The sequence below is a fragment of the Corvus hawaiiensis genome, chromosome 30, assembly GCF_020740725.1.
Source record: "Corvus hawaiiensis isolate bCorHaw1 chromosome 30, bCorHaw1.pri.cur, whole genome shotgun sequence".
Taxonomy (NCBI): domain Eukaryota; kingdom Metazoa; phylum Chordata; class Aves; order Passeriformes; family Corvidae; genus Corvus; species Corvus hawaiiensis.
In genome coordinates, this window is record NC_063242.1 from 3,221,779 (window position 1) to 4,311,279 (window position 1,089,501).

The following is a 1,089,501-nucleotide window of genomic DNA, read 5'->3' on the forward strand; positions in this document are numbered from 1 at the left end:
ACATCTGAAAACAGCAGCCTGATCACCTGATATTTTTTTTTGTATTAGACACCAGAGCACAAAAATATTATCAGAACAAAATTCTTCACTAATCTGATTCAATCCAGATAAGCCAAAAAACATGTGCTTCATCCTTGAAACAAAAATCCTTCTGCACTGAAACAAAAGTCTTTCTGCACTGAATAGATAAGGTATGATATGATAAGATGCATTTATAAGCAACAAGTGTTTAAGTTTTGGGGTCTTTTTGCTAAATGTTGCCTAGATGTATCTTACAAAACAAAACAAAACAAAAAAAAACAAAATAAAAAGCTCTGAATCAAAATTATGAAGTAGTGCTCTCAGCCACTGCTGGCACATAAGAGTCAGTCCTGAAGCTGAGAGTGCAGAGAAAGAAATTACAAAGCTACAGCAACAGTCTGCTGCATACACCTCTTCCCTACAGCTTTGCTAAAGTGCAGCCAAGCCAAAATAATCCATCAGCGCTGCCCACCCAGAGAGCCTAGATGTGCACATGGCTGTGTCCAAAGACTGGCAAACTGCAGTCACAACAGACTCAGAGGAGTGGGAGAGACTGTTTGAATGGATGCTACATCCTAACAAAGACTGCTAAAGCTGAAACACAGCGACTGTTCCTGTGATGCTGACAAGCAGCCTTCGAGTCAGCTGGGAGGAGGAAGCCATAGCCAAGTGCTGTTTAACTCGCAATGCCAAGAAGGTAGCTGAAGTACCTCTGCTTTCCTTTTCTTTGGTAGCAGCCACTTACTGGTGGAAGTAGAGTTTTGTGCAGACATTCGTAAAAGAGTTACAGAGATGCAAATTGTGGAGGTACTCAGGGAGCCCTCTCAGTTCAGTATCAGGGCAGCCTTGCTCTAGGGACCACACATCTCATCCCCTTACACAGGAAATTCCATCTTCACAGTTTGAAGATTTAGTGCAAAACCAGCAAGTCTTGTTGGCTAAACCCTCTGTGCTGAAATCATGGGAATTGGTGCAAAACCAGCTTTGTACATTTGGCAGCCAGGAGCCACAAGTGAAAATCCTTAAGTGCATCTAGCCAAATATTGCCAATTAAGTGACAATCACCAAAACTTTAAAAGAACCTTTTTTTTCTGTTTCTGTGAACCATCTTTTAATTATTAACTTCACCATTCATTTAGTATGAAGGTAACCCATTCAGATAACTTACAGTAAATAGGGAATAGCAGATTGGAGCAGACTGGAGAGACTATGTACGCTATGTACACATTTGCTATCTGCTACCCCAATCCCATACAAGAGATGGGAAATAAATGTGTTTCTTGTATAATATTGCATGTTTCTCCCCTAAAAGTGTGTCACTGAGCCTGGACAAACAAGAAAAACAATCTGTTCTTAAGGGCACTGCATTGCAGAGTTTCAAGTGCAGAAAAAAACAGCATCATGTGAAAAGCAAGTTCCTAAAAGGTAGTGCTATCTCAGAACACAGTATTTAATATTTGAGCACACAGAAGTGCAAATAGCAGAAAGGAGCAGAGTGGTCATGTAACAACCTTCAATGAAATAAAAACAATAAATCACAGTGAATGACAGCAGCAGCAAAGGAGTGGAATATTCAAGACGAAGAATGAAAGAAATCCTCCACTGAAAGAGATCTTTCCCAAATTTATGTGAAGACAAAGTATCTAGGTTTAGACAAGATAAGAGATCAAAAGGCTGAAATTATGTTTGTTTAACTGGGTTTATGAAAGGGTGTATTAAGAGGTGAGCTGCACAAACAAATTAAGTTTATGTAGTTTTGACATATCCAACAAAGGGTAGTGAAAACCACAACTACCACCGGGAAACAGCAGCGGGTAACCAGCTCCAGCGAGGGAGTGGTTTGGGAGATGAGAAAGATGATACAGATCACTTGACAAAAAGGGATTGGGAAGAGCAAAGCCTTGAAGTGTTGTACCTTCTGATAATTCAGATTTCAGCCTTGTCATGGTATACTATAATCAAAATGCAGGTAACAACATGAGAGAAACAGAAAGAAAGCCTGAGGTTATTTTCACTTAAGATAGGGGAGTTGCCATGTAAATTGCTGAGAACTATTTGGCCTCCAGAACTTACCTGGCCTCCTTTCACTCCGGGAGTGAACAAGACAAATCAGGCTCCCACCAGATGTCTGGAAGTACCTGCTGAAGTCAAGGCTGCAAATATTTGGTAATTTCTTGTTTTCACAACACTATTACTACTTGAACCCCTCTCCACCCCACCCTGGCATTTTGCACTGACCCACTCTGCAGGTGATGCTCTACTTATCCGAAAAATATTTTTTTCCTAGGACAAAATCCCTTCAGCCTATCTCCTCAGTTACTGGACAAGAGTGTTGCTGAAGAGATCCCAGTGTGTGCTAAATTCTACACTTACTCCAACTACTTCATGCACTATGGGTTTAAGAATACCACTGTATTGCCCAGTAATAGTACAAAACATATAGTTAAGCATTTACATACATTTCCAAGTGCAGATTGATTCAGCTGGAAATTCCTAATATTTTTAGTGATCTCAGATTCTAGCTATTAAGTGATCTTTTTGTATGGTTTTACAGCAAACTGTTTCAATTTATTTTTACACACATATTTAGGTGCACATAATCATATGTTCATTTAGCTGCTCTGAGGTCCAAAATGCTAATTTTGAGTTTCATTCTTTAATTATGCTTTTTAAAAACTTATAACTGCTTAACTTCCAGACAAAACAAAATTAAGAATTATTTTAATGCATAATATAATATATACCATTCAGTTTAAATATTACAATTTGATTAACAGAAGGAGAACTAAATTTATTGAAAAATATGTAAAAAAATAATGCTGCCATTTATATAGCTGATTTAGTACAAAACATTCTGAAATAATTTCATAGCTTTAAGTGCATGCACTTCAATTTCCTTCCATTTTGTATATTCTGCAGCTATAATCAAGGCGTATCAAAGTTAGCACTGAACAAAAAAATAAGTTTGTCGTTACAACATTTTTATAGACTAACAATAATTTAAGTACTGCAATTAGCTAAGTTTATGGTCTTGCTTTAATTTATTCTTTTAATTGTAATCAGCACAATCTCAGTCTGAAGTCTAAGACCTAAACTAAGACTTTGTAAAAGCTGCAGGTGGTGACAGAAAAGAAAAGGATAAAATGAAGATTTTCATTATTCTTTTCACTAAAATCTAATTTTTTAAATGATTTGGGGTTTTATCTGGTCCATATCTCTTCTCCAGATGAAAATTCTTCTATTTCAAAGATACTTTTTCAATTTGTGTTGTAGCAAAACAAAAGCAGTTGAGTTTTCTCCTTTCTGGTGTTTTTGGTATTTTCATTTCAAGGAAGTGATTCAAGTGGTCTAACTTTTCACCTCTGTCTAAATCAATATTCTCCAACCTCAAAAATTCAATATATTCTCAGTCTGAATTTCGCTTATAAGAGGCACAAAAGGCCCAGCTTGGTCTGACAAAAATTAGAAGCACAAAGCACAAATTAAAACAAACAAACAAACAAAAGCATGGCTACAAAGTTATCCCACAATATGTATGAGGCATAGCACCTGTAACCTACTAATATTCATGATATTTTGAGTACTTTAACAGTTTACCATCTGTTTTGCTTTTTTTGGCTGTTGAACCTGACAACATATAATTGGCCAGAATTATGTCTGGACCAATTTTATGATGCCTTTAAATTTTTCATTCATCTTTTTTTTTCTACATTTGGTATGTAATAAAAATGTCAGCAGTCTTTCCCACAGTTCAACATAACAGTGCTTCAGGATTGCTACAGAAAACACTTTTATATGCTGAGATCATGGAGATGTCTGCAACACTACTGTCTGTGTTATCACACAGCTATTAATTATTAAAAATGCCCTGGAAACTGTAACCCTACTTTGAGCTTCTGGATATTTTATTAATACTTTCAGTGGAAATTAGACAATTATCTTTATTACTTTAATATCAGAATTTGCAACTGATATTTTCCAATAAAAGTACATCCTTTAGCTTTGGAGAAAGGAGGCTAGAGGCAGGGTGAAGGGAGATATAATGATATGTATTTACTGCTTTCATTCCATGAGACAAGACAGCAAATTTCTGATAGGAAAAGACACACTTCATATGAAAATGAAAAAGACAGAAAGAAGTAAAACCTGAGAATCAGAAAAACTGTTTCCTTCTGCTTCAAACATGATACAGGAGTTATCTATCAGCAGTATGAAATATCTGATGTCTTAAGATCTCCATTTTATATTTATATTTATGTCATGAGATTTCAACTTTCCCCTTGGAAATTATTTACACTTTTTAAAATGAAATACAACTAAAAATCGTTTTGTTTCACAATAGCCGCTGGGGGTTATAATTAAGCCTGGAATTGCAGTAGCAGATGGAAACAGGTATGGAAGAACTATTAATTGTCAGTGATACAGTTTCACTGCTCAGGAGAACTGCAAAAAATCACACTAAAAGTTCTAGAGGAGAGGTGCAGGATTTGTTTTCTCCTCTGGTATTTGTTGGACTCTTAAACAATTATTTTGATTATTTTTTCTTTCTCCGATCTCCTATAATTATTTGCTATATGAGTAAGATCACTAAATAGTAAATGATTTTTTCATCAGCCATATGGTCACCTCAGAGATTTAGGAATCTAGTTTAGGCCCCATGTGTGCCAGTAAGAGTTTACTGGCAATGTCAAGAACTCCACTCTATACAGAAGTGGACACATAGCAGAGGAAATCTAAATCTGAGGTGACGCGGTGCCACAGACAGTTTGTGCATGGATCCCATCTGAGATGCTCAAATTCTGCCCTGGGTCATATATATATAAGGTCTGCCATATTATGGAAAAACAGCAATTCACAACTTGGTTGATGTAAGGAAAGGAGGGAACTTCTAATTCATATTAAAATTTACACCAATGTGAAATGGTCAGCAGAAAAAAAAAATGCCTTTCACATAACTATGCTTCCATGTCTTGGTAGAAAGAAGTTAATTATATAACACTACCTGTGGAAAGGAGAATTGACTTTAATAGTCGCTGAGGTGGCAAATTTGAAATCAGAGCTCGCCAGCTTGCAGCATCTTGGGACTAATCACAAAAACTTTCTTCTAAAATCAGGACCCAGCTACGACAAACTGTACTACAGCTGAGTTTGCAGTCAAAAGGTTGGGTGATTACCTGAAATCACTAAGCTAGAAATTATATCTGAAAGGCTGGATTTCTGTCTGAATCTGACATTGAAGGAAGTGGTTAGGAATGATCTCTTGAAAAAAACTCATCAGCACCTTTTCTCTACCCGATCGGGTTTGCAAAGAAGGATGTAGATTTTATACAAACCTGTTCATTTTGAAAAATTCTCCACTTGTTTTTGCTCTCTATTAGAAGCTAGAGGATAAACAGTTTTTAGACTGCTCATGATTGCTCTCACTGATTCTGGGCTAGACTGAAAATGTGAAGTAAAACATAAGAAGTAAGGTTTTGCTCTTCTGGAGTCAATAAGAAAATAGACTTTAGTTTATTCCAAGTATTTCATAAATTTGCAAAAAGATGAGTCTGAAAAAACCCCCAACAAACAAAGATAAAACTTAAAATGTCACCATTTCTCCATTTTATTTCACTGACACAGTGAGAAATGTGTACCCTTTTTTTGTTCTTTCAAATTTTAGAAATTCAAGAAAGAAGTGGTATAAAAACAACTTTCTCATTTTAGATAGCATTTATAAGTTTAAATGAAAGACCCATTACACACACTGAATGACATCCCACAATGAAATGTACCAGGCAAGATAGTAATGGCAAAATTAAAACTGGGTGGAATTTACAGTGGTACATTTTAGAGCACTAAATATAAGAAAGAGACCTTTCCTAAATTTTTTGCACATGCTCTCAATTTTCATGAAATGTTTATCAAACGGGTGACCAAATTTGGGGAGTGGAGTCACTATATTCATGTCATTAGTACAGTCACTAGTAGTACAGCAATAGCAATAGTATAGTCACTACTAGCAGTACAGAACAATTAAAGTTTATTTCAGTAGGATTATCATGGTCACCTGCAAAGTTAAGCCATAAGGTTTTCAATTTTAGATGTGGCTGACCACAGATTGACTTTTACATGAACTACTTGTCATCACATATCACACTTAAGGAAAAAAAAAAGAAATGAAGCCAGAAGTAGGTTTCTATCTCCTTTTCAAAACTTTAAAAACAAAAAAATATTCATGCTATGTGCATGCTGACAGCTGAAACATCAACAGTCAAGAAATAGTAAACAAAGGAAAAGCAGAATATCTTCACTTAAGTTTGGACCTGCTCTAGAGCTGCAGTAATTTAAATGCACTGTCAAAATTGGTAGGGAGACCCTACTTCAAAAAGCAGGCAAACAAAGAGAAATTCTAAAATGACAAGGCCATAGGTGAACCTCAAGGTGCTTTTTATATGAAGGTTCAGAAATGCTGCACTGAAGTGCCTTGATCTGGGAGACAACTTTATTGCTTACATAGATGAACCATCACCCTGGTGAAAGGCTCATAATTGCATGTGCTAATTCAGTTAGTTGGGCACTGAGTTTCAGACAAAACAGTGTCAAGTTGGGAAGGGCAACCTGCAACACTCTTTCCATTCATGAAGAAGCACACCTGAAAAGGGTAAAGTCCTTTGTCTCTGTGTAGTTTGGAATTTATAATAAAGATCAGACTTTCTGCCATCATAACAACCCTAGATGAAGTATTTTAACAATGCAACTTACAACCATCTGTTTCTTGCTCTTTCCTAACCATTTTATGATTGCATCTCCCATGCCCTGCATGTGAATCTCCAACCTAAGCCAACAAATTACTGTGAATCCATGATCACATGTGATTCCATGTCTCACATACTCTGTTCAGGACTTTCCTGTTACAGAGGAGTACTATCTGTGTATGCTGAAAATAGGTATGTGCAAGTGAACTTGTCTGACTTAAATTCCATCTGAATGTTTGGCATCTAGTCAGAGACAGTGTTCTACACTCTCTCACCTGACAGTAGGAGATTTACCCCAGGTATCTTTGATCTTTCCTGAAACAAATCACGCTCTATCTTCTTGATTACAGAGGGAGCTTAATGAACATAAAGTTGACACAGGAATCTAAAGTGGGTTAGTTAAGGCCCACCTATGCATGGTTCAGTTTTCTTACTCAAATTCTGGATCTTGTTCAAGGCTGTTGCACAGTAGATTTTGTATCCTGAGCATGATGCTCCAGGGCTTCTATGTCAAACTCTTTGAGAAGAGAAGGAAGAGGAACAGAAGTACTTCATTCATTCACGCCATAGATACAAATAAAGACAAGGGCAGATGATCTTATCATTTTAAAACGCAAGAACAAATCTCAACTATGCTAGAGCAACTAAAAAACCCCCAATCTCCCCTTTTGATACAGAAATAAGCTTTAGGCAAATTGAAATTTTTGAGATTGTTCTCACTGACAAAAGTTTTTCAAGATCTGTAAAATGTTCCAATGAGGCAGATGCTGGACAGACGATGCCAGCTCCAGATCTCTGAAAGAGGAACATAAAATCTAACCTCAAAAAAGATGCATCTGTGTTGTGCTTGTGTTATACCAACTCTCACAAAACAGAATGAAAACAAAGCCTTGCTTTGCTTTCTTTTTGGATGCTACAGTTGTTGCACCTCTTTCATGTTGAAGAATCTGTGCACTGTATTTAGTATGTAAGTACAAATTTCCTATTTGTTAATTTAAACTTACTATTTAATTACAGTTAAAAAGAAATCAAAAAGAAATATGTCAAACTTAGGGCAAAAGACATTTTAATGAGCTTTTAGCAATAAATCATTAATTGATATTCATCCTTGAATTGAAAGGATGAAGACAGGTAGATGGAACTATGTCACCCACAGATCCAAGAACAACTGTCACAGTGTTTTCTTTTTCTCTTTGTTTAGCCAGAGAAGTTACATTAGAAAAGAGGAAAAAAAAAAAGATCTGTAGTAAGAAGACCATAAAATTTGCCCTCTTTTAATGAGCATGAAAACTGCACAGTGAAAAGCAATCACATACAAATACATTCAAGGGCAATGGAATGCTACTAAACGTTGTATTTCAGTGCACTAGGTGGTAACAAATGCAACACTGCTATAAAGGTGTCCTTTCATAACAGAAAACTTACCAATTACTTTCAAGCCTTATGTCTACCCTTCTGAGATCTGAGAAAATAAACTACACTACTCTTGATTCCTATTGCTTTACTCTATCACTTTCTATTAATTGAGTTAACAACAGTAAGTTTATCTTCCCAGTTTTGTTTCCATTTAAAGTGATAAGGTCTATGTCACCCACAGTTTGGAAAAACTCATTACCTTACAGCCTCAGACATCCAGAAACACTTGCACAACTCATCAGAGTTCCAATGCTAAAATCCTAAAAAAACTGTGCCTTCATCAGTGAGTGAGATATTCTCAAGCAAGGATGAGAAATGACAAACCAGGAAATTATATGTAAAAGCAGATCTTCAAGCAACAGTCACCCAAGTAAGGGTTGGACAGCTAAGCATTGGGCCTATTTTTTCACAAAAATCAAGGAAGAAATACAATTTCATAAACAAGCTGGTCATCAAACCAGGTTGGAAGCAATTTCTGGAAAAGCAATTCCTCTCTTCTTTGGGACTTCACTGAGGCTCCAATTTTTCATTACAAATTCTTACAAATAGAGGTGTGAATTTCTAATGGGAAAGCTGAGTACGCACCGAGAGCATGCCAGGATTCATGCCAAAAGCAAATGCATAAGAAAACACAACTGACAGAGCATGAGCTCTTGCACATCCCTCTCGGTTTTATTTCATCACTAATGTTGCACATAGTTCAACTTTGGCTGGGTTACTATAGGATGGGAGGAGAGGGGGTAAAAAAATCAACTATCTTTCATGGTTTAAGAGTTGGCTGCATCCCTCTTCCCTTCCTTATTTCTCTCAATATACCTTGCCCTCTCCAAATATATAATTCTCTAATCTATCCACTTTAAATAGACCACTGCACAACATGTGCTTGTGTCCCTCCTTTGCCTGTGCTCTGAGCTGGCTGGACACAAAAAGTCAGATGAAGAAGCTGGGTATCCATTAGCAGAGCCCTGAGCCTCACTTGATAAGTTCCATGAGACACTAATGGCTCCTGGCTTATGTCCACCTGGGCAGATACTTCAGCTTCACCTCAGTCTACAATATCCTGTGCATCAGCTGCTCTTGGACAGCCTGTTAAGCTGATTTTGGCACCTATGATATGTCTGTTGAGAAATCCAAGATCAGCAGTAAATACATCAGATCAACCACCTTATTGTTTAGCAGCACTTTGACATATGAAGAATAAAATTTAGGTAAAGGATTTGAAAGTGAGAGCTTACATTCCACTCTACTGTAATTCAAGCCTTTATATTTTTACAGTGGCCAGAACAAGCTAGTCCAGGTGACTCAGACCTATTTCCTCCACAAAACTTCCCCCATCATAAACTGCTGCAGCCTCACTGATCATCAGACCTTGAAGTATAAGATCTAACCTCAGAAATAAGTCTCTTCCTGGACTAGAGAAGAGCTGGCAGTTCAGTCAACTTGTTAATGTCATTGAAGAGCAGCCCAGCTTGAACAACTGTTTCCCTCTAAGCAAAACAGTTGTTTCCTCAGTTGGTGTCTCTGCTGATGCCAGTGGATAGGGGTAAAGACTAAAGGTAAAGACTAAAATGCCTTCCTGAGCTATCAGCAGACAATCTGACTGACAGGAAACATGGCCATCCTACCTTCCCTTTCATTTTTATCTTCCTGGCAAACCTTCCTGTTGAAAGGAAACCAGTGTTTGCACACACCACACAGAGCAGATGCTCTGATGCAGCTCTGTCCCAGCACTACTTGGAGCTAAAAGCTGGGACTGCCTCATGTCTCAGCATTGGTTCCCTCAGTTCCCAGCTAGGGTTTAGGTGAGTCGATACCTAAAACAGGGTTCTGAGCCTACCTGTCAATGTCATGATTAACACTTGTAGTAGAAATAGATTTTGGTAAGAGAATTGCCGTGCTCTATGCTATAACTAACTTCCCATGTAAATTGTATTTATGGCCTAAGCTCTTAACTGATCAACTATGTTCAAGTATTTCAATGCTCCTGAGGAGCATGAGCTGGTCTGGTGGCTTCAGCTACCATCCAAACTGACAGCAAGTTGTTATGGAACAAGAAGAAAGTAAGAAAAAACTCACTAAGATAATGCTGTAAGCACTTCAGCTACACATCAAAGTGACCATCTCATATCTCAAATTAACACTGAATTTCCATATCCATCAAATTTTACCGGGTGTTGCTTCATGAAAGAGATTTTACTCTGGTGGGGAAAGTGGGGGAGGGAATGCCTAAAACTTGCCAAGTCTTCTCATGGTCTAAAAACCCTAAAGAAAAAGGTGAGACATTACAAAAGAACAGAAAAAACACGCTGGTCCATTATCGCCTATGATCAGCCCACTGTGCACTGCTGATCCAGCTTGATGCTTGAAGCCAACAGAAATGTGCTTTGCCCATTACAGGGGCCCGGACAGGATGACTCATTAGGGGTGGGGTTATCACAGAATAATCACACCCTTGGGTATTGGATACACAACCACATCTCAAGCCTTGTAACACCCCAGAGGTGTGATTATCTGCTGTCATGCTTTAATTCTTAATTAAAACAAGAGCTGCAGCTCAGATAAGATCTGTGAGAGGATTATGGTCATTCTTGGTTAGACAAGGAGGAATGTGTATCTTTGGAATTAAAATTCAGGTGCTTTGGTGAACTCTGCGAGCTGTGCTTGAATCCGCCGTGTCTTAGTTTTCCCTTTGATATGATTTAACCAGGAGGTAGCACACACAAAAAGCTGCAATTTCCAGGAACCAAACACTGAATAACACAATAAAGTGCACAGAGCTGCCAGCATTCAAACATTTTTGCACTTTAATCACTTCTTAGGATTTTAACTTAAATAAAACTCCAAACTCTAAGTGTGCTTCTAATGAGGCTAGAAGACTAATTCATGTTACTTAACATTAATACAAGTCACAGCAGCCATAAAAACACTGGAGGAATGTCTTGATGAAATGCGTACTAAACTACTCAACTTGCACATATAAAGATGGATATACAGCCTGGGGAAAAAATGAATATAAAGCACTTTTGTGATTTTTTTAAAAAATCTTATTTTTAACAAATATTAACCCAACTTAAGGTCTCTTTTAAAGGTTACATTTGCATTTACAAAGAACTTTCAAGCAATTTAACTACAATGAATTTTAACAAGGCGCTTCCTGTTCTCACTGCTTGCGTATTTTTAAATTTTATGAGACTCTTCTGGCAGAGTTTTGTAGCCGTTAAGATGAAAGCCTGGATGCATGCATACTTGAAAAGTGGAGGAGGAGGAAAAAGAAGAATAAAAAGAAGAAAGGAAAATAATCAATTTGGTATCAAATTTATTCCAAAGCCGAAAAGTGCATTTTTTTCTGATTGTGAAAGAAGACATGCAGGGAGGTCAAAGGTCAAGCAAAGAGGAGACAGTATTGTGTAGGAACTGTCATGCATCACCACCTATTTTGACATGCACAGGGCCGTTTGTTGTCTGTCGAACATGCAAATTAAGTGCCTGCTGTCATAGCTAGCCGATATCTGAAAGTGGAAAATGAGACCACCTGTAACCAGTGAATGGAGTGATGGACAAGCATTCAGAGCTCGTCATTTCCAACGCCATTCACACCACCTCCGAATTGCATATGACATGTAAAAATCTTTTCTTAATATTCACAACCGGGAAGTTTGGGGAATTATGGAGGCTTCAACTGCTGCATCTAATGGGTTCTCCAAGCAGACAGCTGTGACTGTGAGCTGGCTTGATAATTAGGTGTCCAGGAAGATTTTATGCTATGAATCAGTTAAAAGGGAGAAAAGAAAAAGAAAATAATGGCAAGCAAAACTCGCTGGAATGGAAATTATATTAACCCTTGCATGTCTTCCTTGGCACTTGGCTTTTCCAATTCCTGTGAAGCAAGATTTGCAGAAACCATACACATAATAATCTGTCTCTGAGCAGCACTGTCTTCCTACTCAGAAAAATTGCACTCCAACTCTGTTTGATGCTTTGTTTTCCTGAAGAGAATTTAAAAGCATTAAATCAAAATATGCCAATCCCTCTTCTATTTGAAAGCAAAGGCAAGGCTTTATTTGAATTTCTAGTTAATATGGTGCATAGAATTTTAAGAAACAGATTCATTGTGCTAAGTTCATGTCCTGTCATGTGCCTGTACATATGAAAATCAAATAGTTTAGCTAGCTCTTCTGTAAACCTTTGCATGTTATCCCTACTTTTGTATGCATATCTGTCTTTGTGCATGGGATGCCATAAACACTGCAGGCAGTGTAAAACCAAGAAAAAATGCAATCTTCCTGATTCTCACTTCTGCTTGATAAATAAATAAAGCTGCTCCAAAACACTTAGGACAGGAGAGTTTAGATGTGCCCAGCTGTGCAATAAGCTCCCAAAACCTGTTATTTTATTCAAGGCCTAACTAATTAATGCTAGTGTTCATTCCTAAATAAAAAATTAAGCTTTTCAGTTTTCAACTTCTGTGCTGCATTCTGAAAGCCATTTTGGCTGTGTTTCCAGACACATGCATACGGTACAGTCAGAATTCAAGAGGATTATTCAACACAAAAAACAGAATTCAGCTATGGAATATTATCCACTAGCACTTCCCAATATAACTAGAGTATTTTGGGAGGCTGTCTGAAGTCCTGTGATACAAAGATTGCAGTCTTGCTCCATACTCCTCACAAGTGAAGCCAGGCACTCAGAACAGAAGCAGGCAAGTTACTGGTATATTAAACAAGCTTTTATGAGTCAGGGCACAGAAAACCTGTATTTAAATTGGGTTAATTTTTTTAAAGCTTTTTTATTTCTATTGTGCCAAATTGTAAAACACAGTAGCTGTTCCAACATTGCCCACAACCTGCATTCACTGCTGCTCTGGTTTAGGTCTCCAGTGATTCTATTTTCCTTCCTGTGGAAGTGAGAGTTTAGAAAAGCTGAAAAAATACCTGCTGACTCCTCTGGAGCAGAGAGGGAATATTAGAAAATGAAGGAATGAAAAAAACTGGTGAATAGATACCCAGGACAAAAGGAGCAGAAAAGACCTGCAAGTTTTATTTTAGACCGGCAACTTTTCTTGGAAACACTACCTCTCTTAAGGTTCCATATCCTCTATGAAGAAACAAAAAAGTACAAGTATCTCAAGGACTCCTGTTTTCCAGACACAAGCCAGCAGGCTCCAGTTGATGATTTACATCTCTAAGACTGCTGGGAAACAACATTCAGGAGAGCCTGAATCAGACACCACTCAGCCAGTACTACACTGCTGGGCACAGCTGAGAAGTGTGCAAGGGCATACCTAAACACAAGACTGAAATACTATCACTCTGTTCCTTTGTTTCTCCTACATGTTAGTTCTCTGCTGAGCAAACAGAAGTGAAAAAGGCAAAAAAACTGGCACACTGTCTGTTTTGTCCCTCCACACTTGCTTCAGAGTGTAGCTTGTTTCTCTGTGCTTGAAATCAAGATCCACACAGGATTTGAAGACAGGAAGCACAAGAATGGCATCTTAGTAATCATGTTCTAATCTACACACAATAGAAAATCTAAATCACTGACAGTTAAAACCATCCAGAGTGTGGATTTCCACAGAATAAGGGGTTTGGCCACAAAGTCAGATTAAAGATCTCTTCTTCAAAACACCTTCTCATTACTATCCATGTGCAACACACCCACATGCCCCAGCAGTGCCTTTGCAACTGCTAGACTGTCAGTGTGAACAGGATTGAAAATATCCCTCGTCTTTGAGCATATTCCAGCCTTTTATCTTTTTTAACTCTATATAAAATGGGAGAATAGCTCACTGAGCTTCTAATATGTCCCTGAGCCATCTCACTTCCTGCAACATCTGTGCTGACCCAAGCAGGAAGGCAGCATGCTGTCATGCCAAACCAGCACCCTGAAGCTTCAAGCAGGACTTAAACTGGCATTGTTGATGAAGGACTTAGTAGCAGGGACCTACAGCCAGGGCCCCAGGGTTTATCTGCCTACTGGGTAGCTAGGCTGGAGTCTGAGAACTTGTGCTCCACATCTCAGAATGGCCCTAGGCTGTCAGTTCACCTCCAGCAGCTTGGGTGCACCAGAGCCTGGGTGCATGACTGCTTCTGGAGGATAACATAGATAGCCACCAAAACCAACAATTTTATTTATACGTATTTTATTTTGTTGATATTATAGGATTTAAAACAAGCTTAGTTTTCTACATCTGGACTACTAAAATGTGACTCTACCACCTTCAACATCTGGCAATGTATTTCTCAAGACAGCTTGCTCCAAATTTCAAGACCTAATAATTTTCAGAGGTCAAAAACAGGCTGTCAGGTAATATGAGGTTGTTACATCCATTACACAGAAAGTTAGAGAGGGATCAAGGTCATCAGAAAGCTCTTATAAAGGGTGAGGAGAAAAATGGCCATCATGCCTTTAGGTCAAACCAAGGAAGGACTTGGTCATCACGGTAATACCACATTGCCATGAGACTACTAAGTTTAATTCAGGCTGAACTTTTTAATCAACCAGCATATTTCCCAAATTTCATTTTCATTGAAAATGTTTCAAGCAGGTCACAAGGTGGTACTAAAGGCTGTCCCAGCACAAATCTGAGTAGCAGGGACATGAGGGAGTTTAAAGGGAAATCTGTTTTCTAGCACATTAGCAGGAACCTGAAACTATCATGTTTGAAATGTCTGCCTGCAGTACTTTAGGCCATGTGTTGCCACTCTTTCCTTGCAGTAAGCAACATACGAAGCAGAACACTTGATTTGCCTGTCAGCACAGGTAACAGTGGCAGAATATTTGTGGAAGAAAGATCTCATGACCAAAATTTTTTCAGTGTTCCCATTCTCTGTGGCAAATCACAGTCTTTGGAGTAGATCCAGGAAAACAGTCCATGGGGTAAGGTGTTAAACTTCCAGCCTTTTTTTGACTTAGACATGCCCAGGGTGATGCAAGCCACCAAATACTCGTCACTTCTGAAAATTCATCTACTACTTGCATTCCTTCAATAAGTATTTTGCCACCTAATCTAAAATTTGTGTTTCCACAGATCTTCTAGTGGAGGTTTTATTTGTTTTTCCTAATCTTTTTCATGTGCCTACCTCAAACAGTAAACCTGTTGGCAGCAACACAATCCAAGGACCCAGAAGTTCTCTTTATTCTGGAGAGATTTATTCGTTGGGCAGACACATAACGCCCCTCACTTCTGTTTGATTTTTTAATAGAATCTGCTTATTCTATAAAAAGAATCTGTCACTGAGAAGCAGTGTGACTGAAAAGGCGCAGTAGCTGACAAACTAAACTTTATTGAACTAGGTTCAGCTTTAAATAAATCAAGCCTATAGTTCTTTCTATATGAATTAAATTTGCCCAAATGCAAGAGCCATTTACCATGCAAACACAAGTCCATTTACCCCAACGCTAAAAGCTAAATGTGACTTTAAAATGGTGTAGGTACACTGAATTTTCCCTCTTCACCAGGAAATTTTTTACCCTAATTAATAAAATAAAACAATAAAAATTCTCAAAAGATTTCTAGTAAAATTTTCAAGTTACATTAACTGCATATTATATTGTAATTAATATATGTTTAATCATTTTCTGTATTATGGAAAATTAGTTGTACAGGAAAAACATTTTGCATGCTTTGGTACACACAATAATTAAAATAGTCAGTTAGGCTTAATATTTAAAAGCAGCACAAATAAAATTTTATCCCTGTATTACTATGCACATGGTACTTCTTTTTCTGATTATATTTTTCATTTTCCAAGTTAATATACCGAAGTTTTCTACCAAAAGGATTTGCAACAATAGATTGTGATGGTAACAAGGAAAAAAAAAAGTACAAACATGCCTTTCCACCCACTTTCAAGATAAGCTTCATTTTCCATATAATTTTTTAATTGATGGTTTTATAAGTACTTTTCTATGTGACTTTATCCAGCTATTTTAGAAATACCCTCTTACCCTAATCTCTTACTACAGATTTCTGAAATACATACAAGGGGAAGTTAGAAGAAAACACAGCATGACTCTAAAACATGCTATCAGAGGAAGAAAACAGCAACAAACTAAACAGCACACAACAAAACAAGTGAGCACCATGCATTGTGATGAAGTCCTCAAACTGGAGTTTTATGATGGCAGCTTAAAGTTTCTTACATGCCCTTGTGTTGCAGCGCAGAATAAGCCAGGGACAGCTGCACCAATTCTCCACAATTAGTCAAGGTCAGACAGTGGAAAGGGAGGACACTCACTATTTGTCGAGAGAACAATGGCAGGAGGCTCAGCCTTTCTCCGCCAGGAATGACTGTTCGCTACACACATTCAATCCGTGGCAAAATTATGCCTGGCCCTTTTTCTGTAGAGTAGAGAGGGGCAACCTTTCCAGACAATCGAAATGTAAGAGCTAACAAGGCAAAGCAACAGCACAAAAACGAGCTTGTTTTAAGTACTGAAAGCATATGTTCTTGACACAAATTAATGTTTTGACACTTGCAGAGACAAAGGTATTAATTTCTACAAGCTTTGAGTAAAAAATACTAAACCCACTAAAACTTGTTCCTTCATACTATTATTGGGGTTGCAGGTTTAAAAAAAAAACCAAAAAGATTCTGACAAGTTATCAGCAATTATTTTGCTTATTCTGAGAAGTTTTGTGTGTTTCAGTTTTTTTAAATATGTATTTTTCATAAACCTAGAAACATATTCAGAAAAAGAGTTAAATTTTGGGCAGAGGCACTTCCCTCAATATTGGTAGGCAACCAGAGATGGAAAACAAGAAAAACAATTCAAAGTATCTGTCATTAGCAGGAAGAACAAAAAAAGAAAAACAAAACATTTTTAACAATGACATTTTGTTTCCCTGTTTAATTAGGTGCACTCAGAGCTGTATTTTGAGTTTCTTTATGACACAGCACAAATACAGAAAAGACAAAAAGTAGTTATAAATAATGGATATGAAGGAGTAGTTTTGATACTGAACTCTCACAGTATTGCACTGGAATAAATGGATTTAATTGTGTAGATTCTGTCACTTGTATGAACAAGTGTAGGGATGCAGAATGGGCTGAAATTATTATGTGAAACCATATGAAGACCTCCTTTTTAAACGGCACACTGTACGTTTAGATATATTAAAATCATTCATATTCACTGCAAAGAGTGTTTAAGCAAGGTTATGGCAGTTCTGAATGCTAACGTACTTTTAAGGTTTTATCATATTTGCATTCATCAAAGGCAAATAATTTTTATATACTTAAGGCAAGAATTCTTACAACTAAGGAGTTGGAAAGCATTACTTAAAGTACATGTAATTAAACATCAAAGAGCAAATATTCTGTTTCTGGACACCACCTGAAAACTAGATCGCATCAGCTTTGGAAGAAAGGAATTTCTCCTTCAGGTAGTTTTTACAGCTACTAAGGTGCAGAAGTCACACCTGTAGTTGCACACTGCCATAAAAGAGGGAAACATGGAAATCTGTGAACCATTCTATCAAATCTGTCCTCCCCAGTCAGAGGAATAAGGTCAGCCCCAACCATACTGACCTCTTCCTCTGTCACTGTCCTGCAACACATCAGGATGTTTGAAAACATCTCTTTTTTTAATGGTCACCATCTGTTTGGTGTTTTTTTACTCCAAAATACTTTTCCCCTGTGACCTGAAGCAGCATCAGCCCTGCAGTTAAGAAGCCATCTGCCCCAGCAGAAAAACTGATTCTGGAAAGATTCAGTAAGAGGAGGAAACAGGAAAATTTTACCTTGAGTTAACTTCACATTCCAAATACCCTACTTTCATAATAAATCTCTTCTGAATCATATCTGAAAAACAGGTTTTTAATATATTAACTTTAGAACATCCCTTTTCACCTGGAGCAATTTAGAGAAATTCTGTAAATTAGCACAAATTTACTTCTTCATATATCTAATAAAGACTGAGATTTCACTGTAGGAATTGTGCCTGTTAATTGAGACAAGAAATTGCTGCACTACCTTCTAATTCTAAATCCTTAATGGCACTTGGCTATTGCATTGTTTACAAAGCAAAGCATCCTTGACTGGTTTCTTTATCACATTTCCAATGTCAACTGAACAAATTAGAACAGGAAAATGTCAGAGTACAATGTACCTTTTAAAGCCATTTGGCTTAGTGAAGCAGGATAGATTCAGGAGAAATTACCTCTTTTCCAGTCTGGTGGCTTTGCAGGAAGTTTTCTTCATGTTTAGCAGTCCCTTCCCATCCTCTCTTTCTTTAGAAAGCAGTTCTGGTAGGCAAATGACTGTAAATAGCAGTAACCATTTCAGTCACTTCCAAGCAGCTTGCCATACACCTTCTCTACTGATAGGTACAGGTACTACTTCCTGTGATGAGAATTTAAACCTGAAATTTGCTCATTCTAATCTTCCTTTCTCCTGATCCAAAGCAGAAGCTCTGCACCATCCTCCCCTCAGTGGCTCTCATCTATTCACTAGAAGTTGAGGACAGGCCCCATGTGTGAAAACAGTGCTGATCAATGGAGAATAGTCGATGTCATCTAACACTGAACAAGGAAATTATTAGAAAAAGGAAGACATAATTTCTTAAGTTATTCCAGTCTTTTCACTAAATCTTTCATAAATCAAATAGACCAAAACCCTGCTTGGGAATTACTGGATCTGAGAAAGAACTTATTCAAATGAATTCATCTAGCTAAAGGCAACTGCTATTTAACTGCATATTTTGAATTTTTCAGTATGAAAAACTAGATATTTCTATTCCACACTGAGTTTTCACATATTTGGATGGCTGAATTTTGAAACCTCAGAGCACATTAGGAAATAATTTTTTGTGGCATTATTGAGAGGGGTTTTTCCCAAATGTGTCTACTGCCATATCTGGTATCAGTACCTGACTAGTTTGAAAATTTTTGCACATAGCCCAGAAATGGATAAGTATTGCTTGAAACTTTTATCAGGTATAAACCAGGAAAGTGAGAGCATTTTACATGGATCTTTCACCCACAGGGAATGAAAGAATAATAAAACCTATATTAATGCTGAATATCCAGTAGCTTACAAGATATTTTTACATTATTTTAAAGTCACTATGTCACCTTTTCTCTAAACATTATTAAAATCCAACTAGAAATTTTCAAATTAAAGCAAAATCTTTTAATCTTGTTCTTTCTGAACACTGTGGCTTTAGAATGTTCCAAAAATATCTATTCAAAGATACACATTCCTCACAAAGAGTTAATAAATGCTTCTTACATGATAGGAAACTGTCTAAAATTCCTCAGTTCATTAGCATAATTTAATGATAAACATGTGTTCTGCTTAAAACTAGGTCTAAATTTGATGGATATACAGTTTATCCACATAGTAAATAAGAGTACAGCAGCACCAGGTAGTTTATAAAACAGAAGTCACCAGTGGTAAATAAAATGCTATAAACAACATTCAGAACAGTATCCGACCTGTCATTTTGATAGTACGTTTATGCATTTGACAGGGACTGTCTTTTCCTAAAGAGGTTAATAGAGTCACACTTATGTATCACCGAAGTTTAACTGATCTATACAGACTGTCAGGAGAAGGGCAGATGGATAGGTAAATTAGAAAATACTAAAATAACTTTCTCACTGCTATAATAATGAGGGAAAAGAGGAAGAACTAGGACTCTGAGAATCATTAACTCCCTTCTGATATCGTTCATTGTGTGCTAACTTAGGTCCCTATCAATCCAGAGAGCCTGAAATACAAGAAAGTCACCTAAAAAGACCCAGGCAAATTATAAATGGATGCACAGTTATACTCCAAACACACTCTTGATGCACATTTCTATGAACTGTAAATATCACTGATTGCCAAATTCATTCATTTTAAATTCTATGCTGTAATGAAAAACTTCTGACATAAATTGGCTTGGAAAAGGGCAAATTAATCTATTATCAAGGCATTATGGACAGATCAAATAAAACATCTTCATTTCAAACTAATAAATCTATGTTTAGCTTAACAATATTCATTAGTAAGAGAAACTACTTGTGCAGGCAAAAGGCAGTTCAGACAAAATGTACATCATAAAACAAATTATCATTGGAAGAATTAGTGTTCTTTAATGATGCCAAGAGTGTATATACAAAATCCAGAAAGTAAAATCTATATATTCTCTAAAATGTGATATGAATCAAGGTCAGAAATTCCACTGTGAACCATTCCAGTTACAGACAACACGGCAACAGTTACAGTATAGTTATGTAGTTACACTGTACAGTTACATAGTGTAAAGCTGAAAATAAACTTTTATTTGCATAATTCAATTCCTGAGCATGTATTACTGGACATTAGCAGGAATTTCTGCTACTGTAAATCCTATGTTTTGCAGAAACACACTTTTAATAATTTTATCTGTTAGTTGCCTTGAATACTTGCCAGAAAAGAAGAACATAAAATAGGCGCATCCATCAAAATATCTAATTTAAAATTCAATGCCTTAAAAAAAAGAATTTTGAATCTGCATTTACCGACTATTGCCTCCAACATCTGCTAAAACCAATGACTAAGATAAGACCTCAAGTTTTGGTATTTGATAAAGGGCCTTGACTTTCAGAGGACAAGTGCTTGCCACTTTCTGAATCATTAAGTAGAAAATTAAGGGCTGTGTTCCTCCATCCTGGCAGAACCATACCATATGATTTAGGTGATGAGTCACTGAGCTGGAATTTCAATGATCAGATATTCACAATGAGATCCTTGAGAATGAGCTACAGACCAAGACCAAGAATTAACCACAGAAGTTATCGGGTGAATAGTTTTGAATAACGAGCACATATGAGAGTCTTTGCTTATACAATCTGTGAAGAAAAAAAAAAATTTTGGAATAAATTATAAAATTTAAATTATATCTCTGTCTTCAAAGCATATTTGCTACATTATAGTGAACTGTAACCCTGACTGTAAAGGGACTGCCCTTTGTATTTTTAAGTGCAAAGTTTTCACAATAGCCATGCACAGCAAGAATAAATGTCTGAATGGAAGTGATGGTGCAAGTTTGTTGTGGAACAAAAAAAATATATTGCTTCTTTGATCAAAGGTCAGACCTAGAGTAGCAATGCAAACACACACAATCTGGGCATAGATGAGAAGTATTTCATAAATCTAGCAGAAGTGAAAGCTGTCACTAGTTTCTTTTTATGAGCTTGTTTGATGAGAGTAGCCTGAGGTACCAATTAAAGGGAGTTACTTTATGACATTATTAGTGCAAAGTGTGTTCAAAGGTGAGCCTATTTGTCATGCCTGATTAGCACCAAGTATGGGGAAAAATTAAAATGGTAACAAACCAAGTAAAATCTGGTTTTTAAAAGATCCAGTCAAATTTATTTGACTTTCACTTGTTCAAATACAAATTCTAGTTGCACAGAGCTTTGTTTTCTTTTGTGGGCTTTTTGTAATTAGTGATTCAGAATACAATTTCCTATCAACCCACTGGTACCATGACAGATATTAATACTATATTGCAGCTAATTTTACTGAGCATTTCGGTAGGAGGTTTTGATTTACTGGACTTTCTAAGCACACTGTTATTTCTCATTCTAAGCCACTTGACTGGTTCTCTTACCAGCCCTCAACTGAAAAAAGAAAGACAATATAAACCAAAATTTTCAGCAATTATCCTAAGTGACAACTAGGGATGCTAACCACATTTTGCACAAATCTCAGAATTTCCTAGAAAAACTCCAAGGCTCTTGCAATCTCTCCAAGAGAGTCTAGAACAACATATTTCATGCCAAAGTCAGGAAACCATATAAAACTTTGACACTAGAGCTCCTATAAAGACAACCTTTTCCTCAATTATAACAGTCAGTGGGGCTTTCCCATTTCCCTGCTTCCTTAACTAAAGAAGTTTTATTAACAATGCCCCAAAAATTCCTGATTTTGAAATCTGAAATTAATCAAAAGGCATTGATTTCAATAATCTTCCCCTTTATTAACAATCCATAAATCTTTATTCTCATCCTAGTATGGAATCAAAGAAAAAGTTACAATCAAACTCAATCATATTTTAGAAAGCTCATGGGGATAAGACATACCTGTTGATTCACATACTAACCCTCAACTTTTTTATTATTAAGTGCAATCTTAAAAAAAAAAAAGTGTTAAAACATCACCCTTTGCTCATAAAATTTCTTACCGTGATATCTAGACTTTAAACTGTGAAATCAACTTCTCTTGCCCTCTGTCCTAAATAAGACTCAACAGAAGCCAAAAAAACCCAGCATCAAACCTTCATAGTTATCTCCCTTCCTCCACAATATTAAAAAAAACTTTTCATTTTATTGTGAACCCTAAATATGTGCCTACATTACAGAATTCAGTAACGTGAATGCCATTTCTGAGACAGTGACATTCTACCTGAAATAATGTGCTTGAACCTAGTCCAATATTAAAACAGTGGTTGTATCTAATTCATCTTAATTAATCAGGAGGATGCAGATACAGCATATGCATGTCATGCACCAAGAATCTACTCTCAATTGGTGTGCAATGCACAGTCCCCTGCAGACGTGCAGACCAAGCACATAATGCATGCAACTGGCTGGCAGCCCCTTTATTGAGGGATCTCAACAAATTGAGATTTGCTGAATTACATTTTGTGCCTGCCCAATAATTAGCACCGAAAAGTTTGTTTTCTACTTCTACACCCTTCTGAAAATGCACAAGATGTTACTGTTTTCATTAAAACTACTACAAAAATAGACTCCTGCCACTGAACTGCATATGCAGCTCACATTCCTTCACAGTTTCCAAGGGAAGAAATTATGGCATGATACAAGTCAGATTCTCAGCCAAGTTTTTTTTCCCTAAAAAATTTCTGGACATTAAATGTGCTCGTAAATATTCACTTTGGCTGCCCAAAACTAAAATAAGTTGGGACTCCAGTTTAAGACAAGAGAATTTCATTCAACTGCACTAAAAAAAAAAAAATCAGAAGCCAAATAAACAAAACCCCAGTCATCAAAAAGGAACATTTTTCTCTTGACAGAGAATAAATAGTCAATGTTTATTTTCAATTTAGCAAGTCCAACCACATTTCTTAAATCTATACCTATGCATTTTCATAGGCACTTTTCCTAAGTGTCTGACAGTCATTAGACAAGTAAACCTGCAGCAACTTCCTTCTCTCTTTCCTTACCCTTTCCTTGTCATGAATAAGCTGATCTGATACTTTTACAAGTAGCATAATTTCTGATCTTTGTCCCTTGTTTATGTCTCTTCTTTACCTTATTTATAATATATTCAGTACTATCAATTTTTCTTCCAACTTTCCAATACAGAAGTTAACAACTTCTGCCTTTGTACTAAAAATATGGAAGTCAGAAGAAGTGCTGAGAAAAAAACCCACTTTTCAGCTTTAGCACATTAACCACAAATGACTTTCGGCTCCAATGTGGGTATGAGTCTTGAAGTACTTCTTATTCTAATAATAAGCACTTCTTATTCTAATAAGAAAGAGAAAATGAAATACAGAGAAAAACTTGGGGGCCGGGTGAAGACAGTGTACAGACAAGAAAAATTAGTAAGGAATTGTGGGAGGCCTATGAAATACCAAGTAAATGTTACGGAATTTCACCACTTAATTAGGTCAGGGCATGAATGCAAGATTATGAAAAACAGGTAATTAAAGTATCTTGTAGAAAGTTATCTCTTCTAATAGAAAGGTCAACCAAAAAGTCAATAAAGTAGTAGGAGGGAATCCCATCTAAGTAATCATATTAACTAATACCAGTGGTAAAAAATTCTTTCTTTCCTAAAAAGATTGGATTACAACAGCCGAAAACTTTGCAGACTGAGGGAAGCAGCAAAGTGAGAGCAGCAGCAAAGTAATTTCTCATTTTCCTTCAAAGACTTCCTCTTATTATTGTTTGTGAAAGATTGAATATTGACCAGCTACTTCACAGAAAATCAAACTAAGAAAATTCATATCTCATTCTGGCCTGAAACTGTGAAATTTGTTGCCATTCTTGCAGGAAGAAGCCAAGCTATGATCTGTCCCTGGCTATCACCACCTCTGCCTTCAATGCTTGACACCTCTGCTATACTTTTACAGCATTTTACCCCATCACCAAGTCTCCAACACTCTGACATTAGCATTTTCCTCCAATGACTCAAAATTTGTCCTTTTAGTAAAATATGTGAGTGTGTTGCACCAGCACCAGAATATTATCCTTTACAAATCTTGGTATATATCTTGGTATAGCAAAAATATTCTCCATTGGAAACATTTATTAAGGGAGAAAATAAGCTCCAAAGAATGAAAAGCAGATTGAGATAGAAGTTCTTACAGAAATACTGAAGTAGCTTGTTGAAAGAAATAATTCAGCGTTTCAAGGAGATCAATAGCAACCAAAATGGTTGGGATGCATTAAGTGTAAAAATGTTGGAATGAGGTTAGTCTTTTAGGGACTGGGCAATATTTTGACCTTTCTGCCTAACCTAAATAAATACTCTTGTATTATTTCCCTGTCCAGAAGATGCTTTGAACATTTGTTGTTCTGTGCTACACTAGAGCATGAATTCTTTTCCGGGGTCAATTACCTGTAGAGCTGGAAGGGACTTTTCTCCCCCTTCACTGTCTGTGTAGAGGTCAGGACAGGTTAGAAGCATCAGGCACCATCTACTGCTCAAGTCAGGGTAAACAGAAGTGTGAAAAAGTATGAGCTGTGGTGAATGCTGAGCATCATTGCCTACATCGGTGTAACATTTCTTGATCAATAGCAAGCATCACAACCACCATTAAGGGTTTGTAGAGAAGGAATTATCACTATTATCATCTGACTTACAGGACTACGCAGTACAGAATAATACTGTGAGCATTTGGAGGTATCTTGACTCATCAGTTCCCTAATATTGCTGATACATTTGGAATTGATGATATCCCAGTCACTCGTGGTACTTGCTCAACATATGCAGGAAGGTGCCAGAGAAACACATATTTTAGTAATATTCCCACTGTGTTGTGGACTGGACATCCAGGGAAAAATTATTACAGAACTCTGAGTGCATCACTTGCAGATATCCCAGCACACAAAGTAACTTAGTTCAAACTCAGTAACATTTCTGTGTCTCAAAATCTGTGTACATTGCCACCCACATGCCAACATAGAGGAAGGACTAATACAGATTGCATACTTTAAAAAAAAATGTTCTTCTTAAGTGTTATGCATAAGACATACTGAAGCAATATGTTAACTATTCCCCTTCTTACACACTCTGTTTAACCACATAAAGGGACAATCAACTAAACAATGTCACTTAACTATAAAACATTTCACTCCCCTAGGGAGTCAGTCTACTCAAAAATAATTCCCAGACACCTAGCTCTCCATCCATGATCCCATGATCTCTTCATCTATGTTTCTGCACTTCAAAAAGCCAAAACTTCTCTGATGATTTATCTTAAAATGCTAAATTGAAGCACTTGGAAATTATCATAAGATAAAACTCCACATTCTTATCTTGAAATTAAAAAAAAAAGTTACCACCCAAAACTTACCCCAGCAATGACTGCTGGCATTACAACACAGAAAAGAATGGATAGCTAATTTTGGACTTGCTGTTGTTATACTAATTTCTTTCAGATATTTTCAGTTCTAGACGACCTACCTCTTTCTTATCAGTTGCAAAATATCACAAAATTCTTGCTTAATGCCTGTTAACATCCACTTTGAACTCTTTTATCATTTTTTTTTCCACCAGACTTTGTTTTCCACGTTTAGATTTACCAGTCTCAAAGACTGAAGAGACATTTCTCTTCTTGGAGAAATCAAGAGATATAAAACATAAAGGAAGCTCAAAATCATCTGTGAACTTTCATTAGGGTTTTTTTGCTTGTTTGTTTTAATCTAAAACGAAGGCTTCTGAATATATTCTAATCTTACAGCATTGTCCAACAGAATTTCACCAGGAAGCCCTTAATATCTTTTCTGCAATGTTGGTAGTCAAGGTGACAGAAGTCGTGCTTAATTTATTGTGCAGTATTTGACCCTAGTCAATGTATTTATGACTTCTGTTGAACTGCAATTCAAATTTAATTGTTCCATTATATTGCAAACTCTGTTTGTATACTAGATGGTAGTGGACTATAATTCAGATAAAGGGATGTATTTAGAAAAAGAAGCAGTCTTATTGCTAAGAACATGTTATATCTTCTGAAACCTACTTAATGAAGTTGGAAAATGTTTTCAGACCTGGAAGAATACAATTGGCAAGCTCATCTCGCCTGGTGAAAGTCCAGAATCTTTAGGACAAACAAAGAACTATTTTACAACAAAACATTAGACCATCTTCAGTCCTTTACAGCATAGGTTTATGGAGGAAAACACAGAAGTATCCTGACTTTCCATTGCTGCATAAGCCAATTTGCTGTTTAAAAGCTGGAATATTCAGTAATATTTTAACCAAAAATATTCAAACATTTTCAAGCGTATTCAGAACTCATTTTTTTAGTAAAGGACAATTTTTACACTGCCATAAAATGAAAGTTATCTGTATGTATTTAAATAAAAACAATAGTGAATGTAGCACAATGGAAGAGCCATTTAACCTGTGAATTGCAAGGTTATTTTTGTGGCTGTGTCCTGTCTAACCACTACAGCACATGATTTATGGTCTCCAGCAGAGCTTCATCATCATTGTTCTCACCTTTATTTCCATCATAGTTAATTAAAGGGAAGGTCATTGTCACCTTATGTTTTAAACCTTCTTAACATAATATATCACCCTGGGTACGCTTTAATAAGGGGAACTGTGAAGGAATGCTGTTATAGGAAAAAAACTTTAGAGCATAATCTATCCTGTTAACAATTACAACTTAGATTTACACATAATGAAAGTTAATAAGCAGACAGAATGAAGGCTACATCTTGATACTCATTCAAATCTTGATTAATTGGCTGTGTGATCTCATGGAATAAACAGTAGTATGCTTTTCTTGACTTCAGGCATATGCATGAAGAGTGAGTTTCTAAAGCAAAGATCTTCCCTTGAAATAATTTTAGCATACAAAACACTGTGCCAGTGGGAAAGAAAAAAAAAGAAGAGACAAAAAAGCAAAGCACATATTTTAAATATTACCAAAGAAACCTCTTTTGATGTTCGATGTACAAAAATAAACCACCTTTAAATTGAAGATTGGCTCAGACAGATTACAAAATATTCAGACAATGAAGACAATGGGTCTTAATACAGTTTCTGTAGGTGTTAACATTTTTAAAACCCCTAAGGGAAAAATTCAAACTGACTTATAATTATCTCCTAAAGAAAACCAACTCTCTAAAACACACATAGATCTAGGGGGGGAAACAATTTAAATATATATTTAAATATTAACTCCAGAAGTGCTCAAAAAATCTTCTGTGCGTAATCTACACTAAACATTTTTTTAACTTGTATGGATGTTCATATAATTGGCCAAAATGTGGGCCAAACATAGATGGAAAATGGAGTTCCACAGCACTACTGCACTAGTTAGCTACAGACAGTCACAGAAAAACTGAATGCTGACCACTTCATGGTTTCCCAAACTTATGTTCGTTCTAGAAGACAAAGTTGATTTTTATTATAGAATTAGTGGATTGTATTACAAGCCCTACAAGAGGCAATCCAAAAAAGTATGGTCTGTGTCATTTGTGCATATAGTGCCTCCTGTCCTCATGTTGTAAACACAACAGATTTCAACTTGCTTTTACAGACACAACTTGCCTAGCAGGAGGCAAGTTTACACCTCAGCCAACTGGGCTGTTCAGGTAAATCATGGACCACAGAACCAATCTGTCTACTGATAGCTAAAAATTTGGATCCAGGCATGAAAGTCTTACCGGCTTACCTGGAATTGCTAATTTTGTCTTCCTTACTATACAAGCCAGAAATTCTCCATCAGTGAAGAAAGCAACTTGTTTATATGGGATCAAAACTATACTGACCCAGGACCTCCTCATCATGGCTGCAGTGCTTTCAGTGCTGCCTCCAGTACGCGTCTCTGACATGATAATACACTTTTAGATGGCGGTTCTAAGATTTGAACAGTGCCTCAGTGGTTTGAGGAGTCAGAAAAAAAATTCATGGTTGATCTGAAAGAGACATTTTTATCAATCCCTTCCAATGGCATAGTTGGAAACATGAGAAGAAGAACTGCTAACAAATGGCCACTTGGACAACTTGCCTTTGACACCAGCAATACTTTTGAAAGTACATCTCTCCAGACCCCAGAAATAGGATATTAACATTCTCTGGAGGCAATATAAGTACATGATCTCCCTATTTGTCCTGACTTGTCTTCTGGCAGCATTACTGAAAGCCCTAGATGTCTGAGATATAGACCTGTGAGAAGTTCCATGGAAAAGTAACAGAGCAAGTATAGACAGTATGAAATAAAGGGGCCATACACTCAGCACCATGCTGAGAAAATTGTGGCACTTCAAGACAAACATATTAGCATATTCATGCAACAACAAACTCCTGCATGCACATGTGGTATGTTACTGTGTAATTGTGTGGGAGGGTGGGTTAAATAACATACACTATGTTCGGTCACTGCAGAAGTGGCATTCACTCAATACTCTGATGTAAAATTTCTCTTAAACACCAACAAATAAGTTTGGATAATAGCATAAATAATTTACTGCAACAATGCTGATCTTTACATCACATCCTGTGCTTATACACAGCCAGCATTTCAGGAACTCCAGACTCAGCATTCTTCTTTCTTTAGAAGAGCCAAAAAGCAAAGCAGGGAAGTGAGAAGGGATGAATTCAGCTCTTATGATTCCTCATAACCAGCTCTTTGAATCAGTCTGCTGTGAAGCTCTCAGTCATATTTATTAGAGCAGTTCATTTTGCTTCAGGAGAGAAGTATGCCACAAAGCCTAAAACCAATGTTAGTACTTTAAATATCCAACTAGAAAAATGCAACAAAGGAGACCTCTCACCATATACATTCATAAAAGGAAGAACCCTGGCACAAAACATAATCGACACTACACTTGAACTGGTGGAAACCTGAAGAAAACAACCAGATGTTTTAGTTCATGTTCCAGGCCTTCCAATTGAATTTCATTCTTGTCTGTTATTGTACAAAATGAGATGTTTAACTAAAGAATATCATTTGCATAAACAGTGTATTGCTTTAGCTCCTCTTGAGACCTGAGGAGACATCTTAAATTTTGAGGCCTTAACATTTCTCTCTTGATAACTGCTCTTAGCCGTCTTAAACACTTATGTGAGTCAAAAAAAAAAGAAACAAAAATCATGGCCTTGATGCCAAAATACCACTGAAAAAACTGTATTTCTATTACACATTTGGCAAGCCTTCTGACCTCCCATTAAGTAAGGTGTGTGCAACTCACTGTGCCAACTCTGACTGACATACAAAGATAAACCTGGCCCCCGCTTTAGAAGCTCCTGCTGACTAACATGTTGTATAGAATTTACAATTTCTTATCAAATCTGAACTAATTAACTAATTACTAGCTGCATGAAGCTTCTTGGCTCTTCATCCACACATCAAAGATCTGTAATTAATATAACCTTCAGAGTTCCTAATGGCTCTGCACGCCTCTTTGAGCAAAATATTCACTGCTCCTGCATTTTCAGGGGTTTTCCATTATCCTCTTTTCCTCCCCAGACTTGGCTTGGCACTAATGGGAAAAAAAGAAAAGATGACCTATATTTGCTTTGTGCAATGACCTGCACTATCTGTCCCTTCCACAAAAGCAGAGAAACTGGAGGTGTCAGATGAAGGGTCTTTCTAGGCATGGAGGCTGCCACTTCTCTCTTCTGATGGTACCTGCAGGAGAGTCCAAAATCAAGTTATGCAACATGTCAACTCTGACAGACATCCTAGCAGCTGAGAGAGACATTATGTTAGGAAACACAGAGAGTCTGCCTCTGAAGGAGGGATAGTCTTATGAGGAGCAGCTGTGGGATCTGGGGTTCTTTAGCCTGGAGAAAAGGAGACTCAGGGGAGACCTTATTCTCTGCAACTACCTAAAAGGAGGGTGTAGTCATGTGGGTGTCAGTCTCTTCTCACAGGTAACGAGTGACAGGATAAGAGGAAATAGCTTCAGTTGTGCTAGGAGAGGTTTAGATTGGATATTAGGAAATATTTCTTCATGGAAAGTGTTTTTCAATCACTGAAAGAGGCTGCCGAGGGAAGTGGTGGAGTCATAGTCCCTGGGTGTGTTCAGAATACATGTGGATATAGCACCTGAGAACATGGTTTGGTGGTGAACATGATGATGATGGTGGTTGGAGTTGATAATCTTAGAGGTGTTTTCCAATCTTAATGATCCTAGGATTCTACACAGCCATGTAAATTCTTGTTTTCAGCTCATCTGAACTTTGTCAACATGGATTTGTTCTTATGCGGTAAAAAAATGTCTCCTTTAAAAGCAGCTTTGAACAAGTTTACAAGATTCACTGCCTACACACTTGACAACATTTTAGTGCCTCCACTAATCTGCAATATCCAATCAACCCTAACATTGATTATCCAGTAACAGCTCCAGCTTGTCTTCACAATAACTCTTGCATGGTTTTTCAACACAAAATATGTAAATGAGAGAGATGTCTGGAAAATGAACCCTTGGGATCCCCCTCATACTGCAACTGTCCTCTACTCAGGTCAGCAATTCCCTAGTATCACCTCTCTCCTGACACCTGGCAATTCCAGCTGCATTAGGAGACTCCTTAGAAAGGAACAAGCAATCAATAATGTAGTAATGCAGCAGTTTGAGCCTTTAGAAGCAGCAGAGAGGAGGCTTTCTTAATACCTCTTCCAAATTCCATGGCACCATCCAAGTCTCCTTTTCCTCCTCCAGAAATTAGACAATAACTAAATATTAGCTCCCTCAAGGAAGACCTTCTGTTCAGGTGGTCATCAGCACCAAGAATGAGATAAAATACAAACGGTAAGAAAGGTGAGTCCTAATGTGCCCTAATTTATAGTGGAGAAAAGCATGAGCTTTTTGGCCTCAGGGACTTGGAGTCTTTACTTGACACTGGTATTTAAAGTGACAGATGATTACCCAGAGATGGAAATAATGTGATATTAAAATATTCCCCAAGATATACAATATTTGATACCCTAGCTCAAGAAACCTACTAAAAATAATAATAACAATAATAATAGTAGTAAAATAATAATAATTTAGGCTGGCTTGGGGGGTAGCATGGAAAGTCTGGCTAAGTAAAGCTTATGAAATGACCCTATGTCTAAGGGCAAGATCTGTTCTTAATGCCTAACGAAGCCATTTAAGGGTTGGGTAGAAATCAGTAATGAGACTCACATGGGAACCACAGCAAATGAACTTTACTTACTGACATGCCTACATACCCCTGCTACAAAAGATTTCATGATCAATACTGTATCAGTAGCTGTATATCAGTCACAGAGACCCAATATAGCATTATAAATACAATACATTCTCAATTAATAACAAAAAAAAACCACACTCACAACTCACTGATGACCTTCATAAGTTTTGCACCCCTAAAAATTATGGTAGTTTTCTTCCCCCAGCCTCTTACCCTGAAAGCACACCTTTTTCTATTTCCTCCCAAGACTTAGGAAATTCACACTGTTCGAAAGTACAGCCAGAGAGTTCTTCAACACAGACAAAATATCACCTGTCAAAAAGTTCCCACATTTTCCATATTTTTATGGTTTAAAATATGACATCAATGCCACCTATTAATAGTCTGAAGCTGTATTTACATGGCTCTTTAATTTATCCTGATTGTTAGGTTACAGAAATCTAGCTGGTCTCACAGTTGCCTGCCAGTTCAGTGTGCCCCTCTCCAATGTGACTGATTTGCTGAAGACAAAAAGTTAAAAATTGTGAAACAAGTTCAATTCTCAGCATTACACAATGGGGTTAGAGAATAGCTAGCAATAAAAAATATATACATTTCAAGCACTGTTTACTATTTATATCTTTATAAATCATGTATAGCATCCTGCTCTATTCATATTTTTACAGCATAAATTACGTAGGTGACAAGTTGTGACAGTCATACAAAATCTGATTTTATGACATTTTTCCACTTGCTGTCTTTGGTATTAAAAAAATCAGGTTAATGTCATTCTGCTTCATATTTATGGTTCCTATGGAATGACATGGAAAAATTTCAGAGGAGGTTAGTCACATTGATATGCATTTGTTTTCCTACATAAGTGAGATTGCTTACATATAAAATCAGTAAATTTACTGTAATCCGTGTCTCAGCAAGCCAGCACTATTTATACTAATTCATATAAAAATCTTGCATACTAAGAAATGTCTATAAATACTCCCTTTGGGATTTCTAAATTCACCTGCCTCTTTCAAAATTATTCTTGTTTCTCTAGTGACTCTGAAAACACTGAAAATACAATGGCCTATTTCTCCTCCCCTCAAAGCAATCATCATTGTGACTTACTTTAGTGAGAGTAGGACTACATAAAACCTTTCTAAATGGATGTAATTTACAAATTGGGACTACTCAGTCAACATTTTTTTCTGACTTCCCTGACAAAATCCACCCTCCTGTAAAAGAAAAAAAAAAAGGGAACACTAACAAACAACGTTACTTGTCTCATATACTAGAAAACATACAGTATTTCTTACACTGCCAACACCTCCACAATAGCAAATACAGGCACATACTAAAGAAACACTGAGTTTTATTACTTACATTACAGCAAGAAACACACCCAGTAGATTCTTCAAATTATGGCATGAAGTTACAGAGAAAGTGTTGATGTAGTTGTCTGGCAAACCTGAACAGCTTTCTTGTTCTCAGCACAAAATTGGGAAGAAAACTATTTCAGGGTCTATCAGAATTAGAAAACAAAATACAAGAACTCCTTAGAAAAAATAAATACCATTAGATTTGCTTTTCACACTGCACTGGTTTAGCACAGATGGTGATTGACCAAAATTTCAGTTATTACACAATAGGCTGTCCCTGGACATACTAAAAAGGAAACATGCAATTACCTTTTGTTGTAACTTTTTGGCCTTTTTTAAAATATTATTATTGCTATTTTATTTGGCTGATTTGAGACTTGTTTTCTTCTGGCTTAGTTTTAGGAGGATTTATGAATATTATGGAGGGTTGCTTGTTTGTTTGATTTTCCAGTTTTTAATATTGCCGATCCATAATGCACATTACCCCGCATAATGCATGATACTCCCTGTCTGGAAAGAAATTCCTGTTCCTGTTTTGCCCTGTGAAAAGAAACAAAAGTTCAGGATTCTGTGCCAACAGGGTTTTAAGACTGATTGTCCAAAATAGGGTAGGTGAGAGGAACCCAGGACACAAACCTCCAAAGGATCTGTAGCAGAGGCAAAAAAGAAACAAATCAACCCTTCTCACTAGCAGAAGGTTATAGAATCATTTCAGAATTAAAATATTGGTCAGATTTAATTTTTTTTTTATTTAGCTCACTAAATATAGTATACTTTTTTTGAGGTTCTTGGACATTTTTTTTTAAACTGTTAGTTCCTAAAAAATAACTTAATCTTTTGATAGACCTGAAATACTGCCCAGCACTGCAGTAACATTTTTATCTTTATACCAGTACATTGTTTAAACTCATCTGCACACATCTTTTCCATTTTTTTTGGTCATTAAGCCATGTTTTTGAGGCCAATGATACCTGCATGAAGGCAAAGCTCACTGCTTAACAAATGCTACTAACCTTTTACTGACAAATCATTTACTTTTTTGTAAAAATTGCAACATGTTTCTTGCATCTCTCATTCTCTTCTGCCAAAGAGCACTCTAATGGCATGCTCTAAGGGAGCTTGCAAAGGCACAGGCAAACATGCAAAAACTACTCCAATCATGGGAGGCCAAAAGATAAGATCTCTTAGCAAATCTATGGTGCTTTACTGTAAGCTTTTCAATAAGCCATAGCAAAGAACTTTTTTTTAATCTTTCAACAGGTTATTTCTGCCCTTTCATTCCAACCAATGGTATTCCAGCCCTCCCAGCATGTTTTCCAGAGAATATGCCGGAACATATCTTACAGCACATATCACTGTGTTTATTAGAAGACAGTCCCTATTGGGTAAGTAAGTACCTGGGAAGAAATGCATTAAGTAAATGCAAACGAAACTAGTAACGACTATGCAACACATTAATCTGAAAGTACTACTATCAATATCTCATGTTAATTCTGTCTCAGAGGAGCACCTTCTTGTATGACTACCATATGCTTTTATCCTTTAAAAATGCCGACTCTCTCTAGTGCCTATTAGAAGGATTTCTCCCAGGCGTTGTGATCATGTTTCAAACCACTTATACTCTTGGACAGCCAAGGGAGTGCATTCGCTCTATCAGAAACCTAATGCTGAATACTCAGTACTTCAATGTGTCAAATTTATGTGTGAGCATGAATTAAAAAGCACCAGGCAGTGAACTAGCAAAACTTCAAGGAAAACACTCAGCACTGCTCCAATCTAATACATGTATCTCTGTCAAGTTGCCATCTTTCATTGGTTCAATGCAACATTACGTGTCACAAAATCCAAAACATACGGCATTGGCTCTATAAATATTTCATCTTCATGACCTTTAAATAAGACTTAAGTAAAAATTAGAAATTTATATTTCAATTATGTCAGCTTAGAAAATGGAATTTGAACAACACTGGATTTTTTTTTTTTTTTAACTTGAAATCTGTTAGGAATTTATTTTCTATTTCCAGGAAGAACGTAAGAAAAAGAATACAACAGAACCTCCATAATTAAAACTGTCATATTTTGAGATGCATAACCAAGCTTAAGCATTATGTAAGTATGTGGATACTCCCCCCAAATTCTTGCTGGGTTACACACACCTCATGCAGGGTGTTTCCTAGAGTTTTCCTTTCTCTTTCATTGAGCACTACATAGTTTCCTATCCCAGCCCCAGTCCAAGCACAAAAGGAAAGATTCAAACAAAATTTCCTTCTTCTCTTTACTGTGCAACTGCTTCACTCATGTCCCCTTTCACGTTGGTCATAGACATCAACCTTTCAGGCCTGGGGTGAGACTTCTGGCAGAAAGGAATACACATGGCAGAAAGAGCCTCTCCCCCACTCCACACAGAGGGCATGAAATCCAGGTAGTCAGCAAGAGTTTTGTCTGCCAGGCCAGGATTTCACAGCATGTCCATAGCTGAGTGACAGACACAAAAGAACTTGAAAAGTGCTACGCTCTTAAGATAGATGTCACGGCTGACAGTTATGGTATGGAGCTGTCAGCTGGGAGCAGAAATACATTCACTGCCTAAATATTATTCTCTCTCTCCACCCCAGGGCTGGAACCGCCCAGCTTTCAAATAACTGCAGGCCAAGATTTGGTGCTTAAGCTACAGTTCACGAAAACCCCTATCTTCAGATAATTCATTCCTTTCCATGGATCACCTCTTCAAGTTTTGTGAGCTCTAGGCTAAAATTACAAGTTTGGAGCATGCTTTGTCAAGCTTGTGCTGATCAAGGGAACTGACAACATAATTGTTTTATCAAGATGAGTATCTTTTTGATGTTCTTTTAAGATTCTGCCCAGCTGGACTGCTAAGCAGAAATTTATGAGGTTTTAGAACAGATGTAACCAGGTTTACAGCTATGGGGATCCTTTTCTTCCTCCAGATGCACATGTACTCATGTACAAGAGTTTCATATTTAGTTTCTTCTTCCTCTCTCCTTCTTCCCCCTCTGCCTACACATTTCTTGCACTGATAATGCCATGGACATTTTAATTAATCCACAAAATGCCTAAAATAATTTAATATGTCCACAGCAGTGAGGGAATTAAAAAAAATAATAGTACTTTAAAATACTTTCAGGCCTACTATATATTGTTTCAGACCATAGTTATCCCCTAAAGGTGCTAGCAAGTTGCATAATCTTAACATCTACCAGTATGCAGAATGCATGAAAAGAAAGCAGTAATCAAAACTAAATACAGACTATTTAAACCAGTATTAGGTAAAGTGCATTTCCCTGTGTGGCAATATTATGAAGTCCAGAAGAGCAATTTATGATGCACAAAGAAGTGTGCATCTCAATGCTATACTTTTAATAAAGATATCTGAATAATTTTCTCTATGTAATGACTGCAGTCAGCCCAGATGCAGAGGAAGTTAAAATCACGTTGCCATTAATTTTTTATATATGAATTTAAAATACTTTACCAAGAGAATCCCTTGGAGGAACATTTAAAATAATTGCATGCCTTCATTAGTTAGTAGCAATTCAGAACGATCGCTCTCTGGTACAGGCTCTGAAAGAACTTTATGACGTTAGGATGAAAGCTTTAAATTCATCACATGTACAACATTCACTGAAGTTTAATGCGATTAAAGGAAATTATTTAAAGTTATATAAATAATCCAGTATTATATATATTTATCTTCTGCATGATTCTCTTCCAGAGAAACAGAAGAAAGATGATCATGGTTGGAAGATCTGTAGGATGGGTTTGATGACTGAGCTTTAATTGCATCATCTTTGTCTGAGATATAAAGGATTACTCTTTTACCAACTAGTTTACCATCCAGCAATCAACGGGTGATAACTACATAAAGAAATCACTCAGTGTAAGATTCAGATACTCCATATAAAACTCTAGTTTATCAAGGTAGACTTCCAGTTAACTAAATACAAATGTATTCTGTGATAATACTAAATCCTAATAATACTGGTAGTACTAAATAACAATAATTTTAAAATATTAAAGTAATTATTTCTTTATTTAAACAAATTCACTTAAAGTATCTGCACTCAAATATTGACACTTTAATTCTTAAACTCTTGCATTCCTTCCCCATAACTTTTTCCAGAAATAAGAGATAATTGACTCTGGACATTGTTGAAGTACTGGACTGACTGAAGTATTGTCTGACTCAGGGCACTGCTGAAGTATGTTGAAATATTTTATATCTGGTGGGATAAATTTTGCGTTACAAAGGTCTAGAGTTCTTTCTGAAGCTTTTAACACTAGAAGAAACATATCAGGGAGTTCAACTGTAGCTGTTCTGGACAGCTACAATCTGAGAAACAGTAATTTTGAAGGAAAAGCAGGATTATCCTAGGTCTGAAAAAAAATCCTGGACAGAGGTTTTAATCCTAATTTAACAGTACTCTAAACCTTGAAAGATGCCTTCAAGAAATTTTGACAGCATCCAAACCGAAACCAGGAAAGGTGCTCTTCCAATGCAGGACTAGCAAAGACACAGGGATATAGTCAGATGAAACATTTCAAATCAGAGGTAGTCACCAAGTTCTGTCTCCACAAAAATCAAAGGAGACTTGTTCAATCTTTTTTTTTATCTGATTTTTGCTTGTTGGGGTGCTTTCTCTTCTTTTTTAAAGAACAATAACAAATAATTTACCTCATTATCTCTGCTGAAGTTTTTCTTTATCTCAACTAAACTCCCACTCTCCTGTCTTACATTTTTTTCACCCAGGACTCCGCCATTTCAGGTGCTTCAGTCTTCCAGAGGTGCCTCTTCTCATTACTGGAGAATCTCTTTAAGTGACAAAAGAGGATTTTCCAGCCCAAACTTCCCACATATGAGAACCAGAATTCTATATTCCCTGAGCTCCCACAAATAAGTGATCTTCATCTGAGTGCTGAAGGGTAAAGACAACTGTAATGCAAAAATTTACAGTGTGAATAATTACTCTCTCATCTCTTAACAAAAAGAGATTTTGCTCTGGTTTTGAAAAGAAGGAAAATAAATAATAATTTAATGAAAATTTTACTTAAATGTGGAGGTTTCTATTTCAAACTTCTTTCTTTTTTAATATTCTTTTAAATAAAATGTCAAGTCGTGATATTATCTGGAAAAAAAAACTTAAAAAACAATTAGTTCAACTGACTAATTTTCAAACACACTTTTACAGTGAATGTAGTAGAAATGCATGATGCTTAAGCCTGAGCAGAATATGGTCCATTTCAAATGTCTCCTATTCCATCATGATAATTTAATTCCAATAAGTGGCAAAACTGTTGTATGCATCTATATTCAAACACAAGATAAAATGAATATTTGGATATTCAGCTTTGTTCTTTGACTCCTGTGCAAACCTCTTATTTATTTTTTTATTTTTTATAAATCTTTATGCGTAAAAGGAATATATTGATTATTTTTTTCTGAGAGCTTAAATCTGATTTCAGAATTAGCCTAAAACAATTATTCTCTTTTGACGTTTTATTTAAATTTCCATCAATAGACATTTTAGAAGAAAACCTAAGTATAGAGATCTTACTCTGTTTTCTCTCCAGCACCAGTATAAATCAAAACAAAAAAAAAGACTAGATGGCAATACAAAAAAGGTAGGATTTCTATAAGACCCCATCTTGCAGCTATAAATGGAAAAACATATGAACATCTTCAATAGAGCTGAAGTTTAATATTACTATCCAAATTCCATTTTATCCCACTGTCACTGCCACCAAAGGACGGGTTTTATGTTGGAGATAATATGATACTGCAGTATAAGCCCTCCTCAGATTTCAAACAGGTCAACTTGTCAAAGCTTTTTAAGGGAGCCAATTACATTAATTTTCCACAGCAGAGAAATACATATTTCATTTCCATCTCCCACTAGAGATGGGGCCCAGGGACTCTGTTTCGAAAGGCTCTTATCACTAAGTAACATTCGTACCCCCAAAGGAACCTTTGGCAGTCACTGGTCCATTGATATAATTGAGCAAGGTATGAGCTGTCTGACACTGCCATGGCATTGCTCAATAGCACTGTGCACTAAGCACTCGGAACAATGAAGCTCCAGCAGACGGCCGCATTGTCAATAAATTTCAATTACACTAATTGCCAAGAGTTCAATGAGTGTGCTTTCAAAGGGGAGGGGGAAGGACGGATGGAAGATTAAAAAAGAGCCTATGTCTACTAGAGCTAAAGAATAGGATGCAATAAATAAACTGCAGCTTCTAATGGGGGCATTAATGTATTTTTTTAACATGGCTTAACAAGATTTTACAAGCTGTACCAGTTTCAGAGATCCTGTTTTACATTTCTTTCTTACTGTCTCCAAACAACCTATACAGAGACTCAATTATGTGGCATTTATCTTTCAGGGAAGAATCATTTTCTTAGGTTTTTATGTTGCTTGTGTTCTGCTCAGGATGGATAATGCATTTGAAAGCAGAATTCTACAATGTCAATTCCATGAGCAAATGAGGCTGCTCACTGAACAATCATATAGCAACCAAATGCACCACCTTACTGGAGTGATACAGTCACATATTCTAAATTAATTAGGGATACTTACATATACATATACATGTGTATTCACTCCAGTCGCTATTAATATTAGGCACACAGCAATGCACACAGTATAGATACAAGCAAATTATATACTTAACTGTTCAACACAGATTATTTACTGCAGTATCTGAGCTTGCATAAAAATATTCTTGTCTATTCTGAGCTAAATCTGGGCACATTTTGTTTGGCTTTGGGACCCCAAAGAAAGTATTTCCTAATATGTGTAGTTCTGGTTTGGTTTTTAATACAGCTTTCTGTGTAAAGGGGGGCTCAAAGTAAAAGGCATTTTGCTTAGTATTTTTTCAAAACTCTATAGAAATTCTAAGTGAGTAAGTTAAATGTTTAAATTAGTAACTATATGATGAAATCTTAGAGTGAAAACTTAGAGAACCATTAACAGTTCCTGCTTCTGTAAGAAATGTATGTATAAATGGACTGAAAAACTGCTTACCCAGTATCCAAAAGTAACCTAAGGAGGTCTACAGCTCAATCTTCTGCTTAAAGCAGGGTCAGATCTGAGGTCAGAACAGGTTACTCAGGACATTATGCAGTTGAATTTTAGAAATGCCAAGGATAGAGTTTGTCCACCCTCCCTAAGCAACTTGTTCCCATACTTGACTGAACTCATGGGGAAAAAGATTGTCCCTACACATGCTTGAACTCTCTCATGTTTCAGCTTGGGTTTGTTGCCTCTTCCCACCATCCTCCCATTAATCTTCCAGTGAAAGTCCTTGTTCTAAACACTGTTTAATGACATAGACAGAGTGCAACTGTTCTAACAAACACACAACCCAAATAGGTAATTGATATTACCACAGCTAAGTATGGCAATATCAAGAAAAGGATTTGAAAGTGGGCCTCCTCCGGGCCAGTCTACTGGCTCTACTGGCATTGAAAATAATCTCTCACCTTTAAAAAGCCATACATAAAACTACAGAAAGTTTTACTGTAGCCCAAATTTGAAATCTCAAAAAACTCTCCAGAAGAGAATGACAGCTTCAAAATCAGTCCAGGAAACAAAACAGAGTTGTAGTATAATATTTTTTCAAGATTTGCTTCTTTAATAAGAAACTGGAGGACTTAATAAAGTCTGATAAAATTAGTTTGACAAAATTAGGTCTTCAGCATCTCAGCACACCACTGAGAGGGTTGACAATAATGTCTAAAGCTGTAATGGGCTCGATAAGACACCAGAATTTACAGCACACTAGCTCAAGGCACAAAATTTAGAAACAGTCACTTACCTGCACAGGAGATTTTTAACAATTTAGTTGAGAAACATGAGCAGATAACCTCAGTTTTTTGGGAAAAAGGAACAAATACTTTCTAGCAAGAGAGAAAGAAATGGTGGAACAAGTGTAAGACTCAATTGCCTCCTCTCCTTCATTATGAGTTGATAGACATCTAAAGTTTAACCCCTTTTTTACACCTCAGAGGGACCAGATCAAGATTTGCCTGTGGCAAACGAAGGAAAACTAAGGAAGGACTGAGAGCAAGACTTAAACCTCCCAGAGGCAATATTACCCAGTCACAGCATGCAGAGATTTCTGTGGCTGGGATGATAAGTAACGCAAGCCCAAGAAACGCCGCAGCATCGCAGCGTAGGAAAGGGGCTCCTCATTGATACCACTAATATCAGCTAATAACACTACATGTGCAGTCTAGAGGTGAATGAGGTATGGCTAAGGATGAATGCCAGAGGTGATTGGGGGAAATCTCCTGGACAACTATGCAATGGAATCAATAATTGATATTTCCACCTTGCAAAGCAAGCCTTACACAACAGAAGTAATAAATGACATTTAAGAACTATTTTCAGCAATTTATGAAGATTCTGAGACACCCAAAAAATGATCCCAGATATCACAATATGTCTAATTAAAAGCTGTGCTGCTACAAAGGTGTGGGCTGTTTTTCAAAATTTACTGCAAAAATTAAAACCCATTTTGACGCCTTAGGCTTTTCCCTAATCTAAAGAAATCAGATTTCTGTGTAGTCACTATCAGATTCCTCTTTCTCATCCATTACATTTAACCCATTACTTTTTCAGCAGCTAATGTGGAAGTGGAATTAGTTGTGAAAATTCTAAGGAGTCTTCTTAAAAATCACTGTATGTAAAAAAGAATAATGACCAAGCGGTTTTCCACCCAAAAAGGTGAGTAGTGCTGCGTGCTTCCCACACTGCACACCTCTGTTCAGTCTTACTTCATTTTGCTGCTTATTTAAGGCAAGGTGTTGTAGCCAAAGGACACAAAGTTTGTTTCTCATACAGCTCACAAAACATGTTGTTCAGGTTGAGAATTCTTTGTCAGGCATTTTTGTTAACCGTAGCATTCCCTCAGCAATTTCAGAAGTCTAGAGCAAAGTAGCGATTTCAAGAGTTTTGAAGTGAAACACAGCAGACTGTTTAGTTTCAGCCGCATTAGATGCCCTGATCACAGAACATTTTTGTTTACTTATGACAATGTTAATTATAACAAAAACAAAGCCCACCACACTTACACTTAAAAAAAAAAAAATCCTGCCCATAAAGAGGCTTTCCAATTTATTTTGCACAAAAATTTTAGATGACAAAATTAAAAAATCAGCCCAAGTATGTCACTATCTTGCAGCTGTCCCAAGACTACCATAAAAAAGTAGAGAGGCTAGTTAAAACTATTAGTTCACCTGGACATTTATATTCTGTTAATCAAACTAGAGGACCTTTTCAGAGATTTAAAATCAGAAGCGACACTGATACTGTATTTCAACTTCCTGCATAAGAGAAGCTCTACAATGTCACAGAAGCATTTCTGAGGCAAGACTGGTAACTTGTGGTTAGATAGAAGCTGTTTTTAATAAAATATCTGACCCTAATCTAAAAACCTAGTGAGGAATATTCCTCCAGTTATTGGTATTTGCTGGTCCTTCATTTTACTTAAAATTACATATGTAGTTTCCATTGCTGTACTAACCCATATGCACTGTTCTACCTTTTGGAATTTGTTAAGATTTTGTCTAAGAGTTTTAAAGACCAGTAGGAATATATTTATACCAGTCAAAAGAAGGCAGCATCAAAGGTGCTTTGTGCACCTTTGATATGAAAATGCACCCTGAAACAAAAATGTTAACATTAATGTGAAGACCAATTTTAATGTCAAGTTGCATATGCATTTCCTGTTTTCCATGGGTTGTTTATGGGTTACAGGAAGCTAATGGAACATTCTGTATGAAATAGATAAATCACACATGAATTAAATTAACACATATATAACACAATCAATTTTATATTTATTATAATAATTATGGAAACCTATACATCCACTGGAAAATGTTTTTCTAAGATCAAATTACACCATGAGGTACTCCACTGGTAAAACAATTCATGAATGAAGCTCGTGATACATAACAAGTCAGGAAAAATCTCATTTTACCTCAGAAATGAAGATGTTCCTAGTGTAAAAGAAGAAAGTTTGCTTATGGAGTATAATATACACTGAATAATGGACTGAATATATAATATATCAAATTATTTAATTTTTCTAATTTTGGAATATGTGCCATGTCAAAAAATAAGGCATGGTTAATGGTATCTAGACTACAATTTAAAGGTTTTTTTCAAGAAAGATAAAATTATTCTTTTTTTGATGTTATTTCATCATAACAGCATAGTATGGTTTATATAAAAAAAAATGTGGTTGTGTGTTTTCTGAACTTAATGAAGTAAACCCATTGAAACAAATCAAATTTAAGCCCAAATCACAATAACTTTGAATTACTAACTTTTCAACTTGATTTGTTTATTAATGTCATCTTTACTATCATTTTTTTTTTTATCTACTGTACTGTATTCATCAAATTACAAAAAATGAAGAACACATTTTCCTGATTCAGTCCCACTTTTGTAAGAGACCCATGAGACTAAGTGAGGTTGTTAAACGATTCCTGATGTCTAAGAGTAATTTCTTTGCTTCCTTACATTTACACAATATAGTACTGCTTCCAGGATAATAGAACATAGCGATATGCAGCTTTCTGCATGATCCCACAACATTTTAAGTCGCTTTTGTTTTCCACAGACATAAATTAATTTTATAGTATTTACTACATATCCAGATTGGAATGAAAGCTCTCTTTTAAAACCCTAAATATTTAGTTCCTTTCAGAACTTATGCCTTATAAAAAAATCTCGTAAGTGTCATTGAAAACTCTGGGAATCTATGAGAACAGTCTCCTGTCCAAGCGTACTAGAGAAGTATGATATATTAAACCTGACAGGATGATGTTCATTAATCTTTGAAATGTAGTCTGGACACTGGTAATTCCAAGAGGCATTACATTAAAATGAAAAGCCCCCTTATGGCAAATGAAGGTGGTTTTTTGTTTCCTGTCATCATCCATTTGTAACTGCCAATAGCCCCTAGTTAAATCAATGCACCTGATAAATATTGCTTGACTGTGGAAATCTAGGGAATCATCATTTCTTAGCACTGGGTATTTATCTTGTTTTCTTATTTCATTTATTTTTCAGCAGTTCTGTACTCTGAAAACCTGTTCATACCATTTGGCTTTTCAGCAATTAACATTGGCCTAAGGGCAGACTGAGAGAGGGAGATGGTTTTAGACCAAAGCATATACAACAACTGTTGCTTTACCACACTTCCTTACAGAGGTTTTTTGGACAGAATTTCACATGTCCTGATGTTTTTATTAAACATCTACCTCTCTCAGCTCTATGGTAACGTTTGGAAGACTTTGAAACAGAAAAGCTCTATTTCCCATCCAACTCAGGAAAAACAAAACTAATCCCATCTCTAAAACATGACTCTAGAAATTGATCTATACCCCAGAAGTAAGTGAAGACCGGATCCAGGCAATGATTTACCCCTCCCTCATCTTTAAACCATTACAAAATTCAATAGAAACAGAGGAAAAATCTTTCACTGTTTACTGTTTTATCTTTTAGCTACAAGTCACACAGTCAGTATTTATAAAGGAAATACATAAAAGTGGGTGGAGGCAAAATACTTATATACTTGATACAGTCTTTAAAAATGTCATTTGTTTGTTGGGTTTGCCTATATTATACAAAATATGAAGCACAAATTTAAGGCACAAATTTGTATTTATTTACCCTAAATATTTCTGTCTCTTGCTTTTAAAAGGGCAGTATTTTTCAGAAAGTGTCTATTTACTTTGATTGTTCCATTATTTTACATGTCTAGCCTGTGATCCATACATTTGGGCAATCCAAGATTTATGATCACCACGTACTGATACGTATTCGTGTACTTTTCTTTAGAGGTAAGATTCCCAAACTATTAAAATGCTTCCTTCAGTGAGTTGCAAAAACACTTACAAGATGCTAAATTTGCATAAGGAGCAATGAGATGCTATTTAGTTTAGCAACAGAAAGAAACTCTTTCCAGTGATTAATTGATGCTTATTGGCCTGATAGGCAATGAAGTAGAGACAGCAGTGCTTTGAGCGGTATTCTGAAACACAGAGTCAGGAGTCTTCTCTTCAGAAATTCCCTATTTGATCTTGACCAAGCTAAGCTGAAGACCAGCTCCCCATCTTTACAATGGGACAATTCCATCCTAAAAAGTAGTAGCATGTAGATATGATATTATATAAAATGAGACATACAGCTAGCAGCCTTGAGAGCTGTGAAAATACCAACAATATAACACCTAAACCAGATAATATATCAAGGGGAAGTTATTTCACATGTTATTTGGAAAAAAATAAGTAAAGTCTGTGTTACAAATTGCTAACAGTTTTGGTCTATAGTTGATTATATCCAGTTGCTAAATCAGTCTTTTCTCCCAAGACAGAAAATTCATTAAAAATTCATTTTGTCTCATTAGCTGGACATGTTTCTATTTTGAGTTATACTCTTCCCTGAGTTTTTTATAGATGGATTTCACTCAGAACTTTTAAAAACATCTGTAATAAAAGCTTGATCCAGCAAAGCACTTTACTCATGCTTAACTTGAAACATGAAAAGAATGTCACTGAATTCAGTCCAGCTGGCTATGTATTTATGGTTACACCCATGTAGGCACCTATTGCCTGTCATCTGAAGCCACAAATTTGCAAGGTTGTCCTCTGTTTCCATACATTTACACCACATCATGGAGAAGGTTACTCTAATGACTGAAGAGCCAAGAACAAATCTTTCAGCACACACAGTATGGGTTTCCTGAAGACAAACAGCAGGGAGAGGAGGTCATGGATACAACACTGCTGCCTGGCACCACACAAATGTGAAAAGAGAAGCAGTCAGAGGATTGTCGATGCTCTGTGTCACACTCTCCATGTCACAAACACAGTATTAATGCAGACATCATGCACAACAGCCACAAAGAGAGCTACTGAAAAAAATCCTACCACACTTAGAAAAACAAAACAGGAAGCACTGATGTATTTTGTCAGAAATAACTTACATAAATAGCTCATACATATACAAATTCTTCCACTCCAATTTTGCATCATCTTTTAATATCATTTGGTGAAGTCTTACACTTTCGTCACCACTGCTATTTAGTGGGCTTATTGTAGCAATGGTCATTGTCAGGATGATTTCTGCAGTACGTATTAAGGTCCGGCTTCAACACAAACAAGACAGGCTTACTTCATCCCTACCTCAGCCTGCAGGAACTGAAGGACCATTCAATTCCTCAATAGCCAGCTTTAGAGGAGGTGGCTTAGAAACCAAGCCCCGGCTGCTTGGCATCCACTATCTTTCTCACATCCTCATTTTCAGTTAGGAATAGCTTGCTCTCATGTTTGACAATATATATTTCACATTTGGTAATTATTCTTCATCACATTATCATAATGTACCATGTCCTAAGGGCGACAGCCCTTTGAGATTCAGTTCTCTTGGCCTCTCCCATTAATACAGGCCTACTGGCTGTTTTACATGATTGAGGTTTGACTCACAGAAATACAAATAACATAAATTTAGGCCACTGGCTTTTTCATCTCCCCTTGGCTCCCCAGCAAGGCAGACGACAATATTCTAATCTGTTTTCCATTATAATTAAGGCTCTCATTTAGTTTATGGTTTTATAATTGAAGCACCACCCCTCAAGAAAAATCACAGATTCTTTTCCACTTCACAGGAAAATCAGGGAAATTCTGCATATAGCAGAAGGGGCAATGGGCAGTAACAGAAAAGATATTTATACAGAAAAAAGGGCATGTTCAAAAAGGTTCACATTTTTAAGGTGATAAAAAGCATGTCCACACAGCACAACAGGGAACATGTTAGAGAGCATTGAGCAAGCTCTAAATTTCTTTGCATCTGGTGCAATAAAAGGAAGCACTGCTCCATAAGCATATGAGAAGAATTAGCACGCCTCACTGTGCAAGCTGTTTTGTTCTACTGACAGGGTTATTCACAGCCAACTCATCCGACACCAGCAGTGGGTAACCCATGCCATGCCCCATGACATGATTTAAGCATGCTCATCACAGTAAAAATAGCTCCAGATTTAAAATAGAGTTTCCCTTAGCTTGAACCTTTCCAAGAAGGTTAAATCTTCATGTTGACTTTGGAGAGTTCTTTATATTTGTTGGCTTTCACTAGTGGGATGTAGCCAGTTGGATCTCCTTATAGCAAGGAAATATGAACAGGGGCTCTCAGCTGAGAAAGGTGAGAAGTAAAGATAGGCCAAATGCTGGACTACTCATCCCATACAGAAAAAGCTTGGGTTTGTTCTCAATAAGATGTTTTAGTTTTTAACAATACCAGAAGCCTGAAGTCTGTGTTTGTTCTTTCTGCTCTGAGTCATAAATGCTATTTCAAAACGGGAAAACTTCAACTAGACTATCATCCACCTAAACATGCAATCTTGATTTAAAAGGACACATACAGAAAATGCTTACTTTTCATTAGTCACAAACAGGATAACATAGGCTCTCAAGGAAGAAGAAAGTGGAAAACCAGGATTTTTTTCCACCAAATCCAGAAAAATCAGGGGAGGGAAACTTGAGGCAGAAACAGCAAAGTGGCACACAGACAATCTGGCACTTACATCAGGAGCAATGAGGACAGGACTGAACTGTAGAACAGTAGTTAGGATTATTGTATGTGCCAAAAAACATCATCTGTCAGCATGGGAAAACCAGGCATGATAACAACAGTGTGAACAATGAAGTGAGGTTAAAGGACTTCCAGCTCTTTCAGGATGCTCAGAGCTCCTGGACTCCACAAGGGCCAGGATCACAGAGCTGTTGGAAGGTTATATTCAAAACAAGTGTTTGCCAAAAGGAGTACTATTATATTGGCATCTCGGGGGGCATTTCTGACCTGCATTTTCCCAGGTAGCTATGCTTTTTCCAAGCTGCTGGAGTGTGCTCAAAGCTGGTGTATAGTGAAGCTGATGTTATTGAAGCCGACGGGTGAGCTGGCCTCTCTGAGGGAACACAGAGACGCACATCTTTATTAAAATAAGCCAGCCTCTGTTATCACAAGGTTGCTCCATGAGTCAGAGCATGGTCCCAGCAAAGACAATGATAACAGGGTACTCTAGGCCCCTTCAAACACTATCTTTACAAACCAGGATATGAGTAGCATTAAACAGTAGCTAACTGCTGCTTACTGTCAGACACACATTTTAACATCTAACATCTACACACCATACGTCGCTTTCTACATCCCCACCCTCCCACATATTTTAAGTTCAAAAGAGCTGTCATTCCTTATCTAACCTTTGGTTTTGGGGAAGTGGTTCCATATTATTTTCCCTTTGGTTCTCAGAGATATCAGTTTAGGTATTATTCCAATGATAAATGAAAATAATTAAGAAAAGATGTTGCAAGAAAGTTATTTTAATTTGCTTCCAGAGAAGGGGTTAAAACCAACTTCACTTCAACTACAGCAGTCCTACACTATGTCCAGGGGAGAAATTCTTACAGAAATTACATGAGATATTTACTTTCTGACATATGGATGATACAAGGGAGAATGCACATAGCACTAAGTGTTCAAGGGAAATATGGGATACCTGTACCTACTGCACAATATCTGTCATCCAGTGAAGCCCACTGATGGGATGGCTCCAAAACTTCTCGGCAGAAATTGTGTTTAATGTTTTTATTATTATTATTCTGACAAGAGCAATAAATGTCTCAACTTTTCAAACAGTAAATTAAACTAGCTGTTAACAAAGGTTCAAATTGAAATTATGTCACAGACAGGAGAAAAAAAAAGTTTGGCATTCTTCTACTACCTTCTTTTTTTTCCTATTCAAAATAAAATAAAAAGAAAATTGGGTGGTTTTACTCATTTTCTTAATTGTTATTCTTCAACTTCCTAAAACTGCAAGAGGTTCTGAAGTTGCAGATTAGTAAAAGGAAGAGACTAAACCACTGATATTATCAATTTCAATGCAAGGAGAAAGATAGGGATGAGAAAAAAAATACTTTAGACCTGCATCATTTTGATGTGGCTATTTTATCAGTATACAGTGCTTTCCACAAATGGAAAAAATCAGGTAAAAGGTGCTCTATCTTATAGCATGTTAAAGGTAAAAACTGTGAAGTTGCTTCTATTTTGGTAAAATCGTTCTGCCAGTTTTCAACATAATCTACTGAGAGGTTATCTGCCTTCATCAAACAGCAGAAAGACTTAGGAAGAGAAGACAGGCTTTTTTGAACAGGCTTTCTCAAAAGCAGTGAAATTTTTCCAGTGACTATTTATATCAATGATATAATACTTACTGTTTAAGCCCTAGCAAAAGAGGCTGCAAGTCAGTCTGCATAACCCTAAAATCTTACCACCAACTACTAATTCAGTTTTAATAGGGCTTAAAGGTCATATATCCCAGTGAAATAGTGAACAGATTGAAATTTTTTGCCAGGCAGACTGCAATGCCTGAATTTACCACTGAGCAAAATGGATTTAAAAGTGAAACTAATTCAAATTTTACTAATTCTGCCACTGTAAAACAGATAATGCTTGTTAATATACAAATTCATTCCCAAATAGCATCTGTAAAAGCACTTAGGCAAACTGATAAAAATACATTATTCACATTAATCAGTTTGATTAAAATTAAAAGCAGGCATCATATTTATGTTTAAACTAGAATCATTGTGTCTTTGGGAAGAAGAAAACTAAAAATAAAATAGGACTAAGCTTACAATGGTTAATGCTGAATTTCTGAGTCATAAAATCTTAAAGCAGATGAGACAAAAAAAGCAGACTGAAGACCTGGACAGTTCAGACATGTACACATGCTTCAAAATTCACAGAATGCTACAGTATCTGAGGATCTTATGTCATAAGGATGCGTTGTTATCTGCCATTCATGAAAAGCCTAATTAGCACAATTATCTTCTGCATTAGGTATGATATCTTTAGAATTAATTCACACCACACAGTGGATACCACTCCAAAGTCTCATGAATTCCAGGAAACAGAAAACTTACCTGGTCAATACTAACTTACTTTGCTATATGATTGAATAAAAATGTGATGCAAATCAATGGTTGCACCATCATTTAACTCTTAAGTGAAATTTCAAAAATTCCTTATGATTCTGCAGCCAAAATCATGCTCAGGTCTTACTGACACATGGGTCAAATGAGGCCCTTGAAATACAGGAGTCCTAATATTTAAGAAATAAACACTAAACTTAAAGGTCAATTTAAAAAAAAATAGTCAGGAATTATTGCAAAACACTCTTAAAGAGAGAAGACACAAAAGTAAAGGATCGCTGGCAGATGAAGTAGCAATAACAATTAAATTCATTTTATGGTAGAATTAGGGCCCATAGACACAGAATTCTGACAGATATATTCTGTAGTCAGAACAACTGAATTAATCCAATATAAAGATAGATGCAAAAATTTTTAGAACATTCTCTTGATACAGGGTTTTGAAGTTGTACTTGTCTGCCTTTAAGACACTGAGAAGAAATTGAAAAACTGGAAACTACTCAAAGCTAAATTCTTCTAAGTGCTTGGGCTGGACACAGACACCATTTAGATAGCTAAGTTTTCCATTTTACAGCTGGAGAAATAGAGGAAAAGACTGAGGAACTCCCCTCTGTTTGGATTCCATGTTAGTGGTTTCTCAGAAGCTGCATGGTGCCCATTAGCTCACACAACTTCTTCATTGTGGTGATTTCAAACATACATTGCACGATCAGAAACATGAGCCTGACCTAGTACAAAATCATGAGGCAAATAAACAGAAGACAGAGCCCACTGTGGTGGAAATAAGACCCAGACAGAGGCAATGAATGCTAAATCCAGATCTGACCACAGGACTTGCCATTCTGACTCAAACTTGACACCCACTGGGCCTAATACAGTGTCTCCAGCAGCAGCCAGTACCAGATGCTTTGGTGAAAGATACAAGATCCCCACAGATGCAGGATAATCTGTCTCCCTCGAAGGTCTCATCCTAATCCCTTTAGTTATAGGTTCCCTTAAATCCTGACGCATGAGGGTTTTCATCCCTTCAAATACTCTATTTTAGCATTACTATCATAACTCTGGATATTCTTGTTATCCAAACAAACGCCCCTTCCCTCTTTGATGCTCACAAAATTCTTGATTTCATCTTCATCCAGAGTAAATGAGTTCTACAGTTTACATAGGAACCTTTTGGGAAGTGTTTCTTTATTCTTAAGAGATGGGAGAAACTGTAGTCTCATGATCTTTTTTCTTCGCTGCACGCCTCTTTTTTTATTTGTTTTTTTCTCTTTCAACCACATCTTTATCACTCACCTGAGTCCTCAGGTAAACAATCACTTCAGATACATTTATGTCACTAGCCTTTCTCTCTGCTTTTATCTGAGCCTGTCCAAATTTGCAGTATTTTTTTCCAGGATGGACCTTCTATTAATACCCAATAAATTTTATAGAACACCACGCTGCTGGCTGATACAATAACTTTGTATGTGATTACTTCCATTTTTTTTTCTGTATTTCTTCAAAAGGAATGTACCTCACAGTTACCAAGTCTGACTGAGTCCATCAAATTCCTTAAGGCTCCTCTGGACTTGATTAACAAGTAACCTACAAAGAGGTTATCTAGCAATAACGTGGTGTTGCTGCCTCATTTCTCCTTCCTCTTTCCAGATAACTAATAAATACATTACACAACAGCAGACCTAGTACAGAAACTTGTGGCTATTAACCTTTGGCCATGATGAAAATGGACCATTTGTTTCCGCTTTGTCTCCTGCCTCTCAGCTACTTTTTGATCCATGATATTACATTGCCTCATGGCTACTTGGCTTCTTTTAGAGGAGATAGTATCAATCCACAACCTTCAAAAAACCATGCATGACTACCCTCAAAATCACACGATAGCTTACAAATCATGACATATTAAGACATAATAACAATTCTGTTTCTATCGGTGTCTGATTTCTAAGCTAGCCTGATTCATGATCGTGAACTTTAACTCCTGACCTTCTAGGCTGTGATTTTTTAGAAAATTTCTTTTTTACAAAAATTTCTCATCCCATTTCTTGGCTACCATAATGAAGAATTTTAAAGGAAGAAAATCAGGCAATATGGGCCATAGGAAAAACTCTCAAGAGCTAGAAATGCTGAATAGTCTTTCTTCTGAGACCCTGTCAGAAGTCTTGTGAAAGATACACTTAACATCCCCTCTATTAATTTGCTAACATTCTCAAAGAATTTTAAGACAGTAGCCGGACAAAGTTTGCTTTGCATAACTATATGATTAGCTATAGATCATTATCTCCCAACTCTTCTTTCTATTTCAGAGTTACTCCAGCTAAGGTTTATCAGCAAGTAGTCCCACAGAACTCCTCTGGAACCTGTTTAAAAGATATGGTCAGAATTTCTACCCTGTCATCATCTGACCAGTTAGCCCATTTTAAGCAACTTGTTGGTTTTGTTAGAAATTCAGCCGAGTCATACTTAAAACACCTTCAAAACTCTTGGATATATACCACTTGGACACGGTCACTTACTTCTTCGGAAAGTTTTACTGGCTTACTACACCTTTTTAAATTGTAGGTTCAAAAAACAGCCTCCACTTTAACAGATCAGAGAAACACTGAGAGAAAATAAGTGTAAATGATCAAATGTTCTGTTTTAAAGGATACATGAATTTTATAGAAAATATTTTTTGAATGAGTTCAACAGTGATCTCTAAACACAAAGGGAAAAAGCTCAGACAAAATAGAGGCAGAGCAAAAAGGACAAGATATTCAGGGCAAATATCACACCAAAGATTACCTTGGCAATTGCAAAAGTCATCCCTATGGCTACTTTTTTTTTTAAAAGTGGCTCACACATTTCATTTAATTTCCTATAGCTATTATATCTATCCTTTTGAAGAAAAAGATAGGTTTCATACCAACCTAATATCTTGCTATCAGACCTAGATGAAACAGGTAATTTTACAGCACAACTTACAAAAAGTATACACTCTTTGGAAAGACCCACATATAGTTGTGTTTTAAAATGTAAATTGTGAGGGCTTCACTTCTGCTCAGTTGTCACTATTCTATTCCTTTGAATCCTGTGTAGCTGAGGGAATGTGAGAGAAGCTTGGAAAATATGCAAGTCCTCTAAGAAATGGTCACACTTAAGGTTTGAAAAATCTTAGAGAATCAGTGGGAGCACAGGATATAATTTAAGATGGTCTGCATAATTTTGTTATGTGCAGCACCTAAAAGAAGTAGCAAAAAAGTTCTGCGTGGACCATTGCTAGTTGCTAGCAACTAGGAAGAAAAAGAGATGAGGAAAGGAGACCAAGATTTCAAGAAGTTAAAAACAAAAGAAAGGTAAATAAACAGACCCTTTCAGAAAGAATATATGATGTGGAGAAGGGAATATGGTTCCTCTGTCAAATCACTAATAAAAATTCTAGCAAGAAGTTGGGAAACATATCTCACTTGTTTCAGTAAATAGATAAAAATGTTTTGTGTAACTAAGTGCAAAGTTAAAGGTTTATCTGGTATTACAGTACTTGTTCCACCATATATTTTATATGTGGGTTCCAGAAACTTGAAGTTTCACAGTATTGGAAAAGTGGAATTTTTTAAAAAAGAAAAGCAATTCTATTCTCTGTGCCCTTTGAAATGGCAGATTGTATAAGTTGTACTTACCTAAGCTCACAAATCAAAAGGAAATTCTGCTGCTTCCAACTTCACACTGATCAAAAACCTCCCTTAAACTGGTAATTCCTAATGCAAATATTGTGAAGTATAAGACAGTACACAGGCCAAATCCTTCCATCTTTGTAAATGTCCTGAATTTGTATTGTACGTTTTTATATTGTTAGCATGATCCGACAAGGTCACCATTCAATGCCATACATGATGCTGCTGCACCATTTTGGGAATGAATTGCTTACTTCTCCTGCATCTGGAAAGCACACCTCATGGGAAATATTGGTTTACATATGATTTTAAAGCAAAAGCTGATTTCCAATAAAGACTGTAATTGCAAAGATATAAATTTATTCACAAACACCAGACAGCACTTAAAATTTTCGGATATTTCTGGCACAATAGTTATATTACAGTGCCATCCACTGACTCTCTCCTGCAAGTACGTGCACTGACACACACAGCTGCTGTTTTACATTGAGTTGGCTTAATTCCCACTGAAAGGCCAACTATCCCCAGACAGATATATTCCCAATTCATTCCCTTCTGCAATGATAACTGTGAAATTTACCCAGCTCACAAAGGAAGAGAAATAATTTCTGTAATAGCCTTAATGGGTTTTTAGAGACTTTGGCTAGCAGCCAAGAGAGACTTAGACATGGCTTTGCAGGCAGCATGAATACAGAGGTTATTTTCCTGTGTGTGTGTGTGCATGTGTGTTGTGTGCATGGTTTTATTGTGAGATATGTTTCAGGCAAAAAAAAAAGTATTAATTGAACCCTATCAGCACTGGTGCGCCCACCAATAGTTTTTCCTCACTGACATCAAGGGATATGAATGAAAACTAATTGCGCTTCAAAGAAAAGGCAAATCACAAGTCTGTTGTAGGATTAGGTTTTTCTTTAATTAAGATTGTTGAAATAAACAGCAAGAGAGCTGTTATGGACTTTTTCATGTATACTTTAGTTTCAGTTTTTCTATTGAAATGTGAGACTATCATGTTATTACAAAAGAAGATCAAAGAAAAGAATACACTAGAAAAGCCTGAAAAGCTTTCAGGAAAAAAAAAAGTCAAAACATTAAGCTTTACTTAGCTAAAATTCACAGAAATAGTCCACTCAAATATGTTCTCAATATTTCAGTTACAAAGAGTTCAATAATAAACTCTTACAGTTAGAATTTCCTAGTATGTGCCTTACTCATACTCTCCTTCAAATAGAAGAGACTAAAATCAGAAAGACTGATTTTAGAAGAAATAATTTTGACAGTTCAGAGGTTGCTACACTTAACACAGTAAACCACATTTTCTCACTTTTTGTTGAAAAACACATGATCACTGACTAGCACATTGCATGCCAGCAAGGGCAGATGTGTCCACACACCAGCACAAACACACTGCAGAGGCTCTGCAGAGCTTTAAAAATCCTACAGAGGAGGATCTGGTTTTGTGACAACTCCCATACTTGGTCACTGAGGGTCACTGAGGGTGAGTGAGCCATCAAGAGCTTCAAATTAAAAGCAGGTTAGGAAGAAAGGAGCCTGAGGAGTACAAGGACAGTCCAGCTGGTTCAACTGTGTAGTGGCAGTTCTGCACCACATACACATCCATGTTCTTGCAGAGACTAAGGGGGTCACAAAACACGACGTTCTGTATTCCAGCAGGCCTGCAATGTGCACAGTGTGAGCAGAGCTTTAAAAAGCCTCCTCTGTGGCAGACATTCACTGCCACCAGATGGATTTAAAGTTGTTTAGCCACAACCACGTTTTCAGAAGTTGATGCCCATAAAATAGGCAGAAGAAAGGAGCCAAACTTAATGCACATCCTCAAATTATTTGCCATAAATACCTGACCTGGCCATACAGATGGTCAGAGGGGAAATCGTGATTTGGAGCACTTCAGCAAATGTATGTCCTGCATGACTTGCCACTCTTTCAGCCCCCTCTATCTTCTAATCTTTAGCCCCTTTTGTCTTCTGCTGTTGACAATCATCTCTGACACACACTCTCACGTTTCCTAGTCCTACCTACACTGACAGTGGAGCCACAGCTGTGTTGCCTCCACACTGTGAGCTGGCTGCCTTCCCACGTATGAACTTCCACCAGCCAGGTACACAGGGAACCAGGAGCCATCCATCAGACAAGGCCTGTAGAGCTTCACAAGCACCAACCACTATTGTGCCACTATTGCCATTCAGTACCTGACAATTGCTTTGCTGTATGACATTATCTGATACTGCTCCTCTCTGTGAGTAATTAAAGAACACACCCAAGCAGCTTGTCAGCCACAAAGTACTAGAGATTTGCACAGTCTGTGATCTTTGGGTACAGATCAGGAAATCTACATATCTATTACCATTATATCAAAGGGGTTTAGCACACTGATACTGATGCAGTGCCTATATGAAGGAGTTTTAATAACGGCTAAACTCCTTTACTTTATGAAAGCTAGAAAAATTCCTCAAGGGAAAAAAAAAAGAGAGAAGCTGTCCCTAGGAAGCTGGGTTCTGGTTAGCATTGCAGAGAAAAGCCTCCTTCTTGGGACTCAGGTTAGTTCAGTGATATCTTACTGCAGGGGCCAACTATGCTGAAAGTCACTTACATGAAAACAAGAAAGTGGTAAGACACAAAGCTATAATATTTGAAGGAGAAGGGAAGAGGAAATCTTTGTTAACAAAGACAAGGGTCATGAAGATTGCATTTGTGCCTAAATCCTGGGATGCTGCCTTTTAAATTATTCCTTTTATTGTTACAGGAGTAGATTGGTTTTATTTCAACTAAACTTCATCTTTTCAACCATCCTGAATTTTTTTGCTCTCAAAATAGGTGAGCTATTTTTACAAAATATCATTGGAAACATAGACTAATTTTGTCCTCACAGAAAACAGAAGTCCAAATTCACTGATTTTGCTTTAAACAAAAATTCTTTCTCAGACCTCTAGTCTCAGCATAGAAGAGATTAAATGATGATTTAAGCTCAACACTCTTGAGACAAGTACTTAAAGGTGTTTGAACATTTCTTCTTTATCCCTTTTCTAAGAGCTATAGTGCTAAAAAGAATTTTCTTCCTCAAAGACCACTGAGGTCTGACAGAGATAATATCAAAAATTTGCTGGATTTCTCATGAAAGTTGGAGACTGAGTATATGCCCGAGAAGCATACCATATATATGCATCTCTGGAAGCAAAATTGACACAAGTCCACAGTAATAATATTTTTATATTTAATATTTTTTCCAGCACCTGGAATCCCATATTTTGTTTTCCCTGCTTTTTTCCACTATCCATTAATGTCTTTTGCTACAGCTCCTACAGCATATGTATACCAACTGGCCAACACATTACTGTTATCTTTTAGGAGGAGGAAACTCGAAATACCTTTACAATAGCCACTAAGCACAACATACATCTTACACAGCCTAATGTGTCAAAACTGAAAAATAAATGGCTGTGATTGGAATATAATACGCTCTATTTTAGGTCCATAACCTTTAATGTCACATGCCCAGCACTGCTTATTGTTCAAAACTACTGCAAACTTCCCAGGTCTAGCCTGGCCAGATGAAAATCTGGTGCCCACAAGTACATGCAGACTGTCATTTGAAAGAAGCTCTCCGCTCGATTCCACAGTCACCATCTATCTAGGTAGCAACCCCAGACATGAAGCCGTAGGCAAAGCAGAAGGCCATGCTCTAAAACATGCAGAAGCCTATTTCCCTAAGGACTCTGGAAAGCTTTGTATGGTTAATATGCTGCCAGGCATACCCAGGCAAGGTTTTCCTCAGCTGCTTGCAATGCCCAGGAGGTGGACAGAGTGCAGAACACATCATGTCACTAACACTTTTGTGGCCACTTATAAGGAAAGCCATATATATTTAACCAACAAATCTTAACCTTAAATTTAACCAACTAAAACCCCATTCAAACTTTTCTTAATGTTTTGGGCTGGTTTTCTGTTGACTGTTTGTAAAACCACTACTTTACCAATTAAGCTGTGTTCTGATTAGATTTCCTTACCTAAATTGCCCACTTTGCATTACTGTTTTGGTTCTACTTGCACAAAACACAATAGCAATGTGTATTTATACCTCTTCCAAAGACACAGTGGAGAGACCAAACCCATACATGTTCAAATTTATGTCACTGTCTCCACATCATGCAGGTAGGACAGTTTCTCATTTTTCATTCCAATTTCTCAAATAAATTCATCCACCTTGTTTACAGATCGTATTTATACTCACTACCTACATGGAAATAGACATGCACTGACCTGCAATACCATGTTCTCCAGCCACTTTTATTATAGTCACAGAAATGGTTTTTCTGGCATCATCTTATAGGAAAACTTTAGACCTTTCCTGTTTTGAGCTCACTTCAGAATTATGCAAGTCCTCTGTTAGGATCTCTACCATGATTATTTCTCCTTGAACCTAGAATTCCAACATCATATTTTATCCTATTTAATTCAGTAGGTGATATATGTGTTTCAAATCTGACCAAATGAAATTATATGCACGTTGTTTTTGCAGCAAACCCCATAAAGGATTATGACACAGAAGTATACTCTAGATTCATGTGGCATACTCAGACCTTTATTTCTGTGTGTCAGTGTGTGGGTTCGATGTGCCCAATAGCCAAATACCCATCCAGCTTCTCACTCACACCTGCTCCCCAGTTGGGCAAGGTGAGAAAATAGGATCAGAAATTTCCCTGTCAGGATAAAGAGAATTAAAAAGAGATTCAGGCAGCAAGAAACAAAGACTTAATCTGTCCTTCCCCCTTTCTCCTGCACAGCATGAAGTCCTGCACTCCAGACTCCTCTGGAGTGGAGCAGCACCGGAGGGAATGGGAAAAGCGTGTATTCAATACACAGCAGTTCCTCTCTGCCCCTCCTCACCCCCCCCCCCGCACTGTTCCACTGCTCCATCATGGACTGCAGTCCTTCAGGAACCTGCCTGTATGGCATTTTTTCACCCTTTCTTATTCAGGTTTTTCCCAAGATGCCACCACCTTGGCTGCAGGGCCCAGTCATGCCCTGTGATGGAGCCATAGGAGTTGGCTGGAATGGGTTATGTCCAGGCACTCATCACAGAGGCCCCTGCACCTGATATAGTCAGAAAGATCAGAATCTACATATATTAAGGCCAGAAGGGACCAAAAAAAGGGTCAGTCTAACACAAAGTATTACATTTTACTCAGATATGCCCTGGTCTGACTAGAAGCTTACATTTATCAGGACAAGCGAAAACGGTCTAAAGTTGCACCTGTGGAGGTTTAGGTTGGATATTAGGAAAATTTCTTTACAGAAAGGGTGATTTGGAAGTACTGGAATAGGCTGCCCGGGGAAGTGGTGGAATCATCATCCCTGGAATGTGGCATCTCAGCCTCGCCAGCACAGTTGATACACTGCTTTGGGCATCCTGAGTTTCTTAGTATTACTTATATTTCACCAAATCTCTCACAGCACAACAGTGGTCACTATTTTCTCAGCTGTCACCAATTTTATTGTTTTTTCACTAGATTTGAACAACTGAAATAAAGCTTTCTAGGTGAAGGTCTGTCACCTACATGTTTCTAATCTTCTACTTTCCAGGTGGTGTTTGCCTCAGTTCAGCAGTCACCTCCTTTGGGGCTTTTGCTTCTAATAGTCCATTCTTTTTTCTCCTGTAGAGATTATAGGTCCATGAATAGTAAAAAGTATCATTTTCTATATGCTCATTTGTTTAGCTCTTAATTCTTTACCAATGACTATTCTGATGTGCACTAAGAAGTTGAAAAGAAAAAGAAACATTAAAATTCCTCTCTATAATATTGGTATCTACAGAGCTAGGGAGAAGAAATCCATCAGAGCATTTACCCAATAACATTCACTTGCTATTTTGTTTCTTTCAGCAAGTATACAGTAAACAGAAATAGCTATGGTAAAGGAATCAATAACAGCTTTATTTAAGAGAAGTAAAAAGCCTAGCCAGCATTAAAATAAGCAAGTTTTCCCTTCCTAAACAAAGTCCCACAATGTCACGCAATCTGGCCATAAAGAACCACAAGAACTGGACACAGAATTAGACCCACCTGCACCAGCACCCAAGGCAGCACTCAGAAGAGAATCCTCCTCCCCACAGCAAGGATGCAGAATTAAGGAACCCACACTCTAAATGCAGGGTTAATACAGCAAAAGCTCTAACACAAGACTCAGGACTGCTGAATAAAGCAGCCTGAGGTGTGGAGCCCTTTTCTACTCCTCTTTCAGGGATGCTCTTCCCTTTGGCCCTGAACTCCTAACATGCACCAACCCTCTGGAGCTCTACAGCAATTTCTTATTATCTCCATTACCTGAAGCTCAGCTGCATTTCTACCCTCCTTTCACACAAATCCCACATTACTAAAATGCACCTCACGTCCAGCCATCCCATCCTGCATCACCCCATAGCCTGGATACCTCTCCCAGCAGCACAACAAGATTATTCTCAAGGAAATACACAACCTGCCCTCTGCCTAGAGAGTTTTCCTGATCCCAAACAGAATGGGCGTCTCAGCCACAGGCTTTTTAACAGAATAGACAACATGGTATGTATTCAGTGAGCAAAAGAAGTACTTCAACCATTCATCACACTGTTCTACAGTGAATTCTAAAATAATAGCTAGAAAGTGTGATTCCAAGTCAAGGCGTGGATACAGACAGACAGCCTGTGGAGGCTGAATGTTAAGAAACTGTGTTACAGTTTGGAGAGCATTAGGTCACCACGGTGGGCAAGGTGGACAACAGCTAATATAAAGTACACTTGAATAAACTTTACATGGCGCTTTGGGAAGTATCCATTGATGGAATAGCATCAGTCCAATATGCAGTGCTTTAGAAATTCCACTTTGTATTTTTTATTTGTGTGCCATCATATTTTTTCAGGTGTTTCTTTTAATGTGGTTGCCCTGGTTCATGCCTTAATTTACTGTTGTCCTTTTCTTTCATGCTTTTTGTTGTTTTATTGTGGTTTTGAGTTTGGGGCTTTTTTGGTGAGGTGAGGATTTTTTTTGGTTTTGGGGTTTTTTGGAGTACCTCCTCCACTTTTTGGGTACCACATTTTTCTGGCTCTCAGCTCTTACATGCCCTGACACAGAAGTGGTGTTGCCACTCCTGTGAGCAGCACCCTCTTCAACTCACTCCACAGACCCTTCAAATCACTCACAAGGAAAGGAAGCAGCTTCATATTAGAGGAAGATGGACTTAGTTAGAAGGATTCATATTTTTTAATACAGAGAGCAAAACCTAGGATGATTTACTAGTAAGTTTTAGCTCTTCCACATTGAAATAATCCTTAACGTTATTACAAAGCAGAGCAAAGTCAGAACTGAATGTCATCACCAGGAAATAAAGGCACAGAATGTTTAAATAACTCCAATTTACAAATCAGATTAACAAAAAAAGCAGTTAATGGTTTTCTAAGGCATTTAGATTAGATTGAGTCATTGGCTATCATGTTAATATGTTGCAGTATGGCCATTGTCGTGGTACATAGGACACAGCCAAAATGGAGAAAAACAGATTTGAGATGAAGAGGCTTGGCCTTTATTATTCCTCACCCCAAATTCTGTCTAAAATGTTAGGCATACAGTTGTATGTGTCTGGGGTAGTTCATACAGCAGTTAGCTCTGATGATGAGCTCTTTATTCTATTACTAAATCACAATATCTCAATTGTGTTCCATTATTATGTTGAAATATTATAGTATTCTTAAGGCTCAAGTGACTACAAGAGACACAAAAATATGCTCCGCTGTACATAGCGTGAAAACTAATTGGCCTCCAGATATAGAAAAGTGGAAATGTACTGTAGATAATTAGGTCAGTCTTGAGGGTCTCCTAGGCCTGCCTTTGACCCATAATATTTCTAACTCATGGATGCAGTTAGAGTAAAACTGTTATAGTCCAGAGAGAGTGCAGATTTAAAGGTCTTTGCTTGTCATATCATTTGGTATTTTCTCAGTTAATTAAAAAAAAACAGAGATCAAAACTTGTAGGAATGAGTATTTAAATTATATATTCATTTTGGTATTGTAACTGAGCCTAACAATATGGTTTTGCAGCTCAGAAGAGATACTATTTGTAATATATTTTCATGGTTAACAGTATATGCAATGCTATGGGGCTTCAACAAACACTAATGCATTTGTAATTCCATATTTAATTAATTTGTGGAATAAATATATTTTGCAAATCCTCAACACCTCACTTCACCTCTCTGCTCAACCCACTCACCAGTGCAAGCTCATTTAAAGAAATCTGAAGGGTATAATTCAGTAAAATGTGACTGCTTTTCTCCCTGCCTTTTTTAATGAGAAAGTATAATAAAACTCTTAATTTGGTTCCATGATTATCTAAAATCTAACACACTGCAAACCTACTACCATGAGCAATAAGGAGCATGTCTCTTAGCATTTTGTGCAGCTGAGGAATGCACCCAAGTAACTGTTTTCATTTGTGTTGTGCAGCAGTCTCAGAGAGTCTATTTGGATGAATTTAAACTAGAAAGTCCTCACTCCCCAGAGCACACCTAATGCATACCAGATGAAACTGGGCATTCAGACCATGGAATCATACCAGAACCAGCCAAAAGTAAACCCCATGGAAACATGTACAGTAGGGATGTCAGGTGTGCCTGTAGGTCCAGTTTCTGAGAACAGATCATCTTGACATGCTTCAGCTTTAACTATGTAATTTCACAAGGCTAAAGCAGTAGAGTGTTGTACATAACAGGACAGCCTGGGCAAATGGAGCCCAGCAAGGCACAGATCCATGCCCAAGTAGCCTAGTTTCCAGATGTGTTTTATTATGTCTATTTTATATTCTATTTTAAATCTAGTTTCCTCAGTCATGTTCACAACCTCTGACTGTAGTTCAAATGGACTGTGCAGGGTTACTTGAACACACCAAGTGCAGTCCCTTGTCAAATATTGGGTAGGATGAATCTGCAGAGTAGGAAGTGAAACATAAATCCTGGACTTCTGAATTGAATAAAAGCACAGGATTGATTAGTCAAGCAATCACAATCTGAACTGGCTTGGATTAATCAAACCTTCTGCTGCTTTGAAAGCAGCAGTTTACCTAATGCCCTGATGTTTTGGAGTGAATGAAGCTCAAAGCTTTGTGTTTCAGGGATAAATCACATAAATCCTTGTAGTGGTTTGGTCTAAAATACTCATTACTGTTTATCTTCTGTGAGATAAGAATTAGGAGAAACGCAAAGCAGGCACCAAACTTGAAAGAATATAAAGAAGTTTATTAACAGACCTAAAAGAAGGGGAAAAAAAATCATACCACCTTCAGAACTCTCCTCCTCCCCCCACCTTCCTCCCTTCTCCCACTGACAATGTTCAAAGACAACCCTTAAGATGTTCAGTCTGTTTACCACTTCCATAATAACCTTGTTCAGCCCATTTAGAAAGAGAAGTTTCTTCTTGCTCGTGCTATGAAAGCATTATCACAACGAGACAGCCGCCCACTTCCAAATATTGTTCAGTCCATTTAGGAAGAGGAGTCTCTCTGCTCACATGTGAGTCCCTTCCCCCAACTTGCAGCTTTTCCCACAACTGCTTTCAAGGGTCCACTCTTGTTTTTTGGGGTACAATTTTAAGGTTGAGCCGTTCAGAAACAAAAACAGAGGCCCTTCTCCTTCCCTGGGAGCAAAGGGTCTTCCTCATCTTCATCGTTAGGACTATCTCTCGGAGCATCTCTAGGAACTGAGGTTTTCTCCTTTCCCATTTGGAGCAAAAGTTCTCATCTGGTCCATCTCTCCCTGTCCAAACTTCTCATGAAATTACAGCTGCGTCAGCATCTGCCTATCTTGGTGCAGGTGCTTTTGCTTACGAGTTGAACACTCCACCCCCCATGTCTTCATGAAATTACAACAGGATACTCTGATATATCATAGCTTCACAACAGAATATCAGCTTTAAGCATCTCCTCTTTCTCTTCCCTCAGGTTTTCAGCTCTTCACAGCACTAAAAGGGTTAATCTCACCTCGGCCTTGCAGCTTTGCAGCTGGAATGTTGAATTTTTCTTATTGCAGTGGAGAGGGGGGAGAGCCGAGCCGCTCCGGCTGCCCACGGCAAGGCAGTGGGGGGGGTTCCACGGCTGGAACAGGTCCATCGGCTCCAGGATGGCCGTGGCCTGGCCTGGCCTGGCCCAAGCAGGGCCTGGCCGGGCCCACTGGGCCCCACTCGGGCCCTGCAGCCACCTGTCCCAGCGCCGGAAACGAGAGAGAGCTTGGAGGGGGGGAGTTTTTCTATTCTTAAGTGTGGATCACAGAGGTGGTCACAACTTTAAGTGGCTTAAAGAATTGTCCATATTCAAACTGGCCAGCTGATAGGTTCTATCAGGTCCCAGAGGAAGCTGTAAGCACCCCTTTGCAAGAACACCCCTTCCGGGACTATGCTTGCTAACCGGTGACAATTCGCATTTGCCTGTCAACAAGGCCAGAATTAAACCTGCTCATTCACAAAATTTCAGTCCCTCTAAATCTCATGGTCTATGATGCTTGCTTTATCACTGTTTGCAGGGTGACCTAACTCTTCCACAAACATAACACTGTTTTTTAAGACCTTGAAGTCAGTCCAATGAGAAGCCTGGATCTGAACAACTAGAGCTGCCCTTGGTTTTCAAAAGTCATTAAGAATAGAACAACTTCCACTGTCTTCTTGGAGCTGCTGGATAGATGACAGAAGTCCTGAATCTCCTGAAGGACGTAGCCAGGTTACCAAGGAAAAAAGATCAGAGAAAAAAACGTCTACTAAGCATTGCATTAAATAGCCAAAACAACCAGTTATCTGTGGATTCAGCTGTCCTGCAAACTCAACTTTCAGAAAATATTAGTGAACCACTGCAAATATTCACTATTCCTGAGTTCACTGTGCTAGCAAGACATACTAAATAACTGGGTTTCACATTGGTCTTGTGACCTAGAGCTTCCATGGCCAGTCAGCTGAAAGTCCTAAAACCAGAACTGGTCAGGTAGTCTTTGCCAAATGTATTATTCAAAGAGTACTGCTGTTACTCATCAAAATTGTTCTTCAGCAAACTGCTTTTAGCAGCACTTGACCAATTGTGTAGCTGGCTGAATATTATTCACTGAATAAACTAATTAATGTATAATAGCAATATTTGCTGAATAATTTATTTGAGGAATATTCTTTTCAAGTATTTGACAGGCTCCATTAAATTCCAATAAAATCTAAGGCATCACCTAATTAAAAATAATTAAAAGTCTGTTTACAAAGTTGCCTTATTCTTTGGTACATGCTTTATGGCATTTGACTAACTCTCCAGTTCCCAGATAAAGTTCTAACTGGATAACATGCGCAGGAAAGCAGATTCAGACTGCTCAAAGCTTTAAACTTGCATTTTCACTGCTATTTACACATCAAGACATGTAAAATATATACTTCTCACAGAGGCCACGCCTATAGCCCACTTCCACTACCAAAACCTGGCCACAAAAAATAGACACATCCTATTCTTTCCTACATGTGGCACGCAGAATAGCTCAAGACATTTCAATAGAGGAGCTGTGTTGACATGTCTCACTAGAATGAGAGAGGGATAATGGACACCAGGCATGGTGATGGGTCTAGGTAAGACACAGCTTCTTAGCCTGTTGTTATATACAATAATTTCTACCTAAAACAAAAGTCACATATCTTAAAACTTGCGGAACTGTAAATATGTCTGTGAAGAAAATATTGTTCCTTTACATACAGAATACTTTTTCTGAGCAATGTCTTCCGTGTCAGTATTTTTTAGCCTTTAGGTGTCTCTACTAGATATGCCAATGTCACTGCAGAGCAGATATGCCTCAAGTGAGATTCTGCCCCAAGAGGAGGACAAAGTATGCAGAATGCCCAAAGTTTGAGAGGCAAACCTACAGCTGCATTTCTGATGGAAGTGCAATCTCTACATCTTTTTTGGGCTATGTCTCAAAAATATAACCTTTCCCACTAGCAGCATCTGATGTTAATTGGAAGTACCAAAATACTGAGTTGGACTGAATCTTCTGGGAAGTATCTTGATTTTGGCCTAAGTTTATTTATTGAATTTCCTTTCCACATATGTTTATGCTGATACCTACTTCCCCAAAATCAGTTTCTGTTCTGTCTAAATGTTGCACCAGTGAAAATAAGTTCCAAAATTTGTTTACTATTTACTCGAAATACTAATCACTTATTAAATGTGATTTCAAATTTCCTTCATGGCTTGAAGCATAAATGTTACCTATTTTTTGCACATCTTGTAGCTTCGTACTCCATTCTAGGCTCTTATTTAAAATCCGGTCTAAGCTGCTCTCTGTAACTGTACACAAAACATAACATGCATCGTATTTGTTTGCAGCATCATCTTGCTGCTCACAGGATTCTCAGCTGCCCATTGATGCAGAAGAATCAGTGGCCACCTTTTATTATATATCTGCATTACTCCATTCATTAGAAACCCTTTTCCTAATACTGTCTTTTTACTGATGAGCACTTGGCGTGTCTCCTGGTTGTCTGCCAACCAGTCTTCTTCCCATTATTGCTGCCAGAACAACAGGACTTTCAGGAACAGACTTTATTTAAATCCTGTAGCCTTTACCTCCCACTTCTCTTTTGTTTTAGTGGGCATTTTGTCTCCCTGAAGCATCCATTCAGAATTTGGTCTCCCAGTGGTTAATCTCATTACAGATAATCCCATGTACTGAAAATCCTTCCAATAGGATAATCTTGTGAACAGCTTCCCTCTGCTGCCTTCCCACCATTCTTTCAGGGCTGAATAATTTTGATCTATTAAATAAATGGATCTCACCTACATATAATAGTTTTCCCCTTAGACTAATTGGTTGGTACTGAATTACTAACCTCACACTTTGCATTCGGTCCTATTTCTTTACTGGGCAATAAAGAACCAGGCTGATGTTTTGGTCACTCACCACTGACATTTATGAAAAAACTGCAAGATGGCCAACTAGTTTCCCACTCAAAGACTGGTGACAAAAGGAGGCACAGGGTTCTGAACAATATTATTACTCAGTTTATTAATACCCGTACATTATCTGTAGAATATGGAGATGGTAATTACTATTATAATTTCATTGGAAATTAACTACATATAAATCTAAATATCATCTTTCAACTATTATGCACAAGAGTATATTAATTTATACTTGCACCTGTATGTGTACATACTGCATAAATAATGTTTAAATCATAACTACAAGACATACAATTCAGTATTGCAGCTCTAAAGTTTAAGCGATACCTGCTTAATGCAGTTCCATGCAAATAGGCGCTGTAAATCAATTTGTAAAACTTTTGTCATGTATAAGTGAAATAAAATTTAAATTTAAACAGTCACTACAGAATCCATGTTTATCAAATTTCTGTATTCATAGCAATCCTGTTTACTCAAGGAAATATTATTCTTACTGTTGTATTAGAGTGAACAAAAATTCCACAGGTTTTAAGTAATTAACATACTCAAGATTTAAAGATTGAAATGCTGTTTCCTAATACAGCTCTTCTGCAGCTGTATGCATGCTCTACTAAGCAACTCATTACAATATTCCTGACAAGCACTCTACACCCAGTTCTTTTCATACCCAGCCTTTGAGAACGCTTGACCTTTTTTCCAAAAAGGGACTGGATGAGGTAAGGATAGCTTTGTTTGCCAAATCAAAAAGTGGAATCAGGTATTTGAGATCAATTGTATATTATTAAATGGAGACACTTTACATTTTTCCTAATTTATCTTTTAACATATGCTGAAAAATAATAAGTATTCAGGCATCAGATATGAATCCACCATTCCCATTTTTCCATCTTCAGAGAACTGAAAAATCTAGTTTCTTCCGACATTTGATAGCTAACTTTTAATAGCTGGAAAATAATCAAGAATCTGTCAACCTCATAAAGCTAATCTTAGGGTGTTATAGCTCAACACTTCCATATCTTTTAAGTCAGGAAAACTAAATACTTCCAGCAACTAGAAAACTTGTTGCCATATAGTGTAATTCAAAACTTCTGTTTCCTACATGATCAAATGATGACTAATCTATCATATACTTCGTTGCATTATGCAGAATATGAGCTAAGTAATTAGCTAGAAGCAAATCTTTTTCATTATTTATCATGAACTGTTTTCCTCCCCAAATTAGCAGTAGCACAGTAGGCACTAAATAATGACAAGCTGCCAAGAAACTCCTCTAATTCACTTAAACTTATTATATTACCAAATATTTCTAATGAAATTTGATTGCTGTCAAAAAAAAAAAGAGGAAAGAAGTGGATTATTCTTATGTGTTTTCGGAAACAATACATATTTCGATTCTTTTGAAGCACTAGCAGCAATACAGAAACATTCATATTTCAACCAAGCCAATTATTGTTTTCTCATCTGAAAAAGGAACTGGCATTTTGCTGACAATATAAAGATTTTTCTCTGTCTTAAACATACCTTTAGAGCACTCACTAAACAGTAGTAATACTTAAATTCTGCATAGGAGTGACTGGTAGCACACATTTCATGGTTTACTTAGTGGCAAAATTGTTTCAACAATTGTGTCCTTAAATTATACAAAAATTACTTTTATTACTTATGTTTTCATTCTTTTTCTGCATCTGTCAGTCTTTCACAAAGAACTAAACAACTATTACTCAATCATTGTAAACTTTGACATGAAAAATACTTTGTTTATCTTTGTGAATAATGCAGCATTTCTTCTCAAAAATAGTCAAGCAAAAAGTAGTTTATACTTTCTGACTGTTTCATGCAGAACAATTATCAGAAACATTTGATCTTCTATATTTTGGATTATCTGTAGCCCTTGAGTTATTTTTGTTCAAAGAAGTCTTCTTTTGTTTTCGAAAGAAGACTGATGCAATATTTCTTTTAAATTTACTGTCAAAGTTATGATATGTTCACACCTCATTTACCAATCAAAGCACCTAAATAACACTTTAGCTTAGCTTCACATCAATTATCACATGTTATCATATGTGGTGTACTGAACTAATCATTCAAAGTACTGTGTCCATAAAACCAATATGACAAATATAAATAAATATAATACAATCATTTTTAGATACCCAGCACACTGACTACACAGCAACTGCTGTACAGATGCATTTTAAATGTAACTTTTTGAATGTCAAGCTAGTAGTGTTTATAGCTTCATAATTTTTTTTAACTTAGGATTCTGTTTTTTAAAAAGTCAGTGCAAGTATAAAGTATGTTAAGCTTATGAGTGTGTAGTACTCCTATTTGAGAAGCCTTGATCTTAGACCAGTTGGGCTGAGAATATAAAACAGCCTTCAGAGCAGCAGCTCAGTATGAGTCATTCTGATATCCCTCTGATGGGGTGAATACTAATAATACATCTCTCTGTTTGTTGTACTGAGATTTTTTTTTTCCCCTCACTCAGACAAGGGAGGGAAAGCTTTATGCTTCTCTCCTCATATAAATGAGTCCATATCTGGCTTGAGGGAAGTTTTCCACCACAGTTCTCTGAAAATTTCAGCTGGGCCTTACTATAAGTTCAGAAAAACATGACTTATTTTCCCAGTTCAACATCACAGCTCAGAATCTCCTCTCTACATGAGAGAGGTACAATAGAGTGAAGCTGGAGATGTTCTCCAACATACAGGCTGCAAAGTCAAATGAGAAAACTCTGTCAAGCCCCTTGATCCTTAGAGTTGCAGTCAGAGACTTTTTCCCTTCTCATAGTACTCACGCAATCTTTGCCATAAAATACTTATACAAACAGTAAACATCCACATTCCACATGGCCATTAGTCACAAAGGCTTCTTCCTTGCACAGCTCTACCCTGCTGCGGTGCAAGAGAGGGGGAGAAAAGAGCTAACAATTACAGTCTCTGGTCTTTAGCTCTGTGATTTCTGTTTCAGGTGTGCTGTTAAATGATTACAAAGAAACTTAATTTTTGGTGGTTTTTAACTGGTGGAAAGATATTTCTGGTGTTTCTATCAAGCGTTGCTTTTGGGACCTTTCAGGTCCACCTGAAAAACAGTGCCAGTACTAGCCAGCTGCTCAGAGGGAAGCACTTTTCAGACCACACTTTCACACTGAGGTACTCAAGCCTTATTTTCTGGTATCTGCATAACTACAGGAATTTCAGCTACTTCAAGACAAGTATTTTGCAAAAATAGTCGTAGCTTGTGCAGCTCGACTATTATACTTTAGTGGAGAATTGCAACCATTTGTGGTTAATGGGCAGGTGACTGAATAAATAGACACTAACAACAGTTTATTTTACCACTAACTAATATTCTTAATTCTCTCTCCTTTCCGAAAGACCATGTTAGCTTGCTGCCATCCCTCTCTAGGAATTCATTCACAATTAAGCTCCTGGTGACTCTGTGTGTCATGTCAGCTGCTCAAAACACTGTAAGGAAGATAGGTTGAATAACTGAAAATCTAGCCAGCTCTAACTTTTCACAGCATTGTTCATTACATTGGCACTAATAAACATCTGTAATCTACTTCATTATTTCCTTTTCAAAAGGACATGTGACCAGAATCCATCTCTAATCCAAGCTGAATATAACTTTGCTTTCATTAACAAGATGTCAGGCAGTCTTAATTTTGTATTATTTCTGTGTAAGAAAATATATGCTGTCACAGCATTTGCCAAAAAGGAACAGAGATATCTGCAGGGACATATAATTAATGTAGTAACTAATAGTCATCACAAAGAATCATATTACCAAATAAAATAATCTATTAGCTCATAAAGAATATTTTTAATGAACTACTTTAAAAGAATTACAGTGAAAGGTTATGCAGGAGCAGAAGTAGCTATACATCTTCTAATATTTGTACTTCTTTTTAAACATCTATTTTTCATTTTGGAGTTTCTCATTCCCTTAGGTACAGCATGAATTTAAAAGCAACCTAGATTCTTCACAGGATTTTTAGAGTGTATGATGGATCAATAATTTGTTGGTTTGTTTATGAAATATGCCAACTTACTGGGACAGAGTCATTTTTAAGAGGAAAGAAAGATCAATATATATGTGCATAGATTTATGGGTGTTTTTGTTGCAATCAAAATAAGTCTTTTTGTTTAAAGAACTCTAAAAGGCAAGCTTGGCTTTTCTTTTTCTTCAGCGCATTGGCTTGAGCAGTCCACTTTAATATTAAATGCTAATAAATACTACTTGTGAATCTTTCAGTCTGTTAAAATCCCTTTGGAGTTAAATTTAAGTAGAGTAAGTTCTAAAGTAAGTTCTAAAAACACAAGCAACAAGCCTACTAATACTTTTTAAACATGATGATGACTACAATGTGTTCGCTTCTTTAAATACGTGAAATGTTTGCCTTGAACTATGAATTCTATCCACTGCTGTACTTCTTCTTCCCTCGGGTTACCTGGATAGAAGTTTCTCAGGAGAAAAAACCAACACTAGATGGGTGGAACAAGGGTTTGGACCCCCCTTTTCCTAGCTGTATCCCCCACACAGGGCCACAGCTTTTTCTTTTCTCTTGCAGCAGCAATGCAAGAGTGACATCCGACTTGTGTTAGTTTTCAATGTCCTCAGTGCCCTGTAAACTCCAAAATTATAGTACCAAATTTACCTATTACCTGCTACTTTTGACGTCAAAGCTGAAGACACAGAAGCAACATGAGCACCACTGAAAGGGTCCAAAGCCAGGTTGGAAGGGGATTTAAGAAACCTGATCAAGTGGGTGGCATCCCTTATCATGGCAGGGGGGTTGGAACTGGATGATATTTAAGGTCCTGTCAAAATCAAACCATTCTATGACTCTCTAAGTCCCTTGGGGTTTCAGTGATCCTAATACTGTTATCTAATTGCTTTCCTACCAGCCATGAGCATAGGAACCCATTTCCTGATGGCACACAGGACTTTTGCAGCCACTCATCACACATCAGCCAGAATTTCAAACTGGGTGCATCTCAGCCTACCTAACCCCTAAGGTTCACTTTGATTATTTTTGTATTCTCAGATGCCATACAAAACAAAAATGGTAAGATGGTGATAGTGCTGCATATACAATATCTAACTTTTACCTAGAAGATACAGCATTCATCTCTCAGGTAAGAATACTCAGTCTTCCTCTTCTTGGGCAGGCCAGGTCATAATTCTGTAAAATAATCCTAGGAAGAGGGATATCATCTCCTTTCTAAAACACTGAGCAAACCTTTTCTGTATGTAACCTACGGACTAGACCCTGTATCTCCTAGGCAGTCTACTGTAAGATGAACCTAAAAGTGATGTGAGTTTTGACATCTATTTACCATTAAAATATCCAGAATCCTTCAAACCCACACAGGCCACTTAGCAGCTGTTATTTTACGTGCACAAACAGGCATGATGCATGCCCAAACAGAATGAGACATGTTTAACCTTCAAGAGGGGATTGAATTGAAATATAAAAATGGAGCTCACTGTAGTCAGTTATTCCCTGAATTCTAGTCACTGCATAGCCTCTCACTGAACACAACAGATCCGAGATCCAGACTTTTCATGTGACAGTACATTTGCTTTTGTTGCTGCTGGTGTCTTGATGCAGTCTTGATTTACTGAAAAAAAATCAGAATAAATTGGCCACTACCTCCCTTAGCAGATCTGTTCCACTCATGACAGGAAAGGTCTATCTTTCAAATCAGAGTAAATAGTGAAATCAAAGACACTTTTGTTTCTTCCCCATTTTACACCTAAAGGATGAAGATGACGAAATAATATTATATACAGATTATATAATAATGGAAATAAAATACATATTAGAAGAAAATTAACTATTTTATTTACTGGATTGCTAACTGCACTTAAGTGATAACCTTTTTTGTTTGAAAATGTAATTAAGGAATGGAATGTAGTATTCTTTGATAAAAAAAATATACAGTTGCATTCCGTTCTTCATGCAGGTTAATTTTTTGCATACTTTGTCCATAATTACAGTGTAATTCCACAAACTTTGCTTAGAAAACAAGAGACCACAAAATTGATTTTTATTGCTTGGGCAACTAAGCTAGTCTATTGATCTCTCAATTCTTTGTGTGATTTCAGATAGCTTCCTTAAAATATGCTAGAACAGTCCAGGGTTTTCTGTGGGAAGAGAATAACATGATGCAAGTCACCTACTAAACACAGTTTATTCAAATGTTTACCAAATTCTGTTTTCTTCCTCAATGAATACTTTCTCTTTCCTGTTTTCCCTCTTTCCCTCTCCCTGCTTTCCAGAGATATCAAAGGCATCATTAAAGAAACAAAAAAGAGAAATCAAGGAAAAAAACCAAGATTACTTTGTTAAGAAAAATTCAAATAGGCTATTAAAACAAGAAAAAATAGCAAATAAAATATTTAAAGTATTTTTTTAAAGATGCTGTTATTAAAGTTTTGACTGTGATGTGTCTCAGTCAGAACTGAGAAGTGGAACTGCCCCCCCTTCTTTAGTATGCCAAAGGTTGCCCAAAATAGCCATTTAAACAAAGTAATTGATTATCTTCCATATGTTTTTATTCTCAGAATTAAAAGAAATGTGCAAATTATCCAGGAAATTTATTTTTCATTGCTTTAATCCTCAATTTTATTACATTATCAACAAAATGATCGGAAAATCATAAAAAAAAAATCTTTCAAGGCTTTACAGAGTAGCCTGTAACTTTACAAAAGTTACCAGAGGAAATTTACCTTTCTTGTCTTGTTCTGGCTCTTTGGCTGTCATGGGTAAAATTCTTAGTTGCTGTCCTACCGATTAAAAAAAAAGGCATCAAACCACAACATTCTATTCTGTCAGGGCTGTCAGAAAGGTGGAGAAAATTACCCAAGAGTTCTGTCTGTTCTTTGAATAAAATCAAGAAAAAAACAACACATTTATTTCCTTCATTTATATTTTTATTTCTTTCAATGTGCCTGTCCAGTTCTAAACATAATTCATTCTTGGGTTTTTTCTACCAGTGTTGTTTTTATTGCCTGATTTTTAAATGAATTCAATACAACTCAAGGAGATTACATGCCACTAATAAGTACATTGGATGTCTCTGACTACACAAGTAGTGGTCAACTTCAAAGGATATTTTACATATATTTATTGCTCTCTACATCAACATGCCATGCTAATTGTTAAATATGAATAATTACTAATTTTATTATGAATTATGTTTCTCTTAGGTGTCTTAACTTACAGTGAGCTAAACAAAGTGTGAAACTGTAAAATAGACTTTTAAAAATAATATTGAATTAATAAATAATAATTAATATTCCTCTCTTTTGTATTTTACAGTTTACTTAAGAGGTAATAAAAAAAGTCTATATCACCCCAGAAAGTCTATGATGCTGTGCTAAATTTTGTGTTTATTTATCCCATAAGTCCTTAGATAAATTCTGTTTGTTCAGTTTGAGCTAATTAAGAGCATACACAGTCAAAGAATACATTAGACCTCAAAAAATGTCCAGCTGATTAATGAATCAACTTAAAATTACTACACTGTTTTCAGTAGTCTGTATTAGAAATAATATGTTCACATTTATTTTATGCAGGACTCTCCAATATGTAAATGCATCTAATCTATGAGTCTTTGAACTCTTCATTATTTTCTATCTGTCTCTGTTACTTGTAGACAAAAATACTTCAAGAAGATCACGTGGTCTTTAGTATAGCAATGTCTGCTTTTCCAAGTTTCTACAACATGAAATAATAATTCCTAGTAATAAAATAATAATAATAATAATAATAATAATAATAATAATAATCTCATCATGCAGGTGCTGTTTTAGGAATTTTGCTATAACAAAATGCCCAAAGTATGATGAGGTGTTACCGGTCTTTGTCAATACGAAAACTAGAAGCTACTTCTTGAAGATGCTAATTTATGGATTTCATTAGGTTTTGTTGAGCTGAGTAGGAAACTCCTAGTTTTGTTTTCCAATTTGCTGGGAAAGATATTCCATTGACTGAGTAGCTGTTGACTGTGTTTAATGTTAGAATTTCTGAAACAATGACTATTTTTGTTAAAACCCTTGGAGATCAGATTACATCTCACCTTGTAAGTCCCAAAGGAATGAAATTCATTACCATTGTGATCCCATTCTTTGTGCATGTTGACAATGTCTTGAGAAAAAAAAACCAGAGTGATTGAAAAGACCACACAAAACAATTTCAAAATGCTTTAGGCACAAACTATGTGAGTGACAACTACAAATTTAAGTGCTGTAATTCTTTGATTAATAGAAAGAAAGTGATTTAGATTATTTTGATAACAGCCTTTAGGAAAAAAAATGACACTTAAAGGACTATAGAAATTTGAGGTTTGAATTACTTGCCTAAGATGTGTTTTTAAAAATAACCTGTCACCTATATTTTGGAGGGAGAAGAAAGAAGCCGAGTTATTGGCTTTTTACAAAGTAAACTACCTACTGTATACTCCAGAAGTGACACTTACATTATTTCTTACCATATCCGAAACTTCAAGAACTTGAAACATATAATAGGCTATTACAGAGCCACAGTATGGACATGATAAGAAAGCAAATTCAGAATTTACTTCTAGTTTATTAAAAAGAGCAAAGCTATGGTCTCTTCAGAAAATACTTCCATACAAAGACTTCTCATTATCAATAGCAGTTTTGAAGACTGGCTACACAGATCAATAATACATAATCATCAAGTGCCAAGTACACAAAGATGAAATAAAATTACCTGTTTTAACAAGTGCATTTGAAGCCCAAATCTGCTCTAAAGTTCTACTTGTGTGACATAAAGGAAACCAATTGCACTCATTTAGGTGGTCAAACAATCAATTAGGTACCTAACTGAAACTTCCTGTTTTACTGTTATTAATTTTTCACAACGAAAAATCTGGAACTTCTCAGTGCTTTCAAACAGCACCTTTTGCATAACTCAGTATCTCCTCAGGAAGGAGAAGCCCAGGAACTTTGTAGATCTGTAAAGAAACCCAACATGCCATTTCCTGCTATTCATAAACCTCTGAAACAAATTTGCATCCTCCATGCTCCCCTTCTTCATTGAAGGTTAGCTCCCAGAATTATTCGGTCCCTCACTTTGCTATATCTGTGGTCTGATTTTGTGTAAAAAGCTAAAGGAAAGTGAAAGATCCCATAAAAGAGTATGTTAGTCCTGTGTCACTTGCTTCCCTCTCTGATAATCCAAAAGATCCTTGCTTAGACTAAATTTCAGCTGTTACACCAATCACTTAGTGCTGACACCAAGTGATGTTCCTTAATAGGAAGCAAAAGCCAGCATTTGCTTAAGTTGTCATTGTTTCATTTTTGTAACCACCTTCACATTGGTTTGAGCCTTCAGTTCATTATTCAAGAAATTAATTTGATTTTACCCAAACAAGATTTCTTTTTTAGTACATCTTCAGAAAACTCTTTAATGAGATCAATCAAATAGATATTTGCATATTACACAGCTTTTAAAGAAACACAAAATTTACACTTTTTTTTCGGCTTTCTTAGTGCAAATAAGTACCTATAAATTAAGGGATTTGCAGATAGGCCTAACAATGAGTTCAGCCGAAAGTATTATCTTTGTATCTCATAATTATTTTGTTTATAGTAACTGCAAAATCAGATGAAAATTTATAGCCTGAGTCATTACTGAAGGACTTAAGAAACAAAGTTCACCCAGGCAGTAAAACTGCAGATTTCACAGGTCCCCATGTTACAGGGTGGATACTGTAACACAATGTATCAAACCAGGAGTCCCGGGGAAAGGAAGTATATATGGACCGATTCTTGGTAGATGTTTCAGAGATGTTTATTTCTCCAGCCGCATGGCCGGGACTCTGCCGAGGAACTGAGGCAATCACGGGACCCGAGGGTCCTTACCCGCGCAGGGGAACACAAACCAACCAATGGGGAATGAGGCTGACCAGGGGCAGGGAAACCCTGTGCCTCCCGCCCAGGGCCCCTCTCCCAGGGATACATGGCAGGGGGGAAGGGAGCCCAACATCCCCACTCAGTCAAACAGGAAGAACGGTGAATTTACCTTTGTGAAGGCATTTTAATAAACCATTTTTTCTCTCTTCAGCCCCCTCAGAGGAAAAGACGCACATACCAGGAACATTCACGTAGCACATGTATTGTGAGTATTTGGGATTGTCCACTGTGAAAAGGATTCTTAGTTCTTAGCATAGGTATGGGGATCAGTTAACCCATTTCTTTTCCTATTTCACATGCTCCCCTTGTTCCCTCCCTGGCCTTGGCCACTCCCTTGGTTTCTTCCTATTTGCTTCTGTACCCCAAACCCACCCAGGGACCGCCCTTGGGCCCCTGACAAAACCATCCCGCACTCAGAGCACGCTGTCTCTCCACCTCTGAACATCTCGGGGACGAGATGTGATTAAAGCCATCTCAAACCCTCATGAGAGACCCTTCTCTGCCTTCTTTACCACTACTGCGTTGTAACGCTGCTGGCTGCCGGAGCCAGATGGCAGGGCTGTCCCAAATGGACTCTGGGATGCGACTGATCTCATGGCCCTAGGAAACCCTCGCTGAGCTCTCAGGGAGCAGCAGCCTGCTAGGCAGAGTCCAGCAGTTACTACACATAGGAGCAATGGTTCTTTGGATAACTCATGTTAGAAGAGACTTCAAGAGGTCTCAAGTCCAACCTTCTGCACCCTATGTTGAACTTCAAAACAGAACAGAATAGAACAGAATAGTTCGGTTGGAAGGGAAGTACAGCTATCCCTTAGTCCATCTGCACCTTACTCCAGTTTATCACTGCCTTTCTCTAGATGGGTTCTACGAGTGCTGAACAGCTGTGAATAATAAACAATTGAATTTTGCTGCAGTGTGCATGAACCTGAAGCTATTTCAGTTAAACCCACAGAAGTTCTTCTGATTTATGCCAGGAGAGGAAAAAATGAAGATGAATTTTTTTAGAAATTTATATCCATTGTCAGATTATGTCAGTTTTGTGCCAAAAGACTACTTGTTAGTACCTAGAAGTTTAGAACTCTAAAACCCAAAATGTCTTTCCTGAAACTCTGAAAGAGGCATAGAGAAGTGGCCATAAAGGTTCCATGAAATAGACCACATAAACTTTAGGTCTTTTGAGAACTCTTTCAATCCACCAAAGTCCTTAAATAAAAAGCAGAGGCCTGTGGCGGTCATCCTGCCCTTAACAAGAGCCCCATGTAGAGAGCAACTTGTTATTTGTTAACTTTGATAAAGGCCTTTTGTTCTCTAGGGAAGATGCATACCAGGGAAATGACCACAGCTATAAGCACCAGGTGTGAATGTTTTTCCTTCACCTCCCAGAATGCTAGGAGATGGCATGTTTTTGTGTGTGGCTGATAAAGGTCAGAGAAGTCTGCCCTGCCAAGTGTTTGGGGGTGTAGCTGTTTTGTCTTTCCCTCTGCATCTTAAAAACTTTCTTAAAACTTTCCCATGGTAGAAACGTATAAATACTGAAGTTTGTGTAATAAAGTTGGATCTTGCTAGAAGAAGCAGTGGTCTCTATGTTTTTTACAAGCTGCTGCATAAAACATCATCTTTAATGAAGAATTTTGCACCAGCTGTTTTAAACTTTATGAACAAGAAATAGTAAATCCACAAAAGAAAACTGAATCAATAAAAGTCTCTGACATTAATGACAAGTTTTTCGGAGCAGTTGCAGTTGATTCAAATGCAGTTTTGGAAGATCTGTGGTTTCATTTGGAGGCAACTCAGGCCTCATCTTTTCCATCCCTCCCTGAACACTTAAAAGATGATCAAATTAGAATTTTTGCCCAGAGATTTTACAGATGTACTGGCAGTTGGGTCATTGCGGAGTATGAAGAGGTCATGGGAGGCCATTCAGTCGAACATATGGCTCAAGGCATGCTTAACATCAAAGCTAGATCAGATTGCCTAGGGCCTTGTCCAATCACATTTTGAAGCTCTCTGAGGATGGGCATTTCACAACCTGTCCAGACAAACTGTTTTCCAGGGCACTAATGCAGTAACGGTACTAGAAAAACTAGAAGCCATGGGAAGTGTCTTACAGACACGGGGACTCTAAGGATTTCCTTTCCTTCCAGCAGTAAGTGAGGCAGGGCTCCATGTCACACAGGACTGCTCAGACAGAGGGTTCCCAAGAAGTGGGCTACACTTCCACAAAGACTGAAGAGTACTAGGTTCTGCAACCACATGCAATTCCTGGCCACATAAGAACCTAAGACTTTTACTGGTGGCTGAGCCTGCCCTTGTCTGAAGGGGTAGAATAAGTGTCAGTGATAACAAAAAAATGATCTGGAATATTAGACACTGGCTTATGCTGTTATTGCAGGAAACAAGAACAGGGTGGAGAGGAGCTGAAAAGCTGGAAACAGCCCCAGGTTCTCTTCAGCTTTCTGTAAGCTACCAAATGATGATGTAAAAATGGGTGAAAACAAATTACTTGCACTGCTAACACAAAAGAAAGTATGTTGCTTTCAATAATTTGTTGCACAACTGAAGTTCTGAACACAGACTTGATGTCAGTCATAAGACTGTTTTGGAGGAGAGAGATGGCTTCATAGCAGATAACTGTTTCTTAATAACAATGCAGTTTTTCATTTATAAGCAGCTCCATGACTCTGACACATACTTAGCTTTTTCCATATTCTTCCTTTTACTGCCCTTCAATCATTCCCTAACCAACTTCCTTTGCATCTCTTTTTGAATGATTCATCTCCTACTAAAATTAACTGTGGAACTGACAAGGTAGGACCTGCTATGAGCAGCTTACTCCATTTATGCTCTACATTATTTTCAACTAGTCTATTTAGATTGTCAACTCTGTGTTTGTACATGGCTTAGCAAAATGGGGATCAATACTTGGCTGACCCTTAACCACTGTAATAATCAATATGATTAATAACAACGTCAGGATTTTTTTTTCTGTCTAAGAACACTACCAGAAACACATTCATTGAGAAAAGATGAAAACCACAGTGGTTACCACTGCTCTGTTCTCTCCTTTCCACCTGTTGTTTCGATCCAGATACACAAAGCTAAATAGACAGTCATTCTGCCTCAAACTTTGCTCACTTTTTTCACTGTATGAAAGATAAGCCCCTGCTACTATACAGAGAGCAATAGTTCATTCAGTCTTCAATATCTGATATCCTTTACTTTCCAAAGTTACCTTTGGATCATTAAAGAATTTTATCAGCTAGACCTTTTGCACTCTGATAGTAATCAAGAGGAGAAGGGATGCTCCAATGTCTGCACACTGATAAGAAAGCCCTGCTCAGAAAAAATAAATTACCATATTTTGCCTTACTTAACACATTCATTTTTGTTGAACTGTAGTCTGTCTCAGAGCATGATCAATTAAAATTACTGCTTTTCATGCAAAACAAGATCATTATGATGTTCTACTACCTTCCCATTCTATATTTAGCTGGCTATGGTCTATTGTGCTTGTCATAAAATTACCTTATAAGCATTTGTAGGCAAGATTATTTATAACACGTTATACAGAGCCTAGAACTTCTTAATCAGAACACTTTTATTGTAAGGGCTATCAATAACTTATAAGGGGGGGAAATAACATTAATATTTTTACATTTAACTAATTGTAATTTTTCTGTTTGAAAATGTGATGTTCAGGGACTGATAAATGCTCCTTTGAGGTAAAAAAGAGTCAAAATCACATAATCCCTTCTACCTTTATGAGCAGAGGTGACGCAAATTAGCAATTTTTGATCTATGGATATTTCTTGTCTGCAATTAGGTACAATCACTGCCATGGCAGGCAGTTGCTATCACCAGATACAATTTCTTGTGCAGATGTTCATATTAAAATCAGAAATGCATACAATAGCCCCTATATCCAAGACGGAATAGATGTGGCAAAAGTAGCTCCTTAAGAATAATTGTGTTAGCTCCTTATGATAATTTTGCTAGAAAGGTTTTTGCATAGGGAAGGGAAAAGTGTATCAGAGACACCTGCTTTTTGCCATCCATAGCTAAGTGCATTTTCACCTCTCTTCTCTATACCCTGATATGCTTATGATGTATTCCAAAATAGTTCAACATCTCACAAACTGATGGATAGCAATTCTTCCCACGAAAATTACTGTGACAAAGGAGTGATGCAAGCAGGGACTTAAGAAATACATACATTCTAAATACAGCAAGTGTGCATGGGGTGGGGGATGCAGAGGCAAGAGACAGATCATCCTTATCAGATGGAGGTGTTAGGGTTTTTTACTGGCTGTTTTTACAGCAGCTGAGATCTTTTGAAATCATCCTTCACCAATCAATTCACACCGAGCTCTATCTCTTCTCACTATGCTGTTTTTCTGTCCTTCCCTCTGGATTGTCTTGCTGACCTTGATTCAGTGAACGAAGATGATGAGGATGAAAACATAACTATTCAGACAGAGAGCAAAGGCACTCAGACAAAAAGATTTACACTGGGTATTTAGGCCCACAGGTGAGGCAGCTGAATCTTATAGTGTATCATGTTCAGAAAGGACTCAGGTGCTGAAAAGGCATCACCTTCTCCAGCAGGTGATCCTAATGATTAGGCTGTATATCTAGAAAAGAAAAAATCAGGGCCTATGGTGACCGGGAGAACTAATAATTAGTACAATGTTAAAGTTAATATACCAGAACTTGAGTGTCTGAGAGAGGAAAGAACTTTTAGCCAAACTGTTTAAGTTTTGATTTTGTTTCTGCAAGAATTATTACCTGTAGCAATATTGACTTAACTCAAAAAAAGAGTGTTGAACTTTCTATTTTCACACATTTTAGTACAAGAATATACATTAAATATGGGTAATGTTTTCCATTTTTGATCACTCTATACTAAAAACTAAAGACAAAAAATCTTTAAATACAACAGTCTTTCAGAACACTTACATCAACAAGAACTGGAAAGAGAAAATAACCCATTTTTAAGTGTTGTGTAAGATTGCAGAAAATCTAAATGTATCCTCTGTCATGGTCAGACAGGCAATCAAAAAAAATATCCCCCCAAAAAGGGCAAGACGTGGTAATGCAGATTGTTTATACTAATGTCTCTGTGCAACATATTTAAGCAGATTCTTAAAGCATGAAGTAGTCCCTCCAGTTTCCTTTGATCTATTAATGTAATCAATATTGTCACACTAAGTATTTATTGTATGAAGTGAACTGTACTTACAAAGAAGTAACACAGTGCTATTGTGACAGTGAGAAGCAGCAAGACCTGTTCTGGATGTTCTGACCAGGACTGGTAACATGCTTACTGCACGACATCTTCTCACAGAGCTTTACAGTTACTCATTTCCACTGAGTGCCACAAAGAAAGGAATGCTGAATCCTCGCTCTCCACATAGTTTTCTCTGCTTTACTGTAAAAGTGACTAATATGGGATTAGAAAGAGGAAGACAGCCACATACCAACAGAATGCAATGATTTTATTCTACATTGCCTTTGCAATTGTGACTTAGTGGCAGATGCTTACCTTAGCTTCCAGACATGCCTATCTTAAGATTCTGGGAATACTCTGGCCTCCAGAAAGTTTGCAAGCTAGAAAGCAGGACCCAATTCTGATGCATACAGCACTTATGCTAACAATATTCTTCTTTCAAGTGTAAGGTAGAAGATTCCTGACAACACAGTTTCAGTAGAGTCAATCAGTCCACAGACGGCAAAATATTACCACAGTATTCCTAGCATGAATTCCCCAGGAATACACAGGACTCTGAGTCAAACTGTGCCACCGTTTGGTAAGGGCCAACTCTGCCCAGCTCTGCCAAGCAGAAAAGGCAAAGTGTAAAATGACATTGTCTAGACAGAGCAGGTATCATTGCCTAGGAGGGCTTCTATTTCTCATGTTGTCAACATAAGATCTAAATTCAGTGATAAATAGAGAGCTGGATATCAAGCCTGAGGAAAGGCAACTAATAATGATTCCATGTTAGCTGTTAGAAACATTCATTCAAGACATAAGATCCTGGATCCTGTAGCAATGCAGAGTCTTTCAGGCTTCATAAAAACACAGATTCAAGGTTTTAATTAGCACTGTGACAGTTTTGAAACTTCTGTCAATCAATCTTTGAGAAAAAAAAAAAAAATACTTGTCAAGTTTGCATACCCAGGGAGAGTTAAATTGAAATTAAAGTGAATTTTAAAAGACGGGAAATAATTAGGGCATCAGGAAAAAGAATTCAGACAAAGAAAGCTGTAAGAAGAGAAGTATGTTACTAATTATGCTTTTTACTTTTTATAATTAATCGTCATTTCAGTCTCAACTCACTTTTAATAAAAATAATGAATGATTATACAAGCATGGCTATACTGCCCAATATTTCGTTATGCAGATTTCCCACTTCACGTGCATACATACAAGCATGCCCAAATGAGCAAGTGTGTGCCCATCAGAAATGCAGTAGAACGGTCTACACTACATGAATGAGACTCCCAAACTCGTATGCAGTTTATTAGCATATTCACTAAGCCCAGTTTCAAGTGCAAAAGCAAAGTTGTGCATTCCCTAAAGTCAGCTCGAGAAGATTACAGAGGATGTTCACACAGAACAAAAGGGTATCAGCATCAAACACTCCCATTCTTCAGTCAGTGCAGCCCCAATGCAAAAGCTGAAATCTGGGAGGATTGTAAACCTTAGCTTGTGAAAGACAGCTGTGGGAAAAACATAAGACTAATGTGAGACAGGCACCCAAAACAGTGAGCTTAAGAGAGTCTACACAGAGCAAAAGCAATGAGGGAGTGAAACATGGAGGAAAACCTGACATTTTGTTCTGAACAGACAGCTAGGTGAAGGGAATGCATGAGAAACCCTCACTGGAGAAGACAAGCAAGACTTTATTTCGCTAAAGGAGAAATGTTAATGATTTTCATATCTCCTGAAGCTACTACATTCATATAAACACCTACACGGGAGTGAGAAGATGTGCACACATGGTTTATAGATAGAAACATATACAAAACATACCAAATGTGATATATAACTATATACTAAAACCCCTCTATCTACAAGGTCAGTAAAGATATGCAGTGTCACTTACACTTTTTAAAACAAGTAGTTGTTCTTGGTGCATGCCTGAAATGTCTGAATTGCTGTGAGGCAAAGATCCCAATGCTGTTGTCTTTGCAGAGAGGCTAAGAAACAGAACTAAATTACATACCCAGTGAATAGGAATGATATCTATAACTGCTGTGGTTGTCCTGAAAAATGTCTGACTCACTAAGCAAAAGGAGCAGCCTTCTGCAATGCTTTGTGAACCTGACAATTAAGCAGCAAGACAGGAATAGGAAAACTTTGCTCCGAGCTAGCAAGGCTGTTCAATTCCCAGGCATTTTCTTACTTTATAAGCCCTACCTTCATCATTAAAGAAATAGGTGAGATCACTTCAAAGTTTCACAAACTGCTAATACTTCAAATTGCCAAGATAAATAGATTTCCGTGACTCCTACCTGTTGTTATGCATGTACTCTTCTTCAGCTGGCACGTATACAGTATCTGAAAATATATTACAAACCAAAATGATATTCACTATTTATCTTAGCCCTGTGAATTGAGGCTTTATTTGCTGATACTTCTAATGCATGCCCTGTGAGAAGTGTGTTTCTAAATACATCCTTTAGTGTCTAACAGTGTTTTAACATCCTAACATCCTTTAGTGTTTTAACAGACATGTCACTGCAAACAAGCACAGACAAATACTGTGACACTTGAGTTCTTCATTAGAACAAATACTGATCTATACAGTTTTTCTTTTGTGTAGAGAGAGTAAAGCATCAGATAGCTTCAGAAAGTCAATTAAAAAGAGAGATGGTGCATCTTAATCACAGGGCTTTTCCTATCTGTTTTTTCCAGTAGTTACTTAAAACCACTAACTTGAAATCAGTCACACTCTGTCTTCAGAAGTTCACTCAATCAAAGGGCCAAGCTCTGAGCAATCAAAGATCTTAAATCACTGGAGCGCCCAACATCAGCCACAGGAGGATTAAAAATCCAGCAGCCAGAACTCAATTCTTCGATCTAGCGAGCACCAGCGCATTATGAGAAGTCCCTAAAGCCCTAGATCACAGCCCAGCCTTTGCCTACTGTGGAGCTAAGTGGAAACCGTCTTTAATTCCTTAGGAGATCCTATCTTGCCAGATGAAAATAGATATTGGCCTCTGTGTGTAGGATGATTAGAAGAATGGAAGAGGATTAAACAAGATGCAAGGGGAAAGGCTCAGAGTGGCTCATTTACATGGTATTAATGCTGACAGATAGGTGTTAACAGAACAGAGCAACCTAAAGGCAAAACTGTATCTGAATTAAAGCTGTATTTATTTACTCGAGTTATAAAGGGATTAAGTCCTGTTTATTTTACCACATCCAGCACTGTTTTATCTATTAAGCACTTTGATGCTTACTCAATTGTCCTGTGTCATGCATTGCACAGCTGTTAAGGGATGTGTTTATTTAAAACAGAAGCTTTTAAATGTTTCAAACATAAAATATACATGCTAATGGCAAGTTAAACATTCACGGATGTTTTCTTGTCTCCCAAAATGGAGACATTTTTAAAACAGACAATGGGGAAAGCAAAAAGCAGATTTATAAATACTTTGTAGATTGCTGACAGGAAGAACTAGGTACAGGAGAGTATGTGCCACACATAAAGGCAATGTCACTGCCAAAAAAAATCATTGCATTTTGATTAATTTCTAATTATTCAAAAATCTTTAATTAGGCAGGAAAATGATTTAGCAAAAATTCTGTCCTACCCAATGTATCAGTCAATCTTGTACTCAGTGAGTTTTCTCAAAAGAGAGTTTAACACCTCATAAGGTAGCTACCATTTCACTCTGAGTGAAGCCCTGTAGCAGCTGCTCTCAGGTGACCCAGTTCTCAGGGGACACAGAAACTTTCCCTCCTCTGACAGCAATACCAGAAAATCAGTTATTTGTGAAACCCAGCCTCAGTGCTGCTTTGCTGCTCTTAAACCCTTAGCTGCCTCATTTGCCATTCTAAGTTTGCTCATGATACTTACTATCTTCTGGGAACTGAGAAGCTAGTTGTACCTCTTAGCTTTGCCCATCCCTGCTTGTGCTCCAGCAGACCTGTTTCCTCCTCCTCTCTTTCTTTTCCTGCTCATTGTAATAATGACCCTTTGTAAATATTTGTGTTCTACTCCAGAACTTGCCAACCCATTTTGCACAAAGTATGGTGAGAGAAGTGAGAAGAGAGGAGAGGATGAAGATGGGCAGAGGAATAGAGGATCTTTCAGAGCTTGATTTTTCAGACCTTCTGGTGCTCAGTGCTGTTATGCATTTGCCTAGGTTCATGTTCTCCAAAAGAGAGTGTTTACAAAGCCATAGGACTCACTCAAGTGCAATCACACTCTTGATAATCCCATCAGTAACATCAAAAGGTTTGTTTTCTGATGACACGTTTTCTGGTTCCTGCTGGGACAGAACTGATGTGCTGAGGCTGTGAGAATGGGCTTCTGCATGTTTCTTTTCAGCAGAGGGAAAAAGAGCAAGTAAAAGACAATGGAAAATAAATTCTGTCCCAAACTGTACAAGAAATAGTAACATGCTTCTACAAGCTGAATACTCAGCTTCCTGAAAAACCACAGCTAATAATGAGCCCTTTCCAGATGAAATAGAGGCAAAGCTAAGTACTTAGTAGGAAAAGCTTTCAAGTACTGCAGGGAAACGACAGTATTAAGGCATCTCAGTGTTCTTTGTGGAAGGCTTATTATTCATAGGAAGCTATCAGTGCCATGATGGACAGTAAAATCTGTACAAACACTTATGAAGCCAAGTCAAATTCCCCAGAAAGGTTATGATCAAATGGGGAAGAAAAACAGTAAGCAAGCAAGCAAACACCACCCCACCCTCACCCCACCCTGAAAAACAACAAACAGAAAAATGGATTTCAGACATAAGTAATAGATTCTGTCCTGCCTTGAGAAAGCCCCTGGAAAGCTTCATGCCCTGTAGGCCAAGCAACCTCTTGTAAAAGGGATGAGCAGCATATCTGTACATAGATTCATATCTCCATGTTCATTACAATTAGCTCCTCCTCCCAGTCACCTGAGCTGTCCCCGGTTCTCTCAACAAGCTCCTCAACCATCCCAAGCACTTTGTGCAGTAATGTTCTCGACCCTGCCTGCAGTTAAAGCATGACCTACTTACAGTTCATTTTGAAAGACAGTGTGACCCTGGCATTGTTGAAGACTTTTTTCTCAGTAGTGCAGTTCCTTGTAGTCTCCTACACGATCAGACTCCGCCATTAATACTTTAGATGTGAATACTGGCCCTGTTACATCAGGTACACTATCATGCACAAAGGAAACAAGATTGAAGTAAACAAGATTTCCAGGCATTAAATAATAATAAAAGAACCCAGAGACTTTAACTAGTCTGTTTATAGAGCTTCAATGCCTCTTAAAATAAATAGGTCATTGTTAATAAAAGACTGGGCTCCAATCTTCTCCTTCTGTATTTTCAGAATGCTTTCCAGCATTCAAGCACAATATAAAGAAAACCCACAGGCCTATCTGTTCATGCTTCTCTAGCCCTAGTATTGATATTAATGCCAACAAAATTAGTAATTTGACAATTAGTTTTCCACTTACCTGAAAAGACATGAAAGGCAGAAAGAAAGTAGTTTAACTAGATTATAATGTGGCTGTGACAAGTCAGGTTCCTGTCATGTTACAGCCTTCCAACTTTAACATTTTCATGTCTGCTTGGCAGGTTATTAAAATAAATGAGGGTGTGTTGGACTGCTGTTGCACTTTTCTCTAATGGGAGTTCAGGAATTTGCAAGCCGCTACTGTAAATTGACCGATCGTGAAGTCTGAAAGAAGTTGGCTAAAGTGGACAATTAGGAGCATTTCTCCACAGCTGAGTGAAATACTCCTTGTTATTTTAATAATTCAGGCACAGGCTAATTTTCGGAGCCTGAGTTTGTCAAGATAATGTGCCTTGTGCTTGTCTGCTTGTCATTTTTAACTCAATCCCACATGTTACAGGTGCAGTCTAGCTTACAAAACAGGCAAATCACTCACAGTGGAATTTGCATATGGAACATAGATATATTGTACTTAGTAAAAAACAGTCCAAGAAGTCAACAGATAGCTGTGATAAGAATGAAAATGATGGTAAAAACTTTTGATGTTTGATAGCTGTTCTATCCCTCTTTACGCTGATATAATTAAAGGTTTTATTTGGCACTATGCATACACAAATATGTATAATGTAAAGCATCAAGTAGATTTCTTCATAAAGAGAGATGGTAAGGCCACAGGAATCCCATGTGGCATGCAGATGTTCTGGGTAGACTCAGTTACCTTTTTCAGCTTAAAACGTCTCAGTAAATGTGGAACATGCAGGGAATAGTTACTTTCTTCAGCTGAGAGGGTGAAATCTTTATAAAGGATGAAGCAGTTTCAATATACATTATTATACCCAGCTTCTGGAGGCAATGGCCACACTACTGAACCAGAATTTTGAAACTTCTGATTATCTTTTCTCTTCTATGTCACTTAGAAGTTGCTTCTTTTCTGTGAATGGCATTCTCACCATGCATTTTCCTCTCATTTTCTGAAGCTTGATTTCTGACCATACAGAAGTAAGTGTTCAGGTTCAAACTGGTTGAGAAATTCTCTAACTTGCTGCAGGCTTCCCCTGCTGATCTAAGCCCCAGCATTGAGCCAGCAGAACTCATTCCAAGACAAACCAATTACAAACTTAGAGTGGATGAAACATTTCTAGGACAGCTTCTTGAAGGTCAGCTCAGACCAACCGAATACCAGCTTATATTTAAAGCTTATACCATTCTCACCAGGAACTATACCATCCTAAGGAACATCTTCACACTGCAGCAACTTTGGGGAAGGTACTGTGTACCTTCCCTTATGTTCCTTGCCAGCTTCATAACCCCAGAAGCCCATTAGGAGGACTATCATGAATGGACACCCAGGGAGAAAACACTGTATGTAGGAGAGTGCAGTTATGATGTTTACACAGAAGATAAAGAATTTCAAATTATCTGTGAAGGCTGTGAAGTGCCTCTCAGTCTTCTCCACCATGAGATACACCTACACACACGCAAATGCATGTATGTGCCTATGTATCTGTTTACATATTTATGAATACATGATTCTGTATTTGTATATACATACATTTATCTATTTTAAGATGTAGAAAAATTCAATTCATTACTGCTTTTTTATCATCCAGATTTCTCCCTCAAGGTTATGCAAAAGAAGACAACACAACATAACACCTTGAACTCATCAGTCAAAAGAGTTACTATTCCACCTGATCTCTGGTGCTGCCATCCCTATATTCCAGCAGCAATGGAGCAATACTACCATCTCCTTCTATGAAACAAAACTGAAGGCAATTTTATTAACTGGATTGAGAGATGGAGGATATGGGTCCCCAGTGGCAACAAAGAGTCGTCCATTAAAACTTCTAAGACTTTGAAAGGTGTGGTGGAGAGTGTGCTTACACTTAACAGTGATGTGGCATGAATTCTTAGAATACTGCACCATGAGAGTTATTGGTTTTTGGCCATTGCTAGATACACCCTAAAACACTGAGAGAAATCTGAATTCCAATATTTGCATGTAAACCAGGCTATCCATGTGCAAATATGAGTATTCATCATATATTATTAATTTCTGATTGCATTTTGAAAGTTTCAGTCACTCGGTCAGGGAGAAAATTCAGTCCTCGGCAGCTGAGGTGGCCACTCACCCAGCATGAGGAATGAACAGCACGGAGTGAACAGCTGAAGCAAACAGTTCAACAGTTCACTCTCCACAACAATTCATACAAAATTGTTCATGTAACAAAGCGTGCCATAAACAAGCTACTTGCACTCTGCAAGTAGCTCTGATCTTCACACATGAGGAGCAACAGTCTTTATGTCAGACCTAAGACATTGCTAAATTATGAAACAGTGGAGATGAGGATTTTAAGTCTATGCACACTATCACCCTCCAAGAATTTAACTTCAGAAGCTTCAGAAAGGGAACCGTGGCTGCTGCATCCGGACTTGAGAGAGGAAAATGTCAACATATGAGCCAAGTCTATTCTCAAGGAACTTGATATCTCTGCAAAGGAACAACAAGCAGTAAGGGTAGCCAGAAAAACTCATCTCTGGTCAAGTAGAGAATGAAACCCAAAGATCAAGAATCAGAATCAACATAAAGTCAGACCTCTGCTCAGAAGGTGTCAGCAGGGAATAAACCAAAGTTAACATATCACAGTATTACTGAGATGGCAAAAGAAATGTCTACAGTCTCATCCTCACAGCTATCATCCTATGGTACTTCAAGATGAAAAACTTAAAATCTTTCTAGGAAAGGTAACAAAATGAGCAGAAGAAATATGTAATTTGGTGACTTTACTGCTCCTGCAAAAGAACAGTGTCTCAACAAGTTACTGATGCCTATTTACTCATTTATTTTCCCTTCTCTCCAGCAGATTTTAGCAGAAAGCTTCTTTTCTATATGTTTTCCAGCCCCACCTGCTCCTCTCCGGGAAGGACTGCATTTCTGATTGTGTTTCAAGCTTATACTGATGTAAATATGATAGTTGTGTTGCTTAATACCAGCTTTCAGGATGAAGAGGTGTGATATCAATTCTGGTAGTACACATTCTATGCCTTTTCAGGACTATATAATATATAGCAAATTACTTCTGAAAAAGATCAGAACATCTCATTTACTTGTGTTTCAAAACATTAAAAAAAAAAAAGAAGTCAAAGAAGTCATTTTTGTTTAAGACAGACAATTTAATCCAATGTGTGTCAACAATACAAATTAAGTACTTGATTTAAATGTCAAGAACATTACACCTGATATTTTGAAGTTGTAACAGAAAATATGGTGCATGTTTGGTATAAAAAACATTTTCATGGCCAAGGGGAAAAAGGGAATGGCCATTATCAACAAATGAGACCAAAAACTAACTATAAACAATTCCACAATTATTTAGAGGTTAAGGAACATAATCACAAATTATAGTTTGCATAATTGTTTGTGTGCCTACCATTGAGCAAATCTGAGTTTACACACACTTTGTGTCTTTAACACCAGAGGGAAGATCCTAAAATGTATCAATTTGCAGATGTTACTTTACAGAATTAGGGAACACTGGCGTCTATGAATGCAGATAATCCCCATATTTACATACAGAGGTAATATCTTAATGCAGATGCAGTGAAGGCCCTTTTATAAACTTAATTTTAAAATTAACTTAAACTCAATTTTAAAAACACATATATTAAAATATTTTCATGTAGAACTGATTTTGAAACCATATAGGTAAATTCTTATGTGTTGTATGTCTGGTTAATACCTGCTTTTGAGAAGCAAACAATTGTTAATGTCTGCATTTTATTACAAAGATGTAGATTCAGAACCCTGGATTTTAAGTGCAATGACATTTCCTCTTTTTATTCAGTAAAATTACTAAGCAAGCCTATTTTCTGGTTAATTTTTAAAGCTTCATCTGATAGCCAATAAAAAGAGACTGAAACCCTCCTAAACAAAAGAAGATCCGACGCCTCTTTTTAACAGGAAAACTCTAATTCTTTCCAGTATTCATTTATGAGTCTATATAGAGAAAAATGTAAGTCCAAGCCCATTTTATTCTGAGTTGCTACACATAATGAAGTCTGAAATATTTCAGAGAGAATAAGCATTTGACATTTATAGACATATTTTAATATAAAACACATAGCATGACTCACCTTGTACATTTGTAACAGAAATGTTAAAGATAATTATCAGACAGGTTAAAGAAGCCTTGATATTTCTAAATCTCCTATAGAACTCCAACCTGTCAAGATACGTATGTGGACAAAAAGCATGACAAAAGCTTAATGACTTTTGGAAGTCATTATTTATTATTAAAAATAATAGTATCTGACATAACCAGTGTATGTTCATCAAATATATATGGCACTTGAAGCAACTTTGTGATATAAAGGTTACATTCCTCAGTGTTTGAGATTTCATTTACCTCAGTCCATTGCAAAGATGTTTGTCTAACACCTAAAAAGTGAGCCAGTGGAAAATGTAGAAATATGTTAAAATGTATTTTCATATATTTCCCTCCAGACTTCAAGTCTGCAACTTGGTTTGGAACTGACAATTTACTCTTTGAGCGTAGCAAACAAGATTGTTTATATCACATTATATTATACCATGATATACATGGATGATAATATTATTATTATACATTTATATAACTATACAAAATATACATAATATTGCATAATAAAATTAAAAAGAAGCTTTCTACCAATATCTCTTCTTTTACTGTCTTTTCCCCTTCAGGAAGCTCTTACAGAGAAACCTGTCCTTTACAGAAAAACTGTAGTGGCTAGTTCCAATAACTTGGACAGCTAAATAAATATTTACAATATCAGAACCTACAGAAGAAACTCATTTGCATGGACCTAGTTGGCTTCATATGGATTACCAATTTTTGCACTTAGTGTGTAAATAAACAAACAGGATTTAAAAAGTCAAGGATATGGTATCACAAAGGGTATTTTGTTCCTTTATTTTGACAAGTGCAGTTTTGTTTAAATTGTGAAGAATAGTACTTCCAATCAATTTATAATCAATTTCTATAAATCGATTTATAACTGATTTAATCAATCAAGTATTATAGGATGTTTGATGAAAAGTACATACTTTAAAAATACATCTGCCAGGACACAACAGGCAGATAAGTTCAAAAAGAAATTTGATATCTGTCTTTTCAAGTGAGTTTGAACTTTTTTCCTTCCACCTCATTGCAAAATTTCAATATATGTTTCAGTTTCAATAAACCACAAAGTTTTTTTTTCCAGTTATCAGTTTCTGAGGCAAAATAATTTTTTTTTAATTTCACACCTCCACATGCTTTTTCCTTACTTTACTCTTTTTCTGGTGTTAAGGGTATCGACTTAGTTGTGTAATGTCGGGCAAAACAGATTCTCCATGCTTTGGCTTACTCACCTACAAAAACTGTGTAACATGCTGATTGTGCAGAATTAGTGTGATGTTTAATCAATCTTCATAGAAGCACTCAGCTTCAGAATCCTAGTAGCACATATGTAGGAAGCACCACATTTGATTCCTATGTTTGCAGCACCAACAGAGCTGTAAAAAAGGAGTGAAGTTCCACTTTTTAAATGCTGAAATTATTAATGAGTCATGCTTTTCGCATTTCAGAGACAGAACATTTCTTCAGGTCAGAAGCTGCCATTTTGCTAATGCAGCACTGAGTATACTGGAAGTGTATTAAGGTATAAATGCAGCTCTGCAGTAGTTCTCCTGAGACTGAAAGATTGTCAGAATTTTTACAGTGTGTTCCATTATATTTTTCTCCAATATGTAAAAAATGCTAATGCTTAGGAACAGGACTTGCTGTATGTCATCAAATGGTCTTTTTAACTGTCTTTAAACCCTGTTCTGAACTATGTTTCCTATGACCAATATTGTTATCATATAGCAAATACAGCAGCTGCTTAAATAACTGTTAAAGATTACTTGTTACCATTATTTCACAGAAGTTCCCAAAACATATCAAATGCTAGTTAAACTTTATAGCGAGATGTCCCCATCCTCAACTCCTCCCATACACACCCCCATCCACATGATGGGAAAAAGTGTTCAGAGATGTTCCTAGCTCATCACCTCTGAAAGTCAGGGGACAATCAATCAGGCAACACTCTTGCAGCTGGAGGTCACAACTGGAAAGTTTGTAACACTGTACTGCTTCATAGATGTGACAGCAGTTGTAGTGCAGATGCTTAATAAGTAAAACAACATTTTTCTCCCTATTAATGCTGCTAAAATGCATCTCTTTAAATAGATGTTAGTTAATAATATTTTAAATTAATGTTCTCTGTTGATCATTAAGGAACAGATTTAAAACTGAAGTAGCTGTACCTAATTGAGTATCTATTACTACTCCAGTAATGGGATGTGTGAAGCATTTTATTGGCTTTCTTTGCAGATTGTTAATTTAAATGGATGGCATAGCAATAAACCAGTTAGAGTTAATCAGCTGAACAAAACTGTAGAAAGACAATGTAAGGATCATTTTAATGCTAACCCAGAAAACTACAGCATTTGTAAAATATAATAATTAATAATTAATAGAGTTGATGAGGAACTAATTTCTGAAAAATGGAACATCACCCTAAAGCTACTCATGGGTAAAAATCCCTGAATTTCTTCAGCATAACAGCCCAAAAAGGTCCCATACTCTAATGAGAAAGACTGAACTATAGCAAAGGAAGCTGGTATTTTTCAGCCTCCATAACTGCAGTGAAAGCAACTGAAAAGGCTACATACAAGGCAGCAGCCCCAAAAGGTTCAACTCTGAATTGTAAAAACACAGGAAGGTGCTTTATGTGCTTTCAGAATTAATTAGAAATTTTATTTCCATGTACCCAAAGTTTCAGTTTCTCATGGACCCTTAACAAAAAAATGTGCTTTTAAATTACCAGCACTAAATAGTATTTTTTGTACATGCTTTCTCACATGTGAACAGAATTTTGGGGGTTTGATGTTCTTTCTTTTTTTTTTTTTCCCAGCAGTTAGAAATAAATAGTACGTATCTTAAAGGACCAGGACCCTGGCCCTCCTGTAATTATTAAAACTCATCTGCAGTGTGACCAGTTCTATCAAGGTTTTAAAAATTCTGGATGTCCTACTTCTGTTTGGAACTGAAGGGCAGTAGAGGGAAGACTCTTGTCTCAGTATGAACATCTGAGTAAACAGATCATCACCTAAACATTCACAGTGTTGGATGCTCATTGTGATCCATTTTTAGGGAACATTTACCTATGTGTCCATCAGAAACTTTAACTCCAAGAACTACTGGAGATGTCCCCAAACAGCACTTCTACATCAGTGTGTATGAGAAACAAGTGGAAAAATACATATTTTTAGCAGGCAACCTTTTCAGGCTGCAAATTCTTCTTGAGGTTTATTCACCTTATGACCACCATAGCAATGTCTTGTCTATAACAACTGTTCGACAAGTCAGTGATAGTAATTTGGTCCCAAATTCTTGCCTCACACTTGTTTAAACTGGAAATCTCTTTAAAGTTGGTAGTATTGTAAGCCAATTACTCAAACCTGTAGAGTACAAAGGATTACAATCTGTAAACATGGTTTCTAGGGTAACATATGGGGATCTCAAGGGGAACACATCATTACACAGATACATTGAATCAGTAGGACCAAACAGAAGTAATGGGCAGCTGAATCTCAGTCAAGTTTAATAATGGTCTGGATTTTAGGCTAAATAAAATCACTATATTCTGAACAGCTTTTACCCGGATTCCATGGACATGTGTTGGAGTTCCTATGCAGAGCTACTCTCTTCAAATCATGTACAAACCTTGGACTGATTGCTAACACTGCCACAGGATGCAATTTGCAATACCCAGGATAATTTAAACAAAACAGGCCACAACTTACACATCAGCAGTTTTGATGTTTCACAGATCTATACCAGAGAAGAAGAAAAATCTTTAATGAAATTATGGACACAACAAATATCACATCTTTTCAGAATCTATAGGTAACATCTTAATAGCAGGGACTGTAGTATTACATGGTTTATAAAATTCTGCTTAGAGGAACAGAGAAAGCAAGAAAGCTGGCTTATATTTTTGCATAAATTTGCAAAGTGGAAGAAGCAGCACCTCTGTTAAGGTACAGACATGAAAGATACTTATATACAGGTTTTTAAAGGATGACATATCACAGACATTTGCAGAAATATCCACTGAGCCACTTAACCCAACAGAATGAGGACTGCAAGACTCAAAACCCCTTGTCCTGAGCCTTCTCAAGGTCAGTGAAATGTTTAAAAAAAACTATGACATGAGAAGAAAGAGAAGAGCAAGTAAGCCAAATGTTGCACTTATCTGTCTTGTCAGCATCCTCTGAACCACCAAGCACAACAGCCATGAACCAGCACAAACTCAGAATGCCACAGAGATGCAGATGTCTGTGAAATGTGTTCTTCTTAAACATCTGTCTGGACAAACACATCAGGAGGGCTTCTCATCTCACCAGCATTTTGCCAGTCTGACACTGAAAAGTTGTCATTTCCATGAAAATTCCAACCCTTCCTCAGAAATGTATCCAAAGTCTCTGTGAGGCCAGAGAAGTCCATACTCCTTACAAGCATATTGTTTATATCACAGAACTGGATGATGTTTTTGCTGTAATTTGATATGCTTCTTTGCTGACATACTGGAAATGTGTGAAAGTATTATTCCTCTTTCCCATCTGGAAACTACTTCTTATTGGGAGCATTTTTCATTATTATCAGCAAGAAAGGCAAAAACTGGGTGAATCATTACCATACACAGCAGGCAGACTTTTTCCATGAGTCCAGTGCAGCTATTTTTTTGTTCAGAGATCACTCAAATTTCTTCATTAAAGATTTCTTAAGTTTTTAGAATTATTGTCCTCAACCTCTTAACAAAACAAACAAACAAACAAAAGGTGGTTTTACTCCCATCATGGAGAAAGAAGAAAAAAAGAGTCTGTTGTTCCTTCCTTTTCTGGCAAAGAGAACTCTGGAAAACTTGGCTCTTCCAGCTTTAACAGCACTCTAAGATAACATGCCTTTCAACTTATAATGTTGACATTCCTGCAGAATATTCTACAACTGCATCAAAAATCATTCTGTCTTTAGATATGAAATAAAAATCTCTCATTTCCCTGCTTACATTGTGGCATGAGGTCAACCTGGGTATTAGCATTCATGAGGGTACAGGTACCTTAGCAATAAACAAAGTTTGCAGAGCAAAAGCTCCTGCTCTTTAAGAAGCAATCTATAACAGCCAACAGTTAAATAGCCAGAGAAGATACATAATGAATCTTGCCTAACACTATATCATATACGTGACTCCAAATAAAAGGAAACCTTAATTTATAAATTCAAAACTACTCTTATCCTGCATTCATGTCCCTTTTCTGCTATTCCACAAGTTGCGGAGTGAAAACAAGAATCTGCTGTTTTGAACCCTTGGGTCTCATTTGAGCCTGTACAGAAACGTAGCTATTTTTGATGTTGAAATACTTTCTGGCATCAGTGCTTGCTCACAGCTAATTACCAAATGCTGCCAGAATTTCTCCCTCTCTCCCCCACGCAGTATTTGACAACACAAAATGCTACTCATCCAGACATGAAAACCATATATGGATGCAGCCTTCAAACAAGTGCTGAGCACTCCAAATCTTCTTTCAGATCCAGCTGCTATATACATCTGTCTGTAAGTACCAGCTAAAGCTTATTTATGCTTTGTCAGCAAGCAGACTTTCTGTTCCAGGCTTCCTCAATACCCATATTATTAGCCCACTGAATGCTGAATTATCAGAGGATAAGCAGGATGCAAAGCTGCTCTGGTTGCTTACTGAAGGGAAGGGGTGGAGAAATAACAGAAAATCAGAAAATTCAACAACTGCACACATAGGTGGCTTCTCCTCTGAAAAACACCAAAACCAAAGGAGGGAGGAAAGATTAATTCTTTCACCAGGAATCTTCTTTTCAGTTCCCCTAAAGGGAGCACAGTTTATCTTTTCATAGTATCAGTCACTTCCAAAAGTCAAATACAATTCTTATCAAGGACCAAACACCATAACCACACACAAAAAAACCTCAAAACAAACAAACAAGCAAAAAAAAAAAAAAAAAAAAAACCCAAACAAACAAAAACCAAAACACCTTGGCAGAAATAATTTAGACAAGACATATTTCAGAAATTTAGCACCATTTTGGACTCCTGCAGATAGAGCTCCTTGCCTCTTCTTCCTTGCTATCTGAGGCTCAATATGGATGCTGTGCTTCTGCTACCTCAAGAATGTGCTGGAAATGGTTTCTTGGAATTAGTACCTTATCCTTGCTGCCTCAGATATCCCTGCCACATTATCTCTTACTGTCTGGTGAGAAACTGGCTTCTCTGTTGAGTAATCAGTGCCCTGCAACATTCAAGAGTCACTGTGATCTCTAAATCACTCATTTTTAAGAACTTGGAGAGATTGGTAGAGTAGCAGAAGAGAAACAGTACCTAAAAGGAAGAAACAGGAAGATAGGGGAAGCTACAAAATGGCCTTATTTCAAGACCCTAGGACTATCTATTCAGCAATCAGCATTTAAACATATAAAAGACAAAGAATTTGCCAACACATCAAGAACCTATAGCACAGTTCAAACTACTTATCTTCCTTGACAGCATAACTGGCATAATGGAAAGAGAGAAGCAGCAGATGTAATACACTCGTTTTTTTTTTAAATTTGCTATTTTCTTTCATGACAGTCTTGTAAGAGGACTAGCAAAGGCAGCAGAGATCAATTCACAATAGAGTGAGCACTTACTTGATAGAAAATGTGCATATTAGGAATATAAAAGTTAGATTGGGAATACATGTCAATTGGAATAGAATACGAATTTGTCTTTGGTCAAACTCTTTTCAACCCAGTATTTTAAAATCTGAATGTCAGAGAAAACCAAATTATCAGTTCGCAGATGTCACTGATCTGAAGGCCTCACACCAGAGACAGAAGTGATATCAAAGTGATCCTAATATGCCAGGAAGACACTCCATAGGCAAATGCAAAGAACTGTGGCCTGAGGACGTGAAGTGCATAATAGGATATAAATAACTGAATAGCTAGAGCATAGAGGAGCATAAATTGACAGACTTAACTTGGTGATGTTGCTGTTGTGAAAGGAACATCTTTTTTAGCATATACTGTTACAACTGTCATATATGTGACCAAAGTGATGAAGAGCATTCTACTCTGTGTTCAGTCAGCTTGGCTGGAACAGAGCAGCCACTTTCCAGAACCATACTTCAAGAAAGCAAAGAAATAAGATAAATTCTCAGAAGAATGGTGGGAGGTTTAGGAAACATGGTCTGTGGAGACAGGTGGAAGGAACTGTTGTTCAGCCTTGGAAAAAAGGTACTGAGGAGAATCTCTAACACCATTTTAAGACTTGTAGTAAAACATAACCTTATCAATACTCTCTCATATTCAGTGAGAGGGAAACAAAAAGTAATCAGCTTCAATGGTATCATGGAATCATAGAATGGCTCAAATTGGAAGATGAAAGAGATCTTGTTCCAATCCCCAATGTCACAGGCAGCTATGTCACCCACTAGACCACCCACTAAGCCCCATCCAGCCTGATCTTTAACACTTCCAGGGATGAGGGCATCCACCACCTCTCTGGACAACCTGTTCCAGTGCATCACCACTCTCTGAGTAAAGAATTTCTTCCTAATACCTAATTTAAATCTCTCCTATTTTAGTTTAATACAATGCCCCCTTTGCCCATGTAAAAGTTGCTCTGCTGGTAGCAGAAGAGACTCAGGTTAGCTTTCGGGCAAAATTTTAAGAACTGTTACACACTGGAGAGGCTGCAGAATCTCAGTCATGAAAGCTTTTGCAAAGAATGTTCCATGGGTATCTGTAAGGGATGAGTTAGGTATATTAATCTATGAATGGAAAGGCCCTACCTGGCCTACCTGAAATTCAAAGGCCAAGCTCCATGGTGCTTGACTTAGGGCTCAAGAAGGTCCAAAGTGATCAACAGGGAGCAGTAAAGGCTGGTTTCTCCATAAAGGAAGGGGAGCCAGAGAGCAAGGCAGACAGCAAGGGCACAGACCTGCAGTACCTAAAAAGGAACAGCAGAGCAGGTCTACTGGCAACAAGATTTCAAACTAATGGACAGGTCTCCATTACTGAGGCAGATCCACAGCCAAACCAGAGAGTTAAATGCACAAATTAGTGTCTGGCTCAATGGGATATGTGGCCATAGCTGCAATAAAGGTCAGGTAGCAGCAAAGAGGAAGGGTCTGAGTTTAAAAACAGCACTCAAGTAAAATGGAAACAAACCCCAGCAAGACTCCTCATAGCTCCTTCTCAGTCTTCCTCAGCAGCAGTTAGACCTAGAGCCACACTGCTGCACTGACCTTAAACCCAGGCTGCCAAACCCACAGAGCCAAACAGATGCACTTGGAGACCTGACAAATACATAGAATGTGACATGGAAACCAGTGCAGCACTCCTTTACCTTTCTTCAGTAGGTACCTCCTACTGCTTTTGTGGTTTTAAGAAAAATTATCCACAAATTAGTAGTCTGGCATAAATTAACATTTTTAGTTGCTGCTTGAGGAGTGCTAGTAGAATTTCAGAGTGAAACTACTGAATCAGCATAGTAATATAAAATCCTGGCATATGCATGGATAGTATTAATATACTAAAAGTATTGTTTTCTTGGAATGAATACATATAGGTAGAAATATATATACATACAGGCAGAAAATTATAGCAGATGAATAGAAATGTTCCAATTGATTATAGTAATTGCAATGGTTTTAAATGTTAATATTGTTTTAGTAAGATGCATTTTGATTAACAAGTCAATTGCAAATGCATTCTGTAACTGTAGCACCATTATTAAAATCAAGAGAGGTCTGCAAGTATTTTATTGATAGAATAAATGAAATTACTTCAAAGTACGCCATCTATTGAGTAAAAATCACAATGTAATGTAATTAAAATTGTATTACTAATTAGTAGCAATGCACCAAATATTTCCTTTTAGAAAAACTTCAGTATTTCAAAGCTACACTATTGCAGGAGTGGCACACCTGGATTCCATCTGGGGATCAACTACATCCCTTTATAGTAGATATTTCACCTGACCTTCTAATCTAAAGCTTGTGCTTGCTACTTTACAGTCAGCTTTTCTTCAAGCCAAGTTGTCAAACACATGGGTCACATTTTCCAAATGCCAGCAAAAATCTGAAGTACGATCACCCAGAATGCCTTATCTTCAGGAAAGCAATAGGTGGGGTCATTCTCTTCTGTTAAGAAAACAGAAATAAGTGTTCAACATGACAAGCCTCAGATCTCTGAGACTCGGCTAGCCATGCAAAGCTTCACTTATCAGAACCTACAATTCCCCGTCAGCTTGGATTCTTCTCTCCTTCTGAACTAAAAACCCACACAGGGCCTGGGCTTCCACACAAGACTACTCTAAAAAAAGGAGCTGTTCCCTAGGCCTGCCAGCTCCTACAGCACAATACTTCGGTCAAGTCTCAGTGAAAAAGTCAGAGGTGGCTGATGGTAGACTGGTGAGAAAAACAAATGGCAACTCCAGTACCAATTATTGGTTTAACTATATGCAAGTTCCAATGCTGCTGAAATCAGTGGCCAAAGATCCAGAAGAAGATTTTAGTTTTAAGATGGTGTCATCTTTCAATCTTTATAATAAATGGGAGAAGTTCTCCACTGTGTTTAATTCAAGTGTTGCAAATTTAACGTTTTATCTGTGGATAAGACTGTGATTTTCAGAGCTAATCTAGGCAGGTGATGGAGATGATGCTGCTTTTGCATTTGCATTCTATCTGTCCATCATTAATCTTTACATGAACTGGCACATATTTGAGGAATTGTGCTGCCTGTGGTAACTACTATCAAATCATTCAATGCATATAATATATGCAACTGAATCCTTTTAATATTCCATCATAGAGTGTATAATTTGATGGGTTAAGTCAGTTTAATGGATGCTTAAAATTATGGAATTTTCCAAATTATACTGACTTGGGATGCTTTAAGAATGTCTCAAATATTAACCCTAGAGTTTGCTGATAAAACAAACAGATTATAAGGTGTTGTGTTAACCAATCACATTAAGATTCCTCCAACTCACCAGAGCCCAGAGCAGTTTTTGATACTTTGGCATATTTCTATCAAAAGGCCTTTTCATTATTAACTAAGAACAGTGAGTGACTGAAAAAAAAGGCTCAGAGTTGTGAGATCACAGTTTTTCAGACAACAATATCTGGAGACAAAACTGTGAGCTGACCAAATCACAGAATAAGCTGAGTTGGAAGAGATCCAGAAGGATCATCAAGTTCAATTCCTGGCCTTGCACAGGACCATCCCCAAGAAAGGACAAATGAGGAATTTCTCCTTTGGATATGAAATAGGGTAGCATTTGATATATTAAATAATTCTCACATTTTTCTCAATCTAAGCCTTTCTAAATCATGCCCCCTCAAAAATGTGTTGAAGTTTTTCGTGCTGAAGTTATTCCTTCTAGATCCTGGACTCCAGTTCTTCCCCTCTTATTTTCATAAAAACTTACTGAAGTGTTTCCTCTGGTTCTTTTTGTTTAAAAAAGACATGCAAGATACTTTTATTTCATGAAAGTTACAAGCAGGTAAGAAGTTAACAATTAATAGTATGTTTTTCATACTAGTAGTGCCAATTATATGCTGTTTAAGCTTATCATCTAATTGCATGGTAGTGCTGGCTTCAGAGATGGCATGACATTAAGTCAGACTTGTGCTGCATTTCCCAGCAGTGGAATATTCAATTATTTGTTCTGACTCATGTAATTCCCTGTATTCCAAGCTTGTTAATGTCATTACAGGGCTGAAATAAAGTGATTACTCTAAATGAGTATTTATCCGATAGGCAATGCAATTCCTGCCTCTTCCGGCTGACAACAGATGATTGCAAGTGTTCTCTTCTACTCCCTCACCTTCACTTCCCCCTCCTTCCCCTGTCAAGGAGGAAACCATAACATTGTGGTGTTCTGTGAAATACTGTCAGATGGCGTAAAATATATATAATAAAATAAAAAGAAGCGCAACCTTCCCCAGCAGAGTTAAAGCTAATGACCACTGCTTCCACTCCCAGTCAGTGATGACAGGTTGAACTAACTGATAATGGCATGCCTGCTGTTGAGCTGGCCACTTACTTTATTTCTCTTGACATGGTTCTGGGGAAGGCCTAATTTTTTTGACATTTGACCATGCAAATTTGAGTCCTGATACATTATTCTGCATTTACATCCTCCCAGTGTTGCTGTTTAAAATGTGCTACAAGCTCCTTGAGCTCAGCTAATAAAGGCCACAGAATGAAAGAAAGTTAAATATGAATGTAAGAGGAGACCTAAATGAAGGGCTAGCTTGTACATCTCAGAGATGACCTTCTGGAAATAAGCAAGTGGAAAATCCTTTTTAAAGCAAATGGTAAGAAGTGTAACACCAATTTTTTTTTCTTCAAAATTTTTTTTAAAGATTCTAAAATATTCACAAAAAGGAAAACATTAAGTTTTACATAGACATTTCTTCAGTCAGCAATTCAGCTGAGTGTATTTTAAGCCTAGGTTCCATTAATGACTCTTAGTAATACACCTTTCCCAAAGAGCCAGAAATTCATAGTGCTTCATTAAATATAAGGAAAAAATACGGCCTGCTCTCTCTCTCTTTCTTTCCACTTGCTCTTAAATTTTTCACATTGTTGAAGTCCAAATGTATTACCTGTGAGCAAACCCAACTTTTTTCCATCTCTTATAATTAATTTGTATAAATTTACTGCTTATGAACAGCAGTAGCTTGACAGCTCTGAAAAAACATCTCCTTTAGCTACAGAGAGAGTGCAGATGGAACCTGTGGATCCCTGCTAAGGCTTTTACATCAAACCTGAATGCATCATATGCAGGGAGAGGTCAGCATTGCACGGACCATTTATAATTCTGTAAGGCAGGGAAGTTGTGGTGAAACATCCAATCCCAGGTCCTTCTCTGTTATTTTCTCTCTTTCTTGTTGACTGTTTACTACAACAAACCTCTCAGTGCATAAGCCAATATAGAAATATTTCTGGCTTGCATGTTCTGCCTCACTCTCACACAAAATCTCCAGTAATGAGATGGCTGCAAGAAGATTATTCTGCATCCAGACTCCAGTGTCTGCCATGCAGTGAGCACAAGAAAAATATCAGACTTCCCCTATTCGATCACTCCAGAAAATAATGCATTTTATAAAGAGAACAAATCAGAATCTCTAAAAACAAACAAAACAGAAATCTACAATAAGCAAGAAAACTTTAACCACTGTGCAATCTGGACCTCCAAGTCAGACATCAACTCTAAAGCTACTTACTGTAGCTTGTTTTCAACTATACTCATTTATACTCTCCTTACTTTCCTGCAAGTTCATCTGATTTCATGTTTGCCAATGACTTACTACTCAGCAACATGAAATGTAAGACACAGTCTGCATGATCTCAGTATGTTTCAGCTAGAAAACTTGAAGATATTAATGTTGCACTCTATCTTGTTGCAACAACCTTATACTACATCATATTGTTACCATTTTGGGATATTATGTTATAAGGAAAGCTAAGTAACACCAAAGGGCTGGGTTTATTTTCTTTTTATTATATCTGCTGGCATCAAGACTTGGTTTTCAAATTCTTATTTGATACGTATTAAATGAGTACTTTAAATCTAGGTCAGACTGTCCAACAGTTGAAAAAGATCTTATCAGACACAAACGATGCAAATATGAAGGCACTTCCTCCAGTTTTCAAGTAAGTGTTTCTTTTGCAAGACCAACACCAGCAAAAACTTGATCAGTCATCTTGTATTCACACTGAGGTCAAGGAACATGATTTTTTTCCTTACCTACTCTAAATGGATGGTTCCTCCAGAAGACTCAGTCAATTTGCAGATGCACCTGATTGCTAATCCTTAGTATCTTTCCTTCTCACCTGGTCCACAAGGAATAGCTCCACGTTAAGGAAGCCATTTAACCTATCTTTTCCCAAAATCAATTTAGAGTCACTTACCATCCTCTTCTCCTGTCTCTGGCTTACATGGACAACAGGGAAATGCCCTCCCTTGCCATGTGGAAAAGGAGGGGGCTAGCAGGCAAGTGCCCAAACCTACATCAAAAAAAGGAATACAGCAGTCCAAATATTTATCTGCATATGCTCAATTTTACCAGAGAATCCCTACTTCTCCTGTGATACGTGCTGTGTTTAAAGTGTGTTTTCAAGATATCTGGAATAAACCAGTTTCTTCTTTCCTTCATTTTTAAGGAAACCTAACTGAAAATAAGTGGTGGGTTCGTAGCACTGTCCTGACCAGATTTTGCACATCATTTAACAGAATCAAACCAAACCAAAAACCGAACTGGACTGGGCATGTGTTCATTCATTGTGCTAGACAATGTTGTAAGTGAAAATCAAGGGAGGATGCTAATGAACAGCCAATAAACTAACTCAGAAATCAATTAGATTTCTACCTGAAAGACACCACCTGAGCAAATATCAGTATCGGTAGTTGGTCAGAAAGTAGCAGTAACAGCACCCAATATCTTAAAAAAATCCTGTACATTTTTCTCTTTGTACATCTGTATAAAATATCTACATACATCTATATGTTCTCTTCCTGCTGAAGCATGAATCATCTTGAAAATCCCCCACCTCAAGCAGTGTTTCATCCCAGAGCAGCTGAGGTTGCAGGGGAAGCCATGAGAAACAGCTGGCTATGCAGCATCTTCTCATGAGTTACCTCACTTAAACTATGGAGGTTAAAATGTAAGGCACATACTCCAAATTAAACAGCATCTCCCTCTGCAATTCTTTAATTCCATGAGGACTGATACCTGAGATACAATTTGAACATCCATGTCATATACTCATGTGACAGCTTTAAAAATGACAGTGTGGGCATGGGAAGTCCCAAATTTGCTTTGTAATTTCCCTTTGAAGACTCAACAGACACCTGTGATATTTGCTGTGCTAAAGGGAAATCACATTTTAGCACTCTATTTCCCTGGAGAGAAAAATCATGAACATCTCAGAATTCATCATCAGTCTGGTTTTGTAACCCAGTAACACAATAGCCATGAATCCAGGAATACAGAAAATAAAAGATCTAAAGCAAACAGACATCAGTTTTTCAAAGAACTGTGGTACAGTTTTTAAACACTGCAGAGTGTTAGTCTGGGGGAAAGCAGTTCTAAAGGCACAGTGGCATGAGTAGAAACTAGAAGAGAGAAAAAGGACACAGGCCAAAACTATAACCACCTTCAAGATCATGTTTCCTCTCCTATTACTTTTGGAAAAAATTCCACTGAGTGCAGATGCTGCTCAGTAGTTATTTACTTAGAAAGGTTGATGTCCAGCAATGTAAGCTCAAGGGTTTATAGGCCTACCCAAGCTGTCTCCATTTCACTTCCAACGTTTCTCACCTAAGCACTTTCCAGGGAAATGAACAACTAAAATAAATTATAAGATATGACAATGGGATAGGATCATATTAACTCCTTAGAAGAGAGTAAAAACATGGGAGTTGCTATTTTGTTTCGAATAAACAAAGTCTCTTCTCAGGGTCATATTATTACACCTCTCCTACACCAAAAAAAGAAGAGTTAGAACCTGAAAATACCTTACAGTCCCAATCTAATTTTTATGGCTTGTAACAGCATTGCATAAATTACATGGGCTGTCAAAGATTAAAATTAGCCTATTTCTACAAAAAATTACTTTAACTATTAGCATTTCCATGTTTATATCTCGGCAAATAACCCAAATTTTGTAGCCATATTGAATAACAGCTACTTACTACACAATTTATCAGCTTTTTTCAAGTGAAAGTGATTTTAAAGAGAGCAATGCAAATATTTAAGTATTAGATACACGTACTTATATACTGCCCTCTGTAGAATGAGATTAAACCATCTGGGATGCTGTATTTCAAGAGTACGTTAATAAGATAGATACAATAGATTTAGAAACATTCAACTGTTATCTAAGTACTCACATAACTTGAAACATACATTTAATTTTTTCCTAAGTTAGGACCATGTTTTATGGAATATCCATTCAGATGTTCCCATTGTAATTGAAAAGTATTTAGCCAATGTCTGCATCTTTGAAAACACATCCTGAATTACTGACCAGCTATGAAATCATCAATAAATCTCTCAAACTGGAACTTCTAATGATCAGTAGAATTTAAGGGCTGTTACAAGGATTTTAAATGAACTCACAAAACTCAGAGATAAGTGAGCAGTAAAGCTTGGTCAGGTTATCAATAATAAAATCAGAATAACAAGTTCAGTTAATGCCTAAAAAGAGATAACTGGCCTATGCAGAGCAAGCAGGTAGATCCCTTCCAAAGACCGTTACTTCTTAAAATCCCATCTCTTTACAAGATTAACACAGGATTAATATCAGTGCAGCTGTATTTTTGTCACTTTAGCTAACCACAAATATTCTGCTTCTACATGACATTACCTTAATGCTAGCTAAGTATAACTTGCCATGCTCTGGGGTTATTTGCTGCTGCAATTTCAGCTTGTGCTCATACTTTGTCCCGAGCAATAAATAAAAAAAATCCTACATGACTAAAATAACTTTTTCCAGAGCCATTTTGATCTTGCCTGCCCCTACTTGCAATTTCTGCTACCTTTGCAGTTTCTCTTATTTATATATATATATATATATATATAAAACCTCGATTAAGCAATAGAGTTAGGCCACAGGCTTTCTGCTCTATTAGACCCTCTGCTTTCTCAGACTACAGTCTTTATGGTCAGGTTACAGAGTGATGTGGATTTTCCATTTTTCAGAGGATATATAAAGTAGCAATTAATTAATTTGGAGAGAAGAAGGAACAGCAACATACAATGCCAAACTAACTCTAAAGCATAAAAAAATGTTTAGAATCCAGCCTGAACCAGCAGAGAGCAAATTAATAGCCAGAAGCTAGGCAGCAAAGACCAGATAACTCATCTGAAAGAGCAAGAATACATTCCCAACAGAGAGGTTACAGTGACACAAAGTGGAAAGGATATGGCAACATGGAAAAGTGAATAAACTCACAGAGATTCCTGTTCAAAATACACTCACTGGTTGTTGCTTTTAAAAAGAAAAATCTACATCAAAGTAAGAGAAAGACCAAGGGCTGCAAGTGCTCTGAAATACAGCTCAGCACTGCAGAAAGAAATACTCTCCTGGATTATCCATCAAACATTCTGCCCAGTTCTCCCTGACCTTGTCCTGGGAAGCCTGGGAAAGGTTGGCCCTGGCAAGTCACACACTGCTTGCTACTTGAATCAATTCATTTACTGCTGCTCATTTACTCTCACTACCAGCCATAAACACAAACAGGAAGCAGTATGTATTGAAAGCAACATGAAAGGAGATGGGGAGGCAAACTGGAGTGGGAAGTGGGAAAGAGGAAACTTAAACAGTGAAGCACATGGTCCAGATAACTTCAGGCTACTCAACAGCAGCTGCAATAAACCATTACCAACACTCCAGACAATCCTGAAGTAGCTTTGCTGTAAAAGGGCATCCTGATACAGAAGTCCTAACTAACTCTTAGCAAAAGTTGGCACTTTTGCTGTTTCTATGTAGGACTTGAATGACTGGACTCCCTAGGAAATGAAGCATGGGAGATGGCAATGCAATGCAGGCAGAGAATATTTCAGAGTGTCATCGAGAAGCAACTGGACCAAACACAGCCTGATCTCAATAAAATGTGTTATCAATAGTTATGACTGCCTTTTTTGAAGAGAAGCTCTCACTCTTCCTGTGTGATGATCTGCTAACCTCCTGTGTAGATGCCATGTGCCTGATCTACCCCAGATAAAATGCCTTGTCTGACTTGGAGCAGTTCCCATAGGAAACAAGAGATTTGGACATTTCTCCTGGACTACAGAGCAGAGGCAGTAGCTTGAACTACTTGCCAAATGCCCAGAACTCAGTCATAAATGGCTACTGCATGCATGCATGGCAACCTGGATTTACTGCTCAGGTGCAGAGGAGACACTCTGGGCACACGGCGTAAGCTCAGCAAATCCAAAGTGTGTCAGACTTGCTGCACACACAGAGCCTGCACGCTTGGCAAGACTGGCATGTCCTGCTTGTCAGAGTCATTGCATGTGCCCAGCATTGTATATCTGGGTGCTAAGCTGCTGGGCAACTGAAGTCCACTTGCAGGGTCGCCATCTGTACATAAAACTGGCTTGAGGGTAGCAGTAGGACAGCCCTTTGGACATAGCACAAACCTACCTGTGAATCCCACCACATTCCTGATCCAACAGCCCTGCAGCCAAAATGAACATGGAGCTGTAGAGAGTTGCAGGAAAAAAAGTGACTTCCCTATAAAGAAAAATAGGGATGGAATATTTGTGAAAGGAAATGTCAAATTTCTACCCTCTTTCTTTCAGTTTCACGAAACTGCTTGAGTACATGATTGGTAGATCTCCTTAGTTTTGCCAAGGATATAAAATCTGAGGAAATGTTATGTCACTCTTGACTTACCAGTTGAAAATGACAAGGCAACAAACACAACAGAGACAGTTTAGTCATAAATAAGCTGGCCCAAATGAGTTAGCCCATCCATAGGAATCAGTGCTATGCAGAGAGACTGTCCTGAAAAAGGTGTACTTTCATTAATCCATCATAGCCTTCTGCATAGACCAACTGCCTCTTTATGGAGCTAATTAGAGCAGAGCACATCCAGACACTCTCCTTATCTTGCCAGCTGCTCCACTGAGATGCAGAACACACTTGTGTCCTCTCAGTCAGCCACAAGACAATCGCATGAATGTCTGCTATGAAAAATTCATTGTTAATACCCACTCCGTAGCTGGCAAGCTATCATTTGTTACCAGCCTCATGGAGTGACTTCAAAAGATGATGAAAATATCCTTGCAAAACAAAGAATCTGGCTGCACATTTAAATACGACAAACACAAAGGTGGATGTATTAACCAGACCTTTTCATGGAGACAAAAGCAGAACAAGCATCAGGGAAATGAAGCTGGCATCCAGTCTACCCAGCTGATAGCAGTGATGCTAGATGAGTCAGTTCAGACACTTTACCAGGGCATTCACATGAATGAGGAAAAAAAAATAGTTAAGGAATACAAAGTTCTTTCTTATGTGTAACAACTTCTTAACAAGTGCTTCTGGAGTGTGAAAGTGCACCTATCCTGTTGGGGGGAAAAGTTATTAATTCCTCCTTCATGAAACAGCTGCTGGAATTTTCTCAGAACTGGCCTTCATATTTGGTTACACTTCTGGAAAATTATTCTACTTATATACAGCGGAAGAGGTATAACTCACTTTGGTTTCCATTTAACTCCCAACTTCCATTAGAAAGTTGTCCTTCTGTTAACATCAGTATTGGTTTGTGTTGTTTCAGAAGTCAGATTCTGACCATTTTATGGCTTTTCTGTAGTGGTCTGTTGTGGTTTAGGAATGGTATTCTCCAATTTAGTACTCCCACCAAAACCAGTGCTGCTGCCCCCCCCCGTGGTGCACTTGAGAGGGGAGTTGGACGCACAAAAGGCAGAGAATAATGTGCTAAGAACAATTTACTGGAAACAATGAGAAAAGAAAACTAACTGTAACAGCAACAATATTAGTAAAAAAGTGTGCAGAAGAGTGATTCACATGCCAAAATGCTCACTGTGGAGCCCGCAATTCCAGCCACACCACCCTGACAGCAAGAGAGCCTTTCCTTCCAGAAGGAGAGTCCCTTCCCCTTGTGCCCCAAAACGAGGTACAGAATAACTTCTGGGTCCTAGACATGCCCCCTCCTGGCTAGTGCAAAATTAACCCTGTCCTGGCCAGAACCAGGACATGGTTATACTGGAGAAAACTGGTTTTTCTAAGTAATAAAACTGTAAAGCACAGCAGCATTTTAAGATATTAAACCTTACAATTAAATATTGGGTTTGAACCTTGTAAAATCTTTGGATAGCACATAAATTTTGAAAGCTTTTTTTTTTTTAATTCTCTCCTTGCAATGCAATCTTTTGATAGTTTTGTCAAGATTAGGCTGAATCAAAGTTAAGCCTTTTTTTTTTTCTTTTTTACCTAAAAGGAGCTGGAATCTGTTCTGTAACCTCATTTGCTACATCTGGAGCTACTATCGGGCTTTTGATCAGACCAAGACTTACAGATGGAAAAGTTCTACTTTAAAATTCCTCACACGTTTGGAGATGTCAATAAAGTTCTTTGAAAGTGTCAGAAACTGTTGGGGTTCCTCCCCCTTGCGATAGGGCCCTGGGAGAGGGGACCCTGGGGTAGAGGCATGGCCTACAGGGTCTCCCTGCTCCCTGGTCACACGTACCCTAATCCCATTCCCCATTGGTTATTTTGTGTTCCCCTGCCCGGGGAGGACCCTGGTTGTCCCGTGATTGCTCACTTCTTCGGCAGTCCCCCAGCCAGGTGGCTGGAGAATAAAGTTCTCTGAAACTTCTATCAAGAATTGGTCTCTATTTCTTTCCACAGGCCTCACTGTCTAATGCATGTTGCAGGAGACCCCACTGCAACAAGAAACGATTGCTCTGTTTGTAGTTTTGCTAATACCAGTTACAATGGTATTGTCTCCAGTCAGACGAAGGTATAAAACAAACAAATGAGCCCTTCTCATTCCCCTACCCACTCAGACACTAAACTGCACACAAACACCTAGGCACAGAAAGAGATGCACACACATGCCTCTCTGCTTCTTTGGAAAGAATATGTTAAAGTATTGGCCTTGTGGAATAATGAAGCAAGTATGTAAATACAGCATTCTATTCTTTCAAGAAAAGCTTTAAAAATGCACGTACTCCACTCCCCCTAAATTATGGTAGAAGATGGGTCATAATAGCTAATGTAGTAGGCAAGAAGGGAGAATGAGCACAATTCCCTAAACTCGATAAAATAAGCAATTACTCTTGTTATCTGAATGGCTCTGTCAGCGGAGAAGTTGTCTGTGTCATAACAGAATCTAACAAAGGCTGTTGCCTTTAAGCATCAAAGGCTTTGGCCTTATTATCTTTCTAAGATGTGCATGTATAATAAGTTTTCCCAACAAATGGCGAGGAAGCATCTCTGGCAAAATATAAAATGGTGATAAACTATGTCCAAATGATTAATTCACAGAAATTCTCCATCACACTGCAGCTACATGTGCCCGTCTCTTCTGCTATGCCCTTGGAGATTTTCATACTAAACGTATGTGCATATTTTTCATGGCCACTGATATTTGAATTGCAGCCTGCTCCCATGCAGAACATAAAACACTTCAAACTGCATAATGCTGACTAAATTATAAGTTCTCCAGTGGCCTGAGGTAGCAAGGGCCATAATAATGAGTGTGCTTAAGTGGTTTGTGTAGATTTTTTTCCCCTTTAATTTTAATGCCCCGACTTGCTGCTGTCTTTTCTAAAGCTAGGGATTGTCTCATACAATCATAACAACAGGGAAATAGAAACTGCATTATGCTTTGAAAAAATGTGGGATGCAAAGCAGAAGCTCCACTCATCAGGCACAGTGATAGCCAATTCAGCTCTGTCAGTCACATGGAACAGAAAATGCTTTGGTGACTTTGTCCATACTTGTAATTGTATTTGGGCTGTTCCATGTATAAAGTCACATTTACTGGATAGAAAGACACAAACCCTTCCAATTACATTCATATTGCACATCTAAAAAAAAATACACATGTGAAATCTGATTTGATTAAAAAGATAATGAAACTGGGTAAATGAAGCCTGTAAAAATACTGAGCATTGTACTTATGGCATTACAATAGGTCAAAGTGGACATCTGTAAGAGCTGCAACACTTAGTGATTTTGCAATGTTTTCAATGTTCTGGTATTGGTTATTTTTCTTGGGTTTACTCAAAAGACAAATGGATGAAAATGCTTACACTGCAGCAATGCTCACTTCCATGGTAATTGGAAAAATATACACAAACTGTGCTAATATCCACGGATGTTTACAGTCAGGCAGATAAACAGAGCCTGGGCACATGTTAACTGTTTCTATCAACTTCCCCCACCTCTAAATAGAGACCATTTTTGGCCAGCACATCGAGGAGCAAGGAGCTGTTGACTTCACAAATCAATGCAAAGGAAGACAGGCTCCTCAGAAAACCCTTTTCGTGTGCCCTCTTTTGTTCCACAATGTTTTGGGAAGTTCATTTCTACACTCCCTGCTCTACACAACTGAGGCAGATGTTTAAACTCACTTCTCACAGGATTCAGACTGATCCCCATCTGCACCTATCCACTTCATCTAGCCTAAGGTCTGAGGACTTCTTTGCAGATGACTGCAAACTTATGCAGCTCAAGTTCTCCTATATCAATATGGCTACACAAATCTTCCCCTGGCAACAGTCCCTGGACCTCTTTCTCACTGTGAAAACACAGAGTAAAATACTTTGGCAAGCAGTATCTAGACTTAAATGGAAGGACTGAACATGATGGACTTCTGCCCTATCTCCAGATTGCTCCAGAATCCTCGTGTGGAGCTCCTGGGTCAGTAAGCAGTAAGGGTGGCTCTGTTGGTATAGCAGAAAAAGATCAGCAGTGGCTCTGCCAACTCTCTACAACAGGTAGGAACTCCTGAAGCAACACCAAGACCTCCCAGGAAGTATTGTCTCTTCTCTTCAGCCTCTCTTACATATCTTGCATATCCTCTTTCCATAACAGAGAAATGAATACATCATTTTGGATACTGTTCAGCCATTTTACTTACTCAGAGTCCAAAGTGAGGAACGAAACTACTTGTTAGTTGTCAGAGAGTACAACCCTACTTGTTGGAGTGTCTTGACCTTGTGCAGCTCTTTTCCTCACTTTCATTTTATACTTTGTGATTCAGGCACTGGGTTGGAAATATAGATTAGATTTATTTATTTGTTTGTTTGGTCTGTCTTCACCCCCAAAATAAAAGCATGGTCAATTTACTGAGTCACAGCTTGGCTGAGGCTGGAAGGGACCTCTGGAGGTCATCTGGTCCAAACCCCCTGCTCAAGCAGGGCCACCTGAAACTAGCTGCCCACTAAAACTAGCTGCCGACTACCATGTTAAGATGACTGTTGAGTATCCGCAAGGATGGAGACTCCACAACCACTTGGTTCTGTCTTCTTTGCAACTTCCTTTCAAATATTTTTATGTGCTAACAAAATCCCCTTTGTGGTCCTCTCCAGTTTTCATCCCAGCTCACTTTCTGTTCAACCTATACTCCATCACCTTCTCCATGACAATCTTGTGGGAGACAGCATCAAAAGCCTTACAGAAGTTGAGGCAGACAATATCTACTACCTCATCCACCACAGCAGTCATTTCATGACAGAAGGTTATAAGTGGTCAAGCATAACTCCCTGGGGTGATGACTTGTCCTTTATATGCCTGGAAATTGTTTCCAGGATTAGCTACTCCATCACATTCAAAGAGATTGAGGTGAGGCTGCAGTTGGCCAGTAGTTCTTGGGGTCCTCCTTCTTGCCATATCTGGAGACAAAGTGACACTTGCTTTCCTGCAGTCCTCAGACACTTCTAGTGACTATGTAATTCAAAGATTATCAAGAGTGGCTTCTTGATGATGCCAGTTCCCTCAGTTCTGATTGGTGCATCCCACCAGAGCCCATGGACTTACATATGTCCAGTCTGATTAATTATTTTCCACCTTGATCCTCTTCCATCAAGGGTAAGACTTCCTTGCTCCAGCCTTCCCTCTTGGTCATTTAGCCCTCAGATTTCTGAAGGTAGGTCTTTCTGATAAACACTGAGGTAAAGAGGCGTTCAGTAGTTCAGCCTCTCCCACGTCATGTGTCACCAGGGCTCTTGCCCCATTCAGCAGCAGACACATATTTTCTCTAGTCTTCCTTTGCTAATTATGTACTAAGAGAAGTCTTCTTTCTACCTTTAACATCCTCCCCTAGATTCAATTCTAGATGGATTTTGGCTTTCTAACATCATTTCTGCCTGTTGAGACAGTGTCTCTCCTTTTTATGTTTGAGTTTTGCCAGAACTCCTTGTTCACTCATATAATCGTCCTGATATTTTTGCCTGATTTCCTGCTTGTTGCAATGGACTGTTCTTGACCTTGGAGGAAGTAATCCTTGAAAATCAAAGAGCTTTCTTGGGCCCCTTTTCCATTCAGGGCCTTATTCCATGGGAGTCTGCCTGACCAGATCCCTGCAAGGCCAAAGTCTGCTCTCCTGATGTCCAGAGTCATGATCTTGCTTTTTTGCCCTGCTTCCTCTTCTCAGCATTCTGACCTCCACCATCTCATGGCCGCTGCAAAGGCTGATTTCAACCTTCACATCCTCAACCTTTCTCATTTGTAACTATGAGGTCCAGCAGAACACCTGTCCCTACTCATCCTATATCATTTGGGTCAGTAAATACCATCCAGGATCCTCCAAGAGAGCATATGTGTTGTTCCTTTGGAAGATATCAGGTGGGTGAAATTTCCCCAGGAGGACCACAGCCTGCAACATGAGGTTTCCTCTGTCTACAGAAGACCTTTTCCATTTGTTCTTCCTGCTTATGCCACCTGTAGTTTACACCTACTATAACATCACCCAGTACTCAGTAACTGATACCCGAAAGCTCTCAGCTGGCTCACAGTCCATTCCCTAGGCAGAGCTCTATACACTCCAGCTGTTAATATTACACAAGGTCCCAAAAGCCCAGCAAACAGGAAGATGTTTGGTGTCTGAGCACTTATTTTGACTACGAGCATACACTGCTACCCATCAGTAATGACATATATAATTATTCATGATTGTTGTACAGGGTATACCACCAAAAGTAGGCATGGTTTACTCAGAATACCTGGTATGACTTCAAGGGGCATCAGGTAAATTCCGGATCTCCTGAAATATCTGTCTGCATATTTGTTTACCTTAAGGTGTCTGAATGACAGAATTTCCAATCATCCATTTAGTTTGGGTAACTTCTGCATTGTATAATCTGCTCACTGCATTGCTTTTACTGGCAAAATTAAGTCAGGCCTGTATTTTAACACATGAAAAGTGAACAGGTATGCTGATTCATCAACCTGAATTCATGTGACAGAGATTCTTAAGATGCAAAAGCCCTAATATTACTGTATTCAGGTACATGAAGACCCTTGCTTGCCAAAGAAATAAATGGGCAGTGATCTGGCTTCAATCTCTTCCTTTGTCTCTTTCTCTGGCATAGCTTGTCCAACATTTTAAAGTGCAAGCACCTGCAGCACTTTAGTCTTCCTCAAGTCAAATGTGCTTCACTGAGGCCAAGTGGACAGCTAACCTTTAAAGAGGCTTTTTAAGGAAAGTTTCAATTTAAATTTGCATCCTTAGTCAGAGAGAAGTGTGCTGAGGATTCATCTGCAGCTTCAGGCAGATTTTAATTTAAAACTAAAAATACTACTACAAGAATAGCCAACTCTACTGATGGTGTGATGTGTAGGCATCCTATATAACACTCTCCTGAGGCAGACATTCCAGCTCTTAAAGCTGAATAAAATATTTTCTTTGTCATACCAAACCTTGCATATCCCCAAAGGTTTTTCAGAGAAGGTTTGAAAATAAAGATGTGTTTTAGGAACTCTCATTTACAAAACAGTATGAAAAATAGTCAGGTTTCAGTACCTTTTAATGAGCAGGTGAGCTTTGTTTAGTCCTGCCTTCAGAAGTGGAATATTTATACCACCTTCCTCAGTAAAACAATGCATCACTTACCTCTTGGGCATTCACATGTGAATCTTGTCAAGACCTACTGCCAAGTTCTGAAGTGTCATTTTTAGGATGAAAGATTCTTAGAGAACTATCTCACAAACAAACTTTCAACAGCTGATTGATGTTAGAGGCACCTTGCTCTGAGTGAGACACTGTAGCTTGTTCAAATTAGTTTACAAGATTTCTCATTTCGGCTCATTAAAAACACAAATGCTGGATGCTAATAACTCATGGAAGTAAGGTGCTTTTTATGTATCCCTTTGGAGCACATGCTGTGTTCCTTAGCACTCTTAGGATTGAATATGTGATAAAGGTTGAATTTAAAATAGAAAAGACTTCCACACAGTACTTCAAAAGAGAATTTAAGTCATGTCTTTAACATTCTACCTGAACCCTGTTCTAAACATGCACATTTTCAATCCCACAAAACTACATAAGTTTTGAGCACTTATCTCCTCCAGGTAAACAACATACATCCTTTTCTAAATCCAAACCTAATGATCATAATTATTCTTAAATAAAAGCTCATAAAAGAAGAGAAACATATTTTTCAAGCAAAATGCTGCACAAAGTGGTAAAACTGAAAGGCTTATTTAACAAGGCCCTGTTTGTGTGGCTCAGCCTCCTCGTTAAAGGAGTCCCTTTCCCCGTAAGAAATAAATTCACCTTTCCTCCGCAAACCATCCCTAATAAAACACTTATCAAGAGCAGGAAACAAGCTCATAACTTGGTAATGTGGCCACCTGTCAGTTGGGCACTGGTCCAGTGTTACTGATTTCACAGAGGCTGCAGAAGAAGCTGTAGTAGAAGCTGTAGGCCACAGAAACCAGCTCGCAGTAACTTTCAGGTGTAACTGACATAGGATTAATAGAGCCAATGTCCCAGATTACGTAGTTTGCTTGTGGTGCAAAATTCTAACTCTCCCCATCTCGGGACATCATCTCTTTGCAAGCTGAAACAAACTGCAGACACATGTTCCCCTTTCTTAAATTACCCTTGCTTTGATGTCATTCATGGCATGATTTTAAGACTACATAAATAAAATACATGCCTGAATGTTAACCAAGCACTGAGCAGAAATATGAGTATGAACTGGTTCCACTCACAACTCTTAAGTAAATGTAAGCATTGTAAGACTTACTTTCTAGCTTCTGTGTAACACCCAGTAAAACCCCTGGCCTGGGTCTGTGAGGAATTACCTAGAGCCAAATGGAAGACACAAAAGATGGGTACTTAAATGAACTCCTTGCAGATGCCCAAGTAGTTAGGCACCTCATTCTCCTTGGGTTTACAGTAATGCCTCCCACATGTTACAATTACTTAACAGCTCTCCAATTTTTATCTTAAAGCCATTCAGACCACTTCTCTAGCCCACATCTTGTCACCAGCTGAACCAGTGTATTAGCTGTGGCTCCTGTGGTTCAAGAGATGCCATTGTCACTATAAAATTTTCATATGAGCATAATTGAGCACTTTCCAGAGCAGTTTGGCCCAAATTAAGGAGCCATTGCTGAAAGACAGGAAAAGGAATAACCGCCGATTACCCAAATATTCTATTGTCAGAATTATATAGAGCATTTGCTCTTTATGTTGTTTAATTCAGTTTGGAGACTGCACCCTTCTTATGATGAAGACAGGTCACAGAGCTTTAGTGATGAAAATGAGCACCTTCAATCCCCTTAATTTATAAAGTATTTAAACCTTTGTACTTCTGCAAGAGCTGTCACTTGCATTATTTGTCCTTCTCTCTTTAATGGATAGTTGTAGTTCCCCTACGTTGATCTGAAATCTGACACATTCTTTTCTAATTAAGGACATCTAATGGGAAAGTTACACTTTCCCATGATGCCTACTACAATAAACCCTTCTAATTATTAATATATCTAGGCAAGTGACATCTCATTATTTTGGGTGACTTCACAAAACCGGCTGACAGGGAATAATGATGACTCAACGCCAAACCTAAATTTGGAAGAATTTAAGTAGATCAGAGATTTCTCACGACCATAAATATTTTTGATTCAGATGGTTTAAACTAATAGATACTCAGACTGGAGGGTTCAGAACAGTTATACTTCTTCCCACTGTAATGGGAATGCCGACTGCAATAGAGAACAACACTGGTGTGTTTTGAAGTGTGCCTGTGAATATGCTCTTCCTGTCACAGTTCCATTTCTTAATCTTCCCATACCTTACTTCTACAGCAAATACAAAGCATAGTGACTGGAGCAGAGAATGCACAAGGGCAATTTTAGATAATACTTAAAATTTGATTTGGCATTCACTCACCAGTATTATTTTGTGGGTTCTCCTTTCCTGTACGTAAACAGGGGAAGGCTTGGATCCCTGTGTCTGTTCGGAGTTCACCCAACTATCCCGTGGAGCTGTCAGAGCATCAGCCTACATTGAGCAGTTGTGTTACGTGGGTGAGAGACTGCCAGAAAGCTCTCCGAGGGTGGCATTAGTTGTGCCAGTGTAGGTGGGTTCCTCAGCCGCCCTCTCCCCGTAAACTCTGCTCAGGGCACAGCAAGAACAAGGCCTTGCAGATGCTTTAGGAGCCTCTCTCACCACCCAAGCCACGCTGTCGCTGCCAGGGCAGCCACAGTGACATGTTCCCAGCCTCTTCCCAGTCCTTGGGGCACAGCTTAGGGCCGGAGGCCGCACCACTCCCCCCGCTCACTTTCGGAGCCCCAGAGCGTTCAAACCGCCCGCGCCGCTGGGGACGGGGCCTTCGCCCCTGCTGGGAAACGCGGAGGCGAGGCGAGGCAAAGCGAGAGGGAGAGCCATTAGCTCCACAGCAGCTCGCTGAGGAAAGGGCCACGCCGACGGCCGGCCACCCTCCAGCCATCCCAGGGCAGCTCCCGCCCAGCCCGGGCCCGCTATCCCTCATTCCCGAGGCTCCTGCTGCCGGCGGCCAACGCCGAGCCGGCAGCGCCCCCTGGCGGGAGGCCGCGGCCATGGCGCCCCGCCCGCGCGGCCCGGCCGGGCCCTGGCGCGGCGGCAGCGGCGACCTCAGCGCATCTGTGATCATCATTATCAGCGGGCTGCAGCGCGCCTCGGCTGAGGGGACAGTGATTGCTGGGATTGTCGATAGCCATGAATAATTCAAGGCGCTGCCGCGGAGGCTGAGGAGTCCGCGATAAGGGTATCGAGAGATCAGCGGAGGTTCCAACTTTTTGAAAGTGAAGGGGGAGTGTTAAACTCGATTCCTGGTGCCCGGTCCACCTGTATCAGCCGGTCCTCGCGTAGCAGTTCGCATCCTGGCATGCTCTGTGCACCTCTTCGGTCCCGGTAGGATGCTACAGGATGCAGAGTCCAGCAGCTGACCTCAGGTGGTCCAGTGCTCTGGTCTGGCTCCCAGCTAAAGCAAGGCAGGGTCAGCTGGGAGGTACGAGCTGTCTGTCCAGGGCTTCATCTGAACCCTCAGGTCTTGAAATCCTGCAAGATTGGGAGATGCACAGCCCTACGGATAACCTGCTGCACTGCCTGGCTGTCTTTGTGGGGAAAAGCATCACTGCTAGGGACTCTTGTTTCAGGAGTGTGACAATTAACTCCTGTCCTCCTACCCTGCAGCGCTGAGAAGAGCCTGACTCCATCTTCTTGAGAACCTCCTTACAGGAATCAGAAGGCTGCTGTCTTCACTAGCTGCATAGCTATCAGAGGGTCCCATGTAGGCCTCTTTTGCCCATGCTGAACAAGCCCCATTCCTTCAGCCTCTCCTAACAGGGGAAGAGCTCCGGTGTTCAATTATTTTAATGTCCCTTGCTGGACTCATTCTAGTTTATCCATGGCTTTCCGGGACTGTGGATCCCCAGACCGGATGCAGTGGGGCCTAACAAATGGTGACCAGAGGTGATTGTCTCCTCTCATTCTGTGGCTGGTACAGCACAGGTTGCTGTTGGCCTCCTTTGCAGACAGTCTGTGCTCCTATCTTATATCCACCAAGGCCCCCAAATCCTTTTCCACAGAGCTGCTCCCCACCACTCTGCCTGTATTTCTCCTCAAGGTTCTTCCTTCCCAGGTAAGGGACTTGACATTCGTCCCTGCTGAATTTTGTAGTTTCTGCTGGATAACCCACTGAGGTACTATTACTACTGTTATCTAAGCTTGATCATCCAAACAATTTTTTATCTGTCTAGTTATCCACTCATCCAAACTGTGATATCTCACCTTGGATATAAGAATACTGTGAGACAGGGTGTTAAAAGCTTTTCAAAAGTCAAGGTGCTGCCCTTGCATCCACAAATTCAGACATTTGTCATAGAAGGCACATCAGACTGATGCCTTATCAGGTTTCCTAGACACAGAGACTGGACAGGAGTAAAAGAATAAAATAGGTATTTATCTGAAAGACCTTCAAAGGTACACCCTGGGAGAGAGAGGCTATTGCCAAAATGGACCCTAAGATGGATGACAGGTCATGAGTTCTTCACACCTTTATAGGTTTGGTTCATTTGTGTATCAAGGTTAATTCTCCAATTAAAGCTTCAGTTCAATGATGTGATTTCCCCTCCACTTGCCCCCCTTAGAAGCTCTTTGGATTATACTTTTTGGGCCTAGGATGGTCTGAGTGTCCTTGGAGAGCAGGCCCAGAGAGGCTTTTGTTATGTCTACTCAGCCTGAGAGAGCAGAAACCACAAGAAGGCCACAAGAAACTTCAGAGTTACACTCTAAGCAGTACAGGATTTGAAAAACACAAAGGTCAAGATCCAAGGCATCAAGACTGTCATATCAGACTAGTCAAGCAGTTGGCAAACTCATGCTGACTCTTGCAACTTTCCCTGTGAATCCTGGGAAGGAGCATGATCCAAAGCCTGGGGATGGTGGTGTTCCTATCTGGGCACCAACACATTTGTGAATGTTTTTGTAGTGTTTTTACTTCTCATTTCAACACCTAGAGAATATCAAGACTGTCGAAGAGTAGTTTGCCACTGATGCCAGTGTTAATTGTTCTTGGAGCTTTCTGTTGACAGTGTTGTTGCCTGCATAACCAGCTAAGGATGAAACATTACCAGCAGGGAAACTCTAGCAGAAAAGTGATTTATTCAACATTACACAATGTGTCTGTTGTCAAGCGGGAGTAGAACTCAGGATGTACTTCCTTCTGGTCACATACTCATCCCCAAATGCATCACATGATAACTAATGCCAAGAACATAGTCTTCCATTCAAACTTTTGAGACAAATAAATACTTCTTCCATCCAGTGACCTCAGCTTAAGGTTTCATTGCATTATAAATATACCTGTCTAACATGTATAACACAAAAGCAACACAATGATGAAGTGAATTATCTGGATTGCAACATGCACTTGGCTCTGATAATAAGCACTTACAGAGAACATAAGCTCATTGGGGACTGTTAAAAAACCTAGGATGATAGACTGAAAAAAGCAGGTACATGAACTGAGACAGCAAAGCTGGCAAAAATATTGTTGTTGGAAATGGAAAGCGAACACTTATTTTATGTTTTTATGGGAAATTTCTAGGTGTGTGTGATTTTATTTTGATTTTTAAAATACTACATTTTAACATAAATATAGCTATACAGCTCTCAGTCTCGTTTTAAAACTTTCTGTGCAATTTTTAATTTTAAAATGCAGAAAGCATAGGGCAGTGTCTTTCTCCTCTTATTCCCTTCCTGAATCATCCTTGTTTCACCTAGGAAATCACTGCTGTGTCTTTGTAAGATGTCTTCTTACAAGTACAAAACAAAGAATCTAGGTTTTCTGTATGCGTGTAACTAAAAGGAACCCAGTGTAACAGAGCCAGACACAGAAGGTGAAAACAGTATAGTATGGATTCCCATCCTATCATCAGCTCTGCCTTCTGTATTTGCTAGTTGTTTGGCATGTTCTGCTTGTGAAATGGCTGTGCAACACTTCTAATGTTGCATGTTGTCTCCAGGAGAGAAATAAGGAGTTTCTCATGCTGTGCTTATGCACAGTTCTCCCAAATTAATTTAAAATATTCACATGTACATAATAGCTAACATATGAGAAGGCTATTGCTAATTTCCAGATAACAAACAGGCTAAATCATTTGCTTAGTTTTGTTGATATATCCAACCAAGTCAGAGTTTTCTGGTGGTGTTTTTTTGGTAGTTTTCTTTTGTCCTCTTTGTCCCCTCATCTCTATAAATGAACTGCTCTTTGTGTTGCTTTGATGCAACAGAAAGGCACTATAAAATTAGTCCACTAATAACATTTGTAATATTTATCGAATAACTATTCATCAGATTAGCAAGCGGCAGGGCCTTCGAAGGTGTTAAGCAATGGCATAATGCCAACAGGGACGTGAGCCACCAACATATTAAAAAGATATCTAAAGCAACACAACAAACACATTCTGCAGCTCCTTGTCTAAGAACATACCTATGGCCTCCTTGCACGCACACTGTGTTTGCAAAGAAATTATGCAACCAGACATGGTGGGTGGGATACTCCATTTCTAGATTATTTTAGCTCAGATTCTTCTGCAGTTCCCTGCACTTAAATCCTCAGTGGCTTGGATGTGGTAATTGCACGAGTACAAATCAGGCCAGTATTTGGCTCTTTAGCTCAATACTTATTTACTGAAAGGTAAAAAGGGACATTTCTTTTTTTATTACAACTTCTCAGCAAGCATTTTTCCACACGTAGAAAACCATTATTATGTTTAACCAGTGCTATCACAAACCCCAGCACATTTAGGAGCTGTCATGGGGCACTGCCTAATCTGAGAACACCACTCTCTTCTAAACTGAGCAACAAATTGACACTACTAATGTTAGAAGTCGGTATCTTTGTCTGATCATTTCATTACATTTCAGGATACTTCAGAAGGTGTATCTCTCTTCACACAGAGGAAATAAGGAAGAGCTTGGTTGCAAGTAATTATTGCTGTGCAGAAAACAGTACCTGGAGCGATTGGCTTCCCTGGGAGCTGGACCCAGGTCTGCTGGCTGCCTGGCTGAATCACAGGACTACTCAGCATGACTTCACAGTCTGTAATCTGGGTGAAACACAGGAAACCACCTGTGGCTACACTAAGGAGAGGCATTCTATTATTGCAGGATTTGCTATCTGTTTCTGAATCTAATAGCTTATTTCCTAACTGTGCACTGATTTGAATGTATTTGTTTTATTACACTTGTCAGCATGATGAGTGCCAAAAGTGAAGTTATGTTGGGCTAGGAAATACAGGGTGTTGCAGTCTTCAGTATGTACTAGGTCCTTTTCCTCAGAATATTCAAAGCCTACCACAGTCTCAGCATTTTAAAAGACCTTTGCCCACTTCATGACAACGCTAGATTTGCTTGAATGCTGATTACACAAAAAAATGTTGGCAAATTTTAGCTGCAACCTGTCCACTCTCTTTGTCCAAGGAACAGAAAGGAAAACCCCAAAGTTTATGTATCACTGTGTAGGCTAAGAAGCAACACAGCATGCTCAGAGAACGGTAACCATGAATGCTGTTGCTGTGCAATGAAAATGATGGGATTCTTGGAATAGAGATGACGAAGCACCACGAACTTCACTGTAGGAGGATGTCTATAAACCACCAAGGGACTAGCAGAGGTGTAGTATGCATAACACCCATGTTATTGTCTCAGGGACATATGTAGATGACAAAATATCCTTCCATGGCATTCAAACAGATGTTGTATGATACAGACAAGTCCATGGGACATGATGGGAGTACTGAGGGAGCTGTCTGGTGTCATTGCAAACCTGCTTCAATTATCATTAAAAGGCTGTGGTGACTGGCCAAGGTTTCTGCCAAATGTGAGAAAGCATGTCATCCCTATCTTCAAGAATGGCAAGTAAGAGGATTCAGGGAACTGGACCTTATCAGTCCCACCTTGACTTTGGGGAATGTTATAGAGAAAATAACCCTGAAAATAATTTCCAGTTATTTTAAGATGGTGTTTGGGAGTAGTCAGCACAGATTTCCAACAGAGGAAATCATGTCTAACCAACCTGAAAGCTTTCTATGAAGAACATCTCACTGGATGAGGGGAGACCAACAGACAGGGTCCCAGACAACCACGTCTAGGTGGCCTGCTTCAGCAGGGGGGCAATGGACAAGATGTGCTCCAAAGGCTCCTTCCAGCCTCAGCCATTCTGTGATTCTGTAAAATGCATCTGTGGCATTGCTAAGGACTACAGTTTGTGTGTGTGATTGACACATACACCAAATAAGCAATTAAACTACATGATAGGAGATAAACACTACCATGTTTTAGGAGCATCTATATCTATATATCTATATATCTATATATCTATATATATCTTGTATTCCGTGGCCCAAGCAGCTGGAAAAGTGGATGTCTGCATACACCACTTAATTACCAGCACAGAGAATGATACTTTCTGTTTGCTCTAAGTAAAGGTATATCAGCAACAGATTTTGAACTAAGTCTGTGATAAACAGTAAGTGCTTTGGAGTCCTGAGCTGCTGAACTAAGTGAATCCCAGGGCATTCAATATTAATTCTGACTATTCAAAAACCAACCTAAAAGAGAGGCAGATCCTGGAAAGAAAACCAGAAATCCCAATCTAGTAGCTGTGCTTCTATCTCTAGCTTTTACTCAATTTGTTTTCCTTTTACTCATTCTTCCCATTCTTAGGAAATAATGGTGGCAGAGAGTGACTTGGAAAAAACATATATGGACAAATCTGTGTAGAACAGTCGAAATCAGGCCCCTTGTGATCAAATCCATTGCACTTTGTTGGCTACTGTCTGTGCAATGGTTTTGTTCCACAAATCAACAGGAAATCTCTCCACCGGCTAACTGGAGGCCACCGATTCTGTGGGGTAACAAATCACTTAGGCTTATCAAAGACAAGAACTCACAGCCCACATATCAAGTGTATACATGAGCGCATAATATTTTTAGGTTATTTATCAGGAAATGCCTTGAATGGGCCTGTTTTCCAACACTCACCTTAACCTGCTTATCACCTTCAAGAACCCTGCTCCAGTACAGCACTATCCCTCTGCTAACAGCCCTGATATCACACTCCTCTTAAGACCAGACAGACCTATTTTGAGAGTGTTGTACATGCTTAAAAACTCAGAAAAGTAAGAGACCAATTAAAATGCTATAGATTCAATGCTGGGAATATGGCAATCATACTTCAAAAATCTGTTTGCTGTTGTTTTTATGACTGCGTGTTAACTCCATTAAGTTTTAATGCACACTGGAATGCTGTGAATGACAAGTGGCAAAAATTGCTTTGAAAAAATTCCTTGCTGTGACACTTTAAGGAGGACACTGCATTAACAGTTTATTTCAATAATACAAACTTCTGAGAGACTGGAAATTAAGTGTTCCAAATGAGCTTTAAATATAGCACAAGAAGTTTCAGTTTTAATGGACAAAGCCTGTTCCCACTAAATGTACCCTTGTACTGCCAAGAGGGCTTTGAAATAAAATAAAGTGGCAAGTTCAAGGCTATTAGTGTCAGAGTCAGACAAGCCAAGCAATTGTAAATTAAGCTGATCTCGGTATTAAAGGAATCTCTTTGCATGAACTCTTATGTTCCCCTTCACTCTCAAAACCAAAGTTGCTCCCTTGAGAAGGTACCTGGCTTCTGAGGCAATTGCTGAAGCATGAGAAATACTATAGATGACTGCATGAATAATTTCCAGCTAACAAAGTATCTTTACTTAAAATCTGATCTTCATTAATGCTCAAAGTGCAGAAAAAGAAAATTAAATTCAAAGAAACTTATAAAAGCTTCTTGTAAAATAACAGTGCTCCTCAGCAAAGTCTTTGGGTTAATAACTACAGATTAGTCAAGTCCATAACGCTAGACTGAATCATAACAAGAACTGGTTTTTGTAGCATTTCCTTCTTTGGTAAAACCCAGAAGATATCACTTTTCATTATGAGGTAAGCAAAGTCTGCCAACAAAGATTTTCATTTGAACTGAAAAGGAGGACAGAAAATGAACAGCAAATGGGAACAAAAAAAAGTTTTCACCTTTGAAAGCCTGTGACAGATCAGGACAAGTCAATGAAATGACAGTCTCCATCTCTGGTCTCTTTGTCCAAGTGACTGCAACGAACAACGTGATCATAATGCAGTGGCATGTCAGGCACCCCTTCTGGGTGCTTTGGATGCCTTAGGGCCTGGCAAATGCTAGTAGAGGTCTGGACAATTGAATCAAACTTCTGGTCTAGTGAGATACTGGGTTTTGAGGCCCTGGTGATGGTACTGACTGGACCTCCACTGCCTACAGCAGAGTTTAAAGAGCAGCCCGTGCCAGCCCTGACACACAGACACACAATACAGGACTCTGACTCAAACTTACCTCCTCTCAAAGGCAGAAAAAGAAGCCATGGTAAAGAACCTGTTTCGTTTCTCCACTTACGATGGCAGCTGAATCAGGCCAAAGAAACAGACCTTTCAAACTAAGTGCAGCAGAGGATATGAAGGGTTCCCAAATCTAAAACCACATTTTTTTCTTCCTGTGTTAATAAAGCCAACTCTTCACATAGTGGGACTTGTTGATAGGACAGTCTGAGGAACCCTTTCTTGTGTCAACACAAAGAGCCTATATGTATATGCCAGCAGGTCTCCTTTGGCAGTGTTGCATTCCATTTAAATCTCTTTTCTGCTTGTTCTTTGATGTCCTTGGGCTAAGATTCCCAGATTTACTGCACTATTTATCCTCAGTCACTACGCAGCTTAGGAATTGGTCAATAAATCCATCAGCTAGAGAAACTAAAGCCTAACTCTTCCCTATCCTAGACCAATGTCTTATGGGGCCACAGTCCATGCATCTTGAATTATTTTTTCACAGTGAGACAGATTCATCCAGAAGAATGAAGCATGCCCCTACCTTGCCTTATAGTCCTGAGGTTACTACAGTCTTCTGGGCAGTAGCATACATGAATTTGAACCCTCTTATATAGTAGAGAAAATACCTCTCTCAACCCTGCAAAAAGTTTTCTGTACTGAACTGGTCAATGTCTTACTGAAAAGGGCCTGAAAAAAACCCCTAAACACCACATCTCAATTTATTGCAGGTGAGTACTTCTCCTTTCAAACAATAAGGGTCAAAAGCAACAATGTTAATGTTTTCTACTGTTAATAAGAACCTCCAATTGTTTCTCTGCCTTGAGGTCCTTTAACCAAAACTGTCCACATGTTTCTTCAGGAAAGGACAATGCCATTAGCTTAATGTTATATAGTTTGCACCCAACACTTCCGTAGAACTCTCCTGCCATATTATCTTTAGTAGCAGCTCTTGAAAACTGTGAAAGCAGAAACAATGTATTTTTACGCAAAAGCTGAAATTAATTCTGAAGCAGAATTCTGCATAAGGAGTGCTTTTCTTCAGCCTAAGACACATCAGAAACAAAATGACACTCTAAATGTTTATAGTCTTATAAATTTGGTGACATATGTGTACTTAAAAAATGGAACAAAAATATTTTGCACATGGCTTTACCAATTACACTTGCAATGTTATTAGCATGACCAGCAATGACCTCAGGGTGCTAACAGGCTCTGATTGCCCTTATCAGCTCATAACCACCTTTTTTTCTGCAATACCCCTCTGCAACCTCTTCTCCTCTTCCTCCTGGGGATTTAAGCTGCCAGTGTTTGAAGTCAGCTCTGACACAGCACAGCTGCATAACCTACTGCAGCTTGGCTACTCCGCTGTTTGCTGCCTGCATCCTGGAGTGGTACCTCAGATGGCCAAACCAATGAAGCCATCACAGAAACAGCTTGCACACCCAGCTGACATATCCAGACAGCTGCAGGACAGCAGGACCCCACCACTTTCACTGGTGCTATTATTTTTATCACTGCACCTAAGTTCTATCCCTAATTCTGCAAAACTCCAAAACCAGTACAGCGAGGAGCATGCTGAAATGTAAAATCTTTAGTTATGTACTGAGAACATTCAGCTAATTGGAGCTCCAAGATCTTCTTGCCTTTACCTGCAGTACTTGAGTCTTCAGAAAGATAAATATAGTGTCAGAGGCTTCTGAAGACTTGTATTTTAATTCCTGATGATTTGCATTTTAACTACTTAACAAAAAAATGGTATTTACTAAGCAGAAAATTATTTCTACTTGTAATTACTGTAACTTTCATTTCAAAATTGCTACAAAATCAAGTTATAAAAATGTATTTTTAAGTATATGCTAGTGTTACTGTCCAAAAAAACCCAGCCAATACCAGGTAAAAGGTTTTATTCTCAAAAAAAGTCAGCTATATAAAATATTTTAACATTCTGTTTAAATATTGGTGACAGATAATGCATTTCCTCAAATAAAGTGCTGTTTTTACAAATAGGTATTTCATTTTTACTTTTACTGCTGTTTTAACCTCATAATATTGAATAGATAAAGTATATTTTGGTTAACGAAGAATGCAGCATTACTTCTTTATATTTCTTCCCATGAAACCGTTACATTTTCAATCTGGACTCCTTTATCTGTATCCAATCAACAGAGGCATATTCAGTTTATGTATTTCCCCACGTAGGAGGTGTCACAATTTGGGGTGGGCTTCTTGCCTTCTTCTGTGCTTTTGTTGCCCTTGACTGTGCTCATGTAGGTCTCCCATGGTTCTTCATCTACAGGCAAGAGTGGAATGAAACATCCATCTTCTTGCATGTTTATCCATTCTTCCTGCTCTTCTCTGTTTTCCTTAAATCCAGACCACTGATGCCTTGAACAATTCAACACTTAGGTTGAACTACAGAAGTAATCTCTTTATTATTTTCTTTTACTTTTTGTGGGTTTTGTATTTTAAGCATGTTACTGCAGAAAATCCTATGTCAGTGTAGTCAGGACTAACCTTTCTAATTTTCATTTGTACACTTGGATTTACTTAGTCAGATGCCAAACTTCACCATAAAAAAAAATATTTTGTTCCAGTAGCTACCTTTTAGAAGAAACGGCTTCTTGTGGTTTTGAAGAGCAGCCAGGTGCTGTAAAAGGGAAAAAAAAAGTCTGAAAAACTGCAACCAGCAAGACTCACAGCTGTAAACAAGAGAGTAATTCCACAACTACTGGAAACAGACCCACATTTCCCAGTGTTATACCAGAATCTAACAATTTGATCCTGTAATTAATTTTACTCATCTTAAGCTGTCTCCTGTATGGAGAAGGAATAAGAAGTCAAACTCATGTGTGAAAAGGTCACCTATTGCCACAAAGTGTCGAGTATCCCTCTCATCTCAATGTGCACTTTTCCAGCAAGTGATTACCTGAATCCTGTATGATTTTTATATGCAAGTCTATATTGATTTTGCTCCTATTTTTATGCCTCGCTCTTCAATCTCTAACTCCCTCCTTTGGATAATTTCTACTTGATATTTTTGTCTCTGAATCCAAAAGTGAAAAGTAAATATACAAACAACTCTGTATCTGCAGATATATATGTATCTATCAATATATACAAGATACTATAATATGTAACGAGAAACCAGAAGACCAGAATTTCCACTAACTATAGACTGAATGGTATAATTTTCTTTTTCCATCATAGGCATACTCTTCATTTAAACTTTTGTCTGGAGAATATGCAGTTTATTCTTTTGATATCTATGTCCTGCCTTTCCTCATTGCCCTTACTAGGTGTTTGGATTTTCTCTTTTCTTCCCACCTATCAGAGTGTTGTTTAGATGGTGGAGATTGGGTGCATGAAGCTTGACACAGGCCCCCAAAATGAACTAAACAATTAGTCCTGGCAACTGGGCATTCAGAAAGTCCAATTTTCTTTTTTACCAGAATCATGTAAGCAAACAGCTCACCTCAAACCACAAAGAGAAACTTTTCCTGGGGTAATATAATTTGTTAAATCCCATTCTCTCAGAAAGCTGGACTTTATGCCGCCACTTGTTGTTTCACTGAAGTTGGAGGCCAGACAAAGGAGGAGCATTTTGTTCCTCAGAGCAGTCATTTTGCCTTATGCCTCCATGGGCTTGTCATCTGCTCTAAATGTCGAAGCAGCACAGTAATTCTGTGTTTGCTGGACACATTTGCTGGGCTATAAAGAAGCAGTATCTTCCTAGTAGTTTCTCTGATCAACGACAGGGTGCATTGTCAATTTTCCATGCTGTAATGGTAGCCAAACTATCAAAGTGTCAAAACCCGCCAAAACGTTCACTCTTGGAATGAATAATTTCATCAGAATTTTCTAAAGGTGACCAATTAATTTCCATTAAAAAGAGAGATGAAGGCAACACTCCTCATGTGTACTGTTTGCCTATTCAGAGTTCATTCCTGGTGCCTCCAAACCTAATGGCTTACAGGTCCAATAACCTCTGAATTATTTACACTGCTCTGCCTTATTCAGGTCAGGCAAGGACTGGAACATGGAATTCCCACAGCCTAACCTAGTGCTCCCTGGCATGGGGTGGGGAGGAAGCAGTCTCAGTACTTCTGACAGAAAGCAAATGTTTGTCAAAGCCTGTTGTTTTCTGCAATGCAGAATCAGCTCACTTCTAGCCCCAGGGATGATACAGCAACTGATGTACAACAGAAACCTTCTCCCAACTGTGAGCTTTACTATAATTGGAATAGCTCCTCTGCCAAAACCCAACAAACACTCAACTCTTCCAGGAGTTCCTGTAGTATAACAGGGAGCTCAGGAGTAATGATCTCAGCAGGAGGTGCTCAACCAGAAGCTACAAGAAGTCAGCAAATGATTTTGAACTGCCAAAAAAAAAAAAAAAAAATCCAGAAGAAACTGTAGGGTGTTCCCTAAAGAAGCCTGTTGGGTGAAATTAGTTGTACCATCAATCCTCTACTTCTGATAGTCTTGCTTTTATTTATTCTGCCTCTCCTTGTTTTCCTTCTAGTGTATTCCCTAGAAGGGTGAATGTAGATAACCACTGCAGCTCTCCTTTCCTATAAACACTCACCTGGATGTACTTCTATTTCTGCTGCATGCTATCTCATACCAGCAACAACTCCTGACTCAGTGGTAGCAGGGGAGGGACTGAGCCTGGGCAGTGGGGACTGGAGCATTTTGGGCGGAACTAAAGCTAAGGGGACACTGGAGCTATGGATGGGGAAAGGCGTAGAAGCTGCAGACATTTGCAGACGAGGTGATAATAATCAGTCGACAGACCTCCCAAAATTATAAACTACAGTTCCAGAAAGTAAAGATTAAATTTCTTTCCCCCTGCTTTTTCTTTTCTGATTCTTATGGATATACCTGGATTATATTTCACTTTCTTCTTTACACCCCTACAGGCTGCAAACCTCGTAAAAGCAGAGATACACTGACAGCCACTCTGGTTTAGGTACTGAACTTTTAAAATTACTCAAAGTATTCACAAAATCACAGGGAAACAGTGAAACCAACACAGCTGGAAGAGCAGAATGTTTTCATTATCCTGTGAGCTACATCTAGCTTTCTAAAAGGGCAAATCATGATGGCTTTCTTGCTAATGGTGTCCAGACAGGCTCCTATGAAGAGCTGTGGAGAAATGAGATGATACAGACCATGCAAGAAGCATAAAAATTTCACATACTACTTTTCAAACGTACCACAGGAGGCAGCCAGTTACAGATGCCATGAGGTAAATCAATGATTAGACTGTAATGAGCTAGAGAAGTAAGTTCACATCAGAAAAAACTAATTGTATTTACCATGGAAAAACTTGGGAAGGATACAATTTCAGAAGCCTTCCTTAGGTGGGAGTCCAAGATACCTTAACCTGAAGTAGTAGCAGAAAAGAATACAAAACAAATACACAAAGCAAGTAATAGCAAATTTCTAAGCCCGATGTCCTAGAGAAGCACAAGGATTAAGCAGCTGAACTGCTGTGTACAGAGCACAGGGTGTTGTTTAAATTGTCACATAACTGAGGTGTGGTAACAGTGATGCAAATCTTTTTAATGGTTCAAGATGAAATGTAGGGAAACAGAGACCAGTGAGACGGACAGCAATACCAACCAGATTAGCAAAAACTGTACCAAAGAATCTGAAGTTCTGTGGAAAACAATCAAAAAGAGTTTTGATAAGTCTTGCCTCATCAACCTACTAGAATCCCTTGAAGGTGCCAACAGCCTTGTAGATAAAAGAGGTCCATTTGATGCCTGGATTTTGACAAGGCACTCACAAGGTCCAAGGTTAGCTCTTAAGATAATAAGGAACCCACAGGGTAAAAAGAAAATGTATTGTGTAGATGAATAATCTGTTAGGGAGGCAGCGGACAGAAGGTTGCTGTAAATAGTGATTTTTTCCATAGCAGAGAGATTCACCACTAGTATTTCATAGGGATCTGCATGAGGATATTCAGGATATGAACAGTATATTCAATATATGATTTTGAGAGGGCATATAAAGTGAAGGGAAAAACCTTCCTAAGTTATCCATGTAAATAAAAAGAAAGGTAAACAGAAGACTGGCAAAAGGACTTCATGTGACATCTGTGCCCAAACAATAGGACAGCAGACAAAATTTGATGAGGATAAATATGAAATAATATTAAGTAAGGCAAATGGAAACGAAGATGTATGTGTGTTTATATAAAATTATAGGCTGTGAGCTCAAACTCAGTAGATTAGCTGGGTTGTAAGAAGTAATTCCAATTAATGCCAATTCAGTCTCCAATTATAGTCAACACAGCACAGTACTAGAAATAACTAGGAAAGGGCAAGAGAATGGAAAGTAGAGAACACAACTGAGAAACAGACATCACTCTGTCATGTAAATCCATAATACGCCTACATTTTGAACACTGTATGCTAGGCTGGTATCTCCCACGTCTGAAAAGGTAATATCAGAAAAGGAAAAGAGAAAAACTATGGTATAGGAGTGACAAAGCAGTCTATAAGCCTTCCACTTGGAAAAAAACATGAATGGAGAAGAGTATCACAGTGATCTGTAAAATCATCAGTGGCATGGAGGCGGTAAAGAGGAAACAACTGCTCACTGTATCTTCTGATCCAGTACAATGAAGCAAAAGAAGTCAGGACATGGCAAGTTCACAGCAAATGAAAGCAAGCAGCTCTTCACATCAGGGTCAGATGAGACTGGATGAAAAAGCTGAACACAACTGTATGGACCTTGGATCTGACTTGGTACAGCTGCTCTTATGCTCTAAAATGTTAACACATTCCTGGAAATTACTTCAAGTTCCAGAGACTGCCTAAGGGTTCTGCTGCTACTTTTTACAATAAAAAGCAGCTTACCTGGTGCAGAAACTTCTTTTATCTATGTGTTCTCTTCCTCTTTTCTGTTAGTGCTTCTGTTTCACAGCAAAATCTGTATCATGGAGCTCTCAAACACAAAACCCAAAAGCTAATCTCTGATGCAACCTCCTTGCAGCATCTTGTCAAAAGCTCAACAGGAGCAACTGTTGCCTCCATTCTTACAAAAGGATGCTGTCCCCAGCTCTGTGCCACCACTCTTGTCCTTTGATGTCTTCAAGACACTTAAGGTCAGCAAGTTGCTTGCAGGTATGTTACATCTCTATGCTTCTTTGGTTCTTGAGTAATTCCAGTTCTTTGCACCATGCAATCAAATCCCAAATAGCTTCTGCTCACCTAGTAGTACCTACAGAAGAGGTTCTTCAGCTCTGGGATGTTACCAAGAGACATTCAGAAGTTCCCATGCATGCTGAGAATGGAAAATTGCACAATGCGTACAGGGACACCTGAGAGTGGCTTTCAGCCACGCAGACTACACAGAGTACTGGAAGTAGCCCACATTCACTAACTACCCCAGCAATTCCTAGTTTTCCCCAAGACATCAGCAGGTCAACAGTTAGCACCTGCTTTCACATAGCTAGGGAAATGCAGCTGATTGAGATGGGAACAACTGGGACCACCTCATTATTAAGGTTTCCTAAAGCATACAATATCTGAATTACTTAACATCGCCCCTAAACAAATGAAATTATTTTGTGAGTGGATGAAAGCAGCAAAATAAACAATTGAAGAAGAAGCACTTTTAACATGGTGAACTTCTCAAGGCTAGTCAATGGCTTTTGCTGTTTCTACAAAAACATGGATACAGAAGTACACCTATGTAGATAGGTTATGCCCCATTCCTTAATCTGGAGTAACAGATGAGTATCTGCCTTTGTTTCAGGTGGCTGGCAGGACAGAGATTTGCAATTTTTATATCGGAGAGTGTAGGAAATGTATTCATTAATTACAGGTCAGCAACACCTTCCTGAATGCTTTGGTTACAGACAGTGCATTTTAAAAGGCAGTTTCTCTAGCTTGGCTAGCAGATAACACTGGTGCTTGGAATACATGTATTCCGAAGAATCCAACTATAGATAATATAAAAATACCACCTATGCAAAATAACTAAATGCACACTTACCTAAATACATAATTAACATAGCTGCCTCAACTGTTACGCTAAATTGTAAATCTTGAATATATTTATTCTACCTTATCATACTAAAGCGTCTGCTATAAAGAGTATGCAAAAGAGTATGAAGAGTATGTATCATACAGGAACACCTCCCCCTGATGCTACATACATACATACAGACAGTATACTATACACTCTGGATTGCTATACTTACATCCATTTTCTGTGTTTAGTAATGTAAAACAAAAATCTATGCTTATTCCAGATAGTACTGAGGGGTGTATAAACATCTTAGAGATACCTCTACTGTTCATGTTGAAATCTTCTCTACAGTCACAGCAAGAGACATACATCATTAACCAGGAAAGCAGCTAACTGGCTTGTTTATCACATTCTGTCTTCCAGCCAAGTATTAAATAAAATATCCACACATTTGGACATTAGGAAGACTTTTTTCACCAAAAGAGTGATTAGACATTGGAATGGGCTGCCCAGGGAGGTGGTGGAGTCACCATCCCTGGAGGTGTTTAAGGAAAGACCGGACATGGCACTCAGTGCCATGGTCTAGTTGTCATGGTGGTGTTTCGTTATAGGCTGGACTCTGATCTCAGAAGTCTTTTCCAACTGATTTTGTGATTCTGTGATTCAACCTGTAATTAATTTTTCAGTTAATTTCAGGTGCTACTTACATTGGGAATGACCTGGCGGCCGTGTGTTACTAACACTACTCTCAAAGGAAGAGTGGAAGTTGTGTATAGTTTCCTGTAAAATCTGTCTCTCTCGACCCTGTAAAAGAACAGTAAAATAAAATAAGGTATTCTTAAATTTCTGTTTAAAAAACTAATTTATTATGAATTCACAACAAATGTGTAAATAATGTGTGTCTACGTTCAGCACACCATTAGAAATAATAACAAATCCTTACCTCACAGATACATATAGAAAACCTTGTAGTAATCTTTTCCTGACACTACCAGACACCAATAGAAACATTTTTGTTACTTTCTTCCTATCTTTACTGCATGTCTTAGCATGGAACATCATCCACCTCCCCTAATTTTTAACCTCATCACTACTGTTGATCTAAACTTGGGGAAATTGTCTGTGGTTTTTTTGTCTGAACTTCCACGATTAGAGAGCGAATGGACCTCCAATCTAAAAAAGCTGCTGAGAAGCTTCAGCAGGCCTAATCAAAGACAGGTTCCAGTACAAACTCCCTCTGACAAGAGCACTGTTAACTGTACACATCTTAGCAAATCTGTTAATATTGATATAAAATTCAAAGGCATTAAAAGTGTAAGAAATGAGAGAAGAGCTATTTACCTAATTACAGAGGAATCAAAACCTGTTATGTTAACCAAAGGACAGCTTTCTGCTTATACTGCATTCTCTAGCTGGACTATTGCAGCCAGATGATTCTTTTTAGCACTGCTGAAATCAATATTCAGAAACTGCAATATTGCTCCTGTTTACAAATAGCTTCTTCACTGGACTAAGAAGGAGTTATTGAAAGAGAACAGGAAGTCCCCCAAAGGAAGATTTTTCACTAATGAAATACATGAAACACTTTGCTTGGAAAAAATTAATTTAGCTTTTCTAACTAACATCTGCAACTGAATTTCAAAATGTATGTTGAATTAATTATACAAACAAGCCTTGAAATAATTTACTAAGTACAGTACTTCAAAATGTACCTTTCCTGCATTCAGTTCAGAAATAGCTGCCAAAATTTGCTGTCTTGATCCATCAGTTTTAATACCCAGCTCTTTCAGATCACCATCAGTAAGTGTAAGAAAAGCTTCCATATCCACCTGTATATTAAAAAACAAAAAGAAGAAATAAAAGAAAAAAATATAAGACAAATTTACCTATGCAAAGATTCATTACTACAGGTTAAAAGTGGTTTGTTAGGCTTTTTAATCATATAGACTTACTGTAAATATTGTGCAAAAAGTATTTTTAATGAATTTCCAGCACCAAACGGTACACATTTTACCACTCTGTTGTAAAGCTTCTAATCTGCTGTTAATCATTTAACTAATCGTGATAGTAAATCTAAGATATTAATGGATTTTTAGTTTTCTTCCCCATCGATTCCTATTAATACAGAATATATACACTCCACAGAAATTCCTCTGCCTACAGTAGCAGCTACTTGAATATGCCTAAGGTTTCCCTCTTTTCTTTTCTTCACCCTTTTCCCCTAAGTATTTTTGGAATTTCAGAATATTGTGTTTACTTTTCCAGTGTCTCCTGAGAAAAACCTAGGTTTTGTTCATATATCAGTTTTTATTAACAACATATCCATAAGGCTGTGATAAGAATAAATATCTAAAACTTTTCATATTGATATAACCTTCATACACAAAGCATATTAATTCCTACAGAATGCTCCCTTGCCTATCATGCAGGGGAACAATAATAACCCAATATATTGTGATGCAGCTAAATTGTCTGGACTTGTGCTGAATCCTGAACTCTGTAGCAATGTCAGTTTAGTGCATGTCCATTCACTACCCTTTGCTTTGACCAAATAAACACACAATATTTGCTCCCATCTGATCCTGCCTTTAAGACTGCAGTGAATTAATTTTACTTATTTTCAGCAACATTTCCTTTCATTGCATCCTTTAGCAAGTCAATGTCACCAGTCTCATCTACCAGGATGCCTACATTCCCCAGTTTAATTTTCCTTTTGCTTTTGCAGAGTGGATAAAGAAGATAAAGCAGCCATCTCAGTGACTCCCACCCTGCTGTTGTCCATCTGCAAATGAGGTTCCAGCTGTGATTCCAGGGATGATACAGTATGTCCTATAAACTATTTAGCCACATTGGATAAAGATATATATAGAAAAAGCAGAGTGTAAAAACAGAGAGGAAAAGAGGAAAAAAAGCCCTATCTATATAAAAGGTGCAGGTTAAGAGTAAAGCTATTTGCAGTATCCTGGAGAATGCCACAAATACCACTTGATCCATGTTTCAAGGTCCTCTCTGCAATCAGGAATGGTTATAGAACTTGAAATCTGAGATTCTGGATCACAAATCTGATGCAACATGTGTTATACCCTACTTCCACCAAAACAGTAAAAAAAAGATCTTTTAGAAGAGACATACCTCCTGTTCCTCAAATATAGGCTGATATTTCTCAAGTGACAATTTTTTAAGGATGCCAGTCAGCTCATCTGTAATAACATAAAAAAAAAAGAAATCAACCTCATGGATTAGAAAAGATTTTAATCATCTCAGTATTATGAACTGAAAATATATATTAAAACCTGTATTTCCTGTAATCATGTATGGTAACAAAAAACCAACCACATTTATTCTCCATTAGAAATTGAAATACTGGCTTACTCTGTTCTCACCTACTTACATAGACTGTAATTCCATCTAGTCTTACTTTGCTAGGATAAACACCATTGTATTGCCCTTTCTACCTCATTAAAAGGATCTTACAAAACCAAACCAGTAAGGAATACCTAAGCACTTCAATGTCGAAAATGCAGGTGCTTGGCCCCAGATGGCTGACCCAGATTGTGCAGGTTAGACAGCAAAACTCCTCAAGCAGGCAAGGAACTGAATGGCCTATTTCTGTGTCATCATCCAGGAAGGTAAAGTGTAGACCAAGCAACCACACACCTGCTCATTCAAAAGACCATACAACACAGGTCTTTCTGAATCCTCTTCTCCTCATGTGCCTGACATCCAGGCATCTTGAACACAGACAGCTGAAGCCCAGCTAAGATGAAAACTAAAGTTTTACAAGCTCAGCTTCCAAGGCTAAGAGCACTTTCCTCTTAAAGTCTAAGGAAATTAAATGTTGCAGGACCTGATAGTGACTCTTCCCACACATCTAAAATGTGATTAGTTAAAAAGCATAAAAGCACTTTCAGAATAACCTGACATTACCTCTCTTAATTATGCATTACCTCTCTCAGCTAAAGTTTTCTTTTTTATTACTTTGCTATTTAGTCACGAGTAACTAACGATCTGTTTTTTCCCCTTAAGTAGCTAAGTGGTCAGTTAAACTAAGAAGTCAGAGTCAAAATGAAGAACATGAATTATTACACTATAAAATGAAACTATATTTAATATTCTGCATATAAACTCACTTTCATTTTAAGGACATCACTAGTCCATTGCCAAATATACTTTGTTTTCATTTATTTAACTTCTTTGTCTTTTGACTTTCCCTTTTCTTTCACCATCAGTAGCAACAGGAAAGAGAATCTCACACTCTAAGCTTCTCAAAACACATCAAGTACCTCAAGATAAACACACCGTTGTGTACTATTTTGGAAGACTTCTTCTTTACATAGAAGAGTCCACAGACAACTGGAGAGAAAAATTCTAGTTGAGTCTTATTTTCTGCTAGGGTTTTGCTGCATTTTTTTTTACATTAAGTTCACCTAACTTGGTATGCCTAACATGATTTGCAAAAATTGACACGGTCTCAGGCTAAAAGCTTTAGTACCCTGACATTAATCCATGGGAAAAGGTAACCAGTTTTAAAATTGTATCATGGGAACTTCTCCACATTGTTTGATGAAAAATATCATCTTAGAGAGAGAAAAGAGGATGTGCATTAGAAGACCTTAGATATATTATGAACGTTTTTTTTCTTTTAGGGTGTTAGCTACCCTTGCATTTTTCATCATGCTGGTGTGCTTAGACTGTAGGCCATAACACAGGAAGAAACTTCCAGGGTCTCTGAGCTCAGTCTTACTGTCATAAACAACTGTAACACCAAACACCTTTCACACACACACAGACTGCTTTCAAGTGTAGGCCCTTCATGTTCTCTCTTCCTCTATCCCTCTTCCAGTTCCTGTATTATTACACTAAGGTTGAACAAAACCTGAAACCTCTCACTTTTACAATGTTTGCTTAACATGTTTGTCCTTTGCTTTATCACTCTCATTTGCTCTACACTTACCTTGTCTCCTTACCCACGTCCCTGGAGCAAGCTTAAGTTCTTGGAGCTCTTAGTGATTTTGCCATGTTACTCCTAATAAGCACCTTCTTTTATATTAGTCTGTAGTAGTAAGGTAAGATTACCTTTCTCCAAGTTTTCAGAGCCTTCTTTTACTCTCACATGGTTTCGTCTTTCATTATTCTCTACATCACTGGCTCTCAGCATAGAGCCAAGCTGTTGATGGTCCACCAAGTGGTTGCCTAAAAAGAAACAAAGAACACCTCTGAACCCTGCTGCCTATTGTTCCTTCACAGTAACAGTCAATGCAAATCAATTTTCTTATTCATTTAAGTTCACTTGAAAGAAAAGACAAGTTAACACTGCAGACCTTCTGTACTTATTCTTCTGATTACTGCTTGGCATATCAGCATTTGTACTGCTACTGCTGAATCAAATCAGAGTCAGAGAAGCCCTTGAATTAAAGGAGCACTTAGCTACAAAAGCTTGCAAACACAATGAACCCAGAGCTACTTGAGCTACTGACAAACAACCTTCCTACAAGGGAACTCACAGTATCTTGGCATTAGTGTGTGGTCACAAAACCCAGCTTCACTAGGTGAGATGAGAGCAGCTGATGGCTTGGGGAATTAGTCTCATTATCCAACAGTGAGTCCTCTTCCTTTTATGTATCTCTTAATCAACAACTCTTATGTTATCAAGTCATCATTATAAAATGGCACTAAATGTGAAAGGATTTGCTCCAGCAGTCACTAGAATATGTTACAGCTAAGCCATGAGAAGAGGACAGAAAGAAGATCAAATATCACCTGTTTTTAGTGTCAAATGGAATTACAGTGTTAATGGACAAAGCTGGCATAAGTGAAAACAAACCAAAATCAATGGAGATGATTTCAGAAAAAACAAAAATAGTACAAAGTGCCTCCATTTCTTATTTAAAAGGTTCTGAGTCAAGTTATTTTCTTCATTTTTTTTGAGATATTTATAAGAGAAAAAAAAATTCTTGATATCCTGTTTCCAATGCAGTAAAACGACTTTTTAGAAGTTGCAATTTAGACTTTAAAGTCTAGTTTAAAAGGTATTAATCTTACTGGAAAAGTAATAACATTATCATTCTTTCTTATGACTTTAGTTAAAAAGAGGTTGTAATAAGGTTATTTTGGTGATTTAGAAAAAAATATGTACTACAGCTCTTAATCAACTTCATGTAGCTATAACTCGCTATGAATAAAAAATGTGTCTTTGTAGTGATGTGCTCCCCTGCATTTACCAAAACACCAAAAAAAAGTTCTAGTTTTGTACCCTCAGCAAAGGGTGAAAAACAGGACTTAAGCCATGAAGGGGGAAAAGGAAGGAGGCCATTTAAGAGTGGCCTACCAACATGTTCTATGCTAGCTTTGAGATGATACCAGTCTCTCTGTAAATGGAAAAAATCACAGGTTTTGGGAGAGAAAAAGGCAGTTATTATTGCAGGAACGCCAATCTCACTGTAAAAACCACCATAATATATTTTCTAGAAAGAAAAGAGACCTCATTCTCATGCAGACACACACACATAGTCCAGTACAGTTACAGCTTTAAACATGCAGTGCTCTTGATGAATGAATGCCCTGTAATTACAGTGAGGTACCCACCATCCTCTGTGATAGTACCACTGCTGGAGCCGTTGCTCTTGGCGTGTCTGTGAGAAGAAGAGACAGAAGACTCTGTGTTTTGAACCTTAGGAGATGGGGAAGGTGACGGGGAAGGTGTGAGAGTTGGTGATGTGCTTTTAGACGTAGATGAAGTCCCAGATGGAGGTCTTTTATTCATCTCCAGTTTTTGCTGCAGTTAATGATACAATCATTTCAGTTAAAAAATAATCAAAAAAGTGTTTACCTAGATATGATCCTTCAATATTACTTAAGTTGCCTGTCATTTCTGCAGAGCATATAGTCACAACTAGAAGTTTCTGCTTGATGTATATTGAAATAATTGAAGCAATAGTGATTTTATCCCAGATGAAAGTCTTGTCTCCTCAAATTCATCAAGAAAAATACATTTGTTAAGGCTGTAATTTTGTAATAAGAAAATTATTTCTTGTAAAGCAATATTGCCTAGAAGCACTACAAGTACTCTTTTTCTAAAAGGACTGCTGTAGTTTAAGTCCAACTGGCAACTTTGTACCACACAGCCTCTCAGTCACCTCCCCACCTCCCATTGCCGGGCAGGAGAAGCAAAAGTAAAACTTGCAGTTCAGATAAAAACAGTTTAATAACAGAAACAAAGTAAATGACTTTGACTATTCAAATAGGGATTTTCATTCAGAGATTTCATTAAATAAATAAAGCCTCAATTAGAGATTCTCAAAGCATATGAGATGCTAATTTAAAGTAGCACTTCATGCTGGGTTAACAAGAAACATGTAGCAAGCATAAACTAAGTTTTGGGCGCATTAAACCCCTTGCTGCACTGGAATGGAAGTTTCCAGCCAATCCTGAAATTTATTATTACCTAACAGGAGTCAAGTGATTTATTAAGAATTTTGCAAATATGGAACACATTTGGAGGCATGGAAAACAGGAAAACACATGAGTTAAAATGGGGAATAAGAATATATGTGTGTACACATATCATCAGTCTTTTCCAAAAACAGTCAATGCACCTCATCTCCTAAATTCTTTGATCGACATATATATTTTGATGTCTGCACTGTATGACCCAAAAAGAAGGTGATTTTTTCCTGGATTCCTGCATTCAGAGTTTAAATACCTTTTGTCACTCAGACTACTACAACAAACTGATAAAAAAGTTGATCTGGGTGTGAATGACAGAGGTTCCTGTCTTTACAATTTTGCTTCTGTGCTGTGGCATAAATGGAACTTTTCTAGTTAATGAAAGAGATGCGGATTTATAATATAAAATTTATTTGAATGGTAACATTCTTCCATTACTCTATCCCATGTCAGAATATAATACTTCCTTAGCCCTGCACTGAATTTACTAGAAGTAATGTAACATGATAGAAACCTGAGAGGTCTCTGAAGAGCATCATGAACTCATTTCAACTTTCTGTCCCAAATTTCCATCTAAATTGTTATTGGCCATTTGTGTTTCAGAATGGTCTTCCCTCCCTAGCACATAGTCTGCAGCCATTTAAATTACATCTTCCTGAAAAATGTTACTCATATTTTTCTTTTCCTTTCTTTAAAGCTTGCACCACCTCACCCCTTTAGCAAAATTGATCAGTGTAATATCACTGCATTTTTAGATCAGCTATTTCCAAGTTTAGACAGCATGATCCTAATGGGAGGACACATGCCATTCCTCAATGGATATAGACATTATATTTCCAGCATTTACATTGCTGATTACAACAACAAAGTAGACTGCTAGCTTTTGCAGTCAGTGTGGATCCATATTTGATTGTGTTCTCCCAACAGAAATCTCCAAAAATCACCTCAGTTGAATGATACATGAACATCTATAGTGAGATCCACACTATGACATGTTTTGTTACTGGTGGATAGAATGAAACTCTTCTAGACATCTAAGCAAAAAGCACCAGAAAAGCTGTTGCCTTTCCAAAACAGTGGCAAAAATGTTGTTTAAAAATCTTTTGTTCAATGGTATGATGAACAGCCTTTCCAGAAGATGATCTGCAGTACATTGCACTTCAGTACTCCTTTATCCCCTAATATATCCCACTGTGAGTGGAAACAGTAGTTAAACTTCTCAGTGGCAGCATTGCTGCAACACAAGGCCATCTGCAGCCCAAAGCTCACAGGTACTATCTCTTGGTGGGCTGATTAACATAACTGAGAAAAATGAGACTTTTGGGGGGCACACAAGGAGCTCTTCTGAAATTATTTCCGAGCTAAAAACAAGCTGAGAGGACATGAGAGGACAGTTTAATTAAAACATACTGGTCAGACCACCTCTGAAAGAAAAAGCATTTGGTAGCTGCTCTGCAGAGAAGACTTTAATGAGGGGAGAGGATGATAAAGGGGTTTTGTCTACAGGAAAAAGAGACAGATCATTTATAACTCAGGGAGCAGTTACATGGGATAAAAAGGGAGGAAATATTATCATATGCCAAAGAATTGATAAGAATCCTTAGGCTTTGGTGGTCCCACTGAGTTAGAAATTTTAGCTCCCAGTCTCATCTTTGAAAAGCAACCAATAGGCCCTCCAAAATCAGGACTGACAGGTCAGAGACAAAGTGACTATTCATGGAAACTGTTTCAGCATTGGTAGTTGCACCTTTTCCTGATTTTCGTCCTCCAGAAATTTCCGAACAACTTCGCAATTTCGTTTATCATTTTTATGTATTGATTAAATACGAATATTGTGTACTGTTGTCATATAAGACATCACAGAATGAGATTGCAGAAGTATTAAGTTTATACTCTGGTCATTTTTGTTTCCTCAGGCAAAATTTCAAGAATCTCACTGAAAGATGCAAAGAAAACAAAACAAAACAAAATAAGCTGCTTGGAGATTACATAGCAAAAGTTGGAGAAATTTTGCTCTTGCTCACATATTCTAACATTTGCAGAATAACAGGCATTAGAACATAAACCCCAAATTATGTGTTTTCTTTCTCTTGCTCTCTGAAATGTAATGTTTCCCTGTGTAAATAAACCCATCAATTTCTCAACAGCATGTCACATCTGCTGTTATGATGCTGCTTTCAAATTTGTGTCTCTGCAGATCTTCAAGGTTTAAAATCTTAACCCTCAAAAATGTTGTACAAAGTAGTTAAGAACTTCAAAGTACATGCACAAAAACGTGCAGGTCATGAGGGTAAAGCTACTCATTCCATGGAATTGACAGGGAAGTCAGCACAGATAGTACAGCCTTGCGAGCAAAACCCGACTTTGGTGATGACCTGCTGTTTGAAAGTAACACCTTGTGGAGCAGACTGGATACATGCATGTTGCTGTGCTCAGCATATCCTGGTACAAATTATGTCATGCTCTGCATTCAGGTTGAGCCTTTGAAGGGAAACTAGCTAGAGAAACTAACTATACCACTTCAGGGTAAAATCCAGGAATAACTAACATAAAACACTGGATCCGGACCATAGAAAGAAATAATGAGAAACCATAACAGTGCAGATCTACCCTAAGATCAAGCATTACATTTACTGTTTTTTAACACAGAGTGAAACTAATAATAAAGTAAAATCATGTTTTATTATTAGGTTTCATCTTCTGCAGACTTGCACTTAAAAGTAAGGTTTGTAGAGCTGAAAAGTTTCCACTAACATAACAAGTGTTCATTCATTTTTGGCTGTGCAATGCTGTGCACCAACTACCCATAACTGAGTTATGACCTATTAAAATTGGCCAGTTTGGAAGTGCAAAATTTTACATTTCCTGTTACCTTTACAACATGTCCATTGCCAACAATCTGAGCACACTGCAAATCTGACAGAGTAGATGAAGGAGTTGACTGGACTGGACTGTGCTGTTGGCTGGGTTTCTGTTCAGGTAAGCCTGCTGCTTTTCTTCTTTGGGCTGCAATCTGAGACAAAACATTATCTGCACTGCCACCTAAAACAAAAAACAGAATAAACCCAGTAAAGGAAACCATAATTTTGAAATGTTTGTTAACTCTCAAACATTCACTTTCATTTAAAAACTGACTGGATGAAGCAAAAAACAATTGTAAGGTTCAGATCTGTCCAGCAGCTTCCAGAAAAAACAGCAAAAATCAATTGAAGAAGAGAGAAGCCATCCCTGGCTTCACACACACACACAGCTGACACCCTTAGATATAACTTTCATGAGCCACTTCACCATATTGTCTTCAATAACTAATGGTAAAATGCTTGCAGCTTTGGTTTTAATTGAAAATAAAATTGGTTTAATTGATTTTAATTCAAAAAGTAAGCAACATGTGTAGGAGTCAGCTCTATGACATGCATGGCACAATGACATGGGGTGGGTCCAGTAAAATCTGCATGAGCTGGGCCGACCACTGACACTTCTGTAACAGATGTGAGGCTTCTCTGCCCTTAGGTAGGTGTCCGAAGTTCAATCTTGTGACCACTAAATTTACAGAAGCTTTGCTTTTACAGTGGTAGGAGTGCTCAGAAAAGGTTCAGTATCTTCTACCATCATCACAAACACTATTTTTTTACCTGAATTAGATACAAATTACTTTCTTATTAAAAATGGTACCTGATCTGTTATGCAGTTCTCCTCCGTGCCTGTTAATTCCTGAGATGTTATTGGATCCACCAGAAGAATGGGGAGAATGGTTGAAGTTATTGGAATTTGAAGGAGATGCTGGCCTTCTTGCAAATGTTGGTAATTTGACTGGTCTAGTACCTTTGCTAACAGATGTCTGGAAAACAAAATGAAAAATAATTTTGTTCTTTCTTGAAAAAAATAAAGACCAAACTTCAACTGCTATTTTATTTATCCCAAGTTCTGAAACTTTCACTGAAGAACAAAAGGGATATCAGAAAGAATCTTATTTTACATATACATATATACTGAACATATATATACATATATATTTATTCAATGAAAAAATTACACTATATTAAGCCATTAATTCTTCTTAACCTTTGGCCAACACAAATGAGCATATATGATGCACCTGAGATATGATATACACAGTATTCTGAGCAGTGGGGAAGAAAAAAAAAATATATCACCTGAAATGTCTTTCCTGCAGAATCCTGTCTTTGTCTCTCCCATCTTAAAAAACAGCTACCACCAACTTCTCATCCATCATATCTTTATTTCTTACAAATTAAGCTGCAAGAAGTGATATAAACTTTCTCTCCACCAGCTGTATTTTTATATTCCCTGCAATCTAAACAGCTAGCTGCACCACTTTATTGAGTTTTATTAACTGAGGCACTACTGATCTAGCTACACACTACCCAACTCCTCAGCCACATCCTCCTTCATTTCTTTTTCTTTTACACCATTAGCCACTGACAGCCATCTGACATATGAGCTTTTGCAGCTCAGCTTTTTCATGTCTCTTATCCTGTTGTCCAAATCACTTCTTCCAACTCTTACTGTTTCCCTCCTTCCTATACCCTTAGCAAGACACTTCTTTCCTCACAGAAGGACTGATGGCTAGTCCTCCCCTACTTTCCCTGCTCCTCACTTTACACACACACCAATTATTCAGTTATGTTATTACAACTGTCCTTTTTGGGATGATAAACACGTACCTTCCTGTTACATCACTTCCCTTCTAATAGTCTGCCTTATTCCACCTAAATCACCTCTACCGCTATTAAGCTAACTTCCACTTAAAAAAAAGAAAAGAGAAAAAAAATCCTCCTAAATGTCTTCCTTGCCCCATTTCTGGAGCTGACACTGAAATACCGTTCTGGACTAGTCTTCTACAGTAAGGGAAGTAAGCACTTCTCCTTTTTCTCAAACTACAAAAGAAAAGGCTGTCAAGGTTGTTTTATTTCCTGTCTCAAGACAAACCACCTATTTTTGTTTTGGTTTGCATTTTCACTGAAAACATTGTAGAATCAGGAAAGCTCCTTCTATTAAAAACAGAAATAATTGAGACTTTTTCCAGTCTTAAAGTAGTTCCAATTTAAGGCTATGTGCCTTCAAGCCCACTTGATCACTACTCACTACAATTTTATCTACTGCTAATCTTTCAGAATATTATGTCTGTATATTGGTCTTACTGGTATTTCTTCCCCCCTGCTCAGTTCCTAAAAATTGAGCAATTTTAATTCTTCTTTTTCTGTCCTTGGTCTTCTAAATCAGAGCAGTTTCCCCCACACTCTTGGTGATTCTGATTAACAGCACACCCCACCCCCCCCCAAACCAAAGAAAGAAAGAAAGAAAAAAAACCCCAACGAAACAAAACAAAACAAAAAAATCAACCAAACAAAATCAAAGACCCCAAAACACCCCAAAAGTCAAACCAAACCAAAGAAAAAGTTGTTTCATCTCACACAAAACTTTTGTTCCATTATGTTCCTTCCATACAGATGTGCATTCTTCCTAAGCAGCACTGCTTAAAAGGACAAGCCATTGCTGAGACAGTGGGTTAAAAATAATTTCTAATCAGAAACAAAGTGGCTCCCTGGTCAGCAGGACCTGGGCATAACACAGTATTTTCATACACATTTCGTTTGCTTACTATATCAGAATTCCCACTGCTGTTAAAATCGTGCTTGATGGCTCTCTGTGGCCAGGCAGTTCTCATCTGTTCAGATTTGCCATCTTTGCTGAGTCGTGTTCGGTCAGAATTCCAAAGCTCAAAGCTTGAGGGTGGTAAGAAAGGTGGTATCACTGCTTTCAGCTTATCACTGGGCAGCCTGGTAAATGGAGCACTACTCCTCAGCTGAGAGAGGGAAACAAAGAAAAGGGGGGGGGAAAGATAGTTCTTAAGAAAGATTACTGGGAGCTGGTGATGAATTTTCAAAATTTTAAGTTAAGCAAAAAGATGAAAACACAAGCATTTTTAAACAGAAAGGAAATGAGACACAAAAGTACTACTTGAGGAGAAGTATAACACATAGTAACAGAGAGAAACCAATGAACATTGTGGCACCCCTCAGTATTACGACTACTCATTTGATACAACAAATATGGTTCATTAAGTGGCAAAAACTGTCTCTTCCTTTACTGGGCTAAAAATACTGCGCAAGTTAACTTCACCAAGAATGTTAAAAATCAATTTCCAAAGAAATAACAATGTAGTCCTCTCTGTATTTCCAGACAGGATACCTGGAAACAGTGAACAACTGTGTGTTCCTGCTGTATGTGTACTGAAGAATGAGACAAAACTACCACAACTGATTTTGCTCCCTGGAGTTCTGCCAGTCGGTCATATCAAAAGTTCTTACAAAAGAACTCAAATTTCTTACAAAAGAACATAAAGATAATAACCAGCCAAATTTAATGACATCACCAGTGACTAAGCTGCAGGGAAATATAAAGCTACAACATAACAAAAGAAGAAAAAGCATAACACAAACACACGTCCCAAACAAAATATTTTGTGGTTGTCTCTACTAGTAATTTCACACCTCCATTGTACCATGTTCCATCCATGTTTTCCTCACTTCATACTGCTTGTCATCAACTAAGCAGCAGTTGCATCAATTTTACTTTTTCATTGCTTATCAAACAAAGGTATGGGTAATTCTTGAAAGAAGTCTGTACAGCTTCCATAACACACTACTTTTAGTACTTTCCAAAACTAAGTTCTTTCTGAGAACTACTGGTGGGTGTACCAAAGCCTGTCAGTTCCAGTCTAGACTGTAAACAGGCTCTTTTTCTAGAGGTGACTTGGACAGGAGGTAAAAACTGTAAAAATTATGGGAGCTACATGACCCTCTGAAATAGGCTGAAGATACCATGAACACTGCAACATACCATGGTTGTCAATAATTCATCGTCCTTTCCTCCTTTCGCAGTGTTTGCACCTGAAAAATACATAAATTATGTTTTATTGTTTACATGCTTCTACTTTTGTTTCCAAGGATAGCTCATTGTTTTTAAACAATCAACAGCTTTACCCTCAGTAAGCACACAGCATGAACATTTCCAGTGACACTGTCACACACCTCAACTAAAGTTAAGCCAAGTCTAACTTTACATCACAGACTGTGGGGGACTTTCATGGAGAGCTGTACAATTTCAGTAGATATGCTTTACAAGTTGGGCTTTTCCCATTTCTCTTTCTTCTCAGAATTATTTATTTATTAGTTTAAATAAATTGGCTTTCATTACATAAATTAGTTTATGGAAGATACTAATACTTTTCAGTGACCTGTCCAATTTAATGGTGTTTACTAAAGAACAGTAACATGGTTATATTAGCATTTTCCTGCTTAAATGATGCTGCACTCAGTATGATCAACAGTGAGTATAAACATCTTTCCTTCTACAGACTACAAATACATTATGTGTTCTTTCACTTATACTAAGCTAAAGCAGAACTAAACCAAGGAATCAGAAATAGTATCATCTTGAGTACCCCACAAGAGCTCACCACCAGCTTTGTTATTTGTGTTCCAAGCTGTAGCAGCATCAAGGTTTCCAGAGGTGTCCGTATCACTCTGTGAGGCTCCTTTTATAGTGGAATTTAATGATGGTTCGGGCTCATCCGGAAAAGGCGCAAACTGATTGGAAGGAAATCCATGGCGCAATGTCTGAGTCAACTTCAGCTTGCGGAATCGATTGGACATCCTGCTCCACCAGGACTAGATTGATAAGAAGACAAAACAATTCAGTTCCAACTAAAAGAAAAAAATGAGGAAACAAAATGTGTAATTAAGTAATCCTTCCAGCAGCGATAATTCTATCAAGGAATTTATGAAATAAACTAAAAAGCAATGTTAAAGTGGTTTGCAGTTACCAACAGAATCCTTCGCCATGATTTGTATGTGTTATATTAATCTCTTCCCTTATTTTTCACCTGGCAAATATTTTAAAATGTTTTTCCACAGTATCTGGAAGGCCAAAGTAGATAGAAGTATTAGGGCAATTTGAATAGGGAATTTTTGCAGCTACATAGCAAATATTTAATTTTCCCACTAACTTCCAATTTCACCATCAGTTCTTACACTCTCTGGAATCAATGACTGGCCTCTCTATTTTCTGCTTTTTACAGGTGTGCATACGAGCTTATCTGATCTGCATCAAAGCTTCTCCTCAAGATTTTCAAAATCAGTGGCGAACTGGAAGAGTTCTGATAGTATTCCTGTCAAACTAAAGATCCACAATCCATACAGTGCTGCTACACAGATAATTTAAAACAGACTGGAAAGACTATAAACTGAAAAAGAGCAAGGTAAGGAAATAGCAGCTGTGAAAACAACACAAACCTTAGGACTATGTAGCTATAACCTCCATCCATACAGATATCACATATGTGGAAACTGTTACACAAAAGGACTCCTTTGCTCAAAATACAATTCATTCAAATATTCACAGACTTGCACATTTTTGCAGGCAGACAGTGCAAGTTGCTTCAAGTCTTTTTAAAGACATTTCTCTAGACTATACTAAACCTACGCCATTTGCACTAAAAATTATGTGGCTTCTAGGTAAATCAGATTTTAAGTACCTTCTGATTATTTCTTAGTAAAGTTCTCCTTCCCTTTCTGGAACACTTTTTTATAAAAGTCATGGTAAAGTGACAACACTTCATCAAGGCAGCTTTAGGTGATAGCAAATCCAAGTAACAATCCCTTCTCACAATACATATTCTGCTCTCTTCTTGGCATTAAATATTTTTCAACTACTCACTGATAAATGTCTTAGCAACTGTCTTATGGTAGAAGTAATATAAACTGTAAACTTATTCTCTGCATTGTAGCAGAAGACCATTAAAACCATTTCAAATCTGCACAGAGCGTTAGTAATGTATAGAGTTCTCACACTTCTGTATCTCTTTGGCATCACAACTAATAAAGATTTACATTACTTTCAGCAACAAAGATCTGATGAAAAAAGGCATAAGAGACAAATAGTTCTGGGAAAGCAATAAAACCCACAGCTCAGCATTTATTCACCTTCCAAAAGGAACTGAAGTTCATCTAGTTTTAACACAGAGGACAATGAGCTCACAAAAGACAGCGCTTGCACTTCTTGGTTTTGGTCACTGAAGCCACCTTGCTTCTGTAAGAAAGATCACTTCTAACTGCCCATCATCTCTCTTACTACTCCTCACAGTGCTTCTGCTTCCTTAATACACGCTCACACCACAAACTACATCGCAATGGAGTAAGTACAGCCACTGTGTTACCAGACAAAAAACTACTGCTCTCTGGGAAGAAAGTAATGACACTGGAGAGGTTTTATCTTGTCTTCTGGTGTTCACAGTATGAAGATCTGATCTCTGGAGTTTTTAATTTGCTGTTGCAGGAGGTTGCAGCCTCTCCATATACCCCTACCACATCACACATGTACAGAAGCTGTAATAAAGGGCTTTAAATAGACTGAAGCAGTCAAGTAACAAAAATGCATTTCTGGTTAAAAATAAGGTCTATCAAAAGGGTGAAATCTAGTAGCAGTGGGAGAAGGCAACAGTATCAAAGAACTAGAAGAATGGTGTTGCCATTTCAGAAATACCATAGACATTTTTAACAACGTTAGGAATTAAAGAGTAAGGGGGATAACTGGAAATCTCTGCCCTCTAACAATTTTAACCTAAAATAGAAATTGAATGTGATAATTCACACTGCTCTAATACTGACATTGAGAGTGTAACTTGCTGAAGAAGAACAGGCAGAAAGAAAAAAGAGGAAATAAAATATTTGCATATGGAAAAGGAACAACTTTGGTTTTGAGGCTGTTGGGAAGAAAGAGTTAAAATCAAAGAGGAGGAGGGAAGGGTTTCTGCTCAAAGTGACCTTTCAGCTGGGAATGCTAAAAATGTAGGTGTGGAAAACTCCATTTATTATGCCTACTGTTGTTCACCCTCTGCCTGTTTGGAGAAGTAGAATTTCTGTGTAGAGGTAACACACTCTCACAGACATTCAGGAAGCCTTTTCTTACAGGATGAGCTAAACCTACTGGAGCCTGGGTCCCTGTGTGTCTCTGGCACCCAGCCTTGTTGTTGAGGTAACAAATCTACTCCTTGCATTTTAGCTGTGGCTTGGTAGTTGCCTTGGTTACCCATGTGTGTTGACTCACACAGAGGCCATGAAATGGTGAAAAACAAAGCAGTTAATGGTTCTTGTTCGATAGAGGTGAAGAATGAGATCATGAATATCCACTACATTATCATCAGGTAAAGGAACAAGGGCCCATATTGTGCATAAATTAAAAATAAAAGAAACACATCACAAAATAAAAAGTCTACTAGTTAAGGACAAAAGTGATCAAAGAGGTGAGACTGAAAAGTGCTTACTTTTTTTAAACTTTAAAAGCAGCCTACCTGTGATCAGGTATTTTAGTATGAATACCATTAACAGGAGGAAGGCAAGAATATATGTGCATTTGCTTAACAGAGTAAGAGTATTTAAGTGAGCTTATACAAATTAAAACCAGACAATATTGATTAAAATTACCCCAGATTAATTATAGGCAACATGACCTCTGAACAAATATTGATTATCTTTAGTAAAAGTTAAAGAGTATGGAAGAAGTTATAGACATCAGCCAAAAGGCAAATATACAATCACTGAAAAAGGAAAATCTGAAAATTTACTGATCAAAATGCTTAACATGACAAGGCATAACTGAAAAAACTTCATATGTCATCACAGCTTGTAAGACACAGCCGGCATAGACTTGTTGAAAATAAATTCTACCAAATGAATCTCTTTTTGACAGAGTAACCAGTCAGGTGAGCATAAAGGAGGAAAATCTGTAATGCAGCTTGACTTTAATAAAGCTTTTATTGCTATTTCATGTAGCATTCATCAAACAATTGAGAAAAATATGATTCAAGTAAAATTAATAAAGGGAAAAGATCACAGCCAAAAAATGAGACAAATTGCGAATGATTTGAACTCAAATTGGGAGAACATACTTTGTGCAGTAGGTTTGGAAATGTTCACTAACAACTGCAACAATGAAACCACTTGTTTTACACAGTCTATGGAAGACATCCATCTAGACAGTTTTAAGTTCTAAGCACCTTTAACACTCTGAATTTAAACACTGCCAAATTGACATTATTCAGTAGAGGTCAAGCTGGCATGCAAGAAGAAGAAATCAGGAGTACTAATATAGGAAAGGAAGTAAGTAGCAAAGCAGGTGCACAAAAGAAAAAAAATACAGTCACAACATAGCAGAAACTAAGTATAGATGTACAGCATTACTGCTGCAGCTGCAAAAAAAGTGAATTTCACTGATAACAGGAAACACATCCATGACATAGTTTCTGTATGCTACTATGTGATACTGAGACCATAGTTAGAATCTCATCACTCATGTTAGAACCCTCATCTTGACAGATAACATACAAACTGGAAATTGTAAAAAGTTTAGGAAACAAAACCTACAAGCAAGGAAATTTGCACTGATCAATTTTGTTTAGACTAGAAAAACTAAGATTGAATATTTTAGTTCTCTAAGTATTTATACAGTTCTTATAAAAATGAAAGTGACCACTGGACAAGAATCAATCAACTTAATGGACAACATAAGAGATATAGGTTAAATCAGGAGGAAAAAAATTCTGACCCCAAAAAACAACAAGTAGTGGAATTGGGTGCTGATGGAGACCATGGGATGAGGTGAAAGAAGAGGTGAACCAAATGTCTGTCAAAGACGTTCCTGGCATGTTTATTCAGTCTCCATATATAAAGGCAAGTTAGGCTCATTAATTCCCTCTCGCTTTCACATTCCCATGATCCTGCAGACCCCACATTCAGACACTTGCACTGATCTAGACAGAAAAATGCTGTACTGGCAGAGTCGCCAGTATCTTTTGTTTACAGTTCCAGCTCACCACAGAGCAGTTGTCCACATGGAAACACTGCTGCTACAAAACCCAGGAGAGGTTCTTCTCTCCAGCCCTTTCTCCACATGCTGGCCAAAGAGACATAACTGTTATGACATTGCCCTCCACCCAGAAAATCTGAAAATGTAATTTTTACCCTCTTTGAGCTTTTGTATGAAGAGTAAGATATGTAACATACTCATGGTCAGACAAGCTGATTAATAGAGCATTAAGCAGTGATGGAAGAATGGACTATATTGGCTTCCAGATTTATATTTATTTTAGAACTATACAGAACACAATTTCTGCTGAATAAGTACTTGATTATGACTAGTAAGTCCTGTAATATTTTGTAGTTCTGAGACTAAATACTCATACAATCCAGAATATTAAATTTGTGTCAACACTCATGCGTATATCCTTATCAATGAAAAATCTTTTTTATTTCATCTCACAATCTTTTATGACCCTAATTCAAGCCTTTGTGTCATAAAACTGCAATCCAATCCACTGTTGATCTGTATTCCATAAAGCCAAAAGCTAATCTGAAAATTTCCCATCTAAATAAAATAGGTCCATCTAAATTGATAAGTTGTATCATATTGAATAATAGCATAATCATATAAAAACAACCACATGTTCCTTCATAGTTAAAACTGCAAAAACAGATTTGGGCAGAACTTTAAATGGTCTTTAAAATTCATGTCAAAAATAGCCTGGAAATTAACATGTGTGTTTTCAAGATCCTAGTAATATTTATACATAAAGGACGACAACATGGACTCCAGGAAATTCTGAGGTACACCATAATTAAAGATTATTCACCTAAATAAACTGATGCCTGGAAATAGGCAACAAGAACAGCAACAACAACAAAACTCTTTTTCCTACTCTTTTGCAAACAGACAGGGTAAGATGCAGTATCTTTAAGTGGCACACTCTTGTTCTAACTCCATGTTGTTTCCCACTGGACCACCACCAGTTTTGAGTTAAGGATACAGCATGCCAGAGGACATGTAAGTCTCAAGTGCACGCTCCTCCACTACTCTTCATATTAAAATCTCTACTATGATCTTTTTAATTTTCAGTGCCAATAGCCTGTTTCCATTTATGGCTATAAGGGAGCCTACCCTCTGTCCAAATTTAAAAGCAAGATGATAATGGAAATTGAGTTCCAAACTTATGAACATGGTACCTTCCGCTTAATCATGAGATCTATTTCTAGGCACTGAAATGATTCAATGCCAACTCTTCCCATTGCCTTGACATCTGACAAAAAGGAAGTTGGACACATGCTATGCTCCACAAACCAGAATGCACCATCAACAAGGAATTCAGACAACAAACCCAGTTACATATAAGATCCAAAATACTTCTTACCCATTACTTTCTCTGCTTACACATTACAGGAATTAATGAGTTTTTATCAAGAATGAATATATTTACCTTTAGGCCTCCCTTGTCATCTGGCAACATTGGGATGTTTAAGGATTGCCTACTTCTGGAACAAGGCAGAGATGATCTGTTGTTCAGTTTATTCTTGTCTTTATCCATGCATGCTGATGCCAATAACCTTACAAGCTCTGTGTCTAAAAGGAAGCAAATTAAGATAATGTTTGGTCTGTTTTGCTTTCCCAAATTACAACCAATACACCAACACTTTCCCTGTAAATCCCATATAAGTAGCAACTGATCTATCTCTCAAACACAAAGCAGATGAACCCCCAAACCTTCTTTCTTTCTTGACCTATTTTCCCATGCCTTCTCCCCACACTGTGGGCTGCAGTCTTATCACCTCTCTAAAGGTATTTATCAATATAAATAAGCATCCTATTCAGTTGGAATCAGTCACGTGACCAAGTGAACTGCCTCCTCTCGCACTTTGTACAAGTTAAGAACAATATTGTGATTCTCCCTTTTCTCACCTGACACAGAAGAGAGTAGAGAAAAATAAATATTCTTTCTTCAAGCGTAGGTTGCAGAAAAGAAGTTTGAAAGTAAATCCCAAAGAGAAAGAAGATGTTCAGCCTGGACAATGAAGGGACTGAAAAGAAATGGTAAGAAAAAAGATGGACAAAAAAGAATTAAGAAATATAAAGTAAGAGGAAGAAAAAAAGAACAAGCACGACAGAAGACAGGGAAGAAAAAAAAAAATTCTGTAAATCTGCATTTTGTACAGCAGTCAGGGAGAATTTTCAGAAGGGCAGACAGAACTGACCGAGAGAGAAAGAAGTAACAAGACAAACTGTTCTATCACAGAAGTTAGTTCTAAAATAATTCACTGTATTTATTGTCTAAAATGCTGTACTATTAGTGATCTACTTTTGACAAGGAAAAGAATCTGCTAGTAACCAAAACCACCAAGTGTGTAAATTCAGAGACTTCATTAGCAGTAATGGGTTTTGGTTTCAGATAAATCAATTCAAGTACCAAGGATGGTTAACAATATCAAATAATGTATGCTAAACAAACTACAACAAAAACTAAATGTGTTTCATTCAAGCCTCCCCAAAACACACTACCTTGTTCCACAGCACTTCCATACAAACAACCTGAACCCTGAGGTGTGATTTATTCTCAGCCTTTACAGAACTAGTGAGAGGCTCAGCTAGGAGTTCCCTAGTTTTGTTCTGACTGCACTCTTTATCCTGTCCCTTTGTTGCTCTTTACCAAGGGGCAATTTCTAGCTCCAGCTCACAGCTCTGTGCTAATGACACCACAGAATACAAGTGCCCCCACAATCAAATGCCATTCAGCTGGCTCTGGTGACACAAACAGCACAGTTTTCAGAAACAAAGGCAAGAGGAATACACAAAATCTGTTATTCCATAAACGTATGCATTCATCTAACCAATTAACTCAAACCCCACCATTTTCACACATTGTCCTTTCTTGGTCCAGTCCAGCCTGGACAGCAGAGGATACTTCCCAGCAACTGCAATGTATTTTCTAGATTGGAAAGAATGTATATTTGTTTATGTTGTACATTTCTCCAGAGTATTTTGAAATACCATACCTGGATCATTCAGCAGCATTATCAGGTCAAAAGCTGTGTATCCATTTCTTGCACGACGGTTAACGTCAGCTCCTTGATTTAACAAATACTTTACAACATTTTTGTTTCTTTAAGGGAAGGAAAAAAGGCATTGATCATGTTAAAGGACAAGTAAGTGAAGAAAGAAGCCCCCAATACTCCATTTTCAACCTTTTGTAACATTGCTCCTCGATTAGAGATCAGTTTTACACATTCTACAGCTAACCTAGTGTAAAATTTGTTCACAAGCTCTTCAGAAGCTCCCACAAGTCCTTTGTCAGTCACTGTTTACTCACTACGAAGTACATTAATCAATATGCAGAAAGTCAGCCTTAAAAGCCTAATTTGAATAATCAGTTTCTTAAGCTGATCCTGTGGAAGTGACTGCAATATGTTGCTATACACCTTCCCAATGAAAGCCACTAATGCCTAGGGCAGTAAAGCAGATGGAACGACAAAGGTCAGTTCAATAGTCATCAGATGTCATCACTAATACTTCAATGTAATGTCATTCTCACAACTCACACATTAAGAAATTGCATACAGAAACGCCAAATTGACTGAATAATTTATAAACTTCCAACAGTACTTCACTTAATTACAGATATAAATTACATAATTGAGAAGGCACATTATCACTTCCTTGAGGCATTTAAAATGCAAAAACAATCAGCATTAAATGTCAACCAACACAAACACCTTCTAACAAAAGCTCCTCAAAGCTAGCTGCATAAAAGACACTCATCATCCCATTCCAGTTAGCCCCTCTCCCCTCTGATACACCTAAGTAAGCAGGACTTGCCTTGTGATTTAAAAACAATACTTGATTCAGCCTATGAAATAACTGAACAAACAACAAAGCTAGGGAACATATATTTAATACAAAACTCTCGAGCAGCAACTGGTCTTGTATAAAAACAAACTCTGACATGCATCAGCAACACAGAGGAAAAACATTCTCAAGCACCCACAGATAACTACGAATTCTGATAATGAAGCTGACAAATGGATCTCAATATCTCCACTTCAGAGCACCACTTCTTATCATACAGATGACATTTTCATTCCTGAATTTACTCCACACAAAATCAGCCTAAAATGGAGGAGGATTGTTACTCCTCTCTTTTAAAAAAATTCTGCTTATCATCACCATAGCTCCTCTGCATACTTCCTATTTTCTCTTCTTTAAAACTATCGTACCTCCATCCTATTTTCCAGTACTATACCTTGAAGACACATAGAGACACAATTTTTAGTGCCTCTGGCTCACAGAGATCTTGTGTGCTCTCTCCTTCAAGCCCAAGACCCTTTACACTATTGGTGGTCCTGAGGAAGGGTTAGCTGAGGCTCTGTGGAGGCTAAAGATTTACAGATTTTATGAAAATTTGCAACTCTCCATGATAAGAAAAAGGCTCAGATGCAAAGTATAGAGTTACAAGAGTAAGTATTTATTTATGCACATGAGGTGTTCCAGCCACATTGGGGCACTCTGAATGTGGCTTTACACACAGGGCTCTTGTACACTTCAAGTGTACTACGAACACTGGTACTACGGTTGCTCATCACAGTAAAACTTAGCACAGCAACTGTACTTCTGCAGCATTCTTGCTGCTCATCTATTGATCCAGATCTCCCTGGAGTCAGTCCTGCTGTCATTACTTACCTATGACACCAGACAACACTGAGAGGGTTTCATAGATGGCTGTGACGCTGGCATTATCTTGCATGACTAGGGTATCTTTTATCCTTCATGGATAGTTTTGTTTCCAAGAGATCACGCCCTTATTTCCAGGGCTGGGACGTCCTCCCGGTCTTTTCACTCAGCTGGTGTCCTTTAGTTAGCTTTACTTAAGCATGAACAATACCAAAGACCCCTAAAATTCCACTACCTCAAACATTAAGCATATTAACAAAATTAATTAACCAAGTTTCATACTGTGAAGACTGACTGATATATTAGGGAAGGGAATTTTCATATCCCAGTCCTCCATTAAACTGAACAGATGCAGGACTCAGCTTTGTGTGTGCTTCCACAGACAAGAGAAGTACCTGAGTACCAGCAAGGGGACATGCCAGCAGCCCTGCACACCACTTTGTGCTGGCTGCTTCTATTCCAGCTGGTGCTGGGTGACTGCAGCTAAGTGAAACAGCTGCACCAGAAAAACTGATCTTTGCGCACTTCTGTGGAATGTCTGTCACTACTACCAATAAAGGTCCCAAGAACTACTTCAGCAAAGTTTCACAAGGCAATGACAACTTGACCTCCTATTTTTCCTCTTTGTTGCACTTGCACAGTCCAATGAGATCTGCTGACTAAAAACGAAAGCTGGAGCAGAATACCTGCATTTATACAATGGCTGCATTACCAGGCAGTGAAGTGAACCTTCACCTTGCTGAAGGCTCATCTACAACAACGGAGAAAAGTTCACCTTCCTAAACTGAATATCCTGTATTCAGACAGGGTTAAGTATACGACAGATATCACATGTGAAGTACCAGCCAGGCCAGTTTCTGGGGTCTGACTCCTAAGCATCTACTTACATTTATGAAGGAGCTTTACAGAAAATGACAATTATTTCAGTTGCATTTCCAAAAACTCCATGAAAACTAAAGGCTGAATAGAAGAACACAGGAATGGTTTTAAGACTGGAAAATAGGGCACATGGAAGGGTGATTGTCTTGAAGTTTCACAACTTCATGTAGGCTTACAACTCTGATAGGACGGGTGATAGTATCTCTCACTATACTGAAAAACATCAAAGCATGGAAGATGAAATCTGCACCAAGGCTCCTGGGGACTGCCTGTTGCACTATGTTCCCAATATTTATTGAGCTTGCTTCAGGTTCCCAAATGCTCCACTCATTCTAAAGTCCAAACATCCCAGAATCACAGAATAAGCTGAATTAGAAGGGATCCACAAGGATCATTGAATCCAACTCCTGGCCCTGCACAGCACCTTCCCCAAGAGTCACAGTATGTCCCTGAGTGCTTTGTTCCAACACTCCTTGAACTCCGTCAGGCTTGGTGCTGTGACCACTTCCCTGGGGAGCCTGTTCCAGTGCCCTGGAAACACCTGCTGGGTGAAGAACCTTTTTCTAATATCCAACCTAAACCTCCACAGATACAGCTTCAGGCGATTCCCTCGGGTCCTCTCACTGGTCACCATAGAGAAGAGATCAGTGCCTACCCCTCCTCTTCACCTTATGAGAAAGTTGTAGACTGCAATGAGGTCTCCCCTCAGTCTCCTCCAGGCTGAACAGGCCAAGTGACCTCAGCCACTCCTCATACAGCTTCCCCTCAAGGGCCTCCACCATCTTTGTTGCCCTCCTTTGGACATTCTCTAATTAATAGTTTAATGTCTTTCTTACACTGTGGTGATCAAAATGTGATTCACATCTGCTCCAAAAATCTGAGGCCAGTGCAAGAGTCATGAAAAACTGAGGTCACAAGTCTCTTAGTTTCTTGTAAGACCTCTCTGCTTCTAGAGTCAGTATCGAAAAGGGGTTTTTCTATTGGGGTGTAAGAAAAATTGAACTGCTTTAATGCTAGATACAAAGAGAGCACATATCTTACCCATGGTACGTGGCCTGCATTAGAGCTGTCCAGCCATGAACATTATCTTGCTTATCAATATCAGCCCTTTTCTCAACAAGGAGCTGTACAAGGGGCAGCTGTCCAGTTACAGCCACAATCATTAAAGGAGATGCACCGTCAGCATTGGTAATATTAACCTGACTTGGATCTTCATCAACAATCTCTTTAACCAGCTGAAAGTCTCCTGCAAAACAGTAATAAAACATAACATAAATGAGCAACAGAGAACTGCTTAGCCACTGAATTACTGTGTATTTTGATTTGCTGATGCTGGTCTGCATTTAGTGGAACTAAAACAGAAAAAAATAAAGTACTAGAGCAACCATAACACTAAAGTTAAGTACCTGTATTGATATTTCCTCTTTTAGTTAATTAGTACATCTTTCCAGCCTACATAAAATTGCATTAGGGTTAGGGTTATTTTCCTCATTTTCTCTACCTATACACTTAAGGTGCAATCCCATTACAAGAATTATTTTCTGAAATGAATGACTAAGGAAGGCTCTTTGAACTGCAGTGCATCCTGCCTGTGAAGACACAAATAGGAAATATTTCTATTAAATTGCCGTAAGATGATGTCGTGCAAGGAATATTGATGATGCTGAGGCACCATGATTTGTCCTTCAAAGATCCCTGTTCCATTTCAACAGGCTGAAATCACAGAATCAACAATTTTAGAATCAAAGTAGGTGGGTACAAAGGCACTCTAAGAGGTGGTAGAGGCCATCCCTTGCCTTAAGCAGGTAGAACAACGCCCTGTCTCACACTGACCCACAAGTTCCTCTTACAAAGATAGTTCATTGATTCTGAAAACCTTTACTGATGGAATTCCACAACCTCCCAAGGAGTCGGTCTATTTCAATGCTCAACTTTCTTACACTCAGAATGACTTTTTCTTCTGCCTCCAGTATTTGAACTACACCTCCAATACAAAACTTCCCTACTCCTTGCTCAAGAGTAAATCATCATTAGTCATCTTTCCAGCTCTTTAAAAGTTAATCTAATTTTCACCTTTCCACATCAAAGAGCTGGAAGTCACTTGAGTTCTTGTCTAGATTAGGAAAAGCAGTATGAAATGTGTTACTGAATATTATTTGAACAAAGTTGTGGGTTTTTTTCTAAATCTTGAAGTAGGACTGCTTTTAAAAAATATACGAAGTAGTCAGGATTACCTCAAACAGAGAGCTTAAACTCACCCACCTCCTGTATTTTTTTTTGATGTCCTATGGTAGGCAAAAGCAGGGAAGAAGATAAAAGAAAAAAAGATCTCTGTGTGTACCATCACAGGAACATGGACAAGAACAAGCAAATCATCAACTGCTATGCAAAGGGAAAAATTCTCACCTTTAAAAAAAACCTTCAGATGGTAAACTGCTTCATGGCAGCTGGAAAGTCAGCCAGAATTCCAGACAAACCCTGCAGGCACTTGAATGCACTCACTGAAACTCACACCCACCAACGCCACTCAGCTAATTTCTTGGATCAGGAATGACAGAAAAGCACAGAACTACTTTTTGTATCTTCCAATTTGGTAAAAGACAGCAGGTGGCTTTTTTAACACAGACCGAGAGCACAGACTTTGTTAAACAGAAACCCTGGAACCTACAGAGACTCCAGAATTTACTTTGAATCCTGGACACTTCTTAACCTAGGGAGTTACTTTTTTAACAGTGCTGCCATCCATAGCCAAGTAAAGAAGTCCAAACCCAGCGTGCTGACCAGTACTCATTTGGCCCCTCCCATGATACTTCTTCTGACCCAGCATTAACATTTGGTAATCTCAAAAATCTGAGGGATACAAGAAGGGCACATGATCACTCCAAAAATCTAACAGACCTGAGGCTTTCCCAGGAAGACATTTTGGTAGATCACATGTGAAGAGTGGGAACAGAAAAATCGTGTTTCTCATGCTAGCAAACAGACATGCTCTGAAGTCAGAAAAACTAGATAGGGTAGAAGAATCATGGCAGTATGTGGGGTATGCCCAGCCACTGCCCTGGAGGGACATCTGCTGAGATAAGGAGATTGCTCAATCTCCCAGCAGGACCCCCTCTGGGAAAGCAGCTACTTTCAGTCACGGCAAGAAGAAGACAGACCCAGAATCCTCTGGGAGACCCTATGCCGATCCTTTGTAGCCCACTGGCCTTTACCCTCTGACACCCACCCCCTGTATCCCTATAAAGCTAGCTCCCTGCCCCTGCCCAACAATAAAGCTCCTTCCGTGCGGAACAGCTATCCGGGCCTCTCGTCTCTCTCCCTGGTTTGGCCTAGAGGCTGCCCTGCAGAGCTGAGCTGGAATCACGAGCTGACATCACTAAAAAGCTGACAGCTTCTGCACGGGCCCTCCAGCTGGCAGCTGAGGGAAGACACCGGGCCTCGGGAAGGCGATTCCTTTTGGGACCATCTCTCCGGACCGGTCACAGCTTCCTCAGTCAGAGCTACTGACCCCTCACCAGCTGCCATAGCAGTACTTACCCAGTTTCAAAGCATGAAAGACATCAGGTTGACTCTTTTCTGTATCTGAAAGAAATACAAACATTTCTACTAGCAATCAAAAAAAAGCCCAATAATTTCTAGTAAAATTTGTATAGGAAAAACTATTAAAAACTTAAAGTACTATAAAACATATGTTTAGATATACATTTAGTAAGAACAAAGAAAGTATTGACAACTTCTTTATTACCTTTGGGAAGAATGACTCACCTGTATGGTTCTCTGTGCAAAGCTAGAAACTACAATAAGGCACCAGCACAGGCTTTTCAATTTCCATTCTCCATCAGGAAATTGTACTTGGAAACTCTTTTGTTTCCTGCCTGGAAGTCTAAAATACCCACTAAAGAACCACAGTACAGATTCTGTGGTCTGGTAAAACCCTCAGTACAACAGTGAACACTCAAATAGTATGGGATCATTTTGAAAGGTGACACAAAAGGAGTTTTACAAGCTGCTCCAGTTTTATTTCCTCTTGAGTATTTCCAGGTTAATTTGCAAAAGTCACAAAAATAATAGTGTCAATTTAACTACAGCTTGCTACTTGTGAATTAATATCCTTCAGCTCCCAGATAACCATCCATAGTAAGAACTGTAATTATTACAAATGGTAATATTTTGACTGAATAATCTTTTTTTGATGTGGCTTAACAGTGCTTTGAAACTTCTGACACTATATAAGATGAGAAAAAATAGTGATGTATTTTTCACCTTCCACTGAGGCCAGAAAAATGTATCATCCTCTATCTTCCAAATTATTATGGACACTACAGAATCAATGGGGTAACAAGATTTTATGGAAAACAAGGAGAAACTGAGAGATTTCGTGAGCCCAATTCTGTCATTTTTATGAAATACAGAAAAGGTTCATGTTCACAGCTTGACTCCAAAGGAAGTCATCTTAATATGCTGAACAAAACCAATTGCTGAAAAGCCCAAAATACTCCAAGAAACTCTTATTTTAAGACCAGGAAAGAGAGTGATGGGTCCTACGTTTTCTCCTGATTCAGAAACTGCTCTTACAGAAGGAACTGTGTGTATGAGGTCACCACTGGAAAACAGATTTCAAAAGACTAGTTTAGGAAAGGACCAGGCTCCATACTTGCCATGTGAAAACCCTGGAAGAGAGGCAGCTTCAGGGAGCAGGAGACCATGAGAAGATGCCAGAAGGAAAGATTGCCATCTGGGAAAACCTAAGTAAGGACAGGGACAGAAGGCAGGCAACACCCAAGCCATTCCAGGCAGTTCTGAATTTGCTACTGAGAACAGCCCTGAGAAGAGTAGCTGCTTTCTCCTGGGAGGCAGTCTGCCCTATCTATGGCAATGGATCAGAAGAAAAGTTCTTTTTTTTCCTGTCTCCATATGACAGAAATGATCTTTCTTCTTTACAGGATATTCAAGACTCCAGCACTAGGAGAAGGCTGAACTATGGTCAAAAACCAATGCAAAAATTTGTGTGGAAGAGAAACATTTTTACTCCCCTCCCTGCCCAAATGAGTTACTACCCTCCTGCTGACGGAAATTCCCCCTCAGCACAGGTGACAAACATTAATCTGCTTTAAAGCAAGTCCAGTATCCTCACTTAAACAGAGTCCTTCAATACTTTAAGTCGTATGACCACAGAAGGTTTTGAAGACTCATGAGGCCAACTCAGCCTGCACGTACATCCTGTACATGCAAACACGTGGGCACTAGTGAATTCCACGGATCTCTGGTTCTGTCTACTGTAACCAACTTAAGTCTGTCCTCAAGAGACTGGTCATGAGCAAACATCTACAGTGAATCGGCTCTGCCTGGCAGCGTGGCTGTATGAAAGCTCAGGAGTTCCAACTTAACCTGTAAGTCAATATCTGAGTTAACACCTTCTCTACAGCAGAAACAGATGCCTGATTTTTGTTCTTACATCTTCAAGTACAAGGGAAGCTTGACCTGCAGAAATGACACCAAATATAGACAACAAGTTCAGGGATTATGGACATGTCCACATGGCAGTACAATACAGACATAAATAGGTAAGATTTAAGGAAGTCTATATGGGTACCACAAGTGGCATAGAGTCTAAAGTGGACTATCCTACCGTGCAGACTTTCTGCCACCATGGCTGGATGGGTGGTAGCACCTGCAAAAGGATCTTTGTAGAGCTAGCCACATGCTTATATTTTATATCAAGCAGTCCAAAGCTGGAAAATTCAGATGCAGCTCTTCCAAACCCTCTTGTTAAGTACTTCCCACTGCTGGTTTGCATAAATTTCTTGAAAAGTGTCCCCAAAACAGCCACATAAAGACAGGAATCTTATCCTGCTAACATGGAAAAAATCTGCCGAAGTTGGGCACTTGTACCTCAGCTGAAGTAGGTGTACTTACTCCAACATTTTTAAAATCCAGCTGCAAATTACAAAGAACATCATGTACATACAAAATAAGCTCCTCAATTTCTAAATACACAATCAGAACTGCAAGAAAGTGAAACAAAAACATAACATTCCATACCTGCCTGAGGTCTGATCGTTGTGAGAGATTCCAAATAGTCCTTCATGTCTTTGTGTTTGAAGCCAACAGAGATGTCAAAAGGTGTTTTATGTAGTACATTCAAGTGATCAGGATTGGCACCTTTCTCCACGAGCTGCTGTGCCAAGCTCACCTTTCCACTAACGGCTGCCAGCATTAAAGGACTCCAGCCCATTGTCTTTACAGTGTAGTTACAATCAGCTCCCCAGTCCAATAGCAGATGTACCACTGCCTCATGTCCATGCTGAGCAGCTGCCATCAGTGGAGTGATATCAGGAAGGTCGTCTCTGCTGCTGTGAAGTACATTTGTGCTAAAATGGTCATAATTGTCCACAAAAGCTCCGGATTCCAGCAACAATTTCACCATGCTGACGTGGCCACCTCTGGAGGCCATTGTGAGGACACTGGCTCCTAACTTGTTCTGTGCATTGAGATCAGCACCATTCTCCAGCAAGATGTGGGCCACGCTTAGATGTCCAAACCTTGGGAGAAAGAGAGTAGAGGAGATTTAACACCTTGGATTGCAAAAACCAACATACCCTGAACCCAGAAAACTTTGTTACCAAATTGGTGTATTGAGTAATATATACACTATGAGGGATCATACACACATCACTGAATGTGACAATGGCACCTTGCTGGAGGAGAGCAATCATCAGCTGAGGACTGTAAATTAAACCATTCCACATGTACCAGTGACCATGCTCATAAAGCAGGCACCTATTGCAGAGGATGGTCTGACCAAAGCATTAAAATGCCCACCTCATTTTCTGCTTCATGGCACCAACTCATAACTTCCAGGAAACAGAGAGTCACTTTCATCCTCTTATTTCCAGAGCTGTATCACATTGAAGGATCAAAGCCAGCTTGTTTCCAGGGATCTTAATTAAGTACCCTCATTACTACTGAACAGAAATAAAAACTGCAAAGAGTCAGTGCTAACCAAGGGGAAAAAAAGACCATTTTATGAACTGGATAGTCAGTCTTTTATTTGCATTATCCCTTGTTTTCTAGTTGTGAACCACCAATGTACTCCCACAATGGAAGAAGACTCCATGAATACAGACACGTGCCCATGAAGCTCAGAGAACATGGTGAGTGGCCACCACTTTTGTAAAGTTAGTTGAACTTCCCTCAACACCAAGAAGACCAGAGGCAATCTTTAAGAGAAATGGCTCTACCAGCAGAGTGCGACAATTGGCCACATGAACGGCCTCCCCTAAAACAATCAATAGAAAGCATTCTGCTCCTCAGTCAGACAGACCAGCACGGGGGAAGTGTCTACACAGTTCAGCCCAACACCAAGCACCAAAACTGAGCAACCAGAAGAATTACTTTCAAGAAACCAAGGTGCTTGAGTTGGCTTACAGCCACATATTCCTTCCTGATAATTGGGGATACCCAGTGTGTAAGTTGACACAAGCAGGCAGCCAGAACAACCACAAACTCACTCGGCTAGAATGCAAAGAGTCAATTTATCTGTTACCTCATGAACCTGGGGATGCCCAAAGAAACACACAGGCAGAGACACACAAGTGGAGAAGCATGCATCATTACCAGTTCATGCTAAAGAATCACTGGCCTGCAGTTCACACAGGCTTATCAAGAATTATTCCTGGCTACAAGGTCAGTTGAGTGATTTACAATTCTCCTTGACAGTCTTGTGGTTTTTTACCCATTCCTTCCAACACTCAGCACTGTGATGATGAGCATACAGCAACTGGTAATGGGTGTGCCATGGTATCTTGTGATTCGACTTTGTTGCAGTTGCTACGTCAGGCTTGTGCTATCATTTTGGGAGACTGCTGCATTACTAGGCCAAATTAAAACCCTGTGTAACATCAAATATCTTCCAATAAGGAAACTTGGCACTAAACCCTCCTTGTGTGGAATATCTACGAGAACTTGGTCAGAGTACTGAACTCTGACACCAGTTTTACCAGCAACCCAGTTTTGGTATCTCTTGACTATCAGAGGCGCTGGTAGTTTGTCAGTAAGCAAAAGACAATCGTGCAAGCCAGTTATCTGTGAGAAAATGGAAACCCTTTACTGTTCCCCAGCTGAAGAACCCCACATTTTGATAAATGTAATACCTTGTCAAGATGTGTGCCTCGTGCTCTCGCTGCGGGCATCATGCATACTATATGCTTGGGCACACTGCGCTTAGCACAACCCAACTTTGACACTGAAAGCAGCCTTTGTACACTACAGCAAAGCAAACGTTAGTCAAAGAAACCCCAAAGAATGCTACTAACCACTTAGAGCAAACATGAGCCCCAGAGTCCCTAGTTTCCTTCCAGAAACTACACAGTTGCAGGAGGAAGCCTCTGGGGTCTGTCTACTCACTAGGCCTACCCTGGTAGCCCTCACTGCATCACCTCAGTAGAGCCTGCAACCCCTGCACATGGTTAATTTTATGCATATATGCTACCTCCTGTCCAATTTCAATAGGGCTAATCGCAGCCAGAAAATTAAACATCTATGTAAGTCTGAAGCCTACCTTTGATCAAACACTGTATTTCCTTTCTAGTTATCCATTAAAAAGAAAAGAGGAACATGCTCTTCTACTTTATGCTTTCTCCACAGATTTCAACAATATATACAGTACTTTGCAAATGTCAGCCAGTGATTTCTTGAAATCAGTGAGAGAGTTATAGTCATCTGACGTTATTGTTTTTAGGGAATGAGCATATGGTTTTCATTAAGGAGGAAAAAAAAAAATCTAAGACTGTTTCTGCAACTTATTTTCTTTTTTTTTTTAAACCTTCATAAAATAACAAAATTGTTGAACTTTGTCTTCCTTGTTCTTACTGGGAAACCAGCTGTATGACTCATTCTTTGGGAACTTTCTATGGCCATTAGTTGAAAAGAGAAATGTTGACTTTGAAACAGAGTCTTTTCTTCCAAGTATTTTAATGTTATGAAATTTTAAAAAAGAGACCAAAACAAAAAAAACCATTTCTTCTCTCAATTAAGCATTCAGTTATTATAGAACAGCAATGCCCTCCAACCCTGCAAAACACACCTACGAGCCCAAGGTGTGCTTATAGGAATAAAGACAAGCACCAACTCCAGTATTAGCAGCACGGGAACCTCCCACAGCCCAGCAGTGGGTCATGCAAAGCACAGTATCACTGACCCAGAAAATAACCCAGTTTTGTCATTAAAAACCCTCAGCAATGATTTTCCACATCCTCCAGCAAGCCACCTAAGAAAACATGGGAAAGCCAAGTGAAATTAACTGTTTCTGTTCGCTTCAGTATGCTTTACATCAGATGTGAGTTTTCAACAAGTAGGTAAGACACGTATATACGAAAAAAACAAAACCAAAAAACCCATGGAAAATTAAGTAAGGCTACGTACGTATACCTGGTGTTACAGAGGGGAGCAATGTTTCGCGTTCACATTATCTCCAATTTTGCACTGGCTTAACCAAGAAGTAGAGTGCACTGCTTCAAACGCCACATTCCTACTACGAAAAGATAATTCCTAATGCCCCTAATGCATAACACTTAGCCAACTCTACACTCGGCAGCCCCTTGTCACCCACCCCCAGGGACGGGAACAGGTGACCACTCGGATCCCCTCAGGACAGCTCCGGGATCCACCGGCAACGACCGACCGCGGCCTTCAACATGGCGCCAGCCCTCTCTCCCACGCTGATTCCCCTGGAGCTCCCCGGCGCTCCCGGGCGCCCTCCCTCGGTCCGGGGACCGCGGTTCGGAGGGCGAGGGAGATCAGCGCCGGCGGCAGCCCGAGGGCGGAGAAGGCTGAGCCTCGGCGGCCCTCCCTCCCTCCCTCCCTTCCCCGCCCCGGGGCTGCTGCCGACTAGGCCGGTGCCCCGCGGCGAGGCGGGATGGCGGCCGGAGACGCACCCCCTCCACCGCGGCCCTGATCCCTCCCTCCCTCCCTCTCTCCCGTACCTGGCCGCTTGCATGAGGGGGCTCCATCCGTAGTGGTTCCTGCTCTGCACCGAGGCACCCTTCCGCAGCAGGAACCGCACCAGCTGCTCGTGGCCCCCCGCCGCGGCGAACTGCAGCCCCGTGTTACCGGCCTCGTCCGTGCAGTCCACGGGCACGGGGGAAGCCGGCGGGGACGACGCTTCACCGCGGGGCTCCGCCGCCGCCTCCTCGGGGCCGCATGAGGAGGAAGAGGGGGCCCCCGGATCGGCGGAGCCGCCGCCACCGGACAGCCCCAAGAGGCGTCGGGCGGTCTCGCAGTCGCCCTGCTCGCAGGCGCGGAGGAAGAGCTGGACCTGGGCGGGCACCCCGCACTCCCCCATGGGCAGCGCTGCCGGGCCCCGAGCGGCTCGGCCGCCCGCGACCGCCGCCGCCGGCTCGGCGGCCGCCAGGAGGGCAGCGGGGAGGAGGGGACTCAGCTGGCGGGAGGAGGCCGGCCCAGGGCGGCCGCAGCGCCCCGGCCGCTCTCGCACGGCGCGAAGGGGGAGCCGGGCTGCGCCGCGCTCCGCGGAGCCGGCGAGGGTTATCCCAGCCTCGGCCGGGGCGCTCGGCGCCTCTCTTGCCCTGCTGGCAGCCCCAGCGGTGCCCCACGGCTCCTGCCCCCTTCCGCAGGGGACTTCTGCCCGCTGGGCTGCAGCCGTTTTCCGCGCCGTTCTGGCTGCCACGCAATTGTCTCCGCATTACGCGTCTTTCTGCCCGGGGTCATGGCAGCAGGCCTTCGCTATGGGGCTTACTCCCTCTCACCTGATACAACAGCCCCTTTTTCTGGCTTCACAGTGTGACTTACTACAGGCTGGCGCGGTCCTTGCGTCAGCCCCACTCCGCGTACATGATACTTCAGCCTTTGCTTGCACCGTCCTACTTTGTGCTTCTTTTAGCTCCAAAGCGGTCTCTCCCTTCAATGAGACACAGGATTCGAAGTTTGGTGTTTTCCCCTACAAACACCCATTTCCCACCTCCTGACAGCACTGATTAGTCTTTCAGTTTAAAATCTTTGAGCATAAAATATGGATTTCTTGTGTGTCTTCAGTTTCAGCCCCCCATGAAATCCTGAAATATTTTCTAGGTTAAACTGATTTACAACACCTAAAGCAAGGCAAAAAAGAAAAGAAAAATCTTGAACTTCGTCACTCAAGAATATAGCGTCCTGTCCTTGTAAATTCAGACCGGTAATTTTCTATGAAAATCAGTGACATCAATGGCAGGACAGGGCACTTGTTACAGGGTAGAGGGTTTGGGGATAAGAGGACTAGGAAAATTTACAAGGAGTATAGTAAAACTACCAAATGCCACTAAAATGTAGCAATCCCCTAGTTTTAGGCACTCGCATCCTTATCTTCCAAGTTATACAGCTTTTTGGCTCTGATACACTGCAGAGCCAGCTTGCCAGACCATAATGGCAAAAGGCCAAACAAGTTACACTTGGAGAAAGTCTACAGCAACCAAGAGTCTTGGCTGCAGTTAGGGACACTTTTCCTTTGGGAAAGTACCATTCATAGCAAAGAAAAAATCTGCATATTTATCATTACAGAACTAATAGAACAATTTCCTGGACAGGGCACATATTCAGTGATACTTCCTTCTTTATAGATACCATGTGTTACATGTGATACTGTATACACTTAGGTTAAATAATTTCCTTAAGCATAAAGAAGCTTACAGTGGCCATCATCAGAGTGAAGATGCATGGCTAGGGAGTATTTTAGTCCAGTCAATACAGCCATCCTTACATTACAACAGTATGAGGAGCTTGCCATTGTCAATATAGCTGGATGGTGCAATTCACTCCCTGTAAGATTTCAGAGCCTGGAAGAAGGAAATGGCAAGAGTGATTAATGCAATACATTATTCATGATTGAAGAAAACTGGGTCATACTTACCATATCAAAGTGCATGCTCGGATATAGTCAAATTAATGACAGGATCACTCCAGTTTATCTTTGAGATAAGCTACTGAACATGTTGATCCTACAAATTTATGTTCTGTAGCTGATGATTATGCTATCAATTTCTACTAATGGTTTGAAACTCCAGACAAAGATATCATGAATGTAATTAGGAACCTAACAGCAAAAGATGCAGCACTTTTTAAAAGAAGGTTATAAGACACAGGAAATATTTGCTGGGGTTTAAAAAATGAGAGGGGAAATTATTTGTCCCGAATTCTGCTGCTGTCATCTGATGGTCATTACTGTCTTCAGTCAGCATCCTAGGCATTTATTCTGGTGTGATCACTCAGGGATTTCTGTCACTGACTGAGAATCAAGGCAAGGAAAAATAATCAAATTTCTTCTGAAATTAATAAACTGCTATGGAATATTCTCCTGCATGATGCAGTACCAAGCTCTTTGGAAAATACAGGACTTGATTTCTTGACCAATGAAAGAACAACCTAAGCCTTTCAAACTGTTTGTTAGGATAAGATAATGGAGAAAACTTAGGTTGGAAGATAAGATGGGACAAAACAAAAACAAGATTCTCAAGTGGAGATTGTGTGTTAGTTGTTTAGAAGATTTGTCCAAACTGCATCTTCTTTGTCCAGTCAGTGAAAAATGCATTGCTTTTGACAAGAAATTCCTTCACATCAGTTCTGTGCTAATTTGTATAGGTCAATGTTAGATTGCTCCAAGGTTAAAATAATTCTAAATGACAGAAAAAGCCCTAATGAATGAAGAAATTACTTTCAAATAAAGAAGATGAGAAAAGTGCAAGGAACAGAACAGGCCCACCAAAAAATGCAGAACAGTTAAGGCAAGAGTAAACATGTGAAGTCAACATTTGTGAAACTTTTCTAAGTCTCCACTGTTAATGATCTCAAAACACCAACAGGGAGATACAAGCTTTATTGATGCTACTCATCATACAGTGTGACACAAAAGAGATAAACTTAGAGTCATTGCTCTACAAGACTCAGAACTCATCATTTGCCAAACAAAGCCTAGGAAATCACTAGAGATGTAATGTACCTGTGGAACTAGTAAAGTAAGTATAATATGGCAAATGTGCAATGATGTAGAACTACAAATTGGCCAGGTAACATGACAAAAAATTCTGTTGTTCTTACAGTAGTAATACGATGTAATATATTTGGACATATACCATGACACATGAGCAAATTTCTACCTCATGTATAATTCAAGATCATGTAATATGGAGGACTGTAAAATTGCCATCCTAATCAAAAGCATCTCAGAAATGTAAAAATGCAAGTAGTCAAGCAAAGAAATCCGTACAACTAGAAATAGCTGACTCACTCATAATCTGCATTACCAAAGTCTGGGGATGGTGGCATCTCAAATCCCCAAGAATGATGGCATTTTTTCATGGCAATTTAGGAGGTAAAGACTTATTTTCTACTGTAAACTCTTACTGATGTGAATCTCAAGAAGGTCATACTTCTGAGAAAAAAACCTGAAATTTTTAGTGTGTCTTTTGTGTGAAGACACTTATCTCTGCCTTAATGAAAAGGCAGACACGTATATTAGAAATACCATCACAGAAAAGAAAATGCTTCCCCAGTATCACTGGGCTCATGTATGTCAACTGTGGTCCTTTCAGACGTAGAAACAGAAACAACCTTGAAAAAATTACTAAAAACCAAATGTTAGTAAGTGGCTACAGTGTAGGGTGACAAAGATTAATTTCACAACAAAATATCTGCTTGACTTCTTGGTTCAGAATTTTAATCATGGTCTTCACTTTGTCTACTACAACCAGCTGCTATAACTTTATGAGGAATTTACTTCGTTTGTATGTTTCAGAATATGCCATAATTTTGACAACCTTTAAAAGAGTATTTGCAACTCAGTATTTTAATTCACTGTGTCTGCACAAGACTGTATGAAAAACCAGTCAGGTTTCTGACATAACACACCTTCATTAACACATCACATCATACCATACTTTGTGGGCAGAACTGCAGTTTTGTTCCAATACTTTCTGACAGCTAAGCTTCCTGGCCTTGGTTTCCTTTATGTACATTATCTCTTCCACTGCCTGCAGTTCATGCTTGCTATTTTGCTTAAGAGAAAAGTTATAATCAAGCAATACATACCTACAGCAAGCAAATGTATTGATTGATGCCTTTGACATGCATATTCTGTCTGTCTTTAAGCTGCCCTGGCTTGTGTGTGACCTTTTAAGCAAGGCATTTTGTGTGTGTGTGTATTATATATGTGTACACATTCACATGTACATACTGCAGAGATCTGCAAACTGGTACAGCTGAGGTCTTGCCCAAGTAATCCACTGAATGCTGCCTCGTTTTATTGACCTGTCACTAGGAGAATTGCACACCTTTCATCAACCTGATAGAAGATCCCTGAAACAGGCAACAGTTTCTATCTCACTCATCAAGTCTGTGTTTTTAATCTGTTTTATTTTTAGGGTGCATCCTCTCATCTCAATTCCTCAATCTCTCTGTCTCTGCATTATGCACCCAGCTTCCCTCTTGACCCAAAGCCTAGCCTGTAAAACCGGGCTCCTGCTGAAGCACCAAGGACCCTTTGGCACTAGGGATGCAGGGTGTGGTTCATTTTGTGTTTTGCACGTGCTGTGCAGCTGTCTCAAATAAAGAGAGTTTCAATGCAAACACATTAAAAAAAAATCCTTTTCACTGGTAGTACAATGGGCTGAATAATATTTTTAAAATATTTGTGCTAACAAAGGAGAGAAAGAGCAGCCAAGGTGTGAATTGGGGGGGTGATGCAGGGCAGTGCTATTTTATGCACAGTTAAAACAATGGTGAACAATGACCCCGTAGCTCCAAAGCCATCTCCAGTGGGTATGTTTTATATAACTTGGATGAATCCTCCTCTCCTTAACATATTTCCTATCTATGTCCAAAGTATTCATACATCATGTTTCCTATCATGTTTTTCTGATAACTTTTTTTTTTTAGAATATGTAAGCGTTGACTGTTTCTAAAACTAGGAACTTTATTCTGAAATACATTATTTGATATGTTATTTTTACTCCAAAAGTGTGAATTTAGGAAGCTGTTTAACTTATTGAAAATGCAGTCTTTATCAGCTGTTATTTCTTCCCATTCCATTTCCATTTTAGAGTTTTGCTTTGCTTTGGCTGAAATCACAGATCTAACAAGAGAAAAAAAGGAAAACTTTGGATGAGGTAAATTTTAAATCTTTTGCAAAATTTAATAGCTCTATTTTTTCTGTAATGTATATGTCATCACTAAAATTAAGAATACCTTTTAATAACTATACACGTGTCAAATAGCTCATCTTATCTTACCTCTTTAGGTGTTCCCTATATGTAAACCTATTCCTTCAATGAGCTCTTTTATTTTAGGTGAACTAAATATTACCTGCAATTCAAATATACTTCAGAGAGCAATAGATACACCCTTAATTTCAGCTCTTTACATTTATTATAATGTGAATTCTTATGGACAATTACATATTGTTGTGGTTAGTCTTCTTCTCTTAGTGGTTTTTGAAAGGTTTAGTTAATATTTTGGGTACTTTTTGAGATTTAAACAAATTTCCCTTTTTAAAAATAAACTTTTCAAATGTATTAATTATTCCACCAATCTTCTGTTTTAATTTGGACAACTAAGGGCACAATAGATCTTTCTAGATAAGTAATTAGAGTTTTAATCTGACTTGTTTGGTTACTCTATTTATCTATGGCTGAAACTCCTGAAGCAACTGAAATGGTAACTCACTAAACACTAAAAAATCATAACAATTTTTTTTTTAAACTTCCATTGTTATTAAACCTGAAAGAAATAAGAGAACTTCTTAAAAGGAACTTTCCATGAAAATGTTACTACAAGTTTTATGGCTAGCAGTAAACTCATTCACTTGCCTTATTAATTGTAGATTTTTTTTTTCTCTGGGGCTTATTTGTACGTTCAGAAAGAATTCTTTACACCTTAAGTATTTCAGCTCAGAAAGTTCAGTCTTCCCATCACATTTACATTCCAAAAACTTTTGAAAAGGTTTGAGAAAACATGTCTTTGCCTTCATATTCTTTACATCTTGTACAAACCTCTTTGTGAATGCAAATAATTGATTCTTAATGATTTTTACATTAACCTCATTACTGTACTTTCTCTTGATGAATTTCCTCTGGTTTATGTGTTTGGACATCATCCCCAGAGAACTACTAATGTTTGCTAGCATTACTTTCAATTCCCACCACGATGGTGATCACAGAAATCTTCACCCTTTACTTTGCTGTAAGAGCATTATTACGGCCGAGAGCAGTTCAGTCACGTTCGGCTCTCTATTTCCTGCTTTTTGTTTTAGTCATGTGATCATGTTCTTGTGCTTCTTCCATATTGTTCTAATACTTAAAATACTTAAATAAAATACAGATTCTTGTAATATTTAAGAACCTCTGCAGCAGAACTCTGTTTTGTTTTGGTTTGGGTTTTTTTCTCACTCTTCTTAATTAACTCTTAGTCCCACATTTTGCTCTTTACCTCTTCCCAATCTCCCAGATAACTTCTTTTGGGAGTCCAGGAGGATATCTTCTCCTTTGATTCATTCCAGGAATAGGCTTCCTTTATTCAGAAATGATGGTGAGCAAGGAGACAAAGCAAACACTGTGCATGCAATCATTGGTGCCACCTGACTCTTCAGACCCAAAGCTTGCTAGACACAGCTTCCTTTATATGCAATGTAAATTCTCATGTCCAACATACTGGTATTTATTAGTTGTCTACAAGGCATATATTTTATGCCTATATAATTACTTGTGATAGCTAGCTGTATAGCTGATTAAGAAATAATCTGTCTATATGCACACTCGCAAATCCACCTAAATTACTCAATTTATACTAGCTTGCCAGAATCAGTCATTGGTTTTCAGCACTCTTCTGTCCAGGGCATGGCCTCACACAGTAGTAGAGTTTGTGCTGTCACATACAATATCTGTTATCATGTAAAATCAGAAGGAGCTAATAGCTGTATACTCTGACCCTGTTAGTGATGAATTTTTTCCCTTCCTTTGTTTTATTCACTCCTCAGCAGTGCTGGTGAGCACCGCCCAGTGCTGTGTACTGGCTGAAGTTCTCTCTCTGGGGATGGCTGAACTCATCCGCTGGGTTGATCTTGACAGGCCTCCAACAGCTGAGGATGTTGCAGTGAACAGTCTCTTTGTAAAATGCGTGGAGCAAATGACACCTCAAACCCCGTTCCAGCTCCCTACTGAATGTGAGAGAGAAACTGTATCCAGTTATGTTACATTTACATTAAACTGTTTCAAATGCAAAATCAGGAATTCTCGTGTTATCTCACGGCATCCAGATCACAAATGTAGACAGATGGGGCTGCATCCTGTTAGGGCCTGAAGTAAAAAAAGCAGTAAGGCTATGTTGTTGAGTATGAAGCAAATCTGAAAGTTGCGACTAGTGCTACTGTTGTTTCTTTCCCCCATAATTCTGTCAAGCCATACAACGGACTGTCCATTATCTGGATAATAAACTTGGGATATTCGCTAGTCTTCTGGATTTCCCTCTATGAGGCCACAATGGTTGGCTTCTTTTTTCAACCAAGAACACTCCTTTCTTCTTCAAAAAAACTTGTCATTAATGCCTATAAACTTCTTAGCCCATGTTCTGCTCTACTTCTGAAACACATGCTATTCTAGAGGCAGAATGGATGAAGCCTGGTTTCCTATCAATTTGTTTCCTTCAACCTCAAAGCTCTTCCTAGTACCTCATCAGAAATAACCTCCCTTGCTGTCCTGCAGCTCTGGATATTTCTGTCCGTAGACAGCCAGCCTTGGGGCTATCCCAGTCACTTCCAATGGCCGAAGCACCTTGCTGTGGCCCTGGCAGCTTTGTGCCAGCCGAGCTTTGCCTTGCTGGGGGGTACCCCTGCATATCTGCTATGCAGCTACCAGTGCTTATGAAAGTCCCTCAAGCTTCAGGGCGACTAGATCACCTCTCTCTTGAAGGGTGACAGCAGGTGTGCGAAGGGGACGTGTGTTCCTTCCTCCTCCCCACATCCCAGCTGTGACCTGGCAGAACCGGGATGGCCTCCACTCCCTCCCTTCCCCGGGATGGGTCAGAACCAGTACTGGTTCCACCGGTTGCGTCCCCAGGGAGAACGCGGAGTAGGCTGGAGCCGTATGCGTTCCCTGGGGTGCTGGAACCCTCGGGGGCCAAGCAGCCTTTCGACCGCCGGGAAATAGAGGGCCATAGTTTCCAGGGGAGGTGGCTGGCGGGCGGCAGGGGCTCAGCACCCCTGGAGGACAAGCGAGGTAGGTTCCCCTCGAGGGTACCACTCCCCTCCCCGCGGCAGCGCCCGTGCTCGGTTCTTCCGCGCCGCGCCCCTCCGGGCTGGCCCGCGGCGGGGCGGGGAGGAGGGAGGAGTCGGCGGCGGAGGAGCCGGGCGGGCTTCCAGGCGGGGCAGCGCGGGCGGCGGGCGGGTGTCGCGGCGTGGGCAGGTCCGTGAGAAGTTCGCCGAGTCCGCCCGGGGCGGAGGCGCGCCCGTGTCCCTGAGAGGGCAGCCGCCGCCCGCTCGGCATGGCCGGCCGCCTCGGCCGCTGGATGTGCTGGGGCAAGCGGGGTCGGGGCTGCCGGGGCGGGGGCACGCTGCTCGCCCTGGGGCTTCTGGCCGCCCTCGGCTTCCTCGTGTGGCGGCACGGCCCGCCGCCCCGCCACGCCGCCCGCCGCGCCCCGCCGCAGCCGCCGTCCCCCGACAGCGAGCTGCTGCGGCGGCCGGTGTACGCGAAGCCGGCGCTGGACCCGGGGGCGCTGGGGGAGCTGGGCCGGGCGGTGCGGCTGGAGCTGAGCCCGGCCGAGAAGCGCCGCCAGGAGGAGAGCATCCGCCGGCACCAGATCAACATCTACCTGAGCGACCGCATCTCGCTGCACCGCCGCCTGCCCGAGCGCTGGAACCCGCTGTGAGTACCGCCGAGGGCAGGTGGGGCCGGGACAGAGGAGCCTGCCGCTGCTGTGGCTCACAGAGCCGCTCCGCCAAACTGGAGTGTCTGCTGGCAGCGATCAGCGCGGGCTAGTCGTGGCTCTCTCGAGTACCTTTCACTCAGGAGCGTGGAGGCTTTTGGAAACTTTCCCATCCCAAATGCTCTTGGATTACAGCGTTCGCTCTCACAGTTAAGTCTATTGGTGACTTTGCCTGGCTGCCGCACCTACTCAAGGCAGCACAAAGTCGCGTGTTGGTGGTGCATGTGCAGGTTGTTTTCCCCCGTAGCCCTGGTAGTGTGGTTTCAGTCCTTAAGCAACGGCGCGCTGCCGTGTTTCTCCTGCTCCTGTCCCCTCCTGCTGCTGCCGCTGTCCCCGGGGTAAGTCACCGTGGGCAGCGGCATACTTTTTCAGTCACTCCCAGCTTTACAAATGTTACGCTTCCCAGACTTCAGCTGTGCATTGTATTCAATTATCTTAAGGCACACAGTTTAAAGGAGATTGTTTTATAAGCAGTTTTACCAGGAGCGAGCTAGAAATGGTGCTCGCAGACGTATGTAATGGTATTCTGAAGTGCGACTGTGCTTGATCCGGGATGCATAGTTGCTGAGACAAGTTACATTTACAAATTACATTTACAGTTTGACGCTAGTGACAGATGATGACATAGGCAGTTGTGAACGAAGGATTAGATAGTGTTTGATGAAGTGGCTCTAGCTTACAGGCAGTGGTTCAGTGCAGCTGTGAAGCCAGCGTGGCGCAACAGGTCTGACTGTTCTGCCCTTACACAAACACTCAGTGTGGCACCGTCTTGGGCTCTCCTGTGAGTGAGCTGCCGGCTGGTGAGAGGAACGGGCTAGCCAGTTACGCGTATGTACTAGCCACACCACAGGGGGTGGGATAGAGCCATGACTGCTACTGATTCCTCACAGCCCTCACTTCTATTACACCTGAGCTTGCCTTCAGCTGGTTTGTTTTGTTGCAACAGGTTTGTACAATATGGTAGCAAAGAGCTGTGGAAAATCAGGGATCTGGCTCTCCCATGCATTCACTTCACGCTGGTGCGTCCTGCCCAGTATTTCACCAACTCAAGTTGTAAATGCTGAATCTAAAACATGACTCTTACAATGCCTTTCTAAAAGTTGCAGTGCAAATGCAAGGCCTTTTCATCATAAGTTTAAGCCTGACACTAGGTTTGTTTTTCTTAGTTATTACTCTGCTCTTATAAGCAGTCTGTAGACCTTAGGTCAAAAAGGACCATTTTAGTTTCATTTCCATGGGAAGAATTAAATCATTTAAGTGAGTTATTTTGGACTTCTGCCATTTCTCTATGACAGGATGTTAGAAGAAATGGAAGGTCACAGTTGTTGAACGGGGGACATTATAGATGCATGTGGGTGACTATTCTAGAAATGAAAATAATTTGAATAGGTGGATAGATTTTGCTACAACAACATACTCTTTTTGATTTGAATATATGGATGCTGAAATGACAAAATATATCCAAACCAAAAGGATCACAAAGCATCAGTGACATAATCTCAGAGATAATTGCCTTCTGAAGCTGGAGCTGTATTGTACTGTTGTATCTGCTGGCAGGTGCTGCATGCCTTTGTGCACAGTTAAATCTAAATTATAGCAAAAATGTCACAGAGCATCTCTCCCACTCACACAGCAAATGTAAAAAAAACCTTTCCCAAGGGCAATTTTGGAATGAAATATTAACTCCTTCTTTCAAGAAGGAAGACCATGTAAGAGATTAAAGTTAAAAAAAAAAAATTAAAAAGGTATCACCAAACCCACAGCAATAGAAAATTCATTGCACTTCATTCCAAGATTAGAGGCTATACAGTTTGAAATCTCAAGTCTAGGGAAAATCTTACTTTTTTTTATTATTTTTTATTTTAAGATGGGCAATGCTTGACTATTAATGAACATTTTGGTGATGGGTGAGGCTGCAATGATAGGAGATAAGTAGTAATGGTAGATGGCAACTAGGCTTCAGCTGTCCACCAAAATGATGCAAAGGCTAAAAGTTAGGTGTGATCAGTGAAACAAGTTCTGTACCCGAGGACCAGAAAGTGACAAACGCACCATTTTTTTAGTGGACTCCCAGAGGAGAACCAGAGAAGTGTGTGCTGGTGAGCCTTGGATCTTTTCCAGGCGTGTTATTTACAAACTGTGGTAAGGGAAAGAATTAGTAACAGATGGGTAGGTGTGATCTATTGAGAAAGTCAACAAGGCTTTTGTCAAGGATGACGTGTCTCACAAACCTGTTTGAGTTCTTTGAAGGTCATAATTATATGGATAAAGAAGTGTGTTGTTACTTGATGAGTTCCTTAAACAACTGTGAAATAAGGTGGAAATTCCTTGCATTTATAAATAACTGAGTAGAAGCTGTAAAGCGTTTGTTTTGGGCATTTTTTTTTTTTTTGTTTCAGTTTTGTTTGTTTTGGTTTTTGTTTGTTTTAAGGAGTGGAGAATCACTGATAAAGTCCCACAGAAATCTGTGTTGGACTCAATTCTGTTCAACTTACAGCATGGCCTTCGTAAAGAAGTGACTAATTTACAGGTCTTCAACCTGAAAGACAGGTGGGCTGCTGGAAGTGTACCTCCTGCAGGGCTGCTGCAATACATGGCTGATGCATACAAGTGGATAAAACAAATTCTGCCATCTCCCTGTTCCAAAAATCCATTTACTGTAAAGCATAAGGAAGTCCATCCACTAGAAAATTTAAATCAAATATTCAGGAGATATTGACAGGTGCTATGTTTGGAGACTCTATTCTGGGCTGTGGGCTTTTGGTCTGTTTCAGCATATTCTTGTGTGTGTGGAGGCAAGGCTGGAAATTTTAGACACCAATAAAATAGGAGAATAAAAGAAAGGGAAATAGAGACAACATTACCACCACCTGGATGCCCCACTGTTCCTTTTAACATTAATGTCCTCCCTCACTGATCAATGAACCCACTCTCTGTGTGTGAATTGGTGAAAACATTTGAATCCAGTGAAAACTGGAGTTTTGCTAATAAGATACAGAGTATCTGAACCAGTAAGCTGTTAAATGTGATACACAGAATGATTGCACAAGGTGTTGCTGTATCAGAAACTGATGCCAAAAGTCTTTTCCTACTGTTGCATGTTGTACATCGTGGACCTGCCATGGGAACAGAAGCGTGGCAGGTATTTGCTAATATCTGTGTCTGGTAATACTGTGCAGGAAGAGAAGAATAGTTTGGCTGAGATTACTCTCTCAAATAATGTATTGATTGACGACATTTGACTGTGAATCCAGGAAGCTTCAAATTTAGGTCTTTCCCCACAACAGTGAAAATATTCAGAAAGTCTTTATTCCTTCTTATTCCCACCACCATAACATGCTTTTTGTGATGACTGCTCCTGTTTCTATTGACACACAGACCCAAAGAAGTCAACAACTACTATTGTTTCCTTAAACAGTTTCTGCTTCCTTTAACTGAGCTTGTCATCAGCAACTTATAATGTTTCATCACCTAGTAATTCTTTAGTTTTATTGAAAGTATACATATAAGCAAATAAACAATATGTATAAGCAATCTATAAAAATGTCCATTTGGAAGAATCTTATGGATAAGGATGTAAGTGACTAAATGATGATACAGTTTGTAGAAGGCTAGAAGTGAATTAAGCCATAGGGTCAGAGAAAGATGGAGGTTGGAAGGAAACTTTGCGGTGTCTAGTCCAACCTCCAAGTCTCCAAGGATGGAGATTCAACAGCCTTTGAAGACCTCTTTCAAGGCTACATCACTTCCACAATGATTTAATTTTCTTTTTCTTCCCCAATCCTAATGCTGTCTGGATGGCCCAGCTTGTCTTCCCAACATCTACCCTTCATTTCTTGAGTTTGAACTCACAGCGGGAGCAACAAGTACAGGAGGTTTAAAACCAGCAAGTGTCCTCTGTCAGACCTTGACTTAGTGAGGGCCCTGTTGGGGCTGATGCCCTGTAAGTGCAGTGTGATGAGCTCTGGGCCATGGGGTTTGGCTTCTGCTGCTCTGCCTTCCTCCCCCTGCAACAACACAACTGCATTGTGTCCCACAGGGCTTCTCGTTGTGTGCTTGTTTTACAGGACTGTAGGGCTAGGCAGACAACTGATCATTCTCTTAGCCTTTTACAGCTTATTACAATGTGTAAGAAATATATTTCCAGTTTTTCTAACTGGGTTCTTTTAGATTAAGGGCTATTTTCAAGCACTGCTCCTGATTTTAGACATTCTACCTTCTTTTTTTTTTTTTTTTTTCTTTCTGTCTTACTCACAGTAGGGATGCATTGCCTGTTTTGGGGGTGGTTTCTATAAATCACACAAGGTGCCTTTTGGCTGACTCTTGGTATGGAAGGAACAAGTCAGGAATAGGCACTTTTGTGCCGACTCAGCACTTCATGTTCTCTCTTTCATGGTAGAAGCCTGATTCAACCCTTGGGGCTCATTTTACTTGTGATCACAAAGAAATGGATTTTTAATTCTTTCCTGTCTTTCCTAAGTAGCCGCAAAAGCTTCCAAAATATTGAATGTGGTCTGCATAATATTTTTCAGCTTAAAAGGTTTTTCAGCTTTAGAGGTTTATTCTTTAATTCTAGGTAATTTTCTATGTTTTGGGAGAGAGATTCTTTATATAAATATTTTGTATATGCATGATTTTATGTATATGTTTAAGTATGTGTGTATATCTTTAAGTGTCTTTGTATAGATAGCTAGATATACACAACTGCTTAAATTCCTCTGTCACCATCATTTATGCCTATAATATTATTTATTTTGGTGGACTATTATGCTTGACTTTAGCAAAACAATCTTGTGCTAAGATTTTTCTGCCTTTCAAAACTGTTTTTCCTGTTTGTTCCCATATTTGAATTTGCTTCTTTCAGAGTCTCACTTTCTTCTATGGTTTGTTTTGTCTTCTGGGCTGTAAATACTAAATTATACCAGGATGTCCATTTGATAGTATCTGCTAGCAAGTTCCCAGAATAAGCCTTGATACTAGGTTTTGGTTCCTTTTCTACTCCAAAAATCCAGCTACTCCTGCCAGGAGTTTTAACCTGACCCTGTTCTGGGAAAAGGTGCAGCAGCTGAGGGTTTCCTCCTCTGCCCTCAGTGACTGTCTGACTTCACCCAGGAGCTTCTCTTTCATCTCTTACCTAAAGGTGAAGCAGCAGTGTTGGTTTTTTTTGTTTGTTTTTTTTTTTGTTTGTTTGTTTGTTTTTGCAGCACGTATAGGAAATAGAACTCTTTGAAGAGGTGAGCTGCAGCAGCTCAACTTTTCTGGCACATCCCTTCCCTGTAAACATGCACCTGATGGTGCACCTTATGCCCAGAGCTGGCTTTAGCAGGGGTGTTCTCATGCTTTGCATCTGATCAGGAGAAACAGCACACTTCTTATCAGCAAAGGCTTTACATTAAACACTTAAAGGTGTATTTGGTCTAGCAGTTTTGTAACACTGTGATCACATGTTTGGTGTTGGGATGTTTTGGTTTGATTTCTGAGCTTTTCTGAAATAGATAATTGGTTACTAGTAACTATATTAATCATAATAGCTTTTAGTCATTACTTTAGTGCTAGTTGGTAGGATTTCTTGAATCTATAAACAGGCTTTAGACCTTCAAAGCAGTGTTTCTCTAGGACATTTCATTCTTTCCTCATACGGTAAGTGGAGAAAAAATAATTCTTCACTATAGTTGGTTTTTTGTTTGTTTTTAATAAGAAGGCTTGCATTTTATAGCAGTACAAAATGAAGCAATGCTTCCACTATTGCTTGGATATTTAGCATATATTGCTATTTTTGTTTCCTGTCTTCTGTAAAAATGTGTCGCTTTTCTTTGCCATTATGTTTTTAGCAATCCCCAGCAAATATTTCCCAGAAGAGCTCACATGGTTACTTTTTAACCATTTTTCTTTCCAGCTTCTGGTAGACTTCCTCAACTTCCTTTGACATCTAGATTAGTGCTTGGTTTTAGCTGATTTAATTTTAAAATTGACAAAGTTCCCGGATCTGTGATTGATAGTAAGCAAAAATTGATTTTTTTCTTTATTCAGAAACTGCTTTAACTGTAAACAATTGTCTGTAAGAATCAGGTACATCCACACCTTACTTATAGTGATGGATACAATAGCTTCTTTCCATTACTGCTTTGCAAAACATTTTTTCTTGTCCTGAATCAAATTACTCACACTAAAGTAAGTTTTTAAATGTAAGTGTAGGAAATAGTATGTCTCTGTGCAAAGGTTAAGTGTATCTCACTATGTTGGAAGAAGATTGAAAACATTTCAGGAAAATGTAAGCACTGTTTCAACTCAGCAAAATAAAATAAAAATCAAGTGGGTTTTCCCTTTGTCACATGTAGAATTTCCTTCTCATCTGCACATCCAGAATCTAGGTCGGGTAGGAACTTCCGTAGCCTTTCTCTAACAATTTGGAATTAGGAGGCTCTATGGATTTCCTAAATTTGTGGGTTTGAGGATTTTAGTCAAATTCTCATACTTGGTCTTTCTAGACATTTTTTTCTTAATGTATTTTTAATCTGTCTTAAACAGATCTGCTTTCTGGGCCTGCCTCCCCCCCGCCACCCAACTTCTTAACAAATATTTTCTTCTGTTCCAGACTTACTGTCTTTCTTCCTTGCTTCTCACAAATGCAGCCCTTTATTATCTGAAATCTTAAGACAGCTTTTGGCCCTCTGTCTTGTCAAGACCTTCTTGTCATTGGGAGAATCGTTCTATAGAACATTAAATAAACTGTTTCAAAACCTAGCCAGCCTCTGTTACCAGAGACTTGATCATATCACAGTGTTGTAGACTGTACAGGGTTGCTGTCTCTAATATGGTTTGTTTCAGCAGATATAATTTAGGGAGCTTTTAGCCAGCCTACTGGGCTGGGGCAGGTGGTGGGGAAGTGTAGGCCAGCATGCTGAATACACCTGCTAAACTCTTCCAGCCTTGCCCTGAATATTTGGGCCATTCTGGCAGTTATCAGCAACTTGCTGCTATCTGCTTTGCTAATCACACCAAGACACACCTTCTGTAAACATCAATGCCTTTTCCTGCAATAGCTGAACATACGTGGCCTGTGTAGGTGTGTAAAACCAGGTGGAGCCTCTCCATGCTCAGATAAAATTATTTTTTTATTAAAAAATAAAAAGGAGAAAATCTCTGAACTGACAGTTGGTTCAAGGTAGTCTTATGTGAGAAAATAAATTTGTCATGAAAAGCTGGGTAGTGTTTGGAGGAGATAGGAATAATGTAGTTTATCATATCCTTTAATTCCACTAGAAATGTTGCACTTCTGTATCCCAGGCTTTGGGTGGTGTTGCTTTTGGCTCACATGCTGGATTTTATCCAAAAGTTGCTCTCCCACAGAGGGGTGAGGAGTGGCTGTTCAACTTTATATTCAGCCTGGAGTAAGGGACGTGGACTTGGTAGCTGTGTGGGGTGGCTTAGAAGCTAGTGCTGCCAGCTGTGTCATGCTGCAGGGCTTGGGATGCTTGTGGAGAGATGTGCAGAGCCCCAAGCTGCTGCTTGGGCAAAAGTAGAAAATGGGGTAGAAGATCCCAATACATCTGTGTCCTCTGCTGTGGCTTTGGGAAGGTGGGAGAAGGAGGTGTTTTCTCTTGGGTGAAGATACCTGGCAGATTCCAAAGCCCACATTGCTGCCTCTGCAGTTTATGGAGTGGGAATGAAGATGGTGAACCTAGATTGAGATGCCCATGGATGCTGCCATTCATCCCCATCAACCTTATTGACTGACAGCTACAAAATGTCACTTTTGAGCACACCTCTTACTGAAGGAGCAGTTTAGGTTGGTGTTTTAACTGTTCAAGTTAGGAAAAGGAAGGGAGGTTGTGTGGTGAGTCAGCATGTATATGGCCCATCGTAACAAGCCCAGCCAACATGATTCCTAGCCCACCATGTGAAAGCCAGCCTGAAGTAGAACCCTGGCAGTGTTTTCTAGATGACACTGTGATGGGGCGTATATGTCACATAAGTCAAATTGGATCAGCTCCAGCAGTGACACGTACTGTTTTGCACTTCTTGAGAGAAGCTACGCAATTCCAAACTTGCCTCAGGCATTCACATTGAAACTTCAAAACTAAAACTTACATAGTATGCCTTCAGAAAGCGTTAAATAATTTATGTGCAGTTTGCGTTCTTAACAAATCTTTGAAAACTCTCAGAAGACTTCTATTATTTTCTTAAAATATGAGTAACTGTGCATATAGAAGATCAAGTTTGGAGATTAAAAGCCTGTTTTCCCTTTCTGTATCGTTGTCACAGTTGTGGTGAAAGTCTTAAGTAAGAGCATGTCAGCAACCATTCCTAATTAACTCATGGCAGTGTGCCCAGTGTGCACACATTCATGCTCTCTCTCCCTGTGTATAGATACACATCTCTTAGAGAAACAGCTCCTTACAAAGAAATAAATTGAGTGATTACATTAATTGACACAAATGTTCTTGAAAACAACCCATTTAATTTTGTTTAGGCATTTCCTGAGTGATGTCTCCTTAGTTTCTAATGAATAACCTATTGTAAAACTTGATAACAGAAGACTGTGTAGTGTAGTAGATTCCAAGGTTAATTTATTAAACTTGTCAGCTCTATACTCTCGGTTAGACTGGGACTTAAAGAAAGGTAAAACCAAAAACCCACAGGAATTTGGATGTATGATGATACACTTTTACATGTTTGGCTTCAGTTTGCATTTTGTGGACTTAGATGTTTGAGTAGCTGCTGTAGTGAAACATCGAGGAAGGGTGGGTATATAGTGACCGTGGTTTTGTGTTCGGATGCATACTGGCATTATTTTCTGTTTCTTCCCATCTAGAGATTTAAAGTTATGGATGAACACATTTCGAATTCTAGAATACAGATGTTGTCTTAGTGTAAATTGATAAGAAATGCCAGAAAACAAAGGTTTTGTTTGTTCTATGCCTGTCTTATGCCACAGTGATCAAGCGGGAGGGTCCCTGGAACACCCATCCAGTGTGGCAGAAAGTGGATGAAGGAATTGAAGGATGATGCAGAAGCAGGCTGCTGCTGGAACATTGTTGTGTCCCAGCCTTCTCCTTGGAAGGTGGTTGGGGCAGTCCTGGCCATGTTTTCTCTGGGTGTCACTCCACTGTGCAAAAGGCTTCTGCTTCTGCATTTTCTAGTGAATCTGCAGAGAGCAGGAGTGACCGGAGGACAGAGACTGAGCAGGTGTCACTCCTTTGCATTGCCATACCTATTGTGGTTAATATTCATTATATACCAGTGTCTGTCATTGAAATCTGACTCCTATTTAAAACTTTATGCATTTATGTTATTGACTCTGAAAAAGCTTCTTGGATATGCTGGCAACAGGTTTTTCCTCAGTGATTGATCCTGGTATGTGATAACTGTTTCCAAAATCAGGTTGACTAAAGATATGGGTACTTCTCTGAAGAAAATGAACCCACTCAAGATTCACACATATTTAATTTAAGTAATTGTTTATTTTAAAATAGATATAATTATTACAAAATAGTAAAGTTCCTGTGATTGAATAAGATCATGAGAGTAGTGAAAGAATACATTGGACTTGTGTCTACATTTACTCCCCATGCTTGGAAACGTCATGCTTACAGGCAACTAATTTCCTCATGTCTCTGTTATGTTCTTACCAACCATTTGGTAGTGATGATGGCTAGGTTCAAAGTGATGTATCACAGCCAGTGGTAGGGACTATAGGTAGTTTCCTATAGTCATTTAACTTTACTCATAGAAAAGTTAAGCAACTGTTCCATAGTCAAACCTCTATAGACAAGATGGAGGTGGGGACCCACTGAAGTCTCTTGGGCTGTGCTGGATTAATGTCTTAAGGAGGGTAAGGTGAGTTGCCTTCTGGATCTGTCTTTATGGACCTGCAGAGTCCAGATGATCAGCTCAAAGGTTACACATAGCTTTTAGGATGAATAATGTGGGATGCAATTAATTGTGTCTGAATGTGATCCTCTCTATTGGAAAGGACGGCGTTATGGGTTTGAGTGTGACACTGGAGAGCGCCCTAGTCAGAAGCCAAAAGCAGGTTGAAGTATAGTATGCATAAATATACATTCCCAGGATCTGCAAAAACTTATTTTGGGACTGCTGTCACCAGTTGCTGTCATTTTAATGACATACCATAATTGATATGCATTTGTTTTTCTGAATAATCCAAAGTAGGAGTGAAATGATTCACTTGGAAAGTAGGAGCTGGGATACTTGGCTGACACATGGAGAATAAAAGTGCATCTTGGAGTTTGCAAATGTGAATACAGAAGATGGTCTGCTAAGGCACTTCTGTGGTAAACAAGAGCTGAGAAATGGAAAAGATGAGTTATGACTGCTAGGCTTTAAATCAGGTTTTGTACTCGTAGTGGGTTTTTTGAAGCTTTTATGTCTTGCAAAGGGGAAATGTTTAGTGTCCATATGTGTGCCACTTAATTGTTATTCAGCAACACTTCCAAGCATTTCCATTTCAGGGATTCATTAGTTTTTTAAAGATTTTCTTATGCTATAATTTTTCCAGGGTTTAAATGCTTTGGGTTTGTAATCTCTGGAATGGGATTAATTTTTGAAGTTCAGTAAAACTCTTTCATTGCAGAAAGATAAGGAAAAGTGTGCTTCACTTTAGCAATACTCTTTGAGACAGCTAACAGTTGAGACCTTCTAGCAATTTAGCAAGAAATATGTGTCTTGGAAATAATTTCTGAGATAAACATGCAAATCTGCACAGAAGTTGAGTAACAGGTTTTTTTCCTGCTTTTTTTTTGTTTGTTTTTTTTTTTTTTTTAAAAAGGTTATTGGGGCACCACTCAGGTCAGGGTGTCTGCCTTCCACCATGGAGCTGGTAAATTAAACCCATTTTTTAGTGCTGGCCATTTTCTTGACTTTGGAAACCTAAGAAACGTGTGCTCTTGTATGTCCTGTAGTAGGCTGACCTTTTCCTGCAGCATGGGGTGTGCTCAAGGAAGGAGGCAGCAATGCACAGTGAATCACAAACAGTGTGGGGATTGCCTTGCTCTGTGCCAAATTATGTTTCCTATCTTCAGCATGTAATTTTCAGGCAAAACTGTTGAAGTCTTTAATCGATAATTAGACTTAGAAGCTTCTTTAGCCCTTTTGGGTTTCCTTTTTTTCAATAATGGAATACAGCATTATTATTCCATGACTCTTCCTGACATATATTTCAATGAATGCTTTCCTGGTGTTTTTTTTTTTTTTTTTTAATTTATTTATATTTTCCTTCAGTTTTCTAAGATGGGTATATAGAGATCCTATTTCCATCAAGAAATGAACTCAAAATTACCTGGTAAAAGTGGCTGATATATGTGGAGATTTTTTTCCTGGCAGGACTGAGCAGAAATGTCTTTCAGTAGGCTAAAGTAAATATATATTTCTAAAATTGGATTCATTCAGTAGGTTTTTCTGCATTAAAATAAAAAAGTTAATTAAAATGTCACTCATCACTCCTTTTCATTTTTTGTGTGTCAATACGTGAATGTCTGGCTGAATAAATCAATTCTGTCACCAGGTGTTGGTGTGAGACAGTTCCCTCTGTAAAGGCCCCTCAGGACAAGTTACAGCCTGGAGGGACGGGCATTTTTGTCCTTTACTAGATAAGTGTGTGTGTATGTGTACCTACCTATGTATATATGTATGCATGGGTGTTGTTGCATGGCGTTCCTTTCATGTTTGAGAAGCAGCCTTCTGGGTGCCTCCTTTGCTCAAGTGTCATTTGTCCTTGTTGCTTCCTCACTTTCACATATTGATTACAGAAGTACTCCACAGACTTTTTGTTTTCCTCATAAGAATTTTAATGTTAGGTATAATCAGATTCAGATTTTTTTTTTTCTTTCTGTACAACAGATCTTAATAGATACTGCCTAACCTTTAAAGAAACCTGTAAGTCTTTTTTAATTGCAGACACAGCAGATTTAAATAGTTTGTAAAAATATTCTCAATGTGCTATGGGTAAGCAGTTTGATTTCAATGTAATTTTCTTAATCTTTTGGGGAATTTTTGTGCCCCTAAATTGACCTAAGGGATTTTGCTGTCACATTTTCTACTGATCAGTTTTGATTTCCCTTTTCAGCTCCCCACAGAATGTTTTGGATGACTCGCTGCTGTTCTGTGTTGGTAGGAGGGATGTCCTACCTGCTTTGATATCTGTTGTGACTTAGCAGAAGTTGAAGTCTGCTGTATAGCCTTCTGTACAGAAGTTGAAGTCTGTCCTTCTGCCCCTTACAAGCCTCGGTGACCCCAGGCAATAAAAACTGCTAATATGGAATGCTTTAAGCAAAGAGAGAAATTGTAATAAATGCCACTATTATTTTAAAAGTCTTCTAGACCAGGGGATTCTTTTAAGAATTTATACATTTGGCTCAGCTGTAAGTTTCTTGGCATCCTTATGTTCATTTAGGGAAGTTCATATATGTATTTATAGGAAATACATTCTGCAGCTTAATCCAAAGGTTTGCAAACTTTCTGGCTCTCCGTAGAGCCAAAATCATGCATTTCTATATCTGATTTAGGTTTTTGTGGATCTTAATATTAGATTTTGCCAGTTGTGTGGTCCCTCCAAATTCTGCTTCAGTGTACATACATTTCAGTTTTGTTCCTGGTTGTTTGGTTTGGTTTTTTTCTCTTTATATGTTGCTGTTCCTTCAGAGTTATATTTTTACTGTCTAGCACTTGTTCTGTTTTCTAAAGCACAAGTTATCGGTAGTTTATGCTACTGTTTTTACTGCACTTAGGTTTTACATTGCCTTTATTTGTTTTCTTTAATCCGAAGCACGTTTTGGCCATTGCTTGTTCTTCTGTTTGTAATTGTACAAAGACAGCTACTGCAGCTACACCAGCCCAGAATACATCATATTATTTTTCTTTTTAGACATTTTGGTAGTTTTCAGAATTTTATTCATAATGCTTCTGTGGAAATGGAACCTCTGGAAGAGCAACTTCCTAATGTGTTCTCATACAATTTTGCACACACATGCAGTTCTTTTAAGGTCCTTCCTGTGTCCTTGTTTGCAGTTAGTAACTAGCATACAAATGGATTTGAGAATTGTTTCCTGAAAATTAATAAATGCTCTTGCACTTGTACTAAGTGTTATCCCCCCTTTATAGATGCAGAGAGAAGAAATATGATTATTATAGCCTGCCGAAAACCTCTGTTGTGATAGCTTTTTATAACGAGGCTTGGTCAACGCTTCTGCGAACTGTTCACAGTGTTCTTGAGACATCTCCGGATATACTTTTGGAAGAAGTTATTCTTGTAGATGATTACAGTGACAAAGGTAGGAAGGATAAATCTAAATAATATTGATTGGTTTTTGGTCAGCCAGTTATAGGAGAAAAAGTTATGCTGTTCAGGTCACATACCAGAAAACTGTACAACAAAGGCATCTCACTGGAAAATAGTTTTTCTTGTAGTGTGCCAATGAAAAATTTGACTTCTGGACCAAATTTAGTTTAGAATGGGGAAGGACATTTGCTGTGTTGTAACATGAGTGCTTGCATGTATAGATAACTACAGACTGATCAGAGTTCTTCAGATTTCCTGAATTGAGCAAGTTTTGATTGCACCAATGCTCCCCTGGTGTCTCATATAATGACAGTGACCTAGTTCTTTGGTCTTGTTTGAATAGCGGGACATAAAGGCAATGATGGCATTTTCTACCACACATGAATTGTGTTAAGAATAAAACTTTTATACAGAAAGTTTTAAGTAACATTTGAGAAGCATTTATGAATCTGGAAATGAATTGGAGAGGCAAATGTGAAGCATTCAAGTTCTTAAAAGTAACCGTGATTTGTGTCCATCCAAGTTCTGTGCTTTTTCCTGTCCTTTCTAAACATGTGTAGCAGAATCAGAGCTGGAAATGCCAGAATCTTTAGGCCACTACTATGAGTAATATGCTACTGAGGAGAGAGCTTTCTATAGCATGACATAAACAAATAAACAAATCATTTCGGGTTATATTATTCCCTCTTTTTTTTTTTTTTTTTTGCTGGTTACAGAACATTTAAAGGAGACTTTGGAAAACTACGTGGCTGGCCTACGCAAGGTACGTCTGATCCGTGCAAATAAGCGAGAGGGGCTGGTTCGAGCCCGGCTGCTGGGGGCGTCTGTGGCGAAAGGTGACATCCTAACATTCCTGGACTGCCACTGTGAATGCCACGAGGGCTGGCTGGAGCCGCTGCTGGCAAGGTGAGCTTATTCTCTGGGCTGGTTTTCTCTCTTACTGGAGAAGAAGGGGCGAGACAGTTTGGCCCACTTTTTCAGTGAAAAAATGACTCATGGTTTACCAAAGGTTACTGCAGTCTGCTCCCTGAGGCACTGCAAGTGTTTGTCTCCTGGCTGTGGGGAAGCAAATGGAAGTGTGAAAGTTCAGGACAGGACATGGTGGGTTTTTTGCCTTTTTGTTTTTGTTTTTTCCTGAGGACCAAGCTGCTCTTTTTCTTCAGACAATGGTAAGTTTTGGTTTTCAGGAAGGCTAGTCCACACCCCCAGCTTTGAAATTACCTTGGTAAAGGAGGCTACTTCTGTCAGCCTGGGTGGTGGATGAGCAGAAGGTCAGAAAAGATGTGCGCCCCCTGCAAGGAAACATTTACGTAAGCAGACTGGAATACAAGTCAATAAACTCCATCTTCATAGTCCTGAGCAAATCCACCTTTCCAGACTGGTTCTGATATAAAGCATCATGCTGTAGGATAGGGAGGAGTCAATGTTATGTCAACACTGACTCTTGCTTGGAAACCATCTGTCTTGGGACACTGTACTTTATGCCTGTGTAGTCTCTGTCTATACTGCAGATCGGTCAGGCTGTTTAGAAAACTTCTGTTAATTAAAAGCAAGCAAACAAACAACAAAAACCCAAGGAACCTTCTCAAAACTCTAACAAAAACCCTCTAGAAACCAGAATAGTAGCGCTCTGTTACAGCTGAGAATATTTATTATATTCTGGAAGCCTCACCCATGTGTAGCCAGCAGCCGTACATGCACGATTCTTGCTATGGGTTCAGCCACTGGTACCTCACCGCAGCACCTGCTGCTCCTGTCTCGTGTTATGAGGTTTTTGCCCCTTTTGCTAACAGCTCATGTCTTTACCCCCTTGGATGCCATTAGCAGGTACTGATAGATGCAGGACCTGAATCAGACCTCCTAAATATGGGATCTAGAAAAACAGCTCTCTTCAAAACATAATCAAAGGGAAAAAAAAAATCTTTCATCAAGGGCAGTGGTTTGATTTGGATCCTGTTAAGATTCCCACCAGATACTGTAGGCTGTAGAAAAGGACCAGAAAAAACAGCCCTATACAAACTGGAGAGAGACTTCCAAAAGCACATAGTGTCTTTATCTGTGCAAGGCTTCCTGATTCCTAGTGGGACTTGTGTTCTCAAATTCCTCATGTCTCTTTGAAATTTTACCTAGAATGCTATTTCAGTTTTTGGTTTTTCTTAAAATTGTCATACTTACCTTGTTTCTAAATTTCACACCGAGTGTATTCCAGGCAACTATGAAAGGAAAAGGGATAACCATCAAATCATAAGCGTGGGTTTACCAGCTGTCCCCTAAAGAAAGTGTATGACTGGGGAGACGATTCTGTGATTTCTTCACTTCTTTAGCGCACCACTAGATGGCAATCTTGAGGAAGGATTGGGATTTTTTTAAACGTGGTCATCACCACCTGTAAAAAGTTAGCCCTCTCTTGGAATTTCTGCCGTATTTGCTGCAGATGCAGACGTGCATCTCTAAGGGAGTATTTCTGCAGCATATCTGACTCAAATGTATGGCAGCAATACAACAGTGTTAGCATTTTGCAGTGCAAACACGGTTGTATTTATAAGCTGCCTGTGCATTGTACCATCTAGTTAATTCTTAACTTACAGAAAAGGTGATGGCTTTTCACTTACTTCATTCCTTTCATAACTGAAGTCATATGCCAGCTACATAATTTTTACTTATTTACCTTCTTGTTACAGGAGGGCAAAATATTTTTACATTTTATTATTTGGTTTTCTTTTCTTCTGCGTGCGTGCATCATTTTCATTGCTTTGTACAATGAGGATTTGTACAAAGTTTTATGCAAGTGAGACAGGAGATAACAATATTTGTATAAGCCTTTTTGTGTGCTCTACCAAACAAGATCTCAGTGGGAGATCATAAAGAAGAAAACATCTGTTTCACATATTCCCTCCAGCAACAAGAAACCATTTCATATTTAAGGCAGTCTTTCTCAGCTCAGACAATACTTCTTTGGAACTGCTGCTGTTCTCTGCTGCATTTAACCATCACAAGCTACTCTAATTTCAGAGTATGAGCCCTTGGTCAGCCTACAGGTTTTAAGTTTAATAATCCCATGAGGAATGAGCTCCCTTTGAATGACAGATGGACTGCATCTTTTACTTGTTTGACGATATGATGTGTTCAGTTTTCCTTCACCTCTGAAATATGTAAATAGAAGATGCAGGGCTGAAGTGCATACCTGCATCTTTAAGTCACACAAGTTACTTCATTTCACTGAACTATCAGGGGATGTCTAACATTAGAACTGGGAAGATGATAAACAGGGATTTAAAAGAAAGACCTTGGCTTGAGCTTGTGTGCTTGCTGTTGCTCCTAGTACTGAGGGAGGCTGTTCTAGAAGGTGAGGAGAAGGCTAAGAATCCCACTGCCTTCTGTAACGACAAATCCTTTTGGGAAGAAATCCTGAAAACCTTTCATGGTATTGAGAAATAGGAGGAAGAGGTTTATCTCCTTGTAGAAGTAGATCTGCAAGAAATGTCATCAGCTCTGATGTATTCTTAGTATGATAAAGATCTTGACTATCTTTAGATCACCCTTGGTGATAGGAATGTCATTCTGCAGTGCTATCTTGTTTCTCCTTTTCATCTCCTATGTTGCCAGGGTTTCTGGAAGCCTCCTTCAGGTATGTTTCATTGTTGGAGGTGTAATTCCCATGTTGCAGGTTTGTTTTTTTCTAACATCAGGGATTCTTTTTGAGTTACTGTTATAGTACTCAGTACATTTGCAGATGATCACAGTTTCAGGAACAGCCATGACTTCAAGGGCCAAGAGGATGGCTAGTTTATTATTTATCGTTGCAGAACAATGCAATCAAGTTGCTCTCTTAAAAACAGTTACCTGTACAAAAGAAAATAGACAGGTTTTGTTGATAAAGTGGTGCTGGCTATGGCAGCCAAGCCAGATGCTGAATGTGTTATCTTAAGCCATCTGGCATGCCTTGCTTCCACAGTCCAGGAAGGCTGATGTTTGCCAGGTGCCTACAGTGGAGTCCATCCTGAGATATCCTCCTGATGATCCCCAGTAGGAAAATGGAGGTTATTCTTGTATTTCTTGTATCATCATTTCCTTGCATTGCAGCATGAATTGAAAAGGAGCAAAACTTCATGTTTGGTATCTGTAAGCATTCTTTGTTCTTGTCACTTCCAATTTTTTATTTTTAGAGAAGTTCCTAATGGAAGTCACCTTTTTGTTTTAAAAACATACCAGGATTGCTGAAGAAGAAACAGCTGTTGTCTGCCCTGTTATTGATGTTATTGACTGGAATACATTTGAGTACTTGGGAAATGCTGGTGAGCCACAGATTGGTGGATTTGATTGGAGGCTGGTCTTTACTTGGCATAGTACCCCTGAAAGAGAACAAAAACGGAGGAAGTCCAAGACCGACGTCATCAGGTTAATTTTTATGCATCCTGTGATGAATGTGTTTTTGATTTCACCTGAAAATGCCAGGTGCTGAAAGATACTCGGGAAATGAACATATTACTGAAAATTATGTATTTTGTGTAGTTCCCCCTTTTTTTTTTTTCAAAATAGCTCTTGCTTACCATGCTCCTGGAAAAAATATTGCTCTAAAAGCTGAAGTTCCTGTGTCATCTTCCATATGGACAACTTATTGCATAGTCTCTTGACTCCTCTAGGCAAACTCTTACAGATGTTTATCAGCACATGGAAAGAGTGTAACTGATTAGCTAATACTGGAGGATGTCCTCTGTGCAAAGCAAAGAGCTTCGTATTGTAAAAAATGTATCATGGGCAATGATGAAAAGGGAAAAAAATCACTAATCTGATTAAGAAGGTAAAAGTAGTTTTGAAGATTTATTTTTTTCTGTGCTGTAATCATAGTTGTAGTTCACTGTGCTATTTTCAATGGTGAACCATTTGGCCAGTTCTTTACTGGGGTGAAACTATACACCTGCTATCCACCATGGTTTCTTTGAAGGGCTAACTTGCAGAGCTCAGGCTGATGTCTTCATTATGGGTTTTAGTTTTGTTTTATTTTAAGACAAGATGCCATCAATTGGTATTATTGGTCACTCAAAGTTGTATTTTTAGGAGAGGTAAAATAATAGAACAAACAAGGCATCTGGAAAATGGGAATGGTAGACAAGATCCTGAAAGCTGAGCATCTGCCATGTTCAACCTACCCCCATCTGCTGTGGAAGTTGCCGTATTTCAGCAGTTTATTGTGGTAAATTAATGGGTTTGGCATTTTTAATACTGTGATTTTGTTCGTACATTTATCTGTTACCGTATAGACCACAAAAAACACGGAATTATTAATTTTTCTCAGTCTTTTCTAGGTTGCTTATCATATGTGAAATACTCAGTATTTCACAAATATTAATGAACTTACCCTCAACTGAGTGAACTTTCTTTTAAATGGGAAAAGCGAGGTAGTAATTTAGTCTTTCTCAGCATGTATTAGTCCACATCCTCCTTAAAAAAATTCAAAATTGAGTAAATATTTTTAAAACATTTAATTCAAATATGATGCTTTTTTTCTTCATGATAAGAAGAATTGTCTTTGACATGCCAAGAAGAAAATGATGAGGGATAAAGTTTCATGGTAGCCTGAGGATTGTGAGCTCAACAAGTGTCTGGAGAAAGCAGCAGTGCTGAGAGTGGTGTCACCAACAGCTGGGTTTGGAAAGAGAGATCTGGGGGGAAACAGAAGGACTTGGCTGGTTATGGAGTTTCTTATTTTTCCTTCTGTCTTGTCTCATCTCATTCCATTCTTTGAAACAACATATGACAGTGTGAGACAGTGCTGCTTCAAAAAGATAGCTGGTAAAATTAGTTTTGACAGATTAAGAGTAATTGATCACTGTACCTCACATTTGTTTATATTTACCTCAACAGCAATTTAGTAAAATTCATGAAATAACAGCTGAACTTAGTTCTAATCACCATTATATACTTGACACTTTAAAGAGAGTCACCCTAAGACTGTAAACAATTACGAACAATATAGAACAAATACAAATTTATGCATGTGTGCACACTCTGCCCTTCTGAAAGTACATCCCTTAAGTGCACTGTCACCCTGGGCCTTGTGGTCTTCAAGGAGGAATTAGTTATGACTCCTGATTTCACTTTTTTTTTTTTTTTTCTCCCCAAACTTAGTAAAAAATTTAAGAACATACAGAGGGGTAGATTTTCTTAGAAAACAAATCTCTTTAGGAGCTATATTTACTTAATAATTGATATCTGAGAGGTTTTTTTCAATTGATATTAGTGGGATCAAGGTTGTTGTTTTTAATTACTAAAGCAGAAATATTTCTTTAATTATTACCCAAGTGAAATAGATAAGGATACAGCACTTAGAATTTCAGAGCCAACTATACAGCTCTGCCACAAGGAAGCTAATGTTGTGTTATGTGAAGAGGCTCTTCATTTACACACAAAGACACTGCAATAGGAAAAAATTATTTTAACACAATATTTTTACGTTCTGGTGCTTTTTTCAGATACAGTTTTTTATTAGAAAATTAAATTCAAATGGCCTCATAATAATTGATGGATTTCTCACTGTTACTTTGTATCCAGAAAAGACTGAGAAAATAGAAAATAAAAATATATTGTATTTTTTTATCTGTTCCATCGGTTTAATATTTTTTCTTTTTATTCAATTCAGAGTTACTGTCCTCTTTTATAGGTCTCCAACCATGGCAGGTGGATTATTTTCTGTGAGCAAAAAGTATTTTGATTATCTTGGTTCCTATGACACAGGAATGGAAGTCTGGGGAGGAGAAAACCTTGAGTTCTCATTTAGGGTAGGTGGTTTAATTGAAAGTTTCTTTTCCTCAGAATACAACAAGTTCTTATTTCTTTCTTCATGCCCTTTTACTTAATGAGGTAGCTGTAACGTAAGCAAGTGTTAAGAAGGGAGTATTTTGGAAGGTGTTTGTATGAATCTTGTTCTTGCACTTGAGGATAGCTGTGTTTTTCTTCAAAACAGCCATTTTAAAGCAATTTTTAAAAACATGTCTTTGTCTTGAGCTCTAGTATGAAATGTAAAAAGGGGTGTGATACTAGTGGGTGAAGTTTACATCCCGCAGCTTGAAGGAGGTCATTGGGAAGAAGATTTGTAGTTCTTTGATGTGACTCAGAGCTCTTGCTGTGCTTGATGGAGCGAGCAGTTCCCAGTGGGGCAGGAGAAGGCAGCCCCTGTACTAATTTTAAGGCTTTATTCTGTTTCACCTGAGAATAAGTTTGTATAAAGGTTATAAAAGGTGGGAGGGAAGATCTCCAGTAACTGTAGAGCTGTACTGCACAGGAAGCTGGACCAAGTGCTCAGGTGTGAGGCAAATAGCTGTAAGGAAAAGGATTTACAGCATGAAAAGAGAGGAGACACAGGACAGTCCAGACGGGTTATCAAAGCAGTGTTGTTCCTCCTCAGCTCAGCTGTTACCAGTGCTGTGGCTGATTCCCACTGAGCACTGGTTGCCTATGGTTTGCCTCATATCACACTTAGTTCATTGAAGCAATCAAATGGTGATGTAAGAGGGAAGCTGTAGGGCCACTTTTGGCTTTCAGGGAGTTCACAGCCTATTCTCCTGGATTTCCTGTGTCTGTTCTGCCCATCATCTGTTATATTTGATGGTCATATTTGCATTTCTGTGAGTCATTGAATTGTGGTACAGGAGGGTTTTTGGTTTTTTTACCAGGTGACAATGATTTCAGGGATAAATAGCATTTTAATGCTACAAAACTACTTTCTTTAGAAAGGAGGCATCAGCAGACTGTCTCTCTTGATGTCTGTGTGTTAACTAGAGAAGCATGGAGTCTTCCTAGCTGTTGTTCTGGTCTCCCGCTGCCTGCAGTGCAGAAATCGTACAAAAGAGGTTATAAAAATAAGGAACAAAAATTATTAGGAATGATAACAAGCACATGCCTAGAGTTGATATGGTTTCTCTCTGGAGGGAGATTTCTCAACTGGAAATGCTGTTTGATCTGAGTTCATGACCACCTCCTTTTCCACTTAGGGAAAAGTTTCTGGCACTAAGCCCAAACACAGCCTACTTAGTAGTCTTGGTCTAGTTCAGCAGGCCTCCACCTGAAGCGCAAAGCAGCTGACACACCTCCATCGGCCCAGTGACCCTCTGAAACAGAAGTCTTTGGTTCCCGTGTATCCAGAGCTGCAACTCCTTGTAGAAAACCTCTAATATTGCACACTTGGCATGCAGTTCTTGGCTTTCTGCTCTTCGTGCTTGCTTTTGGGGAGACCAAGGCTTGCAGACAGCCTGACACCTTCCCTTTGATGCAGAGTGCCCCAGTACCAGCTGATGCTTTAGACTCAGCCTTTCATTGCCATTGACCTCGATGAAGCTCTGGCAGCCAGTCTCGTTTTTTATGTCACTGGTTCCCCTGAGCCAGGACTCCTGGGTGGGGTGCAGCAGCATGTATGAGCAGTGCCTTTACTCCTTCAGCTTGCAGGACTGTGGTCTCCTCATGGGACAGAGGAAGCATCAGAGGCAGCCCAGCACACAGGAGAGGCACAAAGGGAGCAGCAGAGTCCCCAGGAGGCAGCGCACAAGCGCTCTGCCACGCCCTGCAGGGGCTAAGCCAGCACGTGGGTGCAGGTGGATCAAGTGCTCCTGGGAGACAAATGATTTAACTGGACAGACTGTGCAATGGCCAACAAATATGCCTGGCCATGGCAATTTTCCTAGTGCAGATTGCCAGTAGCATCTGGGCATTTGTACACAACATGCTTTGCTCTGTTTGATTTGGAGCCCTTGTACTTGTGCTCTGCGTGGTGAGGATTTTTGCGGAAGAGAGCAGAGTGCTACGATGTTGTTTAACTGTGTTCTTTTGGCTGCCCACAGTGTTCCAAGAGGTCGAAAGGGATAAATCATTGTTAATGTTGTTGTCCTTTTGTTTTCTAGACCTGTCAGACCTGAAAATTAGGAGCAGAGCTACTCAAAACCACTGTAAATTAATTTATTGCTGTTCTCATCTCTGGAAACACCACTCTCTCCCAATGACATGAAAAGACTTGTCCTCAAGCCTCCTCTTTCTTGCACTTCGATTATTCTGAACTGAAGAAATTCTCTGTGGTTTTGAGAGGTGCAACAAGGACAAAACTTTCGCTAAAAGCATGATGACTAAGAGAGATGGAGGCTACGTGCTGAATGCAGAATCGAGTCAATGTACCTTGATTTGGGATTGCTTAATGCTATTTGGCTGGATAAAATTTCACTTCATAGGCATAATGGGCATTGAAACTCCTCTTTCTGAGGGATTCAAAACATGCTCTTTCATCTTCTCCCTCTTGTACTCAGAGCAAAGGGAACCTGGTTGCAGCTTCCCTCCCCTCTCTGCTCTTGGTCCTGCAAGTGGCACTGCAATGTAAGTTTGTTTCTGGACCAAGGCTTAATATGCCTGTGGTCTGTCCTTCAGCCCACCATGTGCAAAAAGGCCTTTCTTTTCAGAAATGTTATTGCCCATAAGCCTGGATGATATGCCTCAGAACACTCGGGGTCTTCTCTTTTGCAGTATTTTTGTATTGCTTCTTTTTGTCTGGATCTGGAGCTCTGCCTTGTGTTGAGAACACCTAGGATGGGTCCACGTGTCTGGGGTGCCTCTCCACCCAGCCAGCTTCCAGCAGATTGTGCATAAGCACCACAGTGGGGGCTCAGCCACAAGTCATCAAGAAAAATTGTAGCAGAGAGAGCAGCAGAAACATAAAGTTTTCCACATTTTGCCCTTTTTTAGGATGTGGCATCCTTTTTATGTTTTTTATTTCTTCCAGATAGTCTTAAAATGTTAGCATGAGCTGGTAGAGCTTTTATTCTTTAGCATTCAATGACCCAGCACTAGGTCAATTGTCTAGAGACCTGGCAGGGATGGTGATCCCAAGGCGAGATCTGAACATTTTCTGTAGGTTTTCATAATGCTGCCATCTGTCTCTGAAAACAAAAGAAAAGATGCCAATAGCATGCATCAAGATGAAAGTGAAAGTAAAAAAAGGAATGTCACCCTGTTTTCTTATTGAAGTGAAGGAAAAATGTGTGCTTTTGTAATGAGAGCTGTGAATTAGCCAGACCTAGTCAAGAAACAGATCTGCACGTATGTGAGCTTGCAAAATATACATGAAACCTAATATGCTTTTCTGTTACAGAAGGTTGAACTAGTTTTATGGGGAACCTTCTGCAGAGCCACTTATTTAACACTTAGTAATCAATGTTAGTTTCTCTGTTAAATTCCTTGCTTTATTTTATGGCTGTTCATTTGTACCCGATTTTATATAGAGGTCATAATGTTTTCCATTAAAATGAAAGCAAATAAACCTTATGAGCTTTTTTTTTTAGCTAAAATATATTTAATTTTCTTTTGTGATAGGAGGAGAAGATAATTTTTGTACTTTTTTTATGGAATACATAGAATTTAGTGAGCATTGCTTAGCAGCCTACAGTTATTTTTTAGAGAGCTTTAATTATTAAAAATTCAGCTGTTATGGAATTCTCTTTTTGTCATCGATTTAACAGAGGTATGGTCAGTTTGTTTCATTCCTTTGATGTTGCTATCCAAAACCAAATCAGTGGAGATGACACTCATTGATTTCCAAATTTAGAAATTTGAGAGAAATTCTGAGTAACTTTAAAAAAAGCCCTTAAAGTTAGCAGTCTAAAACCAAGTCCTGCCCTGTGTGAGCTGAAAGCCTTCATCTTTTTAGATCCCTAAAAGTTCTGGAGAGAGAGGTGGGAAAAGTCCTGTCACTGATCTTTTGACACTGTTAGCAACAGAGCTTTTATTTGCTGCCTCATAGCTTTCACTCCTGCTGTGTTCATTTGAATAACATATAATTAAAAATGTATGTCTTATACAAGAAGGTTGTCAGGGAGCAAACCTCTACCCCTTAAACCTATCCCAGCTAATTTCCTTTGTCTTCCATTTACAAAGGAATGATGAGCTGCCATTTATGCATGGTTGAATACATGAGCAGAAGTCTAAATTTTTTATGGAAAGTCTATCAGAGCCATTGGTGACAGCCTCAAATTAGTTCAAGTAAAGCAACATGTTCCATCTTTCTCCCATCTGACTAAATTTCAGAAACCTTGTTTCAGGCACCCTCCAGAAACAGGCTGTCTGCCATGTTGTGGTCACAAACAATATTAAATAGGAAATACCCAGCTGTGCTTTCCTTTCAGGTAATCAGACTTGAGGTCAGAACGGGTGACGGGAAAGTGGCTGTGTAGATGAACTGCCAAAAGTCCTTGGTTTTCAGAGGAGAAGGGTGTAATTACAAGAATGTGCACAGAGTGCTGAGGCTAATGGATCCACTTGGTGGTTGTTTCTGGATTTTATCTTATGGGCTGTACATTTCCCGACCAGGGGAGCCAGAGAGGCTGGAGGATATCTATCTCTCCTCAAACCAGACCTTCAGAGCACAAGGGCAGAGTGGTGGTTGGCAGGGTTCTGCCAATTCCACGTTCAGGTGCAAGTACTTCCTTGGCATGAAGCAGGAATATTGGTTTAGATAGGGGAGGTTGTTTCATTGTTGTCAGTTGGACCGCCATAAGTTAGTAGAAGTATTTTGCTTCTTCTTTTCATGTGTTGGTTCTGGGGTACCATTCCTACCTTTCCAAGGGAAAAGATTAGTGTCATCACCAGGCACCTATGTCTCCCTTCTAGATTGGTAAATGTACAAATGGGAGCACAACTGACTGTTCTTCAGTGATATAACAAGCGTACCTGTTTTGTCAAGTCAGCTTTCCAGTAGAATATACAGATGATATATAGATGTATAGATTTCTGGTAAGAATTAGTTATCAGCTATCGGTTTCTTTCCGAGATAGCTTTTTACATGGTTAATTTGAAAAAGAAACATGCTCCTCTCTTCTCTCTCGTCTCTTCTCTCTCGTCTCTTCTCTCTCGTCTCTTCTCTCTCGTCTCTTCTCTCCTATTTCTCTTTATTTTTTATTTTTCTTCTTTTTTCTTTTTTTCTCTTTTTTAACAATGTCTGCATAACTTATATTGTAGACCACATCATATCATGAGAAAATAAAATTAAGAAAGGAAATTGCTCTCCAGATAAAACCAGAGATGTGGTTATCTCCTTGTGAACTCAGAGCTAATTACTAAGAGCAACAAGGATGTAATTTTTTCCAGTTTAGTCATCAAATGAGACACAAAATTATTGTTTGTGTTACTTGTAGTATGGTGTATTCTTGAGATGGTGTTATTCTCACACAGGCTTATTGTTACTATATCCTTGAGCTTGCAAAGACTCAAATTAATGATACACACAATGTCATTCTTTGCTCAGATATGGCAGTGTGGAGGAAGTCTTGAGATCCATCCTTGCTCCCATGTAGGTCACGTTTTCCCCAAACAAGCTCCGTACTCACGGTCCAAAGCTTTGGCAAACAGTGTGCGTGCAGCTGAAGTGTGGATGGATGAATACAAACAGCTTTATTACCACCGCAACCCACACGCTCGCCTGGTGAGTTCAGCTTCATTGTTCCTGCAATTTCGGTAGCGTTTGTTTTCAACCTGCTAACTATTGATTAAGCTAATATTTAACATGAAGTGCTTTTCATGTTTATTTCTTATTTCTTCTGAAACTTCTTCCCAGGCATAGAATAAGTGTATGATTTTTAATTGCTTGGAAAAAAATTAGAAATTCTGTAAAAGTACAAGGTGGCCCAATCTGTGTCAATATTAAATGAATGAATTAATAAATGAAAAAATAACGTGAAGTGAGGTGATCAAAGCAAGGAGAATTGTGCACTTCTGGGAAATGCCTGATACAGGATTCTCTCAAAAAGAATTATAGACACACAATTAATGAACACAAATCAACACGTTTCAGTGGACAGTAGTACAGCATGGTAACAATATTTAGCAAAATTACCTGTCTTGTGATAATTGTAAAACTTTGGACTGATATAAAATAAAATAGATTTTTCTGTTTGATTTACTGCTCCACCATGTTTAGTTAAAAAAAAAGAAAAAAAAGCAAAACCAAAATCAATATTAAAAAGATTAATTAAAATCAGTCGTGGGAGCTCAGATGAAAATGTTCCTAATAAAATGTTTCAAGTATCAGTTCTGTTGGTTTTGGAGGTTCTTTTAAGTTAGTGTTTATATTTGTCTTGAAATGAAAATACAAGATCATTTGTTGCAGAATTTTTAAGGATAATTATTACTGTGAAAACTGAGTATGTCAGAACAGTAAAGCAGTGTGCAAATTCATAACTTGGATGTATTTATCATGAGGGGCCTGAAGGCTGGAAGACAGTAACACTGCAATGTCCTCACAGTGTCTAGAAAGGAATTAAATGAACTTCTGGCACAAGGTCCAAAATTCAGGCCCCAAAAAAATCATTGTCTGCTGTTGCTTGTTTCTGGAAGGGCCTGATCTCTCCAGAATGATCTCTCTGCATGGAAAGTTTGCGAAACACTGCCTTTCTGGTTCTGTGTCTGGGGTGGGCTGCTGGGCACCTGTCTCCTTCTGCACTGGATCAGAGCTGAGGGACCAGTGTGGGGCACAGGGAGTCCCCAGCTCATCTGAATGGCCAACCCCAATAGACACACCAGGGGAAAACTGCTCTTGAAAACATGAGGCTTTTAAAAGATATGCTGGAGGATGCTGGAGAAGATGAATTTGGTTAGCTTTCATCTTGTGTTTCTTTGGATTAAATTGGGTAATTAGATTATTATAGTCCACACATTTGTAATAATTGGTTTACGTTAACATCGTAAAAGCCATTTAGGTTTTATTATCAGATTCTGACTTGGAGAGAAATATGGGATTCACCCATAGGCAACGCCAGGCTGATTTCAGCTTGTCATACACAAAAAAGAGCAATAAACACTGACAATTTTTCTTGTAAAGTGCTGGGCATCTTACATTACATGTGTGTAATGACAGAGCTTTAACTTTAAAGGATATTTGTATGATAGTATGGGAAGTTTCGTGTATTCTCTTACTGTAACACAGTGGATTCAAGCTGAAACTCATGCGGGTTTTTTTTCCCCCGTATCAAAACAGCTGCTGCTAAACTTTAGTTTCCCTAATACTCTGTGCACCACTTGTTGCAGCAGTTGAGTTCAGACCTTTTTACTTCATCAAACCCAAATATTCAGTTCTGTAGGATAACAGGAAAATGATTGATGCTGCAAAAATTGGTTCCGTGAAGTTTCACTTCAAGATTAACGTTCAGACCTCTGAGCTAATACATCATGCTGTTTGTTTATTCAAACAGGCATCTCTGCCTCTGCTTTACAACTGCTTTGTGTTTTCAGTGGTATTTCCACAACTTTGAGAAATGCAAATACATTTGTGGTCTGATGTAAGAGTGCGTCAAGTGACCTGTAAAAATCTGGGGGCTGCAAACGCTATCTCATACCTGACTATCTGAAGTCCCTAGTCAATACAAAGAGAGGCTTTTGAAGACAGACATAAAAAGATGTGAACTCTGCTCCAATCCATAGACTGGGAAAAGTCTGCAGTGAAAGCTTTTCTCTGGAGGTTTAAGATTTCATACTCCCCACCCCTCAAAAGGATGAAGTTCAAAGGATGCATTAGCAGATTTTACGAATTTCATCACTTAAGTGTAAAACTGTACAGGTAATTTGCAAATGGACGGTGGTATAATTTAAAATCCTCAAGATTCATTCTCTGCTTTTGAGATTTTCAATTATCTATCTAAAGGAAGTTTTATTTTCCAATATGCCTTCTCAGTCTCCAGCAATCTGTATTCAAGGGCTTCCTCACTTGCAGATTCAGGGAGTTTTCTCAGACAAACTGTCTTCTAGAATATTTTAAAGTTTTACTTGCACAGTTCCAATTCTTTTTTGTCAACATTTAACAAATGTAAGGATAATGAAATCAAATCCGGCACCCAAACATGGTGATTTTTCCTGGCTAGAAATCCTACTCATCACTGTAGCATACGGTTCCTAATAATGTATACAGATAATTTAAAAGAGCATCTGTTCTGAATCGGGTTTTTTTAATCTTTTTTTAAATTTTTTTTTCTTCTTTTTTTTCTTTTTTTTTTTTTTTATATTTTTCAGGAGCCATATGGAGATGTGACAGAAAGGAGACTTCTACGAGAGAAGCTGAAATGTAAGGACTTCAAATGGTTCTTGGAGAACGTATATCCAGAACTTCACGTACCTGAGGACAGACCAGGTTTCTTTGGAATGGTACGTGGCTGCTGAGAAGGGGGCCTACTTGCAGTTCTCTGAGCTCTCCTACTAAGTCAGTGTGAAGGTGTTTTTGTGCCAAAATTAGTGTCAGAATTTGGTAGAATTCAGTTAAATTGGTAGACTTTAAAATGTGGTTTCTATCAGAATCTTTATTTAAGGGAATGCTGTTTACGAAGGAGTTCTGTGACAGAGTAGGAGAACAGGTAAGGTTGCCAGGAATTACTCTTTTTAAGTGACATCTTGGGACTGTTAAAGGCAGCAAAGAATGAGGTGTTTATTTCTTGAAACGTTGCATAACAAAAAAAGAGAATAGTAAAGTGTTTTATTTTAGTTGTTGAATTGAAAAGGAAAAGAGTGTTCTTTAACACATGTGTTTGTACATTTTGTCTGATGAAAACTGTGATGCTCTGGTGATGGGAAGAAGAGCTGGTGCTAAGTGCTTCCAGATCATAGGGGATTCTGTATATCAAAACCAACATATTATTAATTTTTAATCTGGAGGTCACTTTAGACCAGCAAGGATTCACATGCAATGGGTTCAATATCAGAATCCTCTTCTCTTTTTAAGAGTTGACAGCTCTGTATGCTTCTTGCAGCTTACAAATAAGTATAAACTATAGCTCCATGTACATCCATAGCTCCATTACTGCAATCTCATTTGGAAGGGATGAAGGCAGAGATGTTGCAGCAAATACCTGTTTCCTCTGAAAAATCACCAGATACCTGCTGCATGTTAGGAACACAAAACTGCACCTTTCCACCAGGCAAAGATGTATCCAATACCTTCCTGATTACCAATGCCACACTGACTTAAAAGTACTTTTGCTGGTAACTCGATCACTCTGCAGATCCAGCTAAACTGCATTCCCACACTGCTGCATCACATCCAGCCCTTGTCTTGCTGCCATCTGCCCTTCAGTTACTCAGCCTCTGCTGAATCTCCTTCAGGAGTGGAAAAAAAAAATCTAATCTGGATCGGGTTGGACATACAAAACATTCAGGACATACAAAACATTCAGGAACCAAGTCTCCCCACAGTCTGCCCTAACAGCTTTGTAACTTATTGAATGAAAAAGATCCTAGTGGGGAAATGCTGTGGTTTCCCTTGGGGAACTGTATTTCCCCTGGGGAGCTGTGGGAGTTCCCACAGGGAGTGCACCAGCTGTCAGAAAAGCCCTTAGGAGCCTCTGGGAGAATTGCCACCCTCCTCCATTTGTCTTGGAGCTTGCAGGAGAGGTGGTATCTGTGTGATCACTGGCGTGGAAGGTATTACCCACCATTATCCAGTATCTTGAACAAACCCTGGTACAACATTGCTTCTGTTTTTGCTCTTTTCTGCTGGATTTCCACTGACAAGGTCTGAGACTGTTGAAGCAGTAAGATATTGTAAGACTTACCTTCCAGGAGCATTTCAGGAATTTTATTCTTCCCTCTACCCCCATCCTTCCCGCTCCAAAAGAAAGGGTTAGACTGGTGCCAGTGATAGTGCTTCAGCCTCCTGGGGAAGAGAAGGGATTTGTGCGTTTCTTTTATGATTTAATTGTCATTCTCAGGTAAAGGGTTGACAGTACCTAGAAATAATAACTCTTGTTCAGAGCTGCTTGAGGTATCTAGAGTGTAATTTAGGTGTGCTCTATATATTTCTCTAAAAACAATTCATAAATGCTGTCATCTAGTCGTGAGCATAATAAGAATACACCACTTTTTGGGAGGAGGAAGAATTTAAAATGTGATTGAAATACAGTTGTACTCTGAGAAACTGAGAGTGCAGAAATGACACCTACTGATTCAGCTGATTTGTGGATATTGAGTCCCATCTGCTAGCTTCAATGAATCACTGATGGTGTTCTTTACTCCCGCCTTAGCTGTGCAGTGCTTTTCTGGTCCACAAAAATACTGTGTTTAAAAGTGTCAGCTTTGGTAATAGCTCAACTTAGTGTGAGGTTATTTAATTGTTCAAAGAGAGTATGGGGATTTTTACCTCCCTTAAAAATCTTTTTACTTTTGAACTGAAGTTGAAAATGTTTCTAAGATTACCCATACATCACCCATGTGTTATTCAAACAGAGTCAAGAATTATTGAGCAGCATTCAGTGCTGTGGACTGACAAGCAGACTCTTGTGCTACATTTTTTTTCTTGATACATAGATAAAAATATCCATACTACCCTTAATTGTCTAAAAGGCTAGCTGCCTAAAACTTTACTTAAACATACTGAATTATGAACCTTTTTGCCTGAGATATGATTGCTTTCCTGCAAACTGCCTGAGACCTAGAAATGAGATAAATATCTTCTTGCTTCTTCTTGGGCTTCAAGCAGCTCTGGAACTTTGTGGGACATGAACCTTTTGACTTGAATAATTTCTTTGCGGGGGCAGGAAGGAGTGAAGCTGGTCGGCACTCAGTGGGTTAAAATAAGAAGATGTCAGCACTTCTGGAAAGGCTGATAATACCTTTTAGAGCACTGATGTATCCTTTTCTGGCACAGCATCTGGTTTGGCCATCCTTCAGCATGTACTTACTGGCAGAGTGGATAGCTGTGCTTTGGTAGGTGTGAAATTGCAACAAGACTTGAGCCCCAGTTCTGCACAGATTGCCCACCTAGACAGCGCAGACTAGGTCAGCTTACAAATCCTAGCTACCCTGGGAAGGGATGGTGTGGGCATCTGTAGGAAGAACTTTGAGCCAGCTGGTGTGCTCAGTATTAGTCAGTCTGGTGACACTGCTGCATTGTGCATCTGGATTAAGACAGAGGAACTGGGCAGCTCTGTGATCTTTTCATGTTATTGGTGACCATGGAAAGGCATGGCTGCAAAGCAAGGGAATAGTCAGGGCTCTTCTCTCCTCTAAGGTACATATTAGGTATTGTTGGAATTGAGGTGCATATCTGAGGATAAAGAGTATGGTCAGTCAGTGAATTTGGCTTTGAACTTGGCATCAAGATTATTTTTAAAAAAGAGAGGTGACACAAAAATCGGGATTTTGCTCTAATTTTCTGTACGTTTGGTCGCTTGGCAGTGAGACTATACTACGTTCTGACACCATAAGTTTTTCTTTGTTCTTCTCAGTTTCTAGCTGATATTTCTTCTAGCTGAATGTGAAGCAACTAAGCTGATAGATTTCTGTTGTGACTTTCCATCCAGTTGCTCTTTCTGCCATCTATCTGTAAAGGCATCTGTCACTGACTGAATCAGCTAGGAAATCAAAAACTTGAATTTTTCTTTTGACAGCTTCCTTCCCCGTTTTCCTCCATGACCATCTCATCTTCATTTCCAAGTGCTCAGTCATAATTTTCTTTTAATTTAGGCTAGATATAACCTTAAAAAAAATCAGAAGGAAGATTTTAAACTGTGCCTTTAAAACTATGAAGAATTTTGTTTTGCTGCATCATGAAAGAGAACATTATTTAAATTATCTAAAGAACACATGGTATATATGGTCAGGCTTGTAGAATAAGAGAGCAATGTGGTTTAAATTACATAATCAAAGATATTATTGCATGTCTGTTGTCCCAAGTTCTCAGAGGTATCGGGGTCCCTTCTCTAGGATATACCTCTAAAACTGCATTATAATCCAATTTGTAGAGCTGCCACTTGAGATTGAAATGGTAGCCAAGATTAGGACTGACTAGATCTGGAGATCTTATGCCCATCACAGGAAAACATGCACCACTTGGTTGGCTGTACAGCCTCTGAAAGCTTGGGAGAGGCTTTCTGAAAGGAATTCAAGTGTTTGATAGTAATCTCAAGTGAACATACCATTGTTTGAACCACATGTTTATATGTTTTTGAGCCTCCCAGGGAGATCTGGACTTGCTGGGGTGAGCCAGGGAATCCAACAACAGTGTGTGGGTCTTACAGAGGATTTTAGTTATCAGTGCCTTTTCAGCACTGGCCTTAAGAAGTTAACAGGTGATATGACAATAGCATTCACTCAGTAGAATCATTCCCTGTGACTCCTTGGATTACCTTTGAGGTAAAAGCTTATGTTTGATCAGTACTAGTGAAGCTGTTTGGCTTGCTGCAAATTCATATCTTACTGTGTCCCACAGTATCATCTGTCCATATCACTAATAGATCAGCACCACTGCCACACTGGCAGAATAAAGAGGATTCTGATCTATTTTGTGGATATAGAGGAAGGTTGGCAGCGCTCCACTGGCCATATTTATCAACCAATGTAATGAAGGTTTAATGTCAAAAATCTGTTGTTGATGGTTTGTTTACAATGGACGTTGTCTTAAAAAAATGCAAGCCCAAACTAAGAATTATTCATAGAATGACATCTGTATTGTGTAGTTATATGCAAGAGTCCAGATGTTAGGAAACAACAGATTTAAATTTCTCCAAGCAGTACAGGATAAGGTCTAAGGTGAATATCTCAGCAGTTGCTGTTTGTTACCTGTCTCAGCCTCCAAACAGTGGTAACTACATGGCATGTGAGTAACACCAGCAATGTTTCAATAGGAGACACATGCTGTAGAAAGACACAGCCAATAGTCCTGCATGGGTAGAATGTTGTAGATCTGAACGATGTGTTTCAACGGCAAGGTGATCAACATTTTTTCTTGCTTCTGTTTCTCTAATGCAGCACTCTGCAAAAGAACTAAGGTAAGTCACAGAGAAAATTTTGTTCTTATTGCATGACTTGTTTATAGTGGATGTAGGAATAAACATAGCTTCAAAAATGAGTGTATGATCACTGTTTTGATAGAGCTGTTGTACATAAAAGAAACTTAAACTGTATATTCTCATTTAACAAGAGAGAAATATTTTGCAATTTCTCTCATACTTTGTTTCTGCCTTTGAACAGAGAGTAGGTTGGTGGTTTTTGTTGTTGTTTTTTTAATAAATGATGCTGCAGCCAGATTTTCAAATCTTTCTGTGTCATTTCAGATCAGGTAATTTAAAAGCTTTGAATATACTATTCCTACTAATTAGATCTTAAATACAAATTGGACTTCCTGATGTAGTGTGGGTATATCTACCGATGTCTGACAAAATAGAAGAGCCAGGTCAAAATATAGATCATGTATGTGTAGGAGAATGTCAGCACATATTACAAGCATTTATGCATGAAACAGAAAAAGGAGAGAACATAACATGGTAACACCCTGGAGTACAGCCTCATGTTCAAACCATCTGAAATGAAGCTTAAGTTTAGTAAGCTTTTACACAGCTTTTGTTGTTTGTGTTTGAGCATTGAGTAACATGCATAGGAGAGTTACTGTAGTTCTGGTGGTGCACGGCATTTTCAAATAGATTATTTAAAAATTCAGGCCCCAAATGGGAGCTCACACTTGAGCGCGTGCCAGGGGCTGATGGCAAAGAGCAGTAGTGAAGGCATTGGATTGCCTGGAAGGGCATCATGGATAAGGGCTTTGCTGCCCTTGTAGCCAGTAGACAGACAAGCAGTCATACATTATTAAACATACTAATGGGAGACCCTCTGTTCCTGAAGACAGTTGCTGACAACAACTGTAGAGATAAAATTACCATTTTATGTGGTTATGACTTTTAAGTTGATGTCTCCTGATGTAGAATGTAGAAACATGAGAAGCTTATTGTTTGGTTTATGTAGTTCCACGGCAGTGTTAAAAATAGTCTGTGTAAGACGCTTCTCTTTCCTGTTTTTCTAAGTGTAATTCTTGCCTCCTATTAGGAAGGTAAACAAAATGTTTTCTTTTGACTGTTCAAGGAGGGTTGCAGTGGTCTAATGTGGGAGTGAGCACAAAGCAGTGGAAAGAGGATGTTGGGTAGCACTCAAAGTAGAAGTTGGCAAAGCAAACATAGATAGAACACAAGTATTAAATTTTCCAGCTTGTGTGGTTTGCTCTGTGGTGGGTTTAGGCCCTGTAGTTTGTCTTTTTTGTTTGGTTTTAGCCTCCTGCAATCCCTATGTGTCTGGTTATTTTCCACATTAAGAACTCAGGATTCGATTATCATGACTAGGGAAGAGCAGTGAAATTACACCTTGCTGAACTAACTCTTCTGAGATTTACTCTGCTTGTTCCTTTTGTCTGTGATATAATTACACTCAGTAACAGGGGCATTCAGCTTCTTGTTTACAGAACTTATTCTGCTCTGTGTAATTTCAAATTTGGTTATGTGGCTAATACCGGGAATCAGTGGTTATGTCATTGTGTATTTTCAATTACTTTTGCCTCCTGAATACTTAAATGCAAATCCTTGTTAACTAGCCTGCTCTTTTTAAAGTTAGCTAACTTAATATTTTAAAATTTAATCTAAAAGTTATGCACCTCTTCTGTCAGAGATCAGCAACATGAGTAAAGAGCATTTAATACCACACCTAGTGTCTCTTTCCAAAGATACATTTTTGCCTACTTTCATGATTTCTGATTCTAAAATCTTTCTTGTTCTGCCTCAAGAGGGTACTGGTGTCCTTTAGAGAACAAATGCTCCTAACATTTCACATTTGACAAACTGAGAAAAGTGTGTAGTCATCTTTTCATAAGAAAATTGAACAAATAGATCCTGGGGGAAGAAGGCATGGCAGACTCTTGTTCTGCATGAGTTGCTGGCTTGTTGGGTTTCAACATAGTTTTTCATAGTTTCTACCTATTTCCTTTGCAAATACATTGGAACACAGTGTCGTTCCTAGGGGAAGCCATCGTGTCTGCCTTCTTCAATGCTCAAAGTCAAGACGGTCCAGACAGTTTTATTTCACATTAGTCTGAGAAATTTTACCATTCCATCCCTTTGATCTATTCCAGTTAATGTGCACCAGCTTTGGGATGGATCTCAGAGCCCAGCAGGAGGGGTGTAGAGTGACTACAGAATACCTTCCTTACTTTAGACTAATATTTTAAAATATTCTTTTGTTTTGATTAGCTGAAGAATAGAGGAATGGAAAACTTCTGTTTTGATTATAACCCTACAAATGAACAGCAAGTAACTGGACAGAGGGTCATACTCTACCCATGCCATGGCATGGGACAAAATCAGGTAAGAATAATGTTTTATTTTCACTTTGACTAACACTTATGGTTGTAATGTAAGGAAGTGTGGTAAAGTCATTGCAGTAATGCTCAGAGCATGTGTTGCCAACAAGAAGGTGATCTTAGCTCAAGTTTTAATTCTTGCTCTAAATGCTTTTTATTTTGATGTATCTTCAGGTCAGATTTTCTTCATTCTGAAGATGTGTCTACCCAGCCCAGGGAACTCATGCATACCTTTATTATGCCTTTCCACAGGGCTCCTTAGCAGGGGTTAATAATACATCCGTGCAGCTATAGTGTTCACTCATCTCCAAAACCCCTCTGAGCTTCTGTCTGTCCATGCCTCTAAAACTCTTAATAACATTGCCAGCCTCACCTAGTTCCACCTCTGTCTGTCATCATGTCTCTTCCTTGTGGTGCTTGTATAACTGCACAAGAGGTTTTGGACCACATCTTCTCCAGTACTACACTCTACAGAAATGTCCTCCTGGGCTTGGGCTCCACAGTCCTGGAGAGAAGGGGTTCTCTTTAACACTTCCATTCTTGCTCTCTTGGTTTTAAGTTCTGAAGCTGAAAATGCTGGTGTCTTTGTCCATGTTGACTGAAACTGTGTGCAGCAGTGGTTAGTGTTGATGCCCATAAACTTCTCTGCGTAATGCCATGGTAAAAGTGTTGTGGGGCACTGTGTGCCGAGCTAGAATGGCTGTTTTGCATAGTTTTGAGTGACCACCCTCCAGAATTGAAGTTTGGTGTTTGGTGTGGGGTGTGTACTTGCCTGTCTATCTTCATTTTTGGCTTCTAACCCAGATTAGACAAAACACAGTACTTGAAATATGGTCTCATCAGTGACAAGTACCAAAGGTTTTGTGAGACCTCTGGTACATAACCCTATGTCAGCTTGAGTGGCTTGACTGTTTGGGTCCTTTTTTAAAAGAAATTAATCCAAACATGCAAGTAGGAATGTTTGGAAAAAAAGAAAAAAAAAGGAAAACAAAGTTTGGAAAGAAACCAGAGATGTGCCAGATAAGCTGTGTACCTGCTATCATTCTGAATTCTGCTTTTAAAAAACCATAAAAGCTTGAGGAGTGTTAAACAAGTCTGTATTGAGGAGAAAGCTTCTAATATGAATTACATTTTGCATGAGAAAGGGAAAAGAAACAACAATGTACTTCAGATCTTAAAAGGAAATAGATTTGTTGATGATAGCAAGTTTATTGCCTAAACTATTATAACTAGAACTACTTAGTATTATTTATTAGCTCTTGTTTGGTTTATGTCTTAAGTTTCCTAATATTTCTGCCCTGAAGGCCAATATGTGGGGGAAGGCAGGAGGAGAATCTTGCACCATAAAAGCCAAAGCATCTCAATACTGACAGATGTATGCCAATTATGCTAAGCCCCACCTCATCCCTTTTACTCCCTCAGTTCAGTTTCATGCCCAAGTTAAGCATACTTCTACAGATCTGTATAGAAGAGAAGTTAACAATCAGATAACCCTGTCAAGCCACTTTCTTATAAGTAAGAGTTGATTGCTTTTGTAGATTAAGAAGTATTTCATGTATAGGATTACCTGGTAACATGCCAAAGGTATTTATAGATTTTTTTTTTCCTTGTACGGCAAATTACAGAGAGGAGAGGGGTTGCATTTTTTGTATTTCTCTGAGCAAAGAGTTTGCTTAAATTTCATCCCCCGCCAAAAAATAAAGGCATAGGATAAAGGGTGAAAGCAAAAGAGAAGTATAATTGAGAGATGAATTGTCATGGGATGACATTTTTACGGTTATCCTTTGTTTAGCTAGCACTAAGAGATTAACTGAATTTACTGCAAGATATCACATCACTGGATATTAATGCTCTTCCATCTCTGCTGATGGTGCAATGCATCTGTGTACCTGCGGTAGCAGGCGCCAGGCTGAAAGCAGCGACACTCTCGGAGCTGTGCAAACCACTCCCTCTGCTGGCATGCGAGCAGGAGGAGGAAGGAGAAATGGAGAAACTACCTGACTGCACTATAAACCAATAAAGGAAAATATGAGATGACTCAAGAGAACTGTAGAGCCTGAGGAGGGAAGGCCAGACACAGGAAATGGGTAAAACAAGACTAGTGAAATGGACAAAAGCATGGGACAGCTGGCAGGAGCCAGGGAGAAAGGGCCAAGGTGACAAAGGACTCTAATAATTTGGGATAGAGGTTCGGCAACAGGTGATGAGCATGATAGAGGAAAGAGTAAGACAGGGAGTGAACCAAGCAGAGTCTTTGGAGAACATTTTAGTGGAAAGGGGCAGCGTCACTGAACATCGGAGCTGAGATACCAGTTGCAAACGGGGGCGTGAGTAGGGGTGATAGGTAGTTGCAAGAGAATAAGTGGACAGCAGGAAGAGTTATGGGTGGGGGGACAGAGGAAGGCTAAAATAAGACAAGATGTAGAAACACAAGTGAGATGTGAAATGAAGTTGGGGTTGCTGGACTTGCAGATCACTTTTCTGGCTCATAAGCAGCTGTGAAACCTACCAGCAGGACATTTCTCTCCATTTCTTTCCTGTCCCACCACCTTGTTGACAGTCATTCTGGAAAGGTAGCAGGCTGTTCCTTGTGGTGTGAATTCCTAGGCAGGTGACACTGTCAGGACCAAAACAGTCAAATCTTCCACATTTACATCCATCACTGTCTGCTGATGAAATGATTGTGGCAAGCTTTGTTATTCCTCTAGTATCAACAACCACAGACGTTCAGAGATGTTTACTGACAACTGGCAGCCCTTAACTTTTGTTTGGCCCCTTGGAAGGGAATCTGCCATCCTAATTCCAAATTCTTTCTGCCTTTTCTCCTTGAGTTTGTTCTCATCACTCCACTAATTACCTATATAGAGTTTTAGCAGCAAACCCTCATTCCAAGCTTCACCCCAGTTTCCTGTAGGGGACAACTGCAAAACTCTTCTCACTGGAAACAAATCTCCACTTAGTGACCTCTGAATATTTGTGTGCACTGTGCCGAGAGGAGAGACCTCTGTGCTCTTGGTTAATTATAAGGTCCAGCACCTTCTCCTGTTTTACATCTCAGTGAATAAAACCACTCTCAGAAAACTAAAGTTCCTGGTAGTTTATTGCTGTTCTTCCTTGAATCCGTGGTCTAATTGAGAGGGTTTCCTTGACTCCTTTTGTGTGAGCATGAAAAAACTAACTGGAGGGTTTTTTTAGTTAGTATGTTCATTATCACAAGAAGGTGAGGATAACACTGTAGTGTTAAGAGCTGAGTGTATATGGAAGAGAGGCAGGAAATACACAAAACACTGGCTACTGATTGCTTGCATCTCAGGCTGCTTATGTTTTCTGGGAGTATGTGCCCCACACATGAGAATGAAAAGCTTTGAAATTCAACACCAGTAAGGCCCCTTGCCCTTCTTGGTATGGCTGGGAAGCAGTACAGAGGGCACCAATACATGATGGCAAGAAATCAACCTGATGTGATAAGAGGATGGGAAAACACTGACTGACAATGTTCTTCCCAGAATTCCCATTTGGAGCTGATACATTTGACGTAAATAGCGAGAGAGAAGCAAAGAACTTAGCAAAGCCCTTGGGTTTTCAGCAAGAAAGAGTATCAGACTTGCTAACCTCTCTGCTGGTTCTACCCATCAAGTGCAAACTTTCTCCTACATGCAAAAGAGCAGTAGCTAGGCACAGAGAAGGATGAAGGTGTGTTTCAGGGTCCAGTGAGGTAGCCAAAATCTGCTGCTGGCTCCAGTACCAATGAGACACTGATGCAGCTGAGGCATATCCTGTAGATTGTCCAGAAGCCAGAGACACTGAGAAAAAGGCCTCATCAAGTTTCCCAATAGCACTTAAGGGGATCTACTGATTCTCAGAAGGAAAGAAATGCAGCGAGGCTGCTAGTTATTCAGCCATGGATTAGTTTGAAAATGTTTCCTCTTTCTGCTGACAGAATGCAAGAAAAGGGAACTAAAAAACACTATACCTTTTGAGGAGGAAGAGATTTATTCCGTCTATTACCAGAGCTTGGAAAAGCCTAAAGCCTGAAGTACTTATTCAGTTTGAAGCAGTGTAGGGTAATGAACTGTATTATGTTCATTGGGCAACAAGGCAGGAGTGCTTGGTTGCTAGTACGATAACCCCGTTCCTTAAAGTTATCCAGAAATTAACCATTTTATTTGCTGTTCTTCGGAATTTGGTGCAAGTCCTTGAGAGACCATTCAGGAAAGATGTCAGTAGGGAGAAGTGCTCTGATCTAGTAGCTGCTCCATTTATTCTTGATGCATCTGGTACAGTCAGCAGCTTGCAGGCTTTCACTTATACAAATTGCTAAAGAGTTATTATGTCTAATAAATCCCCTAACGAGCAAGGCTCTAAATATGGCTTTGTGAAAGTGGCAGCTGTAAAAAGTGTCCATCCACACACAACTGAGCAGAACTGAGGCTTTTTCTTTATTCACAAGCCATAGGATTAAAATGCATGTCCCTGTAGTTCACTGTGGCGCCCAAAGTAGCAGGTTTTCCCTGTGCCAATCAGATACTGGACCTGGGAGTAAAGCCTAAAGGCCAGGGAATAGCCCCTGCCTATTAGGGAAAATAATAATAATAGGACCAATATTCACACAATTTACTTTTGTTGTTGGTGAAATTTTTTTTTTTTTTGCATAAGGCAAATGTAAAAGAAGTGCAACCTTCACTGTGGGAACAGATCCTAGCAATAGTTTTCAAGGGAAAGTCATGGTCTCCAGGGTCTTATGTCAGCAGGGAGACTTCAAACCTGATGTTGCTTTCTCAAAACACTCATTTCCCTTTGTGGCTTACCACAGATGAATGGTGGTAAACAGGTGCATTCTGGAGGGGTTGGTCTCTTCCATCATTGCTGGAAAAGAAAAGCCATGAGGCTCCATATGGTGATGCAGTGGGGAGCATTGGTCAGTGTAAGGCTGTGACAGCCACCTTGGCAGAGAAATTCCTGATTGTGATAATGGGAGGGGTAAATTTAATGAAACAGCTACCATCAGTGTAGTCTAGATCAGAGCTCTTACACTTGGAAATGGATGGCTGCAGATTTTGTTATACTGAAACTCAATTTCCTGCTCCTCTTTCAAGGTTATTAGCCTTGGTGGTTGTTAAGGATGTTTTTGTGGTAAGTTCAAGTATATATACGTTTCTGAAGTGGTACAGCCCCTTTCACAAAGTCTTACCGTCTCTAGAGGTGAAACAAAACAAAAGAGGGTTCCTTCTCTCACTCATCCTTTTATTGGTCTCTGCTAATGCAGCTGTACTACGGGTAATAAGCAATTTTCTGATGTTTATAAAACTCTCCTCTACTTTATTGAGTATCATCTAAATCAGATCTAAACACACATCCGTGCACTATAGTCATCTAAATTATTCATAAGCGTGCTAAATACAAACAACTCTCAAACTCTGCTGCTCTTTAATGACGTCCAAAAGTTGGCAAATGACCATGATAAGTATAACATTTTGAGGAAGTCTTCCACCATAACTGCTACAGAAGCCAGGAGTTTCAGAGTATGTTCAGAACACTTCTGTAGAGTATCGTACAACAAGCAAAGGGAGTAAATTGTCTTTAAGGAAGTTTTGTTCGTGTTTAAAAGCAGCTGTAACTGATTTGCTTCAAATAATATCTTAAAACTTTAGAGAATAAAATGCTCATCACCATGCATCCTTAGGACTGGAAATGATCATTATAACTGGAAATGAACCTGGACCAAACTGCATTTGAACTATGCAGTGAGTAACTCCTTAGTTAAAAGTAACATTACTTTGTGATGACTGAATAAAGAAGACATAATGTCAGGCTAGAAACTGTTTTCCATCCTATTTTTAAGGGGGGTTTAGAAAGTGAAAGTCAAATAGTACAGTTGAATTTTGTAAATTCTTTAATGCTGGAATGCCTGTTTTCCAGGACATTTATTCAACATTTCATGCATTTTAAGTGCTACCAGAGTAAAGCAGTGCTGTGATGAGATTGATTTTCTGTAAAATAGTAAGCAGCGGAAGTTAAGGACCCTTGAGTACTTCTGGCAGAATTTCCCTTCACAATAGCAACTTTTACTTGTGAACCTAATTATAGTATCTTAGTATATGCTTCTTTTTAAGTACACCCTGTGTACATATGAAATGACTGTTGTCCTTTGTTTCTTCTCTTGGGTTTGTAGTTTTTTGAGTACACATCCCATAATGAAATACGTTACAACACACGACAACCAGAAGTCTGTGCTGCAGTCGATTCAGGGACTGACTACTTGACAATGTACTTGTGTCAAGAAAATGTCCACAGCGTTCCTGAAAACCAGAAGTTTCTTTTCAGAAAGGTAAGTGTGCCTGCTTGGGTGTGGGTTTTTTTGGGAGTGGGTGGAAGGAGAATTGTTGAAGTTTTTAAATTTTTATCTTACTGCATACACATCATGCAGGCCACAATACTGGCACAAGTCTCTGGGAGAAATAGGGTATCTTGGCTTTTAATATCTGAGCACAGAAACAGGGTAGCAGGCAAAGAGTATTCCACTCATAAAGAACAGGAAGATGAGAGGAAGGAAAGCACCCTTGTTAACATCGAGGAGGCTGGGAACCTTCTCTCTTGCATGTCACCCCTACTGTCTTTTCCTGAGACTGAAGTGCCTCAATATAACCCTTCCCTAAACAGTTCATATGGTTGGACTACTTTTGCGCTCTTTTCATTGATTTATTTCCCAGTATTTATATTACCATATATCCCCAATACTTCACACACCACCATTACTTTAGGCTCTTTCCTGCTTTTAAACAGCTGTCTCTACATAATATTAGAAAAAACTTGTGTTTAGTAGTTTTGAATCTCTAAAGAAGCACCTGGATGCCTGAGAGAAAATAAGCTGGATGAAGAATTATGACCTTGTTCAGGTTCTGGAGTGTTGTTATTTGGCTAAGGGAAAAGGTCACATAATATATCAAAATGGTATATTTACATAATGTGTGTGCATAATGCATCTAAACTCTACAGACTCCATGGCTGAAAAATTTCATGCTTGAATACTACCACCAGTGACAGGTAGCAGGGTAAACTCTAGAAAAATTAGAGGAAAATTACTGTCTGTTTTCTAAATCTAGTCCAGACTGAAGCTCATAGTGATATTACTAAATAAAAACGTTTAAAAGGCTGACTTTATAAATGATGCTTCATTTCTAATGCTGACTTTTAAGAAAATTGCTCAAGATCATATACATTAATCTCTAAGATTACATATGTTGGAGGATCTTCAGTCACTTCAAGAAGTAATTGAGAAAACTGAAATTTTCAAATAGAGAAAATGAAAAAATTGAAAGAACTTATGGAATGCATCTGCTTCCAGTGTATTCCTAACCATTATAATAATTTTATCATCTGAAACTTTAGGAATTACTTTAAATGTTCTTTCTTGTGATCACTTTGTGCCTGTGTGTGATTTGAACACACTGCTCTGCTCCAATTCCTCTTCTGCTGCTGCGCTAAATCAAAACCAGCGGTCCCCACCTTTCAAGGCGAGTGAAGGGTGAGATGCCAGCACCACATTTCTCTTGCTTTGTGCATGGCAGCGTCAGACAGCTGTCCTTATGGATGGAGCATAATCAAAGATTTGAGCAGCCTTCCCAGCAGCCTGGCAAGAATTAAGTTCTTGCTGGCACTGAGTCAAAAATGAGTGAGATGGATACTGATTAATCCACTCCGAATTTTGAATTATCATGACAGAACCAGGAAAGTCATTCAGCAGCTGAGTCTGTCAGCAAGCCTGTGAGCCGGCACACAGTGCTGGGCATCAGGAGCTGTGGCTCAGGATGCAATTAAGTGCAGCATTCCTGATGATGGAAGGAGCAGACTTCCACAGGAGTCAGGGCTACACTCAGAAACAAGGCGTTGGTGTTTTGCTTTCAAAGCTGCTAGAGGCTTTGGGAATGTCTGCATATGGGAGTGCCACCCAGGCCAAAGGGACAGCCTCAGAGCAGGGCAGTCCTCCATGGCTGGCTACACTGCCCTTTGCAGCTCACTGTCCTAGCTGACAGTGCTCCTGGATTGGAATGAAAGACTTGAACTAGAGGTCACTGTGAGAAAAGGGTCTGAAGTCTCAAAATGTGTTTTTTAGGGAATTTGACTGTGGAGGCCTGTCAGACCTTACACCTCTGAGGTAGCTATACTGCCCTTCAGCAAAGCAAGTGAACTCCACATGCATCTGCAGGCAAGGGGCATGGTTAGATATTTTTACTTTTTCCACCAGAAATATACCCTATGAAGAGAGAGGAAAATTTCTGGCTAGAAATATGTCCAATATTTACACTTAATGAACAATATTTAACTTCTACTTACAAGATGTGCAATAAATTGATAAATTTGGGTAATTCTTGTGCTTGGCTTTGATCTTTTCAGCCATGTTCTGGTCCAGTAACAAAAGGCAATGAAAGTGAATGAAGTTAGCACATCCTTTACAGGCTGAGATGTCACTTCATGAGTCACTCTAGAGCAATGTTTATGTACATTTACATAAGTTTAAAAGCAGGACCTTTTGATAAAGTTTCAGAGATCCTCAAGTTAGACTTCACTTTTAGGCTTTGCACTACCCCATTGGAAGGATATGTATGATATTTATTTGTTGCAAATGTCTTCTGTTCCTTTAAAACACAGTGATATGTCTGCAGTTTTTGAGACCTGAAAAGCAAGCTTTATTTCTGTCTTTTGTAGGACGGTACCCTGTTTCACCCACAAACCCAGAAGTGCTTACAAGCCGAGGCAAATGCTTACAATGGGAACCCAGCACCATTGTTACGACGTTGTACCAACTCGGACTACCAAAAATGGTTCTTCAAAGAAAGAAGTTGATCCAGATGTTGTCTAGGATATAGCTGAATACAAAAAAATATGCTCTTTCTAGTCAGCAGTTAGTCTGCTGAAAGCAGTTAGTGTTTTGAAAGTCTCGTAAGTGATATATTTTTGTATGGAAAGAACTGTAATTAGTTTACAAGCCTTGGATCTCATTTCCTGGAGCTTTAGAAGGCACTAAGTATTGAGAGCTTCATAAAGTGCTGCAGAATCTTCTCCTTTTCTCTTTGTTTGGCAGCTACATAACCGCTTCTGAAGTGTCTTAGGTTCTTTTCACAGGTGACAATGTATTTTTTTAATCTACTGTGTGGAAATAAGGCAGTCAAAATAATTGCACTAATGTTAATCTGCCAATAACTTAAAATGTCTATTTTTCTACCAAAACATTCTGCAGCTGGGTCTTTTAACAGATAGTAGTTAATAATTATTCTCATCTTTTAAATACCAAGAAGGTAAATGTAGGCCATATTCTGCCCTAAGTGACTACCACAAAGCCCTCACTGAAGACAGTGTGGATTTACACATGAAAGCAGAGTATGTCTGCACATTTTTGCACAAATAACAATCTAGATGCATACAGATTGCACATGCTTGACAATACTATACCTTCAATGTTCTGACAATTTTAGATGTTCGTGGCACTTGACAAGTTTCTAATCATGCTTAAGATTGGTTTGGGAGTAAAATGGGGATTTTCTCATCTTTCTTAAAGGCAGAAGGCAACAATATTTAAAGGTGATGCTTTGGGAAAAGCTATTTAGATTCATATGGGCCCAGATATGTGGCTGTGTCCTGGAATGCACAACCAACTTTAACATTATGTGGATTTTCAATATGCATAAAACTTTCAAGAAAAGACCTACCAATAATTCTTTTGAAAAAATTTCAAAATTACAGTTAGAGAAAATGAATCTTAAAATGTAAGTGTTTAAATGATTCATGTAAAAATGATTGTATTTTAAAAATGGTTTGGCAACTGATTTCTTTGAAATGCAGCTAATATTAATACAAAAAGGATTGTCTTTTGAGTATAACTTGCATTTTTTCTGGGAACTCCTTTTAGATGAGTTGACCCTGCATATGGTCCTGTTGAAAACATGGGGTCTAATCTGCACCCATACAGGATGGTTTGTGCCCTGGTGTGTGGGATCTGCCTCGCCCCATCAGACAAGTTGTGTGTGTATAGCAATGTATCTGGCCAGTGACCATCATTAGAAGGGTTTCAGCTCATAAAAAGAGTTTCTTTTTCTGTCAGATGAAGGAATGCTTATGTGTAGAAGGATGAAAATTTCAACCTTTTTCCTCTCAGAAGTCTTGGCATCTGTTTTGATTAGTTTGGTATGTTTTGTTATTTGCTTTTGTTCGTGTTTTCTGTAAAAAATGTACAGCCTTTTCTTTGAATCCCCATAAGCTCATGCCATTTTGGCATACCTATTTATATGATTGGGGTGTGGGGGGAGGGTTCTGTCTATAGGAGATACATGTATAGGTTCTTCCAAGGTCTTTCTAACCCATGTAGATAGAATGTTTTTGTGAGCACCTTTAAAGTTTTGTCTCTGTGGGCCGGACTGATGAAACTGATGTTAGAATTAATAAAATATTTTGTGATTCAGTAGAGTAGGAAATGTCTTATCAACTATTTCTTCTTTTTCCTATGGTCAGTGGTTTTCATTCAATCATTTTGCTGATCTCTTCGACCCAGATCCCTGCAGCACTTGGGAGAACACAGCTTTATTTTATGGTGTCTCAGGTTCTGTTTCCTGAACTCAGTAATGCTTCTGTTCACCTGGTAGCAGCAGTGGTTTACACTTTGTGGAGCCACAAATCAAAAGTGGGTGGCTGAATGAGAGAACAGCAAGGATTTTCTATTAATTTTTGCTTTTCCTTCTTGGCTGCTGATTGAACAATGTTAGTAAGCTGATAAAAGCCCAGCTACTAGAATCATGGCCAAAGCTCTCATTGACTTCCATTCTCAGTGAGGTTTGAGTTTTGGTATTTCAAGATTTCATCATCAGATGGTGGTATACAAGTGAAACTTAGTAACTGGAAATTATTTTCTATACATCTTTTCACTTTGCCCTTGTTTAGAGGAAAGTATTGATGTTTTTGGCTTCCTGCAGCTGAGATGCTTTCACATATGCCAGCAAACCAGCTAGCCTGGGTTGCATATTTGCTGCACAAATACACTTGAGTTCAAAAGCAAACACCGAGCATTAGCAATGCCACCAGCTTGCTCCCTCTGTGTTGGCCTTTCAGTCCATCTACTCACCATTTTTTATTCCTTGATACCCTTTTCTTCTTTTCAACTCACTGGAGTTGTACTAATGTCTGGCTTCAGGTTTGGAGGGTGAAGGACTCCATCAAGCATCCAAGTAGTAATGCACATCTTCAGACTTCCTTTAACATCTCCAGGGTTCCTTTTGCAGGAGGTCAGAGCTACCTGCTGAGGAATGGACTGTGGACTTTGGACTTCTCCTGAGCAGAGATGGGGCTGGATGCCTCATAGAAATGGAAAAATGGCAGGATTTCAGTCACAAACCAGTGCTTATTTCTTAGTCTTTGTATTCCTGTATTTATTTATTTATTTTACAAAGACATCTAGACTACAGTCAGGTGCCTAATTATCATATTTATTTGAAATCATCAGGTAATGATTTTGACTTTTTTTCATTTTTCACTCACCATTTTCCTTTCATTTAAAAATTGTGGGTCTTCAACATGGGCTAGAACTTACTGGGTTTTCACTTCAACAGAAGACAGTACATGAACCTTCCCCTAAGAAATAAACCACTAAAACCTCTGTATAAATGGCCTCGACTGAACCATTATATTGGGGGATTGTTAGAGCTTGCACAAACACCTGGGAACAACAGTCATCATTGTACATGCATCAGTCAACATGAATTGGAAGTAGTATTTCTTGCTGGCTCTGCTGAACAGAGACTCAAAACTGTGTTCCATTTTTGTTATATTTATAGGAAGTGCTAAGATGCACTGCAAGGGGAAATTCATGTTGGTTCCTAACACCAGGACTGATGAGATTGTGCTCCTATTTCCTATTTATGAAAACATGGGCACTTACACAGTGATAGTGCTTGGTTGATGATTTAAAATCTGATGGTCTTTTAACTTCATTTGTCTCTCTTAAAGCCTTTAGATTTGGAGATTAACTTGAAGTTAGTTGAGCTTTGTCCTGATACCCTGATATAAAGACGTAGCAATCAAGATGTCCAGAGAGACTGTAGGGTTAGGATCATGCACTTGTGTGTATATGGTTACAACTGTGCAGGTTTTTTGGCAGTATTTGAGAATGCTGTATACTCTTGTAACAAATATGGAACTTTGTGCTAGCAAGTTAGCTGAGGTAGGTGGGAAAGCCCTTGGGAGGGAGGGAAAAGAAGGATAGCAGAGCTCCCCCCTGCTCTGTTAAGGCACAACAGCAATAGCTGGGTTCAAATTACAGCATTGCAGTATCCTTAAACTTCTCATTTACAGAGGAAATACATTATGCATGTATATGCAGTACTAAAATTACTATGCCTAGATTAACAGTTTTCAATATTTTTTTTAATCCATTACTCACTGATATTTTTATGAATAGACAAAGTCTAATTAGACCGGTCCCAGTCAGCACTTATAGGAATTGCATGCCTCCAGGACTTGCAAAGCTGGTTGGAGACAAAAACAGGGCAGGACCTTTTCAGTGACCTCTCTAAACTCCAAAAGTAGTAAGAAGATGAATATACAGGGATATACATACAGGAAGTGAGTTGCTGGCTTAAGGGGTTGCATGATGTATTTTGTATAGCATCAAACCCTCTCCAAGAGTGGGAGAGGACTTGCAGCAGATGCAATTTATTTGTTGGTGTTAAGGGAAAAATCAGTTTTCTGGGTTTCTTGACTTTATCCGTGGTCTGAAGATACTTAACTTGCAACTGAAGAAAAAGTGGTCAAGGGAGTCATACCAGTACAGATGCTTAACTGTGAAATTAATTAATTAGGTACTCTGTAATGAGCAAATATATAAAGAACAAAATTGTTAACTGTGCATACATTGTGAGAAGACTTAGTGATAACTGAGAAATTGAAAGTGATCAGCGGTACAGAAATATGGTTGAAGGATTCACATGATTGAAACACTGAAATGACTGGGTAACATGCCAGGAAGAAAGCAACATTTGATTTTTGAGTTAAGAGGACAGGTTTTACAATTCTTGTGAACTGATATTTTAGCCAACAAGGAATAAACAGATGCAGAGGGTGTCTGATGTAGACCACCAAATGAGAATATAAAGCCTTTTTGCCTAACAGATAAAGGATGTATGCTGCTTCAGAGGATTTCATCCTGGGGAATGAAATTTACCAATTTGACGGTAGCAAAACATTCTGGGGATTTCTAAGGGGGAAAAAAAAAAAAGGCAGCTGGGCAAGTGGCTGTGTCTGACACAATCTTTAATAAGCAGTTTGGTGCAACTCTCCTTTAGGCCTCTTTTTATTTAAAATGAGCTGTTACCTGGGCATGTTATGCATAAACACAGCATAGTACCTAAGAAAGAAGAAAATTCTCCGTGCTGAGAATTGGAAAGAAGCAGGCTTTACAAAACATAACTGTAGCATTCAATCATGCTGAAAACGTATATGGACAACATGAAACTTTCTATCAGATTGCAAATTAAATACTTAGGTGCCAGAAATAATGATTTTTGTGAAATCAAAAGTTGGCCTCAGTGTGTCTATTACACTATGATTTTCAATTACATTATTTTCTTGCAGTACATTCATTCCCTCTTTTGGGGGGTGGAGGGTGTTTGGGTTTTGTTTGTTTGTTTTTGTTGGGTTTTTTGTTGTTTTTTACAAAAGATGGGGAAACTGTCTTTTTCATGCCTCACTGATACACAGGAAGAATTCTGAGAGGCTTACTTTAACCAATCCACATTGTTCAGTATAAGGCCTTATTTGCATCCCCATAACAAATCCCTAGACCGAAAAATAAAAATTATTTTCTTAGTGTGGGTTGTTTTCTTTTTTTTTTTTGTTGGTTGGTTGTTTTTATAGAACTTGAATGTTAAGTTTCGTGGTGTTTCCCAAATACTTATTAATCTGTCTTCACAGTATTACCATGAAGGAAGAGCACCCTGTTTTACTGACAGGGAATGCAGCAACAAACAGATTAAGGTCAGAAGTACCACATTGTTAAATACTGTAGTTTGAGGTGCAGCTTTGCTTGGTTTAAATGATATCCAGCCATACTCCAGACCTCTGCAGCTCCTAGATGCATTTCTTTGCCCTATCTCTCCAGCACTGGCCTTCCCTGTGCCCTGCAGGGACACCAGTGTCAGCTGCTCTTTGCCTCCCACACGAGGGCAAGCCTTGAACTTTACACTGAGTGGAACTGTCCAATAACTCCTTCCAACCTGTGCTGGGAAAAGCAAGGACATGCATTTCAATGTTCAGCTAACAAAGGGATATTTGCTGCTGCAGCAGTAGTAAAGAAGGATGTCAAGCAGTTGCTAATAATATTCAAGATACTAATTCTGTTGTAACACACAACCTGGCCTCAAGCTTTCTTTCAGAAAGACTGAGTTCTCAAAAACGTGAAATTGCTTCCAAAAAAAACCCCAAATCTTGGAAAGCTGATGATGGTCCAGAGATGATGTGAGTGTGTGTGTTAATAAACTGCCAGTATTGTAAAATGATCACAAAGTGATCCAAGTAGCTGTAGTCCTGGTAGCCAAGTACTGGTGAAAATCACAGAATGATACAGTATACGAGCAATGCAGAACAATTTTCTGTGAAATGAATTTTGACAGACAAACTTGCAGATCGAGTTGAGAATGGCAAAGCATCATTTAGCATATGACATTCTGGTTAAAAATAGCATTACACGAAATCAATATGGCACCTATTCCTGTTGGCATCCTAGGAATGTTCTTGGTGTTATGATAATCAATTTTCTGGAAGAAAATGAGTTGCTGGAAAGTTTGCAGGTGACAAACTGCTGGACAAGTCACTTGTACAAAAGAAGCTCATGGTTTGATTTATTCTAGTGAGAGATCGAGCGCACAGGAGTAAGGAGGTAAGTGATGCTTTTAGGCAGTATGGATTCAAAACAGGGTGTAGATGATTTCATAAAGAGACATCCCCACAAGGGCAACACACTGATCTGTCTGTAGGGATTAGGTTTCCCGACCTGCCTAGCCTATGGAACTGGCTGGTACTGAGGGAGGTGCTGAGGTTGCAGCGGATGGCCCAGGGCTGGCAGGTCACAGGGTCAGAAGGGCCACTTCGACATCATGTGGAAAAAGGAGAGGTGCATTGGAAGTGCCTCCAGGAATGATTCTTGAGGTGAGGGAAAGCTGGCCTTATTTTTTTACAAAAGCAAAATGTGATTAATCTTAGCCCCTGTCTGTGGGAGAAGATCACTGATACTACTACTGATATTATATCCCCTTAAGCTAATAAAGGTACAATGAGAACTAGTGGTTGGAAGGTGGAATAAGACAAATTGATACTGAATATGAAATTCACCTTTTAGCAAACTAATTAATGATTGAAATGATTTATCAAGAGATGTGATGGACTGTTCATTACTGATGCCTTAAAGTCAGCACTGCTGGATGTCATTCTGAGCAAAAGGCTGTAAAGCAACAAGTGTTATGAAATTACTGTTGAGGGCTTTTAGCCCAAGGTCAGATCTTACAAACTTAGAATGTATTAATCCATGAAAATTCTTTCCAATTTATTGCAGACGTGCTGCCATTGCTGTGTAATATAAATTAGATGAATTAGGTTGATCTTCAAAGGTTCGCTTGGAGTGACCTCAGGAAATTTATGAATATGCACAGAAAGTGGGGTGCCTAAGGCAGGGTTAAGAAAAGTTTTGCATTTTGCCTGTACCACCTCCTGTGCGGGATCTACCTGAGATGAAACAGATCAGTGAACTGCTGCTCTGAGGCTCTGCAGATCACAGATGTGGGTGGGCAGTGTGAACGTGTTCCCTGGGGTGGGGGTATAGCCTGGGAGCAACGTAGAAAGCCATGGGCTGTCCATGGGATACGCTCCACAGCCACTGAGACCTGGAGACAGCTACCTGGGAGAACAGACGTGGAAAGGGCTCGCTTCCCACAGGCTATTCAAAGGGTTGCGACAGCCCTCGGGGAAGCTCAGAGTCCTGCCGCAGCCTTAATTTTTTTTTTTTTTTTGGTAACCCGAGCGGCGTCAGGCTGCCGAAAAAACCGCCAAATCTGCTGGAAAAAGAAACCAGTTTAAAAAAAAAAAGCAACCCACGACTTCTCCTCCAGCGAAACGCCCCGCTCCTGCGTGCCGCAGAGCTGCCGTGGCCCGGGCTGGCTGCGCGTGTGCGTGTGCGGGGTGCCGAGCCCGAGTGGGAGCGTGTTTGCGTGCCGCGTGTGCGCGGGGGAGGGCGGGGAGAGTGCGCGGATCCCGCCCGCGCCGGGCAGCGCTGCCAGCGGGGTCTCTGTGCGTGTGCCAGCCGGGTCGCGCGTGGGGACAGTGCGCGGGCCGCGGCTGCCGCCGGCCTCCCCTGCCCGCCGATGGGCAGCGGCCACAGCCCGCACCTCCCCGCGCCCACCCGCGCCCGCCCTGGCCGCTCCACCTGGAGAAGGTGCCCGACCCACAGCCAGCGAACGCTGATGCCGTGAAGGGGGAGCTCGGCCCGGCCCCCGCCGCCGCACACTTTGCTCTGCCCCCGGCCGCGCATCCTGCCCGGCGGCTTTGCCCGACCCGGAGGACGGGCGCAGGTGGCACCTCCCGCCCGCGGCGGGGGCTGCCCCGGCTCCCGCGGAATGCGGCACTAGCACCCCCGCCCCGGCTCGGCACCGCTCCCCTCCTCCGCCTCCCCGGCTCTAGGGGGGGCTTTTTCCTCTTCGGCGTTTTCTGCCGGAGCATCCTTTTTTTTTTTTTTTCTTTTCACCCTTTTGGAGGAGGAGGAGGAGGAGGAAGGAGGGAGGTGTTCAATGAGGGCTGCTCGGCTCCCCCCCCCGCGCCTGAGAGGTGCTGTCCCTCCCTGAGCGGAGAAGGGGGAGAGCTGCTGGGGAGGCAGAGGCAGGTCCCGCTCCCTTGCTGTGCCGCCGGGGAGAGCGGAGGAGGGTGGTGGGGAGCGTGTCTGTGTGTGCGTGGTGGTGGTGGTTATTTATTTATTTATTGCTCCTGGTGGTTGCAGCTGGCAGACCTGGGAAGGAGTAGGCGCCATTGCCAGAAGGATTATTGCCAGGGGAGGGGAGGGGGGGGAAGAGAGAGGAGACCCCGAGGCTCCCGAGGAAGCGGAGACAGGCAGATCTTTTCCTCCCGCCTTGGCTTCTGCCGCCGGGGGATGCGCCCGCACTGAGAGGGGCTCGGCTCCCTTCCGCCTCTCTGCCGGTTCCCCCACCCTCAGTCCTCCTCCTCCTCCCCCCCCATCCAGCAGCATGCATCCCTCTCCGCGGAGACCGGCCGCTGCCACCTCCAACCCTGCCATGCTACTGCTGCTCCTGTTCCTGGGCTGGGCGCCGCCGGGCTGGGGCTGGCCGCGGGGCAGCTCCCGGGGGGCGGCCGGGTTGCCCCCCAACGCCACCACGCCGATCTCCATCATGGGCTTGATGCCGCTCAGCCAGTCCGAGGAGGACCAGAAGAGCAGGATCGGCCGGGGAGTGCTGCCCGCCGTGCAGCTGGCCATGGATCAGATCCGCAACGAGTCCCTGCTCAACCCCTATTTCCTGGACCTGCGGCTCTACGACACGGAGGTAGGGACCGCCGCGGGCCCCGCGCCTCCGGGCGCAGGGGGAGGCGCCGCCGCCCAGTCCCGGGGCGCTGCGGATACAGGGGCGCAAGGGCAGCGCGGACGCCCGGGCCGGGGCTGCGGCTGCCGGCGGGGCCGTGCGCGCCGCCTCCGAACCGCCTTGCCCGCCCGGCCCCGCAGGCTGCCGGCAGATGTGCAGGGACCGGCGGCGGAGGGGGAGGACGTGGAGCCGGCGGGCCGTATCCTGCCCGCCCGGCATTATCAGGAGCGGCTCCCCCGGCAGCGGGGGCTCGCCCCGCCGCCCCAGGAGTACCCTGCCCGGGAGTACCCTGCAGAGCGGGGGTGGGCCCGGACGGGTGCCCAGGCGGCGCGGGTGCTTGGCGGTGGCGGTGGCTGGGATCCGCTGCCCTTGGCACGCACGTACACCGGTGGGAGGAAGGCTGCCTCGCCCAGCGAAGCCACGGCCGCATCCCTGTGCCAGCCGCCACCCGCTCAGCAACAGATGCACGCCGGGCGCTCCGCTCCCCCGCTCCGCCAACGGGCTCACGCTGCCAGCCCGTCTTATCCTATGCGGCGACGGGACGCGAAGGGCAGCCCTAGCTTGAGAAGGAGGCGGGGAGGCTCTCGCAGGGTTCCGCTGAGTCTCCCCCGTCCCTGCCCTCCGGCGGGAGCGGCTGAGCCCTCGCCCGGGGGTGCGTGGCGGCGGCGGCGGGGCGCGGAGGCGCTCGCTCCTCGGGAAGAACTAAATTTGCAGTCCCGGTCCGCGCAGAGCGCCTCCAGCGCGGCGGGATGCCTGCTCCCGTTGTGGAGCGCTGCGAGCGGCCGGCCGTCAGGGCTGGGACAGGGGGGAGCCCGGCTGCGCCAGAAAACACGTTCCCTTTACCTGGGAGAGAGAGGCAGGGAGCGAGGCGAGGGCTTTGTCGAGTTGGTTGCCACTATCACCCGCCCACAACTGCCTTTGGTTTTTGTCACAACTTCAGTACCTGTGTGTTAGCGGAGGGTACGCGCGGGTCCGGTACCGGGGCTCCCCTGAAGATGGCAGTCGCTTCTTGTGTAATGCTGGCGGCCGGGGCTCGCTTCCAAGACAACCCCCGGTGAAGCAAGTGACTGCTGAAAACCTTCCCAGCTGTAATTTAAGGAAGCCCCTGTCTGCTCCCCTTCGGTTCTCAGGGTCCGCGGGGAACAAGCTGAGAGCAGCAGTGACAGGCTGTACTGCTTCGTGATAGTGTTTCCGTCCCTAAAATGACTACCAAAACCTCTCCTCCCAGGGTGGCTGCTTTTAATTGACGTAAATTTGTCATAGTATTTTTTTTTAGATATCTCTGAGCAGAAATGCATGGAGGGCAATACTGCTGAAGATGTCACTTAGGAAGGAGCACGCTGCCATCCTGTCATGTTTAGTGAACGAGACTGGATACTGACAGGGAATACAGGCAATATCAGCCTAGAGTAGCTGCTTGTTTCCTTAAAAAGATGTATCTCAGGGAACTCTGCAATAGTAATGAAAAGAATTATGGGGGATTTTCTGAATGGCATTACCTGTCTCATAAAGTGAGACGTGTGTTAGGAAAAATCACAGTTCTCCTAGTCCTGTTTTCATTACATTATTCTATATTAGTTCTTCCCTTGGATTGAATTATTACAAAAATAACATATGCATAGGAATTAGAGAAGCCTTGGCAGGATCTTCCTTCATACAGTAACATCTTAATCCATAATGTGCTGCACTTTATTGCAGTCAAAATACTGTGAAGTTCTTAATAGAGATTTTGGGCTCTGAACTAGGTCGTTATCATTAAAATATTCAGGAAAAAATACCGTGTTTGTTGTGGAATGAGTATCAGTTTCTTAAAAATTGTATTTTTACTGTTTTGTACTCCAGGGACATAAGAAATCAGGGTCATGTTGCTAGCTTGCTGTGTTGCTTTGAATGCTTTTAAGCAATTAATAAATGGATGGTTATGGAATGGTAAGTCAGGCGAACGTATATGTTTGGAGTACAGTTGGATCATTATTGTGTGCTTAATAGTGACAAGTAAATAAGTTGGTGTCCATGAAGAGTGCTAGACTGGCTGCACCCAAACAGAATAGACCAATGTCTGGAATAGCCATTAAGTACCTAATGGCAGCACAAACTTTTTCACTCGGTTCAGACATTACCTTTTTCCTTCAGTGCACTTACGGTAAGCAGGAGGGTAGCTGGATCATCATGCCCACTTGATTCTCAGCCTATTTTCTGAGGCCGCCAATAAATAGATATGCCTGAAGGGCCTGGATCCTTATCATTGCATAATCAGGGACCAGCGAGTAGTTCTCCCTCTCAGGGCTTCACAGGTGGTGCTTGTGACATTGTTGGCTCTTGAAAGAGAGAATGTAGAGCCTTGAACACATGGGATTTTTCAATAGCTTGAAAAATAATTGCAGTATATTTATAATACTTAGGAAATGTATGGCAGTGATTTACTAACTCATGTATTCTCCCTTGTGTCTCTCCATAATCCCCCGTTGTTGCAGTCTGATCTTTGTATTGCAATTTTCCATAATGCTTTAACTAAATGCTTGTGAAAAACAATAATGAAAATAAACAGACTAGATTTTTTTTATTTTTTATTTTGCATTCAGGTAGTTTTCTGTCAAGTTTGAACTGAATATTCTAGCTTGTTTGATAGTCCTGGTGTGTATAAGGAAGAATTATAATGTCTTTACTTTCTGACCAACCATCTGAAGATCTGCAGTGTGCCTTCTAAGGTCAACTGCTGTTTGTCAGCACTTGAACTCATTAACATTTGAGTACATGAGCAGCAGCTCTAGTGTTTTTCAAAGCATTTAAATTGAATTAAGCACTTAAGTACAATGTTTAGTTTGTGTCTCAGTTGAGATTGTGTGAATTACATCTTTGTTATGAAATATGACCACAGGTTACATCATGTACAAAAATGCAGAGGCTTCTGTTTTGGGTATTTTTGATCTTTAAATGTGCTTGAAGTGTGATCCTGATCTAGCCTGGTAAAATATTTTGCTACTTCTTGGGCATGCCTTCATCTATTTGGGCATTCCTATGTAGGCTCAGTCAATGAAACAAAGCTCAAAGGTAGGCATTTGCAGAACTCTGGTCTAAGTGGCTTTACTTTTTACTGTTCATTTCAATGAGAGTGGGAGTCTCTCTCTAGATGAGGCTCCTGGGCAAAATTTCATAACCGTGTTATTTTAGAAACTCAAGAATTTATAAAGTGATCATCTCTAAAGAGTCTCATCCAAACCCCATTGAAATTAATGGCAGTAATGCACTGATTCCAGCGGCCCTTGGACCGTGTCCTAGAAGTTAAGGGTACTTCATAGTTTATGGCTTCAGATCAATAACCATGATACAATAATTCTTTTTTTTCCATCCTTGTGATTGTAGCTTTAGTTGGTTGAAAAAGCAAAGAAATATTTTGCAAAATAATGAAAGAAAAAACTCTACGTATGCTAGAAATTGCTCAAGCTGCACATAAATCAGGAAAGATGATTTCAGCTTAAGTACCCTGACACACATCTGTTGGAGGAAAAAACCAGAATAACCCTAAAATAAAGGAATTGATCATTCTAGTAGACACTATTATCAATTTCAACAGTAATTGATTTGCATCAGGCAAAAACTGACCATATAGTAGCTGGAGGAATAGGCATCTTGGAAGAAGGCAAGGGAAGTTAATGGAAGTTGGATATCTGTGCTTCTACATCTGGACATCTTCCCTCAAATATGCACTGGATTTTCTGATTTCTTGTAGGAGCAGTGCTGCAAGTGGTGTACAGACAGTATGAATTTGTTTTGAATCTAAACATGGGTAGCCAAGAAACATGTAAAGACAAGAAGTTTTTGAAGATCAATGTGAGTCTTGACAAGCTAAAAAAAAAATCTTCCTGAAGTAAAAGGGTAAATTATCACAAAGAGGAAAGAATTTTTGTACTGGGGGGGTGAGATTATTTAATTTTCTCTAACTACAACAAATACCTTGTGGTAATCATGATATAATCTCATCTTTGTGTAATAATACACTCTAATACCTTTAAACAGCGGGTTGGCACAGAGGAGTGAGCTCTGGAAAATTCACAGGACTCCACAAAATCTGAAGGAAAACATGAGCTTATTGACATTTGATACATATTTGCCTTTTTCTATTCTTTAAGTAGAAAGTGCCTTTCCTAATTTATCTGACAAGAAATTACAGTATAGGCATAGTATGTGTAGACTTTATTTTCTTCTTCTTTTTTACTAAAAAAGTGCATGTGTTTTCAGTAAAACTCTCAAAGCTTAAGAAAGGCTGTGCACCCGTCTGAGTCATTCTTACCAGCTATTCTAACTTTTAAGGGACCCTGAGCCCCCAAATAAAGACGCCTCTTCCAGAAAGTCCAGTCATGAGTGCTGTCAACAAAATCCACTCATGTCTTGTTCCTGCAAGTGGAAATAAGAGAACTATTCACTTTTGCTAAGTATGGGGAACACATTATGGAAACAGGAGGGCAGGTTTGTGTCAGTGGTACAGAATAAGGTGTCTGTCCACTGGAGTTCAGTGCTCAATAACACATGGTGGTCCTCAGAGAGGGACAAAGAGCTACTAGTTGCTGTCTGAAAAACTCCACCATAACTGTAACAGGACTGAGCAAGGGCACCCCCCACCCCCGAAAGAAGTGCATGTGATGTGTTGGTTTGGCCCTCTGTCTCAGGAGGCATAGATCCAAGTCCCTCTAACAGTGCCTGGAATTGCAAGAGGAAGTATGGTGTACCAAAGTCAAGTAGGGTCTCTGGGGGTGAGCCCTGTCATGCTTGTGAGTGCTCTGAGCACTAAATTGTCTGGAGCCTTATTTTGATTTCAGGAGTGCTCGCAGTGGGACAGGTAAGGTGGTGTTGTGGTCATCTGAGGGTAACAGCTGAATACACAGGAGATGTGAGGGTCTGAAAGAGAGTCAGGCTTACAGCAGACAGAGGTGGTAGACTTTTGTTCTTGTATCGTCAGGTGAGCATGTGTCTGGCATATGTTGAGGTGGCTGGATAATTTCTTACCTTCAAATATTACCGAGTTCTTTCGCTGTCTGATATTTGCAGAGAGTGAGGCATTAAAATGCACTACGCTACGTGTATGGTGACGATGGCTGTCTGCTCTGCTGGTGACACTCTGCTTGGAAGGGACGTACTTCTTTAAATAGTCAGTGTCTCCTCTGACTTTTGCGTAACATGACTCCGTTTACGACATTACCTCCTTTTGCTTTAGAGTTTTGTAAACTTGGAGGGAATAATCTAAAAGTTAAGTGTTTATGTTAATTCTATGCTGGCTTCTCCGCTGATGTTAAGATGTGGGTGGGGAGAGGAGAGAAATCATGTATTCACTGCACCCACTCCTCTGGGTGCGGATCCCAGACCTGCAGAATGTATATCCTCTAAATATCTCTGCAAAGAGACTAAAGCCAATTTCTGGCATATGTCTTGCAATTTCTTGTATAACTTATCCTATGCATACTGCAAAACACAGTTATAGAATCTTTTGATTCAAATGCCAAACACACTCCATCAGCATGGAAAAACCATTTTTTTTTAATAAATCTCGGAAGAAGTACCCATTTGCATTTGAAGAAAGAGGGGAAGGCCCTATCCTCTGATGTGGTTATCAAACAGAGTTAATTACTCAAGTTTGTGGAAAAGATGGGGTGTAATATCCTGGTGATAACTGTGAAGAAAATATTTGCAAGAGGAAAATGGAGAGGAAGGAGCTAGATGAGAGAGATTTAATGATGGCATGCACAAAGAAAGTTGTTGATTCACTATTTCTATTGTTTTAATTAAATACATGTAACTGTTTGGAATGACATCATAAATAGCACTGAATATCAAGGCTACAAAACACCATCTTGCATTAATAATCTGAGTATGATGATACATGTGCATCTCAAGCTTTGTTCTCTGCTTTCAATTTCATTGCTTTATGGATGTTCCCATGACATAAGGCAGAAGAACAATGCCTTTGAGCAAACTGCAGAACCTGGAAACCAAACAGGTCTTTCATGAAAACTCAAGTGGAGACCTTTGTTATTACAGGAAAGGAGATACTTTTCCTTAGGAAGGGTTGAACCATTGCATGCAGAAGTCTGGCTCAAGGAGTCAAGTGGTAGAAATTAACAGAGGAAAACCCCCCATGATTCATTTCGGCTCAGGTAATTTTTGGAGTAGCTGGGGTTAGCAAAGATGTGTACTGAGATCAGTGAGCACAGTTATGACTCAGTCCTGTGGAGATGTCTGTTAATACATAGCAGCCCCAGATATCCCAGGAAGCCTGTTTCAGACTCTGGGATTCCAAACTGAGATGGTACAGTGCAAATACATCTCATTTTTTCAAATTTATTTTTATGCTAGGAATCTTGGAACTAAATCAGTGACAGAGCCTCAAACTTTTCAGGAGCCAGATGCACTGTTCTCTGATTTGTGGGTCTAGCTGAGCTAGAAATGAGATTTGCAGTACTTTTGTGGTTCTTGGGCTCCAGCATTAATGGACCAGTAGCCTGACTCCTGAAGCAACCTCATTCAGCTACACCATTGCTCTGACTCAAAGAAGGCAGTGTCCCTAAGAGCAGGTGGAATATGTTTTCAGTCACCCTGTGTCTCCCCTTGCCATGCCACTGACACTTAAGGGATGCCTTCTTTGCTAAGCAGGGATTTCTCTACTTGCAAATGCTTTTGCTGTGGGTAAGATCTGCTGGATTTGGGGATTGCTTGATACTGCCTGCTGAAATGGGACATACTGGGTGGCAAACACCTTTTTTTATTTCTTTTTTACCCTCTTGTGATGGAATAGCCATGTAATCTCATTGCTAAGTCAGTGATTGATGCCCAATTTCTGTGCCATTAATTTTTCATTATCGTCAGCCTTTATTTCTGACAATTTTATCCATAGTATTTTTCAAACAAGTTTTATCAAATGTGAAGAAGAAAGCTAACAAATTAAAGACAGATATCCACCTTCTGTCTGAAAACTGTACTCACAAAGAATGAAGAATATGGGGGCTAATTCATCAGGGTTGTCCAAGCTGTTGTTACTGAGGCTTCTGAGAGATGAAGGCCCAGATAACAGACTAGCTGCTGTAAAGTGAACATCACAAGTTTGAGCAATAGGATTAGAAAACTTAGGTTTCCTACTATGGCCATGGTGCTTACCTTAAATAATTAATGAGTTCTAAGATCAGAGGACCATTAGGATTATCCACATCTTACAATACAGACCATGTGTTTCACCTGGGATTTCTGCCCTCTCTGCTGCAAACTAGAATATGTACTTCAGTAAACCACTTGTCTTAATGTTCCCCCTTATCCCTAGACAACTTTTCTCTGTGATTTGCTTGAAACCCCTTTAAAGGTCCATTGCTATTTCCAGCTTAAATGCTACTGACCCTGCAGCTGCTGATGCCATGAGAGAAGCAGCTCCCATTTTTTTACATACACTGCTCTCTCTGCCATACCTTCCCAGCTCCAGGCTTGGGACATCACCAGCAAGAGAGGGGGATCAAGGCTTTCTGACTTTTATGGCTGTCTAGGGGATCCTTCCCTTGTATGAGGAACTCTGATGGATTTGATCCTGATGGAATCAAAGACTTCTTTGCTTTGGCAGATTGTCACAGACTTCATGTGGAAACCTTGTATGCTTGCTTCTTTGCAAGCTGGGTCTGCCAGACTCATGTGCTCTGTTGCTGAGTAGATGGTTCTGCAGAACCTTTTTTGAATTCTTGGCTGAACTGATTTTCTTCTTTACACCTACCTTTTTTTTGACCTATTTTGCCACAATCCCCATCAGAGGAACTTATACTCTCTGTCTAAGTTATTTCCAGAATCTCATTTATTTGATTTATTAAATAATCACCACCACATATCTCTAAAAGAACCTACTCTTTGAATCTTTTATGTCATTAAAGTAGTTATGTATTCTAATTTGCCATTTACCTTGGGTAGGCCTCAGTTTCTGCTGCAGCTTCGTTGAACTACAGAATTATGTGAAGAATCATGTGCACAATAGGTGTCTAAGTAACCATTTTACGTCCAAAACCTCCAGAGACAAAGAGTAAGAGGCCCCTTTTGGGATGCTAATTAACTTCCTTTCCACTGTTTACTGCTCCTGTTTTCACAGGGAATTAAGTGTTTTTCTAGCAAGGAATAAATCTCTTTCTTTACTATTTTTACTCTATATGAAGGGGCAGTTTTTGACACACTAACACTTAGTGTGGTACAAAATACAACACATAACATTTTTCAAGCATTGTCATTCAGATACACCTTCGTGAGTATCTTATCAGCAACATGTAGGTATATTTTAGTATACACATGACATAAAAATATTAAGCTCTGTGTTTTTGTGGGGTCTTCCATATAATTTTAAAGTTCTGTAAAAGCACCTTCGGTTTTGCTTTCCATTCTCCCCTGTGAATTTGGCAAGCCCGAAGTATTAATAATTTACAGGAGGTTGACCAAGAGAGAAAGCCAGCTTTCTCTTTTTTTTTCCCCATTCACTTTCTCTCTTTCTAAACATTACAAGCAGGACCAAATTCCATGTTGTTGCTGAGAGTCTAATCTGGAGGGATGTGCTAGTGGCAGCAAGACTGTGCAATGTAGCAAAATAAATTAAGTTGCAATAGTTGCCTGTATATAAAGTGACAAAAAAAGTTTTGCATCTTTAAACTTTGCCAAGCTCCCCTCTTCTCCTCATTTTTTGCTGTCAAGCATGCTAATAATATCAGCTACACATCATTTTTTCTTTTTTTTTTTTTTTAAGAGTTTCTAGTTAGGTCCCTGAACTAAAGATTTGCTTTCCAAAAGCATGGAGTGATTTCCATTTTCTGTCAACAACAGTGGGAATTGCTGAATGCTCAGCACTTTAGAAAGGCAGCCCACCTATGAAAATGCAACGTGCTTCTATGAGGAGGAGACCTAGAATTGCCACTTTTAATTAAGAACAAAGGCACTCATCATTACTTGCTTTAAATTTTCAAATTGCCTGGTGGAATAAAATGCTGATTTCACTCAGCCTTTGGGACAGAGATCTTTTCAGGATCCATGGCAGTATTAAATATCTTTTAAAATTAGATTATTACATCTCAAGGATCTTGTAGTTGAGAAATACGCAAGGTACGGATATTTTTAAAAACCAATCAATTAAAAAATAGTAAATTTTTTAATTAACACATATTTGGAAGTGGTGTGTTTGACCTTGGCAAAAATAACAGTTTGTATGAAGTAAACAAGAGGAGTGGCATGGTGGGAGTACTGTGTCCCTAGGGCCTTATTACCCAAGGCAGGTCTATATGGCTGGCACAATTATGTCATGGGTGGGTATCAGGAGGTGTTATCTCAATGTCAGCAGAAGCCCTTACTGTAGTTACAGCAGCAAACATCTTTTTTAACAGATTGAGCAAAAGTTATTTCATGAAAAGGGGATAGTTTACTGAAGGGTAGAAAGTGTGTTTTCCTTAACCACTCAAAAGTTTGGTATTATTAGAAATAATTTTTTCATCCACTATAGAGCAAGTTACCAATTAAGCCACCTCTGAACATTAAACTTGATAGACTGAATTGCTGCTTTTGTGTTGTTTTTTTTTTTTTCTCAGCTTTTTATGTGTTCTTGTGTCTTTCTTTTCAATCTTTCGCAGTTTGTCATCTTCATTCTCAAAGTGTTGCCACTAGAATTTGATCTATTACTTCAGGAATAATCTCACCATTGCTGTATATACTTGTAATTTTATCTCTTTTCTTCAAGCCTCCTGTTCAGAATGGAGGAAATTAATTTGATCTTTGTGCTGCACTGCTAGGAAAGAGGAAAAGGAGGCAGAGAGGAGATTTTCAGGCTACACATGAGGAGTGAGACACTAGGGTTTGAGGCAAAAATAAATTCTCATTTTCTTTCTCAAAATGAATCTCTCTAACTACAAGCAAATTTAGTCAGACTTGGTAGTGGTGCCTTTGGTCTTAAAATCAAGTCAAACATGGTTAGAAGGGAAAAAGGGATTTTACCTTGGTATTTATTTTAAGGATCCTTAGGTGCACTACATCCAGGTCGAATGCACCTCAATGCCCACCACAATGCACACCACAGTGCACACCCCCAAAAGATCTGGTATAACATTATAGGTCTTACTAATTAGCATATCTATCAAAGATTCCCCAATGAGAGGCTCGAGTGAGCCCCCCTCCCCAAGGAGCCTTCCCCTGGATGGTTCTATCTTGGTTTACAGAATGTGTTCTGGAGAGGACCTTGGGGTCTGGGGCACACTGATCCCTGACTACAAAGCTTCTAAAATGTTTAGTTCTTAGCTTGACAAACAAGTCCAAGAATGTAGGCAAAAGCACTAAGGGTACAGAAGTTGTAAAGAGGTATAAAAGGGATTTAAAAGAAAAGGCAAAAATTCATCATGACATCAGTAGGACAGGTGGACATAGATTGCCTGGTCACTTGGATGGTGTTATGGGACGTAAATAATTTTAGCTGAATAGCAGCTGCTTAAAAAGCTGGGACACGTTACAGCAGATAGTAGTGTCTTGATAGTGAAGCTGCTCTTGGCAATAGGTAGAGACTTGGTGTCAATGTCACAAGAGGAGTTGCCATCCACAGTAAATGTATTGGTTTCCAATACATTACCAAGGTTTCCTAGGATGTGAGAGTGCTCTGTACTCTAATTACACTGAGCAATTAAGCAACAAGAGCAGAGGCACATGGGACGAGAAAGGGTGAATGATAACCTGCTTTGAAAAAACTAACATGTGAAGCTGGGATTAGAACATCCTATAAATGTTAATGGGTGTTACTCAAGGGGGAGGAAGCTGTGTGTGGGAGGCGTGAGGTGACATATAGCTTAAATATATAGCCAGCCTTTAACACAGTTAATACAGTCTATAATCAACCTCTTACATGAACTAATAACTGTTTAAGTGATTTACAGTTCAGAAATACTGATCAGGGGATTGAGAACTGAATTTAAAATGCTATAAAACCAGAGGATAATGTGGCAAGGCGGACAACACCGAAAAGATCTCTCCTTTGGAAAGTATTGGCTATGGACGACACATTTATGCCAGGTGTTTGGGGTTTTTTCTATTTTTAATTTCTCAGGACTGTGCTTCTACGAGGGACCACAATTACCTCCTACAGTTTCCCTCATTCAGAGAGGAATTATTACTCAGTTTGTGTGGAACTCACAAAGGAGATGCCAACAGTGAGTCATCTGGTCACCAGCTCTGTCCTAAGGCTTTCAGCTAAATCTTGCAAAAGCTACCTTAATGTACTGAACAACAGTACCTTTGATAAAGCTCCCCAAAACAGTGTGGAAGTGTTTAAAGTCAAATGGCCTTCTGACACTGAAAACAAATTTCAAAGTTAGTTCTATTTCAAATGCTTCACATTTGAGAAATGGATGTAAGATGCAGTGAGTTGATCTATCATCTTAAAATTTCATCATTGTTATGTTTTAGTAGTAAATTTTGAGGGTATTGGGCAAACTCACTTGAAAGACTACCTTCAAATGTGTGACAGGGGCTTAGTAATATGCTTTTGTACGTATTAAGACTCAGCAGATGCTATCCTGAAAACGAAGCTGATACCTGTATGATCAACCACGAGCATGGCAAATATGGCTATTTTATTCATCAAAATGAAAACACACAGGCTTTTTTTGATGCAAGTTTTACAGGATTAATTAGCAATAAAAATACTATATAAGAAACAATTGTCTGGTTAGTTAAATGTTTCTGTCAGAAAGCAGATTTTCAGGACACAAGCAACCGGAGGCTGCTCCTGTTCATAATCTTGTTTGCTCCTTTGCCAGGCATGGGTTAAATGCAGCAATGCTGAGGGCACACAGAAGTAGCACCAGAAGAGGACTGGTCTAGTTTGAAGCTGATCATGTATAGAATAAGGGGATGCTCCCTTAAATGTGTGTCCATCCATATGGTGCTGAAACTGATTTCATAGCCTCTGATAGGCCATTGCCCTCTCATGAATTTAAAGACACTGGCTGAGCAACAGGGGTTCAGTGAGGTGTGGTGGCAGATCTGTGTCTTTTTGAACGCTGAAGGGGATATTGGATAGTCAAACCACATTTTTTCTGTTATCTACCTGTAAGCCAAAGCTATGACTCAATGGAGCCCCATGTACCCACTTAGCTGGTAGGAAGATTTAGGCATAGGAGGAGCAGCAGTTCAGAGCACCTCAGCTGCTCAGGTTTGGCAGCATGAATGCCTGCTTTCCTCTCCTCTCCATTAGTGTAGTCAATGCTGAAATAATGCTGGTAAGGAAGGCTGGCCCAAGGACTATTCACCAACAAAATCCTGTTTAAGCCTCTAAGAAAGGTATTAAATGGGATTTAAGCAACATCTTGGCCTATACTGGCCCTCTGCTCAGGGAAGAATTTAATCTCAAGTTTAAAAAAAAAATTAAAAATATGTTTTCAGTAATCACATTATAGAATCATAAGACTTAGGAATGGAAAATACCTATTAAGTCATTGTGTTAAATTGTTGCTATGCAGACTGTGCTATGAGAGTGTGCTTCCTACTCAGTATTGTGCCCGGACAATGTGTTAAATTTCTCAGTCTAGGAAATGTCCATAATAAATTTTGACCTTCCTGCATTTGATTTGTCCATAGCCTTGCACAGGAAGAAAACCAGTATCTCCTTCCCCACACGAAGGGCTCCACGCATCCTTGCTGCTTTCTGACTATGGGCAATGGTGATGAAGGAAAGCAAGGGCTATGCAAGGTTTTTTCACTACCCTAAGCAAGGGTATTTCTTTTTCACTCTGTGTTTGTGTATAAGAATGCATTGGGCTCTTTTCTTGTCTATCCAGTTGCACAGGTATCTTGGCAGAAGGGTCACTGTAGACAGATAGTGATGAATTGAGTGTATCTCCTGCTTGGAGCTGTTTGCTGGGCTCAAGGTAGACATTATTTGCTTATTTATTCATTATTATTTTGCTCTTTTTACTTTTATTTTTCTATTTACTTCCATGCCCTCATGTCATGCAACATATAGATTGTAATTATAAATTAGAATGTTTATAACTAGAATTTATTTGGAGATTTTCTGTAAAAACTTCTTAGTTACATGTCAGTTTCAGAATAATTTGTTGACCTGGAACACCATGTTTTTAAAATTAAAATTAGACAAGCCACTCTTACCTTCTGCAGCAAACTAGTAGTTTCTTTTTTTTTAAATGTCAGCCATTCACAAAATAAATTGCCAAGCTCTGAACATATAATTTCAAATTTGATTTATACCAAATTAACCTTCTGCTTATGAGCCCTTCCATTTTTTTTCCTTTCAGATTATTGAGTCATGAAAACCTTTGAGGTTTCAGGTTTCCATCCCAGCTTGGCACAGGGAATTCTTTTGAAACCTTGAGTTTCCACAAGATGGTGAAGCACTTTGCTATTCAGTTGCATATATAACGAGACTTGCTGAAAATAAGAGTTTTTTTCTACTCAAAGAAGCAAGCATCTCCCAGATGTCCTTCCTTTCCTTGCCCCTGGGCTTGGCCCCTGTGTTTCCTTCCCTTGCCTATGACAGCATTCCAGTAGGTGTGGGAGGCTTCCTGTGGATGAGGAGAGCTTGAATGGAGGAAAGGGGTCACCCACACGGCTGCCTCGAGAACAGTGGCATTGCTGCTGTGAAAGGGGCAGGGAAGGAGGTGCTTGTCTGAGGGGTGAGGCAGGCTGCAAGTCCTGGGGAGCAGAGGTGCAGGTTCTTCTCTGGTGTGGTGATCCTATGTATAATCCCTTCTCACCCTCGTGAGTTTTGATTAGCAGCAGGGAAGATTTTCTCCAGCATTACTATTTTCTCTGCATTTCTGCATGTACAGCATCCGTTCAATTTCGTAGCCTGGCATATGACTTGGAAAACTGCAAATAGTGTGCTGAAATTACTTAGCTAGCTACAACAGTATGTGAAATGCCTGTCAAAAGCTATGTGACTGTACATGGGAGGAGCAGACTTGAATGATGAATTTTCTCACAACTACCACTGATTTTAAGGAAAGCATGGGGTTTCTGACAACAAGCAGAACCAGGAAAAGGATGTACAGCTTTAGGCTGATGCAGCTTTTGCACTAGAAGTATATAAGATATTATCGATATGCAAAAACTTCATATTCTCTGTTTGATGTGTATGAAGCCAATAGAAAATATGTTTGTGCAAGATAAAACAAGCTGAAGCAATCTTCTGACCCAATGGCATACAGGTTGCTGTACGCAACTCAAATGACTTCAGTATGCAACCACTTTGATCAACCCCTAGAATATCTATTTTCAAAGGAATCATATGAGTTTGTGTATTGATTTGTCACCTGTGGTTGAATATTTCTCCTACAGAATGTTTAAAATGACACATGTTTAAAATTAGACTTGGCAGGGCAATTTGCCTAGAGATTATTCTTGTGAAGTATTGATTCACAGCATTGCTGTGAGCTGGATTACTGTCCAAACTGGAAAAGCCAGTCGTTGAGAGGTCTTTATCCTTTAATAACAGTTAGCTGCTTTCTTAGAGGGACAGCCGACTGAAGCAAAGGAAAGCCGCAAAATGTCGGGCAACCAGGGAATCTAAGGCCTTCTCTTCAGGGATGTGGACTGCTGGCGAAGAGAAAGAAAAAGAAGAAAAGCACCAAAAAAGATGGTTTTCTGGAGCTGGAAACTAGACACACTGATGCTGTTTGTGTTACTAATAATTAGGTGCTCTGAGGAACTGAATCGGACGCGCCTCTCTCTTCTCGGGCTTTTACCCACCAGCTGCCTGATCGATCAGAAAAACCTAACGGCAGATGTGTTGCCCGCGGTCCATTTAGCCTTGAAACATTTATACAAGCATAAATGGATGTTGAAGAACTATGAACTCCAGATATCATTCCATGATACACAGGTAAATGGACATAGGTGTAGAGTTGTGCATTGTTTGAGCCCCCTCTGTGAGCACAATTCAGAATGCTTGTGACTGAATCCCTTCCCAGCAAACCCTGCTCTGCTGAAGTACAGCGAATGTGGCTATCCAGAAAAGTTTGGGCTCTTGGGTGGATGCCTGACTGTGATGTGATTCTTGCAGTGCAATTGTGTCCTACTGGTGCTAGAAGCAGGAATAACGAGTGTTTGGGGGGTTTGCAAGCACCTATGGCTCTTGAAGAGTGTCTGAGGTTCCCAGAAAGTGATCCCCAAATCCATGGCTGGAAGAGTCACTCTGTTCTTCTGCACTGTCTTCTGCATCTTGCTCTTCCAGCTTTCCACAGTAACAGCTTTATAGATCGCTGCCTTTCTCTTCCTGCTTCTGCATGAGCAGGAGAGAAGCCTGTGCTGTGCTGTCAGAGCAGGGTGGTGGTGCCAGTTTAAGGAAAAATTAAAGGCTGATATGAGAGGTGAGGGTATATAAAGAATATTGATAAAATGGGGATATAAAGAGTATAGTGATTATATCTGTTTTTGTAATTGTTTCAAAGTTGAGAGAGGCTTCTTTTAGAATTGAGATATCTCTTCACCTTCCATACAGAAATTAAGGAAATCTGTTTCTAAAACAGGTCTTTTAGTCTGGCCAAAATAATTGCAACAAAATTAAGAGGAGGAGCTCATATATCAGGGCGATCTGGGACTGTAAACATATTCTTAAGGAGATTGTCACTGATACGAGTTTCTGTTTCCTGAATCAGAGGCATGTGGTGGGGCAGATGCCCTCAGACTCATACACACTTACAGGCTCCCTATGGTGCTTAATATTTTGAAGTTGCAAAGTAGTGTGTCTCAACATATTTGCTTATCTATAAGTCTTTAAACATGGAATGTACTGTTATGATGAAGTTATTAAAATTTGACATTATTGCACCTATAACAGTTGTGCTGTATTATATAATGGGAAGAAGGTATGATACATCTTCCTTCGAAACTCTAGAATATTAGCCAAGGGAGAAATTAGAATGTAATTTTAATCGTGTATTTGGTTCATAAGCACTTATGTATAATTTTTGAAGTGCTTAACATGTAACAAACATGATCCCATATGCTATAAAATTACTCGAGGATTGCTTCCATGTTTAATAATGGAACACAAATGTATCAACTGCATGTACTCATTAAGAAAATATCTGTCTTGTAAATTACTTTTAATACAATTATTTATTGTTTTATTTATTTGTCCGTATGTTCCTATAGATATGCAGTCCTGAAAAATGTGTATTTCTTAGTTTCTCATGTACAAAGAGTAACATTTCAGTTACATTTCAGCTTAAATAAGTGGAAAGTGTGGATGTGAGTTTAAGTGGACAGCAATTAAAACCTACTGGTATTTGCTCAGATTCAGTGTTTCGTTTGGGCTGTGGGCAGTTTTGTGGAGGTGGAGGTTTATTTGCTAATTGTGTTTACGTAGTTTCCAGTTCTAGGAGCAACTCCAAAATATTTTTCCCCACATAAATATTCAGTGGATTTGAATTGCAGAACTTCAGCTCTGTCGCACTGACCTCTCAATTTGAATTGAAATATTGAAGTAATCTATAATTATCTTTTTGAAATAACCTCTGGAAAAAGACATGTCATGGTGACTTGTAAGAGATTAACAAAATGAGGATCCCTATGATTTCTGATTTTTCTTCCTGGTTCTGAGAGTAGAGTACACACTCTTGAGTTTTAAGTATTGATTACAGACAAGCTACAGAGCTCCTTGTATTTAATTGTTTCTTAGGGACAGTATGGATGCAGGAGAGCTGATTTTTTTAATGTTGTGAGCCTAGATTTGCCATATGTGACCTTATACAACCTTTGAATTAGCTTCCTTTGAAGTAGAAAATATGGATACTTGTCTCTTTGGACGCAAGATCTGTCATGAGGGGGACAGATAATTGACTTTTTGGCATAGTTCACTAGGAAGAGAGAAAAGTTACATCGAAAAGTACTTGTGTTGCTTCTGCTGAAATAAAAAAATGGAAAGAAATCATGGGTCCCAATACATGATGATGCACAGGGCTTGAAAACAGTGTTGTAGTTGCATTCATGAGCAAAGGGAGCAGAGCTGTGCTCTGCCATGAGCCCCTGAAGTTTTGAACCCACATTCTCTGCTGCCCATGTGGGAGCACTGCCCTTTCACAAGGTAGGATGTTTTGTGCAGGGTGTTCAGTCTTTGTCTTTGCTACTGTTTTATTTCAACTAATTAAGCTGCCACTACTCCAGAATGTGAGTGGTAACTGTGAGTCAGGGGGAGCACGCTTGCAAGAGCTGTCTGAGTTCTTCGTATTAAATGAAGCTACTTCATCTGGAGCCTTTGGTAAACTTTCTTCAGCATACTTTATTAACCTGGTGGCTTTGGCACTGAGCTGAGAATGGAATGCTTTCTTTGACTGATGTCTCTCAGATCTCCCATGATTAAACGTGCATTTCCTAATTACTTTGTTGTCAATTCCTTTTAAGTGGGACTCCCTTGAAAACTTATGATGTAGCACTTTCACGTTAAAAAAATGCTTAAATATTCACTAAGAATGAAAAGCAAGCAAATGAAAGTGATCTTGTAGTTCGGTAAATGGCTGCTTATCCATCAAACGGTACATCGATGTCTGCAATGTTTATTTATTTATACCAGAAGGACAGTGTTAACAGGACTGATGTATCTCTCTATTCCAGCCACCCCAAGCAGTGGAAGCTTGGGGAGGTGTGTTTCCCTGCCTCTAACTGAGGGAGGCCTGAACCTGGTTTGTGTAGAGAGCTCAAATCCTTGAAATGTTGGACAAAGGATGTGGAAAGGCAGAAAAGCTGCCTTCTGCAGATTTGTGAATCCAGCCATGGAGCAGCTTTTTTGTGCAGTAGGGGAAATTATGCCCTTGAGATTTTCACCCATGGGGGTGGGCAGCCAGGTATAATTGAGCTGTCTGGGTATCACTTTATTTCTGTCTTTCACCGTATGGCTGACATCTGGAGTCTCTCCTTCTACGCTGTCCTCAGGGTGATCAGGCTGGTGGATTCTTACAGGCTTAAGCAAACCTAAAAATAGTTTTACTGTTGTGTAAAGAACAATTATGTTGGTTCTTCAAAGTTATTTTTCTTTTCTTACCTAGTTTTTTGAGTTAGTATCCAATTAAAAGGATGTGAAGCCCGGGCTTTATTAGCAATGGCATTAACAAGGAAGGTTTGCGTTCTGTAATTAGGGCATGGCCTGAGCAAACGAATAGACTTTACCACTGGGATTTTCTGAGTAGTGCTGATTTGCACTCAGATTGCTAGTTGACACTTGGCTGAGTCTATCCTAATGTGTATCATTTTTGACAGGAATGCTACAACATGTGCCAGTCTAACTTAAAAGCTGCTTGTCTTTTCTTTGTTAGTAAACTGATTCTTTTGTAATGGAATGACATAGTAACATGATAGCTGTGTGTCAGCTCATTTAAAGGCATGTTTTTCCATTCTTATTAAAAAAAATGCAAAAAGTAAAACCCCAAGCCCCCTAAAACCCAGCAGTGGAACAGTCACAGAAAGTGACATTGGTAAGCAAATTATTTCTAAACTGAAAATTTCAAGGCATGCTGGTTTTCTTATCCTACCTAAATAAGAAAAAAAATCTGCTTCAGGCTTAAGATGCAATAAACTGAATCATTACAGTGGTTTTAGATTGTAAGTGTACATTAATTACTTAAAAGTGAAGACATTTTGCAATGACATTAGGTTACATCGCCAGTATTATTCCATAAACAAGACAAAATAACTACTGGTTTTTGTGTGTGCAACTCGTTGCATACAATGTGTAACTTCACCTTGTACATTCCTGCATTCTGGGATGCTTTATGAATCAGTTTGCCAAGACAGGCATGACAAAAGCATCCCGTTTTGTAGACTTGACAGTTTGAAAACGTCTGTAAATTGGTGTCCTAGGAAGTTATTAAAAGACCATGTACTTGTGTGCTGATTTGAGACAAATTTGGAGGAAAATATCCTCTCATAGAAGGCAGGTTACAACCACCCCTGCCCCACCAGGTTTGGGAAAAAAAAATTTGCCTCAGAGGAAAGTGAAATAGATAAAAAACCTATTTATTTAACAAACACACAGGAAAAGGATAATAATGCTAAATAATAAAACCTCTCACTGTGGAGAGAAAACCTGGGAATATTTCAGAGTCCTTCCGTAGGTGTGGTCTCTCTCCTCCTCCTTGGAGCTGGGTCAGTGTAGGCCCACCTCCAGGGCCTTGGTGGAAAATTCTCCCATTGTGTTCTGATGTTGAAACAGTCCAGAAGAGAAGAAGGGAAAAACCCGAAGTCCCAGGAAAACAAAGTTCAACTCTCCATCTCCCTCTGGAGAAAAGGAGCCGAAAGCTGGCTGATAAGCAAGAAGGGTGCTTCCTCTGCTCTTGCTACCGTAGAAACATGCAGAGAGGGATAGCAGTGATCTTGGAGCACAAAACTGCTTTTGAAAAGCTCGCTCAATTTTTTTCTCTTCCCCCCTCTTGGACTCAGTTTAAAGGCACAGAAATTCATTTCTGGGCATAGAGAGGCGATAGGGGATACACACCATAAAGTCACCCCAAGACAACATGGTAAGCCAGCTCTTGACATCTAAAATTCACATGAACAAGGTACTCTATTTTGCCTCTCAGGGAATGCAGTTTCTCAGTACAGTATTGTAGGCATGAAAATTGTGAACAATAAAATACTTGTCGAAATGCTAATTTTAGCTTTCCTAAACTGTCATATCACTACCCCTATTATTGGAACCCTCTAACTGAAAACAGGAAGAAAAGTGTTTTGTTGCCTATGTTTTTCAACCCAAAAAAGTCTTAATTATGATTCCTGGTGATATCGCTTTGTTTTCCAAATCATATACTTAAAAAAAAATGATTATAAGCTTGGCTAAATTCCTTATAAACAGTTCTTTTGAACTGTCATGAAAGGTATCCAGTTTCAGTTTTATTTTAATGTTTCACTTTCCAGTGCAGCAGGGGTTCAGAGTTGTACAAAGGGTGCACAGTCACCTTATGTTAACCCTGTCTAAATGTTATTTGAGCTATTTCTCATATAGCAGAAAGGAATGTAGCTTTTCTTAACTTTTGGCCCCAAAAGACTCAGTCTTTATCCGCTGATGCAATTCTATCTTCTTAGTGTCACCTTTCATTTATTTCAGGCCTTTGAAACTGCTGTGTTTAATGCACCTTACCCATACGAGTGCTGCACATGCAGACATCTGGTGTGAGAAAAATTATTTGGGCCTGGCATTTTTGTTTTCCTGCTACTGCTTCTGAGCTGTAAGGAATTTGAGCAGAGGAGTTAGTTGATGAATCCAATGAGGGCTGACAGTGCAGGAGAGGGGTTTGGCGCTGTGAAGCTGGGGATGTTCCCAGGCATGTCCAGGGCAGAAGGGCTCCAGGCTTCAGCTAACCTGGGTTTGGAAATGTGGGCTGGGGATATCTCGCTTCAGCTAGTGTGCCAGGGTTCTTGTTCCATCAAGGAGTAGGCCCTTCTATGTGGAAAAATTCATCTAACCTATTTTAGGTGACTATTTTTAAGATAAAAAGAATTGTATACTAGAGAAAGCCTATTTTTTTTGTGAAGTATAAAGGGAGCCTCAGCTGAGTAGTGTAGATGCAGATGTCTCCTATGTGGAGGTCTGTATTACATCAGCTAGAGACTACCCTGGTGTCTGGGGGAATTTTAATGTAAACCCCTGTAGTAACAATGCATTTCCATCACCTCTGATCCTCCATGGGTTTCAGCAGATGGTCCAGAGAGCTCACTTCCCACCACCCGCACTTCATCTTTATTGGTTACAAAATATTCTTCTTTGGTCTCTCATGTCTAGCCAGAAAAGCCTGGAAACCAGGTCAGCAGTGCCCTGTGGTGTGTTGGGACGCAGGGTGGTGGCAGCACAGTGGCCAGGAGTGCAGACCAGGAAGCTCTTCCGTGCTGACCCTGTGGACATCCAGGCTGTCCCTCACCTGAGCTGAGGCTGGGCTTCTGCTGCTGTGTGCTGTGGGGCTGTGCCTGGGGAGGGCCTCACCAATTAAAGCTTTTTCATAGGTGAAATGTTAGATGCTGGGAAACATGTCCTGCACTCTGGTCTTGCTTTTAGCTCCTGTATAAAGAGAAAATTGTGAGGAGAACTATTCATGTGGAGCACAATTTCTTTCAAAATCACAAGCATTGTGAAACCACATTACTATCACCACACCTTAATTTCAAAAATCAAGGAAGGATAGTTTAGATAGTCTTGACATAATTTTTGAAATTGCATGCAGTTGTATATTCCTTTCAAAATTAGTTTCAATTGTGAAGGCAGTGTTTTTCTCTATATTCCACATTAAAATGAAAATAAAAGAATCAAAATTTGAATTATTGTTTTTATTAAGATTAAACATTCACATCAATGAAAAATTAATTCTTTTCAGAATTCTCTTTCATGGAGAAATCCAATGTTCAGGATTTTCTGCTCCTAATAACATGAAAACCACTTGCAAAACTTCACAGATCACTTGATCCTGTTCTGCACCTCCTGCTCATATCTCCTCATGAATGTTTTCCTTCTGTGAAATTCTACACGTACATGTTTTGTGATCTTTGTTGTGAAAGTTTCATAAAATGCCTCTTTTTGAATTTGAAAATAAAAAGGGAGGTCCATCAGAACCAACAAATTCTGGAAACGTTAATGCATTTAAGTATGCTTTGTTTAGGGTAAATTCAAGGTTTTAAGATGTATTATTTTTGAATGGATCCAAATGTCTGGTGAATACTGTTGCTTTTGGAGCAATTTGCTTGATTTTGATTTGCCATGTGGGCAGGCAGTCTCTAAAGAAATACCACCAGTGACATCTCTACTCTGCTGTCATTCTCAGACACATCTTGCAATTTCCTTAGCTTTCACTGTAAAGCAGTGATAAAACAATGCAGGGGCCTCGTGAAGGCAAAGAATTAAAAAGGCCACAAAGCCTGTTGTTAAGTTCTGGATCACTTGTAGCTAGGCTAAAGTGTAGCAGCCTCACAAACTGCTCCGAGAATGGTGACCTGCTGGACAACTGGTACAGAAGTAAACCAGGGTTTGTTTCAAAGTAGGAGGTGGCAAGACCACTTGATTGATTTGAGTAGTTCCACTGAAGGATTAGACATTTCAGCTTTGCATCACAATTAAACTTTGTCAATTTTTTTTGCATAGGCAATCTTTTAAACTAAAAGTGTCTTTTACTTTCAGGTACTATCTATTCACTTTTCTGATACCAACTGATCTCATACCAGTAGAAACATTTTCTTGCTCGATGGAGATGCATGGTAAATATTTGAAACATAGAGAAGTAATCTGGAAATTTTTTTTAAAAAAGGAGTATAGCACTGTTCTCTGAGGGTGTTCACACCCTAATTTTCTAGTTATTCTCCAAACGTTCCATGTTCATCATAGTCAAAGTACTCAGTCCTGCTGCCCATTTCCTCCATTTGCAGCTCTTATCCTCACTTTCCACGGATGGGGTCTTTTTCCTCTCAGTTAGCATATGCTCTGTCTTGGCTCACATCACTGCTGCTCCAGAGCTCCTTTCTCCTGCCATGACCACTGACTCCGGGTGCTCTGTGATTTCTCATCTGCCCACAGTAAGGAGAGAGGCAGGGATCCAAGAGAAAGGAGTCATCAACAGGAGGACGGTGAAATGTTGTGAAGAGGAAGTAGGCGTTTCACAGGGTTTTAAAATGAGAAGGATCAGGAAAAATGTCACCCCAATGTCTTATGAGCAACTTCCAAGCACAGGAATCCTTCAGGAGTGCATGGCTTAGTACCAGCTAAACCACAAGAAATTTAGAGACACAAATAGGATCAGAGTGCTGTATTTAAAGAAATGAGGTTTAAAGCTGTAGTGAGGGATGTTAACTCCAGAGGTATTTAGCAACAGGAAGAAGAGAGAAATTAATTTTTTTCACATTTTTGTTAGGAATTGGCTTCTTGTTGCTGAGTGGATCCAGTATTGCTATGGTACTTTACCAAGTGTAATTCATAGATTTCAGGCTGGAATGGAAGATTTTCTGAAAACTATGTTAAATGCATCATTTAAGGAAAATCATGAGGTTTTTGTGATTATTTTCTCAGCTTTGTGATTAAATTACCTCCAAATAAATTTTTGTTTATTTTTATTATGAAGGCAGGGGCACTGAATTGCAATTACTATTTTGTTCCAAATGATGTCCCAATTCTGAAAAAAAACCCTAATAGAAATAAGAATTCCTTCATACATAAGAAAACTCACATGAAGATCTAACAGACAGCTGGAATTGGTTTATAATATTTACGTGATACCTATTAAGTTATTTGTTTAGGTAATTGTATAACAATGGGAAAAATACTCTTGATCCAATTCTCTTTTACACAAAGGACTGTTCTACTGAAATTGACAAGGTAAAGATGCTTTAAAAAGATCTGATCTTTAAGTCTACATAGACAGAAACCACAGCCACAGCCAAAATAATTGACTTCAGTGTAAGTTTCTATCCCCAAAATCTGAAAGCCAGTATCAATAAAGTAATACATATAACTTGTGGGATGGGTAGAAATGCAATGGGAAGGTATAAAAGTCAGAGAGTTGTTTCTCTTAACTTTGGTGTGCTGGTAGCTGCAATCAAAGTGGTGCTATAATACAGATATGCTTTAAAGCCAAGTGTCATGCCAAGTTTTATCGCTGGGACTAAGATCCAGTTTTTAAGAAGTGATACAAAGAACTTTCAATATGGTAAATCATGGGAGGAACTGGTAGACATACCAGAAAGCCTCCCCTTTGTAGCGTGACCTACACACCAAACAGCAGAGAAAACCAGATGACTGAAATGCAAAAGAAAACATGTTGGCCTTGAAAGGGATACTCGCATGTAGGTATTGGTACATCAGCCATGTTTTTAACCTTGGCAGTGAGCGTCATGGTGGTAGAAGTCTTAGGAGATGCTTATAACAAGAGTTTCTAGTTCTTCTTGCCTAGTTTTTGTTGTTACTGTTGGCTGTCCTAACTGGGTCAAAAACCTAGCAGTAGATTAATTCACAAAATATGGTAATCTTGACTTCATTAGCCTTTCATGGACCAGTTACTCTATCCATCAAGAGATTCCTACAGCAGGTTCACCAGTCTCCCTCAGAACTGTAATTTATCTTTTTGAAAGATGTGCAATTTTTATTCAGAGTTATCCAAGGGTGAAGAGAATTTACCGCATTTTTTTGCAAAGCTGTACCAATAGGCAATCTCACATGTTATTTCCGATTAAACTTTGCTGATTTTGTATTTCAGTTGTAATGTATAATGGTTTCTGTTAGATTTACGATCACACTGTGATCTCTGTATATTGATTGTGGATCATGTTCATCTCACCACTTTCTATTGGCTGTGATAAACAGAGAAAATGCTTTTATTTTCTTGCTGCAAGGCAGAATTTTCGGGAGTTACACCATTCATCAAATTAGCTTTCTGGAGAGAGGAGAACAGAGGAATATCACCATTCTCCATTCCCCAACTTGACTCCTACTTTAACCTCACATTCTAGAAGCATGGTTCCCATAGCAATTTGCTCTGCTGTTCCTACTGACTTGCAGAGGTCCAAAGAAAAAATGGGACACATATCTGATACAGGAAGAGCCCTATTTATTTAAAAATTGCATATGAAGGTAAAAGTGTCTCTAGAAATTTTGCCGTGTCCTTGAGTTGTCAGCACACACTTATTCTTCCTTCTTGGTGTAATGCTGAGATACAGGCTGTATCATAAAATATTGTACCCATAAAACATAAGAAGTTTAGACCATAATCGTCTCAATCTGAATATTCTTGATAGACAGAATCACAGCATGACCTTTTCTGCTTAAACGAAGTCTGAAACCCATTCCTTTGATAACAAAAACTCAGCATGAGAAATGGAGGCTATTTTAAGATTTTACAGTGTTTCACATATCATTGGAAGACTCTTGCTCTTTATTTACAGAACATTGCATATATAAATACACATTTCTCTCAATAGAAACTATGTGACAGACGTTTTGTTCTTGGACTTTGTTTACGTAGAAAGCTTGTATGTGTAAATATGTGTAGCTATGTAGTACTAAGGGAAAAGGTGTGGGATTTTGGCTAGTTATGAATGCAAAATCCAAATGATTGTTTTCTTGCTTTGTGTTTCAGCTGTCCTGTATGAGAGCTCTTTTGCTTTATACACATTTTCTTTCAATCTCTGCAAGAAAACTGCTAATAAAATTAGGTAATTTGAAATGATGATATTCATGGAATCATAGAATTGTTTGGGTTGGAAGAGACCTTAAAGATCATCTAGGTCTCACCTCCCTGCCATGGGCAGGGACACTTTCCAATAGATTCAGATCTCCATCCAACCTGGTCTCGAACAATTCCAGGGGTGGGGCATCCACAACCTCTCTAGCAACCCATTCCAGTGCCTCACCACCCTTATAGTAAAGAATTTCTTCGTACTATCTGATCTAAATCTACCCTCCTTTGGCTTAAGGCAATTCTCCTTGTCCCCATTACTTTTTATTTGCATTTAACTTGCAGAGTTTTCTGCCTTGATCATTATTGAGAATGTTTTCGTTCTTAGTTTTATATGAGTACTGCTAGTTTAGCTTTACAGAGTTCCCTTCTTAAGACCTGATCCATAATCAGGATGCATATATATATAGATAGGGCCCATCAAAGCTGAACTGAACTGAGAAGTGACAATGGATGCAAAGTTGATGTCTGATTCATCACACCTATTTTTAGATATGTGTGTCTGAGTTGGTCTTTATAGTCAAGACATTTAGATGTCTGCTTTGGGATGCAGTGAATCCTGTACTAGAATAGTCTGCTTCTTTCCACTGTCTATACTAACCCATAATATTTAGCATAAGTCTAAGTTTGGTCAAATGAATCACACTATGCATCTGGCCATACGGAAAGGGATTTGTTGTTTGTGCTGTTCAGGTACATGGTGATCATTATGTTGTTGACCAGCTGCATTGCAAAACTGTGCTTATAGTTGTTTTACTCCTTCCTATTCATAAACCAATCTCCTCTTAATCTAGGAAATACCCTCAAGTATGTGTCCTAAGGGAATGCCTGGATACTACCTAGGTTTTTGCATGACAGACCATCCATTTAGCATCTGAGAAGTAAACCCACTAATGGCAACCTATCTTTGTGCCTCAGGGACTGCTACCTCCCAGGAGCCGCCTGTGTTACCTAATATGTATTCTCTTTACTTCCACTGTAGAATTCACATTTATCTGATTTTCTGCTTCCAGTGCTTCTTCTAGAACTGTGTTCAAATTGGTTTTGTTATTGATATTTTAATTTTGCAGGATGCTTTTGCTAATTAACGATTTTACATTTTTGAAAATTTAATCTCTTTTGTTATTTTCCAAACACATTTCCAAACTAAGTTCCTTGCTATTATTTCCTTTCATTCATTAGTATTCTCAGTAGCACTCAGCTTAATAGCATCAGCAAATTTTCAGCAAATTAACTGGTTGTTTATGTCTTCAACATAAAAAATTTAAATGTTAAACAGGACTGTTCCAACACTGATCCTCTGGCAGTCTAATCATAGTCACTTTTCCCAAACTTAGCAATTTGTCATTTATCATGGTGGTACTTCAGACATAGTTCAGACTATCTTATCACACATATGTAATCATATGTAATTAATTTGGTAAGATAATATAAAATGATATGCTAAATTTCAAATATTCTGAGTTCAAGCTTAGTTTTCAATTAAAATTCCCACTCAGTGGACAGATGCCTCACAAAAGCAAATACATGAAAATCAAAGTGCAGCACATAACGAATGAAATGGAAAATCATGGATATAATATTATACACAGATATTCGATAAATCAGTGATACATCTATATATGAGCTGTGCTCCGTCATAAATATGAATACAGGCATAACAGAAGGGAATCAGAGATGGGGGATGAACCTAGTCAGAGGCCTGCAGATACCTCAGTCAGAAGATACACTTGCACAGCTAGGATCTGATTTGAAAGAGCAGGTCAATCCCAGTATCACATTCTGGGAGACTTATTCAACTTAATTCCCCTAAAGGAAATCCCCCACACTCTCTTTTACTTTTGCATTTTACTTGAGTCAATGAAATATTTCTTGGCCCAGATATCACAAGTAGAAACTCATGACAGTGGTTTCTGGCTTCACTGGGATATCCACATAGATTCTTGGTATTGCTTGTCTTACTTGAGTGCCAGTCCACTTCTTGCATTTCCCAATGCATAATGCACAGATGGGTCACACTCAGACAGTTCTTTCATGTACCAGTTCCTCTAATTTGTCTGAACCAGTATATAAAATTGTTGTTTCCATTATTATTTCATGTAAAGGTTGCCCCAGACCATCCTTCACTTCTTTTGAATCTGGCTCTTTTGGTCCCTAAGGAAATGTGGGAAGACACTGGGTCCTTGAAATGAAGCTGATGTCTTGGACACTTTCCATAGCACACAAGGAAAAATAAGACCAAGTAGGAGAGAGCTCCGGAGCAAGTACTGGAGGCGGTGAGGAATGTAGTGTGATGAATGGTCAGGAAGCCACTCTAGTGCTTTCATTTAAAAATAGACATGCAGTCTCTTGTGTGGTTACAGAGTAAAACTTGAAAAGGTAATAGGAGTGCATTCCAAAATCCAAAGGTAAATAAGCAATAAGAATTTATTATGATGATAGGTTCAGTTTCATGGTATATTGGAGCCTGACTCATGACCTTTCAACATCCATAATGGATGGTGTTAGCAAAATAGGGAAGAGATTCATAATGTGTAGCAGTCAAGTAAGGAGCATAGTGCCTGTCAACCCTTTTGCAGTGAAATTTAATTTCCTGTCTTTTTGTCCTGTGCAGAGTAGAGGTTTTCTTTTTATTGTTCCATTTGACTTTGAAGAAATAAACCTTGTTAACAACTTCATGATTATGAATGTAGTTTATCTATCTCATACTTTATTTTAGTTTCCTTCTTTATAATGGTGAGACACTGAGCATGTATTTCTTAAGAAGCTTTTAAATTTACCTCTAGTAACTGCAATTCATGTAGGTCTGATTGTGCAAAAACAGAAATATTAGTAGAAATTGTATGTATAACAGAGCAAATAATTCTTAAAGAATGAAGTTGATCAGAGTCCTCAAAATTTCTGGAAACAGAAATGTAGTGTAGCAATATGTTATATTTAAACTGAATTTTATGGGTCAGTAAAAATACACAGACAGATCCTTAAGTAGAAAAACAACTTATAAATACTTTTTAAATGCTAAAGCATGTCACTGACAGCCTAGCTCTATAAGTAAATATATACCTCCAAAAGACTGGAAAGACTGGGCGGTGTCCTTTAGAGATTGACCAGCACTGGAGCTGATTTTGTGGAATTCCTCTATTGTATTATTGAGGAGGATGGGATAGAGTGCCCCCTTCTCTAGTTTGTAAATGACACAGGACTGGAGGAGTGGTTGATGATGGAGACAGAATGAACTCAACAAGGCTGGGTTGAAAGAGCCCTTGGGTATAAGACATTGCCATCATGACGTGAGTCCAGCAGAGGTTTACCAAGATAGTTCAGTGGTTTGAAGCACATTATGTATAAAATGTGGTTCAAAATTTAGTTTTGAAATACTGTATGTAAGGGAAGGCAAAGCAGATGGTATTTGGTGACTCATTCGTATGAAGGTAAAGTGCAACTACCGTACTGAGCTATCATCTCCTCATCTCATGGGCGGCTTGTCCCACTCTCATGTCTGTTGGAGGGACAGCACAGAAGGGCACAAGCAGCTCAAGATGTTTCTGGAGGGCATTGGTGATAACTTCCAAGCAACATAAGTGATCAAGGAGCTCACAAGCTGATGAAGTAGGGGCTTGTGGGGGTGGACTGAAAGCTGTCTGAGCAGGCAGGCTCAAAGTGAAGTGATCAGCACCATGATGTCTAGCGGGAGGTCAGAGCCTAATGGTGTACCCCAGGTAGCAATACAGGGTCCAGCACTGCTTAACCTTCTAATTAATGATGAGGATGATGGGGCAGACCCTCAGCAAGTTTGCAGATGAGACAAATCTGGGAGAAATGGCTGATAAACCAGGTGCATGTGCCTTGATGCAGGAGGGACTTGGACAGGCTGGAGAAATGAACCTTATGAAGTTCAACAGGGGGAAGTGCAAAGTCCTTCTCACAGAGAACAGTAACATGTGGTACCAGTACACCCTAGTGTTGCAGCGGGGATCACTGCAACATGCATAAGACAGAGAGACCCCTGGAAAAATAGGGACTGATTCTTGGCAGATGTTTTCAGAGATGTTTATTTTCCAGCCCCATGGCCGGGGACTGCCGAAGAACTCTGCAATCATGGGACAACGAGGGTCCTCCCCACGCAGGGGAACACAAAACAACCAGTGGGGAATGGGATTCACCAGGGAGTAGGGAAACTCCATAGGCCGTGCCTCTACTCCAGGGTTCCCTCTCCCAGGACCCCATGGCAGGGGGGAGGAACCCCAACACTTCACGTTTTTGTTTTAACTAGAAGAGATTTAAAACTTAGCATTGAAAACACCTGGATAAACATAAGATAGCAAGAACAGTTTCAGAAGAAAACAAGCCACCCTCCTGAGTTTTTAAATATCCAAACAGATTTTTTCTCTGGAATATCTTAGGGCTGGCAGAAGGGAGACAGGACTCTATGAGCATGCTTTGTGGGGAAACTGAGGCAGGAGAGGGTTTCTTCCATTTGTACCTGTTGTGACTCTAAACAGCAATAGTTAATTTTTTCCCCCCCTGTCATCCCCCTTTCGGCATTGGAAAGGGATTTTTGGGAAGACAATTGATAAAGGCATGGTTTTGTGAGGGAAACCATGGGTGGGAAAATGGATTAGGAATACACCGGGGGTAATAGGATATGGGATAAAAGGGAGAGGTAGGATTGGGAAAGGGAGATTGTATGGGTTGCTTATAATGGGGATATTGTCTAACATGACTACAATTTGCAGTGTATAAACTGCCTTTCACAGAAACACCATCAGGCCCGGTAACAGTTGCTGCTTGCCGGCCTTTCCTTCCTTGAATAATCTTGAACTCTACCACTTCTCTGTCTCCTAAGCTTGGGGTATATTTTTTGGGGTTATTCTTCATAATGGCAGTGTGATGAACAAATATGTCTTCTTTGTTGTCACATCTCATTATAAAATTGTAATTTTGTTTGACATTTTACCATTTTACTATTCCTAAAACCTCAGCTATGATGATTTTTTTTTTTTTTCCGAGTTGCTGCTGTTTTCTGTCTCGCTGTGTTCCTGCTTTCACTTTCGCTTTCGCTCGCTCCCACATTGAAGCTACCAGAGCTGCCGGGGCTGTCACGGCTGCTCATGCCTGTGCGCTCTCACCACGGGGTCTTGACTTCTCAGGGTCACATTTGGGGCCACGCAGGCCGGGCCAGGCCAGGCTGGGCCGCCCAGCTCCCTGTGCGCCGCCACTGCCACTGCCTCTGGTTGCAGCTGCGCTGCCGCTGCCTGGCGTTGCGCCCACGTCTTGGCCGGGCCTCCACGTGGCAGACCCCCCGTGCCTTGCAAACGGCTCCATCCCGGCACGTGCCTGGGCTTCGTGCGGCTCCGCTCCACCACCATCGCCGCCGGCCATAGGCCGCGCATTGCCCCTCTCAGCCAGGCATTCACAGGGCTCACTCCACCACACGCTGCGTGGGGCCAGGCGGGCACCGCCAGCTCCCACCGTTCCCACCGCACCTCGCTCCACTGCCGACACCATGGCTCGCGCCGCTCTGCCCGCGCGCGGGAACTGCCTCGCTGCTGCTCGCAGAGCACTCAGCGCACGTGGCCGTGGTCGCACGGTCCCTGAGGCACGTTCCCTTCACAAGGACACAGTTGACATTGTTCAACAGTCTCCGTGATTAGATAATATTCAGAGAAATATTCTTCCATTGGTATATATTTTGACTCAGAAATTAACTGTCCAAACAGTTCTTCCAAAAGTCTTTGGTAAGAATCAAGTCCCAAAAAACAAAGAAAAAGTTTTTAAACAACCATGCCAGGAAATGTTTCAGTTCTTTTTGAGCTTGAATTAAGCTAAAATTTACATATCATTTTTCAAGAATCTTTTCAAGTTTAAGATAAATGCCCTTATGCGGCTCGGAAAGCCACGAGTCTTTCCACAGTTCCTCCACAGTTTATGGAACAGCAAAACAAAAGCAAGAAAAGAGATCCAGAAAGTTTCCTTACTCATGAATCTTTGGGGATCTTCAAAATCTTGATTGTTTCACAGTCACTGACTCCAGGGAATCGTTCTGCCCCCATTCTCCACCATTGTTGCAGCGGGGATCACTGCAACATGCATAAGACAGCAAGGCCTGTGGAAAAATAGGGACCTATTCTTGGTAGATGTTTTCAAAGATGTTTATTTTCCATCTACATGGCTGGGGACTGCTGAAGAACTCTGCAATCACGGGACAACCAGGGTCTTCCCCATGCAGGGGAACACAAAACAACCAGTGGGGAACGGGATTCACCAGGGAGTAGGGAAACTCCATAGGCCGTGCCTCTACTCCAGGGTCCCCTCTCCCAGGACCCCATGGCAAGGGGGAGGAACTCCAACACCCTAGGGCGGACCAGCTGGAAAGCAGCTTTCCAGAGAAGGCCTTAAAGGTCCTGGTGGACAACAAGCTGACCAGAAGCCAGCAATGTGCCCCTGCAGCAAAGGAGGCCAACAGCCTCCTGGTCTGGCTGCATTGGGAAGCACATTACCAACAGGTCGAGGGAGGTGATACTTCTTGTCTACTCAGTACTTGTGAGGCCACATCTGGGGGAACAGTTCTGGGCACTTTGATACAACAGGAATATGGACTTATTGGAGCAAGTCTACAAGAATTTCTCGTATGTGCAGAGGCTGAGAGAGCTGGGATTGCTTAGCCTGAAGAAGAAAAGGGCCAAGGGAAAGCTCATCAATGTTTATACATGTCTGATGGCAGGGTGTAAAGAAGAAACATTTAGACTCTTCTCATTCATGCCCTTTAAGAAGACTAGAGGCAGTGGGCATAAAATGAAACACAGAAAATTCTATCTGAATATAAGAATTTATTTATTTTTTCACTTTACTGTGAGAGGGGTTGCATACTGGAACACTGTTCAGAGATGTTGTATAGTCTCCATCCTTGGACATTCTCAAAACACAACTGGACACATTCCTGGACAACTTAGTTTTTCTGACTCTGCTTTGAGCAAGGAGGTTGAACTAGACGATTCCGGTATATCCCTTTCAGACATCCATTCTATGGTCTGTGATTATCTAGCAAGATGACCTAACTTGAGCCTGAGTGGGAAGCACTGAAGGAATTTCAGAAATATCTGAAATACTGGCAGACTGATAATTTCCTGCTTTGTCTATGGTGAAAACCTCTGTGTAAGAACTAAGTATTAGGTTACTAAATTTACTATTTGATAGGAAACCTCAAAGATAATTAAAATTGCTAAAGGTTGAATATTTTACTTAACCATGTTAAAGAGTCAAAATTACGCATGTTACTCAACTCCCCTTTCAGCTTGAAATTTGAAAAGTCAGTAGTGTGAAATAGTAGAGCTTAAAAAAACCCAACACCTAAACAGATGGCAAGACAAGGGAGAAAAGTGCACAGTGAAATGAAGACAAGGAGGGACGTGACATTCTTTTAATCCGTATATGACTTGAATTCTGTGAGAACAGTAGAAATTAAAATGGTTTAATGTTAACCAGTTATGAGCAAACATGCATTTGGCCATTAATATTTTGCAAAACCATGTGGAAGTAAATGAATGAATTGCTCATGACTCTTGCACTCGGTATTGCAACAGCCTTTTGGCAGATAAATCACAGAATCACAGAATTGTTAGGGTTGGAAGGGACCTCAGGAGATCATCTAGTCCACCCTCCCTACCAAGGTAGGGTCACCAGGAGCACGTCACACAGGAATGTGTCCAGATGGGTTTTGAATGTCTCCAGAAAAGGAGACTCCATGACCTCCCTGGGCAGCCTATTCCAGTGCTCTGCCACCCTTCCTCACATTGAGGTGGAACTTTCTTGTGATTTAGTTCATGGCCATTGCTCCTCGTCCTGTCACTGGGTACCACGGAAAAGAGTCTGGCCCCATGCTCTTGGCACCTGCCTTGAGATACTTACATGCATTAATGAGATCCCCTCTTCAGTCTTTTCTCCTCCAGACTGAACAGGCCCAGCTCCTGCAGTCTCTCCTCATAAGAGACACCTCATCATCTTTGTGGCCTCCACTGGACCCTCTCCAGTAGCTCCTTGTCTTTCTTGTACTGAGGAGCCCAGATGTGGCCTCACTAGGGCTGAGTAGAGGGGAAAGATCACCTCCCTTGACCTGCTGGCCACACTCCTCCCAGTGCTCACCAGGATTCCACTGGCCCTCCTGGCTGCAAGGGCACTGCAATATCATGGGCAATCTGTCATCCACTAAGACTCTCAGACCCTTCTCAGCAGAGCTGCTCTCCAGTAGGTCAGTCCCCATCCTGTGGTGGTACTTGGGGTTATTCCTCCCCAGGTACAGGACCCTACACCTGCCCTTGTTGAACCTCATGTTTCTTTCTGCCAAATTCTTAAGCTTATCAAAGTCCTGCTGAATTGCAGCGCAGCCCTCAGGTGTATCAGCCACTCCTCCATATCATCAACAAACTTGCTGATGATCCCTAGCATTTTTGCCCTTCATCCAGGTCGTTGATAAACAAGTTGAATAAAACTGGACAAAGTAATGAACCTTGGGGAACACAACTGACTACAGGCCTCCAGCTGGATTCTAATCCTCTGATCACAGCCCTCTGAGCTCTGCCATTGAATCTGTTCTTGATCCACCTCACTGTTCATTCATCAAACCCACATTTCCTGAGCTTACCTACAAGGATTATATGGGACAGTCTCAAAAGCCTTGCTGAAGTCCAAATAGATGACACCCACTGCTCTCCCCTCATCAACCCATCCTGCTATGTCATGATATAGGCTATCAGATTTGTCAAGGATGATTTCCCCTTGGTGAATCCATGGTGACTGCTCCTGATTACTTTTTCTTCTACATGGTCATTGATGACCTCCAGAATGGCCTATTCCATCACCTTTCCAGAGATGGAGGTCAGGCTGACTTGCTGGTAGTTTCACAGGTCCTCCTTCTTGCCCTATTTAAAGATGGGAGTAACACTGGACTTCCTCAAGTCATTAGGCACCTATCCCATTCTCCATGATTTTTCAAAGGTGATGGAGAGCAGCAGAGTAACAACATCTGTCAGCTCCCTCAGCACTCGTGGGTGCATCCCATCAGGTTTTATGGATTTATGCATGTTAAGGCTGCCTAGCTGATCTCTAACCAAATCCTCCATGACCTGGGGAAGTACTCCTTTCTCTGGCCTTCTTCTCTTATCTCAGAGTTCTGGGACTCCCGACTGAGGCAAGGAAGGCATTCGGTGTTTCCTCCTTCTCTGTGTCTTCCATTACCAGGACAACCATCTGAATCAGCAGCAGCCCCACATTTCCCCTAATCTTCCTTTCTCTGCTGATACTTTTGTGAAGCCCTTCTTGATGTCCTTGATGTCCTCTGCCAGACTTAATTCCAAGTGGGCCTTGGCCTTTCTTGTCACATCCCTGCCTACTGTGACAATTTTCCTATAGTCCTCCCATATGGCCTGTTCCTTTTTCCACATCCCATAAATTCCTTTCTTGTATTGAGTGCTCTTAATAACAGATGGATGAAAAGATCTCCCCAACAAATAAAACGACACGAGAAGAGGTCTGTATTTCAGTATGGTGTTAATTCCTCAGCCTGCCAGAGAAGTAATTTTTTTGCTATTTTTACAAGTCACTGAACATCTTAACATAACTGGAACCAGTCAGCAGTTGGGTTCATCTGTTATATTAAACCTGACTCAAATGTCAATCTACATGTAAGATTAGCAACAGTGGTAAAATCACAGTTATGAGTCTCCAAATGTTTTTAGGGCAGAATTTGTAAGTTACATCAGCAAGAAAAGGTGGATAAATCTGTATTATTTGGAAATGAGCATAAGAAAAAAGAAAATAATTTTTCTATTTATTATGACAGAGTCTCCAGTCTGGAAGTCATGGTGGTTTAAATCTGAAAGAATGATATTTCAATATAAAGGGAGATAATGATTACATAATTAATGTTTCTGGAAGTAATAACAGTAGTAGGAGTAGTACTACTAGTACTACTCCTAGTAGGAGTAGTATCAGCAGTAATATATTCTCAAGCAACATGCAGTCCTGAGGAGAAGCAGGTGTTGAATTCCCCATGATCCTGAATCCTCAACATGGATACTGTTCACTTCCTCTGTACAGGGGAGCCCACGATGCAGGCATGTGCCACTTTGCAAGGGGTGGCCTGGGTAAATAGCCTTGGTGGCTTTCTCACAGGCCACAGGAGTTTCATCTGGCACTGGTGGTACCATCATCTGGTAGAATCCAAGGTGGGATCTGACATTCTTCTTCCTTGAAAGACTAAAGGATGAGAACTTAGCAATGGATTTACACAACAGGCCTGGTAGGAGCCTGTATGGGCAGTGTTTGGAGAGTGAAACAGAGATGTATCAATGAGATAGAAAAGAAACACAAAATCGCATCAAGGAAATTCTGAAAGTGTGACCAGAGCCTGAAAGCTGATAGATATGTCCTGTCCAGTGAATGATTGGTCTGAAACAGAGTCTGTGGGAGCAGTGGCTGCTTAATTTGTTTATTGAAGACTCCACATGGAATGTGTCTGGTAGCTCACTTTTGGTGGTATCCTGCAGCTTCAAGTTGCTTTCGCAGAAAGACTTCCATGGCTATTGAAGTGAATTGAGCAGTTTAAAGTAATGCATTTTAAATCCTTCTGAAAGTCAGAAACAGGGGAACTTGGGGCCATAATCTGTGAATATTTCTGCCGGAACTTAAAAATAAAAATGCAACATGTTCTTCCTATCTGACATCTGCACAGCAGTTCAGGACATGATCTGTAAGTTTGGGTAGATATTTTTTCCTTGGGGTTAGCTGGGGGATGGAATTAAAATTTAATATGATTACAATGAATTGGAGAAACAGTCTGGAAGAAACAGGTACAATTCAATACAGACAAATGCAGAATTCCAGCTTTAGCAATAGACGAAGTTAATAAACACTTTCCTTACTTGGCTATAGATCTTTGATGTGTGTGACTTAATTTGACAGTTTTCCTCAGTTGTACATAAAGAGTTAAATATATCTTTGTTCATTACTGACAAGGGAACATATATTTTAACAAAAAGATGATTAGGGAGGGTTTAGGACCATCAATTCTTTCATCACCAGCTGTCATGTATTGGCTATAACACATTCCTAAATCTTCATTCATATATATTTTTATTTATTTTACATTTATATAGGCAAGATCTCTTACCTTAAATTCATCAAAGTATTATAAGAAGTTATCATCGGATAAGAAAGAGCTATAACACGTGCATTTAAATCAAAGTATGCTTGAGAAACAGCTGTATGAGGCACTTACTATTTTTTTTCTTTGCTTTACAATTCATTTCTGCTACTTTTTCTCAGTTCTTCAATGTTGTACACTTCATTCACTGAAGATGTGTGTTTTTTCCTGTCTTACTATGCATGAATTCTCAAATTAACATCTGGAAAATTCTGCCAGATGTCAATGAAATTGTTTCTTAGCTTCAGTGCTGGAGATACTATCTCAGCTTGAGATACGCAGGAGGTTTGTGATTGCTGTGCTGTTCTGTCCTGCTGCTTCTATATTCTCCATGCACGGGGTGATCTGTGGGGGAGCTGCCAAAGGAAGAGAAATGTCAACGGTATAAATGTACTTGCTGCATCACACAGAACAAACAACCCCACCTTCCCTCTCCTTTCTCCTTGTGAAATAGCTAGGAAGAAGATCTAAACCTCTGGAACAGACCTTTCAATGTGCAGAACTTAAAAGTATTAAATGTAGTGGTTTGGGGTTTTTTTGTGTCAGAATAGTGAAACATGGAAAGCTCTCAAATCAGTTCATTTCTAGATCATCAAAACAACCCCTCCATAGTAAGGGGCTACAGTTTTACCTGCTTAGAGGATGATCATCCTTTCTGTGCATCCTCATGTTCCTGTCACCTCTGACAGCAACCCCTGCATTGTCACTGCTCATGACTTGACATCCTTACTTTTCACTGTATCTGCTTAATTGTTCTGTCTGGCTCCTGCTTTCCTTCTCTACACATTTTCTTTCACACACAGTGCTATTTCATCTTGTGTTTGTAATTAGCCAAATGATAATCAATAAGGTATTACATTCTGTGCACAAAAATAATATCTGGAAATTAGCTTGCTTCTTAAACAGCTCCACTTCCCTGCAACGGCCTGCTGAATCAGTCACTTCAAATATTACTGGAAACATTGATTGCTGCACTATTCCTAAACGAAATACAAATTTACATACTTTATCTTCCCATGACAATGGTAGTCTGAAATTATACCTTTGAGCATACTTTATTTTACTGTAGTTTATTTTGGGTAAATGGCTCTGAGACATAAATCACATCATTGTTCCTCCAGCCAGCCTTGCTGTAAGGGAGAGTTGTAAGCATTAGAAGATATGGTGTCATTAAAATGAGAGGTGGAGGGAACTGTTTTGCTGCAGGAGCAATCAGGTAGTGGTTTCTAGCTGAGGATATTCTGACAATACATTTTGAAGCATACCAGTCAGAAATACGGTTATTCAGATCCTTACACTTAATCATCTGATTGAAATTACATGCAGAAGTAGCCTGTTCCCTGTGTAACAGACTGTGAAATGTTACTTCTTTTCTGCTAAAAGGGGATCCAGAGTTAACATTTGGCATAAAAATGCCAAAGGAAGTGGCTGATCTTTCAATCAAAGGACACAGATAATTTTTGGCAGCAGGAGCCTAATTCTGGATGATCATATGTTAAGAGTTGTACTAGGAATTTACTTAAAAATTACTAGTCAGCCAAATAAACAAATAAATAAAACAGATGCTGTTATGATACCAACTTCAGGCACTTGACTTCAATTCTCTAAAATATGAGATGGATTAAAAAATAAACCAATGCCATTGTGAAAGGCTTATATGTGCCTTGGTAAAGAGAAGAAAATTGAGAAGGAATGTTTCTGTATAATACCAGCAGAAAGTAGAATTATCACACAGAGTTAATCCTAGGAGCTACTGCACACGTTTTACACAGCAGCAGTTCTGCAGGGATTCAAACAAACTAAAGTGGCATCGCTGCTTTTGTGGTAAGTTTTCATGTCAATGAAGATTTTTCTCAAGAAATTAAAGTGGCATCGCTGTTGTTTAGAAGATTGTGTGACCTTTGACTGGTATAGTAATAAAGCATGTAGTCTTGTCTCTGCAGATCTAGTAAGGAAAAAAAAAGAGAATGGATAATTTGATGAATGCAGCATGGTGTCAGAAAGGACATAAAATATAAACAACCTTAGACTTTGCAACCTCCATTTCAGTCTTCTTGGCAGATTTGGAAGGCTTAAATATTTCCAAGCTCTCTGATTTGTGTATATTTAATAGCACACTACTATCAGAAGGTTATCAAACCTAATGTTGTACTTATTTTTTTCTTGCCTTTGGAGTGATAAATTGAGGACGGAGGAATGGGAAAGCAAATGAGTTGGTCTTAGTGCAATCTGAAAGAATGTTGCCTTGTATCCATTCGAACCCTGCAAGGCAAAAACATTTTCTCACCAGACAGAATCTAATCTCCATGGTCTATTGAGCAGATAGATCCATCAAACAATTTTTCTTTATTTGTTGGGAAAGATACTAAATATTTCTGTTTTAGATCTGTGCTCTAAATTTATATGCTGATTCTGGTATGCTTAGAATAGGTGTTATCCATGCAATACATTAGCTCAAAGCAGGCAACGTAGCTTGTCAATCACACTGATATGCATGTTAATCACTACTTTCCTAGATTCCTTGTCATCCACAAGAAATGCCTTGATGGCATTGGGACCAGCGGCATCAACACCAGTACAACATCCAACTCAACATGCTGTCAAAAACCCTTCTCATCTTCCTGCAGCTCTTGCTCCAAACACTCCTTCCCCTTATCCCCCCACAACAAGATCCTGATGTGAGATCACAGGACAGGACCAGGCATCTGCGCATCAGGTCAAGAGGAGATGTAGGAGAGGCATCAGGTATGAACAACCCTCCTGCAATAAATCCCCCTTTTCACAACTGACATTTTTGTGTGCCACCTTCATCACAGACGGATTGGCTGCCGTGACCGAACAGACTCAAAGTATATCTGAACCGTGCCTGAGAGGTGGTCAGATCCACCGGGAAAGCAACCCCAGGCTGCAGATTACTCTGAGTGGAGGCCAAATGCAGCAGTTAACGTGATGGTGCAGAGGGGGTGTTCCTGTCCCACTGGCACAGAGATGAACAGAGACTGTATTGCTTCCAGAGATTGATGTGTCACAGTGGGGCACAAGGCACAGTTGCCTTCTGCTTCACAATTTCTGCTTCACAAGTTGCTTTACTTCACAATTGCTTGATACACCCTCATAATCATCTGCTCCCCAAGACTCTTTCACTTCTGTTGACTACTAGATTTCCTCACTTCTTTCTTTCTTCAAAATAAGATTCGAGTCCATCTGTTGGCTCATGAACATCAATTTCGCCCTCTTGGAAAAAACTATCCAAGAGGTGTCACTTGAATATTTTTTTCTTATTTAATTAGATACAGTGATGCAACAGCATTAACTCTGAAGCATAATTTAATAATAACTTACATTCTGTAGTGGTTTGATCCATTTGTCTGAAAACACTTTAAGACATTAATGCATTAAATTTAACACTGTCCTTCTTGTGAAGTAGGTAGGTATTATAGCCTTAATTTTACAGATGAGAAAACACAATCACAAAGAATTGAAATGCCTAGCCCAAGGTCAAATGAGAGATTCCTGCTAGAACTAAGAGACTGGGAAGAGGAAGGAACAGTGTGTTTCCATTAGCACTGCAGCAATGTATCCAGCTCTTAGGTTTTTACGGAAGAAAATGTGTGCATCTACACACATGAACAAATATATTGGCTTATCTTTGTATGTGTAACAAGACACTAGTGTAAATGCCTGCATAATCAACAACATATATTTAAATTGAGACAATGCATCAGAGGGATTTAGTTCATTTTTTCTGTATTAGAAACTAAACATCTATAGCACTATTGTTTTTTCTTGTTTCTTTAATAGAGTTGTTGGTTTTGAGAAATAAGTGCAGTAAATAAATGAGTGTGTAACCCTAGCCATGGCTGACACAGGTTAATAAGATTCTGGACTGCTGTCTCTGGAAATGAACATGAAATCAATTCTTGGTCATTCCTGCCATGGTGTTAAAAGAAAAACAGACCATAGGAAGGTACAAAGTTGAGACAAAAGCTTGATTACAGAAAGCTGTCATGACTTTGGGGGTTTGCCATGAGAAAGAAGAACATCTGGAGAACTGTTAAGGGGCTGTTTTGCAAGGACAGGGGCCTCTGAGACATGCCTGGGTCAGTCTGGAAGTGTTAGCCAGAATAGAGGATGTGTAAATTAATTTTTTTTCTTCTTAACTTGCTGATGTAACATGCCAGTCAAGGTAGAGCCATGCCATGGGTCTTACGATTTTCTTTGTGGCTCTGGAAAATCACTTTCTTCTCTTCAGCTGTTCAGTCTTGTTACATTAATGCACATGTTCTGGAAGTACTTGGATATTTCTGATTTTCCTTCCCTCCTTTTCCTGTAATCAATTGCTGCCAGCCACTTCCAGAAGTGTATATTGGCTTGTTGTCAATTTGCCCAGCTTAATCTATGTAAATACATACAAATGCTTTTATCTCTACTCTCTTTCCCTCCCTACTTAATTCTTCTGAGGTTCTCTGCATCTGCTCTGATTTGTGCTGCATGCAACTCTGTTCCCAAGTTTTGAATAGATACATGCACTTATCCTGTACATCTTTGCTGTTACCGGATACCCGCAAATTCCATGCCTCTCAAGCAGTGCCTGTTGTGTTCACCCAAGTAGAGAGGTTTGTGATCTTTCTAGGGAACATGAACAAAGGCCTTTGTCAAGTAAAAAGTCACACTAGATTGATTTTCCCTTACTTTCTGTGAAGAATAGGACCAGAACAAGAAATTGTCAAACAAAAATATGGTCCCACTGCATACGCAGCAATCACAGTTCTTGCTTCCCAGCTGTAAGCACTGAACTCCGGCTCCTCAAACATAAAGGTTCTGTTTCTGTCTGGAAAAGTCCAAGCTGGCCAGCTGAAGTGTGGGAGCTGGAGAGATGATCCCAAGTGAGAACCTAGGACAAATTTCTACTTATCATTCCTCTCCTTTGCATATTTTTTCATACCTGTTCCCATTTGTTACTTTGTCATATGATGCTCCACAAATGTGATTTGTCATCTGTTCTTAAGTCATGCAAAAACACCACAAGCCAGGGCGTCCTGCCCTGAACTTGCTTTCTTACTTCTCAACCCCTAATCCCTGGCAGAACAGGAGCAACAGGAGGCCTTCTTTCTCTATCCGTGCAGCTCATGAATGCTCTGTCCCAAACAAACCTTATTCAAGAGGTTGTTTTGTGTTGCTGCCTCTCAACAGCGTTTCACAGTGCCTTGGACACTTGGCATGTGTCCTCATGGTGTCATTGATGAATGGACAGCAAGAAACACTGGTTGAAACACAGCAAAACTAAAATCTCCTGAAACCAGCAAGACAGACAAAAGAAGTCATCTGTGCCTTATCTCTTCACTCATTGAAAGAGGCAAGAGACAACTGCTGGCTTCCTGCTGAAGGTTTATGTTTTATGTAGACTGATACAGGATATCAGTGTGACTCACTGTGCTAGTGGATGATGGAGGTGTGGGGTTTTTCTTTGGTGTGAAACAGCAAAGTATTTTTTATAATCTGATTTGCTTAGATTGTCCTTATCCATATCAATATTTATATAAAGATCTAGAAAACAAAGGATTTTTCTTTTCCTCAAGGGCTAGCTTTACGTCACCTTTTAAGGTCCTACAGAAGAACAGAATCAAATAGGTTGAAAAAGAGCTTTGAGATTATTGAGTCCAACCTATGACCTAACACCACCTTGTACATCTCCATAGAAATGGCTTTTAGCACGGAAAGTCATGGAAAGTATTATCTAAATGAAAGATATCAAGGTTTGCCAAATAGCTGCTTAGAAGGTCCAAGTGTTTCTTTACCCTTAGTGGGCAGAAAGTAGATATGACAGCCAGAGGTCTTTGCAGGGGCATTTGCTACAATGCTTTCATTAACTTTTCTTTTAAAAGAGCTTGCAACTTTTTTTATAGTGCACCTAATGGTCTCTTGTCTTCTCATTAATATATTGATAGATCAGAAGATGTGATAATATACAGAAGATATAATAATAATATGATATATACATCATACATGGTGTACTACATTGTAGTGTTTATTATGAAATGAAATAACAGTAATACAAAATAATAGTGTGAGAGATGGCTTCAGACCTTTAAGGAGCTCATTTAGAGTGTTTTTATTTCTGGATGTGTATTTTAGCACAGAAGGATTGCTTAAAGGTTGTTACAATTCTTTTTTTGACCCGAACTAGGCTTACTTATGTATGCAGTTAGACTGCTGCATTTTGAAGCAGGTATGGTCTCCAAAATACTGTTTTAAAGACAGGTATTAGAAAGCCAAAATAGGAGTTTATTTACCGGCTAAGGGAAACTTCTAATTTCTCAGTCACTCAGGGGTGTGCTGGTGGTGGAAAAAGGTAGGACATTAATAATCCACTGCTTTTTGGGAAAGATGTATTCTTGAGACCAGAACCTCAGGAAAACAGAACAAAAGTCTGACTGGCACTCTCTTACAAGTTAAAATCTTTCCAGGAACAATTTATACCTGTTCCTGCCCTGGGCGGGTAGTAGGATTCTCCTTAGCAGTTTCCTTGCATGGCTTCCTTCAGGACTGTTTAAAAGGCTGAACCTGATCTTTTGGCATCAGAAACACAAGCTCACCGCGTTGCTGGAACATCAATTACATCAGCAGGTTGCAGTACTGGGTTCTTACAACAATTAATCTGCCAGCAATAGAAAATGTGTCCATTTTCTTTTTATTTTGGGTATGTCCAGGAAGTCTTTTTTGAGAATGTAGGTTTCTATTTTGATCTGGGAATATTTTCTGAGTGGTTTTAAAAGTATTTTCAGACAAGCTCTGTGCCAAATGGAAATCTTTTCCCCCATTGTTCTCTGCTGCTTTGGGAGCAAATTCAGTGCAAGTCAGATATACTGTGGGCAGAAGTTTTCCTTTCCACAGGCAGTAGTTTTTTGTTTCTGGCTGGATTGCAGAGGTCTAAGCCCAGACACACAGATGATATGGAACTAGAACTGTTTTTCAACATTTTTCTCATCCTGCTATTTTGTTTTAATGAAATCAAGAAATATGAGTTCTTTTCAAAAGTCAAAATGTTATTAAAGCTTAGATCACGGGTTTTGGTAGATGATGGAGGATTGGCCTGGGCCAGCTTTGTAGAATAATGAGACCTCACAGATTCATTATGTCATAGGCTCTGTTCTCAAGGTGTAAGTTATTAAACAACAAAAACAATCGGTGCTGGTTTGGGGGAGTGTTTAGTTTTTGCTTGGTTTTGTTTTTTTTTTTTTCAGATAAAACTGTTAAAAATAATTTCAAGATATGTTGCCAGATTATGGCATAATTTGTATTTGCATAGTCTGTTAAAGTCCATGTATGAATTTGCTTTCAAGATCCAGGATTTAAACCACAAAGTTTAGTGCATTTGCTTGGGAAATAAGAAATGCAAAATGACATGCAATGTTTGATAATTAAGAGGATACTGTCAGAAAATTACCCAGTGATATTTTCAAAGGCAATAGGAAACATGATCCAAAACATTTTCCTGTTCTTGTAAAAAGACTGATCATCCTCGGTGGGAAAACATGTAAAAAGAATCTTTGTATGAAGGAATTTGTTCCACATAACCATATTTTACTTTTCCCCAGACAAATTCTTTGAAGATGACTATTTTAATGGCTGCTGAAAATCTATTGAAGATCTGGAAGATAATCAGCATTAACAAACTTGCCTCCTATGTACTTTTGTACATTGTCAAATACAATCTTAATTTGCCACAGGCACTGTATATTTATTAAAAGTGACATTTCTCCAAGCAGATGTCTCATATGTGCACAGAAAGCTAAGTAAGAGGACAAAGACTGTGTGTATTTCCTTAATGTTCCACAATTGCAGTATTTCTGAATTTTCTGAAAGTGAAGACCTGAAACAGTCTCTTCCAATTCCTACTTGTGTGGCAAAAGTTTTTACTTAGAGTAACGTGAATTGCCTGCATAATTCTTGCATAATTTTCAGCCTGAGTCCTTCATCTGTGTGTGTAGCACACATAGATATGCTTACAAACTTCCCACGTGCTTGACAGTAATTTTTTCCCCAAAAGCAACATTTGTTAATTATAGAATGGGTTAAGCTTATGCTGTAGCTTGTTTCTGGTTTTTATTATCAAGACCAGATGCAATGTTCATTAGGCTTGATCATTTTATCTTGGACCTTTGCTTTATAAATTTAATACAGATATGCTTTTTTGATCTACAGTATGTAAAGTTTTAGGCATGCACAAGGGGAATTAGTGACCTTGAGTCTGTGAACACTGCAGAACCATAATTTGCATCACAATGCGATATAAAGTCAATAGTAGTAGAATTTTTAGCATTAATTTTAGATGATGCATCATTCCAACAAGCAAAACTTTTTGGAATTTGACCCAGTGAGTGCTGCCAGCAGATTATGAATGGGAACAATTCCTTCTGAAAAATCCATTCATCTGCCTGTGAAGAGTTTGCCAAAAGTGCATATAGTCAGATTAGCCTCTTACATGGATGGCTAAGTGTAAACAAGGGACTTAATGCTAGTCTGTAGGGCATGCATCAGAGATAAGAGGTTCAAATGCAAGACTTTAATTTCTTCGCCTCTTTCCTTACTAATCTTATGTTGTGCTCACATCAGGTGTGTGTGTCCAAGGAATAGTAGGAATGCTGATAATTAGTTTTTAATTTGGACATCTTCAAGTCAATAGCATCAAAATTGACCAGAAACTTTAATTTTTTGGTTAAACTGTGAGTAGTGCATTAGCACTTTGCAGCATCAAGAACTCACCCTTTTGGTTTTCATACAGTCATTTGAAATACTTTATTTACTTAAAAAGGATTAATCTTAATTGCTTTAAAAATGAAAGGCCAAAACTAGCCAGAATTGTTGGCTTAGGACCTACAATACGGAATTAGTGGCTTCCCACTCACCACTAATGAGTGGATTTTTTTTAAGCTCTGTTTATTTATGAGCACTGCTGGATACAAATTCTTGTTAAACAAGTCATTTTAGGGAATCTGCTCTGCTTGACATCAAAATATATTCAACAACCATATTAACAAAATGCTACTTGCCCAAGTGGCTACATACCTTCATCTAACATGAAAAAAATGCTGCATGCTTAAAGAAGAAAAAAGTTCAAATTATTAGTAACTGTAGGCTTTTAAAAAGTTACCTCCTTTACTTAGCGTGGGTACTTTTTGGGCAACCTAAGATACAAGTACATACTATCATGCACTTAAATTGTGTGTACAATATACTACATAAACATTCCAGAAAATTAATATCTAAGGTATGTACAAGCTTAGTAAAGGGATTTGCTCATTTTGAAGACCACGTGACTTAAGAATATTAGAGGGGAAAATAAGATACCATTTTTGGGGTAGCGTAAGTGTTCCTTTGCAAAACCTTCCTCTATTGCACCAGTGTTATTCCTTTTTCATGAATAAAAGAAATTTGAGCAGATTAAAACCAACAGAGTCTGCATTTTAACATATGAGGACAGAAATAATTTTTTGTTGTTGTTTCTTGGCTTCTGGGAACTGACTAGTAACACTTTTACTGTAGGGTTTTCTTCCAGTTTCCCTATTTTGATTCTATTTTGATTACATGTAAGAGAAGACTATTTAGCTAAGCTTAAAGATTTTTTTTGTTGTTGCTCTTTCATGACCTCAGCTTTTGTTTTAAAAAAATTTTTTGGTTACTCTTACGAAATGAGTTTTTCATGTAGTATTTTCATCCTCTCAACTTCATGCTTTTTTGCCTCTTCATGTTTTCCTGCTTTTACATTTTTGATCACAATGTTCTCTTCCACCATTTTTGTTCTTGCACTGTAACACTGGGGCGCCGTTTCTGGCATTCAGTGTGCCAAGAGGAGCGTTTCTGTACCTCCCTTGGCACGGATGCTCCAGGCTAAAGCTGGAGTTCAAGCAGCTGCAGGTGATCTTGGAGTAGCTGCAGGTGACCTTGGAGTAGCTGCAGGTGACCTTAGTGAAGCCCAGACACTTTGCTTGCCCCTTTTACAGAAGTGGTTGGGTGCTGGTCTGGGATTCTTAAGTAAGGGTTTGCTTCTATCTTCTTTCTTTACATATCTAATAACCCCGAAAAGCAAATTAATTTTCACAAGGAAGCAGAACCACTCAGCTTTGGCCATCTGTTGCTGCTTAGCAGGAGAGCGATCCTGGTCCTGGAAAAACATACCAGAAAGGTCAACTAGTTTTAGTTCCTCAAATTACTCCATTGACAGATTGACCTGTAATTGTCTTCTTCCACTGTGACAATTAAAACTCACTTACAGTGGGTAATGATTTGCTCCATTATATAAGATGGAGGTGGGAAAATTTACTGCATTCCTGCTCTGTGCTGGAATTGCCCATCAGATTAATTTGGGGAAAAAAAATTACACAGTGATAAAATGTAGCATTAAGTGGATTATACTCCAGGTCCTTCATGATCCAAGTGGATGTCTCATTTTGCATTTCTGAAGCAATAGATACAGTATAAATTGTTCTCATTGTTTTTGCTAAAATATGCATATGTATGCACACACAGAAGAGCTGATCCTTGTTTGTCATTGACAAAGGTGTATCTTGGGGAGATAAGGCTCCAGATCATTACAAAAGATATTTAGAATAGTTATATATATAACATAGTAGTAATATTTTATATATAATTTTTTTTTTAAAGTTCTAATTAGTGCATGCTACCAGAAGTATTGAAAGGTTGTTGCCTGACAAGGAACATCAAGCTTTCACTTGAAATAATTTTGATTAAAATTACACTATTTGAAAAATAAATTATAGAAACATATGGAAAAGGAGCCATTTACATGCAATTGTGTGAGTATTTGCAAATATAGCTCTGAATTTTTTTCCTTGTTTGTTCATTGGCAGTGTCCAGCTAAACTGCTCTGCATCAGATTCCATCATTATATCTGTCAGCTTCAGTGCCACATGGTTTTAGAACTTTCTGTTATTGCAGCAGTGAAGCAGAGCAAGCACATTACCAGTCAAATAATAGTTAAGAAACCAAACCAAGACCCAAAAATTGAATTGATATATTTTCTGTATCCCTGGTAATGAAGCTCAGTAAGACAGGAAGACTCTATTACATCATCATTACTGACAGCTTGTGACTACTTACCCAGTTGCGAGTTGCCTGGTACACACAGGATCAGCTCCCTCTCCTAGCATCACTTTTTGTTAAGTTTTATTGTGCTTCTTATACAACAGTCATCTCCCTCAAAATTTGTTTTCTGGATCTCAAATGCCATGGTATTGGAAAGAAAAAAAAAACCCACAGAAATTATAAAAAAGTGTCTATCAGGTATGGAAATTATGCCTTCAGATCCTTTGAAATGGTGACCTTTCCGGATCTCCCTAGCTGAGCAGATTCTTTCCTTCTCCCCCTCAAAAAAGTATTTTTATGTGTATTATTAACACTTTCAGATGCACTGCAATGTGAAAACCCCTGGATAGCCTGGGCCGTGAAGGAATTCTTACAGAGACTCTGTCGGTTGAAAAAGAAGCAGGAAGTTCAGGAGGAGTGGGGGAGATGACAGGTATTAGCCAGAGACAGTTCTGAAATATACTTTCTTCAACCTTTATTACTGCTGGCATGAAGGCTTTTGTTGTGTATTTATGCTTTGTTTTGTTCGAGGAGATAGCACATTCATAATAAATGTGTAAATGATGGACCTTTTCCTTGCTTATCCAGGGGCAGTGCACATGCTTCTTAATTTTTTCTAGCTTTTTTTATAAACAGCAAAGATATAGTGTTTGGATTTATGCCAATGGGTTGTTCTGTCATTTTGGTTTGTTTTAAAATCTGAGTAGCATATAGATGGCAAAGCCATGATGCACCTGTAATGAAATACAATTCTTGTCTCCTTCACACACATGCACCTATCTTTAAAAAGAAGAATGAACATTAAAGTAATTGAAGGTAGAAGACACAAATGATAACTGACTTTGTGTGAGTAGACCCACTTATGTAAATCTCTGAATCAGTCTTCACAGAAAGTACTACCGTTGAAAGCTATAAATATTTTTTTAATTCTTTCTGAATGAAGATCAGTGTGAGGAGGTGTCTAACTCCAGTTTCAGTCAAGAAAAAATTTATTCCATTTTAATTTTAAACAGAGTTATTAAAGTTAAATAGTGCTCACATTTTGAAGTATATATTTAGGGATGGTCAAAGGTAAGGAACATTTATATTTCAGGTGTAATTGGTAGTCAAGCTCTACAAGCACCTCTTCTGGATTTAAATAGTCTCTTGAGTGCCTTCCTCCTACCTTCTGCCATTAGATGAAAAAGTCATCCAGTCTAACTTCCTGCTCCAAGTAGCATTCCTGCCCATGCTACAGAGGGTCTGTTGTGGCTCAGTTGGACAAACCTCAGCCATCTCCAGGGTGCAGACTGCAGCTTCACAGGGCCACCCGACCCAGTGCTGCTCCAGCGAAAATGTTATTCCTGATGTCCTGACAAATCTCCCAGGCTGCAGTTCACAGCTATGTTATTGCCCACTGTTATGTTATCTGCCAGGACCATCATCTCTGTAGCCCATTTTGAAGTACTGTTCTGTTGTCGCTCAGTCAAGCTCAACCAGCCCAGCTCCCTCAACCTCTCTGTGCTGGGCTGTGTGCTCCAGGCTGCTGACCAACCTGGCAGCTGGGCTTTTGCTGGAGAGCCAGAGCTAGATAGAGGAGTATTACAGATATAGTGCCAAAAAGAAGAGAATAGTATCTTCCCTCTTATTGTCTAATTACATCTAGCTATATTACAGGCTAATTGCATCATGTCATAGTGTTTGAGAAATGTTTGAGGAATATGGCAAAATAATATTTCTAAAATAATGCTGTTCTTACAAGTGGCACAAAAAATAGGGTATGCTTCCAAGATGTCTTGCCAGCAGAAACAATACTACAGGGCTCTGAGAAATCAATGTATGAGACTTCTTTATCAAAATTCTAACAAATAACTTCAAGGTGCAAGGCCTGTTTTTCTCAAACTTAAGATGAAATTTGCACTTGATTAAGCTGCAGAAGCAAAGCAACATGGGAAGTGATTGTGGGCTAGTTTCATCTTTGTTTTCTGGCAGTGGACTCAGAAAGATGAGTATCCACCACATACACATCCTTTGTATTGCTTTTTGCAGGGAGAACAGAACAGGAGAGATATTTGAGGGTGAAATGCCTTCGATCACTCACAAAGTACTTGTTGGTAGCCTTCACAAAGATATTGAAGATGGTATATTTGCCTCACTTCTACTTTGGACATTCATTTTTAGTTTTCTAATTAAATGGGACTATTATTTTAAAAATGTATTTTTAATTACTTGAAATGGCACAAAAAATAGTAAAGGTTGAGCTCACCTTAATTCCATACAGTACATGTTCTAATTTTTAAGAATATTAAGAAAACAGGTGCACCCTATCACAAACTTTGTAAATGATATGAAAGCGTCTACATATAATTTGTATTTGAGCATAATCTCTTCTATAACTGCTTTTAACTCTTATTTTCTTTGTAGTTCTTTGTCCAATTTGACATTTGCAACAACTCTTATTTTAATAAAAATGTGGAAACAGTTTCTGTTTTGATTGTCTTTTTCTTTCCATTCAACTTTAAAGGATATTAGTTTCCTTTAGAAATGTATTTGTTGTGAGCAACCGTATCAGAATTGAGACTTAACGAAACACAACTTGACATAAAGAGGCAGGCTCAAATATGCTTGTAATTACTACACAGTTTAGAACCTGCTGTCCAAAATATTTTTTGGTGGTGGTGGTGGTTTTTTGTTTGTTTTTTCTCCTTTTTTATTTTTATCATATCAAGAGGCCTCCTAAAGGAGTGCGTTTTCATGTGATGTAGCTTCAGTAACCAAAGAGGTGTTCCTATTCCATAAATACTCCTCTCTTGGTACAAGATGTATGATAGCAGTGGCAGGCAGCCGACCTGGTAGAAAAGCACAAGCAGTTTGTGTAAGAAAACAAGTTAAAGAGATTGACAGGTGCATAAGGGTTTGTAAGTGTCCTGTTGGGATAGATTCAAAGGAAGTGCTTGAAAGAGGGTATTTTTGTGCATAGATTTCTTTTGTAACACAATGTGTCGACATACAAGGAGTTTTGTAGGAAAGATGACGAGTGGGGATAGAAAGTCACTGTTGCTGACAGAGGGAGCACAAGACTTGATGCATGAACTCAGTATTGAATTAATTGGGGAGTGATGAACAGGAGCTAGACAAAATAATATAAAAATGTAATAACATACTTGATGAGAGGAGGGTGGAAGCAGAAACTCTACCTTACACTTTTTTTACCCTTCCGGATTTGAAGCAAAAAATAAAAAAATCCAGTTTTACAGGGAACAATTTCCCCCCATACACATAAAACATGTCATTTTCTGGAAGAAATTTTTTTTTTTACATCATTGAAATTTTATTATTTATTAGTCAGTCTCACTTCCTGCAGAAATTGTGACAAAAAGAATCTTACATACAGAAAGAAATAAAGGAATTGCCAAGCATAATCAAGAGTTTGTTTAAAAAGAAGACTGAGTTTAGAGTAATACTGAGTAGAACAATTTGTAGGGTAAGGAAGAACCAGAAATAGAAAATCAAGGGTTGGAGAAGAAGATATGAAGAGATAAGTAAAGGTTGAATTTCTGGATTGGGTGGATGAGATGAGAGGTTCAGTAAAGAAAAACAACTATCTCATTTGCACTGACAGACTAAAAAAAGTAGTTTGTAAGACACGGGCGGGATAAAACCTGATTGAGGCATGGCTGATGGCATCTTCAGTTTCCAGTGCTGGGAGGATTATTTCAGGTTTTTTGTTTATTTTTTTATCTCCTTCCTGTAATTGGAAGGACTTGTTTGGGTGGGACTTGGATGGAAATGGGAGGTTGCTCCTGCTGGGGTAGGTGAACAGAGATCTGCCCAGAGGGAAGGTGGCAGCCGGACGCAAGGAGCCTGCGGAGCATCAAGAGCATTGGGGAGGAAGTAGGAAAGAGTAGGGACCAATGTTCTAGTGACACAAATGTCAGAAAAAATTCCCTACAGGCAGAGGAGGCTGGGAACAGTTTGCTGCAACTCAGAAAGTCACTCAGTTGGCCAAAACTGGGCTGTGAAGCAAGGATCAGCCTATGTTTGCTGTTGTGAGAATAATAAATTTGAAGCAGACCGAGAAGTTGTCTCTCTCAATTATCTTGATGATTTCCAGTGATTGAGGGCATCAGTGTCAAGCTGTTATTTCTTCCCAGAATGTAACTCTACAATCAATACATTGTACTAACACTTCCAATGCCTGTTATGAAAATAAAATAATTTAAATATTTAGTCAGAAAATTGCATCTATCAGTGCTTCTTGAGTAACATAAAATTATTCAAATTTTGAATGCTTGATATAGATTCTACCTGAGATGTAGCAGTCCCTGTAGTCTTCAGGCTAATCTTCCCCTTCCCCTGCCCAGGGGACAGACAATGCTGCTCAGCAGGATGAATTTGAATATACCATCCAAAATATAATATTGGAAGAGTATCTTCACATTCAAAGTTTCCATGCTTCCAATACAATAACAGCTTCTGATAATTAAAAATGTTTACTTTATGCGTTTTGGTTTTGTACTTGGGTTTTTTTTGGGGGGGTGGAGTTTGGATTTTTAAATATTGCTTTTTCAACTTATTCCATGAATTCTCCATTTGATAAAAAGCCTTCTGGTTTTTGATTGACTGTTTTCAGTGACCATGAAAAGTGCTGAAAAGTGCAGCTAACTCTGGGTACTGGGGAAAAACGAGTGACAGAGTAACACAGCTTTTCATTTAAGAAGCAACTCCCACCTCCTAGAAAGGACCGGCATTACATAAATGTGCTCTCAGGCTGTGCGTTAGCCAACGAAGGTGTTTGCTTTGGGCTCGAGCATTGGCACTGCATTTGTGCAGATGGGGCAGCCTGGTAAAGTACACAGAGCCATTTGCCCAGCTGTCCTTCCACCAGAAACCACAGCTCAAGAGGATTGAGAAGATAATGCACCCTGAGCTCCACCCCACCTTAAAATGACATGGTTTCATTGCTTCTTCATGCATGGAAAAACGTTTTGATACACAGATTCAGTCAGCCTAACTTTGGATTTCTAAAATTTTTCTACTGAGGAGATTGAAACTCTAGTAAGATTTCACTTGGTTTTGGAACTTGTGGAACACTGTCACCTTCCAGCTGGAAATGAACCAAAGGCAAGCTACATTTGTCATGCAAAGTTGTCGTGGCCGCTGCCTAATAAAGGTTATTGACCTGAGCAGGATAGCCCTGCTCTTAACCAGCTGCTGGTGGGAGGGACAGACAAACCGAGCTTACCAAGGCAGACGTGGGAGTTTTTATGTTGTGATTTTGGTTTGGGATTTTTTTGTTCATTTTTTGTTTTTTCTCCAAAGGAAAGCAAGTGTTTATTTGCAAATGTTTATCTTCTAGGATAATGTGATGTTTACGTTCTTGGAGTGCAAAACACTGCTATGCTGCCTATTGTTTTCCTCCTTATCATTTCAGCATCTTTTAGAAAATACATGAATATACATGTCATGCAAATGAGGGTTTATAAGTCAATAAATAATTGTATTTGCATTATTGCAGATGCAAATTTTGAGGTCAAGTTACAGTCATTAAAATAGTTTTATAAGCATTTCTTTTTACCTTGACAAAAATAACTCATCTTTGAAGCAATTACTGTCATGCAAGCTACTCAACTATTTTGGATAACTTGTTTTTGCTTTGCAATGCTATTTGCTCTATCCAATTGGCTAATATGTGCAAATGCGTTAGGAAAACAATTTGCTTGCTGGTAATCCTATTGTTCAGCAGGCCAGACCTTGTATGACATCTCTGTAACTCTGCTTGTGCAGTGTCTGGATTAAGCAGTGATTCCCTTACTAGCAGAAGCAAACATGAAATGTATGTTACATGGCAAATGAATTCACCTTGCACAAGCTTCTTGCTCCTTGGGGCAAAACAAAGCAGAAAAATTAATTCTACAGATAAAGACCTGGACATCAGAGTTATGAGATAAATATCTGCTAGAACTTGTGGAGAGTAGGGTAATAGTCCAATGTCAGTATTAGAGGCATACCCAGGCCTATGACTTTAATAATGATGTATGTCTGCTGTATATAGAAACATTTATGACCTCATGCTGTAATTTAGGTGTCCTTTATAAAAAACCTGAACACATTAGGCAAAAGCTTGAAGTGATTTGCCTGAAAATATAATTTGGAGATCATCCCTGCAAAATATTACAACAGCAGTGTCTTTGGAAGAAGAGATCAAACCAAATTGATAGCCTGGGGAAGTAGAAACTTTAAAATAAGACCATGTGATCATCAGATGGAATGAGCAATATAATAACTTTTACAGAAACATAGGTAAATACATAGCTACTGACTCACTGATTTTTCACTGCATATTAAATTATTCCTAATTGAAAATTTTTAAAAAGCCAACAGTCACACGGGCAAGACCCTCAGTGTTAGATATTTCCCTTCAGGACATTTTCAGACACCAATTTACAAAGAAAACAACTTTTTGACCTTCAGGATGCCTTTTGGCTGATATATGTAACTTTGAAGGGCATTTTGCTTTCTTCCTAGTGCCGCAATAGTGCCAATGACAGTTCTGTTGTATGAGGCCTCAGGGGGGTTAGATACAAACGCAGATGACACTAAAATGTTTGGCTGAGGAAGTTCTTGATTGTAACCTGATAGCATAATGAACAACAGAAGGTGTCAAGTGTTATTACAGTTAATGGGCCTCAGTTTTCTTGTCACGAGCTTGAACAGATCTAATCCTCTTCACAGCACAGCTTCCACAGTGATAAGGCAGAAATAATTGTCAGGACTGCCAAAAGCCTGGGCTTTGGATTTTATTGTTTTTCCCTCCCTACCCATATCCCCCCATCTCCAGATGGAGAGGAATAGGTAAGTGGGAGCAAATCAGAATAACAAAGTGTGTAGAAAGAATTGCTAGACTAGAGAAAAACACCAGCAGAAGGCAAAGGCAGCCTTCCAGTACAGCTCATGTCACACCATGTATGGACTATCCTGTTTATAGCAAATGAAGATTTGAAGCCAGCAGCAGCTGAAAATATAACTGCAAGCCTCAAGCCAGTGGTAGCTAACTAAATACTACTGTGCAGATAGCCAGATTCCTGAGACTTCTAATATTCTTGCTAACCAAGGATGCAGCTGCCATCTAAAACCAAAGGTAAGGTGTGAAGGGCACAAGAAGACACATGTTCAAGACTGGTGTCTAGCAGCAAAGAACAAGTGACAGATTCAAATGCACAGGTGACTGGTTCAGCACCTACCTAGCAGTATGGATTGAGACAAGGTGACCAAGATAAGGCAATAAAATCATCAAAGACAACTTGCCAAGACAGATGTCAGAAAACTATTACAAAAGTAAAAAAAATCATAAAAAGAGCTGAATAAAGCAAACTGAAAACCTTTTATTTATAACTGAAAAAACCTCACTGTATTCCAGTAAAAGCAACATGAAAAATAATAAATATGTCCTTTATGAAAGCGATTAATGTAGAGGACAGGAGCCTCCTAGCATTAAATGTTTTCTATTCATTAGTCTGAGTGGTTTATGCAACCAGTATTTACGAATTTTGTTATATCTAACCACAAATAAAAAGGGAATTAATAAAGAGATTGTAAATAGAAGGGAGAAAGATAACACAACATCATGTTGTTTTATAAGCTTCAAACAGCTACTTGAGTGGAAAAGAATTCCTCTGAAAATTTTGCTTTCAGCATGCTGCCAGAAGCAAGCTCAGTTTTACTACTGTGCCTCATTATTGTGTGTGGCCAGAAGTACTGGCCAGCACTTAATGACAGGCATGAGAAATTTATAGCTGAGACATAAATACAGTGAGTAGCAGAGAGGTTATATATAATGGAAGAGCAAGTCATGTTCCTCTACAACCATAATTCTGAAAGAATAAACACTAAACTCTTTTCCTTAGGGAACAATTTGAATTATTCCTATGGCCTGGTTGTGAGGATAGCTACTTGCTGTAAGACTTGAGGCTTGGCAAAAATGATGCATGAAAATGAAAATCAAAGTATGGATGTATCTTGAAGGCAATCGTGAAATGAAGAACATCACCCAGAAAAAAACTGTGGGTGAACTGTAGAAAGGTCTAAAAACCTCTACAGGCATTACATCCAACTAATACTGTACTGATTTTTTCTCCTGGAAGAGAGAAAGAATCATCACAGGAGCTTCCTCAGTGAGCAGCTATCTAGAAAAGACAAGTTTTGTCACTGCTTTACCCTGAACACAAGCTTTTGTGGCTCTTGAATTCTTGAAACTCATAACTTTCAGGTGGCCCAAGTGCAATGTTTGTGTTGAAGCAAAACCACGCACCTGGAAGCTGGCACAAATCCTGCTGGGTACAGCAGGTCCTAGATGCTGCAGGCAAGTGGCCAGCAGAGCTATCCAAGCTCCTGCTCCTGGGGTCCCCCAGTTCAGACTACTGCTACTCTGCAATGAAACGCGAAGTTGTTCACAGGCAGGAAATATTAATTACTTCCACCACCTTGAATTACCTCTAGAAACCTGCTTCCTTGTTGAAAGAAAGGTCACATGGCAGGTGACAGAAAGAAAGCCAGCCAAAATCTCTGCAGTGCTGATATCCACACAACAGTAGGGCTGGCTAGGCCAGGTCTTTCTCCACCCTTCAGGTGGGTTTTCAGAGGGAAAACATCTGTAGAGCTTTCCCACTTATCAAGCTCTTTATTAACTGAATTCAACCTGAGTTTGCAAATAGTTTACTATTTTCTTTAAAAATAAAATAATAAAAAACCCCTTCACAAAACAAACAGCTATCTTTCCTAGCCTTAGGCACAGCTGAACAGCTGTGAAGAAGCATTTCTGCTATTGTCGTGCCAGTCACGGCAAGGGAACAGAGCTTTTCACAGGTGGCTCTCATTTTCTGTGTTGCTGACTTGCGACCTCACTGTTTGATTTGCAGAAGCACTGAGTACTCGCAGCTGCAGCTAATAGTAGCTGGGTTTTGAACATGGAAGAGCACCATGAAGCAAGTCTTCTGAAAAGCAGTTTTCAGCACTTTCAGACTGAGTATCCAAAATTAGTAAGTGTGTGGTGGTTTTTGGTTTAGTTTTTTTGTAAGTTTTTTTTGCTAGGCTTTTTTAATAAGTTTTTCTTGCTGTATGTATGCTGTGAAAATGAATTTATTAAAATGTATTATGCATGTAGATGCTGCAATAATGAACTTATGGAGGAAACACAGAAGAACTTAATTGCTTTCAGTCTGAACTCGTGTTGAGTTTACAGAAAGAGAATTCAAGGAAATGAAATATGGTAGGGCTGGTTGCTGAATCAAGTAGGACAGAACAAAGAGTAGTTATTGTCTCTCTGTCTTGCTCTCAGAATTGCATGGAATGGTTTAAATATGTATTGAGAGCTGCAAGGTCAGGTACAGTCTCTCCATGTTGTGTAACTCGCTTCACTTGTATTACTACTACCTTATTGTGGTGTAAATCAGAAGGAGTGAATCTTGAAGGAAAGAAGCCCTTCATCACAGTGCAAAGAGAGCTCCTGTACTGTCATGGGCCCTAACATAGTCTGTAAGTGCTCATAGGATATTCTGAGCAATGAGTTCTCTTTCAAGGGGCCTGTGGTAGCCCCAGGTGAGCAGCACAGTCCAAGACTGAGCTTCAAAAGTCCGTGGTAGCTTACAAATAACAGTGCTGTAAGTATATAAAACATGGCACAGTGGTTTTCCCTAGCTTCTATAGTTACTGATGTTTTTACTTTATTATCAGGACACTGTAGGGACAGAGATACATAAAAGAATCATTGATGTGATAGTTGAATAAGGTCACTGCCAGTGATAGGAGGAAAAATCTGAACTGCTGGGTTTCTCTATTTCTTAAAATGTTAGAGGGGAAACAGTGGCCTAGGAAAGGATAAGGAATCCTTAAAGTTTTGCACTTTCTTTCTTCTGCATAGCTGAGGCTGATGTAAGAAATGTAGCTGATTCTGATTAGTATCCATGTATCTAATTGCAGCCTGCCTGCTTATGATTGATTGTACTTAGGATGTTATGGCAGTTTTGCATTGCAATTAGTTTAGAAACTGGAGGGTGAGTTTTGATGTATTTGCTTGTACTGATTTAAGATTTCCCCTGGCTGTTGGAAATTACCATCTTCGTTATAGTAAGAATGAGACGTGTACGTGTGGTTCCACTTTCCCGCTTGTTAACCCATGAGGACTGAATCACGGATAAGAGCAGGTTTCTGTAGGAAGCCAGGCTGTTAATGGGACGGCCTGAAATGCACCTTCTTGTCTTGCTCCCTTGGGCATTTGCTAAGGGCCAACTTGGGGCAGAGCCACCATATTCAGTTCTCATGCTGGTACCCAAGTGAGACACTCCAATGTGAAATTTTAAAGCTCTTGTCTGCTCTCCCTTTCCTGCTTATGAAGCTTTATTATCCTGCTGGGAATGACTTGGGGCTGCTGGTGGATGAGAAGCAGGACATGAGCTGGCAATGTGCACTCGCAGCCCAGAAAGCCAAATGTGTCCTGGGCTGCATCCAAAGCAGTATGGCCAGCAGGGTGAGGGAGGGGATTCTATCCCTCTGCTCTGCTCTGGTGAGACCCCTCCTGCAGTGCTGCATCCAGCTCTGGGGGCCCCAGCACAGGAAGGACATGGACCTGTTGGAGTGAGTCCAGAGAAGGGACATCAAGTTGATGAGGGATGGAGCACGTCTCCTGTAAGGAGAGACAGAGAATTTGATTTGTTTAGCCTGGAAAAGAGAAGGCTTCAAGCTGACCTAATTGTGGCTTTCCAGTGCTTAAAGTGGGCTTATAAGAGAGCTGGAGAGGGACTTTTTAGAAGAGTGTGTAGTGAAAGGACAAGGTGGAATGTCTTCAGACTGGGAGTGGGTTTAGAATAGATATCAGGAAAAAGAGTCTTTACTGTGTGTGTGGTGAGGCACTGGAACAGGTTGCTCACAGAGGTTGCAGATGCCCCACCTCTGGAAGTATCCAAGGCCAGATTGGATGGGGCTCTAAACTGGTGAAAGGTGCTCCTGCCCACAGCAGAGGGGTTGGAACTATATGATCTTTAAGGCCCCTTCCAACCCCAAAATTCTATGATTCTACAATACTGTGGTATCAGTGTGCAGATTGATGCAGTGACTTTTTAGTTCCATACACATTATCAGTTACAAAAGTTGCTGTAGGTTTAGTGCTCCTATGAATCCAATGCACGATAAAGTATAATGTCTAGAGAATGTTTGCTAAAGCAGTACAATTTTTCATGTTACTAACAAAACAATGCAAATAGTGAACATCAGCAGGATTTTGCAGTTTAAGAAGTCAAATTCATTGTTGTCTATTACATAATACATAAAGCAAAACCACTATGAAAGCATGCATGCATCTTAATACCAGTGAAGAAAACTATGTCCAACATTGGCTCTGTGTGTCTCTGAAAAGATAGCCAGCTTTTTAAATTAGCAGCAAACTGAGTATGCCTCAGCTATTTTCTGCAGAAAAGCAGAAGCCATCATAAACAGTGGAAAACGGTTCTGGAGTCCTCCTATCACTCAGTTTTCAAACACAGGATTTTTGCTTCCCTGGATTTCAGCTTTGAAATGATTCCAAGCATCACCCCATGCAGCAGGATGACAATACCTGGAAACTGGGACAGCAGAGTCACAAGAAAGATTGCATGCTTTCAGTAAAGTACAAGTGAAGGAGACTTCTAACTCCTAGTAATAATAATAATAATAACACTGTCTCAGATGGGAGAATAAATTCTGCCAGCTTTTTACTTTGCTAAGCTGTGTGCTCTGAAATGAGTCATCATCAATTCATTTGCGTTGACCCAATTCAACCTAAAGTAGAGCTTCATCTGCCCTGATCTGATCAGAAGCCACACAGATTGTTGGTAGCTGTAATGGTTGGGGAAAGGAAACTACATACGGTGATTAACAAAACTATTTTATTACACCTACAGCCTTGCTCAGGAATGTGTACAATATTATGTCAGCATATGGCATTTTTTTACATGTTGGTTTTTCAAATATAAAGAATCCTTGTCACACTCTTCCTGTAAAATTTCTTCAATTCCTGGCTGCTCTTATTCCTGCTGCCTCTTCTTTCTATTGATGGTTGTGCCTGAGAGACTTTTTTTCCTTGCCAAATCTGTCAAGGTTTGAAGGTCAGTCACTGGCAAACTGAGCTTCATGGTTTTCACAGGTTTCAGTCCTGGCCTGTACTCGGAGCAATTACTGGAGTCCTGTAGCATTGCAGCAGCATTTCTCTGTATCTGCCTGTAGTGCTGTTAGCAGGCAGCTGGGATGCAGTGAAGAGAGGAGCTTTTTAATACCCTGGTGTATCTTTGCAGATCTGAAATGTTTTTCTTCACCTTTTTGTTACCATTGGGTGCATAAGCTGATTTGCTGTGGGCTGTAAACTGGATGGTGAAACAATACTGCTGCCTGCTCCTTTGGTTGGCAAATCTTAGTTCTGCTTTCATCGTCTCTTATCCCAGTTTGCCTGGGTAATATTTTCTTGAGAGCTGCACACACTTTACCATTAAACTGGCTGCAGTGCGGGAAAAATGTGGGACATTCAAGTTATGTTTGTGATGTAAACTCTGCAATTCCTTGACAGGCAAATTAGAGAGAACTGGAAGGACTTTGAGAGGCTGTGTTTTCCATATATCCATCCAAATATAAATGGATCGATTGTAACTGTCACTTCTTAGAAGCATTTGTCTAACTATTCTTAAAAACCTCCTATGATGAAGATTCAAATCCTTTCCCAGTCATATATTCCAGCTTGCAGCGTTGGACACAGGAAACTTTTCCTACCTTAAATCTGTGATGCAAGCCCATACTTTACTGCTAGAAGACATGGGGGAGAAAATGATACCTTAATCTGCTTTAATTTGCCACTTAAATGCTTGCTGGCTCTGAATGATTACCAGTTTTGGCTTTCCAGGGCAAACTGTCCCAACTCATTTAACCCTTCCTTACAACCTATACTTTCTAGTCTTCTGCTTGGTCCCATTATTTACCCGGTGGCCAGCTGTGAAGAGCCTGGATACTTCTTTCGTTTTAGCAGTCTCAACTAGGTGTGCTGGTAAAGACCTGGCTAGTGCCACACAGGGCAAAAGCACTTCTGTGGTTGTCTTATGGACAATACTCTTCCTTTTATATTATTGATATGGTGTTTGGTTTTTTTAATTAAGCATAAAGTGCATCATCGGCTCAGATCAGCACCTGCCTCCCACCCCTTTGTTTGGGCCATTTTTTTTTTTAATTGGCATATTAATTTATCCTTTGTCTATAGATCTGAAAATGTAAAATTTGCATTTGGTCTTACTGAATTAAAAGGGAGGTCCATGTTTTCAGTGGGAGCCCCTAGAAGGTTAGACAAACTAACCAAGCTGGTGAGGAGGACTACTTTTAAAACATTTTTTTTTCTTTTTTTTTCTTTTCCTAAATAAAACAAATGACAAATATGCTAGTTCTCAATCAGTTGGATGTTGTTTGTGTTAGGCTTATGTGCTATTTTTAACCTATTAAAGATGAAGTGTCAGAAAATCAACTGAAAATTTATTTGACTGGAGTCTGTACTTCAGGGGAAGGCTTAGGAAAAGCTCTGTTGTCAGAGGGTTTCACTGTGAAACAAGTGACATTCAGAGACCTGTAAGAGTGGATGTGTATTTTTGATGTGTTTATGGTAATAGGCAGGGAATACACTTCTCAGTTCTTCCTGAAATCCAGTCATGTCCTTCAGAGTGAGAAGATGTATCTATTCATCTGCTACTTAAAACAGTGCATGCACAGTGGCTATATTATTTCAGACCAGAAATCATTTCTGTTAAACACTCGCAAACTAAATCTTTTGTGGCATTTGTAAATTTTGAAACTCTCTAGTGAAGCCCTGACTCTGAGTTGCTGCATACTGTCAGTTACTCAGTGACATTTGGGATGTGGTATTCAAGGATTCATCTCCAAATGCTGACTTTAGGCTGTCAGCACTGAGATCTTAGCAATAAGTATCTGCAGTTCAGACTAGCAAGTTATGGAATACTTACAAAAGCAGCTCGATAATCTGTCTTTCAAAATGGTGAATCTTTTACTTCATTTTTCTTAATAGATCTTTTCTTCCATAGAATGCAACTCCATATATGTCAGTGACATTGTTAAAAATTACATTAGGATTTTTTTATTGTTGTTTTGGATTGTTTTCATCTAGAAGATGAACTGTGAGCAGCTATTTGTTGCCATTTGCTAAATGACATCTTTAATTCCATTGAGCCCCTACATAAGCAAAGAAAGAAGATGCAAAAGACCGTGAACCTTTTTGTGTCTATAATGATGATTCTGATGTCCTACATGAGGTTTTTAAACCACATTTAAAGTCTTGGTCTGGGGTGTGACAATATAGCTCTTAAATCATGCTGTGGTGCAATGATGCACTTGGAAAACAAACTAGCACTGATTCTGAAACAATGCCAGCTAATAAACATGGCGGGAAAATATTCTCCTAGCTAACATTGCCCAGAATGAACTAGATGTGGAAAGCTGCAACTCAAGGGAAAAAAACTGTTTAGGGGCATGTTGCAGATGGTAATTTATGCAAGACTAAATTAAGCCTATGCAGTAAATTATGGGTAGAATGGAGCTGTATGTTTCTCCAAAAGATCCATAAGAATACATCATCTACTGTAGTTTCCAGTGGTGGATTTCCATTTTTTGATGTCCCTGTTTCAGAAATAAGAACTGCCCCTCCACTCCTTTAGCCTTGGCATGACTTGCTGCCTGGTGTGTTCACAAGCAGAACTTGCCCACTCTCCCTCTGCTCCTTTGCACAAGCTGAGGTCTCGCCTGTGGGTGAAGTCTTGTTCCTTGACCTCGTGATTCAGGGCAGGCATGACCCAGCCTGTATAGCTGAGGTAAAAGAGTTCAGCACCACTGTATAAAATCTGGCAGCTGACATGTTACCTTACAAAGGAAAGAGATGTCTCTTCCACCTGAGAAAGCAGAGTAGCTTTTGGAATGAAATACAGCTAAAGTCATTGCCTACCTGTTTGTCCTAAGAAGCAGAAATCCTACCTTATTTAGACCTATCATGATGGGCAATCAGTGTTATTTATAAATAGAAATGAGATACAAGTGGAAATTTAGACAGGAAACAGTCAGTCTTTTTTTCTACCATCCTAATCCCTTTACTAGCCTTTGAATTTAACGTGTTTAATAAATGGATTAAGCAGAGTAAAGAAAAATTTTGCTTAATGGAAGTAAGTGGAAGCAACGAAGTAAAACATTTAAAAATAGCTCAGACAAAAAGCTTTAAATTGCATTGTAGAGATAGGTGGAAAAAAAGACTAACACAGACTTGTCTCATGGTTATTTATGTATATATGAAATAGGGCTTCTTTTATTCTGAGTTGAAGTTTGGAATTTATCTATTTTAAAATTTCTGTTGATGATAGAAATCAGCTGAATATAAAAGTTGTTAAAACTCACTATTCTGTCATAAACTAGAATTTAAGAATTCCAGGGAGTGGATGATATTTATGGGCTTTATTTTGTTTTCCTTTTGTTCAAATAGCAATGTTGATTGCCTAATTATCTTTGATTTCCTGTGAGAGATAAAAAGCAAATGTCTTTTCAGCACATGTGGCTTTCACATGATGTTAAGATGTCATTATCTTCTAGTAGCTGGCCTGTAGGCCTAGTAAATTTTTGTTGATCCAGTGAAGGTAAACTGAAGAAGTGAATAGATAAAAGCTTTATGGCATCTAGAGATGTAGCCTGGATTCTAATCTGATAGGATCTACCCAGCTACTTAAATTGGTTAGAAATGTGTGGGAGAAAAGAGCTGTATATGTACTTTTGTATATGAAAGAACAGATTTCCTTTGAGACATAGAAGGAAAAGTGCAATATGTAGGGTAACTGATAAATAACTGCTTTCTCCTCAGCCTTGTTTTTATGTGGATTGTAGACAAGTAATGAGATGTAGGGAGTTGCTGTCTTCTGTAGAAGGTCTACAACTGCCTCAATGCTGCTGGCATCCTGAAGTTCCCTATTATCGTCTGGTCTCAGTCAAGGGCTAGTGATAAGCTACATAGAATTAGTGTGCTAAAATATTTGTGGGGTTTTTTTAAATTAATTTACAGTGATATAAACTGTAAGGTTCAGTGACAGATTCATTCCTTGCTGCTGCATAAAGCCAAATAGCCACCAAAAGGGAAGTCAAAAACTCCACTTCCATTGCAGCAAGGATTTACTTAGTAACTAGTCCAGTGCAGCATTTAGTGATTTAGTGTGGTAAAGAAATACTTGCATGGGTCTTGGAAGGGAAAATCTCTAAAAGACCAGCCAGACTTTCTCCCACATCAGGCAGAAATAGGAGTGTTGAAGTGGAGGATGAGAGTCCTATATAATAGTTTAAAGGAGATCTAGGCCATAGGAGCTTGATGGCACAAGGGAAGGCTGTATGTTCTGCAATCTTGATTGTTGTAAGGAGGGACCAGTAAATCAACAGAAAGAAGTTTTACAAAAGAATATGAAACTTTTTTTTTTTAAAGTAGGTTTTGATGTTTCTATTTTTTCTTTTCTTTTTCTCCAGAAATATCCATCTCCCTTGTTATTTAGTACTCAGCAATGGGCTGACTTGATTCTAACTGTAGCTCTATATTTTTTTCCAAATATAAATAAACATATATACAGCAAATATAAAAAGCAAACCCTTTTTGCTTCTAAACAATTTGCATTTCTATCAGATGTGAGAGATCTAATTATAGAAACACATACAGGCTGCTCTGTAGTGACATGCTGGAAAAATCTGAGCAATTCTGTTCCTCTATCTTCTGATTCCTTTAATCTCAATGATTTCAAGAATCAGTTCTGAGCATGCTCTCACTTCTTTTTTACATAAATGGAGCATACTTATCATTATTCAGAGATTTGGGTCCCTTAAAGTAAGTTGTTAAGCAACTTTAAAGCCTACATTCTCAATATTTCAGGAGAGAATTAGACATGTGAATCACTTTGACATTTTTTAAAATATTGCTTCAGTCCTCTCTTTCATCTTGTAATTTAAAAGGATTAAAGGCTTGACTGTCCTTTTAAGTCTCAACCAGCATTATCACTGGGTGTAATGGCACTGTATTTCAAGACACATAGAGCTGTCCATCTTTAGAAGACTTCTGAAAGCTTGCTTGTAAACTAGATAGATGTAAAGATCATCCTCAGGATGGGGGTGGCTTTGGAAACATAGGCAGCTCCAGGAGTGGTGGTTTGCAGAGCTGTGCTGCTACAGATGCTTGAACAGTTGCTTGGGTCTAGCAGCAGATAAAAAGAGAAACTCCAGCTCTTTGGGAAAAGTAGAAGGGATGAGACGGTTTCAGGGCTTGCTTGGTCTGAGGTACCACTATAAATGCATTCTGATAAAAGAAAAAAAACCTGTTGGTTGGCTAAAAGCACTCAGTTTTGCTATCAGAATAAGGTCACAACAACCCTATGTATATCTCAGGTGAAAAAGAGCACTCAGAAATAACTTTTTTTTTCCCCCCTCAGAGCTACTTCGCATACGCACTTAAGTACAAAGCACTACCAGTGCTACTAGTACTAGGGTTAAAGTAGTATTCTCCTCAAAGTAGCATTGATTTTTTTATATATCTCTCACTAGTTCCTAAAGTCATGATAGAATGTTTTAGTTATATCTCATCCTTGCCCTTTGTTTTCTCAGAATTAGTTGTTGTGTAGATGGATGTCTTTTTGGATGCAAGAGCATCTTTAGTTACAAAATGAGGCAGAGGTCTGTTAAAGAAAGGTGTTTATCCAGTCATTTATTGGCAGCAATTCTTCTCAAGCACCTTGCTGCAAGACCCTCCAGCGCAGTGTGTCTTACTTTCTGTACCCATCATCTTATTTGGATTTAAATGTGCAGGTGTCACAGTGTCCTTGACTTTTACAGTTGCCTGGTTAACCTCTTATTACTTAAAGATAGCTCCTCAGACTGCCTTTCTTCCTCCTGGTCTGCAGTCACCTCCTGCTTCATCCTGCTCAGCTGCTGGGGCCCTGCACCTTGCCGAACTTCCAAAATGCAGCATCAAGTCCTCCCATATGCTGCTTTTGCACAGCTGGTCTTCCAGATATAGCTTTGACTTACAGCAAAATAAATTTGCAGAGAAAGCATTTAGCTGCCTTGATTTAGTCTATATCCCAAAGAATTTTTGTAAAGCCAATAATTTCTCCTCTCTACACTGATAGGTTTTATTGAAGAGCAAGAGATTATTATACTTCAAATGGCAGGTAGAATTTCAAATCTTCATCTTCCTTCTGCTGCAATGAGGGAGTCACAAACTTGTGTGTTTTCTGCTACAGCTCTATACAGTACGTAAGGGAGCCTGGAAAAACTCTGTATTATACAACATGCAACTATTAGATTTCATTACATGCAACTATTAGATTTCATTAAACTCTGACTGGTAGATTGGTCTCTAAAAATAAATCCTTTCTGGCCTATGGACACTTACAAATTGTGACAAAATGCCTCTTGATTTCATCCTTGATAAATAAATGGAAGGAGATCTTTAAACTTATTAGGCATGACCGCCTACTCTGGCCTGTATAGGTTTCCTTCACTTAGTAAGTTTATAGGTTGGATTAGTGAGGGTTGTCATAATTATTGCATCTTTTCACAAAAAGGATGATAAATGTCCCTGCTTTCAACTGCTACACTGGAGAAAGAGTAAACAATCCAAAACATTGGATAGGCAGCATTACAGTTGAGCTGATTTCTACTTAAGAACAGTTTTCGTTTTAGGAGGCTTTCTGGAGGAGAGACTTAAAATCTAGTGGAGAATCTCATTTTCATTTTTCTGATCCATTCCTGCTTAAGAAGACACATTGTTTCAGGAGCCTTTCGAGATTAAAGTAACAGACTGACCAAAACCTCCTAATGCCTTGGTGCTCTTTTCTTTTGACTGAATTTTTTTGAATGCTGCATGCTTATGATGCTGATAGGGAAACACAAAACATCCAAAGTCTTGTGTCTGCCACTGAGGGATGCTTTATGTGACTCAAAATGCTGCATCTTACTAGAACTTTAATTTTTCCTTTGCTTATTTATTATTTATTTATTTGAACAATAGGGTATGGAAGTAGCAAATCTTGGCAGAAAGATTGCAAACCATATTTTTTTATTTTCAATTTTGGTGATCTTTTCTCTGTAGCTTATACTAACTCTCCTTGAAGTTAGACAGTTTTGGCTGTCAGTTCATTTCAGGCTGTCTCACTGATTTAAAGTAATACATTTTAAACTTAAAAGAAACTAGTTATGTTTTGAAGTTGGGTTCTGAAAACGACTAGCAGCAATTTACTTATATTCTTAATTCAGAGTGCTGAGCTACCACCTCTAACTGTATTCCTTCTTTGTGTACATTGTCAGTGGGATATTGGGTGTAATGACAGTAGTAAGGAAGGATTTGGGGATCACTTGACAGGCTGAACAAGCATCTGTAATTCTCAAGTGTATGAGAATATCAAGTGGTAATAGGGACTTTTTATAGTTTTTTCTTAATTGAACATTAAGACCCTTACTTCAAGACTGTATTCAGTTCTGGTTTATGCTTTCAGCAAAGAAGCTGGAAAGGATTCAAAGTAAAAAAATAATGAGTGATATGACATTTGAAAAAATAATCTTAGCATAAGAGAAGAAGAAACTATTTTATTAGAGTTGCTTCAGAAGTTTCCTGATCACAGCCTGGGGCAGGATTTTGTTGAAGACTGTTGTGCCAGGGTAGAATCGGCTGTAAACAAGCAGGGAAGAAACTGGCTTGTCAAAACACCAGCTGCCTCCTCAGTGACTGTCTTTAACTTATAGGCAGGTCTTTAATCTGGTAGGAAGCTCCCAACTTTAACAAAATCCAATACGAAAATTATTTTGTTGCACTGTTTTGATAGGAGTCAGAGGATTTATAGGCTACAAAGAGCATAAGCACATAGCAGGCATGTAACATTAAACAGTAAATTTCTACCTACTGAAAGATTAAAACAGAATTACAAGTGACTATTGAAATTGAGAAGCATTCTCTGAGATGTCTGCCAATTTAATTGAAGTGCCATTGTGAAGAAATTGGCTTTTTACAATAATTTTTTAGTACTTGGAAAGGGTATATTCATGTAGCAATGTCACAAATTTGGCTTAATGACTAGAAAAACAGAAACATCCTAAAGGTTCCTAAAAACCTGCAAGAATAGCAATCCAAAACTCAACCTCTAGCAAATTGATTATGCATAACAGAACATCCAGTTTTTATCTGGAAAACACTGCAGAAACCTAATTTGATTCTTAATTAATAGGTATTTCTGGTTGTATTCAGTTGTCTTGGCCTACTGCAGAGGAAAAGGTGTTTTTATTTGTCAGCCATGGAGAAACAGCTCAGCTTCAAGACTGCTTACTGAACTTTCATCTCATATATCATGAACATAATTATTTATAATTTTCTGATCAACTATTCCTGAATAAACAGAGAGATTATACCACTAGCATCAAATACTCAGTCAAGGACTTTCCTGGCGATTGCCATTTCCTAAATCAGACAAAAAAGAAAAAGGAATTGAAATGATTATTCCACTCTGAAATGTTCACGTCTGGGTCCCATCCTCGAAATGCTGTATTAGTAAAAATAACTGGTACATCATAGCCCAAGTTTTTCAGGGTGTATGTCCAGAGTTCCCTGTTTATGTGGGTAGATGGTTTTTTGTGCTATCTATTGCTAAAATTATTTGATTGAAGTTGTGTTTGAGTGATATCTGTGCCCAATATGTAGAAGATGGTGTCTTTGGGAAAGTAAATCACGTTTGTGACACAAGATTTTGGAAGTAAGACTGGGAAGCTTGTACAGCCAATAAGGATCTTTGAATGAATGTGGGGGAAATGGAATTATTCAATTTCAGAGAAAAAAAATTTGTCTTTAATAACTCAGAGCAATAGCAAAAACTTTAGCAATAGCTAAAGAGTCAACACCTAAGTTGGAATACATTTTTTATAAACTTACAAAAATGATCTTCAGCCCTTTTTTTGTCTGGTCAGGCAAACTATATACTTCTTCTGTGTTGGAATGTGGACAAAAAGCTTTCAAAAACATCTTCCAAGTGGGCTACTTTGAGGTGGGGGAGGAAGGAGGGCAGGTGGCTGCTGCAGCAAACACATGCTATTATTACCTGTAGGAGGTTTGCCCTGTCCCCCACCTTTCAGCTTAGGAATGTCGTGGGGAGCCTGCTTTGGAAATGCTATATGATTCTTGGCTGCAGGGTGGCACCACAGCTGCCACAGTTTGGCTTGGGAGTCTGAGCTGGTGGTGTGAGAAACAGAAATGAAAAAAAATAATGCAGATGGCTTTTATCTACAGCAATGAAAACATCTTAAGTTTGTCCACTGTTTCCATGGTGACCATGCCATCCTATAGTCTCCCTGGGTAACAGGCAGGAGGTGGAGAATGCTCAGAGTCTTGAAATATATAAACCAGCATATTCTTATGAGAAATTGTTTTGCTCAAAAAGCAAATAGATGAGGGTGTTTTTTGTAGAACTGCATCTGTGCTTGCACTTGTGCAATCTCAGAATGGCAGTGGCTCTATTGATGGGGCTGTCAGCTATTCAAAAAGCTGTGTATGAGAAGTAAGCCCCTGTCGCATCAGGGAAAATTATTCAGAGGCTTGTGACACCTGGATAAAAAGCTAATCTGCACATTATATCCTTTCAGGTTTTGGTGTAGTCCATGCATATCCTGAAACTGGGTGACTGTGAGCCACCTGCATTGGAAGACTTCTCTGCACTTTTTGTTGGTGGTGTATACTCAAAAGACACCCAACTCTTTCTCATGTTGATCAATTATTCTGTAGTATTGTTTGCTTCAGTTTTGTGTTTTAAAGGACGAAAAGAAAAGGGAAATCAAACTAAAAAAACACGGGGGGAAGAGAAAGAGGAGCAAGGAAAAACGGTATTTTCTACTGACAGGACTAGAATAGCAGGGGAGCACTGCCTAGGTACAGGCTGCTGCACTCTGAGCCGTGGTGGAGAGCCTTCTGCTGGAAGGGCAGGCTTGCACGCTCTGCACCTATCAGGGAAAGGGGTGCAGCTAGGAAATCTCCAGGGGAGCCTGGTGAGAGAACATAGAGGAGCAGTCATGCATGGCAAAAAAGGAGATTTCCTCACAGGAGCAGGCCAGAACAGGCTGGACTTGGAGGTTTTCACCTTGGGACACCAAACTGGCTTCAGTCACTTTACCGTGTGACTCTATTGTCTCAATTCCTTTGCAATCCTGTCTCTTTGTCCCTTTCTTCTTGCAGTTAGATGTGGCAGGGGTGAGGGGTATGACTTAACCTTATGCCATCAGATTTTTCAGTTTGTTTTTGTTCTACTTGACTTTGGTTATCCTCTGTCCTGGCTTGCCCTTGCAGGTGGCAGCTCAGGTGGCCCAGTTCCTGAGCACAAGGCATTCCTATTCAGCTGGGAACCCAGAAGGACACTCCAGGAATATGTGAAAGGCTGGTTTTCATTTACATGAAATGATATTATACATACATAAATACGCTGTGCATATTTATCATCTACATCTGCAAGACTCATCTGTACTGGATCTAATAGATTCTGTACAGAACTGGTAAATTTTTGCCTTTTAAAGGCAAACTCAAAGAAAATGCTTCTCTTGTGCTTCCTACAAAGCTAAGGCAAACAAAGGTGGCATGGGAATCTGCAACTCCAGCAACTCAAGAGGCCAGTGTTGACTGGGGTGGAAACACTTTGACCTCCTGTTACTCCGAAAATCCTGTTAAGGGTGAGGAGGATGCACGTAAGTAAGCAAATAAGCATACGTTTTGTATATATAAAGACAAATATTTATTTGTAAAATAATGGGAAGGTTATGAGTCTAATTATCCTTAGTTGTAGAAAAACAAGGCTAATAATGCCCTTAAAATTGTCACACACAAATCTCTTCAGTTTTGTCCCATTCCTGGTGTTATGCTACCCCATCCATTCTTCTCTGGGTTCTCAGGTTGTACAACCGTGTTGGTCCAGCAGGATCTATTGTTAGTAAACCCATTCTGACTCTGCCCAGTTGCTTGCTCTTTCATGTGCCCAGAAATGCATTCCAAGAGGATTTACTCCTTTATTTTCCCAGATCTGGCATCTGTACTTCACTTTTTCACCTTTTTCAGGATCTTGAACCCTGTTCCAGGGTCGTGACAGCCAATGCTACAACTAATTATCCCACGTCCACACGGTTCTTCCTGTGTTAGTGAACTGCAGATCCAGCTGTGCGGCACATCTTGTCAGCCCATCCTGTACCAATGTCAACAAGCTACCTCTGGCACCCTCAAAAAATCTCTCTCAACTGCTTGTGTCCTGCCATGTTGCCTTTGCTGAAGATGTCAGGGCAGTTGCAGACCCTTATGAGAGCAAGGGTCTGATACAGAGACTTCCTCGCATTATTTAAAGAAGGTTTCATCAACTTCCTCACTTGATTTGATGTGGTACATGCATTCTGTATCCTACAGACACCCACAGCATCCAGCAGCTTAAGCAGCATTCCTGGGCCGCTGTGCACACCCTTCCTCTGGCAGTAGGATTTGGGATGTGGTTTCCTCTGCACTCCAGAGCAGGCTGCTTCTCCCAAGACTGAGTCCTCCTGTCTGCTGCTCATTTTACTTCTGAGGAACTCCAGTGCTGCCCTTGTGGGAAATGGCACTGGGGTATTGTCTGCATATGTGTGGTGAATCTTCCCCCAGCAGGTCCTGTCTTCTGCAGCAGCTGGCACCACTCCTCTGGGTATTCCCTATGGTCCCAAAGTTTGATCCCAACTAAGTATCTCTCAAGTGCAGTTCTTCTCCTTGAGCAGGGAGTGTATTACTGTCTGTGTTGCAAGTAAACTGGTCTAGCAGTACCGAAATTCATATTTTTCAGCCCATCTCTATGCTAAGGAAAGCTGTGTGGAGCTGTTATCATTAACATTTCACCTGCTTTTCATCTTTCTTTCCTGGCAGCTGCAAACTTTATCAGCAGAGATTTTTTTTGAATTTACTTTCAGGAATGGATCTGCCTTCTTGATGACCTTAATCAAAGCAGAGAGGTTTGAGATTTGGCAGACTGTGTCAAAGCATGACTTGATTGATGGTGTAGCCAAGGTGTGTTCCTTACTCAGAACTGGAGGGTTAGATCTTGTCTTGCTTGTCTGGCTCCTAGGTACTTTCTGGGCACAGAAGTTGGTAGCTGGGAGGTTCCAAGGAGATATTCATATGTATACACACCCTCTTACCTCCTTAGCCTGACCAACAGAAAATCTGAAAATGCAGAATTAAAGTACCATTTAAAAACAAGTGAACAACAGAAAACCACGTATGCTGTGACACACCTAAGGACTTTGGGCAAAAATGGGAGAGTGGAAGAGGTGCAAATAATTTTCATACATGAAGAGGAAGATAGGTGGTTCATTGGTTAGTCCCCAGGTATTGCTTTGTGGCACCTAAATTACAACCTGTCCTGTTTTAGAGAGCTACGGAAAGGAGAAAAGCTCCTTGCTGTGAGTCCACAGCAGGTGAGTGTCTTAATGCTTAAAGTCTTTCAGTGGTGATGGCTGTCTCCAGTTTTTCGGTCTCTCTTGGTGTAGGTCCTGTGCTGGTCCCTTTTGACTTGTCTTCCTTGCTTTAAGTCATCAAATATTCCACAAGATTCATGTCTGTGTGAAGAAGAATCATTGAGATGTAAGAAAGGTGCTCCTTCCAGCCTTCATATGATTACCACTACAGAGTTTACAAAAAAGTAAATAGCCATTATGCTCTGGAGTAAATATACTGCCTCATATCTGCAATCAGCAAATCTTAGAGCTAAGGCTGTGTTTATCTTGCATATTTTTGTGATGTTCAGCAGTTTGATAGCCTGTCACTGAATGGTCCTGTTTTGTTGTTGCTCAATCTCAGTTGATATCTGTGTTGTCAAAGAGATAAAAGGATTTTAAAGGACTTTGGGCACTTTGGAAATTAAAATTGTAGCGTAGGAAGAATGAAGGGAGGAAATACTTTGTGACCTCCTGTCCAACAGTCTTGACAAACATGGTAAATTGGCATGCCGCTTCTAAATAACTGTAACTCTCTCAGGGTATGATAGCATTTCAGGTGAACTTTTCATCATTTACTTCTGCAAGCCAGCTTTGACAAGAGAGTTAAGATAAGAAACTGCTGCCTTTCAATTTTGTTTTCCAGAAAGTCACGCATAAGAGTTAAGATGTGGTGGAAAAACTGAGTTTACTGAGTCTTGTGGTTTGACTGGCACAGAACGGCCAGGCTATCTTGGGAATAGTGTAAGGGGTTGTCTGTTTACTGTCTGTAAAGTTACAAGAGGAATGGTTAGTAATGCAACTGGAAGGAATTCTACACTGGATCACAATGATCAGCAGGTTTGGTTGTTTTTTTTTTAGATGGTATATTAGCTTTGTAGGTTCTTACTTTGTGCTGATTCACAGTAAGGAAGCTCCTTGGAAAGTTTAATGAGACATCCTACCATGATTATTTTCCTCTCTTTACTTCTGTTTTAAGAGATTCCACAGAGTCAATTAGGAGGGAAGTTGCTCATCTTCCACACTATGTCAGTATGTCTGCTCAGAAGTGCAAAGCTATAATTTTTCTATTTTATTGTTTTACAAAAAGATAGGGCTGTTCAGGATTTTGGTACTAGTAGCCTAGTGGAAGCACAAATAATGGGAAAAGCTCATCAAGTGTTCAAAGATATTTTCCATTTTACTAGATTTTTTTTTCCCATGAAAGAAGTGTCTGTGGTACTCAATAACTGGGGATATAACTGGGGAGAAAAGGAGTAGCCACAGTGAACTTGTCATTAAATGTGTACAAGCTAATTAGAAATTTGTGAAAAAAATACTTCATAAAGTCTGGTGTCCTGGAGATTTGAGCCTTCTGTCCATTTGCCTGGCCTCTGCATGCACTGTGAAAAATATAATTTCAAGCTTTCTTCAAGTCCAGTGGGATTTCGTCCCTGTTTGGCTTTTAGAGCACTATTGGCTACCTGGTGTTCCCTCATGCCTTGGGAAGACGCAGCTGTGGCTCGTGTGGAGTCTGTGTGTGGCCGGACAGTGCCCATGTGCTGCCCACTTGGCAGATGACTGAACTTCAGGGGCTGTCTCACCTGACACATTAGAGTGCTCTAGTTTGCCTCTTCCTGATTCTTGGTCACTTGTTTTCATCCAACATAGAAATAATCCTTTAGGAGTTCAAAAGGGTGAAGGGTTATGAAGAGAATGATGGATAGGCAGAAAACAACTGGTACATTTAGAAAGTCACTCAAGAAGTGAAAAGCAAAGAGCAAGATGTGAAGTTTCTTGCAGCTTTAGAATTCCATGCCTGAGCACTAAAAAGAAGCTTTTCCTCTTTTTATTTTTTTTTTGCTATAGGTAAGAAAACCCTCCCTGGGTGTAATGAATTCATTCTAGGGGAAAATCAGTACTAGCATTCCTGGTAGGGATTGACAGATTTGATCCTCAGGGAAGGATTTGGACTTGCTAGTTTTGGGAACAGAATAATCCTGTCTGGATTTCAGTCACAGTCAGCACAAACCCAGAATTTGTAAACAATAACAGAAGCAATGAACAGTACGGAGGAGGGAGAAATAGTACTGAAAGGAAAATCCATCACAAGGAAATAGTGGTAAATTTTAAATTCATCTTTAAGTGAAAGGAAGAGTCACAACCAACAGTTTAGAGTAATTCTTGAAAAGAATCTCTTGAAAACTGTTGATAGGGCAAAATTTAGGAAAAAAAATTATATGTATTTGTACTGTACAGTACCCAAAGTGTTAACAGAAGTGGTATAAATGCATTTCTAAAAATATGCATTTATGAAAAATGTCAGTGGAGCTGCATGAGTTTTTACCAGGGCTGATTTCCTTTCATATTTATAAGCCTTGCCTATTTGCGTGGTCTCCAAAGTAATTTGAAATTCCATATTTGCATATTTATTTCTTAACCTTAACATAGTAATAAAATGTATAACCATCTCCATTTTATTATGTATCTCATGCTTGATTTTAAATTAAAGGAAGAGAACCAATTCATTAAGCTATAAGCTATGATAACTACAGGGATTTTTTAAAATTAATTTTGCAGTAAGTGAAATTTGTTTCTCTGTTTTTTAATTGTAGTTATCTTTTTCTATGATAATGAAATATTATAAGGTTGGGGTTTTTTTGGTTTGGTTTTTTTTTTGTTTCTGTATGTGTAAAGAACCAGAATCACATGTATACCAGGTAACTTTGCATGTAAAACACGAGTTTGCTTCTGCAAGAATTGTCATGTCAATACTTCATTAATATATATTTCTATGAAGCTGTTTTGTGATAGAGAATGTGAGTATATCATTCCCCAGGATGAAGGGTTAGTACAAATCCTTCTGACATTATTAATAAATAATAACTCACTTTGCAGGGGGAGTGTGCACTATATAATGACAGCATGTCTATATAGCCGACCAATTCTGTGATTATAACTGGTGTTATAAATGAAAGTTTTCTAGAAATAGATTATTACCAGGAGACAAAATAAGAGGAATATTTTCTCCGTCAATGAGATTTCAGTGTCCATAAGAACACATCTTGTGGAAAGATTTATATGACAACTATAGTAAGTGTAAAATGAAATAAATGCTGATGTTGTACATATCTAATTCATCTATATGATCTCCATATGGAAAACATTCACTAAAAATGCTCAATAATACTGACATTTTTGCACAGAAGGGAAGGCTGAGTAATTTGGGTGGTTTTCTTGTTTGCAGTATATCGGGCTTATTCTCCTTAGGAGAAGAGAATTGTGCTTAAACCTTGATATACTTGAATCATGAAAATCATTTAAGGATGCAAATTGCTTTTACAGATAATGAACGCAGTCTAATAAGTGATGCTTTAAATGAATCAGTTTAAACTTTAGCATTTATAAAGCATTTTATTGCTATCAGTCTATAAAAAAATTTGCATTCCAGCATTGTCTTCTTGGCCTCAAATTCTTCCATTTCATGCCCTCGTCTTGTGTTGGGCATGTTAGTCACCCTGAATGTCTTTGACTTCAGGTTTCAGCCTGACATGATTCAGAAATATTATTAATATATGTGAAAGCGTGACACTCTTCACATACTGGGTCAGGTCTGATCTGGTTGGTATATCTATACAGTCTGAAAGATATTTCAGAATGATTGCTTAAAAAAGAAAGTAATTTCCCATCTCCAGGGTTGCTATGAAATCATTAGCTGTGATATAAAATATCCTGTTAAAAGGTGGAATACTCAATATATTCCAGATGCTCAAAACTGAATGTGGAAGTAAGAATTATCAGGAGTTTAAGTTCCTTATATAATTTAATTTCATCTGGATGTAGTGAGTAAAAGAACAGGACTAGTCTCTGCACCTTCTATTTTGTGTTATAAATAAGTGAAACTAATATCTAGCCTTTCCCTAAGACAGGCTTCTGAAATAGCAATAGTAATGGGAATGGAAAGTCTTTCTCTGTATCTGTTGCACAATGAGTTAATCATTCTCAAATGTTATGATTCAAGATGCACATGATAGTCCTTTTTGGGTTATTTGCTGTGTCTGGAAACATTTTGGTAGACAATTTTTTAAATTACATTTGATGTTTTTGCATTTAAATGTGATATTTAAATATTTACCCCTCAATTTCCAAATGATGAACTCCAGACTTGATGTGTACTTCTGTTTTACTGATTTGTCATGGAATGGTTTGGGTTGGAAGGGACCTTAAAAATCATCTTGTTCTAGTCCCACCCCCACTTCCTGCTGCAGGTTCTGAAGACTTTGTAAATTACTGCTCACCTACATACACAACACATACAGGTATGTTATATAGTCCAGTTGTCAGGTCTGGGCTAGAAAAATGTTGTTATAGTTCCTGCTGCCCTCAGAGATTTGTTTGCATCCTGTGAAGCCTGGTCTGAGCAGGTTTGCGTAGCCCAGGTGCAAACCAGGGATGCTCTGGGGCAAAAAGCATGAGCTACTGTGAGCCAGTGTTCATGTCCCAGCACAAAGGCAAGGCTGCAGGAGACAGGCTGCTGTAACCCCAGCTAATTGATTCAGCCAGCCTGCTCGTGTGCACTTCAGCCCTTTGCTGCAGGAAGGGCACGGGTTTGCCTTCAAAGGAAGGGAATCCTGACCATCAGTCCCAAAGGAGTCCCTTGCCCGGGTGGTCTGCCCCAGTGGCCCTTTTATTCTGTCAGAGCAACGGGAGAGTCAAATTGTCTCAAGAGATCAAGAGACCTTCTCCCGTAGGGCCTTTCTTGTGCAATGTTAGCTTTCTTGCATTCATTTAGGAGGTAGAGCAGAGGAGGAGAAGAAAACACCAGATTTCCTAGAATTTTTCAAGAAATGCCATAGAGTTCTTTGCCTAATTTTGCTTCACCAATAGGAAGAATTATTTGCAAGACACAAAACCCTAAATTCAGATTTAAACTTTGCAGTGTAACTTAATGTATTAATAGGGACAAATTCACATCTGTCAGTGCAACTAGAAGCAGAAGACTGTCTAGTCCTATGTCTTAATATTAACATGTGTCCAATATCTAAAGTGTTTAGTGCTCTCAGTGTCTACCTCAAACAGGACCTCCACTTTAAGGATATTTTCCCATTCTAGTACGTCGTCAAGAAGCTAGAATCCCCATTATGCATAACAGAAATGTGATAGAGGAAAAAGAAAACTAGAACTAGAGGTGGATGGAGGCAAAGTGTTATTGGGTGTGCTATGTGTTGAACTGGAGATCTGTTGATTGCAAATGCTGAGCATAGGGACTGGGAAAGAAGTGCGACTTAGAAATGTGAACCTTATATTTCTAAGAATTATTCAGTTTGGTTTCTGGTGTTTTGGAAATTTTCAGGGATTGTGAAGAACTTCTTTATTTTTCTTTTTTTTCATAGCATACAGAGGCCTAGTCTAGTGATGGTCAGGGTCCTCATATATGTCAATTTGGAGATATAGAGGCAACAAACATCTCTAATACTTCTGGAAATGTGGATTTAATACTTTAAAAATGCCTAGCTGCAGTTTGCATTTCCATTGTGTGGAAGCCCTTGGGTTCATACCTTGATTCAGTTATTTTTTAAGATTGCAATAACTTCTTCTGTGTTGCAAATGTGTAGGGTCACGTATTAACTGACAGCGACTGACCTGGGCCTTTTTGCATCTGTAGTGTTTCCAGTTGTTATAAATGACATTAGTCAGGAATGCTGCTTCAGATCTACTTACTGAAGGAACAAAATGAGTCTTAATAGTGTGCCAGAATGAGGAAGAAGGTTGTAATTTAGAGACCAAAAAAGCAAACTAAGAAGTGTTAATTATCTCATCCCTTTGTACATTTGTCAATTTTTAACTGGGCACTATAGTTTTAATGTACAAAAGAACTCTGTCCCTGTTCCATTTTGTTACCTAATGCCAATTCATTGGTATGGCTGTGGTCTTTTGTCACAGAATAACCTCAGAACTACTTTCCATGAGCACACTGAAAACCGTTTTTTCAGTTTTGTAAATCAGGATGTTTTAATCCAAATGAGTAATGAGATGGTTTAATCTTATTGAGAAGACATGTAAAAAAAATAAATTACATCTTCAATTATAATGAGGCAGTTTAATTGTGTTATCTTGCATAACACAGTACAAGGTAAAAATTAATTTTTCTTAAAAAAATCTGTTCATTAAGCATTCTTTTTTTTCTGACAAGTGACAAGAATGGGAGATGTCTTTGCCCCTCTCTTTCTGAAGCAGCTCTGTTTGATTCAGATTTATGTCTTAAGTTGTTTTGATACCTATGTTCTCTAGCTATTCTTCTTTTCCATTATATAAATATTAATCTTGAGTTATGGGACAGATCTATGCTGTTAGATGAGTAGCATCAGAAGCGTGTGCTTAAATTTTGTAGAATGTAAGCCTCGTGTAGAAGTCAAAAATAAGCTTCTGCCCCAACACTTTCAAAACAAAATGTCATTTAGTCCTTACATTAAAAAAAAAATATTAAAAATTATGCTCTTGTGAAGAGATTGAAGGAGACATTTTGGGCATTTTTAAGCGAAGTAACTGACCTTGGTATGCATTGATGTTAAGCTTATGATCAATTTTGTTGGGGGAATGCCAACAGGAATGAGTGTATGGTAGTGGAGAACTTGGAACTGGGGATTGCAGTGGGGCAGTAAACACAAGTCAGAAGTAGTAGGCATGACTCAAACACAAACTTGTTTTTCAGCTAAATGGTTCTGTCTTTTACTGTAGATCAAGGATACCAGCAGAGTTTGTGTTCCATTTGGTAAATGTTTGACATCCAGTTTCCTTTCCACCTGGGTTCCCTGCCTGACCTCTTACCAGTAGTACTTATCTCTGCCAAGTTCTAACCTCTGTTTTAGTGTTATGTGAAGTACTTACTGTGTACTTATATACCTTAATATAATTTGGATGTGATCCAGTAAATTGTAACAGTTAAACACAGTTCCTGTATAACACAGTCCTCTGAGGGTGTTGAAGGCTGAAGTGTCACGACATACTCACCTTCTGTTCTTTGTTGGTTGCTGTCCTGCAATCCACCTGCTGTGGGTGGATCCAAGCATTGCTACAAACAGAGGGAGATGAGACACAGTTATGACAAACTTCTAGACAGAGCTCGGCTGACAAAAGCGACTTCTTCATTTCCTACCCCCTTTTCCTAACCTTTGCAATGGCCTGGCTCTGCCTGGCTCTGGGGTACTGAGTTTCACATAGATATTTATAAACAGAAAATAACTTGTTTGAGTAAATGGAGATAATGGCAATGTAGTTAAGATTTTCATAAATGCATCAAATTCAGCAACAAAGTATCGTTTTCTTTTATTAGGAAAAGGGTTACCACTTGAGTGCAAATAGGCCAGAGTTCCATTGAGGGATATATTAACGCAGTTGCCCTTCAGGCTGAACAAGCACGCAGAGGTCAGTGCATCTATTCAGTGCTTAAACAAGATCAGAGCAATGCTATTAAGAGAAATGGTGGAGTTCATCAATTTTACTCACTTAAATCTATTTGATATTACAATTTGTTTTCAGCAGTCTCCTAGAGTTAACCTACTTTAGTTTCCTTGCGTGTGCTTGGCAGCTCCAGAGTCAAGTGCCAGAACCATATGTTCGAGAGCCATGTGGTGATGCTGAGGCATCAGCCGGGTGGGAGAGGGAGTGGTTGGTAACAAGGCCAATGCAGCCTCAGGAAAAGGGGCGAGTAGGCATTTGGAAGAACTCGTCTTATCCTCTATTTCACTTAGATCCAAAATACAAATGTGCTTGAGATGGCCCTTTTGACAGGTAATTCTGGGGCTGAGACTGAGAGTTGTTTACTGAAAATATTCTGTGTTTCTCAATACAACTTGGAGAACTGCTCTGGGAAAGAATATGTTTGAGGGATCTGTTGTCAGGGAGGCATGAACAGTCCTAAGCTCTGTGTTGTTTGCCTTTAATTTTAAGGGTTAAGGGATAGATGTTGAAGTCTGCTGAAAAGATTAATGTAGAACTAATGTATCACATATGTATAACATTTATCAGTACAAATTTAGGTTTAATTTTGTAAGTTACTGACCATCTACTTCAGCATGTTGTAATACTGCATCCTTGTTTTGTACAGCATCCATCATAAGGTAACTTGCCAAATGTGTTACGCTTACAAGATTAAATGACAAATGGTGCGGGGTTGGTTTGCTTTTTATTTTTTTCTAGATAGGTTTTATTGATGGTAGTTAAGGACCAAATAAACTGTGGAGAAATTTACTGCATGAGTAGGGTAAGGTGTGAAGAGCCAGTACAATAGTAGACCAACACTTGTGAAAACTTGCCACATAAATAAGGCTAAAAAGGTGTGGATTTATTGTGGAAGGTTTTGGAGGGCTGGCACTTTGCTTCCTTGTTTTATTAGCCAGTACGGTATGAATTCCTGTGTCACGGGGCTGTTGCATCTGCCATTGCACAATTCCCTTGCCTCCTGGTGAGACAAAGTCTTGATCAAATGTGTGCACAACACTGCCATGGAAGCAGTCAGTTGCATTTTTGAAACACACCTTTTAATGGGTGCCACTCTATCCTGTGTATTCTGCAGTTTTAATGTAAAAAATATTGCATAGTCTCATTATTTTAATATGTTATAAATGTAATTGGGGGGATATATAAAGCTTGAATTCTAAAGATAAGTTTATGATCAAGAGAAAAGTTATTGCTTGAAACACTCAAGAAATAGAAATTTTTCTAATGAGATCAGGAGAAGCAAGTGATGTTGAGGTTTTTTTATTTAATGAGGAGTTGTCATCTAGCTGCAAAATAGGCTGAGAATTATTAACTTCAAGGAAAATAGCAAAGTATCAGTGCCAGTTATCATTCTATGACCTTTCACTGCATAACTAAAGGTGTTTGGAATGGCTAAAGGGTAGACCAAACTACTAGTGTGAGCTTACTTCACTGGGATAGAAAATCATTGACAGCGCTTGAAGACTGGTCCCTACAGGCCTAATTCCAGTGAATTCCTTTTATATTGAAGCTTTGCTTATGTACTTTGTGGCAGTACCTGTGTTCTGGAACATATGCTACCCATGGGTTTTGTATGAAAGAGTGCTATGGTGTTGGTTTGTAGGTTTTTTCCCTCTGCAGGAAACTAAGGAGCAAGGAAGGATGTAAGAAAAATGAAGAGAACACCCCAATTGAAACGCCTGCTCAAAGCACAGATGAAATAATCTAATCTTCCACTAATGTATAAATAAGTCTTTTCTATGATTGCCCCATGGGTACTGTGCAGTAGCAGATGAGGAACCAAGTGATTGCCTGATTCTCTATGGGATTGACTTACATAGTGACAGAAGTGAGAGATGGAGTGCTCTTGAAGGAATTATTCGTTAAGATGTCATCCATATTTAGCATTAGGCTAAAACAGTGTAAAAAACAAACGTAATTTGTTGTTGTGAAAGAATTGGGAGATGTGTTTTTGCTGCAGTTTAAGCAAGTTTGGAATTGTGCATTTCAATCTACTCAGAGATTGTGGTGGGTTTTTATGTTTTGTGGGGGTTTTGTTGTTTGTTTGTTTACTTGTTGGGTCTTTTTGGTGTTACTGAGATTTGTTAAATGTGACCTAATATACAAGAAAATAATCATAGTGAAATCTCTGGAGATGTTTTAAATGGTGTACAGAGGGAAAAGTAATTAGAATGCATAAGAATTTCTAAATGTCAAGATACATGAGTAAATGTAACTTCATAATTTTTAGTGTTTGCAATTCTTTATGTGTATTTATAAGGTCAGAAAATATTGTATAAGATAGCCATTCAAGCTACGTAGCTTTTAGGAAAACAAACAACTTGATATATTGCAAATTTTACACTGTAAAGAGGAAGAGATCTGCCTATTACCAAATATTAATATTTCACAAAACAGTGCTGGACTACACGGAATGATATAGATCAAATGCATGCAATAATACATACATTTTATTATAAGTGGCGTAATGTACCATTTTGAGGTTTTTCCCCAAAAAAATATGTGTACAGGCAATAGAAACACTTGGTAAGGGGGGAAAGTATGGACATGGCCTCCATCAGCTGCTGGCTTTTCTCTCTTTCAAGTAAGTTAGCCTTTAAAATATAACCTAACTGTAGGTAATTATAAGGCATATCTCAGAGTTTGCTGAGAAAATAGTTTTGAGCTTTGGCCTCATTTATTCCAGTGTCATTCAGATGGCAATGATTATAAACACCCTTTAAATGTTTCTATTCCTCACTGAGTGTGTAAGTTTTCCATATATTCCAGCTGCCAATGTAGCTAAGGGGTATGAGCATGAGAGAATCAGGATCATGTTTAGGGTTGCAAAGCGTTACATTTCTGACCTGTGTTACAAGCTGAACCTGGAGAGATTAAAGCTCTTGGGTTTTACAAACACACTCAATAAGCACAGTTATTTTACTAAGAGCGTTAGTCACAAAATCATAGAATATGCTGAGTTGGAAAGGATCCACCAGGATCATCGAGTCCAACTCCCAGCCCTGCATGGGACACCCCAAGAGTCACACCACGTGCCTGAGAGTATTGTCCAAATGCTTCTTGAACTCTCTCAGGCTTGGTGCTGTGGCCATCTCCCCGGGGAGCCTGTTCTGGTGCCCAGCCTCCCTCTGGGTGAATTATTCAGCAGTGCAGTTTCTAATTCAGCCTAATATAAGTGTACCAAAGTGAGAATAGCAATTACTGGTCTAATATTTTATCTCTTTATTATGGTTTCTTGATGCTAGCAAAAAGCTATAGATCTGTTTAAGTTTCAGACTCTGTAGCAGTTTCTCAAGATGATGACTGTTTTTTGGGTTTTTTTTTTTTTGTTTTGTTTGTTTGCTTGGTTTTTTTTCTTTTTTCCCCCCTTTGTGTCACAGCATGTGAAATATTTTCTAAAGTAAAATTTTATTGGACAGCTGAACCTTGTCTTTAAAAAATACAGTTTTCCCCCTAAGATCACTTCCCATTACTTATTTAGGTGTAGCAAGGGTTCCAGGTGATACGGTACCAGTTTCTTTATGTGATAAAATAGCTCATCTGTAAACCATGACATCAAGGTGTCAAGCAGTTTAAGCACCAATTTCATACTCCTCTAATCTTATATATAATGAACCTGACATGTTTCAGGATTTCAGCACTGTACAGTGCTCAGCTTTGCACATACCTTGGAGTTAAATCCTAGATTCAGAGAGGAGACAAATTCATGGTCGATTGGCTTAATTCCTTTTTTTTGTGACAGATGTGCGGATCAGAATAGAAACTGGACTGTTAGGCTAAGTAGTAGGAAGTGTCTTTGTGGATTGAATGCAAGCGATGTGGTCAGAGAGACTTGTTAAATGCTTTTATCCTATGGTGCACTTAATTTCTTGGAATTTTTGCATGTTTTGAAATCCTTTTATTTGTTTTTTCTAGCTATGTTCTGTGGAGAGGGTGAGATGACAGAGCAATTACATAGTTTGGATCAATCATTTGTAGGTTGAAATGAAAAGAACATTTTGATAAGGCCAGGAACTAGTGTTGTGTGTGGAACTTTTATAATTACAGTAATGTGATCTAATATTGTGAAGCTTCTTATTAAGTGGCTGGTGTAGTTTTTTAACTTAGAACTTTTTTCATTCCTGGCTGAAGAAAGCAAATGTGATAAACTCTGTAAGATTTCAATGGTTTCTGATGCACTCCAGCAGAGCAATTTCCATCAGAACCAAAGGAAAAATAGTGCCCTGGTGTCTAAGGGCTGCTCCTCTGCCAAACAAAAACATCCATTTATAGCAAGTGGAGCTATTAGGGCTCTTTCCAAGTTGAAAAATACAACGGGGAAAAATGTATTATCAGAAAGCTTCAGGCACCGTTGTTGTTTTTCCAACGAGATGCGGGCAGAGAGATTTCAGAAATGGAGTATTACAGCAGGGCACTGCCATTCACAGCAGCCTGGTGTCAGGGAGCAGGGCTTTGCCTCTTCTCCAGCCCTGTTAGGAATGCTCACATCGCTGTGGGTGCTGAGGTATGGGCTTGATTATTTTGCCTGATTTGACGACTAAGTGACGTTAAACATTATCTCCCAGGCACAGAGATACTTCTTAGTGGCATCAGCAGCGTTTAACACCTTTGTGTGCTTGAAAGACCTCTAGCAACTTTGTATGACATGGGTATAGTTTTCAGGGAAAGCTATGGTTTCATTGAAATAAAAATCATAGCTATTGTGGGCTAATTTTTACTCTGGCACATGGAGGCGGATGGCCAGTGATTACAGAGGGTTTGCATCTGGTTTTTTTTTTTTCAGGCTTGAAGTTATCATGTTACCCTTGCTCGCCCTAACATTCACTTTGTTTCATTTCTTGTGTGTTGTAACAAAACATATTTCTTTCCCCAATTTATTAATTCATGATGAAACTTCAACTGAACTCCAAAGTGTTAGGAAATTTAGGCAGATGAATAAATGTATGAAAGTTCCAGAGACAGAACTGCTTGTCTGCCAAGACACTTCCCGTGATTAAAAGATGCTGTCATTTAATTGAAATAAATTATTGCTTAAAAATCACCAACCAAAGACTCAGTAAAATGACTTCTAGGATTAGCAGTCTTTTAAAGATGACAATACACCTCTGAATAAAATCCATATTTATTTTATATGTCAAATTAAATGAGATTATTAAACAGTTTTTGCACTTTGCCCATATTTCATTTTGTTTGCATGGCCTACTTTTGAACTTACTTAAATTAATACAGTTAGAACCAAGTCTTCTGAAGATAATGTAATAACTGTAGCAAATCACTGCTGTAAGGGAGAGGAAGTTCTGGCATGCATATGTAATATTAAAAGAATTCTTCATGAAACTGCTTTCATAATGAACTATTCAAAAACATCACTTACAAACTAAGCCACAAGATGAGACTTTGGGAAACGCTGCCATAAAACGAAATCCCTGTTACTGTTGGTAATGTTAATGGCTACCACCCACTGAACGTTTGATGTGTATGCAGTCACGGGTCTGGTTAAAGCTATGGGCTAAATCATCTTTTAGTCAAGCTAGAAGTAAGTGGAATTCAATGTCCTTCTTCACAGTGTTATCTAGATGTGGTAGGAAGATACATGGATACCTAGGAAAACCAGATGATGAAGATTATTGTTTTATTACAAATTTAAGCTGAAGGTTGTGCATGTGTGTGAGCACACAAACCAAGAAACTAGGACAGGAAGAATGGAAAATTAGCAACTGAGTAAGAGAAGAGGTGTGAGTAAGGCCTCAGAAGATGCAAAGATGTGCCCTTTCTTATAAACCACCCTGGGGAGGCAGCTCTGCAGCTCTGATCAAGAGTGAGCTCACAGCACAGCCAGCCCAGCCAGGGCCTTACTGCTGCAGAAAGGGAGATTTCTGGTGCCTTCCCTGCATGCACCCCCTACCCTGCCTGCTTGCCCCTGATGGAGGGTAAGATGGTTTAACTCACTGATCAGGGGGAAAGAAATCACCTGAGTACTTTTCTGCTCTTTTATTGTTTCAGTCTACTCACCATGGGATCAAATGACAGTCAAAACCAGCCTTAGTGAGAGGGTAGCAGGAGCAGAAGGTCAGCACCTCTTGCTCTCACCAGCAGCGAGGTGCTAGTTCAGCTTCAGGCCTGGGGATAAGCAGGGCTCTCAGCTGCGCTAAGGGCATGGGTGGAGAAAGTGCATGTGGATTGTTAGAACAGCTTTCTCTGCTTGCTCTACCTTTATATTTTTCAGCAACTGCCAAGAGTCTAAAGGAAGACTCAACAAAACATCAAAGTCTATGATATGATAACTATGATGACTTTCACCCTAAAAGGTATGGGCATTTAGACTGTCTGCAGGGGAGACAGTGGTTACATGAAAAACTGCATCTAGTTTGCCCCCTTGACCACAGGCTTACGGTGGTTTTATTGAAGGTCTTGTGCTTGTGAGGAGAATCATAGAATGGTTTGGGTTGGAATGGACCTTAAAGATAATGTAGTTCCAACCTCCCTGCCATGGGCAGGGACACCTTTCACTATCCCAGGTTGCTCAGGGCTCGATTCAACCTGGCTTAGAACATGGGAAGGGTTGGGGCATCCACAACTTCTCTGGGCAACCTCTTCCAGTGCTTCACCTCTGAGTAAAGAATTTCTTCCCTAACATTTAATCTAAATCTCTCTTTCCGTTTAAAACCATTCCTTGTTTTTCTATCACTACCTGCTGTGTAAAAGTCTCTCTCCCTCTTCCTTATAAGCCCCCTTTAAAGTACTGGAAGATTGCCAGAGGTTTCCTTGGGGCCTTTTCTTCTCCAGGCTGAACAACCCCAACTCTTCCAGCTTGTCTTCATAGAGAGGTGTGTCATGGGTTAGCTGTTGTTGGTTAGACCAAACCACTACAGGTGTCTTGTCTATGCGGAGGGCCAGGTGGGGTGTTACAAGAGCAGAGTAGAGGGTCACCTCCCTCAACCCGCTGACCCTTTGATCTGTGAGTGCACACTGTTGGCTTTCAGCCCAGAGAGGGTTGCTGGACACAAGACGCTGAAGTAGTAGAAGTTATCTTCTGGTATTATAGACCTGGGAGAGCTGGAACATAGATGTCAGTTCCCAGGTGTTCGTGACTTAAGGAAAGGCACATAAGGCGGCAGTATCCTCTGTTTCCTGTGGTGGTGCTATCTGGTTCATCCCCACCCTGGCCAGACTGTCCCAGTCCCAGCTGACTCCTTGTGCATGTCCAGTGTGTACAGAGGTGGCAGAGTGGTAGCTCTGACAGTGAGATTGTTTTCTGAGTCTCTCGTGTTCCTTAGGCTGCTCAGTGTGTCCTCACAGCATCCTTCTTAAAGACAGGTAAACGGAGCACTGAGTGACAATAGTTCACCCTTCTCATCCTCTGTTCATCACTTAGATGTCAAGCATCAGTAATTATGCCATTTCCCCTTGCATTCACTCTTTCATTTTACCAGAAGAGATTTTAGCATAGCCTTTGAATAGTATTGGTAGATTTATTGGTCTGGATGCACCTAATCTTCCCAATGCTCATTGACTGTTCTTAAATGATGGTATGCAATAGGTTGAAATGGATTTTTTTGCTACCTTGAACAATTCAGAGTACAAACTCCTGAGAAGACAGCATCATGTTTAGAAAGGAGAGGCTTTAAAAGCCCAGTAAAAATCATTACCACCTGAACTAAGAGTAACTGGTAGAGAAGTAAACTGTTTTCTCGTGTGTGTGAACAAAATTTCACTTTGACAGTGATTCTTCACTACAATTAACTAAAAATGTTGGGAATTGTAGAAACTTATCTTCTACTCTGGTCCCAGAAAAATGCTTGTTTTTAGAATTTGCTGATCACAATGTTGGGTTGAGCAATGAATTAGGATTTTATACATAACTTTGTGAGCCTTGAATCCACCACATCCACCTCACAAACAAGGGCTGGATTTTACCAGTTCAGAGCCTATATAGAAATAAAATGAATGGCCTAATGACAAGCTACGGGTCAATATGGGGATCAGGAATACCACAATATCCCCTTGTCTCTTGCAGAAAATAATTCAGGCAAACTAATGCACACACTGCAGTTTAGCAGGCTGGGTTTTAATGCTGTTCTTACCATCTGCACATCTGCTGACTGGCCATACTCCTTAAGATCTTTAAAAATTTTAGTTAAAGAATGACTAAATTTTTACTTTTTATTACCTGCACCAGGTTGGTAATAGGAAGCTGGTAATTCCTGACACACAAAAAAGTTAGTTATTGATTTTTTTCCCTCTCCTTCCCTCCCTCATCTCCCTCCCTGGTCTTAGAATATTTGCTGAACACTGAAGGCCATGGAGAAGAGTTATACAGAAGCTAGTAACAGGTCCTGCATGCTGCCGTTCTCTATCAAGTTATTTGTATGGTGACAATCCTAAAGTTTCTTGTATTGCTAATTTATCAGTCAAATCAATATAAATAACACTCAAGAGTATGTGAGTGTTATGAATATCTGGGACCAACATCTCAACCATGTTTAGTGGAAAACAAAAAAGGGGAAGAAGATCGTACTGATAGTACTATATAAAGAATAGAGGCAGCATGTCCTGTTTTTCATTTCCTTATGCTAAAAAGTTTCATATTCAAATATCTTTAAAAATACATTTTTCATCCAGATACTGCAGCGTGTTGGACCACTTCCTTTCTGTTTGAATGCCAACATTTGAGAATGCTAGATCTGAAAAAGCCTTGTGTAAACTGCACTGAATAACAGAGCATACGGTAATGAGGCAACATACATGATGTTCTCCCAAGTGAAAATGATACAGAACGCTCAGTAAAAGAAATTTGATGTCTGTTAGAAATCCAAATTAGCAGTGTGACAAGGCTGTCTTATAAAAATATTTCACAAGTTCTCGAGATTCTATCACAGATGTAGTTTCTCAGAGGATATTTCCTGCATGTACATCTGCTGCAGTAGCATGACTAGCTACTAATCTACTTATTTAGATGTCTCAGGTTGTATCCTTTTAAGAGGGTTGCCAGTAGTCATTGGGAAAGCAGAATAGAAGTATTGATAAGGTGCCAAGAGTGTTGGGTTAGACACAGGTCTGAGCTTGGGATCTAGTATTAGGGGAGATGGGATACACGGGAGACTGTAGGATGCACAGGAAAGCATATAGCATCTGTATGGGCAGAGACTTATGTTTGTTGCTCTTTATCAGAAAAGATTGTGATTATGCTTTTTTCAGTTGGGGTCTGTAAGCATAGCCCTGGGGAGAGAGTATGCAGAAGGCAGGAATGGGGAAAGATTTTCAACAGAGTGTGAAGGAGAAGGATTGGAGTGAAAGTAGTTGGGATGTCTCAGGGCAGAAGTGGTGCTAGGGTTAAGGAGTACTCAGGGAAGAGATGGAAACTCTGCATGATAGTACATTCTTGCACACACAACTGACATCTGCTATTTCCCTTTGTATTTTAAACAGATGGTAGGAAATCAAATTAATTTATGTGATTACCTAAAGGGAGTCATTCAAATGAGATCTGTCCTTAAAGAGTTCACAATCACAATTTAGATGAAGAGTATTTTAGCATGGATTCACTCAGTGATATTTTTGTCTGCCAGGATTAGTTCAAGGTCTCTTACCTTATCTAATTTTACCATCTCTCTGTTCCTAGCCAGTTTGCTACCCCCAATCTAAGTCTTCCCAATACTATTTTCACAGATATATAGAGTATAGTATTCATCTAAAAGGCAAGATCCTAAGACTGGAAAAGGAGTTGCATTTAAGTGTTTTTCTTGTCTCCTGACTAGCAGTAACTCCAGTGTGAAACATTGTACTCCCTACAGCTGGGGAGTGAGGTGATGGTGATCAAGTATTTGGTCCCACAGGATGCAGCATGTGCTGGCAACTTCTGGGGTTGTCCCAGTTCAAGGAACAGTCCTGAGAAAAGCAATGAATGATATTAGGAGTGTTTATTCTAAATCAGATCCCACTTTTCTGCTCTGTTTACCAAGATTAGCAGATGCCTTCTTTCCAGGAATATAGCCTAGACAATCTGGTGTTTTCTAGGAGAAGTTGTAATTACAATAAGTTATAAATACCTTACGTGATTATACTATTTCAATATTTGATTTAAATTATTACAAGGAATATTGCTATCACAGCTTTCACTGAGCTTTCATAAACTCTGACTTGCCAGGAATTATTCTGGGATCTTGGCAAAAGATGACATATCTTGTGTTTGTGGGTTAATAAATATTGTTGTAGTACTTTTCCTTACCCGTTAGAAATTGTTGGCTGAACTTAAGTATGTAAAAATGAAAGATGATGTTGCTTGACTAGATGATGTTTAAAAAAAAGTTTTTTGACAAATTGAAATTAATCTATTTAGAAAAATTGTGGCAAAACAGTGTGATATTAGTACAGGGAAAACAATTGTCTAACTATCCATAACAATCTGTAAATAATACTCTTTATAGTGGCTGAGAACAAACCATGATGGAAATGTAATTTAAAAAAGCAAAACAAAAAGTTTCAAATAAAATATTGCATGAGAGCCAGAGAGCACACTGTTGTTATGTGAAGATTAATGATGCCATTCTTTCTCAAGCATTTTATATATAGTCCTGTTGCTGTCTTAAGTAAATGCTAGCCAAAATAATTTTCTGCTTTCCCATTGCAAAAGGATTCTTATTGGTGATGGAAAGATGTGATACAAACTTTAGGCTCAAAACCTTTATTTGCACAGCTTCTTTCCAAAAATGGGGTGAAGACCCTATTTTTTCAGTGATTATGGTTACTGCTTGAAATAAAGACCTTATTAAATCAATGCTGGAATTGCTGCTGGGTCTGCAACTAGAATTAGCACTGCATTGGAGGCTACTGTGAATAGACATGGTGTTGCAAGGCTGATTTTGCCTTTTTTGCTTTGCTTCAGCTCTTGTGGCAACTTATTATTGAAATATCACAATTAATTTTGATTGAAAAGGATCTCTGGGGATCATCAGGTCCAACATCCTGCTGAAAGTGGCTGTTCTTGAAGCTCTCTCAGGCTGCTCAAGGCACTGAACTGTCAGGTGTTGAAATTTTCCAAGGATGGAGGTTTTCCCAAGCTCTCTAGTTAACCTGTTCCAGTCCTTGATCACTCAACTTGCCGTTTTACCCCTTAAAACTAATCAGAATCAGTCTTGTTGAAACTCAAGACTGAGCATGTCTGTGAGGAGAGTCTGCCTCCATCTGTATTCCCTCTATTAGGGACTAGAACGCTGGCCCAGTAGCCTTCCCTTCCTGAGGCTGAAGGAGCCCAGCTTCTCCAGCTGTTCCTCATGCATCATGTGCTCCATCGCCCTTTTGATGTCTCTCCTTGGTTTCTCTCCTGTTTATCAGAATTTCCTCTCTATCCAAAGACTCAAAAATGAGCAGGCTACTTGAAATGCAGCTTTGACAATGATGGATAAAAGGGAATAGTCCATTCCATGAAACCACTAGCTATGCTTTTGCCAGTGCAGAGCAGTCTGTGCTCACTACTGCATAGCCCCGCTGCTGACACACATCCAACTTCTTGCTGTCCAGACTCCCCCCTTTCCTGTCTCAGGGTGCTACCTGGCCTGTCAGCCCGAACTGTTGCATGGTGCTCTTTGCTCCTACATGTGCAACTTTGGATTTGCCTTCACAAAATTCATGAGGGTGTTATTAGCACATACCTTTGGGCCTGTCAAGACCCCAGTGAAGGGCAGCACAGTCCTCCTGTGTACAAACATAAGAATTTGACTTGGCTGAGCTCAGATAAATGAGTTATGAGCAAAGGACTTCAGTTTGCTCTTCCAGGAGCTTCCCTGAAGGAGAAAGCTGTGTCCTTTGGGGATCTGGGAAAGGGAAATCTTGGCCTCTGTCCTGTTCCACTTGGCCCCACAGTTTGTGGGGTTGCCATGATGTTCCCTTGAGCTCATTCAGCTTCCGCAGTTTTGTACTTTGTGAGAAGTTCCTGAATCACTAATGTAACCAACTGCAGATTTCCAAGATTATATTACCTGTTTTGCTGGCTTCTTACAGAGTTAATCAATGACTTTGAAAGAGGGGTTTCTCTTTGTACATCACCAAACTCTTTGTTCAGAAATCAGTGGCATCAAGGAGTTAAGTGCTTTTAGATTCAAGTCTAAAAAGGAAGGTAGGTCTGACAAGCACTGGCTGGCAGGAGTTGGACTCAGCAAGAGGGTTAGCTGACTGTGACCTTTGTATTTACAGCATTAGCTGATATTTAGAGCCTCATGTTTGTGTCTCTTCTCAGCTTGAGATAGTCCAGTCTTGCCACTCAGAAGAGGTTGTTCTTTTTTTTTTAACTGCCAGGCCCAAGATAGACTGGACAAAGCACACTTCTGTTTTCTTGCTAAAGGTGTCTGGAAACTATATGAGTTAAATTAGAAGCATTCCTCTGTCTGGATCATCAACTGGAAAAAAAGGTATATTCTTTTCAAGTCCTTGATGCCTTGATGTTTTGGTGGGTTATATTAAAAAGAAAAAAACAATTCCATGAAAAATAAATATTTTTCTTTAGGCAGAAGTACCTTTTTGAAGATTTAACTATAAGTACTTTCTTAAAGTTTGAAGTCACAGAGTGAGTAATGTTAATAGAAATTAAAACCTCTGGGAGGTTTTAAATGGCATTTATTTCCAAATGGAAAGCAATTAAATTATTTATACCAGATTAAAGCTGTGCCAAAATCACTTCTGGCTTATTATTTCTAAATAGAAAGCAGTGCTATTTGTATTGTGTCACTTTTAACACAGGTACCTGATAAAAATGTGATTTTTTTTTTTTTTAATGTGTCCTTTAGGCTGCACTAAAGCTTCACATCAGCTTAATTTACATAGGTCTTACATAACTTAGTCATATTGTTTTAAATATTTTTGGTTAAGTGTCATTTAGAATCATAGCATCCTATTTGTTGGACACTAAGAATTTGTAATTAAGAACTTATCCAATATCTGCTGGACGTGAGAAGGTACAGGAACTAATGCTGATAAATGTTTTTGAAAAGGCCAAGTTAGACTGTCAAATGACATTTCAAGTTGCATGTGCATATTTATCAGCAATGATAAATCATGGATTAGAAGGTAAATTCTTTCTACTCAGTGAGGAATATGGGAGTAACCAGTATATAAGTTGTTCCTAATACACCTGGTGGAGTTAATGCACAAACAAGTTGAAAACCCATCGAAACAAGACTAGAGAGTCTCTTACTGTCAGGAACTAGTCAAAAGAAGAACTAGTGCTTTGTTAGTGTGAGCTAATCTGTTCCTCTATGTCATGGCATAGAGCAGAAGTGTGCAGGGCTCAGAAGTTGATTATCAATAGGCTGTGTACCCAATATTAAGTGCTGAAAAGTCTTTTGTTGATTTAAGTGTTAAAATGCAAACTTGGGAAATAATTTCTCTGAGTAATACTGCAAATAACTCTTGTAGTCTAATTTTCCTAAATTTGTTTTCTATTGTGATCTCAATTAATTAATTATGTTCATATTTGTTTCCAATGTTTATGGTTGAACACACTGTTCATAGTTTATGAATAAAGGAACTTTACAGAAATGGTTACAACGCAATGGAGGAAGCAGTGGACAAATTTTCTGTTTTCCTTCCCATACTGTTATCATAATGAATTTAAAGCATGAGGAGTTCTGAAATCTGGAGGTGTACTTGTTTTGTCATATCTGCATATCTGTGGAAATATTCTGAGCTTAAAAAAGTCAATAAGCTTTTGTGGTTAGGGGAGATATATGACACTTCCCCCCCACCTTCCAACTCTGGCATGTTTGCATGCTAACACATCACGTGCCACCCAAATCCATGTTAACATTTGTGATTCATCCATATCCCTGTCTCTCCCTCCTCTTTGCTGTGGGTGTGAGTCTCCTATCTTCCAACTCCTACAGCAGCTTAAACTACATTTTGAACACACTGGAAGAGGGTACTCACACAGTCTTCCATCAGTTTGCATATAGCAGTGTAAGTAGAAGGCAGCGGAAGAAATTATCCCTCCTTTTTTCCACTGGTTTTACTGTTACTGGGGAATATAGGCTCCACTGTACCTGAGGGAGGAGCTGCTCTGTGTTCTCATGAACTGGCACCTGAGATGTTATTTTGTCACCATGTGCTTAGTTCAGCAAGTTGACTTGTGCTTCCAGCTCCATTTGCTGGAGCGGATTTGTTTTGGTTTTGTTTGTTTGGAGTGAGGGGTTTTTTTTGTTGTTGTTTGTTTGCTTACAGATTTCTTTTTTGAAGATTAGTATGTGAAACTCTGCTGGCAAACTGTCCTATTCTTGAAGCCGAGATGTGGGGTGCTTGAAAAGAGCATTTCCTTTTAACTGCTGTGTTGTCCTTCACCCTCAAAGCATACCAGTCAAATCAGAGCTGCAGGAAAATCTGTGGCAACCAGCAAGGCTGTTGACCTTGTCCCTCCTCTGTCCTTGCCCCTTCATGCACATGCTGACACACACGTACGTACATATCCTGCTTTGACAAAGTGGAAAAGATGGTGTGAACTTATCCATTTCAATGTGGGGTCAGCAGACATATCCAAACAATTGTTAATGTTAGTTGAAATTTGTCAAGTTGCTTTACCTGAAGTGGGAACCACTTGCATAAACTCTTCTGATTGGGCTGTGGAAAGATAGTAGCCCAGTGATATGTTTCTGACCACAACCTCAGAACTTTTCTTGGCTCTACTGTGCCATCTGGTCTATGGCACTGGAGTGTTTCTGCTTGTATTTCATCAAAGCTTTGAACTCCTAATCTTGCTAATATACATTCCCACTACTGGTTTTAAATTAGATGTTGTGCCTCCCTCCTGCACCAACATTTTCCACAGCTGCCAATTTATGCAGTTTCCAGTAACCAACGGAAAACCTATTTAGATCTTTTACTGCACCACTACTTTGTACTAGAAGACTTAATGACAGAAACCCCTTTCCTCCCCTTGAGACACTCTGAGTGTCATATCAAGTAAGACATTTGAAATCTCGTGAGGTACTCATAGCACTGGTTCATTTTGAGAATGGTTTCCTTGGACAAGGTCATTGTCAATTTAATATTTCACGTTGTCAGGACTTGCATGTTTTCCTTCAGTTTGTCTCCTAAAAAATGGTAAGACAAATTTAACTCATTCACACCACTTCCTTTACCTATATGATGCCATAGTAAAAAATAAAACTGATCCAGAGCTGTACAAAGTACTTTTCTTTACTTGACAGTGTAGTGTCAGCCATGCTTGACAGAACAATTAGAATCATTCTATTAGCATTTTATACCATTTCAGCCTGTTAAGATTCTGGGTGACAGTCAGTACATGTTTGGCAAAAGAATGTCAAGAATCTGCACTGTTCCCTGTGCAAGCTTAAAGCAATTTAGCTCTGTTGAAGTACATGGTATAAGAGGAAGCAGGCGGTCTTGAGGAACTTGATACTAGCATGATTTTTAAATTTATTTTTTTTTATCTCTGGGCAGCTTGGGACTGAATGAGACTGACAAACTCATGGAGATTTTAAGGCAGGGTTATCTTTGTAGACAGATGGAAAAATTACATGTTTCTCTCTCCAGTTACTATACTAGTGTGCGAATTTTCTACTATGATGATTCAGGGAGTTTAGTAATTTACAGTTTATTAGAGCTTAGTCAAGCCATTTTTAGTGGAGTTTAGGCAAGTTAAAAAAGTCAATTTACACAGACATGAATTCTACTCATGCATATGAGTAGAATTTGCTTGTGGGGTAGCACTGCCTAGCAGAGCATTATGTGCCAAAATAATAGCTGCAGTCAGGGAGGTTTCAAATAAAGCCACAGTATGAAGGCAACGGGGCAAATGACAGAGGATTTGGTAGTTTGGAACTTCTTCATGGTGTGTCAGTGAGATTTCTGTAAAGCTTGGTTAACAGCCAGCAGGAATTACTAGTTCAGTGAGACATGTCTGAGTGAGTTCATGTTGGGGTTTGTTATGGAGGAGGAGAGTGTGTACAGAGACAAAGCAGTTCTTGGGCTCCTGCATTCATCTTGGGTGGCAAGCAGGCAAGGAGCTGAGGAACAAATGTTGTTGTGAGTGTGTCTCAAGTATATAACACATTTAAGAAACTAAAGGAAGAAAATTAGGGTGACCTAATTATGCTAAGATGAGCAAGATAGCAAGTCTAAGGCTCTGGTATGGATTTTGTTGGCAGTTTCCAGACTTGCATTGAATATATTTGCTTTTAAAGGTCTGGGTGGTTGATCTGGGGCCAACTGCAGGTTTGAGCTGTGCTCTCTGTGGGCATTTCACCTTCATTCAGCTCAGCTTTTTTATTTCACTTTTGTGCCATATGGCTTTTTTTAGGGGGGGAGCATAAGGAGAGAACCCCCAAGGGTCAATACTTCAAGGTGAGTAATATCCTGCTCTTGGCAAGCTGAATTAAGACTTTCTGTAAGGGCTGTAAGAAAAAGAAAGAACATTGGTCATTCTGGTTGTAGAAATCTTGTACTACACTGCTGAATATGAGTGGTGAGGATTTATTTGTCAGTCTGCTACCCTTACTTGATCTTGCAAAGGAACACCTGTTTGTTAATCACGTTGCAATTTGCAGCACAGAGGAAGTATCTTGCTTTTATAGATTTAAAGCCACTGAAATTTAGTGTCCATGTGTGAATGTGACAGGACCACATGTCAGACAGATCCACCATTTCATGTTTTTGAAGTGGTCCCTAATCTCTACCACTTATTTTCCTGCAATATAAAATCAACTAGATCAAGGTGAGCCTTTAAATAGGGAAAAAACAAATTAAGTTTGATTGCGGTAATACCCGTGACAACCTTGCCTACAGAGCTCATTAAATTGGAAACCTTTTGAACATGTTTCCACTCCAGTAACTCTCCATACTTCTAGGGCTGGTCCTTTTCTTTCCTTTTCTTCTCAGACTCAACTTTGAGTCAACTCTGCATTGCAGAGAAGTCCGTGACACCTCAGGTTTTTGTTAGCAAGGTTCCTGATACTGGGATTTTGGGGGTTTTTCATACCTGCTGGCTGTGAAGCACTGTGTCTACTCATGGCCTGAATGTCATCCCATCTGTGTAGCTGCTAAAATAAAACTTTTTTCTCTCCATATTGTCTCTTTTGCCAGGTATTAAGGGGAAAAAAAATGGTGATACCTGTGTTTATATGCACTCTACCCATTTCCAGCCTAAGATGTCTACAAAATGGTGAATTATTGTAGTCTCATGCTATGTAAATTTAAGCCAAATTAAAGCATACCATGGATTTAATTTGGCTTTTATGGGCTAACTTAATGGTAGCTTATCTAAAGGATCATAAATTATTCCTCATTAGATAAATTAGCTTAGCAGAGCTTTATTCACAATAGACAAAGTTCAACTGTTTTACATCACAGAAAGATTTTAATTAAAAATTGTGGACTTGTGATAAAGGCTATTACACCAGATTTTCTTGACCCTTGAGTCAAAAAAATTATTTTTTGCTATTCTTAATTCATTAAGCCCTTTCTAACCTCTTACTTTGTCAGCTGTATTTTAATTCTGATCTCTCTCTCTGTTACTGAAGTTCTGGCTGGGAATTTAAAAAAAAAAAAAAGGATAAAAACCCTCTTTTAAACAATATTGCTTCAGAAAAAGTCATGCTGGGAGCTACATGTACCACTAAGCACTCCTGATGTTGATTATCATCCTCTAAAGTAAAAGAGTTTCATCATATTTTCCAAAAATGCCAGGTGCTTTCGGACCTTTTATTAAAATTCAAATATATTCTCAAGGATGCTACAGACATCCTTGTGATGGCTTAAGAGACTGTCTCACATTTTCCAGGTAAATAACTTTCAGAAGTTATAAAAACAGTTCTGAAGGGCCTCGGAGTCATCTGTGTCTCTTGTCATCCCCGGTGAATGTTTATTTAGAAATTTCTGGGGTTGTGAGCACTGAGACATGGGCCCTGTTGCCATATGACAGAGGCACACAAGGGAGACTTTATTTCAACATGACCCTTAACTAGAAGGATGCTGAAGAGTTTTGGGTTTTTTTTGATACTGCTTCACCCTCAGAATAATATTTGAATTTCAGTCAGAAGAGTATCAAGAAAGATTTCTTTCTTTTTTTTTTTCTCCACCCCTACCCCTTTTATAAAAATGAAGTCATTTTCATGAGTAAGTAGGTCATGGTAAAGAAAGAATTCATATAGCAGACTTCCCCTACAACTGCTTCTTGCTGCTTGCTGAGGGTCAAGTGATTTTTCAAAATATCTTTGCACTCCTATCTTGGTTTCAATTGCAGCTTATTACTGCAGAGAGGGGTGCCAGGCATTCTATCATGTATATCACTGGTACTTCAAATATTTTGCTCTAATACACCTCTATTTTCTTCCACCTACAAGAACTTCTTGATTTTCATTTATAAATTCAGATTTTTCTCCTTTTATATGCTCTTATTTCAGTCCTTTCTTTTGTTCACTGCAAAGAGCACTGTCGCAGTTAAAAGGAGTTACACATTTTTAGTATCTAACAATTTTCAGTGTACTGAAAAGACCCACTAAGGGTTCAGAGATGGTACCCTTCCCTGCATGAGGTGATTTTCCTATTCCCAAAATTGCCTGGGAAAAAAAACCCCAATCCTATTAAAACTGAATATATAGTTAGTAGTAGACATAAGGAAAGAAGAAAATTGGTGAAACTATACCTTTACAGGTAGTTTCAGAAAATGTTTTGCAAAACACAGTATGAAGTATGATTTATTATTTTTGATTGTTCATGCTAAACATCATATATTTTTCATACTCTAGATCTGGAGAAGAAAATCAAATGTCATATTTAAATGACACATCTTTTCACTTTTCTGAATTTTTCCTTACAGTCTAAAAAGCACAGGGGAGAGAATGAAAAGAAATCTAACTGAAATATTTCAACAGAATGTGACAATGAAAACATAGGCTATTTAAGGTAGTGTAATAATAAATAATAAATGGTAATAATGAAGGGAAGAAAAAAAATAAGAGAAGTACAAAACTGAAGAATTGACATTAGTGTCTCTGTGTTGAACCTGCCAGTGTTGTCTCCCTTAGCTCTTCATTTTGTACTTGAACTGCAGTGGGCAAGTCCTTTGTAAATCTACTACAGCACATGTCTGAGAGACAACAAAATAATCAGTAGATTGCAACAGGAAATTTAAGTGGCAATGATCTTGGGACTCAAGTGTCTGAAACAATTAACACCTTTTGAGGTTACTTAAATGCAAAACCACAACTGATTTCCTAGGGGTACTTTAAAAAATTAAAATAAAGTCTGAAGATATTTTCCTCAATTATTGAATAATTCAATTAATTCTTTGTTTAGTTAGAAATCATTATAATGTTGAACTTGTTGGTAAAAATTGGAATAGCTGGAGAAAACCAAGCCAACTTCTTCTCAAAACCAGAACATATTATTTGTTTTCTAAATCTATTTGGATATATTATTTTACTGTTCCTTTGGAATTTTCTGCTTTTTCATAATTCCACTTATTTCCATAAAACATAATGACAATGGAGTAGTACAGGTTAGGTTGGGAGGAAGAAGTAAGCAAAGTATTGGTCTCCCTGTTCATACTGAATGTACAAAAATATCTGATTGGTGTTTGAGTGCAGAAATGTCAGAAAAAACCAATACAATACCAAGACTTAGTTTTGTGTTTTATATATTTATGCCATAGTAGGGCAAATGTGAACATCCACATGCAGCTTTAAGGATACTTGGAAAAACTTCTAATTCAAGATGACATTGTGTGTGGGAACATTCATCCATTTCAATTAATGCTGCTAATTAGAAAACATCTGTAAAACTATCTTGTGCAATATTTTATCGGATTGGTGCAGGAATGAGTTAAATAAAATGGACTGTATGTTGTGGCTGAACCAATACAGTGTGGATGTTATAAAATCCCCTCTGGTCCAGGAATATTTGAATTAACACCAATTTGATTCAGGTAAGATGACAGGTCCGACTGCAGAAAAATCCAACAAAACTCAGTAACTTATACTGTGGGATCTGACTAATTGCTCATATTGCAAAATAGGAGCTCTGTAAGGCCCAAATGTTAGCTTTCCATTAGCAAGTCACAATGAGTTATTAATGATTTGAATTTCTGCTCAACTTCTTGCAGACATCCTGGCCAGTGTTACCTGAATTATGAATTTCATCTCTGCATAGAACAACTCCTGCATGTGATAGTTGTACAGCCAGAAAAAAAAAATAAAATAAACCAAAACATACAGTAGATCTCTGCTTCACTATGGACCTCCATGGGCTGCAGGGGGACAGCTTGTCTCACCATGGGCTGCAGCACCTGCAGCATCTTCTGCACCTCCTTCTTCACTGACCTTGGTGCCTGCAGGGCTGCTCTCACATTTTTTTTCTTGTTCCTCCTTCACAGCTATTGTGCAGTGGTTTTTTTGCCTGTTATTTAATATCACAGAGTTTCATCAGCACCACGGATGGGCTCAGCTTTGGGCAGTGGTGGAGCAGTTTTGGAACTGGCCAGAACTGGCTGTCAGTTCTGGGGACAAATGTGGGGGCAACTTCCAGTGCCTTCTCACAGAAGGCACCCCTGTAGCTCCTCTACTACCAAAACTTTGCCACATCAGTCCAATAGTTGTGTTTTTGAAAGGGAGTGATCTTTATATCACAAACACACAAAATGTTTCTGGATGGTCTTCTGAACTTCTGTGTGTGTTACAGTTACATATCAGGGAAAAAACTTTACCTTTGTTTGAGGAAAGACTTCACCTTTCAAGCTGAATGCAAGTTTACTCTCAAAAGAGGAAGTCAAATTGATCTCTGCTACTACTGCATATTTAATCAGGATGGAAACATAGAGTCAGTTTTGATTACACAGGATTTATCTATTTGCTACATTCCAATTCCATTTCATATCGGAGTTCTTAAATTGGAATCATTCCGTGTAAATGTTATATACTCAAAGAAATAGTAACGAGACTGAAAATAAAAGTCATATAATAAGAAAAAGAGCATTATTGGGAAAAGTAAATATACTTCTCTTATAGGGAGAGACAGCAAATCTTTGTTTATCTTGCTTGGTGGACTCAGTTCCAAACAGGGAACCGAGTAAAAAGAAAATGTCATTGAGCAAGAGGCTGAGCCTTCACAAGATGTGTAGAGAGTCTCTTAGGAAATGAGGGGACAGAGGAGTGAGTGGTGCCCCTTGCTTTGGAAGCAGTGATTAAAGAGGCTGGTGACGCTTAAGGCAGAATATAAGCTGTTAAATGAGATGCCAAGCACCAGTACCTTAGTGGTAGCACTCTATGAGCTGTGCAGCAGGCAGAATCAGATAAAGGAGTTGCTAGGTAAAATCTAGAAGTATGTCAAGAGGTGGCAAGGTAAGAGAGTTAATTTACTGGGAATTACTTCACTGAATAGATTAAGTCCTCCTCTGCTGTTTGCACTTCTTCTAAAGCAAAACCAAATATGACTGCTAGTAGTTAAAATTAAAAGATGTTAGGGAAATCACGTAACAGAAAAGCCTACTGTTTGGGATGATCTACCTTCAGTTTTAAGATCAAGAAGTTTAGTGTAGTTGCTGGAGGGGTTTGCTTTTGTTTTTCAAATGCAGAACATAGGAATGGCTGTAGCAGTTCAGACCAGAGTTGATGCAAGTACTTTGCACTGTCTTGGAACAGTTGATCAGCAAGAAAGGGAGAGATTTTAGTCTTGCTTCCCTGGAGTAGTATCCTGGCCACCAATAATCTGTGATTCAGGAGTTTCTTGAGAAAACTGACATCTCTCCATTAAGAAGTTTTGAATTGTTTTTTGATCTATGAACTAGTCCAATTTAATTGCACGTATTTGTGAACTTTTTGCATTCATAACATCCCCTGGCAAGATATCTCACACCTACTTTGCACAATGTGAAGTATTCTAGAACAAGTGAAAGGTAGTGTTTTTTCTTTCAATGGATAATTATGTTGTCACCAGATGCTGTGGTTGTCAAAGCGGAGGTTCATGGAAAACTCATGGAAAGAAAATCCAGCTACAGTGATTAAATGCAAAAATCTAGTTGCTGGCTTTTAAAGTACCTAGATTGCAGATACTTGAAAACAGAGAGAAACCTTAGGGGAAGCATGCCCTGCCCATGCAAAACAGGCAGAGTTTGCTAAATTGATTGACATTTTTTGTAGTTCTGAGCAGTTGTCTATATGTTCTTCACTGAATTGTCTATATTTATTGAAGTCTTTGAAGAAGTCGATGAAAATTAAATTAAAATAATTGTTGGCGTTCCTCATCTCTTCGCTCCACTTGAGGTGATGTTGTAACACAGTTAGTTTCTAAGCAAGATTTTGCAGAGGACAGGAGTAAGGCTTTATACCTTTGTTCTCTCTGTTCAAAGAAGTGTCTTTATATATTTATGAGTATTTAGGGCAGAGTGCTGCTGAAAGCTCTCATATCGCTCGATAAAGTTGGATATTTTATTATGCAGATGACAGCTGTTTGTTAGTCCCTCTTTTCATAAAGGCTCTCTAACATCAATTGTCAGTAGCTCAATAGACACCAAAATAGTTCCTCATGTTTGCTTTTACTCAGAAAAAGTATAGTTGTGCCAGAATACAGCTTACTGAGGAACAGTTCAGCATAGCTATCCAACAGCTAGAAATCTAAACATATCACACATGTGACCAGTGTATCCATCCCTACAATGTTCCTTGCTGTGCAACTCTAACAAGATCGGTTAAATTGAGAGTATCTGCTGTTGTGCTAGCCCTGTAATTACTCAAACCTGTCAATGTTACAGAGTTGGCAAAATTTCTATGTATGAGAGCCATTCAAATTTCTGTTCTGTGCCCCAAGGATTTGCAGTGCGTTATATTTATGGCCATGAGGATTTTAGTGCACACCCCAGTGTCTCTTTCACTGTCTGCCAGACAGGCTTCCTGGCAGCCAGCAACCCTCACAGGTCAGTCCTGCTACTTCTCCTGACTTCAGTGATGTGTGGCCTTCACATGGGACATCCTTCTCTCAGCCGCAGAGGGCCTTTGGGTAGATTGGAGGTCTCTCCTGTGTATTCAGCTGCTCTGCTGTTCTCTCCAGAAATTTTTCTTGTCCTTGTGCACCCCTAATGTCTCAGGCAGCTCTTCCTCCCTGTGTATTTGGATCCTTTTCTCAGTGGAGGATTATAGTTTTTATTTGTCAGCCTCTCCTCTGAAGAGGATTCAGGAAGGCTAACACCTCAATCCACAAATTCCTTTGACTTGTCTCTTATGCAGTTCATCTGGCTGTTTTTCCTAATTAAAATAGATGCCTCTATGCACACTTTGTCAGGTGCCAGCTGTGATATTAAGCTGTCTTTGTCACAGCAAGAGGCAGGACACTTCACAAACCTTTGCTTAGTGATTTGGTTGTATTTTTCCTTGTGAATCTCCCAGGTAATCTGTATCAAGACAGTGTGTTAAGAGATACACTTAATGTAATTATTTCATTAATATGTATGTTTGCTATTTATAATTGGCTTATTGCTGGCTTTTGGCTGAGACTATGCACAACAATTAATGTGTTTGGGGTAGGTAGTTCTCAGCCCCTTCTCCTGAAGAAAACTGTGATGAGTAACAAATCACATATATTTGAAATTCTAGTTTGGGTAAACATATTGCAACCTTGGTCAGTGTTTCAATGCGCAGTCAAGTTCAGGGGAAGAGCATAGCTGCCAGGTTTTATATATGGGTTGAAAGTGAGCTGGCTGCTGTTCAGCTCAGTGAAGTAGATATGTTGATGACAATTGAGGCAAAAGGTCAAAACTTGGTAGTAAAAGCAGTGCTGGCTCCTTCAGGTTATATTTTTCATCATATAAATTTGTGACTTTTTATTAAGGATTCTTTCCCCTTCATTGCTCCCTGTCATGCTCCAATTAGTAAGACAGTCAGCTTCATGTCATCCACATGTGGCCAGGACTTTCTAGCCTTTGTTTTTTAATGTGGATTTTGGTCCTTATGCAGTCTTCTGTTGTACTGTAAATAGATTGCTGCAAAGGGTTGTTCCTGGACCGAGCTTGAGTCACTTGTAGACAACAATTCAAGAAGTTGTTTGGTAGTGATCTGATGGGAATTTCAGTGATTGTTGTCCTCCAACAGCACTGCTCTCTTTTAGGGTTACATATGTAGGGTTTGGAAATTGAAGACCATGAGCAGCAGTGGTGGCCATCTGGGATTTCTGAAAAAGTACATATGTTCAGAGGGCTTCAGGAGCTCACTAAGGATACAGTGTTCAGACTAGAGGCAGGAAAAAATGTTTTCTACTGCTTGTCTGTCTGGCTTGGTAGGGCTATTATTTTTATCTGAATGTTTATTTTTTAATGCTTTTTACAGACTGTTCTGTTGCTTGCAGGGAAGAATGTTATACACAGTGTATGTTGTGAAATGTGTCATGAAACAAATGTGAAAGTTTGCTTTCTCCCATCTTTCTCATTTTTCCTTTCATTTCTGTCCAGTTGTGGCCAGCCACAGTACTAAGTTCTTATTCTTTATCTCTGAGACATACTTTGACTATTGGAATGATCTTGCTCAAGGAGTAGGCAGAGTCTGCTATAATTATTCATGGTGGCCTAGAAGAGAGAGAACTGAGACTGGTCAAGAGGAAAGTACAAAGGTGAAAACATGGTAGGCTTTTAACTGCATCACATCAAAGAGAAGCCCAGGTGTTATTGTAGGTACTTTTGATTGAACAGTACTATATCTCAGTGGTGTGAACCTTTCACTTTGGGAGAGATGAACAAATATTTTGGCATACCTTCCCAAGAGAATTGCTGTGTGATGGAAAAAGGGTTGTTGTCATGCTAGTATATTCATAACCATGAAAAGATCAAATAAGAAAGAAAGACCTTATACTAATGCCAATTCTGGACCTCCCAGTGAGTCAACCTACTGGGACCCATAATTGCTTAAGTTTATTGCAGTGAGAAACGTTTTGTAGTTAAAAATGCATCAGTGTTTTGTGATGTAAGGGTGGGTTTTAGCATGAATTTTGCTTCAGATAACACACCATAAGGTTTTATAATTTAGAATGTAGAATTTTATTTATCCATAGCTTTCACAGGCCCTTCCCAGACTGCAACTTAGGACAGTTTTTTTATTATTAATATAATTTTTATTTCATATAGGGCTTGTATTCTTCTCAAACTGCTACTTAGGGATGCATTTTAAATGTGACCTAATAAAAAAAAAGAAAAATAATTATATTCACTGGTTTTAAGTTGGTATGAAAACCAATTCAACAATCTCTTCTGCTGCAGCTTCAAATGATAAGGTGGATGACGGAAAAGACTTCGCTAAATGTCAATTAAATGAAGATACCTAAAGCTGTATTGTCCTTGGCTGCTTAAAAATTCAACAAGTAGCTGAGCCTTCTAGTTGCACTTGGAATAAACTGGTCTTTAACTAGGGAGTGAAGGAGTAAGAATGGAGGATGCTGCTTCTTCCAACGATCACAGTTTTAATTCCCTCACAACGTGAGCTTGCCACCAACACATCAAACTAATAGGGGAGCCTCTGCCATACTGAGTGGTTTTGGGTTTTTTTCTGCATTAAGAAGGAAAGTGTTGGGCTATATTATGCAATTTAAAAGAGTCTATGCATTAAATATCTGTATCCTTTTGAATAAGTGGGAGCAATAATGCTATTCTTGCAGATAGAATGCAAATATAATATTTTTGCTTTTAACATATTAATTCAGTAAGGAGCTTAATATAAGCTTCCGAACTTCTTAGTCAAAATCTTTATTCTCTCTGCAGAATTCAGTACAATTACTACTTGGATGCTGATAGTAAATGAACTCTTTTATTGAATAGTCATAATGAAATATTGGAGGCTGGTGTGTGATGGTTCTTATAAAGAGTACATTCAAGGAACACTTTGTAGAATAGGCAAAAGAGGGCAGAAAACTTTCGTTTCAAGAAGAGAAAAAAGTGGCTTTTAGTGGAGCAGTGGCAGCTGCTATTATAATCTGTTGGCACTCCTAACTTCCAGTATGGTTTGGAATCAAATTCCTACCTTCAGGCACATAATTTATTAATACTTTGTTGCAAGCTTAGGAATTAGGGTTATTATGAATGATTAATATGACTTTATTCAAGGATTGATATATCTTTTGCAATACTGACTATCATGAGCCTTTTTCCCCTAATTTTCAGTCCTGGTCTCAGTTTGCAGTAAAATTCTTTACACCTGAAATAATGATCAAACCAATTATCAGGGAAGCCAAGAACAGGTCAGGTTAGAAGGACCACAGAATGTCATTTAGCCCAGCTTTCCTATCAAAGCTGTGTGAGCTATGAGAGCAGAACAATTAATTCTTAGCACTTTAAAAGAATATTTTGCTATCTTTTGAAGATTTTGCGTTGTCCTTCTAAATGACAGGCTCTCTGCTATATATTTTTGCACAGAATACTGAGGTTGGACTTCCTATGGAAGTTCCTTAGGAGTCTACATTAGAGACAGAACTTTTTTTATAGAGACCATCAGTAGTGTCAAGCTTTCCTCCGACTACGGAAGTCCTGCTGACAATGTGGTGTTACATTCCAAGTTTTGCTTTGGGAAATGGTAGCTCTGAATGTAGAAAATAAATGTTTTGGTCAACCATTTTTTGCTGGACTTAGTTATTATTTGTCAAATGGAGGTATCAAAATTCTGGTTTTGTACAATGTAAGGAAGCATTTTGCTGTTCTTTTACTATGGCACATTAGGGATCTGGAAGAGAGTGCTCTAATTTTTCAAGTTTAAATCTTACGTTTATATCTGTGGAACCTCTGATTTTTTTCTCTGCCCAACTGCCCAATAGTTTATTTCTTAGTTAATTATTTTATTTGTGACATTGAATATTGTCTCTCTCTTTTTTTTTTCCCAGTGTGACAATGCAAAAGGACTCAAAGCCTTCTATGATGCAATAAAATATGGACCTAATCATCTGATGGTTTTTGGTGGTGTATGTGCAACAGTTACTTCTATCATTGCTGAATCTCTAAAGGGATGGAATTTGGTTCAGGTAAGGCATGGAATGGAATATATTCTAATGCTGACTGTCTTGTGTCTCTGGATCTTTTTTTAAAATTTAGAAACTTAAGTTTGATGCTTTTAAAGCTAAGCTTTAAAACCGGATTTTAAGGCTTGGCATTTTGTTGTACTCAAAAATGCCTTTGAGTTTGAGGAAGCAGTCATCTGTCTCAGTAGGCTAATCAAATAAAAATAATGGGTCTCAAAAAGCAATCTAGGTGAAATCAAGTTCAGGCATGGTAGGGGAGCAAACCTAGGACTTCTGAAAAGTTAGATGAAACAACTCATCAGGCCTTAAATTATGGTACTTCAGGGCATTTACTCAGTCTGTACTCAGTCACAATGCAGTAATTACTATGGACTTTAAAAGTGCTGGAAGTGCATAAATTCTAAATAGTGACTGGGTTTGTGTCTCAGAATTTAACTCACGAAGCACATTTATTCCCAGTTGTTTTCTTTCTGACTTTCTCAAAGGTCAAGTTTGTGGAAAGGTTTCCTCTGCTGAGGAATCAGAATTTGTTAATACTAGTCTCTAAAATGCAGATGATAATAGCATGATTTTCTTCATTTATTCAATCATCTGACTAGTGATAGTTTTCAGAAGGATGGCTTCTCACATAGCCGTTGAGTTTTGCTTTTCTGATGTGGAAATACCCTGGCTTTCTACTCAATATTCATATTGCCCAAAAATACTCCTGTATATTTTTTTTTCTTAAAAACTGCAAATTATTCTATAGCAAAATAAAAAAATATATAGTTAAAACAATTACCTGAAGTTACAGTTCCAAACAGGCTCCTCTTTTCCACCTGGAATACTCACTAACAGTAGAGCAGCAAGAACAAATGAGGCATAATTAAATATGTGAAGAAGATGATGATCAGAGTACAAATGGGAAAATCTTAGGAGGATAATTAAAGTAGCTTGTTAACTGTGTTTGCAGTGCTTGTCAGATCAGATTTTTTTTTTTTTTTCTGCTTCAGGATTTTTTTTCTGATGTGAAAAACAGTTCTTCTGTGGAAACCAAATAATAGTGTGTCTCTGGGGAGAATGGAGAAAGTAACAGAAAGCTTGAAACTATCTTTTAATGCTCTCTCTAGAAAATGGCCTAGTTCATGACCTGTAACGAAGTATGTGGCTGGAGCTCTGTTTTTTTTTTTTTAATTTGTCACATGGAATTTCTATAAGATGGAGGATGTTTTAAATAGCAGGATTTCATTGTGCTAAAAATCTTTTCACTTGCAGTCAGGTTCTGCCTGATACAATCTGGAAATCAATTTGTTAATGAAATTTCTCAGTCTAAGGAAAGGTTTCAGAAAGCTTTTAAATTCCTGAATTTGTCAATGTATGTGTTCAACTATAGAATGACATGAAGTATTGCTACCAGAGAGCATTTATTTCTCTGTGTTTAACCACTCTGGCTGTGACTATGTCTTAAATATTATTTATGATATCAGTGCATCAAGGTATTCTTGACTGCTTGGGCTTAGTATTCTGTGGGCACTAGATAAATCCTCACATGGCAAAACTGCTCGTTATGTCAGGTTTTTATATATTGATTGACTGAATGATGAAAAAACCACAAATAACAGCATGACTGGGAAGTGTGGCAAGGCTTAGTGGATGGTATAGCAGTAATGGTACCAATCCAAATATTGTTTGTGAAAGTGGTATGTCACATGGTGACAGCAATATGTGTTATCTGCAAATCAGCAGACGTAGCATGTATAAGACAGCAGGGAAACAGAGTACAAATCCTTCCACTCCTCAGGATCCACTGTCATATGTGTCTCTGATTAAAAGCATAACTTGAATAGAAGGAGAAGATAGAAATCTGTAACTCCTAGAAGTGGAGCAATATTATTCAGCCTGATAAAATACAAGGCTGTCCTCCCTCAAAACTTGAAACTTCACCTCAAGGAATCACAGCAAACTCACATAAATTGTTTTATTGTGATAATGATGAAGTCATTTCATGTTACAGTCAAGAAGAGGGAAAACAGCATATAGACAAAAACTAACCTGACATTGTATTATTGAATAGAAGATTTGCATTTGGATGTCTGACTCCAAAGCTTTGTCCCCGTCCTTGTGCCTGCAGTTGTGAAAACAAAGCTCCTACCTCTAGCAGGAACATTTGATTTGATTTACACAGGTGTCATGAGGTTCAGCAAAGTGATGACTTTCTTACATGCCAGAGAAATGAAGGATGATACTGATAGTCTTGGGAAAAATAGGGATGAAAGAAGAATAACAGAATATAACAACTAAAAAAAAAATTACTTTCCTGAGGAAATACAGTATGAGGCTTGCTGACTGCAAAACCATTCTGAAAGCCTTTTAGCCCTGATTTCCAAGTTACTGGGTGACTGCTTTTCCTCTGTTTGGATGAATTTTTCTTTTCTGCCTCTTCTCCGTTCTCTACAATAAGAAGCTGCCAAAACCAAACAGTGAAACAAAAAGCCAAGAGTATAAATGTGCTGGAAATTTTCATATTGCGTTTGCTACTCAGGCAATTGTAGTAGTGATCAGGGAGGGGAAGGAAATAGATTCTTGCCAGGCAGCTTCAGTCTCTACACTCCTTACTGTATGCTTTTGATAATGATACTGTCTCTTTTACTTAAGTGGTTAAATCAGGTAACTGATGTCCTGCAACAATGTGAAATAGGGAAGATTACAGAGGTTGAGAAGAGTCTCAGTCTGAAGGTGACATGTCTTATTTCCATGCCATATCAAAAACCAGGTACTTTTCCTTCTCCATCTTGACAAATTCTGATTTAGTTATGATCAGCAGCAGAAAGGGAATTTGTGTTCTCAATTAGCTGCCTTCAACTGCTGGCTGATTTAATTATCTCTTACTGTTACAAAATTAATTATTTTTTAATGGAGCATTTTATATCTGTGAAAGGAGCAAGTTGTTTTAGTCTGCAAAGACTTTTGTCATCCTGAAAGACTTTCACTGAGGTATGCTAGGTGACACAACTTGGAAAATGCTTTTTGAACACATATTCTTAGTAGGACAAGTGCAGGCACCCATTCCTTAGCCTCTCAAATTAAAAGCCTCTCCATGGGTAGCCTCTATGTGCCAGCAGTCCTTTGTTGAGTGACAGTCTGAATATGGGCTGGAGGCTGCATGTGTGTCTTTGATCTCCAGGCTGTGGTGTGGAATCAGTTTGAACCTTTGGTGTTTTAGTTTAAAAGTGCCAGTAATATCTTGTGCCTTTGAGAATGTGCCTTAAAGGCATAATACAGGGAAGTTGCTGTTCTATAGGGAGAATACGTCAATGTCAAATTCTTCCAGATTAATCTTATCCGCATTCTTTCTCATTGTGTGTTCAAGGCAATTAAACAGAGTGAAGAAGAATCATGAATAGTATCTCTCAATATCTTACAAAAGACAAGTTATGTATTTTTATTCTGTACACTGAAGCATTCCTGCTAGCATGCAGTTAGTGTAAAACAAAAGAGACAGCTAGCTATTCAGTCTTTCTATTTCAGGATATCCATCAACTGTTATCTCCGTGTGATTTGCTTACGGTGGCAAAAGTGACTATTTTATATGGATTGCTGTTTCCCCTGTTTTTTATTGTCATCTCTCACTTTTCCTAATTGTTATATTAACATAAACATTTAATCAGCATGAGGATTTTGACCACACTGGTCATCTCTCTTAATATGTGGAACTCTGTCTCAACTTTTGGAGATTTGTCTTTTTCTTTCATTGTGCCAGACTTTCTCTTACAGCCTGCTTCATTTACAATTTTATTTAACTCTGGAAATAAGCCTCTGCCAGAAACAGAGTATAAATGTTTGTGCTTCCTCGCAATATCCTCTGTTTCCACATATTTTATGTAATCTAGTCATAACTGCTGGCTTCTAGGCAAGTAACTCCAGGCAATACAGTGATTAGATCGTAATGACATTCAAAACTGAGGAACCTTATTTTGGATTCAGCATCTTGTGTTGGAAAGTTTTCTAACAACATTATAGGTGCCCTAATCAGGATGTATTACTTCTCACTCTTGGGCATATTAATATAGGATGAGTTCCTGTGTTAGAAAGGGATGTTGGAAAGGGAAAACTCCTGGTTCTGTGATCATGTGATTGGATATTAAAGAGCCTACCCTGAGATTTGTTTTATTGTCCCAGAGATCCATAGGTATTCAAGTTCCCATCTCTGAGTTACTGAAGAGGCTGCTGGTGTTCAGGAAATTCAGTGATGTTTCTAGCTTTTGATTTCCTTCTGAAACAAGGCTGATGTGATTGCGCTGTCTGTTCCCCCTAGTAATTTCTGACCACTGGGAAATCACAACCCAGTTTTAACAAAGGATTTCCTAAACATTATTAGCTTCTATACATTTATGTGAAATTGAGCTTCTGTGGACAGGGATCCATAAGAATGAAGGAGAGGCTCCAACATGAGCACAGAGAACTTAGGGACAGTCGTGCTGTGTGGTTTTCCATGTTCAGCTGCTGTTATGGAAAGGGGACTGGCTGCATTGAGAAGATTGTTAGAAAAACAGCAGAAAAAAAATTAAGAAAACACAGAGAAAGGGTGAAACCCAGAAGGATATGAAATAGAAGCTGAGGTACGTGTTTGTGTGTGTGTTTGTAGAAGCCTAGGACAGTGCATCTGTAAGAAACCAGGCTTTATTAAGTGTCTGTTACTCATCAAAATTCTTGTTAATACAGAATTTCACAGATGTGTTCAGGTTAAAATAATGGGGTTTAACACAGAAATATTGCAAATCACCAGACATTTCTATACTGGCCACTGAATCAAATTCCTTCTTGTTAATATCTGAATTTTCTAAATCTTTGTACTTGTTACCTGGAGCTCCAGCATGGACACATAAACTAATGTGGTGTTTTCTTTTCTTTTTTAGCCTTCTTCGTTCTGTTTATTCCAGTACAGTGAGTTTGTGCTACTTTTGCTTCCACTGCACAATTTTCATGCATTATTAGCTTGAGTAATGAAAAGGGCATTTAAACTAGTCTTTGGCTAAGAAGATTAGCTACTTCTATCTATGTGATGCAGGTAGTCCCTCTTATGAAGAGGCCTTTTTCCCACTGGAATATGACCCAATGCACCAAAAAAATAGAATCTTTGCCTTTTAGGCCCATAATTCACTATTGTAATCTTCCTTTTCTTCTTCTTCTTTTTCCTTTGCATTTCTATTTTTTTTCTCCTGGAATTGGAGGGATTTTATAGATTTTTCTGTATTTGTGTTGCGCTTTTAATAGACAAAGGGAGGAAAAGACACCTCTTGAGGTCTTATTATATAAGGCGCAAACCTGAAGACATTCTTGTCCTGTTTTTAGGAATTAGCTGAGCACATAAGGAAATTTTGCTCACTTCACTGTAGGAATGCCCAGGAGCTCCTGAACAGGAAGAAAACACAGTAGGTCTGACCTTCAGGCAGAATTTCATGTGAAGTTTCTCCTCATTTAAAAGAAGCTCTGGTGCATTTGGAGGGAGACAGACCTTTTGATTCTGCAAATCCTCCCCCTGAGAGAAGCTGCCAGCAGGAGCCCTGCCGTTATTGATGAACCCTCCTGAAGATTTGCGGCTGCTGCTGGAGCAGAAGATGCATGGGGAGTAGAAACAGATCATCAGTGCCATACCTGCTAATTAGTCTGGGGGTCTCAGCGTGTTGATGGATGCATACATGCACAAGGTAGAGCAGACCTGGAAGTAGCTGTATGTTCACATTTCAGCTTAGAGAAATGGATGTGGCAGTACAGCAGGCAAGACTGGTCTAGGGCAGAAGAATTACTTGGGTGACAAAAGTTCTTTCACAGGACCCCTTGATTCCCAGTGCATTATTGCAGTTGTACTCCAGGGATGACATTTCCATTGCTTTGCTTTAAGAGCAGAAACTTGGTCCACAAAGTTTACATTGAAAATTTCAGAAAATTTCCAGGCTGAGGTATGGCAAGAAGTGCACATCCTGATTTTCAAATGCACTGCAAGATTTAGTAGGATCTTCTTTTATCTTCTTTCCCCCTTCTGCCTAAATGTATGACATTGATTTCTATGGCTTAACCTCTCTTTCCATCAATTTGAAACTGGCTTCCATCCAGTGTTCACTTTTATTTAAATATGATTAGCTGTTCTTTTTCATCTTGTTTGTCCTGGAGAAGACATCAAAAGTACAATATATAGTCTAGTTTTCGCCTTTGATCTAATGTCTAAGGTTCAGTTCTACTACATAAAGCGTGAATAAAGGTATTTTAATACAGCTCTAGAGTTAGGTCAAAGCAGCTCAAGACTGAACCTGTATATTTATTCTAACATGATCTGCATGCTCTGGTAGAAAAAAAAAACCAAAACAACAGCACATTTTTTTTAATTGTTTTTGTTCTTCTTAGTTGTTTGCACATATTCATTCAATCACTTTTGTTTAGAGTTGGATCAATAATATGAAGTGAATGGGTGATGGTCTAGGGGACAGATACACACTGAAAAGGCAAGGGTGTCACTTTGCCTTGCAGTATAATATGTGCTTGGGAAAATTTAATTCTGAACACATCAGATATTCTCTCTTTCTGAATCTGAATGGTCTCTTGAACAAAAATAAAATACATTAAAAATATCCCAAACACAGAGTGTAATACATAAGCATTGATGGGTTTTGGGGTTTTTTTCAAATATAAAGCCTTGTGCTTTAAAGCTAACTCATGTTATTGGTAAGGTGTTTAAAATGTCCAGGTTAATTTATTATTAAAATAAATAATGGCTGCGTACTTTGGTATTTGGGGATTTTTTTTTTTCCCCCACGTAATTTTTTACTGTCTCACTGCTTGTGTTGCTGGATTTTTTTCAGTTGTTCTTGTTATCTTTCCCATTTTGTTCATTTTTATAAAACAGGCTTGAAGCCTTTTCTCATGTGGCTTTTACAGCCCCTCAGCTAGGATAGACTTGCCAGGTAGAATCTTACTTACCAAAAATGTTTCAGTATTGCACCTTGCAGCTCTTGCAGAGCTTCCTTCCCTGCTACACAGGTATCCCCTCAGTGTGCTGTTTGGGGCTGCCTTTTCTGGAGGGGTTTTAGGAGGGGAGGTAGAAAGGCAACTTTGGTTCCCATCTCTTCCTTGTCCTCTTCCCTGTCCTGATATGATAGGCAGACTTATGGTTTGCTTCTTTGTAAAATCACTTGTAGTTCAGAATCTTCATTATGCTGAATGACGATGACTGTGATATACACCAATTTCTTTTTCACATTTGAGATTATTTTTATGGCACATTTTCTAGTACCTTGTCAGCTGTCTGGTTTTTTGATGGTCTAACCCACTGGACTAAAGTGCTGCTAAATTTTGTTCTAGCATTGTGTTTTCACTGACTTTCTCTCGGAAATGTCATGCAATTTGTGGGGATATAGCTGTGTAACACTAATGTCCCATTAATGATAATATTTGATTTATTCACAGTTATGCCAGCCCAAAGAATCACATTTTGATTCATTAATCTCATTAGTTTCATTACTCTGTGACCCACAAACTTGTCTAGAATTTCCCATTGCTTAGTGGGAGCATTTTTATAGTTTCTCAGCAATTGCAGCACTGAATTTTGAGCTGCCTCTTGCATTTTCCCCTATGCCTGACTCTCTACGAATCTTGTTTCTCTCTCATTGAAAGCTATCTCAGGGAGATCAGATGCTAATTAGCTGCCTATCTGTATATGTTTTTTCTGCTTTTAAGATTATATTGATTTAAAGCTATCTTATTTCACTGAAAATCATGTTATTGTTATTTGGTTGATTTTTGACAATTATTATTAGTTTATTCCAAAATACTCAGACTATAATATTGTATTTCTCTGACTATTGCAGCATTCCAAATATTGTAGAAAAGTGGTTTCAAGCTTCTTTTGCCATCAATTCCCCAAATGTGGTTTTTCTGATTATTTTCACTATACCTAAGCTGGAATTGGTTATTTTGGTATGCTGTTTGTCAGTGACTACAGTAATTTGTTTCTTAAACAAGTAGCACTGACTGTACTCTACAGAACCAGCTTGCTGGCCTGTTTCTCAACAGCCTGCTTGGAAAGCCCTGGGGTTGTTTTCTCTCCAGTCCCTTTGACCAGCCTGGCTTGAGTGGCCTTATGTGGAGTGGCATCCTCTGCCATAGCTGTTGTTGTCCTTGGAACACACAGACCTGTCCAGAGTAAGAAGGAAAATACAACAACAACTAATAATAACTAACAACTAACAACAATACAACTTGACAACCAAGTCAAGGCAAAATTGATGTGATAAATTTTGTTGCTTGTACTATGGCTCCCACAGCCTTAAACTCACTTCTTCATTTCATTCTCTCTCATTTGAATGTATTTCTTCATGTCACTGTTCTATTACGGTACAAGGAAAGCATTTTCATGTGGTAAATTAACCTGCTTTCCCCTGAATGTTGTTTGGCCACAGTTACTTAATTACTTATTTTGAGGAATAGCCTAATTCATACAAATTCAGCATCAACAGCTCCTGGGCATAATTGAAGAACAAACTAATACACCAAGAATCTGGAAAAAGAAAAATCATCTTCACGAAATTTTGAAATTTAAATAAAATATTTATTGACCTTTAAAAACAGAAAAAGGTTAATTATGCTCCATTATAGAAGTAATCCAATGGTGATATGTTTGTAGAAAAGTAAATGCTAAGGTACAAATCCTCACATAATAGAAGCTGTTCTAAGGGCATGATTCTCAAATTCACTGTGGAGTTCTTGGTATATGATTCATCTAGGATTGAAACCTATATGGATGACATCTGTTTTAATTTTTGATATTCTCAGTACTCGATGCACCTAGAACAGTTTCTGGGGAATTGTAGATCTTGCTAAGTGCCTTTTCCAGGCATCAGTTAAGTTTCAAAACAACTGGAGAAAAATAAGGCCAATTGAACAAGTGATAGTTTATTTCAATTAAACATGAAATTGTTTGGAAACATTTATTTCCTTTAACCTTAGTTATCACACATAGAAAAAGCAGAATCTCAGTGTCAGAGAAAAGAGAAAGGATCAGCTTAGCTTAAGAAGGTCCAGACTCTGTTGGAAAAGCACTATTAATTGCATACAAAATTGTGACTGAAACAATTCGCAGTTGGAATAAGAAGCATTGTTTGGCCCTAGGATTACACTGAGAAGAGGAACATATTGCATAGCCCTTAAACATTGACTTGTGATATCATTTCCCTTTCCTTCTCATCACATTTAAAACTTATAGCTATAGACAGCTTAAGTAACTGCATCGAAACTTTTTTTTATACTGGAAAATAGTTCCACAGTTGCACCTTTCCAGTCTTTCAGAATCTCTTCTTAGCTCTCTGTGTTTTAATTCCAAGCTGTAGTTGCAAATCCAGATTTACTTTGATTTCTTGTTTTGCCTTGATTTCATTCATTTTTAGGAGATGAGTAACTTGAAAGTTCTGAACTCTGTGTTAAGCTATAACACCTTCTGCTCCTAATTCTCAAAGTAAAGGAAGGCGTTTCCCCAGTAAAGTGTTGCCTTCATCTTCCATTACCTTGCAGGAGTCCTTTAGACTTTGTTATCCAATAGACAGCCTGTCACAGTCTGATTAATAAACTACAGCAGGACTGGCAATATAACCACTATGAGCTTTGTTTGTGTTAGGATGCAACACTAAGCTAGGAAAATTCTATAATTATTCATAATTAAGCTACTGTGAGGGCACAGTGTGTATCAGAATGTGGATTCATTATGTCAGTTTGCCTTCTGAAAGTAAAAAGATTAGTGGCACAGCTTCTGGAAGGTTTGTTTAAGTCCTTCAGTATTCAGATAAGGGAATAAGCCTGCATGTGATTGGGGAGTGACAGGTCTCCAGCAGTCTACAATATTGGATGAAGTGCTTGGGGTCTACAATTTTGTATTCATTTTAAGCACTGTCCTCCTGACATAAATCAAGAGTTAATTTGTTCTATTAAAAAAAAGCAAGAACGTTCTTCATCATAGCCCTTCTGAAAAGCTTGTAGAAGGCTGATGACAGTCTCGATCTGAAATAGTCTACGACTGCCTGTCAAAAGCTGGATGCTTCTCTGCATTTTTCCAGCGGAGGGCAGGAAGACAGTCAGGGGTCTGGAGCATCTCTCCTGTTGATGATGAGCTGAGGCAGCTGAGGTTGTTCAGCCTGGAGAAGGGATGGCTCCAGGGCTTTATAACAGCCTTCCAGTACCTAAAGAGAGGTTACAAGAAAGCTGGAGAGGGACTTTTTTTGGGAGCATGGAGAGATAGGACAAAGGGTAGCAGCTTTAGACTGAAAGAGGGTAGGTTTATATTGATTATTAGGAATAAATTCTTTACTGTGAAGGTGGTGAGACACTGGAACAAGTTGCCCAGAGAAGCTGTGGATGTCCCATACCTGGAATTTCGTGTTCAAGGTCAGGTTGGAGGGGGGCCCTGAGCAACCTGGTATAGAGGAAGGTGTCCCTCCCTGTGAAAGGGGGCTTGGAACTAGGTGATCCTTAAGGTGCATTCCAAACAAAACCATTCTGTGATTCCAAACAAACTCACAAATTGGTCCCACTAATCTATTTGGGAGAATCTGGAGCTGCAAGGAAAAGATCACTTCTGGGAAAGTGGCATACACATCCATCCTTGCTAATACTGGTGTATTTTGCTGTAAAGACATACTTACGCTAAAGAGATTTTCCTCATGTCTCATTTAATTTATACAGTCAGTCCAAAAATTCGTTTGGTAAGCAAATTTTAGCTGCTTCTTTTTTCAAGGCTCAGAATGCTACTGAGAAAAGCAGAGTGACTGAGCAAGCAATAGAGATGATCAATATGATGTTTAACTCTTATTAACAATAGAAAAATTAAATAATGAAGTTGTGTACCTACCTATATATGTATGCATGCACACACATATATCTCTTTAGAATTATCTAAAACTGTCCTCAGTCTCTTTTATGGCTCAGTCTATGGCTGGTGGGGCACTGGCATGTTTCAGATAAATGTATTTGCATTCCCTTACATTGCATCAGGATTCATTCTCACTCAGAATTATGGCTGACGTGTACATGGGTGCTACATGAGCAGCCTGGTTTGATAATTTCTTCCTGTGACTTTCTGCTCTCCAGTTATTATAGCCTTTACCGTTTTTGTTTTATTCTGCTTGCTTGTGAGAAGTTAAAAAGAAATCTGATTCGCAAATCTGAAAGTGAAGGAAGGGCCAAAACAAAGAGTTTATTTTCATAGAACAATCCTGTATGTTATTTGTGGTCTTGATGAAGGAATCCAGAATTACAGATTAGGGACTGTAAACAGACCGGCATGGATTAGGCTATAGAGACAGAAATTTAAGAAGTAATTTTTACCTAGCAAATTTCATTCTGTCTCTTCAAATTTTCATATCTTAGCTATTAAAATTCAGTAATGTTGCAGTTGCCAAATCTGCTAATGCTTAATGACATTAACATTAATGTTGATTATGAATTCTTTGAGTTGTCATTGTGAAAACCCTTGTGATCAGTGTGATTTTGTCCTTGCTTTTGGAAGTCTGTATGACAATGGGATAAAATCCTGTCTTTATGCTGGTTTTAGCTTGGGAGGAAGCGAGAAAATGCAGATGATGGTTTCTTTTCTTTTTCTTTTGTTAGAGCAAAGGGCATAACAATGCAGCTACAGGGCCCTGAGTTTCACTGCCAGATTACTCATGTTTATTGATTGAGACCTGAAGCTACAGTTTTTGCAACTAATCACAGAGTCACCTTATATATAGATTGTACCCAAGGTGGCAGGAGGCATGTCCTCAATTATAACACAAATCTTCCCTCATAACAAATGTGCTTGCACTGGCTTGGCTTGTCCTATTCACTGTCCAATTGTTAGATCACAGTAAGAGACCTAGAATTCTGCAACTTACTGTTGCTTTAAGAAAAGGTATGTAGGTAACTTGCTGTTTATTTTTGTTTAAAGCATTGAAACAGAAGACAACAAAACTGAGTAATAATCTTTGTACAAATAATTCTTTGCTTTGTTCTTTCTGTTAGCCTCATTCTTAACTTTCTTATTTCCCATTGCCACAAGCAGCTCTAGGAGGGCTTTAAGGCAGCACTTTGCCAGTTAGTCATGGCTTGCACACTGCTCGTTTGAACAGCAGGCATTTATTTTTATATCCAGAAATCCACGTTTATTAATGCAGATGAACTGACAGAGAGGGTAGTCTCATAGTTAGCTCAATGGTCTAAGTAGTCATGTGAACAAGGAAAATAAAACTTTAAATGTTGTTGCCCAATATTCTACTGTTTACAGGCAGATTATTATAGTATTATAATCACCTTGGAATGACAGCTTATGCCTCTAGTCAGAAATGAATTCACACAGAATATGACATTCTTAGCATAGTTGTAAAGGGATCACTGGGCAGTAAATCTTAGAATTAATGTTTACTGGGAATAAGTGATTGAGAGTGCTACTTTGGAAGTCTTAGCTGCCTGTCCAGAGACTACATAAATCCTACCTGAATGTTTTCCCCAAAAGCTCAATTTATAAGAGGTATGCTTCCAGAAAGCAAGGGTAATATTATTGCCTCAGCTCCTTAAATGAATAATGAAATGTGCATCACTTGAATTCTATAGAACTTCAGACTTGTCCATGTATGAAATGAGTTTTGGTAACCCCACTATATGAGGACACCTCGAGGCCCAGTATCTCATAAACTTGCCATCAGACTTTGCCCTCAATCCTACACTGCTTAAGAGTATAAATGTCTCTCGTTCTGCATCTCTTCTTGGTAGTCAACCACCTCCATGCCATACTGGGTTCTGTCAGGAGGGGTCCCATCCCAGCTGATATTGCTCATGAGTTTGCCAGGAGTTTTGACTGCAATTTCTACAGTTCTTATGAAAAAAAAAAAAATCATAAGAGGGATCAAAACAAATGTCACTTTTCTGAATTGTCATCAAGATTATTGTGGCCAATGTAAAATTTCTGGTTTTGTACTTCCTTTGCTTTTGGCCTTTGAGGGAGGCAATTCTGTCTTGCTACAAAACATCAGAGGTGCAGTGAACTGTCTCAGATGGTCATGGCTCAGTGCTTACACTCATGAAATTAATTTCTGGGGATTGGAAGTGGTACTGTCTCAGATTCTTCTTTGGTGATACAAAGACAAGCTCTGTGTGAGTACCTGGGTCACAGAAGAGAATGGATGGATTTCCACTTATCTTCAGGTGCTCTAAATGATATTTATATGGAATAATATGCATACTCTTTCTAATTTATCTGAAAATGGAAGAGTGAAGAAGAATGAAGTGTACACATTTTCAGAGCATGATTTGGTCCCAAGAGCAAGGAGTTATGAAACCTGCAGAGGGTGGGATTTCAGATGCACTCCTAGACTTGAAATGGCTCATTGCTCTAGCTCTAAGCACCCCCATGCCTAGCATGCCTGATGTGTTCAAATCACATCCTGAGGCACTTAACTCTCCCTGTGTGCTGTACAGTGAGCTTAAGAGCCTAGCTTTGTATCCCATTACTCTGAAAAAGCACTGATGTTCTCAGAGTATGTGTTTGCCAGGTATTTCTGAAACCATGTCTGCCTTTCATCATACTACAACTGCTCACTATGTTGAATCACCATATATAAAACTGCAGTTCTAATTTTAACATTACAACCAACATCCGTGGAAGTGGCTGTAATGAACAAAATGAAAAGTTATTAACCAAATCCCTTTTCCTGCTCTGCAGCCTAATTGTCATCTGGAGAAATCTCTTCAGAGTTGTAATAACAACTTTATGGGCTCTGTCGAGAGGAAGTTGTATGCCTCTACTGAGGTTTTAATCCAGTACTAGACACCGAAGACCAACACACAAATTGAAAAGAAAAAAAATCACCTTCATGGAGATTTTGCCTGATTTTAGGAGTGCCTAAATGTATAAGGCAGTTCCCTTTTTTTCTCAGATGGCTCCAGGTGCTGGATATGCATGAATTTGCTTTTGTGCATTTTATTTAGCCGTACTCCAGTCTATGCAGGTTCTTGCCACATAGTTGCAGAAATAGGCCTTAACACAATGTGCTGGTTTTCTTTTAAGATATTTCCAGCAGATAAGATAGTAAAGATGTTGCTGGTGTTTTACTGTTAAAATAAAACAGCCAGAACATTTGCCCAGAAATTTGAAGGTTTACAGTTTTCTCCTAGGACAGTCAAAATCACCTCAGAATGCCATAATCAGTAGGCTATGAAGTCACTGTCCCTCACATGCTCTGTTTTTCTGGTCACACAAACCTTTTCAATATTTTGCTGTACAGTCAGGCACCACTGACATGAGGTAAGAGAAGGTGTAGTTGGCACCCTGAACGTAAGGTTATGATAAAAAACAGTCGCAGTGCATCATCCTGAGGATAACTTGGACAAGATTCTCAGACACATGATGTGAGTCTTGGGGATGATGCTGTGCAGGGCCAAGAGTTGGACTCGGTGATCCTTGTGGGTCCCCTCCAGCACAGCTTATTCTATGGTCCTGTGATCTATGTTTCCTTCCTTCTGGACAAGACTTACAGTGACTTTAAAATATGAGTGCTCCTACATTCTGATAGCTAGTGTGTCTAGATAAAAATAGTGAACTACAGCCAGCTGTTTTGGCCAGACAAGTATCAATGCTCTTCTTCAGCCTGTGATCTGCATGGATGGGTGCAGGGATCTCCTACCTTGAACGATGTGGCTGGTCTTTGCAGAGCAAGGGGTTTGGCACTGCCCGTTACCCCATGCATTATAATGTGCTAAATATGCCCTGTTTAGGATATTACTTGTTTTCTTCACCACCATAGTTTCATAGTTCATGTTATAAGGAAGCTAAATGTGCATAGAGTCCAAGGTGCTCTTCTGTGACCCAGCTCCCACAAGTTGAGTTCTGCAGTATTTATCTTCTAGATACTGGGATTTCACCTATAACTGAGTCTGTATTCACTACACGGCCTGAAGTTACCTTGTACAACGTAAACGTAGCGAGGACAGGAACAGAAAATAGCTGGTTTATTGATTGCAGCTTAGGGGTCATTTTCAAACATTCTAGATATGGATAGCGGAACCATCCACCTCTGTTCCTGCTTAAAGAGTGTATGACTGATCTTGTCAGCTTTAATTTTTATGAAATTTAGAATGTGACATTTGCTATGTCTGAACTTACGTCCCTGTAGAATACTGTCAGTTCTTTGGAGTCAGTTAAGGATAGGGTATTGAAATTATCTGTTTTATAGGAACAAATTACTGGAATGGGTTTTTCTGGTAGTATGAGAAATCCTCAATTTTTCTTTGAACTGTTGGATAACTTTTGAAAAGTCCTTAAAGGGGAAGAATATTATACAATTTATATATTGATTACACTCAATTTTCAGAATTTCATAGCAAGTTTTTCCAGAACAGATCCCAAGAATCACTATAGTGGTTCTTCACCACTTCAACATACAGATCACATCTTTCCTTATTTTACCAAAAGCTGAGCCTAAAGGAATCAGGTGTCACAACATAATATATGAAAGTACTATAGAGGTACCAAATTTTTTCTAAAGAGATCTTTTATCTCTTTTGATTCTGTATCCAAACTAGAAATACATGCTCTACATTTTTTTCAGAACACTGACATTAGTAAAAATTAATTTAATTTTAATATTTTCTAAGCTTTCTTCAAGCAAATTGAAAGACTAAGTATTTTCATTTTGAAGATACTTGTCTGTGTGTGGTGATTCCTAGATCCTACTTTAATTATGCCTAAATAATTACGAACCTCCAGATTTTTTTTCTATTGTAGTATCTCTATTTAGATCATAAAAAGTATAAAATTCCACACTACGAAAGTATGATAGAACATGCAGATCAGAGCTAAAAATACTGAAGTTTTAATTTGAATAGGCATAATTTGATTAAATCTCTCAAAATTAAGATCTCATATCTGACAGTATTTATAATTCTGTGTTTTTATTAGTATATAAAACTTTCTCTTGGGTGAAGATGTAAATTCTTAAGTTTCTGCATAAACCAGTTTTGAAATGTCCTGCTCTCAGGGATACATGTCTTAGTACTGTTGGAGGTTACAAACCTTATGCATTGATGTCTTATCTTGATTTGACCATAAGTATAACTTTTCTTTAGAAATATACTTGAATTATCCAGAGCCATAAAAATGGAACCTCTATTTGCTGTGCACAAATGTCCCCATTTAGGTATCTTCTCTGGTTTCAGCATAAACATGTTTCCTTGTTGGAATGCTTTAACATTAGAGCACAGGATCTTCTGAGTAGAAAGGCAGAAAAGTTTTGTTTAATGTGAGAGTGGTCAAACATTGATACAGGTTCCCCAGGGATGGTGTGGTGTTCCCATCCTTGGAGATACTTGGTACCCTTGGCCTCACTGCTTTGGACAGACTGTAACCAGCAGGTTGAGTCCAAGGGAGGTGATCCTTCCTCTCTTCTAGACACATCTGGAATGGTGTCCAGATCTGGGCTCCTTGGTACAAGAGAGATGTGGGCGTGTTGGTAAGAATCTAATGGAGGCCCACAGAGATGGTTAGTGGATTGGGGTGTCTGTCACATGAAGAGAGGCTGAGGAAGCTGGGACTGTTTAGCCTGGAGGTTTGGGAGAATCATGTCAATGTGTATAAATACCTGATGGAGGAAGTGAAGAAGGCAGAGCTGGACTTTTCTCAGTGGTGTCCAGTGAAAGGACCAGAGGAAAATGGGCCAAAACTGAAATGCAGGTAATTCCATGTCATTGTAGGGGTAATCAAACCTAAAGAAATTGTAGAAAGTCCATTCCTGGAGACAGTCACAAATGTGACTGGACAGGGCCTTGAGAGACATGCACAAGTAGACCTTGGTTTGAGCAGGGAGGTCAGACTAGGCAAAGTCCTGTGTTGCCTTCCTATTTCAGCTGTTCTGTAATTTTGTGAATGTACCCCACAGTCTTGGTTTTTTTGTTGTTTTTTTTTTTTTACTGTAGACTAAAAAAACCTGACGTAATAGCAGTGAAATTCCACTGACAGATTGAAATCTCTATCGGTTCCCTTATCAACTAAAAATGATGAGCAGATTTTATTTTAATCCTGTTTAATTCAGCATGCACTTATTGTTACTAGTTTGGTTTTTTTTTTCCCAAATCCTCCTTCAGGCTTTTAAAGCAATAACAGTGAAACAGAGTGCTATACCCTCTGAATATTGAATTGAATATGACTTGATGCATAAATATGCATTTCTAAAAAACCAAATTCTTAATACCGCAAACGACGTTCGTCGACCCTCCTTTGAGCAGGAAGTTCGACTATTTGTTTTTCTGTGATTCTGAAAGTTCTGAACCATGGTGGTTCCTATTAGGTTTAAAAGACTAAAGATGGTTTATTCTCACGTGTTATAATTCTGAAAGTGCTGACATTCTTGGAAATTGCCAAAGTATTGAAACTTTTTATTGCAGTATCCTGCAGTGGTAGGGAGGAAAAGAGACATCCAGCAGGCAGGAATTGTGCAGCAAGATTCATTTATTTAATTATTTTACCACTCTTTTATAGACTTTTCTTCATAGTCTAATTGGTCAAAGGATCAGCCACCCCTTGGGCGTGATTGGCTAAAATCCTAAAGCAGCCATGGTCAAAATGTTTCCTATTGGCCTATAAACAAAGGTTTGCAAGGTCGCAGGTGTTCATAGTTTATAGAACTCTACTAATATCTTCCATGAGAGAGAAAAGTATCTCACGGGACTGGACAGAAGCAAGAAAAATTCTTGTTAGCTGCATATTGTATCCACAACTTTTCATTTTAGCTTCATGTATTTCTAGACAATAGAACAGTTCTTTGCAAGGTTCTCTGTCCTGCCATAATCATGCTTAATGGTTAGAAAAGTGTTAAAGCTACTGTTCCAAAAGCAAAGTTCTTGAGTCTCATTCTAATTTACCAAGCAGCTCCAAAAATCAAAAAATATGACAGTCAGTAAAATTTAAAAGGCCTTTCAAAAAATCTTGTCAAGCCTAAAAGCCAAAAAAGAGAACAGACAGAAATGTACAGGAATAGTGTATTGGAACAGTGTCTGCTTTCTGTCCTGAGCAGAGACTGAATAAATTGTATGGATTCCTCCCAACTAAAACAAGGATGGAAACTCAAGGGGAGTTACATCAAAGATGGTCAGAAGATCACTGCACTGAAAACAGAAAAGGAATATAGGGAAGAGAGAAAGTGTACCTATTTTAATGCAAAATTGTATTTTGCATAGGGTCAAAACATTCTTTACTTGGTTGCACTTGAGTTTCAAATGAAAATAACTATAATTCCTCATCTATAAACATAAGTTACATTTTATATATTAGTGAATCCTGCTGGAAAGATTGACATGATTAGAGTGCTAAATTCTACAGTCATAGCCTCTTTAAGAAAGATTAGGTGGGCAAAACTCAAGACGGAGCAGTCAAAAATAGCATTTCTTATTGTGGTGTCAGTGACCTCTTGAAAGAAAATGAATATTTGAGGGATTACTGTCAGATTGGAGAAGTATGAAGCATGTAATCAGTATGAAGTTATTACCTGATGTTTTCAGAAGACTATTAGATCACAGTAGAAAACAAAATGCAGAACTCAGGATGTAGTTATGATATATACAGGAGAAAATGAAGATACATGACAGAGGACTTCAGTCTGGATGAAATATGGTAGAAATAGCAACTTCTCCAACAACAGCAACAGAGAAAAAGGACTTGAAAGCAGAGGTTTATGTTTATATTGGCACAGTTTATAATTTGAGTTGTTTAATAATATTGCTCCATATCCAGACATCTACAGATTTTGATGATTATAAAACCCAAACATATGGAAAAGTAAGTGGCATACTGGATGACATTTAATGAAAACAAAGCTAAAAAGGAGACAGTGATAACAATAGATGGAAAACAGAAAGTGGGAATATTTGGAACATAACAATGTCTTGAGCAGTCTGATATGATTAGACCTGCTCTGGACAGAGGTTTCTTCTAGGCAACCTCTGGAAGTCCCTCCCCACCTAAAGTATTCTGATATTCTAGGAAGACAAAGAAGAAGAGTAGTAAGACATGTTTAAGTAACTCAGGAACTAAAGAAAACTGACAATGAGATCATTAAAGTGTTAGGAAGAAATAGTATTGTCAGTAACAATGTGTAAACAGAAGAAGGGCTTTAATATTCTTGTGTTGCTTTAATATTCTTGTACTTTCTAAGTCTATTTTGGGGCAACAGATGACAACACAAATGCTATAAGTTTTTCTGCAGTAACTGGTGAGGATGATGGTTAGGTATTTTAGAACAAGCTGTTCTAAATAAATCTATATTTAAATTTTCTGACAAACTGATTAAAGAACCTTGTGTTTGTCCTGAATGTTGCCATCTTGGACCACCAAAGAGCTTCAAAGGAACTAGAAGGAAGCTAATGCTGCACTATATGTTAAAAGAATAGTTTGAGTTGATACAGGCTAAAGTCAGTTCTATAAAATGGAACACATGATATAGATATTTGATTTATACTGAGCAGATAAAGGTAAGAGAAAAATGACACATGGATTTATGAAAAATTACCTCCTGCCAAACTGCTCTTGCTTGGAATTTATAGTTTCTGTTGAGGAAAAACCCCACAAGTTTATAAATTGAGTTAGTTTCTAAATAATAGAGGCATTTGCCTTGCAGAGGTTAGGGAATTATAAGTAACTAAACCAAGTCACTAGCACGGAGTGATCTTGATTAGTGAGAGAAAAACATGTCTGCATAGATTTTGTATTCCTCTCTTCTGGAACATTTTTCTTCTAGAAAGCAGTGTTCCTGAAAAAAAAAAAAAAAATACAGTCTTGGTAGATAACTGCTCTGTCATCACACATCTGCCGCACTCAACAAAACAGGATACTTGGATGGGAAGACAGACAAATAGGGGAATTTTTAGAAGGAATTCTGTGTCTAGTCCTGGTGCCCATGTCCAAAATTTTCACAGAACAGCTATGCAAATAGCTAAAATGGAGTAAAAAGGTCTCCTAATAATGAGATATTCCAAGAATTCTGTTCAAACCCTCAGATATATGATGATGAAATTTTATCATCTGAACGATATAAAAACTTTTGACCACTTCCATATCAGGAATAATTAAAAGTGGAAGCTTTGAAATAAGTGGAAATAAGGCTAGAAATAAGATATACATTTTTAACAGCTGATATATTTAATGCAACAATTTACAGAAGCTTTCATTCAATTCTACCCTGCTAGCAAGTCAAGAGCAAATGTTTTTTCTAAAACTAAACTGTAGGTTAAAGAAAATGCAACTCAGGGCAGTACTTTGGCATGTCACACATATGAGGTCACTCCAGATCCTCAAAATTATTCCGTTCAGTCTCATCTACAAGTTATATGAACTGAGATATTCTTACAGGAAAACTGAAGTGTTATTGTTTATAGTATGAAAACATGGAAAATTACATTTTACAAAAAAATTAGAAAACCTTCCTTGGATAATGGAGAAAGCTACTTATTGACTTAAATTGAGGAGAAAGTATTAGAAGGAAATTATTCTTCTGGAAATTGCATGAAGCATCATAGTAGTGGCTATTAACAGTTCATTGTACACAAGATAAAGTGATTGCAAAAGAAAAAGAAGAACGACCATGATTAATATGTTCTTTGCTCAGATATTTTAATAATTTGATAGAATTTGTTTTGTCAGAAATCCACAATGAAGAAATCTAATTACTGTCCTCATTTTTGAGTGTAGTCCAGAGGCAGGTAAATGTCTTACAGTAAAGCAAAAATATTTAGCTTTTTCAACAAAGAATACTTTTCATTTGCAACTGGAAACTGTGTTCATGTAAAGATCTTTTCTGGGCAAAGATAGGAAGTAAATAGTATTCCCAGTACAATACCTTGCAGGGAGAGGAAGGAATTATATAAACGTATTTTATACTTTGTTCTTAAATTAAAACAGAAATAATCTTATTAAATGTTTGAACACCAGTTCTTTAAAGATCACATAGAAAGGTAGACTCTATTTCCATCATTAGTCATTTTTTAGCTTTTTTATTGTGAAGAAAAGCTTGCCTCTATGCCCTAAGGCATCAGACTTGTAACAGACTCTTCTGCAGCTGTGAAGACATGGAGGTGCCATTTCAGGAAAACTGCCCTTGTGCTTTCTGTCTGCATCTGGGCCCAGCTGGCTAGGAATCTAAGGCAATGCCTACAGTAGCATTTTAGTTCAGTTCTGGAGTGTGGTTTTGAAGTACATCCTACTAGTGTCCCCACTTACCATGCTTCGGCTCTTACCAAAGGAGGTGTTGGAGTGCTGAAAGGATGATGCCTTCTGCCATCCTCTGTGCCTGGTAAATGTTGTTCCTCAGTAGCTGTTGGGTTTCTCTGGTTTTTGCTCCTGTATCTTTAGAAGCCCAAAAATTCCTCTCACAACCAGGATTCCAAATATTCATAGAGCTAAGACATGAGACCCAATGGGCGGAGTTATCACACAGAGCTTATTCCATTGTGTTTCCAAAACTTTCCACATTCTTACTCTGGGCCTTAAAAATACTTTTATTGAAACTTCTGTTTTCTAGAAGTTGAAGCTAATTTATTTGTAGAGTACAAAATCTCCGGGTCAGAAGGGGCAACTACAACATTTAGTTTGATATGCAATTAAAACTCTGGCCAAAATTTTTCAGCTACTTTTCAGCTATCTTTGTACAGCCTAGTAATTTATGGCTAAGCTAGGCTGAATCTTTATAAAAGACATCCATTTTTGATTTAAAATGTTCTACAGAGAATCCAGCATACCCTTAAGTGAGGTGTTCCATTGATTAATTGCACTCACTCTGAAAATATTTCCAGTCAGACTTTGCTTAGCTTCAGTCTCCAGTCATTTATCTTTATGCCTTTGTCTGTCAAGAAGCTGCTTGCCACTGAAAAATCTTTTAATACATAGGTACTTACAAACTGACACTTTGTTGCCCTTGGGAAAACAGTTCTGTAAAAGTGACACACATTTTCAAAATCCTTTAAAAGAAAAGAACTCAAAATTTCAAACATTACTTTGTTTTCAATTCTTTCCAATTTCAAGGGAATAAGAATTTCTTTCTATATAGTATAGTTATACTGAACTTTCAAGAGAAGGAGAGAACTTTTTTACCAAACCATTGCCACGAGATGAAATGAATCAAACTCAATATAGCATTCCTTTTTGTTACCTCCGATGTCATAATTTTCAGAGAGATACAACATGATTATTTTAAATATTTTTTTTTAAAATCAGTTATGTCTCAGAAAGCTGTTCCTATTATAGTTACTACTAAAAAATGTGGTTTTCCCCCAAATGGTAGCATGAGAAAAACCTAATGGAAAGCACAGAGATGGTAGAGCCAAGTTTTCCAGCCTAAGGTGTACAATGATAGGACAGGAGGAAATGGATATCAGTTGCAACATGGTTAGATATAAAGAAATGTATTTTATTTTTCACCATGATCAGAGACTCAAACAGGTTCCCATAGAGGTTTTTGAATCTTTGTCCAAGATAATGCTCAAAATTTAGCTATACACACCCCTGGGCTACCTCATCTAGAAGACCCTCCTGAAAGCAGGAGTTGACTTCTTTGATCCTCAGGGGTCCCTTCTGTCCTGAATTCTGCAGTAATACCACAAGTGGGGCTACGTGTTTCAGCCTTTCTGTCATGGATGGAGATTGACAACAGCTTCCTCCTGCACCTGGTCAAGAACTTGTCTGAAGCTTGTTGAAAACTGGGGTCTTTGAGAACAAGCCCATAAACATATGGCTGGACAAAATAAACTTCATTTCCTCAGGCAAGAAGGCCTAAAACAGACAGCAGGTCCCTGTTTAGCCACATCAGCTATGCACAGGCAGCATGGGAAACAGTGCTTTATTAAACTGGTAATCTAAATTGACAACTTTGTTGGCATGCAATAGTAAACTATCCATGTTCCATATTGCTGATTACTAAATCTCAATTTCTCAATTTTATCTTTTGACAATCAGTGATATTTGGGTAGACAGTGATGCCTAAAAGTAATTAAAACTTTTTCTGGTAATAAGTAACTTGAGGCATAGAATTTGCATTTTTTGATAATTACACATAAAGACACCAAAAATAATGAAAGAGAACTCATTTTTATTCACTTGAAGTTTGTCTCCCAGTTTTCTAGCCATCACAAAATATTGCCCATATCAGACAAGTCAATGTACAAGCAATGCAAATTAATAGCTAAGAGAAAAATGAATCTCTCATTCCAGTACAGTGAATTGTGACACAAAATTTAAACAAGTATCATTCTGTTACTTAATTCATTCAATTTAATCAAACAGAGGATATACCTATCTTTGTATTTTTTCTATAAATAAACCATGTAGTCTGGAAATTTTTAAGTCAGGGAAGCCAGGCTGTCAGCATTCAAATTCAAAGTTGTCTTGAAGACTGTACTCTTTGATATGCACCTGATAAAAATAAACTTGTTATGTAAGGTGGTGATTCAGTGAAGAGAACAACTACATGCTTAACTTTTTAGGCACTACTGAATCTTGTAGCATTCAGTAAGTACACATATGTCAATTCAAAATTATTGAATGACAAGACTCATTGTCATCATTAGGAACATAAATGCATTTCAGCACTACCGATCATTAACAGTATACCTGGTGGATTGGCTCCTTGGTTTGATTGCTTGTTTTAGCAAGATCAAACATTTCAGCAGTTATGGACTTACAGTAAACCCATTTTCAAGAACTTTCGACTCCCTGTTAACAGTGGTGGTGGGGGGGATGTCATACAATCACAGTATTTGATCAAATATATTTATTAAAAATCCCAACAGAGTTCAACTCCATGGACAACTATGATTCTGTGTTTCAGTTAGTTACCACTGAACCCCTGTTTTTTCTTCCTCTGTTTCTCCCATAATCTTCTCAAGATCACTATGAGTAAAACTAAGCCAGTATTTAAATCTTTCTTCCCTTTACATTTTTATTACCGTGATTAACATCCTTATTTTGTGTAATATTTGCTTATTTGTATGTGGAAACAAAACAGTGGTGATTTTTTTTCTGAAAGTGACTTTTATATTTTCTTGTAGTAGTCCCAGTTGAAAAAGATAACAAAAGTCACAATGCCTATACATTTCTGATGTGGTTTCTATATGCTGGAGGTGTGTGCAGGTTTTTGGGGTTTTTTTTGGGGGAGGGGGATGTTTGTTTTATTATTGTTGTGGAGGTTTTGTTTGCTGTTGTTTGATTTGTCTGAATCTGATTGGGGCATCATAAAAAGAGAAGCTGGAGAGTCTTTTTATGTTGGTTATACACAATTCTGTGTACATGGAGAGGGAGGGAGTTTTGTTTTTACACAGAATGATCCTCCAGCTTTTTGACTAGGAGTTGCTTTGATTTGAATGATGATGTCTGCTCATGAATAAGTTGGTCAGAGCATGGTAATGTATATGTGTGATTTGAAGATCTTTCAAGCAATTTGTGAACTGAAGTTTTAAATACAGATGGTTGACAATGTAGCTAAAGTAATTTGTATTCTGCTGCACAATGGCATCAAATTCTCTGATAGCAGATGTATTTTGCAGGAACAGCCAGTGAATTCCATAGCAATATCAATTTATTTTATTGCTAAGTAATACACTTCTTTTTCCTCACTTACGTCCCTTGCAAAGATACAAAATATGACTCATAGCTGAAAATACTCAACAAATTTTATATTGGATGAATATTTTCAACAAATGCTTTCATGTGCTCTCCAAGTTGTATGGCCACATCACACGCAATCCCTGTCTGAACCTGCTTTTCTCCACGTGCCAGAGGGGAGGCTAAGCTTGAAGGCTGTTAGACCAGCTTTTCTTCATCATCTGGACAAGTCTGTACTGCTGCTGTGTTCATTCAGTAACCCAAGTCTGTGGTGCAACATGTGGTGTGAGGATCTCTGGAACAAACAGCTTAAGTTGTGTGGCTGGCACTACTGGCCAACACTTCCAGCTCTTTCTGTTCCATCTGCAAGCCTAACCTGAGTGTTTGTTTTCCATCTTTTTGAATGTTGCATTGTAATCTAGTTAGAGTGCTCAATGGGCAAGTCTTCCAAGAGTCAGCTGCAAACAGAAATGGCCAATTGCATGTACGTGTATTAGAAAGGAAAAAAAACGTTTAAGCTTACATGATGTTTTTCATATATGCATGTTGAAAATTGGAAGGTTTGCTATCTGCAGATGCTCTGGACTTACCTTTTATTAAGACCCTTGTAATAGCAAGGGACTAGATTCTGACTTGAAAGGCCCCATCCAGCCTACATGCTGGCCAAATAGTAAAATCAGAAGTTAACAAGTCAACATAATCCAAAAGGCAAGGGAAAAGGCAAGAAAAGGCACATTCAGAGATGTCATTTTGGCAAATATATGCAGAGCACACATACCAATTTTTGCTACTAATTTAGTCTCTTCACTGCTGTTCAACTTCCTTGTTGCCTGTTGATTTTAGTGTGTGATTACAAGATGGAGAGGAATTAGGTAACTGCTGAGCTATAGTCCAACATTATGGGACTTAATTTTTGACGTCAGAGGAAATTCTGGTGCATCATTCTGTGACAGAAGATGAATTGTGAGATGAAATGCTTGTGATATTTAAAACAAGAATACTCCTTTTCATACTGAAGGCCATGCTAAAAGTATATTCTCTAGCATTTCATGCTTTTGGTGTTCCTCAAAATGTTCACTTTTTGCCTTTTTCAAATCTTTTCAAGTTTTTCTACAACTCTTGATGTCAATGCCTTTCTCATTCTCTATTATGGTAGGTTTTTTCAAGTCTAATTTGCCTTGAATATCATCCACGTATGTTTGGAATTCTGCGGTCTAAAATTCTTTAATGGAAGAGAAAGGGAGTTTTAATGGTGTAACACAATGGTGTAGAAAGATTACTTTGGAATAAAAGTGATAAAATAGACCTAAACTTTATATACATTTTGCATATCAAGTGTAAAGACTTGTAAAAGATTCAACATCAGTGATTTTGCAGTCATTTGAGCAGTCTAGGTAGGTGAACTGAACACGATTGCATGATTTTAATGAAGTAAATGGAGGAAAATACAAAATAAAGAAGGTGGGTTTACTTTTGACTCCAGCACAAGCAGAACTACTGGATTATCTGTAGTACCTACATTGCAGAACTGTAGGAAGAATAGTTTGAGGACTCATATGTATTTGAAGACCTTAGAATTAAAATTTATGAAAATGGTGCTGTATCTGTCTGGGAACATTTTGGCAATTTTTTCCATGTTCTTTCTTCAATCTAGTTTCTCAGAGATCGAATAAAGGTTTAGAGAACTTGGTTTGTATGCAAGGCATTGATTTATAATGTTACTGACCTTCTCTGAATTAGCAGACAAAACTTAATGTGATCCCTTGTCAGCTACAAAAATTCAAATGTATGTATGGGGAGATATCTTCTTTCTGTGCAAGGGCCAGCTGCAGTTTCATAAGAGTTGTGTGAGATTTGCTGTGACTGGGAATCTTCTGAACAGTACGTTCCAAGCGAATCACAGGAGGTTGGAGGTTGGTGTGGGTAGTATTGAACGACCTTCCCTTGTCCGTCTCACATGGGGAGCCAGGTATGGGGACCTTTGATGCTCTTCCAGGCCTCACACCCTACATATCCTCCATGTTAACCCTGTAGGGACTGTTTGCTGCCATGCCACTGATGGAGAGAAGTGAAAGCTAGATGTTATAAAGAGATCTTCCTGTTTGCTTGTGTCTTCCCAATGCCTTTTGTTGGGGTCCCTTCCCCCTGCTGTGGGGTCCCGGGAGAGGGGCCCTGGGCGGGGGGGGGGAGACACGGGGTTTCCCTGCCCCTGCTCAGCCTCGTTCCCATTGGTTGTTTTGTGTTCCCTGCGCGGGCAAGGACCCTTGGGTCCTGTGACTGTGAGAGTTCCTCGGCAGAGCCCCGGCCATGTGGCTGGAGAAATAAACATCTCTGAAACATCTATCAAGAATCCATCCGTATATATTTCTTTTCCACGGGACTCCTTGTTTGATACATCGTGTTACAGAATCCCCACTGTAACAAATGGTGGAAAATTGCAGGCAAGACACCGATCCCTAAGGACAGAAAATTCGTGAGTAAAAACCACTCTAGATCTCTCTCTTCTCACCTTGGTTTGGATCTTCTCTCTGGACTATGGAAGAATCATGGGAAATGTGGCTCCTTGAACCACAGAAAGAAATGTATCTAGAAGTTAAAGGAATCCTTGAACAACAAAACAAGAAAGTATTTGTTCTTGGAGATCTAGAACATTTTTTTAACTGGCTTTTCAAAAATTTCTTCTATATTTCTCCAGACTTAGTTTTTGATATTAATCCTCCTGGAACTAGTCTTTAGTGTTTTGGAGATCTGGGATGAGATAAGGGATCAGACAAAACATGGACTAGTGACAGAACCTCTCCGTGGATCCATTGTAATCAGTGAAGCTCTTGAGGAGCATTTGTATGGTCCCATTACCCCTAGAGCAGAGGATGGCCATAATCCCGTGGCTGAGACCGCGTGGCCGCCATCCCAGGAGCGCGTGACTGCAGCCTTGCAGGCGGAGGTGCCTGTGCTGGATGTGCCTGGCTCCCTTGGGGCTGCACGCCTTATTGTGGACCCCATCCCTGTCTCGGGGTCCCCGGCCGCTCGACCGTGAGTGAGGGAGCGATGCTGCAGGTGCTGCGGGTGCCGTGGGCCATGTGCAGCAGAGAGGCGGCCCCCACGAGCAGCCAGGAACCGGGCATCGGCGTGGCAGCCCGCTCTGAGCACACGGCTCAGAGAGCCCTGTAGAGCGAGAAGCAGCGGTTTCCACAGCGACACGAGAAACTGCGCAGCGTTGAGCTGCAATGGGGCCGCTCTCAAAGCAGCGTGGAGTTTGCGGAGCGGAACCGCTCACAGGGCACGGAGCCAGCGGCGATGGCAACGCGGGGCCGCGCAGAGCCCAGACACGCCGGAGCAGCGCCGCTCGGAGAGCGCGGAGCAGCCGCAACGCGGGGGCCCGGCCGAGACGTCGGAGTCGGCGAGGCGGCGGCCACGCGGGACCAGCAGCCACGACGAACACGCAAGCACGTGATAGGAGGATTTGTAGCAATGAAAATCACAGGAACTGTGAAATGGTACAATGTAAAAAACAACTATGGATTTATAACACGAGGTGATACGGGGGAAGATTTATTCATCCATAGAACTGCCATTAAAAGGAATAACCCTAAAAATTACCTGCAAAGTGTAGGAGATGGGGAAGTTGTACAATTTGATATAGTGCAAGGAAAGAAGGGTTTACAAGCAGCAAATGTTACTGGGCCTGGAGGTATTCCAGTCAAAGGCAGCCATTATGCACAAAATTATAAACAATATCCATCCCAGCAGCTTCCCTACCCACAGCCTACTTTCCCCTTTTACCCTATACCCAATATGAACCCTTTCCTAAGTTCACCCCATCCCTAGTTTATTCCTAATCCATTTTTCACCCCATGGCTTCCCTATACAATTCCCTTTCCCTACAACTCCGATGCCGAGGGGGGGATGAAAAGGGGGAGGAAAGAAATGAAACCTTCTCTTGCATCAGTTTCCCCACAAAGCATGCCCGGAGAGTCCTGTCTCCCTTCTGTCAGCCTTAAGATGTTCCAGAGAATCTGTTTGGTCATTTAAAGACTCAGGAGGGTGGCTTGTTTTCTTTTGTTTTGTTCTTGTTGTTTTCAATGTTAAGTTTTAAATCTCTTTTGTCAAAAATAAACGGGTGAAATGTCGGGGTCCCTTCCCCCTGCCATGTAGCCCTGGGAGAGGGGCCCTGGGCGGGAGGCACGGGGTTTCCCTGCCCCTGGTCAGCCTCATTCCCCATTGGTTGTTTTGTGTTCCCCTGCGCGGGCAAGGACCCTCGGGTCCCGTGATTGCCTCAGTTCCTCGGCAGAGTCCCGGCCATGTGGTTGGAGAAATAAACATCTCTGAAACTTCTATCAAGAATCTGTCCATAGATATTTCTTTTCTACGGGCCTCCTTGTTTGATATATTTGTTACAGTATCCACACTGTAACAGCCTTTTTTTCCACTATTGTTGTTGGGAAAAGCAGTAAAGAAGGTGCATTGCTCCTTGTGGTCCCTGTTGACAATGTTAGGGGCTTTATAAACCCAAGTTACAGTGATCTTTCTCTGTATCACTTTCTAATGGCTAGAGATGAAGAAGAAAGCTGGCTAGACCTGTTAGCTCTCTTACAGACAAGGGCTTCGCAAAGAGTGAATTATGTTCTCTGTAAGGGAGAGATTTAAAAGTGTCTCGCTTCCTCTGTCAGTTTCAGCATCTGCCATTAAAAAAGCTGTTTGGTAGCTATTACAGGAAGGTTAGGCAGGTATTGCTGCTCTTTTTGCAGTGAAAACAGAACACAAAAAGGGCTTTGTTAGCAAGCAAAAAAACTAAAAAAGGAAAAGCAACTTGCTAGGAAAACACCAGAAATGATAATGGATTTACTTTCAGAGTTTGAAGTGCTTCTCAGTAAGTTGTTTTATGACATACGCCTTTACTACAAATAAAATCAAGTTGGAAAAGTAGTATTAACTTCCTATTGACTGCTTGGGTACCCAAGATAGCCATCATTTTTATCTTTTATTTTCTTTAGGGGTAGTATATTTAGAATAACCAGTTCAATAGTTTTTAGACTTACAGAAAGTCCACAGAAAATGATGTAATTTCTTTCCACTAAGTTTCTAACTAATTTTCACTTAAATTAATTTAGATGACATGTTTTTCTTAGTAAAAAATCTGCTGCACATGTAAATAAGTAATGCATGCTTAAAAACACACACAAATTTCCTACCAAATTTTTTTTGGCACTGTGAATATATTTTATAGAATAAAATTCTGATAAATAGGCTTTGCCAGTTTCTTATTTATTTAAAGCAGGCATCTTTATCCTTTTTGTGTTGGTTTTATTTTTTCATGTTAGTTTTGATTGCTTAGATTTATAAATTTTTCTTGAAAACAAGACAGCATGTATTTAAGGTTTTTTTGCTTTGTTGATATTTTTGCAGAGCAGGCTAAAGACATCATGTGGGTTACCAATATGTGTCTGTTGTTCTGAACAGAGAAATACTTTACCTGTTGTTACATTTGAATCTCCTCTCAGAAAGTGATTGGAAAGACTGCCTATTAATTCTTTTTCTTTTTTTTTTTCTTCCTTCTTCCTGTTTTCAGTATTAGTTTATGGGAATTTTATTTAATTTCATTTATTTTACCAGAAATACCCTCACTATTTGTAACTAGGGATTTAGCTGAAGTGATGTTTGAAATCAAAGAGCCAAGTTATGGTAAAATCCTAGTAGAGGAGGAAATCTTTACTGATGTGTACGTTTGAGAGCTTTTGAGTATTTAGTTATCTTTCTTCTGGTTCAAAGAAGTGAAAAACAATACACCTACTGTGGTTGGTAGGTTAAGACTGTTTAAAAAGTCCTACAGATCTCTCTGTAGTCCCAGAAAGTTTAACATATACTTGCATTTTTTAATGCTGTTAAAATTATTTGGGTTTAAACTATTAGACAAGAGTCAATGTAAATAATAACATACGTTTTATAATCAGCTAATTCTGATAGTCTTTGTATTACTCAAAGAATTTAGAAAGATTTTAATTGTACCTGTTTTCAAAAAAGTGCCATGTAAATACTAAATTAAGTTTAAAAAGTCTATAGGCTGAGAATCTTATACACTTATACATTTTTCAAGTATAAAATAATTGAACACGTTTATTCTCTTTTGTAACACACATAAATTTTTACCCTGAGGAAGTACATTTGTCTTTTTTACTCAGCCATGCTTTCAGGTGACAGGTTATGTACGCCACCTTGATTCAAACATTTTATTTGTTTTCAGTGCTGTAGTTTAATACTTAAAGTAGAAAGTCTCCATTTCTGATATCAAAGATACCAAAAGATACCCCCTTGACAATCAACACTTTCTTTACAAACAAGATGAGCCCTGCTTTTGCAGCATTCCTTTTAATAATCAGCAGAACTTTGAAGTCAAGAAAATTTTAGCTGAATGTCAAATGAGGACATTTCTCCTTGTTCCTCTGCAATACTTAGTTAAGTTTTATTTGCTGGAATTCCTTTGATTTTGCAGTCATAAAATAATTTCTTTTTCAGTGTCTGTCCTTCAGTCCTTTGGTACATGAGAAACAAATTGTGCCTGTAATGCCACAGCTTTCCTCGTGGTAACATAATGCATCTGAAAGAAGCTGGCTGCTCATTCATGTTAAATACTTTGCTCAGTTTCTCCTCCTTGCTTACTGAACAGTTATCTTTGTTAGTAGGCAGTGTTGATGAATCTCTGCCTGGTGCTGTCAGTCAAAAATAAATTTGATAGCAAACATTATAGAGTCTTCCTATTGTACCAATAACATGTCCCAGTAAGCAGGATTGTGCAACAGGTTCAGCAAATCCACACCTGCCCTTTTGTACTTTTCATTACAAGTAGTAAAGTTTTCACTTTCTCTCCTGCATGTTTTCTCATCGCAGATAAGAGTATTCTTTCTCACAGTTATCTTAACTTGCCCCGAAAAGCCAAGAGCTTATTATGCCTTCTCTGCTCTTGTAGGTTCCAAACAAGAAATTTGGGGTTTTTTTCAGAAGAGCATATGTTACTTGACTTGATGCCCAGAGCACTGTAAACATTCACAATTTTGCTTGCACTTAACAAAAATTAAAATGACCTTCTGTATTAGAAGTTGGTACTGAACACATCCTCACAAGAAGGGCACCTCTACCTCTGTAACCAGCCTGGGAACTATCCAGTTCTGACCCATAACAGGTTTCCCAGTAAAGCCAATAGAAAGTTCTTAAGAAGCTAAAGTAAACAATAATATCTAAATGTACTACCAGTATCCAGAATAAATGTCTCAGTGAGACTGAATATCACCAAGAACTGGAAAGCCAATTTTAGAGCTGTTGTTTATTGTCTCTTTCCTGGCATTCTTAGCATTTTCTTTCCAGTTCATCCTCTGTTTCTCATTTACTTTTCCCTTCTGTGTTTTATTGCTTTTGAAAACTCCCAGCTGATCCTCCTGTGCTTCAGTTCCACTTCCTCTCACAACTGCTTTCCAAAACAGGATCATTGAACAGTTAATGCTGGCACTTAGAATGAGTGAACAACCCAATTAGATTAACTGAGGGTAGGGAAATTCATGTTTCAGACTTTTATTTTCTGCCAACTCAGGAAGACAAAAGAACATCAAACAGCTCCCAAGTTCTGCCAGGCATAGCAGTACAATGTATAATTGGGACTATAATGCCCATGCTGGTGATGATGTTGCTGTTTTCTGCCTTCAGGGGATAAGGACATTTGCCATTTGCTGGGGAAGAATTAAATGGGAGAAATGAGGGGGTTTGGCAGATTCTACCTGTCAGATTTCGGGTCTGAACAAATAAACATAACTATTTAAACCTTCATCAGAACAAAAGACCTTAACCAGCCCTTCTGCTCTGCTTTGTGGATGTTGAGTAATTGATCTATACCTATGGTTAGCTTCCTATGGATCACAAATTTGTATTTTTGCTCCTGAGTAACACAGGACATTGGAGAGAGAGCAGAGTCCAGGCTTGCTCTTAAAAGGTAATAAAACATCAATAAAATGTCTTTTCTGTTATTTAGCCAATGTGGTTAATACAAAGGAAGTTGACTTTCCCCCTGGTCAGGAGATGTGGAGTAGCTCTTTTATTGTTTTTTTCCCCTAGTCTTCCTAATCAAGCTGCCCCTGTATCTGTAGGGTTTTGCAGCTGTAGTACCACAAAATTATTTTTTAAAGCTTTAAGACACAGTTATTATTAAAGTGTTGGTAAAATATTGTTATTATATATATATTTACTTTTATATATGTTCATGTAAATAAACCACACACATATTCCTCTTCCTCAGAAAAAGTACTGTCAGTACTAGGATTAAAAAAGTGTGTGTTTCACAGATCATTACCTTACTGGCTAGCATAATTTGTTTTCAGTTTCCATCCTTCCCCTGCCTACTGATGCTAATTTTCAGTGCTGGCCAGCGCACAGGCATAGACTAGCCTTCCTGAGGTTTGCACTGAATGTAGTTTGCTCTTTCCATTGCTTCTTATTGGCAGATTAGAGAGACATAAGTTTCCCTGATGAACTTCTGAGACGAGTTCTTACATTTGATGGTTTGCTATTCTCTATGTCTTATTTTTGCCTTTCACCACTTTTGTTTAGTCTCTCCCTCACTGAAGGAGATGGCACAAGTTATTTCTGCCTACAGCATTCCCTCAAAAATGCAAAGTCAGTTTATTGCCTAGGGTTTATTTAGTTGTCCTTTATTTGTGCAGCAAGGGAGGATATACAACCTTAGCACAGGCTGCTATTTCAGCAAGTCAAACACTATTTGATACCTAACATTGTCTCTTGTTAGCTCAGACCAGTTTGTGAGTAATCTCCTTTTGGTTTAGCTCTGGCCTTGAGTCAAGAAACTAGTTAGATTTTGAATTAAACTGTTCTCTCTTATTGTAATCTGCATACGTTTCAGGATCAGTGGTCCTGAAAAAGTGTTTCTCATTGGAATTTTTCATAATTTATATATTTACTCTTTTTTTTTTTTTTTTATAGGACAGGACGGTATATGAGTCACTTACAATTTCCCATACCACACCTTCTTAATTTAAAGAGTGCCATTGAAATTTGTCTGCAATAATATTTTCTTACTGGCATAGTGTTTTGTTCTTATGAGTATTTCTGCAAGTTTGTATCACTTTATAAAGCCTAATCAGACCTTTACAAACCGTTGCACTAGAATTCCTATAAAGCCATTTCTAATGATTAATTTGGTTTGCCTTCAATAAATTTCAAATGATTAATATTTGTCAAGCATAAAGACCAGTTTTTAGTATTAGTTTCTCTGTAAGAACAGTTTCACTTTGCTTTAGTTGCTCTTTAACAAAACATGTCACTGTTCAACCACCATGGAAGAAGCCTTCCAGCCTGCTGCTGATGCTGCATTAACAGATATTCTGGCTTCTTTGTTAAACTTGAGATATTTCACTAAAGATTTATACCTTGGACAATATTTAATTCCTCAGAATAATTGCTCTTGCCAGTCTTTCCACACAACAGTTTAGTTGAAATGAGTTCATTAACAAAGGGATGTTGTTAATAGTTGATCTGTCTAATTTCTTTTTGTAGTCAGTCAGAAAGAGAGAGCAAGAGACTGCGCTCTAGAGAACAAGATCAGCCCCCGAGCTAGGCATTGACTTCAAGAAGAGTCTTTCCCCATTGACTGCAGAAGAAGGCTAGAGAAACTAAAATAGCTTGTGTGACTAGTCTGGATTTCTAACTCATTAGAGAGGCTTAATTATATCAACATGTTGGAGATTCTTCTGTGATATAAATTCACCTTCCATCTGTACAACCTTTTCATCTTTTTTTTTTTTAAGCTTTTTAGCTTCTAGTCAAAATATCTGCTCCACAAGTGTCTCAATTAATATGGGAATTTCACTGAAAATTGTTTCTGAATTTATTTTTGAGAAAAACATAGAGATCATTTGCAGGGAGGCAGTAAAACACTACGTAGCCTCTCACTGCATGTTCATTTTAAGAGGAACTTGCAAGGAGCTTGGAACTCTTTCTAGTTTGCGCACCCAGTTGGTAGTATTTTATTTAAAACAACCCCTGAAAGTGCCACTGAAAAGGAAATCTGTTTGGCACACATGTAGAACACCTCCCATGTAGATCCATGCTCAGTATTTGATTAAAGATCAGCCATTGCTTGCACATAATACCTGGATTTTCTACAATAAGCTAGGTATGATGTATCTGTAATACAACATGACCTGAGTTGACATATTTGCTTTCAATTGTTCTTTAGAAATATATCTATGCTGGCGTTTATCTTATGAGATTTTGCTATAATCATGGATTTTTTGTTCTCATGATTCACTTAAAATTATTTTATTTAAATACCAGGTACAGAGTTTTATTCTTTGTACCATAAAGTTTAGTTAAAAGCTTTCCCTTACCAAGGCAAGCGTGCTTCTAGATATATTTTGAATTTCTGGTCTGTTTATTTCCCATATCAGAAACTACTCTTAACAATTTTTTTTTAATTGAAGAATCCAAAGAGATATATCTTTCAGTGTCAGAGTATTTTTTGTCATCTTTGTTCTCTCTCTTGTTGAAAAAAGCTGGGATTTCTGGTTGAAAGTGTGATTTTGCAGAACTGCCATTTGTTTTTTCTATCTGCAATCAGTAGGGTTTTTAACTTATGATTGTTTTATGTTTTTTTTAATTCCCTGACATGATGCAATTTTACTTATGGATGTTTCGATTCTTCTCCTACAGCTTTATTTTTATGTACCTTTTAAGCCCACACTTTTCCTGCCATGTCAAGTTTATTTCTGAAAGTAACCTCACTATATTCAGATTCAATTATGTCATAAATAAATTTCATTTTCAGTTAATCCACATTGATGTGATTTAGCTGCATTACTTAGTTGGTTACTATAACTCAGGGGCTTTATGGTGCAGCTGAGATCACATAAATAAAAGTGGATTGCTTCCTGAGTATGAACTTCCAAATATCACTGAGTGAGTCACTCAGAAGTTTCAAACAAGCCATCAGTTTTTGGAGAGAAGTCCAGGGAAACTTATGTTGTTGGAACAAGCAGTTGTGCTGACATTAAATGAAAGTGGAGAAACATTGCAGGTGTTTTAGCAACCTAAAAGTATTATAAATAAGAAAGTTCACTGTCATTTTGAAACTATTTTTGTTTTCATTCTTTTGCTGTATAGAAAATAAATATAAAAAGTGGAAATTTAATAGCACTTTTCAGCTAGCTCAAAATAACAATTTATACACAATTGCACATTTTGTTACTTTGGAATTATCCAGAATAAGCTCAAGGTGTCATAGTCCACCATACAAATGCTGCTACTCCATGGGTAGTTGTTTTCTGTCAATTTATTGTACACTGGTATTAAATGGAGACCTGTGACATTTCTTATGAGCTATCCTGGAAAAGAACTGGAAGGTGAGAAAATAGTGTCTTTGGGTTGAAAGATGCAAATGGAAGTACTCTATTTTGAAGTGCTCTATTTCTGTCACCATGTAATTATCATGCAACACAAATGATTATGGTTAAAGAATGGACTCTGTCTTGATGCTAATCACAGTGCAGTCAGACTGACAAGTAGCACCCCTTTGGTCAGCTGCTGGAAAGTTATTCACTGACCTTAATGACTGCAGGGAGCAGAAGGGATTCTATTTTAAAACCTCAACTGTAGCTTATGAAGTGAAATAATTTTATCTTCAAACTGTTGGTTCAGTAAAGGATACCAAGTTATAGGTAGTCTCTTTAGAGATTTCTTTCATTTTAGGAGATAACTGTCATGATGAGACAGAACTATTAGTCCCTCTGATGCAAACCATGAACTTAGAGAAAGGTCTTGTTAGATTTAAGTAATTCATAAAACCCACTGAATCTGAAGATTATTGCCCACTGTTTTATTGCAGGAGTTGAGACAAGGTTTGATATTTCATTTAGATGTATCAAAAAGTGGCTGCATGTTTCTCTAGTTTATTGTTACTCTACTGAGAATTTTCAGCTATTTTTATGGGTCTCCTTACAAGCCCTCTTCAAGCCTTTCCATTTTAATCTCATAAGTCTTGATGTGGACCATGGTATTAGGAAAAATTGCTTCTATTCCAGAGTTTCATAATAGTGGTATAATGCAATCCTTTTCTCCTTTGTCCCAAAATAAAATGTAGAAATGCTTTATTTTTTATTTTTTATACATTTTTTGGATCTATTTTCTTATTAATTAATGGCTCTGATGCCTTTTCCTGGTCTTAAAATCAAGAGTCATACACGGTTAGAAGGGGAAAAGGGATTTTACCTTGGTATTTATTTTAAGGATCCTTAGGTGTACATGTCCAGGTCATATGCGTCGAGATACACCCCGCTGAGTCTATCTCTGTGTCTGTCCCCAACATTGGGTATAATATTATAGGTTTTACTAATTAGCATATCTATCAAAGATTCCCCAATGAGAGGCTCAAGTGAGCCCCCCTCCCCAAGGAATCTTCCCCTGGATGGTTCTATCTTGGTTTACAGAATATGTTCTGGAGAGGACCTTGGGGTCTGGGGCACACTGATCCCTGACTACAAAGCTTCTAAAATGTTTAGTCTCTCAGCTTGACAAACAAGTCCAAGAATGTAGGGAAAAAGCACTAAGAATACAGAAGTTGTAAAAAGATGTAACAGGGGTATAAAAGAAAAGGCAAAAATCTTCATGGCATCAGCTCAGGTATATCGTATTGGTTTTTTTTCTCAGGAATTTGTTGAAATTCCCCTCGCTTCCCCAAGAAATTTCAGATGTCTGCCTTTCCCCTGCTCTGGGCATGGAATTCACTTTATCCTAGTATCATTGATACTGCACTTTGAACTGCTTTTGCTTGTATGGCTATCCTGAACTTTTTCCATTCACAGATTTTTCTGCAATGGATTTTCTTTGGTTTTTGTGTATTTTTATTTCTAAGTTTGTTTGTTACGTTCATATCTGTTCATTTTTTTTGATGGTGCACCTCAGTGGAGCATAATTAAGCCCTGTGTGATAATTTGCATCAGTACATACTGTCTCATGCATACTACTTGCATCAGCAGTTTAATTTTGATATTTTCTATCTGCCAAGTGATTAATTTAAAAATTTTTTTAGAATATAATATGTAGTTCTAATTCCTATTTTCAAATGGAAAGCAAACAGAACAAAATTTCACCCAAAAAAAAGCCCTAAAAGAACTACTTCAGGTTATCTGGGACAAGTTAAAATATCTTGAACCAGATGTCAAAAATTATAAAGTTGTGAAATGTGCTACTAAATTATAACCTTCTGTATAGTCCAGGCCCTTCTATTGAAAAACAGTGCGGAGGCATGGTCAGATTTCTACAGAAGAGGAGTTCAATATGATATTTGTGCTTATATTTATCTGTGATTCTGTACTGAATAAGAATGTGGAGGTAGAGGATGTTTAAATGATACATTTTTTCAGATGAAGATTATTCCTTTCACATTAGAGAGATCCTTCTGTGTCTTACAGTATGAGATATATCAAACAGAAAAAAATATATTGAGATACAAGAACAACATACCAGACTTTTGAGTTTTCTATAGATAATGAATAAAAAACGTTGATAGCGGTTCCATTTTCTATTTCAATTGTTTTTAAGGATTCATTTATAAGGAGCTTTCTGTCCCATTTGGCTGACAAATACTGATGTCTGAATCTTGATGCAATCGGCATCTTTTCCTTATACTAAATCATTCATGAATATTGCACTACTTTTAGACTCTTTATTCTGTCAGTGACTTTGTGGTAAAAATAGAAATGGAGCTTTTTGATTTCAGTCAGGCATTCATAGTTGATGCAGATCATTAGGTTCTTAAATGCATAACTCATGGTTTCTAACTTTACAGTCTTCAGGCTTTTAATCTGTTGGTAGTGTTTTCTTAAACTATTTGGAATAATTTAATTACCTTTTTTGGTACTAAATGGAATAAATAACTCTACAACAGTAGATACATACATGTAAAACAGGAGTAATTCAATGAGTTCTCCAAGAAAAAAGAGGAAAGATTATAAGCCACAAACATAAACAATTAAAAGAATCAGGGTTATTCAATATTTCTGAGAAGAAAAGGTAATATGTGATACAGTTAAACACTGTACAAAACAAATGAAAAAAAGAACTGTCTCCCAACTCCTTATGTGACCTTTAATTATGAAAAAAATATATTTGTGTTTTTAACTAGTAATAACTTTATGCTTCAAAATGTATTGTGTTTGAGAGCTACAGAGTTTAAAGTAGGGGAAAATGTCAACCAGGAGAAAATTTGTTGCTGCCAGTAAGCCAGTTGTGGTACAGTAATCTTACTGTGGAACTACCAAAGGCAGAAAAAGACAAGGAGCATGGTAGTGCATGTATCTTTATTTAAAAATAGTCATAATTTTAAAAGGTGATTATAAAGAAAAGAGTTTGTAGTAGTGATGCCATGATGATTTTTTGCCTTTTTTTATATATATCTTTTATATACCCTTTTATACAGATTTTATGTATCCTCAGTGCTTTTAGCATGCATACTTGTAATTCCTTAAGTCTGATAACAGCTTAGACCCAATATTCCATTAAGCCCTGAGACCAAACATCCTGGAGGCCTCGCAGTTGGAAGCCAGAAAGCCCTACGCTATCCTGAGAAACCAAGGTCTTTCCTAGAACCTCCTGTAAACTGAGATAGACCCATCCAGGGGGGGATTCCTCGGGATGGGGGGGTCCATTCAAGCCTCTCATTGGGGAATCTTTGATAGATATGCTAATTTGCAAGGTCTGTAAATTGTATATGCCATCTATCATGGGTGTGCATTTTGGCTCATTCCACCTGGATGAAGTGGTGCACCTTAAGGATCCTTATATTAATACTGAGGTAAAAACCCCTTTTCCATTAAACCCTGTTTGGTTCTTAATTTTAAGACCAGGGAAAGGCAACAGTAGCAACAGTGAATCTCTGACTCTTTTAAACTTGAATCGGGCTGAGAAGTTGAAGAAAGAAACATTTTACTTATACCAAACATTTCTGATATTCAAGAAACCCTTTCCAGTGCTGAAAGCTCCATGACAAGTATAACATATCCTCTGCCTTGGATTTTTAGAGAGGTTTGCACTTTTCTGCATTGCAGGAGCTTTAGAAATAAAGCAATCTGCACTACTTGGGCTTTGCAATGAATCTGCATGAGAATTGCACTACTCATAAAAATTTACTGTAGGATGTCTTAGCAGGGATTGCCTTAAATTTAGTTGATAAAAATGAGTAAAGAAAGGAACAGATAGATATCTAACAAATCTCATCAGTGTGACAATACAAAAGGTTTAGTTTGAATGCAGTCGGCTTTTAGATAACAAAACATTTTGTCCTTTTCCAGTGTTAAACCAGTTACCATGATTGTTTGTATGGAAAAGGGAACACGTTTTATTTCTTTTTTAATGTATGTTTACTGCTAAATGAGTTTAAAATGCAAGTCAAGAAATGAAAATGCTTACATAGCAAGCAAGACAGAATTTAGGTTATGTTGCAGGTTTTTGCTGTTGAAGAACAGGCAGCTGCTCCTTAGTGATTTCTCTTTTTATAGAATTGAAAGAGAAGAGATGAGCAAACTCTAATGGAAAAACCTTAATTTGAATGGTATGAGAATGTCTTTCACAGCACAGGAAGCAAATTGTTATATGAACTGTGTTTATTTTACTCAACATTTCTTTGATGAGAACTTGCCCTTCATTAGAAACTCTGCAGAACATTAACACAGCACTTGGCTCCTAGAGAAAAGGCTGTAATAAATTATGGTAGTCAGTTATTTCTAGGTTCAAAGGAGCTGATCTACTTAGGGCAATGGAAGGGCATCTCTTGGCTTTGGATAAAGGCTTTGTACAGGAACTGGGAGTGGGAGGCACATGTTATAGAGTGTTTCTGGAATAAATTTGAATAACCACAAGGATATGGCTGAAAGATAGGAGCACTGTGGTCTTCCAGAAACTTCTCTCTCCAGTTTTCTTTGCTCTATGTTGAGGGGCTGTAGCTCACAGGTACAGTGGTATCCTATACTGTAAGAGGATGTACTGGAAAAAAAAAACAAAGTGAAGTGGAATGCCACATCTGCTGAGATTTTACTTCAACTGCTTGATGCTGGATTGTATAAGTTTTTATTGTTTATTTTTTTCCCCTGTGGAAATGTAAAGCATGGGACAAGGGTTATATAAGCAATGGTCTTTTTTACTTGATTTTTTGAATTGCACCCTTGAAAGACCAGTGGACTGTCAGAGTTGACAGTGAGAACTGGTTAAAAGGCAGATCCCAGAGAGTTTGTAATCAATGGCACACTCTAGTGCCTGTCACTTGCAGTGTCCCCCAAGGTTCAATACTGGGCCCAGTATTGTTTAACTGGTTCATCAATGACTTGGCTGAAAGGACAGGTGCCTCCTCAGTAAGTTCACTGATGACACAAAGCTGGAAGGACTGGCTGATACCCTAGAGGGCTGTGCAGCCCTTCAGAAGGACCTCTGTGGAGAGATGGGCAGAGAACTGTCTGAAATTCAACAAAGGCAAATGCAGGGTCCTGCACGTGGGGAGGAATAACCCTGGGCACCAGTACAGTCTGAGGGCTGTCCTTCTGGAAAGCAGCTCTGCAGAGAGGGACCTGGAAGTCCTAGTGGACAACAAGCTGTCCATGAGCCAGCAGTGTGTCTTTGTGGTCAAGAGGGCCAGTGATATCCTGTGGTGCATTTGGAACGCTAGCCGGTCAAGGGAGGTGATCCTGCTCCTCTACTCAGCCCTGGTGAGGCTGCATCTGGAGTGCTGTGTCCAGTTCTGGGCTCCTCAGGACAGGAGAGACATGGAGCTCCTGGAGTGGGTCCAGCAGAGAGCTACAAAGATGATTAAGGGCCTGGAACATCTCTCCTATAAGGAAAGACTGAGGGGGCTGGGCCTGTTCAGCCTTGAGAAGAGACAACAGAGAGGAGACCTCTTTTCTCAGTGGTGCAGAGCAACAGGCAGAAACTGATGCACAGGAAGTTCTACCTGAATATGAGGAAAAACTGCTCTGTGGGTGACCAAGCACTGGAACAGACTGGGCAGAGAGGGTGTGGAGTCTCCCTCACTGAAGATACTCAAGAACCATCTGGTTGCAATTCTGTGCAGTGTGCTGTAGGATGATCCTACCTGAACAGGAAGCTTGGACCAAATGATCCACTGTAGTCCCTCCCTTTCCAACAGTACCCATTCTGTGATCAGGTCTCTATATACCAAAAGGGTTCATCTTGAGAATCTAGGCAACTATTGTGCTTTTCTCTCTTTACCTCCTGTTTTTTTCCTGCCCTCCACTTTCTTCATTACCACCTTCTCCACTATGACTTTTGTTTTCATAGCCTCTTTGCAAACTCATTTGTATCTCTCATTGGTGTCTTTAGTGTCCCATTGTGGGAATCATACCATGATTTTGATCATTTTTCACACACTTTTGCTGTACCTACTTTGTTTCTACTACTTCATTTGTGGAGTATGCAAAAGAGAATTTGAGGCAGTCAGTATTCCAGCTGAGGTGACATCATGGACATAAATACACTGTCATAAGGATGTCCTCTGTTATATGCTATGATCTTTCTAGTAATTCTTAATATTCTGTTGAAATGTTTGGCTACTAAACACTAAAGTGATGTCTGCAGAAGTTTACCTGTCATAGCCATGTAATGATTAATGTTTTAGAGTGAAACGTTCTGTACACCTAATTAGAGCTGCCGGGTTTGTTTGGTTTTACTACATGGATGTGGTTTCCCGTGCACAAATATTATTGATGTACTGATACACTGAACTTAAAGAGTCCACGTTAACATGAAAATATTTATGGCACCATTTATGTACAGAGAAGTCTACAGGGATTATTTATCAATTTCATCAATTCTTGAGAGACCTGAAAACACTGACATGAAAGCATTTGAAATGTAGTTTATGATGTTATATGAAATACTGCATTTTAAATTTGTTAGCAAATAAGGTAGCAAAAAAACCCCAAAGAGGATATAGATCTCTGCAGTTAATAGGCAGCTACTAGCACAGATGTTCTCACCTGTTGCAAGCTAACAGCTCAAAAAATATGTGTAACTTTGAATACAAGTTGCTAATAACAACTAAGACAGAAAAATGTAATTATTGCATGTTATTATACTATCACCTGTGCAGCTGCAAGGCGTAGACTGAATATTCTGCCATGTTCAATTAGAAGAAGACAAAAGTAGCACTGGAGAACCGAGTCAGTTAAATGAGGATTTAAATCACTGCAACTGCAGTAGCAATTGTAAAGTCATTCAACATCCCAGCCAAGAAGACATGTTTCAAGACTAGCAAAGCGTGATTTTTTTTCTGAATTTAGGTTACCAAAGCTAGCAATTTGGATGATATCTTAAGGGAGTGTTTGGCCTGTCAGGCAGGTGTATGATTTCTTAATGCCTTTTGAAAAGTGATAGTCTCAGGAACTGTATTGTCCTGGCAAATAGAGCAGAATAAAACTACCTTCTCACTATGTTACCAACATTTGTCCCTTGCATGCACCTTGGTGCTTGCCATACTCTTCACTTTCCTACCCAGTCTCTAACAACTCCAAGCAGCATCTACATACTCATATCAATACATTTTTTCATAGAAAATGGTTCCCGTGGGGCTGCAGCACCTTTTGTTTTAAGATATAAGTCATAAGGCAGTTTTATTCTTTTGACATCTGTTCTAGAAAAGAAATCAGTTACGGTGATGGTTGATCTCCCTTCATTGGTAAGAATTTGTTTTGTACCAATGTTAAGATTTTTACCTTGTAAACATAAAGGACACACTAGTGCTATGATTGTTGTTTCTGTGATCAAGCAACCTCTGGAGTCACAGGACCTTATGAGGCTTAAGAACTCAGAAGTGAGGATTTAAAAGCTGCTTAGGATTACGGAATTTTAGCCACATGTGTCAGATGACATTTTCTGTATTATCTGTCATTGACTAAATTGATTTCTTATAAAATAAAGGTTCAGTTGGAGTAAATTAACTTAAAACACTGCCTAGAAGATTTTTATAGGTGAAGAAATTCATGCATTTCAGTAGAATGATGATAGTTAATCATCACTTAAGACTTGTGTCCTGTGTAACACAAGCTGCTTAATCCAGTGATGCTTGTAACACATCTATAGCTTCTGTTTTAAGAAGGTACCCAGTGATTTAAAAATTGAGACCAGCTCACTAATTACCCTTCCCTTTGGTATGGGCCAGTAAGTTTCTGACTTGTTGCTGTAGAGTTATCATCTGACAACTCCAGTCACTTTTGTGGGATTCGCAGAGTAGTTGAGGCCAAAAGGCACCTCTGTACATTGTCTAGTTCAACCTATCTGCTCAAGCAGTGTCACACAGAGCTAGTCGACCAAGACCATGTCCTGACAGCTTTTGGACATCCACCCTCATAGTAAAAAAGAAGTGTTTCCTAATGTTGAGATGGCACCTCCTGTGTTTTCATTTGTGTAGATTGTCCCTTGTCCTGACGCTGGGCATCACTGGGAACAGTCTGCCTTCTTCTTCTTCATTCTTCATACCCTTTCATCAGGGATTTCTACACATTCATAAGTTCTTCCCCAAGCTTTCTCTTTTCCAGGTTGAACAGTTCCAGCTCTCTCAGCCTTTCGTCATAGGAGAGATGCTCCCCTAGTTTTGTTTGTTGTCCTTTGTTGCACTTATTCTCCAAAGTCCGTATCTTTCTTGCAGCCCAGTTTCTTCAGAAACATTAATTTATTTTTGCTCTCTTATTTGACATTTAAGTGGCATATTCTAATGAATCCTCTTTCAGATTACCATTTCCTTATTGTAAACACAATTCTAGAGTCTATACTAGAATTTCTTTGATCTCAACTGATGCATAAAGTTGAAGTCTCCTTTCTACAATTCTGCAAACACACATTGAGTAAAATGGAAAACTACTGCTCTTAAAATTGGGGCCTCATATCAACCAAGCCACAGCAATCCAGGCTTGAAATTTAAGCTGTCTTTCATTTGCTGTAAACAAAGAAATTGTACAACTCCACCCAATTAATGTCAACTGAAAGAAAACTGTCCTGTACAAGATGAGGCAACAGTGTTTGATTTTATCACAAAATACCAGCCACCTAACTAAAGAATTTTTTTGGAATCCCTCACACTCTTTTAAACTGTGACCTAGAAAACAGCACCCATATAACCCCACCAGCAGTACAACAACCACCCTCCAACCCCCATCCTGATTCCTGCGTATCACATAGTTGGGTATTGCTGCCTAGGTGCAATGCATATTCCTGCAGTTTTAAGATTCTTATTTGTATTTACTGTTTGAGAAAATGTATTGATTCAAAATATAAATAAAAGCAATCACTTAAAAGAATTTTAAAAAGTATTGTTTATTTGAAACATAAGTATAATTTTACGTGCTTCAGACAGGAATAAAGGTAAACCTTAAATAAAGATGTTGCAAAACCCTAAATTTCAGGCTATAATATGTCACAAACTGGAAGGAATTTTTAATTTTTTTTTCAGGCTTTAGATTTAATTTCTTGAATTTTTAAATCTACTTTATCTTTGTAAAAATATTCATTTTACATACTGCTCTATTTGATGAAAATAAAGTGAGTGCTGAAGGAAAATCATATCTATGAAATTTGGTTTTCTTCTCAGGTTAAATATTGAATAAAATCTGACACATTAAAAAGAAATGTTGTTAATTGGAGGGTGGTTTTTGAACACAGAGTAGTTATAACACTTTAAAATGCATCATTATTTATCCCATGCCATGCCCTACTTTAGAAATGAAATAAAACCTTAATTTTAACCTTGAAGACTGAATACTCCATGTGAAGAAGATGGAATGTTGAAGTACAATTCGCAGTGGGTTTCCTCTTATCAGTGTGAAAAAATTTGAAAGATGATCTCTTTAAACATTACTTTGTTATTGTCACTTTCTGAAACTTCCTTCTTTCAGTTAATAGAGTTAGGGTGACACTTATTAATATGTCTGGTGTTTGCTTTTTATTTACAACCTTGCTGATGGTGTCCTAGAGAGTGATTTGTTCTGATCAGCTGTCAGGAGGATCATACCATAAGTAGTGATGTAAAATGAAATAAAAACAGGTTTCAGATGCTGTCTTAGTTTAAGAAATAGGTGCACAGTATCCTCTTCTGTTTATACAAGTAATGACTACTCTTGTAACTGCTGCACAACTTGCAGTCATCCAGCCTAACCTACTCAGCATGGTCCTTTCAGAGCAGTGGAAACCACTCAGGTTTGGACTTGGAAATCTCCCTGAATGGAAAGTGTATTTGCAGGAAAATTATCTTCTCAGAAAATTCCATAACTTTTCTGAGCATCCCTGCAGCCTACATGACATGTCTAAAATAGCTGGCTGGTGAAAAGGTGTTAAACTACTTGAAGCTTTGTATCTAAAACCTCTCTGGATCTGTAATCCATTACTGAAAGCAAAAGGGCTAAAAATGTAATAATGATCATAGATGCTGAATTTTTTTAAAGTATCCTTAATAACTAAACAACTTCATTTTACATCAAGAACACTTTTGATGACTGTATTTTACAGAAATGCTTTAGCTCAGAGAAAGAAAGACAAAGGTAATTGCAGTATGACTACAACCAGAGGGATAGAAAAGAGTGGTGCTTTCATTATTAACTACGCTTTAGCAGAGATGGCTGAAGAAAAACAAAGTATCTGGGTTTGCCTAAATGTAGTATTAAAGAGAGAAGTAAAATCAATGAATAAAAAAATGGCATAATAGTAAATTCACCAGTAGAGTGGAGGGATATTTTATGACTGCTATTTTTGTCCCCTGAGATATTAGAGGCAATTCATCCAGAAGAGTATAACTCCATGTTGCATAAAGTTCCCTGTGGACATTCCCCTGGAGACCTGCCTGCCACTTTTTCTTCCAATGCTGTTTTCTCTCCACACCAGCTGTGTCCTGGCAGCTCATCTTTCTGTCAATAAGATTTTCCCAACCATGGATTCCACTGAGCCACAGTGTCTGCTTGTTTTGTTTTGTTGGGTTTGTTGGGGTTTTTTTAATGTCTTGTAAGCTTGACCGTCCTGTTCTTCCTTTTTAGAAAGACAAAAAGAGGTTGTAAAACTTTGTGATTTCCTTCTGCATCTTAATTCCTCCACCTTCTTTTTAAGATTCTCTTTGACCTTGCCTTCTTGGAGGTGTAAAAGTCCTAGGAATACCGTGACAAAGCTCATTCTAGAGCAGGGAGTGGCAGAGCTGCTCATTTGCTGAGCATCAGCATGCAGCTTTCCCCACAAATTATTTCCTATTGAGGGGCAGCCTAAATGAGCTCAGTGTTGCACCAGGAGGGTTTCGGTGTGCTGGGGCCCTGAGCTGGAACTGCTGCCTGAGTCAACAGTTCTTAGTTCTGTACTCTTGTGCATGCTGCCCATACCGAGGGTAATAATGAGTTGTATCAATTAGGGTACAGCTCCTGGTTTTGTGCATCTGAGAGGGGCTATTCCACACAAACATGTACATGAATCAGATTTAAATCTGCCTTACCAACAGTTGTGTGGCAGGCAGTATAAATCTGAGTCCTTGCTCAGGTTTATTTTTTTCAATCCAATCACATTATATTCTCCTATCTCTTTTCACACTTAATTTTCATTTTAGTATCACAGCAATTCCATGATATCTTTCTTAAAACTGAAATATACTTCTGTTTCAAAGTCACTGATGTAATACTGCAATGCAAAAACGATAAAAAAGCTGTATATTTATTTACAGTCAATGTACTAGCATCTCTTAATTGCCCTAAGAGCAAGGAAGGAATTTCATGGAGACTAGGTTTTCCAATAGAAGCTTTAAAATAGTCTGCTTAGGCAGAAAAAAAGTTTGGCAACCTTTGCAATTTATCAGTTTTGGGACACTTTTGAGTATCTGCAGTGCAACAGGGAATAAGAAACTTTGGCCATTTATTAGTGTTTGTACCTTTACATCTGATAATGCTACCATGTTGCATGTATATGTATGTGTGTGTAGATATATATGTATATCACCAAATGCTAGGAAAATATAAGACCTTTCAGTTACATAAAGGTAACTAATTCAATGTTTTGCCTTTCCTCTTATTTTGATAGAAAATATCTAAAGGGGCCAAAATTGCACCCCTTCCTCACTTCATATCCAAGAATCTTCCAATAATGAAGCTATCTAACTTCTCATAACAATTGCTTCTTATAAAAAGCATTTTCATTGCAGTGAAGGAAAAGCAAGTAGGAATTTTTTTTTTTTTTTTTGGCTAGTCTTGCTTTGAAACTCAAATATTCTGCTTATCACAAGCCATTTGATTTGAAGGAAGTATGAATTGGGCTTTAGCAGTATTATGTTCTTCAAAGTTGACAGTTTCCTGAGGCGGTTTCCAGGAAACTTCCTCAGTGGTTTTTGGGCAGCCATGGTTCCCAATAAAACCAGATATTTCTTAGTCTTTGTGATTTGAAAATACTGAGTTTTGTCACATCCTAGAGAATTTCCAGAGTTCAGCAGAACTGTTCTTTTTGCAGCATATGTATATTTTTTCCACCTAAAAATCCCTAAAATAACTTAGAAGCAGGAAGACAGATATCTGTTTACATGTCTATTCCTAGTATTTTTGTCTAAACTTATCAGGAGATTTTATTCTTAAGTATGCACTTCTCAGTGATGTGCAGTACTTCAGAAAAGCAGAATGTGAAGTAAGAAATTTGCTTTCATGCTGAATGAAGTATTTTTAAGGATTTAAATTCTTCATGCTTCTTCAGAAAACAATTTAACTGAGACTGAAAATTATTGGATTTCTGAAGCTGGAGAGTTCATCTTGTCCTCTACTCAATGATATTACGACTGTCATGTCTTCTTTAAATCAGTTTAAAAATCCTGTGTATTTTTCCTGTGATCTTCTGTAGAAGTAAAGTAGTGTAAAGTACAATAAAATATTTGTTAAATATTAGTAAGAGACAATTAATCTGTGGCCTTACAAGTGTATGCAAAGAAAGATGTTAAGTAAGGCCCTTTAAAGTATAATGAGAAATAAAAGTACACATTGTCTAGAAAGTAAATTTAGCAAATTAAAAATTAGATACAAATGCCTGAGAAAAAATCTATGCAGTCCAGGATACATTCAGCTGTCTTTGCTGCAAGGGTATGATTGTCTTCAATGAATAGAGAAATACTGTATAGCTGGTTGGAAATCCTGAATTATTTATTCATAAACATCTAGATATAATCTGCTGAGACTAAAGTACAGATGCCCCCAAGATGTAAAGGCTGCAAGTTGCACCATGAGTAGTTAAGTTTGTAGGACGTATTTACAGTGGTGTAGTAGTAAAATATTTTTTGAACATGTAGCCACTTGACAGCATCTGCTGAAATATAGTATCTACACAGAAGAAAATTCAGATAAGTGAATATATTTAATCTTTATTTTATTTTCTATCTCTACGGGCTTGGCTACATTGAAATAAAGATTCTGAGTTGACCACTAAGATGAGCTTAGGAATAGTGTTTTAAAGTCCTTATCATGACAGATTGATTCAGGCACTACAAAAATAACATTTGAATGGTAACAGGGCACAACAATGCCCTCATTGTTTCTCTGTTGACATATTAAAATCTGTTGCAGTGAGCAAGACCTAATCATGAATGGCCTTGGAAAGCAAGGATGGGGTATTGTAAAGAAACAGCTTGGGTGGGGGAAGGAAACGGGAAAATGAAGTCCTTCAAACCAGCTCTTTACACAAGTGAAAAAACAGATCATCATTAAATGACAAATAAAATGTTTATGATTAAAAAAAAGCTTAAAATTATTGTTGCCTATTTAACCAGTATTCAAAAGGCTTATAGGAAAGAAAAAAATGAACAGAGTTAGGATAATCTTGAGAAAAAAAGTATTTAGGAAAGGAATAAATAAACATCCAAAAGCTGAAAGTAGGTTTGTTTAGATTAGATATTAGGAAGAAATTCTTTTCTGTGAGGGTGGTGAGGCATTGGGACAGATTGCCCAGGGAATTGCAGATGTCCCATCCCTGGAAGTGTTTAAGGCCAGGTTGGATGGGGCTCTGAGCAATGATCTAATGGAAGGTGTCCCTGGTGTCCTGGTTTCAGCCAAGGACAGGATTAATGTTTTCCAGTAGCTAGGAAAGGACATGGCTAAGGAGGCATGGGCGGACCCAGATGTTACTGGATACCCCCTCATGTCATTGCCAGAGGCAGATGAAAGGGATGTTCTCTGACTTCCAGGGAGAAGAAGTGTGTTCCTTTCAGAGGGAGAAAACCCGGTGGGCGATAATATGGTCCAGTATTGGTTTATGTTTGTTTTTTGTCTTGTAGCTGTTGTTATTAACATTGTTGCTGTTATTCTTCATTTTCTTATCTCATTTTTTCCAGTAAATTGTTCTTATCTCTCTATCTTTTGTGCTTTCAATTGAAGGGGAGCAAACGGCTTGTGGTCTTTTTAGTGGGAGTACTAAACTGGGGAAAACCTTTCCTAAACCATGAGATCTGTGCATGGCAGGGGGGTTGGGACTAGATGATCTTTAAAGTGCCTTCTAATCTAAACCATTCTGTGATTATATGCCTCTAAAATTACTGCTCTACACCCAGTTAATAAGACAGTAATTAAACGTTGAACAGAATATTGATTCAGTCTGAGGTGTTACAGTAACAGCTCACCTTTTTTATACACCTTCCCAACTTCTCATGAGGGTCATGTGTAGTTTTTGTTGCTCCTTCTTTCTAGTTCTTATTAAAAGCATTTCAAGAGAAGATGATGCCGATCTGTCCAGTACTGTATGCCCTGTACTCCTATCTCTGTGGGAGGGGGTCTGCCTTCTTCTTGTTCTAGCTGGGGGAAGAGCTCTTATCCAGATACAATGTTCAACAACAGCTTGCTTGTCTGGGGAGAGACAGGAGCATTCTGGATGACTCCAATGAATTAATTGCTCCATTTTTGTCAAGGGTAACAGTGTATACAGGTACAGAGGTGCACTTCTCAGGGCAATCATGTAGTAATGGTTTTCTAATCTCTTTTTTTCTCACCATGGAAGCAGAAGGCAGCAGAAGCAGCTGCTCTGTTAGTGCCACTTATCATTAATCTTCAGTCAAGGTCTTTCAGTCTTTGTGAAATTGTCTTGAAATCTGCTGCAGCGAAAAGGCAATACTCCTGGAGACAGATACTCTGCCAAAGTCTGTGTATTACTTATTTAAATTTTGCAGTCTTGTGTGAAGTTATTTGTCTGTCATGATTGATTGATTGTAAATGTAATTTCAATAGAAATCCATTAGTACTTTAATCCTGTAGAGATAAGTGAATATTTCATTATTTTACTATGAAATCAAGTTTACAAGATCACATTTTTCCACTTTGTACTTGAAGTCACCAGTAACGCCCTTCTTTAAATCATGAAGGATGCACAATATGAGTAGAGATTTACAGGAAAAATAGTACCCAATCATTTTTTTCTTCAGTCTTCTCAGGGACAGGTACCACAGGTGGCACAGACTCCATCAGCACACTGAGTGTGTGTGGAGTAGTAGTTACGATGTAGCACAAAGTGCTGGCATATGGTGACCTTCAGTGCTCAGCGTTGCTCTTTAATGATCAGGGATTGGCGTTTACCGATTGCAGTGTTGGACTCTGTGTGTGTGTTATGCGTACACATCTATACATAGTTTCTGCAGACATTTATTTTGCTTCACCAGTAGCTAATGACAACATACAGAAGGATCTGTCTTAGATAAGTATCAAAAGCAATATGCGTGCCATATGCATGAAGCTTGCAGGCTAAAGCAAAGCCTTTAGAGTTACTTTGGCAGTCATTTTTGGCAGAAAAATACTCCCAAATCATAAGATGCCTGAAAGTTAAATATACCAATCCTGTAAGACAGTTTTATGCCAAGGAATAGGAGGTCTTGGGAAATGCAGCATGTTGTGAAGTAACATGTATTTTGTTATCGCTTGTTGAAAATAACAAGTACTTTGCATTCATGAAATAGAATTACAAAATGCTCCCCCTTAAGGGGGCTAAATGAGTCTTGGGGTTTATGGACACTGTACTTCCTCAGCCTTAATTGACAAACAACATTAATTTTCTTTACTAGTTTTAGTGAAAAAACAATCAGGGGCAAATAGGTGTATAAGGAAAGTAAAAAACCCTATGCTTCCCTATTTAGAAACACCAAAAAAGTCCTGACTATACCTCAATGGATTATTTCTTTGTATATGTGTTTATTAATTTTGCATACATTTATACAAGTATCATCTTTGTGTTTGCTATTTTTAATTAAAAATCTATTTGCATTTACTATTGGCCTGACATGACAAAACATCCTATGCAGTCCTGATGGCAACTCAGTAGGCTACCACAGACTCCCCAGCAGAGCAAATGCCAACTTACGCCTGCAGGCAGATGGGAAAGTAAAACATGTGTGTTATTTCCAAACCACTTAAATAAATAACTTCCCTTACAACACCAGATGAAAACATATTAAAGAAAACCTGTCTTTTTCCACATTTAGATAAACATGTTCTGCAAAACCAATTACGTGGAGTAATGTATTTGAACAAATATGCAGCAATTAGGACATTTTGTTGAGTGTATCTGAGGTGACTACCAGTCACATCAAAGCCATATTGGTAACAATCTTCTTTATAATTCCTCTTGCTTAAAATGAAATTCAGATTTTAAAAAAATGAAAGCTAAAGAAAATACTTGGTACAATCTTTCTTTTTGTAACCTATTTTATATATTCAATTAAAACCTAACCAGTTATTGCTCACAAGGTACTTTAAACTAATGGCAGTGCGTCAGCCCTTAGTGTCATCCTTGTGGCATGTTTCAGTTAGGATTGGAAACTGATTTTTTAAATATCATAAAACCAAAAGAAATGTAAAAAATAAATTTAAAAAAAAATCAAACCAACCAACTAAACAAAATCCCAAGCAAACCACAAATCAAAATCTGCTGTTCTGCTTCTGACCCAAGGGAATGTGCCTTTGCTTTGCTAAGATGCAGAAGGTCCTTCTTTAAAATTGGGTAGCTGTCATCTGCCATACCATGATTTTGGGACTTGCACATTAAAATAATTTTTAAGACTTTTCTGTTGCTATACATTATAAAGAGACTTTTTAAAAATTTTGTATATTTGCTGTGTGTGGGTAAAGATTCAGTTCTTTTAGAAGTAGTTTGGTTTACCCAGTGATACAGAAATAAAACATAGATAACAGATAATTAGTTGAATGCTGTCAAAGCACTGCCCAAAGATAGACTGTAAACTCTGTATTCAGTGTGGGCTTCCACTGCTGGGGAAAACAAAATATACTTTTTTATAGAAACTAACTAATCTTATAAACCTTTAGACTTACATATTTTTTCCAATGATGTCAAAATGCTTATGCTTAGAAATGGAAGTGATGAAAATATAAATCTTCATACATCTGCCATTTAAATTTTAAGACATAGTATTTCGCAGCTTTCTGACAATATATTGAAGTGGAAAGTAGGCAATTGAGGGGGTTTTTTTTTGTCTTCTTTATAGTTTACATCAGGCATAGACTGCAATCAGCTGAAATTATTTTATTCAACTTTCTATTCATATTTAGTATGTTTGTTTCTATTAATTTGACACTTCCTCAATTTAAAGACAGTACAATGTTTGCTTCTCAGCTCTAAGAAAGGGCTTATGGTTGTCTGTATGGGACATTAATTAGAGCATAGGTGTGAAAAAATATTTTCAGACTGGGTTAGTGATCAACCTGAACTTAGAGGCATAGGCCTCAAAGATAGAAGTGATCACAAAATTCACTTCATCATAAAGCCCCAAGATTTTTATGGTGTCCGGGCACTTCAGTTTTTGATTAATTTTTCAATCTGCTGGGACTATATATCCAGTGGAATATTAGCTCTTTAAAAAAATTTTATTTCTGTAACCTTATAATCAGAATAGAGAAAAAAATCAGCAATCATTATCTTGTCACCATAGCAATCCTAATTGGAAAAGACTTCAAGTTAAAGAAATTCTATCTGTATTAGTACTGGAATAGTTCTTCTACTAGTCTGATTTTAAAGCTTTCTGAAATGGTGACTGTGCAACCTGCCTCCTCCAGTTCTTGACTACCAGCGTTTTTTCATCATGTCTAACCAGAATCTTTCTTGTTGCAAACTTAACTAGTTATTTCTTTCTTTTTGAAAAAGAGTAAAGATTATTCTTGCTTCCTTTATGAAAGAACGTTTTAGTATTAAACACTTCTACCAGATCCCCTGACTCTTTTCAACAGTTAAAACCCAATGTTTCTTTAAAGTTGAGTTGGACCTCTGGTCCTTTCTCATGCTCATCTCTGGACATAGTGTCTTTGGTTCCCTAAGATGAACCAATGTTTTTTTTCAGCAAAAACACTAATTTCCTGTTTTATGTTTGTGCAGGTGATTATTTTGGCCTGAAAATTTGATAGCTTGCCCTTATTTCTACTGAATTCCTGATTTATTTGCAAGCTATTGCTTTAATTTGTTGAGATTTTGTTTTATTAGTTCTAATTTTGAGCTTTAATTTGCTTACTATCCATCTTTACCTAGTGCTATCTGCTGATCTAATATGTATGATCTGTGTTCAAAGGCTATTGAATAGTTAAAGCGATAATCCTATACTCAGACAAAGACAGAACTCCACACTCCCTGTCCCTCTGAGTTAGCTTTTCTTGCTGAGGAGAGGCTACTGAGAAGTTTTCTCTGGTTTGCCAATTTCTCTGCCATGAAAGGCAGTTCTGGAATTTGAAGCATTTAAAACTGGAAACAAAAATTCCAACAACAAGAAACATGCTGGCTTTTGAAGAAATATGGAAGAATATCCTTGAGGGGTCCAGAAACGTAACAAGTTCATGACCATTTTCAGCTCTCTTCTTGTGTGTTCAGCCAATTAGTACAGATTGAATCACGAAGGACTGTTTGAATTTTGACCCTGTCATTACCTCTGTAAAGGAAACAACTTCATAAATCTGAAAGAATTAGTTCAGCTCTCTGACTGATGGCAGAAGTACAAGGGGAAATGTGGTAATAGGATAAGCACTCCATCCTGGACAGCCTGAGTCCACATCTGAACGTGACACTTGAAAGTTTTGTGTTCAGAGGTGAGTGATGAGAATAATTTTTGGTCCAGAAAGGCTGGCCTGCAAAGAAAGGTCAGAAGACCTGAAGTTGTTCAAGGAGGAGTCAGAAGGAAGAAGGCAGACAAGCTTTCAGCATGAAAGAACTGACTGTCAGGAGGAAGAGAGCAGAGGCAGGATCTTTCCACCACTGTGGTGAGAAAGGAACAACTTGCCAACTTTATAGTTTGTCAGACTATCTAAGGAGATAGAGCAGCCTGTCTGCCAGGAGAGCTGATGTCCCTTCCAGCCCAATGTAGGATTCTCTGACTTGTTCCTGTTACACTGTACTCCAATACCTGATTTCATTCCCTCTCTTATTCCTGCATGTTTAAAGGCTCTTTTGCAGCTTCTTTTCCTTTTGTAGATGCATATTCATAATGATTTTATTATTTTCCATCATGGAAAAATACTTTTTTAAACCTCCAGCCTCATTTAACAGGAAGCCTGCAATCATTGATTTATATTTTTCAGGAATTAATTTTTCTGATTATCTCCCAAGCAATTTCTACTTTGTGTGCTGTACCAAGTTCCATTCACAGCAAGGCAATAGAAACAAGAGGTTCTTTACCCCATCTTTACTCTTGTAGAGCATTTGTTAAACAAGCTAGTATTCTTCTTCTACTATCCTTGGTTCTTGGGTTATCATTTAATTTCTTCCTACTGTGTCTCATTTATTGTCTTATTCCTCTAACAGGTGGAAAATTTCAGCTTTCCTCTGGACATATTTTTCAGGTAGTGTTGTTTGTAGCTTTTATACTGACAGTACACATGCATCTCCATATGGATCTGTTCTAAGTCTATTAAGTTAGAATCTCTAGGGGTTTTTCTAGTAGTACCTGAGTGATAAAGTGGACAAAAACAAGCTTAAACTTCATTCTAGTGATATTAGAAATGTAAGGTAACTTTTTTTCCAAGAAAATGTTGCATTCTGTGTTCCTCCCAAACTTCTCTCAGCCAAAGAGGAGCATTGCAGTCATGACTGAAATCCTCCAGTGGAAGATGTATTAATGTATGTTCTGCTGAGTGTAATTTTCCTCAATCTGCTTAATCACCACATGAATTCATGGTTCTAGTTTCAAGATCAGAGCCAGCTGCTGTGGAAGTGCTTGCTGCAAACCAAGTGGAGAGCTCGTGGCCAAACCTCTCTCACAGAATCACACACAATCACAGAATTAATGGGTTGGAAGAGACCTTCAAGATCACTGAGTCCAATCCATGCCCTAACACCACCTCAACTAAACCATGGCACTGAGTGTCACAGCCAGTCTTTTCTTAAGCACATCCAGGGATGGTGACTCCACCACCTCCCCAGGCAGACGATTTCAGAATTTTATCACTCTTTCGTGAAAAACTTTTTTCCTAATATCCAACCTAAATTTCCCTTGGTGCAGCTTGAGATTGTGTCCTCTTGTTCTGTCAGTTGTTGCCTGGAAAAAGAGACCAACCCCCACCTAGCTACAACTGTCTTTCAGGAAGTTGTAGAGAGTGATAAGGTCACCTCTGAGTCTTCTTTCCTCCAGGCTAAACAATCCCAGCTCCCTCAGTCGTTCCTCACAGGGCTTGTGTTCCAAGCTCTTCACCAGCCTTGTCACCCTCCTTTGGACACCGTCTCTTTGCTCTTGACATAATCAGTTAACTGATAGACTCTCTCAAGGCAGCAGAAACCCATTGATGATATGAAAGCACTTGTTACAACAAGTTGATGGGATAATTCGAACATTGCATAGCGTGTGCATCTTATGTGGGATGTAGGAAGGCTTTGAGCACCTAAAGCAAAAGCTGTAGAAGCTGAATTTTCAAGGCGTCTCTATTTACAGTCGGTTGGTGTGTCCCTACTTATTGCTGGCACCAAAGTTTCTGCTTTTACACAGGCCTGAACGGCTGTGACCTGAGAGGTGTCACATGCGGCTCCTGCTTAAGCCTGACTTTTTGTGTAAATCTCCTGACAGCTATGACTAGAAGTCATGCTGTGAAAGTGTCTGCTGCATCAGTGTGGTCAAGCTTGTGGAAGCAGTGGCTTCCACAATTTCTTGCAAGATGTAGGAAGAGGAGCAGAGTGGGCCAAGAAAGGGAGGTATGAAGCCTTGCATGGCTTGTGATGACCTTTGGCTGTGTAGTGCAAGCAGTGCACCCTTCCTTGATGTAGTTGTGGTCTTGTCATTACAGTGATATCCTGGATGGTGTGAGGGGAAAATGGGAATACTTGGAATTCAAGAGGGGCATACATCCTGGGAATCCTGACTTCTAGGCTATCCTTACAGAGGATAGCTATACTCTGGGCAGAAAGGCAAAGTTATGATTCCTGCTTTTCCTGCTTGCCGTTTCCCTCTGATTACTGACTTACACAAATGGGTGCCCTGAGGTGCCTGACTCTTCCCATGTGGTGCCTGCTGAAAGCCAAAGGCCATATATGTGTTCTGTGCCATGTACTGGCACAACAGGATTAGGAACTGCTAGCTGGAATGTATCCGTGTCTGTTATTCCTGGGTCTCCCAAAGTATGGCAACATTTCTGAGGGCACTGCAAAGGAGGAGAAACTGAATTGTTCCTGACTGGGGGTCTTCCATTTTGCTGTGCTTTCTAGCTACCTCAACATACTCTTGAGGACTTAGAATTGCTTTGAAATTACAATAATTTGTGGTTGAATCTGAAAGAGCCACTGATGCAGGGTTTGGAGGAGGTGTGAGGAAAGCAAACTCTCATCTGCCAACCCTGCAGGATTCAACCTGCTAGTTCAGTGAGCTCACAAATAGGATAACCATCCATGGAGAGCCATTCTTTTAATTTCAGTACGATACCTCTCTGAAATCTAGGTAAATGATTTAGAAAGATAAGGGTTAACTTGCAATTAAATTTTATTATTTAGCTAAAAGGGAAAAAAAACCCCACTTTAAATTTTTTTTTTTAATTATTATTCAAACATAGACATTAGGTTTGTAATCTGGTGACTGCTGGAAAGCCAAAATCCATATTCCCACTAGCTTGTTAATTAAGGACTTATTCTTAGTAAGTGATTAACAAACTTAGTTGAGTCATCACCCACAAGCTGGTCGGTGGGTACATGCCGTCAGATCCTCATTCGTACACAAACTCCCTCATTTTCAACCCCTCATTGTCAGCTGCCACTGGCCTTGGAGACATGGACTGAGCTGTCAGTCCTCAGGATTTACTTGCAACTTTTGTGATACTTGGTGTTTTACTTAACACCTCAATTCCTGCATTGTTCTTGTTATACAAGAATCTCCATCCTTCCTGCAAAAATAAATTCTTGGGATTTTTTTTCCTCTTAAATAACTAGGTCAGGTTTAAACTATGAACCTTAGAAAAAAAAAAAGATAATGCCTCTGTGTTTGCTTTTTAATTTTATTTTAATTGAAGAAAGGAAGAAGTGGGGTTTTTGATGCTTGACATTGGTAGTACTATAACAATTACTGATGGTTTGTTATCGATAAACTTGATCTGTTTGCCTCCCATCCACAGTGGTAGACAATTTGCAATGGGTTAACTGCTAAAATGGCTTCTTTTAGGTAATACTTCTGTTAATGATAAATACTTGTTTTTTTCAATGCCACTCAAGATTCATTGCTTGTAAAACACTCAAGAGAAGCATTTTGCTATAGCCATGGAGAGATTGTGGTCTGTCTTTAGTAGATAGTTTCTCCTTGTTTAAATGTCCTTCTGAATTGTAGTTGGACATGCTTCACTGGCATTACACTGCATCAGTGCCATGCCCATCCATCCACTTCAGGGGGGATTAACTCTGTGGCAAAGTTCATCAGTCACTTCTGTCATCGTAGCTTGGCATGATTTGTACTAGTCTAATTGGGTCACAATTTCAGCTAATAATGATTGATACAAGCTTTTTATCAGTGTGGGAGGAGGATGTGTGACCTTTTTATCTAATCCTCTGCTTTATGAAAAACTTGTTTTCCAGTTATTAACATCATACAAATATTAAACTTGATGGAAAAAAAATAAAGGAGATGGAAATGTGTGTTTCATTAAAATATCTTCATTTAGTCATCTGTTAATGTGAATGTAACATTTTAATATGAAACTGCTAGGTAAATGCTACTCTTCAGATTTCTTTGATGGAAACTGGTAGTCCCTCTGCAGGTTCAGTTGCAACATGCTCACTTTGGAACTCCCTATTTTAATCTTTTTCCCCCTCAGCATTGTTATTAATTTATTGTCCCTCTGTACTTTGCACTGGTGAGGCTGCACCTCAAATCCTGTGTTCAGTTTTGGCCCATCACTACAAGAAAGACATTGGGATGCTGGTGATGCCTTAGGTTTTAACTTTCATATTTTTCAAATTCTGTACTGCTTAGTGTGTAACTCTGAAGTTTCTTGTAGCCTGTTAACTTCTGCTCTCTCATGCTGGGTAGACATAACAAAGCCTCTCCGGGCCTGCTCTCCAAGGACACTCAGACCGTCCTGGGCCCAAAAAGTATAAACCAAAGAGCCTCTAAGGAGGGAGCAAGCTGAGGGGAATTACATCATTAAACTGAAGCTTTAATTGGAGAATTAACCCTGCTATGCAAATGAACCAAACCTATAAAATTGTAAAGAACTCGTGACGTGGGGTCCATCTTGGGGTCCATCTTGGTAGTAGCCTCTGGCCCCCAGGAGGTACCTTTGAAGGCCTTTCAAATAAATACCTACCTTTATTCCTTTACTCCTTTCTAGTCTCTGTTTCTATGAGGCCTCTTAAGGAATCACTGGAGTATGTCTAGAGAAGGGCAGCAGAGCTGGTGAAGGGTCTAGAGAATAAGTCTTATGAGGAATGGTTGAGGGAGATGGGGCTGTTTAGCCTGGAGGAAAAGAGAGTGACGGGAGACCTTATCACTCTCTGCAACTACCTGACAGGAGGTGGTAGCCAGGGGGGGGGTCTGTCTCTTCTCCAGGTAACAAGTCACAGCGCACAAGGAAATGGTGTCAAGTTGTGCCAGGGAAGGTTTAAATTGGATATTGGAAAAAATTTCTTCACTGAAAGTGTGATCAGGCACTGGAACAGGCTGTCCAGGGAAGTAGTGGGATCATCATCCCTGAAAGTGTTCAGGAGATGTGTGGATATGGCACTTGGGGACATGGTTTAGTGGTGAACATGGTGCTGGGTTAACAGGTGGAATTGATGATCTTAGAAGTTTTTTCCAACCTTGATGTTTCTATGAGTTCAGAACTAACAGTATACCAGTGGTTTGCCAGATCCTGGTGTAAATTAGAGTGATTTTTCTCCTGTTGTGAGTAAAGAAAAAATATACGTTTTCTCTTCTGAGGCTACGTGGCTTTTGAAGGAGTACTTTAAAAAAATTCTGTCACCATAATAGGACATAAAATAAAAGTCAGAGTGTATGATTTTTATTCAGAAGGGCCACTGTCAGTACAGTCAGTTGTTTCTCCAACTGATGGGACCCCAGGAAAGTACTGGTAGCCTTTAAGATATGTGAACACACAGAACAGGAGCCCTCTGGTTCTAAAACTGTAATATAAAATTCTCAAAAGCATATTTTACACAAGAAATATTATCTGTGGGGTGCTTCTACTAACCTTTAAGCCTTATAACCTATTTATCCATTGTGTTTTTATAATCCGTGGGTTTGGAGTGGTTTTCATCATCTTAAAATATAGCACAAGCCAGTTCTTTCCCTGCACTATTCGCATTTCCATTCTGGTGTGTCTGAATGTCTGCATCATTGTACTACACGAGTGCATTTTTCATACTTAAAAATAGACTCAATAACCATCTTCCTTCTCTGCCTTTCATTTTACAACTGCAGTAGCAGCTACATTTCCTGTCTCAATAGCACTTATGAAGCAATTAGGCAAATTTAGGACAGATTTTGCTACTGAATGCTAGACAGATTTCTCTTCATCCTCACTAGAACTTGTGCATGGACAGATTATACCCTAATGGCCTAGTTCTTTTTCTGCCCCCGCAAGAAGCACTCTTCTCATTTTACACATGGGCCATTTGATTTGGTACAACAAAATGAAATTGATGGATCCTCTAATTGGTCACTTGTAATTAATTAGTATAAAAATTATTTATCTTTATCTGTGTTGTATCTTTTTTAGCCTTCAGTGACTACTGCTTGTGATTATACAGCTGAAGGAAATCTTTAGCAGACAAATTCTGGACCTGTGGGAGCAGGTCCAGAAGAGGGCCATAAAGATGATCAGGAGGCTGGAGCACCTCTCCTGTGAATAAAGGCTGAAAGAGTACAGCGTGGAGAATCTGAGGTCCAATGAGATCTCATTGCAGTCTTCCAGACATGAAGAAAAAGGGAGAGAGTGACTTTTTACATTGGCAAATAGTGATAGAACAATGGGAAACAGTTTAAAACTAAAAGGGAAAAGGTTTAGGTTAGATGTTAGGAAGAAAATCTTTACTGTGAGGATGGTGAAGCACTATAATGAGTTTCCCACAGAACCTGTGGATGCTGCATTCCTGCAAGTGTTCAAGGCCAGATTGGGTTGGGCTATGAGCAACCTGAGTGCTAGTGGGTGGCATCCCTGGCCATGGGAGTGTGGGTTGGAACTAGACCTTCATAGTTCCTTCCAAACAAAGTTTTTCTATGATTCTATGAAATTAGAAAGGTTTATAAAAAGTAAAATAAAAAGGTTTGGAAAAAAACACCCCAAAATAGTTCGAACAGTAACAATTTTTTCTATTTCTGTAAAATCTCAGTGTTTCAGTTAAGTTGAGGGAGAAAATAAACCTTTTTTTAAAATCAAGTAAAGAAATCTTAACTAAAACCATGATTAATTGCATATTAACAAAGCTAAATGTATAAAAGATAAATAAAAGGGCACAGCAATCGTACCAGTCCATTTAGGCCACTACAAAATAACAAAAACTATTATTCTGATTTATATCAGAATATGCCCCAAAATAAACTATTACTTAGACCATCCCTTGTCATACTTCCTCCATAACAGCAGTGAATATAAATAAGTTTGTCCAACACAGCTCAATGTTTCCTGTTAGTCCACCTCCCTCTGCTCACACAGAGACACACATCTCCTTTAAAACTGTTGGGAATCATAAGCATGCTACCTGCAGATTTACTGCCATCCTTCTTTGGAAGGAATTCAAACCCATATCTACCACCTTCTCACAAAGACCCATTAAACCATGAGTGTGGTCCCTGTTCAACAGTTTCAGGGAAGCTACATGTCCTGTTGTCACAGCTGCCATATATTGTATTACTGAAAAGAGCTTTCTTGCTGAATTGCAGAGGAAAGACATGTAATTTTGGAAGGAGAAATTGTGCAGGAAGGATTCATTGTGCAGAATTGTGCATTTCAAAACTAGTAACAAAAATTTCTGCTACAAACATAGGGCTTGAGTCACCTGTGACTGTAAAACACCAGGATGATGTGTATGCAAACATAATTAAGCTTAGTCATGGCAAGGGGTTCTTGATTGGAACAGGAAACAATTAGTACCATGGCACGAGATATGGGTAATACCTCATTAAATAATTAGAACATTCTGCAAGAAATCTGGCCAAAATGTTTACATTGTTCAAACTGGAACAACCCAAAAGAATAAGAGAATGAGGGATTCTTGGGGGAAAAGTGTTATAACTTGTTGAACATGAATATTTTCCAACTAGCTTTGATGCTAGTTATCTTTCTGTTCAAAGAGCAAATGCATGTACAATGTTCATAGAGCATTTAGATTTGAAGGTTTTAAAAAAGTTTCTAAACATCCAAAGGGCGAAGCTCTGAGATGACCTACATCAAGGGAGGTTGTGAGGGCAGGAAGATTGGGAATACTTGTTGGCTTTGTGCAGACTCTGTTACTGTGTTTATATAGGGGAAACACGTGTGCATGTACATGAATATATGTATAGGTGTGTATTCCCTGTATATGAAATACCTGCTCAGCCTTGCTACTGGCTGGACCTGGGGGCACAGAGCAGTGGCAGCCTCACCTCTGTTGGGCCACTGGATTCAACAACTCTAATATAGGTCATTAGGAGTTGCACAGAATAAATCCCCTGTTTCTGTGTAGGTCAAGGGCATTGGCAGTGTTTCTCATCTTTCTATGCCCTCATTTTGTGGCACATCATTGCTGACTCAAAGGGAGTTTTACTACAAGTTTTCAGCTTAATGAAGTGTGTAGGGAATATTCTGTGGGTTTGGTTTATTGGAGCACATGTTCTCTAAGTTCTTACCTGTGGTATCCTGCAACAGCTGAAATGGGGCTTGATGAACAAGGTCTAATTTTATATTGCAGTGGGCAGATTATATTGACTACATGCCACCAACTGAAAGTGTTTTCCTTGTAAGTAGTTTGATTGCTTGAACTTTCTGTGTTGATCTTGTGCATAAGCTCTGGAAAGCAGCACAAAAGAAATGGTTGACCCCTCATCCTCTTGGTACTCATAACAACAATATGTTCTTAGACTCAGCTGCTTTATTGCCATATATCAGCAGTCGAGGACAAAGTTCTTTTCCACTGGAGTACAGAGAACACTCCTGTTCATACACAGCAGCATGACCTTCATCATGCTGAAGGCCAGCAGAAGTGTCATTCTTCATGCACATTCAACTCTGTGAGCTATTATATGCTCAGACCTTTTTATTTCCCCATGCAAGACTAACAAGTTGGTTTTCAACTTTTTTTTTATTATTATTATTTAATTTGGTGGGTTTCATTTTTCTGAAATGTATAAAGGTTTTTCATTTCATCTTAATGAATTTCATCCTGTTTTCTCCAGAGTATTTCTCACATTTACCTTTGTTCAAAATACTACAACGGCATTTATGTGTCTTGGATCCCCTCTGATCTGTTATCTGCAAGTGTAGTAGTTTACATGTTATTTCATCATTCAGTCCATAAGGTTGTTAGCCTGCTCACAAAATATCATAAGATGGTGTCAGAAACCTTGTTAAAAATGAGATGTGTCACTCCCCTTGTTTTTCCTTCAGATACAAAGATTGTTTTCTATCAAAAACCATTATCTGACTGGTTTAGCATGATTTGCCCTTTAGGTTTATGATGGAGTCAGCAGTGAAAAAGAAAAAGAAATTGAAAACAGTCAGTTATGCACTAAAATTGTGTCCTTCAACATCTGTTAGAATTTTTGTAAATCAAAATTGCCTTTAGCCATGCTTTTTATATGATATCTCAATGCATCTCAAAGCACTAGTGTAAATGTCATATGTTTAGGTGTATAATATATAAAATCCAAACCAAACCAAACAAAGATTTGTAGAAGAAAATGTTTAAGCATTTTCAAAATGAAATGAGGAAATCACATGTAATACACTTTTATATTAAAAAGGGTTAAGTAAATAATTTCACAGAAATTATTTAATTTAGAGAGAAGTTTTTCTTCTGCCAATACAACAGATAAAAAATTTTCAGAATTTCCCTTGCAGAATTTGCAGATATTGTGAGGCTTGAAGTTAAGGAAGGATTTGGCAGGGTTTTTACCTGATCTGTAGTAGAATAATGTTAAAATATACTTCTCTATTACAGGATTAATATACTTCTATATTACAGGATTCAAAAATTGAGCTACACTATATTTTTCATATTATATTACTTTTGAAAATTATGTCGCTCTAATATTTCCTTGGACATGTCTTTATTGAGACATCATGGAGCAAATCCACAACATCTTTATAAGGCTTAGAGCATTTTCCTTTTTATTTTTAATTTAGGTTTAAAAATAAACAACCCACTACAGATATCTTCACAAATAACAACAGTGATGTCTGAATTATAATTTTCTACTCAGTCTCCCTGATGCATTAAACACATTGTCCAGGATTCAGAAGCAGAGCCTCTGTCTGCGTTCTCAGCATCCTGCGTTCACTGTGGTGTAGCTTTCAATATTTTCACGTTGCTCAAAATCTGTGCGACTTTATTCGCGTGATGCTGAGCCTGAGCTAATGTACCCTGCTGGGGGACTTAGCTGCAGCACAGAGCTCTGGCAGAAAATCTCCTGGTATTGTAAGAACGACTTGTTAAACTCTATACATGTTGTTGACAAAGCAGCAGTGTTTTGAAGCACTGACTAATGCTTCCACAGCTGTAGGTAGCATCAGGCACTTGGTTATTATTAGGAAAGCTGCCAACGTGTTGAGAATGTTTGTATGCACAGTGACTGTAGCTGAAGGTACTCTTTGTTGTTAGGCACCACTGTTAGCAATGGTCCTAAAAGTTCTTAAATCTTGCATTACTGTAACCCCAGCTGACTGTGGAAGCTAATAGCATTGGCAAAAAAGCTCCTTAGAAATTATAAGCAACACCCATATGCCAGCGTTTGCTGCGAAGTGAAATAAATTGTTACTAGCACCGCCAAGTTGCTGGAACTTCTTGTAACAGCTGTGAACCCCAAAGTCGGTGATTAATGTCAGCTCTAAGCATTTCCGGCTGCCTGACAGAGCTTGTAACAGCCAGGAATGCTGAACAGCAGGGCTCCTGACAGCTGCGAGCACTGCTGGCTTCCCAGCAATAAAGGTAACAGACACACATCCTGAAATGCAGGATTCGCAGCATCTTCTCTTTTTGCCCATTTCTGCTTGGCTCTGGTCAAATCTAATTGCTAAGATGAAACCTCAGGAATTTTAGAATGTCCATATAGTTATTTTTGCTGGTAAGCTTCATTATGAGAATTTATTTATTTTTTTTAATCCTTGCATTTTCAAGAAAGAAGGGGGCTGTATTCTGAGCATGGCCATACTCTCTATTTATTGCCAGAGGGTCGGGACGGACTTTTACAGAACCACTTATAAAATTCTTATCCTGGGAGCAATTCCATGCTATGTCCTATCTCATTATAATTGAAAGCTGCCCAAGGACTAGAGATTTAGCTTCAACTAAGTATTGCCAGAGTTGCCTCACTGTGCCAGCAAGTTGCACCCTCTGCTTGTTGTCTGTTTGGGAAGCTGCAGTGACTATGGGAAGAATTAGTAATGAACCATAAATCTTTAAAGACTTCAATCTGTATGCATATAAAACGTCTGTGGATAGGCCAGTTGTCCTACAGTATTTTATATGTCATGCTGCTACACAGGTGTCCTAAGGCATGCATATCATAGAATAGTTCAGGTTGGAAAAGACCTCTTCATCAAGTCCAACTCTTATCCCAGCACTTCCAGGTTCACCACTAAACCATGTCCAGTAATGAAACACCTCTAACGTTGCTAATGGGATATACAAAATTACTAATTAATCTAGGATTTTAACAGTTGAAAACTCAGTATTTATCCATGAATATCTACTTTTTTTTTTGGTAGAAGGAGTATTTCCACTGCCTCTGCCAAAATTGTGTTACTAATCCTTGGGCTGCTAAGCAGCTGTACTCAGATCTTGCAATCCTGACCTTCTTATCAAATACCCAGAGTAAGATAACAAGTACTCTCTATTGCTCAGGCAGCTAAAATGTGCTGGTTATGAGCTTCTGTGAACTTTTACTAAGCCAATAGTTTATTCACTCTGTTTTCTAAGCAAGAACTATGCAGCATAAAATGAAACATGAAAGAAACAGATTCAGAATAAAGTGGAAGAGCTGGTTCCTCAAGTAAATTATGCTTAATCTGTGCATCTCTTTGCTGTGGATTACTATGCGGGCCAAAAATTGCACCTTTAAAAAGTAGCTGAACCAGACAAATTCATGGAAGGGAAAACAACCAAAAAGTGTGAGGAACATTAAATCCAAAAGCAACAGAAACACCCAAATAAATATATGAGCTGCAAATTTCTGGAGGTTGGGGGTTTCCTTTGTGGATGTCTCTAGCAGCAGCTGAGAGCAGATTTCTAAGAGCACAGAGACCTAGGAGAGAGCAGACACAGAGATGAAGGAAACAACAGCGTGTATCTTTGCTTTGACCTGGTGTGGCCATCGCCTGGATATGCTGAACTTTTTCAAATTGGACCATGTATCTTGGGCACAGTGGATCCCCACGTAGGTGTTTGCCTTCCTTTGTGAATAACCTGATTGAATTAATTTGAATGAACAAATTTGAATGTTGTGTGGATTTTTCTCATTCATCTCCTCAGACTATCAGCTCTCAAGCCTTTGTGAAGAGGAGTGAAGCGATAACAAATTTATGGCTGGTTATCTTAAGTGAAATCTAAAGCTACTCTCTTATCCGCAGCTCTTAGATGCATGGCAGCTTCTGAGTGCAGAAGCAGTGAGAGAACTGCATTTGTGGGATTTGTGAATTTGCATTTGTGAAATCATGTGTTAGAATTATGTGGCTCAAGTAACACTGTTTTTTCAATGACAGCCATTTAAATAATGAGACAGTAAGCTGGCTACCTGAACCTGGAAATACTACACAGTAACTGCATATACAGAGCGCAAACGATCGAGGTTGTACACTGTTGGTGTTGGCTCGGATTTAGTGAAGATATTTCCTCTGTAACTCTGTGTGAATACTAGGGCTAGAGGGCATCATTCTGAGGGAATAATGTGTTTGCTCTACTCTCAATTTGTTGTTGGAGAGAAAAATAGAGGTATATACCATACGTATTCTGTTTTAGAGTTTTAACTTGCATCTGCACCTTAGTCATTCTTAAAAGACATCTTTATGACTGTTTTATTTCCCTGGTGGCATTTTTCAGTTTTAATTTTTTTTAATCAACAATATTTTGAGAAGATGACAAACAAGCATGTATGTTAGCATTTAAAATATATTATTTTGTATTTTGACCACAGAGTTTGATAATGGGGACAATAACTGTGTAACATCTTCAGTACTCACTTAGATGATGGAGTAGGGCAGACACTCATCAGATCTGCAGGTGTGAAAAAAACAGGATGAATTGTTGGTACACCAGATGTACTACTAGGTTGTGCTGCCATTCCCTGGCATGTCAGAAGGCTGGAGATCTTGGCCAGCAAGACTCTTTTGAATCCAAGCAAAGGAAGTGCCAAGTCCTGCCCTTGGGGAGGAAGAAACCTTAGGTACTCAGCTATACAGGCTGGGTGGTGTTTGGCTGGAAAGCTGCTTTCCAGTAAAGGCCCTGGTGAACACCTAATGGAAGATGAGACAACAAAGTGCCCTTGGATTATAGGCAGCCAGGAGAGGCCAGGTTGTACTAGGGAAAGTGTTACCACTAGATCAAGGGAGGTGAGTGAGTCTTCTCGACTGCAAAACCCTGACTAGAGCATATCTGCAGTGACCTGTCCACATCTGGGCTCCCCAAAGGAAGGGAGACATGGACATACTGGACCAAGTCTAGCAAAGACCTCTGCAAGGATGAAGGTACTTGGGCATCTATCATATGAGGGGACCCTGAGAGAGTTGTGATTGTTTAGCCTGAAGAAAAGGCTCAGAATCTTCCTGAGAATGCCCAGCAGCCATGACTCACATACTCAGGCTCTCGTTACGAATCCCAGTTGTGCTCTGCAGCAGCAGCTTGAGCCTCTGTTAACACCAGGTTTGGGTGGCAGCCATGAGGGCAGAGGTGCCTGCCTTAACTCTGTGCTCAAACACAGAGACAGGCGTCCCTCTGGTATCTGCTCCTTCTCTGATCAGTGGTGAGGTGGTGGCTAGGGAAAGAGGGTTCACTGCAGAGGGAGGCAAGGGACAGATCAGCCAGGGCAGGCACCACTTTTTCCAGCCTTTTGAGTTGCTGGACTGTTTGTTCTACTTCCACCTTCGTACCCCATCTTCTCCAGGGAAGAGCTTCTGGTTCTTGCCTCTACTCAGCAGTGCAGGAGGAGGTGAGTTGAGGTCATGCCACAGATAGAGGAATGGCTATTTTGTGCCTTTGTATTGCAAGTCTCAAGTAGGAGGCAGATATTGGGTATTGCAGGAGAAAAGGGAGAGGTGGGAAGACATGGGGAAAAGAGGGTGCACATGTCTGTTCCCAGCCACCCCCCAAACAAACTGAAGTGGCCTCTCACTCTTTGAAAGCTGCTGTGAAGCAGTGCTGTACCTTTCTGAAATAAGCATCCAGAACCATAAATACCCAGAATCTGTATATTCCTTTTGGAGATGTTGTCCTTCCCTGCCACTTCCTGACCAGCTCCCTTCCAGCAACTGCACTGAGCTGAGTCCTGCATGCTCAGAACTTGAATAAATGCATGGTTTTACTGGCAGTGAGAGACAGAAGCTCTCAAAACAGGAAGATTATGTGTATCAATCTTTACATTCTTTATGCTTATGAGTTCTCAATAATATCAATAAGTAGCACCATCAAAATTTCTGAATTATTGTAGTCTTTGTGAATACAGAAAAAATCCTTTCCATCAGCAATGGGATGTTCCATTTATACTTGATCAGTAACTTGAAAACAGGCATCTAGCACAATAAAACTTGAGACCACTATTATTTGAATGACATCCTGACACCAACATATTTTATAGCCAGTTTAGGGATTGAGAGTATAATATTTCAATTTTTTTCCCCAGATCCAGTAATTCAAAACACTTCCTGATCATATGTTTTTTAGGCTTTACTCTGTTTTGCTTCTTTGGTTGACTCCTACTATTTTTTGGTGGCTCCTACTATTTCCAGGGAAACTTCATAAGTCTGGTGCACCATTTTGTGCAAAGAACAGTGAGAAAGCCTTCTACCCATTTGCCTCTTTTCCATATTTGGCTGGCTGTCATGGGGCATAATGGTTTCTGAATCCCCGAATAAAAAATCGCTGGGTTTGTTTGCAGTATCTGTCCAGTGTCCTTTTCCCCTCAATTTTACCCCATTGCTTCTGCAAAGCCTTGCAGTTTACTGTAGAAAAGGTTAGGTTAAAGTTGTTGTCTCTTCTCTTTGATTTAGTTATTTAAAGTACATTTCTTGTATTTCAACTGTGTTGCATTTATCTTTTGGTCAAGCAGGACATGCAGAAAACCACCAGCAGAGAGTGAGTGTTTTACCTCCACAGCTGACTGTGAGAGCTCAAGTGTCATGCAGCAGCTGGGATATAGCAGGGACTTGGTCCAGCTGCAGCCTTGGTTGTGTGGATGTATGTGCAGAATCCTGAAATGAGCAGCTGAAAGTCTGTGGACATTAGTTTTTTAGCTATTGCTTGAGGTTTAAGGTGAATGACATTGTTGGTCATAGAGGGTTGTTATACTGGCGTGGCATGTGATGACATTACATGCTTAATGACACTACAAAAAATCACTGGCTCAAATGGCAACTCTTATTGAACAAAGCAAACAGCTACCCCATAAGTTGCTTTGGATAGTTTATGTATAAGTGGAAGTGTTATGCTATGATGAATGTGGTAAGAACAAGGTTAAGACTGTTTTGAGACACCTGACCTGAACCTCCGAGTACGTTTAAGGTTGAGGGAAATTACAGTGAAAATTCAGTTATCTAAAATCTTAGCACTATGTTAAGCATTTTTGCAGACAATGAAGATATGGAACCACTTAAAAATTGTGTGATATCTGTATTTTTCCTTTACTATGATTTCTGAAGAATTAAGGCACTGTCAGATTTACTAACCATTTTGTTTAACCTTTTAAAGAGATTAAATACCTAAAAATTCTCAGGGGTTTAGGAGGCCAAAGTGTCTTCCGGGTGGCTCTCTGCTTTCTCACATGCTTAAATAGGTCTGATGATGGTTGTGGGATTCATTTGACCAAGTGCAATGTAGGTGGCTGCATCTGATACAGTCACTGTAGTCTCCCACTGGTGCCTACAGTAGTTAGTAGCAGATGCTTCTAGAGAGTGATTCATCTCATCTTAAGACAAGTCAATATAAGTTATGATGTACCGATATAAATCTCATCAAATTTGAAGTTTTATAGTTCTTTAAATATACTGGGACGTAAAATTTCTCACGTAAACTTAAGAAAAGTCTTCAAAAACATATGCTATCCTCTACTTTCAGTCTGTGATATCCACGCAGGTTTTTCTGTGGCTGCAGGCCCCTAAAGTGTGTTGAACATTTGGACACGTAACCATGCATGGCTACATGCTTGTGTTTGCACGTATCAGCCCAAATAGACACAAAGCCAACGTTTCAGCAGATTATTAAAATAAGGCCAAGATTCCTTTTCTTCACTTCATTCGTCCATGCTGGCTGTCCATGCTTGGGCCTGTTCATCTCTTTTTTTTTTTTTTTTTTTCCCCCCCCTACAATGTGTGTTTCTGTGCTATAAACAGCACCTCTCCTCCTCTCTTGTCCAACTATCTCATGGTGTCTTATGCAGTTCTTGCTGTTGCTAATTTCCTGACAGGGTTTCCTTCCTTCTTTTTACCCAACGAATTTTGTTTTGGAATGCGTCAAGAGGTTCTATTCATGCTAATTGCCTTCTACTCACTCCTTATCTGTACTCTGGGCCATGCTTTTCTGCTCAGAGTAATCTGAGTTCTCTATAAGGGGAAAATCAGGGGTCCAGGAAGCTGGAGAATAAATAAACTATTGGTATGTAGAAACAAAAGCTGTCAATTCCAGTAACTTATTGATAGCAAACTGGATTAATCTGATGCTAAACAAATTAAGAAAAGAAAAATGTAAAAAATGCCCTATTCATTTCTAGTGGTTTCTGTGAACAAGCTGCAAAGGCACCATATGCATATTAGGAAAAGTATCTTCATTTTTACTACAGCTCTGTCAGAGAGGTAGTCTGTCACTTGTGGTTTATTGGATAAGCGTAAAAATGTACCTGGAGTTGTCTCAAAGATGTAGCTCTGTTTAGTAGTTATATTTAAAGGAAAAAGAAATTTGATGTTCATTTAAGAAACTTAGCTGTTCAACTTCAGAGAATTTTTGAATAACCTGCTCATAAAAAAAGACAGTGAATACAAGGAATCTCATTTCGTTTTTCACCCAGTTGCACAATGCATTGGTTGTTAGTGCATCTCTTGATATATATCTTCTTGATAAAGCTGACATTACTTTAACTGGAGGAGGTACTTCAAAATTCATAGTGAAACTATATTAGAATAAAATATAATATAATTCCTTAGGAAAAGCAATACAGATCACCAATTTAGTTTCTGAAATCTCCAGCTGAATATGAACAGTTTATATTTTCAGATCAGGAATTGTACCAGTCACCTGTCACAGATGCTTTTCATTTTCCCTGTTTGTACCATCATGAGTTTGTCCCATGCAGAGGCAGTAAAAATAGCAGACAAGTTCACATTTATCAGGAATATGTCCAAGACCAGTGTTTGAAAAAGACCAAAATAACTCAGTAGTACCCAAAATAACAGAAGCCCAAGTCAGAAAACGGTTGAGACCAAGTAGACAAAGCCATAAGGCATGTGGTTAAAAAAACCAACCAACCAATTAACCAAAGAAACCCTCCCCACATAAATATTACAACAACTTGGTCAGAAATGTTGTATAAAAATAAATGGCAATTGAGAAAACACTGGGTCACAAATAAGAGAGCTGAGAAGAGGCAAGTGACTTCAAAAATTACAACTTAATCACTGCACGTAGAAGGGAGTAATAAATAATGAAATACATGAGATTGAATTAGAAGAGATGATACTTAAAGCAGGTTCCAAAACTAATAAACAGTACCAAACTCTAATGCATGTCTGACTTTTCATATATGAGTTCCTTCTCTCAAATCAATAAAACTATTGAAATATTTAAAATTAAACTGTATTCTCAAGCACTTTCCTGGCTTTGTGACAAAGATCGAGCACAAAGCTATTCCTTGCATGTGAAAAATTAAGGCTACATTGCCTTTGGTACTGCACATGGATATGGAGTGATTTAGTTCAGTTTCTATCTCACCTGGATGGATGTAAGTTATGGAAAATATTGTAAGAGCAGGTGGATAAGGACTACTTTCAGGAGTAGATGGGATCGTAGTGAACAGTTTTATGGACTAAGTGACAAAAAAGATAATGAGGTCTAGAGAAAACGTTCAGCTTTCAGCCTGCAGGAACTGGGGCGATGGCAGCAACTAAGGAAAAATGGCTGAGAGATCTAATTGAAGTGTGCATAATCTTAAATGGTGTGGATAATGCTAATGCTTTGTACCCAGCATGCATTCAAAGACCAGGGGCAAGTACTGTACTTAAAATCAAATGCAGGCATAAAGAAACATTTATTAAGTTAACAGGAGCTGCTGAAGTGACCTGCAAGGCATAGGTATTGAGAAAAACACATTGAGGTTTCCTCGGGCACCAATTAGCTTATGTCCTGGAGTCATCAGCACTGGAAGGAAACATTCCTGGCTTCTTCCACTTCCCCGATGACAACAGTGAGGGGATTTTTGTTTTGTAACTGTTCTTGAGCCAAGACTGTTTGACATTTTTTATTTCATAAAAATAGATTATAATGCCTTATTAGATTTTTTTACAACCTCTTACAGATTGAAAAACACAGAATGCAGCTTTAAGTTGACAGTTTTGTGATTTAGGTTGTCTGAATATATCTGCATGAGCATTTCCTAGCTGCATATGTTGCTGAAAGGTTTTGTACATGTAGATTCCTATCCAGAGCATCATGTTCAAATCTGTGCTGACCACAGATTAAGAAAGTATGCATAAAATATGCAAGATCTTGGTTATTTCTTAGAGGAGGATCAACAACACATTTGATATTTTAATGCCAAATATATTCTAATCATAATTGTGATTGACATTTCTGCTGGAGGTTTTTAGTGGCAGTGTAACCCAAGCTGCCCTTGCTGCTGGGCAAGCAGTATTTATTTTGCTGGCAACGTCTGCTGGCAAAGAAAGTTCCCTGATTTTTTGCCAGTTTTTTTTACAACATCTCCCCTCCAGCAAGCCCTTGAATTCTGTAGCATAGCCCTTCTTTACCCACTATTAGAGAAGGTACAGTTCCAAGTGACTGATGTCAGACTAGTCTCTAAGCATTTCTGGTAGGGTGTAACTGCAGCATGCAGTGCTGCGATATCAGAAAAGTTACAGAGCTGAAAGAAAAGGCAAATTAGCCCACGCTGAGTACAGATTTAGTGATGGGGTATTGCTCCCAGGACCTGACAAGTTATCTCTGAGCTGTGCTGTTCCATCTAGAATAAACAGTGTCTTTGTGTATTACTACATTGCATAGTGAGTATGTCACCTGTTTTAGCATGAAAAAGTCTGGGATTTCATGCTTAGGTTTGAAACCAGAGAATGAAGAAATAAATCATTAATTCACAACTTTTTTAAAGATTTCAGTAAATCTTGAGCTAACACGATGTGCCTTATTTCTTAAGGTGTTGTATTCCAGTAAAATAAATAAAAGATGGAAAGAACTGAATTGGGACTGTATTGGAGTGTCCACTCCACAGAAGAACTGGGAAATTTTGATCTTAAACTCACCAATGGTCCTGTTCCTGATTTCCAGTAGAGTGCAGGGTTCATATGCTCCCAAGAACAATATTGCACATCTAGGGTATCTTTATACTGGGGAGTTTTTTTTCCCTTCTTTTCATCATTTAGAGGTAGAAGAAAAAGAATAAAACAGATATTTAAAGACCAAATGTAAACGGAACAGCTGTACTTTTAGCATGTGTTAGCTGGATAAAATCTGACAAACAAACAATACTAATAGAATGATAATAGTTTTGGGCAGGCAGCCAGGAACACACTGCTGTGAATAGGTCTGGAATGAAGGTTTTTTTAAATGAATTATGGCAATATTGTCTGTTTTATCAAAGGTGAAATATTTTATGAGGTTGTTGGTTTCCACTAGATTTTGAGGATAATTTGTTACAGACAAGAAGCAAGGAGATTGAGTACCAAGAGTATGAGTGTAGGAAACTTTCCTTGGTTTGGGATAAACAATAATGCTGTGACTGAAGGAGAACAGGGATTTGAAGCTGAATTCTGATAAAATCCAGGCCAGTAGCCAAATGCTAAGCAACTGAGTGTGACAGACAAAAATACACAGCCCTCTTTTGCAATGCAGTTCCATTTTTGAAAATGCTCAAAAGATTTTGTCTCTTATTCTGTTTGGAAATTGAAACAAAAGTTTGCAGCAACTTCAGTAGATCTGATGTTTAATTTTAATGCTCTGTTCAACCTGCAATAAGCATAACACATGTTAGGTGCAAATTATTTGTGTTTAATATATATCTTAAAATAGTTTCTGGAGTGTGGAAAAAGGAATTAATGATTTTGTTAGACTCTGATAGACCTTTTCAAATGAATGGTCAGAAAAATTATGCAATGAAGAGAGGATGGCAATAGTTTATTTCCCATTAAAAGTGAAAGAATCAAGTTAAGCCTTATGCTAAATTTTTAATTTCGGATGAGGTCATCTGTTGGAGACAATTCTGCCTCGCGTTCACCTAACTACCTTCTAAGTCTCTGTTAATTTTACTGGTTGCACTGTTAACCATTGAATTGGAGGACATTTTCCATAACTCCATCATATACTTCCTTGACACGTCTCAGAAGTAAGGTTAATGTGATAGGTTTGTGAGGCAGTATTTATTAGAACTTAAAATGGATCCCATTTCTTGGACATGAATTTGATATGTAACTATATTTTACTCCGAACACTAATAACTACTCTATTTTCTGTTCACCAGAAATGTTGTGTTAAGGATTCTTTTAACTCATTTTCTTTCTATAAAGTTCATAAATGTAGGCTCTTGCTAGTGTGATGATGCATGGAAGTTAATATTCTAGGCTGAGAGGCAGGTGAAGCAGTAATGCTAATGCCTATGTTGTTTTCTTCCTTAATTTTTTTTCAGCAGATCTGCTACAATTTTCAGCTACTGTTTATCCTTTCCATGACTTGAAGACAAAAAAACACCCATCAGCTGAGAATGAATTCATAGAATCATAGAATGGCTTGAGTTGGAAGGGACCTTAAAGATCATCTAGTTTCAAACCCCCCTGCCATGGGAAGGGACACCTTCTACTAGATCAGCTTGCTCCAAGCCTTATTCAACCTGGACTTGAACACTTCCAGGGCTGGTGCATCTACACCTTAGCTGGGCAACCTGTTCCAGTGCTTCACCACCCTCACAGTAAAAAAATTTCATCCTAATACCAAATCTCTTTCAATTTAAAGCCATTCCCCCTTGTCCTATCAATCCATGTCCTTGTACAAAGTCCTGCTCCATCTCTCTTGTAGTCCCTTTTAGGTACTGAAAAGTGCTATGAGGTGTTTCCAGAGTCTTTTTTTCTCCAGGCTAAACAGCCCCAATCCTCTCACCCTTGTCTTCTTGGGAGAGGTGCTCCAGCCCCCTGATCATGTTTGTGGTCCTCCTCTGGACTCGCTCCAACAGGTCCACATCCTTCCTACACTGGGGGCCTCAGAGCTTCAATCACTATTCCTCATCCTAAACCACAGACTTTATGGGATTAAAAAAGTTTAACATCAAAAGACCAAACTTTATAGTCTGCTCTGACTTCTTGAATTCAGAAATCTATGGGTCCTGCCATATTACGTTGTGAGTAGTTTGGGCTGCCCAAGAAGGAAACAGGACTGAATGCTCCTCTTCCATTAATCTGTAGGCACACATCTTTCAGCTGAAGTACTTCTCATATGGATTTTATCTAAACCGGTTTCTGTCCTCAAAAATATTTATTCGTTCAGTAGCCAGAATTGCTTCCTAAAATGTCTCTAGAGCAAAACGCAGCTGAACATCAATCTTATTGTGATTGGATTAATTCACTGGAATGCCATCAGCATTGAGGCAGGGGCCTTCCAACCTTGAGACCAGCTGGAAGTGCTTTTTCTGTAAACTCCCAGGTGCCAAAAGGCAGTCAGTGAAAGCAATTTCAGACACAGAATTAATGAAGGCAACGGTAGATGATATTGGGCAGCAGTGTTTGGCAAAACATCTGATTTCAAGAGGAACAGTAGTTTTAATCGCATGGGTAATGTGTTACGGATGATGAAAGGGATGTTCATCCATGAGACCTATTCTTGTTCAGTGAATTTAATACAATGTGTATCCATGTTCCCATTTGGATGAGGCATCTTGTCCATGTACCAGCTAGTGAGGCATCATAGGTATTCTCCCAGACTTTTATTTTGTTCTTGCAGCTGTCATAATGAAAGCCCTTACAGAGTTATCAGACCATTTTTTAATTATGAGTTATATTTGTTATAACAATGATGTTTGTCCAGTCCCATAAAATCTTCTGAATGATGGAGTTCCCAGAGCTTTCATTCAATTATTTAAGAGTATTGTATGACAGGTAAAAATGTAACTGATTTACCACTGCTGGAAAAGCATAATTTCTTGTTAATATTTTCTTCTTTAGTCAACGTATGTTATGTCTTCTTTATGTCAACTTATTACCTGTGCTATTTGGAGATGAGGATTAGGGCATAGCTAGGAGGGAAGATTGCCACTACAATTTCTAGGTCCAGTTCAGAACCTACTTTTTTGCTGTCTGTATCTAGACACTCATCACCAGCAGTTGTACAGGTAAATTGTCAAGAAATATTACCTTTGTTACTGTGTATTGCTTTCACCTGCTTTGAAGAACTATGCAAGTAACTGTCAATGAAATTGCTGCACTTAGCTTCCCATGTTGACATATTTCCCAAATATATAGGTGCTTGTAGCTGTCTTTGCAATGTTACTTTCACATGCCTTTCTTCTAAGTCATCCATCAAAGCTGATTAGATGACACATTCTGTGCATTGAGGTGGGAAAAGGCAGTCTAATATATCCCTTTTCTTATTATACATACTATCATGTATTTAAGGTTCTCTTTAATATTCTTGTAGAATAAATATATATTTTTTCTTATTTCAAGTACTGTTATGATATTAAAATTTATTCATAACTTCACTAGTGGCAAGATCAGGTTCAGTGGTAGTTTGATTGCACACCTGGATAAGTTGGCTTGTATAGTAAGGTTACTGTGAATTAACATTTAACCTAAATATTTATATTTTATAATTACTATTCCATTTAAAATGCAGTTTGTTATGCTTCAATCTGTTCTCTGTCTCTGGGTTAAGAGTGTATTGTTTCACTTGTTCATCTAATGCTGTCTCAAGAGTTGCAGTAGGCAAATCTTTTAACTCTTCATTATTCATTAGTTTCCATTCTGGTCCTTTTAGCTCCTGGGACCATCAAGCCATCACTTGCTTGCACTTGAGTATCATTATTGTTGGCACAGGCTTGTCAAAGCACTAGAGCTCCTGGCAAGGCACAGAAAGGAGTGGTGTGTGGTGTCACAAGTACACATTGCTGCAAATTATCATCTTCCTGAGTTTTTTCCTTGTTATTTTCCTATGACCAGGTTCTGCGTGTGCAAGCCTGTAACATTGTAAGAGTATTTTTTGTGCAGTTTTCTGATGTTCTGCCCCTTTTTTGGAAAGAATTATTTGCATTTTCCTTTTTTTGCAGAAAATATTGCTTCCTATCTAAGCATACATGACATGCAATCTTTAGTTATGATAATAAATGTTAACACCAATCAGTTGAATCAGCAGTTTATATCTTGTTTAGCAAAGCTGATTTATCAGCGTAATTTAGCTTTCTAGAAAAGGTGCAGGAAGTAAATATAAATATATAAACCCTCTCCATCAGGACTAGTTTTGCAGCAAGAGGGGCACATTTAAATTTCTAGCAGTCACTAATAAAATACTTGTACAAGCCTAGTGCAGAAACCTAGGAAAACTAAGTTAATCTCTCTGGTGCTCAATAAGCTGATTTCCCCCATTTGCAAACAAGAATCAAATCTCTTAGCAGATGACATTTTATTCAAGGGAGGTTACCCTGTTACCTGAAAGCGCTTCTTTTCATTTTCTTTTTCCCCTCCATTGTATCATACTCCATGAACACAGTGTGTAGAAATTAAGCTCCAAATAGCCACTTCCTTTCCCCCCACCCTCTTTGGCAGGAGAGGGACAAAGGCAGAGACCATAGGTTGAGATAACAATTTGCTGAAAGCAAACAAAAGTGACTAAGTAATGCCCAGTAACAGCAGCAATATCAATAACAAAAGTATACAAGAAGAGAGGGTACTTTACACACAAAAAGGTGTTCAGCACCTCAATGTAGTTCTGCTGGCTGCCGGGAAAAGACAAGATGACGGCCACTCCCACACAGCTCTATGTGGTTCCCCCAGACAAAGACAGGATGGCAGGTGCTCCCCATCCCGGAGCCAGAAACAGAAAAACAATGGACAACCCCCGAAAACTAGATTGTCCACGTCGAGCCACACTTCTGCTTCAAGTGCTGGACTTGATTCCGCACAGGTGCTGCTGGCACTGGCACCGCCGTTTTTGACTGCTCCCCCCAGTTCCGCCAGGGTCCTTTCGCCTTGGGTCAGACTCAGCCGGGGTCTACCCATTTGGACCTACATAACTTTGCTAAGGGTTTCTGTTACTTTAGCTGATACGGTTTGTTTAAATAAACGTGACTCCTAACCAGACCTGTTGTGTTAGATGAGAGTGACTGTTTACCCAGGAGCAGTTCTGCACTTTTATTTTTCTCAGATTTCTGTACCCTACTACAGTGAAAAATATTAGACATAAATGCTTCCTAGAGATAATAAAACAACTGAACAGCAGAAAATTACTTTTCATTACTGATGGCTTCCTTTCTCTCTGAAGTACATGGGACAACAGTGTAGCTTCATTCAGCCTTCCAGCTTCCAACTTCTGGACTCATATATGGGATAGATACACTCTGTATATGGTGTTGTTTACTTCCCTAATTTTGTTTCAGCTTTCTAATTATATCCATACTTTCTTACATAACTCTCAGTCTTTTCCATTGATTTCATTAGTGCTGCATCCCATTTTCTTAAATGGATAGTAGAGCTTACCCTCTTATCACTCCTGTACTGCATTTCTTTAAGGGAATGCACCATTACTTCCTTAAACAGAAGCACTTGAAAGCACTTCAGACTGATGTTTCTTGTTTAATCTATCACACCTCTTTTAAACTTAATGTGGCGTTATGAAGATACCTTTTACTCCCCTTCTGCAGAACTGTTCCTTTCAACACTTTGAACTTTCTTTTTCTTTCATCTCACTATCTAGTGTTGATGACAAAATTTCCATGAAAATGTGTGGATTTCCAACTAAATTAATGTTTTCAGAAAATATCATCTTTCTTGGGAAAATTTAATTCATCAACACATAAGCCTGACCCCAAAACTTCCTTAATGAAATCCTTCTGTATGTTTCAGTTTTTCAGCAGTCCACCAAAGTCTATCCAATACCCTGGTCTATTTGGTTCTCATTTTGTACTATAGTTAATAGTTTATAGTTCATGAATGGTAAATATAATCTTATTTTCTATTTCAAAGTTTTATATAGTTTCATTTCAGAAATTCCCATCTGAGTCATAGCTAATGTTTCCCTACATACACTCATTTTAAGTTCAGATCCAGTTTCTCACAAATTCGAAGCAGATATTCTAAAGATATTCTAAAGAAAGATTTGTCAGAGATAATCTAGGTCATAGCTGCAGGTTTTTCTGACAGTATTCAAACAGGTATATATATAGATAATATATATATATGAGTGGTTTTTTTCTCTAGGTCTGCATACACATATGCACAGAGCCTGTTTATGCATGCGTACACACAAGCACCACACACACTGTGATGATGTATCTCCTGGTAGCTGTCCACTGCCTTCTGCTTTATAGCAACTTGAAAAAACCTTTTTTGTTTTCCTTTCATTCATCCTTTCTTGAAGTTTGGCTATTGGCCATCACCTTTTAGCAGTTCTATAAAAAACTTTCTGTGAAAGAATGACATCATACACCCCACAGGCATTTATTGCTGAGTTATAATCCTGCATATACCCGTTTATCTCTCACTCTTCCTAAACGTGGAGAGGCAAGTATAAACACCTGTAAAAAAATATAGCAGTGCATGAATATGTATACATGGAAAATGCAATGATGTGAAAAATCGAACTTTTGTGTTTTGCAAAGAATGATATGAGCAATATGATTGCCATTCATCCAGACTTTTGGCTAAATAACTGAAAGTTATAAAAACTCTTACAAAAAGTAGAATGGCTTTCAATCCTGTAGAATGAAGTGAAGATTATGAAAAGTTTGCCTTTCAGTATGCAAGTTTCAAATCAGCCATGAGTAAAAAAGACCTAACATACAGAGAATTAATGTTCAGTTGACAAGAGCTGTACCATCTAAATGCATATGTGGGTGGACTGTGTTGTGATCTTATTTGCTTTATCAAATTAAATGAAGATTTTGTTATGAGTATTTTCCTGATATTTCCGTATAGCTGTGCTATCTCACATACTTTTCCAGTAAGTCTACCTTATGTCAGTTCATTTCTTAACATGATCTTTTTATTACCACTTTTTAAAACATAATGAGGTTTTTTTCCATTTTTCTTCCTTGTCCCTCTCAAAGCAGAATATTGAGTGCTGGTGATTTTTGGGTTAAGTTCATTCCATGTCCCACACTTTTACAGAGACGATTTTATGAAAAGTTAAATATTTTCAATGATTTAACATTTTCAAGATATTTTTCCATCTCTTATGAGTGTCTTATTAAACGTCAAAGTGATGCAGAATGAGACCAACCATGATATATGTGATGCTTGAATTAAAGACCTCTGAATATATCCTACAATCTGAGAATTGTTTGAGCATGAAGTTTTCCAGATTTTTATTTTAATAAAAACCTTAATTTAAAAAGGAAATGAAGAGGACTGTTCTTTTGCAATTCAGGTGTCATTAGTTTTACACATAAACCTGTATTCATCTCATCTCACCTCACATGGCTGAGAAATCTGTTATGAGACTTCAACTTTCTGGAAGCAATGAAGAGAGGTAAGGTTTTGCTTCATTGTTTCCAAGGAAATTTGAGCAGTTAGGATACTAACTCAGGCCCTTTAAGTCACTAAAAAATCACAAAGGATGGTTTTGAATTGTCTTGCTTATATCACAGATCCTCATCCTAAAGCCAGCTCACACATGTAGAGATGATTCTCATTACTATGGAGCTTTGTACTACTGATCAGAAAAATTTACCAGTCAATCTATGAACCTGAACTAGGTGAACCTTGCTGATGTTTCCTGCCACTACTGTTACTTCAGTGTTGCTCTTCTTTTTCTTAAGGATCAATCGAATTATGTTTGATCCAAAACCATAATAATTTGAAAAGCAATTCCTTTGCAGTCAGCGGGCTGCAAGCAACTGCGCTGCCAAGAGGTATTCCTCTTCATGTTGGATTTCTAGCATCAAGTGTTCTCTCTTTTTCAGTCAGAAGTACAGGTCCTTATTTCCACCTTCATTGTGAATGCATGATGTTCAACACTACCAGGCTAAACAGAAAAGCTGAATAGGTCTGCTTGGCAGACGTTCATTCTTCTTTCCTTATGGGAATGGTTTTGGAAAATCAAGATGACAATAAATCATAACACTTCATATTGCACTTTTTAAATGAAATTTAGTAAAAGATCAGTTGCTATATTAAAAATGTTTAACCTCTGAATTACATGACAGTTACACTATTCATTATCTCCTGACCAGTGAAAAGAAAGAATCTTCTATTTTGAAAGGTATACTGTAAACTGTCCTGGTTATGTACACTTTAAGTTGTTTAGATTTCTTTTGGTTAGGAAAACAAACTATATTCAGGCCATTATAGCAATGCAGTATATTCTTTGTGAGTCTAAAATCAGGCAGAGAATAAGTCCTGTCTCTGATAGGCTAAACCTAGATTTTATAAACATGAAGAAAAGACTTGAACTGTTTTTTTCAGATTTTCAAGATTAAACTTGTCTATTCAGAATTTCAAAAAAGCTTATCTAACCCAAATATATTGAATGCTTGATTGAAAAAGTGCAAACTTAAAGCTATGTTTGGTCTATACTTATATAGTCTTGAATTCACATACATTTTTTGACTCTCTATTGAGTTTGAAAGACTTTAAATAACTGTATTAGGGAGCCTATGTTTTTTTCCAGTCAAACCTATTTGCATCAAAACAGTACTTTAAGGAACCTCTCAATCAAAATTCCTGGCTGAAAAAATGCTTGAGAAGCACATTCGTAGCAGCCTAAAAAGAACTGGAGGGAATGACCAGAAGTATCTTTGGAGTAGAAGTGTTTTCAAAAACTGAATGTGCAGGCATTCTCTTCAAAACACTGTCTGAAAAACATTCACAAAAATAGGCCACTTTTAACTTGGGCAGAAGAATTCAATGAAGTTTTCTGTTTGTTTTTGCGTGTTTTAAAAGGTTTCCTTTTTCTTTTGTTATAAGCATTCTCAAACTGTGAACAAATTCCAGTGTTTTAGCCATTGAATCCTCTTTTATGAAAGAAACCACAGGGGGCTGCTTCAATGCAGGAAGCTGGGACCCAAGTAAACTTCTGAGTTGCAGCCTTGGCTAACATAATGATTTTCTCTTTTTCTGTTACCTGGAGCTGTTTTATTACCTGAAGATAGGAAGAAGTACTACTAGAGGTTCATCCAGCAATTTAAGATATATAAGACTTTGAGAATATAATATTCTCTTGGAGGTATTCTCAACTTCTATGAAGAGCAACTGATGGGGAATTCATCAAAGAGATTTACTCCCTTAGGCCTTATTGCTCACTGCTATGTGTAAGATGCATGATTTTAAACAGAGGATTTTACATCACTGACTTTTAAGATTCCCTGGTTTAATTTTGCAGCAGGTGGTTTATAGAGCTAAAATATTTCAAAAATCTCTTTAAAAGTAAATGGTACTGGTAGGACTTTCAAGTTGTATGATGATGAAACTTCTCTACATGACAGCAATGCACAGATTCTCTGTCTTGTTGCACTGAGAAAAGCAAAGTATTTTTACTGACATTTAGATGACTTATGGTGACTTTCATTTTTTTGTTCTTTGATATTTTACAGCTCTCATTTGCAGCAACAACTCCAGAGTTGGCTGATAAGAAAAAATATCCTTATTTCTTCCGGACAGTGCCATCTGATAATGCAGTGAATCCAGCAATTTTGAAGTTACTCAAACATTATCATTGGAAGAGAGTAGGAACTTTAACCCAGGATGTACAAAGGTTCTCTGAGGTAAGATTTGCATAATTTCTACTACACACAGAGAGATACTAATATCAGACTTCCAAGGAGCTAGTTCCTTTATAGCATTAAGGAAATAGCAATTAAGGAAAAAGAAACTGTCCCACTGTTTCAGTCTTATTTGGCTTTCTCTTAATAGGTCACATTTACTGTACTGAGTAAATTTAATTCCCTTCTGGGGTTTATTTGAGTGTCTGTAATGAAAGCTACCCATGCTTTCACATGCCTGGTTTTTACACCCAAGGTCATTGCACCCAAGTGCAAAGGTTCCTTCATACTCTTTGATTTGCAAAAGCTTATGTTTTTGAGGGAGGCTTGTATCCTGACTCTGGTTCACTTAAAAGGGAGAATAAATCCAATTTCTTCATGTTCCTTTTGTACTCTGATTTATTATAAGCATCAATCTGAACACTGAGGAACAAAATCCGTTAAGTCTATGGCTGAAGATATTGGAGGAGCTTACTGAGCCAAAAATGTCTGAAGCCCCCAGAACTAATAAGATCACATATCATGCGCCCCACAGACCAAGTTTCACCCTGAGCAACATTTTGGTCATAAAAATTGCAATAAAGTATGGACTAAGTGCCTTTAAGCATGGTTTTAACAATAGAGTAAAAGAAAACATCTTACATGTAATGAATCAGAGCAAGACAAGGAAAAGAGTTGGCCCATTAATTATCAGAGAGGTAAAACTAACAGAGGCATGCCTGGTTGTTTGGTTGTTGGGAGTTTTTTTCTTCCTCAGCATTGGTTTTAAAACAGGCTGACTGCGCTCTGAAGACTAGCATAATTAAAACAAGGGAAGAGAGATAAGAACAGGTTAGAGTCAGATGAGTCAGGTATTTTCAGATTGTCTGGCACAATTAATTCACTGTGGAATACTTAAGAAATCTTAGACTCTTCCCTTATGAGCTTTGAGAATTAAAGGATAGAAAGTAGATGAATTGTGGGGGGAGGGAAGAAACCTTTGTGTCTGTCTTTCCAGAAAACACACAAAGGCCCAGGGAATTATAGGCCAGTCAGGCTAAATTTGATTCCTGGAAAGACACTTGAGCAGATAATCTGTTTGGAATCACACAGGAGATAAAAAGGTGCTAAACAATGGTGAAATTGGATTTGTCAAGAATAAATCATGTAAAGCAATCTGATTTCCCTCTATGACAAGGTAACAGGTCTCAAGGAGGTGTGATAGGTGATGTGTGATATGACTTATAAAATGTTAAAAGTACTCCTAGAGAAAAGTAGAAAAACTTAATCTTGGTGAAGATACTGTAAGAGCACTCTAGTCTCTAACCAATATTCCTGCCACAGAAGTTAATTGACATCGGTCAGTTGAATAATTGTTTTTAAAACAAATGCTGAAGCAAAAAGTCACCAAAAAAGCATGGTATGCTTTACCCTTCTCTGTCTTGGAAATAATTTCGGTGAGTAGTTATCAGTGGTATACTGTCAAATAAGAAGGATGAGATTCTGTCAAGTGGTATACTCCAGAAAGAGATAAGATTTTCTCTAGATAGTATGATAGAGAAAATGTTTATTAAATTGCAGTTTATACCTACTTGGGAAAAGCTGCAAGTACTTTGCAGAGGACAGGATTAAGTTTCAGAATGATATTGATATTGGTTTAACCCCAGCCGGCAGCCTTGCACCACACAGCCGCTTGGGCACTCCTCCACGAGCAGGTTTGGGGAGAGAATCAGAAGGGTAAAAGCCAGAAAACACAGGGGTTGAGATAAAAACTCATAGGGAAAGCAAAAGCCATGTGCACAAGCAAAGCAAAATAAGGAACTAGTTCATTGCTTCCAGGCAGGTGTTCAGCCATCTCCAGGAGAGCAGGGCCACATCACACATAGCAGCTACTTGGGAAGACAAATGCCATCACTGCAAACATTCCCCTCCCCTCCTTCCTCCTTCTTCCCCCATTTATATACTGAACATGATGTCATATGGTCTGGAATATCCCTTTGGTCATGGAGGCCTGTTCCAGCTGCATCTCCCTCCAGCCTCCCATGCCTAGCCCCTTGTCAGCAATGAAGTATGAAAAGCAAAAAAGGCCTTCGCTCTATGCCAGCCCTACTCAGGAATAATAAAACCTCTGTGTTATCAACCCTGTGTTCAGCACAAATCCAAATCACAGCCCCATGCTAGACCCAGTGAATAAAACTAACTCTGCCCCAGCCAAAACCAGCATGTTTATAAAGGTTTTAATAGCAATAATATTTAAGTAAAAAAGTGCAGAATGCCCACATAGGCAGAAGATCTCCAGAGAAAGATATGGAAAGCACTACAATGAACCACAAACTGAGTAATGGGCAAGATGTTTAAACTGCTGGACTTATTGTAAAAAGTAGAAAGGAAACAAAGAGCTCTTGTTGCACAACCCTGATGTAATGCAATATTGACCCTTAAGACACATACAGTAGACTGCAAATCTACTTAGTGTTCATTAGACAGAAGTTGGAAGATCAGTCCTAGTATCATCTTCAAGAAGGAAGTAGATCAGAGAAGTCTGTAAAAAGCATTGGGTCACCTGGAAACATGAGAAAGATTAGAAGTGAAAAAAAGTCCAATAGAAAGGGTAGATTGTTAAACTTTTGTTGTGTAGGGTTTCTCAGGATAACACTAAACAAACACAACATAGGGATTCTTGGTCTTCCTTTGGGACAGCAGGAGGGACTTCCTGTCTGTCAGGGTCACTTAAGAAGTTCTAAAACTGCACTTTCAAGGGTTTGGAAGAGTGCTGCACTTGAGTTCAAAGTCTCTCCATTTCTCTTGAAAGGTGAGCAACAACCTCCTCTGTCTGCAAACTCAATTTACTGTGATTCATTACAGCTTTCAAGTAATGTAAGATTCAGTCAAGGTTTCCTTGAATTGCAGTGATTTTTATACTGCATGTTGAGTCCTGTGTCTTCAAATGATTAGAGCTCAATCCTTCCTTTTTCAACTCCATGTAGAGTTTCACCCTTCCCTGTGCAGACAGTGAAAGCACATGAAAAACTGCAGGAACTGCAGTTATTAATTTGCTGTCTGGGAGCAGTGAGGGATGGAAGCCACCAGCAGTAGAGCAGGAGAGCATGCGACAGCTGGGCAAAACCCAGTCCTGCTGCAAGAGAGGAGGGCAGACCCAGGGATCGAGGCCAGGATCAGCCAAGTGTGCAGATCATCAGGCAAGTAAGTCTATGGCAATGAAGCAGGTCCAAGGCCAAGGTGGCAAATCAGTCCTCAATCCAGGGTCAGGTCTAGTGACTGCTAGACAGGTGGTCTGTGGCAGAGACTGAAGACACAGGACTAAAAGCTAGGTGGAGGCCCCAGAGGAAAGATCATCAAGGCCTCTTAGTGACACTCAGGTGCTGGTATAAGTCTATACATCAACTGAAATTAGAATTTTCCCTCTAAAGGAGCATCAGGCAAAACTATTCTTGTGACATTTTTTTGAAAGTGACAGAACAGTTGAATAGCATCTAAAACCTCTCTATCTGTTGTAAAATGCCACTGAGCTTGGGATGTGAATGGTCTTATCTATAATGAAAATACATTACAAGCCATTAGATCAGAAGTAACTGAATCTAATCTCTTACTCTCATGCAAAATAAAATAAGCAGAAACAAATTAATGGGATCTTTAGAGAAGCCTATGTGATAACTCAGGTGGTTTTACTCTTAGCAGCAAGACAGGGCAGTTGTCTCATTTTTCCATCTCCCAGAAAGACTGCAACAGTTTGACTGATCTCCTTCTCTTTTTTCAAACTAGAACAGTTTGGATATCTATCTAAATTTCCTCCAGTGGTCCTTCCACCTAAACACATGCGGGGATAGATGCTCCTTCTTGTTCTTGCATAGTGACTTGATACCCATGTAGTTTAGTCCACAGGAGCCCTGATTGCATCTCTTTACCTGCCATCTAACTTCAGGGGTTTTTGGGCTGATGACTTGTTTTTCTTAGCTAGATCACTGTCTCCAGTCCCTCTGCAATTTGTACTTTATCTTATCTCATGAATAATTAAAGCTCACCTAACTTGCCTGCAAGTTAGCTGCCCTTCAAAGTCATCAAGCTGTCTTTTTGGCTTACTTTGCCTTGTAATGAGACAGTTGTCTCAAATGCTTAGCTTATGAATCTTACTCCAATTTATCTCTGACGGCCAAGGTCACAGAGGATCTCTTGCTTCTATTTCAGGTGTTTCCTTTAGGAATCCTTTCTGCCGAGACTTTGGGTTATCACCATTTCCTTTTCCTTGGTGAAAAAAATCTTCTCTTTCTTATTAAAAAATATTATATCTTCCTTATTCTCCAGGTCACATAGAGAGACAAATGGTAGGTAGAGAGAATGGAGAACTTTATGCTAATTTCTTTCAGTTCTTAAAGAACAATGGCAATATCTATACATCTTATACTGCTAGTGTGGCTTGAGGCTCCCTTTCTTGGCATTACTTGGATTCAAGGAATATGACTTTTCAAGTGACCTGTATTCTATGGCTGCCAATAGTTCAGCTCACTTGTAGCATCCTTTGTGAATAATTCGTCTGTTTGTACAACCATAAATATCGTTTCTACTGGGTTAATGTTTAAATTGTGTAAGTTGACTTGATATAAGAATAATGTACACACTTCCTCAGTTCTGTTACTTAACAAGGACAAGTTCATACCTACTGTGCTTCTGTGTCCTAGATTTTATGGATTGCTGCCCTGTTTTCATCCTCTGGGAGAAGATTCTGTTTCAAAAGTTAATTCTGGGGCAAAGATTTATAAATGAGGTTACAAAATACTTTTGGGATATTCAGCTCAAAGTATTTGCTGTGGTATGTAACTGTAGGGTAATTTAGGTTGGAAGAGACCTTGGAGGTCTCTCATCCAACCTGCTGCTCAAAGCCAGGCTAGTTTTAGTGTTTATCAAGCCTGAAGAATTATAGCTGTTTGTCCTGGTTCCAGGAAGGACAGGGTTAGTTTTTGCAGTATCCAGGAAGGGGCATGGCCAGGATGCAGAAGTTTTTCTATGCCACCTCACCTCATTGCTGAGAGTTGGGGGAAGGGAGTCTCTTCGAGCGAGAAGGGGTCCCTTCCAGCTCAGCACAGTGTGATGGAGGGAGCAGTCAGGAATTGTTTCCATGAGAATTGTTCACCTCTTTCTTGTACCCTCTGTCATTAGTATTGCTGCTGTCACAGTTCATTCTCTTATCTCATTGCTGTTTTCAGTAAATTGTTCTTATCTCATTCTATGATCTTCACCTTTTTGTGTCTCTGACTCCCCTCCATCCCACCACAGGGGAGGGGGAGGGGGAAGAGGGTGTTAGCAAGAGGCTCATGGTTTCACTGGAAACACTAAATTGGAGAATAACATTCCTAAACCACAACACTGTTTTCAGCACACGGTTTTCAGAAAAGGCCTGGCTGTGTCTGGTTTCTGATTCACAGATGAGCTTTCAGGTGATTGAAGATTATGCAGTGGTTGGTGCCTCAAATTTTACTGCTGCCTGGCACTACCTGTTTGGGATTGTATTTTGAATTAGGCAAACCAAGCAATATTCCTGTGGTTTGTTGTTTGCTGTATTTCATGCTTCAGTGGGAAGAGTCATGAGAATTAAGTTATACTTAACTATCAGTAAGTCAAAGCTTTTGGAAGCCACTAGTATTGAAGAAGATGTAAAGGCTACAGAATATGACTGGAAAACAGAGAAAAGTATAATCATGTATTGGTTTTCAGATAATGCTTTATTTGCTTATGAGTAATCCTAGTTTACCTTTCTTCAGTATTCTTCTGTTATTTCCTGCATATTTTTCATTTTATTTATAAACATTTTTATTCATAGTATGTTTCAAACTGGAAGTTGGCATTTGATTGCACTGGCACATTAAGAGGGCTTCCTTGTTTTATGATAGGGCACTTCCTGTAGAGTGGCTTCAGTTACTTCTTTTTGCAATCATCTCATGTTGAAATTCAGTGAAACTGCATTTTAACTTTACATTTGATAGCATATTCATGATATTTCTGGACTTTTAAAAATATATGTATTTTCCTCCCACTGAATACCTTGTCTGGGATTGTTTTTAAAATAAGGTGAATTCTGTTCATCTCAAGTGAATCTTTTGTTTTTCCCTGCTTCTTACTAGTCATCTCTTTATGTGATTTCTCTGCTTCTTCATGGAAATATTGAGAACTCTTAATGTAATTTTATCAGTGTAGGTGGCATTTCAAAAAGGCAGAAGAAATGAGAAGAGTGTAGTAAGCTAATGAAATAGATTAACAATATCAAGATAAAATATTTTCTCTTGTGACTGTCACCATCTTCATTGATTTCAATAACCTAAAAATATGTTGGTGATAAAACCTTAAGAGAAACAAACCTTGTAAGTGGACAAAAACCCCATTTTTTCTGGTGGACATGATGAACACTAAAGATTTTTTAAAATTGTGTTGCGTTTTGCACACTGACAATGCAACATCTGCAAAAATCAGCAGGCCATCAGGGTCCATTTTACCTAAGCTCAAAGAATTTAATATCTCTAATTTCCAAGTCTCATCCTAGAAAATGTAATATTGGAAGAACCAAAATTTTTCCCGATAAAAGCAGCTAACAGTAAGTCTTCTCAACATAGTATATGATTGATGCTGTAGAGAAAGCAGGGTAAAAGTATTATTAATCTAGAATTTTATTTATTGTAGCCTTGTTTTGTCACTGTGTAGTCTGCAAACTTGCATCTGAGTTAGTGGGCAGTTCTGATAAGAATTCACTGGATAAGCAGAGGCAATGAGAGAGTTATTGTGGGGCTAAGAGGGAGGGAAAATACATGAGATATCTGTTGACGTTTCAAATGTCAGCCAGAAAACAAATTTAAGACACCAGTTTTTGATAGCTATAGGTATAAATTATGTAGACTTCAAGGTGTTTTTTGACTTCTTATGTTTGGCTTCTGAGGATCAAAAAGAAGAGCAGAGGTTTCCACTCTCCATCACAATTGCCAAGAGGTTTTAGAGCAGGAAGAAAGACATTATTTTTTGTCCATGAATGAGCTTGGAAGCCTCAAATATACCAGATAACATAAATGTTTAATCCGAGAGTTCTGAATAGTACACAGTAATTTCATCCTAGAAGGAGTGCCCTACCTTCAACTTTGAACAGTAAAAAAGAAAGGCAGAAGATAAGAGGCACATGCAAGGCAGTAAAAGGAAAATATGGGAAAAGACATGAAGAGAAGAGATTGAGAGCAGGAAAACCAAGACATTATAAACGTAACTGTTTAACTATAAAACTCTTAAAAACTATCTCTTCATAATATTTACTTTTTTTCAAGGTGTCATGTGCCTGAAATCTTCCTTCATATTGTCCTATTCCCAATTCTTGGCTGATTTCTATAGCAAAATCTTAGAAACAATTTAATTCAAGTTTTCTTGACCTTGCAGAGAATTAATTCCTCTATTCTGTCTTGTAGCTATGCTTTCATATAATTCAAGTTGATACATTAAGATATTCACAGAAAGGCAATCTCTGAAAGTGACTTCTACTAGTAAAAGAGAAACAGAAGTACTAGATCTATTATGATTCTTCTGGGTCCAGGTAAATATTTAGAAGCCATGAGATTACGGGAGGGTCATAAGATTATGATATAGGAAATGAGGACAAATCAGAGCGATAGAACGTTAGCTTAGGTTTGTCCCTCTTCATAGGAAATGGTCTGTGTAGATTCAGTTACATAGTGGGAGGTCATTTTTAGGTGAAAATTGTAAATAGTAATTAGAAGTGACTATGTACAAGCAGCCTTTTAGAACCTTCGCAGATGAAGACTACACAGCCTCCCTGGGCAACTTGTGCCAGTGATCCTCGCAATTAGAAAGCATTTGCTGATGTTCAGATGGTACTTCCTAAGTTTCAAGTTATGCTCATTGACTCTGATCTTGTCACTGGGCACCACTGAAAGAAGCCTTGCTTCATCCTCTGTAAACATATTATATCAATATATATAAATGTATATATTAATGTATTAATATACATTGATGAGATTTCCCACCAAGCTTTCTCTTCTTCATGTTGAGAAGTCCCAAATCTCTCAACCTTTCATCATAGGAGAGATGCTTCTGTGTCTTAGTCACCTTCATAGCCCTTCTCTGGTCTCTCTCCAGTGTGTCCACACGTCTTGTATTGAGAAGCCAAGAACTGAACCTGGCACTCCATGTACGAGCTCAGCAGTGCTAAGTAGAGGAGAAGGATCTCTTTCCCCTACCTGCTGTGACAACACTTCTTCATGCAGCCCAGAATGCCATTAGCTTTATTGGCCACAAGGGCCCATTGCTGACTCACTTCAACCTGGTGTCTATCAGGAGCATTTTCACCAAGCTGCTTTCCATTGGGCAGATCCAGCATATGTTGGTGCATGTTGTTCTTCCTCCCTAGCGCAGGACTTTGCACTTCCCCTTGGTGAACATGAGGTTCCTGTCAGCCCATGGCGGTATGACCCTACTGTGTATCAGTCACTCATCCGAGTTACGTGTCATCAGCAACCTTGCTGAGGGTACCGTCTGCTCCATCATCCAAATCATTAATGAGGATGTTGAACAGGACTGGAGCTGGTACTGACCCCTGGGGTACACTGCTACCTTCTGGGCTCCACCTAGACTTTATGCCACTGGGGACACCCATTTAGGACAGTTTTCAATTTACCCCGCTGTCCACTTGTCCAGCTCATACTCTATGAGAATCTCATGGGGAAAGGTCAAAAGCCTTCCTGAAGTCTAGGTAGACAATACACTCCTTCACCTTGACAAGAACTGATGTGAGGTTGACTGGCCTGTAGTTCCCTGACATTTCCTTTCCTGCAGTCTTCAGCACTTCTCCCAGTCACCATGATTGTTTGAAGATTATTAACCCAATACAGTATCCCCTACATTGGTATGCTTGGTAGTTGCCCACAAGATCTCAGTTGGCTCATTATCCATCCCTAGGAAGAGCTCCATATAGTCCAGCTGTTCTGCCTCATAAAGGGCAACCCCACCTCCTCATTTTTCTCCCCTCTTTCCAAAGGACCCTGTATCCCTCCATTGCATCACTCAAGTTACATGATGCATCTGACCTCATCTGTGACCCCCATAAAAAGGCAGCCCCACAGTGCTCACTGATACCTAAGTCATCATGTTTACTCTCCATGCTGCAAGCATTAGTGTATGGGCACTGCAGAGGCACCCCACATGCTGATTTCCCAAAGAGATGGGAAGATTTCTCTGTGATGGTGCCTTGTAGGCACATCCTTGCTTACATTTTGGAGGTGACCCTGCTTAAGCTACTTAAGCTTTGTTTTGTTGATTTTGTGATCCCTTTCGGTCATGTCACTCCAGGCCCTTTACTTATCAAAACTCCCTTGCCTTCACTGTCTCAGAGTGCTTCTGGTAACTCTCTCTCCTCTGTCATTCCTAGTTTAAAGTGCCTCTTTACCAGGTCAGCCATTCTGCTGGCAAAGATAACTTTGTCCTACTCAGTGAGAAGGATCCCATCTCTCCCAAGCAAATGTTTACCCACAAACAGGGTTCCATACTTGTAGAAATCAAAACCCTCTCACCACAACCAGTTCCACAACCAGTTGTGGATATGTATTACCAGCTGCCTCCTCCTCACAGCCTTTCCCCTCACTGGCAGGAATAAGGACATCAACACCTGGGCCCCTATGCCCCTTACTACTACCCGTAGAGCTTGAATACACTTTTGATACTCTCCAGGCAGCATTACTTATATTGACATGGAAGAACAGCAGGGAGTAATAGTAAGAGTGTCAGAAAAGCTGTGGCACTCTCTCAACATTATCCTGGATCCAGGTCCCCAAAAAGCAGCAAACCTCCCGAGATCATAGGTCAAGTCCACAGATGGGTTCCTCTTCAGAGCAAGGAGCCACCCATTACTATTTTCTTGTCACTTCTTCCTGGTGGTCTTGCATGGTTTAAGGTTAGGTTTAGGGGACCCAGATACTTTCCTTGAAAGCACATTTCAGTCATCTTCAGGATTCACTAGGCTACTGGGAGGGTAGTGAACCTCTGTCATATTTCTAAACCTCTATGTGAAGCAGCAGTCTTCCTCTTGGTGCCAGAGATCACTGACTTGGCATGGACAGCCTGCATCTCCACTGCAGCTTGGGGTCCAAGGAAGTTGAAACTGTGGTGTCTCCAAGAAGTCTGTGTGTCCGTTTGTCTGTTGCTCTTTCATCTTTCCTGCTCTTGTGCAGCCTGTGTCACTACCACACTTCAGACTGTTTATGCTGACTTGAACACAGTTGTGTGCCTCTCTCTCTCTCTTCCACCTCTAATTTGGTTTGGGGTTTTTTTTGTGCCCTTCTTCACAAGCTTCTGTGCTTGGCTGTCCCTAGGAGCTGTGCTCTGGGCTTGGCTCTTACAAGGCCTCTCCTGAGCACCAGCTGAAAGGATTCTTGACCCTCTGTGATGAGAATACTGCAAGGAGGACTCTAAGCACCTTGGGTCAAGAGCACCTGGTCATGTTCATTAGAATTTGCTAGAGCATTCTGGGGCCACATTCCCACGGCCCCCCTTATCTCATCCTTGCCTGACAGTAGCAGGCAAGGAAGAAACCTTCAAGTTTCTCAGAGGATTTATGAGTTTTCTGATTATTCTGGACCTTGTGCCCAGAGGATCACAAAGCAAAGACCATCGACTGCTGCACAGACTGCCGTGTCTGTTTGGGACACAGGAAAAGCAAAGTCTGCATGGAGATAATAAAAAGGGAGGCAGAGGGCAGGAAAAATAAATCATAACATAGTTTTATTAAAGGAAAATTATGCCAGAGATGGTAAGCTAATTGATTTCCTAGAACTGTTAGAGGGGATTTTAATGCTTGGCTGAATTTTATTTTGGTTGGTACAGTGCCCAGCAGGACCTGGGCAGAACAGGGAAGATAGGATGAGTGCAGTGAGTTCTAAGCCAGTTCATAAGCACAGCCAGAGGGAAAACTGCAGCAAACAGAATTATTTTGAGGATAAAGAAGTTGATAGTGACTTTTTCTTTTTAAAGGAATAGCCTTGGGACTGATTGTTTTAATTGTATTAATTCCTTACTTTAGGGAGAACAACTTGCAAACTTGTGAAAGTTGTAGATGACACAGGGAATAAAGAAATTCCCATTACAAAAAGAAACAGATCATCACAAGGGTTGGTCTGTATGATCTTGTTAACAGGAATTAGAAAATGAAGTGTGGTAGGCTTTATATGTGGTAAGCTTTCTAGATACCCTAGGATTTTAATTAAATATATTCCAGCTGTTGCAGAACTGTAAGACATTGGTGATGGTTTCAAATGCCCTTCTTTTTTTAACTCTCTTCCTTTGGATCATTATAGCTGTAGCCTTAAATATTTTATTGCAGATTTAAATTTTAGTTCTGTAAAAAGTTTTATAGCCTACAGCATATGAAGAGACTTCCCACATATGGATTTTTTAAATCTATGTATCAGCTCTTTGGTTGTACCAGGAAGTCCCTTTCAGTGATAAATTCTTGTGGATTTTAGACATACCCCATTCTAAACAAGAATCTCCTTTCCTTGTTCTTTCTTAGATCCAGTCAATCAGGATTGTAACTGTAAGTTCCTCCCGCAAGTGCAAATTTTTGATTTGCCTAATCAGTGTTCCATCACTTTATGGAGAACTTAAGAAAAATGTATTTTTTCTTTTTGTTTGAAAATACAGAATTAATCTAACTCTGATTGTTGAAAATTTTATGATAATAATTGTACTGTTATGATATTGAAGATACAGTTAAATGTGTTTTAATTTTTGCCAAATGCCTCTTTTTTAGTCTAGTTCAGACAAGCTACTTGGGCATTGTATTAGTATTGCCTGGCTGAATGAATGCATGAGAACTTCTAGCATACACATTTCTAAACTTTGACTGCAATCAATACAGTCAGAAAGAACTTGCATCAACTCTTTCTGTAAATGTCAAAAGCTAAATCACATACATTTTAAATAGGAGTTAAATTCACTAAAACTGTTGTAGTGGCTGTCTTGGCTTCTTCTCCAGAGTTCTTTGCAATTGCTGTGAAGGAGCTTTCAAGAGGTTCATAAAGCTAGGTCTGTAAAAAGTATATAGGCTTCTTATCCCTAACTTCAAAACCTGTGGAGTTTAGTTGTTCTTCCTCCTCACACAATTGATGGGGTAAATCATTTTTGGGTGCATTCCCAAAATCAGAGGCAGAGATGACAGCACACAGACCAATGAACTAGTAAAGGTTACCAAGAGTCAGCACTGCAAATTCCATGTATTATAAATGAGGCCATTTTTCTAGGAAGTTAAAGCCTTCCTCTGGGGCTAAAGGGATGCGCTTCCGTGCATGCAGAATTTGCATCCCCAAATAAATTTCTGGACTCCAGAGTGCTACTCTCTGCACTTCAAAGGCTGAATGGAGGTCAATGCTTTCTCTCCAAAACCTGTTTCTGCAGATGATGATATTTCTGCTTTAGTTTCTCTTTCAAGAACATGCCAAGGAAATGGAAAATCTCTTTTCTGTTCCCTTCTCTTTGAATCCTCTGAAATGAATTAAAAATCACATCAGCTCACTGCCAGGACAGGGACCTGATCATCAGAGTGGCAGACATCTGCAAACTTTTCTGGCAGTAACTCCAAGTACTTTAGCTAGTGTAATAAATGGGAGCATAACCCATTCCAGAAGGGTACAGTGTAGGTGGAAAACAAGGAATATGTCCAGGTACTTTTAAACAGATGCATAACAAGAAATGCTTATGTTTGCTCTGCGCTGCTCTGAGGGAGGAAGGTGGGCGGTGAATTCCTGTACTTCATTCTGCAAATTACACATGTACTAAAGGGAGGAGGAGTACAGAACAGAATTAGACAGCATTGTAGAGAACATTTCACTTGCAAAACTTTTTTAAAGTTCGGCCTGTATATGGACATCGAGCTGGCAGTATTTGGATGATAAAAAATGAGCAAATGTTGGTCTCTCTTCTGCAGAGACTGTTCTAATCATTCCTTAGGTAGGCACAGTTAGTAAAGCAGTATGAGCAGGAGTGCCTTTGCTACACCTTTGTTTGCCATGCAGAGACATATTTGTTCTCACATTTTACATCCCCAATCTAAATAGGGGTTGCTAAGAGAAACACAAACTTAACCATGACAGACAAGACAATCTATGGCATTAGCAGGTCCTAACTGCTAAAGGCACACCAAAGCTTCTTTAATAATGCTCTGTGATCAAGTGCAACTTTCCAGACAGGACAAACAGGCGTCAAAGACTAGGGGAATCTGTTAAGCTATCTTAGTTGCATACCCAGGATGCAGTTACTTCTCCTAACAAGTAAATAAACAGTAGTATTTAGAAAAATGCATCAGTCAAAGTGTATGTGTGGGAAACAGGAGGCTCTGTATTTGCAGTTATCAGGGGTGGTGCTTTGCATGGTGATTGCTGAAACCATGGCTTCGTACAGAAGCAGGAATCCATCCATAAAACAAACATCCTATTCAATATAGAGCCATATTCCCCCATAGTTCCTCTTGCCTTCAAGCACAGGACACAGCTAAGTGCTTGTTTGCAGTCACTAAGAAGGAAGCAGGAATGTTTTTCGTAGACCTTACTTGGCCCACTTTCCCCCCTTGCTTTGTGGTGAACTCTTTCGAATCTTGTCATGTCTCCAGTTTGAAAATTTCCTTTCTGTTATACTTCTGCCTCTTGAGGTTGCATGTAGAAGAGGTATGGTCTACTGTACCCTTCATCTGTCTAAAGTCATTCTGTAGATGAGATACTAATTTTATACTAAATGAGTGCAGAATCCAGCTGCATCATCTTTATTGATGAAAGGTGTAGCCTTTAATTTCCTTCAAGTCATTTTCACCACGGCCCAGCTTCATCAAGAAGTGTCCACATATCTTTTCAAGACAACTTCTCTAAGAGTGTAAAACTTCAATTTATATCAGCATTAAAATCACTAGTTGGTAGGTATAAGAGGGTGAAATCTGTTTCAAAGTGCAGCAAATTATACAAATTTTGATTTTCACTACATGTTTTTTTATCCAGTCCTGATAACCACATAAGAATTCATAGGAGTTCAAACTCTTAAGCTGGCATGGATCCAAATTGCCATGCTCATGCAGTGTCTTGCATGCGTAGTTCCCAGCTCTCATATGTTTCTTTGTCGACACTGAAAAGTTATACTCCTCACAGTACCAGAGATTGCAGAGCTGTTGGCATCACATTGAAATGACATTCCCTGGAGAGGGGGAGGAGGGAAATATATGAATTACCTTTTGATTATGGTACACAGCACTGTAGCCTTTAGCTCTTATTTTGTTTTCCAGTCATTTTCTTCACTTTAGCTTTATTTGTTTAATTTCAGGCTGTATGATGTTCTGATGCACTAGCAAACCAATTTGCCTACAGCCTAGTAAAAATCTCATGTTTTGCCTCTGTCAGGTCTAATGATTGTAAAGTGTTTGCTCTTGCACTGGTGGAACAGACAGGTGCTCTGTGTTACCCTTTTCACTCTTCTGCAATCGGTCCTGAGGTTTTCCCTCAGAGCAGCTTTGCTTTGCTTGTCCAGCTTGGTGGAATGAAAAAACATGGTATGAAGTTTTCTCTGGTGGATATCATCACCCATGATTTCCTGGGTGGTTTCATTTATATGAATACTGGACACTTTAGGATGAATGCAAAGGCAAAAAGCAAGAAGTTCTCAACACCATTTCTCCTGAAAACTAGCTGGTTTGGTATTTTTCACTTCTCTCAAAATGACTTATCCTTTGTGAAGCTCTACAAATACAAAACTAATGAAATCCCCCTACCCTGATTGCCTTGTTTAGCTTCAATTTTATGTCCTTAAATTTCTTTGAATAACTTGTTTAGTTCTTTCCATATAAAATACTTTCTTAAATTTATCTCTGATTGAGACTTTCTTCCTCTGACAAGATTCCTGTATTTTGTTGACCAAAACTGTTAGGTAATTTTTTTACTGAAAAAAGGTAAAGATTAATTCTGAATGGTCTTGGTAAAACAGACAACTAGATTCAGAATTAGTCATCTTAAATATTTACTGTACCAAAAGGGTATAACCCATGTAAAGTTTCTTCAGCTTTTCAAATGAAAAACTGAATACATGCCTGCATAAGTGACTCTTCAGGGCCAGAACGCTCCCTTTGCTTACAGAAACTGCTCTGTGTTTGATATTCATTTTGTGTAATGTTAACCACAGGGGAGGGAGATTATGATCCGTAGCTGAGTGAGATGATGGGTGCAGGGGTCAAGATCACAGGGTGCAGGGTGATGGGAACAAGTGAGGCTACAGGAACAATAAAGCAGGGTGAAGGGACATCTGCCTCAAATGTCTACAGTCCCTTACTGAAAAGTATAGTAGAGCACTGCTATGTTGTGACAGCTATTGTCATTAATCAGAGTTTAGTGAAAGTAATCAGGCAGCCTGAAATATAGAACATACTGAGGTTTGAATGCAGGCATATTATATTTGCATAAGAAAAAAAGGGTTAATTGAAAAGAAATTGATTATTTTTTATTTCTCTTGTGGGAACATAATTTCTGCTGAATGAATATTAAGCAGTCTGTGGCAGTTCATGATGAAGTAAATGATTCGCATTTACTAAAAAGAAACTTTAAACAAGGCAGATCCTTTGAATCTGTGGTGGAAATTCTATGTTAGTTTAAAATAAAACCGTAGACAAGAACTGAATGCACATAAGTTTTCAATTATTAGAATGAGAGACTTCTTTCCTGTAAAACTTAACATAAGAATGAAAGACAGGAAGGGAAAAATAATGCATTTCTTTTCAGATGTACACAGTATGTATGTTTGCATTTCAGTCAGCGATGCAACGAAGGAAAATCAATCTCAACTGTAGCTAGGCTTAGCTGCAAATTTTTATCTGTGAAAAAAAGAAAGCTAAATAGAATTATTTGATAAGCAAATGCTGAACTCAATGGGATCTGAAATTTCAGATCTTAAGAGTATGTCTGTACCAAAAAAGAAAAGTTCTTACCTGTCTCCAAGAGAGAAGGAACTTTCAAAAGGGATTTTGTTTATTAAGGCTAAGATTCTGCCAGTGTCCATCACATGGTTTTGAAGCAGCACTTTCTGACTTTAGTCAGCATTGTGCCCTCTATTTTGCAGGAATTCAGACTGATAAATTTCCTTTTGGCATTGAAATATTTGTATTTTTCCTTAAAAAGCCTGTGATGTTCCAGATCTTAATACAGCGTTATGTGGTACAATGTAACAATCTTTCCCTGAGGTTCTATTGCTGACTATGACATCATATGGAAGGGAATATCCTTTCAGTCAGTTTGGATCAGCTGTCCTGGCTGGGTCCCCTCCCAACATCTTACCCATTTCCAGTTTACTGATTTTGGGGGACAGGAGACAGAGAGAAATCTTAACACTGTGCAAGCACGATTTAGTGATAGCCAAAACACTGGTGGGTTATCAGTGCTGTTTTAGCCACCAGTGCAGAGCCCAGCAGCACACAGGCTGCTGTGAACAAAGCTGAGTTCATAACTTCATTCCAGCCAGACCCAGCCATCATGTTATTCCCTTGTGCTCAGGTTTCTGCCACTGAATGAAAGTCATCAGTGTTTTCAATCAGTAGACCTTAAACAGTTAAAAATAGCTACTTTTGGCCGATATAAATGAATTTCCCTTTTTTATTATCTACAGGGATTTATTACCATTTTGATCATGTGGATCCTGAAGTAGAAATAAATGAGGGAGTGGAAATTAGACTGGATGATAGTAAAAAGTTCAACATAGGAAAGTTTGGTTTTATCTAGTCAAAATGCAGATCACTTTTTGGTTTGTTAAGGGAAAATGTTACAGAATCTAATTAATGCATGTATAAGCCTGCTGCTTCCCATGTATTCATGCTCAAGAACACCAGAAGGCTGGGAAATTCACTATTGTCTTTGTCATTGTCTTAGTGATAGTGATACACATTAAAAAATGTGTCTTATTTCATCTTTAACTTCTAGTCACTATATTCTATGTATTTTTGTCTGCTAGATTAAAGAGATTGGAGTTAGAAAATCTCCTTAAGTAGGTAATTTATCATGTACAGACTATCATCAAGATTAAGTTCTGTCTTAATCCATTTTAGAGCTCATTTAGTCTCTTGCTGTACAGTCTATTTCCAAACTGCAAATCAATCTTACGGTTTTCCTCTAAAGTTTGAGCTCTATCTTGGCATTGTTTTTAGCGGAAAACCTGGACAGAATTGGCTAGCTTCAGTTTTGGGAGAAGAGTGTAGGTACTTTAGTAGTACTGTAGGCACTTTAAGCATATGTCTTTTTTTGCTAGGCACGTATCTTGAAGTGCACATCTTTTCGAAGGTGGGCAGATTGCCTTCAATCCATGCTGCAATCCAGATATAGGCTGGCAAACTCTGAACTGTGCCCAGCTAAAGGGTGAGCAGGGCTAAGGTTTCCAAACAGGGTTGCCTGCACATTAAGGGATGTGTAGGATAGTCTGTTGGGGTGCAGGAAGAAAATTACCGCTTTCCATTTATATTTTTTTAAATTTTTATCTTAAAAAATAAGGAAGAAATTAAGCTTTACTAATATTTAGCATACAAATTGACACTGGCGCATTTAGCCAATCCATGTGTCAGATGGTCACATAGAATTCCAGAGGGAAGAGGGAGTACTTCGCAACACTGGGGAGTTGAGAGTGGCATCCTCACTCATTGATTCACTTTTATATTATTCCATGCATTACTGTTTACATGTGTCCAGTTAAGTGGATTTATGGATTATATTATCTAGTTTTCACTAAACTACAAAATGCACAAGGAGCTTAAAAAGAATCCTGCAGAGTAACTGCAGATTGAAGATAATACTGATAATGCCAGTAGAAGTGAACAAGAAGAAAATGACAGAGCTGACATTTCTCCTCCTTCTAGTACAAGCTCTTCATCAGTCACACTATGGATAACAACTATGATGAGCCTACCAAATCTCACAAGAAGTGAAGCAAAAAAAACCCCCCCAAATTATCAAGATCATTTGAAATACAGATTTATAGCTACTGTTGCTAATAGTAAACCTCGCTCTAAAGGTATATTGTGCCTTGAGACATTTGCTCTTGACAGTATTCGAAGCCATTGCAATTATAGAAAGACATTTAAAATTTAAGCATCCAGAACATGAAAACAAGTCTCAAGTGATGTTTAAAGTCATGTGATAGTCTGTCCAGTACTTTGCATAACTAAACATAATGATAAATATTTAAAAGAAAATTCTGAAATTTCTTACTTAATAGGAAAATACAAAAAGGCCCATATTCTTGAGGAAACTTTTGTTCCTCTTGCTGCAGTGAAAATGGCTGAAATGATGCATGGAAAACATCCTCAAGTAGGGTGACAAAGTCTATCGCTTTGTCAGCAAATAACTGTTGTAAGATGCACAGAAGAGATGAAGAAACAGATATTAAAACAAATCGGGCAGCGTAGGATGTTGGGTGCATCTGGGTGAAAGTACAGATACTTCTAATGTATCTCAGGTATTTGTTGGGTTCTATTTCAGTAATGAAACAGATAAAGAAGTACTTCTTTGTGAGCCATTGAGGGAAATATGTACTGTAGAAGGTACATTCTTGGTAGTAATAATATGAGTCATGTTTCATGGAAAAACCACGTAAATGTAACCACTAATGGAGCAGCTGGGACAAAAAAAAGGTATTCCAGAGGGTTGCAGAGAGAGGATCACACATGAAATTCCTTCACTGTGTTAGTCATAGGCAAGCTCTTGCAGCAAAGAATCAGGAGCTGAGCTGAAATCCTGCAGGGTGCTACTGATGTGGTTAATCTTATATAAAAAAGACCTTATAAAGCTGAAAATTAATCTATTAGACTCTATTATATAGCAGTTTGGAGAAATGATGGAAAACTAAGAGATGCACTGCCTCATACATATATAATATAAGATATTCTCATTTCCTCCATTTCTCCTCTCCTTTAGGACCATACTTAAGAGTATCACATCATCTGGTGACCTAGGGTATCAGAGCAGGGAGAAAAAGAGGGAGGATTCCCATCCTCCTTTCTCTAATATACATTCTTAAACCCAAATATCACTAGTAACTGATATTTCCCTTACTTTGATGTGTTCGTATAATGTGGAGGAAAATATGTTTCCATGTCAATGGATTGTTATTTAAACATTTGTTCACACAAATTAGTAATGAATGGTCAGTTTCTTAAATACTCTAATAACACCTGCACTCCTAGATAATATTCATCAAATTTTTCTGGCATTAAAATTAATAAATAGATAAAAATTTAAAGAATTATTCAGATTGCAGGATCCACAAATCTAAATTCAAATATATCTGCAGAGCTTTAGCAGAAATATTCTGTAAAGAAAGAAAATATAATTTAAACAAAATTAATGTCTTTCTTCTAACTCCCAGTCCAGTACAGCTTCTTCTTGCCAGAACAGAGCTTGCCTGTATGGACTATGGGACTATTCCCTGTGTTTCTAAGTCTCTTTCTTATTTAAAGGAGGGAGATTAATTTTACAGGCAATTAATATTACAGTTTGGTTTTGGGTTTTTTAATGCTAAATGGGCGTTATCCTTCAGACCAATTCAAAACACATAACAAATGGCATGGAATTTACTTAAAACTCGTAAATAGATAGAAGTTAGTTTGGAGGAGATTATTCAATTCCAGTGAAGTCAAATGTGTAATCCTTAACGATGCTATGTGAATACGGTCTGTCCTGAGAGGGATAAAACAAAACATTGTATATACTTATGCAGGTACCAAAAATTTTTTCATACCATATTGGTTTTCGGTCTTGAAGGGATATAGAAGTCTGATTCCAGGGGTTCTGTGAATTCCAGACACAATCCATAAGGGTAAAAAGAAAAGGGCAGCAACACTAAAAAGTATTAGGTCACATGGTCAAGGAGATGACCCAGTCCATAACAAACAGAAATAATTTTTACCATTTGAAGCTGCCAACAAGTTGCCCAAAGACACAGATTGAAATTGATTCCTTTATTTGCAGCATAAGGCACTTCAAGTAATTCTCACTTGGAATTCTAACCTAGAAGATTTAGATGAATTAAGGACTTCCTCTCAGACAGTACCAATAGACTACTTATATTTTTGTATGATTTTCCGGTCATGGATAAAATTTGCTTTACTTTCTTAAACCAAACAGCTTGTATCAATATGATTCTGGAGGTTTCTGCAGGAAGACAGAATGTGAAGCCAATGAAATGAAAAGATGCCACCATGGTTTTTTTAACTGTGTTTCTGTAAGAATGAATGCAACTCCCATAAGGCTGCTTAAGACAATCTGCCAAGATGCAGCACAAGGCCTATTCAGAATCCCATTGGGAATAACATAAAATAATGTGCAGAATTTATTACAAAGGACTTGATATGCAAGAAATTATTGTGATTTGAGTAGTTTCAGGAAAAGATACTACTAGGAAGAAATCTCAGAACACAGAAGTCTGTCAAAGAAGAGAGAGTAAGAGCAATTAACAAAGGCATTAAAGGGTTCAAAAAGATATGTACAAGAGTCAGGGGAAAATCTCTTTTCTAGAAAGACTTTTTACAGGTAACTGCAGTAGAGCTTCAGCCAACAATTGAAATCTCAGTGGAGGAAGTATGTGAATCAAACTGAGACGCTCAAGTACAGTAAATTATCACTACCATATGGTGTCCTTCTGAGGATTCTGAAGTAAAAAAAGTGTGAAATAACAGTCATATGCCATTGCAGGAAATGTTGCTGCAAGGTTTTCTTCAATATTAAAAAAGATGTTCATATAGATTCTGTATTTTCTTTAATCTTGGAGAACCAAGGGATAATCCCCAAATTACAAAATAAAGTTTAATCACCTAATAGTCCTAGAAAAAAGAATAAAAATGCTCTAATAGAGACACTACTTTTTCTTGCTTTACCTTAATTTAACCTTGATTGAATTTAATTCACTTAGCACATGTGACTTGATTACATTAACTGGAATGGGTTAACTGAGCTATTAACTATCTTGCTTATCTAAATTTCTGCTTTCCAAAGAAGAATGTGATTATGGATTCTACCTATTTTTAATTTTTTTGGTTTTTTTAACAGAGGTGGTTGCTCTCCAAAGCCTTTAGCAGAGGACAGTCATGTCTCTCATGATGAATTTGGGAAAATCACTGATGTAATAGATGATAGTGCCATTATCAGTTTTTAGGGGAAAGAGATGTGAGGCAGAGAGATTAGAAGGAGAAATAATAGTTTAGTCTGTAACTTTCTTTTCCCCAGGTGATATGAACTACTGTAGCTCCCCTTATGCCAGAGAGTGTCATTTAAACATCAATTATTTTTTCTTTTGCAGACTTTTAGCAACATTCTGTCACACTCCCTGAAGCAGCCTTGAACTTCTATTTGCTGCTGCATATAAGGGACAGGGTCAACGTTGTGTGCTTCCTAGAAATCACAGTTGGATATCGTATCAAGTACATGGCACCTTTTCAAAATACATTTAAGTAGTTGAAATTGTATGCCTTGTCTTTTATTAGTTTTGAATTTTCAAGCTTTACTTTTAGGTTTATCGTTTTTTCCTGAGCTCATGGGTGGTCTAAATGCAACTAAATTTTAGATACCATTAATTTTGCATGTGATCCACTTTATGTGCATTTCTGACATTTTCTAGGATCACCTCTCTTCTTTTTTTTGTTTGGAAACAGAACAGTAAAATCAAGACATTTGTTCAGGAAGCATTTACTGATGGGTAGACTCAAGCAAGGTTTCCTACAACGATTAAGACCATAGCCACCATACAGCTCCTGCTGCTTCCTCCTACAGGTGTAGCATGTAATCACCTTGTCAGAGGTTTACTGCACTGAACAATAAATGTCCCAAATAGAAAAATATTAGTTGTCTTGGGACATTTGAAACTTCTTGCAGCGTCAAATGACAATAAAATTCAACTTATCAAGTATTCTTTTCAGAATGTTTAACTCACTCTACAAAGTCATGTAAGATATTTAGATCTTAATGTAGCAACAGCTAAATAACAGACTTGGGCACCAGTTGGGATTTACAGATGGAATTTATAGAAGTCCCTTCTGTAAATAAAAGCATGATTGGTATTTCAGGATGATCTTTTTCCCCTTGTTATGTAGCCTTTCAGCTAGCCTGTGAGATACTATGTCTATTTTTTTTTGAAATATGGGGTACTTAGCGGAGATCCAAAGGGAAGGACATTGTTCCCGTTGTGAAGACTGCCACTATTAAGATTGTGAATTTCAACCTTCTTTTGGGCTGTAGGCTTGAAAGCAGGGAGAAAGGAGATTTTCCTGTAGCACTGACAGTATCTCAGTTTTTCAAGGTTTCATAACTGCTCAGTTTCTCCAGTACAAGTGGGTGAGTGCAGACCCTTGATGCCAATTATTATAGCCAGATTCACAATCCTTCTTTGGAAGGTCTGAGCTGTTGATGATTTTCTGCATCCCACAGACAGAGAGGATGCAAAAAATTTTTTTAAAAAAGTTTTGCTTCACAAATATTTGTGAAACTATTTTGGTATTCTGCATTATAAATATGAATAAAGCTAATAATGTGGCTGCACAAAGAGTTGATGCTGAAGCATTTGGTCAGAATCAGAAGAATCAGATCAGCAGTGCTTGCAGGTACTGAAGGTGGACATTTGGGTTTGTAGTTTCCTCAGATAATAATCCCAGTGATCACAGGAATGATATTAGTTACAATCTGAGACAAAAAAAAGTTAATAAGTGAGTAATTATTTACACATCAAAGACTCTAAAAAGTTATATTTGAAAATAAAACAGTAGTATGAAATTTAGATACATATAACCAAGAAATTAATAAGTACTTTAGTGTCAGGTATCTTCAGTTTATTCTCTTCTGACTTTAGTTTCCAAATGGATTAAAGTTACAGTCCTTATGTGATACAAAATTCCAGTCTTAAGAAAACAGAAAAGCATGGCTCAATTTAATATACATGTGCAAGTGAAAAAAGTTATTTGAATGTAAATGATACACAGTGGAGAGAAAAAGGAATATTTATTTTAAAAATCTCCCTATTGCTTATCTCTTCCCAGTAATATCACTCCAGTTAGCATCCAATTTAGTTCTCTAATGTAGCAGAACCTCTCTGAGTCAGAAGAGGTAGAAGGTAACTTCTTCTGTATTTTTCCAGAAAGAAGGAACATGGGGCTGAAGCATGGTTCATATGGTAAAATTTTCTTGTATATTTATAATAAATAGCATTATCGTTTGGTGCAACACTGTAATGTGATGACCTTAGATCCCTGAAGTGGTGTCTTGTTTTCGGCTTTTCATTTGAAAGAAATAGAAACTTACAGTGTTTAAACCACAGGGTTTTTTTTCAAAGTTGATCTAAACAAAGTTATTTAGAACAGTGGAAAATAAGTTAATGAAAAGCTTTATTAAACTGTTCTCAAATTTTAAGCAAACCTATCCCTGTACTCCTAAAAAGCCTAAAGTCCAAATACCCTCCTGTGTAGCCAGGAGGTCAAGTATTCCCATAGCTCAGACATAGACCAGAATTAAATTTCAGCTTGATATTGCTGACCTTTCCACATTTAGGAAGTCTGATGAATATGGATTGCTATTTTGGACGATTTTTGAAATAATGTAATAATTCCTTGTGATCTCTATTCTCACAGGTTCTATAATTTCCCTTTCATCAAAAAGTCATCCATTTTTTTTATTAGGTAAATGTTTCTTCCTTTTTTAGTTTCCCACTGAGGATTTTATTCATAGTTTTCAGTTGATAATAAGACTTACTCCTGGATGCAGAGGTTTTCATAAATGTTGGCATAGCTGCCTGAGTCCAATGCAATTAAACCATTAGTAAGGAGCTGTAGCTTTGGTACAGCAACTAAGTGCATGGTAAAGCTTCAAATTGGTCCAGGTTTTCTGAAAGAAAAAATCCCAATGCATAATGACTTTAAAGTTTTCACAAAACCCATGGTTTGAACAAGCCTTCTATACCAGCCAAGAAGTAGAATGAGACCCTGTGTGTTCTCCCTCAACCATTGGGTGGACAGGCTGAGAAGGGATGCAGGAAGACAGCCCACTCCTCTGACCTTGCCCCGAGAACCTTTTATTAAGGTAAGGGATCTTCAGGGCTTCTGAGTTTCAGTGGATGACAGGGCTACTGGAACACCATTTTGAGATGGGGTTAGATTTTGAGACCTGAAATTCATCTAGAGTTCAGCTGTCTGTATCTGAGAGTCATCTGAGCTCCATTTATAGTTAATGGGAAAAGGAGAGGTGTTCTTCCAGGGTGCAATTCATCTCACATCTATTTATTTTAGACATCTATTTATTTTAGACATCTATTTATTGATGAGATGACTCATTTGTTAGAAATGCTCATTTATCTTAACTTTGGCAATATCCCTATAACACCCTTCCTAGTTAGTGTTGGAATAAAAAATATTTCATCCATCATGGATGAAGAGATTTTAAATGTATAAATATTAGGTTGCTTTCATTCTGCCTAATCAAGGAGGATTTTACATAAAGGTGCTTCCTTGTGTAATTATAAATCAAAGCTCTTTTGGCACTGATAACATTTTCTTAAGCAATATTTCATTATCATTCATGTTTGTTTGAATTATCCCTCTCAATTAATTGTGTTCAGAATAGTTTTAGTAAATGAGCTCTTCCTGAGTGTAATAAATGTGTTTGACATGTATGTGTATGTAAGAATTATTAACTACTACACATTGCCCACCTGTAATATTATAGTCAGATGTTGAGTCCCTAATTTTTGGTGCCGTAGTCGAACAGTCCTTGTTACAGGTAGACTATTACAGAAGTGGGTTTGAGGGTGGTGGTATAGTGTGTCTTTCAAAAGAAATTAATTATCTTTTTCTAAGCTGTGATTTAATCTTTATTTCTGTGGTACTGTGAGACTTTCCATCTTGTTCTATTCTTATTTCCTGGGCTAGACTAAATTCACCAATGTAAAGCAGCCTTACTATGTATTCTAAGGGGTTTTAATTTATTTAATTTTTTTTATTATTTCTTTAAGCATTTTTTTCTCTAAACTCATACTCTAAACCCTGTGAAATTTAGTTTCCCAGAAAAAGATGCAGGTGTATTCTATATTTTTCATTTGATGTTCTGATTGCGCTTCATACATAATAATATAGAGCGCCTTTACTTGTCTGCCTCCACATTCCCTCCGAGATAAAGTGTTGAGTATTCCAGCACCCCCAGTTACTTGAATGCTTGCACCAACTTCAGTAGTCCTATTGCATTCCCTTGCTTTAATAAACAAGCATTTCTAAATTCTCACTTAATTACTTGCACTTCTGGCATTGGTTTATGAATTATTAAATAATCTACTCTCAATATCGCTTCTATTTACTTTCATAATACCTGACATGAAAATTACTGTTGCATAATATTACAACCTCCAGACCCTTTAATTTTTTCTGCTTTCTCTATGAGTCACATCTGATGAACTTGTAGAAGGATGGTTGTCCCATTTTCCCTGGAAAGCCATCAGAAATCACATTATTCTCAGTTGTGTAGATGGTTTCTCGCGGTGAAGAAACCAGAAGTACATTTTGAGTGTATTTTCTTTTCCAGTTTTGTTCATTGGTGCTCCTTAACTCCTCATGTGAACAGATGCTATTTCTTATAGAATATATCATTACTTTCAGTCCTTCCCTACTATCTTTGAGATCCTTTTTGGCTTGGCAACGTGTTATGTATTTTTTCCCTGTAAGGAATGTACCATGCCTTTCCCCTCTCTGCTGTACTACTGAGTTGTGTTTTAACTTGTCTTAGTGAAGTCCAGTCTTACTGAAGAGAGTTTGTTTTTGCAGACTGCTCAAAGTCCTGCTGAACATGATGTGTGTGTTCTTAACACACTTGTAGATTAAGTGGAACTTAACCTGTTCATACTTTGTTATAGCGCAGACCCCTGGGGCTTTTCCTAGCTAAATTTTTATTTCACTGTAATGGTGCCTTCAAATACCTCGTAGCAACTGATCCACCTCTTGATAAGATGAATTGATTTTATCTCTTTGTTGTAGAGAAATCACCTTCTAACTTGGACTGTTCGCAGGTCACCTTAAAGCCCCCTAATTAACTTCCCCCGTAGCACAAGAACCCTACATTCCTATCAATTCTTTTTACACATAACTGATAGGTTTAACATCAGAGTTCCTGATTATGTTTAACTTCTGTGATCAAAAAACACGAGAAAGGTAAAGTAAGAAAATTTCTTTCTTCCTTTAGAGAATTTGGGAGGAAATTAGAGCATTTCATAGGTGACTTCATAGAGGTTTCTTTTTAAATAGGCATGATCTGTTTGATGGTCACGCATATGTAGGTTTTATGTGAAATCATATTTACCATACTGCCATTCCAGGCAGAAAGGAGGATAATAAAAATTTTGAACTGGAATATGTAGTTATAATACAAATACAACAAAAATATCATTAGCAGTGTTATTATTACTCTAGTCTGAAAGATTCGGTTTGAAACATGCAGGTGCTTCTTGTAGGCAAGACTCATATTGATTGCATTAGTTTTCTGGTTAGATCCAGCTACTAATATCCTACTTCAATGAAAAAACTCGTATTTTTTGTGAAAGCCTGTACTGTGGCAGTTTATCCAAGTAGAAATCCAATATTCCAGGGTTCCTTCTTCCCTTCTTGTCCCAATGAAAACTGTAAACATGGTACTTTTAAAAAATATCTGATTTCTTTTGAACAAAAAAGGAAATCCAAAGCAGTTCTGATTTCATTTCTCCTTTACACAATAAAACATGTCTAGTTTTTTAGTTTTCCTCTAAGTGGAACTCTTTCCTAATAGCCAAAATAATATTTTACTGTTTCCTCTTGGATTATTTATGCTCCGTCTTTTATTTTTGCATTATCTATCTGCTTCACATAAGGTTCTACCACCCATTCCACTTTTGTAGTCCCAAATGGTGTATATATCAATGAGAGTGTATCTCTGTAGTTTGTATTTCTTGGATGTAAGTTTTCACTTAATGCTTCCAGGCCTCTAAATGTGAGTGATATATTTGTTCCATTGGAATGGAAATAGGGATAATTATGTTTGCTTGTAATGCATCGTGTATGGTGAGACCTCTGTCTGTACTAATCCCAGAAATTGTAATCTGTCCTATGCAGTTACTCACAATTTACGTTTTGCCCATGTAACGAGGAAATATTTTTTTATCATTCAAGCATTTATTTTGTACACATGTATGTATATGTCTGTACTGAAACTCCTACAGTATAACATTTTAAAGTACACTGTATATTCTGGGCAGCAGGAAATCTTAGTAAAATATCTGACTGTGTAATCCATCTGGTCTGACCAGTTCTCATTTGTTAGGAGTCTCTTATGATCAACATCTGGTAGGATTAGACTGCCCTGAACGACAAGGATTTAGCTTGCTGTACTTACATGCAGCTTTAGTGAACCAAAAGGTCATCAGAAATATCTGTTAAAAGCAAAGTAGTATGATTAATCTAAAAATTATTAAATTCATTTTGTAACTGGCAGAGTTAGGATTAACTGAGTGGACTTGCCTTTAAACACATAATTTGAAACCTGGTTTGAAATGTTGGTCAGTGGAGACCCTTAAATCCAAACTATCATCACTAGATTGACAGTTCATCAGGAATATCATCTTTCTTTACTATTTTCCTCGGAAAAAAATGATAAAATTGGCTTGCAAAAAAATTAAATACTGCAGTCAAATGGATTCTAACTATTTACTACAGGTCACAAGGTGCTTGCACTAATAACCTCACTGAAGTGAGCAATCTCATCTCACCTAAAAGGAAATCACCATGTGTGCAACTTTTATACCCTTGTGAGGGACATTTATATATTGTGTGCAGAGAATCATCATTCAGAATTTATGTAGGAAATAAAAAAAACCCAAAATTCAGTGTTGAGGCCCCAAGAGCACCAAAAGCCCTTTCTGCTCCAGAGCAGTCCCCAAGGGCTGCACTCCCCTCACCACCTTCCCCCTGCCCAACTCCATTTCAACTAAACTCAGTGCCGTCAGTCCATGCCTTAGTGATGCTGTGGGAATGCTGGTTTCTCATTCTCTCCATCACACCTAAGCCTGGCAGGTGCCCTGTAGGCTTGTCCCCAGTCCTGTCATATTGGTATGGACCTGCCCAGCAATCATGGGTTCTGTCTGACCCTGGTTATTTTTACCACACCTGATCCTGTTCCAGACTTGTGGATCAACTTCCCAGTTTTATGCTGGACTTACTTTATTACCATGGAACTTGTGTGGAGGTGTCACCTCATGCCTGAAACTGGTTGTTCTCTCCAAGCCTGTCCTGCTCCCCTTGCTGGGTTGCTGGCTGGTGAGGTCCTGGTCCAGGAGCTGTGCTATTGCACTTGCACCCCTCTTCCTTAGGGAGCCAGACCACGTTGCTCCCCAACATTTTCTTCCTTTCCTTAAAGCTTACATGCATTCTTTCTGGTACAGACAACAAGTGTGTTGCAATTTTATCTCCTCTAGACTCATAATTTTTTAGAGCTCACTTATTTATTCTATCTACTCTCTCAATTTGCAAGCGATTAAAGAAATTAAAATTTCTTCCTTTGCACTGCAAGTTCTTCATTCCTCTAAGTCCCTGTATTTCTTCTTTCACAGGGGCAGGGTGAGGGACTTTGTTGTTCACCTCTCAAACATCACTAAATTTGATACAAGAGCTGTGAGGTAGGCATGTATTGCTGCTATCTACTTCACAGGAAAAATATACAGCCAGACTTGGTAGCAAACTTTAAAACCTTTATTTCAGTCATAGGAGCTGAATCAAAGAGCAGCTCTGGCAGAATGAGAGAGAAAAGCCAGGTCTCTTGCATCCCATCTTCTCTTTTGCCTAAAGCCAAAGGCCCATCCTTTTCTTCCTGCAAAAGCATCCCTTACAAAACCTTCATGTTTTGGAACTTGCACCCGAGTAAACATATTTGCACCCCAGTAATTTTTGAAGTTGACCACACATAGATTAAATATGTACTATGGTGAAATACTGATGTCATCTAATTTTGTAGGCAGAGCAGTGCAAAAGTGTATTTTTTGGTTTTATTCTTTTAATTTTTTTTTTTTTTTTTGCTCCGAGTGATGGACTAAGGTCTCTGAGCACTGGTTTATGAAAATTGTCAGGTTTATTGATAATCAGATCTGGTAGTTCCTGTTTTAGGAAAATGAAATATTGCTGTCTTTAAAGTACATAAAGTTGATATAAACAGACATAGAGCTACAGCCTTCATTAAATTGCTAACAAGGATCTAAAACCCCGCGGAATTACACTGCTTCTGTGTTATTGTGGTGCAAGATTTCCTTAGCAACTGTGGATCCCCATAAAAACTTAATGCAGCTTTGGTACCACTTTCTACAGCAGTTTCTAAAAGTTGAAATTATCCTATTTACACAACAAAAGCCAGCAGCACAGAAGTTTACAATTCTTTTTACTTGGAGTTGGTGGAATGAAACGATTGCTGCTGAGCTCTAAAACTGCTTGCAGCAAAACTGCTGGTGATACACTTTCTGGGACTGCAAGCATCTGCTGAAACAAAACATGCAACATTTTGTATTCTCAGTTTCACAAATTTTATCCAAAATTGGAATGTTTGTATCAGGAACTGGCAGCTCTAGAACTGGAGGTGAGGCTTTGCAAATTCTGACTTTGTACCTAAATCCAAGTCAGAAGATTCTGTAGTTAAATGTATCTGAAAGAAGTGAAGAACCTCTGTAGAATGAAAACCACAAGATTCTGTTCCATTATATATTTAGAGTATTTATAAAGGAAGAAAAGAACCTGAGGTTGGTGACAAAAAATATAGATATAGGAAGTAAAAACTGGAAAATATAGTGAAAATACTCCGAGACCAGGGACACAGGATGACATGTGTCAGACACAGATCAGACCATTGAAAGGGAAACATCATCTTTTAGAAAAACCTTGTAAATTCTTATAAAGCTGTGAATATCTTGCTGGGATCGTGGGAAAGAATCATATTTCTTTTGGCAAAATCTTCACAACATATGCATCTGGAAAACATCAAATATCTGCTTGCAGCAGTAAAGGGAAAAGGTTTTTGACTTCATTGACACAAAATCTAGTAAGGTGTGTCTTTTGGAAGATTAATCAGTAGATAAACGAAAAGTCTAAGAGCTCTGAAAGCCACAGATACTTTGCTCCTAGCAGATTAGCTGGGGAGATATCAAAGAAATTTCTCAGTGGCTGAATTGGCATTGCTCAGAAAAAACCCCAAACATACGCAATTTAATTCCTCAGTTGCAAAGTTCTGAAGGGATGGAATCCCAGCAGGTCAATAGACAGTATGAAGTATCATTTTTATAATCATCAGCCTTGTGCTCAACACTGAAGCCTATCTATAAGTTTTAACAATATTTAATGTGTGTTTTTTATCACTGTTTTTCTGTTAATAATGATCTAATTTGACTAAACAGTATTTGGTAAATCAGCTGTTTTCTGCTCAATTTAGCTGAGTAATGTCAACCTAGCCTGTCTTTGATTAAAAGACTGACTAGAATTGTTTAAGAAGAAAATCAAGAAAATATCAGAAAAGCAAATCTGAAACTAAAAAAATTCTTGTCATACAGAAAAAGGACAGTATTGGGTAGAAGCATATGACAAGTTGTATTCCTTTGTAAAGTGCATTGATGTTAAGTAAGGAAAATGTTACTTTTTGTCAGTATCAAATGATAGTTTTAGTGATCTCTCACACTAGGTAGAAGGATTTTGGACAATAGCTAAATTATGATCAAGAGAGGTTTGTTTTCTTGTGTTATCACTGACGGTTTGTTTTAAAAAAACCAAATTTTTTTGTATCAACAAAGACTTCTGTTGTAAGGAGCAGTAAATGGCATTGCTGGAGCTAAAATAACAATAATTCAGTTTTGTTACTATAGTAGCAGAAAAAGAAGTCACTACTGATCACTTTTTGTGAATACATTTTCACAGAACGAGTTTAGAAACTGGTAGCATCACAGAAGGATAAAGGATGTAACTCAAATCTTGGTGGGCTGACCATTCTGACTTGCTTCTCTAGGATAAAAAAAAATTAATAAAAAGTAACTTATATGCTCATTTGTTTTAATCATTGTGAAAGGTTATAAAGTAAAACTGTGTCTTAGTAATTTTAAAGCATGACTAAAGGGGATAAGATGACACAGAGGCCATGAAAGAAGTAATTAAGGCAGCTGGTGTAGCGATGATTGTCAGGAAATGATCCATACAGAGGGTCATCAGAAAGTATCTGCAGATGATACACAGGCTTTAAAATCCTCCTGTTTAATATCATGTATCTTCTACCTTCTGTTTTCTGTGTTTGCATGTGGGATACCTGTTTTACACTGATTTGCTTCTCCTATTTCTGTTATTACAAACAAATTAAATAAATAATCACTGCAATTGATGTGATCATAATTCTGTTAACTTAAAACTGGTGTGCCACTCTCTTCATTTCAGTCTGTAATCATGTTGCAGACTAAAATTATTTTTGCTTATCTATTAGGAATAGTAATGTGAAACTGGTTTTGCAATCATGTGGCTGGAGGAAAACCAGCAGTGATTAAGACAGGAAAACTTGAAGTAGTTATATGGGGAAAAAAGCCTATTCTATAAGGGTATCAGTAAGCCATATTGCTTTGTATGTTATCTGGGTTCTTTGTGGTATTAGGCAGCTCAAAGAGGACAGTCTTGCCACTATTAAACAGGTGAAAAAGTCTGTTGCATGTGCCACCTTTGAGCAAAGTCTTGCTGCCCCAGGGTATGATGCATGGTCTAAGAGAGGGGTAGGCCATGGAGGAGTTCATTAGGCTTTATCAGTCCCTAAATGATATAAGCTAAGCTCTGCTGATTCATGCTAGGACCAGCTGAAATCAGTACTTGAGAATGTGTAAGAGTTTCCTTGATGAGTCTTTTCCCTTTATACTGTCTCAAACATCACTTTGGCTACAACAAAGCTTTTGGTCCTAACAGCCCTGGAAATACTGGAAATACATCCCCATGACACAAAGTGGGAGCCCAGCTTGTGGGGCTATGGTGAACTTTCTGCTGCACATAGTGAAGTCCTTTACATGGTCCAGCCATTGATAGTAGGTTGTGGTCATAGAGTACCAGTGCCATGATCACATCTTAGGCAAAATGGAAAAAACTCTGCGGGTGCATATATCATCATTGAGATCACTGCTTGTCATTACAGATATAAAAACAGTCCATCTGCTTCCTTCTCACTGGCTCTTGGTTCACTGGTTTGTCTTTTTCTCAACTTGTGACAGGTGAGGAATGATCTGACTGGCGTCCTTTATGGAGAAGACATCGAGATTTCAGATACTGAAAGTTTTTCCAATGATCCCTGCACAAGTGTAAAGAAGCTTAAGGTATGTGTGGCTGATTGATGAAAAAGAGAAAGTGTTGTTTTGGGGGTTTTTTTCTATGAAGAGGAGTAGTGAAACAAAATTTGTGTTAGAATGACGTATTACTACATTCCATTGCATAACAACATCCAAAAAATGGCGTCTTGAGCACCTAATCCTGCTTAAGTTAATGAAGGTCTATGTGTATAGTAAATATTTTTTATAGTTGCTGATGATGATGTTAAGTAAAGAAAGTTGTTGCTGACTTAATGTTTGCACTTAAAGCCACAGTCATAGTGATATACGTGTGAAAATTCTTGAGGTCTGGAACCAGAACCCTTTTAAGGTAAATTATCATGTAGAAAGAATATTGAGCCTCTTCGCATTAACTTCATTACACATTTTAGATTAAATTCTTTGCTAACATCATCTGTGTGATTTCATATGAATCATAAGGAAAAAAAAAAGGAAAAGTAAATTTGGTAGCAGAATAATTTCCCATCCTTCTCTTATTATAATGATTTATTAGACTTCTAGCATCTCATAAAATTAAAACTATATTTTAGCATTACCATGCAGTGCAACCAGCAACAAACTAGACACAGGAGATATGAATCTTAAACTGCACATGAACATGAAAGAAATGATTGAACAGCAGGAGAAAGCACTTTTAAATGTCGAAGATCAAATTTTTTCTGGCATCTAGTGCATATGACACACAATCAAAGGCACAATCCTGCAAATACTTAAATATGTGTAAAACAGGATACAAAAAAACCTTAATAAACAGAATGATATTAAAAAAAGATAAAATTAAAGCAAGAATATTGACCTGTGTAAGACTAGACCACTACTGAAGCTATCTGGAAAAGTTCTGGAGCATGGTAAACTAAGTATGCTTTATTATTTCCACAATCTAGAGATGTAAGCCTGAATGTTTAAAGTATTAATTGGTAAAGATTATGTTTGTGGGAAGCCATTTGTGTCTGTCCAGTCTAAGCCAGTTTGCATTTCCTGTCTGGGTTGAAGAGACTCCAGTAGGAGTTACAGTAAAGTCCCCATTATTGACTAACAATAGTATAATAAAAAGGGGAAAAAAAAGCATATTAAGCATGTATCTTTAGGCTGAAAGTCAGAAGAAGCAATGTGGTTCTAACTTTCTTGTGTGTTGTGTCAACAACACACTGGGGTATTTTACTGGGAAGACCAGAAGACTCAACTAACAATATATTAGTTATCTCTTGGTTTCTTCTTCAAAACAAATTAGTAAAACAATAACAAGCAATTATCCAGAAAATTGCTGTTCTTGACAGAAATATAAGGTTAGTTTTTGTTGGGCACATGTTAGACATGGAATTCAGCTATACAATTCTAAAAATGTTCATTCCTTTCTTCCACATGTAAACCTCATATAAGTAAATTGGTATCTGCTTACCTGAAATAATTTTATTTTCACAAACATATTTAAATTATTGAAATCTATGATTATGGAATGGAAAACAGAAAAATCTGGTATGATTTGCAGAAATATATTTTATATTTCTTTTCGTAACACATTAGTTTCTAGTGCATTGACTCCAGCCTCTTTGGACCACAGTTGAAAGGTAAATTTAAGCTTAAGGATATCTTTAAAATTCATTTTTATGTTCAAAGAAAGGGATGCGTTTGTACATCCATTTAAATGCTTGAAAATTCTAAGCATGCACAGACAAATTGTATGGGCAATAACATTTCTGCTTCCAATGTTTTCATATCTTGCATGTAGGACAAAAGAATTACCATCATGTTATGATGATGGGAGTTGATGACATCTAGTTCACCTTCACAATGAGTGAAGGTCAGAGGCTCATCTATAGTTCTTTAAGTGGACATCCAAGCATTTAGAAGGCAGAACATGTGGCTACCTCTATTGTCAAAGTTACCCAGCTTTGTGTAGATTTATTGATAACCTCTTGACTGCCAGATACATGGTAGAGAATAAGACAGAGTATCTGAGCTATTCAATTTAGGTATCTCATAAAGAGCCTGCCAAGACATTGACTTTTCCTGGCAGACGAGATATTGTAGCAATCCTTCTCTGGAAAGCTATATAATACAACATTGTGGTGTTATTCATTAGAAATGAGACAGATTAAAATCTGATCAAAGAAGGGAAGCTCTGAAGGCTGAAAAAAAATAGCTGCCCATTCCAGCAAAATGTGCATCACTCAAAAACTCTGAAAAGGCTAGAGTGTCTCGTGTCTAAGGCTGTTAGAAATGGTAGTGAAGGAGACAAGTTGTTCTTCATCCCTACATCATCTTAGATGTGTTGGTCCTCACTCTCTTCAGGGTTTATACTACTCAGCTGCTGGTGCTTCCAAAGACACTTCATATTTAGTAGCCAAATAGTACCCTCACCTATATGAATGAAAAAAAGAGAGCAAAAGAGTAATTAATTTTTGAGGCTGTGCTATAGGCTTATTTTATAAAACCTTTTTTTATGCAGGGTTTGCCACAACTGCGAGTAAATGAAATGTAACTGTTCTTCATTTTCTTGTTTGAACTTCAGTCCATATGGGAACATATGTATTTCTTACTGAGGGGCAAAGCTTAAATGCTGATATTGCTACTGTAATCTCTGGGAAGAGTAAATATGACAGCTCACCATATGGCAAACGGTCTAAACATTGGTCTTTTTATGTAAGTGCAGCTTTGGGAGTTGCCTTCCCCTGGGATGTTTTTAATCTTCTTGAAGATCACCTGCCTAATTCCATGAATTAAAACCTCTTCTGTCAAATATGTTTTACCTCCATGCAAGCAATTTACAGCTCTCTGAAAAAGAGACTTGACACTTGCTGGAATCCAGTGGGTGATTTCTTTGATTCCTATGAGGAAGTTCTACTGTGTTAACTTGCATCATTCTGCAAGGGTTGATGTAAAGGAATAGTATATCCTTGCAAGAAAACCATGCTGATTTATAGTCAATTAACAGTATGAATGAAGGGGTAAAAAAGTTATGCCCAGCAAGCATCTGATGTATCTCTTTTCATGAGTCTGTAATGTGGACTTTCACCCACAAGCACTGATATGAACCCAGCTCTGATACACTTCAGTGCAGATTTCATTATCCATGCAGATAAAACCTCTGCCAGGGACTGGAGCTATGTGCAATTGCATGAATTTGAAGATTCAACGTCTCTCATGCGGGATGGAGCCAGCAGACCCAAGTCTGGCATCCATGGATCTAGGCTTATTTGCAATCTTGAATGCAATTCTTCAAGAACAAATCTGGGGAAAACGTGAAAGGGGATGCAAAAAGTTCAAGAGGAAGAGGCTGACTGAGGAGTGTGTCATCGCACAGAGGAAGAATGCTGTGCACGGAAGAGGAAGAGCTCTTGTATGGACTTTCCTAAATTAGCTCGTTCTGCTTGTGTTCTAACAGACAATTCCTCCGTTGCATGATTGCATACTAAATTATGTGATAGTCATGTGGAAGCAATGTCTTAAGGTGTGAAACCACACACCACAGATGCTGTGACTTCAGTCTGAATGTTGTCACACAGCCAGTGGGCAGCAGTGCTGCAAGTGCACTCTGGGATTATTCTTTATGAGGCCACATAGTTTACATCTTTTGGGGTTTTTTTAAAATTGGTTCTCATCATGTTATGAAATGGAAAGGAATTTCTTCAATTTTTAAGTTTAATTATTAGGTGCTGTGCCATTTATTTTTTAATCAAACTCTGCTACTCTTTTTTTCAAATATTACGTCTGCATTTTTATGTTCAGAGCAGTCAAGTGAGTCAGAGCTGGGGTTCCAAGAATAACAAAATTATTTTTAAAATGTGAAAAATAGAAATAGTTGATGAGGTGAGGGTTTTTGTGTATAATTCCTAAATCTATTTATTGTCCTTACAAAAACTGTAATGCTATTGCTGTAATTTGTGTAATTTGTTTGTTTGGTTTATGTAACTTTGCTAATTTGTTTAAAAAGAATCTAATCCACTTGAAAAAGATTTACACTACTTTATCAGTCTGTGGCTAAATATAAAAATGAAGAGAAACAGGCTTACTGAAAATGCACAGGTTCAGAATGAGCAAAGTACATTACGTTATTTCTGATTTAAACCATGCTAAGAGTGACAATATTTTCATGGATTTAATTGCAGAAACATTCTAATATCTTATTGCACTGTCCATCATAATATTTTCTGCTGAACAGGAAATAAACATTGAAATTATCTGAACTAAAAATCTGACAAATTGATTTAATTAAAGCTTAAATGGTTTTTGCCACTGAAAATCATACTGAATCATATGTTTGTTTTTTCCTTGGAGAGGGAAAGAGCTATTAGTAATTCTAAACAGGTCTTATATGAAAGAAATGAAAAATTTGATTTGCTCAAGCTTTTGCTGAGAACTCTGCCTTTGTGTGAAAGAAAGGTAATGTGAAGTCATAAAAAGATATCTGTTCTGTGTTTTATGGATATTAGAAGTCATTTTTCATGTTAGGAAGATGTTAGTCCTGTTTCTGGAGAAATATTTTTCTCCATATGCTCCTGACTTTAGGAAGACTTTCTTAATATGTTTCTAAGTATGAAAGCAAAATTATGTCTTTGAACTTCAGTCATGGGTTCTTAAACGGTGATGATTTTTTTTGATGTGTGGAGGTAGGAGGGAGGAGAGAGGGAGTTGACAATGTGTTATAGTGGCTATAGAGATGATTTTGTATGGGTAAAACCTTTAAAAATTACTAAAGCAGGCTTAATATCAAGGCATTTGATCTCACAAATCACATTTCTTACTTCTACAGCATTATTTTACGCAAACAGTGAAAATTGTATCTCTTTAACTTGTAATATGCAAAATTGTAGAAGAAATATTGCAAGGAAGCAAAAGAATATTTGATATTTTAGTGTTATTGAATACTAATATTTGACTGTAATATCAGTTTTATTCTCATTGGTACTATAGCTTTATCTTTTTCTTCAAACACCTCGGCTTTTTTTGTCTTTTGCGGTACTTCAAGTTCTTGAACTTCTAGAAGGTGAAATAGTTCTGTATTAATTCTGTCTGCAGCTGTAATCTGTGCTAAATCCCTGCATGATCTGAATGGCCAATTAAAGGGGTGTCTGGAAGCTGTGACTGCATTTAACTACCATGTATTTTATTCAATCTGCAGGGTAACGACGTTCGGATAATCCTTGGCCAGTTTGATGAGGAAATGGCTGTAAAAGTTTTCTGCTGTGTAAGTAAATATATTTAATTGCATATCACAATAAAGAATGTACTGCATTTGAATAAAAAGTAACTTGAGCATAAACTTTTTTTTCACGAAGTTCAGCTCTGTGAAGGTTTATATCCTAAAGAGAGGTTACACATGTTTAGTTCCATTTCTCTTTCAGTAAAATACTTTGTACTTGACTTCAGTGGAATTTAGGCATAGACTGCATGCTTAGCTTCTTACTACTTTCCTGCAGTGGAATTAAATGCCAAATCAAACTTGAGCAATGCTCTTCACATCAGATCCAGAGAAATACTTGCATATGTAGCAGCAGATAGAGAGAACTGCAAGGTTTCAGTCTTGTCCAAGAGTTGTGTTCTGGTGATAATGCCTTTGTGTATGGGTTTTGCATGTTTTCCTTTTAAAGAATAAGAAATTCAAGCCAGTTCCTATACATCCTAACTCAGCAACACTAATTTCTGCTACTGAAAATGTTGCTAACCGTACAGTTGTCATTCCCATCTGACTTAGCACTGTATATTTTACGTGTATTACATGAAAGCAAATAGTACTTGGTAAAAAATAAAATTTTTTTAACCATAACAGTAAGACTAGCAAATATAAAATTCCCTATCCTCACCATTTGTTTGTGTGAACGTGCTGCAAACTTATCCACTGTTACTGCCATTGAAAGTAGAAGGATTAAAATGTGAATCTATACTTGTACTGGCCTGAAAAAAGGAATCCCAAAGAGACAGATTTTAGTGGCCTAAATTTTGAATAGGTATTGAATTCGTAGTCTAAATAGTTAGATTATTCCTGTATGATCCAAGAACACAGTAAATATAATGGAAAAGTAATAATGACAGCATCTAAATTTCAGAGGGTGGTTTTTAGTGTTCACTTAGTGAGTTACTTATCCTTGCAAAGAAAGGAAAGGCAGAAGTTCAAAATCTGAGTGCTATATGTGCCTCAGATGCATTTTGGCTCTTACTCAGCAGCTGTCCCAGTTGATGGCAAAATTTGGAAAGGAGATTGTAGAGTATATTTGGAAGGAACAAAATCTGTTTTCATCCAAAAGGAAATGGAAAGTATTATTTTATTTTTCATTCTTCTCATCTCTGATAGGTCTTTGTATATAGATCTTTTTGTACTGCCATTTGAATTGGATTGACAGAGATAATCTCTTATTTTTTCATTCCTGGAAGAAATGATGGTCCTTTTGCAGCCCAGATCCTCGTCAGATCTCTTGGGTTTGGACTGCATTTCCCCAGCAGAGGGGTCCTGGTCAGAATTATCTTCCAGTCCAACATTAGCAAGAGATTGGCCTCATTTATGCCACTGCCCTTAATTAGTAGTTGCATTCCTCTAGAATTCTCTTCCAAGTCCATGCGAGGCCACTGAAGAAATCCTAGAATTCCTTGGAGGGGCAGGCTGTCCTTTAGTCTGCACCGCTCTCATCTGAAGGGTTCCAGGGAGAGGATGTCTCTGTCACATGAGCGCAGCCTTCTGTGGCTACAGTTTGGTGTGAAAGTGGGAAATGTGTGTAACTCTGAGCAGTTCAAAGTGTGATGGCCGCTTCTAAAGTACATTAGTGTCAAAAATAATAAGGTGGATTTTTCTGGAGCCTGGAGAAATCTGGAAGATCATGTATTGAGGCTTGTATAAGTGTATTTATTTGGGAGTTTCAGCAGGAGACTGAATGAAGGAGAGGGCAGTTCTAAGTAGGTCATTTATATATTAATGCACTAAAATATGTCAGAAAGCTTGTTATTAGTCACAAAATATATTGTTGACTCATGCACTCCTACAGATATATGTCTAAGGGCACAATAATTTAGATATGTCAAGGTTTTTTAATTCCTCTTTTCCAGGTGTATCTTCAGACAGGTTTGAGTTATGATTCCCTGTTATATTTTGCAGGGTTACTGATGTCAGTCAGAGAAAGGCTTTGAATTTGCTAAAGGAAGGTGCTTTTTCACTGGTGCAAGACTTTTTTTTTTTTTTTTTTTTTTTTTTTTTTTTTTTTTTTTTGTGATTGTGGTTATAACCTGAGTATTATTTGGTAATGACTTACGTAGGTGGTAAAATCTTTAAAGTCTGCCTCACTTTTCTGCCTGGATTCAACAGTCATATGCTGTGCGGTTTCCTCAGGACATCTATCGGAGTTTATATAAGATCATAGAATCATTTAGGTTGTAAAAGACCTTTAAGATTACCAAGTCCAGCCATAAACCCAACACTCCCAAGTCCACCACTAAGCCTCACCTAAGTGCCTCATCTGCACATCTTTTAAATACCCCTTGGAATGGTGGCTCAGCCTCTTCCCTGCTCCCTGATAATCCTTTCAGTGAAGAAGTCTTTCCTAATAGCCAATCTAAACCACCCCTATTGCATCTTCAGACCGTTTCCTCTTGTCCTATTCCTTGTTATTTGGAAGAAGAGACCAACATCCACACAATAAATGGACTAAAAGATGGGACAATTCAGTGGTAAACTTTAAAAGTCCTCCCAGCAGACAGGACTGGTTCAAGCCAAAGTGAATGATGGCAGGTATTTCCTATAAGGATTTAAACATGCTTAGCTGTTCATTTATCACCAGTGTCAAAAACAGTGAGCAGTTTTAGTTCTATGGGAAATCTTGGCTTTATCATTCATTTTCACCTCAGTGGAAGGAATGTGATATTTTCTTGGAATAGAAATTAGAATCTTTTTGGTCAAAACTTAATTCTTCAACCATCAAAAAATTGCCAATAATTGTTTACTACACATAAGAAATATCTATTACAGGAACCTTTGTTGTAAATAAGCATTTACTTATGGATTCAAACAAGAATTAAAAGTTTAAAAAAAAAATTAAAATTCAGTTTCACAAGGGCAAAAATTGTCCATGACAGTTTCCTGGCTGCTTGACTGCAACTCAGGGCTTTGCATCCTACACAGGGTATGAGAGGAAGATAAAGGAAAATGTATGACTATTTTATGCTGTTCTGGTGGTACAAAGTATGTACAAACCTTCTTCACCTTGGTTTTGTCTGCCAAAAATTCTTCCCCTTAGAAACTGAAACTTGCAAGAATTGGTCTGTGGGCATTCAAACCGTTCAAGACTGTTCCACACAACACAAGTTCCACGTGTTTCAAGTAGTGGTATCTTTTAAGCACCAAAATCATCTCCATTTAGCAGAATCAACAGGGAGAAAATGGTGGCAAAAAAAGCATTATTTTGCAATAAGTCTTCTGGGACTCAAACACTGAAATGTCTGAATACTATCAACTGTGCTGTCACTAGAAAAATGACTGCATGGTCATGGTGCTCAACCTTAGAGGAGCTGATTTTCTTTCTTTTGCCTTCTCCAGACTAATCTTCAAGCCCTGACACTCTACCATATCTCAAAGGACAAGCTGACAGCTCTTAAAGTGTTCTAGTTTGGGTTTTGTTAAACCAAATTGTTGCAGAAATGTGGAAGTGTAAGCAGTCTTTCAGGCAACCATGTTGGGAATGATCCCTTGTTTCCAGGATGAAATTTCTGGCTATTTTGAAACTTTCAATTTTCAGCCCATTTCCCAGGGCATTCACAGATTATGCAGGAAACAGTACAAGTGCTTATGCAAACAGAAAATTTCCAACAGCTCTAATTTCAGAATAGTTCACAGCCAATACTTTCTGGCAACACACAATTTGATACTTTAATCTCTATAGAGCAGGGAAAGCTATGTAAGATTGTCCTTCTCTAAAAGCACTATTCTGTGTCAATTTGTGTCCTCAGTGCTTTGAAAACTGTCAGACAAAAAACACTGAGTCACTGAAAGGTCTTGAATGACCTAACTGTATAATGAAAACTCTATTAGAAGAAAGTACTGCTATAGATGGGATTGCTATTTTCCTTGCAGGTGGACCTGGAATACAGTGTCTCCATAGCTGTGCAGGGGTGGAGGTGGGTAGGAGGACAGAAGCAGATGTGTTTCTGGAAGGGTAGAATTAACAAGCAAGAGAAAGACAAACTATTTATGTGGATTGTGGAATAAGTAATATATGAGATGCAAGACACAAGACTTCATACAAGACTTTCAAGCAGCCTTGTATACAAAGGCATGAAATTTGATTTTGGCTGAACAAAAGCTTCTGCACCAGGGGCCAAATATATCTGCTTTGTGCACAATACTGTTATGAACTCAGTTGGCACCATTATAATAGACTTCACAGATTTAAAGCCCATTTTTAATTTGGGTATTAACATATTTAGGAGGCTGTCCTATTTCATATATTGTGCTATTGATCTTTACTTATCTGATAGGCTTTTCAAATGATCTTTGGGATAATTTTCAAAACAGTTATTTCTGAATGACTAATATGTCCTGTTTGGATTCTTATAATTTCCTCCCTTTGTAATATTATCTGTGAAAATGTAGCAGTTTTCCTGTTAAGAGCTCTAAGCTTGCACCATGTATTTCTAAAAATTAGAATTTTTATCTTAAGCCTTCTATCTCAAGCATTGTTTATATTAGGACCCAAAGAAGCATGAAACCTGCAGTTTTGAAATGGAGTCTGACTGAAATGTCAAAAGAAAAATATCTAGTTGCAAGACAGTGAGAGAAACATCTGACTTAAAATTTGCTAATTTTATCCTAGAACACTCTTCCCAATCAAAAAGAATATTTGAGAATAAATCAGCTTTTAGATACAACAGCATATGTGCCTGACTAAGAAAGTATTTCTGTTTCCTGTTATGTATATCTGCTAAGTATTGAAAGGAGATAACTATCATCTCAGTATCTGGGATTACAGTGGGCTGTATTCAGTATTCCAACAATATAGAATTTCACATGAAGAAAAATCTTGCTGAGTAAAAAAAATAAATCATTAAGAGTTTGCTTTATATATTCACTATTCACTCATGCTCCTCAGAAGGAACTGCTAACTTAGTGTTTCTGTGGTTTGCTTTTTAGCACAGTCACCTAATTCACATTTGCCAGGTGTGGTTTGATGGTGCCTATGATCCAAGTTTTCTTGTTAACCTGGTCCTTAGGTTGATATAAGGGTGATAATAACTTAGTTTAAATGTGGTAGCATGGGGGTCCTATCACTTATGTAGTAGTTGTGTCATGAAGAATTTTCTGTGCAAAAGTGTGCCTTCTGCTTCTGTTCCTCTTTAACTCCCTCAGTTCTAGAACACTGTTTCATTTTTCTGTTTCTGAGGAAATGGTCCATGAAGGAAAAACAGGGTTTAGTAAATTCTCTTGTCACATCCTGAATTCTGTAGTCAGGAGTCTTCAAGAAAAGAGTCTTCCTTATTAGCAAGTAATTATTCTAAACTGTTCAAAATACTTGTGTACCACGATTACACCATAATTTCATTAATAATGAAAAAAAGTTAACAAAAAGCAATTGGTTTTATGTTCAATACCTCTATTACAATATCCACTATCTTTTCTGTTTTTCTTATTTGCAGGCTTATGATGAAGAAATGTATGGCAGCAAATATCAGTGGATTATTCCAGGGTGGTATGAAAATCTTTGGTGGGAATCCTGGATTAATTCCTCACAGTGTCTAAGCAAAAATCTTCTTGCAGCCATGGAAGGTTATATTGGAGTGGATTTTGAGCCTCTCAGCTCAAAAACGAATAAGACTATATCGGGAAGGGTTAGTATTTTTCCTCCATCTATTTTGTTATACCATCAGTCTCACTGGTGTGTTGGCACAGTAAAGCACCAAGGAGGGAGGTGAAGCTAAAAGGTTCTTCTACCTACAGACCTGGCAGTCATCGCAGTTAGTTTCACCACTTTCCACTAGTTTACAATTTTAAAAGATTTGAAAATCAAATCTTATTCCCTACAGGGTAAGAAAGCAGTAAAGTCCATTCCTTCAAATCTATCCTCTTCCCCCATACAAACATTGTAGTTAAATGTACATTAAAGTTTGAATTATAGTCTTTAGTATCATGTGCTGTGTCACGTCAAGTTAAATAGCTGAGCACAGAAACAGGAAACTCTTATATTTAAACCTATTCTGCAAACAGCCAATCTGAATGGTGATTTGTGCCTCTCAGAACTACGGGGCAGGAAGTGAGGCTTGTTTTAAATATAAAAATGGGTGGTGTTTCCATAAAGCACATAAGATTTTATCACATAATAAATCCGTACAAACTCTGACCAATGAGCAACCAGGTCTGATTTTGCTGCTTTTCATCTTTTTTTTCCATCTGCCTTTCATGCTTTGCTGAGTGAGCATGAAAGACAACTTTATGGAAAGGCAACTCATCGTATGATAGCACACCAACCAGAATGTAGTGAACTTGTAAAATACAGACAAATTGCCACTCAAAATTTCATCTTGAGCAAATGGCTGCTCAAGTAAAGGTTATTGGATTTGTGTTATCCTGTAAAGCACAATCAGACCACTAATTTGCAGGGATATGGACTTATTCTCTGTTTTATGTATTATGGCTCACCAGTGTACAGTTTTGGCTGAACTGGAGCCTTTTGTACACAAGTAAAATAAAGCAAGTTGTCATTTATACAGTGAGGCAGTACAACTGCTTTCAGTCTCTGTCTCCTAGTTCTGCTTTCCAAACTCCCCAGCAGTTTTTAAGTCAGGCAGTACATGTTTTTTGTGAATTTTATTTTCTTTCATAATTTTTACTTTGGAGGCCATTTCTCTATTAGTTATGTACATCTCTAAATTGGAGGGTGCAATTTGAGGTGTCAATTTAGATTCAACTCTGTTAAATGTTAAGTATTGAGGTAAAACTGAATTTTATCTCCTCTGCAGACTCCACAGCAGTATGAAAAGGAATACAATGCTAAACGTGGTGATGGACAATCCAGCAAATTTCATGGTTATGCCTATGATGGAATATGGGTGATTGCCAGGACCCTGCAGCGGGCAATGAATTATCTGAATTCCACCAACAAGCACCAAAAAATTGAAGATTTTAACTACACAAATCACAAACTTGGCAAAATTTTTCTGAATGCTATGAATGAAACCAGGTTTTTTGGAGTAACGGTAGGTCCTCATCAGATAATTGTGGGATGGAGGAGGCTTGTGATTTTGTGCCAGTAGTTGAAACAAGTATTAAATATTAAGTATGCTTGAAAAAGAAACACAGTTGTGTATTTCTTCTATCTTCAGAGCTTCCAGTTCTATTTTATATTAAAAATTAATGTTGTTGCCTTGAGACTCTTGCTTATTACCTGTCTTCAGATGCCAAGAGATGACACTGTACAATTCCTCAGTTATCAGATTTTTAAGCACGAATGTCATCTGAATTAACAAATCAGAGTGGTCTCAAGGGAATCACAAGTTTTGCAAGCTGCAGTGACCTTTTAAGTGAATGTTTTAGCAGTTAAGGAGTAGCTGGAATGTGATCTGAAAATACATTTTTTTCTCCATCATTTAGGTTTGGTACTAGGTTATAGTACACTAACTCTAGTGCTTTACATCCTAGATAGTCTTGCAACATACTTCAGTTGTGTTTTAAATTTATTTATAATTTGTATTTTTTCACAGTCAAGTACAAAGCATGCTCACATTGACTCAAGAAGAACTGGTTATATGCAGTAGTATCCTCATTCTGATTTTAATTGTAGAGTTGCAAACCCATAGTATTTTTTTTTTTTTTTAGAATTTGTTTACATTTCTTCTGCTTTTTGATAGAGTAAAACAGACCATAGGAGTGTGGCCTTAAAACTTCTTAATTGCTTGATTGTATCTGAGACAACATTAGTCAGAAGTTAGTGATGCATATGTGTTCAGGAGTCTGCAGAGCTCACCAAGTGAGATGAGCTGACTCCATTTCAGGGAGAATGGTCTTCACAGTTCCCAACAGCTGCAAAGAAGGAATGTACTGAAACATGCTTTGTTGAGCAGTGTACTTGGACTGCACATGGAAATTGGTGCAATAAGGAAATTGGTGTTTGAAGAAAAGTATATTTCAGTGGTGCACAGAGGGATGTCTCCTTGCAACAAGAGCATGGAGGAGGTTAGAGGGAGCTGGTCAGATTCTATTCCCATGTTAGTTTAAACTGTCTTGGACATCAATTAACCTCTACACATATTGAAGAAGCAGAACTAAGATTGTCAGAAATTGGTTCAAGGAGAAAATGCCTACACAAAGACATCAACAAGGTGTAAAGGCTCAACCATTTGCTGTCTTTGTTAATTGCTGAAAAAGCTTTCTGTGACATGGTACAATTGAAACTAATTTGGAATTTCTAAGTAAAAAACAACCATATGGCAAGACAATACCAGTATCTAGTTGCTTGCACAATTTTGCCTTCTTTTTACACTGAATTTGACTGAAAGTTTCAGTAAAATCATTTGTTATCCCATTGCATGCACAGTAGGACTGGATCTTTGATGAAGCTTTCAGACAGTAGCAGCTATGAAACAGACTCTGGAGGGACTCAGTTATATTTGTCCTGCATTATTCCATGTACAGTACCTATCAATAGCTTGAAATTGAATATTGCTATGTAGTTCCTTTTTTGTTTGTTTGTTTGTTTTTTTCTTATCCTTTTTGCCTTCGGTTTAGTTTTGCAGCCAATTATGGTGAAATTGATAGATTTCATTAGCATTGCTTAATTGTCCTTCACTGCTCCCCCTCCAACAAAAAAAACCCCAGCAAAATCAAACTGAAAAAAATCTAAGATTGAAAGAAAGCTCTTTTTTATTAGTTTCAGAGACAGCAGCAAAATCCCACAAGCATCCCTTTAGGGAGGGAATTCAGCTATGTTTACTTACTTTGTTGCATCAGGTATAATGGTTTTCAAAGAAATTATTGCATGATTATTCCCTGTATTTAGTACCTGTCTGAGGTGCTTGATAAAATATTTCTCTTTATCATTGGTCAGCCAAGTCATAATGACAATGCACAGCCCAAATCTGGTATTTGCAAGGATAATGCTTCCTGTAACTGTAATTCACAAAAAAATTTTATTGAGAAAGATATGGAGAGAAGAAAATCTATAGGAATGACACTTTCTTAGGGCATAATTACAACATATGCTACTCAAGCTTTTCCAGACAGCATGGAGAAAAAGAGTTTTAGAGGAGATATCAAATATTTTGCATTGTAGTGTTCAGAAAGCTGAAGGAGCAGATTGATTCTTACCAGAAATACTTTTAAACTTTTTATTCTTCAGTTGAATAACTTGCTGTCATTTGTGACCTAATTTAAAACTTTCACTGGAATATGAGTTTTAAGTCTCAGAGTGCTAAATCTAATTTCATTTTTTTCCCAGAACATGTATTTTAATATCATCTTTTTACAGTTTATTTTCAAAAACTTATTCTAAACAGGAAAAGGACATTTCTTTATTCAAGAGTATCTATGCCAAATATAAAATAGGTTTCTGAAAAAAAAGAAAAAATAAAAGGAAGGACTAAATCTTATCAATATTCAAAAACTCATCCAATAATAAACTATGTTGTTATTTATTAGGTAAGAGGAGATAGACAAGAAGCTGTAGATAAGAATCTGAAACTGGAAAATCTATTAAGTAGAGGCATTTTTCTTTAAGCTTTCTGTGAATACGATATCAGAAACACTGTCATGTCATAAATAATAAATCCCTTTACCCAGTTTTCATTTTCTTTGAAATTATTTATAGAAAGCAACACCGTTAAAGGTGGGGGGGAAGGAGGGTGGGGGAGTTGGGGAATTTTTTAAACAATTTTGAAACAACTTGTTGGGACGAAGTGTGCTAGTTCCTGATTTTACAGAATATCATTCTTTCAACTTTCTGTTCTTTTTTTCCTTTTAATTTTTTTTAATTGTCTAGGAGACAGCATTTAGAAAACAGATAAGGCTATTGCCCAGAGACTTGAAATGACAAATCCTATTTTTATGCATCAGAAACTCAATGCAAAATGTTATTTATTCTAATTCTGCTGTCAGATATATATTAGAAGGGAAATTATGGCTATTCCTCAAATATTTCTGAGAGTTCTGCTCTCTTTCTGTTTGGTTTTTTTTTTTTTCTTAACAAATTGATTCCTTCTGTTATTTTGCCTTTGTGCTTATCAGACTTATAGGACTTATAGTCATGTCAGTTACCATATAAATTCCTTGTGTATTCTGAATACAGAACAAGGAAACATAAACATGGTGATTTATCAGAAAAGAGTAATACAGCTATCTGCTACACTTTTAGAAAGATAAACTGGATACTGTTTTACAGGTGGAAAAGGATTTTGTGATGAGAAGTGCAAACCAAAAGACCTGCAAGGGTGTTCCTACAGTTTTGTTAATCTGAATGTCCTAATTCTGGAGTCAGATTCACTGGTGTTGGCCATTTTCCAATTGAGTAAGGCATTGTGTGGTTAGAATGGCCCCTCTGCAATGACCAGCTTTCAGGACAGGAATGCTTTTGATTTGGGACTAACTTGGCTTTCATGGTGTGCATTTTTCTAATTCCTTGGTTATCTGAGCAGTTGATTAGTTATAAATTAGGAAGTTGCTGAAACAACAAAACAAAGGATTTTGATTTTTTTTTCCCTCCTTTTCTTAATCCAGATAGAAACAGTTGTATAAACTGAATGCAACACTACCCTAATGATTTATAAAGTGCAGGTCCTGTTTCCTTGCTAAATATATTTCTCTTCTCAAATAGCACACGTTCTTTCTGTTAAGTGTCAGAAAATGAAAGATAAGAAAAGAAGTATTTACACAGGGGTTTTTTTGACACAGTTTAGATGTCTGAGGAGTTCCCTTATGTAGTTGATAGAGGCACTGGAAGTAATTTAGATTTGGAAGACCTACTGAGGTCTCTGTTGAACTGTTACTACTTTGAATCGGTACATAGTGATAAAGTGATGGGAAGAAAAGTATATGTCTGGGAGATGAATATATCTGCATTTCAATTATACAGCACTTTACAGCATGCTACCTGTAACGTGTTCATCATGTATGTGTGAAAGCTGAGGAGAATTTTCCACAGAGCCAGAATAATTCTCCTAAAGCAGATGTTTTGTTTGTCTAAGGGATAATTAAAAAAAAAAGGAGAAGAAAAGCCAAACTTTATTTTGTGCAATGCTACCATAATATAGCTTGCAGGCTTAATAATTAATGAAGAATTAGTACTGTCTTCTCAGGATACCAAATCATATTTAGTGTATGCTGGATCAAAATCCTTCTAGAGAATAGAAGGATTTTGTTTGAGTCATTTTTTGCCTTTTTTTTTCTCTTTGTAGAGACTATGGATGACACAGTAACTTAAATTTACAGCAATGTTTATATTTGTTAGCAAAAAAATGTTGGTTATATTTGGAAAGATGTCATAGAATTGTTTAGGTTGGAAGGGACCTTAAAGGCCATCTACTTCCAACCCCTCTCAGAGCCCAATCCAACCTGGCCTTGAACACTTTCAGGAATAGGGCATCCACGATTTCTCTGGGTAACCTGTTCCAGTGCCTCAGCACCCTCACAGTAAAGAATTTTTTCCTAATATCTAATCTAAACCTGGCTTCTTTGAGTTGGAATCCATTTAACCTTATCCCATCACTACATCCCCTTGTAAATAGCTCCTCTGCAGTTTTCTTGTTGGTTCTCTTTAGGCACTGGAATGCTGCCATATTAAATACCACATTTGTTCTCAGGATATTAGAAGTTTGTTTTGGCTACATGGGGGAGCCAAGTAGTAGGAAAAATACAGTCCATGTTGGAAATAATTTTTGATTCTTTTTTAATTCAAAACATGACATTCTATTTAAAAAATGTTTTCCTGTAATTTTTTATTTGCTTCACCTTTGTCACTGATGTGAAGTCATGAATGTTACCATTCTTACTGATTTATGCCTGAACTGTTGCAGTGGGGTATTCTGCTCATTGCATTTACTGCTATTATCTGTTATTATAAATCAAGTTTCAAAATTGTTAATTTATTTCTCATCCTCATGACCTTCTATTATTTCTGTGTAATGGAAAAAGAATTGCAGTGGAGGAGTGAGAAAATTAAATACAGCCTTGTCTTTTCCTTTTATGTCAGCCAGAGACTAGCACAGTAGGATAAAATTCCATCACAGTAGCTGCTGAACAATTGAAACCACAGCCATGAAATAGCTTTCAAGTCTGTTCCTGGCATCCTGCATTTGAATGTATCCAGTCATATTTCATAACCGGAAAAATGCTTATTTATATGAAGTTTGCTTTGTATTTTGATGCTGATTATTTCTGAAGATTTATCTTAGCAGCTTGCCTCCAATTTCCAGGCTTCAGTAGCCACTGCATTGTACAAGAATCTCAGAAATACAGTGTTAGCAACAGAAGAAAAACAGGGAGAAAGTATTTATTTCATGTCATCCTGGAAAAATAACATACCCAAGATGGTTAAATTAAAAAACATGTTGGTCTTTGGCAGAGAATCAGATAAAATTAGCATGGACTTCAGCAGGATGAACTTATGCTTAGTATGGGAGTCTAACAAACATTTCTGTTAGTAGCATTCATCAGTGCAGCTAATTTTGCGTGTACAGTTCTGAATTAAGCCTCAAGAGCTATTTATACCTACAGTTAAATTTTCTTTGTTGGCATGGCTGAGGTAGGGTGAATAGTAAAAGTAGTGGGGGGAGGGCAGAAATTTCAATCAAACAATTTCTTGTTAATCTAAAATAGAGCTTTAAAAGTACAATTAATTTTATAAAAGGGGGGGTAGAGGTTTAGTGTGCCATGGAATACTTAACACTATAAAGACATCTCTTACTGAGAAATGCTTTTGAATGTTCAATCAAATTTGACTTAATTTTGAGCATTCGAAAATTTCTTGGTTGACATTAACCATAATTGGGTGATTTGAGGGAGTACAACAAGCTAGCAAAATGCATAGTCTGGAAACTATATATATGTATGCACACACATGCACATGCTCACAACCCCACTGACTCTTGGCAAATCTCAGATTTTTCTGCACCTGACCCCATGAATGTGAATTATTCTGAATTTAATGCCTTGCTTTGCCTTTTCATTTTACAGAACTTGTTTCCTGGTAGGACATTTCTTGTGTAGCACAAAAAAGAAAATTATTTGGGATCTGACTGTGTGCAAGGCCCCCCACAGAGCTTTTTGGTTTTCTGGAACCTTGAATCTCAGTTTACCAGAGAAGAGATAAACATGGTGAATCTCTGACTTCCTTACTCCCTCCTGATTTCCAGTGCATTATCCAACTCCCATGAACATGTGAGATCAGTGCAGTGGATTGGTGAACTAATTTGCTCTCTATGTGACCAGCTCATTTAGGAGACCCCTCAAAGTAGAGAGCTGCTAAACTAAGCCATCAGCAAGTTTCCATAAGGTCATAAACAATGTTTGCTCATTAGGAAAATTCATTGCAAATGTTTTCATCTGACAACAGTGTAAAACTGCATACAAAAGGAAATCCTAACTTTTTAAAATGAGAACTGAAATTAGCTGTGACATTTCAAAGATTAGCCCTCAAGCTAACCAGCAGTTGACGATTTAATAGTTATAGTAGGTGTCAAATAAAAAAGGCTTTAGTCTGAAGTTGTAGAACACTTTCTGCAGCATCTGTCATTTTAATAACTGGATATTTGATGAAAATAAATGAACAACATACATTTATAGAAAAGCTAGTGAAACATTTTCTGGCTAATATCTCTTAGCTTCCTCTGCTTTGTATTTAATTTTGTCTGTATCTGAATAGTGATTAACATAATGCTTAATATGCCCGAGAAGCTGTTTGGTGCTACTTTGTGTACAAAGAGTGGAAGTCCCTACAAATAAAAAAGAAACAAAGCTCAAGGGGAGGTGATTGCACTAAGTGGGGTGCAGGTTTGTACTTCACAGGGTAGTTCTCTTCAAGCTTTTAAAGAAAGCACATTTCAGTAGTACCACAACCTTGGTTTTTTCTGAAGTGTGATTTATTTTGTAGCTGTTTGTTTCTAATCCACCTTTGGTTTATGTTTTGGGATTGCTTTTTTTCTTTTGTTTTGTCTTTCTTGTCTGTATTCCTTGAATTTGAAGGATGAAAAGACTAAAGAAAAAAGTTACATTTATGAAATGTGGAAGCTCTGTCCTGCTCCGGATCAGCAGTTAAGCTGGGAGAGGATATCGATGGTTTTAAAGCAAGTTTTCAAGGCAGTTTTCCCCTTCTCCAGTTGGGTTTGTCTGACGTTGGTACAGAGGGCTCTTTGAAAACAGCAAGATACTGAAAGAGTGGGCAGTGTATATGTGTTGGACAAGCAACACGGAACTGCAGGTTCTGGTGTCTGCTGAATAAGAAGGACATTGGTTTTCCAGATGATTAGATGGCCTTTTGTGTTCTACTTAGTAGCACTACTAGGTAGATTCCTTTGCCACCTCTTAAACATCTAGCAGAAAAAGAAGGAAAAATGTCATGTACCTTCTATCACTGCTTTAAAGCCCTGTGCCCTGCTTCACCAAGTTTTTAAAAAGAGATAGGAAATGTTGTGTGCCTACTGAAAAAGGGTGATAGGATAGGATAAAATTCTACAGACACTTATGGAGAAATTTCCTGCTTGCAACAAGTGTACCATTGAAATACCATCTCCTAAAAATAACAGAAAGCCTGTAGTAGCTCCATCCCCCTGTACTGTGGCTTCAAACCATGTCAATATTTTGTGATCAATGGCAGATGACGCATCAGTGTGGATCTCAGATGATGATCCCAAATCAGCAAGAAAATGTCAGCACCTCTCTTCATCATATACAAGGAAAGGATTTGCACTACATGCTATAAGAACTGTTTTGACAGAGTCTCTCCTGAAATAATTACCCAAAATGGAAAATGTGGTGAAAGGCATGTGGTGTTGATAATGTTGCAAATTTCTATATTTCTGTTTAAAATTTCTCCATTTCTGGCACTGAAACAGCAGGTGTAACCCCCCCAAGGAAGGATTAAAACATTGCTGTAAAGGGAGGTGCAGAAGGAAAGTGGAGTGCGATGGGGAAGGGAAAGTCTGAACTGCTTTAGCTGCGCTGGGACCCGGTGCAGTTCTCGGTAGCTGTTGTAGCACAGTGTGTCAGTACAGCAGCCTAGCAAACAACTGTCTTGAGAGCTATGATCACATCATGCAGGTTAAAATTATTTCAAGCCCCTTTCAGGTAATGTTGTCTGTGAAGGAAGATTGCTCCTTCCTCAAGAGAGAAATAACTTGAGTGCAGAAGGAACAGATGAAGTGTCAGCAGGGTCTGCGTTCTGGGTGGAGAGGCCCTGGAGAGGAGGACATATCCACAGCTATGTTCCTAACCCACACACACGTTTTTTTAAGAACAATGATTCTGGGAAGGGAGGCTGCAGGAGAATGAGTATTTAGGAGAATGTAATGGGAAGGAAAAATATTTCCTGGAAGGCTCTTTTCTAATCTGCATCACTGAACAGTTCTGGGTTTCCAGTCTCCAGTGTCTCTTGTTCTAGTTCTGATTTGTTTATTAGTGCTTAGAGTTTAATGAACATCTTCTTACCTGACTGTGCTTTTCTTGAAACTGATTTTACTGTCTTTGTTGAAGAGCAGATCAGTAAGAGATTATGTCAATTCCACAGAAATATGTCCAGATAAGACAGGTGTGCATGGGCCATGTGTTTAGTAGCTGGGCCAGATAAGTGTTTACTAGATGGAGCTTGATGGTCTTCAAGAGCCAGTGAGTCTTTTTTATGGTTACCTGGCAGATGGTGTGTGACTCAGACAGGTGCAGGCCTGCACAGGCATAGCTGAACCATACTTCCAGGTGTGTATTTGCAGATGATCCAATGAAACTTAGGCAAAAAAAAAAAAAAAAATCTATGAATTATGGGCATTCCAGAACAGCAGTGTTTTTCAGTGGTATAGTTATTCTCGCATTTGGTGTCCTTAAGAGAAGGAAAAAAGATGTATGGCAAATATAGGGATGCTACTGTTTCTACCGATATGTCTCCATTTAAAATTACAAGCAAGGGTATCTTACATGGATATTTCCAAGCCCTCAGCTGCTCAGTGGCTTGGGGATGAAAACCACCAAGCAGAGCCTTGAGGTGCAGCATATTCTCTCAGTGGGGACAGTGGTCAGAACGGCAAGATTAGGTATCCTGCATCAGCCTCAGTCTGTAAACTCTTTCCTCAGAGCTACCTCTGATTTATCTCCCTTCCCTCCTAGAACAGAGCACTACAGAAGTACCTGGTTTAGCTTAATATTTGGGATGTGAGTTCTTTTCCGTCATGAATCTAGAGTTAAAAAGCTATTATTTTGGAGTTAACATATTTTAGAAATAGTATAAAACTGAATTCCTGAGTGCTTGAGGGAATTGCAGTTCTTGTTTTATTTTCCACAGGAACAGATGTTAGCCCTGCTGCCTTGGGATTGTTCCAGCTCTGGTAATTCTGTTCTGTGTACCTAAAACTCTCACTGAGATTTCAGATGGATGAGGAAGTTATTATTTACTAGCTTTTCACCAAGAGTCCTCTGGGACAATAAATGCCATAAAGATGCAAAATTTTAGTATTACTGTTCTCCCTTTTCTAAGACTTTAATTTTATTATTATTATTTCACTGTACAGGCAAATTATAGTAAGATTTTACTGGTTTTATCCTGTTCTTGTTTCAATCAGTGACAAATCTCTTTGAGGAGGCGGTTCTTACCTAGCAAAGTGCTCTAATAAACAATTTGCAAATATAACTCAAAGCATTATTCTAAAATCCTTTTTGCTCACAGAAATTGTAGGAGAAACTTCTTTTGAAATGCTGTCCAGAATTAGTAGAGCTGTTCTAAGAGTGCTGATCAGGTGTAGTGCTGTAAGTTAGTAATGAATGATTAAGCTCAAGAGCCTGTTCAAGTGCATTTGGAGAATGTGTTGAGTGTACTAGGTGGAATTACATGACTCAGATGTCAAATAACTGTGAGCGATTAAAACAATCTGGTGGAATATAGCAATTTAAAAATAATGTCTAGTGACGACTATAAGAGCCTGCAACTTTAAGAGCAGACCAAGTCAAAGAAATGTTGAATATTTTGGTGATCAGGTGTGCTTGTTGTATATGTTCTTTTGGCTCCACAGTGTAATTCTTTACGGGGTATCAGATGGCTGGGAATATGAAAAATGGAGAAAGATCAATGAGAAACTTCGAAGCGTAAAAACAATATTCTGCAGGCTGAAGCAATAGGAAGAATATTCATAAGCCAGTTTGTTGAAATCTCAAAGATATGTTTTCTACTGTTCTTTGAAGAGTTGTCATCATACTACTCTAAAATCTTCTCAACATCTGCTTTTCTTGAGAGTTTAAAGAATGAGTAAAGCTCATAAATGATACACACTTTTTTAAGTATGCTAAGATCTGAAAGCAGGTTCATTTAGTAAATAAATTCTGAAGTATAAAATTAGTTCTAACCTGCTTATTTTTATCCTTTACAACACTGTTTTGGATACTCTAAGTAAAGAAATAAAATATATGCATTTTCTATGACAAGTATTGTACCATATTTGCAAAGATCTATTGACTTAGGTAAATTGTATTTCTCTCCATTTTTGAATAGTTGCACGGCAAACTTTAATTTATGTTCTACTTTCATCTAGGTTACTCCATCAGTGGGCAATTTTAAAAGGCTTTTAAATGGAGCCTGTTTTGTCTTCAGTGAAAGTGACCAACATTCATGTCACAAGACCTAGAATTTAGCTTGATAGGAAATTTTGTGTGCACCTAAAAGCAAAATTTTCCCTCGAGGAATATTTTGCAATGTGACATTTTTACTTTATGGCCAGTAAAAAACCCTTAACTTTTGAAACTGTATTTTAATTTTCTGTTCACACTGCAGCACTTCTGAGTTTTTAGATTCACCAAGTAACATATTCTCCACTGTTGTTCATCTTTACAACAGCTCTAGGCAAAAATATTATATGACTTGAACATCACATTTTGCTGAGTGTGAATCCACCTGCAGTGTTAAGAGTTGTGTTATTAGCTGACTTAGCCTGGAAATGCTCTGAGGTTGTCAGGTCTGATGTTCAATGGATTATATTTTCATACATCACTGCTCCTCTTTTCTGGCAGTCATGATTTCTATGATGAACTAGTTTTCTTCCTTGGAGAGGTGCTCCAGTTGCAAATAGGATTCTTGGAGCCTGCAAGCATTTTAGTAAAACACAGGAAAATTAAAGTAGTATAATGGCTTTTATTGCAGACAAATGCACAGTACATTTTCAAATAGTTTTCTAGTATTTTTGGAGTCCGCTTTTAGTACTTCTGTGTTTGCTACCTTCTGCTCTTCTCCCCACCATTTTCTCATAGGAGGTTGTTCTGTCAGTTGCTGCTGCTGCTGAGGATGGCTTCAGCATTTTCTAGCCTCTGATAGAGCAACATAAAGATAGTTATTTTTTAAGATTTCATAAAACAAAAGAGATCTTGCACTTCAATAGAGTATATGGCATTGTAGGATTTCCCTCGTGGAGTTCGTCACATATTTGGAAGGCGATGAAGCAGAAAGTGCAGCAGGGTCCTTGATGGAGCCTCTTCAATATAGGATGACATGTTCCACTTGGGCTGCATCCCAGCTTCATGACAGTTCTGCCATGACAAAGCAGGCTGAGACCAAAGGCAGCACTTGGAAAAGTAAAGTAGTCTGCCTTTTCGTTTTTGTTTTTCCCACCACCAGCCCCTCTCCCCCAACCATCTCATTTCAACAATTTGTAGGTATTTCTATTCTATACATTTTAGAAAAATAATCCTGCGATTCTGTCTTCTTCATTATCACCCACTTTATATCTGGTCCATAGTGACAGCTGAGGTTGTTAGCATATGAACATATGCTTTGGCACTGGACAGGAATCAGACTCTTCTCTCATTTTTTTATGATCAGTTTTAATCAAATCTGTGACCTGTTGTGCTTCACTTGTTGAACTTTTCTGTGTGGCAGAATTTTTCAGTTTTGTAATTTGTATTGACCTCAAATGCACCAAAACTTATAACCATGCCTCCTACTAACCACTGTCAGAAATCAGATTATTCTTTTAGAACATGGTCTATAAAGAAGTTCACACATTTCTCTGTTGTTGATACTTTTAACAGCATCTATATTTTTATATATCAGCCTCCAACATCTAGCCAAAGTTTCATGAAACCTTTTTGTCTCTGCTAAAAAATCTTTCTGTCTTTCATCAAGAACTTCTCAGGCTGCTTTGACATTAAACCTTGTATATGCGACTAAGACAACCAGAGCTGTATCCAGCTCTCTCACTTATGTGTGATCAAACCTTTTTGGCTGAGTGACCCTTCATCCTGAGCATAACCTGCACAGTTTCTGTGTAATGCCACTTATTTAGTATCAGTAGGTGTTATAACAGGTAGTTAGATGAAAACAACCCAGCTCTAACCAAAACAAGATAATTTGAGTACAAAGAGTGAATTCACAGTTAAACAATATCATAGATTGTGTAAATAAGCTGTCCAGGGCTGATGTTTTCTTGTCACTGCAGAGTACCGTCTACATGCTGCTTGGTGACATGTAAAATTCTGAGTGTAACTGTAATACTGACAAACTGAAGAATTTTCAAGAGCAACTCAACACAAATCAAGAGATTATATAGAATTATTTGAGGGAAGAGTGGTCCATAATAGCGCATTTAAAAATCAACATGGTTTTCCATCTTGACATAGGGGTTTTTGTCTGCATAAATTAGCTATATAAGAGCCAAATCTTACCTGGAAATCTTTGAAAAATAAAGTTACTATTTTACAGTTTGTAAATTCTACAATTTTTTTACCTCACAAATTGCGCCTCCAAAACTGACGGTGAAATTCTTCTGCCTGTGCAATTTCAGTTCTGCCTCATTCATTGTGGCTGTTGAATTAGACAGCGGTTCAATTGTTTTTGACTGTATAATTAGGATGACGTGCGTAAGCAGTCATCATTGTGAGTGCTGCAAAGTAGCCAGAGCTAAAAGCCACAGCCAGAAACTGCAAAGAATATTGTCCCAGGAGTGAGAGACAGCAGCAGAGCCTGGAAACCTTCCCTCCCTCCCTCAGCCACCCCCAGTGAAGGACAGGGTCCCGCCCCATGCAGTGAAGGAAATAGCCTGTTGTTTTGCTTGTGGAGTCTCAAGCACTGAAGGTCTTCCCTTAGGTGGCTTCCTTGTCCTGCATGCTACTGCTTGGCTTGCTTTCTGATATGCTGCTGTGTTGCTGCATTTGGCCGGTGACTACAGCTTCACCACGTTTGTGTTGGGCTGATTTGGTTAGAATGTTCTTCAGGAGTTATAAAGGGGAGAGGAAGTTTCAGTGGTCAGGAGTGCATATGAATGTGAATTCTGTGAGACAGAGGTAAACTTCTGTAGCCTGGAGGTTCTTGTTCTGCTGAACTCAGATGTTTGCTGCAGGCCAGAGAAGCATGTGAACATCTCCAAGAGAGGCTGCAATGACATATTCTGTTAGATATTCTCAACACTGAGTTTTCTAAGATCACAGTCAAATCTCATAAATTTTATTATTGGTGCTTTCATTATGAATGACATTGAAGACTGGCATTTGAGACACAAAATATCTAGCTTGTCAGTTAATTTCCTTTTTTTTTTTTTTAATTAAAATCTTTTCTTGATGTCAGGCTACAGAGTTTCTTCTCCATTATGACAGTTTCATTGATAGAGGAGCAAGGCAAACATATAAGCAGAGCAATTATGACACCACAAAATTTGATTGGGGATTAAAAGTATAAATTGCCTGAGGTAAGAACACATAGATCAGTTAAATTGCATCTAGAAATAAATCAGTCAAGCTATGCATACAGCTGAGGGATAATTGTTTGCTGGTCCCTTTGGATGAGTGCACAACAAACCGACGCAGCATTATATACCGGGTCGCACAATGACTGTTGGGAATAGACCTCAGCAGAGTCACAAATGCTTTGTAAGGACCTTTCCGTTGTAATCTCTGGAGTGGTTAATAGATTCATGATTTTTTCTGTGATTTTAAAGCTATTCATTTTAATGAGATTTGTCCTGTAGCCTACTCTTTAAAAGCAAAGACTGTGGTGCTGTGGAAATTTGGATCTCTTTGCATCCTGATGATGTTTGCTGCTAGTTTCCATTTTGAAGATGCAGGTTATAATATTGAGGCCAAAGAGCCACAATTAGTATTCTAGAAAAGATTGGGTGCTCAGCTTTCTGCCTAATGTTCCAGACCTGTGCATGTTAGTGTCAAGTTTTCCCTCTTGCAGAAAGTAAGGGGAAAGCGTATGGGAAGAAAGACATCCTTTTGTGGTTATTTCCTAACAGTGCAGAGCAAAGCAAGCTTTCTCTCTGCTTTAAGTCTGTTTTCCATGCAGAGCTGTTAATGCCCAATGCAGCAGGGGCCATTTCCTCAACTTGAGTCAACCCTTAGCCTGCAAGAGAGGGGAGGGAACCTGCTCCAGAGCACTTCTACAATTCATCCCTGCTGCTCCTGGGCTACAGAAAAGCTCTGACAGAGGGAACAGAAATCCCTGTAGATGCGGTTCAGAAAACATTTGGATAAGTAACTGTTATGAATCGTGAATATTAAGCATACTTTCCCTTAAAACCTAAGTAGTGGCATCTGACTCATTGGGCTCATGAATTTCTGTAGCTATTACTGCAAAGTACATGCAAAGCATGTACATGGAAGGAAGGAAGGAAGGAAGGAAGGAAGGAAGGAAGGAAGGAAAATGTAACTACCTTGCAAATTATTTCTTTTCATATCTGTTTTTATGTTTGGACATTTGGGGTTTTTAAGACCTGGGCACTTTAGATTTCTGCATTTGTGTGTTGTAACAGTGAGTAAATGTCAGCTGTTAAAATGTTCAGGCAACTAAAGATGCAGCTAAGCACCTCGAATATTGATTTTATTATGCAACTTGTTATTTAGTATGTACTTAGATATAAGCATACTGCATTTTATTTCTGATTGAAATACATCTCTGAAGTATTTCCACAGGAAAGTGGATTATGAACTTTATGTATATCCTGACAGTCATGTTATGTGTCTTATACATTTATAGGGTTTTTTAGATAAGGATTTTGATTAACTGGAAAACTGCTCAAAGGCTCATGCAATGATGAATGATAAAAGAGAGTGATATTAAAAAGAACTCCATAAAAATTATAAAATAAACTTGGAAGACCCTAAGTTTTGCCCCTTTACAATTACCAAACTGCATATTTCTCTGCTGTAAATCTTGGGAACATGAGATGTGAAACCAAATGTTTCAAAACTGCAGAATATTTTTCTCTTCTTATACTTAAAAATATCAGGGGCAGAATAGCTGCCTTTCATATTTTCTTTCTGAAAAATATTTTCCCTGAGGCTTGCAAACTGCTCATGCTGGCCTTTCTGTTAGGTTCTGATTAAGCAAAGTGCTTAAAAACACACTGATTATTAAAAATAAGTATTCCAAATGGGCTGGTGAAGGACCTTATTGAATCAAGTCTTTAAAAAGTATGTTGCTTGCTTTGCATAGTAACATTTCCCTCACAAAGTTAATGTTTAATATCCTCTCTTTGTGGAACTGCTTTACAATAACTCAAATGTTAGCAGTCAGAGAGAATAAACTTTGTTACACAAAATGTGAATATTATACAATTTTTAATGTGCATCTCAGTGAAATTAAAGGCATGTCAGGCTTAGGTTTTACAATAAAGGCATGCCACAGCCTGGGGGCTTGTCATGGCTGAAAATCCAGGCTGTGACATGTTTTTCACTTCTCTGAGTGACATGCGAGGCAGTGCTACCTCTGAAATATAATGTGCTAGGCTTTTGCAGACTGCATGTATTTTATGATGTTAAGTTATAATAGAAACATAGAATATCCTGACTTCAAATGGAGATAAGAAAACCAAAGTTAGTGTTTTAATTTTAGGTTGGCTTTGTTCATTGAGATCTGCAAATGCTTTTTAAAATACACAAGCCGTGGACTATTCTCAGTTAGTAACAAAATGCAGCTGTATGTGATGCAGTGCCAGTGAAACACAGCAGCCTTATTTTCTCTTGTGTCTTTCATACCAAATACATCTCAGACTGCTTTCCACAATGCCCAGCAACTCCTGGCAGTCCATAGGTGAGAGGAGCCAGGAAAGAACTTGCTCCAAATGCCCTGTGTGTCACTAATATAATCTCATTCAGCAGTGGATCCCGTCTAAGAAGGGGAACAAGTGAAAAAATTCTGAAACACAGCAATTCCCTTGTGCTTTAGTGAGATTTTTAAGAAAGGAAAAGAGGGATGGCTATCATTCTCTGCCAAAGTATTATTTCTCCATTTTTATAAATTAATTGCCTCATCACAGTAAAATCTTTAATCAATATTACCTTCTCAAGATTCTGTTGTTGTTTTACTTGTCTTTCAGTTATAACAATGAGACAGGTTAGTTTTAATGATCACAACCTTTTAGGCAAATGCAGATTTAAGTTCATGTCCCTTTGTCTTTTGTCCACTGGCAGCCAAAATAAAACCATTTAGAAATCAGACAACCTGTCTGTTTGACTTAGACACTGATTGTAGTCAGCAAATGTGGATGGTTTGCTCTGCAGATGCTGTGGTGCACAGCCTTGAAAACCTCCCCCCTCCCAGGATATGGACCTTACTACCATCTCTACCACTTCTCTTCCACTCCAAGATGGCACTATCTTTTGCTCTTATTTTTGTAGTTGTAAAAAAAATCCTGCTGGTCATGACCAAAACTTGAAGTCTTTATTAAAGATATATTTCTCTCTCCTAGCCTGTGTGCTGTGATCTAGTCTGCTTCTCCTTCTACAGATCTTTAGCTTTGCAGTTCCTAAATGAAAAAGCTTATTTCTTTGCTGATTGCCTCCTTCAAATATTTGTGACAATATCTCTTTTTACTTGTTATTCAACCATTTCATATAGATGGAAAGGTCTTAATCTTCACTGGGAAATTAATCCCTAGGTACTTAATTTGATTTAAATTCCTCCACCAATGCATATATTAAGAAGTTATGTGGCAGTGAGCAGGCCATTTATTTAAACGTGATCTGAGAGGGGAAACAGTATTTTATATGCATGATGTTAGCAAAAGCTGCTTTTATGTTGAGGCTTTCTGAATTTCCCTCCATTAATTCACATCTTTCTGCAGTGGCACTGTTTGTGTGTGATAGGAGTTTTCTCAGTGTAACTTATTCCAGAACTTACTCCAGACAGATGGGGCAGTTTTGCTTACCTTTCTCATTACTTTCCCCTCTTTGCCTTTAATTTGAATATTAGTTTGTTCAGATTAAATTTATTTTGTTGTAAACACTGGCTATTTTCCTGTCCTGATCTCCACATTCCTGAAGCCTGCATGGTTTTTTCAGCTTAATCCTGTAATTAACTGCAGGAGGGTAGTATTGATGTAGGTAAGCACAGCTGGCACCTTTCCCAGCCTTCCTTGGTGCAGTCTCTTTGCAGGCAGGGTAACAAGGATGTGTTTATTGACAGAGTATGTCCAGTTTGTGGCTCTATAATGTTAATAAAGGCAAGACTTTCAAGTGATTCTCATATTTGCTATATTGTGCTTCTAAAATGCACAGTAATTAGCATGCATTTGTAGACACTGATGGAATACTTTTAACATTAAAAGTACTGAATATTTCTTTAAAAATTGGATGTGTCAAAATTCTTCCCAAAGCTAGCATGCTATTTTTCACATTTTAAAGTTCTACATATGTCAGCATAAAGAAACTGTACTTTCAGTTTGGGTTTTTTTAAGTCTGGGTGAAGCGGAAACCACTTTTAAAAACTCTCCAAACTCCAAAAGAGGTTATAAAGCAACAGGAGAAATGTGGAAGCTTGTTCCTACTAGTTATGTAGAAAAGCTGCATGTTCAATGCTGCATCTAGGACATTGTTGACAAGCACCAATTTTATGAACTATTTGAAAAACCTGACCTGATTTCACTGTAGAGAAAGGTTAAGTATAAGTTTAAAGATGACGTAACTTGCAAACCACCAATTTTTTGAAGGCCATGTATCGCATCCTGCTAAAAAAGGTGAAAACAAGAAAAATTAAAACCAGGTCGTACTCTTTGCTTTAGCAGAAGCAGTCATAATTCTCTTCCAAATAGCCATCCAGGATATGAAATAAGGAAAGATGATTCATCTTAAAAAATGGTGTCTCATGTTCTTATTTCAGGGCTGCTCTTTGGCTCTCCCCATTTTGTCTTGCTGCTTCCTTTTTGATTCTGTCATACCAGCAAACCCACCATGCTGGGCAGTAAACTGAGCTCTAATGGGAACTGAGAGCTGAGAGTAATTGCTCCCTTGCCACTCACGGGGCTCTTTCTTGGTGTAGAGGTAGAGTAACCCAGGAGCAGTGGGTTTGGGCTGGTCTATGTGACCCAGGATACTGCAGCAGGTGGAGGCAGCACTTGAGCACTTTGCTCCGGAATAGGCACCATTCCTGAAGACTCTGCCTGAACTCTACCTGAAGATATATTCTGTGATAGCCTCTGGCAATTGTTGCATGGTGAGAGGGCTCTGTTTGAAGGTCAGACACAGCAATAAGTGCTCTGTTGTGGAGCGTGTTTGAAGTGTAGCCAACACATTTGAATTTGAATGTGTTTTCTTACTGAGTGCATATTCTTATAACAACTATCTGCATGATCTTTCTTTTCAATGAATGGTGTTTCATGCAGTGTGTCTGAATGAAAAACTTCTCTTGTATTTGCTGCACACTGAAATGAACAGACAGGTTCGGCAAAATGTGAGAGCTTTTTCTGGATCTGGTGCTTGCTGAAGTTTTGAAGTGTTTGTGGATTAAATGACGAAAGGAGAGCTAACACAAGACTGTAGCTCTGTTGAAGGTACTTTGCTCTGAGGAAATCTGTTTATTTCAAATGCTGAGCAACAGTATTTTTGTTCAGTTGATTTTTTACTTACATCATCAGGTAAAAGAGATAAGTAGGAGGAAAGAAACAAAATGCCTAGAGAGTGGGGAAGGGCTTACTACAACAGCAACCTTACTTCAATACAGGGAAGGCTAAAGTTCTGGAACCATAACATGTCTCCATGATAAGCATCATGCTGAGATACACCAAATTTGTTTGACTGCATACAGTGACCAAACAATCTTGTTTTGATTTAATACACATAGAAGCAAAAAGGACAATTTTATTATAACTAATAATATTGGAAAGAAGAGAATCAGAAGAAAGTTTACAGCATTTGAAAAATTTAAAAACAAAACTCCAATAGGAGGTTGTGCATTTGAGGAATACTTGTTTTTCATACCATAGGTTCCTTAGATAAATTTGGAACTAAAGATGCTGAAGCTACAATTGGAGTTATTCTTTTAGGAAACCATTTCTGATAAAATGAAAATTTTAGAGAAAAATCCTGTAATATTAAGATAGTATAATAGTTCCTAAAACATATTTGATGTGCTGGGCTACTAGACTATCACAACATGGAACTTGCAATTGTTTCATTAAATATAAGCAATCAAATTGGAAAATACTTTGTCTACCATTTCCCTATTCCTCACCTGTAAGTAATATTCAGTATATCTGGGATGTGTGATTTTCATACACTTTATCTTACACTTTTTAAAGGTGGGAAAATTTTATACTCACCTGACCATCCTTTTCACTCATAAGGAAACAAAGAGTTATCATAGTGCTCTACTGCATGTGTAAATTGTATAAATTAAACACTATTGAGTGAAGACAGAAGCTATCTTATGCTTTAATTTCAGTGGGAATATGTAGCCCCATGTCAAATGCATGTTGTTTGGACAAAAAGGTTACAATGGCCTTTTATAGCCCACATGCAAAATAGAAGGTCTTATCCTTCTCACTTCAGTAAGTAAGAAAGTTTCTTTTGCTTAGATATCATGTAGAATATTTAGTCCACTATTTTCTGTGGGAAAATTCCATTAGTAAAAACTTGTTGGAGTGAGAAGTGGCTCAACTTCTAGGAATAAATCTTAAAGATGTTCAGAGGCTCAGAAAATCTCAAAATTATGGTCTTTATTAATAACATAGTGCATGTTCTGGATAAAAATAATCGTCATTTGGATACATTTTGACAAAAAAAGAAAAGATGAATGCTGTCCTGAGAGAAATTTGTATTAATTATGCTTCACTGATGTCAGTAGAAGACTTCAGATGCTTTCTATGATGCTGTTGATCAAATACTGGTTAGAATGACTGGAGACATGAATTTTCTCTCCAGACACCACCTTTAAATAGGATATTGATAGTCTTCTGGGGGTTAGATATAAAAAGGTTCGCAACTTGGAGCAAATGGATCCACTACTCACTGTGTGCGCTGTACGGGGAGCAAAATAAAGTTCAGTCTTTAAAATATAAGAGTATGAACACTGTGTCTCTTTTCAAGAGTATGAACATACCCTGGCAGAAAAGAGTACGAACACTGTCTTTGGCTGTCAGAAAGACTGTGTCCACCCTGGGAAATAAGTCAGAGAGTGCTGGAAATTGTTCCTGGCTTCCAGCCACAAAAATTACTGTCAGGGGTTAGTAAGCAAAATCCCTTTTCTGAATACATTGAGTCAAAAAAGTCACATCAGCAGCAGTAAGCATCTCACCTCTTCTGCTCCTGTATATTCCCCCTGTCACATTGCAGAGGGAAGATTTCTGATGAGAAAAAAGAGAAGAGTGAGACAAATAAAGCCCTTTCTGTCTCTAGGGGTTACCAATGCACCTTATCTGGCGGATGGTAATAGAAGAGGGAGAAATAAGATTGAAAAACAGTGCTGCATAAATTCCTTTATCTAATGTGGACAGTAACATAGCCCAGCAGTACCACCTGATACCCAGATCTGCATTGAAACTTCCTAATCATCTCCTACATGTACCTCTCCAGAGGGTAAAGTTTTTTCTGATAGCATGAGACACAGCAATAGGGCCCTTCCAGGGAAGTTGACTTGGCTTATAGGCTTCAGGAAAATGGTCTGGAATAAGTGGTATCTTCCTTGTATAAGTATTCTGAGTTTTTGAAAACAACATAATTTATATGCTAATAAGATTTCCATTATTGCAGTGATTGCTTTCTTGTCCATTAATTACGTATGCTTTGATCAGTCATCATTAGTGCTGTGCATAAAATAGCTTTACAAATATTTAATAAATGGGTTCACAATATTAGTGTTTTTAAAGATAGTTATTGCTACAAATTAAGAGATTCCTTTTCCAGCTTAGAATATGTAGATAAATATGATCTAATTTGTGAAGCAATTGTTAGCTGTTTTGAGATCATTAATTCCTTTTATGAGTGATAGAAAGAGAGTAGAATCTCCTTTTAAGTGCTGTATCCTCATTCTAGCTGGAATTCAACATTGTCATATCACTGCAATATACTGAAAAACATCATAAATATTCATTGAATACCAGTGGCAGAGAAGGAAATACTTTCTTATTCTAATACCATTTTCATTTGAGACAGATGAAATAAAAGGCTTCTCATTAGTTATTTTGGGACATTTAATACTCTACAGGCATGCCATACACTTGGCCAATTAGCATAGGTGATTGATGAGAAGAATTAAAAAATAGAAGTAACTGATTTTTAAGGGCACCTGTGAATACGAGGTTTGCTGCTATTGCACGGAGCAGTGCAGTCTGTCAGAGTATTAAAAAGAAATTTAGTCCCATTCCATTCAGTGTGTGTGTTGACCAAGATAAGGAAAAGGTTATGATACTGGAGATAGCCAGAGAAAATAATGGAATCTGTCATTTGTCTTCCTTCGGGCTCTTTAGATATTATTGCTGTCTCTCCAAGAAGCCAAGCATCTGATGCTGGAATGCTTTAAGTACAGAGGTGTCAGTGTGAGCTTCAACTCAGGGTGCTTATTTGGAACTTGTAGTGTTGGATCTTTTGTAGGAAAATGAAGCGTACTGCATCTTTAAACAACGGTTTCTTTGTTTTCCAGTGAGATCTTTTCCAGCTAGAATGCTTCCTAGGTCTTAAACAGGGCTGAAGAAGGCAGCCAAACTGATAAGATAAGAAAGCTTTTGAGTATGAGGTAACCTTCTCTTTCCCTGGGAATAGAAAAACAGGCAAAGCAAGGGCTGGGCCTCTGTCCTTGCCTTGGAAAATCTAAGCTTAAAATCAGTCCAGCACCCCTGCAGAGCAGTTTCAGAACTACCTTCAGTACAAGTTGAGGTGCTGCCAGCAGAATTTCCAGTGGATTTGCACTGTCATCAGCTTGCTCAGTTGCTAGAGCACTGCTGGGGCTCTAACATCAGTTCAGCCCCAGCTCAGTATGATTCAGGGGTGTGGGGCTGGGGTACTGCTCTCGAGAGGGAAATGGTACTGCTCTCGAGAGGGAAATGAAAGCTCAGCTGGTTTTCAAATGAGTCCAGTCCTCTCTGAATATAAATTAGGGGAATTAGTGTAGGTTTGTATACATTATTCTCTAAAGAGTTAGTTATGAGTAGCAGTTATGGGTTAGTAAAGATATCTCCTCTTTTGAGTGGTATCCTGCCACCATCAGCCTTTTGATAGACACACAAAAATTTGTTTTTTCAAAATTTAAATATCAGTATTTTCAGTATTTAGAAATTTTTTTTACAGTTTCAAAAGAAAACATTTTATATTTTCCTTTCAAATAAAATAATTTTGAAATCTGAAAACTGATTTTAGCCCTTTATCCATGGGGAAATGTATGTGGATTTTTCCCTATTTTCCAGCATTCTTTGTGTCTTTTAAAATTTATTCTTTTTCCTTTTCATTACAGCAAAGTAAGGGTTATACCAATTTCAAATTCTTGTAAGTGTTCAATAAATTGATTGTGTCATTCTGCCAAATTATCAGAGGAGAGCATTAATCTCTCTACTTTAGGCATACAGAGGCATTTAAAGAGAGTGTAGGTGTCCAAGCTTCAGAGAACAGCAGCTCAGAATGGTTCCTCTCCAGCCTCACTTCCAGGACACTGAAATTCAATCCCTGCCTCCATTCTGGAACATGAAGTTCCAATATACTTTGTTCATGAGAGAGACATTTCAGACTGGCCAGGTAAAAATCTTCCTCCTATATAAAACCAACTTTTGTGGTGGAAAGATAACTCAGCTGGTTTTTATTCCCCTCCCTGTCGCAGATCTGAGAATACCTAGTCTGCTGAGTGGAGAACTACTTGTTCTCTGCACAAATACCATTTAAAAAAAGAACAGGGGGATCTCCTTCAAATAATACTGTGAGCCTAAAAGTAAGTATATGGCCAATAATAAGAGGAACCTGAAAGCAAGAGGAAAGCTTAAAATGATAAGAAGATTCAGGTTCAGAAGCAGTCTTCTGATGGAAATAATGGAAGTAAAAAAGCTCCCCATACTCAGTTTTATAATTTCAGGAGCTTAGATGTGAATATAGCATCATGAAATGCATTGGTGGGTAGTAATTCCCTTCCAGTTCCAAATTTACTGACTGTGTTGCTGCCTGCACTCCTCTTGAAGCAGGAACTGAGAGCAGTACCTTAAAAATAATTGCAATTTTTTTTTTTTTTTTTTTTTTTTTTTTTTTTTTTTTGAGGGGGGTGTTTTCTTTTTGTGTTTGTTTGGTTTTGGTGATGGCAGTGGGATTCCTAGGTTTTATGTTTGGTTTTTTGGGGATCGGGTTGGGGTTTTTTCGTTTGTTTGTTTTTTAGTTTGAGTGTTGCTTTAGATTGGGTTGGTTTTTTTTGTCCAGAAGCAGATAGTGATGTCTGAGCTGAAAAAGGAAATTCACTAGATCAAGCTTGGTAGTCTGGGAATCTGCTTGTACTTACAGACTGACACCAATCTGGTTTTCCTATGTAGATTTACCAGCTCACTTGCCTGGGCGCATCTGAATTAGTCGGTATGGCATGTAGATACCATCCTGGGTGTGGAAACACTGTCAGGCAGTAGTCAGAAGAGAGAGAGAGAGATGTCTAGTCTGTAGCTATTTCATAGCATTAAATGGACTTTAAACACTACCTTGAGTTAGAAGAAACCCAAAAAGAGGGCTCAGTTTACTAATACCTTGCATTTATACTAATTTCGACAAATTAGCTAATGTGACTTAAGGAGTGTCAAGGGGATGTCATCTGTTGTCTTGTTTTCATTGCCATCATCATGTCCATGGGGAATCTTAAAGAGATTTCAAGTAGTATATTTCATTCAAAACTAAACTGTTTATCTATTAAGTGACTAGGTATGTCTCAAATTTTTAGTATGACATTGATTTTTGATTAATTTTAGGGGGAGAATGTGATTAAAACAACAAAGTGTTTCACAAAAGTTTTTAAAAGCATCCGTCACAGTGGGAAGATATTTAAGTATCAGTAAGCCTTAACTTTAGTGTTCTGAAAATGTAGGAAGAGTGATCCCAGAGTAACACCATTACTTATTACATTAAGCATTGCTTTATGAAGCCTGAAGAGAGCTACACCTTTGAGATCTCTGACCTGTGCCAGCTGGAAAGCTGCTATGTTGTGTAGGATCTAGTGGTGTATGGCACTGACCACTCGTAAACCAAACCGAGCCTCTTCAGCATCTTTAGATCTGAGTGTTTTACAAAGCACCTGCCATCTTTCCTCAGCAAAACTGCTACAAGCATATAAATAGAGAATCTCTGAAGTGTCAAAACTATGCCAGTTATGTCTTACAGACTCTCTGCAGGTTGTTGGCACAGGTTAAAATAGCCTGAATGATTAAAATGGACAATGAAAAGGGCTGAATTTGATATTACTAAGAATATGCTGGTTAGATATCCTTCATGCCACTGCCAAGCCTGTTCAAATCTCTGTGCTCAGCAATGCTAATGCTCTTCTCTGCAGATTCAGTCAGAATTTGATGCTGATGAAAGCATCACCTGGAGGGATGCAGTGCTGAAGAAAGGGAAGAAGATGAAACTTCTACTTCATTTCATCAGAGTACTTTCTGATAGCAACATAGACAAAATCTGAAATTTTAAAGAAAAGTAAATCTGAGAGTCCTAGGATTGGAAATAGCTTAGGCTAGGCTTTTTAGCTTTACAGAAATAGACATCTTAAATGTCATAGCAATTCTGGCAATTGTCAAATAATGCCAAAACTACAACGGGGCTAAATTAAAAGGTCGTTAGAAGCTTGCTGTAAACTTAGATGAACAAAAATTGTTGTCTCATTCTGAAATGAAAAATGGACCCATTTCAGTGATGGTTACTAGGAAATGTATTAGAAAGTCAATGTTCTGGACAGTCAGTTCCCATGTGCTTTGAACTGTCTTATCTGATTTACCAAAGAAACGTTTAAAATCCTCTAATCATTAGAAACATTTTATGAATATTGAATTAAACAGTCTGAGTTCCTGTATAAGAGTTTGTACTGCATAAAAAGAGGGAAAATCAGTGTTAGTGGTCTAGGCCTGGATGGCTGCTCACTACAAAAAAACACCTTTTAACTGATTCAAACATTCTTCCCTGGTCAGTGTCAGGTCACGCTTCTGCCTGCAGGGGCCTTTTCGGATGTAGAGTAGCCATGAAACACTGGGAATGAGTCTTCTATCATTGTCTTTTCTCTACCCAGTAGTGAGAATCATCCGTGACTGACAGGTATACATACTTACAAAGAGATTTGTAAAGATGTCTGGTCTTTGCAACTTTTTAAATTCCCCTTTCCTGTTAAGGCAGTTTTGAATTAAAGTTGCTCCCTTAGAAAGATAATAGTCTGAAGATGCTGTGCTCAGCACTTGCACATGGGTAATGCCAGTGTGTTCTACTTTGGATATGAAGACCTTGCTAATAACAGAGGCTGCCTGCTCAGTAGAAAGAAGAGAGTAAACAAAGTAATCTCATGAGTCCAGCCAATGTGACAGAGCCTGGGCAGGAAGCGCACAGAGAAGAGGCAGTGGCTCCTGCAGTCATTTGCGTCATCATCAGAACAAATGAAATACAGCTTGTGCGGTTCTGCTCTCTGCTGAGATTAATGTAGTTTAAAGAAAATGGAAGAAATTACTTCAGAACATCATATAAAATTGCTGTTGAAGAGATGGAACTGCTGCTTAGTGTGGTGTCCTTAAAAGGCTTTTTGCCATGTCTTCTGATTCATTCTTACAAAAGCAGTGGGGAAAAAAACCATGGTGGTGGAAGACAATGTGCTGTTACGCTGTTTCTACAGACACACAAAGCTAGAAACTGAAATCATCAGGGACTCAACCTCATAACAACAATTCTGAGCATCACCTCAGCTGTTGGTATTTCCTTTTTTATGCACACTGGAAAGGTCTTGAGTTCCTAGTCCCTGTGCTTCAGACTGTTTCCTTTTCTCTTGCCACCTTAAAAGACAGGTTGTTTACACCAATGTTTTCACACACTCCTGGAAGAGACTGAGTCAAGAGAAAAGGAATTACATTGCTCGTGCTTCAGAGGCCAACCATAGATCAGGAAATTGGCTAAATACCAACAGTCAGTGCTGTTATATATTATATATCACCAGACTTGAAAGCATTTGTTGCACACTGTTCCAGTGCCTGTCAGTTTGTTTCTGAAGTACTCAGAAAAAAGCTTGCAAAATAGCTCTCAAGTATGTATGTTTCATTTCAATTTCTTTGCTGCCACACTTTTAAACCTAAGACCACTAATGATGTCCAACATAGAGCTTACCTGATCACTGAAAGAGATGACTCACAAAAAAACCGTATCACTGTATAAAAATGATATGGCCATAAAGAACAGAATAGCATCTAACTGCTTTGCCTTGTGCTGGCCTGATGAATGTGATGAATGTGTAAAAGCACATTGCTGAGTAACAAAGCATAAAGGTTTCATCTTTCTTCACCTGCAATGGCCAGCAAGTCTGATACCCTTTGATGCATGATTTCCTGGCTAGCATCCTTTTCTCCCCGCTTTTACCTGCTTATGAATTGCTGGTACCTTGTCAGGGACATTATTCCCTTAGTCTTGCTTCTGTGTGTAAACGGAGGGCTCAGATGTTCGTAAATGATGCATTTGCTTGCTTTGCTGAAAGAAATGCTATGATTGTGCTGTCTCATTTCAGCATAGCTGTGTAAAATTGTTTAGCTGCATCTAAATGCTAATCTAATGGAGAAGCTTAGTCTGGGCTTATGTCATTGTGCTGCCAACAGCACACTTTTATGCAATGACAGCTGATGATAGAGGATGCTGATGAGATGGTGGGAAGAAATTTTAACTAAAGAAATTCTATCTGTTCCCCATCTGATTCTTTCACTTCCCTGAAAAAAAGAAAAAAAAAAGAAAAAAAGAGTTGAAGTTCTGCCTGAAATATGGTAAAGATCAGCTAGCAAAATATTAGTTAGAAATAGAGGCACCCTTCTACACAGCAAGAGCATCTGTGCTTCAGTTATGCCTTTGTCAGGAAATAAATAAAATTGTAACAGGAGCTTAGAGAAGGGAGATAGGCAAAATAAAAAAAATCATCTCTCCTTGGAAGAAGAGGCTGAATAGACTGGAACTCTTTGTTTAGAAGGGAGTGTAGTGACAGTATGATGAAACCATGGTGGTAAGGCTTACCGTACTTTGTATTTCCGCAAAATCCTAGATTCAGGATGTATGTGAATGATAGGTACATAAAGATGTTATACTCAATTTGAGACTGTAGGTGTTGGCCTTCACTTTCCATTTCTTCCAGCCCAGCTGTGGAATATAACTCCTTGCTGTCATGATTTTAGGGGAGGCATAGTAGCTTTTTCTTTTTTTAGGAAACGTGGTTTTGGGAAATGATTTTAGTTCAAGATAGTCTCAAGGAATTATTTTACATACCAGGGATTTTTTTTTTTTTTAATTTTGAGAAACTCTATTACTTATTCTGTACGCATTTAAGGTAGACGATTGCCAAAGCAGAACACAATGGGCTATGCCACGGACTACTTGAATTAGCTGATGCTAACAAAGATCTTGGCAAATGTGAGACAAAAAGCCCATCTTTTTTATTAAAATTGCTGGATATTTTTGCCCAGAACAGTTTTTGCCATGAGGGAGGGGAAAAAAAATTCTCTGCTGTGTTCTTTATTTCCAAATTGCCTTCGATGTGAACCTGTACATCTGCTTATCCCATACTTCATTCATATGAGAGCAGCTTCTGTAACCTATTTAAAAAATCATTACTATTTCCTGATCTCTGAGATATCTCTGAGATATAGTTTTCCATTTACTTGTCTGACTAGCAAGAATTCACAGAAGCTACACAAGAATATATGAAGTGCCCCATGAGACCAGTAGACTGAGTCACATCCCAGTCCTCTGTTTCTAAATGAAATAAATACACAAGTAATCCTCACTCAATGCAAATTTCAGAAGGTCATTACCTCCTGTGCAAAGGAATAATGTGAAAAGCATCACTGATTTTTCTGTCCTAATAGATGAGTGCCTCCTAGTTCCAATGTTAAGGGATTTGATGAATGCCAATTCTTTATTTTTCTTTTCTGTCACTGTCATGATTACCAGAATTTCTTTTCCTTGACAATTTTCTTCCAACAATTTAGCTTCCTTCTTCCACACTGGTTTCCTCCAAAACCGATGTTTTTGTGTTTGGGAAACTAACTTGTTTGTAGGTATGTTTTTAAAGCATACATAGCATGTTTGCTATGGTGTAGATGGATACTTAATGTGTGAAAGTAAGCCTGTTCATTTTTTTCCTGCTATTTTATGCCTGCTCTGTCATAGCTAGAACACAAGTTTCTGTTTAGATGAGAATGGTGGTATTGCTTCACTTAGAAAATGTTAGCCAAGGCCAGGTTTTTAGCTGTTCTTCACCCTGCTCTTTGAGCTGCTCTGCTTCTCTCCAGACACCAGTGTTCAGTTACCCAAAGCTTTTAGAAAATGTCATAAGAGAGAAAACAGGCAGGGAAAAGACATCCCAATGGACTGTAAACTATTTCAGATTTTCATCTTTAATCTTGAAAATTTTGAAAGAAACACCTTTTCTGAAAGTAATCTCAGGGCTTGAAAAGCAGCAGTCACTGAGCCTGCTTTGATCAAATGTTCTAGAAACATTTTATCCACAGCAGTCTAAAGATATAAAGTCATGGACTGAGGAGCATTGTTGATTTGATAGAGCATTTTAATTTCAGTCACCCTCTGCCTTCTGCTCTCCTCTCATTTGTCCAAAGATGATGGTTACCTCTTTATCCCACAGGGGGTTCCACCTTCACTGCTGTCTCCCTGGTATCCTCTCTTGCACTCTGCTTACATCTCCTGTGCTTAGCTCTTTGTCTGCAGCTGAATGAGTGATGTAACTAGGTTGAAACCAGAAGAGTTGTGCACGAGCTGCCCTCAGCTGGAAGCTTGCTGTTTTGTTTCAGAAGTGAGGTTATCCTTGCAGAGCTAAAAGCCTGGTAGGTAGAATAAATGATATTTCCTTTCTCTATAAACACTGCTGTCTCGGACATGGAACTGTGAAAGATGGAAGCGGCTCTGAATTCCGGTGTGTAGCTCTTCACTGCCCACATGTTGCAGAGCCAAGAGCCACAGAATGCCAACTTGCTACTTTGTACGTGTCAGGGAAAGTGTGTCAGTAGTTAAGGAGTCCTGAATGAGTAAATTGAGTGCAGCATGTGAGTAGCAGGCTGTGTGGATTGCATGATAACGTAGAAAGTCTTCTGAAAGGATCTGGGGCAAACAGAAAGTGTCTTGCTCCCTTCCTTCTACCTCCTGCTAGCACTTCATCCTTCTAGGGCTCCTTTGTGCTGGCTCTGGTTCAACAATTCAGAAAAAAACATATCCCCCACTTGCCTAAACAATAAAAAATAAAGTTTAAAAAAATCCCCACTGAATGCATTTTGCTGGTTTAATAGGCCACTACAGCTCACACAGGGGTCTGATGAATGCTGAGCTACCAGCAGGTAGGTGTAGGGCTGTACAGCTAGGAGCAGTGCGAGAGGCCAATACAGCGCCCTCTGGGTGTTAGCGAGCTCTTAGGTTTCCTGTCCTGGGATGCTTGCCTTCCCTGCCTTCTACTTTTACTGGAGGTAGTCCAATAACGAAACTACAAGTTCAGAAGTACACTTTGATTTCACCATATGTCACAGAACTTAAAGAGACAAGTTTAGTTTTATATATTATACAAATATATAAATAATATGTAAAATTATATAAAATACTCTTTCAGTTGTCATAGTTATCCTACTGATTTTCAGTTATTTCTGCATGCATTTATTTAGATTGTTTGCTTGATATCAAATATCTCACTCAAGTATCCCAAAACTGACTGAGTTAATTTATTTTTGGGAAAATACCAATGGTCATTTTTGGAGCAGGTTTGACTGTGTAGGCTCAGATGCTTCATGGAAAGCCACAGGGTTTAAACACTGTTATATGAGGAGATGACCTGTCTATAGGGCAGAGCAGCCCAGATTCCTGGACAGTGACGTGGAACTGAAGCAGTGTTCTGAAATGTGTTGGCCCGCTGGAAAACACTCAGGGCACAGGAGTCCTGTGGTATTTAACCACCTTGCATCCATCTGTGGTGTTTCTGTCAACATACTCATGGTCTTTCCTCTGATGAAGGGGTATTTGTGTTATCAATTTAGCTTGAATATATAATTATGACCTTTTAAACGAGCAATAAGATACCAAATGTAGGCTGAGTATATGATAAACAGTTGAATAAATAGTTGTTTGGTGCCATGTGGTAGAAGACTGCTGAAGAAGGAAGTAAACATGGTCTAAAGCTGACATTTTTTGCAGGGATAGTACTGAAAATCATAAAGTAAATGCTATACATTTATTTCTCTGTTTACTGAATTTGAGATACTTTGCAGGAGAAAATACACAGTAAATTAAATGGTGGTCAAAGTGTAGACCTAGCCCTGACTGAGAGCAGTTAAGAAACTTCCAAACTCTAATTTGATTGAAGAAGATGAAGAAAACTAAAGATATGAATAAAAAATTGTCCTGACTGTGGACTTCAGTGTATGAAGAATGAAAGAATTGTAAGTTTGGCATGGTCCTATGTCCAGAGCCAAATAACAATACTGTCAAAGATAATGCAAAGAAAATTCTAATAAATTCTAGTGCTTTGTAGCTCAGAAAGAGCTTAATGACATGTTCATAATATAGCAAAGATACCTACTTTTTAACCACCAGGAAAAAAAATAGAAGCATAACAAACAGCTCCTTCCAAGTAGAGACAAATGACTGCTGTGAAGACAGGGGAAGTCCCACGTGTCTGAAATAAATCTAATGGTGGCTAATCATTTGTAAGTGTGAACGGATCATGTGGACTTCTTATTCTGACCACAAATAAAGGACTAATGACTTAAGATAAGAGGGGAAGACTCCACACACAAGGAGGGTAGAGACTGTCTTTTTATTAAGGGGATGAAACAATTATTCTGTATAATGAAGTACATAAATCAATATTAGGTTTGTAAAACAGAGCACAAAAAAGATGATGGTACTCAGAAGAAATAGGGAGATGATATTCTTCTATGTAGCAATTGTGAGATTGACGCTGTTGAAATGTTTGGTTTGGTTTTCATCATTTTTAAAGGACATTCAAGCACTGTAGCTTTTTGAGAAAAACAAGCAAAAAAAGGCCAAAGAATTACAAGGGAAGCAGGTCAGAGATGTATCAAAAAGCAAACAAACAAAAACAAACAAACACAAATAAACAAAAAATCTAAGAAACCTACAACATAAGCTTCTATATTTCTGTTGTCCGCACCGCCTATCTTGCAATGTGAGATTAGTATTGTTTATACTTAAGGGTAGTTGTACATTCAGGAAAACTGAATAAATTACACCTGTGTAAGGCTGCATGATGAATTATGCAGCTGCAATGAATCCCAAATGCAAGGATGTATTTGGGCCAAAAAAGCTGAAATGCCGTGTGCCGCGGTGGCTGTACACACCAGCAGCAAAATCCAGGGGTGCCAGACTGTGCCAGACTGAGCTCATGCAGCTCCTCTTCCACCCTCTGTTTGCATCACTGTCTGTTGGAATCCAAGCCACAAACTTTCTGTTTCCTTCCCATCAACTTTTCAAGGGTCATTGCTATTGTGAAGATGCCTGTCCACAAAGCTGGACAGATCAGCTGGGCAGATTGGTATTTACTCTGGCATTCACTTTCACAACTATTAAAGAAAGAAAAAAAGTTTAGATGGTAGATTGAAGAAAATAAAATAGGCACCAAGACACCAGTGTGGTTTCTGTTGGTCTCCATCTGGATGACCTGTGTGTAATGGAAGAGGAAAGCTTTGCTTATTAACTATTTGATATATAGTAGAAGGTGGGGTTTATTCTAAGTGGAAGTTATTTAATTGTGCAGTTGATTTAAATGCTTGTTCAGGATTTTACATCTCTTGAAATAAAACACTGACTTGATCAAGAAATATTTTTTAATTTGATGATCATGTTCTGAAGAAGTTAATATTAACATTAGTTCCATTATTTTCTTTAAATCTATACAATCACTGATCATTTTGCTAATAAGTATCTAAATATGCCTATGTAATGTCACCAAAACACAATGGAAGGCATAAGAGGATTTTGTGTGTTGCTATATTCACATGGATTTCATAAGTCCTGGGTTTTATGGTGCGTCCCACCATGAACTGCAGTTTGTACTGACCCATGTGCTGCAGTGTGTGGTGAAGTAAAAAGAAAGGATGAAATAGTGCTAAGATTGGCTTTTGTAACATTGCATCTTAATTTGAATAATATCTATTATTCAAATGTCCACTACTTTAAATAAAGAAAAAACACTTTCAGTAATTTATGAATCTCAAGTGTAAAGAAGACAACTCTCTAGCTAAATCTTATGGTATGTTATCTCAATAGCAAAGAAATGGCTTGATGTAAGCTCTGGAATATCAACAGATTATAGCTCATTTCTCATACCATAAATCAACACATAATTCGTAAGGGCAGGTTTCTGAAACACTGATTGGCTTATTTCTTACTAGCATTGCTATAGTTTTTAAATTAAATTCAACATTTTATTATCTATTTATATCACTTATTTTACTTCAAATGTAATTCTCTTATTTTTCATAAAATAGCCAGGAGATTGGGGCTTTTGGCTCTTCAAGCTTAGCACAGTGTGGCTTATACTTGTTTAAGGCTTCTTCTATTTATTAAAGGGAAATGGTGTTTTGTGGCTTGCAGGAAACTGCGGGGTGAGTGTGCTGTTCTACAAAACCGTTGTACTGTTCCTGCAGGGACCTGATTTCAGTATTTCAGAGGCCTTCAGTGCATCCCTTCAGTGACCATAAAGGGTCATCCTAAAAGTGGCAGGCTTGCACAGAGAAATGTATTGTAGCCTCACAGGTTTACCATTTGGTTTCTTTACTCTGATGTCTGCAAAACAAATATTTATGGAGATGCTGTTAATAAGCCAAACCAGGGATGAAGTAGAACAGCAATCTATCTTGACAGCATTCAGCTCTCCACTACAGGTTCAAAATATTAAAAATACTTACCATAAATGAGTGAAACCCTCTTCTTTCATGCTCAATTATGAAATAGCTGAAGTAAGGAGGAAATTTAACAAGACCTTTTCTTAATTTAATCCAGAAAGATGGGAAGAAAGATGGGAGTAATTTCCTAGGGATATGTGAGGAGGTTTCAGCATTACATGGCCATTATATTGACAAGTAACAGTGTGTAGCACCACAAATGGTAGTACTGATTTAAAGACATTACAATTAAAATGAATACTAGAACACACATATTGGTATAGTACAGAACCAAGCCACAGGAGCTACTGGTATCTATAATCTAGTAGGATAAGTATATAAGATAAGATAAATAGCTTATAGAGCCATTTGGAGAACTGTATGATGGATGAATGAAATGAAAAACTTTTTTCTTGTGTGATCTTCGAAAATTTTTACGTATCCTTGATAAAAGCAAACAGTGAAAATCAATTGTTTGCATATCTCTGATCATCTGAAATTCAATATGTTACTGGCTTTATTGTATTTCCATTTCCTTCCATGAAAAGTGGATGGTAACACTGGTCACCTTTCTAAGGCCATTTGAAATCTGTGGAAGAAGGCTATAAGGAGGTGTTCTTGAGTTATTTTGAATCTGGTTGAATCTACTATCTTCAGAGTTTAAACACTGCTTTGGTAATTTTAATAGGTAATGGAAAATCAAAATGTAATGAAAAACTATATTATGAGAGATTTATATAAAAATTTTAAAGTGTTTATTTGTTTTATTTAGGGTGAAGTTGTTTTCAGAAATGGAGAGAGGATGGGAACCATCAAATTTACTCAATTCCAAGGTAGGTTGTAAGCAATTTTCATTATATTATGTATGCAGTTTCAAACTTTTGTGTCAGTTACATTTGTTTCAGGATGTTCTAAGTATGTACAATTATTTTGAAAAGGAACTACTTGGAAGATGCAGAAAGGAACTTAATAAGTTTTTGTTACCTGTTTAAAATACTGTGTTCTGAACCTTGAGTGCTGTGAAGTATTTCTGAGAATTTTTCTTGACAACAATCCACATATTTATAGAAACTACGGATCTATAGCAACCAACAGCTGTTTAAAAAACCCTACTGGTCAGCTAAACATCCACTTCTTAATACAGTTGTTCCTTAAAACTGGGTGTGAAAAGGAATTCAGAGAGGATTTTTGTTGTTCAACTCTTTCAAGTTAGTTTTAGCGCTCTCTGAAAACTCACTTTTGACATTCTGCAACTGCTTGCTAAAACTTGCTTCAGGAGTCAGTCCCTCAGCGTGCAGAGGACACAAACTGCTGACCCCATCCCTTGGAGGCAACACGTTCCACAGCGCAACTCACCAAGCCTGCTGCATCCTCTCAGCCTGAGCTGCTCCTGCAGGGAATGGTCTCAGCAGCAGAGACCACAAATGATGCCATAGAGATTTGTCAGGGGCCATTTGCAGCCAGGATGAGGCACTTGCTGGGACAGGTTTCTGCAGAAATGGTGATTCATGTTGTTTCTGCAGTTTATAGAATGCAATTTATGTGGTTTTTTTCCTAGGCTGAGGCTGAGATAAAACAGGAGATGATTGCATTTGGATGGTCTCGTGAGGGTAGTAGTAAGCTGGCAAATTCTTTTCATACAATGCATGAGAGAGAGCTTGCTCTCCCTTTGTTTTCAGGAGATCACTTTAAACATAATCTTGCTGACCAAGTTACAAAGGCTCATTCTTTGAACAGAAATTGTCTGCTGTATGGACATTATTATTAATGAAAAGCAATGCACTTGAGGGGATCTGTTGTTACTCATTCTAAATTACTGAAGCAATCTTCAGAATTGCTCTTGCCTTCACAACTGTAAGTGATGCTATTAATTCATGTTCCCGGAAGCATTTTGACCCACTAAAACTTTGCAGACATCATCTCACGGTAATGTAATTTAGGAATTCTTGCTCAACACTAATGATAAATATTGATTGCTTCCTCTTCTTCCTTCCCCCCACCTTCTTTTTTCACAATAGCAGTGTTTACAGCCACATGAAAGAATCATGAGAAAATTTTTACAAGAGGTGTTTATTCCTCAGAAGTCTGGAAGAGCTCTAATGCATTTTGCCTAAGGCAGCTACAAATACCCTCCCAGAGTGAGGAGGAAGTTTGGCATGTTCCATCTGCACATTAAGGATGTGATTGGGGACCATGGGGAGGTGCAATATATATCTTCTGAACTAATCCAGAGGAGCAGTAGAAGTCCAGTATAGCTGATTTTATACTGATTTTTATTTCCAGCCATTCAGACTGAGGTTCTTTATAACATTTTCAGTTTCATATCAGATACTACTTAACATGAATGGTTTTAGCATCAGCTGAAACATTGTTTGATCAGTAAAAACACAGGAGACAGCCACCCCTTTTAAAATTCCTTGAAATTGCAAAATTACTATTTCAGAAGTGATTCAGGCACATACTGAGTATTTTGATCATTAAACAAAGGTTTCCAATTAACCTACAGAAAAAAAAATAACTCAGGCATCCTATGGAGACATGCCAGAGGAGGGTTGGATTTCTCCTCATGCAAGCAATAGCCTGTCAACGCATCTTAAGGCTTGTCTCAAGTTTTGTTAATTTCTCAGTCATTTTGGAAATAAGGAGAATGTGCAAAAATGTATGAGAAATTGAAATAAGGAAAGTATAACAACATAGATAAAAGTTTGGGGGGGTTTTAACTACAAATTATATTCTAAATATTATCAAGGATTTTTCTGTTCTTTTATTGGTATTGTTTTTGTTCAAAGCTTTTATATTCAATACTTGTGGTATAATCGTAGACATTATTAATCTGTTCAAAAGAATCCTTTATTGGTTAGGAAGCTTTCTGAAACATTCTCATTAACTTTTAATAATTGTTAGACTATTGGGAAAGTTCCTAATAATGTAAAGAAGTTAATTAAGTCCAGTGCTTAAAATGGTAAATGGGTTTTTCCTTTGTAGTTATAGCTGTTAGGAGCTATCGACCATGAGACATACAACTCATTGGTTAAAGTGGGGTTTTTTTAGAATATAATACAAATCATGATGATTTCAAGGAAAAAAGACCACATCAAAGATGTCTTGTAAATGCTTTTTTAAGATTAGTTGTAATTATGAATATAGCTTCTATTAAATGTATTAGTAGCTTATTATCCAAACATAGTATTTTGGAATACCTCAAGAGTAATTTTTTCATCTACACAGCTTTATAGTTTCTTTAATAGTTTAAATGAAAATTGTCGCAGTTGTTCACAGTTGAAATAATTCACTGCAGAAAAATAAAGCAGATAAATAGGTAATCATTTATCAGAATACGGACAAAATCTCTGTTCCTCATTTGCTTGGGTAGAAAAATCATCTGGGCAGTCTCAGGAGCTAAATTTTCTGTTCTTTGCTGGAAACTTTTGTTTTAATGAAACTATCTGCAAACATTTTGGCTATGGAAAAACAGACAGCCACATCTGCCAGAGACAAGGGAAAACCAGCCTGTGAGGGTTCAAAGAGCAACTGCAGTACGCCTGACATGCTGTGATGAAATTCTAAATAGCTGGTTTAATTTTGGATCTAGATACAGTTTTTCCCAAACTCATGCTAGTCATGCCTCTTTTTCAGCTTCTGTGCAGTCTGTTACTTTTGCAAGTGGTCAAACAGATGGTGCCAGAGATAGCTGTGACCAAACTACTTGCTGCTTTATAGATCACGAATACCTCCCAGGAATGATTTAGTATGCAACAGAGAATACAGAGCACATGCAATAGCATTTTCGTTCCCTACCTTACTGGTAAATAAAGAGCAGACTGTTAGTCTGGCTGAGATATCCAATTGATGTTTGAAGTTGGCATCCTTCTGAATGAATGGCTGTTTTTCCACAAGTGCAATTAAGGAACTCTTCTCATAGTCAGACATGTAATTGAAATAGATGGTCAAAATCCTTTATCTAGTGAGAGCTGAAAAAGAGTCCTGACAACTTTTGTGGGCATAGCAGGGAGCAAGGAGGGCAGTAACAAAGCTGAGATTGTAGATTGCCGTGATACGGGAGGCTTCAAGGATAGGCTCTATACCTGTCCTTCCAAATGTTTCACTTTGGCAGATCCTTTCTGATTAATCTGACTGGAGCCTAGAAGGCACCTTGCTTTCAGTCAGATGGCTATTTCTGTCAGGTGTCAGAGAAAACCTAAGAGGCATCTGTGTTGGAATAGGTTGAAAAGGAAAATCAAAGAAGAATTGTAAACAAATACAATTGAAATGTGCGTAAGTCATGCTTTGTGTAGATAGGAAAAAAAGTCCGCATATTGGAAAAAACTTTAAGAAAGTGGGTGGTCACCTGCCATATCTTTCTGGGAAGAATTTAAGGGTTTCAACTCATTTAGCCACATAATGTGATATGACATTTGTTAGTGTTGAAAGCTGATCTGTACACCAAGCAAGAGGGAGAGCATGACTTGTCAAGTGTAACACCTTTGGTCTTCTTAGAAAAAGCCTTACTGAATTTCTGCAGGAAAAGCCCCAGATATTCTTCTCTGAGTTTAATCAAAAGAAGTAGACAAAAAAAATGTCTACTCTACAGTCAAGAGGAAGGTACACAAGAACCCAGGATTGCTTTCCTGGATCTTCAGTTCATCTACTTTATTCTGACTTTTTTGCTGTCCTCAACTTTTTCAGTGAAGGAGGCATAAGAAATTCTGCAGAATCATCCACAGATACAATAGCTTTTTCTCCGGGGACATCAATCCAACCCTGGAAAAGTTTCCTTCTATTACTCTAAATACAGTCCATCATACTGTTACCTACTGTTGGTTCTTGTTTCCATAAAGGCTCATATAAATAATGTGACTAATTGCTTTTGAATATTTCTTTTAATATTTAACATCCATCCAGCATATGTCCCAAAGAACCAGTCTCTGGATGTTTTTTCTGTGATAATGTTGAAGGAATATAATCCAATTAATAGGAAATATTTAGTAAGAACTCCAAAAACTCAGAGATAGGTAGATAGATAGATGGATGCTGTGATGTCACCCTAGACTGGTGGTTAGGTTGTTCATAGGGAGAAAACATAAAATTTAATTGCTCTTCCAGCATTGGTTCTGTGTTCTGTTGTTTTCTTTTTTCCTTTGAATTCAATTTATTTGAATATAAATCTTTGGATCCCTCAGCCAAGTGAGTATCAAACTGCTAATAGGTGTCAGGGCCACTCACCCTTTTTCTTCTGGTCTACCAGTCTGGATTTCTTTTTCTATGTCGTACAAGGATTTAGCAGGACAAATAGTGAAAATCATTATCCATATATAAGTATAAATGCAAATGGGTGAAAACTACAGTTCTCCTCAGGCTGAGGAGAAAAAAGTGAATTGAAGCGGGGATCTCCCAAGTATATGATGAGTCTTTGTTATGGGTATCTGTATCAGAACAGGTGCATGGTTTACATTCTGAAATCCAAAAGGCAAGTGTTTTCATGACTTTTTGAGCTGGAGGGTGTCTTTGGACCATAAGGTTTAATTATTGCATGTGAATTTATTGTCTATCAATTTGTCATGTCTTTCATGAATCCATTTATAGTTTTGGCTTTCAACACATCCACTGGCAATGAGTTCCACAAAATAATTATGGATGTAATGATGAAAGCCCTTCCATCTGTTTGTTTTAAATCAACTGTCTTAAAATTTCACGGGGCATACCCCGCTTCTTGTAATGTGATAAGCAAGGAATAACTATGTCTTACTTTTTACATACTGTTCATGTTTTACAGATCTCTCTTATCAATGAGTCTTTTTAGAAATGCAAGTCTTTTTTATCCATTTAGCTTTTTCATCAAAAGCTGCTCTATAATTCTAATAAGCCTCTACCTTTCTTGATATTCTTATTCCTTTTGTGAGAGCTTAATGACAGCTACACACAACACTGAAACATCCACCTCCATACCTCACATTTCTGAATGACCTTTCTGCATTATTTTAACTGCTTTCACAATATTCTGTCTTGCCACATTCATCCTCTTTTTGCCTCTTTGGCCACCAGTGCCAAAGGGCAGAGCACAGCACTGATGTTTTCAAAGAACCAGCCACAGTAAGTCCAAGGCCTCATCCTTGATGCTCTTAATTACTTAGTACCAACAGCTGCATTTGTATACTGATATTAATTTTCTCTTGTGTGTTATGTTCACTAGCACTGAACATCACCTATAATATATAATATATAATATATAATATCAGTATCTCATGTACCTTTATAAAGTCCTCTGTCAGATGAAACTATGCAGGAGTTTATATTTAATATATGTTTACAGCTGTTTTCCCCTTTTATTGTCAGGTTTTTTTTGACACATTCCTGTTCAATTTCTGTTCTGTTCCATACCTACCAGCAGCAATGTTTCCTCCTGTGCCAGTTATTTCTCTTGTAATCTGTTGTCATTACTTATTAGGAGTTGGGGTTTGTGTTCATTTGGTTTGTTTTTATAAATAAACATGAAAAAAAAGTACTGAAATTCAGGTGCCCAAGTTGTGTACTTGTGCTGTCAAACTGGAGAAGGGACAGATAAGAGTTGTAGAAATTGTTAGGGATCTTAGGGTACTATTTACAAAGAAAGATTAGTGGGATTAAGTGTGGGGAGTTAGTAGAGTCACCTCATTTTGAGCAATCAGTACTGTGTGGATATAAATTGCAAGGCCAGGGAGGACTCGCTGGAAGGGGACACTGATATGCAGCTGCTGGTCGTCATGGCAGCTTGATTTGGTTTGGTTTGGTATGGTTTGGTTTGTTTTACCTGAGCTAGCTTTAAACAGGCCAACTGCGGGGCTGTGAGCAGTGTAGCAACAATAACATGGAGCAGACTGGAAGCTGGAAATCTGCTCAGGAGCGAAATCAGTGCTTTGGTAGGTAACCTTTCCATTGGGAGCACAGCTATGGGAGGCCACGGCTTTGCAGCTATCAGCATTCAAGCCAAATAATTTCAGGCTAGCTGGGTACTTCTGTGCCACCCAAAGTTGCAGTCAGCATGACAGGGTTGCTGGGAAGAGTTGCATTCTTTATTTTGCCCCAGGCACATTTGAGGAGCAGGGGAGACCTGCTTCTCAGTGTGTGTGTGACTGTGCTTTACACAGCAGTTCATCCCTTGAGAGGTGGTTTGAAATGTGCAAATAATTATTACTGGGACAAGCAGACGCACTATAGAAGAAGCTGTCATTTTCATAGGATTCCACTTCAGTACATTCAGCATACTCCAAGGCACAAAGTGTTTCACGGGATCTGATAAGTCTCTGTCACTATGTTGTGCAAAAATGTCTTAGGAAGTGTCTTAATTACCGAGAAAAAAGACTAACTTTCAAATGTGACAGCAAACAAAAAAAGTTGAAAAGCAATGGAAAATAATTTTACTAGAATTCATTTATACCAAAGACTGAAGTATTCAGCTCCAAAAAGTCAACAGAAATTAGTACCCAACTAAAGAAATAGTGTCTAAGAAGGACCTGAAAGAATTGTTAGATTTTTCCTTCAGAGCTCCTTGACTTTCAGTGGAATTTAAACTGAACTTTTTTTTTTTTCCAATTGGCATTCAGAATCCTACTTCTACAAGAGTTAACTTGTTCAGATGTTCCACTTCAGGTGATGTACAGTGCTGTCCCTCCTTGTCACCACCCAGTCCTCCCTGTCTTTTGAAGAGAGACAGAGGTTTTCTTGAGGGCTATGGGGCCACCTTGACCTGCTGCTCTCTGCAGATGTGTGCTGGCTAATCTCTCCCCTTGGCATCTCAGAAAGACACTTTTTCTGGAAGAATTTGTAATACATTACATGGGGATAAAAAGAGCCATAAGACTTACAAGAAACCCATGAAATTCTGATTATATATTATGGGAAAATATTTAATTTGGCATAATTAATAGAGAATTCAGTCTATTGCAATGACATCATCCCTAACGTGAAAGAGAATAACTTTAATTCTTGATGAATGGAAAAGAAGAAAATGAAGTTTATCTAGGTCACTGAAAGGACATAGATTTATTATTTGACATTACTATTTGAGCAGACAAAACAGAATATTGTTGAGTAGTACACCAAGCCAGCATTCAAAGGTTTGTATAGTTGTAGGCTAGAGATACAAAGATAATCTTACAAAGCCTAAAAGATCTCTGAATCTGTGGAATCTTATAACAAAGTATATTTGACAAAAATTTCCTTTATAGAACTACTTCAGGGATGGTAGGCAATATCATCACAGTGTTATGAGAAAACATCTCTGACAGGTGGATCTATTATAGATAAGGGAGATGGAAAGGGAATAATTCTTTTGAGACAGTGAATATGGATTTATTCACTGTGTAGGTAACCAAAGGCAGTTGTGAATTTTATGCTGCAGAATTCATATAGGCATTTGTACTAAAACTTTGAGAGCACAGAAGCAGTTTAAGTCGAGCTATTAGCTCCTTATTAATGGAACAGAAAGGTTAAGTTGCTTTTCAAATTTACTAGTCCCCTTTTTTCCATCCTGATCATAGTTTTATTTTTTTCTGCCATTACAAATGCTTATTTAATTTCAAATTGTAGAACATAATGCTGTCATTGTACTGGCACCTATTTCTCTAAGCTGTCATTTTATTTTTTGTAAAAACAATCTATTTCAATATATAATCCCTGGACCCTGGTTCAGAAATTAAAGAATTCTGATTCTTTAAATGAGCACGTGTAATTAATAGATTTGGAAGAAATCTTTTGAATTTTGTCTAAATGTCTGACCTTTGATAGTACTCTGGTAGTACTCTGTGATAAACATCTCTCTGTTTATTTTCATTGAATTTTACTGATTTGCTCCAACAGAAATTTCTCACTCTCCTTTTGAAAAGAAATGAAGTGGCGATGCCAGTTCAGGAAATAGCAGGTTTCCATTTCTCTATTCCAAGAGTCAGTATAGACCCTTTGTAATCACATATTTTGACTTAGAATAAGCACATTTTTCAGACTTTTCTTTTACAGGGTCTGGGAGTCTAAAAAACCCACAACAGCCACACCCCAGACATTTTGGACTTAGGCAAAACATTTTTTAAAAGCTTACTATGGACGTTAATGTACCCCTACCCCTGGAATGAAAGGACTGGGTCATACTTTTCTTACTCTTGAGTTGCTACTTCAAAAATTGAAACCAAAGGGAGAACATGAGTGTGAACTCTTGAGAAAAATCTCTGTTTGAAGTTCCATCTGTCTTGGTATTTGTTACCTTCAACTGGAGCGCATGTATAATTTTTTCCTTAAATGATTATAGAGGACAAGGGATTAATTCCTCATAAGAAAATTATTTCATTAGATTGATCTAGTATATCTACCTGTAGCAAAGTGATTCCACCACAGATGATTTAGCAGTGATTCAGTTCAAACTACTGCCAGAATGAAAAATGTGTTGAATTAATACTGTTCGTGTACGGAACAGGGTCAGGCAGAGATATAGGGAACTGTCATTTGTACATAAAACTAAGTGCTATTTTATATGATCCCCAGCTACTGACACAAAGCTGTTTCATTCCTCACTGTGTTCTCCCTTTATTCCTCCCCTCTTCGTTTAACCTTTATGCCATGGACACATTTTTCCTCCTTGAGCTGCTTTCTGCATATCCAATTCAGAGCTATCCAGGCCATGGTTGACCTTGACAGACTGTACAGTCTTTACTGGTTAATCTCTTGTGTATAATGATCAATTTACTTTTGGAACTTGACTGGACTCACTAGGCAGGCTCAGAAGCCCCACATGACATGGGAAGCATGGGGATAGTCTCCCTGTTAGTGTCTTGGCCACTGCAAATCATCTTGGATCTACCAATAAAGACTAGTTTGAAGGAGGAGGAAAAGAGCAATGCCTCACTGAAAGGGTATTCCCTAAACTCATAGAATCATTTAATTTGCAAAAAGCCTCATCAAGTCCAACCTTTGACTAATCACCACCTTGTCAAAGTGAACCTGGCACTAAGTGCCAGGTCTAGTCATTTCTTGAATACTTCCCTGGATGGTGATTCCTCCATCTCCCAGAGTCCATTCCAGTCTGTTCCAGTCACTCTGCTTTTGCACTGAGCAGGCTGGATAGCTCTTCCCCAGGAAACATATTCCCATCTATAATATAGTCATGAGGGATCCCTGCTTCTGTTAGAAGTATGCTGTAGGATCCAAATTAGTAATACACATACCCTGTTCTGGCCATTTTAAAAGGTCAGGTTATTTATAAGCCTGTGAGGCAAATAGCCCTACATACTGCCTTCACCTGAGTACATCTGGGGAAGCAGATCCTTGTGCTCCTCAAGAATAAGGTGTCTGACACACACAGAGACCCTAATTCTCAAGCAATCAATTTTACTCTTTTAGAATACTGCTTGTAGCACACAGGCTATAGGATGGAGCCAAGGAGAGCTCAGTGGATTGCAGGAATGTCACATGTTCATAAAAGCTGACAACTCCCCCTGGAATATGAAGCATGTGTTTCTCACATTTAGGAGAGAAAATAAGGAGAGGCTCCCTGCACAGAGAAAGGGGAGCTAAACCTTCATCTCATTCTGGCCCTTCAAAAGGTCAGTGCAGAAAGTGTTGTTACACAAAGTGATTTTAACCTTACTCTGCTAATGTGACATTTGGAGCATGGCTGTGGCAGTCTGATGTGACAGCAGGCGAATGTTGCATTTGTGCTGTGTTAGTAAATGGCAGACGGCCTGATAAAAATGAGGGACTTATTCATGTATATAGTCTGTGCTTCCCCTCTCCAGAGGAAAAGACTTTGAAAAGTCTCTGAAGTGTGAATCCCAAAGGTCAGTAAATGCACGAAGGGCTTGTTGAATTCAGAGAAGAGAACAGAATTTTAAAAAAATCATTTGTGAATTTTCACACCCAGAAAACATTAAGTTGGATTTAAGGCTGCAGTTGTATACAGAAGCTATAAATCATCAAAAGCTCTTTAACTGCTCATATCCAGGTTTGATAAATTCAGCTGATAACCTAAGTGATAACCTGTAGCCGAATGCTAGATTATTGCCTGTGTGTTACTGGTTCATTTTTCAGCACTTTAGGGCTATTTTAATCCCTGAAAGACTCAGGTAGCTTTAGTTCATCTGATTTACTGTGCTAGCTAAAATCAGTGGTGCACATAACTACAGCTGTGGGCTGACTCTGGTGCAAGAGGGTTTACAGAAGCATTAGTTCTGGAAAAGAGTGTGGGCTCACAAGCCATAAATAGGTAGATAGGTGTCCTTTGGATGTAGAACGCCCTACTGATGCCATGGACCATAGAATAAGTTAAATATTTCATCCGTCCTCTGAGCTTGAGTTGGACTTGTGCTTCTGTTTCCTTTATAAATACATGTGTCAATTATCTTTTTTAAATGAAAGTTCAAATTATTTTTTTTTTTACCCCTGTATGATCTATCTATTTGTATGGAAGAGGCTGACTAAAAGAAAAGAATACAAAAGATAAAATGTTAGAGGTAAAGACAACTGAGTTGTAAGTCTCAATTTCTAAGTTGCTCAGGCATTTTGAAAATGCTACCCAAAGTGGATTTTCCCAAAGATTAGCTCAGTTGGTCAGAGCATGGTGCTAATCATGGCAAGGACGTGAGTTCTGTCCCCATATGGGCCATTCACGTAAGATGATCCATGTGGGTGCCTTCCAACTCAGAATATCCTGTGATTCTGTGAAGCTAGCTGGCAGCCAAGTCAACCTCGACATGCCCCATCCCAAACGGAGCAAAGACAAAATCTAACTTTTGTAAAATGTAGTAGCCAGTTAAATGCATCTCCTTTGGTTTCAGAACTGAAGATTTGAGCATGTAAGCATTTTTTCAAGCTTTTCTTTCCTTAGACCTTTGTTTTGATTGATAAAGGAGATCTGGCCAGAATAATGATAATGTTTTCTTGCTCTTTCACTGAATAAGAGAATAACAGTCTAGGTAGGAGCATTGCAAAGTTCCTCAGCTCTGCCCTGTGAAATTTAATGTTGAGATTTACTTAGCATGAGATCCTAAAAGGAATAAAAGTTTATCTTAAATGATCTGTCAGGTTCAATTTATTTGCAGTAATTGGCCTGGAGCTCTTACATTTAGCAAAGCCTTGGCTGCTCTTGCACGGGCACAGTGCTTGGAAGAAAAGGCTCTTTTTGCTGCCTAATGATGCTCCCACGCAAAGTAGTCCAACTAACATTCCTGGCAAGGCTTCCTATCCCAGAGGGCCATGGACAGATGTACTGGAAGAGTAGCTTTGGGCCTTCACAATCTGCATGCATACCTCCTGGTGCTGGGCAACAGATCCTACAGAAATGTGTACTGCCTCGTTTGTGACAGATTTGAGGAATTCAAGAAATACCAGACCTTGCACTTAGTGCCGTGGTCAAGTTGACAAGATGGTCAAAGGTTGGACTCTGTGATCTTGGAGATCTTTTCCAAATAAATGATTCTGTGATTCTGTCATTACAAGCAGCCTCCTTGCCTCAAACAGCACAGCCATGGCCAGGCATGGCTAATGGGGGCAAGGCTCACTCATGCCTTTGGGCTGATGCCAACTGTGGGCTCTTGACATGCATTAAAATTATGCATGTTGGAACCCCACATTTAGCAGTGCTTCTCCTGAAATTCAGGTAACAGTCTGCAGATGCAAAGGATGGGGAGTGTCTCGGTTTTGAAAGACAGGTGTCTGCTAAGGAAGGCAGAGGCCTCCCTTGAAGTGGCAGATATAACCCCTTTTCCCTCTAAGTTATTATATTTTGAAATCAAGAGCCTTTAGGCGAAGATGTGGGAAATAGGAATAACAGTTCTTTACTATATATATATATGTATATAACCAGTCAAACAAAACAACAACAACTCTGGCAGTAACAGCAATCACAAACCCAGTCCCAGCCTTCTCGGCTGTCAGGCCCTTTCCCCTCGGGTGCAGTTCCGCTCGCAGCCGGCAGGGGCGCTGGCGGCTCCCGGTGAGCAGGGCAGGTGCGATGGTTCCCCCGCGGCTGCAGGGGGCGCTCCGGAGCGAGCTCGGGGAGCACGCGGCACCGGTGCCCTGGGATCCCGGGAAGGGATGGGACAAAGGCTTCACAAACCCCTGGGCAGCTGATCCCGGGCTCTCAGGAACAGCAGGCTGGAATGGCAGGGACGAACGCAAATCCCGGGTGGCAGGCGAGATGTATCCAGATGGGAGAACCCCACGGAGGCCCAGGCAGGCAGGGCGAGCAGGGCTACAGCGTAGCGAAAGCTCGAAGCAGCAGCGGGGCAGGGCAGCCACAGCTCGGTCTCCAGCAGGGCAGGGAAAGCGGCTTTTGGGGTCCCGGCGTTGTTTCCAGCAGGAAGAAAGAACGGCCAAAAAGAAAGAAGCAGCAGCTCCTTTCTCTGCAGCTTCTCTCTCCGGACGCTCAGAGCGAACTGACCCCACACCCAGGTGTAGACAAAGGAGTAGCCAGGCCCGCCCCACTCCCCTTTTTGTCTTCTTAAGTACAGCTATTTGTCCCCTAGCAACATGCATATGGGAGAAAATTCCTTTAACAGGAAAAAAAACTAAGACTAAACTAAAACCCCAACAGGGAGACAAGATGGTATCTAGGCCTTAGCAGCACCTGTTTCTTTGCTCTTTCACTAGCTCACTAATATATAGACTAAAAGAACAGGTGTAAAAGTGGCTCATCAGTATTCTTCATTGCAATATAATTAATTGATCTCATGACTGTCTGTAATTTACACTCATTCAAGAGGCATTCATTCCAGGTGACATTCATATCCCCATCATTTCATATAAATTTAGGATGAAATATTATGCTTTATTTAAGACTACATATATTCCTCTTGTTTGCTTTCCTTTCATCTCGGCATTGCAACTGTTATTAAAAACAAGCAGAAAGTGGGGAGACAGGAGTAAGGGAATGAATGTCATAAACCAAGTACTCAAAAGTCAGCAATTAGAGGATCATAGGTGAAAGCTCACCAACAGTTTTTCCCTCCATTCTAAAGAGTAAAATTACTAACGTTGAAAATCTCTAGCAATGAAAAAGTTACAAGCAGCTGAGGCAAACTCATTCAAGGTCCAGATAAGGAAACTGGAATAGTCTGTGCTGACAGACCTGATTTTAACTGGGTGAGAGATTAGGTCATAGAGTGGCTTTTAGTCACTTTGCATTAAGAAAGTGAAATTCTGTCCCTACTTTACATTGCTCAGGATGGAGATGGAAACACAGAGTTGAAATATTTCATAATGTTACTCTAATTCAGTCAAATTGTTTGCCACTTAGCATTCCAAATAGTTTCTTCACTAAAACAGAAACGGGTAGGCTGCCCCAAGATGCACAAAAAGGAAGTACAATCTTCAGGATTCTCTGAATTTTCCCTTTGTCAATCTTTTTTTATTAATGTTTGTTGATATCTTCCCAGAGTAGAGAACTGTTAAAAAAGCTAGATCTTGGAAACCAGGTTAAACAGGTTTTTACGTGTGGTAAAAATGCTAGGAATTTTACAACTGGTTAAATTTTGTATAAAAAAAATAGTGATGTACGTATACTGTTATCTCAGATTCAACATAAGCATCATATAATGTCCTCTGTCACCACCATGTGTGGATTTTCCACACTTTGTAGAGGGCCAGTAGCAATCAGTCCGTGGAATAGTGCTAAGCTCCTTTGTGCTTTGACTAGAATATTCTCCTGTGTATTCCCTTTTCTCAGATGGTATGAGTTTTCAGGGAATTGTCCTCATCAGAGATTTGTGAATTGCTGTTCAAGAAATTGCCACAGATTTCCCAAACTATGAGATGTGGGTGCCTCATAAAGGTCTGAAGCAGAAGAAAGCTTCCTGGCTTGTACATATGATAGGTTTCCATGCTTATAGTACAATTCAGCAGCCATTCTCAATGATAGGATTTTTGCCTGTGGTCTATAATTATGAGGGTAGAGAAGGACTTATGGGAATATTTAGATTACATGTCGGCCAGATCATCAGGTAACTCTATGTAATGGTCAAGTAGTAGAAGAAGATGCCAGGAAAGTTATGCCATTCTCATTTTATTTTTCAAAACAAGCTAACTAGATGATGGTGGATAATTAATCCCCATGGAGTGACCAAGGACAAACAAAATTGAACAATAGCTATTTCTCTTTGTCATCTGGAATGGTTCTATAAATTGTGTTGTTACATAAAAATCGATAGCTGATCTGTTAGATGGATAAAACCCAAACAACAGATAAAATATAAATGAAGCTGCATCACACTGAATTGGGTCAAATTACATTGGAAATGGGTCAAGCCTTTAGGAATCCTTCCCTACTGTTGATTATAATGAGTGAGCAAGGTTTTAAAACCAGCTTACAGATTTTAATCAGCAGTAGCTTATGGTATGATGAATTGCTGCTGTGTATGTGCTGTAATTAAGCAGTGCTTTATGAAGACAATGTAGTTGTACTGTTGTAAACTCTGAGCCTGATACAGCAAAGTTCTGAATCCATCTTGAAATGTTAAACTGATTGGACATTCAGGCCTTTAGCATCTCACACAGTCAAACCTGTAATGCAACAGACAGAGCAAGACACCCTGTTTTGCACATGAATTAAATATTCATCTGTGACTGTAGCAGCTTTTAAATTTTTAAGGTATTGATCCACAGCCTACTTTGATCTTACAGCATACAATCTGAAGCAATGTTAATATTAAGTACCCAAATATAAATATTATGTTCTGGAGGCACATGAAATGCAAAATTTTATTTCCCTCAAGAAATTAAGTTATTCCAAGCATGTGACAGTCTGTTGCAATGCCTTCTACAAGGAGTACGAATGAAAAAGGTGAATTTTGTTCTTGCTAAAGTGCCCATACAGTTAATCATGTATCATTTTGAATGGGTTTCTTTTTTTGGGTTTTTTGGGGGGTTTTTTCGTTTTTTTTTTTTTTGGTTTTTTGGTTTTTTTTTTTGTTTTGACACATGTACAAATTGACTGTGCTTGCCAGGTGAAAATGAACTTCCAAATTTGAATAATATATTTGTTTTATTTGATAACTGGATATTATGGATTTAATTGAAAGCTATTTTAGTTAGTTTACCAATTAAATGGTAAGAATGTAGATCCTCAAGCTGTTCTTCAGACGTTTGCTTGATCTTTAACACCCTGCATGCCCATATTTACACCAGCATTTGTCTGCTCTGGACTTAGACTAAGATGTGGCATATCTAAGCCACATCTAAGCCCTAGAACCTCAGGACAAATTGTTTTCTTTCAAGATGCAATGTTGCTGAGGATGTCCCCGTGTGTAGCAAACAGACCACCCGCATAAAAAGTGCATAATTCAGATGTAGTTCCATCCTCTGCCTGATGTGGAGCAGGAATTTGCATCAAAACCTCCTTTATTCTGAAGTTACTGAACTGCTCCTGAGATGTATCTGGGGTGAATTTCTAAGTCTTTCCTGCTTATTCTTTTTTGCTATGTATAAATAACTAAGTAACTACAAAGAAAGAGCAAAATGACAGTCCAGGAGCCAGGAAATTAACCTAAACTGGGGAGATCTGAGTTTGGACCCCTCATCCAGATTTTTCTGAGAGGGAACTTAAACCCTTATTTAATGTATCTCAGAGGAATGTTCCTGTGACTGACCTAGGAGGCTAAGTGGGGTTAGCAGAAATTCCTCTTTCTTGTCACAAAAAAGTATTGGGTCAGATGTAGAATATATTTACACTGTTAATTACGCCCATATTTGGTTTTGACCTTAGTGCCTAGGTCATTAAATCTCCTGGCCAACACAAGTGGAAACAGAAATGGAAATTCCTTAACTTATATTTGAACATTTATAGACCTTTGAATTACTTTGTTAACAGAAAAGGTAAACAATTGGTTTAAACTAGTTAAATGGTAGTAAAATTTCAAGAAAAATCTTAAGCGCAAATATATCAGTGCAACAGGAGTCATCTTTGCTGAGATGAGTTTTTGTTGTCTGTGTACTGCACTCTATTTGTACAGGTGTAAGTGACAGCAGGATTATTTTTTGTGAGCAGGTATTGGTTTTTTTCAGTGGCCTTTTTGAAAACCTTCCTTCCAAAAATTTGTCCTTCAGCTCTTTTCAAAGCTATGCAACTGTAGCGGGTTTGGTTTGTAGCCGGGCGGAAACACCAATTTAGCGTAGTGCTTTGGTCCAAAATACTCATTATTGTTTATCTTCTGTGAGATAAGAATTAGGACAAATGCAAAGCAGGCACCAAACTTGAAAGAATAAAAAGGAGTTTATTAACAGACCTAAAAGAAGGAAAAAAAAAAACCATACCACACCTTCAGAACACTTCTCCTCCCCCCTCCCCACCTTTCTCCCTTCTCCCACTGACAATGTAAAAAGACTACCCTTGAGGTGTTCAGTCTGTTTATCACTTCCATAATAACCTTGTTCAGTCCATTTAGAAAGAGAAGTCTCTCTTGTCCGTGCTATGAAAACATTTTCACAACGAGACAGCCGCCCAGGTTGGTTCTCTGCTCGCATGTGAGTCCCTTCCCCTGACTTGCAGCTTTTCCCACAACTGCTTTCGAGGGTCCACTCTTGAAATTACTGGGGTAAAATTTTAAGGTTGAGCCATTCAGAAACAAAAGTTCTCTTCACCCATCTCTGGGAGCATTTCATCTCTAAGAACAGAGGCCCTCCTCCTTCCCTGGGAGCAAAGGGTCCTCCTTATCTTCATCTCTAGGACTATCTCTGGGAGCATCTCTAGGAACTGAGGTTTTCTCCTTTTCCATGTGGAGTCAAAGTCCTCATCGCTTCCATCTCTCCCTGTTCAAATTTCTCATGAAATTACAGCTGCATCAGCATCTGCCTATCTCAGCGCAGGTGCTTTTGCTCACAAGTACAAGTTGAATGCTCCACCCCCCATATCTTCATGAAATTACAACAGGATACTCTGATACATCATAGCTTCACAACAGAATTTCAGCTCTAAGCATCTCCTCTTTCTTCTCCCTCAGGTTTTCAGCTCTTCACAGCACTAAAAGGGTTAATCTCACCTCGGCCTTGTAGCTGGAATTTTGCTTATCACTGCTGTGCCGGACAACAGTGCAGGTTTAGCTGAATCTTGGCTGCACTGGAGAGGGGGAGCCAAACTGCTCCGTCTGCCCACAGCAGGGCTGTGGGGGGGTTCCGCGGGTGGAACAGGTCCATCGGCTCCAGGATGGCCGTGGCCTGGCCTGGCCTGCCCCGAGCAGGGCCTGGGCCGGGCCCGCTGGCCCCTGCACGGGCCCCGCAGCCACCTGTGCCAGCGCCGGAAACGAGAGAGAGCTTGGGGGGGTTTTCTATTCTTAAACATGGATCACAGAGGCGGTCACAACTTTAAGTGGTTTAAAGAATTGTCCATATTCAAACTGGCCACTGATAGGTTCTGTTGCGTCACAGAGGAAGCTGTAAGAAGCACCCCTTTGCAAGAACATCACTTCCGGGACTATGCTTGCTAACCCATGACAGCAACTATGTGTGATAAATCCTTGTGTAAGAAGGGAATCATTTATTAGTTCTGTGTTTGTTTTCCTTCACCTTTCTTTTGTAAGGTGGTCAACTCAGGAGATGAAATCTGTATCATGTGTGATATCCATGAAACTTTGAACAACTTACCCAGATATTTGCATCTGGGCAAGTTGTCTTGAACCAACTTTAAAAAAGATGCAGGCAATTCCAGAATGAAACTAAATCTTATCCTTTGGTTATGTGTCTATGGGAAACCATTTAAGAAGTGCCTGTTTTCCTCAACTTCTTGGCAGGGACCCTGGAAAAGGTAGCCGTGATATAGAGGTCTGCACCGTAGCCATTGAAGTTTGGACAGAGGAATCCCACCAAATCATCCTCTAACTCATAAATAGTGTAGTGACTATAAAAGGGAGAAATTAACATCAATAATAACAAATTAAATCAAGCACTACCCAGTTGCTTCTTCTGTAGGTTTAAAATCTTCAGTCGCTTCCCATATAATAAAGTTTAAATAACCAAGTTCAGACACTGGTTATTTACTGGCTTTAGATCTCACAAAAATAATTTGGTGCTGCTGAAGAATAAATCAAATAAAATTAAATCTGTAAATATGAGAATCCTTGCTGAGAAAGCTGAGAAAGCCCAAACTGTATTTTTTAGTAATGCAAATTAAGATTAAATTCATTTTAGATTCCTCCCCAGCACAATAATTTGGACAACACAGCAAATCTGAAAACTAGTTCCTCAGTTCCTAGAATTGGTAGGTATATCAACCTGAATGACTTATTGTGTAGGACAAGGGAAAAAAGGAAACTTTACCATCCTAACTTATACTGTCTTGGTGCATAAAGTTTTCTTGTACATGCCAATCATGGCGAATGCCCAACAGTACACCATCCAGAAACCAGGAAGCTTTCAGTGATGTTGTCAACACCAGGCTCTGTTGCACTTCTTACCCTCTGTATGGTGAACTGTGAATGGAAATATTCATCCACTTTTTTCACCCATTAGGCTGCCTCTAAGGCTGGTTGGAAATAACAATTTGCTTTAAAAGTTTGAGCAAATTAGTTTTGTTAATAGATAAAGGTCTGATAATTTGTGTGTTTATGATGCCAAAGCTCAGCTGGCTGAACCAAGGTAGCTGAGTTGGTGGCCCAACAGCCTGTGAAAAGGGGCCTTTCTTGTGTGTGGTGCCTTCTGTCTTCAGCAGAAAGCTGTCATGAGCCGTCTTGTGGGATGTGTCACCTCAGGCTGATGGGTTCAGTTTTGGAGTGAATTTTAGAAGCACAGAAATTGTTAGTGTTCTACCTGGGTTTTGGAGATTTGTGGGCTCCCTGAGGCACCTTGCTAATTGCTTGTTGCCTTAGATTTGGAGGAGAGCTGCAGCTGACTGTGTCCCCTTGTGCCTGTTCAGAGCAGCAAGCCAGTTTGGTATCTAGTCACCTGTAGTGGTTTGGTCCAAAATACTCATTACTGTTTATCTTCTGTGAGATAAGAATTAGGACAAATGCAAAGCAGGCACCAAACTTGAAAGAATATAAAGAAGTTTATTAACAGACCTAAAAGAGGGGAAAAAAAATTATACCACCTTCAGAACTCTCCTCCTCCCCCCACCTTCCTCCCTTCTCCCACTGACAATGTAAAAAGACAACCCTTAAGATGTTCAGTCTGTTTACCACTTCCATAATAACCTTGTTCAGTCCATTTAGAAAGAGAAGTCTCTTCTTGCTCGTGCTATGAAAACATTATCACAAGGAGACAGCCGCTCACTTCCAAATATTGTTCAGTCCATTTAGGAAGAGGAGTCTCTGTGCTCACATGTGAGTCCCTTCCCCTGACTTGCAGCTTTTCCCACAACTGCTTTCGAGGGTCCACTCTTGAAATTACTGGGGTAAAATTTTAAGGTTGAGCCATTCAGAAACAAAAGTTCTCTTCACCCATCTCTGGGACCATTTCATCTCTAGGAACAGAGGCCCTTCTCCTTCCCTGGGATCAAAGGGTCCTCCTCATCTTCATCTCTAGGACTATCTCTGGGAGCATCTCTAGGAACTGAGGTTTTCTCCTTTTCCATGTGGAGTCAAAGTCCTCATCACTTCCATCTCTCCCTGTTCAAATTTCTCATGAAATTACAGCTGCATCAGCATCTGCCTATCTCAGCGCAGGTGCTTTTGCTTACGAGTTGAACACTCCACCCCCCATATCTTCATGAAATTACAACAGGATACTCTGATATATCATAGCTTCACAACAGAATTTCAGCTTTAAGCATCTCCTCTTTCTTCTCCCTCAGGTTTTCAGCTCTTCACAGCACTAAAACGGTTAATATCACCTCGGCCTTGCAGCTGTGTGGCTTATTGCTGTTGGTCACCTGACCTCTGCCAGACATCAGTGCTGCTTTTGCTGAAATCTTGGCCGCAGTGGAAGAGGGGCCTTCCGAGCTGCTCTGGCTGCCCACAGCCCTGCTGGGGGGGTCATCCTGGAGCCGTGGCCCAGCCCGGCCTGGTCCAAGCAGGGCCTGGCCGGGCCCGCTGGCCCCCACACGGGGCCCGCAGCCACCTGTCCCAGCACCGAAACGAGAGAGAGCTTGGGGGGGAGTTTGTCTATTCTTAAGTGTGGATCACAGAGGCGGTCACAACTTTAAGTGGCTTAAAGAATTGTCCATATTCAAACTGGCCACTGATAGGTTCTATCAGGTCCTAGAGGAAGCTGTAAGAAGAACATCACTTCTGAGACTCAGCTTGCTAACCTATGACATCACCTCAGCAGAGATTCCTGTGTCTCTCCCTCTTATCAGATTTGTTACCAACACAGAATATTTTGACAATCACAGCTCTACAGACACAGATCAACCAATCAAACAAACAAAAAAAACCAAACCCAAACCAAATGCTGTATTTGGTTACAAGTATATAATTTTAAATGTTTCTTCTAAAAAAATTTATTAACATTTACTGAATTTTGCTGTATGTAGTAATCCTGTTTAACATCTAGGAAAGAGATTAAATATTTCAAAAGTTATATTTTGCATTTGTTGGTTTTGCTTGACAATCAAATGAAGTTGCAAGATAAATTTACTCATAATAAGAAAAAATTATTTATGTGGTACTGAAACCTATAAGTTGATTTCATTAAATCATTATTTGTTTCCACTAAAAATTAAATACTGACTAAAATTGTAATTTAATTTGGAGACAGTCCTTTTAAAACTGGCTTTAAAACTTTCTTTTATTATGATTGTTATAAACCCTATAGTAATATAATTTTCAAAAAATATCATCTTATCTGGGATGCTCTTACAAAAATTTGTTGTGATAATTTTTTTCAACTTTATGTTCAAGGGGCCTGTTTTCTTTCTGATGTGGAACTAAATTAGTCATACACAGGTCCCTCTAAGAAAATGTCTCATGCAGGAAGCAGAGAAATTCAGATGATTTTTCACCACTTCAAATTATGTGTATTGTGCTTTCTTGATTGTTAAATTACACTCTAGGCTAGGTCAAGGTATAGAATAATTTTTATTTTCAAGTGAATGGGAATTAGATGATTTAGAAGTGTATTACTGGGTATCAGAGAGCAGGTAATTTTATGTTTAAGCTTAGTGAAAGGTTTGTATGGGGTGTAAAGGAGGCTTTTATTAAGAAAATAGGAGCAAGAAATTGGATCTCTTCAAAACAGATTTACCCAATTTCTCTTACTAAAGTCAGTGAGTGGGTTTTCACAAAACCAGTGTCAGCTATTGAGGGAAACAGACAATGTACAAGCTAGATCATGATAGATTTAGCTTTTGTTTTCAATTGAATGCAATTATCTTTCATCCACAGAGGTTTTACAGCATGTCCTGTAAAAATCTCCTAAGATATGAAAAGCCCCACTGAAGAACATCATGCCCCAAGTTAAAAAAGAGAAAAAGATTTTATACATTATATACATAAAAATGCAGTGTCAGTTTATATTTTCTGTTTGTTCATTACTTCATTTTCATATGCAGAGTCAGGAAACTCAGAAGGACAGTTTTATAAACAAGAGTCTCAAGCCTGGTAGTTGTTGCTGTTCTGTTGGTGAATTGCTACTTTTGAACTGGGCCTAGCTGAGTGATACCTGTAACTCTCTCTTTGGACCTCTTCTGGAAAACTTCAAAATGGTAGAGAAATGCCCCAAATAGTTTTTTGTTTTGAGAAACTAGGTAGATATGAGATTAAGGACTTAACAATACATAAAAAGGCCTGTACATACTATTTCTTTTGGAGGTATGCAAGTATTGAGGATAAACATGGTTGTGTCTCAGGGCTCTGGTCTCTCCAGGATTACAGGCTATAACTTTTGGCAGTGAAGCGTGGTGAGGCTGTGTCTGTGTCCTCCCATCATTTCTCTGTGCCTCCCACCACCTTTGCTACTGTTCACCAGGCTAAGCATGGTTGCCTGACCTGACCACCGAGCTGTGTGTGTCCTACAGCTGTACCTGTGTCAGCCTGCTTTTTTGGTCTCTCTTGTCAGTTCTCTTGGTCTTGCAAAGTAATTTTGGCATGTTGAAGAGGGTGGGGTGGGGCATGTGTCAAAGCTGTGAAAGGATTCAGTATTTTCGGAGTAGGAGCATGAATAGGAAAGGACTGGGTCATTAAGGGCTAGTCCAGAAGAGTCCATGAAGTTTTCACGGCAGCTCCACTGTCCCTCCCACATACACCCACAAGACATACCAGAAAACCCATGACATGCTACCCTTGAATAAAAGAGCAGCTTCAAAATGTGCCAGAATACCTGGGGGCATTCTGCACAGGGAAGAAACACCCCAAGTGATGCAGCAGGTTGACATGGTCTCAATACCACTTGCAGAAGTGAGAATTGCTTTCCCTATGAATTGTAATAATCCTATTCTTTACAGCTCAGGGTTAAAAAGCATCTGCAGAAACAGTCCATGAATAGGATACATGAGTTATAGAATATTTTTCATTTAACTAAGAAACTTCCATTTCTAGGAATATATCCACTGGTGAGTGCCAGAAATAATTCAGCAGAGCAAAGGCAAGGCAAGTTGGTGCTGCAGATGGAAAACAGAGGTGCTGCCAAACAGCAGTGCTCTCTCCATCAATGGTGTGATTGAAAAGGAGCCAGCAACTCCTCCTGCAGCTAGACCAGTGCAGAGGAAGATGCAACACAAGCACTGTTCTGTTCAGCATCTGTGTTTTCCCCCATGTTCACTCATGCTACTGCTGCAATGAGGAGTAACATGATCTGGTTAAGTGAAAAAGTGATTTAAGCAGGGTGGGCTTAAACCCAAGGCAAACCTTAGCAAGAGCTCTGCAATATGTGCCATAAATCTTGGCTCCTCTGTTGTCTCTTCTTTTTCCTGATATTGGTACCAGGACTGTGGCCAGGACACTTCTGTTCCTCCTAGAAAGTCAGATGGTAAGACCACTGAGGTGAGGAGGGCATCAAGAATAAGGAAAAGACTGCAGCTGTAATTTGAGGGTTCCAGATTTCCAAATATGCAAGTGAAGATCCGGGGACTGGTCTCACACAAGAAGTGTGATTTCTTCTCTAGGATGTGTTTCATGTGTTTGTGGCTGTTGCTCATGAGTTTTGACCTTTATTGTCTTACACTGTTCTTGTTTAGATCACGTTACTTAAATCTAGAAACAAGAAATTTGTGCTAGATTTTTCTGTACCTACCCAAAACACAGGGAAACAAGAGAACATTTTTACATCTTTTACTGAAAAAGCAGTAAGAGCACTTGACTTGCATTGATGGCTCCCATGAATCTGTACATGCTATTGCAGAAGAAGGAATTGTTTATAAGACAGCAAAGAGACAAAACTTGTGCCTAAGTTTAAGTACTTTTTAAATACAGTTTTGTGCTGAGATTCTTAAAATTTGAGTAGTTAAAGATTTATGGTCAAGTATGTATCTCTAACTACATAAAACACATAATGTAGATTATCATTCTGTTCCAGTCTTTTTTTTTTTTTTCTGGAAACATTCTATGACTTAAATTTCCATCAAATGCTGTAAATATCAAGGGATTGGTAGCAGTTACTCAGATGCATACACACTGAGATGTGTACTCACTCCAGGTAAGATTTAAAACACCTTCTCACAGTTTAATCACAGTGGTTTTGACTTTCAGACTCGTCAAAAATAAAGTTAATGGGACAACTGACTTTTGTACGTAGCTTATACTAATACTTTGCTATCAGTTTCAGGGAAAAGCTCTTTAAAATATTTTTAAAGTGTTTTTAGCTTTACCTGCTTCCAGATTTCTGCTTACTCTCATACTCCAAACAAGCCTCAGCTTTCTTTACTTATAACACACCTAAAATTTAAAATTGTCTCAGGCAAAAGGCAAAAAATTATGTTAGGACAGTTAAATACATATCCCTCTCACTTAAAGCCCTGCAATTTTTTGAGTTTTGATCTGCAATGAAAAATCGATTACATTATACAGCAGTCTTCCAGAATTTCGTGCATCTTATGGAGGTTATTTAATCTAATATTTTATGCCCAAGCAATTCAAAAAATTTCTACCATTCTTCAGGCTCGTACTGCAACAGTCACACATAAGAAAAAAATGCATACTTCTGCTTTTCTAGTTTTAATCAGCTTTTCAAGGATCTTTGCCTTATATTATATTTCACTCCTGCAGGCATTAATCCTGTCCTAACAAAACAGTGTTGCTGTATGCTACCAATTTTCTGGGCAGAATAGATTCTCTCAAACTAGGAGTGTCTTGTCAAACTGTTTTCTCTTAGTACCTAAAATATCAGTTTTAATTCTGGAAACTCTTAGGGGAGTGTATTTAATGTTATGCACAAATACAGTGCTCTGCTTATGCATAAACACTTGCGTGCTCTGGCTGTGCTTTGCCACGCAAATTTATTCCAGAGCTGTCTGTCAGGTGTATTATATAACTGCTCTATATTAATTATTAAACCCTTTATTATTTAGAGTAATTATAATTTAATGGCTGTAGCTTTCCATGGGAGGCTTTTCCTCTTAATGTTAGTCTGCTTCCTGTAGCTATTCAAACTCCAGATGAAGGAATAAAAGGAAAAGTAAATCAGAATTTAAAATAAAATAGCACAACAATGATGTATACCATATTTTAGGAAAAATTTTGAAGCAATCATTAAAGACAAAATCAATGAGTTTCACTTTAAAGCTGTTCTTTGTATCTTAGTCAGTCTTCTACACCAATTTCTTTGCTCTCAGTAAAACACATTGCTCCTAATTAGTGCTAAAAGGAAATCACCATTGGACCTTTTTCATCCTTTTTTATTTTTTTCCAGTGGATTAGTACAAAGAGATTACTCAAAACAGGTTAAAGCAAGTGGAGGTTTGCTGAAGCAGCAGGAAAAAGTAGTTACTTCTCTGGAACTTTAACCAGGTCCAGTTGAAGTGTGTTTCTTTTCTCTTGAATACAGGATCAGCTTACAGGTAAAAGAACCCAAGTCTGACCAAACCAAAATAGTTTTCTTAATGAGTTTTCTTTTGTAAAGATTATTAATTTTTAGTTTTTGTTTTTTGTTTGGTTTTTTGTTTGGTTTTTTGTTTTGGTTTTTTTTTTTTTGCTTTGTAAGTTTTAACATCATTAGATTTTAAATTAAAAATAATGAAATAGTAGTGATGATAAATTTTGAAATTCAAGACTAGATTTCATCCTACTAAAATGTACTGGTAGCATCTGGAGGAAGTCGAACAACTCTATCAACATGAAAAACCTGGATCAGGGTGGGCTAAATTCTGAATTGGCCATCATCTTGTGCTTTGGTCTCATCATGACGTACAATTCACATATATTTACATTTTAAAAAAGAAAGCATCAAATGGAAATTTATAAAGTGAAAAATATCCTTGTAGGGGTCTGTTGGATGGGCTGCTACACAAAACATTTCAAATGCTGGTGTTTGAAACCCCACCACTTCTTTTGTAGACAGCAGCCTCTTGTGAGGGGTTCTGCCTCCTGCATCTGTCTCTTAAAGCCTGTGAGAACTGAGTGGGGCATGGTCATTTTTCCTCCTCTTCCAGTGCTTGAGGTCATGGGGCTTCACAGCCTCACCATGTGCACCTTTCAGCCAGTGCCCTAGGCTCTGGGTCTCTCCCACATGTGTTTACAGCCTCACAGCATCCTTCTGCCTGGCAAATAACCCAAACTTTCCAAACTTCTCAGGTGGCCTCATGGGGGTCAAAAAGACAGACAAGAAACATAGATTTTGAAGAGGAATTTCCCAGCAGCCAATACTACTGGTAAAATACATCTCTGCCCATGGCAGGGGGGCTGGAACTAGATGATCTTTAAGAACCCTTCCTATGATTCTAAAACACTGGAATTTGCAGTCAGGCACACACTTTTCTCACTCTAAGCATCATGCAGTTCTCGGGTTAGATGAGCATCCTTGCCTCGTGTAACGCCTCTTGTTCTCTCACTCCCTAGTGTTCAGTCCCTAACTGTAGCAGTGAGAATCCCGTTCCTGATGGGAGCAGAGCGTACCTCCCTGAGGACAGGGAAATCCGATCTGTGATCCCGTGTGACTTATGCATGGGGAGCTGATTGTCAGGGGAAGGCTAGAGCTGGAAAGTCTCAGCCTCTGGCTCTAGATGGCTCTTTGAGTGACAACTCTCTTGTTCATCTCAGCAGCAGAACCTGAAACAGTGATCTATGGGGGGTATCACTACTTGGGGGGGCTTTGTAGTCTCCCCTGTATCTCAGTAAGGGTTTGCTTGCAGTTGCAGGTGGGCACAAGTGGGCTTTTTTTGTTGCTCTAAAGATTTTCCTGAATTATTCCCCTACACTTCCTGAATAAAGTATTTGGAATAATTACCAGCCTGGATGACTCAAAACTGCATTTCTTGTGCAGGAAAAAACTTTGGCAGCAACTGTGAAAACCATAAGACAGGAAAGAGCATAGAGTTTGCAGCATTGTATGAGTGTGTTCAGCACTCCCTCAACTCTTTTATTTGGTATCTTAGGATGAGGCCAGTGGGAATTCTGCCTTTGGGTTTGACCCTGAATCATGAAGAATGCTCTTCATGAGCTACAGTGTTTTCACAGGCCACCTGGTGTAATGGCGTTATTCAAGGACATAATGAGTAGTTCAGATCTAGCACACATAATATGCACAGCAGCTGCTGCTCTCCTCCTTTTTCAGGCTTGGTAACTGTGAAACTACAACCTTTAAATAACACCCTCTTAACTCTGTAAAAGTTTAAGGATGCAGTAGGTAAGGAAGGAGCCAGAGCATCTTGGTTTAGGGCCTCTCAGCTGGAGCAGAGCAGGCACAGCTGGCTGGGAGGCTGCTCAGTGTGTGCTGAGCCTTCCTCTGCCAGGGGAGGAGGTACAGAGCCCTGACAGAAGGTGAGGGAAGGCCCTAATCATATAATCATAGGTATGCATCCAAATGTGCCATAATGGAGTTTATGCTTTTTCCCTGCATGGCATGAGATCACCAGAAAACTGACATGCCTTGCTAAGTGGAGGGAAGACAACCTTGCTGGCAGGTGTGATTGCCGGCATGATCCTTTGGTCAAGCATCTTCTGTGCTGGGAGCCATTCTTATTTCTGTCGTGTTGTGCACTTAAGCTTGGTTATAATTTAAATTAGCAAGGGCTAACCAGCCTTCAAAAGGAGAACTGCATCATGCAGCTCATCCTGTACATCTGACTGGCAACAGAAAACACGGTGGCAGAGACTTAGCAGCTGTGTGCAGGTCAGATGAAGGTGTCCACAGGCCAGGGCTACTGTCAGACTGCTGTGCTGTGCATCACCACACTGACAAGAAAAGCCTCTCTGGAAAAGATAACCACGTCAGGATTTCTAAGTAACTGATGAGGGTTTTTTAATTTGCTTTGTCTGCTGCAAAAAATACTTGATATTCCATGTTGAATTTAGAATTTCAGTTACAAACATAAGTATTGGGCTTAGGTAGTTGTAGCAAAACATTTCTTTAGAGCAGGCACAAGAAAATCAAATGACATGTTAGAATATTAAGCATACCAGAGGAGGAAAAGGTCACCTTGATCTTCTCTCTCATTCAATCAGAGTGTGTAGCTGGGCTGGAGTCAGGGTCATCCAGGTCACTAGGGACCCTGTTTTTCCTGTCAGGATATCCTCTATCACATCATCTGTCATGTTTGTATGGAAAGCTTAAATGCTGAGCTAGCAGGTGGAAAGTGGGACTAGGCATTTTTCAGCTGCATGTCTACTTTACCCTGGTAAGTCAAAAAAGACTGTCAGCAGTGCTATTCCCAGTTTTTTCTTCCCTAAATGGCACTGCTTGGTTGATTTGACTTAAGTCCATGAGTAACTTTTGGCTTAACTAGAAAAAAAAAATCTGATAATTTGGTAATGATTCAAATCTTTCTTTTGCCAGACTCTCCTGAGAGTGCACACTGTGCCTATTCAGGCTGAGTTTGCAGGACACCAAGGATATAATAATTGCATTTATTCCCCTTGGATAAAAGATGTGGATACACTAATGCTCTGTCATCTTGAGTTTCTTTGGAAACACTATAGATTTTGGAAATGGGTACACTGCAGTCCTGTAGTTTGCTGTCCCCTGCCTTCAAATGAGTGCAGTGTCAGGGTGTGTCTTTGTTTGTGCCTCACAGTCTCTGACATTTCAGCACTCTGAAATCAAGTTCAGGAGGCAAGAGAATGTGGCCACCGCCTCTCTCACTGGCACCTCCACTCCCTGCACGGTCCTGCTTTCGGTTGTCCTTCTCCTGGGGAGACTCTGACAGATGGAGCTGCTGCTGGGCCCTGGGCTGCTGCCAGGGGGATTCTCTGCAGATCAGTGGCATCCATGTCCAAACCTGTCACTGCCTGGATGGCCTTTCCAACCTGGGAAGCTCCTGGGAGTTCTCCCGGGAAGTCAGCCCAAGCCTGCACAGGCTGATTCCCTCACACACCCCCTGTAGAAAACGGACTAGTGTATGACATAACAAGTAATGGAGTTATCATTTAGTAATTGAGAAAATGTCTTCTCATGATAGCTGCCTGTAGTTTTACATGTACAATGTTATTTCCCACTGTAAATTCTGAGTCAAGAAAAGCCTGCTGGGTTTGGACTCTGCCAGGAAGAGGTGACTCCAGGTGATAAATGGCATAAATATCAATATTTGTAGACCATGGTACATTTAGATATTAATATTAAACTACACATGTATAATTACACCATTTGACTTTAAAGAATAATTTATTTTGGCAAATAAACTCCCGGAATGATGAGGATTTGCATTCTCTGAAAAGTTAATCAAATCATAAAAGACAATGAACAATAGAACAGAGGAACCCTTGGCTGGACTAAGATGTTGCAGTTATTGCATGTATCCTAGAATATAATCATACCATACCCAATTAAATATACATTTTTATCTTTTAACTTACTTAATAGAGTTGATTTAAATTACTGACATACATTTTGGGACATACAGTAGGGGATCAGTCAAAATTTTATGCTACAATTATTAAATCCAAAAGAAGTGTGATCTCATGTACAACCTCATTTCAAACAATCAAGGATTTTATTAAGCATCCTAGGAAACAGGAACTTCTATTCAGAATTAATGTAAGCTCTGCTCACTTGCTTTATCACAACCATTGTTATGCTTCATGGATGATCTGACTTCATTTCTTTATATATTTTTATATCTTTCTAAGTTTCCTGAATGAAAGCCGTTATGATGGTGTTAACAACTCACATTTTAAGAAATAATTTTTTTAAGCACAGTCTTGATTTTTTTTTTCATCAGATAGCTCTTTGATACATAATATATAAACATGTAATATATTTAGGTGTTAAATCCATATGAACTAAATTACTAAATTTCTGTGTAGAGCTAGAAATCAGTTTAACAAACCAAATAAGAGACAGAAGTATAGTAAGGAAGGTGGGAAAAAAAGCATTAAAGGATCAGTAAAAATAATTTCTGTAAGCTTGTAAAAATGCATAGTCTTGAAATTTTTATAGAAAAATCTTCCTGGGCTACAAAATTACTAGATTTTTTTATGAGTTCAGGTTACTTAATGACACTTTATGTGCTACTTGCTTACTTGCTTGCTGTGTCCTTTTGGCTAAATACCATTACTAAGGTAGTGAAATACATCCAGGGTTAAGAATCCTTAGCTTTTATCCTGACTTTAACGATACCCTCTTTGTCTTTTGTCTGGTTTGACCTTTCTGCCTGTTTTGCTTTATGGATGACTGAAAGATTTACAGCCAGAGAACTGGCTATGAGGAGTAATTATCACTTGCTATATATACTGTTTTCATAACTCGAGATTTCCTATATGCTGTGTATATATGTTTCCAAAGCAGTGAAATCCAGGATTTCATAAATAAAACACATAAATAAAAATTTAAATGAAAGAAATAGTTATGCAGCAGTTAAAGATGAAGGTAGTTATTTCTTAGGGCAAAACAAATTTTAAAACTGTAATTACAAGGGTAAAAACTGTTGCAACCCAAATCCTTGCAAAGGTAACATATTTTTCTTCCTTGATTCTTTCTTTTCTGGCAGCTTCTGCTGAAGAATAATCTTCTATCTGACCTGACATTTTCTTCCTTATTTGAACTGCGATTCTTAATCTCAGCATTTTTGTCTTTAAACAAAGAAATGGTTGCCTGCAAGTGGATGAGATTCATGAAAAAGGTTTTGCTCATTCATTATTTATAAGCTTCTATTGTGATTTTCTTTTTTTAATTGGAAACTTTCAACTGGTGTTCGTTATTGCTGATATGTGATAAGGATAACTGAAAAGCTTCTCAGTCCTGTCTGACAAGGATATATTATGAAAGTTAAGATTGCATTAATTTGCTAAGACTTTCTACATGATCCACAACATGAAATGTTTCTGTATTTATTCTGAAGGAAATTAGCTTTCCTGACACTTAGTTTCATTCAGCATTGTAGAGGCATTTGAGACAGCATTTCCAGTCATGTGGTAGATCGTTATTTTGAGAAACAGCTTTCAAAACAAGTGAGACAGGTAGGGCAGGTTAGCAGAGATTTTGCAGGCAATTTGCACAGGATTTACTGAAGTATGGGAAGTGTTCTCAGGCTTGGCATCAGTTTGCAGTCTCCTGCTTAGGTTTTTCACTGCTTCTGTTTGGCCCGTCTTCTTTCCCGGGACTTGCTCTCTGAACTCTCTTGGCCACAGGATTGTTGTTGCTCAGTGCAGCACATAATCTCCTCAGGAGACTTCCCAGGAGGCAGTAGCGGGAATGAGAAAGACCTAAGACCTGTCAGTGACAAATGATTGCTAGGTGACTGGTGGTGTAAAGTGTTAAAGAAAAGCATTCACTCTTTAAAAGGGAATGTGAGCAGAAGGTAAATTGGAGAGAGGAGCCTCAGGACACCATAATGTAATGTGTCAGAGCACCCTTCGCCCTTTCTCTGGACTGAACCTGTCAATGAGCTGCCAATAGCTTGCTAATGGTGAGCTTTCAGACAGGTCAGATGTGCCTTTGAAAGTGTGAGTCCTTGTGCAATGGCATGATTTTTGATTCATGTCTAGGAGATTGATTTGAAATTTGAAATTAAAATCTGTCATGGCTTAAACCCAGTCAGCAGCCAAGCCCCACGCAGCCACTCAGTCACTCCTCCATCAGCAGGACTGGGGAGAGAATTGGCAGGATTAAAGCATAAAACTCAGGGGTTGAGATAAAGACAGTTTAATAAGAAAAGCACAAGCCATGCACACAAGCAAAGCAAAACAAGCAATTCATTCACCACTTCCCATGGGCAGGCAGCTGTTCAGCCATCCTCAGGAGAGCAGGCCCCATCACATGTAACAGTGACTTGGGAAGACACATGGTGACACACCAAGCATCCCCCTCTTCATCCTCCTTCCCCCACTTTATATACTGAGCGTGATGCCATATGGTCTGGAATCCCTTCGGTCAGTTGAGATCACCTGTCCCATCTGTGTCTGCTCCCAACCTCCCAAGCCCTCCCAGCCCCCTCCCCAGTGTGGCAGCATGAAAAGCAGAAAGGGCCTTGGCTCTGTGTAAGCCCTGCTCAGCCATAAAAAAAAAACATCTCTATATTACCAACCCTGTGTTCAGCAGAAATCCAAAACACAGCCCTGTACTAGCCACTGTGAAGAAAATTAATTCTACCCCAGCTGAAACCACCAGAAAATCTTTCCAAATTTTAGAGTTATTCTCTTCCTAAGGATCTTCAAGTATTTCAAGTGTGTATGGACCAGGCTTAGTTTCACCTGTTGGCAAACACTTTGCCAAAACTCTTCTGAGATTTGATAACTAAGTATTCCCTGTAGCTGCCAGTAGTCCTGTTGAGCTGCAATGCATGAATAAGGAATAATGGTCAGGAACTAAAAGGCTCTGCTGTAGGACAAGGTTTAATAATAATGGTTCCTGAGACAGGCTGCTGGGTGCTGATTATGCAGCAAGATTTTCTAAAATGCTAAGCATCTAATCACCCCCACTGAATTAGGATGGTTAAGCAAGAGGGGCAGCTGGAAAACAATGGGAGAAAGGATTGTTAAACTGATGTCATAGGAAGGTTTAAGCGGCTACAGTGATCATTTTCTGTGTGGAGAAGCAGGAGAAGATAGATAAAAAATTTTGAATAGCTTTTCAAGGACGAGTCATGGAGAGAGCACCTTTTGCAGGCATGTTTTTTCAGAACAAACTAAGACCTAGGTATTTTGTATGCTTTCAGCTATATGTAATATTATATTTCTGCTGCCTCTAAATTGAGAATAGCCTGTGTCCTCTAGATGAGAAACCTCTGTGACCCTTAGTTATCTGGAGAATAGTCCATGGTAAGTTTATTAAATTTACCTTAACATTTACTTTGCATTTGTTGGAAATTGAATACTCATCACTTGCTCATATTTCTCTTTGTAGTTTGCATGGAATTCTAAGTTTATAAAGAGCTGCAGTAACAAAACAGTGTTCTTAGTACTGTCAAGCTATGGTAAAGTGTTACGAGCTTTGAAATCCTTAATCTTCATTTGGAGTCGTGGTTTCGGCACAGCAGTGATGTTAGAGCAGACATGTAACTTGGCTTTATGGTAGCCTAGACCATGCTTTTTACATGGATATATCCCAACAGACATATAGGAGTTCATAAAACTTTGAAGGATACTGTGTTTTTTCAGAGTGCCCTTACTATTATAAGCATAAATTGTACTGCTGCTCATACTGGTGTAAACATTTTTTATGTTGGCTTAACTGCATCACCATGAGGGTTATTTCTACAACTGCAGTTAGACTGACACAATTGAGGGTGCTATTAGCTTTAGATGTAGTGTCATTGAAAGCTAGACATAGAGGAAAATGAAGGAAATCCATCTGTCCCATCTCTTATGCATTGCAAGTGCATTTCTCTCGTCCCTAAACACTCTCAGTAGAAACTGTCTTCATGAGGTGTGAATAAGTACACTTTAAAAAGTGGTGAAAATAGAAATTATGATGTATAGTGAAAGGAACTGAAACTAAGCATCTGGAAATTCTCAGTGTAAGTGGATAACAGTCAGACTGGTAATCACAATACTGCTGTGCATTTTGGTAAGTTTGTTTTACTCAGCTGATATCACTTGCAGGACTTTTTCTTTTTTTTTTTTTTTTTTTTTTTTTTGCTTTTATTCAACAAGAACATGTAACTTCCTGATATGGTCTTGAGAATCCTCTGTACTAACTTTGTGAAATGTGAGCTAATTAATTAAGTTGTAGTGTGTCAATTTGTGTGGAGTTGCATAAAGTGGTGTACTAGTTTGAAAAACAAACCAGTGGGAGGCACCAAGTCAGAATAACAATTTAATGGAGGAAATTAAAGAAAAGGAAAAAAAAACCTAAAAGAAAACACTGGCTCAAACTGACAGAGTCAAGATACAACCTGAGTCTCTGTTAGTCAGGGTGGTGGTAGCAGTCTGGTAGAATGGTGGCTGCAGTCCTCTGAAGCAGTGATCCTGTAGAAAAAGAGTCTGCTCTTCCTCAGAAGGTCCAGTGGTGGCTGTGTAGCTCCTGTCCTCTGGAAATCCAGTGGGAAGGGTTGTCTCTGGTGTTCAGAGTCCCAGATTATATCCACGATGGGATGCTTGGTTCCTCCCTCTGGGTGGAGCATCTCACAATGGGGTAATGAGTCATGAGGCCAAGTGTTGATTAGGCTCATTAACAGAAGATAGTCCGGAGGGAGTTATCTCTGAGTCAGGCAGCAGAACAATGATGGGCCATTAACAGAAAGATAGTCTGGGGGGAGGAGGCAAGGAAACACTGCCCCACATGGTTTCAACAGCTCCTGAGGATGGTAATAGAATACACTGTAACCCAGGACAAGTGGGCTATAAAATTCTGTAATAAAACATGTAGAAAAAAAATTTTAATACACCTTTGAGAGTATCTCATTGTTTGTTGGCAGAAGGCTTTCATGTTGGCCATATAAGTAATCTATTCTATGACAATTTATTAACAACAAGGATTAATTGTTTATAATTCTGTGAGAATTATAGGCATAACTTGCAGTCACATTTTTCTAGGCCAGTTTTATCTGGGTTGGTTAGTTTTTATAACTTTTGTCCCTCTGTGAAAGAACAGCTTCAGATCCTAGTTCTGAAATTTCTCCAGTCTTGTCATGGTATTGACAAACATTATCTCACAAACCCAGTATCTTTTCCCTCCTATTTTACTTCTGCATTTTAACATGAGCTTCAGTACAACCTCTCTATCATGACTATAGAAAGATCTAGTTAAAAATAATAGAAGCACTACAGAAAGAAGTCAGCACCGTATTCTGAATATTCTGAAAAGCACTTCGTTGGTGTGTTTCTTTGAAGGAGTTCTACTCCCTCCTGTCCTTTTGTTGTTGAACACTCAGAGGTTTTGACAGATACAAGCTACATTATACAAATACTATCCTAACTTTAGTAATTCAGAATTCCCAAAGGAAACTGAATGGAACGGCATATAGAAAAGTAGAGCCTGCAGTCCCATCTTTAGCTGTATTGACCTATGCAAGAGAGCAGAGAGCCACAGTGCTGTCCCCTTGCTTTAATTAATATTTGGAAGTGACTTTGTCACTGATCAGCACTTGTGCTTAGGGATCTGAAAAACCAGCAGCTGTGGTTCTCCTTGCTGGGAGAACAAAAGATCACAAAAAACCTTTTTGAGTCTCCCCCTCAGCACCCCTGTAATCACACTATAAAATGGATAGTATATCCTTCCTCTCAATAAAAATATGGTTTATTTCCTTCACAGACTAATTTCCACAGTTGTCACTACTTTAAGATATCAAAAATCTTTACAGGTTTTCTTGACTTCAGTAAAGTGTGGCATGTCCTCTATGAACTGTACTTTCCCATTGGTAAGGGACAAGGCACTGATCATGTGGTTTCCTGGCAGCAAATGTTGAGGGTTTTTCCCCACACTCTTAGGTTTCTAAGTCCCAAAATCTTGCTCTTCAGGCTGCCATGGAAGTTTGTTTCTCAGAATACTGAGCTCCATTCCTACAAGGGCTAGCTCCTGCTACTCAGGCTATCTAGTTCAGGCACATTCTCAGTGTTACTTCACCTGTGAAAGAAGCCGTGTAAGAATTTATAGATGTTGAAAAGAAAGGCCATTGTCTGTCACATGAATTAGTCACAGAAAAACTTTCTCAATTGCTGTACTTTAATCAGACCACAGATTTACACTGGTTTTGTATATGCTTTTCCACCTGTTATGTGCTTCCTACATCTCATCTAGTCCCAGTAAACTCTCCATACAGAAATGGTTGTAGAGCAACCTTCATTTCCCTTCTATGCTCATCAGAGTTATGAGGCTTTAGCCTGTTGCTGTGAAGTTGGTACTAGACCAACACCAAGGTGTGTGTCATCCCCTTTTGGTGTCAGGGGATGCTGTGGACTCTCTGGCATCTAATGTGCACACCGTATATCAATATGCATCCTGATGTTTGTCTCTCTTCTCTCTAGATTGTGTTTTGATGTTTTAGATCTGCAGGTAACAGCTATCATGCTACAAATACAAATGGAAGTGGATTGGTTCTGGTTTTAGCATTAACCATTTTAGCTTTTAGATGATTTCTGGAAATATTGTATTGTTTAGGATTGTCAAGAATTGTTCATGTATCTATTTCACAGTGAATGTTCAGTCTGCGACGGAAATTATAAACTTATATTCACTCCGAAGAGTATGTGGTGCCATGTGGATGGGCTTTGTGAAACTGCTGCTGGACACCGGCAGATTTTGCTTTTATTCCAAATTAGTCTTAGGTCCATCCAAGTGGATCATGCTCATGTGAAAGGCAAATGAGTCTTCAGAACTGCAAACTCCAGCTTTTGTTGGAGGTGTAGTAGATGCCTAGAACTATCTGCCAGATTTGCAGCCCAGTCTACAATTTACTGGAGACAATTTTAACAATATAATAATATATATAACAACATAACAATAAAAATAGTGGTTTGTGTTAAGGAAACTTTTGCCTCCTGTGAGCTTAGTATTAGTATTAGTCAGCCTGTAGATTTTACTAAAATGAAGCTAGCTGTGCTATTCAGCAGAGCTGTACAGGCAAAATCACTTTGAGTGAGAAAGGAGAAAAGGTTAATGTGGAGCTGTTGGGTGAAATACAGCCTTTTCAAATTTGCCATCTAGCTCAAGATCATCAGCTCCCAAAATCAGTGTCACAAATAGGGTCATGAGCTTGGAATTTAAATGTAAATTGGGTTGTGCATGCCCAAACAAAGAGGCCTGAAAGGAAATTTTTGTCTCTGCTGAGCCAGCTCTTCAAAGAAATCTTTAGCCAATGGGCCTGTGGTTTGTAAGTCTCATCAAAATATAAAAGTTTTAATGTAAAAATGATAATTTAGTAAGCTCCTGCACTTCTAAGCTGTACCAAAAACCTGACAAAAATGGCAGAAATTAATTCATGCCAGATGTTATCAGAAGTGCGGGACAAATGCATGTCAGAGTTCCAGGTATAGTGGCCAAGGCAGCAAACAAACAAATTCCTCCACCTTTATACTCTATTCTGTCAGGTACAAGAAAGCCAGAGATGTGACAATAGTCCCAAAACAGCAGATGAGACTAACAGTAAAATTTTAGCTCAAGTGTGTGTTGGTTTTAATTATATAACATAGTATGTTTTGCAGTCAGGGTACTAATGAGTTGCTAATTCCCATTCAGAGTAAGAGAATTGATTCCCAGCATATCTACTAAGTAACCAGTCTACTCCATACTGGCTGGAGCCTGCCACTGTGACTCTCCTGGGAAATACTTCTCAGGGCGAGTTGTCCTAGTTGTTTAAATGGGAAGGGAATGTGTGATTTAGCTGTGTTTGTTCTCCCAGTAAAAATTTCATGAATAGTGTGAGCCAGTAAGAAACTATGTGATCTTTAAGCTGGAGATGACTGTCCAATAACAGTTTCCTGATTATGTAAACGAGTTCTTAAAATACTTTACATTTCTTTCAAGAACCAGAAATATTTCTTCTAATGATGTTAGCTGTCTGGCATTCTGATTTAATTATTCATGCCCTATTCTTTCATATTTCTTTTCCTTTTGACATACTGTCAAAAAAGAAAACAAAATCAGTTAAATAATTGAGAACATGTGAACTGCCATAAATAATCACTCTTGTTTGTTTCTCTGCAGAACAAAAGGAAGTAAAGGTGGGAGAATACAATGCTGTGGATGACAAATTGGTTATAATCAACAACAGCATCAGGTTCCAAGGTAGGAGACAAAAATGGAAAGAGGTACAGGAGTGGCATGGGTAGCTGTATGTAGTTTCTATGACTGTGTGCTCTTAAAAAACTGGTTTAAGATTTTTAATATCAAAAAGCTGTAGAAAAGTAAACACTATAGAAAGTAAAAGGGAACTAACCTGTGCTTGAAAAACCAGGAGAATTCTGAACAGAAAATTGCAATGTTTTGATATTGTATACTTGGTTTTTATTCCAATGATAGGGCAAAATCAGATTTTTTATGTGTACACAAATGTTCTTTGATATTTCAAGAAGAAGGTTCTTCACCAATGAATAATGTTCTATTTCATCCCCATTTCCCATGCCCCCAGCTCATCTCACCTGAGGGATGTGAAACAGGGCCAGACAGGGTTTTCAGACCCGCAGCACTCCCAAGGTCCGCAGCAGACATATAGCCTTTGTTGCTGTATCTTTCTGGTTTTTATGCCAAGGTGCTCCAAAGATAATATGGGGGCCTCTGCCCTCAAGAAGTTGGAGTGCAGACATATCCATGTTTTTCAGAGCCCATGGCTGTGGCAGCCAGGTGTGAGCTGAAATGAGTTTTAAGGGTGTCTCCTGCTGAATATAGGCATACACATTATTTTCAAAGCTTATTTTTAAGATTTAATCTTAAGCTCTGCTATGGTGCAGTTCAATGAGAAAAAGTGAAGTCAGCTTTATGAGTTCTGTGTGGTTTTCCCCTGGAAGTGGTGAGGTGGATCAGTATCAAGCTGTTGTACTATTGTACTCTCCAACACCTACCTCCAGTAGGTCCCAACACCCAAGTTTTGCATGAACACAGGTGGAGTTTCATTGCAGTGATCTAATTCATGACTACTTGTCTATCTGCTGGAGCTTTCCAGCTTTCCTTTTGGTATGCCTTGCTGGGCTTAAAAGAGTACAGCTACACAAACTTCTCACATCTCTCTGGAGAATGGGGCTTTGGAAATGAAGAGTGAAGAATCTGTCCCAGTTGCCAAAGTCTGGGACCCAGCAGATTATTTTTGCTGCAAGGAGGAACTAATGATGCAGGTGAATACTGATTCATTCCCACTAATTTCCAGAGAATATATGCAGGATGAATCCAGTTACAGGAGACAGCATTTGTTCATAACTCCTCACCTTTAGGGACAGTATATGATGGGGAAAAGTCTCTGTACAGTCTTTTTCAGGACAAGACTGCTAGGTGTCATTCTGACCACATGTGAAGGTGGTCTTTCCACCCATAACCTGTCTTGTGGTTTTCTTAAGATGTATTATGTGACTCTCAGTGAATCTTTTCCTTTTACTCATCTTGGCTTTCATTGAGACAGTTGGATATTCCATGTGGAGGACACTGACTTCCAGTCAGTATAAGAAGCCTAGTAACTTTAACTATTTGAAATAGAGAGTAGTAAAAATGTTCCTGTTTAAACCATTGCAAAAAATTCCACAGCAACAGGAAGCAACAGGATTGAATGACCAGTGCACAAACAAGAAAATACATTTTGTAGACTCACTGTTTGTTTACATTTAATAAATGCAATCCATTAATATACTCTGTAGAGTTTAGAAACAGTAGGGTGAGGTTTTATTTTTTTAGTGTTAGTTCTTTTAAATCAGGCATGTGTTTTATTGAGTTTTTTGCTTGTTACTTGTCTAATTTTATGAATTGCCATGGACTGTAAACACATGCAATGTAGAGGGAAAGAGGAAAATCTCAGGTATTTTTCTCCAATATCAAATCAACAAATGGTCCCTTCACTGCCACTTTTTTGTGATCACCTAAAGGAATTTTTTTCTGAAAAGTTGGACATAAAGACCAAAGGATAGCAAGTTTCCATGGTCTGAATTGTTTCATTTTAACTCTTATGGGTAAGGCTATTTTATTGTGCAAATCCTTGAATATTCTTTTCAGTGCAAGGCAGAAGAGTGGATGTAAAATTTAGCCATGGCAGCTGCTAGTCAGGTACTCACAGCTCTGCTTCTGCAGTCGTGCTCTGAATGGAGTTGCTTGGCTCCGTGGCCCTTACAGCCCCAAGGAGAGCTGATGCAAAAGGACTGGCTCAGGAACTGTAGGGCACAAAAAATCTGTTTCTGAAGGAAGACACTGATGCAAAAGGCCTTTTGCCAATCTCCTGCACCAAGGACAAAAATTAGTAAGCAGGTGAAATGGAGTGTGGGAAGTCGGGGATGCAGAGCTTTATTGCAGTTGTAGGAAAGTGATTCTCCTCATTAAACCAAGAAGCTTTTAATTAGTTGGAGCTGACTGTCGATGAAGTACACAGCTTTAAACATAGTTTTTAAATTTAGACATTCAAATCCACATCTGCAGGGATTAGCAAAGTGGATCTGTCCCTATAAAATTTTTGCTATCCATTTTCCCATATTGCTCCCTTCTGTAGAATCCTGAGGGCACCAACAACCCTCCCTTCCCTCCTCCCAGGGCTTCCCCCACCATGGCCACAGCCCAGGACCACTTTTCAGCCCCAGGGCCATCAATCCCTGTCCCAGGGATGCCACACTAAGGCTGATCTCCAGACAGGCTGCTTGAATTTGCTCTGGCAATGACAGATGCACAGAAACGATGCTTTCTGTTTTCTACTCATTGCTCTGTCACTTGTCTCAGAAAAGCGTAACCTCCTGGTAAAATTTACACTCATAGTATGCATTTTAGTGTTTGTTTACTTTTAAATGAGGCTAGTTAGCATGTATGGGGTTCTGCACTGGGGTTTTGTTGTGTTTTTTCTTCCAAAGAGGCTATTTACCTGCTCCAGAAATGCAAATCTTCATGTCAATCAATGTGACTAACATATGTCTGTCAAAGTCACTGATGTGGTTCACCGTTGCTAAGTGTGCTAATTCAAGGTATAGTACTTAGGTGAGGCAAAGTTTCTTGCAGAAATTCTACATCTGGTTGAGCTTTAGCCTTTTTTTTCTTCATGCAATTCTAGGTCTTGAGCCTCCAAAGGACAAAACAATTATACAAGAGGAGCTGCGCAAAATCTCCCTGCCTCTCTACAGCATCCTCTCTGCCCTCACAATCCTAGGAATGATAATGGCCAGTGCCTTCTTGTTCTTTAACATCAAAAACAGAAATCAGAAGTAAGACATTCATGTTACTTCTATCACAAATTCTTTCATAATGTCATGTTCATAGAATCAGTCATGGGTATGTATCTATCTCCATGTATATGTAAGGAAAATGTAAAACTGTGGAAAGATGGTATTTTAGAACTATTTAATTGAAATCACTGGGTAATATATTCACATTGAAACAGACTGGATTTAAGTTCTTTAATACTGTCTGAAAAGTGTAATTTTCTAGTTTATGTTTGACTGTCTGCTAATAATGTTAACTCTAGCTAATTAATCCATCAGTAAAAGAGGGGGTCTTTCTACTAAGCATTTAAAAACCTGAAACAACGCCAGACTTTATAAAATAGCAAATACTGTGCATGCCTATAGATTTCATGGAGTTCTAGAAGAGTTATCTGTTTACCTGGTTACAAAAAGCTCTTCTTTATTGCTCTTGTAGCCTAGCAGTAATCTTTTCATCTTTAATGCACTATTACCTTTTGTCCATAGACTAATAAAGATGTCCAGTCCCTACATGAACAACCTTATCATCCTTGGAGGAATGCTTTCTTATGCATCTATTTTTCTTTTTGGTCTTGATGGATCCTTTGTCTCCGAAAAGACGTTTGAGACACTTTGCACAGTAAGTAATTCCATATATTCTAGTTCAATTCTAGTTGAATTCAGTCTTACAGGAAACTCTGTGAGGAATGCAAACAGAAAAGTTCAGTAGTTGGATGTGTCATTCCATTAAATCACTGATTCTCATAGTTCTTTCCTGGGATATTTTCTGGGACCAAATTCTAAAACATGCACAAAGCTTCATTATTGTGATGGCTGGTGGTTGTTGTTGTTGTTGATATTATTATTATTATTATTATTATTATTATTGAAAGCTTCAGGTGCATTGGGATTTGATCTCAGACTGAAAGGGTAGACACACATTCCTGTTTTGAAATCATACCTATGACGATGATTTACTAAAGGTTGTGTTCATAGCATGACAACTTGTAATACCTGTAAAGCTACTGTGTTTTCTTTATACATTCCATATTATTTTAAACTACATCACTGCTGCTTGTCTATATCTCTTTAGTCAGCCTCTTTGGCTGACTCTCCAGACTTCTTCTACTATTTTGAGGCTATGCTATAAATTCTCACAAGCCTACATCCATATAGAATACATTCTAGTTAAATCAAAACAAGCAGCTCTGAAACCAAATTAAATATGTCCACCTAGAAACTTGTAATGTCTTAATTGTTCAGTGTAATATGCACTTACTCTGACTTGCAGAGGCCTTTTCAAAGAAAGGGAAAGGGCAAGAACTTCACTGCAAGGATACTTTTTCCAGAAGCAGTACAAAACAGCATCTAAATTTATCCCATATATCTTCTCAAAAAATTCAGGATTCTGCTTGACTTGTTGCCTAAAAATATCAGACTTAGAAGTTACCTTCACTATCATTTTGATTCTTCTTCATTTCTCTAGAAAGTTGCGGTTCACAGCACCTTTTGTTTTTAGGAGCCTGAATTTCTGATAATGACTAGCAAGAGAGAAATTTTACTTCAAGTTGGATGCCTAAAGCCAAGTTTACTGAAAGTCGGATGCCTAAAGCTAGTTGATGCAGATACATCCCAATATGTCAGCTGAATCCCTGCATACTGGCTAGAACCATTGCAGAAGTGAAACACCATGTGACCTGTTGAGTTAGACCATTTCAAAACACTGGAGATTCCATAGCACGTGCTAAGGTGGACTAGAAGACATACTATAGGTGCATGTACAGGATTGTCTGATGAAAGTCTTACCTTCCTTAGCTGGGCCTGGACACAGCTGTACTTCAGACACTTAAACTTTAGCAGCAAAGGAAAGGAGAAGAAAAGAATATCCAGTCTTCCTACAACTAGAGCTCTAATTCTCAATACAGCTAGTAGAAAGAGGTGCCTTAAAGATTTGAAAAGGATGATCCTGTTCACCTCTCCCAAACTGGTCTATAATTCTATGAATACAATGGGGCCAATAGGAAGTAAAAGAAGACATCATCCATTCTTTAGCCAGGAATTATGCCCTTTTTTGTGAAACAGCTTCTGATGGAGCAGAAGAGTCATTAGGAAGCCAGCTGTTGATGTCAATCCCCATTCTTTTCTCATCCTCCACTGCAGAAGGATCTAGAGGCAGGGGACATAATTTTTAAGTCCTGTGTCTCCTCAGCCTTGAGGGGCTTGTATCCAGAGCTCCTGAGTTCACTGCCAGGCCGCAGGCCACCATATGACTGGGCTACAACCCTCCTCTGGAAGCAGCCATGCACTGCTGAACAGAAGGAAAGTGGGAACCAGAGGTACTTATCAGCATCTAGCTGTTCTAGGAAACAGATTTCCAACCAAATGTAACTATATGAGACTAAATTTGAGTCCTTCTTTACATGTGAAACATCTCAGTCTTAACTCTGAAAAATGAACCAACATCCAAAATCCTGTGCCTCTGAGCTAAAACATTTCTTCTGTCTGATTTTTCTCTAATCTGCCTCTCAAAGTGCAATCACTACTCTTATATCCTAAATGCAACAAAATTTAACTGTGGGCTGCTTCTGTCTAATCTTACATATCTCTTTCTTTCATTCCAATTTGTATCTGTCACATTATGTTAGGTCTGTTTGTCTGCCATAGAGGGATAGATCTGCACCTGAGTAAAACACCTACTTGAGTTAGGTGACCAATAAAAGAAAGGATTGGAAGAGAATGCTGTGTCCTAGAGCCAAACTTTGATTGAGAAATATCACCACATGCCTTAAGCAGAGGGGTTTTTTTTTGGTTTTTTTTACATAGTTAAATCCTGTATAAACAGAGCAGAGTCTGAGATTTCTTCCCAGTCTTGGCTTTCCAGGTTTTGGTCCAGTACAGAAGCATTTCTGATTATGTTTTCCTGTGCATGGCTACTGATATATCTTATGAATCCCAGCTCTATCAGCAATTAGTGCTACAGTCATAGATGCAACAAATCCTTCAGTAGTTGTCGATAGGGAAGGTTTTTCCAACTTCTTACTCATTAAAAAAATTCTTACAAAATTTCTCCTCCAACTGTATTTTTTTTAAATGGGATAGCTTATGCTTCTCTTAGATATCATCTCTACATGGCTACCATTGACTGTGATAATTCAGTTTTATTGTATCTAGAAAACTCTGAATTAATGCTGGGAAATTCATAAATATGAGAGGCAAACCCACTTACCTTTTGAATAACTCTTCTCTCTCTCCTCATCTCCTCAAAACAGCCACCAAGTGCTGGGTACAAAGTATACATTTGGCTTCATGTCAAAAACATCCCAATTCCCATGTAGGCAATATGCTTAGGGATTTCATAAGGTCTGCTAACAGATACCAGTGCTTATAGGATCAGGCCAGGACAAATCTCTCTTCATCATCCATCTCCCTGGAAATGCATGGTTTTGATTAGTCATTCTAGCCACGAGAGATTAGTTTAAAATTCCCATTTGATTTCAGACTGAGGATTAGTCTTTAAAAAAAATAGTTACATTTGAGAATGATCATAAAAAGCCACTGAGGCAAGTCATCAAGGTGTAACAACTGTATCTCAGACACAGAGAGCCATGTAAATGAAGGGAGATATTTTTTTTTGGAAGGGAAGTAAAAATATTCGTTCAAGTTTTATAAGCACATGCAAACCTATAAAGCTGTCATTAGTGTTATCCCCTGCCTAAGCCAAGTAATCACCCTCGTTGTCTTCTGTATTTCAGAAGTGATTAGATCTCACCAGGGTAGCAGTATATACACAATAGCTAGTGTACTTAATTAGATACATTATATATGGTCCCTGTTTAAGTTTCTGACAATTTCCGGCAACACTTATAGAAAGTCCTTAGAACTTCTGTTGACTAAGGTGTTCATGCCACAGGAAGGGGATGGGAAATAGGTGGTCTTTAAGGTATCTTACAGTTCAGGCCATTCTATTATTCTATACTCAAAAATTCAGGAAAAATCATTTCCAAATTGTAGGTATTACATTCAACTCTGTTGGATTTGTTTCCTCTAGAGCATTGTTGTTTGTAGTGCTGTTTGGAGGGTGAAATGCTTTGCAACCTCAGCTGTTTTTTTGCTTTTCTACACTATGTCTATATGTGGCATATGCTTAATGCTGTAGTATTCCAAGGACACTGAAAAAGGATCCAAAATTACACCAGTAACACCTGAAAGTTTCAAAGGATTTATTTGACAAGTTGTACTACAACTTTCCACTCTGTAAGGCACTCAGTGTAAGAGGATATGGTCCATAAGTCATTATGCTGAAACATAGAAACAAATGTTAAATCTAGTTAAGAGTCAGTAAAGCACTTTAAGCATATAGTCAAAAATTTGCTGGATAAGGGATTACATTAGTCTTTAAAATTATATAATGTTGACTCTGTGACAGAGTGATAGAGTGAGTAATTGGTTCCCAAACACACTTATTTTTACCTTGGCATGCCCATTTTCTATGGAAAAGTAATCAAGTATATTTAAATACGTAATAATTCTGTGTTTTCTCAGTAAGAACTCATAAGAGCAAATGTAACATAATTTAGTTTCATGTCAGAATTAGAGATTAGGTATCATATTTTATAACTCCAATTATATGGAATTCAAATGATCCAGAGCAGTGAGTTCTGAGAAAGTGGTCATTGTATTATTGAACCATTAGATCATGTCTTACTTAATAGCAACTTTATTGGTTGCACAGAACAAGAAAAAACAATACAATATTTTGTTACATGCATATGTATGCCACAGTACAAAGTGTTTCAGATATGAGAGAGAGAATGAGAAGGATTTATCTTTGTTTTTAATCTCAGAATTACCATGGTATCATAGCAAAAAAAAAAAAAAAAAAGGAAGAAGTTAGAAGTAAGGGTGTGAAATGAGATGTGATGCCAACCGGAAAAATGCAAGCGAGTGGAAGCATATTTGAAAGCATTCATTATATGGAAGAGAGAGACTCAAAATTAGCAATGCTAGTGACATATCCTATGAATAGACTTTAAGGTGACATACTAAATAGAGATACTCAAAATAGAGAGAATATTAGATAAGATCATAACGTTTAGACTTCTGTAATACATTCCACTGAGAATTTCATGATTTACATTTAAGATGAGTAATGTCTTTTCAAGTTGTAACTGCCGTGGGATGAAAAACTACTATGGTCCTGAGTACGACCATAGTCTTCTATGTTATGCATCTTCCTCAAATAAGTAAACCCAATTATTAAGTTGAGGCTGAAGATATTTTAAGTACTCCACACTGCACTCACCCGTAGTTCCACAAAAAAAGGCCTGGTTCACTAGGTCATAGTAGAGAGAACAGCTCTTCTCCTCGGTCATGGTAGTTCCAATGTGTAGCACGACTTCCTCCTGGGGAGTGTCATTGTAGTGACTGGGAAGGGGCAAATGATCTGTCTTGAATACTTGAATATAGGATTCATGTTTTGTTAGGAGATATCTGTTCTGCAGATAGAGATTGTCTTTCAATATCCTTTACACTACAAAGTGTTCTGCAAAGGTGTCACATGAAATATAAGAGGATCTAAGTCTTGCAATTTACATAGGTGCTAAAATGAAGCATGTTTTATCTTGTTCATCTCAGTAGTTAGCATAGTTTATATGTAGATGTTCTGTGATTTCAGGTGATCCCTCTGAGCCTGGTCAGTGTTTTGGCTTGGATAAAGCAAAAAAAGGCATGAAGGTTTTTTCACACTGCAGACTGTGCTCAGGCTCTCAGATTTCACTTGGTTGGTTGCTTGCTTGCTCTCAGCCATGATGTAGGCATTTAGAAACAGTCTTTGTACAGAAAGAAGAAACCAAACAGTGGGCTGGGATGGAGAGACAGAAAGAGAGAAGGAGAGAGTACAAATATCAATTTGTCAGACCACTGACAAAGCCCATCTCCCTACTGCAGTGTGTGTGACTACCCAGAATTGGTGTTTTTTTCAAACATCTTGAGAACGTGCACATTCATGGCAACTGTGGATGTTATAGACCTTATATCTTCTCAAAGGTGCATTTTAAAATGTGACCTTTAAATGCATCCAGATATTCAGAAGCACTGAAGAGTTTTCAACTAGTATTATTCTTAATTATGGGTCACAAACACTTTTGACTCTGTCTTGCAGCAATGTGAAAGGCAAGTTTTTTTCCTTTTACTGGTTTTTTTACAGTCTCATGACTGCCATGCTGAGAGAACAGCTAGGCAAGGTGGAACTCGGTCCACATTTTGCCTTTTCAAGGAAAACACTGAACCTCTGCAGGCTGGGGATTGCAGGGTAATGTAAGAGTGGAGAGACATCCTGAAAAACATATTAAACAGAGTCTGATAGACTGTACTGAGGAACAGGCAGGAAAAGATAGTTGTGAGCTGTTATGGAATGGGTTCCTAGGGATGGAAGCCGGCTGCAGGGTGAAGGGGATGGTGGGGAATTTGCTAAAACTCTAAAAGCTGGCTGAGAGCAGATCTAAAAGGAAGGACTTGCTTCTAATTGTAAAGCAAGGAGAGGGAGAGGATGCATGAACCTTCTGTCTAGTTATTTATTTCTGCTTTGTCTTCACTTGTCACTTTACATTTTTTCTGTTTAACCAATTTTGAGGCAACAGACTGAAAGAAAAACATGTGGGCCACATCACCACTAAAGCTGTTTTTCTCTTTGGGCAAGAGCCACTTGGACTAGACCCTCTGCTACCAAATAGCACCTGTCCTTGATATTTGCATAGTAGTTGATGACGTGGTCCTTATTCATGCCCTTTATGCTCTTCAGGCATTGCCCAAAACTCAGCATTTTGTTTTGGTTTGTTGTAGGGTTTTTTGTTTGTTTTTTGTGGAGGGGGAGATGTTTCCTGCCCGTAGACTTTATATTTGCCCAATTCTTTTGCTGACATTGTTTTGTTTTGGCCAGGAATTTAAAAGAAAATCCAACAGACAGACACTCATCTTCCATTGAACTGCAAAAGGATTTACACCTCTAATCTATTTCTCTGTCTCTGGAAACCAGAGCCTTTATTTGTGTTCTTCATCTGGCCTTTTTAATTTTGTGTGTATTGTTCAGTTTATTTCCTATTTAATTGTTTAGCTGTTAATTTTAATCTCCCTTTTCTGTATAATCACTTCCATAATTGTTCTCACTGTCGTTCAGCCTGAGACTGATCTCACTCCTATTTAGTTCAACAGCAGTTCTGTTACTGAGTTTAACATGAGCCCGATCAGCTTCTATTTTAGTAAATGACATTTTCTTGAGGGTAAAGAAAAAAGAGTACAGACAAAAGCTATAAGGCTGAATAGATCCTAGAAACAAAATTATGTCATATACTGAAGCAAATACACCACAACCTTGCCAGAGATTTAAGGTAATATTTTTAGAATGTTTTCCTCTCCTTCAGTAGAAACAGCAGACAGTTTTTAAAGCCCCCTTATAGAAACAGGAGAAATGATAACATCTTTTACACTACCCATAGATTAACTCTGAAAAATGATCTAAAGGATACTAAGAAATCACTACAGGAGATCTCACAGCATGCAATGAACCTCTGTATTTAATTTATGTGAAAACAGCAGGATTCAATTTTCTAACATTATTGCCACTTACGTTTTACAGGAATCTGTGCCGGTGCCGCACAAATTCTAAAAAATGAGTTAAAAGTCATAAAAATTTTTCAAAAATGTTTGCTATAAATGAGAAAAGTATAATTCAAAAGGATGAACTCATTCTTTGGGGTCTGCTTGTGCTCACACTGTCAATTTTGCCATCATTAATAGAAGTAGAATCATAACCCAGTGAAAACTTGTTGAGATGAAACATTTTTGTTCATCACAATTATCCATTATGTCCCCGGTTTTCCAAGAAAAATAGAAGGTGTTTAATTTTCAGCTCATGAGTACTCCACTGAAATCAATGCAATTGTCCACTTAAAGACAATTGTTCTCTCCAGGGCTCAATCCACAACATTATTTATTCTCACATTTGTTCCTTTTAAGTCCTAAATCTAGTACTGAGAGGCCACCAAGCTGCTCAGCAGTAATGTTCAGCTACAGCCTAACCCTGTGGGCACTGCAGATTCTACCCAGGGCATTTGTAGAGCTGGCTCACTATTGATACTCCTCAAGTGAATCAATCTGTGTCTCATAAACAAAGCTGGAGAGCGGAGTGTAAAGTCCTACAAAAGAAGGATTTGCAAGTTTTATTAAAAAAAATTAACATCTTGAGATGGGAAAAAACATGTTTGCAAGAATCTTAAACCTGAGTGATTCCTTTGAAGAAATATAATCTAAATGTTTTACTAACTGAAGAAGGAGTTCTTAAAGAACCAAGCAGTTTCACTATCCCATTCAAATAACTATTATTTAAAACAAAAAGTACCTAGAGAAGTGATAAGAAGTTCAAAGCTTTTGACACAACACATGAAAATTTTCTGTGCTGATATTTGGGTTTCTTTATTCTTCATTCTGAGTCTTTAATCCCATCTTCTTTTTTTAGCTTGATTTTGGCAAACTGGATTAACATAGAATTAACAAAGCTGCAACATGAAAAATGAGAGTGCGTAGTGTATTCAGTTCAAGTGGTTATATTTTTTCAATTTAACAAAGCAGTAAAATGCATCACTTCCTTGATCAACTACATTTGAAGTTGCTATTACAGTTTCCATGATCTCAGTACCTTCCCAGGCATTCCTTGCCAAAGCATAACTGCGTGGTCTTCTGAATGCATAAGCAGTGGTGGTCAAATAGAGGAAAATAATGGAACTTCTTGAAAAATGAAAGTTTTAACTCTACATTAATTCAGTTCATTTCCCAAGATAACCTAATTTTATAATGTTATATAGAACTGTAACTATATTAAAATAAGATATTTAAAATCAATTCAAATAATATTGTTGTTTATCTGAAAGCTAGCAGTACCTACATATTGGTTTTGTTTGTAAGCTTCATTCTTAGAATATATAAACAGAGACTCTTACTTCTTTATTCAGCATCTTTCTGGCATTTTCACCACTTACTAGTTTCCCCTTACTACTCATTGTTCATCATTAGATTGCTTCTTTTATTGAGTGTTAATATCAGGTAACTTTTATGTCTGTTACACAGATATATAAATAGTAACCACTTCACCATTGCTGTAATGATATGATGGGAGAGGTGCAGATAGATTTGTGTGAAGATATCAAATAGCAGCAAATATAGACTAGCCAGCTAAACCTCAAGGTTGAGATGAAATAGGATTGAATTTAAAGTAATTTTATATAAGACTGTTAACCTATCTGTGCTTATTATGTGACAGAAGAATTGTCTTCCTTGAAAAAAAAAAAGGTGTTTAGCACCTTACATATAGGTTAAAAACAGAGGGGTTTTACTGGCAAAGGAAAATAAAAAGTAATGCTCCTACAAGATGTAAGGAGCATCTTGTTCATACATGCAGTGACTCTTTAGATGAACCTTACAATATTTTTTTAAATATGAATATTTGAAAAAGGTAGGGATTCTTTTGTGTTAAATAAAGTCATAGCTCTTTCAAGTCTGGAACATTATCAGAAAGATCTCTTTCTATGCGGAGACACTTTCAGTGTTTACTGTTTGTCAGCTGGGTTATCCGCCAGATAAATGATTTCTAGTTCTTTTAGTTATCACAGTAAGAGCTTCTATCAGGTAATTTATAAAAAGCAAAAATTCCTAAGTGAAATTTTCAAAAAGAGACCCTTAAGCAAAATAGTGTAGTAACTAAAAAGAAAAGCGACATAGGAAACTCCATTTTACTATCTGTGTAGGAATATTCGATTGTTGTATACCAAATTATATCATTTCCTTTGACACTTGCATGTTGTCTTTGAATTATAGACAACAAAATATTTTTGGACATATTCAAATAGTCAACACATCTTATTAAAAAAAAAAAAGTAACCAAGAAGTATAAGCAGATGATTGAAAGTATACCCTAAAATAATTGAAGGCGTTAAGAATTTTGTAATGAAAAAAAGGTTTTGTGTCAAGTTAGGAACAGGTATTTGAATGCAAGTTCTTCTCTACTAAAGAGATGTTTTCCTGCTTTTTTCGTGAGTACTGAGGGAAGGGTGATTTTCTTTAGCTTCTGGTGAAACACATGATTATAAACTTCCAACATGAGAGAATTACTGATCAATTCTGTAACATCATGGTCTTGCTCTTCAATTACTGATATTTTTATCATGTTCCTTCAAATGAGTAGGATGTGGAGGTATAATACATTTAAGAATATAAATGAGCAGATAAAAGAATTTCAGAGACTTTTGCTGTTTTCTAAATTTTTCATTTTGCCAGCTGCATTAATGAATTATAGCAGACAAATTCGAGGTCATTTTCTTCAAAATTAAAAATTTATTTTCATCTGAAACTTACCATCTCTTTCTTAGCAACAATGATCTCATTTTGACAAAATCCTGGTATATTTAAGATAGAATGTTTCCAATACAGATAGTAGTTATGTTATTCTAATATGCACAATCCCAATCAGGAATACATAAAACTTTTTGAATCAAACATGCTAGAAATAACATTTTTCTGAATATTTAGTTAGAAACATATTTTGAGCATAATTGAATTTATTAGTATTCCCAAGAGACAATTACTGTTTCAGTCAGAACAAAACAGAGTCTTATTAGAGACACGAAAATACCATGTATCTGTTTGCCAAATATACCACTAAGATGTACACAAAAGAGCTGAATACTTATTAATAGCAGCAAAAGGATTGAATGCTAAGTATGGTTATTGATGTGAAGTCAAAAAAAATGTAACTGGCTAGTATGAACACATTGATATGAAATGTATTTTTTAAATCCCTCAGAGTTGATCTAACTGTGGTTTTACTGAAGCATAATGTAGGATAGTGGTTAATGAGCAATGACTTGAAAAATATTGATGTTAAAAATAAAACTTTGCTAGCCAAAATATCTATTCTTTTTGTTCTTTTTTTTTCTTTTTTTTTTTTTTGTTGTTTTTGTTTTTGTTTGGTTAGGGGTTTCTTTTTCAATACCACATTCAAGAATGTCACAAAGTGGCAAAACTCCTGTAGTTTGAATCTCATCACAATTGTTTTACTGGCTTTTTTAATAGCAAGATTAACCAGCAGTGAGTGAACTCTACATTCAGTGTCATTATCAGCAATGCTACAGATAAACCACAACATTAGATGCCACTAAGTTGTTAATATATACGTGCAAATATCTAAACAGTCCTCTACACACAATCACAACATTTTCTAATGTTAAGACTGTGCTGTGTGTACTTTTCACAGAATCCTAGAATGGTTTGGGCCAGAAGGTACTTTAATATCTAGTTCCAATTTCATGGCCATGGGCAAAGATGCCACCCACTAGACCAGGTTGCTCAAAGCCAAATCAAACTTGGTCTTGAACACTTCGAGGGATGGGACACCCACAATTTTGGGCAACCTGTTCTAGTGCCTCACAACTGTCATAGTGAAGAACCACTTTTCTCTTACTAATTCACCATTATGGACCATATGTATCTTATTTAATAATTTTAAGGAACTGCAGTAATTTTATTGCATTATCAATAGTTTTTAATGAGTATATCTTTTTTTTCTTTTCCCTGCCTTTATACCTAGTCACTAATCACTACTAAAAATCAGAATTTCTTTTCCACTGAAAGTTTTTAGAAAAAGATCATGTTGTGAATACAAAAATGGGAATTCTGGAAAAGTTTGGAAAGCCAAAAATTAGATAGCATGTATTAAGATATGAAACATTTAGATTATTCCTAAGGTTTATCTTAGATGTCAAGTTTTGAATCTTACTAGAACACCTAGTTTCTCATCAATATGCATATCCTGAAATTACAAATTAAAAATCCCAAACTCTTCAGAAGTTAGATGTGAAACTAGGCTGCTTTCTAATGAAAAGCATTGCCTTTAGGTTCTCTAAAGAATATTTCTCAAATGCTTTCTTAGAACATCCTAGTTCCTCTAAATCAGATTGGTCTTTCATATCACAAAACAGCACTTTTGGCCAAGCATGCGTGGTCAACATGGCCAAAAGAAGGCTGGCTTTCTCTTTTTCTAGCTTTCCTTTCCCTGTATTTAGCCATCGTCTCTCCCTGTTTTTCAGTCAGTAAGGTATGGTACTCCTTTTACTTCTTTGGCCAATTTTGTGCAGTCTCCCATTTTATGAGCTGGTCCGTGTGGAGCCTCTAGATGGAAGATGAGATTATTCCTCCTAGTTGTGATTTCTCAGGATTTCAGATTCAACTATTGGCTTCCAGCTCCATGCTCTGCCTCTCCCATGGTCGTCTACCTGCTATGTTCTGTAGTATCTGATCCATATTTGGGAAGAAAATGGCCTGTTCAGGGCAAAAAAAACTTTCAAACCGACAAACCTGCCTGGTAATGAAAACAGAAACTTGCAAGGAATTAGAGAGGTTTGTGCAGAGCTTACTGCAACTCTGAATGTCACTGTCCTAGCCCAAACCAAGTCGGAAAGTGAGGGCCTGTGTACCAGATGCTATGAGCAGGGGGGGGGAGGATTGCAGAAAAAGCTTTTCTAATGTTCTGTCCTTCTTGGACAGAACTTTGAAGCTTTTGTATTAAAAGGATAAAAAAGAACTTAGTCTTATTTTTATGCTAAAGACATAAATTCTATTTTAGTTTTTAAATCTCCTGTTCTTTCTGGAAAGCTCATTATGAGGAAAATGTCTAGATAGGTCTATGTCAAAGCTATGGCCAGCTCAGGGTCTCATTACACCATTTCTCTGTGCAAGCTCACCACCTCCTTTTCCTTAGACCCCATTTGCAGGTATTATCATTGACTCAGGTCTTGTTCCTGAGGCTTGCCCACCAAGACTATGTTCCTGTTTTGCTGTTTTCTCTCATAGCATAATTAAAATCTGTTGTTCTTATCTTTCCAGAATGCTCAGGTTTTTCATTGAGTGATGCATATCTCACGTAGTACAATCTTTTCTTATTTAGTCTGAATTACATCTTATTTCTCCGTTCATTTCTGTTCAAAATGTTGCTGTTAATATTAGCTCCCTGAGTGCTTTTTATGATCTGTCTCTTGAGTTCCTCCATTGGTTCTTTCCTCTATCTTCAAAGAAGACAGTAAAAGTGAAAAAAAAAAAGCAGAATATTATAAGAGATTTATAAGTTTATATATAAAAGAGACTCTTAATTCAGCACCCAGATTTGTTTTAGTTGGAGAGGGAATGGACAGAGGAGTAAAAAAAGCAAGTAAGCAATGAATGAGAAATTCTGCAATATCAACATTTTTGTGAAGTTCTTCAGATATTTTTTTCTCAGGGTCTTGACAAACAAGTTGGCTGAAATTATGATATCTAAATAACTTTGTCTTTTTTATGTATATACATTTTTAGGTCCGAACATGGATTCTTACAGTGGGATACACAACTGCATTTGGAGCAATGTTTGCAAAAACATGGAGAGTCCATGCAATTTTCAAAAATGTAAAAATGAAGAAAAAGGTGAGGGGAAATAAACTCTTTTCTTGTTGCCCTGTTAATACAGTTTTCTAATTGTTTTCCTACCTGTCCTGGATGGCCATAGCCATGCTGACTGTTCATGTGTCACATCCAACGATCCTGAATAGTTTGATATTAGGGCTTTTTGGTTTCTTGTTTAGTCTCTGAATGTTGGAGTCAAGCATCAGCCCTCCAGTCTTTATAATAAGAGGTGGAGAGTGGATTGGGCTGTAAAATGTCAAAGTGAATTTGGATCCCTGCTCTCTCTTAGTATGCCACTTCAGCATCCAGAGGTCTCCTTCTGGTAGATTCACAGCTTTTATGTAATGTTTTCTGATTATATCTGTGTGAGACTGAGGTATTACATACAGATTTCTCAAGGATTGGTAGGACGAGGCAAGAGAAAGTGCTGCTTATAGCTTCCTGTTTCTAATTATCATTGAAATTGCATGAATTTACTCTAATACTGATCAGAATTGAACCACAACAGTTGTCTCTGTCATTTCAGGTACAGTACATTTTCTGTAAAGGATTAGGCTCAGCTTAGGAGTACTGCAGCTCTTAATGATATTTTTCCCATGAAGCTTCTTCTCATACATGAAGTACTTTTTATCAGATGGTTTTATTAAAAAATTTCAAAAATACTGAATAGAAAGCATTTTGCTGGTGAAAACATTAAGAGAAATGCACATGAAACAGAAAAAAAAAATATTTTTATAGAGTGAGCAGAAGTGCCAAATGCAGTTCCTATGTGCATCTGAATAGTTTTATTCTAATAACCAATAAAGACTCATGTATAGCCAAATTAAGTAGAACAGTGCTCCAAAACCTTGTCAAATTCCTCTGTTTCCCTCTATGTGGGGTCATGGAGGAGCTCTATTATTTTTTTTCTTAGCACTATGTTATTTTTTTCACAATTTCAATGTGTAGGGAGTCTGTCACAATGGGATACATCATTGCCTCAAAAGGAATGGACTTCAGATAGACAGGGAGAGAGTTAACTCAGTTTTTAAGAGGATTTATGTCTGAGGTTATTAAGGAATTACATGCTGTGTCTGGAACTGGATCTATTACTCTGGCACCCTAACAACACAACCACAAGTCATGTCAGCTTTGCTCAAATATTTAATTATCATTCATTTTAAAATATAATGATGAGTAAATACAAAATATCTTAAAACTAACTAAAATTATAAAAAATTTCTATACCAAACCCAGGATACTGTGGGTGTAGTGAACTGGAAACCACCCTTCCTGCACCTGTGCAAAGAGCCCACTGTAATGTATCAGTTTATACTACCAGAGTCTTATATTTATATATATTTTCAAGGATCTTACACTTCCTATATTAAAGTTTTTTAACCAAAGATGAGCCAGCATTCTACCTTCCTGAGAAATGAAGTTTTATATTACAAATATGTTTTTAGCTATATTGGTACCAATTTTTTAAATTAGTGAAGTTACACAAGACACTGACAGTCTAATACATAAAAGCATTTACTTCATAACCTTTATTATCCTCACAATTTTATAATTTCTCCAATACATTCTATTTCAAATAGGAGTGAACAGGTACTGTAATGGACTGTCACTGAACTTTTGCTTCATTTTTTTTTAAACATTACATTTTAGATCTTCAAGTTGCTACTCAATATTAAATTTCACTGTCTGTTAATTGAATATAATCCTCAAATTCTTTATTGTTCCTGTTCTTCAAGGAGCTCATCAATAAGTGCAAATTTCAATTGTTTATGCAGAGCTGGATGTTAAAAATTATTTAAGATCAGTTAAAAAGACACTGGCCAATATAAGGGATATAAACTTTCAGACATCTGGATGATGACCAATGGACTACTTTGCTCTGAATGATACTGGAGACATCAAGGCTATTAGCCCACCATCTTCAATATTCTGGAATTAAGTCAATAACACATTTTGTTCTGTAAACTTTAAAGAATTCTTTATTTAGATATCCCACTCCAAATCACAAGCATGAATCATGAAGTACAACAGTTTTCTTAATGTAAAACAAATCAGCTATCCATGATAAGTGTTTACCAGTCATATATTTTCTATCTTTGATTTCCCAGGATAGATAAACGTGTTTATAGGAGTTGACTGGAAAACATGGCATTCTTTACTTATGTGTTGCAAAAATGACATTTCCATTTTCCGCAGATGTAGTTTACAACAGAAGTAATATCTATCTATGGATGCACAGAAAATAGAAATTTTCACAAACAATATCTAAACTGACAAATGCACAAATGTAGTGCTGCGTGAAAAAGCATATTAATGTTTTCTGAATTAGTTGTCCCGTGACAGAGCAGACTGGCATTACAATCAGAGGAGGACAAAATTCCAGAATTATTTAAGTGCTGTGGATCCTATTCATTTGTGATTGTTTCAGTTACTACCTGTACATAAGTGTGACAGTAAAATCTGTATGACCTTTGGGTATACCACCTTTGCCTGTCATCCTCAATATGTTCGTCAGGAAAATGTTTCCCAACAGTGAAATTTCTTCACAGGAGGAAAGAATCTCTGTGTGGCTTTTGAAATTACTGGTTAATTCATTTCGTGAAAGTGGGTGTTAAGTAAGGGAGAGTATGATGAGTAAATCTGTTTATCTTCATTCGATAGGGCAAGCTTGCTTCTGTATGTTTATTGTAAACTTTAGGGTACAACATGGCTTTTTGAAGAGATGAGTGGATGTGTGAGTGTGAGAAAATACACAGAATTTTAAATAATAATAATAATAATACAGTCCATATTAGTGCAGTGGAGAGTGGAACTAAGTGAGTTAAAGTGTCTTGAATTCATTGAAGATTCTCGTTAACTGCTGTTTATACAGCTTTCAAAAGTCTATTTTATTTTCACCCTTTTATATATCCATTCCTCTGTTACTGAAAATTGATAAACAATAAAATTCGGAATACACTCATTCTGTTATCAGGCTACTAAGGACAAATTTTGCAAAATTCCCAGAGCTCCGTTACCATCTTTGATCTCGCTAGGGCTCAAAGGAAGCAAATTAAAAATGCATTAATTTTAGCTGGATCTGAAACAGAGGGGTGCAAGGGAATCAATTTTTGTCAAATGGAAATGACAAAATCAGTAGGGGGAAATAAGTTATTTTTGAGTTTTGAAGAGGTTAGAAGAGATAATGGAAAGTGGAATAGAATTAGTATTAAAAATAACAGTAAAAGTTATAATTGAGGTGCAATTCTGGTTTTCATACGTCTCCTTTCTGTTTGGGCTGCAGAATGTCTTCTGCTCAGAGAGAGGTGGGGACTGGTTTTTTGTTTCCCTTGGCAGCAGGAGGGCTGAGAGTGGATAAGAGAAGAGAGAGGAGAATATCAGTGGCAGGAGAGCATGTGGTGTCCTGGGGAAGCTTTAGCTAGCTGAACTGTTGACAGAAGCCAGCCCTTCTGGTAAATTTAGAAGGGTGAGAAGCTGTCTATTTTGATGGGATCTGCACTATCTTGGGTTTTCGGGGGTGTTGAAACAGTCCTGCACAATGACTGCTCCTGCACAACTCCTGCGTGCCGAATAAAGCCCATGCACTTTTGATAAACACCAGAATAGTAAGAAATTCAAAGCAGTGGTATTTAAAGCCTCCATACATTTTATAAATTCTGCTCCTACAAAGACAACCATTTGGCCGTTTGTACATGGCTACACTAAACCATGAAGATGATCTATGTCACAATGTTTCCTTGTTGCATTTGTTGTATTTGAAAGTACAATACGTATCCCTTGACACTGCCACGATAAGCTTGTCTTACCCTTACCAGAGTACATTCTGGCTTTGTCTATTTGGAATTAGTTCTTCAACTGTGGCATCAGAGAAGGGATGTTTTATCTTCAATTTTCACTGAAAACATTAGCATTGTACTCAGTTATTATTACCACTGTAGACTTCTGGTGGCATATGTCTTTATGTTGACAAAGTTGTTACAAGATAAATACAGAATATAATGACAAAAGAGATGTATAACAGCCTCCTTTCTTGAGGCTTGTACTGCTATAGTTTTGCCAACATTATTCTACTCCTTCATGATAATTCATAAGCTTTTCTCTGTATTGGTAATATCACAGAGTAAGAAAGCTACAACCAACCAGAACAGACAAAAATGACTTATCAGTCTAACCTGACCTAGCTATGCCTGTCAGGCTAACATCTGGCAAACTTGTTTTCATCCATTTGGCCTACTAGGTCCTTATAAGAGTTCTGAAGAAAGCTGGGGTCTTCATGCCTTGCAGAGAGGGGTAGGAGCTTGCACAGATTATGATATTGACAGTAGGATAGGGAAGGGAGGCTGGCAGGGCAAGGGAACTTCAGGGCCAAGAGATAAGGAGCAGGAAAGAGACTGAAGAGGAGAAATCAGGTTTGCTGTCAATGACTTCAATTAAAAAGTCCTGATTAAAAAAATAAGGAAAATCTTGGGATTATATACTGGGAGAAGATATTGAAGAGGGAGACTGAATTTGGATTAAAATTCCCTTGGAAACTAAGTTTCAAAGACAGGACAGACAGGAAAGTCCGAAGTGATCAAGAAAGCTGAGTATGATGGAATGCAGACCCTGAGTATGGTATTTAAGTGGCAAACTGTAATTGAAGTTTAAAATCTGGTCTGGTTTAAAATTAGGTTAAGACTGAAGTTTAGAGGCAGAATGGGAGGCCTGAAAAGTAGGAATGTAGTCTGGGAAAGAAAAGCAGGAATGAGAAAGGAGAAAGAGGCAAGAAAGAAGTTGAAATTAGGACTGGCCAAAGTGATTGCACAAGAAGTGTGGGCAGAGCATAAAATTTGAACACTGGATTTTTGAATATTACTGTTCCTTTTTCCATTACTATGTATCTATAAAACCTACAGGCAAAACACCTGCCTTGTCTTCCTGTTATGCAGTTGTACAGATCCTGATAGCTACTGGTGATTCTTTTAGCTCAGGCTGATGAGCTGTACAAAGATGTAAAGGCTCCTCTTGCTGATGCATGCAGCTCTCTCTGTAATTAAATTATCTTTCCATTTTCTTTATGAAGAATGGGCTCATGAAAACATTAAAAGTTTTATGTTGTGGCTAAAAAGTCAATAACTGAAAAACTACAGCTTGCTAGGATCTCTACAATGTACATCTCTTTTCCTATGGATTATAAGGACACCAGTGAAGCCTAAGCTTTCTACAGGGTGCCACTGTCATGGAACACAGGCTCTGGGCACACAATAGGACTATGCAGTAAAAGAGACAGGTTTATGGTCCAATCTTTTACATTTAAACCAGAAAAAATGCATAATGAAAAAGGCGGAAGGAGTTTTGAGAAAGGTGGTCTCGTGGATAAGACAGTTAAGTGCCAAATGAAGAAAAATAACCACTTTCCAGAATTATCTGTTATGCTGTAGAAATCTCTCTGAGCATATTTTTCAGAAATTATTTTTTTGTTTCATTGTTACTGAGAAGCAAATTTATTGCCTGAGTGAAGCAGTGCAGGAATTCTCAGACATTTTAGCTCATTGCCTTCACACTCCATTTTTTGACACAAATCTGGCCACCCCAGCTCCATACTTTGTATATTTAATGGTTCATAAACAGGTGCATAGAAAACTGGGAGGGGTAAGAGACCATCCAGGCTCCTTCTGGGGATCAGGGCACATGAGTTACTCTGAGCAGTCCCCAGTCCTCATCTCCCAGATCGGGGTGGGCAGCAGCTGGCTGTGTGCTCCTGCCCTGCATGATGCCAGCTGCAGGGAAGCTGCCAGTTCCTGTGATTGCACAGTGTTCCTGGGGGGTGGAATAGGGAGAAGAAAGCAGCTGGAGGCTACACAGCTATGAGTTTATGTGCTGCTGCCTTCTCTTCTCAACTTGTGTCTGTTGATTGCTATCCCCCTTCTTCCCTTGAAAACCTCTGTGAGAAAGTTTATAGAATAAGTGTAATCTCTAGCTATAAACTTTTTGGTAAGTTTTTCAAGCCACCTATGGAATTTAGAATTTATTACAATCTACATTTTTTCTCACTAGAGTCCTGAAGAGGTTTAAAAAAAGTTGCCCATTATCTTAATCTTTTAAAAATAGATGAAGCAAAGTTCTTCAAATTACATTGACAGGGGTTTAAGTCCAAACCTCACAGGCCACATCTCATTTATTCACTTAAATCCCATATAGACATAGCTCTGGATTAGCATAAATGTAGTTGGTGTTATCTCATCAGTTCTTTCTGTAAATTCTGTTATAAAATATTTTTCCAGGTCAGTTTTCAGTCTGTAAATATTTATGCTTTTCCAGGACTTTTTTTGTCAATCTAGCTAGAGTGTTTTATGCGTATAACAAAAAGTTATATGATCGATTTCCCCTAGGATACACTTGTGTTCTACTAAATATATGTGAGAGATCATAAGTCTGGAAAAGAGATGTGTCAAGATCCAAAAATTTGCTTTGGGTAACCATACCAACAGTACAACAATCTATTAGGGACCATCTGCTGAAAATGAACCAGCATATGGACACCTAAAGAAACATTCAGTGTTATTGTTCAGTCTTTGAGAGTAACAAAGAAGACAGCAGTTTAAAATTTGCTTATGTTTAGGATTTCTTTTTTATTAAGAATATTTACCACTGGACCAAGTAATCTCTGATACTTACAGTGCAGTGTAAATTATTCAGGTATGGTTTCGTGGTTTATTCATATACAGATATAGTACTTCCTAAAGTGATGTAAGTGGAAACAAAATTATTTTTATTTTTTTCCCCCCAAACAGCTACAACTATAAATTTTAAGTCCAAAGCTTTAAAAATATTCAGTATAGTCTTAGAGTCCAAACGTAGATGTAAAATAAGCATCCTGGTTTTCATGAGGGCTGATCAGCCAAAATGCCAACCAAGGAACAACAGGAATCACATTTCTAAAATTTACATTCATATAAATATAGAATGTGGAGCTAAAACTCAAGCTTCTGTCACAGAAAGAAGCTGAGCTAATGAACTGTACATCTAGGAGAAAAATCTGCTTTTGAAGTAATTTATGTATGGAAATTTCTGCATGGTACAGATTGAGAAGGCTAAACCTCAGTAGTGACAAAAACAACCAAAACTCCATGTGAAATGTAAGTGCTCATAAATGGTGCTACAACCATAATTTCTATGTATTATGAGACTATTGGATGACAGAGAAATAAAGAACATGTCGCTATACAGTATGAGGCAATTCATTCCTGAATAGCTTGAAATTGGATTGTAAATGTAATCAAGTGCATTGATGTTCCCAGCTATTTGGTAACGATGCAGTATGCTTTCCCACAGAATTTTTCATTAAGGAAAATATTAAAGTCTAGGTATTTTAGTATTATATCAAACAGAATCAGAATATTTTTTCCAGAACATTCAAATCCTTCATGCACCTTTTTTTTTTTTTCCTGAAGATTTTGGCTCCCTTTAATACCAAGGATGAGAATTCACTGCTCTCATAGAAATTCCTTTACATTTATGGCCCATGTGATCTTGGGCTCACCAAGTGCATTTCTCTCAAAGGTGAATTTGGCCTGCTGTGTTGGTGGGATATGCAGGTCCCTCAAAGCAGCACATTTTGCTTTACTTATGCTTCTGAGCAGAAGTTAACACAATGTTGAGGCTTGTTTCTAAGGCTCCAGAACACCAGCAGGAATGATTGGTTCTAATGCTGTCAAGTTGGATTTCTTAGTGCCATTTTTAGACTAAAATGCTTTTTATTTTTGTCCTTTCAAAAGAGTTTTGTGAAAAATAGTTATTTTATATCACTCTGTGTGCTCGTTATGGTTGGATTAGAAATGTTAGTAAAACAATCACCTCTCCAATTCTCTAGTGCGCTGTAGTCATAACTGAGGCTCAGGCTTTCAAAAATGAGCATTTTTATAACTTTTTATAACCCATCACTTAATCTCTCTTCATCTCTAACCTCTGAATAGTTTCTATCTTCTGCTTCCCCTAGGGAGCATCACCACTAGGATGTTCCCACTTTCTTTTATATGAGCTGGAAAAGAGGAAAGGTGTCTCCTAATCAGATAGCTTCTCCTGGCAGCAGGGCATAGAGTCAACACATCTACATTTGCAATACCATTACTGGGAGGGTGAGTCTGCCCAGTGACACAAGTATCCTAAACAGGAGGCACCAAAGAAGACACATTTTAGAAATATGTGCTTTAGCAGGTTAGTGACTGTAGCTATAGAATGCTCAAAACCAAGGTTTTTGATCATATCCAATTGTCCATTACTGTCAGGAGTACCACACACTTCTCTATCCTGGAAGGTAGTCACCAGGTTCTCAGACTACAGGTGTCCCAGTAGATCCTCACAAGAAACAGAAATGTATTTTTTTAAATTTATAAGTAGATATACAAATCTTCCATTAAATCAGTCAAAATACTTCTAAGAAAATAAAACTTAGCTTTCTACTCCCAATGACTTACTGGTCAAAAAACCTTACTACTATGACATGTGTTTTTTAAAATGTTAGCACTCACTCATTAAAACTAGTGTAATTGCAGCTTGAGGTAGTGCCAATAATAATCATAGAATCTATTATAGGAAGTACTCATAATAGCTGCTGAAAAAAACACTGTGGAATTATTGGGAGCAATGCATAATGTCTTTTCAATAGTCCTTTTTTCTCATTCCATTACACAATAGGAATTAAGAATGCATTGCAGTATAGTTCTCTAAAATATTAATGGCTGTAATAACTCTAAGAGAGAATCTCCCTCAGCCCACATATGGTAAAGTTCACCCACCCACCACTGACTTTGCATCACCAACCCCCTGGCACCATCCCACTTGTGCCGACCCACTTAATGCAGGAGAGCAAGCCAAAGGTGTCCCTTAACCATCCTGAGAGAAACGAAAGGGCAGTTTATGCATTGGACAGAGTATCCTGAAGGCAAGTTCTCGAGTGGTTTTATGGTCCCTTTTGCAGGCTTGCAGACTGTACAATTTTTTCCCTGCAAACTCTATTTTCCTTCTTTCCCCTCCAGTTCAGAGGGAGGACTCCGATCAGCAGGATTTCTGTACATACCAGGGGGAGGAATATTTGGTTTCAGATTTCTGAGGGCTTTTATAATTGATGTCAGTGATATTCATTTAATTGAATAAGGTCTGGGAAGCTTCAGAGAGGGATCCTTGAAAGCGAGTTTCTCTCTATAGATTCCATCCCAGGAGTCTGGGAAAGAGACAACTGAAAAAAAAGTTAATTAATAACATTAAGTGTTTATCCAGCTAGTGCCAGAAGGCAAGGGACTGCTCTGTCAGCTAGACTAGAAAGGATTGATCTACATAAGAGAAACCAGAATTGCCTTCTTAAGCAGAAAAAAACCCTACGTTTTAAATTAAAAAGAAAATATATTTTTTTTATCTCAAAACCTATGAATAAATGTAAAAGCACTCCCAGCTCTTCTATGTTTCTATGAATTCAATTAAAAACCTAACAAACAAACAAATCACAAAGATTCAGCTAATATAGCTTTAAATTCAAAGATATTTTATTCTGACAAATGGGAGGTGACCTGGTAACAAGGAAACTAACTCTGAAGTAGTAAAGGAGTAAATTAACCCTTCAGTCATGCTGCAAAGCTGTTTGTGGAACTCAGAGAGTACAAAACTAATGTTACATCCTGGAGAAAAGTGTAAGTCTTTATATGCAGGACTCTTTCTTCCTGGTTTAGAATGAAGTTCAGCTTTAAGGTCTATGTCATAAACATTTTCGGAGTTTGTTTCTAGTAAGGTAAGAAATAACAAAAGGTTTTCCCTAGCCATAACTATAAAAAAACCCCTAATTTTAATTACTGTTGATTGCTAGATCACCAGGTGATTGCAGAAACTGGTGGATGATAGGGTCCTCCAGGACACAATGGATATGCTTTAGAAAGCAAACAAAAAAAAGCCCAACAAAAGGTTTGTGCAGTAATAGCCAAATGGACACTTGAAGTTACCGTGGCAGGTGGTACAGCCTGTGATAGTTCTAGAAAATCCTCAGGAGTTTCCATGAGCAGAAACTTTATCTCAGAGCTTTAGACAGATTTTATATCTCCTGTGATCAGACGGTAAGGTCTGTGGAGAGTAAGGACTTTGATCTGTCTTCATGGTCACGAGTCTTGAGAAGAATTCTAATTTGCTCCTACAGAGATGTTGCTGAGAAGAAAATGGCCTACCAGCTTTTGTTCTGAGTGAATTTGTTTTGAGGACAGATCACTTCATATCCAGACATATAGTCCAGACTGGTGGCAATGGCATTTACAACAGTGTGCAGATCTGCCAGGATGAGACAGATTCACCTATCCAATCACAGATGGTAGAAAATATGACTCACAGATGCTGCTGTGTGAAAGCTTGGCTTCAGCAAGGATTCAGGAACACTTGCAAAAACGGATTTTATTAGCTACCATGTATTTCTCTAGGATGATTTACTGTAGGCTAGAAGGAAAATGAAAAGGGAAAAAATGAGAACCTTCCTCTTAAAGAAGAATTACATTTTAGATTGTAAGGAGCTTCAGTTGCTCGTGACTTTCATCAGACGGAGAATTTGTTGGATTCACAAGATCTGAGTCAAGACTCCTTCAGTGCATCTGGTGTTTCCCAAGGAGTGAATGTACTGAACTTAAGGAGTTTTAGTGGGTGGGAGTGATGGCTGGGGAGAGGAAAAGCTGGGCTTCCTGCAGGTGGCAGGGGGAGAGCAAAAAGCCTTATAGACGTGCTGTTAGTGATATACCAGTGGCATTTCTCAGGGCAAGTGTCTTTTAGGACAAGCTGCTAATGACTGGCAGAAGTGAAAAATAATTGACCCTCAGTGTTTTGTTCTGAAAGCTAGCATTCTGGTGGGGAGTTCTGCTTCAGAACTGTATTTCAGCAGTGGTTTTGCTGAGGACAGACCAGTGCCATGATGGGTGTGGGAGGCAGACCCAGGTGCCCTGCATTCAGCCTTCTCACCCCACAGCAGCACCAGTACCACCGTGTTTTACAGAGCTCATCACAGTAGCGCAGGTCACCTAGGTTGTCTTATGGGCTCTCTTTTGCTGGCCTTCCTCCTGGCTGTCTGGCAGAAGTAAGGGATGAATAATTCCCACTGCCAGTGACAGCTGCTGTTATACAACTCCCCTTCTTGTCCAGAAAAGGGCAGAGTAATGCAGGAAAAATTACTCCAAGAGGTATCCAAGGAAGAGCTCCACTGTTTGCTGTACTCTATTTTTTTCTAATAACTACCTGTCCAAAAAGAGGTTACCAAATTTACAAGTGAACTAAAATACTGATCTGCAGTAGTGCAGGTCAGCTACGAATGAAAGAGGTACAAGAGCAAGGAGAAGTGATGTGATCACATTAGCAATGTGATCATGAGCAGTAAGTTATTTATTTTGATCCTGTGAGTGGATTATCAGTATTACTGCTTTTAATAATATCCTTTCACTCTTTTGCTTCTGGCATTGCTGTACCGGTGCGATTAATATTGCCAGGGGTTGGTAAATCTGCATCCAATGCAGCCTTGCTTTCAGTATGAATATAGTCCATACAAATATGGAAGACATTGAGCTGCTTACCCATCCTAGGTAAAATGTGCACTATTTTCATTAGAAAGATAAGATATTTTGGTGTTTTTTTCAAGGAACCTTTTGGCTCAGGAGAGCAGAGGGAGACATTTCTGGCAAGATGCTTTCACATACCTTTAAGTTTGTCAAATGCATATTTTTAGCTCAAATTAATCGTCTTCACCTCCGCTTGAGGGGCGAGGAGTGAGGAAGGGAGGGACATGTTCCAGAACAATACTTTTTCTGACCCTAAGTTGTACCCAAGATAGGTGGGATGAATTGTCTTTTAAAAGCTTCTGTCCCTGCCTATTGGCTACTGAGAAAGGCTAAATGTAATAGTTCAACAGCCAACTTCAGTAAAATAAACCCAATCAGTTAGAAAGAAAGACCAATTATGCCAATACAATAACCAAATATGCCAAATAAATTCCCTAGCCATTTAAGAGGGAGGAGAAGAAATTCAAGTTGAGGTGTCTACATTTCATCTAAATCCAAATTCTCTTTGGACTTGACTCCCCCTTGTTTTCTCTTCCATGTCTCCACTCATATTAGGAGCAGTACTAGGTATGTTTCACCCAAGGCCTGTTTGCAGGCATTAGAAAAGAGATTAAAAAACCCATGGGCTATTTTAAAAAAGGCTAACCTGTTCCTTTTCAGCTTTGATTGCCACTTGATAAACAGCTGAAAGGTCAGACTCAGCTCTGTTTTCCCAAAGAATACAAGGGACCAAGCTGTGTCTGAGAATCTTTGCTTAATATCTGCTTTTGTTCTCTCTGATGAGATGGATGTACTGCTCCGTTACTGCCACAAACATGTGGAAAGCATCATTTTCCAGTCCTTTATGGCAAGGGTAGCTACATGGGTTTACATAACTGGTCTCAGGAAATGAAAATAAAATATCGAGTCCTTTAGCTCATTCTGATTTTTAGCCTTTATTTTACTCATAGTTTATTCCAAATTATCTATAAAATAAACCAGTAGATTAACAAAATGTAGTGCACAATGTTGACGAAACATCTTTTAAAATAAAAAATGTATCACACCAAGCCATATGAAAACCAGACTTTCTAAAGTTCTTACATTATTTCAAATTTTCTTCACTTTTATAATTTACTTCAGCTTGATAAGAATTTAATGCAAATACAATTTATTCTATGCAGGAATACTAACCTTGCCTGTATTAAGATTAGCTGACACTTCTGGCTTTTTTAATGCATTTTCAAAATCCTGATAATTTCATCAAATTGAACTGAAATAATTATAACTTTATTAAGCTTCTCAGGCTTAATATTTTTGAATATTTCATTTGGATTAAGTCAGCTCTTTCCAAGAGTGAAAACTTGGAAAAAAATAGGTGGGTTTGTCCATGTTAAAGCAATTTGGCAATAACTTTTGACTATTGGATGAGTGTTCTTAATAATAGAGGTACATATTAATTAAGAAACTACGATCATAGACTCAAGAACACTGAAATAAAATTAATTTAAGCCTGATATTTCGACATGCTTACAACTTTGCAACTGAAATAATGTAATTGAAGTGTATTTTTTCTGTGTTGCTATGTGTACAATAGTAGAAATAACACAGGGATTGCATGCAGTTATAAAAGACTCTAATACATGGTTTGGCTTGTTATTTTTATCAGCAACCCGTTTTTCTTTTTTGAACCTAAACCCCAAGCAAAATTAAAAGCATGTTTTACACTGTGCATTAAAGCCTCTGACCTTTGTAATATAGAAAAAATGCATCATTCCTTTCTGCTCCCTGGATAACAGAGGCAAATATTAAACACATAGAGACTCAAAACCTCCAAAATAAACTTCTGATACCATCTATGTTTTCCACATCCAAGAAGGTTATGAAGAAGTGAGCGCTAAATCTCAGTGAAAACTACTTCAATTCCAGCTACTCTGAGATGTTGAGGAACATTTTCCCAAATTTGCCTGCATAAACACTGTAGTGGCTCCATAGAATATATTTTTCTCATTTTCCAGGAGTTAATATTAAACCTGGTTTTCAATATTAATGTTTAAGAGTCCTCCCAAAGTATTTTTAGAAGTTGGAAAGCACTTCAGATACTTCTAATAACCATGAAATGAACTAAAATAATTTGTCTTGCTTTCATCTTTCTATATTTATTTTCTTTGTTCATTGTTAAAAACCTTTATTATTAGCAACCTGTGTTTTTCTCCCTATATAGGAATAAAGCTGTACAGGGTCTATCTGTGGCTCATGGGAATCTCCCTGCTTCTTTTTTCTTTTTTTTTTTTTTTTTTGTCTCTCCAGATCATTAAAGACCAGAAGCTACTGGGGATAGTTGGAGGGATGCTACTGATTGATCTTTGCATCCTGATTTGCTGGCAGGTTGTGGATCCTTTGAGGAGGACAGTGGAAAAGTATAACATGGAGGTATGTCCTCAAGCCCAAGTAATACTTATAGTAGCATATCAGTATCTATAGCTTTCCATAAGATCTAGCTAAAGATGCACTAAGTAAAATGAAAGCAAGTCAAGCTGTGCATTTCGGGGGAGGAAGGATTCAGGTTTTTAAAACCAAATAGAAAAGAAACAACTGCAACAGAAAGAAATTGTGTATGTAGTTGCAGGTGCCACGTTTCTGTCACTTGTGAGAGGTTTTATTTGCAAGGGTTGTAAACACAGCAGCGTCCTCTGCTAAGACTCTCTATTAGTCTGTTGCAATAAATAATAGATTATCAGAACCCATTAGTGGATTTCAGTAAGAGCTCATTCAAGATAAGTGCAGGAGAGGTCACTGCTTAGACTGCATTCTTTGTGGAGATGGTCAGGAATTATGTTACCTACCGCTATATTTATTTTCAGTAATTTTATGGGCATGCACCCATACTGATTGTTCCTCTTTTAATAAAGGTCACACAAGCAGTTTTGATGGGCAGGAGGTAATATCTTAATTCCAGCTGTAGACACTTTCCAGCACTCTGGCTGGTTTCTAGAAGTGGAGCTGAAATAGAGCTTTCTGGATAAACTGACAGCAAGAAACATGGCAGCAACAATTCAAACCTAGGAAAAAAACATCTCTCTGTATGTAGATTTGCAGTGTTTGAGAGTTTATTGCCTCCAGCATGGAAACTGGTGATATCTGAAAACTACATTGTATGAAGACACTCTAGAAGTGTTAGTTTCTTCTCCAATACTTGGCAATTGGTAAGAAAAAGAACAGTAGTTTTCTCTTCTGATGTTAAAATTTGCAAGAAAATATATACTATTTTACTTCAGTGCTTTTACTTTGTTCTTACTTTGCAGTGTAGCTCTGGAATTTTATTAGGAGAAGATTTTACTTTTTATTTGAGTATAATTTGTAGAAGATACCCTAGAACAATGCCTCTTAAACTGCAAGGGATGCCTTAGAAGAAATAATTTTAGAGTCTGAAAAGATTTCTCTCAGTCATTCCCCAGAGTTTGAAAGACTTCCCAGCTAATACAGTTGTCAGTGAAAAATTGAAAATGTAAGTGAAATTTGTCTTCTGGAGACACTTCTGGTTTGTCTGTGTATAGCTTGAAGCCATAGCAGCTTGTTGAGAGCCTTGTTTACTTCATTTTACTCCAACTGCATTGTAACTGATCTTTCAGTTGTCAGTATTGTTAACAGTTTCTCTGCTCATCTAAACCCAAGTGTATTATGACAAATAGTTACAACATTCAATTAAAATAATCTCAGATAGAAGGAATTTTACTTTTTACTTTAGTTATAACTAAAGATCCTGATTTCCACTAGATTCTCTTGAGTAAAATGTCCCTAGACAGAAGCAGTAACTGTGAAGTTAAACTGATGCCATGATGATTCTTTTGCCATTTTTTTTTATACCTTTTTTACAACTTCTGTACCCTTAGTGCTTTTGCCTACATTCTTGGACTTGTTTGTCAAGCTAGGAGACTAAACATTTTAGAAGCTTCGTAGGTAGGGATCAGTGTGCCCCAGACCCCAAGGTCCTCTCCAGAACACATTCTGTAAACTGAGATAGAACCATCCAGGGGAAGGTTCCTTGGGGAGGGGGGCTCATTCGAGCCTCTCATTGGGGAATCTTTGATAGATATGCTAATTAGTAAGATCTATAATGTTAGACCAGATCTTTTGGGGATGTGCACTGTGGTGTGCATTGCGGTGCCTTCAACCTGGCCACGGTGCACCTAAGGGTCCTTAAAATAAATACCAAGATAAAATCCCTTTTTCCCTTCCAGCTGTGTTTGACTCTTGCTTTTAAGACCAGGAAAAGGCATCAAAACCATAAATACCATATACTTGAAAAATAATGTTTATTGTAGTTTTAAATTATTGCAATTTCCATCTAAACTTTTTAGTGTATATTCTTTGATCATCTAATGTATAACACTCAAAACTTAGTGTGTTTTTTCCACATTTGGGGCTTTCCAGACCATGGGGCTGCACACCACTTGCCTGAACTTTGTATAGGAAGTGCAATTCTCCTGGAATTACATAAGCCCATTCAAAGTGACATTTCCTGAATGCACACATGAGGATGTTTAATATTTTGATCCCTCAGTGTAGAATTGACTTGAACTTACTGTTAGAGCTCTTAGTTATTACTGTAAGTTGCGCAGAGTATTTTTTAAGCTAATGGATTTGGGGTGGGAAGGAAAGAGAAGTCTTGTACTAGCAAATATAGTCATTAAACTATTGTATGTGCATAAAATATGTTATTATAAAAGCAGTAAGGTGAACTGCAATTTGCTTTCCTGAAGCACACCTCTTCAGATCTCAAAAACTCCTGTGTAAAAGTAAATGACAATTGTCTTTGCTGCGATTATTATTATTGTTATTTTTATTGTTGTTGTTATTATGTTATTTTTTAATTTTTATGTTTTTAAAGTATAATGGTGAATTCTTTAGTTGAGTTTGATTGACCACATATTATATTTTCTATATTTGAAAAATACTTGCCACATAGTAAACACGACTGGTGGCAAGTTTCTGTTTGATTTCAGGAATATTTTGTAGAGGATGTTTCTTGTCCCACTTGATTCTGTGAAATAATTTTAAAGGGATTATTTCTGTCAGTTAATGCTAATCCAAGTGATAAAGATTAAACTAAATGTAGGCTCCAAAGTCATGAATGCAATCAGTCATTCTAACTAATGAACCATATGAGTGTTGTTTATGAATACTCATCAGCTTCCTACGTGATAGTTCTGCATTTGGCTTCTATCAGGTGGCCCTCTGTTAGCTGTGTCTTCATAAACATGTCAATCAAAGGAACCAAGACAAGAAGCCTAAAGACTGGTTATGTCCTGTGCTCTTTGCTATTATTCACAAAATAGTTCATTTCAAGGAAAGAATAGCAGTAAATTATCAAAAACTTTTTAAAGAGTTCTTAAACCCAGAACTTAAAAATCCAGGCTCCTTTTCTGGAGTTGTTTGCAAAGTCCATGCAATCCATGCATTATAAACTGAGGATAGGCAGTCTAAATCTAAAAATACTGAGGGAAGTGAAGGCATTTGTGGAGACTCTCTGCCCCTTAGGGTAGGCAGAAATTATATGGGATGTTGGGTCTGTCAGTTTTCAGACCTGTTTCTGGCACCCTGATCCCACAAGTCTTTAGGGAAAGCACAGCTGTGGCTGCCCTAAGACACCATGTTAAAAGTTGTAATGACCGAACCATAAAGCATCCAGATCCTCAGTAGGGGAAGTAGTTTATGATATATAGACAATAAAATTGCTGGATAAAAGCAAACAGGTTAAAGACCAAGGCAGGGATGACTTTAAAAATTCCCTAACTATATGCTGGTCTGCAGAAGAACTGTAAAGGTGTCCCTATGTACATTTCCTAAGTTTGACTTTCACATAATGCAAAAGCGTTTGCTGACACAAAGGGCTTCTCAACTTCAAGCAGCAGTGTAAAAAAAAAAGGAAATAATCCATAATGTTACCTCTATTCATCTGTTTTCCTAGTTGCACTGGCTGTAACATTTCTCCTTTTGCTAATTTTTCAGACCAGTGGAGAGATCAATCACTTTTTTCCTCACTAAGTCATAATTCGTCATAATTCATCATAATTCACCTTTTTTGTCATAATCAAAAGTTCTGCAGTTATGCTCAGATCTGAGCTAGGTTCCTGCCAGACTAAGTTTCTCCCAGTCACATGAACTGGAGTGCATCCTTCCTGCACTGTCTCACTGGCTGGGCTCTTGGGCTCTACTGCCCATGAGGAATTACAGTGCTTCTGTGGATGCGGCTGGAGAAGAGCTTTGCAAGGCTCTACCATTTTTTTCTTTTTGAACAGCTTTCTTAAGAAGGCAGTGTGTATGTGCCAGGGTGCTCTGTGTGGTTTTTTCCTGCTGCCTAAAAAACTTTGCCTATTTCAATCAAATATGACAAATTTGAGCAGATACAGCTCTTAAGGACATAGCACTGTAAGACATTTTCTGGAAACAGCCAGCTGTGTGGAGGAGAAGTTCTGGTAGTGTCTCCTCTAAGAGAAGGGTGACAGGGTGAGTTTATCCCTTTGTCTAAAGACAGATATTTTAAATGACCCACTGCAGTGGATCTTCACTCTTAGCCAAAGAGAATCCAGCCACAGGACAAAAACTACTTAAGAAACCAGCTTGCTCTAATTTCAGTTGCTCAGCTGCATTGGAATGGAACCACAGTCTGAAATAGCAGAATCCTTTAGAAAGTGGAGTCTGTGCAATAGCCATGTCATAATTCAATTATGTACTTAGTACAGCTGAAAGGGTCTGTGTGTACACACGCACTCACACTCACCTCTTGCTTGTAATTAGCTCAGTTGGTCAGAGCATGGTACTAATAATGTCAAGGTCGTGTGTTCAGTTCCTGTATGGGCCATTCACAATGATCCTTGTGGGTCCCTTCCAACTCTGAATATTCTGTGATTCTGTGATTTTATGGTGGAGTAACTCTTTAGAGTTTAGCTTGAAAGGCTCTGACTGGCTTATCTTCTCCCAACACAAATATCTGTGAAACAGATTGGATCTCTGTGGCCTTGGAAGGTAGACAGTGATAATGTTTAATAAATAATAACTTGTCAGGGAAATGGACTACATTTTATAATTCCCAAGGTAAAAAGATCTTGCATTAGTGTTAGATACAATAAAAGTAGTAACTTGCATACTGGATGCCAATATTTCTTGTAAAATTTTAAAACATGTTTATCCAGGGCAGCAGCCTTCGCATTCCTTGATGTCTTAGTACTCATCAAGTAGTTATTTCTGTGATGTTTCCTCTTATGCATTCTTATGATAGCATTATCAAAATTTAAAAATAAACTTCATTCTGGTATCTGGAATACCAGTATTTAAGGTTTCACCCTAATTTGTCCTGGGATGGTAATAAACGTGAAATAGAGGAAAAAATCTGAACAAGGTGCCATTTTAGAACACACTGAAGAGAAAAAGAGATCAATGTGATATGTCCTATTTGGGCTTCTAGCATTGATATGGATGTAAAATGCAGAAAACAATATGAGGAAACCTTATATGAGGATGTTGAAATAACAAAAATACCAATATGCAGGAAAGATTAGTAGGCCATGCCAGTGTTAAAGCAGTGCAATATGTTAAAGAAAAGTCAGTTCATATTACCAAATTAATTATTTCAGTGAGTGAGACAGAATTCCTACATATTACAAGTGTATAACTATGGTGCCAGACACATATTACTACACAACAAGCCAGAAGGTCAGCTTTGACTGATCTGTTGAGGGACTCATAAACATTGCAAAACCAAAAAAATGGCTATGTAAACTGGACAAATGTGCTGCTCAGACTAACTCATTTCTAATTCAACAGATTAGAGAACCCACAGACAGAGAACTAACCTTTGATTTCGTTCTGAGTAGTACACAGTGTCTGTTGTCTTGTAATATTGTTTTGTCTCTACATTTTTTAAATGAAAGTTATGTGAAAATTTGGATTCAACTGCACAGATGTAGATTTTTTTCTTTAATATCCACTTTCATCAATAACACTGCTGTTGTAGGGACTGGTAAATACTTTGGACCAAAATTATACACAGAGGAGTGTGGGGTGGGCTGGGGTAGGGACGGGTATTTGTATTCACATGGTAATATGTGAGTAACGTAGGTATGGAATTGGTGAAGATGTCTGGTTCAAATTCATGCGCTCAAGTAGATTTATGTAAATCCTTTGACATTTTGAAAAAGTCAGATCATGTTCTTTTCTCTTTCTGCATATGTATATATGCATAAACAGATGTGTTTATGGGGTTTTGTTTACATTGTGCTGTTCAGTCAGCTAACAGCTGGATTAGAGAGAACTTTGTCAAATGTGCAATATGAAATGAAGAATTTAATTGGCTGAAGTAGTTTCTGGGGGTGTTCAGCCTAATGCAGGTCAGAGCTTGTTAGTCAATTTGTTCTCTAAATATCATTACGCCCATCTGTTTCCCCTACTATTTTTTAAATAAATTTAATTTTTTTCCTTCCAATTTGAAATATTACAGACTGTGGGAGCCAAATGTCTCCTGAAATCTGTAGCCTGCTTTCAAACCCTGCCATTGTAGCTCTCAGCAGGCGGCCCGCCAGGAGTAGCTGAAACAGAACTCTTACTTGCATCTGCTGGGACACTCCAGTGGCTGGCAGATGCTGCAGAGAGAAGGAAAATGAATGGCTATTAAAGTCATCTGTAAACCTTCCACTGGCCCAGAGGATCTAGCACAGGTCCAAAGAAAGAGTAAATACTAAAGTGTAAAAGCTGGTTTACTTCTCTCTTTCATTTGACATCAGTTTCCAAGGAAACAGAACAAAACGTGAGAAGTGGGAGCCAGCAGCTGAGATTGACTCAGCTGGTGGCTAGTCCTGCTTCTGTTCCCATGGAAACATGTATCAAATTGGCAAAAATAAGGAAATAGGGCAGGGTCAATTCCAAAATGGCAGGATGAATGGCTGCTGCTTAACAACAACTACTTAACAAGATCAGGTTTGCTGGTACTTATTCCTCTTCAAGAAACAATTCCAGTTTTAGTTCTGCCTCCCAAAAAACCAGTATTTCCCCACCTCAGGAGTGTAGGAACCACTGTCATTGACGAGACTTGTAGCTCCTCTTGTCCGGCAGCTTGTTTAAAACAATGACTGGCCCAAATACTTTCAGAGGTGGATGCCAAAAATGTGTAGTGCACATCTGAAAGTCCATCTGTCATGCTTGAAAACTTCAGTCATGATTCATAATGAGTAGTAACTTGAAACAAGCAGTTGTGTATAGCTCATAGCTCTTATACTCTCACTAATTGAAAACTTTTGTTATTCCCATAAATGTCAGGGGGGTTTGACTCTTGCATACTTTGCACAGTTCAGTGTAATTGCTAACTAGATACTGCATGAAGAACTTCCTTCTTCAGTTTTGGAAATGTTGCTTTTCAGTCTCATTGAACATATACTATGTTTCTTTTAGGGAAGAAAAAGAGAATTGAATCTTCCACATCTCCTTTGGCAGCACCAGCCATTACTATGCATCTGTGTGTTTACAACCTTATTTTCCTCTTTTCTCTTTGGTAGACAGTCCCAATCTTATTAAGCTCTTTTTCATATGACATAGAAAGTCTAAAGCATCCTTTTTTAGTTAGGATGACTAATATTGCATATTTTAGAAGATCTGTGTAATGTGTTTTATCTATTATTCATCCTCTTCCATATATTTAGTGTATTATTTTTCACTGTTGCACACTATTGAACAAAATTTTGGACTTCACTGTCAAAGCGATTCCCAGATCATTTCCATGAACTAATTACGACTCTGAGAAAATGTATAAGCAGTTCCACTGTTTTTACAGTGGAATTACAGTTACTGAAATCAAATTCCACTCGTCATCATATGGCCCACTCAGTTACTCTCCTCACACAGTTTTAGACTCAATTAACCTCAATATTTTTGTCTGGATATTTTCATGCTCGTGTTGTTGGGCAACACTGATTTTAGTATGGAATTATGGTTCTTAGAGTGAAAGTATTATTCTGGAATATGGAAGCATGATAGTGGAGGGGTTTTATGATAAAATTATTGTTACTTATGCTACTGTTATGTAGTCACACTTCTGGCATGTCACTGCTGCTTTGCTCTAGCTCCTCCAGTTCTGAGGGCTCTGCCGCCAGATGTACCCAACAGGACTCATCCTTTCAACTGCATTTGGAAATCCAAACTCTTATTCCCCCTTTGGGATTTTAAGGCATAATCCCTAGTCCTCAGTGAACTAGTCTACTGGAGGAAAGGAAATCAGATGTCAGATATCTAACTCCAACAAGTCAGTTCGTACACATGCACCGAAGCAGCCATTTACTACTTAGGATAGCACCACTGCTGAGATTGCTGCGTGACACAACCAGTGAATGATTAACCACCATTAAAAGCAGCAGACATATCATCTATCAGGGACACCTGGCTGCTTCCCACAGAAGGCACTGTGACAATTTTGTTCATTCACTGAGGAGGCTCATTACATGATAGACCCAGTGGCACTTCCTCACTTTAAACTTTGAACACATAGGATACAATCATTCAGATTTATTTCTCTGAAACCTAAAGCTAGAGCCTAACTTAACACTGATTTTATGCTCCTTTATAAGAGTACAGTGTTGGCATAGGATACTTTTTGGCAGAACTGCCTACCAAATAGAAACATACCTGGCTTTAGGTTATTTCAGCATTTGTTAAGCAGTACCGCATTAGCAAGGTCATAGAAGCTCTTTTCCTCACATGCTTACCTTCTTTCAGAAATAGGTCTCTGTGATATCTCATTTTTGCTTGAACTGCATATTGAGTGTCAAGATTTACAGGCTTTATAATCCAGACAGGAATATTTTTTGCTCTTTTTTCCAGTGATTTGAGTTGTTCTTTATATCAGAATCAAAAAAAAAAAGACAAGAAAACTCTTCTCTCCACCAAACACCAAAACCTGATGAGGATAAACTTCCAGAAAACAGAGTCTAGGAACTGATTAATCTTTCTTGCTGCATTTTATCCTGGATAATCAATATTCAACCATTTCTAGTATTGTAGCATCTCTCTTGTTTTCTAGAACGAACCACCATTGTATAAAGAAAGATAGACTTTAATGCTTATGTCCAAAAACAGATTCTGGTATGGATAAAAAGAACCATAATGAATTACTCCAAGAATATGCTAAGGCTGCACTAGAGACCAATAAAATCCTTCCACCAGACATCTCTGAAAATAGATCATTTTGCATTAAAATAGCTATTTAGAATAGCAGATTTTCTAATGTAATTAATACTTCTTTGGGGAAGAATATTCCCTTGTTCCTTCAAATGTTTAAGTAGGCTGATACTGAAAAGATACAATCTGGATATCCTGGTGCTTCTTTAAAAACATTCTTTCAATCATAAGTAACCTTATGGAGAAGGCAAGCCTTAGCTTATATTATAGGTAGTTAAAGATAGTATTGTTTGCCTAGAATGTCCTAAGTTCTGGCCAAGAAACTGTACTGGAACAGATTAATGGCAGTGATTAGTCCTGTTGTCAATTTGGAAATCAAGCCATTGAGTCACTTGCCACAAGATCTTTATGCAGAGCTTGACCATGAAGTAATGCTGTCTCACTCAAGAGGTGCACCTTGGCTTTGCACTAAAACCACTTCAGTGCTGCTCAAACTTAATAGGAACTGATGTACTTCTCCTTTGAGGTGAAGTGCCAGGTGGAGCACTGCTATTTGTAAGCACACCCGGGGAGACAGGGAGAGCTGGCTGGACTGCAAGGGCATACACACAGGCAATAAGCAGATGGCAGTGATGCAAACTTAACCCAGACTTCATGCTGATGGGCAGAGGGCCTGAAGAAGAGCTTCCTTGAACAAAGCCATCCTCTTCATGGCTATGCAGTATGGGTCATTTCACTTCTATATTTAGTTCTCCTGGATTCCTCGTCATTACTGCACTCTCTTACAGAGCAGCATCTGTAAGCAATGGACTGTATTTGTGCTCAAACCTTGAAGACTCTGTCCTTCCCTAGCAAAGCAATGCAGTCATATTTTGAGAACTATTTTGAAAAAAGTGCTAGTAAAAACACAGGACATTTTCTGCAAGTGCCTTGGGCCATTCTCTGCTGGAGTTTCCCATATGGTAGTAAATCAAAGCCTTTATATGACTATCTTTTAGGTACGTAAAATTGTTTTGCTTTAGTGGGTAAAATTGTTTCTTCTCTGATAAGCATACTCTAAAACATAAATGTATATTTCATATGAAAGTGAGAAAAAAATTTTTCTGGCTCTGCCAAGCACCAGAATGAACTTTTCTACAAAAATTGCTGTTTTCATGCATCTCAGCCATGCAAAAGCAAAGATTGTTTCTCAATTAGCTTTCTCCTGCATTAATATCCAGCAGAATGTGTTTATGCCTATGCATTTTTATTTTAAAATACCCTCCTGCATAGAGTTCTCTCCCTGGATAAAAGAGAAGAAACACATAATAGCTGTTAACCCCATTATTAATGGGGCCAATATTCATTAGCAATACTTTGGTTGCATAGGTATTTTTTAAAGCTATAAAACAGAGGGCATCTTGCTTTTTGAAGAGCTGAATCACAGTGAAGTCTACTTTCCAAACTGTTTTCGTTCTTAGACCTTCAGCAGCTCCATTTGGGAAGTGCATTCCTTCCTTCAATGCTTCTGTACCCTCCTATAATGCTTTCTCCTGCCTGTGTCCATGAACTCTCACACTTAACAAATCTTACCTCACGCTCTCTTTCACTACCATAATGTCCAGGTCATTCATAAAACTGGCTGTGTGAAAGGACAACAAACTTATGGCTTAGGCCAGCTCAACTTTAGATCACTAGCCACACTTGAGCAACTGTTAAAGACTGGTGATGACCTGACTGTGGGTAACCGCCGGTCAGGAAGAAGAAAACGTGAAGAATGGATGCAGACTGGACAATTTCCCAAAAGAAATTGTTTTTGTTAAGGATGCTGAGACTGCTCAAATCCAATCATTCATTTTTTTCTTTAAAGAAAGAGCTATGAATCAACCATGAGCTACACAGATGGATATGGACATACTTCTGGACAGTCAGTGTAAGGCTTCCCACTAAGACCTGATTTAATGGTTTGTAGTTAAGACTCAAAAATAAATGCTTACTAATTAGTTATGTGTAAGTGGAGCAAGTTCCTAGTGCACAAGGGTGCTTCATAGAGACCCAGTCCCCACAGCTGTAGCTGCCTGGCAGCCCTCTGTTTGGCTTTTTTTTTTTTTTTTTTGGTGGTGGTAGTCAACAGTCTTTTCAACAGAAAATTCTGAGTTTTCGTTCTATTGTCATCATTACTTCTCACCTTAACAGCAATGTCATGGATCCATTTTTTTATTTTCAGTTACATTTAAAAAAACTTAGTATTGCCTTTTAGCTACTTGTTCTTGAAAACTTGTATTAGCCATCCTAATTTTTCTCATGTAATTTCTGCTCTAATATATAACTTCCTTATTATGGCTATGTTATAAAGGACTCCTGATTATCTCAAATAACATTCTGGATTTAAGTGATTGGTGTACTTATTTCTTTAGAATTCCCATTTTATTCAACACTTTGCATTGATTCTGTGGTATTTGTATCGCTTCCTCATGAAGCATCTGTGACCCAAGTAAGAATTTTAGAGATCCAAGAATCTTTCTAAGCAGTTGATAATTCCTTTACCACTTTATATCAGGTTAGAGTTTACAAATCTAGAATCCTCATTTTATGGAAAATACCTTACTTATATTTTAAAATTATTATGTCTGCTTTTTTCATTAACAAATGAAATATTGTGTAATTCTTACCAGTGTGGAAGAGTCTCTTCTAATCTATTCAGAATTAGATACTCCAAAAGGCACATATTTGTGAAAAAATGCTTCTCTAAATATCTAATTTCAGTATGTTGCATACAGATGTTCATATATATGTATGAATGTTGTTAATATGTACATATATATAATATCTTGACTGTTGGTATTTCAGTTCTGGTATTTGGTCAGGGATAATTCAGGTGACCAAATATCTGGTTAAAGAATTTTTTTTTTTAAATAACTTTTTCTGAACCTTGGTGTACATGTGCTTTTCCAAGGGAGTCTCTCTCGTTTTATGACAGTCTTGAATATGTGAGCTCTTAGCTTATGTGAATTTTCAAGAATCTCCTATGGAATGGTAGAGGACCTAAACATAATTGAAACAACCCATGGCTTGGATTCTGGTAGGCAAAACCTGGGTATTCTCTCTGTTATTTACTTCTGTGTGCTGGTTACTTCTCTGCAGAAAAGGAATTTTTCATCTAAATGCTCTGATTAGTTCTCTCGCATTTTGTGGGGCTGTTGTAAATAAAAGTGGAACAGTACATGTACATCCTAAATTTGTAGAGACAATGATAGAAAGTTCCATTCACAATGGAATTTTCTGTTTGCAATAATACCATTGAGCCAGCACGTAACTTTGTGCAGCAGACGAAAGCAAAATGAATATTTCTTGCTTCCAAAATGGAGGTGTTCTTCATCTTTGCTGTATAGGTTGAAGGCACACATCTTTAATGCTTTCATTGGGATCTAATCTTGCAGTAATGCTGTGACCAGTTTAAACCAAAGGTTTTTTTCAGTTTTTTTCATATCCTTCATTTGCATACATTAAATAGGAGAAAGAACAGCCAGTTAAAGCACTCTGGAGACACATTCAGGATGGAAATGTATGTGTGATGGCAAACCATCAAACAAAATTATAAGAAATGGTGTTACAAAGGAATTGGGCTGGAATAAGACAGAAGAGATCACTGTGGAGGCAAGAGTGTGATAATTTGGATCTTTTTTCCCTCTTTGCCAGTGTTTGGAGTTTTTTTAATGAATTAATAAAATTTTAATTAATATGAAATGAGATCCATATCAGAAATGATCAAAGTAATTATTTAAGCAGGTAAAATGATGAACTTTGACAAGCTGTTTCCACAAGTCACTATGACACTGATCTCATAAATTGAAATGCCAAGCAAGATTTCTGGTTTAAGGGAAAATGACACGATAGGTGAAACTGCATGTAAATAAATGCCAGGTAATGGTTAGATCATGATACAGTAGCACTTAAGTATAATAAAATATCATCTTAATGCACAATAGGAGTCAAAATGCAAACCAAGTGTAAGGAATTACAAGAAAATAAGTAGGGCACAAAATATAAAGCAATATTATGCCAGTGTTTGAATCCAGAGTGGAATTACACCTATACCTATACTGTGTACAGCCCCAGCACAGTTCCTTACCTCCAGGAGATGGGAAACATGCAGAGCTATGTAGAGCCTTGAGAAGTATGGAATAGCCCCCATCCAAGAATTAGGCTGGGATCACTTCTGCCTAGAAAAGAGATGGATGAGGACGGGGAAGAATAAAACCTTCAGTGGCTTAGAAAATGTGATCAGAAGTGATCACACATAGTCTATTCCTATACAAGAGCTAAGGAGAATGAAGTGGAACTGGCAGGTTCAAGGAACAGACAACACATACTACAGATAGAGAACTTTTCTGCAAAATGTTATCCATCCTAAAATCTTACATGGGATTAATACAGGAACTGGGCACACTGATGAAAGAAAAAACTTTCAGGTGTTAAATAAGCAGACATGGCATCACTCTAAAGAAATCATTGTGTGACAGACAACAGAGTATTCTAGAGAGCTATTTCTATAATCTTGGCCTTTTTCAGATTCTTCCCCAGGGGAGGCATGGTTTGGTAGGACTTGAGATGTGTTGGGATAGATAGATTTTTGTGAGTACATCTGTTATATGTATCAACTATGGAGAGAGGGGCTACCCCTGTATTTTTAAATTCTCTTTGCATTTAATTTTATTTCTATTCTTTATAATGTTTTCATAGAATAAAGAGAGCTATTCTGAGAAATTGTAGATAATATTTCTGAACAATGATGGAAGAATGTTTAGAACGTAATTCTTGACACCAGGCGTCCTGCATTCTTTGCCAAGTATGTCACAATATCATATTTTAGAGCACTTGATAATTGTGCTATGATGGGAAAACATATTCTTCTAATATGTCGTAAAGAGGAAGAGGTCTCTAGTGTTTACCTAATTTTTATTTAATTCATACAAACTGACTCCTGAAAAAGCAACTGAAGTTAAGAAATTAAATACAGAATTATAGAATCTTTGAGACTGGAGGAGATCTCTGGATATTCTCTAGTCCAATGCCCCTGCTCAAAACAGAGTCACTTATGGTACATTTTTCAAGACCATGTCCAATCATATTTTGAATATATTCAAGTGTGGACTCTGTACAACCTCTCTGGGCAAAATGCTACAGTATTCAACCACCCTCATCATCAAAAATCTTTTTTTTTCTCAGGTTTAAATGGTACTTCCTGCATTTCAATTTGTGCCTTTTTTTTTTCCCTGAATACCACTGACAAAAGTCTGGTTTCATCTTCTTTACTCCCTCCCATTCTATTTTTATGCACATGGGTAAAATGCTCGGTTTCTCCTGAGCCTTCTTGTCTAAGGCAAAACCCCAGCTCTCAGCCTCTTCTCATGTCAGATGCTCCAATATCTTGAGCGTTTTAACGCTCTGTTCCTGAACTCAATCCAGTATGTCCTTCTTGCTCTCACACTAGAGATCCCAGGCTTGGACACAGTACTCCAAATATGAACTCACCAGGGCTAAGCAGAAAAGAATTATGTCCTTCGACCTGCTGGTGACACTCTTCCTAATGCAGGGGCACACTGCTAGCTCACACGCCACCTGACCTCTGCCAGGATCCCCAGGACATTCTCTGCAAAGCTGCTTTCCAGTCAAACACCACCCAGCCTATATGTGGTTCTTCATTGCCAGGTACAGAACTTGATATTTCCATTTCCTCTGCTCAGGAGATTCCTGCCAGCCCAGATCACCAGCCTGTTATCATCCCACTTAATAGCAGCACAACCTTCTGGTTTATCAGTACCTCCTACTTCTGTATCATCTACAAACTTACTAAGGAAGCACTCCATCCTACTGTTAACATCACTAACATATGCAACAGCATTGGCCAGTGTTGATCACTAAGAAAAATCATTTGTGACTGTACTCCTGTTGAACATTATTCTGCTAGATAATACAATCCCTTGAGTTTAGTCGGTTTAGTCAGATTTCAGTCCCGCTCCACTTGTCCCTACTATTTCTTGAGGAAGTTATGGCAGAGTGTTGAAAGCCTTGCTCAAGTGAAGATAGTAGCAGCTGCTCTCCCCTCATCCACCCAGTTAGACATTTTATCACAGAAGGCAGGATTTCCCCATCATAAATCCTTGCTGACTACTTCCAATTGCATTCTTGTCCTTAATGTGTGTGAAAATGGTACCCAGTGGAATTTGCTCCATCACTATCACAGGTGTTAAGGTGTGGTTGACCGGCCTGTGGTCCCCTAGATCCCTCTACTTGCCTATATCAATGCTCTTTGTATTTTCCAGTCCTCAGTCACCAAAGTCTTCCAAAGAGTGACCTCACAGGGACATCAACCAGTTCCCTTAGTCCTCATGGATGGATTCAGTTGGGTTCCATGGATTTGTGTATGTTGACTTGGTTTAATATTCCCTAACTTGGTCCTCCTAACTGAGCAAACTAAAACTTCATTTCTCCAGACTTTCCCACTGCTTTCAGGGGCTCCAGTTCCTCAGGATAAATGTTATGGGTAAAGTCTGAGGTGGACAAGGCACTGAGTGCCTCTTCCATGTCTTTTGTCGTCAGGTCTCCAGCCCCATTCATATTTATCTAATGAGGGAAGGTGTTCATTTTCCATGATGTCCCTTTTGCTGAGGAAAAATTTGTAGAAGTCCTTCATGCTGCCCTTCCTGTCTCTTACAAGATTCTGCTGCAGATGGGCTTTCCTGCACATTCACTTATCATAGAATCATAGAATTATAGGATATGCTGAGTTGAAAGGAACCCATCAGGATCATTGACTCCAAATCCTGGCCCTGCACAGGACACCCCAAGAATCACACCATGTGCCTGAGAGTGTTGTCCAAACACTTCTTGAACTCAGAAAGGTTTGGTGCTGTGGCCAAAATCTCTGCCCTCTAATCAAGTGTTGTTATCACGCTATTTCCCTTATCTCCTCCTTTCAGAATCCCAAACCTTACCATTTTGTGCTCACAGCAGCCAAGGCTGCCACCAATGTTCTCCTTCACCACATCTGCCTTTTTTCTGAGTCCAGAAGAGTGCTTTCTGTCACCACATCATATATGACTTGTGTCAGGAAGTTCTCACCAATACAATCCACAGATCCCCAGGATTTGCCACTTCTTGTGTTATATCAGGGGGTTAAGTTCCCTATGAGAAGCAGGATCTGCAAACATGAAGCTTTGTCCCATTGTCTGAATAGGAACTCGGCAACTTCTTCCTGAACAGGTGGTCAGTAGTAAACACTGACCATCATATGCACCACTTCGTTTGGCCCTCTAATTTTAACCCCAAGGCAGAACCTAATGTATTCCTGCAGCTATCTCATGTAACAGGCAACTTCTCTTTTTCGTTCCCCAACCTGTTTCTTCCTATTTATCTGTTGCAGCACTTGAGTCATGGGAGCCTTCCCATCACTGCTCTGTGACTCCAATGAGGATGCAGTCCTGCAACTGCACACATACCTCTGGTTCCACCAGGGTTTCCTCCGTGCTGCATGTATACATTTAAGTACAGGCACTTGAAAGGGATGCTCCATCATGCTGACTTCTCAGAAAAAGTGCGAACACTTCCTCCAGTTTCACCCCTGTCCACCTGGCATATCCGTACAATTCATTTGGGCTTCCTTCCATCCTGCTTTGTTGTTTTAAGGCCTTTTCTTGTCTACCTCATTCTACTTAATTTTTCACTGTTCAATAAAAAATCAGTGACCTATTGTGTGTATCTGGTGAAATTATCAAATACCTCTATTTCTGATAACTTCAGTGCTTCACAGAACTTCACTGTATTTCATTGACTTACAGAAACAGAAGTGCTGTGAAAGCAAAAGGCTTCCAAGGTTAAGTAAAAATATGAAATATGCTCTCTACAACTACCTGTAGCAAGGCAGGGGTCAGTCTCCTCTCTCAAGCAACAATCAATAGGACAAGATAAATGAGCTCAAGTTGAGCCAGGGGAAGTTTAAATTGGATATTAGGAAAGGTTTCTTTACTGAAAGGGTCGTCACGTACTGGAACAGGCTGCCCAGGGAAGTTGTTGAGTCATTATCCCTGGAAGTGCTCAAAAAGTGTGTAGATGTGGCACTGGGGGACATGGTCTGGTGGTGGACTTGGCAGTACTGGGTTAATGGTTGGACTCGTTGACCTTAGAAGTCTTTTCCAACCTAAATGATTCTATGATTCTAATAATCAGACAGAAAATCTAATTTCCACAAATTTTGTTGATAAATTCTGAATAATGGTATTTCCTTCAAATCTGTTCACCTCTGATTTAAAAAAAAAAAAACATAAAGGAATAGGTATCTGCAAGAATAGTTGGGTTAATAAAAACAACCTGAAAACCACTGTTATTAGAGAAGTCTAAAAATTTTGGCTTGCTTAATTTTGTAGGATTTATGCCAGGAGAATATATGATTATTATATCTCAATTTCGTGGATATTAAAGACCAGGAGCGGAGATGAACTATCCAAACTGTGTCAGTGCTGACACATGAGAAAAAAATAGTTTAAAATTGATCATGAGTAAAGAGACACTGGAGTAAGACTATGTTTCTAAGGCGCTAGATTAGTTGAAGATCTAGAATTGTCTTCTTTTTGGGGGGGTAATGATTCAACTTGAATTTCAGAGTTTAATAATGATATGAAAGAAATTATGTGATGTGTAGACTGGCCCCATGTTTCTGTGTTTAGGAATCAGTCCCCAGATTTTTACAAACACCTTGTGAGAACTGCTTTCATTCGTGCTATTTTCCAGTTAGGGGTTGGCTAGCTTCATCTGGATTTTGAGATATTTTTTCTGCTGCAAATGGCTAACACAAGAGACAGAATACCACAGCTATCACTGCATCTCCTTTAATATGGTTCATTTGCCTCAGGCTTCAGGATTTAGCTGTAATGAAGATGAAAGATTGATGGCTGACTGCTGACCTACTTTGAGGAAATGAAAGAGCAGGTGGCATGCTGCTGACTAGGAAAGTAAAAGACTGTACTAAATGCAGAGAAATAAAGCATGGCTGAATAAAGTCTCTTTTAGATCACAGCTTCTTTTCAGTAGCCCAATATGGAATAATACACATCTGGAAACCTCAAAACCTCTTTTATATCTCTGCATGTGTAAATATATTTAACCTATTTGAAATAGTTATTTTCATTTTACGTAAGAAGGCTCTATCAGTTACTGATAGGGCTTTGAATCTATCCAACTGTCACAGTGTGTTGCAGAAACTAATAGAAAAAGCTAGATGAGGCAAATTACAAAAAATTCAAGGCCTAAAGTGTGACAGATGTGTCAGTGGTTGCAACAAACTGCTCTCAAAATTTTTTTTAACCTTTGGCAAAAGAGAGGCATGTCCATCTAACCTCAGAATTAAGGTGCTCCCAACTGTGTGACAAAAATGTTTAATAGTGTGAACCAGCCCTTCAGCAAAGAGCTGCTGCCTTTCAGCTGGGAGCAGTGTACTCTACTTTGTGTCGGGAACTTCACGCATGAAGCATGAGAAGGGACTAAAAGAAAACATTTTCAGTTTCTTGATAGCAGTCTTGTGTTTGAAGCAAACCAGTAATACATTGGCAAATGCAGCTAATGCTGACCACCAAATATGTCTGCAGCTTCTCATAACTGTTTGTAGAGAATGACAGGTTTATAGAGAATGGCATGATTTTTAAGCTAATTATTTTCATTAAAAAGCAGTTATCGTCCATGTTTTGGAGCAGGTACAGAAGAAAAGAGCTATGTTGCCTACCTAATGGGAAATGGACTGAGCTGCAAGTCCAGAGACTGAGTTGTAAGCAATCATCCTCCCCTTACATCGTGCATTTCTGCACTTCCAACAGCCCTCATTGATAACTGCAGCATCATGCTGATTTCCTGAAGTGAAAGGAAATTTTACAAACTAAGTAGATCACTCTGTACTCAGCTTCAGATGGCAACAGGACCCTAAGATGTCATTTAAGACATCCAATTCTCATTCCTTTGGAGAAGAGTCAAAGGAGTGTGCCGTTTAGAGAATAGTCAAAGGTGTGTTGCTCTGAGTTTTCCTTCAGTAAATTATTACAAAGGTCCAAGTATGTGACAAAAGGCATCTTTGTGTATCTTTACACTCTTTTCCCTTAACATGGAGAGTTTTTAGTTTATTCTTTGGGTACAAGACATGGGAGATACCAAGCTATTAGGCTGTCAATTCTGTAACAAATCCCAAGAACTTTCCTTTCTTAAAGTCTGGGAATAAAAATCTGATTTTATCATCTGACAATCAGCCCATATTTTAAAACAACTTAGTAACTCATGGTTATTTTTGTACTGTCTTCCTTTGTTCTCCATCTTCGAAAGAGGAGGCAGCTAGAGGAAGTGGGCATTTACTATTTTGGTGTCATTCAAAGCCTGAGAGCGATTTAGAGGGATAAAGGTGGAAAAACATGTGTGTGTATCAGGGAATGTGTCGAGTTTAGGTGCAAATCTTTTTTTTTCCTTCCCATCCTGTGAAACATTCTAGTTAGGAGAAAACTTACCTCGTTTTTTTTTTTATAGTTTTGGTGGGTACAGGACAGTTGCAGGAACTTCTTCCTTTGAGTACAAATAGTAACAAGCATTATGTATGTGTATCCTGTAAAGGACAAAATTTAATTTCATAAATCTTTTTCCTCAAAAGAAGTCAGATTTCCAAGTTGTTATATTAATACTTATGGGTGTGGCTGTCTTAGGTGTAGGAATTGTGCCATCAAGACTTCCATTACTCTGGTTCTGATCTATCTCACCAGGTGTCTGGTAGCTATTCATACAAAGCAAAATTGTTTGCTTGTACTCCTAGAACCCACGTGATAGACTCTCAATCATTTGTTTGTACCATATACAGCTCACTGAGAACAGACCCTTATTGAAGCTTTTCATAAAAGATCTAGAAAGGACAAAAAAATTACCTATTTTTATAATGTTAGATTTAACCATAAAACAATTTCAAACCTACATATTAAGCTTTTAAAAATAATTTGATGTTAGGATGATTAAGAATCTTTTAATCTTTCCTGAATAATAAGGCTTCATATAAACAATAGTAATATGGAAAAAGGAGAAGCCCTTTTTCTATTGCTCTTGCTTGACAAAAACCATGAGAAACTGGAGTGAAGGTGAGGGTGACCTAAAGAAGAAAGGTAAGAGGAGCAGAAGATTATTCTTTGGAATCAGAGTCCCACAAGCCAGTAAAGAAAAAAACCAAGGCAAAAAATGCATGTCTACCAGTGAAAACACATGTGCATGGGCATTTTTAGGAAACATTTATAAAGAAAATACCAAGATAATTCTTTTATTGTCTTAAACACAGACTGCAAAGTGGTAACTGAATAGATTATTTTTTAAAGGTTAATGAATTATAGCTATTAAAACTGTGGGGCTTGGAGTGTTTTAGGACTATGTTAGTACAGTTTGTAAGCACAAATTGAAAAGAAGACTGTAGCCTTAAAAGATCTATTAAGAACATCACATGGTGAAGTGATGTCAATATTCTTCTCTGTTAGAAATCATAGAATCATGGAATCATGGAACGGTTTGGGTTGGAGGGGACTTTAAAGATCATCTAGTTCCAAAATCCTGCCATGGGGAGGGACATCTTTCATGAGACCAGGTTTCTCAGAGCCTGTATTTCCCCTAGGTGAAACACGCACAATTTTCTTTTTGTATGACATTAGAATCCAAGGAAATTTACTGCCATTGCTACTGAAAGATTTAAAATATATCTCTAGTTTTGATTTAAAATATGTCTATCCCTAGTTGTGATTCACATATGAAGCTGAGAGGGTTAAAGATGAATCCTAAGATGGACATATTTTATGACATTTCTAAATTGATTTTGACTTAACTTACAGCCATTTAATTCACATCAGAACTCTTGATGGTGTACAGTTATTAATGTAAAACCTTTTTCTAATTCTGCAATTTTTTCACCAGTTTAACTGACATATTTGTAACTTCTACAGATTAAGCCAGTGATGTTTATTATGCAGGCAAGCTAACACTTTCCAAGCTATCAGGCTACCTGTCACAAAAACATATTCACTCTATGTGGTACAAATTGAAGGACTGCAATCTTGTCTATTAGGCACTTGAATACTTAGGGTCTATTAGCAGCTTTTGTACAAAGAGATAAAAAGTATGAGTTGTGAAAATTTAGTTTGCAATGGTTTTCAGAATTTACTTGATGTTGTCAATGGAATTATTCAACATAAACAGTTTGTGGGATTTATGATAGGAGTGGTCTGTAAAAAAACATTCAGTAGTAATTTGATTCCTGTTTGCCCATATTTTCAGTCATGACTCTCCTTTTTCTTTTCCTCCATGTTTTCGTAACTCTTTCAATGAACAGAACTGTAACTCTTTCTCTTTGATGTATGTCCCTTTTGATTAGGAGATCATCAATTATTTAGATTGTTCTAAACCTTGCAGCCTAATACTTTGAACATAAGACTGTAAGTAGAGCATTTTGAAGATCAGTGTTTAAAAATAGGTCATGTTTTTCAAGAGACCAGCCAATTCAGTGCTTGAAAATTTGGAAAATATCCTGATTAACATTCAGTATTTGTTAACCTAGTATGGAAATGTTTTTAAAACATTAGCTGTATTATTTCCTCTATTTAGAAAAGTCACCTAGCTTATGCACAACATTCAATGCCTGTTGTATTATTAACAGTATGTGTTAAAAAACAAGAACAATGATATTCAAGGGGTTTTGCTGAAGGAAAAGGAGGTATTTCCTTAACTTGCCTTTAACATCCATTTCATACTGTTTGGGAACCTTATAAAGTTATCAGTGTTGTTTTGCTATGATAATTATTTGGTGCATGTGCTTTATTATTAATATTAATAGTAATAATAATATTTTGCATTTCTGAAGCACTTTTCATCTGCCGACCTCACTTCTTTTTGCAAACAGCTAATTAGACTTCAAAACACAGTAAGTGGTGCTATACCCACTTTTCTGCAGGGCAGTACTAGAGGGCAAACCATGCTGCCTCTCAGTAGGCAGTCCAGGATGCTTGAGAGGATGAGTAGGAACCCCCATGAATACGAATTGTGAATTAATATGCCATGAGGCAAGTTTTCCTGCTTATTCCAACTAATTAGCTCATGGCCTGATAATGAAAAGGACAGAAATTTCAGACTGTTCCCTGCAACTGCATGCTTAAAAGTTTTCCCCTTATCTCATTATATGGCAGTGAAAACATGACAACCACAGAGCTTTTCACAGTAGCTCCATACACCAGAGAGAAGTTCAAACAAAACTAACTACTTACATATATTTGTTGATTAAATGGCATTTTCCATCCTAACCTGTTTAAATGGCGACAGTTCTATTTCTTCCAGCTTTGCTTCTTTCATTTCATGATATGAGTCCTTGTCAAGTGCTTTCAACAATGCAGCTACTGATACTTGTCTAGTTTTGGTGGCTCTCCAAGCACTGGCTGTCACACTCAAATATATTAGAAATGTTCATTGTACATAAATCCTGAGAGAGAACTAACTATATCATCAAACCACAGATTCAGTTTAACATCCTCCTTTTAAACCAGGAGGGTAAGAGCAGTACATACTATCTGTTTACCTCAACTTTAGTATGGCTTTTAACACTGTCCACCATATCCTCATAGAGAAACTGTTGCTGATGATAAGCAGACAGCAAATTGAAAGCTGAGTAGCTGAGACCAGAAGGTGATGATCAGCAGCACAAAGTCCAGCTGGAGGCCAGTAGGTAGTGGTGTACCCTGGGCTCAGTCCTGGGCCCAGTCCTGTTCAACATCTTCACTGATGATTTGGAGGATGGAACAGAGGGTGCCCTCGGCAGGGTTGCTGGTGGTATGTAACTGGGAGGGATGGCCAATATATAAGAGGGTTGTGCTGCCAACCATCCAGAGGGTCCTTGGAAGTCTGCAGAAATGGACTGACAGGAAGCTCAGGCAAGTCACGAAAGAGAAATGCCAAGTCCTTCACCCAGGGAGGAAGAAGCCTGAGTACCCTGGAGGCTGACCAGCTGGAAGTAGTTCAGCAGAAAAGGACCAAGGCTTCTGGTAGACCCCACATCAAACATAAACCAGTCATGTGCCCTTGCCACAAAGGTGGCCAATGAGACCCTGGGCTGCATCAGACAAAGTACTGCCAGCAGGTCAAAGGAGAATCCTTCCCCTCTACGAGCCACTGGTGAGGCCACACCTGGAGTGCTGCATCCTATTCTGGACTCCCCAATACAGGAGAGACAAGGACATACAGCAGAGTCCAATGAAGGGCAATGAGATTAAGAGACTGCAGCATTTCTCCTATGAGGAAAGGCTGAGAGAGCCGGGATTGCATGTAAGTATATATGATATACATATATATGGATGTATATATATCATGGACACATGATATCCATATAGCCATGTATATAAATACCTGAAGGGAGGGAGCAAAGAGGATGGAGCCAGGCACTTTTTAAAGGCACTCAATGACAAGAGCAGAGGCAGTGGGAACAACCTGAAACACAGGAAGTTTTATCTGAACATTCAGGAAACACATTTTCACTCTGAGGGTGACTGAGCACTGGCACAGGTTGCCCAGAGGCAGGGAGGAGGTATTTTCATCCTTAGAGATATTCAAAAGCTGCCTGGATATAGTCCTAGAAAGCCTGTTTTAGGTGGCCCTGCTTGAGCAAATGGGTTGAACAAGATGACGTCTGGAGATCCCTTGCTACCATAGCCAGTCTGTGATTCTTTGATTCTGTAAAATAAAAAGGTGAATTTCTTAAGATTCTACCTCAGGGCTACTTGGGATTTCCTCTCTGCTACTAATTTTACCTTGGTTTCCATGGAACCAAAGGCAGAGGAGCAGAAGAAATCAAGTAATGAAGCCTACAAGTAGTTTCTCAAGGGAATGAGGAGCTGAATAAGGTAAATTGATATGAAATAAAACAAACTATAGCTGACTTCATTGAATGCTTGAGAAAATAAAAGAAGTATGTCTTTGAATGCAGTACTCTCTGTATTGGTATTTTGCATCGCTTTTTAATATCTGTATTTTCCCCCTATTATCTTATATTTATTGCTAGTATCATTTTTAAACAGTAACACCATTTAATGGTTTCTGAAACGTGCTATGGACACAGAGAATATTAATAAGACCAGTGAAACTGTCTACCATTTAAGTCTTGCTTTACGAGCAAACTGAGACTTACATGGCTGTCCTACACACAGGTGAATTGCAGTGTAATTTTTTACTTACATTTTAAAAAGAAAGTATTCACTGTTAGCAAATATTTGTCCTAGAGACTGGGTAAAGGATCACTGTGATGTGAAATGAAATATACCATTAACATAGTCAGCACGAACTGTGAAGTCTATTGTACCTACTGTTTAGGATTTGAAAAAGAGTAGGGTGAAAATGCTGGTGGAATTTCCTGTTCTCAACAACCAGAGCACAGAATGTCATTTTGTCATCTGTGTCTCATGAAGCAGCTCATCGTAACATGTCACAGATTTTTGGTCTTTTTCTTTTTTTCTTACCAGCTATACTGCTGATTCAGGCCCTGACTCTGCAAGCTATTGTGCACCACTACCAGCATGTGCTCACTCCCAGAACTGTGGCTTTTCTGAACACATGAAGTATTCGTTTTGCCACCAGATTCTGCATTAAGATATTGAAGATTATTTAGGGAGTGGTGGTGGGTTTTTCTTTCCTTTTTCCCTTTTTTCCTCTTCTTTCTCCTTTTTTTTCTTTTTTTTGTTTTCTTTGGGTTTTTTTGTATTTTGTTTATTGTATTGTTTTTCATCAAAGAAAATAAATATTCAGTGGAGACAGTCCAGGTGAAAGAGTGCTGCTGTAGTGCTCCAAGGGTGAAATACTGTTACAGAGGCCAAAAACATTAAGGTGGCATGTTGTAAAGTCAGTAACTACTGGGAAAATGTCAGTGAGAGGCTGTTTATCAGAGATTGTAACGTATTATTAGGAAAAGCATTAAGAAACTGGCAAGCAGACCAACTAATTTATTAAAAGATGTTAAGAACTCAGAAACCACTAAGAACCACAGTAACTGAAAACTACATGGATCATCATATACAGATTATAGACTAAATGAAAACCGGCATTCTGCTGGCTCCTTATGGACTTACATGAAATTTGGGTGAAAATAATTCACTTTATAACACTAGAAAGAGAGACTTATCTCAAGATAATGGCTCTGAGGTCTTTAAGCTACAGAATAACAGTATCCCCTTATGTGACCTATTTTATGTGTTTTGGCTGGTACTGCTGAACAGCTGCAGTCGCTCTGTTTGATCTCCTCTGCAAAACTAACTGTTGGGTTTGTAGGGATGACCATTTATCAGGCTGTCCCTGGGGTGCCCCAGAGGTAATTCCGATGGAATAAGGGCTATAGCAGTAAGTGATATCACTTCCTGAAACAACAAGCCCTGAGTAAGAGAAATTATTGGAGACTTTTGTTTAGGAAAGCTACAAATCCATATTTTTCTTCTCTTGCTTGTTGTTTTCATGTAACATATGTCTGTTATCAGGACTTCTTCCCAATATCCAGCAATATTGGAAATTAGAAACAAGAATACACTACAGTGTATTTTGACTTTTTTTGTAAAAGTTTTGAAAAGCATTTTCTGCATGTCCATGTCGTGGCAAGAAAAAGTATATATATATTTTTCTTTTCATTTAGCATTATGGCAATACCTGTAGGTCTCCTGGCTGGGACACTAGTGATTCCTTTTCCTGGTCTTAAAAACAAGAGTCAAACACAGTTAGAAGGGAAAAAGGGATTTTACCTTGGTATTTATTTTAAGGATCCTTAGTTGCACCACAGCCAGGTCGAATGTACCGAAATGCACACTGCAGTGCACACTCCCAAAAGATCTGGTCTAATATTATAGGTCTTACTAATTAGCATATCTATCAAAAATTCCCCAGTGAGAGGCTCAAGTGAGCCCCCCTCCCCAAGGAGCCTTCCCCTGGATGGTTCTATCTTGGTTTACAGAATGTGTTCTGGAGAGGACCTTGGGGTCTGGGGCACACTGATCCCTAACTACGAGGCTTCTAAAATGTTTAGTCTCTTAGCTTGACAAACAAGTCCAAGAATGTAGGGAAAAAGCACTAAGAATACAGAAGTTGTAAAAAGGTATAAAAGGGACTTAAAAGAAAAGGCAAAAAAATCATCATGGCATCACTAGAATGATTAACACATAAACTTTTGCTAACTTGGCTAAGTAGTTGTCTTGTGTTACCTAGCCAAAAAAATACACTGGGTATATACTGGCATAGTTTTTACCTCAAAATTCCACTGATTGCAGATGTATCTGCTGAATTGCTTCCTGTAGTGTAAAGTAAGTGCAATGGCAGTGCAGGAGCTCAGACTGGTCACAGCTCTTCCCAGAAATCCCCAGGCTCGGTGCTGTAGCTCTTCTCGGGCCAAAATAGCTGCTGTACTGAGAAAGTGTTTTGAAATTACTTGTAGAAGACTTTTATCTTCTTACACATTATATTAATACACTCTAGTTTTTTAATTTTCCAGTAATTGCTTTTATTGTAAGAAGTCTAGCTTGTGCTTGTGCTCTTACCATGCTCTTTTTTGATTCACCTATTCAGCAATTTATTATGCACCCTGGCAACTTTCAGATTGGATGTCTCCTATCTGCTCTCCCTCTCTTTCCCCTGTTTCCCTCCTAAACACCTTCTCCTCAGGCATGTATCAAAGGTTTGGCTCTTTCACTGTTACCATAAACTACATGTGCTCCTGAGTTAGGTTCTCTGTGGTTGTGCACTTTGGTGAGACAACATAATGAGTCTCTTTTAAACCTCTCAGAAAAGGTAACTTGTCCCTTTGGGTTGATTATTTGATTTGACCTAGAAGGAAGGTGAAATTTGAAACTTTCTTGAAACTTTTGTTTGCTTCTTTGAGTGGAAAAAAAAAATATATAAAAATACCTGTCACTAAACCGAAGGAATTACGGATTTTGTGTACGTAAGTCCTGAAAGGGTACTGGTTTCCAAGCCTTTCTTCACTTCATAACACTCACAGAGTACATTTCCATCTCAACATACATCTATTCCTTTTATATTGTAAGGATCAGATTAAATTGTACCAGAATTGTCTGCTATTTCTTGCTTTCTTCCCAGATCCACCTTGTCCTAAATGAACTTCTATTCCAAAAAAATACAACCACTAAAGGAGCAGTGAGGTGTATATTCACATCTGCACAGACTTTCCAACTGAACCCACATGAAACACACATAAACCTAGAATATGCTCTATTTTATTGCTTATGTGAGCAGAAATGTTTTCCCCCGGACTTGTCAGCCCAGCATTCCTGTTTATTTTGGAACAACCAGATCCTGCAAATTTTTTTCCTTTTGCTGCACACAGTTGCATGTCTAACAGAAATATGAACCCTGAGTCAATTCCTGTTGAAACTGCTGAGAAAGTATTGCAGAAATTAGTGGCTTTGAACTGATCCAGATAAGTATTTAAATGTTCTTCTTTCCTCCGCCTCATTCCCTGGGTGCCTCTCTCTCTCATTTTCTCTTTTCATTCCTTCAGCTGCCTCCTTCCCAGATTACTCCTTTTGTTTTTATTCGTTCATTTTTAACCTACTACATCTCTTAACTCAGCTTTTGCCATTGAAAGCTTCCTCTTTCAAGGAAAGATGTTTGTTTTTCTCTCCTCTGCAGAGCATATACCTATTCTTGGTTAATTGGAGTACTTCCTTTTCTGCAACTGTACCTCTATAATTAACCAGGTGTGCACCAATTTTGCCCAGCTGAGTGTCCCATAATGTGGTTCTACAGCAAAAATATTAGGATTACTGCTACTGTTTCTTCCTACTGTAGGAGTTTTGAAGTTGACCATGTTGCTGCAAAACAAGCTGTAAACCCCCTGTTTGGTCCCTGGAATATCTACATCCAGTACAGATCAAATCTTTATCAACCTCTGATTTTTCACTTGCCTTTAGTATGTAACAATGAGGCATAAAGATGAGCAGCTGGGAAGTTACTGCCCTCACAAAAATTTTAAATCTTAACAACAAAAGGGAAATAAAAAGCTAATAAAGGAAATTAATCTTTGGATAGTTAACAATACATTTTCTTAATAGAACTCCATCATAAATGTTCATACATGTAAAAAATGCTTGTTCAGAGAGAATTATAAAAGGGCACTCTTGCCACGATTGCAGCACTAAAAGTGAATTTTTTGGCGTTGGAGCAAACAAAGCACTTGTTTACTTGTTTTTCCAGCCTGCTCTGCTCAGTACACTGGTTCATTCAGATTCAAACACTACTATTACCCTTCTCTAAGGCACTTTGCCTGAAAGCTTTTCCAGCCATTGACAGTTGTCTGACCCAATCGTCACTTCAACTTAAACTTTTATGCAAGCTTAACACCTTCCCTGGGCCCTTGATTTATGTGTCAGCCTTCAAATATATCTTCTTGTGCTGAAAAAAAAATATACAAAATATTTTATCTCCTTCAAACTGAGAACCCCAAAATAAACAGCAGAAAGAAATGTTTCGTATGACAGCCTATCTCCTACAGAAAACAGAGCTGTGAAGTGCGTAGACAGATGGCTTCTTCAGGCAAAGCATATTCTCAGTACGAGATAAATCAGATTTTTTATAAATATTCTTGTCTTCTTTTTTTTTAAATTGCTGTTATATAAAGATTATTATTAATTGTTGAAGAATGGGCTATCGATTTCATTCTCAGTGCTGCATGGGAGAACATCATCATTCACTTGAGACTTCTCACTGGCAAGGCTCTTCTGAGTGGCAACCAAGAGTGGTTTGTTCTCCAAAAAATATTCTAGTTCTGGAAGTGACACAGATTATACATTTTTAGAGTCAACCACCTTTGACAGTTCCAGGTCCATTCTTTCCATTAACAGATATATGATTACTATTAGAGTACAAACATCTGGCACATAAGGAAAATTTCTTCCCTGGAATACAGAATTTCCACTACTCACTGTTATCTGCTCATCCCAACAACAGTGAGACTTCTGAACCAATGATATTTAAGGATATGACATTTTATAGTGCTTGTCTTCTTCTGTTTACTCAAGTCTTCTCTATTACTGCTACATATTTTCCATCTATCAATCTTAACTGTTCACAGTATCAAACAAACACATACACTCCCTTTAGTGTGAAATTTTGAGCGACTGTGTCTAATAATTTAATAGTTGAGTTGAGAAACATAGAAAATTCATATTGTAAAAAGCTGAATTACCTGGACAACTGTGCTCTATAATTACGAATGCAAGAGACCCTAACATTTGTATTTGCCAAAAAGCACATTGCTTTTCTGTTTGGTCTTTCAAACTTAGGACACGCATTTTTTCATCCCACACTGCATGTTCAGAAGGTAGAATCCAGTGGACTGTTTTACCTTCTTTCTCTGTTCTTTAATAGTCCCCTTGGCACTCTAATACATTTTGAAAGAGCATGTCTGCTTCTGTAGCCAGGGGGGAACTGTCAGACTTGACAGACTGCTGAGCTTCTTCCCTTTAGCAAGCCAAGCCAGGCCATAGATTTGGAAAAAAAAAAAAATTAAAAAAAGGAAACCACATTTGGGAAAATTTGTTACTGAGCTTCACCCTGGCAAAGAGAAATCCTGAGCCAGGTCTGAGTGAGAAGCTGGAAAGAAATGGGTCAGAGAAAGCAGTGTAAAACAGAAGTACTGTTAAATCTTTCGTGGTGAACACAGTTAATGACCATGGTCAGGCAAGGTCAGTGTTTGTCAGCACCGTTCAGTAGCCCGAGATAAAAAGCCTCTCACCAAAGACACAAACAGTTTCTGACCGAAAAGTCTAACCTGGAAGGGAAAGGGTCTGTTCCCTACTGTTGCAAATGTAAGTGGTTTTGTTAATAGTGCTCTCCATTCTTCTGGGGTATTAGTTTTGTGTCTTCTGCCTTTGTGTCATCTTTTATATGAACTAATTAATCATTACACATCCCCCTGATTTCAGTGGTGAGAGTTTGAGCAATGCTTGGATTTAGGCTTTAAATCATGACTTTTCAACTAGTCAAAGGCAAGCTTGCTGCAATAGTCAAGCTGTTGTAGGAATCCAAATCCCACCTGTAATCTTTCACACAGATAAACGTCCTATCCTTTGAATACTACTTCTCAATGTTATTGGTCTTTTACAGTGAAGGGGGGGGGTTGTACATAAGATGTATGTAGTAGCATTGTATACTAAAATACAATCTGCTGTAAATCACCTATGTCATTCTGCCATTAAGCTGAATTCCTTTCCTTATCTTCTTATTTCCATTTCATTATTAAGATCCTGGAATATTATGAGAAGAACGGTGCCTTTCTGGTTTTTTTGTGCACACAAGGACAAAAGCAGTCAGGAGCACAGAAGTGAAAACTAGGAAAAATATAGACAAAGAGCAGCAGTGGTGCTGGTTGGTTTTGGTAACTGGCAAAAGTGAATGAATGACATCTACAACTTACAATTTCTTACCTTGAGTGAAACACATATTTCAGTGTGTGCTTTAGGTTTTTTAATAGGCTTATCTCTTAGAAAGCAAGAATAGTACTCTGTCTGTGTATGCAGGACTTTTCTCAGTGGCATGTAATCCTGTACCAGTTTCCTGAAGCATTCTCATAACCAAAGTAAGGATTTTTTTTTGCAATTACTTTATTTTATGGTTTTGCATTCACTCTATGTTTTGTTGTATTCTTTTAATGTTACTTGCTTTGCAGCCTTTGAGGGCAGGCTTTGGTGGCCTGTATGTACCCAGTGTAGCTAGTATATTTGTCTAATTCACACTTCATATGTAAATTACACCACAGTTTGCACCTCTGATATTTAAGGAAAAAATCAAAATTATCTTTCATTGTTTAGTATTTCCTTCAGTTCTGTCCTTTCCTATTTTTCAATTTCATCTTCTAAGAAGACAAAAGACTTGTACTTTTTCTGGAGAAATTTAGCAGTATTGATACTTTGTTTAGAAATCCCTTCCCTTCAGTCTGCAGACACTTAGGTTTCACTGATTAGTTCCGTCACACTTGAAATCCTGCGTGTGGGCATAATCCATGTAAGTAGATGTTCACCACCTCAGGCCTTTCTCTACATATATTTGTTTAGGCATTTGGTCTAATATCTTGTTTTAAGAGCAAGTCTAATACATACAAGCAGAATAAGTACATCTGAAAGCGTAACAGCTTTGGTTAAAAAAGTAGAGGAACTGTTCTTGGTTCAGGCACCCCTACTGGGGTGTGCCCCATCAGCCTGCCTTTTGTACTGTGCTGCCTTTTTCTTTCTTTCTCCTTGTAGCCCAGCACACCCAAGATGGTTTCTGTTAAGACCAACAGCAGTTTCTGCAGCTGGGACTGCAGGTGTGATGGTGGTTCAGCATCTTGACATCTACAGTTCCCTGTGTCCTCAACAAGACATGTATTATACAACTGGGGGTTCCTACAGCTGCACTGTCTGGGTGTCCCAGTCCAAAAATGTTAGAGTAAACTCTCCACAGATTTTGTCTGAAACTAGGAAGCTGGTTTTCTGCACTGGAGAGGCTCTGGTGTGTGACTTCCTAGCATAACTCATCCTCTTCTGGGAGACCAAAGCCGAAGAAGGGTGTGATTTCAGACACACCTCTCTCGTTAGTTTTTTTCTTGGAGTAGTGTTTGTGGCTCACTGCTCAGCATGCTGCTGCTTTGAATCTCATTCAGGAGAGTGCTGTGGAGAGTGCAGGCAACTGACACAGCGCGGTGGATTGCACTTCAGAAGAAGATGCCAACCACTTCAAAGTCAGACACCACAATGCCAGGTCCCACACTGTGTCTGCATCCTTTTGCACAACACACCTTTACAATTTTAATTTTAATCTTTTAATCTGCCACCAACAGAAAGCACTTAAATCATCTCTTTCATCTATTGTGAGTTGCAGAAATGTACTTTCCTGCTAAATGACTTCACTCAGTCCATTTCTGCATGCAGCCTTTCCAGTCCTCAGCTCAGTAATCAGGCAGGCTGGCAAAAGGTAGGGCAGGTCTGGGCTGACTTTGGATAAGTAACTTGGACAAGCCAACAAGCTCCAGGATGTTGAATTCCCTGACTGGAATGCTATTTTTTTGTTGAGCCATGGTGTACTTGTTAATTGTCACTTCCCACCTCTGCTCCCTCAGTGTGTTGGGTCTTTCCTTTGCATGCTGGTCCTCAGAAATGTCAAAGATGGCAATGGTAACCCCACACAGTGTCAAATATCCTCCCAGACCACTCCACAGCTGGAGACATGTCACTTTTCATAAAGTGTCTACTTTCAGCAATCTGCTTCTTCCCTTGTTTTAGTTTACTTTTAAGCAGCTTTTAGACATACTGTTAAATATAGATATTAAAAAAACACTCTTTCTTGAAGCTTACTCCTTTTAAATTCTTGCAGGCAGGTATCCAGGACACACATCATACAACTGTGCTTATGTCTTAGGTTACAATGTAAGATGTAACCAAAAGTATGTATTCTATCACCATCTGTTGAAACCAGGAGGGGCAGGGCTCTTTGTCTCTTCATGACACATCCCTGATAATTCCCTCCAGAAGGATACCTTCTGTTAATGGGCCATCCAGCCTCACTGCATGACTCACAGAATTACATCATCCCATTGTGAGATGTTCCGCCCAGGGGGAGGAGCCAAGCATTCCTAGCTGGATATAATCTGAGGTTTGGAACACCACACTCAGCCCTTACCTACTGGACTCCCAGAGGAGAAGAGCCACATAACCACCACTGGAGCTTCAGAGGAAGACCAGACCCTTCCACAAGATCACTGCTTCAACAGAACCACATCTATCACCTCAAGAGGACTGCAGCCACCTTTTAATCGGACTGCTACCGCCACCCTGCCTGACGGGGTGTCAGGTCATATCCTGACTCTGGCAGTTTAAACCATATTATTGTCTTGTTATATATACTAGTAAAGAACTGTAATTCCTATTCCTCATATCTTTGCCTGAAAGCCCCTTAATTTCAAAATTATAATAATTCAGAGGGAAGGGTGTTACATTTTCCATTCCAAGGGAGGCTCCTGCCTTCCTTAGCAGACACCTGTCTTTTCAAACCAAGACAGCTAATTATGTTTATTTCTAGATTCATTACTACAGTCCTGTCCATCTTAGGATCCTTTCTCTTAGTACACTGCTCTTCCTATTTCATGCACTGTTCTGGCTCTGAAGAGGGAGAACCATATGCTGAAGATCCCATCATGACTTGTTTAGAAAGTCTGTTGTCCCCATTAAACTAAGCAGAGGGTTGAAGATTTTGTTAATATTTCACTAAAAACTTTTATCCACTTAGTTCATTCTCTCCAGAGCTCTCCTCTTGACATTATGAGTTTCCGACCTGCAGAATTTTATGGGCATTGGTATTACAGGTATCCTGAGGATAGTTTTCCTTTCTATCCCTGTGTATTTCATGGCTCTAATCATCCTCTGCAAGTACCTTGACTCTGCTTTCTCTTTCCCTTTGTGGGTATACTAACACTTTGCAATCTTATAGCACCTCCAGATTTGGTACAAATTTTTCAATAAAACCATTAGTAGTACATTATTAATTCAAACTATTTTAATTTTCTGTGACAGGTGATACCACACGCTTCAGAAGAAGGTGTGAAATTTTCACTCACACACACACACACATCAAGCTGTTGTGTACCCATAGTGAAAGTTTATTTCTTTGCTACAGCAATCTGTGGCCGACACACGGCTGCAGTGTCCTGTCACAGGTCCTGTGTCTATTCCTGCTGAACTTGAAAATGGGTCACCTGAAAGTGTTTAGTTCCCGAGTCTTACTGAAGACTTCTTCCTTTAAACTCTCAGGATTTTGTCATTTCAGTAACCTCCTTTAGTAGATTTTTCTTCTTCCCCATCGTAGCCCCCGACACACCTACTTGTGAAATTGCACACTTTTCTGCAGAGATTTTAACGTCATTTTGACAGCGTAATTGCTGGGTTATGAATGAGGAGACTAATATTTTCTGGGAAATTTACTGAATTTCTCTATTCTCTGCATGGAACCATACTTGACCACACAGTAACAAAAGTTAAAAGGCACCTTTTAACTGAAAGGAACCATTTCAGCCATCTTTCACCACAAAAAAAAAAAAAAAAAAAAAAAGGTTATTTAAAAGGAGGATAAGTACCAAAAGCTAATTTTTCCTAGGAATTAAAAATCCACAAAAATTAATAGTTCCTGGTCAAAGGGAGTACCAACCGAAGAAAAGGATTTAAACTGAATCAGATTTTTGCTAATAGTGTCTAAGGGACCATTTTTTTCATCTAACCTACAAATCAAAGACTGCCTGTGCTAATAATAGCAAATTTACTCTTTCAAATTCAGCAATTGAATTATTTTAATGGAATGATGAGTATGTGTTTTGTTAAAAGGAACCCTGTCAGTTTTAGTATAGACCAGATAACCTTGTGGTATTTTGAATATTAAGAGCCATAAAAATAAAATCCAGGTGTTTTGGTTTCTGTTTACCTCAAACTATATTGTTTTTCAGATAATAACACTTTTATTTTTAATTTTCAAAACAAAGATTTAAAATTCTCCTCAAAGCAGTGAAAAATGGGACACAATTACAGATTTTAAAATATTAATATTATTTATAAACATTCCCTTCATATGGGAAGTACACTTCTTAACTGTATTTATTTGTATTAGTATTCTAAAGAAAAAGTGGTTACAATTATTATTCCATATATTTTAAGGCCAAAAATGCATTCCCAATGCTGACTTATATTTCTTTAAAAGACTAAAATACAAATAGCACGAAGCAGTAGACTGTGAACCAAACTCAGCCATTTAAATGCATGTGCTAGGAAAATGTGATTTGATTTAACAGCTAAAGATGTTTCCTTACCAGAGACAGATCTAATAAGACCTTAAAGGAAGTGAGGCTAAATTCAGATAATGCTTTTGTACTGAGGATAAGATGTCTTTGTGAGCAGCAATCTCTGGTAATAACACCAATTTCTTTGGATGGAAAACGGGAAGATGGAGGTCACCTCATGGTGCAGGGAAGGGAGGCTGCTCCAGTGCCTGGCGTTTCACTCAGACACTGCTGAGCTCTCCCCACACCACCCCACTTATCTGCTGCCTTCTGAGTGGATCATATCGCCCCTCACCAACCAGAAACACCGTAGTTATAGGTGGGCTTAGGCAGGGGCAGGTTAGTCCTCACATAACTGTAACCAACCGCCCTGAGCTGAAATTTTTTAGTAAGATAGTAGTACAGAAAATTATATCAGTATGCATTTAATTGGATCCTTTCACTTAACAAACCCACCTTTCTTTGGTTTCACGTGGATAATGGTAGAGATGGCCCAATATATTTTCTAGTAGTTTAAAAAAAACCCCAAAACTGAAAAATCTTATACACATGCTACTCACTATGTAAGTTAGTGGCCACCATCACTGCAACACATCACTAGCAACCTAACCTACATGCTTTATAGTTTTCTCACCAATTGAAACCTATTGTTTCAGTAATTATTTTTTTGAATAACAAAAGGCTAATTAACACCCAGCGTTCTTCACAGAAGCATTTTGCGAATGTTATTGAATGAGTTCTGACAAAATCAATAAAAGAAAACAATTTATTATTTCCAGAAGGGTGTATTTATGGACAGAGAATTTTAGTGATTTTTCTCAGACCTTAAAGAATTGGCTATAACACCCTAGTTACATAAGATAGGATGGGTTCTTTCAATTCAGAATCCAGCTGCCAATTAGTTACACACAACACCTTTCACTATTGTGCCCAAGTTGTTGTTGGGATCCTGTCTGTTGCCTGCCTAAAAATGTCCCTAACTGGCTAAGGAGGGTATGACTTTAATGTTTACCTGATATATACTGTCTACCCAGAATTGTACAGATACAGTGCTTTTGCCCTGGGTTATCAACCTCTGAAAATGAAGTTCTAAAATAAAACTGATGATGTAGCCTTAGCTACAGGAGAACTCAAAGTCATTTCTCTTAGAGCACAAAGTGGGGACATTTTCTTTTCCTCTCCAGCATTGTGGCATGCTCGGACTGAGTCATTTCTTTGATGTCTAAATGTACCTTAAGAAGGACATTAAATATTTCAAGTAATTGGTATGAACATGAAATCTCTCATTAGTGTCTGCTAGACAGCTGCAAAGTGAAGATAAGAAACTGTATGCACTAGTAAAAGAAAATATTCCAAAATTCTTGAGGGAAGTTTCCTGTCTAGAAATGCCCTGCTACTTTTTGCCCTTCCAGTCTATGTGCAATCTGTGTCTACTGTAAAAATTCTGGTTATGTGGAAAAGTAAAGCACTGTGTCTGTTAATCTCCTCGCCACAAAGGCTTTTCCTTACAGCGACATGACATCCAGGATCTAGGCTGCAGACCAAAATTATTTTCCCACCTACTTGCAGAATCAAATTTGAATGGTGCTTATTTAAAACACTTTAATTTGTCACATGTTTGATTTTGAAATGTGTTTTCAATAACATTTAGTGAAGTCCATTCTAAAGCTGATATGACTGTCTAAAATGAAGTGACAACAGTAATTAACAGTCCACTTCATGGTTAATTAAAATCGATTATATACTAAGAAAACACAAACTTTGTATTATAAAACTAGTTAATTAGTCTTCTCAAAGCTGTTTTTATGATGTCTGTTGTTTTCACAAGCTCTAAATCTGTCTGTTAGTGTAGTTTGGATGTAAAGAAATCCTCTGGACTGTTTCTGTGGAAGGAGAAAATTTACTGTCCTGCATGTACTTCTAGCTCTTTCTGAGAAAGTCTGGATATACAAATTCATCTTTCCTGAGACTGAGCAAGATGTCATTGGGAATTAAGGAAGAATCATGAAAGTGAAAGGAATTTCATAACAGGCTGATTTTCAGCATTCATTGCAGTTCCTTACTGCACTGAGGAGTGAAGGGCAGTCAAGTGTGTACTGCCAGTATAACCATGTAGAATAATCTAGTTTACTGGGAAGACCAGGGATGAAGGCTGGAAACAGAACTTGAGTCCTTCAGAGAGCTGGATGTTTTCCAGATACATGACAGGGTAGAGTTGCTCTAGTGCAAATCTGATGGTTTTTTAGTGCTGCTCTGAAAGCGGGGTAGGATGATGTCCTTGCTAATGCAGAATCCCAAGGTACTGAGAGCAGCTCTCCCCATTATTTAATGTTGTGACCTGCATTATGCATTAACCATTAATTATTTTACAGATTTTTTAAAATAAATGTACAGATTTCTCCAAAGATTGACTTCTTTCCTATAAATTCAGACATTATGAAAGAATACAAGTTGGTGGTTTTGATGTATGAAGCTTTATGTTTACAGACTGGCATTAAGGCAATCTTTTCTCTGAGAGTGGTCTGCAAATCAACTAAAACCAGAATGGAGAAGGAACTTCTTCTGTAGGTAACTGACCTTTCAATCACAATAATTTGTGCAGTTCTGACTGTCCAGTAAGCACGCAGACCATGCTGGTGGATGGGGAAGCTGAATCCAACTGCCAACATCACCTCGTCAGTCTTTTAAGCAAGAACATCTCCAGCATCCTAATGAACAGGACTGCAGTGCAGTAGATATTATACAGAGGAAATGTTCTGTTGCCAGTGAGGCCAAAGGAGAAAATACTAGATTAGTTTTGCTTATAAATAAAGTAAACTTTTAAAGACCACAATAGGTAATCAATCATCAGGTAATCAATTCTAGAGCAATGCTTGAGCTACACTTGAGCTACTTCTTGGTCAATCTTCTTGCATTTATGTGTCTTGAATCCTGGGACATAAATAGTTTTTCCACTTTTGGATCTCTCTGATATTCATAACAAATGTTTTCCTTTAGTGTTGTAAGAAGAACCGTAGCACAGCACCTCATAAGGAAGTACAATCATAAATGATGCTGAGATAGTACATTAGATATTTGATACTTGGCTTGCTTTCCACAATCCAAGAACCAGCAAGTGATAAAAACACCTGGTTTAGCCATTAGTCCTAACTATCCATTTTTCTCAAGTTGTCTTAAATACATAACAAAATTAAGTTTAACTAGGAACATTTCTTTTCCTCATGCATTAGTTTGAAGTTTTTACTATCTTTTCAAACCTGATGATGAGCTCATAAATACATAGATTTATTTTATTCTTCCAGTCAATCTAAAAAATCACCTTCCCCTAAAAACCTGCCTTTCTATGTCATTAAAACACTGAAGCTGGAAAAACACTAGTATTGAATATCTTTTTGCAGTATTGTTCTGTGGCGCAGCAAGGGAAAATGTTTGTAGCTGTTTCATTAAAAATCTGTGGTTTATGCTCAGCTCTGCCTAAAATATCCTTATGTAACCTCATGAGTGAAATGCATGATACATACTTACTCCTGAACAATAGCACTAAGAGGCCTTGACTGATGCTAAGGGGTTTGAATGTTCAGAGATATTACCATGTATAAGTGGGAGAGCTGGGACTGCACAGCTCAGTGAATATTCCTCCGAGCTATAAATAGCTTTTGGAAAAGGTATCAAATGCAATTTAAAAATGCCACAATTCATAGCCCTCTTATCTTGCATTACTGAGTATTTTTGACCTGTTTAGAGCCTGATCTAATTTTTGTGCCAGATACTACAATCTGGGTTGCTTGTTTTCCAATGCAATATTAAGGCAAATTCAGAAATACCTATACAGAGAGAAAAGATACACGTTACCTAGCCCTTTGATCTGGCAAAAAAAAAAAGAGCATGATTTACTGACTGACAATCAAAATTATCACTGCCCACATTAAGAAGCAAGATGGAACATTTTAAATACATGAGCCATGAAGCCATCCTAATTGTGTAGTAAATTCCTCTTTCTTTGCAACCCTTAATTCAGCAGTGCTCTGTAGCATTCAAACTGCAAAAGGCATAGTGATCCAATTTTGTACTACTGGAATTAATTTCCTTCTAGGTGTCCCAGAATATAGAAGATGTCTTGCCATTTTTGTGATCCCTTTCTTCTTCATCTTTCTAATTACATAAATAATTATGTTCTATTTTTTGTTATCCTGACACAATCTGTAAATCTTTCACATCCTGAACTTCACACAATTTCAGGTCTGTAGAAGAAGGATCTATCTTGTTTCTAGCTTTGGTTTCAAACCAAGTTACTATTTCAATATGTTGTACACCTTCAGCATATGGGTATTCATACTGAAGTCAACAGGTGACTCATACTTAGAGAGAAGCATATGGTTAAGTAGTGGGGTTTTTTTCTTTTTTTTCCAGATTTGGATCTAAAATCATGCTGAAAAAGCTTGAATATAACAAAACTGCTGTTCTTCCACTGTGTGGAAGAGCAGGACGCCTGACATATTTCCACATTTCCTGTCTGTATGCCATGAAGCTATATTTTGCAGGATTTCTTTCTATATAAGTGTATGAGGTTAGAGGAAAAGCTGACTTAGCATGATCCTGTACAAGCACAAGCAAATTACGTAGACTTCATTATGTAACTGGAAGGCTGGATGAGCAGTTCTGCTAATGCTTTGCAGAGATAATCTGTTTGAATTCTATGAAGACTGACAGTGTAATATCAGGTTTTGGTACCGTAACCAAGGTATTCTTGCATAGATACTAAGCAAGATTGTGTCCTGGCCTGTATTCCAGGTTTATTGTTTTGTACAGCTCTGCACAGAGTTTCTATTCAGGTCATGAAGTAGCGCTAGGTTTTCACAGTTCATTCTGTTCATTAGCTTTGAAGCGGCTGGATTCAAATGTATCAGATTGCTGCTTCTCTTTCATATGCATTCCTTATCTGTATTTGCAATAGATTAATTGTGTTAGAGTAATCTATTTAGCATAATCCATTCATGAAATCTTTTTCTTTTTTTTTTTTATATTGCCCTTTTGTGTGATGGAAAGCAGAGAGACTTCTGGGGACAGGGTCAAACCCCAGCTTTCTCTCTCCATCCTGGATTTTAGCTGAGCATGAGGTGTTTATTCTGTTTGGCATTTGCGTGGAGACAGATCCATGCTGACACGAATCCTAGGAATTCCTCTTTTTTGGTGAGTTAGGTGTTACTTATAAATCTTGCTTACCATATATTCAGTCTTTCTCCTGTTTGAAAGCAGAGGGCGCAGCTGCAGAGGATCTGAGCAGACTGAATCTGAGCAGACTGAAGTGCCTACCCTGCAATCTTCATTCACAGGCTGAAGCATCTGGGAGAGGTCAGTGGTCAGGCACAGCTTAGCACTCCTTCTAGGGTAACTTCCACTATGCAAGAGCATTGAAACGCCTTTTAAAAGCACTTCAGTTGCTGTCAGCTGTGCTCTAGCAGACAGTCTCTGGGCAATTTACCGCCACCAAACATCCAAGCCTGATATCTATTGGGGCTCTCCAGATTGCTACCAGAAGTGGCAGAATGACATTTTGGCTGCCATAGAGTGCCACCTAAGTCATTAACCTAAAAGAAAGTCAGCAGTTATTTTAAGTTAATGTGTGAGCACTGAATTGCTGCAAGTATATCATCCATTCTGCCATGTTGGCTGCAGTGGCAGTAGCCTGTGCCAGAGGTAAACAGCCCAGATTGGTGACCTCTTGAATCTTCATTAATTCAGAGAGACTGCAAAGAGACTATAAATCTGTCATTGACTGCACTGGAAGTTTAAATGTCTAACTTGGATAGTTTGATACTTAGGTACTTTGAAACAATCTCTCTTTGAAATAGAGGGAAAAAAACCCATAAAACACGCTCTCCACTTCTCCCTACCCTTCCCACCTCCGACCCCTATACTGAGCTTTTAAAACAGATGTTTGGAATCTGCGCTTTGTGCTAGGTGCAGGCTGATATTATCTTTTTGTAGTTCACTGTTGTTGCATTTATTTTGCCCATCACCTCACAGCTTTGCAGCAACCTCTTCTGTAGAAACTCGGATTTTAAAATGAAATATATTAACTCTTTCTCCCATAGTCACTATTCCATTTACAGTCAAAGAACCATAAGAATCCATGCCAATTAGATTGCATCAACAAGCCTGGTCTCTTGGGTCTCTTTTCATTCTGCTTCATTTATCACTTCAGCCCATTTGCCAAGTTTAGGTGTATGGTTTAATGCCAAAATCAAGCTCTGGAATTTTTAAAAATACAGACACAACCATGGTTATGCTTAAATAGAGTTTAATTTTTGTAACTATTTTTCAAGTATATCTGTTTCCAAAACAGACTCTTTTCTCCCTAAACTACAATATTTGAGGGATGTGGAGAAAATATTCAGTGAGATCCCAGCTGGCGGCTAAGGGGACCAGGCACTGGAATTTCCCAGATTCTTTTGCAGTTTTACCTATACAATGAAATTCCAGCAGGACAAAGGCTTCGTTATTAAGGTACATATTATTGTACTGAGAATGACCATTACATAAATGAGAACTGTGATCTGCCCTTCTAAAAGGTGTTTGCTGAAGAACAATCGATTGTAGAGGATGAATCCTCAGCTGAGCACCCCAATCCCTGCAGGACTATGCTGGTTCCCTCTCCATGCTCTTCAACCTGACACATCCTGCCTTTAGGTTTTCAAGGGTGCCAAAAGTGCCACCGTACCGGAGAGTTCAGCTCTAAACGGAGATGTGTCAGCATTCCTGACTTGTGTGTAGGTCTTGGCTATTGCATTGAGAGTTCACTTCATTCTGATGTTCTGCTGAACACAACAGAACCAGTGAATACACTTCCAAGCCCAACGGATGTTTTAACCCGTGTGAAAAATGTATTATCAGAAATGAGTATAAATCACATCATCTCAGGTGCCAAGGTATCACATCACAATAAAAGTCCGTCACAGTGGATTGTACTGTTCCTGTAGTACCACAGGAGCTCCAGACCTGGCTATTTAAATGCTGCCACTGTTGTAAAGGGATATGTGGAGAATATTTGATGTACACTGACTGACAAAATCTGATTGCAGATCTTTTCCTACAAGACTTGGCCTATCCGAGTTCACACAACAGCAGATCAGGGCTGAGGCTCCTTACTGGTCATAGCTAAAGAACTCTTACCACACTAATGAACAAACTGAAAACAAATTAATGATGAAGTGTTGCAATTTGGACAGTAGGTGTTCTTTCTTTCATGTTTGCATCAGCTGGCTATTCAAACGCAACTGATTTTTAAAAAATCCCTGTCCCTAATCTCAGGTGATGGATAAGGGTTTCCATGGGAAAACTATGATGGCCATGACATAAACCCACACAATATAATATTTGAAATAATTAAGTTTAGCAGATGAAGCTTAGGGCTAAGAAAAACCCATCAATCACTTGCGTCTGTTTTTTCTGGTGTAGACCTCTCTGATGACTTTATCCGGAACTGACACATTACTTTTGTGGCTTTTGAGCCTTGTGTCTAATGTTGGCTCCCTAATATTTTAGCTCAGCTCATTCTAGGATGCCTGTAGCCATTCTCACTATTCATTTAGTTTCCCAATATTTGTCAGTGTTAAGTCAGTGAGGTAGATGAACAGCTGTGACACAAAAGAATAAAAGGGAATCTTTTGCTATGAGTACAAATGTTTCATGTGTGCAGACCATGAATGCTGCAAATTACTGTCATATAATACATATAATACACTTAAAAACCATGAAAATATTTCTTTTATTTATTTTATATCCCTTAAATGTGTAATAAAACTTGATCTTTATCACTGTTAGCAATATGGCAGAATCCCTTAAATGTGTAATAAAACTTGATCTTTATCACTGTTAGCAATATGGCAGAATAGCAGCAAACTTAGGACTATTAATCTCAATTTATTATTATTAAAAAATATAAAAGAAATATATTATTATGGAAGAATGTCTTTTACTAGCCAATTTAGTGCTCATCCCTCTGTCTGAGATTGCTTGTGGACCAATATACCTAGTTTTATTGCTATTTATTTGGACAAATGTCAGTCATATCTTTCTCTTGACCTTTTAGTCTATTTAAAGCAAAGAGGAAATAGATATTTATTGTTTGCCAGCCCTTTTTTCTGTCTCATTTCACTGCATATGTTCTAGAATCCAGTTTTCTAGGCAAGCTGACTGCATTCATTTCATTCACCATTCTGCCATCTGGGAAGTAATTAACTTTTGACTTATGGGAAAAAATCAGGAAGAATGACAATCATTTTATTTGTTTCCTAGCACCCCTAGAAGATAAGCAGTAATATTGTTTCTATTTAAGCCAGGGGTATGCATGAACATCCAAAATCTGGAAATTGCTCAGAGTTTCTTTTACAGTAGTCATTTTAATTTTACTATAGCTAAAATTTTACTGTCATGGCTATGGAGTCTGCTGCTGTGAGCTGTGTTTCTGCATCTGGGTTGAGTGTGGCCATGAAATTTAATGTGAGGACTGGATACAGATTGACATCCTCCTCTACCAAACCACAGCACTCCTAGAACCAAGATTTGCAAAAGCATTTAGAGATTTGTAATGTTTTATGTGGTTTGGGGTAGGAGAGAAAGATATTACAAATTTACTTTTTTGTCATTTACAAGCAGATTCATATTACTATAAATGTTAAAAGAAAATGCTGCTGAGCATCCTTACATGATACTAGTTTTCATCTTGAAAGGAAGACACTTTACAAGACCGTTACAGTGCTGATCACAGTAGATCACAAGTCGGGTTCTGTTGTGTGGAGGAGCAGAGAACTGGCAAAAATTCTGTGTACCTACTGTGATTATAGCAATTCAGTCTGATGAACTAGCCTGAAGCATTCACATTCACACTATAGAGCAACCGTGTGTAGTTATTTGTCCAGGTTGGTGCAATGATTACCTTTCCTCCCTTCTGTTTTAATCCAGTTGAGTTGACACAGGGAGAATGAACAGATATGGCAGAAGTGCATGTTGCTTTTACCAGTTTTCCTACTCCTTGCCCCAGGTGTTGCTCCTTCCAAAGCAGGGCTGGCTGGACCACGCGTGAGGTTTGCAACCCAGAAGATGAAAAAAATTATAGTGTCTGGGGGAGGATTTTCTGCCATTGTTTGGGGAATGCTTCAGGTGTGGTTCAAGCATCCTTTGGCATGGTTATATATAATAGCTTCAGGCATCTTACTGTGATCCTCACTGTGAGTCGACAATATTAGAATTACCATTTTTCCTTTAGAGCTGCTAATGTTTCCAGAAACATTTCCTGGGATGGCAGTTTCTGGCCTTTTCCCTGCAGTACTTTCTCTGGAAGAGTCTCCTGTTTCAGTAACAAGCCCGTCAAATATTCTCCTATGACTGCCAGGGATATTTCACTTATCCAGTGAGTAAGCTCAACAGACTATATGGAGAATAACTGAGGAAACACAGTTTCAGGCCAGGGTGAGAGCAATTTTGGGTTACAGCATAACCAACTATCCATAAGCCAGCTCTCCTGGTGAACAGAAGGCCATCCTACCAGCTAAAAGCATTGAAAGACAGGAAAAAAAATTGGGAAGGACGGTCAGAAAACAGATGTACTAATCCACGGTCAGGCTCTATCAGGTGGGATTTGAGACTGCTGTGTCTGTAACATGGCTGGAAACAGTGGCAGAGCCACTGCCTCTTTCCACTCTGCATATTGTAGAAAGAAAAAGGTTCATATAACCCTCAAAGCACAGAAGCATGCCAGCTGCTTATCTCTCCAGCCTTTGCAAATCATGTAGGGAAACACAGCAAAATTGTTAAATGAAACAGGTTACATATCCTTATTTTCTAACAGGTTTTCCATCCCAGATGCTCTGTAAATTGACCAGCTATATTCAGCATTTTTTTTTCTGAGGGGATGGGAGGGATTTTAATAGAATATTAACAGTATACAATTTTTAGCTCAAATAAATTTTTTAAATGGCTGGTGGACTATGTCTTTCCCAAAGTTATTTCCTTTCCAGAGGGCCACAGATTTAGGTCTTGTTAATAAAATTTAGAAATTCAGGTTTATTTATGTTCGTTGTCGCACAGCTCCATCTTGCAGTTTCAACTATGCATTCAAAATTATAAATATGTGGATATGGATAATATTCTTGAAAAAAATGGATGGGTGCTGTGGTACTGCTGGAATCAAAAATCTGGCACAGTATTAGCTGGCATAATCTTTTGTCTCAGTTTTCCTGTCCAGGCCATGAAATTTATTTCTTCACAGTCCTGCACAGCCCAAACCCAAGTAAGTTTTTCAGGGATTTAGTTTATGTTGGCATTATGCTTTCAGAAGGCAAAGAGCTCATTTCTGTAACATCTGGTGTGAGACGGTCCAATCTCCCCAGTTTGTGCAAATCCTGCTGTAGTTTAAGTCCTTTGTAGTGTTTTAATGTCTGGAACTATTTAGTACAACCAGTAAACTTTAGTAGTGCACAGTCCAGTTCTCTCTTCATATGAGTATGTAAAATAAGTATTGCTTATTATAACTCTGAAGGATATAACCTTTTAACCTTTAATCCTGCTGAAGAGTGTGAAAATGGCAGCTTTCTGCCATTGTGTGCTCTAACCCAGTGTAAAGCTAGATGTATTTTTACTCGATTGACTAATCTGCTCTACTTTAGGCACCCAGGAATGGGATTGGCTTTTTGGCTTGAGACTACTGGGGGATGCTGTAGAGAAAAGTATCGTAGGTGCAGGCACATTTGATGAAGGACAAAATGTGCCGAAGTTTGTGCTTCTTTTTTTTTTTTTTGTTTATCTGACAGATCAGATGTTAAATTTAATCATCTCAAATTGTATCAGTGTTTTACCAACTTATGAACTAGCTTCTCAGACAGTTTCCCTGGCTTTCATTTAAGTTGCTTCTGTCTGTAGATTACAAGGCTGTCTTTTTAGGAGCAGCTTTGCTATCTTTAGAAACAGATGCTATTTTAAGAATAACTTGCATATACAGTGGGTTTAATTGCACTGGATTATGCAAAGTGTTTTCTGGATATATGGTAGAGCTATCTCATTATGCAAAAGTGCCCAGAAAAAGAAAGGAAACATATTTTCTAGCTATTGAATGTTAGGGATTGATTTAATCTTCCATATTTAATCAGTTCTAATTGGCCAGCATAGCATGGTTGAAATATATGCACATTCAGTGTAAAATCCTATGTATGTTGCTTGTTGAAGTAGTTGTTACCAGTCTTAAAGATTTGAATTAATACTCAGACATTAGTATCAGTTTCAGACATTCATCTTTTACCCAATAAGCATTTTGAGTCTTTAGTATTGAATACCAGAATATTCATACTTTGTGCCATACTTTCTGTACAGACTCGGTTCCACTTTTTATTGCCTTCAAAAATCCAAGGTTGCTTTGTTCTTAATCATTGGTACAATGGCAATTGAAATATCATTCCCCCTAAAGGTTCTTCTCAGATTACTGTGATATTAAACACTCTGATGCTCCTATAAATTAAAAAATTTATAAAAGGCTTCATTTACGTGTTTATTTTTCTTTTCTCTATGTTCATCTAAAGCTTTGTTCCCTGCCATTGATGACAGGAACCTCATGCTAAATTTTGGGGAGGCAAAAGAGCAAATGCACAAAACTCAGTCCAAACTTACAGACCATAAGAGACTGTGGTCAGCAGTAAAGCATTAATAAAACATTTATCACTTAATAGAACCAAGGAGAGTTTCAGGGACAATTCACAGGGAAGAAGTGGGTTTAGCTCAGAAGAATCATACATCTTACTCTAGGATGGGGCAATATTCCCTTGGGTAGTCCTGTAATCCTGTGGCATGCCCTTGCCATGAGAGTTGTGCCTTACTGTTTGCAGATTACACATCAGTCAGTTTGGCCCTTTGCACTGGTACATCTCTTACTAACCAGAGATCTACTTCATAGATACAACCAATCCAGGTAGAACCACATTGAGTACCTATTTCAAGAAGGAACAAACACAGTGGTTTCTGCATTTCTACTAATTTTGCTATCTGAGATTGTGGTAAAGTTTGAGAGTTTCATCTTGACCTCTTGAAACCATTTTCTCAGTAGAAATCACTCAACATGAAAGTCAAATTTTCTGCAGAGTCCAAATGTGTTGAATTTCAGAGTTACCGTGCAAGACTCATTCTTTTGCTAGGGGAGCAGCAAGGACTCAGAGACCAGAGCTTCATCTTGTGTCACCAGAGATTCAGTGGACAACTGTCTGGGGCTCTTCAGTATGCTGTTCATTCTGCTGAGAGAGCCAAACCCGCCGCTTTGGAAGCTGCAGAATAAATATCCTCTTCAGTAAACTCTTTCACATTATTCCTTTCAATCCTTGAATGAAATACCATCTGGTCCTGATGACTTACTGTAATTGCATCTCTAATTGCTCTGTAACTTCCTCAGAGAGTTCAATCTCGGGGAAAGACGTATTCGGATTTACCACTAAAATTGCCTACAGTATAGCAATTCAGTTACCAGGTCTCCTCTTCCTACATCTCACTGTATCCAAATTGTGTAGAAAAATAAAGGCTACCATAAGGATTTTTCTGGCCTACAGGAGTCCTGCTTTGGTTATGTTTTTAGATATGTTTTTCTTGGAAAATGTGTTACAGATCTGACAAGTAGAGAAATAAGATGAATTTGAAACCCCGTAACACTGAAAAATCTGATATTTTTATCAGTTCTGTTGATTACCTCTCTCTAGACTCAGGATTGACATTATCACTGTCAATCACATTGATATTATACCTTTACTATGAATGCTTTCCTGTATTTAAAGTCCCAATCCTTATGCTGTTCTGATGCTCTGTTCTGATGTTGCTCCAAGTTACACTGACTTCCCTTATATTTTTAAGAAACCTTTTTGAAGTACTGAAAATTATGAAAAAATATGTACACACATTTTTCGCATTGTGCGTGCATCTTTCTGGCTCTGTAGTTGTGGTGTAATGCGTCATGGCTCATAGGTACAAGTTGTTGAAGCATCCCAGGTAGTGGCAGATGTCACTGAAAGGCTGTCAGTTGTTTTTGAAAGCAAAACATCTATTCTTTTGTAGACTTCAAGCCCACACTTCAGTTAAGGGATCAGACAAAGGAAATATTTTTTTAATCACTTACAGAGATCCTAATACAAGATCATCCTGCAAACAGGGTAGGCACAAGACATCTTTTCCTAAAAAAAAGCAGCATGTTTAGCTCTTTCTCTTACTTTCCACATTTTTCTGTTTCCATTTCTTCTTCTCCAACATCTGAAATCATTTGCAAATAGATTTTGTAAACCAGTGTCCCTTACAGAAATGACACATCTTCCATCTCAGGATACAGAAGAACTTTCTGTTGCTATCTGTATCACTTCCTTCTGCATATCCAAGAGAAAACAGGAGGATATAACCAATATGGCTCAGTCAGTTTTCCCATATGGATCTTCAGCTCAAGACGGTGACATCAGCCTTGTTGTGCTCATTAGGATCTCAGGATTATTTTCCAGATACTGAGTTGAGTTCAATTCTGTCCTGGGACTGTCCTGGGATCCTGAGCAATTTCAGCAAGATTTCTGGTCACTATCATCAATGTGATCAGCTTAAATCCTTGCATCACAATGTTATTATAATTATTATCCTGTATGGCTTCACTTGCAAGATTTCACCTGAGGCTACTTCAGAGCTGGCTGCCAGTCCGAAGCAGTGTGTGGGCATTTATAGTATCACTTCTCCAGCGTTGCTTTCACACAGGAGTGGTAAAAGGATACACAGTCTCAGTGTCACATTTCCCTCCCTTCAAACGTATGGTCTTCGCACGTGCCTCAGCACAAGCAAACAGGAGGCATATGGACCTTCAGTCGTCCACTCTTCCTGAAAATGTATCAGAACTCAGACAATCCACTTCGCCTGCAATGATTTCATCCTCCTAAAAGAGAAGTGACACTTTGCATCCTGACAGAGGTTACATTGGCCATATTCACTGTGTGAGGGAGCGTTTTTCACCCTGATAGGTTCCGCATGAAATAACTTGCAGAGCACTGCAGTTACCAGGTGTAAACAACCACCCACCAGACTGTTTTAAACAGTCAGTAAATCCCCAGGCTGCCAGGTAAGGTGAAAGACCAATCCTCTCCGTACAAGAAGGAAAATGAGTAATGAGTTGAAAACATATCATTTTGTGCTATAAGGGGCCATATTCCTGCCTCTCTCTGAGAATGCCCTTTGGTATTCTTATAAAAAAAACCCCTACTACTAGATTCTAAACCTATTTGCTGTTAAAAATGACAGTAATTCAAAATGGTTTGTCTCTGTGGATCCTATTATCTACTTTTCTTTCTCTCTTTTCCATCACCTCGCTGTGCGTCTAGGGTGACTCAAAGTGGTAGATGGAATACAAGTTTCTAATGACTCTGAGATGAGACACTTGAAGTCCTTGAATTACAGTGCCAGTCAGAGAGTATGAGAGATATGGGAGTGTGCCTATGGATAAGGGATACATGAAGACTAATATTCAGGAAGCTGTGGTTATAGCAAATTCGGCGACCATGTGAATGTCATCTGCTTTAGTTGGTGGGAGGAGGGGTTAAGCCTGGATTATTTCATCTGTTTCTGAAGTCCTCCCCCTCTTCTGGAGTTTGTGTGTGTGCAAATCTGAATGTTATCTGTGCAATTGTTGATGTCTCCCCTCTTGAGCTCTACCACTACTACAATGACATTTATACTGTTGACATTACTATAAGGGGTATAAGGTGTTAGATATTGCATCAGCTAGAAAATCCTTCCCAAACTAGATCAATATATTCCTGTGATTTTTGAGGTACTTATTCTGGATTTAAGTTTAGAAGACTTAGCAAAATTATTTGCAAATCTAAAAGCATTGTGAAGTTTATGGCAAATTAATACATATTAATAGAGCAAATTTGGTTTTCCAGCACAATGACTGGCCACTGTCTGTTTTCCTTCTTGTAAAATATTAATCATGCATGCAGGAAATTCAAACAGTACTCAAGTGATAGGCAACAAATCAGAAAAGACTATTTCTTTGTTGTTTTGATAAGTGGCTTGCTATTTGTTTTCAGGTTATTTTTTGTATGACAGAAGGTGCTAGTATTTATCTGGATTTGTTCAACAAATGCTGAATGGAATATTTTACATTAAACTGCTCAACACTATGACAGTATAAAACCTGTAAAATCTATAAATAATTCATATTTTATAAAGAGAAGGAAATATGTTGGCAGAAATGTAAGTTATGGCTTTTTTTTAAGATACAGAGACAAAACACATGATTTGTCTTCAGGCAAGAATAATTGAAATGTCATCTAAGATCCATGCACCTTGACCTCTTTTCACTGAGTAACACACCAGTTGCATGACAGGTGCATTTGAAATATTAAATTTTGATGGAACTGGAAAGTACAACTAGAGCTAGATACGTATGTCAGCAGAAATGAAAGACATGCCTAATCTACCAGGAACAAAAAACTACTCTATCCACTTCAGACATAGCACCTGATCAGACATTGTATCACTGGAATGATCATGGAGTTCAAATCAGTTTCTCTTATAGGATGATGAAATCTGTCAGATTTTTACAAGCAAATGACATGAACTCACTGGACTGGGATTTGAGGAGAAAAGTGGATTTTATCCAGAAGTAACTGACAGCATGAGAGATGGAAAGGGTCAAAGGGGGGAAAGCAGAAAGTGCTTTCTTGGAAAAGTAATTTTTTTTCAATATAACTAAACTAATATAGATGAGCCTTCCAGAGAGTCAGACTGGATAAAATATTCAGACAGGCTATTTTAGTCTGGTGTCTGTCTATTCTGTGTAAATCTGGTCCTAATCTGTGCTCCTTTACCCAATATAAATCAAATAAAATTGTATAGTTGAGATTAAAATACAAGGCCAGTGGTCTCAAATCCAGCCTAAATGCCTGAATTATGAGGCCACTTTCTAAAACTATTACAAGTCTGCCATCCTACTGGTAGCTCCAGCAGGGAAATGGAGGGGGTTTCTCTGAACGTTACTGTACAGAGAAAACCCTGACTTTTAAGGCAAAGAAGGACTTTCCCAGAAACCTCTCAGTGATATACTCTGATAGTAATTGTGTTGCCAGAGGCATGTCTTTAACCACACTGTTACTAAAAAGAACATTTTGGAGGTGATATGCAGTCCATTGGCCAGAGCAGCTCTGCAGAAGTGAATATAGTAGCAATTCTGGACTGAGAAGCATTTTACCAGCTGACATGATGATATTTTGCTGCACACTACCAGTATTTGCCTCTTCTGCATCACCTGAAGTCATTTATCACAACAAACCAGAATAAAAAAGAGGGGTTTTTTTCTGTGAGATGACTCCCTTTCAAACCAAAAAGCACTTCACTCATTCAGCTGTACTTATCTGCAGAAGTTTATTGGTGCAGACTTACCAAAGATCCTTTCAGGCACTACTTCATTTTATTTGAAGAAATGCAAAAAGTGACAATGGTCTCTCCACGCAGTGATGGAATAAAGCGGCAGGAAACAGAAACTGAGTCTCCATCCCTCTACACCGGCAATCTCAGGGGCCAGAAAGATCAGTTCCTCTCTTTTTCTGGTATCTGCATCAGCCAGTGTTAAACTGCTTAGTTTCATGTTTTCTAAATTCAGATACCTTGGATTATTGGGCATAAACATCAACCCAGCTGACTTCACAAACTTAGATATATCAGGGTTGAGTAAATTTTGGTTAAGACTCGAGGGTCTGTGAAGAGTAGTTTGTGTCTACAGAAAAATATTACTGCTTGCTTTATTTTGTTCTTAGTTTTGCAATGCTGAGCATATATGCAATATGAATAAAAAAGATAGAAGGTTAAGAGACAAATTAGAAACTAGAATTAAGAGAAAAAGTTCAAGAACCTTAACTGGAACTTCAGCAGAATTATGTGATTAAATCCAAAACTCTGCAGCTGTAACCTAAACCAGTAACACTCCATTTACTGCTTTAAAATCCTCTAGAATAATACACGTGATGAGTTGCCTCAGTCTTGGCAGAATGGATTAAACTCTTACATCATTTTACACCAGTACTTGGAAGGGAAACATCGCTCGTCTTATTAAGTTTGAGAAGCTTAATCTTTAGGGTTAACACACTGACACACTTAGACTTCAAAAAAACACCAAACAAAAATCTCTGTGACAGTTGCCCCTTCCTTGTAAAACACAACCCTTCAGATAGCACGAGATGATGGTGAGTTTTTTTGCCCAAGAACTGGGACACCAGTTTCAATTCCCTGCTCAGTGTTTAAGCTCCCAGTTCCAGGCACTGACACTTCTTCATAGGCACATTTGTCTGTATCCTGGAAAATTGTCACTTTGCATTATCAGATCGGAGACACAAACTGCTTTCATAGATGATTGATCCCTAGCCTCAAGGTTACCTTTTCTTTTTGAATTTTATTCAATGAACCAGGAAGCAGCTCCGCTCTTCCTGATCAGTGGTCTAAGGTACCAATTTTTATGTGGAAATGGAAAACCATGTATTTTGTTAGCTTTGTTTCTAAAGAAAATCTCCAAAGTATGTTTGATGCATGGATTTCATGCTGGAGAAAGAAAAAAAGAAAAAAGAGGAATCTGGATGATGTGCCTAATGTGGTGATGTGAGGTTTTATTGTATTTTCATATGTTTTCTGTATCCCAATGGTTCATCCCTACCTTCCCCGCTCCTATTCCCAGTGGGTTTGCCCCAGACCCAAGCTGCTCCCCCGGTGCTCCCTACATGGTTGTTCTTCTCTCCTTGTTCTAGCTCTTTCCCTATCAATCACCCAAACCCCTCCTGTTGTTCCCGAAAGTTCTGTGCCTGTTACCAAAGCCCTCCCTGTTTACCCTTATATCGTCCCCATCAGTCCCCCGAGATCCTGCCCCCTGGAATACCTCCCCTCTTGGAAATCCCCTAAACCTGGAGGCCCCATTGGGGCATGTGATCCCTTTCCCTCCACCCCTCGAGGCTATTGGCGTATGTGATTGTCTATCCCTGTCCATATCCCTCCCCTAAAGATCCCTATTGGTCCCCTGTTAAGCCATCTCCACAGTAATGCCTCCCCTTATAAGGTGTTGCCCAGAGCTGCTCTGGGCTTGTCCTCTGTGGATACCCTTTGATGAAGTTGGGTTCCCTCCGGTGGCAAGCCTCCTGGCTGCTTTTTATCTCTCCCCTCGTCGGGGGCTGCTGGCTGCTACAGTGCCTGGAGCCGGTGCTCCGCAGGGTAGAGCAGAGGCTTCAGAGGAGCAGCTTTAAAGCTGAGAGCCTCCAGCTGCTCCCCCCTCCTGCCGCACACCGCTGGAGCTAGCCTGGGCAGTGGGCAGCAGTGGTCACTGCGACAGCCTAAGAGGCAAGATTTAATGATCCTGCCATCCTATTGCCTAGCTCTAGGTAGCATTCCACTCAAGATTCTAATTGTGCTGGTTTCCATTTGAGGATATCTCTCTATGTCCACATATCTAATCCAGCCACCAAACCTGTGAAGGCAGGTGCTTGAAAGATAGCCATCCCTGTCCTTACTTTCTGGATCACCTTACTGGATCCAGACTTGAAAGCACATTGCTGCTAGGCAGCAGCAGATTAACTTTATAAAATGTAGTTCTTAAAATTCCTTCTTATCTATCTAATAAATTAAAAAAAGAAATAATCTGGCCTAGAGACTTAAATTTATCATGGCGTTAATCTGACTATGTTTTTACTCTGCCTAAAGTTTAATTTGATTCTTTCCTTCTAATAAATCTCATGTTAATTAAGACAGCCCAAAATGAATTATAGGGACTGTTACGGGATGCTCTTTGTTGAATATTTCAAAGATAAGTGAAGCTGACTCCTGCCCTCAAGTGAAGCAGAAACAGCATGAGGGCATGAACACTGATGAGATGGCAAATTGTAACGTGAACAAGAACTATGAGGCTCCTAGCAGTAGATCTTGGCTTGTAGACCCAGTAAAGACAGTGACAAATGTGTAATTTCTATAGGGAGTGCATAAGGTGCACTCCCTATAGAAAAGTTTATCTGTTTGGGCTTTTTTTTTGGCAGTGGCCATGAACACAAGTCCCCCATGCCAGACGTACATAGCACAACTGGAATAGTGTGTACAAATTCGTGTGCAGAGTCAACAGCATCGCACTGCAGCTGAGCCAGTGAATTTCAACATTTATGTGTAACAGGCTGCTATCCCAGTCAAGCACTTTTCCTCTCCTTAGAAGAAGGCTATCAGTGATGCCAAACTCTACAAACAGCACTCAGTTCTTCTTTCTCATTTGCATTGGCTTGAAATGTAGTTGTTCAGATATACTTGAAGGTAGAATTGAGCCTCTAAAGGCCCCATTCCTGCAAAGTGTGATGTGCATGCAAATAACTCCTCTTACAAAGGTTCCCATTGACAGCATTGACTTTATAGCCAGATGTTTTGTGAAATCAATACTTTTGACAAAGGAAGTTTTTTAAACATGAGATACAGAGCAACCATTAGAAATGAATATTCAGTAAAATTCCCAAATCTGAATTTCCGATATTATGAAAAGCATCATTTCTTCTTCATAAAATATGACTAGTTATATAGTTTTACTGGTTAACCAGCAGATATTGAGAGATGTAAAACGAGAAGTATCTTTGACAGTACATGACGTCATACTCTAAAACTGTCTTTTTATTTAAAAGCCTGTCGAGCATAAAAGGATTGTGAGTCTTTAAAAAGTTTATTAGACTCTAGGAACTGCATAAATGAGATTTCTTTTCCAGTATTGTGCAGCTGGTGCTGTAGATGGTAGTATAATTAAAATCAGTTACTGAAATGGCAATAAGGTCACAGTTAGTATCTCTTTTAGGATAATAAACTATGTTAACTTTTTTTTCCAAAGGGATGGATTCACGGGATTGGGAGTTTAGATGAAGAGTGAACAAGAGTGTGTATAAAGCAGTAGCAAATGGTAGAATAATCAGTAGAGTTGTATAAAGACAAAAGCAGCAGCAACTGATAATGTTACAGGTTGATGCCATCCAGTGGTTCAGCAGAGTGCTCAGGGACAGGTTTTGAGTAATATCTGGTACAAGATACCATTAATAGATCAGGCCAGAGAATTGCTCCTCTCTCATATTTTCATTCCAGTTGAACTTGCTTGTGTTTAGTAATTGTAAACTTACTGTTGCTCTAACCTACAATTGTGTAATACTCTTCCCATATGCTTTGACCTAATTTCATGTACACAGGTATATATTGTCCTGTATGTGTCATGTGTCTGTGTGTACATACAGACAAAAATAATGTTATATGGTACAGTTTCCATGTCAAGGGCCATGCCTCAGTTATTCAAAGAAAAACCAGCTATTTTTTCTATAAATCACGTTGTGAGATATGTGCTCCATAAGTGGAGCAATTGCTTTATATCAGAGCTCTGCACATTAATAAACTTTTTATTTTGCCACATGCCCATAGAGGGGAGACATACTAAATGGGCTGCAGCAATTATGAATGCTTGAAGCAATTATGAATGCCTGCTAGGAGTAACCTGCTACACCAATACAAACAATACTGCAATTTATTGATGTGGCCAGCATTTAGAAAATAAGGAAATACCAAAGGACTCAGTGTAGTGGGTTTCAGATGGATGCATTGCATTGCCAAGCTGCAGAAAAATTGCCTGTAGACACTAATTTTGTAATGTTCAGTAATCAGAACAGATATTCTTGTTAGTTTCAAATCAGGAAATCAGTGCAAAATTTAACTCAGGCCCTGACAAGAAATCTGCTTGCTAGTATGTACATGTTGATTTAAGGGATTGAAGGAGGTATTGAGAGTTGTTTCTTCCTTTGAGAATGGACATCAGTGCTAAACAGCTCTGAGAGACCAGTAACAGCTCACACTACTATTCCATGCAAAAGCAACTTCAGGAGTGTTCTGCATTGGAATGCCTGCAGTTCCCTATGGAGTCACCATGGATGGCATCAGCACATGGTAAACACACATTGAAGTACATTAGAGGAACTACTAGAGTCTATTGTCCTATGTGAAAATTGCATCAATTTCTAAAGTGCAGATTTGGGTGGGAAGGAGTGTGCAGTTATGAAAGGGAAAAAAATACTTTCTGTGTGGCTCCCTTTATTTCTTCTGTAAATAAAAGAAGCAGAGAAAGAAAAGGGTTGAGAAATGCAAAATGACTGACAAATTAAGTTATCCCTCTTCAATTTTGACAGGAATATAAAGGGTATGGGAAACAAGCCAGTTTCCTGGTAGTCTGCTTCACAGGAATTCCTGTCTGTTAACAACAGTGATTAAAACAGCAACTGAAACTTTAAATATGAGATACCCAAAAAGCTTTTTGAAAACTTAATTGTTGCAGTTCTTCTATCCCCTTGAGTGCCAGCAGCACACAGTTAATGTCATGCCAGCCTTCCCCCACAAACTAGTTAAGTCCACAGCATCTCAAATATAGACCTAAGGTTTCTGTGTGTCTGTTAGCAGGGGAAGTGCCTTCTCTCATTTAGCAATTATTACTTTTTTCCTCTAATCTCAGCCACAGGCGGTTTAATTTTACTTTGATCAACTCTCTTGTCTTTCTATCACTTGTCTGAGATCTGAAGAGAGAGAAACATCACTGAGGAAATGCTTGTGAACTGGTATTAATGTGATTTAACTCGTTTGAATAAGTTTTGGATTAAATTTGGCACTTTTTTATCTGTAAGTTTGTACAGTTAGTTCTCATAGATGTTGGGATGAGAAAGGATGAACACGTGGATTCAGTGCCACAGTTATAGGTGCCCATATACATCTGTGCTCCTAGTGTGTTAATTTTTAATACATAATCCCATGTTCTGTTGTATACTTACATTGATTATCCCCCACCTCCTCAAACTTTGATCTTGCCTTTTCCTCTGAAATACAAGAACACTGGTTGTTACAGCATGCTAAAAGTTGACTAATGGCATGGGTGAGGAGAGTAAAACTGAAGATTTCTCCGGGCAAAATGCTGGCTGCCTGTCACGCCTGTGCAGAGGCTCTGCTTCTCTGGTACCCTCGCAGGCTACACTGCAGAATAATGATTTCAGCAGTGGATTTTGGCCATTATTATTTAGATTCTTGTCGGACTATTTAGGGCTTTATAGGCTTAAATTGTCCATTTCACTTCTACCCAGGAGCTCACTGAAGGCCAGTACAGTGGTGCTGAGGGTAGTAGTGTAATGGGCTTACCTCCTACTCATCCTTCCATGTTAGCAGGTTTCAACATCTGAGGCATCACAGGCAAGCTCTTTCTGAAAACTGTATTACAGTGACCTTATTTTGCCAAATCCTGCAGTGGAGAGGAAACAGCATGGAGATGAACTGGTCTCTGCATTAAGAGTGCAGGAGCAGCCTGGACAACAAAAAGAAAGCCCTGACGCACAAAAAGGAGTCTCTCCTGTTTAAAATAAGTTGCCAGTGTAAACTGGGATGATGCTACCTCTGACTTGATTAACTGTGTAGTTCCTGAGTGCTAAGTGAATGCAAATATTGGATAATATATTCCACTACTTCAGCACCACCAGACAAAGTGAAGCTGTAGGACTGTGTACCACAGGAAACTCCTTATCTTCCTTACTGCATCCAGAGTAATCCTGGAAGTTGAACAGTAAGGGAACACCATTCCAAATAATGACTTAGACCATTGTCTAATAATTGTCTAATAAGTCATTCAAAGCACCCAGATTTCTTACAGCAACCTAAAAGTGTTTTGTTACTGAGTCTTTTTTAAGAATGATGTTTGTAAGAAATATTGTGTCGAGGCTGAAGCACTTTCTGGTTTATTTCACAATCCTTTGGTGCACTGCATTGTACTATGAGCTAATTAAATCTGTTGTCTCTTAGAACTTACAAATTCCTTGTTCTGTGTTTATCTTGTGAGGCTGAACACAAAAAGGAAAAGTTTGGAGGTAAAGGCAGATTTAACTGAGGTTGCTGTAGATAGGTCTTACTGGATCTCTTGTTTAGTAGCCTAAAGATTAACTGTCCAAACACTGAGATGGTTTGAATTCCTGAACACTTACAATGTGCAAAAACAATTGGCAAAGGAAGGATAAAACATGCAATCAGTGGCTTTGTTTTGCTAATTGTTGTTAGGAGTTTGCAGACAAGCCCATAGTAAACCACTTTTGCTTTGCTAATTTTGCGTAAGGATCATGAAGAAAGACTTTCCTGACAGGACTTTGAAGAAGTGTAAGAAAAGGGGTTTGTGGGGTAATTCAGAGAAGGAATTCAGAAATGTCTCTGTGGAGTCCTCATAACTTACTACAGAGTAAAGAAACAGACTTGGAACATGCACAATTGCAATAGTAGAAGAAACAAAAGGCAAAATCCAAGTTCAGAGAACAGAGATACAAAAGTTCTTCTGCAAATTTGTAATTTAGTTTAAAAAATGTCTAATATTTACAATTACATTTTATATTGTTGACTTGAGCATTCAAGAATGCTTTCAGTACAATAGAAAGGATCATTATTTTGTGAAATATTGCCAATGACAAAATACAAATCGTAGAACAGTCACCCTGCCTTTGATAGCCAAAAAGCTACCAAAACAAATTTGTCAAATAATCAGTTTTTAGGCACATAGATAATAAAATAACAAACTGATATGAAACAGCCAACATCAATTTATCAAGAATAAATCAAGTCAAATCCTTCTGTGTTTCTTTTTGACAGTGTAACTGGCCTGGTGGATACGAAGGAAGCAGAGGATGTGATATATTTGGACATTAATAAGGCTTTTGACACACTACCAGTTACATTCTCATAAGCAACTTAAGGAAATGTTCTGGATGAAATTGCCATCTGGTGGGTGCACCCACTGGCTGCAGAAATGTACTAAAAAGTAGTTATGACAGTTCACTGTCAAATTGGGAAGACATATTATATAATGTCCTTTACAGGCTTTTCCTGTGTTTTCTTCCAGTTTCATTAATGATCAGAAAATGCTCATGAAAAAATTGAGATTTTTTTTTCATCCACTGATAAGATGGGAATATTTTGGAGGATTGAAATTCAAGTCATGGTAGTTTGAAGAAGTGTTTTGAACATCATTAGACATGAAAGAGCTGCTACAGTTACTAAGAATAAAATACCCAAACAGAAGATTTGAAGTAAGGGTGATAATACTGTACAAAGGAGCAGGCATAGATCATAGTCTAAATATGAAACTGCGGTTTCATACTGCTGAAAAAAAAAGGAGCAGAGGAATTACAATGTTTGTATCTAAAACGTGGGAGGTAGGAGGTATTTTGTTTTACATATGGCATTTTAATTAGGCCATTATCTCAGATGCTTGGATTTCAGAATAGGTAAACATATTGCTAAGAGTCCAAAAGAAAGTCAAAAGAGTTATGAGAAGTTTATAAAATGGCTTGTGAGGGAGGTTTGAGAATTTGCTTACTTGTTGTGGCATCTTTGTTTTGAACAAAACAAGTATGAGAAAGCTTGTCATGAAAAGAACTGGGAAATTTTATGGTTATTATAATGATGAGAAATTAAAATTTTCTCTTATCCACTGAGTATAGGACAAAAGTTGTTAGCTGAATTTATCCAAGAGAGAGTTAAGTTAGATGCTAAGAAAATGTAAATCTAGGGACAGATTGTGCTGGAACATGCTAACTGTGCAGTCTCCTTCACTGGAGATTTCTGAGGACACGTTAGATGAATGTGTAATCAAGAGTGAGCTGGGTATGCTTCATCCTGTCTCAGAGATTTCTTTCAGCCTTGCTTTGTGTGATTTCTACTTACTAATGCAAATGTCTGAAATTAGTGCTTAGGTGGATTCTAGAAAATAGCTCTGAGGTGGATTCAGGCAAAAGTATCTCTGCCAACAGAGTAGCAGCAAAGCCTTCTGACGAGACCTTGAAGCTAGGAATGAGGGGGTGAAGAGAGATGGTGACCCACAGTCCATTGGGGAAGTGGTGGGCTGTGTTGGCAGGAAGGTGCAGTAGATGAGACAGAGCTTAAGAATGACAAAACAGGGTGAAGGACACCCACTTCAAGCACATGAAGGCGGACAGGGAAGTGCCACAAGAACAGTATCATGGGAGTAGCTCTCATACTTTGTGAGAAATCAGCTGGTTGGAGCACCCCTCTGGAATGCCTTTACACTGATGCATGCATGTAGCATGAGACAAGAGCAGGAGGAATCAAAAGCCTGTGTGCCGGTGCAGGTCTACGACCTTGCACAGACATGGTGGGACAGCTCCCACAGCCAGCATGCTGCAGTGGGTGGACACAGGCACTGCAGCACGAACAGGTGGTGGGTAAGGTTGTGGAGTCATTCAGCTTTTTGTGAGAGACTAACGGGGATTAATGGAGCCTGCCCTGGGACAGACAATGAGACAGCAGATTATTTCTTAGAATTAAAGGGCAGACCATGCTGTGGCAGGTATCTGCTACAGACTGCCAGATGAGGAAGAGGATGCTGCTGTCTTCTGACAAGGGGAAGAAGCCTCATGTTGAACACCCTGCTTCTCATAAGGGGCCTGTTACGTGCTGGACACAGCATTAAACAATCAACCCTGGTCATACATGGATTGCACTGATGACAGCTTCCCAGCAGAGGTGCCTGGTGATCCAACAATGGCTGATCCTCCATTAGACTGGATGCTTGCAAACAAGAATGGACTGGGGATATGAAAGTTGGGGGCAGTCTTGGCTGCCCATGAGGTGGTAGAGATCACATTCTGAGCAACAAATAGGAGGAGCATGACTCTGAATTACAGAACAGCAGACTTTGGCCTCTTGAAGGATCACTTGATAAGAGATGGTCATGGAGAGAAGAGCAGACCAGGAGCTCTGGCTGATTTTTAGGATGCATAACAGTGAGCCATGCCAATGGGGAAAAAATCAAACCAAAGTGGCAGGAAGCCTACACCTGTGTTCTGTTTTGGGCCTCTCACTGCAAGAAGGACATTGAGCTGCTGGAGCACGTCCCAAGAAGGGAAACAGAGTTGGTGGAGGGTCTGGAGCACAAGTCTTATGAGAAGCAACTGTGGGAGCTGGGGCTGTTTAGCCTGGAGGAAATGAGGCTGAGGGGAGATCTTCTTGTTCTCTATAACTACCTGAACAGAGGTTGTAGAGAGAAAGGGATATTAGGAAAAATTTCCTTGTGGAAAGGGTGGTCAGGAAATGGAAGGGGCTACCCAGGGAAATTGTAGAGTTACCATCCCCTGAAGTGCATGTGGATATGGCACTTGAGGACATGGTTTAGTGATGAATATGGTGGTGGTACTGAGTTGACAGTTGGACTTGATGGTCTTAGAGGTTAATGATTCTATGATGGGTGAGAACAAGCTCCTTACTTAATTCAGACCTAAAAAGGAATAGTAGAAGAGGTGAAAGCTGGAACAGGTGAAACAGAGGAATATAGAGATATTCTCTCACTGTGAAGGAATGGCATTAGGAAGGCTAAAGCCCATCTACAGCTGAGTCTTGGAAAATACAGGAAGGGGAACATGAAGGACTTTTACAGGGCCATCAACAAAACACAGATCAGCAAAAATGAGGGCCTTGACACTGAATGGAGTAGGGGAGAAAGGACATGGAAAAGGGTGAGGTACTCAGTGCCTTCACCTCAGCTTTTACTGATAAAATCCGCCCTGAGGAGTCACAGCTCCCCGACACCCATGAGAAAGGCTGGAGCAATGAAGTTTTATGCTCAGGAGGATAGATAGCATTACAGAATATTAAACCAAGTGCATGTACACAAATCTGTGGGACACAACTGAAGGCATCCATGAGGACTAAGGCAGCTGGCAAATGTCATTGTGAGGCCACTCTTGATTATCTTTGGAAAATTGTGGTGACTGGGGGAGGTTTCAAAGGACTGGAAAACCAAAGGTCACTGATACCTTAAATAAGGGCAAGCAGGAGGGTCTAGGGAACTGCAGGACAATCTACCACACCTTAATTGTTGTGATAGTGATGGAGCAAATCCCACTGGAACCATTTCCAAACACATTATTGTGTTTTAGGCATTTTCCAATCCTTTGTAGAAAAATGTGAAACATTTTTTTGTTTGTTTTTAGTGTGATACACAGAGGTTACATGTCTACAATGCTGAGACCCTATTCAGTTCAGCAATCTTGCTATTCAAATGTCACCTACCATTTTCTGTCTCAGCAACAAGCTGAGACAGAAACTTTTAGCATCTCACAAATGCTGGTGAAGCTCCACACAGTCAGACAATGTCTTCCAAACAGCACACTCCTACTTTCTAGAAGGGGTCAGATTTAAAAAAAAAAGCCTACTTATTGTGAACTCCCCCGTTTCTGCATGGCCATCCTTACGCCACAGTTGGGCATAATAAAGTGGAACCATCTGGGACTAGCAGATACACATGAGAGAGAGTGAGGATGAGATTATCTGGGTGCAGACTGATTGCAGTTGCAAAAGTAATAAATTCATTTTTAAGGGAACAATTTTCAGGAAGTTTAATTTGCAGAGTAAGAAAATTAATTGAGAGCATAGGCAATTTTCATCTTTCCATCCAGCAAGGAGAGAAAACTAAAGGGAAATAGTGAATATAATCAGAACAACAGGAAAAAGAAAGAGTCACTTATAATTGTTCTTAGTGACAGCATATTCTTTTCCAGAATACAGAGGTGTCTGAAAATTACTTTCAATAGCTCTGAAAATATATGAGTGATATCCAGTCAACTATTTATAACAACCAAAACACTTGCACAACAAGTCAGATGCTTGGATGGGACTTTAAAAATATAATAAAAATAAAATATTTTAAAAATCAATAATTAACATACAGATGAGACACATACTCTCACACAAATTCATGTCTATGCAAACACAAAAAAGAACCTTTGTAATTCAAGAGGAAGAATTGTAAGCTTTATTAAGCAAAGCATGGCTGTGAATCTCTATTGAGGCTGTGGGGGAAAAAATGTCCTGAAAAAACTAAGATATTTCAACATTTGCGTTTTTTCTGAATTAGCATAAAATTAAAATATCTAATTTTTTAATGGAACAAAACGACTTTTTGTAACATGCTTGTTTTCACATTCACCATGGTCATGGCTGAGACTGCCTGGCTCCTGATTCTGGGGATGGTTCTGCATGAGCTATGGTGTTGGGTGAATTTAGTGCTGTTCAGAAGACTGCTAATTAGCAACTGGTCTAAAGGAGCTGTTTGCCAAAGTAAGCAGAGTGCAAGAAAACTGCAGCCCTTTCCAACATGTTTCCTTTTCTAGGAATGGTGGGATACTACTGTATTTGTAATTATAATGAACTGTCTTGTACTGAAAGGATCCTTAGCTGGCAAATGTGTCTCATTTTTAAATCCTTGACACTGGTTGAGCTGTGAAAAGTAAGTGAAGCAGATCTGATAATCTGACCCACACGACTCCTTTACAAAGTGAACATTATCAATGAACACTTGATTTCCTGTATCCTCTAGGAAAATTGCTTTGGAGGAAAAGACTGCTCATGAGTGGCTCTTGATAGCCCCTTTTCAAATGCTTATCTTCCTGGATCAGCAGGCAAGTCTTGTTTATAAGGAGGGCTCCACTCCTGGTTTGTGATACCAAGGGTAATTCACACACATCTGTATCTTGGTTTTCATCATGTCCTGCTCTGCTGTAAATATCAGTTTTATTGACAGCTATCAGCCTCTCTGACACTCCTCTGTTGGCTGGAGATGTGAAATTCCCCAGCTCCACTTTTTGTCAGAGCATCTCCCAGAGATATAATGAGCAGCAGCAGGGATTGGAAAAAGCACTTGATAAGTGCTCAAAACCCAGCTTTGTTTATTCTTTGTGGCAATCTGCTCTAAGGTTTGCTGCCTAATAGTGCTCACTCTACAGAATGGTGCTTCCTACATGATTAGCCTTTCCCACTATTAAAATAGTGCATTCTTTATGATTGACCTGATTGTACGAAGAACTTTCACATCAGGCTGCTGTTGGAATTGTTTTACATGAAAAACGCTGCAACTGTGTTTTAGGCACTCCAGAATCTCTAAAAACAATACAAAATAAATAAGCTGTCACTGTCAAGGACAGAAAACAAGTGCTGTCAGGGAAAGGATGCCATTTCTTCACATTTAGGGTATTTGTGTAATCTTTGCTGCATAGCACAATTATTCTGAAAATTGCAATGCTTCTATTTTTTAAAACATAATGTCTTTAATGGCTAAAAATAGCTTTCTGTCTAACGTTCTGTGTTTCTGCCCTATAGAACTAGCCTTGCAGAAAAATGCCTCAAGGCAAAAAGAGGCAAGTCTGAACTTGACCCACATCCAGAGATTTTTGTGAACACGAACCCCATGGGCTGTTGGGGTGGTAATGATTAGAATTGCAAAAAGTTTTTTTCTTATTCTGTTCTTCCTCGTGGCAATGCAAAGCAACAAGAAGAATGAATGCAGAAACTATGTTAGTGCATTCATATCCCAAATTCAAAAGTACTAAAAAAGTAGAAAGGGGAGAAATTATATTCTGGCTTCAGAAATAATACTAAGTTATATTGCAAATGGGTAGGTATGTATCTGTAAGTCCAGTTGGATTTTAGAAAATACAGAAGATCAGCTTACTGCCTTGCAGTTTCTGTGATGTTATGATGAGCTTCATGGTTTTGAGGGTTGTCTTGGCTTTCTTACCGCCTCTCTTGAAAAAATTTGCCTTTATTCAAAATTGTTTGTTTCTCCTGTTAATTTTAACAGGACGCTTCTCGTGATTAACATATCTGTCCCAGCCATACATCTTTGAAATTAAAAGTGAACTCATTCCTAACATTACACAATCTGCACTTCATTGCATCTTTTAAACAATGGTGAACTGCTGCTTTGCTCATTGTTCCCTTAATTATCTTTAGGACATATGTAGCCTTCTAATAAAAAAAAATTAAATCTATTTAAACTTTTGTTTAAGTGCATGCAAAGTCAATACCATTTATATTTTATAAATACATGCACTAGAATTAAAGTAGAGATAAACTAGGGACATAAGTGAAGTTTTTACATAGTATGTTTTGCTATGGCCCTTGGACATTGAGGTAGAATAGAGTATTGTAAGGTAATTCTTGTATTTAAAAATCCTGTCAATTGCAATTCTATAGACTGGGCTCAGGTGTATGTGTGGAAACACACTTGGCTGCTGGCAGAAAGCAGCCGTGGGTCGCCCCTGCTACCACCATCTGTGGCATATGTGCTACTTGGCAGAGGGATTTCTCTGTATTTCCTAGGAGGCAGGCCCCATCCATCCCTTTGCTGTTGCCATGGCCGCATTCCCTCTCTTAGCATCCTTGAGTGGAGAAGAATGCAATGGTGTTGCTTCCCCAGGAGATTGCCTATGTGTGTACCTTCCTCTTCCTTGTGTTCAACATCAGCATGGCAGAATGATGGGTTTTGGTGATGCACCTGGTAAAACAGAGCAAGATGGGGAGACTTGAACCACAGAAGTGGCAAAACCAGAACCAGGTCTTCAGCTGCAGGCAGTTTGTGCTCCTCATTTCAGCACTGAATTCAGAAGTCTTCGTAAATAAATAAATAAATAAATCTGTATATATATTTATAAAGATATACCCTCTCTGAATATAGTTATTATGTAACATATTATACCTAGAGGATAGGTTCCAGTTTTCCTAGATTATCAAATTTGGGGTCAGATTTTGAGAAAAAAGAGTAGCACCTGTGATCTAGTTCAGGGATTATCTCTTCATATACTCACCACTTTATCTTATTGCACAGACTTTCCATAATATCATTCAATATTCCTATTTTTGTAAGAATAGCTTTGATTGCTCAGTAAACAAATCTCTTTTTGCTAGCTTGCTTTGGTGATAACATTTTACATTACAAGCAGCTGCTCTGTAAAGATTGAAATGAGGACTATGTGTTAATACCCCAAAGAAGCAACACTGGGCTGCAAAGTGCCCTTTCTTTGTCCAGGTGCCAGCACTGTGAAGAATCAATACAAAATGAACAATTAGGATGAGAAAGAAAACAAACATAACTCTGTCCCCATTGCTTCTTTCTCAATGTAAAAAACCTTGCTGTTAAACAGGCAGAGAGGAAAAGATGATTAAATGCTGGGGGAGATGAAAAACTTAAGCCCTCAAAATTTAGGACTTTGTCTTCCTCTAAAATGGCAAAGACCAAGGTCATTTAAAGTTAGTGAAACAGGAGCCATTCTGCTGTGTCCTTCAGTTAAAGCAGAGTGGGCATAAAGATGATTTTTTTCTGCTGCATCCTTTTCAGACTCTGACCCAGTAATGACAACCCAGTTTAGCAAGATGACTTTGATAATCATTGTTCTCTCAGGTAGGCAGAGGTGGTGAGGAAAAAAACATCTTATAAATGCCTGCCACCACAATAAAGTGACAATATATTTGATTATTAAGGAATGGGATCTTTATTTCAAAGAAATTGAGGAAAAAAATTTAAGCAGTCATGGGTAGAAATAGAAAATATTTAAAGAGAGAGGAGCTCCAGCCAATGAGCAAGATCACATTTCAAAAGATAGATTGCATGACCCTTTAATTGGGATTTTAGTGGTGCACGGGACTTCTGCTGTATTATTCTTTACAGTAAACAGGCATCCAGCAAACTCAGACACACATCCCACTTGCATGTACTGCAGGATACGGAGTTGAGTAAGCAGGGAACAATCCTTCCAGATGCAGAGCAATAATTCAGAAATAACAGCCTAAAGTAAACAGAAGAATTGAGTGTGAGGCTTTCACACCATTTCCTAGGCTGAGCATCTGTTCAGCAGCTGAGGTGGATATTTAGATTCAGAAGCAAATCTCAGTATTTTTGCATAAGTACAAGCCCCTTCCTCCGACGAGAAGGGATTTTCCAAGCTGCTATGCTCCAGCGTGGAGAGCCACCTGGTGGGGGTTGGCAGCAGTGCCTTGCTGGGTTCACCTACAGAGCCCAAAATACTCTCTTTGCCGTATTCCTTTGGTTATTACTATTGGGATTTCTGTTTGCAAAATCTTCATAGCCTCCTAAGTTTTTCTGTTGTGTTTTTTTCTTTTTGTTTTAACTTTTGTGCAATTGTAGTTATTCTCTGCCAAACAGGATTCACCAAGAGGGCTTATTGTGAGCCATTTCATAGCTGAACAAAATGTTTTAGCAAAAAAAAAAAAAAAGTTAATTACTTCAAAGTACAAATTCACAGTATCTCACAGATGTAAACTAGATTCACCAAATAATTTCAGGTGGGGAAAAAAAAAGGTGCCTCATTCAGATGCATGCTTGAGCTAGACAAAAGGAATTAGTTTCTGTCTGCCTGCTCTCTCAGGGCTTAGAGCACTGTAGAAGGCTGGAGTGGACTTGATTCAGTTGTAAATCTGAAAAAATTAAAATCCGTCCTCTGTAAGACTGAATGCTGGATGTCAGCTGAGGAGGAGGTGCTGATAATCAGATCATAAGATGTTCTAAACAAGGGCTTCCTCACTCTTCCCCTTTGAGATTGTTTCATTATTTATTAAATATTGACATAATTACGCAGCCCAAAAAAAAAAAAAAGAAAAAGAAAAAGAAATGAGAGAGCTGTCTGAGGCTGATTCTCCAGCCATGTGCTGGGACCTTTTCTGGGTAGACAGTATATTAATGCACTGGGGTGCACTACAGCAGGAGTTGGGCCAGATGACGTTTAAAGGTCCCCCTCCAACCCAAACTAATCTGCAATTCTGTGATTCGACACACACCAGTGTTCACACCAGTTACTACTGAGTAACACAGAGAAAGTTCCTCAGCAGGTGAAATGCAAAGCAAACTGCCCATCGTGGCACCAGGGTATGGCACTTTCCAGGGAAGTAGGAACTGGGAATTCCAATCCTCTCAAGAAAAGGAGACATCTGAGCTTGGAGTTCCTACACTGAAAATCTCTGAGTGGCTGAATGAACCCATCCTTTCTTTTTGGTTAGGCTCTCTTTAGCATTGTTCTTTTAACAAGTAGAGAAAAAGATTTTTTTTTTTCACAGTAGGAGAAAATGAGGGAAAAATCTATATGAGCCACATCAAATGTGGGTGTTTGATCCAAATCAACAATTTGATTCAGCTAAAAAAAGTTTCACAGCCTTAATTCCAAGTGCGCAATATTTTATTAAGTACTCATATTCCCACTGATATTTCAAAATACATTCACAAAGTGCTCCACCTATATTTTGCATCAGAGTTTAAAGAGAGCGTTGGAAATTCAGGCAGTGAATTTCCTAATTTCCAAGAATTACAGGAAAACAGAAGCTTCTTTCAGAATGCTGAGTATCCTTTAGCCTGAGAAGTACCTGGGACATTTTATCTCACTGCAGGAAACAATGGCAAGTATTATTATTCTGTTTTCCATTGTTTTAACTGTCACCTTTATGTAATTAATTAAATATGCAACACAGCATTGTTATGAGAGGGTTAAGTGTGTTAGACAGTGTAGCTCTTATCTAGGAAGAGAGGATGGAAAACTGCTTATCTATATTCTTCAGCAGGGAGTTCCACATTTCTTGCAGGGTTGGGGTGAGCTGTGTACCACAGCCTGCCCCCATCTCACCTGATCCCCTTCTTACAGCTCAGATGCATTAAATTCAGTGTAGGTCTGCATAACAACCCCCACACCTCTTTCCTATAGCATCAGGTGGACCCCATACCCTCAGCTCAATCACACTACGCACGTCTGGCTACTCTGACATTGCTGCTCAGTCACCATAAAGGTCTAATGAACATTTGCTGTCTGCAGATGTTTCTTCACTGGTCTCGGGAGCAGGTGTGGGCTAAGTGAGAGCCCTGGCAGGGAATGCACAGCCTCAGAGACACAGCCTCAGAGGCACAGCCAAAGCACCCAGCCTGTAGGACAAAAGTCAGTCAAGGCTTTTCAAATTTCTCTATTTTTAAAATATTGTTTCTTTCATATTTTTGGTCCCATTTTTCTTTCCCTCATTTTAAAAAATGCATTCTCATATTAGTATACTTTATGTCAGAGCCATTTCTAATTTGAATGTCAGAGTAACACAGTGGCTGTATTTCCTCTGCTTAGTACATGAGCTGCTGTTTTTTCTAGAAGGTATTTCAACAACACATCTCAATTTCAGAAAGAAAAATGATGGTGCATCCACCATGCCCTTACATCATGCTTCAAATAATTACATAAACTTGTTGCTAACTATTTTCATTGTAAAGACAATGGAACAAAACCAATTGTATTTGCCAGTGAACACAAATTCAAACATCAACTTTTAAAATCTTTGTCCCTTATAAAGCACAAACCATGGCATATGCTTCAGAAAAAACCTTACTTCTTTCTACTTTTCACCTGGTTAGTTGCATGCAGGAGCCTTTTGTTGCAGCTCTGTTTTACGGAATCAGCTACTTACCATGAGCATTCAAGTAGAAGTGCTGATTTTACAAACATATACATCCACCTGTCAAAACCATAATTCACATTAAATGGAGATTGTAAAATTAAGGTTATTTCATGAACTAGGTTGCATGTGATCTTAGATCTGATGAAACAAGAAACTAGGACAGAGCCAGTTTGTGGTCTTAAAATTTCTGCCGTTAATATCTGAAATGCGTATGATTAATATGATTTAAAATTTAAGTGATTTCAATTGTTTATATGGGCCATTCACTTAAGACTTGAACTCGATGATCCTTGTGGGTGCCTTCTAACTCAGAATATTCTGCGATTCTGTCACTTCATGTCCTTGTCCAATTTTTTGCAAATAATTCAAATTATATTTGAAAATTTCTATTTCAATTTATCACTGATGATTCAAAAGAATTGCAATTTTATTTGGAATACCATTTCCTTGAGTTCCTGTACTATTCCAGGAGTCCAAGAACAGCACTAATACATCCTAAATCTCTGTGAGCTCATTACTGAAGCAAGTTCAGGATAGGGCCACCAACATGATATGGGCTGGAGCACTTCACCTGAGGAGCGAGTTTAAGGGAATGGATCTTGTTCAGTCTTGAGAAGAAGCTTCAGGCTGGCTTAACATCAGCCTTCCAATACCTGTGAGTACATTGCTGAGGAGGTGAGATGAGCTTCCCCTCAGAAGTGCATGGGGCAGGATGAGAAACAGTGGGCACAAACAGAATAGATAGGCTTGGCCTAGACACAGTGAGAATCTTCTTTTGCAGGGAGCACAATCCTGTATTAAACCAGGTTGCCCAGAGAGGTTGTGCAGTCTCTGTCCATTTTGAGACTAGACTGGATGAGTAACTGAGTCCATAGCTGACCCTGCTTTGAGCAGGGGGTTAAACTACAGACAGATCTCTGAGGTGTCTTAGAATTTTCCTGTGAAACTATAATACATTGTTTCAAAGGAAAATTGTCTATTAGTATGTCAGAAACATACTTAATTGCAATACTTCATAGTAGGAGTTACATGAGGAAACCTCTAAGGTTTAGCCATCTCAAGAGACCTCCAACAATGTCATGCTAAACTGGATTTGTTCTGATAAAGGAGCTTTGCTGTGATTACACATAATGATCCCTAAAACCACAGGAGAATAGTATTTTCTCTCCTTGTCATAGGCATGGAAATGTCTACAGCAAGGTTGTCACTGGGAAGGAAAAATTAAAATAAGAAGTTCTGACAGGAGGAACTCATGAAGTGTATCACCCTTGTGTAACAGTGGTTATGCACTAGAAGGGATTGCTTCCACTTCTGCCATTCTTTTTAAAGAGTTTAGCTTAAAGAATCTAAATCTCTAAGGCTCTGTAGCCTTTTATGTAGTTATTTGAATTTTATTTAGATGTAAGATTCACATTAAGTGGAGTTGTTTCTGCTTAGTCTGAAAGGGTTCTTCAAAATAATTTGCTGTGACTGTCATAGTTTTCTCTTCTTCCCCAGCCAAAGGGTAAAATCCTACATGAGATGTGCTTGCAGATTTCATGTACTGTTGAGCTTCATATTTAAAATACAGATATTTTGTGGTGACTGCAAAACAAGCTCTAAACATAACTTCTCTTTTCTGTATGTTTTAGCTGCACAGTATAGGGAAGTTCTTTTCAGTGCTCCTTGAAGGTTGTTTCTTATTCTTGATGTTGGGTTTTTTTTAATAAATGGAGACTTACTTTAAGGTAGTAAATCTATGTTTTTTGCTAGGGATAAATATAGTCCTGAATTTAATTCATTAATTTAGCACCTATGAACAAAAACAATTAAAGTCCAAACTGAAATATTCAAAGAAATCTAACACTCCCATAGACTCCAGCACATCATCGAATGATACATTTCTGCAAAGACGACTGGTTTTTTCAGGCATATAAGAAATAATTGGCTGACAACCTGGGTATATGAGTCTTTTCAGGAATAATTGCTTCCAAAATGAAAAGAACAGCCACAAAGTGTGAGTCACTACATCCAGTTGTGGAAAATAGAAACGAAATATATTAGACATGTTCTAATAGTCATATATGAAGAAAGTAGAAACTTTCAAGCACTTTTGTAGGACAAACCTCCCACTTTCAGTTTGAAGCATAAAGAGAAATGTAATTCTAATAAATAAAATGCGTAGTAGTCAATGAGGATGCCTTTGGAGTTTCACTTTTCAAGCACAGCAGAAGCTGAAATAGCCTGCCTTCAAATAGCTTTTAGATGTTTGGAAAGGATATGAGATTGCCATTCCTCTCAGGCATCACAAAAACAGCAAAACATTTGTGTCCTTTATATTTTCTTTAAAATTTTAAAGTTCCTTAAAGCTTTAAAGAATATACTGAAATACTCTGTTGTCAGGAATACCAGAGTAAAAGAGCATGAAAAAAAATATATGAAGTGCAGCAAAATTTGAAAGCATGCAGGTTTGAGCAATTGCACATATTTTCCAAAGGTTTTCTTACACATTCTATCTCTCTTATCAAAAGATACTAAATCAAAAGTATATCACAATAATAGAGCTTATATGTACTACATAAACCAGTGATCCAGGCAATCATTACTCTATTACAGAAAATGCATTGTGGTATTATTAACTTACATTTTAATAGTGAAAGTCAGAGGATGGTGGGTTTTTTTTGCTACTTTAGTTGAAAAAGCAGATAACAGATCAGAAAAGGTTGGCTTCATACATCTATTGGTTAGAAATAAATATGTATATATATGTATATATCAAAACTGACAGTTGGCCCTAAGTTCAATTATATTTAAATTGCTGTGAGACAACTTAAAAGGAGTGAGGAAAGGGCAGCAAAGAGAAGCATAATATAAGAGTTTCTATTTTGAAGAGCAATTTTGTAGCTGATAAGAGTGGTAGATGTTGGTGGCACATGGTGATGAAAGTGGAAAATATAAGGAGGCAAGATCACAGAGACGAAAGAGGAATTTCAGGTAGTAGGACAACAAAAATCATAAAGGAATTTCATTCAGATGCTTTCTAAAAACTCAGAAAATACATAGGAGCTAACATGACAGTAGTATATAAAATAATTAATGGTGGAAAAGTCCAAAAAGTGTATTTACTCTTTCTAATGTGACATCAGCAAACTGTCAGCCAAAGTCTTAATTTTATCAGCATATTTTTAATAGATGAAAGGGTATTCTTTGTAGACTATGCATAAGTAAGCTGTTGGAGAAACTTGTGCAAGAACTGAAGAAGAGAAAAACTGCAACCTTTATACAAGTAATAAAGATTTTACCACTCCTTCAGAGAAAATTCCAGTAGCTTGGGGGGAAGATTTTATTTTCTTTTTCCTGGAAATATGGTTAGCTAGAAAGTTTGGACATTTTGCAAAGCACCTCTGGAACTGCAGTGACCGTTCCTTTGCTGTGGTGCAGTGCAGATATATTAGTTACCCTAAAAAAATAAAAAACCACTGAAACAAATTATGATTTTAAGTGTAAATTCACACCTGTCTGTGAAATATAAGTTGTACTTTTATATAGCAACAGCAATAATGAAGATCTGACTTTTTCTATAATGTTCTATTGAAAACCCGCTTAAATTAAATGAATTCTTCTTTACCAGCAGTAATAAAATAATTCTTTATGTAAAACAAGCAACTCTGCTACCACAGCAGAAGTTTATGCTGCTTGTATGTTGTCACGACGCTTCTGGGTAAGTCATTCCTTTTCCCACCCCACTTCTCAGCAGCACTTTTGATATCTAAGTGTAAGGGTGAAGCTTCATTTCCTACCAAGTTTGTCCTTGATATTAATTCAATAATTGTCATTTATGCCGTGGAAAAGTGTTTTGCACCAAGGAACACATGAGATCTTAGGATGCTCAGTACAAAACACAATTGAAGCTACTGATAACCGGAGTAGGAGACTGGCATAGTGGTCTGATAACTTACTCAGGATTCCAGTTAAGTCCACTCCAGTGTACTTATTGCCATTAAAACTGTGGATAATCCATTCAATCTTTCACAGTTCCCCATCACTAAAATGGGGAAATAATTCTTTTCTTCAAGGTACACTGGAAGTATATGCTGTTGGGATTGGAGTGGGAACATTTCAATAAAAAACCCTATTTTAGGTTATCACTTCTTCACTCTACAGGAGGGTTAAAAATACAATTTTTTATTACTTCATAACAAGATAAACAGTAGCATTTCTTTGTGACAATACTTGTCATTCTTACAAAATTCCTATGAAAAATACATATTTTTTCTTCTCTCTTTTTTTTGCCAGCCAACTGAATGGTGACACAGATAACTGAGCAGTTTCATATTCTACCAAATGCAGCTTACCTCTAATTAAGTGTTGTCCATGTATGAGAAAGATAAAATATTAAGTCAGGATTAGCTGTAGAAGCTGTCTTCATCCTCAGGAAACAAATTAAAGGCACTGTTGATTAAATGGATGGTTTCCAATAGTCAATGTAGATAGTCCATGTACATCTGGTCCCTGTCACCATCTTTTCTCAAAGTGACTGGTGTGTACATGTATGACAGCATTACTCCCATTCAGGAGAAATTAGGTGTTTATTGTGTGCAAGGCAGCACTGGAGATAATTTTATTTTAAAAGTATGAAGAGATCTGTTGATGGCAGTTCAGGGTGTTGATGACCTTGATGCCTCTTTTTTTAATTACCTTTTTGGTTATTTGAGTCATGCAGGGATTTTTCAAGAAATGTTTAATTTACTTCAACTCCTACCACATTTAGAACTTGTTTTGTTCCTTAAGCCAGTGAAACTGCTGGCAGAATGGATTTCTGTGCAACATGGAATGAAGCGTTAGACTAAAAATAGAAAAGGATTAGAGACACTTCATGGCCAGGGATTTCCATATTCCAGTACACGATCTCAAAATTTCTCAACCTCCTTTCTAATCTTTATACCCATTTCTTTCACTGCTGCTCAGCCACACAGAGAACTGGGTCCGTTTTCAAGTACTTGCACTAGTTAATGGAATTCCTGACCCCAAATTAGGTTTTGAGGTGCCTCATTTCAGCATCTCCTCTCCTCCAGCTGACAGTTGTACATCAAGGGACACGAGGAGGTAGCAGTTTCTCTCATTCCCTCTCTTCCCAATTTGAGTATGAGGTATTAAACTCTACTGTGCTTCAGCAAGTTAGTGTGCAAAAGTGGAAGATGCTGATTCAAATTTGATGAGGCAAGAGAGAGTTTAGAGCATATCTCTATTCCATCCTGATAGACAGCAGTTGGGGTGGGGGGAGGGAAGAGGAAAAGGATGCCTCCCTGCCCTTCCCACAAGCTGTGTTTTACACAGGGGTAGGTGCTGCCAAAGCAGCTTTCGAAAATCAAGCCCCACATGTCAGTCAGTTGGGAAGCATTTTGTGGTAAGGTTTGTCATAAGACAAGCTACAGGTGAACAGATGTCCTGAGGTGCCATGCAGGCACCTCACTGCCAAAATGGATGTGCCTGCTAGAAATGCTTGCAGAGCAAACTGAGGTGTCACGGGGGTATGCCGCCTACAGAGCTGGCCTGACACAGGTACTGGTGATATCAAAATGATGGATGTGTATTCCTGAAACTCAGCACTCCTGCCCTCTTTGGAAATACATCCTTGAGCATCTCTGATAGTTCTCTTCTTCTTATTGGTTCTGTTTTGCTGTCTTCGGCCTTAGTGAGAATGGTCTCATGAAGTGTCTAACGCTGGGAGGAATTGCCTCCATCTAATGCTGGGAGGAATTGCCGATTTATTCCTGTGTTTTCTTTCTTCTTCTAATGGCTGTGTTTGAGATGGGTTGGAATTTTCATGATAGATGTAAATAGGAATTGCTTTGTATCCTTATCTATTCTCCTTCAAGGAAACTGGTTATAATTACTGTTTAAGGTTCAACTGTAGGTACTGCTATGACAAACTTCTGCTTCTCGATTTAGTACTCAGAACTGAGATGCAAATAAACATGAACTGAAATAATTAAATCAATTACCAACTTTGACTGTTTTCTTGTTAATCTGTGTAGCCTTTATATTTTCAGAATAATAATGTCCAAATTCATCTTAGCTGAAGTAATTTTTTGGTTGAGATTCATTCCTTCCTCTCAGTACTCAGAACTAGGTCTTGCTTGAGGCAGTCATTTAATTTGTAAAGAAATTTCTTCTCTAAACTTTGTCCCAATGTGACTTTTGACCAGTTTATGTGTGGATAGCTGAAACAATACCTTACCAACAACTTATTAACTTCAGCTTCCATTTCTCTCCTTCGGTATTATATGTTCAATATTTTTATGATTTAGAGGCCATCATTATAACCTGCCAAGTATGTCTTTCAAATGGGGTGAATACACATTAGTATTGAAGTTAAACATAATAGCTTCTGTTTGGCTTGGGGAGCTCTGGATACAGCAGGAAATTATTACCAGGTTTCTGTAGCTTTACTGTTCCAGCCTTCTCTCAGGCATCTATTTCCCTTTTCCACTCACCATGAGTAGAAGATTGCCTGTCGCTCAGCCTCCCGTGGGCTGAGCTGCCCTGGGCTGTATGGGTGATGTGGCAGCATCTCTGGTCCTTCCCAGGTTTTCTCATCCTACTAAAAACCTGGCTGCTTCATTTTTAGCTCTGCCACCAGAAATTAAGGAAATTGTAAATAAGGAATGTGTCCACAAATGCAAGGGATGCATGGAATTAAACTAATTAGCTACATGGAAAATATTCAGAACTAAGGAGGGGAACTCCTTGGAACAGAAGAAGATGGATGGTTGCAAGGGAAGCAGAAGAAAAGGATCTGGGGATGGCAGACAGGGTGGTTGTGTGTTGACAGTATTTGTTGCATGGCGGTGCATTGTTCAGGGAAAGCCAGCAATAGCTAAAGCACTGCAGGAGGTAGGTGGGAATGCAGGGTCAGGACTCCAAAACTATTTAAACTCTTAATTTCCTAGATGTCTCATAGGCACCTACATGCAAAGTCATCCAAGCTCAGTCTAGCTGCCATTTGTCCTTTCCTGAAATCCTAGCTCTTAACTTTTCAGATGCCCAAGTGCAGTGTTGAGGGTAGAACTGCCTAAACTTTGCTGTTGAGCAGCTGGACCCTTCCAGCTCTGCCAAAGTTCACAGGCTGAGCAGTCCTCCATCTGATATTCTTTTTTTATTCTTGTCTGTATTACAGGATGCAAAACAGATACCAGACCCGTACTAGTCTCTTTAGTAACCTGTGGAAATACAGGATGCACATTTACAAATTTTTCTGCTGGCTTTGATAACATTTCTTGGAGAAATACCTTGGTCTTTCTGTTTGCGTGATCAGGAGCTGAGACTGCCACATGTCTTTAATGAAGTTCTCTGTTTTTTACGAATCCCTGCCTGACACTGTTCCTCCTCACTAACCCATTTTTACAAAAAAATAAACAGCAGATCTTTAGGTTGTTAAGATTTAATATCCTAGGTTCTTTTTGTGAGCTATACATAGTCTGCCCTCCCAAGGACACTATGACTTACAACAGATTGGGAATGGAAAGCCGAGGAAATGGCTTCAATTTTGAACCTGTTATTGAAATTTCCACCAACAAATTGAGTATCATTTCAGTGCTACAGTTGCACGTTCACTGTACATCTAACAACAGTTTAATTGTAATGCCAGGCTTTATTTTTGAAGATTAATTTTTTAATTGGAGATCAAATCGTCAGTGCCTGACTGAAAGCAGCTCTCCTTTATGTAATAAATTTACGTCTAGCAGCTCCACTCAAGTCACTGGAGTTGTACTAGGGCTGCTGAGAATGCTATCATCTTTAGAACAGTATAAACTTTTTAGGATAATTATTTGCTCTTATAAATGAATTCAGCAAGCTAAAATCACCCTTCATCTAAAGCAGATAATTGCATTAGGATTAAATTAATTGATTTATTTGATGCTTATGTCCTGGAGCCTGACAGGATCCTGAAACTATGTCTCTCTTTACTCCCTCTCTTGCTTCCTAGCATGAAAGTGATGGAACTGGAAGAAATGTGCAAGTTGCAAATTCAAGTGTGTCACCTTTTAGGTTATTTGTTGCTGTTTACATAGCAGCTCAGGTTGTGTGACACATCAGGCAAGTGAAGCATCAGGTTACTGCCTGACAGCATGGGAAGCCTGATTGTTCACCACTTGGCTTAGGCATTCCTGCTTGCACAAAATACAGGTGATGTGTGTGTAACCTGACAGCAAATTTGAATGCTTCGTTCACCTACCTTCCATTAGATTTTTGCTTTATGCTGACTGCTCAGGGAAGCATACCAGTGTAACAAATGTGTGCTGCACCAGCTGAGGTCCTGGAACAGGAATCAGATGTGATGGAAGTTTGCTATTGTGACAGCAAAGGGGCAGGATTAATAGCCTGCAGTTGTGGAATTCTTTTCAGAAGTGACATGTAGAAAGGCAAAATGCAGATGAAAAACGAGTGAAAATTTGTAAGGAAGATCTTCTTTCCCATACTTCCCCTGTTTTTCTTTATTTGTATATGTATTTCCTCTTTTATCTGCGTTGGTTTTTAATTCCTAGTTGAGTCTCAGATGTTTTTAAAAGCAGTTTAAGGTCACCCATATAGAAGTATGGGTCATCAATTCATTACTGCTATGTGCATCATACATCACCTCAAGTGCCTTTAATTTTGTTCCAGACTTCACCATATAGACAGTAATATATATATCTTTGATTTATCTATCATCATGTCATTATGAACACTGGTTGAATTTCCAGGCCTCTGGAAAGCATGTTCATCCTTTAGGGTCTCCTGACAGGAGAGTACTGGTGTAAAAGACCCGGAGGGAGTGAGAGAGAGAAAAAGAAAGAAAGAAAGAGGAGGAGAGGCACTTTTGATCTATTCCTTGGAAGTTGGACTTCATTAAACAGCTGCATCTATCAATCAAAAACACTGATTCTGAGCAATCAGGCTTCATTAGCTCCATTTGATGCAGGAGTAATTGTTTAAACACAGAGTGAGATGAAAGAACTCATAAAAGTTAATCTGTTTGTTAAAACTTTTGCTTCTGGTAGATGATAGGGTAATTTTCATTGAAAATTAAATTGTAGAAAGTTATACATGAATGTGGCTAAATACAGCCTGGGAAATTGTTCTGAAAAGAATATATTCTGTATCTTGGGATTAAAGTTAAACATCCTGAAATGTAGGAGTTGCTATGGAAATGATTAAATTAAATGTAAAGCATGCATAAATTTTCAATATACCCATCACTTTGGGAATTGGGGCATATGTTAGGGGGAAAGACATATACATGAAGACTAAGCAGAAGATAAAACATGGGAATTTTTTTTTTTTTTTCCCTGTGGATCTGTGTTTGGAATATTCCACTGTCATATCTATACTTCATTTTGAGTGCAGACCAAAACCCACACTGGAACACCAAAGTATTCTTGTGCAAAATTTAGGACAAGCCAGAAATGTGGGCCTGAGGTAATTGTGCCACCAGTGCCCTGTCTTCTCACAGCTTGGCCAGCTTTGGGCAAACAAGCTGGATATCCTGTGCTTTCTAGGAAGGTGTGGGGTACCACCACAGTCGATCACAGCATGTGGTTGATCCTAGCTGGTCCTGTGTGAAACAGAAAGGACAAGATGACTTCCAGATGTGCCCTCTGACCCCAGCTATTCCATGGTTTCCTGAAGTTGGAATTATCTGAATAGCCTGGCATCTTGTTGTCCTTCCAACAGTCTGTCCACTGAGGTACAGATGTTCTTCAGAAGATGTAGTTATAAAGTGAAAAAGACAGAAAAGCACATTGGGTGAATTCCACCCCTTTACCACCATTCTTCATGCACTGTGAATTTGACACAGACTAAGGATTTGAAAGCATACACTTTGCATTGTACTCCAGAAACTGCCAGTTAACTAACAAGACACTCTTTTGGCTATAAGAAGAAATACTTGGGAGAAAAGAAATGCTTAGCTTTTTGCTAAGTGCTCCCACTGTTGGTTCTGTGAGCTCTGTGTACTAAGCAGGGGACAGCACACTGTGTCTTCTCTCCTGATTGCATTCAGGAAGGCCTGGACTTGCTGCACATGCACAGGAGCACCTGTACATGCCATAGAATACCAAGGGACAGGTTGGGTGCAATGCCTGTAAGGCACTACCAAGAGTGACTGGTGTTCTGTACCATGGTACATGGGAGCCGCCCTCACAAATCAGCCTTGCCATACTTGATAGTTTGCTATCACTGTTTGACACAAGTTAAAAACCACAGATCTAGAGTGAGGGTATAGCTAAAAAAACCCTCCAGGTTTCTGTCTGTGGTGATGCTGACATAGTGAATGTCTCATCAGCCTGAAGACTGCAATTTGCAGAAAAGTTGTGAATCTCTTTTCATGCTTGAAAGGCAGCTTCTACAAGGTGGTTCAGTTTTCTGTTTTGATCTTCTTGTTAAATTATAGTTCATCATTCTAATGCAAATTAAAAGAGAAACTCCGACTCTTCAAATTCCAGCTTCTTAAAAGTCAATTTCCTCTTTAAAAAAAAAAGATATCCATATCAGAGATATGTCATATGAAACTATACACGTACAAACACACATGCACCTTTAATAATCAAGTTATTCAGTTTAATCTAAGTCTTGGTTTATGATATAAAAGTCTTCTCTCCTCAAGGAACTTTGTCTCTGTCTGTCTGCATCAGCATTTTGATTTGGGAATTTGCACTTCTGATTTAGTTTCATTTTTTAAGTGGAACTACATCAGAAGTACTCCAAAAGTGTGCCCAGTGTGCTCCATCCACTGGTGGGTAACAAGGCCCCAGGGCTTTGTCTGAATAGGTGTGCCCAGCCCAGGCAGCGCTGCAGGTGGGGACTCATAGCTGAAGTTGTAGGAATCCTGTTAGGTTTGAAAAATGTAAAAAATCAGAGGCATAATCTTGACTGCACTAAAATTAAAAGTAAGATTCCCATTCTCTTCAGGGAAGGCATGCTATTACTAGAGTAGGTGCTCATCCCACCCCAGCAGCTGTCTGGCAGGAATGAACAACTGCAGCAATCAATTTTTAGGTATGGCTGCTGGATCCAAAACAATAATATGCTCTGAATTGCACTTCTCTGCAGAACTAGAAAAATACACCCTTTTGCACCCTTTAGCAAAGACACATTAACCCTGCTGGACAACCACTTTAATGGATAGCTTTAATAATGTCATATCTGGGGTTTTTGCCACTGTCCATGCACATAAAATAAATTCCTCTGCTAACACAGCCTGCACCTGCCTGTCCTTTACAGCCATTTTAAACGCTATTTTGTACAGATGTGAGTGTTCATCACTTGTTAAAAATGGCATGATGATGGTAAAAAAAAGAAGTATATTCAGTCATGTCCTTCTTCTGTGTATTTATCATTTCTAGTTTTGTTTATTCATTTAGATAATGATGGAAAGCTAAGGGTCGAAGATAGCCATTCACATGTGCAGATAAGCCTAGGAGGCTAGGACATGCCAGTAAATATATTCTTATGTCCATATAGCTGGGTCTTTGATCAGGGAATTTCAGGTATATATTTATATTACTTGTCCACTAAGTAAAATACTTGGAAGAAAAAACTCAGAAGCAACAAATGGTACCCGGTGGATTTGATTTCAATCTCTAAGCAATAGGCTGTGTCTTTGTAACCCATGGCATAGGCAAATGATTTTTACCGTGGAGTTAAACATTACTAGTTTCATTGGAGACTTTTTTGGCAAACATAGAGCCTATTAAAGAGAGAACAAGAAATCATACTGGTGAAAATATGTTGGGAATAGAAATTGAACTATAACATCTGTATTATGATAACATACTATTTAATTAAAAAGAACGTATTTGCACAGCTAATATAGATCAGAAAGTGTTGGAGGAAGCTTCTTATTGCTTGTCACGAGAGATGTTGGTCCTCAGGATTTGATTTGATTCATACATGAGCAATGCATATCTCAATGTTTAGATTCACGATCCTGTGATTCAACCCAAATTGCATATTGTGACTACTATATTTGATACAATACTTGAAAGCAGTGTATTTAAAAATACTACATTAAAACTGAAACCTTTTATTTAGTCATAATTAGCAGATATAGTAATCGAGATACCACAGACTTTATGTCTTCAGGGAGAAAAAGATATTTAAAGAACAGTAAGAAGTTAATATACCTCATAAAAACTTAAATGCATAGGGCCATATTGTGACAAGTTGCTCATATAGTACTGAGGTACTATTTAACGTGCAAATTTTGTAATGGGGACTCTTTCCTTTTGAAACACTAGATTCAGTTTTTCAGGTACTTTTTGTTTACATAATTACTCCACAAGTTGTCCAAATTACTACAGAAAATAATTTTTTGTGGAAGATGGTCCTATTTAATTGAGGAAGGCTGTCATAAACTGTCTGTACAGAATGGGTTCATGTAACTTTTAGCTGTGATTAAAAGCCCCAGTAAAAACTGTAATATTGTGAAATTTAATGTAAGAATTTGTTTGGATTTTCCCCTGAAAATAACAGTATGAGTACACTTTTGATGGTGCTTTCAAAATTTTTCATGAACAGTAAATATTCTAATCCCTAAATTGTATGCAAGTAAACCATGCTACTTATATTAATATATAACATATATAACTATATGTTATATATAAATCCCAATGTTTTAGCAGGTAAGCTAAATCATGGTCTACTCAAATTCTTACATTTTTTCATCCCATTGAACATATCCTAGCACTGCTCAGTGGTGGATATACTTGTCTATTCATAAGCAAGTGTATGAAAAACTGTCATATGTCTTTCACTGTCCGTTTGTCCCTGGATGGTAATATCGGATGGGTATTTTTCAAATTGAGACTTTGTTAAGTCAAGCTCAAAAGACTATATTTGTATTTTGCCTCTACAGGAGTTCCTGTTTCTATAACAATAATAATATAATTTCTGATTCATATAGAGGTATATTTCATAGCCTTCAAACACCTTCTAAGAAAGCAGTTTTCAATTTCCAACCAATAATTGCTATTGTTAATTTGTTGTATTGAATGCCTGATGTATTCATAAAGTAATGTCAAGGTGATTGTGGGAACGTCAGGCCTTGTTGCCATGGAAATAAACACTTACACAGACACATTTCAAAAAGAAAAAATCACTTTTATAAAAGTTCATTAAGAGATACTTTTTAAATTAACATTGATCAGGTTGCAGAAAGAATTCTTTGCTATTTTTCATTTATATGTGTTGGTTTATATGTGTTAACTGGGGGACCATGTATGGGATTGCTGAGTCAGTTCATACCCCACTTGGTGGTGACAGAAGGAAATTCTGTTTAGGGGGAGCGTGTGAACCTGCCCACTTTCTGCATTAGCCCTCCCTTCCCTTTCCTCTTAGTTTGGCAGGCAAAAGTGGTCACCTTCACTTCCTTTCTTCCACACAGTCTTCTTGAGCCAAAATGGTCTGATGTTTCAGTCTTCTTGAGTTTCCATATTTCCCTCATTCCATTAAGTCTCAGGATTTCTCCCAAGGTTTATTTCTATCCTTGATGTATTTGTGAGATTCTTACTTGATTTTCTGAGTAATTCACCAAAAGTCTACTGTGCTGTATAGAAACTTATGTGATCAAGAACTGTCACTGCTGACACTTTTTCAAGCCTCAGATGAATTGTGATACCACCTCAAACTTCAATTTTTCAATGGTAATGAAAGTTTACTCCAGCAGAGGAGTAAGACCTCTCACCAAGTTGGATCACCATAGGTGCTCAAGAGATCCTCAGTGTGGATTTACTTTGGGGAGGATCGACTAAGAGCTCTGTAGCAGAACATTCTGCATTTTCCTTAGCTCCTCAAAGCACATCAGCAAAACTAGATTTCCTGGGGCCATACCAGTGCTGCTTACCCAGCTGTTTCAGCTGGTCCTGCTCCAAGGAGCCCTCCAGCAGCCCAGTGCAAAGTGCCAGAAGGTCACACCTCCTGCCTCTCTAAAGTCTTGTCACGCTGCAGCCTTAAAGAGGAGATGGTGACAGCATAATAATTCCTCAGATAGCTCAGACAGAAGAGGTTTGTTCTGAAATGTGTGACAGGCTGGTTAGTGGCTGTAGGTGAATACTGCAAAGGAGGTGAATGCCAAGTCAGACAAACCAGGCTGACACCAGACATCACTGTTCAGAAATGTGCCACTTTTCCTGCCCTCGTGCTGATAATGCCTGTCTCCTTGTGCTTATCTTGTCCTCTGCTGGTCTCTCAGTCAGCTGTGAAACGTGGTATCAAGAACTAAGGCATCAACCCCTTACTGTTTCTCTTCAGTGCCTTGATCTCAGAAATGAAAATTTGGGTGTAAGTGTAAGCTGTCAGGGGCTATGCTGAGAAAGAGCTTTTGACGGCTTTCATGTCAGCTCTGGAAGTACTCTAGAAGAATTACACATGCTCATCTGTCAAAATAAAACTATGCAATAGACATCCCTGAAAAAATAACAGGAGGAATGATAAAATTGCTAACTACACCCTACTAAAAAATTATGGATAGATTTAGAGGAAGCACTTTACCACAGAAATAACAACCTCAATGAATTCTTCAAGTCCAGTAAAGATTACAGGCTTTTCTTCCAATACTGGAGCAATCCAGTTTCCTGAAACATGCTGACACCTGACACAGTATGATACACCTGTACTGGGAAGATGCTTGTAGGTAAGATCATCTTATCTACTTGGACTTCTTCAAGTTCACATGACAAGAGAAGAAATGTACAGCTGTGGATATACACTGTATATTTAGCTATAGAAAAAAAATCAAAACACATCAGATCAATGCTTTCTATGATTCTCTAGTTTGAAAAAATAAACATTTTGTTGTGTCCAGATCTTCTAATACAATAATTCACTGAAACATAACCTTAAAAATAAGCAAATATACTACTATAATCAAGAATATGTTGGAATTGCAAGGCAGAGTAGGTTCAGAGTTATCTGCTTGTGCTACCTATATATATATATCATATATATGCTTCAAAAACAAACAAAAAAACCCTATATGATTTAGAGTTTAACAATGTAAAAAAAAAAATCTATGGAAATATAAAATAGATTTTATGGTTGCGAGGTTTTGTTTCACATTGGTTTGCTTTTTCAACTGAAAATTCTTCTTTTGTATACCAGAGGAAGGACCTGCAACATTTAAAGTGTGTGGTAGACTTGTGTTAAATGAAATCTGGTCTGACAGATGCTGAAAGAAAATAAATTATTTAAGAAAAATGTTGCATAAAAGTTTTACTGAACTGAGAGAAAGAAAAAATTCCCATGACTACCTGCTTTGCTCTAAATAGCGTCAATAGAAGAGGCAACACCAAAATAGCTATTTGTAGAAGAAAGATGTAATGGAAAAATCAAAAATCCCTGTAACTGCTATTCTTTTTGTGTTTTGGGGGCATGTAGCTTTCAAGGTAGCTTAGTGCAACTATTATGGGTTCTCACTCATGTCAAATATTCCTATTAAATCAAGAGAAGCATTTGGTGAATAAAATTTCAAGATTATCTTTTTTCTTTTCTATAGCTTTTAAACTATCTTTACATTTCTGTCATCATTTAGAATAGAGAAAAGAAAAATGGAGAGATCTTGTGACATCTTTAGTTACATGTGTATGCTTTGGTCTCACTTGACCTTGGGTGTTGTGGTGGTATTAATCCTGGATATGCCTGCAGGGCAGCTATGACCAGCTGAGCATACTCCATTCCACTCTTCAGATTTCAGGAAATGTGCTGGTCCAATGCTCCAGTGAAGACCAATAAGGCATGTTAAGGAACGATAAAACATGTCCACAGTGCAAAACACTGCCAGCTCAAGAAGAAGCTTATCAAGGACTACATTAAGAGTTTACTGGGTCAAAATCTGTAAATACCAACCTAGGAACAAATTTTTGTTATGTAGCCTTTCAATTCAGTAGGCAAAACATAGTAAGAACTAAAGGAACCTGACAATCCATTTTAGACATTAGAACCAAAATTAGGGCTATTTTTTCTTCAGTCAATACAATTGGCTCAGCAAGAGCTATAAAGGTTTATTGTCACGGGATTGTTTTTCTAAAAGAGATGTTTTATTTCAAACTGGAGTTAATGCAATGAAAATCTATATTCTGTGTTCTACTGAAGATGAGACAGCTACCAAGACAGTCTCATTTAACTGTAATGTCAATATAACTATGAAAGCCTCATTTCAGAGTCTTTCTTTAAAGCAGGACGGACATTGATTTAAGACTCCAAGTGTAATTTTAGTTTGTTTAGGCCTACGTTTTTCACTGCTGAAGCAGGACTCTACTGAAGATGAATGCATACTTTGTACGCCTTTAATCACCCACCCTCACCCTCAGTCTGTAAGCTTTGCTGGCATAGTGATGTCAGTGAAAGTTGCAAAGATGTGTGGTTCATTCATTGGTGTCGCTGGTCTAATACAGGATCAGTTATACCAGCAAGTGTGAATCTTCAGAAGTAATCCGTCAGGACCACAGATTTACAATCTTGTTGCTGTTGATATTCCTTAAGTTTTGAGATATTTTTCTCAGAAAGCATTGAGTAGCCATAAGATTCATCTATTTGTAATAAAAAAAGGTGGTCTCAGTTTCCCCACGCAGAATTACTTTGGTAGGAAAGTGCTAAAATATTCTTGTTGACCTTTATTAACTAAAGAACATCTCTTTTGAATTCAACATGACCTTTCTTTTCAAAATGGAGTTAGGTTATATCAAAAAAGGCTATCAAGTCTAAAAGGTCAAAATGAAATAAAATCTTTTGAAATAATCAAAGTATTTCTGTTGACCTGAACTTTATTGATTTATTCATCCACTCCTTTTTTTGGATGAAAATTGTATGTACAAATGTTTATATCTGAGACATTACTAGTATTGCAAGGTGGGAGAAAAAATCAAAATCTTCAACATTTTTATGAAAGACAAATGTTTTCATGTACTTCTGTATCTTGAGATGCACCTTACATTTTACTGTCAACAAGAAACTGGAAATTGATTAACGAGAAAGCAGCTTTTGTGTTGGGAAAGTTGAATTACCTAATTTTAGAAGGACTTAAGGAGGACAAATAGTTGTTTCTGCTTCCATTATAGTGATGAAATTATGGAATATACTTATTATGCGATCTTAGCATTAGAAATTAAAGATTTTGATCAAAATTTTTGAAAACAAAGGAAAGACCTCCCCTTACTACAGCAATCCCTCAATTATGTCTTAGTGCAGTCATAAAACAGCAGCAAAATCCTCTGATAGGTTGTTGGACCATCACCTTATCATTTTGGAGAACATAAAAAAACAAGTAAGGAAATTAAAATGGTCCTTAATGTTGAGAAATAGTCTTTTTTTTATTTGCCATGGCCCAGAAACTATTCATTTATCAGAGCCTGCATAGGGTGGCAGTGGTCTCTGCTGATATTTGCCTCTGAAAATGTCATAAAACCCTACTTTATGCTTCTCTCTTTTCCACACATGATATATATGTTTTTAAATCCTCTTAGGGAATGGATTTTTCACTTTCTAAATTAAGTCAGTGTCCATTGGTTGTTGTTGTCACTACAATGCAAATAAGCATAGTGATAAATATTTTCAGAATCCATAAGTCAAGGGAATTATAGCAGTAAATAGAAAATATAAGACAATTGTAGGGGTGAGATTGTTGTCCTCCTTGACCCAAATAGCTGGGCAAAATTGAGGACCTGATTTTTCTTATAGGAAGAAGCAACTGACGATAGATTCTGTTAGCTGATGGATGCAAGTCTGTCTTATTTACAGGAAAAGTGTTAAATCCAGTTTCTCTGAGTGCCACATGATGGGCAATAAGTCATATCCTTGCTTACAACTCAAAGCCTACCCACTAGGAAATTAATTACAAAAAGAACCTCTACCGTGCTTCCAGCTGGGGCCACCCAAACAGTTTGTCCCTGGCTGTCCTCTGTGGTTTCACTCTACTGTTCTTCTTTCTGCCTTTGCCTTCCTTCCCAAGAATGCTGTCTGTTTCCATTACAATAAGCAAGGAGGTACTGAATTGTTCCAGCCACCAAAAGGAGTGCCTGGCATGGCCTTCAGAGTAGCAGCAAATCTAGCTAGGAAAGAAAAGAAAACTAGAAGGAACAGCAAGTCTGGGCTGTGAACCACAGTTCTGGGCAGCTTCACAGGAAAGGAGGGGAAAATCCTCATCTTATGAAGCTGATACCAAGAACTGCACATTTCTGGGAGAATCTGTGCAGTGCAAGAGGGTCTGAGTAGTAACAAAGGTCTTCATTCCTCTGACCTACTTTTCTTATGTGTCTTGGCCCCTTGCCTTCCCTTCAAAGAAAACCACACATTCTACTGCTGAGAGTGCTTTATTAAGCCTTTGTAACACTCGTCCCTCTGTCTCCATGCAGATACACAGAAATATTTCATTATCCAGTCACTAGATATGCAACTGGGGCAACATTCTCTGAGGAAATAATATGATGTAAAATTTCTACTGAAGCTATAGCTGACTGCAGAGCGGGAAGACTCAGTCACAGTTGTTTGAAACTCTCCATGATTCAAGAGAATTTTGCCTTTTCCCTTTCATTTGCTATTTTGCAATTGTTTGCAGGGATCACAGTTTTTTCTTGACTCAGTCTAAACTACTACTTTGCATTTTACGTAATATAAATAAAGGAAACTGCTTGGATTAGGAGATAATATTAATAAAAATAGCAAGAAATCTCTAGGAACCTTTTGGCTCTCAAAAAACACTTTCATTTAAACAAAAATGAACCATCACAACAGGAAAATAAAACTCATTAAGTAAAGTGATGCTATAAATAATGTTGATGGGAGATTTTCTCTACAAATAAATGTATGGGCAAATTTATGATAAAAGAGTTTATAAATAGCTCTTCTGGCATTTTATCATCTTGAAATCACACTAATTTACAGTATGTATGCTGACTGATTTATGGAATTATTTGTATAAGAGGCAGATGGAGACCTAAAAAGTAGGTTTCTTTTAAATACATTACAGGGTGATATCACTGTGTCTGTATTAACAAACATTATTGTTTTGGGATAATAGGAATTACAGTGGTTATCTCTAATATAATTGGGGGAGGTTTCCTGTCTTTCTTCACTCCCATTCACTTGCAAATTTAAGCATGGATTCTGTATATGTAACAAGCTGAGGGATGTAAAATAGCAACATCAATATCCTTTTAGTCCCCAAATGTATCAGTATTTTTTCATTGGCTTGCATCGTGCATCTTCTTTATTCTTTAGAAAACCAAATTGAGGAGTGAATAAAAAAAAAGGGGATATTCACATTGGTATTCCAGCAAGTGTCATTGTATTGTGTCATGTTTGCTAGCTAACCATTACTGAATTACTGTCTCATACTAAAATACCACTTGGAATGAAGATTTTTTAGGAGTTACAATATAAACATATATATTGATATATTGAATTGTGGGTAGAGTTTAATTGTTGAAGTATTTGTGAAGCCAGACAGTGCCTAAAGTCCATTGGCTTAGGTGGAGTGGTGAACTGGATTTCAGTATAACAAGAAAACGAATGAAGCAGAAATTACTCTTTAATCCCATTGGATAACCAAAAGAAACCCTTTAGTTCATGTCACAGAGGCAAAGGGTGTGTATTCAGATCTATGTAAGAAAGCTCGTGTCCTGAAACACTTCATACCTCCTCTTTCAATCATTAGAATGTTACACAAATGTCCAAACTTTTCAATTAACATTGAAGGGAAATTAGATTGGCCACTGGATTGCAAGAATTCAGTAATAGTTTTGTGCTTTGCTGAGCTACCCTGTGACATACAGTGTGATCTGTAATGTACCCAAACCCAAGCTCAGGTATCAACAAACAAGGTTGCCTGTTATTCTAGGCTGCCTACCACATTTTTAATTGGAAGACATTCCAAATGAGCTACCCTAGCTTAGTATTACCATTCCTATTTTGCAGTAATGGAAAGTATGACTGCACAAAGCAAAAAATACATGAAACAAAAGGGATCCATTTCCTGGAAAATCTCTTTTTCATATCACAGCTGTTTTGCTCTATAAATACCTACAAATTATTAGGTAATCAAAAAGTTGACAGTGTCTGATCCTCATCTTTTCATCAGTAATTAAGAGTCTGGCTCTCAATTTCACACTGCATGCTCAAACTGTTTGAATCCTTTTGTGAAATACCTTTACAGAATTTAGAGTATAAACCAACTCTAATTATCCTTGGAAAAAAAAAAAAAAAAGTGAATTTAAGAAGTAAGAATGATCTTCTAATTTAGCTAAGTCTGTGTTTTAAGACAAGGAATCACATGAGCTCCATATGCCTGCTAAATATGACAAATTAAAGATGCCAGAGATATCTAATTCACACTGCAAATTAGCTGTAGTATACAGTCATTATGCCAGTTCAATTGAAGCCATTTAAAGGGAAGATAAAACAGGGAGTGGGATGAGACTGACCCCCTGTGAGCTCTGCCACATAGCAGCACCACAACTCTGCAAACAGAATCATCTGTTGTGCTGGCCAATGGACCTGAGGAGGAGACCATGAAGAAAAAGTACCTTAGGAAGGTCAAGGACTTTTGGATACTGTGTGCTAGTCCAGTCTGTTCTTCCCAGACATTTGCTGGATAAAATGCCTCACAGAACAAAGACCCTTCCTCCTTTGAAGACCTTTGAAGCTACAGAAGAGGAATAGCAATAAAGACACAAATTAAGTCAAAGGTACATCATACAAATATCTGCCCTTTCCAGAGGGATTTTGGCTAATATAATAGCCACTAAGAAATTGTACTTATAGATTTAAAAAAAAAAAAAAAAAAATCAGATTTCCCTAATGGTTCCTGGTAGTTTTAAGCTTCACTTCTCCCTCTGGTAGTTCCCACCTGGGCCATCACTCACCTATTATGACAAGGATCTTCCAGCCCTCCCAGCAGACTGAAGAGCAAAGAAAATGAAAAAGCAACAGAACTACAGAATTGACTGATAATAGTTTAAACACACACACACTGGGGATATAAACATTCTGTTTACTGGTTTGGGTTGCTTTCTAGACCTAGTGGATCTCACGTAAAACAAGCATTTTACTGGTGATGATACACAACTCTTGTATGAAGTGAACAAACTATTTATGTTCAACTGCTGAAAGCACTCCAGAAATTGATGTCAATGTCAGAAACCTTATTAGGTTTCAGAAGAGGTAGGAAAGCTTCAGCCTAATCACAAGATAGGAGGTCTTCAGGCTTTTGAGAATGACATCTGAAGGGCATTGAGATTGTTTTCTATAAAAGGAAAGGGCAAATTTCCAGTACATATATAATCACTGGTAGCACTTATGTTGTCATCCTCTCTAAGCAATAACAAAGTGCACAAATGGTGGATGATTAGAGAGGTCAGTCAAGTGCCCCATTCAGCTGTAATTGTAGAGTTTTTGAAAATTCTTTTGACATCAGAAAATATCATATTTTTTTTAACCCAGCTTTTTGCTATGATTAGTTAATTCATACAAAATCAGTGAAGAAACAGAATGGCAAATTAAAGGCAGTAGAACAGGAATGTCATTTTGCAACAGAGATAAGTAAACAGCAAAATCAGTTCACTTTAAAATTACTGCTACGTGCCAACATTTAACCCCACATGCACAGGACCTCAGCAAATTTTTGTTTAAAGTACTACTGCTTTGCAGATCTCGAAAGTCTTTTGAAAGATGTGCTTCCCCAGGTACATTTTTGCTAATGCTGCAATCAGTATTCTTTCTTTTCCTGCTCTACCTAGAGCACTTCACAAGATTTTACTATCTCACAAAGAAAATCTGAACATGCTGTTTTACTTAATTAACATCAGTTTTGAACTATCATGCGTCATAAAATCTGACAATCTTCCTACTAAGGAAATGATGCTTACTCTCTAACAGTATTTGAAAAGAATTTATGCTTTCCACTTCATCTTTTTTGTGCCTGGATCTTAAAAGAGAGGTTTCGAGTAATGAATGGACATACACTTTCCAATTTTGAAACAAATTTTCATGAGAGAATAGCCACATAGGGAAAATAAAAATATAATTGCCACAGAACAAATAGGAGTTCTCATTTCAGTTATATTCTTCAAAACAGGGAATTATTCCAATTACTTATAGTTACTTAAAGGTGGGGGAATCCTTCAGTCCAAGTGTGATTGGAGTTTTCAATCCAGGAAGAGGGGAAACAAACCACATGACATTGTCCATCGCACCAGGTGGCAATCCACATTATTTATACACTTTCTTGTTTCAGAAAAGTGGGAAACTGGAAGAGAAGAAATACCTGGCAGGAGGGATGTAGAATTGGGGAAATGAAGAGACAGTCCTGTGCTGACTCACCAGTGAGAAGGAAAAAAAAAAAAAGAAAGCCTGATGACCACAGCCTTAAATTTTATGTCACTTCTGTAATTCCAGACCATGAGAGATGGTGCTATTGGCAGGCTTAGATATAATTTCAAATTTTACAAAAATGTCTCTGTAGTACAGTCCTGTTGACACATCAGTTACATATACAGAGCTCTGTGTGAATGATTTGCCTGGTGAACTTTATTACATAATAGAAAAAAATGATGTTCAACATATCAGGTTTATGTATATTTTCATGTAACTTTGAGATGAAAGAGTGCTTTCAGTGCACCTAAATTTTAGCATTGGGCTTTTGTCATTGATCAGGGAGAATGAGGTAGTTCAACTGATCCCCAGACAAACATTTGTAGCATCTCAAATGTTGTGATGACACTTAATGTTTGTAGTCATTTCAGTTCTTCAGCTAATGGTTGTTTGCCTGCCATCAACAACCATTAGGATGGAGTCATAAGCTCTTTGGGAGAGTTAATATTGCTGCCTTGGTTTTTATCGTACTTTATTTTAGCCCAGCTTTTTTTCCAAGAGCTTTATTTTTTGTTTCAGGGTTTCTACAGGAGTTCAGGATAGGAAAAGGTTTTAAATGTTAATGTCTTGCCTACTGAAGGCTTTGCAAAGAAAGTTGTGAGTACTTTCACTGTGCAGTGCATCATAGCACAAGGTTGTTTGGGTTTTCTCATTTTTACAGAGTATGAGGTCAGGGGAAATGCTTCACATACAAAAACACCAGTGGAAGAAAGTGAACTGAAGATTATTGCTGTGACTGCTGAAATACATAGCAGAAGTCATACATCATCAGAGACAGCAAGAATAAGCTTTAGGAAATTATTCAGATATCTTCAAAGTCTTTCCATGTACATTTCTAACTTTCAGTTGGTGAAAACATGATTTTTTTCTTATATTATGATCACTATACTTATGTTTGAAACATTTTACATGTGTTACTCATCAAAAAGGAAAATTGAAATGCCCACTGGGACAACCAGGTACAGAAAGCTGCATTTGGGTTGATCTTAGTTTGGCTGAAGTTCAAATCCAGTCTTTCAAAGTAGAAAGGAAAAGTAGCTTTCAGTATTTCAGCATTTTTTGTAAACACAACAACTGTAGGTACATGCATCTCAGGATAGCCAGCAGGAGTGTTCTGCAGCATGTAACTAAAACAAGTTCTCTAAGAATCACATACAAGAAGATTCTTGTGTTCTTGTACAATGTGCATCATTAACAAGCAGTTTAGCCTTTTGCCCAGACCTGAATATCTATTCTAATTGTGTACAGCATAGTAGCTAGTAACCCTTTGCTCTGTGTGTCAGCTGTTCTTTCCTCTGTTCATAAAAAAAAAAATGTGAGGAGGGCAAGGGGTGGTTCTTGCAGGTTTCTCTGAGTCTTTGTTATTGCTCCTCCTTCATACAAACAGTTCTATTAGTCTCCAAGTCCTCTTGATTCTGCAATATTATACAATCTCCTTTTCAAAATAAATGGAAAGCTACAAAGCTTCCAACAGTATTTCATTTTGCACAGGCAATCACTGTATCTAAAAGACTTTCTTTTTTCCTTATTTTTGATGATTTATAGTCTCTCCTAAGCTACTGGTGTAGTTTTCATAGTAAATGGTCTTTAATTTAGCTCATGGTTATCAATGAAAAACCACCTGAAACATGGCAATGTTTCAAACATTGTTTATCAGCCATTTGCCAGTGACACAAGAACCGCAGGTGAAAGGAAAGAGGAATTTAAATACATTATTTTTCATGCCTCTGCTTTCAAGCTGTTTGCCTTGTTGGAAAATTGTCTGTCCTAAAGCTGATAAATATGACTGACCATGTTAAATACAGAGTGACTTCAGACATTTTCTTTCAGGTTTGCAGTAGATGTGACCTCACCAGGTAGTAGGTATCATGCAGCTGTTTCCTCAGATCCTTGCTTTTCACGGTATTTCTCTGCAGGTTCATGGGTCCGCTCTCATCACAAGTTACTTTAAAGTTGTCCACTCTGTATTCTGCACATCCTCAATTAACTGAAAATATATCTAAGTACCACTGAGGTGCAAATGCAAAGGAAATCTGAGTCCAACTATTCCACCTTTTCATTTTGCAGCCGGACCCTGCGGGCAGAGATATCTCCATCCGACCAATCTTGGAGCACTGCGAAAACACCCACATGACCATTTGGCTTGGGATCGTCTACGCTTATAAAGGGCTGCTGATGGTAAGCACAGCTTCTTCTGCACAGCACTGACTTCAAGCTGCTATTTACTGATAGGCATCAATTGAATTTTATTTGCTTTCCTGATGGCTGGGAGTCAGTTAAAATGGCCTTGAGTACAAGTTTTATAATCAGGTCTGTTTTAAAGTTCATTAGACAATAATATGTGGATATATGCATTTGTAAAATAAATAAGACATTACTAGCACTTAAGCTGAGTATTATAGGTATACCACAAACCATGAAATTTAGTAGTGAAAAGATGGGTCTACAAACGAGACAGCTTTGTAAATAAAGAAGTCAAATTCTCTGAATTCCTATAGGTTCTCCAAAAAGGTAGATTTAGATTGTTCGAGGTGTTTGCCTCTTAGTTGCAAATGTCCTTGAGAAATAACCACAAAATGCAAGATTAATTTGGGGCCTGAATCAAAATAACTCTTTTGTCACTGAGGCCCATCTCGATAAAAAGATTTAGTTACTAAAACAGACCTCAGGAATGAGGAACCCTGAGGCTTGATAGTTTAAAAAAAGAAAAAGAAACTGTGACTATTAGTGATTAAAAGCTCCTGAGCCTGAAGGTTTTGAAAACATCTGATTTTGACAGCACTGACCAGCAGAACACCTATCTTGAGTTGAGCCCCATCTGGATCCTAAGCCTGATAGACATTAGTCTACAGTGCCTGAAGGGGTCAATCTGTTCTGTACATTTGGAGCATGATGGTTCATTAGGACACCGGGAAAGATGGGGTCAGCTGCTTCCACTTGGTGTGGTTGGTGCTGCTGCCCAGAGGGGGCTGCTCGTGCCAGGAGTCCTTTTCTTCCCTCTCCCCTGTGAATGACTGCTCTGATGAGTCCTGCTGCGTTTCACACTGCTTTCTTCAGGCTGAAAAGTGTTTAAAGAGAGATGGGGGGTTTTGTTTCTTTAAATTCTAAACAGTTGCTTTGTGGTCAGACCACTCTGCTGGGGTGAGCCTTCAAGCAAGAAGGCACTAGCATCAAATGTCTCCAGGTCCCAGGTGAGAGCTCAGATCCTTGAGCTACTAGGCAAAAGGAAGTCTTCTCAGGGAAAGGGAAAGGGAAAGGGAAAGGGAAAGGGAAAGGAGTAGATGGCTCTTTTTCAGACAGAGAATGTCCAAGCAGGCTGTGAAATTAGGACCTAGGACATACTTGCTCCCTCCAAAGGGATCAGGAATCAGGAGAGATTCCACACCTCAGCATGTCTGACTGGTCAGCTCTGGGTGGCTCTGGGTGCACATCAACCTTGGCATGTAGTGCAGCATTGAGGGATTTGTGTCCTGAAGGATGCTGCAAGTTGGGAGCCATGACATTGACCAGCACTGGGGCCACAGTAAGATTCAAACAAATGGTAGGGTTTCTTTGGTTTTTTAAATAACTTCATCAATGTTTTCAGTAAAAATATTTTAAATATACATTCTCAGGCAACTTTCTTTGAAGTTTCAAGTTTGAGTAGTGTTAGACAGTAGTCAGACTGCTTTGGTTCTCACTAGCTCTTTGCTGTATATTGATTTGTCAGCATGTATGTTGGACTATGTTCTATAAGATATGTGACTGTCTTTAAGTCTGTAAGTGTCACTTGCAAGCTTATTTTGCAAATGCCGTTACATTATTAGACAATAATATGTGCATATATGTGGATATATGCATATGTAAAACACCCAATTCACTATTGAATTTCTTGGTTTGTGGCATATCTATAACATTCAGCCTAAGTGGTACTAATGTCTTATTTATTTTATGTATGCCATTACTCACTAATTTCAGACACACAGCTTTTCATAACCACCAGTGAAATACACACTTTTTATTACTCCAGTGCCCTCTTAACACACAAATCGCTACATATTAAAAAGGAAGATACTCATCTGAATCATTTAAATAATTGCTATGATGAGTGAATGAGTGATATGAGGACAACAGAATTGATGCATTTTATCTCATCACCAAAAACATTCTGTACACCACACATACTTTGCCTTCAGAACAAAAAACAGAACCTCTCATGTTACTGTATCATTTTATAAAGGTTTAGCTAGTACAAAATTCTGTGATTTGTAATAATAAAACATAGATCTAATTTAACATGCTATATACTAAAGAGCTAGTATTGCTTATTACAGTACAATGCAATATTTAAGGTAAAATGGCTTTACTCAGGCCAAAATGGTTTACCGTGACCTCTTGTCTCAAAATAGGAATACAAAAAATGGGGTTAACCTAAAAAAGTTCTTTTCTTTTTTGTCTTGAAGTAAAAGCAATACTGTCCATTCTGATGTCTTAAATGAACTGATGCAGTGAATAAATCACTCAGGGTAGGGCAGAGCACAGAAGGGAAGGCAAGGTATGGCAAAATAAGGGAAGGCATTACATGACAGGATACATTGGTTCCCTCTAAATTAAAGTAAGCAAACTTTAAAAATCAGATTCACAATTCTTCAATTGCCTCTGAAGGGATGTGAGGAAATTCTTACTTACTTCATGAAGGCTTCTCCGTTATTAGATTCAGATTCCTCAGGACTCGTGACTAGAGAATAACAGGAAAATGACCATCCTACATTTTGCCTTTACCACTTTATTAATTTTCTTAATGAACAGTGTATTAGTCTTCTCCAGTTGCTCCATACTTAGAGGATTCAGTGTTTTCTCCCTTCTCAAGTTCAGCTCCTAAAAGGCTGCAGACAAGTTCAAGGTCTGTCTATGTGTACATGTTGACCATTGCAGAATAACAGAATCAGTTAGGCTGAAAAAGACTTCTGAGATTGAGACTATTCTATGCCTGAGCACCATTACGTCAACTGGATCAGTTGCACCTCAACTAGTCAGTTGCAGTATTTTGATTTTTGATGAGGCACACATTGAAAAGCACCTTTATTTCATATATTCCAAAGGATGACAGAAAACACACCATCTTCACCTTGCTGGTGATGCGTTATTAGGGAGTGCACTAACATCTTTCTGAAGGGTATGAATTATTTTTCTCATCTCAGCCAGAACAATACCAGACTGGACTCTTAGAATGCTTTGCTTATTAGTCACACACACATTAGTCTTGTCTACTGTTTGATCCCTCTCTTCCTGATAATGCTTTAAGTTAACATTAGATTCAAGGTGTACATATGTTGGAAGTTTCATTGTGTCCCTGACATGTTATTACAGATACCTGTTATTCAGCTACTGAGAAACAGGCTTTTGAGGCAAAACTATATTTTGAGCTTGACTGTTGCTCTCTGTATGAAATTCTACTTTTGCCCCATGTTAATTGAGGGGGTTTTAAGCCATAACCAATAATATTGACCACTTCCCATACACCATTTTTAACAGATCATCCTTAGCTAAGAATGCCAAGAATGCCAAGAATGAAAATATCAGTATGGTTATCAGTATCTCATGACTGAGATAGGAAAAAAAAAAAGCATACGCACCATGCAACTTGATAAAAGTCCATAAGAATAAGAAATTTATTTTCTTCTAATGATTCATTTTCCGGCATTCCACTATAGTTGATATACTGCACAACACAATTCTGTAATTGATTTATGAAGCCAAAGAAAACATTAATTCAACTAATACATATCCTTGGGATAATGTTCAATATTAATTTCAAGACTGAAAGAATCCTCTGCTTCCTAAGGCTCTCTAATTGCTAAGCTGAATGTGTCTTATTCCAAACCTTGAACTTTGTTGGCTCTTGCTTATATGTTATCCCTCTTTCTCTAAAATGGCCTGATGTCTTTATTTCTAGGAAAATTTTCTTGCATTTGGCCAAAGTTCTGTGATTTTTCTAAAAATCTTGCTGTGAGTTGTCTACCATTCTTCGCCTTTGCTTCCTCTGCATCATTTTCAGCCATGTTATTATAGTCTCCTCCAAGCCCATGTACATGTATGGGACAGCTTAAGTTAGAATTTTTTTAAAAACTATCCTTTTTTTTCAGTAACTTCTCTTTAATAGCTACATGTTGAGATTTATCACATAGATTTCAATCAGTTTAAATTTATTGTATTGATTTTATAGCATTCAGTATTTAAATAATGATACTGTGCACTGAGAAATCTACTACTGAGAAATCTACGTAATCTGCATGAATGTAATTGCCTTTATTCAGTCTTGCAAAATAATAGCATGTTGAATTATATTTCTATCCTTTTTTTTTTTTTTGTTCCCCACTTACTGGATGAGTTCATGTGTCAGCCATTTCATTAATTTGCTTAGGAGAGAAATTACAGTAATAGCTCTGTAATCACTGGGGGTGTTCCACTTTCTCTTTTCCCATATGGCCTCTTTGCATCTTAAGTGGAGCTTTGCCAGAATTCCAATAAATATCAACAAATATCCAACAAATCTTTGCTATATATAAATATCAAATTAAACCCAGTAGTCCAGACAACTTCTAAATCAATTCTTAAAACTCCTGCATGTAAATTACAGGATCTCTGTGATTAAAACAGCTTGTCTTGACAGAGTTTTCAAGAGGTCTCTTACTTCTGGAATAAGCTGCACTTCACTGTTTTGGCAAGATGTGAATGGACTGTTCCATCTCTATGTAAATATAGGGCAAAATCCCTTGTTAAGCAATCTTATGGTGCACCATTGCTATTGAATTTTTCATCTTCCAAGGAATTAATCATTATTACAATTCATTTTTCTCAACTTACATTTTTATAAATCCTTATAAATTCTGTTAATGCTGCTAGCCATTCATTTACTACCATACATTTAACTTACCTTTCCTCTATCTCTATTTTAGATCTTTAATTCATAATCATTGTTATGAATTTCCTCTTTTTAATTTTTGTTACATTCTGTCTAGTCTTTGGCCATTTTACTGCCTGTTTATTTTACATTCCACAACAACCAAAATAATTTTTAAGGTAATAGCTTTTTTACACATGTGAAGCTTAGGACAGATCATTCACAGCACATACCCAAACATCTTTCAGTTGCTGTTTGTAAATATCCCTGTTGCTTCCCCTTCCCCCTTCTCCAATGGTTTCCTTTGCTTTGTTGGCTAATTCATAAACATTACTTTTCCATTTTTTTAATGCACTTGGGAGTAGATTTTCAAAAAAGGAGTTAGGTACCATGGTTTAGAGCTTGAGTTCCAGTCATGGCCAGAAGCCCACTCTTCAGTCAGGACTTTGTGCTCTTGCCCCTACAGGCAGGAGGGGAAGCAGATGCTTGTTGTGTGACAACCAGTCACCAGTTAGCAAATATCCAGCAGAAAATTTGGTCACTGACAGCATTTAGATACCTACAGATGGTACTGAGGGATGGTCTGGCTGTCCTTGCTGGATGTTGGATGTAGCTTCTCTCTGCTACTTCAGGTGCTTAAGCCCTCTGTGTGTGTCAAGCCCAGGAGCTGCATATAAACCATACAGCTGTGGTGTGCAAGATGTGCTACTCCTTTTATTATTTTACTATTATTTTATATTTACTCAATGAAGGATGTAAAGAATTTTTTTTTTTTTTTTTTTTTTTTTTTTTTTTTTTTTTTTTGGCACTGAGGAAAGGGAAGCAGTGGAGCAGTCACCCAGACAGTCTGACCAGCTTTTGTCCTAAAAAGGTTACAAAACCAGACTGGATAAAATTATGAACTGCCTGGACTGAACTCACATCTGAGCCTGCTTTTTGAGCAGGAGGTTGCACTACATGATTTCCTCAAGTCCCTCCCAATTATCTTATGAGACTATATCAACCATATTATTAATTCATTCATTTATCAAATTAATCAATTTGATGTGTAGAAAAAATGAATAGTTTTCAGATTATGTTAAAATTCCCAATTGTTTTCTGATAATACCTTTGATTTTTAACACATATACTTGCATTCTTTCCTAATTCCCTTCATGATCAAAAAGAGTACTCAGAAGAAGGAACTGCCTCTTTGTCGATTAACTTGCATGATTCCAACTCATATATATGGTGGGTTTAGCACCAACCCATCTGTCCCATCTTGCAGTGATCAGAGAGGAAGGTAGTTAAGTTTTGCAGTGGGGGAAAGTAGTTTATAGTGGTACCAGATATTTATTATATCTTTTATAAAACATGGACAGTATTTTAGCATCCAAAACCACATTTCCATATGGTTTTGTTGGATAAATTTTTCCCTAATATGACCATAAGGAAACTTCAAATATATTTTTGAAATGTTGCAAATAGTGCAGTATTCCCTTACATGTCTCTTGGCATCAATTTTTGCACAGCAGAAATAGATTTAAACTGTAGCACACACTGGTTTTTAGCAGAGGTGCTTCACCTCTTTACAGAGCTGTGATTGTGGTAATCTTATGCCAGAGACAATATAACGCTATTCCAAATGGATATTTGCTAATGACCCGTTGTGTATTTGTTTAAACTTAGTTACTAGAATGCGTTTCATGACTAAGCAGAATTTTCATGGAAAAAAGTCAAATATAGTCTCAATGGAAAGAGGGGAAAATATTTTATTGACCTGTTGATTTGGGAGGCTGGAGTATAAAGTGAAATCTGGATGCCTGTTAGTGTTTGTAGCTTTGTACCGCTGCCTTTCTGTCCTGCACTGGGAATAAAGGATTTTGCCAAGAAGAAAGTCCTTCAGCTGAGTAGCTGAATATCATATCTTGCAATTAAAAATAATATTTAGCTCTTGTCCTAATGCTCAATAGAAATATTAAGCTTCCAGAGCAGCTCTGTGAAAATGAACTAAATACACAGCTGACTCAGATCAGGGGAGTGAGCAATGGTTTAACATCAGATTGTACTGACTGTGAAGGTAAGAGACCTACAAGGGCAAAGTTTGTCTTTCAGTTTTCTAACCTTACTTATTGTACTGCTAATTAAAAAAAAAAAAAAGGTCACTTTTATATGCATCTTCCTGAAAGCTGCTCAGTATTTTTACTGCACAATTCTCCAGTGAAAACATGAAAACCAAAAATCCCTTTTTTTTTTTTTTTTTAAGTTCTGAGAAACCTCATTGAAAAATATCTGCAGCCATTTCACTGAAATAAAAATGTGCCTATGTCTGTGATGATCTGGATTTAATGAATGAACCTGAGTAAACAACACACAAGTCAAGCTTCACAGGTACTCCAGGCTGAAAGGTCTTTACAGGCCAGAGTCCAGAACTGCCTTGGTTTAAGGTGGCCAGGAGGGGAAATCTCACACTAATCTAGCTAGAAAAAAACAAAACCAAAACAAACAAAAATCTCCCAATGTTAAATCTTTAAAGAAAAGGCTTCATTTTATTTTTTTATATGGCAGAGCAGGGCTACAATCCACAAGTGAGCAGGGTCAGTGCTACTACAACACAGCAACTAGCTGCAAAGCTGCAGCCTGGTCCAATATATAATCTTTCCAAAACCATATTCCCTAGTTATTGGCAAGCATGACTTCTGACAAGATTGGAGATTTTTCCTCTGGTATTTCTTTGCTCTTCTCAGATATCTTCAGTATAAGTTTCTTTATCTTTCTTTCCTAAGTTTCTTTATCTTTCTTTCCTAACCTAAGCTGACATGACTTTGAAATGAAACATATAAAAAATGGTTTAAAGGCAGTACCATGGAGGTGAATAAATAATTTCCTTCCTGTCATGTGACAGTCTGTGCAATCCAATAGCAAATTAGGCACTTGGTTGTATCTATTTATGTTGTGGATCTAAGAAATTGTTACTGTGTTTAGCAGTAATTCTCATGAACAAGATTTAAAATTAACTAGCTGGTAGAGTTTTAAAAAAAAGTGTTAAATGTTTTCCAATACTTCAGCTACAAACAGCTATCAAAATTTGGTCAGTATAAGTTTCTTTAAAATTAAAGTTTGCCTGTAAAACTCTGAAAACACAAGTATTATATTCTCCATACACCTGTTATGCTTCTAATATTATAATACAGATTTCTCCTAGTGACCACTATTCTATCTTTAATCACAGTGATACAATCCTGTTGTCTTCAGATACTGTTTTTCCCAAATGTATGCAGTGGTTTTCTCACAGCCTTTTTGGGTGCACTGACAACACAGCCTAAACCTACCATACCAACAGTTGCAAAGACACTCTAAATCAGTGTCAAATGGAAGCTGCCTACCCTCAAACAAAAGGCAAAACAAACCAACCCTGCCTGTACAGCTGCCCATATCTTCTGAGAAAATCCAAACCAATATTTTATGGCACTTTATACATCAAGAAGATGTGTGTATTTATTAGACCACCAAAATTGAAGAAGGCTTTACGTTCATGACTGACAGTGTAGAAACTATACTGCAGTTCCTAGCTGCATTCACAGTGTCATTGGTCGAGATCCAAAAAAGACTAAAATTAGTCCATTAGACTTGTTAGTAGGCTGATGTGTCCTTAAATTTTATACAACTGTTTCCTATAGGAGAACATGTAGCCCCGAGTTATTTGGAGATGCGTGGGGTCCATCAGAAGCCTCGGGATGGGAATTGTAACTGCCAGCAAGGAGCTGCCTAAGTGAGCTGGTATAAAACAGTGGGGACAGATGTGTCCTACACCTCTCCAAATCCAGCACATTAGCACTGCTAAGAGCTGCCTGCCTCCATCCCAATGCGTATTCATACATGCCTTCTCTAAAGACTAGTTAATCAAAATTCTCAGCAGAGATCAGAACTAACATCCCATGCAAGTGCCCAATTAATTAAGACAGTCACTTTCTCATTACATAAAATTCGACAGCTCTGAAAGAAGTTCAGGTGCTCCTTCTGGAGCCAGACTATGCTCTGGGGTTAGGGAGCACATCTCAGGCAAAACTTAGAATTGTGCCGTGTCCTCCAAACATGAAGCTACACAATGGTCATCGCCAGCATCAATGTCTTGAATGAAGATGGCTGCTGCTGTATTCTGTGTGGGGCCCAAGCCAGTAGACAGTCTGAGAAGCCTTTACCAGCTTGAGCCCTGGAGGAGGAAAGACAGCTGCATTGCAAATCCCGGCAGGCAGTCTTAAATATCAAATAGTCCTTAAATTCCACAGCAGTCTCCAGAATTAGGGGCCCCCAAGCATAATTTGAAATGTAATTTTCTTATCTGGGGAAGATGAATGTTTAAAGTTTAGGTACCAGGAGTAAAGTGGAGCTGAACTAGGTACTATGAGTCTGTGTTTTTAACTGTAGCTCCCAAGTTTCATATTCGAAAGTTGTCAAGGAATCACAGAAATCGGGACCCTTCACTAGCAATATCTGCATCCCATTCCTCAACTGAGCCATTTTACAGGATTTTACCAAGGGATTTACAGAATTTTTACTGTCATAAAACTGAATCTTTCATGTGTGCATATTGTTTGAGCCTCAGGAAGGAGGAAAATAAGAAGGGCAGATGGAGGGAAACCAAAGCATCGTGTTCCCTCAGGAAGTCTTTATCTCAGAGGAGAAACCTTACCAACCCCATGGAGCCCTGCAGGCATCTGTACCAGGCAAACAAGGAGCACCTCTGCAATCACCACTGCACTGGCAGCAGGATGCAGAAAACTCTCAGCTTTTATCCATGTTTGAGTCTCAGAGATGAGCTGTGACTTCTAGAAAAGGAAATCTCTCTTCCTGAGGCAAGCATTTTACCCCAAATGCTAACAAAAATTAAAAACAATGCTCTCAGATTTACAGTGCTTAATTCTGGGGAAACCCACTTGCTGCAAGAGTCTCTCCCTTTCTTTAGTTATCGTATAAATAAGTACATATCTTCCTTTCATCTCAAAGATATTTAACAGTTTCCCATGCTGTTCTCAATTATAAATGAGAATGGGCCAAACCGTAACCACCACAACACTCCAAATGATCTTTTTTCCATTATAATTGATATTTTAGATCATTTTATAACCACCTCAGCTATAAATTCATCCCCATTATTTGTAATAAGTGCTCATGTAAGTATGTTGGCTGTATTCCCAGAATAATGCTTTTGGAATGGAATCTGTTCATACTGGGGGAAGTGGACGAGAGTGAGGGATGACCTACAGCCCTAAAAATCTCATTAATAATTAACCATAGTCGGAGAAGATAGAAATCTTCTCCGTCGTTAATCAGGGTCTCATGCCTTTAAAAATGCGATGCAGAAATACAGACAAGGATTCCTTCTACCCCTCAAAACAGGCCCAGACCAGCCTGTTTGTCAGTTCATGGGCTGGCAAAATGTAAATTTCCAAGAGAACTGAGCTGTGCAGCACCAAGAGTGCAGGGAGTGGACAACAGGCAACCCCTGAGATGATGGGGTGTCTGGAAGGAACAGGTGTGTACCCTAAAAAAAGGTACCACCACTGTATGTCCCCCCAACACATCCAGGTGAATATAGTGACAATTTGCTTCTGCTGAGCCTGTAATGGAGTCTGTACATTCCTACTCTGCCTGTGCACATGCCAGACCCAACAGCAAAGGAGTGCTGCCTGCACCCTTCCCTATTGGAGGTACTGCCTTGTTTAGCAGAAGGGCTCTGAAAATGTATCAGAGGATGAGCTGTTGCTCTGGCACAAAGCCTGATAATGGGCTCACACACCTCGGCTGCCCTCCCTGAATGGCCAAGACCCCTTGCTGGCCCAGGTAGCTGTCTACAGACCCCTTAAGAGCATCCCCTTGCTGTGCTCTGCCTGCAGCAGCCACTACTGCTCTTCCTGCAAATCTTAGGCTGCTGGGAAGGTGAGGAGAAGAGGCAATGGGCCAGAGTGAGGTGTGGGCTCTAGTCCTACTAAAGGAGATGGGTTAAACTGAAGAGGCAGGACTCCAACAATGAGGCAATGGAGTGCCCTAGGAGAGGACCATCTCCTGAAGTAGTGTGTAGAGAAATAAGGTGGGAATGTTGCTGAAAAGGACTTGGGTAAGGATTGCCAGGGCAACTACTGCTGCTGTTGCTGGGAAGGGCCACCTGTGTCAGTGTATCTTGACAGGGATTGCAGCAGTGATGGCAGCACTGGAAAGTGGGTGAGCAAGTGATTCTACATCCCGTGCCTGGACTGGGCAGCCCCTGCAGCCTGCCACACTCCATGGGCTGAGAGTAGATGCCTAATCTGCCAAAGCCTCCCAGCCAGCGCTGCCCATGAACATGTGGCAGGGTGACATGTGCTGCAGGCAAGAGAATGAAATAAGCCAGCAGACAAGCTCAGGGAGGGCAGGGCTGGCAGTTCAGCAGCAAGTCCTGATTGGAAGTGCCTGGGTGAGTGGGTAGGTGGCTGCAGCCTGCAAGTGCCTGTGGGAGTGCAAAATAGCTGAATCACAAGTGGTTGGCTTTGTTGCCATTGTTATTTGAGATAAAAACTAAGCAAATAATCAAGGAAATTTGCAGTTACTGGTGTCCAGGTGTTACTACAGTTGAAACCCAAGTCTGTAGAACAAACATCACTCTGTCACTTGCCTGCTCTCTTTTGTTTGTCTGGCAGCACTGTTCTTCTAGTCCAGGTTATTTGCCATAGGAAAAAAAAAACAGAAAAATAGAAGGTAAATTATACTAGACAACTGCAATTAATCCCCCAAATGGCATCATCATTGACCTCCAATTTCCTGGATTGCACATAAATTGAAGTTATATGAAAGAGAATATTATCTTCATGATATGGCAGTGGACAAATGTGATGGTCTGGGAGGAAGGCTACTAAGGTCAATGGGAATGCACCTTTGCTCTTTCTTCTTCTTGTCTGTCCCTGCACTGTGATCAGAAAAAAAGCTAGAAAACATAGAAACCATGCCTTGGACCTTAGTGATAGTTCTTCTCTCTGTCTTTTCCTTTCATCCAATACCATCTGCTCTCTGTCATGCTTCCCAAGGCACCATACAATCCTACGGGGCTTTGCCTAGACTGTAGGCTGGGTTACCTATTTACAACATCTTGAGTTCGTTTAGGGTTTTACTGCATTGCCAGGACTTCTCTGAGGAATGCAAGAGGAAGAAAATAATTGTTTGCAGCAGTTCACGTTGCAGAAAAATCTAATTAAATTTCGAGGGATGGAGATGGCTTCCTTCCACTAAAGGCTTTCCCCTGCTGAATTGCAAAAGCATCTTGCAAATAACAAAGGGGCTAAAGCTTAAAAATACACCGAAGGAAAAAAGCAAACAAAAAATTGCCACAAGAATGTTTCATGCCAGAAATCATTAGACAACTGCAATTGAAAGGCCATTACCAACTCCCACTATAATAAAAGACATTATAATTGTAATCTGAACAACTCGGGTGACACTTTCTGCATTGTATATTTATCTCTCATGGGACACATCTTGGCACTGCTGCTTATTAATGTAGGTGATAATCATGTAATGAATGGCTGGATTGATAAGAGTATATTGAGAACAGCTGCTAAAAATAGCTAAAAGAACAATGCACATTATATCTTTACTGGAATCCTTGAAAAGAAACAGAAGGACTGTCTTTAAAATTATTAAAAATATAAAATAAAGATAACCATACCATTTAGAGAAATTTGTTTCAATCAGGACTAATTTTAAGTTTCACATTTTTCTTGTTAGAGTCGGAATCTGTCCTAGTGAGCAAAACAAATCCCACAGGTAATTAGATATTAAGCAAAAGGTAGGTGTATATCTCTGAATTGTAATATAACCCATAGTTGTCAAGTTGGAAAACACATCTGTTTTAAACTAGTGCTTTTTCTGGATGACAGCCAATTCCTCTTATAATTATCATGTTTTCTCCTTCTTTTACCATTTCAGTTATTCGGGTGTTTCCTCGCCTGGGAGACACGGAATGTCAGCATTCCTGCTTTGAATGACAGCAAGTATATCGGAATGAGTGTGTACAACGTGGGGATCATGTGCATTATTGGTGCTGCTGTTTCATTCCTTACTCGGGACCAACCCAATGTGCAGTTCTGCATCGTTGCTTTAGTCATAATATTCTGCAGCACCATTACTCTCTGCCTTGTGTTTGTACCTAAGGTAGGTGAATTTGTTTTGCATGAATATGGATTTTTTTTCCTGCTGTTTTGTAATTATGATGTAATATGTAGGTGTTTATTACCTTTTCAAGTTCAGGAGATATGTATGAATTCTTGACCAAGCCCATCTATAAACTCTTGTCTCCGGACCCTGAAGGAGAAACAAATCTTCATGACATTTTGGAGAAAGTGTGAATACATCAGCTTCTAATGTCTATATTTTTACTGAAATTGTGACTGGGGAAACAAAAGTTGTTTTCTGTAGTTTCAATGGAATAGTCTCTCTTTCCAGCTTTCAGGAAATTTTTGGAAAGAGTGGGAATATAAGTGGAGATTCAGGGGGAACAGGTCCTGTTGTCTACTCTGCCACATTTTGTCTTTTCTCTCTTCTCTTTGGTGACCATTTACAGCTACCAAAGGAATGGCATAATGCTGTCCCTGGGGAGTTTTAGGTTGGATACTAGGAAAAGGTTCTTCACCCAGAGGGTAGTTGGGCACTGGAAAGGGATACCCAGGGAAGTGGTCACAGCACCAGCCTGACAGAATTCAAGAAGCATTTGGACAATGCTCTCGGCACTCTGTGTGACTCTTGGGGTGTTCCTGCGCAGGGCCAGGAGCTGGACTTCAATGATCCCAATGGGTCCCTTCCCAGGATATTCTAAGATTCTTACATACCCTAAGCAAGATAATCAAGATCTCTGTTTCTATACCTACAAAATAATGAGATCTTTTTTAGTTCACTAGCATGATATGAGATAAATTGCATTTAAATCTCTAAGTATTTGTTTATGGTGGTACAATAGGCTTTGTCAGCACCTCAGAGGAAAACTGTATGTATGCTGCAAATGCTGACACTGAAGTTATATTTGTTAATGGGTATATTAAAGGACTAAGTGAAGCACAGACTGGGAGGCACGTGCTTTCATTTCCTTTTGCTCTTTTGGGCTCTGAGGACAGGTTCATTGTGCCTTGTTGGAAGAATCGAGAAGATACTTACCTGCAGAAGGGTGGAACTTAATCAGTTCCCTTGTAGAGTTAGGCTTTAGACATGAATAAGACAGATCTTGAATGAAGGGAAAACTGATTTTTACATAAACTTACTTTAGCAAAGCCTCAAGTACTAGGGAATGCATTTGATGTTTTGAAGTAAAATGTTCAATTGTGTTCATTTTAAGTGGCTTGTGTAAACATAGCTTATTACCCCAAATTACATGCATATGCAGTTGGATGTCTGAAACATTTGCAAGGCAAAATGTAGGTCTTTTTGCCTCTCAAATCTGTTTTTAGATTTTTCAAGTGAGTATTTATAAGAAGTTTGTGGCTCTTTATTGGACCATATTCAATCAATGTATTGAGCAAATTTTAGTCAGTAGATTCTGGTGCTTAGGGGCATCTCATCTACTGGGGGGCCAAGAACTGTGTGTGCAAAAGAAACAAGCTGATGAACTTATCTCAAAGCGCAATCACTGAAAGAAATTAGAGGCACAGACTAGCAACAGAAGCTGATTTATGATCTGCAAACAAAAGAAAAGTAATTTGTTCTCCAGGACTGACTAAACAGGATGTTTTTGCAAGTTCTGCAATTCATTTCTCAAATATTAAAAAGCCATACAGACATGTATAGTCATATTTTTGTTCTGTATCTTAGGGAAGAATCACAACTTTGTTTTAAATTGAGGGAACATTCACAAACACAGCAATAGAGTGTACTTTGAAACACACTAGATTTAAGTGGGTAAGCTCTATGAAAATGCATATTAAAACTCTGGTGCCAAAAATACCTCTACAGAATGTCAGAACTCTCTTCAAAGAGAATCATTAATGCTGTCCATGCTCTTTGCCCCTTTGCTTTCATGCTCCTTTGCCCATCCTTCTCTTCTCTTCTCTTGTCACAGGCTCTGAAATGACTTTTCTGATTCCTTTTTTAACCCCTTCCTCTGATCTTCTTCTAAACCCCAATTACCCTACCCTCATTTTTCCTCTCAGTTCTTTTTTACTCAAAATACAAACATGAACCATAGCCTCCTAGCATGAAGTACTTAAATTCTTTTCACATAGTGTCAGGTTTCCAAATGCTTAGCTATTTAGCAATAAAATTCATCACTGGATAAGGTACAAAAGAAAGATGTTGAAGCAGGGGCTGGAATGCAGCACTTCCAATGCCCATGTGAGTGCTTTCACAGCTGGAGAGTTCTTCTAGCACTCATATATATTGTCCTACATCGCCTCTCGCCGTGCTGTGCCACAGTCACAGCAGGATGGCTGGCAAGCACTCTCCCCTCAGCCTGCTCCAGCACAGGTTGCACAATAGCTTGTCTGGACCCCACAGACAATTATATCCAGCACTACCTAGTTTGTACATGTAGGTAAGATGTCAGTGTGAGACAGGCACCAAATCTCTCCCCTTAATCAAGTGTGTCGTAAATTAGTACAATCTTAGAGACACAGGAGGATTGTTGGTGAATACTAAAGCCTGTTGCTCATCAGGCACAGGGGATGATAATGAAGACCTGGACGACTGCACTTTCTCATTTATTAAACTGACCAGACAGATGCAAGCAGTAATGTGGTTCTGAGCCAGGTGAGTGCCACTACTTCTCTGCTATACCGAGTAAAGTGCATTCCTTTTAACTAATCTTCAGCAGTCTCCTGGGTCAACAGTGCTGAAATTCAATTTTACTCCACAGCTTTTTTATGAATCTGAATAGGCAACTACTCAATGATGTAGACACACTAGGGAATGAAACATGACATTTTCCCCTTCTTTCTTGTCAGCTCTACTAATCTTATTTACTTATAACACGGCAATTACTATACTTCTCCAGTTAAATGTCCATTTCATCCACTGCTATTTTGTTCAGTAGCAAGTGCCCTAGAAAAAAACATGAGGAAAATCCCATAGCAGAGTGAGACAGATCAGGGGAAAAAATGTTCATTACCCTTTCGGTTTAAAGGTACAAATGTTGATAGCATTATACTGCATCGTTATACTGCATTAATTGCAGACATTCTTGTTATCTGATCAAAAACTTTCCAAATATTGTTACAACTATTGTAGATTTCCACAATCAAGCATATCTTGTAGAAGTTATCTGCAGAATTCAAACATGTATTATACGTATTTTTCCTGCTAGAAATTAACAGCTATGTCTAATTACCTTTTTAAGGACCAAGATATCTATAGTACTTTTCAGCATATTCTTCACTTCTTTAAAAGAAGAAATCCTAATATGCATTGTCTCTTCATGAAGTAATTGTCACAAGCTTATCCATATTTATGAAGCTTCCATGTCCTTTCATTTTTTCTACTCCATCCATCTTGAGACAGAACACTGGGCTCACTTGTAGTCACCCAGCAATTGCATACCATTTCTGGCTGCAATGGCATTAACACACTAATTCTTATCCAGTTTCCTTCAGAGCAGCAAGGCAAAACCAATTCTAGGGATTAAAACATTCATCTTCTGTGTTGGTAGCATTTGATGCCTATTTGGAACTGGCTCTGTGGATACTCAACGTTGACCGTTTGTGAAAATTGAAACTGCACAGATGTAAGACAGCAAGATATAAGCTCCACTGACTTTATGGTCAGAAAAAAAAAAATTAAAAGCTCATCTAACCCCATTCTTTGTACCGCATGAGCCAACAATATTTCTCATGGACTTTTCAATCTAATCCACACCATGTGAATGAATTCATTACAGCATGTCCCTGTTTCAAAACATGCAATCTTTAGCTGTAAAATCCCAGGTGAAGATGATTCAGTGGCAGTACTTCTATCTTATATTCAGTTTGAACTTAGACCACATCAAATTGCAGAACTTTTAACACTTCGGCCTGCTGCTTTCAGAAGCTTTGTAATTAACATTCTTCACCTTTAACTTCATTTTCATGTAGTTTTTTTGTCTGGGACTTAGACACAGCAGTCATTACAACCAGCCTAATTTGAAACAAGGAATTGTGAGACTGAAGACACTTCCTTCTGAGAAGGCTCAGCCACAGCAAGATACCCAGGGCCTTAAGCAGTTGGCTCTTGGTTATCTCCAGAGGAATACTTCCCAACTCCTCTGAGTATCTCTACCAGCATTTGACCACACTCACAATAGGAAAAGTTTTTCTGATGTTTAAGTGAAAATTCTGGTTTTTCAGCTTGTGTCCCCCTCCCTTTCATTGGACATCATTGAGAAGAGTCTGGCTCCATCCTCCTTACTCTCTTCCATCATATATTGGATACACATGAATAATGTCATCCCCCAATGTCTTCCATCTCAAGGCTAAATAATCAGTCTCTACTTCTATCCTAAGGGCTGTGATCATCTTCAGCACCTTTGTGGCCCTTCTCTGGGCTTTCTTTACTACACCTATCTCTCTCTTGCTCTGGGGACTCCAAACTTGGACACAACATCCCAGGTGTGCTCTTGCCAGGCCGAGTAGAAAGGAAGGATCACCTCCGTTGGCCCAGGGTAGTGTTGGCTTATGTTCCACCACAATTCCCATTGCCTTTACTGGAAAACTACTTTCCAGGCAAACACCCCTCATGCTGTTTGGGTAGGTGCTTGGGGTTTATTTCTCCTCAAGAGCAGGACTTAGTATTTCCCTTTGCCTAGCTTCAGGAGATTCTTGTTGGCCCAGACCCATTTCCTTCTAGACTGAGGAACAGCACTAGTGACTGGCTACCACAATCCTCTGAACCTGTCAGTTCAGCCTAATTTGAATCCACTTCAGTGGCCTCTTGTCCAATCACTATTTTGTCAGTTTAACCATGAGGATGCTCTGGGAGACAGTGTTAAATCTTTGCTTAAGTCAAGAAAAATAACTCTCTACTCTCATCTACCAGCCCAGACATCTCACTGAAGAAAGCTGTAAGTCAGGTTGGTCAGGCAGCATTTTCTTTCAGGTGAAGGTGGCAAGGAGGCATTTCCCCAAATTCTTCTCTCACATCTCCTGAGCACAGCTGTGACATTTCCTTTCTTCCAATCCTCAAAAACTGCTCCAAATCAACATCATCTTCCAAAAGACTGAGAGTGGCCTCATGATGACATGGACCAGTTCCCTTAATCCTCAGGCATACAATTTATCAGGCTGGCTGAACTTGATGTATTCAATTACTTTAGAGGTGTGGAATTTCTGAGGGCAAGTTTTACCAGAAAAGACTAAGGTGAAGAAGACACAGAGCACCTTAGCCTTCTCCATCTACTTTACCACCTGAAAAATTAAGTTTATTATCTGCATCATCCCAATCTGCAGCCTTGGTCTGTAAATACATGCCAGGGACCACATTCTTCAGAGTCTAAGCAGTCATACCTCTCTCAATCAGAAGGTAGGGCCTTACTTCATGCCACCAGAGCTGCAGAACAATGCCATGCTCTTTAAAACAAGAGGAATCAATTCCGAAATGCAGTTATACCACAAAATCTGGGTGAGCTGTACATACAGAATGATTGCCCGTTCTCTCTTTTCAGATAATTCAACACCTCTGGATTTATGATTCCATATCTATCCTCTCAGGGCAGGGAGCTCCTTCAGCTTTGTCTGTATACAAATATATATGTATGCTGCTTGGCAAGTAACATAAATTTTGTATTCTCCAGAGTAATCTGAGAATCTCTCTCCCCCTTGCCAAACAGCAGTAGCTTTCTCTCCTCATGTCGAGGTGATATTTTCACATTGTCACCGAGTGTTAAATTTTACTTACATTTGCTTAAATTAAATATGTTTAAGGTTAACTTTTTTTTTTAACTGGCTTATTTAATTTGTTTGAACAGATTTGGTTTATTTTGGGTCACTAAAAACTAATTAAGTTTCTGTTATCTCCAGAGTGCAATCTCCCATGAGTTCTCTCTGTTAATACTCCTGCTTCATGTCTCTCTCTGCTTGAGTGTTATTTGTAACAGTAGGAAAGGAGAAATTTCAGATGGAACTGTACTTGGGAAGGGAAGGGGTTGGTGGATTGTTTTTTTCTTGAAGAAGGAACATATTCTTTTAAAGTATAAACATGTCAGTGAAGGAGAAAAATACATTTTATAGAATATTAAAATATATTTTAATATATTTAAAATACAGATAAATATATTTTAAATGAGTTTTTTTCCTAATTTTTTTAACACTTCCCTTCTCATAATCATTTTCATTCAACCTATTCTATAAAGTTATTCAGAAATCATCTCAAGTAGTGCACATGGCAAGCAGAGCTCACTTTCCAGAGTTTTATACTTGAAAGTCAAAAAGGAGCTCTTGGTTTGCCTTTCAGTATTTTGAGATACAAAATAAATAGCTGCAAAAATAAAACAGGATTTCTTAAGGCTTTTCAACCTTTCAGCTCATCACACTGAGAACAAATCCAGATGCAGCCACACAGAACAGACGGTTTCAGTTCACTCAAAATCAAAAGAAAGAAGATTCAAAAACATCAACATCAGTCACCAGCGTCAATCAGGCCAGCACATCTCGACTAGAAGGATTGCAGTCAGAGAATCACCGCTTGAGAATGAAAATTACAGAGGTATTTTTTACTGCATGTACTGCCTAGGCACTTTATTTTTCATTGTTTTTTGTTGCAATTATGCAATCTCCTTAATGCTGACTACTTTTTAGAGAAAAAAGTTAACTTTCCCCATAGTAATAATAGGAAAGAGACAATTTATATGGTTTGCTAACTAGTACAGCAAATGTGTAGCAGGTGTGATAAAATGAAAATGTGCCTTAGCAAAATGAAACTTGCCCTATTATTTTGTGACAGGCCAATTGCCCTCTTGTTTCACATGGACATGCTGAGCTCCACAGCTCCAGAAGTGTAACCTTTACAAACAAGCATAAGAGCGATCCGCAGCCCCAGGGGCTCTTAAGGGCTGTCTTTGTTCCTGTTTATGGCTGAGTTCTGAGAGTGCTTTTGCTGTTATTTCTCAGCCTCTTTGAGAGTTTGCTCCAAAACTTGCTAGACAGATTTTTACATCTTCCATGAAACAGAATTACGTATTTTCTTAAGGTAGAAAAAGACTTTCATGAAAGTGTGAGCTGACCCTTTTGGCACAAAGGTGGTGAAGTTTCTTCAGTACCTACTGAGGGAAAGGCTGAGTACTTGGAGGACATGAATTCCATCAGAGCTATAGCAGGTACAGTTATAGTTATGTCCATCCTTGCTCAGTAGACCTGAAACGATGACAAACCAGTCTTGAACAATTTTTGAGACAAGATAACCATCACTGATCATATCTTAAAGAAATTAACCTGTTCTTGTCCAGTCTGTATTCTTATACCTTGAAGAAAAAGTATTTTACTACAACAGTTATTTCTTTGTCCAGATCTTAAGTAATGACAATTGCCTAGGTAACTAAAAGGTATTTACTCAGGCTACCAGAGAGTCCAAAAGTAAAAGTTATCTCTGCCTTGTTAAAGAAATTTAGTTCAGCTTTGCCAGCTTTGGCCCTTTCATGTGAGAGCCTTGACATTTTTAATGAAGGCCCTGCTGGCTATCTCTGTTCCTGTACTCTACTGTAGTTTTTTCTACTAAGCCTCCTAACACAAGATCTCGACCTGTGCTTCGCAAGGTTCATGATGGTGAGCAGAGGTAAGGCTAGTCAGAGCAACCACATTAGTGCTCGCAGGGCCCTGCCTATTTCTTTTGGACTTTGCTTAAATAGATTAAATTCCCAGAACCAGTAGGCCCAAATCCGTTTCATTGTCAAGGGGATTTGGAACATGCCTTACCATGGCAAGCAGCTACATCTCTGTCTCATCTAGTTTGAGTTGCTATGCCCCAGTTCCATAAGGAGCAACATAAAGTTAATTCAGCACTTTAAAAATTCGGTTAAGCTGGTAGTGAGTGGGACATACTCTGGCACCACATCCTGCACAACTGTTCACAAAGAGGGTTATGAAGCTTGTTTCCTGTAACTTTCAATTGGGGCTATAGACAACTTGTAGAACAAGTTACCCCTTGAGGAGAGCACTCTGTGCTCTGCTCAGTGCTAAAAGTAAAGCATTCTTGGTAGAGTTGACTGCAGTCACTCACATGACTGGACGTGCCATAGTTCCCTTATATCCTGCTGTGCGTTCGATAATTTGATGGATGAAGTGGTCACAGCTATGTATGCCACAATTTTACATGTAGATAATAAATAGTTGAGAGGTTTTCAGACTGGGCTTTCTAATGCTCATATCTTTCTCATTTGTCAGTACACCTGAATTGCTTCTACTGTCAACTACTAAAGCTTATTTCTCTCCTATGCCCTGTGTGCAATACCACAGTTGAACAAAATTTGTTACTTGTAGCATTATTTTTAGAGGTAGTGTAGTAGTGCTATGAGAAGACTGTATTTGCCACAGTGTAGTAATTGCATTACCACCTGCCTTCCAGTCTAATTATAGAAAGCTACGCCTCAGTGCACATACCTGAAGCAAGGACTCTTGAATTTTGAAGGATTTGCACTCTCTTTGTTTTGCAGCTGGACAAAGACTTGGAAGAGGTCACAATGCAACTTCAGGACACTCCTGAGAAAACAACATACATTAAGCAGAACCACTATCAGGACCTTAATGACATTCTTAGTATACGGAACTTCACAGACAGCAAAGGTGAGTGTTAGTAAAATCCATTAGTAGCTTAACCTGCCAAACTTTAGAACAGCAATCTCATTGAAATGGTTTCAGAGCACTCAGACCTTGGTAAGACAGAGCTTTAAATATTTTGGTTTAATTACAGAGAGTATGCAGATTCACATAATAAGCTACATAGTACCCACTGAGTAGTTATTTCTATATGTATGTCTTCTATTTTAATACACATGGTGAAGTGGGAAAATTTTAGAAGTGTACTTGTGTTCAGAAGTCAAGTTTTCTGTGCTGCATGGAGAGAGGAAAGTCACAGAATTTTAAGCCCAGTTTAATATGTGCTTGCCTGACTAGGATGCTGAAATCCTGCTTTTGGACACTGCTATCAAGCATGTAAAAGAGAAGCATGTAAATATTTCAGTGCTGATTTGGATTCTAAATGCAGAACTGAAGGCACTCATGTATGAAAATTCTTCCCTAGGAACTGATAAAAAAGGATTTCATGACAACTATAATATTCCTAAGTTGTTTCTCCTGTGTCTCTTGCATGGCTCCCTGAAGAACTACATGCAAGAGAATTGCTTCCATTAGAGCCATTTTGCTTTTTGGGAAGCAATAAAATCTGGTGCATAGCGCAATAAAAGTGGAAGCCAGGACACCCACCTTCCATTTCTGACCTGGAATGGATGTACTTTGTGACTTCTGGCAAATAGCTTTGTACAGCTGAATATTACTATAGTGTGTGAAAAACTATCTGCTCTGTGTTTGTAAGTTGTAGATTTGTGTGTTTGTTACACTGCAAGGCTCCAGCTTCTTATTGATGTGGCACCATAAGCTTGGTTAAGTGGGACAGAAGTTACCCCTGTGAATAAACTTGAAGAATAATTTTATAACAACAGCAACAGACCACATATGTCTTTGAAGTGTATTGAAATTTTGGTGGGATAAGGTTACATTTTCTTGCGCCTTTTGTTTTAGGCTGGGTATACACTGGGTTGTATAACTTGTGGCAAAAAGAAAAAAGAAGGAGAGTTCCCAGTGTCCTTTCTAAAAGTAAAAAAAAAAAAAACCAGAAGAGGGGAAAGGAGGAAAAGGGAAACGTAAATAGCTGCTGGAGGCGTGTGATTATTGGGCTGAGATCAGGAGCAAGAACTAACATCAGTGAGTGGGATGAGCAGTTTGAAAGGAACACATAGAATGTTCCTCTCATGTCAGATGCTCCGGGAAAAATGATAAATCATGAATAATATTTCAAGCAGAAAAGATACATTGCATTGTGCCAAATGCCCATCTGAGTTTGGGTATGAGGAACAAAAAATGATTCTCAAGAAATACACTGGGTATAAATTTAGGATGGATGCTTCCCACAGCAAGATGCACTCCATTAGCAGTAGGAGGCTGGCAAAGAAATCAAGGATAAAATATAACCTTTCTGCATTCTCTTGTGTCTATGTATACAAAAGATATCGATGCCTAACTGCTGCTTGAAGCAGCAGCATCCAAGATTGTCTCTGTTCCTAATTTTCCCCCAGTGCAGTTCCCTAGCTTTTACACTTCTGCTGTGGGGTGCATATTTAAAATCATCTGTATGGAGGCTAAGTATGGAGTATTAATATGCAGAGTAGCTTGGAACTATGTATTATTGGGATTAACAGGGTAGATATTCGGCATACTGAAGTTTCTGGACACAATTTTCTCAATAGACCTACCACATAAAGCTCCACACAAAAGTTGGGACAGGTGGAGAAAGATGCTCTTCCTTGGCCAACTTTATATGGAAAGATTAGAGCATCCATTCACTGGGAATGAGGAAGACCTGGCTCCTAATTTGCAGCAGGTGTTTGAAGCTTGGTCCCACACCTGGTGGCAAGTACTCCACACATGTACATTACAGTGTATCCTGATTCTGACACAAGTGACATTAAATATTCATACTTCCAGGCTCTGAGCCACCGTGATCAACAACCCTTGCTAGCCTTTTCTGTCCCTCCAATTCCATTTCTTCTGCTCCTTCTCTTTCCACATTTCCCTGTCCCTTAGCTACATGTCTGAATCTCTTGTCTGTTTGTCTCACCGCATCCATTCCCAATAGTCAACCTATGTGCTTAATATAAATTTGCCATTCCAATCAAAATAACAAGGCTTTGGAGAATTCATGCTGCTGAGTCACTGCTGCTTCTGTGCAGATTCAAACAAACATCGCTTTAAATGGTACTTAAAAAAATTCTGGCCCTTACGGCTACAGGAAAGCTAACTCTGAATGACATGACTATGCTTTCTGTAGCTGTGCATTTCATGAACTTTCAGGAAAGGAAAGTAGAGAACCTTGAAAGTATGCATCCCTGGTGGTACTTGAGTGAAGAAGTTTCAGAATTGTAAATAATCTATTAGCATGACCTAGAAGTGACCATCTCTCTCATCCCCACTGTGCAACTGGGGAAGCCCGGCCAACATTGGTTTTGAGATGATGATGAGGTTTCCTTAATCTTGTGAAAAATGTGAGCTGGGAGAGTAGGAATGGGACAGTAAAGAGAGAGGTTCAAAACAGCAGCTGACTTGGAGCTAAAAATCATAGGAGATAATGTGCCACATTCGCTCTGTGGTTCATTTCTATGTCACTTGTTTTTATAAAATACCTTGCTGTTCTGGAAGAGCTCGCACAGAGAATGCCATGTAGTGTAACCCCATTGCTATTGCTTACACAAACTCAGGCCACTGCTCTTCACAGAACAGATCATAATGTGGGATTTAGGCAATGCATCTCAAGCAAGCCCTAATCAAACTTTAATGTCATAGTACACTTCAGTAGGTTTCTGATCTGTAAAAATTGCCCAGAGTTAAAAATCCTAACTCCTATAACCAAGTGCCAAAGGACGTTACTTGATTCATCTTTTCCTTCCCCACTCCCCTCATTTACATCAAACATATGGATTTAGGATACAAAAGTTAAATTACTTTAGCCAAAATAGGTAGAGGCAGCTGTGAACTCCTATATCTGCCTGACCTCAGGCAGTGTTTCATAACTTTGGGATTCTTGGTTAGTTATTAACAGCAATAGCTCCTGGTGTATTCCAGGAGCCCCTTGCTGGCACAGGGACTCCTTCTTTACAGCACATTTCAGTACACCTCATTTAAAGAGAGATATTATCTGAGACACTCATCTCTTGTTCACAAATGCATAATGTTCCTGAGACATCTACAGCAATTGGCTATGTAAGAAAAGCAATTAGGAAAATGTGATTTGTGGTTTATGGCTTGATTGCTTTCTTTTAATGCAGGCTTTTTAGCTGCACTGCTACAGAGCTTTGTGTGGTCAAGCACTTTTCAGCATGCTCCACAGACTGTGGCTCTGGGACTTCGAATGGTTTCCCCAGCCGCATTTAAAAGGGCGTACCATTAACTTCATTTGATACATTCCTCACATGACTGAGTCACTGTGCCTGCTAGTGACCTCAGCTCTGTGCCCAGGGCAACATTAACTTCTCCCCTGGCATTTGTGAGATCTGGTGGCCTTGCTGGAGCGGCAGAGCCACACTCTAGGCTGGGTTTGAGGCAGGGATGGGGTGTGGGGGAGGCCAGGCTTGGCTCGGGCCGTCTCTGTCACTGACAGAGCCGTTCAGCAGGAACAGTCAGGCTTGGAGGCACAGCGGCGTTTTCCAGGCTGGCATTTGGAAAAAAGGAGGACAAGTGCTTCAAGTGTGATGCTGTGTAAAGAGGAAGTTCCAGGAAAGTTCCACACAGTTCCAGGGAAGAAATATCCTAAAATGGACACAAACCAGAGCTTCCCAAAAGGGCTCCTTGCACCCATGTCAGTGTGTCAGACAGGAGAGAGTTTGTGAAGGTGGAATTTATTTCTGCTGTGCAAGTTCCTGCAGAGTTAAAAGCTCCTGAAGAGACAAATAGACAGAGGAAAGATATTGTGTGGTTTGGGGGTGGGGGGCTGGATAATTTTGCTACACTTGGAATCTTACTATCTTACTCTACTTGACTTCTTTTTGATGTTTTAATACATGAAATTATTTCCATGTGAAATAATTCACAAAATCATGGATTACAAGTGTTTCTTATAAAGCAAAGCTCAGAAGAAATCCTGGAGAACAACCTCCCTCAATTTCTACCTTGGCTAGTACATTTCAGAGTAGCATATTAGGGAAATTAGGCCATTCTATGGGAAGTACATGAGAAGAAAGAGAGAGCCTTGCCACAGTCGCCCCTTATGAACAAACCCTTTTTGCAGGTTCTTTCTCTACAGGCACTCTTCCTTGCTCAGAAAACTTTGTTTTAAGCCAGAAAGCAGTCTTTACTCATTGCTGTAAACAGGCTGGGAGCATTCATTTACGTGTCAAATATGCCTACCACTTGTCACCCCACTCCGATGTTTCCTAGTGTTAGTTTTTTCCCCATGTAAAAGCAGCTCAAAGGAAAACAGATTTCAAAGGCATGTTGCTCACAAATGCGAAGCAAAACAGAATTCATCTGTGATAGATGGGGGAAATATCATTTCTATGAAGTTCATGAGATTCAAGCATTAAGCTTGAGATTGAAAAATAGATTCAAAGGCTTTCAGAAATAACTCCTTTAAAGGGATGCTGTTTTGAAGCAAGGATATAGTTCCTTTCTTTATAGAGGTATATAGCGATATGTATGCTAGTTTCTATGAAGCCTAACAAATAGATTCAGTCCTGGAGCTTGTTTCTATTTCAAAAGGGAGACCAAGCTGTCAGAGGTTCAGTACCTGCCCTTTCTTGCACAGAAATGAATCTGTAGTAAAGGTAATTTCTTCTGATTTAAAGTAGTATAAATCAGAGCAGAATCTTGCCAGCTTTTCTTTTTAAAAAATCTTCCTCTCTCAAAACATAACTACTAGAAGTTATCATTTAGATTGCCAGTGCAGTGTGCTTCCTTTAGGAGAAGTTTTTTTTCTGATTACCCCGCAGACGATGTGATCATTTTAATTTTTCCTTTCAGCTTACTTTCTTTACATCCTATTCACATGAAAAACAGAGACTGCCTAGTCATGTTTCACAGTCCAAACAACAGAACTGGGGAAAATTACAGCAGGTTTTAAAAATCTACCTCTAGATTTAAAGTTTCCTAAGCTCCTTAGTAAATCAGCAAAATTATCTCTGCCAGATCTTATAAGTCTTTATTAAACCACACTTGCTTCTTTGTGGAGCACAAAATATGCTTTCTAGCAAAGAGAAACAACAGTAGAATTGGAAGATATTGGATAAAGAGTAGTTCTGCCATCCAGTTCTAAGCCATCAGAGGAATATTGCCAGTAAAGGGTAATGATGAAGATGTTCAATAAAGCTGCAGTGTACAAACATCAACAAAACAATCTTCTAGTTAAAAAAATATGTTTTCTAAACTCCATGGAAAAAAACTGAAGCATCATCAGTGCTTCAGAAACCTGGTGCTTTCTGCCTGCAGCTGAATGAGAGCTGTTAAAACGCACGGTGCGTTTAAGCCTGCCCAGGTAATTTTGGCAGCACGAGGTTGCAGAGTGATTATAGGTGACCCCTGACAGAGGGAGAGGAGAGCAGCTGGGAGCAGTGACCTCCTCGCTGAGCCCCTCGGCAGCCTGCGTGGGTGTGCTTTTGCAGCTCAGAGCTTTGTAAACGGAAGCTGTTTCTTTGCTACAGGTAGACAAAGGTCCTGAGCTAAAACCTTCTGTCTCTCACCGACCACCAGCAGCAAGCTTTGTTTTATAATGAGCCCACTGCTGAGTGCTCTGTGCGGCCCTTGAGATGTATTTGTCTTTTTTCCCGACAGCTTTCTGAATGGAAAGTGCTCAGGCATCACTTATCCAGATTTCTGAGTTCCGGTTTGAGGTCTACAAAGGTGAAAATTATTTAGAAGGTGCTTCTGGCTAATGTAATTTCAGTTTAGAAGGTCGTTACATCATCCCGGTGCAAGTTACTGGGTAGGATCTGCAGTGGCAGACAGTACCCTGAGAATGAAGGGCATTTTCCATGCCGCATACCTAATGGACAGAGGAGAAGATGGGAAAGTATCAAAAACACTGCTACACTCTACAGGGGAAACTGGGAAATCAAATGTTTACCACTGCCCTTAATTTATTTTCTTTCAGTTGCTCAGGTATATAAAACTAGTTTTCTAAACCCTTAAGTTTTTTAAGTGCATATGGCAATAGTGTTTTTTCTTTAAGATCCAGCTCCCAGAAGCATATGACTAAGTGAGAATCTTGCTCTACATTATTTAAATGAAAGGTAAATAAAAAATAAAGATATTCTAGTTTCCATAGCTGCAAAATAGAAATCTAACAACTCCTCTCCCAAAATGCCTAACAAATAAGAATTACTTAACTTTTTTTTTTTTTTTAATTTTGAAAGAAGCAAAGGAAAAAGGAAAAAAAACGACAATTTAATGTGCATTTTGTCTGTATTTTATACATATACAGTAAAAGTTGCACTTGGTAGCCTTGTATACAGAAATTTATTCAGTGTATTAAGGGCAAGTCATCTGCAAGAGTGGTAGAAAAGAGTCTATTAAGAATAACACACGGTGATATATGGGCAGTTGGTGTTGAGAGGCGAGTAGGAAGAGAATATATGATTTCTGCTCTACTCTAAACTAAATCCCCCACCTTTTTGACAAGGACCACCTCCTTCTCTCTCTCTCTCTCACAGCACATCTGAAAGTGCATGAAACTCCTTTAGCGTGTACAACACAGATTATTCTATTAAATAACATACTCCCAAACAGCAACAGTTGCATTTTCCAATCATTTGATGAAGAATTATATCTTTAGTGGCTTTGTAAAATGTTAAATTGCTTATCTTGTCCAAAGGAGTTGGAACCCTAAAATAATTAAATCATAGAGTTTTTCCATCCCTAATTACAAGGGTTACTCAAATTTTTACTTTGGTCTATATCAAAAAGTCAGCAGTTTCCATTGTCAGCTTACATCAGCTCAGGACTGAATGTTGGTTTTAATCACAGAAGTAAAAAGTGTTCTTTTCTACATGTCTGTTTATAGACATCACAAGACTTTTATGCAAATGTCAAACTTGATATACAAAGAAATGCAATGTACGGAAAGTAAAAACTGAACGCTTGTGACAGCAAATGCCACATCAGCAAACTTCAGGCTGCCCTGAGATGATAGACCTTATTGCTTATCTTAGCCACTGCCAGATTTGACTCTTTACTCTACTCCCTTCACATCTAAACCATCACTGACTCCTGCCATCTCTTAAACACTCTTCTTGCTACAACTGAATTCCTTTGCTCTCTTCTACTGACATTTTCCTGCCCCAGCTGAAGCAGCTTCATGTGTTCTGGTCACCTCCTTTCTCAGCCAGATCCTTCTCTTCAATGCAACATAAGTGAAAAATCTTGTCTCCTTCTGAGTTGTAGTGATCCCCATGTCTGTGCATTGTTGCCTCCTCACCTACACACTTGGTTGTTGCTTGCTTTTTAGGTTTTTCACAGCAGGAAGTGAATGCTATCAAATAATGCCAGGGATGAGCTTACTGGGAGGGTAATTATAGATGTTGGAGTTTGCCCTCAAAATATTTGTGCTTCCAGCTTCTTTCCTCACTCTGTGTTTCTGCTGCTTGTTTTGTACACCCGGTGCCTGTTGATAACATAGATATTCCTAGCATGCTGGGAGCTGAGCATTATTTGGGGCTCCTAAACAAGTACAACAGAAAAGCAGCTTAACCCTTCAAAATGTACCAGATTTTTCATGCTGTTTTCCTTTTTTCTTCACTCTTTTCCTGTTTTTTCCCCTCATACCCACTTTTATGTTCAAATCCTCCAGTACCCTCTTCAAGAATTTACCTCAGACTCCTCTTCCATGCTGCCTCAATGCCTGCGGCAATCACTGCTTCTCTGTTTGTGTGGCAAACAACTGCTGGTGATGATTTTGGAGCTCTCTGTAATTATTTATGAAAACTGTGAACTGCCCTCATTATTCAGATGCTTTCCATATGATTTTATTTGGCTTAACACAGAAAGACACTTTGAAAAAGCAGGCAGGAACAGAAAGGATCTTCTTAAAATGGCTGTGTTCGCCTGTGTTTCTCAGGGGGAATGATGCCATGGGCATCAGCACAGCTAGCCAGGGACTCCCAGGACACCCAGGGGAATCAAGAATTATGATCTGTTTTGTTATCACTGTGCAGAAAAGAAAAAAGAATAATGACATCATTAGCTGTCCATGCTGCAGACAACCTATGGACCAGTGAAACTGATATGAATCATATTTCCATGCTAAAAATGATAGCAGTAGCAGATAGGCAAATGACAGCACTTAATTGCCTGTGTGATCATAAGAGTATCAAGGGTCTATATATCAATGAGGTTATAGTTCTTTTAGGAAAAGTCTTAAGAAAGAGGGTTTATGAGAAGGTTACAATTTCTAACTGCAAGAACAGTATAGTTTCATTAATTTTTCACATAGCCTAAGCCTAGATGAGAGAGAGTGATACAGCTGCATAGAGGTGGGACGACAAGGGTTGGTTTGTGGGGTTTTTTTAAAGGTGGGGGGAAGCAAAGGGAGGACAAAGAGGTTTTGTAACTTTTCTCTTTCTTCATGGTAGTTCCTATGGAGGAACACATCAACCAAAACATAAGAGTACCAAACTGTCACAGCAAAACTTGAGACTATATTGGAATATAGGTAGTATGAGTTTACTTTGTGGCATTATGGATATCTGGGAAAATTTAAAAAGAAACAATTTTGAAATGGTCACCTGGTCACAGTAAAGTAAAATTGAATGTGTTGTCCATCCAGATGGTGAGAAAGCCATTTTGAAAAATCATCTTGATCAAAATCCACCAGCACAGTGGGGCTCATCAGACCCTTCCAGAACAAACAAAGATCCCATAGAAGACATCAACTCTCCAGAACAGTAAGTATACATCATTATCTTACTGACAAGATGGTAATTTAAATTATTACATTTCATCAAAGCCCATACTTCCCTTCCATGCATTTTTTTATGGGAAGACCTTCACTGTAACCCCCTTTCATGCAGCCCCAGCTACAGAGAGAGCCTGAAACATCAGCAATGGGGAATGTGAATGGCACCTCCTAAAGCACCAGTAGGCAGCAACATTGTACTGTGATACCTCCCTGCCACCAGCTCACCACCCCAATGAAACTCAAAGGATAACAGGGACTTTAGATCCTAAGGTGCCCCGAAGGCAAACAAATGTTTCTTTTCTCTTGTTGGAGACATCCACAGCATGATGTCTAAAGTTTCTGTAGAGAGTTGCAGGATGAGCTGTGCCCAACCACCAGTGTGTGGAGGAGAGAAGAGGATGTACATATGTGCACAAGTGTCTTATGACTCTTGTCAAATGTCCAAGTCCTTCCACACACCAGCCAGAGGGGTTCATGGTGTATGTAGACATTTTGTTCTTTTACATTGTTAAGCTAGATGAGAAATAAAAAGTGTCCTGAGGGCTTCTCAACGTTGCCATAGCAGCTGGACCTGATTTTTGGCACAGGAAAGCCTGCACTAAGTAGTTTCCCTTAGAAACAATGCTGCAGATACAAGGAGAGGATGGCACAAAACCCTGGCTGGATTTACAGAGGGGAAGGAGTCTTTGGGTGTTCGCTTTTCTCTCTAGGAACCGATACAATAAACTGGTGTCCTACCCTCCACTCTCTGAGCAGGACCTGCCATGGGCCAGAGCTCAGGGAAGCAGCATTCTCATGTGTGCCTGCATCAGCCATTTCCCCAAGGCAGCCTGGTTACACGAGCATCGCTTCATCAGTGTCTGAGCTAATAGCTGTCAGACTCCTGGGCAATTTAAAAACTTATTTAAAAACAGAATAAATTAAACAGATTACTAGAATGAGTCACGTTACATCAGCAACAGCAGCCCTGATTGCAGATAGTAGCTACTGTCTTGTACTACCTGGTGCAGGAAAACACGTGGATTTCTAATTCTGTCCTTGCACTCAAAGAAAAAACCCAACCCAAACCTGCAAAGAAGCTAATCCACACACACACACACCCCTCTCAAAAAAAGGGAAAAAGTCCCACAGTAGACGAAATATCTTGTTATTTCACAAAAGCAGGACTCTTGCTGAGAGCGCTCTCCTGACTTCGTGGGGTCAGCAGAGTGCTTTAATGCATAGCTATTAGAGGCCTGTGTTTTTCTCAGCACAATTTGTCAGAAATAATGTAGTGTGAATGCAGCCTCATCCACATGTGGCTCCCTTACATTAAGAAAGATGCTAAGAAAAACACAGACTTTCAAATAATCCAATTGTCTCGATACAGATTTAATACAGACAAAGAAAAACATTTGGTGATGACAGAACTTCCTCTAGGCTAGTGATAACTGATGAGAAGACTGAGATTTCCTAAAGGTCCTGGAGAGTGGGTCGGTACAAATCTGAACAGTCATTTATGGAAGGCAATTAATACAGTCCTGCTAAATCTAAACAGTGCCATTCAGCATTTGCAGAGCTGTGACTGTGCCAGGTCCAAGGGCCAGTGTCTTCCCTGGGAATGAGGTGGTGGTTTGGATACCAGAGCCACACTGCCCAGGCACAGTGGATCTGCCAGAGAGGAGAGGTATAGCTGTCTTCAGGACTTCCCTCTTTTTGATAAGAGATTGACTCTCTCCAAAGTTTGTGCTCTTGAAGATATCCTTCTGCACCCCTGGGCTTGTTTCTCAACTTGTCTGGCAGCACTTCTGTCCTTTGATGGTTGCTAAATATATAATTTTTGTCCAAAAAAAAAAAAAAAAAGGATTTAAAGGTAAGCTGTAGTTTCTGTCTTTCTAATTTCACTTCATACATAGGGCATCTGACAGGTAGTCACAGTCTGAGAAACTTATTTCTTATTCAAGAACACGAATCTCAAGGACATTAGTCTGAAAAAGATTTCCTCTTGGTCACAAACCTGTGAAAGGAGGATGTTAATTCAATCACTTGCCTGCAGAAATTTTAACTCTTTAATGACTGTGGGGAAAAAATCTTCCCAGCTTCCTGTGCTTGTCAGCACTCATGAAAACTGACATCTTCCAGTATGAAAGCTCTTATAGAGTCCAGAAAAGAGCTGATTTGGGATTTTTTCATTCTTTCTTACCATTAGTGCTACATTTGACTCATTGCAAGTAGGATCCCTTATTCTACAGTTGTGCCCAAAGTGAACCCAGAACGGTATACATGCACTTCAGGCAGTAGTGCAGGAAGTTGTTTCACATTTTTCAATGGGGTGATATTTACATTGTCTCAATCAGAATGTGAAAAACAATTTTTTTGTGCTTGGCTCAGATTTAGAATGCTGCACCTAGGGAAAATGTAGTCTGTATGACTGTAAAGCAGCCTTAGAGCATGAATATAGATGATTCTCAGTTCTCTTGGCATCTTACTCCTTTTCCCGCTGGACAGGACCCAGTAGGTTTTCCATACTGCCATGTAAAATTTTCCATACCCAATCAGGCCATCAGATAAGAGGAGCAAAAAGTGGATGCCAACTGCTTTCTTTCCTGTGTACACTGTCTACACAGTATAAATTAACACCTCCTATAGTAAAAGCACTGGCGAAGCAGTACCAGTGCACAGGCACGAGCCCTGCACTTTGATTTCCCATTGTGCTTTTTAGCATACTCCCTAGCGCAGCTGTACCTGCTTGTGCTCTCCCAGGAAATGCTCAGCAGCAATCTTGGGGGCTGCTTAGCTGTGTGGATAGACACTGCACTGTGCCAGCTCATCTCAGGTCCAAAAAGCAGCCTGAACCGGTTTAGAATAGATATCATTCATTTCCCAGTAGGATGAGTTGTCTCTCAGGCAAAGTCATCTGCTTTGATGAGCATCAAACGGCTCATCTTTCCTGATGGGCAGTACTGCTTGCTTATCTAAAGATCATATCAGTCAGCTTATGTGCACGAAGGCTACGTTCAATGGTTTACCTTCTGTGACCCTTAAGGACATCCATCTATGCTCCTTCATTCCTGTGTGTGTCCCTTCTCATCAGTGACCTACATCCAGCAGGTCATTAGCTTTTGGCACCATTAAAATTTATACCATTCTCATTTTAACAGCAACAATATGTAACAGTCTTCCAGATCTCTAAGTAGAGGTGATGACAGATTTCTGGGGGACCCCACTAAAACTTGTGATCTTAATAGACTATTTCTATATGCAGGGTTTTTTGTAACCTTCAAAGCATAACTGGAGCCAGTTATGTTAATTTAAGTAACAAAAAATTCTCAATCAAAAAACTTGGTTGTGACTGGATTATTGCATTGCAGCCATATGCCTCAGCAGGAACAGGCCTTTGTTTCTTCACTGAGAGTGATTTATATTAGTCTATCTATGATCTAACTCAAATCTGTCATTAAAATAAGGTGGGTTTAGAACAGTTAGTTTACAGAATCACTAGGTTGGAAGAGGCCTCTAAGATCATCGAGTCCAACCGATGCCCTAACACCTCAACTAAACCATGGCACCAACTGCCACATCCAATCTTTTTTTAAACACATCCAGGGATGGTGATTCCACCACCTCCCCGGGCAGACAATTCCAGTATTTAACCACTCTTTCCGTAAAAAACTTTTTCCTAATATCCAACCTACATTTCCCTTGGCACAGCTTAACACTGCGTCCTCTCGTTCTGTCAGTTGCTGCCTGGAGAAAGAGATCAACCCCCACCTGACTACAACCACCCTTCTGGAAGTTGTAGAGAGGGAAAAGGTCACCTCTAAGTCTCCTTTTCTTTTACTTGCTAGTAGAACATCTTGCTTTACTGTAGTCTTTTAGAGTTTCTCCAGCTTCCCTGCAGTTGATAAAAATCAACATTAATGTGCTGCAGAATTAACTGAAATAATCCCTGAGTGCTCAGACACAGTTTACACACTCCCACAGAACTTCAGAGGTTTGACTGTTGCAGCAACTTGTTTCAGTCCCCCCACTTACCAATGGATCTTATTAGTGATTTTCTATAACAAAACCAAAATATATTTCAAATGCCTCGGCCCCCCTTGTGGTATCATGCATTCCCATGTGCACTGCATTGTATTTCTGTGTGCATTGACATTGGAAGTCAAGGTTTTACTTGATTTTATGTTTCCCTAATAAATGGTATTTCTGTACAGAGCTGAGGACACTTCCCCTGTCACAGAATCCTGATGAGTGGATGCTCTGTGTGTGGAATTATCTTTCCTTTCCATCTCCTTCAGTGGTTGCCTATGATTTTAGACCCGGTACTACCAACCATTCCCTCTCCAAAATACTTGACCATATATATGTTTTCACATATATATATATATATATATATATACACCTATATAGTATGCACAGCTTGAAATAAATTCATAGGATCACATAATGGTTTGGGCTGGAAGGGATCTTTCAAAGTTAACCAGTCCAATACCCCTGCAATAAGCAGAGACAACTTCAAGTAGATCAGCTTGTTCAAATCCCCATCCAGTTTGGCCCTGAATGTTTCCAGGGATGGGGCATCTGAGCCACCTGTGGCAGTGTTTCACCACCCTCATCATAAAAATTCATTCCTTATATGTAGTCTAAGTCTACCCTCTTTTATTTAAAACCTCACACAGCATCCTCTTACTCCATGACCTTGTAAAAAGTCCCCCTCCAGCTACCTTGTAAGCTCCCTTTAGGTACTGGAAAGCAGCTTCAAGGTCTCACTGGAGCTTTCTCTTCTCCAAGATGGAAAACACCAGTTGTCTCAGCCTCTTTTCATGGGAGACATCCTCCAGCCCTCTGATTTTCTTTGTGGCCCTCCTCTGGACTTGCTCCAGCAGGTCCACACTCTTCTTATGAGAAGAGCTGAATGCAATATTCCCCGTGGGGTCTCACCAGAGCAGAGCAGAGGGGCAGCATCTCTTCCCTCACACTGCTGGCCACGCTGCTTTTGATGCAGCCCAGGATATGATTAACTTTCTGGGCTGCAAGTGCACATAGCCTGGTCATGTCCAGTTTTCATCCACCATTACCCTCAATTTCCTCTTGGCAGGGCTGTTCTCCATCCCTTCATCCCCCAGCCTGTATTGAAACCAAGGGCTCTCCCCAAAAGCATAGGCAAAATGTGTAAGGACTGGGAGAAGGGAAAATCACACATATTGTGAGAAAAGGAGCCCTAAACAGAGTGAGGCAAGGCACAAGATCTACTTTCACTTCAGGTGAAAATAGCAAGTTTGTTTGGATTTTGCTACTTGTTTTGTTTTGTTTCACGTTTCACCCTAGGAGTTTTGTCTACACTCTTAATTGTGTGCAAGTCTCCAGGCTACAGTTCTCTGCCCCAATTCCAGGAACCAAACTTTCAAGTGAAAGTAAACTTTTAAGTACAGTTAAAGCAAAATTCGCCACCCACTGCAGCCACTGTTGGCATAGCTAAATAAACATGCTTTGTCCGTGGTATGGCTAACAGTGAAATGGATGAAAAAAAAAAATCCTATTCACTTGATTATGCAACTGGATTCTCTTGGAGTAGCTTCAAAAAGCCCTTTAATGAGAAGTCTATAACAGTTGAACAAAGTAAGCATTTCCACTGGTGGGAAAATAAGTGCGGGCAATTCTGCATTTGACTCCTCAACAAGAGACAGAATGACAATCCATGGCATCGGGCTCATAAGGATTCAGCACAGGGAAAGAGTGAGCCATGCCACCTCTGCACTCCTTGGGAACAAGGCATGACTTCATTGATAGCACCAGAAAGAATCAAGCACAGTAGCAAAATAACAATGAATGGATTTTGTTCAGTTCCAGGAGTGCATTGCCAGCACTAGAATGGTCATCACTGAGGACTAACATTGCATGAAAGTTTTAAAGGGAGTTTGAGGGGAAGACAACGAGAAAGAGTTTCCTGGGTAGGCAGACAACAGCTATTTCTACTGCACCTCTGTATAAATAAGCCAAAGTTTGTAGTGGAGAAACTAAAGAGAAGAACACTACATTTCTTTCTGTTTGAGTTTAAAAGCTATATTGCCTGGTTCCCAAGCAGTGCAATGGATGCCTTGGTATCTGTGTCTGCTACCTAACACAAGCAATTAAATGTCATTTGAATCAGAAAGGCTGTTCAAAGGGCTAGCTGTCAAACATGCACCCCTTGTAAAGGCCTGTCTATACACTGTCATTATATCAGATAATGGGCAAACATAAATTTAAAACTCTATTATACAGTTACAATGCTTTCTATGGGCATTTTTGTTCTGAAATCCAAAAGCCAGTCTTCAGTTCAGCTCAGTCACTTTGACATCTTTCTTCTCTTTAGAAAGTTCCACTGTGTTTCAAGGGTGAATGTCTCCAAATGCAAAGCCATCCTGAGGATAAAATGACTGAAATCATCTTTTACACTAGCAAACCTCAACAGGATTTCGATTTTGTGGAAGGTGCTAGTATATCCACAGCACAGGGGTAGCAGAGGCCTTTTCTAATGGCACTATGCTCTCCAAGGAAAGGGCTTAGATGGGATACCTGTGAGCAGGATTTAGTATCCATTTTTAAAAAAATTACACCAGTTATTATGATGTCAATCTGCTTGGAAAAATGGATACAGAATGTTGGGTTTAGGAACACTGAATTTTGGTATGGGTGTTGGACAGGACTGCTTTTAGAGTGCCAGTTCCTCAGTCCCATAGCACTGACTGAAACATCTATCACCTCAAAAGCACAGACCCAAACTTTAAAGAGGAGCTACTTAAAAGAGGAAAAAGCCATCAGTCCCAATCACCATGCACCTGTGTTTGCTTCAGCTGGAGTTGCAAAAATGCCATCCTTAGTACTAACATCCTTGTGCTAAGTGATGCATGGCTTGAAACTCAGTCTGTGACCTCGTGCATGTCTACACAGTTGGTCAGGGCTCTGAAGGCAGCTGGTTGCTTTGCAGGGGGTGGCGGGTCACCAAGCCATACGGCCTCTTTGCAAACTTAAGGTTTTCCCTTTTCCTGGTATCAGCAGTCTAACAATTAACCTGAATGTGCCTGGGAATTTCAGAAGGTTGTGGGATGCTGAGAAAGCACGCTTATTTTCCTTTGCCATGTCTAACCTGCCAGAAGAATTCCCCAAGGGGAAAATAACATCACGGTGGCACAGTTCAACATCAGCAAGGGCCATGCTCTTGGCATTAACCCTGTCGGTCACAGCGGCAGGCACAGAGAACTCCCTCGCAGCACCCTGGGAGCACACCAGCCATGTAATGTATTCCATTTGGCCCTTGGCTAACGCTGCTCTCCCTGTCTCTCCCGCAGCATACAGCGCCGGCTGTCCTTGCAGCTGCCCATCCTCCATCACGCCTACCTGCCGTCCATAGGAGGAGTCGATGCCAGCTGTGCCAGCCCATGCGTAAGCCCCAGTGCCAGTCCTCGGCACAGACACGTGCCACCCTCCTTCCGAGTGATGGTTTCAGGGCTGTAGGAGAGGGAGATCAGTGCTTCCTGAACTGCTTTTAAGTACTCAATGACTGGACTAAACATCTGACCTAGAACTCTGCTACAAACATGTAACATTGGCTCTTAATGCAGAGGAACTTCTGCTGAGGCCCTCGTCACAGGAGTGCCCACGTAACTCATGTGAAAAAGCAAAGGAGGACACAAGGAGTTTGATCTGTAGCCTTATTCATGGAGTTTTTATTTCTTCACCTAGAAGTCACTGAAAAATGTTTCTTCCAAAATTTCTACTAGCAACAAGGAGGCTGGGATATACGGATCTTGCAAAAAAGACACTAGGGAAAAAAAGAAACAAACACTCAAATGTCACTGAGCTTTATGTGGCTGCTGAGAACATGCAATTCTATACTGTATCCATGTAAGGAAAATGCAGTGGTTGAGCTATACCATGTTGGAATAGATACACTCATTTTTACAAGAGTTGTGTTAAATCGCTGGAAACATTCTGCACTGGTTAGTCTTGCTTTTTTTCATTTCAGGGATGATGTTTAGTAGGAAAGAAGAATTGTGAGAAATGATTCCTCGGGTGTCATTGAGACTCTGCAGTGCTGTGAGCAGGGTCACCTTTACCTTGCAGCTATATCTGTAACCCAAGCTCCAGCTCTGAGTTGCCACCAGCTGGAGAGCTGCTGATTGCAAGCAGAGCACTTCACCCATCTCCAGGGGCATTGGTAGTGACTGCTGACCATCTGCAGCTTCATTTTTAGCAAAGTTTCTGCACCTATTTCAGAATAAATAGCACCAACCATAACACACTAAACTGTCTGAAAAAGTCCTAGGGCTGATAACTCAGGACACTGAGGACAGATGGGTAGTAAAGTCTTAATGCCACAGGATGAATTGTTTTTCCTAGTTTGTTTGAACTGTGCCACACATAATTACAGTAAAATTAATTTAGTGGACTTGGGGGGGAGGGATTAGGGCACAGCACTTTGCTGCTGCGAGCAAAGCCTGCAGGGCACATAGATGTGAATATACACAATGTTTGCTTCGTACCTGCGTACGTGTGACAGTTGTAGCGGATATTAGAGAGGACAAATCAAATTTACCAATAGAATATTTTATCTGAATCCTGAAAGGACTGTGAAAAAACAATTGGTTTTATACTTTAGCTCCTTTCCCTGAACCAAAGTAATTAGGAGGAATGATAGTGGTGTACCGTCTGGACCAACTCTGGAGCCAAACCCTCAGGCACAGGTGAGACACACATGCAGCTTCTTTTTTCAAAGGACTGGAAATGTGTCCTCTCACTGCCAGGGCTGTTTGCTAAAAGTAGGGGGGAAAAACCACATGAAGCACCCACTAGGCTCTCAGTTTTCTTCGATCAACACCTGTGCCCCTCAGACCAAACCTTTGGAATGATATTTGTACAAAGGTTTACAAATCAGCAATGACTGAAGCACAGCTGAAGGGGTTCGTTACCTGAGGGAATTAACTGCAGCTTTGACAAGCTAGCATAAATCTCCATTAAAAATAAAACACACCTCATAGTGGCCAAAACCAACACAAATATGTATCTGAATCTTGCAATCAGGAGCATCACAAAATATTTCACTTGGCACATACAGTAAGAGAGGTTATGGAAATATCTGTAGCTTTTAGAACAAAAAACCATGTAAGTATAAACACAGATAAACTAGAACTCATTACTCTGTTTAAGCACTAAACACTGATGTCGTCACTCAATGTGTGTTGACAGTATTCTCTTGCTTTATTAATATCATCAGGGCCTGGTTTATTTTAAAAGGAATGTTAATTTTTAAAAAGAGAAAATTACAATATTGTATATAATGTATACACAAAGATCTCTGTAGAAATATTATTCCAACTTAGCAGGAAAAAAAAATAATTCAGAAGTATCGGACCATTGGAGGTGAGTGTGTGTGTGTGTGTGTGTGTGTCTGTAACTTCGTGAATACTGACTGTGTGACGTTTATTAGGTTTAAACCATGCAGTACATTCTTTGTCTCAATGATACTGTAGTTTCTCCCATAACATTTTTTTTTTTACTTTACTGCAGATAACAAGACCAACCAAGTGAATATAGCTATTTAATGTTTCTGTTCTTTTATACTGCAGCAAAAATGTACTGTAAATTTATGAAGAGGCTGTGCCCCAATGGCATTTTCCAATGATGTTAGTGCACAAATGCTTTAAACTAGACTGGAACTGCCAGAAGAAAATGTAAATGAAGAATTTCTTGTATAACCTTATACTGCATGAGATCAATTTTTAATAAATTGTTGCAAATCTGTTTTTATGAATAAAATATATAAAACTTAGCTTTTTGCACTCAATGCCCTCTTCCCCCATAGCAAAATCATTTTTAATGACTATGTGTGTATATATATAAACATAGGTATATATATAAAAGCCTCCTCAGAGAAAGAGGAATCTTATTACAACACTACATTTTAAAAAAAGTGTAATATGTAATAAAAATACACATCCTAGTAGTTGAACAGTTTGCATTTGGAGATAATAGATAGAAGAGCCTCTGCCCCGGAATACAATTACTGCAGTACCCAAGAGTGAAGTCTAAGACCTTTTTCAAATGGAAAACTAATCAAAATATGTACTGAACATTTATATCCAAACCACACTTAGCCCACACACTGTTCTCCCTTGCCCCACAGTGAATGTGAATTCAGAAGAAAAGGAAATATTGTACTATTTCACACGAATTATTGAAATTGAGCCAATCTTCCAGCTCAATAGTAAAATCTCTGCATTGACAAATGAGACATTTCTGAGAATAAACACCAAATCCTTCATGAAGGCAAACATTAAGCCTCTCCGTCTAGTTTTGTGCATGTGGTGGGGTTTGTGTCTTAAAGCAGGTTCTTCCACATGGCAGAACAGGAGGAGGGTGGGAATGTAGGGCAATGAGACAGTGACAGGAAAGAACATTTTGAGTTGTTTGCTTTTCAACAAGGGAGCATCCTCAAGCCAGCCCAAAATGTCATAAAGCCCAAGATGTGGGAATTAGAACCACCATAAATGGTTTTGCAGCAGGTTTCTGATGCAGCTTAGGAGTCCCTCCGAACATATTTAAAAAGAGAAAATACCAAGGAGGAGTTAACAGTGAGGATCATGTCTCTCAGTGCAGAATACCAGATGGCAGGAGAAACTCAAACAGATACATCAAAGCTCATTCAAGAAAGGAAAAAAGTACAGAACAACTTCAATGCGAAACCTACATTCAACCAGAAATTGTGGGAGGATGTGAAGAATTTAGAATTGCTCATGAATAATAGGAAACCAGAACAAAGAGAAATATTACTTTAAAGGGTCATGAAAAAAAAAAAAGAGGGAAATGTCAGGGGAGCAGCTTTATTTGAACCATTGAGTTTCCACAGGCACAACAAATATGCTTCCTATACAATCATAAAGTTGCTACTGGATTCATGGAAGATTGCTAATCTTGCAGCCCTACTTTCAGATAAATAAAATCAAGGAAGGTAAGGAAAGAGCATTTTTCTCTCTTTTTTTCTTTTTTTGAGATATAATACCTTTCCTTAAAGGTTGATAGTCAAATCTTTTCTGTTTTTTTCAGAACTTGTTTGTTCATTACAAGTCTCAGTACAGTGTGCCTGTTCTCCCTAAGACCAGATTAGTGTTTCTGCTGATCTCTGGTCAGGATTGCTTAGGTGCTGGTAGCCAGCCCAGCAAGGCTTGTGCAAGCACTTCCACAGCACCCTACTGGATATCAGCAGGGCTTTACTGTGCTCTCAAACCACAGTCCAAAGGATGGGCTGGTTTGCCTGTTCAGCAAGCTGACTCTCCCTGTCGCTGACCTGTTTAATAGGGATTTTCTGCTCACTGTCTGAGAAGACTGACAGATTTATTACAATGGTTTAAGCATCATGATTTTAATTGGAGTTCAGTTCTCAGTTACTGACTGCCTTTTCCATCTCTTGACATGGTGAATAGTACTTACAGCCATTACTTTAATATGTGTGAATATTATTCATGAGTGCACTTTCAAGAGCACTCTGCCTCTTGAGTCGATCAGGACTCTAAAAGCACTACTGTGCTTGTCACTTCTCACTCAATGACATTGCAGAGGATCAATAGAGGGTCTAGAGATGCATTGGAAGAGGAGGGGCAAGGACAACTCTGGGTGACAGTACCACCACATCAGTGTTGCCACAGACAACCTGCATTTTGAGCCACTAGCTTTGCAAACTGCAGCTGGTTTAAACCACATCCCTTGATGATGAAGTGCTGAAATAGGCCAAATGAAGGCAAAGAGGGAAGGACATGTGGGAGGAGAAAGGTGGAAGAGGCATCTTCAAACACTCCTTCACTGCCCCAAAGAAAGTGGCTGCTACTTTCTTTTTTTGATGGATGCCCATCAAAGCTAAGCATCGCACAAGGATTAAACAAATTACTGAACTTCAGAGGTTAATTCAGTAAAGGTCAAATAGATCTGAGGACAGGAGTTGTAGGTACCAGCAGCTAGCAGCCTCTGGGCTGGCTCATTAACAGAAAGGAGCATAGTAAAAAGGAGCTCACATCACCTTGAGCTTCAGGAGAAAGGACACCTTCATGAGTCAGCAAACACAGGCTTTGACCAGAACGGATCCTGTGCCCACATGCAATGGGTGCAACATAAGCTAAGAAAAGTATCAATTACATTTACAACCCACAGCTGCAACGACCTCAGGGACCACATCACCCACCTACCCACCTACGTACTACTGTCCTCAGTAATGTGGGATGCACGCTTGACCAGAGGAGCTGCCACAGGCAGCAAATCACCCCACAGATCTGAAGTTGTCCATTCTGGCAAATAAAATTGACTGCAAGACAGGGGGCAGGTGTGGAGCAGAGAGTGTGTTATGTGTGTGTGTTGCACAGAGCACTGGCAGGACATGGAGAAAGTATAAGCAGCTCAGCATTAATGGCCTGGAAAACACCACAAATGCCAAGGCAGAGACACCCATGGTACCTCCTGCTTTGGGAATTTGTCAAGCATTTAAAAGCAAAAATCATTCCAAACACATAAACACACAAGATCTCCAGCTCAGAATTAATTCTCCTCAGCCCTGGCCTACTCTGCCCCAAAATCCTGAGCCTTTGCAGCTGAACATTCCCTGTTTGAAAGGAAAATGGAGCCTAATGCAGAAACAAAAAACTGGAAAAGAGCAGGTAAGAAAACATGCACATGGCTTTGTCTTCATAAAATGCTCTGCTGTACTGTTACCCAAGTGGCTCCTACTCTGCCCTGTCTAAGGATACTCCAGTATCCCCAAACACCAGGGACCCCTCCCAGCAGGCAGAGGGATGGATACACCTCTTCTACAGGACAGAGGAACCTCACATCCTCACCAAAAGCTAGATGGCATAAAACTACTCCACATGATTAAGCAGTCTATCAGCTGCTGATATCCAGCTGGTGGTATCAAACCAGGATGAGGTTTGTAAGAGCAAAGTGTTCTCCAGAACACAAACATCCCTCTTTGGGAAACATTGTGTTCCTTTTACTTTGGACACATCATGTACAACACACCACAAGGACATCTCTTACTACTCCAGAGAAAAAAACTCTTCCTCCAGTCTGAGAAACCCTTCACTTTTTCCCCTACTAGGCTTGTGTCTGAAGTGGAGAGACACAGAAAAAACAGTAGAGGTAAAAGTCATCTCTTGAGCAGTTCAGGAGATAAAGGCAACATCTCCTGAAAAGGTGCAAGGACCACCTGCCTGACTGACAAGGTCATCTGCAAATAGAGGTGCCACTAAAAGACCTGCTGAGAAAAGCAAATTGCTGAGCTTCTCCTCAAGAAGGGTAAAAGGGATGTGTTAGTTGCTCGTCCTAAAGGCAGCCACATTTCCAAATACATTGACTGTCTTCGTGATGAGTGGTGGGTGAAGGACACTAATAACAAGGGGAGCAAGGACAGTAACTTCACTCTGGGGTTGCAGAGGGAGGGTGATGAGATAAGGGTTAAATCTTTAAGTTAAGAATTCAATAAGCCCCACAACTCATCCTGACTGAACACTGGAAAGAAATCCTCCTTGGTTTGCCTTGGCTCATACCTATGTCACTGGAAGACACTATTTGAGAAAAGCGAAAGAGTTAATGGGAGAAAAGGGGAAAAATATCAAAACAACCAACACACACGTACAAGAAGATGGCTTGAGAGTCATAAAGATGAAAATGAACAAGGGATTCAGCTGCAATCACTTCTGAGGAAGATACATCAATGTCAGCATCAGATATGAGCACCCCTAGCAAAAGATAGTAGTCACTGTCATCCCAGAAAGCTGCCTGTACAAATAAAGCTGTTAAAATTGTCAGAAACTAAGCCAACACCGTCACTAACTGCCTCGGTGTTGCTAGTAACTAAAATGGGAGTGACATTCCTCCAAATTTTGACCTCAGATTCTAGTAAGCTCAAAGTTTGAAATTCAGTTCGGTATCTCTATACCTTAGGCTGTTTCCAGGCTTTCATTATTACTGAAAGGCTGCAGGAGTGTGAAGCCTGCAAACTACCAATCCTTATGAAAATTTTACACACACTGGTTCTTACAGACAAAGAAACAGTTTTTTTAACCAGACTGCCTTATTCAGGGGGTGGGAAGAGGGCATTTTTCATTATTCTTTCTATGTACATATGGTTTATTGTTTTCAGAGGCCTCCTTTGAAATTTCCTTTGAGATTATGAACTCTCCAAGCTGCAAGTACAGCTGAACATCTGTCATACTGCTGTGTGATAAAGAATATTTCTCTTATAAGTGTCCCCATTATTTGAGAACCTTTCAGTCCTTTCTCTCCCAAAATATTCTATGTTTTCTGCTTTGTTTTAATTTTGAAATACAAGAATCTATTTACCTAAGAATTAACTGACATTTGAACTTAAATAAGCAATTTATGATGAGAGTGGAGCTCAGCAAAGTGGAAAAAATGCATGAGTTGTTCCAGCATAATCCATGCAAACAAATAAGAGCAGTACTTGCTACAGATCAAAACTTTCAGGCATATCTCACTGAGACAAATGAAAATAATTTCAAAACAAAATCAAGTAAACACATCCCAGATTTAATGGACCATTGAGTTAGAGGACAGCTTTCAGTTATCTTGGAGCAGCTGATTTGGATTGCCACAACCTGGGATCCAGCCTGCCTGCTCCACCCACTGGGGCCCATTTTCTCACTGCTAATTAAAGCCGCCTTCATCTCCGCAGAAGCTGGCGTGTAACTTTTTGAAGGTGAAGAATTAGCTTTGAAATTCAGGCTTGCGCATGTGAATTTTCCATAGACCTTTTATTGCCTTGTGTTAACCTGCCCTTCCGTCCATCCCATTTTGCTCTATATGGTACTGTCATTTTATATAAAACTGTTCCTATTAGGGACAAGAAAAATTTTAATGAGGATGGAAAGACATATAAAGACATTCATCTAATTGGTCTGTAGCACAGCATTGCAGTAGTAGGAGTGACAAACTGATCAACCCAAAGGCATCTGAAACTACCTGAAAGGAGCTTGTAGCAAAGTGAGGGTTAGCCTCATTTCCCAGGCAACCAGTGACAGAACAAGATGAGAGCCTCAAGCTGTGCCAGGGAAGGTTCGGGTTGGACATCAGGAGGAATTTCTTCATGGAAAGGGTTGTTAAGCACTGGAGCAGACTGCCCAGGGAGATGGTGGAGTCACCATCCCTGGAGGTGTTCAAGGTGAGACTGGACATGGCACTCAGTGCCATGGTCTAGTTGATACGGTGGTGTTCAGTCAAAGGTTGGACTCAATAATCTCAGAGGTCTTCTCCAACCTAAATGTTTCTGTGATTCTGTGATCTCCCCCCACTGAGTAGCAAGTTACTTGTTTTGCCGTGGGACAGAAGCAATGGCGTCAGCTGCCCATCCATTCCTCTCAAAAGAAGTTTGCTTTGAATTGTTATGCTAACCTGATCCTATGGCAGGAAGACTAACTACTCCTCTCTTCTTCCAGACCTTAGCAAAGTCTCCTGACTGAGTCTTTTCAAAACAGCCAAGAAGGTGAAAATTCTCCTTCATCCTCCTGGACCTGCCCAACCCTGCTCCAGCACCCTGTGCTCCTGCAGGTAGGCAGAGTGGCTGGGACATTCAGCAGCCAGACAGACCCACTCCGAACCACATTTCTCCACAGTGCAACATCCAGAAAAGCTGCACGGTTTCACACTTCATCTTTATTTTCTTTTTTTTCTTTTCATCTACTTTACCATCTTAACTCCACCTGCCATTTCCATTGTTCTTAGTGCAGTTGTTACTGATGCTGGAACATCTGAGATGTTCAAATCTTTCTGAAAAGGCTGTCAGTCCTTACTTGAGAAATCATGAGAAGCGAACACTTCAGGAGACCCAAATGTGATAAAAATAGTTTCAAGAATCAAAGAGTGACTGTTTTAATACAGCCTCCTTTCAAATAAGCTCTATTTTTTTCCCAGTGTACATCAGCAATCATCAAACATCATTGTCTTCTAGAATGAAAAACGTGAACACCCAGCTCTGTTTCAGACCTCGCAGGCATGCTTGCATTTCTTTTCATACTCCTTGTTTTTTGCCTTTTTTTTTCCTATGTTTCTGATTTATTGTTTGTTTGTTTTCAAGCAAGACAGAAATAAAATTAACTTTCCCATATGGAGAACACCAACCACAGAGCACTCGTGTCTGTGCCGTACAAATGCTCGAGAATAAACTGCTTCTCCTCATCCAGCATGCAGAGTGCGTATCCCAGGCTGTGCGGGTAGGAGCTTAGAGCTTCAGTCAGATGAAAGATAATAAAATGAGCTTGGGCCTCATTAACTACCCTGTTGATGTTAATATTAACATAGATTAAAATCCAAGCTCCAAAAAGAAAATGCAGTCCCAGCTCTCATCACAGGCAAACTGCAAGCAATAATAACTTCCTTGAATTAATTTACTTCATCATACTCTAAAGCTACTGTAAGACACTCCACATAAAGGCCTTCTTCACGTGGCTTTGGAAGTTTTGTAGCCAAGTGCAATTTCAAGAATTAAATCTCTGGTTATGCACTTTGTTTATGGCTTTGATGAATACCCTGCTGCTCTGGCTGCATATGGAGAAAGAGTCTAGGAAGGCATTTTTCTTTCTTTCAGGACCTAGTTCAGCTTGGTATGCACAAAAACATTTATGAACATATCAGAATTTAGACAACCTTGCTCAAATTAATTTAATGGGGTGTATTCAAAATGATGAAAAGATGTTTCTCATTAATTTCTCTCTCTTCTGGAATAATGTTTTCTTTTTACTGATGCTCAGTTCTTTTACTCTGTTCTAAATAGATGTTATATTACCTTCATTACGGTTACATTATTGGTACTACACTAGTTATGCAAATAAGGACACTTCATCTTATTTTTCCTCTCTGCTATTCCTACAGGGGTCTGTGTTTACAGTGTAGTCTTTGTACTTATGTAAGAAAACCTAAGGTGGAGAGAAGAAAGGAACTTCTGGGTTTTTTACTTACACTACAAACTTCATGTTTATCACAGAAGTTAAAAAATGTGTTTAACAACTTAACAAAGGGAAAGACATTTATTGATATCATCCATTCCTCCAAAAGTTCTGTCCAGTCTTGAACTGTCCCTTAGGAAAGCATCACCCTCTCCCTGGGGTAAGAATTTTGATGTACTAAGCAGCCATCAGCAACCCTCATTCGAAATCTTTGGACCATCTTTTAGCTTTGTTAATCCCAGTCACCAGTTTATTGTTTAAAAAGTGCTTTCCTCAGAATCCGCTGCCTCATTCGTCATGAGATTCGTCTGCTACACCACATGAGACTGCTCTGTGCTTTCCTGACATCGCTGACATGGAAAGACAATGAAGTTGAGTTTGCGCTCACATTCCCCATGCTGAATGGATGGACTGCCTTGGCCAAGGGGATTTTATTCATCATGGAACCTACCCCGCTCTTTAGGATACATCTGCCTATTTGTCCATCTACATTCAGGGTTGTAAGCTGTCCCTTGTGAACTGTAGTGGTCTTAAGATAGGCACCTGTTCCTGCCTCTGTGACAGAGACATCTCCTACCAGTAACTTGTAGCCCTCTGTAAGATAGCATTAATCCAGCAGAAGGGTAGAGCAGCAGTTCATATGACTTTCAGGGATGTGTTTACTTAACTGGCAAAGATTTATTTGGATTTTTGTGGTACATCAAGCTCCATGCTACTTTATGCACTGTAGTTTTCCTTATATTTAATACACAGATCACTGCCTTAGCATACAATGGATGCCTCTGCTGATGACAGTCCTCTGTCATACCTTTTTTCTGACACTGTTCCCAATGCAATTGCTGTGGGCAGAGCTGCACGTCCCCAACGACTTTCTGCATAAAAAATACCCCACAATCTGCTAAATTGCTTTTGCACCTGTCAGGCAGTCATTTGGGCTACCCATAAATTACATTATTCCTTCTTGCTCTACCTAGCATCCTCCTCATGTTTCTTTAGTTGCCTTGATGAGAGCTTCTGCCTTCAAACTCTAAAAAGTCTCTTCTACTTTTCTCTAACTTCTCAATTTCGCCTTTTTGGGTTCCTTTGGTGGCCAAACCTGCTACTCACAACTGCCAAGTGCATCACGCCACCTAATAGTTAGCTAGATTACTGATTGAGTCCTTCTTTCACAGGTGAAATGGCAAGAATGAAATCCAAGAACAAAACCTCTGTCAAAGAAGATGCAAGCCAATAGATCAGTGTTGTTATTGCTATACGGACCATGTTATCCACATTTTCTGAGTGATGATTCTGCTATCAGGACTTACTGGGTTGTGTTTTGGCATCTCTGGGCTTGGTTTTGCTATGGCTGCAGAATCACTAAATAGTTGGGATCAGCTGCTTAACTTGTTCTTTTCTTTAGCCTGAAGCTGACAGGTTTCAGTGTATATGGTAAAGGACTAAGAAAACACAGTGATCATTGTGAAACTACTCTTGTTATCTCACCAACAAGAAAGACTGGCCAAACAGACTAGGAAGGCACAAAGATAACCTCCCCAAGCCAAGCCAGGGCTAGAGGAAGGGAACCCACTTCCACGACCAGGAGGAAGGGAGTCCACTCCCACTTCTGAACTCCTTCTGGGGAAGAATTTGAGTGACTAACAGCTCACCTCAAAGACTTTCTTCTGAAGGAAATCTGGTTCTCTTGACCTTCAGGGCTCAGAAGGGCACAGGTAAAGTGTGTACAAAAGCCCACATAAGTTTCATGAGGTCTAATGCAAAAAAAGGGAAAGTGCAATTTTTTCATCTGAAGTCATTCAGTCATTTGGAACATCATGTGTCTGATGGTCTTCTCCCCTCCCCCAGAATTAGCACGAGAGAGAGAGAGAGCATGGACTACACTAGCTCATGTGAGATGCAAGGTAATTTCTGTGCAAAGTCTTTATCCTGAGAGTTATGTAAAGTGAATGATTCAATGCTCCCTGAAATCACCATAGAAAAGGCTGACAATGAGAAGTGTTTTCCTGTTCCTGCCTCAGCACTCACCATTATTTTCCACCATTATATTTATGCCACTTCATCTTAGGTTTACTCTAGTGAAACAAGTTCATCAACAGGGAGTGTAGAGGGATTCCTTATGGAACAGGGGCATATGATACCCCTGGAAAGATTGGACAACCCAGGGCTGCTGAGGAAAAGCCCCTGAACTGGCCCCTGGCTGCAGGCAGCCCTGAGAGTCCTTGGCAAAGTTATACACTGGTCGTCTCCCCCACTAATTAGAGGCTGTCTAGAGGGACTGGGCGTGAATCTTTGCAAAAGTAGATATAAGCTTGCATAGTTGAACAATAAAGGGAGAACGATGCTCAAAATGTATCGGTGTACGTGTCATTTATTCGGCCAGCTCTCCGGACTCGGTCCCTTTCAGGGGAGCAGGCTGTTAACTTACAATGATCATTCTTCATCAACATTCTAGACATGAACAAGTATCTGGAAACCAAAGTGTATAAAAAAAGAGACCTAGGAATACATGAAGAAGGGAGAAGAATGATTTTCTTGCTCTTTCTTCTTGAGAGAAAATATTTTTACACGTGGTTTTTAGATCAACCTGAGCAACATCTCAAAAAGCATAGAAATAAACAAACAAAATAAGAAAACAAAACAAAAACAAACACAAAGAAACTACATACATACACATTACAAAAAAAAAAAGATAACATGCCATTTTCCAGCACTTGCCTACTCCTATTCCCCCAGTGGTTATGGTGGTCAAACCTGTCACTGGGATAAACACATTACTAGCAGAGGGAGAAGACAATTCAATATTGAATCACGGTTATTTCATATGGTTTCCCAGATGGAAAAACATAAATCAGGGTAAGGGTTTACAGCAAAACAGAACAATCTGGAGAAGGAAGAAAACATATGCATGGATGCATATATTAAAAGCAGTTTGAGAAAATCAGTTAGACATTTAGAAAATGATAGGCAATGAAGAATAAGTTTCCGCATTTTTCCAATCAAAACTTTGCATTAGAAACCATTCTCTGGATGTATTGACAATCTGAGTACATGTAAGTACATTGATTTTATACTGCAGAATTAAACCTCCCTGCTGCCAAGTTTGGAACATTAGGGTCCTATGTGCAAAATTAATACGGAATCATAAAATCACTAAGGTTGGAAAAGACCTCCAAGATCATCGAGTCCAACCTCTGAGTGACCACCACCATTTCAACTAAACCATGGCACTGAGTGCCACGTCCAGGCATTTCTGAACACCTCCAGGGACAGTGACTCCACCACCTTCCTGGGCAGTCTGTTCCAATGCTTAACAATCCTTTCTGTGAAGAAACTCTTCCTGATGTCCAACTTGAATCTCCCCTGGCACAAGTTGAGGCCATTTGCTCTTGTCCTTTCACTAGTTCCTTGGGAGAAGAGGCCAACCCCCACCTTGCTACAACCTCCTTTCAGGGAGTTGTGGAGAGTGATAAGGTCTCCCCAGAGCCTCTTTATCTCTAAGCTACATAATCCCAGCTCCCTCAGCCACTCCTTATAGGACTTTACTCTCCAGACCCTTCACCAGCTCAGTTACCCTTCTCTGGACCCACTCCAGTACCTCAACGTCCTTCTTGTAGTGAGGGCCCAGAACTGGACATGGGATTTGAGGTGTGGCCTCACAACTGTTGAATACATGGGGATAATCACTGCCCTGGTCCTGCTGGCCACACTACTCCTACTACAGGCCAGGATGCCATTGGCCTCCTTGGCCACCTGGCCACCCACTGGCTCAGGTTCACCCACTGTCAATCAGCAGGCCCAGATCTTTTTCCCTCAGCAGCTGTCCAGCCACTCTGTCCCCAGCCTGTAGCGCTGCCTGGGGTTACTGTGACACAAGTGCAGGACCAGGCGCTTCACCTTGCTGAACCTCACAGTGTTGGCCTCGGCCCATCAACCCAGCCTGTCCAGATCCCTCTGCAGAGCCTTTCCACCCTCCAGCATATCAACACTCGGTGTTATCTGCACTTACTGACTTGATCTCCTCATCCAGATCATTGATAAAGCTATTAGGCAGGACTGGCCCAAATATTGAGCCTTGGTAAACCCCACCAGTGACCAGCCTCCAACTGGATATGGCATCATTCACCACAGCTCTCTGTCCTGGCCATCCAGGCAGTTTTTCACCAAGCAAAGAGTGCCCTCATCCAAGCCATGGATTTTCAGCTTTCTCAGAAGAATGCTGTGGGACACAGCAACCAAGGCTTTACTGAAGTCTAGTTAGACACATCCACAGCCTTACCTTCATCCACTACAGGGGTCATATGCTCATATAAGTGGATCAAATTGGTCAAGCAGGCACCTCCTTTCCTAAACCTGTGCTAGCTGGGCCTCATCCCCTGGTTGTCCTGTCCATGTGATTGCACTCAAGATGGTCTGCTCCACAACCTTCCCCAGGCCTGTACTTCTCTGGATCCTGCTTCCGACCCTTCCTGCAGATGGGTGTCATATTTGCTAATCTCCAGCTGTCTGGGATCTCCCTAGTTAACCAGGACTGATGATTAACGATGCAGTGTGGCAATTCTGCCAGCTCCCTCAGATGCTCAGATGAATGTCATCTGGTCCCATAGACTTAGGAGTGTCAAAGTGGCTCAACAGGTCACTAACTACTTCCCCATGAATTTCAGGGAATCTATTTTGCTCCCTGTCTCTGTCTAGAAGTTAAGGGGTCTGGTTGCCCTGAGGATAAGCAGTCTTTCTGTTAAAGACTGAGACAAAGGAGGTGTTAGACACCTCAGGCTTTTCGTCATCCTTGGTGACAATGTTCCTCCCTGCATCCAATAAATGATGGAGATTTTCCTTGGCTCTTTATTTATTGTTAAAGTACTTATAAAAAAACTTTTATTATCATCTTAGCAGTGTCCAGATTGAGTTCTAGCTAAGCTTTCACCTGTTTTTTTCTGTACATCCTCTGACAACATCCTTGTATTCTTCCTGAGTGCCTGATCTTTCTCCCAAAGGTCATAAATTCTGGTTTTTCCCTGAGTTGCAGCAAAAGCTCCCTGTTAAACCAGGCTGATTTTCTTCCCCACTGGCTCACCTTTCAGGACAAAGGGACAGCCTGCTGCTGCGCCTTTAATATTTTCTTCCAAAAATATGTCCAGCCTTCCTGGACCTCTTTGTTATTAAGGACTGTTTCCCAATGGACTCTCTAAACCAGTGTCCTGAACAGCCCAAAGTCTGCTTTTAGGAAGTTCAGGGTAGGGGTTTTGTTGATGCCCCTTCCTTACTTCACCTAGGATTGAAAACTCTGTCATTTCATGGTCACTGTGCCCATGATGTCCTCTGACCGCCACATCTCCCACCAGTCCTTCTCTGTGTGTAAACAGGAGGTGTAGCAGGACTTCATCCCTGTAGGCTCACTTACCAGCCGCAATAGGAATTCATCTTCCACACGGTCCAGAAATCTCCTAGGCTGTCTCCTCTTCACTGTGTTCAGTTTCCATCAGAAGATGCAGCAAGTTAAAACCTCCCATCACCCATATTCTTGAGCTGATAAGACATTTTTGCATAAATATTATTTTGGTTTATCATGTAAGAATACTTTGACAGGATATTCTGGGCTCATATATTTTTTATAAATTGTTGCCTTTTTGATAAAGCAGAAATGTGGGGTAAACAACAGTAGCAAGTAGTTACAATTTCCCATCTTGCTACTACACAGCATACCAGGATTTATATCTAACTTCACCAATAGTTTTCATTATCCTGCTTTTTAACATTTTCCTTAATCTGTTGTTGTTGGGGGGTTTTTAATCATTAACTTCAAATTGACATCCTTGGGCCAACTCAGTCTTAATTTTGGAGTATGAAACAAAAATAGCTTCATGAGACAAGAATTAAACAAATGAGAAATGAGCAGATGGCAAAACCCAAGCCCTTTTAGCTGCTCTTTGAATGTAATATGATTTATAACAGTGAGGTTATGTGGTAGAGTTTAGAGTGCAAAGCTTACTAAATAATGAATACAGTGCTTCCATGTAATTTTGTTGGCAATAGCCCTGAGCAATTTTAATTAGCTTCACCTCCCATTAACAGCAAGGACAGCTGTGGATGTGCAGCCTTCCTACAAGAGTTCTGCAAGTTGACTTATCTAGATTTAATTTTTTTGCTATCCAAACTTCTCCACCAACACAAAGGAGCACGGAGGATGACAAGCAGCCAAACACCAATATCCTAATCAGGCAGAGAGGCTGGCTATTCCCAGGCTCAGTCCACTGTCCTGGTATGAAACCCATTATCAAGATGAGTTTTGGTGGGAGAGACCTTCTGGATTACCTTATAGACTGAGGGGGTGTTACTGCCTTAAGGGATGTGGCATGTGGGGATTTTGCAAGACTAACTACAGGTTTTAAGGGTGGAACAGTGAGGGATCAAAGAGGTTTCAGAGAAATAAGCATGGCAAAAGCCCCGAAGAAATAGGATTAAAGCAGCTGATTGTGTGCAAACAGGTAATTGATCAGCACACTTCTCTGGCCATGCCCTGTGACTGATTGCAATGTCTTCTCATTTAACTCCATTTCTACTTTCCTGGGTGGGGGGCTCTCTACTCTGTGTGCATGGAGGCCCAAGTACCAGTGATCAGGCTACCAGACCGTGAAGAACAGAACACCTTTGTCTGGGATGCCAGCAGCTGGAGAAACCAGCAGACCCTCAGGCATGCCTGGATGTGTAGAGTGCTGTGTAATCACTGGCAAACATGGAGTGAGACTCAGCAGGGTGAGAGTCCTGGGAGCCAGGTCTTGCAGCAGCCAGAAGTATGGGCTGGACAGCACAGAGACCAGGAGGTCTGAGAGCTGACTACTGGAGAGATTAGGAACCCAAAACCAGCTATTGGAGAGATTGTGGCACCTGCAGGTTGGCTCAGACATATCTTTGCATGTTGTGTGCTGGAGGCACTGGAGAGCAGAGGATCCAAGGAGCATTTACTGGGTAGGCTGTGGGTCTAAGGCCAGTGGGTGGAGAGATCCTAGAGTGCCTCTGTGTGTCTGAGCACCAGCATTGGATGATTGCAGATGCCATCTGTCCCATAACTTGGTGTGATCTTGGTTTGTCTGGTGATAAGCATACAAGCAGTTGCTTCTTTACATAGTTTGCCAACAGTGGGAATTTTTGATTGGATGCATTACCCAGGATGTTTGACCAGACAAACCAGATCTTGTCTCTGCCAGGCCTGGAGTTAGTGACATCCTGTTGTTCCCTTCTGTGCTTATCTCATGGCAAAATTCTTCTGTGGCCTTAAAAGTGTTTGAGACAGGGAACTGTGCTCTCTAAGTCCTTACAATTCCCTGTGTGCCTGCAGGACATACCTGCTCAGCCTGGCTGCTGGGGACATGGGGCTGCAGAAGAAATCTCACCTCCATCTGGCTACCAGATTTGGCAGCTCCTAATAATTTCCTTCTGAGACTGCAGCTGAAGGGTGCAAACAGCCCCCCACATCATTTCCCCAAGGAAAGGTCAACAGGACATCTTGCTGCTAACTCAAGGTCAGACAGCAACTGTCCCCTGACACTCTGACACTTGCCTGCCCTGGTGGAATCAGTGACACCTGTGTCTCTTGCTACTGTCTGAAGCCTGGTGTTCCTCTGCAACATTGGCCTCAGGTGCATTCCAAAAAGGCATGGCTTAAGGAATGGGTTTAGTACTCTTTGTCCTTAACCACTTAGCTGCTGCCACATGAAGAAATTGCATCATTTATGTTCTTCTGCCCATTTTCCTCCTCTGTCCCACTAGCCAGCTTCCAGCTTGATTTGTTTTCCCTTCACTGCAGAAGCCTTCTGGCAAATCACTACAATGAACTCAAGAAATTGCTGTAACACCCAGAGAACAGTGTGCCCCAGGAGCCCCTCTCCTCTTTGCTGCCTCTGCCTGCCATGCTGGTGGCTGGAGAGCAGACCTCCTGCTCACTTGTGAGGCACAGATCCCTATCTACTTCCTAACAGCAGGGAAATTTGGAAAGACAGCTGTAAGCAGAGGAAACTTGCCTCAGGACCAGAGATCTGCTGATTTGAAGATGACTGTGGCTAGGTATGCCCAAAGAGTTTTTACCCTGCCTTTCTTCCGAGCTCAAGCCCTTTTATGCCTCAGCACCAGATATAAAAACTTTCTCTAGCGAGTGTGGATAACCCAGCAAACAAACATAGCCCAAACTGCAAGATGGACAGTCTGTTCCTTGCATATCCCAATTTTCACTTATCTTAAAGGAGGAAGAAATGAACAGAGGTGGTTTTGTTATGTTTTTTAATAAAATCTAATGTCATTTCCGTATTATTACCAGAGATGTGTTACAAGGACCTTAAATCCGACCTCACAGTTCTCATTACCTTCTGTTAAAGGTAGCACTTCTTCGGGGGTTTTTGTTTCATCACTAAGGGAATAAGAAAATTGGACCTATTTTGTTTCACTACACCAATTTGCTACAAAAGGTTGATATTCTTGGATAGCAGATGCTTGGAGACTTGCCAAATGGGAGAAGAAAATCAAAATAGCTTTTCTGTTGTTATTACAAAGAGTACTGTGTACTTATAGGTCTATAACATATCCTCACCTCTTTAACAGTCTGTCAGACAGCTGGAAGTTTTCTAAATTACACAAAAATACCAGTTTTAGGTTTTGTCACTACAGATACTTAAAGCGGCCAAATCCAGAGAACAGAGCAGAAGTCTACACCAAAAGGATAAGCCAGATGGGAGGGCTCTACATGATGGCAGGCTCCACAAAACAGTCTGACTGCTCAGAGAAAGCTGAATGAATTACTGAAAGTTTTTCCTTAGACATCCATTCATGTTTGATGTGGAATTTGTGAGCCCAGATGTTTTCTCCTGTTGTATTTTAACAGAACTCTTACTGCAGTGGATAAAACAGCATATATGTGTAATTCCTTCCACTGGTGCTGGTGAAGGGTGCAATGGCTCCAGCTACTTTGTTGAGGAGGAGAAACAGCCAGTGAAACTAATCAAGGAGAAACAGCAAATGGGAAAGTGACTTAGAGATCAATTAGTGTCTTGTACCCTTTGTTTTCCAAAACATTTTTTCCCGCAACCCGACCCACCATCAAATCAATAAGTGTTAGCTAGCAGGAGATGCTTGGGTGATGTCCGTACAGCCAACACTTCCTTCCCATAATTACAATGCTGCTGGAGCTCATGTGCACGAGGCTGCTTTGGCAGCACTAGAGATCCTCAGAGCAAGAGGCAGCTTTACAGGACTGGGAGCCATGCCTTACAGCTGCTAACACTGATTTATTTGATTGTGTCTCCACCATTATTTCACTGCTGACTGTAAAGCAGGTTGCCTGAGCCTTTAGAGAAGTAGTTTTCTGGAGGGAGCAGGCTAGCTTTTGCAATATTACAGGGGCTGTTTTAATTTTGGGTACTTTTCAAACCTGAGGTAAGAAGTAGACTATTCCCCAGTAGATAGAACTAGCAACAAGAACAGAGCACACACCTGGAGCAAGTTAATTACTCAGTACAAGACAAAAACTAATAGCTATGAAAAAAGAAGCTGGGGGGCTGATCAAAGTGTATTTAAGGGATTTCACTTTTTAAAACCATTTGGCCCTCAAAGAAGTCTGTCATCAGGTATATAAAACAGAGTTAACAAAAAACATCACTGAGTTTATGAAATTTTAAGTCAGGAGGTTTTCCTCTCAAGAAAGGGAGGATGTTCTGTCCCTAGATAGCTTTCTAATTTAGTAAAATAAGTTCTCTCTATACAAAGATGTTGGCAGGCCTACCTAGCTCTTATCAACTCTGTTTAGGCTTCCTAGCAAATCACCACATGGTGTCTTTAACTACAGAGTTAAAGAAAGCTTCTAGCTAAATGGCTTACTGACAAAGATATCTGCTTTTAAACTACACATAAAATAGGTATTTAAAAAGTCATCCAAACCTCTGGCCTCAGAGGTAAAATATACTAGAAGAAGAAAACAACCACACATATGCTAATGTCAACCATTATCAACCATTCATGAACCCCATGTCTTACCCATCAGCCTCTCCCAATCCACCCCACTCTTGTCACCCAGGAAATTTTGCACCAAAACCTTCAGATGCACAAGTACAGTTCCTGGAGGACAAGCACAAAAGCTGTTTCCAAGGTCAAGGTCTGTTTGCTGAAAACACTGTGCATCTCAGCTTTCTTCAGCTAAGCTGTGACATGTCAGCTTTAATGCTTCAAGCAATTGTAGCTGTCACCAAATGACTTAAGAGAAAGTTGGCCTTTAAGATATTTCAGAACTTTAACCATTTTCTGGGGTATTCAATTTGTAATAACAAGAAGCGAACTCAAGATCAATCTGTAACTCAGAACATGGGTTAATCACAATTTTACTGACAGGCTCATTCACACAGGGAAAACCAGTGCATTTGGAGAAACAAAGTAAGGAATTACTTTTAGAAAGACTAAAGCTCTTCTATTGGGTACTGATTAGCAGAAATAGGGCTGGTCCTATTCCAAGACGTTCTCACTAAAAGCTTGCACTTAGAAATTTGGAAGTTAAAATGTACTTTCTGGGGGCTGAAGAAAAAGCTGGATGCAAGAAGTGGCATTATATAAAAGAGTTTTAAGCTATCAGAAAGATAGAATAGGAGAGACAACACACTGGTATGGAAAATCAATCCTAAAACCCAGAACCATTGTTATCCTCTTCCCATTGCTTCTTCACAAGCAAACAGTAGCCCCATCCTCCTCTTCACAAAACAGCCCAAGTGGAAAGTGATCTCTGGAGGTCATCTACTCCAACCTGCCTGCTCAGGCACCGCCATCTAGAGCAATTCGCTCAGGACCCATCCAGATGGCTTCTGAATACTCCACAACCTCTCTGGGTCCTCTGTGCCTGTGTTTGGTCACCCTTACCCATAAAGAAGAACCTTTTGACATATAAATGGCATTTCCCCTATTTCAGTTTGTGCCCATTGCCTCTCATCCTTCCACTAGAAAGCAGTGTCCTACCTCCAGAGATCACGTCAAGCCAAGGCCTCTGCTGTGCCAAGGGCACTTGTTTGAGTCACTGCAACGGACCATGTCTCGAGTGACATCTGCCCATGGCCCCCAAGCAGCCTTTCTTGGCTGCCTCCATCAGTGCCTCACCTACAGCACCTTGCATTCTCATCTTCTAGTTAGAAAGCAAAAACCAGTATACAGCTGCCTCCCCACATCTGTTTTCCTTTCCCCAGTCTCCTTCCCTGTCCTGCTGCCTGGATTATTCCCACTCAGTGCCTGCTCTGCTATGCTTTCCTCCCACACCCACCGCTTGCACCTCTGCACAGTCTCTTCTCCTTTACTAGCTGCACCCTCACATCTGCCCCACCATCTCTTACCAACTCTTCAAGGCAACCAGAGTTGGAGGTGTTCATGGCAACCTCACTCCCAGGCAACCCAGGTCCTCACAAGTCTTTAGGAAATTCAAGAACATTATACCAAGCAGTCCAGCCTAAACCACCACTCTGATACATTTATAAGACAAGATTGGGCACAAAGTCACACCAATATCTCTGTCATTTTTACTCCCTGTCCACTAATTCCCCCATCCTCCCTTCTGTTTTCCTTTTGAATTGAATACCCCCCATCTGTCTGTACTCCACATAATCCCACTGTCTTTTATCGAGGAGGACTGATATGGATTTCCATTGTTTCATTAGGCAAAAACAATATATAATTTTATATTTCCTATTAGGTTTCCCAGCACAAGTGTCAAATTTAGCAGCCTACATTTTCCTCCGTCTCCACTGGAAACCTTTCTAAAAAACTCGTGTCATGGTTGTAACAACCTTATAACATCAAACTGGTTTTAGACAAGAGTTTGCAAGCTGCTGTAGGCAGATCAGCTCTTGCATACTTACATTCACCTTTGGAAGACTTGGGTGAATGTCTTCCAGTCTTGGTGATCTGGTAATATTAATTTAGTCTATTCCTTCCATAACCTGTTCTGCAGTCACTTAGAAATGGGCAATACAATGTGTGACTTCTTTATGATGTGCTAATCAAAGATGAGCACTGCAGTCAGGATCCTTTCCCCTGAAACATCTACCCTTTTTGAGATGGTGGGAAAGGAGTGCAAACACTTTGCTCTCTCACACACCCACTCCCTGCCTACTGAAAATGTATTTTTTAATGCCCACACTCAGAAGAAAGAAGTAGGAGTGCTGTAATTTTAGTATACTCGTCTTGTTGAGAATTTATACAACCTGCTTGCTTTCTGCTTCCCGCACCCCAAAAGGCTCAGAGAGCCAAGCGAGATGCTTTCAGCTGCTCCCGGCAGATGCCCCCAGTGGTCAAGGCATACAGGCTTCACTCCCGCATTCCCCTGACACTGCAAAGCCTGGACCAACCCTGACGTGGGCTGGTGGTACAGTGCAGCCAAGTCCTCTTGTACCAAAGAGTAAACCTAAGCTGTTACATAAAATACACGGATTCCCTCTCCCATGCTGAAGAGGTCTTTGTTTAGCTCCGATCCCTGCCCTGGAGGATGGCACAGATGAGATGTAAATCCATTCTTGTTCCACCAGCAGAAGAGGTGGATCCTGCCAGCTCTCTGCTTCTGAGTACCAGCTCTCACATGCACTTACACACTTGCACTTGGGGGTGGGCGGAGGTGGGGTGTCTGCCTCCCTCACGTCACTGTCATTTACATCTCTCTCCTTCCTCAGAGGGCTATTACAGATTTGAAAAGACCTAGCTCCACTCTACTGGTTTTGACAAGAGGAAAAAGGCTCCCTTCCCAAGCCTCATCTTACAGGAAAGCCCATGCAGACTATTAAAGCATACATAGTGTTTATAATATAATACAGTATAATCCCACTGTCTTTTATCGAGGAGGACTGATATGGATTTCCATTGTTTCATTATGCAAAAAAATATATAATCTAATATTCTGCCAACCAAACTGACTATGAAAATTAAATGTTACAAGTGACCCAAATAAAATTTAACCACTATGTTTCTCATTCTCTCCCAGTGAAGGTACAGCCATCTCCAGCTCTGATTCCTGACTACAGATTATGGAAGCCAAATTCCCCACGTACTTCAGCTGTTTCTACATTTTAAAATAAAAAGAAAGCAATTAATTTGGTGTAGAGTGGTTCAGATACAGGATTCTAATCTTTATTCCTATAATCTTTGAGGAAAACACTTGTTACTGCCTAAATGATCATAGGTTTGCTGCCTGGATGATAATCCTGATGCAATTTCACACTGTTTACCAAGGATTTTTACTGTGGCATAGCTGATCAGAGAAGTAGGCTCATAGGCGATTCTGTAGCAGTCTAGGTGATCTGTAAAGCCATCTTACTTCCTTACTTCTTCATTTTTAATACTAACCAAAAGTGTTACATATAACACAGCAAAATAGAATAAAGAAGTAAGAATACTAAAAATTGTTTTAAGCAGTGCAAGCAGAAAGGTAGTGAAGGGGGTGACAAGACCTGAGAGGAGCCTGCTGATGGATTTTGTTGTCAGAGAGCAAGACAATTTCATTGCCAAGAAGCACTTCTGAGGAGGGGGGGAATTGCTAATAGAGAGCAGCTCCACATAATATCCACACTTCTCCTTAACTGTGTGTTTAGGCAGCAGTACAGGCAGTGAAGCACAGAGATATTACCCAAGAGCAGCTGATGGTTAAACTCAGTACATCTACAAGAGCCATGAGGGATCACTCTCAGGTAAAGGATTTAAATTACACAAAGAACAAAATGCCATCAGAAAACCCTTATTTTGAAAAGGGCTGTGGTTGCTAGACCTGACCCCTCAACACACTGCTTCTGCTACCGACAGGGCATCCGCGCTCAGCTTCGTGCCAGCCTGCTGTGGTCAGATTTGGGTGTTCTAAACTCTCACTTTGAGCTGATCTCTGTCAGCACTGACCCCACCACAAGTGGAGAGTTTAAGAGATGATCACAGCCAGTTCCCACCAGCCATTAACCTCTGCTTCCCTCAGACCTTCCCCCTTGCTCAGAGTGCTGGTGCACAGCCACTCCTGCTGCTCCTCTCTCTTGTCAGCAGCTGTCCCAGCAAGAGGCATGTTTCTTTTGCTTTCCCTTCCCTCCCAGGCTGGGATCCAGGACAGCTTCTCCTCTGTCTAAACTCACAGGAACAAGCAAAGACCTCTCCTGAGCAGCCTGGAAACACAGCTGATGATTTTCACCCTGCATGCCCAGGACTTTTGCTTCACATCTAACGTTATCTGCTAGGACTTACAAGTGCACAGCCAATGGATCTCTTTAAGTCAAATAAAATACTTGTTCCATCCTTCAAATGGAAATATTTTTATACTTTCCTACAAACCATCAGCTGTTTCATAACCTTAATATTCAGCTCTTTTCCTCAACTAGTTAACAGTGTTTCCAGAAATGCTCATTCATAAAATCATGGAATCATCAAATTGGAAAAGACCTCCAAGATCACTGAGTCCAGCCATTAGCCAGCACTGCCAAGTTCACCATTGAGCCGTGCCCCTAGGTGCCACATCTACACATCTTTTAAATACCTCCAGAGATGGTGACTCCACCACTTCCATGAGCAGCCTCTTCCAATGCTTGACAATCCCTTCAGGGAAGAAATTCTTACTAATATCTACTCTAAACCTCCCTGGTGCTATTTACACTTGTCCTGCTGCATTTTACTTGGGAGAAGAGACTGATACCCATCCTGCTTCATCCTCTGTCTGCTGGTTTTGAAGGACAGCAAGAACACACAGCAGCAGCAGCAGTCAGGGTGAGTCAATTTTTGAGCCAAAAATAGGACATTCTCCTAGCAGTAAATTTTGTCACTTAATTTTGCAATTACATTGATTTAAAAAAAACCAAACAGTTTGGGCCACTGTTTGCATAAAAGATGATTTGGAAATGTATACTGTATTGGTTTTCAAATTATTTGCCAATATATCCCATAAAAATTTCTGTTCTCTTTGCTGTCTGTGCCCCTGCGTTAGGAAGGGACTTTAAAAACTATCCTAATTCCAGAGCAAGTAAGGTAACAGTACCAAGATGTATTCCTTCTGTCCAGTCTTTCCATGCTCAAAATCACTGAGTTGTCCTAGAGCATTGCTGCATTTTTTTTTCAAAATCCCATTTCAGTTTCCATTGGATTTCTTAGATGCACAAGTGACTTTCCGGCCAATGCTCAGGCACAGAAAATGATTCAGCAAGTACACCCTACTCATCCTATACTCCTAATGAACACAGAAATTTTACCTGCCCTCTGGAAGCTTTACTCAGTGGATAAACAAAACTTCTCCTCTTTCAAAGCCTGTTGCAGCCCCAAGAGCCTCCCCAGAAAAGCAGCACCTCCACAGCCACCCTGCAGCCAGGTAATTCCAACTCCGTGCAGAAATGCAGGATAATTGCAGCTGAATTTCCACAGCAGGTGCACTCAGCCCACAGACCTTGCCATCTCCTGGGGAGCAGAGACAGCTCCGTGAGAGAGAGAGGCCCTGTGGGGACAGCTCTGTGAAAAACTGAGCCCAGGGAACATGTTTCAGCCACACATCAGGTTTTGTTGCCTCTACATCTGCTCTCTTTCCCATGCAGTCTGTCTTTCCCCATAGGCAGGGATCCTCAGAGCTGTGCCTGGATGCAGTTCCCCAAGGCAGGTGTGCAGGCAGACACTGCTGGCCAGACAGGGCCAGGCTGCCCCGTGCCCGAGCCACAGCTCCTTACGCGTGCCCTGCATGGCAGCCTGATCCTGCTGCCGACCACCCTGTGCTGCATTGAAGTGTCTGCCACGCTCCGCGTGCCGCTCATCTGCCAGGCACGCACACCTGGCCCTTTCCAGAGTTATCCCACATGTCAAGGATCCTCAGCAGCAAATTATGGTGGGTATGTTGCTGCCAGCCTGGGCTGGGTCCCTTTGTTTTCATACATCTGCTGCCATGAGCATTGTTCTGCCCGTGACAGAAACCTGACATTGTCCCCTGTAGTTTTATGATCAGTTTAGATTTTAGTTACTAATGAAACCAAGCCAGGCTTGAAAATACACCTTTTCACATGTCTGAGAATTGAATGGAGACTAGCTGCTTCATCAGCAAGAAAGCTGTTTTACTCTTTCAGGTGCTTTTTCCTTAGCCTAATTGCTAAGGTCTCGTTTGTACTTAAATTATTGCTACTCAGTTTGTTCAGGCAGTTTTAACTTGCTTATTCCTCACTCTGTGGGTTGGAGGTGTCCTTTGCGAATACAATCCAGTCTGTTTGTAAGAGAAGCAGAAGGAAAAGTCATCTTTTCAATAAAGCATCTTGTGGTCATTTAGAAAATAAATTTTGAAAATGTTTTCAGTTTGTCCTTTTACTGAGGCAGAAATCTGAACAGGGAGCAACAGGGAAATTGTCAGAGAAAAACTGTGGAACAGAAGTTTACTGACATGCCAAAAATTTCCGATGGAAAAAAAGACAAAGCAAAGTTGTGATCTGTATTCTATTCAGCTTAGTGGAGGTCTGCATGTGTTACCCTCTGCATGTCCTTCCCTCTTTAATTATCTTGCCAGCTTTAGTGGCTCCCAATCTCAGGGTCACAAAAGCTACTTGCTGGTAACCTGATTGCCAACAACAACAAAAGACTCAGAATTGCCTGTTTTGATTATTGTTTAATTTTCATTCAATTCACAGTCAGTCCATGGTGAAAAGGGCTTCTTACTGTCTATCTCATTATCTGGAAACTCTCACCAGTGAGTGAAAATAGCTGCCCCTCAGAAGAGAATACAAGTCCAGAGCTACTGGTCACTCAAGGACACCCAAATGCCAGTGGTAGCTACTTCCTCCTAAAAGAGCCTGTCCCAGACATGCACTTATTCCCCCATCTCCATCACCCTTAGGTGATACTTCAGCTTCTTCTGGTGAAGTCAACTGAAAAATACTTGCTGTGCAAAGATCAAAGTAAAGCAACAATTAAAACTGGGTGAGGGCTGAAGTTTAAAGGAGAAATGCTGGAAGACATTCACAGAGAGAAATGTGGAGATGATGGGCATGTCATTTTGCAGCACCGGAGCTCTTTCTGATGTGTCATTTCGCACGGCCTTAACTGGCAGAAAATTTTCAGAAGACCTTTTCAAAACAAAGTTTCAGGAATACTCTGAACTTCTTTAGGCACAGCTCAATCAGGCTTGAGTAGGGGGATGAGAAGGGGAAAACTAAAAAATATAATGGAACAAGGACCAGTACCCCTCAGTTTGCTTTCTAGCTTTTCACTACCCACCTGTGAGGTAATAGCAGACTGCTGCTATTGCAGGCAGCCAGTTTTCCCTGGGCCCTCTAGACCTGGGTGAGATGACAGCAAGGAAGCTGCAGGAGCCTTTGAAGAAAACACCGCTAACACTGAATTGGCAGCTCAGTGCAGGAGGCAGAGCTGTCAGGGACTTATTTTGCCTTCCTCACACAGGCACTTCTTCACTGCAGCCACCACTGAGGTCCCTGGAAGCAAGACTGTAAGGGAGGAGAGCATGTGAGAAAAGGTTTTGATAGCTGGCCAGTACCTAATGCTCCTCTTGAAATATTCAGGGAGAGAAAATGGTGTATTCCTTCAACCGCCTCTCCTCTTTTGCTTCTTGAAACTCAGTCTCAGTGGTTTTCCTGTGTGAGAAACCCTAGCTAACTAGGCACAGCTTTAGGATATTTAAGGTCTCATCCTTGTGACATCAACACAAGGACACTGATAGTTCCAAGGTGTTCAGGAGAATGAGGTGGTGGTATACTGTTCACAAGAACTGGGGAGGGCCAGAGAGATGTGCCAGTTCATGAAAAACTGTAATATCAACAGATATCTGTAACACGACTCCAAAGAGTCTCTCAGAGTGGCTTTTAAATAATTGAAGAGGGAGTTTAGGTGCTGCTGAATGATGATGCTCTGGGCTTTCAGGCCAAGTTTTCTGAAGTTTACTACAGACTCCAAAGAGGGAGTGCATTCTAGCTTGAAAACAGATCTGAGTGAGCATTGAGTTGCCCTGGGATCAAAGTTTGTTAATATTTTAATGCTTCTAACGTGACGTAGAGTGCATGAGAAGTATAAGCCTTGGGGACCATCCTGCTTAATTTATGTAGTGAGTCACCACCAAAAAGCAAGGCTGTAGTTCTGCCTTCCTGATGGCACATTAAATTCTGGCTATTCTCAATAGTCCAATACGGAGGATTAAAACAACCTCTTCTTCCCCTTCTACATTTTCAACAAAGACAATAGAAAATTAAACTGGTTCAGGACAATAATAGGCAATCAGGAAAAGATGTTGGAGCTGACTGTCATTAACTATACCACTTTTCAGTCTAGTATAGTGATAAATCAGATCAGCATTTGGCAAACAAAACAGTCATGCTGATGCTGGAATAATTGCATGCATTGTCTGAAATGCAAGTAAAGGCCTTCAAAGGTTCTGCCTACTTAACATCAACTCTGCTTTATTTTAAATAGTCATCTACAGAGCAAACATGATCTAGGGAAAAGCAACACTGTGAGGCACAAATGGGTAACAGTAATCACAAAAAGCTGAGCAGAGCACATGTGAAGGGCCCCACCATGAGACAAGCAGTAGCAGGCTGGCTGCCCAACAGCAGTAAACACAGTGGGGTCAGGGACAGGACAGACCTCTCAGGGTTCTTCTTTGCCCCTAACAATCCCACATACAGCCAAGAAATGAACTGGTTCTCCAGCTTTGTGGGCAGAGGGGTTAGGACAGGAATCTCCCCAGTGAGACGGTGATGTAGCACAGATCTCTTCTCTGTGTAGGAAAAAATTGACAGCCTTAGCCTGCAAACGTTAGGTGGTGAGCAGACTGAGAGAGACACCCAATCTCGGGATAGCTTTGGATGCTGAAAACCATTGTGCCATCAACAATGCATTTTGGCTCTCCTGCTGTCCCTGCTGCCTCCTGTAATTTTGTTTTGCTCAGAGCAGGATGCCGAGGTGAAACCCCAGACAAGTCATTTGTGGCCGCTCGAACAGTAAGGCAGTTGATGAGAAGGGCTGTACCCATCCTCCTGACAACAAACTTCCTGCAAGTCACACGTGTCTTGGGAGGTGTCCCCCACCCAAGGAAGTCCATATGGACCACAGTGCCTTACAACTGCTACTGCTTTCTCCCTTTCTGGCCTCCCAAAGCAATGAGTTATCTCATCCTGTCACCCTAGGGTGAGAGCTTGCAATTTTTTTAAGTGACTTGAATGCAAGCAAAGGCTGTGAGTTTGGCTCGGTCACCAGTCCCTGAACCATCTCAATTTTACAGCTTCTGCTGGCAAGAGATATACTGAACTCAGCTATTTTAGGTGAGCTTTAATCCTCAAAGAAAAAAGGGAAAGCAGGTTGATGTTCTCCTCTGATAAAGCAACAGACCTCAATATATCAGGCAGTCTTTTTACCTGACAAACAAAGAAGCAAAAATTGTGCAGTTCCATGTATACTGGTGAGTGGTTTTTACCTCATTATGGAATTCTGTATACACTGATACTACATTTTACCCTAGTTTGAAAAGACAGAAGAATCTCATTGTTTAGCTACAGCTTTGTTCATCCCATCACAACCTGATTCCTCAGAAGGTTTCACTAAGAATGATGCACTGTTCTGTTTGTGCCACGAAAAACTGGCACGTCTCAGAGATGCTGCAACCTGACATTGGCTTGGTGTTTGTAAAAGGCTCCACAGCAGCCAGACAAGCCAAGGGCTTTAGGAGGCAGAATGACACTGTAGGGGCCAGCTAATCCTGTGGCAACCTGGAGAGCACTGTTGCCTGAAGGTGTTAAAGAAGCACCAATCATTGATCTGGGCCTGCAGTGGATCTCCCAAAATAGCCTGGTACTGACTATCCTACTGGAAAAGGGAATAGCACAGCCAAAAGCCTGCAAGCATCTGGCACCAACATGCCTCCACATGTCGTGAATGCCTGCTAGCAAAGCTTCATATGGCCATTATCCTGTGAAAGGTTCATTTGCATATCTGTGCCACTTGGGAAGTGAATATTGTTTATATTAGCCAAGAGTTGATGAAAAAAAGGGAACATCTGCCTGGGACATGGTGTGCTTTCAGAAGCCGAGGTGAATTGGTCATCTGCCGACACACTGCCATGAGACATGGCAAACAGCTTCACTATTTGAACATGGGAATGGCATCACAGCCAAAGTCACAACTGGTCAGTTTCAGATGTCAACAAAACATTGTACATGTCTAAAACAGAGTTTCCATCTGGCTGCAGCACAAGGTGGGAAGATGTCTGGAAGAAAAAGACCGCAAAGAAGAGCAACCCCAAGGCACTGCAGCCCAGCTGTAGGAAGACTGGCCTTGTCACCACTGCCAAGCTGAAGGGATGGTGAAGAATAGGACTCTCAGATCCAAACACACATCGACTTCTACACTGACCTCAGAGCCTACTGCACCTGTCAAGAGCTGCTCCTGTCGTAGGGTAAACTATATCCTGGTGACTCAGAGAGCACAGATGGCACCTTTAGAAGGAAACAGGGATACAACAGCTTCTTCAAAAGCATATGTTCACCTTTCTCCCACACCTACGTAGAAGCACAAGGTGCAGAACATGCTCCACGCACACATCATCGTCATCACCACGGCAGAGTACAGTCTGCTCCCAGGAAGGGCAGGGGTGTTGCAAACATCGAGCCTTTAGGCAAATCTCAAAACTCTGCAACTTCTGTCTTCATCTGCTGTGGTTCTGCCCGTGCTGAAGCTGTGCTTGGGCTGAAATCAGGTATTTTTGCCTGCTTTGGGCTGGCTCTTTAGCTGGGTCTGGGGCACCACTTCTCACCCTCAATCAAACAGCTGCTGGGGAAGAAGAGGATAGGGACAATTCTGAGCAACATTTTTCTAACATTTGTTTCCTCTTTGAGGCATATCAAACCCAAATTTTCATTTGCTTCCTAAGACGTATGGAGAAAAATGAGTACTACATTTTTCACACAACTTCTCTCATTGGTTAAGAGACCACATTTTGGTGTCTCACAGATGACCAGTCAACCCCACCATCACCATAACAGAGCAAGACTCCAAGACCAACAGCACAACCTTACAAGCTCTTTTTTGCTTTTTGAGAACCTGTTTTAGCTGCATTATAGTAAGTGAGTTGTGGAGGAGGAAGGACATGTTTCCAGCTTTTACTTTTACTTTTTTAAAGATCTTCCTGGATAACCTGGTTAACCACAAGTCACTGCACTGCTCAGTAACTCCCCAGAGTACAATATCTCCTCCTACATTATGCAAAAGGACAAGCTGAACAGCAACTACACATTCCTCTAGACTTTAAAAAATCAATTATTTGTTTGTTTTTAAATCTGTAAGATCCTATGGAGACTTTTGCTTCTCTGCTGATTTTGTGGGCAAGGACAGCTGGAAAGGGCTTCTGACATCTGCCACATCTGTGGGGAGGCTTTCCACACAGTGTGAAAGCCCTCTCCTGACACGGCTGCAAAGGCTCTCACCAAATCACAGGAGTCACTCACCAGCCTCCTCTATTTTTACCGAGTTGATAAAGGAAATTCTCACCTGTGAGTGACTGATTCTTTGATGGAGCTGCAGAGACACAGGAGGCATAATATCAGCTGCTGCACAGACGTCCCAAACATATGCTGCCAGTACCTTCAGTCTTGGGTTACAGCTACCCTGTTATTTTAGTACTGGATTTATCCTTCAGCAGCAAGTGCTAATCGTTCCACACCGGGCTGCGATGCTGAGGTCTCTGCAACTTGTCACTGCTGACCAGAATGATATTAGAAAAATCAATTTATGACTTAAATAAGGAAAGAACAAAACAGTCCAGAGACATGATACTACACTGTGTCACAAATACCCAAAAAAGACACCATCATGAGCCTTAAATGCTTCAAATAAAAAAGTTTTGACTTGTTTCAAAACAAAACAAGAAAAGAAAGAAAATTATTTGCCAGTACTTTATATAAACAGTTTGGTTTGTTACACACTCGCAGATAAACATGAATACATAAAAAGATGCAGAACCAGTAATAAATACCTCTTTATTGGCATAAATATTGTAGCGCTGGCGAAGAGGCAATAAGTTCAATGAAAGGAAGAGTACAGCTGCCATAAAAGGGACATTAAATTACAGCAGGACCCTTCAAACTGCAAAAGAAATCCATGAGTAGAGAATATGCTAGAGGTCTATAAAATCAGAAATAACAAGTAGACAGTGAAAAACAACTAATCCTTTTCTTTTCTAATATAATAACAAGGAGGCATTAAATGTTCCAAACAAACAAGAGACACATCTTCTTATTGGCACAGACTTACCCTCAGGATTACCCACTAATCACGGGAGAAATTATGTGTTTGCATGGATTCAAAAAGCAATTAGACAAATCCATGGAAGGAAGAGGAAATTCATCAATAGCTAATAGGCACTAGGACTCTCCCTCTGGCTCAAGATGTTCCTGAAACGTAACTCACTGGCATCTGGGAGAATTTCATCATAAGATCCACTATGGTCATCCATCACTTAAAAATTTAGAATCATAGAATGGTTTGGGTTGGAGGGGACCCTAAAGATCATCACTCCTAAAAGCCCCATCCAACCTGGCCTTGAACACTTCCAGGAATAGGTCATGTACGACTTCTCTGGGCAACTTGTTCCTGTGCCTCACCACCCTCACAGTAAAGAATTTATTCCTAATATTTCAACTAAATCTACCCTTTAATCTAAATCACAGCTGCCATCAGGAGGTGCATGAGACATCATTAGCTTAAACCCCTCCCAGGGCGTCCACATGGTCACACAGCCTTTCAGAATACAAAACACAAACAACAAAACAGACACAAAAAATTAAGTCCCATTTTACACTTCAACAGGATAAAGCAAGAAAATTAAGATTTTTTTTATATCCTCTTCAGATTGATATGTTGGCATGTGATTAGGAAGAGCTCATTATTTTCTGAAGTTTACAAACAGTTTCCCAACTGCAGGACAAAACCAGAAGAATGCTTTCAAAAGCAGTGTTTCATGAGAAATGCTTGTCACTGAAACACTGCATTTAAACAACTCAGAGGAGACCAAATACCTGTGTTTGAGTATATTTGTAAGTTATTTTGGTTTTTCGGGTATACATGACAGGTGCTGCAAATTCACACTTATCCTTTTTCTTATATTGCCACCTGGTGGTCCGGGGCATGTGGAAGCAATTAACTCGCTGATTTTTCAGTGAAATGAGCACAGTTCAGGCATTTAAAATAGCATCCATTTCTTTTCCTCTGAGATAGATGGTAAGCAATTTTTTAAATCTCGAATTCTAGGGGTGAGGGGCTGTTTGGGTTTACAACCAATATAACATTCCTGTGTCAGCTCTCGATTATCTAAATAGACAGTTGCACTGACTATCCCAAGTCACAGGGAAACAGTTAATATGGATTGCAGTTCTGCTGTGGGCTCTGGACACCTGCTCCCTGAGGGCAGGCACCCCACACTCAAATGGAGGCAGGAGATGAATGGAGCTTCCAGCCAGAGCCAAAACATCTTTTTTCTGCCACTTCCACCTCACCAGTGGTGGAAGCATGGAGTAAGGACATTTAACTAATATGACAGGAGTACTTTTGTTCCCAGAAACAGTGTGCCAAGTGGCCAGAGCAATGCCTGAGTTCCCATCTGGTGGGGATGTTGGACTACACCACACAGTGGGTATGGGGAAGGTCCCAGCTTTGCAGACACACATTAAAATCTGTCTTGGGATCACATCACCACCACACAGTCCAGTGCATGCAAAGGAATAGTGTAGGAAAGGGACATGATCAGGTTAAAGAAGAGAGAGTTATAGACTTGGACTTCATAAGGAAGGAAACTATACAACAGACTTTAGACACATGGTCGTTAGTAGAGACCATGGGCACTTGTCCAGTTTGGGGTTTCCCAACACAGGAAAGACGATGTTACACTGGAGCAAGTGCAGCAGTAGAGGGAGCTGGATCCGTTGCCCTGTAAGGGAAGGCGGAGGGATGCGCCAGGTTCAGCCTGGGGAAGAGAAGGCTTTGCAGGCACTGGGTAGCAGCCATCTGATACAAAGGAGACTGTGAAGATGATGGAGCCCAGCTCTTCACAATGGTGAGCTGAAGGAAGGCAAGAGAGGGCATAAACCAAGAGAGGTTCAGAACTGAGAGAAGAAGAACAGTTTTCAGCATGAAGACAGTCAGCAGTCGAACAGGTTGCTCAGAGTGACTGTGCAGTCCCCATCCTCTGAGATTTTCAAGAGCAGACTGGCAGTCTGAGAACTGAAGTTCTGAGCAGCCTGGTGTGATTTCACAGTTGACCCTGCCTGGAGCAGGCTGAAAGAGAGACTTCCTGAGTTCCCTTCCATTTTTAATAAACACATGATCCTATTGCTCTGTGGAAATATAATCTGGTTTTATTTCAGCTTTGAGCTAGCAATTTTCAGTTCTAATCTATGGAAACGCACTTTTGAGCAATAAATAAGAATTGCAGAATTTCGCATCAGAGACATAACTCCTGTTTTCAGCTTTTACATGATAAAACACACCAAATTTAATTTTAATGGGTAGAAAAAGTTGAATCTGGCATTTCTCTAGTAGTAGCTAAGGAAACCCAACATTTATACCTTTTTATTAGCTTTAACAGACTACATTCCATGCACCTGTAACTATAGGGGTGGTCTGCTGGCCTGAATCAATGCTCACCAGCTGTAAAGGGGCTCCCACTTCAACTAGTCCCAATGGACTTAGTGACCTGGAGCTGTTACTGAAGGCACAGCGATGTTTGTGATATAAAGAGACTGTGTGCACATACCAAAGAAGCAGAAGTTTGACCAAAGCACCCATTGGAGGCTACATCACACCTTTAGCACCTATGGAGGTCAGACAGACCCGCCCTGAAGACTTACACAGAGCAACCTACAGGCAGCTCAGGAGCTTGCCTGCACGGCAGCTTATTCAACCTCCCTGGCTGAACTTCTTCTGCAGAGAGAGAATAGTGTGTTGCAGCTCAATGCTCTCTGTGGACAGTGGTGAAAACCTGTAGCATCCAGAGAATTGAATATAGGACTGCCTGTCATGTCAAAGGGAAAAATTTAAACAGCAGAAAGCTTCTACACTCTAAAAAGTCTGTCTGTGGAGTACAGATATTCTCTCAGAGAGGCACATCTTTATATGATAACTCGCAGGACAGAGACTCTCCAAGATTATGAAACAGAGAGACAAACATAACGATTGCTTTATCTTGAAAAGCACTTGGAAAGCTTCTCTTGGGGAGATTGCAGTCAATTCATTTTTGTACAGGAGAAAAGTTCCCCCCACTGGCAGGTAGACAGCTTATGCTTTAGTAAGGGAGGAGGGCATGCTGCTCACACGTATGCCAGTAATTTGTTGTCAGGGAGAAAGGAGGTAATGAGGCTGGACAGGCTGTGTAAATACCAAAAGCCCAAAACCTAGCAAAGGAAGAATCAGAGGCACAGAAGACAGAACAGAAAATACCAAGAGGATGTTATACTTGATACACATGAATTCTCCTATGATCGTGTATTAGAAAGCATAAGATTATTTTACAAGAACAACTAAAAGAGAGAGGAGGCTGTTGAGAAAATAAGGATTGGTTACAGGAGTATTTAGGGGCCTGAAGGAATGGAGAAGGGACCAAGGTGCCAAATCACCTTCTTAGAAGAAGAGGGGGTGAGTAAAGACAGAAAAGCACTTAGAAAAAACAAAATGAGGCAGGACAAGACCGGTGTTTGCACAAGCTTTTGAGGCAAGGGGAACAGCCCTCTGCAGTAAAAAGTCTGTTTGCTGCAACCCTTTTATTTCAGCTGGGATCTGCTGGAGTCTATATAAGGGTAACACCACTGTAACACGGCAATTACCTCAGGCACACCACCTCCCCTCATCTGTTCAGCCAGAATGTTGGCCGAGTCCTGCAAAAACCAATTACATGGAGCAGCTCTTCTTGAGGACTTCAAGTCCAGGGCACATCTGGTTGGTAGAGCTACCCCAGGATACTGGAGTAATAACTGGAGTTATTATTCTCTGGAGTAATAACTGTACCTGTTAGTGTGGTACAGCATTGCGATTTGTCACATGGTCTTCCCTAAATTCCCTCCAGAAAGAGATCATTTCTAGTTTTATTATTGCATTACAGCATAGGATGAGTCGCTGCAGAAAATGACAATGTTTGGATATGCCACTGAACACAAACTGCTCAAATACAGTCACTAGAGCTGGTCACACAAGGTGACAGCAAGAGCTGTGCTTCAGCAAGAGTACCAGGGGCTGGCAAAGGGAGCCCACAGCCCCCTCAGCTCCCTACCAGCAAACACAGAAGTAGGATAAGAGGAATCTGGTGGTTGGCATGGGAAAAAAAGCAGCTCCTGGCTGGGGGAGAAAACTGTCTGAAGGGATATCCCACAACTGTTTGAGGATGTGCCAGTACACAGGGCAAAAATGGGAATGGTGGAAGGGTCAAGGGCTGGGCAAGTCACGGGGTACACACTCTGCTGCCTCAAAACTACCGCTGCAGAGCCTGACACAGGATTGCTGGTAAAAAAGCAGTAGTGCGGCACTGCTGAACTGTGCTCAACTCCCACCTCTACCAGTTTCCAATGCACAAAAGGCAAAGTCTGATTTTTGTCCTGTCAGTGATTTTGTCTCATCTTTCGTACAGCTCCAGATGCTCCTTAAAACAGAGCAAGTAATATTTTTGCTTCCCATTTCAGTTATTTTAAAGTTTCCTAATTTGTAACAGCCACTTCTTTAAAGTGAGATTTGAGTCTAAATGAGGACACAGCTGCTTCCTCCTCTTCCCTCATCTCTGCATTAGCTGCCATTGGCAGTGAGCCAAGGAGCATTCTCATTTCTTCATGTTAAATATTTTGGAAAACAGAGATTAGTCAGAGTTACCAGAGCGATGTTTTCAATGGCTCAGAGTTCAATAATTTACTTCCTTGAAATTTTCAACTGCTTCTAGTTACTTCTGAAGTCCCAGCCCACAAGATAGACAACTGCAGGAAACAACAGCCTTTTTCTTAAGGCTTAGCATGATGCTCCAGCTCCTTCTTTCCCATTTCATAACTGAAGAAATGAAGCTTGGCAGCAGCATTTAGGGAGCCTACCATGTGAAGCCCAGGCAGGAGTTCCTTGGGCTGAATGTCAGCATCCCACATCCTCCCAGTTTACACAAACAGCTCATTTTGTCCTCCTGATCCACCGGACACCACGGCACCCTCACCTCTAATGGCAGTGTTAGCATGGCTTTTTGGTCCAACACAGACTTGAGAGGATGCCTACACCTACATCCTGGACTGAAAGATTTAACATTGCTTTGGATGACCTCAATAACCATTTGATTCTGGTTACAAACAATAAGGCCCATGCCATTTCTTGCTTGTTCACCTCTACTGTAAGACAAAACAATCCTCCTCCTTTAGCTCTGATGACATAAAACAGTTTGTTCATATCTTTGACCACAAAGTCTCTTCAAAAGAAGCATAAAGCCAGTAAATACTGGTAATATGCATCCAAAATCTTCATGGGATGGCTTTACCTCAAATGTACCAAAAGGTATTAAAATATTCTTTACAAAACTTCAGTTTGTCCCATCAATTTTCTCAACTCCATTTTCAGTGGCACAGTACAACAAGCAGAGAATTTCAGAGCACCACCTACATTGACAACAGCTCATTTCTTAGTATTTTTTACATGCTGGTTGGAAAACACATGAGTGGATTTTCTTAGAAGATAAAGGTGTATATAAAAGTCACACCTACTAAATGCATAGCAAAGTGATATGTGATCAAAGATAGTATCATACATAAAATATTAATTGTGTGCCAAGGTGTCTCTTGACAACCTCTAACTTAACTGAAAATTAAAAGTGTCTATTATAAACACTTAGACTTGGGAGACCAACAGACTAATCTGGTTCATTTAAAGCTGGAACAATGAGGTGTAATCTTTAATGTGATTGAGTCACAGAGTCCCAGTGGTAATGGAGTGGATTACTAAATCATCTAGTAGCTGATGCTTGTTTAATGCCAGCATTTCACAAAATAAAAGAGAGCGACAACTAATATGAGGTTTCATTGTCACCTATGCCCAGAAGTGGCCACATGACAAGATGTACTACTACTGGAAAGAATTGTACAGTATTATCAACAAATTGTAAGATACAAGATTACAGTTGTGACACAGAATAAAGTTCCACTTCTGGCAGTTTTTTGAAACTTCATGAGTGGTAAGTTATGTCCTCCTCTTGCCAGGATATGGTTGCTTAAAAACTCCCAGACAAGTGAAATACAATCCTCAAACACTTGAATGCTAAAGCACACATGTAAGGAAAGCACTGGGTACCACAAGCAAAATGTAGCAAATCATCTTTATTAATAAGTCATTTTTTTATTCCCCTGTCCCCATTTTAAAGAATGATTTTTTTTTTAATGGCTGAAAAACAGAACTGAAAATGAAGACCTAAAATACAAAACCTTTCAAGGCATAAACTATAACTACTCTGAAAAGAGTATTCCCCACTCTGAAAGAGCTGCACTCTTAATTTAAATATCCAACACTGTAAAAAGTTAAACACAATTCCAATTACCTCTGCATTGCCATTTACGGGTAGCAAGCGGTTCCGAAGTAACAATAATTTCATTCTCAAAGTTTAACTGATTTCTAAATTAGACTTTGGAATCAGATACAGACCTGCTGAGGGAAAGTCTGAAGTACTCTCAGTCTATTAGCATCCTACTTAAATTACACTATGGGACAACTAAGTTAGCTTGTTTTCATCAGAGCAAAGAAGGAGCCCTCAAAAGTCAGGAAGAGCCCAAAGGCAGTGTAAGGAATGGCTGCCTCCTTTTAGCTCCTGCCTAGTGATATCCATAAGCTTTTCCAGTCCAAACTGTAGAGGATAGCCCTCCAACAGTCCAAGATGTGGCTCTTCTGTCTCTGCTCATAGAGGGCTCACAGGGGAGACACCAGAACATTTAGTGGTCTGTGAGTTCAGCTTTAAGCCCCACCTGACCAAGAAGCACAAGCTCAGCCCTGCACAGCAGAATAAAGGAATAAAATCAAAGAAGCAGGCCTGTCCAAGCATGCAAACACAAACTACTCCTTCCAGAGTCAGGTGGCCTCAGACTCGGACCAGGGCTGTAATATAAATTCAAAGGCAACCAGAGAAAGCTGTGTGTTTAACCCTGATCTCTGGCTGCACATGCCTAAACACACTAGCAGCACTGGCAGGCCAACCAACAGTTAAGTTTAGCAGCAAGAGGAGTTAAAAAAAAATTCAGTACTCCATGTGGAATCTCAACCACAAGCAGCTTCCCACCTACCCTTGGAGTCACAGAGAACAAAGCTCTCTCATTATCCTCCCATGCCCTACCCCACCTCCCATCCCTCAGTTTCAGGATATTCACCAAACAAAACATATACTTCATATTCCCAGAACTGCAGCAATAAAAAAATATTTGACATTTCAAACTTCCACCAAAGTTGTTTTAATAAGTTACATGTCAGATATTTCACTTTGCACAGCAGGAAAGAGAAAATTCAATAATCAAAGTGGCTAAAAGTTGAAATAAAATGCTGTGAATCTCTTTGGCGCAAACAGGCATGCTGTCTTTGCTAAAGAGCAAATCTGTTGACATTGAATATTTTAACAGAGTGATCAGCTCCACAACTTGCAAGCTGCAACCACTTGCTGCTGTTCTCATCATTATGTCCAGCTCTGCCTGCATGATGTCTCCAACATAAGCGTTTCACAGTAAGAGCATGACTTTGGCTGCAACAAAAAGAAATCCATACGTAACTGCAAAATGTTAAACACAGTTGGGCATGTGAGTGTAAACATCAACACTCACGCAATTAGTACTCTTCAGTTTACACTACCGACTGAGGAAAAACTGACTTGTGACAACCAGCAGGTATTAAGTTCTTATTAAGCAGGGTCATTAACACTAATGACATTTTATCCTCTCACTCATCAATAATTCAAGCAGCTATTGATTTTCAGTTTTACCACATTAAGCTGGAGGTCGAGCATCTCAGTTACTTAGATATGACAGATTTCTGGCTCTTAGCCTGCGATTTCCTGTTTTCTGGTGTCTCTTTCCCATTCATTTCAAGCACACACAGGCCAAAGTCACCATCAACTTCCATTTCTGTTACTATCAATGCCAGTGTGTGATAGAGGAACCCAGGAGAGTGCTTCAAGTGAAACATCTGAAGTCTCTCCACAGAGTCTCTCTAGCTGTCACTGCAGCAGCCCTGCACATAGCTTGTCACTCCTTTGGTTTCTCCTGGAAGCTGCTCTTGAAAGCTTGCTGTCATCCACTCCAAAATGTTTTGCTGATGTATATAGACAGTGATCCTTTCCACTCTCTCAAGTGTTTCTATCATCATATATATGACTAAAAGTAAAGCTTTTTTTTTTTTTTTAAGTAGGGCCAACAAATAATAATACTTCTCAAAGTATCTGCATAGCATGAAGTATTTTGGGGTTTAACCCCCCTCTGGTTTTTGTCTGTATTTTTTGGGGGTTTTATTAATACATCTAAATAACCAATATTTTTATTTCTGGGTTTTGCTTCAAGACATCTTTAGACTTTCAGGGATCAAACTTTTCCTAAAAGGATAACAATTTTTGGTATAGAAATAAACTAGATCAATATATTTTATACTATAAGAACAGAACTCCAGCACTGTTAGTCTGAAGAATAATATTTCATTGCTCATAACTCACTTCAAAAGACTTACCTGTTACACATCTCAATGCTTGTGGTCCAATCAGCCAGTGCTGGTTCTTTCCCACTTTGCTTCCATGTGTACAAGATAATCTTCCCATTCTCTAAGCCTACTGCAACAATGTATCTATCAAGAGAATAATTACATTAGTTTAGAGATTACAGTAGACAGCTCAGTGAGGTCAGCTCTAATGCAGCATAGAAAGAACTAGCACTCAAGCACTGTTGTTGTACCTTGCCCTTCAAACCAGTATTTACTTTTCCATGAAAAAAATTAATACATCACAATTTACGTCAAAGCTGCTTCACAAAAAAAAAATGAACAAAGCAGAAACCTGCTGCACATATTTGATTAGGAAAAAAAAGAACGTTTTCACAACATCAGATAAATCAATATTGTTGGAAGAATTAATGTACTTCAGGTGTGTTCACGCCTGTCTTAGGTTACAATGTAAGATGTAACCAAAAGTATGTATTCTATCACCATCTGTTGAAACCAGGTGGGGCAGGGCTCTTTGTCTCTTCATGACACATCCCTGATAATTCCCTCCAGAGGGATACCTTCTGTTAATGGGCCATCCAGCCTCACTGCATGACTCACAGAATTACATCATCCCATTGTGAGATGTTCCGCCCAGGGGGAGGAGCCAAGCATTCCTAGCTGGATATAATCTGAGGTTTGGAACACCACACTCAGCCCTTACCTACTGGACTCCCAGAGGAGAAGAGCCACATAACCACCACTGGAGCTTCAGAGGAAGACCAGACCCTTCCACAAGATCACTGCTTCAACAGAACCACATCTATCACCTCAAGAGGACTGCAGCCACCTTTTAATTGGACTGCTACCGCCACCCTGCCTGACAGGGTGTCAGGTCATATCCTGACTCTGGCAGTTTAAACCAGTATTTCTGTATTATTGCCTTTATCCTAATTTTCCTATTAAATTGTAAATCTGACTTGGAATCTCTCACTGGTTTGCTTTCAAACTAGTACAATGCCTCTCTCCCTCCCCTCTCAAACTTTCTTTTTTTCTTGTTACACTTTTTGGAGAAGTCACCATACACCTGAAAAGGTGGCTAGGAAAGAAAGAAAGAAGAGGTCATTCAGTTAAAGAATGGTCAAAATAATTGACAGGTAGATTTTGGGAGCTGTTTAGCCACAGGAAACTAGTTGACTAAAGGGATAAATACTAATCTCAGATTAAACACAAAATGACCTCACAGAAAACCAGCAATACCTTCCATCAGGAGTAAGCACACGGCTGATACCAACAGCAGTCACAGAATCCCCAGCATCCAGCACTGTTGAACAAGGCTTGATTGAATCCAGCACATTCCCTTCAGTAATCACTGACAGATCACACTGGCCCCAGATAATGACCTGTAAGAAAAAGAGTAATCTAGGAACTTTCATTTTAATCTCCTTGTAAATGCACATACAAAAACATAAGGAATAACTTAATCGAAATAATTCCAGGGCACAGAATTAAGTGGATGACCCTGAAAATAGTAAAAAAATCTCTACCTGCAAAGATCCAACTTTGTAGACAGTCTGTCTGATTTCATTAAAATTACTGACAACAAAACCAGATTCTGTTATGAAAGTTAAACAAAAACTTGAGACCCATAGTATTATGTCATGTATGCTTGTCTTACTGCATGAAAAAAGAAGGGAGAATGTCCAACTGGCAGCCCATAGTCTTGTATATACATATTCTAGCACTTCATTTAGCTTATCAAAGTATCACTGATTTCTGTGCTAATACATGCAATAAGATTTTTGTGTGTATATAAAATATGGGCTCATTAGAACATAGTGTTTGCTATTCTAAAATACATTTAAAATAGCCCTGGGCTTTCTAAATTCCTTTAACATTAATTACCTTTTTGTCCCGACTACCAGTAATAAAATACTTGCTATCTGGTGTCCAATCGCAGGACCAAATGATTCGACTGTGAACAGCTGTATTTTTATCTGTGTAGGCACAGCAAGTGAAGACTGGTCCTGGAATAAAACATATAGAGGAAAAGCCTTCTTTCAACCACTTTACATATTAAACGTTATTGTTACTCTTACTTTACTCTGTGTCAGAACTGCAGGAATACTTGGACATTATTCCGCTCATTATTCCATTATTTTTTTCTTTAAAGCAACTGGGAATACTTAGGACTACATGAATATTTTTTTTCCAGCATTTACCACAGTGGTAACTGTTCAAGACCGTATCAGTCAGCCCTTATAGCCCTAAAACAGTAGGAACAGTTCAATCTTTTACATGTATTTCTTTTTCAGAGGAATTTAAGTCCAAGTATAACACCTTCAGGTTATTTCTATCAAGAACAGTGATTTCAGAAGTTTTTGAATAGTGCAACATTTACCATGTGTTCACGTTTCCCCAGTAATTTCACTGGCACTCCTATTTACCAGTAAAGTCCCAACTGCTCAAATCAAAATGGTCCAATTGTAAAGATTAATGTGTTCCCAAAGAGACAAGCTGCCATTTCAGCATGTATACAATCAGGCACTAAATCTGATCAGCAGATCAGTAAATGGGAATGCTTTTCCTGAGTAGAAAAGGTTGTCATTTTGGAGGATAGACTTTGAATAACCCCTTATTGGGATGCCAATAGCAGCAGTTTTGCTTTACACTGATAATGATGTTATTTGTAGACAGAAGGGTTATTGATGAACAGATGAAAAGAGGATTTCCTCTACTTGCTATGAGTATTCATGATCCTTATCCTGAAACATTGTGTAACTACTGTGGACAATATGCCAGGCTTTAGAATAGAAGTCTGAATAGAACAGAAATTCAAGCCAGGATACAACCGGACACTGTCTGAAGGGGCCAAAACTCACTGCCAAGTCTCTAGGAACATTCTATAGAGCCCAGCAGTGTTTATATGCTATTAAGCCAAGAGTGCAATGATAATTGCTTTCAGCACAAGCATCTGTTCTAGGATTCTATTAAAGTGTTCAATAGCAATCTCCTCATGATTTTGCAAGGCTCAAAGTCTTAATGAGAAAGTCAACTGAATCCTTACTATCAGCTCTTTTTCCAGACATAGCCAGTCCTAGTCAAATTAATCAATTGTGTAGGATTATCAGAAAGCCACACCAAAGACAGAGATTAATCCTGTCAAGAGTCTCAAAGGGTCGTGTCCTGCAAGCAGGAACAAGGCAGCCCTATGCAGGATACGGCTGCAGCGCTGGACCTTCGGCTACGCCTGCACAGAACTCTTGAGATGGCTTTCCTTGACAGAATGCCAATATGAAGTTCAGCTAGTATATTTGATTTCAGTAAGTCAAACATACAATCACATGCAGAAGGCAGGAGGACTAGCAGACTTCATTACATCCATCAATTAAACACCATCTAACGCCTGATTATATTCTTCTCTGCATTTTAACTTCCTTTCTATCTTTCCACACATTAACTGCATTTCTTAAATCCACAAGAGCCTACAACATTAATAATTCTTCAAAGTCGTACACAAACTGTCCATTAAAATATTTTATCAATTCTCTTTCAAATATTTTGCAGTCAAAAATATTGAACAAACTTCCAAGTCTACGAATTTGTATACCGACTTCACATATCTTACCTGACTCTGAAGAATCTTGTTTTCTCCACAGTGACCAATTCCTGTCTCTAGAAACAGCTAGTAAAAATCTGTCATCAGGAGAAAATGCCAGCTGAGTTACAGTCAGATTGTGAAAAGACAAACTCTGCAGTTTCTTCCAAGAAGCAGTGCTCCACAAAATAATTGCTGCATGTTCTTTTCTGGAAGCCTGTATGGATGGAAAAAAATATCAGTGTGAATTAATGAGAGCAAATATAAAAGTCACACATTTCAAAGTATTATAATACTGGACAGCGTGTTTTAAGGCTTGAAATCAAGTAAGACTCAGCTTTCCTCTGGTAAGTTTCAACATTGTTTCACTCCTTTCTTTTAATGCTGACAGGATATCAGAAAAGATTTCAGATCTGTATTTGTTAGTATTTATCTTACTAATATCTTCAAATGAATCGTATACAATTTAGGAATAATAACATATTTGCAATCACTCTCACCTTTGCAAGGCAACTGTCACTTATACAAAATCTTCCACATTTTTGTGAAAGAACAAAATTCAGGCCTGAAAGTCTGATAGCACTTTTCACTAGGTGGTGCTAGAATCTTGTCTTACCTTACATGCTGAGGCAATTACAGTGTTTGAATTATTGCAAGCAACACAAAAAATTTCATATCCATGTCCATATCTGAAATACATGTGAAAACAAATTCAACACATCACAATCTTTTTTCCAGTATGTATCAAAGTTCTTACATTAATTTAAATCCCTTTTCAAAAATGAAAGGCACCTGCCGGGAACTTCTCACCACTGTTTCAGTATTACATCCCAAATAATTTATTCAGCACTAGGTTTAAACATCTGCACAAATTCTTCCATTAGAAACTGGCTACAAAAAAATCTCCCCAGCCCATTCCACAGTCTTAAAGCATCAGCACTGTAAAAGCTTATCCTAATGACTAACAAAGCAGATTAAAGCAGCATTTAATGTATCCTTATTTTCTTAAAAAGCAATTTTAACACTACCAAGAAAAATCGTAAGTCACATATTTGAAAACCACAGAAGAAATATGCCACAAACATACAGTCAAAGAATGCCTATTCTGTGAAATACTGCAAGAAGATTTCTGAACTAAAGGACAAGAATCATGTTGGAAAAGGAAAACACCTCTGTAAAACCCCCAAAATTTCTAGCCTTCTCCAGAGACACATTTTTTAATCAGTCTTTGCATGATTTCTGCTGAAATTCAGGCTCACATATCCAGATTGGTATTTAACTAATGCGGAGAAATTCCAATCAGACTAATACAAATTAAAATCAGTCACAAAAAAGACTGGAAGTAAAGTAAAATTGGAGATGCAGTCTATAAACAGTAGACAAGTATCAGCTCAATACTAGCAGGGTGGGGTTGTTTCCTATGAGTCTCCTAGCTCTGAAGAGATGGGCAGTTCTCTTAAAGAACTCCTTCAGTCAGCAGTGTTAACTTCTTATATGGGATTGATGTTCATGGGATTTCACTTGCAGCCAGAACAGCCACCTACTTAAATGACAAATTACTGTCTGGACCTGTTGGACTGAGTCCAAAGCATCGCTGATGGGGATATCCTGTCAACAGACTTCCACAGTCATGTCTGAAGACTGGGAGTGCACTGGCTTTTCATGAAATGTAACTGTGCCTGGACCATTTAACAGGGAGAGGGACTGGTGTGTACCCCTAACTGGAATGTTAAATTGCAAACTTGGTTGTATCTTATAATGATGAAGGTACTACTGCATGTCTTACTCTTAATTTGCCACCAGCAGGAGTTTTATCATAATGCTTACTTTGAAAGCACATTCCTGGAGACTGTTTTGTAGTGAAAACCATTGCAAGTCAATCTTCTAAAACTAAAAAAATATTTATTGCATCAAAAGTATAAATTTCCTGAAATTCAAGGAAGGAAAAATAACCTGTGAAACAAATCCTTTGTTGCTTCGGTTTTAATCTCCTAAAAGTAGTATTGAAGAGCAGCTGATGGAAACATTTTAGGCTTCTGCATGCAATGCTGCTTTTGCTAAACGTAAGCACCAAAATGTAACCATTCTTATTAAATTAACAGAAAAAACAAAATATTGTCTTTTGCAAAGTCACATGAGCAGGATTATCCTAGGTCAGACCAGCAGCTGGAATAGCCCACTGCTGTCTTCAGGAAAGAGGATTAACCTACTGGCAATAGGAGATGCTGTTTTAAAAGAGCGTATGAGCCTTGACAGCATAGGAGCAACAATCCAACCCCATTCTCTGATCCCATAAACAAAGTCTGATTTCTTCACTGCATAGTACACCACCAAATAAAGGTTCACAATGGAGAGAAGTTAACTGCATGAATGAATAATGAAATGATATTTTCAACCACAAGCAATTTTGCCTCAGCATTGTGAAATTCATAGCATTTTTTTAATGCACAGGTAAACTGACTGGACTTTCACAGTGTCCAGACAAATGAAGGCAGTAATTTTATAGCGTCAAAAAGGATCTCTTCCAACTTCCAAGTGTATTATATGAAATGTACATACATATAAACATATATATATATATTTATGTCAACACTCAGGCTTTAATCTCAGCATGCTGCATATGAACACTCTATGATAATTTTCCAAGAGGATAAAGATTAGCATATTCTCACAAGATTTACCATATTTTTAAAGTTATTATATTACGTAAAAAATTCGCAAGTTCTTCATACTAAAACCTCCTCAAGCAAACACTTTGCAAAACCCAGCACTAATCCTTCAAAATCTGGTGTCAAGTTAGAGCTAGGAATACACAAATGTCAATGACAAACAAGCTATTTATAGCAAGTCAGTGCCTCACAATGTTCTTCTGCTGCTATGGCAACTTGAAATCTACATTATGCGATTTCATGTTACTTCTTTCAAGATTATTCTGAGCAAAAAATCTGAAAGTCTATGAATGCTGTACATCTTGTTGCTCTTGCATAAAATAATCTGTATCATTAGCTGTATCTCTAAAAACAGAAAAAATTGCTCAGATAAGTCATCTGAAGACCATCAAAAAACAGAGTTATTTTAATGAATGCAAGATATAAAGGCAGATAAGCAGTACTCCCATAGCAGCGTATAAAATATTAATGTCCCACTAGACTGTGAAATGTCAAAGGCAAATGAAGAAGAATTTTGGCCTTGGCTCCTTTTCACTACTTAAACATCCCTTATCAACCTACTTATGTGAGTCCATTAGCAGCCATAGCATGCACAGCAGAAACAGTTAAAAGTAACAGTTAGAAATTACAAAATGTGCAGATATGGTCTAACATCCACTGGCTTTCCTCCTAAAACCACTTTCAAGTGCAAACACAGTAACAGAGCTTAAAAGCATTCAAAGCAGATTTACTGGCCAATTCAAGGCAAAGATGAGCTCCCACAGAACTTCACCCTCAGTCAAACAAAAGCAAGCTGCAAAGTGTTTCCCCAAAGCTTTTTATCTCCTCCCTCCCAACTGAAGTCACAAAATTGGTAATGTATAGAGGTAACTGAGATCATCAGCAAAGGCTCAACATTCTTCTTGTTCCAGTCTGAGACCCCTTTCAGGAGATTCAGATAAATAAACCCATAAGAGATTGAGATTATTCAATTTCTTTGGGCTACACTTTGAAGATTGATACTAAAAGTTTGAAGACTGTGAAAGCACAGCCTTGTGTTACTGGGATCATGAGGGAACAAACCAGATGACAACATTCATGAGAAAATTGTTGTGAATTTCACTAAAGGAAGAAAATGCAGCTGAAGAATTCTAAAGCCCTGCAACCTCAAAACAATTATGATCACATAACTCCATTATCTTTGCAATTGACAACCACTCTGTCAGCATTCAATACCCAAACTGGGTTTGCAACCATCTCACTCAACATTCATCACTTTGCTCTACCACTAGACACACATCCTGGTTTGGCCGCTGCTTCCATCTACTGCACCTTACAACTCTGATAGGCATTAGGGGCAAGCTCCTCCACCAATGTCTCAGCCTTTACTTCCATACCACATCTGCAGGCCTGTGCCATGAAGTGGAAAGATGCAGAAAACTCCTTAAACAGAGAGACCTTCAATATAGACAAGGTTTTAAGGAGAAACAACCAAGTAAAATAAAATTGTGACACATCAGTTCTAACTGCTCTTTTCTGCACTGTTTCCTAATTTTTACATATATATATATACATACATATATATATATATATATATATAAAATTTATTTATCTTACAAGCAATAGAGAGCACACAAAGTCAAACAAGGTAGCAATATAGGAAGAGTTACAAGACCAGACTATATTAATATGTTGCAACAGCTTTCTGGAAATTTTGTAACTTAAATAAGAAAAGGAAAAAATAAAACTTACAACTTCTGAATTTCAGGCCATAAGGTATTCTGCAGCAAGTGATCCTCTGGTGGAGGTTCTAAAAAAGATTTGTACAGCATATACAAATTTGATTTTTTCAAATCTGCTAAATAATGCTTCAAGTTTATATCCAATGAACCTCATTCTCTATTTCATACAACAGAAATTAATCTCATACCTGTAAGGATCAGGGGTTGAAAATAAACCTCTGGATACTGATTTGAAATTGTATTAAATGATTCTTCATCCTCATCTGGTTGAACAGCCATATCTCCTATTCAAAGTAAGGACTTCATTAGCTAAAGAACATACTTAAAGGAGGAAAAATATGAGGATTGACTACACAAGTAAAAAATACCTATTTTTTTTACAAGTACTTGAAACGAGGTTTCTCTGCTTGCAGAGTTACAATAACATAAATACTAGAAGCTTGTTATTCTAATGCATATGAGAATGAGAAGATTTTTAAAAAATAATAATCTAACCTTCATTTTGAAACTGACCTCTCTCCATCAGCACAGTCTTTTAGAGATTCCTAAAAAGAATTTGACTGAGCGAAGCAGTCACCAGAGTTCAACCTGTGTTTCCCCAATGTTAACACTTTCCTTCTGTATTTGACAAAGTTTAAGACAAAAATCTCTGATACAAGTGATGAGTTCCTAAGTTTGATGTAGATGACTAAATGAAAAGCCACACTTGAGCAAGTGTATCTACAACTTGCAAACTTCAGCAAAACTGCAGAGGACTCAGTCCTTAGCTTTAGGCAAAAGTACCAGAGGTAACCGAAACTAGTTAATTATAAGTTAAAATTCAACTCTGTCCTTCACTGTGAAGGTATTAAGAAAAAGGTACAGAGACAGGGAACATTTCCTCTCAGACAGAATCTACCTTTTTGACAATGTACACCTCACGCACAGCAGTGTCAAAAAGCAGGTATACAAAAAGCAAAGCAAAGACTCTTGTCATTAATCCCGTCTTCTCTTTCCTTGAAAATTAAATGAGCACTATTTATCTGAGACCACTGTCTGATCATCGCTCACCATGAAGATTCCTCTTCAGAATAAGTGAGAACATGTCTGTGGTGTTCTACTCTAAGCCATCAGTGCTGACAGCATTGTGTGAGCAGCAGTGGACAATGCGGGGAAGTTCTATTCATGGTGCTCCTTCTGTGTGGGCCACATGACATCAATTGAAATTAGTTATTCTGTGTGTGGCAATAATCTAGAAGAAGGAAGTTTTGTTCCCTCTCTCATTCAAAGAACTCATGAGAAAGCAGGGGGAAAAAACTTTGCCAAAATACATTTTACGAGTTATTTGAAGTATAACAAAGGTGGTTTTTCTCTCACAAATGATTTAGGAAAATCTGTCTTATTGCCATTGAAGACCCTGGAGACAAAGCTTATTAAAATGCTTCCTTTTTTTAGATCATACCTTCTCATAAAGCTTTAAGCAGAGAAAAAACAGGTCTGACCTAATTTGTACATTCCACTGTAGTGCATTTTTACCAGAGACTTTATGAAAAACCAGACTCTAGTCTCAGTCTCAGGAGAATACTTTTATCATTCTAGGGAGATGTTTGTCCCTCCTTCCTTGTCCCCCCATAATGTAACCTCCCCTGCCTCTCCAAGACATTAGTTACTGTTGGCTAACTAATTCTTCTTTACTTGTGCTTTTTCTTTTATTTTTAAGCACAGTATTTAGGTTCTAGCAAAGAAATAAACACTTTGCATTATTTTATTTCTAGATTTGGAACTTGCAGTCAAGCCTACATTTACAGACCTAATATGTACACTAAAACAATCCCTTAAATAAAGTTTCCACATGAAACACCATAACCATTATTTCTCACTAGCAATACCTTCAAAAACAGCTTTATTGGATAATCCCAAAGCTGGCACAGTTGCACCTTCTGGAAGATCAGACGACTGCTGAATTAAAGAAAAAAGAAAGGTTACACACAGATTATCATGTAATCTTGGATTTCAAAGGCCACAACTTAAGGAATCCCCAAGAGTTTCTAGAGTTAATTTCCTAGCAAGTGAAGGGGGCACTTCGAAAAACTCTTGGACAAAATAAAAACCAACACTCTGCAAGGAAAAAAAAAAAAAAAAAAAACCAACAACAAAAAAAAGCTTTTCTAAGGCCCCAGCTCAAGGATTTTCTTCAACCTTAATTGCAGCTTTTCTTCCACAATTATATTTATTCTAGCGCATACATGACAATTAATCTATTAACTGCGAGCATTGCAGTTTTTAACACAATAGAACTGGGAAATCGTTGTTCTGAAGTGAAATAATAAAACAGCATTTTGGAAAAGAGAACAGAGGGTGACTGCCTGTGACCACCACTTGAAATACAACTCAGTAAATAGCACAGATATGTGGCTGGAATACGTGTGTGTTCAAAGCAGCACAAGGGAAAGACAAATCACCACACAGAAAATACTTCCATAATGGTATAGAGAAAAGAGTAAAAATTTAGAAAAGGTAAGTGAACTTGGGGACCTTCATGTAGAGATAAAAGAAGATTTAATAGCTGTAAACCCACTTCCTTATGGTATCTGAGAAGTTCAAAGAAACACTGTTTTACAGAATGAAATCAGTAATTTAAGTGACAGCTTAAAATGTATTTAAATGTTCATAATTAGATGAGAAAATTTATCAGACACAGACAAGTATAAGTCCCCTAAAACAAAAATCGTTCCTGATTACAATCCAAAGTATAATACAATACCATGAACTTGAACTGAATATGATCCTATTCAACCCTTTTTGAATATAAAGCTGGGTTTTTTTGGTTTCAGGTACTTTTTTGGGGAAGGCGTTTGAGCCAAATTAAGAAAAAGCTTCCCCACTTTAATGATAAAAAGCTTTCACAGAAAACAATTTCAAGAAAGCTATTTAAAAGCAGCTGTATAATTAGAGCTCATAAAGCCTTCCTCTTTAACCAAAGCCCATGTGAAACACTTTGTGATATGAATCAAAAAACAGCACTCAGAGGAAGAGCCGATAAGAAGTCCTCATAAAGTAAAATAATGACATCTGCCAGCCTTATAAAAGCACAATGTTATTTGTACAATGGCCATTAATGCAAATGCTTACGAAGTCTTGTGGAATTAAAGCACTAAACAGCTACTTATGTAACTTCTTGCTATTGAAAATGATTCTATTTCTATCCCAGATATTTCAATTGTTAAATTAAATGGAAAGGCTAATCCATCTATGAGAAACTGCAGAGAAAACCCTGCTTTTGAGTGAGATATCCAAAGAGCATGCAAGGCACTGTACAGAGGCACCTATCTTGAACGAAGTCTGCTCTACAAAATGCAGACAAAATCAGAATTAGAACTTAATGTAAATGGGGACCAAACAAAGGCAGCAACACAGGACAGCAGACATACCCACAACTAAGAACTGGAATCTAAGGTCTCAAGAAGATTTCCAATGCCAAGAGGAAATAAAGCCTGAGCAAGTACATATTTATAAGTATTTGTATGTAAGAACTAAAAACAGTGCTGAAAGCTTTACGCTATTTCCAAGCATACAATTACAAAAAAAATTAGTAATACCAACACATAACCACACAACAATAATTAGATCTAGACAAGACTACTACACCCTTAAATTAAGAAGAAACACATTACCAGGCTTTATTGTTTGGTTAATCCCCAAGTGTGTACAGCAGCCTATTTTGGTTTGAGTTACTTAAAATTTACCCACACTCTTTTCAATCTTCTGATACAAGGTCTTGTTTGGTTTCAAATAGAACCTGTTTCATATGACAACACCATAAAAATACGTATGAAACAACACACATGGAAACAAGCAGAAGGGAAAGGAAAAGCAAGGTTAAGGCTTCAGTACAACTAAAAGAATTTTTACAGAGTTTAGTGCAATCTGACATTTTCTGAAGCATTAACTTTATTTACATCTAAGAGGGTTCTCTTCACTTAGAATTGCTATAGCACACTTACAGAGGAGCACAGCTTCTCCATTGGGATACCAGTGATGTTACTGAAATTTTCTATAAAATTCTTGGGAGCACGAAAAACTCGAAGCACTTTTTCATCTGCTCCTGACACAAACTCAAACCGGCCAATCATTGCCAGACAGCGCAGATCGTATCCGTGTACTTGAGGCCTGGCAATTTCATGCCACGTTACCTAAAAACAGACACACAGCAAAACCACAACTCTTAAACAGAAAAGCAGCACAATCTAAAGCTCAAAAAAAGTACCACTATTTACTTGCTGAACTTACTAACATAAAGCAAAGTTAAGAGCAACCTTCTACTGATGTGCATAAAACTGGTGCTCACATACATCAGTTGAATCCTATTTTTCCACCAAACCACTCCTTTAATTAGTAAACTGTGTCCCTGCACAGATGTGTTTAAGGCACTTACTGTGACTTCTTTATGCTAGACAGGAATAGAACATAATTTGCCTAAGCAAAAAGACGATTGTATCCTACTACTTTCAAAACTGTAGGTCTGTAAGACCTAATAAAGGTAGTGATAATTATCTTGCTTCCTTCATCTGTCTTTCACAAAGAAGAGCAGCACTGCAGGCTGCAGGTTCCTACTTCCCTCTTTTCTTTAAATACTTGTCATGGGTTAGCATGATTTGAGACCACTTAGTAGAAGATTTGCAAAAAACTGACAAAATCTTAATAGATTCTTGCAAAAAAAAAAAAAAAAAAAAAAAAAAAAATCGGGAAAATCTACATAACTGTAGAAGTGTTTTCTTTCTTCCTACTTTCCTGAAATATTCTATCCGATCGTCAAGTGCTAATCCAAGAAAACAAGAATTAAGTTAACCAAAACAGAGAGACAAGCTAGTTTTATAGTCATACTAAACAAATAATATTAGCAAAAAAGATATTAAATTATTTTAATTGCTTTTCTAAAAATCTGACTTATTCTACACATGGGAAAAATTACTCTTAAAAAAAACCCGTTTGTTTTCTAGCGAATGCACTTTCAGAAGAGATTTTTCCTAAGTGTCATTTGCTACTTCACCTAAATGATACTTCAGTTAGAAAAATCCAGTGTGTACTTTTGAGTTAAGAGCTAGTAGAATCAGAATCAATTAAAATAACTTACACTACTTCACTATTAGAATTCCTACTACTTCAGTATTCCAATGCCTGTAGCCAAGACAGAATTTACACTGTACTAGGTATCACATGAATATAAGCAAAGGCATTATATTGACTGAACACTGCACATATCACCCTAAAAATTCAATTGAGTTTTGAATGTTGAAGTTTCCGATAGGACCTGAATGGGAATTTGAGACATCCTACAAAACTTCATGATTTCACAAGGGCTTGATTGTTTTCCAGTGAGGAAAAAAGCATTCATTCTTAAAAGGATAAAATCAAACAGTGCAACAAGCCCTTCTTACCCTTTACTAGGTACGTTTTTGCATACTTTGGAACATAACACATAGCAGGAATGAAAAAAAAAACAGAACTCAAACCCCAAACAGACAAAGAGAGGGCTGTATAAGTCATGCAATAAGCTCCTTCCAGAAAAATCAGGATGCAAAGTTGCATGACAAATTGAAGCTGATGGTTATCCCTCTTTTCTGATATTCTGATATCAGAACTGAGACTTTAAGAAAGGATATTTATTTGCATTTAACACTTAGTTTCCTTCTTATAGGGAAAAACATAAATACTGACCTGTAATACTAACTTTCCACAGATATCTGAACCATCCATTGTGTCTTGTTAAGACAAACATTGGATGTCTCCTGTTATAATTTTTCAGATGCTAAACTCAGTGTAATAAGGAAAGTAAGCCATTTTAAAAGCCTATGCTATCCAAGTTCATGAGCAGAAGTAAAAACCCTTCCGGGGTTCAGAAGTCCTGAACAAACCTCTTCAAATGACCCATTTCTACCCCAACTCTCCACTTCACCCATCCAAAAAGGATACTACAGCTTTCTCCCACACCTCATGCAGCAACAAATATTGAAACTACTTAGATTTATACCTGGTCAAATTAGCCAGGTGGCTGCTCTGTGTCAGAACAGGAAGGCAAAGTACATGAATTCAGTTTATGCCAAATTTAGATATGAAGACTGCAATCATTCTGCTAAATAGATTCAAAAGTTTCAGGGAGAGCTGTGCAGGTAAGTCATCCAAAGATCAGTTCTTTCAGAAATAGGATTAAAATTTAGCAAGCAGCATACATAATAAAGAGCGGTACTTCAGTACCACTTCTGTCACAGAGAAAGTGATATTGACAACTCTTGAATGCTGCCAACTTACATCACGTGCTAGTCCTGATTTGTTTTGATATATTTAATGTACCCTCCAGAGTGGAGATTAGAGTAAAAAGCAGGGAAGGAAACTGGAAATGTCCTTCCTACAACACAAGGCAAAGCGTAGCTCTTGAACTGGGATTGCCACCACTCCTGTGTGGCCTGGAAGAAAGAAATCAAAGAAACCCTGCCAAATTCACTCTCTCAAAAACATCAGACCTCCTGTGCTGGTCTACATTACAGAAGCTTTGATGAGACAGCTATAATAGCCTCCCCCAATCAATGGTACAGAGCCTTATATGACTACAGTCGGTCTAGTTTCTGCCAGTTTCCTAGATGGAACACTGGTACTGTTCTGCCAGAAAAGGTTGTATTTGTAGAGGAGGAAAATGCATGAGAAACAAGAAACAGGAACTTCTGCATTTCTAAACAGACTTTCCCCCAACCCAATGCAGGAGGAGCGAGCAAGCAGTTGTGTGGTCCTTAATTGCTGGCTGGGGGTAAAAACAGGACAGGTACCAGCTGCACTCAGGTAGTTCAAATAATCATTCTAGTAAAACAGAGTCATAAACAAATTAATGTAAAAAAATACAGTGAGAACTTTGTTTAGATTAAGTTAGTGTAAAAAAGCACAACCAAGTTAAGTTTCTTTATGACTACCTGCAGCAGTGTTTAGCCAATTGTTAAACAAGTGCAATAGGTGCTTATTAGTACCAGTCATGTATTCCTCTTTCTGAATTACTGCAGAGCCTGTTTCCCAAGACTCTGGGAGAACACTAACTGAAGGTAATCTGGAGGTGGACTCAAGAATGAACTGCAATCACACTGAGTGATTGCAAAAACTCTGCCACTAATATTTTTAAAGTGAAAACAGCACAAACTGAATGACCAAACCAAGCAGTTTTAAACAGATCACCAGCTGGGAACTCAGGTGACTCATTCCAAACTCAGGACAGACCAAGCCCCCTTAACCACACTCACAAAATCTTTGAAGATCGTACCTCTGTCTCTTCCTTCCTTTTCCATGGAGCAAAGAGCCTTGTAGTTTGATCGGAGCCCACACTGATGATAAACTCTCCTTCTGGATCCCACTTTACATCCTCTACACTGTTAAAATGTCCTGAAATCACAACTTCTGGAGTCCATTCTTTCTATTAAAAGAGTTCCACAAAGAAGGAGTTTTTCATTTGACTGATTGGTAAATTATAAGCAAAATAAAAGTATCAATGTACTTACTAAGAAAGTAAGAAAAAGACGTTTGTAAACAGCAAATTATTAAAACTCAAGAGAGGCTGAAGAGACACAAATACTGATTTATTGCTCCCATCTAAAAGAAATTTGTGTTATTTGTTCAGCTGTGAACAAAGCACAACCACAAAGGAGTTCAGTCCTTTCAACTGACTTCATGATCACCACAGGCAAGAAACAGCGTTTAAAGCGTGGAAGATTTCAACCTCCCTTCTGTGCAGGACTGAGACCCCTATAGAGTATTATATTCAGGAAAGGACTATTTCAATCACTAATTTTAAACTATACTGTTACACTTTTCTATTAATAACAGAAATTTACCTCAAATGACTTAAAAGTACAATTCTTTTAAGTAATACTACTAACAAAAAAACCAACGTACCTCATTAACTGTAGCCTGTTTCCAAAGGTGGAGCGCTCCATGAAAAGCATGAGCAATGATCATTGAACCATCTGGACTGAACTGGCAGTCAAAAAATCCAAGAGTATTGCCACCCACTTCACCTACCCGTACCTAAATTAATAAACAGAAGGGAAATATCCATGAAAATGGTCTTCCATTCCTACAAAATCATTCATATTTCACAAGATGAAAAACTACCTATAGACAAGAGTTCACGTTACACACACAAATACATTCAAGGAATATTTTAATTGCAAAGTTAAGCACTGAAATATCACGGGAATTAAAGCTGCATGCCATTTGAATGGAACCTCCCTTCATAGACATCTCAAGATAGGATCCCCAAAGGGAGAGAAAACATCACATTAGATGAGATGCAAACCCAAATGTTCTGTGTTTCAGTCCAGCTTGTTGGATGCAACAGTTCCTTATCTGTTGCCTGGCTACTGCTCTGTTGCACAATATGGAAAAATGATTCAAAGAAACAGTAGTTCCCAAGTACATTTTTTTTCCTACTTAATTTTCAAGATTCCCTACCATATTTTCACTTCCCTGTTTCCCCATGAACACCTGCAATTTGATCCACGCTCCTTCTGTGGCATATTCTGGCCCCCGTTTTGTGCTTCCCTTATGACTTCACATGTATGTACGCATGCATACACACAGGCCTTATAGTTGCTCTAGTGCCCTTCCACTTTTTAAATTTTATTAAAAGATTAATAAAGTTACATTTTCAAGTTTTATTCAATATATAAGACCACAATTTCTTTCAAGCTTTCAACTCCCCCATTCTTATATGGCCTCTTTTAAGATCAAAATGAAATGAACCATTGCCCCATTTTAAATGGCATTGCACTAGTAGCTCCATTTTATTAGCACTCACTCAAAAAAAACCACTCATATTGAAGTGACTTTGATATACCATGCTAGAGGCAGAATTCTAGTCTCACCTCTGAGCAGGGGAACGAATTTCTGAAGGCATCTTGTTCATCATATCATGATGAAAGAGAGAAATTGGGATGTTCCCCTTGTGCCCTTCCTCCCTGCAGGATTCCAGCTCAGATTTCCCTCTCTCGATGCAAAACGGATTGTTGCAGTTAAAATGTCTGATCTGAACTTCAAGCTGCACATTTGTGGTCAAACAAATGCAAAGAGAATGTAAAATTAAAGAATCACAACTTGCAACAAGCTTTACTGCACAACCCATTTTTAGAAGCTTGTGAATTAAGCCACAACTATGTGTTACACCTAGGGACATCAAATGGCATCTCTGTGTGATCACCCTTTTCTGAACTAACTTCTACTTAAAGCACAAAGGCACCACAACTTTTAAATGAAACAGAGGAAAAATTAAATACCCTACTGTAATTCTCTCTTTTGCACCCAAGAGAGGATTGGAACTTTCTTTGTGACAGGAAAGATCACAAACAATGGCTAGCATAACCCAACACAAACAACACCAACTGAACTACTGCAATTTAGAAAAGCAGGTCAGCTGAAAACAAAGACCTCAATCAAAGCACTAGAGAAATCTGGCTGTACTGCTTGTTTATTTAGGATGATCCACATCAGAACAGCTTTCAGAATACTACACAAGTGACACAAGTATTCAGCTCAAATGGAGAAAAACCTAATGACACAAGCCCATGATCAAGTTACTGTGAGTAAAACCAGGCTTATGAATTGCATGTCAGCTGCTCTGCAGTAACTGCTTAGGTCACATTCCCACAAGGATTAACTGCAAACAGTTCAAGAGGGTTTCTTCCTCCTCTTACCAGGAGTATATAGCATATAGTGTTACTATGCAGCAGCTGTCTTGTACACTATGAATGACAGTTGAGCACAAACACCCCTCATAAACTCCTCAGTATAGTAACAAGAAAACAAACAAACAATAAAAATCATATTGTATCACCTTTTTTTTAAATACAGTTTTACTGGCAACAGAGCATCAGAATGAGTATTTTTGCAACAAAACAGTTTTGCCTTTCTCTGCCAGAAGTTTATAGAGTTTTTGCTCCCTACAGTACACACATGATGCTGGAAAAACAAATTGAATATGGTACATATTGTGAGAATGACTGACACTTGCCTGTTCTAGCCAGACTCCAGATTCCTTATCAGGTTCCCAGATGATCACTGTTTTGTCCATTGATGCAGACAATATCCTCATTGGTTGTTGCATGCTGCCATCTACAGTACAAGGAAAATGATTACCCTACAACCTAGGGGAATACTTTCTAAAGAAATTAGGTGATACTGAAATACAAACACATTAAGAAAATTGTTCAGCATGAGAGAAACACAATGCAGTTCTTATATGCCAAATTTACAGGCTCTACGTTCTTGCCACGTATTCTTTAGGAGGTATTGTATTCTCAGCATAATCATCCAAAGAAAAAGTAAAACATGTATATGAGAACAACCATATTCCACAGTTTTCGCACTCCAAACTCATATTGGATTAAATATAATTTGGAGGAAAAGCTAGAGCTTCACAAAGAGGATGCACAGCAGTTCTCAGTTCCAGTCCTAAGTAAGTTTTTACTGAGAGATTTACAGTTTAAAATAAAATAATCTCCCAGTATTCACTGTTTTTTTCCAAATTGTTAGGTTTGCTACTGACTTCAGCAGACTCTAGAATCCTGTAAAACATACAGTAACTCAGTACTGCTCCCCAGAATGCAGTGAAACACTCCAAAAAAAAGCCCAACACAGAATGGGAAAGAGGGAGCTGGTTCATCACCCAGTTGTGAAACCTGCAGGAAAACAACTGAGGAATTTTTCTTGCTAATAGAGATATTGGCGGGCATCTCATGAGGTGATACGTTAGCAAGAGGCCTCCCACCTTACCTTCTCAGGTCTCTCAGATCAGTTTGCCACTAGTGAAAATCTGTTTTGGGGAACCCAGCATTGGGCACGCCACAGAACACAAGAAGCTTCACGTATGCAGAAGCACCTGGAAGACTTCCTGGTCTAACAGGACAGTTTTCAGATTGCAGTGCAAGGCTGACAGGCCTATATTGTGCCTAAACCTTGCTCTAAAAGGTTAAATCTTTTAATGGTGTCTAATCTAGAAAAAAAGAAAAGTTTAAGGACCAGATAACTAAACCAATATTTTTAAAGCAAGTCCTGTGTCTTTCACTACATGTATTTTGACATTCTAAAGGCACTCTGCTGTTCAAGTGTTGTATATACACCAGCAAAGCTGTCCTTTGTACTGCTGAAGTCACCTGCCACCAGTAACTCTAAAATATATCACAACAAAAGACATCTTTGCCAGTACAAATATTCAAGGGTGTTCTGATTGTGCAATGTCAAATCAAGAATCTCCTTCCCTTATATGCCAGGCAGGCAAATAACAGCAAATCAGAACTGCAAACAAGGCTGCCAGAATTTAAGGATTTCAAAAGAAAGATACATACTATAGCAAAATGCAAAATTAAACTATAAATAACACTGTTTCAATAGGAGTCTGCATTAATGCCTTAGAGGTTAGAGAAAACTGTTACTCCAGGAATGTGCACCATTAAAAAGAAAGGAGTGCTCTTGAAGTAATGCTCACCTTCTGAAGAACAGACATTTCAAATACATGTGTCAAGGTAACCTATTAGAGCTATTAATTCATACTGATTAATTAAACTAATTTGTACACCATAAGCCACAAATCAATCACAATAAAGTCATTACAGCTCAGTTATTTAATTTCCTTCCTTAAAGAAAACTTTAGTACAAGGCAACATCTGTTTACTCATAAAACATTATTTACAGAATTTAAAGACTGTCATTGTCTACAGGAACAACTGAACATGCAAACAATACAAAGACACGTGACTGTGCTCTATGTATATGACACTTAACATTGCTGGTAAGTGTTTAATACCTCTTTACCTTTGGAAAATGAAGGTTGCCAGTGAACTGCATACACCCAGTTTTCATGACCAGCCAACACAGACTCCAAAGAAACTGCATATGATGTGTCAGTATCTACCAAAAATCAAAGAAAAGCACATTTCTTTCTAAAAGCCAAGAAAGACCAGGTCACTTCTGCTATCATTTGTAAAAATAATCAACTGCTTTCAACATCTACAGGTATCTCAAAAGCTTACTGACATTGAACAGCTCCTTGAAATCCTACTTTGCCACAAGCCCTGAGTACCCGATTGATGGTCACAGGTCAGTGTATTGCCTCAGAGCAGTCTCTCAGAATTCCTGGAGAACTCTCAAGCAGCATTGAAGTAAATGCTCTAAATTGGCACTACGCATACTCTTACACATATTTGCATCTCCAAATGACGGAAAACACAAGCATTAAGATACTTCAAACAATGAATCAGGATTTGCAGGAAGTATCATGAGGGCTTTTTACATGTAACATCATACACACTTCATTGTATTACCAAGTTGCCAAATAACTTACCCTACAGTATCAGCAATGCAAGCATCTGACATTACTGTCAGCTAAACGGCTTGTTAAATGACCATAAAGTAAGCCTGTGCACACTTATCTGTTCTTTTCAGTATGTTTCTAATCTTAAAATAATAGCAGCACCTCTTGATTCATTGTATTTGAAAGAAAATGAAAGGTAAGCTATTAAACTGGAGAACTACACTACAGCTTCCCTCCCACAAATAAGTGTCCCATATATTGCATTTGGAATATGCATAACAATAACAGAATGTTGATATTAAGCTCTCTCACTGCTTTACCATTTCTTGTAATACATCATTAACTTTCCATAGCCATGCCTTTAAAACAGTAATTCTGCTTTTTCTAACAGCTAAAAATAATGCAGTCAACAAGAAACAAAACAAACTAGGTAGTAACCACCTTGTTAGCTTCCTGAAACCATGAAGAGATACACAAGTGAAAAGTTGTGCCAGAGAATTTTGCAGCTGTTACTTACCTTTAACAGTAAAAACATTCTCTTTCAGTTTTATGGAATCATCTTCAGTTTCTGGAAGTTGCTTTGATTTTGTACATACTTTCCAAATTCTTATCAAACAGTCCTGAGCACAGCTTGCTAAGAAAAGGTCTTCATCTATTTGTTTTCAAAAAAAATAAGAAAAAAAAAATAGAGCTACATTTTCATTGCAACCACTGCCAGGACTAACCTATCACCTTTCCTTATATGCACCTACAGCATTATTCCAATTTTCCCTATTGTACACAGTATAAAAATATGCAGTTTTATTTCAACATCAACTCACTTTCCCATTCAAATTCTCTATTTTCATAATGCATTGAATATGAATATGTCCCTGCTTGTAACATGTGGAAGACGTGGTAAACACTATACATGTTGTACATTTTTATTTCCCTACTATTTATGGCCTTTGCTTTTGGAATTCTATCAGTATCAATACTTGTCAAGAACTCCTTTCCTCCTTTTCTTTCTCCAGGCTTGCAGCATCCTCTAATTCCACTTTTTTTTTTTTTTTGGTGCCATGGCAATAACTATTTGCTTAGTTCATGTCTGAAAAGGTTCTCCTCTTAATTTCCCAATTAAAAAAAAAAACATGGGGGGGGGAGCAGGAGAAGAAAAGATAAACATACTATTTCCTCCTACCCTCCCCACTTTGAAAAAGCAGCCAACTCTCCCTCACTCAGATACAGACATTTGTACACTGAAAAGGACAAGTCGCTAAAACCCCAATTTGTTTGCAGTTAAGTACAAGTCAGGTAAACATACCTGAAGCAAGCAAGAAAAATAGGTTTTAAAAGGATACAAAGTTTCATCTTGAGTTTTAATATTAATACCACCATCTCAGGAAAACAAACATCACAACCACAAGAGCTTAGGTGCTACAGTGCCTTAAGGCCATCTGCTGGAGGGGTAAAACACTAGTACTGTCATTAAACCAGAATACAACTTTATTTATCTTTCATACTGACCACAGACTGCCCACTCAACGCCTCTAATCCAATCTTCATGGCCAAGGAGTATTAAAGTTTTCTGAAACTGAATAAAAACTCCTGTTACATCACAGAAATGCACCTAATTACCATGCACATATCAGCAATAAGCTGTATTTTTTCAAATCTTTTATATTTACAGCTTCTATTATTTGAAACTGGAAAAAAAAAAGCTGCTACTAAGGATTGTAATTTACACATAGATTCTAGATAAGCCTTTTTGGTTTTATCACCACTGGATAAGCACATGTAACATTACAGCATTTCCCAAATACAAGCGGGAAAGGATGTGAATTTAAGGTGCACACCTTCAAAAGGCTACAGTCTCTCTATAATACAGTTGAATTTTTTTTTTAAAGTTTATCAGGGTTACTGTGCTACCCAAAGAATAACATAATGCAGGTGTGATGTGACAAGTAATTTCTCGTATTTGTGTGAAGCGGATACAACTGCAGACAATGAAGAAAATGAATACAGGCAAAATCCAGTATAAAAAGAAGAGTAAATCCTTTGAGATTATTTCAAGAATAAGTTTGTAATAGAATATGATTAATAAGAATCAGTTATGGTGCTGGAAATACTCCCTATGTTTCTTAAGTTTATTGACAAAGTTTCTAAGGAAGCTACACATCAAGAACTGCTGATGGAAAACTGCATGAAGATGGGCTCAGGAACACAGGAATGCAAACACAGTCTGGATTCCCTTTTAAGAACTTTCACTAGTAATTTATTTTCATTCATAACATATTAATATTACTGTTTTATTTCGATTCAAGTACAAGTGTTTACTCCTTACTTAGCATTTAAACCATTTCTGCTTTTCTTTGCCCAGAAAAAGCCCTACTTTCATGACATTTTTTTAATCCAAGTTGACTTAAAATACCTGAAGCAACTGTTAGTTAAAATGCTACCATAGTTTAGTATGAATAACTATCACATTATTTCTGGCATTATATTCTACTAAATTCCTTACCTTACCTAGGCCTACTAAGAGCTATGATTAAATGATAGCCTCTGCTATCAGTGCAAGTAAAAAAGCCTTTCTTATTGTGTTACTGCTCTTTCAGAAAATCTGTCTTCAGCTTCAGAAGAGATGGTGAACATTAGTAATTCACTCAAAGGAAAAATCTGTATGAATATGAAAAAACTCATACTCAGAAACTGGCATGTCTCTTTTTGACCCAACATTTCTGATATTCTCCAAAACCACCTTCCCATCAAACAAAGTTACTCTGCTTCTCCTCATCATACAGTTGCAGTCACACAATCATAGAATGGTTTAGTTTGGAAAGGACATTAAAGATCATTTGGATCCACCATCCCCAGCCATGAGCAGGGGCACCTTCCACTAGACCAGGTTACTCAAAGCCCCATCCAACCTGGCCTCAAGCTGTTCCAGCAACAAGGCATCCACAACTTCTCTGGGCAACTTGTTCCAGTGCCTCACCACCCTCACAGTAAAGAATTTCTTCCGAATATCTGACCTAAACCTACCCTCTTTCAGTTTGAAGCCATTGCCCCTTCTCCTGTAGCTACATGCTCTTGCAAAATGTCCCTATAATTACAGAACAATCTGTATATGAGATATGTGGCCAGAAGAGCTGATCAGATACTTCCAAATCAGAAAGTTTAGGTCTTAAGATTGTGTTCTCAGAGCCACCTAAGCCTCATTTGGCTGGTCACTTCTGCACTCACTGGCACTTCCAGATGGGGTGTTCCAGACGGATGTTTATGTTAAACACCCACCAGGTTTAAAGGCAGAAGGGAGCAGTCCAGGAAGTGACATGAAACAGCAACCTAAAGATTCTTCTGAAGGCTACATGCTTCTGGCAATACATAAAAAAAATCTTTAGCAATCAATATTTCAGATAATAGATAAAACACATATTTATTTATTCATTTATATGATCTTTGACAAAATGCTCTGTATTTTATAGCCATCAAGGTTAGCTGGCAAGTTTATTTCTAACTGAAAGACTGGTTCAGGCTGAACTGTTGCTAACATCCTTCTCTTTTATGGTAAATTTTATGCTAAACAGTATGTATAGCTCCTGAAACTTGACGCTAATATTAATCTAAACACATAGCTAATCGTTTTCCTTGCTCGAATTTCAAGGTGTTGTGGTGTAGGGTTTTTTTAATTACCCTGCTCATCTTACATCAAAGAGATCTATTAAGAAAAGCAGCCATTTGTTTTCCCTTAAAAGAATAAAACTAATTACTTTGAGATTATTAATACTACCCTAGATTTTGAAGTCAGTTCTCAAGCAGGTTTTTAGGTACTACTTAGCTTTAAGTCAAGTATGCAGTTCTTTTGTGCTACAGAACAAGCACTCTTAACCAGTCAGCTAGAAGTCTGTACTAGTTTTTATTTTTACATGCTTACATTGAATTTACATGCTTACTATTGAACTATTCACAGGATTTAAGGTAGAGGCTTCTGAACTTAATTACCTCATATTTCATGCACAGCAGTAATATCAGCACCAGATGGTCTATGAGGCCTCATTGTTGAGGAGAGATACCCCCAAACTTCTGTAAATGCATCCACTCCATTAAATGAGAAATTCATGCTGCTGTCTTTTCCATCCCTATAACATCATCCTCCACTCTGCACCTATCTGAGCAGTGTCAGTACAGTGGCTGGAAAACAGAGATGAACACAAGGGCTGTTACCAAATACAGAAGGATGATGCCGTGAAGCATGAGGACCATCACATTCTTAGTCATATGATTTAGTTTTAGGTGGTCTGTGAGGAGCAAGGAGTTGGACCCAGCAATCCTAATGGATCTCCTCAAACTTGAGATGGTCTGTGGTTCTGTGATTCAAGGTTTTCAAGATATTGTTTCCCATAAAAATAAAAATTGTCCACTGAAACTGAGCAAAGAGTACTGTTGCTGTTATGCCTTCTGCTAGGGTTTTTTGTATTGTTTTTGCCCTTTTCTTTCAAGTCTGTGTCTCTTGGTATCCTATATACGGTTTCTTCAGATGTATTTGGTTCTAAAATTGAATTAATACAAAGGTTCACGCAGATGCACATGGTCATTATTCTTAGGTGGTTCAGTCAAGGTTTTTATTATTGTCTAGGTTATATATACCAGTATCTTGAGCTGTCATTCTCTTTTTTACAGATTTTGTTTTTATAGTCTCGTATTTCTTTGTTTCAGTTTCCACTTGGTCCTCACTGGATACACAAGAAGTTACAGTACCAACAGTTAAATCTAACAAAACCTCCTGGCCTGACTCTACTTCACAGGCTTTCCCATGCCTCTTACCTAATCTCTGAACATTGTTGCTTAGCAGCAATCTGGTCTCTTTCCTTTTAAGCCAAGAACAAAGCTGTTCTGTAGATAGAACAACTAATGAAGCTGTGGACACGCCCAGCACACTCTGCACAACTAATCCTGCCCACACTTTGGGTACTTCTCTTTCAGGACCAGGCTAGTAACAGTTTGGTAAATTTAGCAATAGTGGTTCAAGTCTTCTCATTTTTTCTCCAGCAGACACTAGACATGATATCCCTCTTCCATCCAGCTGTTAATCAACAGATTAGAAAGAGCCTGGATTACCTTTGATTCATTCCCCTATTACACTTCTCAACTAGGCCAAACTACTTCAGTGGAACCCAAAACACACAGTGCCCTGTCTTCTCAGAGATACAAAGCTCAATGTAAAAATGTTTTGGTTTAAAGATCTAATTTAATCCACTGGTTTGCTTGCTTGCCCTCCACAGGCCACATCCACAGATGTTGTATCTCAAGCAGGAAGACATACTATGCTTTCTGAAAGATTTTTCCCTGGATACTTTTATAATCAATAAATACCCTCCTCCAGCAAGTCAGAAAAGCAAAGAGTTCATTTTCTCTCTACTGTTTAAGACAGTAAGGGATCTATGGGTAGCAAATCTCAAAAGCTATAAAGCATGCCCACTCAGATTTAAAAACCAAGCAGTTTTTTTGACTGTAAAATTAATGAGTTTACCAAAAGGTAGCCTGAATTAGCTAAGCAAAGATGCCTCATCCTCCTTCAGAGTCTAACAGTGCCCTTTAAGTTTCATTAGAACGCCCAGTTATGAACGTGTGTTCTGCCTTTGGATTCATACAATTTTTTTGAGGATGTTAACCAAAGGAAGTGGTTTACAAGAGTCACAATTAACAGAACAGAGCTACAGGCCCTTACCAGTAAGGGAATGACACAGGAGCTAAGATTCTAATCATTCTCCGATGCCAAGTTCCAGTAAAAAATGGCAGGGCTATAGTAACACTTCCTTCAAATACCTTTAATACTACTAAGAAGCCATAAATAAAGATGTCAGTAGATCTGAAAAAACCTGATGAAAGAGAACCTCCCTTTAGCAGCTAGGCAGGAATTCATGTCAGAAGGCTTGCAAGTATGTTTTAATTCTGTTAGTAGTTGTCAAGCACTACATGGGCTCTTCTCTTTGAGGCCTGCACAGTCCATTTAGCTAAAAGAGATGTTCTGCAAAGTTAAGATAGACACCAACAAGAATTCCCACCTCATTTAAGAGATATTCTGAACACCAACTCTGCCACAACAGCTGGTGAATATACTTTCTGAAATTGAAGGTGTGAAAAATAGCACATGCAAAACAAAACTGCTCACCCCTTGTATAAAGAAAAAAAAGACAGCACAAACTTGCTTATGAAGCTGCAGAGGGAACTCGTTTATTCAAGTTACCTTCCTTTACACTCCACAGACTGACTGTCTTTAAGAATGGCAGACTATTGTTATACTGGAAAGTTTGGCCAACAATGGACAAAATAAGTTATTTATCTCTGAACATTTTTGGCAGTCAAACTGTATATAATTTGTTAATCTGAATCATACAAGAAAACAAGTTTCAAACTGTGAATGAGAAAAAACAACTGCACAGTTCCTGAGATAAAAGTCTTTCTTTAGCACATTGAGAATCAGTAGTGGCATTGTGCCATTGCTAATTCCCAGAGAATTCATTAAACTGACTTAACTCACAAGCTACATAGGAAAAAAGAAAACTAAAAATCTAACCATGCACCCTGCTTTTCCACTGAGTGTTCAAGAAATCATTAAACATAGAAGAAAAGGATGAAGTACTTATTTTACTGACAACAACGGCAACCAAAAAATCTTAATATTGTACATGGCAGCACAAACTGGCAAAATTATCTATAAAGTAGCTTTTATCTCTCTCAAAAAAAAAAGGAGTATCTATTCTTTAATCCCTAAAGGGAGTGTGTCTGAGCAAATCCAGAAGACTAACTAGTTCTACATATGCCAGTTTCAAAGGGGGATTCTAAATAGTAGCTTCACTGGTGCATTGGGAGAGTTTTTGTGGTTTGAAGGGGTTTAAGGGAGTGAGAAAAAGAAACAAGTGGTACTGAGTTATGTTTTGGAAAACAGTCGTTCAACACATGCTTCAGAATCTAACAAAACGTCTGAACAGATGCAAGAGAGGACATAATGTTTTTCTACTGCTCCAAAGGAATATTTATCTGTATGAAAAACTAAAAATTGACAGCTTCCAAATAACACATGAAAAATGTGTGTGCTTTTAGAAGATCAGATACTCCTAAAAATACTTTTTTTTTTGATGTTCAAAAGCATTCAGGCATAAAGGGCATACGTAGCAACAAACAAAGTTCCTCAGATAGAAGTCGTAACAGTTTCATTATAAGAATTTATAGCATGAAAGTAACAACATTTCCATGTGAACAACTCAATGCCTGGATACTTAATAAAGGACAGTTGCAGCTATTTTGTATCAGTGGGAATAGAAACACAGGCTATCTTCACACAGGGAAAAAGAAAAATCAAGAAAAACTAACACTTTCATGCACTGAATTAAACTTCAATATTCTGTATGTGCATTTCATAGAAAATGCATGAACTATTTGAAAAGAGGCGGTTGTATGTGATGGCAGTGTAGAGACAGATAGGACTTACTAAGGAACTTGAAAAAGACCAACAGCACATTTGAAAAGAAGCAGAACTGAGTAATGCTCAGAGCAAGAAACAAAAATTGTAATTACCTGCCCATTCTGCTGAATAAACAAACTTATTTTGCAGTCATCACCACCACAAGCCAGTATTGGTACTGGAAAGGAAAAGTCAGTCTTAATTTTTCATAAAATCTAATATTCTAGGATATGAAAAAATATAAATAATGTAAAAATCAATATAGAAATATATAGAAATACATCAATACTAACAGATAGGCAAGTGCAATACCACTTTTTAATGTTTTCTACATTAGCTGCCTAATAAATTAGTATCTCAAGAACACAGAACTCAGGAGTTATTTTGACATGCAAATAATATCTATAAATATTTAAGATGCTAAAAAGAGTAGTTTGCCTCAAGTTCACATATCCATAGGAAGTTCAAGTACTAGCGTTATTAATTAACTATATTTTATTGATACCAACAGGCACTTGCTCTAAATACAGAGGGAAGGAACAAAACGACTCAGAACTAAAGCAATTCAAGTTCCTAAATCAAGATCCTAAGATGCTAACTCCATCTAAACCTATAATTATTATACAGCAAATAAAAAGACAGACCAAAAATGGAAGACGGATCACCACTACCTGTACCCAAGAATATGAAAGAAATGAAACATTTTTTACACCTACTCAAGTCTTGAGTAGTAGCTGACTTCCACTGGCTAACCTAAAAAGTGCACAAACCCCATAAGTCTATTGAATCAAAGTTAAGTCTGAGGCTAAAAAAAGAGAAGTTAGGCAGTGTATTGCTTCCTCTCTTCTACAGAATAGGATGGGGAAAAATAGTTAACTCTTACTCCACTCTTCTCCTTTTGGGTCATAAGGAAGAAATACTACTGCTAGAGACTGAAACAGTAAGAGAAAATAAGATTTATACAAAATTATGAAGAACTAAGCTATTAATTAAGGGCTAGGCATTTGCATTTCTCAAGTCTGGATAGAAAACAAGATACTAAATTTCACTAAAATCAACTACTTCTTTTACAAAAAAACCCCATGCCATCCCTTTATATAGATAATTTTATCTTTACTATGTATAGATTAAAAAATCAACTTGAATATCCATAATATGCTTATCCTCTATACTAATTTCTTCTTTCTACTTGTACCAAATCTGTGCCTAGTCATCCACTGTTCCTCTTGGACTTCTCCGTCACATTTCACATTCTTATAGTTCCATCACTTGCTTTTTCTCTCCAACCTCTAAGTCACAATTCAGCTCCATCTCCTCCTCTCTTTAATAGGGCTAAAAAAAAAAAACCCTGTTTTGGATTGAAGGTAATGAGCTGCTTTGAATGAAGACCTGGTGGTCAGGTCCACAGAAATTGGACAAGAGTGAGGTTTTCTTCCATAAAATACAATACGATGGCTGTTCTTGAAGACAATACCATCCTTTCCTGAGAAACATATTTTATGGGCCATTACTGTAATTACATATTTACTCAGTGGAATGAAACTTTAACTAATAAAAACAAAGAGAGAATTATGATTTAGTTGCTGTAGCAGATACATGCAAATACTTTCACTCAAAAAGTCCCATCAAGAAATATATATCTGGCAAAACCAGACTAGTATACAGTTTTTCATATAAATGCTTTAGGGTATTAGAATTTGGATCTGATTAAGATAAAAGTCCTGCAGAGGAAATAAGAAAAGTATATTGGATAAGCAGAGCTTTTCCAAGTTCACTTGCTCTTTTTTTTCCACCTGTTGCAATTCAGCTCTGATGAGACAATTATTTACTGTCAGAAGCCAAGCTACATCATGACAATTATCCAGGTGGTAAGAAGAATCACAGTATATGACAAATAGCTGATCAAGATTTGTAAAATAGTAAATCCTACTGCCAGCAATTTAGAAGCAGAGTTTGAGCAGACACTGCAAGGCAAAATCAAGCAACCAACCAAAACAGCACAAGGCTCTTCTTCAAGGCTTAACAAGCAAATGCACAGAAACTACTTAGCGAAGAGGCTGCCAGAAAAGTGCTTAAGCTGCATTCCAGCTGCAAGTGACTGGTCAGGTTTTTGTAAGCAATCCACCAGTTCTCCCTATTTGACTTCTTCACAAAAGTGGCTCAATTTTTTTTTTTTTAATAATTTATTTTCAAGGACAATCAGTTACAATCCTAGGCATCATGAACGTCTTCTGAAAGTTAAAGCATCCATTGCATATGAATCAATTTTCAGTGCAAGCCTCAAACTTCTTTGCTTGGTGAAATTAGAGGTTACTGTAAATGCTTCAGGAAATGTAGTTTATGATTTTCAGAAAAGCAATTCTGTATTTAGTTCCTGACTTAAGAAATGCAGATTGTTCTCAAGAGAAAAGCTTCTTTGAATCTCTGTACAGCTGAAAACTTAGCCTTTGTAAAGATTTCTGAGCATCTACTAAATTTATCGTAGATCATTTTTTCCTGAAGCTCATTAAAATTCCAAATTGCCATTAGAGATTAATGTTTCTGACAAATGATCAGCAGTGATATTTTTAATAATATATTTTAAGCTACTTTATTTAGATCTCAGAATTAACATACTCCTCGGCTATATGGACTACTATGTCAAGCTTAGGGAGAAAACACTGGTTATGCTTTAATAAAAGTCCTGTTACAGATTTCTACAGGAAACATTTCTATCCATTTACAGTTCAAAATCTAAACTGTGTCTTGGCAATTTTAGCAGCAGAGATTATTCATATTGCAACTGGAACAAAAAAAGCAAATGTCTAGAAAAAATTTTTTTAATTCCATACAAAATGAAATTTTTTTGCAAATTGAAATTATAGAAATTGAAAATAATTTCAGTTTTTGAGAAAAATAAAGTACTCTTTTTCAGATTATGAGCACTGTACTACTTTGGATAACTAATCTGAATGGGGATGAGAAGAGTTCATAATAAAGGACTGTCCTGCTCTCAATGTAACTTTAAGCAACACTGGTTTTGGGGACTCTGAAAACAAAATCCTTGCTATTCCACCATTCAGAGAAGTTTGAAGCACTTCCTGCTATTTGAGTTTCAGAAACATTTAGCTTAAGAACTAATTTAATAATTTTAACAATAATTTTAATTTATGGTGTTTTCAAAATGTATGATTACTTCTCTTATATAGAACATGATTTCAGCATTAAACAGATGCACTACTCTAGAGCATTACGGTGAGAATTTCTTACGTGTACAGCATCATAAATGACAATATAATCTATTGTTTTGCAGTATGAATGTTATACTCATTGACACCACAGGCACTTCACTTCTAAAGAATATTCCCACTGGAGGTAATGATTTTAATTTACCCTCAAGCCTTTTAACTCCATCTCAACAAGCACATGCTAATGTATTTACAGGAAAAGAGAGGTGTAAATGTTCTTTACCGGTGCAGATGCTGCTTTTGGTATCAGACACGCTCTGAAAACAGAGACTGGCACTTCCAAATGGGACAATACATCTAGATAAGAGCTTTCATAGCTCCCAGATTTATCAAGGCCAAAGAATAAAATATGCTTGTAGTCATATAATCAAAACAACGCATCAGTGTGGAATGCATGCAGCAAAGAGCTGAAAATTCTAGATAGAGTAAGAAAATTTAGCACTTTTCCAGTTGGGAGCCTGGCAGGTCTCCATCCAGGTGAAAGACTCTAACAATACTTAAACACAAACTTAATTCAACACATGTATCTGGCCTGAGCATACAATTGCTTTATTTAAAAAAAAAAAAAATTAAGAAAGCTTCTACCTATTTGCAGAAAAAGAATGTGTCTGTGGCAGCCTACAAAATCTAACATTTCTGTTAACAGAAACCCACATAAACCATACTGAACAGTCAGGTTAAAGTAGTTCAGCACCTCAATTTTTTCACATTTAAGATTGTACAGGTGATAAATATTGCTTGGGAACCTAAATTTTTTGATGCAGGCCTTCAGATTTTTTCTGAATCTTGCCCTTCAATTCAAACAAGAAGAACAAACATATGCAGCAGCACCACAAGGAGCAGGTGGAACTAACAGCATCATCCTATCCCATTCACTTACAGTATTGTTACCCTGTTTTAAAGCTTTTCATCTCAAGAGTTCAACCAAACAAACCCATGTGAGTGCCATTTTGAAGACACTGTAATCAGTCTGGTTTTTTAAATATTAAGAAGAGTTCAGAAAAAAATTTTAGATATAAGAATCAGCTGAAGCAGATTTCACAGAAAACAAAAACTGTGGCACACAAGTCTGGAGTCAGTCAAATGAAAATCTATTTGGGGGATTTCTTAGATTTTGTTTCCTGCATTGATATTCAAGATGTGCAGCTTTACTTACCATTGCTGCCAGGCAAGAAGGATAAGCAGACATCCATAACAAATCCATTTCCAAACTGCAGAATTTCAACACATTTAGCTGGAAAACAGGAACAGATAGTGTTGATCTCATTCACTGTAACTATTACAGTTACACTGCCATTTCCTACTACATTATATAGTTAAAATTTCCCATCCTTTTTTATTTCAAGAATCTGAAACATCTACATTTTTTCAGAAGCCTAAACAATAGTATCATCCTCTGTGTGACCATAAAAATTAATCCAGAGTTAGTTGAGTTGGAAGATAATACTGAATATTGCATTTATACAGCTTCACTGCGGTAACACATCAGAAGCAATAAATATAACAAAATATATCCTGTGGCAACAGCCTTCACTGCACAGTAAGCTAAAACTGAATCCATTTGCTACAACAGCAGCTAGAGAGATGAGCAAAAACCTGCAAACATCCCTGAGATCCTGAAAATTATTAAACTAATAAGCCATCCAGATCAAAATAAACAAGAGGATAGCAGAAAAAAAACCTCTCTACAGAAGAAGAATTAGTCTCTCCATCACTGGAACCCACAACAGCAAGACAAAATGGAAAAGACAGGATTTCATGGGGTTCTTTGGGAGCATCAAAAATGCCTTCCAGAACATGGGACTGTAGATTGGCAACTCCATACTCTCATGTAGGCAAGGCAATATGAAATCTTCGAATACACCAGACAAAGAAGACACCAGCTAAAGAGATGCAGTCACTATAATTCATCCAGCAAATAACACTTTAAATATCGATTATCTACCCAATTTATTTCTTATGTATTTTAGAATGCTGTTTTCCGGTATTTCCATGCAAGGGCCTAGTTCAACTGAAGGTCAACATTCTACTATCCCAAACTTCATTGGATTCAAGCCAATAGCAAAAATCAAGTGACTAGTTAAACCTCACCTTTCTAATACCAGCATTAATCATTCTACTATGTAATTTTACTTCACACACACGTACAGCTAGTCTGCCTCCACATTACAGAGCAAAACAATGGTTCTGATTATTATAATCTGAATACATATTTAAAAAAAAACAAGTAAATTCAGACCACACATCCCTGATGAAATATGAAGATAAATCATTCTGCAGAACAAATCTGACCCAAGGCTTTCAAAGAGTAATACCGTGCTTTGATGTACTAAAGTCTGAAGAGAAATCAATGTAGTTGCATTACAAGATGTTAGTATTTAATGCTTAATGGATAAGCATTCATCATTCTTATTTAGCCAGTATGTTATCCCTAACATTAAAAAAATGTTACCTTCTGAACCATGCCGAGACCAGATTCTCACAGTAGAGTCAGAGGCTGCAGAAGCTATTAGCAGATTTAAATCAGGTTCATCTGACTGGTAGACAGCATCCACAGCAAAAACAGCTTCTGTGTGGCCTTTGAGAGGAATGCTTTTCACAAGCTGAACACATGAGAAAATTTTACAAAGTTTTAAATTCCAGTAACTTTTGTGCAAGAACTTTTAAAGCCATTTTAGGAAATAAAATGGCTTAATATTGAAAATGAGTTCTATACCTGCAATGGCAGAGGGTCTGCCAAGCTATGCCTAAACTATAGCATATTCCAGGAAACTCAGAGAAGGGATACAGCAGTAATGAATATTAACATGGTAAGATTTTGCTCAAAGCTGAACAGAATTAAATGTTGCCATGTACACTATACAAACCTCACCATTCCTTGAGGAAAGATGGAACAGTATAGAAGTTAGCAAGAGCAGTTTTCTTTCCTTTTTCTCCTTCTCTTGTCCCTCACCCTAAGGAGCATCTCACAAAAGTCTGGAGACCCTTAGTGAAGGAGATAGAGCAGGGAACACAATGGAATAAGCAGCAGCTACAGCAGTGCTAGCAGCAATGTTTAGCATGTTCTCACAAGTCAAAACAGCTTTTTACTCCTTCAAAATGCCAACATGAAAAACAACACTGCTAAATTTAGACTTAATGAATACAGGTGATTCAATTTGCAATCTGTTCCTTATATACACAAAGATCAAAATGAGAAGCTTTTAATTTTGCAATCAGAAGTTATCCAGCATTTATCCAAATTTTATCATAGACATGTTTGACACCTCTTTCCAAAATACAGCCAGGTAGGCCCCAGTAAGAATTTTTCATTGGTTCAATATAGAACTTTGTTTTTAAGATTTACACTAGTCTAGAACTGCCATTAAAATGTGCACATTTAGCCACATTCTTTTGAAATTATTGCCACATGGCTGTGCACCACATCAGCAGAAAAAGTTTAGTAAGAAGTCTGTACGTTATCTTAAATAAATGCATGAACAGTTATGATGGATCAGGACAAGAAATAACTTATATCTGAGAACCTTCCCCCATCCAAGTAGGTTCATTTCCCCCTACTATGCATTCTCATGCATTTTAAAATGCCAAGACTAATAATCTACTTTGAGAGAGATGATGAAATGGGTTACCTACACAGCCATTCCCAACCCAGTGCCTAATAAGAAAGACTTTAAAAGTTAGATAACAAATTAAGAGTGGTTTTAATCTAAATTTCAGGTCACACTGAAGGCTCTTTCACAAAATATTGCATCTTTTGCCTTACATTTTATGGTACAAATAATAAATTAGCGTGTCTCCTTACTTTTATCCATTTGTCTGACAAAATTAAATTGTTGCACAGATTTTTTTACCTTCATTTTTGTTAAACATCTACCCCAACTCGTATATATTCCGGTAAGACTACCTATATACAAACCCCACACTGTTGCACAGATTGACCAGAAATCACTGGAAATGGATATAAGGAAACAAGGAAGAAGGGTACAGAAAATGCCAACTCAGAATGGGCCTCATGGTTTGAAGGCTTTAAGGTGGTTTAAAGAAAACTGCCAGGTGAGATCAGAAAGCTGATGAGTCAAGAACAGACAAACAGGGTCCTTCAGACACCTAAACAAGTCCACTCAATGACTGATTGGGTAATTTCTTTAACAATGCTGATTTGAAAAAGGTGAACTAAAGATTTTATTTATAGCAAAACACAGCAACACACCAACAATTTCAAGGATATACACACGGGGTTCAATTAAAAAAAAAAAAAAAACCAAAAACAGTCAAAGTGAAACAAATAGCGTGAATCAGAAATACAGACAAAACAGATAATTTGTGATATGTGAGAAACTACTGAAGAAGGAGATTTGAAGAGAGGTTACTCCTGCTCACCTGATTATTCCATGTTACTGTATCCTTCCATTCCCAAAGAATAAGTTGTTTATCAGATCCACCAGAAATTAACTCTGTTTCAGAAGCTAAAAAATATGTTTTGGTTAGTTTAGTGTACACTTAACTTTGTAACAGCAACATAAGCAGTTCTGCTGGTTACTACTCACAAAGTATCACTGGTAACCAAAGCCTCCACCAAAATAAAGTATAGTTAATAGGAGTTGCACTGTGCAGAACAGGTTAAGAGCAAAGATACTCCCCAAGAACACATAAAGAGAAAATTCCCAGGACTATTTAAAGTTCTGTATGAAAGTGCTAAAAATACCATTCCAAAAGACTCTCAAATCCAACAGTGTAAATTAATCTTTTGGGGTTCTGTTTGGTCTTTTTGGAACATAGGAAAATAAATCAAGAGAAATCTAAACAAACAGAATTCAAAGCTTCACAAGAAAATTTAATTCTCAAGTTCCCTGAAAATAACTTCTTTTAATCATTTTTAAGAAGAATATGTTTTAGTGCAACCAGTTGAAAGGATGGCAGTTTATATCACTATTAAAAACTAATGTTTGCACCTCAGTACTTCTCAAAAAAAGCAACCAGCACATTACATTAACATTCTAGTCAACGGCCCCATTTCTCTTTTTCAGTGAGTTTCCATAAAGGCCTCAGGACACAAATATGTGCCTATGAACAGTCTGCACCAAGCAATGTTAAATCGTGGAATTGCTATCTAGCAAAAGCCTCACAAGGGTCTCAGACATTTCTATCTATCTAAAGATTATTTTTTTCAGAGCACATGACCTCTATGAAACTTAAGAGCTTTATACTCAGAGATTGCTCAAAAGACATCGCAGATCAGTTTACAAAGTCAAAACACACAAACCTCCAAACCTTCCTGAAGAGACTGGTGGCAGAACAAGCAGCACAAGCCATCAACCTGTGCGAGCTGCTGCAGCCCCAGGCAAACATCCTCCTGGGGTGCCCTTGGCTGTGGGGCCAGGAGCAGAGATCCCGTCACTGACCAGGCAGCTCACCTGGGTTCGGCAGGTCACATTCCTACAGACCCACCTGTCAAAATGAGGCCACACCTCGAGTACTATGTCCAGTTCTGAGCCCTTCAGTTCAGGAACGGCATTGACATGCTGGAGCAGGTCCAGAGATGGGCAATAGAACTGATAAGGGTCTAGAGCACACGTCTTATGAGGAGCGGCTGAGGGAGCTAGGAGTGTTTAGCCTGGAGAAAGGGAGGCTCAGGGGGACCTCATCGCTCCCTACAACCACCTGAAAGGAGGCTGTAGCCAGGTGGGGGTCGGTCTCCTCTCCCAGGTATCAAGGATGAGAGAATACAGTCTTAAACTACACCAGAGGAGGTTGAGATTGGACATCAAGGAAAATTTCTTTACAGCAAGGGTGATCAGACATTGGAACGGGCTGCTCAGGGAGGTGGTGGTGTCATCGTCTCCGGAGGTATTTAAGGAAAGACTGGATGTGGTACTTAGTGCCATGGTCTGGTTGACACGGTGGTGTTGGGTCATAGGTTGAACTCGATGATCTCTGAGGTATTTTCCAAACGAATTGTTTCTGTGAAAACCCCTAATGGGAAGCTGAGCTTAAGGCGAGAGGATGCACTGCAAGCGCCGCAGCCCCCTATTTCCTTCAGTGTACAGCCCAGCCCCGCTGCTACCGACCCTCCTCCGACTCCTCTCCCCTGCAAGGGCAGCAGCGCCCGCGGCCCGAGGGGAACCGGCCCCGGCCCCACCGCGGCATCGCACACCCGAGGGGACGGGGGGGTCCAAGGCCGCGCTACTCACCGCGGTCCCGGCGGCGGACCCAGCGCACGCAGTTCACTCTGCCGGCGTGGCCGCGAAGGGCGGCGACCGCCCGCCTCACCTGCGGGACAGACAGACAGCAGCGAGTGTGAGGGACTGGTCCTGGTCCTGGTCCTGGTCCTGGTCCCGGTCCCGGTCCCACCCCATAGCGCATTAGCTCACCGTCGGCTCGTAGAGGACGACGTCGTGGCAGCTGCCGAAGGCGAGGAGGCCGCCGCGGCCCCAGGCCACGGCGCCGCCGTCCGCGCGGTTGGCGCAGCAGGCGATGTGACAGAGCGACACGGGCGCCGCCATCTTCGCCGCCGCGTGCGCGACCCCGCGCGGCTCCCGTGGCAACGACCCCGCGCGGGGCGGGGCCTGAGGGGGGCGGGGCGCGGGGCCGCGGGGCGGCGCGGGCTGGGGTGGCGTGTTTCTGTGCGAAGTGGGCGTTTTTATCCTTATTGCAGCTTTTGCCGAGACCTCAAGGGTTTAAAAAAGTTTAAAAGTTTTCTGTTTGTTGGTTTCTGTGAAAAACGTCCTCCTAGTGTCCAACCTAAATGCCCCCTGGCGCAGCTTAAGGCCGTGCCCTCTCATCCCGTCACTTGTTACCTGGGAGAAGAAACCGACCCCCACCTGGCCACAGCCTCCTTTCAGGGGGTTGTAGAGATCGATTAAGTCCCCCCTGAGCCTCCCTTTCTCCAGGCTAAACACTCCCAGCTCCCTCAGCCACTCCCCATAAGATTTACCCTCTGGGCCCTTCACCAATTGGATTCCACCTGAGCTTCGAGAGCTGAGATGAGTATCAGAGATCATGTCGGTGTTACCCATTCCTGGGCTGTTTCCATCCCCTGTGAAGCCACCTCCTGATAAGGAATCATGCTTAAATTCACTCTCTGATATCGGGATGTATTTAATACTACAGTGTATGATGTCCTAAAATTACTGTCATGGAAAGCATGAGAATTTGCAACTGAGCGATGGCCAGGCTCAATGGCTTGATCTGAATATGTTTGAATACCTCTGCTTTTCAGGGAAAAAAAAGATGAGAACAGAGAAATTAGTGAATTCCATCTGTTAATTTTTTTTTTCATTTTTTGATCTATTTATTGCCCTTCCTGCACAAGAAATTCAAATCAAATCAAGAAAAAAAAAAAAAAAAATACTGCAGTAGTATTCTAGTTTTACTTGCATGGTCACTGGCCTTGAGAAAAGGGGTCACTACAGAGTATTACACTGTATAGATGTGCTCAAATTGTTTCAGCCACTTGGATTCACAAGTTCAAGGATTTTGCCAGTTTCCAGTAACCACAGATGCAAACAGCTGCCCCACAGGCTGAACAGGAGTCTCAGCAGGAGCTTCGAGACATCCACTCTGCCTCCAAATGTGCTGCCCGACACATGCAGAAGGCCCCAGAGCAGAAGCCAGGCTGAAGTATAAATGGAGAGCCCTGCAATGAAAGCGTGGAAAGGGAGAGAAACAGAGATATTCTTCCTGTCCCTAAATCACACCTAGGATATCCTGAAATAATTGAAACTGAACCAAAAAGCTGGAAAGTCTGGGCTGGAAGGAGAAGCTGGCTTTAATGGGGCTATGCAGGGAATGGGGCAGGAGGTGGGGGCAGGAAAAAACAGCAGCAAAAAGCAAGCAGGCATCCAGAGGAAACACTCTGCATAGCACGTGGAACATTTTGGGCCCTAAACCTCTCCTGCCAGGCCTTTATCTTCCTGTGTGTTCTTGAATCCTGGCTGTCGGCAGCACTGCAACCTGACACAAAAACACTGCAGATAGGCACAGTTTTTTTCCAGTGGGTATGAGAGGAAGGAAGCTGTGCCTGATCACACACAAGATACAGCCAGAAACGCTAGCTGCTAGGGGAACAAATGGCTCCTTGCAGAAAAATGCATGGGTCCAGTCATCAAAGCATGCCTTAACTGAGGAGTGCTGTCTTGAGCTGCCAAGGATGGCTGTGCAGCAGTCAGGTTGCACAGCAACCCCTTCTCAGCAGGCCTTGCCAGGGTTGGAGTCAGGGCTCCGGCAGAAGGAGATCGGGCACTGCCAAAAAGCTGGGTCATGTTATAGGAGTTGCGTCTGTTGCCGTGGGAACAAAACTGGCTCTGGCTGTGATTGTAGGCATGAGTGTGGCTTTTCCAAGATGGGTTGGGTGAGAGACTCCTCTGTGACACAAAAAGTTAACTCAAGTGATAGATAACCTGCTCTTTTGCTGTCCTGTAAACAGGAAGACCTGGGGTGCTGCTTGTGTTGCAGAGATTAGGGGTGTGTCATGCCTGAGGGTGCAAGGGCACTGTGGCCCAGTGCTGCAGGGTTTTGTGAGGCTGGTCTTTGCACACCTCAGGGATGTGTGTTTCCCAGCCAATTTGAGATAGCACATTGTGGAGGGCTGCTAGTGCCAAGTATTGACAGTGATTGCCTCTTTTCTCCAAAAAAAGGTCTGTCATTGTCACCCCTGTGCCACCCTAAAGCAGTCCAACACCCAGAGAACTGGGATGAATCAACACAGAATATGGACTTAAAAGTGCCATGAGGAATGCTGTAGCAGCACCATCCATGGCTAAAAAAGCATGGGAGGCTGGATTTATGTCAGGACAGATCAGCCCAGATGATCAGCCCAGATGAGCCTAGTTTTTTACTTTTTGTAAGTATTATGTCTGACCAAGCCCTCATTCAAACAAGACCCTGAGCCTTTGGTCAAATCCAAGAAAGTTTTTTGTGAATTCTGATGTTACAGGTTCTTCTCTTGAAAACTGAAATATCTGGAGGATATTGTATGAGAAGTTTAGAATATTGGATAATTACAACAGAAAAAATATTCCTTTTAGGAACACATTTTTTATAATGAAATAATGTGATGGTCAGTGATGTTACAAGGACGGAAAAGGACATACTCTGGACTTGTCACCAGCTGCCTGTCTTCATTCACAGCTAACATCCTCATGGAATTAAAATCTCTTGTAGAGGCCCAGAGAAGCTGGTGCTTCCTTCCCCTCAAGAGTGGGTCATCACATCTGTCCTTGTTTTCCTTCATGCTCCCAGAAAATAACTTCTTTATTTTGCAGAAATGTATGTAAAAATAATCTCCCTCTTCCCCCCCCTTTGGTGTAATTTTTGAGACACAGGAAGAGTTGTTCATTGAACATAGAGATGATTGTTATGGAGCCTAAGCAGACAAAGTCACTCCATAGTTTTGTTCATATCTTTTATGTGTCCCAGTTTGGTTCTGCCAATGGAGGTACATCAGCAAACTCTGATAAGGGAGATACTACTTGGACAAAAGTTTTCTTGAGGTTGAAATAAATTTGCCAGTTAGTTAGGCATTGGGAAAACTTCTGTTCAATAGTAATTTAGTAGCAAAATAGTAATTTTGTGTAGTGATTTTGTATAGTAGTAGTAATTTTGATGGTCTACAAGTGAGGTTTTGCAGGCAGAGATGCCTTAGTGCTCTTCATGTGCTCCCCACCCAACTCAGTTATGCCTAGAACTTTATAAGAGAGACCGAGAAAATACAACACAAATCAAAAAGTTACATTTAGTGTTTAATATACATATCTAACTATGTCTAAACATTGAGATGAAAATATAATAATGTTGCAAATATGTTAAATCAAAGTTTAATGCTTTCTTTTGTTGGGTGAAATCCTGATGTGCAGGAACGTGATAATAGACAGGAGTCATTCCACATGATACTATGAACAGCAGCAATCACATGTTAGGTTTACAGTTTAATTATATGTAGTTTAATTCTACAGAAGTTCAAAAGTTGTTAAATGAGCAAAGCCAATACTCAATGGTTGGGGGCCTTGTTCTTCTTGTAAGTTGTTGAACTTAGCTTGTCTTTCTGTGTCTTCATTGTACACATGCTTATGAAGTAACCCCTAATGAAATTGCCTCATATACAAATTACTGTTTGCTATTTTTACTGCTGTTTGCCTCCAATAGCAACCTGGATGAGTAGTGCCTGGTGAATGAGACAGCTATTCAGTATTTTAATTTCTTCTCATTAGTTATATCAGGGCCCTAGACTTAATTTGTTGTACAGTAGTCTTTTCTGTACAGCACAGAATTATCTTTTTCCTAACAGCCTTCTTTTTTCTTTTCTTTTTTTTTATGTAACTTCTACTGCCACGGCACCTGAATGTCTCAGGAAAAAATTTATGAGTTGCGTTTTTCTTTATAAGATAACACTTAGGCAGAGGGGTATTATTATATTCATTTCCTGGGGTGAATTTCTCCCTGGACCAGAATTCATAATAAAATCACAGACTCATAGAACGGCTTGGGTTGGAAAGGACCTTAAAAATCATCTACTTTCAACACCCTGCCATGGGCAAGGACACCTTCCACTAGACTGTGTTGGCCAGGCCCCATCCAACCTGGATTTGAATACTTCCAGGAGTAGGGCATCCACAGCTTCTCTGGGCAACCTGTTTCAGTGCCTCAGCACCATCACAGTAAAGAATTTCTTCCTAATACCTAACTTAAACCTGCTCTCTTTCAGTTTGAAGCTGTTCCCCCTCTTCCTATCACTACACTCCTTGATAAATAGTCCCTCCCCTATTTTCTGTAGTTTCCACCCACTTTAGGTACTGTAAGGCTGCTCCAAGATGTCCCCAGAGACTACTCTTCTCCAGGCTGAACAACCCTAAATCTCTCAAGCACCATATATCTTTAGGGGCAAAATGCCCTTTGTGGAAAACAGAATAGCATTCACGAGAGTGGCAAACTATCCACAGCATCCTTTGCATCTGGCTTGGATTGAGAGCATTCAAAACTTGGAAATCAGATTCCAGCCCTGAGACACTTCTGATCCCATGTGCCAAGATATCATCTGAGAGATCAGAGCTGGAGTACTATGAAAATAGATATTGAACAATAGTGTCCAAAACCATAAAGAGTTTAAATAATTTCCCACCTTCACAGAGGATACCCTGTACAACAGCTGGGAACAGCTCCGTTGCTTTTGATATCTTGAAAACAGATCCAGCCTCTTTCTTTTTGACAGCTGTGGGATCTGTGCTGGAAGGCATTCCACTGCATGAGGAATACTAATTTGTGGGTTTGCTAGGATTTCCTTCCCTTGAGCATGCACCTACCAGATTTGCTGCCAGAAGGGATGACCAAGGAGAAGTGTCATTCCCAAAGCTAATAATTGAGTCCATTAAAATTCAGCATCAGACTGTTCTTAACTGCCACTGGAACAATTCTGGAATTGTGGGTCCTGCATTCAATAAAAGTTAATATTTCTAGTGTATCTTGAGTATAATGTAAGCCTGGGGCATCCTTTCCAAATACATTTCTCAAGATAGAAAAGCAGATATTGTTACTTGAATAGATTTAATTTGAAGTGTTTAAAGTACGATTTTAGAAACAATTTCTCCTTTAATTCATCTCACTGAAGACTGAATGATGTTGGTGAAAGAAGTTGAACTGAACAAATCTTAGCTATAACTATTTCCATTTTTCTTGAAGGCTGTATTTTTAGTATTCTATGAATAGCTTAAATCCCCTCTGCCTAAATGGATTTCTGATTTTCTAAAGAAAAAAGACCCTAATTATTTAGAAATATAATTCAAAATTAGTTCTCCAAACAATGACTGTAATTGCTGGCTGAAAGAAATTCCACATAAAATCTCTCTGATATTCTTTTTTTTAAAGGAAGACCTAAGACAAACATGACCTAGAAAATTACTTGGGAAAAAAAAACAGAGAAAAAGAATGAAACAGCTTGTCACATAATCAAACTGATTATGCATTATGTTTTTGAAACAGAAGCTCTAAAAAGAGACATGATAATGGGCATTCATTCCAGAGGGTGTACGTGAACAAACACACATGCACACACACACAAAAGTACGTGGAAATGCCAGCTGTAATAATTAAAATAATATTTTACACTTAAATTCTGTATTAGCAGCAGTTCTTGTAGGACTTGTATAGGCTATTGTTTCACACCGTAGAATAATATCTCCCAAACCCAAAAATAAATTTTGAAATAATCTCCTGATGCATGTTTCAATGCTCATTTAAAAACCCCAAACCTAACATGTTGAGTTAATACCAGTTGGTGGTTTATTTGTACACACACATATTTATACATGCAGCCTCATCCACTGCATATATATTTAAAATGGGTTTGATCATGAAGGGGTTTTGTACAAGTTACATTATCTCCAGAAGGATATGCCTGATCCAAAGCCTTCAGCAATCAGATTCCCAGTATTTGATAAGGTGCTGAATCAGAGGTCTGGTTACCAACACGGGGAGCCGGCAACCTTTTATATCTGTATGAAAATGCCATACCTCCTTGCTCTTTGTTACTGTCTCACTCCCAGTAACTTGGTGAGAACAGGTAGGAAAACTAATAACCTTCTATCCTGCAGGTCTGAAGCTGCTGAGGGTTTCAGTTCGGGGGAAGTACAAACAGCATTACAAGTTTGTGTGAGGAAATCCCCATTCCCAATGCTAAGTTCTCAAAGCAAATGTCTGCTGAGTCTCACAGCTGCAGAGAAAAGAGGAACATGACACAGCATATCCTATGCTCATACAGCAACCTGCTTGTGTTAGGTGAAACTTCCTCTCTAGGAAAGATAATGAAAAACTCTCTCATTTTTGTGGAAATACAGTTTCCTTTTTAAAATGGGGGGGGGGGGGGGGGGGAAGGGGGTCGTGTTTATTTTCTTTTTTTATTTTTTCACTATTGGTGCATATTGGTGCACAAAGTTTATGTAGTAGACAACAACTTCTCTAGAGAATTTGATGAACTGCTTTACCACACGTTATAGATGAAGTTGTGAGAAGGAAAGGCTTGAACCTGTCCCGCCACAGTGGCCACAAAGTCAACGGTGCCATTCAAGTTGGAGTTGGCATCACAGGTGACTGTGTTGTTTTTCCCTTGTCACCCACAGCAGGACACAGCCCAGTCAGATGCCATAAGCCACAGAGAAGAAATAAAAAATACTTTATTTTAAAAGAGGGAAATGTGCTTTCTGTTTGATGTGGCTCAGCTTAAGTGCCTCAGAGGAAGACTTCATACCACACTAGCATTAAGAAAACATTGTTAACAAGAAAGGTATTTCCTACAGGGGTATAAGACTGAATAATAGTTGACGGTAAAGAAAGTTAGAAGGGAAAAATACTGATTGAGTGAACATGAGGAAAAAAAAATCCCACTGATAAATCAGTTAAAGTATACCAGATTAGGCAATTGCAGTGTACTGAACAGGAACTTCTAATACCTCTTCAGATTTAAGGTAGTGAGATCTGCTTTGCACCTAAAGCTGGAGTTCAGCCTCCTTCTTCTGCATAATAATTCTAAAAAACATACACTTTGGACATCGAGTTAGTATTTTGATACTTAAAATTAACTCACTGGATAAAATAAGAAAAATGAAAATGAGTTTGCATAAGAAAAACACCATGAAACAGAAAGAACATGAAATATGAAAATATAAAAAGCTGCATCATCTTAACCATTTAGGAAAACACATACAACATACAGCTCAAGCTGGCATTTCCAAGCACATTATTTTTAACTCTCACACACTAAAGTGTTTTGAGACAAGGTATTTTGTCTACATTTCCAGTCAGAAATAGAACCATTTAAAGAAGTAAAATACTGAAGCAGGGATGTCTGGAGAATCAGGGCAAAAGCAATCTCTGCACCAGTGAGCCTTACAGAACATTCTGCAAATAGCTTTGCATGAAAGAACCAGGCAGAAGGGGCATCTACCAAAAGCATGCAGTGCACACTGAAATTCACTCATGAGAGTCAAACTTCTGCATACTCAGCAGTAGTAACACTCAGAGAGTAGGTGCTTACCTTTCATGCTGCATTAATTGTCAACAAAACCAAACTTACACCAGGCTAGAGTAAATTTTTACCTCATTTTGAGTGCATGAAAAATTCTCATTTCACCAAGGAATATTGTCAAGGTAAATTGCAACATGCCTCATAGTTCCTTCACCAGTTCTTCCGTTTCTTCCATCCAAAAGTCCATCATCCATGTAATCAGGAATTGCAAAACTTTGCTTTTGCCAGGCTTTCCCTACAGTCCAAGACATGGAGAGCTACATCCTCCTGGTTATACATACGAATTGTGGGGAAAACAGGTTGGAGAAAGAGATCTGGGAATTTTGACTTGATTGGTGGATGGCAATTTGGATATGAGCCAGCAATGTGCCCTGGGCCAGCCGCATCTTGGGGTGCATCGTGCACAGCATCGCCAGCCAGTTGAGGGAGATGATGATCCTGCTCTGCTCTGCACTGGTGCAACCTTACCTTGAATACTGAGTGCAGTTTGGGCACTACAGTGTAAGAAGGATATCAGACTATTGGAATGTGTCCAGAGAAGGCAACCAAGCTGACAAAAGGTCTTGAGGCCAAGACTTTAAGGGGTGGCTAGGGTCACTTGGTTTGTTCAATTTTGAGAAGGCTGAGGGGTGGCCTCATTGCAGTCTACAGCCTCCTCAAGGAGGGCAGTGGAGGAGGAGGTGCTGAGCTTCCCTCTCTGGTGACCAGCAATAGGACATGAGAAAATGGAATTAAGCTGTGTCAGGGGAAGTTCAGATTCTTCACTGCATTGGTGATTGGTCACTGGAACAGGGTCCCCCAGGGAAGTGGTCATGGCTTCAAGCCTGTCAGAGTTCAAGAAGTATCTGGATGATGCTCTTAATTATATGGTGCAATTTTAGTTAGTCATGAGAAGAGCAGGGAGTTGGATGCAATGATCTTTATGGGTCCCTTCCAACTTGAGATGTTCTATGATACTTTTCCTATTCTGTCATTACCTTCTAGAAGTTTTCTTTTCCTTTTCATATCCTTTTCCCTCTCCTATTCACTTCCCTGTTGCATTAACTTCTTCACTGAGTGTTTTGCAGAATGCATTGTGTTCAAAGTGCTGGCAATCCTCATCATCCCTGTTCTACTGGGCCTTGTACATAGGGCTTGGCCAGCCCATTCATAAGTGTGAGCAGCCCTATGTAGGAGCCATCCCACACCAGCCTGAGCTGCACTGGTGTCTGTGGGATGGAGATAACCTTCCAAGCTGTTGAAAGACTGTCTGTTAGCTAGACAGCCTGCTCAGATAATCTGTAACTTACCAAATGGTTGAGAAAGGTGACTTTTATGTGGATCAGGGGGTGGACCACAGCTCTTCTTCCTGGGAGAGGGCTGTCCATGGAGGAGTGAGTGATTAGCTCAGTTGTTTGGAGCATGATGCTAATAACACCAAGGTCACTGATCCCCATATGGGCCATTCACTTAAGAGTTGGATTCCATGATCCTTCTGGTCCCTCCCAACTCAGACTATTCTGTGTGATCATATTTCTCTGTGACCCCAAGCACTGTCACTGTAACCCCAAGCAGGTGCAGGTGGGTGCTGGGCTGCCTGCCCAGCAGGGTCCTTGGGCTGTGCCAGGCTACACAGCTCCTCTGCCTCCAGGGTCACCTCACCTTCATCACAGTCAGAGCTGCCTGCGGGCATCTCCCACACCATACCAGCAGCTTTGCCTCCTATGTGGCCTTGCCTGTATCTAACCATGCAGCAAAAAGTTCTGTGAGCATCCTTTGGGAACAGAGTTTTCTTGTGAGAAAATCCTATATTAGCTCAGAGAATCAAAACAAGGAGAATGGGAGAATGTCTCTTCATGGACAGGGTCTGCTCTGCATGGAATTCCTTGGGGAAATCCATCTGGCTCCATCTGATGCTGCATGAGCACAAGAGTGCTCAGCAGCTGAAGGGATATAAAATGTACTCACTGTATATATATTCCTCTAATTTTCTTATTGTACAAAACCTGCTATTTTATGAAGTTGTTTGTTTTCTAACCTTTCTTGTTGATATTCATAAGAAGCCCTGCTCTGTGTCTTTCCCCCTTCACCTCACCCCCTCCCCAGTGCAGAACAACCTTCTCTGCCTTTTCCCCACTGCAGGTGTAACCCTGCCCTCTAAGCCCATCACCCCTCTGCACCACTAGCTCACTTCCCATCTCACAGCCCTGAGAGCCAGGCCGTAGAAAGACTTTGGCATGCCCATGAAATGGCATAAAGTTCAGGTACAGAGGGCTGAAAGATTCTGTCACCCACCTCAGTGTGTTTGCACATTTATATTTCTCATACTATGACATATCCCTTAAAAACAAAAAAGGTGCTATAGAGGTTGAGAGATCTGCACTGAAGAGTTGCATACCTGCCTCATGCAGAAAGCAGCTAAACCAAGCTGAGGAGCTGCGCATCATCCCCAGACTGTTCATGTGCTTAATGCTACCAAGTCACCCAAAAACATACAGCAAGCAAGCAAGGCAAAGGGGAGCTGCTGAGATGACTTCTACTTGCACACTTCTCTGCTTTTTGTTTAGAACTTTGTGAGACTGGCTTTAAATTATTCTGGTTTTAATGGCCTTTTCCTTGGTTTTTTTTTCCTGACTGTCATTAGTCATTACCTGACTTGGAAGTGCTCAGGATCTGGGGAAGCCAAGGCATTTTGGTTCAGCTGTCAGGTGAGGCATGTGACAGATGGCAAAACTTTATTCTTAATGAGATGTTTTTCCACCACAGGTCTCTAGCAAGGGAGTCCTCCCTCCCAAAGCCTGCAGTGAGCCCAAGGTCACTGCAGCAGGACAAGCTCAGGTGAGTATCAGGGAAAAGCACAAGCCCTGGGGAGGTTCTGTAACAGACTGCAAGTGGTGGTGTTACCCTGAGGACTGTTCTGTTTTGAACACCAGGGTAACAATAAGGGTGGCAAAGAAAGGACAAACTTTTAGCCTTGGGGAAAACTGTGAAAGGTGCCTTCACATTGGAGCCAAAAAAACAAAAAAAAAAGGTGTTATTTACTTGGACTTTATTACAGCCTGCATCCAACTGCATCAATCTTTAGTCATCTTTATAGGATTTTTAGTAGAAGGAATGACTAAATTATAATAAACATAACATTCTTATTTTATAATACAGTACAAAACTGACTAAAGTATTAGCAGGTAAGGTCTAAAACCATAGAGCTGGCTTATTATGGTCATATTTGATCTAATCTAATCTAATCTCTAATAATTCTTTCCTATTTTTACAGATGTATACCAATGGAATTGTTATCACAATCTTTTCCAAATTCCTGATAAAAGGCATCAATGTGAATAAAAAAAATTGTGGCATAATAGTGATTAGCTTTGGGATATGTAAGAGTCATGATCTCTCTCTCGTATATTTGTAATCTTTTGTATAAAAATTTATATCTAAACAATATTTTCTGATCCCCTTTTGAATATGTAACATCTGTTGGGAAGTAAACACAGATTTTCTTGTACTGTATAAAAGATGTCAATGTTCTATAAAATGCTAAGAAAATGTTTTAAACACGATCTTTTTTTTAAAAACATGAGCCTTTTTTTTTCTCCTGAGATCTGTGAAGAGAATATGTTTTCCTTCTTTCTATTTCCATCACATAGAGGAAAATTTTGTTTTCCTTAGTTTAATCATAGAATCATAGAATGGCTTGGGCTGGAAGGGACCTTGAAGATAATCTAGTTCCAACCTCCCTGCCATGGGCAGGGACAACTAGACTAAGTTGCTCAGAGCCCTATCCAACTTGTCCTTGAACACTCCCAGAGATTCCAAGAACTCCTAGAATAAATCTAATCTCTCCCTAGACATAAGAAGCATTACAGGAGTTGCCCCAGGCTGATAGAAATTGTTATACTTCTCTTGGAGCAAATTTTTGATTGTTTGCATCTTCTTAAGGTTTGCTTCTGAACTGTGATAAAGAAAATGGCATTTTATTCTTTACTTTAGTGTTCAATACGCCCTGTAAGCTATGACATGAATCCATTTACTGTAGCCCCAGTACGCTACAAAAAAACCTTTTACGAATGTCAGAAATTTATTCTACCATCTTCAGGGCAGCAGTTGAGAAACAAATTGAATAAATTTTAGGTGGGTGTTCATGAAACTGAAAAAAATGGATCAGCAGCCTCTTAGGCAGATTTTTCCCTTTCTGGGTTTTTTGTTTTGTTTTGTTTTTATGACATGGAAACAGGATGTACCTTCCCTATTTTATTACAGATAATTGCATTCAAATCTTTCCAGATATTAAAAATAACTCATTTTCATGCATCTTTGTAAAATACCGGGGGGGGAGGGGGAAGGTGGGTGTATTCTATTTTCTGCATCGCTATTATTCCACATTTTTTTATTTCTATTTGTCCAGAACTATACCTTTTTTTCAAAAGAGATTATCAGATGCAATTTGACAATATGTTTGAAGAAGCTCTGATAAACAAAGATGACTAATAGGAGTTTTACCATTATTTTACATCACTGTTCACTTCCAAGTGAAAACCTCAGCCTACATTTTTAAGGATGCTGTTTGTATGAACAGCCTATTGGTTTGTTCGAATATTCTCTCATAGAGTAGTTCCTTTTCTTTCCTTTCTTTAAAGTTACTTTAAGTCCTTACTTGATTCTTACAAGCACATTATTGCATGAATATTTTAATTTTCAGTACATGGACATCCTTCTGCTTTTAGCCTGTATATATTTTGTCATTTCAAAACTTTAGAAATTATTTTTTGTGTCTAAGAGTCTTAAATAGGTTAGCTGTTGTTTTGCTAAGTCATGTGCTTCTTTCTAAGTAAGACTGAATTCTAAATAAGATTAGTGGTAAACTAAATATTATACACAGTTATGAAATATATTAACCAACAGAACTGAATAATATGGCAATAATTTAGCGTTTATATGTATAATAACCATAAAAAAAGAATAGTATTAAAGCTCAAAAATCTTCTTGAGCATTGGAGCCTGGGATAATCTGGTTTAGGGTTTACATTTTGTGATGGTTCCATTGATTTATGTCTCATTTGACAAGAAGGTACCTGATAAAGTGTCTTTTGAGTCATATGACAGGAAGATTAAAGAAATTTAAGGTTTTCATATCTTTGGGTTCCAAATCCAAGTTAAGCATTGTAAAACAGAGGTGACCTACCTTGCAAAGGTGCTGAGTCCCAGCTGGCATGGACATGAGTTGTTCTCACTCATCACATTATCCCACTGAAATCCTCATGTCTTGCCCTGTCTGCTCCCTGTTACATGTGACATGTCTTCTCTGATCACACATTCCTTCAAATTCTCTTGCCCATTTTTTTTCCCCAAACCTCTTTTCTCCTTAAATACTTTCAATAAAACTGTGTATGCTTATAAATATTTTTAAATTTCATACAGAATTTCAAAAGGCAAGACACTGAATAAAACCTTGACCATGACCTTTTCTTCAAACCTTCTTCTTCTATAATCCCCATTTCTCCCCATGGTGTATTATTTCCCATGCCCCAACCCTATGTAGAGATTTAAATTATTATGCTTCTATAAAGAGAGTTCACATTTTTCCTTCTTCACAGACAATAATTTATTCCAGACAATGAAATTTTTCTGTGTCTGAGCAAATATTGATTCAGACCATGCTTCAGTGCATGAAAATTATTGATTATTGATGATCCTGCAAATCTGAGTTTGGTCATTTGTAGTTCTAAGTTCTGGGGCTCCAGTTGTCCGTATTTCGGGCCACCGCCCATCCTTCCCATCTCCATGTGCTTTCTGTAGGAAGAGGAATGCAGTGGAAGGTAACTCCTTTCTCCCTTCCACCTTCCCACAGTGCATCAATCCAGCCCTACTGTGAAGCCATGTGAACCCACAAGGCTGAAGGTGATCTGAAGTCCAGTAGCCAGAATTCAACTTAAGAAGTCCGGCTTTGCATGGAATTTCTGAGCCAACACTTCTGTCCTGCCAGCTTTGCTTTGCACTAGAGAGCTGTTGCCCACAGCCGAAGTGCAGAGTGGGTTGGCACATTTTATTTCCTAAGTTGCTGCAACAAGTTTTGCCTGAACTTTTTGATCAATCTCCTCATCTCATAGAGCAAATATAATAACCAGGCAAAACACAATATTTGCAAACAAGGAGGCTTCTTATCTGCCAGAGATGTTATTTCTTTCTGTCCTGTTTTCTTTCCCAGCAGCTGCATAATGGAACTGTCATCTTTTATCATGAGATGTTGTGATACTCCTCTGTTGCTTTACTAAGCAACAGAGTTCCTTCAAGGCAAGTACAGTTATGTTTTCAATTAAAGTACAATGTCACACATTTGTTTCCATTTCCATCTCATCGACAAACAGTGAAGATAAAGAATATATATTGTATTTTTATCCAGTTTTTGAGAACCACTCATAGGTTGGCAGGGCCACTGTATCACAGTCCTTATATAGCTTCTCACACTTCACACAAATTTGCACAAGCACATGTAGCTCTCAAAAGCATATCTATCTTTTCAATGTCATTTGATTTGAAGTAGTCACTGATTTCACTCTCTATCATTTAGGTAATACCTTTGACCCCAATGTTCTCCTCCACTTCTGCATACTGTGATCATTTTGATTCATTTGTGCAAATGCCCTCCCACACAAAAGCAAGTTAGAGATGTGATACTGGTCTTCACTACCTGGAAACCTATTGCTTTGATAGAGAGGTATTTTGGTCCCATTCCTGAGTCCAGCAAATATTTTTACACTTACTGGTAATATCTCTAATAAAAAGCATTGTTCTTACATGAATCATTTTGCTGGCACCGAAGAACTGCAGGTTTCGTTTTATTTTTGACTGAGTACAGTTTGGTTTAAAATAAACTTGGTTTGTTTTGCTGAGCATCATTTATAAAGGCCTGGAAGGAGGTATTGAAGATGGCCGGATGTGCTCTGAGCCCTTCATCTGCTGATGTGCCCCTGTATAAGGTGTACTACAATATGCAGGCTTTATGGTGGACACTAGGTAGCCTCCAGCAGCAATTTTACCACAGTTCACTGGTGTTATAACTTTGCAAATGACAAAACTTAAATTATTTAATCTCCAAGCTAGAAGCTAGGTCCTTTTGCTGTCTTTGAATGTAGGGCTGCAAGGAATCCCAGGGGCCACTTATATAAAAGCAAATCAACTCTGTATGAGACATTCTGGAAAACTTTTCCAGAGCTACTTCTGTACCATCTACACAGGCTGTCCTCAGCCTACCACTGGCAGACTGGCCAAAGTCCTGTATGGCTAATTTTTTTAAAACTTGGCATCTTCTTATTTCTTCCCCTTGTTGAAAAGAGCTTCTGCCTCTAGGTTGCTTTTTTGCTGTGCCGTGAAGGCGCACGTACTCTCTGCTAATGAAGTATGATGATAGCCTTGCTGATCTTTGCCCCTCTCTTTAATTTTCTTCCTTGTTGTTCAGCTGAGGCTGATTTTCAAACCTTTTCAAGAAATTTTAATGAGAAAGAAGTTTTGCATAGATCATCCTCCCTCCCACTCATAGCAATTGTGATTTTCTCCTGTTACTTGAGGCAACAATATTTCTAAAGAGACATTTCTTATGTGGAAAATTATTGCTTGGAAAAAGGTTTCTTCTCCTATTACTATTTCAGAGTTTATCAGGTAGGATCAAGCTAAAATGGCTAATCCTATATCCAATTTTCAGGCTGCAAACCACATGTAATAATCTCATTTTGAAGTCCAGCAGCAGACATAGGAGGGATTAGATGACTCAGAGGAATAAAAAAGGCTGGGTGAGTATCTGGAAAAATTTTCTTGGTCAGTCTGTAAAAGATTGAACAGAGTTTTCCCCAGAAGAACGAAAAAATAATAATTTTGAGTAGCTCAAAACATTGAAAACAAGTTTGGATGCGGTAGCTTGTAGAGGAAGAATGTTGTACTAAAGCAGATAATAAGCAAAAGGGCTTGAGAGTTCTTTCTGATGTTTCTTCTCTGTGGAAGGGTAATTAGGTATGTGCACAATTACAAAGCAAATGGCATGCATGATGATGTTTTCCTCAGTTAGATTTGTTTTTCTGTTCTTCTAATTTGGCTTTAATTAACACTGACACAAACAGGTTTTTTCCCTAAATATAAGCACAGATATGTACTGTGGTTAAGGTTTTTAATTATGCCTGTGGTGCACTTAGGTAATTTCTATTGGTATCAAGGAGAATACCGCTTTTTTTTAATGTGCAGCTGGAGTAAATGGTACCCGAGTATAACACTGATAGTTGTGCTTTGTTGCGTGTGTGAAATTTAGCAAAGGGAATTAACAACCCAAATGAGCGCTCCCACATGAAGGATAGTATTAAACAAATGTAGCTGACCTTCCTACTCATAATTCCTGTCAGGAGACTTTGAAGTCTGATACTAAAAAGACTGTGGAGCTTGGAAACTGAAGACAGCATTTCACAGGTATTAGCATGATAATTAGGAGTCTGTTTAACACATTATTTTAATTTGAAAGTAAGTAATCAGAGTTTAGATGACACTTTGCTTAATTATATCGAGTGTTTGACATGAAAGTAAATTAATAGCAAATTGATTTCCACCACCTGCTACTATTAATGCTGGGAAAACCTGTAGAACTCCAAATACCATACCTTTGTTTTATACATATATTTTTTAATATTACTATCCAAAAAAGATGTTGTATCTTTGTATGAAACAACACAGTGCATTCAATGGAAGAATAAAGCAGCCAAAACAGTTCCCTAGAGAGCAGAAGACACTGTGGGATGTGCTTGGAATTGAGCCTGTAGCACCATCACTGCCCACTGCACAAGGCAAATGCAGTTCCTGAAGTGTTACACGTTCCAGACTGTGTCCTGGAGTATTTTGAGTGTAACTAGATAAGAAAGGGAAAGAGTCCCACTACAAGCACTCAACCTTTTACAACATGGAGAGAATTGAAAAGAGAGTACACGTGTTCAGATTTGTCATTATTCCTTATAGTTAACCAAGGCTCCATACATCTCAGCCTGAGAAAACTCTCAAGTGTTATCATCCCTCAGTTTCACAGCCGGGTCACTAGAGAGAACATTTCTCTTTGAAAATGTTCTGCCTTTGCATTGTTATGGGGATTTTTCAATCTCACAATGCAAATAATTTCACAATTTAAATATAGGAACCATTATCACTCTAATATTTTTCTTACGAGGAATACGTAATTGGAAATTGCTTCCTCTGCTGAAGAGCACAGTTTTCCATACAAGGTATACAATTAATATCTAACAAAAAAGACTGCAGGGAAAATGAATTAGGCAGTAAAACAGTGGAGGTATTTTTAAATCTGAATGTTTACTTGCTTTCACAGCACAATTTGAAAAAGCTGGACAAAGTCTGGAATATTTCAGAGGGAAACACCATTCCCCATTGAAAGCTGTTGTTGCTATGGGTTATCTCCCAGAGTAGGTATATTTCATTTATAACCTAGAATAATATTGCATCCAGCTAACATATGCTATTACTGTGACCTGATTCAAGCTGGGACAGGTTGTGCTCAATTTGTTGAGGAGTGGCAATTTTAAAATATTCACGTCCGTAGTAGAGAGATCCATGATGAAGGTGGGTCAGGTGTGGTACCAGTTCACGGTAGCTTAGGGGTAAAATGGAACTACCAAGTTATATCTCTTGAGACTAAGGTGCTCCAAGAACACTTCTTCAAATGATGTGAACACTCCAGCAAGAGAGCTCTCTTGTCTCATCGTGCTGAACAGCAGCAGAATGACTGTGCTTGAGCTGTCCTCTTTACACTGCCTTTGGCTACTGGTTTTCAGACTATTTTAGAGATCAGATTAGCTAAAAGAAATTATCTTAGAGAACCTGGAAAAGAATCCATCCTGAGAAAATAAAACAGCCCAAATGACAAAACCCCAGCAACTACGCTGAAAACGGACAGGCTGCTCAGAGGCAGAGCTCAGAGTCCTGCAGCCAGAAGTCAGCAAGGCACTTACTACCAACAACTTCTAGTGCTTTACAGAGTGCTTGAAGAACAGATTTGAACAATTTCTTGCTGCTCTTGTTTGGTGCTACCTGAGCCTTCTCTCCAAAATTCCTGTCCTTGTTTTAAGGGTAAACAGTGCTAGCAAGCCACAGAAATGACAGATGTTAAAGGTTCTGATTCTCTAGGATCTCACTTGGGCATTTGTTTCAGTTCTAGGAGATGAAAACAAAGAAATTAAAAATGTTTTTAGCCAAGGAATACAGTGCTACCAGTTCCTGAAAGTGGAGGCGAGGCAATTTTCCCAATAACTTCTGAGGCTCCTGAAGCATTATAAAGACATCAGCTTTATGAAAGCGTCAATAAGAATTGAGAATCTCCTTGCAAGGAGCATCCCTCAGCAACCAGCCAAATGCTGTTTGGTTTACCTTGTTTTTTCTCTCACCAGTATTAATCAGCGTACTCCCCCTCCCATCAAGAGTGGGGCAAGTGTCCCTGTTCAGCAGCAGGTTTCCTGCCAGGGACACTGTGTGATCATCAGCCACCTCAGGGACGCTGGCTGTTCTGGCCATGCTGTGAATGGGCTGGTCTGTACAGGGAAGAGCAGAGGCAGGATTTCCTTTATCGGGGGTTTTTTGCTCACAGTGACAGTCTTTAAGCATATTGTTAAGGAATATAATTTTTGAAGCTGCCGTGCACCCTCCTTAGAGAAGATATTTCCAAAATCATATTGCTTCTTGTTAATTATGAAATTTAATCTATTGTATGAGTATAGACATTTAACATATACACCTCATATACATCCTCAGAAGGGGATGGTGAAAGCCTTTGAGTTATGCTTCAGTCGCAATTTAAACTACATGGATTGTAGGTTTGTGAAGACAAAATTATCAACATTACAAATTACTCTATGTTAGCTAACATTTTGCCAAACAAATTAATTTAGGCCATATAACTCTGATGACAAAATTGAGGTGATTCCTTATAGGAAATATCCTTAACATTCAATTTCATTTTCAGACATTGTTCAGAGAGCTCCTGAGAATGACTGTGAAATCAGACTGGTTTATCAATTACCACTTTCACAAAAGAGTTGTTTTAAATCCATTCAATCCATTCTCCCTTCAAAGTCTCTCATCTCTACTCAGTGAGAAAAAAGTTTGAATGGGGGAACTGGAAATAATTTCTCTTTGTCTCTCCTTCCATTTTTTTTTAACATTTAAATAAATGTATAGTGATTTGGCTTAAATAGAAAAAATCAAATACTATTCATGAGCTGTATTTTTCTCTCATGAACATCCCACACCAGATTTTCCAACATGCTAAAAAACCCCATGTTTTTAATCTATAACGATTTTTCTCTGAGCCTTACTTAGTAGTCCCGCACAGATTTCCTTGAAGAGGAAGAACATCATATTAGGTGACACATTGCTGTAGTTCTCATATACACTCTTCTCACACAGCATGACAGGAAGGAGATTTAGGTGCAGAGCACTTGGTCAAAAATTCAAGCAAAAAGGTCTGGCCTTCTGAAACACTCCTCAGGTTTACACTTGCCATGAAGTATTAGAAGAAGGAACCCAGAACCCTTTGTTTTTCTTTTATGACTCTTTGTGTCACCACATGCACACATGTTTTTATCGGGTCTTCCACAGATCACCCTGCGTTTCCCATCCTAGTGGTGACTTGCTTTGTTAAACTCTAAAACCAGAGAAGCAAGACACAGATTTGTAGTAATTAAAATTTTAACTGGACAAGTATGTGAGGAGAAATGGATCATATTATCATAGCCAGAAAATAAGGCAAACCCCTGCTTTTAACAGAAGAAATATACATTTTCTGTGCTGGATTTCCATGAGAAGACTGGAGTGTTTCCACCCCTAAGAGGGAGCAGTAGCTGTTGTGCTTATACAGTACAGCTGCAGTGTCAGTGTGTCATCTTTGGGTGGGCTATGGGCTTTCCCTCTGACAAAGAGATTGTGTGTGATAAAAAGTTAAGAGTTGAAATCTAGAGGCTTAGATTTTTACAAAACCAGTTTGGTGTGAAATTCTAGGGGGACAATATTTGCAAATGATGTTAGAAGTAGACAGAAATTATTAACCACTCCAGCACATCTATTTGCATCTTTGAAAAGAACTTGTCTTTCTTAATACATTAAATATGTAGTAAAATAAAAAGAAAAAAGAAAAGGCATAAAAACTTAAGAAGATGTTTCCATCCTATTTTACAAAGTGACTTTAACCACAATAATATCCAAATTTTTATGACTGGCTGCTCTCACCTCTGTAGTCAACAAAGAAACAGTCAAGGAAAAAGAGTATCTTACTCTCCTGGGTCTATCTGTACTGAGAATTTAGATTATCATACTTGCTGGAGCACAAGACAGACTTACCTTCTCTTTATAAGACCAATAACGAAAAGATGCGCCTGAATTTGAGGTAAGCCTGCAAAATCTTGTCAAGTCAATGGTCATATTAAGAAGCATGGATTCATTTCCTTGGTGGTGATCCTGTGAATAAAATATCAGGCTGTTAGACTTGTGCTATACCTATATTTTACAAATAATACTATTTAGGTATTTATAAAAAGTTATGGGCCTTGATACTCAGGATGGCCATCAAGGGCAAATTTGGCATTTTACTTACTGAGTCTCAAGTCTGATTATAATGCTGTGACATTCAAATGCAAATCCATGCAGGAACATAGCCTCTAAAACACAACATGTGTTGCTGAAGTGATTTTTAATGCATAAGAACAATTGCAATGGCCCAGACTCCCAGGACAGATAGTTCTAGTGGTCATATTTGTGTGAATCCCAAACTGGAAGCAGAGCTGTTTCTATTAAACAGGTGATCCTATGAACAGTAGATCTCAGGAGCCCTGCTTGCTTTCAGAGGGATCTCCCTGCTGAGGTGCAATCAACAGACACACTCTAATGGAAGACTGGGTTCCCTGGCATCTAGTAAGATATGAACTTCAGATGAAGCTTTCTTAAAGTTGTATTGCTCTCCATTCTAATCTGCTTTCTTCAAATGTACTGGAAACTTGAATCTTTGATACATCTTTTTTTTTTTTTTTTAATCTACTTGAAATACAGTGACAGACACAGAGTCCTTGGCTGTGACCTATATTCATAAGTCATTAGAGGGAAACTGAAATTATACATGAAAAGCAGTATCACACACTCTGCATTCATTCACAGGAGGCAGTGTAGTGACATGGGCTTTCCTGTCACCCATGTGAGCATAGGAGTTAGCTCTTAGGGCCAGGATGTCAATGTATTTAAAGGTTCACCAACTTCACAGTAGATATGGTGTTTTATCTGAGTCAGAGACTTCGACCCTTGTATTTACAAAGTGCAAACTCATTTAACTCAGTTGATCTGAGAAACACTCCTGATTAAAAAGACTTTATTAGGGATAGCTGTTCATTATGCACACCCACAGCTTCCCAGAGAAACTCATTCTCAGCATCCTGCTGTGACAGAGATTAGTCATTATGCAGTAAAGCTGTACTGCTGGGACCACATTTGCATTATTAAATGAATTAGAGTATTACTTACAAAAAAAAGCAGTCCCACAGCTGTGATCACCACCCCCAAACCTAGGCAAATGTGGCCAGCAAATGTTACAGGACACATCTCACCATTTGGGAAGAGGACTGCATCCTCAGTCATCTGTCACAGTTAACCAGACTTACACTGGCACCTATAAAATACCATAGAAGGGAAGCCTCATAGAAACTTCACATTCATAGCCAAGTACCTGCTATCAGAAGCAAAGCAGAAGTATACGCTGGTTATAAAACACGACAGTAGTGGGTTGGGTTTTCCCCCCCCCCTGCTCAAAGCCTGCAGCACCACTGAAACACACCTACATCCAGACTTTACACAGACCTTTCTTCCAGGGCACTGTGTTACCCACTGTTGCCCTGGCCACTTCAGCACACAGCTGGGTACTGCTCAGCCAGCCAGGAGCAACTAGCAGTTGAGGTGCAGGAAGGAAAAGCTTTTAAGTGACCACTATCCAGGCATCTTTTCTTTTCTTTTTGAAGTTTCCTTCTCATCTTAAAGCAAGTTTAAGTAGCTGTGTGGAAAGCATCTTTTTTAGTTTGAGCTAAAGTGAACTAGAAGGACTCACACTGTCAACCTTTGTTCTGGGAGAACACAAAAAGGAGCTGATGGCATTTCACTTTCTTGAATGGCCTCCTGACCATCCTAGGACATTTAAGCTTTTCCAGCCCTTTTCAAGGCAATTTTCAACACAACTTTAATAAGGTAATGTGTTTCACTTTGAACCTTTGGGAATTAGGAAACTTTATGTGTAGTGCAATTAAAAATAAATCCTTATTTCTGTGCAGCTGTTGACTGCCAACTTTTAGCCTCTGTTTCTGCCTGACTTATTCAAGCCACACAGCATGTAGAACATGGGTCACAGCCACCTTTAGAAATAGGGCTGCTCTTGCCTCTGCTCTGAACCACATCCTCAAGGAGCTAAGCCAGCACACACTACAGTCCAGGGCTGGTAGTATGGCTGGATAGTAAATGAGGGTGTATGCTTTTATTCAGGTAAAGGTTTAGCAGTTCAGACATCATGTGCCACAATTCAGGCAGCCTGGAAAACCATGTGAGGAAAACCAGGAAGGAAAACTGGGCTGCAAGCACGTCCTGGCCATCCAAATTAACGAGAAATGGACGGTGGCCAAATGCAACGATCTGGTGCACTTTAGGGTACAAATACCAAATTCAGTAACAGTTTGGAAAAAATGCCAAAATCATGCACTCTGGAAGCACACAGTCCCTGTCTGAAATGAAGGCAGTTTTTTACCCCCTGCAGTAGCTATTACTGCAAGCTGTGAGCAAACTGGTGACTTGAACTCAGTTTGTATTTTCAAAGTTATCACCACAATCATTATTCCACAGATCCAAACACAATAAGGTATAGATCCTAGCTGTTACCAAACTCTTTGAAAAGCAAACCAAAAGGGAAGTTACAAGTCTAGAAGAAAAACTCAGAAGCCTAAACATTTTATTAAATCTGTGTCCAAAAAGCTTGGTCTGTGGAGGCTTTGGGCTGTTGCAAATCTATTGAAGGACCCCAAGGGTCCAGTCAGACCAATTAGGCTGAGCAGATCCATCAGCCCAGAGCTGCTAAAGAAGCAGTTCTTCTCCCTCTCTTCCTTCTCCTTTTTGTCACCAGTATCCTCCTTCTTACTCTTACCCCAGTGGTCCCCAGTACTGCCCTGGTCTAACTTGGTGCTATTTAACCTTTCAAGGAGGCAGCTGAGCTCATGAAAGTGGTAGAAATTAATATTCAAAAAAAAAAAAAAGGAGAGAGAATTATTTTTTAGGCATAGCAAGCTGTGAAGTCAGCTCAGCCATCTCATCTGATTGAACCTTCAGACCTGCTGAATTTAAAACAAGCAAACACTGGCTGCTCTTGAAAAAAATATGCTGAGTTTTTCAAATACCAACATATGGCCTTTATTAATGGTGCAAAATCATATGAAGGTGCAAGACAATAGAGCCTGACTCAAAATCTGTGGAGTTCCCTTGTGCTAATTAGAAGTGGCCTTTCCTTGTACCAGTTCCAAGATGTTGCCTGAACTTTCAAGTGTTTCTGAAGACAGCTGCAATTTCTTACTGGAAAGGAAGGACCAACAGCTTAATATTTAACCTGTAGCTGTTGTCAGCTATTTAACCTTGTCCAGAAGTGAATAGGTAATTCTCCTTTGCTAACAAAAGTGTAAAAAATATCTTAAAATGACCTTGTGCTGAGTTTATGGTTAAAAGTCACACTTCAGTAAAGCCACACAGCTAGTAACAGTGTCGACCTTTTGTTCTTGGCCATCTAAGGATGTTAAAATCTGACTGAAACCTGATTACACCATCTTAGACTCAAAGTGCTTAAATAAAACAAGGGGCAGTGGTAGGGAGGACCAGCCAGGCTGAGGCAGAGTGAGCTGAGCCCTGCTTTGGGCAGCCCTGAGGAAGAGCTGTACTAATTTTACCTCACTGATTCTTGGCTGGTTTTAAAATTTTTGTTATCAGAATAGACTTCTTTATTTGGACAAAAGCTGACTAAGAGGGGGGGATTTATTCACGTTAACAGTCAGCCAGTATTAATGACTCATTAACATATGATCAGAGAGGGTTTGTAACCCTGCAGGCCTGTGAGCAGGGCTGAGCAAGCCAAGAGAAGGAGAAAAAACAATGATGAGTTTGCATTTGAAAGTTTGTTTTAGGAAAATAATCCAGATAAGAGGGTCATCAGTTATTAGGAAACTAAACTGGCTAGTGGATATTCCTATTCAAGGAAGGAGCCTATTAAGGTTTCTCAAACTGTAGTGTCTGTGCAGACATATGAAACTGAGACTAAGCTGCCAGCAAAAGGCAAAGGACCTTACTCATGATGCATAAAGAGGTCTGGGGCTCTTGATGGCTTGGAGATGTCAGCCTAGTTACTCACACATCTGAAAGGAACAGAGAAGATTTTGTAAAACACAGCTCATCAAGCTCTGTTCACAGCCCTGACAGGTGAAATGTGCCTTTGAATTTCACTCTGTCACAGTGGGACCTACCTGAGGTAGCCCTGTGAAAGCTAAAAGGGGAAATTTGGATATTAGCCCACTGCTCTGCTACAGCATCTTGGTATGCTTTAGCACAATCAGGCTCATCTGGAGAAGAAATCCCACTTCTGGAGTCTTAGTAATGAAGCTTTCCTGATTTCCACTCAGTGCCAACCATGCGAGGCCTTGCTTCTCCAAAGAAAAAGCTCTGCAGCTCTCTACAGAGAAAATCCCACTGCCTTCTGACTCAGCCATCATTAAAAAAAAACATTTACTTTGATGTAAAATTGCTCCTGAATGCACATAAACAGGCAGGTTTGAAATTTTGGTGCAGAATTTGTCCTTTGGGTGCAGTTTACTGTCTCTGCCATAATTATGCTTTGAAATGCTTGGTTTCATTTGTACTTCTATCCAAATGAGCTCTTATCCTCTTCTCCTGTAACAAAGCGGATCTTGCATCTGTTGTCAACAGAGTGGTGGCTTCTCATTTTAAGAAAAGAGAAGGTGTGTGTCACCCTGCACCCTGTCACCAGTGATCACCATCACAGTCTCTTCAAAAGTTTCCGACAGCCAGAAGCAGGATTACACTGCAAGTTCCATCTCCTCATTGTCACTCATCCAGGGGAAGGATTGCTGCAGAAAATCATGTCCCACTCAGCACTGTGGGATGGACGTCTTGGCCCTTTTGCCAGGGGCAGCGCAAGCCCTCCTGAGCAGTAGTCCCAGCCCTGCATTCAGCATTGCCTTTGCAGGCAGCCTGGCTGTCCCCCACCACTGAGAGAGAGCTGTGGTGCCTCTGCCCACACAGGCACAGCGGGATGGACTGGAAATCACCGGTCACGGTCCATTCCACAGGCACGCTAAATAAACAGAAAATAATGGCTGGGAGTTTTCATCTGCACATGGGAGATTCAGTGTGGCCTGCTTTGTTTTCCGAGGGCTGAGAGAAATCTGTTTTGATTGCTCAGACTTCAGAGCAGCTGCTGTAAACATGATGTGTCTGAATGTTTCTTCTGGGCAAATGCTGGCGACAATGCAGCTCAAAAATTCTGCTAAAACAGATTATCCTCCATCTTCCTGCTCATCCTTTTTAGGGCTAACGGACAAGTCATAATCCTCGAAAATTTCAGGCAGCTATGGGTCTCTTTAATTTGCACCTAGCTTTCTCTAATCTAAACTGATTTTTCCAGAAGCCAAAAATAACTACTGCACATATCCAGCTGTTCCTTTATTCTACCAGGGGTGGCCTAAATACCAGTGAGAACAACAGCATGATTTTCTGCTAAATACCTATGTCCCATCCCGTTCCTACCCCACTGATATGATTTTCTTGGGGCCCATGACTGGCTTTGAAGCTCCTTGTGGCAAAGGAGAAGCAAAGCCAAATCACAGCAGAAGGGAAAATCAAAACCTCAAGGACACAAGATTGAGACTGAACTCAGCTATTTGCATAAAACTTTGCCAAGGAGGGAAATGCAAAGCTGTTAATGATGGTAACATTGCAACCCAGAAGGCAGGTTTTTATCTCATTTCTGGAAGGTCAGCTGTGCTCTAGTTTCCAAGTGAAGACAATGTTTCACAGCAAAATTGAGCAGGTGCAAATATACGCCAGCAGTGACCCATTTTATAAAACAAAATTTCAATTTGCAGGTCTTTTATGAGGGCCCAGCATCCAGTCTGAAAGCATGTGCCTGTAAACATCATGACTTAATCACAGCCTCATTAAAGACAAAATCAAGCAGCTTTGGTCTTTTGGCCACCTCAAGGCTGTAGAACTGTCCTCCCAGTTTACTGTGTCCAAAATCCCCTTTTGATTTTCAAAACCTATTATGCAAACGCAGGAAGCATGATAACTAGAACAATGAGCTCTGAACTTAGGACTTTGCCACCCAAAAGACATTTTCTGTGACCTCTAAAAACTAAAAGTCTTCCCAGTTCTTTTCTGCCAAGGCAATGTCTGCATTAACATTAACATTAACATTAACAGTGGAGCGAATCCAACTTTGCAGCCTGCAATCAGAGGCTGTGGTGATGATCTAGTGTTGACATTCAGTGTGCTTCAGCTTCTCTCTGGTCACCTGGACTGACAGCCCAGTAGTGGCTGGCACACACGGAGAGCAGTCCTGAAGTATGCTGTCTGATGGAGCCAAATGTTTGGTGTACTTCCATGCTAAAGGAAGAGTTTTTCTAGGGACCTTAGGAAGACTTCATCCACCCATGTCAAACACCTCTCTGTGATGCAAATAAAAATGTGGTAGGTGAACATAATTAGAAAAATCACTTAAAAAGCATAATTTTGATCTGAACTACATCATTAATGACAACACATTCTGACTGAGCCAGCATCTGTCTGGGCTTAGCTAACCAGAGGCAGGTTGTAAGGACGATGTCAAAAGAGGGGTAGTTTCTGATGTGCTCAAGTCTGTGAAGGCTGATGAGACCCCACTAGGGTCAGCACTCCCTGCTGGCAGAAGAATCTTTTTCACCATGGGTGCAATCCATCCTTAATTGTAAGGGACATAGTTTTTTTCATTCACTTCTCCAAAGGATATGGGGAAGGTTGAACCATTCAGTCAAATGCTACAAGCAGGAGTTTTGCCAGGGATCACCAACAGGTCCAATCACTGACTAAAACGTTTTTCAGGCTGTAGTTCAGCCTGAGGAAATGAAATATTCTTTTAAAAAAATCTAAACACAAAGCCTAAGAAAAATATGATTTTCTGTTATTTTGTAGCTATCCTGAATTACAAACTTGATATATAAAGTCATGGGTGTGGAATTGTATTTGAGCCATTGGGTATTGAAATCTGGTATTTATGCATTTGTAACCCAGTTAGGGAAATGGCATGCAAAAAAAGGAACCTTTCAAAAGCTTCATGTAGGTCTATGTGAACAGAAAATACTTCATGTTATTTGAGGTCTAGCATGTTTTATTGCACATGTTCAGTGAGTACTGTGGGAAGGGCAGAAACATGAAACAAACCGGCCCATATGGATTCCATAATTTCTTTCTTTTTCTTTTTAAGTAGAAGCTTTGCTAGTGCTTTATGGGAGTTTCATAACAATCTCAGCATCCTGTAAATAAAGGAGACCTTCAGCAACTGGGGGTTTTACTATGTCACTGATGTTTTCATCCCCACAGACTACCACACTGAACAAATAAAAGTTACAACCTTTTGAGGCAACTGGAAGCGAGCTGAGACCCTTCTGATTTTAGGAGAAAGACCATGTGAGCATTCCAGAGACCAGACATCCTCAAAAAACAAACTGACATGGACATTTCTTCTGTTTTCTGAAGACTAGGAACAGTTGAAAGAAGTATCATGAGTGCTCACTCCTAGAGAGACTTCTAAGTAATTGAATTAAATCCTGAACCCCAAACTTCATATGTTCCTTCATAAACTTCATATAGAAAGGATTTCAGCTGCTCCCAAAGTGTAAGATATTACCATATGTGTCTTCCAGAAAAGCTCTAGCTGACTCCCAAAATCTCTAGCTACAATTACTTTCTATAAAGATTGTGCTGTCCTACCTGTTTAAAATGTCAAACAGAGTCAAACATGATGCTTGACTCTGGACAGGCACTGAAGATGTGAGTAATTGATTGTGGGTTAGGATTGGCTAAGGCCCCAGTGAATTACTAGTTTATTGAAGTATCTACCTATATACATGATGGCCATGACTTTAAAGATTAAAGTCTAAAATACACTCATATAAATAGACTAATATAAGACTAAAACATCTCATCTGCAAAGCAAGAGGTATGCCTTCACTGTAGAAGAATTCTGCACATATCAAAAAAGCTAAGAGCTTTCCAGTTTTTCATGATGGATTGTCAGGGATAGAATGTTGGAAGAGAAAACATAAAAGCAAATTCCAGCATTTCTGCTAAGTAACAGCTTATTTTGTTGGTAAGAAAAAGGCTGAAGTGACTGTACCACAAGTAATAAAAAGTGTGCCAAGCAAACAAATCATGATTGTGGCAGTAGATTATTTAAGCTGAAATGGGTGACTCATCCTCCAATACTTGAATGGAAAAAAAGTTTAAAGTAGCTTAAAAACTATGATAGCTACTTCTTTTAAAGGAGAAAATAAAGACTGATGAAAAGGACAAATTTTTGTCAGTGGCCCCGATAACTCTTGATAACTGGAATTAATAGCTACCATAGTATTATTAATATCAGTTTACCAGGGTGATATTCTACTATGAATACAAGAATATTTGCTTCTATCTAACTGCTCAGATCATATGCTGCATATAACAACATGCATAACATAACTCTTGATTTTAAAGGTATATAACAAAACTTTATTGTGACTCTCATATGTCATAAAGCCTAGGAATTTCAGGATATGTTTAATTTTGTCAGTAAAATATACAAGTATTCTGAGGTTTATTCACCAACAATACATGTTATCACTGAAAGGCATTTAAAAGTTTTTCAGCTTCTATAAGTTGCTTCTGTATGTTAGGTGAAGATTTATCAAATGCAGTCTCTAAATTGGTTCAAGATGCTGAAGGTATGGATGACAGCAAACCACTTTTCGTAACTGAAATGCTACTTATATTGTTATAGTGAGCTAAAAGTCTTTTAATGGTGTAATCTTTGAGAAGTTTCATTTTATATGCTGAGGTTTCTGAAATGATGGGTTCTCTGCAGAGTAATGACAAATTCTTTTGTCATAGCAGTAACTTTCATCTAAGAAACCCATCAAAACAAAGCACAAGGTGTGAGAAGGGTTTAATTCAGTAGCATACCTTGGCTCTCAGAAACCTGATTTACCAGTTTTGTATACGTAAACAAATTTTCAGCCACCTCCTATAGAAAAATATCACTTTTCAGCATAGGTTGGACTGAAGGGCTTATGACAAAAGGCTGGAATTGGACTGTTTAATAATAATATGTATGAAGAATAATATGTGTTGAGAGATTCAGTAGAGAATTATTTATCTGAGGGAACTGTGAATGTACACCTAAAGTTTACAGAGTTCCTACTTAAAACATTACCTGATACTTTTACAGTTATCCCCTTTCCTTCCATCTCAAGGTGGTCACATAATTTCAGTTGCTCTTGTTAAGTCCAGAGTTTTTAACTTTTAACTTTAGCCCAACAGTTCTAACTACACCATCAAATACAGAATCAGCAAAGTTGGAAGAGACCTTCAAGGTTATCCAACCCTCGACCCAGCACCAGCATAATCACCCTTAAACCATAGCCTCAAGTGCCACATCCAGAAGCCTCTTGAACACTTCCAGAGACCATGACTCCACCACCTCCCTGGACAACTTATTCCAATACCTGACTAGTCTTTCAGTGAAAAATTTCTTTTTCTAATATCCAATCTAAACCTCCCCTGGCGCAATTTAAGGTCTTTCCTCAAATACCCATCACAACGAGTTACTGTTGCATTCCTATTACTTTGAGAAGAGATTAGAGGTGGTGCAAAGAATGGTCATATGGGCTCCATCAGTGTCTCCCTGCAGTCTTTGTCAGCATCATCACCTACCAAAGGGCTCTTCAGAAAGTTCAATGACTATTTCTTCCATGTCTTTTCCACAGAAAATGTGTTGTTTTCTCTCAACCCAGTGGAAGTGCTCTCGAGGCAGGTCATACAACAAAGCAGGAAACCTTCCTGTCACTCAGGGATGCTCACCACCACCACCCCCCCCCCCCCACCCCGTTCTCAAATACCACAAAACCAAAACATGCCTATCCAAGGAAAAGAGCATGAGATAGCTGTAAAAAATAATTCTGCAGCTGTTGGTCTCAGTTACCAGCTCTCTATCATTCCCCCTGCCTCACAACAGCTGTTGCATAGACCTTGTGGGCGATTTCCAAAATCTTTAACAGAAGCTGTTTTGCCCTATGAGAAAATCACAATTTCATTCCTATTTCCAGTTTTAGAAGAAAACAGCACCGTGTTCTGGGAGATTTAACCCACAGTCTCCTAAATCCTGAGAAAGCTTTCTAAAATCACCTGGAATTTGCCATGGAGGAGTCTATGTGTTAAGTTCAGTGCAGCCTCAGTGGGGTAACATAGCAGAGAGGACACAAAATATAGTGCAGCTAAAACTGCTCAGTTGCATAAATATTGCACTTCCCATATTCTCATAGATGGCAGACCTTCAAACTACTCAAGTTGGAGGCAAAATCTGAATACAGGTCAGCAGCAATGAACACAGAGTGGACGACCATTGGAGTTCTCTCAGCTGAGCACTTCCTGCAGGCATCCCGGTTAACATGCCTCAGGTTTATCGGGATGGGACAAGAGCAGTAGCACTCTCACCAATGATGAGTGATTTCACACTTATTTTTCCTGGTACTTTGAATAGTTCTGTCATCCATTTAACTCTCAGCCGTATAAGTCATCAGGGGAAGGGATGACTTAACTGAATCCATAAATCAGTGAGTGCTTGAAAAACAGCTTCTCCTAAGTGTCCCAGCATCTTATCCCCAGAGACTTGTGTTTGTGTCCTCTCTCTAAACATATTGTCTTTGGATAGTTTATTTACTCTTTAATTCCCCAAGTATAAATTGTTCAAGATGTTTGTGTTTAATGTAAATGAGAACTAGGATTAGGTATTCAGTGTAATAAAACCTCTGGCCCCTTTACATGATGAGTCTTGGCCATCTTACCAGCCGAAGCTATTTTAAAAATAAATATGGACTCATTCTCTAGAAATTTGAAAGATTCAGTGTCGTCTCCAGCATCTTACTACCAAAAAATATTTTTGGAAAAAAAAAAAGATAGTACCCAACTACCTGCTGTAGGTTCTAATTAATTCATATTCTGTCCCCCCATGCTCTGTTATCCTTTGTTCTGACGTTCTCTTCAAATCCACATAAATATTTACATGGTAAAAATAGAGGGGAATGAAAGTACAGAGAGTGAGTGGAATTTGTTTTGTGGGCTTGAGAAAAATAATCTGCCAGTAGCAAATTATGCTCAGATAAAACACCAGTAAATTTCAAATAATGAAGTGACCAGGTCCAAAATGCCTGGAAAATAAAATGCTACTGAACACTAACAAACAGAAAAATGGCAAAAATAGTCAATGTAAAATTAAACCAATCAACCAATAACCTCCCCAAACATGCAAATGAAGGCAGATTCTCTGCCCTAACACTGTGCCAGTTCCTAATGTCATGGTTCATTTTAACCTCTCAAATTTACAGAACAACATACCTGATGAATTGAACTTGGGTTCAGGAGCTCACTAGGTAGTATCACACAGCATAGACATAAAATTCTTCAGAATAGGATTTTACCCATATCTATTATAAAGATTTTCTTATTTCATATTGTGAGCTGTGCTCTGTTTTACTGTGAAAAGAAGTGTGCACTATCCCCACACCAAAACACAAATGCTCTGGACTAACACAGAGTCATGACTATGCCAGCACAGGAAAATGTATAAACTGGGAAGCCTTTGGAGAAAATGAAGAAAGAGAAGAAAGCTATATTGCAAAGTCCTCTGAACAGAAAAATTATTGTGATGGGATTCTTCTGCTTGTAGCAATGAGAGCACGGCTTTGCCAAGGCACCGATCCCAGATGTTCTGGGCCCCTTGGGGAGCTGCTTTATATGGAGCACTGCTAGCTCATTCCAGTAGACAAGGCATACTGGCTGTCACAGTCACAGATATGAAATTTATCTTTCTGTAAATTAATTACAGGCTTAGGAAGCCAGAAAGCAGCCAAGCCTCGGAAGACAAAATTGGGATTCAGATTGCTTAAATCTTAGTGGACCACTTTGTACAGTGACCTGCCCTTTTATCTCAGACTCAGTTCCTACAACATCCCAGCCCAGCTGCTCAGGACCCAGAACTTTCACAAATCTGAAGTAAATCTTCTGAAACAGCACTAGCAATTCAGCGATTCAGAAAGCTATTACTGTTGTGCCCCTGTGACCTGTAAAGCTCAAGTCTCAAAGATAGGAAGGTCTTAGGTAGCCATTCCTGTGAGAGGTATTTAAGAGACCCACCATGTATTTTAGTTTCCAGAAGTATTTCTTAAAACTGATAATTTGTAGTTCCTGGGAATTCTAATGTTGAAAAATGGATGAAAATGAAAAACCAAAATATTGATTTATTAATTTTCAATTAGCAAATTTCAGTTGAGAAATGTAAAACCCCTTAATTCTGTCTTGGTTTGAAACTAACTTGTCCCTTCTCCTTCCTTTGGTACCTCATGGTAAGCCCATTCTTCTCAGCGGTCTGAGCTTGCCAGACAGGTTGTTTGTGCCATTGCCCATGGCCCCCAGCTGCACTTTATCAGTTTAATGGTGGGGCACACTGCCTGACTTAGAGTAATTGGAACTAAAAAAAAAAAGGGGCTTCAAACTAAGCTCCTTCAATTCAAGTCAGACACCCTTGAAATCTCCTAATGAAATAATGATATTTTTTTGGCCTATGTATCTTTTATTAAGAAAAGAAGTCGTGTACAATTTTACTATCCTGGCCTACATTGAGAAAGAAATGCATTTCTGCATAGGTGTTTCATTACTGGAGCTTAACGGGAAAGTAAATCTGATAATTTTCCCTTACTCCCTTTTTTTCAAAATATATTCAAAGAAATTATAATTTTTATTAAGTGATGGAAATCCAATAATTTAAATGTTATCTTTGAAGAATTAATCTCTTGTTAAACATTAGTGATTTAGAACAACTGTGACATATTTCATATTCATATCCACTGCCTATTAATTTTTCTCTTTCCATTTTTCTGTCATGTATATTACCCAGTGCAGCTGCCAAGTTCAGCTTAGAGTGTGCTCAACTTTCATGAATTTTTCCTTTTATATTCATGCTGAATTTATAAAGCAGTTTATAATGAAAATTCATCATATGAGAAAAACTTACAAGATATTTTTATGGGGCAGTCATAAGTTTTACAATTTAAACTGGGAAGCAGTAACTGTGAAGTCGTTGCTATACCCATGGTATATTTTAATCATCTGTCTACAATATGCATAAACTGGAAAAATTTTTTTAAAAACTGAAGGAGATTTTCCCCTCCTTGAAGAACAACAGAAACCGGAATAGAATTCTGAGATTTGGAGACTTTCATTGATACCAACACTCTGTAAAGAAAACAGCAATGGAATGTTACTGAAATAATTGATTCACTGTTTGTTGACTCTTTTTGTATGTACATGTAGATAGAAAGGAACCATAATCCAAGGATGGAACTAATGACAGTTTCCCCCATGCTTAGAAATTCCCTTCCAAACAGATAACAAAGGCACAGAGAGCACTGCCTCGAGATCCTTCAGCTAAAGTCTCTGACTTGAACATGACAGTGGAGAGGGAGCACAGCACAGGAGAAAATAACAGTCTCATGAAAGTAAGTTATGGGCCAGGTAGAAATTTACATATCTAGCAACACTTCTGAATCCCCAAACGTAATCCTCAACTTGCTGTTGCAAAGCAGAAAGCACTAGTACACTGGTTCACAGGAAAACATCCCAATTAATGAAGCCATCCATCTTGTACCAACTTTAGTCTGTCAGTGGCTTGGACCCAGTCACAACTGGATTTTGCTGTACTCTAGCTCTGAGGTGCATAGGCAATGTGTAGATATTTGCTGGAGGGGATCACCATCACCATTTGATCTGTCCCTTGTTTTACTCAGTACCTAAACCAGCAGATAGGCGAGTGGAAAGCTCAATCTCACTTGGGAGGACACCTAAAGGAGCAGAGCAGTAGAAGAAGGGAGAAGGGGTAGCCTTTCTTCTGGGTAAGAAGCTGCAGGACAGTTATGTTGTCAGGAGAGTAGTATTCCAGAGAAACACGGGATCTGGGTGTACCTGCAGGATTTTTTCCAGTGCTTCAAGTTCGAGGAAAACAAGAAGAGAGGGATGCAATTTGCAGAGGTAGAGGTCCAACTTAAAATCATAGAGTATCTTGAGTTGGAAGGGCCCCATAAAGATCATTGAGTCCAAGTGCCAAAACTTACCAAACGAGGACCAAAGGAAGAGGTCTGCTACAGACCTGAATACAGTTTGTGTGACCTGCAAGGAGGGCTGACAGTGGAGCCTGTGCTGCAAAGGACCAGTACACATCAGTAGCTGAACTCATGCTTTTCCTGGAACTTAATTGCAGCAGAACTGAGAGTGTGCCCCTCAATTTAACTTCTTCTGTGAGTGGGCAGGAGACCAGTAAGCCAGAACACAAGGTCAGGTTTGGGAAGGCTAACATGGAACCTTGTCCGCACTCTCGGACTCCACAGCCATATTCAATGCATTTAATCAGTAGTTAAACCTTTTTTGGAACCCTTAACAGAGTGTATTTGTGATAAACTAAACCACAGAAGTCCTCACCATGCTGAAATTGCTGGTAATGTGCCAAAAAGTAATAGCAAATTCACTGAAGTATTACTCATATTAGTAACATTTTATTTTATGAAGTTAAGAATTTATCACCCAAATTGTCAACACTTACAAAAATATTTGAAGCCCTCTTGTGAGCCCTTTTGAATGCCTGCGCAGAAGAGCAAGTAGCTGCTGTCCTGTACAAGATGTCAAGGAGCTGTTGGTGGATTGACTTATCCTTTTTCTTGGGTGGGCAGAGTACATAAAGCACCACAGGCTCATGGGTCAGCGGGCTGGGCTGCATCCCACAGCAGGAGAGGAGGAAATGGGCTGTGCCAGGAAAAAGGGTGGTGCAAACCACTTCCCCTCTGTAACAAGGAGGACGCTTGACCCCATGAGTCAGAGTTCCCAGGTCGGCTTAGCTGTGCTTCTCCTTTACATGGCTTGAATTGCTTGGTGGAAAGCCAATGTTCTGGGTTTGTTTTAGAGAGAAACAGTTAAATCCTTTTGTTAAAAGTATCTGCCCTGGGTTTCCTTTGGTTCAGGGTGGTAAAACTTCTTCATTGTCTTATACAAGGATTGGAGTTGTTCCCCATGAGATTCAACAATACCAGTGTTTGAAAGATGGTTTTCCATTTAGCACTGTGTTACAAAAAAATTGTAACTGGTATACGAGTCAACTTTCCAATTTGCCTGACAAATTAAAAACCCTGCCAGAACTCAGCCCCTATGCTTCCTTCCTTGTTGTTATATGACTCGTCAGAGATCTTCATGTTTTGTAGTTGTGAAACTTTATTAAATGTCTTGGAACTGGTAACTTCTCAAATTTTATGGCTGGTATATTTTCTCACTGCATTAATAGTAACAATAGTAACAAAAATAGTCTGTGTGAAAGTAAACCTGAAGCACACTCAGACTTTATTATAAAAAATACACGTTAAGGAGACATCTGCTATCTTTGTGTGTATGTAGTGTTTGGCATATTTTGCCTCTATAATCAGAATTACACTCTAGATATAAACAAAGTCTAACTGCTTCTCATGTAGCACTCGGGTACCTAGGTTCACATAAGCAGTATATTATAATATCTTAAGGGACTTGTGTAAGTAGCAGGGTGTACTGCAGAGCAGCTTAGAAATGCTTTCTGGCAGGACTGGAGTAAAAGCAAATAGATAGTCTGCAAGAAATATGCAGCCAAACTGATGCTGGGTAGAATGGATGGTGAGATGATGACACCAGTTAAAAATATAATCCACCAATGAGTCAGCTTCTACTTGAGCAGCTTCCTAACTATCCAGAATGCTATCGGTTCAAAACCCATGAGCTATCACATATGTATTGGCAAAAACACACAGTGAGTCCCATGGTTAGAGCAGAGGACAGAAGAACCCATGCATCTGTTTATGACTTAGCTACACATTTGCTGTGGAAGTCCAAGTAAATTTTAACTCTATATTCCCCTAATTCAGTCTGCAAACTAGAGAAAGAAAAAAACCAGCTAGTTATGGTGTAAAACAAAAGTCTTGTCTTTAAGGAGTTAAAGGAGAAGCAAATATGTCAAAGTTAATCTTAAATCACAAACTCTTTTTGCTGTAGCTACTAGTAAATTCCTCCCAGTAAGAAATGCCAAAACGAATTTAAAGTTCAGTCTCTCCTGGAAGTCTCTTGCTTTTGAGAAGGAGGGGAAAGGAAAGGCACCAGCCACATAAAGGCATTCACTGTAGAACTGCAAATGAGCCTGCACAATGTTCTGTCCTTCACCAGTTCCCTTTGTCTCCTCTCTTCTGACTGCATTATTGGAACATCTTGAACAAGAATTTATAAGACTATTTGTTTTATTGTCACATTTTTAACTGCATAGACCACATTGCAGTCTGAGAAATACATTTGAAAAGAATGTAAAACAGTAAAAAAACAGTAAACAACAGTTCTTGCTAAAACCAAAAGCCGTATTTTTCTCACATTAGAATTAAAAAAAAATACTTTGGCAGAATTAGGACATGAAAGGTACCTGAAAAGTTGAGCTGTGTAAACGCTGAAATGCTATCAAGTAGAGTTTAATTAGAAAGTATGGGATGCAGCATATAAGTATTTATAAGTACTCACGAGTTTTACATATTTAAATATACAAAAGCCACCTCAGTTTTCTGGCATTAGCAGCTTTTCTAACTTGGTAATAATAACTGAACATAGCGTACCTGTTGATAAACAGAATTAAAATCAGTCATAAGTATTTAGAATTTGAATACTGTTTTTATTAAAACCAAGCTGGAAGCCATAAGCTGTGCCTGGAAGAGAGTGCTTGCTTATGGGAATCAGTCCTACACCATGGGTGCAAAAAGCCCTTTGTAGGTAAGATCCCTTCAGGTATCTCACTTCAGAAGGCAGCAGGACCGCTCATCTGCTGAAAGTGATGGATGTGCTGCTTTCCTGATTATCAGAGCAGCAGCAGGGGATGGAAGCGCCGCAGACACTGCTCCTCCAGCCATCTTTTTGCACCAGCTAATCTTTCAGATACCACGGGCAAATTTCATTCCATGGAAAAAGTGACAAACGTCAGCAAACTAATCTGAGAACAGAGGTTTCAGATGCAGGCTTTTGGTTACTGCAGAGTGCATTATTGGATGACTGGATCCATGAACTATATGGTAAATAACAAAGAAATTACCAAAATTATACATTAAAATGATGACAAAATAGAGTCTGCTTGTTTCAATAATTCAAATTCCCTTGAGATAAATGACACAGACAATGATTACAGAGGAAAATATAGAAAATAATTACAGGGAAGTAATACAGGTTAGATACATTAGTTGATGAAAGAAAACAAGTTAAGAGGTTTTTAAAAATACATTTAGGAAAAATTAATAGGGAAGGCAAGCTTAGAGGCTGCAGGCTTATACTTCATGATGCAAAGACATATTTCTTTAACAACGTCACTCCTAATCCGTAAATTAAAAAATCAGTGGGAATGGCATTTTTTAATGAGAGGATACAAAATCTGTTTAAAATAGTATTGGATACAATTTTTTCCCCATAAGTATTTAAAATAATTTGATGAATCAATTTTATGCATTACTTTCTACACTCATTCATTTGAATGGTACCATCTGTGAAATGTTTGCATAAAATGAATTTCAGTCTCGCTACAAAACATTTGTTGAAAATAATTCTGAATTTACTTTGGAAAATATTCAGTGTAGAAATATGATGAAAGCTGTGTATTCAGCCAAGTAAAAGAAATTACTAGGGAATCTATAACCAACAATATTAGCCTCATTTTTGGCTTTCAAATAACAAATAAAACAATATAAGAAATTAAAGAATACTTTGTTTTACACTTTCCAGTAAAGCCTACGCTGTAAAAGAAATTGAAAGAAATTCTATTCATTGCATCAGGCTGTTACAAATTATATGATGGACTGTCAGAAAATGAGACTAGTGTTCTTTATAGCCTTCTCCAAGAGACCACAGCTGCCTGGAACATATTACTGGTGCACAAGTAGATGCTGCTGCACAAGGACCCTTCCAGTTTTATGTAATTGCTCATTCAGGTTTTCCTTACTATGACTAATATATGGTTCCTGAGCCTTTCAAATGCAAAGGCATTTCCAGGAACTACCAGTTTTATAATAGATATAGTAACTTAATCGAGTATCCCTTTATTTTGTTGAACTAAGACATGTTACATATCTATGAATATTAGGGATCCATATTCATAGAGTATCTTCAAGCTTAGTTTTTTATAGGGTTCCAGAGCCCTTTCTAATCTCAGTTTTGATGATCAATAGCTTTCTCTGAGTATTTAAGTGTTAGTCAGCAATGGTGATAGCTGAAGGTTCCCAGCTCTGCATTATAGTGGAGCAACAGGCTCCACCTATATTCATCTTAGAGCTCAGCAAAATGTGTTAGAGAAACTGTCCTAAAAAGAAAACCATGTCTACTAAGCCTGCTTAGCCTGCCAGCCTTGCCTGCCCTCTGTGCTTTAGTTCTGTGGCACACAGGAGGCTCAGCCATCTCCATTTGCCAACAGGCTTTGATTTTAAACGTCCCTCTGAAAACATGGAATTCCTCCACGAAGTCATATTAAAGTTGGCTGAAGAATTCCTTCTCTGATCGCATGGTTATGAATGAACTGGTTAGTGCTTAACAGCTAAATGGTTGGAAAAGTATGAATTGAAATGTCCATGTTGGATTGTACTGGCATTTTTTTATATGGGACCTGAACTTCATGACTTAGCACAAAGAGAGGCAGCTGTTAACAATAAGAGTTTGACCTCAGATAAAAAAACTGAAAAGAGTGGCCTAAACTTAGCATTTTTATCCTTGATCATAGTTCCTGGCATTGTCTTCTTCTAATACAGTCCTACTTCTTTCCCACCTAAAAAATTCTTCTAAGTTGTCCTTCAATTAACAGTTTCAAAATTTTTTGTCATGCACTGGAAAGGGATAAAAGTATACACAGCAACATGTCTCAACTCATTCATTAAAATCATTAAAACACCTACTCAGCTAAACCACGCAAACCCTATGTTTTTTTTTCTTGGAGTAGTATGAGGTCCTGTGGAACAATAAGACCACTTGTTACTTTTTCTGACTCTCCAAGATGCTCTCCAACATCTACAGAAAGTAAAAGCCAGAGCATTGAATACACCAATTCTCCCAGCAGCTGCACATAAATGATCCAGAAAAGAGAACACTAACTAAGGTTGGATCAGCTTTCAGTACATTCTTAGGATCAAAGGAAAATCTCTTAAAAAAAAAATCCCCAGAAAATCAATGACTGATTCTTCTGAAGGAAAATTGCCAAGGAAGGAAAAGAAGGTGGTAATACCCTCTTACTGGGAACAAATCTAGTTCTGCTCTGTTTGAGTTTGTCATTGATCTTTGACTAGAGAAGTCTGAAAAAGCAGAGGAATAACTAATAATATACATCATTAGAAGTCGAATTCATCATTAGAAGGTGAATTCAACTACTGGGATACTTGATGATCAGTACTGTTCAGGGTCACATAATCAAAGAGCAGGGAAGGGATTCATCTTCCTCCCTCCCTCTCTCCCTCCCTTCCCCCCTCCCTTCCCCCTCCCGATTTGCATCCATCACATTAGACAGGAAATAAATGTAAAAAGAGATGAGTAAATAGGGATAAACCGTCTCTCACTATTAACTCTAGGACAGGACAAAAATAGGGTCACAACTATAAATATTTTAAGGTTCAATAGGTGCGTGTTCCCTGCGCCTAATTCCTTCTAGCAATCTTTCCACATTAGTCTGCCAAAAACTTAGAGCATCCATAGTGCTGAACAGAGAGGATAAGTAAGAAAAGTTATCAGGTGGTAGGAAGCCAGAACACAGCCTTCTCTGATGACCAGAGCTTGGGCTATGGAAGTGGGAATTCACAAATGTCCTCTGCCTGACCCAGAGGACTCAGGAGGTGACAGCTAACTTCCACGGGAACAATTTTAGGCCAGTGTCTGAAGGGTTTTGACTCTCACCAAAGAATTTACTTCAATGAAATCCTAATGGAAGAAGTATAAGGTAACAAAACAATTTGTAGGGGTTTATTCTTCATTGCTAGAGAATTGTGACCAAGTATAACAGAGCCAGCTATAAGCAGGTTTTCTGTATTCAAATGAGGAATATGACAAACTACTGATTCTAATCTTATGAATATTTTGATCTGTAAAAATTGGGAAAAAATATCCTAAGGGATTGCAAACTCAGGATTTTAATGAGCAGAATGTTAACTGGAAAGGAGAAGTGATAAGATATATAAAAGTAACAGTCTAATTCAAATTGCATGGCTATAGTACAGTTTCATCATGCACATAAGTCTATTGGGATCAGCGTATATACACAAAATCCCTGTCTGAGGACAGCTGCTCATGCCTTTTATAAAGTGCCCTTGGAACACTAAACTTTCTCTGAAACTTATATTTAATATGTGAATTCTTTTTAAGAAAGTTTTAAGAGGAAGAATGAAAATCAGGCATGATTTAGGAGTCAAAAGTATTAATTCAGTTTCCATTATGAAGGTTTTGGAGGGAAGTGTCTTAAAGCACTTATCTTCAGATGCTGAAAAGAATATTAGGAGGAATAAAAGAAAGTTATGTTTAAAACCTTAAGTGGACTCTACTGTTCTTTGTTGGGATGAAGGGTAAACCTGCAGAAACATTGCTAAATGTAATATGAGTTGCTCCAGATCACACTTTTAAGTCCCAACTCTATTTTGAAATAAAAAGAACAGTAAATCATAAGTACATTAGTAAAATGTTAAGACTGAAAATATACTATTGAATCTACTTTTTTCCCTAATTTTAGGAAAGAACTAATTGTGGGGAACACAGCCATTTCTGTTTTGTACCCAGATGAAGATAAAGCCTGACTGAGATTTCTTCAAAAACAAAAACCACTCCACCTTGAAACATCCATAGCTAAACATGCAGATGGGAAGTGGGAATTTAGTTTCAAGACCATGATCTGAAGCTGGCTAAGCAGAGATTTAAATCAGGTTATGAAAGCTACATGTGTGACCTGTAGTGCAGGCTACACTGATCTAGGTGGATTTTCACTTTATGTCTTGCCTCTGCTGTGCCCATTTTTAAAAAAATGTGAATCTTAATCATCTGTCTTTCAAAGTCAAGGAGAAGCTCTGCTAGAGCTAAAAGAATATTATCATTTGCTGCATCCCCTCGGCACCCTGATCATAACTTTTAAGAAGGACACAGAGGTAGATAAAATATAGTTGTTGCACAGTTTCTGCTGGAAGGGATGAGATTGCCTACCCAATGTGTACCAGAATTTGAGCATGACAGGTAGAGAGCAATTCCATCAGGATGTAATAATCAATTACATATCACTGTAATATTTTAAGTTTCAAAAAATACACTTTTAAAGTAGAGTGATATTTTTCTAATTATGCTGCTTGGTAAGATACATAGTATTGTAAGAAATCTAAATGGGTATATAGAGGTATAGACAGTAAATGAGGTCTGAAGAATCCTGAAGCAACTTGCAGGCTAAATAGCTGGCATGAATCCTGGAACTCTGAAAACAGAAACTGTCTCCTATAGATTGTTTTCTCTTCAGAGAAGCAGGATTTTTGCCATCCTTTATGGCAGGATCAAAGAAACATTTGATTAAGGAACTATTTTCTCCTTATCCAAAGCCCACAATTACATTTCACATTCTGATTGCTAGAATAGACCAATTGTGAAGGAAGAAAGCTCAGACTTTGAAGTACTTTCCACCTGTGATCTGCAAACTTGTTCCTGTAGAATGTCCCAAGCATACCTGAGCGTGCAGTCCTCATGTGGCACCACTCCAAAGTACAACAATGGCAGAGTCACTGGGTCAGGACTACTGTTAGTGAGTACAGAAAAAAACCATTCTGTCAATGTTCTCCTTACACTGCAACACCTCATCTTGCTTTCAAAACTTTTGCCTATTAGAGCCAGTCTACATTATGATATTTTCCAAAAATGGCTGATATTGCAGTGGCAATTCAGTAAAAATAACAGGTTCTAAGAAATGCTTTTAGTACTTTGAGCATGACTGAAAAAGAAATTTTCAGTTATTTATATTTTGCTTTCTGGAACTTTTAATATTTAGTGTAAACTCACTGAATGTACTTATTTCAAAAATCCTTGTGCTCCCTTGGCAATAGCTTGCCGCTTCCCCTTCCATTTCAGCTGCACTTACAATTTTCTGCTCCAATTCTGATACTTCAGCATGTACTCTCCTGCTGCCAGAAACAGAATTGAATCCTACCAGCTGCCTGTAAGGCTTTAGCAACAATATCTTTTAGCATTGGCAGTATTTTGTTAGTAATGTGTACTAGTAAAGTCTTTGTTGGCCTTAAGTTGGTTTGTTAACTGAGAACTACAACCCATGTTTTAAAAAGAACATACACTGAAACAAAGTGGTGTTTAGTACCCTGTTAATAAGGAATTTTAAGTAATGCTATGAACGTAAGTCTAGAAGCTGCTCATTTTATTTAGAACAGATCCAGGTTAATTTAACAATGTCACATGGGTGAAATTCCTTAACAAATGACAGCGGCTTGGAGGTCAGGGAGGTCTGAAAGATGCGGTATCCTTAGATATCCCCAGGTTCCTTTAAGGAGATTTAAAAAAAAAAAAGGAGGAAAACACAGCAACTGGGATAACTGATAGTCAATAAAGTATATTCTTAGATGTTCTGAAGATGTATGGTTGATAATCATCTAAATAGGACCCATGTGCATTAGCATCTGGGTAATTTTCCCCTACTATCTCATTAACATCACAAAATGCAGACCAATGGGATTTTGATAGCCAGCCAGCTCATGCATGTCGCAATTACCCTTACTCTCATATAATTCCCATACTTTCCTTACATATCTGAGCAAACTAATAGAGTATCTGTGGTTTAAATCATTAACATATATAAACAATATCTGTATTATCACACTTTTCAAGGAGTGTGGTATTTATTGCACGACTAAGTTAGCAAATGCACATTTGAAAAGAAAATAGCTTCTAATCTAAGTATTCATTTGCTGATGAATTAAAATCACCAAGTTATTCAGCACAATTCAAAATGAAAAAGCTGACATATCATTTATTGCAAAGGCCACAGCTATAATAGGAACGTCATTGTTTCCCTTTCTGCTGGTCTCACACATTCTTTTTAATCTTGATTATTTGTCACTGTGTTAGGAACTTCTTATGGTAATGAAATCCTTTGTCATTGATGTAACCAGAGCCTTTTGCTGCATTTTTCCTTCCTACATAAGTTACAATTGCAGTTATAAACACTGTGGAGGTTTTTTCTGAATCACACAATTGCAGATTGTTTGAAGGAAACACAAGTTCCTGGCTGTTGCTAGGTGGCAAATGCTCTTAAAGATTTTGCAGGCTAGAGATTTCTTCAAACCTTTAATCCTTCATATTTATTTTATAACCCATAGGAACTGTTAAAAAAAACAACAAAATACCACTAAGTGCTAGGATGATCACAGATTTGAAAGAGATAAAAGATTTGGCATCAAAAGCTTATTCCCAATCCTAGCTACAGGTCAGTTTAAGACTTTCGTGAGGGTTGATTACCCTGTATCTGCATATTGCAAGGCTGCTCATGCCTTCTTGTAAATCTGGTGTTAGCTCCTGTTTAGAACAAGGTCCTTGATGTAATGAATAAGCCTCAGCCACAGACCTTTGAAAAATGTGTATGTACGAAAGAAGAACTTCACAGACTGCAAGGAAAGGAGGCAAAACTTTTGCTTAACATCTAGGAACTGAACACCTAGGGAATTTTGCCTCGTATGTCACAGCAGCACCAAGTTTCAAAGAATACAGCAGTGCATTGATAAATCCATATAGTGTTTGTCTGAAAATAGTCCGGCACTCTACCATTCCTAGGGTATGATTTTACAAAACTGCACATTAATTCCTACTTACAGTTCAAGTTGAAACTGTATTTTTCAGATGTCCTTTTGAAATAAGGCCAAATTCACAGCTGAAGCTAAACTAATGAGACTTTTCACCTCCAAAAGCTGTCACATCAATGTCAGTGTTAGACTCAAGTTATATACCAGTAATATGTATTAAAGGAAGCTCTAAATAAAGAAAAAAATACCAGGCTTTATTACAGCGGAGCTTCAGCTTCTCCTGCAGTACATCATACCTGTTTTAAAGCTCAGCATAATCATATTCAACCCCAAGCATGGGTCTTACAATGGAAAGTCTTAGTTAACTCTAGCAGTATCCATTATATATTATCCACTACACCTTTCCTTGCCAATAAAGTCTCATATTATCATTAAAAAAGCAATTTTTTACAGGATTGAAAATTGTTCCCTTGCTCTCCCCTACCTCAGACACACATCTTCTACAACTGCTTTTTCACATCAGTGAAAAAGTGGGATATAATTTTCAGATCCTGACTTTAATGATCTTTCTTTAATTTTGATAGGTTGATTAAAGCTTCTGTGCATTTTGTGTTCAGCATTACAGAGGAAACATTTGTTCTGTGCCTAGATGCATTCTCAAAAACTGCTACTCATTACAGAAGTCTCTTGATGGTGCTGGGATTGATGAAAAATACTTGGTTCTTAGACTTCCTGGAGAACTAGCACAGGTAACTGTATTTTTTGAGCTCTGTAAAAGAGGCAGTGAAGTCATGATGGGCTATCTGCGTCTGACCATCCAAAGAAGGTTCCTCATTTTCCACAGTCACAGGGGACAAAAGTGTTTTGGAGGTGTATCACCTTTGGTAGCATGGCCCTATAGCTGTTACTTGCTGAAGATTTTGACAGCTACCACCTTGTAAACTCAAAGGGAGAGAGTGCTTGAAATCACCCTCTGGCTCTACGGACACAGATATTTTATATATTGAATATATATATTATTATTATATCATTACTCTGGATAAACATTCAGATAAAAATAGACACTAGCTTGTAGTCTTCAGATATGCCTATCCATTACTTTTATAACACCTCTTCTTCATAGTTTCTGTAATAACTGTTGCAATCCCACTGTGAAACTAGTAAATTCACAAAATGACAAATATAGTCACTGTATGGTCACATAAAATGCTCTCTATGTAAAAAAAAAGTAATGTAATGTCTTTGTAAAGAGAAATATTTTACTATGGGGCATGAAGCAAACATAAAAGATTGATTGTTTTTAAAAAGAAGTAATGTACCTTGGAGTTAATAACCACTAATAATTGGGATTAGACATTTCACGCAATGCTTGTCTCCCATCTTTTGACATTTTTCAAAAGCCTAAAATTTTTAGCTGTCTTTAAAATCACTGATTTCACAAACTGCCTGCAAAACATCCCCACTGAAAAAAAAAGAAATATGACTTTGTCAAATTTTAGAGGAAACTAGAGGCAATTGAGGGAAAAGCTTAATCTTAAAGTGGATTTCTAAATTTCATCTGGAAAGATGATTGATGTGCTTTCCCCTCCCACACTGCTGTAACTTTAATCTCACCTGGAGGAAAGAGAAAAGGAGCAATCCAACACTTAGCCCACTCAGCTCTGCTTTCCAGACTGCAGCTGGGAGATAAGGAAGCAATGGAGGCACTGCTTACTCTCACCCCTGGATATTTGGGATGCTCTCTGTGGGAGGATAAAGACCAATTACCCCTTGGAATTCATCCTCAAAGTGTTATTAATTTAGATAATTCCTATGTTTTATTCATTATAAGCATGTGTGGAAAAGGCTCATTATCAAAATTGACTAAAAAGCCCTCTGATCCCAGCAGCTGGCCTTTACTAGTATTTCCTTGTTCCCCTTGCAGTTTGTGCTTCCTAGACCAACTGTTCATTGTGGAGAGAAACTGCTAAGTTCCTCTTCACAGCTCACAAGTTCAAACCCGCTTTGACTGGTTAAATGGCATCTGCTTTGCTGCATGTGCCTCAACAGCACATATGGAACAACTATAACGTGCTTCCTAAGGAAGGTTTCTTCATGTGGAAAAGGCTTCTGTCTTCACTGCTGACCTTATGCTGGTCAAAATGACCAGATTACAAAAGCATAATTTAAACTGTTTGTTACCCATCTCATTTTGCTTTAAACAGACCAGGGAATGCACACATCTTAGCTAGAAGGTAAGAGCAGGTGTCAGCTGCTCCATCAAACTGAGGCTGACTGACAGCTTCTTCAAACAAGCCATGGCACAGGTAGCATAAGATATGCTTAGTACACTCATTAGTACGTTTCATATAATTCTCATCAAAGCTAAGAGGTCATCATCCATGGTGAGGCCTAGCTACACATAAAGGCACAAAACAGCCATCCTTGTCAGAATGTCAGAGTGTGAAGAACAGCACTTTTGTTTGAGAACTTTGGCACAGCACCGTGCTGGGTAATAATGTTGTCTCCCACAAAAGCAACTTCAGATAGGAACAAAAAAAGTGAAGAGCTAGATGAGGGAAAACTGGCTTACATTCTGTGTAGGAACCTGACACCAGTCACAGAACCCAAGCTCATGGGAGATTGTGGACAGAGGAGCAGGCATCACTTCTTTGAGTGAAGTCTGGAAACAATACAAGGAGGACCAGATTGACATGTTCGTAATGCTGTGAGGATATGAATCACTTCCTTCCCCTTGACCACTGACTAAGTTATGAACTTAGAAATATAGTCCATTAGACATTACTCTTGTCCTCCATACCTCAAATGTTTTTCAGGTTCAATAGCAGAGTTGAGCAGTGGTAACTCAAGTGATAACTCAAGCGGTAACATGAGACTGCCATGGCCAGTGGGTGGTCCTCACATCCTGCAGCCACGAGGGACTTTCTTTCTGGGGTGATGGGCTACTGCTTTCGTGGGCTGAAGATGATCATATGCAAAATATTCTGCTGCTGTGTATCGCACAGTGTGTTCCCTCAGAGGTATGTGTTGGCATGCCAAAGGTGTGGTTGCAATCTATCACACTGGCTCATTTAAATTGTCTTAACATAATTAAAAAGCACAATTAAGCTCCAGGCTATGATGTTTGAAGATCTCCTCAAGGTGCCTTCAAAGACAGTAGTCTGCAGCATGCTAGAGCTTTTCAACTCTATTATATTAAAAACATCACAACATGCTTTCTGCTTGCCTAGCAAACAGATTCCAGAAGCAGAGCACTGGTTCCATGCTTAAACTGGAAGCACCTGAGGAAGAGAATTGGGAGAACTAGACAGTGCTGTCACTAGCACCCCCCACTAATGCTGCTTCTTGAGTGAAAACAAAACGCAAGCAGTAAAAGAAAGTGGTAGATTGGGAACAGGACTTCAGTCTGCAGAAAGGCATTGCAAAGTTCACACAATTTGTCCAATAACTGTAAGAAATTATTTTAAAACTATTTTTGCCACTTTTAAACTCAATTTTTCTTCTTTTTCAAAAAAAAGTTACAATCTTCAAAATTAATCATTAACCTCTGTTAGTAACACTGCTTTGAATCAGAAAATGTCATTCCTGGAATGTCTGGTCCATTATTGTGTTGAAGACGACAGGCAGCTGTCTTTGAAATTAAGTAACACAAGTTGTCAAATTATAAACCACGTGTGCATCCAAGTGTTCATGTCCTTCTAGTGCATTTCTAACATGAATCATAGATTTGTATCTGTAGATGTTGATGACAGTTAATTTACATTATGGCAATATTCATAAAACAGCCAATAAGTGGGAATAACGGGGAAGATGGAAAAGGAATGCACTTCCCTCTGGTATTACTGACACTTTGTCTGGTGAATGCTTCAGCTCATGATCCAGAAGTGTCCTATACCAGTGTAGAGTCTTGGGGAGGCTGCAACCATACCTGCCCTCAGTACTCTATCAAGGTGTAAAAGAAAACAATTGTTGCCAAGGCTTATAATATGATTATTAAAAAGTAAAAGAAATTACCTGAAAAAGAACAAAAGATGTTGTAAGAAAATAAAAAGTTTGGGTGAAAAACAAAACAAGTGTGCTCTAAACCACTTTGATCAAGCATGACTAGCATTTATTTCAAGTCTACAGCATCATTCAGATGCTATTGTACCATGGCAGGTTTAAGCCTTCAGTTCTCTCCTGAAACACTTGATGTTATATAAGATGTCATTTTAGAAAATATGAGACCATGTTGGAAACCAATTTCCTGAAGAGCTAGGAATAGGGTCCTATCGTTATCTACTGTTATACTTGCAGCTCTGGCAATTTTCTTTTTTAATAAATATGGATAAGTCCATAGGACTCTAAAGGACAACAAATATCGTTCTTTATCTTATGTCTCTGTTTCAAAATTGCGAAAAATATGCTTTGTGCAAAATGTGTCAGAAATCTTTTTGAAGACACAAAATGATACAAAGTCCCTGATCTAAAACATAAAAAAAAGCCAAAGACACAATTACTGAGTTGTGTTGTGTGAGAGCTGAGCAGTCAAACACAACTCATCAGTTCTGACGAGGAAACTAAGCAGTTGTGTTGAAGTGATTTACTGTCCCAGACCCTACACAGGGCTTGCTGGCTCCCGCGCAGCACTGCACTGAGTGGCCCCAGTGCTGGGCTGGAGCTGCTTTGCACCTTGGTAGTTTGCGATCACAGCCAGAAGCGCTCCGTTCCCTTTCCACAACTTCGGGCAGACGAGCCTGTAGAAGAATCAGCCGTCCCAGTTACATATAGCCAAATCAGACCTGTAAGCATCCATGTACTGATACTTTTCAAATACAGGTTACTAAACAACGAGAAGGGAATTTCGCTCATTCCAAACCAGAACAACAAACCGCACAATACAAACCAAACTACTTTTATTTCTTTGAATTACTTTTGCCTTCTTTTTGCTAGATCGGTCACAAATGTTCTTGCTTTAACACCAGGGCTAGGCAAACCCGGGTAAGCAGGATACCTGTCCTCCAAGAGCAGCCAGGTATGGAATACAAATCACTCAAAGCCAGAAGCCTTTTTTCCCCTTCGCCGTGAGTCTTCTAAGAGAGAAGCTGATGGCATTTAGTTTGAGACGCCTCATCAACCCCCCGGCTGCTAAAAGCAGGCGAATCATGACTGCAGCCCTTCCCAAGAAGAGAGAGGCTCCTCGGCTGCCTCTCCCTGGCCCCCACAGCGGCGCCCCACACTTCCCGACCGGGACCACCCTTCCCGGGGTCCGCGCCAGCCGGTGCCGCTGCAGCCCAAGGCCGGCCACCGGCCCGGACTCCCGCCTCCTTGGGGCCACCCGAGCCCCTCAGCCACCGCCTGGTCCGGCCTCCCCCCCCTCGGGCAGGGACCTTCCGCCTACCCCCGCCCGAGCGAGACCGGCGGGGAAACTCCCGGTGGGAGCGGTGGTTGCGGGACCAGTCCCGGCGCCCTTCCTCCGCCAGCTGCGGGGTGGGGCGGGGGGCTGCGGGAAAGAAGGGGCGCGGGAGAGCAGGCGGCACCCCCGGCGCCGGCTCCGCGGCGGGGCGGGAAGCGCGCGAGCGGGAGCCGCCGCTTTAAATCCACCCCGTCCCGAGGGGCGGGGAAGGGGCCGCCAAGGGGGGGCCGGGCGCGCGCGCGCGGTATCGCGCGGCAGCGGAGCCCCGGCGGGCGGGGGCGGAGCGGCGCGAGGGGAGCGGCGTGAGGGGAGCGGCGGGGCACGGGCTGCCCGTGCGGGAGCGCGGCGGAGCGGCTGGAGGGGGGTCCCGGCCCGGCTCCCCCGCTATGGCCACGTCCCCGTGCAGCAGTAGCGGCGTCTCCTCGTCGTCCTCGTCGGGGCTGGGCGCGGACGCGGGGCTGGAGATCCGCACGCGCTCCGTGGAGCAGACGCTGGTGCCGCTGGTGTCGCAGGTAAGAATACCGCCGCGGGAGAACGATTTCCCACCCCCCTCCCCCCGCAGCCTCTGAGAGGCGGGCGGCAGCCCCGGCTCTTGCCGGGAGGCTCTGCCCGCCCGGGACGGAGCTCGGCCGCCGCCGAAGTTTGCTCGCTCGGGTCGCGGCGCTCCGTAGCCCCCTCTGTCCGGCCGCTCCGGCAGGGCCGGCTTTTCTGAGCCGCGCCCCCTCCCGCCCGTCCCGGGGTCCCGCCGGCCGCGGGCGGCTGCCGGAGCCGGCGCCGTGTGGGTGATGCTGCTCGCACGTCTCTCCCCGAGAAAGACTCCGAAGTTCCCCGCAAGGTCGCGGGGGAGCGTTGCGTAACGCCGGGCGCTGCGGTGCCGCCGGCGGTCCGAGCCCCGGGACGCCGCGGTGGGTGGGGGACGGAGGGACTGCCCCGCCGCCCGAGCGCTCCCGGCTTCCCGAGCCTCCCGCCTGCTGGCTGTCCGCGTGGGAGCGCGCTCCTTCCCTCCTAGCTCGGCTCGAGAGAGAGCGCTCGTCTTCCAGGGGCTTTGGCGGAGCTTTGTGTTTTCGCGGTCTGGCCTGAGCGTTGCATTGGTTGGAGCTTCTACCGCACCCCAGGGTAGTGCCCGATTTTTAAGAGGTTCGGTAATAGGCAAACTGTCTTGGTGACCTTTTAGCATGTCCCGCACAGTGCTCAGTGACCTTAAACCCCCCCAAATTGGGCTTTTTAATGATCTGCTAAGTAATTATATGGCAGTCATTTTGGTGCTGGTTTTTTGTTGGTGGTGGTGTTGGGTGTTTTTTTCAGACAGTTACAAAATTGGCGTTTGACATACTCATTAGAATTTTGTTTCTTGAAAAATAATCTGAAGATAGCACAGTGTTTGCTATATAGGATTTTGTACTTTGAGCACTGATCAATAAAGTTAGCAAGTCAAAACCTATCTGTACAAAATTTTTAAACAATATGTAACAGTTATACAAAAATAACTAGTCCTGGTGAGGTCAAATTGTGTTTCTACCATCATAACCCATCTGGAAACGAACTGTGGTAAGCCTTGTTCTGCATTTATATGTCTGGGCTTCAGGAAGGGTTTGTGATGGGTAATTGTGTTTCTGTACTTAACATGGTAATGTGTATTTATTTTTCTGTTTGGATAAATCACAGTTAGTACAGCAAAGCCCTTCAAAGGAATTGAACCACTTGTTCCAAGGCAAAGTAAAGTTAAATGAATTTTCTAGTCCTGAAACAACTGAGATAAAATAGGGAGAGCTCTTTTAGGAAGCTTAAGACCAATCAAAAACACATCCCTATGCAAAAGCCGAATAAAGTTGCATATATTAAATTCGTACTTTTAACAGATTTGTATGAATATGTTCTTATTTCTCTGGAGTACTCTCTGATAGCAATGATCTTATTACGCTTGCAACAAACCCACAGAGAAGTATGTCATGTATGAGTTTTCATTGTCCACGAAGCCTATGACAGCATCTTCCAGAAGGTTTAAGCAGCTTTCATTTGCCTGTATACAGCGTGTCTGAGCATTTGTGAACACTCAGAGCTCACTGTTTTCCTGCTGAGGCACTCCAGACTTGAGACAAGCGCATTCCCTTGAAGCATGAGCACTGAGCTCTGTTCAGATTCAGGCTGAAGTTGCTGATGGTGTCAGCAGTAGCTCCCTACACCTGCCTGGGAAAATGCCCCAGTTACTGTAGTGGTTTTTTGGTTCTGCCTGTCTGGATTGCTCAGCTGAGATCTCACTGGCTGGCTTTGTTCGGAAATTTATGCAAGATGGTGTTTATAGAGTACTTCTTAGTCTCAGAATTTGCTTTTAAGATTCTGCATAAGCTGTGCATGCAGTAACCCTCAGGACTTCATTTTTCTACTTGTACAAAATACACTTGCAAAGGGCTTTGTTCCTGCTGTGAAGTTAACTTCACAGTTTTGTCCTTTTGTTAAAATCTGAGAAGAGCTATGTGATACTTGTATACTACTGGAAAAAAATAGTCAGAATGTTCCTGCTGCTTTTCACTACTTATTTTAAGCAAAGAGGAAACAAAAGGTACCTTGTCTGACAAACTCACTTTCAATCTCTTATGTGGGGCTAAATTTTTTCTTTAAGCAAAAAAATAAAAAGCTGCAGTGATTCTTATTTAAATTCATGTACTGTACCGTGCATTGTCCTAATTGTAATATTGTAAACATGTGTTTGCCTGCTTGTTCTTCCTCAGAAAATGTGAGGGTTGGTTTTGTTTGATTTTTTAAATTGCATTTCGTGGCTTGGTTTTTTTTAAAGACTGTGTTGTAACAGAGTAAATTTGCTATCAGCAGTGGTATAAGATTCCTATCTTTCCAGCAGGAGAAATTACCCTTAGAGCCATTACTGCGTGTACTTATTAAACCAATTAAAATTGGTTTTAAAACTTAGAGTATTTACAGAGTTAAACTAGATCTGTTCAGACCCTGACGTGGCCCATTTTTAAGAGTGCCACAAATGACAATGACGACGGATTTAAGCCACAGTATTAAGCATTTTTGCTAACACTCCTTTTTTACTCTCTACATAGCTATACTGTGAAAAGAATCATTGTACAGTATTTTGCAAAGCATGTGGCATGCAGTTCAGAAAATACGGCTTATGGGGTCAAGCACCAGTTTTCTTTAAAATAAGTAGTATTTTCTTCCCCTGGATAGGTGTCATTAGTTCCATTTTCCATGCATAATACTATGGCATTCTTTAAAAATCTAGACATCTCCTTCACTGCTGCTACCCATTTCCAGACTAATTATTTTGGGGTTGATTTTTTTAATGGAAAGTTTTTGGCAATACATGTCAGGAAGGGTGTTTGAAGTGGTCAGTGCTGACTCATTTAATAACAAGTCATTTAAACAGTTGAGGAAAAGCAAGGACAGGGAAAAAGCACTTTTCAGGATGTGGCTCCACCAGTGGCTTCCGCAGCTGCCATTCTGTACCTGTTTGCTAGTCTAGCAGCAGTCGGGTACCTTCACAGACGTAGGAGTTTGTCTGTCTAGATCTGTTCCAAGGAAGTATTCTGAGAAACAGCAGAATAGATATTTGTCAACCTTCACAGTTGGGTACTTGGGAAAAAGAGGGAAACTCTGAGATCTGTTTGCCTGGAGAAGAGAAGGCTCTAGAGAGACTACCTGCAGCCTTCCAGTACCTAAAGAGGATCTAGAAGAAAGCTGGAGAGGGATTTTTTAAAAAGATGTGTAGTGATAGAGCAAGGGGGAATGGCTTTAAGCCGAAAGTAGATATGTTTAGATTAGATGTTAGGAAGAAATTCTTCTCCGTGAGGGTAGTGAGACACTGGAATGGGTTATCTAGAGATGCTGTGGGTGCCCCATCCGTGGAAGTGTTCAAGGCCAGATTGGCTGGGGCTCTGAGCAACCTGATCTAGTGGAAGGGGTCCCAGGCCTTGGTAGTGCAGGAGATGAACCACGTGACCTTTCCCTTCCATCCCAAATCATGCTATACTTCTATATTCCTGAAAGAACAAAGTCACTTTTCACAGTTGAAGGTGACCTATCCTCCAGCATCCAGAGTGAGACCAATGTGATTATAGCTGCTCAAGCTTCAGAAAGCCCATTTTGTCACAGGCACTTTGGAGAATGATTGTGTGCCCATATGTTACTGAACATGTTTTTCCATTTTTCTTGGTGTAGGAGATCCTGCCAGAGGTTTTGGAATTGACTTGACCTATATGGTAAAAAATAAGCTTTTCTTTATTTTAGCTACAAAAAGCCCATGATACCAATGCTTCTGAATGTTGTTGTTGTCAGTCTTAGATTCTACATAAGTTAACAGTGGTACATGCCTTGAGGTAAATGAAACAAACCTGTTCTTTACTAGGGCATTGTTTCCTTGCTTTCTCTGAAGCTAGCTAAAATAATTCCCATTTCAGTAAATGTTGTATAACATTACATAATGTTCTGCCAGTATTCTGTTTTTCCAGAAGTTTCTGGAGTTGTATATTAGAGCCCAAAAAAGAAGCCACAGCTGACGTTTTCCTAAGTATGTGAAAAGCTCACTGATGCAGTTTTCAGACTGAAGGTCTGACTTTAGATAGCCATTGTGCATCAAGCTAGAGGTCTATACATAATCTATAAACTTTTCTCTGGGTTTTTTTCTGGTTAATCATCGGGGACTGATATGAGGGCCAGTATGGGCCAGTACTGTTTAACATCTTTATTAATGATCTGAATGTTGGGGTGAGCACGGGCCAGCACATTCAACAGGCATGTGAACTCCCGTACAGCAAGTTGGGGAGCATCTGACACTGTGGAGGACAGGGCTGCTAGACAGAGGGACAGGCTGGAAAGATGATATGACAGGAAGTTTGTGAAGTCCAAGTCGTGCATCTAAGCCAGGGTAACACCATGCAGCAATACAGGCTGGGGTCAGCTGTCTGCAGGAAAACTTTGCATGGGAGTCCCGGTGGACGACTTGAATGGGGGTCAGCAGTGATGGCCAGCTGCACCTGGGGTTGGTAGCAGGAATGTAACAAGCAGACTGCAGAAGTGACTGTTGTTTAGCACGTGTGAGGCAGCATGGGGTACAGTACTGTGTTCAGTTCTGTGCTTCGCAGTAGCAGGGAAACGCTGACATAGTGGAGTGTGTGACATAAAGGGAGAGGTTGAAGGAAGTGGGCTTGTTCCACCTCAAAAAGAGAGGGTTAATGGTCTGTTAGCTTCCATGTTGTAAGCTAGGATGGTACTTTCCTGTCTGTGTCACTTGAATCTGCAGTGGGTTGGGTTTTTTTTGTCTGGACAGTGGCAGAATTTACCAAGGTCTACAGCTACCCACCTAATGGCAAGTATGGAGAAGACAGAGACAGACTGATCCCAGACATGTATGGTGGCAGAACAAGAAGCAATGGACAGAAGTTGGAACATTGGAAAGTCTAATGAGATACAAGAGAAGGCCTTTTTCAATGTAAGGGAGGCCAAATACTGGGTGAGGTGTGCAGAGCTCCTATAGAGTCTGCAATTTTGGAGATGTTCAGAATGGATAAGACTATAAACAGCACACTCTAAGTGGACTTGGTTTGAGCAGGGAACTGGAATAGATGACCCTGGAAATTGCTTTCATCATAAGCAAGTCAGATTTTTTCATGGATGTCTGTTTTGTTATCAAAAGATCTTGCTGCTGAGGAGTAATGGTCAGCTCAGACCTAGCTTTCATAAGGAATGCTAGGATTGTACTTTCCTGTCTGTTTCACTTTAATCTGCAGTGATTTTTTGGTCTGACATTTTGTTCCCTGGTCAGTGCTGCAATATGTTTCTGCAATTTTGTAGTCAGATCTTATCTTTACTGTCCCAAATAAATTGGGATCACCAACAAATTTTCATCATTTTATTATTTGCTTATCTCTCCTCCCTCTTTATGATTATATATAATAGTTCGTGTTGCAGTACAGGTTTCTGTGTAACTCCATTAAAGTAAGTAATCATTTACTTTCTGATATCGTTTATTTTCCTGCTCATCATTCTGTCTCTTGATGAGTTCAATATTCATACAAAGGGTCTGCTTCCCTTTCTCTCAAAGACTTGCTTGACGTCCTTTGAAAACTGTGGTGTGAACTTTGTTTCATAGTTTTCTTTCAGCAGAGTGTCTTCTTACCCATGTAATTGGGCAATGCCTATAGAGAAATCTCGTTGTTTTGTGAGGCAGGAATTCCTTTAACGAACATCTTTGTTAAATCTTTGCCAATATGTCGTATTTATTTGGGTGTCCACTACTTCTTTCTAATGTTTTGTATTGATTTGCCATGTACAAGTGTCAGGGCAACATTCGTACCTTGACTGGTTGATCTGGTTTTAAGGAGGAGATTGCATGAGAAAGTCAACACAATCCATTGTATCTTTGAGCCCCTTGAAATCTTAGTGAATAACATCTAATGTTGGCAAGTTGTTCCAGTTCATTTTATCTAACATTTTCATAGTGTGTTCTGCAGTCACTTTGATTCCACACAGATTTTCCGGGTACCTCACATAGGTACATTCTGGAGTAGGGATTGCTTCACTTTCTTTTGCAGTGGAGCAGAAGTATGAATAGCTGCTCTGCTCTGTTCTTATTTTCTGTCAAAAGAAGAGGGCAGAATTGTGGTAAGGAAGTAACTGAGTACATCAGTGTTATAACTCCTGAAGAAATGGACTGAAATAGCTGGTACATTATTGTGTCTTTAGTGGAACTTTTGTTATTCTCCATGGAACTGAAAAAGCATGTACTGTCCAAGAGAGAGATTTAAGAGAAGTGTAAAACTGTGGACATGGTGTTCACTATGCTACTGTCAGTGCTACTGATACTGGCCTTTGGATTTTGTCTGTAGGCTAGCAGTGTCTTTGGGGAAGCTGTTTTGTGGATTTGCTGGCTTAGAAGTCCTCAGATGGCTTCTTCTAATACATCAATAACAAAAGAAAAACTAAGGGGGATGTGGACTGTTGCTAAATGGAGGGGGGACCCTGATAACAGAGGATGCAGAGAAGGCAGAGTTACTGAATGCCTTCTTTGTATCAGTCTTCATTGACAAGACCAGCCCTGAGGGATCTCTAACTTGGGAGACCAGAGTAGAGGAATGTTGGAAGGAAGAATTTTCCCTGGTCAAGGAAGATTGGGTTAGAGAACACATAGGCAAACTTCACATCTATAAGTCAATGGGCCCTGACGGGATGCATCCATGAGTGCTGAGAGACTGGCAGACACCACAGCAAGGCTGTTCACAGGCATCTTTGAAAGGTCAGGGTGATTGGGAGAGGTGCCTGAGGGCTGGAAGAAATCAAGTGTCACCCCAGCCTACAAAAAGGGTAAGAAAAGGGAGCCAGGGAACTACTGGCCAGTCATCCTCACCTTAATCCTTGGAAAAGTGATGGAGCGCCTCATTCTAGAAGCAATCTCTATCCACATGGATGACAAGAAGGGCTTCAGGAGTAGTCAGCATGGATTCACTAAAAGTAAATCATGCTTGACCAACCTGATTGACTTCTATGATGGAAGCAACTTCCTGAATGGATGAGGGGAGAGCATCAGATCTTTTCTACCTCAACTTCAGCAAGACTTTGGACACTGCTTCTTGCAATGTCCTCATAGGCCAACTCAGGAAGTGTGAGCTGGATGAGTGGACAGTGAGGTGGGTTGAGAACTGACTGAATGGCAGATCCCAGAGGGTTTGTAACCAGTGGCACAGGGTCTAGCTGGAGACCTGTCACAAGTGGTGTCCCCCAAGGTTCAGTACTGGGCCCAGTATTGTTTAACTGGTTCATCAGTGACTTGCCTGAAAGGACAGGTGCCTCCTCAGTAGGGTCACTGATGACACAAAGCTGGGAGGAGTGGCTGATACCCTAGAGGGCTGTGCAGCCCTTCAGAAGGAACTCGACAGTTTGGAGAGATTGGAAGAGAGGAATCTTCTGAAATTCAATTGTTTTGTTTCTAACAGCTTTGAAGCAGAGAGTTCTATATTAAAAGCACTGTTAGGCTTCTAATTTAGTATCACTAGCTCTTTTTTCTTGAAAGTCTACAAAAATGGGGGGGAAACAACCCACTACATTCTCCATGTCTTTTTTTCCTCTGCATCATGCATCAATCTTGTATATAAGCTAATGTTTGAATGTCTGTAGTCATAGTATTGCATTGCAGTACAGGCTCATTACATACCAACTTTTGAACTTGTTAATCAAATGTGTTCTCTCTTTCTCATTTAGAGTCTTAAGTAGAAGTGTCTCATATACTCTCTGGACAATATTCATAATCTTAAGGAATATGCATAGTCTCATTCCCTTCCTGCACTTCAGCATTCAGTCCAAGCTCAGATCCATTTCAACTTACTTGCATTTCCCATGCAGCAGATGCACTGACAGATTTGTTCCAGCAAATCCCTTGGCTGCCTTGTTTCACTGGGCATTTTTTGTTACCTCTAGGTCTTTCTCTTTCATATGTCAGAGGTGCTAAAGGGTTCTTACATTGTTGGCTGTTGTTGCTCCAGTATGGTGCCAGAGCTTGTGCATTGCCCCTTATGTCTCTTTTTGGAGAATGGGAATTTTCTTTTTTTTTTTTAAAGTAGGATGATCCATATTTGTCTTCAGCTCATTGCATCTGGGGGAAAAAAAAGATCTGCATGCACTCCTTTTAAAATGCTTCTTGGGACCTTGTCTTTATTCTTCAGTACTTTAAAAATCCCAATAACTTGAAAGCTTTGAGAAACTGGTTTCTCCTCTCTTCCAGAATTTTCTATCTTACGAATTAATTTGGTACTCACTTTAGACTTGAAACTTGGCACTACTGTTGAGTAATAAAATTAGGAATTGTGGTGTAAAGGCTTGCGTTGTAACTTGTATGGAGCAAACCTCCTGCTAAACTCTTGTGAGTTTACATCCTGTACGGCAGAGAAGCTCTGCCATGGATCATACGCTCTGACTGCTGTGGGTCCGGAAGCAGATGGTGCTGCCTGGGTACAGAGTTGCGCCTCCGTAGTTCCCATTAGTCACTAACTCACTGACTCTTCTCCCTGCGCTTCCATAGGTATTGCCGGTTAAGTTGTGAGCTTCTGGTTTGTGTTAAGCATCTCGCGCTCCATGTAAATTCTTTTTCTGGCAGAAGCTCAGCCTGTTACTCAGCCTACGCTTGGTGCTCTGTGTCCCTAAAGGAGGCTGATTGTTTCACTTTGATTTATGCAGAAGAGCTTATCTTAGGAGATTGTCATCTGGATGTAGAGAAGGTGATTATTTCAGTCAAAGTATCAATTATATTTCTTGGCTGATGTGATTGCAGGTTTCCTTTTAATGAGACTAGTTTTTAATTGACAGCTTTTAGTCAGTGGAGCTAGGTCATCATGAAACATTGAAAGAGAAATAGATAATCATTTACAGTTGTGGTTTTTAAGGTATGCTGGGGAGCCCAGGAGTACCTTAGAATAATTTAAAGAGGTAAATTATTTTGTTACATTAATAATTAATGATGTTACTATCACTAATTATATTCTGCTTTACAAGGAAAGTTACACTCGAACATTTTATCACATGAGCAACAGCACTATCATAAAACAGCTGTGGTTTCAGGATTTTTGTTTTGTGAACCCTTGGACAGTAAAATTGGCTTTGAGTTAAGCTTGGCTACTGCTTTGTAATGTTCAATAGCTTAGTCTTTGATGTGATAAATGAGTCAGAGTAACATTTCAAGTGGCTGAAGGAAGATGCTTTTTACTGACATAGCTGAAAATCAATTGCTCTTTTTCGATGGTAACTTATCTTTCATATTTTTGAGATCTGATTAATGACTTTTCTACAGATTAAACAAATTTTTGTAGTTCTCCAGTAGAATGAGTATTAAATCAAAACTGCCACTCTGTGGTCTTGCACAAGAAGAATTAGAGCAGCTTTCTTGCTATTCAGCATTGTTAACAGATGGTTTTAGACAGATTAGGTAGGGAAATCCCCAAAGCATGATTTATGAATTAATGATTGCAAACAACTCTGATTATAGTTTAGTAAAACTGTTGTATGGTACTATGAGCCTGTGGCTTTCTTCATGGATTTGTTTTATGCTTCTAATTAATTGGAAAAGTATAACCCTTGCTAGATAGAACCTTAAAGTCTATTTTTTACTCTTTGAGCTGTATTGCATTTCATTAATAGCCTTGTTTAAAGCTAATGGGGTAAAGGAGAAGTGATATAGACTCTAGAGCCAACTTATAACTGTCACTCTGCTTTAGATACTGAATTGGATTGTTTCTCACATATATGCCTAAAATGAATTCTCAAATGGTAAGATAACTCCTAAACACAAATTGCAAAAGTTATGTATGAGCAAATCCTAAAGTTCTTTCAGATGTACATAGAAAAATAAAAAATTGTGCTGTTGCTTTTGTCTTACAGACATGTTTTTGTTAAGCAGAATGAATATAACTATTTAGAACCACACAAATCCTGTCTTTTCAAATAACAATAAAGCAAAATTTAGTATGTAGTAACATAATCTTTTCAACATGGGGGTTGTGATAGTATTTTTGTTTGTTTGTTTGTTTATTCACAGGTATGAAAAATGTTTAGAAGAGTAATATTGTCCAATGTTGCAAGCACTTAACATATAGGAGTGACCAGTGCATGGAGTGTTCCCTTTTAATTATCAAAGATTCTGTGTTGTATCTCCATGTTACATTTAAATATTCTTTAATTTTCCAACTGAATGAGTTTTTATTGCCCTGGAGCTCTTCAATGAAGCAATCAAAAGAACATACAGGAACTTTAGCATAAATAAGATAATAGTTCCTGGATTATATGAAGTTTCTGTTTTGTTTTGCACTCCTGTAGGTGGATAGTGGTTGGATTTGCATAGCCTTTTCCAGAGCACACTGTACTTCTCAGTTAATCCCTAGAGCAAGTATGTGCTTTTCAAAACGGAATACCAGGTGTTGCTCTGAACTGAAGTGGAATGGCAAAATGCTGCTAATGAAGCCCTCTCTGAAAGAGGCTGCAGGAACTCTTCTGTTGGGAACATGCAAAGCAAGAAGGATTGAATAGCTGGTATTCACGGCAGGGAAGCCACCTGCTTATGGAACTAACAAGGATTATTTTCTGCATCTTCAGGAGCCAATCCTGGTTTGAAGAGAGAGAATTCTCAGTGGCAGGTGGTATAAGTGTGTTGTCCCTGCTACGTCCTTTATTACAATGTCTGAATTTTTAGTTCTTCAACAGTGGTGTTGTTTTGGATAAGCAGCTCAGAGATGGCTCAGGCATTGTTTGCACAAGCAGTACAAGGTTAGGTACATTTACAACAGCAATTTAGGGGGAAAAGCCAGAATTATTGTTTGCCAGTCTCTGGTTTTGAGGTCACCTGATTATGTTAGTAAATTGAGTTATTTCTGAGACTTAGATCTCTGTGGTGCTGAAAACATGTCTGCATCTGTTTTAACCACATCTGAAAGTACACTTTTAACAGTGATCTTCCCTCTGAGTTGAATTTTCTTAGGCTTAATCCTGCCCAGGATTTCTAGGTGTGGAATGAAAAATGGGAATTGCTTTGTTTATGAAACCTATTTGTTTGAGTAAGGAAATACTGACCTGAAGGGCAACAGGAGGGGAGGAAAATGTACTGCCTTGTATGCCCTGAAACGCAATTATTTGGTCAACTAGCTTATGCTCACCTCTTCTAGTGTGAGGTAGTTGTGCTTCTCAAACTTCAGGACACCAGTTGAGTTAGAAAGCCAGTTTTACTTCTGGACACATTTTGTAATAGGTAAATGCATATTTTATGATGTCCAGTGTGCTTGTTGATGCTCATATTGTATAATGAGAAGAAGTTAAGTTGGACCTTGTTTGAAAAACTATCTTTGCCCACTCATGTCAAGTTGCTCAAAGGTACAAATTTTGGTGCCCGCTCAGTCTGTGAACTTGCATACATCTCTTAAAAAAGAGAAGAAAGCTTGAACTTGAATTGTCTGAAAATGACAACCTTTTTCTTGGTCGCTCATTCCTATAGAAATTCTGACAATGCCTTTTTTGGGTGGAAGGTGGGACAGTCCTCTGACTAGTACAGCCTGTGGCAGTAAGAGTAAACAAGGTATCTTTGATCAGCGGTCAAGCCTCACTGAGGGTTTTTCAGTGATCTGTCTCCTCATCCATGTGTGGAAAAAAGAGGAGGGAATAGCAGCAGTGCAGGTCAGTTTCTGTGTACTTTTCTGCTTCACCTCTGCAGATCAGTGGGGATCTCTGATTTTAAGGAGTCTGTGAAAAGAGAACATTAAAAAGAAATCATATTTCTCCTCTACAGTAGGGTACTTTAATAACATTATTAAAGTAATTCAATCCTCTACATAATATTCAAGAATCCACAGGCTGCAAGAACAGTGAGCTGTGTTCATTCCTTTTTTTTTCCCCGTGATGTTCCTTTTCACAACTTAAAAAAAAAAAAAAAAAAAAAGAAAGAAGAAAGAATTGGAAATAATTTATTCCCATGGGGGGAAAAAAAAGTCCTGAAGTTTTCAGAGTTCTTATTGCTTTGGGGAAAAAAAAGCCAGCACCAAAAAACCCCACCACGCAAAGCCCCAACCCCAAAATAATCCCTGGAGGAAATAAGTTGGGTGTCATCAAATTGCTGCATTGCATTTGAACAAGTTAATCTATATCACATTTTGGCTAATCATTTTCACAATGGTGTTTGGTTTGGAACTTGAAATTTAAAAGTTCCTTGGTTTTCTAGGAATGCATTCAGCACAAAGAGAGGGTATTCACTACTATAGTACAGTCTTGCTCCGAGTTGAATCCTTTCTTTTGATCTCTTAAGAATTCCAAGAATGTCTGACAAGTACATAGCAATGGTACTAATAATCTGAGGTGAGTATTTGAATTTGAAGTTGTGTACTCTTGTCTTTCCCAGTGAACTTTACAAAGAGAAGATTTTGAAGTGTAGATCTAAAAGAGGTGAAGAGGATGGTTTTGACCCCTTTCAGATAATATTTCTATCTTGTGAGAAGTGCACAATTAGGTATGGTAGTGTTTTAGAATTAAATGTAGAGTTTGCAGTTAACCAGCTGGAAATCTGGTTACAACTGCATTATAGCTCGTGTTGGATTTGCTGCTTAAACTCTCGTGATCTTTCCTAGGCAAGCATGCTGAGGACTATGGGATATAAGATACTAGGTTAGGTACCCCAGTGATCCGAGCTAGTAGGGCTGGTTTGTGTTGCTTGGCAGCTCCTACTTGTCGCTGCAGGTCATTGGTTGTTCCTTCTTCCTTTTCAGAGGTGGCTTGCCAGCTTGTTAGACACTGCTGCGAAAGATTGCCTGAGGCTCCACTAAGCGTGTTTGCATTTGCCCACAGATAAGTGAACCAGCCTACAGGTTGTTAAAGTTGTTTATTTAATTTGCTTCCCTGAAGGTTTTTATGAAAGATGTGTATAAAACCAGTGAGAAGATACTTTTTTAAAGCCTCCAGGTAAAGGTACAAATACAACAGTCTCAATGCCACAAGTCTGACAGTACTCAGCAGTCTTGGGTATGCAGTGCATTTGTACTGCTCTTCTAGACACCAGTCTAGAGGAACTATGAGGAAAATTCCTAAATAGCGGGTAGCTGGATCACATCACTTCATGGAAGCTGTCTTAAAAGTGTTGACTCAGCATCCTGAATGATGTGTTAAGGTCTGTGTGACTTCTGTAAGAAGGGGTTGATTGCCCCTTTGAATAATAACTCGTAGAAGAAACTGTTCTGGTTCAATTGTCCATAATTGTTTCAAACAATGTTTTCAGTATAAGTAGAATATTGGTTTTTACAATTAACTAGTGCATTAGTAGTTAGTGCAGTTGAATTTCATTTTGGTTAGTCTTTTCCAGCCTTTGAAAACTTTCAAAATTGAGTTTCTACAAAGTTTATTTGTTGAATTTTTCTACAAGATTAAATATGAGTAGAAAGATAAGGCTTTCCAAGTCTGAAAATCCACATACTAGCTGAACTTTAAAAAAAAATTTTAGTGCTTGAAATTCTACAAAATGCTTAAGATTTCCATTAGTGCCTGGACAGGCATCTAATCTTAACAAACTTTTGGTTTTTAGGACAGGTAAGCGAGTAGTCCTTGTTCACTTCCTAAGAACCCTGAGGCTCATCTTGTGATGAGAAGTCTGTGTTACAGTTCTCTTTGTAGCCCTTATGGACAGGATGTCAAATGCCAGCTGCTCCTTCTCCACTCTCTCTGATGCATGGTGTGGGCGTTAGAACAACATGTGCTGCTGTCTGGGTAAAGGAGTCTGAAGACCTGATCATCCACAAGGAGTACACGAGACCTAATGAGAGACAGTACCTAAAATGTAATATTAGATGTTCCTCTGTGCCCCCAAACTCAAGAAGAACGAAGGAAAGTAAAAGCAGTGTGGGAAAGGCCTTTTTGACCAAGATTTCTACATGTTGTATTAAATGCAACTAAATTTACCTTATAGCACTCTTCTTGTACGGCCAGTATGGAGTGCTATCACATTTTCCTAGCAAAGACTTTCCATTCCTGGTATTACTTTTTTTTTTTTTTTTTCAGAAACAAATTTTCTCCCGTTATAAAGTTAATGGAAGGTAGAAAGCAGAAAATGCGCAAAATGGAAGAGGAGCTGTTACTCTAAGGCAGCTAATCCTCATAGCATAGAGATAACATCTTGAATTTTTTCTAGCAGGAAAGCTGATCAATACAGAATTAAAGAATCAATGGCCTGGGTTGGAAGGGATCTTAAAGGTCATCTAGTTCCAACTCCCCCTGCCAAAGGCAGGGACACCTTCCCTTACATCAGGTTGCTCAGGGCCCCATCCAGCCTGGCCTTGAACACTTCCACGGATAGGCCATCCACTTCTCTGGGCAACTTGTTCCAGTGCCCCACCATCCTGAGAGTAAAGATTTTTTTTTTTTCAAATCTTTATTCTAAACAGATTCTCTTTCAGTTTGGAGCCATTCCCCCTTACTCTGTCACTACATGCCCTTGTAATAGACCCTCTCCATCTTTCCTGTAGGTTCCCTTCAGGCACTGGAAGGCTGCAGTGACGTCACTCAAAGCCTCCTCTTTTCCAGAATGTGTTGGGTTTGTGTGGCAAGCTTTTGGTAGTGGGGAGGCTGCAGGGGTGGATTGTGAGAAGCTACCAGAAGCTTCCCCCATGTCTCACAGGGCCGATGCCAGATGGCTCCAAGATGGACCTGCTGCTGGCCAAGGCCAAGCCAGTCAGGGATGCACAGGATTATCACAGTGCCTCTGTGATAATGTATTTAAGAGGAGGGAAAAGGTATTGTGCAGAAGGAATTGCAGCCAGGGAAGAGAGGAGCGATAATATGAGACAAACAACTCTGCAGACACCAAAGTTGATGCTCCAGTTGCAGGACTAGAGATTCCCCTGCAGCCTGTGGTGAAGACCATGGTGAATGAGCTGTCCCCCTGCAGCCCATGGAGGTTCACAGGGATGCAGGGATCCATGGTGGAGCAAGTAGGTCTCTGAAGGAGTCTGTGACCCCATGGGAAGCCTGCGCTGGAGTGGCTCCTTGCAGGAGATGAGGTGATGCTGGACCAGGTTCCCTGACAGGATTTGTGATCCCAAAGAGCATCCATGCTGGAGCAGCCTGTTGCTGAAGGACTGCACTTCATGGGAGGGACCCATGCTAGGGCACTTCATGAAGAACTTCAGCCCATGGGAAGGACTCATGGTGGACAAGTTCATGGAGGGCTGTCTTCCATGGGAGAGGCCTCAAGCTGCAGCAGGGGAAGGAAACCTCTTGCTGAGGAGGAAGCAGCAGCAGAAACAGCATATGAGGAACTGACCACAGCCCCCATTCCCTGTCTTCTTGTGCTGCTGGGGAAAAGGAGGTAGAGAATCACAAATAAAATTAAGGCCAGGAGGGAGGGGTAGAGGGAAGGTATTTTTAAGATTTGTTTTACTTCTCACAATCCTACTCTGATTTAAAAATTCATTTATTGAAATTAAATTCATTTAATTTCCCCAAGCAGAGGCTATTTAGGCCATGATGGTAAGTGGTGAGTGATCTCTCCCTTCCTTATCTCAGCCCAGAAGCCTTTTATTATATTTTCTCTCTCCCTTTTCCTACTGAGGAGGGGAGTGATAGAGTGTCTTTGGTGAGCACCTGGCATCCAGACAGGGTCAACCCACCACATAAGAGGCAGTAACAAATGCTACTCTTGAGAGTTGAAATCATCCTGAGTACAATGTGGGTACTTTCCCAGGCAGAGAGGTGGGCAGGGTATCTTCCAACATGACTTGTCAGCTTAACTCTTGTGTTTGTAGCAGGGGCCATGAAATAACTCTATTTCCTGTGGTTTTATTTATAGGTGTCTATAAATACTTCCTGAAACCCAGTCTCTTAAGTATCACTTAATTCTGTCATGCACGACTTAATTACACTGACAATAAATAGACATTAGAATATTTTTAACTCAGCGTGTTGTCATGATGCTTCCTGAGCATGAAGCGTATGATGACTTAAATGTCAGTATCTGAAGGCCTTCAAAAAGATCTGAAAACAGCTGCTCAAAAATTGCCACAACTGAGCTTGTTTCCTTAAATATGAAGTACATCTTGATACGTTATGGCTGTATCTGTTAGCTTTGGTAAAGTACTTGAGAAAAGGCCATTATTTTTCTGGGGCTTCTCATAACAAGTGACAAAGATTGTAGCTGACAGATTCTTGAGACTGTACACTCCTTAAACTGATTGTCTCAAATCTCAGATAAACATTCCACGGAAATAGTGTAAGAGCTCACATTAAACAGAGGGTGAGTACCATCAAAAGGACTGTTTCCTTTCTAAGACCTGATCACTAAATCCTTAAGTAAACATCATGTAACGTATTGCCCTTGTTCAAAGAGACTTGCAGGTAATCTTTTCAGCTGCTAAATCCTGTCCAAACATCACAGATGTTGGTGACTGGGACATACATGATCAGAATATAACAGATTAAATATTGTGGAGGTGTTAAGCTTGAGGGAGGTCTTAGATGATGTTCTTGGACTTGCAGGGGTTTCCTTCATTAAAAAAAAAAAATTGAAACAGTGATAGTTCTAGTCTGGTTGCAACTGGATGGACTGCAGGGGAAAAGCAATTTTCTGTTATCTGAAATATCTTAAATGCTGCAAGTTTTACTAGTCCAGTTTGTATAGGCTCTTAGGGTTTCTTTGGCTGATTATTGGGGAGAAAATTCCTTGTTAAGTTTCTTCTGGGTCTTTCCTTTTCTCCATTTAGCTTGTCCAATTTATCTTTTTTTTAAATATTGTTTAAAAGTCAGGAGTAAAACCTTTGCTTATTCTTTATTTTAGAAGCCTTTCCTATTGGCCTTTTAATGCTCACTGCTGTATTTGTGTTCTGAGGCACAACTCAGAATTGTTTCCTTCACTTAACAAACTAGTGAAATTCCTCTCCTTGCTAAGTTAAGATCTTGGTTTTTTTTTTTAACCCTGACTGTTAATCACAAGCTTAATTAATTCTTGAAAAGAATCCTAAACTGCAGTTGCTATTACCTCTGCTTTTTCAAAACTTGATTTGAAATGGGGGATGTACCTGTCACTCTTAACACTCTCTGAGGGAATGAGAATGCATAATTCTGAGAAATCTTTCTCCTGGTTTGTACAGCAGTGTTTTCTGCAGGTGGCAGGTTATGAGAAGCCCTTCTTGTATCAGAACAGCTTTCCTCATGCCTTTGACATTATTAAGCATTTTACATTTGGTATGTGTAACTCACGTTTCTAGAACCAAACCCAGCCCTTTTTTTTTTAACTGATCTGTATTTCATATCTTTCTTTTATCATGACCTACCTACTCCTATTTCAGGGCTGTTTGTTGCTTAGTTTTTTATAGGAAACATCCTATGCAAATCTGATATCAGTACAGGCTGCATTTGCTACCTAATGTTGATCACACTTGAAAGAGGTGTTGCATGAAGCTGTTTGCTGTGATGTTTCAAACTTCTTGACCAACTTCTGTTTTAGTTTTCTCACCATGGTTGTTTTTAACTGTCAATCCATACAGTTTTTTGACTTCTCTGAGAAAAAAAAATTACAGGGCTCAACAAACTTCCATCCATTCCAGTGTTAAGATAGTTACTATACTGGCCCCATGTTAGCCAGTCAGAGAAGAAATTCTGTTACTCAGCTAAGAGTTCATTATTCCAGGAGATATTTGCAAAGCCTCAGCTGCTGTGTATAACCATAGGCTGAGTTTAATGTTCATATACAAGCTACTCACGTGGGTGTCTAGAGTAGGTCATAGAATCAGAGAATGGTTTGGGTTAAAAGGGACCTTTCAAGACCATCTAGTTCTGCCCCCCCTGCCATTGGCAGAAATACCTTCCACTAGACCAGGTTACTCAAAGCGCCATCAAAGCCCCAGGTTGTTCAAACTACCTGGCCTTGAACTCTTAAAATGATGGGTCTTCCACACCTCAGGGAAATTGTTCCAGTGCCTCACCCACCTTCATGGTGAAAAATAACCTCTTTAAGTCCAATCAGAATCTACCCTCTTTTAGTTTAAAACTATTGACCTCTCTACTGTCACTACAGGCCTTGGTAAAAAGTCTTTCCTAATCTTCTTCTAAGCTACCTTTATATATTAAAACGCCACTCACAAAATATGCATTTTATATATTATAAGGTCTCTCTGGAGCCTTCTGCAGACTGAACCACCGCAGCTCTCTCAGCCTGTCTTCGTAGGAGAGGTGCTCCATCCCTCTGACCATCTTCATGGCCCTCCTTTGAACTGTCTTCAACAGGTCCATGTCCTTCTTCTGTTGGGAACCCCAGTGCTGTACACCCCACTCTAGGTGGGGTCTCACCAGAGCAGTGTAGAGGGGAAAAATCCCCTCCCTCAGCCTGCTGTCCACACTGCTTTGGATGCAGCCCAGAATACAAGCACATTGTTGACTCATGTCCAATTTTTCTCGCACCAGTACCCCCAAGTCATTTTCTGCTGGGCTATTCTCAATCCATTCATCCCCCCAGCCTGCACTGGTACTGGGGATTGTCCCAGCCCCAGTGCAAGACCTTGTATGTAGCCTTGTTGAACTTCATGAGGTTAAGATGACACTGGTGATGGACCTGTCAAAACAGCTGCTTGTTCTTGCTTAACTTTGGCAGGGGTAGTAGAGGAGTTTTTTCTGCAAAAATTATGATGCCCTCTGAAGAGAATGCTAAAGAAATGATAGAAATGTAAAAGGCACTCATGTTCCTTAGAGTGTTTTGTAAGACTTTAAAAAAGAAATTTAAGCTGTGATATCTTCATGGTTTTTATTACTTGCATACCTCTGCAGTAATATGGGAATTAAAATAAATGCCCTTGATGATTTGTAAGAGATAGTAGGATTCCTTTCACTCTGCAGTGTTATTTGCATATGCATTTTTTTTCAGGATTATGCAGAACATGTTTAAACTTTTACTGGTGTAAAATGCTGTGGGAGGTAAACTTGCAGCCAGTATGTAAACTTGCAGTTTGTTTTAGGCCAGTGTTATTTTATGTGTACTTCTGAGAAGTCAATAACTATATGAATGTAATATTAACCCAGCATTGAGTTGCTGTTTGCTTAAAAACCAGTTGAAAAAGCACAGTTGTGACCCTCTGTCAATTTGGTTTTCCTCAGCATTTGGACTAATGCTCTCAGTTGGCTTGCTAGCCATGCCTACTCAAGAATTCACCAGCTGGCACTGTTAGATTAGCTGCTGATGGGTATTTGTTAATTCTGTATACCTGAAGTATCTACAATGCAAGAATTCAGGGGAGCTGCCTAATGCAGTTGTTTTTACTATGAATTTCATGTTGGTCTGGATTTCCACTGAAGTGATGACAATTGTGTGTTTTGAGGAATGTCATTCCTCATCTAAAATGGATTTGGCGATGCTCAGATGTTTCCTCAGTTTACTTTCTAATAGGACTCTGTCTTCGTTGTAAGAAGATCTTTTCACTGGAAAGGCATCTGGGGTTTATAGGCATTGGAGTTGAAGTGATTCAGGGGACTCTTGCAGGGACAGATTTATTGTATGAATTATATAAAGTGGCCTTCCTTTAGACCTTGTGGCTTAGGTACATGTTGGAAGAGTAGGGCGTATATAAGAAGACAGTGGGCAGACAATGCATTTGTATACTGATGTTTTGTACTAGAACAAAATATTCTTCTATTCTCATAGCAGTTCTTCCATAGGGCAGCACTGTTCTTAGTTTTTTTGGCTTTTTTATTTTTCTTGTGTGTGCAAAGCCCTCTATGAAGTGTTGACATTTCCCACTGCAAAGGGTTTAATACTGGAAATTTGGCTAAACCAGCTTCTGGCATTCAAAACCAGCCTCAGCGAGGTGTTAAACACCACCACTCTTTTTTTTCTCCAGAAAGACGACTCAGTGATATCTGAAGGGTAAACCTTGGGCATCGATCAAATCATGAAGCAGAACAGTTCTTACACTGCTTCCTGCTATGTCCTTGAATCTGAAGTGAGCATTACAGGTACAGCTTGTGTGCTCCTGTCCCACAACAGGCTTGACTGGTAGGAGACTGTATGAGTTAATGATGATTTTTGTTTTTTTGAGGAGCAGCAAAGACATCTGTGATCAATCTGATATAGCTAAGATGTTCAGACACTTAAGTAATTCATGTAATTCTGAGATTCTCTCAACAGACATCTTTGAGTTCCTGGAGATGTGGCTTACAGTGGAGTTCTGTGGGCATTTTGTTCTACACTGCTGCTGAAAGGAGCACTTCTGTTCATCTTTCTCTCTCCAGGCTGTACTGTTTCCCACCAAAAATATTCATAAAGCTATGCAGTGAACATGTCTGGGGACCTGGTTATGGGGAAGACTAACAAGCATCACGTTCTCCACAACTGAGATTTAACCCACATCAGATGAATTCATTGCAAACATGAGAGTGGGAGACAAGGACAGTCAGGACTATTTTTGTTGGGTTTTTATGCTGGTTTAGGATGTTTGAAACTACAGAGTTTTATTTCTGTCCTGCTTCTCACTAGAAAATAGTTGTTGTAGCAGAATGCAAAGCTCATGTTTGTAATGGAGTTTATAGTTAGTTAATTGTGGGTGGCAGGATTCCATACTGTTCTCATGTTCGCCTAATGCCTTGGTTGAGAAGCTGCTTCTGCAATCCTGCCTTTCTCCTCTGTGAGGGGAAAGGATTTCTTTGTTTCCTCATGTTGGGTGTTTTGGACAAATCTTCAGTCTCCTGCAGCCCGTGTGCAGCTGATCTCCAGCCTGTGTGATCCAAGAGGGAACGTGTATTGCTCTACAGTGGTCGGAAAAGCCAAGTCAGGAGTTCAGAATAGGAATGTCCTCACAAATTGTTTTGCTGATAACTTGTAATCTAAATGGCAACCTTCTTCTAAATTCTAGGAAACGTGTAATTGAGGGTGTTTAAGTTATGAGTATGGTGGATATTTTAACGGGGGAAGGGCTGTGTCTAGTGTGAAAAAGGCTGTTGAGACCCAGGGCAGCTTATTTTAATACTGCAAATGGGAGGGGAAGAAAAATAAAAATCCCTCTGTTCATTTGAGATAAACTGAGATCACAGAAAATGAGCAACCTTAACTATACTCCAAATTTTTTTTCATTCTCTGAGAAGTTAAATGATACTTCATGGCATAGCACAACATTACATTTTATTAGTGAAGTACTGTAAAAATCTATTACTGAGTTCAATTCAAAACTTGCCTTTAGTATTAAAGTTAAAATGTTCTAATAAATAACTCTTCCTGTTTGCAGATAACTACTCTTATTAATCATAAGGATAAACCAAAGCGTTCAGACAAGACTCTGCAAGCAATTCAGCGAGTGGGCCAAGCCGTTAACCTGGCAGTCGGGAGATTTGTTACTGTGGGTGAAGCCATAGCCAACGAAAACCATGAGCTGAAGGAGGAAATGAGTGTTGCTTGTATCGAGGCAAGGAGAGCAGGTAAGTAGTTACTCATGAAATTGTACTTGTGCCATTTTTGGCACACTATTTTTAGTGTCAGGCATAATGTAAGAACTTTATTATTTAATTGCTTAACCTTCCTCTGCTGGTTCATTCAAGGCCTGATCTGTTACCTGATTTTGTCACTTACTTAAATTACTGTCATCTTACGAATAGGGAATGGAATTGTGTGTTGGCTTTGATTTTTAGAGGATCATTTGCCACAAGGAATTACCTGACTGCTCTTTTTTTTATGATGTTACTACAGACAAAGAGCTGAGTGTTGGGAATACAACTTTACAGTTTATTGCTGCCAAGTTAAAACAGCGGAGTATTATTTGAGTGTTATGCTATTGAGGTCACTGCATTCCAAATCTCAGTGTCTGAATGAAGGTCAGTGTCAACCCATATTTCATCAGGACACTCTGTAAGATGACTCACATCAGTCATGTGATGACTCCTTTCAGTAGAACGAAAATCATATTGTGCTTGCCTTTTTGCTGGATTCAGGTTTTGTTGCAAAGTTGCTGTGTGTGTGAATTGAATGTGAAGTGTGGATAATTGAGTTGCCTGCTGTCACTCTCCTTCTCCCAGAAGACTCTGTCTAGGTGAGCAGGGGGTTGCATTCTCTGATGCTGTAAGGGAATATCTGTGTTGTGCTAGAAACTACTTTCCTAGATACTAAGTACTATTCCTTGCATAATATTTCAGTGGCCCTCAGTAAATGCATGTCCTTAGATCTGCAGTGAACCCTTCAAGATGACATCTAGTAAAATGTTCCTTTTGTTGTTAGTGGGGTGAGGTTTTGTTTTTGCTTTCAAATACTTTTGAATTTTGGGAAATTCTACTTGAAGTTTTCCCAGTTTGAGCAGGTGGATGAACCTGCAAGTGTGACAGACATTCTGCTTGCTGCAGCTTCAGGGAGACAATCTTGAACTTCTGTTGTGGAGACAAATAAATGACCCTTCAACAACCCTTCAGCACTAATGTCTTGATTACTGCAGGATGGAGCAGTACTCTACTCCAAGACATGGGTTACTGTACTTAAAACTGATCTGTTAAGTTGAATAGGGGGCTTGGGTGGGTGTTTGGTTTTTATCTTTGAAATGACCTCACAGTCCTGAAAAACTTGTCTTTGCTGTCCTAACTGGTGTTACATGTCTTGCTGAATCGCTGTTCTGGCCTCAGACTTCAGGGATGCAGTTCATACTATTATTTGTGATTAAAAGGAAAAGGAGAAACTTAGAAATTGGGCATGGTGCTGTAAAAAATCCTCTGAAAATCCTTCAACAATGAGTCACAATGTCTAGAAACACGCTGATGATGAATGATTGTTCTTGTGATTTGAAGAACTGTTCTGGATAAACTTTAAACTGAAAATTCCTATTGCTCCAGTAAACTTGGCTGCAAACAGATATGTCCTAATTTAAAATCATTCCATTTGTTATGTGAACCATGTGTTTTCTCTTCAGAGATCCAAGTAAAATGCTGACAAGCCAAAATTGCCAAAGTTCACATCGATAATCTCAGCTGCTGGAAGAGCAGTGCAGTCTGAATTTCTCTTTCTTGTTTTGCCAGTTATGCTGTGGTTAAATGTTTTTTTCTCCCTATCACTGTATGCAGGAGGAGCTCAGAATGTAAAAATAGTCTGTGGTATTTTATCCCAGCAAAAGACTATAGTTCTTTTGCATTGTAAGTTTTATTTCCTGCTACGCAGTAATAGCCTCAGTCTAGAGAAGTGAAGATATGGGCTGTTTACATTTCTGTCAGCCTCACATTTACCTTGGCATGGCTCAGCTGTTCCCTGCATTTGAGATCTGACTGAAGACTTACATGGGAAATTCAGTACAGCAAACAAGTTTGCTCCTGGTTACTTGTCTGATGGAGGGCTTTTTGTGCCAGTATTACCTCTGTGGACTGTTCAGTGCTGGACAAAGTAACAACACAATCCTTTGAGCAGATAAATTCTTATGGATAAATGTCCTCTGAACTCAGTTTCTGAACACAGTTGCTCAAGTGCCATTTTTAATAACTTTGGTGTTCCCAAGCAAGCCAAAAAAATTTCCTGGACAATTATAGCCAAGACTATTGACTTGTATTAAAGAATCTATGTTCTGAGGGTGTAGGCAGCAGAAAACCTTTGCTCTTTAGGGCAGAGAGTCTGGTAAAGCTGTTCATACTTTTTTTTAGCCAATAAATTAGATTGTGTCTCAGAAATGCAGATTTTGTTAGGCATAGAAGATAGATTTCAACACAAAAGGATTGAGAACATTAAGCATCTCAGTTTCTAAGAAAAGTAGGGAGTCTTTAAATCAACTGCATATCCTTCAGAGGCTTTGAAGGATGACAGATGTTGTATCTGTCTCTTGTGAAGGGTATAATCAGTGATCTGAAGTGTTTCAAACTTGTTATGACTATTTCCTTGTAATAAACCTTGTAATTTGATTGACTCAAAATAGAATCCGAAAACACCGCAGAGGGTCATGTAGCAGATTTTGCCTAACATTCTTGCACTGTGTCAATGTTTACAGTGACAGTATAGTAGTGGAATGTAACTTAAAGAAGCACATTTTAGATGCCCATGTGTGATTTTTTTTATTTTTTTTTTTCTCTCTAAAACTAGGGCTAATTTAAAAGAGAAAAGCACATGTCAGGAATGAGTTAGTGTCATAACATTTCCAGTATTCTCTGCCAGTTGACTATGTAGCCCTAAAGGAAGACATGGAGTAAAATAAAAGCAATAAATAGCTCTCTCCTATTTTTGCCTTGGGTTTTAGTACAGAGAGGGCTAAATTAAGAAGGCTGAAAAACAGAAATTTAAATGGATAAATAAATATTACAGAATAACTGAAGTCATAAGGGCCATTTTAACTCTCAAGAATGGAGATCTTGTGCACTTCTCATTTCTTACTTCTTTTTTGTATCCTTAAGGGTGTTTGACTACCCTTGCTGTGGCAAAAGTATTTTCTTACATCTTGTTCTGTGCTTCTTGTTCCATCGCCGTACATACTGGGGTCGCTCTGTCTGTGTCTCTCCACACCTGCCCACTAGGGGGATAGATGTGGACCACAGAAAGCTCTGCCATTGGCCTTCTCTTCCTGTGGCACAACAAACTCCTTCCCTTCCGCCTCTCCCCTTCTGTCACTTGCTCCACTATGTCAGCTGAGGTGCTGAGGAGCCCAGAAATGGGCATGGTACTCCAGATACTGCCTCACGAGTGCCAAAAGGAAGGGAAGAATTATCTGCAGCCTTTCACATGCAGCTGGCCATTATTGCTGACTCCTGTTCAACTCTTTGTCTTCCAGGCCCTCCATGTCTTTGCCCACAAAAGTTCCCTGTTGACAGCTGATCTCAGCATGTAGGGCTGAGTGGTGTTACCCTGGCCTAGATGTGGTATTACTACCCTTGTTGGACTTCACATTTTCTATCAGATAGGTTTTTTTTTCAGCCTGTCCCTCTGTCTAGCAGCCCTGCCCTCCACAGTATCAGACACTCACCCAGTTTGGTATTGTTCACACACTTGCTGAATGTGCTGAGTCATCATCCAGGGAATAGTTTTGATAACTCTTCCCAGTCCCAGAGGGACACCGCTGGAAGCTGACTGCCCATTGAACTTTGTACCCATTATCAGCATCCCCAAGCCCAACAGTCAGGTTCATTTTCTACCCACCTTTTTGTTCACTTAGTCCGTATCTCTTGATGAAGTTATCAGGACACTACGGGAGATCATGTCAGAGGCTTTGCTGAAGCTGAGATGCACAGCATCCGTTACTTTCTCTTTTTAAAAACAGTATCATCTCATCATAGAAGGCATTCAGATCAGTGAGGGACTATTCACCCTGGCGGGTCTGTGCTGGCTCTTCCTGATGGGCTTTTTCTGCTTCATGTGGTAATAACTTCCAAGATTATTTTAGTGATAATCCGGGAGGCTGATGTGAGGCTGACTAGTCCACAATTGCCTGATTTTTTTCTTGTTAGCCGTCTTGGAGATGGATGTGACAGTTGTCTTCCTGTCATTGGAAATATCACCCAATGGTCACAATCTCTCAGCCATGATAGGAGAATTACAGTAGCACTGAACTGTTTCTCTGACATGCTCAGATGTGTTTTATGGACTGGTGTATACCCAGCTGGGTGTAGCTTTCCTAGCTCCATTTCTTCACCCTAACAGGTCTTGTTCCTCATAGCTTACTCCCAGGGCTTAATTCCTGTTCCTGTAGTTGCAGATCTACAGGCAGAGGAGGAAGCCTTGGTTCTGTTACCAGAAGTCTGGAGTTTCTAGGGCTGACTAGAGTTTTTGACAGGCAGATGTTGCAGGTCTTTCAGTGTTCCCTGATATCTCTTCGTATGACTAGCTGCTCCACCTATGACTTGATTCATCCTCAAGAAGGTGAATCCCGTAGCATACGAAATGGGATAATGATGTACAACCTTTCTTGGTTACCAAATGAACTTTGCATCTGTTTTAATTGTTCTCTGTGTGTTTCTACAGCATTTTATGTTGTCACAGATATTGTGAGGTCAAAGAAATAGATTAATCTGCTGACAAAGGTGAACAATTAGAGACTGATGTGAACTGAAATGAATTGGACTGTGGAGAAGGCAATGCCCAATGTGTTTTGCTGGCAAATGATTTCCTTGCCTGACCAGAGACTTGTCGTACAGCTTCACTGGTAGTGCATCTGGCTGCCCCTCACCCTTTGAATTGTAGCTGTACTTTTATAACTCCTCTTGCTTCTGTTCATTTTCAGGCCCTTCAGCTGTGGAATTCACTGTCTCAGACCATACTAGAGTACAGTATATTGGACTGATGCCCTAATTATTTGGAGCTTACCTTTTGTGACCTAGCCTGGTCCCACCAAATGTACTGGAAGTTCCTTGCCATAATGTAATACCTATTTAGGCAGCTTAAGAACCCAAGGGATTACAATTATCAGAGAAATCGATACATAAACATTATGAAATGTGGAGCTCTGTCGTTTGAAGGGCTGTCACGCTTTCCTTGTTCTATAGTGTGTGGTATTTCTGGAGTACCAGAATAGTGCAGGTTCTTCATATAGGAGCACTGGCTTTATCAGGCTTTTGGAGTATGTTGCCTGCTTAGGTGAACTACTTTAGTTGAGGTTTTGAAGATGAGTCATAGGGAATTTGATCAAATCTCCTGGATTTTATCTTCAAGAACGATCTATAGGTCAGTTGTGGGTTGATCAGCTTGTCTTGCATGCTAACAAAAATCATGTCTCAGAGCTTGCCTGAGCTCAGTCTCCCAGCAGCCCTTCTCTGGTTATAGACTAGCAAATTGCTCTGTCTTCCGTCTGTTGTACTATTATCTGGGGTACTCCAGAAGATTTAATTGGATAGGGTCTGTGTTTCTTTCTCAGATAAAGAAATCCCTTAGCTGCATTGGATGTAGAATTTTTAACTGCCTAAAAAATAAAAGTGGTCAATTAAGCCTGTTTAACTATTTATTTAACTTAATGCAAGTTGAGTGAAAAGACAGTGATGAGCTGAAAATCAGCACTTCTTTGCCTTTTTTTCCTCTCCTGTCTCTGACAGTGCCCTGTTTAGTGGCCCTCCTTTGAATGTAAAGTGCAGTAGTCTCACTATAATGCTTCAGTCTTGGAAGTTATGAAGTTACTGTTTGGAATCTCTTTATTATTCATGCCTGGAGACTTCTACAGGAATAGGAAATCCATAAATTATGGGAATGCTGACTGAAATTTGGAAAGTGGAGGGGACTTTGTAGTTCTTTCTTTCTTGCTGCATCCCACTCTTTCAGTGGATTATCCTGCAAGTGTGGCCACTGGTTTGACTTTTGCTATTAAAATCAGAAAAACACCACCCATTAATGTTTTCTCCCTCCACACTCCCCAACTCCACCCATCACTCCCCCCCTCAGATATCTGTAGATTACTTTAAGAAAATTAGTGTATGGTACAGATGGAAGAATAAGGTATAAGTGAAGAGTAATCCACATTTAAATATGGAGAGGGTGCCACCAACAGTCAGTCGAAGGAAGTGAAATGAAATAAAGAGTTGTAGGTAGCTCTGAAATTGTCTTATCCCTCAGAGGTAAAAGTTACTTTCTTCTAAGTATGGAAAGTTACTTTATTTTTGTTTTTTCTTCTAGGTGAAACAATTGCACAGCTTACAGATGTGGCAAGCTTGGATCATCCTGAATCTGATAGCCACATTACAATCTTTACGGACAAAACGGGTGTGGTAAAAGCTGCAAGATTGTTGCTTTCTTCTGTCACAAAGGTGCTGGTGTTAGCAGACAGGATTGTTATTAAGCAAATTATAACTTCCAGAAACAAGGTATTTGTGCTTCTTTTCTGTTTTGTTTAACTGATGCCTGCAGTCAGTGCAAAAGAGTGATGGTAAATGATGTGATATTTTCATTGTCTCTCTGAAGGAATTGTAAAATAAAGAGATAAAAATGAATGCACATCTTGTACATGTTTACCTACCAGGTATCTGAAAGGGGATGTCTCTAAGTCAGTAGGATTAAAATAATACTCAGTGACTCTGCGTTTTATGTCACCTGTATTGCTTTATTCACTAAGTATGCTGGAGAAGATGCTATGTTACTGCTTATTTAACTTTAAATTTGCTGTGAAGTGAAAAATGTCTGTTGGTAAAATGGTCAATAAAAGCTTCTACTTGCTAATGACAGGATGTTTGTACTGTCAGGATCGAGACAAGAAGAGCATTATGGCATCTAAGCAAAAAGCTGTGAGGAATGCACATAAAATTCTGTGCTAGTGAAGTGAGGCTTACAGACTAAAAGGTTTCTGTGCAGTTTAATTTAGGTCTTGAAACTTAGCATGAAACTCCTTGGTTGGTTTAAATAATGTATGAAGGCCCATTTAACCTCAAATGTAATCTATTTCATGCAGTGCAGACTTCACTGTCTTGCCTGTAGGATACCCTTCCATTTTTTTCTTCACAATGTGCTAAAACAAAAATAGAAAAATCTCATTTTTGAAAAATGATAACCTGATAAGGCCTGGGGTTTTCCATTAGTTTTGAACTGGTAATCCAGAGCAGTGCCCCTCTTTCCACTTTTGACTCCTCATGCTGTCTCTATTCCTTTGTCCCAGTTTACTTTCCAGACTGACTGGTCTCTATTTTGCAGTGCCTAGATCCAAGACAGTTCAGTTCCAGGATTCAAAACCAGTGAAATTACCTGCTTCTCTCTGACTTGAGACTTGGCAGCACTGATCTGCTGTCTTTGTGCTCATTTCTTCTCCCAGTGGTTGATTCAGGTGGCAGCAGTTTTATCAATAACAGTTTGCTGAAGTTACTTGCAGCTTTGGTCTTCTTTTGTACTTTGTGGTGCGTTTAATACCTTCTGCTGCTTTTCTGCTGTTGTCTGCAGCCATGCAGTAATCCTAATTAATTTACTTTTCCAAAAGTGGCGTGTGGTACCACAGATTTAGGCTATGGAGCAACTGTGCAAATGCATGCATCATGAAACGGATAAGGAGGGATATACCCTTACAGGTGCAGGCTAGGTTTCTGATAATTTTAAACATGTATGAAAATGTCATCATATATACACTGATGTGAATATAGTAAGCCTAAGTGCAGCATTTAATTTTGAAAGCATTTCAAGCAATCTCATAGTCCGGAGTAAGTATATCTGACTCTGACTGCCATAGGCACAGAATCATAGAATATCCTGAGTTTGAGGGCACCCATGAGGATCATCAAACTCCAGATCCTGGCCCTGCACAGGATACCTCAAGAGTCACACCATGTGCCTGAGAGCATTGTCCCAGCACTTCTTGAACTCTTGTCAGGCTGTCGCTGTGAGACTGCCCTGGGGAGTCTGTTCCAGTGCCTGAACACCCTCTGGGTGAAGAACCTTTTCCTGATATCCAGCCTAAACCTCCCCTGACACAACTTCAGGCCATTCCCTCAGGTCCCGTCACGGGTCACCACAGAGAAGAGATCAGTGCCTGCCCCTCCTCTCCCCCTCACAAGGAAGTTGTAACTGCAGTGAAGTCTCCCCTCAGTCCCCTTTTTTCCCCTCCCTTGCCCTGCTGTCAATGCTGTGCCTGATGCACCTCAGGACACAGCTAGTCTCTGTGGTCTCTTGGGTTTTACTGCATTCTCCTTTCTGTGCATACTGCACATGTTTGGGAAAGTCTGCTTCCATCTGTGGTATCAGTAGAGCGATTCACATCTCTAGGACAGATTAAACAAATGATGGTGTCTTAAGCAGGCCTAATATTTATATATACCCTAATTTTTATAGAGTACACTCCTGAAAAGTGTGTCAGACACCGCTATGATGGATAGCAAAAATAGTTCTTTCTGTAGGAAATGTTGTGGTAGAGGGATAATACGGGCAGGGGCTTAAGAAGTGCACACAAATACACTGAGACAGCATAGTGTAATGTGGCAAAGAGGATGGAAAGGTAGGAAGAGGATCATCAGTACTGCCAGCTGGAGAAGATTCTGGCTTCTTGAAATGGGTAACTGTTCCAGAAGATCTCAGCTCCATTTTTATCTTAGAGACTGAATCCCAAATACTAAACTTCTATTGCCTTTTTTTTTTTTTTTTTGCTGCCTCTTTCTGAACGTCTTTATTTTCATTGTCATTATCTTCCTCATGTGAATAAAGAGTCAATCAAGGGCAAAGGTTAGAAAAACAGATGAGCGGTTGGACATCCAATCCCTCAGACAGATGAGGGAAGTGACTGAGGTCTTCCAGAGTGGTGATCTATACCAGAATCCAGCCTCTGGCTGATGATCCCCAGTGATCCAGATTCCTGCTTCCAAATCCTCTGCACCATATATGCTGTCCTTGTGTTCTTGGATTGCATACATTTTCTTCTGTCCCTGCCCACGTCTTTCCTACCTTACAACATGAGTTTCATTGTCCATCAGACTTAGTCACTGCATCAGTGAGCTTAAGGTTTTGCTCCACTCACTGTCACCAGTCAGGTTAGGAGAGCCAGAACAATGAGCAGAGAAGTGAGAGATAGTGGAGGAGTTGCTGCACTGTTTGTTTTGGATCAAAATATGGATGTGCCCTGAAGTGATGTCAGCCTAGGACTGCTGTCTGCAAGGCGACATTCATCCTGCAGCAGTAGCTGTGCAGTATCTAGTGCTAACTTAGATATTAATAAGAACTTACAGCCTTGGGTTTTTCACGTGTTTTTAACCTTTTAAATAAAATTGTACGTTTTCATTACTATCTGCATGTTTCTTGTTGAAGTTTTAAAATGAAAAATTATGAAGACATCACAGGTATTTTGCATTGGAACAGCTTCTTGAATAAGCTTTAGATAAATTTAGATCTGTCTGTACAGTTTTTTGGAATGTCAGCTTTGCCTGGGGTGTCTAGAATTATTCAATGTAATGGAAAGGCATGTGCTTTCACTGAAATTTTTATTTGACAAGAAATTTGTAATGAGAGAAACACAGAAAACTTTAACAGAGTTGTTTGAAAGCAAGGTCATACTCATAAAGTGCTACACTTGCTTAAACCAAGAATGGTTGAGCATAATTAATAGGGTTTTTTATCTATTCTTAGAAGAGAAAGTGGAACCTTAGCTTGTATGTTTTCCTCTTTTATCCACATTAACTTTCTTACACCTTCACTTTCCCAGTCCTGTGGTTCTCTCCTTCTTCCACTCTCATACTGCTGTTTTCACATATTTGTGCATCTTCCTTCCAAGTCCTTCACACTCCAGCCTTTCTCATGCATCAACATCCCAGTCAGGAAAGTCCTTGTTTCTACAGCCTTTGTGGAACTGGCTGCCCAACATAATATACTCAGGCAGATGCTGCAGTCTAATATTGCTTGATAAACAGTCAGTTCCACAGCAGTCACAGGGTTTAGTGGAACATTTGCTTTACTTAGTTTACAACTGAGATTGAACAGCTGCTCTATCACAAACAAATGGGTGCTTCTAGGAGAGTTTGCCAAGGTTGCTGGGAAGGGGGAGTTTGTCATAATCAGGTGTGTACACTGCTTTTGTAGTTGAGGGGAAGGTATTTTTGGCATAGAAAAGGAAAAATAAGTTGAAGTTTCTCCCTTTCAAATACAGTCTGTTAAATTTTCATGTGGTGTCTTATCTCCAGTCTGAACGACAATAAAGAACTGCTTTTAGTGTTTTCCCTTCTGAAGACATTTAGTGGATTTGAAAGATCCCTTTGAGATTAGCAAGTATATGTCTAACCTGAAAAAAGCAGATGTTAATCTCTGTTATAATCCGTAATGTAGTGACTTCACAGGATACCTTCAGTAATCAGTAATTTATAAGCTCTATGATAGTATTTGCTGAATGTTTTAAAAAATGCTGACTTTACACGCTTTAATGTATCTTGAGTAAGAGTTTGATACAACTTGCGTATATTTAGTTCTTTGTTTTATATGCAACTAATAAAAATCTCCAGTGTTAGAGTAGGTTGTTATGGGAAGTATAAAACTGTGTATTAACTTATTTCTAACTTTTGTGTTTAGTTTTGTTTAATTCTTTTGCCTTTTTTTTTTAATGTACAGAGCCACTGAAACACCTGTCTGCACAACAGTGATTTTAGACTTTAAAAGTTATGCGTCTGAAATAGAGACTTACAACACAGGGATATAACACAGGAATATAATCTGCACTTGTTACTGCCATATTAAATTTAAAACCACATTTTTTCCTGAATCTGGAAACTGAATTCATTAATATTGTTACTCTTAATACTGTAAGGAGCAAGGAAAGTGTTTTTTGAGTGCTGACAACAAATGACTCATTTTGAATGAAGCATGATAATTTACATTTGATTTCCAGCTGTTACTAATGCTTAAATAGTAACAAAATATATACATTTTAAATGACACAACTTAGAAGCATCTGTAAATAATAGTACTCCTAGTTCAATGATAATGGGTTTTTTTAGCATCTTGATAATCTACAGTATTTTCTCCTATCTTGCAGGTTCTTGCAACAATGGAACAACTAGAAAAAGTCAGTAGTTTCCAGGAGTTTGTACAAATATTCAGCCAGTTTGGAAATGAAATGGTGGAGTTTGCCCATTTAACTGGAGATCGGCAAAATGTAAGTATTAATAAAAGGTTGTGAGAGATGTTGCACAGTATCATCTTCATCTTATTATCAGGAAGATACAGGTTTTTCTGGGATGATAAAAGAAAACAAAACAGTTGCTGGTATCCTGTCTCTGGAACCTACCCTCTCCTTGCTCCACCCAAAACACATCTTTTGATCTTAAAGCTCAGCCTGAGAAATATCTCTGCATTATTTGACCTGACCTTCCAGAAGCCTGGGTGTGTGTTATTTGCATTCTTCTTTGGCTTCAGTCACTGTCTTTTGGCTCTAACTTTTCTGGCTCGTTACTCTAGTAGAGAGTTTGTCTGTTGTTACTTGACAGAACTATTTGATGTTTGCACATAGTGAAAGGACTTCATTGTTTCAGAAAACTCCAAACATGAAATCTTTAGATTCTAATAAAGCATCTGCTTGGTGGCTTGTTAGAGTTTGATTTTTTATTACTATTATTATGGAATATTTTTCTAGGTTTCGGTCGAAACCTTCTTATGTTCTTATTATGAGTTTTAGTTCTCACATGCAGCTACGATTTCAAAGCCTGTCATTCATACCAAAAGCTTTTTTTCCTGCTACTTCCATGTATATTAAAGGATTTGCTGAGGTTTAAGACTTCTGCTGTGAACTCTAGTTGCTTTCCCTTGATAATCCAGTCCTCTGTTCAGAGGTAAACCAGGATTCGATATAAATATACAGAGTCTCTAATATCTAGCAAAATTCAGGATTCAGTTTGTATAAACAAATTGGCCAACATCCTGTGTTTCCTTTTACTGTTGATGTGTGTGTGCTTGGTGTCAAAGAACCATTACTGGGAAAGCTACTTAAAATTAAAGGAAATACCTGCTTGAAAGTGAGCTCTCCTTGTTTTTCCCTGAAGTATTTTTTCCTGAAGCAGTTGTTCCTGTGAAAGAGAAACATGCCTTATTAGGAAGTGGTACTCTTTTCAACTATTTTGCATTTTCAGTGTTAAGTGGTCTTTTGCTCTCCCTTCCTTGCCTACTTGACTCCTTTGGAAAGAGTGCTACATTGCCACTTTTTCAATTGTCTCAGGACTTTCTTGATACACTCAGTTTACAGTGTGTAGGCTGCTATGTGGCACTACTAGTTTTATGGGGAGGAAACATCCCTCATAGGATTTTTAAGTATGCCGTAAATTCTTGAGTGCCATCAGATTTATCAGAGTGTAATGTCAGAATTTCAGAAATTAACTGTTTTCTTGTGCAGTTGTTTTTTTGGCTTGGGGTTTTTTTAATGTGATTTTGATCTTAAAGATTTTCTGTAGTTGCTAAATACAAACATTATAAAAATGTCAAAGCAGCCTTCTGACGTGATTTATCTGTGTGTTTTTGTTAATCTAGGGTATATTAGGATTAATTACATCCTGTAAACCTTCAGATGGTCCCATTCAGTTGCCTGTTTAACACTCAGATAGCACTTAGCTGTCTTTGGGAGCAGTGAGAAGATCATAGTTGTAGCTTTCTAAGTTCTTCCCGTTGTTAGACCCCCTTGCATGTTGAGGGATTCTCTGCACTCTTCCTCTTTTGATGAACTTTGCTGGGGGTATAGTTCAGTTTTCCCTGAAAAGTTCTTCATAAGTTTCTGTACTCAAAGCAGAGAAATACAGAGGAATTGCTTTTTCAGCCTGTTAAGGCTTTCTTTATTACTGGTATGTAGCAAATATAACACTCAAGTAGAAAAAAGATTTAGTTTACATTTCCTCCACTGCAGTACAATGAAAAGCAGGTGTTCTCTGTCTCTACCTTACCCTCCCCTCCATTTCAGAAAATATTTCTTGTCGGCTGTTCTTTTCACCTCATTTTTCTGTTTTATGAATAATGCTCTATGATAAAGGTATCAAAATTAGCAACAGTTTACATAACATGCTCTGTATCTTGGAGATCTTCCTTCTTTGAAATCTGAATTGAATAGAGCCAAGAATAAATGCATAAACTAAAATCTTTCTGAAAAGTAAGTTCTAGATCATGAGTTAGGCTGAAAATAGCAGTTGTCAGAAATTAGGAAGCTTTCTCACAACCCATTCACCTGCAAGAGAGTTTCCTTTTTCTGGTCTCACAAGCAGTTAATATTTTAGATACTATGTAATATTTGGGTCTGAGGTTTTTTTTTCCTTTTGGTGTTTAGGATTTGAAGGATGAGAAGAAAAAGGCTAGAATGGCTGCATCTAGGGCTGTTCTTGAGAAGTGCACTATGATGCTCCTGACTGCTTCAAAGGTGAGTATGTGCACCCCTACACAACTTGGCTAAATCACAAAGCATGACATCTGCCAGGAGAGCTGACTCTCCTCTCTCAGCCCCACTTCAGAGTTCATGCTGAAGAAGGGTGTAAGTGTAAAGAATAGGGAAAGAAGATCTTTATATTCTGAGTAATGGTGTGAATTCTACTTAACAGCAGTTTAACTGAAAGAATTCACCATATTCTAACACATTCTTTAGACTTGCCTTAGCAGGAAGTATTCATTTCAATATACTGCATATACTCTTTCATAATAGTTACTTTACTTTCTTTAAAAAGACTTGTCTGAGGCACCCAGACTGTGAATCTGCTCGTATTAACAAAGATGGAGTTTTTCATCGGATGAGACTAGCTTTGGAACAGGTAATAGAAATTGTAACTGACTCTAGACCAAATGGAGAAAATGAAATGGCCCCCATCAGCATATATTCTGGCATCAAAGAATTCAAGGTAAGAGTAGAAATAGTACTGTTTTCTACAGCCAATAAAGTCCCTCTTAACTAGGATTTTGGAAAAAAAAAGTGGGTTTAGATTTGAAATCACAGAGCTGCATCTCTTCAGCAGCATTGACTTAAATAACTGTTCCAAAACGTTACAGAATCTGACAAGAGGTGACTATAATTTAATAGTCATTGCCAAAATGCACCTCCTGATACTTGCCATCTCCTTCTGAATCAGCATGCATTCAGAACTCTAACGTTTTGTTGAGGTGATGTCTTGACATTGAATAAACTGAAGTATCAGGTTCTGATTAGACCTTCAATAAAATAGTTGTTGTTTGAGAATTCTTGCTTTGTAATTGTTAGTGTTTTTAAAACTGCATGCAAAAATATGCACACAAACATTTAAAAGAGCAAACTTTCATTCAAAAGAAATGTTCTGAATTGAAATTGTATCCTGTAGCTCAGTTGACTTTTTTCCTCATAAAGGCTTCTCTAAATTTCATACTCCATTAAGAACAGTTAATCAGCAACCATGGCTTACTGCTTTTGAGCCTGTCACTTTGATTCAATTTATTTGTTTATCTATTTCCCCCCTTTAAATTTCCACTGAAATTTTCTGAGAATGCCCCAAAGTATTAAATTTGCTACGTACACATTTTTAGAAAACTGCTCAAAATGGATTATATGGATGTGGAAGGATCAAACAAAATTGGAAAACTTACTTAATTTCTGAACCTTACTGAACTTAGAAACTTTTTATTGACAGCAATAGAACAATGATGTTCAGCAATAGAACAATCTGCTGTTATTCCTGATAAGGGGGGAGTAACCTACTGATTTCATTATCACTTTAAAAAAAAAGGTCCTGTACTGCCGGTCTGGACACAAGCAAATTGTTGATTACTTGGAAAATAAGAGAATAATTTTAAAAAGCACTAAGGAGAAAAACAAAATGTAAAATGATGGATCTGCTTTCTGCATTTGTGTCACAACCAAATCATATAAATTCTCAAGGAACTGATGTGCTTCTTTTTCAGAACAAGGTGGAAGGTCTCCGTGAGAATCTTTATTTTCTCTCAAAAGAGAACCTTTCAACAATGCTGGAGGTTATCCTGGAACATACAGAAGACTTCACAGACTCTGCCTATACCAGTCATGAGCACAGAGAACACATTTTGGAGCTGTCTAAACAGGCTAAAATGGAACTAGAGCAGCTGGTTTCAGTGTGGATGCAAGCTGTAAGAGCTTTTTAGCAAAGTAAATCTTTTCACCTCTACTTTGAAAAGAAATTTTTAATGCAGTCTTTCTTCTGGTCTAGGAAGAGAGAACTGAGTGTATTCCTCACAGTGGGAGCTGATCAAGGAAGCTACAGTTTGTTCTGTGCTTCTGCAGCTTCCATATGTTCTGTCCTTCCCCTACCCCAGTGGTATTGTTTCATTGATTCTCTGATGGCTAAATTAGGCTGCCGATGGTAGTAGACTAATTTTAATGAAGATGTGAGTGGAAACAAGGCAGTTAACAGAAGTATCATTGCACAGTCTTAAACAGTGAGGTCTTTTGGTGGAGTAGTTCAGAGAATTCAATTGTCTTGATCCCATAGCAGGGACCACAGATTTGTTTCTTGTTTTCAACAGGATATTGAAAACAGTTAAACTGTTGGAAAGGGAAGCATTCTGAAAAATTGACTGTTTTTTGAATATTATGGAGAAGGAGAGAAACAATAAGACCAGGCTATTTTTGTTTGTCCTTTTTTGCGTTATTTAAATGATGGTAGCTTTTAGAGAAGAAGCATATTAAGCCTGCCTCTGTCATTTGTCTTACTTTTTCCTTGAAAATGATAGAAGATATATGCAACAGGGGAAGTGAAAGCAGAGATGGAAAATGCTGATTCTGGTTTTGATGCCGACTTGCTTTCAGTCTTGCTCCTGGGGAGATGTATAGCACAAAATCTTATCAACACTCTGAAATACGGCAGATGTGTCCTAGTATAGGATATTTACTTAACTGAGTGTATTTCTTATGAGAAAGCATTTTTGTTCCTTTTCCCCCTCTTTGAATCAGGTACTGCAGTCAGGTGTTTTTAATGCAGTAGTGCAGTTTGAAGGGCATATAAATCTTCCTGATAACACAGAATATTGTTACAACAAACAAGACACATGTAGAATATTAATTGCATAGACTCCCTTTAGCTGTAGGAAAACTAAACCTTAGCTTGTGTTAGTTTGGTGTTGGTGGTTAGCCCTCATAGGCAGCTGGGTAAACACTGCTCAGCAATAACTAACACCATGTTGTCAGCACTGCTTTTATCACAAATCCAAAGCAGCAGTATGCCAGATTTATAAAGAAAACGAATTCTATCCCAGCCAAAACCAGGACACTTGTGTATTTCCAAGCTCTATTACTGGTGGAAAATAATCACCTCTAAATAATTTACAGGCTACATTTCAAGTGGTAGAAATGAGAGCCTAGTACAAGATTATGCATATATATGATCTGTGAAAATACTTCTGTGTGCACATGCGTGCTTATGCATTAAGTATTTTCATTAATAAATAACCCAGCCTAGCTGTGACTAAAGACATAGCAGCAGATAAAATAGTAACAGCTCAGTGAGGTGGATTTTTGATTGCAGCTCAACAGCTTCATTGCAAGGTGAATGTTCTGAAGAACAATTCCATAATTCAGTTTGTTTGGTATAACATTTTAGGTACCACTTTATTTTTAAAGGATGTTTATATATTAAAAAAAAAAAAGCCTTAAGTGCTTGTTTCACTTTAGGATGGTCAGGCAGAAGATTTCTGGCAGTTGTCAAGCTGAAGGAAACCCTTTTCCTGAAAAAAGTTCAGTGAGGTGTAGAAATAAATTCCTGTTGAACAGAAGCAGTCAATTAGATTGCATCGCTATTGGTTTTAGATTTAATTTGGTGATAAATGTTTCTATAAAAGAATTTTTCAAGTAGAATATACACAGGCTGCTCAAGTGAAAGCATTTCATCTGGAAAGAAAAGGCTGTCTTCTAAAGCTTTTTGGGCTAATGACACATGATGTGAATGCATGTGTGGGGTTTGCTGGGTTATTTGTGTAATGTCTTGTTGGTTTCTTTCTTCGGTTTGTAGCAAAACCAAAAGACAAAGGATCTCATGGAAGACTTGGAAGTAGCCATTTTAAAAACATGCCAGTGCATGAATGAACTTAAAAGAGAGGTAAGTGCAGCTTAAGCAAGATTACCTGAACAACAGTTTGAATTTCTCACTTTTCATACGTGAAGTTGTAAAATGGGATCCTGTGCCCAAGAAGACGAAAGTCTATTTGTAGACAAGAGTAACCGTATCAGAATTACATCAGGGAGCTAGTATCATCTTTGTCCTTACTGATTAGAAATCTGCTAGATGCATAGGCTCATTGCTAACCCACAAAAAAGAGGTGTTTGGAAGTAAGTACTATGTATGTAATTGTTAATTTGGAAGTATGTAATCATTAATTTAAATGTAAAGGCAAACTTCCCTTGGGGATGCATACATCACTGTTTGTAAATACATTTTCTTGTAGTGCGTGCCCAAATTAATAAATTACGTTTGTACTTTATTTGTACTTAACCTGTCCTATTGATTTCCTTAGCAGAAATATGCCATGACAGTGCCTTATACTCAGGATTTTCTTCTCAGCAGTTGGCAGCTGTGTTTGTGTCTGTGGTAAATCATTATTCTTTTCCTAAGTGCAAGTATGCTGAGGTCAGCTTGCATACACACATGGAATAGCTGCCTCATTTGATACATGGGATGGACTGCACTTGCTGCTCAGGGTATTCACCCTTCCTATTAAGGATAGCATTGCTGCCTTGTCTGTTCCACAGAATTGAAGCAAATACAGAATCTGATTTCTGGCAGCTTCCTGAATATTTGCACATTACTCAGCTATCTTTTCAACTGCTTCAAAGTGCTGTTCTTTTAAACAGATGGAAAATGAAGATTAAGAACAGTGAGAGTTTCAACGCAGAGCAGTGCAAAGATGTTAGAGAAGTGTGGTGAACTCGCTTAGGCTGAGCTGTCAGCTGCTGTAACTGGAAAACCTCAACTGCTCAAAAAATCATGCTCCTCTTTTTTACCATGGGAAAATGAGAAATTTTGTCTTCTGGACTGTAGTTCTTGCAGCTGTCCTGAGGATTTGAACAGTGCTTTCAATCTGTTTCAGTTCAGTTGCACTTCTGCTTTCAGGCAGAGTGTTCGGCTCCAGAAAGTGGAGGATACACAGTTTTTGGACCTTGATTATGTGCTGGTTTGTAATTTGGTCACCATTATGTAGGAAATGAGTAGCAGAGCTTTTCCAAAGTGGCATTCAGCTGCTTTAACTGTAAGATTATCCCTTTTGAGTAGCATTGTCTCCAGGTGCTGAATGAGGTGGAGGAGTTCCCAGTCAAATTAGGATGTAACTATGTAATTGCATAGACCATAAAGCCACAGGGGGCTGGAATATGGTGTGTGAAAGAAAGGATTCACGTTCTTAGAAGTAAGTTCAGAGAATTATGTCGTTTTTGTTGTTCTCTGTGTAGTGATTGAATTGATCCCAGAGTGGCCATGCCTTCTGTACATGGCTGAGGGCTATCCTGTCAGTCTGACTTGGGGGGCTGCAGTGTACCAGTCAGCAACCAGGATTTCTACTGGTAAAATTCAGATATGGCGACTCTAATTAAAATTTTTTTGAGAGCCTGAGTGACTGAGAACAAAAGACAGCCTTGTTGAAGTAGTTCTCACCTAACTGTCCTTTCATAGAAGAAACAAAAGTTATATTCCTTTCTTGAGACTAATTTCCTGCTAATGATCAGAGACAGCATTAAGTAGAAGTATATTTCTGTTTTGGATCAGGATGAAAAGAATCTGTAATGAAAAGGTAATCTCTGTGCAGTCTACATATAAATGAGGATTGCCAGTTCCTGCTCCAACATTACAAGCCTTTCAGATATCCTTTCTTCAGAGCTGACTTCATTTCTGGGATTAGTGATTTGTGCTAATATTTAATGCCATGTGAGCAACATTATATAAATAGTTTGTAAAGGTTGTCATAGCTGGTTTTTCCCCCTCAAAAACAATTGCAACAAATTTTGAGGCAATAATTCAGTTGTCTTGTCTTTTGTGAAATTAAAAAACAAATCCAGAAGAACAGGAAGTACTGCCAGAGGACAGGAGTAAAAATGGAGTCCAGTGGAATAAAAACCCCAACATACCATTCCAGTAAACACTCTTCTCTACGGAGTCAGTTCCAAGCTCATTGCATTCGTAAGAGCTGGAAAAATACTTTCTCTTGAACACTTAAGTTTGTTCTGTGGTCAGTGTATTTCTAGCAAAGTGAGTGCAGTATTACAAGACTCGTAATAGTCTTATGAGCATACTCTGCTGTTTCTAAAGAGGTTGCTATTTTGGTTTTACCAATGTTCTTAAGATGGGGCTGATTGCAGGGTGCAGGTAAACCTACTGACTAGTTACTAGAACTAGCGTCAGCTGTCACTGGTAGCTGTTGGCAACCAGAGCCCTTCACAGCACAATGTCTGAGTGTGTGCCTGCATTTAGGGGTGTGTTTAAACAAGAAACTTCTCCTTGCTTATTGGGAGTGTAGGGAGACTGTTTGAGACTTCTTCAAGACCCATCTCCTTGTAGAAAAGGTGCATTTTACCTTCCTAAGGCTGTGTCACAAGCCAACTATATTCAAGCTTTTCTTTGCATCACTGATAATTCTAATTTCTAATATATTATAAATTCAGATTTGTGTGGCTTCAGTCTGATTCACACAGTTTAATGTGTGTTCTTAACAAGAAGTGGAGTGGCCACTGTGCTTTGCTTATGCTGAACTTGGTGACCCACAGATTCATGCACCTGGTTTTTCCCCAGCTGTAACATAATCAGAAAGCAGTGGTGTGATAACTTCATGGCTTCGTTTTACCCAGCTGCTCTTTTGTTTCTCCCCATATTTGGTTGTGGAGTTGATTTTTCTTGTTTGTGGGGGCTTTTTGCCTTTTTTTTTTTATATTGTAGTGGATTTTATCTTTATACTTTGAATAATAATTGAAGAAATAAAACCCCAGATGATAAGCAAGCTCTATGTGAGCTTTCATGGCAGTAAATTTTTTGCATCTTGAAAAATCAGTCTGTCTGTTAAGCTTGTTTGACTTGGTACTGGATAGATTTTTTTTTTCCTTCTATGGTTTATCTCTCCTTCTTTTAATGCTATTCAAGGTCCACAGTGCAGCAACATCTCTGGCAGCAGATCTTCTAAAATACCATACAGATCATATGGTTCTCAAAGCATTAAAAATCACAGGAGTAGAAGGAAATCTTGAAGCTGTAGCAGAATATACTTGCAAGCTATCAGAGCAGAAAGAACAGCTTGTTGAGGTGAGTTCACAGCTGCTTTTATTGTGTACGACACTTAGAACATGAGTGGCTGGATTTGCATAAATCTGTTCTTTAGGAAGGCTTTGGTCTGTGGCTTTGTAATTTTATTTTATTTTCCATGTATGCTGTTGAATTTTGTATTGTTCTTGGCAGGGTCTGAGCCAGAGGTGTCACTGTGGCATGCAGGCGTTGTAGAAAGGATATACATTTGTGCCCAATTCTCCTCATGGATCTAGACTCAATCTGTATGTAGACATTTGGCCTAAAACATGACTAAAAAAATAATGAGTAAAAAGTCTCTAGATCCAAGAAGAGACGATAACCCTTCTCTTTCAAGTAGCAGCATCCAGCAGTAGCTGATTCCAGGTATACAAGAGTGCTGGAGATAGACAGTTAAGTTTCTTAATGCAGTGAGTTTGATTTTTTGAAGACCAGTCAGGAGGGCCACTGAAAATCTTTCTCCTTTGTGAGAAGCAGTGTGGGGGGATGTCAGCCACATGCACCTTGTTGCTGTCTTGTCTCACAGACAAGCAGAGGTACCTATGCCAGCAGGAGACATACAAAGATAGATCACGTGAAACATGGTGATGCCAGCAGCTGTACTTGCATGGTGTCCAATACTCATTTCTAAAAAATTACGAGATACAGGGCTCGAGGATTCCTCCCAGAAGTATGAATATTCAGAAGCAATACCCTTGAACTTCCAGGATTGGAAGAACAATGCTTTGAGTTTTTAATTTCAGCTTTAATGTCCCCTTGATCTGTGACTGTTTCGTGTTCCAGTGAGACACTAATTTTTTTTTCAGGCATAACCACGAGGTTGAATAGTACTTGCATGTGAGACCTTACAGCATTTCTGATGGTGGACAGTGCAATAAGTTTCATGTGTGCTGTCTCTGTCTTACAAATTCCTTTTGATGTGAAAACTTCCATGTTCCTTCTTGACCCAAGGTTCACTCTTAATCTTACTAAAAAAAACAAAAAAAAAAAAAAAAAAAAGGAAGCAGTATTACTTCCCTAAACTAATTAAACTAATTTGAGACTGATTTGTTCAAAGATAATTCAGTCCCCTGGATGATGAAAGCCTAAATTTTCCACATGGTTGCTAATTGCTGAATAAGCCTGTTCTGGTGAAGTTACTTACGCTACAATTTTCCCAAGTTCTCTATGTGTTTGTTAACTTTCAGTTTTATTCAGTCCTAAATATGTGAAATTGTTTTTGTTTTACTTTAATTTATTTATTAAGATTTTTCTTTCTCTCGGTGATTTTCCATCCCTTCCAAGTCAGGATTTAGCCCCATTTTTATTGTTAATTCTCCCTGAGAAACACCCAGCTGTGCAGTCCCCAGTACATTTCTTAAAGGACTGTCAATAACTTTGTGTTTGTTTGTGTGTATTTTTGTATGTACACCTTTTCTCACTAATAATAAAAGCACATTTTTTATGATTCTTTTAATATTTTTTAAAATAATTCAGATGTGTCGCTTATTGAGGCATGTTTCTGGAACTGAGCCCCTTGAGATTACTTGCATACATGCAGAAGATACCTTTCAGGTCACTGGCCCACAGGTATGTCCAGCTTCTAACTGGCCTCTTCTAGTACACATAAATCAATAAAAATTACTTGTGTGAATTTTTAGGAGACCTAATAATGACCTGTTCAAAGCATTCATTTCTAAGAAGGAATTATGTACTAATGCTGGGTGGTAGCTAAAAGAGCTCAAGAGAAAGATCATCAAGCCTGCAAATGTCAGATGAATACACTACTAAGACATAATAGTAGCAGTTTAATTTTGTGTTTTGCTTGTGGAGGCATTTGTGAATTCATGTGGAACACTATGTACTAGGACTTGCAATAGCAAATGCTTTGTTCTTTGTCCAGATAATTTCTGCTGCAGAAACCCTGGCATTACATCCATCTAGCAAGATTGCAAAAGAAAATCTTGAGGTGTTCTGCGAGGCCTGGGAGTCTCAACTGAGTGACATGTCTTTGTTGTTAAGAGAAATCAATGATGTGTTTGAAGGAAGAAGAGGTAAGAATGCTGTGTAGAAACAGAAAAATTTAAATTCAAGTCTAAGAATTTTAAGTGTGATTCAGGAAATTCTGCTTTCCTAAGAGAGGAGTGCAGTAAACAGTTCCACATCCTGTGGGATCTAGGTAGTAACACGCAAATGTATTGGGTTTGTATAGATGTGAAATCAGGCTGCTTATTGGATTTTTTCAAATAAAAGCAGCCAAATATTTAAAGGCCTGATTTATGTAAGATTAGCTATGTTTAATTTTCTGCACTGGGATTAGTTCTAGCAAAATCAAATGGAACTGTTCAAAGGACACAGAAGTGTTAGACACAGCTGTTTGCCAGCAGTGTTCACATACAAGGGGTGTAGGACTCCCACCCACCCTTTGTTCTATCTAGGACATATCATCAATTCATGACAGTCAAGATACAACTTGAATTGTGACATGTTTAATTAATGTCCTGTGTTTGTGGAAAATACATGTATACATGTATATTCTGTACTGTCAGCTTGCCTTGTATTCACTTCATAATGTAGTGAATGTAGTTATTTGATTTTTAAACTGCTGTCCTTTCTCCTGGATGGAATTTCTGACGACTCTGCACAATCTTGGGATATTTTCTCTGGTTGGTAAGTTTATTGGTATTTGTACAACATGTAGAAGAAAAGCTTGGAATCTTAAGGAAAAAAAATTCTGTGTCTACTTTTAGCATAGGGTAATTTACCTTTAAAATGGAAGGCATTTTGGTTATCATTTTTATACCACGTATTTTTCTTTCAGATTACGTCTTTAGTGTAGCCTGTTATAATTCTTACAGCTACGTGTTTGTTTCAGTTTTTAAGGTATAATTGCATACAGATAGAATGTAATATATAATAATACTGAATGTCTTGTATTTTTAAGAAAATCGCTCAGGTTTAAAAGCTTAGATTTACCTAAATACGGGCACTTAATTTTTTGTATCTAAGATACAGAAAAAGTAAATCCTTATTCAGGTTAGATGACACTTTATCAATGATACAGTACTTCATCTTGCTATTGAGACCTTTTTCATTTTTAGACTTTATTTTGTAGTTTATCTTTCTGTTCTTGATTTTTTGTGTAAGCAGTTCTTTACTGCCAGCATTTCGAGCACAGTAGCAACCAATCACAGGGTGTAATACCTTAAATTGTTGTTGCTGGTTGCTAAATGAGTGTGTGCCTGAACCTCAAGGCTTGTAAAAGAAAACCTATGTTGAAATTTTGGTTGGGTTTACAATAATTGTGTGTAGAGCAAGTTATTGGGAGTTTGAGACAGTTGAGAAAAACACGGTTGTTATCCCAGCTGTTCTTCCACCTCGGTCTGGAATACCACATAAATATTTGCAGCAATCAGAGATCCTGTTTATGGGCCTTTTAACTTTCAGCAGATTTGTTTGTTTGTTTTGGGAGCCAGGGTGACACTCGCTTTCCTTAAAGAGAATATTTTATAAAATGAAACTTAAATTATGGTATTACTCTATTGTTAATGTGTTAGAATAAATTTGGAATCTTTAGGGCTGATCATGCAGTATGATTTTTTTCATATTCATACAATGGTGGAATGATAACCTTTTTATATTTATGTCTATCTGTGCATGTGTACATACATACATATATATATTACTGTATTTAAAAATATTAGGGTGAGAATCATGCAGCCACAGCAAAGCATATACTTGGCTCTCCAAACAAATTGTTCTTGATGTCAGATGCCCAGCCTCCTCTTTAGTTAATAACTTTCTCTTGGGACTGCTGGTGGCAGATAACACATTTTCCGTAAGTGGTATTTTCCACTTTCTTTAAAACATCATTTCACAAGGGCAACCCAATGTCCTTGCTTGAAGGAGGGAAAGAGAATGAATGGGTAGGTGTTGCTGAGCAGGTTGGAGGCCATCATGTGTGATGCAGTGAAGACTGCTCTTGTTTGGCATAACCACCCAACTGTGTTCTTGTTAGTGTCTCTCATCCTCAGTATTTCTTTCAGCATAAAGTGTTCTGATACCACCGCTGACTGGTAAGATATTAAGCATAGCTTGTGTTCTCTCTGTGGCCTTGGGTGCATTAGGTCTTGTATTGCCAAAACAGTGTTAAGAAATCCCCATTTTCCTTATCTCATGGCCCCGCCTAGTAAGAGACACTCTTCTGAATCTGGATTGTTTCATAGTAGCAACCAATTATCTCCTTAGAAGTAACATCTTCTTACATCCACCTGTCTTCTACAAAGTTTTCCTTTGTATTGTGGGCTAATCTGTTTTTGTTTGCTTGTTTTCTCTTGCTGGACTTTGGAGTGACTCTTGTCATTTAAAAAAAGAGGGAGGGGAAAAATCTCCACCAAGTACCCCGTCTTTTTGCTACCAGAAAATACCCTGAAGTTACCTTGCCACTTTTAACATTTTTCTTCTCCGAGAAAACACAACTGGTGAGCCAGTAAATAAATGAAACTAACATATTTATTTGCTAAGAGATTATAGGAGTGGCATTCACAAAATTTTTGCCCTTGCAATCACAGTGAAGTTTCACAATATTTGATAAGACTCTATTCTTCTTGTAATTCATGATACTTGTCTTGAGGTTGGTAAAAGTGTCTTTATTTTACAGACTAAAATGTATCAAGTGCTTTATTCCCAGTAAAATTGTGACTGTATGTAACAAGAGATAGAATTACAGTAAGAGGTATATTTTTTTTTTCTCCTCAGTTTAAAAACTTGTATTTTTGTACTACCAATTTAAATGTTTAGCTTTGTTAGAGAGTTCAGAATACAGCTTAAGATGCAAAAATTGAATGGTGACTAAATGTGCTGGACACATGAAATAAAAGAAGCATATTTCGGATTACACTAGATTAACATTGTTTATACTCATTTCTTTATTTTTACAAGCAATTGCATAGCTTCTTATCCAGAGTTTTTTTCATAATGGCAAATGAGGTATTTCTCATGCTGAGGTTCCAAATGTGCATGGGAGGAGCTGCATTTAGCTTGAAAGTGAAGCAATATTTTACTCAATTGTAATGAAATTGTACAGGAATGTACCCAAATTGTAAGGGGCTTGTTTTGGGGGAGCAGGATGCACAGGCACAGTGGGGTGGGGAGGTTGGTGAGCACAGCACATCCCAGTAATACACGTCCTCGTGTATTTTGGAAATATTCCTGTGCTGTGCAGAACTGTACAGCAAGGAAGAGTTGGCATTATTTTGCTCAATCCTAAACCACTTTTTAATCCAGTGGTGAGGAGGCCCATTCTCCACAATGTTGGTGTGTCCAGGCTGGGATAAAGAGAGTGACGGGCTCCTCAAGAGGGTGGCTCCTGCCAGGTGTGGGAGGTTTGGTTCTGCACACAGAGATTGTTTGGTTCATTTCCATTTGATGCTTAACTCTGAGGCTCTTGCACTTTGAGGTGGACCACCTGATGAAAGTACCTCTCATCCATCCAAGCTGCTGGATGTCAGCCAGTCTCTTTTTTTCTAATGTTTTGGTTTGAACATGCTGGAGAACAATGTAAATAAATAATCCTCTGATTTGCTCCCTTGTAACTTGGGTCAGAAGTGAGAGAATGGTTTCTGAAGATAACATACCTTTCTGCCCTCCTCTTTTGTTTTGCCCACATGATTTGTGAGGAATTAAATGACCATGAGGTTTTTGAAGGGCTGTAGTTGATGAATAGGTGATACAGGTCAGGATTTCAGAATTGGGACACTCGAATTCTAGAGAGAAGAGTGAAGCAGGCATGCTGCCATACTCTCAGAGAAGAAGTGACATCAAAAGCAGGACTTAAAAGTTGAAATAGGGGCATTATGGAAGGAAAAACATGATTTGAACTAGTAGAAAGCATAAAATTGGAAGACAGAGTGAAATAATGAAAATTAATTTTAAGTGAAAAAATAAAAAAAGGAAAAACATGTTAAAGAAAGCACATTAGGAAAAACAAAGGCAGTCAAATGAAAAGAAGACCATAATGTGGTGAAAAAAATATATTTTTCAAAAATATAAATTTGATATATTAACAAAGATCTGACACACTAATGAAGGAAATCAAATACCTAAAAAATTATATATGTATATTCTATTAATGGAATCAAATAAAAGTTCTGTGATTACACTGATGAAATTAAGTATTTTCTGATTAAGTAGGATTATCTTTGACATGAGTTGATCTGCTCTTTTAAAAGGTCTGGTATCTGTGGGTCCGCTGAAGTGTGGTTTTTGTGTGTGTATTTTGTGGTCTTCAGGGTTTTTTTAAATGTTCCAAAAAGTAATAGGTAGATCTTTCTTCTTTCTGAATATGGTGAGCAACTAAACCTTGTAAAGCCAAATAATGGGAATTACTATAAGAGCAAAGGAAACTTTTTTTCTTACTTCTGTTTACCACCACTTTCCATTTGGTTTCCATAATTCTGAATGCCTGCCTTGTGTGTGCAAGTACTGTGTCATTGCAGTAAATGCTTGTATTCCATTTGTTATGTCAAAGCTTTTTGTGTTTGAACTTTTTAACAAGGCACAACAAGTTGTTATGTAGCTCCAAGGAGATCCTTTAATCTGCAGCGTTTTAAAATTGCAAGCTAGCTTTTGTTCTTGGTATGTCTTACATGTTTTCTTACATGCCCTTTAGCTGATGTTTTGATATAGAGGATGTTGTAAATGACTTTTCATAATTTGTATCAGTCTTTAGGGAGAAATCTTGCTTGGATACATGTTTGGGCAATTAATATCCGAATAACTCTGCATTCTGAAAAAAAATAGTTACTCAGCTTGTGCCCTGTTAGCTAATTCATCTTTTGCAAAACTGGGTAGGAGAAGGAAGAGGTGATCTTAGAAAGGAAGGTCACATTTTTTGTACTTTTCAAGAGGGTTGAAGGACACTGGTTGGCATCCTAAAATTTTAGGAGTCAGTTGCCTAGACACAGAGATTATCTCCTGACATGACAGGAAAATCATAAAGGGCATGCTTTCAAAAAATCCTGAATGCACAGAAGAACTGTCTTCTGAGGACTCAGAATGGAATTTCTCTAGGAATGGATAAAAGAGGAGGAATTAGCAATTGTAGAGGGGTTTTTTGCTTGTCCTTCGTTGTGATGTATGTAAACATCTCTATGCAAATCTGTACTGACATCCATTGTAGTAGTCCTTGGGGTTTGGTTGGCAGGGTGGGGTTTTTTTGATTGTTTCTGTGGTTTTTTGGTAATACCAACTTCTTACTAGCTCTTAAGGTCTTTACTTATTTTAATTTGGTTTAGCAGACTTTTCTCTCCTGAATCTATTGTAATAAATGCAAGTCTTCATTACCATTATGTCTTCTGGTAATTGAAGCTGTAATCCTAGGCTGTTAGCCCAGGCATTGTTTCTTCTTGAAAATAAAGTTGTCTTATCAACTTTTAGGTAACACCCAAAAAGGATTTTTTCTTTCTTAATTTGTTTTGCTCATACTTGGAATATTGTGGGCTCCTGGCAATACAACAAACAATTCAATAAGTGTGTAAAATACTGTAGAACTTTCTTCTTGATAAAATACAGCACACATGCGATATGTATAGTACAGTACAACATGAGAGTTTTACTTGCATTACTTAGGAAAACCTGCCTAGGTATTTCTCACTAGTGGTGCTGTCTAATTCCAAATTTCAGACCATCCAACCCATGCCAAGAAAAGCCATACGTGGAGCTGCAATTTTATGTTATTTTGAGACAAAATGAGTGCATGTAGCTAGTGAGTCATTGGAGAGAGTTGCTTTACTTCCTTGTGAAATACATGCAGGGGACTACAAATATTACTGAAAGAAATTGTTCATAGAAGGTTTCTTAATTGCCAGTTGCTGGGAGCTAAAATCTGAGCAGTACAGGGCTCTTGGCCTGTCTCTGAACGGGAGACAGATCTTCCGCAGTATTCAGAGAGGAGGAATGGCAGGTAAGTAATTTGCTGTTATAGTACTGCAATTTAAGTGAAGGCATTTGATCCCACTGATTAAAATCTGCATACAAATTTTGGTATAAACCTGTGTGTTCTTCATAGGAGAGAAGCGTGTCTACCTATCACTGCCCAGACCAGGGGTAAGTTGCTTTTGGGTTTGTTGTGTTTATTTTGTATCTGCTGTTCTCTGTTTGACTTTTCCCTGTCACAACTTGATGGGGACATGGCAATATCTTGGTAACATGCATCCTGACTGGTTGGCTGACAGTAAAATATCAAAGTTTGTCAGTTTATTAAATGAATAATAAACAGACTGAAGACTAAGGTAACTAGTTTTGTAATGTGCTTTAATCACTTAGATTGTACATAAACTTTAACTCCTGTTCATTAATTTTTTACCATGTACTCTACTGTCATGCCATATAATAAAAAACTGCATTGTTGCTATTAAAACAGTAGGAATATGCTGCAATATACTGAAAACTAAAAGAAAAAATAAATCATATTACTAAGACTTAACATTGTAGACTGAGTTAACCTATTTGAACAAAGGGTCGTGTTTGAGCCTGTTGAAGGCTCTTTAAATAATGGGTTCTTGTTTCCTTCTTTGATCTTAAGTGTGTTTAATGTAGAGAAAAAAGTTACACTAAATACCCAGTTTTTAGGTGTGAGGTATTTAATATCCTTAGCTGATTATAATTGATATTACACTGTTTCTGAGAGTGTCTGTGTGTTAGGAAGCCTCCTAAACCTTGTTAGTGTCATGTAATCAGTCATTTAATTCACTTGCTATGAACTGAATCTTTTCATGGGTAGGAAAAAGGGAAGAAATTATCTCAAGCGCTACAGTAAGCTCTAGCTTGTTTCTTTCTCTCCTTGCTTTCTTTCCTTAACCTGTACTGTTGAGGAATTTGGATTTGAAATGGTATCCTGTCTCCATGTCTTCTGTTGTGCTATTCTACGGCTTCAAACACAATACAACTTCTTACCCTAAATGAAAAGAGAAAAGCTTTATAAATGCAATCTTTATAAAAAAGCTTTATAAATCCAATCTACAGATTTAAATTGAATATGTTAGGCTACATGAGAATGGGTGAATTTCACAGTTATGAAACTAAATATTTGAAACTTTTGATAGGGTTTCTGTCCCTTACCAATTTGACTAAGGCACATAGATTCTGGACTTTATAATTTAGAGATTATATGTTTGAAGTCAGAGTCCCACTTATGGATTTGTATGTTTTTTAAAATAACTTCAATAAAACATTGTGCCCAGCATTTAAACAGTTCTGTTTTGTTATTGTTTGAAAGGTTGCTGCCTTCTTTTTGAGTTTTGCAGGATACTTACCATTGTGAAGAGTTACAAATACACAGTTTGAAAGTAGATGGGAAATGTAGATTGCATCCACAGGACACCAGAGTTTCTTCACAGAGTAATTTCTTTGCCTAACTGATTCTCTGAGCTTTGGAACTGCCTCTCTTCCCGGTGCTGTTCCTCTCAGCAAAGCCTTTCCTCCCCCTACTGTCACCACAGATCTGCTGTGCCTGGCTGACGCCCACGCTGTCCCTGCACAGAGGCCACACTGTTCCTGCCGATCTAATTAGATTACATATTTTGTTACATCTGCTTAATTGCCACTGTGCTGTTTGCTGGTAATGAGTGGCACCCTAAACCATGCTGTAGATGAGGACCAGAACAGCAGTGATGATTCACGTGTGCGCTTAATGCATGGGTATATTTTTTCTCTGTAGTATTTAGTGTCAAAGCATGTTTTTAAAGCAGAATAACCTGTCTACTGATCTGACTTTGAACAATAGTACTATTGAAATAATGCAAGTGAACACTAGAGTGGAGAAAACTGCAAAAACATTCGGAGCTTTCTTTAGTTATTTGTGAATCTAAAAACTTATTTGTTGTAACCAGTGCTGGTTTTCTTGAATACCCTTCACTGTGCAGCTTAAATAATTGCCATACCTTCTAGACCAAAGTTTGTGTTTACAAGCAAATCTAGTTTGGTTTTGTCTTCCTTTCTGCTTTTAAGACACTATCTTAAAAACAGCATTTCTTAAATTGCATCTCTAATATGCAATATAAATCACAATTAGGAGTATCAGTTCTTACCCTTTGTGCTAAATCTTTCAATATGAGATCAGCATTTCTAATACATAGGCAGAATTACAGTGTCTAATCTGGGTAGACATTCATAAGATTCAGAATATTTAAACATTTTGGGATGGGGAAAGAGAAATTGCATGAAAGCTAAACTGAGCACCGAATTGCACTAGGAACTTCAGTATGAGTACTTTTTGCTCAGACTCTTGAAGTGAGAGATGGAGATGGTACCTGAATCTCATTGCTGATGCTGTTCACAATGAACAGTGTTGCTTCTTGTTTATTTTTTCCCCTGCAGGCATTACTGAGCCTAATTTGCCCAAGTACTTCCACTAATGAATAGCAGCAGCTTTTTTCAGAGTCTCAGACAAGGCTCTCAGTCAGGCACTGAGATCATCCAGCTTCCTCCTGTGCCTCACACCTCTCCAAGTTATGACACCAACTTTGTACTTGCCATTCCAGTGGTTTGTGAACGTGGACTGTGCCTCCCACATCTGGTGATTTTGCTGTCTTTGCACAGTGACAGCACCAATACACGAAATTAAAGCCAAGAATGGCAAATTAATGTGAAATAAGTAAAGTATTACTGCATAAGTGTGTCATGCAGTTGGCAAGTACTGCCTTACCAGGTACTCCACTCACATCAGTACCACTAATTATTGTTTCATGTGAGCCAATATTTGGCTTGCAGCCAGACTGGTATCTTGGATAGTTCATGATTTAAATAAAATAAGGAAACCCATGAAAAGATCAAAGTGTCAATATTTGTTTACAGCTGCCTCTACAAAGTGACACAGCATCATGGGCTGCCTCCTCACAGCAGCATTTGTATGGGTTGTAGCCCACATCAGCTTGCTGTTAGCCAACTCAGCGTCCTTCTTATATCAGTATCATCAGTGATAGAAAAAATCAGTGCAGGACTACTTGGTTAAGACTGTTTAGTCCTGACTGTTACTGAGGATTTACAGGGTAAAGGGAAGAGACTGTACTGCATTAGGAAGTGGAGCCTGAGAACTGTGGAAGAGGTCTTGTCTTTGAAATTTTGGGGCATCTGCACCTGCCATTTCAGGACAGACAGATCAGAAGAGGTTCTCAGTTTCTGCTGAGAAGTTCATTTGAACCTCTGGAACTCTCCTGCAAAGTCTTTCTCTGAATATAGAGCTACCTCTTTAAGATTTACTAGTAAAATGATTATCAATTCCTATTATTTAAAAATATTATTTTTTGTTTGAAACAGAAGCATAATTCAAATCTGAAAACATTAAAGCCAGTCAAACTAGATACTGAGGTAAGATACCGTCATTTTAGTAAAAAAAACTTTCATTTTTTTATCTTATCAGAAGAATGTGTTTTTAAGTGCCATAAATATGGTTACCATTTACAGGAACAGGCGAAAATTGCAAAACTTGGATTAGAATTGCATCTGCTAACATCTGATGTGGATTCTGAGACTGAGAAATGGGAGGATCAGGAGAATGAGATTGTGCAACATGGGCAAGGCATGTCAAGTATGGCCTACTCCATGTATTTGTTTACCAGGTAATTACAGTGCACACGGCAAATTTTGGTGGGAAAAAGAGCATTAACAGTGTTTGTTAGAAAAAACAAATTTTCATTTAAAGAACATAATAGTTGGAACCCATTGAGAAAGGAACTTGATTCTGTCCTTAGGCTTTATAAATTTTTGTGAAATTCTAAGCTGTTTAAAAACCCCCTAATTTTAAACACCCTTTATTTTTAAAGGGCTTAACACTTGTTTTGTTGGAGGGCATCTATTTAAATATCTCTTGGGTACAGAAAACATTTTAAGAAGTATGTTCATAAATACTTTGAAAATTAAAGGAATTAAAGCACAAGTATGTACCTGTAGGTGAGATGTAACTGTAGATGAGAGTTACTGATCTTTGCTACACTGAAAAGTGTTGTTCTGAAACTTGCCTGTGCAATGTCAGCTTTCTTACTTGAAGAATTTAGGTTTGCTTGGGTTTTTTTTACCAGAGTTGAGATTTTTTTGTTACCTGCTAGTCCAGTAATACTCAGTATGCCAGAGACGTGGATTTCTATTCTTGTTCAGCTTGTGAGAACTGAACCATTGTTAATTCCCCAAGAATGCTGTAGCTACTGAGGTGTTTGTGTAATATTTTTTAATGCAGTTCCTGTACGTAGTTATTGTTGTGTCTAGCATCTTCTAAAAGACTGATGTTTACAGTTCAGTGGTGTGAACTATAAAATGTTCAGTGGTGAGACTATAATTTTTGTAAGTAGCGGGCAAAATAATCTGCAGTCTATAAATGGCATATCTTCTGCTTTTGTTATTTCCCACAGAGGAGAAGGACTTCTGAAAACTACTCAAGATTTATTTCATCAGGCAGAGGTAATGTATATTTAACAAAACAGGACATAGCCACTCCGAGTGAAGCCAAATTGGAACTTCAGTGTCTGATTCCTTACACATAAGTACAGTGTACCATGAATTGACTGGCAGCTGTAGATTTTGAGCAGCCTAACTCTGGTACATACTCTGAAAGTGAACTTCACAGTGTTCCAGTCGTAGCTTCAGACAGAATTCATTACATGGATAGATTCCAGCTAGGAGGAGGGATAGCAAACTGGCATTATGGCAAATACAGTGGACTTCAACACATTTGTAGTGTTTGTTGTGTCACTTGACTTGGTCCCTGGTAGTGTTAACAGATACTAAATCCTAGTCTGAGCAGCAGGATTTTCATGGGAAAGAAAGAAGATATAAAAATTTGCACAATGCAAACAGAAGACAAGGGCCCAAGTGAAGGAATGTGGGATGCTATTTCCAGGATGCATGCCTGTGTGTAACAGGAGACTGGTTACCTTTGAAAGGCCAATAAACAAGCAGGGCAGGTGTCAGCCACCCACAAAACATTTGTGAGCTGCCACAGTGAAAAAAAAATAATTGGAAGTTGGAGGTTTTTTTATATGTAAAGGAAAAGCCTTTAAACTCTGCTTATCTGCGGGATGGCAGTTTGTAGTGAAGCTTGTTATTTCAGGAGTCACTGCAAACTGCTGACTTGTGAATTATAGATTTATATAATTTTTATAATTATACAATAATTACAAGTATTTCCTGCTACCTTTTTACTTAAAAGTACACTATTAAAACAGGAGGGGAAAAGCCTCATCTTCTGTTGTGGTTCATTTTGTTACATGATTTCTCCCCCTTTCAGATTTTTGCCACAGAGGGCACAAAGCTTGCTTCAGCTCTTCATGCTCTTTCTGATCAGGTGATGTATCTTATTACTCCAGTGATACACTGCTTAACAGTTGGTTGTGCTGTCTTTGCCCTTAACCTAATGCTGAAGTCTTTAACACAGAGTTGTGTTGTCTTCCTGAACCACGTTTCAGGTGCACAATGATGACAAGCCTTTGCTTCTGTTGGAGGCTGAAAAACTCATCTCTATGTGCAAGCAGCTCCAGATAACAGCTAAAGCTTCTGCTCAGGGTAAAAGTGCTACATTTACAAAGGTAAGGTAAAAATTATTTATATTTCTCAAAGTAACACCTAACTTGTTTTGAAATAAAGTAATATACTAATTTATGCTCCAGTTAAAATATGGGGCTAGTTTGCAGTAGTATTGTAATCCACTAGAATTCCATTCAGATAAACGGGAACTGTAATTAGGTATACCTCAACATGGACTTCAGGGATCAGAATTTTAATGGGAGGTAATATGTATTTCCACCACTGTAATAATTACTGTTATTATTGTTACTGATGCTTAACATAAATGTAACAAATTCCAAACCCCCAACTCCACTACTGAAACACATTTGCCTCTCAGTAGGTAGCATCTACCCTGGACTGCCCAGATTTTTTTCTGATACTCGTATTTGCTACAAATAACTACATAGACAGCTGCCATGGAAGTTTCCACACTGTTAACACAAGAAGTAGACGTGCAATGATCAGAGGGGATCAGTATCCCTGAGCCAGCAGTGATCAGTGTGAGCAAGACCATTTCCATGCACCTGGATGTTTGTTTCCAGTTGGCTGTGGAAAAGGTGTTTCAGTTTTACAGCAGGGTCTGAAACTGGCTAAAGCATGCAAGCGAAACTGAGCCCCTTGGGGCTACTGCGTGGTTTGTTTCACCCTCTCTAAATTAAATGGGAACTCCAGTCTGTTTATACAGTAATGTATCAGTACATAGCAATTACAGCTTCTCAAATTAGTGTTTGAGGACTCAGGCTTGTTACCTGGGCTGAGTGTTAAGATTTAAGATAACTTTTAGTGTAACATTGAACTAAGGCTTAGATGATGCATGGCTTTCTAAATCATACTGGCTAGACATAAAACAAAAGGAAAACCATGAGGAATTGGGATGATTCATACTTAGATGATAAGAACTCCTTTCCAAGAGACTTCTATTACTATTTAATATAGTAGTACTAGTAGTTCATTCTCTTGGGATGTGTCTGCATCATAGCTCAAGTTGTGCTTAACAGAAGGGATTCTCTTGTTTTACATGTACTATACAGAGAAACTAAGAAAAAAATGTAGGCAAACCCATTTGATTAGGAGATATTTCAGAAGGACAAGTATTACTTAACCCAGCTCGAAGCAGATCACCATCTCATGCCAAAAACAACTGTCTAACACAAGAATTGAGTGGTATTACTCTACTATTAAATGTCTTGTTTAGGTTGATGCATGCATTCTGAAAACAAGGAATGTGATGACTCTGCTATGCCAACTTCTTCCACTTTGCTGCAAATTACTGAGAAAGGTGAGTACTTGGTTTATCCGGACTGTTTTAAAGTCTGGGTGTCTGCTTGGTTGGGTTGGGTTTTTTTAAGACATCTTTCTTATATATATACACAGAATAAAGCAGGAAATGGTTGTCTTAAGCCTGCTCCACCATGGAAAGAAGACAGATTACGAACTGGTACAAATGCACGTACTCCAGAAAGAAGAGTGGACACATTTGGCATCAAGTCTTTAGAAAATCATGTAACAAACATGACGTTTTTAGAGAGCAAGTAATCATAGCACTGAGAAATGCAGGAATTCCCATTTGAAAATAACACTTGCTGAAGTTTCAATATTGCTTTCATTTGTGGAAAGTCAAGCCAGGTTAATTTGATATAAAACTGTTGACCTTTTGTCACATCTAATAGATGTCCCGTGACTTAGCCATTAAAACACCAGCTGGTCTAAATGTTCTGTATTTTTATAATGTGAATGCCTTTCCTATGCTCACTATTGATACCCATTTTGTAATTAATGCTTATGAATGTCTTAATGGATGTGTCAACCCGAAGATGCTGCTAATAGACATTTTATGTAAAGACCCCTGTGCTGCATACGCTATAGGTAACACTACTGTTGAAGTCTGTAAACTCATCTCTGGCCTATTTCGGTCTATATATTTGATAAAGTGGAATCAGGAATATAGTCTGAAAGGCTGTGGCCTGAAGCACTGAATTGTTACCTTAGTTACAAGTTATGCCTGCAATGAAGTAGTCCTAGGAAAAAAAAAACCTCTTTAAATAGCTGCACCCCTGAATTTTAATCTTGATGACATGATTCATCTCTACAAAAGTGTATTTCTAAGTGATTAATAGTCTTGACTCAAACCCTTTTCTTTTAGCCTATTTGTAGATGGCAGTTGTTGCTTTCTTTTTTATTAAAACTTACTGAGCAGAATTTGAGTTGCCTGTAGAACCACTGAAGTATTATGCAGACTTGATACTATGCCATTTAAAATTGAAGAACGTAGATACTGATTATTACAAAATTCTGTACAAAGGGCATTATTTGACTTCAGGATACCATGAAAATACAACTTGGTGTGAAATACATATTTTCAAGTTTATCTGCTCTTTGTACAGAGGCTTTTGCTGCAGTTTTATTTTCCATTCACCTGTGTCAAACTCCATATTGTATTAGTTAAGCTAAATTACATGATAGCCAAACGCTATGGTTTTTCTATATATACTATGCTAGCATTAAGCAGAAGCAAAGCTGATTGTGGAACACAAATAATCTCCAACATGTCATTCTGAGCTTATTTAAAAACCTGTAGAGCTAGAATTCAGAGAAAAAGAAAAATTTTACATCAAGTTTTTACAGAAATTTTAATATACAAACTATTTGAACTGGTTTATTCTTTTATGAATCAAGCAGTTTAGTTCCACTTTTAAAAACTGGCACTGGGTCTTTTCAATACTACAAAACTCACAGTTACAATAAAAGTCACTTATTTAGTATTAAATACAGACAGGGAGTGTAGAATTGATTTCATGAAGCAGAACTGCGGCGTTGCAACAAAACTTCCTCGTACTCCTTCTGCGTCAGAAGTCCCTGAGTTATACTCTTGCTTTCTTCAAATTTGGGTAGAACCACTGCAATGTACCCCTCAGTTGATGGCTAAAAAAGCAAGACTGAAGTTAGCAGTGAAATAAAAGCTGGAAAATAAAAGAACAAGAAAATGTCTTACCTTTTCTTGCAGAAGAGCAGGATTACTAAGAATGTTCTCATTCACTTCGATCAGCCGCCCTCGTATGCAACTGCAAAAGTGTTTAGATTCAGTAGATGTGTGTGGTATGTCAAGGTAAGAAGAAAAATGGAAAAACCTTACCTGTAAATGGTGTATTCCTCTCCATCTGATGAAGATATCCTGCACAGAGGGGCAAGTTCTGTTAAAAACTGAGCTCCCTGCATTTGGAAAATAAATAAATGTGTATGTAGTTTTAATTACACAGGGTTTGTGAAAGTATTACCGTCAGTAATGTCCAAAAGGAAGGATGTGTGATAGTTACAGGTCAGTGCAAGTTCCAGAGCTGTGCTTCCCTACAGAAGGGGAGATGCCAACTTAGTTATGTGCACAAATCAAACAGAAGCTTGCTACAAGCTTACAGATTTAGTCATAATTAAGTTTTCTGCAGACTAGCAGACTCGAATTTTGATGAGACTAAAATCAGGGGCGAGAGGAGAGGAACAGCACCACTGATTTCGGTGTAAGCAAGTTAAACAGCACTTTCAAAAACCCACCACACTGAACTGGCCCATCTGCTATCTGGATCTGCTTGAAAAAAACAGTAGTCTCCAAATCCTTTGCAGCTTCTTGGAAACAAATTTTTATCATTTCAGGGATGTTTATGTCCCTCTGTACACTACCAAAAAAATTACTGGAAGTGAGTGGGTTTGAGCAACACTGGAAACCACCAGTGCTGTAGGAGCACTGCAAGACCCTGGCTGGGACAGGGAGACAGGCACCTCTTGAGGAAGTCTAAATTCTTCAGCTGCAGAGGGGCTGGTTTAAAAAAATACAAAAGTTACCTGCTGGGTTTCTATCCAAGAAAGGAAAGAAAGATCTCAGGCACAGTGAGAGATTAAAATAAAAACAAAGCAAAAAGCCATACCCTTTTTGACTTCCCAGAGACCTTATTCTGAAGTCTGCTACAGTTTGCACTGATTTGGTAATTAATGTTTTTAATTGTTTTCCCACTTTGAAGAAGAGGGTGGGCTTCTGCCAAGGTGATGACACAGATTCTGCAAAAGAAAAAAAAAAGTCAGTTATTCCACTGTACTTTTAAGAAGCCACACTCCTTTGTGCTCTAAGCAAGTTCCACAACCTTCTCTGCCTATCTTATTTGACACCTGCTGTACCAAACTGAATGGAAATGGCTTTCTGACCAAAAGCCGCTGCCATTGAAAATACTTCATTTTGAGATACCAGACTGGATTGTTAAAAGCCCTACACTTCTTACTGAAACAGAACCACTGATTGTTAATGAGCCAGTGCTGTTCTCTCTCTTGTTGTACCCCATGGGAGCATGGTTGGTTCATTTCAGCCAGTAACTGAAGTAGGTACTCATCGTAGGACAAACAAGTAAAGCACAGAGCACTTGTCACAAAATGTAACACAAAGCAGTGTTTCTCAACAGCTAAAGGCCTTTTGTGGTGAACAGTTACAGCTGATGAATCCTTCAGTGATCTGGGCCTTAGTTAACTTGCTGCTTGCATTTCATTTTTTTCTAAAGGAGGGTTATTTCTTGCCATGGAACTGGACAGTTTGAGACAAGCCCAGCTGAAGAGACTAGGCCTGCCTGGCCTAGAACTATGCCTAAGTTCACAAGCATGAACTTGCAAGTAAGTGAAGAGAAAGGAATCTATTTTGTTTGAGAGTATAAAACCTAGAGCAAGGACCAAAACTAACAGAACAGTGACTGCACTAAAAAACAGGGTATGGAACCAAATCTCTTCCTGTGGATGCTGTATCCATCTCCCCACACTCCTTCTGGGGCGTTCTGGCTGCGCAGCTCCCACAAGAGGGAGCTGGATCCTGGTGAATGCATCCAGCATGTCCTAGCAGCAAAGCTACCTCCCTTCACCCCAGCCTCCTTCTAAGGGGAAGATGACAGATTATCTGTTTGAGCTGTCATTTAATGGAGCTGAGACCTGGCAAAACAAAAAAACAAGAAACAACTTTACACTGCCTAGAAACAGCAAACCGAGCCACAGCCCCATACATAACAATGGCAAAATACTTCATAGAACATCTGGCTAAGCTGCTGTGGAATCCAAGGGTCCTGGTATTTCAGAATTCAAACGTGCAAAACAGTCTTCATAGACAACTGAACAAATCAACAGCATTTAAACTATTGTTTCTACCAGACACCTGAGATTAGTAACCTCATATTTAGTATTCAGTACAAATGCAAGGGTGTCCTTTCTTGCTGTTACTGTCACACCTGTTATTTGCAGGTACTCTGGTTTCCCTTTTGAAAGAGTGAGGAAGAACTGCAGGGGACAGCCACAGAGGAGCTCCAGCTCCCAAGGCTGCAGCAAGGTGACGCTTCTGCCCTGTGCCAAGCACGCCCTTCTTTTTACGCTGAATTCTTAAAGCAGGCAACTCACTGGGAACACAAATGCTGCCTCACCTTCCCTCAACACGTGAACCACTGGCCCTGCCTGTTTTTGTGCGGACAGTAATTAGGCTCTGTTCTTCCCTCTGGGACCAAACACCCCAGAAAGGCTCCCAAATGCCCTAACAGGCTGCCGGAGGGGGAGGTAAGGTATGGAATGAGACTCCACATCGGCTACAGGTTGATTTACTCCAAATAACTGGATACATCCAAGCAGAAGCAAGACATTTTCCTATCTTGCCTTCATCATCCATGAGTGCAGAAATATACAAGGAAAAGCAATTACGTTTTATCGAGAAAAAGCTGAATGTTCGTTCAAACTGAAGGAGTTAGAAATCAAGTTAAACAGACTCCTTCAAAATGTTATTAGGGAAAAGCCTTTTGGAACGTTGCTCTTCTGCTACTGATGATCACAGAATCAAATAGATTGGAAAAGACCTCTGAGATCGAGTCCAGCCTATGCCCGAACACCACCGTGTCAACTAGAGCATGGCACTGAGCGCCACGTCCAGTCTTTCCATGAACAGCCCTAGGGAGGCTGCACGTGGCCCTTCCAGCAGGCGGGGGTGCAGGGAGCGAGGGCAGCACTACGGACACTGCTGAGCAGTACGGGGGGTGAGGGAGGGTGTCGGGAGTGAGAGTCCAAGCCCCACTGTTTCTCATTGGAGCAATAATTAAAGGATGGGGAGGCCGATCTGTCGCTCTCCCATCCTCCCACCTTCCCGGACAACGCAGGCTCGCCTGGCGCTGTGTCCCAGGCCAGCCCTGTCCATGTCCCGGCCGCTGCAGCCACCGCCGCTCCCTCCGGGTGCAGGGCGAGGGCCGGGGCCCTGGCCGAAGGCAGCCCGAGGCTTCCCGAGCGCCGGCGCCCAGCAGGCAGCGGCGGACCCCGATCCCCGCCGGCCACTCGCCTGTTGGAGTGCTGCAGCACGCAGAAGTCCTCGCACGGCCGCCCCTTCACGTCTACAAGAAAGGCACAAAGAGGAGTCATGGCCCCGCCGCCGTTCCGGCGCGGCCCGGCCCCGGCCCCCCGCGGTACCTGGCTTGTACCAGCGTGTGAAGTACCGCTCGGCGCCGCCCGGCCCCGCCGCCCCCTCAGCCATGCCCGGCCCGGCCCGGCCCGGCCCGCCGGCGCCGAGCGATGACGGCGGCAGGGCGGCTCTGCAGGGGCGGCCCCAGCCCGGCCCTGGCCCCGCCTCGGCACGGGAAACCCCACGGAAATAAAGTGTTACCTTTTTTTTTTTTTACTCTCCCTCGAGAAGGTAAACGAAAGCTGTAACATCTTCCGCCGTATCTCCAGCAGCGAGGAAAACGCTCCCTCACTGAGAAAAAACGCTCGAACGCCTCCGGTTTGGTTCAGTGGTTTATTTTCTCTAGCACACAGCAATACAGTAACAGCTACAGTGACCATATATATACACACCAAAAACGTACTTTAAATTTAAAAAAAAACCCCAACAACCCACATTTCATTAAAACATCTTTTTGTTTGCTGCTCGTGGAAAACAGAACGCCCCAGTTTTTCCACAGAGATTTTAACTGCACTGGTGTCTCAGTTCAGGCAGCAGCAGAGCCTCCCTGAATTCCATTTCAGCCTTTGAATTCCGTTTCAGCCTGGGCTGTGTTTTCTACAAATATATACGAGCTGCATTCCCATAACACACGTGGCATCGCATTTAGGCACAAAGGATGCAGAGAAACCGTACCAGCACCTGATCCCCACAGGCCAGACACGTGAGAACTTGAGAACCTCCACACCTTTTTGCTCTGACTCCTGCTGCACAGAGTAACTACACATGACACCTTTTCTGTACAAATACAGGCCCAAACCATTAGAAGAATGTTACCAAAAAAAAAACCCAAACAAAATTGATTCCAGCACTGTTTGCCTATTCAGTTTACCTGCATCTAGCGCAGGCACTAAAGGCAGCTGTAACAGCATATAAAATTAAGGTCTGTACTACACTACAGACGGATACACCAAGCAGACACTTCCATTTATTATCCAGAGTAGCCAGGCACATTAAAAACTGCTGCAGAAAAATATACACATAAAAATAAAGGGCTACTCAGAGGCTCTGCCCCACTGGCTTGCCAAACCATGAGTATTTCCAACATGAGTACACTGCAACAGATGCAGATTCAACTTTATAAGGCTGACAGAAAAAAACAACAAAACAAACAAACCAACTCAAAACAAAAAAAACAACTAACCTTTTGTCATCCTGCTGATACAAAACTACAGCAAGTTTCAGTCTATAGTCTTCTCAGTTATTAGTCTGGACAACTGCCTGTCATGGACATTTCTCCATCAATGATTGAAGAGCAGTAAATGGGTGGAATATGCTTGTGTACAGGGTAGAGACATTTCTGCTCACATGGTCTAAAGACAATTCATTTTTCATATTGTTAAATTACTTAGGGTTAGGGTTGGGGTTACCCTAACCCTAACCCAACCCTGAAATCCCCCAGGACTAGAGGGATGCCTGATTACGGTAGCAGTCGGGTGCGGTGCAGAAGGTGGAAGCCCCATGGGCTGAAGTGCACTGCATTTATGGTGTTTTCCCACACCATGGGTAAACCCATGCCCTACAATGCCTGCTAGGATACAGGGATGCATTAGGAGAGCTGAAGGAAGTACACCTTTCTCAACCCCTGGCTTCAAAGAAGGCGCAGAACAGGATTTCATCACTGTGAGCAGAAGAGTAAATATCAATCTTGCTAACCTGAGGAAAGGCTGAAGGAGGAGAAGCTAATATTGCACTGGCTGCAAAAACTCCTGTGGTACCCATTTCTCAACTCCTAAAAAACTCCCAAATCTCTCAATTGAGAACATCTATTTCTGAGGTGATAGAATGGTTCCTGGCTTCCACTGTATGGCAGACCCACAAACTGTTTTAACCTGTCATACACAGTATTATCAAACATTTCTCTGTTGTTCCAGCTTTTTATTCAGGTGATGATTTGAAGCAGTGGATCAGAAATAGGTTCTAATTGTTTTATTTCTGGAATTTTTAAAGCTAGCTAGTAAGATAGCATAATTCTGTTATTTATTCATCATTAAACAACTTTTACATGTTCACCTTCCCTGCAAATGCAGAATTTATTTATTTGGCTATTGGTTTTTTCAACCTTCATCCTTCAGTTACATTCAGGGTGGTTAAACATATTAAGACTGTAGGCTCAAACTACATACTTAGACACTTATTATCCTTAACTCACTGCTTCCCTTGATATGCTACCAAAGAAATTTTGCTGTTTTGGATTTCTCAGCTTTAGTTCTTGCAAAGAACTAAACAGCACAGGTTTGTGTGCAATCACACTGAACTAGAATTAGGCAGCTCTCCCACTCAGCTCATTTTCCCAAAGTAAATCAACACCTTACTTCAGGAAGCTGTTGTAGGAAATGACTGTTTATCTCAGCCTGTAGCACTCCGCCCCTTGATATCAAACAGGCTTTAATACATCTTTGTCACTTCAGGCAGTGAAGTGGGATACAGCACTGCTTTTAAAGTCTTTTTGATGGAATTCACATATCTTAAAGCTTTTGCAATTTAAGAGCTGGACTTTTGTTGCTGATTTGAGAAATCAGTGAAGAGCAACTCATATCAGAAGGGATGAAACAAGTAAAACATTTGATGTAAACACCTAGAACATGGTTTCACATTAAGTTGTTTGGAGTAGAAACCAACTGGAATAAGACACAGGAATCCACAACCTATTGAGAGAAAGCAACACCACAAAGGATAGAGTGGACTCATCTGCCTTTACATATATATCAGGTGGAAGCAGAAGAAATGGGTTTTTACCAATAAACACATGTTACCCATTACATGTCTTGTTCTTGTTTTACTTTGTTCACTGTGCTTTGTATCCACTGATTTTAATTGTGTGTCATAGGTTAGCAAGCATAGTCCCGGAAGGGACGTCCTTGCTAAGGGGTGCTTACAGTTTCCTCTGGGAACTGAAAGAACCTATCAGCTGGCCAGTTTGAATATGGACAATTCTTTAAGCCACTTAAAGTTGTGACCACCTCTGTGATCCACACTTAAGAATAGGCAAACTCCCCCTCCAAGCTCTCTCTCGTTTCCGGCGCTGGCACAGGTGGCTGCAGGCCCCGAGCAGGGCCCACTGGGCCCGGCCAGGCCCTGCTTGGGCCAGGCCGGGCCAGGCCACGGCCATCCTGGAGCCGATGGACCTGTTCCAGCCGTGGAACCCCCCCCCACTGCCTTGCCGTGGGCAGCCGGAGCGGCTCGGCTCTCCCCCCTCTCCACTGTGATAAGAAACATTCAACATTCCAGCTGCAAAGCTGCAAGGCGGAGGTGAGATTAACCCTTTTAATGCTGTGAAGAGCTGAAAACCTGAGGGAAGAGAGAGAGGAGATGCTTAAAGCTGAAATTCTGTTGTGAAGCTATGATATATCAGAGTATCCCGTTGTAATTCCATGAAGATATGGGGGGTGGAGCGTTCAACTCGTAAGCAAAAGCACCTGCGCTGAGATAGGCAGATGCTGACGCAGCTGTAATTTCATGAGAAGTTTGGACAGGGAGAGATGAACCAGATGAGGACTTTTGCTCCAAACGGGAAAGGAGAAAACCTCAGTCCCTAGAGATGAACCAGATGAGGACTTTTGCTCCAAACGGGAAAGGAGAAAACCTCAGTCCCTAGAGATGCTCCCAGAGATAGTCCTAACGATGAAGATGATGAAGACCCTTTGCTCCCAGGGAAGGAGAAGGGCCTCTGTTTTTGTTTCTGAATGGCTCAACCTTAAAATTGTACCCCAAAAACTTCAAGAGTGGACCCTCGAAAGCAGTTGTGGGAAAAGCTGCAAGTCGGGGGAAAGGACTCACACGCAGGCAGAGAGACTCCTCTTCCTAAATGGACTGAACAATATTTGGAAGTGGGCGGCTGTCTCGTTGTGATAATGCTTTCATAGCACGAGCAAGAAGAGACTTCTCTTTCTAAATGGGCTGAACAAGGTTATTATGGAAGTGGTAAACAGACTGAACATCTTAAGGGTTGTCTTTGAACATTGTCAGTGGGAGAAGGGAGGAAGGTGGGGGGAGGAGGAGAGTTCTGAAGGTGGTATAATTTTTTTTTTTCCCTCTTTTAGGTCTGTTAATAAACTTCTTTATATTCTTTCAAGTTTGGTACCTGCTTTGCATTTCTCCTAATTCTTATCTCACAGCAGATAAACCGTAATGAGTATTTTGGACCAAACCACTACATTGTGCTAAAATAAAAACCACTGTGGTTTTACCTCTTTAAAACAACAAAACTACTGAAGTAAAAAACATTACATATAATTACATACAGTAAATAAATTCAGTAAAAAAACAACCTAACCCCCAAACAATACAGACAATATAAACAATACAGATTTGGCACTTTAGCCGTGTTTTACTAAGTACCACTTTCCACAGTACCATAAGCAATGCTAAATCCCAAGTAAAAAAAAAAAAAGACACAACCAAAAATAACCAAACAAAAAAACCCAGTAAAACCCAAACTTTACAGTGTTCCTTTCTATCAGGCAAGAAGGGAGGGAAGCACACAACAACAAAGCACACCAATAAAAATATCTACTCTTTATCAAACGTACCTTTCCACAAGGAAATTCATAGAAAAAAACCCTACCACTTATAATTTAACACCAAACTGTCTTCCTGGCAACCAAGATCACAGGTTTATGCTGAATACAATCTTATGTTCAAACACTGAGATAAGAAGCATTATCCCAAAACCCAAGAGAATCCCAGCATTCTGTAACAGGAAGTATCCCCACCGGCTACATCCATGGTCACTGGCATCATTGTGGAGCATTTCAGGTACCTAAACAAACACAAAAGTGTTAAATGCCTTCAAAATAAACAGTTACTTCAAAGCATTAATTCTTAAGCTGTGTTAAACAAAATTCAAATAGGTGTAGTCACTTACCATATCCACAAGAGCCACGTACATGAACAAGCCAGCAGTAAGTGCAAATATCCACATTGAAACGTTGTCTGCATAATGACCAATAAGGATCCCAGTTGCCATTCCAAGATAGGCCAGCATAGCTGACAGAGCATTATAAAGCACAGCTTGCTTGACAGTCATACCAGCTTTGAGAAGTACAGCAAAATCTCCTAAAACAGGAAAAAAAAAACCCCAAAGTTTTCATTCTCGGGTAAGTATTGCAGCGTTTTCTCACTTACAGTTTTCTTACTTACAAAATGACTATGCTATTTTTATGTTGGCTTTTGCCTTATTTTTTTTCCTTCATAAAATCAGAAATCACTGAGGGACCAAAAATTAAAGGGTGCAAATGAACAACAACACAGCAGCAAATACTCTAAATTTATAACCTTAAAGTCATAGCAATTTTGAAAAAAGCAGCTTTTTGCTGAATTACAGAACATCCTGATTTGGACATGACCCACAAGGATCATCAGGTCCAACTCCTGGCCCTGCACAGGATACCCCAAGAGTCACACCACATGCCTGAGAACATTGTCCAAACACTCCTCAAACTCTCAGGCTTGGTGCTGTGACCACTGCCCTGGGGAGCCTGTTCCAGTAGCCAAACACCCGCTGGGTGAAGAACCTTTTCCTGATATCCAACCTAAACCTCCCCAACACAGCTTCAGGCCATTTCCTTGGGTCCTGTCACAAGTCACAGGACAGAAGAGATCAGTGCCGGCCTCTCCTCTTCCTCTCAGGAGAAGTTGCAGACTGCAATGAGGTCTGTCCTCAGTCTCCTCTCCTCCAGGCTGAACAGACCAAATGACCTCAGCCACTCCTCACACAGCTTCCCCTCAAGGCCCTTCACCATCTTTGTACCCCTCCTTTGGATGGTCTCTAAGGGCTTCAGATCCTCAAGCAGTTTGCATTTAAACCACCTCTGTAAAATGCTGCAGTACCTGATCTGCATGAGTGTTTCTAAAATAAAATATTCCCACTCAATTGCATACTCAATTTATTATCCTGTAACTACTCTTTGTACTTTTAATTTGTTTTATAAATTTAAAATAATTTCTTTATTAATTTCTGTAAATGATCCTTAATGTCTTATTTTTACTCAAAGGAATAATAGACCACCAGCCAGAAACAGATTTTCTGCAATTCAGAACATATTTTTGTCTAAACAAGAGTAATATAAGCTTATTATTTGAAAATAAAACAGATTCTTTATAAGTTATCTCCAGTTAAGGTAAACAAAAGTGATTTTCAAAGCTGAGTTGAGTAATTTGTTACAACAGCTTTTCCTACAAGCTATTGCAATTAAGATGAACTGGTATATTACGAGCATTGTTTAGCATTAACAATGATACAATTTTAATCCCAGCTAACCTCAACTAGTCCCAATTGTTTCAATATTCCTATGCCACTTCATGTCCTCTGTTAAAGAGGGTATTTCCTATCAAGTTTTCTATTTTGATTAAAGAAGTATGATTTAAATTTTAAAATATTTTTCTTATTTCACAAACCAACAAAACAGTTGCATCTAAAATTACCAGATTCATAACATTAATTTACTTTGTATATCTGAACTAACAACACTTAGTACGTGTAACTAATACAAGTTCCACGACTAATACGAACAAGACTCAATTCCTCCCAACCCATAAAATCAGGTATGTTTTCTCCACCCTAATGTATTTCTGTATAACATTACTGTACAAGTATATCAAACTGTTTATATAGAGACGGTTCAATGTTTACATATACTGGTTTAGAAGCTCCATTAAATGAAACTGAGCGGTCTACCCTCTGGGGAACTAAACCTTAAAAAAGGTGAAAGCAAACTGTTCTTTCTTCTTTCTATACACCAAGTATGACTGTGACCATGACAGCTAAGAAATAAACACCAGTTGCACATCCGAAATGATTTGACAACTGGAAAGATCAGCTTCGTCTCGAGTTCAGCTAAGCAGATCCACCCTGCTCTCACCAGCTGCCCTTCAGAAGGGCCAAATACTGAGCTCAGATTGTAAGACACGACAATAATGTCTCATGGGACCGCACACGAATTTAAATCACTTGAGCTTGAAAGACAAACTGTTTTCAGAAAGATTTCTAAGTAGTTTCAAGTTTAATTTAGAGCTACAGCAAGTCTTTGCAAGACTTAATGAAAAAGCAGCAAATGTTATGCAGAACATACTTTGACTAATCGTGACCTTGCTTTTAGCAGCACAAGCACGAGAATAAAATTAAGGGGAGCTGTGAGAAAAATAAATTCTGTCATGTGTTCTTCTGTAATTCACAACTTATGTTATATATAAGGAGAATAACAACTACAACTAAAGGGGACAGAAAAAGCTGCAAGTAACTGCAAGAGACAGTTTTAAACAAAGTAGCTGAAATATTTCAAGTTTTAAAAGATTACTTCAATTAAGAAATGGTTAAACAGTCTTTAAGCAAATCAGAAGTATCCTTGAATAGACAACCTGTCAAAGATGAAGTTTTTTGATCAAATTTTGTTCTCCCACATGCACCTGTAAGTACATACACATGCAGCATATGGAAATGCTGGGTTCTTACCTAGCTCATGAGGTAATTCATGGCAAAATACAGCCACAGAAGTGCTTAAACCACTAGATAACCCTTCAGTAAAGGCTGCTCCTATGAAGAGACAGGGGAAAAAAGCAAACAAAATGTTACTGCATATTCAGACATCAAGTGCAGAAGCATTGTTGCACATGCTTGTGTCATATTAGGACATATATTTCACTAAAATTATTTTTGTGGAAGCATTTCAACTTTAACTGAACAGTTGTTTGTGATTCTGAAGAAGAATTTTGAAACTTAAGAATCCTACTATTAAAGAAACCACATTTCACTGTGTTACTTCTGAACGAAGCCAAATACATTCCAACAACACAACCCTTCCCAAAAATGTAATAAATGGAAATACTGTCAGAAAATAATTTTTTTTTTTAATATACAAAGGGAAGAAAGCAGCTCAACTGCACCTGACAAGTCAGACACTTTAAGAAAGGAAAGTCAAGCCAACAATAAGAGAGGCTATGAAATCAACAGTGACAGACCAACTTTTGGCAGCTTGCCTTTAAGTAACTACCACACTTTCAGTGGAGAAAAAAAAACCCCAAACCCACAAAAACCTCTTAAACTAGTCCAACAATCCTCATTTTTCATGTCTTCTCTGCTCCTCTTGTTGCCTGCCATTTTTCTTGTTTGGCAGCAGCTCAGGAGAACACAGCACACTGCAGGGCTGCAGAGCTGAACCACAGCTCACACACAGCATGTCAGGTCCCCAGCTGCATAGAGAGCCTCTCCAAGGGTGCAGAGCCTCATCCAGCTTCCTCTTCAGCTGCTACCAGGAGCCTGCCAGCAAACAAGGTGCTGCCAACAAGCAAAGAGGCACGAGGCCATGTCACAGTGGCTGGCACACATGGGACCCAGAAGAACTGTTCCCAGAGGAAGCACTACAAGGGCAATGACTCCACTGGAGACAATCCCTTCTTGTCACTGGGGAAACTACAGGCTGACCTAACTCTTGAGGGAGACACTGCTACCCAGGTCTTAATGTGCAAGAAATGACTGATGCTCCTCCCTGAAGTGATGACAACAGCAGCAACATTATGTCTGGGATGTGTGCTGTGGCATCCGAGGAAGAGGATGCAGGAAGTGGTGAGCAGTCATCTTTGGATGAGTGATAAACAGCATGAGAGGGTCTCCAGGAGAGGCTGTACAGAGGCAAGAGCCCAAGCCTCTCAGATCAAAGAGGAAGGCAGGACCAAAGCAGGAACCATGAACTCTCAGATGGGTAACATCTGAAAAAAGTGAAGCGTGGCAACAGGAAGAACCTTCTGTGCCCACTTGCAGCTACTGATCTGAAGAACATGGTCATGACCCTGGCAGCAGTGAGAGGATAAATGAGTCCTGCCTTGCCCAGCAGTTCAGTACATCACATTAGGGCCAGCAGTACAAAAAGAAAGATTTTTTTTTTTATGGATAGGAGATGCCCTCCTGTGCAGGACAGAGACAGACCTGCTGACCTATTGCCCAAGGAAGTTCACTGGTTGCCCAGAGACTGCCTGAATGATGCTGTGGAGAAACCACCAAAGCTTCTCTGGTGTATCACAGATAGATACCAACTGCCTACAAAGAGACAATACAATTGACTTTGGGGATTTTTCTGCCTACCTACATAAAGGGGTTCCTTGACCACAGCGAGCTCCAGTACAAATGTACAAACTGCAGTTCCATGTGTCTATTTAGTCTCTTGGCCAAGATCAAAATAACACTAGGAATAAGGTCATGAATCATCCAACCAAGAAAAGGTGGTGGATAAGCCTACCTATGAACACAGGACATAACCATTCACACAAGAGTTTTCAGCTGTGGAGGTTACAATACTGGGCACACAAACCAGGATGTTCCTTAATTGTATTGGTAATGGTTTCCTACTATAAATGACAAAAAAGCCAACCAGGATTAGCATTGTAACTGACCTGCTGCTCAAAAACAAGGAAAAACTGATGGCAATACAGCAAAAAATGCCATCTTGTGAGCATGAGGTAACTGAGTTCAGGACACAAGAGGAGGCTGGAAGAGGAAGAAACAAAATTAGGACTCTAGGCTTTAACAAAGCAGACTTTGACTTTTTTGAGGAATTGCAGTGTAGAATGCCCAGGGAATCAGTCAAAAGGGATAATGTGCCCAAAAGGGGTGGCCAGTTTGTAAAGCACAGAGATGCACGAACAAACAAGCCTATTTGTGTGGGAACACTCACAGAAGACGTGCCCAGCTAAGCAATGTGTCCTAATAAATTCAGATTCAAAAAGGAAGCACACAAGAAATAGGAACAAAAACTGGCAACAAGGAAGTCAAAAGCAGTGGAACAAAAGGGAGGAAGATCAAAGCCCAGTTAGATCTAGAACAAGACACAAAGGATAACAAGAAACAGTTCTACAAGAATGTTAGCTGAGAAACAGAGTTCATGAAAAATTTGGGTCTGCTGATAGATGAGGAAGGGAAATAAGCAGTAGACATAACAAGAGGCAAAGCACCAGCACAGCCTTCATCTCAGTCTTTGTCAACAAAGCCAGATCCCAGCTCCACTCCAGAAAGAAAGAGACAGCAAACCACAGAAGCAACAGTTCAGAGAAATGCAGAAAAAACTGGAAATGCTCAGGTGCATCCCAGGTTGGGACTCACCTAAGGGTACTGACAGAGTTACTAGTGTGACTAAAAAGCTGCTGTCTGTCATGTGTGGAAAACCATGGCTAGAGAAGGCCACAGTGGAACTCTGGGAAAAGGATAACATTATTCCCATCTTTGAGAAAGGCAAAGAACAGGACTCAGGAATGGTCGTTGTCATCTCAGTTCCTGAAAAGATCACGTTGAGTACCCTCTAAAAATCCCTCTGCAAAAGCTGAATCCAGCTTGAGGAGATGATTGACCATAGAGATGGTGAATGTAACAGAACTACAGTAGGATTAACTTTAGCAGGATTTCTGACACTATCTCCTACATCAGTCTCATCTGGGCAAAGAGGAAATACAGGCTTGCACAGTGATGGACTGCTGGGCTAACAGGGCCTGGTGGCTGGTGAGTAAAAAGCAAAGTTCACCAGGACAAAGACTGCAACCCATTTTCTTCAGTATCTTCACTAATGATCTGGATAAAACAGATGGCGCCAACAGCAAATTTGGGGGAAAGTGGGGAGAAAGTAAGGGCTGAGGTGACACACAGAGCACTAGAGCTTTAGACAAGACCATGGCAAACTTAATTCTTATGAAGTTCAGAGAGGAAAAGTAAGAAGTAATCAAAATACAAGCTTAAATAGCAAGAATATCTCTTTTTATTTTGTCACTGCTAAAAAGAAATCCTGAAATGTTAAAAAACTGAAGATGAAATTAATATATCTGGCATTATCCCCTCTCAAGACACTGATTTAATAGCATCACTGGTATCTTAAAATAAACTTTTAAGACATGACTTCTCTCAAAAGCTAAAGAAAAAAATACATATGCAAGACCAGTGTAAAAATAGTGTTCTGCATTTTACTTATTTAGTTGTAATTACACATAAAAGTTCAAATCACAGATGATCCTTTTGCACAAGTGAGTCAGATGCAACTGTTCCACGTCTTAATAAAAAAAATAAGCACTTTTAAATCTTGTTCCTACATAATTAGCACAACAGATTTGAGGGAAAAAGTAACTGATGAAACTTATGAATAACGAATCACATGGAGTAAATGAACTTAAATGAAGGGTTATGCTGGCTAAAGCTATCTTTACAGAAGCTTCACATCTTTAAAATACAGATGAACTACTACACAAGTAGCACTGGCATTTTCACACCACCATCAAATTGATGTTTTCCCATAATATTTTTAAGCACATACAGAACTGAAAGAAACCCATATTTCCATTAGCCTGAACAAGCTACACAGCAGGACTTCTGAAAGCTATTGCTCGCACTTGTTCAATAAGCCTTTATTAACCTTTCTCATACTTTTCCCTTCATAACTATAAAGTCATAGCTCCTTCCCAAATCTCCCTAATGCCAAGAGGTAATTGATTCTGTGTGCCATTTGTATGCAAATCTTCCTTCTACCACATTTTCACTACTGATCTGCTCAAAAATTTACATTTCATGCTTCAACTTTCATCAAAAATGAGATTAAATCAGGAAGTCTCTTTTCACATTATACTTTGAATTGACTGAATCTTAACAACTGCAAATATTGCTGTGAGAAAATAGTTATTATTGTGTTTCCTCTTCAAACACCAATGAACTTTTTCCTACAATAAAATTTACAGAGACTGATAGCGCTGAACTGCCTCCAGTATGCTAAACAACCTGGAAATAAATCTAGTACCTGTAAAGATTAGTCTTAAATACAATAGTCAAGATCAGGAAAGATTAGCATAGGTACTGAAGGTTATTGATTTGTCTTCACTTTCTGTAACTTATTTTGACCTTTTAAATTCCAAATATCTGTAGTCTAATTCTCCTCCTAGGAAAAACATGAGAGAGTTGCCAAACCTGACCTCCCAGACAGAAGTCCGAAACAAAATAACCAATCTACTATTTTTGTGATAAAGAAGTATTTTCACTGAAGCATTATCAAAAAAGACTGAGCAACTACACACATTAAGGAAAAAACAGGGGCATGAACTAATCAAGAACAAAAAGATACATGTTTTGTTTATGAGTAAAATAACTGTTTATACCTGTTCAAATTTTTAAAAAATGGACTATTATGCTCAACTTTAGGAACAAGATTTTGAGTATAGTATGACCACTGTAACAGAAAATAAAATTTGCAGGCTAAAACAGATTGAAGCCAGGGCCCCATCTCCCTATCCACCAGTGCTCTGGAGGAACGCTGATGTGTAACCAGGGCCCAGTACAGGCAGGCAGGCAGATATGCCAAGTATAGAACCTGATATGCCAAGTATAGAACATGACCTTGCTGCATAACAAGAGAAGATGAAAGAGAAAAAGAAGTAAAGAAGCCAATGATACCTGACTGAAGTGAAAAAACACAGTTACTTTGTATGTGATGAAAAATTACAAGCTTTCCATAAAAATAATTAACATTTTAAAAATTGCTGAGCACTTGCAGGCACTGAAATACAAAGCCAATCTCAAATATTTTTTATAACCCTAGCTTTAGTTTTGAGAAATGTTAGCTCTAGCTCTTCAAAAATAGGAAATGAAGCCCAGTTTATAGATGATCTAAAGAAATACAGCTGCAAACATATAATTTCTGTTTCATTTATCACTGACCTCCAGGTTGTTAAGCTGGAGAGTTTTCTTACTCATTAAGGTGATGCTCTGAGGAAAAAGTTTAGGCTTCAAAGATCCTCTGCTAATTAGCTACATCCCTAGCAGAGGTAAGAGGCAGCTAGAAGACTTCACTGCTTTCACATCCAGGAAAGCTGCAGCGTCCAAATTAGCACTTACCAATTGCTAGTCCATCACTAAAATTGTGCAGTCCATCTCCCATGATCACCATCCATGCCAGAGTTGCTATCCCCGCGTCCTTCAGTTCTTCGCGTGAGTAGCGCTGACTGTGGCTGTGGGGATGATGGTTCTGATGATGATGGTGATGCAGAATGTGATGGTAGTCATGGTGATGGTGACTAAGATGATCTGTCTGTCCTAGAGTATCGTGCAAGTGAGAATGGCATTTGTTTCTACAGCCCCTGGACACATATTCATTGTCAACCTCCTCTCGATGAGAATGAGCTATCATCACTTCTTCTTCCTCTTGTACAGTTGGCTGCTGAGAAATGAAGGTTGATGGATCTTGAGAGTCTGTACCTAGATAGCCCTCAGGCCCTGTTACAAAAACCCAGAGTAAAATGTTACACATTTTAAAAATCACCTAGGAAGCAAAGATTCAATAAACAGTTTGAATATGTGAAGTACTAAAGAAGTTTAGAAGTTGAGACTGATAATCCAACTTCTTCCACCAGATTTTTTTGAAGGGTTTCCACAACTTATTCAGATTTCAGAGATACTTCCCAAGAGATCAAAATAAGGAAAACTTCTAGCTTCTGTCCCCTACTGCTGAAGCAGCCCTTATATTATGGCCACAAATGCTTCCCAAAAGGCAAAAAATCTTTTAATCTAAGACCCATTGCAATTTAAACACAACAGCAAAAGGCTCCAAAGTCTCAGTTTCACAGCATGAAGACTGTTAGTTCAATTTCTTCAGAAAAACCAACTATCTGAAAAGCATGTGCCATTTACTTATCTCAGGGCTGAAGAAAAAGGATACAGAAGATTATGTTACAGATAATTTCAAAATACATACAGGCACTTGAGTTTAACACCTGGAAAATAAACACTCAAAAATAAAGTCATCAATACAGACTATGAAATACCCTCATATAAACATTGCTGGCACAGTACAGTTGGTTATTTTAACTAATTTCTGAAACTTGATAAATTCTTCCCCTGCAATTAAATTAATAAATACAATTCTTTTTTTTTTCTACATTACAGACAAGCATTTCATTAGTTATAACATTACTCTGAAAAACTGAGCATCTCTTTTAGCAACAAGATCTAGCAAGTAACTAGTCAATCAGTTTTGGCTTAAAGCATGATCTTGGGGACACATGGTCATTTGCACTCTGAATGTTGAACTTCAAGTATTGTCTAGAATTTTATATTATTACCCTTATAAATAAATAATCAATCAAACTAACAAAATCCAGACTTAGGGTACCCAGAAATCTAAATAATGAGTCATACATATAACATCTATCAGTCTAAAGAGAAGTGTAGAAGTCAGTAGGCAGAGCTGTATTGCAACCTTCATGGAACGACTTCAACTTCTGCTGCTAAATCCAGAATTAAAAGGCTTAAGGTTCCAAAACTGTGCATTCACTACTTCTACTCCACTGATCCTTTTTAAAGGAAAGCAGCAAATAGAGCTAGTGCTCTACATATCAGCACAGACTGGTTCTGTTTTGAAAACAATTCAAATAGGCAGTGATCCAACCTAAAGTAAGAAGCAGATCTATGAGCTGCCATCAGTCAGGTGTTTTTTAAACAGTGCTGCCACAAAATAACAACTGTGTGATATTAATGGGACTCACGATCATCTGTATCCAACTTTTCTTCATTCGCTGAAAACTTCTTACTTTCTCCATCATCTTCATTTTTTTTCTTATTCCAAAAGAAAACACTGCAGTTATGAATATTTTACTTATTTTTCAGGATATACGTGAGCAACATTACATTCACATTTATGCAGCCTGCACAGAAAGAGGACAACACAGAAGCCGTACAAAGAGTGTAGAATACTAAAAACTGAACTAGGTAGAGTAAGATGACAAAGGTTCCTCAGTCTCCATAGGAGGGAAGAAAAAACAAAACAAAACAAAAAAATCACCACAAACAAACCAACCCACACACATAAATGCGCTACATTTTTCACAAGAAAAAAGCAGGTTTTCATCTGAGAAGCGAAACACATCAAATGCTGAGTAACTTATTCTGCTGATTCTTTTCTATCAAAATGTCAATATAATGGTTTTTTATAATGTGCAGAAGGAAAACCAAGCAAAATCTCTACTCCTTGCTAACACAAGTTTGTATCACAACACTTTATGATCAGTGACTCAGTATTTAGGAGGGCATAATTAGTCTAACAGGAAATCCATTCCTTGTGGCTGTGAGGAGACAAAATTCTTGCTTTGCTTGAAACTCTTCATGTTCCTTCCTGTCAAACAAATTTAACTAGAGATAGGGAAGGCTCACTGTTAGTTTAGCTTCCGTATAAACCACACCAACACAACCTCCCATGATCAAAGAGCTTACATGGCATCTGCTCTGTGACTGTTGCCTTAATGACCAATTAAACAAGAAAACTAAACAGAGATTATCAGTCTTTGAGGCAGCCTAGCAATTAGCTGGTTTTAAACTAAGTAATTAGTATTTACTAACTTTCTTCAAGCAAAGCTTAGGATTGGTTGGAACCAGATGACCTTTAAGATACCTTCCAATCACACCACTCTATGATTCTATTGTATCACCAGCTTCTGCTTCATCTTTCTTACTGAGTAAACTTTGCTATCATTCTTTATTCCTGGCTATACTGGTCTTTAAAAAACTGTTACCAGTAAGTGGCAAGTTATCAACACTTATGACCTGCAAAATTCAGTTACTTATCTTACACATAAAACCCAGCATAACAATCTGAGAGCTGCACTGCTCTTTTTGGGGGAGAGAAGGGAAAGCAGCAAGGGGCCTGACAGACTGCATTTCCACATAGAATGCTATTCCATGACATCACTTTCTACTGCGTACTTGGATGCTTATTTATGTAAGCACTTACTGCCAACCCTTATCTGTCTGTACAAGTGCCCTCCTCAACAGCAGTACGATAACTGTACAATGCAAACTTATTGCACCCAGAATTGGAATTAAAATAATAAAACCAGTTCAGATAGTTATAATTGTCTCAAGAGGTCAGAAGGAAGTCAGTAATGAAGTGAGTTCTTAAATCATAAATCACTCTGAAACTAAAGATGCAATTGGACATTTGCTTATTGCACAATTCACTGCGATGTCAAAGCCTGTACTATATTGCCTGGTTATGGAAATAGTTATGAGCCCTTAATAAAATGGCCACACAAAAATGTTATCACATATTTTAGAAGTGTATGTGTCCCCAATATGAACGAAATTCTAACACTAATCCAGTCAGGCATTGCTATTAAATCAAAAGATATATGATATTCATGAAAGGTTTTTTAATAATGTGGTTTCAGAAATGAGCATGCAATACAATAGAGCTTTAAAGTAATAGTCCCCCTACCTTTTTCTTCTTGTCTTTAAATTGCTTTATTAAAGTGATCAAATGCTCCACTAGAAACATGAAGTACAAGCCTCCAAGTGCTGTAAGTCCTTTCCATGTCGAATCCAGGTAAGCGCTCTCCTCTGTACTTTGAGAAACAAGGTGTTTGTACATAGAGCCTTTTTGATCAAGCAGAGGGTTTTCCTGGTGATGGTGATGGTTTCCATGAGACTAAGGGGAGAACCAAAAGGGGAAAGTCATTCTATTCAAAAGAACTGTAACATAAGAAACACAGAAAGTATTCTTCACATCATTTTCCTCATGTCTGGAGTCCAGACTTGACAATTTTCATGGGGCAAAGGCTCTGCTTACAGACTCAAACAATTACAAAGAAATCCATTGATTGGAAATTTGTTGATAGGAAGAAACATTGCAAGGACTGAGAACAGGCCTGGCACTGACACACTTACTGAAGCTGCATGGACACTGCTTAATCCAAGGTGTACAGCTGCCCCCACACAAACTCCTGACACCATCAAGAAAACCACATTTTAAGCAGTGGTCACAGCCAGCACACCAGTTAGTTTCCCATCTAAGAAAACTCGCAGATGTCAAACAACTTCTTTTACAAGGAGGTTGGCTGTAATTTCCTTCTTTAAAGAAAGTCTGACATTTTTCCCCTCCTTGCTGGATACTGGTATGTTCAGAAATAAAGTAACTTTTTGCAGATCTCATTCACACACTTCGATTTACATAACCTCACACAGCAAATGCAAAATTAACTGAAAGGAAAAAGAACCACCTGATGGATTACAGGCAGGACTGGGAAAGCACCACAGAATCTGCAGTCACTTTCATGTATCTTATTTGAAAGCTGGAACAAGTTACTTTTGGGAGGGGAAGAATGCCTGTTTAAGAACTTTAAGAAAGGTAAAAATTTAGCAACCATATTCACATTTCATTGTCCCTATTACATAACAGCCATTCCAAAATCAATCAAGTAGTATTTTCCCCAGGACTTCAGAAATGCTGGATTCTGGTAAAATAAAAAAAATCACAGTGGGTAAGCCATCAACATGAGTGGCTTATAACAAAAAATAGTTGATTATCCATTTCACATTTAAAGTGTACAGTAAGCAATTTCCACTATCTCTGAAGTGCATTAAACTGGGGGGTGGGGGGAGGAAGAAAAAAAAGAGGAAGCACTACAATAAACCTAAGAAAATTTATGCAAAATTCTTGCATGCAAGGAACAATAAAGGGACATGGCAGCACATATGACTAAGAACAGGAAATAGAAAGAGGGATAATGCTGTGAAATTCTTGCACTTTTAAGGACTGTGAAATGAGTAATACAGATGTTCCAAATGGAAAACCCTGCCACCAAACAACCTGCGTAACAGCATTGAGAAACGATTCACCAAATGGGTATTAACTAATAGGGATTGAATTTGTCACTAATACATACAGCTGCCAAGTTCTCTGCTCTGAGATAATGAATGAAACAGTAACTAATACTTACATGTGGAAGGAGGTGCAAGAATGCATCTCCACTCAAGGTCCCCACAGCCAATGCCACAAGAAAACTCAGAAGAAATTTGAAAAATACTCGATTCATCAGTGGTACCAAAATAACACCCAGTAAGGAAAGAAAGCTGATGATGGAGATGGATATAAAGCCACCAATCCAAGCTGGTAAAAAAAAAAAAAAAATAGTAACAACAGAAAGTAACAGCAGTACATGATTTTGTTTGTTTAACATTTCTGTTATCAAGCACACCTGACCACTCAATTAATCAGATGTTAACAAAAGGTATGCCACACAGATTTCTCTCTTAGTCTTGGTGAAGTGCCAAAAGAAAATGACACTTCTTACAACTATGAAATAGGTTTCTACGATTTATAACCAACATAAACATTTTTCCATTGAGCTTCGATGTTACAAAAAAAATCTCAGCCTACCTATTTCCAGAGAGTAACTTTTTGGAGGAGTTTCAGCTTTTTCTCTAGTAGCATGGACTATGCAGTATTTGCCATCAATCTGATTAATAAGAGCTGGACAGAGATAACTAAATTCTGTAGCAGTCAACAATACTTGAGTGCCTATTCCATGTGACTGCATCAGTTTGGACGCATTGGAGCACTGTGGAAAGAGATATGTTAAAGATTAACCAGAACCAAAACACCACGATACATCTTAAAAGGACTGCAACATCCCATCTTAATTGAAATGCAGTGGCACCACATGAAAACAGCTATATCAACACAACTCAAAAACTGGTAACAAATCCATTTAGGAAAAAATGTACTTCCACCCAAATCCTGTCCCAGAAAGCTGGTTTGGGAGTCCAGGTAGACGATACGTAATTATTAACTGATTCTCAGCACAAATGGGTCAGACGTTTTGCTGTATAAATAGAAAAAGCCTAACACTCTTCAGTCAGTTTTAAAGGCCACCTAAGGAAGCATTAACAAGGTCAAATACCTTTTTGTAGCAGTGACTACTGCGGAAAAGTCTTGTACAGAGCATGTTGTACAAACACGTCTGCCAGTAAATAGCTCCCCACTGTGCAACCTACACTTAGTCTCAGTGGGTTTAAAGAGCAGCAGTACTTCTGCTCTGACAGTACAGAACATAGCACCAACTTGTGAATTCAGCACCCACCATCACATGCCATCCCCACCCACTCACAATTACCTGGCACGGCTGCAAACATTAAGACCCCGCACGCTCTTTTAAAGCCTTTAATGGAAAAGGATCTGACTGTTTAAGCACAATGTCTACAACACAACTATACTCTTTATCAGTGCTAATTTTTACTGTTTTAAAGTAACACGTGACATTTTGCCACAATCTTTTGTAGAGTTGTTTTCTACATACAATCGTAAGATGGGGAGAGGAAGGTGTAAGAGGAGGACGGTTCTACACTATCACAGTGTGAGACAGCTTGGATAAGAATCACAGTACCTTAACTAGATTCCTTACTTTCATCCGTTAACAGGAAAACAAGAGATTCCTGATTTAAGGCAAGTTTAAAATTGTAAATGTTTTTCAGTTTTAGTAACAGTTAAGTATTTAGTAACATTTAAATATATAAATCATAAATGTCTTAAACCAAGTGTACATTTATACTTAATTTTCCTCTGAGCTTGGGAACATAACACCATACTCCCTCAAAATATTAAGTTCCAAGGAAAACTGTTTCCATGTGTTTGGCTATGGGTATTGTTACACCACAAAACTTGCACCCAGGCAAATAATAAGCACCTGAAAAATAAGCCATGACAACATTCCTGGTGGATCTGGATTCCTGAGAATACAACAGAATCGGCCTCACCTCTTGAGCATTTTGTTTTTTCAGTTTAGAATAGAGGTAACTCCCTCTTTCCAATTCCTTGGGAGAAGTACGAGATTCGTTTGCCCTGCTGGCACCAAGCCAGGTGGCATTGCGGCCCCCTGTGACATTAACAGCACCAGGGCCAGCCGGAGCCACACGAACAACCGTCTTGACTTCTCCAGGCTGCACGTTCTGGAACTCGGCGTGGCCGCCCGTGGAAGCGGTGATGATGGACGCCGTGATCTCATGAACCGCGTTCTTACTGCGCACAAAGTTCTGCTGGCGTTCCACGCTCTCGGCTTTGTGAGGCTCCTTCGCGTGGCTGTTCCTGTGGTCTTTGCTGGCATCAGATTCATGGTTTGGACAAGCAGTCTTCTCAGGGCTTTTACTCAACGAGATGTGATTATGATGAGAGTGATGATCATGGTCATGGTCGTGATGGTCATGACTGTGGTCATGATCGTGATCGTGGCTTATTTTAATCCTTTTCATTCTATCTATTCCGATGTTCTGGAGCAGTTTTCTAAACCCATCAATCGACAGAGAATTGTTTTCTCCATAACGATTAAAAAGTTCTTGAAGGTGCAACTTCTGTATTAGCCCTGCCAAGTCAGTATTAACACCCACTGTCTTTTCTGGAAAAGCTCGCTCTGAGGTATGCACAACAGTAGCTGTCTCCACTCCATGGTGATAACTTTTACACAGCAGTATGGAAAACGATACAAAGAAAATAACTGATACTGTACTCTCCATTGCAGTTCCTTTTCAGTAGTGAAAATAATCTGGAAAAAGAGGAAAATTTAAACAGTTTGCATAAAACTGATCACATCGTCCTCTGTAACATACATTCATAATTTGCTTAAACAAAAAGAATACAACAACCAACAAAACCAAGACCTGCTCAAAGTATCAATGCAGCAACAGACATTTAAATTTCTTTCGCATTCAGCACTTCTCCCAGATGTGTTGCCTCAGGCAACAGAGGAAGCTGAATACCACAGTGAGGTCACTGGCCATGAACACCTCCCCAGGTGCCAGCTTGCCTTTGTTTAGCTCTGCCTGAGTCACTACCAATACAGGCTAAACAAGGAGAGCCCTCAAGGGTGCACCAACGAAGTTCTAGGTTAGAGTTTTCTAGTGCTTAAAAGAAGTCCTATAATTTCTCTCTTAGCAATGAATAAGTAGCATAAATTACATGTTTCTGCTTAAAAATCGAAATTCCCAGCCTTTCATTACTGGATTTCCCAGAGGTTTTGGCAAACCAGCTGGGCGAGTGTTTCCAGCACTCCACAAAAATTTGGGTTTTTATCCTGTCACGTTCTGTCTTTGTTTTAACGTTAGTGTCGCACGGCTCCTGTCACCAGGCAGACACACCATAGCTGTGGACCAGATGCTCACAAGTGTGAACGTTTGTGTGTTTCATTCCATAAATACTCCAGGAGGGCTGCAAATTAACTCCTATGGAGACTGTGCGCAGGGCTATGCTGCCTCAGCCCTTTTCCAGGTAGGCACGGAGAACCTCCGTTTCCAAAAATACTACAGTCAGCCTGAAAAACCCCACACCGCTGCTGGAAAGAGACAGCTGCAAGGGGACCTCGTCAGCATCCGTAAGTATCTGAAGGAGAAGTGCCAAGAGGATGGATCCAGGCTCTTCTCGGCGGTGCCCAGCAACGGGACAACAGGCAACGGGCAGAAACTGATGCACAGGGAGTGTCCCCAGAATGTGAGGAAGAACTTTTACTGTGCGGGTAACCGAACTCTGGAAGAGACTGTCCAGAGAGGGTGTGGAGTCTCCCTCACTGGACATATTCAAGAACCATCTGGACGCAGTCCTGTGCCACGTGCTCTGGGATGATCCTGCTGGAGCAGGGCGGCTGGACCAGACGCTGCACCGTGGTCCCTCCCAACCTGTCCCACTCCGTGGCTGGGACCCGCGGGAGCCGCTCAGCGCCCGCGGCCCCCACTGCGACCCCGCACCGGCGGAGGCGGCCCCGGCCACCCGCGGCTGCGGCGGGGCCCAGGCCCGGCACACACCGCGCCACGAGAGGCCGCCGGGGAAGGGGATGGGGGATGAGGAGAAAAAGAAGCTCGAGGTTACCTCTCCCGCCGCCGGGACGGGCTGAGCCACACCACCGCCGCCGCCCGCCCGCGCCGGCCGCGCCGCGCCCCTTCGCTTCCCTTTCCTTTTCCGGGAACGGCGGCCGCCGCGCCAGCGCCGCCTGCTCCAGCGGGAGGCGGGGCGGCCTCACGTGGGGCCGGGCAAGCGCGGCCTCGACGGCGCCCGGGGACACCCCCGGCGCCTGCCAGGAGAGGCCCACCAGGACTCTCTGCGGCCCGGGGCGGGGCAAAGCCAGCGGCGAGGAGGAGGGGCCGCGGGAGAAAGGCTGGGTCCCGAGCGTCTGCCTCTTTCAGTAAACACTGAAGTTTGGATTTAGTGTTTCGTGGGAGGTGCGAAATACTCCCCAGAGAGTTAAAAGGATGAGAGTCAGATCCCAGAAACCACGAGTTATTCAGGGCTGGCAGCGGTGGCTTGGATGATGGCGCTGGGTGTGGTAGCATTCCTTAGAGGCTTGGAAAGGGTTTTGTACGAGGACTCCCAGTCGTAAAAAGAGTGCGTGTGTGGGCAAGCAAGGGCCGGAATTGGGTTGGCTAGTTGTAAGCAAGGGGTGCGGGCAAATGGCAAGGGATGTCGGGTTTCCAGGCATCCACAAGGCCTTTGCGGTGGGCGCTGTTTGGCCCAAGCTGTCATTATAGTTAATGATCGGGCAAAAGAATCACTGTGTGCACGAGCAGACAAGGGACAGTAAGAACGGACTGAGATCACCGTAGGGAAAGGCTTGAAACTTGCTAAAAGCATGTTGTTTTCTTCTGGAAAAACATGCTGTATTTTTGAAATGTTGCTTTGCTGTACCCCTTAACTAGTCATGAACCCTTCACCACTGTGAGTCCCAGGCACAGGCTCTTTTACATTTCCATTTTATTCCTCCACCATTTCCAGAGTTTTTTTTTTTCTCTACCATCACATGATTGATATTGCTGGTAAAGTGGGTGCAGCTACCCATCCCCGCTGCCTCTGGAATTTGGCCTCTCTTGTGTGATCAGTTGCCAGGGTTTTTCAGCTTGCTGGAGTGTGAAGACAGCACTGAATCCTGCCCTAGTTATCTGACTTTACTGATGACTTCTGAATGTTATGACAGTGACTTAAACTTAACATCCAAACGATTTTCAGCCATCTTTCTCCTGCTGCCTGCACTCCTGACAGTGCCACCTTGCTCGCCAGTCAGGAGGTGACAGATGTCTCTTCTTTATGTCTAATACCTCCCACTCTCTGAATTAAAGCTCTTTGTTTATGAGTTCAGCTGACTGAAGGACAGAAGGGAAGTATGCATTGTGAACAGCTCCAACAACAGAGAGCAACACATCAGAAGGTTATGGAACACAAGTGTTCCATGCACTCGCTTTTGAAGTACTGAAAAAATTCTTGTCATTCAACCTTACTCTTTTTTTTTCTTTTTTTCCTTTTCCCCTGGAGGAAGAGAGGGAGGCTATAAATGCAGGAGTGGGTGGGGTTTGGTTGGTTGTTATTTTGTTGTTGTTTAATTCTAATTCATTTTGCATGAATACTGTTTACCAGGTGCCTTTCTGTTATTTCAGTAACACAACAATTATGCCTAAGATGCTAATGTTAGGTGTTTGCTTGTGGAATTTTTTTTTAATCTTTTGAAATTACAGCTGCTACATGATGCAGCCTCTTTTTCTAGCCTCTTGCATGCATCCACTGTCTCTGTTTCATTCTTTCAAATCTGGAGTTTACCCTCCCATCTTGTCAAGGTCATTTACAAACTGAGTGTTGGAGCTTAGGTCACACAGAGCTGGTCTTCAAGTGCTCTCTTTTTTTATTTAATTTGAGTAGTTAAAGCACATCAGCAAGGAAAAAGAATCCGTTCCAGTAAAAACAATTCACCTAAAACACTTATTTGGAGTAAAACTTGAGGTCAGGTCTGTTTTAACTGGAATTATCTCAGTATGTTTATCTTATGGTAAAATTACAGCACTTTAGTAATTTTTTCCCATTCTGCTATTTAGTGTCTTAGTCTGAATACATATCCATCCATGGGCTCTGGAGTAGCTGTGATTGAATAAAACAAAGGTCTTGGTGACCCTTTTGGATGGCTTAATGAATGTATAAAAATCTCTCAGCCTGTGGACGAGTGGGAAGCATTAATTAGAGTCGGTGGAGAGCAAACCAGGAAGCAGCTTGATTGCTGTCTTAGTCCATCATGGAACTGCATCTTAACTGTAGCCTGTAGCTCCAGGCCCCTGTTACAAAAAGGGCATGTTTGGAATTGAAAAGATCGTCTTTGTTGGGATTTTGGGGGAGGGTTGTTTGTTTGTTTGCTTTCAGTAGTTGACAGCCTTTTCAGCATGGAAAATAGATGGATCAGGAAGAAGAGGATGGAAGTGGAAAAGCTTGTGAAATAATACTGAGTGCTTAACTGATGTGATTGGTGTTGCCCAAAAATTTCTTGACTGCTGTGCTGAGTGTGTGCCAGTGCAAATGCCTCAAGACTTACCAGTTTGGAACCAGTAAGGAGCTGGCTGCTGGTGCAGTTCCCGTCTCTTTGCAAGGCTTTATCACAGCTGTGTTGTGTGAGCTCGACATTATGCATTTAATGGAGGTGATGATAGGGAAGTGGCCCTGAGCATGATGCTGAGAACCACTCTTCTGTGGTCCTTCTAAGCTTCTACTCCTAAAAGTTTCTTGAGATTTGGAAAGTTTTTTATTTCCTTGCTTTTTAACTTTGTATTGAGAACAGCTATGTGATTAGAAATATTAAATGTTTTATAAAAGAAATGAAAGCCCTGAAAGTTAAAAAATTTGGTTTTACTTTAAACTGCAAAGTTGTTACCATACAATTTCTGGACAGCTGAAACCTTGCACAAAACTCCCATATCTTTCTTTAAAATCTCCACTAATCCTTTTATTCTATTAACAACATTTCACAATTGTAAAGAAATCCCTGAATCAGGAATTCCTTGTTATTGTGCCAATAGGTTCCTCTTTTCAGTACTATGCTGAACAACAAGTTCACAATTGTGTATTTGATGTTATTGTATTCTGAGTGCTAAAGATACATTTTAATGTACCAATGTCCTTAGTTTGTATGTTTATTCTATGGTAGTTTGCAAAATCCTTAGAATTCTGCCTGGAAAGAAAAAATTGGTATTACTGGTTTTGTCTGCTGAATGGCTGCAGATTTTCTGCAACCTCCAAGCTGAGTTTTGGAGGGGAGATTTGGGTTGGTTTTTTTTAATTAGCATGTTAGCACAGTCATTTCTTAAGTGAAAAAACATATACGAATATATGGCAGTACAGAATTCTGCATGTTAGAATCTCCATGACCTTCTCCTGTGCTCCTGTCTTTCTTTAGTGGCTCATTCTCATGTCAGCAAATTCTTTTCTGAAGACCTCTCTGGAACAGAGGTTTTAGCTGAAGAAATAATTATCTGGAAGCTTCACAGCAAGAGCATGGGATCCTTTTGTGCTGTGCTTAGCTGCACAGATGTCTGGGGAAGCTCTAAGTGCCAGGGTGGGGCTTTGACTTGTATCATACATTTGCTTACAAATTGTGGCTATAGACATGACCTGCTTGCAAATAATTTCTGAAGAATTCGCCCTGAAATGATTAAAATAGTAAAGAATATAAATAAATTGAAGTTATGCTATTTCACCCTGCGGAGCATCTTTTGCCTTTAGCCTGGTCCATCAGTTATTGAAATCTGTGGGAAAACTCCCTAGGGATTTGAACATGTGATCACAGATACTTATGAGTCAAAAACTTTGCAGTTTGGGTCTGCTGCAGTTTTTGTGTTCGGTAATTTTGATTATATTTTGTGTTCTTCAATGCTTATGATGCATGTAGAATATCAGTATTGAAAATAATTTGTAAACTGCTAAGCTGTGCTTGATAAAGTAGCGGTAACACGGAAAGCATCTTGGTGTAAGGTGTGCTTGGGGGGATCAGAGGCTCATTGCCATGAGCACAGAGGAACAGTGACTTGTGAAAATCCAGTGACCAAGTCACGGGGTAAGCACCAGGGAAAAACCCTGATCTGCATCTGGGACTGTGAAAGGAGAAGGATCAACCTTGGGACCAAGTGTGAAATTCACCGGACAAGTTAGTGGAAGCAACTGTCGGATCACTACAGACATCCCGTCACTGTGAGAGGGACATGGAAATCATTATGGAACACAGGGACAGAGATTCTTGGAATTGTGCAAGACTTATTATGACATGTTTAGGGGAAGGACCAGGGTGGGTAAAAGGAAGATCAAGGTGATTTGAGAAGGGACAAATGTGAGAAGATAGGGAAGAGGTAACAAGAAGGGCCAGTTGCAAGGCTGCTGGTAGGTAGTTGAACATGCTCCTCTGCTTTTCCAGCCCTGTTACAGAACTCCGTTTGTAACTTTGTGCATGAGGGTCTGTCTGTTCTGTGTGGATGGACAAGTAAGTGCCAGTGGCTGGAGAGGGGGGGTCATGGGGGCCCACGCTTCTGATAGCAGCAGCTGGAAATGTATGGAGGTCTGAGTGCCAGCAACTGGACAGGTGGCCATAAGTATCTCATAGGTATCTGTGCGTCTGAAGTGACAGCAACTGGAACGACTGGAGTGTGTGCATTTTGTGTGGGTGTGTGCATCAGTGTGTGTAATTACTGATGAACGTTAAGCTGGAGGTCCAAGCCAACTGTTGGAAGGACCTGTGGAATTAGGACATGAGCTGTGAGAGAGCCTGTTTGTACATGAGGCAAGTGTCAGACCAGGGGTTTCAGAAGCTGGGTATAGATTGACTAAGACCAGTTGCCAGAGAGAGCCAGAGGGTGTGTGTCAGTGTGGGCATGTGTGCACATGCTCCAGTGGGTCTGGGAGCCAGCAACCTGTGGGGATACAGGGCTCAGGGGCTTCTATGTCCAGGTGCCAGCAACTGGAGACATCAGAAGATCCAGCAGCCAGTTACTGGACAGATGCTAAGAGCAGCTGCTGGAGGGATCTGTATTATATCCATGTATGCATTCCTTACTCACAGGCTTTCATCCTAATCAGCCAGATGGGGGAACAAGATGTGGGTGCCAGTGCTGTTGTGAGTGCACGAGGGCTGTGTTTTGGTCTGTGTATCTGTGTGACTGGCTCTGGGTGCATACTGTGCACCTCCACCTATTGAGAAAACATGTACAGCCTCGCTGCTGTGGGATCCAGAGCAGCAACAGCCTGGCCTCTATGGAGTAACGAGATTTGGTAAACTTTAGTAATTATCTTTGTTTGGGTATTGCAGTGGTATTGGATGACAGACACAGAAAGGCTGAGTTTTCAGGAAAAGAGTGTAAGCAGCAGCAAAGTATACTAGAAAAGAATATGGAGAAAATGTGTAAGAAAAAAATAAATCAACACTCCAGAGAAACCTATTCAGAATTGCAGAAAAATGCACTTTTATTATATAGCAAAGTTATATATACACAATACAATAATATGCAATAATTCTATACATTCTTGTAGATGCTATTGACTGAAAGATCTGAAGGAAGAGAATAACAGCATTTATTCATGTGTGGCGTCCTTTTCAGTAGCATAAGTTATTATGTATCTTCACAGGAGACTTCACTACATCATTAAAAGGTAGCCCAGGATGGAGATTCTGTTCCTTTGTGCCATAGAAATATAATAGTTAAAGTGTCTGAGTACAGTTTATCATCAGGTGCTTAGAGCTTTTATTTACTTCTAAAAGTTGCCAGAGATATTCTGCATCATAGAATGTGCACAGTTTGTGTGTGTCTAAAATACAAGGGTAGCAATTATTTAATCAGAAACTTTCTGCTTAATTAGAAAAAGTTATATTTAAAAAACACAGAAGCAATAGCTTCCTCATTTGTTTGTTCATTTTTTTTTACATATTTGGTTGTGCAAATAGAGGCCTGAATCTCAAATGCCCTGGCTCAGTCAGCAGAGGTGGGCTGCCAGGTTTGCTGGGTTAGCACTGGGCTTTTCAATACTCATTCTCTTCACTTCTTTACCTGAGCCAACCATGCAACACTCACTTGCAATGAGAAAATTCATGGTGAAGAATGATGTTTGTGGTAGCAGCATATTCTCTTATTTTGGGTGCAGTGTCCTGTAAAAGGGATGTTGCACTAGGATGACCTCTGTTGTGGCTCTTTCATTTGGGCTGAACACAGGACTGGATTTATGGCTGGCCACCTTTCCCTTTGACGCAGCCTGCTCCTTTTTTTTGTACCCTGCTTTGCTTTGCCCTAACAGAAAAATGATGCCACTTTCTTTTATGTATTTTGAAAATGGATTGTAATAATTGGAGTCATAGCTGCTTAATGTACTGTTGGAATAAATTTTTGGAGTTCATGTTACTTTGCAAAGCTAGGGCAGTTAAAAGCTGGACTCAAAAAGCATGTATGAGTGCTGAAATTTTTGCTATATTTTAGGTTCTCTGCTGAATACAGAAGATAATTAGAAGGCATCCATTTGGGAAGTCATCTTTCTAATCCCAAGTTTCAAATCAAAGTTTTCAAGCCCAGATGCCTTTGAAATCACTGAAGCTAATGAGTACTCAGCATCTCAGAATCTAAGCCTACTTATTTATATTCTTCAGTCCAAATCCAGGGTTCCCATGCCATTTTAAAAGCCTGTCTTTAATGTAAGCTTGAGTTCTGACCAGTAAAGCTTTTATGAATGCCATTAAGGTAATGTTAGAAGTAAACCTGTTCTGATACAAAGGCTGTCTCACAGATAGCATTGTTTACTGCATAACCTATACATTAAAAGTATTGCTGTATTTCTCTCTGGCACTTTCTGGAAAGAAATAGCAATGTGTGCATTGGGTAGCTCTTGGAACATGCCATAGCTGCTTGTTTACATTCTGCAGAACAGATAGCGTCCAAAGTGTGTTGTACTAATTGTACACAACCAGATAAACTCTAAAAGTGCATGTGACACTTCTAACACTTTAGATAAGCTACTCCTCTGCAACTACTTAGCAGGTACAGGGATTCTAGATATCCAGCAGCCCAGCTCTAATCTTTAGGACTTCTTTAACATCTCTAGTAGCAGGAGATTTGTTGTTGGTCTCAAGACTTGCCTGTTTTCATAAACTTTTACACTGATGTCCTCAACTCTTGTTAAAATACTGCTGCTTCAAGGGCTGCTTGTTTCAAAACTGTGATACAAAAGTAACCTCATGCAGCGGACAGATGCCACAATAATATTTAGCATTATTGTCATTATGTTTTCTTCTGTCTGGTACGTATTAAATTTGGATGGTGCAATATCTCTTGTGAAATAGAACACCGGCAGATAACTTGAAAACCTGGCACGGCCAGGTTTTTTTTCCTATCAAGCTAATTTCCTTTGAACCTGAGGCAGCATCCATCAGATCTTGTCAGCAGCACAATGAGGGACCTACTGTATATTGTCAGTAGAATACCAATTAGCCTTAATTTTACCACACGCCCAATCAAAAGAGCTATTGCTTTCACATGATGCCAGAAGGTCATTAAAACAAATGATCTTGCTTGCAGACAATGACAACAAAACCACAGCTCAGTAAGTAGTGTATCTGTTATTGGGCACTGACAGCACACTAAATGCTGTGCTGTACTCTCTTTTTCATTCTGCCTTGTTTCAGGTGATCCCATGGCCTGAGAGCTGGAGCTAAAACTCTGTCTCCTAACAACGTTTTCATATACAATTCTATTTGCCTGAAATGTTCAAGTACACAGATACTTTTGATGTCATAGCTGTCAAATTCTGTAGCTTTTCCTTTCCTTTCAGCTCTGCTTGCTGATTTAGTTCTTAACATTCTTTTCCAGCAAAACCAGCAGCCTGTCATTTAATGCCCTGAATGGTTGTTTTTCAACCCTGCAAAGTGAGTGCTGGTGCATTACTTAAGTTATTAGAGTTTGTCTGGGTTCAGTCATCAGGATTCTCTGAGGTGTTACACTTCATATTCTGCTGTGAGGTATGGGCAGTTCAGTGCTCTCTTCTGTTTGGGATGTAAGAGAATTTCCAGGTTCCAACTTTTTCATGTTTCTCATCCTACTCACTTTTGAACTTTCTTCTTGTAAGGCTGTTGCCTGTTTTTTTCCTGCAGCTTGAGAGCAAGCTGCTTCATGAAATTCCAAAGTAATACAGTTACTACTGTATAATTGGAAGGTGCTATTCAGAGATCTGAGTCAATCACACAAAGCTCCTAAAATGTGTTAATGCTTTTGCATTCAAAAAGTAACAAAACTCTACACACTGATAACAGATACTAATTCTCCTACCATTCACACTTTCAAGATGTCTGTGCAAAAGTAAAACAGAGAAGCAAAATTGGGAATAAAGCATGAGTGACAGCCAAAAAAATTCCTACTCTGTATGTAAGAATTTCAGTTCAAGTCTTTGCAATTTTTTCTGTGCTGAGTTTTTCCACTGATTCTGTTCAACAATATCATCAACACTGAGAACTCCTGCAGAGCTGCTGCATTGGTAACAATCAGAAAAAAAAGGATTTTTACCCTTGCTGCAAAATAGTCTAGGCACCCAGTTTGTGATCTTTTTCTGACTAACTTCTTAAAAAGGGAAAAATTTGCACTGATGGTAAATGGTCCTGTGTGAGGTTTTTGGCCTGTCTGTAAATCAGGTAGCAAGTGAGCATCTAGAAAATGAGTATTGTGTAATCATTGACCCAATGATCTCTTCTCTTCACCCTCCTCCACAGCTGAAGAAAGTTTATTTTCTACAAAGTGTCACTGGAATGTTTTTGCCAGGGAAGAAAAAAATTATGTAGCAGTTACACAATTCAGTTGTAGTCTCTGAGCCTCCAGGTAATAATCAGATCCCTTCCTAAGTGGTGTCCCAAGAAAGAGTGGTGCATTCAGTCTGCTCCATTCATCAAATGCAGAGATCAGGTATTTGGGTTGGACGTCACAGATACATGACAGCTATTGCCTATACCGTCTGCTGAAGCAATCCTGAGTGGGTGTCCCTGGTGGAATGGGAACTTGTGCTAGTTTAGTGCAGCACTAGGAAGTCTGATTTTTCACTGAGGAGTGTTTCAGATGCTTTACCTGAAGCCATTGACCCAATGCCCAAGAATTAACTTGCACTTAACTTTTACAAGTCGGTGAAAGGATGGAGCAAAAGTGGGACCTGAAGTGAGAGAAGTTCTGTCCTCCAGGGAGAATGTTTTAAGTAACAGTGTAATTTGTGGGTAAAAGAGAGAGGTATTTTTTCATGATCTCATTTCTCACACTGCCGACTCAAATTTGGTGGATCAGAAAAACCTTCAGATATTCTGTGTGCTCTGTCTCCCGGGCATTTACAGCTCAAATCATAGAGGGGTATGGAGACACATAAGAATTTACATTAAATGTGTGTATTTGGTATAAAAACCTACCTGTTGTGAATTCATGACTCCATACTGAACTTCGTTTTCTGGTGTTGATTTTAAAACCCTAAGGTACTGCTTATTTAATGTCTTTAGAAATGAGTATCAGTGTTAATGTCTTTAAAATACATTTTTACATTCTTTGAAGTTCTGGGGAAAAGAAAAAATTTGATTCACATGCACTTTAGTATTTCAGAAATGAGCATGGAAAAGAGAAGGACAAATATGACTAATAATAATTATTAAAAAACAGTGAGCCTAATGCTGAAAACAGGTGTGAGTGACTAAAAGTCTCCACTCTTTTAAGATTAAAGTGATAATAAAATTTGGCTTCTGATATCAGATGATTCAGCAATCTCTGCTTTCAGGTTTTTTGCAAACCTGAGCTTTGAAACTCAAAATAGTCTTTTTCAAATAACTCGAAGTTGAACACCAGATATTTCTGGACCATATTTCACACTTTATCATGTATTTCTGGACTCATGGTAAAATCTCCACAATCCCTAGCTCTGCAGTCAGAAGCCAGAGAACGCTCCTATAGAAGGATAGAAAGATGCAAAATGCAGAAAGGTCTAATACTGCATTTAAAGCAATGTTTGCTGTGTTATTTTCTGCAGATACTTCCTTCATGACTTCATCCTGTGACCTGCATATTCCAGTCTTCTTTTATACTTACTTTATGCTCCTTATACAAAGGTGGTGTGATCCTTGGGGTGCTCCTGTGCAGGGCCTGGAGTTGGACTTTGATGATCCGTGTAGGTCCCTTCCATCTCAGGACATTCTGTGATTCTGTGTCTCTTTATCTGAGTTGTTTTGATGTATGGATGGCAGGTACTAACAAGTTCTCTGCTTTCTGAATAAACAGAACAAGGCCACTCTAGCCAAAAAGCCAGAGACCACATTAGCAGTTGACTTAGTCAGAACTTGTCTCTCCAGACTTCTTGAAGAGCTTATAGTTCAGGATTGGTGCCAGACACTAATGTAGTCACATATATGTCATCAAAACAAGCTTGCATCTACCCACAAGGTCACACAGAGATTAAAACTAAACTCTTCTTTGGGGACAGCCCATTTCAGGCACTACAAACTATGCTCAGTAGGAAGCAATTTGAAAGCAGTCAAATATGTAAGTAAGCCATCATATATACATACATACATACATATAAAATGTGTTGCTTGGGATGATTTAGTTGAAGACATCAAGGTATGAGTTGTCAGTATCCTTTTGACTGTAGGTAAGGTCTTCCTGTCACCTATGTGAGCTGCAAGGGGTTAACCACTGAGTCATTATTACTGGAAATTTGTTTAAGCACCAAAATAATGAGAGCTCTAGTGTTTGATTTTGTGCCTTCTGGCTGCAGAAATTTATCTTGTACCTTAGTCAGGAATCAAACTGAGGGGTAGGGAAGGGTGATGGTAATAGTCACAGAACTTATCAAAAACTTGTAGCTTGCTGAGTAGTCATAGAGATGGATCAGACCATTTACTTAACATAAAATAAATAAGTGGAGAATCTGAAATTAACTTGACTTCTGAAGTCTGGCACCTTCTGAAGTCTTCCTGGGCCCTACAGGCCCTACACAATTTTGTTCCACAATCTTTTGAACAAGTCTTTTGTAAACAGGCATATGTGTCCTTAACTTTTTCTCCATGGTAACCACTCAGTTACCTGAGGTGTTTCATTGCCTGTCACATAACAGCAGGTTCTGGACATTAGTCTCTCTCATACTTACTAAAATAAAGTAATACACAACATTGTTACCAAGTGGAAGAGGAAGAAAACTCTGTTGCTAATAGAGTAATGGCAACCAAATGACATTTTAAAATAGAATATTATTTATGGAATACCCTAGCTTTCCAAATTCTACTGTAAATAACATTGTCAATCATGAAGCAACTCTTACTTTAAGATGTTAATTTTCACTTTTCTATGGTGATAATTTTGTGCCTGAATGCATATCCTACAAGTCCGTGTAGGATAGATACTCTTCATTTGAAGCTGAGGCACAATGTTGGGACATACTCTCAATAATTATTGTTCTATATATGTGTACTGTTTATTCTAATTATGGACAGCTGAGAATGCAGCTGCAAAATCATCATATCATTCAGTTTACTGTCAGTGTTCATTACTGGCAAGGTCTTTTAATTTTTAGAATACAGTATTTTAATTTCCCTCTATTCCCTGCGTCTCTCCACAGATGTTTGAACATTTTTTTCAAAAACTAAATTTTACAGACTCTGGACACAATATTTTTATATTTGGGGTCCTTTTTGTGGAAAAATAATAATTTTTGAAGAATATGTATGCAAACATTTTAACAAGGCAAAAGCTTATAATTAGGAACTGACAGGCAGAGAATTTAAACAACTCTACCATATTCCTTGAAAATAGATAAAGAACAAGCAAAACCAGAAAAGCTGCTTTAAAAGTTGTTGGGTTTGAAAGCTTCAAAAATGTTAAGAGGGTAATGAATTATTTAGACCGGAAGGTTTGTTTCTGAACAGTGGGAAAAAAAAGCATATTGCACATCAAAGAAAAGAAAAAAATGCTACTTCCAATCTTTAATATTTTGGATACTGTAATCTTGTGGAAGCTTTAGCAGGTCTCCACTGTTAATATCTAAAATTCTGTTTTCTTTTTCTTGCAAATAAATCCTCTAAAAACAGTTTATCTGTGGTGTCTTTAATCACATTTGCAATAGTTATTTTGACTGAAGGCTTCTTCTCTACAGTTATAGGAAAAACATAGCTAATAACTCTTTCTCCTAAAAAATCAGTGCCTTTGCTACTGTTACAACTGTATAATTTATGATGTCTCTATGTAGAAAGTCTGATGGTTTTAACACTTCATACTCCAAAAGGGACAAAGCAGTATTCTCTTCCTTTCTATCTTTTCTGCTCCCGAGATAGTTATGCTTATGGTGTGGAGTTATCCAAATCTGCAACTCTCAATTCTCTGGACATTTTCTCTCAGTATATTTTTATATAAATTGCAGGATTTGTGTCTTATAAATGGCATTGTTTACTGTTTCCTTTGAAGCATAGCCTGTCCTCCCAAAGCTCTTTACTCAAGCCTAAAATCCACTGCTTTAAATGAGCAATGATTTATATTTTCCTTAATTTTATATAATTAAAAACAGGGTTAAAAGCTACAACAATAAAGGTCTTCATTAACAAGGGTCATTCCAACCTGTAAAATTCCTACGATCATTTATGCAGCACATATCAGGCTACGCCTGTAATACTCTGCTCAGTTCTGGTCCCCACAGTTCAAGATGCATGTGGACTGACAGGAGAGTCCCTGAAGGAGGGCCAGGAAGAGGATCAAAGGTTTGGAGAACCTGATCTCTGAGGAAACACTGGAGTTAGTTACTCCCTGGGGACAAGAGGGCTTGGAGGGATCTCATCACAGCATGCCAGTATTTAAATGGTGGATACAAAGAGGATGCCCCCTTTTTTTTCAGAAAAGGAAAAATTCCAGCCTGTCAGAAGCTTGTAAGTCTTTGGTAACTTATCAAACTAAATGTAAGCGCTGCATTTTCAGTCTTCAATATAGATAGCTTTTTAGAACCATATAGTCAAAATTTGCAAGAATATTTTTAAAGTAATTGCTTGACATAATTATTTCATTGCTGTATAGGCATTATGATAGAAGGAGTAGCAGCCTCTAACGCAGTTTGTCTAGTGCTTTCTGTAATAAAATAAAATGGTTATAACTTTTAACAGCTCCACTTCCATCATGATTAGCTGCATATTTTGGCAGTTTGGCAGGAAAGAGGCTTTGAGTTAGAAAGGTGTCTTTTAGTGCCATTATAAAAATTTCTATAGCATTGGCAGAATTTCAAATTGTCAGGAGTCATAATTTTTCCCATGTACTGTATATTGTACAGATTAGAGTTTTGCACTTCCTGCCAAAACCCTTGACATCCTAGAATGCTGTGTGCATATCACAGAGCCATCCTAAATCATCATTCTTTGCAGAATTCAAAGTCTGAATGGATCGTGAACCAAAGGAATCTTTTCCTGTTTAGAAAGTCTGTAGGGAATAGGAACTGATCAAGTAATTAATTCATTCTGTACCTTGCCTTTTTGTCTTCGGTACAATCTGAACCTTTTACTCTGCCTATTAATAAAAATGTCTCTTGGCTCACAAAGAATATGCACAAGCTTGAGCAAGAAGACATCTAGGGCAGGTGCACCAGCTACCTGTGCAATTACACAAGGAAAGCACTACTTAGAGATTGTGTTGTTGAGCCCACTAAAACAAGGCTGGTCAGATATAAATAACCCTTTACAAAGGAAAAAAACCCAAAGTCAATCTGGCATGGCTTGGAAACCTTTTTGTGGATGTAATAGCTAGTCACTGTAGGACTCCAGAACATCTAGTGATTTAATCTCTCAAACTAAGGACATCAGAAACCTCTGCAGATCTTCAAGTTTATATTCCACTAATATTTATTTCTCCAATACCAAGAGGCTAAGTCTACTGATGGAATAAAATCAGAAAAAAAGATTAAGGGAGATAGCAGGCTTTTATAAATCAATCTGACATTTAGAGAAATCTGAGTTACACCATTCAGTGCGTGCACCACAGGCAAAAATTTCTGTCTGATAACATTACACAATTTTGGTCAATAAACTTGCAATAACTTGAATATGGAGTGGATTTTCGGAATGATAGGATTTGATTTTTCATAATCATTGTGAAGATATCAGAAAACTGTGGAGCTGTCGTAGCAGTAGGGGCTCATTTCTTGTGCTGAATGTATTTAACAAGGTGGATCACTGTAGAGTGGCTGAAGCTGGCTGGCAGGGGAGCTCTGCAGATTAACTCATGCAAGTGCAGCAGTCGGGCTTGGAACCAGGGCAGATCCCACTGCCTGTTTTCAGCAGGACCACAGACAGTTTACTGTCATATGCAAGGTGCAGCATTCTCCAGAAAAACACTTCTGTACCTAACCAATCCCGTGGATGTTCATTGTGCTGCTTAATGTAACAAGACAAGATGCACACAGTTTTTCTTTATATATGTTTGTATATTCAACCAGTGATTCCTGCAAAAATTGCAAAGGAAGTATTGGCATTTGGACTGTGACTGCAAGGCAATCAAATGTCTAGCTGCCAGTTACCAATCCAGTAGCCGTGAAGTAACGTAGTATGGAAACAAACACCTTGGATGTAGTAAGTATAGTTCTGGGAGACAGGACTGCTAAAAAGATGACTTAGATCATGTAAAACATAAAATGAATTTGTGTTGCATTTTGAGTCCCAGAAGCAGCAAAAGATCTCAAAAAAGTTATGTGAAATGTGAACAGATAAAAAACCCCTTTTGTCACTGATTATATTGGTAATGATATGTATCAAATGTTTAGAGCATTGTTCATATCTAAAGTACCAACTTTCAAACCAAAGCAATTTGAAACTAGTCTAAACCCTTAAGCAGATTCAAAGTGTCACAAAAGCTGCACAATTTTTTGGAAGTTAATGAATGGGCTAAAACCAGTTTCCTGTTATAAAAATTCTTAACTCTTGCCCAAAAGATCACCATTTGAGAAATCCTTTCTTGCTCCTACCAATTAAGTTTATTATTTATAAAGACAATTCCAAAAAGATTTAGCTTGTCTTCTACACTGGTGCTTTATTGTCTGATATATTTAATATATTTTTCTTCTCTGAAATGTCACATTTGAGATCACCAAATAATTTTTGGTTTTATTTAATTAGCGCTTGTAATTCTCATTTAAAAGCATGTACTCTGGCCTACGGAGCTGATTATGGATAAATTGTCAGTTACTTTTGGACACAGAGAAATTGAAAGCTGCCATGAGTTATTTTTTGTAAGGCCCAAGCAGCATGGACACTTAATGGATAGAATTCATTGGGAGTGACACACATGACACAGTGAGGTGCATTTGAAAGACCACGTGTGCCTTTCTCTACCTCTTTAGGCTGAGAGTTTAAAAAACATTGATGTGCTGAAGTGAAATGTGTACTGCTGTACACATGTGGCCATAACTATGTGGGAGATAGTATTGGTCTCCAAACAGCTTGTGACAAGGTCGTGCTTCTCCAGAAACTCAGTGCCAAGTGCTCTTTCTCATAGAAGAGCAACTTCTATTCTTGTCCAGTCTTAATTTCTGTGATCTTTACCTAACAGATGCTGGTTACAACTCTATAAAAAAAGAAAAAAAATCATAATTTCCTTGAGTATTTTTAGAGACTTGTTCTTCACCCACTTCATCTTCTCAAAGACTCATGAAATATATTACAATAATTAAGTTTATTTTCCAAAAATTTCATTTAAATAGCCATCAATTTAGCTTTATCAGAGATGTATCGGGACAGATTTTGTAGCAGTTTTGATAACTAAGACAAATATAAACTTCAGCTAGATAAATATAAACTTCTAATTGGATTAATGTTATTTGTCCTTTGATTTATGGGTTTTTCAGGTTGTATATATTTGGATTTTTAAACATTCTTGAGATACATAAATTAGTTTGCATAGTGAGATGAGGAAGTGATATTATCCTTCTGCATATACAGACATAATTTTCTCCACATTAGTCAAGGTTTAATTACAGTGGTGAAGATTTTTCTTCCTACACATAAGATACTGCACATTTTAATAGATCTTATTATTTGAAAATGTCTGTCTTGAAATTCGGCATTTATCATAATTTGACTAACTTTATCTCATTCACTAAATTAAAAACCAAGTTGACTTTTTCCTACATTTTTTGTTGGCTCAGTTTCCAGAGTTTGAAGTACTAAAGATCCTTCATCTTTTATTTTTATCTTTAATGTAGAAGTTAAGCAGGCATTTGATTGACCATCTCAGTTTAGCTTTGACTGACACTAAGAAAAAAACAGGAGGCCAAGGGAGCCTTTAGAGCATTGAAGTTTGAACTTCCAAGGATTAGTTGCTTCAGTGAACTGTTTTCAAAAGCTAATTTCTGAAATGTAACTCAAGGAGAAGTTATTCTCTGGCATTCTCAAAAGGTTAAGTTGGAAAGGAAACTGTGTGTCTGCCTGATGTTCTGGTAAATAGTGGGGGGAAACTCCAGCTGAAGAAGGAATGTTGCTTTTAGTCAATACAAGTTTTAAGTCTTGCAGTTCTTTGAGTAAGAAAACAGTAAGTATTCAGAAACATGTTGCTTTGACTAAATCTGGATTGTGAAGGAGGAAAGATTAAGTAATCATTAGGTAAAGTGACAGTGGAGCCAGGACAGAATCATATGGCAATTATACACGAAGCAATTAAAAAAAATAGAATAATTCATTCCAGTGTTACATGGGCAAAATCAATACAAGCAGAATAAAGTCTGAGGAGGTGACTCAGATCTTACAATCCACATTCTTTATAGTTCTCAGTGCTTGTGAAGATATTTACATATCTGACTCCAGTTTAACACCAGCCACTTCCTGCTTTCACAGAAAATAAGGCTTCTATGTACAAACACAAAGCCTTAATACTCTCATGAATCTGATTCTGTTCTTCCCTCCATATTCAAGTACCTGTAAAATCAATATTGTCTGCCTTGGTTTTATCTCATTGCAATAAGGTACAATGATTATGAGTCCCTGTTGTGGAAGGGTGACAATCTATTGAAGGGATTTCTCAAAGATTAAAGACAAGAAGGGATATCTTCAAGTAACCTTGCTAGTAAATTAGAAGTAAGAGTTTTTAAGCAGTACAGGGAAAGCAAGTGATAAATAAGCCATTGCAATAAAAAAACCTAGAAGTTGTATTCACAAAAGTCAAATAACAACTGGTGTTAATTTAGTAATTCTTTCTTGCAGCTCAGTAGTGCATATGAGTCATTTTCTATATTTCTTGCTTGAATTCAGTATTGCCACTGATGGTTTGTCCAGGCACCTTTTTTGGCTGAATTTTGTTCAACAGTGTTGTTCATAGAAGCCAGAAGATTGTCTGAGAGCGTGAGCTGTTCACAAATGAATAGAAACTTGATTAATTTTTCTGTTGGTGTTAAAAATAAAATCCTCTTGATTGTTTTCAGTGCTATATCTGCTTTTGTTTTTAAGTATGTCATAGGGGTTTATATGCCTTAAGCTTTGAATCTCAGGTACTGATCTCAAGTATCTCTGATACTTAAAACAAGGGAAATAATCTTATATTGCATTTAATATTCTAGAATGATTTTTATTCTTTGCCACCACAAAAAATAATGTTTACTCATTTATGATTGCAGCGTCACCTGTAAGTATTAAATATACTTAGCTGATACTTTAGTTGGCTTCTTATTTTGTCTTTTTGTCACATCTGTGTATAAATCAGCAGTGTTAGGTTACAGTCAAGTCTTATTTTAGTGCTCCCATGACTTATAAGAAGGTAATTTGGTAAGGTACCTCATTTGTATACATTCTGTATAGTTTTGGCTGTGATCAAATTACAGATCAACTGCTCTAGGTTTCAGTTGCATTGGATTCACTGAAGCTTTAACTACCCACCCTAATTATTTAGAGACCCTTATGGATAGTTATAACCTCGATTAGTACAGAAAAAGAATATAGAATATATAAAATAATAGCAGGGAATGTGTATTAATCAAATTACAGAGAAATTGAAAATTGAAAAGATCAACTCTGTATGTCTGGAAATTTAATCCTTAAATTTTTCCTTCAGTATAGTTTTGAATGCACCCAGTAAAGGTTTTTCCACAATTTATTGATGACAACTGTTGTACTACCTGAGAGTTCATAAATCCCATGTACATTTCATTTTTCATCTTATTACTCATAGGATAGTGATGTAGGTTGTAAATTAGAAACATTCAAAGCTGACAAAGAGTTGGCTTAAGAAATTTTAAACAAAAATGCATCGCAAACCCTGAGTTATTCTAAATCATTATAGCCTTGGGGCTACCTGGATGTGTACTGCAGCATTTCTAAAGACGTTCTTGGCAGCAGGAAAATTGCAAATTACCTCCAGGGCTCTCCCCTGTGGTCTCAAAGAAATTATAGGGAGAAAGGTCAGTTCTGCGAGCCTCTGCTAGGCATCTATAAACTGGCATTATTCAGAAATACTCTCAGAAAGCAGATACCAAACTGACTATTCTGCATGAGCTGCTTATCCAACAGTGTTTGAAATCTCCCTGTTACCCCAGTCTGCCTGAGTGTCCCAGTTGCATACTCACCAGGGTCAGTAAGTTAAAGTATTCTGCTTAAAAATAACAAAGATGATTTCTGCACCCAGAAATGTGGGAAAAGTGGATGCCACTACTTTAGGTGAGGTTTGTAAGAAGTTCCTGCCTTACAAGGAAACTGAGGCTCTACCAGGACATAGAAAGTCATAGCTCCCTACGTGCTTATTTTGGAGATCTCTCTTCTACAGAGGCTATTTCCCACCTAATTCATAGTCAGTTTTACTGAGGTGTTCAGCAGGAAAAGTGCCACCAGAGTTTACTCAGATTTCTTGCTGCAGCTCCCAACATTGTTTATCACAGAAACTTCTCAGAAGTGGAATCAGAAATTTGAAGGGAGTCCTGACTGCATGAAATAAGCAGCTATCCCCTTTTCTGAACCTCTGTCAAAGTCTACCATTCCACTAACTACAACTTCATATTTGTTGCAATTGTTCTTCAAGTGTATCTAGAGAAACTGAGGGAAAGTTTGTTTGGGATAAATGTGTCTGTAGTAGTACTTTTCCCTTTGCATGCACAAAGAATGGAGCTCTTTCAGCTTCTTTTGTAGGACTTGGTTTTGAGAACGAAAAAGGGTTTCTAGTAGAAAACCACTCATTTGAATCAGTCTCCTCCAAAAAATATATGTATCAGGAGTTTCTCATTGTCAGATAAAGCCAGAGTGTCTTCCACCAGTTAGCCTTTTTCCTCTTAATATTAGCTGATTTCCAAGGTGGGCTAACTCCACAGTTTTTGTCTGAGAAAGGTGCAGTATTTGTTTCTTCATTCCTCTGCTTCTACAGCTCAATGTTTGTGCCTAAACTTTGGACTCAGAATGCAAATGTACTCACACTCAACACACCCAGTTGCATATTGTACATTTAAAGGAAACTTAAATTTCACTAGAGTCTCATTTCCCACTTTGCTTAACGTGTTGCTGATCTTTTGCCTCTGTTGTTATTCTAAAATTTCTCCTTTCAGGGGATGTAGTCGATTCTTTAAGGGCCTGGTGTGGATGTCTGAGTTTCCACTGCAGGTCAGCTCAAAATGAATTTTAGGATGTCTTGTTTCTTACTTTTTGTGCTGTTTTTGAAAGTGAGATAGTTGCATCAGAAATTCTTTTTTTTTTTTTGTCAGACTTTTAAATTTTTTTTCTGGACACGTGGATCTCTAGCCCACAGATTAGTTGGAACCATGACCTAAGTATAACCAAATAAATGTATCTGCCTAAGCTGACAGATAGCTTGAAACAGCTGCTTTGAGAGGTGAATTGCATCATTCATGACAAGGATCAAAGGCCACTCCTTTGACACGCCCCTACAAGAGAATGCTGTACATGTGACCATCTAAATCTAAACACCAAGGAGCTAAGGTGAAGAAACTTTCCTGTTGCAGCCAAGGGGAGAAGAAACAGCTCTTTTTTTTTTTTTTTTGAGAAGTGTAAATAAGAATGCTTTCACACCTTCTTTTCTGGGCAGGAACGTTCTCTGTCAATGTCAAAATCTTTCCTGAGAGTGGTATACTAGCTATTTTCAATTTGATAAAATCGATCATCTGCATTACCGCAGTGTTTCTTAAGATAAATAAAAGTCCAGTTTGTCTTGCATGGTTAGCCAAAATCACATTGAAATTCCATACATCTTTTTCCATTTTAATGTCTCTAAGATTTAGTAGAACATGTCTTATTTACAAGTGTTACAATTTTTAAGAATAGTTAAACTTTTAGCTCAGACCTCATAATATATGAGGTATTTGAGCAGATAAACCATTAATACTAATGGGATTAATTCCCTAAGAGCAAGAGAAAAAAACCTTCCAGAGCTTTCGGAAAAAACCTTCTGCTTTCATAGTGCAATTAAATTGTAGTTTAAGTTGCATTATACATTGCTAATTAAAGGGGAAAACCATCACTAACTTTACCAATTACTCTTTTAAATAATATTAATATGAAGAAAATACTTGCACTTCAATTTCCTTATGCTAAGCATTTCAAACATGATTCTTTCAGGACAGAGAGGAGGGCTGTAGGCATGATCTTCTTCTACTTGAGAAGTAGATCTACATGAGATCTACTTCTCATGCTGTGATCGGGGTAAGAACCACTGAGTCAAAATCATGGAAATCACTTTAAGGGCAAATATAGAATATGTTTCTGTCTCTGTTTTTAAAAATCAGTGATGTCCTACATTCTTTTTACAGCAGCCTAACTTACTCAAAATTTCTTTAAATTTTTGGGAGGTTATTTAAATTTTTGAAGGCTGGAGTGTGAACTCTTTCAGGGAGGTGTTTCATGCTGCTTACTGTATACACCACAGCTACATTACTGTGAATTCAGGCGGAATACAAACAGCCCTTGAAACTTACCCCAGACAAGTAGGTTCAGGTTGAGAGAGATGCATCATCTCCTACAGGAACACCCTGAAAAATCTCCTTTTGGGAGTTCCCCTTTGTTCTGTATACACTTACAGGGATCAACTCAGTGACAATGTCTGCAGCAGCCTCTACAAGGATACAAGCCAGAACTAGGGGTGGTTTTCTCACTTGGAGTTCTGAACTGCCACTGACTATGGGAGTTATCTTCAAGGTAAATAGTATTATGCCTTTAGTGGATTTATGGAACAGCTATTGCCTCATTTCTGGATCTCATACAACTTTGTTTTTGGCTTTGTGACCTGTGCTATAGGAATATAGCTTAGTGCTATAGGAGTTTAGCTATTTGCTGACTGCAATTTACTCTGTAATGGAGCTGGGGTGGGGACTAATCCATTAATTTAATGGAACACTAACATGAAAACATTGCAAGCCATAGAATCTCATCAGAAATCAGTGAAGAAAGGCTGGGTTGCATTTACAACCATAAGTTATTTTCATTAGAAATTTCTATTTATCAAAGCCGAATTTTTCATGTAAATGTATAAGATTTGGAGACATTTTGGTAAAGCAGATTGTATAGGTATTACATGGAATTTCTGTCCTGATTGGTAAACATTCAGGTCCTCCTGTTTTCTGAGTCAGCCTGGTTGCTTTTGTTTCTTCAATTTTTTACCCATATCTGAGTTCAGACACTGAATTGGTAAACTCCACCAGTCCTAGGGAGACAAAGGAGACAACAGCTAAGACTAATGTACTTGCATGGAAAGAAAGAGTGTAATTTCCCAGGAAACCAGACATGAATTCACATCTCTGTAGAAAGCTGATGCAGTGTGGTGTGTTGGATTTCTCAGGCTAGCAGGGTATAGGTGTACCCTCAGGCTAATGAGTGTGGACTGTGTGCTCTACTAAAGCCTTGTAGCTGAAATAATTGATGTCTGTCTTATTTATCTTGTTGGTTTCACCCTACATTTTACATTACTTGTGTTCACCTGTATTCTTTCAATTTTCAGAGACTTTAGTATTTCTGTCTAGCTGTCAACACAAGATGTGTCCCACAGAAGAGGAGGCTGCTGCCCATGGTGCAGGACCAGCCATGCAGCACAGCACCTGGACTCCCCCAGGCTCAGCTAGCGATCCAGGTGTCTCCTGGCAAAGGCAGCAGCCAGCTGCAAACAAGGTTGGAGTCAGCAGGGCAGGGAAAATTGCTTCTTCCCTCTCCTCAGCCATTTGTGACCCCACAACTGAGGGACGGCTCCACCCTTGGGATCCCCACCACAAGACACCAGTCCAGGTGATGGGTCTCCAAAGAGAGTGGAGAAGGGATTGTAGTGCCCCTGGAATGGCAGTACTTCAGGGGTTGGTCATGGGTGCTGTGCCATTGAACATCTGGAGGAGGCAATGGAGCGCTTCACCCTCCAGTGTGCAGAGGGGTCCACCAAACAGGGGGGACTGAAGTTGGAGTTCAGGTTGCCTTTAGGAAATTGTGCAGGACAGGGAGGCCTCCAAGACTGCTCCTGGGGCTGGTCTCCAGCACTGCAGGGACACTCAAGAGTGTGTGCCAAGAGGAGAGGATTGGTGATGGAGGAGGAATTTCTGAGGCCTGGAAAAATGACCAGTGTCATTCCAGATGGGCAAAGGGGAAGGATGCAAAGCGCCTCTCCACCAGCCATACTTCATAGCTGACTCAGCTGTTATCAGGCGGTTGGATTAAAGCAGGCTGGCAGGCATGATGAGGTCATCTCTCACCTCCCAGAGGCCAGGAGTTTGTAAACCAGGATTGATCACATTCCCTGTGTCTTGGAGGCAGCCCAGGAGATTTGTAGCTATGGGGCAGCTTCCCAGCTCTCCCTTCTCAGCCCTCCATGGGCTCTGTGCCTTAGTGAAATGGGCAGAAAAGTTTAACTCCTAAATCTTTGCCTTCAACCCATACCTACTATGTTTTCATAGTATGTCTCTTTGGTAGTATGTCTCTTTTCAAGATGATAATTCCTATGCAATTCAATATCATCTCCATTTGTTGGTTTTGACCCCAATTGAGTTTCACCAGTAGGATTTCTAAAGCAAAAATGTGACCATGTCATTAAATACAGAGAATAGGATGTTGGGACAAGAGCTTTAGGGGAAAGATGCTGAGTTCAGCTTTTGTTTGTGTTGAGTTTAAAAGTTTGTCAGACCAGGATGTGGAACTTGGGAGAAGACAAAAACTATTGTTAGAGAAGAAAAATCTGTGAGAAAGTAATTGAAATGGGGGCCAAGAGAGGAAACCTGTGGATGAGGATGGTGTATCACAAACCAGAAAATAAGATGTTGAAAACAGTCATCATTGAAGCTGCAGAAATGAAAAGGTGCCCTGGAGAAGACTCTGCATGACAGAGGAACTTGAATGTCTGTGACATACAACTTCTATTCCCTTGGACAAATGCAGCAGCAGGATCTTTGCTTGTTATGTTTAGTTTCTGTTGGTTTAAGTGGAAGTTAGTCTAGGTTAGAGACAGGTTGAGGAATATAGACGCCCTCGGAGATCACAGGCAGAGGCATCACTTGGCTTAACTGGCTTTTGGGTGATACTGAAGCAGAGTTACTACTGGTTGGAGTCACTGGACTTTGATTAAGAATTTGTTCCTGATATTGTAGAGTCCTGACCACCCATTAGAGTACGAGGAGAATTGACCCAGATCAAGAAGTTTGTTAAGGAATGTATCATTCTGGAAAATACAATTTGCACTATAAATTGCTTAAAAATGCCATGTCCTTAAAAAAATGAGAGAGAACTCCTAGTTTTTAACTTTTCCTTTGAAAAACATGTGTAATTTTCCAGAAATAATAAATCTTGATAGTCCAGGAAACTAAAACAAAATGGAACTTCTGCACTTATACTAGATTGAAATTCAGTGCTGAGGAATAATGTTCTGCAAAAGGGAAAATAAGAAAGTGCCTAGGAAGCAAATGCATACATTTAGCATAATATGGTCTACATGTGATCCGTGTCCTATTCACTTCTTCCCTAAGATTACAGACCTGAAATGTATATTCATAAGCTTCCAGAGAGTGCCTAATACAATGAGGTTACAAAGGTACTTGGTTCCTCAGAATATTACTGCACTGTAAATTTTCAATTGTACTGAGATAATGATGTGAGAGGACAATTGGATTGAAAAGTCAAGTACCAAAAAATCAGAAAAATACCAAACTCATGTTTTTAAGCCTCCATGTACCAGTTTAGCCTGGCAGAGCAGGAACAGTCTGCAGCTTCCTGAGTCCTGGTTTACCATGACCTATAAGGGAAAGTCAGGAGGTCCCATGGGAAAGGCCACTGAACACTTCAAACGAGTGGCTCTGCTTCATGACACTGAGCACAAGGGGACCAGCAATGGGTGTGTTCTTTGTCTGGGGGTCTAACTGTGTGTTGCAAATGCTGGAGCATGCTTGAGTTGGGTGTTCAGCATGTCACTGCCTCATGCTTCTAAACCCAAATGGCATTTAATGCCAAATACATAAAATAAGCAAACTCTGTGTTAAAGCATTAAACCTTCTTTGTGTGAAATATCTACAAGAACTTAGTGAGAGACTGTTGGACTCTGACAGCATGAGAGGTCTGGAAACAGTTCAAATGAGGCAACTTCATGCATTATTTATAAATGCATTGTAGCATCCTGGTAACTGAATCTGCCCAGTAACAATACAGTTCAGAAGTATGCTTGTTTGTATTTTTTTCAATTGTAATGTGGAACACTGTTCTAGAGCACTTTTTTTTCAGGACTTGAAGAAGTAGTAATGGATTGTATAAACTCATCAAGTAGACTGGACTCAGCCATAAACTCACTATTTGTAAATCTACACCAAGGAAATCAAGACCTTTTGTGAAATGCTTGGGAATTAAAGCATTTTTAAACTATTCCTGTTTAGTGACAGTCAAAATGGTTATTCTTTCACATATGAAATGTGTGACAAAATGCAATGAAAACTAATTACAGATTTCAGGTTGTTGTCCATATATAAAATGATATAATACATAAAATGATATATTTGAGAGCTTCAAATACTTACCAGGCTAAGAAAGCTATGAAATAAAAATAAAGACGCTATTTCCAAATAGTTATTCCTTTCTATTTTGTTTTGGTTCTTTTAGTGTCTGTCATCTTACCTGGACAACTAATTTGACCTACTATTGTAAAAATCTAAATAAAATTAGATTTATATAAAATAAAAATTTTCTTTCTTTGCTTCTTGTCACAATGTCACAAATGCAACCATGGCTTCACAAGTTTTCTTTAGAAAAGTAGTCACATAAGAGTAGTAACAACAGTTATTCCTACTAAGTCACATCACAGTTGTGGTATGTGCTTAAAAACTGAGCTGTTGGAAAAATATTAGTCCTAGTATTAATAACAAAAGGCATCCTAGCACATGTCAGTAATAAGATGTTTGGGGAGTTGCTTCATAAAGAAGCCCTTTAACCTGACCATTTGGAATAGTCAGTTGCAGAAGCTCCAGTCCCTTCCATTTCAAAGGATATATCAAATGGATCTTTGTTCTCTCTCTTGCTCTGTAGAAAACATCTTTAATTACACCTGGAGTGCTGCCCATATGAGTAGCACACATGCATATATTTATATATGTATCTGTATCTATACTCCCCTGTAGAACAAACCAGCAGTTAAATAATCCTCAGTATCCAAGTGAACAAGCCCATTATGCCTCTGAGATTTGGCAAGTGATTTTGCAGGTGAGCATGCATCCTTTTCTTGAAAAAGCTTATAAATCTTGAGTGGAAGTATTCCCTATCTCTTTACAGGAGCATTCCTATTTTCTCTAGTTATGAGGCTGATAAACCTGTCAGTTTAAGGCATTGACTGATGGCCATGGACAAGCAGAAAGTTTCCCTAGCACACTAGGACATTTGACCGGGGATCACATGCAACAGATCTCTATCATCTCAGTCTTCATGGAAGAACTATGCTGGAAAGCAAGGTGTTTCTACCTCTGCATGAAGCATTTTGGTTTATTTCCATGAGCTCTTCTAAGGCTCAGTCTGCTTTTTTTTTTTGTTCTGGAGTAATTTTTTTTTTCTTGGTGGCTTCCTCAGGGCAGCAGTCCAGAACTACAGGGTTTTTTACTTTTTTTTTTTTCCCTGACATGCTAAAGGTTGTCATTTCAAAAAATTACATATGCTATATTGACCTTTATATTAATTATTCCTTATCCATTAATATTGGTTGAACATAGTTATCGCTCTGTAAGTTAATGTGCTGCCTGTTAGCATCTGCCAATGGGCTGCTGATGGAATGGGTGTGTGTTTGACTTAGATACCAACTGGCTTTGTTATTACTGAAAAAAAAAACAATAGCAGTTACAAGTTATCCATATTCTCTGCTTCTAAACAGGAAAAATAGTGTTTCTGAAGAACAGCTGATTTTACCCCATCAATTCTATCAATTACATGAAGAAAGGAATGGCAGATGCTGTGAGAGTAAGAAGAAAGTGCCAGCTAATTCCTGAATAGTCACTGAAAAGGATTTTGCATTTCATTTGAGCAGAAATTGAATAACCTCAAGTTTTTATAGCACACCAGAAGAAATGTATTCATCTAATCATGTCTTTTGAACACAGCTCTGTAAAAACATTGTGAACTGAAAAATAATCTGAAGAATAACTTGTATTACATCATTTGACAGAGATAAGTCTACTAACACTTTCTGCAATATCATAATTCTAATGAAATTTGAGGAGTGTAGTTCTTACGCCCAAACTTACTAAAATTACAGGGAGATCCAAAAGACAAATAAATCCAATGTAGAATGAAATATGTGAATTATATACCTGTTATTTCTTTTCTTTAAAGCTATACATAAAAAATTAAATCTGCATATATGATAATAAAGTTAGTAAGGAAACTAAAGTGAAGCATAACATTTTTAAAGCAAAAGAAAACTGATTTATACAAACTGACCCTGACCATGTACTGGGTCAGAGATAAATTCCTGCAGAAGATACATGTTTCATTTGAAAAATTCCAAAGGAGTTCATTAAAAGATTAATGAGGGTTATTTTAATGAACTTTTCTAAGAAGAGATTAACAGTGGTAGCTTTTAGAAATACAATTTTCTTTGCCTGCAGCAGACTCAGTGCCTGAGTATCATCAAGGAGCACTGAGCTTAAGCCGGTGACTTGTGACCGGTCCCTGAACTGTGCCTTCACTGACTGAGAGCTTAGATTTAACATCTTCCTTTCCCCATGCACTGCTGAAAAGGTGAGCAAAATGCACAGTTCCTAATTTGGATTTGTTCTATTATCCTCCAGGGTCAGGAGATGGTTGTATTGTACGGGCAATGATTCCTTACATTTTCCTTTACCAGAAGTTGGAGCATAGATGCAGTCGAGATGCTGGAAAGATTGTCTTTTACATCTGCCAATTCTAGCCCTCTTGTCCTTCAAGTATGCCACAGACCGTGGGGCTGAGCAGAGAGAAGTGGTGGAGAAGTTCAGTGCAGTAGTGAACTCCCTGTGGAGTCAACTGCACTGTTTTCTAAGAAGAAAAGACAATATTAAAAGTTTAAGCCAAAGATTAGGTTCATCCTACATCTTTCACAGCACAGTATTCTGTCTTCTTTCCTACCCACTTTTTCCTGCACTGCTTTATGCAGTCTTCTCCTTCTAAAAGCAGCTTCAGTGGCAACAGGAAGGGGCAATCTACTCTATTTTTTCTGTTCTGTTGAGAGCAGCAGCATAGGAAAGAGAATTTTAGGACTTTGTAGTTGAGGTAGTGGAAGAAAAGCATGATCTGCATGTTCTTCAGTGGGGCTGGCGAGTCTGAGTAAGTATGAAGATTTTAGGGCACATGACATAGCATACCTACCTTTTTAAGAGTAATGTGTGATCGACCTTATTATATGAGGGGAAGAAAGCAGTGCTGTGCCATAACCACGCACTACAGTACTTATTGTCATGGTTAAGCAGATCAAAATCCCTTTAGCATTACAGGATAAGCAGAAGGCTTGAATCTACCTAAGAAATATATGTAAAGTGCGACTGTCTCTGCAGTCTCAATCCTTGGTTCATATTAGATTTTTTTTTACAAACTTGACAGCAGTGATGAAAATTAAGACAGTGTATGTAGGAGAGGAGAGAAACCTGTATATAATAAGAATTTTAAAAGAGGAATATTGTGCAAGTTCTGTATATCAAATACTGTAAGATTTAGTGAACAGTGAGAAAGTAACAGCAGAACACAAAATGTGAAAGCACAATGTTCAAAATTTTCAAAGGCTATACTGCAGACAACATAACATTTTGTTACTGATAAATGTAATGGAGTCCAAAAGTCCAGCAGGCTTTTAAAGGAAATTGCAAAGTTTTACTGTTATGGCATGGGAATATTATGGATATGAGAGAAAGCAGGGCGGACCAGATGCAGTGTTTGTTATATATATATGCGTAGGTTGAAATTGCAAACAGCATTAATTGCTATTGCATTATGTTTACAATATTGCATAATAATATGACATCATCCCAAAAGCATAATGTCATTACTGTCTGCCATAACTGAGCTATAGCCAGGATCTAATCCAAAGTTCACTGAATATCAATAAAAAGACCTTCAATGACATCAGTGTGCTTAGGATCCCTCAGAAATGAGGGAATGGCTTATGCCACTCCAGCCTCTAATGGCTTATCTAATTAATACTCATTTTGCTTGTTTGCAAAGACCTCTTAGAGATGGTTGCAGCAGCTCAATGACAACCAGTATGTCCTGTGCTTTGGAAACATATCTGGATACCCAGCCCCTGCCACAATCCTGTGTTACTACTAAAAGAGTAAAAAAGCAATTAGGTCTTGTCTACTACTGAAGTACCAGTAAACCAACTGTCACAATCCCTGAACACATTAAAAGGGTTTCTTCTTCAGTGTTTTCACTTATCTTTGAGAGGACATATGTAAACCTAAGGTGAAGCCAGCATTTAAGCCCCTACTTGACTAAAACCCAACTCCTAAAAAACACACGGGGACCCAGGCTAGAACAGTGAATGATACGCAGAATGTGATAGCTAAATTCAAGCTTGACTTCTTGTTACTGGCCTTTTTGGAGTGTGAATGGATTGCAGATGAAGTGAGATTTGTTCAACCCTAAATGACAATGCCTTGCAGCACCATCATGAGACCAGTACTAGAAAGGCAACTCTGTTTTGGGATGACTAATGAACTGAAAGAAACACTGAAATACATCATTCATCCTAACCTGATTCAAGTTCTTTCAAAGCAACAGAAACGCAATCAAAAATTAGGGGAAATAGCATTGCATAAATAAATGCTAAGTATTCAACATGAACCACTGGAAGTAATCACAGAACAGTAAAATCATTTAGGTTGAAAAGGACTTGTAAGATTGAATCCGACTGTTAACCCAGCACTGCCAAGTCCACCACTAAACCATGTCCCTCAGTGCCACATCCACACATCTTTTGAATGCTTCTAGGGATGATGACTCCATAATTTCCCTGGGCAGCCAGGGAATGACCACCAGTTCCAGTGTATGACCACCCTTTCAGTGAAGAAATTTTTCGTAGTATCCAATCTAAACCTTCCCTGGTACAGCTTGAGGCCATTTCTTCTGTCCTATTGCTGTTTCTGTGGAGAAGAGGCCAAGCCCCACCTGGTTACAGCCTCCTTTCAGGTGCTTGTAGAGAGTGATAAGGTCCCCCTTGAGCCTCCTTTTCTCCAGGCTAAAGATCCCCAGCTCCCTCAGCCACTCCTCATCAACTTGCGCTCCAGACCCTTCACCGGCTTCGTTGCCCTTCTCTGGGCATGCTCCAGCACCTCAATGTCCTTAGTGTAGTGAGGGGCCCAAAACTGAACCCAGGATTCCAGTTGTGGCCTCACAAGTGCCAAATCCTTCAACAGCAGTTCAGACAAAGCCACTCTGTCTAGAGGAAGAAGAGACAGTCATCTGGAGATGAAGCACATTGTGTCATCTGTCCTCATGCACCCAAAGAATGGTCCTTGGTCCTGTTTTAAAACATGTATCCCCTAAGAATACCAGATTTATCAAAGAAAAATCTGTATGAATATGTTAGCTGGTCATAATCTTCAAGAAATGAACTTTATGCAGCAGTTGTCAGTGTAGCAGAGACTGTATAATGATTAAGAGCATAGAGAAAGCACACTGTACTTTCTTGCTTGCCTACATTAGATTTATTCTACTGCTATGTCCTTATGCACATTAGCCTTTAGAAATGAGAATTGTGTAAAACTAGTTGAAAACGAGAGCTCAGCAATGCTGTCAGCAAGTTCTCACCACCACGCAGACATGCACCTGCCCATTGCCTCCAGAAAAGGTTATTACCTTTACTGTCATATGGAATGAAAAGCAAGTAGCAGCACTTTAAAATGTTCATACAGGATATTCTTGGGCAGGAAAGGCATGAGCTCTGACTGTACTTTGAAAGACAAAAGCGTGCTCACAAAGGGCTGTGAGTAAGAACATCTTGAAAGCATGTGCAAATATGTGTGATGTTTAACTGGCACCTTTTGAGAGATTAGATTCAAATTGAGAGATTAGATTCAAAATGGGAGCCTTGGTGTTAGGCCTCAGACTGAAATCTACACTGCTACATAAAACTGTGGATTTGCATATACATTAAGGTTAAAAAAAGTATTCTGTTCCTTTAAGGACCTTTGGAATTTCCCATTTGCCATCACTAAAAGAAGGAAGCAGATGAAATCATGGCTACATTTGTCCCTTGAAGTGATGTAACAATTGTTTCATCAGTTTCATCACACTTTCTGTCCTGTTTTCTTTCTACTCATGTAGCATGGACACATATATTCTTTATATTCATTTAAAAAGATTCTAATGTGTGTAAACATGAGCAGGGATCTAATTTCTTAAGCTGTGAGTTCAGCATGCTGTGAGTTTTAATAAAGCTGGTATAACTGGTTACTTAGTTCTCTCAAGTGTATAATCTTTTTCTTTTAAAATGTTAATAATGACATATTTATTGTGAAGGTTTCCCTTTCTTCAAAGTACTACTATTGTTCTCTACAAATCTGAAATATTTGGTGCTACTTTTCATACAGCAGCACTTACAGAGACTCAAAGGCACATGGCCTGTAAAAGACCCAGTCTTATCTGAAAAGACTCAGGACTTGCTGCCCAATGATGGCTCAACATGGCCCATCTGTTCAAGGGCATCCACCCACTGGACATTGCTTGCTGACGTACCTAATTCAAAGCTAGGAAAACGTGTAAGGTCCTCACTTCCACTTACTGTATTTTCTCTCCTTGAGGAGATATGGTATCTAAGATCAAGGCCAGGAGTCACTTCTTCTAGCCAGGAGGAAACATGGAAGTCTCTTAAGTAGCACCATCACTAGCTTTTAGCCACCCAGTGCTGCACTTCAGGGATTTAAGGTTTCATTGACCCCAAATATTTTAACCTTAGTGTGAGGTGTGTAAGCCCTTTCTACAACAAAAAAGAAAGTGCAGAACAACCTTTCACTTCAGAGGGCTGTAAACAGAGGGTGTTGTCCATTCTCTTTTATTCAAAACCTGGAGGAACACCAAAAATTCAATGGTCCACAGAAGAGAGGTGGAAGACCAGAATCCAGTGTCCTGCTCTGGCTGACAGCGTGTAACTCATCTTTTCTATAGCTAGAACGTTCTCCTTGGCCAGGGCGTCTGTAATTGTTCTGTGCAAAGTTAAACAGTGAGAAAGACAAAAGGGAGCAAGAAGGTCCCATCCTAGAGTAGTTTGTAGCAAGGTTGCACAGCTACCCCACATGGGAGAGCGCGTGGAAGACCCCGACTCCCCGAGCAGTGCTCTAGATACCAGGATGGGTCTGCATTGCTTCATTTTGGTCCACAGATGTAAGATCTGTTTTCTAAAATGTATGTGGAGAATGTATGGGATTCTCAGTTACTTTTATGTCCAGATGATTAGTCCTCTACATATATGCCTGACAACACCCCAGTGTTACACCTTCTCCTCTGATCCCAACTCTCAAGCTATTGTATCCCTTTTTAACCCCTCTGGCTATCAGAAGCCATATCAGTCCTTACCACTCTGCAGTGCATCCACCAAACCCTGTTTTCCAACTGCATGCTTCCAACTTCACCATTTCCAGGCCTCAAGGGTCCTTTATAATTCTTTACCACATAGTCCTACCTTCACGGCCTCCTCTTCCATTCCACACATCCAAAATTCTACTTTCTTTACCCTTCCCACCTTCCTTCCATGTGCCAGCAAGCCTGCTTTCTTCATTTCAAGATTCCTGCCCCATAACTCCATGCAGAGGTGCAGGTATCAGTATAAAGACAGTTGCTGCAGGGAGTTTTGCTGATGTTTGTGGGAATTGGCAGCTGGCATACTTGAGAGGGAAAATTACACATTCAGGAATACCTTGCTGAAGGATAAGAAATTATTATGCCTCAACTGCTCCATGACAGTGTCCCTGGTCCACATTATTACCTTATGGTAAACCAGAGATGGTTTGTCTCTTTGTAAAAGCATATCATATCTACTCTGGGGTAGGAACGTGCCCCTGGGCAGTTACCAGGATAGATTTTCTTCATGCGCCCACACAGCTTTCTTTATTGTCAAGCCAAATTATCATGCACCACATGACTGGTGAACTTGTAATATCAGGTACCACTTAATCTTAGCACTCCACTTCTTCTCCTCTGCCCATTACCAGGACTGAGGTCAAGAGGAGAAATTAGAACAATTTGAAGAGAACAAAACAATTCCAACAATCAGAAGAATGATATGTGTGGATGCAAATATGCTGCTGGCAAGAATTTCTCTTGCTTCTTTCCAGTCCCGTGAGAGATATGGATTGTGACTAAGGAGCGACATGGAAAAGAAATGCCTTAGCAGCATGTGTAATAGTTTGCAGAGTTGATGTAAATTGCCAGTGTAGCTGTACACTTACTTGTAATTCTGGTACTAATTGCCAGCTGAGCCCTGAGATGCTTCAATCTTTACTTAGGCAGCTGAAATGGCAGTCAGTAACAACTTGTGCATCTATGCAATAAAATTTCCTGTATTTAAATTCTGAATGTCATGACAAATAAAAAGAAAAAAAAAACCCCAAACCTAGAAATGTGTATAAAACGTCTGTCTCCAATGAAATCCATTAGAGAACAATTAATTGTAATGTGATTTTCTGGAACCAGCTATTGATACTAGTCCAGAATAGAAATATGAGTGGTGGTTTTTTATCATTTTATTTACTAGTTCTTGCCTGCTTGCTCAATTTCTTTAAAGAAGTATGTGAAAGGGCCACTATTATTGTGGAGTAATTGGTTGCAGTCAAAATTTAACCTCAGATATCAATAATCTTTACACACTTTTTATTGATTTTGTATTACATTCTCATTTCTTAAGATGAATACTGCCTTAGTCTGTAAGCAAAATATGTACAACTTGCACATGGTTAGGAGAATATAATTATCTCCCTGAATATAAAATATGCTTGTGTTGTTACGTGTCATTTCACAAAAAGTATGATACACAACTACATTTTCAGAATAAATGACTTTGTTTCAGACAAGACAAGGAGGAGATTCTTCATAATCTTACAAAGTTGTGTCAGTCCACAGAAGATTTTATAACAGTTTCCTCCATTGAAAATAGAGGTGATTGACATTTCATATAAAAGTGGATTAAAGGCTGTGCTGGTGTTGGCTGGGGTAGAGTTAATTTAAGTAGAATTATTTACAAATACAAGTTTCTAAAACATGAAGATGGAAACAGCTAAAGAAAGTTGCATCTCATATGACCTAAAACCTTCAGAAACCTCTACAACTTTCTTAAAGTATGTGCATGAACTGACTCCAGATTTATTATAATTTTGCATGTCACAGAAGCCACAAAATCCAGATGGGTTTGCTTCCTTTTGATCTAAAATGATAAAACCGATGATGGCTCATATATGTGAAGCGCAATATTTCTGACTCGGCATTGAGGATTCAGAACTATCCAACTGATATAAAAGTTAGGTTTCCAGCACAGATGAAGCACTGTCAAGTATAAAATAAGCAGACAAATGCAAACACCTTTTCTGTGTGTGGTAATTAAAGTCTGAGTCTGAACCTTATGAGGCCTTGGAATAAGGGCAGCAATTACAGGATATATACTACTTACTTGGGGACGGTGAGATGCAGAAATTACAGGTAAAGTCATGGAAATGGAAGGCAACCAGAGGATTTGCTGAGGAATCGTGGTGAGCTTGCTGTGCAGCTGGATCCTTGAGAGGTCTGGTTCTTGCTGGCTTCCTTCCCCATGCTGCTGAGGGTTTAGTGAGCAAGCTCTGTTCCAGCTCTGTCCAGCTGCCATCATGTCCACAGAGTCCTGGCAGAGGGATTGCTCTTGAATTTTTCACAAACTCACAAAGCTTGTCAGCCACTACTGAGCCTTTCTGTCATAGAAGAATGCAAATAGCCTACCTAAAGCTCAGTTCAGCTGGAAACTGGCTGATCCGACCAAAGGCTTTTGCAAGCTTTCTCCCTTAGGTTTCATAAGATTTTCACAGTGCATATTATAAGAAACACTACATCTTTCAACTGAGCCTCTGTTGGTAAACTTAAAGTATTCTTTATTTCACCTTAGAATACATAACATGTTCTGCAGATAGCAGAGGATGGGTTATAGAGCATGCCTGTGTTTCCAGTCATAGTCTCAAGGCAACAGCAAACTCCCATGAACTCAGAAGGCATTAGGTTTCATGACAGCATATGATTTGGGTCTCAGCTCCCCAAAAATTTCTGATTGCTCCCTTCTAGTCAGACAGGGATGCTTTCTGGTTGTGGTGAGTTGACGTTGGAGGGCTGTCAGTCAAACTGCTAGCAGATCTTTCACTCCCTCTACTCAAGGGGATGGGGGAAAAAATTAGATTGAAATAACTCATGTGTCAAGACAAGGACAGAGAGATCACTTACCAGTTATCACAAGCAAAACAGGCAACTCGGGGGAGATTAATTTAATTTATCACCAAATAAAATACATTTGGGTGCTGAGAAACAAAGAAAAAAGCTACAATGCTCTCCCACTTCTTTCCAGGGTCAGCTTTGCTCCTTCATCTCCAAATTCCCTTCCTTCCCGTCAACTCCAAGTAACACAGGAGGACAGGGAATGAGAGCTGCAGTCGGTCCGTAACTCTTCCTCTCTGCCACTCGTTCCTCCTCTCTGCCGTTCCTTCCTCCTCACACTGTCTTCCTGCTCCAGAGTGAGGTCCTTCCCACGGGCTGCAGTCCTTTAGGATACACTTGCTCCAGTGTGGGCTCGCCACGGACCACAGTTCCTTCAGGAAACATCCACGTGCTGTGGCGTGGGGTCCTCCAGGCACTGTAGGGTGGCTATCTGCTCCAGCACAGTCCTCTCCATGGACTGCAGGGCAACACCTGCTCCACTGTGGTCTTCTCCAGGGGCTGCAGGGGAGCGTCTGCTCAGGCACTTGGTACTCCTTCAGCTCTCCCCTCAGGGTTATTTCTCTCACATTTTTCCTCACTCCTCACTGCCAGGCAGCATTTTACCCTTTTTCAAATACATTTTCCTCAAGGCACCATCACCTTGGCTGCCTGGCTCGGCCATGCCATGTGGTGGGGCTGTTGGAGCCGGCTGGAATGGGCTGTGTCCAGCACAGAGCAGCCCTGGCCACTCATCACAGAGGTCCCTGAAGCCCCTCCCTGCCAGCATCTGGGCACCTGCATCCTGTACTCGTTTTCAATCTCTTTCCAGTTCTCCGGTCTTACTGTATTTTTAACTTGCATGTTATAGCCCAAGTAGCCTACAGTCCATAAGTAAAACTCAAAATTACCTGAAGCTGATAAATATAAGTAAATTGCCTTAATATAGGTATCAAATAACTTATGCAGCCCTTATATAAGAGCCTAATAAAGTTCAAATATGATCTGAAAAGTCGAATTCAAAAGCTATTTTAGAAGCTGGTAGCAGAGAAATGTTGATGTTTGTGTCATGGCCTGGCACACAACTAAAAAAAAAAAAAAGTGGGGGGAAAAAAGTGAATTGTCCTGCACATCTGCAAGAGTTTATAATCATTCTATAGGTATTTTGTCAAAACCAAGATCAGATCCTTTTGTCTATGTGGTAATTTACTACCTGAAAAATTAAGCACAGCTTAAAACTGGCTCAGACAGGATACTGCCAGCATGAAGGGAGAGTTGCTAAACTACATTGACAATTTCTCTGCTAAAACTCTGAAAGGCCAAAACATCCCAAAAGCAGTGAAAACAAGCGATTGATTTCTGCTTGAAATGTTTTTATGCTGTTTTGCAAGGGCTTGAATGAAAAGCTGTGTTTCTCTCCCAAAGTGCCAAGGTAAGATAAATAATAAATAGACTGCAGCATTTGAGCCCTACAACTGAAAAAGTTCAAGGGCAGAGAGAGAAAGTGAAAGAAAGGAACTGGTGATCCAGGGTGACACTATACAGACAAATGGAAAAATAAAAGTTTATGTAGGGAGTATGTGGCTGATTTCCTGTCATTCAGCCCCTGTATGAGCAGATCTTTCAGGAATATATCTACCTATTTTTTGCAATCTGACTTATTATGAGTACATCACATAAGCATTTTCATAATTAACCAACTTGTACAGCCTCCTGTTTCAACATCTCACAATATCAGCCAGAGTCATTAGTGAGGTGTTGCACTGGGCCGTGGAACATTTTGCTTCATGTAAAAGGGAACTTCCACTTCAGATATACTTTTTGTGGTGACTGATAAATGCTAGTTCCCTAAACAGTGCTCATTTCCTCCAGGCTTGTGTGATGTTCTCAGAAACAGAGCTCGGGGTGAGGGGTGTTGGAATAGCTACAAAATCAAAGGAGAGTTTAGCCACAGCTGCAGCTGCCACATATTTGTGCTTCCTGTCAGCTGGGCTTTGGCTTCAATGGAAACATGATGATCAAACCTCACAGAACAACTCTTTAAACATAAATTGATACAACTCTGCTGTGCAATTCTACATTGTAGGCTGATCAATAACAGTGTTCTGTAGATGCATAGCAGTACACTGGGCCTTTTCTACCATTGCCTTAGCAACAGAGAGCAAAGCTCACAAGTTGTGCCATTTGCTTTCTGTGGGTTCACTCTCTGTGTTGTTAATAAATATTAAATCAGTAAAGCAAGTGATCATACTGGAATAATTTAAGCTATAATGTTTGTTAGTAAACTTCAGTAGGTTAGCCTTCTCCTCTCTTCACTTCTTCACATCTCCCCAGCACTTTAATGCAGCTTGGGAGCCACAGATCCACAGCTCTTCACTCAGGATTGTATTTTCATCATCTTCTTCCTGGAAGCACAGCTGTCTGTGGAGCAGAAGACAGCAAACCTCCCTGCAGAGAAATGACACCTCCCAGACACAGAAAACACAGACATTTACTCTCTTTTGGGTATATCTACCTTGTTATTTGAGTGTGGATCAGTAGCACAGTCCCTGAGTGCATCTCCCAGTCCTCCTTAATGGCCCTGCTTTGATCCCGTTATGGAGGGGGCCCTGAATATATGAATTTGATTCCTTTTGCATAAAAGTGAACTGAAAGGTGCAGTCCAGATGCCAATAGGTGTGGTGCTCCAGGCACCAACTTTAACCTGGCTGAAGGAAGACATCCTCAAATGCATATTAAAAGGCTGAAAAGTCCTCTTTACCAGCTGCTTTACAGATCTCCTCTTGCTCGCTGCAATGCCTGCTAATGTGAACCCAGGCTTTGCGGTGACCTTGCTTGACCTTGGCAATTTATTGCCAAGTTTTTATCTCTGCAGCTACAGATGTGACTTTGAGAAATTGTGGGCTCTGTGAAGTGAGCAGGTACACTGAGTCAATTTGGGGCACACCTCCTGTCAACCAAGGAATATTCGGGTGATTTGAAGGGGCAAAAGGGTGCTGCTTAATTGGCATATCTCCCTCCTCCATGCACAGTGCTGTCTTGAAATGCTGGAACAGCATAAGAGTGTTTTCCTAGCATTTTAAGAGATTTTGTCAGTTTTCCAGGTTGGACAAAAAAAACTATATGTGGAAGGGGCATGGGCCTGGAAATTGATAACTTGCCCGTTACTGGTTTTTATAAAGCCAAAAGAAGAGATCCTGGTTTTTTACTCAAGGCCAACCCTGGCACCAAACAATAAATCATAGAGAAACCACAGTTCCTTAAATACTGCTAAAAGCCATTTTATAATGAAAAAATGCTAGTTGTTTTAAATAAAGGGCTCACTACTTCGTGCCTTACCATGCAGAGTTTAAAATAACACAACAGAGCTTGGCATTTCACTTCAAAAGAAAATGTTGCTGTGCTGAAACCATAATTGGAACACTACTACCCAGAATAAATTAGTATACCAAAGTTAGGAGCAATTGAAGGGTGGTGGAAAGATGCTGCAACAGAAGTTGCATGTCTCTGCAAATTAGAATGGTCGCTGTCACAGCTTTTATTTTAAGTGAAGCAGACTCTAAACACTGGATTTTTAAGAAGAGTTTGGCAAGCTGTCGACATTTAGACCTCAAAATAGGCAGACAGGTTTTCCAGAGAGCCCGAAAGTGGAAACTGCTATATGCTGGGCTCTCTCAGGCATGAGGCTCCTCTAGACTTTAGGGCATTTGGAGATGTTAGTAAAAAATTAGCAGATATACCCTAACCTGAGAATTTACCTAAACTTCCAGATGTTATTCCTCAGTTTCCTTGTATCTACACTTCCAAATTCAGCTTTTCTGAGGTAGTCTGTATATTAATACATAAAACATACAGTAGCTGGATGGACAAACAGAAGTTAGTAGGTCCCAGCCTGGATCTAGCCAGGACATTGATAAGGGCAGCACAGTATCTCCAAAATCAGCATTTTTTTCCCTAGATGAGCCTGGCCTTTTGTATCTTATGAGTCAACAAATTTATAAATAAGTCTTTGAGCCTACACATGAGAAAAACCTATTTTTATATCTTCATATTAAATTCCTCCTAATTGCATATTATATTTCCTTTTCTAATTGCATTTTTATAATGTTAAAAAGATTACCTATTTTTTAGCAGAGCTCTTGCTGTATCTCATTAGTCAGATAGCTCAAATTGATAATAAGACATTTGAAATAGCAACATCATGCTGTTGTATTGCTGGCTTACTTTATTTCTCTCTCCTAGTGGAAAAATGCCTTTTTAATATCAGAAATGTATGTTCATTTGTCTAGCCATAAAAATAAGAACTTTTTCAACCAAAAAAAAATTAGTTTATTAATAACTTATCTCACTTCTAATCCTTTATTGGGGAGGTATCTCACACATCATTCCTCCCAGATAGCATAAATTAACAGGAGCCTTTTTCTCTTTCTCTCACAATAGTCTATCGAAAACAGAAGCAAATCAGCTGTATTGTTTTTTTCTTAGATGTCTAAGAAAAGTGTATGATAGAATTTTATGGGATTTTTAGTTATGTATCATAGGTATTTGCAAGCTGCTTTTCAACTCAGCATTTAAATGCTTAAGGGAAACAGATTTTTTTTCAAAGGGATAGTTGTATGTGCTAGTTTAAAAACAGTCTAGTTGGGGACCGTGTGGCTGGGGCCCTCCTGTTTTTCATGAGGTGCTTGGGGGGTGCAGAGATCCACGTGCAGCCCGTGAAGAAGAGTACTCACGCTGGAGCACGTGGATGCTGGAAAGCTGTAATCCAATGAGGAACTTGGAAAGCTGTTCCAAGGGAGGAACTTGGACAGAGAGAGATGAACCTTGCTTTCACAGATAGAGAACCCTTGTTTCCAAACTAAAACAGCTCATCCTTAAAAGACTAAACCCCATGAACTAAAATGACTCACGCTGGGCAGTTGTGGGAAGACAGCTTGGCCTGTGGGAGGGACTCACGTTGCAGGAGGTTTGGGCAGGACTGCTGCTTGTGGAAGTTAAAACCACGCTAGAAAAGTTCCCAGAGAACTGTCTCCCGTGGGAAGGATCCCACGGCACAGCAGAAGAAACTCTTTTCCTTAAACATACTGAAGAATGATTTTTAAGAAGTGAAATACTGACCAAAACCCCATGTTTTGTTTCCTTGCACAGACAGTGGAAAGAGGGGGGGACTGGGAAGGAAAGGTGTTCTGAAGATTTGCTTTGGTTCTCATTACCCTTTTTACTTTTAATTCTATTAATAATAAACCTTCTTTATACTGTTGTAAGTTTTGAACCTGTTTTCCCTTAAAGTGTTTTTTCCCCTAATCCTTATCTCAACTCATGAAGTTTCTGTTTTAATTTCCCCTCATCTGCTCAGCTATAGCAGAGGAAAATAAGTAGATGGATTTTTTCGTGGGGGCCTGGCGCTTAGCCAGCTTCAAAGCCCAACATTTTGTCATCTTTTCTAAAAACACAAAGCCAAGTCCACATAAGTGTATGTTGGGGGAAGACTTTTCAAACTGAAACCTTTTAATCTTACAATAATGTAGAAAACAACCCACCACCAGGACAGTGATATTTTACAAGAGTTTATTGCCTACAGGAGTCAGTCTACAAATAACGAACGTGTACAGCAATAGTTTTCTAATAAAATATATGCTCAAGTGCACTTGTGCTGTTCATCATCACTATGACTACAATGTTCCTCACAGTTCAGTGTCTTTCATTTCAACTGTACACTAAAATAAATCAGAGATGTGACAAATCAGGTTGTCTGAACCTGTGGCTCTGGTAAGCATCAGCTATGGTGCTTCTCGCTGTGCCAGCTGTGCCATGGCAGTGTCTCAGATGAGTAGGGAGGTTTGCTAAGCTCCCTTCTGAGGAGCTTTCAGACTCTTCCCAACTCCAAAAACGAAGCCCTACATGACAGATGAGGTTTTCTTTTTCTTCCTGGCCCACTGTCTGCCTTGCAGAAAGGGTTTTCAGGAAGGCAGTGAAGGATGTGGCTTTGACAGCTCCAGGTACTGCAGGTTCCCAGAAGGCAAACATAAGCTGGATTTTGATCCTGCCTAGTGGTGCATAGTGAAAGGAGAAGGATACCAAATCCACCTCCAAGACATGCACATTGATTTGTCCTTTTTGGTTTTCTTGGTAGCAAGCCTGTCCTTTTCACAGTCATGAGTGGGTGAGCAGCACGACCTCAAATTATGGGTCTTGTCCTGAAGAGGAAGTGAAGACCTGGATAACAAAAACCCATCCTGATGGTGTGGAAGACTCCTGTATGTTGAGGCTGTGAAAAGTGCATGTGCAGTCTGGAGGGCAAATGCAAAGCACCTCTTTTCTTAGTGTGAGAAGAGATTAACATTTTATCCTCAGTTACACTGACCGGATTTGGCTCTGTGCTCATCCAGCAGCAGCTGTGCCAGAGAAACTGTGATATTGTACAGCATAAGGAGACTTTAACAGCCCTTCCACCATTTGTTCCTAGGGATAGATTCTTTCTAGAAGTGGGTATAATGTGAAAAGATGGTATGTATAGGAAGCTATTTCAAGCAAGAGCCTTTATCCCCAGCAGTGCATGCCAGGTGCATCTCTAGGGGCACTGGCACCAATACACCTGATACATCCATCTGGAAAACATACTTTCCTGCATGCTAAAATGTATTTCAAAATAATGTACATAAGTAATATAGATGTTGCACATTTCAAACACCTCAAGTGACAGAGAGAAAAATGGAATTGAGAAACTGTGATATATGTCCTCTTGCTCAATTTAAAACATTATGTTGAATAAACAGAAACATTTCTTATTCCAAGAATGGAGCCTTAAAAGCAGATTACTACCATAATTACTACAAATTCACTTAAACATTCTTTTAGAAATGAGTTATTTCAGTGATACTGGTTACTAATCAATACAAGATTTAAAAAATGTTCCATAAAATTCAACTCAACTATCAAAAGCATCTTATTTCTCACTTCCCATCAGCCTTCATGTGAAAGTTCATTGTGTGCAGATTGAAATTCAGAACACGGTTCAGAAATAGTTCTCTTTCCTTTGGTAGCAATCCTATTGTCAAGCTCCACACGACATTCAGAATCATGTTGTGCTGTTCCTGAAGGAATATAAATATCCAGAGCTGTGTCAACAGTAAGTCCACTACAGACCATGATAGTAGGCATAGAAAGTGCTTTGGTAAAATATGTCTTTTTAGAGCAATCTGCACTTTTTTGTGGCTCTGATGCAATTCCATTTCTCTCTTTATAAAAGGAAGAAGTGCAGCAAGTTCAGGGTCTTGTGAACTAAAACTCCTTTCATCATCTGAAGCATCAGCATAGCATGCATGACTTGATGAAGAACAAAGGGATTAATGATATTGGGAAAGTTAACTATGACTCACATCTGTATCCACAACATCATGTCTTTTGGGGAGGGAGAAAATAATCAAATATAAATAACATTTCATGGCATCTCTTGGGGCTGCACGAGAGTCATGTAATTTCTCTCTGTGTAAGATGGAGTGCATCTCTCTTAATAGTTTTAGCGGGTGCTTTCATATTGATTGATATATTTCAGACAATTTAGCTTGCTCCCTACTTACAAGCAATTAGTGCCACTTCCCGACACAAAACACATATCCTCGGGCAGGGAGAAGGACTTACTTGAACCTTACAAGCTTAGAAGCATCCTGTGATGCTGAAAAAGCTCCACATTTAAAAACTGTGTAATTGCAACTGTACTGCAATACCTACTGAATCTGTGCCCTAATGCTGTCCATATTTTCTACAAAACAACCCCAACCATTAAATATAGAGCAATGCTGTTTCAAGAGCATATGCAAATGCTCTATGTTGGATGTGTTTACACCAGACATGTGCCTCTGAAAAGGAAAAGGTAGCCCTCCTCCAGGCTCCAGCTGAGAAACTGGGATGTGTTAGGAGACAACAGGGACTCCGGGTATTTAGGTAACTTGGCAATGAGGTTTCATCCCTATAGCAGAGTCATCTGTGCCCAAAGAGGGAAAGCCCTACAGCCTGCTGATGGCCTGGGAAGTCTGGAGAACAGTTCCTGGCCACTGCAACCCAGCAAAGTTGTGGTGGAAGTATCCCACAGAAGCAGCTCAGGCTTTAAACAGAAAGTGCTTTTAATCTGTCAGAAGCAGGTGGTCTTCAAACAAAGTAATGTTCATTGCAATATATCCATCTAGGGAAAGAGACACAACATTTCTTGAGTGGAAGCTTGGGCAGGAGACACTGATGTCTACAAACAAATCATGTAGTTACAGTGAGTCAAGAGATCTGCTCTATCTGCAAACATTTCTATTCATCTCCTATCTTTCCAAGCAGAAATTTCACTATTCATATGAAGAGACTACTTATTAAATCACTCTGTCAAAAAGATTGAAGCTGGATTCAGACCTTTATTACAATTGTATAAGTGATGGAAATGCTTTGTACAGCTACTTTTAAAAAAAAATAAAGAAGGCAAGCCATTGTGAAATCATCCTAATTCACAACAAAACCATTATTATGCACAAACCAAAAGTGCCATATTTCCAGGTACACCCTATTTAAGGTGCATCAGCTGTCACTTGTCACACAGAGTGACAGCTCACCCAATAGGTCTTGTTCTTCCCTTGAAAACATCAAGACATCAGAACAGACATCAGACAGACAGAAACACATGGAACAAGATAGCTGATGCTCTGGACAATCTAAATCCCTAATAGTCTCATATTTCTGGGCACAAATGTAATCATATTAGACAAGTTCCTCTGGAAATGTATTCATTTGGCTTTATTATCCACCAAAGGAGATTTCACAAGGTTCTGGGAATCAAATAAACCTCCCATTTATAAGTCACGGCTTGCAAATACTTAGAAATGTGCTCCACTGGAAAAAGGATATTACTATGTTAATGGACACATACTGAGCTTCCATGAGTTTCAGAAGTCCTTTGGAGAGAAGTAGCTATGGAGAAACAAGATACGAATATATCACGATTTAAGCATGTCATTATTCTAGACCATAATATCTCACTAACCTTAATGTGCATTAGGCTAGAGTTGGCAACTTGTCTAATTCTTCTTTTATATGCCACAATCATTTTTTATGCTAAAAAAAACATACAGTTCCTTCTTGATAGTTCTGCTCTTCTAAGTATATTGTTACATATTAACATAATGATAATGTAATTGCTTTTGTGCTTATAAGCATTATCTATAACGTGGATCGAGAGCAAGGTAATCTGTCTGTGTTGTGTAAACATGAAAATAACTAAGAAAATTAAGTTTGGACTGTTTGGTAATGATACAAGCGTGAGAAATAGAGCTGTTCATAACAATGCATATGGCTATGCTTGAGAAGGCTAACAGTATAATGACAGAAATCAATGTACAGCATGATGAAAATGGTTAATAAACTTTGAAAAGTTATGCAAAACCAGAGTATGAGAACAGCAAAAGGCTGGAGAAAAACAGACAGAAATGCAGTGAAATATAACAATAAAGACAAGCTTATGTAATTCTGAATTACATACTGTCACAGCACAGGGAAGTAATAGTCCCTTTTTAAATGACTTCAGTGGGCTGACAAACTGTATGCTGCATCCACTTGTGTGCTTCTGCAGCAAAAATTAAAACAAAATAAAACTGACATTACAGAAGCCCTTGACAAAAATGTTTGAGAATATTTTACCATATAATGTACTACTGAAACCAGTCATTGGGGACAATTAAACACAGCATAAAACATGTCATTCTTTAATCTGCTTTTGAATTTTGATTAAGAATTGCAGATAACAATGTGAATGGTATTCTCAAAGCAAGGGGTATAATTGGCAAGAGCCCTAGTACTCATTAACTGAAGATTAAACTTAAAGCAAACTGAATACCCATCTGATGAAGAATACAGAACTGTTGGAGCAATGGAGATCATGTTCAACGAAATAAATTATATTTTCGCCTTTGAGGATGCCAAAAGCTAAAAGCAGGATTGAAAAATTGTCATGATTTTATGAACACAGTGGAAAACTTGCAGAACAGAGTGAGGCGTGACCTTCCTGGTACACCCAGGCACATACAGGTTACCGTGCTGGGAATTAGCTACAGTTTAAATAAAATTCACTAACAAAGAACCAAAACAGTCTGATCAATAAGTGACAAAAGCATTTATCAGCATCTGAAAATCCCTCTTACTTAGCAGCAGTTATTCTGGAAGCATTTGAAGGAGAGATGTCAACAGATTAGAAGAAACTGAGAAAACAAACTGATTAATGTACTAAATAATTGCTTAATTAGGAAAGGTTAAAAGATGTGAAGGGGCTAAGTGACAGCTCATATTTTATTGTGTAAGCCAAAAAAGAAGAAAAATTTTTTGGAATGGATGAATGAGAACAAGTGATATGGGCAAACAAATTTGTGCCAACCCTGAGAATGTTTTGAAGCTTCCCCTACTGTTCCTGCCAGCACTCTGAATAAAAGTCAACAGAAGGTGTTGGAGTTGGGAGTAACCAAAGTGTGCTGGAGAGGCATGTGTTTGAAACTGGGTTTTGAAATGAAGGATTTTGTTTTGTGATGGCTACAGAATCCTTTGTGTCCTGTGGTTGCTGCTAGAAAAAGAAATCTCTCGGTGTCCTGGTTTTCCCAGCAGCAAGGTGGGCTCAGTAATATTTCTTGACTCATGGGGACATTTTGACAGGAAATTCAATGAGAAGAAATATATATTCAACTTGGTTCTTAAAAATCATCTTATTGACTCAAATGGGCTTTTAGTCATGCCTTTTGACTGAAAAAAATATTCTGGGAAAGAAGAGGCAAAACAACTCCAAGAAGAGAAACAGATCTGGCACCATGGTGAATGGAAAAGGGAAAAGCATAAAATCTAGGGAAACATCTGAAAAATTAAAGATTAAAATAAAAGGAGGGGAATAGAGAAGAACTACAGGAGTGGGGTAGAAAATGCAAAACAGAGTGGCATAGCACAAGGGAAAGAGTTCTCAGCTTCCCAATAACAACTAGCTTGAGCACATTGCTGCCTTAAAAATTGGTGAGGCATTGAGGCAGCTTTATGCACTGGAAAAGGACACAGCTGAACAGGGCAGCAGGGTGCTGGGGGGGCAGTAAAATGGCCACTGTGCCACTGCCTGTGTTGCGTGCCCCAGAGCCTTGATGAAGTTACACTGGTGGGGAGAGGGCACAAGTAGTAGTCAGCCCTCTCTTGATGCCTTAGGATTTTAGCTTTTATATTTTTCATATCCTGTAATACTTTAGTGTGTAAGTCTAAGACTCTATGTAGCCTGTTAGCTACTGTTTTCCCATTCTGGTCAGAAAAAACAATTCCTCTCTAGGCCTGAAACTCAAGGACACTTTACTGTCTCAGGTCCTAAAATATGTAAACAAAGCCTCTAAAGGTGGGGAACAAACTTGGGGTAATGACTTCATTACCTGAAACTGTAATTGGAGAATTAACCCCAATATGCAAATGGACCAAACTTATAAAAGTATGAAAAAACATCACCCAGAGGTCTATTTTGGGTGTAGCCTCTCTGAAGGGTTTTGACTGCCCAAAGTGTACCTGAAGGCCCTTCAATAAATACCCACTTTTATCCTCTTAATTTTTTCTAGTCTCTGTTTTTAGATAGCCCCATCAAGGCATCACTCTTTCCCATCTCTTAGGAACAGCATCATCAAGCCCAGCTTTACTGAGCTCTTGCCCTCCCCTCACTCTGTCCTCATTACTGTGATAGCAAATACAGTTTGGCCTAAACTGGCTTTTTTTCCCCCAGCTTTGAGGGGGTTAGATGCTTGAATCAATTGAACAAGCTTCTGCACCAAAAGTTAGACATATGAAACTTTGACAGAGGGCAAGTATTGGTCTGAGACTGGTGCCACATATTTAGTCCCGGATGGAAAGGAGCAAGAGAGTACTATGCTAAACACTCCTTCTGTTCAGCCTTCCAGGCAAGAAAACCTCTCCACAGTTATGTTTGCATGGTAAGTGTGGCAAGAACAACCTGTGCAGGCTCTGCTGGATAGACTCCCAAATCTGATGTCATTGTAAATCCTGGGCCGTGCATCTGATTGCTGAAGAACTCAGGAATAACACAGAAGAAATTCTGTGGTGCTGAAAAAAAAATTCAATTAAATACAAAGTTTAATAGCTAATGAACTATGTATGCAGCTAAATGATATAGCCAGTGCCACCTGGTTCTTTGCTGGTTTTGTACTCATTTTATTTTATCAGAATACAGTGGGACTATATACTGAAGGTCCTTAGTTGTACTATCCAAGTTGCAAATACTGAAGGTGGCAGATTAGGTAAGTGTCATTTGAGATTTTGGGCACAAACCCCCTAACAGAGATAGGTAAATAAATTCAACTATTGCATTAACTGAGTATTTTTGGTCAAGTAACAAAAGTGAAATAGTTTATATGAGAGAACTCCTGGGTCTTTTGTTGACGCTGATTCCAGATTTCATTAGACATCATCTTTGATTTAAATCCAGAGGCAATGAGCCCAAAGTGAAACACAGGAGGTTCTCTCTGAACATCAGGAAACACATTTTCACTGTGAGGGTGACCAAGCACTGGTACAGGTTGCCTAGGGAGGTTTTGGAGTGTCCATCCTTGGAGATGGTAAAAAACCGTTTGGACACAGTTCTGAGCAATTGGCTCAGGGTGGCCCTGCTTGAACACAGTGAGTTGGACCAGATGACCTTTAGAAGTCCCTTCCAGCCTCAACATTTTTGCATTTCTTTGATTCTGTGAACACTGTCCTAGTTTATACTCTTAATATTTTTGATGTTTTCTTTACAATTACAGAAGTTGGGAAGGGATTTTTGGGTAAGAAGGAAAGTTGAGTTTAGTAAATACAATTCTCTGGCAAAATACCTGGCAAGAGCAGGATTCTACTGTCTGATGCATAAGGCCACAGGGAGCTCCAAACAATGCTTTGATGGTTTCACTAAATTATAGATCTCTGCTCTCCAAGACAAAATAAAACAGTGTTTTCACAATTAAGTGTATCTGTATGGTATCCAGATCTCTGGCAAATGAAATCACTCTTGCTGGTCTGGCAGCTTCTCTCTGTTCTTTCATATTCCCTGCTTCCCTTTGGTTGTACATTTTCATTTCTAGAACTACTGGGGAAAAATAACGGAGGACGGGGGCAGAAATTATGTGTGCATCAGCAGGGGACTTAAAAACTGCTGCTGGTGTTCAAGAGCTCACCAAGGATGACAATTTTCAACAATCTGTATAGCTTCCTACTTTCACAGAAGAGCAGTTGGAGGTGAGCAAAAGTGAAATTGTTGGATAATTGCAATAAAGTTACATTTACTTGACAAAGAGGGAAGTTACCAAATGTGGCAGAGTTTAGTGTGATCCCAAAGACATACAGGATCTGTCATTTTGTTGGTGTGGCATTCCCTCTGTCTGCAACAATTTGCTCTACAGAAGCAGCTTGCTCGAATTCTTTCTGAATTCTTTTGCTTTTAAAGCTGGCAGGAAAGTGTTTAGGGGTTTTTTTTTAATACATGTATCAGAGAACAGAAGAGAAATGAATACCCAGCTGGCACAGTGTGAATTTGCCAATCAAACATGACTGTATCACTCACTTTATACTAGCTAAAGATGCTTCGAGACAGATAGCACTGCTCAGATATGGCTTCTCTAGATAAAAAATGGCATGTCATTCATCCCAGGAGTCAAAAAACAACAGCAACAAAAAGCCAAAACCAAACCCCATACAATTTACTTACCATCCATCTGGACTTGTTAAAAGCTTTAACACTGAGGGCAAACCATGTCTGACAAATTTGGTGTCCTTCCACAATGGGGCTACAGTGGTGGATAAGGGAATAGCAATTGACATCATCTACCTGGACTTGTGCAAAGCATTTGACACTGCCCTGCACAACATCCTTGTCACTACATTGGAGGGACATGGATTTGATGGATGGACCACTCAGGGGATAAGAAATTGGCTGGGTTGTCGCATTCAGAGAGTTGCAGGCAATGGCTCAATGTCCAAGTGGAGTCCAGTGATGAGTGATATCTTCAGGGGTTGGTAGCGGGACTGGCGCTGTTTAACATCTTTGTTGGCAACAAGGACAGTGGCAGTGAGAGCACCCTCAGCAAGTCTGCCAATGTCACCAGGCTGTGTGGTGCGACTGACACGCCAGGGGGAAGGGATGCCATGCAGAGGGACCTTCACAGGCTTGAGAGGTGGATCTGTGTGAACCTCATGATACTCAGTGAGGCAAAGCACAAGATCTTTGCACCTGGATCAGGGCAATCCTAAGAACAAATACAGGCAGAGAATGGATTGAGAGCAGCTCTGAAGAGGACATGAGGGTTGATGAGAGTGTCTACATGAACTGGCAATGTGCGCTTGCATCCCAGAAATGTCCTGGGCTGCATCAAAATCAGCATGGCCAGCAGATCAAGGGAGGTGATGCTCCCTCTCTACTCCACTCCTGTGAGATCCCATCTGGAATACTGTGGCCAGCTCTGGGGCCTCCAAGATAAGAAGGATGTGGACTCGTTGGAGTGAGTACAGAAAAGAGACACAGAGATGATCCACCAAGAGGGTTGAAACACCTCTTCTATGATGACAGGCTAAGAGAGTTAGAGTTGTTCAGCCTGGAGAAGAAAAGGCTCCAGGAAGACCTTAGAGCAGTCTTCCAGCACCTGAAAGGGGCCTACAAGAAAGCTGGACAGGGTCTTGTTACAAGGGTTTATATAGATTGGACAAGGGGCAGCAACTCTAAACTGAGAGAGTTTGTGGATGCCCCATCCCTGGAAGTGTTCAAGGCCAGGCTGGATGGGGCTTTGAGCCACCAGGTCTAGTGGAAGATGTCCCTGCCCATGGCAGGAGGGCTGGAACTAGATGGTATTGAAGGTCCCTTCTGTCCCAAACCATTCTATGTGTCCAGGATATAGTTTGCCTAGCTAAGCTGAAAGACTTGGGGAACTGAAACAAAGCTGTAAATTCAGTTGGGAACTCCCTACAGCTGACTACCCACTGCCCTGGAAGGGGGATGTTTGAACTGGGAGAAGTACTGTTACTGTTAAAATTTGTTCTGAGACCAATAGTTAGTATTGCGTAATTTTTAATTTATGTGGAAGAGGACACAAAGAACTGTGCAAAACCATTAATAGAAAGGAGGTTCAGAATATATTGTAGACATGACTATATAATCTTGAGGACTGGAATAAATGAAATGGGATGAATAATGGAAAAGATATGGTCATGCACTTAGACATTTATAAAAAGCATTATTATTATTATTATTATTATTGACTGTAAATGACAAATACAAGGAGTAGCCTGTATTTGTCACTCACAGCATGACCTGAACCATCAGTAAGATTTGGCCATATAAAAAGCAAATTTGCTGTATCAGAAAAGGTAATTTTGGAAGAAACCAGGAGAGACTACCTCTATTGCAGAGACTGGCAATAGTTTGTAAAAAGCTGTTACAAATTGCAGCTATGCTGAAGAAAGCTGAATCCAAACTCTATTTATGCAGTAAAATTTGAGTTACAGAGGCTCTGTCTTACAGGAGGAGACTAATAAAATGTACTGATAGGTTAGACCAGCAAAGAGTGGCTATGACTACTGCCTATAAATGTATTATAGATTTAAATTCAGGGGAAAGAGAAATGACTAACTGAAACACTGGATGGCACAAGGACATATGAGTATGAACTGGTCTTGAATGTGTTTGAGATGAGCTGTTCTGGTCCAGCCCTTCAACAAGAGGTACAGGAAAACAGCATATTTAGTGTAAGATGGATCTGGATGTGTTTATGGAACGAGTTATACAGAGCATTTTCTCCTACAACAGCAAAATACTACCTTCAAAACATCTGTGCCAGTCCCATGAGCCAAAGATCCCAAAGGTTTATCTGCTTAGCAGAGCAGAGAGCAGCATGCAAACCTAGGGACCTTTGAACATTTTGGCCACTGTACCACACGCAGCAGCCCAGTTTCATCAGACCCAGTTCCATGCGATTTAATGTGCCCCACGTTAAGGAGGGGAGGAGAAGAGGTCTTCTCACATCTAGCATCACCAAGTAATTACAGAAGGACATTTACTTGGCAGAGGCAGCCAGTGCTGAACCCCCTATGCCAAAAGGAAATTGCTCTCTCAGTAATACAGGACTTCTTCACTGCTGTATTTAAGCAGACAACAATCTGACTTTATGTGTCTGATCACTGTGCCTCCCCAAAGCTTACTCCTGGATTTATGGCCTTGCTCTTGACTGCTCTGGTTAACAAACTACTCAAAGGTCTCCTCACACAAGAGCTATACCTTAGTGCAAAGCAAAACTCCTCACACAAGGTCTACACCGTACAGCCCATCAGCGACATGTAGCAGCAGAGACATCAAGGAAAGAGGCAGTTTTTGTTCCTGAAAAACAAATGGCTTGCACAGTGGATTAAAAAACTTGCATGAAATGTGTCAACTGAGACAGGAAAAAATCTCGTTGAATGTAAAGCATTGCCTTGTGTTTTCGCTATGTAAAACCAGTCACTGTGCTGTCAATTTACACAAAGCTTTCAGCCACACAGATACATGCTGAGCATCTGCACTCAAGCCTGTGCAGTGCTTCTGACCTCTGAAGTGTCTCCATGTAAGGGACTGGAAAACACGTAGATAGTAAAAGCAGTGTTAGAAAACTCACTGCCTTCACCGTAAATATATTAATTTATTTGGACTGGTACAAATGCTCCTGCTATATGTGCTGGAATTCCGTTCAGTAAAAATTAAACGCAACCCTTACAATTAATCAATAGCAGAGATAGTCTCTTTGCTTTCTTTCCCAGCCCCGCTCACACCGGCTTATTAGTGAATAATAAAAAACCACCCCGAAGAGTGACAAACGCTGTGCCAGCGGTCTCTCTTCCTCGACGCGCCCGGGGACCCTCTCTGCTCCATTCACCCATCGGTGCTATCCCCGCACGCCTGTCGCCTGTGCCCGCTACCGCCCCGGCGCCGCCCCGGGACCCCGCACCCGCTCCCTGCGGGGGCGGCCCCGCCGTGAGGGCGGGCGCTGCCGCCGCCGCTCGCCCTGCCCGCCGAGCGAGGAGAAGCCCCTCACCTCCCCTCTGGTCCCGGGGGAGGGGGCTGCCATCACGTGTGCTTCCTCCCCCTTCTCTCTCTCTCGCTCTCTCTCTCCCTCCTCCTCCTCCCCCTCCGCGGCGGCGGCGGCGGCAGCAGCAGCCTCTCGGCTCCGCTCCCTTTGTTGCAGGCGGAGCGGCGGCGCTGCCGGGCGCCGCGCACAAAGGAGCGCGGCCGGGGCGAGGCGGCACCGCGGGCGGACGGACGCGGACCGAGCGCGGCACCGGCGGGGACAGCCCTGCCCGCGCCCGGGCGGCGGCGGCGGCGGCGGCGGCGGCGGCGGCGGGTCCGTGCGGCCGCTGCGGCGGGGATGCTGAAGGTGCGCTCCGGCGCGGCGGAGAAAGGAGGGTCCCGCCCGGGCGGCGCCGCGGGCTCCGGCTGATGCTGCGGGCCTGCCGCCGCCATCCCGCTGCCGCCGGCGCTGCTTCTCCGCCGCCCCTCGCCATGCTGGGAGAGAGCCCGGCCGCCGCCCGGCCGCTCCTGCGGGCGGGACCCCCGCTGGCGCTCTGCTACACATCGGCCCTCCTGGTGCTCGCCCTCTCCGCGCTGCCCGCCGGCCGCGCCTCTCACCCCTTGCCCGGCTCCGAGTGCCAGGGCGGGGGCAAGGGGAAAGGCATCAACTGCTCAGGTAATGCCCCGCCGGCTCCCGCCCCGCGCTCGCCCCTGCGGGCGGCCCACGCGTGCACGTGGAGGGAGGGCTGAGCGCGGCCCCCCTGCTCCGCCCGGCCCGGCCCGGCGCGGCGCTGCGGGAGGCGGAAAACAAAGGAGCGGCGCCCGCCCCGGCCCCGGGTGCGGCGAGCCGGCTCCCCGGCCGGCGGGGAGATGCCCCTCTCCGGGGTGCGGGGAGCCCCTCTCCAAGGTCTCCCGGCTGAAGGGAAGGGCTTTGCCGCCGCCGCTCAGCTTTTGTTGTTCCCCGCTGCCCCCCGCCGCGGTGCCGGCAGGTGCGCGCCGGCCGCCCCGGGGCTGCCCGCATCCCGCCCCCTCCTCCGCCTTCCTCCCTCCCGCTGCCCCGTGCCCGTCCTGCCGCAAGCAGAGGGTGCGAACTGGGCGGCAGCCGTGAGCGCAGCCCCTGACGGCTCGCACGGGCTGTTTCTTGGGTCTCACTCTTGCTGTGAGCAGCCCAGACCCGGGGTAGCCTCTCCGCCCGTCCTTCTGCCGCTGTTGTATAGATTCACTCTGGATGAGGTGTAGGCAGCAAAATACTCCGTGATGTGCTCAGAAAAAGCTTTTTTAGGGTTTTTTCCTGGTTTTGGTTGCATGACTTATACATAATATACATAATTATATGCTGGTATTGTAAGGTTACAATGTGGATGGATTGGTTAGGCTTGACAGCAGCACGTTTCCTTATATCTTGAGGGATATGGTGGTTTTAAAGTAGAAGAAAGTAAATACGTACAATATAAAGTTTACAGGTTTTTAGAAAGATTTATATGCCTTCTAAAACTACTATTTAGAAAACGGATTTTTTTTTTTCTCTGAAAAATGGCTGTGCATGCCTCCTCCTGCCTTTTAAAAAGATAGGTTTATTCCACTGAACGAATCGCCAGCGAGAGCTGTGCAAAGTGCCTTCTCCAAGGTGATGAAGGTTTCTCGCCCTGTGCGCAGAGCCCCCCGCTCCCATTGTCTTCAGTGGGATTGGGAGACAATTTACACGTTGGAAGGAACACTCAGTACCTTCCAGGGTAAGGTCCCTAAACTGTACAACAGATTTCAAGAAATGAGTGAACGGAAGAGTGATCTTCCTCCCAATTACATTTTACAATACGGATAATGCTGCTAAAGCAGGCTATCAAATTCGCAGACCAGCAAACTGTGGCAAAATGGTCTTGCAATATAATAAATCTGCTGCACGTTCTTGAAATGCTCCTCTTTTCTTCATTTTACCCAGTTCAGATATACACTGTGTTACTGTATGATACCACAACGCTACTGTTTTGCTGCTGCTGCCTGACTTTTCATTCTGTTTGTATGAATATGATGGTTATTTTTAAAGAGAGGTTAATAGGTTAATGTGTCACTGGCGTTAGCGGCTTACCCATCAGAGACATGTGGATCATTAGACCATGGCATGAGCATAAATCAGTGAGATTAAATATGGGGGGGGGGGGGGCTGCTGAAATGTATGAGGAAGTTTCTAAGATGACGTGGAACACAAGGATATCATTATTTAGAAACCGTCACAGAAAGAGGGCTTTCCAGCCTGGAATTAGAAAACCGTATGCTATATTGACAGCATTCAGCATGATTCGGTTCTACTAAAAATAGGCACAAGCAAATGTATGTGCTATATACATACTTGTGGCAGGCACTTTTTTCAGGGTAACTCCAAAAATATGGAAGAAAAATTTTGTTTAAAAGGCAGTAGTCAGATTCTGCTATGTGTTAACTGTTTCATGGAAAATGGCAGGGTTTCAGTACTAAACTATTTTGAAAGAACTAACATCAACACACAATATCTGGGTCAGATTTTCCCCTCACTTACCTTTGCACAGCTTCATTAACTTTTACTGAAGGAGCTAGCCCCTGAAAAAGATGAGTTTCCTGTACTTACACCTGGGGCCAGATGTTGGCATTAGCACCCTTCTCAGTGGACCGCTACCACATACTTTGCTGTTTATACTGAAAGTTAAACTTGAGAACACTACGACTACTTCTTCAAATGACTGGACTCTCTAAATTGCTTTCCGTATTCAAAGAAGCAAAATGCTTCTCCTTTCTTCTTCTGTTTTGCAAGTTTAATATGTGCATCAGTCTGACCTGCTGCCCGAACAGGTTTTTTTGCACTTCTTGAGACGGTTCCTGGGCTTGTAACATTTTATCATCGTTAGATTATGTAGCTACCTTTATTTATTTGTTATTTCTTTTCAGAAATGCTGAAGTCCTCTCCTTTATTGCTACAGAATATGCTGCTTAAGAAAGCGTTTGCTGTAACAAAAGAACATTGCAAGGTGGAGTACACAGGCAGACAACATGAACATTGAGATAGCTTTTTCAGCCTTGATTCTGCTCCTTTGGCAGAATCATTGCAGCTTGGTCTTTTGTTAAATTGTGATATGATTGAATCATCCCTGGCCAGGGAAAGAAGATATGATAAAGTGATTAGAGCAGGAAACAGACAATTAAGATGTATCTCGAGTTAATTGACAATGTGGACTTGTGTGTGTTTGTTCATCTGTCAATCCATACTTTGCTAAGCTACTGAAATAAAATAACCCCATTTTACCCAGAATGGGGTAAAAACAAAATAGGTATTTCTTTCTGGAGAAGAGTCCTAGGCCAGTGTTTTGGAGATGTTATATTATTTCCAGTGCTACCTGTAGTCTTCTTCTGTAACATTCCCGATACTCCCTGACTGTCCGTGAGCCAGTGTTGTGATGCTTGCTGCTGTGCTCAGGCTCTGCTGTGCTCAGGCTCATCTGAGTAAGGGCTGTGAACTACAGGGGGTTATAGCATCCCCTGTGTAAAGGTAAGTATAACATGCAGTTACTTCCTGAGCTCTTAATCCGATGGTGCTCTCCAGAGACACAAACTGTGCATGGGCATCGTCAGCTTCAGTTTTAGTCCAGTTGAATCTCCGGTGTGAGATATGCTCCAGTCACCTGTTTGATCATAACTGACCAAACGCTGCAGATTTGGATGGAAGGTACTCAGATTCAATGAGAGATACTGCTCAGTGCACTGGTATGGATGTGTACACCCGGGATTTTAATTAACAGGAATATGTTTGTGTTGGTAAGCCTTTCAGTGTGTAGTTCCCTCATGTGATAAAATAGGCTTGCTACAGACGATTCTATGCAACACCTATAAGCCCCATAGACTGTGTGCCACCCCTGCTTTTCTTAAGATCTCTCTAAGAGAAGTGAGTAAAGATAAGGTTGTTTCAGGATAGCTTATTGAGGATTGAATGAGCAAGATGAGATCCTGTTTAAATGCAAATATGGTGCATTTGTTTACATTACTTTCTTAGATGCCTTCATGTCTGTCCTCCAGATCCTGTAGAAGGGATCCCCCAGGCTTACTATTGTTGGACACCTGTTGTGTATGAGCTGTTGTATCTGTTTTTCCTTAGGATAAGATGGGGTCTAAAGCTACTCACATCTGGTATGTCTACACTTGAGATGAAGCCTTAAGTTTATTAGTGAGTTGGCCAAAATGATTTGCACTCTTTCTCACACCAAACTATTGCATTGTCTGAAGCTTGGATCCAGGCTGTCCCTGCTGTAACAAGGGAGAGTGAACACAAGCATGTAGCTCCCTTGGCCCAGTCCACGTGGCAGATGTGAACATGGATTTTGGAGGATATAAACCTCAGGCACTGCTGGTCTCTGGAGCTCAGCCATGGTTTCTGCCTGGGCTCAGTGGGGACTCTCTGAACCAGAATGAGATGTGGCCTCAAGACTGGCTTTCATCTCTGCTTATCAGCTAGAACAGACATACCCTTTGTTCTTTTTACTCAAATTAAGTGGATGAGGGGTTTTGTTCCGTGTATCATTCTAAGTTACACAGGGCAAAACCAATTTGTGCTGAAGATATGCAGCCATGTTGGTGAGAACGTAAGAGGAAGGGATGGAAGAGAGATACAGGTTCAGGTAAATTATCGTATTTTAAGAATTACATGTCTTTTTATGTTTGCATAGATACACTTGATCTAGACAGGACTAGAATAATTGGTTATTTTATCTAAGATGCTATGAGTTATGTTCCTGTAAATGAATTATAACGGTCAAGCCAAATAAAATGTGATATGTGTTTGTGCCAATTGAACTTCTGAAGCAAATGATCTAAACTCAGTCAGGTTGCATTTCACTTTGAGAAACTATCATAAGGCATGAATATAAATCAGCTATAAGTAAAAAGTAAAAACAATTATTAAAAAGAGAAATTAAAACTTGGACAGTAGCATGCACATATTTGTTTCCCGTTAGTGTAATTGCCTAGACATGAAATGTCCTTGCAGTACAGATTCTTATGCTGATTAAAGAGCCGAAAGGTAATTAAAGTAGAATTGAAAGTGTCAGAATAGCAGAAAATCATCTTGTAACAGGTGTCACTCCATCATTGTCACTAGTGGGAACTGGTAGCATGATGGAGCAATTGAGACTTGACTGAGGGGATTGGATTGAGTCCAATTTCGTTATTGTTTTTTTGAAAAGAGGAGAAAAGAATGTGTGTTTGTTGTGGAAAATACTGCTAAGGAAACATTCTTTCTGTACCAAGATCTCTCTGATAATTCTTCTAAGACAAAAACAAGAAATCTGATCCTTTTCTTCCTGTTGATGTAACGATAAGTATTTTATATTTTGTCAGTTTTCTTCTAGAGCTGACGGTAGACTGGATAAAGGGGAGAGTTAAACTTACTTGGACTTGAAAAAGAAAGAAGCTGCAGCCTAGAGCTTTGGGTAGAGAGGTACAAATGCAGAGAATCCCACTGATATTGACAGGAGGCTGTACCCTTTTTCTATAAAGAGATTATCACATTCCACCATTGATCCATCAACTGAAAGGGCTTGTGACTTTTCCAGCCTGTGGTCAGACTTTGGCGAGTGTCCGCAAAGCAGACAGTGGCAATAGTTCCCAGGATAACAGTAGCTGTAACATTTGTGGAAGGAAAAATGCTGAGCACCAGGGATGTTGAAAAAGCATTATTCTTCTGACTTGAGACTCCTGCATATCCTCCTTGATAAGTCTTTACAGATGCTGTGGAACCAGAGTGGAGATAGAGGAATGGGGGTATGGAGGTGGAAGCCTGTCTTTTTCTAAACTGAATGTAATATTCTGCAGAACCAAAGATATTCTTTATAGAATTACTCTTTTAAAAAATTGTTCAATCCCCAAAATAGCTTTAGATAATACAAAAATGATAATTAAACACTATGCTGTAAACTAAATAGTCCCTTCTAATTGCTGTAGTTTATTCCTAGCTCATCTTGAAATTCTAACAATTTAGAAATATGGAGAAATAGAGGAAGAAAAAGAGAGAGAGTGTGAGAGAGAGAGGAGCTGTATTTTGCAGAACTCAGAAGCATGTAGAAAAGAGCTTTTTTCACTAAATCAGTTGACAATAAATTTTATTTTATGAAACCATTTCTTGGCAAAATGAGTCCTCTTTGCATGATATTTTTCTTCCACAAAAGGCTAAGAAGTTACAGAAAAAATCTGATTAGGAGTAAGTTCAGCAGTCAAAACTGTGATCTGATGAAATTAAAGTTTCCGGGAGAACCTGAAATCTGTTTATTTGTCTTGATGAACAGCTACAATGTCTCTTTGGTTCTAATTTAGTTCACAGATGGCTTCAAGGGGATGTGAAAGCAGAATTATTTAATCTTGTACTATTAGGACAGTATCTAGTGGTGCCATAGTGGAGCCATTAAGTATCTGGGATTTATGGGTCATATGTTCTACTATTTATTTGTTTGTTTATTTAAATTGAGAAAAATTTCCAGGTCATTTTTTCTCTTCACGATTCTTGCCAGGGAGCTTCTGTGTTCTGTGGAGCAAGATGCCAGGGAAAGTCTTTGCTACAAGAGTAGCTGGAGGACTCCTGTTCTCTCGGATCTGGTTACATCCTCAGACCTGCCTGGCTGGGAGCTGGTAGACAGATCAGGTTCTGCATGCATTTGCATATCTATTGATGTGAATTTCTCCGTTTAGGAGAGCAATTTAATGTTACACTGATATCAGTGTTCAATTTCTTTTAAGTTGCTCTAAAGCTGCCTCGTTGGTCATAGTGCGGTTTGTGAGGAGGCAGTGTTTGGCTAGCAAATCGGGATTTATTTTAGGATAATTTAAATTCTCATCATAGTAGACAATTTCTAAGGACTGGAAAGGCAGGACTTTTCTGATAATAGATTATGTATTACAGTAACAGTGTTTAAAGGATCTGGTTTAGAATAAAATTAAACCCTTGTAATACCTCTCTTTAGATTTCATATTATAAAAATAAATTTAGTTGCAGTTACAGTCTTGAAACACCCACACTATATAACCATGTTCAAGCTCTCATGATCACAGTTCAAAAAGAGCGGTAATTAAGACCAGCAGGAAAACATGTAAAAATTAAAGGGAAGAAAATCTGGAACAAGACAAAACTGTCAGTAATTTTTCTGAAGTGACGTGTCTTGGTCGTTCCTGGGTCCTTTCCACCCTTTTCTACCAGGCTGAGACCTCAGCATGCTCCTACGTGTCTTAAATAAGTGCAAAACTCTCTGTACTTTTGTAAGATGCACAGACCATCCCCTGGGGTGCAGCCAAAGAAGAGAACAGGTACAATGTCAACAAACAGAATGTTCAGGACATGAAATGGTACTTCTTAGGTCTTGTCTGGAGGCCAAAACCTCCTGAGATGTGGCTCTGCCTGGCTGCAAAGCTATAGGCAGCCTCATTCCAGTTGCCTGGCTTGCTGGCAGGCAACAGCCATGTTCCTCAAGGAAAGGCCCTGGGGCATCTCCTGTGCCTCACACCAGTCTCATGGGATCCATGTGGGAGCAGATGGGGTGAATGGGGGTGGTCAGGCAAGCCAGAGAGTAGGATTTGTGCGAACCCTGGCTAATCTACCCTTGATCACCATAGTGTGTTCGAGGTGAACACAAAATGCATGTCTTTAGGGGCTCCAATTGCTTTATCCCAGATCCAGCCCTGACTATTTCCCAGACTGGCACATTTCTACACAGCTTCAGGAGTCAGACACATCAGTGTTCACCTGTGGGTGACAAAAAGACGCTGCTTTAGGGAGTGTTTTAACTGGTCCCAGTTATTAACTGATGAGAGCACTGCAGGCGGTGAGGGAAGAAGGGACACAGCTCCCCATGAAGACAAGCTGTCACATCTGCTTGTCTATGGCTGTAGAAAACCTCCCATAAACACACATATTTCAGCAGTGGGTGACAAAGTGTCCTGTTGCTTAAGCCTGAAGTGTATGGAGGAGGTTGTTGTACCTCACAAGAGTTTTGCTTTCTTTCTTTCCTATTCAGAGACACTTCACATATGACTACAAAGAATGAGTGTTAGGATAAACATCATTTGCAGAAGTGGCTGTATTTCCTCTAAAGTTTTAAACTGAACAAGAATCTTAACAAAAGCAACACAAAAGCTTGAGTTAAAGTTAAAGGTGTTTGTGCATGTGCAGAAAATGTTCAGAATAGTCTAGGCATTCAAAATGAATGAGTGCTTTTGAAAATACAAGTTTTAATCCTTGAGGGTGTCCATAAAACACATGAACAAGTTATAAAGTCTTTAGCTGATTGGTGGAAACAGTTAAAACACTGCTTTCAATAGGTATTTCCGTAGAAAGTTTGATAAAAAATTGTGGCTGGATAGAAGTTTGTTACTTTAAAAATTCAGGGAAGCATTGATCTAATGAAATGTTTACATTTTGCTAATTAGTATTGACTCTGATTGTGTGCTGCCTCTGCCTGATCCCTCTGTGAGAGACAGAGGTCAGTGTGTTGTGCCGAATGGGTTCTCCAGGGCAGCAAAGAGCAGCAAAAAATCCTTAGACTAAAGAAAGGGATGCCCTGCCCCCTCCCTGAGCGATATTGCCACATGCAATGGGCAGATGAACGGTTCTTTTCCTGAAGCACCATATCTCTCCCACAGCTTTTTCTTCGTCCTTCACCTCTCACAGAATTTTTCTGAGACAATTCTGTGAGGCAGAGTTCTTTTCACTGTCTTGATTGGAAGTATAATTTTATGGAAGTATCATTTCAGGGTTATAAAAGTGAAAATAAACCAGCCAGGCTCCTGTTGAGGTTATAGAATTGTTTTCTCATATTAAACATGGGTTGGGAAGGCAATTTATTTCATTGTATTTCTTCTCTGTTTTAACTGCAAAGGATGTCCTTTTCTTCACTTGTGCACGTGTTTACAACTACAAAGGATGTCTTTATGAAAATAGTTAAATGTGTTTGAAATGTGAAAAATTGGTTCTGTGCTGTAAGAAATACTCTTTTTCATGTGAGAAATAAGTGGCTATGCTAGGAATTAAACAAAAATTTTGGCTAGAAAACACAAAGAAGAGATACCTACTTTTTTTCTTTTTTTCTTTTCTTTTTTTATTTTTTTTTTGTTAATGACAAGAGGTTTATTGTTATCTCAGTGCTCTTTTTTCAAACCTGTTTCTGGAATATGGAACAGTTATCCAGGTGAGAGAACACAACCTCCACATTTGCAAGTGATATTCCTGCTGCTGACTGAACAAACAAAGAGGATCACTGCAACCAGGCTCCGAATTTGAGTGTTTTGGATGATTTATCTACCAGATGGTAAATGCAGTCCAATGTAAAAAATTAGTCTGAGAGCAGGGAATCAATCATTCAGCACACTGATCAGCAAAGGGATTTGGGTGTTATAGCAGAAAAATTAATGAGCTGGCAATCCACTGCAGAGCAGCATTAAGACAAAAGATACTACACTGTAATAAAAGAGTCCTCACCCAGAAGACAAAAGAGATGAACATCCTGCTTTATTACACACTTGATAAACCCAATCTAAAGCAGTGTATTATATACCAACCCCCTTATATTATTCAAACATAATGACTCAAAAATTCAGTGTCAAAAGCTGGAGATCAGAGTTAATTTAGGAAAGTGAAGTTTTTCACTGATTTCACAGTTCTTTCCCAAATACATAGGCTTTTCTGTCATGGGAGTTACTTACTAGTATTCTGTATTATGCCAATAGATACTTCTGTGCTATTTAAAGTCACCCTGCAGTGCATTCAGAATTACTTAATGAAAGATTATAAGATACCAATACTAGCTTTATGCCATAATTACATCTTTCTTTTAAAAGTCCTTAGTCTCTTTCAGTTAACTCAGGCTAGAAGAGATCAGAATAGCTTTACCACCAAAAGCTCTTCATGACTTTTCTCTGATTTTCCTTGTGAAGCATTGAGTCTCTATCTAGAAAAGACTAAGAAAAGGTGGCTTCTGTGCTCATTTTCCACTTTTAAGGTGCTTTTGTTGTTTTGGGATTTTTTTATTGTAAGGACTAGGTGCAGGATAGGCTGTTTGGGAGATGACATACTGTACAAGCTGCTTCTGCAGGGAGGAAGGGCAGCAGCAAGGTCTGGCCGTGCTGGTGTGGGGGGCACTTGACACAGGTGGAGAATCTGTCCATGGGTCCCCTCTCCAGCCTAAGGGATCAATGCATTTCTGTGACTGCAGGTAACTGAAAGAAATACGTTGGAAAATATCTCTTTTCTACTGTGGAAAGCAACCTGAACCTGCTGTTGCGTGTCCTCTGTGGGTAAATGCTATTATTTCTGAAAAGAGCTGAGGAGAAAGGAGACCTTTGTGCCATATTGTCCTCCAATTTTGGCCTTTTCTTATTTGGTTTGGTTTTGTTTTTTTCTTGGGGGTGAGGATTGGTAGGTTGATAAACAGCTAGCAAAACACACAACAAAAATCTCATGTATATCGTGCGAATATAATACCCAAAATTGTCTTTCATTTTCTTAGTATTTCTTAGTATTTCTCCATGAATCACTTATAAAAAAAGATTTCTACAAACAGGGGAAGAGAGCTGATGGTCTGACTGCCTAAACAGTAGAGTAAAGCCCACTACCTAAGGAGTTTTTCTAGCATTGCTGACCACTCAGCAACGGGAACTCCCAGATCAGGGTCCCTGTGAAAACCAGATTTCTCTATGTACAGAGTGAGGAGTAAGAACCTGTAAATTTTAGTCTCATACAGCTCTACAGATTGGAGGTATAGAAGCCATGATATTCTATTGGCTTGCAGCCAGAACTGTACCAAAGTCATGGGCTCAATTGCCTACATTTCTCCAAGCCACACTGATGTGTTTATATCCAGTTCAGCCTGGGTTTACTTGTGAGCTGTACCTCAGTCAGTGTTTGTGTACCCCAGGACTGAAATTGGCCTTTTATTCCATCTCAGAGGTGTGGGTGTGAGACAAAGGGCAGAATTCAGTCATGTGCATATTTACCTGGTTGGTTGGTTGGTTTTTTCCTGCTATATTTATGTGAAGATTTATGCTGGCTACATTTTTTTCTGCCATTTAGGGTGTTCACAACACTGTTAGAGACAGCTGACCGAGGCTGTGAACTGAGTGTGGCTGTGGCCCTGCATTCAAAGAGAAAACACAGATTAAATTCAGACTAGCAGCGACACAAGCAGTGAGACGATGCAGAGCAGGGATGATAATGGGTCTGGTGCCCCTCCTCACTCCATGTCCCTGGCCTGACTGGCCATACTTGGGGGGAGGATAGGGTTCTGCTCCTTGCTCACTTGGCCAGCTGTCGCAGCACCTGGCAAAGTCAAGATGTCCTTTGCAGCATCTGGGCGAGGGCGGAATGACAGCAACAAGTCAGAGCTCCTTGATTCTCTGCTGTCCACCAGGTAGTAGTGGCTAATTTATGGCAATTAAGAAGTCTCCCTCAAGAGCTGTAAGCTGACACCAGGCGTATTTTGGCAGACTGTCCGCTAGCTGTGCTCCCTGGCCCTGGAGCCGCCGGGAAGACAACTCGTGAGCTCTCTAATCCAGCGTTACATTTGCCAAGGGAATCCCCGGTAGGCAACCGTGAATAATTTCCACCTGCTTCGAACTGCATGAGTGGCATGATGGGAACAGGGAGAGATGGATGAATATGTTGAAGAAGAGGTGGCCTCCTGTCTGTCCCTTAAATAAGGCTTGTTTCTGACTCTGAAATGCTGGGCATCACAGGTCCAGTGGCTTTGTCTAGCTTGCCGGTGTGGTGGGCTACAGAGATGCCCTCAGCTCCAAGCGAGCTGGAGTTCCACCAGTTCTCCACAAACCTGGTGGCTCTTCCAGCCCTGTGCCAGCCACTGTTGCCAGAGGTGATGAAACAGGAGAGCATTCCTTGCTCTATGGATGCCATGCTGTAGCCCGACTATAAACTCCCAGCCCCTGAAAATCCTTTCCAGGCTGGCAGAGGGGCTTAGCAGGAGCTCTGGGAGTTGTGTTTCTCCTGGTGTCTCTGTATGGGTAAACGAGCAGACAGAGAGGAATTATTAACTATAGATTTATCTGACAAGAATGCATACAGGAGAAAAATGTTATTTTAGTAAGCTGAGCAGTGATTTGGTTTTTTGAAGCGTAATAGAGTTGTTAAAGATTGAAAGGAAGAGAACTGGCTGCTCAGGTTCCTCCTGGCTTCTGTAACTTACTGGAAATACCAGAACTCATTAAGAAACCTAAACGATCAACCAGGGGCTTGTTTGTTTGTTTTCTCCCTGTGACTTTTATGTGGCTGGTTATTTTGTTTCTTTTCCAGTGGTTTTCTGACTGTTTAATTACAGTTTTCAAAACTAGTCCTAAATAGCATAGTGTATGGGTGTTCAGAGGAGAGAGTTTCTGCAAATCTAATTATGCTCCAGCACCATTCATACTGCTAATGTTTCGGGGATATTACCCGGGAGTTAATTTATTTCCTTTTTCTGTGTACAAAATAGGAATCTAATATTACTTTACAAAAGCTTGTGTATCATAAGAATACACCACAATGATTTTTTAATTTAGAGATCTGCTAAAGGATTTTTAATGAGACTGAACTGCAAGAGGAAACTGAGGTTTTCATATTAATTTGGAAACTAGGAAATTTAACTGTTACATTTTAATCTCTTACATGGAGAATACCCTCTTGTTAGAATTACCTTCTATTTAGTATTCTGAAAATGAAAAGGTACTTAGTCCTTTGAAATCAGTAACCATTTAAGATATTTTTATAAATTCTTGATTTTGATATAGACTGGCAGGGTCTGTGGTACATTTCCCTCTAATTAAGTTTTGAAATGTATCCCTCTTGTTTCCCTTTTAAAAATGTCTGTAGCTTTAGAACATGCAGCGTTGACACTAAAATCTTACAGACCACAAATAACTGCAACTGCCTTTAATTTTTTTTTTGTTGTTGGATAATTCACATGTTTAGGTAAGTCAATATTTCATTTCCTATATCTATTTAACTTCTGCAACTTACACATAGCTATTTCTTTCTGTTCCTGTAAATAGAACATTCCCACAAAAGAGCTGTCATATATGCTGGCTGTCATGCTGACAGTGTGTCATCCCCATGGCTGGGGGAGATCTGCCATGGCATCGAGCCTCCTTGGTCACTATTTCTGCACTCAGGCCTATGCCCCATTTCTTTATGATTGATCCTGCTGTATACTATTTTCTTAACTCTGTCCTACCAAAGGAATTAAAAACCTTGTTTTACTATTTATTAAAATTTATAATTAATATCTATATCTTAATATTATTTTATAGAAATATATTAAAGAGAATAGATATTAGGGACATTATAATAAATATTTTTACAATAAATTTGCTGTTAAAAATTCTGTGTTCAGAAATTTCCCACCCACCTCAGCAACATGATCAATAACATTTTTGGATATATTTTCAAACATCTCTAAAATTACACGTGGGCCAGACTGAAAACTGATTTACACTTTTATTTTGGTGTTAATTAGACTTTAAGTCTGGGTGAAAACTTGGATTTTAGGGAAGTAGTGGATTAGGGTACTTAGATTTTTAAAATAGATCTTGATATATTCAATGAACAGCTTCCACTGCAGTGAAATATTGCATCCCTGCTTGAATTGCTTTGAGGAAAAAAAGCATCCAGACAATGAGAAATTCCCAATTAGTGAACATGTCTGGAAAATCTGATTTGAGAAACTTGTCTAGCATTGCACAAGAACATAAAAATTTCATTTGCTCAAATAACATTAATTTGGGAATCTTCTTGTTTCTGAGCACTTGATTTGCACTTTTATTATGGCTTTGCTTAACACAAGGTTCTTCACAAAAAAAAGATAACAAACCTCTCCACTAACAACTAGGGAAAATACAAACATTTCTACGGATGGACTGATTTTTAAGTGTCTGTGAGGAAGGCTAAAACCATTAAATCCTGGCAGAGAACTCTCACTGAGTTAATGGTGTAATGGGTACCACTGAAAGTAGTTCTCTATCAACCAGCCATCTGAAAAACAGGCATGGAATTTTTCCACATATTTACTGGAAAGCAAAGACCTAGCAACCCTGGGCTCTCTCTCCAGGCCTGGGATCCCATATTTTCCAGTGGCTTTTATCATCCTTGCTTCTTCCACCCTGTGATCCCTCTCCTCTGGCTTTCCTGTGGTCTTCTTTCTACTAGTGCTGTAACTGCCAGGTCTCTGTCCTTCTCAGCTTTGTATTTGGACTGTCTTCTGCTGTTGGGCAAGGAGACCACATAAATATGACGAGGAGGACAGATATACAAGTTTGCCAGCACTGATGTTTGGTGCTGAAGCCAGAGCTCACTTGGGACATCATGAAAAAAAAATGCATGAAAGGTGGAGCCTGTGACCAGTTTTGCTGGTGGCGTGTAACAGATAAACCTCTTATAGCAGCTTAAAACTTCAGGTGGATTGGATGTATTTTCACATAGCAGAATAAAATGGTCTGAGCCTTGGAAATCATACCTCCTCCACTGCACCTTGTATCTCAGCTCCTGAATGCAAACATGCTCATACACAATAATGGAATAGCTACAATTTTGTTACTTAAAGAAAACCCAAAGAACCGAACAAAACACTGTGAGTGCCCCAACTTCATTCTTAAAAACTACACAGCTGGAAATTTTCTATGAAAACAATGAGGTTGCATGCTATGAGCAACTTAAAGCTTGATCTTATGATGGAAAATGTTATACACCATTAGCTGTGTGTTATTGCAACTTTAGAGTTAGAAAGTTGCATTTAAATCAAAGAACTCCATATTTGCTTGAGAAGCTGTTCAGAAGTTATGAAATGCCAACATTTTGGACTGTCAAACTCATTTTCTCAAATAAGTCAAATACCCGAATTTTCATGGGCATGTTTCTGAGCTTCTCTCACAACTTATCCTACAGAAGCTCTGTACAGTTGGTTTTTTTTCCCCTGGATCAGTAAGACGGTCTTATTTCTTGCTATGAAAGGGAAAATAATAGAAGTGAAACAAGTATTTATTCTATGTATCTTAGAACCATCAGCTGAATTATGTCATTAGATGACACTGGAAAAACTTTTGCAGAGTAGGAAGGGAAAGTTGTAGTTTAGGTTTGGGGAGTGGGTTTGTTTTTGTTTTTAAATGTGACCACTTCAAATAATGCTGTTATGAGAGAGGGTATTGAAGGGTGGCCTTGCCAAAGGTTTCAACTACTTCAGCCTTCAATGCACCCTGCTCTCAACTGGGTCACCTCACTGAAAAGTGCAGAACCCTAGTGCAGCAAAAAGTGGATATTTTCTTTTCTTAGTGTTATTTCTTGGTTCTTAGTGTCACCATCCAGGGAGGTGTTCAAGAAATGACTGGACATGGTACTTAGTGCCAAGGTCTAGTTGACAAGCTGGAGATTGGTCAAAGATTGGACTTGATGATCTTGGAGGCCTCTTCCAACCTAAATGATTCTGTGATTTTGTAATTCTGTGACAAGTACTAGATGTGACAGGGCCATGAGTTGGAGAGCAGGAAGGGATTGTGAGGAGATAGGAGTCCTTGCCCCTGTTGGCACCAGCAAGCTGCCTGCAAACTGTACCCTTGCTCCACCTGGAGAAGATCCTGGAGCAGGAGCAGCAATGCTTCACTGCCTAGCAAGTGGAGCAATGTGAACTCTGGAGGTCAGCCAAATAGGAAGATATAACCTTTAGGAAAAAGTTTTTACCTCTTTGCTTGGCTAGAGGTGCATCCGTGTATTTTACATATGGATTAACTTTTGAGTGGGTTCTTGGTATTTCTTCATGAATTCACAGCCCTTAGTGAAACTTGAATGTCTCCCTAGCTTGGACAGACCTCACTACAGCCATAAATATGTCTTGTGGTACAGATTTTCATCACAAAGAGGAAATAATGAATTTCAGTATTTCTCTTTCTGCAAAATGGGCAGAAATCTTGTGGAATAAAGAAGTCTGTCAGAAAGAAAGAGTTTGTTTGCTTTTTTGGAGCCTTACATAGCCAGCATAGAAGCACTGCTTATGATTCATTTTCTTGTTTAATTTGCCTTGTTCTTCATGTTACACTTCACTAAATATATTTACTTTTATTCCTGCCATTCCACATGACAGACTCTATCTGCACAAAAGGAATTTTAACTGCAAGAAAGGTTTTATAGACACAGATTGTAACAGCAAAAGATGAGGCAGGAATCCAGTGCAAGATGTTAAGCACTGTTGTTCCCAAAATTGAGGAGCAATTAAACTTTTTATTCCACTAAAAAATGTGAAATCTGTAAAGTAATATGGTAGCATAATGGGAAGCATCTCTTAATGGGCTTATGCAGTTATTGCAAGTTAAAAGCAGTTTCATGTTTGGCTAACAAAATACGGGGAATACATTTTCATTAAATGTCAGTGATAATGCAGTCACAAGAACAACAATATACATAAGCCTCACAGAGCTATTAAATTTGCTATATTTTCTAGGAGGAGCAAAAACAAGCAAAGAAAACAAGACACAGCTATAGGGGGGAAAAAACCCCCACAGGATTAAACCAAGAAAGCATGGCAGCTAAAAAAGAAGAGCAGCTGAGTTCACTTTGAATGGCAAAAACAAAACAACTCCAAACAAACCAAAACATAAACCTTTTCTCTCACAGGAATCCTCTTTTTCTGAGTTCACATCTCTGGAAACACACTTGGTGGGACATTTTAATCATCTAATCAAACAAGTAATAGAAACATTAATGATTTTTAACCTGCTGAAACTCATTGTCTCATGGGGTCTGCTTCATCACCTGAGCTTACAAGATCTGCATCTGCCAGCTTGGCTCATGAGCACAAACTCCAAGGAAAAAAAGGCTGTTTCTAAAAGAGCTGTGTGAACCCTCTCCACTTTAGCAAGACAGTTCATTTGAAGCACTGCATAAAATATACAGGGTTTTTTTCCCCTTTGTATTTATGGAAGCAGCCTTTCCAGGCACTGGACAGTAGGGAAACTGAGGACACGGTGGCTGTTCCATCCGTCTACTCCTGCCCTTCCTTGCAACCTGATGTGTCCTGCGTGTTTGCCCATGGTAACTTCCGTCTCAGCACAGGATGAAGGTGTTCAAGGGTGCATGTCCCTGCTGTTCCTGGCCATCTGTGGCATGTCAAGCCATTGAGACTGGCAGTCCAGTCAGTTTGCAGCCAGTGGGTCCATCCCACCTTTATTTCCTTAGCTTAAAAAGGGAGGTAGTATCACAAGTCTAAATCCATTGCACCTCTACTGCCCTCCCTTCAGACTCTTCCTTCATGGAAGAGAGTGAGGCAGTCAAGCATGATTTTCCCTTGAAAGATCCATGATGCCTGCTCTTGCTAGCCATCTTGTCCTGTCTTCAGAGATAGATTACAAGAGGGTGTTCCTCTGGGGCTGAGGTGAGGCTGACCCACTAATTATTCCCTGGGTGCCTTTCATTGCATTGCTTGCCCTTCCATAAAGATGGGAATAGCGTCAGCCTTTTCCTTGTCATCAGGGAGCTTGCCCTCTGACCTTCATTTCCCACAGCTGATTGACAACAGTTTCACAGTCACATCAGTCGGCTCTGTCAAATCCTTGGTGAAACCTGGCCTGGTGGATCTGAACATACCTGCTTTCCTCTAAGTAGTCTCTAACTTTTTGCTGCTTTGCTGTTGACTGGCCCTGTGTGTTCTCAATGGGGTTGATATTTGCTGGGACTTGGGAGCAGGCTTTGTCTATGAAGACTTGTAAGAAAGGACACTGAGTGGTTCAGCCTCTTCTTTGATGCCTGTTACTTGTCTCTTCCCTATTCATCAGCAGACTCACATCTTTCCTGACCTTCCTCTTGTGAATAGCATTCTGGTAGAATAGTTTCTTTTTAACCTTAATGTCCCTTGCTAGCTCCAGCTGGGCTTTTGCCTTCCTGTTTTTGTGCCAGAGTGCCCAGGCAATGCTTTTGTTCTCCTCCTGTCTTGCCTATCTTTATTTACACTTGTGTGCTCCCTTTTTGTATTTTCAATTCATTAAGACTCTTTTCAGCCAAGCGGGCACACTGCCAGAAAGGTGAAGTCAAGACAGGGAACAGTCAGAGCCACATAAAGGTGCACTTGTGAGAAATACAGTGGGTGAACAACTTCTCTAAAGGCGATAGATTTAGGCCGATGAGGGCAAGGACTTTAAAATAATACAGAGTGTTGTCTATCTTTGTCCAAGAAGAGGACATTGATTGAAAGGAGATGAGGGTGGGTGAAATGTCAGACTGTTTGTCCTGCTTTTCAGTAAATTTTTCATTTCACGCTAAACTTCATATTACTGCAGCCACATTGCTACCAAGCCAGCTGTGCACAATTCACTGTGTGGAGTCAAAAGTGCACAGGGCAGCAGGAAAGTAATGAAAGCAGAGAGTTTTCCTAGGAAATGGAATAGTTGTGTGTGTCAATGTAGGAAGAGTCTGCTGAAGGTCAGTGTGTAAGGCCAGATGGAGAGGACAATTGGCTGGGTATCAGAAAAGGTGTGGCAGAATGGCAGGTGAGGAAAGCTGTTCCTCAGAGAAAAGAAATTTGAAGGATAAAAGATCAGAAGGAAGAGTTCATTATTAAGTCTGGATCAAGGGACTGAGACAAGAGAAAACAGTAATGGTCTTCAGTCAGAAGTGAATGAAGATTAAAATTGCACTAGTTCAAGGTAAACGCTGAAGAAAGAGGATGAAGCAAGTATAAGGACAGGAGGAACAGGAACAACAGAATTTGGAGACATCAGCCTGGAAAGAGTGTAAAAATCTTGCTGGCCTCAAACAAAAAAGAAACCATGGGGTGAAAACAGGAACTCTTCCTGGCCATTAGGGAGCAAAACTAAATGGTTGGGAGACAAGAGGCAGTGGGTGGCAGCGAGGAGGGGACAGCCCTGGGACCTGGGCAGGAGAGGTTGTGGGCAGCACCCAGGGTGTTGGACAAGAAACTGGAAAAAAGGAAGAAGCAGTTAAGGGATGATGTTGCATCTAGCTGAGGAGTTGGCTAAGTGAGAGGAAAAGTAAATAATTAAGGAAGAGAAACATATTGAAGATTCCTGGAAAAAGCATCCTACATCAGGAAGCAGGATAGGGGAAATAAGTTTGTCAAAAATATAATTTCTTTCTTCTTTTTTTCTTTCTTAAAAACCCAGGGAACCAAATATTCTCCCTGCTAGTGCATATTTACCTAAATTCTTTTATCGGTTATTATGGTTTCCCCTTAGAAATATATTTTTTTCTCTGTTTAACAGACCATGAGGAAAAATGACAGATTAAGCCTCTAATACTGAAAATATGCACGTGCTTAATTCTACAGTCATATACTTATGTTCTTAACTGTTTTGTTAGATCAGAGCTGAAGTGCTCAACTGCTTTAAATATTGAAAATGAAGATGCTTTCAAAAGGATTTAATACTGTTTCGGACTTAACAGATATGGATATTAGATCAAGAATACTTAAAAAAACCCCTCCCTGAAAGACTCACATAATTTTTAATTTGCTGTGATATCTTCATTCCATATATTTATCATTAATGAGATTTTTCAAAGCTGAAATTACTTATCTAATGCTTTTTGGCACCTTTAAGAATCTCCTAATTAATTTCAGAAAAATTAAATTAAATCACAATAATGCTGGACTTAACATACAGTAATTTAAAGATCAAGACTTTAAATTTAAGATGGCCAGGTATTTTTCTGGTTTGGAAGCAGAAATATGGAACATGCACAAGCTGGTTTTTTTGTCTTTACCATTCATATCTAGTTGCTCCAAAATATTTAATTAATGATTTTTGATTAAGAGTTTTCATTGGAACATTTAGTTATGCTTTCTAGTTAAAAAGAAATTATATTGTCAGGATTTTCTGAGTGTATTCTCGTTCCTAGAATACCATATTAAAATGAATGAGATTGATATGACAGAAGTCTCTAAACTCATTTGGAGGCCATTCTACTTCAAAAACTACAATTAATTTTTTGCCTTATTTTCTTATGTATTGCAAACTTTTGATGAAGAAAGTTAGACTGGTGACAAAGCAACTGTGCCCTTTTTTCCTTGGATAAATGTTGTTTATAAATATGGAATCACTCAATGTTATATTTTTGTTGCCTAGTCTCTATGGATAAATGATGGCATAATCTTATACCTGTGACTTAGAAAAATAAGCCTTATTCCTCCTTTTGTTTACTTAGTTATTTCCAACATAGATGTTATGTTATTACACTGTCAGAGCTTAATGTAGACATACTGGTCCTCATTGCCTTTTGTCTTGGCAACAGCAAGATGTTTTGTGATTTAATTTACTATGCTGATTTGATATTCTCAAATCATTATATTTACCTATATATGGATTTTTTAAAATATTAAAATTATATTATAAAGTTCAAATATACAAGTTGTTTTTTAAACAACTCAGAAATTACTTTTTTTTTAATGGATTACAATATTTTTCAGGAAATTGATGTTGCTTTCTGTCCAGGTCTTAAAAAGTAATGCGCTCGTAATTAAATGCCCTTTGTATCATTCTGTGTTTTGATTTCGTCACTTCGTGGAAGTGGAACACCTTGTTGCATAGTAGAAGTGTAAGAGAATGCATGTTTTAGAGAAAAAACTGGTTGGATAAAATATGATGAAAAAAATGTTTCTATTGTTACCAAGGCCCTTTTGTGAAAGCTAATTTTTGCAGCTGTATTTGAAAAACATACATTAAATACAGGAAGCACAGTTATGAGTTCTTGAGCTGGGGGGGAAACAGTGTCCTGGTGCGCTGTCCCAAAAGCAACACAGGCCAGTGACAGATTAATCAGAAAGTCTTCTAGCTGAATATTTCTCCCTTGAATGTATCTGGCAGACTGAAAAAGGATCTCCTAGTTCTGGAGAAATTTTGCTGACCCATCCTGGAAGCAGAGGGGAAGACATTTTAATGAGTGTCTGTTTTCCTTTCCATTGCACAAGGCCATCTGGGTCCTACTTTACTCCTGTAATTTATGCCCCACATGCTGAGGAAGACAAAACAAATGCTTTGTTGGTGTACTTATGGTGTACATACAGTGATTTTCATGTTAAGGTTGTCCCTGGGACAACATGATTTAAGTTTGGGCAGTGTTTGGGTTTGACTGAGCTGTCTGATGGATGAATAACGTAGTGCATTTGTGCTGGACAGAGGGCATGTGCATTCTGTTGTATATAATTTTTGTAGTTGGGTGAAACACGTGGCCTTGTGCCTATTAAAGCACGTTCCCCATGTAATGTGCTCCAGTAGCAATATACTAGAGTAGCAATAGTACTGCTAGTGTACTGCTGCTAACAGTATTCTGCTACTATGTTAACAGAATTGTGGTAGAAACAGGATGCATTCTTGAGCAAGAATATTTCTGGCAATATCTCTCTTTGTGAGAAATGGTCTTGCAGCCTTTGGGAAACAGCTCATTGCTGACTTCAGCCACTGTCCCATCCTCTGGCAATAGCCCTGTGCGTGAGAAACATGCCAGCATCTCCAGCTTTTCACAGTGGACACAAGACTTCAGAAACTTCCTCTGCAGTCTGTTGCTTACTCGATCTTTCCAGATCTTGTAGTTCTTCGTGGGTGTTTTTGTGTCTGTCTTGCTTTTTGCCACCCTTTTCCTCTCTGAGATTCCTCTTAGAGGCAGCCTTCTCCTTGTCTTTTCCTCCTTAGGTTTGTAATATTTCAGGCTTATGGACAGAGAAGATAAAGGCAGCCCTTCCACCTCATTTTGTTTTGCTAATGTGTTGCTGTGACAAGCCCACAGACATGGTATTTGGGTACCTGCCTAATGTACATTAAATAAAATGATAGCATTTGTCATATAGGATCTTTCTCTTTTGTCTCTCCATCCCCTGGGGAAAATTGCATGCTGATTACATTGCTATACTTAATGAGCTTATTAGTGAAGCAAAAGTTGAGGAGTAGAAAAACACAGAGAAAAAATTGGAGGACCAGATACGTCAAGACGGTAAAACTGTGTGAGGCAGAGTATGAATCCTGGCAGCAGGAGATGTAGCACCTTGGCAGGAGGTGGAGTGTGCTGCCTCTGGGTCTAAGGGCTGTCACAAACACCATCATTGGATATGCAAGGGACAATGCATTTCCTAGTATTTGTGTGTTTAGGCATGCTCCATGTTTGGCATCACCTTTCTTCACCAAAACTCACTTTCAAGGTCGTCTTGTGCTTTATAATCACTCTTGTTATTCTATACTTTTTTGCCTTTCTCATCCTGCACAGAAGTTGACTTTCTTGTGGCAGGGCAAAGACCTTTTGCTGTTCATGAATTACATTTTTTCCTCTCTCTGTTTATCTGAAAGAGACCCAGCAATCAGGGGAGCATGACAATTTCAAGCAAGATTTTATTTCCCAGTGCTAGGAACAGCAAGGGGAAGGCACAGTCATTGTGTCCTTGTCCAAGAAGCATGCTTAGTCCAGGATGAGCAAAAAGATGGAGTTATGATTTTATCCATCACTTGCACCCAGTGCTGCCTTCAGCTGTTCTGGATGCCCCTTTTAGTCCTAGTGCTAAAGCTGCAGTGTAAAGTTACTTGAGTCATTTTCACTGACAGCCCTTGGTCCCCTCTCTGAAGTGTGTGAAATGTGTGCAGGTACTTACGGCAGACAGCAGATACTGATTGTGGCTGTATGGAGAGGGTATTTGGAGAGGTTTTTGTCCAGCCGGTCCATGTCCAGCCTCCTTGGGCGGGTTTGATGTGTGAACAAATAAACATTACATCTCTCCCTCTTTTTGCTCCAGACCTCAGAGAGCTCCAAACAAGTTTGTCTTGCTGTTTGGATCCACTCTGGAAAACATCATTAGAGTAGCCACATCCTGGAGATGCAGACTGGTAATTATGGAGGTGGTGTGGTTCCCTGCCGCCCTGCTCTGTTACAAGTGTCAATAGCAGGCTCCATCCGTGTGCAACTGTAGCACTGCAAATTCCTCAGCGTTTTAGGACCAGTTCCAGTGACAGTTTTAAGCAATATGGTTGGCAGGTTTTCCTACTATTTCTAAAAAAAGCTAAGGAGTGCCTGTTCCTACACTTTAACTTCATCCCTACATTTTCATATTTCATGTTTATGATGGGAGATTTAGATGTTATTGTCTAGATTTTTTACAAAGTACTAAACTTGCTCTCCCCTCCATACATATTTTGATAGAATGGAGGAAAAAAAGACACTGTGATTTTTGAACTTGTGTTGTGACAAGTATCCACAGAGGACTTGTGTTAAAAATGTTATTTGCAAGAAATGCAAATACTTTATTTAGAAAAAAATGGTAATTAAAAAAATAGACAAACAGAAGATCAAAATACTTACCAGATCAATTTACTAATATGTGTAGTAAAGCATACCTTTTTTCCCTAACTCTTCCTTGTAATGTTGCTAGTATTTCATAAGGTAATAAGTGGCCAGTCTACTAACTACTTTTGGGGAAATGTATTGTTACAGAATTTACATGGCACAGCAGTCCTGTGAACTTATATTTATTAAATAATTAATATATAGTTCCAGTTGATATAAATAATTGTGTCTGATATATAAGTATTAAATTAATTCAGTTGTCAACAGAATATGTGGAAGGGTACTCAATGAATGATACATTTCAGGTTGTGTTCAATGTGTGATTACACCAATTTTTGCATTGTAAAAAGCACACACAGCATTTTTATAGGGCATTTGGATTTCAAATGACTTCGTAAAACTAATTATTTGTGGAAAAAGAGTGGTTTTCTGTCTCTGAAGGTCTGTTTAATATTATTTTGTTGTTTATCTCTTTAAAGACAAATTCAAAAGGAATTTGAAAGATTCTGTGTATTTCTTCCACCTTAGTCTCTCACTGAGGATAATATTTTAAAGCTGGATTTTTGCAGGTAGTCTTTTGGATATAGTTAATGAAAATATTCAGAGAAATGGGAATAGTATTATTGCAGAGTTGCAAAATTCTCCTGCAAAAAATAGCATTTGAATATTTGAATATTGAACAGCTTTAACATAATGTAATTCAGATTATGGCTGGTTTACAAACATAAGCCTTAGTTAAACTCAGTCAAAGCACATGGGTGTGTGGTTTTACCTTTTTTAAACCAGGAGAAATTACAATTTTAAATAGTCACAAAATCTAAAATGGGAGGGAAAGTAATCTGAAATATAATTTTAAAGCCAAAAGGGACTGCTATGGGCATGTAGCATGATCTCTGCATGTGCGTGGTCTAGACTTTCATCCAGTAAGTCCCATATAAAAGTCCATAATTTCTGTCTGAGCTAAAATGTGGCTTTTGGGAAGACATCCCAAACTTGATTTTTAAAGACTTGAAAAGGAAGAGTGTCTGCCAGTCCCCAGATACGTTGTCTCAGTGCTTCATCCTCCTCAGTGTGAATTCTACTCCACACTGGGGCTTTGAATTAGTTTGAGCTTCTGCTTACAGCAGCCAAACCTTGTTGTTCTTTTGTTTCCTAAATTAAAGTGCTCTTTACTGTCAGGAGCCATCTTTCTGCTGAGGCATTTGTGTAAAGCATCATCAGCTCCTGAGCTTCAAGCTGAGACAGAGGTCGCTAGAGCTCGATGCCAGAAATTGCATAGCCTGTTTCCTGCGCACTGACACCTGAGGTGTAAGCCGTGCTCCGTGTCTATGGAAGTGCTGCAGGTGTTGTCCCAGGGCCTGCTGCCACAGGCTGCCACAGAGCTCTGAGGGTGTACATGATGACACACCTAACTCAGTAGGCTCAGATAACTGAGCACTGATGTTCAGTGCATACGTGAAGCTTTGTTTTAACACAAGCAGCCAAGGTTCAAGAGCTTTGTCCCTGAAATTTCTGAATACTACAGAGCAGAGTTCCTCCTCTACTAGTCCTAGATGGGTGGGGCGCTTAACAGCGTTTACATTTTGCCTGTATAAGGAAAGCCTTTACAAATCTCTAAGTCCGTCTGGGGAGCAGAGCCAGAGCAGGTGGGCTGGCTGAGGAGACGAGGTGGGTGCCAGTGGCTGGGCTGAAGCTACCAGAGAGGCACCGCAGCATGACCAGGGCAGTGGGGAGAGGCTCTTGGTCTTCTTTGCTTTGGCAAAACCCAGCAATGACAGAAAGAAGATTCACACCTGATTCAGCAAAGTGATTCAGCAGCCATGTGTGTGCTTGGCAAATGTCATCGACGTGGCTGAAGGGTCCATGTTAAGCAGTGCTTTGATGTCTCTGCTCTTAGAAAACCAGGGGAAGTTTCCCTGCCTAGAGGTGGCTGTGGCAGAGGAATACTGCCCTGCACAGAAAAAAAGGGAACACGACACAAAAGGAGTTGTTGGTGAGGCACAAATAATGATTTTTGTTTGTACATGACTGATACGATGAAAGCATAAACTTCACACAAGTATGTCTCAGGACAGTGCATATGTATAAACTTGGGCTTTTAAAAGAGCCAGTTTCACTAAGCTGATAATACTAATTAAGCTCTGAAGACAAGCTGTTTTAATCGAGCATGCATATTCTTTTTAAGATTAAATGCTGAGTATGCTTTACCAAAAGCTTGAATATACTTATCCATCCATGGTCTGGTGCAGACGGGAGAGAAGCAAAGTTAAGAGGTAATTTAAAGGTTCCACATGCACATCAACAGGTCCATTTATATTATTTTATTTAACTGTATGCATGTGTGCACAATCATAGAATCATGGAATATTTATGTTGCAAACTATCCCCAGAGGTTGTCTAGTCCATTGGAGTGTGTGTGTATAAGTATGTGTATATATATATATATATATATATATATATATATATATATCTGCGTGTGTATTTACACACGTACGTGTTTATGAAATGAAAAATGAGGATGTTGATACGAGTTCATATTAGGAAGAGTGGTGGTTTGAAAAAAAGGAAGCAAGAGGACACAAATGAAAAGAAGTCAATGGTCAGCAGACATAAGAACACTGCAGAATGTTTTCAAGGCACAAGAGGATGATAAAAACCCCAACGTAACAAAGATATTTTTTCAATACTATGTGGAAAGAGTAGAAAATCACCAATAGTCGTATAGAAAAGTGCTCAATTCAGGGAAACATTCAATAAATATTTTCTTTTGAAGTAAAAAAAAGCCAAGCTATACATGTGTGTCAAGAAACGGTGAGAAAGAAAATGAAATATCTTCCCTTTCAGCAGTAATTGGGGAGAATTTCAAATAGTACCTGAGAATAATTTTCAGGCTGTTTTTGAGTTTGAGTAAGGCTGCAAATGGGGATGTTTCCGGGATTCTTTCACCAGTATTTCAAAATGTCAAATGGGATCCTCTCCTGGGAAACACTTGTTATCCACAGCAGGACAGTTTTCCAGGAGGTGAAGAGGCTAGAGTGGTGGCTGGCAGGGAAAATGTAATTCCAGTGCATCCCAGGGCAGCCCAACAGGTCACTTGCCTCAAAGATCTTCATGCCTTTTGATCTAGGAGATAATGAATGAGCTCAACAATGCAACAATCACTTAAGCAGGGTTTTTGCTTTGCAGATTCTGGATTTTTTCACTCATTCCCAATCTCTTTAGTAGACTTCTATCAGGGCTTCCCTTTTGAGGGGGGAAGTGGGAACAGGAGTGTCAGTTCCTGTTAGCTACAGGTTTCAAACTCATTTTTGTGACCTCTAAATCCTCTTCTGAGGCATTTTTACCATGACAAAGCTCCTTGTTCTGTGGACATGAACAACATAATTTCTTCCTTTTTCCTACCATTGCCCATGACTTGGTAGTGTGGTATTAAAAGCCCTTTGGGAGTTCAAGGAAACTTAAGCTACTGGACAAAACAGATCACTCTGCAGTCCAACCTCTCTCCGTCATCGTTCACCCTTTCATCTGTTGTATGACCTGTGAACTTTATTTGGGTGAAGACTATATTTTCTCTATTTTCTCTCAGACCATCGATAAAAGTGTTGAATTGTGTCAGGCTGAGAAGAGGTATCTGAGCACCTCATTGAAAATGTCCCCCCAGATATCACAATCCCTGATTTACAATTGCTGCTGATTTATAAGTCAGTTAGTGTCACAGATATCTATGTATGATTTTTAAAAAGTAATTCTAAATGAAGTTCTTTGCAAAAGTCTGTTCGCCAACAGAGTTGCCCTTCACAAATTAAACGTAATCTCACCAGAGACGGTATCAAGTTTGCTGTCGGTCATAAAACTGTTGATTAACAATAATAAAAATTAAGACACAAATACTCATTTCATTGCCCATTTGCTGTTTTGTGATGTTACCCAGGACAACATCAGCCTAACATGAATTTTTAGGAGTGTATGAAGCCTTATTATTTGTATAAGGAGCTGCATCTATTACACAGTCTCTCCTGATTAGCTTGTCCTGTCCTTAATTTTCATTCTGCCAGAGAGAAATATGATTCCTCTCTGGGGCTCTGTTGTCCTTAGCAAACTGAGCTAATTCCCCGTGCCAAGGGAGGACCTGATCAGAGGCCAACGTGAATTTTCCCAGAATTAGAACATGTTTTGTGAAATTAACAGCAAAATTTGGTCAATTGGCCGCAAAGTTAATGTGCCCAGCTTTGCACGTCACTTACATGCCAGTCAGCATCTCTACTGAAGGAAGTGGTACATGATGCACAATACTCAATGTGGGGAGAAAGGGGGAAACAAAGCCTTGCCATCAACATGGTTCCAGCAGATGAAAATAAGTATTACCTGCAGAATTCATCTAGCATGTTCATGAAAGTGACAATAAAGATATTGTCAGTTTAAATGAGACGAAAGGGGTGACAGCAGACTGTAAAAGAGACAGCATGAAACAAGAACCAGATACATCTAGAAAATATGATGCTGCATGGATGCCCCTCCAGGCAGCAAGGAGAGTCAGAAGAACCATCTAGCCTTTCCCTGCAACTGAAGTGAGAAAATCTCCCAGCAATTTAATTTATGCCCTAAATTTTATGAGGAATTGTTTTAGCTACTTCCAACAAACTTCAACAACCTATCTGAATTTCTTCATGACCTGGAGACTTTGTATGGACCTCACATCCTAATTTCCACAGCTGTGTTTGAATAAGCTTGCTAGTCAGCTACCAGCACCTTATCAAGACTTCCAAGCACCAGCCCTCAGCAAAGGCTCAAAAATTAAATATATGGTCCCTACAAAGGGACCAGACAGGGACAGCCTCACCAAGTCCTTTTGCTATAAGCGCAACACAGGCATTTTCTCCTTGGATGTTAGACCCTCCTAGGTTGCTTCTTCTGTTCCTTAAGGAGGATACTAAGTTATAGTTTAATATATAGTCCAGAATGCTGACATGGTTTACAGTAATGAGAGCTTGAAAATCTCAAGTCTTAGCAGTAATTGAACAGACAAGACGGTCAGCAGCGAAATGTTGGGAACAGAGAAATCCAAAATGAATGTGGGGAACTTTAATTTATAGCTCCAAACAACATTTCATTAATTTCACAGTATAATGGGGAGGTTTTATAAGCTCAAGACAGGTCTTGCTGCTATTTTTCTTTGCCATCATTCTTCTTGATGAAACCTACTTTCCTCACTGTCTCCTAGTAGCAGGAAGCATGTACTTCTATTTTGAGAAACTGGAGGGTATTGGAATTTGGGAACTGGGGAAATGGATTTCCCAATCAGCTTCTGTCCTTGTAGATATCAGTGGTATTAAGTGACTCCAGAGCTGGAATATCACATAAACTGTTCCACTTGAGATGGAATGGGAGAAAAGTTGCTTAAATCCAGTGGCTGAGAGAATTTTTTACTGCAAATAACTGCAGAGGCAAGTCAGTTTAATTAGGAATTTTTCTTTTCTAATAGCTTCTTACCTGCATAAGTCCTTTATTCCTATTTTTTTCTTTTCTAGGCCACATCTGAGTTGAGCATGAGTCTGATGAGGGTTTTTGTGCTCCTGTCTCGAAAATCTAAAGAATGAGCATGTTGTATTTTTAAGCAGAGGCTGGCTTTTCCTTCTGAAACTTTTTTCCTTTAGCTTTGAAGGTAAATAAATGAATTCCTTGAGGCCTTTTTACAGCTTTCTGAGACTTTAGATGCTGGAGAGAGTCTCTGAAAAGAATATGGCTGTGGAATGAATGTTCTGAGTTATACAACTGTCTTCCTCTAAGTGGTAATTATGATTCTTTTAGAAAAAATTAAAGTTAAAAAAGCCAGCTGAAATGATGAACCAGATCTGCTTTTCTCTCTTGTCCACAGAACAAAAGTGTCTATTAGCCTTGTCCAAGCCCAACTTTCCTCAGTCTCCTGTACCAATTTCCTTTAGGATACCATACAGCACAGAGAACTTAGTCATAAGTGAATATTTAGATACAATACAAGAATAAAACTGTCAGGAAAATGAGTTAATTATAAATGCTTCCCCTGTAAGCTATTTGTAATTTAGGGAGTTTATGTATAAGTGGAATAAGAATAGAAAGGCACTGTACTCAAATTAGCATTGTAATTTTTCCTTTAAAAATTGAACACTATTGTTCAAAAGGTTTTATTCTCACCTTCATTGTAACTATTCACCCTGGCTTTTAAAAAAAGTTTAGTTGTGTGAGACACAAAGTTCTTTTCTTTAAAGCTAAGAGCTGCTTTTAGGAGACTGCTTGTAAAGAGGTTTAAAGCTATCTGTTCAATAAGCAGACTATTCAGGTGACTTATTGTGGCAGGAAAAACTATGTGGGAGCTGCCCAGGCACCTGGGAAGATGAGAAGAATCATCAGTGAGTCAGTGGAGGGGAAATCTGCCAGCATCGGTTCAGTTCCCAGCAGCGCTGCTCCCTTGCCATGTGCCTCCCTCTGTCTTGATCAAAACTAGAATAATCCATCAAGATTTCTGATCAATACTTCTTAGCCAGTGCCGCTGCTGCATTTGTTTATGGAGAAAATTCAGAGAGGAGCATACCAGGTCGCAGATGGCTGTTCCTGGTCGTCCATGTTAGCCACGTCAAAGACAAGACGTTATGGGTTGCAGCGTGCCTCAAAATCCTAATCTGCACAGGCCATCTGCTATTCATTTTACTTATCTATAAATAGTCTTAATAAAGCAGCTGGCATCTTGAGAAGGAAATGTGCTCTTTTAAGGGAACAAAGTTTTTGAGTAGGAGGTGCAGCTCTTTCTGTGTGTGGATTTGATAAGGAATCGTGAGTGCTTGCAATGGTGGGTATCTGTAGATGCTGGCGTTCTCTCAGCGTGGGCAAGCTGACGGCCACGATGTTGGGGAATATTAATCCAGCTCATGGAAATGTATTGAGAGGGCAAAATACAACCATGAAGTCTCTGATCAACATCTTCTGTTTTGTTCAGAGCAATGTGTGTCAGGGAGGCTCAGGGTGCTAACGTGGCATTTTATTTTCACTTAGTCATCATTTGCAGAATTGAGTGTCTGCCTGCTGGTTCTTGAGAAGTGATCACTGGGGCTCAATAAATGAGGAACTCTGAGAGAAAGGCCACAGAGGATTGCCAAAGAAATTTGGTGTTCAGTTAAGCAACTAACTTTCACTAAACAAGAAAATAGCATTTATAAAACCATGCTGTGATTTTTGTAATCTGAAGTTATTGAGTTTTACCAGCTAGTATTTAAAGACAAGACTTCGTAGGTTAAACTTCAACCTAAAAACATCACTAAAATTCAAAAACTCTGTGAACGAAATGGCAGATTTCAATGTGTTTTCCATAATTTCCTGAAGCTTGTTCTAACAAGTTTCTTTCTATGCCCAGAGTTAGTTTGACCACAGCTTAACCCATTTACAAGTGTTTGTAAGCTTTCCTATGTGCCAGCTGATCTTCATAATGTCCTCCTGATCACACTGCTGTGCACTCCATCTACACTGACCCTCAGCCAGAGGACCACCTCGTACTCATGTCACCCACTCTTCATAATTAAAGGAAGTAGGAGGTTGTGTGCAGAATATGTATCTTGCTGTTGTACTGGGAGGTTTTATCAATCCATCTCCTTTGTAGGAAAAACGTGCTAGGTGTGTAGGTGCTAAATTTCCAAACAAGTGGTGTGGTTTTTATTGAATAAAATAGAAATGCAGTAAAACAAGGAAGGAGTACAATAAGTGCTGAAAATAATGCTAGTTTAAAATCAAGTTACTTTTGTTCACACCAACACTTAAAGGCATTTGAAATGCTGTGATGCTTTTATCTATCAAGGTGAGCTGTTATCTATTTACATAGCTGTAAACTTCCTTAAATGTTTGGTGTTTTTTTAAATGCAGCTTTGTACTAAATCATGGAAAAAAATAAGGATGCAAAATACAGGCATTTATTTTGTCCTGTGAGAGTAAAAACACCCGCAAAAACCCCCTCCAACCTGCCACACTTTTTAATGCTTGTGCTATTAAGGATCCTGCCCTTTGACACAGGGGCATGAAATACTGAGCAAATGACACATTTATATCCACCCTTTCCACCTCAGGGAGGGGGAGGCAGTCACTCTCTGACCTCCCACTAACCCAGTTCCTTTATCTGACCACCATCACCACCACTTTTCTTTCAAAACCCCCTATTCCCATCCCACCTGCCCATCCTCACCTGTCCTTTCTGTGACCTTCTGTCTGTCAAAATCCCTGACATCTAATTCCCAATCTCATCCTTTCCCTCACTGCTGTCATTAATTTGCTTCTCCTCTCACTTCTGCCCAGTTCATCTTTAACCTTGGGCTACCATTTTCCTCTGTCAGCACTGTGTGTTAAAGCATCCAGCTCTGCCTTATTCCTGGCATATAAGCCAGCATTGTGCCTTCACAGAAGAAATCTCAGGACCACCCAGGGACCCATTGCTGGAAATATTTTCTTGTTTTTCCTGCTTTCCTCAGTCACAGTTTGTCATCTGCACACTCAGGTCATATGCCTGCATGCCTTTCTTCAGAGCAGGCACCATCAATTCCTTCTGTCCTCAAAAAACCCTTTTCCCTCCCCACAAATAGTCGTGTTCTGAATCCTTAAGGCTGCCTCACCTTTCCCCTGTTTGTTCAAACACATAATTTTCCTGAATTCTCTGTGACTTTCTCTCACTGAGGTTTCTAATGATCTGGACAAATAACCTGAACTGAGCTTTGTACCTGCCATCAGTCACTTCACTGTGGTAGCTTAGAGTCATTGTAACACTTGCCTTTGCTTAAAAAATGTATTTCCAGAGTATGGCACTTTTTTTTTAATCTCCCCCATGCCCTTCAGTAATTTGCTCTTCTGCTGGTTGTCTTCATGCAATATCTTCATGCATATCTTTTGGTCAATTGTCCGTCTATACCCCAGTCTCCAGCCAGCTTATGTGAGCATTACATTTTTATGGACTTAGGATCAGACTCTCAATTGCACAGTATGCTTCCTTTCTTTTTGATTTGCTTTCTTTTTCACCAAAGATCCTTCCTCTTACCTGAGTTTCATTTCTCATAGGGTTTCTTTCCTCTGCTGTTCTCCATCACTTTCTGCTGATGCTGTTCCCTGAAATAACAGTAGCAGACAGCACATGTGTATGGGGAACAGTAAAGGATTGTAGAATTCCCTGGGAACCTTCGTGGGAAGCTTGTCACAACCAGATATCAACATCCATTCAGGCTTGGAGTGGGCTTCTCTTTCTTATTACTATTTCTTAAGCATAACCCCCTCCCCAAACCTAATCCCAGGAAGTGCAGGGAAGCTCCTTTTCTCTCCTGTGCTAGTGTTACATCTGCAGCTCAGCACCATTGCCACCACCTCTGTGACCTGCACGTTTAGGGTCTGTTTAAATCCTGATAATTACTCCCAAAAAACATTAACCCTGGCTGGCCTTTTGTCTCTATTCCAACAGAAAAACCAAGATATATGTGTTGCCTCCTGTTTCACTTATTGTAATCTCTGCTGACGCCTCCACCTCCTACTTCGAAGCCCCGTGAAAGGCAGCCGTCAATATCCCTGTTCTTGCCTGTCATGGTGACCTTATTACCTCCCTCTCTGAATCCTTCTGCTGGCACCTTTGACTGCCTCTAGCTTAAATTTCTTGCTCTTTTGTCTTCAGGCCTGCCATAACTCTTCCCCTAACCAAGCAGCGTCCCTTTCTTTTTATCCTACTCCCCTCTCTTTCTGCTCAGCCGCTTCTGCTGTGCTCTCTCTCCTTTCTCCTTCTCACCCAGCCCTCTTCCCTTGACCTAGGCTGCAAGAGCCTCGATGGTGTTGTTGATTACATCCATTCATAAGAAGCCTCAGTGCTTTTTTTCTCAGACAAAGGAAGAAGGAGTTGGGGTTTTTCTGCACTTCCTCCCGTGCCCTGACTAGAGGCACCTCACTGCTTTGCTCTGGTCATCTTGCCCATCACTCCTATGCCCCTGCTTGGCAACAACTCCTGGCCAAGGTACGTGGGCAGCCTTGGGGAGGGGAGTCTCTTCCTCTGCACTTCAAGGTCTCTAAGAAGCACTCAGGCAATGTCAAAGGAACTTTTACTAATTAATCATGGCAATTCAGGCATACAGATGCCAGGAGTGATTTTGACTTTAGAGTATTTGGTTGTCCCTAAGACAAAGCTGATTTCCCCACTGTCTGCACTGAGTTCTGGCTCAGGACACCACTGCCAAATCTGAGTGGTGCTTCCAAATGAGTTGGAGCCTTTGTCTCAGTGATGAATGGCTTCCCACAGCTTTGAAGTATGCTAATCATGTTGTATATTTTATAGTTTACTCTATTTGCATTTACAAATCAGGGTTCAGTTATGGATGCTCATTCCACTGAGCTAAAATAAATTAATATTTTTATAGTCTTCTATTTTATTCTGGTTTTTGGTCACATTTTGTTTCCTCTTGTACAGAACTGAGTGCCTTAAAACCTTCATGCAATTTCTAATCTATTTGGTGGGGGTTTTTTCATGTATACATGAAAATCACAGACAAAGCTCCTAATTTTTCTGAAGCTTCCCTTTCATTCCTCTTCTGCAATAAGGTCTGCAGTAGTCACCTGCAATTTCATTATTTTGCTGGTAACTACTCGTATCCTTTTGCTGCCTGAGGGATGTCATGTAAGGATATATTGAGCTGTATTTTCTGCCTTGTATCTGCAAATCCCTCGGTGTGTGACTTGCAGAGGAGAGGGCTTGACAGAGTTGCTGCAAGGTGAGCGGTGGGTGCCAGTGCCTGGGCACACAAGGCACAGCCAGGAAGTTGGCTGCAGCCATGCACAAGCAGCATGGGCTGCGTGGCTGTCCACTGGGTGGAGAAATCACCTGCGTGCTTTAGTCTGCCATAGAGCCTGACTACCAAGTGGCAGCCACAAAACCTGGTCAAATCTCTGCTTTCAGAAGTGGCGTCACGCTTGCCGTCCACACACATCATCTGTGTTCACCGGGGCAGCGGAATCTTTGCTTCTGACAAAGTTTTAAGTTGGTAATATTACATGATGACGGTCATGCTTTATCAAATTCAAATTTACTAATTTGCTTTAGTTTCCACCTGTATTGAAAAATGCGATTTAAAGGGTTTCAGTGGTAGGTTCCACAGGACTATGTTGAAAACTGATTGTATTTTACAGTGATAATAAGGTTTGTCTGAGACAAAATGACATTCAGTAGTACCTACTGACAAGCTACTGGTTTTCTTGATTTATATATATATATTTTATTGGTAGTTTTATGCTTTGCTAAAGGGCATAAACAAAACCAATATTATCCCTTCATGGATGCTGTCCAGTTTTGTAGAGCTAAAAAAAGCCACTCATTCAAAAAGAGTTCCTTGATGAAATTAAGTCACTGGAATAAGTGACTTACATTTTCTACGCTTTTTTTTTAATGTTTTGAAAATAATGTTTACAAGAATCTACTAATTTCCTAATTACCTGCACCTCTTTGAAAAATATTATTCTATCAAAGACTCAGGATTTTCAAGATATCAGTCATGTGCTCAGCCACTTTACGGTACTATTTTGTATTGTTTCCCTCCTTATTTATTAACAGTCATAATTTCTCACTTGTATTTCTTCCCCCTTCAGAGCCACAGTGAATTTATAAAAGCCGTTTTGTTCTCTGTAATCACTTTAGCTAGCATTAAATCATTCTTTTCTGCTGCCCTTATCTTTTCTCTGCAAGGCTTAACCGATTGTAGCTTTCTTTCATTTTTCCCTCTTTCTCTGTCTTCTTTTTCACTTTCATCTGTGAGCAGCTCCTATGGAAACAGCTACCTTCCATCCTGCTTTTTGGAAAGTGTTGTTTTCTGCTCCTCAACTCAGGTTTGCATGCAGAATTTTCAAGCTTTCTTCCGTGCTCCTGTATTTGAGTGCTCCTCACCTCATAGTGACTTACAATAACACATATTCAAGAATCGATTTTCATCTGCAAAGTCCTTTGTAAAAATTAATTGATGAATAGTAAAACATTTTCTGAAGGTGTTCTCTTGTCGAATTCTGAGCACTCTGTACATCTGCCCTCTTCATTGAAGAGGTGAAGTAACTCATGAATATTGTCCTCAGTGCTTCCTTTTATCAGGCAGATGTGTCCTTACACCAGGGAAGAGCTCAGTCTGACCTGAGTTCAGGGTGATGAGTTGAACAAAAATTTAAGAGAAACTCAGCTCCTTTCAGGAGAGGGTGTCTGTTAAAAGCTCAGTTTCAAAGTTGTTTCTGGAGCCAGAAATAAGTGCAAACAAAATAAGATGAAGAAAAATGTTCAAATAATTTACCTGCTACTGTAGTTTTTGATTTAGTTTTGAGGTAGGCATTGATTATTTGCTTTTTAATGATCTTATCAAGAATGACTTTTGGAGATAAATGCTTTTGAATGTGGATCTGAATGGGCACTCTCCAGTATGAATACCTGTCATTCAGACAGGATGAATCGCTTTTCAGAATTGTGCGGTTTCTCTGATCTGTTGCTACAGTGAGGAGCAGCCAAGAATACCAATAAAAAGGCAGACTTTCTGGGAGCATGTCAGAGGTACTCTGCCTGTGGTTAACTTCCCAGTTAACCTTCTAACCTTCAGAGGCACTGACCAGCAGAAGAGTCTTCTCCTGCACTTCCTTCTGTGCTGGTTTTATTTTGGACATTCTGAAGAAAAAGTCTTAAAATACAACAAAAATTGCCAACAGCTTTGGAGAAGCAAAGGTAATATCACTTGTTCTTGGCAGAGCCTGCAGAGATTTGGGTTTTTTCTTTTTCTTCCATGCTGTAGATTTAATGTTTCTCAGCAGTGTATGTCTTGGCCAGAGAATTGTTAACTGAATGAAAAACTTCCCACCAACAGGCCACCATTCTGAAGAAAGCTTCCATTTCCTGAGCTAAGATAAGCCGCTGAGGCAGCTCTCTGAAGGCAGGGAGATTTCATCCAACCCTTGGGGAGAGAGAGAGGGGCTCTCAGCCAAGGATATCTCTCTGAAAGTTGGCATCTGAGCTCAGAAAGGGGCTCCTGGTCCAAAACAAATCCCCTAGTTGTCCCCACTTGCTGTGCTTTGATTTACATTGTGGTGGGGTTGTGCTGAACATGCACTGAGTTCATTTCAGATAAAAGTGAGCCGAAATGTGCAGTGAAGGGTTGGCCCAACAATGGTCCAGGTGCTAATGGTCATTCTGTACCTGGGGGCAGCCCTGCGCTCATCTGAAACATCAGCTCCAGAGAACACGTGGCATAGAGTTCTGAAGACCAAATAGGGTTTTTTTGCAGTTCCTCCTGTTCATTCCACTTTGGAATACTGAAATTTAGGACAGTCTTAGCTAATAAAAATGAACTGGATTCTAGCCATGATCTCTAGAGTTCTGAACTTGTAGAATTATTTTGCTTCCAGTGTGCTTTGTGTTTTACAAACAGCAGGTTTAATGTGAGGGAAGTTGCAGGAAGGTTCAACAAGTAGTGCCATATATAGGTATGGCAATATTGGTAGTGTTGGGCCAATTTCTAGGCTTTGGGTTTGTGATATTGTCACATTTTTGTTGAGGGCAGCAGATGCTTTCTCTGCAATTTCTGGCCTGAAATGGATGGTTGGGCTTCAGTCAGGAGAGACAGGACATTTTGTGTAGCAAGTGTACTTGGAGACGTGGGATGGCTATCACATCTTCTGTGTGAGATGATAACAAGTTCGTTTTTCAGCATGAAGTATTTCCACTGTTACTGGGAGCAATTTTTTTTCACTGCCTCTTGCTGTCAGTGAGTTTTTAACTGGCTCTAACGTATTTCAGGATCTCTTGAGTGGTTTTCCCATCACTGAAGGTGTCTGCCTACTGTTAGATATTGAAAATTATGACAAGTACCTCGCACACAGAGTGCCAGTTTTGGTGCCAGTTGTAACAACATCCCTGCTTGCTACTTCGTGGGAAATTTAGGTATCTTGGTATTACAGTGGATGTCTGCGGTTTTAGCATCGGTGCTGCCATCTCAGGATGCCTACCTGCATTTAAAGTACTGCCCCCTTTTGGTATTCCTGGGAATCCCACGCCTTGTCTTTCAGCCCCATGCAGACCCCTCAAATACCCTATAACAGGTAGAAGCCAGCAGTTTGGTAGCTAAACTTCTACTCCAGCATGCTGTTAAAGGAGCTGGTTATGAAAAACACCTCCAGAATCTCTCAGGCATGCCGGGAAAGAGGAGGTTTTGCAGGGTAACACATGGATTCAAGACGTGAGCATGAGTGTGACTCCATTACAGGAGGAATGGAGTGATTTTTTCCCCCCTCAGATTCTGTTCCATATTAGATGAAACATTTGGCAAAGGTGTTGCGTGAATCCCCAGGGACATGATGTTTATCCTTAAATTACCCGGGCATTACGCATTTGATGTCCCTCTAGCTCTGCCTATTCATTACCAGTAGTTCATGCACAGCTTGGTAGCAGCATGGCATCCCCTGTTTGTACTGTTGGTCTGTACAGCATATCGAGACTTTAGATGAAATTAAGTTTATGGCATCATAGTAAGCTACAGTGCTTCTTTACTAAAAGAGCAGATGGTGCTTTCTGGAAGGAAAGAGAGCAGTGACTTTACCCACTAGTGAAGGCTTTGCTGCCTTTGCCTCTCCATCTTGTAGCTCTGTTCAGACTAACAGAGAGGTCTGAGCTTAGTCTGGGAGTGAAAAAGTTTTCTCACTGGGACTGTGAGAGATTAAAGCAACGTTCAAGACAGCAGATGGAGTACGTATCTAGGCAAGCTCTTGGCACCCAGTTTAGCTACTTCACAGCACCCCTCATATGCTTCAGGGGGTCATTGGTAGGCAGTGTGTTGGTGACTGCAGAATACACCTGTGCCAAAGTACCTGAGTATGACTCCACTGGTTCAAGCAGATGTAGTGAAGATTTTAGAATCATGTGCTCTCCTGTAGGTGTGAATTGAAACTGTTTTGTTTCAATCACAATGGACATTTTGAAAAAGAACATTTTTCAGAAACTACTGATTTTTATCATCTCTATTGCTTTGTGCATCTTTTACAGTTTGACTGTGAAAGTGAAAGAAAACTAGCTTGGTTTTAGTGGAATACCACTAGGGTATGATTGTGTTTGCTAGAAATGAGGTGGGGGTCTAGATGTGCACTGGAAAGTTCCATAGGTTTTGCTTGCAGTTAAATGCACATATAAACTCATTTGAATATTTGCAAAGCAAGTGCTCTACTCTGGAGAGAGAGAGAGAGAGAAAGATAAGAGAGAGAGAGAGAAAATAAAGACTTCTCTAATAAAGATTATGTCACTTATTTTGAAGGTGTCTTCTCAAATTTATCTATCTTTCTCAGACCACAAGAATCCATGATTAAGATTCACATATTTCTGCACAGCCAAAAAATTAGTCATATTTCAGGGAACAGAATGTCTTAATAAATGGAATTCACATTCAACATCAAAAATAACATTTTGTGTATCAGCCTACTGATAGCCTCAGGACTTTCTTTCTTTTTTTCTTTGAGTCTTTCTTTCTTTTTCTCTTTCTCTCCGTCTTTCCCTCTTTCCCTCTTTCTTTCTCTTTCTTTTCTTTTCTTTTCTTTTCTTTTCTTTTCTTTTCTTTTCTTTTCTTTTCTTTTCTTTTTCTTTTTCTTTTCTTTTTCTTTTCTTTTCTTTTTCTTTTCTTTTCTTTTCTTTTCTTTTCTTTTCTTTTCTTTTCTTTTCTTTTCTTTTCTTTTCTTTTCTTTTCTTTTCTTTTCTTTTCTTTTCTTTTCTTTTCTTTTCTTTTCTTTTCTTTTCTTTTCTTTTCTCTTTTTTTCTTTCCACCCTTCTGTCCACGTACCTATGAAAGCCAGATCTGCCCTTTACAAAGCCATTCTATTGTGACTTAGCTGTTCTTCATCTACTGGGAATATGCAGGCTAGATAATATTCCTTTTGTTTTACAGGTGGGAGACAGAACATACCAAATAATGTGAGCACAGTATCAGAGAACAAGAAGACAAATGAAAAAGTAATAAATAAAAAAATATTTCTAGCCCTCACAGAAAAAGCTCATGAAAATGTGATAGAGAAAGAAAAGAATAGATGAGGAAATAAGCCAAGATAGACTTTTAAAGAAAGGAATTATGCAGATACATATCTTGATTTTCACAAGTGTTATTAATTTTTAATTGAATTGGATCTTTTAAAATATGCAAGATTTACAGTTCTCTCATGAACAGCATGATCAAATGATGACAATTCTTTGCCCACTTTATACTCTCAATAGATCTCAGCAATAACGTATTTTCTCAATTTAAAAGGTTTCTTATGTCTTATCTCAAAGATCAACTGTGGTCAGCTTGAAAAAATGTCAAAGCTTAAAATAATGATTAAGTGGCATGCTTTTACTTAAATTTTCTTGAGAGTGCTGCTGGTAAATACTATTTGACATGGTAATGATAGTATAATCCTGAAGGAAAACATTTTTCTGCTACAGTGATATTAGTAATATCATCTGACACCTTATCAAGATAGCTATAGATGGTTAGAAATTTCACCAGAAATATAAAATACGCTACTGGACTGTGAAAAGGAAGAAGATAAATCTAAATCAATTGAGATACCTCGAAGTTAAAAGCAACTTCTCACAAAGCTTCTTTTAACAGAAAGGAAGGAAAATTGTATATATAAATAAATGTATATTTACATCATGAAGTGTACCCTTTCTAACATAAAGGGTGAAGCCTTATTTATGACATTAATTCAACAGTCTTAGCCCAGTTCAAAAAATCACCACAGATGGAATTTAACTTTTAACCACATCAGTATTTTGCAGTAAAGCCCATAAACTCATTTATCTGTATGTGCTGAGCTTGGAAGAGCCTGAGGACTGAATCTTAAATTTTGGTAGCAAGTGATAGAACTCCTGAGTTACCAGAAGCAGAAACTGCCCTTAATCCAGACAAAGAAATTTGAAAACCCTGAAAAAAATACTAAAAAAAGCATCGTTCATGCCTCCCAGAAAAGCAATTCTATGACTTCTACTGTTATTCCCAGCTGTAAGCAGGTTTCTTTCAAAGTGACCCAAACAGAGTGCAACTTGTGAACAGCTGTTCCCAGCTGTGACCAGCAGCTGAACCAGACCTTAATGTCTCAGGTTCGGGGTCTTTCACTGCTTGTCATCTATGGTTTCATCTGACCTGTTGAGGATGTGCTGCAGGATGAAGGAGAGTCATGTAGCAGCTCCCACACTCTTCTGTGAAGCTCAGGAGCCTTGCATATGGCAGCCAAGTACAGAGGGTACTTGGTCTCTTTCCCATCACCCGTGCTGGGGTGGGATTACACAGTGTTCTCAATCACAGTGGCTCTGACCATGCCTGGAAAGATCAGGGAGATCAGAGCAGGTCTGGGACATATGTTGGCCAGAATCACAGGGCCACCCAGTGCAGCAAAACCAGGGAAGTGCTTCCCCAGGCATAAAAATGACCATCAAACATGATTGTTTACTGCTTTTTTATTCTTTGGGTATGAACCAGCCTAAGTAGTGCCAAATGCATCACAAAGATGCAAAGACTTTAAACACACTGGCACTGCACTGTTCCCCTTATTTGGTACCATAAAGCATTGTCTGTGTTTGCCTCACTCCTCATCCTGCATCCTACAGCTTCATGGGATGCAGACGGGCGAGTGCTGGCTGAGGAGGTGGATCCCTTGTAGCAAGAAGGAGGCAGAGTGGTTTGTGTGGCTCTGTTTTACCATCTGATACACGGCCACAATGCAAATGTGCACTGTTGGCAGAAGTGGCCAGCTGGCAGGGTGTGTGTCTGTGCCTCTGATATTGTAAATTTAGGATGCCTGCTACTCCATCCTTATTCATGGACATGATGATGAGGTTTTCAGAGTCCCTGATTGTTTAATATAATATGTTTACTGGGAAACATCTGATGGCTATTATAGAAAATGTCAGATAATTTATTTTCCTTTTTTTCCAATAAAAAAAAAAAAATTAAAAAAATTTTGTATCAAGAAACACATCAATAGCTTATAGGCAAATGGACAAAATGCACAAATGTCAGATGCACAGCCCTGAGCAGTGGGGACATGAGCTGAATAAAACTCTAGTTACATTTACTAATGCCAGATAATTGACATGATAATAGAAGATTACAGCTATGGGTATTGTTTGTATTCTAACCCTATTTTCTGTGATTTTCACACTGCAAAGACTATTCCAAAAATTATATCCTTTTGGTATTGAGATTAGTTTTACAAATAAATTGAGATTTGGGAATGACACTTCAATTTAGCAGTAAGGTAATATTCTGAGGGAGGCTGATAAAACAGATACTGGAAAACCTATTGCATTTCCAATATGATTATAGTAATTTTCCCAAGATAACAAAGAAGCATCTCTTTCACTTTTCTGTAATTATTGTAGGGTAAATTTTGTATTGTAAAACACAAAGATTTGTTTTCTAGTCTTATGATTACGGCAAAAATGCTTACTTGCTTTTAAAATAAAATAGTAAGCTCTAAGGATGCTTTTCTAATTAAGAGACACAATATATAATGGCATAATACTTGAATGGTGGGATTTTATACAAAGAGACTTTGCTCTCTCTGAGTCTTTTTATTTACAGGTAAGCATGAGTGTTCCTGATGAATTTCACTGAGGTTTTATAGACAAGCAGTTGTTTCAATTTAATCATTCCATTTTTATTTTCAGAGGAACAGAATGCTAAAATAAGCCAAAATATTAGTGATTGTATATATGTGAAAGAAAATAAATTGTTATTCAAAGATATTTCTTTTGAATGAGTCAGTTAAATGTGAATGGAAATGAAAAGCTACAACTGAAAACCATTTTGTGAATTATATTTTTTTTGAACAAGGAGACCTCTACCTTTGACAAGACAATTTTTAGGAGACAGACTTTTCATGGCTTCTGTTATTGTGCTCTAGGAGCAATAAAGAGGCAGCCGGTGTCCTCTTTGTCAGTTCAGGGGCTTTCAGTCTCTGTGTGTGTGGCAAAACACTATCAGCAGCACTCACTCCATAAGCTAAGAAAGGTCAGCTGAGGTTCAAGTGAAAGGAGTTTCTTCTTTTCAAAACCATTGACATGTGCACAATCCATGTAGGTACGAGAGTGATTTATCATTAGCACAACCAATGCATTTTTTAAACTCCTTTATTTGGGAGTGTGACTGCTTTACCCAGACCTGTACGTCAACATTGCTATAATTTTCTTACTTTATAAATGAATGAGGAATTCTGCCCTCTTCACCATCCATCTCCTTCTTGAAGTCAAGACAAGAGGGAATTTCCCCTTTGTCTGGATTTCCTCAGATGCTTCCGGAGCCTTACAGGTTGTCCCAGTCTTCTTCTACTGTTACCACTGAAACACCATGCTTAGAAAACTGCTTTATTTTTCAACGGTAAACACAAGCTATCCCTTATTTCCTCTCTTTCAACACCCAACCAAACAAATTTTGCATAATTAAGCAAAGGAAAAATGCTGTTTTAGAAAATTCTTGCTATCACAGTTGCAATGAAGGCAGCTTAAGTCTTGTCCTTCAAGTGGTGGGATTTTTATCTTCCTTCATATTTTATTTATGGTGTTTTGGCTGGCCTACTTCTACTGCCATTGGAAATTCCCCAGAACATGCTTTGTAAGATGCTGCTGATGGAAGAACTGGCAAGCTCTCTCTCCACTGAATGTTGCCAACAGTTTCTTCTCAATCAGAATTTAAGTTTCTTTCGTAACAAGTGACTGGAAGAACATTTTGAAAAAGTTTTTGTCACAACTCCTTAAGTACAGGGTTAGGTAGTACTGATGCTGCCTGTGCTCTGCTGTGTAATTTTAGGGGAAGCAGAACAGTGGGCTGGGAGGCATCAACTTGTTCGATCCTCGTTAGTTTTCCACACTGCAATTTCCTTCATGCAAATGGCAATTCATGCCTTTTACCTGGCTTGCACATTTCAACCCAGTACTCACCATCAGCACTTTCTTCAGGGGTCCTCTTCAGTCCCTCTCTTTTACTGTGCTCTGATAAAACCCTGGTCTCCTTGCTCTTCCTGGGAAAAATTTGGTGCCTTCATCCCAGCCACTTCTTTCTCTCAGTCTCCTAAGAGCTTGGTTTTTCAGCCTGTATCTTGTATTTGGGTTCAAAAAGAGACTTCCTGTGTGCCTTAGGGTGGAGCATTCCCAAGCGACCTGGCTTCTGTGCATGCCTATAACTGCAGTGTTGAAAAATTATTGCTGATGATGGTGGCAGCAATGCCTGGCTATTTGTGTCTGTAGTTAGGGTGTAGGAATGCCTGATGGTTCCTTATCTTTAAAGCTGGAAGAGAACTGAATTGATTCAAGAGGGCCAGGGTGTCTCATGGCTTTATTCCTGTTGGTGGTGGTCAAGCAAAGCTAAATAGATAATGCCACAATAACTTCCAGTTATCTAAAATAACTTTGCTTTGCTGAGATTGAACAATAATTAAACACAATAGTTAGAACATAATGTCTTTGGGAAAAGGTATGGGAATTGTAAAACCCATTTTTAACATCTGGACACCTTCAAGTTAGCTAGAAGCTATCTTTTTTGAACATCTACTTGGCAATTACTCTGACAAAGCACTCTAATAGCACAGGGTCCATTTCCAAGACTAGTATTGGGTTTCAATTCTGATCCAGGAACTTTTGAAGAACATCATCTTTTCCTCTGAAGAACATCATCATTTCCTTTTAAATCTTTAGGGTTTTAGAGAAGCATCTCATTCTTCAGCCACATATTTCTGTTATTACTAGTCCTGAGTAAATGCTGACATTTACCCTGAGTTGTATGCTAGCTTTCCAATCTCAGGAGAATGTACCTCAGATGCATTCTGTGTAACACAGCACAAGGATTCACTGGAAGACTGTAACTGTCTATAACCAGAATATAACCATATATTCAGGGGAAAGAAAATATTAAAAGATGTTGCATTATTTTACTGGAGAACAGGTTTCAGCATTAATTACTTTGGATTTAATACATTTGCAATGGAAGTCTGCTTTACATCAGACACAGTGAATATTGAATTATTTAGGTGGGGTCAAATTATAAAGCATTGTGATAATTTACAGTCCTTACTTGTAAATGAGAAGACTTCTTAAGCTTTTCAAGCAGTGTTCAATCCACTTCAGCCTTTTAATAATGATGACCTGTGCTTCTTCACACTCCTGGGCTTTTGAAAATGACATAGTTATTCTCCCACCTCTGAATGTTAGGTGTGTTGTATGAGATCTCAGATGAAATATGTTCTTTGTCTGTTTTGTATTTTCCTTAGTCTCTGCCTCACCGCATTTTCTCAGCTGTACTCTGGCAGGCATGGAAATGAGTGCTTCCTCAGAGGTGGAATACTGGTTTTTCTCCTTCAGAGGATGAAGTGGAGGGAGGGGAAAAGGAGACACATGCATTGTTTTCTCCTCTGCCTGTGAAGGCCTGCTTTTGTTTCCATACTTAGCCAGGTGAGAGAAAAAGCAGAGTTCAAGGCAAAACATCTTAGAGCCTTTAAAATGGTGCTATTGATTTGTACTTTACTTAACTTACATGTAACAGTACATGCAGAGAAGACAGGGCACATCCTTCCTGGAACTGACCAGAGCACTTTCAGGCTCTTTTTCTCAGACCTGAGGTTTCAAGATACTTTCAGTGGTATCCATGCCTGTATTTTCATACAGAAAATTCAATTGAGCACCCATCCCAAACTGTTAAATATGGAAATAATTGTTACCAGGATGTCAAATGTATTCCTAATTTAAGTGGATACAGCTTCCAAATTTGGCTCAAGAATTTACCCTTTTATTCAAGTTTACTTCTAGTATAGGTTCTTCAGATATGCTCATCATCCTGTTTTTATTTGAAGTCCATGGGAGCAAATTGGCCAAGGACAGCTCTTGAAAATCCCTCTGCAACCCAAAGACAGGTTCATATTGAAGTTCTGCCCCATCAGGAAAAAGGAAAACAAAGGAATATATTGTTGGACACTTCAAATATTCCCCAACACTTTCTAATAGAGAGTGTGATAACTGATGTACTGTTCAAGGAATGTGAATATCTACAGAGAGACTTTTTAACACCAGGGATACAGAACACTGTTAGACATGCAACTTCGAACATTGCCATTCAGAAGGGCAATGTGTTTGGTTTATTTTCATTTTTTTTCACTTGTTTCTCCTGTCTTGGAAATTCCTAACACCACAGGACAGTAACTTCCCAAGAAATCTGATTAATATAAAGAAAACAAGCCTGAAAAATTCTTCAATTAAAAAAATAAAAAAGGAAGCAAGGAAAAGAAACTTAAGAATGAAAGAAAAAGGTAAGAGAGCACTGTAACAAGTTTTGCCTGGTGGAGCATATCTCCAGCAATTTGCTCAATCAAAAAGACTTCATTATTTACTTTCCTTTGAATCTCACTGTTTCCATGTTGACTTTACAGCATAGATCCCATAGCCTTTTGTTTTGCCAGTGCTTTGGGATATCCAGGCAATGCTTCTGGGTGAGTCCAGTCTTTCAGGAAGGACTCTGCCCCTGGTCAGGGGTAGGTGGGGGGCACTCTGGAGCCCAGGGCTGCTGAACAGTGGTGAGCTGTGTCCCATTCACTGCAGGCTGCCTGTCTGAAGGAGGGACCATCTTCCTCTTCTGTAAGAATCTTTGCCTTAAAGTAACTAGGTAGTCATGTCCCAGGCTTTCCTGGACATCTGTTTTAGTTTTCCTGACCTGGTCCCTTCTGCTTCAGCCTTTAGGAGTTGTGCTTCCTTTATCCCTCCCCCCAGCTCCAGATTGCTTTAAAAGGCCTAAATGTTTTCTTCTGTGGGGCTCAGTGAATTACCAAGCTGTTGTTCTCTTTGCTTTCTCTGTGTGCCGTGACATAGGTTGCTCAGTGAGAATCAGCACATCCTCTAGGTGTAGAAAGAAAATTAATCACTGCCATGCTCACAGATGGAAGACCCTGATTGAAAAAAGAGGTGAAAACATAAAGGTTGCCATTTTTCTCACCTGATAAACTGTCATGGCATTTTATTTTAATATCTCTCCCAGTATTCAAAAGTTATGGTTGAGGCGACATTATTTATTTTACTCCCTTTGTCTTCAGGTGCTTATGACTCTTCAGAGAATTTACCTCTGGACTAAAATATGTTTATAGCAAGGCTCTCAAGTGGCTTCACTTAGGGTACCTCTTTATACCATGCAAATATCATTGAATTACCTGCCTTACTATATAATATTCTTTGACCCTACAATTTTAAGTCATGGTGCAGTTGCAATAGTAACTTAAATTGAGCAATGATGCTGGGAAAGTATCTTCATTACTTATGTGGTTTAGTTTCAATCATTTGTAACATAACACTGATTACATATTTGTTGGATCTTTATATATGAAAACCTTTCTGTGTGGTGCCTCAAATACTGAAATTCAATACAAGCATTTGTAGCCATAAGGACTCCAAACTTCAGACCTCTTGTCTGAACTTTGGGAAACCATGGTCTCATATTTGCCTCTAGCTTACCTTTCAGCTTTATGCGTAATATCTCCCTGCTTCTCCTTCAGTCCTTCCCACCAGTTTTATTCCATATAAAATCCCTAGATAGTGTATTTGGCTTAGAATGTAATGTGTCACAGGTGGCACGGAGATATGTCTGCGACATATGGAGGTGGTGAACATTGAGGGAACTCAGAAAGCTGGAGAAAAGTCCAACTGAATTCCATCTTCCCCACACTGGAAGGAGAGACAACCCTTTTCTATTATTGCCTGAATCATTACAATGCTGGAAGAGTACTTTAATCATATTGTGTTTATCTGTGAGCAAAGGGAAGGCCTCACCTTATCTTTCTTGCCATTTGGACTCAATTTTAGAGAGGTGAAATATGGAGGAAACTTGCACATATAAATGCACAGACATTTCCTCAAATGCACCATCACCTGCTTATAAAGTGTCCCATAAAGTAAAACTTAAAAATGTTATTCTAAAACCTATTCTGGTACATGCATCATAAGACTGGTTACTTTACCTTTTCATGTAAAGTTGCACACTTAGAACCAGAAGCAGCATGTCTCAGTTTTCTTGCGAAGTACACCAGCAGAGCTTGAGAAAAGCTGTCCAGTGCTCAGGGCACGTGCAGGCCTGACTCAGGTAAGCTGTGAAGCACGAGGATCCATGGCTGCAGCTTCAGTTGTCTGAGAATTCCTCTCTCTCCCACTTCCCTTTTGAGACCTGCTCTGGTTTTTGTTGCCTCCCTGCAGTGGAGGCATTATGGCTGCTCTGGGCCAGCTTCAGGAGGTCATGCTGGCATCACAGCATTGCAAGGGAAGATTTGTGTCTGCTTTTTGTAATGCCCTCCAAATGTAAGGCAGTGTATGAGAAGACTGCAAGTGTCTGCCCTGTTGCTATAGCATGTGCTGAGGATCTCAGCCTGGGCTGGGAAAACCAGTGGAGGTGGAAAACTGGGGAGAGTTGTGTCAGGGCTCCTAGTGGGGAAGATAGAGGAAGATGAGGGAATATGATGCCTGCCTGGAGTGGATATTGATCAGATGTATTTGGCCAAAATGGTCAATCACTTCAGCAAAACACTGGTAGATCCAGGCTGATGGACTGAGGATTTGCACAGTAAAAGAAGCAGTGTGGTGCTAGCTTGAATGTTGTGCTCTTACAGCACCAAATTAACTACACCAGTGCCTCTTGGGAGGCAGCCCAAATGCTGCCAAAATTATGCCAGATGGGCACCACAAAGCAGCATGGATTATATCTCTAGAAATGTTTTCTTTTCCTCTCTAACGTCCGTGCTGAGAAAATGCCTTTCTCTGAGTTGCACTGAGAGGTGGGAGTGGGAATGGACATTGCTCGGGGTGCATTTAGTAAAAAAAGAGAAAAAATAGCAGTTTGGGGTTTTTTCTTTATCTCAGGAGGAAGCTAAACAGCGCTTTTAGAGACTGTGAGACTCAGTGGATAGAAACACAAATTGTGTAGGGTCATTTAGAAGATTGTTCCTTAAATTTAGTTTGTGACAAAACACTCTAAGACTTTGCAGTAGTTTCCAAAAAGTTTTTCCTCTTTCTCCTTTAAGGATACTGGATAATAATGTTATTATCTACATGGTGATTTTCAGCCAAATATTTCTAATTGCTTTACAGCTGTAAACATCAGAAGTCTCATTGTACAGCAGCTACAGAAAAACATCCTGAGTTTTGGTACATATTTTAGGATTATCTTTGAAAAGGAAAACAACTGTGTTTGGATTATAGTTTTGCTACAGAAGAGCTAGGTTTGATGTTTTTCATCTTCCTTTTTTTCCATTCTGCTGTGTCCTTTTTACAATAATGGACCAGACAGCAAACATTATTAAAAAGGCACTCTAGATTATATGGCGGCATAATAATGTACTCTGGTTTATGCTTTGTTCTCTTCCTAATAATTCATAACATTCAGTTTAGGGGTTTTTACCACTATTAAGTACAGACTTGACATTTTTGTAAAACTGTCTGTTATAACATCAGCATTTTGTTCTTAAATGGTAATAATAGTCTCAAGATGTATCACTAACATGTATGTGTTTAGAAAGTTGGATTTTCCTCCATATGGTTTCTTTTACATTTATCTGCATTGAATTACATCAGGCATTTTATAACCCAGTCATTCAGTCTTGTAAGGTTTCTTCAACTTTTCCATTAGCCATCTGTTTTAGCACCCTGACTCAATCAGAAAGTCTTCTCACCTTACTCTTCATACCCTTTCCAATCTTTCAGGAACAGAGAGAAGAACAAGACTGAACACAGACCTCTCTTGAACTCCACTGGGTACATCCTGCTGATCTGAAAGTAACTGTCCGTGGCCTAATGTTTTTGGGGGGTGAGCCAACCCTTTCATCATGGGAACAGCACTTTGGTGCATTAGCTTATTTGAAGTTTTTGATGAAGACTTTTATCAAGTACACATTTAGGCATTTGGGGATCTCCCTTGTCCACCTGCTCCTTTACTCTTTCAGAGGAGTCCAGCAGTTTTCTCTGGGACAGATCCTTTTTGCAAAGTCATGCTGGCTCTTCCATATTTGTTTTGTGATTTTTTTCTGCTATACTTTTGTTCTTCTGACTGCTTTTCTGCTAATTTGCCTGGAAACACACTACAGGAACCCTACACAAATTGGGAAACTGGAAGTTTTGCTAGTCATCTGGTGCCAAGCTTTTGTGTGTAAGGAAGGAACCTCTCCCCAGTATTCACAGTAAACACTCGGGCAAAGAAGCTGTTTAGTTTTTGTGGCATTTTTGTCTTTTCTTAAGGCTCTTTCTTGCTCTTTGGTCATGGACTATCAGCCATTGTATTTGTGGACAGTGCATTCCACATGACTGACTGTGGTCCTATGTATTAAATAATGACTAAAAAAATCTTAATGCTATAGTTTGTGATTTCCCCTTTGCTTCCATCATAGTCTTCTCTGTTCTCAGTCATTTGGAACCTACAGGAGGGATCCTTGCCCAAAGGATTTTGAATCTAAAAAAATCTGAACTATAGCAACCAGGTATAAAACCATTATTCATTTCCATTTTCTCTTTCCATGACTTGTAGAATTCCCCGGGAATTTTTGGAGGGTTAAATCATCCGAATTTTCCCTCAGATGAGAGGGCAGAAGCACTCATGACAGCTGCTGCAGCTCTGAACCTCTGGTTATCTATACTGGGGGGCTGGTTAGAGAGTGCTGAGAGATTCTCTTGTGCCCTGTGCTCACATTTCCTTCTTAAGCAGCTGAGACATGTTTAAGGCATGTCTCAACTGCTCAGATGCAGAAGCTGAGAGAGTTTATATTAAGTGTAAATCCTACTCACATTAAAAAAATGCAGTGTTTCATTTTTATCAGAGAAAATATGTAGTAGAAAGCTATTGCAAAAAAATGCTAACAATATATTCATAAAGTAGTCAAAATATAGATAATACAATTAACAAGTTGTAGTACTGAGTGAGCATCATTCAAAGAATCCTCTTCAAATGCCATTTAAAAAAGCTAGGGCCCAAGATCTTTAAGATTCTTTAAGAGATATTTAAAATGTCAGACACTAATGCCATAATGGTGAGGAAAGGCTGCAAGAAGTACAACATTCAGGTACTCTGAAAGAGAAAAAATTCTCCCATGTTGAGTGCAGCAGTATTTTTGTATCTGTAGTTTGTAATATACTGTACAGTTCTTTGCTTTCAGACACCATTAAAGAGTTAGATCTCAAATGAAGATACTGGGAAGAGGAAGGGAAATGTTACATTTATTTTTAATAACCTATCTAAAGAATTGTTTGAACCATATATAATAGGTTAGAAAAAGGGCTTAAGAGACAGATTCAGAGAATGTCACTGACTTGCTACTCAGATTAATTTGTGCTCAACTTGGGCAAGAAAAGTTGTTTCAGCTCTATAACACACACAATACAAGCATAACTTTTACCCATGCATGTAGAAAATACAGTTTATTTGCAGTCAGTGCTTCCAAAGACAGATCTACTGACCCATCATTGCCTATAAGTTCAAGGGTATATGAAGTAGACTCTTGTTGCATAATTGCATTTTTGTATAAATGCTTTCTTTCTTCAGGTTTGCTACTGTCTTTATTGTCTACATTTTTTTATAGTGAGAATTGGTCTCCTAGTTGGGTTAAAACTGTAAGGTAGTTACTATAAGTATAGCCTGAAACCACCTATAATCCATTTTTATACTCTTTCTTATTTATTTTCTTTAAAATTTTTATAATTACTTTTTACACATTCTAAATTGCTTCTTGCAGTACGTACCCCAGTCCAGTTTCTTCTCCCAAGTATCAGCTGCCAATGTGTTCCAACCCAAGTTTCAAGATGGAAGACGATCCTAAGTTACTACAAAAATTAGGATGAGGTGACAAATCTAAGAAAAGAAAGATAAGAGTGGGACAAAGAAAGAATGAAATTGGGATGATTCACAGATAAAATAGAATAAAATTTCCCTACCCACCACAGCAGGTTTTAAATGGCTGATGGATTCTACACGATGCTTCTCAAAGACGAACTTTTCAGCCCATTTTGTTTATACCTTGTATTTTAATACTAGCATTGAATTATGGATCCTTTCAGTCATCTTAATTATGCCAGTTTATGGTTATCAATGAAAATGGGACTTTGTCAAAGGTGGTTTATTTCTCTGTGTCCAAAAATAGCAAAGATGCACAGAGCCTTACAACAGGGTTGGAAGCAGAGAGAGGATGAGTGAACTCAGAAGCTGATCACTAAGTCTTGCCTAATTTTAAAGGTCCTTTCCATTTGCTGAAGGATGCTGTCCAGCTGAGCAGTGCAAGATGACTGAGGTTAATAGGAGAAGAAGAAATTAACAGGGTAAGGAGAGAAAGCACATTTCTTTGGATCCCTCTGGGGTTTCACGGTTCCTGAGCTAGTTAGAAGTGGTAGAGTTCAGTCCCATGTTCCCTCTCCCCTGCATGCTGAAGGAGTGATCCCAGGGCAGCTTTGGTTCATGTGCTCAGCACAGGAGCCGCTTATTGTTCTCCCTACAAAACCGTGGCTCAGGCATTTACAGTGCAACAGCCTTGGAAGCCAGCAGCAGGGTTTGTGTAAGTGTATCAATAAGTGTCACATGATGGTATTCGACACAAAGCATTTGGTTTTCTTGTTGGGTAATGGCTGTTTCCAAAAGCTGCATGAGCTGTGAGGGAAGGCACAAAGTTCTAAATGGATGAAAAAGTGTAAAACTGCATGGCACCAGCAAAAAAACTCATAAAAGACTCATGCTGTTCGAAACAGCGACTGCTGTTCTAAACAGCTCACTCTTTCCCCCCAAAGCTTCTAAAAATACCCAGCTGTGAGCGCTTTTAATGAGAGCCTAAAGCCTAAATTTAAAATAAAGATATTAAATTTATGATTTTATATCAGTTTTAAAAAGATAACATGGCCTGTAAACAATGATGAAAACTCTTATCGTGAGGGGCAGCTAAGAGGAACTACTGAACCCCTCCTAAGGGTTTTTCTTTTTGTTTACTGTTAATGCCTGGCATCCTTTATATGACTCTTGGCACTGCTCTTCATTATCTATTCTTTTTGTATTTTGATCTATGTGAATTAATATTTACCTTACCTTTGAAATTTGTTCATTTGTTCATTTGAAATTTGGACATCTTAGGTATTACAGAATACATAATAATAATATTTTTGAAGTCCTGCAGTGCCACAATAGCAGATTTATGTGTTTGATGTCTTAATGTTTCAGACAGCCTCATGTAGACAGAATATTTTTCCACAGCCACCAAATCATCAAGAGATTAGCCCCAAACCAATTTTTGTGGGACAAAAATATAACAGGAATAGAAAGTTGATTAAGGGACTGCATAATTGCCCATCAGTATCAAGTATGATGTCTTCATAAAAGCCACTAAATCTAGACTTGGATAATTTCCTTGGCATTTCTCTGTAGTAATCCTGAAAGAGTATGGAAATGTGACTTCTCTGTCCCTAAACAATCTGTCCTGTTTATAATAATTTTTGTGATTTTTTTAGTACTCTACAGGTAGGTCAGCTACATCTTCAGATTTCAAAGAGCATTCTGGAAAAAACACTATTCTGCACAGTGAATTCTACAAATGTCTGTGTTCTGTGCACAAGGGCCAAGACAGGGTGCAGACATGGTGTTTGGGATTTAAACACGTTCAGAGTGTCTCTGGTGCCATTTCAGATTAGAGAAGGGAGCTCTTTCAGCCTGTTCATGGGGCCCTTTGAGCCAGATTGCTTTAAAGATGTGCATTTAATGGACCCAGAGGCCCCAAACATATTTCATAGAGCATTGTGCAGAATGAAGAAGAGGAAAGAAAGAGGTGGCCCGTGGGCTGTACAAATATCCTCTAGAAAGTCTGAGTCTTTCCTCTGTCATGAGAAACAGTGAATTTTAGGGTTTTTTTAAGTTTAATATTGATAAGTGTAACTGATCTTTGAAGTAGCAATTGAGTCAATACATGGATCTCGATATAATTCAGTGGCTTTGTTCTTCTCACCACTTCTTATAGCAAAAATAGGAACAGGAGTGATCATTTGAATAATGCATGGGGGATTATAATGAAATATACAATTAAAATTCAGTATTAGAATGTATACTTAAACAGAGCCCTTCTTTTAGTGTTCATCTTCACTATTGATTAAATGAGCTACTGACATGCACATTTTAGTGTCAGGACCTGCCATGCACATCTCAGATCCAACCATTGTGTGTTTTCCCCATCTATGAACGTACAACGTGATACTTCAGGTTCATTTTTATACTTTTCTACCATTCTTTTAGACTGTGATTTAGAATCATATAAAAGCAGTACAGTCAATGTTCATGTAAGCATTAATAAAATGTTTCCAGTTCTGTATTTATTTAGAATTTCATAACATTTTTATGTGAAGTTCAGACACCAAAAGTATGGTTTCCTATCTGAAGACACTTCCATTTTTTTCATACGTTCCAAAGAAGCTGTTAAACAGTTTACCATAATATTTAAGGATACAGCAGCTATAACTATTGATTGAAGAGCTAGTTAGGATGCAGGTAAAAAACATTGTGTTCTCCTTGTTGATCCTGTTTCAAGTAGCAAGTAAGTAAATCTCAGCAGATTTTATTATTGGGAGTATCCCAAAGTAACTGGAAGTTTTTGGAAAGTGCTACCCTGCTTTGTCACAGGCTGAGTAATAGCAGAACATAATGCCATTTAAGAAGTAATTCCTGATTCTCTTCAATATTTAAGACATTCCAGTGCTTATCAGCTGCAAATAAGAAATCGTTGGAAAGCATATGGCATCTGTTGCACACCAGACTATGCATTTCAGTACCTGGGAAATTACAAAACTAAGGGAGGAGCCTGGACATAAAAGCCTCTTTTTCCCACCTATAGCAGATGGTCAGATTTCTAATTTAAAATTTTGTTGGAGATCTGGCATACTGCCATCTGACTCCACAGCTGCAACAGTGCAATAACTCTGTCACCTCTCTTAGAAAATATTTCTTGGGAGTAAATTTAATACCTAGTGAAGTGTTGAAGTTACAGCTGCTGGGAGCAGAATATAATATGTAAGAGATGGCCATGAGGCCCCGCTGATTTCCCTCACCTGGTTTCAAGCAAGGTTGTGTTTATATGAAACTGTTGTGAACAACAGCATTAGGGAATTAGAGGGAAGATGTTTCCAGTTATTTTTTTCCACGGGCCTTTCAGTAATCCTGTGTACGAATCAATCAGCAGTATCAGTGGAAATCTTGCCCAAAAAGCTTGATTGAGGTTATGGAAGACATCCATAATCATTATCATTGCAAGAAGACTGTTCCCTAAAAGTTTTTCTTTTGCCTCAGCTCTGTCAGTCTTTATTAACTTTGAAAATGCTGATGCGTATGGGCAGTGGTAACGCCGACTCCCACATCAAGGGTTCCACCCATCTATCCCCTTAGTTATTCAGCTGAAGATGGAGGCCCACCCCTGCAGAGCTGCCAGAACATGAGTAGCACTGAACAGGTACTTGTGACATGGGAAATGCTTAACTGATTTTCCCTGGCAAGGCAAGGCAGACTCTCCAGATAGAAAATAAGTGTCAGGAACTACTAACTTGAATTAGATTTGAAATTTCGTTCTGGAATGAAGACCTGCCTATCCTGTGACCACAACCTGTCAAGTTTGATCTGTAATCTCTCTAGTGTGGAGGTTATGCAGACATGAAATTTACTTTTGTCTTCAGAAATTTGGGTATAAATTTCACTCTTCCACTTTCGCAAACCTAGAAATAAGATTTATGACAGGTTTACAGTTTTCAGATCTTGCTAGAAGTCCAAAACCTTTGTTGCCCCCATCATCTTCTGATGACAGGTGATGTGCTGACATTTTTGGAAAATGTCTGTTGGATATTCTAGATACAGCAGATTTCTCCCCCTCTTTAGTCAGCCTACTACAGCAACAGCAACGCTCCCAGTTGAGCCTTGTAGGAGTGGTTTCTCTTACAGTTTATCCGAGGAATGGATCAGCTCTGAAAATCTCAGTTGACTGGAAAGAGAGAGGGTGTGAGATGAGGTGTTTCCAGTAGAAAACTGGTCCTGAGTGCACAGGGACACCACCTGCTCTGTCAGAGGAGACCACAGAGGTTGGAGCTGTGAGCCTAGGCTGTGAGCCTAGGTTCTTTTTCTGACCCTTGCAAAGACAGTGTCTTTTCTGAAAAATAGTATCTGTATTTGATTCAAGCCAAACTTACCCTCTTCTTTACCCCCCTGTCCCACCCTCCCTAGGGCAAAGCACATCCCCATACCAAAACTTTGTTCAAGCTCCTCCATTTTTTCATGTGTTGCTGCACAAGAGCCAACCCCCTAGAGTGTTGTGTTCCTGAACAAACAAGAGTTTTTCCTAGTGGGGCTATGAGACAAGTTTCTGGGTTTGCATGGCACTGTCTGCGTTAGGCTCTATCACAGCTGCACAGTTTGAATTCTGAGCAGAGATTATCAGCTATTTGAATACAGCAAATGACTCCTGCAAGCTGCATTAATACATCAACATAACACTTTAGTTAGCATTAGTAGCCTTAGCGAGTTAGTATTCATCTTTTTCTCTCACTTTTTAAATTAATCAACCTGTACTGCCTTAATCTTATTGTGTCTGCTCCATTTTTGGTGATCACAATGATTTCCTAGCTGTGGTATTGAAAATATTTCTATTAAAGGGAAGGTGATGAGAGTGAGAAGAGATAACCTTGTAGCAAAGCAATTGGACAGGGACAAGTTCTGTTGTGGCAACCTGCCTTGGCTGTGTGTTGTTGCCTTGGATAAATCATTCTCTCTATATATCCTTTTATTCCTCATTCACATCCACGGAAAAGGAAACTCTATTATCTAATTTTTATCACAATTTGTATGACTTCTGTGCTTATGCTGTAAGTAGTGGACTGGTTCTCACCCATGTCTTTCAGAAGGGGGATCTGATCTTCACTGCAGACTCTAGGTATTTCACATGGCTGCTAATGATAGTAACTGGGAGCAATGAGTAATATCTAAAATGTGAGCTATTTGAAGTCACCTTTTAGATTTCTGCTATCGAATGGTTTTGTAGACAGCAGCATTTTCCCTGTAGAGAGTGAATAATTAAGATTAATACACTACCTGACAATGTTTTGTCAGAGATTTTCTGCTGCTTTTAAGGGAAAGTTTCCAATCTGGGAAATAAACAGTGCTTTAAAATGTGTCTCCACTGTGTAATTCTACACATTTGTAACCAATAGACAGAAACTCTAGTAACATAATTGTTATTTGCATAAAAATCAGGTCCTCGGAATTGTTTGTGTCCTTGATCCTACAAGCACTTAAAGACATTTTTTGTCTAACACATGATCAGTTCCATTTAGCTTATTTAGAGATCACAAATGCTCAAGGTTAAGTCGCTGAGCAGGCATTTATAGTGTTGGAGCCTCAAATTATGTATGCCAAATGGCAAAACACCTTTTCAAATAGACTTGTTCCTCACTGAACACCATTTTGTAGGAAATAGTATTTTTCTAGAAAATTTACCAAAGGCCACCTGTTTTTCTTGGGTTTGTAGCCGAGAAATGCAAGGAATTTCCATTCCAGAGAGTTTTGTTCTTCTGTCTTTTTAACTCTAAAGGAAAAATGTTGTGATAACTGGAAAAGTAGAAGGGAAGGAGTAGTAGCATAGGAGCCAACAGTGAACATTGAAAATATTTTTTACTGAAAATATGGGGTTTGAATGTACGTATATATATTTATTTCTCATTTTTAAAATATTTCCCTTTTTTTTCCCCCAAGAAACATACAATTTCTGTCAATCATTTATAATGTGTGTAATATGCTGAGCATGTGTAATAACCTGAGTTGTGCAGTATAATCTATGTCAGTGCTGTGTTGGTTTATCCATGAAAACCTAGCAGTTCCCTCTGAGTGCTTTCCATTATACTTGGGAGATATTTTATTTAAAAAAAAAACATTTTTGAATTTATCTTCATTTTTGAAATAAGTCACCATAAAATGGCTCCCAGAAGGTCAACTCATCCCAACATGTGTTAGTTGACGACCTGGGAGGCTGTTCCACAGCTGTGAACACAGTTTCTGTGGAGCTTTCATGGACCAAGACTCAGCTGCTCTTTAAACCTCTCTCTGACACTGAAACCACAAGAAGAATAAGGAAAAGAGAAAGTGGTGAGGTTAATGAGTAGTTGGCTTTCTCCCCAAATGTCTTTAAAATGAAGTAAAACAAACAACAAGGAGCCAAGCAACTTCCATTAGACTTTCCTTACAGAACATTCTCAACCTACATGTAGAGCTCAGTTCTCTCTTCATGCTAGGACTTGAGGAGCACTATAGTCAAACATGACCTCGAGAACGAAAAACATATATGGGCTTCATGGCAAATGGACATACTTCTGCTTTGATCAGATTTCTGCTGACTTCAGCCCTTGTTTCAACAGTGACAAAAACTCTCATGATCAGGCACTTTAAACGTTTCCCTTACCATTGCTCACAGAGACGAAGGCTCCTTTCTCTGACTGCTGCCCAGAGCTCTGTAGGCAGCAATCAGAGAGGGGAGATGATTGACATAGTTATAGAAAGGCTACATCTTCTTGGCACCATAGTGCTGCTCACACCAGGGCTTGTTTCTCTTCTGCTGTAGAAGAAATGCAAGTGAGGAGCAGAAAACAGAAGGAGCTCGGGTTTTAGCACCAGGGCAAGGTAGATCCATCAGCCATCCATCCCCCACCTGTGTGCAAATATTGTAATTCTGGAGACCCAATAGAACCCGATACCTCTATTCCAACTCTTAAGCTGGCAAGCTGGTTCCCGGACTACATGCGTTCGAGTTTTGTGGAAGGAATGGAATCAGAATTTGACAAATATTATTTTCCAGTTTTGAAGTTGACTTGACTTACATATGTCACCTGCAGATCAAAGAAGAAATTCCCTGAAATGTTTATGGAAGATAATTAGTTGCTTTAGTGTTCATTTTTACAACCATTTTACTTGGCTTCAGGTTCTTCAGGAGTATAAATGAGGCCTCTGTTGTTTCAGGGTCTGAACAGCTTGCCACTCCTCTACAGACTTAGGGAAGTCACAGTCAGATTTACTTCATGAACAAGACTGTTCATGACAGTGAACAAGAGTTCACCTTGGTTTGTAACTGGCATAGAAAGATTTCTCCAGTACCAGGATTCATTAGCTAAAGCTATAGCTTCCATGGGAGCACTGTGCTTGCTTGATGTATTCTTATATGGGCAATGATGCTAGAAAGCAAGTGAAGCTCCCCAGCTTGGGGGGCAGGGGAGAGGAGAGACAGAAGACCCTTAACAAATTGCTTGCAAATGTTTTGGTTATTTGACCATCTACTCTGCAAACTGAGAGACAGAGCAAGAGAGCAAGGGAACATTAAGGGAACAAGGACAAATAACATTTTCTCACTGACTGTAATTGCACATGCTGCACAACTGTCAAGTCTTAACAGTATAATTTACCCAAATGAAAAATTTCCTAGGAGTCCCATTAGTTGTCAAAGGCTGGTGAAGTGTAAGAGCACTATTTTTAAAGTTAACCTACCAGAATACATCCATTTGTATAGGCATTAGCATTCATCAGCACAAGTTATCCAGCATCCTAAAAGTCTATGTGTTTGCCAGATCTGAGTCTAAGTTTCTGAGTCTCAATATGGCAAGGACCTTGACAGTGTCATGAATGGAAAAGAGTCCATTCCACTTATTTGCATGTGTTTGTGAAAAGAAACATATCACATGTGTTTGTGTTCTTGTCACATGACCCAGTCTCGTGGTTTTAATCCCAGCTGGAGACTAAGCACCATGCAGCCCTTCTCTTCCTCCCCAGCCCTGGTGGAACGGGGAGGAGAATTAAAGTAAAACTTTTATGTTGAAATAAGAACAGTTTAATAATTGAAAATAAAGTAAAATGCAGTAATAATGGTAAATAATAATGATAATAAAAAGGAAAAAAGTGATGCACAATGCAGTTGCTCACCACCCACTCACTGATGCCAGACTCCCCTTCTTGAACCTAGATTAGCCACCCTTCCTGGTAACTCCCCCTAGTTTATATACTGGGCATGATATTCTATGGTGTGGAATAAAGTCCTTCACTTTGGATAAACACGACAAAAATCCAAAACATCAGTGTATTATTAACACCATTCTCATTCTGAATCCAAAACATAGCACTCTAACAGCTACTGTGAAGAAATTTACTCTACCCTAGCTGAAACCAGGACAACATGCTCTCAATTCCTCCAACTGGCAATGGAGACATTAGATGTTAGACCCCCTTTCTCCAAGCATCCATTGATTTTCCATTAGGTTGTAGGAAGTCCCAGGCCTCTCCTGCTGTCAGATTTGGCTGGAATTGCCCAGTGAGTGCAAAAGTTAAAGGAACAAACCAACCTGTCTGGGAAGTTGCAGCTCCTGCACAGCCTTGGTTTCCTTAGAGACTAAGGATTGATAATATATGTTGTAATCGATCTTGCTGTAAATATGCTGTATGAGCGCGTTTCTTGTCTAATATTTTATTTTAATTTTATGTAAAAATATGCAATGACATGCTAAGTTTTTTATAATGGCCTTGCATAATCATAGTCAATAATTTTTTGTAGTAAGACATATTCTGCTTTGTAAGCAAGTTTTGAAGTCAGTGTCCTGCATAGCTGCTGACAGAGAAGCACACCAGACCCAGCTCCTGAAGGTCAGATTGTTATACTGCCTGACCTTGACACAAAAGTGTTTATGAGGGAGAAAATCATTCCAGGTTCCCACCACATCTTTCCCTGTCTCCAACCAACTGCACGGCTTGTCGATTTGTGCCATTTGGTTACTTATTCACCTACAGGAATTATACAGCATTTCTGAAATACTGTCAGAGCTTTTAATATAAGAAAAAAGTGCCTTAGCTTTCTCTGCGAGTACTTTTTTTTTCCTTGATGGAAAAAGAAATGTACCACCGGCTGCACCCAATATTTTGACGGAGCTGTCATACAAACATTCGTCACTATGGCACTTTTCCTTACTTTTTTCACACTGAATAGAGTTAGTCTGAGGCACACTAGCAATGTGAATATTGCAGTGTGGGAGACTCTCAGGTTCAAAGCCAGTCTTGTTACCTTGCTGTGTGAGTGCTAGTTGTTAAAAATTGCTGTGGTTTCCTGTTGTGTACAAGAATACTAATTGCTTTAGCAGCATGTATGCTTTCAGTTTTCCTCTGTTCGAAAAGGAGACTGTGGTGATTTGAAATGTAAAAGTATAATCATCCTAGATAAATTGGACAGCACTTAAGCAATCAAAAGCTAATGCGGTCTTGTAAAAGTAGTTTTAGGGAAATATTTCAAGGCTTATTCACTCAGATAGCATTTTCAAGAGCCAAAGCACAGCTTTATTTTTTCTTTCTGCACAATTGAGCATTAAATATTGCATTGAGACACAGCAAAACAGGTTTTGCTATCCTCTAATACTGCCTAAGATTGTTTTCAAAATATCAGATTTGCCATCAGCCACACAAGGCATCTGTCAACTGACCAATTTAAAAAAATATGGGAGTATCTGCATTCTGTTAGATTACAGTCATCTATATTTTTTTTAGGGTAAATTCATTTTAATGATTTTGTTTCTTTTTTTAATTTTTTTTCATATAACTTCTTGACTGTCCCAATGAATTGTTTTCTTTCAATTCAAGTGTGAAAGATATTTATACCTTATCACAGAATGGACATTTAAATGACTTTTAACTGGTTTAATTATTTAAAGCTTACATTTTTTTTAGATTTTCTTTTGATACAATTTCATTTTCCTATTTTTCTTCTCTGATTGCCTGTTTTTAAAAGTTCTTTTTGTTATTCTTCTCTTTCCACTCTCCACATTCTTAATTTCTTAAAATTTTTTTTTGCTAAACTGTCCCTCAAATCAGTGGCAGCAGACATCATCAAAGGGGATATGCAGTGTCTGAAGGGTACCCCTGAATTATTTCCCACTAGTTTGTCTTTTTGTCTGTTTTCTTTTCTGAGAAACATAATTTTTCATATGAACCAGAGAGTATGACCCATTCTGTCTTGCTTAGCCTTGTCTGACACAAGTGAGTATTATTTATTTGGACAAGTAATTGCTAATTTTGTCTGAGGGGCTTGTCTGCTCTCTTTTTCTTCACCCACAAGCTATGACAATTTCTGAGAAGAAAATCAGCAGACATAAACTCTACAATGCAAATTATTGTGATTTACATAATCCACAACTGCTGAAACATGAGGATAATAAAATGCTCTGGAAAACCTAATGCAGAGATTATTTATTAGTTACCAAATAAATGGGGATCTCAGGTTTTGTCAACGATACATACTTGCTTGGGAAGTTCATGGCTCCAATGTTCTAGTAATGTTTTGTTCTCTAGCTGATGAAGCAAGAAAAGCCACTTGCTCCTTTGCAGTGCTAAAGCCAGCAATGCCCCAAGGAGGGCAACAAGGATGGTGAAGGGTCTAGATGGGAAGCCACACAAGGAATGGCTGAGGTCACTTGGTCTGTTCAGCCTTGGGAAGAGAAGACTGAGAGGAGACCTCCTTGTGGTCTGCAGCTTCTTCACAAGGTGAGGCAGAGGGGCAGGCACTGATCTCTTTTCTCTGGTGAACAGTGACAGGGCCTGAGGGAATGGCATGAAGCTGTGTCAGGGGAGGCTTAGGAATTTTTAGGTATTTTTCCTAATATATATATATATATATCTATATCTTTTCCTAATATATATCTTCTTATCTAGGAAAGAGATATAGATAGATAGATAGATAGATGATAGATAGATAGATAGATAGATAGATCTTTCCTAGATATTAGGAAGTCCCCAAAATTATGCCTTCTGTTCAGAAAGCTTTCTGTTTTCACCCAGAGCCTGGGTGAAACAGCTCTGTAAGCATTTGCATGACTTCCTGCAGGGATGGCCTTTCTGGACGTACTTTGAAAAGCTGTGGGATGGGACTGAGCTTGTAGATTAAGACATCTAAATGTAAATGTTTATGTATAGATAGGTGTATGTGAGCTAAGTGTCTGAACCAATGTCAGAGTCACCGCAGGTGATGGAAATCTGAAGTGGCTGAAGCCACTGCCAGATGGGGTGCTTGTATGTCTGCATGGGATTGATAGCATTTACAGGAGAATTGTGCAGTTTTGTTCTGAGCTGGCAGCAGGAGGTGGGCAGAGGTATTCCAGGGACATCCGAAATACTTCCCTGGAGGATCTTTTTTGCAGCGCCACTCAAACTCACCTGGTTGAGGTGGGCAGGCTGTCCTTGGGAACCATGGGGGCAGAGGTCCCCATTGTGTGTGTTATCTTTGTTGTGTGGCAAAGGGTGTGACTGGCAGGTAAAGCTTTATTCAAGAGTTCAATTTAAGACTCAGGTTATTACTGTACTTGTCATATGAGCACCTCAGCTTTATAATTCCTCTTATAAGGGAAAGATTTTGTTGGGTGTTTCTTTTTCCCCCCATTAAATTCTCCATTCATTTATAAATAATTTGGCAAAACCAAAAAAAAGGCCAATGACTTGTCCAAGCCAGTCTAGAGTCATAAGGTTGACTCCCAAAACTGAGCAGGTTATAGGTTTTCTGTTAATCAGATTTTGCCTTCTTTGACTGTTTTGTGGTCCTGAGAGCTCATCCAGTCATAACGTCACTATCTCCAGTAGACTCTGTGGTCTCTAACATATCCTTACACAACATAATTTCTCCTGAGCCCTTTTCCAATCCAATGTTGACGCCATTCAGCTGTTCTTACAACTTTGGGGGTTCTATTAAGCTGTAGAGATACAGACTTTTTACGAATTCTCCCAGGTCTCTGTGTGTATGTGTGCGTCTATATATGACCTCCACGAGTGGTCGTGCATCCTAATTTAAAGCTTGGCTTCACAAAGAACAAATTATTTGGAGGACATAAAAGCCTTGCCTTTTCCCTCTAATGCAAATTGTGTAAGTTGCTTCCCCTTTTTTACCAAACCCATAGGTCAAGAGCAAAAAGCAACAAGGGGTCCCAGCACCTCTACTACTTGGAATCTTACCCACAGAAAGAGAAAACAGACAAATAGGCAGGCAGAGAGGGTTTTTTCTCAGGTGTAGCTGCAATATTCACATACTCATTTTCACGTGGGAAAGGTATTTTTTGGTGCCTTATATCCATTCATCATTACTGTGTACTATTGCCAACCCCAGGAGAAACATGAGTTTTGAAAAAGCAAAGTGAACAGATTTGCTCATCTTAGATTTTACTTTATTCTTGAGGTATCCAGATGGAAAAAACATGTTTGATGTACTTAAAGCTACAAATATGATTTCATCTTCAGGTTCAGCATTTTGACACATGTAATTTACCTTATAACAAGAGCCTCAGAGAAATGCATTTTGAGGACACAGGCAAAAAGCCAATCCACAACTACTTGTATTTAGCTGAACTTCACATTCTCCGAAAGGAGTCAAAATAGAGATGGCTTCCTCATTTTTAGTGATGTAACAAATTATCACATAGTGAATTCTTTTCAACAGAGAAAAAAAGACAAACCCAGAAGAGCTTGCTGTGGGTCTTTGCAAGCTCCTCTGTGCCAGTCAGCCCTCACACAACCAGGAAGTGTATTGGCAGAACAGATACTAGCAAATCATTTTTAATACCTCATTTCAGGTCTTTGGAGATTAATTTTATCATAAATTTGGAAGCCTGATTTAATTGCGCTAATTATGTTTTCTGTTGGGAATTGATGGATTACTATCTAGCACATTGTTACTGTGTGTTATGAATCACACTGAGGCTTTCTCTTATTTATACCTGCTGAAAGTCAAGGAAATGAGTTGCAGCAAGCATAAAAGAAACATGCAAGAAATTACCCTAAACCATTTGCTACATGTTCTTGCTCCTCTCATGGATCTGTTCTCACAGTTATGATTCCGTTCTTCTGGAAATAATTGCAGAAACTCCTTTTTAATTCTCTGTCTGTGGGGAATTCACTGAAAAGCGAGCACACTTCCAACATGCAAGACATCTACAATTCCTCTTCATATCACTCTATTAACTTCCATCCACATGTATTCATTTTTGAACTGAATGCTGTGGGTGCAGAAGTAATTATAGCCACCACACTTCTAGGTACTTGTGATTCCATCAGATGTAATCATGCACATGTTGGAGGCTTGATTCTGCTGCTGCTGGAATTTGCCACTGAATGGAATAAGGGATTCAGTGACATCCTGTCATAGAATAAAGTTCATCTGTCATGTTCAAGTGCCAGTCACCAGGGTATCTTGTCTTTTGTACAACTTTGGGAAATCATGTTGTCTCCTGGTCTCTGCATGACCTTTCCTGTTCATTTAATGCCGTAAAGCTTATAATCAGTGTTTATCATTTATATGGAAAGAAAAACAGTCCATGTCTAAAATGACGTAACCATTAAAATCACAGTGTGCTTTCTGTCCTTTTAATTCCTCTTGTGGAATTAAAAAAACCCCCAAAAGTCTCTTTTTCTTGAAGTGAAGGAGGTTCACAAAGGCTGATTTTGCACTGCCATCTTCATATCCTTTCTTATAGTTTTGTTCTGAAATCTTTCCCTTTCTCTCTGCCTTTTGCAGGCAGAGCAATAGCTAAGCTAGGAACAAGTACATCTCGAGTTCAGCCTTGATGCTGAACTGCTATCTGGCCTCTCTTTCTGACCCCACCACGTCCTTCCTCTCTGAAAAAAAGTGAGGTACCTTGCCCACCACTGTGGTGAAGAGGCTCCTTTCTGGGTGTTCATGTGCCCTCTCCACACTGGGGGGAGCACCAATGTTGAGGAAAATTCTGCACTACTCTGCTTAAGCTGTTGGATGTTGTGTAGACTCCCAGAAATTCAAGCAGGAGTTGCAGCTCCTGAGGGGTTTCTTCTGCTGGTCGGGGGCACAGGGTAGGATGTTGCAAAGCACTGAGTCCAGCGTGTTCAGCTGAGCATTGTGAAGGGGGGACCAGCATGTCATTATTTACCTGACCTGATGAACAGAGGATTTTGAAAGCAGTGCATGCTCTAATTTGACTGTATGGTTACTCCTTTTTAGAATTGCATATTCTCAAGTGTGATATCACCTAAAGGTGGACCCTTCTTTCAGATATGACAATCATTTCCCCTTAGTTAATTTTGATAGTTTGCTCATCTTTGTGGAACAGATCTTCATGAGGACAAAGAAAGCACATTTCCTTCAGGAGCGAATTATGAACACATTAAATTGAAAAGCTGCGATGTTCTGTCACGTTACCTTGGTCCCTACAACGCAGCAGTCATGCTTGATAAACAGCGACATTAAGAATAACATTAGAGAACACAGGCACGGGGTTGTGATGGCAACCAGGATATCTATCTGCCCATTGTTATACACATTGCCCTCCTCATTTATGCCTTTGGGAGTGATGGACCTATGGAGGAAAAGAATCAATATGTTTCTCAATTTTTTCTCATGGCTGACAAAAAAATACGTGGATTATAACTGGACTTTCCATTGAGCTGTAATCGTCTAACTTCAGTGCCATGAAGAAGTACATAATTATGCTATGTTAAATATAGAAGCATGGGGCATATGGTAAAAATTATTACAGTAATTACTGTTTGTTTATTTATTTATTTATATAAACCGTATATGTGGGTGTATAACGTTACATAAATGCATAGGAGCAGTTTTCCAGGGTGTCTATCACTGTCATACCAAAGTGCTGCAGCTGCTGTGAGGAGGAGGCTGATTGCCTATTTAAGACTCTAAGTGGCAGCAACGATTATTTTCTTCTGCTTTTGACCTACCTTTCCTCATTTCTGAATGGCTGATGTTCAGTTCTTTCTTTAAGCCAGTTTTCTGGATAGGGCTTGCTTATTAAAAGTCACAGTCATTATTTTAAATCACGCTGCTGTCAGTGAATATCTTTAGTGGATCATGCTTGCTATAGAGTCCTGAAGGCTTATGACTTGAACCATAGCACAGACACCTTTGAATGATATCCTCTGATTTCACTGCAAATTTAACAGTGCCAGGGGATTTTTCCAGAGCCCTTGGTGTAATTTTCACCTTTTCATTGGAATCGATGGTACCAGCACTGTTCCCACACAGCCTGATGAGGTCACATTTAGGTAGACACTGACCACATCCATTATCCCACCTGTGCTTTCTTTTGCTCTCTCTCCTAGATATAGTTCAAGTCAAATACTTATTTCAAAAGAATGTATTTATTCTCTTTTAAATCTAGCCTTGGACTGTGATGTCCAGAAAGAGCTTGAAGCCAGTTAGGTGACCTTTGTGCTGGAGCTAGTGCCTATGCAGTTGGTGTGTAAAGCCCCTTGGTTTCCCTCTTGCCAGCTGTGCCTGTGCTGCAAGCTTACAGTGACAGGAGCTGCCATTTGTGCTCCATATTCTTATGCAGGAGCTAAGACACAGATCTCTGGTTCATTACTCTGGCTCCTACAGTGCAAGCAAATTGAAATAGTTCAAACACAGTTGGATTTATTTTTAGTCTGAAGGATAACAATGTGGCCATGGCAGACTCTGGAAAACCAGGCAGAGAAATTCTGATGGTTTAGCTTTTCTACTTCCTCAGGACCTTTGTCAAGAGTAAAGCAAAAAGAGGTAGCAGGTGAGAAACATGGGCTATAACCTATGTTAAGCTCCTGAATCCTGCTAGAAACAACTTCTGTAAGAGAAAGGTTTTATAGTGGGGCATCCCCATCAGGGGAAACATGGGAGAGCCTTTGGGCAGTATAAACACATCCTTTCTCTGTATCTGTTTATTTGGTGAATCAGCACTCAACCATAACCACTCTGCCAACCAGGCAAAGCTGCCTCTGGGGAGCAGGACCTGCCTCTGGAGAGGAGCCCAGAGGCAGGACTGAGCCCATGCAGGGCAGCCTGGGGAAGAGCTCTGGCATTTTTCCTTTGATTTCTATATGGGAGAAAGGCAGCAGGGGTGCTCAGAGGGTTTAAGGACAATGCAGTCCTCAAAATGACTCATCTTAAAATTTTTTTATTGTCTTCTTTTTCTATTTTTTTTTTGCAGAGTTAAATGTAAGGGAATCAGATGTAAGAGTGTGTGATGAATCATCATGTAAATATGGAGGAGTGTGCAAGGAAGAGGGCGATGGCTTGAAATGTGCGTGTCAGTTCCAGGTAAGGGCTGCTCACCTTTTTGTTTGCTGTTTCTGACAAATCTTTCAGGTGTATTGAAGTATTTGTAGAGTCACCACTTCAAAAATTCCACTCAGCAGCAGGCTGATGGAGTCTAACCATAAGCTCCTTTTTCAATGGCACTGATTGGATCAGATAATAGCAGGGTCCCCAGTGATCATAAAGCTTATGAATTAAAACAGTGAATTAGTCCTGCTCAGGAAAAAAAAATTGATAAAAATGTCTTCTGAACTTTTAAAAAGAAGTAAACAGCAAGTTCAATTAGCATTGTCAGTTTTTGAGACTTTAGTTTACAGTCTTTATAACTATCATGGTAATCTTCCCCACCCCCACTCCTGCCACCAATTTTTTTAGAGAAAAAGCAGTACAGCAGTTCTTTCTTTCCACAGTTTATAGCAGAACAAATGTATCAAATATTATGTACAGGATTCATGGTAAAACTGGAAGAGCTGGCACTGTTATCAGCAAAACCTGGAGTGGGCTGTCTTTCAGTGTTTTAAAAATAATTTGTATTCTGTTTCCAATAAATAATAAATCAAGGGGAACCAAAATAGCAACAGTGTGTATATGATCTTACACTGGTTTTGGATTCCACTGTTTCAGAGCTGGCTTTCGATAGGGTGCAGTTTACCTATGCTGGGGGCATTGCTCCAACTGCCTTTTAAAGGCAGAAAAAATTCTTATGAGAAGAGGTTTCTTCATCTGTCTTCAGTCTGTCTGTAATATTTATTTATGAAAAATAGTAAAATCAAAGCTCAGTAATGATTAAAAATAAAAAAAGGAAAATAAATACAACCCTAGGATAGCCAAAGGTTTCATTTATTGTCTGTGGGTAGTAAATTTTGTGACTTCCTAATATCCAGGGCGTGGAGACATAAAAAGACAGAACTAGTCTGTGTGATAAATTGTTACTTTGTTTTGAAGAGCTGATTAAAAAAAAAAGAAGTATAGTTTTTAGGCTACTTGCATGTTTTCTTGTACTTCTTGAAAAATTTACTCTATACTCTTAGGAAAGAAGTCTAAGGATGAGGAGAAGGTATTGTGTTTTTCAGACGTAGAAACTTTAAATTCTTCCTGTTACTCCTGAACTTAATTGAGCTTACTCAATTTGCTGCAACTAGCAGCACCAAAATATTCCAGGCAACAAACACCCAGCCCAAACTGTTAGGTCCTTCACATGCAAGACTATTTGAGAGCTAGCTAATTTTTTTCTGACATTGCAAGTCTTTGAAAGGAAAACAGACACATTTGTGTACAGTGGTTCAGCTGAAGTGGCACTGAAAGGAAGATGTGGGAATATCAGCCTGTTCTTCCTGAAGTGTGTTTCCTATTCATCACAGCTACAACAGAGCTGGATAACTGTGCCTCTGGTCCTATCCAGCAAGGTATTTCGTATGTTGCTAAAACTGCAATTTTTAGAAAAATGTGCCCTAACAAGAGAGTTGCAAAATTAAATTGGTCTGGGATCCAGGTTGTGGTCAGATAAGATGTTCCTGCTGGAGGGAAATCACAGAATCCCAGAATATGCTGAGTCGAACGGGACCCACAATGATCATCTGATCCAATTCCTGACCCTGCATAGCACCATCCCCAAGAGTCACACCATGTACCCGAGAGCACTGTCCAAATGCTCCTTGAACTCTGTCAGGCTGGTGCTGTGACCACTTCCCTGCCTGAACACTCTCTGGGTGAAGAACCTTTTCCTGATATCCAACCTAAACCTCCCCTGACACAACTTCAGGCCATTCCCTTGGGTCCTGTCACTGGTCACCACAGAGAAGAGATCAGTGCTTGCCCCTCCTCTCCCCTTCACGAGGAAATTGTAACTGCAATGAGGTCTGCCTGACAGAGGGGTGTTTTGGGGAGCAGAGCGGCACAACTATTCACAGCCACCCCTGAACTGAGGCCAAGACTGGCACAAACTTCCTTCAGATTGAGGGAAATGGATGACAAATTTCAACTTGTTTGAAACAGCTATAGTGTCATGGCAGCAAGAGCTCTGCAGGCTGAAAGGTCTTTTGCTGTATTTTGGATAAGTTTTACAAAACCTGAATGAAAATCTGATCAACATCTAGTGAGTGCATTAGGAACCAGTGGGGGAGGTAAGATGGGGTGAGGTGGGGTGAGAAGAGAGAGAGACATCATGGGGCTCTCTTTCAATCTCAGTCAGAAAGACTTGACAACAATCAGTTTAATAAAATAACAGCTTCAGTAAGACAGAATAGGAAAAGGAGCAAAGTGACAATGAGCAAATCTTACAACCCATTCAGATGTTGGGAACTCTGAAATCACACAGCACTGGATGAAGCTCGGAAGGATTTTCCCATGGCACCCTGCGCTGAGCAGATCTTGCCCATGAAGAGATGCTCTCCATTTTGGTCATTTGAGGTATTAGAGGACTTCCTCACAAGAAAACAACTTTACTCCTAAAGGACGCTCGCAGGAGAACTTTTGGCTGTACTGTACCAAATCACTAAAGGCTTACCAAACTAAAAAAGGAATCCCTTCACTTTTCATTTTCAATCCTCGGGATGAAAACCTGCAAATTTAAAACATCACACAGAGACTTAAGGAGAATGGAACATTATCTATTGAACAGAGAATTATCTATTGAAAAGTATTGTCCCGCTCAGGAGTTGCCTAATTATTCTCTAGAAATGGCTGTTCAGTATGGCATGTGATAGGACTGATGGCTGTGGTTGAGTGTCTGAGAGCTACTTACTATGGGAAAGTATTACAAAACTGTTAGAAATAATTTTCAGAGCTGTCAACATGATTTATTTCTGTCAGTACCTGTTTAGTTCATTCTCAGTTGGTCATCTATGGCAGGATGACAAAGGATTGGAGAGTAATACCCTTAAAAATTATGTTTTAACAATTGAATATTTTGACCTTTATGTATGCCAAAGCACAAAGAAACTGTTGTGCGAGAGACTCTCATTTGGAATTTGGATAAGAAACTCTTGTACTTTTAAGTCATTTTAGCTTAGTTAGTATTGTTTCTGCTTGCAGTCTGATGGGTTGAACTACACCAGTTTAATCATAAACTTTATGTGGTTAAAAAATTTCTTGGCCACTGTATTTCATCATTGCTTCTTGGTTTTTGTTTTTGGTTGGGTTCTTTTTACATTGGGGTGTTGAAGATGGAAAAAGCGTCTGACATTACAGTTACCACTGCACCCCCAAACAGGGAAATATCTCCTTTTCCATGCTGTGAAGCTGGGTTTGGGTCTCCAGTTCAGCAGGAAGTCGTGCAGCACTCTCAGATGTTAGGCAGATTGGTGGTCCCAGGATTTCAATGCACATTATGCATTTTTATAATCCATCTCCCTTAGAATTTAAGAAAACAGCAAAATACAGGCAGCTTCTGCAAAAGCTATTCTGAATGATAATTCTTCCTTTCTACCTTTCCTTCTTTTTGTTTGTACCAAATTCTACTAACTTTAAGATTTAAATTTTTCAGTGTAGTAATAAAAAAGCATTATTATGGTTGTTGACCAAGAAAAGGCTCATGATGCTCTTGAATTTAATGAGAATGGTGATTGTTTTCCACCTCCTTTGAAAGAATGTTCTGAACAAAAAGGTCAACAAATCTCCCTTTAAGCACTGTTCTCCTTAAATTCTCCTTTGCTTGGTTTCATCCCCCTGGGCCTAGTCATACTTTCTTGTATTATCTTGAAGAAGTTTTCTCCTTCCTCAGTGTTCATCCTTCAAATACTTCTGGATGCCTGGCATATTCCCTCTAGCCAGTAAAAAGTCCCACCATAGTTATTTTGTGCTTTTAATCTTTCCTACTGAATTCCTATGTTCAGTCCATGTGGAGTTAGACTATTATTTCAGTGATCCAAGAGGAATACATATAGTAATACTGAAAAACTAATATATTTCAAATCTTTCTTTAGCAAAAAGAGTTATAAGTTGCTGTTGGTAACACAACTATCTTCATGTTATTATGTTATTATATTCATGTTATTAATATGCAGTTGAGATTAATCACTTGATTTCTGTATGACTGGGTTATTTTATAATTTCTTTTCCAGTGTCACACAAACTATATTCCAGTTTGTGGATCAAATGGAGACACTTACCAAAATGAATGCTTCCTCAGGAGAGCTGCTTGCAAGCACCAGAAAGAGATAACAATGGTATCAAGAGGACCTTGTTATTCAGGTATGTAAAACATCATTATGTGTCACTAATGAATGATGTTTTATGGTTAGCTCTTTAGTTTTGCCCTTAATTCCAGCAATTAAAATTTTGGTGCTTTTCATAGAATGAAATAATGTGGAAAGCCCAAGTCCTCTTTAGGAATAGAACCTTTTGTTAGATAAGAAGTCTGCTATATCTTCTGATATGCTAACAGATTAATAAATAAACATTACAAGTTGAAGTACTTTATCTGGGAAAATAGATTATGAATGCTTCTGTGGTGTTTATAGAGGAGCCTTGATATTCATCAAAAGGCTTTCAACAAATTTGGAGCAGACTCCAAATTAGCCATTTCTTTAGGACTTTTATTTTTTGGATATAAAGAAATAGTGTGACATCCAGCAAGTGACACTGATCATCCTGACCGCTGCTCTACCTGTATCCAAGGCATCATTTTCAGGTCATTACACTGAAGATATGCAAAACTGACAAAATCATTCTACCTGACCTTTCTAATGCACTAGCCTTTTTTGTCTTTCCACACACTTAAAGCATAGATTTTCCTCATCTTTCAAATACATGGGGCAGGTTTTCTCTGTCTTGAATATTGCAACATGCTCTTTGACAGGGAAACTTTAGCCACCAGAGGTGTTCTGAACCTCTGAGTAGATTCAAAGCTGGTGAGACCAGACGCATGGCTGGCTTTCTCTGAGTGAATAAATAACTCAGTAGTGCCAACAACTGCAATCTTTGGTACATAAATAAGACACAGAAAATATGAAGTTGTGGGACATCCCTCATCTTTGGATACAGAATAGCTACTCAGATTAATCTAAACAAAGTTACATCTATATGGTAGCCAAAAGCGTGACCATGGGTCAGATGCACACTCCTTGCTAACTTTATGTTGGTAATTGCAGTGACAATTTAGAGTTATCAGGCCTGGAGCTCACTGGTAGCTACAGCATCTTATCTAGAAATTAGAGTAAATGCACGTGCAGGATACCTAGTCCAAGCCCTTGCTGCTGCCAGTCCCAGTTACCTCATTTAAATGCAGCATGTTTCACACCAGCTGCTCTAAGGCCTTTGACTGCAGCACACACCTATACTGAGGTCTGCTCATGTTTACTGAGGTCCAAAACAATCTGTGTTTTTGGTCCTAATACAGAAGGAAGCCCATGTTTTGTGCCCAGCTCAGAAGCATAATTCCAGCATCCCTCAGGCAGATGACTGAATCTGCTGCCTTTCCCAATCTCCCACCTGTAAATTATGTGCAGATTCAGCAGAAAGAGGAAAAAAATGAAATCCAGTTTGGGAGGACTCACATATTACTATAACAACACCAATAAATATGAAGGTTTGAACTGAGGATGTATAAGTAAATGTTAAAGTATAAATATTTTTTAATTTCATGCCCTAATCATTTTACTAAATGGACACACAGCATGAAGGTTTCTTTCTCTCACTCAAACAAAATTCTAGGATAATGTTTTCGGAACAACAAAAAGTGTATGTTTCTATGTGCATTCTACTCTACCAAGAAAAAGAAATTTCAAAATGAAAAATCGATTCTTCTCAACCTCAGTTTGCTGTCAGCTAATTACTACGTTATTCAGCTAGTATGGGATTGTTTTTTCAACCTTCCTCTCCTTTTCTTAAAGTCCTCCATAAAACCCAGGAAATGCAGCATAATTTTTAGCACTTAGTGTAGCAGATTAAGAAACATGCTGAAACACAGTGCTCCAGAAAGTACTGAAAACACATTTGTGAAACTGAGGTTGTGATTCAGGCTGCATACTGCACTTACACTGGTGCAACTTTAAGTGCCTCAGCAGAGCTCCACTAGAACAGTACCTGCTGCTCCTTGAGTGTCTGATGTGCTTCAGGTGGCGTGAAAATATTGGATGATAAAAGCCATCATCCAGAACCTCTCCATGCCCTGCCAAGATGGCAGCATATTTGTGCTCTTGATCTGTTACATGTATAATGGAGAATCAGATACTGAAATGAAAAAATATTTTGTAGACCCCCATAAATTTTCACTGGGTGCCTTTGAATTTGCTATTACAGTGCTTTGTTCTAGGGCATCATTGGGAGACAAGTATAGATTCACTGGTCTCCTATCAGAGTTTTGTTTTTCAAAGCAAAGCTTCATCCTGGCAGGATGCACCCAAGACAATAGGATGAAATTCCTCCTTAGTGTTGTAACAACTGTTTAATATTTAAAGTATATCAGACTTCTGAATCTCATACAGGAATGAAATATTTCCCATTTGCTAGGGATTGATACCTCCTGTAGCTATGGCACTGGAACAGACTATACTGAGTGATTTAGTCACTAAATCATTATTCTGTTTCTTGCCAGGTAATATTTTGGTTAAATTTTACAGACATAGGTGATTTGCAACATATTTATTTATTTTGTTTGTTGGAAGGCTGTCAGAGTTTCAAGATTCTAAAATAAGCAGTGTTTAAAAAAGAGTCAATTATAGGTGCTTTAGGAATAAACAAAATGCAAGTTTTGACATTAAAAATGGTTGTTTAGAGAAATGAAAGAGAATGTATGGTTGAAATTTTGAGTCTGCATATACAGGTTTTAATACTGATTTTGACTGCTGCCAGATTTATATTATATGCACATGAAATTGTAACCACACAGTGATGTAGTACTTGATTAAACTTGCAGTTTCTCAATGTACTGTATATATTTTAAAGCCATAGTCCATTGTTTTCTGTTGGGATTTCTAAGTTTAAAAAAAAAAAAGGAGAATAAAGCTATTTGCAGAAGTAGAAACAGACACAGGAATTATTCTCTTAGGAGTGGCTTATAGAAGGGTCTGCTTGCTTAAAATTTGTTAGTGGACTGTTTGCCCTTCTGTTTGTACTTAGCAGTTTGGAGCTGCTGCCCTAAATGGGGAAGAGATGGGTTCAATTTTCATGCCAGTTTGAGTTAAAAGCCATCCCTCCTGAATGAGAGAGGCTGAAAGAGTTTTTGGGTTTGGGGAGTTTTTCTGCCTCTGCACCAAAGCAGACCCACAGTACAGAAATGGCTCCTGTTCAGAAAGAACAAAAAAGGAGACTCTGACTGTAGCTGAGTGCTTACAGCATCCAGATGCTGTGTCAGATCCAAGTCCTTCTTTGTGTATTTTATCCAGAAACTCCTTCATGGATAAAAGCAGCTCGCAGCGGAAGCCTGTATATTTGTGTATTAGCATATTTTTATAGAATCATGGAACGGTTTTGTTTGGAAGGGACTTCAAAGATAATCCAGTTCCCACCTCATGGCCCTGGGTATAGATATATTCCATTAGACCAAGTTGTTCAGAGCTCCATTCAGCTGGGCCTTGAACACCTTCAGGGATGGAGCATCCACAATTTCTCTGGAGTGCCAGTGCCTCACAGTAGAATTTCTTTCTAATATCTAATCTAAACCTACTGTCAGCTGGAATCCATTCCCCTTTGTCCTGTCACTACATCCCTTGCACAAAGTCCCTCTCCATCTTTCTTGTAGGCTCCCTTCAGGAACTGGAAGGCTGAAATTAGGTCACCCCAAAGCCCCATCTTTTCCAGGCTGAACAAACCCAATTCTCTCAGCCTTTCTTCACAGGAGAGGTGCTCCATGCCTCTAATGATCTTGATGGTCCTTCTCTGGACTCAGTCCAATAGGTTCGCATCCTTTCTGTGTTGGGGACCTGTGAGCTGGATGCAGCATTCCAGGTAGAGTCTCAGGAAAGTGGAGCAGAGAAGGAGAATCCCCTCCCTCACCCTGCTGGCCACACTGCTTTGGTTGCAGCCCAGGACACCTTTGGCTTTCTGGGCTGCCAGTGCACAGTGACAGTTCATGTCCAGCTTCTCATCCACCAGCATTCCCAAGTCTTCGTCCGGGCTGTTCTCAATCTTTATAAGTCTACTTGAAAAAGGGTGGCTTAAGTAAAGGTAGAGGTCAATCACTCCTTCTCTAATTACTGACCAGTGGCTGGGGGAATGCTGTTTGTGCCCAGCATCTTCACCTGTTTGGGCATCTTTCTTGACAGATCTTGGTGCATGAAGGCAACTTTTGAAAACCCTGAATTCATTAAGGGCCTGAAAAGAGCAGGGCTGCTTGTCCAAGTAAGCTGGAAAAAAATGCTACTCTTTTAACCAGCAGCTGCCTGGGAAAATCTAGCCAAGGCTCAGGGAAAAAAACAAGCAGGAACACTGGCTTAGTTTAGCATGGTTACCCTGGAGACTAGCATCCTAGCACAGCTCCCAGGGAAAAGTTGAAAATGATACAGTGTTCTAGAGGATTACACTTCTTTTTCTTTTTAATCGCTTTTTGAGAACTGAAAGTCCAGAGAAGTGGAAATGAATCTATCTTGCTGCTATGATGTCCTGCCAAGTGGACTTCATGTATATCAAGCCAATGATCTATAGAGAGGGGTGGTCTGAGCATCAGCTCTATGATTTACAGGGCACTCTCCATGTGTGTGGCTGTACCAGCCCTGCCCCACACACACAGGACACAGCCAGAGCCCCTCAGCTGGGGCTGAGCAGCATTTCTCACCTTAGGGCTGAATGCACAGGGGAAAACAGTCAAGGGAGTGGGAGTTGGAAACAAAAATATGGAACAAGTCAAGCTTCTTTGAGACATTTTACCCTTTGTCTTTCATATGAGTTACATGTTGGACTTGCTCCTGTTTGTATGTCAGCTTCCTCTCCCCCAAAACAGCTGATGACACAATTTCACCACTGCAAATAAGCCTATATATTAACTCATATAAGTAAATTATACTCCTTCAAGTTTCTTAATGAAGCAATACTGCATCATAAGGCATATTTCTCAGTGACTCAACAACGACATTTTATATGGGATTGTCTGCTTTGTCAGTAAAGTGGGTCACTATCAATGGAAAAACAAACCTGCCTGTTTTTGCACTAATTTCTGTAAGGTAAGAAGCTTGGCCTGTTAGACACCAAGTAGTGGCATAGGAGAAAAGAAAGGAAAATTAAAGTGAAAGAAAAACAAATCTCTATTCCTGATACTCCATGTGACAGGAGATTATTTTCAATGTGTGAAGTGACCCAGTAACGTGGAATTTCACACTTTCATCCACGCACTAGAGGGAATTATTCTTAGAAATACAGCTCCTTAAAGAAAAGCAGGGGAGGGAACTGAGCAAACAGAGCGTTTGGTTTTTCCTCTGATGTGAACAACGACCTCATGTGTGGAGGAAGTAAGATTCCCACTCCTCTCTCTGTCTGGCCTCCTTCTTCTTTCAGTTTTTTGCAAATAAATTCAGCTGCCTTCTCCATCACCAAAGCAGGCATGAAAGGAGAGATGTGGGATGAGCAGAGTGTGTGCTCTGCTCCTCTCCTCAGCTTCCAGAGAAGCTAATCTAATGGGAATGGGGAACAATTCACAGAGAGTAGTTGCCATTCCATTCTCTCCTCTCCTCCTCCTTTGAGCAGGAAAGACAGGAAGTTTTGTGACTCAGAACATGTGTTTGAGGGCTTGTCTTTACTGCCGTGCAAGCTGAAGCCTGTGCAGAGTGCTGCCCAGCAGGATGTGCATGCAAAGTCCCTAAACAGCTCCGCAGTGCTCTGAAGTAGAGTTAGTTGGCCGGGGGTGGTGAAGAAGCTCAAGTCCTGCTGACACTTGAACTGCTAATGCAAATGGGATCCAGTCGAAAGCTGTCACTCCTCAGATGCTAATCCAGTCAGTCAAATGTCAATGAAATAACTATGCCATTAGAGCATCTTTATGTGAAGTGACTGACGCAGCTGAGAGAAGCTATTTTGTCATTAGATTACTTAAATCAGCTTTACTTGGAGGATTAGTTTTCTTCTGGAGGTACTTCTGCAGTCAGGTGATCAATGTGTTACTCCTTGAAGTACCATTCCCAGGGCTAGAGGGTAAGGAAAAATAAACATTCCCAAAATCGGACTTTGTACTCTTCATGTCTTTTGGGTTTAACAAATTTTAATCTCTAGCAGTTGAAAAGAGGCTAGGAAAGCAATTTAGTTTCAGTATTGAATAATGCTGTTCCTTGAGTAACATCTTGACAGGGAAGAGAGACTCGGGCACAGTGAGTATGGATAGACCATATTAGAGGATGCCAGACCTTATGTGGGATGTTTGTTTTTACAGCTGGCTCATGAAATATAACATCTGTGTCATGTTTTACAGTGACAAGTTCCTGAACAAACAGCTGCTCCTGGAGCAATATTTTCATTTGCTTTCTTGTTTTTTTCTCCCCCTCTGTTTCTTTTTCAGATAATGGCTCTGGGTCAGGAGAAGGAGGTGAGTACCAAACTTTGCTTATATTTGCTTTTGGCCTTTCTTTTTAACTAATGTGTGTCAGTTTTATACACATAATATATACACATGGCTACTGTATACCACATGAATTGTGGGAAAATTATGGCACTTAAAATAAGCTTTAATGTCGCAGTGTTATTGGACCATCTCAGAACAGTACTGGTAGAGGAATAGGTTGTAGTGTGCATTTGACCAATATTGTTGTTTCAGATTTGACCTATATAATTTTTAATTTGTTACCAGCAATATAGTGCAATATTTAGATCCCTATTTCACCTGTATTTCTCTCCAGAAAATGTCCATTCACAATAAATTTCTTACAATGCTTTTCCTTGCATTCATTTCCTTCACGTCTAAAGTATCTAGTTAGTTATTACCTTATGCTTGGTAAAGCTTGTTGCCTAAAATATATAAAAATTGCATTATGATATCTGTTTATATAAAATATTTTACATGTTTATGTTCAAAGCTGTATATTCAAAGAGGGAATGTAGCACAGCTGGTAGTGGTAGAACTGCTCCTATCTTTCAACATATCTTAATCTTCTTCCAAGGATTAAAAAAAGATTATCTTAATTCTGTCTTTGATATTACTAGCAAGAATACATATAGAATGAAAAATGTGAGACACAGATATATATACAGACACAGAAAAACTGTTTTGCTTTTAGGCTTTGGTAGTATTAAGAAGGTGTTGCATTTCATACTGATGGCACTGAGTTTTAAAGTACTGTAAATCTTGTATAGTTATATGAAAATGTGTTTTTGTGGAAAACCATCAATGGCATCACAGTGTAACTAAATGTAACAGCTACCTTTTCAAAAATCAGGAGCTAGCTGCCTCTTTTTTCCTGTATGGAGGTGAAGGGGAGGCATTTCCCTCCCCCTTAATAAGATGCTATCAGTAAATTCCTGGGCTGCTGCTAGGACAGGGCCATTCTCACCTTTGTTTGTTTTGGGGCACTGTCTGAAGGAAAAATTTTCTGCTCAAACATTTCCTCTTCTTACCCCACAGGTGACTTTTCTGGTGCTTCACACTCTTTCCCCAGCTCAGTTTGCTTCTCTTTTCCCCTTTGTTAACAGGAATAACCCAGTTATTCCTGGGTTATTTTTTAACTGGGAATAACCCAGTCTGTTATTCCACTACAGATGCTCCCTGCAAGCTGAGCTTTCTGGCCTTGGTACTGCTATGCAGTTCTTGCAGGAGACAGATGACAGTAATTTGGTTCATGTTTCACTTTTACTTTTATAACAGTTTTAGAAAAATTTGAATGCCGTTGAGATTAGTTGGGTTTGGGTTTTTTCAGTATTTTCCAGATGCATACAAAAATCCCGTTTAAAGTCCCTTGTAATTGTTACTGTGTTGGTTTGGAAGAGATTGGCAGCCAACTGATAGATGTCAGGATTTTTTGGGTAGCTTTATGAGCAGTTTGGAAAAGCATAGGCCAGAACATGCTGTGTTTTGTTGTCTGCTCACTGGAGAGGTGAAAGGTTCACATTCAAATACACTTGTTGCTTGATTTGAGGCAGGAGGCTGAACCCAAATCTACCTGTGGGGATAAGAGAGGCTCAAATGGGTTTCCCTTTGTCATTGCTGTTCTTTTTGTTCTCACTTGAAATGTTCATTGAGCCTGGGACAAAGAGATGGAGAGGAAGGATTCGTGCTATGGAAAGTCTTTGCTAGCTGGGGCTCAGCATGCCAGTGTACCTGAATTATTTATGCAAAATTGAATGCCATAGGCTTAGGAGGTTTGGTGGTCCCTTGATACCCTGCAGAAGTAGTTGGTGTGGGAGGTGGAATATGTAGATTCAGTTCACTTCAGGCATAAAGAATTGAATCTGGTTCCCTTGGCCCCAGGTGAGTTTCTGCACTGCCTGGGTATTGAATTAAGAAGGAACAATGTACCTACTCTGTCCTCCAGCAGTTTTGTGACATTAGCCCTTCTTTTATTGGGGTTTCTTTTGAGTGCCTTTGGGCCAACTGAAATGTTCCTTCTTCTGTTCAGTATGAAAACAGTTGGGTTTAGTTCTCAATTTTAGGTTAAGAAAAAGAAAATTTAAACAATGAGAAATTGAATATCCTGCTTGGCTCTTCTTCCTTTTTTTTAAATACATCGGAGGCTATTTGTGACACAGTGAATTATTCCTGTCCCTGTGCATCTTCCTCGCTGAACTGGGTGTTGAGTAATACTTCTGTGGGACAGTTGGTTAGTCTTCAGCATGTTGAGTCATTTTCTGTGTCTGAAAGCAATCCTTCAAAGGATGGAATCCACTGTTGCTTTGGTTATTGAACTCTGCTCTGGCTGAAAATTCAAGGATACTTTCATATCTGGAATTTGTTTTGGTCCATAATTCAAGTAGCTGTAAAAGTGTGACATGAAATCATTAAAACCCAAAAGGATTTATTGCAATTTAAAGGAATTTAGAATTAAAACCAAACTTCTAGAAGAGTGATGAACATACTGAGGATGGAGATGCATTGTTTAGAATCCAAACAAGAAGAAAGGATAAGAACCCAGGCAGAGGGTAGAGGTGCTCTACAATGCCCTCCACAGTCCTGCCTCCCTGGTTGTTTCAGCTATGGGACTGTCTGCTGCAGAACTGCATCCTGGCCCAGCCTTCTCCATTTCCTTTTGGCGGAACTCAGGATATACTGAGATATAATAATCACCCATGCCGGAATGTTTAATCTCATACTCTTGGATAAGGGTGCTCCAATGGGAACCTAATTCCCTGGGGAGCCTCTGTGCCCTACCGGTTAGGTACAGCTACTGCTTGGAAGCACAAGGAACCTTCAAGGGAGGTGGAAAAATGCAAGGATGAGAGAGAACCAGCAAGCAAGCAAACATACTGGCTTAGAGACTTGTGTTTTCTTCCTAGGATTTGCATTTCCAGATGTTGATCACAGAATCAGTGTTCACTGTGTTTCTTAAACATGCAATTAGTGTGATTGTGTATGCACCAGTGATGCTTGCACACATGGAATGGATGAGCACAGCTGCTTGTGTGCATTCAGGAAGCATCGCAAGTGCTGTGCAGATGCCCTGCTTGCTTGCTGGTGGATTTTTAAGAAAGTACTGGGAAAGCACCAGAGTTGTGTTTTTCAGTTGCTATAGCTCTGCCTGAGACAGTCTCTACTGCTGAAATAAGCTGTTGGCCTCATGTTTATTTAAGATTTGTGCTACTGATTCACACTGTTCTTTTTCATTATCTGCATTTCATTGCAGAACAATCTCATTAATGATTCTGAGACCTGACTGCATGCAGATTCTCCCTCCTACTCCAAAACTGTATGATGTTAATGCATTCATTTCTACGTTAAGAAAAAAAAAAATAGATTTAGAAACAATTCAAAAATCCAGAAAAGTCCTCTTCCTCAAAGTTAGTTTCAGACAATATCTTCCCTTAGAAGTCATCATGTGCTACAAGAAAAAACAACTAAAGACCGTGGAACTACTGGTTCAGGTTCTCCACAAATCATGTTTACTGCTAAAAAGATACTAGGTTTTAGGAAAAGAATTAAGAGTGGGAGAATTTTTTCAGCATGTCTGAATGAGATGAAGCAATATAATTTTTAAGGATGACACAATTGTCTAGTTGCCCTCTGACATTCTGAATGAGCTAGTTCCATTTCTATGCTCTGTTAGCATTGATTTGTAATAAAATTACCCATTTTTCTAATTTCAGAAGTCTGAAACTTCAATTAACATAATAAAAATTGTAGTTATGAAACCAAGCAGTAGGTCATTTGTGGCAATGGGTATCCCAAGCCACTTCTAAGAAGAATATATGAATGTTAATTCAGAAATGAGAGAAATTTCAAAACCCTCAGTATTCTACCATTATGTTTCACCCCTGCAGAAGGCAATGTCAGAGAGCAGAGACTCAGACTTTAAAGAGTTGCTTAGCTGGGGTCATGGCTGAAGATGGTGGGATCCTTTAAACTTGCATCTAAGATGTGGGCTTCTCTCTCTATTCTCATATGAATCATTCTGCATTTTCCCTGTTCTGAAGAATACAGTCATAAAATTAGGCCCTTTGTTTAATCAATGTTTTGTTAGAGTTTGGGGCAGAACTGGGGAAGGAGCAGGTACAGACTCAGATTTGTGTTCATCTCCGCCTGTTGTAAATTGCAACACTATTTGACCTGCTGGATGTATTTCCACAACTTGTAGATTGGAGCACAAAAAATGATTCTCAGACTGTCACATGTGCATAAAAAGGTAGATTGCCAGCTCACAGCTGTGAGTTTGTGATATAGTAAGGCCTTTGCAAGAATGCGTTGAAAACCATCAGCATTTGTTACATACACCATGAAAGAGCTAACAAATGGTAAAGGCTTTTCAAGCCAGCCTCTCAGAAACAAATCACTGTCCTAGAAGAGGCAGGTTCTGTGCTCTAGTAATCAGCCAACAAGGGTGAGATTTCTAAATGTCCTACTATGCCCATAACATTAATTTTTAATTCGTTTTGTTCAGTGTTTGTCTGTGTACCTGAGCAAAATGCCCTTTTGATATTAAAAAAGTTGTAATGGTAGTTAGACAGATGGCACCCAATCATTTCAGCCTTTTCAGCTAAGTAAATAACATGCTTGCAATACATATAGCTAAGTTAATTATTATGAAAATAATTTGTTTTGAATTTCTAATCCGGCTGAAATTTAATAGCTGAAGTATCTTGTGATGAACGTCTAGCAGATTGCATTTAGTAATTAATAAATTGATATACAGTATGTGCTTTTTAGCAGGCTGCCATCTGTTCCTTCCCCTCACTGGGGACAACACTTATCCAGTAATTGTCACACAGTCAGGGTGGAATAAACACATACAATTTAGAGCCTCGAATATTTTCTATTTTAATTTGTAATAGTGCTACTGATTTGTTTTAATGTATTTTAATATGACTTGCGGAAACTTGACGGTGATTAGCACCCTGGATAGGAGGTAGCATCACGTCTTTTACCTATTTAATGGTGTGTGACTTAGAAAGATTTAAGTGCGGGTTCCATCACGTGGCTTGTCACTGAGTATCACTTTAGCTGCAAATAGCCCTATATATTTCTGTCAAGATCCTACTCGATGCAGGTAAAATTAACACTGAAATAAAACAAGCAAGAATTGCTGTTTTTTCAGCAAAGGTTCATAAAGGCAGAGGCGAAGGGCCTGAATGTTCAGGCATTGTGTTTGTGGAGACTTATTCTAAGTAGGTTTTTCAGGGATGTTGGAGCATGCTTGGAAGGATGCTGGGGCCAGAGGTACATAAAGACAGATTCCTTTTCCCTCTTGCACAGGATAGGTAGCAAATGAGGATGGATTCATCTCATATACCCTGCACTGGTCCTGCAGAAAGGCGTCCAGTGTGTTCATGAAATTGTGGGACACCTCCCTTGGCATCTGGTGACTTTCATGTTCTCTGTTTTCCACCATCATCTAGTCATGCTTAATTTCCCTGGTGCTTACTCTGAAGCTGTTGTGTCTTCCCTTGGAGAAAAAATGAGTTAGCTGCATTTGAAGCAGCGCACTGGAGTGAATGGGTACTGGAGTTCTCCAGCTGGAGGTTTCTGCAGTGTGAAAGCTGATCCAGTCTTGCAATATGCCAGCTTTTCCTACCACTATCCATGGTGTCATATGCACAGAAGCAAACCAGAAGTTCCAGCTCTCTGGTGTGTGAAATACCTATCACCTAACAAGGGCAGTGGTGGTGGGTTCTTACAGTGCGTGTCCTCACGTCCTTTGCTTGTAAGTGTACACATTGTCATTATCATAAGCACTGGGCCAGCCTGTCACCTTGGCTGGGTTGTGATTAGGGAATCAATCTTCAAACTCCCCTCCTCCAGGCACCTCAATTGTAAGTAGACCCAGCATCCTCCTGTTAAGCGTGTAATGCCCCTTCTTGCAAAATCCAATTCCAAAGGCTGGTGCCTTTCCTGAAGCATGCTTGAAGCTGCAGTGTATGGTCCACACTGCACACGGAAAGGATCTTTCAGCCAGGTATAGATGTCTGCTGTGCCAAGCCAGGCTTTGCTTCTAGGCCAGCTGGGTGGTTGGATAAGAGAGCAGGACCTTCCATACTGCCAAATACTGCTTTTGCATATGATCCAGCAGCGTGGTCAAGAGAATTCAAGACATCATTTGCCAAAAATTTGGGAGAGTTAAGAGTAGTGTTGTCTTTAAATGTATACTTACAGCCAAAAAGAGCAGGTTTGCAACTTTTTTTTCAAATTATGGGAACAATCTCCATTTTAACTAAGTGCGTCATTAAAGTTGCCCTAAAAGTTAATGGAATGTAGGATAGGTCACTAAGCTCTGGAATGAATTGCAGTCCTTAATGTGCAGTTCTGTGGACTGTGGTATTTTGAGAGGAATTTCCAGTGCTAGCCCTACTGAGGGAATCACAGGGTAGGGGTTCTTTTGTACTTTGGGCTGCAGAAGAGGATTTGCTGTGGCCCTTCCTATTTTTTCAAAATCTTTTTGAGATTAGTTGATCCCATGGGATACAGTAGAAATGATTATGATCCCAAACCAGGTACGAATTGATTTTCAGAGGGGCTTTTCTAGGCAAAGGAATTCTATCTGTACATGGCTACTGAGGAGTTGCAGCTCCCCCCTCTTCACTGGGAACAGTGATAAATACAAATATACAGCATAGCTCCCTTTCCAAGCCATGCCTTCAGGCAAACCTAGCTTCACCTTGACACAGATGGATACTTTTGCTTCAAGCCTGATTGAAAGCCCTCAGCAGAAACCCAGCCACATTACCGTTGTAGGAGCACACAAATGAGTTGCTGAGGGAAGCAATTTACTGCTGCCCAGTTCCTCTAGAGCTGCTGTCCATTGGCAGGCTCCTACCCTGCAGCTCCTAAGATACAGCTGGCCATCTTCTGCAGAGGAATAATGACTCAAGCAGAAGTGTTAGGGAGCACAGCTCAGAGAGACAACTGGGAGTCACTGATCCTATCTTTGTGCCTTGTTTCTTTTGAAGGACAGAGCATTAATGAGGCGCTGCCCTGAAACATGTAAGGAAGCTGAAAAGAGAGGGAAAATGAGCTTTCACTCAACATCAAATTAATATGTCAAGAACAGGATTAATCAAGATACCAACAAAACCAAGAAGAAGAAATTCTGTAATCATCTATATAGCAATATTAGAAGCTTGCATAATAAACAAGAGGAGCCTGAATTGCTCATTTGGGAGCATATTTTGACCTAATTGTTATTACTGAAACCTGCTGGGAAGATCTGATTGATTGGAATATTAAAATTAATGCCTACAACCTATGTAGGAACAATCAAATGTGGGGGAGAAAGGAGGAGAGAGAGGCAATTTGTCGAGGGATATATTGCCTGTTTGAAGACATTTACACCAGAGAAACATGCTCTCAAATATTAATGGGTTAACATATTTTAACAGAGTACCGGTGTACAAGTCTGCTATCAATTCAGGTTGAAAAACAACATTCATCTACTCTTATTGGTGGGAAAAGCTGTTTTCTTGAAGGACTTGCCTTGGCTCCAGCCAGGACAACTATGATTTTGGCAGTAGCCAGGAGGGGACAAGGCCAGGACCAAGAAGTTATGCTGTACCACCTCACATCATCACTAGGGGCAGGGAAAAGGGATCTTTTTCTGGAAGGAATGGCTCTTTTCTGGTCGAGGCAGCATGGTTGAGCTCTGCAGTGAACATTTTGGCTTGTGAATCACTCTCTCTTCTGTGCACTTTTGTTATTAATATTGTTGCTGTTACTGTTCTTTTCTTATCTCATTGCTGTTTCCAGTAAATTGTTCTTACTTCAACCTGTGAGTTTTACCTTTTGTGCCTCCAGTTTGCCACTTCATCCCACCAAAGGGGCAAAGGGGAGGGGAGAGCAGAGGAGCCAGAGAGCAGCACATGGATTGGAGATTCTCGCTGGGGACACTGGATGGGGAGTACCATTCCTAAACCACAACAGGACTTCAGTCTATATTATACACAGCGTCTAATGCTTCTACTATCAAAACATAATGCAGCCAGTAGTGAAAGATGCTTCTGAAAATTGTAGGTGACCTATATACATGAGGTCCAGCAAATTCTGATCAAGAAAAAACCAAAAAGTCACACTTTTTTAAAAACAAACCTAATTTTAAAAGGTAGAGAAAGCAATTTTAGGATGAGGAGAAAAGGAAAGAAAGGGAATTTTACATCAAATAGTATGTAGAAACAATGAACAAGTAGTTATGGGCTATGTTTCTGAAAATAAAAAGGTGTTGGGGCATTCACAGGGAGCAGAACCAGAGCTCAGGAGGAAAAGTGCGTATGTTGCATGTGTGCGTGTGTGTGTGTGGTATGTTACTTCTTTTGCTCCACTGCAAAACTGAAATGCTAGTAGTGCAGCAAAAGGGCCAGTAAAGCATTCTGGTTGCATTTGCAGTCAAGTCAGATAGTATAAATGGGGTATGATGAAATGGTTTCCATGCTAGGGGTACCATAGAAGGATATTAAGAACCAAATGTTGAAGAGGTATTCTGTAACCAGCAGGTCTGCCAGGTTTGCTGCTGAAAGCTTTAAAATGGATGGTAAAGAATTCTTTAGGTTGTTGATGACTTTTTTGTCTCTTTTTCTTCAGTAGAATAATGATAAATAATATACAAATATTTTCAGAACAGCTAAATGTGATGACCGGGCAGCAACAGCCTCTCATTCTGGCACCTATGAGAAGCACAGCAGTGAAATAGAAGGTGGAAAAGTCATCTGAGTACAGAATTAAGTGAGGGAAAAAATATTTAATGCCAGTCACCAGGAGTTCATGGAAAACCTTTACTGAGAAAATTATCTTTTTTTAAACTGATTTTTCCAAGAAAGGCATTTGTACGACAGAACATTTTATGTAAATGTACCACCACAGAGCCATAACCTTTCTCAGTCAAATGTGGTCTTTAATCTCATACAAGTCTAAGTAACTAGAGAACACAACATCCACATGGTGCACATCTAATGTGCAAAAATACTGCAAATCAATAGATCCTGAAATGTTAAGGAGGCTGTAGAAAACGAGTGTGTTTCTAGAGACTGTTCCTGGCCCCGTGACCCTTTCTACTGGTGATCTGGGAGCAAATCCGTCGGCACTGATTTGGTGTGGATCACAAAGAACAGGTCACTGAGCTAACAGGATGCATAAGCAGGCAGGATTTAATGTCTGAGGACAGTTATCTGTAGCAAGCCCAGGACCTAGCTAATTCTTCCTTGATGTCAGGAATACATCTCTCCTACAGACTGTTGACCCTGAAAAGGACTCATTGGGGAATAAAGTGGATAATAAAGATGATTGTCAGTGCAGAAAAATGGTCAAAAAGCAATATGATTGTTGGATGTTTACAGTGAAGAATGTCACAGATGGTATTTGGCTTTGATGACAACTTTTCTGGAACAATATGTCCAGCCCTTGTACCTGTAACTCCAGAAGGTGTCAATTGACAAAGGGCACTGGCAAAGGGCGTCAAGGGTCATAAGAACAGAAAAAGAAGTGGAAATACCATGAATGAAAGCAGTGCCATTTGTTTAAGTTATTCAAACCATAGGGCATAATTTATTGGCATGGAAAAGTGAAATCTGATGCTAAAGGACATTTGCTGAATGTAGGCATAGGAATGTGGTACCTAGAAAGAAGGAGAAATCAAATAAGATGTGCATTTGTAAAGATAAAAGCAGATGACCTCTACTGCAACTTGATAAGAGTGGTGATAGAATTTCTACAGTGTGAATTTTGTTTGATCGGTATTAATCTCTGGAAAATGCACAGCATGCTTTAGACAGAAGGTAGTTTGCAAGTCTCACCTGCACTATTCTTCATGGAAACACATCCCCACAGGTTGGAGGGAGAGATTCCCTTCAGCCAAGATCCAGGGAAATTAGGAAGAGCTGTTGTGGATTTCTTTTTCCTGTTTGTATTTAAAGAACGCAAATTCAGCTGTTTCATTGGTGATGTTTGATTTACTGTTGCTACAGCACATAAAGCTGCTGTGAGGAAAGGAATCACTTTGATCTCTGTCCATCCGGCAGCCTTGTGCAGTCAGCTGTGCACCACCATGATACTGTGATACTTTAAGTGGATCTCAACTCCCTCTGCAGATTTCTGTGGTTCTTTTCCTTCCTTTCAAATACATAGCTCTCCTTCATCACTTTGTTAAAAATCAAAAATAAGAGTGGTTAATGGTACTGAAACAGTAAGAATATCATTTATTTCTCTTTTACTTGGTGAAGACTTTTGATGTCCATGTCAACACTAAAATTAATGTAGATGTTTTTAGGATCAGAATACTTGAGATAATTGATTTTTCTTTTTAGGATACATAGCATTTCTACCAGTTTCTTGTTAGGATGACTTTTTTCTTTTATTCCTGTAGAACTAGACAGAGTAATCTGGAAAATATACCATGGCATATATGACATATGAGCATAGTCTAATCTCATAGTCAGGAATCAAAAAGGGGAAAAAATGCAAGCATCAACCTTGCATAAGGATATCTATAATTAAAGACTGTCACAGAAAATAGTATTTAAATCCCCAGTACCTAATATTCAAGGACATCAAAAGGGACAGGGTTTATGCATTATCAGTGGCAATTAAGAGTAAATGTGACTGGGACATGTCAGTGCCAGTTATGTGCCTGGTGGAGCGGGAATAAATAAAAATGACTGAAATAAGTATAAAGGAAGAGCCAATCAATGAAGCACTAGCGTTTTCGGGGACACTCTTCTCTCAGTGGTACAATCCTGCCAACCTCCAATTGACTGACTTTCAAAAAGGGAGTGCTATTAAGGTTAATAGCTTCAGTACCCGATAGCTTTATGTTGACAGTATTCCTGAAGGCAAATGGATTTGGGTAAGCAAAAACAGAGCTTAATTTGAAAGTCATGCTTTCTATTATTTTCTTTTTCAGAATATGAAGGATCTGGGACAGAAGTTCAGAGAAAACACTCAAAATGTGGAGTTTGCAAATATAGGGCTGAGTGTGATGAAGATGCAGAAAATGTCGGGTATGTAAAGTTTCCCCTAACAATATCACTGAACAAAAGGGAAAAAATATTAAAAGCAAAGTACATTATTATCTGCTTCACTATGTTTATTCTTGCTAACTGAAGCTTTAGTGCTGTTCAGTAATAATGTGTTTGAAATGTGTCTGTAAAGAACAAACCATCTGCAGTTGCAAAGTAGTAGGAGAAAACAACAGGGAGTTTTACTGGAAAGATTTTAGCTAATATTTTTCAAACAAAGCGCCTTGATTTGTTTTATGCTGCCAACAAAACAACCCCAAAACCAAACAGGAATGCAAAATAAATACTGATTATTCAACCCCTGAGCTGTTTTTCTCTATGTTTTCCTTGTTCATAAAGTGTTACAGGCAGTTATTTTCATCAGTGCAAAGCTTGGACCTAAACACAAAGTTGAACTGGGGAATTGAGCCAGTCACTTCTTCTAAACTCACTGTGGCATTTGATATCTTAGATGCACCCAGGGGAAAATGAATGAAAAATATTAATTATTGTCAAAGTTCAAAGCAAATTATCAAGAAACAAGAAGCTTTTAAAGACAATCCATAATGCAGAAGCAGATGCACCAAATTTCCTCACTCAAGGTGGTTGGTTATTTTATACTCCGGCTGTCCAGGCTCTGGGTGGCTCTCAGAAAGGGGGGAAATACCATGAAGGAAAGGGCTTCTTCAGACAGTCCCATGAGGCTTTAAGGGGTTTTTAGGGAGTCAGAAGAAGTCCCATCTGTTGATGGTGTTTTGTTTCCCAGCAGCCTTTGTCTTGGCAGTGGCCACCAGTATGGAATAAGCTTTGCTGGGGTCTGGGCTGGTGGCAGGTACTGGGGTTACAGCTACAGACACAGCGCATGAAGGTGTTTGAGAGACTTGCAAATGGTACATTTTTGTGTTCACAGAGGGAACAACCTCTCAGAACAACACTGTTTGAACATCACTAATCAGAGAAAACATCACTCTCCTTTCTCTTGTCTTCCAGCTGGAATCCATTTAATGTTGAAATATGTCTTAATTGCACAAGGTTTTATTACAGGATATCAGCACGAACACATCTCAGGCAGTAAAGCAGCTTAGCACTAATATTCAAGATGTGCATTCAAGATTAAATCATAGAATACAAGGGAAAGCAAAATAGTAATAGTGCCCATGAATACTAGCATGATACTTCACATTTCATAAAATACCATAGTCCTAAAGTAGGCTTGCTCTTTCCAGGAGAGAAACAAATGCCCTAGAGCTGTTTTCTGTAATACTAATAATTTTTTGGAATATTGCCTTGGTCTGCTTCATTTATGACTGAAAAGATGGTATAGATGATATATATATATATATGTTGTTATATGCACTGAGATGTTCTTTTGGCTTTGAAAAATAAATCCCGAAGCAGTCAACCTCAGTAAGAGCTTGCCTAGTCTTTCTGCACTTGTAGAGCTGGCATTCCTCCAGCTATATAGTATCTATAAGAAAATTAGGAAAAAGCTGAGGAGAGCGGAAGATTTATTCCCTACATCCCACTCATACAAAATGAAATCAGGCTCCCGCTTCTTGACAACAGACAGAGAGTGCTCTTTTGCCTCTAAGATTTCTTTAATTAGTCCTCATTAAAAAAAAATTGGAAACAAAAACTTTTATGTAGAAAATGCTCAAAAGTTAGAAAATATTCCCATGTACATTATCTGCAATTTATTGGATAATATTTTTCAATTCTATATAAGAATTTAATATAATTTAATTTTTTCCCAGTACCTTTGACCATTAAAACAGGCTTCAGTGATATTCACTGTTTAAACATAGATAAATCAGGCTCTGTTAACTCAGATTGCCTCCACAAGGTTGATTTTGACAAGTCACATAGCAAGTCACAAACTTGTTAAAGTAGAATAGAGGAGTTGGCATATTTTTTTTCCTAAAATCAAAACAGTTAATTACCTGGCAGAAACAAGATAGGATTGAAATCTTCTGTTTGGGAAACTTTAGTAGAGCACCCCTTACATCTAATTTTTACTGATTTTTACATCTAATTTTTATTCTCTTTCCTGCTGTGTTTCAGTGTAGGTTTTGACATCATAAACTTATATCATGACATATAAAGTTACTGGCAGCACAAGTATCTTTCATTAGACTTGTATAAACATTGCTGGTCTGAATTATCATTTAATTCTAATTTGCACTAGATTACCGATACTATCCCTAATTCTACCAAATCACAAAACACCCTAATTTCATGAAAACATTGTTTTGATTTTCCTTTTTAAGACATGAGAATGGCCACTGGAACTGTGAATAGTGTGGTAATGTCTACTGAACCACAAACAAAAAATACAGTTAGTTCTGTTCAAGTAGGTTTCTTAGGCCTGGACAGCCCTTGCTTGCACCTTGTGATGTTAAGACACTTAATAGAGCGATCCACATGATTACAGGTGGCATTTAAGGAGAATTTTGCTCCATGATAGTAACTGGATGAGTTAGCTGAACTGTCCCCTAATGTTTAGTAGATAATCTCAAGCCATATTCATGATACATACAGTAAACACTTGCTCTTGATATACCCTGGAGTATCCAGACTTTTTCTTAGCACACACGGGGCTTTTCAGTTCTACTGGTTACTAATGAGATAAACAGATCATCCTATCAGTATACAAACACAGGATGTCTAGAGGGTCTGGGCTCCTGCCCTGCACTGCACCTGCAACTCATCCATGTGAGCTCAAGGGCTTCTCCAGGAGAGCTCTGACCATCTCCATGAAGAAAAATTTGACATCTGGGCACATCTGTTCAAGGGCTGAGCTTTTCTCACTTTGAAGAACGATTTCCTTGTGTTCAAACAGAATTTCTCTCCTTGCTACTTGCAGCAATCTTTCACTCCTCTTCATGCACCTCTGAGAAGAGCCTCTCTCTCATCTTCTTGAGAACCCCTCTTGGATTGTTGGTGACAGTAGTCACTTCTTTAGTCTTCTCTTCTCCGGGCTGAAGAGGTGCGGTGCCCCCAGCCATTCCTCACACAGCCCATGCTCTGTCCCTCTTCCCATCGCAGTGCCTCACTGCTGCAGCCTCTCCAGTTTCTCAGAGTATTTGCTGTTACTGGGGGGTCCCAAAACAGGACAGAGTGCTTCACATGGGACCTCATGAGTGCTGAATAGAGGATAAGAGTCACTTCCCTTGCTCTGTTGGTGACCATCCTGTGATGCAGCCCCCCAGCCTGCTGCTCCCCTGGGCCCTCAGGTCCTTTTCTGCAGAGCTGCTTCCCTGCCAGTCCACCCACCATCTGTCCTGTGGCAGTCCTGTCATCTTCAGACCTCTGGAGGTTCCTCCATCTCATCAGGGCCCCACTTAACTGGTCATCTTTTTTTTTTTTTAATTCTGTCTTTGGTAAGGAAATCATTAACTTAAAAACAGCCTCACTGTAAAAATTCAAATTTATCATGTTCTCAGTTTTACCTATTTTTTTTAACAGATGAAGTATGGAAATGAGATTCTGAGCACATTCAGTCTTTTTTTTTTAATAAGTGTACTATGCTGTCAAAGATATGTTTTGACTTATAATGTAGATTTTCAAGAAAGATTGACAGCTGATCCCCAAGTAGACCTTTTGAGATTAACATTTTATGAGATATACTTTGGAAAGCAAAGGTGCCTTGGAAATATATAGATTCAACTGGCCTACATTTACATAGTGTCTGTTTTCACAAAGGCCAAACCAGAATTTCAGAAGTCTCAGTAATAACAATTAGAAATGCCAGTGTGGACATTTCAAAGTTCTAGTCTCTGCCTCGTCCATATAATTTGTCCTCCAGGGAAAGATTTGGCCTGTTTGAAGTCCAGCATGCAGGTTTATACTTCCTTCTTTTGACCACTTTTTTCACTCATTTACCAACCTTTTGGTTTTTTTTAGAGTATGATATTGAGTGTAGGTATTCATAAGGAAGGATATCTAAATCCTGTGTAAATGCAATTCACAGCTTTCTGATCCAACAGGAAAAAAAAATCCTAAATATTTGTGTACAAAACAAACCATTCAGACAATAAAGAAAATCAGCCTAAACAAGGGATTTACAATTGTGTCGTGAGATTATGAATTATGAAAACCTAGGCTACAGGATATTCTGAAATGAGAGGAATAACATAGTGGTCTTTTCCCTATTAAGAAATTGAATAAAGCCTAGATGGATAATAATCCAGGTCTGTTTTTTTAATGTATATTTTTAATGATCTTTGCAGCAGTGTGTGCCAAACCTTTGAAGGTTCCTGTTATTTGAGGATGGAGGGAGGGTTAGGCTGCTCTTGAGAGAGCAAACATCAGTTCACCATGTATGCTGTGAGAAGCTCACTGCAGGTAAAGACTAAATTTCTACAGTGGTCAGAGAGAGCCATGCCATGAAAATGAAAAAGGGAATGTAGGGATGTCTGGAAAGTAGCTGAAGCTTATGGTATTCAAAGGGTGTTCTGAATTGCTGGGCAGAAGTGAAGACAGAGTGTTAAAGCTGGGCACAGAGAAACTTTGTAGAATCAAATTCTACTTCTCTTGTGCTATAAAGGGATTTTAAAAAATACACAAAAAACCTGATGAAGATCCAACTCTAGTCAAATGGATAGAAAAATCACTTTGAAATCCAGATTTTCTTAGTTCTGCTTTCATCTGGGAAGAATTGCACACAAGAGAAGAAGCATCAAATGAAAAGTAATCCTTTATTTGGCATGGTTATATTCTTACCTGCAATTGCAGCACCCCTGCTATTTCAATTCACCTAAATTTATTCTATCAAGCATACCCTTATCCATCTGTGTGCATTTCACACGCTTTGTTTTACTCTAGTGCTTCCATTTTACATCTCTAAGCAGATGTGCCAATGAATTGGTGAGTACCTGAGAACGCCTCCTGTTGTCAGCTACTGGGAAGGGGTAGCCAGCAGCACCCCCTGTGAGGCCAGGCCAGAAAAATACATTTGTGAGCAAATCCCAGGTGGTCAGAAATGCAGCAGCCTGATCTGTTGGTTGGAAATGCCCGTCTCTCCCAGTAGCCAAGCCCACTCCACAAGTCAGTCATGCTTTTCCCTTCCTTTTGTTTCCTCTCTGTTCTTTGAACCTACCAGGGTTTTTAAGCACACAGAACTTCCAACAGACCACGTACACCTTGAAGCCTGAAAACAAAAGGGAGCCTTGAAATGTGTTCTGATCTCTGGGGATCTAATTAATTTACTAATAGCAGCAAGTGCTCTTACAGCCTGAGCTTGTCACTTCATTTTACTAAGCACACTTTCTTTGTTACACCTAGTAGCCCCAAAAAAATGAGTTGTACATCCTCATTTCTTGCTTATTAAAACCACCCAAAAAAATCTGTTTGGTTTAATTATATCACTTTGTACTTTCTTGAAATTCAAATGCTTTTCTGTTTAACTAATGGTGTTAATGAATGATACGCATGCAACTTCTAAAAGCACATTTCACAACAAGCTGGTGCCTTTTTTCTTAAGGTGTCAGCTCTCTGATGACAGGTGACAAAATTCAGGGATCTTTTCTGTATACCCTAGTACAGCAGGAAAACATCTGAATATATCCTGTTGACTTTCCCAGTCGAAGAGAGAGAAAAGATCTGTTGAGGACTTTAAGCAGCAACCTCCTCCAGCAAGACATCAATGTGGAGCATTAACTACCTGTTTAAATCCTTTTGGTTAAAACCAATAAGAAGGTTACAGTGGAAAAAAAATGTCTGTAGGGCTCTCACTCCTTTTATTCCAGTGTGGCTTTTACAGCAATCTTTTCCAGCAAAAATTTGAAGCACTCATTCACTTCTTTCTGGTATGAAGCATCAAGCACATTCAAGATGTCCTTAATACACAATTCTGTTAAGTGGGTTTCCCTTAAGTGACTAACTCTTTTCTTTTGAATTTTACAGTTAAGGTTCACTCTCTTCCTGGGTGCCCCTCTTGTGCTTCTCCCAGGTGTCCCTGCACCCCCTTCATGATCTCAAGTATGTCCTGCCCTGCCTTTATGAGCAGCTCTCTGCATTGTCCTTTTGTTCTCTCCGTGCTCTCTGCCCAGTAGGAGAGAGACTTCAGGGAAAGATTATAATGCGGGACTGCACTTTTGTGTTCAGTTTCAGTCTTAGTTGTGAAGGTAAACAAAGCTTATAGTTCATGGTGCCTCTTACAGGTTTTCCTGCCTGCAAAGGCCTCTGATAAGATTTTTGCCCTTTAAGCTTTTTTTTTTTGCTACCACTTTTAGCTCATTCTCACTGTCTGCTGTGTCTTCTCGCATATTTTGTGTGCCTCTTGTATGGTCTGTGGCATGGTTCAGACCTATGGGCTGGGCTTGGCAGCCTTGAGCTTTGACTTCTTCCTGGCTTTGGCTCCCAAACTGGCTGGTGAGGGGAGTTGGCTTCCATCAAGCAGCTGGATTTCCTGTCATCTCAGTACCAAGCTATTGTTTGCCCTCTTTAGCTCTCTGACTTCAGGATATAGCATATTTTCAGTATTTCATAGTGGGTTTGTTGGCAAATCTTCCAATACTTTCCTGAGCTGCCCTTCTTCAGTCTGTGGTGGTACTGTCCTCTCACAGGGACCCAGGCTCCAGTTCGAAGTGTTTGATGTGCAACATCAGAGCAGCAACTTGCTGTCCCACAGTTTTACCTTCACAAACACCGAGCAGTTAAAAACAACATTCTTTTCATGTCTTCTGTCAACAGCAGCACTTCCCATGTGTCACAACTCTCATCTCACGATTTGGCACTTGCCACAGTCCCGAATGTATTTTTGGTCTAGTGTAAACTGTCTTTGAGCAAGAACAAATTCACTGCACCCTATGCAGGCTCTCTGATGAGTGCAGGTTTCTAACATGTGCTCCTGGCTCCCTCTCTGCCACACTACTGCATCTGTGGAGGCCTTGTCCCTTCAGAGCATTACACCCAAGCCGTGTCTTCGCCTGAACTTATTCCCTTTCCGCCCTCTGGAAGGCTTCAGAGGTTTATGTTGGAATAAGTGTTTCAATCTTTTTAAAGTACATCAGGCCAACTATTAATTATGCCACAGTGTAGTTAAACCACCTGCTTTTACATGGCAGACAGCTCTGTGAAGTAACCAGTAACTAACTGGCTGGGGAAGGTTGGAAGTACAACTTGGCATCATGGTCATAGGCAAGGAAGTCACTAATGGCACCAGGCAGATAATCAGATACATGTGGAGGGGGTCAACATCTGAAATTTCTGTACATTAAAGAGATGGCTAGAGGTAAGACTGAGACTGTTGATCAGAAAACCATGGTCAGGAATTCATAACCACCCCTAATGTAAGCATTTGAGAATTCTGAAAAAGTAAGCATTTAATATTAGATGTTAAATCTAAACACAGAAAAGCAGGAAACATAAGCAGTTTCCAAGCAGTTTCAACTCTAGCCTGTAACGTCACCATGAGGAAGAAAAAAGTATTTTCAAAACTCACCTTATTTGTCACCAGGACTGACAAAACCCAGCCATAACCATAATGCTACAGACATTGGATGGTGACTACAGACAGATTTAAGGGTGAGCAAAGGTATCTGTCTGTGCACAGACAGTGTCATGCAAATGAGGACCAGCTCTCTGCTAGCTTGTGTCAATAAGTATGCAAAACTGCTGAGCTATGAGCCTTTTATTTGTATGTAGTAAATCCTAATAAACCCCTTATTAGTCCTAACATCATGTGGGAGCATGTAAACAAAATAGTATTTCCATCCTGGTTCTAAAGTTTACAACCATCACCAATATTAGTAAGAAAAATTATGTGTTCATCATATTGATATTTAGAGGCTTCATCAGTACTCAGAGGTAGGTCCCTAAGATGTGTAGAGACTCATTACTGGGGCAGTTTTTCACTGTCAGCAGGTGCACTTAAAACCCTGTTTGCACTAGAGATGTTCTAGAAGCAATCTGAAGTTCATAGGCATGAAAAATTACCTGCAAAATTAGCATATTTAAATTAAGCAAAAAAAGATGCTCATGGAAGAAGAGGAAGAGAGAAAAGTATGCTGGCCATTTTCAGTGTTTCTGCAGCATGGAATTGGGTTCTGCTGCAAGATTTGTTACTGGCCTGAGGCCTACCTACATCTCTTTAATAGTTTAATTTTATCTGGAACAGTGGGAAAGAACATAAAAAACCTGGTAAGTTGGTAGCTTGGACATTTTTCCCCATCTTGTGACTTACAAGACTGAATCAAGATGAATCTAGTGGTAACTCCTGACGGTCAGACCATGTGCCTGCCCCCTGTAGAGCTTTCTGGCAAGGAGAGGACCTTGTGCCCACTGCCACCTTCTCAGAAGGTGCAGAGTGGCCCTTCCCACATTCACAACATCAGGAGGAGCATGACTGAGAGCTGGACATGGTGGCCACCTTGTCCTCCCCCTCATTCTGCAGCCACATTTCTTATTTACCCCATCCCAAAAGTGGAGGGAAGCTTGTAGAGTGATGTGAAACATACACAGAAACTTTGATTCAAAATAGAAATGAATAGAATGAATAGAATAGAATAGAATAGAATAGAATAGAATAGAATGAAGAAACCAGAATATTGATTAAAATAGTAAGGGGGTGTGGGGCTTGGAAAGTTGGAAAGTTTTCCTATGCCATTCACAAATGTAAAATCTCAGGACTTTTTTCTGGGGCTACAAATGTATCTAAACATGAACAGGTCATAGCCCTGTCTGAGTCTGGGGTTGTCCTACCTTTGTGTAGTTAGGAACCAGCTACACACTAGGTCTTCATTTTTCCCACTTTCATTTCACAATCCCTAGCTGCAAATTGTTTGGAAAATGATTCATCCTAAACAACCAAAATGTTAATGGGATGCAATATGAAATAATTCAGATTGCATAATCCCATTTTAAATGCAACATAATAGACCTATTGTTAACGTTCAAAGGAATGAATGAAAGTCTTGCTGAAATGACACAGTTAACCAAGCATATTGAGTCTAAACAGCCTTTGAAATAGAGCTGCTTCTATTGACTAACAGAAAAGGGAGTCCTGTTTGTTTTCTCTCTCAAGGATCTTGACTCTAAAAAGAGTAGAATATTCTTCTGGTTTTGTTCACACTAGAGAACAAACACTACATACTGGTATATTAATGTAGTAAATCTTCCTAGTAATGTGTTTCCAATTTTCAGGTGTATTCCATGAGATTGATATCAGAGTAAAACTACAAGAAACATTAATACATTATTGAAAAGCACACTGAAGCATCTATTCAAAATTTTGTACATTCTGCTTGGAAGCCTGAGATGTCAATGGCTTCTTCAGCATCCTCATGCAGCATGCTCTCCCCTCCTGGCATTGGTGTATGAGCTCGTGTTTACTTAGGACTTAACATGACTTAATTTTTGTTTGCTGGACATCAATTTTGTTTCACTGTGTGCTTCAATTAACAGGTGTGTATGTAACATAGACTGCAGTGGATACAGTTTTAATCCTGTATGTGCTTCTGATGGAAGTTCCTATAACAATCCATGCTTTGTCAGAGAGGCGTCATGTCTGAGGCAAGAGCAGATTGACATCAGGCATCTTGGGCATTGTTCAGGTAGGATTAATTTTGGTTTTCTGGTAAATGTAAATTCTGACATAATGGGGCTTGGTAGAGCTTCCCCTTTTCCATTTTTGGTCAGAAGTCAATGATGCAGTTATCAGTGAACTCACCACCTGTAGTTTTGAGTTCCCGATGCTACACACATAGTGCTGTGTTTACATTACCTTTCTCTGGCTGCTGTTACCTGGAAAGACAGGAAAAGCTCTTGGGAAAATCTAAGCAATAATCCAACAGTTCTTACATGAGGGGATGGTAGGAGAACAGAAGGAATATGCCTGTGTGGGAAATCTTCCCTCTTGTTGCTGTGGGCTGTAAAATGTGCTTCCAGGGTGTGTCAAGTTGGGCCTCGATTGCACAAACTTTTATCCATTAATCTTAAGGGTCTTTTCCAACCTAAGTGATTCTATAATTTCCTTTCCATTCCTTGTTGGAATGGTCCACTGAAGCCCTCTGTCTATTGCTTTGTAGCTGATCATGTCTGTAACCTTTCAGCTTTGGGGGCTTGCAGTTAGGACTTTCTCGTGGAATAACAGCTTTCCACCAACTCTTTGCCAGTTACATCTAGATCTGTAACTTGGGCAGTTCCAACACCAAAACAGACTGTCACCAAAATGACCTAGGTCCATACCACAGTGAAGTTTTTAGTTAAAAACCTACAGCTTGAGTTGTGCCAGGTGTTGGTCTGGACACCGGGGTTACTGACCAGATGTGATACCATCCTGGTTGTATGGGAGGAACAATGTGGGAGTGTGTCCAGTTTTACTACAACTTAAAATAATTCTTTGAATATTTTTCTGGCTTATCAGTGATGCACACGCAGTGGTCTGGAAAATATCCTTTCCTAATAAGTAACCATGCATGTATTTATCACCTAGAAACAGATGACACAAATGCAGTCGGAAAGAAAGATGATGGCATGCAGTATCGGCCAGAAGTGAAAGGTACGGTGCAGACTTTGTGCTTTTTGGTTATGGTTTACAAGATGACGAAATAGAGCACACAAGTCCTTCTAGTCTGCCTTACAGCTTTGATTCCTGTAACCAAGACAGACCTGTGAACAGCTTCTTCCTTAGAGCGTGTTGTGAGGCTAGCAGGAAGATGTGCGTGATTTGTAAGTTTTGCCTGCTGTATTCCTCTAAGATGCCCAGCTGCTCAGTACCCTGTGCAGTGGCCACAGGAGTGGACTCCCTCCAAGTGCTGTGAAAATGACTTCGCTGGAAGACACCAAGCTGTGACTTTCCTGATGAAATAACATAGCACAAGCCTCCCTGCCATGATCCCATCTTTTCTGTTAACTTCCGAAAAAAATGGATGAGTCTGTATTTGTTAGGTTGTTTTAAAATATTTTCAGTAACATGATACGCTGAATCACATTGATTGAAAATGTTTCACCGACATGAACCTTACCTTACCTTTTAATAACCTTTAATGTCTCAACTTTTTCTTCATCCCGGCTAGTCAGATGATCATACACATCGAGTATCACTCCAATGCTTTCTTTAGACCTCCTATTGCTAGTAATGCACTTGAAAAAGCCCTTCTTGTTATCTTACACAACACTGGCCATTCAGTTCTAAATGAGCTTTGGCCTTTTGTGTCTTCTCCCTGCACATACGAACCACTGCTATGTACTCTTCCTGTGAAGCCTGACCTCCCTTCCAGTGACCATACAAATTCTCTTTCCTCTTGACTTCCAAAAAGAGTTCCCTGTTTGGTCAAGCTGGTCTTCCGCCCCACTTGCTTGACTTACAATGCAGCAGAATTACAATGCAGCAATGCTCCTGTGCTTCTAAATGGCACTTCTTAGAACTTGACCAGCGCTCATGGACACCTACAAAGCACATTGCAGGGTACTCTGCTAAATAGCTCCATGAACAGCTTAAAGGTTTTTTCTGCTCAAGTCCAAGGGTAGCAACTCTGGTGTCCTTTTTTTCTCATTGCGCTGAAGGCTCAACCATTAAACTCAACCATTTCATGATCACTATGGCTGAGACAGACACATACAATTACATCCCCCCATGAGTCCTCTATTCACAAATAGCAAGCCTAGGAGGGCTTTCCTCACTGAGTACCTCTGACAAGAAGTTATTATCTCCTACAAATGTCAAGAAAGTCCTGTTCATCACAGCAATATTATATTCCCAGGTGATGTCTGGGAAGTTAAAAATCTCCCATAAGGACAAGGGCTAGCAATCCAGAAATTTCTCATAATTGCTTATATCCTGGCTGGGCACTCAGTAGTAGACATCTACAACCACATCTCCTTGTTTTCCATCCCTCTAGCCCTCACCCAGAGGCTCTCAACCACATCAGCACTAACTGTAAGTGCTGTACAATCACTTCTTCCTTACATAAAACATGACACTTCCAACTTGTCTGCCCTGCCTGTCGCTCCTGAACAGCCTGTAGCCCTCCATCTCAACACTCCACTTGTGGATTCACTTTACCAAGTCATGCAAATACCAGTGATATCATAGCTCTGGGAGCTGACCAGTGCTTCCAGTTCATCCTGTTTTATTCTCATACTGTCTGAGTTGGTGTTCAAGAATTTCAAATGTGCTCCTGAGCTCTCCATGCTCCCAGGAGCAGCATAAGTGTTCCTACTAGCACGTGCTACCCTCAGGTGATGCTGTGACAACCTGTGCCTTACCTACTGCAGTGCTGTTGGCATCCCCTTCCCCCATCAATTCTAGTTTAAAGCCCTCTCCGTCAGTCCTGCCAGCTTACTGCCAAAAAGTCCTTTTACCCTTCAGGACAGGTGGGTCCCATCAGGCCCCAGCATACCTTTTGTCTCGAAGTCTCTTCCATAATTTAAAACCCCAATGTTTTGGTGTAAACACCAGTCCCAGAGCAAGGTATTGATATCCTGGGCTCTCCTGTTTGTTTCAAGCTTCTCCTTATTATAGGAAGGATTGAAGGGAAACACTGTCTCTGTGTCACCGAATTTTTTTAGCATTGTCCCCAGGGCTTCTGAAATCTCATTTGATTGACCTCAGACTTTTTGTTGCTACATCATCATTAGTAGCCACGTGAAAGAGCAGGAGTGGGTAGTAGTCTGAAGGTTGCAATAACCTCTTCAGTCTTGTAGGGACATCTCTAATTCAGGTCCCAGGGAGGAAGAAAACTTCCCTGAAAAGAGAATCCAGTCTGCAAATGGGTGCTTCTATTCCGCACAGGAAGGAATCACAAATGAACCTAACTCACTGTTCTTTCTCCTCAGTGCTGGTCTTGATGCAGGTTTTGTTGCAAGGGGTTTGTACCTTCTCTGTTAGCTCTGGTCTTAAGTTTTTCTGTCATTATACTTGTTTTGCACTCCTATGGCTTCTCTGAGTAAAGCCATCCCACCATGGCTTTCAACATTCCTTGTGTTCCTCTTGAAAAGTCATTCAGTGCCGAAAATCTTCATATATTTTTCTCTTTTCACAAATTCTCTTATTTTCACTGCATATGATGTACCAGTTGGAGTGATTTAATGTCAATTTTCACTTACATTATGAAGGTATAAAAGGCACCAAATGCAATATACATCTTATTATGTAAGGTAATGAAACACCACTTTCAGTTCCCATTCCAAAGAGGTAACAGCCTTTTATTCATTGCATGTAAACTACCCTTGAAGTCTAGTTAGTGGAAAAAACCATTGTATATAATTATTATTATTGATGAGTATGGCTCGTGCGGTCTCACATTCAGCAAATGATGTGCATTAAGGGAGTATGCTTCATGAAAAAAAGTTGTTTTGAAAATTTTTAATGCAGTGCTCAGGAGTCTTTTGATAGTGAAAGCCTGAAGTGAACTTCTGTGAATTGCTTTTTTTCTTCCAGGTTAAGAGAACAGTCCACACTCCCTCCTGTTTGCTTTTGCTTTCAGTTCCTGTGAGTTACTCTTGTTAAACCCTGTTCTCTGAATGGATATCTTTTAGTCTCTAGAACCATGAGGGTCTCCTCCTGCAGTGCAGATGGCTACCTAAAGTTACATCAGAAAAGTCTCTCTTACCAGATTCAGCTGGCTTGGTGGTTTTCTTTTACCATGAGCATCAGGGTTTCAGTTTTTATGCATGACTCTTCCTCCTGGTGAAGTATTTGAACTCCTATATCCAGTCACTCTTTCAAGGCTCCTACACCAGTTAGATATTTCACTTTGGAGATCTGAAGCAGTCTAGCAGGTCTTTGATTAAAAATGCATTCCTGTCAATAGGGGGTAAATGTCTGTTTTACACTAGGAATCATCTCCTGCATTTAACATCTTGTTGCTTAATATAAATTTTGCCTCTGACCTGTGTGTGGCTGTCTGGCCACTTTTCAGGGGATGCCCCTTTCAGTTTTCCACTGGGCCTCACATTCTGTGTCAGTACATGTATTAAAACCAGATACAGTGCAGCTCTCTAAACATACTAATATAATTGCCTGTAGGTCATTACAAGCCTTTGACTGGGACCTGATATGACAGTAATTAAATTCTTGGAGAAGGAGGGAGACAATAGTTTTGGGATGAGACATCCCCACCTTTCTCCTCTTAGACATGTTGTGACATAGTCTATTCCATCAGTTCAGTGGTGGACACATTATCAGTATTAATCAACGTTCTTCTCTTGTATCAATATTTCTTTGTTTTCAAAACATAGTCTGAATCAAGAGATTTCCTTATATCTAAAAGCTCTAATAGATGGTTGGGCTTTTTTTCCCCAGAACCTAATTAAAACACATTCCAGACATTTTCAGGAAAAACCTAAAACAGCAGCATATCTCTTTTTTTGTCTGGTATAAATACATTCACTTTCTTGCTGGTGTTATTCCAAATATCTGCAATTGTATAAGAGATTTCTTCTTCACACTCCCTTTTGCTTTCTAGTCTCTTATTTGTGAAGCTATAATCTATTGCCATGGAAATGAACACAATTCCAGAATTACGCTCACATCTTAAGATCCCTGCTCTTCAGAGAAGTTCATTGTGAAATACCAACTTCTGTGTTGAGGGCTATTTTACCAAAAAAATTTTGGGGGAAAAATGGTTGAAAATGAGCACAGCTTTGGATAATTTTGGTAACATGACAGAAGCATGAAAGATGTTGGGTCAGGAGGGACTGCCTTCCTGGGCTGACACAGACAGCAACTAAGTGCCCACCAGTCGCTTGCTCCATCCCAGCTTCCCCCAGGGAGATGGAGGAGAGAATCAAGAAAGCACATGTGAGAAAAACTCATTGGTCAAGCTTAAGGCACTTTAAGAAGCAAAGGGGGGTAAAAAAGAGAAGAAAACCAAGTGTTGCAAAATCTGTTACTTGCAGCAGACTGATGACCAGCCAGTTGCTGAGCAACTGCCACCTTGGAAATACCAAAACTGTTGTTTTTATTGCTGAGCATGATTTCATAAGGTATGAGATATCCCATATTGGTCAGTTTGGGTCAGCTGTCCTGGCTGTGTCCCCTCCCAGGCTCTTGCCCACTCCCAGTCTTCTTTCTTGCTGAGGGGAGAAGCAGAGTGAGGAGCAGAGGAAGTCTTGATGCTGTGCAAGCTCCTGTCAGCAACAGCCAAAACAATGGTGTGTTACCAGTACTATTTCAGCCAGAAATCTTCACAGCACTCCATCAGCTGCTGTGAAGGAGGTTAACTCCATCCCGGCCAAAACCAGCACACTTCCCAAAGGAATGGGTATTTTAAACACATTTCGATATTTTTTGAGTTCTCTCTCCATAAAATATTTCTCTGAGGAAGACTGCTATTGAAGTGTGTTTGATTTCAGCTTTAACCACCAGTGGTACCAATCAGATCTGGGCTGTATCAAGCAGTTTTCTACCCAGTAATCATAAAATGTGGTTCAGCGTTTTTCGAATCCTTTTTGGAGGGTTTTTTCCATCTGTTTACACATGGGAGAGAGCTCTCTGTATCTATGTATTATCTATGTATTAGCTCCTTGCCCCAGTGCCACTGACAAAGCTTCTGCTGATCTTCCTGCTTTGGTTTGTTTCTGTCATGAACACTTTTCTCCTTTTTGAGAAACCTGATATAAAAAGCATATCTAGATGTCTCTGAGGATCATTTTCCAGTGCAGTACATTCTAGCAAATCTCTGTAGGTGCCTCTGAAACTTCACCATTAAGCCTCTGCTTTATCATTCTCTATTCCTTTATTTACTGCAATTTTTTAAGGATATACTATTCTTGGTTGAGAGTTTTTAATTAACATCATAGAGCCATGTATAATTGTTTATGTCTATTTCTTTTCAAGACGCCAGTGATCAAAGAGAAGACATTTACATCGGAAACCACATACCTTGTTCAGAAAGCTTCAATGGTTACTGTATACATGGAAAATGTGAATTCATTTATTCCACTCAGAAGGCTTCCTGCCGGTAAGTCCTTCATGTCTCCAAAACGTGATTGAAATCACTGTAAAGTTTAATCAAAATGCTCTCTAGACATAATGACAGGGTGTAGCACTATGTGATACCTAAGCAGTGGCACAGGAGTTGTATCCCTGTGCTGTGGGCAGCACCCAGCTGCTCCAGTCCAGAGGGAGAGTGTTCAGAGGAGGGGCTTGGTCAGTCAGGGAGTTCAGAACCTGAATCCCTCTGAGGAGTGTATCCTCAGTGTTGTCCTCTTATTTTCAGCTGCTAAATCATATCCAGAGCTAAAAAAACAAACAGAAACAGAAAAAAGGCCTTTGCCTTGCCTGTATCCCTGTTCTTTCCCCGTTGACCTCTCAGCCTGTTATTACACTATCTGTACATTTTATTCTTCCTGTCGTAAACTCTCTCTAGAGAATCAATATCTTATTTTTAACACTTATTGCCCTTTTTCACAGTAATAGGCATCATCTAGAGAATATAAATTGCAAAATATTCTTTAGCCCACACCGTTTGTCTACAGTGTAAACTAGCAATTCAGTACACTGAGTATTAAGCCCCTCAGTGTTTCCCAGGATATATGAATATTCCTTAGCTCCCAGATATTTTTTTCCTTTAGATTTCACCAATCAAATTCTGTATCTTTGTTTTCCTCCAAAAATTATTTTTATTTAAATGATTATTATTACTATTATTTAAATATATAAAAGTTGTTTATAGAAAAAGGCCACTTTGCAGTAAGATGCAGTGCCCTACTTACTAGGAGGTTTATCCTGAGCTTTTATCTTGCAAGTTTGTACTTTCAGATTAATGTGGCTGAAGCTGCTATAACTCTTTGCTTTCCTTAGCTTTTGAAACTTCAGCTGTAAATCCATTGGATACTTTCATATTTTCTCACCTGATTCTTATTGATTGATGATATTTAGGTGTTTTTTGCACTGCCAAGATTTAAGGGTTTCCAGACAGGTCAGAGAGCAGGCAGCCCAAAAGGCAGAGCCAGTACGGTTGTCAACTTATAAAATGTTGATGTTTGCCCATCATCTTGATGGGCATTAGGCAACACTATCTGATTACAGTATTCTTTTTGATCTAGAACTGTATTTAACACAATTTATAGTGTATTTGTCCTCAAAATATTTAAAGTAACAAGGAAATGTTTTTCACAAATGTTTTTCAAGTCTGACTTAACTAATTTTTATTTTCTCAGATTTTTTTTCTGGGAGGTGCTAATCTTATAGAAATTTATAATTTATGATTCAGAGTAAATTCAATCTTTTAAAATATTTATTATGACACTAATAATGACTGACAGGCAATGTTTTGATGAACTTAATTAATGTACCATCCCTTTAAATTCTATTTTATGGTTAGATTTACTGTTACTACCTTTAACTATGTATTTATACAGTCTGAATAGTAGCTCAGCACTGAGCCTAGCACAACAAACCTCACGTGGTTCCAGCCAAGAATTTGTGACTGTCAGTTCTTAACCCTGAGTATCAGATCTCCTTTGGATTTTTCTTGGCTATTAAAATACTGATGGTCTCATGCTTTATGCATGTTTCTTACTGAAGCAGAGTTATTAAGGAAACAAATAGTTTATAACAGACATCAATCTGCCGTAGTAATCATGTGCCTCTATCAGAGAAAAAAAATTCTCTCTTTCTCCAGAAAGGAAAATATAATGATGAATGCTAAGGGCCAATTGTTATTTTCAAATGCTTTCGGTTCTCATACACATCTAGCATACACATTGTTTAATTTGGTCCTCATTTCCTGGCAGCAACGTATGTGAGGCGTTGGATGACCTATAAAACTGCAGCAAATACTTGTGCAGAGCAAATTCTGAGTTTTACCTTCACTAGGGGCAGTGAATCTCCTTGCTTATTGTACAGCAGCCCTCCAGGACTGCCAGCAGGCAGGTGGGAGGAAGGTTTTGTAGCAGTCAGTTGCACAGAATTGAGTTTAGCAGCCTTTGCACAGATGGGATCAGGTCTGTCTCCTGCTGCCCCCCTTGTGCAGTGCAGCTTTGCCCTGTCCTTATGGCAGGCTGCGTCAAGGACACACAGTCCAGCCCTTTAAAAAGAAATCTACACTTCTTTATGCTAAATCAATTAATTGACTAATCAGCTTATTTTGATAAATCCTTGCTGACCTCTATTGATCTTGCTATCATACTAATGCTATATTATCTTGTTATGCATTAATGCAGCAGAATGCTTTAAAATCTGTTCTACTCGTTTAAGGCAGTAAACTAGTGCCTACTACTTCATCCTGCATGATGTAATTCCTAATACAAGCACTTCTTCTCCTGAATCTGCATTCAGTACTTCTCAGAAATAATTTCTTGTCATTTCAGTGTTTCTGAGGAAACATCTTTGAATTCCTTGTGCCTCCTCTGCCTTGTTTTGCCTTCTCTGCATTAAAGCAGCTCTCACATTGATAATACTTCAACTTCTACTTTCTTTAATGAAACAGAAGGCAAAGTAACAGTAAGATTTAAGTCCTCTTGACTAGTAAGGCCTCTTCCTTTTTGTGTCTTGCATGATTACCAGCATGTTCACTCTCCTCATTCTTCTTGTATGCTTATACAAAGTTCTCTTTATTCCTTTCCTGGCTACCACTGGGCACACTTACAGCACATGGAGGGCTTTTTTAACAAGTCTTACCAGAATTTCGTTCATGCCTGAACCAAAACTCCTTACACGGCAGCTCATGGCTGGAGAAAGTAGAATCACAAGATTATGAACATGTAAACCCCCAACTATTATCCCTGCATGCAGAGAGGGATTAGGAGTTGCATTAGCAGTTGTAGAAAGGTCTTTGGTGTAATTATTTTGCTGCTCCAAACAGAATTGATTCCTACCCTAGCACAAAGCTTTTAAATGGATGAGTCTGATTTTGAGTTGCATTCAGGCTTGTCAGATCCAGTTTACAAAAGGATTGTTGCTCAGCCTGTGTGTGAGTACTTCTTCTCCAGCTTTCTGCTGTAGAGCTGGAGGCCAATTATACGATTCAGTTGTCCAGAGTGATGCATTTGCGTCAGTCGATTCTAAAGGACAAGGAACTTGCTCAGGGTTGTAAGTGGTGGCCTTTGATTCTGCAGACTTCATCTCAGTGTCTTGGGTGGCACTTGCCTTCTCTTGTGCCTCAGCCTCTTTTGCCTTGAGACATGAATTGTTTCAGAGCATGTTTGCACTGGCACATCTCTCATCGCCTGAACACGTCACTGCTCAGGAACAGCCTCTGCTGAGTTTCTCATTGAGCTAACTGCTGCTTTGCTCAGGCAAGTTACCATTTAGAGATCTGCTTCTCTTCTGCTTCCAGCTATTTCTCCCCCACCCCATGCAAATTATTTTGGATTCTTTCTTGAACTCTCACTTGAACAGCTGTGGGCCACTGGGTTTTCTAAGCTGACCTCCATCAAATTCTGGCTCAGCCACAAGGCAAGAGGGGGTTTGGTGCTGGTGTTGTCCAGCAGATTTTGCAAGATTCCACTTCTCTAGGTTGCAGCTTGTAAAGGGATCTTCCTTTTTCAAGGTGGATTTTCAACCCACATTTCAAGCTTCTCCTTCCTCTTTTTCACTTCTGTCCCGTATTGACGATGGAGCTGAATGAGTTGTGCTCGCTCTGTGTTTCATGAGCATGGTTCTTGTGTTTCATTTAGCCTTTTCTTCTTGTCTTCAAAGTGTCTACTTGTTTCACCCAGTTGACACTCTTCCTAAATATTGTACCAATATAATAATGACCCACGTATTTATTTTGACAAATCAGGGCCTTCCCCACACTGGTGTGTTTTCAGAGGGCCACTAGTAACCTTATCCAGAAAAAGCAGAGCATATCTACTTGTTCTGTCTCTTTTCTTGCCACACAGATCCAAACCATTCCCTACCCCAAGTGTTACCACAGCTGCACCTTCTCACCAGCTCTTTCTCAGCTGGAGTCACCTTGGATTTCTCATTTCAACTGCAAAATGACTGGGTTGCTGTCAAATTACAGAGTCCATGAAATATTCCTTTTCTTTTTCAGGTGTGAATCAGGATATACTGGACAGCACTGTGAAAAGACAGACTTTAGTATTCTTTATGTTGTCCCAAGTAGACAAAAGCTTACGCATGTCCTTATTGCAGCAATAATTGGAGCTGTACAGATTGCCATTATAGTTGCAATTGTCATGTGCATAACAAGGTAGGTAAAGACAAAAAGTGAAAAATTATACATTGTATGGATATACTTTTTCTGTATTTAATTATATGACGCCCAGTATTTTATTTGCTTAATACCCACATGAAAACTACCTAATGACCGAAGCAGGATGATTATGTAACATCTTATCTGCCCCTTTGTTTCTTTGGTCACAAAAGACAGATTTGTTTAAATTCAGAAACCACCAGTAACCACTCAATCTCCAGACCAAATACACAGCTGAACAGATCAGCCTTGAAACAAATCCAAGAGGTCATCTACTGTGTTAGACCTTCACTGGACTTACTGAAACATTGCTGATAACTTATGGAAGCTATGCTCCCCAGCTACCACCCACTGAAACCAGAGAGGTTGATGTCATAGGTTCCCTGATGTACCACTGTAAACGGTGTTACACAGAGAAAAAAGTACCTTTCACACCATATACACTTTCTGAAAATTAGTGTGCAATTTAGTCCCGTTATTAGACACTCACTATAAGAACCTATTTTATGAAACTTAAAGATGCACAAGCACAGAGTTTAGGTTTCTGGGTTCTGTCATCTCTCACCCTGTGTAAAAACTGAGATGAGAGCCATGGGTTCTTTTTGATGACAAGGCATTCAGTTCTAGGACTTGAACCAAACAAGCACTGAGGTCTCTGAGATAGATTAAGGATGACTTAGTTACCTTATAGGAGCATGAAGCATTTAAGTCTTACACTTGGGCATCAGTGACACAGTTTGACATTTCTTCCTCAAGTTGTCCTTCACTTTTTCAGCTCCACTTACACTGGGCCATAAAACTTTCTGCTACTGCATTAGTGCACAGCTTCCCAAACTCAGTGATGTAGAGGGACACTCCGTGAATGAACAGTACAGGCCTTTTTCCTTGTATCCCTTGTAAAGTTCAACCTAACCGACACTAGCTCGTGTAAAGCACCACCTGTACATGTGCAAGAGTTACTTAGCTCATGCAACTGATGCCATCCCCTTTTTCACACTGCATCCTGCTGGCCAAAGCAGTGGTGTGGAAGACTATGTTTCAGCTCCTCTTTCAGCTTCTCTATGACCATTCACCAACTCTCAGTCTCTCACGTCTTGTTGCATCCCAGCAGGACTGCTCCATCATGCATTGCCTGGCTAAGTGCCATTCTGTTCAGGATTGCTGGCTTTTGTGAATCCTTTTAGTTGTGTGTCTGGCCCCAAGAAAAGGATCACCAGAGTCACCCCACAGAGAGACCTGGGTAGGCTCTGTCTCATGGGCTGCTGTGAGCAGCAAGGCACCTGGAGGTCCAGCACTTCAAAAGTCTGATTGATCCAGTCTCGCCATCCACTGGGTTTTAAATATGAAATATGTATAAAGTAAAGCTAATGCAATCATTCCTCATGGAATGTGTTTGCTGGATCAAGGCTGAAGGATGAAACCTTGCTGGTTTCAGTCTCAAGGTCAAGCAGGGCTCCCTTTTAAATGATCTGGGGCCCTACAGCCATTCCCAGGTGACAGTCCAGTACTAAATAGCAGGACTGTCCCATTGGTCAGCACAGATCATAGACTTCTTGCTGTTGTTAAGTACAGAAAATTAAGTCAATGTGTTATTGCTAGGCTTAATTATTTGTGGCATATATAAAATCAGCCCTCCTTTTCTATTTGTCTCTCTTTTTTTTTAACAGAAAATGCCCCAAAAACAATAGAGGACGTCGGCAGAAGCAAAACCTAGGCCATTTTACTTCAGATACATCATCCAGAATGGTTTAACTTAGTGCTTTTTATACCTACATTGACCATGTGATGTACATTTTTATTATATCTTTTTTTAAAGAATGGAAATATTTATTTCAGAGGCCTTATTTTTGAACATTTTTAGTGTAACAATGTTGGTCTGTATTCTGAAAGCATCAGCTCTAACAGCTATGGACTGTTTTAGTATCTTTACTTTTATGTTTTTGAATACAGTAGTTCATTTTCTGTATCTGTATCACATGGTTATATAATAGACTTGTGCTTTATCCATGGAATGTAATATTTTTGGAAACACAGATTTATTTCAACAATGTTGTAGACTTAAAAAAGCCCCAACAAACCAACAAAATAAGTCCACATTACCTAACAAACAAGGCATGAACTAAAGGTAAAAATGTTTACAGCTTACTTTTCTTATGAGGAAATAGAAAACACTGTGTTTAAATACCGTAGATATTTAAATGTTTTTGGAAGTTAGTAACTGATTTTCTAGACACTGCCTATCGCATGAACTGTGAAGCTGTGTGCTGTGTGTAGTTGTAACATATTTATAAAATATGTGGGCTGGGTCTAAGCACTGCCATCTACATAAATAATTCCAACAATTTATTTTTAAAGAGGAAAATTATAAATTTCATAATTTGGGAAGTTACCTGGTAGAACAGATGGCACAGGTCCAAAAAAGTAGGTCTTAGTAGATTTAGGTATTGTAAAAAAATTGGTGTTGAATAATTGAACACAAATAATTGGAATAAAGCCTACTTTATCACTGTTAAAACTGTTTTAATACTTCTTAAACTTTTTTAAAGGAAATACATGTTTTAACACCTACAATACAGATTGTATAGTGTTTGTGATTAAAATTTAAAAAAAAATAAAAGTGAATGAATTACTAGTGCTCTTGTATAGAGTATTTTCAAGAGCTAAAGAAGTCCATCCAAATTAGTCTGCTGGTCATAGTTATATTAATAGACTGTTAGTTGTCGTTTGAAAGATCCCAAGATAAAGTGTGAATAGGATGTGTTCAGCTGTTTTAACATGTAGTGTAGGCTTTCAGAATTTTGCATGTAGGATTTAATAATTTGTTCAATAAAAAAAAAAATGCTTTCAACATTTTGAACTGGAAAAGCATGTCACAATACAACATTTTCACTATATTGTCTCTGGTTTAGTGTGTTTATTTGTTACCCCACGGGGTAATTGCAGCAAGTTGAAGACCTGAAGTTGTTTTGGTGGAAAAAAAACAACGGTTCATTTTCCTGACTGCTTTTTGAATTCCCTCAGAGGAAAGCACTCCAGTAACATGAAAACAAAAGTAGATCTTTAAAAATATGCAAGTTTGCTTTCCTGCTTAATTAGCAAGTTACTTAACTTTCCTGGATTAACACTAATAACTTCATCACTACAGAAGCATGACCCTTTAAACGTATGTTCCTTTCCAGATATTGCTTCCTAATTTTAGGGGTTTCATGTTGCTGAAAGTATCTGAACAATCATGTGTGGATATTTTGTAGTCAGAAGTATTTGACCAAGCTCCAGGAGCGGCGTTTCACGCCCTACTTTGAGCATCGCCGGAGCCAGCTGTCGCCCTGGCTCCCTGCAACAGCGCCAGAATCATTCTGGCAGGATCACCGAAACTTCGCCTCCCTCCAACCTGGCTGAAGGCAGGCAAAATGGATCGCCGTGAACTCACCTCGGAGGCTGAAAAACCACACCAAAATCGTCTCTCCAGCGCCACTGAGGAGGAAGAAGAGCAAGATGCAGCTTACACGATTGTGACAGTCCTGGACAAAGTCGCCAACATTGTTGACAGCGTGCAGGCAAGCCAGAAAAGGATAGAGGAGAAGCATAGGGAGATGGAAAATGCCATCAAGACCATACAGATTGACATTTTAAAGCTTGCCCAGGCTCATGGCAATACAGGCTTCATGGTGAACAAGTTACTGGAGAAAACCCGCAAAGTCAGCTCCACCATGAAGGAGGTGCGGGCGCGCGTGGAGAGGCAGAACACCAGCGTGCAGAAGGTGAAAGCAAAACAAGAGGAGATGCTGAGAAAAAACAAATTCCGGGTCGTGATCTATCAGGTAACCATGAACCTAATTTCTTGTGGTACTGTCTCTTTGCCACCTCCATGGTGATTTCTGGTAGGTGCTGGTTAATGAAGCAAAAGGTGCGGTTTGTCCGACATAGGAGTTATTTTGTGCTTTCTTTGACGTTGATCTGTGCTCCCCAGTGCCTTTCAGCATGAACCTACTGGCAGCAGCACACAAGGGTCTATTATTAGCGTGGGTAGGTTTCTGAGCCAGTCGTGTAAGATTAACTGCAGATCAGCAAGGACTATTTGCTGCCTGTCTGAAAGGTAATATGAGGCAGGCCCTGTGAATCTTGTCATACAAACCATGCCTGACATTCATCTCTGTTATTTTTTTCACCGTATTAGGTAGAAGTGCAAATATCGAAAGTGTTTTCAGGCTCCCTGAAACACAGACTTTCTTCTAACACTAATTTCAAAGCATGGCTTGTTTAACTGGCATCATTGCCCAGGCTTTCATACTGCTGACAAATTGGGACTTTTTTCATTGTCTCAGTGTATAGCAGTATATGTACAAACTAAAGCTCAGACCCACAAACCCTTCATGACAGCAATACTACCTTGCATGCTCTACCTTGGAAATGGTTTAACATAGCACTGTTCTTTCAATCACAGTGGGCAAGGAAATCTTATAGTTTCTTTCACTGACCTTATTCTAAGATGTTCATTGTACTTAAAAAAATTTGTGTTTGAAAAGAAGTTTCATGAAACAGCATGGTCTCGCTTGCATCCATACAAACAGTGCAGACAGTTCTGGGGTCTTGTCAATGAGTGCTGTGAAACACATTTGTCTAATGGTCTGATCCTGCCTTTGCTGGAACTTCCCAGCTTCCCAGGTCAGCAGAAAGTAAGAGTGTTTGATCTTTTGCCAGAAGCATAGTTGCTCCTTTTTTACCAGCAAGTCGCCAAAGCTTCTTTCAAATGGGTTGTATTCCTCATTAGGCGTTCTTGAAAATAACACCCCTCATGAGTAACACAATGCACTTCCCATCACTCAGCTTTACACCCTACTCTTGCATCTGTTTGTACATAAATAACTTCATTTGCAATGAATGGAGCCGTGTGTTTCACTGAGCTTATTCACCACCGTGTACCGCTGACAAATTCTTCTCCATAACCTAGCTTTCTTAAATAGTTCATTTTCTACTACTGGGGAAAAAATAGCTGAAAAAAGGAGAAAAAGCTGAAGGTAGGGAATATTACCTCTTTAGTGTTCTGTTAGTACCATATAGAGCCAAATTGTGCCTCCCAGATTTTCTGACTGGATTACTTACTATAGTTGTTCGGTAAAAAGTACAGGCTCAATCTGTCCTATTATTACCATTATTGCAAGCTGCATCATCATCCTGGAATAGAATACAGGCACTTTCACTTTTTGGTTGCAAATAATTTTCCAGCTAAAGGTAATAAATCTCTGTGACTCCTGTGGTTAATGGCATAATGTCATTTCATTGATGGGCCTTTACCATAATGACTGCAGCAGAATCAATGCTTTGAAAATATTTGTTCTTAAAACAGTATTCATTATATGATGCAATTTTTTCTACTGGCAAGACTTGAGCTGTTGTTTATTTAAAAATACAGTAACATATGGTCAAAATGGATTTACACACAGGTGTAAAGAACAGCCTTTGGAATTTTAGGCATTTCATACAAAAGGTGGCTCTCACAATGTATACTTTCTCTAAGAAACACCTTCAGTAGGTGTTTATGATCTCTCTGCTGGTTTTGCTGGACAAGAATGACCTGCACCCTATTCTGTATGTTTAATTCTTAGGTGGTACTTTTCAGGAAGGGAAACAGCATTTTTTGTTGTCTTTCTGGCTTCCTCTTCCTACAGTGGTTTAGAACTGTCAGTGAGAATATGAATGACTCCCTCCTTAACTTCCATCCCTTTTGTAATGTAGGTTGAACAACCTTTTCCCACTTGCCCAGAGGAGAGGCAGGTATGTGGATCCCTCTAGGATCCGCCATTTAACACTTTCTGGAGAGGGATAACTGCAGTGCTGCACAAAACCTGGAACACACTCGGTAGGCAAGAGTGCACTGTAACTTCAAGGCACAGGTACACTTATGAGAGTCTCTTTCACACAAGTGCAGTGATTTTCACACCGCTGATTTACACCACAGGCACACTGCTGCAGTGCCAAGACCTGAATGACTGGAGCTTGGCTAGGATGAGAAGGAGTCTGGGAACCAAGGTGCTCCCTGCGCTATACGTTACAAATGGATATAACCAATTTGTTTACTCTGTGGTTGTGATTGATGGCTCTTCTGTAGTGAGGTTTTCTTCTGATGAGGTGTTTGGGACATTGTGATGGGGCCAATGACCCGTGGGTTGCTGCCATGGAATCCGTACATGGGTGAGTACATGTGAGTTTTAGTTTTAACTTTTGCCGGAACATCAGCATATGAGGAGAAACAAAACACCAATTAAATACTAAAGGTTTTCTTTCAAGTGGATAGCTTTGATCTTATCACTGATGGAGGGAGTAGGCAGGTTGAAAAGGATCATTGGCTGAAGGAGATGGTCCCAAGACACCTCAGCAATGATGAAAAGGGTTGATGATATCCTCACATTAAAAAGAGACAAAGTGATCATTCTTAAGCAGAATGATTACGGAATTGAGAGCATTCGTTTTTAGAAGGCCTTGTGGTGGAGGAAAAGATTTGGTAGCAGGCAGCTCTCCTCCCTAGGCTGACTGCATGATTAAAAATGCCAGGTTACTTCAGACTTTCTAGTGAGGTCTTTGACCCTGGAATGCTATGTGCCCTGAGACTATAGCAGGGAATAAAAAGGATGTTGTAGATTGTACAGGTCACTGCTCATTTCTGTTCAGATTAGTCTGAATAACCAGCTGTAAGAGCTATCATTTCTCTGAAGTCAAAGAACATTTAACAGTTTAAATCATTCTGACTAAATTATTCTGAAATTAAAGGGGTTTTTTGTTTTCACCCTGAAAGAACTTGTTTCATTTGCTTTTCTGCATGTTCTGCAGGTCCCTCTTTAAATGGGACTGTACAGGTACCAGAAAGTCCATGTTACTGGCCTTTTTTCTATTATTACTACATAAGCACTATAAATGAATAACAACTTTCTATGAAGGGACACGTGGATTTGTTTCACTCACTGCTGTCTGACATTTAAAACTAGTGGACATGTCATAAACCAAGTAAGGTTATGGCTTGACTGGCCTACACTATCAGGTTACAACTGATTTTTTTCCCTGTGGTTGCTCCACTGCACACACGGGCAGAGGCTCACACAAGCAGCCTTGCGTATGCCACTGATAATATGCATAAATAAGTTAAAATATACGTATCTTCTCCTGCCCACTGTGGTTATAATGACTAGGACACTAAGAATGGTGAGATCAAGATGGGAACAATAGTCTGGAAACCTGAGGTCAAAGCACTTTCATGTGAAGTGGCAGTAGAAATCAGGGCGTCAGGAGCTCAGGAGATTGCCATTAATTTGGTACCATTTGGGTATAAGAATGGCAAGCTCAAAAATTGCCCTGCAGAACAAAATCTTTAGTAGCATGGAGTTAAATAGCTCACCCAGAGCAGATTGTGCTAGGTGGCTCATATTTGATCATTTTTCTGCTTTGCAGAAACATGGGAGGTCTTATCCTTTCTCATATTTATGTGCCTGGTATCTTACCTCATAACAGATAATCTGGAAAAACAACAGGTGTCAGTGCATTGTGTTGAAATGTGAAACGAAGCTTGCAATGGGTTTCTGAAAGTGTGTTCCTAAGGCCGTCTTTGTCAACTGTGTAATATTTTCATTAAAAATCTTGCTACAGAAAAGGTGTGATAATAGTAAAATGTGCTCAAAATTAGAAGCTGTCAGTTCATAGAAAGAAATATAGACAAGAAACCAAATTACTTTTACAGCTGGAATAATGCTAATTTGAGTGTACATGGTGCTAATTCCTGTAGTTTTAGCTCTGATCTGAAACTATAAATGGATGTCTCCAGTCCTGGAGACAAAAGGGTCTGGACAAAACTGCCTTCTAGAACTCATGGGAAGAGAAGAAACTTAAATTCCTATTGAAGTGGAGCGTGAAAACTTAATGGGAAAAAAATGGTGCAAATTGTCTGACTACCTCTGACAGCAGAATACTGGCCTCAAGAGACCAGCGACACTGGGCCTTTGTTGGAGTCTTGTGGCAGAAACCTTATAAATATTTTTACAGCTGGGACAGGTAATTGCCTTTGCTGAGAATACAGAGAATAAAATAAACCCAAGGATTGTGTCAGAGAGTGTCGCAAGAGCCCTTTGTTTGCAGTGTTGAGCCCAGTGCTCCAGTTCAAAGTGCAGAGCTGGCCCCGTGCTGTGCAGCAGCCACTCATGAAGAGGCTGTCAACCAGATAAAAAAACCTGCGTTTTTAGTGATATGTTTGCAAGGAATGAGGAGAAAGGAAAATTTAAAAATAATAATAATAAACCCAGATGTTGGGCTATTTCTGTGTTCCTAAAATAAAATAGCTTGCATATTTCACAGGACTGTGTTCATACCAGATTATAAACTTGACTCAACACCATTTGGTCTGGTGCCCCCAGACCTGTTCCTTGGGGATGATCCTCACAGGGGACAGGCTGTCCTCAGAGCTGCCATTGATTTTTCTCGACCTATTAGTACTGAGTGGTGGAAACAGCTGATCTTAGTTTACATTTGCACTGGATGCAGCTGTCCAGGGCTTCCCTTGTGGTTGCCCTGCATGTCAGCGGAGGAGCGCAGTTACAACATGAGCCTCCTGTGTTGTGTCCCTTCTCCGTGGTCATAGAGGCTGCTTGGAACTGTCACCAGGAACTGTGGCTGGCTGCTGTGGGCACGTATGTGTCTTAGAATGGAATCATGGAATCACTTAGACTGCAAAAGATCCCTTGAGATCATCAAGTCCAGCTGTTCGGCAGTACCCTTCATTCCTGAGGCACTGATTTGGGAATGGACTTGACTGGGGACATGTGGTTGGGATTCATATTCTCAGCACTACCGAAGATAGCAAAACCTTGCAATTATTCCTTTAGCACAGGAGTAAAGTTGATCAAAACAGCACAGGAACAGAGATAAGGAATATGTGAAGTCACAAACAGGAAGTTTAGGATCTGGGACAGGACTCATCTTGCCAGGCATTAGACATCAGTAACACAAATGTTTTTACATTCGGCTTGTATACTCCTTTCAAGGAAGCAGAGAGAAGTGTGTGGAACCTGATTCCCCCAACCTGTTGTAGACATCTGCTTCTGGATACAGTTTCTACATTGTAAGTATCTGTTCTCCCCATGTAGTTAAAAGATTGACCAGAAATGAGTTCATATGGAGACACATTTGCTAGGGCAGACAAGTTCAGCAGCTCCTGATAACTGGCTTTCACTTGTACTTGAGAACTCTTCCCTGGTCTAGCTGACTTGTAGGAGTAGTCACCATGTGATGAATGAATGAATCAAAACATTACCAAATGTATTTTTTTTTTGCCTTGTGATGCTTTTTCTCCTTCACTTACAATGGGCTTCCAGAAAAATTGGAAATGAGAGATTTCACCAGTTTGATTGCAAGCCTGAGAAGTGACCTGCAGAGCTATTCCCTGGTCTAGTTCCATAAAACAATAGCAAAGCAGAGAAAGTGTGAAGCTTTTGTTTTCCCCCGAAGCTGCAGTCATCCTTTTTATGCAGCATGTGGTAGCCTGGAGCCAAGGGCTTATCCACTGATGTGGTGTAACTGGGAAGTGGTTGCTCATTGACTGCTGCAAGCTACAGACAACGATAATGGGAGAATGAGCCGAGTTCCTTTGTAGTCATTGTATGCTGGTGGTTGGATTAATGAATTTCTGTCAGAGTTTAAATAAAAGGGATGTGATGTCTTTTCTCAGGAAAGAGAAATGAGGGGAGTTGACTGTTCTGACCAGGCTGGTTTTCTGTTGTGTAAAAATAGTTCTAAATGCAAGCAACAGCACTTGGCTGTAAAGTCTTATATGCTGAAGTGTTTATTCTCTGTCTACTTTACTTGATAAAATTTCTTAGGTGGCCTTTTAAAATAATCCTATTTCACTCTCATCTGAGCAGCTTTTTGGCCTGCTGGCAGAGAGTCTGAAATGACATATTTGCAGAAGAAATGAAGGGATCACTTGAGATTTATAAAGCTTCACTTTTAACTGTTAGAATATGAGTAAAAGTACTGAATGATTTGTAATTGGTTATTCATCAGTGGTTTCATATTGATTTAGAGCACAATTTCAAGGAGATGTTTTGCTGGTTTACCTTGGCTACCAGTCTGAATAACAAATCATTCATTCAACATGCAAATTTCTATGATTTCTTTAAAACATTGTGGCAATGCAGTTTCCTGCTCATAAGCTGCCCATCATTTGCATCACCAGTTGTCATAGACACAGCAGTTGTGCCAGAGCAGGCGCTGAGTAGCCTTTGACCATTTTGCTGCTTTGTGCTCTGCTTCAGAATTGTCCGGTGATCACCAGCCAGACCCATCTGTGCTTATGTTAATTGTCACCTGCACTTTCCCTGTCACACATCCCAAGGCTGAAAGATAATTTGCTGTGACCTTTTCCATGTGCAACACAATGACTCCAAGTTATGGAGTTTCATCAGTCTCTCCTCCCTACTTATGCTGGGAGCAGTTTCTTTAGGACCATTTTGAGTCTTGATTTTATATATATACAATATACAATTTCATAGATATATATGTTATTTTAGATATATAAAAAATTAATTAATTGGTCATTCTGGTTTTCTGGTTTCTTTTATTTAAAAAAGCTTTGTTCTGCTAAAGTGTTGATTGAAATTAGGTAATAGCTGAGAGCTGATAACTGTTGCCATTATTAAAGCTGTTTACAGTTACATTTTCAAGCTATTTGGAAAGAGAGCACAAAACCAGTTTATAGCGTTTCTAGCAAATATTTACATGTAATAGAGTGTATTACCTTTTCTTCTCTTTGCCAACTTTGGAAGCCAGTTTGAGTTTTGAAATACAAACCTAGAATACACGTGCCAAAAACCAGGGAAGGACAAGGGATGTAAAGCTCTTGAATTGGCTGCATTCATTAAACTGCCCTCATATTCAATTATTTTTTATTTTCAAATGGTATAATAAAATTATTACTGAAACTATTATTAAAAGTGTTGATGTACTTAAAGCCTAAGTATTGTTTTACAGTGACATTATGTCGCCGTATCACTTAGCAAATCAAGTGAGCTCTAAACGAAAAACACACATTTTCTTAAGGAAAATAAAAGTATTGCTGCTATTAATTATTGATCCCATCTGTACTCCCAAAGAGTGGAAATTTAGCTAATTAGTTTGTGAGGGAATCTTTTCAACAACCCTTTTTCCTTTTCCCAGCCTCACAGTCCTTGCTGAAGGCATGATGTTCTTCCAGCAGCCCCCTTTGGCTCCTTAGTGCAGCAGTAAGTGAAGGCTGCTTTTAGAGCCAACCTGATCTTTACCAGGACACCATGGCTGCAAAATACCTGAGACATTGCTAAACAATTTGCTCTGCCATTTCCCCCTTTCTCCTCCCAGAGAGGAGGAGAGCCTGACTGTGCAGGCAGGGTTATCAAGCAGGCACTTTCTGAAACAGCCTCTTTTCCCCTGCGGATTTCAATTATCTGAGCATTGCCACCTTGAGAATCTCATACTGTTGATGAGAGGCACTGCCACATTTAAGATTATTTACCTACTGGTTTTAAGGTTTCAGTGAGGTGGAGAAGTCAGCACCTTTCCCTTTGCATGGTTAAGGAGCAGGTGCATTAGCCTTCTCTCATAAATGCTTTACTATATCCTATGGGGAAAAACATTCTACTGCTTTGATCCTTTCCTTGTGGTCACAAGATGCCAGCAGTGCCTGCAAACTGGTCACTGTTCCCTCCCATGGGTGCTGAGCAGCTAGAATTTTGGAAGCCAAGGGAAAGGTTGAAGAGCAGAAGGAGGGTTTGAAGGACACAGGCTATGTCCCCTTGAAAATTTTCTAATTGTGAATTAAACTGAAATGAGAGCAGAGGGTGAAAATGCCAGTGATGGAGTCAGACTTCATTGGGTTTCAATATTCTCTGCCCCTGGAGCCATCTGTTCCAATCAATGCCATGCAGGCCTTCTTCCTCAAAGCTGAGGGTCACTTACATGTTTACTTTGTATTCAGACAGGCCCTTAAGAACTCAAAATTCTTTGGCTAGGCATATTTGAGAGGTTAAATACTCAAAAAATAGGAAAAAAAATTTCAGGTTTTAGATGCTTTCTTAGCAAACTCACTGTGCCATGGGCTTCACCAGCCACTCCTGAACTGTGCACTTGCACTGTTACGGTGTCATACCTTTAAGTTTTGTCTGTTAAAGGTTTTTCTTAAGCAGTGGATCTAACTACCCTGCAACTACAACTGCGAAAGTCTCCAGGATTTTTCCTTATCATTCAACCAGTGCTTTCAGTCTCTCCTTTGCTACCACAAAACCTGAAGTCTTTTTCCTTTCAGGCTTCATTTCCTTTGACACCCATGCATTTCTCCAAAACACTTCCAGTTTCAACACAACATCTAATCTGATTCCTTTCTCCCCTCTCTCCTCCTACACCCATTCACAACACACAAGCCCTCTTCTTAGCACCCTTGTCCCCTTACAAGATTCAGATCTACATGCAAGGTACCTGAGCCATGGCATGTTTGCTCAGAACAGATGTCAGCTTGGGGGAACAGGTAGAATGACTCAAAACAGAGCCAGCTTCACAGAAGAGCACTTATTTCTTTGTGTCAGAACCTAGATCCATTCCCAAATTGGTGAAAAATGTCCAAATGTTTCTGCATTAGTGGAGGGGCCATGTAAGTGTGAGAAGGTGGGAGATGCATAATATAAGCATGTGTGTTACATTTCTTGTACAAACCAAGACAACTTCCAAATCAACCACTTACATGACAGATTTACCAACTTTTTTCTTGGAAGAGAAGGAAAAATATTTTTCTGTTTGAAAGGTCTGTTTCCATTGTGTTGAGAGGTGGATACCTTTTCAGGAGACTATGGCCAATGAGCAATTATGGCCAACAAACACACCAGGACCAGTGTGAGCACCCTCTGCAGGTGCTCCTTCTAGGAGGAGTGATGAAAGGGAAAAGGAATGCTCAGCTTCCATAGATTTGCGTTTGGATTCTGGCCTGTGCATGTCTTTGGTCTTTGCCAGTAGACAAGACAAGCAGAGTACATGTCCTATGTATTAATCAATAGACAGCCCATATGACTGCATGCCTCTTTCCTCAAGAAATCATGTTGAAAATAATTGATTGCTTGGTATAATCTTTCACTGTGAAGTAATCTCCTGTCCTCATTTTAGATCCTCCCTTACCTCCCATGAGGTGGTGGTGGTGGTAGGTACAAGTTCTTCGTAGCAAAATGCTTAAGCAGAATTTTAACAAAAAGCTTGCAAGCAGCAGCATCGATGGCTCAACTCCCTTCTCATCCTTCCTGAACATTGGACTGCCCAGTCCTGCTATTCCCAGTCCCATCTGCTTTCTAGAAAAAGGAGAAAGCTCTCACCCAGTTTAGGGCTTTGTTCTGTGCTGCTGAAATCAGTAGGTGTTTGGTCTTTGGTTTTAGTGAGCCTATAAAGGAGCTGGTAGCTATATGCTTTGACTCCATCTGTTTCCCACCTGGTACTAAAGCATCTTCTTCCTGCCTTAGGAAGGATGAGCTCCTCTCTTCTCTCTGCCCCACAGATATCTAGTGATAAGAAGAAATGAGTTAGGAGCAGGAGAGAGAAAGGAAGCAGATGAAAAAGCTCACCTACAGAGACTAAATCACCGTATTTTTATTCTGAAACCTTCCTAACATGCTAGACAGGTGCACTAATACTTTCCACTTCGGTAACATCCAGAAATCGTGAGAGGAGATAGAAACTCACACTAATGTTTTGCCTTGCTACATTTGATTCTGCAAGATGTGTGCAGACACCAAGGAAAAGAAGAAAATAAAAGATCTGGCAAAGTTTATGCTGCGAGTCTGTAGGAGAATGAAAATATTTCTCAGGATCTGCAGCTCTAGTTCCTGTGTCTCATCTACAAGATCTTCATTTCACATGTTCTTGTCCATAACTTTTAATTCTAATGTGTGTATGAAAGCTAAAGTGCTCTCTTCTTCAGCTAACAGACTAAAGGCAAATACATAAAGTTAAATAAATAAAAATCTAGCAGTTGACAAAAAGCACAGACCAATTCTTCTTCCTAAGGAAGACAACTTAAATATTGCAGAGAAAACAGTCTCTCTGCCTTCCCTCCTTTTAAAAAGTAATCTTCATATGAAAGGCATATTCATCTCCCCATATTGTATTCATTTCTGTAAGTACTGAAATGTTAGAATATTCGTTCTGGAAATATTTTTGTTACCATTTCAGTTGAAGGAGTGGGGTGTAATTTAAAAACTTTGAGGAATTATTATCCAGCTGTGTTTTAGTTAATTTTCAGGAAAAAAAAAAAAGAGATTATGTTTATATGTAGAAGTCTTTATATAATTAATGTTAATTTGCACATGTTAATGAAGATGGTTATTAGCAAAACATTGTAGTTTTGTTCCTGCTGGTTTTGATAGATGAGCTGAATAACATTCTGCTGTAATCAATGTAACACAATTTGTCCCTATTTTTTCTAAGCATTAACCACTATTTTACTAGAGGGTTTTTATAGAAGCCAAGGCACGATGAGAGACCCTTAAGTGGGCTTTATCTGTCAAATAGCTCAGTGTATGTTATTTTATGTATTTCTAGCACTCAGTAAAATAACATGACTCACTACTAATGAGTCACTGTGAAAAATGACAGACATCTTTTTGGCTGGAAACAAGTTCACAGCAAAATTTCATGGGTTCATAGCCTCAATATTTTCTACATGAGGATGGTAATACTGAGGTAGAGTCCTGACACTGTCAGGCCTCAGAAATCACCTGAAGTGGTTAGTACTAATGGGAAACAGTTTAGAGAGTGTAATACAGCTGCTGTACCTGTTTGCACCCCAAAGGGCTGCTCCTCCTGGGAGAATAGCACACGCACGTGCATGGAAAAACCTGGGGGGGAAGAAGGAGGTGGCATTGTCCACCTCATACACCTCCTACAAGTTACAATTTTTCTACTCTGCATACACTGCACTTCTAGGTAGAAGTAACTCACTAACACTGAGCCACAAATTCGTACTGTCCATGCAGATCAGGGAAACAACTTTTTTAGGAGATTCTCCCTGTTCAGATAAATCCTTCATCACCGTAAGCTTTTGTCCCTTTTTTTTTTTTTTTTGGATGTCCTTAACCACTAGCTGATTCTAGGCAAATTTTTTGTTTACTGTGGACAGTTTTTGGAAGTCTTCCATGTCTTTGAGCTTTGAGCCTCTAGCAATTTTTCTTTGGAGAGGCTGCATGAATTCCTAGGGCTAAGGTGTCTAGGATAGTCACCACTTCCAAGCATGCAGCTGACACACATTAGATGTGTGATCTAAATATATAATTCTGCATTCCCAAACAGGCCACCAAACTCACCACAGGAGACAAAGGTGCTTGCTCAGGAATATCATACATTTCCAAATGGAACAAATCAAGTTTACCTCAGCGATGGTACAGGTGCTGAGTGAATTGAATGTTACTGGGTTTACCAAAAACCATCTCCCTGCTTTACTGACTTTGTCCCCTTGTGCAGACAGCACATCTAAGTTGATATGTTGGGGTTCATCCCCTTCTGGGCAGCAATGGAAAGTGTTTGCTAAGTTCCAAATAGTCAAAAATGCACAACTGTCTTGGTAATAGTAGTAGACTGAAGCTACTCATATCATTGAGGCATTTGCTTGGACAGTGTAGAGCTGACACCAGCCCAAGAGCCTCTTTTGTCCACAGGGTGTGTGCTTTTATCAGCGAGAAATAATGGATCTAGGTCCAATCCAGAGGAGCAGATAAGCTCCCAAAAAAAAAAGACCTAGACAAGTCTGCTCTGAAAACCATTAGAGGCCAGTACCCATAGGACTATTGCATTAATTAATTTCAGGTAGAGGCACAGTGAAAAGAAATCTTTAATCCTGCATATAATATCTTTACAGAACTTGGCAAAGGTTTCTTTTGCCATTTGTGTTATGCACAGATCGAGTACGATGGTACAAGCCTACCTTACTTTGTTACAGTATTATATTTCCACTAATTAATTGCAAGCCAACCAGAAAAAAAAAAAAATTGAATCACCATCTTTTTGAAACACGCTGGAACATGACTCTCTGCTTTCATTCACAGGAGGAAACCGAGTGTCCTTCATCTCTCTCTGTTATCAAAGAGATGACAGCAGGTGAAACTATAGAGGATGATTTCTTCCCACCTGATGATCTGTCTTCTGATGAAGAATATTATATCGAAGAAAGCAAAGCAACCAAGTTCAAGAAATCAGGCATGAGGCGCATTGATGACATCAAAAAGGCATTTTCAAGGGAAAATATCCAAAAGACAAGACAAAATTTTGGCAAGAAGGTAAACAGGCTTCAAACTAGGATAGTGACCCCTGAGAGGAGAGAGAGAATCAGGCAGTCAGGAGAGAGACTGAAACAATCTGGGGTAAGAATCAAGAAAACCATTTCACAAGCTGCTCCGACAAAGGAGACATTCAAGATCCATAAAAAAAATAAAGAACGAACAGGAGCCGAAGGTCAGGAGGGGATCCCGGAAGCCAGCGTACACATCACCTCTGAGCTCCCATCAGCAGAGCCCTTCACCGAAGAAATCTCTTACACAGAAGTGATCACTAAGGTAAAGAAAGACAAGAACAGTGCAACAAAAGCTGCTTCCCAGTCAACTGAAATAGGGGTGACTATCCCAGAAGTCGTCTTTAAGCAGGAAAGAAAAGAAGGAGGAGGAGGTGATGATGACGTCCCTTTGCTAGACTTAAAGCAATCAGCATAAGGAGTCAATGAGCAAACACACCATACTGTCCTCACTGAGCAAGAGGGAACACAGTATGTACTCACTCAGCTTTAGAAAAATGTGTGAATTTGTGTTATATCACAAACCGTGTTGGTGTTGTTCTGCCATCCACACTGATGTCTGTAGTGTTTTCTTCCTGACAAAAGTCAAGCCATGCAAACTGAATGAAGGGGCTCCCCCTGTGTCTCTGTGTGTGCCGATAGCCATCGTTAACCCAAATGTCAAAGGGAGATAGGAATCTGCTGCATTTCCAAGATTGATCTAGCAGTCACTTTACAGCCTAATCACTCTCATTGTTTTATGTACAACAGTATAAATTTTTTTCCATTATCTTATACCAACTCATCTAATCAGAAAACAGTAACAAAGCTATTACTTCATATTAGCAAAAGGAAGAATTATGTAAAATGTAGTTTAGCTGTACAAATATTATCATTTAAGGGCCCTCACAGAAAAAGCAGGAAGAGCATATTCCTGTTTTACCCACAGTGTGAAAAAATGTGGCAGGAATTATAGGGCTTTGAGTAAATTGTGTTTTTTCTCAGTGGAAAAGAGAAGCTCCTGAAATGACTACAGGTTATTTCCAGACTTCTGGAACAGGAAGGTTCATTGTAAGTAAGCAGTGTGTTTTGTGCACTTATGGAGTAAGAATTAAAAAGAAGATACATTAAATATGGAACAGCAGGAAGAAAAGGGAAGAAGGTATCTTATTCATGTTTTGGAAAGATGAGATTGTGAGAAAGGCAATGATATGAAGCAGTAAAAGTGGAATAAGATGAATGTATGGGTTCTGGATAAATAGAGAGAAAAATTAGAATATTATGATTACGGTTTCCTTGAGAGCTTTTAGAAAACTGTTACTCTTTACAGAAGATCATAGTGTTTATGAGCATAACTGACCAGACAAGGGAATTGTTTTGTTTTCCACTCTCTGTGCTTTTTCCGAGCTTCACTGCAATTAAAATCTATTCTATAAAGTCACAGATGTACAGAGCCAATCCATAACCCAATTCTTTTTTTCTTATCATCATCATTATTGACCAGTCACAGCCTCAGGGATTATGAGACAGACACCCTTTGGACTATGGAATGCTGTTTATTTGCAACTCTCGGGAGCCAGTGCCCTGACATCAGATACGTTTGTAAACACGACTGCTACACTGACAGGGGGTGCAGGACTGTATTGCTCTCTTCATTCTTCAATGGAGTTGCCTTCAAAGCACTTATCTAAAGCAATGTTAGTCATTACTATGTGTGTGAAACTTGTACAATACTGCCAAAAGCTGTATGATTGTATTTAATATATGGGATTCATTTTAACAGAAGAGCATAACTTGGTTATCTCTATACATTGTTTGAGGACTTCCGGCTAATTGTTAATGTATCATTTAAATATAATTAGTTTGATTTCAAGTATTCTGCCTGCCAGTTCTTTCATTTAGTCTGGTGTACATCCCGCTTGAAGTGAAACAGCTTTAGCAATAGTAACTAGGGGAACACTGGTTGGGGAAGGTCAATGTTTTACTATATTAGTGACATTTCAAATCAAATTAATGTTGTCAGATTGGAAGCACTCCACTGAGTGGAAGGGCAGGATAGAGCAAGAGAAGGAGACAGAGAAAGGAACACATTTCTGTCAGCAGTAAATTGTTCATCTCCACTCTACTGTAATCACATGCTAAAAGGAAAGAAAGTGTTTTGCTTATAGGAGACACTGACGGTTTTGTTCGGTGTTTTTTGCTAGTGATAAGAAGCCTTTCTGGAACAAAGTGACTTTATGTTCTTCTTCAGTTCAGTATAAAACTGTGGCTATCTTCAGTGAAATACTGTATGATTTTTCTGGTTCTTCAGTAATATGGCCTGCATTCTGTTCTGCAAGATTTGGCGTTTTCCTAAACTGATAAACAGGGTTTAGTTATTGAAATGAAAACATTGATGTTCAAATAAGCTATTTCTTTGCATTTTTATACAGCAGAACACTAAGTGCTAGAACATCATTGCCTCTAGATTTTCTTCATATAGCATTTAATTTTCTCATTTTATTTGACAAAGAAAAGAAGTGATGCAGTTTCCATGGAGCTTATAATGTAGCACCAGATATAACCTCTATCAAATATATTTTTTTTAATGTTTACTTCTAGCTTCAATTGGGCAGAGGATGATTTGTTTTCATAGCAATCAGCGAGTTCTTCAGGTGTGCAAAGTACTTCAATGTACACTTTTTATTTTAAATTACTATCAGTGTTACCGACCTGACTTCTACATGTACCAAGAGATCAAAGTTAAATTACTCCATTTTCCTTCATAAAGGCAGAAAACACTATGGTTTGTGACCTCAATTTCTGTGTAGCAGCACAGCCCTTTGC

At 39.2% G+C, this 1,089,501-nt stretch overlaps 9 protein-coding genes and 1 long non-coding RNA gene across 21 annotated transcripts; 6 read left to right on the top strand and 4 right to left on the bottom strand.

The window, feature by feature from the left end:
* Positions 1-71,561: 71,561 nt before the first annotated feature.
* On the top strand, positions 71,562-90,139 carry LOC125318608. The gene is made up of 3 exons (XR_007200445.1): positions 71,562-71,644; positions 76,606-76,659; positions 88,757-90,139. It is a non-coding gene; the product is annotated as an uncharacterized LOC125318608 (long non-coding RNA).
* Positions 90,140-128,052: 37,913 nt separating this feature from the next.
* ANKS6 (ankyrin repeat and sterile alpha motif domain containing 6) lies at positions 128,053-169,445 on the bottom strand. Of its 5 annotated transcripts, none has more exons than XR_007200422.1 (19): positions 169,032-169,445; positions 165,091-165,590; positions 162,586-162,630; positions 160,090-160,294; positions 156,498-156,604; positions 154,928-155,070; positions 149,078-149,288; positions 148,459-148,508; positions 147,218-147,421; positions 145,267-145,432; positions 144,467-144,636; positions 140,734-140,923; positions 139,225-139,341; positions 137,281-137,348; positions 135,861-135,977; positions 134,856-134,952; positions 133,032-133,395; positions 131,484-131,551; positions 128,053-128,812 (listed from the first exon to the last, which is right to left on the bottom strand). XR_007200422.1 is itself a non-coding variant. In XM_048289445.1 (17 exons), exons 1-17 carry the CDS (start codon positions 169,388-169,390, stop codon positions 128,763-128,765), a joined length of 2,799 nt encoding a protein of 932 aa, XP_048145402.1. In that variant the 5' UTR covers positions 169,391-169,445; the 3' UTR covers positions 128,053-128,762. The 5 variants fall into 5 exon arrangements, 2 of the variants coding, with proteins under 2 accessions (XP_048145402.1, XP_048145403.1); XR_007200420.1 differs by having other exon boundaries at positions 133,032-133,458; XR_007200421.1 differs by lacking the exon at positions 131,484-131,551 and having other exon boundaries at positions 133,032-133,458.
* An 8,006-nt stretch (positions 169,446-177,451) lies between these two features.
* GALNT12 (polypeptide N-acetylgalactosaminyltransferase 12) lies at positions 177,452-225,079 on the top strand. Of its 2 annotated transcripts, none has more exons than XM_048289222.1 (10): positions 177,452-177,944; positions 191,125-191,294; positions 192,019-192,208; positions 195,515-195,700; positions 197,943-198,081; positions 203,580-203,756; positions 206,336-206,467; positions 213,322-213,435; positions 219,604-219,759; positions 222,138-225,079. In XM_048289222.1, exons 1-10 carry the CDS (start codon positions 177,565-177,567, stop codon positions 222,273-222,275), a joined length of 1,782 nt encoding a protein of 593 aa, XP_048145179.1. In that variant the 5' UTR covers positions 177,452-177,564; the 3' UTR covers positions 222,276-225,079. The 2 variants fall into 2 exon arrangements, with proteins under 2 accessions (XP_048145179.1, XP_048145180.1); XM_048289223.1 differs by having other exon boundaries at positions 177,453-177,944; positions 197,964-198,081.
* A 5,423-nt stretch (positions 225,080-230,502) lies between these two features.
* On the top strand, positions 230,503-701,326 carry GABBR2 (gamma-aminobutyric acid type B receptor subunit 2). 2 transcript variants are annotated; one of them, XM_048289220.1, is made up of 19 exons: positions 230,503-231,016; positions 337,424-337,561; positions 421,036-421,206; positions 453,505-453,606; positions 458,741-458,806; positions 464,233-464,424; positions 465,553-465,789; positions 499,829-499,889; positions 537,109-537,189; positions 540,134-540,284; positions 540,768-540,900; positions 553,656-553,763; positions 567,587-567,709; positions 661,113-661,223; positions 673,867-674,091; positions 680,410-680,592; positions 682,535-682,664; positions 691,405-691,522; positions 698,847-701,326. In XM_048289220.1, exons 1-19 carry the CDS (start codon positions 230,702-230,704, stop codon positions 699,010-699,012), a joined length of 2,811 nt encoding a protein of 936 aa, XP_048145177.1. In that variant the 5' UTR covers positions 230,503-230,701; the 3' UTR covers positions 699,013-701,326. The 2 variants fall into 2 exon arrangements, with proteins under 2 accessions (XP_048145177.1, XP_048145178.1); XM_048289221.1 differs by lacking the exon at positions 230,503-231,016 and adding an exon at positions 245,564-245,930.
* A 36,605-nt stretch (positions 701,327-737,931) lies between these two features.
* ELP2 (elongator acetyltransferase complex subunit 2) lies at positions 737,932-776,669 on the bottom strand. Of its 2 annotated transcripts, none has more exons than XM_048289458.1 (22): positions 776,525-776,669; positions 776,345-776,423; positions 774,534-774,619; positions 772,606-772,756; positions 771,310-771,387; positions 767,040-767,104; positions 760,989-761,055; positions 760,000-760,134; positions 758,984-759,079; positions 757,185-757,285; positions 755,072-755,203; positions 754,443-754,592; positions 751,144-751,332; positions 749,029-749,095; positions 747,349-747,444; positions 747,171-747,228; positions 743,387-743,459; positions 742,801-742,987; positions 741,078-741,199; positions 740,433-740,575; positions 739,206-739,319; positions 737,932-738,231 (listed from the first exon to the last, which is right to left on the bottom strand). In XM_048289458.1, exons 1-22 carry the CDS (start codon positions 776,654-776,656, stop codon positions 738,075-738,077), a joined length of 2,478 nt encoding a protein of 825 aa, XP_048145415.1. In that variant the 5' UTR covers positions 776,657-776,669; the 3' UTR covers positions 737,932-738,074. The 2 variants fall into 2 exon arrangements, with proteins under 2 accessions (XP_048145415.1, XP_048145414.1); XM_048289457.1 differs by having other exon boundaries at positions 749,029-749,098.
* A 49,413-nt stretch (positions 776,670-826,082) lies between these two features.
* CTNNAL1 (catenin alpha like 1) lies at positions 826,083-884,155 on the top strand. 3 transcript variants are annotated; one of them, XM_048289471.1, is made up of 19 exons: positions 826,084-826,289; positions 847,512-847,701; positions 853,832-854,019; positions 858,645-858,764; positions 860,913-861,002; positions 861,304-861,474; positions 862,505-862,705; positions 864,583-864,669; positions 867,694-867,852; positions 869,329-869,421; positions 869,735-869,885; positions 875,900-875,937; positions 879,148-879,198; positions 879,295-879,449; positions 880,236-880,284; positions 881,111-881,167; positions 881,289-881,408; positions 882,584-882,667; positions 882,763-884,155. In XM_048289471.1, exons 1-19 carry the CDS (start codon positions 826,164-826,166, stop codon positions 882,922-882,924), a joined length of 2,292 nt encoding a protein of 763 aa, XP_048145428.1. In that variant the 5' UTR covers positions 826,084-826,163; the 3' UTR covers positions 882,925-884,155. The 3 variants fall into 3 exon arrangements, with proteins under 3 accessions (XP_048145427.1, XP_048145429.1, XP_048145428.1); XM_048289470.1 differs by having other exon boundaries at positions 826,083-826,289; positions 879,148-879,449; XM_048289472.1 differs by lacking the exon at positions 879,148-879,198 and having other exon boundaries at positions 826,083-826,289.
* On the bottom strand, positions 884,000-887,960 carry ABITRAM (actin binding transcription modulator). Its single transcript, XM_048289474.1, has 6 exons — positions 887,851-887,960; positions 887,723-887,774; positions 885,306-885,435; positions 884,522-884,598; positions 884,381-884,450; positions 884,000-884,310 (listed from the first exon to the last, which is right to left on the bottom strand). Exons 1-6 carry the CDS (start codon positions 887,912-887,914, stop codon positions 884,182-884,184), a joined length of 522 nt encoding a protein of 173 aa, XP_048145431.1. The 5' UTR covers positions 887,915-887,960; the 3' UTR covers positions 884,000-884,181.
* A 4,231-nt stretch (positions 887,961-892,191) lies between these two features.
* SLC39A6 (solute carrier family 39 member 6) lies at positions 892,192-909,617 on the bottom strand. The gene is made up of 10 exons (XM_048289473.1): positions 909,523-909,617; positions 907,425-908,206; positions 906,049-906,229; positions 905,609-905,778; positions 904,108-904,317; positions 902,384-902,453; positions 900,738-901,115; positions 895,335-895,415; positions 892,749-892,939; positions 892,192-892,643 (listed from the first exon to the last, which is right to left on the bottom strand). The coding sequence occupies exons 2-10, from the start codon at positions 908,175-908,177 to the stop codon at positions 892,491-892,493; spliced, it is 2,187 nt and encodes a 728-aa protein (XP_048145430.1). The 5' UTR covers positions 908,178-908,206; positions 909,523-909,617; the 3' UTR covers positions 892,192-892,490.
* Positions 909,618-961,171: 51,554 nt separating this feature from the next.
* TMEFF1 (transmembrane protein with EGF like and two follistatin like domains 1) lies at positions 961,172-1,073,257 on the top strand. 3 transcript variants are annotated; one of them, XM_048289426.1, is made up of 10 exons: positions 961,172-962,016; positions 1,028,687-1,028,796; positions 1,032,855-1,032,984; positions 1,039,217-1,039,243; positions 1,050,177-1,050,273; positions 1,059,676-1,059,824; positions 1,060,712-1,060,771; positions 1,066,055-1,066,178; positions 1,070,202-1,070,360; positions 1,072,031-1,073,257. In XM_048289426.1, exons 1-10 carry the CDS (start codon positions 961,770-961,772, stop codon positions 1,072,113-1,072,115), a joined length of 1,188 nt encoding a protein of 395 aa, XP_048145383.1. In that variant the 5' UTR covers positions 961,172-961,769; the 3' UTR covers positions 1,072,116-1,073,257. The 3 variants fall into 3 exon arrangements, with proteins under 3 accessions (XP_048145383.1, XP_048145384.1, XP_048145382.1); XM_048289425.1 differs by having other exon boundaries at positions 961,716-962,016; positions 1,060,706-1,060,771; XM_048289427.1 differs by lacking the exon at positions 1,070,202-1,070,360 and having other exon boundaries at positions 1,060,706-1,060,771.
* A 97-nt stretch (positions 1,073,258-1,073,354) lies between these two features.
* On the top strand, positions 1,073,355-1,088,551 carry CAVIN4 (caveolae associated protein 4). Its single transcript, XM_048289428.1, has 2 exons — positions 1,073,355-1,074,184; positions 1,086,455-1,088,551. Exons 1-2 carry the CDS (start codon positions 1,073,774-1,073,776, stop codon positions 1,087,112-1,087,114), a joined length of 1,071 nt encoding a protein of 356 aa, XP_048145385.1. The 5' UTR covers positions 1,073,355-1,073,773; the 3' UTR covers positions 1,087,115-1,088,551.
* The last annotated feature ends 950 nt before the right edge of the window (positions 1,088,552-1,089,501 follow it).

Coding starts and splice junctions, on each gene's coding strand:
- CAVIN4 (XM_048289428.1), top strand. CDS start 1,073,774: ATGGATCGCCGTGAACTCACCTCGGAGGCTGAAAAACCACACCAAAAT. Junction 1,074,185..1,086,454: donor TCCGGGTCGTGATCTATCAG/GTAACCATGAAC, acceptor TTTCATTCACAG/GAGGAAACCGAGTGTCCTTC.
- TMEFF1 (XM_048289425.1), top strand. CDS start 961,770: ATGCTGCGGGCCTGCCGCCGCCATCCCGCTGCCGCCGGCGCTGCTTCT. Junction 1,032,985..1,039,216: donor AAGAGGACCTTGTTATTCAG/GTATGTAAAACA, acceptor TTTCTTTTTCAG/ATAATGGCTCTGGGTCAGGA. Junction 1,059,825..1,060,705: donor GCATCTTGGGCATTGTTCAG/GTAGGATTAATT, acceptor TTTATCACCTAG/AAACAGATGACACAAATGCA.
- GABBR2 (XM_048289220.1), top strand. CDS start 230,702: ATGCATCCCTCTCCGCGGAGACCGGCCGCTGCCACCTCCAACCCTGCC. Junction 537,190..540,133: donor CAACAGCATCAGGTTCCAAG/GTAGGAGACAAA, acceptor ATGCAATTCTAG/GTCTTGAGCCTCCAAAGGAC. Junction 553,764..567,586: donor ATGTAAAAATGAAGAAAAAG/GTGAGGGGAAAT, acceptor TTGTCTCTCCAG/ATCATTAAAGACCAGAAGCT.
- ANKS6 (XM_048289445.1), bottom strand. CDS start 169,390: ATGGGGGAGTGCGGGGTGCCCGCCCAGGTCCAGCTCTTCCTCCGCGCC. Junction 145,433..147,217: donor GCAGTGGGAATTCTGATATA/GTAAGCAAACGA, acceptor TTTGTTTTCCAG/ACATCTGTTAGCAAAGGTAC. Junction 137,349..139,224: donor CTCTGAAAACTTGGAGAAAG/GTAATCTTACCT, acceptor ATGTTATTACAG/ATGAGCTGACTGGCATCCTT.
- SLC39A6 (XM_048289473.1), bottom strand. CDS start 908,177: ATGGAGAGTACAGTATCAGTTATTTTCTTTGTATCGTTTTCCATACTG. Junction 892,940..895,334: donor TGAATTACCTCATGAGCTAG/GTAAGAACCCAG, acceptor TTCCTGTTTTAG/GAGATTTTGCTGTACTTCTC. Junction 892,644..892,748: donor ACGTGGCTCTTGTGGATATG/GTAAGTGACTAC, acceptor GTGTTTGTTTAG/GTACCTGAAATGCTCCACAA.
- ELP2 (XM_048289457.1), bottom strand. CDS start 776,656: ATGGCGGCGCCCGTGTCGCTCTGTCACATCGCCTGCTGCGCCAACCGC. Junction 740,576..741,077: donor CTGGTAGTCGGGACAAAAAG/GTAATTAATGTT, acceptor TTTTTCTTACAG/GTCATTATCTGGGGCCAGTG. Junction 739,320..740,432: donor GTGCTTACTCCTGATGGAAG/GTATTGCTGGTT, acceptor TTCTCTTGATAG/ATACATTGTTGCAGTAGGCT.
- CTNNAL1 (XM_048289470.1), top strand. CDS start 826,164: ATGGCCACGTCCCCGTGCAGCAGTAGCGGCGTCTCCTCGTCGTCCTCG. Junction 858,765..860,912: donor TAACTGGAGATCGGCAAAAT/GTAAGTATTAAT, acceptor TTTGGTGTTTAG/GATTTGAAGGATGAGAAGAA. Junction 881,168..881,288: donor TTCATGCTCTTTCTGATCAG/GTGATGTATCTT, acceptor ACCACGTTTCAG/GTGCACAATGATGACAAGCC.
- GALNT12 (XM_048289222.1), top strand. CDS start 177,565: ATGGCCGGCCGCCTCGGCCGCTGGATGTGCTGGGGCAAGCGGGGTCGG. Junction 177,945..191,124: donor CCCGAGCGCTGGAACCCGCT/GTGAGTACCGCC, acceptor CCCCCTTTATAG/ATGCAGAGAGAAGAAATATG. Junction 198,082..203,579: donor ACCTTGAGTTCTCATTTAGG/GTAGGTGGTTTA, acceptor TTCTTTGCTCAG/ATATGGCAGTGTGGAGGAAG.
- ABITRAM (XM_048289474.1), bottom strand. CDS start 887,914: ATGGCTGAGGGGGCGGCGGGGCCGGGCGGCGCCGAGCGGTACTTCACA. Junction 884,451..884,521: donor GAGGAATACACCATTTACAG/GTAAGGTTTTTC, acceptor ACACTTTTGCAG/TTGCATACGAGGGCGGCTGA. Junction 884,311..884,380: donor CTGCTCTTCTGCAAGAAAAG/GTAAGACATTTT, acceptor TTGCTTTTTTAG/CCATCAACTGAGGGGTACAT.